At 41.8% G+C, this 911,209-nt stretch overlaps 15 protein-coding genes, 2 non-coding genes and 1 pseudogene across 22 annotated transcripts; 9 read left to right on the forward strand and 9 right to left on the reverse strand.

Moving 5' to 3' along the window:
• Positions 1–21,232: 21,232 nt before the first annotated feature.
• On the reverse strand, positions 21,233–35,410 carry LOC135709109 (zinc finger and SCAN domain-containing protein 2-like). 2 transcript variants are annotated; one of them, XM_065231307.1, is made up of 2 exons: positions 34,567–35,410; positions 21,233–24,045 (listed from the first exon to the last, which is right to left on the reverse strand). In XM_065231307.1, exons 1-2 carry the CDS (start codon positions 35,103–35,105, stop codon positions 23,076–23,078), a joined length of 1,509 nt encoding a protein of 502 aa, XP_065087379.1. In that variant the 5' UTR covers positions 35,106–35,410; the 3' UTR covers positions 21,233–23,075. The 2 variants fall into 2 exon arrangements, with proteins under 2 accessions (XP_065087379.1, XP_065087380.1); XM_065231308.1 differs by lacking the exon at positions 21,233–24,045 and adding an exon at positions 33,603–34,441.
• A 10,691-nt stretch (positions 35,411–46,101) lies between these two features.
• LOC135709123 (tubulin--tyrosine ligase-like protein 12) lies at positions 46,102–48,040 on the forward strand. Its single transcript, XM_065231328.1, has one exon. It carries the CDS (start codon positions 46,147–46,149, stop codon positions 48,010–48,012), a length of 1,866 nt encoding a protein of 621 aa, XP_065087400.1. The 5' UTR covers positions 46,102–46,146; the 3' UTR covers positions 48,013–48,040.
• A 150-nt stretch (positions 48,041–48,190) lies between these two features.
• Positions 48,191–49,516, reverse strand: LOC135709117 (transmembrane protein 179-like). The gene is made up of 4 exons (XM_065231319.1): positions 49,308–49,516; positions 49,109–49,252; positions 48,895–49,056; positions 48,191–48,835 (listed from the first exon to the last, which is right to left on the reverse strand). The coding sequence occupies exons 1-4, from the start codon at positions 49,415–49,417 to the stop codon at positions 48,523–48,525; spliced, it is 729 nt and encodes a 242-aa protein (XP_065087391.1). The 5' UTR covers positions 49,418–49,516; the 3' UTR covers positions 48,191–48,522.
• A 13,532-nt stretch (positions 49,517–63,048) lies between these two features.
• LOC135709112 (uncharacterized) lies at positions 63,049–557,547 on the reverse strand. The gene is made up of 10 exons (XM_065231310.1): positions 556,741–557,547; positions 341,404–341,708; positions 314,797–315,025; positions 313,632–314,492; positions 313,147–313,571; positions 82,548–85,574; positions 82,299–82,489; positions 81,938–82,237; positions 68,830–69,183; positions 63,049–63,101 (listed from the first exon to the last, which is right to left on the reverse strand). The coding sequence occupies exons 2-9, from the start codon at positions 341,632–341,634 to the stop codon at positions 69,030–69,032; spliced, it is 5,418 nt and encodes a 1,805-aa protein (XP_065087382.1). The 5' UTR covers positions 341,635–341,708; positions 556,741–557,547; the 3' UTR covers positions 63,049–63,101; positions 68,830–69,029.
• On the reverse strand, positions 358,999–526,056 carry LOC135709116 (uncharacterized). The gene is made up of 2 exons (XM_065231318.1): positions 525,136–526,056; positions 358,999–362,967 (listed from the first exon to the last, which is right to left on the reverse strand). The coding sequence occupies exons 1-2, from the start codon at positions 525,140–525,142 to the stop codon at positions 361,721–361,723; spliced, it is 1,254 nt and encodes a 417-aa protein (XP_065087390.1). The 5' UTR covers positions 525,143–526,056; the 3' UTR covers positions 358,999–361,720.
• Positions 557,548–562,669: 5,122 nt separating the features above from the next.
• On the forward strand, positions 562,670–567,142 carry LOC135709126 (uncharacterized; annotated as a pseudogene).
• Positions 567,143–570,241: 3,099 nt separating this feature from the next.
• Positions 570,242–600,594, forward strand: LOC135709127 (uncharacterized). Its single transcript, XM_065231332.1, has 5 exons — positions 570,242–570,592; positions 585,719–585,862; positions 585,924–586,016; positions 586,158–586,461; positions 600,206–600,594. The coding sequence occupies exons 1-5, from the start codon at positions 570,242–570,244 to the stop codon at positions 600,592–600,594; spliced, it is 1,281 nt and encodes a 426-aa protein (XP_065087404.1).
• On the forward strand, positions 600,513–644,716 carry LOC135709115 (uncharacterized). The gene is made up of 9 exons (XM_065231317.1): positions 600,513–600,590; positions 600,660–600,770; positions 603,390–603,997; positions 616,906–617,379; positions 618,910–619,356; positions 619,418–619,514; positions 626,105–626,582; positions 639,549–639,830; positions 639,987–644,716. The coding sequence occupies exons 2-9, from the start codon at positions 600,694–600,696 to the stop codon at positions 640,137–640,139; spliced, it is 2,616 nt and encodes an 871-aa protein (XP_065087389.1). The 5' UTR covers positions 600,513–600,590; positions 600,660–600,693; the 3' UTR covers positions 640,140–644,716.
• A 16,556-nt stretch (positions 644,717–661,272) lies between these two features.
• Nepl16 (Neprilysin-like 16) lies at positions 661,273–707,658 on the reverse strand. Of its 2 annotated transcripts, none has more exons than XM_065231315.1 (11): positions 707,387–707,658; positions 691,547–691,958; positions 683,582–684,158; positions 683,218–683,510; positions 682,977–683,144; positions 682,821–682,904; positions 682,394–682,669; positions 670,237–670,389; positions 670,055–670,161; positions 662,020–662,460; positions 661,273–661,952 (listed from the first exon to the last, which is right to left on the reverse strand). In XM_065231315.1, exons 2-11 carry the CDS (start codon positions 691,715–691,717, stop codon positions 661,853–661,855), a joined length of 2,370 nt encoding a protein of 789 aa, XP_065087387.1. In that variant the 5' UTR covers positions 691,718–691,958; positions 707,387–707,658; the 3' UTR covers positions 661,273–661,852. The 2 variants fall into 2 exon arrangements, with proteins under 2 accessions (XP_065087387.1, XP_065087388.1); XM_065231316.1 differs by lacking the exon at positions 707,387–707,658 and adding an exon at positions 707,186–707,368.
• A 12,905-nt stretch (positions 707,659–720,563) lies between these two features.
• CHORD (CHORD-like protein) lies at positions 720,564–722,180 on the forward strand. The gene is made up of 2 exons (XM_065231329.1): positions 720,564–720,918; positions 720,984–722,180. Exons 1-2 carry the CDS (start codon positions 720,849–720,851, stop codon positions 721,997–721,999), a joined length of 1,086 nt encoding a protein of 361 aa, XP_065087401.1. The 5' UTR covers positions 720,564–720,848; the 3' UTR covers positions 722,000–722,180.
• Positions 722,181–734,778: 12,598 nt separating this feature from the next.
• Positions 734,779–739,410, reverse strand: eIF3a (eukaryotic translation initiation factor 3 subunit a). Its single transcript, XM_065231309.1, has 4 exons — positions 739,209–739,410; positions 735,845–738,935; positions 735,473–735,786; positions 734,779–735,406 (listed from the first exon to the last, which is right to left on the reverse strand). Exons 1-4 carry the CDS (start codon positions 739,255–739,257, stop codon positions 735,351–735,353), a joined length of 3,510 nt encoding a protein of 1,169 aa, XP_065087381.1. The 5' UTR covers positions 739,258–739,410; the 3' UTR covers positions 734,779–735,350.
• A 22,220-nt stretch (positions 739,411–761,630) lies between these two features.
• mino (glycerol-3-phosphate acyltransferase mino) lies at positions 761,631–808,361 on the forward strand. 3 transcript variants are annotated; one of them, XM_065231312.1, is made up of 9 exons: positions 761,632–762,272; positions 783,527–783,719; positions 784,028–784,138; positions 799,081–799,419; positions 799,481–799,951; positions 800,016–800,314; positions 801,205–801,877; positions 801,935–802,256; positions 807,558–808,361. In XM_065231312.1, exons 1-9 carry the CDS (start codon positions 762,208–762,210, stop codon positions 807,731–807,733), a joined length of 2,649 nt encoding a protein of 882 aa, XP_065087384.1. In that variant the 5' UTR covers positions 761,632–762,207; the 3' UTR covers positions 807,734–808,361. The 3 variants fall into 3 exon arrangements, with proteins under 3 accessions (XP_065087385.1, XP_065087384.1, XP_065087386.1); XM_065231313.1 differs by lacking the exon at positions 784,028–784,138 and having other exon boundaries at positions 761,631–762,272; XM_065231314.1 differs by lacking the exons at positions 761,632–762,272; positions 783,527–783,719; positions 784,028–784,138 and adding an exon at positions 798,927–799,019.
• Positions 808,362–819,061: 10,700 nt separating this feature from the next.
• Positions 819,062–864,555, reverse strand: LOC135709118 (BTB/POZ domain-containing protein 7). The gene is made up of 3 exons (XM_065231321.1): positions 863,699–864,555; positions 821,366–824,264; positions 819,062–821,302 (listed from the first exon to the last, which is right to left on the reverse strand). The coding sequence occupies exons 2-3, from the start codon at positions 824,228–824,230 to the stop codon at positions 820,994–820,996; spliced, it is 3,174 nt and encodes a 1,057-aa protein (XP_065087393.1). The 5' UTR covers positions 824,231–824,264; positions 863,699–864,555; the 3' UTR covers positions 819,062–820,993.
• A 226-nt stretch (positions 864,556–864,781) lies between these two features.
• On the forward strand, positions 864,782–866,563 carry LOC135709120 (TGF-beta-activated kinase 1 and MAP3K7-binding protein 1-like). Its single transcript, XM_065231323.1, has 4 exons — positions 864,782–864,964; positions 865,031–865,099; positions 865,198–866,292; positions 866,347–866,563. The coding sequence occupies exons 1-4, from the start codon at positions 864,846–864,848 to the stop codon at positions 866,477–866,479; spliced, it is 1,416 nt and encodes a 471-aa protein (XP_065087395.1). The 5' UTR covers positions 864,782–864,845; the 3' UTR covers positions 866,480–866,563.
• Positions 866,476–881,774, reverse strand: LOC135709119 (uncharacterized). The gene is made up of 3 exons (XM_065231322.1): positions 881,397–881,774; positions 867,538–867,889; positions 866,476–867,465 (listed from the first exon to the last, which is right to left on the reverse strand). Exons 1-3 carry the CDS (start codon positions 881,690–881,692, stop codon positions 866,611–866,613), a joined length of 1,503 nt encoding a protein of 500 aa, XP_065087394.1. The 5' UTR covers positions 881,693–881,774; the 3' UTR covers positions 866,476–866,610.
• On the forward strand, positions 867,990–868,062 carry TRNAK-UUU (transfer RNA lysine (anticodon UUU)). The gene has a single exon. It is a non-coding gene; the product is annotated as a tRNA-Lys (tRNA).
• Positions 880,722–880,820, forward strand: TRNAY-GUA (transfer RNA tyrosine (anticodon GUA)). The gene is made up of 2 exons: positions 880,722–880,758; positions 880,785–880,820. It is a non-coding gene; the product is annotated as a tRNA-Tyr (tRNA).
• Positions 881,775–900,581: 18,807 nt separating the features above from the next.
• LOC135709125 (uncharacterized) lies at positions 900,582–902,537 on the reverse strand. Of its 2 annotated transcripts, none has more exons than XM_065231331.1 (3): positions 902,411–902,537; positions 900,986–902,340; positions 900,582–900,915 (listed from the first exon to the last, which is right to left on the reverse strand). In XM_065231331.1, exons 2-3 carry the CDS (start codon positions 902,309–902,311, stop codon positions 900,754–900,756), a joined length of 1,488 nt encoding a protein of 495 aa, XP_065087403.1. In that variant the 5' UTR covers positions 902,312–902,340; positions 902,411–902,537; the 3' UTR covers positions 900,582–900,753. The 2 variants fall into 2 exon arrangements, with proteins under 2 accessions (XP_065087403.1, XP_065087402.1); XM_065231330.1 differs by having other exon boundaries at positions 902,407–902,537.
• Positions 902,538–911,209: the final 8,672 nt, after the last annotated feature.

Genomic DNA, 911,209 nt, shown 5'->3' on the forward strand with positions numbered 1-911,209 from the left:
CACTCTTTCACGTAAATTTCTTGGTTGACAGTCCCGGAAGCTATGAAAATGCTGCTTTTCAAGCCACAGGTACAGATGGCTTGCCAAACCAGATATTTCTTTGCGAACTTTGACAGTTTCATGTGCTTGAAAACATCTGCTACCTTTCCCCTTCCTTTTGCCGTATAAAACTCCTGTCCCGGAAGCTGCTTGTAGTCGGCTTTGACGTAGGTTTCGTCGTCCATTACCACGCAGTCAAACTTCGTCAGCATCGTCGTGTATAGCCTCCGGGATCGCGCTTTGGCCGTCGTATTTTGTTTATCATCGCGATTTGGAGTCACTACCTTCTTGTAAGTCGATAGTCCGGCTCGTTTTTTGGCTCGATGCACGGTTGTAGACGATACACCCAGCTTATTTGCGGCATCTCGGAGAGAGAGGTTAGGGTTTCGCTTGTAACTACCGGCAACTCTCTTTGTCGTCTCAGCGGCTTCCGGTTTTCGATTTCCCCCCGATCCAGACTTCCTGGCTGTCGACAAACGTTCCCCAAACACTTTAATTACATTTGTAACGGTTGATTTGGCAACTTTTAGCAATTTTGCCAACTTTGCGTGCGAGTAGCTCGGATTTTCGCGATGCGCGAGCAAAATTTTGATACGCTGCTCTTCTTGCTTGGACGGCATTTTGACAACTGAAGAGTGAATTCCAAAATCAAAATAGGAGCAACATTCTACACACACACACCTTCAAAATGAGGGGTGTTCAGGTTTTTTAAATGCAAAATTGAAAGAAATACGTCAAGTTGATATTGACCAAATTTTGACCGTATCACCCTTTATAGCCTTTTTCTCTAAGGAACGCACACATATGCAGTATTGGTTTGTTTACAATCTTTTGCTGCCAGCTGCTCAAACAATTTCAGTCGAAAGAATTGTCAAAAATTGTTTTGAAACGCTTTTACAAAGCTCCAATCTTCTCTACTGAGAGCGAGTATTGTCGGCAACCAGTTTTTCTTCGGCAACCGTTCCATTTGAACTGCATGTAAATCTGCTGTTCTATTATCGGCAACTCGAAATCAGCTACAATTTGTAGTGCGTGTGTTGCATTTCAAGAAAACCTTGCTAGATTGCTTTTACTCGGTGGTAAAAATATAGTCAAATTGAAGCTGAAAGCATAAAGAATCGTTTGCATGCATTCAGCGAAGTGTTTTCATAAGAAAATCCAGTGAAAATAGTGTTTCAATTTGGGTTGCCGAAAATAGTCTGTCATGCCGAAGCCGTCATTTCCCCTATATGGTTTTCCAAGTATCAATTAGATTGAAAATGATTTTGAGACGTGTAAATTCAAATGGTACACCTTTTTTGTTTCCAAATGTGTTAAACTCAATAGCGTTCTAGGCGTGAAATAACCAAAAAGTTCGTTGTTTTTCGTCAGCGTACCATCAAAGTGCGACTCAAAATATTCCCAAAAATCCAGTCACCACTGCAACAGACAATATATAGTTACACTTGTCATACAAAAACCAACGAGCTCCCATACGTTCAGCTAATTCACTCCATTTGACCCAAATACGCTACCTGTTCGATAAAGTCCGGGGTTCGAATCCGAACCGTTCTCTCGTATAAAAGAGTAACCGAAAATAGATTTGAGCAAGATAGTAGATTGAAATTGCATGATAAGGAAAGAGATGTAGCATTGAATGGTTACAGAGAAAGGCGATGAAAATTGGTCGTTGAATTACTTCGGTAATTTGACGTACTTCCGGCCACGATGACCGTTGAATTCACACCTATCTGAGGGTTCTGGAACTTCTACTCGTTCACTTTGACTTGAACCGTGGAAGAGACGGGAGTGCGCGTAGATAGTTCTTAAGTGTACTTAGTGTCGCGGTGTGTTTTTCGTGGTATGTGAAGTTAAAAATGTGTGGAGTCTAAAAGACCGAATTTAATGTTACATTTTTGTTCCTTTCCGTTAGTCTGTAGAGTGTAAACTGTAGTTTGAAAGTTCCGTGCGGTCCACTTATTGTGTGTGCAAAGTTAGTAGAAAGGTAAGGTGAACAATGTCTTTTGTGTGGAGATGTATCTGAAATGTGTTGAACAGCCGTTCGACGGCTTTTTGTGTAGGATCGTTTTATGCAGATTGGAGTTTGTACCGCATCGCTTCTAGCGATAGATGGCTTTGCCCGCCACATCGCAATCGAAGAATTAAATCGCGCTCTCTAGACCCCACGCTTCAACGTCAAGGCTCCCGGTTCGGAAGGGAGACACCGTTTAACTGTTCTCCGGCAGAGCGTTGGCCAAATCCGCCAATGTCAACCACGTGAACCTACGAACATTATTTGTCTTCGACGATCCCCTCGTTGACATTTGCGCCACCGGCAGTCGGCGCTAGTTCAGTACCAATTCGAGGGTTCGCTTGGGAATTTCCGCACCATACCAGTCCGGGGTGCAATGTGCAACACCACCACCGTTTGAATAGGCTGCTACTTTGCCGACCTAACTCCGACAAAGGGATGCTTCTGTGCCGACACGGATGAAGCAGCGACGACAATGATTACCGTGAGTAAATGCGAATCTCCACACACACAAACACATGAGCTCGAAGAAAATTAACAAGTTAGGCTGGCAATCGCAAAAGTGACATTTGATTGCTGAGTCTCGGACAATGCTTAGCTGAATCTCAGCAAACAAATGAACGTAATGTTAATTTTTGTTGGCTAGATTCTTAACGTTTTGGTCGTTCTATTTTGCGTTATTTTTTTGTAGTATTGTTTTGTTGAAGTTGAATTTACTCCAGGTTAGACTGCCTGGGAAAACAGTCTCCGCACTCACGTGGGGAGGGAAGCTGAAAGGGAAAGTTTCTCCAGTGATGATAATTGTGAGTGGGGTTGTTGTGTTACGGTAGAACGGCGGTTAGCATCAACTTTCGCTTAGGACCGTTTGTGAGGATCTCGATCCCTCATGGGATTTCAGTCTGTTGAATCGCTCTCAAACTAAATTTCGGTCTCTTAGCGTTAGCGTTGTTATGATATTCTTCGTAGATTGGATACTAGCGACGCTCACGTCTCTTCTGAAATTATCAGTTAGACTACTTTCAGGAATAATGCTGGGGAGTAAACATTGGTTCCAATCTAAACAAGAGTAACAGAAGCATGACTGTCGCTATTCCCGGCCACGCCCATCTTTACCATAACTAGGGATAGGGAAGGAAATGTTGATGTAGTACTTACTTAACGAGAGGCCACCGACTTAGCGACACCCTCATAAGTGCTACGGAGTTGGAGGGTTGGGTAGGGTATTCGGTTAGGATTCACCTCAAGTTGGCGATGCAACCAAAAGTATGTATTGTTTATTTGTTGTTTATTTAATCTATCGAAAGAACATATTCATTTTGTTTAGTGATCATGAATTTTAAGAGTCATGACGGAGAGCTTGGAATTAAACCCATGATTTTCTGCTCAGTAAGCAAAAACGATCCCTCTAGGGTCATCGAGCATCTCAGAACCATAACGCTTCGCGACAATACAGGACTACGTTTTCGCTTGATATGCAAATAGTTTCCAAGGTTAATGTTCAATATCAAATATACAAATGATGGTGGCGATTTATTGTGCTGTGGAAGAGCTTTAAATTAAATCCATGATTTTTTGCTCAGTAAGCAAAATCGATCCCTCCAGGGTCATCAAGCATTTCATAATCCACAGCGCTTCGCGTCAAAGTCCGAATATATGGATGAACTATCTATTATTGAATAACTATTATTTACGATAATTACATGAAAGAAATAAATTATAAACTACAAACAAAACGTGACTACTAAAATCTCAAAAAGATATTCTCACAAATATATTTCATGCAACCAGGAATCTCAAAACCATTAGACCCTATAATGATACTCTGCACAGGAAATTCTATTAACAACCAAGAATTAATCGTTGGAGGCATACTGAAGCATTAAGAAGGTGATATGTGTCACTATAGGAAATCGTCATCGTTGCAAATATAAAGAAATTAAACATAACCCTTTGCTTCAGTACCGTCAACCTCCATGTCCATGGGGAGGGACAAACTAAATTTCGGTCTCTTTCATTCATAAACCCGCCTGATGTTGGGTTTCTTGCCGGGCAAATCAAACCTTGACGAGTGGTCCTCTTCGGATGTGGCGCTTAAGCCACTCGTTTTAGAGACAGGAAGCGTATTCGGTGTAATATTGTATTTGGTTTTTTGCAATCACAATAGTTATTCATACAGTAGCATGCATTACGTCAATCAATGTTACATTCTTTTTTGGTATTTGTGTAGTATTTTTTTAATTCAAGAATATAAATACAAGTAAGAAACCTGTCTATACCATTTCGATAAAGATATATCAAAATTTGATAACAATATGCTTTCAAAACCAAAATATCATTTTGATAATATGTTTGAGTCCAACTCTGTTTGGAAGATCAAGACAGAATAAATCATGGTTTCACATGTCTAAAATCTCTTAAGGCCCGTTTAGACTATCTGATTTCGTGGTCTGATTTTGACCGCCGCCATAATGAAAAATCTGCTCGAATTTACTTTCGACACACTTTGTCGAACCCCCCTGTTTGCTGGTATTCACACTGCTTGCACATGTCGAAAGAACTGTCAATTTAGATTTCAAAACAAAACTGTATCAGGAATCAAAAGTAAATACTTCCATCATGAATTACCGGAAAATTGCTCTAGTTTCGACAGACGTATTTGCTTTTATTATTTTAAATAAAATGAGAAAGAGAAGGTGAACTTTGTGGAGTAGGAAATGATTGCTCAGGAGGAACACCGGCAGGGATCTGGCTCATCTTGTCCATCAAGAGCTGCGATATGAAGATGAAAATGGATTTCAAAACTTCGCCAGGATGCCGATACCAACTTTAGACAAGCTAGTGGGAAAAGTTCTCACTAGATATACATGATTCCTTGAGTTCTGAAAATTTCTGTTAACAACTCAATTCTGCAAGGTCTTCAAACCTTGTGACGTCCCTGAAGTTTTGTTTCTGTTCTCCGGTAAAATTTCTTTAAAGATCAACAATCTTTTCTGACAATCTACTAATTTCTCGGTAGTTCTTCCATAGAGGTAACTCTAAGACTAGAAGGTCCCGAAAAACCGTGCTCAACTTTTTGGCTCCGCTCTGGTACTCTCTTCGGTCCCAAGCTAATCGATTCACCCCTCGAAACATAGGAAAAACCAATAACCCCTCATTTTATCTGTCAAACTTTCATAGCGAATCAAAACAAACATTGTGTAGTACTAGAATTTCGACTAGAATGGGGTACGTTAATCGTTTGCTTGGGACCAATAGGCTAGTCAAGTAGTGAGCCAATTTAAAATCGTTAGTTTCGTATTGATTGTTGGTTCTACAGATTTCTTTAAAGTTCTGTGTGTTCTTCAGAAGCTCTGCAAATTTTCCTAAAAATCTACAAAGTTCCTGAATCCCTGAAGATTTAAGATCCTTGAAGATCAACAATTATCTCTGATGTTCACAAAATTTCTAATAATCTGCAAACTTCTCGAAAGTTCTGTAATTTTCTCTGCAGATTTTCATGATTCAATGAATATCTGCAAATATCTCTGAACATCTAGGTATACAATTTTCTAAAGAATTAAAAGATTATCTAGAAATTTTTGAGTTTTCCGGAAGTTTTAGGAAGTATTCTGAAGTTTTTCTAATTTTTCTGAAGCTGTGCTAATATCTCTAAAAATCAGCGAACTTACCTGAAGTTCTGTAAATGTTTTTTCAAAATCCAAGAACCGGAGTAAAATTCTGAAAATTTATTTAAACACCTGCTAATTTTTGAGTAGGTTTACGATCTACCCTCTGAACTTTTCTGAAGTTCCTAAAATTTATTTCAAATTCTGTAAAGTTTTCTGAAGCACTGTATATCTGCTCTAAAGATCTACGAACTGCCCTGAAGTTCAATAAATTTCACAGTAGATCTCCGAACTTTTCTAAAGTTCTTTACATTTCTTTGTGGATTATTGCTCTAAAGATCGGCGAACTTTCCCGAAGATCTGTGAGTTTTGCTGAAGTTTTTTTTAAAACGTACGAACTTTCTGACGTTCTACAGACTTCTCTTAAGGTCTGCGGACTTCTCTTAAAGTCTACGGACTTCTCTGAAGTTCTTTAGATCTATCTATTTCCGACTTCCATGGAGTTCTGCAAAATAGTGTACTTTTGTACTTCGCAGCGATTTGTTTTTGGAATTGAGGTGCTTTTCTGACACTTTCTGATTTTTCTGAAGATCTCAAATTTGTGTGAAACGTTCTGTCAAATTCCTGCAAATATCTTTAAAGCTCTGTAAAGTTGTCTTAAGCTCCGTAGCTCTGCAAACTTCTCTGATGTTTTGTAAGTTCCTCTCGGGTTACCCTGAAGATTTGAAAATTTCCTTGAAGATTACCTAAAGTTGTCAAAATTTATCTGAAAATATTTGAGCTTCTTTGAAGTTTTAAATGTATCTCTCAAGATCTACAAATTTTCCTGAAGTCGTGTAAATATTTGTTTTTTAAATCGCCGAAGCTCTGCAATTTTTACTGAAGATCCATTAACATTTCTGAGATTCTTGTGATTATTTCAGAAGTCCTGTATTTTTTTTTCAAAGTTCTGTAGCTTTGTTCTGAAGATCTACGAACTTTTCTGATGTTGAATAATGTTTCGAGGACCTCCAAACTTCTGTGAAATACTTTATATTTCACTGTAGATTCTTGGACTTGTCTGAAGTTATGCGAATTTCCCTGAAGATTTGCAAAATTTCGCTTATAGCTGTACAAATCGATTTGAAATTATTTTTGCTTGCTTGAAGTTTGGAAAATTTCTTTGAACATTTATCTGAAGATCTACAGATCTCTTGTGATTTTGTTTTTATGAATTTCTGTTAATTACTTTTAATTTGTTTGTAGTTCTGTTCTCAAGATCTACGAACTACCTTGAAGCTCAACAAATTTTTCAGTAGATCTCCCACCCTCTCTTTTTGCCTCAACACTACCATGCGTCTCCGTTGGTTCGAGGTGACTGAACTATCATGCGTTTTTATTAATAAAAAATTACCTAGGACACAATTAGTCTTTTTAATATGAAAGTAGTAGGGTTAACTACCCCATTTCCGGGCTATTAAGCACAACCCGCACTTAGTATTTCTTAATCTAGCGCAGTTTAGCACCAAACGGAATGTTATTATTACTGATGGCTTCCAAATTTATTTACCTTTCCGTACGTACCGTAAGATTTGATAAAGAGAAACCAATCGTTGAGATATTGTCAAAAGTCTAATACTGCTTCTTGACGCCAAACTCGGCCTAAGGATTCTAAACTCGCCTTAACGCATTGAAACGCCAAAGAATTCACTTCGGCCTATTTGATGAAGATGAAAATTGATTCGGTCGCTCCGCTTCTTTTGTTTTTGGGAATTATGGGTGCAAACGTTCATATCACGTGTTCTCATTGACTTCGTTCCGTAGCTTATTAACTAAAGTATCGTAGCAAACGCATAATTGACTTGTTAACTCTGGAATCATGGATTTATTTGAAGTTTTTTGCTCGATAGGCCCAAAATGGGTGATTAGGCTGAAGTAGTTCTCTACCCTACAATCGGTTTTTTCTTACTTGCTGTGTGCGTTTGTGTTGCAAAACAAAGCAACGGTCTGATTGGTGTGATTGTATAAAAAATAGTTATTAGTGAGTAAGTGCTACCGGACAAATCTGAAAGAGTGACAGATAGTTAGCTGGCGCGACGGCGATGTTATCATCTCATGCGTGCTGTGACATATGCTGACATCAAGTTCCACTTAATGAGCGATATTTATAAAGCATCACGATTACGATAAGCGGAGATGATGGAGAACTCGGTGTGAATGTTCCATTACAACTATTTTATTTTCAGCCGGCGCCGATGGTGTAGTGGTAAGCGTGACTGCTTTCTCACCCCAATGGGTCTGGGTTCAATCCCAGCCGAGGTCGGTAGGATTTTTCTGAGGCATAAAAATCTCTGTTCACGTCTTCCTTCGTGTCTTCGGCTTCAGTCCATTGCCGGGCACTCAATCTGTTCTCTGGGGTGTAATAGTGGATTCAGGTTTCATCAACAGTTACCAAACGACGCCAAAAGTCCGCCCGATTCCGCATCAGCAAGTCCAAACACTCTTTCGAAGTGCCCTCGCGTTCGTGTTTTTGGTCAGGAGTGAGCTTGCGCGACACCCAGCGGCAGTATAACTTTTTTATATGCAGAATCTCGCCCAAAATATGGCGTGTGCGCTCAGTACTAATCTTTGCGGTATCTGCTAGCTCGCGCACCTTCACTTTCCGGTCAGAAAACACCATTTCATGTATTTTTTTGACATTGTCCTCTGTAACCGCATCGGAGGGCCTGCCGCTGCGGACTTGATCGGTAGTGGAGTTGCGGCCACCTAGAAACTCTCGAAACCAATATTTGACAATGCAATCTGACGGAGCATTAGCCCCATAATATTTATCCAACTTTTCTTTTTTTTTTCCTTCGCCGTTTTACCTTTAAAAAAAAATGTTTTATGAGAGAACGAAAATCGTTTTTATCCATACTTACGTCAACACCAATCAGCTGTCAACACAAAACTAATGACAGTATCGCACTGAAATTTGGCATGTCTGCCTAAATATGAACGGACTACAGGCACCATAGCCTTTTTTGCAGTAGCAGCGCATTCTGGCGGTCAAGAGGGTTACTTTTCACCCCACCTAGTAAATAGCTGTAAAGAGCGGGACCTTTCAATTAGAATCGATTCCTTGCGATGAAAGCAAGAATGACAACTGTATCAAAATCAATACGGTAATGCCTCGATTTTGTCGAGGGACTGACATGAAAAGCATCAGACTTTTATATTTTAATAATTTCACATAACCGTAATTCCAAATCTGTCTCACTCATCTTCAAGATGGATGTTTAAGGTATACTTGGGAGCAATAAGGCCACTGAAAAAGCGCATGGGTTTTGTAGAACATTTGAAAAGATTTTCAAAAAATTGGCTGACAAAATCGGGAGATTACTGTACTTTATCTCAATAGTGATGGAGTTATACGATATACACTACACTAAGGACACGGGATATACCTACTACAATAGATGAAATTACTGGTCGTAGTGTTTTTATGTCCCGAACGGAGGAAAAAAACCTACACTCTGAAAAATCGTCACGTCCGATTTACGTGAAAACTTAGGTGGTTTTCGTCCACCATATTTTTCACGTAACTTTTACCGGAATCGCCCGTAGCCGACCAAAACTCAGCTATCTACGTAATTATTCAGGTAAATAAGACCTAATTTTCACGTACTGCTTACGTGAAATCGAGGTGAAAACTACTGGAAAACTGGTAACTTTTACGTGATTTTCCGTTTTGTTTAAAATGCTTTTCACGTCGTTTTTACGTGAATTTTGAATGAGGATAGTGGAACTTATATGTAAAAGCAGTCAATATTATGCACTTCCATCGAACAGATATAAATTCTACGTGTTTAAATGGATACTTATATCTACTCAAAATTGCAAATTATTGACTACTAAAAATAAATAGTATAGTTAGAAATGTTAATGAGATTTTTTATTTCTGTCAAAATATTAATAACTGTTGCAGACTTAAAATACTGATGCCACCGTCTAAAACTATAAAACTAGAAAAAGGCTACATACAATCATAAATAAATTAATGTAAATGAATTAAATTACCGTCCAATATTTGTAGCAAGCTGCTGCGAAATTTTAAATTTTTGAGTTGTTCTTGCACCACGTTTGATGACGCCATATTGACTTTTTTGCGTACCTGAAAATCACGTAAATCTCGTTTCACGGAAATATCGAATCCCCAAACACACAAACACAAATACAGTAAACCTATTCACCTGAATATACGGTCGATTTCACCAACATTTTTAGTGGACATGACGTGTAATGCAGGTCAAAGTTACTAACGTCACGTAACATTTGAAATTAGCCGGCGCCGGTGGGGTAGTGGTAAGCGTGACTGCTTTCTAACACCCCGATGGGTCTGGGTTCAATCCCAGCCGAGGTCGGTGGGATTTTTCTGAGGCATAAAAATCGTCTTCCTTCGGAAGGGAAGTAAAGCCGTTGGTCCCGGCCAATGTGTATGTGTGTTGAATGGGTGCGATATCCTACGCAGGTGTGGAAGCTGCCTTCCTGCACATTCGATTGCCGTCAATAGATGGCAATCGATGTCCGTCGGTGATTGGCACTAGATTGCGGAACAGAGACCGACGTTAAATAAAGGAAAGAAGAAAGTAACATTTGAAATTTTCTAAATACAGATCAGTTACGTGATATTTCACGTAAATCGGACGTGAGGATTTTATAGAGTGTACATTATGTCTAAAAGAAAATTGAATGTATTCGCTACAAACTCATTGAAGACATTCACCAATTCTTTCTTAGGGTGCGGTTGATCTTGACTCACTCAAGAACTGTTCACGGGGTTAGATGAATTGTATCGTTTACTGGACGAAGTGCGCAAAAGTAACAGCGATGATTTAATGGTCAAAACGCTCCAGATAGAAGCAACGAAGCTGATAGACGATAGAAATTGGCTGCATCAGAAGGACCACTATCTCTTCGAAGTGGAATATTTCCTGGAACTGATAATTATCGAAGGTTACAAAGGTAGGGTTCAGCAAACTGTAACTCACAGCCTATTCCTCTTTTTTAGCTATGACGACGATGAAGAGAAGTAATCAAGGTATCTGCAAAATCAGAAAGGGATTCTCGGACGTGGACGCACACCAATTTATGCAAGCAAAATCTAGATATCTAGAGGAAGTCTCAACATGTCTAGGATAAATGCGCAAATGCGCAGGATGCTCAAAGGACTTCGAGTGGAAGTTCATTACACTTATCTTCAGGTCTTTAAGAGGATGTAAACTAGTAGAGGGATCAATTTTGACCCTTATGTATAAGAGAAAATGTCCATGAACTTTAGGGCATTTCGCCAAACTTTCGAAAAATTCATGTGAATTTCTGCGAGATATACACCCCTATTCTGTATTTCGTTTCGAACGAAATTCTCATACAAAAAAATATTTTTTTGTATGAGAATTTCGTTCGAAACGAAATACAGAATAGGGGTGATAGCGTGTAAATTTAAGCGCAATATCGCATAAATTAGCAATATTGTATGCAAGATTCCAAGCGATTTCGCTGTTTATGTCAAGTAAAGCTCAACATTAAACGAAGGGAGATTTTACGCGATAGTTAAAATTCAGATTTTTTTCTGTGTAGAACGATTTGAAGAATCTAGAACATCTAATATATGCACATGGAAATAGATGGCAAGTGATGTACATTGACTCTCTGAGTTAGTTTAGATATGCTTCATTGCAATGGAAACTGTTGATACGATGATCTGAAATCTCCAGAACGATTTGAAAAACCTAGAAAATGGCTTGGGTGATGCAGAAGATCATCTAATCTAAACTCCAGAACGATATAACATCTAATATTAATATAAATAGATCCTAAATGATGCACATAGGCTCTTTGAATGTTGATTTTTGTTCCTTCGTCGTTATTATTTAGTAGATCATTTCATCTGAACTCATGGAAAAGGATCGTAATGATGCATATAGCCTCTACGAGTTAGTTTTGACATGAATCGTTTTGCTAAAATCAGTTGCAATGAAGCTTGCCTGTTTTGTTATATCAGTGAACAATATTGCAATTCGAAACTAACTTGAACTATGGAAGATTGAATTTCAGGATGGGACTGATATGCGATTATTTTGCTTGGTGGGACAAACTGACTTGATGTTGTTTTCACATTTTGCATGATCAAAGTTCGTAGTTTTATCACATAATAGTAAAGGTCATTTCCTCAATCGGAAGGGGAATATATTCTATCAAGGGAACAACAACAAATGTTTTGTGTGTAAGCTGAATGTCTTCCTGCCCCAAGCGGAGGGCTCGGAAGAACAGGACGAAGAACGAAAGCAGAATGAGGAGAGCCGCGAAGATCGGTCCGGTAGCAGTTTGAATAGTGATCACAAAAGACCCATCGCGGCCCAATCAATGATGTTGATAAATGCCTTTCTCTTACGATTTCTTGATCAACAGGGAATTTCGGATTTCAATTAAATAGAGAAAAGCCACAATGTACACATTGTCCATTTCAGCTAATATAGCGTTTTTTAATAGATCGAATCAATCAATGTGTTCTGTGTGTATGTCCGTTTATGTTGGCTGTATTTGTTTGTGTGTATGTGTGTGTGTGTGTGTTTGCGTTTATTTCAATAAATACGACATTAAAGCGATATAATATCAAGCGTGGATAGCCGTTTGTTGATCCGTTGTCCTAAATGCTAATCCAAATAAATTACGACGCGGCACATGGGAATAAGAGTGTGTGTGTGTGTGTTCTTTTTAAAAACAGAATTTCTTCTAATCCATAATACTGACAATAAATAAGAGAACAATATATTACCGTACAATACTAACCAACTAACCACTAATATAACGAGTGTTGCGACGAATATGACAAACAATCAATATCTATGTATAGTTCGTTCCAGGGAGGGGGAAGTGTGGAAAGGGGACTTTCAGTACGGCGGAAGGGTTTATCCTTAGAATAGAAAACCGTTTATAGTTTTTGTTGATTTTGCTACGTTTTTTTTTTTAAACTTTGATCTCCAGTTACTATTTATCATTATTATTATAAGATTTACTTAGGTTTTTTTTTCAAGTGTTACTTTCTGCATATTGTTGTTGATTACCATATGTTGTGTGTGTTTTTTCCTAATCGCTAATACTTTTCAGGTACACTGGTAGCCATCGAACGTAGCGCGATTATTATACTGTTTCTGTTAGTTTTTTTTTTCTCAGCTAAAAATCGAATTAAAATTTATATGAATGTGTGTATGTCTGTAAATTGTGTGGTTGTGTGTGTGTGTGTGTATTTTTGTAGTTGTGTTTGTGCATTCGGGTTTGTTTGAGTACGTAATCGTTGCCTACATTCTACTAATAGCCACTAAGTTCTTTTTTCTTGTATTAAATAGTATGTAATTGGATAGAACATCGATTTTCTTTTTTTGCTTTAATAAGAGGGAAGTTGACAGAAGCGCGTTGCTTCGCCGTTTGAATGGTTGGGTCATTTAGAAAGAAAAAATGACTTTCGGTGAAATGACCCGTTTTTCGGTGGTGCACAGTATCGGACTAAGTGTTGGATTCTTACAATTTTCAATAACAAAAAAGTGTGCTAGGGTAACTTTTATACCTAATCTGATCAAAATCAGTTTTAAGTGTAGGTTTCATTTCGCCATATTTTGTTATTGTTGAGGGAGTTAAACTACTGCGTCCATATATTCAAAATTGTAACGTCTGAATTATGCTCAACTAAGGCTCTTATGTCAAACTGCTATTTGGTATTTTTTTTGTATGCCTAATAAATTTATATCGTACGACCTTATGCCAAATGATTTGACGCAAAATAGGACACCTCCACTTTGAAATACCTTGAAAGGTTCTTTGAAAAATCGCCGTCCCTTGAGGTCCACCGACCTTCTCAAAGTAGCCTTTGCTAAGATCTTCGGAAGACCTTATTACTTGGAAGTTGTCTATTTTTTGCTTATTTGAAATTTTCCAGAAAGATCATAAATGTTTGTTCTGGAAGATCTCATAAATACATTTGAAAGTCATTCGAAATTTCTTAGAGTTTTGTAGAACATCTACAGAACCGAGGTTGCTTTTTTTTTAGAAGTTTCTATCTTCTAGCTTAGCTATCATTTCTTTGAAAACCCTTCGAAAATTTCGAATCATTCTTAACTTGAACTCAACTGGAAAATCTGAAGTTATACAAGTCCTCCGAACTCCTCCTGAAAGATCTCCATGAATGTCATTTGATGTTTCTTTTGGATTATCAGAAAGACTTTCAGAAGTGTTAGTTGTAAATTTTTCGAAACATCGCTGATCTTCAACAATTCAGTGTCGGAGTGTCGCTCGAAAGAGTACAGAAAATTCTTGTTCTTGCCATGGCAGATCTCAGAAATACTTCACAAATTTCCCAACGAACTTCTGGATGCTCTCCAGATTTCCCTCCAAAGCTATCTTATGTAAGAAGTCCCCTGAGTTTTACTGGAAACTCCCCAGCTTTATCTTACATTTGAAGGTTCTTCGAATCTTCCCTGGAGGGTCACAAAAATACTCATCACCGAACTTTCTCCAAATGTCTATCAATCTCCCCAGTAGGGTCATTAACCATCTACGGTGAAGTACACATGGAAGACGGAACGTGGAGGAAGCGAATGAACCACACCGCAAAACTGGAACGAGAAGAAGAGGCACGCGGAACCTTCGCTGACTGCGGGGCTGGCGATGTGCACCCATGGACCTCAAAATTCGATTCTCTGAGCATTTCTTACAGATCCTGGAATCCTCTTTACCTGGGAGGGAGAAGCAGATAGCACACATGGAATTCATTGTATACTTGTTCTTCTTGTCATGAAAATTTGTCCCGTTGAAATCAAATCAAAACAGGCGTAGCAAAATAGCGTGTTTTGCTTTGAGCGTGTAGTGATTGTTTGAGATTGTTCAGTGTGCAGTGAGAAACTGTACTTTTCTGTTTGGTATTTTACTATGCCACTAGATTTTTTGACAAAACCTTGGCTTATGGTATCTATCAATATTGATTTGTGTGTATTTTGAATGAATTAAAAAGAAACGGTGTCCCATTGAATAAAATAGCTGGATACGACAGTTTGTCACAAATTACTTTACGCAAGATTTCAATACCGCCTTGTGCATTCTTGTTCAACTGTAAGAAAAGCATCATAAAATTGCTTGGCTCCAAATGACAGTTCGTGACAGCAGCCGTCTGGCTGCATTTGACGTTCCATTTTTCTCTCTTCGCTACACTCCCTCAGCTCTTTACAATCTATTGGAATAGTAAGCCACATTTTTCATTCTGTTATTGAACGTCAAACGAACAAGTCGTATTCTCAATAAATCATTACAAGCGTAACTATTCAAATCGACGTATCTGGTTTTGTAAACAATCACTTCAATCGACGATTTGTGGCAACTGATAGCTCACTCACAGAAACTAACAACACCAGCTAGTAGGGGAAAGATTCCCCTACCTGATGATGACGTTTGTTTGCGTGGGTGAGTTAGCAGTTAAGACAAATAGTCGATTGAAGTGATTGTTTACAAAACCAGATACGTCGATTTCAATAGTTACGCTTGATTACGATAGGTTATGGGCCCAGCACGCTTCCACTGCGCAAGGTGCCAATCTGTGGAGCCAGACGAGTTGGGCCAATTTAGTGGATTGGCGACTCAGCAGCAGATCGACAATGTCGATATCGACATTTTCAGTATTCACTCGGCTGTCGACAGAGGCAGGCCACTCTCGGTGTGTGTCGCGCGATCGTCTGCTTACTCGGCAGCAACCATTGTGTGGTCCTCCTCATTGTTCTTTATCAGCAGTTCTTTCTGTCGATGCGACATCGACTTTGGAAAGCAACCGTTTCGTGATGAGCGTGTGAGTGATGACCACGTTTTGCATCTATTGCATTGTCAATTGAAGCGCTCTGCCCCTCGTTGGCGATACTGCCATACAATGAAACCACCTGAAGCGGATCCCGGAGGAGGCTTATTGAACAGCGGAAGCTAAAGTGTTTATTGTGTTGTACCTTTTGACTTTAGTTGTACGATGTTTTGTATAGTGAATAAGAATCCTCGGCAGTGTAAAGTTAATTCGATTGAGCCTTATCGAATAAACTAATAAACAAACAAAATATCGACATTTCAAACGATCCTGTTACGCCACAAGAAGCGATGGCGCGTCCCGATGCCGAAAAATGGAAGGTAGCCATGCATGAGGAGTACGATGCGTTGATCAGCAATGGTACCTGGACTCTGGCGGAACTCCCTAAAGACAGGAAGGCAAATTAAATGCAGGTGGATGTACAAGACAAAGGTCGATTCGAGCGGAAATGTGGGCCGACACAAGGCGAGGTTGGTGATTAAAGGATTCTCGCAGCGAAAGGGGGTGGATTTTGAAGAAACGTACTCCCCCGTTCGTCACAGTTCGCTGCGATAGCTTTTCGCATTGGCTGCCAGATATGATTTGCGAATCCAACAGATGTTCTGTGGATTTCTTTTCGAAATTTCTCTGAACTTCTCGTCGGAAATTTTGTGAAGTTCTCTGAATTTTTCGTCGGATGTTCTACGAACTTCTCCACGGAAGTCCTCTGGACTTCTTGCCGGAAGTTCTGTTAATTTTTCCTCGGAAGTTATCTGAACTTCTTTTCTGAAGTTCTCTGAACTTCTTTTCTGGAGTTCTCTGGAGCTCTCCGAACTTCTTTTCTGAAGTTCTCTGAAATTCTTCTCGGAAGTTCTCTGAACTTCATATTGGAAGTTTTCTGAACTTCTGTTTGGAAGTCACCTGGACTTCTTATCAGAAGTTCTGTTAATTTCTCTTCGGAGCTTTTGTAAACTCCTCCGCGGAAGTTTTGTGAACTTCTCCTCGGATTTTTTTGAACTTCTCCTCGGAAGTTCTCAGACTTATTTTTAAAGTTCTCTGAGTTTCTTCTCAGAAGTTCTCTGAACTTCTTCTCGGAAATTCTCTGAACTTCATCTTGGAAGTTTTCTGAACTTCTCTTTGGAAGTCCTCTGGACTTCTTGCCGGAAGTTCTGTTAATTTCTCCTCGGAAGTTTTGTGAACTTCGCCTCGTAAGTTTTGTGAACTTTTCATCGGAAGTTTTGTGAACTTCTCCTCGGAAGTTCTCTGAACTTCTTTTCTGATGTTCTCTGAACTTCTTTTCAGAAGTTCTCTGTACTTCTTCTCGGAAGTTCTCTGAACTTCATCTTGAAAGTTTTCTGAACTTCTCTTTGTAAGTCCTCCGAACTTCTTGCCGGAAGTTCTGTTAATTTCTCTTGAGAAGTTTTGTGAACTTCTCCTCAGAAGTTTTGTGAATTTAACCTTGGAAGTTATCTGAACTTCTTTTCTGAAGTTCTCAGACTTATTTTTAAAGTTCTCTGAGTTTCTTCTCAGAAGTTCTCTGAACTTCTTCTCGGAAGTTCTCTGAACTTCCTCTTGAAAGTTTTCTGAACTTCTCTTTGGAAGTCCTCCGGCTTCTTGCCGGAAGTTCTGTTAATTTCTCCTCGGAAGTTTTGTGAACTTCTCCTCGGAAGTTTTGTGAACTTCTTCTCGGAAGTTCTCTGAACTTTTTTTCGGAAGTTCTCTGAACTTCTTCTCGGAAGTTCTCTGAACTTCATCTTAGAAGTTTTCTGGACTTCTTGCCGGAAGTTCTGTTAATTTTTCCTCGGAAGTTTTGCGAACTTATCCTCGGAAGTTCTTTGAACTTCTTTTCTGAAGTTCTCTGAACTTCATCTCAAAAGTTTTCTAAACTTCTCTTTGGTAGTCCTCTGGACTTCTTGCCGAAAGTTCTCTGAACTTCTTTTCTGAACTTCTTCTTCGAAGTTTTCTCAGAAGTTTTCTAAACTCCTCTTTGGTAGTCCTCTGAACTTCTTGCCGGAAGTTCTGTTAATTTCTCTTAGGAAGTTTTGTGAACTTCTCCTCGGAAGTTTTGTGAACTTATCCTCGGAACTTCTCTGAACTTCTTTTGCTGTTGTTCTCTGAATTTCTTTTCTGAAGTTCTCTGAACTTCTTCTCGGAAGTTCTTTGAACTTCATCTTGGAAGTTTTCTGAACTTCTCTCTGGACTTCTTGCCGGAAGTTCTGTTAATTTCTCTTCGGAAGTTTTGTGAACTTATCCTTGGAAGTTCCATGAACTTCTTCTCTGAAGTTCTCTGAACTTTTTTTCTGAAGTTCTCTGAACTTCATCTCAGCAGTTTTCTGAACTTCTCTTTGATAGTCCTCTGGATTTTTTGCCGGAAGTTCTGTTCTGTTCTGTTAATTCTCCTCGGAAGTTTTGTGAACTTCTCCTTGGAAGTTCCCTGAACTTCTTCTCTGGAGTTCTCTGAAGTTCTCTGAATTTCTTCTCGGAAGCTATCTGAACTTTATCTTGGAAGTTCTCTGAACTTCTTTTCTGAAGTTCTCTGAACTTCTTCTCAGAAGTTCTCTGAACTTAATCTTGGAAGTTTTCTGAACTTCTCTTTGGAAGTCCTCTGGACTTCTTGCCGGAAGTTTTGTTAATTTATCTTCGGAAGTTTTGTGAGCTTCTCCTCGGCAGTTCTCTGAACTTCTTTTCTGAAGTACTCTGAACTTCATTTATGAAGTTCTCCGAACTTCTTTTCTGAAGTTCTCAGAACTTTATCTTGGAAGCTTTCTGGACTTCTTGCCGGAAGTTCTGTTAATTTTTCCTAGGAAGTTTTGTGAACTCATCCTCGGAAGTTCTTTGAACTTCTTTTCTGAAGTTTTTTGAACTTCTTTTCTGAAGTTCTTTGAACTTCTTTTCTGAAGTTCTTTGAACTTCTTTTTTGAAGTTCTCTAAACTTCTTTTCTGAAGTTCTTTGAACTTCTTTTCTAAAGTTCTCTTAACTTCTTTTCTGAAGTTCTCAAAACTTCTTTTCTGAAGTTCCCTGAATTTTTTTCTGAAGTTCCCTGAACTTTTTTTTGAAGTTCTCTGAACTTCTTTTCTGAAGTTCTCTGAACTTCTTCTCGGAAGTTCTCTGAACTTCATCTCGGAAGTTTTTTGAACTTCTGTTTGGAAGTCCTCTGAACTTCTTGCCGGAAGTTCCGTTAATTTATCTTCGGAAGTTTTGTGAACTTCTCCTCGGAATTTGTTTAAACTTCTCCTCAGAAGTTCCCTTAGCTTCTTCTCAGAAGTTCTCTGAACTTCATCTCGGAAGTTCTCTGAACTTCTTTTCTGAAGTTCTATGTACTTTTTCTCGGAAGTTCTCTGAACTTCATCTTGGAAGTTCTCTGAACTTCTCCACAGAAATTCTTTTATGAAGTTCTTTGAAATTCTTTTCTGAAGTTCTCTGAACTTCTTTTCTGAAGTTCTCTGAACTTCTTTTCTGAAGTTCTATGAACTTTTTCTCGGAAGTTCTCTGAACTTCATCTTTGAAGTTCTCTGAACTTCTCCTCAGAAGTCCTCTGAACTCCTTGTCGGAAGTTCTTTTAATTTCTCCTCGGAAGATCTCTGAACTTCTTTTCTGAAATTCTCTGAACGGCTTCTCGGAAGTCTCGATGAACATTTCAAATGGTCCTATCTGCTTTGATCGATTCTCTTCATCGACTTTCTCTTTCGTTAATAACTCAGCTGCAAAACCTTTCCCTGTTGTATTTGACGTTTTGGACGCTAGATAAGAACCTCCTTTATCAAACTATGTGGTAGAATTAGCGCGAAATCAGTTTGCATAGCAATGGTTATGAAAAGAGAAAGTCGATGAAGAGAATCGATCAAAGCAGATAGGACCATTTGAAATGTTCATCGAGAAGTGCTCTGAACATCTTCAGAATATCTGAACGTCTTTTCGGAAGTTCTCTAAATTTCTAGTCGGATGCTCTTGTGAACTTCTCGTCGGACCTTCAGACTTAAATAACTTCTCGTAATATATCTTCGGAAAATCTCTGAATTACTCGTCGGAAGTTCTTTAAACTGCTCTAAAAGGTCTCTAAACTTCTCGTAAGAAGTTCTCTGAACCACTCGTCGGAAATTCCCTTAACTTATTGTCGGACGTTCTCTGAACTTTTCGTCATACTTCAGGGAACTTTGATTGTGAACTTCAGGAAAGTTCTGTTTACCTAACGGGGTTTTTTTTAAGTACTCTAAACTTAAGGGCAGATCTGTAGAATTTTCTAAGGAAGTTCTGTGAACATCTTGTTCCGTAAATTACTCGTGCACTTTTCGTTGAACTGTGACCTTTTGTGAACTTCCTGTTAAGTTCAGAGAATTTCGCCTGAAGTTCAGAGAACTTCCTTTTAAGATCTGAGAAGTTATCAGATCATTCAGAAATTGCATAGAGGAACTCTTTAAAACTCCTTCGGAGTAGTTCTTCAAGGAAGTATTTTAAACTCTAAAGAAGTTAAGCGTACTTCAAAGTTGTTTTGTGTACTTCAGAGAAATTATTCGAACGTCCAAAATTTCTGAGAACTTATCCGAATTTTTGCAAACTTCATTTTTAAAGAAGTGATCTTCAAATATCATGTCTAAGGTTGAAGTGACTGACATGTTAATTCACCAGGACAGTGAGCCACCTCACATCTCACACCACACAGAATAGGGCAGAAATCAAAATCTCTGCACTATGTATAGCCTCTCTGAAGTTTATTGAAAATTGGTAAGAGTATTTGAAAGTTTGTAAAACCACTCTGAAGTAGGACAGACTTCATCAGAACGCATTGGACGTTTCTTAGGGCAGCAGAGTTTAGCTGAAATTTGCAGAACTTCTATGAAGTTATCTGAACTTCTATGATGTATGCAGAACAGATTTGAGATGCTTAGTGTAATTTAGAGAACTCTACTGAAGCTATTTGAAGTTTGTCGAGCTCATCTGAGTTTCAAATTTGTCTGCTCATTGCAGATTGGCGAATAATGAGAAGCTAGAGAATATGACGGACTTGACAGGAAATAGATTGAACGATTGAACTTTTAAAGGAAGTAGGTTTACCTACTCGGTATGCAGAGGAAATTTGGTGTATAGTTGGGGAAGCTTGGAAAGTACAAGGGTGAATGTGACGATGGTACGAGAAAATACGATGCACCGTTGGTTGGAGCTTGGAGACGGTGGGGAGTCGTTGGGTGTTATCGGACTTGTTAGTGTTTGACTTACGGGTGAGGACTTGTTGGTGACTTAAGGGTGAGAGTTATGGGCTGGTTGGCAAATCGCTGGAACTAGTTGAACAGTACGCAATAGAAGCGCCACCTGACAATGCAAGCCTGTTAGATCAAGTGGTCTCACCTGTCCCGCTACAGCCGGTGAAACTTTTCGCAACCTGAAAATTTTTCTACTGGTCTACTGAGTTTTGTGTGTTGTCCGTTGTCTAGTGTTAAGTGCTCAGTCTGTGCAATCTCTGGTTGAAGACGGTGTCAAATCTCTTATTTACTCTTCAACGAAACACAGCGATTTGCCGACCAGTCCAAAATACTTACCCCCTCAAGTCCACGGAAAAACACTAACAAGTCCGATATCACATTCGCGATTCCTCGTATTATGCTGACGATGAGCAGCGTGATCCTTGGTCAATCCGCAGTACTGCATCTTTGAAATAATCTTCTTACACGACGTTACAATGGCCCTTATTATCGATGCCATTTGATTTACACGGCAATCACTTCACCTCTTCACCGTGAAGCAACACTCGTAATAAGGGCCAATATCCAACTGCCTAAGAGATTGCTTGTCGCATACTTCATCCAGCAACCTAAAACACGTCGGCATGATCAAAGTTAATGACGCCTGCTGGATCGTCACTAATCACTCCATAGTTTTATGTTTTCTGAAAGGCAGTGGGTATCTTTTATTAAAATTGAACTGTCTTCGTTGAACAAAATAGAAGTTGACTTCTTCCAACGTCGACAACTGAATTCACTCACACCTCGACATTCTCTTCTATGCGAGAGAGAATGGCTGCGTGCTTCCTAATTTGTATCCTCTTTTGGTGCTTACCGAATGGGGTATTCCAATTTAATCTAGATTTATGAAAATCTCGATGAAGCTTACCGCCTTAGAGTTCTCCTCTGAAATACCGTGGCATCCCTGTTCACAATGGTCCATTTCTTTTCAAATGAATCAAATGTGCCAATTAAAAACTGTCAGATTACCGGGGGTCTAAACAAACCTTCGATCCTCATCGAGAAGTCTCATAAAGGCTCGCTGGATTTTCTCATATCTTCGCTGTAGATGCATCATTTCAAAAGCTAGACATTTCTTCAAGCTTCTCCTTCTCCGACAGAGTGTTTCCGAACTTTGAAGTTCAGCAAATTTCTATTGGAAAAATCCCAAACTCTTCTGTTGAGTACCATTTGAGTTTTCCTTAGGTTCATATAATTTCTTTGGAAGGCCTGGGAATCTCCATTTTGTTAGAAATCCTCTGACCAACCGTCGGCAAGAAGCCTCTTGAAAGATCGGTTGAAGTCGGCAAGAAGCCTCTTGAAAGATCGCTTGAAGTCCTCATATTATCTCTGAAAATCCTTATATCTAGACCAACAGTTGAAATAGGCGAAACAACCAAACGTAAACAATGGCTTTAAACGAAAATTTCTCGAGATTCAGAATACACCCACGCAAATTAACAAAGCCATTCGATAAAAGAAGTGTCCTCTTTCAGATGCTGGTGTTAGATTGCGTGGATGTATTTAGATTTTCGTGAAATTTGCGTTTAAAGCCATTGTTTACGTTTGGTTGTTCCGCCTATTTCAATTGTTGGTCTAGATATCTTCTTTGGAAATCCACCCCTGGAAGATCAATGAATAAGTTCCCAAACTCTACTGTCTGAAAGTTCTCCAAACACCTTCGGTTTCCTACACGGCCAATGAGAACGTCCAAATTTGAGTTTAGTTTACTCATAAATCTTTTCAAGTGCAGGAACTCAGCGATGAGTAAATTTGCCTCATGTTTTTCCCGGTTTGTCCAGGAAAAAATCCCGAATATGAGAAAAGTAAAGATTGGATTCACTCAGTCTGTTGGTACTACTCCTAGACTGAGTAAAATTTTCGTCAGTTTTCAAGAGGCAAATTTATTCATCGCTGAGTTCCTGCACTTTCGGCGATGATGAGTAAACTGAACTCAATTTGGGGTCGTTATCATTGGCCGTGTAGTGCATTGAAAAACTCCCTCTTACTTCAGTGGTGATCTTTTAAATCATTTCCGTGGTTGGCAACTTTCTATTCCAACCAACGCATGCATTTGTTTATTGTGTGGCAAAAAATGTCCAAAGCTAAAAATGTTCTAGACCGAACCGGAAATCGAACCCGCCGTTTCCGTCTCGTCGATACCGTGCTTTACCTTACCAGGCTACTTGAGACCCCCAACAAGCCCTCCTAACTTCCCTGAATCCTTGTCAAGACAAGTCCCATTCCCACTCATTTTGTCCGACACTGCGCACCCACGTCTTCTTCTGCTTCTCCTCCTTCGGGAAAGGAATGAAATCTTATCGTCATCGCCGCCGCCGCCGCTGCTGCCACCGCCACCCCCAACCGCTTACCTCACCATGTGGATCCGCTTGGCGTGCATCACCAGGTAGCGCTTCTGCTTGGTGCTGAATCCGCACAGCGGACACTGGTACGGCAGGGTTTCCACGTGCGTCAGTTTGTGCTTCTGCAGGCACTCCGGATTGTTGAACTTCTTGTCGCACTGGTTGCACGGGAAGTTCCGCTCGTTCATGTGGACCAGCTGATGACTAGTGAGGTGGTTCCGGTAGCGGAACTTTTTGTCGCAGAACGTGCAGGAAAACTTGACGGCCGCATCGTCGTGGATGCGCTGGTGGTTGTACAGGGCGACGTTGGTTTTGAACCGCTTCGAGCACGTCTCGCAGGTGAAGTTCCGATCGCGCGAGTGCACCCCCGCCACGTGGTTGTTCAACAGTCTTTGGTTTCCGAATTTTTTACTACAGTACGTACAGGAGAAATTTTTGATGTTCAAGTGAACCTGGTTAATGTGATACGAGTACGCGCTTCGATTGGCTAGGGTCTTTTCGCAAATGTAACAGTACAGCTTCCGGACGTCTCCCGGTTTCGTGTCGGCGGCAGCTGGAACCGTGGCCGCTTCAGCCGGATCAGCCAGCGGATCAGGGGGAGACTTTGCATCGTTCTCTTTGTTGGCCAGTTCGATTCCTTCGCCGGACTTACCTTCCATCGTCTGTTGGCTGCCTTCGCCTTCCTCCAGATCGACACCGGACGTTTGCTGTTCGTGGTCGTCTTCGTCCTCCGGCTGGGACTCGTTTTGGCCTGTTTGGCTGAACATGCTCAGGGCGTGCATGGTCATGTGTTGGATCAGGATGTTCCGATCCAGATAGTTGTCGCACTGCTCGCAGTGGAATATCTGCTCCGAGTGCTGGTCTTTCAGGTGATCCACCAGCGCGGTTTTGCTGGCGAAGGTGTTCGCCTTGATGGTGCCGTTCGACTTGCAGAAGTTGCACGTGAAAGCCTTGGAGCTCCGGGTGAAGCGTTTGCTGAAACGGAAGGGAAAGGGGCATTTCTTTTAGGAACTCTGTGTTAACATGCTGATTGCGCGGCATCAGGGAACAATTATTTTAAGAAAAAAATACGAAACGAATTATTCGTCGCGGTTTCCAAGGAATTCTTGAACTTTTCCCTTAATGCGACCCATCGAGCAGCGCACAACGGTCTCGTCCACTATTTTGGCGATTTTATCCCACCAATTTTTCATCTGACCTGTCGTTTTGATGACTGTACCTTTGACCTTCAGTTTCCTCTTCATAATTGTCCAGTAGTTGTCAATGGGCCTGCACTGGGGACAATTGGGCGGATTGAGGGTTTTCGAATCAAACCGGACTCCGTTGTCATTGTGCCATTGTTGTACTTGCCGGCTGTAGTTACAACACGCAAATCCGGTCAAAATATCACTGGACCATCATGTGATTGGATGAAGGGCAGAATTTGCTTCTGGAGGTATTCGGTTTTGTAAACCTCCGAGTTCATCATTTTCTCATTGGTGAAAACCTTTGTCTTCTCCTGGTCCTGGAAGCTGTCCGAAGTCGGCCTTTACATAGGTTTCTTCATCCATAAGTAAGCACCCACCGGACTTGGTCAGCAAGTTGTCATACAGCTTTCGAGCACGAGTTCTAGCTACGGTATTCTGCTTGAGTGATCGATTTGGTTGTCTACTGGCCTGTAAGCCTTCGCGTTAGCGAATTTGCTGCACTGTACCACCGGTTGGAAACTAACGATTTACCATTGGCTCACTACTAGACTAGCCTATTGGTCCCAAGTAATTCGATTAACGTACCCCATTCTAGTCGAAATTCTAATACTACAGAATGTTTGTTTTGATTTGCTATGGAAGTTTGACAGATAAAATGAGGGGTTCGTGGATTTTCTTATGTTTCGAGGGGTACATCGATTAGCTTGGGAACGAAGATAGTACTAAAGTTGAGCCAAAAAGTTGAGCACGTTTCTTCCGTCTCTTCTGGTCTTACAGCTACCTCTATGACTTACAGTACAGTCGAACGGCATCATACTTTTTACTCAAATTGCGATCGGACATAACTGGGTTGCTTCTGCTGGACCTCACGACCTTTCCATGCAGCTGACAGTTGGCAGGTCCACCATAAACTTTCATAGCGATTCAAAACAAACATAGTGTAGTACTAGAATTTCGACTAGAATGGGGTACGTTAATCGATGTGCTTGGGACCGATAGGCTAGTCCAGTGTAAGCCAATTGAAAATCGTTAGTTTCCACCGTCTGGTTCCACTCCGACGTTTACTTTGGGGCTTTCGATTCGTCGTCAATGTTTCCCTGTACATTTTGAGCACGCGCCATACGGTGTTTCTAGGAAAAATCAACACTTTATCCAGCTTTAACGCGGACCACGATGGATTTTACCCGTGACTGTGCACGATTTTTTCTACCCTCAAGGTGACTGTCTCCAGAAGTTGTTCCAATCGAACCGTCAAAATGCACTGCTTTGCTCGATTGGAACAACTTTTTTCAGTTTTGTGGTGACAGTCGTCCATACTTTTACTAGAGTGCTCGACAGTTCGGACCAAACCGTCATTGCCCGGATAGACGGCTGTGATGCAACCCAACTTCCAGTTGAGTGGTGATTGGTTTCGGTCGTGGAGCAGAACAACCATGTTCTCATGGATGTTCGGCGTAGTTCGTAGATTTATCTTCCTGGGTTGCAGGGTGGTCAGGTAGTCACAGCTCAAAGCGCGCCAGTTAGACGCGTTGTCTTGACGCCTCTTCCAAAGATGGCTCAGTCCCGGCTGCAGTCAAGTCCGCCAAGAGCTATCTGAAGCGTATCGTCGGCACTGAGAGGGCGTCCGATTAGATAGTGAGCTGGCGTGATCACCAGCGGGTCTGCTGTTGGAGATGGTGAACAGTGGTCGAGAATTCAGCACCGCTTCGAACGGTGGGTAGCTCCTCGAACGTGAGCTTTACACGTTCGAGGAGCTACCCACCCTTCTGGTTGAAAACGAAGCGCTGCTGAATTCTCGACCACTGTTCACCATCTCGACCACTGTTCAACGACCCGGCAGACCCGCTGGTGGTCACGCTAGCTCACTATCTAATCGGACGCCCTCTCAGTGCCGACGATACGCTTCAGATGGCTCTTGGCGGACTTGACTGCAGCCTCCCAAAGGCCATCGAATTTGGGTGCATCCGGTGGGATGAAGTGCCACCCGATCTCATGGTTGTGGCAGAATTTTCGATGGTGTCGACGGCTTGCTGATCTCGGAAATGTTGGCACCTCGGCAGTTGGAAGCTCCTCATCGTCCAAGGAATCGCTTCAGTTACATCAAGAAGGCATCGGTGCTTAACTCGGATACCGCTTCTAGGTGGTCATACAAACAAAGACGGTCACATAGGATTTTACCAGGGCAGGATGGCGCACACTTAACCTAATCAGGAAAGGCCCGACGTAGTCCACTCCGGTCACGGCAAATGGGGGCGCCCGTACCACTCTCGATGCTGCCAGATTTCACATCAGATATTGGTAGGGTTAATTCGGAAGCATCTCACACACTTACGTGTAATCTGTCGGATGGTGGAGCGAGCGTTCATAAGCCAATATCGTTGGCTCATGGCGTTCCTCAGGCCAGACTGTCCGACGTGAAGATGTTCAACGTGCATTTGCCGAACGAAGAGGCGTACCACCGGATCCTTGTCTCGTAAGATGATGGGATGACGGTCTTGAACGGTAGTTGTGAGCGATCGAGTCGACTTTGGCAACAACTCGTTGAATCCCGTCCGCCAAATGAACGAGTTGACCTACGCAGTTCCGGGATCGTCAGGTGTTGGCTTGTCTTCCGCTCGGCAGGGTTCTTCATTCGGCAGTTACCAACGAATCGCAAGACGTAGCCCATAAGGCGTTGGATTTTCCGGAAGCTGTTGTATCTGGACAGCGACGGTGACGATGACTGGTTTCAACAATGGATCTGGAACTTCTCCGGGTGGTTGTGTGTCGTATTTCACTCTCGGGAGGAACTCAGGGCCATTCCACCAAAGGCTGTTGTTCTCCAAGGCTCCAGCTTGTTGACCACGAGAGACTCCCACCGGTATCCACCGGTGGACGAATAATTGGAGTTGGTTGAGCGGTTTCGCACCAAAGTACAATTTCCCGGAACTCCATATCCAGGCCGGTTAATACCTTCAAAACTAACCGGGTCAGCAGGAGAGCGGTGCAAAGCTCTTTTCGTGGGATGGAAAGACCGTGAAGAGGGACCAACTTGGATTTGCTGGGAAGTTGAACAGGCTTCGTAGGTAGATGCAGGCCCTGTACGCCACTGTTAAGGCAATTCTTGAAATGTCACACACCTTGGGTTGTGCAAATGCTAAAACGAATCTTGAAGTTCTTGCTATCGGCAGAAGTGGGAACAATCGGACTGGTACTCATACTTGATAACACCTTTCGTCTTCAGGTCCTTGGAGTAGTGAAATTTTGTTGAAATGTGTTTGGTACGGTTACTGAACTTTTCGGAGTCCAGCATCTTCAAACAGCTTTGGTTGTTTTCGAATAATATTCCCCTGCAGCCAAACCGCTTCTTGGGATGCTTCGGAAAGAGCCACGAATTCCGCCTCTGCTGTAGATAGTGAATCGCAGGATTGCTTTCGGCATGCCCATGCAATGGTTCCTCCGCAGTATTTGAATACATATCCACTACTCAGTCGAAGCTTCAGATCAATCGTCCCCTTCAGGTAGCGAACCATTCGCTTCAACTCGTTCCAGTCACGTTGGGTTGGGTAACTCATCTTACGACTCAAGATTGAGATTGCCGTTGCGATGTCAGGTCTGCTGTTGACTGCGATGTACAACAGCTGGCCAACTACCTTTTGATATTCTTGATTATTTGGGAGCTGGCCATCGTTATCTTCCGTCTTGATGTATCCAGGATCAATTGGCACGGTTGACACTTTCGCATCCTGTAGGCCAACAGAACAGATGACGTCTTCAATATATTTCCGCTGGTTGATAAGAAAATCTCCAGCATGGTCTCGATCGACTTCGATCCCGAGGTAAAACTTGACATCACCGAGGCAGCTGATCTGGAAATTTCTTGCAAGCGTTCGCTTCAATGCGTCGATCATGCGTTCATCCTCGCTCGCTACGATGAGATCATCCACATACACGAGAACATAGCACCACTTGGCTACCAGCTCGCTTTCTGTACAGGCAGGGATCTGCGTCACATCGCTCAAAACCATCCGCTTCCATCACCTCATGCAGTCGCTCGTTCCAAGAACGAGCCGCTTGCTTAAGCCCGTACAAACTTTTCTTTAAATGGCATACCTTGTTTTCCATACCGCTGACGACATACCCGGGAGGCTGCTTCATGTAGATCTCCTCCTCAAGGTTGCCGTTGAGGAACGCCGTTTTTACGTCGAATTGCTTGACGATCATCTTCTTCTTGGCTGCTACAGACATCATGGTGCGGAACGTAACGTGTGGAACGACTGGCGCAAAAACTTCATCGTAGTCCGTCCTAATGTACCGAACTACATTGCCATTTTCGTCTCGCTTCTGTTTATACACTCACTTGCATCCAATGGCGCGGCTACCCGCCGGCAGGTCGACTATATCCCAGACGTCGTTTTCTTCGATGGATGCTAGCTCTTCCTTCATGGCCGTGCACCATTTGGCGCTGTTTGGACTGGATAACGCTTGCTTCAACGATTTTGGCTCCTCCTGAACCGAAGTTTCTGCTGTACAAGCATACCGCTCTGGAATAGCTCCGAGATTAACTCTTGTTGATCTTCGAGGTAGAATGACATCTACACTGGACATGCTCCCGTCCACACGAACGGCATCGGACTGCACTTCGATTTCACGGAGAGTTGTTTCGTCCGGTTGTTCATCTGGATCATCCCAGACATCGTTGTCATTCGATTCAGTTGATCCTGGCCCACTCATTAGGTCCACTCGTTCGAAACAGATGGAAGGTACAACCAGACTTTCTCCCACCGAACCTGGCATGGGCCCGCAAGAAGTAAGAAATTTAACATCACGGCTAACCTTACCATTCGTCTCGTCCACCAGGCGGTATGCCTTCGATACTTCACTGTATCCGACGAACCTGAGCTTGACAGCCTTCCGATCCAGCTTACCTCGCTTTTCATTTGGTACACTAAACCGCTGAATGTGTCCGAGATTGGGCTTCTTCCCGAACCACCGCTCATATGGTGTGCCACTGATCGACCGTGATGGCAGCCTGTTCTGCATGTAGTTTGCAGTTACCACTGCTTCTCCCCAGAAACGCTTGTCCAGATGTCCGTCAATGAGCATGCACCTGGCCATTTCGACAAGGTAACGATTCTTTCGTTCTGCTACCCCATTTTGCTGTGGGGTGTATGGTGCCGTGAGCTGGCCGATGATACCGTTTTGCTTCAGGAATGCATTGAAGGCCTTGCCAGTAAACTCACCACCCCTGTCCGAGCGGAGAATTTTGAGCTTCCTTCCAAACTGCGTCTTGACTAGCTCAACATATTCCTTCAGTTTCTGGAGCGCTTCAGACTTCTTCGGTAGCAAATAAACGACCGTGTACTTACTGTAGTCGTCGATGAATGTGATGAAATATCGTCTTCCGCCCAGAGTCGCCGTCCTCATTGGTCCACCCTCACGCCGATGACCAAGGTCTGCAATTTCAACGCCGCTTCGCAGTCCCTGTGTCCCAATCGTCTGTGCCACGCATGCACACAGTCATCGTTCGTCATCACCATGGATACGTTTTCGGTTGATTGACGAATTATGAACAAGTTACCAACGGACTCCGCCATAGCACATATCTTTTCACCTTCCATGATTCTCGCTCCAGTTGCGTCGAATGTGACGACGAATCCTTTTTGCACCAGCCGCTTCACGGATAGCAAACTTGACTTCATTTCAGGAACATACAAAGCGCTTTCTGTTGGAACTTCACGTAGTCGACCAGAACCATCTAGCACATTTATTCGCCCAGCATTTCGGCCTTTCGAACGTACCTTCGTCCCGTTGGCGACCCAAACGTCCTCAGTAGCTGCATCATCCAAATCCTCGAAGAAGTTCCGGTAATTTGCAATGTGGCAGGTTGCACCGGAATCCAAAATCCATTGGTCTTCCGCTTGACTATTGCATCCAGTGAGAAACGCGTAGCTATCATCATCATCTTACTGCGATACGTGGTTGGCTTTCTGTTGCTTCGATACTGCCTTTCGGTGCTTGGATACAGCTCCGTTTCCTTTCTCCGCCTTCCATACTCTGAACTTTTCGCAATTTGCCTTCTGGTGACCTAACTTTTTGCAGAAGAAGCACCGGTCTTTTTCGGCCTTTGAACTTGCATAGAGAACAGCTTCAGGATTATCGCTATCATCGTTGCGCTGCTTCTTTTTCTGTCATTCATCGATGAGCTTGCCCTTCATCATATTCAGGGTCAAATCATTCTCTGGTCGAGCTTCAAGGGCGGCTACCAACGTCTCGTACTCCTCCGGCAGACTGCTGAACAAAATCGCGACCAACCGTTGGTCGTCAAGGATCTTTTCCGGCTGTAAATTGTTGAGCTTCTCGAACAATTCCGCCAACTTCGATACGTGCGCTTCCATATCTCCATGTTTTTCAAGGCGTTGACTACAAATTTTCCGCATCACAGAGACCTTCGTTGTTAACGTTTTCTTGACATGGAATTTTTCTAGAGCTTTCCACGCCTCCGCCGCCGATTTGGCCTTCCTTATGTGGATTAATTGGTTATCCTCCTCGGCCAATCCAATCGATGCCAGCGCTTGATCATCCTTGGTCTTCCACGCACTTGTAACCGCTTCTGGCCTTGCGTCCGCTATGGTCGTCCAATTTCCTTCCTTGGTCAGCAAAAGCTTCATCCGGAAACTCCAGTTATCGTTATTGGATCCATTGAGCCTTGAAAACGACATCAGCTTGTCCGCCATTTCGTTACGAATTCAAATTCTATCTTCACCAGTTCCGATTGCACTGCCTGGGCCCATAACCTATCGGCAGAAGTGGGAACAATCGGACTGGACTCGAAATACTATTCGAACTAAAATTGAAAGGAACGTCTTTATTTGTCAGTAGTATAATTTGAACTGAAGAAAATGAAGTTATGCTCTAAAAGCAAGGCATACTGCGTTGTATATACTCAACACTTGCCACCCTTGCGCCGTGTCTTCGTCGACCGGATCGTCGGGGGTCGAAACATTTCCGAATACATTACCCTCTTAGGAACACGTTGTTGTGATGGCGACGGTTGCTTCGGATGGTTTGCGATGTACAGCGTATCGGCAGTCGGATCCCAGAGTAAGCCACCCCCGCTTTCGTCTAACGGTACCCTTTTCTACTGGTCTTCCACGGAAATGCGTTCGTGAAATTCTTGGCAGTTCGAGCACCATTTATGTATCGGAAAACCACCACTTCGTAAGAGCTGATTCAATTGTTGTTAGGCTTCGATTGCATCTTCCAACGAGTCTGCGCCGGCGAGAAAATCGTCCATGTCCGTCTTCTCCTTTACGATGCGAGTGGCGATGGGGAAAAAACTCACCTTCTTCCTCGACGAGCTGTACCAGGCCCCTCGTTGCGAGGTATGAAGCAGATGCTGTACCGTTGGTAACGGTACACAGTTCTAGTTCTAGTACCCGTAGCTTTTGCGACGGATGTGGTCTCCAGAAAATGAAGCGCTTGCAGTACCTGCCGGTACATCTTGGCAACGTCTCCGGAAAAGGGGATCTTTACCTTACGGAAGCGTAGGACGATGAAATGCAGATCATTCTGCACCACAGGACCAACTTGCAGGACTTCGTTCAGGGACAGCTTTTCAGACGACGACTTGGCACTAGCATCGAACACGACACGACATTTACTGCGCGTGTAATTCGGGATTATTCACCAGTCGTTTCTCCAGCATCAGGAACCCTTCTAAAGCACGGCAATCGTCCAACTACGAAGAATTTTCGTTGGACGGCAAGCTCACGATAAATCTTCCGGTCCGGACGCGTCACGCTGGTATGTGGACAGAAAGTGTGCTTCGCATACCATCTACTCGGTTGATAGCTTGGATACGTCCGGCAGTTCCTCGATTTGCCAGAACTTGTGCATTATTCACTCGATGTCTTTAAGAGAAGCGCGGATGGTCTATGCGTTGAAAATCTGTGGCTCGACGATGACACCAGATACGATCCACCCAAGGTGAGTGAGTGGCAGGTTGTCCGCCAGGTTGAGTTGGCTTGGCTTCATGATATCCAAAAAACAGCTCTGCACCGATCAACAGGTCCACCTTATCGGGCGTGTGGAACTCGGGATCAGCCAGAACCACTCCATAGGGAATGTCCCAACTGTTGATGTTGACCTTCGACGATATAATTTTGATTTTGATTTTGATTTTGCGAGACAGAAGGGGGTCTTATGAAGGCCAGATCTCAAGTCTCAAGGCCAAATTCCAGAACTTGAGTGGAACATGGTTCTCACGTCAGACTATAATGTCTAAAATGAACCACATGCCCCATAGATGTTGATCTTCGACGATAGAATTGTGCCCGTTACTCGAGGGTGCGCAACGGTTTGGTACCGGTGATAGGAATGTTGACTGGCTTCTTCGGCAGGCCCAGGCGATTGGCCATGTCTTCGGTCACGAAATTCACCTGGAAGCCGCTGTCCAGCAGTTGGTGGTGGCCATTGTTGACTGCCGGTCTAATAATGTTCTAGCCAAGTCAGGAATACCTCAAAGAAGTTATCTGAGACCAATGATCGTCTAACTCTACTTCAATGACGTGAATTTGGTTATCGGAGGTCCACGACTATCGTATGCAGATGATCTTAAATCTACTTGCGGATCTGCTCGCTTGATGATTGTCACTTCCTTCAACGTCAGTTTGAAGCCTTTGCCAGTTGGTGCAATTTGAACCGAATGACGGTTAACCCAAAGAAGTGTTCAGTTATCACATTTACCCGAAAGAAGGATCCGGTCATATTTGACTATGTGAGCCATGTGAAAGATCTGGGAGTCACTTTAGTTTCTCAACTCGTACGTTGACAAGGCGTCAAGGACATTGGGCTTTATCGTCAGGATTGTCACATCTATTGCCTCAAGTCGCTGTACTGTTTCTTGGGGCGATCCATTCTGGAATACTATTCTGTGGCCTGGAGTCCAAACTACAACAATAGTGCTGTCTGTTCAGCGACGTTTTCTTCGATACGCTCTGAGGAAGCTACCTTGGAGAGACCCGTTTCACTTGCCTAGCTATGAAAGTCGCTGCCAGTTGATTGATCTGGAGCATCTCCTAGAAGAAATACTTCAACGACCCGGCTCATCGCGGACAGCTTTGCTGAACAATTACTTCTCCAGATGATTTCTAGACATTTAAGACTAAGGAAATATTCAAGATTCTAAGCAAAATAATCAAGAAATCAGAGTTTGAATATTTTAACAGATTTCAATTAAAAATATATATGTTTTAAGGTTCCAATCAAATTCCCTGTTATTTCTCGGTTCAGTGACCACCCTGATGTCATCCAATAATACACCATTTTAGCTTTGAATCTTATAATTTATGCGGCTCTATTGAATATCTAGTTCAACCGACTTCATTTAATTCCCATCCCGCTGTTCCTGCTGGTGCTGCCTCTTATGGTGCTTCATCAGGTACCGCTTTTGCTTGAAAATCGCCTCGCACACCGTACACTGGAACGCCACATCGGATGCGTGACATTTCCTATGCCGAGCCAGGTTGTGCGACGACCTAAAGCTCTGTCCACACTCGTCGCACGCATAGGCCCTCTCATCCGAGTGGGTCGTTTGGTGAAGCTGCAGCTTCGAACGGGTGTAGAAACTCCTCGAACAGACCGAACATTTGTAGCTCCGATTGGTTTCGTGAGTCCGCTTGTGGATATGCAGCGAAGCCTTCTGGTTGTAGGAATTTCCGCAAATGGCGCAACTGTACGGCTTCTCATTCGTGTGCAGGAAGCGATGTTCCTTCAGATTCCTACCGTTCCCGAAGCATTTGCCGCAGATATCGCAGGAATAGTTGCGCACCTTTTCGTGCACTTCGCGCACGTGCCGTGCCAGTCCTTGCGATATTCGAAATGACTGCGAACAATGAGGGCACTGGAATGGGCGTTCACCACTGTGAATCCTCAGATGAGCTTGATAGGTATACGGAGAAGCCATTTTCTTCCCACATTCGGCGCACTTGTAAGTAGCCTTCCCATCTACGAGGACTTTGCCCTGCTCAACGATTTCCCTCGAAAGAGGAACGGTTTGAGCCCGACCCAGGGCCGACGATTGCGGCAGTTCGACTTCGTCTTCTTCAGATTGTTCATCCAGAAACTGATATTCCCCGCAGAGATCATCCTCGTGATTCAACCGTTGAAAGCTCACAACTTGGATGGAGTGCCGAAGAAGCTCCCTGCAACGAATACAGCACCCAGTTAGTACTTATCTTACATGTTGAGATACTCGGCACTCCATCACACAGCTGTGGCTCAACCCAAATTTACACTTAACTACAAAAATCTCGAAAAGCTTACTCACCCATGCTTCTCCGGTGAATCCCCCTGCGCTTCTTCCTGCTTCAAATCTCGCTTGCTCTCCTTCGCCTTCTTGCAAACTGGCGCTTCCTCTTCCACCTCAACCTCCACCTCCTTCTCCAGCACCTCTTCCTCCGTCACCAGCTTAGTCTCCTTTTCCTCTTCCTCCTCCTCCTCTTCCTCATCCGCTTCTTCCTCCTCGGCCACCACCGCCACAGCATCCTTCAGCTCCTCAGCCGAGTTCATCATCGTCCGGAACTTCTCGTCCGTCCGGTGACACTTTTCGTACAGCTCATGAAACCGATCCAACGTCTCGCGGCACCCGTCGCAAACCTTCGTCGGCAGACAATCCTCCGCCAGGATGTCGATCTGCAGATACTTGCCGATGCGTTCCCGCAGCCGGTCGGCAGCTCGCTTTCCGAACACCGAAGTTAAATTTTCCCCCAGGGCGCCACATATCCGGCACAGCGCCTGGAAGTCTATCTCAACCATCTTGATACTGTCCGGCTGATCGTCCGATGCTAGACGGCAGATGTCCATCATTGTGTTGTTTCTTTCGATTGGGATTCCGCTCCTTCCTTCCGACACTTTCAACTGGGGGAGGGGGGATGGATTTTCACCGGAAGGAACCTCCTATGGCAAAAACAGTAGTTTCCCCGCGTGCCCTAGCGGCTCATGACGCCGTTGGAGGTGGAATTTTTTGGAATGGTTTTCACTTTATGGCAATAATTTGTGCAAAATTCGGGAGGAAAAACTTTCTTCGACTACACTTTTTTGTTTAGGTTTTCATTTTTTCTTGACTTTTTTTTTCCACTACTTTTCTTCTCGTCTTTTGCACGTCTACTTTGCGCACAGGTGCGAGACAGACGCCGAACAAAGCGGAACGTCAAAACCGCGGGAGCAGTGTTGCCGGTCTTGTTCGGAGAAAGTTTGTTTTTTATTTGCACTGAAAAAAGAAACATCGGGAGACTCAAATCAGGAACAAAATTTGTTATTCTTTTTCAAAAGGGCCCGTAAAAAAACAGAGGCGCAATGAAATGTATTGTAAACATAAAATAGAATTTATTGTACAGTATCCTCCCACTAAAACAACAAAATCATTACCGGACTATCGAGTCTAAATTGATTGGTGAGCGTTTTAGTGGAATAATTGTATAGCCTGAACTCGTTAGTTGGGTCATGACTGCGCCTCAACCTAGGGGCAAGACGGCTGTACTCTCAGAGTTAATATTTCCACAGCGAGTAAATTTGAGTAACACATAATCAATCAAAAGTGATCAAAGCAGTCTCATATTCATCCATAAATTAAAATTAAATCAGTATAAACATACATTATCTGTCAGAGTGTCAAATTGATCCTATCCGTATTTTATTTTCTATTGTTGCATCAAATCAAGCGTAACTATTCAAATCGACACATTTGATTTTGTAAACAATCACTTCAATCGACGATTTGTGGTAACTGCTAGCTCACTTACAGAAACTAACAACACCAGCTAGTAGGGTAAAGAATCCCCTACTTGATGATGGTGTTTGTTTGTGTGGGTGAGTGAGCAGTTAAGACAAATTTCCGATTTCAGTGATTATTTACAAAATCAGATACGTTGATTTGAAAAGTTGTAACCCGTCAGCCTGACGAGCTTTCCGTTGAAAGTAAAATGGCTTAAGCGCCACTCCCGAGGGAGACCATTTACCAATTGTGAGGTTGCCCGACCGTATGAGACCTTGCAGGATTAGGTTCCTATTTTTCCCAAATTTTGGGCGGAAAGCGAGTTGGCTGACTAGAGCTATTCGATTAGAAAAAGTATGTCACAAATAGTGAAGTAAATGCAACTGAGGAGAAAATGCTGCCAATAAAACGCCCGGGCCAAGATTAACCAATGCGAGTGGTTATCATCACAGGCCAAGACTCTACTTTCACCCTGAGACAACCCGTGTTAGAGTTGGAAGTTTTCCAGTTGGTTTCGGAGCCAACCTCTCCAGTAAAAACCTCAAAAGAGAAACAACTACAGCGGGAAAAAAAATACCGGTGACATGAAAATCTTCCAAACAGATTCACTTCTATCTCATCAAGGCAGATATATAACAACCTTTTTTGGCATAACGAAATTACAGGACTTTATTTTATATTTGCCTATCCAAAACCAAAGAGAGCTTTATTCCATAATGTTTGTTGGCTAGTCTACTTACAGGCGCGAAAGTTCATGTTCTGTTCATTTTGTTTGCTTTGTCTACCTACTGCCTAATTGCCTCTACCTTCCCTTAAAAAAAGAACGATATAGGTACAATGAAATGTATTGTAACCATACAATAGAATTTATTGTACTTAAAATAAATTGTATCGTCCACAACTATAAAATAACCAAAGAATTTAATGTTTGCACAATATAATCTATGGTAAATGGAGAAATCTACAATAGAACAAGGGGGTTGTTATGTATCTTAACCGTACAAAAAATCACTTTTTCCCGAACAAACTTGAGCCATTTACCATTCATTTTATTGTTTTTCTTTTGTTGAAAATTCATACTATATGGGTCGTATTGTACATTTAATGTAATAACAATATGTTAAAATTTCTTGTACAATATACGCACAATAAGATCGATTGTTGGCAATAGATTTGGATGTAATTGTATTTTATTTTATGGTAATTGTATGGTTATTTTTTTCCGGGTTTCCCTCTTTATCTACCTGTCTATCGAGCGTGTGTGTGTTGGGTTATGTTCTGGTATGTTTCATCCTCCTGTGCGTGTTCAAACGGCTCTCATTTGGGTTCAAGTGCAAACGGTTAGAATGTGTACGCCTCGCAAGACCGGAAAAGTGCTGCAGGTTGCGGGCTCTCAAGTTTCAAGTCAACATGCGCATTAGACTGATGCAAAATTTGACTTTTTCGCTCCACAATGCTTAAATGGTTTCAAATCGGGTCCTGATTAGCCTCCCAAAGTTACAACTCATTTGGTTAGAAACAGGCTTCGCGCAAGTCAATTGAAGTTTACATGTAAATTACTATGGGAAATCTCAACTTTTTGTTCATTGCCTTCTAGTCTTTTTCCATATTGAGCTGTGAAACAGCTCGATAGTTATTCTTATAGAAAATTTTCTCATCTACAACTTTGCTGAAGATCGTTTCTATGTAAAACGAGGCAGGAAAAGGTTATTAATTATTTAAGAGGTTGGTAAACTTATGACATGATTAAGCAGCTGCTCTGTAGGCAACACTGTATTTTGTAGTGTGACATAGTAGCCATGATTTTTGTGTCCTATTCAACGCCCCAGAAACACCAATGTTGCCTGCTGAGCAGTTGATTGAGCATGATCATAAGACATCAGCGCATTGAACCATTGATAACTTTCGATCCTTGCATTTAATCAAAAAGTGGTCTTAAGCATAGTTGTAGCTGGCTGTAAAAATTTGCTACAAGTACAGTTGAAAGTTTTTGAAGCAGACCAATATGGTGAATTATTATTAGATAGTCATGAACAAAAAATCTTGGTTTTACCATAGTAATTCCCATACAAACTTCAAATGGTTTGTGCCATCTCAGTTTCTCATCAAATGGGTTAAAATTTTGGGAGGTTAGTCAAGATCCGATTTGGAATCGTTTAAGTACTGTGGAGTGAAAATATCAAATTTTGCATCACTCTAATGCGCATGGACGAAACATTTCACAAGGGATTCATTCAGTACTCACGGACCATTTATGCTGCAATACAGATGACGGCGATGCGGTGGATGAACGGAAGGAGTTGGTGGTGAATCATCCGGTGCCTTTTCTTCAGGTACAGGTGGAAAATGCTGCAGATGAACGCGTTGGTCGGTTTAGAAACTCCCGATGCTACTTAGCGTGGACACGTGGCTTGTGTGACGCAGTACGATCGCTGATCGCACTTTGGTCGTCCCCAAAAAGATGATCGCGGGTTTTGTTACTAATGTGGCCGTTTCGCCTTGCCTAGGGCGCGTTTCTAACGGTCGCGGTCCTCTTCCGGCGTACCCCGGGTTACCTTCGAAACCGATGATGGGGTCAGAAATGGTCACAAGCTGAATGAGTGGTGTGTCAGGCGTGCACAACCTTCGCCACGAATCTGTATAAAGAAAAACCGTTGCACAAGCACGTGTTGAGCCTCTATCGCACAAACCAGAAATTGTTACCAGTTTTACCTTCTTCCTCCAAAATCACTACACACGCTTCACACACTGCTCGGAACGAATAATGCCTATCGAAATAACTAATGGGAAAGGATTCTTAAGTTTCACTAATTAGAAAGAACCTCATGTCACGTTTACCTTACTAAACACACCACGGCGCGAGGGGGCGACTCTATCTAAGATGCAGGAAATTTATTTCTTTACTGTAGTGAGATGCACTCGCCCTTAATAGATAGAAAAACGATTGATTGTGATTTTGAAGATTTCCTGCAAAAAGGTGGAGAGCGATGCGAGTAGATGGGTTTCGATGCGAGAGATGAAAAAAGATTTTCCGTAGATTGATTCGCTAGTGTGAGATTTTTCGACCATTTAAAATCGAGATTTAGATGTGTCGCACCTCCCGCCACGGCGCGAGATTACGGGTGGACTACTCCTGCCTCTTCCACTGATCAGTCCAAAGTGATCGACAAATTCTTGGGGATCCTCAGATTAAACGCATTATCGTAATCTTCGGCACCGGAAATCACGTAAATCTAACGAAGTTAGATATTCGTGATACAACGAAAATTGTTCTAATGCTCTCATCAATTGCATCCTCCGCTATCGGCATCTTGCTCTAACAAACAACTCCAATCATCCAATTCGCTGCTCGGCTCAAAATTCAGGGATAGGAGAGAAATTCGAGAAAGGTTAACAAATCTTCAAAGGATCTGTACCGGGTCGATGTACGTACGCGCTAAACGACGATCGAGCAACCTACCGCCTGCTTGCAGCAATTGGACATGAATACCACCCCGGCTCTCACTACTGAACTAGAACTCATTTACAATTTCATTATGCCAAGTGGTGGATATCTACTTCACTCTCGAATTCATTACCTACTAATAGAATTCACTCAACGACTGCGGTGATTATTTATGAGATTTATTTTAAATTCATGTTCCTAACAAATATTGATGAAAATTGAATTCAGAAATATGGTACTCGTTACAAAGTTACGCTTGAAATACTCATTAATCCTAGAGTCGGTGTATAATGAGTCACGCCAAGAGTGAAGCCAAGTCTACCTATCGAACTGTCAAACCAGCTACCTACACTGTAACTGGCGAGTACCGGCTCATCTTTCACTGCTAGCGGATCTTTCAAAAAATCCTCTTGTTCATTATGGTCACTGTCATCCCAACAAACAATTTGTGTTGATTAAAGGCTGAATAAGCAATTTTACAGCTAAAAAAGCATATTTTTGCCTGAATAGGCTCTTATTCTGCTTCCAATGTTTGTTGGGATTCACTTCAGTATCTTCCAATTGTTCACTTGAATCTGGATTCACAGGTCCATTTACTGGCGCTTCAGCAGGTGGCTGCTTATCCAGCTGCTTGTCCGTTGACGGCTCTTCCAATAGGTTCAATTCCGGGTCACTTTCTTCTCGGACCGGGAGTACAGCAAGCTCCTCCTGTCATTGAGCATCGTCCACCTCCAAAAACTTGGCATCCCTGCTAATCGTTACTTTCTCCGTCGCTAGATCAACAAAACGATACGCTTTGTGTTGTTCTGAGTATCCTACGAAGGTTAATTTTCGGGCCTTACTATAGAACTTGCCCCGCCGCACATCGAGTATGTGCATCCACGCCTTGCACCAATACGCTCGCATATGCCCCAGGTTCGGCTTTCTACCAAACTACTTCTCGAAAGATGTAACTTCAACCGACAATAGATTCTGGAGGTACGCAGCAGTCACAACTGCTTCTCCCCAGTTCCGCCTTTCGGCAACACCATTCTGCAGCGGAGTGTAAGCGGTCGTGTATAGGATAAGAGCTTAATCCCCTCACTTACGAAGAAATTCTGAAGTCGCTCATTAGTATACTCTCCACCACCATCTGATTTCACTATTCTAGACTTCCGATTAAACATGGTTTCGACATACCCGACATATTTGACTAGGGTGAATTTGCTACAGAGAACCCCGACCGCAACATTCTCAAAGATTTGAGGCCATTTGACTTCAATATGCAGCAAGTATCGTTTGTTCGCCAAACTCAGTCGAAAACTCGAGCAACCCAAGATGCAGTTACCAGGGGTTCTCAGCCACCTTCCAGTGACGGTGCACGGACACGGTCTCGCGATGACGAATCTACCGGGGAATTCCAACCTTCGGTGATTGACGTAGAACACGGTGAGGAATACGATTGTGTGGAATGTAAGCGGCCCAAAAATGCCGAGTTATACATGGTACAGTGCGGGAAATGCAAGCACTGGTATCGTGCGGAAAGGTGGATATTCCTACAGTACGATCCCGTGATTTCATCTGTGTGAAGTGTGTACCGAAGGTCCCTCCACCCCCCGCTAGTTCGAGAACTGGCCGGTCTAGCACTTCAAGTTCTCGGCGTGCCCAGATGGCATGGGAACTGAAGAAGCTGAAGGACGAAATGCGTTTACGGGAACAGCTGGAAGAAGAGTGGCTGCAAAAGCTGCAACGAGAAGCTGCAACGAGAAAAAGAATATTTGGTACGGAAGCACGAGCTGCTGCGCCAACACGACGATGATTTGGCAAGTGTGCGAAGTGGACGAAGCAGTCGGAGCCAGACAAGCAGCCGACAGAAGGTGGAAGCGTGGTTCGAACAACAAATATCCACCCACGGTGACCCCGCTATCGACTCACACGCTACCCGATCAACACCACAAGAACAACGACAGATTCCATCAGACCATAGTAGTGGGCCTGTCGGATCGTCAACGCCCATCAACGAATTTCCCGAACGTAGTAACCAGCGGGTCCCAGCTGGAATTACGGAATTGATCCCTCGCACCACGGACAGTATTTCCATTGGGTACAGTCCGGGGATCGAAGACGATTTCGCGAAGGAACCATTCGGACAGCAACAACGGCGTGCCGATAATCAAGCGAATGTCCCTCTTCTACCGTTAGTTAACATCCAGCCGTATGTTCGCTTTCTGGTTCAGAGTTCGCAGAACGCCCGACTTCCAAACCCGATAATTGTGGACAAACTTCCGAGTGTCGCAACGCAAGACAAACGAGATGCGGAGGCAGCATGTTCAAGATCAGCCGCGCCGTGATGAGATGGACGAATCCCAGTGTCAACAGCAGCGCGAGCAGAAGTTAATCCATTTACTGAGGCAATCCGAGGAACAGCGGGAGCGGGACAGGCAACGTATGCAACAAATCAAAGCCATGCTGGAGAAACAGCACAACGTCGAAGCGAAATATCAAAAGGAGAATGATGTCCGGAGGAAGAGAGAACTGGATCTGGTGAACCGACTCAAGCTTTTCGAGCAACAGTACGCCCAAGAGCAAGCCAGGCGAACAGAAGAGAAGCAGTCATTCCTGGTAAAGGAGCAGCAGTTGATCGAGCGGTTGGAAGCTCTACGCCTGAACTACAGCATATCTGCAGTGGAACAGCGCTCAACAGCGAAACAGCGGGCAAGCGTAGAAGAGCGTCAGGCGACGCAATAGCATTCTGCGGCGGACAATCATCACTCGGTGGTGAACATGTGCGCTTCAGCGGAACAACTTAGGAGCTCCCGATGACCAACCCAGGAAGGCGTAGTCGTGAGTACAAACCCTCCAACGGCTTCAGATAGTGGTTCCCATGATGATCAAAAGAAATCTAACCGAAACCTGCTCGATAACGATCGAAATAGATCGACACCTAGTCCAAGTGTCACTAGCCAGGATAGGTTATTAGGAACACCGCCTAGAACGTTTGTACCATCTTTTATAGGGCCTTCTTTAGTAAATCCGTTAGGGCAGTCACAATTCGTACCGAATTCCGTGGATTTAAACCGATTCGCACCCGTTCAACACCAGTCGGTAATGCAGGGACCGACGCCTCAACAGTTGGCAGCGAGACAAGTTATCTCCAGAGAGCTTCCGGTGTTCAGTGGCGATCCCATCGAATGGCCACTTTTTATTAGTAGCTACAACCATTTCACCATGGCGTGCGGCTACACCGACTCAGAAAATCTGCTTCGTTTACAACGGTCGCTTAAAGCAGAGACGTTAAATAGAGACACGCATAGACTGAAGCAAGAAGAACCAAACGAGCAAAGTAAATAAACACTACTGTTCGCTCACTTAACCAGAAAGGAGTATTTTTCTCAATGATGATAAAAGCGTTTAATTATTTTTACGAAATATTTGATATCTGTTATTTATTTATTTATTGTTGATGCAATTAAATACAACATTTATTAGTGATAAAAAAAATCTAATCGGAACGAACCAAGCAAAGCATCTATCGTCTTCGCTTTATTTTTGCAAAATGTTGCCGCGCCCATCATTTTTATGCAGTTCCGGTCGAACGTTCAAATTTTCTTAACAGCATTGCGGCACTGTATGAAAGTCATTTGAAGCCACTTGAAGAAACATGGTTGCCAGTGACATTGCCAAAAGATCCCTCAAAAACCGTGCTGCTGTTTCGACAGAAATTTTCATTGCGCGTCTCTATCAACGTCTCTGGCTTAAAGGACCCGCTAAGGAAGCCATCAGCAGTTTTCTTCTCCATCCATCCACCATGCCGCAAGTTCTGTTAACCCTGCACACGCTGTACGAAAGACCAGAGCAGATCGTGCACAACCTAGTCGCCAAAGTTCAAGGTATACCCGCTCCCAAAGCAGAAAGGTTGGAGACGTTGATCCATTTTGGTTTGGCGGTCCAAAACTTGTGTCGCCACCTGCAAGCTGTTGGAATGGACAACCACCTACACGGATAGAAATCTCCTTATACCTTTTGGCAAATTTCTATTGCTGATTATTCATAAAATGTATAAGTCAACTAATGAGGAGACGCCTTGCAAAAAGTTAATGAAGACCATGTGTCAAATGAAATGTATAAGCGGTCACACATACCTTTTATGCATTCTTGTAGGACCTATGTGGTTTGTCTTATCGAATGTATAAGGCTGATGCTTTGGCAAAAATGTATAAGGGAAACAGATGAATAAAATAATTGATTTTCGTTTCGTGTATCCAACCCCATCCTTCTACAAGAGCTCGTGGATAAACTGCCGGCTAACATCAAGTTCAACTGGGCGCTGCATCAAGAGAACCTGCCTGTGGTCAATTTGAAAGCGTTCAGCGAGTACATGAGGAAGGTGACAACCGCTACACGAAACGAAAATCAATTATTTAATTCATGTGTTTCACTTATACATTTTTGCCAAAGCATCAGCCTTATACATTCCATAAGACAAACCACATAGGTCCTATTAGAATGCATAAAAGGTATGTGTGACCGCTTATACATTTCATTTGACACATGATCTTTATTAACTATTTGCAAGGCGTCTGCTTATTAGTTGACTTATACATTTTATGAATAATCAGCAATGGAAATTTGCCAAAAGGTATAAGGAGATTTCTATCCGTGTACTAGTGGTGTTACGACCTTCTCCATCGCATCGAAGCTGGTGAAAGAAGAGAAACCCAGAATCAAGGAAAAGGCGTTCGTGAACGCTCATGTAGCCCAAGAACAGAAGGATCCAGGAGCAACTGACAATCTATCTGGGGATCGGCGAGGCCAGAACAAGAGCGCTAAAGGCAAAGGAGAAGAAACCAAAATTTGTCCAGCGTGCGGCGCGCACGGCCACACGGCTGCTAGCTGTGTAACTTTCAAGAAGCGTTCGATCGACGGTCGGTGGAATCTCGTCAAGGACAACAAACTCTGCCGCCGTTGTCTCGTATCGCACACTCGTTGGCCATGTGAAGGCGACGTTTGCGGAATCAATAACTGTGAGAAATGCCATCATCGTCTTCTTCACTCGGAACCCACTAAGAAACAGCCAGTCATCGATGCCACTGTAACCATCCACCGTCAGCCCGTTTCTTCGACGCTGTTCAAGGTACTGCCGGTGACATTGTACGGGAAAAACGGGTCGGTGAACACATTCTCACATACAGCAGCCAACTATTAGGCGACGGAACGTATAGCGCATTCTCGACCACTCCACCAGAGCCATTAATAGAACACACCTTCAATTACCACATCCAGCCGATTCAACAGAAGATCCATCAGCCAAAAAAAACTTCTTGTACATCCTTCTCATCGATCGATTGGACATATGAACGCTTGCTCCACTATCGATAATCCAGCTACTCCGTTGGATCCCATCCCTCAGGAACAAAACAGCACTCTTCTGTCCTTTGCCACAACTTGCTTCGCTGCAGCATGCCGGTGAATCACTCTTCTTGTTCTTATCGCCAGTCTGTTTCTACCAGGCCAGTGACAAGATCTATACTTACAGCAGCGTTTGACAGTAGGCAGCATGTCCCGGACTCAAATCGTTTATTTTGCTGTGCTCGGCTCGCTGTCACGGTATAACATGGGTTCTGCTGTTCTGATAACGCTGGGCAATCTGCTTACAAAACAAATCACAAACGTTCTGAAACGGAGACATTTCGCTTGATGAAACTTTTCAGCGCTTTTCCTTCTTCTGATTGTCCACTGGAACCGGGTAACAAAGGTTCCTTTCGACGCTCGAATTCGTCCAGCAGCTTTGACTGTCAAGCGCAACCGTTAAATCCGCATCGAGTCTACCCTCGAGTGCAGTTACGAATCCAGAATGCGCAATATCATTGCGACTTTTATGGTGGTAAGCTCCAACCGGTATTATCCTCGGATTAAATCCCGATCAAGAATGTCCGGCTGGTTTGATGTCGACATCAGAGTTAATCAACATAATTCTGAGCAAACATTTTTCAGATCATACAAACAGGGACGGTATTAAAAGTTAATCCGAGTTGGAGCTTACCGCCATTAGAGAATCACATAGAGCATCTCCATACGGAACTTCCATATTTGCCAGTAGTCCACCACCAGATGGAGTAAAAACAGCATGTTGCCAATGAGTACAGAGAGAGGTGAAGCAGATCGTGAAATATTGTTGTATTAGTAAACCAAAAAATCAACGGAAACGCAAGTAGTGACGTCACTAATTGCTTGTATCGTACAGGGGTTTTACTCACACAACTTAACCGATTGCTTCACCTCGGTAATCCAGCTCATTGATGTTAGGCGGCCATGAGAGGTGGTGACTAAAAGGCCATTATATGAACGGCATAACGGGCACGGGGACGGGCGATGGAAAACGAATGGCCAGTGACCCAGACCAATAATCAAAGGATCAATTATCCTTGCAATTATCAAACAACCATCGAGTTAAACGGTCGACGGTTTTTTTACATTTTGCATGAAAATATGAAACTGGGTAGAATTTACATTATCTTGAGTAAAAATAAACGAGCGTGTAGCTGTAAGCTTCCTTATCATCATCACGTCATCATCGTATCAACAACCATCATCATACTGTCAAATTCCGATGGGAAAAGCATGCTTCTCATTAAATTTATATTTACTTCAAAAACACCGGAAAAAAGTATTCTCAAAGTTAAGTTCGAAACGAGTGCATTCAAGCCACGATGGACGGCCTTAACCAGTACGATGCATTCATATCCGTCCACAAGGCGCAGCTGCAGGCATCGGGCGTACCGGAACACTTTTGGCCGCAGTTGTTCCGCAAGCTGAAGCACCAGGAATTCGACGCCGGCAGCAGCTTCTCTCTACTCCTGGTGGACTACGGCGAGGAACAGCGTTCCCAGGAGGAACAGCGTTCCCAGGAGGAACCCATCTGGACGGTGGCCGTGGTCAAGGAGGGTGGAATTCAGGCCAACGATCCGACGGAGATCTATCTGGTCGACCATGCGTGGACCTTCAGGGCGGACAATGCCCGGCAATTGCTGAACGAACATCCACCGCTGGTCAACCGACTGGCCATCATGATGGGAATCGAACAGGAGGCTCTGCCAAGCTCGGTGATCGTTTCCAAGATTCTGAACGACGTTTGGAAGTGGTGCAACATGTACTCGCTGAATGGGGAAGGGCTGACCGTGGAGAACCGGATGCCTATCTGGTACGTTATGGACGAGCTAGGCAGTGGAATTTTGCATAGCAACAGTCCGAACTGCCGAGTGGTGCCTTTCATTCACGTCACGGAACAGATGACCTACAGTTTGCTGTTTCCCATAGAAGATTTGGAAGAAGGAGATCAGCTGTACCGGGATTTCGTGGAAGGAGTTCCCAGTGATTGCAAGGAACGTGATGCCCTGTTGCTTCCGTGGCACTATACTTCTCTGGCGGAGGAAAGTTACACCCAAAAGGAGGCTGCCAAGGAGTACTTCCTGGCGGGGCATATCGAGGAATCGCTTCCCGATCCGGATGTTGCCCCACCGTTGTTCGATGGTAACAGTCCGCTAAAGGTCTATTCCGAGTACGAAATGGTCAATCAGTATCTAACGGACCCGGGATTTGAGATTGTGCAGAGCCCGGAAGAGGCGGACATTCTTTGGTTGACGTCCCATTTCAAGCAGTACAAAGAATTCAGCGAGTCCACGCCGAATAAGTACGTCAATCAGTTCCCGTTCGAGAATGTGATCACCATCAAGGACCTTCTCAGCATTGTGTGCAGACGGATGGCCAGAAAGGGTGACCAGGATTCGTTGGAAGCCAATCCCCAATGGCTGCCAGTGACGTACAATTTGAAAACCGAATTGGTTGAATTTGTCAGTTACTATCAGAACCGTGCCCACAAGGGGCTGGACAATCACTACATCGTGAAACCTTGGAATCTGGCCCGTGGCTTGGATATGTATATTACTAAGAGCTTGACTCAGATTATGCGGCTTCAGCAAACCGGACCGAAGATTGTGCAGAAGTACATCGAAAATCCGGTCCTATTTGAGCGTCCGGAAGTGGAGGGTCGCGTCAAGTTCGATATTCGGTACGTGATCCTGCTGAAAAGCGTCGATGAGCTGTCCGCCTACGTCTACACCAACTTCTTCCTTCGTTTTGCGAACAAACCGTTCGAGTTGAGCGGTTTCGACGACTACGAGAAACATTTCACCGTGATGAACTACTCGCAGTTCCAGCTGAGGCACATGAAGTGCGAGGAATTCCTGGAACGGTGGAAGGTGCAATATCCCAAACATCCGTGGGAATCGGTCGAGGCGGACATTTGCGACATGCTGAAGGAGGTGCTGCAGGGGGCGACCAAGGTGGGTCCGCCGTGCGGAATCGGAGCCAGTGCTCAGTCCCGGGCGTTGTATGCCGTGGATTTGATGCTGGAATGGGCGGACGGAGGAGCGACTATCCAACCGAAGGTGCTGGAGGTGAACTTTACTCCGGACTGCAAGCGGGCCTGTGAGTACTATCCGGACTTTTACAACGATGTGTTCAATGTGCTGTTTCTGGATCAGGAGAATCCGGACGTGCTGCGGAAGATCGTTTGAGTTGGATGAGGAAGGAATAAAGGGCGAGTTTTGTTTGTCATGAGGAAGATGTTTAGATGTTTCTATTGATATCCGAATAGCTCCTTGCCGGCTCAGTCAGTCAGTCTGTCATTAGTCTAAGGTTCTCAATTTCAACAACAGAATTTGATGAGTAACTTCCTTTTTTTCATATATTTCCGTTCCTTTATCATAATTGAATGGATGCTTTACGCAAGGATTACTAAATATTTTGTAGAATAATATTATGGTGTAGAATGAATAGATCAACTCATTACAGCAATGCAAAATAAACAATCAGAAAGTATAAATTTTGTTCGGCATTTTCCCCCTGTGAAACACTACATTAAGTTACTAAAATATGGAATCGAATGACGATTATCCAATCACTTGTCTGACAAATCACATTTTTGGAATCTCCACTATAGTTTTCCCACAATCGACCACAACTGCATTGTTATCTGGTAAAGTGATAATGTTAATAATTGATTCGAATACTTAATTGTAGCACGCTCAATCCAGCTGGTTCTCTCCGGGAGAACCAGCCATCAAGTCCGCCGCCCCTGCTCCGCTCGGTAGCTCCGAGGTCGTTCCCCTGTACACATCCTCGTTGACTAGCCGCTGCCGCTCGATGTACATCGAGACCTTCATGTTGCGCAACTGGTGATTGTTGATAAGCTTCAGCAGGGCAAACACCGACAGACCCACCCAAGTGGCAAACGATGCCCAGGCCCCGAACTGGGCCGTGCCCATTTCAATGTAAAACCCGGACGTTTGAATATTCAGCTCGACGGTGGTGATGTTCTGGCCGTCGGCCACCTCGCAACTGTAAAAAAATTTAAGAATTAAGCATCAACTTCCACAACAACCGCAAGCTCCACTTACGAGGGGAAACGTTCTGTCATATCTCCGCACCAGGTCATGAACCCAAGCGTGATGATAATCGCAGCAATGACCGTCATTGCACACAGACTAACACTGAAAACCACATCGAAGAACAGCGCCAGGAAGGAACTCTCCAGCTCACGGTACACCAGAATGGCCAAGCTGAAACGGTTCCAGTTAATCCAGAAACTTTCGCTTACAGCAACAAACTCACCGATAGATCTGTAATCCGGAGATGATGAACAGGGCCACTCCCACCAGGATCGGGTAGTTGCAGTAAGCCTCCGAGGCCCACCTCACGTCGAACAGTCCATCCTTCTCCTGCCACGTTCCGGTGGCAAAGAGCAAACAGTGGCCACTGTGGAAAAGTCCCGTTTCAGGCGGCTCAAATTAACATTTTTATTGCGACTTACTTGAACGAATGGACATGGACCGACAGGGGGATGAACATGCACAGCGACAGGATCAGGCCGATGACATGGCCGGCCACCTGGCTAAGGATGAGCACATTGGACAGAGCCATTGGGCGAGACTCGTTTCCCGTCGGGCACTACAGGTTTTGTTGATGAAGACAATTTTTTACAAAGAACAAAACGGCAGAATATTTTTAGCTGTTTTTTGCGAGACTTTTGTTTTGTTTACGAAATGACACTGATAGTTGATGACAGCTGTCTCGTCCTGTGTCAATTTAGCTATGGGAGGAGTCCCAAGCTTTCGGCCTTTACTGTATCACTTACCGGATGAAGGGTTGCCAGTTTTCCGTTTTCTTTAACACGAGAGAAACTGTTTTAGCAAGTTTTGTTCTCACTTTCTGAAGTCTCTCGAAATAATAATAAAAAAAAGCAGTTTTCCACATGATGATGATGATGGTCGCACCTCTTGCCCCTACAAAGGTTTGAGCTGGACGATTTATTTTTAAGATAATTAGATATGACATTTGACAGGTTGGCAAACAAAATCGAACTGGTTTCAGTTACAGATATAAATTCCCTCTAGAGTTTACAGTTGCTTCACAGCGATATAAATGTGGAAAAGCTCAGGCGTCCACGTCTTAGTTCGCCTTTTTGTCCACCTAAAATATTCATAAGTATTACAAGCAATCAAGAGTTAATGAACAATCAACAAAGCATCCTATTACACTAGTAACCCCGCAATTGATGCTATCATAATTTTCAGCAATGTCAGGAATGCTCACGAACCCCCAACATTTGCCAGAAAACTTACTACTAACTCAAGGTATCTTCCAAATAAGCTTCAAAATTGCATTTTTTTTTTTATCGAATGTTAAATTCAGTCCTCTATATCCATAATTCGCGCGCGAGGCTCAAACCTTTGTAGACTACTATTTTTTTTACTACTACTATTAAATCATATATCAAAAATCCATCATCACCATCGTGGCGAACAAAATAGTTTTTGCAGTGCAACAATAATTATTAAAAAGTCGTTATAACAGCTATCCATACAAAATAATCCGTTAAATATAACTTCGTCAAGATACATAATTTGTCAATTCATAAAAAAAATCACTGGATAACCGTTCAAAAGACAGTTTTAACGTGCAATGTCTCTTAAATTCTGCTAATGTTGTTGAACGTTTAACGTGTCTAGGCATCGAATTGAAAACATTTATTCCTTTGAAAAATAATGAATTCTGTGAAGCACAAGTCAAGAAATGTGGTGTTCTTATTTCATCCGCGTTTCTAGTATTATATCTATGATAGTCACTTCCTCTTTCAATTCGATCACACAAATATCGAGGTAGCAAACCGTTAACTACTTTAAAAATGAACACCATAGTCAAATATACAATTCTTTGCTTCACCGACAACCATTGTAAGGCGTCTAGCATCAAAGTTGAGGAAGTGAATCTATTACATCTCAAAATCAAACGCATTATTTTATTCTGCAAGCGCTGTAATCTCGATATTTGTGTTTCATTGGCCAAAAATAAAATAGAGGGGCAAAAGTCTAGATGAGGAGAGATGATTGATTTGTATAGCTGTATTTTACTGGCAATAGTTAAATCGTTTTTCAGTCGACATAGAATTCCATACTTCTTGGCAATTTTCTTGATGACATTGTCAATGTGAGAGTTGAACTTAAGTTTGTCATCAATAATCACGCCAAGATATTTAATCTCCTGAACGCGATCAATAGTCTCATCATCAATTACAACAGAGACGTCCTCATTTAATCGATTCCGCGAAATTACCATAAATTTAGTTTTACTTGTATTCAATTTTAACTGCTTACACTTCAACCATCTACTTAGATACTGCAAATCTTCATTCAAGTGTGAGACGACAACTTCTAAATCCTTAGCTGCAATGAATAACACAGTATCGTCTGCAAAAAGATTAATGTCGCAAAACCGTAAAACACGTCGCAAGTCATTAATATACATAATAAACAGCATTGGCCCTAATACACTTCCCTGGGGCACTCCAAGGGTATTCCCCACGGGATTGGAAACAGAATCATTAAAAACAGTCCGTTGAGTTCTGTCAGACAAATAGCTTTCAAACCATTTATATGCAGTACTCGTAATTCCAAAGCGCTTGATTGTACTTAACAGTAAGGGCCTAGAAATTGTTTCAAAAGCGCGTTTCAGATCCAAAAAAACAGCAACAATCGTATCTTTACGCTCCAAGTTGTCTTTCCACTTTGCTAACACCAAATTCAATGCGGTTTCACAAGAATGACCTTCCCGATATCCCGATTGTTCTGGTATCAACAAAGAGTTGCTATTCAAATACTCCAACAGCTGGCCTTTAACAACGAGTTCTAAGATTTTCTCTAATGTGTGCAACATGTTGATGGGACGAAACTCTTCGACTTTAATCGTTCCAGCAACTTTTTGAATAGGAATCACTAAGGATTCCTTCCAAATTTGTGGCACATGTCCATTCTGCAATGATTCATTAATAAGGTCCAGAAAGTTGTGGCCAATGACATGAAAGCAATCTTGAATAACTCTAGCATTAACATCACAAACGAAGTGACAGACGACTAACTGGCGAAGAAATCCATTTAAATAATGTGGTTCACTGTAATAGAATTTTCTTGGAAGCTTGTGCCATCATCCACCAGATGGGTTAGTTTTTTTTGTTTTGATTTGAACAAAGTTGATTTTGTGTACAATGATTCTTTGACAGTGTGCAAAGAGTGCGTATCATTTTGTAATTTTTTATGCATTTCAGTTTTGAGTAGAGTGAAAGGGATAGAACCAAAACATTCTAGTACATTTGGTGAAAATGCTAGTTCAATCTAGTAGTAGTGTTGCCATGTGATACAATCCAGTAGTAGTGGTGTTGCCATGTGGTACACTGAAAAATTGCAATAGCAGGTTAGTCACCAAAGTTTTCGAGCCGCTCCGTCTGTCACTTCGTTTGTGGTCAGCATGGTCGATGTCAGGCATGTCCGTAACAAGAGAAGCCAGCTTCTTGCTGAATTCAGTTTCCTCCGGTGGTAAGGAATCTTGCATTGCATCCAACAATAAGCGGGAAGAATTCACCTGTGTATTGAGGCAGTGTAGTTTTCTTTGGATTTGATTCATACTCTCTGAAATTGAATCCACTTTTGTACACAAGCCACTTGCAGTTGCTAAAATTCCATCTGCAATATTGTAAGCCACTTGTAATCCTTGACGCGTAACTTTAAGCTGATTTGCTTCAAAAATTGGAGCAGCACGAAACAAGTGGAGATACTCATCCGGCGGCGCTTCTCTCATCAACCTTGTACGTTGGTCTGCTGGTTGAGCAAGAACAAAATTTGCCCACCGTTCCCAAGATGAAAATAGTGCGGAGTAATGTGAGTGAATCAATGACACAGTTAAAAATTTCCTCCGTTCCTGGAGCTCGAGCTTTATCCTTGCGTTCTAGGTGCAGTAGTAGTTTGCTGGCGTTCTCCCACATGGGTAGCGTTGCAATGGAGGAGGAGTGTTTGAACACATGGACCTGAGTGTGTTTACCTCTCCAATGAATCAGCAGCATGTTGTTGTGCCAAATGTCCTCCATAGTATAAAATTTCTTATTTTTTTCGTTCTTAAACAGCACAAATCTGTCCAAATCAATTTCATCTGGATTATTCTTGGCAGACCATCTGATGTGTTGTTCATTACCACTAAAGGGTGATACGGTCAAAATTTGGTCGTGTAAATCGGTGAAATCGTTTATTTAAAAAATCAAATTAAATTTCTTTTTCAAGTTCAATTAGTATAAAATTCAGGAAAAATATTCAGTTAGGCTTCCGCTTTTCCAAATCCGAATTTCCGGGCCTTACGCTTGACCCCTGCCATCAGATTTTGTACAGCCACCTTGTCCACCTTCTTCGCCGCAGAAAGCCAGTTTGCCTTGAACTGCTGCTCGCCCTTAGCAGTTTTTTTGGTCTTCTTTAGGTTCCGCTTGACAATAGCCCAGTATTTCTCAATTGGACAGAGCTCTGGCGTGTTGGGAGGGTTCTTGTCCTTGGGAACCACCTGCACGTTGTTGGCGGCGTACCACTCCATGGCCTTTTAACCGTAATGGCAAGATGCCAAATCCGGCCAAAACAGTACGGAACAACCGTGTTTCTTCAGGAAAGGCAGCAGACGTTTATTCAAACACTCTTTCACGTAAATTTCTTGGTTGACAGTCCCGGAAGCTATGAAAATGCTGCTTTTCAAGCCACAGGTACAGATGGCTTGCCAAACCAGATATTTCTTTGCGAACTTTGACAGTTTCATGTGCTTGAAAACATCTGCTAGCTTTCCCCTTCCTTTTGCCGTATAAAACTCCTGTCCCGGAAGCTGCTTGTAGTCGGCTTTGACGTAGGTTTCGTCGTCCATTACCACGCAGTCAAACTTCGTCAGCATCGTCGTGTACAGCCTCCGGGATCGCGCTTTGGCCGTCGTATTTTGTTTATCATCGCGATGTGGAGTCACTACCTTCTTGTAAGTCGATAGTCCGGCTCGTTTTTTGGCTCGATGCACGGTTGTAGACGATACACCCAGCTTATTTGCGGCATCTCGGAGAGAGAGGTTAGGGTTTCGCTTGAAACTACCGGCAACTCTCTTTGTCGTCTCAGCGGCTTCCGGTTTTCGATTTCCCCCCGATCCAGACTTCCTGGCTGTCGACAAACGTTCCCCAAACACTTTAATTACATTTGTAACGGTTGATTTGGCAACTTTTAGCGATTTTGCCAACTTTGCGTGCGTGTAGCTCGGATTTTCGCGATGCGCGAGCAAAATTTTGATACGCTGCTCTTCTTGCTTGGACGGCATTTTGACAACTGAAGAGTGAATTCCAAAATCAAAATAGGAGCAACATTCTACACACACACACCTTCAAAATGTGGGGTGTTCAGGTTTTTTAAATGCAAAATTGAAAGAAATACGTCAAGTTGATATTGACCAAATTTTGACCGTATCACCCTTTATGCTCGACCACTATTTCCCGAGCAACATATTTCCTGGCTGCTTCCCATATGCACGTCAACAAACTTGACACAGAATTTCCGTACATATCCTTCGAAGTAACCGGATCCGCCAAATGCTGTGCTCTGAAGAACCGAACGTAAAACACACCGATGCAATGAAATTGCTTGTTCTTGAACTGACTAACAGGAACATTGACAGTCATATTCAGCTGAGATCCATCGTTTTCCATTTGGTGAGTTGATGAGGAATCACTTTTATTCGACTCGCTGTCTTCAAAACCGGTGCCAGACAGATTACTCTGGTCAAGACATTCAATCTCCGCGAATGGGCCCGGATCTTGGTCAGAATTCACCTTTCTCTTCTTCGAACCTGTTGGTTCACTGCTTTTGCCTTCCATGTCAGAGGTTTCCATGCTGAAAAGTAAAATGTTGAGAGTTTTTGTAATCTTTGTGCTCACATCTTAAAGCAAAAAATCATTTAACTTACGTGCAATCAGCCAATCTTTTGTAGGTTCGAGATTTGAGTCCGTTAATGCTAGGTTACAATTTTTTGTTTTTGTTTTGGTTTCAATTGAAAGGGGTGATTCATGAGTAAATTTGGTCGTGAATGAATCATCCCCACGTAATAAAAACTGGCAAAAAAAAAATAACCGGTAGAATCCTCGGGGGACGACACTTCAGGATTATCCCATTTTTACCCAAATCACTCTTAAAATTTTCAACGTGCACAAAATTTCAATCCATCCTACACTGCGGCAAAAGAACGTAAGAATTCCATAAGAACCACTTATGAATTTTAGCCACAAGAAATCGGTATGAATTTCATTGATTTTCCTTATGAAAAATAATATCGTCAAAAAAATAATAAAACTGAGCAGACTGGAACCGAACCATGGACGTTGAGATTACGAGTCCTGTGTCTGGACCACTCGTCTGTCAACGCTTGAGGAAATGGAACGACTAATGGCGTAGAAGAGCTACCTCATGTAAGACGAAAATTTTTCATAAGTCGTGCTTATGAAATTCATATGTGTCGTTCATAATTCGAGCCTTATGAAATTCTTAAATCTATTTGCCTCAGTGTATCTATTCTTTCTATTCCCAACTTATCCCTTCTGCATGCACACAAATCATCAAGCAAGCTGTGCCGTTTTCAGGTCGATCACGAAGCACTGTCAGTTTTCAACGATCTCCATAATGAACATGGTGTTAAAAAAAAATTGATATGCGTTGAGTCGTTCAAGGTGGCGATTGTCCTGGCGAAGCTGGTGGAAATGAATTAGGGAATTAATAGTACGAAGGTAACCACCACGTATATCAACACAGCAAAAAAAAATGTAATATCGATCAATGTAATTCAAGCTGATGTATGAAATAATGATGTAATAGCAAAAAGCAGATACAATATTACCAACCGGTGAACACTCGTGTTTATTTCAGTTACCGTTGGGACGTAATTTGTGATTAGCCCTGGTCCCTTTCAAATTGTATCACTATTTATAAACGGTCCTTATATTTGAAATGACATTAATCAAGAGCAAATTTTCATTACGTCGAATGTAACAAAGGTAAACAAAGTCGAGCTATCAGTGTCAATCGATGCTCCTGCTATTACACTATATACTGTCCGAATATAGGATCACATCCTGGGGGCAAGACAGCTGCACTCCGAGTAAATATATTTGCAGCGAGTAAATTTGAGTTACTCATATTTACTCAAAAATGATCAAAGTAGTCTCGATTTTCTGATCAAAGAAATATCGTCTGACAGCATATTTCGTTTGAAGCATCTATTTGCCCATTAGACAGATCGAATCGTGCGTTTAGAAATCGAATTGTGGACAAACGAAATGCTACTGTGGTGGTTTGACTACACGTTGGTTTTACGAGGCTTGTCGTTCGTGTGTGGCTTGGACGCCATTCAGGCGCCTACCCTCATTGGTGAGGATTGACACGGCCTAGGACGATACAGGAGTGACCCGTTCTAAAAGAAGAATGCTCCTTTTTGGTTACCTGAGGTACAACCTGAGCTTTAAGCTTCCTTCATGGTCAATAGAATTGGGACTGCTGATTGTGACATATTATGTAGCTGCTGATTCTAGGCCAGAGAACTTTAGCGCTTTGCCAGCAATCGTAAATGTATCATTGAAAAAGCGTTGCCAGATGTATTGCCTCTAGCAATGAATTAATGTTTATTAAAACAAGCAATTGTGAAGTTAAACTGGATGTATTTAATGGTGAATAAATATCAGAAACTGAATAAATAAAAAAAACAACGATTTAAGGCATTTTAGCGGTCCAATTAAAAAAAAAAAAATACAGAAAATTGTATTCAACGCTAACATGAGAGATGGCAGCAGTGCTACAAAACTGTATTGCTCTAAGAATTGAATTTATTGAATTATTTTAGTATAATCCGAACCTATCGAATCACCAAAAGTTCCTATACAGAAATTCCAAGAAAACACGTCAACAAGTAAGCAAACAAGCAAAGTAATGCTTGACAGCATCGGTTTCAACATTATTTTCAATATAACAATCAGGTTGCTATGTGTATATAAGACATTGAGCAGCGTGAGTTACTCAGAGTTACTCATAATTAACTTCGGTTTTTCTCATGATCGATAGCTGTCTTGCCCCCAGATCACATCCCATTTTTAAATTTATTTACCAGTCGAATTGCCTTTTGACGTAATCACCTTCCGATCAAAATAGTTTTCGATGTTACTTAAGTCACCCGATTTCTATGGAGATGCCGTTTGCCTTAAGTAACAGCACTGAGAAACCCGTGAAAAGTGTACGTTCGTCGTTTCGCTTTCTCATTATTAAAGTGAATAAATCGAACTGTTTGTTGCTAAGATGATTTCGGTGGTCCTAAAATGATGAATGGGCTGCACGTAAGGAGACGTAATTGATAATTCTCTCGAATATCCTGGTAAATACACTTTGACTTAAGTAACAATAGGGGCCACCAAAAAACGTATAATAACTTTTGACTCAAAAACCAGTATTTCTTAGCATGAAAGCTAGCGATTTGCCTTTGTATGATTAAAACCCGGCTAAATATGTTAAACATTGCTATCACTATGAGATTATATGTGTTTAATTGGAAATAGGAATAACTTTTCGGTCATCAAAACAAAACTTTATTTTTCTCGGATCGGTGCGAATGTTACTTACGACATAATGAAAATTTGCTCTTGATTTCACATTCATCTAGTGATGGCCGATTTTCATTCAAATAATCGATTAATCGATTAACGAACCGAAAAGTAAAATATTTGTAATCGGTTATATCATGCCGATATAAGCATTAACATCTCGAGAGGATCATCACCGATCGTTTCAAACATGTGCTGCACTCTCATCGGTGGAAAAATGGCAGCACAGCGAACAAAAAATAATCGATTAGTTCTAGATAGAGCTGGAATTAGGGCGTAACAGCTTTTGTAAGCAATGACTTCTATCGATGATTTCTAGGAACTAAAGGCACGCCCACGCAGACCATCATAACCATCGGATAGGGAAAGTCTTTCCCTACCAGATGAGGAGGTTGGTTTGCGTGGGCGATCCTTGAGTTTCTAGAAATCATCGATTGAAGTCATTGTTTACAAAAGCTGTTAGGCCCTAATTCCAGCTCTATCTAGAGTTGTTAATCGAGTAATTAAAAAATTGGACATCTCTGATTTTTGTGTGATTGTTTTGATCAAAATGAGCGCAAAATTTCATCTCTACCGAGGGGGCAGCAAAACCACAAAATTACATTGAATACGGGGGGTATTCATTGGATGAAAGGGACCGTGAAAGAGGACACTAAAATAGAATGTTTTTCTACCGACAGTTTCATCTTAGTATTCATCTTTGATATTACATCAATGGATGAAATTTTGTTCGCAAAATCGATGTACATCGTACAACGTTATATTACACAACCGATGGATTGACCTAGTGCAGCAGTTTGGATGTAATATTCAACAACTATTTTTTTTCTGTGTATGCTGAAGGCCAAGGATGAAGTGATTTCTCGATTGGATTCCCGGGGGAGCTTAAATTAAAATAGATGACGGACCACTCGTCTATAATTGGTCGCGGGCGCAAATACATCAAGCGCGTCATAGAAATTGAAAGAATTAATGAAACACACTCGATTCAGTCGAATGGAATTTTTTTTTTTTTTTTCCTTTGGTTTGTTTTTTTCCGTCGATCTTGTTTTCCGTGCTGAGCACCAATGCTACCGACGTGCCAGGAAGGCAGCTCCTACACCTGGACCCTACCTATCGACCCATCAACTCATGAACCGGGGACCAACGGCTTTACTTCCCATCCGAAGGAAGGCGTGATCAGAGATGTTATGCCTCAGAACATCCCGGCGGCGCCGACTGGGATTGAACCCAGGCCTGCTGGGGTGAGAGGTAATCACGCTTACCACTACACCACCGGCGCCGTTAGTCGAATGGAAATGAAAAGAATCATAAAATTGAAACTGAACCCCAAATTTTCAAACGTTGAATGTGAAAATGCACAGATTTTGAGTGGTGCCAGTATTGCACGATTCCGACGATATATCTCGCTCTCTCATTTGTGGAGAGTCGATCGAATTTTATACACGCTAACTTGAAAGTACCCATTAATGGTTGAAAAAGACCCATTTTGAAGAAAAGTGGCTTAACTCATTAAATGAGTAAATTTTTTACCCATTAATGAGTATCTGTTACCCATTAATGAGTAATTGTTAATCATTAATGGGTAACAGATACTCATTAATGGGTAAAATTGTTTAATCATTAATGAGTTAAGCCACTTTTCTTCAAAATGGGTCTTTTTTTACTCATTAATGAGTACTTTCAAGTTAGCGTGTAGGGCAGGTGTGGGATGAGCAGGATGACCAGTGAACCGGGAAATCGGGAAAAAGCCGGGAATTTAGATGACAAATCGGGGAAAAAATTACTTCATCTATTTTTCAGAAAAAAAAAAGATTTTGGGGATTTGAAAAGTTTTAAGATTCTTGGACCAGACTAAACTTTTTTGGAATTTTGAGTAGATTTTAGAATGAATGTCAGGGATAACAAGTCATTTCAGATGATATTAAAGGTAGTTTTAGAAAGCGCTCTAAGAGATTTTAGACTTTCACTCCAAGTCACTTTTGTGAGTTCAAATTCAGCGTAGAATTTTTAAGTTAATCTGTGGAGAATTGCAAATCGGTTGTGAAGATCACAGTATCGTGACCGGACCGAGGTTTCCAGCCTCGGTAACGGCTACACGAATCCGCGATGCTGCTATTCCTGCAGCTGCTGTCGCTTCTGCTGGCTTTCACAAATTTCGTTTGCGTGTTTAGAATTAAAGGTTTTTTGCAGTTTCGTCGTGGAATCGATACCTTCTATCAGTAGAGAGCTTTTGTAGGCCAGCTGTCACCATCCAAACATTATTTTTCACTGAGCATTGACTGTTTCAGGCGGCTGGTTCGGACTCACGCCGACAGTTCGCTCACCTGAGGACGGGACAGAAGGACCAATGTTTCAGGCGGCTGGTTCGGACTCACGCCGACAGTTCGCTCACCTGAAGACGGAACGGAATCTTCTTCACACGCTTGGTCTTGAACTCTTGGACACAGTTTCTTATAAAACTGTGTAGAGGAATCAAACACACAGTCAAATTAATGGGGTAACAAATTTTTTATTGATCTTCAATTAACAATGGTTGTTAGGGGAATGAAAATTTTCTCCGATCTCGCTTCATGGCTTACTGATCTCCAACATTGACTAAAATGGCTACTTCCATGTTTTTCTTTCGTACTGTTTCATTTCAGTTGCACGCATCCCCATGACAATTTAAAGCACCCTCGCATCCAATGCAATCCCATATATATTTTTTTATCCTTACTAAATTTTCGTCAAGACGACAAACTCAAAAAACTATCTTCAAATACATTATTTTATTTTTACATTATTATTTTTCAAATACATCATTTTTCATTCAGATGAATTCTATTTAACCATGCTTGCCTGTAAGCATGGTTAAATAGAATTCATCTGAATGAGTGTCGTTCCCCCTGGTAGAATCCAATGTTGGGCTGCATTCACAATACACTCCATGGTGGGTATGTAAATGATGATACAGCTTTGTCACTATATAGGCGAAGAGGCCGCGGGGGGGGGGGGGGGGAATGCGGTTTTAGAGCAAATTGTAAACAAACTCGGTCGCTGTCCCTTACAAAAATCCAACATGGCTGAATCACGAATTTGACACATTAGAACACCTATATGTAGCCACCTTGATACACTCTTTGCACACTGTCAAAGATCATTACACACAAAATCAACTTTGTTCAAATCAAAACAAAAATACTAGCTCATCTGGTGGCTGATGGCACAAACTTCTAAGAAAATTCTATTACAGTGAACCATATTATTTTAATTGATTTCTTCGCCAGTTAGTCGTCTGTCACTTCGTTTGTGGTACCAGTTTTATTCGTAAATATCAGACCAAGTTTGGTTAAAAACGATTCTGGAGAAATGTTTGAAAATTGTCAGTCAAGACTATCAACAATGATGGGCATCCCTGGATTCTAGCAAGAACGAAATTTATTAAGAAAGTTTTTTTGAAATACAATAGATTTGCCTTGACGATAGTGCCGAAGTGACAGTTCCTTATAAGCTTTTGTGACGGAGTGTGAGAATAAGAAAATGTCCGCCATGTTTCTCACATAGCTTGACAGTTACATAGGAGCGAAGAGTTTCAGAGCTCTCATCAACGCCAATGCAAAGGAGCAGAAGATGAAGTCGCAAGCATTATAAGGCCTTTGTTCTTTCCTTCCCATTTCCAGTAAAATCAACAGCTAATCAACTTTCAATACTCATCAACTCGACTCAACTTATATTTCAAAGTTCGAAATCCTCCCGGAAGAGGCTTAGACGCGTTTTGCTCCTGCTGCTGCCGCCATCGCCGCCATAAACATATTGGGCATAGCTGGGGCCTCATTATGGCAGTCGATACGAAGCGTTTTTCAACTTGCGTACATAATGGGGCCCCAGTTTTTCTAATAATTTCCTCTGTATGTGATGCTTTCATTCGCGAAAACCACGCTTCTCGGTGTTTCTGATGTTTTTTGTTAGTCTCTTAACCTTATATGTATGCAATGTTTTTTTAGTAAGTTTCACATTTAGTTTTCTGTTGTTTTTTTTTCTCCTTCGAATTCATCATATGTGCTTCCTTATTTCGATTAATCAACACATAGAACGGAAAAAAGACTCTTGTCGACAGGTTTGTGAATTTTGCTGCTGTTTTTTTTTTTAGAATCACTTTTTGATATTTTCAAACGCCATTTATCTCTTGAAGCCGAATTGGTTTCACACCGTTTGTGACAAGAGCAACTCTAGGTATTCATGAATTAGTTCTACTCTTCTTCTTCCGCCATCGCACCATCAAATATTCTTATCAAATTCCGCTAAAAGACGTGTATATTAGTGTTTGTTTTCGGAAATTCTCCTCGATTCTAAATTTTAAATTTAGTTCAATATCTTTTCTTTTATCAACTCTTAATGCTAAAATTTATTCTGAATGACACCATCGTTCTCTGCTTTAGGCGAATAATCATTTTACAGTAAACTGGGTTCTTTACTTTGTTATTAAATGTGTAGTGTAGTGACTTTAATATACGTTTTTTTTTTATCCATCGATTTGGAAGTAAAATGAAAGTGTGAAAGTGTGTACGTGTTCAACATTAGGTTTTAGTTGCTTTTTTAAACACCACTACATTTAATATAGATTTGGTTTAACAGTGTTTTCTTTTGTTTTTCCTACGTTTACTTCCAATAAATACACTTTTGTAACAAACTTGAGCACGATTGGCTTTTCCAGTGATAAAGCGCTATTGAGCCGTTGCCAACACAAAATGCGAACTTCTTGCGCTGAGAAGCATAGATGATCTCGATCAAAACAGGGGGCGACAGGCTTTTAAAACAATAACAACAACAACAACGCCACGTTTTCTACGAACGATTTTACTGTTTCTATACTGTGTGCTCTGCCACCGACCGTAATCGAAGTAAGCCAAGGAGCGTTGAAATCAATCGCAAGCGCCGCAGCAACCAATCATAGCCTACTTTGTGTTTTGTTTTTTTGTTTGTTTTCCTACTCAACGAACGGATTCTCAATCCTTATTTGTTTTTTTTTTATTCTTTAAAATAATTATTCCGTCTATATGCACTCACATTTTGATTACGTGGCTTTTAAGAATAACGGTTTGGTGAATTTCTACCGCTTTGGAACCAGTTCAAAAATCTAGAAAATATATGCCTTTTGTTTCCAACGTTAAAATATTAGTTTCCCTCTGCGGTTTTAAAATTCCAATAAAACGTATAATAACGTAACACATTTACAGGAGTTTTCTGGATGCTTTTTTAAAAATTCCTATAATCAGATTTGATAATTTTAAATATTGGTTCTATCTCTCTTCCGGATAACTTGTTTGTGTTTTTTTTTCTTTTGTTTATTTCAGTGCACGTGTTCAAAACGTCAAATGTTGCACGCAAAAAGCGAACTTGAGTGAAAAATGCGTCTAATTGCATACACAGGTTTCTGCGTTTGGCTGTACATTGTTTGTTTGTTTCTCTACACTCGTATCTGTGTGTGTGTATGCGATTTCCAACTTTAGAATGTATTCTTTTTCTACCGCTTGGTTGGTTTGTAAAATTTTAATATTGTCTTCTTTCTCCATATTATGTAGTTTTTTTCTTCTTTGTTCTTCGTGAGCTAGTTGCAGTGGAAATTTTGCTGCAGATTTTAGGGAGCTGAAAAGTTGGTTGTTGTTCGAGCGAGACAGAGAGAGAGATAGAGTAAGTTTTGCGTGAACGTGAGTGCGAATTCAGCGACATGTGCTGGATAGATTATGACAGTGACGTGAATGAGTTTTTGCATTAGAATGGGTGGTGGAGTACTGGTTGGTAGACGTTGCGGGATTAGCTTTTCCGGATCGATCGGTAATTTGGTTATTTTTTGGTAGATCCATGCAGGGTAATGTTTAGTTAATTAGAACGAAAATCAGTTAAGGGTGGAAATTTTGACAAGTCAAGCTGAACACTGCATTAGGTCCTAAGTAACATTGACAGATTCTCTTTGTCGACTTTCTCGTTGCGTCCTCATGGTCAGGTTAAGAAATTCTCAGCTACTTTCAGCACACAGATCGATGGAAGAAGCTATTGAAGGCTGACTAAAAGTAAATTGGTAAGCCCCTCGCACGCCGCTAGCACGCCTCTAGTGTTGGGAATCGAAAATCAGTTGACAGAGGTTTGTTTACACTGCTATAGAGAACAACTGGTGCAAGTTTGATCAAAGTAGTCGATCGCGGTCAGAAATAACGTCAAATGGAACTCGAAAGGAGATGAAATATTGTGCACAAACACCTGGAAAATCCGGAGTGGTCCGGTTCCAAGGTGGCTAAAGTGCTGGAGATGCCGAAAACAACAGTTTGTCGAATGCTCAAAACCTACAAGGAAACCATGAGTGTGAAAAGGAATCAGCGTACCTACGAAAAAACTGGAACCAGAGATCGTCAGCTGCGCAGCAAGGAGTTGAGGTGCGTTTAAGCCAACCCCGGTTTTTCGATCCGAGATGTGGCCAGAAAGTACAACGCCAACTTTCAAACGGTGCGGAACATTCTTGCCAGGGAAGGATACAAGTCGTACAAAGCCAGTAAACATGAAGCAGAATTCCGTGACAAGGCTCTTGTACGACCATGTTTTGACGAAACACAAGGGCTGCAGGTTGATCGATGACGAAACACACGTCAAACTCGATTTTAAGCAGCTTCCCGGTCAAAAATCTTACATCGCGATTGGACGTGGTGATGTGCCGGGAAGATTCAAGTTCGCGAAGAAGGCCATGATTTGGCAAGCGATTTTCAATTGTGGCCTGAAAACGGAACCATTCGTCACATCCTCGACGGTGACATCCCAAGTTTACATCGGAAAATGCCTGAAAAAGCGTGTATTGCCGCAAGCATAGGGGCAAAGTCATCTTTTGGCTCGATTTGGCCAGCTGCCACTACTCCAAGGTGGTTCTGGAGTGGTATGCTGCCAACAAGATCGATTTTGTCCCCAAGCTAATGAGTCCTCCGAATTGCCCGGAATTTCGACCAATCGAAAAATACTGGGCAATTTCAAAGCAGCGACTTTGACGGAGAGGCGGGGCAGTCAAGGACATCCAGCAAATGCGGGCAAAATGGATGAAATGCGCTGATTCCGTTTCCACTGTGCGGGAGCTGATGGGCTCCATCAAGAGAAAGGTTCGAGATTTCGTTCGAACTGGAGAAATGTAACCATCTAATGCTGTAACTTTGAATCAAGAATTACAAGTCATTTTGTGCGTACCAATTTACTTTTAGTCAGCCTTTATCTATCTTCTAATATGACACACACGAGAAGAAACGGTTCTGTACCCAAGTCATTAACGCAAGAGAAAGTCTATGAAGAGAATCGATCAATGTTACTTAGGACCAAATGCATTGTTCAACTTGAAGTGAGCAATTTCATCAGAGCAAGCTACTGTTTGCAAAATATTGGGTTGTCACCTGTCATGTGGAACGTAAATGTTAGAGAGCGTCCAGTATAAGACTGGCTGGTTTTGAGCCAAACGAACTGTCAAGGCTAGAGCCAATCGAGCAGTGCCTATCTTGATTGCATTGGCAGTGTTGCTAGAAATAACCTAGACATAGGTTGCCAAGGCAGTTTGTTTTGAATCCGATCCTCCCTTATACTAGACCCTCTCTAGTAAATGTTTTCAAGGGGCCACTTCGTCAATCAGTTTTCGCTGTTTCTATTCAGTAGCATATTTTTTTTGTAATTAAAGGAAGTGCATACACAACTAGAGCACGCAATATTCCTGATGTTTTTGGAATATTCCTGGAAGTTCCTGCTCTGAAATTCTCTGATAAACCTTCAAGCCACTTTGAAAATTATGAAATTGCCTAAATATCTCAAAACTCCTCTAGACTTCGCTGAGGATCTCAAATTATCTGAGTTTCCAGTTAAGTTAATTGAACTGAACTGTGGTTCATTGACCATCTCTGATGTTCTCAAAGCTGCCCGGAAGTTTGCGCAATTATCATGAAGTTCTTCACCTTAACATTTTCCCTGCAAATTTCCGGACTTCTGTAAAGTTCCCAAAATATGGATGAAGTTTTCTAAACTTTTCAGCAGTTGTCTGGACTTTCCTGAAATTTCCAGGACTCTCAAAGTTTCTCGAAGTTTTCCTGGAATTCATGGAGCTGACCAAAATTAATCGAAACTAACCCTTACAGATCTTAAAATTTCCCGAAATACTGTCCTGAAGCTGTTGGGACTGCCCTTAAGATCTCTGAGCTTGTCTGAAGAGCTCTGGTCCTAACTTGTCTGACGGATTCTAGGAATTTCTATGAAGTATTCACAGTTTTTTCTCAAGTTCTGTGGACTTCTCTGAAGTTTTCATGACTCCCAATAATTCCTTAGAACTTCTCAAAAGTTCCCCCAATTTTTCTGATATTCATGGAACGACTTTGAGATTTTCAGAACTGCCCCAAACTTCACTTCCCTTAAAATCTTCAAATATCATTTGAAGTCTTGGAAACCTCTGTAAAGGTCCAGAAATTTTCCATAATTTATCGGATTGCTTCTTGAAATCAGATCTTAAAACAATCCCGTAATTCTGGACGCGCTTTAAGTTCTCAGAGCTATCCTGAAGTTTTCGGGACTTCCTTGACATTTCCGAAGAACTTCGAGATTAGGGCGTAATTGCTTTTGTAAACAAGCACGTCAATCACCGATTTCTCGCGAATTAAAGCTCAATCTTGAAAACTAACAACACAAACAGGTAGAGGAATGACTCCTCTATCATTTGGTCTAGTTTGTTTACGAGATTGAGCTTTTGTTCGCGAACAATCGGCGATAGACGTGTTTGTTTACAGAAGCAATTACGCCCAAATCTCAAAGTTCTTCGGAAATGTCAAGGAAGTCCCGAAAAACTTCAGGGTAGTTCTGAGAACTTAAAGGACATCCAGAATTACAGGATTGTTTTAAGATCTGATTTCAAGAAGCAATCCAATAAGATTTCTGGACCTTTACAGAGGTTTCCAAGACTTCAAATGATATTTGAAGATTTTAAGGGAAGTGAAGTTTGGGGCAGTTCTGAAAATCTCAAAGTCGTTCCATGAATATCAGAAAAATTGGGGGAACTTTTGAGAAGTTCTAAGGAATTATTGGGAGTCATGAAAACTTCAGAGAAGTCCACAGAACTTGAGAAAAACTGTGAATACTTCATAGAAATTCCTAGAATCCTTCAGACAAGTTAGGACCAGAGCTCTTCAGACAAGCTCAGAGATTTTTGGAGTTTAGCTGAAATTCTCAAAACTTCTTGAAGGCTCCCGTAATAAAAAAAAAGCAGAGCCATGGTATGAACCTAGCACCAAGTCTACAATTCTTTCTTGAAATTCTCGGAACTTCATTAAAGATTCCGTCAAGTTATTATTTTTTAATCTTAAAATTTTGGGAAATTCCCTTGAGTTTACAATTTTTTCGGATGTTCATGGCACTATACTGAAATTATCTGAACTTTCTCGAAACTTGCTGACCTTTTTCAAAGATATTTAAACTTACCACATGCCTCCGGTAAAATGTGTAACGGCAAACTTGCAATGTTTGAAAAATCATAGCTCAGCCATTTATTGACAAATCTCAAATCTATTAGCGCATTTTGAAACTACAACCCCTAAAGATTTATTCGCTATCTAAAGATTTAAAATCTATTGATAAATTGCTGAGCAATGATTTTTCAAACATTCGCAATTTGCCGTTACACATTTTACCGGAGGCATCTTGTTCGGAGTGTTAAAGATCCGGAAATGTTCTTGAAGTTACTGGAGCTGTCATGACGTACTCAGAGCTTACTCTAAAAGATGTTTAAACTTCCCCAAAGTTCTGGACTTCTTGTAGTCCTTGGAACTTCCCTGAAATTTTGTAAACTTCTCTATATATTTTGAATGTTCTCTAAAGTTCTTGACTGTACTCGAAAAAAAAGTGAGACCGATTGATTAGTTTATAACTTTCAACTTGTGGGTAAAAATTGACCAAATTTTGACTGAAACTAGCTAAGAGTGCAATGTTTACGCTGGCGAGATTTGATCACAATCTGCCAAGCGGTTATCGAGATGGCATCGGAGCAAGAGCAGATCCGCCAAAATATCTTGTGCGCCGTCGTGGAAAATCCGACTGCGTCCCACAGATGGATCGGGAAACACGTGGGAATCCATCATTCGACGATTTCCCGAAGACAGCTGACCCAGTGAAGGCCAGGAAGGTGTTGAGCCTGTTCAAGCGTCGCCCGAATTTTTCGATTCGCTATGCGACGAAGAAGGCGACGTCCACGATGAAATGTACCGGCATCCACGTCTACAAGGTCCGGAAGGCACCGAACCCGAACGACAAACAAAACTGTACCGGGAGTGGCTGACGAAACCGAGGTGCGTCCTGATGGACGACGAGACTTACATCAAGGCGGACATACAGCAGTTGTCGGGGCAGGAATTGGAGGTAAGGAAGAAGAAGGTGGACAAATTGGCCATCTGTGGGTGCGGCAAGATGAGCCAGCCGTACATCACGACAGATACCATCAACGGGCAAATATACCGGGACGAGTGCCTCCAGAAGCGCCTCCTACCCTTCCTCCGGTCTCACGGAGGCGAGACGCTGTTTTGGCCGGATTCCGCGCGGCCGGTGTTAGACTGGTACAGAGACAGCAATGTAGCTTTTGTACTAAAAGAAGAACTCGCCGAAATTTCGCCCTATTGAGAAGTTTTGGGTCATCATGAAGGCCAGACTTCGTAAAACAGCTAAAGTGTTGGAGAACGAGCTGGCTTTGAAGAAACAGTGGATGAAAGTATCAAAAGAAGTCGGCCCCGCCATTGCCCAAAACCTTATGAAAGGTGCGGGCATTCGGTTATGAAGCGGAGATCCAATAATGCAATGCTGTAGAAACCTAACCATAAAGTTGTAGTTTTTTCCCATGTATAGTTTAGTTATCATAATTATTAAAGTCTACGTAGACTTTAAGAGGGTGGAAGAGGGGTTTTAGAAAGTCAGGGGTTATAAAAAAGTATAACATTCTGCGTGGATTATGAACGGCCAAAAAGAGAGTGCTTGAAATTTCTATTTAAGTTTCACAGCAGTCTATCCTAACGTAACGTCTTGTTACTGAAATCGCTAAACTGTCATGATTATTGTTATGCTTCTTTTCTTTCCAAATCATAGCCACCTAGGACACTGTCATAAACACGGTAAGCGTCCAATGTCAAACCGAGGGGTGATTGATTGAAATTATGGCGAGTGTAAAAAGCTGCATAAGTTCTATAAAAGACACAACGAACAAATTTAGCTGCAGACTAACTTATACAGGCACAAATTACCTGTATAAGCCAATTTTTGTTTTGCTGTATAAGCTAGACTGCAGCTAATTTTGTTACTTGGGGAGAGTGTTCTAAACTTCATTTACCAGCTACCGATCAAGCATCCGATGAAACAACTCCCGCCTAGGCTTCCAGTTCTTCAGACGCGATGAAACGCAGGCCAACCCCCGAAGGTTAGTGACGGGGAGATGATTTATAAGAGACGCGAGAAAAGACATCAATAGCATTTTCAAAAAATTCTTTCTACACTTTACCGAGACTGCCTTTCGCCTACCTGCCGGCTGGCCTACTTGCGGGATAGGCTCTTGGTCGACGTCTTCTCGATGTGGACCAGGATGCTGTTGGAGGTACCGAACGTCGACACCCGTATGTCAAACTTCCCGTCCAGTCCGAGCGGGTGTGTCATTAATCTTGCACTTTCGATCGTCGACTCGCACAGTCTGCAAAACGAGAAAAGGAAGAGAGAGAGAGAGAGATGATGAAAATTCGTCAGAAATGAAAAATGAATTCCCAGCAAAGGATGAATTCGTGCCGGACACAGTCGAGCGGTGGTGGTTGGGACTGATTCGAGGGAAATCAGTGATTTGAGCAGGGATTGGAGGTTTTTTTTTCTCTTCATAATCAAGCTTCCCGGTTCGGTGAATTAAATCCACAACTAATGGTTTCTCTTTTGGGATGTAGCTTCTCTTTCAGATATAAGAAAAAAACTATCGGATCAGATGACAAGTCAGCGAACTGAGAACATCAAATATTTGGACAGGTTTGGAGAGATTTGTGGCATATAGCCCCTCGCTGTATAAATTTGTCGAGCATTGAAATTCCTTTTTATCCGGAGCAGGGGTTGAAACAGTTGACGTTTTTTACTACACTCGCTTCTTTGTCGTGCGCGACAGTGTGTTTTTATTCCTACACTCATGCTCTACCGTCGTCTCTCTCACACAACACAACCGGTAGAATAACATTCGATCGAAAAGAAAATTATCAAATAACTATCATATGACATGAGTAATTTCGTTCTAATTCCTCAACTTGGTATAAATTAAACCATTTCTGATCAGAAATGTTATTCCTAGGACATCATTGCTTGTTATTTTCAGAATTCACACAAGCACAACATCAGCAGCTCTTATTATGAGAAAAACTAAAATACATACATTCGTGACGGTCTTCGGCGACAGTGTCGAATGACAGAGCCTGTCGTATGACATTTTAGTTTGGTACTGTACTATGATAGCTTGTTTTCCAAATGTCGGAGGCAAAAGCAGTCGATTATCACAGAAAATGTGTCGACTATCGTGACCGCTTACAAGACTGATCCGGAGAGCGTATATTCATTGTACAGCTTTCACTACTTTAGACGCAAAAATTCGGTGCTAACATTGGAAAAGGGTGAAATTGACTTTGTTACCTTTAGCCGCCGGTTTCTCGGGAATTTAAGCTCACACATGCAAAGTAACGACACCATCAAAGCAATGTTTCCTCTATCAGCATCTAGGCATCGTTTATTTGCAGGCGTAACTGTTTACAAAAACAGTTGCGCCCTTTTGAAATGTTAGCACCGAATTTTGCGTGTAAAGTACTGGACGTGCTGTCAAATCCTGGGGGGGGACGTGCTGTCAAATCAGCCTACTGATCATTCTTGTATGAAACTGGCTCCAAATGTAAACAATCGCTGTAGGTTTCTTATGGCTTGTTTACGTTTGGAACCAGTTATGCGAGGCATGCGAGGTAGGTGACGATTGTTCGTATTTGACAGCCACCTCCCCCCCTTGGTCAAATCAGCTTACTGTTCCTTCTTGTATGAAATTAGCTCCAAACGTAAACAAACCATGTAGGTTTCTTATGGCTTGTTTACGTTTGGAACCAGTTATACGAAGTAGGCGACGATTGTTCGTATTGGACAGCCACATACCACCCCTGTGTGTAATATCACATGTTTCCGAGCAGTTTTGGCAAAATCATCAATCAAATTATATTTTCCGCTCTCATACGCTCTGAATATCACGCGTGATTTTGGAACAATGACAATTATGACTGCACGACTATTTAAAAAATATGATATATTTGTTTTTCAAATCTGTGATCTAGGAAAAAATTTCAACTCTCACATTTTAACTATTTTTTCTCCAAATCTTGCATCACGAAGATTGTTATTAATCCTGAATTTTGAAGAAAAGTTCTAGTTGCAGACTCTACACAAATTTCAAAGCCCCAGAATCTTGAGAATGTATCTTTTTAGTGAATAATCTTTCAGTAATTTTTTTTTAAGCATTGGTCTATTGGTCGTGGGTATTAAATTTTATGAACCATGTTTAGTTTCACGTTGAGTTAGCTCAAACGTCAATAGGTTTCACATATTTTTTTTCGTGGTTAACTTTGTACATCAGCGCGAGTACTGAAAGGTTAATGTTTATGTTAGTATAGACCAGTGTTGGCAATATCATCAATCAAACGATATTTTTCTGCTCTCATAGACTCTCAATATCACGCGTGAAATTGAAACAAAATATGATGCTTGATATTGATTTTACAAGCTCCTTTGATATTGCGAGACTATTCGCAACGTGCAAAAATCAAGCGGAGAGTTGACTTGACACAAAAATGATTCCGTTGCACATCGTTTTCTTAGAAATAGAAAGTATAGTTTGCTATCTCTTTTTACTGTTCACCGATGGCAGACACGAAAGTGTCACTATGAAAGTTTAACAGATAAAATGAGGGGTTAGTGGATTTTCCTATCTTTCGAGAGGTGAATCGATTAGCTTGGGACCGTAGATAGTACCAGAGCTGAGCCAAAAAGTTGAGCTCATTTCTTCGGGACCTTCTGATCTTAGAGTTACCTCTATGTTAATAGTGAAGTGGTTTCAGATAAACCAGTAGGAAATAAACCGAAAAAACTAGCGAATTAAGGAAAAACGAATTGAACTTTTATTGAAAACGTGTTTTTACTTTTTGTTTACACTTCTTGATTGACGCAGTAGAAAAACTCACAGGGGCGTATCAGAAAATATGGGCAATTAGGATACTGTGGTTACACACTTAACACCCCTGCTTAACCACGGTAGCATAGAGGTAACTCTAAGACTAGTAGGTCCCGAAGAAACGTGCTCAACTTTTTGGCTCAGCTCTGGTACTATCTTCGGTCCCAAGCTTATCGATTCACCCCTCGAAACATAGGAAAATCCACTAACCCCTCATTTTGTCTGTCAAACGTTCATAGCGAATCAAAACAAACATTGTGTAGTACTAGAAATTCGACTAGAACAGGGTACGTTAATCGTTTGCTTGGGACCAATAGGCTAGTCAAGTAGTGAGTCCTTCTCGTCTTTGACTGTCTTCTTGCTCTTCCGAAGTTCCCGCTTCATTATTGCCCAGTACTGCCACACTTTTAGAATAGTGGCATGATGCCAAATCTGGCCAAAATAGCGGAGTTTCGTCGTGCTGCTGCAACAACGGCAAAAGGCGCTTCTCGAGGCACTCAGATTTGTAGATCTCGTCATTTACTGTGCCCTTTGTCACGAAAGGCTCACTCCTCAGTCCGCAAGAGCAGATGGCCTGCCAAATGAGATATTTGGAGGCGAACTTCGACATTTTCTTCTTCTTAAATTTGTCGTCCACATCGAACTTGCTCTTGCCGGTGAAAAACTCCAACCCCGGAATTTGCTTAAAATCGGCATTTATATACGTTTCGTCGTCCATCACACAACAGCCATATTTTGTCAGCATCTTCTCGTAGAGCTTCCGTGCCCGAGTTTTAGCCGTCGATTGTTGCCGCTCATCGCGGTTTGGGAAGTTCTGTACCTTGTATGTATGTAGTCCAGCTCTCTTCTTTGCATTCTGGACGTAGCTCTGTGACATGCCGATCTTTTTAGCCAAATCACGGCTTGAGACGTTGGGATTTGCTTTAATCATCCGCTTCACCTTTCCCTCCGTCTTTTTGTTCTCCGGTCCCGGTTTTCTTCCAGCTCCTTTGCCGTGGTCCAACGTCAACCGCTCCTGAAACCGCTTCAACACTCTGGAGACGGTTGAATGGTGAATGTTCAACATTTTTCCCAACTGCCGGTGCGACAGGTCAGGAAATTCCAGGTGTTTGGAAAGAATTTGTTCTCTCAACTCGCGTTGGTTCACCTCCATTTTCGTTGAATCGAAAAACACGACTTCGAGTTTGACAGCATGTACACAATACACATCAATGAGAAAGTGTGCAAAATTTGGTTGATTTTTACCCAATAATAAAAAAGTTATGCCCTGTTGAATGTGTCGCAATAATTTCGTGTTCGCCCTTTAACTGCCAGTATGAGTGTGTATGAGTGCGTGAAAGTGAGAGACTGACGAAGCATAAATTGCTGATGTGTGTACAATTTATGTTTGTTGACTAGTCCATAGAGATTGCTGACGTTTATCGTACGCACACCCATGTCACGTATACGTATACGCAAAATGTTTTCATCGGGAAAAAAAACTTCATAGCGGAAATTTTTTCCGATGAAAACAAATCACTGACACAATCATACTTTAGCAATCTCTATTGTAACTTGTAAATAAAGACGCACGTAGAACGTAGTCCACGGTCGTTATTTTTCTTCGTTATCACGCTACTCCCGGGACGGGTGTTTATTGTCCGGTAGTTCGGTTTGGATAACATGTGTACACCTGCGCTGGGATTCCCACAGATTCTTCGTATTCCGGAATTGTAACGGCACTCGAGTCGATGCCCGAGGAGAATTTATCGCTCGAGTTTGTGAAGTGCAGATTGCTGGATGAAGAAACCAAGCGGCGAGGTATGGAATTGGTTCCATCGCAGAGCGGAGAAGCTGCTTTTTCCGGATCGATGGTAGTGAAGCAGAAGAAGCTGATTTGTTTTCACTGTAAAGGCCTGTGTAGAGATCAAAGCGAAGCGAAAACCTCATACAAAATACTAAATTTTTCACCTGAGTGAAAAACCGCAATTGGCAAATTTTTCCCTTCGCTTTGAACTGTAAACAGATACGATCCAGCGAAATCTAATTTTGTGGATCGTATCTTTTTCGCTGACGTTTATTTTTTTTTCGTGCATGCAGCGCTAGCGAAAAGAGCGTATCTGTCAGATTTTCACTTCACCGGAGGTGTAAACAGGTGTAAACTGATCGATTTCGTTTCACATGAACTGTAAACTACGAAAAAAGGAAACTGGAAAATGTTCCACAAACATTTTTTCACAACCTTTTTCGCTAGCAAAATTTCATGATTTTTCGCGTGCTTCAATTTTTGTTTCGCTTCGATCTGTATACTACACTTAAAAAAATGTACACGTCGCTATTATGTGGTTCACACTTAATTTTGCGCAATACGTCAAACACATGCATTTGATGTGTGATCCTTATGATATAAATTGATTTCTGAGCACTACAAAACTACTTGTGAAACATTTAGATGTTTTGTTTCTCACTTATTGATATTAACAGTCTCACTCACTACCGTAAAATGAGCTATTCTTGAAATTATACTGTAAATCATAACTAATTTGAGTGCCTTACATTTAGGTATTAAATATAATGTATTTTGAAACGAAGTTTTATTTTCTTATTATGACAGTAGATAAGCATAGTAGATAGATCGGGTTTTAATGATATTGGGAGAAGTATGTTAGAAATATATTAATTTTCCTTCCGACATATAGTCGATTCCGAAAGTATCGATTAAACTCATATCGAAAACGGCAAATAAATCCTGATGAATAAAGAAATGAGTGTAAACAAAATCAAACAAAAATTCCTTTAAGCATTTCCTGTAACATGTCACGAAAATCATAGCTCTCAGAATATCCTCCGAAACCGATTTCTCCGTACATCAATCGACTACTCCACCAACGCTGGAAACAAACTGAAAATAAATCAATGAACATACCTTTTCCACTAAAAACCCATATCTTACAACACTCCTGGATATATTGGTTGCCAACGTCCGGCCACGGGTTCAAAATTTAACATTTACCAATAGTTGTAGACATTTGGCTTCATATCCAAACCAGGGTTTTTATCTTACTCTCTTGAAGCTGATAGGTTGAAAACCAAAAATATTGTTGTTTACTTTTGCTAAGCAAGCATCCTCTTGAAATGCAAAACACTTCGAGTTTGTATGTTTTTCAATGTAGCGCAGATTCATGAATATTATAAATGAATGTAGCGTGCAATGCACTTGAATTTATTATGTGGGATCTTTCATCATTCCATAGTTAGAAACATGAGAAATAAGTGTGCAAAACACATTGTATCAATGTGGAAAACACATACAATCATTGTGATTGATCAATTGAACAGGCAAAGGTTAAAACACATGAATCTGACGTGCACATTTTTTGAGTGTAGACTTAAGAAGGAAGGGCATAAGCAGATCGATTGCTTCGATCGGAAAAAGCAAGTAAGAGCAACCGTTCCAGTCGTTGCCATTTGCGGCACTATTTTACTTACGCACAGAGTTTCCAAAATTACTTAATCACTCCTCTCCACACCGGTCGTTGCTATCAGAGTCATAATTTAAGTTACCGTTTTCCACACCGGCAAAACAAACTTTTGACGTTCATTCAAAATAGCAACCGTCTGATGCGTTGCTACCGGGTTGCTAAATTTATGAACTCACTACTTCCCACACGGTGTTTCGCAAAAACCCATTAATGGGTATAAAAATACCCATTTCCGCTAAAAGTGCCCCTCCTCATTTAATGGGTAAACTATGGTTTACTCATAAATGGGTAAATGGGTGGTCTGTCAATAAATGGGTGTTTTTTCACCCATTTTCTTATATTGTGTTTACCGTAAAATGGGTGAAAAAAATACCCATTTTAACAAATGGAGGATGCAAGCGCTCGTTGATGTAAAAATGTTTTTAAAACATTGAAAATAAATTCAGGTGTTCCGCTCAAATTTTTCACAAAACATTATAATACAAATTATCCATTGTATTGACTTATCCGTAAGCCTCTCCAACGTTTTGGATTCTAACATTTTCCGGAGATCGTTGCTGCGGACAGTAACTGTTTGCATCGAGGTTTGCATTCCCAATGAGCCAGTGACGGAAATGAGACGATAAAATTTCGAAGTGTTTTTTCACCCATTAATGGGTAAAAAATATACCCATTATTCAACCGTGAACTGATATTTTAAATGGGTATTTTTTCATCCATTTTATGATTTCAAAATTCCCCCATTTTTTGACAGCTGCATACATGGTTTGAAAATGGGTATTTTTTTACCCATTAATGGGTTTTTGCGAAACACCGTGCAAGGTGCGGATTGCTATTTCCCCCACCTGAATAGCAACCCCCGGCACGCAAGTAGCGTTATGGTAGAGGTTGGTAAATGTGCCTTATTTACACGGCGAATGAGAACGACCCAAATTTGAGTTTAGTTCACTCATAATCGCCAAAAGTGCTCAGCTATAAGTAAAATTTGTCTCATGGTTTTCTGTGGAAAACCTAAAAAATATACCGGAAAATAAGGAAATTGACGAAAATTTTATTCAGTCTCGGAGTAGTACCAATCGACTGAGTGAATCCAATCTTTACTTTTCTCAAATTCGGGAATTTTTCCCTGGAAAATCCTGGGAAAACATGAGGCAAATTTACTCATCGCTGAGTTCCTGCACTTTTGGCGATTATGAGTGAACTAAACTCAAATTTGGGTCGTTCTCATTCGCCGTGTACGTTGCCGAAGAGGACGACGGAAAAGGAGTTTGTTTCGTGGGTGCTAGTGGCGGAATGGATCTGCCAGACCAGCAGCGTACCCGGTGGTTTATTGATTCCAGTGCAACGGATCATCTCGTCCGGAACAGAGGGCTGTTCAGCGAATTGCGTCGTATGGAGAAACCGGTCAAGATTGCAATAGCAAAGGATGGTGAGACGATAGTGGCGGAACATACTGCCACTGTGAAAGTGATTTCGGTGTTCGAGTCCGGGAAAGCGAAAGTCTATCGAGGTTCCGAAGTCGTCGCGAGTGCGTCTCGTCGCGAAAAGTTGTACGAACTTGATTTCTACTCGGTTGGGCACAACCCAACAAACAATTTTAGCTGCAGATTAGCTTATACAGCCAAAATTTGCCTTATGCAGCTAATTTTTGCCTGTATAAGCTAAGCTGCAGCTAAAATTGTTTGTTGGGAATGCCGGTGAAGCCTTGTGTCGTGCGGTCAAATTCGAAAGAGTTCGGAACTGTGGCACCGACGGTTCGGCAATCTGAACGAGAATAGTCTAAAGCAGTTGGTTCAGTATGGCATGGTATCGGGAATGAACATTACCATAGCGAGTGACAATCGGGACATGATTGTATGCGATTTGTGCGTCGTTAGTAAGTAGAAGAGAAAACCGTTATCTGCGTCCGCTGGTAACCGGTCGTCGCGTGTACTTGAACTCATACATACGGACGTGTACGGTCCTGTTACGCCAATAGGGCTGTCGGGAGTGAAATACTTTGTCACTTTTACGGACGATTGGAGCCACTTCACTGTGGTTTATTTAATGCGGTCGAAAGAACAGGTGGTGGACAATTTGAATAGTACGAGGCCTGGGTTACCGCGAAGTTCGGTCCGAAGATTTATCGTCTAAGGTGTGACAACGGTGGAGAGTATTAAAACAAGCGGTTCCTGAATGTTTACCGAGGCAAAGGAATTCAAGTCGAGTGGACCGTTCCGTACACGCCACAACAGAATGGCGTGAGCGAGCGGTTGAACCGGACGCTCGTCGAGAAAGTCCGGGCGATGTTGGAGGATTCAGGTGTCGAAAAGAGGTTCTGGGGGCAAGCTGTGTTGACAGCGGCCTACCTCACTAACAGAAGCCCCACTAGTGCGCTGAGCATGAGCCCCATTCGAGCGGTGGAAGTCCTGAAAACCGGATGCATCCAAGGTAAGAGTTTTCGGTAGCAAGGTTTTCGTTCATGTTCCGGATGAACTGCGACGGAAGCTAGACGCGGAAGCCTGGAGAGTGGTTATTATTGTAAACCAAATACAGCCAGAATGGGTACCGAGTTTGGAATCTCGTGAAGAAGCAGATTGTAGTTGCGCGTGATGTCGATTTTGTTGAAGGCAACCTGGTGGAGTTTATCCGCGTTTCTGCAGGCGGTGATGAAGATGACGAAGTCAGCGAACCCGGAAAAGGGTACATCCGACGGAAATTTCGAATGTTTCGAGGAAGAGGAAGAGTTTGAGGAACAAGTTACCGAGTCTGAGCCAGAGGAAGCTGAGAGCGAGCCACATGGTAGACCTCAGCGGAACCGGTGTGCCCCTGCGTGGCATCCGGATTTCGAAATGGAGTACGCAAGTTTTGCGTTGAGCTCGGTCAACTACGTTGATCAAATTCCAGGGACAATCGCTGAGCTGCAGGAGCGTGATGACTGGAAGCATTGGAAAGCTGCAATAGAAGACGAGCTGAATTCGTTGAAGCGTAACAACACCTGGACGCTTGTTGAGAAACCGCAAGGACGTTCGGTGATCTCGGGCAAGTGGGTATTTCGTGTAAATCACGGTGAATCTGGCGGATGCATGAAGTACAAAGCAAGACTGGTCGCTAGAGGTTTTAGCCAAAACCGAGGTTTTAATTATGGTGATACTCTCCTGTGGCGAAGATGGATATTTTGCGAACGGTTCTGGCGTTGGCGAACCAAAGCGGAATGCACATCCATCCGAACGCGTTTTTGAACGGCGAGCTTAAGGTGGAAATTTTCAACCAGACGGGTTTGAGCAGGCGAGTGGACTTGTTTGTCGGCTGAACCGGGCGCTTTACGGCCTGAAACAAGCGTCGCGGGCATGGAATGAGAAGTTTCATCGTTTCGGCGAGCAGTTGTCTTTCGTTCGCAGTGCCAACGATCAATGCCTCTACACATTTGGCTCTGGAAAGGAGCAAGTAATTCTAGTGCTATATGTCGACGATATCTTGATCGTGAGTCCCTCACTGAAGCTTCTACAGATGGTACAGAAAAAAATGTCGAAGCAGTTTGAAATGACGGATGCTGGTGAAGTCAAGCAGTTCTTAGGCATGATGATCGACAGGGACCGTGAAGCTGGTGTGCTGAAGATAAGTCAACGGAACTATATGGAGGGTTTACTAAAGCGTTTCGGGATGAAGGAATGCAAGCCATGGTCGACGCCGATTGAACATCGCTTGAAGTTGAGTAAGGGAGACGAGAGACAGAAGACAGTCAATCCGTATCGGGAGCTGGTTGGCTGTTTGATTTATGCTTCACTCACTACTAGACTGGATCTGTCGGCGGCTATCAACTATTTCAGCCAATTCCAATCGTGTCCCAACGATGAGCACTGGAACTATTTGAAGCAAATATTGCGGTACGTCCAAGGAACGCTGGATGTTGAATTGGTTTACCGGAGGCAGCCAAACGTACAGTTATCGGAAGTATTCTCCGATGCAGATTGGGCTAACAATAACCTAGACCGGCGATCTGTAACAGGATGTGTTTGTAAGGTGTACGAATGCACCGTGAGCTGGATCACGCGCAAACGGTTGCCTTATCGTCCACCGAAGCAGAATTGGCAGCGTTATGTACAGCCACGTGTCAGGTCGTATGGATGAAGAGAATACTTGGAGATCTTGGATGTTCAATCGAAAGTTCCATACATGTTTTCGAGGACAATCAGTCCACCATTCGCATCGCTGAGGACTCAAAGGACTACGGTCGACTCAAGTGCATTCTTCGGACCAAGAAGCGGACATCATGACGAAGAGTCTACCGGTCACCGTCTTCAGAGGTCTCCTCACCATGTTTGGACTGGAGACTACCGTGGTTAAGCAGGGGTGTTAAGTGTGTAACCACAGTACCCTAATTGCCCCTATTTTTGATACGCCCGTGTGAGTATTTATACTGCGTCAATCAAGAAATGTAAACAAAAAGTAAAAACACGTTTTCAATAAAAGTTCAATTCGTTTTTCCTTAATTCGCTAGTTTTCTTGGTTTATTTCCTCCTGGTTTATCCGAAACCACTTCAGGTTATGGGCCCAGTCGTGCTTTAACGGAATAGTCTCGGAAGTGCAGTGTTTTTTTTTTCGTTATGCAGGAGGAAAAATTCGATCGTGTTTTTTGTTGCCGCTTTTCGATTGCTTGAACTTCGCTGCCTGGAAGTTCATGATGGATTCTTCTGGAAGAGCACGAGCTCGTGGAATGCATCCAGACGTATGCAGCGGAAGTTGAGGAGCTGATTGTCCTAGTTTATCCGAAACCACTTCAAATAGAACTGCCTTAAAGTTCTTTCGAAGTTTTCGTACATTTCCCTGATGATCACGCAACTTTCTTCAAAATCTCCCTGAACTTCTCTGAACTTCCCTAAAGTTCCCTCAATTTTCCTGGGGATCATGGATCTTCTCTGTAGTCTCTGAAATTTTTCTGAAATTCTAAGAAGTTCCTGAAGCTTTAAAAATTTCTCGAAACTTCTTCTTATTGTTTGTCTTCTTCTTTTCCTTTATTTAACGTCGATTGCCATCCATTGACGGCAATCTAATGTGTAGGAAGGCAGCTTCCACACCTGCGTAGGATATCGCACCCATTCAACACACATGGGCCGGGACCAACGGCTTTACTTCCCTTCCGAAGGAAGACGTGACCAGAGATTTTTATGCCTCAGAAAAATCCCACCGACCTCGACTGGGATTGAACCCAGACCCATTGGGGTGTTAGAAAGCAGTCACGCTTACCTCTACACCACCGGCGCCGGCTTATTGTTTGTAATTTTCCTGAAGCTACTGGAACTCTCTAGGGTTTCCTGATCTTCTCTGAAGTACTCGAAAGTTCTCTAAAATTCTTCCGATTCTCCTGAAGCTCTTGTTACTGCCTTGAATGCAATAGAACTATCCAAAGAATCCCTATTCAGAAATTTCAGGAAACATCTGGGAGCCTCAGGGAAGCTTGGGAACTTCAGGGAAGTCTGTAATCTCCAGAAATTGTACTATATCGAAGAAAGTCTGCGATCTTCATGGAAATTGGCGATTCTATGGGAAGTCCGCGAATCTTTGGGAAATTCTGTGAACTTCAAAAGTATTCTGCCAAATGCCAGTGAAGTCGGTCACCTTCAGGAAAATTCGGCAAACTTCAGAACTTCTGGAAAGTTTTAAAAATTTCATGAACTCTTGGAAAATTCTACATATTTCTGGAAAGTTCAGCAAAATTTTTGGGAAATTCGGCAAACTTTACGAAAATTCTGCATATTTCAGGAAAAATCAGGGAACTTCAGGGAAGTTTGTGGCATTCAAGTTTACCTAATCCAAGAAAGTATGCGAATTTGTAGAAAATTCTGTGAATTATAAAAATATTCCGCCAACTTCAGTAAAGGCGACGAACCTTATGGAAATTCTGAGAACTTCAGTGAAGTCTGCTTCCACAAAAAAAATTCTGCGAACTTAAGCAGATTTCTGCAAGTAACAGGAAAGTCTGCGAACTTGAAAAAAAATCTTTAAAATAATACCGGATCAACCTTTAAAAAAAATCTACTTCAGCAAACAGACTTTTTTTTTCCTTTATTATAGAGATTTTTAGCCATAGGCTAGTTCATCTCTTAAGCAAACAGACTGATTACCGGAATGTATCGAAATTATCGAGAAATGTAGAGTATTCATGGGGTATTCATTCGTTTCTATCAAAATGAGTAAGGTTTACTCAGTTGCCAAATGTCATCATCTTAGTAACCGTTAGCCAGCTTCCTCCTTAGGCACGTTTACTCAAATTTGAGTAAAAGCATCTGGGTAAATTCCCTTTTGGCTGGACTGAGTGATTTTCGACTCAAAAATGAGTAGCTTGAAAATAGCGTGCAGACGTCATTTTGATTGGAAGTGTCGTTTTCGAGTTATGATTTGTTTGATAATATCGAATACGCCATTTTGATGGTCGCATGGCCAAAATGGTCGAATTGTAGTTAAAATGTGAATGATCGATTGAACTGCTCAATCAATGGTAGTTTCGAGGACGGATATTTGCAGTGAAGGTCCACACGGAAGCGTAACGGCAGCGGCAAGGTTTGACAGTTGTCACAAATGACGTCAAGATGTCCAACCGAATTACTTTTAACTAGTTTTAACTAGTTTTAACTAGTTTCTTAACTTACTAGCTACCGCTGCCGTTCCGCTTCCGCTATCATTCCGTTCGGGCCTTGTGTGCTGTTCAACGGATCCCTCATAAGCGCCGATCTGTCAAGGAACTTCCCCACCCAATTTCATCGCCCACTCACCTGATGTCGATCTCCATTCCCCGGATGTCGGCGCAGTACGTCCCGAGCGCCGCAATCTGTTCCTCGTTCATGCCGGCCATGGTAAGGCCCAGCCACCGCAGCTGCGGTAGCGAAGCGAGCAGGGCATGCATAAACTGCGACTCGATCCGTTGCTTCTTCGGCCGGTCCAGCACGATGATCCCGTCAACCTTGACGTGGCTCATCGGGCTGGATTTGAACAGTTTGGAAACGGCCTTCAGCGTCCGATTCACATCGTCCAGGTGCACGATCCAGTTGCAGATTTTCAGGGTGTTGAGCGAACTGTGGGAAAATCATGTTCAAATGGGATCTTAACGATTGAAGAAACGGTATTTTTACAGACCTAAAGTGAGCGTTGAGCGTGGAGAAGAAACCGATAATATCCTTATCGGACAGAATCGACGGGTTGGACGTGTTGCTGCCGAGACCGGTGCGCGCAGGCCCCGACAGATCCAGCTCCCGTAGATTCACGAAACCGGTCAGATAGGGTAACATGTGGGGTCCCTTCAGCGAGACGTGATCGGAGAAGATAATCTGTGAATAACAAAACCATTGCAAACTACTCACAATCAGACTATGCCATAGCAATTACCTGAGCCCCCGCCATCTTGAGGTTCACGACCGAGCGGCACTCGTACGCACTGCTCGGCATCTGGACGTCGCTCTTAAACATCGATATATTGAGCCGACAGTTGTTGAGGCCGAGCTCGCGGATCGAGGTCAGCGACAGGAAGCCCCGTACCGATGCGAGCGTACTGACGTTCTCTATCCTGAAACTCCAGCCATCTAAGCTAAGCAGTCGTAGCGTGATGCAACTACCCAAGGCACGTGCTGACATTCCGACGGCGGCATCCTCCAGGGCGATTCGGGGCGATCCAAGGCTGAGCATCTGCAGGCTAGGTGACTCGCTGGCACCCAGCACCGTGGGCAGGATCTCGCTGAGGCGAGAGGCGCCTTCCAGTTTGATCGAATGGAGATTAGTGGATACACGAACCGTTTCCCCCAGGCACATGGAGTCCTCGAGCGAAAGTTGAGCTTTGCTGAGGTCCAGCCCATGGAGTCGGGAGTAGGAGTCCCGTGCCGCCAGAAGCAGTTCGTGAAGTGTACCGGAGTTGTGAGGACCGCCGTCGCAAGCTGGAGTAGGATACCAAGTTCGGGAGATGACCGAGTCCGTGCTTCGTTTATCCGGTGGTCCTTCCATGGGTTGACGTGGTAGTGTGGCTGAGCGGCCCATGTTTGAGGTGGAGTTCAGTACTCCTCGGGGCAGTGATGAGAAGATTCCGGTTGGATAGGATCGAGGCGATGGCGCTCCGGTTAGAGAAGATTGTTTGATAAGGCCGGAGTTTCCGGAGCTGCTACCGGAACCGGAACCCATGCTGACGCCACTAGAGGACGGTGGATCGTCGCGAGCTCCCCAACTGGAGGCTAGTGCTAGATAGGACAGAGGCCGGGCATTCAGGAGACTGGCCAGAGCGCCTACGGCTCCACGTTCGCAACGGAGATGCGGGAAGGACAGTCTTGTGACGTGAGGGCATTTCTCGAGCATTGAGCAGATTTGAACCAGTTGCGAAGTGCAAAGACCTAGATCGAGGATCAAGTTGCTGAGTTTCGGTTGTCGAGGGATCGCTCTGCAAAGACCCGTCACTACGGACTGCAGCTTCAGTATGGGAGGATCTTCTTCCAGCAGTGTCAGAATAACTTCGAAGCTCTCCAGTCTTGGTTTCAGTACGGTTTTGGATATGCATGTCGCTAGGTAGTTGATGTCCGAGTCTCGAACTTCGTTTTCGATCAGCGAAGTTATTCGAAGTGTTGTGACACTTTCGTTCTTGGACAGCGCATCGAGGAAGATGTCCATGACGTTCCGTGACTCGAGGAGCATGTTCTTCTCGATCTGGTAGACTAGTTCCAGGTTTTTGAGCGTGCAGGTTGGACTCTTGAGTGCCAGACCCCAACCTTGCAGTTCAGAGGCTGTGGATTTGATTTGCACCCAGATGGGTTTCGCCTCTAGTGGAGGTATCGGAGGGGACTTGGATATTCCAAGGATTTCGCAAAGGGCAGTGAGGTTGGACTCGGTTTCACCGCCGGCCACGGCTAGGGAGAATATGGTTTGTGGGCTTAACCAGAGCGGAGTAAGTTTGGAGAGCAATAGGTGAGCTCGCGAGCCGAGGAGAGACATGGCATAGGTTAGCACTTTGAGGATTTCCGGTTCGACTTCGTCGCCGATGGCTAGACCGGCAACTTCAGCGGCGAGCAGGCCCGGTCGACTAGCTAGCGATACGATGTAGTTGGCCGCAAGGAATTCAGCAATCCCTGGACAAATGGTGGTATAATTGAATTCGGATTTTCTCCGCGCTGTTCGCCCGAAGACCGGTGCCTTGTCCAAGCATCCGATGATGTTGGTTTCCGGAGACGAACAGTACATTTTAAGCTCAGCTGAACTGACCGTCGATCGCTTGGTCTTCAGGCAGAAAAGAGCCAACCTGCCGAGCTCGGTGACTTGCGTGTGCGAAGAGTTGGTAGCTACGCAGTTGAATACGGAAGCGATAACGTCAATTTCGTCCGTAGGTAGATCGCCTGCATTGGCCGCGTAGATCGCCGAGATGGCTAGACAGCCCAACGAAGTCCTCGCTATGTTCCGTAGATGTCTACAGTCTTGAACACAATCGATTAGTCTCGTAGGAGCACCCCATTGACCGCCGCCTAGCAAGGAAACCGATCGACCCCAGGTGATTCCTTCGAAGGTGACGTGACGCTGCATCAATGGCAACAGCTCTGCGCAGGACGACGTCACGCTGATCAGTATGACCCTAGCCTCGGGGAACAGTCTTCCCTCTAGCAAATCCGTCACGTCCTTCTGGACGGATTTGTTCTGCCTGGATTTACTCTGCACATCGTAGCCGTCCAGTACGACCAGCAGTTTGCTCTTCAACGACTCCAGCGAGTTCCACGCGGCATTGAAACCCCCAAATCCGGATGCAAACGGATTCTGCGTACCCCGAGGTAATAGTTCTTTCGCTACATAACTGGCTAACGATCCCTTGATTTCGTTTAACGGTATAAAAAGTGCTAACGCTACGGGTTGACCTCGCGGAGGCCATGGCGGTTCCCGGCTCCAGCCGTGCAGTATCCGGAGGGCCAGTGCGCTACGCGTAACCCACGGAGGGCACTCGATCAGTACCCGCCGGGGCGCTTCCAGGAAGGGTCCATCCTTGGTCTGAACGGCGGCCAGGATCTGATCGACCGAGATGCACTCGTTCAGACCGTGCGAATGGATGTGCAGTCTTAGTTCTGGCTCCAGCCGGGCTGGACAGAGCAGCCCCGGCGCGACCGGCTGGACCCACGTCGGCAGGACCGGCTCCTTGAGGGCTAGCTCGGTGTAGAGATTCCGGAGGCATCGGGCCAGGCGGGCCTGCGGGTCCCGCCGGTTGTTGTCGGTCAGGCATGCCGGCGGACCGGGTGGCGATGGACACTCGAGCGATACGTACGATCCGGACAGTTCGTACTCGGTCCGGTACGAGGTTGGTGTTGTGATCTGGTGGTGGTGGGGGTGCTGCTGCTGTTGTTGTTGTTGTTGTTGTTGTTGTTGTTGTTGTTGTTGGTTCGTCTTGGTGGGATAGCACTGCAGAGGGGGAGAAAGAGAATGAAGAGAAGGATAATTATTCAAGCTTCGCAGTTTTGTATTGGCAACTGACATTTCAATGTCAATGGATTCAGTAAATAAGTAATCCCTAGAATGTCTAGGATCCTGAAATTGGTTTGATTTTGTGTTGGAAATTCAATGTTTAGTGTTCTGGAACAATCTGGTGTTTAGCAGCGAGTCATTTCCAGTGATGCCACATCTACAGATTTTTCTGGCATGGTGCAGATTTTTAGACAATTTTCGATACAGAAATCTGTATTACAGATTACAGATATTTTTTTGAAAAAAGTAAGAGGTTGTATCCAAGACACGACCGTAGATTTGACGTAGGATTACGTGCTCGGAATCAATATTTGGCGACTATGTTAGGGAAACCACTCTTTATGCAGGCAATCGGTGATAATTTTGATAAACATTTCAACAGTTGGACATTTGTGTAATTTTCATTAGTGACATATTGAAAATTGATAAAGTATTGATTTGAGCAGCTTCGTAGAAACATTAACAATCGATTGGCTTGTTAAGAATTAAAATCCATCCGCCATTGACAGTTATAAGTGGTCATAACCTGACTACTTTTCGTAACGCGGTCGATTTTGGTTTTTTTTTAAATTGAACCCCCAATATGTTGCCGAAAGACGTAATCCTACGTCAAAAATCTTCAGATTAATTTCGATTTTTGATGCTGACAATCAAGGGGTTGGTCAGAAGAGTGCAGTAGGCTCTGCCCGCGAACGGTTTGTTTTGTTTTCGCTGGCGCTGATTTCATCTGTTTTCCGCATATTTTAGAATTGTACCAAGTCAAAAAATATTAGTTTTCGCGTGTGGATAAGCGTAAATTAAAATCTATTACGTTTTAATGAGCTTTAAGTGATATTGTAATTAACGTGAATACTGGGACAATAATTTGTTTCGAGAAACTGTGTTGCTGTGGTGTCGGTTTTTGCCTCCCTCCCAAGAAAAGTTTTACCGGGGATTTTTTTTTCCTCTCTTGGTGCTGGCGTTCTGCCTTCTGGAGGATGCACGCGAATGAGGTGTTAGGCAGGAATTCGGTGCAAATGGAAAACTTCGCATGTGATTCAAAATGTTGTGTTAGGTTGAAAAAATAACGCGGAAGATTTTTTTGATTACCGCGAGTGAACAAACCGGTGTTTTTTTTCGGAGGCAGAATTTGGTGAGATCCATCTAATTATAAATCAATCATAAATGCATATTTCCATATATTACTAAATACGCGCCAGATTTTGAAACATCACATTTCGAAATCTGGAAGTGTTCTTGCAGTACCATTATTCATATGATAACGGTAGTGTTTACATGCCCTACCCTTGGCTAGTTTTTGCAACTTGCTGTTGGTTGGCGGGCTTAATTTCATGCTTTATAGTGGAGTGTTGGAGACGGTGGGTTTATGGTCGGCGTTGCTGGCTCACGCCGCGATAGAATGGCGTCATAGGCAGGCAATGAGGATTACTAAGCTCCCCCTCTCTGATAAACCACTGCATGAGGGAACCAAAGATCTAGTCTAGCAGTGATAGTATCACACTTGTTACTCCTTTTATTGAGAGCCGCGTCATAGTACGCTTACGTATAGGCACTGACGTTGGGTGTGATACTGGCGGGTTTTGCCGCAAATCACTCTTATTTTATTTATTTTTACGCAGATAGATTCATTTGGGTTTGTAAGGGAATTATACTATTGAAATATTTCAGAAAGTGCCCAACAGTGCTCCTTCTATTTGCGTGACAAGCTTTCATTGTTGTTTTCATTGTGGTATTACTCAGGGAACAATGTTAAAAACCATTTTGGTACATGGTATTGTAACTAATTTTATATGTGCTTCATTTTGATTTGGGATAAGTGTTTGAACTATGGCTCGGGATTTCCACTGTGGTGTGCTTCTATTGTGACATACCCATATGTATTTTTGTGGTGCGACATAGTGGAAACGTGAGAGCGTAATTGGAACATATACCCTATATAATTTAAAAATCAGCTAGGAAACTAACTTCAAAATGAAGCATTTTAGTCACATGAGGGTGTTACCTGGGTCGAACTAAGATTAATAAATAGGTATAGGCTTAAATCAAAAGTACTTGAAACACGTTTAATTTTAGATTACAAGCACAAGTGCAGGTACTTAATAAAGCATGGGTTATGATTGATTAGGTGAATTAGAGCTTTTAATAATTTATTAAATTAGACTAATGAGATATCATAATCATCAAATGAACTTAAATAAGAGACTTCAGAAAGTCTTATGACATTAAGTAGATTAACAAAAGAATTAGGATGCGGGGGGTCCGCTTAGGGAGGTAACTAACCTTTAAAGTTGTAGAATAAATCTTCTTATCTAGTCTTTAACTTGAAAACGCAGGCAGACCAATAGCATTAAGCAGATTGACAAGGAGAGGAATAGTTTAGGAAATAAGTAAAAGTAGAGGTATGTGACAATTAATACCTTTTAAACTTTTGGAGGTATTGTATTCCCCTGAGTTTGTTGTACTCTATTACTATATTATTCTCTCAAAACGCGAAATCTCTAGTATATACACTCCCGGAAATAAATATAAAGACACATAAAAAAGCATGGCGCCTACCAAATATAAGAATCAGAGGAATTCTAAACCATGTATTTTTGGAAGCCACATTATCATGCTACAATATCACCCATAGAAATGACCAATTGCATCATGTACGCAGGGGAAATAAATGGAAATGTGATTTTCTCCTTCGGAAATAAATATAAGGACGCCATACAAAAATGTATGGGAAATTGGTCATTTTCGAAACATTACTAAGCATGTCAACAATTCTTGTAGCACCAAAATAACCAAAGAGTTAGTTAAAGTAATAATTAAACTTAATTTCTGAAACGTTTTAAGCAGATCCAATCGAAGTTATCGAAAATTACAAAAAATCATTGGTTGATCAGCGATGATTAATTAGGTGATACATACATTTAGGCGTTTTCCGAGTTAGAATGTGTCTTCCATAATGCCAGTAGGGGTTAGATTGAACACACACACACACACACACACACACACACACACACACACACACACACACACACACACACACACACACACACACACACACACACACACACACACACACACACACACACACACACATACACACACACACACACACACACACACAGGGCTACAAATGGTGAGTTGACAACCTAGCTCTGGTTCTCACAAGTTCCTACCTCACGCCTCCCCGTGGTGTAGCCTGGGCAATGTTGTCCTTCTGACAATAGCAAAGTGAGGGGGTGCGACGCGAACACTGGCGCGGTAACCATAACACGGCGATAGAGGAAATGCTTCGTCAACCCGCAGGAGTGCCAACCGGCACATTAGGATCGACGCCAGTAAGATCCTTATTACGGCATACTGGATACGGCATGGAACTATGGACACGACACGGCACAATGGATTGGATACCACGCTACAGGGCTGACAGTCGTGCTATTCTGCTCCCTAAGTAAAGAAGGGTGACACCTTCTTGAAATGGCGAGTGGGCTAATAGTGCGGCTGCCCCCGTCCCGGTAAAACCTTGGCAGGCCTCCGGATACGTTCAAAACTCGTCACCAATTGGTGATTGGTGAGTAGTAGGCTCAGATGTAACATTCCTGACTTACGCCGATCTGGCTCTGAACACGGCCCCCATGAAGGACCGTGTCAACCCTAGCATGGCCTCCCTGCTTGCATAGATAACCATGGGATCACGATAGGAGACTACATACAACGAGTGGAGATAGCGGCCCGAAGGGGGGACCCATCAGAATGGATAAAATTGGAGAAAAAAACAAAAATGAAGAAAAAGAAAATACCAAAAAAAATATGAAGAACGACGGCAAGACGCCAGACAGTGAAAACGGAGGAGCAAACGTGTTCGCAAGGAGTGGGATATTACAGAGATCACCAGTGTCGAACCTGGGGGTCACTGCGAGTTCCAGCAGCAGCAGTAAGTTTCAAGAAGAGCAGCCAGGCGTTGGGCTAAGCCAGATATTCACACCAATATCCAGTAGTAGCAAATCCCAAGAACTGCAGCTCGGGAGAACCAAAATGACGGAGGTCAGGAGGAAGATCGATGATCTCTATGTGTTCGTGAAGGATAAAAACAACGTACACAAAGAGATCAAGCAACTTGTGACCGGTATCAAATCCGGCATAACAGTGGCAGATCGGGAATGTCAAGAGTGGAGAAAAAGGGCCGAAAATGCCGAAAAGGCTCTGCTGGAGGCCAAGGAGAGCATAAGACTGGCTCAAGCACATGAGACTCCGAAGGGACCCACAAATCCACGTCCTGAAAAGAGAGATAGGGACACGCCAGGAGATGAGGAGGAGCCCAAAAAACGCAGGGACGACGAGGAAGGCATCAAGGAGATGGGAGAAAATGGTGCGTGGCGTAAAGTCGAGAACCAGAAGGAGAGGAAGAAAAAACAGAAGGAAGATGAAGTGAGGAAGAAGGAAGAGGAAGCGAGGAGGAAGGAAGAAGAAGCGAGGAAGAAGGAAGAGAAGAAGAAGGAAGACAGGAAGAATAAGGAGAAGCCTAGGCCTCGTAGGGAGAGAAGCAAGGGTGACGCTCTGGTTGTTGAGGCGAAGGACAAAACGTCCTACGCAGCACTCCTCCGGAAAGTGAGAGAGGATCCGGAGTTGAAACAACTAGGCGAGAATGTGGTGAAAACCAGGCGAACCCAGAAAGGCGAGATGCTATTCGAGCTGAAAAGGGACCCTACGGTTAAGAGCTCAGCTTTTAAGGAGCTCGTCGAAAAATCTCTTGGCGAGACGGCGAACGTAAGAGCCTTATCCCAGGAGTCAGTGGTCGAGTGCAGGGATCTGGACGAGATCACAACAGAAGACGAGTTGAAAAGTGCGCTAAAGGTGCAATGCAACCTGGGAGACGTACCGATGGCAATTCGGTTGAGAAAGGCGTATGGTGGCACGCAGACGGCGTCGATACGACTTTCTTCGGACGCAGCTAACGAGCTGCTGAAGACTGGCCGAATCAAGGTTGGGTGGTCAGTGTGCCCGTTGAAAGCTATTCCTCGGGTATCTAAGAAAATGGAGAGATGCTACAAATGCATGGGCTTCGGTCACCAGGCGAGACACTGCAAAGGCCCTGACAGATCTGATCTGTGCAGGAAATGCGGAGAGAAGGGGCACGTTGCAAAAGACTGTACAAAGCAACCGAGGTGCATGCTCTGCAAAAAGGAGGACGGAAATGGCCATGTGACGGGAAGTTTCAGGTGCCCTGAGTTCAAGAAGGCGATGGTGGGCCAGCAATAATGAAGGTAACCCAAATAAATCTCAATCATTGTAACACAGCACAGCAACTGTTGTGGCAGTCAACAACGGAAACAAAGTGCGACGTTGCAATCATTGCAGAGCCATACCGAGTCCCTCTCGATAATGGTAACTGGGTGGCGGATAGAGCAGGAATGGCGGCCATACAAGTCATGGGCAGGTATCCCATACAACAAGTGGTGGCAAGCTCATATGAAGGTTTCGTGATCGCCAAAATCAATGGAATCTTTGTATGTAGTTGCTACGCACCCCCGAGATGGACAATTGAGCAGTTCCACCAGATGCTAGATGGGCTCACCGAAGAGCTCATTGGACGGAGACCCGTCGTCATCGCAGGAGACTTCAATGCTTGGGCAGTGGATTGGGGGAGCAGATGTACCAACGCAAGAGGGTATAGCCTGCTGGAAGCTCTGGCAAAGTTGAACGTCAGTCTGGCCAACGAAGGAACCATCAGCACCTTCCGCAAAGATGGTAGGGAATCCATTATCGACGTTTCTTTCTGCAGTACGTCGCTAATGGCAAATATGAACTGGACGGTGTGCGAGGAGTACACCCATAGTGACCATCAGGCGATCCGGTACAGTATCGGCGAACGAACACCGGTGGAAATGCGGAGGACGAAAGTAAGCGAGCGGAAGTGGAAGACGAAGGCATTCAATAAGGATCTCTTCATCGAAGCTCTAAGGGTAGACAACAGCGTCCCGGGCCTAAGTGCGAATGAGTTGACCGAATTATTAGCAAGGGCATGTGACACAACTATGCCGAGAAAACTGGAGCCAACGAACAGGCGGCGTCCAGCCTACTGGTGGAACGAGGAAATTAGCACCCTCCGTGCTACTTGTCTTCTAGCCAGAAGGCGTGCTCAGAGAGCAAGAACAGAAGCAGACAGAGAGGAGCGCAGGGTGGTGTTCCGAGAGGCCAGGGCTGCACTGAAACGAAAGATAAAGCTGAGCAAGTCAAATAGTTTCAAGGAGTTGTGCCGCGATGCCGATGCCAACCCCTGGGGCAACGTATACCGAGTTGCGATGGCGAAGATCAGAGGCCCAACGATGCCGGTTGAAATGTGTCACAACAAGCTGAAAGTCATCGTGGAGGGACTTTTCCCACAGCATGACCCAACGAACTGGCCACCTACACCATATGACGAGGTAGATGAAGACAACGTTGAACAAGTCTCCAACGAGGAACTCATAGCAGCAGCGAAAGGGTTGAAAGCGAATAAAGCTCCCGGCCCGGATGGAATTCCCAACGTGGCGTTGAAGGCGGCGATCCAGACGTTCCCGGACATGTTCAGGATGGTGCTGCAGAAATGTCTGGACGATGGTCAGTTCCCTGATAGGTGGAAGGTACAAAAGCTTGTGCTGTTGCAGAAGCCCGGAAAACCACCGGGGGATCCTGCATCGTATAGGCCAATATGCTTGCTGGATACTGTAGGAAAGCTCTTAGAGAGGATCATCCTCAACAGGCTGACGAAATGCACGGAGAGTGAACACGGATTGTCGGAGAGACAGTTTGGATTCCGGAAAGGGAGATCGACGGTGGATGCAATTCGGACAGTGATTGACAGAGCCGAGAAAGCTTCCAAACAGAAGCGGAGAGGAAATCGATACTGCGCCGTGATTACGATCGATGTCAAGAATGCATTCAATAGCGCCAGCTGGGAAGCCATCGCCAAGGCGCTCCATAGAATGAGGGTTCCAGGCTACCTCTGCAGGATTCTAAGTAGTTATTTCCAGAACCGGGTCCTTGTCTACGTGACAGACACGGGGCAGAAATCGCTTAGAATCACGGCGGGGGTTCCCCAAGGCTCCATTCTAGGTCCTACGCTGTGGAACGGAATGTACAATGGCGTGCTGACGCTCAAGCTGCCCAAAGGAGTTGAGATCGTTGGCTTTGCGGACGATGTCGTCTTGACGGTAACCGGTGAGACGCTGGAAGAAGTGGAAATGTTGGCGGCCGAGGCGATAGATACGATTGGTAACTGGATGCAAGGAGCGAAGCTGCAGATAGCCCACCACAAAACAGAAGTGATGTTGGTCAGTAACTGCAAAGCAGTGCAGCGGGCAGAGATTACCGTTGGAGAGCACACCATTGCTTCGAAGCGCATGCTTAAGTATCTGGGAGTGATGATCGACGACCGGCTAAACTTTAATAGCCACATCGAATATGCTTGCGAGAAGGCGACGAAGGTCATCAACGCAATAGCCAGAATCATGCCGAACAATTCTGGTCCAAGCAGCAGCAAGAGACGTCTTCTGGCTAGTGTTTCCTCATCAATACTAAGGTACGGAGGTCCAGCCTGGATTGAAGCGCTGAAAACGAAGCAGAACCAAAGGAAATTGAGCAGTACGTTCCGGCTCATGGCCATGCGAGTCGTGAGTGCGTACAGAACCATTTCGATGGAGGCAGTATGCGTTATCGCCGGTATGATCCCAATCGGCATCACCTTGGCGGAGGACTACGAGTGCTATATGACGAGAGAAACCAGAGGAGTACGAAAAATGGTGAGAACGGAGTCGATGGCTAAGTGGCAGCAGGAGTGGGATGCAGCAGAGAACGGTAGATGGACACACAGGCTAATACCGACTCTTTCGACCTGGGTGAACAGGAAGCATGGAGAAGTCAACTTCCACTTGACGCAGTTCCTGTCTGGTCATGGCTGCTTCAGGAAGTACCTGCATCGGTTCGGACACACAACGTCACCCTTCTGTCCGGAGTGTGGGAATGTGGAAGAATCACCAGAGCACGTGGTCTTCGAATGTCCTAGATTTGATGATGTGCGAGAGGATATGGTCGCCCTTAGCACGGAGAATGTCGTCGAAGAAATGTGTCGAGAGGAGGGCACCTTTAACGCCGTCAGCAGAGCAGTAACGCAGATCATGTCAGCGCTGCAGCGAAAATGGCGGGAAGACCAACTAGAAAGTAGTAATGTGCTCACACAAGTACGAATTGAAAGCCGAAGCCAGGAGAACTCTCCGTCAGAGTTGGCTGTATCCACCACCAGGGATAACCGAGTAGAACGTGACGCTGGGAGATAAATGGCTCACAAATTGGAGAGACGATCAGCGAACTGGAAGCGCCAATTAGCTGAGGTAAAGTGAGGTGCGTAATGCACGGCCCCCTCCGAAGTAATACGACAAGTGGTTCCGGAGGAAAAAGGGCAAGGCGTCAAAGGAGGTTTTAGTGCGGTAAGAATCCCACACACCGTGTCACCGCGACTGTGCGCCCAGTCGTCAAGCGGTGGCACGATGGCCTTTTTGAAGGTTTCCTCCTTGCCAAAAAAAAAAAAAAAAAAACACACACACACACACACACACACACACACACACACACACACACACACACACACACACACATACACACACACACACACACACACACACACACACACACACAGACACACACACACACACACACACACACACACATACTGGGTTGCGGATAGAGCTGGGATGGCAGCTATACAAGTTATGGGCAGATACCCCATTCAAGAAGTGGTTGCGAGCTCATATGAAGGCTTCGTCATCGCCAAAATCAACGGAATCTTCATGTGTAGTTGTTACGCACCCCCCACATGGACGATGGAGAAGTTCCACGAGATGCTGGATGGACTTACCGAAGAGCTGGTCGGACGACGACCGGTAGTCATCGGAGGAGACTTCAATGCTTGGGCAGTGGAGTGGGGAAGCAGGTGTTCCAATGCAAGAGGGCATAGTCTGCTGGAAGCTCTGGCAAAACTGGAAGTTATGCTGGCCAATAAAGGCACCAGCAGCACTTTTCGCAGAGATGGCCGAGAATCCATTATCGACGTTACTTTCTGCAGTCCGTCGCTGATGGTAAACATGGATTGGAGAGTGTGCGAAGGATATACCCATAGCGACCATCAGGCGATACGATATAGCATCGGCCAACGGAATACTGTGGCAGTACGGAGGACGAGAACTTTTGACCGAAAGTGGAAGACGAAAGCTTTCGACAAGGATTTGTTCGTTGAGGCACTTCGTGTGGACGGGAGTCCCGTAGATCTAAATGCGGACGAGCTGACAGAAACGTTAGTGAGAGCATGTGACACGACCATGCCGAGGAAACTGGAGCCAAATAACAGACGTCGTCCAGTCTACTGGTGGAACGAGGCACTTAGCACTCTCCGCGCTAGTTGTCTCAGAGCCAGAAGACGTGTTCAGAGAGCAAGAACGGAAGCAGACAGAGAGGAACGAAGAGAAGTGTTTCGAGCGGCCAGGGCCGCTTTTAAACGAGTGATAAAGCAGAGCAAGTCGAACTGTTTTAAGAAGCTGTGTCGAGACGCTGATGCCAACCCCTGGGGCGACGCATACCGAGTCGTGATGGCGAAGATCAGAGGTCCAACGATGCCCGCTGAAATGTGCCCAGAGAAGCTGAAAGTCTACGTGGAAGGACTTTTCCCGAAGCACGACCCAACAACCTGGCCACCTACACCGTACGGAGAAGGAGAGGGAGATAACGTCGAAGTCACCAACGAGGAGCTCGTAGCAGTGGCGAAACTATTTAAGGTGAAGAAAGCTCCCAGTCCGGATGGAATCCCCAACGTAGCGTTGAAAGCGGCGATCCAGTCATCCCCGGACATTTTCAGGATGGTGCTGCAGAAATGCCTGAACGAGGGTCAATTCCCTGACAGGTGGAAGATACAGAAGCTAGTGTTGCTGTCGAAACCAGAAAAACCGCCGGGGGATCCAGCATCGTACAGGCCTATATGCCTGCTGGATACACTCGGAAAACTCTTGGAGAGGATCATCCTAAACAGGCTGACGAAATACATGGAGAGTGAGCACGGATTGTCGGAGAGGCAGTTCGGATTCCGGGAAGGGAGATAGAGTGTGGATGCAATTCGGACAGTGGTCGAGAGAACTGAAAAGGCGTCCAAACAGAAGCGGAGAGGAGATCGATATTGCGCCGTGATAACGATCGACGTCAAGAATGCGTTCAACAGCGACAGCTGGGAGGCCATCGCCGAAGCACTGCATAGAATAAGGGTCCCTGACTACCTGTGCAGGATCCTGAGGAGTTATTTCCAGAACCGGGTTCTGGTCTACGAGACAGACATGGGACAGAGATCGATTAGGATTACAGCGGGAGTTCCACAAGGCTCCATTCTTGGTCCAACACTCTGGAACGGGATGTACAACGGCGTGCTAACGCTGAAACTGCCCAAAGGAGTTGAGATCGTTGGCTTTGCGGACGACGTCGTCTTGACGGTAACAGGCGAGACGCTGGAAGAGGTGGAAGTGTTGTCAACCGAGGTAATCGACATGATTGGAAACTGGATGAAAGGAGCTAAGCTGCAAATAGCCCACCACAAAACGGAAGTGTTATTGGTCAGTAACTGTAAAGCGGTACAGCGGGCAGAAATCACCGTCGGGGAGCACACCATAGCCTCGAAGCGTGTGTTAAAATACCTGGGAGTGATGATCGATGACCGGCTAAACTTCAACAGCCACGTCGAATATGCCTGTGAGAAGGCTTCGAAGGCCATCAACGCGATAGCTAGAATCATGCCGAACAACGCTGGTCCCAGCAGTAGCAAGAGTCGTCTTCTGGCCAGTGTGTCATCATCGATACTGAGATATGGAGGTCTAGCCTGGGTTCCAGCGCTGGAAACGAAGCAGAACCAAAGGAAACTGAGCATTACGTTCCGGCTCATGGCCATGCGAGTCGTGAGTGCGTACAGAACCATCTCGTCGGAAGCAGTATGCGTTATCGCCGGTATGATCCCTATCGGCATCACCCTGGCGGAGGACAGCGAGTGCTACAGGCGGAGAGAAGCCGGAAGAGTACGGAAAGTTGTGAGAGTGGAGTCATTGGCTAGGTGGCAACAGCAGTGGAACACGACGGAGAACGGTAGATGGACACATGGACTAATACCGATTCTTTCGACCTGGGTGAACAGAAAACACGGAGAAGTCAATTTCCACCTTATACAGTTCCTGTCTGGCCACGGCTGCTTCAGGAAATACCTGCATCGGTCCGGACACGCAGCGTCACCCCTCTGTCCGGAGTGTGGCAACGTCGATGAAACGCCGGAGCATGTGGTCTTCGACTGTCCAAGGTTCGAGGCAGTGCGAACGGAGATGCCCGTCCTTAACGTGGAAAATGTCAACGATGAAATGTGTCGAGAGGAGGACTCTTGGAATGCCGTCAGCAGGGCAGTCACGCAGATTATGTCAGTGCTGCAGCGTAAATGGAGAGAAGAGCAGCGATCTAGCAACGCCAGCTAGCGCTGAGAGTACGACAAGTGCATCACCCTCCGAAGTAGTCGCTTCACAGTGGTCCCGGGGGGATCCAGGCAGAGGAGAGAGTAAGGAATGGGTTTTAATGGCACTATGGCACACTTATTGCCACAGTTTCACTGCAGCCCTTCCCACACTTCGAAATCGGATGGCTAGTTTTATTGGCCTTTATTTTAATGTGGCTGCGGGATTCTGGACACAGACTAAGTTTTGGTAAAAGGCAACATCGGCGAAAACAATTGCCAGCAGGAATCATTTTTTTCAGAGCACTTTATGAATGCATCCACCTGCTCCTCAGTGCTACCACTGAAGATGCCAGCCTTTAGTAGCGCATCGCTTACGTGGCATTCTTCAGTGCAACCGTCTTCAAATTCCCCGAGCAAAATAGTCGCTTCATTCCGTTTCTTCACATCCAGTTGGCCACCTTAAACCGTGCACTCATGTTGTTGCGATTATCTGCAGGTAGCCATCGTTGATCCTCGCAGCCGATTTCGATCCCCGGTAAAGCTCCAGGGGTTTCAAAGCAGCAGTTTGTCACAGCGGCTGTAGACTTCAGATGCGTTTCGATGTTGGCTTTGCTAAGCATCTGCAGCGGTCGGACTCTCGGTGGAATCCACCGGTTGAGCCAGTCCGGTATCAGCTTGTCCAGCCTCTGGATCGTCACCTTGGTTCGGATTCGATTGCTTGTTGTACTGTTCCTTCAAAACAAAATGTGCGACTTACCTTGTGAAGAGCTGGTCCGAAAGTGGATGCAGAGTCGCCGGTATGTGTTTATGCAGCATTGCCATAGAGACCTCCGTTTAGCGGCATAAGGCTGTCCACGAGATAGTTGCGATCAGCTGACTTTTTTGTTTACCAAGAACTTTTGACAGATCAGAGTAGAACTGGCAGTTTATTCTCATATCATTTATTCTCATATTTCTGCTTTGTTTATGATTACATTCAGCACCATTAACACCAGATCACTCACACACTCTAGATTTCTAGCTGTCAGTTCCACTGAGAAACGTCTCTTGGATCAACTTATTCTTCGATGCAATCGGTGTAAATATTTACATTATTTGACAAATCTCAGGTAATTATGACAGCAGTAGGTCAAATTGTTTTCAATATTCAAATGACATCATTACCTGGGTTTTGTCAAATAAGGTAAATATTTCCATTTCTTGCACCAAAGAATTGAACTGTTGCGCTTACAGCGAGGGACCGCACACACGGATTGCTGACTTGTTAAGCGTCAAGTTAAGACCTGCTTACACTAGCGCTAATATATACCACACACAAAACATTAAAACTGTCCAATTAACCGGGTTGCCAAACATGCCATTATTCACAAACAAACAAAGCCAAAGTCAATGACAGCGCTGTCGGCACTACCGGCACACGCGAGGCACACTAAGAAAAAAGCAGGCTCAAAATAAGTGTGTAGAATGGTCTCTTGGTCGCTGGAAATACTTGTGAATATGTGAGGTGGAAAAAAGGGAGAAGCTAAACCTAAGCTTTTTCAAATTTATATCGTTGTGAAGAAACTGATTTTTTTTTTCGGGAATTCATATCTGTAACTTTGTTACCAGTTCATTTTTGTTTGCTAATCTGGTTGAGATGTCATACTTTGAAGGGGTAAGAGGTGGGACCATCATCATCATCATCATCACCACTTGCGGATGTACCATTTTCCGTCCAGTAAATAAGTTTCCCATGGTTCGTGAACTTTGTGCATCGAAACAGCATTCCGCCCATGGCGCATTGATCAAAAAGGGAACTGAGCCCCGAAGAAGTTCATTTCCGCCCGCAGAGAGCGATCCTCGAGTTATCTCACATTCTTTTCGCTGCGTTGGAGAGCCATTTTTTTTTGCCATTCGCGTTCCTCCGACACATCCGGAGTAAACTTTTTTAATTTTGAAAGGACTTTGATGTAAGTTTTTCGCCGGTTCGTCGCTGGGGGCTGATGGTGACATGTAGGTTATGTGAAATGCATGCATGGCTGCACTTTCTTTTTTTTTTCTTTTTCTTCTGTTAAACATATTCATTGCAAAGTAGGAAGCGAGTTCTAGAAGGACTCTCTTGAGAGAAAGAGAGAGAGGAGGGCTTTCTGAATTTGAATATCTCATGAATTTTGGGCACACTCTAGAAGAGAAGTGGGCTCATTAGTATGCATTCTCGGTTGGGAAAGGAGATGCTCACATGTGGCAGGAGAGGGTTCTCGCTAATTTCACCGATTTCAAAGTTTTCCTCCCGTTGCAGCGAATTAATGCAATTAATGAGATGGGTTTTAACTATGGGAAAGCTTTCAGCTTCAGCTTTTCGTTTTCCCACGCCATGTGCACATTTGTTGTATTGTACGCGTACAATATGCTGGGATATTTCTCGCATCGTCGGAAATGTAGCAAACATGTTTGAAATTCCGAGTCGCATCCGCCTTTTCCCGTTTGGCTTGAAAGTTTGTTGTGCAGAAACGCAGAACTTCTGACGCTTTTTATTTTTCAGCTGTGGAAAGTAAATGTTCCCTCGTTAGTAGCAGTTCCACTTCCCATCCCGAACCATCTGTGATGGATGTTTGTCGGTGTGGTTATGCACATACATACTTTCATTCACGTACACACACACACACACATAGGACACGCAAGATCTGAACGGGGAACTCTGGAACGGGAAGCGACTGAAATATGCAAATGTTTATAACGCTTGAAGCGTTGAAAACTATATGTACATGGACCGGAGAAAAGGAGTGAATAATGTTACTCTCAGTGGAAACTATTCTGATGTTCGTTTTTCGCTGTTCTCTGCTCTGATGGTGAAAATTTTAAAACATCATTTGACGCCAAAAGCTGTTTCACTTCGGTTGAGTCTTGGGGTTTGGGTTGTTCGTTGTACGGCTCTTTCATCGACTATTTCGAGTAACTCGTTGGCATTATTAACTTGAAAGATTGGGTTAAGGGCGAATCAAATATGAGGATATTTATTTTAGTGTATTCATAGCTGACGTCGACCGGACACCACCACTCATCACACGCGGTCATTGAATAAACACCGTTCGGTGAGACCGGATGGAATTGGATTTTGAAATCTGTGTTAGGGAAAGCGATTTTCACAGACAATCGGTGATAATTTTGTTTATCACAGCAACAGTTGAACAATCGTGCAATTTTCAATACTCATTGAATGAAGTCTTAATTTTAACAGATTCTCTCTGTTAACTCTGGATCAAAATCAGACCACTTTCATGTCGCGACCGACTTTGTTGCCTTAAAAATACATGGTATCGCAGACAAACAGACAACACTCACCATCACATTCTTCGCAAATAAGGTTTTAGTTGGGAATGCGCTTGCATTTGTCATGATGGCGCCACTGAAGCTTTAAGCAAGCCACTACATTTCGAATTTATCAGTGATTCCAGTTCTTTTTCAGGTCAATTTAGTCACATAACATATGTGGAACTCGATCATCAAAAATCGACACCATTTCAGTGATTTCAAGTGGTATAGAAGGACATCGATATTTTAAATTGATTATACCAGCTGTAAAATGAGAATGGGGATCAAGGGGCTTGTCAATTCTTTTAAATAATTCTACCGTGGTTTATAATTCTATGTGTTCCTAGCACTCCTGAAATCATGTTTTACTATTTTCTTAACCATTTATGTGCTTTATTTATAATTATGTAGCTAACTTTAACAAATTCATCACCTTGATTCACACAGCAAAACTGTGGTAAGCTAGAAGACACATGTATGTAACATTTCCTTCCTTGGACATTTTCTAATTTTTTGGAACCAATTGGGTTCTTTAACTTTGAAAAATATATCGGTTGTTATAGATCATCTGAAAGAGCTTCGTTTTCTGAGCACAGCGATATTTTTTTCGAACCCACACACTTTCATCTTGATTTTTAAATCAAGATTGAAAACAAAATAATAACTTCACTGTTTGACACTAAACTAACAAACTGACAGCTCGCTCCCATATAAAGTGACACCGAGGGGTGCTAATAAGGTGATTTTTGCAAATGTAATCGTACTTATTTAAAATAGTTCCAGTGTACCAAAATTGATGAAATTTTGGGTTTGGGTTACATTTTTAATGCAGATTACGAATATGCATTTACTTCAATACCTTTAAAGAACCCAATTGCATCAAACTTTGATTTCCTTAGGTTTCGTAGGGGGAAAAATACGACCACGTAAATTTGGCATTAAGTGCTTACATTTTGAAGTCCAGAGAGAAGCAGCAAAATTTGGAACAAGAGTCAGAAGTCCCATTTGAAGAATATGCAGTGTTTTGAGCTGACTTTACATCGTTCCATTCGCAAGAATTTTGCAAGCAGGACGATAAATGATATCGAACTGCAATATCCAAGATTTCAACACTCCCTATGTTTCTCAGTTGCCGTCAATTGAAAATTTCTTCAAAAAAACGTGGTAAGGTTGATCCCAGGGTTGCCACATATACAGATTATTCTGTATTTTACAGATTTTCTGGATCATTTCAGGACCAAGAATCTGTATATACAGATTTACAGATTTTTATCTAAAATACAGATTATACAGATTTTTACTGAATTCCAAATAAATGTCCTAATTATTTTTAGATCATAGTACGATTTAAGTTTTCATTGAGCATACATTGTATTCAGTGTGCACAAAATACATTACCATTCAAAGTGTTTTTGCTACTTCATTCGTGAAATGTACGATTTTCAGAGTTGGTTGGAAATGCTACATGAAACTTTAGTGGGATAATTTATAAACATTACCAATTTCTGAGTTGTTTTTATGTTCATCCAGTAACTTAAAGCTTCTTTAGGATATTGACTTTATGTTCTGAAAATTGATTAAATAGCTTAAACAAATATTAGTTCAAGATCCTCTCTGTCAAAAATATGATGATATCGAAATGACAGAAAGTGTGTGTTCAATATACATTATACATTATAAGAGGTACACTTAATATAAAATGTTTTGTTTACCTAGAAGAATTCAGTTATTTATGCGGAAAGCAAATAGTTTTCAACTGTGCAAGGCTCGGTGTTTGAAAATATTTGAAATAAAAGAATTTATTACATCAGCTATTAATTAGTTGGTTATTAGTATGGATGCAAATTTTTTGATGAATTGGGAATATATGCTCAGTAAAGTAAAATTTCTAATAACAATTTTTTTACGGTAGCATTTTTCATAATATTTGTTCAACGATTGATGCAGATTTTAAATACAGATTTTTTGCATCAAGATACAGATTTACAGATTTTTTTTTCAGAAGAAATACAGATTTAAATGTGGCAACCCTGGTTGATCCTTGTTGATCGAAAAGGCAAAGGAGGAGCTACACACAATCATAACCACTAGGTTAAGGTCCCAGTATGGGACTCCCAGATAACTGTGTCAAAGTTACGCACTATTTACTAACGAAAATAATCGTTAATATACCAAATGTTGTGCCCGACTCACCTTCGATGACGTAGTGGATTGGTTTGAACAGAGCTCCAACACCGAATTGCTGATGCAATGGAACGATCTTGATATCGAGGAATGTGGACTTAGTGCTTGGCATTGAGGCGTTCTTTGAATTTTTCGAAACGGGTCGTCAGTTATCACTGGGCAAACAGTTGCCAATGCTAACAGAATCGGTATTCGGCTGGGTAGTCTGCGGAGGGACTCCAATATCTGGTCGACAGCCGATCACTTGTAACGTGTGGGCTTCAAAGGATGGTGGCTCGGTTTTGGTCCTGTGAGGAGGTCGAGTCATCACGGGCCTATTCACCAGAACAAACTCGCTGTGAAACACTGTTCACCCGAACAGTACAACGTGGCGCAGAAGGACGATATACTGTTCCAATATTGAAGGATGGAGACGAATTTCAACGGCTGGGCGAGTCAAGGGACATCGTCTTTTGACGTCTTGAAGGCACGTTCATGGATGAATACCTCGCATTAGGTCATATGCGGAAGGTAGACGAACCACAAGAGACGGTAAAACGTTGTTACTTACCGCATCATTCTGTGGTCAAGGAGGCTAGCACCACCGCCAAGGTTCGCGTTGTCTTCGACGCATCCTGTAAGACGTCTACAGGTATTTCACTAAACGATACGCTACATGTTGCGCTGTCGGATAAAGCAAGTTTGAAAGCGAGATTCCAGGTTAGCTACAACCCTGCCATCGTTAACAGCTGACAAATTCAATAGTCTGCCGGCGCAACAACTAGACAGAGTTGTTTACGTATGGGCTATTGTTATATACCATCCACTGAATAGCATCCATCGAATAGAATAAGGGATATCGTTCGGAAGGCCAGTTTAGGTTTATTTGTTTCTTCTTGTAGCATTCTTAGATAGCATTCAATATTAGAGAGAATCAAAGAGATGACGTTCACGACCGATTAAAGTAGCGACCTGGCTTGCCAGACCATCGATATCCATGACGTCACTTCTCTCGCAACAGATCAGCTTCTTTGGATCTGTTGCGTTGCTCTCCATCGAAAGGGGAAGATAGTCACGAACAGGTCATCGAACAGACTACCGGTCATTTTCATATCTTCGCGGTAACCGCAGAAGATTCATGTTCCTTTGTATAATTGTGTAGTTTAATTTGACAAGTCGAATAAATGTACACTAATAGAATTCCACACATTTTTATTGGCGAATTTCCATGTAAAATTCCACATGATTTTCATGTGACCACACATAAACAGAATCCACCCAGAAGCACACATGAAATTTAAGTGTCAAATGAATAGTATGTGTGGTTACACATGGCTTTTATGTGTACACATATTAAGTATGTGTCCGACACATAGATACGATTTGTTGATCACATTGCAAAAATTCATGTGTGGGACACATAAAAACAATCTTTGAAATTTTATCAGTGTAGTGATTGTGAGTATGTGTTTCAAAACAAGCGATGCGTTTTGATACTGTGACCAGTCCGAGAAGATAATTCTACCGGCTGCTGAGAGGTTTAGTTGATGGTGGATTATTAACGATATCAAAATCGTTCCATTGCGTACAAAAAAGGTTCCCGTTTCACCTGTGCATACAATGCCTTGGTTTTCTTTGCATGCACGTAACCTATAGCTCATACCGTAGTAGGCTGTGTATAAAAGAAAATGATTACTTAGTTTGACAGTTGCACCATGACGAAGTGGCAGCGTATTCGTGATTAGTCCGACGCGCAAATGTCGCAAAAAGACATTTTAATCACCCGTCAAAAGGGTTTTAGACCGAGAAAAGAAAGGACAACTATCCGCGAAGGTGGCCACAGGTCGTCCGAGGTCAGCTCGGGTTCTGAGGGTTATCGCTGCTATCAAGAGGAATATTCGGGTGAATCCAGTGCGTCCAATAAGGAAAATGGCAAAGTAACACGGGATCAGTGACTTTACGGCACGGAAGATCGTAAAGGAAGATTGCCGAGGATTGGCGAAGTCGAGGGCACGGAAAAACGCACATGATTACCAACCGCATCCGGGAGCTACGAGTCGAAGGATGCAAGAAAACCTTGAACTTCCTTAAGCGAAAAAATCCGGTAATCCTGTTCACCGACGAGAGCATGTTTACCATCGATCCCGTATCAAATTCCAGAACCGACTGGTATATCAGTTCTCTTCCGGTAAAAGACGTGGCCGACGAGCACAAGAACGTGTATCTGACCAAGCAGCCTGCTAGCGTTATGGTGTTTGGATTGGTGGCTTTCGATGGCAAAAAAATGGACCCGGTGTTCATTCCAGATGGCGACAAGGTCAACACGAAAGTCTACATCGGGATTTTAAGTAAGTATGTTCTTCCGTGGATCAAAGAACAGTACGGGCCAAATGTTGTATTTCAACAAGATGGGGCTCCGTGCCACACCTCGAACCGCACTTCGTTCTGGGCGAAGGATATGTGGCCGTCATCCAGCCCCGATCTTAATCCGCTGGATTACTGATTTGGAATTACGATTTTATGAAATTATTTAATGATAAAAGGCTAATGAGCGGTGGGGTTGACAAAATCGGGTTGTACCACAAACAAAAAAAAAATCACTCTTAACAATAAAAACAAATCCCTAAAAAAGACTGAGCTTCTTTGAATGTCTTCTACGGATCCCTTTTTTTGCAAAATTCAATCGGAGAATTTAGTAGAACCGACATCACTGACTTCCATCTGTTTTGTTTTTATTCAACACAGCTGACGCGTTGACAGAACGAGGGAAAAGCAACTAGTGAAACAATTGCATGAACGGGGGATGCTCCGGTTGCAAAACAATAATGCTTCAGAATGAGCATGATAGAGCAAAATACGCTTGACGATATTTTTTGAAGAATTTTCATCTAAGAGTTATGTCTGTTTGTCTGTGATGGTATGTTAGATTTAAACTTACACGGTTAGAAAAAAGTTCTTTTCACTCATCTCAGCACTATAGTGTAGGTAGTAGGTAGTGTAGGTGTAGTATACGTGTGGGGTTCGCTTTAGGGTGTTCAACACAGATGAAACTGGCGAGCTGTATGTTGTTTCGAACGAGGGTGATGCGCTTGGCATAGATGGCCCACAGCGACTCACGAAGAGCTGCTGAATCCGATCACTAGCTTCTTCCTCCTTCTTTGGTGAATGGACACTCATGTGGGCTGCAGATCGCTGTTTACGGGCAGCCTTTCGTTGTGTACTGAACGATGTTCAACGTCACGCGCCGAAAGCACTACTGCTGGTAACGTTTTGATTCCGCCTTTGGTTGCCTCAAGCTTGATGTTTGGTGTTCAGGTCACTAGCGATGATGAATTAACTACGGCGTCGTGTTATCTTGACAATATCCCTCCGCAGGTCTGCCGCGGATCCATCCCTGGCGTTTGCTTGTTTCGGGCAGAAGGCCGCAATGATGGTGACGGGGCCGACGGGTGTGAAGACTTCCACTCCCAATGCTTCAACCATTTTCAGCTGGAAACTCGATAGTAGCCGGCAGCAGATGTTGTTCCTGGTAGCGATGGCAACTCCACCACCCCCAGAGCTTGTCCGATCCAGCCTCACGAGCCGGAATCCAGGAATAAATACGTTCATCTACGGTTTCGGGTAAGTTTCGGTGATGATAGCGATGTCGATGCTATGTTCGTTGAGGAAGTCAACGAACTCGATAATTTTGCTCTTGAGCGAGCAATTGTTCCAGTTTGCGATTTTGATGAACTCACGGTCCATAAGCATGAAGGTAGCCACAGCTTGATGGATTTTTTCTTGATGGTGTTGAAGAACCATCGTTGATTTCGGGCTGCGATAGGGACGGTCCATCCTGACGCCAGTTTAGCCCAGGGGCGTCTGTTGAGCTGAGATTGCAGGGGCTCCGACAGTTTGAACTTGAGCAGCAGCAGTAGTCGCACGAGCAGCAGCCAATCGTTGATTGAGTGGCAGCGTGGCAAAGCTTGTAGCTTTGTGAGAAGCACCGCAGTTGGCGCAAATGGGATCGGCTTCATCTAGTCTGTCGCAGGCGTCGGTTTGCCACACTTGATGCAGCGGCTGACCATATGGCAATTCTTCGTTCCATGCCCGAACAGCAGGCAGTTCGAGCTTTAGGTGACTCCACGATTGATCGGCTTGTACCGCTCCCACTTCACCACTATGTTGAACAGGACGCGGATGCCCTGAAGGTCCATCAAAGTTAAGTTCTCACTGTTCTTGATCCAGTATGGTTTGTACCGCCTTGTAATATTTCAACGCCGGAACCATCAGTTTGTATCCTTCCGTGCACAGCTGGATGGTGCACCGGACACCCTGCGTGATGAAGAAGTTTAGTTTTTTACGCAGTCCGGGAGGGAAGCCCTTCACATAGAAGGGCGGCATTCTGTCCTTCTTCGGCGGTCCTGTTGTTTCCATCACCGGTTCTGCACCGTCCTTCAGAACGGAGAACCGATTGTTGTCCAGCAGCTTCTTCGCAGCTGTCGCACTGTTGTCTTCCGGCCTAGACCGTTTCCCGGGATTGCCGGCACTCGCGCCACCGCGCGATTTTTTACCCATGGCTGGGTCACCGAGAGCGTCTCTATTCAACGCGAGAAAAAACGGAACAACGCAATCGAACGAACGAAGAGAGCGAGAGAAAAAAAACGTCGACTGTACTGCTCAACAATCTGGCAGCGAATGAGCAGAGGCACGACAGCAGCGCTGTTTTATATCTTTCCAGGTTCAAGCAGAACGATGTGCAACCAAGTGGTACTCGATTATGACGACTGGGTTTGGGAAAAACGTTTATTTCATGAAAAAAGTGATAAAAATATCATTTGTACATTTTTCAAACGCTTTTTTATTGAATATTGAATAAGTATTTATTTCAGAAGATTCGTAAAGTAAAATCCTATCGATTGGCGTATTTGGATTTTTATTTAATCAATAAATGACCATGTTATAACCGTTCAAAACCTAACACTATTGCGTCACACATATTTTTTGATTTGCACCACAGTATAGTCGACAAAGATGTAGCTCTACGTCAAAAAGGTTTTTGCCCTCTACAACAATTCCATATTTACTTCGCACTTTTATGAAAGTTAATTCTTAAGTCAGGTCTTTAAGAAAGTTTGTTTCCCTAAAGGCAGGTATTAATGTGTATTGATTTACCAGCATTATTAGTAGAATTGGATCGTATCCGAATACACGGGTTCGAATCCAGGAAATTACTCTTTAATTTTTTATGTTTGGATAGAATGTTGATGCACTGCATAAATATAAGAATTATGATTTATTCGGACCACTGATCATTTCATATTTACCGTACGGGGCGACCCCAGCGTAGTGGTTAACATCCATACCTCTCACGCCAAAGTCACAAGTTTAAATCTCACCAGTAACTATAATAAAAAAAATATTTATATATTTACCGTACACACCAAAAAGTTATGAATTTTAATGGTGATGTAAATATCCATGCATGCTAAAATTGAAGCATGTAAACTTCCTTTTCACGTAAACTAGCAACTTGCTAGAAATATTGCTTACAAAGATGGATGGTTGTATACAATATTTAGAATATTCCATTAAATGACTCATAAATTTACACGATCTGTTATGTGAATTTGTATGATATGTGACGCTCCATTTATGTGCATCATAGTGACAGAAATTTACAATACTTTTTCGAACCGTGTACATTAAATTTTGTTACTAATAAAGACTTGTGCGGATTGCTTCATGTGGCTTGAAAGTTCTGTCGAAACTTTATTTGAACTTTATGACACTTGTAAATGAGTTTAATTTGATGACTTGGGTGCTTTTCTGCAGCAAACACTGGGTAGCATTTTAAGCTTCATACGTTCAGTTAATCGTCAGTTGTGATTCCGTAAACCGAGTCCTTTTACAGAATCTTGCAAATTCAACAATCATCAAAGAATCCTCAAAGAAATTTTCCAATGTCATCACTTGCTGCAGCAGGCAACAAGATACGAAAACTCGTATCTTGTTCTCGAAAAGAGAAAAAAAAACAACTCGTGTACAACGCCATGTATTCAAACACAAAAAAAAACCTTATTATTGTGCGAACGCCTTATCTGTACGACTTGACAGCCTTAGCGGCAGTGTGGAACCACAATAAAACGGCTTGACTATAATAAATGGCGTATCGCACTCACAGGAGGGGGAGCGAAGAGCGTGTTTATGTATCCCGAAAAGTCGTGGAACACTTTTTCTCATATCCCGCACCGACTTGGCACCAGACTCGGTCGATAGGTTTCCACCAGGCCGCCACTGCCGTCGTCCATCCACTACAGACGAGAGCTAGTTTTTCAGCAGCTTCGAATTTCTTTTTGCAGTGATTCTAGCTTCCCTAGCTAGATCAGGATCTCACAAAGAATTGTATGTTCCCATGGCGATGTCTTTGTCGTTGTCAAGTACCTACTCGAAATAGCTCTGCTAAACACGCAGTGTGCCATGTTCGAATTAGCCTGATGATGACGAAGGTGTACGTAGGTACCTGCCTGCTTATGATTTATTTGTTCACCTGGTGTTCCGCCTATTAGCAGTAACCGACTACCAACCGACATGGAAAGCCCCTCCCCTACCTCCTCCTATTTTTGGATTCCGGTGAAATGATTAATTGGCAGTAGTTGGCAGTTGGAAATTTTCCCCCAGAGGGAGACGCCCGGAAACCTTCTCTTAGCAGAGCGTTGACTTTTGTTTGAGTTTAAGCCCAACGGAGCTTACACCCGAACGGACCTAACTAACGCTCCATTCCGGAAGTGGTTGTACTTTTCTCACCCAAGGGGCCATTAGAAGTTCTTCCATTGGCTGCTGTACTGTTGTAGCCTAAACATGCAGTGCACCGCAAAGCTCATAGTGTGTGAGGTGAGAGGGAATACAGTATAGGGCACAACTTTAGCAGCAACTACCTTGAAAGCTGTCGCTTCGTTTTTCTTAATGTGAGTGTAATTTAACTTTCTTCGGATGAATCAAAATAGCTATCTTTAAAGAGTGTATTCGATCAAAAAAGCACACACAGAAACAGCTGTAACTTTTTAACTAATTTTGATGTGTGATAGAAAATACTGTTTTGGTTTGGCGTAAAAAAGATTGATTATTCATTTGTTTTGAAACAAGTTTGCAAATGCTCATTACAGCTAAAATGCTGTTATTTGACATTATGAAGCTGTGAGATATTATAATAATAATTTGTATGTGTAAGATGCAAGAAGACGAGGTAAAGTTTTTGTATAAGTTTTGACACATAACACCTGTCCATTTTGCTTTCAGATGGTGACAATTAGCAATTTTAGCTGTAATGAGCAATCGAGAAAAGTGAGTGCTCATCGTTATAGCTAATCGCTAATTGTGACTCTCTGGAAGCGAAATCAACAGATTTTATGGGTCATACACAAACTCAACCTTCTCTTCCTGCGTCTTACAAATAAAAACTATCGTTATAGGGGAAACGGCTTTAATGTTGGCCTATGGATCTAAGATTGGGCCCATCGCTAAAAATCTGCTATTTATCAATTTTATCTAGATGAACGCGTCATTGGAACGGTACGAATGGATATTTTTGGTCGCTACAGAAAATTTAGTCGATTGCTGTATTTAGGAGCATTTAGGCCGACATTCCGAATAATCACATTTTAGCTAACCCGCGCTAGCGGCGCCGATGGTGTAGTAGTAAGTGTGAGTACCTCTCACCCCAGCAGGCCTGGGTTCAATCCCAGTCGGCGCCACCGGGATGTTCTGAGGCATAACATCTCTGATCTTGCCGTTGGTTCCCGGTTCATGAGTTGATGGGTCGATAGGTAGGGTCCAGGTGTGGGAGCTGCCTCCCTGGCGCCGGTAGCATTGGTGCTCAGCACGAAAAACAAATCATGGAAAAAAAAATCATCATCATCATCATCATCAATAGAAATAAATTTTGAAATGTTCCTAGTTTTTCAAGGAAAATTTAAAGAATTTCACAAAAGTTCAGAGAACTCCAAGGAAGTACAATATCAGAAACTTTAGGAGAATTACAAGCACTAGAGAGAAGTTCCGAGAACATCGGGGAAGATCAATGAACCTCAGAGCAATTCTATTAATTTCATGGAAAGTTCAAATAGTTTACAGTAGTGTCGAGAACTTCAGGGAAGTTCTGAATACTTCACGAAGTTCCTGGAATTTCAGAAAATAGCTGGAGCATCAGGAAAGATCTATGAACATTAGAAAAAAAGAGGAAACATCAAGGATGTTAAGAGCAGTTGGAAGAGTTTAAAGGAAGAATCTTGAAACTTTTGAATTTGAGTATTGCAAGTCCAAACAACGTCAAGAACTTCCATAGTCTAGAGAAATTTACGAAAGTTTGGAGTTCTTTATGAAAGTTGCATGATCTTTATGACGGCAAGCTGCTATTGAAAAGCATCTAAAAAAATACGGATTCTCTAGAGGACTTACGAGAACTTAGGGATAATTTCATGGACTTGAGGAATTTCTCTTAATATCCAGTATCCAAAATTCGTCACGATGGATCGGACACCTACGCTGTAGATCTGCCCGTCGTGGCAGTCACCGTCACGATGACACTAGCTCCACAATCACGGCGCGCTCATACCTTACTCCTGCACTGCCCAAGCTAGTAAACTTCATCCTGCAGTGAAACATTAACGGGTTCCTGAACCACATTGGTGATCTAGAGCTCCTTTGCCACGACGATCCCCCTGGGTCATCGCACTCCAGGAAACTAACAAAGTGACAACAGACCAAATGAACCGCTCTCTAGGCGGTACGTATACGTGGACAGCAAAACGGCGAAACTAATTCCGGCACTCCGTGGCCATCGGGGTTTTGAAGACGATACCTTTGCAGGTTATCGATATGGACTCCGAGCTTCCCATACTTGGCGTCCAGCTGGCGGCACCAGCGAACATCTCCGTTGCATGTGCATACCTGCCATGCGGACGGCTGCCAGACCTGCACGATCAACTCAGCGAAGCCATAGCTAAACTACCGGAACCGCGCATCCTGGTTGGGGATCTGAACGGGCACCACCCAAGCTGGGGCGGCCCCGCTCCGACCCTCGAGGTGCTACCCTTTCGAGAAGGAAGACATGATGATTCTGAATGACGGTGTGCCCACGTACTTTAACGGGCAGCACAGTTCTGCCATCGACGTCTCTGCTGTCAACCGCTGCTTTGCCGGAAAAACTTAGTGGAGCGCGAACACGGATCTCTATGGTAGTGAGCACTACTCCATCAAAGTTCAACGGAGGCCCCGATGGCGCTATGAACTAGCGGACTGGGATAGCTATGGTGAAGCCTGCCAGTCCTTGTTACTACAGCGTAATCCGAACAGCATTGAAGACTTTTCAGAAGTGGTATACGAAGCGGCAACAGCAACCATCCAGCGTTCCGGGCGAAAAGCGCTACGCTGGTGGAATGAAGATACGAGGAAAGCCGTTAAAGCCCGGCGTAAAGCACTTCGCCGTGTAAAGCGCCTTCCTATCGGACATCCCGACCGCGAGGACGCTCTCCGTCACTACAATGAGTCGCACGATCAATGCCGGCAAGAAATCCGTGTCGCCAAACGAACCAGCTGGATGGACTTTCCGGAAGGAATGAATTCGTCACAGTCTTCGGCCGACTTATGGAGGCAAGTCAACGCCCTCAACGGTGAAGCGGTTTCTGACCCTGCCATTGTAACGGACGAACCCGGCTCGTACCTTGCCGATCTTGCAGCCGTCGAAGAGGAATTTAAGCGGAAAGCTAAGCCTTCGACGTCATCCATTGCAAGTTTCTCTGTTTCTTATGACGCTGGGAACTCGGACATCAACCAGGCATTCTCCTGGCAGGAATTGCAGCATGCCCTCCGCTGCAGCAACGGAAAGTTGGCGGGTCCCGACGAAATCGGGTACCCTCTACTCAAGAGGTTACCAACGCCAGGCCAGCTACGGATGCTGGAGCTTTTCAACAAGCTCTGGCTCACCAACTCGTATCCAGCGTCGTGGAAGGAGAGCCCATAACAAAAGTCAATGAAACAACCGCCTTGACATGCTGTATGGCCAAGGTCCGGGAGCGAATGGTAAACAGGAGGCTGAAGCATTTCCTTGAAGCCGAAAACCTGCTAGACCATCGACAGCATGCCTTCCGTCAAGGGTACGGAACGTCAACTTATTTCGCAACATTAGGGGAGGTTCTCAAGAGTGCCAACGATAGCGATCTCCACACCGAGATCGTCTCACTGGATGTATCGAAGGCTTTCAACAGAACGTGGACGCACCTCGCCTTAGAGCAGGTTGTCAACTGGGGGCTGTGTGAACCCATGGTCCACTTCATCAAAAAATTCCTGACCGATCGTTCTTTCAGAGTCGCAGTTGGCAACACGAGGTTCCATCTTTTCTGAGAAGAGAAGGGCGTCGCACAAGGTTCAGTTATCGCCGTTACCCTCTTCCTTGAGGCCATGAACGGAGTTTTCGGAGGACTGCCGAAAAATGTTTACATTCTCGTGTATGCTGACGATGTACTTATCGTAACTACCGGCCCAACAGCAGCACGTAACAGGATCAAGGCCCAGGCAGCAGTCTCCGCTGTAGCTAGGTGGGCCAGCTCGGTAGGTTTCCAGCTTTCGGCCACCAAAAGCGTCAGGTGCCACGTGTTGTGGCCTCCGGAAATAACGTTCTTACACAAAATCCGACGCGCAGTACACTTTTCAGGTGATAGAATTGAGCTCTTCCTTTATCAGATGAGCAGGTTGTGTTCTTCGATATAAAAGCTCTTTGAAAGGAAATTTCTTCTTATTGCACACAATCACACATAGTCTTTTGTACAATTTTACGGCCACTTTATTCGCTTAACACACTTATAACATTTAGGCAAACACTTTATTGAACGATTATTTCTACATTTATTACACTAACTACTTCTAATTATTTATTCGGTGACCAGCCGTGCCAAAGTACTATTTGATAACTAATCCTAAATCATGGGTGAGATATCTTATATTATAACAGTCGACAATATCGAGTTGAAACGGCCACTTCGTATAAGTTCGGTACAGTCGGTAGCTTTCGTGAACTTTCGTACAATTAGGTTTTGCACCGTCGGGGTTAACCTCAATCTGATGACAGTTCAGTGGTACTGTTTACGTGGACTTAGTCGATTTTTTCTTGGGTGGATTTTCTCGATAATTTTTCAGACTGCAGTGAGATGTACACAGCATTTCTGCAATGTTCACGAGCAACATCCTTGCAACGCGCTGTTCCTCGACAATTTTCAAGTTAAAATTCAGAAACCTTAGAAATTTTTTTTCGAAAAAAACGACTAAGTGCTTGTAAACAGTACCACTGAACTGTCAAAAAGGTTCAGTCGTTTAACACTGAGTTCATTTGTGACGTCACGCTGCAGAACTAGAGTCGGTGTATAATGAGTCACGCCAAGAGTGAAGCCAAGTCTACCTATTGAACTGTCAAACCGGCTACCTATCGTGCAAAGTAAACAAGCATTACGATGCTGTGAAAGGTCCACGAAAGGTATTGCAATTAAATATAAAATTTTATCGAAGAAATGATCATATACAAGCAGTGAGCATTACATGTGTCATGCGATACGTTTTGTAATGATCAGTAATGACAATTTCTACTATTTTTCTTTAAGATAATTCGACAAAATCACTGATATAATGATTTACTACAGCCGTTAATTTTTTTCCTCGCTAGAAGTCATTTGAAGTTGATGCAGAAGTCCTCTGTTGCCAAGTTAAAAGAAAGGGAATCTTTCGAAAACCGTGATGCGAGTTCAACTGTTTTTCTCTTGGCGTGACTCATTATACACCGACTCTATGCAGAACCTAATACTGCAGTTGTTCAGCGCAAGTTACACTACAGCTTTTATTAGGTTCTGCAGCGTGACATCACAAATGAACTCAGTGTTAAACGACTGAACCTTTTTGACAGTTCAGTGGTACTGTTTACAAGCACTTAGTCGTTTTTTCGAAAAAAAAATTTCTAAGGTTTCTGAATTTTAACTTGAAAATTGTCGAGGAACAGCGCGTTGCAAGGATGTTGCTCGTGAACATTGCAGAAATGCTGTGTACATCTCACTGCAGTCTGAAAAATTATCGAGAAAATCCACCCAAGAAAAAATCGACTAAGTCCACGTAAACAGTACCACTGAACTGTCATCAGATTGAGGTTAACCCCGACGGTGCAAAACCTAATGCTACGCTGGCTATAGTGTGTTTATACCGTGAATCAACATAGCCGGCCACCTAAATTTGACAGCTCAAATTTACATAAACATTGTGCACAAAACAACAGTCGCAAAAAAGGAACAGAATTTTCAATTATTTAATATTAAATCTTCTACTTTTTCAGCTGCTCAGGTTCCTGGAGTGTCGTTCAGTTCGATGGTTGAATGCTGGTCGAAAGGAAGAGGAAAAATTCGGGACACAGGACGTTCGTATACTCCACTGGCAGTTCGTAATGTCACGACCCTTACTACTCCGTCTGCTCCGGGATGAATTTTTTCGATGCGTGCGAGAGGCCAAGAGACAGATGGCTTTCAATTTGCCCGATCTGGATTTCCATCGGACATGAGGATTTTTCACGCTGATGATTCAGTTCCGCAAGGTATTCCTTCCTCCACCGGTCCCAGTGTTGCTGGATCAGTTTCTGCAGCTGCTGATAGTGATTCAGCCGATTGGTGGGAATATTTGTATATTTCGGCTCCGGAAGGCTGAGAAGCGACGTTCCGATGAGGAAATGCCCGGGAGTGAGGACATCTAGCTCAGTAGGATCGCTTGATAATGACGTCGCAAACCAATTCTAGGTGAACAGCCTTGGATGCAAAACAAACGAATACGGCGATGTATGCTTTACGTGGTGCTGCTCGTCGGTGTGCGGGTTTCATGTAGACCGGTCCGCAGTAGTCCACTCCAACTACGGTGAAAGCTCTGCTGGTTACGGTGCGAGGCTTTGGTAGTTGACCGACAGGGTTTTGGCGAAAGCATTGCGGACACTTGCGACACACAAGATTAGCGATGGTTTTTCCGTTCACCGGCCAGAATTCAGAATTCTTGATGCATCGTGGCTAAAGTTATGCGAGAACCAGAGTGCATGCAAAGCTCGTGATAATGCTTTGTGATGAGTGTGAATTTCAGGAAGGATCATAGGGTGCTTGGTTTGGTAGTTCTCAGATGAGTGTTTGAGCCGGCCGTTGAGTTGAATGATACCCTTTTTGTCGAGGAAGGGACCAAGTAGTCTCAGTGATGATTTGTTTGAAACGGATCGAGTTTTTGCCAGTTCCTTCAGGTCTTCGGCGAACGTCTCCTGCTGTGCAATCTTCGTAAGCATTTCCTTGGCGTGCTCTAGTTCCCCTACTGCGGCGAATAGGTGAGGATAGGGGTTAGGTTTGCGACGACAACGATTCACAAAACGAGGGACCAAAGCGGTGATCCGAACTAAACGCCAGAAGGATGAGTACCGATGAAACAGAAAGTGATCCTCCGGTGACTGCTGTACCACAAGTGCTGTTTTTCGCCGTTCCAGTAGATCTTCTGGTGTAGTACCTGTCAGATGTTTAGGCCAATTTTCATCCTCTTTCGAAAGCCATGGTGGGCCATAGCGCCAGATAGGGTTAACGACAAATTCTTGAGGTAGCATCCCGCGTGAAACGAGGTCCACTGGGTTGTCGATTCCAGTGATGGCCGTGTGTTAGTTGTTGAATTACAGACGTTCTATTTCCGATGAAAGTCTGCCAAGTATTGGGTGGTGCCTTGATCCAGTGGAGTGTGACTGTTGAGTCTGACCAGAACCAGCAAGGAGTGCCTTCCATCCGTAGTGCTGCTGAAACCTTGGTGTAGAGTTTCGCCCACAGAAGTGCAGCACAGAGCTCAAGCCGCGGCAAACTAAGTCGTTTGAGTGGCGCAACTCGTGATTTTGCTGCAATGAGCTCGATTTTGATTTCTCCCTCCTTGTCGGTCGAACGTGCGTAGATGCAAGCACCATACCCAACTTCGGACGCATCAGTAAAAACGTGGAACTGTATGGAGACCGAATTTGGTAGAAAGATGAGTCGAGAGACCTTGTAGTCTTCCAGGAGTGGCAATTGTGCCGCAAAACCATCCCATTTGCTAGCTACCTCTTCCGGTACTGGATCGTCCCAGTCGACAGTGACTAACCAAAGGTGTTGCATTTGGATTTTGGCCCATGCTACGACTGGAGAGACCAATCCGAGTGGGTCGTAGAGCTTCGCAATCGCTGAGAAGATCTTACGTTTTGTCCAGCTGTCATCGCTCGTAGATGGTTGAACCTCGATGCACAACTGGTCTGGTCCTATTTCCCATCCCACACCTAGTGTTTTGATTCTCTGGTCTGTTTCGAAGTGCAGCGTTGTGTCAACTCCAAGTGCTTCAGTGGGTAAGTTTTGCAGGATTTCCGAACTATTTGAGCACCATTTCCGAAGTTCGAGGCCTCCTTCTGCCATCATAGCTTGAATTTCCCTTTGAAGCAGTACGGCTTCTTCCATCGAGTCCGCTCCCGATAGTAAGTCGTCCATGTAGAAGTCGTCTTGCACGGCGCTGGCTGCAAGTCTGTATTTCTGTCCCAAATCCAAAACCAGTTGCTTCAACACCCGAGTGGCGAGAAATGACGATGGAGACAAACCGTAGGTGACAGTCTGTAGTTCGTACACCTGGATTGGTTTCGACGGATCGAATCGCCAGAGAATTCGTTGAAGCGGTGTGTCGTCTTCGTGGACCCGTATCTGGCGGTACATTTTTGCGACATCTGCGACTAATGCAATGCCATGTTTCCGGAACCGGAGTATCAAATTCAAAAGTTCATCCTGAATCGTAGGTCCAGTGAGTAGGGCTTCGTTGAGTGAATAGTTCGTAGACTGGTTATTAAAGTTCAAAGTCAGCCCACACCACTGAAGAGAACGTTCCGTATTCTGGGGGTACTTGTTGACCGGTCCCTTCGAGCAGCACTTTAAGGCGATCAAGAACGACTGCCGCAGTAGGATCAACTTGATCCGCACCATCTCTCGCCCCCACCGGTCTAACAATCGCGACACTCGATAGTCGCCTACTGTACGGTCTTGAGATGACGTGCATCGCCACCGAAAAGCTCGTGCAGATACAAGCACCAACTTTCAACACCTACGTTCGGATTGTCTCCGGTCTTCTCCCGTCAACGCCCGCCCTTCCTCCGTTGTACAACCGCAGCAATTGCAACGAAAGCCGCTGCCTTTACAGCAATGACCTCCGGAAATGACAGGATCTTTCTCCTCGATGAGGGGAACAGACTCCTCCGCATGACTGCCAATTCGGAGCTCCCCCCAGTGGCCAAGGTCCACTGGTACGGAGACAAAAGTTGGCGCATGCCTCCACCAAAAATCGAGAGTCGGATAAAGAGCAGGTTCAAGGCTGGAGATAACTCTGCAGCGCTGAAGAGAACAGAAGCCGTCGAAATTCTAGTACTACACTATGTTTGTTTTGATTCGCTATGAAAGTTTGACAGATAAAATGAGGGGTTCGTGGATTTTCCTATATTTCGAGGGGTGCATCGATAAGCTTGGGACCGAAGATAGTACCAGAGCTGAACCAAAAAGTTGAGCACGTTTTTTCGGGACCTTCTAGTCTTAGAGTTACCTCTATGGTAATATCGTACCTTTACCGACTAGGCTACCTGAGGCAATGTTAACATGTTGATGTTAATATAGGAATTGAATGTTACATATAATGATGTAAATTGTTGTGCCATAATTATGTCCGAGCCTGTTGCAGTACGGTAAAACTTTAAACTACCCATTACGGGCCCCTTTGATGTAGTTAATCCTGCACGTCGTCGTCGTCGTTGTCGTCATCACATTGGTGTCGCCTTAAGAGCTTTCCACTTTCCGGTAGAACGAAAGTTCTAACCCTGCTTCCGGGGGGAAAAAAAAGAAGGGAAACAGGAGAGCAATGTGACCTACGTGCCTCATTGCCCTGTGCTGCCGTGGTAAGAGATGCAAGAATTTCCATACAACCTTGTACCTACTCTATGTTTAGCAACGGGCCAACGGCGACCGAGAGAGACACTTCCTGAAATGAAGATACTTTCTTCGCTCGTCGGGCCTCCTGCCGACTCGTAAGTGACTTCTGAACTTTGTATAACCTCATTAGGAGTTTCAAACCACCGAGGCAAGCATTCCAACGGAGGTGGTCTCCGGGAGCTTAGAACTCACTACTGCCCTACTGCTAGCAAAACAGACTCTCGACTCACTTCCGGCATCTAAGCTCCGGTTCCACCGCAATCGTGTGTGTTCGTTGAAGAAAAGTCGAAAAACCTTCTGTGGAATTGCCACTTCTCGATGCTGCCGGATATGAGCCTGACGAGAGGACTCCGGGAAGAAGCAGGGTGGTGGGAGGGATCCGGCTTTGACGTGACCTGCTACCACGTTGGCGTTGGTTGACTCAGGAAGGACCGATGATGGCATTGCACAGGATGATAAATATATGAAAATCTGCCCAGTTTCGCAGTATGCATGTGGAATATGAAAAACGGTCCCCCTCCGGCGGAGAAGGAGAAGGAAGAGGCAAAGGATGCGTACCATAATAAGTAATGGTACAGTGTGATGTATGGTTATTTTCCTTGGGCACAGGAGAAGGACCAATTGGGTGGCCCGTGCTTTCAAAAGGAGCAAGGCTAGCAGTCTTATCTGTTGGCTTTTTGGGGTTATTAAGGTGAGCTGGAATATGAGCTCGTTTGGATTTTATCCCCGAGTAGGTGATATTTTCCCAGATGGAAGATGATGGGAAAGGCACAGAGAGGATTTATAGCTTTGAATGGAATATGCTCCATCATAGAGAAGGGAATACGTTTTTTTTTTTTCAATGACTGAGCGATCCGGTCGAGTTCGTCGTAATTGGGGGGGAAAACCTTAAAATATTTTACCGGTATTAGGACGCTTCTGAAAAAATGGCAATAATGACCCTTTCAGCTCGGGATTTTCTCACCATATACTTCTCTAGTGTGCCAATTATTCTTGACTTTAACTTGAAATCCCAATTCGATAGAAGGTTGTAATCTTCGGGCAATTTCTATTTGATAAAGTAGAACGGTCTTTAAAATAATAACTCTAATGTCAAATTCATAATTCTAAATTAATTGCATACCTTCAGGCGATTATTTCTAAAACGCCAACAGATGACGCTCTGCAAGTATATCAACTAAACTCAACTAAATAGTTACGGGTTGATTGGGAAAAACTGCAAAGTGTGCCACATGCCGACTAACCACCCACCGCAGTCGTAGCCGGAGTAATTTGTTCTGCGGAGCTTCTACTTCTCCTAGCGGAATGAAAACCATCAATCAATTAGATTAAGTCTTGAGTTGAGCGAACGCTACACGCTACTTTTCCACCATCCGGGCGCAGTGGGCCAGAAAAATCATAGAAATGAGGAACGATGCGGAGGGGAGAAGATTTGTTGAACTAATTCAGTTATTCAATTGTAATTGGAGGAGGAGGAGCTCCCACGCTTTGTACCTGTCAGACGGAAAATAATTTATACTGGCCCCGCAGCAGCAGCGAAATGACAACGATCCAATTTCCTTTCCCGAGAAGTAATGCTTCCCGCAAATTCCCAGCATCCGCTGTCCCGGCCCGATGATGGAGATCTAAATTAACAAAACTTTCTAAACTCACTAATCTTCCCTTGCTCAGAGCATATACGACTCTTTCCCATGTTTTGTTGACGTACGTCGCATTCGCATGTAAATATAGTCAGTACCACAGTAGGAGAAATTTATGTATTATCATGTGAAGGAAGATACAGGCCTTGCGGGGGTTCCAACAGTAATCGCTGGATGGGTGGAAAGTTCTCAGTGACTAAAAAAAATCGCATAGCTCCGAGGGATGTTCAGGCAACTTTGCGTATTTGGAAACAATCGGAATCTGGGGTATTGATTTTCATTGAATTCGTGTGTGCTTCTGGGACAGCCGATGTTGGGGAAAGTTTTCCGTTTTTCTTTGCTTCTTAGGCGGAAAAAGGCAGTTTGCCATCACGTTGCTCTTTGCTCGCACGTAATGTCAGGAAATTTTTCAACTTTGAGAATGCGACAGTGAGCATTCATAAGGGCGAATACGCGATGATCGATTCTCTTCATCGACTTTCTCTTTGCATTGCTACAGCTAAGCGAAACAATTTTCTAGAATTTGTTCAATGCAGAGTAGTAACAGGTTGTATTGGCTATCAAAAGCAACAGCAAATGCAACGAGAAACGTTAAATCTAGCAAGTTATTAACAAAAGAGAAAATCGACGAAGAGAATCGATCATCGCGTATAGGCCCTTATGCATGCTCGCTGTCGAATGGCTTTATAACTCGCTTTGGCTGGTCCGGGACGGGGTTGGCATTTGTTTCACTTGCCGTTTTTCGACCGTTTAAATTGCATTTATTTTCTGGCAGACGCAGTATAGGGTGTATCAAGAATTTCAATGTTTACTTTGAAAATTAGACAGTGAGCATGCATAAGGGCGAATACGCGATGATCGATTCTCTTCATCGATTTTCTCTTTGCATTGCTACAGCTAAGGGAAACAATTTTCTAGAATTTGTTCAATGCAGAGTAGTAACAGGTTGTATTGACTATCAAAAGCAACAGCAAACGCACCGAGAAACGTTAAATCTAACGAGTTATTATCAAAAGAGAAAATCGACGAAGAGAATCGATCATCGCGTATAGGCCCTTATGCATGCTCACTGTCAAAATGTATGCAGTAATGTCAATCAAATCTTTTTGCAGGAAATCTTCAAAATCGACATAAATCTTCATTCTATATACTTAGCGTGCGTGCAGCTAGCCACAGCTAAACACAATCTTTTCTGGAACGTAGATAGAGTCGTCCCCCTCGAAATCACCTTATAATTCCTAGCACTGTGAAATTATATGTGTTTAATTTAAATCGATTTAATCGAAACGGAACCATGTTTTTCTCGAATCGGTGCGAATATTACTTGAGTGATTGAGTGTAACGTAATATTTTACACATTAATTATTTTTTTTACGTAGGATTCAATAAATCCGGGGTTCAATTTACAAAAAAAAAACAAAATCGACCGCGTTACGAAAAGTGGTCAGGTTTTGACCACTTATAACTCTGTCAATAGCGGATGGATTTTAGTTCTAAATAAACCGATCGATTGGAAATTTTTCTACGAATCTGCTAAATTGAACACTTTATCAATTTTCAATAGATCACTATTGAAAGTTACACAAATGTCGAATTGTTGCAATGGTGACCAAAATTATCACCGATTGCCTGCAAAAAGCGCTTTCCCTAACTTAGATTTCAAAATCGAATTCCATTCGGCCTCGCCGAACGGTGCTTATTCAATCACCGTGTGTGGTGGTGTCAAGTCGTTCGTCATCATCAGCAGTGCTTTCGGCGCGTGGCGTTGAACATTGTTATCCAGTACACAAAGAATCGCTGCCCGCAAGCGATTCACCGAAGAAGAAGGATGCCGCACCGCTACTGATCGGATTCAGTAGCTCCTCGTGAGCCATCTAAGTATGCCAAGCGCGTCACCATCGTTCCAAACAACATACAGCTCGCCAGCCTCATCCGTGTTGAGCACCCTAATATTTAGCTTAGAGTTAATTTTCATTGAACGTTCGCTCGCCTTGCTGCCAGTCACATCACCCCCAAAGCTACCGAACAACCAATCGTTTGTGGTCAAATGCGTAACAGTATTGAAGTGGGACTGACTGACTGACTATTTAAGTAGACTAACGAGGCATTGAAGCTCATACAAACCATTCCGATTAGTAATGTCCAGCGAATCCAAACACATAAAGCAACCAACGATACAGACAAAATGGTTGCTACGACTACCATGACAAACTCGCTCTGTAACAAAGCTCGATCCGAGTGGTAGAAGGATAATGATATATTGCTTGCCTGCTTTGTTGCAATATACACGGATGAGGACATAGCTTGATATGAATCGGGAAAAGACATAACAAAAAAATTCCCATTAACACACGTGTATCATCTTCGGCTTTACTTCGTGAAGCAGCTTGCCAACAATTTGCTCGTTTCCTTCTACCGCCCCGAATGAGTTGGGTCGCACGAGCTGCTTGTCATGAAAAAGAACGGTGAAGATTATATCATTATTGTTTTCCACTTCTGACATAGCGTTATTATTCGGTTCGTTGATCGCTTGTTATTTTGTCATTTGGAGATATTTTTGATTCCTTGGTAATGTCATGAACATACGGTACAAAGTTTCAACAGCTGATCGGTTTTCTTCAACGTCGAGTCAACGTACTAGAAACAGTCACCAGAGATGCCAGAATACAACAGTTCCAGTCAACACTCCTTGTACCAATGCGACAACTTTTCGAACATCAACTTTGACAAAACTGTCTGCGTCGAGGTCGTATGCTGAAGGACTGTCCATCGGATAGCAGCTGCCGCAAGTGTCGAGGACTTCATCATACGCAACTTTGCTTCGTGTCAAGGTCAAGCGGGAGTAGTCAACCAACAGCAATCTACCATCCGGATCAATCCGGTGATCCCAGCCAACCGAGCAGTAAATAGTAGTGGACCTGTGTCATCCATACCCGTAGCTTGTACCCACTTTTCAAGCTGCACAACGCAAGATGGGTCAGAAGCAGAGTTATATTAGCCACAGCGATCATCATCATGGTGGACGATCGCGGAAACGAGCATCCAGGCAGCGAACGCTGCTTTGCAACAGAACGAGTGTGCAACGAATGAAGGTACGGCGTTGCAAGGTAAACCTTCTGATCGTAGGGATTGGTCAAGCGTCTACCGAGGTCCGCTGCAAATTTCGATCAACTGTGAAGTCTCGGACCTCCTCGTATTCTACCATTATCGACGCTTTCGTTCTCCCAAGGGTCCCGGTAGATTTGCCATCAATCTCCGGACAGGAATTCAGTTGACTGATCCGTCATTCTACCAATATGGAGCCATTGATGTTGTGCTAGGAGGCCGAGTTGCAGCTCGAATTCATTGGGCGATTCGGTTCCTTGTTTGATAAATTCCGTCTTCGGGTGGATTATAAGTGGTAAAACTCCTGAACAATACTCGAGGTCTTTTGTAGTCTGCAACGTTGCTACCACTGCTGACATCCATCGTGACATTGAGCGATGTTGGGCCATCAGCGATCGTCTATTCTCCATCGGAAGCCTACCGCGAGAAATTCTTCAATGAAACTGTAATGATCGGTCAAATGTCTGAACCCTTTGAGAGATTTTGCGGTAATAACGGAAAGAGAGAAAACGATAAGTGAGGCGATAAGTGATGTTCAGGAGAATGTATAAATGAAATAAACACTGTGCTGAATAGATCAGTTGGACTTGATACATACTGGAGTCAACACTTATATTTCTATTGTGGAAGAATCTCTACCCAAACGGAAACACATCAATAGCGACGAGTGGAAAATCTAAAAAAATAGTTAGTGAAAAAAGTGAAGTAGTGAGGAAAGAAAAACTTTATTCTTGCAGCGGCGTTTGGAAGCGTGCGTGAAAAGAGCCGTGAAGCAAGAAGAAATTTGTGTTTTAGTGTGACGGTTGCTTATGATTGTCAGTGAGCGAAACAGAAGGTGATAATTAGCAGCTGGCACGTGTGAATACGGTGAAAAAAAAAAGTATTAAAAGCTTGTACAGTTTGTACAGAAAGTATTCGAAGCCGTCATTTTGAAAAATAGATGGCTCATGGTCTATGAAAAGAACCGTGGCCATTGTAATTCCAATTGTTCCACTTGGTCCGCCATTTCAATAGCGCAGGAGTGAGAAGCAAGACGTAGAGTGAAAAAGCTGATTTTCTTTGCTGGGTTTGGAATATAGCAGCCTAAAATTGGTGAGCTCGCGAAGGTATAAAAAAAAGTAAGCAGTTAATCATATTGAACTGAGTGAGTGCAAATTGGCAGAGAAAAATTACAGCGAGAACATTTCAAAGAGTGATTTACGGTGGATAAGAAATTAACGTACGTCGAAGGGTTACGATTTGCCCGAAGAAAAAAGTGTATTGGCGGAGATCACGGTGAGAGAAGAGAGAAACAGAAAATACATGCACGGTGGTAAGAGTAACGCTGCTGGACTTCTGGTGGAATAGCGAACCAGAGTAAGAGAAGAGCAGAGAGTTTATTGCACGGTAGCAGAGAGTTTCGTAACGCCGACGGAACAACCGACGCTGCTGGGTGAAACAAGTGTAACAATAAAAGAGAGTAAGATTCTGCAGATCAAGTAAGTCATTTCCTGTTTTTTTATTGCGTTTTTGTTGTAGGGTGTTTGCCATTATATACGTACTATTTGCGCCAGCATGTCTGCCTTAATTGGAGCCGTTGACCACTATGTGCGTGGTTCTAGTTTCGCTAGTTATATGAAAAGAATGGATATCTTGTACCAATTGAATAATATTGCGGACAACAACAAAAAAAATCTGTTTATTGCTTTGAGTGGTCCGGTTATTTTTGATGAACTGGAACTTATTTATCCGGGGCTGGACATTTCAGCCATGGTATACAACGATATGATCAGTAAACTAAAGGAAAGGTTGGACAAAGTGCAACCTAATATGATGCACAGACATAAGTTTAATGGGCGTTTGCAGGGAGTTGACGAACCGGCTGAAAATTATGTTTTAGCCCTAAAATTATTAGCAAGTCATTGTGGGTTCGGAGCGCATAAAGATGAAGCCATAAAAGATAAAATTGTTTTTGGATTGAGGGACCAGGAGCTGAAGCATAAGTTGTTGATGAGAGATGATATGACGCTGGAAGAGGTAGAACAGATGGTAATTCGGAGTGAGTTGGCTAAGTTCCGTGCAATGGAGTTGATGGAGCGAAATGAAGACCCAAGGGAGGTTAATTCGGTTAAATACAGATTAGGAAATGAAAGGCAGTGGAAAGGTATGGACAGAAGAGGTAGATCTGTATCGCGTGGTTACGATAGGCGATATCGCAGCAGAAGCAGGAGCACAAGCAGGGATCGTGAGCGTGTACATTTCGGTAGCAATCGATATGATCGTCGACATTATTATGAGGACCAACCGAGAACCAGTTATTCGAATCATTATAGAAATGAGAACCCTCACGTAAACGTAATTTGTAATTTTTGCAAAAAGAAAGGTCACGTAAAGCGTAATTGCTACAGATTAAATAATCGTAAATCGGTCAACTTTGTAGAAGAAGCGCCGGTAGAAATAGATAGCTATGATTTTAAAAGGTTACAGATAAAAGATTCGGAGGAAGAAGATGATTATCCATGTATGATGATAGCGAGCAGTCGTTTCAGCAAACCGTGTCTTGTAGAGGTACAAGTAGAAGGAATTAATCTGAATATGGAAATAGACTGTGGTGCAGCAGTCACGGTTATCAGCTTGGAGACCTACAGAAAGTATTTTAAAAACATCGAAGCTACAATTTGCAGCAGCCGCTTAGTTGTCGTGAATGGGCAACAGCTGAAAATCTTTGGCGAGATTTTCGTCGATGTTTTTGCGAACAATGTTCAGCATCAAGTAACTTTGATAATACTTGATTGCTCGAGGAGTTTTGTTCCGTTGTTCGGCAGAAATTGGCTGGATGCTTTTTATCCTAGTTGGAGGAGTACATTTGGAAATGTGATCAGTATCAACACATTAAAAAAAACTGAACGAAATTTGGAGCAAAAGCATGCATTGGGTAATGTTGAATCTGACATTAAATCTCGTTTTCCCAAAATTTTTGATGGTGATTTCTCGTATCCAATAATAGGGTTTGAAGCTGACCTTGTGCTTAGAGAGGAAAGGCCAATATTTCGTAAAGCATATGATGTGCCATTCAAATTACGGGAAAAAGTTATTGAACATATGGATTCTTTAGAGAAGCAAAATGTGATTTCCCCAATTCAGGTTAGTGAGTGGGCCTCTCCGGTTGTAATAGTACCAAAAAAGGATAACGATATTAGAATGGTTATAGATTGTAAAGTTTCAATAAATAAACTAATTATTCCTAACACCTATCCTCTACCGCTAGCACAAGACATTTTCGCTTCATTGGCCGGTTGTAAATGGTTTTGTTGTCTCGATTTGGCGGGGGCGTACACTCAACTTAAACTTTCGAAGAGATCAAGAAAATTTGTTGTAATAAACACAATTAAGGGACTATACACGTATAATCGTTTACCGCAGGGAGCATCATCGAGCGCATCCATATTTCAAAAAACGATGGACCAAATTTTAGTAGGGTTGAAGCAAGTATGTTGTTATTTGGACGATGTGCTTATTGCAGGAAAAACTAAGGAAGAATGTTCATCAAATTTGTATTTAGTGCTTGCTAGACTTGAAAAAGCTAATTTGAAGGTAAACTACAAGAAATGCAAGTTTTTTGTTAATTCTCTTACTTATTTGGGGCATTTGATCACGGAAGAAGGCCTCCTTCCCTCTGCAGATAAAGTGTCTACAATCGAGCAAGCCAAAGTTCCTAGAGATACTAGTGAATTAAAATCATATTTAGGTCTAATAAACTTCTATGGCAAATTTGTTCCTCATTTATCGGCAAAGCTTAGTTGCTTGTATGCTTTGTTACGTAAAGATACAAAGTTTATTTGGGATGACAAATGTCAGCAAACTTTTGACGAAAGCAAAAAGGCTTTATTAAATGCTAATTTTTTGGAGTTTTACGATCCAGCAAAACCTATTATAATTGTATCTGACGCTTGCAGCTATGGACTTGGAGGAGTAATAGCTCATATGGTTGAAGGAAAGGAGAAGCCTATTAGTTTTGCATCTTTTTCATTGAACTCTGCGCAAAGGACGTATCCTATATTACATCTAGAAGCATTGGCGTTAGTATGCACGGTAAAAAAAATTTCATAAATTCTTATTCGGTCAAAAGTTTACCATTTATACGGATCACAAGCCACTTTTAGGGATTTTTGGAAAAGATGGAAAACATCAACTATGTGTGACAAGATTGCAAAGATATGTGATGGAAATGTCTATATATGAGTTTGATATATGTTACAGACCTTCTTCTAAGATGGGAAACGCGGACTTTTGCTCCAGGTTTCCTTTGGATGAAAGTGTTCCAAAAAAACTGGACAGTGGATGTATAAAAAGCATAATTTTTTTTGGTGACTTCCCATTAGATTATTCCTTAATTGCAAAAGAAAGTAAATCAGACTTCTTCCTTTCAAAAGTAGCAATTTATGTTACAGATGGATGGCCAAAAAGAATCGAAAAGATTTGGCAACAAGTGTTTTCTTTGCGTTATGATCTTGAGATAGTAAAAGGCTGTGTTTTATATCAAGATAGAATTTTTATTCCGGTATCTCTTAGAAATGAAGTTTTGCAGTTACTTCACTCCAACCATAACGGAATAGTCAAAATGAAACAAACGGCTCGCCGATGTTTGTTTTGGTTTGATTTAAACAAAGATATAGAAAATTTTGTTAAACAATGTGATTCATGCCTAAAAATGTCAGTGGTACCTAAACCTGAGTGTAATACATCTTGGATCCCAACAAACCGTCCTTTTAGCAGAATCCATGCTGATTTTTTCTTCTTTGAAGCTAAAACATACTTGTTGGTTGTTGATAGCTACACAAAATGGCTGGAAATCGAAGTAATGAAATATGGGACAGATGCTCAGAAGGTTATTAAGAAATTTACAGTCATTTTTGCAAGATTCGGACTCCCAGACGTTCTAGTTACAGATAATGGGCCACCATTCAATTCAGCTCAGTTTAATTCCTTTATGGGACGTCAAGGAATAAAAGTTATGAAGAGCCCTCCATACAATCCTAGTAGCAACGGACAGGCAGAGAGAATGGTGAAAATAGCAAAAGATGTTCTAAAAAGGTTTCTCTTGGATCCTAAGACGAGAAAACTTGATGATGATGATCGAATCACTTTCTTTTTGGCTAACTATAGAAATACTTGCTCCGCGTCTGACGAAAGGTTTCCATCTGAAAAATTATTGAGTTTCAAGCCCAAGAGCTTACTTGATCTTTTGCATCCTAAACGTCAATATAAAGACTATCTTGACGCTTCTCCTTCGGCTCCTCCTGCTGGGAAGGAAGAAAACCAATATTATGCCAGTACGCCCTCCCAAGATCCATTTCTCAATCTAGCGCTAGGGGATAGACTATTATACAAAAACAATGACAAGCATGCAATTGAGAGATGGGTCGAGGTGAAATATGTCAAAAGAATCTCAACAAATGTTTTTGAAATCTCTTTTGGCAGGCACAATTGTAACGCTCATCGGAATCAGCTAAGGATTGTCGACACCCGGCCGAGTAGTACGACGTTTCAAGTGCCAATACAGCGGAAAAAACGGCTTAGAGAACTCGATGATTCCGACGAGGAGTTTCTCGGATTTCCGGATGTACCAATAAATACCGATTTTGGAAGCAGAGGATTAAAACAAGCGAGACGTAGCCCCATTGCAACGCGAAGCTTTACGCGGTCGAAGAAAAATGCTGAATCAACTATGGAAGGCCAGTAGCAAGATCAGTAGCATTGTTTTCAGTAGTAAATTATCAATGAGTCCTGGGATTTGCTACAAGAAAAACAAGAAGAAAAATATCAGGTTCAAAACTTTAAGAAAATGCATGGAAATGATTGAGTATATGTTTAGATTCAATTCGATTATGTAAAGTAGTGACGATTTATTGAAATGCTTTATTCTGAATTCTGATACAAGTTAGATTAGTTAAATCAGTTCATGTAAATTCATGAGTTCGAAATTAAATAGTTTTTTTTTGTTTATGAATTAATGTTTGTTCTAAAGGAGGAAGGATTGTAATGATCGGTCAAATGTCTGAACCCTTTGAGAGATTTTGCGGTAATAACGGAAAGAGAGAAAACGATAAGTGAGGCGATAAGTGATGTTCAGGAGAATGTATAAATGAAATAAACACTGTGCTGAATAGATCAGTTGGACTTGATACATACTGGAGTCAACACTTATATTTCTATTGTGGAAGAATCTCTACCCAAACGGAAACACATCAGAAACTACTGTTCGTTGTGATGATGGACGATAAAGTTTTCGAGTACCGTTCAAGGGAGATAATTTGCACAAGTTAGGGGACAATCGAGGTACTGCATTTCACCGTTTCCGCTTGATCGAGGGCCGCTTTGAAATTTATGTAAGAGTACGAGGAGTTGGGACACATGGAGCGAATCGACGAATCAGATGCATACCTCCTTCCACATCATCTAGTAAGTCGAGAGGAGAGCAGTATAACCAAGGTGCGTGTCGTCTTCGATGCTTCTTGCAAGAGCTCCAGTGGAATTTCCCAGATCGATGCTATGCAGGTGGGTTCAAGTGTTCAAGAAGATTTGCGATCCATTACGATGCGATCCGCTTGCATCCGATTGTTTCCCGGTGACTGCCGTTTCCACCTAATATTCTGGCGTCCTTAACTTTCAGAACCAATTCGCATCTACAAACTGAAGACCGTCCCAACAAACAATTTAAGTTGATTTAAAGCTGAATAAGCCATTTTTTAGCTGAAGAAGCTTATTTTTGCCTGAATAAGCTCTTATTCAACATGCAATGTTTGTTGGGGTAACATACGGCACCGCTTCAGCTCTGTATCTAGCTACTTGAGTTCTAAAGAAGCTAGCGCAGGATGAGAAGGAGAACTATCCCCTCGCAGCAAAGGCAACGTGTGAGGATGCCATGCTACTCGACAGAAATGCAGCTACGAACAACCGGAAAACAACCGTGCCATACAGCCGTCGGTGGATCCTGCTTCTTTATGCATTTGACGCAAGTCTGCCTTCGATGGATGTAAACCCAGTGCTGATAAAAATCATTTATTCTACACCCAACATAGCTGAAAATGAAGACAACCTTAACAGATAGACCAACTACTTCCATGAATCTGAATTTTGACATAACAACATTCTCTTGATCAAGGCAACCTCTGAGTATGGTAATCAAGTTAAACATTTTTTTTCTTCATTCGTGGTTGGATGTTCATTATCGCCTCCGTTGTTAATATTCGTCTTCATCTTGGTGGGGATGATTTTGAGGATCAAATGCAAAATGATTATTTTCATTTTACACAAATATAGCACTGCAGGACGTGTCGTGTAAGTTTTTATACACAAGCCGATGGCAACTCATCATCAAACTAATAGCGAATTCGTTTATTATTCAGTTCCAACCTGGATCGGGTATCAACATTGGGTCTGCTTGTTTTCTTACAAACGTCAGTTTGCTCGTTTGTTTTTAAAACCTAGCTCAGGTTGAGGTTCGCACTGACAAAAAGTTCGGTTTCGCACTGGTTTCGCACGGTTTCGCAGATTCCGTGGGTGCGTAGTCACTCAAGGGAAATCGACGTTCAAAGTTAAACCCTTCTGACATGTTTCCCCAGAGTTGGTTGGAAATGCTATCTAGCATTTTGTAAACAATTTTTTAGCTTTGTTTACAACAATTTCGATCAGAAGTGCCGTTTCCGTACTACAATTTTATGAAAAATTCCAAAGACGCCATTTTGAAAATATTGCAAGATTCGAAATGGCCATATTTTAACAAACGATTCTGCTCAATACACTCTTTAAAATCCTTCACACACCATGTGCCGGCACGGGCATCTTAAACCGCTACACTGCATTGTCAATGTAGTGGAAAATAGGTTAATGGAACCTGTACCTGCTGTGTTTTCCAGCCATGCCTCCATTTGTTGTCGTCGCGGTCGGCGGTAGTATCATGTCTAGTCCATTAGACGATCTGATTTCTCACTCGCTGGAAACGGAGAACTCCGACAATTTTCTTGTTCCAACACTGTTCTCTTGTGTATCCACCTACAATCAAAGGCACAAGAAGCAATACGATGATGGTGTCGGTGGGTGGAGGTGGACCCCATAGCTTCTGCTGCCAGTGATGACGATGACGAAGTCGGCAATGGCTTGGAAAACGCACTAGAAAATAAATTGTTGACTCGCAAACCAAACCAAGCTTAGCCAGCTTCTAGCATTCTTATCGCCACGCCACGCCGGCAAAAACCAAAACACTACAGTAGTACCTAGTAGAGTGGTCCTGCATGCACGAGAAGGGTGCATTTCTCGTTTTTCCTTGCTGTTGGTGATGTTGTTTTGAGTTTCCAAGTCTCGCAAAAGGATGCCAAAAGCACACGGACAATGAGACCGACTCAAAATTGAGTTTGGATTGCGAGGAAAATCCACCTTTTGAAAAATTTAGTCGGATCCAACTCACTTTTGAGTCGACCTCATCGTCCGTGCCGAGCATGAGATCGAATCGGCGGGGACTACGCCCGGAAGAAACAACACTGTTTAAATGGAGGAGTAGAACACAAGAAGGAAAAACTTCACAAACTGTTTCCAAGAAGTCGTAGGAGCGGAATGGGGCGTTGTCATCTAACCGACCCCCCACCCCCGTTCCCATGTACTGAGTTGATGTCGCGTCCCATCGAAAGTGGAACTGGAAAGCACACAGTTTTATGATTTTATTTAACATAACTATTAAGCGTGTTGTCAAGGGAATTTTATAGGAAGAAGGGTTGAAAAACCCCGGAAGAAGAAATGGGAGGGAAAAAATATTTGCACGATAACATAGTTGTGCACTTTCCACTGCATTCGGTTTACCACGCACAGACAAACAGAGCTGACTTTCTTTTAATATTGGAAACAGAAAATGAAACGGAACTGCTTTCCAATAATGAATCGAAGTGAGCTAGAAAATGGTCAGCTTTTGCATAACTTTTGGCGTTTACTTCAAAAATGCCGACAGATGTCGCCGCTGTATCTCTTCAACGGCATTTTCCATCTGCTTATCTAGGTTCGTTTACTCTTCCATGCAACAGAAAAGGAGGGACCGGAGTGCCTTTGACGGGTGGGTTTGTTGGGAAACCCTGAAAACTGTGCCACATACCGACTAACCACCCACCGCAGTCGTAGCCGGAGTTATTTGTTCTGCGGGGCTTCTACTTCTCCGGTGTTTGCGGTGCACAGGTCCGTGGAAAATGAAAACCATCAATCAATTAGATTGCGTCTTGAGTAGAATGAGCTCTCTACCAATGGGAATCGGAACGGAACATTAAAGAAATTAAGAACGATACGGAGAAGATTTGTTGAACTAATTCAGTTCTTCAGTTGTTAGTGTAGGAGGAGCTCTGTCTACATTGATTTTTTTTTTGGCCGACCGTCGCAGAGTAATCTCCAATCTATTAGCCACTATTTCGACGCAAAGTTATAGTATCGAATTAATTTTTAGCTCCTCTAATCCCAGGATCAAAGCGGTTATTAATTTTCTTCATCCTATTCACTGAACATCATTCCCGTAAATCACCTTCGCTTTGAAATGGCCTCCCCATTCTGCCAACATCATCAGCCAGAGTAGCAGTATTTCCCATCGCATAATTTACTGGACGGCCATTGAAAAGACAAGAAACAGCCGGCTGGAAGCTAAAGAACGGCCAGCTCCAACTGACCATTACCTACAACCAACCATACCAAAGTCCGTTGGGCTATCATCATTTGAGGCGTGACCAGGTCCGCCAGGACCAGGAAAGATGGGTGCACGTGACCAGAATATGATGACATCGGTTTCGGTCGTAAAATAGATTACTATTTGGTGGAAAAAGGAACGAGCCCATCGAACAAATGTCCTCCCCGCTCTCCATCTGCCATAGGAGATAATGATCACATTCAGCCGGAGAGAGGAAAGCAATTTGGTGCCTGGGACCATAACATTAAGATCAAATAGCAGACACACACACACACACACACATGGAACTCAATTTCGGTACTCACCCACGGGTTGTTCCCCTGCTGGTCAGCCCAGTAGCCTTCGCCGGCGTCGGCCCACTGCGATTCGAGTGGCAGTTCCGGTTCCGGTGGCCATATCGGTGGCTTCGGCGGTCGCGGGGTCGCCGGTTCCCCACGTGGGCACCACAACACCGACTGTGGGCAACCTATGTTGATGGTTTTCAGCAACCAAAACACGGACAGTTTATACAGACACAGATTGCTAGCTGTGGCGGCGGCAGCGGCGGCGGTGCTTCCGATGGGTGGTCAATCAACTGGCAACACTGGCTGAGGGCCGTGGTCGCCGTTTTCACCCCCCGCTGGATTACTACTGTTGGCGCAGTAACGCGTTCATGATGGTTCCAGCTTGAAGTAACCGGGTGCTGGAAGGGGTTTCAGTCCATCGGACATTTCCGATGCACTTGCACTTTTGCAGATGGTTTTGTTCTTCTCACTTTTTCACACTTTCTTCTCGGTTGATTCAGTCACATTTTCAATCAATTGCTGTAAACTAGTTGCGGTTAAATCATGATCTGAACTGATTTCTTGGTTGGTAGTTCCCCAGAATTGAGAAATGCATCTTTCCTTGTTTAAAAACACATCAATTTGAAGGGCTCATTTGAAGAATCAAAGTGACGATTGACTCACAGGAGGCGAGTGGGTTAAAATGGCAATGACGTTTTGATATCTGTCAAATTGCATGACATTTTTTTTAGTACATCATTATTTTTGTAATAGAGATTGCTGACGTTTGTCGTACGTAGTGTGCGTCAAGTATACGTATACGCAAAATGTTTTCATCGGGAAAAAAAACTTCATAGCGGAAAATTTTCCCGATGAAAACAAATCACTTACACAATCATACTTTAGCAATCTCTATTGTGGATCTTAAAACTAGGTGTAGCATGACCAGTTTTGGCATTACTTTGATTCGCCATTTATGAATAGCATTCCCAGATCAGATTTAATAATGGCCGTAAGTTCCAACTCGGATTAAATACCGACCCTGTTTGGATGATCTGCTAAATGGTGGTTAAGAGTCGTGTTGATAAACTCTTATGTCGACAAAGTAGCCGGACATTCTTAATCGGGATTTAATCCGAGGATAACTGAGGAATTTACGTTTCGGTCGACCAGCAGATGGAAAATGATAATGACGTTTTGCTACCCGTCAAATCGTATGGAATATTTTTTAGTACATCATCAGTTTTGTAATTGCAAATCTGAAAACTAGGTGTCGCATGGCCAGTTTACCTTTGCGTAAATTCAGCAATACCGGTTGGAGCTTACCACCATAAATGATATTCATATGAATGGATTAACTCCAAAATGATCAAATCATAATTCAAATTTTCGAAAATGGGCGGTTGTTGAGTAAAATCGAAGACAACATATCAAGAAGACTGGCAACTCTTCGATTTTCTCATACGACTGCTATGAGACCGACACAAGCGCGTCATCTGCCGCGCAAAGGTAAATGCTTCGAACGAATTTGATAGCAAAGATTATAACCTCAGAAGATAGGTTTGTTGCCAGTCTTCTTGATTTGATGTATTCAGTAAAATCCTAAAATTAAAATTTAATGTTTGATATTAAGAAATCAATTCGTTTATTATTCATTATTTTGGTTCTTGTCGTGCTGTCAAGTTAAAACATGAAATCTTGATCCTCCAGTAGGCACTCTGAATCACTATTTTTTTTCTAGCCAAGATGGCAAGCTACACTGGAAACGAATCTAACTCAGACAGTGAGTCACTTTTACCACAGAGATCAGACGTCCAACTTCCACCAGAAACTTGTATAAAGATAAGTGGAAACGTCGCCGTTATGTGGTGCTAGCAGTTCCTGATTTCCTCTATAAATTTTCTACTTTCGACCAATTTGGCGGTAGTAACTTTACGATACTTGTATCTTAAAATAGTGCCAAGGAATATCATTAAAATTCCGGCAATTTCATATAAGTTAGGAGTATTTCATAAAAGATCGGGGAACATCATAGAAGTTCTGGGAAATTCATAGTAGATTATAGAACTTCATGTAAATGCTTTGATCTTCACATAATTTCATGAAAGCGCATGCGTCTTTTACGTCAAACAGATATTCTCTCATATGATATCAGGCTGCTCAGAAATTATTCCAATGATCTTCAGGTGTTGTAAGATGTCTATGAAGTCCTCTTGATGTTTTTTTTTCAATCAGGTATTATTCCAACAACAATTGAATTCACGTTTATTATATGTTCTGTCATGAGACCAGGCTACTCAGAAATCAATCCGAAGACCATCAGCTGATCAGGGATCCCAGGCTTTTTCTAGACTTGAGGTTGATCAGGTATCATTCTGAAAATATCCACCTATCCAACTATCCAAATCACATGTTTCAGATATTCTCTTACATGATACCAGACAGCTCAGAAATTATTCCAAAAACCTTCATGTGTTTTAAGATGTCCATAGCGTCCTCTGGATATTTTTTCAAGACTACAGGATGATCAGGTATTAAAGGGTGTATTCGATAAAAATGGGACACACATATTTACTCACCAAAATTAAACCGATTATAGGATTTTCTCTAGGGGAAGTACAACTTGATCTGCAGTAATATTTGGTGTAAAAATTGCTCAACTTGGTAATTATTATAATTTTTAGTATACATATTAATAATATTAACTATCAAGCGGACAGCTTCAAAGTAAAAAAAATAACAGTGTAACTTTAACGCATACACTCAATGACGTTTCACTGTTGTTGTTTATGTTTACTGCAGCTTTCATTTTTGCCTAGATTTTCGTTTTCGATAGCTCTGATCGATTTCGACTTCGACTTTTCATGATAAAAACGGTACTGGACGTTCCCCCAGCAGCAAATTTTGCCAGTTACAGGCTCATGGCAAATCGAGTGTAATACGACCACGGAACCATCACTCTGGGACTACGTTTACAGGGGAGGCGTTGTCAGTCGATTCCCGTTCCATGGGAGGACAGCACATTGGTTCGCAGACGATGAAGAATTCGTGGAAATTAATGACTATTTTCTGGGACAGAAGTGCGACCGATTATTTGCACTGAGATCAGCTAACAAATAATGCCGAATTTTTTAGAACAAGGAGCGGATTTTGGTGGCAATGGCCAGCAAGATCATCATAGAATGACTTGCATCTGGTGTGAAATCCATTTTTTATCAAACGAATGTCAAAAGTACACTTCAAACCAAAATTAGTCAAAAACAAAAAAAAAACAACTGTCAGACAAAGTATAAGATTCGCAAATATCACACATATTATAATATTTAATATTTCCACCATCGATATTGATGCTGATACTTGGACCTGTCCTTCCCCTAGGATTTTCTTGAAATTTTCAGGGGATGAAAAACTACTAATGAGCTATGGTACAAAATTAGTTTTATTCAATCTCGTCTCCCATCCCGAATGCCGGCACCTTCCTTTTCACTCCACCCATCAAATTTTGTACCACTGATTTTCCCAGTTTTGTTGTTGTTTTTACCCAAATTTTCTTCAACTCCAGCTCTGTTTTAATAGTTTTGGGATGTTTGCGAAGTTCCGTCTTCATAATTACCCAGAAAAGTTACAGAAGATTTTCGGTGTGCCATTTTTATCGAATACACCCTTTATTCTGAAGATCTTTAACTGTCCCACAATTCAAAATCACATTTTTAGATATTATCTCATGGTACCACGTAACTCATGGTGAGCAAGTATCATTCTAAAGATCCTTCAACTGTCCTACAATTTAAAACACGTCTCACTCCCGATACCAGGTAACTCATAAATTGCTTCAAAGACCAACCGGTGATAAGCGATCTCTATAAAATAATCTCTATAAATAACACTAGTTTACAGCATTTTTGAACTCGGTAAGGTGATGATCATTTCCAATGCAAAATCCTACGCTGAATTCAATGCCGTGGTCAGAAAAAAATAAAGTAGAGCCATTTTTGAGATATACAAAAATTTTGAATTTTTGAATTTTGGACAAAAGTACGATTACTAAAATGTCAATATCTTTGGAACTAGTGCACCAATTTTAAATCTTTTTTTTTATGAAAATGAAGCTAAATAAATTTGCTATCGTTCACTAGAATATTATGTCTTAATTAAAAGTTTAATTTTGAAGACATTTAAAAATTTACAGCATTTATTTTTTATTTTTCCTGCGAATTTTCCATAAAAATCTTGTTTTAATCAACATTTTTAATGGGATAAAAAGATTCAAAAAATCATTCCATAATTTATTCTTAAAGTCCATTCAAAACCGGAGAAAATGAGCCACTAATGGATGAAATCGGTTGGAAATTGTCGAAGTTATGAGCATTTTTGTAAAACACTTAAAAATGTTGCTGAAATACAACAGCTTTAGAGTTCCTTTTCGTTGTAAGCATCCAAATCGCATGTAAAGTTTTCATGGGAGATTCTTTTCTCTACATATCAATTTGATTAAGGCATATCAGGATTTAAAACCGAGTTGATACAAAAGAAATTTATTAAGGTTTTATTAAAAATGATTCAGAATCGAATGACTTTGTCTTCGATGTTTTGAACTTGTTTCTCGAATCAGAAACCAACAATAGTCACCCATCATTGCTTCATCCCAAAACCCTTGGTAACGACGTTCCATCATCTTCATTTGTTGGTGAAAACGTTCGCCGTGCTCATCACTCTCGTCACCAAGATTTTCCGGGGAAAAATCCATGTGAGAATGTAGGAAATGTATCTTCAAAGACATATTCACACCTGTGTTCAGTGAAATAAAAGGATTTGAAATTAATTATATGTAACAAACACACTATTTTTGATTTATACCTATTTTCTCATAATTTTTGAGCAATTCATCGACGGCTTCCTCATAATCTGGGCTTCTGAAATTTCCTAAAAAGTTGGAAGGGTTGTATACTAGATACGACCGCAGGGTTGGCGTTGGATAACGTCTGTTATGTGTTGTACTTAATTGTGTATATTATATTTTAGGAATATTCCTTAATAACTCTTTTGCGAAAGTTTGGTGGCCCTGAAAAGGGCCGTTTTGTTGGGCTGATATTGTTGACAATGATGGAACGGGCGACCTTGTTGGACGCTTATATAGTAGAACAGAAAATATCAGAGGTGTCAGATACTCGAATACGTACGTTAAACTCTTTCTTGATAATGTTGTGGCCCTGAAAAGGGCCATTTTTCCAACGCGCTCGGCGGAGTTGCCCTTGCGGAGCAGACGGTGAATACGACCGACTGAGAACTGCAGCAGCTGGGCATTCCATGACGGCGGCCCAGTATACCGGAGCACTGGCACCAACGCACTCGGCGTACAGAAAATATCAGAGGTGTCAGATACTCGCATCTGGTGTCTCGGTTGGAGAAAGTGTAAGAATATAAAAAAAATCAATCGATTTTCACCATCTTTAGACAATGGTTTACTTCTAACCATTTTAGTTTACAGAATGAAATCAATAGTTTTGAAACAATCAGCAAATTGCTAGAAATATTTCCAATGGATTGATGCCATTATCTCGTAAATCTATCGAGAGACGGTTGAGTTATTATCGTTCAAAATCTTTTAATTTTTCGTAACGCATCCAAAATGACTGTTTTCAATTTTGTACCCCCGTATGTTGCCGAAAGACGTTATCCAACGTCAAAAGGTTGTGACAACACGCTGGAACGATTCCCACGCTTCTTCCTCATCTGGTGTCAAAACTGTATTGAATGCGGAATCATTGAGCAGTTTTTTGATCTGTGGGCCAACAAATACACCTTCCTTTATCTTTGCGTCAGATAAATTTGGAAATACTGATTTCAAGTACTGGAATGCCGGCCCTTCTTTTTGCAACGCTTTGACGAAATTTTTGAATAGCCCAAGTTTTATATGTAGTGGTGGAAGAGGATCACAAGAGGATCATTTTTAACGTTGCCTTTACCAATTGTGAAATTATCCCGTTTTGGCCAATCTTTTCGGACGTAGTGTTCCTTACGAGCTCGATTGTCTCATTTACACAAAAAACACATATATTTTGTGTATCCCTGTTGCAATCCAGTCAACATGGCAACCACTTTAAGATCGGAACAAATTTTCCAATTGTGTTGATTGTAATTTATCAAATTGAGCAATAGAGCCATTGATTTATACGTTTCCTTCATATTAACGGCAGCTAATGGAATAGAAGGTTTCTCATTCCCTTGATGCAGTAAAACGGCTTTCAAGCTCAACTTGCTACTATCGATGAATAAACGCCATTCAGCTGGATCATATGGCTCACCAAACTCTTCAAACAAGCCGTTTACGTCATGGCAAAAACATGCCTTGTCCTTTGTAGAATAATATTTGTCAAATTTCTTGTGACGATTCCTGTGACAAGAAATTTTGACCTCCTTGCTCAGCATGTTGTGTTCTTTCAAGCGTGATGCCAGCAATTCGAATTTCTCCTTCGATAAGTCGAGATCTCGCACCAAATCATTAAATTCGGATTGTGTAAACAGTTTTGGGTTTCTTTCCAATTCCACCTCGAAGTCTTCCTCGCATTCCTCCTTGAATTCCTCCTCACTTTTTGTAACGGTCGATTCAACAGAGGGCGCTCGTTTCCGCTTTGGATAAACAGGATACGGAACCGAACTTGAATGTGGAACAGGTTTTGTCATAGAAGCCACTTTTGGATACTCAACTGTTTTGTGACGTCCTTGTTGCTTAACTTTTGTCAAGCAGAAATAACAATCCGTTGCATGACAAAACGGTCGACGCCATATGGTGGGCATGTCAAAGGACAAATAGCGACTGACAGATAACAAATAAATGAGTTAGTAAGTAAGACATTAACACTTATCAAAAATAGATGAAGTAAGATAATGTCGCTCAGGAAAGAACAAAGCACTACCATGCTGTACATAAATTGTTTATATGAAAGTTATTCAAAAAATCAATTTACCTTGCGCCTGACATCCACCTAGCCAAGCACGTTTTGCACGAACTACATAATACTTTTGGAATCCACGGTTCGTCAAAGTCTCCAGGATCAATTTTAAAATAAAGCCTGTATGCAGTTTGCAACGAAGCAGTGAAATTGACCGATTTTGTAAATATATAGTTGCCACACGCGTAACAAAACTTTTGAGGATCATTTTTACACTTGAATTCACGTTTTGTCGTATACATCGTTACGCAATGTTAAAGAAAGAAAGCTGTCAAATTGAGTTGGTTGCGTTAGGTTCTCGCCAAGCGGTCTCACAAACACTAGCGTAAATTATATTGTTGAAAATATCCCATTTAATTTTGCGTGACAGCTGGTAGTGTTAGTGAAATGCACCGTATGCGTACACGTCCGCAGAAAGGCTTACTGGAAGTGGTGCATGAACCTAGGAGCGGGACAACGGCCAATCTTGGAACATCCAATTTCCATGATTTTACAAAAAACTTCATAACTTCGACAATTTTCAACCGATTTCATCCATTAAAGGCTCATTATCTCCAACTTTAATGGACTTTAAGAATAAATTATGGAATGATTTTTTGAATCTTTTTATCCCATTAAAAATGTTGATTAAAACAAGATTTTTATGGAAAATTCGCAAGAAAAATAAAAAAAAATGCTGTAAATTTTTAAATGTCTTCAAAATTAAATTTTTAATTAAGACATAATATTCGAGTGAACGATAGCATACTTATTTAGCTTCACTTTCATAAAAAAAGATTTAAAATTGGTGCACTAGTTCCAAAGATATTGACATTTTAGTAATCGTACTTTTGTCCAAAATTCAAAAAATCAAATTTTTTTGTATAAAGGGTGATACGGTCAAAATTTGGTCAAGGGAAAACGCGTGTAAATCGGTGAAATCGTTTATTTAAAAAATCAAATTAAATTTCTTTTTCAAGTTCAATTAGTATAAAATTCAGGAAAAATATTCAGTTAGGCTTCCGCTTTTCCAAATCCGAATTGCCGGGCCTTACGCTTGACCCCTGCCATCAGATTTTGTACAGCCACCTTGTCCACCTTCTTCGCCGCAGAAAGCCAGTTTGCCTTGAACTGCTGCTCGCCCTTAGCAGTTTTTTTGGTCTTCTTTAGGTTCCGCTTGACAATAGCCCAGTATTTCTCAATTGGGCGGAGCTCTGGCGTGTTGGCAGGGTTCTTGTCCTTGGGAACCACCTGCACGTTGTTGGCGGCGTACCACTCCATGGCCTTTTTACCGTAATGGCAAGATGCCAAATCCGGCCAAAACAGTACGGAACAACCGTGTTTCTTCAGGAAAGGCAGCAGACGTTTATTCAAACACTCTTTCACGTAAATTTCTTGGTTGACAGTCCCGGAAGCTATGAAATTGCTGCTTTTCAAGCCACATGTACAGATGGCTTGCCAAACCAGATATTTCTTTGCGAACTTTGACAGTTTCATGTGCTTGAAAACATCTGCTACCTTTCCTCTTCCTTTTGCCGTATAAAACTCCTGTCCCGGAAGCTGCTTGTAGTCGGCTTTGACGTAGGTTTCGTCGTCCATTACCACGCAGTCAAACTTCGTCAGCATCGTCGTGTACAGCCTCCGGGATCGCGCTTTGGCCGTCGTATTTTGTTTATCATCGCGATTTGGAGTCACTACTTTCTTGTAAGTCGATAGTCCGGCTCGTTTTTTGGCTCGATGCACGGTTGTAGACGATACACCCAGCTTATTTGCGGCATCTCGGAGAGAGAGGTTAGGGTTTTGCTTGAAACTACCGGCAACTCTCTTTGTCGTCTCAGCGGCTTCCGGTTTTCGATTTCCCCCCGATCCAGACTTCCTGGCTGTCGACAAACGTTCCCCAAACACTTTAATTACATTTGTAACGGTTGATTTGGCAACTTTTAGCGATTTTGCCAACTTTGCGTGCGAGTAGCTCGGATTTTCGCGATGCGCGAGCAAAATTTTGATACGCTGCTCTTCTTGCTTGGACGGCATTTTGACAACTGAAGAGTGAATTCCAAAATCAAAATAGGAGCAACATTCTACACACACACACCTTCAAAATGAGGGGTGTTCAGGTTTTTTAAATGCAAAATTGAAAGAAATACGTCAAGTTGATATTGACCAAATTTTGACCGTATCACCCTTTAGAAGAATTTCACATGATGAATTTTTCCCATTAGTACGTCAGAGTTCTCTTTTAAGTTGGCAAAACGATTGGACAAATAATTCTCTTGGGCGGTGGTTACATTCCATTATTCCAAATGTTTCTTCGAGAGCGTGGTTCAAAGTGTAAGTCGGGGATTCATTCGAGTGATGTCAAGACTTATGTCCAACACTACTCGCTAGACGCACAACTCTATAGAATAAACCTCGTTGACAGCAATATATGTAGGTGCAGAACCGGTTATGATGACATCGATCACGCAGTTTGGTATTGCCCGGGTAATGACGCCTCCAGAGCACGACTATTGGATACCCTAGTGGCCCGAGGTAGACAACCCTTCCGTGAAGTAAGAGATGTATTGGGAACACGTGATCTTCCCTACATGCAAGCGATCTACGAATTCCTTTGTTTGACTGATGTTAGAGTTTGATGTGACTATCCCCTCCTTTCCAAACAATTTTCCGCCATTGTGTCCCCGTCTTATTATCCTCCTGTTCCTGTGCTACTAGCCCCTGCCCAGCCAGGATTTGGTCAACCGTCCGAGAGTAGTATCTGAAGGAGGCTTCAGAAACCAGTTTCCTACCTAGATCCTTAGAATTGAAATTGTTACCCATTAACCTCGAGCCCGCCACGAGTAATTGGTACCCAATACTAACCTAGAAATACTGCTATTTGATACCGCAAAGTGTCACACACGACTGAGCCTAGTAAATAAACGAACTAGTTAAAAAAAAATCTTTTGCACGAGCCCTGTTCCCATTTGTTTGTCAAATTCCGATTTCGCTTGAAATCCTTCAGGTCAATTGCAGTTCCACCCTTTTTTTTCAGTATGTGCTTCACAATTGACCAGTATTCCTCAACTGGCCTTAGCTTCGGAGTATTGGCCGGATTCATCTCCTTGGCTGTATCACTGTTCGGTTGAAATTTGAGTGGTGGCAGCTTGCCAAGTCCGGCCAGAATAGGCAATCCACCTTATGCTGCTCCAGAAAAGGCAGTAATTTCTTCCGTAGACACTCCTTCTGCTAAATTTTCTGGTTCATGGTCCCAGAAGTAACGAAAATTTCGCTTTTCAGCCCCCAACTGCAGATTGCTTGTCAGACAAGCAAAATTGGGAATTTCGACTTCTTTTTGATTTTACATTCTTCCGGGGCACTCTTCCAATAAACCGAGGTATAATATTCCTGCCCACGAATTTGTAGGATCGGAACGCGTCATGCTTGCTCCGGCGAAGCCATGATGTAAACAAATAAACTTATCCTGGTGACAACCAATGCCTACACGGAGAAAAAATACTACCCAAAATTTAAGTTCTATTAACTTAATATTGAGTTCAGCCTCTCACTTGCACTCTTTATTGTTTTCAAAAAATGAACGAGAGATTCAACCCAACGATATAGTTCAGCTCAATAAGTTACTTTTGAGTAAATTGCATATTCTCAAATTTACGTGAATTAAACTTAATTTTGGGTAGAATATACTTAAGAGTAGGTTATTTTTTTGCTGGTGTTAAATGAAAACTGCTATATGCGATTTACTCAAATTTGGGTTATTGGGCTGAACCCCGGAATTGAGGGAAAAGTGCTTAATTTTGGGTAGTTTTTCAACTCCGTGTACTGTGATTCTATACACTCTTAGCTTGATTCAGTGAAATTTTGAAAAACAAATACTCAAAAATTGTCTTAATGGCAGCGTTTTTAATGTGTCCGGATTATTTCGAGTTCAAGCCAGTTGATGTTGCCAGGCAAACATATTAATAAATGTCCTATCTTGAAACACTGGAATAAGAGACCAGCGGAGAAAAAAAGTAGAAGGGTCTATGTCTAGGGGCATGAACGGAAGCTTGACGTAGGACCGCTAGTGGGCGGAATAAATGTGAAGAGCATTTAGTTCTTTTAATTGATCAATTATCTATTATCTCAGCTCTTCCCGTTTTTGAATTGTAGGCGTATCAAATTTGTAGTATTTTTTTCAAAGAGAAATCAATCAAAATCACTTGCACCCCTGCTTCCAAGTTTGGTTACAAGATTACACCTCTGGAGAGCATTTTGTGTGGTCGTTGGGGGCTTGGGGTTCTGAATATGGACAAATAAGCACAGATAAATTCTATTCCAACTCTTTACTGATGTAAGCTTGATGGCCCTGAAAAGGGCCGTTTTATTGAAAAGGACATCCATGGCCACTTACGCTTGGCGTGTGTAGTATTGGTGACATCATCACGGACCTCATTTTCCAGGATCACCTTCAGCACACCTCGTAGATCAGACCGGAGATACTTTTGACACCACCACGGCGAGCTTTGCGATGACGCTTGGCGCCTCCTTAACCAGACCTTTTACTCCTTTGCCACGAAGAGTCAATTGTTGCTGGTAAGGTGTGACGGAGTGGACTAGCCACCACCTTCCTACTGCTGCTATTGCAGTTCGGCGTGGTGATTCCGAAACGAAAATGAGCTAATGCCATACAACAGCGCTCTTTTATATCTTTTCAGGTTAAAGCAGCATGATGTGCATCCAAGTGGTATAAAGGCTACAAAGACTCCTCCCATTATGAGTAGTTTGCTATCAAGTAGCGACACTGACTCTTTTCCTTTTGCGTACACGGCGAATGAGAACGACCCAAATTTGAGTTTAGTTCACTCATAATCGCCAAAAGTGCAGGAACTTAGCGATTAGTAAATTTGTCTCATGGTTTCCTGTGGAAAACCTAAAAAATCTGCCAAAAAATGAGGAAATGGACGAAAATTTTATTCAGTCTCGGAGTAGTACCAAAAGACTGAGTGAATCCAATCTTTACTTTTCTCAAATTCGGGAATTTTTCCCTGGAAAATCCTGTAAGAACCTGGGAAAACATGAGGAAAATTTACTCATTGCTGAGTTTCTGCACTTTATTTCTTATTTCTTAGATAACTAAGCTCAAATTTGGGTCGTCCTCATTCGCCGTGATAGATATCGGCGCCGGTGGTTAGCGTGATTACCTCTCACCCCAGCAGGCCTGGGTCCAATCTCAGTCGGCGCCATCGGCATGTTCTAAGGCATAACATCTCTGGGAGATGCCTCCCTGGCGTCGGTAGCATTGGAGCTCAGTACGGAAAACAAATCTCGCGTCACTTTTCAATAGGTCCTATCAACATTGAACGATTCTCTTAATCGACACTCTCTTTCGTAAATAACTCGGCTTTACAAATCTGGATCAACAATAGAAAAGAGCCCATCAGCATTTGTAAACAAACCGTTCCAAAGCCCTTTACTCACAAAGCAAAGACCACCCACACAAACCAACACCATCATCGGATAGGGGAAACTTCTACCTACAAGATGTTGGTGTTGGTTTGTGTGAGCGACCTTCGATTTGTGAGGCTTTGGAACGGTTTGTTTACAAATGCTGATGGGCCCTATTCTATTGTTGATCCAGAAATGTTTCCTGCCGTCTTCGTCGAATTAGATGCTAGATTGTTGCTTCTTCCATCGAAAATATCCGGCCGTGGCGATTCAAAGTTGATCAAGGTTGATCAAAACAATTTGTATCCCTGCTTCCAGTTTGATCACATGAGCATTTTGTGTGGTCGGTGGTTCTGAATATGGACAAACAGGCAGATGAATTCTATTCCTACTCTTTACTGTAATAAGCTTGGTGGCCCTGAAAAGAGCCGTTTTGTTTCCAATGTTGGTGATGATTTAACCTCTGAAACCAAACAGAGTGCGTCTCTGTCTCTTCAAAACGTAGATAACATCCATGGCCGCTTACGCTTGGCGTGTTTAGTGTAGGTGACAGCATCACAGATCTCATTTTTCAGGAACACCTTCAGCACACCTCGTAAATCAAACCGTAGATACGTCAGACACCGCCACGGCGAGCCAGACGACGGATGGTGGTTATCTCGAAGAATTTGCGTTTGGTTCTGAACATGGCTCCCTATTCGCACGCGCCCTAGGATCGAAGGCGAATGCCACTTCGACTTGTTTCGTCTACTTACTGCTCTCTGACGACTGTGCTGGGGAAGCAGCATATGCATGTAGGTAATTGATGGATTTGTTAGTCAATTCGACGCTTTTGGACAATGCTGGACATTTACCAGTTTTTCAATAGTTTCTTGTTGAAAATTAACATTCGGAAGCATTGTTATCGATGCGTAGCCATATTTCTGATCGATTGGAGATAAAATTATTGAAATTGGACCAGGGGCAGCTGAGTTATTAACGTTCAAAATCTTTCTTAATTTGTTACATGTTCCATTTTCGGTTTTCACAAAGTGTACCCCCATATAGAAATCAAAGACGTAGTCCTACGTCAAAAAAACATAAATTGGGCAACAAGATAAACATTGAAACAATCCTGGCATAACTTGCATTTGTAGCTGCTTACGAGTGACTTCGCCAATGCACCGACGAGCGAGTTCTATCTCTATCTCTATCTTACGCACATGAAATCGGCCAATCAGGAGCTGGTTCACGTTTGACAGAAAAGTGGTTCATTTTCGCCCCCGTTTTGTCACCTCTTCTCTTAGGTCCAACCTAACCCGCCTTACCCCACCTTACCCTACTTAACAAAACGGCAATACTTCATTACCGCATATTGAGGATTGATAGGAACACAATGAAAACCGTAACAACCAAAAATCTGTACAGTAATTCAATTCGAAAGCAACAGCACAAGTTCGGTAGATTATCATAATAAATTTAGGGTAGCCATTTGGTTGCACCAAGCTATAAACTGCACCAACTGGTGTGTCAGCACTGGCTGCAACAAGCACACTAATGAACCCAGCAATGCGGAACCACCCAAGGCAACCCGGAAGTGGCAGCCAAACACCAGCTGGCCCCGCTCTAATGAGTTTAAACACCCACCGACCCACCCGCTGGTAACCCTAGCCGGGGATATTTTATCGATGTTCAGCGCTCCGCGTACCAAAGTAGCAATCTCCCGGCCCGCAGCACTGCTTCCTTGAGTTAATGGCGAAAAGTTGCCAAAGGATGACAATAAATTGCATGCGGTTGTTTTTATTACAGTTATTACTTCCACTCGGGTGGCTCATTCTGATCTGACGATCGTCCGTGCCCAGAAGAGCGAGGCCTTTTCAGGGGCAATAAAATAGCGACTTTTCCGAAGGACTTTTACTGAGCGAGTAGAGAAATGACGCCACATCCGGCCGTCTTCTTCTTGCTTCTTCTGCCTCGGGTATTACTTTCGCGTCTAGGATTAACAACTGCCATATTTCAATTTGAAAAACAGTGCGTGTTAAACACAGTTCCTTGGAATTTGGCATGTGCGTGTCATGTAAATGGCACGACCAGTGGGGAGAAAGATACCGTCATAAAGATGCGAGATGTGTGTCCAACGATAGGAAAATGATATACCAAAGGTCCCATCCCAGCAAAGAATTTGCTTAGGCACTGAGGGAGCGAAAACATGGACTTCCTCGAAGGAAATAACATGACAGTAAATTGTATCGTTGATCCCGGGTGCGCTGGCTGCTCTTTATTGTGTGGAAAATAGATTTTTCTCCTGGAAAAAGGAAAAGTACTTACGCTAAAAGGAATGCAAACAATACCATAGGAAACCATAACATCCCTCACTAGGGAGCAAGAGAGAACCTAACCTCATTAAACTAAATCCATTCAGTCGCAGCCTACTGCTGCTGTCCTGTCCACATGTGGAGTCGAGGCACTCTGCGATAATGAAGTTGACAAAGCGTGACCCACATCCGGTTGTTGCTAGGTTATGCTCGGATCGAAGCGGAAATCGGTACAATCGGGAACCCAAGCCCAAAACCTCCAACAAAGTTTAAATAAACTGAAACTGGCAGCCCCGACAGTTCGGTCGGACTCCCAGTCAGTCAGTGTGCCAATGGTGCCTAATGAGAAATGACTGTCTATTAATTTAAATTTCGTCCTGCTATATGTGCACATGAAGCGGGATTTAACGAAGCGTTTTGTGGCGGCTGCGGTGGTGGAGCTTAGCGTTTGCGGTTTTCGCTTCCGGTTCGATCCCGTCGGTCGGCTACCAATTCTACTACCATGGTGGCACGGCGAACGTAATGAAGATGGAAACAAGAAATGGGATGGGACACCCGCTTCTACACCAATGTGTGACGACCGGGAAGATCGAATCCTGATGCAAACACCGGCTGCCATTGGATTTACGGTCGGATTAGATTTGATTCGAGATGGGTGTCGTGCGGCATCGATGCTTATAGTTTAGTTTATAGAGATGCGATTTGTTGGATTCTCTCATTTGTTGTGCAAATTGACTTTATTTCCTGTCACGGTTTCACATTGTATCAACGCGAAGTGGTGATGGGGACGGGGACACGTGGATGGGGTAGAATGCTGTGGATCTAATATGTGTCTGTGGAATATTTGCATTGCGCTGCTGAAAGCATTGTTGGTGCTCTCGCTAGTAGAATGAAATTGCGAGTATCAGACAGTCCTGATTGGCCTTCCCCTCGGTATGCACTACACTGAAGCTGTGCCGGCTTAGTTTACAAGTGATAGATGGAAAGTTATCCAATAACCGTGCTATCCATGCGTATTTGTTTTTGGCAGAGCTACATGTTACTTAATGGACTGTAGGGTAAAGGCACTATTGTTCAACCTAGGAAATCAGATCATGACTAACAAAACGCTTAGATATCACCAAAACAGCAATAGTGTTTAAACAAAATGCCTAGATATTACACGTAGATGTTTATTTAACTTATTTTTAAAAGGAAACAAGCGTATAATGTCTGTCTTCTTTCTCATATTCACGTTTCGATTAGCTAATTTTGTGCTAATTTTCGACTCTTTTTTAATATGCTACTTGTATGTGTTAAAATATTCGACCCAAGTTTAAAAAGTGTTTTATTAACTTTGTGAAAACCGAAAATAGAACATGTAACGAAATTTTGAAAGATTTTTAACGTCAATAACGCATCTGCCGCTGGACCAATTTCAATAATTTTATCACCAATCGATCAGAAATATTTCTAGTTAAAATTAAGACTTTATAATTTTTCAAAACGTCACAATTGAAAATTGCACGAATGTGCAACTGTTGCTATGATAATTTAAATTATCACCGATTGCCTGCGAAAAGCGATTTCCCTAACACAGATTTCAAAGTTGAATTCCATGGTGAGTGGTGGTGTTCTCCAATACACAACGAAAGGCTCCCCGCAAGCAGCTAGCTATCTTGGCTGCCTTCTTCTCAGTCAAGTTCTTCTCAGTTCTTCTCTTATCAAGACCAACTTCATCTCAGTGTGCCTCAACTGTGCCGCAGCTGTGCGGTTTTGCATGACCCGTAAAAGGTTTTCAAGTATTCCTCCTCATATTGTAGCAAATTGTAGTGTGAAACGTTTAATTTCGACGGTTCCATCACCCTGCCTGCCCTGTCTTTCCGTTCCGGCAGCAACTGTGGGGGCCGACTGACTTAACGACGACGTTTGAGCCGTTTTCCTTTTTTTAATCAGTTGGATTAGTCGGAAAGCGAGAATAACCGTTCGATAGCTCAGCTAGGAATGTGACGCTTTACTACCCAACGCAGACTGGTGGTCTTCGCTGGCGTGCTTACTGTAAGTTCTCAACAGCGGCGGTGTTTCCAGGGACAATAATGCGTTCCCTGATTTGTCGATCAGTTCGGTGTTTTCATCCTGGCAGCGAAGCTGTGTGACGGCATATCATTGACAGTAGGAATCGAACATGAAAGCCGCAATTGTGGTGAACAGCTTTCGAATTGTCCAATCTGCACTCCCTAATAAATTAAGAATCATATAAGATCGAGCCCTACTTGATCTCTTTAATAAAAGAAAACCCTAAACCAAAGCTCGAGTTATGCGATCCAATTATCTCGAAACATTCCATTCAAAACAGCCTGACAGTCTGGTAGTATATCTCAAATCCACAGTCGATATATCCAACGCTTCCTGGAACCCATTTTGTGTCTTCATCCGCAAACCCTTCTTCTGATGATTCAAGACACTCTGAATTCAGATATGGGAATTGTCGCGTTTGTCATTGACGCACGACAAGATACATTAAAAAATGGTCATCCTGGAAAATTCACGTCAAACAACAATTTCTTGTCGCACGACAAGATCACCACGACAAAATCAAGAATCCATCCAGTCACGACTATCTATTCTAGTCATATGTCACTCATTCTGTTCTCTGAGACAAAGTCTATAAAGGTTGTTTAAAAAGGAGGATCACGACAAAAAAACCATCCATTCTAAAACGGAGGTTAGATTTAAAACAAGGCCGGAAATAATGTTAATTTCCTTCAATATTGGTATTTCCTATTTCAGAAAAAAGTGGGAAATACTGCCAAATACCCTTCGATATGTATATTTTCGAAATCGGGATGACGTCTCGAAACCGAAAATCGATATCCAGCGCCATCTTGAAATCCAATATGGCGGCTTCTAATTTCAGAAAAAGTGGGAAATACTGCCAAATACACTTCAATATGTATATTTTTGGAATCGGGATGACGTCTCGAGACCAAATATCGATATCCAGCGCCATCTTGAAATCCAAGATGGCGGCTTCCAATATCAGAAAAAGTGGTAAATACTGCCAAATACACTTCAATATGTATATTTTCGGAATCGGGATGACGTCTAGAGATCAACAATCGATATCCAGTGCCATCTTGAAATCGAAGATGGCGGCTTCCAATATCAGAAAAAGTGGAAAATACTGCCAAATGTATATTTTCGAAATCGGGATGACGTCTCGAAACCGAACATCGATATCCAGCGCCATCTTGAAATCCAATATGGCGGCTTCCGATTTCAGAAAAAGTAGGAAATACTGCCAAATACACTTCAATATGTATATTTTCGGAATCGAGACCAAATATCGATATCCAGTGCCATCTTGAAATCGAAGATGGCGGCTTTCAATATCAGAAAAAGTGGAAAATACTGCCAAATACCCTTCAATATGTATATTTTCGAAATCGGGATGACGTCTCGAAACCGAAAATCGATATCCAGCGCCATCTTGAAATCCAATATGGCGGCTTCCAATTTCAGAAAAAGTGGGAAATACTGCCAAATACACTTCAATATGTATATTTTTGGAATCGGGATGACGTCTCGAGACCAAATATCGATATCCACTGCCATCTTGAAATCCAAGATGGCGGCATCCAATTTCAGAAAAAGTGGGAAATACTGCCAAATACACTTCAATATGTATATTTTCGGAATCGAGACCAAATATCGATATCCAGTGCCATCTTGAAATCGAAGATGGCGGCTTTCAATATCAGAAAAAGTGGAAAATACTGCCAAATACCCTTCAATATGTATATTTTCGAAATCGGGATGACGTCTCGAAACCGAAAATCGATATCCAACGCCATCTTGAAATCCAATATGGCGGCTTCCAATTTCAGAAAAAGTGGGAAATACTGCCAAATTCGCTTCAATATGTATATTTTTGGAATCGGGATGACGTCTCGAGACCAAATATCGATATCCACTGCCATCTTGAAATCCAAGATGGCGGCATCCAATTTCAGAAAAAGTGGGAAATACTGCCAAATACACTTCAATATGTATATTTTTGGAATCGAGATGATGTCTCGAGACCGAAAATCGATATCCAGCGCCATGTTGAAATCCAAGATGGCGGCTTCCAATTTCAGAAAAAGTTGGAAATACTGCTAAATACCCTTCAACATGGGTATTTCCGGAATCGGGATGACGTCTTGAGACCGAAAATCGATGTCCGACGCCATTGTTTAATCCAACATGGTGGCTCTCAGATTCTGAAAAACTATCATATGCTCTACAATATGTATGGGTATTTACGGAACGGGTTCGACGAAAATATATGTCTGACACTATTTTGTAATCCAATATGGCGGCTCTCAGATTCAGAAAAACTATCAAATTTGGGTATTTTCGGAACAAGTACTACGCGTACATCCCGAAAATCGAGGTCTGACGCCAGTTTTAAATCCAAGATGGTGGCAAGTGACTTCAGAAAAAAACTGTCAAATACCCTATAATATGGGTATTTTCGGAACTGGGTCGACGTGTACATCCCTAAAATTGATGTCTGACGCCATTTTGGAATCCAAGATGGCGGCCGTTGTTTTCTGAAAAGCTGTCAAATTCTACGATATGGATATTTTCGGTACAGGACGCGTGTATGATGCCGAAAATCGATGTCCAATACTATTTTTGAAATCCAAGATGGTGGCTCTCAGATTCGGAAAAACTGCCAAATACCCTACATCATGGGTATTTTTGGAACAAAACTACAATTTATGTCCAACACCATTTTGTAATGCAAGATGGCTGCCATTGACTTTAGAAAAACTGTCAAATACCCAATAATATCCAGGATGGCGGCTTCCGGTTTCAGAAAAAAATATAAATGCAGTCAAATAACCTACAATATGAGTATTTTTGGAAAAGGAATGACGTCTAGATAATTACATCTAGAAATAGAAGATGAGTGACCTGAAATCCAAAATGGCAGCTACAGGATACAGGAAAAGTTGGAAATACTGTCAAATACACATGAATGTGGGTATTTTGGGATTCGCGGTGGTAACTACGGATTAGCAGTTACTGTCCGATGTCATATTGAATTTCAAGATGGCAGCTTCTGGTTGCAGATAAACTGGATAGTAATGTGAAATACCCCCACAACATGGGTATATTTTGAATGGGGACGATATGTAGAGGCTCAAAATCGATGTCCGACTGTCAAATACCCTTCAATAGACGGAAAATTGATGGCTGACGCCATTTTGGCATTCCAATTTTCGGCATCTGCACGTCGTCTTTGAGCCGAAAATATCCATATTGTAAAGTATTTTACAGTTTTTCCCACTTTTTCTGAAATAGGCAGCCACCATCTTTGATTTCAAGATGGCGCTGGAAATTGATTTTCGGTCCCAGGACGTCATCACGATTCCGAAAATATATATATTGAAGGGTATTTGGCAGTATTTCCCACTTTTTCTGAAATTGGAAGCCGCCATCTTGGATTTCAAAATGGCGTCGCAAATCGATTAACAGGTTTTAGACCTATTACAAAAATACTCATATTGAATGCCGAAGGGTATTTGGAAGTTTTTTTCTCCACTTTTTCTGATATCGGAAGCCGCCATCTTTTATTTCAAGATGGCCGAAAATCGATGTCCAGCGCCATCTTGAAATTAAAGATGGCGCTGGACATCGATTTTCGGTCTCTAGACGTCATCCCGATTCCGAAATATTTCCCACTTTTTCTGAAATTGGAAGCCACCATCTTGGATTTCAAGATGGCGCTGGATATCGATATTTGGACTCTAGAGGTCATCCCGATTCCAAAAATATACATATTGAAGTGTATTTGGCAGTATTTCCCACTTTTTCTGAAATTGGAAGCCACCATCTTGGATTTCAAGATGGCGCTTGATATCGATTTTCGGTCTCAAGAGGTCATCCCGATTCCAAAAATATACATATTGATGGGTATTTGGCAGTATTTCCCACTTTTTCTGAAATTAAAAGCCGCCATCTTGGATTTCAAGATGGCGCTGGATATCGATATTTGATCATCCCGATTCCAAAAATATACATATTGAAGTGTATTTGGCAGTATTTTCCACTTTTTCTGAAATTGGAAGCTGCCATCTTGGATTTCAAGATGGCGCTGGATATCGATTTTCGGTCTCGAGACGTGATCCCGATTCCAAAAATATACATATTTATTGGCAGCATTTCCCACTTTTTCTGAAATAGGAAGCCGCAATCTTGGATTTCAAAATGGCGCTGGATATCGATATTTGGTCTCTAGAGGTCATCCCGATTCCAAAAATATACATATTGAAGGGTATTTGGCAGTATTTCCCACTTTTTTTTAAAACCGGACGCCACCATCTTGGATTCCAAACATCGATTTTCGGCAGCTTTCAGTTCTGTCCGTTCCAAAAATACCCATCACTGCAAACACGAAGCTCAGCGCCAAGATTCAAGCTACCTACTTCGAGTCAGAGGTGAAATCACGTCAAAACAACACAATTCCAGTTATTTTTCTATCTTGTTATGTCTCGCATCCAAAGCGACATCCATTTATTAGAAAACGACCAGCGGCAGTTTTGTCGCGACAGAATGGAAGAATGACATGACAGACTTTTTTCGTCAATAACCATGTCGACAGTTTCCGTCAATCTTGTCGTCCGACGTACGTGAAACAACTAAGTTATTCTGGAAAACGTCACGCAACAGATGTTTCGTGACCAAATGAGAGAAAGACAAGAAAAGAAAATGTTTCGTCGAGAGACAGCTCAGTAGATCAGTCTTTCAAGCAGAATTTTGTTGCATCGTGCTTGTCAGATGAGCGTTGACTTTTTTTTTGTTGTCGTTGTTACATAATTTATCGTCATTAGGTTGACAATTCCCAAGCCTGCTCTGAATTATACAGCCTGCTTCCAGATGCTCGCTTATCTCCCGGATATGCTGGTCTAATATGCTTGCACCTGCCAAAGATTACTTATGTTGGGTGTGCGTGAAATATTTCACTGCGAAGGTCTGGTTACTCATCTCGCTACTACACGGTTCGCAGGTCTGCTCCGACATGCATCCGTTAGCATTCGGTACTTGTCCTTCGGCATTTTCTTGAAGCAGCAAGCAGAAATAATATGCAAAGCTTTAAGGTCTGTTGCAGTTGAGCTAACTTTCAGGAAATTTGATGATGCGAAAGATGTAAACAATGGGTTGACTGACACTTATGCACAGAGGCAGTGCAGTGTTGCCAGTAACTTTAGAGATCCTGAAAAATTATAACCATGGGTGCCAAACAGTGCCAATGAGTGTACCCAACTGTGTTTTTGGCACACTGTGCGGAGTGACCAACCCCTTAGGTGAAACAGAGTAACAGAGAAAGGGAGTGCAAAAGCTTTCTCACTCTCTTGTCAGTTTCAAATCTCTCAATTGACCTTTCAAGTGCGATGATTGTTATCCTCACTTTCGCTCCAGCCAAAAATGATGCTTTTTTATTGTTATCCTCACTTTCGGACCATCAATACTCGCGCATATAGAATGGACTATTGGCGATCTAACGATTGACCAATGCACGGAATGAACTCACGGAAACAATTGACGTTTGAGCGGTGCCGTCTTTTCTAAAAATGAACACATGACGTAATGCTCACGTAACTTTAGAAAAGGGCATATGAACTTTGATAAACAACTTGTTAAGCGCTTTTCGCGCGAAGTACGACCAACCTGTGGAAACTAACGATTTAAAATTGCTTCACTACTTGACTAGCCTATTGGTCCCAAGCAAATCGATTAACGTACCCTAGCCCTATCTTGATGGTGGCTTCTGTGTTGCAATTATTTGACAACCGTTATAACATGTTATAACCATAGAGGTAACTCTAAGACCAGAAGGTCCTGAAGAAACGTGCTCAACTTTTTGGCTCAGCTCTGGTACTCTCTTCGGTCCCAAGCTAATCGATGCACCCCTCGTAACATAGGAAAATCCACGAACCCCTCATTTTGTCTGTCAAACTTTCATAACGAATCAAAACAAACATAGTGTAGTACTAGAACTTCGACTAGAATGAGGTACGTTAATCGATTTACTTGGGACCGATAGGCTAATCAAGTGTGAGCCAAATTTAAACGAACATCTTTAAACTGCCAGCATATTCCCCAAAAGAAATCATTCTTCACACATCCACGAATCACGTTTGATTCCCTTTCCACGTGTTGCAAAAGGATCAATGACACCCGACAAGTGACGGGATTCCACCGTGACTTGCCATTACTGTACACGACGAGCGACATCGTCAGTCGTAATTTGAACGTGACAAATAACCAAAAGATGCAAACAACAGCTGCTAAACACCATCGTCATCGTCCTGCGGTGGTGTTTGCTGCTTGCTGACGACATGCCTAAACTTCCCTTCACATACGTCAACCACCCACATTACCACCAGTCGTCTTCGTCGCACAGTGGTTAGAAAGGTAGCAAATCGCGGCATCAATTCATAGACCTTTTTGACGTTTAATCGTCTTTCTCTATCTAGCTCACATGGATGAATGGACGGTTTGTTTTCCCACTAATCTGTTTCCCTCTTGCTCGAACTCGTTCGATTCAAATGTTGCAGAAGTGTGCGCCGATTAAACGTCAAAAAGCTCTATAGCTCCTTACACGGTAAAAAGTTGTCACATCTAATCCAAATGCTCTTGCACTTTACTCAGTCTGCCATGCGGCACTACGAATCGAAGTGATTTATCATTGATTTTCAAATGATTTGCGTTTTGAGACAAAGTGATTTGTCGTTGAAAAATATGTACTGTATAACACCTTCAAACCAAAATCATTTGAATTGGCACCACTGTTTTCAACCATTGAATTTGATTAGTTTTGCTTTTGAAAACAAATGTCAAAAACGCACATGCCAAACATTAATCGCAAAGATGGCAAGTCAACAATAAATAAATTAAGAACACGGAAGCGATAATTCTCCATTTCCACCAGAAATAATTTGCATCCTAGAGCGCAAGTATTACGAAATTGTGGCTGTATTCAATAATAGCGTATTATTCAGATATGTTCTATTACAAAACATTGTCTAACTTATCAAATTGATTGCTCAATGTTACTTCTACTACAAGCCTTGTAATGTTATTCAATATCACTTGGAAACATGTGATCTGGGTAGTAATAAGATGTTCTATGGTCATATTCTGAATAACATATAACAAGGCTTGCAGTATGGACCAGGGCATAGGGATAAGAGGGGCATAGTGAGCTTCTCGTGCATCAGCTTGGACTTCCGGCCGTTCGGAACAAATTGGTTGGTGGTAGGATCAATATCATAATGATATTGAACCTACTACCAGTTGATTTGTTTCTTGCAGCTGGAGATCCAGAGCCAAACTGCGCGATGCTCACTATGCCCCTCCTCCCCCTATATTTATTTAAATCCATATTCAGCAAAAATGAAATCCAAGGATAAATTAGTTAAATTTATAGTCATAGATTTTTAATATCAGTATGCTTGACATTTCGAGTTCAAAGCACGGCACATCAACAACGATGTGCAATACAATCTAAAATCAAGTGATTTGCTGTTGATTTCATCGTGTTTCTATATGAACTATTCCAAGGGATTTGCACATCGATTTGCAATGCTTGGCAAGTAGTGCAAATTTAACAGCTAATCACTTTACATGAACGTGGTGCTTTGTGTCTTCAGCAAACAGTGTTGGCAAAATCATCAATCAAATGATATTTTTCCACTCTCATACGCTGTCAATATCACGGGCCTCCTTTGATATTGCGAGACTATTCACAACGTGCAAAAATCAAGCTGAGAGTTGACTCGACACAAAAATGATTCCGTTGCACATCGGTTTCTTAGAAAGAGAAAGTATAGTTTGCTATCTCTTTTTACTCTTCACCGATGGCACACACGAAGTGACTGCTGCCAGCCGTTATGGAAGTTTCGGTTGCGTTCGGGTGTAAAGCAAAAATCATGAAGCTCAATTGAAGAATCAAAGTGACGATCGACTCACAGATGGCGAGTAGGTGAAAAAGGTAATGACGCATGATTTTTTTAAAAGTATATCATCATTTTTGTAATTGCAGATCTTAAAACTTGGTGTCACATGACCAGTTTTAGCTTTGCTTTGATTCGCCAATCTCACCACAGTTGGTTGAGATTTGCAGCTGATGAGTTTTACAAGCGGCATCACAGCTTGCAAAATCAACCGCAGTTGTTTGCTTGTTAATTTTTGTCTACGAAAATCAAGCGTGATCTTGGACATTGGTGAGATTTCATTTTTTTGATATTTTCCCAACACTGTCAGCAAAGTTGATCCTTAGCATCTTGGTCTTCATTTGGTAACTGATTCCAAATTCTGCCCCTGGGGCGGTGCTGTTACTAATTTTTTAAGGATGGTGTGTTGGGTAAATTTTTAGAGAACGCGGCACATTTTGCCTAAATTAGATTCAGCACAACTTGGGCACATCCATCGGAATACTTTCGGCACAATCTCGTAGACATTGGATTGTTGTAAAGAAAATGGAAGCCCTGCTGGACAACTGCCATTGAAGTTGTTTACAACATTATGTGCTGTTTGACTGTATATTCAGGAATATCCTCTTATTGAATATACCAGAGGAACTTAACAACAGAACCAGCAATTCACTTATAGATCTAAATAAAACCAGTGGATTCAAGAGAAAGAGGCAGTTAATCAGATCAAATTATATTTCAAATAATGCTGTAACTCACACAAAACTAAACTACAGAAGTCTATTCATCATCCGCTATAATCAGTTCCCCACCGGTTCCAACTCTTTTCGGCCGCTGATAGACCGTTGCTGTCACATCACGAAAGGCTAGATTTCTGGTCTATACCTTTGCGGGAATTATAAAACCCTAAAACACAGGACTTTCATTATCCCATGAACACAAAACACCAAAATTTCGCACGCCCGCCACTTCCCGCGTCATCCTCAATCCGATTAATCCTTGTGATTTCAAACCAAAACATTCAAGGTGTCAGAAATACCGGGTTTCCGGGATGGGTATTTTAGGGCTTCTTTAGCGGTGGTCCAATTGGCTGATTTGGTCTAAAATTTTGGAACAGATCCAGACCGAGCCCTTGAACCGAAGTCCGCAAAGGCAAACCAACATAATGAACAGGTAGGAGAAATTCTCCTTTACCCGATTGTGGTTTGCGAATGAAGGTTTCGGTTCGCGAGAAAATGGCATTACAAGGTTTGTTTACAAAATGGAGTTAAGGCCATTTCAATTGTTGGTCTTGAAATGTAAATTTTTTAAACCAGTATAATTCTTGATCTATTTTGAACTGAATTTGGATCAAGGCAAGCACTGTGCCAAACCAGTTTGACAGCTGTTCTACTCGAGATTATGTTTTGTTTTCTTTCGGTACTGGGATTTTTTCTGCAAAACAAACCGATGTTTTCAAAGATTTTCTCCGAAACGAAGGCGGTTCCATCAAAGTGGTCATATCTAGCGATAAACAATTCAGTGCCAACATTTCAAAGGGGCGTAATTGAATTTGTAAACAATGGCTTTAGCCGTCGATTTCTCGTGAGTTAAAGCTCACTCATGAAAAATAGTGACACCAACAGGTAGATAAATGTTTCCTCTACCAACTAGCATTGTTATTTTGTAGGGGTGAGACTTAATTCGCAAGAAATTGGCGGCTAAAGCCATTGTTTACAAAAGCAATTACGCCCCTTTGAAATGTTGGCACTGAATTGACTGCTGTTGACACTGGCGGAGTTCCATCTCTATCACACTACCGATGCTGCTGTTGCTATCGGCACCGTCATCGTCGCAAATGCAACAGCATGGCAAGGGAACACTAAGAAAAATTCAATGATTATTTGTATGTGTTCCACACTTGAATTTTTGCAATATGATAAACAAATGATATGTATGTTTCGGACACATAGTTCTTATGTGTACACATAAAATTCATATGTAACCACACATACTATTAATTTGACTCATAAATTTCATGTGTACTTCCTAGTGGATTCTGTTTATGTGTGGCCACATGAAAATCATGTGGAATTATATATGGAAAATCGCCAATAAAAATGTGTCGAATTTTATGAGTGAAGGAACAGGTAGGGAACATCCGGATTTTCTGATGGAAATTTCAACGGACACTTCTGTTCTGCAGGATTTGTTTTGTTGTTTTACCCTTCTTCTTGTGGCCCCATTTGACGCTATTTAATTCTTTTGGATTCGGTCCACCGGTTCTGGGGATTGCAAACCTATCATGCGACACATCAAATCACATGAGAATTCAAAAAATAAGATCAATGGTAATGAAACAAAGTACCCCGGATCACCTTGTTTACTTCAGGGCATGTTCTGGGAGCCCCCAGGGAAGTGGCCAGTTTTTGAATTAGTCTAAAACCCTTCGCGCGACACATCAAATCACATGAGAATTCAAAAACAAGATCAATGGTTATCAAATAAAGTACCCAGGACCACCTTGGCTACTTCAGGGAATATTCCGGGAACCTCCAGGGAAGTGGCCAGTTTCTGACATAGTCCACAACCCATCACGCGACACATCAAATCACATATGAATTCAAAAACAAAATCAATGATAGTTAAAAATAGTGCCCAGGACTATGTTGGCCCCTTCCGGGTATCTTCCGGGTATCTTCCGGGTTCCTCCAGGGGATTGGCCAGTTTCTGAATTGACCCAAAACCCATCATGCGACATAGTAAATCACACTTGATTTCAAAAACAAGATCAATGGAAGTCAAATATAGTGCCCGGGACTACTTCACCCACTTTCGGGCATTTTTCAGGAACCCCCAGGGAAGTGGCCAGTTTCTGACATGGGCCAAAACGCAACATACGACATCATGCGAGAAAAATTACATACGAACATAGGTGGATAAATACAGGTTTTTATTATTATGTTACTGGGAAGCAATTTTAAAAATGACGAACAGTTCAAGGCTTTTTGTTAAAGCTACATATCTCACCCGGAAACGGCCATCAGAGGTTAATTTCGCGGTAAAAAATGGTTGACCACGAAATCAGGGAGTGAGTTAGTTTTTGCTCGGGTTTTGACGTTTGAAATAGAACGGCCAAAACTAGACCAACCGGTGCGTACGCACGCAGTTTGATCTATTTTAGCTTGGTCTATTTCATTTTAGCTGTTTCAAATGTGAAATACATTTGAATCTACATCAGACCACCGCTAAAGATGCCCTAACAATCGCAGCTTGCTCTATGTCCGGCACAATCGGCATACCTGCGGCACACTTGCGGCCAAGGGGTGAGACAGCTTTACTCAGAGTTCCGTTTTTGCTGCGAGTAACTCAATGTACCTCAAAATTAAATCGACTTTGATCGATTTACAGTATGTTTACTCATCGGCTTACTCCGTCTTCACATCGACAGTGAGCATGCATAAGGGCGTACACGAGATTCATCGACTTTCTCTTTGCATTGCTACAGCTAAGCGAAACAATTTTCTAAAATTTGTTCAGTGCAGAGTTGTAACAGGTTGTATTCGCTACCAAAAGCAACAGTAAACGTTAATTCGAGCGAGTTATTAATAGAGGCGGGATGTGCAGTCAAATCTGCCTACTGAAAATCCATCAATGAGATGTAAATGAGTTTGTCATCTCTTTCGTTCTCCCGCTGTTTAAACGGTTGAAGGAGTGTGACGTTTAACTTCGTCATCCATTTTATCAGCCGGAGAACGAAAGAGACGACAACGGCTTCACCTGTTTATGCTCATTGATTTTCCCTAAAGCTGGGTTTAGACTAGGCAAGTCAAATGATCAACTCAGTTGAATTCAATTGGCTTGAAAAGTTGAGCCTGGTTCGACTTATTTCGATTCAAGTGAGTTGAGCAAGTCAGTTGAATGGCATGGTTTACACGTTCAATTCGCGTTCAACTCAGTTGAATTCAACTGAATTGCCCTGTATAAACCCAGCTTTAAGTGAATTTGGTTCCAAACGTCAAGAAACCATCGTTGCTTATAGACCTTTTTGGCGTTTAATCGTCTGTCTTTACCCAGCACACAGGGACGCATGGATGGTTTGTTTTCCCACTAATCTGTTTCTCTCTTGCTCACACTCATTCAGTTCAAATGGTGCATTAGTGTGCGCCGATTAAACGCCAAAAAGCTCTATGGCTTTGTTGTCGTTTGGAACCAGGTATGCGTAAAGCCCTCTAGTTAAAGTATGGACGACTGTCACCACTAAACTGAAAAAAGCTGTTCCAGTCGAGCAAAGCGGTGCATTTTGACGGTTCGATTGGAACAACTTTTGACAGACGTCCATACTTTTACTGTAGGGCTTAAGTTATGCGAGGTAGGCAACGATTGTTCGTATTTGACAGCCATCCCCCCTCCAGGTTATTAAAAAAAGAAAAAATCGACGAAGATAAACGATCATCGAGTTTACGCCCTTATGCATGCTAACTGTCGAAGTTTTTCTGAATTTAATTGAACTGACCAGCTGAATTGTGAGCTTACGCACACAAATCTCGAACTTCCCTGAAAGTCTGGAGTTTCTTGAATTTCTCGAAGTTATGAAGTTATTGGAAGTGCCGTTAATATCTCTGAAATTCCCCAAAGCTCTCTAGTTTAACTTCTTTGAGGAGCTTGGAAGTTCTTTAACATGACAATTTTGCTCAAGTTATCTCCACATCTCTGAAAATAATTTTGACTTCCCTAAAGTTCTCTGGATATCCCTGAATTTCGCAAATTTTCTCAAAAGTTCCTGCCGATTCCTGAAGCTTTTGAAACCACTTTAAAAATCCTGAGATTTGCCTGAAGTTCACAAAAATTTCCAGAAATTTTGTGGAAATTTCTCTTTTGTTCCCGCAGTTTGCCCATGAAACTTCCTGAAATTCTCAGTATTTAATTTAATTCCTCAGACTCTCATGAAGATCTCTACTGTTTCCTGAATTTTACGGAACTTCCCTTATGTTTTCCCGATGATGTTCCTGGAATTGTTCATAAATTAATGGAACTGCCCAGAAGATCTTTAAATTTCCCTTTAAACATGGATCTTCTGTGTAAGCTACTGTAAGCTTTTAATGTTTTTAAAATCATTCCCTGAAGTTTTTTTTTTATATTCTTAAATTTTCGGAACTTGTTGATGGTAAAAATAAATAGATCTGCAATAAAGTTCTCAAAACGAACCTAAAGTTTTAGGAACGTCCCTCAAGTTCTCACACTCTCCTGAATTCGATGGAACTGCTCTGAAGCTTTTGATCTTCGCTGAAGTAAATTTTCCTGAAATCTATTAGATTGCCCTGGAGCTGTCGAAACTAACTCTTAAAGATCTTTTAACTTCCCCACATTTCTATCAATCAGAACTTCTTAAAGGTTTCAAATTTTTTCTGATGTTAATAGATCTACCGTTTTAAATTCGACCAACCGAGCTTGATGTAATCTAGTAATCCAGATGGGCATCCGAAAATGCCTTTATGCATTTTGGTGCGCAACTTTTATAAGATGAGCATACGAAGATCGATATTTTGATCATTTTTACGAATTGACCACTTTTATGGATGTTCCGGATCTCCCAGAGGACAGTTTCGTGACCACACAGTGTGCGCATGCTGGTCCCAGATTCAAATTCATTCATGTAGCATCACAACAAGTGAAAATCGCTGGGCGATTGGGATCTTCCGGAGGACCATTTCTTGAGTAACTGGGTCTGTAGTTGGATCTTAACCTTCAATCTTCAGTCTTCGTGGTTCGCGGAAATACTCGAGTATATCAATATTGCCGAAAAAAAAAAACAATCACGAAATCTGTGATCAATTTCAGTTCGAAGTTCGACGATAAGTTTAGCAACTATCGGTGCGAAAGCCGAAAACGTAAAATACAATCGTGATAGCAACGACCAGTGCGCAGTGATGCAAAATATCATGACACTCACGTGACACTCGTCTTCGCATCAACCGACTATCGCTGACAGATCGTTTTGTCACGCAGTGAGAGTTAGAGCCATGGCAAACAACGATCACCAGTAATGGTCGCTGCTCACAAGCAAAACGTTACACTCGCTGCTGATGATGAAAAGCACAACGAAAACAGTGAAGACTTCTGCAGTACGATCAAGAGAAAAGGCGAAACGACAAAAGAAAATGAAAACAATGCCTACGCATTCCTAGTTCGTCTCAGCAGGCGCGAGTGTGTGAGTTACAAACAAAGCAGGCAACTCTAAACGGAAGCTGTTGGGCTCACTCACCAACACACTCACATAAGCAATCAAAGCAGTAACTGCTTCAAAACGAGCACAGATGAGTGTCGTGATTGTCGGGAATGACCAGATCGGTGATTGACGAGTGCACGGATGAATTTAAGTTCACTCACTCGATAAAAAGTGACACAACAGCGGGGCCCTGTTTACTAATAATGAACACATATGTGTTCATTTTTAGTAAACAGGGCCCCGCTGTTGTGTCACTTTTTGTCGAGTGAGTGAACTCAAATCCATCCATGCACTCGTCAATGGATCACAACAGAAAACGACATTCATCAGTTGCTTTTTGCTTTTTTCGTCAACTTGATGGATAGTCATGGAGAGAGCTTCGACGAGCACATTGATAGGAATGTACAAAGCGTTACTATCATCAGCTGTTTGGCGATCGTGATTGTGATAGGTCGCAACTCTGCCAGTGCGTAAACAAGTTGCTAACTAAAATAGCAATGGCTAAAGTTGTCAAACTAGCAGCCCGAATAGCAACGCATTGGTGCGGGTGCTCTAAACAAAATAAAATTCTCGCGTCACTTTTCAATAAGCTATTTCCACGGCCGTGTTAAGATATTTCCGTATATTTTGGACACCCAGATCGATGGGAATACGCAACAATCTAGATGCTAGACAAAGACAACAGGAAATGTTTTTGTAGCCGAGTTATTTACGAAAGAGAGAGTCGATGAAGAGAATTGAGAATTGAGATAATGTAGATTGGTCTATTTGAAATCGAAGTAGGTAACCTGAATGACACGACGAGATCGGGATGGTCAGCATCTAGACTGATCAGTGGCCGGTAATGCGAAATCATTTGCCAGGACAAGATCTAGCAAACGTCCGTTTCGGTTGGGAAAAGTGTTTACCTGACTAAACCCATGTAAGTTAAATTCGTCCAAAAGAGTACAGCAAGCCACCGGCATATGCAAGCGCCACTGTAAACCAGCTTGGTTGTAGTCGCCAAATAGTAGTGCGGGAGAGCGGGGACTCAATCGAGCCCTAATGTAGACCCTACACGATTGCTTTTATTGATAATAATCGTATTGTCAATACATTCTATATTGACGTCAATGTATCGAGATTGACAATATTTCTGAATTCACATCATCAATATTATTGTCAATAATTCCCCTTCGCGTCAATATATTGATGCGTGTGGGGTTTGCTTAACGATGATGCAATGATCGTGCGGTTGGCAGGTAGACAGCACCAATACTGTGAATGTTTTGTGGAAATTCCACGATAATCCAGAGCTGTTCCAGCAGACAGGAAATGGGCGAGGTACTGTAGGTAGCTGGTTAGTCTAGTTGAGACAGCAGTCAGAACGCCTCCACCGCGCGATCTTTGACTGTGCAGGGGAGATCGGTCACTTGAAGACGGAATAAAGTGATCCGAAGTTGCGATGCATAGATCCGGTCACTCAGTCCCGTTTCCGTCAGTACGATTAAATCATAATCAACCTCCGCAACAGCTAAGAAAAACGAGTCGATTTTAGTGCTCAGCCCACGCCCGGAAGCTGGAAACCGAAGGAAATTTAGAATCGCAACCATACTCGCCTAGAGTTGTAGAGTAGTTAAGTCCCCGATTTTTGTTGTTGTTTTGCTTGACAGCAGCTTTTCGGCTTCGCACCTCCTTATGTTGCTGTGATGCGAAAAGTGAGAAAGCAAATGACAGTTAGAGTCGGTGTATAATGAGTCACGCCAAGAGTGAAGCCAAGTCTACCTATTGAACTGTCAAATCGGCTACCTATCGTGCAAAGTAAATAAACATTACGATGCTATGAAAGGTCCACGAAAGGTATTGCAATGAAATATAAAATAAAATTGAAGAAATCATCATAAACACGCAGCTAGCATTAAATGGTCATGGGATACGTTTGAGTTTGATCAGTAATGAGAATTTCTACTATTTTTTGATAAGATAAATTGACAAAATCACTGATATTATGATTCACTACAGCCGTTATTTTTGGTTCTCGCTAGAAGTCATTTAAAGTTGATGTAGAAGTCCTCTGTTGCCAAGTGAAAAGAAAGGGAATCCTTCGGAAACCGTGATGCGAGTTCAACTGTTTTTCTCTTGGCGTGACTCATTATACACCGACTCTAATGACAGTGATCTTGCTCTCACTGAGCAATGTGAGTTACTCGAGGTGCCTCAAAAGCAACTCTAAAATTGCTCATGATTAGGAGCTGTCTTGCCCCCCTTGCTTGCGGCTCACTGACAAAAAAGATGAGCCAAGATTGGTGTGCGGAGTGACCTACTCCTTGAGAGAATGACATTTTGAGCAACTCTTCTGAAGATACTAGCTTTGCAAGACCTACACTTTTTGAGATTCTAAGCAATTTTTGAACTATTTTTGACAGCACTCAGTACTCTCAAAATAACAATATTACTTTGAAATTGATCAGTTCCGATCAACGAAAAAAATAATGAAAGTATCCTTTTGAAGGAATTTTCAAAATATAATACTTAAAAACCTGAATTTCAGCCATACAAAAAAATAACTTCATAGATCTCAGATGTACAGTTTCCATGTCTTCGGAAATTTTCCATAACATTTTTCGTTCTACACTTTGCCCAAGACAGCAAAATAAAAAAAAGTTTGTATCTCTGTGCCATCTTTGCGGCCAAAACTTGAACTATTTGTATCCACCAAATTGTAGACCTATCTAAGCCAATAAACTTTTCTGAACACGTCAACTCAATTTGATGCAATCCCAGAGCGTTTTTAGTTTTTTACACTTGCTATAAACAAATGTGTTTCAGAATTATGAAATCATGAGATGATATAGTGACAATTAGTACTTGTGAGTTACAAGATGAGGACGTGAAGTATGTGTTTGACTCATAAAACCTGCCAATTTCGCTTTCAGTGCGTCACAATGAGCGATCTTATGATTCGTGAGCGTTCACTCAGAGTGAGCACTCACGAGTCGTAAAATTGCTGATTATGACGCACTGAAAGCAATATTGACAGATTTTATGTGTCAAACACATACTTCACGTCCTCATCTTGTAACTCACAAGTACTAATTGTCACTATATCATCTCATGATTTCATAATTCTGAAACACATTTGTTTATAGCAAGTGAGTGGAAGTAACCCTGTTTCCTACTAGATTTCATTCCTGGCCCCCTGTCCACTGTGCGCCGTCGTCATGAATATGTATGCGTATCCTACAATTCGATCGATTGCCGCCGATCCCTCCGAACTTGAAGGGGGTAAAATCATTCTCATCATTTATGCGTGGCCCAGTTCCGCAAAACTAAACAACGGTCACCATCTGTTGATTCGCTTCTTCCCTTCCATGCCTGATGATGGCCCTCTGCCGCGATGGGTTGGAGGATGATTCCCATTAACACGATTATTATACACGTGTTATGGGTGAAAGAAGCAGAACCAGACAAAAAAGACAACTGCTGGGATGATGATGATGACGATGATGATGATACGCCCTTTTTCCGCCGGTCCAAACCCACCAGTGAGAGCGAGGGAAAATTTAGCATTCAAGCGTTGTAATCCCTTCGCTCGGTCGGTTGGACCTCCGAAATCTGGTTAAGGCTCGCTTTTCATAACTGCGTGTGTTTGCAGACAGCAATGATGCCTTCGCTCGCACTGACCGACCCGGCTGTTTGCGCTTGGCATAACCTTCGTTACAGTGTAGGGTGAAATGGTTGTAACACCATCCACAGGCAAATCCAGTTACGTCCTTACGGGTGGATGTGTAAATTCGAATCAACTGAAGTTCCATCATTTTCAATATATATCTACCTTTAAAGCAGCCAGGAGTTCGAGGTAGGCCGTGCGTTGAAATTGACGTGTTTTTGTTTTTGTTGCTGCTTTATTTTTAGCGAATTTTACTACGGGTTAAGTGTCAATTTAGTGTGAAAAATGCAAAACAACCTAGCTAGTGGACGCCCGGAAACTTATTCATGCCAGCGCACCTGATGTTGCATAAACCTTGCACCACGCATACACATACAACAGACGGTCGGAAAGCGGCATGACAGGTAACGTCAACGGCTGTCAAAGGGTGAGTAGGATAAGGAAAAACAACAAAACATAAAACACAATATCATCAAAACAGAGTGTGCAGAGAAATCTTATTCTAAGTTACTACTAAAATTTAACTTAAATTAGTGTGAAGTGTGAAGGAGCTTACGATTAGTGTTTGCTGACGTAAGACTAGCATTGCATTGCGTCGTTACCACCTATTTCGAGCCTAACCTAAACTTATCTGCTAAACTACACAATCACGCGATGCAAATGGTTTCGGTAAGAGATAAAAAAGGTTTCAAGTAAGGGCAAAACGTCGAAAGTAAACTCGGAGGAAGTGGCTGAAAGGGTAGATGTGTCAATAGTGGTCACAGAAGCTACAGTGGAGGATTAAACCTTGGCTGGTAGGACTTGCAAATCCTGCAAAGGTGCAGATACTGACGAGATGGTTCAGTGTGATAAGTGTGATAAGTGGCATCACTTTGGCTGTGTTGGAGTTACGGAGGAGGTAGCGGACCATAGTTGGATATGTCCAAAGTGCGTTACGGTAAAATGGGCACAGCGAACGGGATCTACTTCCAGCAAACGACTTCAACCAACCGGTGTCGCAAATGATAGCACGGAGATACAGGAGCATGAGAAGTCGGACAGCAAGGAGCAACAACGTTCCGAAAACAAGAAAGCTGACGAAAGTGTGGCATCGAGCATCCAGTCGTCGTCATCCCGTAGATCGTCCAGGATCCTTTTGAAGCTACAAATGCAGCAGCTAGAGGAGGAAGAAAAGTTGGCGAAGCAGTATCTTTAGAAAAAGTACGCACTTTTGCAGGAAGAAGCCAGCGGGAGGAGTTCAACGACTAGTTCCAGCATGAGCAGAGTACGAGACTGGGTGAGTGTCAACAACACACGTCGACAAGAAGGTGGTATGTTGAACCCGGACGCAGATGTCGTCGACCCACAGCGGTACTCAACGCAGAATCCAGGAACGTTAGTAGGCATGAATCTGTGGCAGTCTGCAATCAGCAACGCAGAGTGGCCGATAGGGCTATGTATTCTTCGATGAGATGCGTGGCCAACAGGATCTTACATGTCAACACGTTCCAATATCAAGCGCGGTAGGAGATCAGTACGTTCCCGAGCGTACTCTGTCGCGTCTGCAATGTTCCAGAGGACAACCACGATTTGAGGAAGACTTTGACGATCCATGTCCACTGACCAAGAGACAGCTGGCGGTGCGTCAGGCATTATCGAAATACCTGCCAAGCTTTTCAGGGAATCCAGAGGAGTGGCCATAATTTTCTCGGTCTTTACCAACTCAACAGCAATGTGTGGGTTCACAGACGCAGAAAACGCAATCCGGCTACAGAAAAGCCAAACAGGAAAGGCATACGATGCAGTGATGAGTCGCTTGATGCACCCGTCGAACATGAACCAAGTCATCGCTACGCTACGGATGAGATTTGGGCAGCCAGAAGCCATTGTCCACTCGCTGATTGCAAAAATTACAGCCCTGCCGGCGTTAAGAGAAGACAAACTCGAAACGATAATGGATTTTGCAGTTGAAGTTCAAAACTTTTGCGCCATCGTGGACGCGTGCGAGTTGGAGGAGCACATGTATAACGTGTCGCTGTTGCATCAACTCGTCTTCACATTGCCACCGTCCATCAAACTGGACTGGGCCAGGTATCGCCAAACGCTTCCTAGGGCCAACCTGGCGAACTTCGGAAACTGGATCTATTCCCTAGCAGAAGCAGCTAGGATGGTGACCATCCCTGGAACGAGGCCACGGCCCACCAAGAAGGGCAGCGGCTTCCTTAACGCGCATTTGGACTCGAATGCTCCAGAATCACATTCGTGGAAGGAGACTGTTCAAAAACATTCGAACAACGAGTGCCGGGTTTGCAAGTCCAGTTGCAAAGCAATTGAAAAATGCAAACAGTTCTTGGAGTTATCGAGAGATTCCCGGTGGGCTGTGGTTCACGACTTCAGTCTGTGTCGTCGCTGTCTGGGGAAACATAACGGTGGATGTAAGGCCCAGCCGTGCGGAAAGGATGGTTGCACGCGGAAAAATCACGGACTACCTCACAACGAGAATCAGAGCAAGAAGGATGCGGACCCGATGACCGACGAAAGTCAGCCAGATCGACAGGATACGAGCTCATCAAGACATGAGTGCAACAACTCTATTCCGTTACATCCCAGTCACACTGCACGGAAAGAGCGGGTACGTGTAGACGTTCGCATTCTTGGACGAAGGTTCAAAGCTTACCCTCATGGACCAAGACCTAGCTGACAAGCTCGAATTGGATGGAGTGGAAAGCCCACTGTATCTTCGCTGGACCGGTGGCACTGGGCGTTGCGAGAGAGACTCCTTAATCACTACCGTTTCGATTGCGGGCAAGTACGACGGAGCAAAGATGTTCAAACTAAATGAAGTGCGAACGGTGAAAGAGCTTCAGCTGCCACGGCAATCCCTAGACGCAGGAAGGATGAAGGAACAGTATCCGTAACTGCGTGGCCTACCCATAGAGTCATAGGAAGACGCCCGACCACGAATTCTGATCGGCCTGAAGCACGCAAACGTTAGTTTCGTACTGCGGAGCCGAGAAGGAAAGCAGGAACAACCAATTGCCATCAAGACGCGATTGGGGTGGACCGTGTGTGGTGGAAGCGACGGCGAAAATGCGTCGAACATGGTACACTACTCGTTTCACGTGGGGTCACATGACGACCATTCGGACGAAGATCTGCACCAAGCCATGAAGGAATACTTCGCCCTCGACAGTCTTGGTGTGATGAAATCGAGTGAAGCGCTGCTGTCCTCCGAGGATCAACGAAGCTGTAGAATGCTGGAATCGCTAACCAGTCTCAAAGGTGACCGGTACGAAACAGGATTACTTTGGCGTTACGACGACATCCGTCTACCTGACAGTCGGCCAATGGCATTACGCCGGCATAGCTTGCTGGAGAAGCGCATGAGGAAGGATCCCGATCTGGCCAAAGCCCTGAACCAGAAAATTGCAGAATATCTTTCGAAAGGATACATACGACAGTTGACCAAGGAAGAAGAAGATCGACCTGTTTCACGTGCCTGGTACCTACCGGTATTTCCGGTGTTTAATCCAAACAAGCCGGGGAAAGTGCGAATAGTGTGGGATGCAGCTGCAAAGATCTTCGGAGTATCACTGAATTCCGCTCTGATGAAGGGCCCTGACCAATTGTGCTCGCTCTGCTTCATTCTTCTGCAATTTCGAGAACACACGGTGATTTACGCGAGATGTTCCACCAGGTGAAGATCCGGGAACAGGATTGGCCATGTCAGTGGTTCTTTTGGACAGACGAATCTGGGAAAGTCGTCGTGTTCGAAATGTGCGTCATGACCTTCGGTGCGTGCTGCTCACCCAGCAGCGCACAGTTCGTTAAGAATCTGAATGCGGAGCGGTTTGTTGGGAAGTATCCACAAGCAGTCGACGCCATCATCAAACGGCACTACGTGGATGACATGCTGGTGAGCGTAAGCACGGAAAAGGAAGCAGTGCATTTAGCCAAACAAGTCAAGTACGTCCACTCCCAAGGTGGATTTGAGATCCGCAACTGGATATGTAATTCCCCTGCGGTTCTGAAGTCACTGGGAGAAGACGACGCGAAGGTAAAGAATCTGGACCTGACGGTAGAAGTGGCTACGGAAAAAGTGCTAGGATTGTGGTGGTGCACTGATAAGGATACGTTCACGTTCACGGTAGGATGGACTCGCTAAGACAAAGCGCTGCTGGAAGGACAACGACGTCCCACGAAGCGCGAAGTACTGTGGGTACTCATGTCAATCTTCGATCCTCTTGGTTTGATTGCTCACTTTCTCATCTACCTGAAGGTCATACTGCAGGAAATATGGCGCTCAGGAGCCCAATGGGATTAGGAGATTAACGACGAATTGTTTTTGAAGTGGCAAACCTGGTTGCATGTGCTACCTGAAGTCGAAAGCGTACAAATACCTCGATGTTATCACGCTCAGGAGTTCGCCGATCGCGTAACAGAGCTGCATACGTTTGTCGACGCCAGTGAAAATGGATTCGCTGCCGTTTCGTATCTTCGATTCTCCGACGGCAAAGAGGTGGAATGTACTCTCGTGGCAGCAAAATCCCGAGTCGATCCCCAGGCTGGAGCTGCAAACCGCAGTTCTCGGTGCAAGGCTAGCACAAACCATCGCAGAATCCTTGACCATCAGAGTAACACGACGCTGCTGGTGGACCGATTCCCGAGATGTACTGTGTTGGATCAACTCGGACCACCGTAGGTTCACACCGTTCGTGGCGCAGTGAGCTCCTCGATACTACGGAAGCAACTGAGTGGCGCTGGGTACCAACGAAGGAAAATGTTGCAGACGACGCCACGAAGTGGCAGGGGCGACCGGACTTGAGTGTTGGTAGCAGGTGGTTCTCTGGCGGAGTGAAGCTGACTGGCCACAGCAAACGAATGTGAACAAGTCAACGCAAGAAGAACTGCGATCCCATCTAGTCGCACACGTCTCGACATCGTCGCCGGCGCTCTGCGTTACCGATTATTCCAGCTGGAAACGTCTAGTCAACGTAGTCAGACTCCTCTTCCGCTTCCTGACCAACTGTCGCCGTAGGATCATGCATCAACCTAGTCGCACTGGTCCACTGTATATAGAGGAGATACGTGCAGCTGAAGAGAGTGTTACTACTTTCGCTGAGGAGATTGCTGCCATATTTCAAGGAAAGCCGTTACCACGAAGCAGACCGCTGTTCAAATCATCTCCGTTGATCGACGATAGCAGGATCTTGCGTATGCGCGGACGCACATCTTGCTGCCGCTTCATCACCGACGAAGCGAAGAACCCGATAATTTTACCCCGTGACCACCACGTGACCACATTGATCATCACCCACCATCATGTCAAATACCACCACCTCAACCAAGAAACCGTAGTCAACGAGCTGAGACAGAAGTACTCCATTCCACGAATCCGCGTTTGCTGTGCCAAGAAACTGCCAGCGTTGTAAAAACGATCGAGCTGTGCCGAGTCCTCCGATTATGGCTGACCTCCCTGAGGCAAGATTAGCAGCGCATTCTCGACCATTCACCCACGTAGGAATCCAACCTCCGCCTCAAGTCTCTAAACTTGCCTCGACGTCCGTCGGACGAAGTATTGCGCAAAGCATTAGCCGAGATCGAGAACACACTGAACTCGAGACCTTACGCATGTTCAGATCGAAGACAACGCCGCCCCAGCTCTCACCCCCAATCACATTCTTCTGGGAAGCTCAAACGGAGCCAAACCGCTCATCACACTTGATGACAGCGGTGCCGTAGTGCGTCAGTGTTGGCGTGCTTCGCAAATCATCGCCAACCAGTTCTGGAGACGTTGGGTAGCTGAGTACCTACCGGAGATTACGCGTAGGACTAAATGGTACGCTTCCAGTACGCTACCGGTAAAAATCGGCGACGTAGTCGTCATAGTGGACCCGAACCATCCTCGCAACTGATGGCCCAAAGGAAGAGTGATTGCGACACGCCCCGGACGAGATGGAGAGGTGAGATCGGCGACAATTTGAACCGCCAAGTACCAAATACCAAATTTGTTTGCAGTAGCGTTATCCATATGATAACGGTGGCGTTTTCACGCGGGGATTATTGTATGTGAAAGTGACCTCGGAAAGGACGTGAATTACCAGGCATTCTGAAATGGGTTGCAGGATCTGCAGTAGAGCTATCACGTTTTAACTCTCGGACTAAAGCTGCATTCAATTGTCACTTCAAGGATTAATGCAATACCACATGCCTACCTTGTTGAAATCAGTCAAGAAACTTTGGAACAGCTCTATTGCACTCTAAAATAATTTCACACAATTCCTCGAAAAAGACGACCACAACCTACCGGCCAAAAGAAATTTTGTAGGCGAGGGTGCGGGAAATCAAAACCGTGAATTTTGATCATGATGACGATGATGATGCTGATGATGACGTCAACACGGGGGGGAAACGGGGGATTCCTAAAAAGTGGGTATTCGTGTGTCCGTGAGCGTGAGAGCAAGGAGTGCGATATGGCTGGAAAGGTCCCGGAAAAGTGGGGAAAACTTTTATTTTATGCAGATTATAGAGAGACGTGGAATTGATTCGCTTAAATTTGCATTCGAAATAAACGGACGGAGAGAGGTGGGGTAAGATCCGGGCAATGAATGAACGGTGGCGAAATGAAAGTAAAACATTAGTTTCTGTAGTTGTCGGGGGCGGGTGGAGGCGAGACCGGGAACGAGTTGGGTTGGTATTCCATTGCTCAAATAGTGCTTCATTATGCATGCAGAGTTTGGTTTGATGGTGGCTCGAGAGCAGCTATCGTTACTACTATCAAGTTGTAAGGGAACTGGAAATCTGAAATACAAATTGTGACAAATGGGCAACGAGGAAGTGTAGCAGTTTGTTGTGGAATGTTTGTGTTGCTGGATATTTGCGCTTTTCGTAGGGTTCAATGAGCATTTCCCGGGCTACCAGAATACATATTTATAGTACAGTCAGCTATTTTAAAGTCGATGTTGAAGCAACTTTGTTTGTTTGATGCCATTGGAGTTTCACAACGCAGCAAAAGTCACACATTTCCAGATGAACTGTGAAACCTCGACTACGAGCAACATCATTTGCCGCATGGTATCACACCCATCATTAACACGCTAAATTTCATTACGTGATTATGTACGTTGCGACCATTTCCCACTTGCAGATCCACTTTCGTCATTCTTGCTCGACGACGGACGAGCCTAGCAGACCAGCATCCGAGAGCGAAATCTTCCCGGCACGGAGGCCACCAACAGCATCAGCAGCCGATGAATAGAAATGTTCCGCGAGTCTTGGCGACTTGGCGAGCGGCTGTGGCATTGGCGGTTGGTCGCGTACTACCGACATCAACCATGCCAAGGCAAATATTTGCATACACATTTTATATTCAATTTTCGCCTCGCCGCCAAAGACTCGGTATGGCCATGGCGGCGTACTCCTTAATATGAGAGGTGACCTCATTTTTACCCAGTTCACGCCCGTCATCGATGGGCTGTTGCTCCTGTTCCTTTTTCCACTTATTTGTCTACTCTGGAAAATGTGCCTTGCAAGTGAGTTTTCGAGCTCTGATGGTGGGAAATCCAGTTCAGCTTTCCACTTTACACTTGATTATTGAGTGTTTGTGTAACATGCGAGAGGTTCAAATTGGTACACTGTACAGTTGAAAAATTTGGAGGAAATAAATATGTTGACCCCAAGGGGTAGGTCACTCCGCACACCAATCTTGGGTCACCTTTTTTCAGTGTGCCGCAGGTATGCCGATTGTGCCGGTCATCGAGCAAGCTGCGATTTTTTGTAAAATACCCATCCCAGCAACCAGGTATTTCTAACACCTTGAATGTTTTGGTTTGAAATCGCAATGAGCAATCGGTCTAGCGGCATTTCGGATTTAAATCTATAAGTGAACCGAGAAGTAAACTGCTGGCCTGATTGGTTGACCCAGAAATTGCACCTTTACCGGCATAGTGTCTTCTTTGAAGTTGTTGCTTATAATAAGGCATTTATATTGCCGAAGTAATCATGGCTCGGACTCAATAAGGTGAAGTGGGAATTTGCATACTTTTTAAGCTTCTATGACTTCATTTAATTTTGAGTGCAAGGTTGTATCAATCTAGGGGCAATAAACTGGCTTCTTTCAGTTGTTCTTCGCTACATCCATGTTCCCTGTTGTATATTTTCCCTCTTTGCGTGTCTCGTTTTAACAGTGGTGCCATGTTTCACGCAAATTCGAATCCATTTCCTACGCGCTATCGGAATCTTTAAAAATCGATAAAAGTGATCATCAGGATACGATTTACTGCTGCGCTGCTGTACTTTATGTTTGGTTTTTACTTGAACACTTAAATCAACCAGTCAAAAATCAAACGGCACAAAAATAACAAAAATACAACGCAACCCAGCAACCAGAATTGAAAAAAAAAATGTCCAGAGGACCTCATCACGATCCCTGGATCCCTGAAATTCTTGGACACAATTTCAGAGCAACCTAGTATTTTGAAAAAAAAAAATCTAAGCAACCTAGTAGTATCAAATAATAGCTAAGAGGCCCAATTTGAATTGTTCGACAGTTCTAGATCCTCAGAATAGTGCCTGATCATCGTGAAGTCTTGGTATCCAAAAGACCTCATAAAGATATTTGATCCCCTGAAGGTCTTGGGAATTCATGATCTACTTGATAGTTTCTGAGAATATCTGAGGGACGTGATTTGCATAGTTAGACAGCTGTAGAAGTTCATAATAATGCCTAATTTTCCCGAATTCTTGTAAAATATCGAGAGTCAGACTAGGATCATCTCAACAATTCATAGGACCAGAACCATTATGTGGAGTTTCTGCTTGTTCTCTTAAAATGGATATCAAGAAATGGGGAACATAAAAGTGGAGACCAACTGGAACAAGACAGTCGAAACGGTTCATAATTCCGAACATTTCAATGACTAGCAGAATTCTTGAACTATCAAAGAAAGATCTCAGTGTCTATAATGGTTTGATAACAGAATAAGTGTCGATTCTGTGGCATAGAAAAGGAAAACTCTGAACACCCTGCTATGCTCTTGTACCAAGGGGTAATCAACTCTGCACACTGTGCCGAAACACAGCATGGCACACTGTTTGGCACGTTAGGGCATACGTTGACAAGCGGAATACAACAAATATTATATAAAATGGCCTCACTGTCGATACCGGATGCCCATAAAACGGTCCTCTGGATATCTGAAATCAATTATGAAATGGTCAATTCCTGAATTTAGAAAAAAAAAATCGCGGATCTCTAGGTCTTCTTTCGGGAGGTGATCATTTTCCCAGATATTCCGGATATCAAGAGGACCGTTTAATGGCCACCCGGTAGCAGAATTGATATGGTGATGGCATATTTCCTCTATGCTCATGATCGTATGCAATTTATAAAAAAATCGCGGATCTCCAGGTCTACTTTCGGGAATTAACAATTTTCACGGTGCATCCGAATTCCCACAGAGTCACCTCTCACGGGTTTTCCCGTCCCGACTGGCCAACCACAGGTCCAATCGGGTCCCTGTCTGTTTCGTTTAAAAGTAGATAGTCATACCTTTCAAGTAGTGGCTCAATCTTGAAATTTGGTAACCAAATTGCCGAGAACCAGTCATGTCAACATGAATCGACACGCATTTTGCTCGGAACTTTGCCGGGTTTTTCCGTTCCGGATGGCCAACCACAGGTCCAATCAGTTTTTTATATATTCTAAATGAAAGAAGATAGCTTTCGAATGGTGTTGTTGATAAGGGCCCATGCATTAGTTATGTCACGCTAAATCGTCACGTTTTTCCTATACCTAATGCATTGCTTGTCACAACATCTTAGACCCCCTCCCCCCCTTAGAGCGTGACATAATATATGCATCAACCCTAAGCAGCCATGTCAACCGTGAATCGACACGCATTTTGCAGCCTTGGTACTTTGAGGAAGTTTCGATGGCTTGGGGTTTTGTCAGTTAATGTCATTTTCGCAACTGCGCAACTTTTCACTTTCTTTTACGCCTAAGGGGTATTCAACTCTGCACACCTTAATCCGTGCCGAGTGATTGAGCTGTGCCGAAATCTGTGCCAAGCGCTATGCCGAACGTGGTTTCAATCAAAGTGTGCCTATCAATGTGTCAATATTCCATGAGTTTGGCAACCCCGAGAGTTATAAGTTTTTTTTTATTGTGTTTACATTCTCAATTTATCAGATGGATCAAGGCAAGCATTCAGTTTCTCTTCATTCTCATTAGTGCGTTTGCGGATCGGGAGGTGGAAGAGGAAGCCATCAAACCTGTACGGTGTTCAACCCGTCCACCAGGCTCGATGCCCCTGCTGCTGATTCCTTGCAGATGTACAGAAACGAATGCGTAACCCGATCGATGGTGGATGAAATTGCCACCTGCTACCTGTCACATTATTCCCGACTAAAGTAACTCAGAATTTGAACGGGCGAGAATTCAATCCCACCCTAGGAGCACTATCCTCGGGCCAGTTTTTAATAAAGCCTCAAATCAAATTTTCAGTAATTAGCAAGGCCTTACAGTTGACCGATCATGACTTGATGTCGGACTCGTAGAATATAATGCAATGTTCCGTTCCTATAAATCCTATACTGTTGCACTAAGGTAATCGTACTCCGATCCAGGTCTGATGGAATATGTGGGGTTAATACCTATTGACTTCCCCCAGCAGTACTGGGACTTCATTCAAAATTATATGGACATCCCTATAAAGTCCTGTGGATATCCCATCGTAGCCAATTGAGACCAATGACTGCGAACGTGTATAAACTGACGTTTCTTTGTCTCTAGGTTTGTTTTTGATTTTCATGATCACGGGATCCAACCATGAAGTCAATCCCGAATAGAAGCTGTTCTGGATGAAATCACGAGCCACTGGGAATTTTGCTGTGAATCGGATGAGACGGACTAAGTTTTGCTAGATTTAAAGAGATTCACAGTTCAGAGAATACTTACAGTTTTTTTTCCGGAGCGATCTTCGAAACAGGTTTGTCGTTCTTAAATTCTTGATTGAATCGTTGTTTTACCAATTTTATATATGACAAAAAATTCTCTCAAAAAAAAAGTATTCAACCGAGTAGTTAACCTTAGCAACGATTAGCTAAACGTCAACACTCAACAGTGATACCATTTTATATTATATCGTTTGTGTCCTACTAGTCAACGTTAGCCCTACCGTGCCGAACAGTGTGCCGTGCTGTGTTTTAGCACAGTGTGCAGTGTTGATTTACTTTCTATTTGAAGAATTTTCTCTGAAAATTACAAGCTATTTTGCGCACCGGTTGAAAAGATACAGCTGTTTCAGTGCGGCCCATTTTTATCGTGTACCCCCTTTAGGCAACGGAAGTGACAAAGCTGTCATTTCCCTTTACTTAAATACAATATGCATCGAAAATTAAAAGTTGTCAAACTCACCTGATTTAACGGATCATAAATTAATGTCCCACCACCCCCGACCGGATTCATGGCACCTCATAAAAAAATAAAACTCCCCCTGAAATTCACCTCAACATACCGAGCTCGCCGGCGGCAGGTAAAGCCGACCACAAGCCTGCAAAAGTTTGTGCCTCATCAGGACGGATCGACGCGACATCGGCAGAGCCTCGAAAATCCTCTGATTGAGGTATCAAGTGTAGGAAATTGACTCTGATGTTGATTGATTGCATATTGATTGTTGATAATTATATACTCATCATGATCGGCCGGGTCCTGGGTGCCATTGCCAATTGGGTGACTGGGGCTGGGTCGGCGGAAGCGGATGGCGGGTGCCAATCGAGGATTAATACAAAGAAACAAGCTCTGTTTGGATGGCAGGATGGGAGGATAAAATCTACCTTCCGGTTCGCGTCGTTGTTGTTGTGTATGTTGTGTTCTCTACCCGAGCAAAGAAGGAGATCAAATTGAAAGCTAAGTTTGATGTTTGATGTTTTTGAAAAACGAATGTACTGCAAAATGAAAACAAAATGTGTTATCAAATTTGTCAATCGCGAAAAATTGAAATCAAATTATGGTGTCAGTTTGATGTTGATATCAAGATTTGATTTCGATAGACTGTCATTTTGGGATGATGGCCTTTACTCGGGTACTCCGTCACAGCCGATTGACAGTCATGCAACCGACGCGTCATCGGAAATCACTGAAAATTGATTGCCGCCGCCAGTCAGTGGCGCGTGTCGGTGGATGATTGTTCATCGCAGGTCTACTTATCGTAATCTGTCAGGAAGTTCCGGTGGATCATAATTAAAACACAGTAACATCGCAAGTGGGGGTGGGGGGGGGGGGGAACAAACTTTCCAACCACTTGAAACATTTTCCGCAAAAGAAGGGGAGCAAATTTCTCTGATCCTAGATGGCAATTAATTCCGTTGAGCCTTCAAATGCAATTTAAATTTATTGCCATTTGGTTGTAATTTATGGCCGCTCTGGTTCGCATTTCACGTGGTTCGGTAGGGGGGGGGGGCGGCGCGCGGAAGAGAGCTTCAAGAGAGTCTCAAACTCGGCCGCTCAAATTGCAGTTCGTTAGATCACCGGCTGATGAGGCTGGGGAGCGAAGCGGCGACGCACAAAAATAAAATAAGCGCTCCAACTCGGAGAGAAGCACGGAGCTTTTGCTAAACGGACTAAACAAACATAAATCAAGGGCGATACATTTTTTCTTCTTCTTCACTTCTTTCATTTGCCTGAGCCGATTGCCATTTTACCATTTTTCGCTTGAATTTCACGCTTGGCATGCTTGGCTTGGGAATATCTATATACATTCAGGCGTAATGTGCGTCACAGAGAAACGGACATAGCAACAAGGGAGTGAGCGAGCACGGATCGAATAAATTTGTCAATAAGCTTCTTTTTTTTGTGGAAAGAAAACTGAAATCTATCTGGCTTTTGGAATGTCCTTTTTTGACTGCAAATTGTGTGCGAAAACACCACCAGGTATGCCTACATTGAGGGGCCCTTCTGGATAAAAGACAACAAATCAGTATGAGTTTTCGATTCGCTTTGACGGTGGACGCAATTTCAGAGTTCTCGCCAAAAAATCAATTGAAATTATTAGTTGTTAGCGAACCAAATTTGAAATGTACCTAAAGGGTATATTAGTCCACGAAAGATTATTTAAATTTATAGGGAGCTGCACCGCCGGGTTAACCTACCTTATTTTGACAACTGGCGGTGGTTTGTTTACAGCGACTTACACAAAAAAATATGATTTTTTGAAATATTTTTCTTAGATTTTTCAGAGAAGAAGATTTTTCAAAAGAACATATCTTTTGGTCTTCTTTATTTAAAAACTCGACTCCATTTGAATCGACTAACAAGCAAAGGTAAACAAACGACCACTGAATGCCAAACTGATAAATGCGGGTTCTTCGCGTTCATTTGTGATGTCGGCGTGCAGCATCTTATGTACACCCAAGAACCCAAGAGTTTGCTTAGCTTCCAATTGACGAGTGCACAGATTAATTTTTTAGTTCAAGCACTGAAGAAAATTCGACAGGAGGAGATTACTACTGATTTCTAAAAATGAACATTAAGGCCAGGGGCGTACACGCTATTTTGAGGCTCCTCATTTTTGAGTGGAAAATCATTCAATCCTGCCAAAATGGAAGTTACCCAAACATGGGTGAACATGCTTTCACTCAAATCTGAGTAAAGTGCCTATAGAGGAAACGGGGTAAGGTTTACTCATATGGTGACATTTGTCAACTGAGTAAACTTTAACGATTTCAATAGAAACGAATGAATGCCCTATGAATGCCTTATATATATTTTTTTTTCGTCCAGGAAGAATATTATAAAACAATATGAAAATGACAATTCTGAATTTACTGAGACCAAATCATTTCTTGGCCCGAGTTGTGGCTAAATTTTTGAAGTCAGTTTTAACAAGTACTAAAAAAAGACATAATATCATCAGCCTGGATGGCCTCCATCAAATTCGAACAAACCTCGTTCACACAGATTCGGGAACTGTTTGTTAGAATTTTACAAACTCACTGCGCAAAAATCGCCTGTTCACAACTTTAAAGTGCGCCATTTTTGAACTTAAAGGCTGACTAAAAGTATATTGGCACACCCCTCGCGCGCCGCTAGCACACCTGTAGTGTTGGGAATCGAAAATCTTTGACAGTGGTTTGTTTACACTTCTATAGAGAATAACTGGTGCAAGTTTGATCAAAGTAGTCGATCGCGTTCAGAAATGGAACTCCAAAAAAGAAAAAAATATTGTGCGCAAACACCTGGAAAATCCAGAGTGTTCCGGTTCCAAAACCAGTAAACATCCGAACCGGCACATGAAGCAGAATTCCGTGGCCAAAAAGCGTGCAAGGCACTTGTACCAAAGAGGTAACTCTAAGACTAGTTGGTCCCGAAGAAACGTGCTCAACTTTTTGGCTCAGCTCTGGTACTATCTTCGGTCCCAAGCTAATCGATGCACCCCTCGAAACATAAGAAAATCCACAAGCCCCTCATTTTATCTGTCAAACTTTCATAGCGAATCAAAACAAACATAGTGTAGCACTAGAATTTCGACTAGAATGGAGTACGTTAATCGATTTGCTTGGGACCAATAGGCTAGTCAAGTAGTGAGCCAATTTAAAACCGTTAGTTTCCAACCGGTTTCCAACGACCATGTTTTGACGAAACACAAGTTCTGCACTTTGATCGATGACGAAACATGGGTCAAACTCGATTTTAAGCAGCTTCCCGGTCAAAAGTTTTACATCACGACTGGACGTGGTGATGTGCCGGGAAGATTCAGGTTCGCGAAGAAGGCCATTTTCAGTTGTGGCCTGAAAACGGAACCATTCGTCACATCCTCCACGTTGACATTCCAAGTTTACATCGAAGAATGCCTGAACAAGCATGTATTGCCGTTCATCCGCAAGCATAGGGGCAAAGTCATCAATTGGCCCGATTTGGCCAGCTCTCACTACTCCAAGTTGGTTCTGGAATGGTATGCTGCCAACAAGATCGATTTTGTACCCAAGCTAATGAATTGCCCGGAATTTTGAGCAATCGAAAAATACTGGGCAATTTCAAAGCAGCGACTTCGACGAAGCGGCGGGGCAGTCAAGGACATCCAGCAAATGCGGGAAAATGGAAGAAATACGCTGATTCCATGTCCGTTTCCACTGTGGGGGCGCTGATGGGTTTCAGCAAAGAATCACTACAAGGCCGTCGAAGAGCTGTTGAAGCATTAGAAAGTGGAGTAATTCTCCCACGATATCTAGGCGGACAAGCCGCTCAAGGTGGTCCTGCAGGGTTTGCCGGACATGGAAACCGCTGCGCTGTCGGAGGAACTGAAGGAGAGCGGTCTAAAGTCGAGCCAAGTCTTCAAAATGAATCGGCACGACATTTCCCATAAGTACCGTGGCCAGCTGTATTTGATCCACCTCGAGCCCTTTTCCACATCGGGGCCAAAAACTGCCACAGGACTCATCGCTGCAACGATTGTGGTATGCAACACGCACCCGAAGCATGCGACAGGATGGAGGACGTTGATCCACAATGCGCCAATTGTTGTGCGGAATTCATGAATATCCGCAAAAATGCCTTCACTCAGAACCAGCCAGGTCGGAAGAAGGTTCCGGCTCGTAACGAGTAGAATTTCCTCGCCATTACCCAACGGCGTCCGATTCCGGTTCTTCCGCCGCTTCCACTCAACAACCGTTTGGCTGCTGTTGCTGCATTGGTTACGCTAACTGCTGAGGTGCCAAACCCTTTGGCTAATCCAAGTCGACAATCGTATGCGGCAATGGCTGTATACCCTCTTCCCGGGACTATCTCGGCGTCGCGATGATGCCCCATCATCAATTGAAAACGAAGATCTGCTCACAACAGAGAAAATCATTACCATCATGGCAGAAGCAATCATCATCAAGCGTCCCTGCAGGACTAGAACCGAGCAGATTCTTGCTGCATCACGTTTCATCGACAATTACTGACGCCAACTGAAATGCTTGCTCACTCAAGAGCAAGAGCATCGAGTTCGTTAAACTCCTCAACGAGCGTTGCATAGACATCGCTATCATCACCGAGACGCACTTGAAGCCCGAGCTGAACGTCTTCCTTCCCAACTTTCGGCTCGTCATAGTAGGACCGAAGAGGCGCGTTTAGCGTTCTATACAAAAGAATTCCTTTTATTGATATTATTCCTTACACGGAGATGAAAAACTAACAAAAATGAAGTACTTTTCCCTCAATACCCGGGTTCAGCCCAATAACCCAAATTTGAGTAAATCGCATATAGTAGACGCAAACCAAAAATCTATTACAATGAATGTTAGTTCGGTTTCCTATCATCCTCTGTTCATGAACATCGCAGCGAATGTTAGAAGTTGACTTTACAGGCGATGTAATGGTTTTTTGTCTTTTTCATTTCGTGTTCTATCTACGCTTTCGACTATATCAGTAAGCTTGTAGAACGACGCACATTGTAGAACATTGTAGAACGACGCACACACTTGCCTCGAATCTCTCCAGCAGAAAAAGCATACGAAGTCGAGTATGCGAGAAAATGAGCGCTTCATGTTTGCCTTTAGGCTATCCATATTCAGGAGCATGGAGAGAGCAGTGGAGAAAGCACAGGTCTGATAATCGAAGCGTTCTTGGTTCGAGTCCAGTCGGCAATCGGATTCCTATTTTTTTCGACATAACTAATTTACCTCACTAATACACTCCACATTTTTCGGTCTCCAATTTTCTTGCATTGGACCGCAGCTAGGTATATCGCATCCTCGGTTCATGCGGTCTCCACTAACATCCTCTGATGATGAATCCCACATAATTGTAAGCGAATCTTACATCCCTCGGTTGGGTGTAGTTTCCATTTAACACCAGCAAAAAAATACTTAACTGTTAAGTATATTCTACCCAAACTTAAGTTTAATTCCCGTAAATTTGAGAATACGCAATTTACTCAAAAGTAACTCATTGGGCTGAACTATAGGGGAAATGTAGGTAATGTCGGCCTACATGTCCCTGATTTGGGCCCATCGCTAAAAGTCTGCTATTTATCAAATTTATCTAGATGAACGCGTCATTAGGACGGTACTAATGGAAATTTTTGGTTTCTATTGAAAATTTAGTCGATTGCTGAATTTATGTATGGGCCCAAATTAGGAACATGTAGGCCGACATTACCTACATTTCCCCTATCTCTCGTTCCTTTTTTGACAACAATAACGAGTGCAAGTGAGAGGAAAATCAGTTGCCGGCTGCTACCAAGCTTCCAACTGAAAACAATCGAAGCCGTCGGGGTTGAGGTGAGCACATCACTTGGCCCAATCACCATCATCGCGACCTACTACCCCAAGCAAACCAACAACAGAGACGGGTCGTCAACGGCCCTCCGGCAAGACATGAACCTGAAGGTGCGGGAACATCATCATCAATGGCGACATAAATGCCAAACACCAAGCTTGGGGCAACGGTCGGCGCAATCGAACGAGGACCTGCAAGACGGACATTAGACCCGGCTGAGTCGATCCGGAGTTCATGCAACCATCGACATCTTCATCAGCAACATGGGCCACAACATCTCACAACCTGTGGCCTACCAGGAGCTGAGCTCTGACCACTATCCAGTGGTGGCCGAAATAGGCATCTCTGCTAACAGGTCACAAGCATCCCGGTGCAACTACCATCGCGTAAGCTGAGAACAGTTCCAACGCTGCGTTGACACTGCTGTCGACTACGAGGAACATCCGGACACCTCCGAAGACGTTGACCGGTGCCTGAGATCCATAGAGGAGGCGATATCCCGATCCAGGAATCAACACGTTCCAGTTTCCAAACAGGTGAGCAATACTCTGAACCTTGATAGACCCACTAAAGACATTATAAGACTCCGTAACGCCATGCGAAGGCAGTACTAACCACCTTGAAGATCCATTGCAACCGCCTAACAAAAAATATTCAAGCCAGGATGGCGGATCTAAAAAATGATGACTTCAGTGGCAAGTTGCGTTCTCTCCCAGATTGTGCAAAGCCCTTCTGGAAACTAACAAAAATCCTTAAATATAAGCCAAGGCCCATTCCACCACTATTGAATCAACCCAATGATCCAGTTGTCCATCTTATAACCCTCTTGAAGAGAAGGCTGATGCTATAGGTCAACACTTCGTCACCTCTCATAATCTCAGACTGAACATGGCAAGTCCATACGAAATGCAGCCAACCTCCATCAAATCCCAACAATGTTCCTGTGGAATCCGAGATTACGGCTGACGAACAGAAAAGCCCCAGGTTTCGACCAAATTCTCAAACACTTGAGCTCCAGATTCTTCAACCAACTAATCAGAGCCTTAGACTTGGCTTCTTCCCCTCGTGCTGGAAGTCAGCTAAAGTCATCCCCATCCGGAAGCCTGGGAAAGATCCGTCCTCTCCTTCAAGTTACCGATCCATCGGCCTTCTCTCGGAGTTATCTAAGCTGCTCGAAAGGGCGGTCTACCACCGACTCCTAGCATCTGCCGATGAAAACAACTTGTTGCTCGAAGAACAGTTTTGCTTCTGTAAAGGTCGCTCTAGCTCTACTGTTCACCAGCTGACTCGAGTGACAATCATTCTCAGCCGGAACAAGTCATGCCATGGCATTGGCCGATAGCCGATTCTTTGTGAAGATCATAAAAAAACTATCTCTCGAACAGGACATTCCGAGTCTCTCTGAATCACATAACATTCAACATCGGTGCGGGTGTTTCACAAGGAAGCATCCTTGGACCCTTCTGGTTCAACCTGTGATATGCCAACCTGCGATATGTCAGCTTTCCCTGTCATCTATGAGGATAGTGTCATCGGAGCTCTGACCGCTAAACTTCAGAGAGGACTCGATGTCCTGTCTGATTATTTCAACTGAAAGATCCGTATAAACGTGGTGAAGATCCAGGTCATCATCTTTCCTCATTCCAAATCTTCCAGACTTGTTCCATGTGAGAATAGTAAGATCAACTTGGCATAGTGGTGGAATGGTCACTCGACAGCAAGCTGCTTTTCAGGGAACACGTTGACAAAACGAAAACCAAATGCAACATCCTGATAAGATCCCTGTATCCGCTCATCAACAGTAGATCCACTCTGTCCCTGAAAAACAAGGTTGCTGTCTATAAGCAAATAATCCTTCCCGTGATAGAATATGGGGTCCCAATCTGGGAGAGTAACGCGGATTGCCATCACCTCAAACTAAAAAGGGTTCAAAACAAGATCGTAAGGACGATCCTCAACTGTCCTCCACGCACTCGAAACTCTGAGGTCCTTGGCTGGTCTTCAGACGCTGGAGCTACGGAGAACTGTCACATTCGAAAGGTTTAGAGGTTGCTGTAGGCGATCCGATCAATAGATCATCAGGGATCTGGTTGAGCTTTAGTAATTTAGTGCTAAACGCAATCGTCATATTAGAATAATCAATTAAACCGAACAAAGATGAAGAGCCAAATGCATCTAAATTATACACGCACTAATGTCACAAATAGCTATGTCCCACTGTGCACCGTGACAACATCCTAAATCACCAAAAATTCCACTCATGAAAAAGAAAAACATATTTCATCGACAATCCACCCGCTGAAATCTCATTTCGCGAAATCTTCATTGCCCCGTGATAATGAAATTCAACCTCTGCTGCTGCTACCGAACCTCTCTGTCTCTCTGATGGCCCGTGTAATATGGTAATAAAGTAAACTTTTCATCCACTTTCCGGCGGGAAACGCCAGCACACTTCATCGTCGTCGTCGTCGTCGCGGAGGAACACGATCCTCCCGGAGATGGTTATCTGTTGCCTAATAACCACTTTGGTGCTCCAGAATGACATTTTATTACTGCCTGTAGATTACTTGCCAACTAGCAGGGGCAAAACAAAACAGAAGAAGAACCACCCTCCACCACAATAAACGCCACCGCTTCGAGTCAAAAGGTGTACCAGGGCATAAATTACCGCAAAATAATGCAATAAATTTGATTAACGATGCAAAGAGCCTTCGCTGATGACCGTGTCCTGATAGCCGGGAGAAGGTAGGTTGCTCCTTCCCTGGGTGGACACTGTAAAAAAAAGGATGTCCATGGATTCGGAATCTGATATGATTTTCAACCGATCTAAATTTCCCACCAGAGTAAGTTATCGCATCTAATCAACGACGTGACGTAACAGCTCTCGAATGTTCAAAACATTTACCGCCCGAGAGGAGCAGCAGCCTCATCGGAAGTCGGAAGCCAGCGAGAGCAAAGGTTACCCCCCTCGAACAAGCGGAGAAGCCAAATTACCATAATTGAATTTTAATTTAATTTATTCCGAAAATGTAATGAAATATTACATTGCTCTTTGTCACTGTTCCTGCTCTTGGCTACATGCTGCTACATGATGCCAGCCGGCTTAGTTGCTGCTTCCCTTGTTTGTCGGTAGGTATTGCTGAACTTTCCCCCCTAGCAGCGGTCAACCACACTCACACTGCTGGTTCTGGATTCCTGGAAGAGGGAGGCAGTTTCCATCTCCATCCGTCCATCCGTCCAGGTTGTTGTTTCGTGTTTTAATTATCGGCCATTGAGCCATAAGATCCACCCTGGCCCCCGGGCGCAGCACAGCAGTGGCAATGTGTTAATACTCTCTCATCCTTTACCGGGCGGGGCGGGTGGTATGATGCCATTTGTATTCCGGATTGCTTTTTTTTCCGATACCCAATTTCGGTCGTTATCCTATGAGCGTGTGTAGCAGGTCCTGTTAGTTCGTACGAGGACGTTGTTTTAATGTGTTTCGTATTTCGTGTTGCAGTTTTTTTGGTTTGTTTGTTTGTTCATTCACCCCCACAAAGTTTACTGCCTTGCTGCCTTTGCTGCCAAGAATGGCGAAAAATAAAGCGGAGCAAAATGTTCATTGATTTATGGCGCTGTAAATGCACGCGCCCGAGTAAGCTCACCGAACACCGAACAATTGTAATGCGATCAGATAGAATATTGGGAATGGTTGTTTTTTTTTTGCCCTGGTGACCTCCCCAGCCACTGTGACCTGTGATGTTTGTAAGCGATGAGGAATCTACGGTCCACCAGGCGTTCTCCATTATACGTCGTCTACATATATAGCTAAAAGCTGAACCACGAAATGTAACATCAATTAAGGGTTAGCAAATTGTTTACTAATGTGAACCCATTAGCACAATATGAAAACTATTTACGGACAGCAACTGGAGGGGGTTCACTCTTTGCGTTCTGAAAAATGTCCTTCGACTACAGTGGGACTTTTTAGTGGAAAATTCACCAAAGAGAGATACTGGAACTTGGACAAGGCGTGTGTAGGCTACACGCTATTTAAAAACTACCCAAATTTGGGTAGAATCCATCCAGATCGGTCAAAACTGAACCTACCCAAAAATGGGTAAACATCAACATGAATCCGATCGACTTTGTTCATTTGTCAACTTGTCACTCCCACCATAGTTTATCCATTTTGGGTAAGCTCAGTTTTGACCGATCTGGGTGGATTCTACCCAAATTTGGGTAGTTTTGAAATAGCGTGTACATCAGCACAATGGAAGACAGGGTGGGTAACAGTACTTCCATTTATGCCGAAAAGCTTACTCAGCGATGAGTAAATTTTCTTCATGTTTTCCTGTGGAAAACCTCAAAAATCTGCCAGAAAATGAGGACAATTCAGTGGCAACATTTCAAAGGGGCGTAATTGCTTTTGTAAGCAATGACTTTAGCCGTCAATTTCTCGCGAATGAAATCTTACCTCTCCAAAATAACAATGCTAGCTGCACGGCGAATGAGAACGACTCAAATTTGAGTTTAGTTCACTCATAATCGCCAAAAGTGCAGGAACTCAGCAATGAGTTAATTTGCCTCATGTTTTCCCAGGTTTTTCCAGGATTTTCCAGGGAAAAAATCGTGAATTTGAGAAAAGTAAAGATTGGATTCACTCAGTCTATTGGTACTACTCCGAGACTGAACAAAATTATCGTCAATTTCCTCATTTTCCGGCAGATTTTTTAGGTTTTCCACAGGAAACCATGGGACAAATTTTACTCATCGCTGAGTTCCTGCACTTTTGGCGATTATGAGTGAACTAAACTCAAATTTGGGTTGTTCTCATTCGCCGTGTGGTAGAGGAAACATTCATGGTGTCATTATTTTTCATGAGTGAGCTTTTATTCGCGAGAAATCGACGGCTAAAGCCATTGTTTACAAATGCAATTACGCCCTTTTGAAATATTGGCATTGAATTCAGGCATAACATTTGATAACGACACAAAAGCATTTGTAAACAAACTTTCTAAGGCCCTTTACACACGAACCAAAGCACGCTCACGCAAACCAATACCACTTTCAGAAAGGTGATAGTTGCCCCTATCCGATGTTGTTGTTGGTTTGCGTGGGCGTACTTTGGTTCGTGAGTAAAAGGCCTTAGAAAGTTTGTTTACAAATGCTTTTGTGCCATTATCAAATGTATGCCTGATTTGGCAAAAATTTTACTCAACCTATGAGTATATAGTACCAATAGACTGAGTGAATTCAATCTTTACTTTTCTCATATTCGGGAATTCTTTCCTGGAAAAACCTGGAAAAACATGAGGCAAATTTAATCATCGCTGAGTTTCCGCACTTTATATGATTTATGAGTTAACTAAATTCAAATTTGGGTCGTTCTTATTCGCTGTGTAGAACATTTCCAGCCCAAAACGCTAAAAAAAATGTCAGGATTCCCCTGAGATGGCACAGTAGGCTCTACCTGCGAACGGTCGGTTTTAATTTCGCTTGTGACAAATTTCGTATTTTCCGCGTGCTTCACTGAAACTCTTGCAGGCAAATAGAAACTCGTTTTCACTATTATTAATAAAGATCATCATGATTATTTTATCAGTGCGTGGACTAATATTGTAAATTATTGTGAAAGCTCCCGGGCAAGAATTTGGTTTGAATAGTTGTGTTGCTGTTAGTGATTTTCCTCAATCGGAACAAATCTAGACCAACAGTTGAAATAGGCGGAACAACCAAACGTAAACAATGGCTTTAAACACAAACTTCTCGAGAATCACACGCACACAAACTAACAATGCCATTCGATGAGGGAAGTTTTCTCTTTCAGATGCTGGTATTAGATTATGTGGATGTGTTTTGATTCTCGAGAAATTTGCGTTTAAAGCCATTGTTTAAGTTTGGTTGTTCCGCCTATTTCAAATGTTGTTCTAGAAATCACAAGTTTTTCTTTTGCCACTCGATGCTCGCGCCAGTCGATGATTTTTGACACTAATGCATAATGGGAGCCACAAATGTTGACTTTATTATGTTTAACACTCGTGTTGGCCCCAACCGGCGCGCCGCTACCGTAGCTCGGTTGCAACCTTGGGGTAAGACAGCTTTTGATCATGAGTAAAATCGGAGTTAATTTTGAGTAACTCTGAGTAACTCGCGTTGCTAAACATCAAATACGCATAGCAACCAATACTGTCAAGCAAAGCAAATTTACGTATTTCAGCAACATTTTAAACAACGGCGCCGGTGGTGTAGTGGTAAGCGTGATTACCTCTCACCCCAGCAGGCCTGGGTTCAATCCCAGTCGGCGCCGCCGGGATGTTCTGAGGCATAACATCTCTGATCACGCCTTCCTTCGGATGGGAAGTAAAGCCGTTGGTCCCCGGTTCATGAGTTGATGGGTCGATAGGTAGGGTCCAGGTGTGGGAGCTGCCTTCCTGGCACGTCGGTAGCATTGGTGCTCAGCACGGAAAACAAGATCGACGGAAAAAACAAACCAAAGGAATAAAAAAAAAAAAAAAACAACATTTTAAACGGTGCGCTTGCAATGCTCAACCGGGAAGATCTTTCGGCAATGAAAGGGCAACTGCAAGCTGCCCCCTCAAAATCGATGGTAGATTGATAGGGATTTATGCAAGGGGTAGGTCACTCCGCACACCAATCTTGGATCATCATTTTTGTTAGTGTGCCGGAAGTGTGCCGCAGATGTGCTGATTGTGACGGTCATAGAGCAAGCTGCGATTGTTTATAAAACACCCATCCCGGCAACCCGGTATTTCTGACACCTTGAATGTTTTGGTTTGAAATCGAAAGGATAAATCGAATTGAGCATGAGGCGGGTGTGCGAAATTTTGGTGTTTTGTGTTCATAGGAGAATAAAAGTCCTGTGTTTTAGGGTTTTATAATGCCCTCAAAGGCAGAACAGAAACCTATCGTGATGTGAAAAGCAACGGTTCATCAGCGGCCGGAAAGAGTTGGAACCGGTGAGCGGGAACATTGTTGGAGACCGAAAGATGATCATGAATATGACCTCTGTAGTTTGCTTTGTGTGAATTGCAGCATTATTTGAATTAAGGGTACTAATGGGGTCTGATTAACTGCCTTTATCTCTTGAGCCCACTCTAGAACCTACATTTCGTGTTTAGATCTATAAGTGAACTGAGAAGTATACTGCTGGTCTGAGTTCCTCTGGTATATTCAATTAGAGGATTCTCCTGAATATACAGTCAAACAGCATGTAATGTTGTAAATTATGTACAACAATCCAATGCCTACGAGATTGTGCCGAAGATGTGCTGATGAATGTGCCTAAGCTGTGCCGAATCTAATTTCGGAACAATGTACTGTGTGACTTACCCCTTGGATTTATGACAGTCTGAGTAGTGATTCCGAACAAGCCTTGGGGGGATTTCAGATGATCCCAGTGCGGCATCCCAACAATATCAAAGGGGACTTCGGACAATCCAAAGAGGGAATATGGAATATCCCAGGGGAGAAATCTCCCTGGGACAATCCCAGGGGAGCAATCTCCTTCCTGGGACAATCCCAGGGAGGATTTCACTAAATATTGACTCATGACAGTCCAATCCAGTCAATCCAAAGGGGGATTCTGGACAATCCCAGTATGAACAAATGAGATGTGGTGGTTCCTGCATTCCTTCGATAATCGCTCATTGACAAACTTCAAATAAGTCAGAATAGAATCATATAGGTAGAGTAGTAGGTCCCGAAGAAACGTGCTCAACTTTTTGGCTCAGCTCTGGTACAATCTTCGGTCCTAAGCTAATCGATTCACCCCTCGAAATATAGGAAAATCCACTAACTGCTCATTTTATCTGTCAAACTTTCATAGCGAATCAAAACAAACATTGTGCAGTACTAGAATTTTGACTAGAATGGGGTACGTTAATCGTTTGCTTGGGACCAATAGGCTAGTCAAGTAGTGAGCCAATTTAAAATCGTTAGTTTCGTATTGATTGTTGATAGAATCAACTATGAAGTTGGCCAGAACTAACCTATGTTGACCGGATTCAACAATGTTCCATTAGTGCTACATGCTATGGATCATCCAAGGGTCATCACAACAACTCCAGACGATGAAAACTCAACCCTTTCCTGCTCACCCTTTTTCAACTCGTGTCTAATTATGTCTTTTTGCTGGAGTATCAGGGGAAACAACGGACGTCTCTGGAGAGTGTTGACCCCACATAGCTCTGATTTTTCTAACTCAATATTTTCAGAGATTTATATCCCCCTTCCGTTATTAATGCTGGTAAATAAAATTTTGCTAATCACGGTACCGTAATGATTAAAAATTATAATTATAATTAATAATGATGAGTTTCTTCATTTGAGGCATGTACTGCAACAAGATGAGAAGCCTCTTTGAGTTAAAAATAATCTTGCGAAAACATTTGGCCAAATTCCAACTTCCTTGGTCTTGAAATCACACCACCTAGTGTTCCCTACCCGGGAAACTGTGTACAAAATCCATGCAAAACATATTTTGACGTAGGACTACGTCTGTGATTTCTATATGGGGGTACACTTTGTGAAAACCAAAAATGGAACTTGTAACAAAAATATGAAAGATTTTGAACGTTAATAACTCAGCTGCCCCTGGTCCAATTTTAATAATTTTATCACCAAACGATCAGAAATATTTCTACGCATCTGTTAAAGTTAATACTTCAAAACGTTACTATTGAAAAGTGCAAGAATGTGCAACTGTTGCTATGATAATTAAATTTATCACCGAATGTCAATTGAAATTCATTTGAATGTCAATTGAAATTCCGGAAGAAAACAAAAACACATATTAAGCGCATCAGTATTTTGCTGATTCCACTCAGTTTCAAGCAGCTTGCTTCAATCCGAATTGGTTTTTGTTAAATCTTCTTAACCGTTACAAAAGATACGCATACCCCCAAACTAATTTTAGCCTTCTGTCAGTTGACCCAACTAACGAATCGAATTCGTTAGTTGGACCGAGGTGGTGGCCCAATTGGAGCTTTCTGCACTTTTCCTCCCGGCCCTTGGCTCTCTGAACGAAAGACTTGGACGGATTCAACTTTTTGGCCACATCCCTGACCGAAGCATTGGGATTCCGCTTAAACGCTTTCACGACACGCTTGTGATCCTGATCACTAATAGAACATTCATTCTGACCGCATTTCTCCTTCCGTTCGGTGCTCAGAGTTTCGTAGTAACGTTTAATCACACGACTAACCGTTCTTTCCTTTATTTAACATCGGTCTCTGTTCCGCAATCTAGTGCCAATCACCGACGGACATTGATTGCCATCCATTGACGGCAATCGAATGTGCAGGATATCGTAGGATATCGCACCCATTCACAACACACATGGGCCTGGACCAACGGCTTTACTTCCCTTCCGAAGGAAGACGTAACCAGAGATTTTTATGCCTCAGAAAAATCCCACCGACCTCGGCTGGGATTGAACCCAGACCCATCGGGGTGTTAGAAAGCAGTCACGCTTACCACTACACCACCGGCGCCGGCTAACACGACTAACCGTTGACTGCACGATTCCGAGTTGTTTTCCTATGTCCCGATGAGAGAGTTGAGGATTTTCCAGGTGCTTGCGCAAAATCAATTCGCGACATTGCTTTTCGGGTGACGACGCCAGTTTTTCCAACTTTCGAAAAACTGACAGCGATAAAAATACAGTGTAAACAATACACTCTAAACTGCTTCTACCCAAATTTTCAAAAGAAAATACCCAATGGGTAATTTTCTACAGCGTTTTTTTTTCCGTGATGCAATTTGATGTGGGACACCCTTTATTCGAAGGAAGGAGCCAAAATCTATCTTGGCTGAACATGAAAACCAAATTTTAACAGAAATACGTACTTTTGTCAATTTAAACCTGACACGTATGGATTCAGCACACACAAACAGACATAACACTCGCAAGTTGTTCATCGAACAAGCATTTAACGGTCAATTTAAAAGTATCGTAGTTGGTAGTACCGCCATCTGTGGTGCGCATAGTCAGTTCTCTTACGTTTGACGTTTACACACTACCGCCATCTGTTCAGCGTACTACCCACCACAGTGTACTCAACAGATGGCGGAAATATTTTAGCGACGATGTTTTATAGTGAGAAATATTCAATGTGTTATGTCTGTTTGTCTGCGGATTCAGTAAGGTCCATTCTATAAAATACAAGCCTATATTTCACAAGATATGAGCCGAAATTCAGTTCAGCAGAACAGAAAAATAAAATTTCTATGAAAATACGTACTTCTGTGAATATTAACCCTGTTCGTCCTTCATGTATGGAGTCAGCAAGGTCCATTCAATAAAAAAAACAAGCTTATTTTTCGTGCTGAAAGTCTCGTTAATAAAGGAAAAAAAACGTTTTTTTTTCAAAGATATGAGCCGAAATGCAATTTGGCAGATCCTTAACAACAAATTTCTATGAAATTCAGCAATTCTATAAAATCCAAGCCTGATTTTCAAAGGACGAAGCCAAAATCCAACTTGGTTGATCAAGAAATCCAAATTTCTATAAAAATACGTACTTTTGAGGATGTAGACCCAGTTTTCTCAACAATTGTGCTTGCTTAAAAAAAAATCTACCATCAGGTATGAACACACGAAGGTCCATTCTTTAAAATCTCAGCCTAATTTTCAAAGCTTGTGAATCTCAAGGAAGGGGTCTAGGGAAGCGGAATCTACGTTAAAATTTAGGTAAATCACTTCAGGAAAGTTCAGACTAACAATAAATATAATGCTATCACTCAACAGAAAAGTTTGGACTTCTTAAGGAAGGTATTGAACCACATCAGAAAAGGTTGGACTCCGTTTGGAAAATTTAGGCTCAAAAAAGTGTCGGTTCACTTCGAAAAACTTTCTATACATTTCGGAAAGCTAGATGACCTAAACAAGATTGTGTCCTTGCCAAATGCCAAAGCAGTTAACTTTGGAAAATGTCAAACCCGTTCTGACATGTTTGGATTCAGTTCGGAAAAGTTGTATCAATGTAGGAAATCTTTTATTAATTTAGGAAAGACGTTGCCAATTTACGTGGCAAATTTGTAATGGGGAATCAGCAGATGCCAACGCTGCGTAACGGCCATGTAATTTTTATAAAAGTTCACACAAGTTTCTGAGTGAAGTTGGACGTCTGTCCTCTGTGCTAGAAGGTTGCTGTCTCCGGCAAAGTTGTTCAGATGGACAAGCCCTATGGACGAGTGCACCGATGGATTTGAGTTCACTCACTCGAGAAAAAGTGACACAAGCTGCGGGCAATGTTTACTAATCATGAACACTAAATGTTCATTATTCATTATTCATGAACATTTAGTGTTTATGATTAGTAAACATTGCCCGCAGCTTGTGTCACTTTTTCTCGAGTGAGTGAACTCAAAACCAACGGTGCACTCGTCCATTGGATTGGATGGTTGGCAGCATTAATTAAACCACTTAATTTAACCACAGAGAACAGACGTCCAACTTCCACCAGAACCTTGTTTAAAAATAAGTGGGAACGTCGCCGTTACGTGGCGCTAGCATCTCCTGATTTCCTCTATAAATTTTCCACTTTCGTCCAATTTGGCGCTAGTATCGATACATTTTCTGTTGGAAATTACCACTCGGCGCTACCGGCACTTAGTGTCTAGTGTAAGTTGTGAAACGCCAGCACCATCATGTTGTCAAAGAGGGTTCTAATGTGGGGAAGTCGGTGTTGGTGGCGCTTGAGTCAAATAGGAATCTTTACACTAGTTTTAAAAGATATTTTGTTCGAGTCTCAACGTCTGTTCTCTGTAATTTAACTAACTAACTTGAGAGATCGATTAGATAGAAGTTTGCTGTCTTCAGCAAAGTTTTTCAGATTAACACGAACAATTGGATAGTTCAGTTGATAATTCACTCACTATACGTTGTTAGTGTATCATTTGGTATCAAATGACTTGGTTCAACATGATTTAACAAATAAACAAAAGGTTGCCGTCTGCGGCAAAGTTATTGACATTGACAAGACATTGCATGATGTACATAACAGTTAACAATATACTCACCATTTGGTGAGTCATTTGGATTCAAGTGGTTTGTTGTAACTAGGACAGTTCGACTAGGTAGAAGGTTGCTATCTTTGGCAAAGTTGTTCAGATGAACAAGTCCTATGATTAATAACCCGTAATTATTCGATGCATTCCTTTTTTGATTAAGAATTATTCGATTATAATTTCTGATATTCGACTATTCGAACCATTCACCTAAACACATGATAACAATAACATTAAACTACATTACTTTAAGATTTTGTAAGAGTATAAAATGAATAAAGGATGTGTTTAATTTGATTGAATTTGTTGATATATTTATTCATATAAAAGTCAAAATAAATACTCAGTCGAAGTGTAGTAGATTTTAGCAAAAATGAGTAGCTTTGACTCAGTTTTTTTATTAGCTGACGTTAGACAATGAGCAATATTTACTCTAACTTTGACAAGTGACTTGGGAAACACTACAGTTACTCTAATAAGGGTAGTTCCACTTTTAACGAATCTAATTCGTTTTCTTCTCAGTTTTGAGTAACTTCAAACGAGCGTGTTGCGTTAAATATGGTGATATTAGATCTGTTCCCGTAATTGCTTTTTGTAAGATTCTGTACAGCAAAAAGTAAAAGTATGTCCTCGTACTTTCTGCACCATATTATTTTCAAATAGCAACTTACAGTAAAGTAAGTACGGGAACAGGTCTATTACGTCAGCCTTGAGAGTGGCCAGTCTTCTTGGTCTGTTGTCTTTGGCATTTGTTTATAGTTTCCTGGTCAATTTCATCCGAAATTGTGCCAAATTGTCGTCTTCGGCAAAGTTGTTCAGAAGGATGAAATCGACTGCATGGAAGGCTGTTTAGTGCAACATTTTCTCACAAGGTGACAGATCATATAAACAGTTTCTGTTATCCGCAATTCGTCTAATAGTATAATAGTATAATCTGATCGGTTCAAAGTCCACTCGCTACCGTATCCCTCAGTAGATCTTAAACATTTAATTAAGCAACGATGTAACTTAGAATGCTAGAAACATTCCCCTCCAACATGAAAGTTCACTTTCCCACAACATGAAGACCTTCAGTAGCACTGAACCTACGAAGAAGGTCCTCGTATGGGTCTCCGTTTGATCCATTGGCATCCTAAATGGAAAATTTCCCCCCGCATTCCAGCACTCTTCTAGCACGACTCTGCTGCCTACCACTTGGGAGTTGTCCAAATCGAACCATTCGCACTTGCTATCCACTGAATTTAACCCCCAGCAAACGGCTGCAAAGTCCACCCCACCCCAAACTAATGATATCCATTCGATACACTCGTGTCAAACTTCAGTTGTTTTCAACTTTCGTCATCACACCACATTCTCTTCATTTGCTGGAGTGCCCCATCCCCCCCTACCACCACCCTCCGAAAGCGGAAAGATACATTTCTCAAATTCCGGTTCACTTCCAGGATTTCACATTTCCATCGTTTTCTTATTTTGGCTCCGAACTGAAACGGGCGTCTCTAATCCAACCACAATAACAATAACAACAACAACAAGTCTTCAGACGACCTCGAGTCGACGTCATTTTTCCGATTCACCACGTATTTTTTTTTTTGCCACTCACGGGAGGCAAAAAGAAGCATATTTCATAATAATGTCCTGATGCTTCTGCCACCCCCAACAATTTCTTATCACCATCGTCGGTTTCGTCTTCTCCAGCAGAAAAAAAATAGCAAAACCGAAAAACTCACTCAGCAAGATTGCCAGCAAGCTTCTTTAATGCTGTTAGGCTTATTGTGTTGCTTCCATCCGTCGGTTATTCCCCGTCGTATATTTCATTCCGGAATACGGAGCGGCCGCATACAATATGGTTTATTATCGAGCGCAGATTTGTGGCACACGCACTTTTCACTTCTTCTTTTTATTTTTTGTTCACCCCCCCGCAATCTGTCCGTCTTCGAACAGGTATCCTCTGATCGTTGAAGACAATCGAACACGGGACACTCGCGTACTTCCTCTTCTGCTAAGCACACCCCCTCGCGAACCGGGAATGGGGTAAATCGACACGCGGCTCACGACGAGCAAAGCCACATCAGCCAAGTACTCCGAGGTTGTCCAGTAGAAGAACGGAAGCGGCGGTAGTGGACAAAGCCACGGAAAAGGACGACGGCATTGGATAAGGGAGCACGGAGGGGGGAGGTGGATAGAGACACAGAGATAGCGAGAGATAGAAGGAGCAGTAGTTGGGGTGGTAGTTTAGTGATAAACTTCGAAGGGAAAGGCCCTTTCACTTGTCCACTAGGTACTGGTCGGAAGATGAGAGACGGTTCACAGCGGCGTTTCGAACAGATCGCGAGAAGAGCTGGCTGGAGACTGACCCACGGACCGATCCGTTGGCATGGAAAATGGGATGCTGGTCGGATCTGGTTCAGAAGGAGATGCTGTGAAAATGAGGGGAAATTGGATCCAAGAGAGAGATAGAGAGGTTCCTCTCCCTCTCTCTCTCTCTTTCTGCCTCTCTTACTCGTGTGTCTGATCTGCCGCTGATTGTTGGACTGTTGATGAGTTTAAAAATAACACAATGTAATACCGGATGCAGGTCAGGGTGGAAGGCTGCGACTTCTTCAATCATATGTTATTCATAAGATTAAAAGTAAGAGAGGTTCACAAGATTTTTTTTTCTGGACAGAGATACTTTTTAAATCCCGTACAAAAATACTCTTAGAATTCATCCAAAGAGGGATTCTCTTAACACGGTAAGCTCCAACTCGAATTAACGTTTAATACTAGCCCTGATTGGAGGATTTGCCATATGTTTGCGTGGGATCGTTTTGATTGATTAACACAAACTTTAACATCAAAGCAGCTCAGTGTTCACTCGGCTGTCAACAGAAGCAGGTGATCGTCTATTTACTCAGCAGCAACCATTGGCTGGTCCTTCTCATTGTTCTTCATCAACAGTTCTTTCGGTCGGTGCGTCGTCGACTTTGGAAAGCAACCGTTTCGTGATGAGTGTGTGAGTGCCATACAAAGAAACCACTGGAAGCGGCTCCCGTTCTGATGGAGGAGGCTTTTTGGATAGCGGAAGATAAAGTGTTTATAGTGTTGTACCTTTTGACTACAGTTTTAAGATGTAGAGTAGAGTGCAACTTCGCCGTAATCGCCCATTTCCGTTCTATCGATCAGAAAAGATCAATAATATCAATGATTTCACCGTGCACAAATCAATAATCAGTAATCAAATTGTTCTCAAAACAAAAGTATCCTAGCGAATTATCTGTAGGACGAAGAAAATCTAATGGCGTTCCAATGCGTTTGGACGGAATTGGAACTCGTAGGACGAATTTAAAATCAAGAAGCAGTATTAGATTTTAAACAATATCTCAGCAATTTGTGACTTTTTATCATATCCAACGGTACGTATGGAAAGGTGAATAAATTTAGAAGAGAGGTAAAATGCGGGTTGTGCTTTGTAGAACGGAAATTAGATCAAAAACCCTATTGTATAGTGAACATGAATCCTCGATTGATGAACGTTTTAGTAGAATAATTGTATGCCTTTTTCGTCGATTATTCCTTTTAATTCTAGATAAACATTTCAAAAGGTCCTATCTGCATTGATCGATTCTCTTCATCGACTTTCTCTTTCGTTAATAATTCAGCTGCAAAACCTTTCCCTTTTGTATTTGACGTTTTGAATGCTAGATAAGAACAACCTTCATGAAACTATGTAGGGAAATTAGCGCGAAATCTGTTTGCTTAGCAGTGATTATCAAAAGAGAAATTCGATAAAGAGAATCACTCAAAGCAGATAGGACCATTTGAAATGTTCATCGAGAATTCTACTACTTTTGTATTACTTTCACTTTCACTAATTCACTCTCACTAATTCACTTTCACTATATCATATATGTTTGAGAATTTTGTGACGACATCCCTACTTCCCGAGCAATCAGCGTACATACAATACAAAAAATCTGCCAGCGCAAAGCGAAGAGAAAACAAACAAAACACTTGTATTCGATTTCGAACAGTCGAAATATAAACACGTTAAGACAAGTTTGTCTGCACATTTTATTTGTTGCAACCGATAGAAAATTCCGCCGTTCTGAAAAACGTGTTCTCGGCTTTCAATTTTTAGCCCAGGTTCGTCTCGACCTTTCGTTTCGGTTCGTACATAGTTTTTTGGTCCTTCGAACCGGAGAATGGATCCGCCGGATATGCAAAAGTTTTTGTCGAAGCGAGAGGTTATGTTCGCTAAAATAAAGTGGGAGCTGTCCGTCGCGCAATCGCTTCACACCCGGAACCCATCGTACGGGGAAGTGCATGAACGTCGGGAGAATCTCACCGAACTTGCAGCAAATTTCGAAGCCGTTCAAACGATGATTGAGGAGAACATTGCGAATCTGGAGGATGTCGCATCGGTGTTCAACCACCGGCTCCGATTTGATGAGGTCTATTTTCAAGTGAAAGACCTGTACACGGGTTACCTGGGGGAAAATGACCAGATGTCCCAGCACAGTGAAAGGAATGAGTCGCCTAGTGATCTGTGGGATGCAATCAAGGCACTTTTGGAAACGCAGCAGGCAATGCTGGATCGACAATCAGCCACCGCAGCAGCCGGCAGCGGGCGGTCAGGTGTGGTGGAATCAGGAACTTCGAGTGAATGTGAAACTACCGCAACTAAACATTCCCGTTTTCCTGCTGCTTGAGAAGGTGAACCGAGAGACGCGCTCACTGTGGGCGCAGAAAATCATTGACGAAGAAAATCCGAAGTTCGCAGATTTCATCGAGTTCCTGCAAAAACGCTGCGATGCTCTGGAAACTTGTTCGGCGTTTTATAGGAAGCTGGGAGAACCTGCGAAGAAGGAGATTTTGAAGGCAACTGGAGCCGAGAAGAAGTTTCAAGCCTTTCATGCTGGTGCTGCACATGTAACGTGTGCGAAGTGCAGCATGGATCACCCAACTTACCACTGCGAACAATTCAAGGCCATGGATGTGGCGGTGCGTAGGAAATTGGCACTTAAGTCGAAACTGTGCTTCAATTGCCTGCGTCCATCCCACACAGCGAAGCGGTGTCAGTCGAAGTCGGTATGTCGCACTTCACAGTGCAACCAACGGCACCATACAATGCTATGCCAGCGGGAAGTCAAGAAACCGGATGAAAAGCAGGAAGATGGTCAAGGAAGTTCGCAACCGGAACCGGAATTGGAGGTCGCATCGATCTCTACCAACGTAGCGCAGACGGTGGCCGAAAACCACGGACCGTTTGCATTCGCACTGCTACCAACGGTGGTGGCAAAACTTCGAGGAGGTGATGGGAAGCTACACGACGTAAGAATGCTAATCGATTGTGGTTCCCAGGCATCTCTCATCACGACAGCGTGTGCCAACTGCCTTGGGCTGAGGCGTAGCAACGGTTCTTTGGAGATCACTGGTGTCAGCGGTGAAGTCGTCGGTACCACTGCCGGCATCGCCACGCTGATGACTTCATCGCGTTTCAACGAGGAAACTAAACTCACCACTCAAGCTTTTGTTCTTGGAAGGCTCACGGCAACCCTGCCGTGCCAGCGTTTCGACGTGGAAAGCATGCCATACTTGAAGGGTCTGCAACTGGCCAATCAACCATGCTCGGTTGAGGTCATACTGGGATCGGATGTCTTCCTGTCCGTACTGCAAGCCGGCCAGGTAAAGGATCCAAACGGTATTCCTGTAGCACAACGTTCTATCTTCGGGTGGATGGTTGCAGGAAGAATCTCGAAGCAATGGTGTATGCACACACATCACTCGGCAATCAATCTTCACCAAGATTTCGACATCGATCGCACCCTGCGATTGTTCTGGGAAGATCAGGAGCTTCGTCAAGCTAAGCAATGGACAGACGAGGAGCAAAGGGTCGTTGATCATTTCAACTCGACGCACACTCGCTCGAAAGATGGACGCTTTATCGTTCGATTGCCAATGAACGATTCAAAGCAGCAACTTGGAGATTCGCTGACCACAGCAGTCCGTAGGCTACGCGCAATGGAACGGAAGTTCGAGACTGACAGCAGCTTCAAGGAGAGATACGTTGCATTCATGCAAGAGTATCAGGATTTGGGCCATATGGAGCTGATTCCGGAGACAGAGATGCTGGTTAATTCCACAAAGTAATATTATTTGCCGCATCATGGGGTCGTAAAGGAAGATAGCACCACGACCAAACTCCGAGTTGTGTTCGATGCATCATGTGCCACGATTTCCGGAGTCTCGCTGAATGATTTGTTACTGGACGCCCGAGCATTAACACTGAGATATTCGATATCATGGACATATGACATATGGACTCAAGAACTCTGGATTTCTGGCCATGGCGGCGCTCAAGACGGCAGCGTAAGAATACAAAGGGAAGTATCCTGAAGCAGCTGAAAGGATCATGAAGAATACATACGTCGACGATCTTACATCGGGAGCAAAATCGGAAGAAGAAGCTATTCGTTTGATCAAGGAGATCAACGAGATCATAGAGAGTGCTGGATTTTCATTACGGAAATGGAGTTCCAATTCGACGGCGGTTCTGAAGTCGCTACGTGAAGTCAGCATTACCGCAGTACAGATACAGTTGCCGGATGAACGCAATTCGGTGAAAGCCCTGGGAATTCATTGGATTCCGGACATAGACGTCTTTACACTCAAGGTAAATCTGCAGATTGATGTTCCCAATACGAAGCACCAGCTATTGTCGGATTCCACCAGGCTGTTCGATCCATTCGGGTGGTTTGCGCCGGTCATCGTTCGAGCTAAAATTCTATTTCAACATTGCTGGTTGTACGACCTAAACTGGCACAATCCACTACCTCCTGTCGTTGAAAATATGTGGGTCGATTTGAAGGCAAACCTGCACCACCTGGAGAAGATCAGGATTCCAAGATGGGCAGCGAATTACGACAACCACATCGAATTACATGGCTTTTCTGACGCTTCTGAGGAGGCGTACTCAGCGGTTGTGTATCTCAGGTCCGTTGATCGCAACGGTGAGGTTCACGTTAGTCTACTTGCAGCGAAAACCAAGGTCGCTCCTGTACGTCAGGTGTCTCTACCACGTCTCGAGCTCAACGCAGCTGAATTACTTGCAAAGCTGCTGAAACAAGTTGCTGAACCTCTCAAACGCTTCCAGGTAGACCGGTTCGCCTGGACGGATTCGACCATAGTCCTGCAATGGTTGTCAGGACATCCGCGTAAATGGAACACTTACGTGGCTAATAGAACATCTTCGATACTGGAGATTCTTCCACGTAAGCATTGGGATCATGTTGCATCGACTGAAAATCCGGCGGATTGTGCTTCCCGTGGGATATCTCCTACAGACCTAGTCGATCATCCTCTGTGGTGGACAGGATCGAAGTGGCTACCGGAGGATTCCGCAACCTGGAAACGAAGTGTCTTGTCCGAAGAACACGATGAAGCTACACTGGAGGTACGTAAACGATTCCAGTTCCTAAACATTTCTGTTAGCGTTCCAGTAACGACGTACGAAATCGAGAAGCAAATCCTCAATAGTCGATCGAGCTTCGGCGCAGCCTGCCGACAGTTGGCATGCGTGAAGCGGTTTATCTACAACCTGGGATCGAAGGCATTAACATGCTACGAGAAACGTTCTGGTCCTATTCTGCCATCCGAGTTGCAGGAGGCCAGGTTGCAGCTCGTCAGACTGGCCCAACACGAACACTACGAAGAAGAAGTCAAATTGTTGGCAAAGGAGAGCGAAGTCCATCCTAAATCCAAGATCTGCGGCTTGTACCCATTCCTTGATGGTACCGGCACGATCTGAGTCGGTGGACGCCTGCAGCAATCGTCGTTTCCTTTCGAGCTCAAGCACCCAGTTATTCTCCCGAAGAACCACCGTCTTACGAGATTGCTGGTGGAAGAGATGCATCTACGGAACTGTCACGCGGGCTGCACACTCTTGACAGCAACAATCAATTAGACCTACTGGATCCAAGGCTGCCAACATGTCATCAAGCAAGTGATCCGGAATTGCGTCAATATACGTATTTCGTTTACTACTTGCAAAGTTCTTCAGTGTCTAGTCATAGAATTAAATAAAAAGCATTACTTCTATTCCTTATAAACGTGTATAGGTAGTGTGCATATATATGTCAATTGACAAAGGAGGACATAACAATTTACAAACAATAAGGACCATAAGGACCAAGGAAATGGATAGTCCTGGCTTTTTAGACTATTACCTGCAACACGGAGCCAACCAGCCCAAACGACAAATTACGTACCTCAATAAACAAAACACGCGTACCTGTACTATGTAATACTGACTACCTACATAAGATCCCTAACGACAAACACCATACCTGAAAACACAACACACATATATACACACTACATATATAAACGTTTATAAGGAATAAAAGCAATGTTTTTTTTAAAGTCTATGACTAGACACTGAAGAAGTTTCAAGTAGTAAACGAAATACGTATATGTTATAGTTCAAAGTGATAGTGAAAGTAAAGAGTGAAAGTGATACAAAAGTAGTAGAATCAAAAGGAAAAATCTACGAAAAAGGTATACGATTATTCTACTAAAACGCTCATCAATCAATTTAGATTATAATGGCAACCAAGCCGTCAGAGCCAAATAAGTTTACAGAATCCTCGGCTCTGTAAAGTTAATTCAAATGAGCCTTATCAAATAAATAAATTAATAATAATCAAAGCAGCTCGACATTTGTGATCGGGAATTAATCCAAGGATAATCCCGGTTAGAGCTCACCAACAGGAGTTCAGGACTATTTCTTTCAGAATCCCGGGAAGAGATTTTCTTAGAATATCGGAGAAGAATTCGCTCAGAATTCCGGATAAAATTATCTTAGCGTACTCGAGAGGAATTCTTTTAGATTCTCAGAGGGGACTTTCCCGAAAGAGATTCTCGTGGAGATCCGAAAAATGATTTTATTTATAATCTTGAAGAGGGATTCTGTAAGAATCCCGGAATGATATTATTTTTTAAATCGGAGAAGAATTCTCTTGGGACCCGGTGATGAATTATTCTAGAATCCCGGAAATTGATTCTCTTACAATACCGGATAAGTATTCTCCTAGAATCTAGAAAAGCAATTCGCTTACAATCCCAAATGGCGAATATCTCAAAATCCAAGAGAAAAGTACTCTTAGAATGCTGGAAAATAGATTTCTTAGAACCTGAAAAGAGACTCCCTGCAAATTCAGATAGCGATTATCTTAAAATGCTTCTTAACCTTGCGACGGTATTCGGGTCTTTTTCGACCCAAACGCAATCGACTCAGAAACCATAAGCTCAATGATCTTGAACTTGAAAATTGGTGTTACTAAAAATCGATCATTTTTACTCAGATACTCAATCTACCTCAAATACATGATCCATTGTGCCATTCTAGGGGTCTGGATGTCATTTGATCATTATGGCCACACGTAACAGGCTACAAGCCGGAGTAAATCCGGGTGAATGGAAAATGACTAGTCTGAGATAAAATGAACACTAAATTCGATCGCTGAACTATGACTAGACCAACATGGGGGCCATAGGCGGGTTCTGCGGGAGATCCGAAACATCCGTAGAGGTGGTCAAATTATGAAACTCATTCTAAAGCTCCGCAATTTTTTTCAATAGATTATTTCTGTGTTTCAAATGTGATTTACAATGTGCAACCAGCATTGGACCTCCCATGGTGACAATGCGGTCCTCCGGAAGATCCGGAACATTCGTAAAAGTGAACAATTCGATAAACTCGTTTTACATCAGTTCTACGATTTTTTCCAAAACCGTTCCTATCGTGCTTGAAAAGTTGTTTACGCAGTGCAATCTGCATTTGAACCTCCCATGGCCACATGATATTGCCCGGAAGAGCCGGAACCTTGTTCGGAACATCTGTAAAAATCACGATTTAATGAAACTGTAGCGAGCTCCGAGATTTGTTCAGAAACTTATTTTCTGTGCTTCGAAAAATGATTTACAATGTACAACCAGCATTTGGACCTGCCATGGCCACATGCCAATCCTTTGGAAGATCCGAAACATCCGGGAAAATTATGAATTCATGAAAACCGTTCCATAGACCCGGCGATTCTGCTTAACTGTCCAGCAGTCCAGTTCGGTTTCGCCCGCTCTCTCTCTCTCTCTCTCTCTCTCTCTCTCTCTCTCTCTCTCTCTCTCTCTCTCTCTCTCTCTCTCTCTCTCTCTCTCTCTCTCTCTCTCTCTCTCTCTCTCTCTCTCTCTCTCTACCTCTCTACCTCTCTATTTCCATTTCCATCTCCATCTCCATCTCCATCTCCATCTCCATCTCCATCTCCATCTCCATCTTCATCTCCATCTTCATCTCCATCTCCATCTCCATCTCCATCTCCATCTCCATCTCCATCTCCATCTCCATCTCCATCTCCATCTCCATCTCCATCTCCATCTCCATCTCCATCTCCATCTCCATCTCCATCTCCATCTCCATCTCCATCTCCATCTCCATCTCCATCTCCATCTCCATCTCCATCTCCATCTCCATCTCCATCTCCATCTCCATCTCCATCTCCATCTCCATCTCCATCTCCATCTCCATCTCCATCTCCATCTCCATCTCCATCTCCATCTCCATCTCCATCTCCATCTCCATCTCCATCTCCATCTCCATCTCCATCTCCATCTCCATCTCCATCTCCATCTCCATCTCCATCTCCATCTCCATCTCCATCTCCATCTCCATCTCCATCTCCATCTCCATCTCCATCTCCATCTCCATCTCCATCTCCATCTCCATCTCCATCTCCATCTCCATCTCCATCTCCATCTCCATCTCCATCTCCATCTCCATCTCCATCTCCATCTCCATCTCCATCTCCATCTCCATCTCCATCTCCATCTCCATCTCCATCTCCATCTCCATCTCCATCTCCATCTCCATCTCCATCTCCATCTCCATCTCCATCTCCATCTCCATCTCCATCTCCATCTCCATCTCCATCTCCATCTCCATCTCCATCTCCATCTCCATCTCCATCTCCATCTCCATCTCCATCTCCATCTCCATCTCCATCTCCATCTCCATCTCCATCTCCATCTCCATCTCCATCTCCATCTCCATCTCCATCTCCATCTCCATCTCCATCTCCATCTCCATCTCCATCTCCATCTCCATCTCCATCTCCATCTCCATCTCCACCTCCATCTCCATCTCCATCTCCATCTCCATGTCCATCTCCATCTCCATCTCCATCTCCATCTCCATCTCCATCTCTATCTCTACCTCTATCTCTATCTCTATTTCTATCTCTATCCCCCCTTTCTCTATCTCTATCCCCCCTTTCTCTATCTCTATCCCCCCTTTCTCTCTCTCTCGATTGTTTTTGTGCTAGTCCGTTGTGATAGTGTTCCCGCTTTTTTGTTACGCGATGTTAAGCGAAACATCGTTTGATCCCAGCATGGGGAACCCACCGCGTGATGATGCGATCGCAAGTTCGGCCGGGAAGCTTCCCCGACAGGATACCATCAACGCTCAGTCAGCATCATAAAAGTAAACGGTACGCCATTTTAGGAAATGATGAAGATCTGGACATTGAACCTTTATTCCCGTTGGGGTTCGGGAGAGCATTGAGTTCGACATCGCATGTGCACTGAAGGTATCAAGCTGATGGTTCCAGCAAAGAACCACTACAAGGCCGTTCAAGCAGAAATCGAGGCGGACAATCCGCTCGTGGTGGTCCGCTGTCAGAGGAACTGAAGGAGAACGGTCTGAAGCCAAACCAAGTCTTCAAAATGAATCGGCACGACACCTCCCGTAAGTACAGTGACCAGCTGTATTTGGTCCACCTCGAGCGAAACTCACCGTGTCTGAAGGACCTTCAGTGCATTCGGGCCATTTTCCACATCGTGGTTAATTGGGAACGTTATCAACCTCGCCACCGTAACGTTACTCAATGCTAAAACTGCCTCATGTTTGGGCACGGGACCAAAATTGCCACATGGCTCTCAACGCTGCAACGATTGTGGCCTGCAACACGCACCCGAAGCATACGAGAGGATGGACGATGTTGATCAACAATGCGCCAATTGTGGTGCAACTCATCGGGCTACCAGCAAGTCTGGTCCAAAACGTGCGGAATTCATGGATATCCGCAAAAGACCCTCCACGCACAACCAGGTCGGAAGAAAGTTCCGGCAAGCAACGAGCAGAACTTCCTCGCTATTATCCAACGGCTTCCGATTACAATTCTTCCGCCGGTTTGGCTGCTGCTCCTGCTTTGGTCCCGCCAACAGCTGGGGTGCCTAACATTCCGGTAAACTCAAGTCGCCAGTCATATGCGACAACCGCTGCATCGCGAAGCACTGCTCCACCTCCGGGTTTCGCGGCAGAATTTAGGTGCTCCCCCTTCACCAGTGATCGAAAATGCAGCACTCAACGGTGGAACTTGTTAGACTCGTGACATAAGTCATCATGATCCAGCGCACCTGCAGAACCCTAACAGAACAGCTTAATGCTGCCATATCCCTTATCAATAAGTATGGACCGTGAAGCTATCAAAATTTCCAATTGGAACGCTTGCTTGGTCAGTAGCAAGAGCATCGAGTTCGTTGAATTCCTCGATATCGCCATCATCACCGAAACGCATCTGAAGCCCGAGATTAACGTCTTCCGGCTTGTGAGGCTGGATGTGAGCTCCGGGGGAGGAGGAGTGGCCATCGCTCTAAGGAGGAACATCAACTGTCGGCGCTGCCGAGCTTCCAGCTGAAGATGATCGAAGCCGTAGGGACGGAAGTTTCTACTCTCTCTAACGCCAAACATCCAGCTTGGGGCTACAGTCGACGCAATCAAAACGGCACCATCCTGAACAACGACCTGCAGGAAGCGCAGTACAACATCTTCAGTCCGGACACTCCCACCCGGTAGAGTCGGTCCGTTGTTCACGCTACCATCGATATCTTCATCGCTCAACCTATCACCTACTCAGCTCGGACCACTATCCAGTGGTGGCCGAAGTTGGTTCCTCGGTGAACCGATTCGAAGCATCGTGTCAACTGGGATCAATATCAACACTGCGTCGACTACTATGTCCAACCGGAGACGTCCGCAGACTTTGACCAGTGTCTGCAATCTATCGAGGAGGCAATATCCCGGGCCAGGGAACAAAACGTACCAGTGTCCAGGCAGGTTAGTAACACCATAGAGGTAACTCTATGACCAGAAGGTCCCGAAGAAACGTTCTCAACTTTTTGGCACAGCTCTGGTACTATCTTCGGTCCCAAGCTAATCGATTCACCCATCGGAACATAGGAAAATCCACTAACCCCTCATTTTATCTGTCAAACTTTCATAGCGAATCAAAACAAACGTAGTGTAGTATTGGATTTTTTACTAGAATGGGCTACTTTAATCGATTTGCTTGGGACCAATAGGCAAGTCAAGTAGTGAGCCAATTTAAAATCGTCAGTTTCGTATTGATTGTTGATTCTAGCAACCGGTGGAAACTAACGATTTTAAATTGGCTCGCTACTTGACTTGCCTATTGGTCCCAAGCAAATCGATTAAAGTAGCCCATTCTAGTAAAAAATCCAGTACTACACTACGTTTGTTTTGATTCGCTATGAAAGTTTGACAGATAAAATGAGGGGTTCGCTAGGGGGTTCGTGGATTTCCTATCTTTCGAGGGGTGCATCGATAAGCTTGGGACCGAAGAGAGTACCAGAGCTGATCCAAAAAGTTGAGCACGTTTCTTCGGGAGCTTCTGGTCTTAGAGTTACCTCTATGCTAGAATGTTGTCTGGAATGGGATACGTTAATCGATTTGCTTGGGACCAATAGACTACTCAAGTAGTGAGCCAATTTAAAATCGTTAGCTTCCACCGGTTGGTCTAACTATTTTTCAAGCACAGCTGCTAAAGTTCCCATGCTACAACCCTGCCTCGTTCCCACTTTGAGCATACATTCTATCACAATGCATCCACCCACCTCCACCCAAACTTCCCCCTTTTTGCTTTTTTATCAGTCACAGACAGTTTCTCCCGAATTGGCTCGTGGCGCACTGATAAGCACCGACGATGACGACGACGAAGGACTCCATCCGGCTCTTCTGCTCCGGCAGCATCCAACAGTTGGCGTTGGGATCGCCGACTCTCTTGCGCTCCGATCCCGGTGCCAAAACGGGAGAGTCATTCAGAGAGCCTCTCTCTCTGAGGGGGAAAAAAAAGAAAAACATCCCCGAAGAGGGGCACGACCCATCCGAACCGAACCTTCGTTGACCGAGCCCAACGAGAGAAGCGCAAGACATCCGCCGGCGGCGGCATTTCGACGACGGCACACCCGTATGGGAAGAAGAAACACGCCAAATGCTCGCAGTAACGGAAAATGAGGGAGTCCTAGGTCATAATTTGTGCCAACTGCCAACTGTAGGTAGCAGGTAGGTGGTACACGGCGGGTCAATCGTACCCAGGGATTGAGTAAATTTGTATTTACTCAATTTGTTACCAACAACTCTGAGTAACCTCAGTTTTTTAATGATATTTGAGTAACATTTCCGTGCGATTGCAATACAAACTTACTCAGTCACTGAGTAAGATTAAACGGTCGTGTAGCAGGCGATGAGATTTTCGGTTTCTTGGACACGGTTTGAAGTTTAGTTTTGCGGGAGGAAACCACGGGGTGCGGGTGGACGACAAAAATGCCGAGCAGAAGAGTGTGTGTGTGTGAGAGAGAGAGGGTGAGAAAGAGAAACGCGCGTCAGGAGAGGGGTTGAGAGATGATCCTGTGTGTTTTTTTTTATTCGGTCGGTGGAGATTCTGTGTAATTGGAATTTAGTGCTGCAATGAGTACATACAGTACACATGCTATTGTTTATAGTTAACATTTTGCAAAGGGTTTTCGGAGTTCAATCGAAAGATAGGAAATGTGCGGAGATGGATTAGAGCGGTAGTGAGGGACGGAGCGAAGGAGACAGATAGGGAGAAAGATGGAAAGCAGAACGCATCATTTAGCAGACGGAATGTTATGCAATGCGTACAACTGGGTGGCTCCATCTGGATGCTTCTGTTTGACTTTTGGGAGGTGGTTAGGTACATTGTTTTCATTGGAGAGGAATCGAGGCTAGCGAGGGAAAGATTGAGTTTTGATTGCATTGTATTGCGGTTAAAAAGATAAATTCTAACGGGGCTGCGTTTGTTTCGACCGCCGAATTTGACCGCACTGGATTGCACTGAAGAAAATATTTTTATTTAAGGTTTGGATTTCAAATTATCTGATCTAAATAAATTAATATTTGAATGTTAAACATTTATCATACAGCTTTTAACATTTAAAACTTACCGTTACACTTTGAAATTGCACATGTAACATTTCATCTTTTACATCCATCATTTAACGTGTACAATTTAACATTTTCACTAAAAATTTCAAACATTTAACTTTTAAAATATAATAACATTAATTTAAAATTTAAAATGAAATAATTTTATTTAAAAATTTAACATTAAAAGTTTAAATTAAATATTTAACAATTATAATAAAAAAATTAAAATTTCAAATATAAAACTGATTTTAAAATTTAAAATTTAAACATTCAGCCATTCCATAGCAAAACGAGCTAGTGGTTCTTAGAATTTCGTAAAAAATTGATGTTTTATTCCTTAACGCACAAAATATTACACCCCTTCTTTATTTTGTCATTAGGGTGACCATTTCCATGTTAGGGTGGTCCAAAAAATCGTTTTTTTTAAATTACTTTTTTTTTAATTTATAACTTTTGAATCACTGGGTCGATTTCAAAGATTCAAACATCAAATGAAAGATATTTAAAAAAATATTTTTTAGGAAAAATATAATGATGATGTTAAAAAATTGGGGTTTGTATTGAAAAACATTGATTGTGTTTTTACGATTTTCATGGTTTTTATGTGCAATATTTTTGTGTGAATTTATTTATTTGTACAGGCTCAATCGAGTTGACTTTACCGAGCCATGTCTTAATGTCTTAAATCTCAAGTTAAAGGAATTGAACCCAGTACTCGCAGTCGTCTCGAGGTTAGTGGATCAGCAGTGTAATTCTACTATTATTACAAAACAAGCATTATAAAAAAGCAACACACACATCCAAAATACAATCTAAACACAAGGTTAATCAAACTTACAATCTAATACTCCGTTCACATTACAGCGTATATCATGTGATATACGCTGTCTTGCAATGAGCACTCATACATCTAGTTTTCACTGGAAATCCTATGTATGAGTGCTCATTGCAAGACAGCCTATATTACGTGATACAGGCTGTAATGTGAACGGGGTATAAGGTTAATATTCTTTAAAAAAAAATATACATATGAGTTTCATAAACTCCAGATCGCGTCCAACCGAACATCCCGAACTGGAACATTAGGTTGTTTATCTCTAGTCCGAAGGGAATCATATAGCTCAGATCTGACTCCACGATGCTCAGCACAAGACCAAATAATGTGATCTGCGTCCTGGTAATCTTGTCCACATTCACATAGATTGCTGTCCCCCAGCCCAACACGGATCAAGTGAGCATTTAACGAATAGTGATTGGACATGAGGCGAGACATCGCACGAATGAAGTCACGAACCACCTCCAACACTTAAGGTGCAATATAATTTTTATATTTTTCCTTGAAAATTTAGGATTTTTTACACAACATATCAAAAAATCAACTGTTTATTTGTTTTTCGTTTCTGAGCTATATTTTTTTGAAGTTATCAAGTTCTGGGTTTACACTCAATACTTCTATGCGTAACATGTCACGACGATGAAAATCACGAAAGTTCTACTAACTTTAAGATAATAGGCGGAGCTTTACAGAAGTTTCAAAAACTTCATGGAAGTTCAGAAAGTCTCAGATACGTGTAAAGATCTTGAGGAATGACCAGAGAACTTCTAAACACTTTTGAACACTTCAGAGCAGTTCCATAAACATCAGATGCATTGTGGGAACTTTATAGAAGTTCTAAGAACATCGGGGCAGTTTGGAGAGCTTCAAAGCAGTTCCACGACCATCATAAACATTAGGGAAATTTCGAGGCCTTCAAGACAATTCGAGAACTTTCTGGTAGATCTATTTAATTCAGGAAAATTATTGGGAGCAAATAAGAAGGTTTGAGTGTTTTATAAAAGATCCAAGAACATCAAAGAAGATCGTCTCAAGAGCTTCAAGGGGAAAGTTAAATTACCTTAAAGGGTAAGTTCCAATAGCTTCAGTGCCGGTTCATAGAGTTTAGGAAAATGTGTAGAACTTCCGTGAAGATTAGAGACTTTCCGGGCAGTTCCATTGAGTTTGGGAAAATGGCAGTAGCTTTACTAAAGTTTCTGGACAATTCTGAGAACTTCAGTACAATTCCGTGAATTTCAGAAAGTTTGTGGGAATTTAAGGGAAGTTTCAATGACTGCAGATAAGTTCTATTAACTGACATAACCCCAAGGCTGCAAAATGCGTGTCGATGCATGTTGACATGGCAGGTTCTCAGCAATGCAACAACCAATCGTTATGATTCAGCCATCATTCAAAAAGGTATGGCTATCTACTTTTGTTGGAAATAGGAAGACATTCAATTGGATCGAGAACCAGTCATGTCAACATGAATCGACACGCATTTTGCTCGGGACTTTTCCGGCTGGCGAACCACAGGTCCAATTGGGTTTCTATCTATTCAAAATAAAATTAGATAGCCATATCTTTCGATTGATGGCTGAATCATAACGATGGGTCATCGCATTGCTCAGAGCCAGTAATGTCAGCAGCCTTGGTACTTTGAGGAAGTTTTGATGGCTTGGGATTATGCAGTTAACATCACGAAAATTGAAGGAACTTTAATGATGTACCGAATAATGAACGGAAGTTCCGAGCATTTCTCGAAAGCTTCTGGGAATTTTCGGAACTTCCTTTCGTTTTCCGTAACATCAATAAAGTTCCTCAAATTTTCGTGAAGTTAATAGAACTGCTCTGAAGTTCGTTTATCTTTCCTGCAGCTTCTGAAATTCACGGAACTGTCTGAAGTTATCAAAATTACCCAGACTGGGGGAACATAAAGAAAATTCCCAGAACTTCTGAGAAAGTTTAGAACTCTTCTAGGAAGCATCAAGAACTTCAAGCCAATTCCATTAGCTCCAGGAAAAGTTCTGAGAACGACAGGGATATTTGGAGAACTTCCAGAGATGTCCAGAGAAGTTTAGGAAAATTGTAAACACTTTAATGAAGTTCCGAGAAGCCCAGGAAAGGTAGGTTTAGAGATCTTCACGGAAGCTCAGAAATTTTATGAGCAGTTCCAATAACTGCAAGAATATTCCGAGAATTTTCGTTTCGTTTTTGAGTTCTAATTTTTTGAACTTATCAAGTTTTGGGATTTCACTCAATACTCCTATGCATCTAGATTACCATGCGTCTCCAATTATTTATAGCGACTGTAACATGGTCACGACGATGAAAATCAGAGAACTCAAGGAAAGTTTTAATAACTTCATGAAAATCAACGGAATTTTACAAAAGTTTCAAAACCTTGATGGAAGTTCAGAAAGTCTCAGATATGTGTAAAGATCTTGAGGAATGACCAGAGAACTTTTGAACACTTCTGAAAACTTCAGTGCAGTTCCATGAACATCAGATGCCTTGTGGGAACTTTATAGCTGTTCTAAGAATAAAAATATAAAAGTTCAGAAAATTTCATTAAAGTTACGTGAACAGCGGGGCAGTTCTGAGACCTCCATGACAGTTCCACGACCATCATAAAAATTAGGGAAATTTCGAGGCCTTCAAGACAATTCGAGAACTTTCTGGTAGGTCTATTTAATTCATGAAAAATATTGGGAACAATTAAGAAGATTTAAGTGTTTTATAAAAGATCCAAGAACGTCAAAGAAGATCGTTTAAAAACCTTCAAGGGGAAAGTTATATGACCTTAAAGGGTAAGTTCCAATAGCTTCACTGCAGGTCCAGATTTCAAGAAAATGTCTAGAGCTTTCGTGAAGATTAGAGTCTTTCTGGGCAGTTCCATTAATTTTGAGAAAATTTAAGGAACTTTACAGAAGTTTTTGGGTAATTCTAAGAACTTCAGTACAGCGCCGTGAATTTAGATAAATTTGTGGGAAGTTTCAAGAACTGCAGGGAAGATAAGATAAGTCCAATTAACTACACGAAAATTGAAGGAACTTTAATGATGTACCGAAAAATGAACGGAAGTTTCGAGAATTTCTCGAAAGTTTCTGGGAATTTTCGGAACTTCCTTTCGTTTTCCGAAACATCAATAAAGTTCCTTAAATTTTCGTGAAGTTAATAGAACTGAACTGAAGTTTGCTTGTCTTTTCTGCAGCTCTCTAAACGTCCCTAAAGTTCCCACACATTTTCTGAAATTCACAGAACTGTCTGAAGGTTTAGAGATCTTCACGGAAGCTCAGAGATTTTATGAACAGTTCCAATAACTTCAAGAATATTCCGATAATTTTTGGAAACTCCAAACTTTTTGGAAGATTAATAATCTGTAAGGGCAAGTTTCGAAAAAACCGGGTCAGTTCCAATAATTTCAGGAAAGTTTCGATAACCTTTAAAAAGTTCTGTTTTAAGATTTTCCGGTCATTTCCAGATATCTCAGAGCTTCAGAGAAGCATTTCAGGAGAATTGCGAGAAATTCAAGAAAGCTCCGAGAACCTCAGGGCAGTTCAATTATACACCAATGGAATTACAGGACGTTCAAAGAAGTTCTGAGTAAATTACTGATGGCTGACGGCTGAGGTATTGCTTAGTTTAACGGATTTCTCAGTATTAAACACTCTAAACGACTACGATGTAATCTGAACGACGTTTCGGCCATGGGTTGTGGCCTTCTTCACCTGAAAAGGCCACAACCCAAGGCCGAAACGTCGGGCAGAGTACATCGTAGTTATTGGAGTGTCCAAGACTGAGATACCCGTTAAACTAAGCAATTCCGAGTAAATTCGGCGAATTGCGGAATGTCCTAATACGTTTTATGAACATCTAAAAGTTCCGAAAACTTCATGGATGTTTCGAGAACTTTAGAGAAAATTCAGCGAACAACAGAAAACTTTAATTCCAGAAAAAAAAATCGAGAAAAGATGTTCCAAGGAATTTCAGAGAAGTTCAGAGATTTTTAGGTAGTGCCTTTATTTCCAGGACAGTTCCGAGTACTACGTGCAAGATTAAACAACTTCAGAGCACTTTCATTAACTGCAGGAAAATTTGCAAAAACTATCAAGAAATTTCAAGAAAACATGGCAAATTCCGAAAATTTCAGGAAAATTGTGGGGTTATCAGGGAAGTTCCAATAATATCAGGCAAATTTCCGGAACATTAACGAAGTTCCGAAAACTTCTTGGCAACTTAGGAAACTTCAGGATACCACCAAAAACTTCAGGGAAGGTCTTAGATCCTGCTGGTCTTAGTCTGCTCGACTGTATGTTAGAAAATTTAGCGAAGATAAGTGATTTTAAATAAAGTTCTATAAGCTTCAAGGATGTTTCGAAAACTTTAAGCTAAATTTTGGGAGCTTCCGGGAAGGTCAAAGAACTTCAAGGCAGTTCAATTAACTTCATGAAATAGGCGGGAACTTTTAGCAAGTACTGAGAAATTCAGGGAAGTCTAGGGAACTTTGGAAATGTTTAGAGAACTTTAGGGCTGTTTCAAAAACTTCAGGGAGGCATCTAGGCCACAATAAACGATCGAAACGTCGAGCAATGAAAAATTGATCCCAAGACTGAGAAAGCCAAAATCAGATTGAACAGACATACCTGTCGAGTGTTCACTCGGCTGTCAACAGAACAAGGCCACCCTCGTCTGTTTATTCAGCAGCAACCATTGTTTGGTCCTCCTCATTGTTCTTCTTCAGAAGTTCTTTCGGTCGGTGCGTCGTCGTTTTGCGTCCATTGCTGCAATGGAAGCGCTCTGCCCCCCGTTGGCAATACTGCCATACAATGAAACCACTGGAAGCGGCTCCCGTTCTGATGGAGGAGGCTTATTGAATATCGGAAGATAAAGTGTTAATAAAGTTGTACCTTTTGACTATAGTTATAAGGTGTATTGTATAGTGAACAAGAATCCTCGGCACTGTAAAGTTAATTCGATTGAGCAACAAACAAAAAAGACAAACCGGTCGCTTAACCTTATTGAAAACTTTTCAGGAGTTCTCTGGACCTGCCTAAAATTCTCAGAACTTCGTAATGTTTTTCATGAAAATCTCATCAAGATCTTTTAACATCCTCGAAAGTCTAGACTTTTCTGGAGTTTTTGGAACTTCATTGAAATTATTGTATCTATCCATAAGCTCCCGAATTTTTTCTGATATTTTTTTATACTTCTTTGAAACTTATCGAACTTACTTGAAAAACTCAATACTTCACAGCGCTATTCTGGACTTGTCTTAAGTTTCGATCTTTCATGAAGTTCCCTAAATTTTCAAGGAATTCTTATGAATTTCTATTACGTCCCAATAATTTTCTCGATATTCAAGGTACTTCTTTGAATAACTCCAAATTTGTTGGAACATTCCTGAAATTCTCGGAATATTCCATAATTCCTCGGAACTGCTCTGAAGATCTCGGATCTTTGCTGAAGTTTTTGGAAATTCCCTGAGTTTCTCGAAACTTCTGTAAAGTTCCTGCAATTTCTTTGCAGTAAATTGAACTGCCCTGATGTTCTCGCAAAGCTAGCCCGAAGTGCTCATAGTTCTTAAGAAGCTTTTGGTATTGCCCAGGAATTTTCCTCGGAACTAGATAGTTATTGAAACTGCCCTTACGATCTCTGAGCTACTCTAGAAATCACTTGACCTAGCTCCCCTGAGGATCTTGGATTTTTTTTAAGTATCCACAGTTTTCCCAAAGTTCTCGGCACTTTTTTAAAGTTCTTAAAATTAATTAAAAGTTCCTCCAGATTCTTTGATGCTGAACTTAACGAAACTTTACAGAAGTTCTCAACGTTTCCCTTAAAGTCTGGTCCACTTAGAATCCGGACACTTCATTTATTCTATAGCAGCGCCTCTAGTAGTCGGATTTGAAATGTTTTGATACCGATTTATTTTGAAAGTACACGTGTTCCATTAGTGAAAGTTTCGTCTCGATACTGTAGTATTAAAAAAGTTGTACTACATGGAAGACTAGAAAAGAAAATTGATCCTGCACACCCACCTCGAAAACCCGACGTGGTCAATCCAAAATATCGCCAACAAGTTGAATATTGGCGTTTCTACCGATGGAGATGTTCTCAAGCGCTTCCCTGATCGCAAGAGTGTGGCCCGGAAGGTTTAAAGCAAATGTCGTGCTAGAGTTTAGAATGGGCAGCTGAACTGGAAGGTGCTGAGGCCGATCAAGAGAAACCCAGGACTCTCGGAGCGGGATGTCACTAAAAAATACGGTGCCAGCCGTGGTACCAACCGGTGGAACCTAACGATTTTAAACTGTCTCACTACTTGACTAGCCTATTGGTCCCAAGTACATCTATAAGCGTACCCCATTCTAGTCGGAATTCTTGTACTACACTTTATTTGTTTTGAATCACTATGAAAATTTGACAGATAAAATGAGGGGTTCGTGGATTTTCCTATCTTTCGAGGGGTGCATCGATTAGCTTGGGACCGAAGATAGTACCAGAGCTGAGCCAAAAAGTTGAGTACGTTTCTTCGAGACCTTCTGGTCTTAGAGTTACCTATATGGTAGTACCGTCGGGAGGATCCGTCTCCAAGCAGGTTGCCGTTCATTCCGTGCCTCAAAACAACCGAACAGGACGATGAAGCAGAATCTAGTGGCCAGAACACGCGCCCGGAAGTTGTACGACCGGGTTCTGACGAAGTACAGAGGATGCCTTCTCATGAACGACGAAACCTATGTCAAGAAGCATTTCAGGCTCCTGGACAAAAGTTTTATCTGGTCGCAGCACGGGTCCCCAGCAAATTCAGTTTTGTTTTCGCCCATAAATCAATCCGGAAACTGATGATCTGGCAAGGATTTTGCAGCTGCGGACTCAAAACCATTAATTCTTATGAACGGACCGCCCTGAACTCATGGAACTTCCCTGAAGTTCTCGTTATTCTTCTGAGGATGTTTCTGGAATTGCGGTGAAATCAATGATAACGCTCGCTCAGAAGATCTCATAACATCCAAAACGTGTTCTGGAACTCTCCAGACAAATCTAGAACCGCACTATCGTTCATACAGGCGAGAATGCTCTGATGAGACAACGAAACCCCAACCCCAAGCTCCTCTTCTTCGACAATGTACCCCTCTAACCTCGGGTCAGCCGCGAATATTCGGCCCAACTCCTACTAGACATAGAAATAAGTGAATTTTGATATGAATCAATGAATTATCGGCTCCGTAAAGCTGTATGATATTTTAACATAACTCCATAGAATGATTTTGTAACCGGTTAAGATGAAAGTGACCTAGTGAGTAAATGAAAATTTCAAAAATGGTAATCTCTGAGACATCCCTTCAGATTTCAAGGAGCTCCCATCGATGTTTTCCTTTTATTATTTCCCTCAAAACGACAAGAGCTTTTTCCAATCTGATGTGTTTATTTAGTCACTAGGTCACTTTCACCTTAAGTCCAAATTACCCTGTTAATTAAGCATTGACACAACATTCGCCAAAACAATCCGTCGCCTCAGCTCTTTAAATTTACCGGGCGGGCTTGGGAAGAATAAAGGTGAAATTAGCGTCACAACATTGAAGATCGTGCCTTCCCAAAAGGAGCCTTCCTGGATTCGCCAGGAAATTATCACTGTTTTTTTTTATCCTCTTTATCCGCATTGTGTTCCAACGGAATCAATTTCCCATAGCCCCTTGACCCCACCCAGCCGCTTCGCTCCATTTCAGCAAACAAAGGTTCCGCGCGGGAGTCGAGCTGACACAAAGGAAAATAAACAAACTGAGATGGAGCAGAAAAAAAAAACCAACATTCAGGCGCACAGCAAACAGGAAAAAGCAAAAATTCGCATCGAAAACAAACCACTCAACGTGCGTGCGTGTGTGTGTGTGTGTGTTTGTGTGTTGGTATTGCTATTGTTGTTGCTATTTCAGCCCACCACTTACAAAGTATGTATGTTTTCGAAGAAAAAAGCGAGAAAAAGCTGGATGAGCCGTCGTCGGAGTGAACGCCTTTTTTTTTAAGGAAAGGGGGAATGGTATTCCAGTTTTCACAGATTTTTCTAGAATTAACCACTTCATTCGAGCAGTTCAAATGACGTTTACTACCACTCGAACTTTGAAATAACACATTATTTTGAGATTTTTTCTTCTAGACCCTCGAGAAAAGTAGCCAACATTTGTGCGTTTCATAAAAAAATAGTAATTAGTTGGTCCAGTTTTGTGGAATCGCTGGTAGAAAGTCACGCCAAAACTGCTTGACAAAGTGGTCAAATGTGCCGATTTTTGATAATTTTGATTTTTATAAAAAATATAAAGATTTTGGAAAAAAAACCTACGAAGTTATACAGAATTTTGAAGCTGAGAATCGAAAAATATGTAAGCCTCAAATTCTTCGATGCATCGGTGTAAATATTTACGTTATTTGTTATTTGGTTTTGTCAAATAAGGTAAATATTTCCATTGCTTGCACCAAAGAATACAGATGAAAAATGTGGCATCACTACCAGCAAATGAACCAGAGATGGCCACGGCTTACCAGGCTACACACTAAAAAAATCTGAATTTTACTGGTGATGTAAACATCCATGCATGCAAACATTCATGCATGTAAACTTCCTTTTCACGTAAACTAGCAGCTTGCAAGAAATGTTGCAAACAAAGGTGGAAAGTTGCATACAATATATGGAATATTGCATGACATGTCTCATAAATTTACACGATTTATAATGTAAATTTGTATGATTTATGACGCTCCATTTATGTGCATCATAGTAACGGAAATTTACACTACTTTTTTTTAGCTGTGTAGCTACTTCGCTTGTCATTTTGTGTGTGACGTCATCAAAATCGGTAAAGTAAACAAACGAGTTTTCATTGTCAGTGTACATCAATTTTCATATATTTTTTTTAAGATAAAAATTATACATCTGCGGTCCAAAAAGCAGATAGAGTTCATAATATCCACATTGAATGCAATGGAAAATGCAAAAACAATGAAATCGTTGATTTAAAAAGCTAACAGATTGTTACCTATTGCCCACGAATGTGGGATCCGTGATACAATACCTACACGGAGAAAAAATACTACCCAAAATTTGAGTTCTTTTTACTTAATATTGACTTTAGCCTCTCACTTGCACTCGTTATTGTTGTCAAAAAAGGAACAAGAGATTCGACCCAACGATATAGTTCAGCCCAATAAGTTACTCTTGAGTAAAATGCATATTCTCAAATTTACGTGAATTAAACTTAATTTTGGGTAGAATATACTTAAGAGTAGGTATTTATTTTTGCTGATGGTAAATGGAAACTACTATATGCGATTTACTCAAATTTGGGTTATTGAGGGAAAAGTACTTAATTTTTGGTAGTTTTTTATCTCCGTGTATAATATGTGTGAATTATACTGAGAAAAATCGGTACAGTTCACTCACAACAATCTTGGGTCATCTTTTTTGTCAGTGTGCGGCATGTATGCTGATTGGCACGGACATAGAGCAAGCTGCGATGGTTTGTAAAATACCCATCTCGGCAACCCGGCATTTCTGACACCTTGAATCTTTTGGTTTGAAATCTCAAGGATAAATCGGATTCTAATATGGACCAATATAAAAAGGGATAAATTGAATTGAGGATGACGCGGAAAATGGCGGGTATCCGAAATTTTGATATTTTGTGTTCATAGGATAATAAAAGTCCTGTGTTTCAGGATTTTATAATGCCTTCAAAGGCAGACCAGAAACCTAGCTTTTCATGATATGAGAACAACGGTCTATCAGCGGCCGGAAAGAGTTGGAACCGGTGGGGAATACTGTTGGAGACCGACTATAGAGGATGATAAATAGACTTCTGTAGGTTTGTGAGAGTTGCAGGATTATTTGAATTAAGGGTATTAATGGGGCCTAATTAACTGCCTCTTTCTCTTGAACCCACTCTAGAATCTACATTTCATATTTAGATCTATAAGTGAACTAGGGGAATTTACGTATTCTCGGCAACCTAAGCAGCGACCTTCTTTCTATAGCCTTTTTCTATATGGGACGCACACATATGCAGTATTGGTTTGTTTATAAGCTCTTGCTGCCAGCTGCTCTAACAATTTCAGTCGAAAGAATTGTCAAAAACTGTTTTGAAACGCTTTTACAAAGCTCCAATCTTCTCTAGTGAGAGCGAGTATTGTGGGCAACCAGTTTTTCTTCGGCAACCGTTCCATTTGAACTGCATGTAAATCTGCTGTTCTATTATCGGCAACTTGAAATCAGATACAATTTGTAGTGCGTGTGTTTCATTTCAAGAAAACCCTGCTAGATTGCTTTTTCTCAGTGGTAAAAATATAGTCAAATTGAAGCTGAAAGCATAAAGAATCGTTTGCATGCATTCAGCGAAGTGTTTTCGTAAGAAAATTCAGTGAAAATAGTGTTTCAATTTGGGTTGCCGAAAATAGTCTGTCATGCCGAAGCCGTCATTTCCCCTATGTACTGTGCTGAGTTTCTCTAGAGGAGGTTCCTGAATATACAGTCAAACAGCACATAATGTTGTGAAAAACTTCAATGACAGTTGTCTAACAGTGTTCCCATTTTATTTACAACAATCCAATGCGTACGAGATTGTGCCGAAGATGTGCCGAAGGTGTGCCGAAGGTGTGCCGAAGGTGTGCCGAAGGTGTGCCGCTGGATGTGCCCAAGCTGTGCCGAATCTAATTTCGGCACAATGTGCTGAGTGACTTACTTTGCACTTTACTCATATTTGGGTGAAACAATTGATACTGTCAAATCCGCCAAGTCAACATCCACTTCGTTGAACTTCTGTATAGAAGGAGGAGGAAACCGTTGCTGCTGTTACCCTTCGGTTTGTGGCCGCTGCTTCTGTCCATTTTGGTGCTTGTTCCGATCTACTACTAGAGTGATCCACTGCTGCTGCCGGCCGTTTGTTGCTGCTACTACCCTCCGATCAGCTTCTCATTTGATCCATTATCTGCGAAACTCCGTAGCACGGCTCAGATTCCTTTGATTAGTAAGAGCAACCATACCAATGAGTAAATAAGGCACATTTACCAACCTCTACCATAACGCTACTTGCGTACCGGGGGTTGCTATTCAGGTGGGGGAAATAGCAATCCGCACCTTGGGAAGTAGTGAATTCATAAATTTAGCAACGCATCAGACGGTTGCTATTTTGAACAAACGTCAAAAGTTTGTTTTGCCAGTGTGGAAAACGGTAACTTAAATTATGACTCTGATAGCAACGACCGGTGTGGAGAGGAGTGATTAAGGCAAAATGGAAACACTGTGCGTAAGTAAAATAGTGCCGCAAACGGCAACGACTGGTACGGTTGCTCTAAGTAGTTTTGGAAGTTGCTTGACCGATAGGAATAGTTTTTGTTATTTTTCTCTTTATGTTCACAGAAAGCTCTTTCCAAATTGACACGTCCCACCTTCTCAATTGCGATCCACTCAATACTGAATCCTACGATCCATGTATCATTTCAGGTAATTCATAATAATTATTAAAATTTAATAGCATATTCATTAACCAATATTTTTTCCTAAAATTCCCTCCTACAGTTTTGCTGGCAGGAGGAGAAAGTTAACCTCACTTTAACTATTTGTTTGTATTACTTCTGCGTGAAGTTAACGATTTACATAGTTGAAGACAGGGATCGGGTGCTACTCATTTTTTTGTGAGTAAAACACACGCTGTTGCGAGACTGCACTTTCGTTTCCAAAGAGACGTGAAAGAGCATTTTAAATCGTGCAGCACATTTCATTCTTCTTGTGTTGGAGAGCTGCCGCTAACGGTGGTAAGTTTCTTTCTCTCTCTCTCTCTTTGTTTCTCCGACAGTGTACTTTCTCTATAACTGTAGCGTTGTAGGATAGCTAGCATCAGTGCTGTTAATTTACATATCATTCGATTGAAGATGAACCAATACACTATTAAAACGATTCTGTAAAAAAAAATTCTCTCATGCCCATCATTTGAAGAGCCCCTTGCTCATTCAAAGCTCATTTTCACTGTCAATTGAGTCCGAGGGGGGCGACACATCTAAATCTCAATTCTAGATGCTCAACAAATCTCACACTAGCGAATCAATCTTCGAAAAATCTTCTTTCATTTCTCGCAGCATCTTTTAGCAGGAAATCTTCAGAATCGCCATCAATCTTCTTTCTATCTACTCAGCGTGCTCGTAGCTAACCACAGCAAAACACGATTTTTCCTGCATCGTAGATAGAGTCGCCCCCCTCGATTGAGTCACCCATCATTTGATATACGACAGTGGAGTGTGGTAGAAACCCAGCAAAATGGTCCCGAACAGACAAGTCGACCCGATGTCGGATCAATGTAAGGCTAATTTAATGTCGATGTCGACCCAATGTCGTGTTGTTGTCAATGTAAGGTCAACATGAGGTTGGGGTTTGATAGAAGTCAGGTTGGTGTCGGATTGGCTTAGATTTTTCGCCGGAAGTCGACCAAAGCTAACCCCCTTGCACAGAACAGAAGTGCAAACAAATCGGTGAATCAAAAGTGGTTCATTTTTCTGCTCAACAAGCGATGTGTTGTGGTAGCGTTCCACACGGGCTTTCTATGTGCACTCACACTATCATAGCATGCTGCCTATCTTAACTACAGGCAGAAGTTGCCTTCTACCGCTAGGTGCACTAGTGTTCGCAAATGACAAGTGGAGCCACTTTCTGATCCGAAGTTCCACTCCTGTGCCCCTTGTGAAGAAAATTACACATCGATCTTATAAACATTTCTTTAGGAAAAGCATTTTCCTATGCTTTTGAATACAGTCACTGCAACATATATATAGATAGCGTTTAAAACGCTGTACAGACTGAAGAGCAGGGTTCCTTCCATTCATTTTGGCTATAAAAATGTTTTATGAAATTATGGAATAATAAGATATTATTATAATATTTTGTTTGTGTAAGCAACAAGAAAAGATTGTGGAGTTTGTGTTTGGCACATAATACCAGCCAATGTTGCTGCATGAGAGTGGCAATAAGCGATTTTGTCATTTATCTCACCCACTCTTCGCTCTTCACTCTTCGCGAAGAGGCGATCAGAAAATCGCTCATTGTGGCTCTGTCAAAGCTAAATTTGCAGGTTTTATGTGTCAAACACAAACTTTAAAATCTTTTCTTGTTCCTTACACATACAAAATACCACCATAATATCTTATTATTCCATAATTTTCTAAAACATTTTTTTAGTCAAAATGAATGGAAGGCACCCTGCTGAAGAGTTATAACATGTTATAACGGTTGTCAAATAATTGCAACACAGAAACCACCATCAAGATAGTGCTATAACATGTTATAACTCTGTAGTCTGAACGTACTCTAAGACTAGAAGGTCGCGAAGATACGTGCTCAACTTTTTGGCTCAGCTCTGGTACGCTCTTCGGTCCCAAGCTAATCGATCGAACCCCTCAAAACATAGGAAAATCCACTAACCTCTCATTTTATCTGTCAAACTTTCATAGCGAATCAAAACAAACATAGTGTAATACTAGAATTTCGACTAGAATGGGGTACGGCTATTAAGTAGTGAGCTAATTTTAAATCGTTAGTTTCCACCGGTTGTTATAGCTCTCCAGTCTGTATAGCGTTTAAGCCACGTCTCTCCCGATTGAAAAGTGCTACTCCCGTCATAACACCGTGCACTACTCGATTGTGCTATACACGCTATTTCAAAACTACCCAAATTTGGGTAGAATCCACCAAGATCGGTCAAAACTGAACCTACCCAAAAATGGGTAAATTGTGTTAGAAGTGACAAGTTGACAAATGAAGAACACCGACATGAATCCGATCGACGTTGTTAATTTGTCAACTTGTCACTCCCAACACAAACTACCCATTTTTGGGTAGGTTCAGTTTTGACCGATCTGGGTGGATTGTACCCAAATTTGGGTAGTTTTGAAATAGCGTGAGCTGTCCAACTACTCTCTCCTAAAGTGGACCCTACACGATTGCTTTTATTGACAATAATCGTATTGTCAATACATTCTATATTGACGTCAATACATCGAGATTGACAATATTTCTGAATTCACATCATCAATATTATTGTCAATAATTCCCCTTCCCGTCAATATATTGATGCGTGTGGGGTTTGCTTAAGGCTGTGAACCATTTGCCAAGTTAAATTTAACTCGTGGATAAAAGTGACATTTCGAAAGTTATTTTCTATGTTCGAAAATCCCCGTGCTGTCGATCGACCGGTTTTCAACCCACGGTTGTCAAAATTTAACTTCTTGTCTGTCAGAAATAACTAAGTTCGGATAGCAGGGTTCATCGATAACTTTCCATCTGTCAAATTTTAACTAGAAGTTAAAATAATCCACCAAATGGTTCAGAGCCTAAATATGAAATCTCTCTCTCCTTAGGCTCTGAACCATTTGGTGGATAATTTTAACTTTTGGTTAAAATTTGACAGATGGAAAGTTATGGATTAACCCTGCTATCCAAGCGTGGTTACTTCTGACAGACAAGAAGTTTAATATGGACCAACAGGTCTGTGCCATAAAAAGGTAGACAAGAAATTAAATTTTGACAACTATGGCTGAGTTCTTCTCGAAAACTGGTCGATCGACAGCACAGGGATTTTTGAAGATAGAAAATAACTTTCGCAATGTCACTTTTAACCATGAGTTAAATTTAACTCGGCAAATGGTTCACAGCCTTAGTCTCTTTCTCCTTCCAAATATAAGGGACGCGCTCCCTTATTTTAGAGTAGCACCAGTGTTTTTTGCACCACTCTGAGTTTTTAGTCGATCCCTGGTTGAAGATGCTAATTTCAAATAACAGACTAAAGTGGTAATTTGTATACGTTAGATGAGGAGATGAAATTATAGAGTTGATAGTTCCGTTAGAGTACGACAGTGTGAAAATTGTATATAGAGAGTAGAAAGCGAGCAAGGACAACAAGTGAAGTCCGATACGTTCATCAACAGGGTGGATTTCACTTGAAGAACTGTGTTTCAAATTCGCCGGCTGTGTTGGAACCTGGTGAGAATCCGAAATCAGAGAAGTCTATCGAGATGAATGCTGAGATCGGCATGAAGAAGGTTCCGTTATAAACTCACCAGTCGCAACAAGAAGCTTCTTACCGAACGAAAGCATCCTTCACATTTCCTGATGTACTTGAAAGTGCTGCTACAGGAGATCTGAAGAGCGAGAACTGCATGGACCGAGGAGATTGGGGAAACAGCCGCTGGAGAAGTGGTTTACCTACATATTGCTAGCGAATGGCCTGAGTCGTCACTGATCAGCGAGGAAACCTACACCGAGTAAGTATGCTGCTAAAGGAAGGGTTCGTACCATGTTGCTACTACAAAACTTCTCTTCGTGGCAACGTTTGCAACGCGTAACGGTCTATGTTCAACGTTTTTTGTTGTCAACCTCAGACGGAAACCAAATGAACAACCAGTGATCATTAGACCACCCACACAGGAAGAACTTTCTGCTGCGAAGGCTTTCCAAATCAAGCGAGCACAGTACTAGCGGTATTAGCAGCGAGCAATCGCCTTCATAAGAAGAGTCGCTTATACAAACTGAACCCGTTCATCGACGATCTTGTTATGATGCGGATTCACAGCCGTTTGGGAGAGTGCGACTTCGTAGATGACAGCGACAAGTACCCTATGGTGCTTCCTCGAGCTCATCCAGCAACACATCTTATCGACGCTAACGTACATCGAACACGAAACATGTGTAAACCTAGTGCGCAAAGAATTCTACATTCCAAGAGTGCGCACAGTGATCAGGAGCGCCGGAAATACCAACTGTATAAGATTCACGCTGTAAGATCTGCTTCACCATCGCTGGAACCTCTTCCAAAGTCCCGAGTCACAGCCCGTTCTCGTATGTGGGCATAGATTTTTTCGGACCGTTCCTTGTCCTCGGCGGTCGACATATCGAGAAGCGCTGGGGTGTAATTGTCACATGTTTGACATCTGTAACTAGCCGCTTCAATATACACTAGTTCTTGTATTATGGCCCTCAGGAACTGTTTCGTGCGTCGTCGTGGTACTCCTATAGAAATCAGGAGCAACCGTGAAACAAATTTAGTGGGGTGTATAGAGAATTGAAAGCTTCTGAGGACTGAGACAAGCTAATGACTGAATTCACAACTCCAACAACATCATGGCGCTTCAATCCCCTTTGCGCCGCCGCATATGGGCGGCTGTTGGGAGCGTCTCATCCAGTCGGTTAAAAAAGGTCTTGGTCAGCGTTAGTTCCGGAGTGATTTGAGATTTGGGCGTAATTGCATTTGTAAAACAAACACGTCAATCACCGATTTCTCGCGAATAAATGCTCAACCTCGAAAACTTATAACGCTGTGAGGTAGAGGAATGATTTTTCTATCATTTGGTATAGTTTGTTAATGAGATTGAGCTTTAATTCAAGAGAAATCGGCAATTGACGTCTTTGTTTACAAAAGCAATTACGCCCAAATCTCAAATCACTCCGGAGTTACCACTATGGTTAAACCGCAGCGGATGCCTACAGAAGAGGTGCTAAGGAGTTATTTTATCCAGGTTGACGCATGTACCCGTGGACGATTACTCAACGACGGCGCTAACCCCCAACCATTGGTGGGGTCACCGGACGGATCGAAGCCGCTTGGTCCATACAATGATTGTCGATCATTGGCGAACCGATTCTGGAATATTTACCCACAACCTCTCACCGTACCAAGTGCCTAGCCTATCAAGAAACTGCTGGCCCAAATAACGCGTGCTGTTAGTGAAGACTTTGAAGGATGGACACTTTCGTTCAGCGGTGGTTCAAACGGCTGTCGGACTATACGAACGGCCTGCAGTCAAGTTGGCAGTATAGAGATTAGTGATGTTTAAAGCTCGCACGATAACGGGGGTCTATCGCCGTGTAAAGTTGTTTATTATTTTCCTCGAGCTAACCTCAAAATGTATGTATGTAATTCAATCAGTCATCATGAGATTGACAGCGGTTTGTTATGTATTTTCCTCGGGTTTTTACTGCCACAGTTTCACACAGCGCACCAATACAACCAGGCGTGAAAATCTCTATTGGATGTAGATTTAGACGATAGTGAGGCGGACCAGGGTCCAACTACTGGAGGCAGGACTGTTGCATACGCCCTTTGTACGACACCGCACCTACGGATATACCACATTGGCCGAAGACCTGTTGAAAGACTGCCTTGCCAAAACGATGTTAGTGGTGACCAACGGTGGCAGAAAGAACTAACTGACGGTAGACGGACGACGGCAGTAATAATGAAAATAACTAACATTGAAACGAAATAAAAATTCCTTGATTTGTTTTCCGTTGATTTTGTTTTCCGTACTTTCCGTACCCACACCTGGACCCTATCAATCGACCCATCAACTCATGGACCGGGGACCAACGGCTTTACTTCCCTTCCGAAGGAAGGCGTGATCAGAGATGTTATGCCTCAGAACATCCCGGCGGCGCCGACTGGGATTGAACCCAGGCCTGCTGGGGTGAGAGGCAATCACGCTTACCACTACAACACCGGCGTAAATATTGAAACGTACATCTGCACATTGAGTCCGTTCTACAATCCGACAATAATCGAGGAAGTTGAGGTAAAAATAATTGAATCACTTAGCTTAAATCTAGTTTTTATAATTCACTAAATATATACAGAAATATTGTAGACTAGACTAGACTAAATATATACAGAAATACACGAGTTAAAATTACGGAAAAGCGTATCCTTTTCAATGCATACGCAACATTCATAGGCGGTGGTTTATTACAGATTCTGTATATCTTGGTCCTCTGCCTCTGCGCCAATCAGATGTTCGTCGTAGTGCTGCTTCCACCTTTCAATCACCTCACGTTCGTCCGTCAAGATACCCTCTTCCTTATCCCAACACATTTCGACTCGCGGCACAAAGCCTTGGCGGGATGCGTTGAGTTTCTTGTAGAACTTGCGTGTTTCTTGAGAACGATACAGCTGCTCCATTTTTTCGCACTCCAGCTCTTCCAGGCGGCGCTTGTTATCCCGGAAAAGAAGGGGTTTGCTGTCTTCGCTTCGGTTTGTATCGCTCCACATTTTGACAGGTTCCTTAGTGCAGCATAGGATTGGACGATCTTCAAAAAAAGATCGATCTTGACGGATCGAACTAACATTTGGCTCTACTGTGTTACTTGACTTATAACGAATATACGTTGTATACGAGTACCCCGAATACAACTTATAGTTCGTCTAATTTTACATTGCAAATGCTATGTAAAATTAGACGAGTCATACGTTGTATTCGGGGTACTCGTATACAACGTATATTCGTTATAAGTCAGTTAACACAGTAGTATCAATCCACTGATTAAATGTTGGTTTGTTATTCTTATCCTCACTTTCGGACCATCGATATTCTTGCATATATAATGGACTATACGCTTGTTTACGTTGGAAGCCCAAGAAATTCTATCTTTTATAATATGCAATTAATTATATGATTTGAGTAGTAGCTATACTGAAGATCCGAGAGATGTCGCCCCTCCAGTGGTAGGAAAGTCATTTTTGCAGTATGGAGAATATCAGAAAATCCACGATTTGAGACTAAACATGCTTTCACAGAAGGAAACAAATAAACGAGTGTTTACCTTATCACCATAGTAATGTACTCGTGCAATTTTTGTGCATCTAAAACTGCCCATAAAGTGGATAATGAATAAAAACTGAAAATTTCCATGCATTTTCAAATGGTTTCCTACCATTCCCATATATTCGAAATGACTGGCCCTCTGGATGTGGATGATGCCAAAAACAACAAAACATGATTAATTAAATGTTGTCGTGACGGTAAGGAGCAATGAGCACAGGAAAGAGGTAGAGAAAACCTTCAAATGTTGCTGTATTAGTAAATACCTGAAACACAAATAGTGACGTCATTGTAGGGAGCGATGCTGATATTGACGTTATGTTCATTAAATTTACCACACAGTCTATGTTTTTTTCGATGTAAATTTCAATTACAAAATTTAACACCAATTTTTTTGAAGATCGAAATGATCGATGTTTTCGATTTTTTTTTTGTGGACAAAGTATCGATCCGAAAATCGGACATCGGTTTATTACAGATTCTGCATATCTTGCCTGCAAATCTGTATTACAATCTTACACTTCGCGGTTGGGTGCAGAACCGAGGATGTAGGTATGTTTATTTTCCGAAGCGCATTTGTTGGGCGAAGGAGGAGGATGGGTTTTTCTTCGAAATCATACGGCTGTTGAACAACACGTGAACATCATCGCTCATTACGTTTCGCGGTCGCTCATTTTGGGCGTCAGTTCTGCGGATGGATTCAGGCGAAAATAAAAATTATATCGGTGAGGTACCCGTTATAGATCTGAATCATGCGGCGGTGGTGAAAAAGTATGCTCATTTTTTCCACGAATCGAATCATTCCATCAGTAGAAGGATGTTTTGAGTGGAAAGCTTCATTTTATGATGGTGTTTGTTTTATGAGTTCGTTGAATTAACTCGATTTACGGTTAATTTTAAACCGTAAATCGAATTTGCCTCGTTACCACCAGTGAATTTAACCATGTATAAGGCCGTGGAAACCAGGCATGGAATCAACTCGTACTGCAATAAAAGGTAAAGCTCAGATGGTGTAGTGAAAAAATATAATTTAGTTTTGGAAAAAATATCACAAAAAATTGAAATGAAGAAATTTGGTCCAAATTTTGGTTTTCTCCAAAAAAAAAAATTCCAACAAGGTGTACGTGCATCAAAATTCCGGTAATCTTGGCTGCTGATTGATCAAATCTTCAAGGTTTGAACTTTACAAATGTTCAAAGAACAACAGAACAGAAAACTTCAAATAAGTTAAGAGTCCCATGAACGTCAGTAAAAGTGTGCGAACTTAAATAAAGTTCCATTAACAACAGAAAAATTTCGACAACCTTCAGGAAGATCTGAGAATTTCGTAGAAATTCCAAGAATCTAAGAAGAAAGATCCGAAAACGATCGATCGTTCAGAACACCATGCAAGTTTTAAGATATTTAGGGTGAGTTCCGAAACTTCAGTTGAATTTAAAGATTTTTCGTATCTTCCGGTAGTTTTGGGAATTCAGGGCAGTTTCATGGTAATCCGGAAAATCATGGGAACTTCAGAAAAATTCCGTAAACTTCAGAGAAGTTCCAAGAGCTTCTGGTTGAGTACTTTAGAGCAGTTCCATTAAACTCAGGAAAATAGCGAGAACCTTCAAGAAGTTTCAAAAATTAATGGCAATCTAGAGAGCGTAAGGAAGTTTAGAGATCAAGAAAAATGTCGGAAAGTTCACTAAATTAAAAAGAAATACAAGGAACTGCAGAAAACGTCGCAATGTTTAGAAGTCTTTAGGGCAGTTTTATTAATTTCAGGGCAATTCCAGGAGCATGATCAGAAGAAGAATAGATGTTAGAACTCCAAGAGAGCTTCTGGGCCTCCCATAGCTACAAAGCAATACCATGCTGGAGGTGGCTGGGTTCGATTTCCGGTCCGGTTCCTGGGCATAGAGTTGTGATTGTACTTGCCACACAATTCGACAGTGAGCATGCATAAGGGCGTAAACGCGATGATCGATTCTCTTCGTCGATTTTCTCTTTTGTTAATAACTCGCTTGGATTAACATTTCTCGGTGCGTTTGTTGTTGCTTTTGATGGTCTATACAACCTGTTATAGCACTGAATTGGACAAATTTCAGAAAATTGCTTCTCTTAGCAGTAGCAATTTGAAGAGAAAATCGACGAAGAGAATCGATCATCGCCTTTACGTCCTTATGCATGCTCACTGTCGAATTATACTAATGCAAAAATGGTACAGGCATCGAAAGCTCTCAATTCATAACTGCATCTAGAACACTAAGTTGAGAGCACGCAATAAGCTAAAATGCGATAAGTTATAAGTTTGAAATTCGAAGAAGAAGAAGAAAACTTCAGGACGGTCTACACAAATTGTGGGAACTTTGAAAAAGTTCTGAGGAATAAAAAGAAATACCAAGGATTTTTTAAATGGTTCATGAACAAAGTTTGCCAAGGAAAGGAAAGGAAACTTCTGTAAAATTTCGGGTACTACCAGGCAATCTGCGAGAACTTTAAGGTGGTTCCATCAGTTTCAGGTATACTGCAGGAGCTTTTAAGAAGTTATCGAAACTTTAGAGCTATCCAGAGAGCTTCAGGAAATTCAAGAAAACTGAAGAGAAGTTCAGAAAATTTGAGGAAAATAGTGGAAACTTTGGAGAAGTTCCAAAAACCTCAGGGAAGATAGGTCTAGCGATTATCAGCATTGCTCAGAGATCTCAGGGCTGTCACAGTAACTTCAGGGGCGCACAGACTTTCGGGCAAGTTTAAAAGCCTTGAATATTAGTTTGGATGAATTCAGGACCATGAACGTCAGCCAAATTTTGAGAAACTCGTAGGGAAGTCCAGGGAAGTTCTGAACATTTTAGAAAACTTTAGACATATTTTGGAAGTTTCAAGATGATTGGGACTGTTCCACTTATTTCAGGGAACTTCAGGATGGCTTCGAGAACCTCAGGACAGTTCAATTAACTTCAAGGAGATTACAGAAACTTTACAGAAGTTCCAAAAAAATCAGGATATTTTCGAAAACTTCAGCAAAGTTCCGACATGTTCAAAGAAGATAGGAGAACTTCGGAGGAGTTTAAAGTATCATTATTTTCAAAGATATTCCATGTATTTCGAAGAAGATCAGAGCTCTTCAGAGCAGTTCCATGGATTAATTGCAGGAACTTTCAAGAAGCGCCCAGGAATTATGGAATATTCCGAGAATTTCACGAAAGTTCCGAGAATTTCTGTAAATATGTGAGGTTTTCAAGGAAGTCCAATATGTGTTAGGATTTTTTTGGATCGCTAGGAAACTACTTGGAAATTCACGAAACTTCAGGGAAGTTTTGAGATGTTAACGAAAGTTCTATGAGCTTCACGGAAGTATCGAAAGCATCATAACAATTGTGGGAGTTTCAGGATAGATTAATGAACTTTAGGGCAGCTGGAAAAATACGACAACCATTAAAAAAAAAACTGAGAAATTCAGACCTAGAGAACATTTGGAGATATTTAGGGCAGTTCCAATTTCTTCACGGAAGCGTCAGAAACGTCAGAAAAGTCTAGATTTTCAGGGTAGTGTAAAGATCCTGAAGAATTTGTTATTATGTTTCGGCCTTCAGTCTTTAAGAAACCGGAATTACAGTTTTACAGGTCGTAGAAATTAAAAATTAAAAATTATTTGAACTCAAAACTAAGTTGACGTTGCTCATAATGCAAATTCGATGGCACTTTTTCAAGATAAGTTTGACATCGCTTCTCGTAATCTAAATCCGTTTCGATTTCCAAGTCAAATTTGGCTTCGCTTCTGATAATCCAAATTCGACTACCCTTTTCACTGTAAAATTTAGCTTTGCTTTTGGTAATCCAAATTCGATTGTGCTTTTCCAAGTAAAATTTGGCTAAAATTCGATTGCACTTTTTTTTTTAAGAGATGAACTAGCCTATGGCTAAAAATCTCTATAATAAAGAATTAAAAAAAAAAGATAGCACTTTTCCAAGTTAAATTTGGCTTTGCTTCTGGTAATCCAAATTTGATTTCGCTTTTCGTAGTGAAATTTGACCTCAATTCTCGTAATCCAAATTCGTTGCTCTTCAAAGTAAAATTTGCCATCGCTCATAAACCAAATTCGATTGCACTTTTCCAAGTTAAATTTAACTTTGCTGCTCATAATCCAAATTCGATGGCACTTTTTCCAGATAAGTGTGACATCGCTTCTAGTAATCCAAATTCGTTCGGCTTTTCCAAGTAAAATTTGACTTCGCTTCTCGTAATTCAAATTCGATTGCGCTTTTCTAAGTAAATTTGACTTAGATTCTCGTAATCCAAATTCGATTGCACTGTTCCAAGTAAAATTTGGCTTTGCTTCTGGTAATCCAAATTTGATTGCACTTTTCGAAGTAAATTTTGACTTCGATTCTTGTAATCCAAATTCGTTGCGCTTTTCCATGTACAATTTGGCTTTGCTTTTGGTAATCCAAATTCGAATGCGCTTTTCAATATACAATTTGGCTTTGCTTTTGGTAATACAAATTCGAATGTGCTTCTCAATGTAAAATTTGGCTTTGCTTCTAGTAACCCAAATTCGACTGCACTTTCCCAAGTTAAATTTGGCTTTGCTGCTCATAATCCAAATTCGATGGCACTTTTTCAAGATAAGTTTGACATCGCTTCTGGTAATCCAAATTCGTTCCGCTTTTCCAAGTAAAATTTTTCTTCGCTTCTCGTAATCCATATTCGATTGCGCTTTTCTAAGTAAAATTTGTCTTCGATTCTCGTAATCCAAATTCGTTGCGCTTTTCCATATACAATTTGGCTTTGCTTTTGGTAATCTGAATTCGAATGCGCTTTTCAATGTAAAATTTGGCTTTGCTTCTAGTAACCCAAATGCGACTGCACTTTTCCAAGTTAAATTTGGCTTTGCTGCTCATAATCCAAATTCGATGGCACTTTTTCAAGATAAATTTGACATCGCTTCTGGTAATCCAAATTCGTTCCGCTTTTCCAAGTAAAATTTGGCTTCGCTTCTCGTAATCCATATTTGATTACGTTTTTCTAAGTAAAAATTGTCTTCGATTCTCCTAATCCAAATTCGTTGCGCTTTTCCATATACAATTTGGCTTTGCTTCTGGTAAATCAAATTCGATGGCGCTTTTCAATGTAAAATTTAGCTTCGCTGCTGATAATCCAAATTCGATGGCGCTTTTCAATGTACAATTTGGCTTTGCTTTTGGTAATCCAAATTCGATTGTGCTTTTCAATATAAAATTTGGCTTTGCTCCTGATAACCCGAAATTCGATTGCGCTTATCCTGTAAAATTTCACTTCGCTTCTCGTAATCCAAATTCAATTGTGCTTTTCCAAATAAAATTTAACTTCGCTTCTCATAATCCAAATTCCATTGCACATTTCCAAGTTAAATTTGGCTTTGCTTCTGGTAATCCAAATTTGATTGCGCTTTTCGAAGTAAATTTCAACTTCGATTCTCGTAATCCAAATTCGTTGCACTTTTCCATGTACAATTTAGCTTTGCTTCTCATAATCCAAATTCGTTGCACTTTTCCATGTACAATTTAGCTTTGCTTCTGGTAATCCAAACTCGATTGCGCTTTTCAAAGTACAATTTGATTTCGATTCTCGTAATCCAAATTCGATTGCACTTTTCCAAGTGTTTGGTTTTGCTTCTGGTAATCCAAATTTGATTGTGCTTTTCGAAGTAAAATTTCACCTTAATTCTCGTAATCCAAATTCGTTGCTCTTTCCAAGTAAAATTTGCCTTCGCTCATAAACCAAATTCGATTGCACTTTTCCAAGTTAAATTTAACTTTGCTGCTCATAATCCAAATTCGATGGCACTTTTTCAAGATAAGTGTGACATCGCTTCTAGTAATCCAAATTCGTTCGGCTTTTCCAAGTAAAATTTGACTTCGCTTCTCGTAATTCAAATTCGATTGCGCCTTTCTAAGAAATTTTGACTTCGATTCTCGTAATCCAAATTTGATTGCACTTTTCCAAGTAAAATTTGGCTCTGCTTCTGGCAATCCAAATTTGATTGCACTTTTCGAAATAAATTTTGACTTCGATTGTCGTAATCCAAATTCGTTGCGCTTTTCCATGTACAATTTGTCTTTGCTTCTGGTAATCCAAATTCGATTGCGCTTTTCAATATACAATTTGGCTTTGCTTTTGGTAATCCAAATTCGAATGCGTTGTCAATGTAAAATTTGGTTTTGCTTCTAGCAACCCAAATTCGACTGCACTTTTCCAAGTTAAATTTAACTTTGCTGCTCATAATCCAAATTCGATGGCACTTTTTCAAGATAAGTGTGACATCGCTTCTGTTAGTTCAAACTCGTTCGGCTTTTCCAAGTAAAATTTGGCTTCGCTTCTCGTAATCCATATTTGATTGCGCTTTTCTAAGTATAATTTGTCTTCGATTCTCGTAATCCAAATTCGTTGCGCTTTTCCATATACAATTTGGCTTTGCTTCTGGTAATCCAAATTCGATTGCGCTTTTCAATATAAAATTTGGCTTTGCTCCTGATAACCCAAATTCGATTGCGCTTTTCCAGTAAAATTTCACTTCGCTTCTCGTAATCCAAATTCAATTGTGCTTTTCCAAATAAAATTTAACTTCGCTTCTCATAATCCAAATTCCATTGCACATTTCCAAGTTAAATTTGGCTTTGCTTCTGGTAATCCAAATTTGATTGCGCTTTTCGAAGTAAATTTCAACTTCGATTCTCATAATCCAAATTCGTTGCACTTTTCCATGTACAATTTAGCTTTGCTTCTGGTTATCCAAATTTGATGGCGCTTTTCAATGTAACATTTAGCTTCGCTGCTCATAATCCAAATTCGATGGCATTTTTCAATGTACAATTTGGCTTTGCTTTTGGTAATCTAAATTCGATTGCGCTTTTCCATATACAATTTGGCTTTGCTTCTGGTAATCCAAATTCGATTGCGCTTTTCAATATAAAATTTGGCTTTGCTGCTCATAATCCGAATTCGATGGCACTTTTTCAAGATAAGTTTGACATCGCTTCTGGTAATCCAAATTCGTTCCGCTTTTCCAAGTAAAATTTGGTTTCACTTCTCGTTATCCATATTTGATTGCGCTTTTCTAAGTAAAATTTGTCTTCGATTCTCGTAATCCAAATTCGTTGCGCTTTTCCATATACAATTTGGCTTTGCTTCTGGTAATCCAAATTCGATGGCGCTTTTCAATGTAACATTTAGCTTCGCTGCTCATAAACCAAATTCGATTGCGCTTTTCAATATAAAATTTGGCTTTGCTCCTGATAACCCAAATTCGATTGCGCTTATCCAGTAAAATTTCACTTCGCTTCTCATAATCCAAATTCCATTGCACATTTCCAAGTTAAATTTGGCTTTGCTTCTGGTAATCCAAATTTGATTGCGCTTTTCGAAGTAAATTTCAACTTCGATTCTCGTAATCCAAATTCGTTGCACTTTTCCATGTACAATTTAGCTTTGCTTCTGGTAATCTAAATTCGATTGCGCTTTTCAATGTACAATTTGACTTTGCTTTTGGTAAACCAAACTCGATTGCGCTTTTCGAAGTACAATTTGATTTCGATTCTCGTAATCCAAATTCGATTGCACTTTTCCAAGTGTTTGGCTTTGCTTCTGGTAATCCAAATTTGATTGCGCTTTTCGAAGTAAAATTTCACCTTAATTCTCGTAATCCAAATTCGTTGCTCTTTCCAAGTAAAATTTGCCTTCGCTCATAAACCAAATTCGATTGCACTTTTCCAAGTTAAATTTAACTTTGCTGCTCATAATCCAAATTCGATGGCACTTTTTCAAGATAAGTGTGACATCGCTTCTAGTAATCCAAATTTGTTCGGCTTTTCCAAGTAAAATTTGACTTCGCTTCTCGTAATTCAAATTCGATTGCGCTTTTCTAAGAAATTTTGACTTCGATTCTCGTAATCCAAATTCGATTGCACTTTTCCAAGTAAAATTTGGCTCTGCTTCTGGCAATCCAAATTTGATTGCACTTTTCGAAATAAATTTTGACTTCGATTGTCGTAATCCAAATTCGTTGCGCTTTTCCATGTACAATTTGTCTTTGCTTCTGGTAATCCAAATTCGATTGCGCTTTTCAATATACAATTTGGCTTTGCTTTTGGTAATCCAAATTCGAATGCGTTGTCAATGTAAAATTTGGTGTTGCTTCTAGCAACCCAAATTCGACTGCACTTTTCCAAGTTAAATTTAACTTTGCTGCTCATAATCCAAATTCGATGGCACTTTTTCAAGATAAGTGTGACATCGCTTCTCGTAGTTCAAACTCGTTCGGCTTTTCCAAGTAAAATTTGGCTTCGCTTCTCGTAATCCATATTTGATTGCGCTTTTCTAAGTATAATTTGTCTTCGATTCTCGTAATCCAAATTCGTTGCGCTTTTCCATATACAATTTGGCTTTGCTTCTGGTAATCCAAATTCGATTGCGCTTTTCAATATAAAATTTGGCTTTGCTCTTGATAACCCAAATTCGATTGCGCTTTTCCAGTAAAATTTCACTTCGCTTCTCGTAATCCAAATTCAATTGTGCTTTTCCAAATAAAATTTAACTTCGCTTCTCATAATCCAAATTCCATTGCACATTTCCAAGTTAAATTTGGCTTTGCTTCTGGTAATCCAAATTTGATTGCGCTTTTCGAAGTAAATTTCAACTTCGATTCTCATAATCCAAATTCGTTGCACTTTTCCATGTACAATTTAGCTTTGCTTCTGGTAATCCAAACTCGATTGCGCTTTTCAAAGTACAATTTGATTTCGATTCTCGTAATCCAAATTCGATTGCACTTTTCCAAGTGTTTGGTTTTGCTTCTGGTAATCCAAATTTGATTGCGCTTTTCGAAGTAAAATTTCACCTTAATTCTCGTAATCCAAATTCGTTGCTCTTTCCAAGTAAAATTTGCCTTCGCTCATAAACCAAATTCGATTGCACTTTTCCAAGTTAAATTTAACTTTGCTACTCATAATCCAAATTCGATGGCACTTTTTCAAGATAAGGGTGACATCGCTTCTCGTAATCCAAATTCGTTTGGCTTTTCCAAATAAAATTTGATTTCGCTTCTCGTAATTCAAATTCGATTGCGCTTTTCTAAGCAAATTTGACTTCGATTCTCGTAATCCAAATTCGATTGCACTTTTCCAAGTAAAATTTGGCTTTGCTTCTGGTAATCCAAATTTTATTGCACTTTTCGAAGTAAATTTTGACTTCGATGCTCGTAATCCAAATTCGTTGCGCTTTTCCAGGAACAATTTGGTTTTACTTCTGGTAATCCAAATTCGATTGTGCTTTTCAATATACAATTTGGCTTTGCTTTTTAATCAAAATTCGAATGCGTTTTCAATGTAAAATTTGGCTTTGCTTCTAGTAACCCAAATTCGACTGCACTTTCCCAAGTTAAATTTGGCTTTGCTGCTCATAATCCAATTTCGATGGCACTTTTTCAAGATAAGTGTGAGATCGCTTCTGGTAATCCAAATTCGTTCCGCTTTTCCAAGTAAAATTTTTCTTCGCTTCTCGTAATCCATATTCGATTGCGCTTTTCTAAGTAAATTTGATTTCGATTCTCGTAATCCAAATTCGATTGCACTGTTCCAAGTAAAATTTGGCTTTGCTTCTGGTAATCCAAATTTGATTGCTGTTCGCTGCAGCGAACGAGAGTCTGCCGTCGTTGCGTGAACGACCACCACAATCATCAACCCGAAATCAACAGCCAATCATCGAACGCTATGTATCATTGCTGTACACCAGCCGGTACCTCATTCCTGCCAAAGCGTCACTGGTCGGGCAGCCAATCACATCGTTTCATTTATTTTGTAAACCCTTTTTTCTATAAAAGCGCCGGTCACAACCGGACTCATGGTCATTTGTAATCGTACCATCAAAGTGAATATATCGAAGAGGAACAGAAGATAAAGTGTTTTTTTTATTTCCCGAACCCGAAGACGATCCCGATGGTGTTTCCTGAAGAGTCTGCTGCTGTGACGCTTTCACCCGCCATCTTAACAATTCGCTCGGCACGCTCGGTGCAAGCTAATTCCTGCTAGTGACTATTTGTTTATCTCGACATTGCAACCCGCTTGCTTCCAAAAAGAGTTTTAGAATTTCTTCAAAAGAGTTAATCAATGCAAGTCGGGTGCAGGTTGAGAGGGCAAACAGCGATCGCAGGTAGCCTTTGGCTGCACATCGTCCTCTGTACGTGGCATGGCTGGATCCGCCATTTTGCTACGGCACAGTTCAGAGTCAAGGCTTAAGAAGTTGATGCTGCTGGAGCTCATCCTTCCAACCCATGCGGTTGAGATGTTGGCTGCTGCCAACAATTGCACTTTTCGAAGTAAATTTTGACTTCGATTCTCGTAATCCAAATTCGTTGCGCTTTTCCATGTACAATTTGGCTTTGCTTTTGGTAATCCAAATTCGAATGCGCTTTTAAATATACAATTTGGCTTTGCTTTTGGTAATCCAAATTCGAATGCGCTTCTCAATGTAAAATTTGGCTTTGCTTCTAGTAACCCAAATTCGACTGCACTTTTCCAAGTTAAATTTGGCTTTGCTGCTCATAATCCAAATTCGATGGCACTTTTTCAAGATAAATTTGACATCGCTTCTGGTAATCCAAATTCGTTCCGCTTTTCCAAGTAAAATTTGGCTTCGCTTCTCGTAATCCATATTTGATTACGTTTTTCTAAGTAAAATTTGTCTTCGATTCTCCTAATCCAAATTCGTTGCGCTTTTCCATATACAATTTGGCTTTGCTTCTGGTAATCCAAATTCGATGGCGCTTTTCAATGTAACATTTAGCTTCGCTACTCGTAATCCAAATTCGATGGCGCTTTTCAATGTACAATTTGGCTTTGCTTCTGGTAATCAAAATTCGATTGCGCTTTTCGAAGTAAAATTTAACTTCGCTTCTCGTAATCCAAATTTGTTGCGCTTTTCCATGTAAAATTTGGCCAGAAGCAAAGGTCATTCAAATTCGATTCCGCTTTTCCAAGTAAAATTTGACTTCGCTGCTCATAATCTCAATTCGATTGCACTTATCCGAGTTAAATGTGACTTCGCTTGTCGTATTCCAAATTCGTTGCGCCTTGCCAATTGGGTCCAATTTTTTATAACAATTTGGGTGGGTCGCGAGATTATAGAATATCTCAAAAAAGGTCGCAGTCAACGATAGTTTGAGAACCAATGGTCTAGGCAGTTCCAGAGAATCATAAACATGGAAAATTTCGGGAACTTCCGAAACCTAAGGAGCCTTCGAAACTAACAAAACTTTAAAATCACTTCTGGAACACTCGGAAAGATTTCGAAAATTATTGTAGTGTTTAATGTTTCAAATTGTTGGAGTCCCGGAAGTTTCAAAAGTTGTGGGTGTGGTAGACAAAGTGGGTTTTCTGGAGCCCTGGTTCAAGAACCTCTGGAAATTTTACTCACAATAAATACACCCAAGAATGACGAAAATTTTCTGAGTTTTCGAAAAGCAAGATATTGCCAGACAGGACCTAGTAATGTTGACCAATCTTCCATTCACCTTTGACTAATAAATAGAACTTAATGTGCTATTAATTTTTTATACTCTTAAGAATCTGCCAATAATATCGATCAAAAACTTACTGAGCAACAAATTTAAAAGGTTTGTTATGGACTTGAATGAGCTGAAATTGAATGAATGGTTTAATTTTCATTGATGAGCATTCCGCAAAACCCGCACCAGTCATAACAACCATGAATAGCTTCATGTTGCCGGGTTTGAACGATCGTCATTTGTTGTGGATTCCCGTGGCCTAGAAGCGACCGGTTTTGCTTACGTAGAAGAAGATCGTGGGTTAAATTCTAGGCTCCTTCTTACTATAGAGTTCTGGTGGAAAAGAACGTAGAAAATTGCTACTCGATCGGAACTGTGTGGAAAATGGTTAATGGCTCGGTAAAATGTGCCGTATCCTGATTTGATAACAAAGGTGACTACTTCCGGGGACGCCATTTCATTTGACTAGCCTTATGTCACCGGGCTTAAACGATCGTCAGTCTCAATTCTGTGTTGTACAGGGCTCGGTGGCCTTATGGCGACCGTTTCTGTTTACCGAGTAGAAGATAGTGGGTTCAATCCTAGGCCACTTTACACTACTGAGTTGATAGGGTCGAGCTTGTTTGCTTATCAGATTTTAAGAGATCGCATAGCTTTCCAAATTGAAGGTAAAGTTAACTGACCCTTTCCACTAATGAAAACGACTTTCCCATGACCACCATGAAGGTGCAGAAAGGTATATGGAGTACAGCCTGGTTGTCCTTTACTATACATACTATGGTCATAAATTGTCATACTCATTTGCCAAAAGATCGAACTTCTAAACATTGTTTGTGTCGTCAGTGCACCATTTCACGAACGAGCAAGAGTCAGATTATTGACGTCCGAATGTGGTGGACGGATGCTGCAATTCAAATAATATTAACTCAAACAAATGAAACAGAAATGAAGAAGCTTTAGTACTTCAGAAAGCTCATAAGTTCCCTGCTAATTAATCTCCAGTCTAACATCGGTAATATCCCTTGCAAATAATGATTTATGACCCGTAGAATCATCGGTGAGATTTATTGCTTTCGAAAGATTACTCTAGACCTTTGCGCCAGTGTCTGTTGTTGTTGTTAAAATCGCTCGTCTTTCATCGAAAACAGTCGGTTCATGAATCATGCTATAAGTAAATATTAGGATGGTAAATCCTCTCTCAGGCTGCCGAATTTTTTCCAGTAGGTACGATGTGATTAAAAAGTTGTAAAAGTTTGATCTCATCCTGCAAAATTCCACTGCCCCACCCTGAAAGGGAAAGCCAACTTTTCACTCTCCCACTTGGTACTTGCTTGTGGCTTTATTGGAAATTCCATAAAAGTGAAAAGTTTTATCGCTTTCCGTGATTAATGGTTACTAATTAGATTCACTTTCCGTGCTCTTTCGAGTCTGCCTGACTAAAGCTGAGTGTTTTGCAACTGATGAACCACCCCTGGGAGCAATAATTCTTCAAAAATCACCCAGGAACCACCGACAACACGCTCGCTTAATCTTCCGCAGTTCGTTTGCGGAATCAATATAAGCCCCCGTTTATTTTTTTTCGGATTCGAATTGGACAACCCCACCTAAAAGGAAAAGCTTTCAGAGTTCAAATTTCAGTTGGAGTTGGCGAGCACATCAAGAATGCCTACCTTATTGCTGCGCTCTTTGCAGCCGAGCCGAAGGAGAAGGAAACGGTTGGCCGATCCGGCCTGACGTGTGTCGTAAACTGCACTGAGAGACAGAGAGAGAGAGAGAGAGTTACCCTTCTGGGAAGCAAAGGCAAAGTGAAAAATGTGGAGCAAACGAACGAACCGAACCAAAAGTCTCGTAAAATCCAACGCTATATAGCCCGGTAAACGGTCCCCAACGGCCGGACCCGGTGCGGCGCGGCTAGGTCCTCTTTTCGTCCAATTTAAAACGATGAAGTTATCCGTACCCGTACCCGTATGAGACGGTGACCGACGACGGAGGATACTTGCTGTAGAATTTGAATGCATTAAAGGATTCGGAAGTAGGGGTAGTACACGGGGCAAAATGGCCACCCTAAGTTTGACATCATTTTGATATGTAATCGTAATGATTGCAATTGATACATTGAAATATTGTCTACCTTAATTCTCTCATGTCTGTTCTAGCACCAACGCATTGATTCAATTCAACGTATACAATTTCGAGATTTTTTTTAACCAAAAAAAAAAGGATTTCTTACCACCCCTACAACATGAGCACCCCAACGGAGGAAGACCCAGTAAAGGATAGATCAATTAGAACTAACTTTTCTTTCAATCGAAAAACTTTTTATAACATTTTATTTCGTGACAATAACTGAAAGAAATCATTCATCGTTATTTCGAAGAAATTCTTGCCTTTTTCTGTTGATGGCGCTCATCAGCCGGCGCACACCTTCTTCAGTCATGGTTTTGACTAGCTAATTCCACCAATTGTTCATCCAACCAATGTCGCTAGTCACCAGCAGTCACCAGCGACATTGGTCGGATGAAGAATTGGTGGAATCTTCCGTTTTATTATCGCCCAATACTTCTCTATTGGACAATTTGGTGGATCCAGCTCTTTTGGGATGAACTACACTCCTTTATCGTTGTACCATTGTAGCACGTCCTTGCTGTAATGGCTTGCTAGATCTGGCCAAACCGTAACTGAACCATCATACGACTCATTGAAGGGTAAAATCCGTTTGTTGAGACACTCCCTTTTGTATACTTCCAAATTCATGGTCTTATCCGTCGCAGAAAAATTAGTTTTCAGATCCCTTGCCAAATTTTTTCGCGAGCAGGAGCCTTGTAGAATATGAGCCCCGGGATTTGTTTAAAATCGGCTTTCGCATAGGTTTCATCGTCAATCAAGACACATCCATCGAGTTTCGTCAGCACCTGGTCGTACAGTTGTTGGAGGCTTCGGTTCGGTTGTTTACTTGATCGGTAACCAGAGATGCCAGATCTACGAAAATCTCCGTAGATCTACGGATTTGACAATTTTTTGCGGAAATACGGATCCATAGGCAAAATCTACGGAATTCGGTACAGTTTCTACGGATTTTTTATTCAGTGTACGTCAGTTTACTAGTTTCCTCTCTTCAGAATCCAATTTTACAATCTAGAGTATGATATGATTCTTTGACACGAAAAGTAAACCAAATCTTGGGCTATTTCGTAAAACCTCAAGTTTTACTCGCTGCGAAAGAGCTTAGATTTGAAAACAACGATTTCAAACCATTGGGTGAAATATACTTTGGCGTTAAAGTATCAGTCCTCATCAGCTCCGTAAAATACGACAGGAAAAGTATTACAGAATTTCAAAACCGGTGTTTATGCTTAAATGTGGAGCTGCTAATGCTTAAACGATTGAAAGGTTTTCTCTTTCTTGGCTTTGGTTTGCACTTTGCGGGCAGTTGTGAGAGTTTCCTTGTACTTGTTAACCACTCGCACCACAGTACTTCTAGGATAATCCAGCAGATTTGCCAGCTCTCGAGTTGACGCTGATGGATTTCGGAGGTAACTGTGCACAATTATTTTTCTTTTCTCTGAAAAAAAAAAATAGACCGAGCAGAACTGTTTACAAACAACAACACGCAGTCAAAAGCTTGCATATCCGACCACTGGGAGCCCCGCTATCGCCAAAATGAAATGCCCCATTCCTAAATGATCTACACGAAGAAAAAATACTACCCATAATTTGAGTTCTTTTTACTTAATCAGCCTCTCACTTGCACTCGTTATAGGCCTTTTTAATGCACCACCAATGAGCGTGCCAAGTGAATTCGAGAGGAAACGTCAGTGAAACCGTTTGTTTACATCAGAATGAAGATTTTTCTCAACGCAAATTGGCGTTAACGGCGACTCTGTAGCTCTTTACTCCTATGAGAAAATCCATAAGCAAACGTCAGACTGTGCGTGAAATATGGCGGACTTTGTACTATCCTTTCACTCCACCGAAATTCCCATAAGAAACTGTCTAAATTTTCTGGAAGACCAAATTTTTCGACGGTGCCGTCAACGCCAATTAAAGCATTTTTCATTCATTAATTCAATTCAATTTGCATCAGTAATTGCCATATTATACGATTTTTCACAGATCTGAACTGATCTGCACCTGAACTATTCACACACAAGAAATCCGGAAGATCATAGCCACCAAGCCACTTTTATAATTTTCCATTTTTCTCAACAAAAATATTCCTGGACACTAGCAGGATCCTTGCAAAAACGATACAGAATTAAATTTTTCAACTGTAAATCAAGTTTTGGAGCATCTCAGATGAATCCATTTATCAGGAAAAGTAAAAAAGTGTTACGCTTCCTATGTCTCACGGCAAAAATTTCTGCTCACAGCTAGGATTGTGCGATCTTGGATCGATCTTTGGAAAATCGATCTTTTTCATTCCGATTTCCGATTTTTCGGATCGATTTTTTGTCCACGAAAAGAACGAAAAAATCGATCCTTTCTGCCGATCTTAACGAGTCAACGAGTTAAGGCCCAAACGCAATATGAGCGGAAGCAGAACGGAAACGGAAAGTTTGACAGTTGTCAAAAATGACATCAAGGTGCCTAACCGAAGTCGATTTTGTTCTAACTAGTTTTCAATCCGACAAGTAGGCTTACTCAGATCGGGCTTTTCCGCTGCCACTGCCGTTCCGCTTCCGCTGCCGTTCCGCTTCCGCTGCCGTTCCGCTTCCGCTGGTATTGCGCTTGGACCTTTACTCTCACCCCATTGATCAGTTCACGAAGATTTGCCGCACTCTTCTCTCACCCGTAAGTTTTGACAGTTTTGGGTGGTTTGTTTTGGCTCCCATTCGTTGCTATCTCTTTTACTCAGAAGCAAAACGATAGGGAGCAAAAAGTGAGGTTGGGGACCGTGCACTGATCTATACTGCGTGGTAAATTAAACGAACACAACATTTGACGATTTTAACTACCTCACTCCTGCGCTCGTTGCACCTTACCGTCACGACAGCATTTAATTTAATATTATAAAGGACATAATTTCTTGGGGTACCAACGTAAACTAGATTATTGATGGTCCGAAAGTGAGGATAACAATAACAAACCAATATTTTTGGCTAGAGCGAAAGTGAGGATAGTAAACTAAGCACTTAAAAAAATGGGATTACGAAAGTGTGCCAGTTATAAACGTCAGAAAGGTCACTTAAAATCACTTTAAAACCATAAGATCGATCTACCAAAGATCGATTCTTTGGTACCGATTTAATCAGTGGATCGATTCTAGAGCCAAATATAAGATCGATCCGTCAAGATCGATCTTTCTCTGAAGATCGCCCAATCCTACTCACAGCACTCTTTTTGACGTTCTCCTATTTACCACCAGAGGTAGAATCGATCGTTTAGTTTTTATTAAAAAGGCGTTTTGTTGTCAAAAAAGGAAGGAGAGATTCTACCCAACGATATATTTTTGAGTACATTGTACATTCGCACATTTTTGCTGGTGTTAAATAGAAACTACTAGATGCGATTCACTCAAATTTGGGTTATTGTGCTGAACCCGGGAATTGAGGGAAAGGTACTTAACGTACGTTCGTACTACACTGAGGCAAATAAACTTAGAAATTCCATAAGGTAAGACTTATGAACCTGTACAATTGCAATGTTATTAGTTTTGAAGGATTATCTTCCTATATTAGATGATTCTTATACTGTGGCATTGGAACATTTATGGGGGCAAAGGAACATGCCCGGGAAACCCAATATGACCGCAAAGCTTCCGGTGGTGGTGTCTTGCTAGTAGTTCGATCTACTTTTAACTCTCGGTTACTTCATCCACCTAATAGCTCAGGTGTCGAACAGGTTGTAACCGGTGGGGTACTCCCTGGCCAGCACTAATGAGACCCCACTCTACACTGCCTCAGGGTCGGCATACACGTGTGAATATCGCGGCCAAGAAAACACTCAAATACTTTTAACACACCGCGATGAACTTTCACACAGGTCACTATTATTTCCCTAACTTCCCCACTTTCTTATCGGCTATCCGTCGATGGGGGCCCCTTCTCCTCCGTTCCGCTACACCTTCAACTTCACTTTCTCCTTTCTTTTGCTTCTGTCCTTCGTCCCTCGTGGGTTGCCCAGTCGATTCACCTCTTATCACTTCACTCTCCTCTCCTCCTACGGGTGCTCCCACGGAACCGTTTGCCGAGCCGTTTGCGAACGGTATAACGAGTCCACGACGCTCAAGGCAGATCCAAAATGGCGATGAACACGGACTAGTGAACGCGGCTGGTTCTAGGATGGATCGGAATACGGTTGTATTTACATGGTAACTTTGGGGTTTGACCGCAGTAGGTTGAACACAACAAACACTACGGGGTCTGACCGCGCCGTAGATAAATGCTAACGGTAAACTACGGGGTCCTGGATATTTTAGTAAGTTGGCTCATCCTCCACTACTGATCGAGTTTCACGCCTCAAGACTGGTGCAGACTAATCACTTTATTTCCCTTTTCGAATAACGATCTTTCACTATGTATAGATGTATATCAAATTCTTTTTGAGTTTGTCTAGCTTGATTTACGACTACAACTTTGGACTTTTGTCAGGCAATTGGCTAGCAACGATGGCGGGTGATTTCCTTGGGCTCTCGATCGTTGATCCATTTTCCTTCAGCCCAATTTCGCCCCATCGTGGCCCCCTATACACCACCTCCCGATGGACTCCCAATCCTGCTGTCAGCGGCATCTGGCTGTGAGTAGCAGAACTTCGTGGAGTGGTTGCGTGCTGTCGAGTAGGTGGTGAGCGGTGTTGGCTCTAATATTTGAATCCTTTCCTGGCATTCATAACATTTAAATCGAAACACTAAATTCGCGACAAACTCAACAATCAGACACACCACTGGTTACAAGGTGTGGGTGGCTGTTACCCTACCGTTGAAAGTGGTCTTCATTTGCGTGTTGTATTTACCCCCGGATCGACTTGGCGATTCTGAGTTGATCGATCAACACATTGATTCACTTTTTTGGGTTGTATCCAAGATGAATGCGACTGACGAAATCCTTGTTGTTGGTGATTTCTATCTTGCTTCAGTCAACTGGTCATCGAATGAAACAGGGTTCTTTCATCCTCGCTCTAATGGTTCATACAGTACACCTCTAGTAGCATCTCTCCTAGATTGCTACAATACTGCTGATTTTCTGCAACGGAACGGGATCTCCAATGAAAACCATAGACTGCTTGATCTATGTTTCCTTAGCCGTGAACTCACCTCTAATTGCTCGGTTCAAGAAGCACCCGAACCACTAGTTAAACGTTGTAGACACCATTCACCTCTGCAGTTATCATTACTGTTGGGTACGCCCGCTCCAGATGTGTGTACTCCCACCGCTGATCTACGCCACTGACGAGTGAGTGCAACCACACCCATCGCTATACGAGGGATTGTCACGCGGTGAGAGGAAAAAGTGGTCAGGATGTAAACAAATCAAATCTATGGAAAGAAGACAAAACAAAAGTGAAATTGCCCTGCCAATTGCGAAAATTAAAACTACTAATATATATACTTATTATATACATTAAATCTACTGCTTAAACCTAGTGAACTAAACCTAGTGAACTTGAGTGCTAAATATTAGTTGTAAATTATTGATTCTTAATCTAGAGGTGAGAATATGAAATAGTATGACAGGAAGATTCCTAACCTATTATGTGCTATTATTAAGGTATCGATGAACCACTAGAACTTCTACTTGCCTTCTGAATAAGTTATATGTGGCCCGGAAAAAGGTGAGGTAAAAAGAATTTAAACCTAAAACATGATCCTAAACACAAACATCTAAATAGGTACCTACGGCTAAACGATTACTTATAACTACCAGCAAATTCGGCTGTTCTGTTACCGTTGATAGGTGAGACTTCATATCTAGAGCCAAGGCACACATTAGTAAACTAAACTTAAACCTACAGATTTCCTAAACCTACGAGAGTTGTTGGATCTCTCAAGCAATTATATTGCCATACAGCGAGAATCACTAAATGTAAGCATTACATGAAAATTATCCTAAATTAGCCTAACTTAACTGAGTATTCCACAGGAATTTTATAACTTTCATTCGCTTAAATACATTGGTTAGTGAATAAAGTTTATAGAATTTGATTCATTTCGGCTGTTACCAACAATTACACTTATATCAGACTTGCACTTTTCGGGTTACCGTGGACAGCGTATCGTATAACTACCGTGGGACTGACTTCGAGGGAATGGCAACCTTTTTCGAAAACATCAGCTGGGACGATGAACTCCGAGATCGTGACGCGAATGCTGCCTCTTCTATTTTCTCGAATATCTAGTAACCCTCCTTGGACCAACCACCGACTCAACCGACTGAAGTCATCCAAACGAGATGCCTTGAAGACATTGTGTAAACTTCGAACGGATGTACAACCTCGTTAGCAAACAGTATAAGCGACTCAACAAACATCTTTATCAAGCCCATCAGCACCACCTACAAACTAAACTCAAAGCAAATCCCTAGAGCTTCTGGAATCATGTTAACGACCAACGGAAGGAATCGGGCTTACCTTCTACCATGTACAATACGGATCGAGAAGAATCAGATGCGGAGGGAATCGCTGACCTGTTCATGTCACAACATGAAAAACCAACAAAATTTACCTAACGAGCACATCGTAGCCGTAAGTGTCTCGACTAATGATGTTTGTAGAGTAGGCCTTCGTTTGAAAAATTCTTTCAGCACTGGCCCTGACGGAATCCCTTCCGCGGTTATTAAGAACTGTATTTGGAGTGCTGGCCGCACCTTTAGCATCCATCTTCAACCTCTCTTTGGATTCTGGGATCTTTCCCAACTGCTGGAAGGATTCTTTTGTCTTCCCTGTCTTCAAAAAGGCAGTAAGCAGTCGGTGTCCAACTACCGTGGTATCGCTGCTTTATGTGCAGTCTCAAAACTTTTTGGACTATTGGTGCACATGCTCTAGTTAAATCGCGACTGGACAACACGGATTTATGCCGAAGAGGTCGACCGCTACAAATCTCGTTCCATACACATCATCAATCATACGCGAGATGGAAAGAGGTTATCAAGTGGATGCTATCTACACTGATCTTTCTGCTGCTTTTTATAAAATCACTCACGAAATTGCAGTGGCCAAACTAGAGCGGTGCCCTTATTGATTGGCTTCGCTCATACCTCATCGGTCGACATATGTCAGTGAAGATTGGAGATCATTTTTCTCAATCGTTCGCTGTTTCTTCTGGTGTACTTCAAGGCAGTCATCTGGGACCGTTCATATTTTTATTGTATCTGAATGACGTTCACTTTTCGATCCGTTGCGTTGCCTGAAGCTGTCTTATGCTGACGATTTCAAACTATACTTTGTCATCATAGATCGAAGTGATGCAGTGTTTCTTCAGCAGCAGCTGGACGTTTTTCCTGTTTGGTGTGACAAGAACAGGATGGTATTAAATGCTTCTAAATGTGCCATTATAACGTTTTCCAGGAAAAAAAAATCACCTATCTGTTATGCTTACAGCCTGCAGGAGTAAATATTAAGCCGATAATCTACCATTAAAGATTTAAGCGTCCTACTTGATTCACCACTCAGCTTCAAGGACCATGTGGCTTATGTTTCCGCTAAGGCATCTTCTCAACTTGGTTTCATTTTTCGTTTCGACAAAGACTTTAGGGACATTTTCTGTTTAAAAACACTCTATTGTTCGCTAGTCCGCTCCACATTAGAGTACTGTTCCGTAGTATGGGTTCCTTTTTACAGCAGTTTCGCCCTTCGTTGGCTACTCTGAAGTGATCCTTTCAATCTCCCTAGTTATGAAAGTCGCTTTAATTTGATGTCCCTACAATTACTTGGTGTTCGCCGAGGCGTCTCTAAGGCTATCTTCATCGCTGATCTCCTACGATCGGACATTAATTGCGGATCACTTCTGCAGCAGTTGAATGTCAATATCAGACGCGTAAATTTACCTTCTTATTATTTTTTCAATATACCGGCTTCTCGCACAAACTACGGCGCTAATGAACCGTTAACTAACATGTGCAAGATTTTCAACAAATGTTATAACTGCTTTGATTTTAATATCTCCCATGTTAGGCTTAAGAATCTGGGAATTCCGGGATGGCTAATGTGACCGTGGCATCTCAATGAAGCCATTTCCGACCGATTTTCGAAAAACTATGAAGTCGCACGACGGGTTTTGGTTCTTGTTAAGAAATGACCGCTTCCCCGGGGGCCCCGGAACATGCCCGGGAGGGCTTATGTGACCGTGAACTGTCACTAAGGCCATCACCGGCCTAGTTTTGTAAAATCAAAAAGTTTGATATGTCGCACGACGTGTTTTGGATATTGTTGAGAATTAACCGCTTCCCCCGGGGCACCGGAACATTCCCGGGAGGGCTAGTGTGACCGTGGACTGTCATTAGGGTCACTACAAGCCTAGTTTTGTATAATCATGAAGTTTGATATGTCGCACGACGGGTTTTGGTTCTTGTTGAGAATTGGCCACTTCCCCGGGGGCACCGGATCTTTTCCGGGATGCCCAATGTGAGCATGGACCATCGTTATGGCCGTTATTGGTCCTATTACGCCATTTGAGTGAGATAATATTATGTTTACCGTGTGTATAATTATTACAGAACAGCAAAGCCGAATGCCGAGCCAGAGTGACCCCAACGGAAACCGGAATAACTTCGAAACCATGTATTGATCCAAAATTTGTCCTGACGGATTGAAACACTTGAATAGATTCCTGATAAAAATGCAACTTGTTGTGCAGAAAAATAAAGAGAAATTATGTTTTTAGAGCTGATTGAATTTTGAAATCTATCGATCTGAGAATTTCATTGAAGTTCCAAAAATTTCGAAGGTGTTCCGATAGCTTCAGGAAAGTCGCAAAGATTTCAGGAAAATCCACTTCAGTGAAGCCCAAGGAGCCACCTTCTTCTCCCTCACCCCATCCATAAAGCAGTAAATCGCCACTAACCTCGATACGACCGCCAGTATTCGGTTAAATTCCTCCAACTCTAGATTTAAGACATTAACTATGTATAACGCAAATGATAACTTGGCTCTGTGAAGTTTATTCCATTGAGTCTGTACAAGTTAACTAACTTAAAAAAAAGGAAAAGGCCATCGAGCTTGAGTGTGGTTTAAGCAAGAACTTTTCAGTGTACTTCAAGGCAGTTCCGGAAACTTCAGGGCAGTTCCAAAAATTCAAGGAAACTGGCGGGAACCTTCCAGAAGTTCCGATAATTTAAGAATAGTTCAAAGAACTTCAGGGAACTTTTGGGATCCTCACAGAAAATCTAAAATTTTCAAGGAAGTACAGAGAATTTCAGGGGCGTTTAAGGATCATTTGACCAGTTCCATTAATTTCAGCGCCAATTCCAGGAACATGATCAGGAGGGTTTTAAGAACTTCAGGGCAGTTCTGTGTACTTCAGGAAAGATTGAAGATCTTCAGGACAGTTCCATTATCTTCACAAAAATTGTAGAAACTTTAAAGAAGGTTCTGAGAAAGAAAAGCAAATGTCGAGAATTTCACGGCAGTTGCATAAACAAACTGCGGGAACATGAGGGACGGAAATTTTCATAGTTTTGTACATTTCAAAAGTATGAATTTTTCATGAGCTTATTTAAAATTAAAATTTCAAAAGTTTGACATTGACACTTTGCAATATTTGAGTTTTTCACTAAAAATTACCGTCTTTACTTCTCTTTGGGCTGAGGACGACCCCGGTGTAGTCCCAAAATCACGAGTTCAAGAGCTAATCCTCGGACAAGTAACGAATGACCCAAGAGTGCTAAAGTGACTATCCACTGTGGTCTACTTTAGGATCAGAAAGTATTGAGACTTTCACTTACTTTAAACTTTTATTGGATGCTAAAAGATAGCTGAACGAGTGTTGATTCTACCAAGCAGATAACTGCTAACAGACTCGGAACTGACAGCAGCAGTAGAACGAAACAGGCGAGAAACTGAAAGAATATGAAAAATGTTCTCACCGAGATCCCAAATAAGTGAGTTATTAAAACATAGTAATTATCTCTATTTCTCAGTGTTCACTCGGCTGTCGACAAAAGCAGGCCACTCTCGATGTGTGCTACGCGATCGTCTGTTTTCTCGGCAGCAACCATTGTGTGGTCCTCCTCATTGTTCTTCATCAGCAGTTCTTTCGGTCGATGCGTCGTCGACTTTGGAAAGCAACCGTTTCGTGATGAGTGTGTGAGTGCTGACCACGTTTTGCGTCCATTGCTGCAATGGACGCGCTCTGACCTTCGTTGGCGTACAACAACTTGCCATACAATGAAACTAAAGGAAGCGGCTCCAGTTCTGATGGAGGAGGCTTTTTGGATATCGGAAGATAAAGTGTTTATTGTGTTGTACCTTTTGACTATAGTTTTAAGATGTATTGTAAAGTGACCAAGAATCCTCGGCTCTGTAAAGTTAATTCGGTTGAGCCTTATCAAAAAAATTAATAAACAAAAAAAAAATCTCTATTTCGTTAACAGTATCAAGTAGTATCAGTAGTAACTGGAAATACAACTCAGCATTCGCTCTGAATTTCAGTGAAGTTTCTATTGGAATGAACGTTCCTTTTTTGAATTCAGCAAAGACTCATATTCGTTCTTCCACAATGCTGATATTCAACGCGCCAAAGCATATAAGTTGAACCCGAGCCACCGTGAGACATCCTTCCCAAAGCTTAGTGAGTTGAGAAAGCATCCAATTTCCAAACCAAAAACCCGCATCAAGCGGATAATAGGTCCTTCCCCTCGTTCATCCAGATGGCGTTCGGAAAAAAATATTTCCCACTAATCCGACCAAAGTGAAAAGCGACTCGGTGACCCAAGGGGGGAGGAGGCAGACAGGGGGGGCAGGTTTCGCCAATAATTGTGTTCAATATAGTTCCTTGGAATCAATAAATAAAACCACATCCACAAGTAGCAGCAGCCAGTAGCAACAAGCAGTCAGTGTATAACAAGATGAAGAACAAAGAAAACTCTCTCACACACACACACACACACACACACAGCAACCCAACTGTGGGACGCGGTTTTCCCAAAATATATTAGTTCCGATCCAAAGGGATCGCAGCAAGCGGTATCAACTTTGGCAATCAAGAAGCTGGCGAGAAAAAGAAAAGGCAAACTTGAAGCCCCAGCAGCAGCATGTAGTCAGTCAACGAAGCAACCAGCCAGAAACAGAGCTGAAACTGAAACGATGGCTAGCATGGAAGTGTCAATGAGTTTTCTTTCATTTTCGGATCCTTTTTCTGTTTGGACTTGGTCCTTTCTCACACTTCTCTTTGACGGCAGCCGGGAGTGGTGGGAATGTGGGAAAATGGCGACTCTGGGCTGGGAAGAATTTTCAATTGTTGGCATCTCTCAATTTTGTTCGACTTGACTTGACTTGACATATTTACATCATTTGACAAGGTAATTTATCTCATTGTTTTCAGTGAACAAATGTACCGTTGCGAGCCATTTTTATCATTTTTTTACGTCGGACTACGTCTGTGATTTCTATATAGAGGTACACTTTGTGAAAACCGAAAATGGAACATGTAACAAAATTATGAAAGATTTTGAACGTCAATAACTCAGCTGCCCCTGAACCAATTTCAATCATTTTATCACCATTGGATCAGAAATATTTCTACAAATCTGTTAAATTTAAGACTTTATCATTTTTCAAAACGTCACTACTGAAAATTGCACGAATGTGCAACTGTTGCTATGATAATTAAAATTATCACCGATTGCCTGCGAAAAGCGATTTCCCTAACACAGATTTCAAAGTTGAATTCCACTTGGTCTCACCAAACGGTGTTTATGTTCCAGATATTGAAAATCAAAAAAAAATGCTTGGGTAAGTTCACATTCTCACTAGCACCGTGGAGTGAAAGAATTCCGGAAAGTCTAAGTCGCTTGTACAGCTTGGTTGAAGACGGCAATTTCCTAGATGACCAGGTTGTTCAGATATAGCACCTACTGAAAATTAATATGCACACTAGCGCCGCATGGTGCGACAGATCAGAACTAAATTATCTAGCATTCGGAAGACCTTGATTATCTAAGCAGCTTTTCCGAAGACAGCTATTTCTTAAACGAAACAGGTATCAAAATTAACCACATGCCGTAAGGCCATGATCATCTTAAAAACTTTGACGAAAACAGAAATTTGCAGGAGTGTCAGGATCGAAAGGTATATCGCATACAGGATGTTAACATGTTCACTAGCGCCGTGTAGTGAGAGAAAGTTGGAAAACTTTGCCGAAGGCTACAATTTTCTCGATGGTCAGGCTCTCGATGTGGACACTAGCGCAGCATAGTGAAATAGTTCAGAACTAAATTGTCTACACGGCCGATGAGGCCGACTTAACATTGAGTGGTTGTTCACTCAACTTCGCAAAATAGAAACCGAGTTAAATTTTACTCGGTTTTCCTGAAAAATCTGCTCGAATATGAGGAAAAGCAACGAGAACTTCTGTAAATGTTGTAACGGTTGAGAGAAGTTTGTAAAACTTCATCATACTTTGCAGAAAACTAAGGAATTTTGTAGAAATTCGGGAATTTTCGTTGAAGTTGATGATTTTTTCTTTAACCCCATTGAACTTCTCAAAGTTTAGGAAATCAATCGATATAAATTCTCGTTGCAGTTCTGGAAATTTCCCAAAAATTCAGGGAGGTTTGTACAGCAGCTTCGAAACTCTGCAGAATTTGGAGAACTTCGTTGAAGTTTAAGGAACCTTGATTCATTTCAGGAACTTTAAAAAAGTTCCGGGTCCTTATTTTAATTACAGGGTACTTCGTTAAAGATTACTAAACTTGGAATAGTTTCAGGTAGCTTTGTAGAGCTTAAGGGGGGAGTAAACTTTGATTTTTCAAAAAAAAATGCATTTTTTTTCGCTTAAAATGTTTCTTGGGATCTATACTTTAATTTAGAAAAGAATCCAAGTCCGCCAGAATATTCCTTACCGCTTTACGAAGCGATTTCCTAAAACATGTAAATGGGTTATAACATATTTGCCCTCCCTGAGTGTTTTATTGCTTAAAAAAATTAACGAAAATGCCTTACTTTTTGGACGTTCAAAATGTACTACCCCCTTAATGGATCTTCGCAAAAATCAACAAAATTTTCTAAAAGTTCAGGAAGCTTTGTAGACGTGCACACTTTGCAGAAGTTTAGCGAATTACGTAGCGATTTCACTAGCTTCGTAAAACATCTTAGAATTGTAGGAGATTTTGTAAAAGTTCAAGGAACTTTATGGAAGTTTAGCACATTTTGTAGAAGTTCAACGAACTTCGTAGAAATTCAAAAAATATCGTAAAAGCTCAGGGAATATCGTAGAAGTTCATTAAACTTCTTAGAACTTCAAGGTTCTTCGCATCAGTTTAGGGAACTCTTCAATCCAATGAAGATGTGGGTAAGCCATGAGTATTCACCTCAACTGCTACTAGACATAGAATTAAATAAATTTTGCTACAATGAACAATTAATGACCGGCTCCGTAAAGCTAACGCAATTGAGCCTAAACAAGCTAAATAAGAAAAAAAAATAGTCAATTAGTCCTGGAAGTTTTGGGAACTTCGTTTGTCACCCAGATGATCAGGAAAGTTCTTGGAAAAGGTTAAGGTTCTTACCGGAAGATTGGAGAAGTTCATCGATACTCTGAGATCTAGGTCGAGTTAGCAGAGTTTGGGGAAACAAATATGAAGCTTGGAACTTCGCACAGAAGCGTAGAATATTTTTTGAAGTTAAGGGAAGTTTGTAGATGTTCACAGAATATTATATGAGTTGATTGGGTTGAAGGTCGAAAGACCAAAGGACGAATGAAAAAACGTCGAGTGACCAAAGGTCGAATGGTTAAAAGGTCCAATGATCAAGGGGTCGAATGATAAGGGGGTCGAAATTCGAATGGATAATAGGTTGAATGGACAAAAGGTCGAAAGAACAAAAGGTCGAATGGACAAAAGGTCTAATGATGAAAGGGGGACAACAAGTCGAAGGGACAAAAGGAAGGAAAAATAATGATAACGACATTTTAATACCCAGTGCTATAAACCGTAACAACAATATTATTCGAATGGACTATGCGTGTTCATAAGAAATATTATTTTCTTCTATTTTCTTTAGATATCTGTGTGAATTATTATATTGCATTCTATCCCATTCGACCATTTGTCCATTCAATATTTTGCCCTTCTTTGGGTCAATCGACCTTTTGTTACCATTCGACTTTTGGTCTAGTCGATTTTTTTTTAATCTTTGGGTAATTCGACCTTTTGTCCCTGTTTGAACGATTCGACCTTTTGCCCATTCGACCTTTTGTCCCTTTTCGAACCATTCGACAATTTTTCCAATCGACCTTGTCTCCCTTCTAATTACTGGACTATTTTTCCATTCGATATTTTGCCCTTTGGGTCATTCGACCTTTTGTTACCATTCGACGTTTGGTCTAGTCGAATTTTTGTTCCTCTTCGAGCCATTCGACCTATTGTCGCTGTTTGAACGATTCTTCCTTTTGTCCATTCGACCTTTTGTCCCTTTTCGAATCATCCGACCATTTGTCCAATCGACCTTTTGTCTCCCTTCTAATTGTTGGACTATTTGTCCATTCAATCTTTTGCCCTTCTTTGGGTCATTCGACCTTTTGTCACCATTCGACGTTTAGTATAATCGAATTTTTGTTCCTCTTTGGGCCATTCGACATATTGTTCCTGTTTGAATGATTCGTCCTTTTGTCCCTTTTCGAACCATTCGACCATTTGTCCAATCGACCTTTTGTCTCCCTTCTAATTATTGGACTATTTGTCCATTTAATCTTTTGCCCTTCTTTGGGTCATTCGACCTTTTGTCACCATTCGACGTTTGGTCTAGTCGAATTTTTGTTCCTCTTCGAGCCATTCGACCTATTGTCGCTGTTTGAACGATTCGAGCTTTTGTCCCTTTTCTAACCATTCGACCATTTGTCCAATCGACCTTTTGTCTCCCTTCTAATTATTGGACTATTTGTCGATTCGACCTTTAGCCCTTCTTTGCGTCATTCGACCTTTTGTTACCATTCGACGTTTAGTCTAATCGAATTTTTGTTCCTCTTTGGGCCATTCGACCTTTTGCCCCTTTTCGAATCATTCGACCATTTGTCCAATCGACCTTTTGTCTCCCTTCTAATTATTGGACTATTTGTCCATTCGACCTTTTACCGTTCATTGGGTCATTCGACCTTTCGTTACCATTCGACGTTTAGTCTAGTCGAATTTTTGTTCCTCTTTGGGTCATTTGACCTTTTGTCCCTGTTTGAACAATTCGTCCTTTTGTCCATTCGACCTTTTGTCGTTTTTCGAACCATTCGATCTTTTGTCCCCCATCTAATTATTGGACTATTTTTCCATTCGATATTTTGCCCTTCTTTGGGTCATTCGACCTTTTGTTACAATTCGACGTTTAGTCTAGTCGAATTGTTGTTCCTCTTTGGGCCATTCGACCTTTTGTCCTTGTTTGAACGATTCCTCCTTTTGTCCATTCGACCTTTTGTCCCTTTTCGAACCATTCGACCATTTTCCAATCGATCTTTTGTCTCGCTTCTAATTATTCGACTATTCGATCTTTTAGTCTAGTCGAATTGTTGTTCCTCTTTGGGCCATTCGACCTTTTATCCCTGTTTGCACGATTCGTCATTTTGTCAATTCGACGTTTTGTCCCTTTTTGAACCATTCGACCATTTTTCCAATCGACCTTGTCTCTCTTCTAATTATTGGACTATTTGTCGATTCAACCTTTTGCCCTTCTTTGGGTCATTCGACCTTTTGTTACCATTCGACGTTTTGTCTAGTCGAATTTTTGTTCCTCTTTGGGCCATTCGACCTTTTGTCCCTGTTTGAACGATTCGACCTTTTGTTCCTTTTCGAACCATTCGACCTTTTGTCCCCCTTTTCAGCAATCAACCAATTGTCCTCCTTCGCATCATTCGATCTTTTGTCCATTCGACCTTTTGACCCCCTTATCATCATTCGATCTTTTATCTTTTCGACGATTTGTCAATCGACCATTTGTCCCACAACTATGTGAGTTCTAGGAAATTCCTACAAGTTAAGAAAACATGTTGGAATTTCAATTGAAGTTTGTAAATGGTATGGAAAATTTTTGGAATACAGGGAACTTCGTAGAAGTTGACAAAATTTTCCAGGAGTTCACAAGTTCAGGGAACTTCATTTAGGCTCAGGGAACGTCGGATATGCACAATGGGTTGGAAAGACGTTCAGAAGCATCGACTGATTTCATGGAACTGAGTTTAGGCTTAAGATACTTTGGGATTGTAGTAGAATTTTAGATAACAAAATTCATTTTTAGATAACAAAGAAATTCACGGGTTTTTAATAAGATATCAATAGGTTGATTAAGTACTGTTCTGGTGATCTGCAACTGTTCAAAATTCAAACATCGCGCTTCAGATAGTCTTGTAAAATTTCAGGTTGATCAGAAAGTATTTCAGCTATCTCCAGCAGATCGGAGATTTAAAAAAAAAGACTTCTGGATACTTTTTTTCAAGACTTCAGGAAGATCAATAATTAATCTTAAGATATTCAACCAACTTTTCTGGTTGACTAGATATCATCATGTGAATTATTTGAAAGATATCCAGCTGATCATATATTTCAATATAGACTCTGGTTCATTTTCATGACTTGAGGATGATCAAAATGACGACCTGAAGATCTTCAACTATTCAAAGATACAAATAGAAATTCTCGCAAGATGGCAGATTGGCAGGAAGTATTTAAAGATGTCCTGCTGCTTGCAGATTTCCATTAAGTCCTCTGCAATTTCTTTCAATGTGTATGAAGATCATTTTGAAGATCTTAAACTGTTCAAAAATTCTGAAGACTTCCAGGTCCAGGTCGATAAAGAATTATTCTGAAATATATTCACATTCGATATTTTCAAGAAGCAACTTAAAATATGAACGCAAAATCTTCATTAAATCGGTTTAAAATTCAAAAATCAGTCGAAAGTCTTCATCCGTTGCAGAATGTCTTTAAACATCTTCACAAAACATTAAATGTGTTCAAATTGGCTCCCAGAAAAAAAATCTACGAATCTGGCATCCCTGCTCGGTGCATCAACAAGTTTCACATTTTTTATCTAGTTCGTTTATGGAAGGCTCAATCGTGTTAACTTTGCGGAGCCGATGCGATCATTGTTTGTAACAAAATTCACCTTATTCTAGTAGGAGTTGGGCCAAATACTCGCAGCTTACCCGAGTTAGAGGGATAAAAAATAAAGCTTGTGGCTGATTTTGTAGGATTTTGTGTTCTACAACTGCTTCAATATTTGCAAATTTGACGGATAATATGTCTAATATGTAAGGAGGGTGGCGATTGTGATTATTTATATAACCATAAATTTTAATTTTTGTTTGGCTTCATTAGTTCCGAAGCTGGGTCTTTAGGCCCTAGGCCGGGCCAATTAAGTTCGGCCTAATAGCCGAACAATATTAACTCCAATATTGTTATTTAATGTTTTCCAAAGGAGACAGAGGAGAAAAGAGCAAAACAATCGATGATAAATCAGTTAAACATAAATCTACAAAATGATAAAAAGACTAAAAGAAAAGAATTGCAAAAAAGACAAAATTACTTCTAAAAAAAATGACCGAAAAACAGCCACAGTGCGAGAGAGAGAGAAACCTTAAGCACGAACCAAACGGACCAGGTCAACACAAACTCCTGGCAAACACATGCTGGCTGGCTCTGTCTGTCCAAATTCACTTGGTCGGGCGGTCGAACGAAGAGAAGACAAGGTCAACACGTTGGTCTCTCGTCAGGTTGAATATGGCCCTGCAGAGTGCATATAAAAATTGATACTTTACTGTTATTTCGCACCCGAAAATATGTTCTCGCTCATTGACGACGACGACGACGACGACGATGGTTCTTTGTTCTTGCAGTTGCTCTGATTACCAGCACCGGACGGGGGCACGAAGGCTAAATATTTGAGCAAATTTTAAAGGGTCATTTTGGAACATTGCCCCAAATCGTTTAAAGCTTGCACGTCGAGTGGCCGATGGCATGGGAACCCATTAGAGAGGTCCATAAACTAATAAGCGATTGCAGTATCCCCCCCTAGGGTACTTAGCGAGTGGCTGCGGCCAGCGGCGACCGTTTGCATTAATATTTTAACTCATTCTCATATTGTTATGGGTTTGGAAATGGGGACATCGAAAAATGTGCTGAACGTGCTGGGATTTGTTTGCAGAATATGTGCTTGGATTGTTGTCCGTCGATACCATTCCGGGTCAACAGTGTTGAATAATTGTGTTTACGAAGGCATATGAAACGTAGTGGACAATGGGAAAAATCGAGACAAAAAAAAAATGCTGAATTCATCCACCTATGGCGAAATCTTGCTCTTCTTACTTCTTCCACGCCAAATGACGAATCGAACGAACTTTGCATAATTGTTTGTTATGAGCGATGATTCACATTTTTGCTAAAATTAAGCCATTTTGAATCTAGTAAATTTTTCAAAATGGTGTTTATGAAATTTTTCATAAAATTGTACCTCTGACCGAAATATGTCGTGCATAATGCACATCTGGCTTGGTTGCTTCCATGCTTTACACACTTAGAAATTATCGCCGACCTCGGTAATTTATTCCGAAATCTGAACAGGTGAGCTGTTCGGTAAAATTTATGCAATTCAATTCAATTGCTTTTCAGCTACTTTGAAACTAAATCTCCACTAAAATGACAAGATTTGATCATTTAAACAAGGTTGAACATGTTTTCGAATTATTTTCAAATTCAATAGCCTTTAAAATGAAGGTCAAAGTTTTACCGAACGTTCAGCTGTTCTGATTTCGGTAAGATTTACCGAACACGGAACCAAAATCTTAGTGTGTACAAGCGCTTCTGATGAATTCTTCATGAAATCATGCGAATCTTGATGTGTCGCACGACTTGGTTCTATGAAAATTATAAAATGGCCACGTTTCCAGGCTTTCCTGTTCCCAGACCACCGGATGGCCAACGTAGTCCCGGACATGTTTACATGGCGTGTGATAAATTCTCCATGAAATTCTACAAATTTTGAGGTGTCGTACGACTTGGTTCTATAAAAATGATAAACTAGCCACATCTACGGTGCCTCAGGGACCACCAAGTGGCCAATGTTGAATAAGACAGTACGCATAGTCTCTAAATTCTTCACGGAATTTTGCGAATTTCGAGGTGTCGCACGAATTGGTCATATGAAAATTATAAATTGGCCACCATTCCGAGGTGGTTCACCGAACCTGTTTCAAGACAACTGATGGCCAATGATACCCAGAACATAATGACTTGGTCTCTGATGAATTCTACGCGAAATTCTGCGAATGTTGAGGTGCCGCACGACTTGGTTCTATGAAAATTATAAGTTCACAACTTTCCCAGGTCCCCGGAACCTGTTCCTAGACCAACGCATGGCCAAAGTTTCCCCTTACATGTTGACATGACCTATGATGAACACTTCATGAAATTCTGCAAATTTTGAGGTGTCGCACGACTTGGTTCTATACAGTTATAAATTGAGCACCTTACCGGAGTTTCTGGAACCTGTTCCCAGACCACCGGATGGTCAATGTTGCCCTGTACATATAGACATGGCCTCTGACGAATTCTTCATGAAATTCTGCAAAATTTGAGGTGCCGCACTGCTTGGTCCTATGAAATATTTTAATTGGCCACCTTTCCAGGGTTCCTGGAACCTGTTCCGAGACCCCGGATGGCCAACGTTGCCCCGGACATGTTGACATGGCCTCTGATGAATACGTCATGAAATTCTGCAAATGTTGAGGTGTTGTACGACTTGGTTCTATGAAATTTATAAATTCACAACTCTCACAGGTTCCCGGAACCTGTTCCGAGACCACCGGGTGGTCAATGTTGCCCCGGACATGTTGGCATGGGGTCTGATAAATTCTTAATGAAATTCAACAAATTTTAAGGTGTCGCACGACTTGGTTCTATAAAAATGATAAACTGGCCACATCTCCGGTGCCTCCGGGACCACCAAGTGGCCCATGTTGAATTCGACAGTACACACAGTTTCTAATTAATTCTTCACGGAATTTTGCGAATTTTGAGGTGTCGCACGAATTGGTCCTATGAAAATTATAAATTGGCCACCATTCCGAGGTGGTTCGCGGAACCTGTTTCAAGGCAACTGATGGCCAATCATACCCAGGACATAATAAATTGGCCTCTGATGAATCCTACGTGAAATGTTGCAAATGTTGAGGTGTCTCACGACTTGGTTCTATGAAAATTATAAATTCGCAACTTTCCCAGGTTCTCGGAACCTGTTCCCAGACCACCGAATGACCAATGATGCCCCGGACATGTTGACATGACCTCTGATAAATACTTCATGAAATTCTGCAAATTTTGAGGTGTCGCACGACTTGGTTATATGAAAGTTATAAATTGACCACCTTACCGGGGTTCCTGGAACCTGTTCCCGGACCACCCGAGGGGCAATGTTGCCCTGTACATAATGACATGGCCTCTGATGAAATTTTCATGCAATTCTGCAAAATTTGAGGTGCCGCATGACTTTGTTCTATGAAAATGATAAACTGGCCACATGTACGGTGCCTCCGGAACCTGTTCTGGGCCACTAGGTGGCCAATGTCGAAAAGACAGTACACATGGTCTTTGATGAATTCTTCATAAAATTTTGCGAATTTTGTGAAGGTGCCGCACGAATTGATTCTATGAAAATTATAAATTGGTCACATTTACGGTGCCTTCGGAACCAGTTCCGTGGTCGCCAGATAGCCTACACGCTATTTCAAAACTACCCAAATTTGGGTAGAATCCACCCAAATCGGTCAAAACTGAAAAAAATGGCCATACCTTGATCATTCCGACACCGATTCTGAGTACTCAATTCCGGCTAATCTTAGATTTGTGGCCGGATTTACAAAATTTAAGCCCAGAAATATTAGGAAGGGGGGCAAGGAATTTGAAATTTGATAAGAAAATGCTTCTGAACTAGTTGGGTCAAATCCGGGTCAATATGACCCGAACATCCTAAACCCTTCGGAAACGTCCAAAAATTTCGGTCAAAAGTTAACATTTTTTTTTTTTTAATTTTTACTTAAATCTGTCTCAGACGTCATTTCGATCAAAAATAACACTATTTTGTCTGGAACTGCTCCAAATTTTCACCAATTTGACATTTTTATCCATTTTACCATTAATTTTGAAAACTTTTAAATCATTTTCAATTTAAAACAAATCTTTTTTAATCGTTCATCTATTTTTATAAAGTTTCAGTAATTTGCAATTTTTATCAATTTCAAATCTTTATAAATTTTAAGCAAAGGTCATAGAGTTCTTGAAATTTTTCAGCTGTTCATAGAACAGCCCCGAAGATCCTGGAATTTTCCTGAAGCTCTCGGAACTACTCTAAAGTTCACGTAATTTACTTAGAAATCTTTAAACTTTCGTGAATTTCTCTGGACTTCCCAGAAATTTATTTCTTCAAGTTCCCACAATTTTTCTGGAGTTAATAGAACTACCTTGAAGTTGCTTGGATGTTTTTAAAACTAACCTGATGCTCACGGAATTTTCTTTAAAATTTTGATACTTCCCTGAACTTTTCTGAACTTCCCTTAATTTTCCTAATGATAATGGATTTTCGCTGAACTCTCCGAAATTTATCATTCTAGTTCTTTCTCTAACATGAAGTTCTTAAGTTTTCCTGAAAATGTCGTGACTTTCCTGGAGTAATTTGGACTTCCCTGAAATTTCCTAAGGATCACACTATTTCCTTGAAATATGAACGAAATAATTAAATTTGAATAAAACATTTCTGAAGTTAATAGAACTGCCCTTCAATAATCGAAACTCATTCTTCGACATCTTAAAAAACTTCCCGAAAATTCCTGACGTTTAATGAGCTTTCCTTATGTTATCAGAACTCCGAACTTCGCTGAGTTCTCTAGACTTCCCTGTATTTCTCGGTATTTTTTTAAAAGTGTCCGCAATTTTAATGAAGTTTCGAAAACTTCTTTGAAACTCCCGGAACTTCCCCTAAAATCTCTAATTTTACCTGATGTTTTCTGAACTTAACTGAAGTTTTTGGTGCTTCTTTAAAGTTGCCTATATCTTCTTGTTGTTCCGGAAATTTTCCTGACACTTATTCCTCGGATCTATGCGGAAGTTTTCAAATTTCTCTAAAGTCTCCGGAAGTGCTTCGAGCGATCCTGTAATGAGTTACGCTGTTCTGATAACCTTTAAGCTTCCCTAAAGTTCTCTGGAGTTCTGTGAAGTTTCCGAAACATTACTGATGTTTTCTTAAGTTCTCTCCCAAGTAACTTTGCAAGTTTTATTATGGTTTTAAAGCATGCGACAAGTCAAATAATGGCCTACAGAACCTTCATAAAACCAACATTGTTACTTGGGCTGGTTCTCGAAATTTTCCAGAAATTAATGGATCTGTCTTGAATATATTAGAACTAACCCTTGCTGGATGTAGACTTTCGTAAAGCTTCTGGAGCTTCCTTGAAATCATTGGAGCCACCCAACCCCAGAACTGTAAAAATCCCGTAAGATCTCTAAACCTAGGTTCTCCGAACTACTTGGATCTTCTTTCAAGATTCCTCAATTTTCCTCAAGTCCTCTCTACTTGCCTGAAGTTCTCTTGACTGCTCTTAAATTCTCTGGATATCCCTGAAGTTCATAAACATCTTCAAAGATCCTGCAATTTTCCTGAAGCTAATGAAACCGCCCAGAAGTTCATGAAACTTCTCTGAACTTCCCAGAATGTTCCAAAAGTTTTCGGAACTTCCCTTAGGGAAGCTCCATTAATTATGTCACACAAATTTGGTCCATTTTCAACCCCCTCCCCCTCCCCCCTTTGTCACATTTTTTGTATGGACCTTAATTTTTTTGTATGGCTCGTCACAGTTTCCAAACACTCTGCGCATCCCAATTAAAGAGCCTGAATTTGTTAAGAGACGACATGTCAGAATTGGAACAATCGATTATCTGTCAAAGTCATAGGAAAAGTCATTCCAATCGAGCAGAAGACCTGTCAAAAGGATAAGATGTCACCTCTTTATAAATTCAGGCTCTTTAATCCCAATCTGTGCCGAAAGCCAGCTGAACGTACCGAAGTGTGGCAATCAAGCTATCAGTCTCAGTAACTCATGAGTTTGGCAACCCTGCACTTATGACTTTTGAGATTGTGTGATTACATTTTCAAGTCAAGGACGGAAAAAAGTCGTACCGGCCTTCCGCTTCAAGGCAATTGGCACTCGAAGATTAGCCTCTCCGCGAGAAGGAGAAGGGTGACTGATGGCAGAAGCTGTCCTACCAGGAGAAGACAGTTCTCTACCGTGCGTCATTCTGGCAGACGTTTGCCAAAACCAAGAACCCAACCGGCAAGTGGAACGTCTGCAATATCGTCATGCTACTCGGGCAATGCTACAATCTGAAAAATAGAAAAGCCTCGACATAAAATGCCCACCGGTGGTAGTAGGAATAGACCTGCAGTAGCTTCCCAGTTTCAGCAGTCGTGGTTAGGTACTTAATTCGTCAACCAACTTCGTCCATGGTTTATCCAAATGTCGGTCCAGAATCTCGATACTAGTTGCAGTCGTTTGATGATTACCTGCTCCTTGTATCTGCCTGTTGTTCCATCATAGTTTTTTTTTTATCGTTGGTCACGCCGGAATCGCATATTAATCTCCCTGAAACTGCTGTTGGTTCCGATTGCGTTCATTAAGACCGCCATTCAGATTGGCTCTGTTACCTACGGTGTGGTTATCTTCACAATTCTGTTAGCAGCATCTTTCTTAATGTTGCTGTTGCCGTCGGTGATACAAACAGTTGAAAAATAGCGTAGAGAGACCTCCACAGTCAATCGAATCTGAGTTCAGTCCATAGAATGAACTGTACGGCTGACTGATTGGTGAATTGGAGATTGCAGATACATCTGCAGAATGGTAGAGAGGGTCTAGTATAAGAGAGGAGTGGACTGGCTGATTTTGAGCCAAACGATCTGTCAAAGCCAGAGCCAATCGAGCAGCGCCTATCTTGATTGCATTGGTAGTGATGCTAGAAATCACCTACGCATAGGTTGCCAAGACAGTTTGTTTTGAATCTGCTCCTCTCTTATACTAAACCCTCTCTAGCTGCAATGCTCCTTACCCATACAATTGACTCTCGGTCCGAATCCTATGGCCATCGAGTTAATACTTAATTCTAGCTAATTTTGGCCTATTATGCGGGGCGTGGTGACTCGCACTAGTTCGTTTGGACTTCCCTGAATCTATGGACATCTCTCAAAAGTCGTGTGGACTATCTGTAGGTAAAAGGACATAAGGCCCAGAAGGCATAATGACAAAAAGGGTCTCGTCAATTATACAATCTCTTATTATGATTGGGGACAATAAGGTGATCCAAGAGACGTTTTTCAGTGGAACTGACAGCTAGAAATCAAGAATGTGTGAGTGATCTGGTGTTTATGGTGCTGAATGTAAACATAAACAAAGCAAAAATTCATATGATAATAAACTGCCAGTTCAACTGTGATCTGTCAAAAGTTCTTGGTAAACAAAAAAGTCAGCTGATCGCAACTGTCTCGTGGACAGCCTTATTTCGCTGGAAATGGCACTAACGAAAAAAATTCCTTTCCCCCTTACTTTGAAGTAAACGAAGAAGTAAACCTTAGCAACGATTGGCAAAATGTCAACACAAAACAGTGATGCCATTTTATATTATATTTTGTGTCATACTTGCCATCGTGTGCCATGACGCGCCGAAAAATGTGCCACGATGTGTTTCGTACAAATAATACATAGAACAGAACAAAAATGAGCATAAGCGTACAATCAGTAGTCAGTAGCATAAAAAGTAATCATCCTTGTTCATGGAGTTGTCGGATGCTCGGTGAAGTGCTCGTCGAGAAGATGATACAAACCGGGAACAACAAAAAATATCAAGTAGTATAACTCAATCAGTCTCAAAGGGTAAGTCACTCAGCACATTATGCCGAAATTATATTCTACACAACTTGGGCACATCCATCGGCACATTTTCGGCATATTTTCGGCACAATCTCGTAGGCATTAGATTGCTGTTAATAAAATGGGAGCACTGCTGAACAACTGTCATTGAAGTTGTTCAGAACATTACGTGCTGTTTGACTGTATGTTCTGGAACATCTTCTCATTGAATATATCAGAGGAACTCAGACCAGCAGTTCTCTTATAGATCTAAATACGAAATGTAGGTTCTAGAGTAGGCTCAAGAGAAAGAGGCAGTTATTCAGACCTCATAAGTACCCTTAATTTTAACTAAACAAACAAAAGAAGTTTATTCATCACGCTCTATAGTCGGTCTCCAACAATGCTCCTCACCGGTTCCAACTCTTTCCGGCCGAAAGGCTAGGTTTCTGGTCTGCCTTTGAGGGCATTATAAAACCCTAAAACGCAGGACTTTTATTACCCTATGGATCACAAATAATCACCGAAATTTCGCACACCCGCTCCTTCCCGCGGCATCCTCAATCCGATTTATCCTTGCGATTTCAAACCAAAACATTCAAAGTGTCTGAAATACCGGGTTGCCGGGATGGGTATTTTACCAAAAATCGCAACTTGCTCTATGGCCGGCACAATCGGCATACTTACGGCACACTGACAAAAAAGATGACCCAAGATTGATGTGCGGAGTAACCTACCCCTAGATCAGTCTAATGAAATTGGACAGTTACTCACCAATTCCCCAAATCGAACGATCATTGGATAATGAAATTGTTGAGTGTACTTATTATTCTACCGTCTATCCGAGAGTCGGCGCTTAAACGTAGCGGCAGAAGCGTTGAAGTCGAACAGTAAATACATCTGGTTGAAGCTAGCTGACATGAAACGGATGGGATCATGCTGACCATATAAGACATTGCGGGACTCGAGCCTCAAAAAATCACCTGGGCCAGGATATCAGGTGAATCCACGTCTCCTAAAAGGATTTTAGCCACAAATACCGCTTGCGCAGTCGATCGTCTTTTTTTCTAGAGTTTCAATACCCAGCAGTCTACAGCGGTCCTCGTATTGTGGCATATTGAGCGGATCTCGCCATGGAAGATCACGAAGAGCGTACCTTACAAATTTCCTTTGGATCGCTTCGATCCTAGCAATCCACGTTGATTGATTCGGGCACCAAACTACAGCATTTGAGTCCAGTATCGACCGTACCAGAGCACAATATAACGAACGAAGGCAGAGACGGTCACGGAACTCGTTGGCTATCTTGAAGATGAATCCAAGCTGTCGGTTAGCTCTGGAGATAATATCGTTGTAATGTAAACGGAAGGTTAGCGCAGAATCAAGGATAACTCCTAAATCCCGTACGCTCAAGAGGCTGCTGGGCGATGTTGTAGTCATGTATGATTGGCTTCTGTTTTCTGTGGAACGAGATAACGTTGCATTTGTGAATGCTTAGCGTAAGCCTATTTCTGGAGCACCACTCAGCGAAACGGTCTTTTAATTGCTGTAATGCGACACAGTCCTGAAGACATTTCACCACCATGTAGATTTTAGGTCGGTGTACACTGCATCAACTTGTGTGCCAAGATCAATTTTACGCAAGCAAAATGAAGTGAACTGGACGAGGTTCGTAGATGCCGATCTCTTGGGATAGAATCCGTGTTGATCTGAAGAAATATAATTCCTGCAGGAGGTGAACAGCATGTCGTTGATTATGATCTCAAAAATCTTCGAGCAGGCGTACAGTGAAGTTATTCCACGATAGTTCTCAATGTTACGCTTATCGCCCTTTTTGTGAACTGGAAACATAATGGAAGTTTTCCAGCTGGAGGGGGAAATTTACGCTCACGCAAGGAAATGTTGAACAGTTGAATCAGAGGGTTAATCATAGCATCACAACATCTCTGCAAGATACATGACGGAATACCATCATGGCTAGGTGATGTATTTCAATTTATCGATGGCAGATTTAACCTGTTGGAGAGAAATCTGAAAATTTCCCAATGCATTTTCGACTTGAGCTGGAGATGACGTAGAACCATTGAAGGCACCCTTGAAGTGATTAGCGAATTGCTCGCACTTATCAGATGAGGTACTGGTGAAATGATTGCCCAAAAACATTTCAACAGCTTGGAGTTGACGAATTTCCAAAAATTCCTTGGATTTCTCCTAAGATTGTCTTGCATTCGTAGAGTGTAGCGTTTGTACAAGAAGCAATTGTATGTCCGATATCTGTTACTAGCTCGATTGAATACCTGCTTAGCGAATGGACAACGAGATCTGCAGTATTTCCGAACTGCTCTCGATCTCAGCTGCTTCAAATGTCGCTTCGAGCTAGGCCTACGCAAAGGAACATGATCAGCAATGATGTTATGCATAATCCGAGTGAAGCGATCAACAGCATCGTCCACATCTCCGGAAGTGTCCAAATGTGCCCAGTCTGTATGGTAAAGTGCATCCACCATTCCTTCGAAATCTGCCCTGCAAAAACCATAACCTGGATCTTCGGGAAAGTCCTCAAAATCGAAACCTCTAGAAACGTTGAGTTCGACGGAAGGTGATCAGCATCGAGAATAGATAAAGTTTCCGTAGCCGCTGGTATCGAGCATCTTTCAAGTGTCGTATCATTCACCAGAGCTAGATCCAAGAGGCGACCATTTCGGTTATCGATTGTATTGATTTGTGTTAGGCCATGCAGACTAAATCCGTCGAGTAATGCAGCACAAGCGACAGAGATGTTGGATTGCAAAACATCTACTGTATATATACATATTTGTTTCACCCCATTCACACCTTTTTAGTACTATCTTGATTCCCGCTCCAGTCAGTATAATAAAGCTCTTTGTAAAGGAAAGACTCACAAAGCCTTTTACTCTGAACTAAAGAGCCTGAATTTATAAAGAGACGACATATCAAAATTGGAACAATCGATTATCTGTCAAAGTCATAAGAAAAGTCATTCCAATCGAGCAGAAGACCTGTCAAATGGATAAGATGTCACCTCTTTATAAATTCAGGCTCTTTATTCTGAACCATATACGAAACATGGTGTCAGAAGTGGGATAAAATTCGTGAAACGTTTGAAATCGTCGGGCATCACACAACCCGAGATTGAGTTATAAGTTGCGGAAATAAAGCGATTTAAACTTTCCCCGCGTAACAAGTAGAATCTAAAATGGAAGAGCTAACTAAATTGTTAGAACATCAAAACAAAATTTTCGAGAAGCTGCTCCACCAGCAGCGCGAGTCCCAAGCGGTACCACTAGTACCTCAAATTGTTCCGCTTCCTCCGCCATTGTCTCTCGAAGGGGACATGGATGAGAACTTCACATTTTTCGAAGACAACTGGAAGAATTATGCCACGGCGGTGGGCATGGCCGACTGGCCTGATGCGGAAAATGCAAAAAAAAGTGAGCTTCCTACTATCAGTCGTGGGTACGGAGGCGCTAAAAAAGTCTTGCAACTTCGACCTAACAGCAGCAGACAGAATATCGCCGGATACGGTACTGGCAGCCATAAAGGTCAAAGTGATACGAACCAGAAATATCACCGTGGATCGGCTGGACTACTTCACGGCCAGCCAGACTGCGATGGAAAGTATAGACGATTACACAGCACGTTTGAAGACTCTGGCGAAGCGGAAATGATCACCTACAAACTGGCCACATCTTAGATCAAAAATGCTCACTATGACGGGCCTTACATCGGCTAAGGCGATAGATCTGTGTCGTGTAGAAGAGATTACTGCGAAGCACGTCCAAACCCTTTCGTCGGACAAGATGTTGGAGGTAAACAAGGTCCAAACATCATCATCGAAGGCTTGTTTGTGTAAGTTCTGTGGAGAATGGCATGTATTCACAAAAGGCTCATACCCAGCCTACGGAAAATAGCGCAAGCTGTGTTCCGGAAAGAACCACTTCGAAAAAGTCTGTCGGAAGAATCAATCAAGCTCGTTGAAACGGAACCGTGTACGAAGAGTACAGAAGATAAACGAAGATACCTCGGATGACAGCGATTCAGACAACGAATGCAGTGAGCAGGAATCAGAAATCGAAAGAAAAATTGGCAAGATTTTTGATAACTCTAAGAAGGGAGGGAATGTTCTGGCGGAGGTGCTCCTGAAGGTGAATGGCAAATGGAAAAGCGTAAAATACGAGCTGGATGCAGGTGCCAATACTAGCTTGATCGGGTATGATTGACTGTGCAAGCTAACCAGAGCATCAGATACGGAATTGCTCCCGTCACCGTACAAGCCAAACTACCCTGCAAGTGTCAATCCAAGAAGTATCTACTTGTACTGAAGATCGTCGACGTCAGCCACAGGCCATTGTTATCGCTGAAGGTGTGCACAACGTTTGGTCTGATCAAGTTTTGTAAGTTTGTCAGCATGGTACCTACCCAATCGTCATCGGGAGAAAATGATCCTAATGTGATGAAAATATCGAAGCCGAGAAGACTATCGGAAAGTTCAGTGACTGTACCATAGTCATATTAACATAGTGGTGTAAGTGCAGCGGTGTAATACGAGAAGACCACATACGAAGAGAAATCTTATACGGAGAAGCTGCGGATGGCAGTGTAGATTCGGACGCGTAATCGAGTGGATGCTATTCGGGACGGTGTAAGTGCAAGTGCGGTTAATCGAGATCGATACAGTGACGTTTTCCATGGATTCGGGAAAATGAACGGAGAAGTCAGCTTGAAGATCGACAGTAAGGTTGCACCGGTAATACAACAGCCTCGCCGGGTCCCAATCGCTCTTCGGCCGAAGCTGAAGGCAGAACTCGATCAACTTCAGAAAGACGGAATCATCACGAGGGAGTATCAACACACATAATGGGTGAGTAACATTCTTGTCGTTAAGCGTGGTACTGCAGGAACCGAGTCAATGCGCATTTGCTTGGACCCTATTCCATTAAACAAGGCGTTGAAAAGGTCCAATCTCCAATTCGTTACCCTGGATGAGATTCTGCCTGAGCTGGGTCAGGCTAAGGTATTCTCGACAGTTGACGCACGAAAGGGGTTCTGGCACGTGGTGCTAGATGAGGCAAGCAGCAAGCTAACGTCGTTTTGGACACCATTTGGGCGCTACCGTTGGCTGAGGCTTCCTTTCGGCATCTCATCTGCGCCCGAAATATTCCAATCAAAACTGCAGGAAATAATTCAGGGGTTGAACGGCGTAGAGTGCCTGGCAGATGATCTTCTGATTTATGGTCGAGGCTCAACCATTGAAGAAGCACTTCGCGACCACAACACTAATCTGGAGAAGCTTCTCGTACATCTGAAGCAAAACAACGTAAAACTCAACAAGTCGTAACTCAAACTCTGTGAAATAACAGTAAAATTTTATGGACACATTCTCTCGGCAGAAGGATTGCAACCGGATCACACCAAAATTTCGTCTAGCAAGCACTACCCGGTTCCAGCAAACAGGATGGAACTGCACCGGTTCATTGGGATGGTCACGTATCTCAGCCGGTTCATTCCTAATTTGAGCGCCAGCTTTTCGAAGCTGCGACGGTTGATTTCGGAAAAGGAGTTGTGGCAATGTCCACAGGCAGATGATGAGGAGTTTTCGAAAGTGAAGTCCCTAGTGTCAGATATCACGACGCTACGCTATTACAACGGTACGTGAACCACTGATCATCGAATGTGACGCGAGCTGTTTCGGGCTTGGTGTGGCCATATTCCAGAAATATGGAGTCGAATATCGAAAGCTTAACATCTACAAGATCTTCCAGCAGCTGGAGGACTGCAACGTGAGCAATTACTTAAGTGTATCCGACAGCTGTTTGGATAGCATTATGTAAGCCACGGAGCAGGATACACCTTTGCAATCCGTAATAGATTTCATACGAAACAGCTGGTCCAACACCATCGACAGAGTTCCGGCAGCCGCCAAAATTTATTTCAAATATCGAGGCGAACTATCTACCCAAGACGGACTGGTGTTCATGAACGATAGGATTCTGATCCCAAGTGCACTGCAGCGGTCCATGATCGACAAGGTGCATGTGAGTCATAACGGCATCGAATCAACTCTGAAACTCGCACGGGAAAATATTTTCTGGCCGAGTATGAGCGCACAAATTACGGATGTGGTAAAGGAGTGCGCTATCTGCGCTAAGTTTACTCCGAGTCAGCAGAAACCTCCAATGCAGAGCCACGCTATTCCAGTCTATCCGTGGCAGATTGTCTCGATGGATGTATTTTTCGCTTCCTACCTAGGCAAGAAGCACCAGTTCCTCGTTACAGTAGACCATTACTCGGACTTCATTGAGCTGGACATCCTCAAAGACATGTCTGCCAAAAGTCTAGCTGAAACCTGTAAAAGAAACTTCTCTCGTTACGGAATTCCACAGATAGTGATCACCGACAACGGAACAAATCTCGTGAACAAATCTCGATGAAGGACATGTCAATTAAGTGGAACTTCAAGCATTCGACGTCTTCTCCTCATCATCAGCAAGGCAACGGCAAGGCGGAAGCAGCTGTTAAGATTGCAAAGCGATTGCTTCAAAAGGCAGAGGAAACCGGTCAGGATATTTGGTATGTTTTGCTCCATTGGAGGAACATCCCGAACAAGATCGTAAGCAGTCCAGTAAGTAGACTGTTTTCGCGTAGCACTAGATGCGGAGTACCAGCTTCAATCGAGAAATACGCGCCCCGAATCGTGCAGAACGTTCCAGAATCGATCCTTGAAAGCAGAAATCGACCGCAAATCTCGTAACTTACCTGCACTGCAAACTGGCTCACCAGTTTACGTCCAAGCTCACCCGGAGAGCAACAAATCTTGGACGCCAGCAATTATACACGATAAGCTAAATGATCGCTCGTATATGGTGGACGTGGATGGTTCCTGATATCGGAGAGATCTGGTAAACATCAAGCCGCGCCCGGTTTCTGAAAGCTGTAATGACCTGACACCCAGACAACAATTAGAACCACCAGCACCTACTGCTATGGAAATCAACGATGAAACAACACCGTGGACAACAGTTACTACTCTCGCTGAAATGCAATCAACTGATGCATCCAACCCGATGCGTGGAAGTGACAGTCGGGATAAGTCGATCAGTTGCAACATACCGAGCAACACACCCAACAATAAGACCACAGACGCAACCATCAGACCGTAGCGTGAGAGAAAGTTACCAAGCAAATAAGATGACTTCGTTATGAAAGATTGATTTGTTTTAAAAGAAGGGAGGATGTTACATTCCGGTATATATATACATATTTGTTTCACCCCCTTCACACCTTTTTACTACTATTTTGATTCCCGCTCCAGTCAGTATAATAAAGCTCTTTGTAAAGCTCGTTGTAAAGGAAAGACTCACAAAGCCTTTTACTCTGAATCATATACGAAACAGGTTGACCCTTTCTTGAAGAGTCCCAAAATATACCAGATTGATTGTAATCTCCTAGTAGAAGTGCAATGTCGTTTGTACCAACACGTGTAAGTACAGCTCCAGCGGATTCGAAATGATTCGTTATGCTGCTCAAATCATCCTTACGATCCGGTGGTAGGTAAATGATTCCAATGCTAACGGTACAGTTAGATAATTTAAGCTTTACCCAAAGCTGTTCAAGCGACGCATCGACAGGAGTAGGGTCAAGACAACAATTCAGATCAGATGAAATAGCGATCAGTATCCCACCGCCACGAGATTTTCTGCTATTCATTTGACTGCGGTCGTTTCTAGTCACAAATAGTTGTGACGAGAAGATTTGCTCATTTAGCCACGTTTCGGTAAGCACGATGCTATCATAACGCGATTCCGTAGCAGCGGGAAAGACGTCGTCGATTTTCGTCCGTAAACCTCGTACGTTCTGGTTATATATCTGCAAATTGTCACTAGCCGTAGCTGACCGGATTGTTTCAACAGTACAATTTAAATCCATTGATGAATCATTGCTCCTATTTGAAGGTAGCTTGTAGGGGGTCGTGGGGTCATTCGTTGAGTTTCGGTGTGAAGCAGAACCATCTTCTTTCCTCGCTTCTCTCTGGACGGTGAGACCATCGTTCGTGGGATCCGCGCGCAGGTCAGACGTGGTAGCATTTGTAACGTGAAAAAAAGAAATCACTTTGACTATGTGTAGTATCTACGGTCGCTTCGGGTGGACATATACCCGTTATTTCATTACCTGACAGAAAAGATCTAGACGTCGTCCTTTAATAACCTATTGTAGGGTACTTGACAGATTTTCCGAATCCAAGAGCCTCCATCTTGGATTACAAAATGGCATCGGACATGGATTTTAGGCCTCCAAGCGTCGTTCCCGTTCAGAAAATACGCATATTGTTGGGTATTTGACAGTTTCTTTTTCTAAACTCGATGGCCACCATCTTGGATTTCAAAATGGCGTCGTTAATTTAATTTTCGTTTGCTATAAAATAACAATTTATTACTATAATGCGGATGCCATCCCTACCGGCAACTCATACTCTGTGAATTATATCCGGATACTATCCGGATGAATAGAACACCTCTGTCATTGTCTCATGTGAGACACCTCGGAAAAACCCAAGTGAATTTCCCATTCACTTGCAAGCCTCGTTCGATGGAATGGAAACACTCGATCGAAGAAAAAAAAAATGAACAATCAAAACCTGCTATAGAGCTAGAATTACCTTTCGCACCCGGCCACACATTCCCTCCTTCTAGTCGAAGAGTGGCTAACCATTGTTTCTTCGAGTGATAAAAAATAATCCTCATCCTCAGCACAGGACGAACAGAACGGACGGAGCTAAGCAACTGGCACGTACCGCACTAACCAATATCAGTTGACTATGGCTGCCTCCCAGATCTTTACTACTGAGATAGATAGTACAGTACATAGACGAATCGACCAGCGAGCGTCTGCTTTGTGTTGTTTGTATTCTAAGGCTGGGATTATCATCACCAGTCCGGGCATTGATTTCATCAGGCAAGTCAACAACGTGTAGGCTAGCTTCCAGTGAAATGCACTTTGATTTTGAGGCAACGGATTTCTTACCAGATAAAACTTACCTGATTCATTTTAGATACGATTTATGCATAATATACTTGGTTAAGACACTCACCTGCAAAAGAAAAGAAAAGAGGGACGAAACTAATTATTCGGAATTACGTTTAACATAATCTCAAAAGTGTAAACAGAAGCTAACGAATTAAGATATTACACTCGGAAGGAACGTTTTTCATCCTCGTCTAGCAATAGGAAGCAGACCACCGCTCTGCAAAAATGTTATCCTAAGAAAGTTTTAATCCATTTTTAAGTGCACGAAACAACACACCGAAGAAGCGAAGACGAAGACTGAGCCGTGGCACCATTCTCGAAGCAAAAAATAAACGACAATACCGACTGGTCCCTCCACTTTCCACAGTAGTAAATGCTTAATTAAAAGTTTTTTTTCTCTCCATTTCCTTCCGCTTACATGATGGCGGAACCAGATCGACCAGATTTCGGAACAAACGGCGGTGGAGGTGGTTCCGCTTCTTCATTAAGGGAACTTCACTTCGCCTTTCGTTGGTTGTTGGTACGGTTTTTCCTCCATCGTCATCGTCATCCGACTCGGCGTGTTTCGTGCGAGCCATCATAGGCGAAGGAGGGCAGGATTATAATAAACTCCGCCTGGACTGGATCGGGTGTGCATTTCTTCCTCGCAATTCCGCGGGAATGCAAGCGGTAGATCCCAGTTTCCGACTTAAGTGGACCCTACACGATTGCTTTTGTTGACAATGATCGTATTCGTATCAATACATCGATGTTGACAATATTTCGGTATTCTCCCGTAACATTTGAAAAGGTTCTATCCTCGTTGGTCGATTCTCTTCATCGACTTTCTCTTTGGTTTACCACGGCAACTTAAACGAATTTCTCGCTAAGCTCGCAGCACAGTTCGACAGAAGATGATGTTAGCTTGTGCCTGAAACAACACACTGAATGGGAAATACATTTGCAGTCGGGTTATTCGCGAAAGAGAAAATCGATGAAAAGAATCGATCAACAATGATAGGCCCTTTTCTCGTGTTGCGCGAGTATTCACATCGTCAATATTGTTATTGTATCACCGACAAACCGACATGAAACTTAAACTTAACTCTTGATCGATAATCCATAATGACCTCTTCAAATGGGCAGTGATCCCATCTGTCAAAACCATAGAAATGTTTTTTCTAGATAAAAATAATTTGACCGAAATAGATTAGACACGAACCAACTCATAAATTTTGACCGCGTGTTCGTGGCTAGAATAAATATTTTGTTTTGTGCTTTGATCAGAAATTTATTTGTAATTTGTATGATCATTCAGGTCGGTTTGTCGGTGATTGAATTATTCCCTTCGCGTCAATATATTGATGCGTGTGGGGTTCGCTTTAGGCTATGAAAAACGATAGAGAGTGAGTGTTGGCAATGGCAGGAAGCAGAAGCAGAAGTAATAATTTGAGCTGATAGTTCGAGATTGTTATTGTAGGATCCATTAGAGCCAGCTTGGCTCGAGTTTCCAATGAATTCGGTTTCCTGAGCTCTCCCTTTGAGTAGTTCCAGGTCAAATAGCAAAAAAGTCATGAATTTCTGACTAGACCTTCTCCGATTTGCATGAAATATTGCATAATTATTTGATAAGGTCAATCATTCACAATTTAGCTGAATTTCGGCCATTTTGGATTCATGTATTTTTTCAAAGTGGCGTCTTTGACATTTTTCGTCACTTATTCTTATTTGATTCATGCAATTTCTGACGTATGATTTCTCGGATTACTGATTCATCTGACTTCTTAGATTTTTTTAAAATTAATTACTGATTTTTTTTTAAGATTGCTCAATTTTAACTAATATTTCTTATTTATTGGTCTGATTTCTCTAATTTCACAAATGTTGCATAATACTCTGTTTTCGCTGATTAATCTGATTTCTATGATTTATCTGATTTTCTGATATCTCTGATTGCTACGATTTCTCGGATTACACTAATTTGGCTTGTCGATATATTTTTCTGATTGATTTGTTTTCTGATTCCTTTTATTTATGACTAGCTGAGTGTGCCCGGCCTTGCTCGGGATTCAATATTAGGTTGAGTTTATGCGCAAATTAAAAAAAAATTCATGCTATATTGTACCCTATTATCTAAGGGGCTACCCCTTATGACCTCCACATGCCAAATTTGGTACCAGTTGCTTGATTAGTTATCGAGTTATGCAGAAATTTCTGTTTCATATGTATGGGGGGGTCTCGAAACATCATAAGAACCTTTCCCGGCTCCAAAAACCCCTGCATACAAATGTTCACGCCGATCGGTTCAGTAGTTTCCGAAGCTATAAGGGTCAGACAGACAGAAATTCATTTATATATATATATATATAGATTTCTCTTATGTACAAATTTCTCTTATTTGGCTTAATCTATGATTCCTTATTTATCTCATTTCTGAATCCCCATATTTTTCTAATTTTGTTTATTTATCTGATTTAGAATTTTCCAGATTTCTCTTATTTCTAATTACTCTGATTTGTTATTGCTCTTATTTCTGATTATTCAACGAATTTCAAAAACTTTGCTAATTCTAATGATTTCTCTAATTTTTGATCAATATGATTGTCGAAATTAGTTCCGACTGAGTGCAGGGGAAATTCTTCCGGTTTAATAACCTCCAGAGCAATATGTGTTACACGGCAATACAATATTGTTAGCATAGTGTATAACATAATTGGTAGCGTAAATACGAGTGTGCATGTAAATTCTGTGTGACTTACACTACCGATGATAAGTTTAAGGACACCCCAAAAAACCATGCAAATATGTTTTGTTCAATTTTCGATCTCCAAAGGTTATTTGAACGGTATGAATGGTATAGCATAAGGGAAGGTCCATTATTTATGTCACGCACATTTGGCCCATTTTCAACCCCCCTCCCCTCTTTGTCACATTTTTTAAATGGACCGTAATTGTTTTTTGTAAGGCTCGTCACAGTTTCCAAAAACCCCCTCCCCCTAAAAGTGTGACATAATTAATCGACGATCTCTAAGTGTTCTACTACTACTTTTATTTCAAAATTTGGCCAACCCAATTCTGAGAAAATCAGTCCCGATTCTTCAGAGTAAATTTTGAAAAATATTGTAACTTAGGGTTTTAGCACACAAAATTTGAAAATTATATTGAACAATTTGCCTACGAGGAAAGTTCCATTCAATACCTTTCAAATGATCTAAAGAGAACGAAAATTGGACGTAACATGACAGAGATATGAATATAACAAATTTGTCATGTTTTTTGGGGGTGTCCTTAAACTTATGCTCGGGAGTGTATACGTTTAATTGCCCTAGTGTAGTTCCGGATGGGAGGTAGAGATGGAATATGCTGTAATAAATTCCTTTAGGATTTCGAAGCTTGTGTATAATTCACTTGTTCTTACCGAGTTCGCTTTAGTTTTAGGAATGTAGGTCAGGTGTAGCTCGTAGAACTGTTGATAGTAGATTTTAGCACTATTTAGGACATATAATTCAGTTCTTTTTCAATTTAAATTACCTGAATTCAACAGTAGATAAATTAGATTTAGGTATAGGTATTGCCGTTTTAATATTCTCTCTACATACGCTATGTACTCACGATCGTTAGACGGACAGCTCCGCTGTCACTTTACATCAGTGCCGTCGGCATGGTGGGGGCAGGGCTGTGCATTTTAAAAGGGCACGTGCTGTCCGCTGGGACAGCCAACACTCCCCCCAGGTAGACCAGCGTTCAGGTTGGCTTAACTCCATCGTGCCCAACGTCTAGAACTGCCAATTTGGTGGCCGCTCGAACGTAGACGCCGGTGGTGGTCCTAACAGTGGCAGAGCGGACTGCGCCGTTCTTCCATGGATGGGTTTCGATGACCTTTCCCTTGGGCCAGCAATTCCGAGGTAGTTTAGGGTCGGCAACCACAACGACGTCGCAAACCGTTATTGGGTCGGTTCGGTTCAACCATTTGGATCGCTTGGTGATTTCTGGCATGTAATCGCTTAACCAACGCTGCCAGAACTGATTGGCCAGTACTTGCGACGGTAAGATGTTCTGCCGGAGAACGTCGTCGCTATCGTCGATGGTGGAAAACGGTTTGATTCCATTTGAAGAACCAAGAAGGAAATGGTTCGGTGTTAGAGCAGGGGCACTATCCTCATCAACTGGGACGTGAGTTCGTGGTCTGGAGTTGATGATGTTTTCGACCTCAACCAACAGATTCCGTAGAACTTCATCGGTTGGATTTCGTGGGGGGGTTGATCTTCGCTCCACACTACCTAACAACTGCTCCCAACACATGTGTGGAGCGAGCGGTGGGTTGAATGACCCCGTTGTTTCGGCAGTAACGAACTCCTTCATCACTTCGTCCACGTTCACCACTGCGGCGGCCTCCTCCAGTTGTCTCTATTGGACTATATCCTTCTGGGCGTACTTCGGCGGGAGATGAAATTGCGAACCGCCATTATGCAGGAATCACTGCTCAGTTAGTGTACCACCTCAATATGGATTGCACGAATGGTTAGGCACGTAGCGAGCATTCCCCAACGTTTTTCGATGCGCCTGCCGACGGAGACCTCAATCGGTCCAAAAAAGTCAAGGCCTGTATGCGTGAAAGGTGGCAAGAACACAGCCATGATCGACGGTTTCGGTGAAGCGTGATCGTTTTTGCATCGTTGGCCCTAAGTTTGGCGTATGCAGCACGGATGCGCGGAATGTTGAACCTTTGCCGAACTTCGTTGATTACTGACTCATGATTTTGGCGATGGAATCGTTGATGGTAGTGTGCAATCAGTAGGTTGGTAGTGGGGTCTTCTGTTGCGTAGTGACAGGCTCCAATTCTTGTTCGCCTCCGCATGATACCTCTGCTATCTAACCAAGGCATTAGCTGGAACAGGCTACTCTGATGGTGTTTTTCTGTGCTTTATTTACATATGCGAACTCTTCCGGATAACCCTCGCGTTGAGCAGATCGTAGAAGAAAGGCTTCAGCTGATATCAGTTCTTCTGTAGTTGGTGGTCCAGTGATAGTTGATTCGTTGCAGAGTTTTTTGTGGCAGGAAAGCGGAGGACTAGGACAGCAACGTTAAGTAGACGCTTCCAGCTAGAGAAGTTTTTGGTGTCTAGGACAGGTTCACATGGAGTGCTCTGCTCTTCGTTGGCTGTTGTGGCCAATCCGCTTCCAGCAGCTGTAGGAAGTCTGGGCCTACAAACCATCTGCTTTCGGGTGTAAGATCGGGTTTGGAGCTCCATTTGGCAACGTTCATCTTAGATGGCACCCAGCGCCACTCGTTTGCCTCGGTAAGATCCACGGTAAGAACGCCACGTATTGTGTGTACCGTCGATGGTCTGAGTTTAGCCAGCATAGTATATCCCGAGAGTCTGTCCAGTAGTACTTCCTGGCTACGTCAATGGACAGGGCATCCGTTATCGTCCGCGCCAGCCTGGCACCAACAATTTTTTTTGGAATCGATACAAATTTTAGAGACGCTACCCTGGTCTTCGCGGCGACTATCGAGCATTCGACGGGACTGTTTTTGATGAATCGCAAAAATGCGACAGCAGCGATACCGTTTTCGCTAGCATCAACAAATACGTGGAGCTCTACTTCCTCAGCTGAGGCAATACCTTCAACCACTGTTGCCACTTCGTAAAAGCATCGTCAGTTATTTCTTCGTCCCACTGCGCCCCTGAGCGCCATACATCTTGTAAGAGGACCTTCAGGAACATAAGGAAATTATGTACTGATCAGCCGGAGAGGGTCAAACATCGACATTAGCACCCGTAGAACAATTCGTTTAGTTGGGCGAATTTGACCCAGCAGAAAGGCGCGATCGTAGCGGTTCCACCCAACCTTGTAGGTGACGGTGTCAGATGCGGTGCACCACCACATGCCCAGAACCTTCTCCGTGCTGTTCTTTCTTCCCTGAGGGTTCTTAAGACTGCCGGCGAATTACTAATCCAATTACGGATCTTGAAACCGCCTTATTGACTCTCTGAGAGCTGCCTGACATAACCTTTCGGAAACGTAATCCTCCATCATTCGATTCAGTTTTTCGGTCAGTCTGGGAGGCGAACAATGTTGTGACTACCTCAGAAGATCCTGTGCTCGCTGGTCTTCGGTCGAAGGAAGAAGCTTCCCCGGTTTCATAATGCCGAGATTCTCTAGGGAGAAATCATTCTTCACAGACTAATGCAGCTCATCGTCTTTCGCTCGCTCACATGAGCACACGTGGAAGGTGTAGTGAACGAAATTGCCTATGTTGTCGCTTTCTATATTTCTTCCACCGCAAACCGTCCAACCCAATCGTGTTTGGCCGCAACGGGATCCTCGACGTTTCCTCCTCTACTTTTCAACACCAAGCTGACTTGCACGTGTTTCACACCGATGAGGATTCTTGGCCGTGCATCGCAGTAAGAGTCGATGGGAAGGCCTTGGATATAGGAATATCGTTGTCTCAGGTCATCTGCGTTTTGTGTCTGATGTGGTAATAGCAGTTCTTCCACGGTTTTTACTCCGGTCAGCTGGAAGCTTTGAGCCATTCTGCCTGTTCCGGAGATGTTGAAAGTGACTGATTGTGAGTCTCTTTCACAGCGCTGTGTTCCACCTGTCCAGCGGAGGCATAGCGGTATTGTGGTACCCTTTAGATTCAGCTGGTCCGCGAATTCCTGGTCTATCAGGCTTAGGTGGGGCCCTTCATCAGTAGGTAGGCGTAGGTGTGAATGGAGCCTTGAGGTGCACGAAGTACCACGGGAAGACATCGGAATAGCACTGCACTTGATTTTGGCTGGTGAGTGTTGCAGTCGTGTGTTGTAACGGCCACTATAGATGATGTTGCTCTTTTATCGTGAGCTGTGGATGTAGATGGCGCAGGAGCGATTTGATTGGCGGCTTTCTTGTCATTGTGGAGCAGCTCGTGGTGTTTATAAATGCATCCGTTTCGTCCACACGGTTTAGCATTGCATTCTCCTTTGTGCCGATTTAGACACTTTCGGCATAGTCCAAACTCCCTCACCAAGGCCCATCTAGACTCCCGGGATAGTTCGAGAAATGCCTTGCATTTAGACGCAACTTAACATCCACCTTTGCAGACTAAAGCAGACTAAACAGGATTCTGTAACGGGAGCCGACCTTTATGAGGCTGGCGTACTGCTGTTAAGTTTCGAAGTCGCATTGGGTTTGGGATTCGATGGGCTGGTAGGTTCGGAAACTGGTTCGGAGTGAGCGTTCAAAAATACGTTTGACTTCTTGTTTCCTCGCCCTTCGTTACGTAATGGCTTCGAATCGTTCGAATCGACTGGAATCACGACGGTGCTGGCTGCCTCCGCCAGTGAATATAGCCAGTTTCCGAAGGTTATCAGGTTGGCTCGCGGTAGGGTTTGTCGATGACGAGCCCAGTCTAGTTTGAGTGATGACACGGCAGCTTGTTCAGGTGTAGCTCGTAAAATTGTTGATAGTAGATTTTAGCACTATTTAGGACATATCATTTAGTTCTTTTTAAAATAGTTATTCAATTTAAGGTAGAGAAGGTAAGGTATATAATTAGGGATAGATTTAATCACTAACTTTAATAACAGTAATCATCCCGTGTGCAACCACTTGGATCTTGCTGTTTTAATCTTCTCTCTACATACGCTATGTACTCACGATCGTAGACTTTGTATCAGTGCCGCCGGTATGGTGGGGGCAGGGCTGTGCATTTTAAAAGGGCGCGTGCTGTCCACTGGGACAGCCAACAATGATTATGACTTCAGAGTAGGCTGATTTCTATGATTTTGATTTCTCTGATTTCGGTGATTTGCCAGATTTATCTGATTTCTTAAATTTCTTTTTCTGATTTTAGATTTTATACATTTCTGATTTTTGATTTCTCTTATTTCTGATCATTCTAATGCCTCAGATTCCCCTGATTCCACCAATTTGACTTATTTCTCTAATTTTTCTAATTTCTCTGATTTCGATGACTTATCTGAAATCATTGATTTTTGATCTGAATTCGCTGATCTCTGATTTTTTATGATTTCTCCTACTTAGAATTGTCTGATTTTTCTAGTTTCTTCGACTACTGATTGCTGATTTAGTTGGTTCATCTGATTTCACTAATTATGCATCTTTATCTGATATCTCTGATTCCTGACTTTTCTTGTTTCTGGATTCTATGATTGTATTATATTTATATAATTATAAATAAGACCTCAGAAATAAGAGCAATTAGAAGTCCAAATAATTGGAAATCAGAGTATTCAAATAAATCAGAAATAAAATAGTAAAATCGGAGCGACCAAAAATAAGAAAAAACCGGAAACAGACAAGTCATAAATCAGAAAATCTAGAAATCATCTAAATGCTAAATAAGTTTAATCAGTATATTTAGAGAAATCGGTTACATCAACTAAATCAGCGGTCAGTAATCGAAGAAATCAGACAAATCGTAAAAATCTGAAATGGAAAAATCAGAAAAAAATCAGAAAAAGCTGAAAAATTAGAGATCAGAGAAATCAGAGATCAAAAATCGTAGACATCAGGCTACTTACATGTCAGTTTAATCAGAAATCAGAGAATTCAGAAAACAGAAAAATAAGCAAAGTTTTTGAAATTAGGAAAATTAGAGAAATAAGCAATCGGAAATAAGAGTTATTTGAAATCGATCAAATAAATCATAAAAAATATAAAAATGTAAAACAATCTTAGAAACCAGATATGAGAAAAGACAGCAATCAAAGAAATAAGAAATCAGAGAATCTAAAAATCAGTTGAACCAGAGAAAAATGAGATAAATTTACAAAATTAGTGAAATCAGTTTATTCGGAGAAGTCAGAGAAATTAACTAACTCAGCAATCAGATATCTGAACCGGAGAAATCTTCAAAATCATAAAAATCATAGAAATCAGATTACTCAGATTTTAAATTAATCATATAATTCAGGGATCAGAAAATTAAGAATTCAGAAAAATAATTAAAAATGTTGAAATAAGGTAAATCGGAGACAAGTGGGAAGCAGAAATCAAATAAATAAAAATAATAATAAAATCAAAGAAACTAGAAACAAGAAAAATCTAGAATCAGTGAAATCAGATATCAGAGAATCCAGGCATCAGTTGAATCAAAGAAATCAGATTATTATGCAAATTAGATACATCAGTTAATTCAGAAAATTTTGCGAAATCAAACAAATCTGCAATCATTAATCGAAAAAATCAGAAATATCTGACAAATCAGAATTAAAGAAATCAGAAAAATCAGCGAAACCAGAAAAGTCAGAGTTTGGAGATTTCAGAAATAATAATCATAGAAATCATATTACTCAGATGCCAGAATAATCACATCATTCATTCGAAAATTCTGAATTCAGAAATCAGAAAAATAAGCATTATTTTTATTAGTCAATTCAGAGCAATCAGCAACAAGGCAATTAGAAATCCAAATAACAAAAAATCAGAGTAAGCAAATAAGAAATAAAATTGATAAACAAAAATAGTAAAATCTTAGAAATTAGAATTCAGAAAATGTAGAAATTAGTTGAATAAAAGAAATCAGATAAATATGCAAATTTAGTGAAATCAGTTTAAATCGAAGAAATCAAATATATCGGCAATCAGTAATCGAAGAAATCAGACAGAACAGAAAAATCTGTATCGGAGAAATAAAAAAAAATCAGAACAATCAGAGAACTAAGAAAAAAAATAAGATCAGAGAATTCAGAAAGCAAACATCATAGAAATTAGATTAAACAGGTTATTCATTCAGAAATCAGAAATATAAGCAAAATTTTTGAAATAAGCCAAATCAGAGAAAACAAGAAATCAGGAATAAGAGCAATTAGAAATCCAAGTAATCAGAAATCAGAGCAATCAAAGAAATCAGAAATAAAATGTATAAACAATATTAGTAAAATCAGAGCTCTAAAATAAAGATTAAAAAAAAAAAAAAAAAGTAAAATCAGAGAAACCAGAAATAAGCAAAAGCAGAAATCAGATAATCTAGAAATCAGTTAAATCAAAGAAATCAGTTAAATCAAAGATATCAGTTAAATCAAAGAAATCAGTAATCGAAATAATCAGAAAAATCCGAAAAATCTGAATCGGAGAAATCAGAAACATCAGAAATTTAAAAAACTTAGAAATCACATAACTTATGTAGGTAGGGGAATTTACGTATTCTCGGCAACCTAAGCAGCGACCTTCTTTCTATAGCCTTTTTCTCTAAGGAACGCACACATATGCAGTATTGGTTTGTTTACAATCTTTTGCTTCCAGCTGCTCTAACAATTTCAGTCGAATGAATTGTCAAAAACTGTTTTGAAACGCTTTTACAAAGCTCCAATCTTCTCTAGTGAGAGCGAGTATTGTCGGCAACCAGTTTTTCTTCGGCAACCGTTCCATTTGAACTGCATGTAAATCTGCTGTTCTATTATCGGCAACTCGAAATCAGCTACAATGTGTAGTGCGTGTGTTGCATTTCAAGAAAACCTTGCTAGATTGCTTTTTCTCAGTGGTAAAAATATAGTCAAATTGAAGCTGAAAGCATAAAGAATCGTTTGCATGCATTCAGCGAAGTGTTTTCGTAAGAAAATCCAGTGAAAATAGTGTTTCAATTTGTGTTGCCGAAAATAGTCTGTCATGCCGAAGCCGTCATTTCCCCTATCACAATAATCCTATTCATAAGAAATTAGAGAATTCAGAACTCACAAAAATAAGCAAAGTATTTGAAAATTAGGTGAATCAGAAATAAGAGCAATTAGAAATCCAAGTGATTAGAAATCAGAGTAATCAAAGCAATCATAAAAAATATAGTTCAATCAGAGAAACCAGAAAAAATAAAAGTCAGGAATCAGAGAAATCAGAAATCAGATAATCTAGAAATCAGTTGAGTCAAATAAATCAGATAAAGATGGGAAGTTAGTGAAATCAGATAAATCAAATCAGCAATCAGTAGTCGAAGAAACCAGAAAATCAGACAAATGTGAATCCTAGATATCATAAAAATCAGAGAAATAGGAAAAACCATAGATCAGCGAATTCAATTAAAAAATCATAGAAATCAGATAACTCAGACGTACTGATTTTTCAATTACTGATTGCTGATTTAGTTGATTTAACTTATTTCTCTAAATAAACTGATTTAACTTATTTTTTGCATTTGACAGATTTCTAGATTTTCTGATTTATGATTTCTCTGATTCCTGATTTTTTCTTATTTTTGATCTCTCCAATTTTACTATTTTATTTCAGAGTTACTTGATTGCTCTGATTTCTGATTACTTGAATTTCTAGTTGCTCTTATATATGATTTCTTCTTTCTTTAATTTGACTAATTTAAAAAAGATAGCTTATATTTCTGAATTCTGAATTTTTGAATGAATAATATGAGAAAGCTTCCTACATCTGAGTTACCTGATTTCTATGATTTTTGGTCTGAATTCGCTGATCTCTGATTTTTCTTATTTCTCTGATTTTTATGATTTCTCGTATTTAGAATTGTCTGATTTTTTTCTGATTTCTTCGATTACTGATTGCTGATTTAGTTGGTTCATCTGATTTCACTAATTTTGCTTCTTTATCTGATTTCTCTGATTCCTGACATGTACCATATATTTCTATATATTTTTTATGATATCTTTGATAACTCTGATTTCTGATTACTTGGATTATTAATTCAGAAATTCAGAATTCAGAAATCAGAGAGATAAGCTAAGTTTTTTTTAAATAAGTCAAATCAGAGAAATAAGAAATCAAGTCCAAATAAAAAGAAATAAAACAAAATCAGAAATCAGAGTATTCAAATAAATCAGAAATAAAATAGGCACATCGGAGAGTCCAAAAATAAGAAAAATCAGGAATCAGAGAAATCATAAATCAGCAAATCAAGAAATCTGTCAAATGCTAAATTAATCAAATCAGTTTATTTAGAGAAATCGGTTACATCAACTAAATCAGCGATCAGTAATCGAAAAATCAGAAAAATCAGTAAAAGCAGAAAAATCAGAGATCAGAGAAATCACAAAACAAAAATCATAGAAATCAGGCTACTTACATGTCAGATTAATCATAGTAATCAGAAATCAGAGAATTCAGAAATCAGGGATCGAGGTAGGCCGTGCATTGAAACTGACGTGTTTTGAATTTGCTGCTGCTTTATTTTCCGAGATTTTTATTGAAAATTTAGTGTCCTTTAGCTGGTGCATTTTGGACACCTGAAAACGTTTTCAATAATTTCGCGTGTGTTTATTAGTGCTGTGTTTGGTTATTTAAAAAAATAGGATCGAAAGAGTTTTTAAGATTACCGCGAGAGAAACAAACCGGGTTTTTTCTTCCTTCGCCGCCGCCGTGAAACGTTGCGAAAAAGCAGATCTCCGCTGAATTTTCTAATGTACGCTGTTGAATCGTGTCCGTTTGGGTTTAGTTACAAGTGCATAACGATCCGGAAGCCGGAAGGTGCAAAATAAGTCCAGGAGGTAACGGTGATATCCAGTGGAAGTAGGTTAAAATCGAACGTGAAAATTTTCTCCTGCAAAGTGCTGGTGCCTGCAAGCCAAAGTGGGCGCGTATCTGTCGGAACCACTCACAACGAAGGATTCGAGCGAGGAGGCAATTGATTTGCTTGCTTGCGGTTCCAGCTCGATGCAATGCTGGCGGATCAGCCAGGAGTAGTAGTTTCTAGTGAAAGAAATGATCTCCATCACATCAATAAACATAACCACGAGCAATGACGAGGAACTGTATCCCAAACCCCATGATACACAAGGAGCGTATCCAACGAAACTTTTAAGCGCAAAAGAATCATTACCAACATAGGAAAAATTCGTTAAGATCCTTCCATTGCATTATTTTATGATTCTTCAATATTGTATAAATATTTACACATTACACACAACTACATATAGTAACTCGGAGCGTCCACGCTTTCTTCCACCCCTGTAGATTCAAGAAATGTTTCCATTAATTTCCAAGAATCATCTTTGCGGCTAATACAATGCAGTAGGCCTGGCCGTATTGATGTTTATATCATATCTCAGATGTGCTGTAAACATCAATTAGACAAGAAAAATGATTAGACCTCATCTAACCTAATCATTTTCCAGGATGCTTTCTCGTACTGGCTGCGTTTGTATTAGATTAGATTGGATTAGATCAGAGAAAACAAGCAAAGCTTTTGAAATAAGGCAAATCAGAGCAATAAGAGCAATTAGAAATCAGATTAATCAGAGTAATCAATGAAATCAGAAATCACATAAATAAAACAAAAATTAAAATCAGAGAAACCAACAGTAAGAAAAATCGGGAATCAGAAAAATCAGAAATCAGATAATCCAGAAATCAGTTGAATCAAAGAAATCAAATATATATACATATACAAAATTAGTTAAATCAGTTTGTTCAGAGAAATCAGTTAAATCAACTGATCGGAGAATTCAGAAAAATCATAAAATCAGACATCATAAATAAGAGCAACTAGAAATTCAAGTAATCAGAAATCAGATTAATCCAAGAAATCAGAAATAAAATTAATAAATAAAAATAGTAAAATTACAAAAACCAGATATATGAAAAATGAGGAATCAAATAAATCAGAAACCAGAGAATCTAGAAATCAGTTGAATCAACGAAATCAGATAAATATGCAGAATTAGTTTAATCAGTTTTTTTTTTCAGAGACATCAGATAAATCAACTTAATCAGATTAATCAGAAAAATCATAAAAATCATTTAAATCAAGAAATCAAACAAATCAGAGATCAGAGAATTCAGAAAGAAAATTGGAGGCGAACCAGCCTAAGGCTGAAAGCCTCCTAAATAAAGCTAAATTAATTAATTCAGAAAGAAAAATATCATAGAAATCAGAAATCAGAGAGTTCATAAATCAGAAAAATAGGCAAAGTTTTTGAAATTGCAACAATTCAAAATCCAAATAATCAGAAATCAGAGTAATCAAAGAAATCAGAAATCAGATAATCTAAAAATCAGTTGAATCAGAGAAATCAGATAAATCTAGATAGAGCTGGAATTAGGGCGTAACAGCTTTTGTAAACAATGACTTCTATCGATGATTTCTAGGAATTCAAGGCACGCCCACGCAGACCAACCTGACCATCCGATAGGGGAAGTCTTTCCCTACCCGATGAGGATGTTGGTTTGCGTGGGCGAGCCTTTAATTTCAAGAAATCATCAAGAGAAGTCATTGTTTACAAAAGCTGTTAGGCCCTAATTCCAGCTCTATCTAGAAATATGCAAAATTATTTAAATCAGTGAATTCAGATAATTCAGGGAAATCAACTAATCGAAGTAATCGGAGAAATCAGAAAAATCAGAGAAATAAACAACATAAGTGATACTATAGAAATTAAAAAAAAAAACAAAAATGAGACAATAAGACAATTGACCTCAGAATTCCATGTATCTTCGCATGATTATTCGCCAGGGGCAATGAACCAAGGTTGAGCTGGAATTCATGCCCAATTTTTCTAAATGGCGTATTCGATATTTTTCAACTAATCACAGCACGAAACCGTCTCATCTAATCGAAAAGACGTCTGAGACAAACTTGAGGGAAACTGGAAAGCTGTCTATTGTTCTTTTTCTTCGAACAATGGCTCCTGAAGAATGCCTATCCAAAGATCTCAAAGCACGCTTTCCCCCAGCAGTGCTCTTAATCCAGCTAGCGATAATTCAAATTACATCACAAACCACAATTAGGTGCTCAGCTCCTCCCCGTCCCGCGGTATGTTCCCTATCTTCTAAAACGCCGGTATATTCGGTCGGGAACCATTCCACCGCACCTAAATAATGTGCTTCACAAATAATTGCCTACTTTAGCTGAATAATTGATGCCGGATAATACCCGCTCATTAGATCATTCAGTTTTAGCCGAGCTGTGAGCTTTTGATCCAGGTTCATCCCTACAGCGGAAGCGACTCTCGACGACGACTACGACGGCAACCGTACGGGTGGGAGACGACTGCAAAGGCACTTTTACTTTCACTGCTGTGTTTCATCAGAAGTTAGAAGAAAGACGCTGACGAAGGATTTTGCGCCCACTGGCATCGTCCTCGAGGAAATCCGTCAAATGAGATCTCTGCCCCAGAGGAGAGGGATGATTTTTGCTTTCGTCCACCGGTCCGAGCGCAGGTTCTCGGAAGGATCGGGATTAGAACGACTTAAAAGAGTATAAGATTGGACTTTTCTTCTACAGTCCAAAGATCCAGTGTTGCCAGATTTTTCGCAGGCACATCATCAGCCGGTGAAGATTAATTATCAGAACTTTTGCCAACCTTGCGGCAAATCTCTTAAACACCTTTTCGCACCTGGAATGGAATGATTCCAAAGCTGCTAGCCGGCTGCTGGATCGGTGTAACTTTCGATAGCAAAACTTCACTGGAATGAGCGGGGGAAACAAAAATTACTGACCATTTTCGTGGGGGCGATAAATGAGAATGAAAAACTTCGTCAATGTACTTTTTTCTTTTCGTAGGTGCCTCCACCTGACCCATCATGGTCGTAAAACTTTTGCGCTTCATTCAACTTTTACGTGCCGGAAAAAAAATTCAATCCCAAAGTAACGTTTGCGGGCAGTCGAGAGTCAAAAAGCGGTAAATCAGCAATTTGCTATCTATTTTAATTATCTAAATTTATATTAAAATCTATTTGCTCCCGACGCTGGTGCTCCCGGTTCCGTGTTCCGGTTGGGACGTTTTCACTTGACCTGATTTCTCGCTTTCCGCGACGGAGGAGGACAAAATCAAAATTGAATCTGCCGGCGGACGCAAAATGGAAACATTGTTTTAATTCATTCCCGCACCCGGAGAATTGCCTTTGTCCCGGGGACGTCGTCGCAGTCGTCGGCAAGGAAACGGAAATGATGTCACAGCCGGCTGGAGGTCCTAGGATTCCGCTGCCAGCAGTAAGAAGTGACACACGCAGCACAACAGATGCAGCAGGCCGAGGACTGAGCAGAAGTGCCAAAGAGGTTCGTTGTGTCGCCTCGACAAAAGGTTATTTAATTGAAATTACATTCTAAAGTGAAATTCGTAGCGAGCGAATTTTTCCCGGTTCGGTTGTGTTTCTTTTTCCGTGTCCCATCAATGGTGGATTTTTTTTTCTTTTTATATTCGGGCTGTAATTCGGGACGATTATTTCGAGCTCTACCTTCCAATTCCGGTCGATTCAATTTATTTTTACGAGTTTTATGTGAATTTTCCTTGTCCAAGGTCAGCATGGAATGGGGCCGGTTTGGAAGCTAAAAGTGATACTAATTGAATTCTAGTGTTTAAATTATGGAAAGGTTGCTTCCCTTGGAAGCTCATTGGAAGAATGTTTCGTAAATAAATTACGGAGTGCGTTCGCTTTTGGCAGAACACTTGGGATGATTTTTGTTACCTGGCCAGAAATGTATTTCTATAAATGCATCCCAATTAGGAAACAACCTATGCCTAGGTGATTTCTAGCAACACTGCCAATGCAATCAAGACAGGCGCTGCTCGATTGGCTCTGGCTTTGGCAGTTCGCAAACCTGAATTGCTCACATCGACCTCTTTTATTGGAATGACAGCGAAAAATAACAGGAGTGACCAGGTCAGGTAATCCAACGACTACTTTGATTTCACCCCCTCTCGCTTGGATAGTCCCAGCATCGTCTGAAGTTCCTCAAATCGTCCGACGTCCAACGGTTTATTGAAGAAGTCAGCAAACTGGTTGTTGCTAGCAATCGGCTCCACCAATAGCTCACAAGCAGCGACATGATCACGAAGAAAATGTGGTGTTAAATGTCGATGTGTTTGGCTCTCTTACTCTCCAAGTTCTTGGTCATACCAATGCATCCAGGGTTGACCTCGTATATGGTGATTGGTTCAATATTCAGCTCACCGAGATCGTCTAGAACACCAACTAGCCATATTGCTTCCGATGCTGCAGCACTCAACGCTACATATTCAGCTTCGCTTGAAGAAGTTGCAATTGTTGTTTGCTTCTTGATTGACCACGCAATAGTACATCCAAAACACGGAAAACAAATCCGCTTACTGATTTCCGGTCGTCAGTATCGGTGGCCTAGTCTGAATCAGCAAACCCGATGAGTGTGATGAGAAAATCTTCCCAGATGTTCGATAGGAAAGCAAATGTCCGGCCTTGTGGACATCATCACGTACATCAGGCTTCCCAATAATTCACGGTACGGTTCTTGAACACCTTCGGCCACTTGACGATCCAATTTCAATCCTTTCTCCATTGGCGTCCTTGTTGCATTGTACTCCGCCATGCCGAACTGCTGCAAGATCTTTTTCAGGCTGGTACCGTACCGTATCTTTTATTGGACTATTCGGAAGGGCAAAGAAGTTCGACTGAACGGTTTAGCGGTAGACAAATGACTAAATTTTCTTTATTACAGGTATCACTTATATACTAGAACAGGGAATCACTGGTTGCTTCGATTCGGATACTCTAACACTCCTCCTCGACATCGAATGCTAGAATTCCTGTCGCTTCTCGCAGTTTATCCAACTTCACACTGGTTAACGGCTTCGTCATCATGTCTGCCAACATGTCTTCTGTGGGGCAGTACAGCAAACTAATGATGTTCTTGTTCTTCAGATCCTTGACGAAACAGTACTTCGTATCCACGTGTTTCGATCGCTGATCCACTTTCTCGTTCTCTACCTGCCGAATGCAGCTTTGATTGTCCTCACGTATGCAGATGGGATGATTGACTTGCTTCCCTAGGTCCTTCAGCAATTTCAGCAACCATTGCACTTCCTGACAAGCCTCAGCCAGGGCGATGAATTCAGACTCAGTGGACGAAAGCGCCACACATGACTGCTTTCTTGATGCCCAACTCACAACGCCATTACCGAGGAAGATTAGAAATCCAGACGTTGATTTTCTATCTCGGGTGTCCCCGGCCCAGTCAGCATCGCAATAGACCATCAATGCAGCGTTCGATGATCCAAGCTGCACCGCGAAATTTCGTGTGTGGACAAGGTACCGCAGCACCCTTTTGGCTTCAATCCAATCCTTGTTCCTCGGTTTACTAACGGACCGTCCCAGAATTGAAGCGCTGATGGAAATATCCGGCCGTGAGTTTACCGCGATATATAGCAAACCTCCTACCAGACTTTGATAAAGGTCGCCTTTTGGTAGCTCCGCCGAATTCTCCTCCTTTTGCTGATATCCGGGATCCATTGGAATTTTCGAGCCCTTGGCTTCCGAGAGACCAAACTGGCCGGCAAGTTTCAATATGTATGCCTGTTGATTTAAACGGTAACCGTTGGCGGATTTAGTTACCTGAATTCCAAGGAACACTTGAATGTCGCCCAAGACTGTTAATTGCAAATCGTGAACTACTTCACGGAACTCTATTTCGCTGTGGCACACGACAAGAATATCGTCAACATAGATGAGGATGAACGATTTCTGTCCCTTCGTTGTCCGGACGTAGAGGCACGCATCTGCCACCGACTGACAAAATCCAGCTTTCTTAAAGACATCGTCAATCGTCCGATTCCATACTCTTGCCGCTTGTTTCAACCCATATAGACTGCGATTGAGCCGGCACACGCCCGTTCCATTCGGACCCTTGGTTTCGTATCCTGGCGGCTGCTTCATGTAGACCTCTTCTTTTAAAGCTCCATACAAGTACGCCGTCTTGATGTCCAGGTGCTTCACCAGAAGCTTACGTTCTGCTGCGATGGTCAATAACGTCCGAAACGTAACTTGACGAGCTACAGGTGCAAAAACTTCATCGAAGTCGGTCCCATACTTCTGTGAAAAGCCTTGCGCAACCAGCCTGGCTTTATACCGGACAACGTTTCCTGTGGTGTCTTCCTTCTGCTTATACACCCACTTGCATCCAACGGGCTTGCGGTTCTCGGGCAGATCAACAATCTCCCAAGTGTCATTCTCCATCAACGACCGGAATTCCTCATCCATCGCTGCCATCCAATACTCACGATTGATCCCATTGATTGCTTCACGGTAGTTTCGTGGCTCTCGTTCGCCACTAGATGCTGCTTGGACTGTCTCACTATATCGAGCTGGTCGGATACCTTTCGTGGTTCGGCTCGATCTCCTGACTTGACATGTTTCATCGTCGTCGTCCTCGATCAATGTGGCATCTCCATCATCCGATTCGTCATCGTATTCTGAATCGTCCGACGAGATACTTGAGCTCTCATCGTTCGAATTTTCTTCCTCGATCTCACCGACTGGATTGATATCAGTGTTGATTGGTTTGCTGAATTCGAATTCAATCACCTCTTCCACTAGTAGCGATTCCACTGCCCGGTCCAAGGAACGCTCGGACACTTCCGACGCGGTGTGCTCCTCCTCAACGAAATTGGCATCTCGGCTGACGATTACTTTCCTTGTAGATCGATCCAAAAAACGATACGCCTTATGGTCCAACGAATATCCAACAAACGTTAGCTTCTTTGCTGTCGGATTCATTTTCTTGCGCTTTTGTTTGGGGACGTGAACGAATGCAGCACATCCAAATGCTTTCAAATGCACTACGTCCGGCATTGTTCCAGTCCAAAGCTCGAACGGTGTTTTGGGAATTGACTTCGATGGTAACCTGTTCTGTAAATAGACAGCAGTACTTACGGCTTCTGCCCAGTAGCACTCCGGAAGCTTTGCATCGAATAACATGCAGCGACTCATCTCGACCAGGTACCGGTTCTTCCTCTCGGCTACTCCATTTTGCTGGGGAGAGTAGCTGGCGGTAAACTGTGGCTTGATTCCTTCTTGCTTGTAGAATTTCATCAGCTCGTTTCCGGTGTACTCACCACCCTGGTCGGATCGGATGGCTTTCGGCTTTCGTCCGAACTGGGTTTTCACGTATGCCACATATTCCTTCAGCTTCTCTGGAACCTCCTCCTTCTTCCGCAGCAGATACAGCACACAGAATCGACTGTAGTCATCAATGACGGTCATGAAGTACCGATAACCAGACACTGATGCATTGTCGATCGGGCCACAAACGTCTGTGTGCACAATGTCCAGCATTGCACGAGATTTGCGTTCGACCGATTTAGGGAATGACTTTCTGCATAGCTTCGCTCGCTGACAACATTCGCATCCTTGCTTGACTCCGCAGTCGTACACCTTCAAGCCGGTCACCAGATTCTTCTTCAGCATCACGCTTAGAGCTTCAGGATCCCGATGTCCAAATCTTCGGTGCCAGACGTGCTGACAATCAACTTCGTGGTGGTCGTTCACAGCCATCGAAACTTCACAAGTCGTTTTCACCTTATAAAGGCCACTTGTTTTCTCGGCGACAATTGCCACGGTACCACCAACAAGAACACGACATCCTCCAGCGTCGAACATCACAGCAGCTCCCTTCTCTGTGAGCTTTGGCACTGACATCAGGTTCATTTCCAAGCTTGGAACAAACAACACGTTGCTTAGAGACACATCGGTTGTTTTTCCGTCTCCATGGTAACACGAAATTTTTCCGCTACCAGCACCTTCGACCTTCGCAACTTTTCCATCAGCCAGAGTAACGGTTTTCACTTGGCTCTTCTGGATTTCCTCGAAAAAATCGGAGTCACAGCACATGTGCGCGGACGCACCTGAATCCACAATCCATTCCGCATGGTCCGATTGCTCATGCACTCCCAAAGCAAACGTAACGGTTTCGTTTTCACTGCGCACGCTTTTCACCTTCGGGGATTTTTCCTTACCGTCAACCGATTCCTTCGCAGACAGCCTGCATTCCGATTGCTTGTGTCCAGGTTTCTTGCAGAAATGGCACGTTAACGGCTTCTTCTTCTTCTTCTTCTGGAATCCGCTGAACTTGAAGAACCTTGACTTCGTCTCTTCGCCACTTCATCTAACAGCTTCCCTTTCACCAGCTCCAGTTTCAGCTCCTCATCGGACCGGCTTTCCAGGGCCGTGGTCAACGTATCGAACGAATCAGGCAGGCTCCTAAGAACGAGGGCGACCATTAACGCTTCACCCAGGTTCAGTCCAGCGCACGACAGCTTCGTGAACAACTCTTCCAGCTCGAAAAGATGATTCTGCATGTCGTCCCCGTCGTTGAATGATATGTTGCAAATCCGTTTCAGCAGCGCAACCTTGGAACAAAGGGATGTTTTTTCGTGGTGTTTCTTGAGGCTTTCCCAGGCTTCCTTGGCGTTCTTCGTTTCGCGAATCAGCATGTGTTGTTGGTCTTCGACAAGCAGCGCAATCGTCGCTCTTGCCTTCCGGTCACCGGATTTCCAGCCTTCCGTCACCGGTTCTGGAGCCGCGTCTTCGATGTACCGCCACAGGTCCTCCCTGGTCAGCAGCATCTCCGCCTTGAACTTCCAAACCGAATAGTTGGAATTGTTCAGTTTAACAACCGACACTTTGTTGCCTTCCATGGAACTTCCAGAATTTTCACACTGAAGTGAAAAAAAATCTTCAAACAAATTCAAACGTTGCTATGCGACGGTTGTCCTGGACCTATTGGACTATTCGGAAGGGCAAAGAAGTTCGACTGAACGGTTTAGCGGTAGACAAATGACTAAATTTTCTTTATTACAGGTATCACTTATATACTAGAACAGGGAATCACTGGTTGCTTCGATTCGGATACTCTAACATCTTTATCCCAAGAAAGTGAGTCAACTCTCCACAATCGGTCATTTCAAACATCACCGACGGTTCGCGTTTCAGCTTCATTATGGTGGTCAGCTGCATACCTGCTATCAAGAGATCAACGACATACAGCACGATGAAAACAACGTCTTTCCCCCTCTTGTCGATACGGGTGTATAGGCAATAGTCGTGCTTGGAACGTGTGAAACCTAGCTTCAGCAGCGCTTGATTGAATTCAACGATTTCTGTAGCTGGCATACCAGCCCAGGGTCTGACTTGACGCCATCCGGAACAGCCATGAAGATTCTCTCTTGTAGCTCACCATGAAGGAACGCCGTCTTGACGTCCATCTGATGGAACTGGAATCCCCTTTGTACGCCTACGGCCAGCACAATTCGAATCGTCGTCAACTTCGCAACGGGCGCATATGTTTCATTGTAGTCCAGGCTAACCTTTGACTACCAGTCTTGCCTTGCATCGCACATGGTTTCCTTCTTCATCCTCTTTCACGCGAAAGACCTACTTCGACTGCAAGGGCTTGACACCGGCGCCGTCGTCCACACCTTATTCTCCTCAAGAGATTTTAACTCATCTCATACTGCGGTCATCCAGAGCTGTCGATCTTCTCAATCTTCGATTTCGGCGTACGATTCCGGGGGATCTAGGAGAGTTGAAATTTTACCAGCAGATGTTGCTCTAAACCCAGTAAAGAAGCCAAGTAACTTACCTGGGAGCCTGCGCTCCCGTTCACTGCACCCAGTGTCAGACTCTGAATAGTCATCACCTCTATGTTGTGAAGGGAGCGCCCCAGGGTTTTCGGATGGAGCTTCTTCCGTTGGTTCTTCATCCAGATCAACGGTGCTATGCGAATCCGGATCGACTTCATCTTCGGTTTTGCTTTCGATAACAGCTACTGCTTCTTGTTCGGCCGACGAATTGTCCCCCTCTGGCGGATACAGCATGGGAATCACTAAGGGAACCTTAGAGCCTAGCCTTGATGTCACGAGAGATGAATACTTTTCTTGCTTTTCTGTCCCATAAGCGGTAGCCATTTGGAGCATAGCCAATCATGACCGCCTCCCGACTCTTGTTGTCCAACTTCTTCCTCAGCTGGCTTGGAACCTACGAAAACGCTTTACATCCAAAGATTCGCAGCTTGGAGATATCAGTGTCCAGTGCTCAGCAGGTGTACGAATATCCGACAGAGCAGTAGTAGGACACCGGTTCAACAAGTACGTTCCAGTAAATGCTGCCTCCGACCACATGAACTCTGGCATATTTGAGTCGATAAGCATGGTTCTCACCTTTTCTACTAGGGTTTGGTTGAACCGTTCAGCCACGCCGTTTTGTTGAGGCGAGTATGCAACGGTTGGCTGAATTTGAATTCCCTTTCGTTTGTAGTAGTACGCTTTCTGTTCTCCGGAGTAATACTCACGTCCCTGGTCGACAGTTGGCTTGCAAATTCGTTTTTGAAACTGGGTGGTTACCATGGTTACATACTCTTGAAAATGTACCAAGACTTCGGACTTTCTCTTCATCTATAAAGGAGACGAAATATCTCGATCTATCCCAAGCCGGCGGATCGATTGGTCCGCACACATCCGAATGAATCCGCTAAAGCAATCGACTGGCTCGCTCACGAGGTCCGTTGAAGGGTTCTCTGCACTGCTTTCCAAGCACACATGTGTCACAGAATTCAATTGAATCCATTTTTGGGCCAAGATGGAAGCACCATATTGTGTCTGACTGGCGTGACCCAAACGACGATGCCAGAGATTGCTGACCATCGCTGCGCAGAGATTTTCTGTAGGTCTCACCACGTCCAGATATAACTCCAACTCGTATAGATTTCGTCGCAACTGTGCCACACCGATCGCCGCATCACCTTGCTTCATCAGCGCCTGATGTTTTCCGCCGCGGCTTGTGAACAACACGTCAATCCCGGCTTGGGACATCTTCTTGACAGAAAGCAGGTTGCCTCGCAGTTCTGGTACGAAAATTACATTTTTCATCTGGAACAGAATACCTTCTTTGGAAATCCTCTTGACTTCTCCTTCATATTTCCCAACAATCGGACACACCATCTTTGGCCACATCAATAACGAAAGGTTGTTTGAGCTTCCGGACCGACTGCATGCAATCTAAACTGTTAATCAGTAGGTCGCAACATCCGGAGTCCACGTAGAAGGAAGGTTCGCTTGCTTTGCACCTTCGGTTGCTTCTGGTTCACCATGAACGAAACTGCTTTGCTTCCAACCGCTGCGTTGACGTTACCATCGGTCTTCTTGACACGACAATCTTTCATCGTGTGGCCAATTTTGCCACATCGATGACACTTTCCGTGCAACTGTCGTTGCTTCTTATTTCTGCCTCCAACAAACACTGCTGCCGTGTCTTCGCTCGAATCTTCCATCCTATCAGACCGCTTGGATTCTTCAGCCAGTAACCGCTGTTTCACAGCGTGAGGTCGTTCTCGTTGATATTCTCTAGAGCCGTTACAAGGGAGTCCATGTCCATTGCAATACCATGTCGTTCTCTTCGAGCTTCGCGCCTGCCGATTTGAGTTGGCGTATGATATCGTCGAACTGTTGAAAATGATGCCGCATCGAAGTTCCTTCTTTCATACGGGGCCTGGCCAACTGCTTCCGCAACAGGGTCTGACTTGCTACAGACTTCTTCGCATATGTATCTTCCAGTGCCGTCCACATTTCTCGAGCAAAAACTTCGCCCTTCCCTGGTCCGATTCACCGGGAACTGGCTTGGTTAATACCTCCGAAACTTCTGCCGCATCCAGGTACAGTTGAACTCGAAACCGCCAATTCTCGAAGTTCGTTCCATTCAGCTGCGGAATTCCTGAGCCTTCCTTCGTAGCTGGGCCCATAACCTGAAGGAACTACGTGGACAGGACGGGGCAATAATGAACAGGCCGAAACTTAACGAACAAAAGAATGTATTATTAAAGCAAACTTGAATTGCTCACATCGAGCTCTTGAACTGGAATGACAGCGAAAAATAACAGTAGTGACCAGGCCAGGTAATCCAACGACTACTTTGATTTCACTTATACTAGACCCTCTCTAGTGTGTATAACCATAGACAAATAGTAACTCGTAACTCGCCAGCTTTGGTAGAGTTCCTCGTTTATTGGTTCATCCCAGCCCGTTCATGATGCCCAGGTTCCTTGGATGACGATTTTTCCGTGAACGTGAAAGTGGGAAATAAGTCCCAGTCGATCGAAGAGGCTCATAACAACCTTCAACACTTCTCGCTTGGTGGGAACGTGTGTTACATCCACGATAGTACGAAGATCTTCTCGTAGTTTTACCGTGTAAGTGAAACACTTCATCAGGGAGCCACTTCATCCCAAGTACAGATTCTTCGGCAGAAAGTTCTCCTATCTCACGAAGAAGTTGAATTGAGTTCGAACGGAATTTGCGGATGTCGAAGCCTCCCTTTGCGGGAACCAGTATTACCTCTTTGACGACCTCCGCAGCTTCTTCGACGGTCATGAAGCTGTCCAAATGATCATCCACGTAATGGTTTTCGACTATGGCAGCAGTCGCACGTGGATAGAGATCGTCAAACTCCTGTGCATTGAGGTTTTTGACGTATTGCGCAAAAGCAGGTGAACAAGTAGCGCCAAAGGCGGCAACGTCCATGATAAAAGCACTGCACCAAACGGTCTTGGATACGAATTAACAGTTGGTGAAACATTGCCCAGTTAGTTGAAGATGATAATTTCAAAACACAGACTAAAGTGGTAATTTTTATACGATAGATGAGGAGATGAAAGTATAGAGTTGATAGTTCCGTTAGAGTACGGCAGTGTGAAAATTGTATATAGAGAGTAGAAAGCGAGCAAGGACAACTTTTTAGGAAAGTACAAATCGGTTTGATCATCTCTCTTTACCAAACTCCCCCGTTGGAGAGGGATGGTGAAGGGTATTCCCCCGCCACCACCGGTAAACAGAGATGATCGCCGACTCGCTCATGTACCGACTTTTATCGCACTCAAGTTGTTATCTGAAGGAAGGCATTCAGTCGTAGGTTTGGAAATTGCAGCTATTGTTACCTCTACCAAAACGGGTAAGGTAGGTGCTGCTACTGTACCTTTCGACCAATGACAGTAATTGATGGTAAGCTTCCATCCAGAGTTATGTACTTTGACTATACGTTTTGTATTACTTCTGCGGGAAGTCCTCTGATGTCACCACAAACGGCCACGGGAAACTGGCGGAAGCGACTGAGAACAGCTGGTAAAGGTGTCAGTAGATCTGGTACCTTCAGAAGTTTAGAGTTGAACGAGACTTCATGACTGGAGACGACGAACTGCCATAGGATAGCTATCCGGGAAATCCGGATTCTCGTTCCGCCATAAAAGACCGGTCTCGAAACCACGATCCGTTCGTCTTGTCGTTTCCTCCAGAATCTTTCACGCTCGCATTTCTTCTTCTAACTCCAGGGGTTCGTCGTGCCCAGTAACACCAACATCTTCCAGGACGAAGTAGTCCCGTAGCTGTTCGTTGAGCTGATGATCTGGGTCGGTGAGTGCAGCAACATGGAAGTTGACCACTGCTCTCTGCATAGATGAACCAGCCACACACCCATAAACGCTCCAACCTAGGCGACATTTGGCAGCGATCGGATCCGTAGCTTCAGTGAAACGCTCAGACGAAGATAGTCCAATCCAATCAGTAGTGTTGGGTGGGCTAGATCATAATCTTCCAACGGAAGCCCTTCGCAAATGAGGATACTGTTGGCAGAGTTCCTTTTGTCACCGTCAATCTGAACTCGGGGTGGGAGGCTAGCATTGTCTTCCCTAGAGTCTCTTCCTCTCATGTATTTCATCTTCGATGCGTTGATGGAAAGTCCAATTCGCCTAGCTTCAGCCTTCAATCTGATGTACGATTCCGCCATCGTCTCAAAGTTCCGTGCCATGATTTCGATGTCATCGGCGAAGCCAAGAAGCTGGGTGGACTTCCTGAAGATAGTGCCACTCGTGTCTATTCCAGCTCTTCTTATCACACCTTCTAACGCGATGTTAAATTGCAGACACGAAAGTCCATCAGCTTCACGAAACCCCCTTTGAAATTCAAAGGGACTCGAGAGTGTCCCCGATACTCGAACAACGCACATCACTCGATCCATCGTGTCAGTTTATCCGGGAATCCGTATTCGTGCATAATCTGCCATAGCTGATCTCGATCGATTGTGTCGTATGCGAATTTGAAATCGATGAGCAAATGAAATTTGGTCCTTAAATGACCCATGAACAAGGTTGCAAATACTCATTTCAGCTAAAATAATGTTTTTCGGAATAATAAAACCAAAATATGGTATGATGGCATGTTTAACTTGTAACTTACAAGAAGAGGTTACAAAGTATGCGTTTGAAACATAAAACCTGTAAATTTTGCTTTCTATGAGTCACAATCAGCGATTTTCTTAACGCTGAGTGAGTGAGTGAGTGAGTGAGTGAGTTTGTGAAAAATCGCTGATTGTGACTCTCATGAAGTGAAATAAACAGGTTTAATATGTCAAACACATTCTTTGCAACCTCTTCTTGTATCCTACCAATTCAAAATTTGATCATGGCATCTAATTATTTCATAATTTAGAAAAACATTGTTTAAGCTGAAATGAGTATTTGCAACCTTGCCCATGAATCCCGCATGGTATTGTCCCACGAACTCTCTTGCAAATGGTGACAGGCGGCGGCATAGAATTTGGGAGAATACCTTGTAGGCGGAGCTCAGTAGTGTGATCGCGCGGTAGTTACAGCAATCCAACTTGTCGCCATCCACTGCTCCGGTACTATCTCCTCTCCTATTTGTGTTGCAACCGTCTAGAATCTCCGTCAAAATCGTCTGGATCTTCCTTCGTCAGAAACTCATTCAAAATCACCTGGAAATTCCGTTGAAAATCGTCCAGAAACCCTCCGTCGGAAACGTCAGGAAACTCTGTCAAAATGGTCTAGAATTTTCATTGCAACCATCCGCCGAAATCTTCTGGAGCTACCCCAGTCAGAAACTCCGTTAAAATCTCCTGGAATTCCCGTTGAAATCAACCAGAAGCTCCTCCATAGAAAACGTCAGGTAACTCAAAATCGTCTGGAATTTTCGATGTAGTCGTCTGGAATCTCCATCGAATTCTTCTAGAACCTCCTCTGTGAGAAACTCTGTCAAAATCGCCTGTAATTCCCGTTGAAATCGTCGATAATGATGTCCGTAAAAACGTCTGAAAGCTAAGTCGAAATCATTGGGAATCTCCGTTAAAATCGAATCCAGACCTTTGAGTGGGTTGGTTTATTTCCTTTAAATTCCGTTATAATTGCTTATCTTCTGACAGATACGCGTATTTCGTCTACTACTTGGAGACTTCATCAGTGCCAAGTACTCAACACCACTTGGCACTGATAAAGGCTGCAAGTAGTAGACGAAATACGCGTATCTGTCAAAAGATAAGAAATTATAATCGAATTTAAAGGAAATAAACCAACCCACTCAAAGCTCTTCATAAAGGGATTCCGTTAGGAGGTTCGACAAATGTAAAGGATCGAATCCAGACGATTTTAAGAGGGATTCCAGATTATTTCGATGGAGATTACTGAAATTTCCGAAGGGAAAGAGGATCCACACGATTTTTCGTAGAAATCTTCCGGAAACTCCTCCGTCGGAAACGTAAGAAGAATCCGTCCAAATCATGTGGAATTGTTGATACAATCGTCTGGAATATCCATTGAAATCGTCTGGAACCTCCTTGGTCGGAAATGTCAAGAAACCTGGTAGGAATCGTTTGTTGTTTTCTTTTAAACCGACTGGAATCTCCGTCAAAAGCTGGAATCTGGAAGAACCTAATCCATCGGAAACGTCAGAAAACTCCTTCAACAATGCCTGAAATTTGTGTTGCAACCGTCTAGAATCTCCGTCAAAATCGTCTGGATCTTCCTTCGTCAGAAACTCATTCAAAATCACCTGGAAATTCCGTTGAAAATCGTCCAGAAACTCCTCCGTCGGAAACTTCAGGAAACTCTGTCAAAATGGTCTGGAATTTCAATGCAACCATCTGGAATCTCCGCCGAAATCTTCTGGAACCTCCTCAGTCAGAAACTCTGTCAAATTCTCCTGGAATTCTTGTTGAAATCGACCAGAAGCTCCTCCATCGAAAACGTCAGGAAACTCCGTCCAAATCGTCTGGAACTTTCGATGCAGTCGTCTGGAATCTCCATCGAATTCTTCCGGAACCTCCTCCGTGAGAAACTCTGTCAAAATCACCTATAATTCCCGTTGAAATTGTCGAGCACCTCCCGCGACGGAAACGCCAGGAAACTCCGTCAAAATCGTCTGGAATCTCCGTAAAAAGCGTCTGAAACCTCTTCCGTCGAAAATGTCAGAAAGCTCCGTCGAAAACATCGGGAATCTCCGTTAAAATCGAATCAAGACGATTTTAACAGAGACTCCAGATTATTTGGACGGAGATTACTGAAGTTTCCGACAGAAGAGAATACAGACGATTTTCCGTAGAAATCTTTCGGAAATGTTAGGAAAATCCGTCAAAATCGTCTGGAATATCCGCTGAAATCATCTGAAACCTCAGTCGAAATCGTCTGGAACCTTCTCCGTCAGAAACGCCAAGAAACCTGGTAGGAAACGTCAGAAAACTCCTTCAACAATGTCTGAAATTGTTGTTGCTACCGTGTTGAATCTCCGTCGAAATCGTCTGGATCCTTCTCCGTAGGAAACGTCAGGAAACTTCGTCGAAGTGGTCTGGAATCTCCGTAGGAATCTTCAGGATACTCCTGCGACGGAAACGTCAGGAAACTTCGTCCAAATTGTCTGGAATTTTCGTTGCAATCGTCCGGAAAGTCCTCCGTCGGAAATTTTCATGAAATTGTCTGGAACCTCCTCCGCCGAAATCGACTGGAATCTCCGTAGGGATCGTTCAGAACCACCTCCATCAGAAACATCAGGAAACTCCGTCGAAATTGTCTGGAATTTTCGTTTCAACCGTTTGGAACCTCCTCCATTGGAAACTCCGTCGAAATCGTCAGAAATTTTCATTGCAATTGTCTAAAATTTCCATCGAAATCGTCTGGAACCTACTCCGTCGGAAACGCCACGAAATCGTCTGGATCCTCCTCCGTCGGAAACGTCAAGGAATCATCTCGTAGGAATCGTCTGTAATTTTCTTTGAAATCGACTGGAATCGCCGTCAACATCGTTTTTTGCTTTATGCTTCCTTCAGAAAACTCCGTCGAAATTGTCTGGAATTTTCATTAACATCGTCCGGAATATCCGTAGAGGACCCTCTTCCGTCGGAAACGTCAGAAACTCCATCGAAATCGTCTGGAATATTCGATCCGAACTAAAATCTTCCCTACCGAATCTTCGTAGAGGACGAAATCGTCTGAAATCTCCGACAAATTCGTCTGGGTAATCCTTCGTAGGAAACGTCATAGAGCCCCGCCGAAATTGTCTGGAATGTTCGATGCAGTCGTCTGGAAACTCCGTCGAAATCGTCTGGAACCTTCTTCGTCAGAAACACCACAAAACTCCTTCAAAATCATGCGGAATTGGTAATGTAATCGTCTAGAAAATCCGCTGAAATCGCCTGGAACCTCATCGGTCGGAAACCTAGAAGAAGAAATCTAGTAGGAAACGTCAGAAAACTCCTACAACAATGTCTGAAGTTTTCGTTGCAACCGTCTGGAATCTCCACCGAAATTGTCTGGATCCTTCTCCGTAGGAAACGTCAGGAAACTTCGTCGAAGTGGTCTAGAATCCTGGAACTTTCGTTGCAATCGTCCGGAAACTCCTCCGTCGGAAACGTCAGGAAACTTCGTCGAAGTGGTATAGAATCTCCATCGAAATCGTCTGGATCCTCCTTGGGCGGAAACGCCAGAAAACTCTTTCAACATCTTGAGGAATTTTCGATGCAATCGTCTGAAATTGCCGTCAAAATCATCTCCGTCGGAAAAGTCTGGAATCCCCGCCGAAATCGTATGGATCCTTTTCCTTAGACAACGTCAGGAAACTCCATCGCAATTGTCTGAAATCTCCGTCGAAATCGTCTTTATCCTCCTCCGTCGGGAAACGTCGTCGCAATTGTCTGGAATTTTCGAATTCTCCTCCGACGGAAACGCTCCCTCAAAACTTTATGGAGTTTTCAATGCAATCACCTTAAATCTACGTCAAAATCGTCGGGAATCTCCTTCGTCGGAAACGTCAGAGATCCCGTAGAAATCGTCTGTAATTTGTTATGAAATCGACTGGAATCTCCGTCCAAATTGTCTGGATCCTTCTCCATAGAAAACATCAGCGAACTTCGTCGAAATCGTCGAACCATCTCCGTCAGAAACATCAGGAAACACCGTCAAAATTGTCTGGAATTTTCGTTGCAATTGTCTAAAATCTCCATCGAAATCCTCTGGAACCTACTCCGTCGGAAACGTCAAGGAATCATCTCGTAGGAATTGTCTAAAATTTTCTTTGAAATCGACTGGAATCGCCGTCCAAATTGTCTGGATCCTTCTCCATAGAAAACGTCAGCAAACTTCGTCGAAATCGTCTGGAATCTCCGTAGAGATCGTCCAGAACCACCTCCATCAGAAACATCAGGAAACTCCGTCAAAATTGTCTGGAATTTTCTGGAACCTCCTCCATTGGAAACTCCGTCGAAATCTTCAGAAATTTTCGTCGCAATCGTCTAAAATCTCCATCGAAATCCTCTGGAACCTACTCCGTCGGAAACGTCAAAGAATCATCTCGTAGAAATCGTCTGCAATTTGCTATGAAATTGACTGGAATATCCGTCCAAATTGTCTGGATCCTTCTCCATAGAAAACATCAGCGAACTTCGTCGAAATCGTCTGGAATCTCCGTAGAGATCGTCCAGAACCACCTCCATCAGAAACATCAGGAAACTCCGTCAAAATTGTCTGGAATTTTCGTTGCAATTGCCTAAAATCTCCATCGAAATCGTCTGGAACCTACTCCGTCGGAAACGCCACGAAATCGTCTGGATCCTCCTCCGTCGGAAACGTCAGAAATCTCCGTCGAAATCACCAAGAATCTCCGTTGAAATCGAATCCAGACGACTTTAACAGAGATTCCAGATTATTTCGACGGAGATTACTAAAGTTTCCGACGGAAGAGGATCCACTCAATTTTCCGTAGAAATCTTCCGGAACCTCCTCCGCCGAAATCGTCTGGAATTTTCTTTGAAATCGACTGGAATCGCCGTCAACATCGTCTTTTGCTTTATGCTTCCTTCAGGAAACTCCGTCGAAATTGTCTGGAACTTCCATTGAAATCGTCCGGAATCTTTGTAGAGGACCCTCTTCCGTCGGAATCGTCAGGAAACTCCATAAAATCGTCTGGAATATTTGATCCAAACTAAAATCTCCGTAGAGGACCCTCTTCCGTCGAAATCGTCTGAAATCTCTGACAAATTCGTCTAGGTCCTCCGTCGTAGGAAACGTCAGAGAGCTCTGTCGAAATTTTCTGCAATGTTCGATGCAGTCGTCTGGAAACTCCGTCGAAATCACCTGATAGTTTCGTTGCAATCTTCTCGTCCTTATCTACGAATATTCCAGAGCTTCCGGGAAGTTCCTTAAAATTAAATGCAGTTCCCAAATCTTCCGGGAAATTTATTGCAATACCGCATAGGCAAGTAGATTTCTGACAAACTGCTTCGGTGTTTCCTAAACAGAAACGAAGAACCCTGAAGGCCTAAGAGTTTGCAAAACGTTTACGAAATTGTTTGATCTTCTAAGAAATTCCCTGCACTTCTAAGAAAGTTTACGCAGCTCCTCGAGTTGATACGTAATTCTGCAACTTCTACGTTTCTCGTTGATTTTCCGCGACGTTTCACAAAGTTTCCTGAGCTTATACGTAATGCCCTGAACTGTTCCAAGCTCTTTATACTTAAACGAAGCGGCCTGATGTTAAAAGGAGATTCCCAAGCAGTTATGAAGTAGCCTTGAATTAAATAATATTGAGTTAACTTCTACGAAGCTTCCCATGCATGTATGAAGTTCCTACTTTTGCGAAGTACTCTGATTTTTTAATTTCCTGAATTTCTACAAAGCTTCTAAAGGCCTACGAAGCTTCTGAAGGCCTACGAAGTTCTCATTTTTTTTGCGAAGCTTCTTGAACTTCTTCAATGTTTCATGAACATCTACGATGTCTTCTGAACTTTAACTTTAGAGAGAATTTCTCCAAAGATCGCTAAATTTCCACAAGGTTCTACAAAAATCACTAAACTTCTACATATTTCGGTGAGCTTTTACTTCATTCGTTGAACTTTTACAAGATTCTATCCGCTTCTACAAAGTTCACTTAAGAGCTTCGACGTTCGCTGAGCTTCGACAAAATTATCAGAACTTGTACAACATTTTCTGCACGTCTAGAAAGTTTCCTGAACTTCTACTGAGATCCCTGAAGTTCTACGAAGTTTCCTAAATATCTATTATATTCCTTGAAGTTCCTTGAACTTCTGCGAAGTACCCTGAAATCAAATGATGTTCTCTTAACTTCCCTGAACTTCTACACGGTAAGAAAAAAGTACCCAACGGGCAGTTCACTTTTACCTACTTTTGACTAGTTTGTCTCCTTTTCTCCTTCTAATGTTGTCAAAAACGGAGGAGCAAAACCACCCAACAGGGGTAGTAAAGTGTGGGAACCCAACGTTGAGTATAATAGTATTTACCTACTGTTGGGTACAACTAACTTACTTTTGCATTGAAAGCTAGTGGAAAATTCCATACGAATTGCACACAAGTAAATGAAAACTACTTTGACCCGCTTTACCTATTTTTGGGTTCCTGCACTATAGTGCCGAGATGAGTGAAAAGAACTTACTTTTGGGTACTTTTTTCTAACCGTGTATAGAGATTAATTTCTATAAATCTGGACAAGTCCCATCGCAAATTTTAAAGTAGCGTTGCAGACATGCGAAGACATTTCGTCCATCTCGATGAAGGTTTTGTTCTAAATACACCTGGAGACAACGACCGTTGCGCCCCTTAAAAGTTTTTCAGGAACATCCGAAAAAAATTCAAAATTAAGAAAATGCGATGATTTTTTTTAAATAACCCACACAAGAACTGACAAAAGTAGTTCCATGAACATGAATAATACGTCCGCCAAGCAGAATGAATGGAAACTGAAATAAATCCGCCGGCAGACGATTTTCCCGGAAGAGGGTCATCGTTGAACTTAACAATCGACCTTCCGAATAAAAAAAAAATAAAAAATAACAACCAACAAAGAAAGCAACACTCACCCTGGTCAATGAACTTTTGTTCTTCCGGTCGGCGGCGTCGTCATCCTCTTCGCCATACTCGATGGCAACCGCCGTAGCAGCCGCCACTGCCGATGGTAACGGTGGCACAGGTGGTGGCGCTCCTGCTGGCGGTCCCGCACCAGATGATGCCGGCTGTGGTGGCACCCTCGGCAAAGGCCGTTTGACCGCCTTTTTGTATCGCTGCTGGTGCGTCATGTCCACGATGTCGTATGGCTGCGGGAGCTGGCTGTCGGTGGGTGGTGCGATTCGATTCGCTGGAAAATTTTCATAAATGTTCTGCGGATGTTTACGCTGGCAGTACGGTGAAAATCGATTGCCGATAATCTCCGGGATGTGCTCGAAGCTACTGCTGGTGCTGGTGATGTCCAGCTGCCCGGGTGGTCGTCCCGAGTCCGCGGAAATACCTGAAAGATTCCACAGCCGAATTAGACAGTCAAACTTTGGGGGAATGGCGGTACACCCACCTGGTCGGGTCACGATGTTGAAATATTTGCTTGTGACCGGAGGCGACAGATTTCTGTCATTTATTGCCATTGTTGCAGCGTTTGTTATCGTTGGGGGCGAGATTGGCCTCGACGAAGCAGCAGAGTAGTGCCGCCGGGGTGCGGCTTGCGGTGGTAAAACATCGCTGGAAGCGAACCTCCTCGGACCCAACACCGGAGATGAAAATTTATTGCTGTTTACCAAGTTTGAATTGCCCTGCTGCTGCTGCTGCTGGGGGTGGAGCTGGTGGTGGCCATCGTTCGCTCCAGCTAGAGAGGAGGAATATTTACTAGCAATTAAAACTTTTGTCAGCAGTACTTGGCCCTGTCGCGAGCCACCGCCACTCGAAGTCGTTGCCATCACTGGCGGAACAAGCTGCTCGTCCGGATGGGTAGACCTACCGGGGCTGCCAGCCCGCTGCTGATCCCGTGTAATTATTACTGCTGGTCGGTTCCGGCGTTCGACGCAAGGACTTGCCGCCGGTGGTGGACCCTTCTTGTGCTTGGTCGGACTGGTCTTGATGTAGTACCAGTCGCTGAGCTTCCTTTGCTTCTTCGAATCGGCATCCTCCTGCTGGTTCAGCACCCGTTGGTCCTCGAGGTCGGTTGTCTCGTTAATGAGATTTTCATAATGTTGATTAACTGCCTGTTTATCGGCGTGAAATGTGTCGCTGATTTTGAGCGTTTCGAGCGCGTAATTCAATTCTTCCAGCGAGGAGGCGGAGCGGCTGGAGGAGGACGAGGAAGTAGTAATCCTTTCGGCATTGTCCTCGGGTGGGTGCGGATGCCGTTGCCTGTGGTGCTGGTGCAGGTGGTGGGGGTCGTTTTGATAGATGCCAGAGTCTGCAAAGGATAAAAAGAGTTGAGACGGAGAAGGAAAGTTTCAAATTAAATCAAGTTTAAGCGAGACGCAAAAAGTGCCTAACGAAGCCGAGGCGGGCAATCAGTGCTCTTTTTGTGTGACAAACGCATTAAGCGACGTTTAATTTTTCGAAAATGAGATTTAATGCTTCCCAGCTGAGTCGTAGTCACGTAATATGGATTTGCCGCGCTACTGTTTGTTAACCAACCCTCCGGGAAGGCAGGTTGTTAATAACCGTCACGTCACAAAATCATCCAATATGTAGGTATATAAAATTGCACTCACCATCCTCGGCGGTCCCGGTGGTCGTCCTGCTACTGTGTCCTCCCATTGTTCCTTTCGGTGACGGTGGGCTGGAAAAGCTTCCGCTGCTCACGCAGTCCAGCAACCCGTCCAGGCTGATGGCGTCGGTCGAGACGCTCAGATTGACAAGGTGCTGCTGCCGGGCCCTGTCACGTCCATCCGCCGACGCCGTCGCAGCCGTCATCGCCGCCGGGGAATGTTTGAGCAACAGCTGGCAACGACAGGGAAAAAGAAGGACAACAGACAGAAGTTAATTAATTCAATCGGTTTTGCCGGTGCCCTTTCGGGTACATATGTGTTTTTGCGATGGGGGTGATGGTGAGGGAGGAAACTGTAGCTTTAATGGTGCATTCCTCGGTATTAAGGACGGATTATCGCCACCCGAAATCGAGTGGATACGTGTTTCCGGTGCCGGTGGATTTAAACTCCGTGGGAACTTGTACCTTGTGCCGGTGGGGGCCAGTGCCTGTGGTGAAGAATCTCACGTGCTGTTGCAGTGGCAGAAGCGATAAAAGTACGGATTGTTGTCGCTACAGAGAGATTCTCGGATGAATATTTATGGCGCACTTGGGCGACACCGAACGTGACAAATTCCTATGTGGAGCATCTAGTGGGATCAATGGTCTTACACGATTCGAAATGATGAAAAAATGTGAAAAACAAGAGGACAAGGATCGGCTCTCACTTCGACTAACTTTAGTGTCAAGAAACATTGGAAAAAGTGTAGCGGATTTCGGCGATTTATGCCATTTCCCATATATTGAGTGAATCCAATCTTTAATTTTCTCATATTTGGGAAAATGGACCGCGTTACGAAAAGTGGTCAGCTTTTGACCATTTATAACTCTGTCAATAGCGAATGGATTTTAATTCTAAAAAAGCCCATCGATTGGAAATTTTTCTACGAATCTGCTAAAATGAACACTATCAATTTGCAATAGGTCACTATTGAAAATTACACAAATGTCCAACTGTTGCAATGGTGATCAAAATTATCACCGATTGCCTGCAAAAAGCGCTTTCCCTAGCACAGATTTCAAAATCGAACTCTTTCCGGCCTCGCCGAACGGTGCTTATTCAATCACCGTGTGTGGTGATGTCCGGTCGGTCGTCATCAGCAGCAGTGCTTTCGGCCCTCGGCGTTGAACATTGTTCTCCATCACACAACGAAAGGCAAGCAGCTAGTTACAGCCCACATGAGCGTCCATTCACCGAAAAAGGAGCCGCACCGCTACTGATCGTAATATGAAACCTCACGGAAGACAAACGGCCAAGTGCCAAGCAATGGGTGTAATCCTATCCGCAGTAGAAGCAACAGGTAGAAACTAACGATTTGGCTCACTACATGACTGGCTTATGGCATAGAGGTAACTCTAAGACTAGAAGGTCCCGAAGAAACGTGCTCAACTTTTTGGCTCAGCTCTGGTACTCTCTTCGGTCCCAAGCTAGTCGATTCACCCTCGAAACATAGAAAAATCCACTCACCCCTCATGCTATTTGTCAAACATTCATAGTGAATCAAAACAAACATAGTGTAGTACTAGAATTTCGACTAGAATGGGGTACGTTAATCGTTTGCTTGGGACCAATAGGCTAGTCAAGAAGTGAGCCAATTTAAAATCATTAGTTTCGTATTGATTGTTGCTTATGGTCCCAAGTACATCTATAAGTGTACCCCATTCTAGTCGAAATTCTAGTACTACACTATGTTCGTTTCGATTCGCTATGAAAGTTTGACAGATAAAATGAGGGGCTCGTGGATTTTCCTATGTTTCGAGGGGTGCACGATAACTTTATATATACTCCGAATACGGTGGGTAAAAAACTTTACGCCGACTACGAAGCCTCCGAAAAACGTGTAACGGCAAGTTTGCAATGGCACAACTTAGCCATTTCTTAATGAATTTCAAAAAATGTGGTACCTTTAGAATTCGTAGGGTTTCTAGATGATTTTAATTGTAAAAAACTTGAAAATAGAGTCGTCTAGTTTTTTAAAAAGCGAAAAGAGTTGTTACACGTTTTTTTGAAAGGTGTGTTTGTAGGGTTTTGCAAGTGGCGCAAGATCTGTAATTTAGATTAATGGGCACAAATGTTCACAATTAGCCAGAAATACAGTCATGGTTCCTATCTATGGATCCTGGAGACAACGGAACGGTTCTCGAAAAATCCGGAACTTCCGTAAAAATGGTCAATCCATGATCCAGATCCTAGAGCTCTGCGGTTTTTTTGTAAACATTAGGAACTGTGATACAAAAAAATATTTGGGGTCGTGACATAAACATGTACCTGGATGGCCATGGGACCGTTCTTCGGAAGATCCGGAACATCCGTAAAAGTGGACCATCGATGAAACTGATCCTAGAGCTCCGTTTTTTTTAACATTAGGATCTGTGATATAAGAATGAATTTGGGTCATGGACCCGTCCTCCGGAAGATCCGGAACATCCGTAAAAGTAGTAAATCCACGATTCTGATCCTAGAGCTCCGCGTTTTTTTTTATAAACATTAGGAACTGTGATGATAGAAAGAATTTGGGCTTGTGACATAAACATGAACCTGGATGTCCATAGGACCATCCTCCGGAAGATCCGGAACATCCGTGAAACTGGTCAATCAATGAAAATGATCCTAGAGCTCCGCAGTTTTTGAAAAAAAAACACTAAGAACTGAGATGATAGAATGAATTAGGGATCGTGATATAAACGTGTACCTAGAAGGCCATGAGACCATCCTCCGCAAGATCAAGAACATCTTTAAAAATGGTCAATCCTTGAAACTGATCCTAGAGTTCTACGGTTTTTTCGAAAGCATGTGGAACTGCGATATAAGAAAGAATTCGGGGTCATGACATAAACACGTACCGGAGACGAACCAGCCCACAATCTCCTTAATAAAGTTTAAAAATCACGGCCCTGGATGGCCATAGGACCGTCCTCCGGAAGATACGGAACATCCGTAAAAGTGATCCAGAGGTTTCTTATATCACACTGTTTAAAAAAGAACTGCAGAGCTCTAGGATCAGTTTCACAGTATGATAAATTTACGGATGTTCCGGATCTTTTGGAGGACAGTCTTATGGCCATCTGGATCCATGTTTATGTCACGACCCTAAATTCTATCTTAAATCGCAATTCCAAGAGTTTTCGATGAAAAAAACCACGGTTTTTTCACAGTTTCATCGATGATCCACTTTTACGGATGATCAGGATCTTCTGGAGGACGTTCCAATGGCCATCTAGGTTCATGTTGATGTCTCGACCTTAAATTCTTTCATATATCACAGTTAGAAGTGTTTTCGACAAAACTACGGAGCTCTAGAAACAGTATCATGGATGGACCATTTTTACGGATCTTCCGGAGTCCCATGGTCTGTCCCATGGTCATTCGGTTCCATGTTTATGTTAAAACTCCAAATTCATTCTAATATCATAGGTCCACGGTTTTTCGTTCTTGGATCAATTTTATGACTTGCAATCGGGCTAAGGCCTTGTTGTCCTCTGCTATCCGAAGAAGTCGTATCCACTCTACTATCCACATGGTTAGACTTCGCCAGCCTCGTAGTCTGCGAAGGGTCCGCAGGTCGCCTTCTACTTGATCGATCCACCTTGCCCGCTGCGCGCCTCTTCTTCTTGTTCCTGTTGGGGCATTTTCACTGCGTCGTCGTGCGACATTCTTACGACATGCCCAGCCTACCGTAGTCGCCCAATTTTTGCAATGTGAACGATGGATGGTTATCCCAACAGCTGGTGCAATTCTTGGTTCATTCGACTCCTCCACGTTCCGTCATCCAAGAGCACGTTTGTCCTCCACGAGCATAGTCACAGTCTCGTGGCTGTAGACGACCACCGGTCTAATCAGCGTCTTTTAGATAGTCAACTTCGTGGCGAATTTTATTCGACCGGAGCGTCCTCCGGAGTCCAAAGTAGGCACGATTCCCTGCCATAATGCGTCTTTGAAATTCTCTGCTGGTATCATTTTCGACCAGTGAGCTCAAATACGCGAACTCATCTACCACCTCGATTTCGTCACCGTCAATCTGAGCTCGGGGTGGGAGGCTAACATTGTCTTCCCTAGAACCTCTTCCTTTCATGTATTTTGTGTTTAATGCGTTGATGGCAAGTCCAATCCACCTAGCTTCCGCCTTCAGTCTGATGTACGTTTCCGCCTTCGTCTCAAAGTTCCGTGCCATGATGTCGATGTCATCGGCGAAGCCAAGAAGCTGGATGGACTTCCTGAAAATCATGCCACTCGTGTTTATCCTTGCTTTTCTGATCACACATTCTAACGCAATGTTGAATAGCAGACACGAAAGTCCATCACCTTGCCGTAACCCCCTTTGAGATCAAAGGGACTCGAGAGTGTCCCCGATACTCGATCCATCGTTGCCTTGACCAATCGCGTCAGTTTATCTGGAAATCCTTACTCGTGCATAATCTGCCATAGCTGATCACGATCGATTGTGTCGTATGCGGATTTGAAATCGATGAACAAATGATGTGTAAGCAAGTTGTATTTGTGGCATTTCTGCAGAACCTGCCGAATCGCGAATATAAACACATGAATCCCTGCTGGTATTTCCCAAGAAATCTCTTGCAAATGGTGACAGGCGGCGGCGTATAATTTGGGAGAGTACCTTGTAAGCGGCGCTCAGCAGTGTGATGGCACGGTAGTTGCAGCAATTCAACTTGTCCCCCTTTTTGTAGATTGGGCATACAACACCTTGCTTCACTCCTCCGGTAATATTCCCTCCTCCCAAATCTTGGCAATTACCCAGTGCAGCGCTCTAGCCAGTGCTTCACCACCGTATTTTAATAGCTTACTTGGTTGTTGATCTACACCAGTTGCTTTGTTGTTCACCAGTCGACCGATCTCCTCCTCAACTTCTTGAAGATCAGGGGCCAGTATTCTGTCGTCTTCTGCACGGGCTGCAAGGTCTGTTGCCGTGCCACCTTCGTTTTCTGCTGCATCGCCGTTGAGGTGCTCGTCATAGTAATTCTTCCACCTCTCAATTCTATGGAGTGACCATTTTACGGATGTTGTTGATCTTCCGGACGACGGTCCCATGGCTTTCTATCATGTTTAAGTCACGATCACAAATTCATTCTTATATCACAGTTCCTAAAGTTTTTGGAAAAAAAAAACTTCGGAGCTCTAGGATCAGTTTAATTGATTAACCTCTTTTATTGATGTTCTGGACTTACCAGAGGATGGCCTCATGGCCATTTGGGTCCATGTTTATGTCATGACCCCAAAATATTTCGTATATCGCAGTTCCACATGTTTTCGAAAAAACCGTAGAACTCTAGGATAAGTTTCGAGGATTGACCATTTTTAAAGATGTTCTAGATCATGCGGAGGACGGTCCCATGGCCTTCTGGGTACATGTTTATGTCACGACTGCAAATTAATTTATATATGACAAGTGTTTTCGAAAAAAAAAACCGTGCTGCTCTAGGATCAGTTCCATACATTGACCACTTTTACGGATTTTTCGGATCTTCCGGAGGACGTTCCTATGGCCATCTGGGTCCATGTCTATGTCACGATCCCAATATCATTCTAATATCATAGTTCCTAACGTTTTCGAGAAAACCGCGGAGCTCTAGGATCAGTTTCGTTAATTTTCCACTTTCACGGATGTTCCGGATCTTTCGGAGGACGGTCCCATGGACATACAGGTTCATGTTAATGTCACAAGCCTAAATTCTTTCTATCATCACAGATTTTAATGTTTTCAAGAAAATCACGGAGCTCTAGGATCAGGTTCGTGGATTTACCACTTTTACGGATGTTCCGGATCTTCCACTGGACGGTCCGATGGCCATCTTGGACCATGACCCAAATTCATTCTTATATCACAGATCCTAACGTTAAAAAAAAACGCATAGCTCAAGGATCAGTTTCATGGATTGATCACTTTTACGGATGCTCCGGATCTTCCGGAGGACGGTTCTATGGACATCCAGGTTCTTGTTTATGTCACAAGCCCAAATTCTTTCTATCATCACAGTTCCTAATGTTTATAAAAAAACGCGGAGCTCTAGGATCAGGATCGTGGATTTACTACTTTTACGGATGTTCCGGATCTTCCGGAAGACGGTCCGATGGCCATCTGGGTCCATGACCCAAATTCATTCTAATATGACAGATCCTAATGTTTTCAAAAAAACCGCAGAGCTCTAGGATCAGGATCATGGATTGACCATTTTTACGGAAGTTCCGGATTTTTCGAGGACCGTTCCGTTGTCTCCAGGATCTACATATAGGAACCATGACTGTATTCTGGCTAATTGTGAACATTTGTGCCCATTAATCTAAATTACAGATCTTGCGCCACTTGCAAAACCCTACAAACACACCTTTAAAAAAAAACGTGTAACAACTCTTTTCGCTTTTTAAAAAGTAGACGACTCTATTTTCAAGTTTTTTGCAATAAAAATCATGTAGAAACCCTACGAATTCTAAAGGTACCACATTTTTTGAAATTCATCAAGAAATGGCTAAGTTGTGCCATTGCAAACTTGGCGTTACACGTTTTTCGGAGGCATCGTGTTCGGAGTGTTAATTCGGTTATATACGATGTGAGACACATCAGATTGGTGGTTGTACCGTTGTAGCGCTGACGACAGTAAACCCATGTTGATCATCACTCAAATACTGCTTGCAACGATGTAATTTCTCGATAGTTATCCACAGCTCGTTTCCTTCTTTTTTTTGTGGACGGGAAACATGTGGGCAAGTTTCCAGCAGGATGGAAATAGGCCACTGGAGAGAGAGACATGTGGAACAGGCGATGAAGCGGAATTAACAGCGGTATGTCTCGTCAAAAATACAGATGGAACTCCATCAGGTCCAAGATTGAAGGATGACTTGAGCAGAGCAGATCATCTCAGCATTAACATCAATTGCACCCAGTGTTTGATCATTTACTAGAACATTCTTGGCAGCCAGGTTAATATGGTCGTCAGTTAGTATCTCATTAGTCGGAAAAAGGCTCCATATCTCCTGAACGGTGGCATCAACTTCTCCGTCGAATTCCATAGACGATGGAAGGCCGGATTCCCTGCGTTGCTCGTTCACATAGTTCCAAAAGGATTTCGAGTGTAACTTAAGAATGCGCTGGATGCCTCGTTGGAAACTTGAAAAGCATTCACGACTGACTCGCTGGTAGATGTGATTCAGCCTCACATAATGTAGTTTCAGAGGAAGCGTGCGATACTTCGTAAATCTTCTCAATGCTGCTCTTTTGATTGATTTCTACCTATACGTGGCTCTCTCGTCTGCCAGAGAGGGTGAGACACTTTGTGGTGAGTTCTTTTTGGGACGTGTCTGTCAATGACATATGCCAAGACATGTGAAAAGGTTTGCGCTGCAGCCTCAACGTCATCTGGATCAAGGATGTTCTTCCATACCATGCTAGACAATACATCTATGATGCTACGGTGGTCAGCTTTACGGAAGTCATAGTGTAACCGTAGCAGGATAATCGTCGAAATCACGCACGAGTTTGTCCTCAACAGTGACAATTAGAGGAGGGTGATGTGGAACTAGCTTAGTTAGTGCCCAAGGAGCCCTGTCCTGTGTGCTCACGAAGAGAGGTCCAAACTACGATCATTTTTCATTAACTACATGGGTAATTTGAGAAAGCGTCGCTGCGCAGTAGTTGCCGAGAAGGCTAATAGCTCCTGCGTGAAATGTAGAGCTATCAGGATCTGGATACAGGAATCCGCTATGAGATGGACTCCACGAAACGCCTGGCAGATTGAAGTCACCAAAAATGAATATCTCATCAACTTTCGATAACTGTGAAAACTGACCGACAGTGATTATCGATGAGTTCATTGTCCCGGACTCAATCAGGTGGAATGTACAGAGCGCAGATTGATGGCAGTCCAAACCAGAGTTGCGACCTATCACAATCACGATCGCCAAACAGCTGATGGTAGTAACGCTTTGTACATTCCTATCAATGTGCTCGTCGAAGCTCTCTCCATGACCATCCATCAAGTTGACGAAAGAAGTAAAAAGCAACTGAGGAATGTCGTCTTCTGTTGTGATCCATCACCGATCTGGTCATTCCTGACAATCACGACACTCATCTGTGCTCGTTTTGAAGCAGTTGCTGCTTTGCTTGCTTATGTGAGTGTGTTGGTGAGTGAACCCAACAGCTTCCGTTTCATGTTGCCTGCTTTGTTTATAGCAAACCCCACACGCATCAATATATTGACGCGAAGGGGAATTATTGACAATAATATTGATGATGTGAATTCAGAAATATTGTCAATCTCGATGTATTGACGTCAATATAGAATGTATTGACAATACGATTATTGTCAATAAAAGCAATCGTGTAGGGTTCACTTATAATTCACAAAGTCGCGCCTGCCGAGATGAACTTGGAGTGTTTTCATTTTCTTCTGTCGTTTCGCTTTTTCTCATGATCGTACTGCACAAGTCTTCACTGTTTTCGTTGTGCTTTGCATCATCAGCAGCGAGTGTAACGTTTTGCTTGTGAGCAGCGACCATTACTGGAGATTGTTGTTTGCCATGGCTCTAACTCTCACTGCGTGACAAAACGATCTGTCAGCGATAGTCGGTTGATGCGAAGACGAGTGTCACGTGAGTGTCATGATATTTTGCATCACTGGTCCAAACCTGCTCAACATAGTTCCATGAACCGTTCTCGAGGACCTTTGCCTCCAACCCGCCACGGACAGCTGCAAGGACACCTCCACCAGTAGATTTACGGCTGTTGTTAGGCTTCCGATCGCAACGAAGAGACCTCGTAGTCAGGACCGAAGACTTGACTGGAAAGCGTTCGATAATCGAGCCACGTTTCGCACAGGACAATGACATCGTAGCAACAATCCGATACTAAGATATAAAGTACAAGGCGGTACTTTTCAACACCAGAATTCATTCCACCGGCGTTTTGGTAGAAGATCACGACGTCCTGCTTGCGGCAAGGAATCGAACGACTGCTCTCCCTGGAAATCACAGATACATAAGGCAATAATTGACCATCATCAAGTCTGATTGAATACTCGCCATAGTGAGTGGGTTGGAGGACCCCCTCTCCACAGCCCACAGCAGGTCCGGAACGATTACGAAGGCTGCTGATGGCAGGACTGAGACGGAGGGATTGAGGGCTTCCATTGGGCTTTCTACGGCGCGTTCCGGGTTCCCAGGATTGGGAGTTACAGAGGCATCATCACAATGACTAACATAGTCCGAATTGCTGAACATTTGATTGGCATCAGTCAATATATTGATTGTACTTGCCTGTAGAGGCGAGTTGGAAGACTCTTGATTCATATCCAGCCACAGGTCCAAGACGACTATGCTGAACGCTGGCAGGAATCGGCACGACTGGGCTGAAGGAACCAGGAGCTTCCAAAGAGCGGTCTATTTTGCGTCCCGGAGATGAATTAGGATTGTTCGAACAGTAAAGCGGATGTTGTGAATGAGCAGTATCAGAAGTACTTCTCAACTGGAAACAGCCGACCGTCTTCAAATTCACGGAACAAAATTCCTTTCGGCCATGTATCCGATGTAAGAGCCACTTCACGTAGTTTGCCAATCCGACTTTGTACGATATGTAACTCATACGGCTGATGTCGAATCCCTTTTTTAACTAGCGGCACAACCTTAATCGGATAGTGCAATGATCACAACAATACACAACCTTTGACCTGCTTCTCGATTGATTCCGATTTCACGCTAGGATGTATACGAGAAAGGTACAGCCAAAACAGATCGGTGGGTTCAGGGACAGTAAGGACCTCGGTAAAGACATTGTCATCCGGTACTGCTTTAGTACCACCAACAAGTGGTTTGCTGGTGACGCATAAGATCGCCGGAACTCAACTGTGATGGAGTTGCCAATGCGATTCGTTTCGACAGCTGAGCGATCTGCTGTCCTTGCTTAGTCATTTCCTTCCTAAGCTCAGCGTGTGCGATTTCCTGTTCCTCGGTGATAGAATTAATCGCACTACCAAACGACGAAACAGTAGTTTTGAACCGGGCACATTTCATCAGCTTTGCGCACTCGTTGCACATCCAAAACAAGTTCGAGCTAGTGTGGACAATATTCAGAAAAGCCTTGTTCAACTTTGTGCCGCCGCATTTCAGGTAAATCATCCTGTCGCAAAAAGCCATGCAGGAGACGAGATTCTTCATCGCCTGATATCGACAATAACACTACAAGATGTCCGATTAGAATTTTTTTCACTGTTTTCACAACACGGAATATGCTTCAAAATAGACGATTATCCCAACGAACTGCACTTTCCACTAAGAGCACCCGCACCAATGCGTTACTATTCGGGCTGCTAGTTTGACAACTTTAACGATTGCTATTTTAGTTAGCAACTTACGCACCGGTCGTTGCTATCACGGTTGTGAATTTACGTTTTTGGCTTTCGCACCGATAGTTGCTAAACTTATCGTCGAACTTCGAACTGAAATTGATCACAGAGTTTCGTGATTTTGTTTCGACAATATTGATATTCCTAACCACGAAAACTGAAGATTCGGAAGATCCGAATAGCCCAGCGATTTTTTTTTTGAATCACTTGTTGTGATGCTACATGAATGAATTTTATTCTGGGACCAGTATGCGCACACTGGTGGTCACGAAACTGTCCTCTGGGAGATCAGGAACATCCATAAAAGTGGTCAATTCGTAAAAATTATCGAAATATCGATCTCCGTATGCTCCTCTTATAAAAGTTGCGCACCAAAATGCATAAAGGCATTTTCGGACGCCCATCTGGATTACTAGATTACATATTTTAGCTTGTGAATGTATCAAGCTCGGTTGGTCAAATTTAATACAGTAGATCTATTAGCATCAGAAAAAAATTAGGAAGTTCTGATTGATAGAAATGTGGGTAAGTTAAAAGATCTTTAAGAGTAAGTTTTGACAGCTCCAGAGCAATCTAATAGATTTCAGGAAAATTTACTTCAGCGAAGATCAAGAGCTTCTGGGCAGTTCCATTAATTTCTGAACAATTCCAGGAACATCATCAGGAAAACATAAAGAAAGTTCCGTACACTTCAGGAAACAATAGAGATCTTCAGGAGAGTCTGAGGAATGAAAAGAAGTAGTAAGAATTTCAGGAAGTTTCATAGACAAACTGCGGGAACAAAAGGGAAGTTCCGAAAACTTCTGGAAATTTTTGGGAACTTCACGCAAATTTCAGGATTTTTAAAATGGTTCCAAAAGCTTCAGAAAACTGCAGGAACTTTTAAGAAAATTAGTGAAATTCAGGGATATCCAGAGAACTTTAGGGAAGTCAAAATAATTTCAGAGATGTGGAGATAACTTGAGCAAAATTGTCATTTTAAAGAACTTCCAAGCTCCTCAAAGAAGTTAAACTAGAGAGCTTTGGGGAATTTCAGAGATATTAACGGCACTTCCAATAACTTCATAACTTCGAGAAATTCAAGAAATTCCAGACTTTCAAGGAATTTTGAAGATTTGTATGCGTAAGCACCGATAAATTCCGGTCAATTCCATAAAATTCAGAAAAACTTTTTTTACATTTCTATTTAGTTCAGGGTAGTTACCTTTATGGTAGTACCAAGAACATCAATAGAATTGAGAGTACTTCAGGAATGGAAAAATGAATAAATAAATAAATAAATAAACTAATTTCATGGAAATTTAAGAATGTTTAAGAAGTTCCAAGAAACACAGTGAATTTCCGAAACTCCATCAAAGTAATAAGACCTTCATTTAAATTTCAGAAACATAAGAGATCTTTCATGAGCATCAGGAAAATTTGAGATCATTTTAAGGAAGTTCCATGGGATTCAATGCAGTTTAGAGAACTGCAAAAAAAAGTGCAGGAACTTCAGCGACAATCAGATTATGTTCAAGAAAATCGCGAAATTTTTTAAAATGTTTAGAAATCTTCCAGAACGTCAGAAGTATATAGATTTTTGGTAGTTTCATTATATTTTGCGAAGTTCCCGGATCTTCATAGATGATTAATCTTCATATCAGTTTCATTTATTTAAGGAAAATTTCAGGATATTTCAAGGAATTCAAAGGAATTATAGGATATTTCAATAATTTCATGAATTTTACGATGCTTCAGAAACAATGCGAGGTCTTCAGAAAATTTTATAAATATGATTAAAATTTACGGAACAACAGAAAAATTCATGAACTTCAGGAAAGATTCAAAACCTCAGGAAATTCCAAATTAACTACTTTTGTGGATGTCCAAAATCTTCCAGAGAACCACACCGCTACCTGTTTGCATATGCTAGTCCTAGAACCTAATTCATACATGTAGCTTCAGAATAAGTGAATCGTGAAGCTCTAGAATATTTTTTTATCACTTTTACTCATCGTCCGGACCTCCCAAAAAAACCGGGTTGTGACCAGCAGAGTTTGAATGCTGGTCACAGATCCAAATTCATTAATGTAGCATCAAAATGAGTGATTTAAAAATTACAGAGCTCTAGGACCTTTTCTACAAATTGGCCCCCTTTACGGGTGTTCCGAATCTTTCGAAGGACCGTTCCATGGCCACCAGAATGCACATACTGGTTTCAAATCCAAATTAATTCATGCAGCATAACAACAAGTTGATTAAAAAAAATCTAGATCCTTTTTTTTAATTTTCCCCATTTACGGATGTTCCGTGTCTTCCCAATGTTCAAATGAAAAAACAAAACAAACATTTGATAGATAGCAACGCTTGGGCCCGTTGCTATCGCGCTGCTATATTTGTCAACCCGCTGTTCACCGGGAGGCAGATTGTTATTTCCCGCACTTGAATAGCAACCCCCAGTACGGGGTGGGCGTTATGGTGGAAGTTGCTAAAATAGCTTTAGCAACGCATTGGTGCGGGTGCTCTAACAACCGGTAAAGTTTTTCAAGTCTACAGAACGGGAAAAACGAAGAACGATAGCCGTTGTGATAAAAAAAAAATCATCAAATTTAACAGCGCGAAATCACGACGATGTGAATAACAACAACGATTGTTCAACAACCCACCCAACATTCTCCTCGTCGAGATGCTTATCTTTCGGTTTGAGAACACTTAATTTTACATGAAATGTTTGTTTACGTTCCATGATTTACGTCCAATTTGGATTACGTCACGTGTAAAAGTAGCTATTTCTAAGTGTGTATATTGAACAGATAGTATTTTTGAATTCTTTTTATGGATATGGTTGCTTCCACTCACTTCGATATAAAATTAAATGTAAGTTGATACCGAATACAATCTAGAACTAGAACAATCCGGAACCAGGTTCCAATAGCCTGAATGTCACCAGCATGTATTCTAATCAGTGCTGATGAAAATTATTTATTCTACACTTAACTTAACTGAGAATAAAGACAACCTTAACAGATAGACCAACTACCTGCGTGAATTTTAATTTTGACATAACAGCATTCTTTTGATCAAAGCAACCTCTGAGTATCGAAGTCAATATTTTAGATTTTCTTCATTCGTGGCTGGATGTTCATTATCGCCTGTATTGTTGTCAATATCAATAAATACATTTGTCTTCATCTTGGTGGGGATGATTTTGAATATCAAATTCAAAATGATTATTTTCATTTTACACAAATATAGCACTGTAGAACGTGTCGTGTTGGTTTTTACACACGATCGATGGAAAATTATTGCCTCTTGCTGAACTGAGGTTTTAGGCCCAAAGTGAATTCGATTATTTTGCTGAGGATCGATTCCGATTCTGACAATTTCAATCAAGCGCTGGTGAATATCAACAAACGCGTATTCGTTGATGTATAAAGAACTCATTTGTAAGACATCACTTCAGATTTCAAAAAGCTCTCGTTGCACAAAACGACGAGTTTTTTCTACTTGAGAACCGCAGCATCCCATTGGCATTTTCACGCTCTGTATTGCGCAATAATTTTGTGTCAATCCTTCCAACAGGGAGTCACCTCCAGTTACCCGACTACCAGAAAAAAAACATAAATCCCGTAAGGAAATTTCTCATAGGAGAAAGAGATCTGGAGAAAAACGATGATGTTGATTCGATTAGACCCGAAGACAAACTCCTGTAAATATTCATAGGTTCCTTATTCACTTCGCAACACCTGGTCGAAGCCCGCCGACGGCAATCGGCGGTCATAATTGCCACATCTGGCATCCTTTGCTTCTGCAGCGAGGGAAAAAAGGCACTGGCGCCTTGCCGAGTCCCAAACACAATTAAGCCGAGATAAATTGATTCCGGAATACTGATTAAGCGAGGGAATGTTGTTTTGGATGTTTTCCCGCACCCGGAAAGGAACCACCGCCGCACCGCGCCATGCATTTACTTATTCAACATACACGACCCACACTCTGCTGCCGATCGGTGTTGCCAACGTTACTTTTGGCGTCCCTTTTTCCCACACTCGCGAACTCTGTCGATCGGAAAATTTCGATGCTTTACGGAAGCTCGAACCCGGAGACCGGGGTCTGTCAGCGTCGTAAATTATTGACTTCGCATAAATCACCGACACCCATCATATGGATGAGGACGCGCACTAGGCTTTCGGGGATTTGGGGATGCTGCGTAGCGTGAAATGGGTTCTTGTGCTCGTCTGCTTGGCTCACATATCACATTCGGAGGCTTCCTTCCGCCTTGCACGTCGTCGTCGTCGTCGTCGTCAATGGGACTTACTTTCCTGTAGGAGTAGTTTCCTCCGCGTGCTGCTCACGGTCAGCGAGTATACCTATAGAGACAGTAATGGTCCATTCTAGGGTGATGTATAGGTTACTCCGTTCGGGGCTGAATAGAATATTGGATTTTTTTTTTGGGAACCATTCTTCTTCGATGTGGAATAAATTATCGTATTGGTAAGCCCTTTGGGACAGGCATATTGACAGGGTTGGCCGACCCTTGGCCAGGAGACATGGATTCAGTGCTCGAGAAATCACCTTTTCGGATTTATTTCGATAGAATACCGGAAATAGATCTTATTTATGATTAAATGATTCGACCATTTATGGAAAGTTCGTTCATTCAATCTGTTGTTTAGAAACCCATTATTATTTGGAATATTACATACATTGATCGATGTGCAACTGGCAACTCATGCGATCGATTTATATGGCAAACAGGATGCCCTTTTAAAATTTGTTTTACATCGTTCGGTGACTGTGAAAATACATTCTTAAACTACTAAACGTTAACTAAAATGGAGTGTTGTGGAATTTAGACGATAGGCCCTTTTGATCGCTTCAGCATCGACTCAGCTCGGACGAATGTCGACTCGCAACGTCGAATATTTTCGATAGCGAACCGAAGAACGCGTGGTACGTGAAAGTTATTTGATAGAAGAAAATAAGCATTTTATTTCATATAAATCTATTAGCAATTACAGATAAAATATTGCTATGGAAGCACCAATAAAATTAGTTTAAACTTAGTGAAAATCGTACGCGAACGTGAGTACTTCACTGCAACTATTAAAATACTTGATAAATGATTTGACCCATCTCATCATTAGATAACCTAACTGTGTGGGGTCGTGATTATTATTTGACAGTTCGCATGATTACAGCTGTAATCCTCTGCTTATTTACATTTGGTCCCACCCTATATATATACCGTAGCCATGCTACACAGCCCTACTCAACTCTATACAACTTGTGCCTTGCCCGCCTCGCTGTTCGCCCAACCCCGCATCCGCTCACTTGACCGCGCAGCACTGAGCTCCGGCCTCTTTCGTATCTTGGCAGCTGTGAAGGTAAGACGTGCGTCCCGTCGTGAAGGGGAAAACCTAGGGCAAAATGGCTGGTCTCCGACAGCGTAAATTGCACACTAACCTCAAAACTAAATAATTGGATTGGAATTCTCACGAACCGAATTGTCACTGTTAGAAAACTAAATTCTTATTTCATAATTGTTATGCCAGAATGAAAACTAAAGCTAAATATAGTTACAGTCGAGTTGCGGAAAACCGAACTACGGAAAAGTTTTGTAAACGACGGCGGCGGCGTGGCGGCGTCACACCGTATGCAATCTGACCTGACCTCCGAGGAATCAATCTTCAGTTAAGCTCCGACGGTACTACGAGATAACTTAAGGAAAGGGTTTGAATCATGTTTTCAAATCTCGGAACTTTTCGCAAGTTCCCTGAGCTTTCAAGTTCTCCCTGAGCATCCTGGAAGTTTACTGAACTTTTTTATACCTTTCCGAAGCTTCCTGAAATGAGGTTCTACTGTGATCTTTGATGCTTTTCTAAAGTTCCACGAGCTTTCAGATTCGGATTCAGCGACCCAAAATAAAATAAAATGCACATTTTCATTTTTCATGAGCGTTTAAAAAAAATCAAAAATCGGGGAAGGACAGTTTGATATATTTAGGGTTTTAACATAATTTTTGAATGTTTACTTTAAATTGCTGAAAACTCATGCGAAATATTTTTCCAAACTTTGGCACAGACGTCATTTTGATCAGAAACGCCGCACACTGGTGCAGATCAGTGATTTTCTCGGAAACAAATTAATAACTTTTGAACAAAGCATCCAATCAAAATACTGTTTTCGGTAAAGTTGTTTGTATTAGTTAAGCGCTTCATCTGAATAACTTAATTAGTTCGCAACTTGGTCGTAGAGATGGCGCGCGAATCTCACTTTTGAATAAAGCATCCTAGACGTATGGTGTTTTGAACAAAGTTTTTTTTATCTATTAAAATTAAGGAAAGTTGCAGAAGACATTAAACTGCCATAACCTTTAGTTTCGGAGATATAGGGTATATTGAAAAATAAAATGCCAGAATTCTTATTTTTTCACTTTTTTGTATATTTTCATATGTTTGCTCTAGTTTCTGTTTTTATTCCAACGAAAACAAACTAGGTGCGAATTTTCATTGAACTATTTGTGGAATTTATAGTGCTTTTAGTGAAATATTCTCGAAAAACATGATATTTTGCCTATATTTTAGGTGGGTGGGATTCTCGTAAGGGCAGCTAGACTTTGTCTCTTTTGTTAACTCATGTCATCGTCTAACATATACCAGAAAACTGAAGACATGATATTCGATGATTTTTTTTTTTAATTTCACTTTATATATACCGATAAAAACATCCTTTACATTGAAATGAACTGTTTCACAAAATGGATAACATTATATAAATGTTTGACATGTCACCATTTTTAAATGCTGTGCTGATTTTTGAGATTGTTTACTTATTATGAGCTGCCAGCCAACCAGGGCCCTGGCTGGCGACCATGTTTTTGATGCTATCATCTGCTTTTGTCTCTCTGCTTACAACACGATTATCTGTACCTTTCCACCATGTATAAGTCAGCTCAATCAGCTGCATTACCAAGGTAAAGTTGTATGTGTGACATCATCGTACAAGCTGTGTGCTGCCGTGCCAACGTGATCGTGTACAACGTGCAATCATAGAGGTAACTCTAAGACCACTGGGTCCCGAAGAAAATCATTATTATTTTTGGCTCACTCAGTACCAGAACAACGGTCCCAAGCAGTCCCAAGCTATTTCACTCACCACTGCATGTTCTGCATGAATCCACACACCCCTGATGTTATCTGTCAAACTTTCATAGCGAATCAAAACAAACATAGTGTAGTAATAGAATTTCAATTAGAACAGGGTACGTTAATCGTTTGCTTGGGACCAATAGGCTACTAAAGTGGTGAGCCAATTTAAAATCATTAGTTTCGTATTGATTGTTGGTACAATTCTCGATTACTTTTTCGAAGAAACGTATCAGCTTTTGTAAACAATGCATTTGATCGTCGGTTTGGCGTAACTGGTAGCTCATCCACGCATACTAACACCACTATCATGCAGGAGAAAATTTCCCCTATCTGATGGTAGTGTTAGTATGCGTGAGCGAGCTGCCAAAATCGTCTGAAATCGGAGATGGAAAAATACGAACAAGATTGCTTTTGAAGATAGAGGTGCGCACGGACGTCACACTCGAACAGCTGTCAGAGGACTGTCAACGATTGTTGTGTCTGCAGCATGACACGGCAATGATCGAATCGTCAACGTCAGCAGCAGTGCAGTTCGTCAAACGTAAGCAGTTCAACAAGTATCGACCGAAGCCCAGCATCGGATCAGCTGGAACGTACCAGCATCACCCTGCTGGAACTGTGGAGCAATACACTTTAACCGGGACTGCACGTATCAAGCGGAAAGGCCGACCGAGAGCTGTCTCAACGAGAACAGTAAATACCGTTAACAAAAAGCGTCGTTTCGTTCAAACTCAAATCAACGGAGTGAATGTACGTCTTCAGTTGGACACTGGATCTGACATCAGCGTTGTGACGAAGCGGATCTGGGAGAAAGTTGGTAAGCCACCGATAATGCCATCTACGGAACGAGTCGCAACAGCGTCAGGAGATCCACTAAAGCTACTTTTCAAGTTTGTCTGCACCGAATCAATCAACGGTGAGCAACGCCAAGCACAATTCTACGTGGTGGAGAAATCCCTTCAGCTGCTAGGGATCGACATGCTCGATGCTTTTGGGTTGTGGTCTGTGCCTATCAGTGCCTACTGCAACCGTGTCACCAGTTCTTCTACCACTGTGGACACCCTCTAGGCGGCATTTCCGGCAGTCTTCCGAAGTGAACTTGGATTGTGTACGAAAACAAAACTCAAGCTAGAGTTCAAGAAGTACCGGCGTTTCGCCCTAAACGTCCTGTGACTTACGCCATGTACAGCGCGGTGGATGACGAGTTGGACAGATTGGAGCGCGCCAAGATCATTTCACCGGTTGATTTTTCCAATTGGGCGGCCCCGATGGTAGTCGTCCGCAAGGCCAACGGCTCCATACGGATTTGTGGGGATTATTCTACCGGCCTCAATGATACCCTGCAGCCGCACCAGTACCCTCTCCCGATACCGGTAGACATTTTCGCCGTGTTCAGCCAGGTAGACCTTTCTGACGCCTTCCTCCAGGTGGAAGTCGACGAAGATAGCAGGGATCTTCTTGTCATCAACACCCACCGAGGATTGTACCGCTACAACCGTCTACCACCAGGAGTCAAGACAGCACCAGGAGCATTCCAGCAGCTGATAGACACCATGTTCGCTGGTTTCCCATGCACTTCTGGTTACCTTGATGACGTGGTTGTTGGCGGAAAAGACGCTCAGGAACATTGGACCAATCTTCATGCAGTGTTGGAGCGGATTCAAAAATTTGGTTTCACCATCCGGCCAGAGAAGTGTACGTTCGCTCAACCACAAATCAAATATTTGGGCTACCTGTTCGACCGCAACGGGCTACGACCAGATCCAACGAAGATTCAAGCTATCATCGACATGGCTCCTCCCACTGCACTGATGTCTCCGGCATACGTTCTTTCCTCGGGGCGGTTAATTATTACGGTAAATTCGTCCATAGAATGAGAACTCTTCGCTTCCCGTTGGACGAGCTACTCAAGGCTGGCACCGAATTCCGTTGGACAACACAATGCCAACTGGCGTTCATTAGGTTCAATGAGATTCTTGCTCCTTTTTGCTCCTCACCCATTACAACCCGAACCTCGACATCGTCGTATCGGCAGACACTTCTTCTGTCTGTGTTGGTGCCACTATCAGCCATAAATTCCCGGGTGGTACCATGAAGGTCGTTCAGCATGCGTCGCAAGCACTCACACCGGCCGAGCGGAACTATAGCCAATCCTATCGCGAAGTCCTAGCCATCATATTTGCGGCAACGAAATTTCACAGAATATTGTTTGGTCGGCGCTTCCATCTGCAAATGCCAACCGGATCACGCACTGTTGAGGATTTCTGGCTCGACGAAAGGCATTCCGGTCTACACGTCGAACCGATTGCAGCGCTGGGCGCTAACGCTGCTATTGTACGACTTCACCATCGAGCACGTTCCAACGCAAATGTGCTTTCGCGACCTTATCAGTCAGGACGTGAGACCGGATGAGGACTACGTGGCAACCCTGAAAGTTTTGACTTGTGATTATGTTTACATTCTCAATTTCTCTGATGGATCATGGCAAGCATTATCATTAGAACGTTAGCGGAATGGAAAGTGGAGGAGTAACTGGAAGCCACCAAACCTATAGGGTGTTCATTAGGGTGTTTCATTTTGAAAAAAGTGATGAATTTTTGATAGGCCACCCTCCAGTTCGATTCATAGCCCCAAAATATGAACCTGTGCAAAAAATGGTAAAGATTGATGAAGGTTTAGAGGTCGCGCCAATGATTTGGATTTTGTATGGAGATTTTGGTGAATTAGTATGGGAAATTATTGATTTTCGTTTACATTGCTCTAACTTTGGTTGTAGTTGTCCAAACGTTGAAAAAAAAAAATATGTGGTTGTCATGACAATGATCAACAAGCCTGTTGTTGTTGCGATGAAATTGGCGTTGTTGCCTTGTACATATTCATCTGTCAATTTACCCTATTTTGCCATTTTTTCACATTTTTATAATTCTTGATACGCTGCAAAACTGAGCGTAGCAACTGTAGGCTTTTTGTTTATTGCCATAGCAATAACATACTAAATTTTTTCGACATTTGGACAAGTAGAAGCAAAGTTATAGCGATATAAGCGATTTTTTAAATTCTTCCATAGTAATTCCCATACAAATTTCAAATCATTGGCGCGACCTCTAAACCTTCATCAATCTTTACCAATTTTTGCACAGGTTCATATTTTGGGGCTATGAATCGAACTGGAGGGTGGCCCATCAGAAATTCATCACTTTTTTCAGAATGAAGCACCCTAGTGTTCATCTAGGTGTTCAAGCAAATTCAACGCATCCATAAAATTCTGTCTCGATGTTCCGTTAAACTGTTGATTCCATTGAAGGTGTACAGAAGCAAAGGAGAAACCGATCGATGATGAATGAAATTTCTGTCTATTAAATCCTCCCCGGCTAAAGTAAAGCCAGAACTCAGTGAGTTCAATCATAGAGGTAACTCTAAGACTAGAAGGTCCCGAAGAAATGTGCTCAACTTTTTGGCTCAGCTCTGGTACTCTCTTCGGTCCCAAGCTAATCGATTCACCCCTCGAAACATAGATAAATCAACTAACCCCTCATTTTATCTGTCAAACTTTCATAGTGAATCAAAACAAACATTGTGTAGTACTAGAATTTCGACTAGAATTGGGTACGTTAATCGTTTGCTTGGGACCAATAGGCTAGTCAAGTAGTGAGCCAATTTAAAATCGTTAGTTTCGTATTGATTGTTGGTTCAATCCCATCGATTTGCGTGGGACCAATAGGCTAGTCAAGTAGTGAGCCAATTTTAAATCGATAGTTTCCACCGGTTGCTATTGGTCCCAAGTAAATCAATTAACGAACCCCATTCTAGTCGAAATTCTAGTACTACGCTATTTTCGTTTTGATTCGCTATGAAAGTTTGACAGATAAAATGAGGGGTTCATGGATTTTCCTATGTTTTGAGGGGTGCATCGATTAGCTTGGGACCGAAGAGAGTACCAGAGCTGAGCCAAAAAGTTGAGCACGTTTCTTCGGGACTGCTCCTATTTAAATTTTGAGCAGTTAAGATTTTTTGCGACACAAATGAAGAATTTGACTTCATGATGGAAACCACAGCCACAATCTTGAATATGCCGTGTGGGTAAACGTTTGCTATCTTGGACGTTCCATCCGACCAATTTCACCCATTAACCGACATAACCTAGAGGAAGACGAACTTACACCTTCGATTAAAGCCCAAACCCCTGTTAGGTTCAATTGTACACCGGGAAACTTTTATAGCAAGCACCTCCTCGTACCCTGTGAAGCGTAGTTTCAGTGTTACCAACTTTGTCTGCCTCAATTACGCGGAATGGCGAGCGAAATCTCCCTCCGGGAACGATAAATACTACATTACTAGCTGCTTTCCTGAGTTGTTGTTGTTGTTGTTTTCCTTTGGCCGGGCTGTAGTGATCATCATAAGCACTTATAGGTAGGTACCTACATAAACTATCCTCCACGTTGTTTGCAGCCTCTCAAAATGTTGGTTGGTAGCGCAAGCAGCGTTGCCAGATATATCGTTTTTTGAAACTGTCAAAGTACAGTACAAAACTAAAAGGTCATATGACAGCAAATGTTATAAATTGACATATGGTCCACTCTTCTATTATTCCCAAGACACGATTTTCGCCGACACTAGCGCCACTAGTGACACGAAAGGTGTCTAGTACAATACACGGATAGAAATCTCCTTATACCTTTTGGCAAATTTCTATTGCTGATTATTCATAAAATGTATAAGTCAACTAATAAGCAGACGCCTTGCAAAAAGTTAATGAAGCTCATGTGTCAAATGAAATGTATAAGCGGTCACACATACCCTTTATGCATTTTTATATGACCTATGTGGTTTGTCTTATGGAATGTATAAGGCTGATGTTTTGGCAAAAATGTATAAGTGAAACACATGAATAAAATAATTGATTTTCGTTCCGTGTAGAGGTAGTTCTAAGACCAGAAGGTCCCGAAGAAACGTGCTCAACTTTTTGGCTCAGCTGTTCGGTCCCAAGCTAATCGATGCACCCCTCGAAACATAGGAAAATCCACGGACCCCTCATTTTATCTGTCAAACTTTCATAGCGAATCAAAACAAAGATAGCGTAGTACTAGAATGGGGTACGCTTATAGATGTACTTGAAACCAATAGGCTAGTCAAGTAGTGAGCCAGTGAGGTGTTTACTTCCACAGAACTTGTGGATACTTAATGGAAATTCCAAGAACCTTAGATAAGCTAGTTCTCGATATCTTCAAACAAACTCAGAGATCTTAAGGGAAGTCCCAATAACTTCAGGAAAGTTCCGACTTTGGGGATAATTTCTATAATTTCTGGACAGCCATGTGAATTCTAGGAGAATTTCTCGATACTTAGGTCCAGAAAAGTCCTGAGAAATTTAGGAAAATGCATACAGATTTTGGAAACATAACAGAAGTCCAGAAATTTTCAGAGAACAATTTTAGAGAAGTCCAAAGAACTTCGTGATACTTAATGGAAATTCCAACAACCTCAGACAAGCTAGTTCTCGACACCTTCAAACAAACTCAGAGATCTTAAGGGCAGTCCCAATAACTTCAGGAAAGTCCAGACTTTTGGAGAAGATTAATGGTACGTAATGGATAATTCCTATAAATTCAGGACAGCTCCATGAATTCTAGGAGAATTTGTTCAGACAACTCATGAGAAATTTAGTGAAATTCATACGTATTTTGGAAACATAACAGAAGTCCAGAAATTTTCAAGGAAAAACTTCAGAGAAGTCCAAAGAACTTGTGAATACTTTATAGAAATTCCATAAACCTCAGGCAACCTGGTTCTAGATATCTTTACACAAGATCAGAGATCCTAAGGGCAGTCCCAATAATCACATGAAAGTCCAGAATTTTGGAGAAGTTTAAAGATCTGTAATGGATAATTTCTATAAATTCAAGATAGCTCTATGAATTCTAGGAGAATTTGTCCAGAAAACTCTAGATAAATTTAGAAAATTCATACATATTTGGGAAACATAACAGAAGTCCAGAGATTTTCTGGGAAAATCTTCTGGTGTAGATCTTCATGAGAGCTGCACTAGTAGAAATTCCACGAACCTCAGACAAGCTAGTTCTCGATAATAACTCCCAATAACTTCAAGGAATATAAAGATCTGTAATGGATAATTTCTATAAATTCAGTCCAACGTAACTCAGGAAATTTCAGATCTTCAGAGAAGTCCTGAAAACCTCAGAGAAGATTTTAGATTTCTAGGCACATTATTTTTTGGAATATTCATCCTTCAATGATCAGAGATCTTCAAAGTAGTTTTTTTTTAATTAATTGCTGGAACTTTCAAAAATTTTCGAGAAATTATAGATAATTCCGAAAATCTCAGGTATGTTCCAAAAATTTCAGGAATATTATAAGGTTTTGATGGAAATTCCATCAATATCAGGAAAATTGTTGAAACGATAAGGGCCTTCTGAGAACTTCTTCATAATTTAGGGAACTATGTCAAGTAAGTCCAAAGAAGTTCAGGGAAGCTTTAGGAAATTTTTTGAAACTTCTAGATACATCAATGAAAATTGCGGGAACTTTTAAAATGATATGAGAAATTTCGGGACGGCTTCAGAAATTGGTTGTTTAGAGATTACGAATAGTTTTGATCCACAATTAAACTGAAAATCCAATACACAAAAAATAGTATTTTTAAGTTTTGCTGATTGCACTGATCACGGACAAATCAAATATTACCCGTACTCTAAATGTGTGTGCACTTCCCTTAATTACGATTATGAAGGTATGGATTTGAGGTGAGCGGGGCGCACTTGTGCAAAATCAGTGAGCAGTTAGTTCTAAATTTACCATGGCAGCTCTGCTTTAGATGCCCATATCAGAATCTTTGGAACTGTTTCGCTTGTAGTCTAAAGCCATCTAAAGCAAATGTTGGCTGACACATCCAATTGTGATACACCTCCATCAGAAATCTTTTAAGGCCTCCTCCACACTATTTATGGATCAAGTCTAAGTTTCAGGACTTGCTCAAAGCTCTGCACAGTCTTATAATGAATTCCTCATCATTACAGGCCCTTCAACTAACAGCAGTCGCATCATCAACCTCATGGCCGGTTTGACTACGCTGTCATCTTCTTGAACGACCTGTGGAAAGGTCCAGTCGAGATGGTGATCGTCTCCGTTCTGGTCTACCGGCTAATCGGCCCAACCGGTCTGGTCGGCATAGCCATTCTTCTGCTGTTCATACCGGGCCAGGCATGGCTCGGTAAACAGGCGGCTTCGTTCCGTCTAAATTGCGTTATTGTCTGTTTCGATGCGGCTAACATGGAAGTGAGTCAAGTGAAGCCGCGTGAAAAAATGTTGTACGCTCACCTGGAAAATCCGGATGTTTTAGGAAAAATACTGCATATCAATAATTTAAGGACCGATTGACAAGCACTGAGCAGGAAGGATCAGCATGTATGAAGACGGAGGAAAAGGTGAAGGGTAATTTCACCCGAAATCCCAACATTTCAGCCCGTGATATTGCCAAACGGGTCGGTGTTTCGCAATTTGTTGGATGTCCTTGACTGCCCGGCCGCTTCGTCGAAGTCGCTGCTTTGAAATTGCGCAGTATTTTTCGATTGCTCGAAATTCCGGGCAATTCATTAGCTTGGGGACAAAATCGATCTTGTTGGCAGCATACCACTCCAGAACCACCTTAGAGTAATGGCAGCTGGCCAAATCGAGCCAAAAGATGACTTTGCCCCTATGCTTGTGGATGAACGGCAATACACGCTTTTTCAGGCATTCTTCGATGTAAACTTGGGATGTCATCGTCGAGGATGGGACGAATGGTTCCGTTTTCAGGCCACAACTGCAAATCGCTTGCCAAATTATGGCCTTCTTCGCGAACCTAAATCTTTCCAGCACATCCCCACGTCCAGTCGCGATGTAAAACTTTTGACCGGGAAGCTGCTTAAAATCGAGTTTGACGTCATCGTCATCGATTAAAGTGCAACACTTGTGTTTCGTCAAAACATGGTCGTACAAGAGCCTTGCACGATTTTTTGCCACGGAATTCTGCTTCATCCGGTTCGGATGTTTACTGGCTTTGTACGACTTGTATCCTTCCCTGGCAAGGATGTTCCGCACCGTTCGAAAGTTGGCGTTGTACCTTCGGGCCACATCTCGGATCGAAAGACCAGGGTTGGCTTTAACGCACCTCAACACCTTGCTGCGTAGCTGACGATTCCTGGTTCCAGTTTTTTCGTAGGTCCGCTTATTCCTTTCCACACTCAGGGTTTCCTTGCAGGTTTTGAGTACTCGACAAACTGTTGTTTTCGGCGTCTTCAGCACTTTAGCCTGCTTGGAACCGAACCACTCCGGATTTTGCAGGTGTTTGTGCACAATACTTTTTCTTCTTTCGAGTTCCATTTAACGTTATTTCTGAACGCGATCGACTACTTTGATCAAACTTGCACCAGTTGTTCTCTATAGAAGTGTAAATAAACCACTGTCAAAGATTTTCGATTCCTAACACTAGAGGCGTGCTAGCGGCGCGCGAGGGGCGTACCAATTTACTTTCAGTCAGCCTTTATCTGCACCTGTGGAAAAAGAAGTAAAATATTCGTCACAAAAGGCATCATCAATGGTGAAAATTACAAAAATGAATGCCTTCAAAAACGTCTGCTACCATTTTTGAGGCAGCACAGTGAAAAACCATTGTTTTGACCGGACTTAGCTTCATGTCACTATTCTAACTAATAGCTAATTGAAACATTCCCCGGAAATTTCTTCCGACTTTCCGTCCTTAGTCCAAAAAATAAAATATTCGCCTTCGAAAACGACACAAATATAAAATTACCGATGAGCTCGAAAACCATCTGGCAACGCTGCAGCTCAAGGCACAACTGCGATGATGGGAGCTTTTCGTTGTTATAGTGGAAACGTCGCACTTTCGCACATCGCTCCCGATAGCGTGTATGTTGGGTAATCACAAAGGTTGAAACCGTATCCCAGTTCCCCGGCTACAATGGGGAAGGAGAGTTTTACGGAAACGAGTTCGAACCTACTTTTCATCCATTTACGAGTGCAACTTTGGTTGTGCAATAAAAACTCCTCAGAACCTGGTGGACGGGTAAACAAATTACCTTAAGTGGCGTCTCGGATTCGTCGTGGCTCTCGTCGCTGCTGGAGTAGCTGGACGAAGAGTAGCGCCGTTCGTACCACTGCCGGCCACCTGCTCCGACGTCGTACATCGATCCCGTACTGGTCACCGTCGAAGTGGAGGGCTGCGGACTTACGCAACGTCTGGTCGAAACGCGTGTCCTTCGCACCGGAATCCGCGACCGGAACGATGCCGACTTCCGTAGGGACGACATTGTTGTGTGTGTGTGGATGGCGAATGGGCTTCGGCTATACGGACTGCATCACTCCGTCCGGCTATGTCCGACGTCTGTTTGTGGGATGAAAATTGAGAAAATTAAATTATAATTTCAAATTGGACCTGGCAGTATACGTGTGTGTGTGTGTGTGTGTGTGTGTGTGTGTGTGTGTTGCAAAAGGATGTAACGAAGCATGTTTCCTTGGGATTATGGTTTCTTGCGAGGCGGGTTAACTTATCTCCGCCATCATCCTGGCGGAGGATCAGACACAAAGAGACGGAGAGTAGAAATCAATTACGGGGACTTTAAATTTGTTCCGAACGCATGGATGTATAGATAGAGTTGCCGGGATGGATATCATGCTTTCCGAGGCAAGTGAAGGCGGCAGATTGATCTGGGCTGAGCGTCCTCCACTTTCTTCCATCCCCTTTCGACGTGTGGCACGCGAATGGTCTATTGTCCTACTGCTGTTCCAGTTCCCGACCGAGGAGCATGGATCTCTTTATTCTCGCTTTATTCTCCGCCATTGGCGAAGCTAGGTAGTCCCTAAGAGGAAGAGGAGACAACTGGCTTCTTTTTGCCTGTGACGGGTTCTACTTCTCTCGCGGAAACGACCGTGCCGCGCCAAAACTATTACACTATGGGCGACTCAGTCGACTGTCAAAATACACGAAAATAGATTCCCTGTTCAATTTCTTCACGGTCTTCACAGCAGTCGTCCAAGATAAGTTCAAAGGGGCAAGAAGTCCAAAGGAAATCTAAGGGAAATCCTGAGATCCTCAAGCTTGGATATCTTACAGAAAATCCGTGAATATCAACTTAATTCTTAAAAATTCTACGAAGTTACCTTACCTTCTACGAGAGGGCTGACATTTCATCGCTGCAGTTCCAAACGTCACGGGTATAAGAGCATCTCCACCGTTGCAACTATGTGTGATCATTTGTTACTGCAATTGGCTGATGGACTTTTGGCGCACGGAAATGTTTTCAACATTTTCACGTACAGTGTTCTAGAATAAACAATTGGTATTTCGGACGCAGAGTTTGGTGAGATCTCTTTAACCAAACGTATCCTGAGGCTTTACCTTCCCCACTAACAATTTCGGTCTATATGGTAACGGACGGAGGTGGCACTACTATCTAATAAAATGGTCTAGGACTTGTACCATCTACGAATTTGTGCAACTAGCTGCGAATGCGAATGTGAAGTGTCCTAAACTTATACGAAAAATCCTGTACTTCCGCAAAGTTTAGCTTATCCAAAGATGCCTTTCTCTTAACTTGTGGATTGTTGCACGAATTTCTGGAAAGTTCTGTCCACTTCTACGAAATTCCCCAAACTACTGCGATATTTTCATGTCTCTATGTTTCCTAAACTTCTAGGAATCTAGAATTCTAAATTTCTACCAAGTTTCTTAAGCCTGAATGGATTTCGTACAACAATGTTCTCTGAACACCTACAAAATTGCATTAGCTTCTAGAAAATTTCCTCAAGTTCCATGGCGTTTTTGACGTACGATTACGTCCAAAAAACCAAAATCGACTGCGTTACGAAAAGTGGTTAGATTTTCACCACTTATAACTCCGTCAATAGCGGATGGATTTAAATTCTAAACAAGCTAATCGATTGGAAATTTTTCTACGAATCTGCTTAAATGAACACTTTATCAATTTTCAATAGGTCAATTTGAATCGATGTGAACGACCGTGTGGACACGGTTTAGGAGCTTTAAAATTGAAGCTAGAATCTAGGAAATTTTCTGGAAATTCCTGCCAGTGACTTCAAGGGCCTTCTCAAGACAAGTTCAACACGGGATTCCGAAAGCAAATTCTGGGACCATCCGAAGGTTTACTTCTGCATTCTCGAAAGGAGCAGTTCCACGTCAAATGACGAATCGATCTGATGCAACCTTTTCCGATTTGCATGAAACTTTGCATAATTGTTTGTTGTGGTCAATCCTAGATAGAGCTGGAATTAGGGCGTAACAGCTTTTGTAAACAATGGCTTCTCTCGATGATTTCTCGAAAGACATGACGCTCCCTGGCAAATCAACATTACCATCGAATAGGGGAAGACTTCTCCTACCCGATGGATATGTTGATTTGTGTAGGCGTGCCTTGAGTTGCTAGAAATCAACGAGAGAAGTCATTGTTTACCAAAGCTGTTACGCCCTAATTCCAGCTCTATCTAGAATCATTCACATTTGAGCCTTAAGGTGAAAGTTAATGCTTTTCCGTTGATACTGAATCCACACCCGTTCGAACCACATCCAAATTCAAAACGCACCAATGGGAATTATTAAAATTCAAACCATATTCGTAAATACAAAATTATTGTATAATTTAAATGATTCTACTACTCAAATGACAACTTCAATTTCAAGGTACCAAGTTCAGGGATGTCCTGCCGAATTTCAGGGAAGTCCTGCCGAAAGTTCTGCCAAATTTCAGAGAAGTCCTGCCGTATTTCAGGGAAGTCCTGCCGAAGTTCAGGGAAGTTTTGCCAAACTTCAGGAAAGTCCTGTCAATGTTCAGGGAAGGCCTACCGAACTTCAGGGAAAATCTTGCCAAAGTTCAGGGAAGACTTGCCGTAGTTTAGGGAAGTCCTGCTGAAGTTCAGAGAAGTTCAGAGAAGTCCTGCCATTTATTTTTTTGGAAATCAGGGAAATCCTACTAAAGTTCAGGGCAGTTCTGCCGCAATTCAGGGAAGTTCTGCCGAAGTTCAGGGAAGTTTTGTGAAGTTCTGTCGAAGTTCAGGGAAGTGTTGCCAAGCTTCAGGGAAGGCCTATCGAACTGGGTAAGACCTGTCGAAGTTCAGAGAAATCCTGCCGTAGTTCAGAGAAGGCCTACCGAACTTCAGGGAAAATCTTGCCAAAGTTCAGGGAAGACTTGCCGCAGTTTAGCGAAGTCCTGCTGAAGTTTAGAAAAGTCCTGCCATTTAATTTTTTTGGAAATCAGGGAAATCCTACTAAAGTTCAGGGCAGTTCTGCCGCAATTCAGGGAAGTTCTGCCGAAGTTCAGGGAAGTTTTGCCAAAGTTCTGTCGAAGTTCTGCCAAAGTTCAGGGAAGTGTTGCCAAGCTTCAGGGAAGGCCTACCGAACTGGGTAAGGTCTGCCGAAGTTCAGGGAAATCCTGCCGTAGTTCAGAGAAGTCCTGCCGAATTTCAGAAGTCCAAATGAAGTTCAGAGAAGGCCTGCCAAAGTTCAGAGAAGTCGTGAAATTTCAATTTTTGGAAATCAGGGAAGTTCAAATGAAGTTCAGGAAACTCCTGCCGAATTTCAGGGAAGGCCTGCCGAACCTTACGGAAGTCCTGACGAAGTTCAGCGAAGACATGCCAAAGTTCAGGGAAGTCATGCCGATGTTCATGGTCCTGCTGAAATTCAGAGGAGTTCTGCCGAAGTTCAGGAAAATCCTGCCATTTCAATTTCTTGGAAATCAGGGAAGTCCTGTCGAAGTTCAGAGAAGTTCTGCCGAAGTTCAGGAAAGTTCTTCCGAATTTCAGGAAAGACCTGCCATTTCAATTCTGGAAATCAGGGAAGTTCTGCCAAAGTTCAGAGAAGTTCTGCCGAAGTTCAAGAAAGTCCCGCCATTTGAATTCTTGGAAATCAGGAAAGTCCTGCTGAAGTTCAGGGAAGTTCTGCCGAAGTTCAGAGAAGTTCTGCCGAAGTTCAGGAAAGCCCTTCCATGGAAATCAGAGAAGTCCTGCCGAAGTTCAGGGAAGTTCTGCCGATGTTCAGGAAAGTTTTGCCTAAGTTCAGAGAAGTTCTGCCGAAGTTCAGGGAAGTGTTGCCAAGCTTCAGGGAAGGCCTACCAAACTTCTGGAAAGTTCTGCCGTAGTTCAAGGATATCCTGCCGTAGTTCAGGGAAATCCTGCCGAACTTCAGGAAAGTCATAATGAAGTACAGGGAAGTCCTGCAATTTCAATTCTTGGAAATCATGGAAGTCCACATGAAGTTCTGGAAACTTCTGCCGAAGTTCAGGGAAGGCCTGCCTAACCTCAGACGAAGTTCAGGGAACTCCTGCCGAAGTTCAGAGAAGGCCTGCAGAACTTCAAGGTAGGCCTGCCATTTCAATTCTTGGAAATCAGGGAAGTCCTGCTGAAGTTCATGGCAGTCCTGCCGAAATTCAGGTAAGTTCTGCCAAAGTTCAGGGAAGTTTTGTTGAAGTTCAGAGAAGTTCTGCCGAAGTTCAGAGAAGTGTTGCCAAGCTTCGGGGAAGTCCTACCAAACTTTGGAAATGTCCTGCCGAAGTTCAGGGAAATCGTGCCGAATTTCAGGAATGTTTTAATGAAGTTCAGGGAAGGCCTGCCGAAGTTCAGGGAAGTCCAGCCATTTCAATTCATGGAAATCAGAGAAGTCCAGATGAAGTTCTGGAAACTTCTGCCGAAGTTCAGGGAAGGCCTGCCTAACCTCAGACGAAGTTCAGGGAACTCCTGCCGAAGTTCAGAGAAGGCCTGCAGAACTTCAGGGTAGGCCTGCCATTTCAATTCTTGGAAGTCCAGATGAAGTTCAGGAAACTCCTGTTGAAGTTCAGGGAAGGTCTGACGAAGATCAGGGAAGTCCTGACGGAGATCAGGGGAGACATTCCAAAGCTCATGGAAGTCCTGCAGAACATCAGGGTAGGCCTGCCGAAGTTCAGGGAAGTCCTATCATTTCAATTCTTGGAAATCAGGGAAGTTCAGCTGAAGTTCAGTGAAGTTTTGTTGAAGTTCAGAGAAGTTTTGTTGAAGTTCAGAGAAGTTCTGCCGAAGTTCAGAGAAGTGTTGCCAAGCTTCGGGGAAGTCCTACCAAACTTTGGAAATGTCCTGCCGAAGTTCAGGGAAATCGTGCCGAATTTCAGGAATGTTTTAATGAAGTTCAGGGAAGGCCTGCCGAAGTTCAGGGAAGTCCAGCCATTTCAATTCATGGAAATCAGAGAAGTCCAGATGAAGTTCAGAAAACCCCTTTCGAAATTCAGCGAAGGCCTGCCGAACCTCAGGGAAGACATGCCAAAGTTCAGGGAAGTCCTGCCTAAGTTCAGGACAGTCCTGCCATTTTAATTCTTGGAAATCAGGGAAGTCCTACTGAAATTCAGAGAAGTTTTGCCGAAGTTCAGGAAAATCCTGCCATTTCAATTCTTGGAAATCAGGGAAGTCCTGTCGAAATGCAGAGAAATTCTGAGGAAGTTCAGGGAATTTCTACCCAAGTTCAGGGAAGTTTAACCGAAGTTCAGAGAAGTTCTGCCGAAGTTCAGAAAAGTCCTGCTATGTCAATTCTTGGAAATCAGGGAAGTGCTGCTGAAGTTCATGGAAGTCCTGCCGAAGTTCAGAGAAGTTCTGCCGAAGTTTAGGAAAGTCCTTTCATTTAAATTCTTGGAAATCAGGGAAGTCCTGCTAAAGTTCAGAGAAGACATGCCGAGCCTCAGGGAAGTCCTGACGAAGTTCAGGGAAGAAATGCCAAAGTTCAGGAAAGTCCTGCCATTTCAATTCTTGGAAATCAGGGAAGTCCTGTCGAAGTTCTGAGAAATTCTGCCGAAGTGCAGGGAAGTTCTGCCGAAGTTCAGGGAAGTTTTTCCGAAGTTCAGAGAAGTTCTGCCGAAGTTCAGGAAAATCCTGCCATTTCAATTCTTGGAAATCAGGGAAGTTCTGAGAAATTCCGCCGAAGTTTAGGGAAGTTCTGCCGAAGTTCAGGAAAATCCTGCTATTTCAATTTTTGGAAATCAGGGAAGTCTTGCTGAAGTTCAGGGAAGTCCTGCCAAAATTCAGAGAAGATCTGCCGAAGTTCAGGAAAATCCTGCCATTTAAATTCTTGGAAATTAGGGAAGTCCTGCCGAAGTTCAGAGAAGTTCTGCCAAAGTTCAGGGAAGTTCTGCCGAAGGAAAGTCTTGCCATTTCAATTATTGGAAATCAGGGAAGTGCTGCTGAAGTTCAAGGAAGTTTTTCCGAAGGTCAGAGAAGTTCTGTCGAAGTTACGAGAGAAGTTCTGCCGAAGTTGAGGGAAGTTTTGGTAAACTTCAGGGAAGGCCTGCCAAAGTTCAGGGAAATCCTGCAACTTCAATTCTTGGGAATCAGGGAATTCCAGATGAAGTTCAGGAAACTCCTGCCGAAGTCCAGGGAAGTCCTGCAGAACATCAGGGTAGGTCTGCCCAAGTTCAGGGAAGTCCTACCATTTCAATTCTTGGGAATCAGGGAAGTTCAGCTGAAGTTCAGTGAAGTCCTGCCGTGAAATTTCTGGAAGTCAGAGAAAATTGGGATCAATTTGGTTTAAAAAATATTGTATTTATCACTGGAAGAGGTGGATGATTTCTACAATAGTTGAAGATATAGTTGAATTTATCTAATTATCTTTTAAAATACCAATATATATCCGAATAGGTTCATCAAAAGGGCTGAAATTTTTGCAGAATATCCTCAAAAACTTGTGAAACAATTTGTGAAAATTGAGGATCAATTTGATTTAAAAATATTGTATTTAGTAATCGCAAAGGTGGGTGATTTCCAAAATAGTTCAATTTATCTAATTATCATGGGTTTAGATGCATATTCGCTGTCCGAAGGTCACCATATTTGATTCTGGTCCACCATCTTGAATTACAAAATGGCGGTGGATGTCAGGTTTCCACTTCTACTCATCGAGCCCATTCCATAGATACCCATATTACATTAGTTTAGATGCATATACGCTGTCCGGAGGCCGCCATATTTAAGTTTGGTCCACCATCTTGAATTCCAAAATGGCGGCGGATGTTGATTTTTCGGTTCTACTCATCGAGCCCATTCCATAGATATCCAGATTTCATGGGTTTAGATGCATATTCGCTGTCCGAAGGTCGCCATATTGAATTTTGGTCCGCCATCTTGGATTCCAAAATGGCGGCGGATGTCGGTTTCTTACTTTGACTGTAATACCAAGGTTGTTAGCTCAAAATCAGCTAAAATTTAAATCAGCCATGATCTTCAGTTTGTGATTTTGCTGATCTCAAGATCAGCAGTGATTTTCGGCCGTCACTGATTTTGTACTTTTTTGGATTTTCCCCATCACTGCAAACAATTCTGCAAAGTTTCACGTAAATCGGAGAAGGTCCAGTGAAAATGCTCAAATGAAATTTCTAGAATCTTCTGAAGATAACATTCTAGCAACTTGAGTAGACAAGATCCAAGATATTCATACTCTTAAGCCAAATTTCGTCAAAAGTTTCCGATCCCAAAAAAAGTTCTAGGATCTTCCAAGTTCAGGGATTTTTCGAATGCAAGTTTTGACATTTTCTAAAGGCATGATTTTTGGCAAGATCTAGAAACTACTGAAGGTAAATTCCGATGATTTTCGGAGGCAAATTTTGGAGACTTCCTAGGGTAAAATCCGGAGACATGTTCTAGGAACTTATGATGACATCATCTAACACCTTCAGAAGGCAGGTACTGAAGTCCTACAAAACCAAATTTTGGGAACTCTAAGAATCTCTAAGAAGGAGTCGGATGTAGTTTACTAGATAAACCAGACGGCAATTTTAAGCCTAACCGATGATGGCGCTTCAGTAATCGACCGTAGGGGGATGACTCTATCTACGACGCAGGAAAGATTTAGTTTTGGTATGATTATCTGCGTGCACGCTTAGCAAAGCGAAAAGATTCTGAGATGTTTAGAGCATTTAAAATTGAGATTTAGATGTGAAGACCCCCCTCTAAATTCTTGGAAATCAGGGAAGTCCTGCCGAAGTTCAGAGAAGTTCTGTTGAAGTTCAGGGAAGTCCTGCCATTACAATTCTTGGAATCAGGGAGGTCCTGCTGAAGTTCAGCTGCGAAGTGACGACCCCCCTCTACCCCCTCGATTACAAAAGCAAAACATGGTACAGAAGATCCCATCAACCATCATCGGACTCCTTCTGCACGGCCGTTGAATCTGACTCAAATTTGAGTTTCGTTTACAAATTCGCAAAAACTTAAATCACTCATAGACTGAGTAAATTTTACGCCAAATATGATTCAGACTCAACGACCGTGTGCAGTGAAACGCAGTTGCTGACTAAATCTTCAAAGACTGAGAAGAAGTCTCTTCCTTAATCTCGTAGATACGAGATTGATAAACTTAAATTAAAATGAATCTCCCCGCAGAGATGCGACGCTTGTCTTGAGACTGCTTGAACTTTTCGCAAATCCAATTGGATCCCTTGGTGTCAACCCCTAGCTTCGCCGCTGCGCTTCCACCCGATAGCAAAACTTATCGGCTCCATCGCAACGAACTCCATCACTTCATTTTCTTTCAATTTGTTGTAAAATGCCCGTCTGCTGCTGATGCTGCACTGGAGCTACTCCTGTGCATCGTCAATGTCCATCTCATCGACCGACCGTCGGTGGAAGAGCTTTCGCAAAAGACGACCATGGCAGCTTTCGCTCGCGCCGTGCAAGGAATGTAATTTATATGCATTTTCCATTCTACATATAAACTATAATCTAATAAAAGTCGTTTCTTTTTTTTTACTTGAGCACTTCGCTAACTGAAGCTTACTGCGCACCGTCTTCACTCGTTGCTACTACAACAGTCGGTTTGTGTGTCGGATACCGTAAAATTATGTAACGTCTTAGCAGCGGGAATGCAGTGCCAATCATTCGCGCTAGTCCGCCGCGTCCGTGCGGAGGAAAACCGGGGAAAAGCCGGGTGATTTATTCATATTTATTGAAAGAGAAAATTGGCGAAAGTGCATTCCTCCCGTCCGGAGGTTCTTCCTGTTCCCCTAATTCTATAAATAGGAAACGGGACGATGGCAGGATTCTTCTAGCAACGGAAGGATGGATGGCGTTGTCATCGGATTCGCAGATTGGCTTCGAGATTGATGATAAGTGAACGGTAATCGGGAAAGATGGTCATCGTTCAAATCTAGCGAAAAATGGATTGAGAAGAAGAATGTGAGTTTATTGGGGATCAATGTCCAACGATTAGTTATTATCTGTCATCTATCATCTATCAAAACATCGAGTTTGTTGACTTTCTCAACGAACGGCACATCGACATAGCCAGTAAAACTTTCGACTCGTAAGGCTTGACCGTACGAGTTCCGGAGGAGGGACTGCGAGACGGAACATCAGCTGCCAAGCAAACCAACATTAGGGACGGCTCTGTCGCAGACCGCCGAATAGACATCATCAAGCTAACACGACGGCGGTAAAATTTCGCCATAGCTGGCGACCTGAACGCCAAGCATCAAGCCTGGGGCAATAGTCGGCGAAACCAGAACGACACAACCTTGTACAACGATCTGCAGGAAGCCCACTACAACATCCACCATCGACATCTTCATCAGCAACATTGGCGATAACATCTCTCAACCTGTCGCCTAGCAGGAACTGAGCTCGGACCACCATCCGGTGGTGGCCGAAGTAGGTTCCTCGCCAATAGGTTTCAAGTTTCCCGGCGAAATTACCATCGTGTCAACTGGCAGCAGTCTTACCGGAGTCGTTCGAAGAAGTCGATCGGTGTCTGCAGACCATTGCAGAAGCTATAGCCCGTACCACCATCCAGACAGGTGAGTCATACTCTGAACCTTGACAGCCCAGCCAAAGATCTTATCAGGCTCCGTAAAACCATTCGTAGGCTGTTCCAGCGTTCTGGGCTGCCCCATTTGAGGACCAATGTCAATAGACTAATCAAAATTATCCAGACAAGGATGGTGGAATTCAGAAACCCCAGTTGAAAAAGCCAATGCTCTTGGCCAACATTTTGCGATTTCACATAATCTTGACCAAACTATGGTGAACCCCCATGAGCCTGACATACGGGAGGTAATGTTTAGAATCCCTGACACCCCCGTAGTAGTGCATGATGATAGTAGAATATCGGCTGATGATTTGATAGCAGCTCTTAGAAGCACATGAAGGCCGCGGTGGTGTAGTCAACTTCGAGTTGAAAAACTTGAGTATTGACTTCTTCAACCATCTTACCGTTATCTTAAACAAATTTTTGGAGCTTGGCTACTTCCCTGCATGCTGGAAGTTAGCCAAAAAAATTCCAATACACAAGCCTGGCAAAGATCCTACAAGTACCAAAAGCTATCAGTCTCTTGTCCTCCATTTCGAAGCTATTCGAAAAGTTGAGTTCTCCAACGAAAATAACATCTTACTCAAGGAGGAAAGGTCATTCAACGATCCACCAACTAAATAGAGTTACTAACATCATCAGGCGAAACAAGTTCGTTTCAAAAACATCTGCTATCCCTAGTAACAATTTTGGTTTTATGAGGGTTCTGTAGACCATGAATTGGACTTGTAGAACGCTTTAAAACCTTGATAAAACTTCCATCTTACTTGGGATGGCATTGTTGGACGTTGGGAAGGTGTTTGACAATGTCTGGCATGATGGCCTAGGGTACAAACTGCATCGGTACAACTTTCCGATTATACCTCGTGAGGATTACCAAAAACTACTTGTCGGACTGATCATTCCAGGTCTACTGGAACAATGTCCACTCTGTTAGGTTCAACGTTGATGCAGGGGTACCTCAGGGTAGCCTGCTTGGGTCTATCCTATTCACCATTTTCACGTCAGATGTCAAGGTCCATCTTGCCAGCACTCCCATTGAATGGTCAAGTGAAGTAGTCTACCTTGATCTCACATTCGATAGCAAATTGCTATTCCGATCCCATGTGGACAAAGACATCTTGATCAGATCGCTCTACCCTCTGATAAACAGGAAGTCCACACTGTCCCTCAAAAACAAGCTTGCTGGCCACAAGCAGATCATTCTGCCGGCTATTGAGTATGGTATGCCAATCTGGGAGAGTTGTGCTAAGTGCCACCACCTAAAGCTTCACAGGATCCAAAACAAGATCCTCAGAATGATCCTTAACAGTCCACCGCGAAGTCGTAATTCTGAGATTAACCAAACACTCGAGGAGTGGTCTTCAAACACTCGAGGAGCGGAAGACGTCCACACTGGAAAGGTTCAGAGTCGCCTGTCTGCGATCAAACCACCAGATCATTCGTGATCTACCTACCTAGTTTAAGTAGTTAGGTAGTTTCCTGTGCTCAAGTAGGTAGGTTATGTTCCTAGAAGCTAGTCATAACTTTAGTTTTATTTGTATTGATTGTAAAGTTGTTGTTCAATACATTCGGCTCCGTAAAGTTCTATCAAATCAGTTAAGCCTTCAGGGTTATTCTGCGCGGCGCATGAGGTGAGGTGACTCGAGTCACTTGTGTCACCCGATTCCAGCTGGCAAGTTTTGTGAGAAAATTCACTTGGGATGAACCCGATGAGCTCTCACCTTATCCTCACACGAGGGGGACGACTCTATCTACGATGCAGGAAAGATTATGGTGTGCTGTGGCTAGCTGCGCGTACGCAGTAGATAGAAAGAGGATTGATGACGATTCTGAAGCTTTCCTGCAAAAAGATGATGCGCGATGTAAGTAGATGCGAGAAATGAAAGAAGATTTTTAGAAGATTGATTCGCTAGTGTGAGATTTTTCTAGATTTCGATGTGATTTTAGAGAGTGTCGTCCCCCTCGTCCTCACAGTCGTTTTTCCGTGACAAAAGTCGTACTGAAGTGACGATTTAAGTGACAAGAGTCGTAACCATCGCTGCAGTCAACTGGATGGAAACCGTTGGAGTTATATAAGCGATCCAGCCAATCATTTGGGTAATATTAGTATTTTTGGAATCGGGGTGACGTGTAGGGTGCGGAAATCCATGTCTGATGCTATTTTGAAATCCAATATGGTGGCTTCCGGTTACAGAAAAACACGTCCCTACACGTCACTCCGATTAAAAAACTACCCATATTGAGAGGTATTGGACAGGATTTCCAAGTTTTTCACAAACGGAAAGCCATCAATATTGAATTCAAAATGTCGTCAGCCCAGGATTTCCGGTCCCTACACATCACCACGATTGTAAAAATACCCATATTGAGGGGTATTTGATCAAAAATTTCAATTTTTCTGTAACTGGAAGCCGCCACCTTGAATTTAAAAAAGGTCTCAAATATCGATTTTCTGTCCCTACACGTCACCAAGATTCCAAAAATACTCATAAGGTGGTTTTTGCTCATAAACTGACTGCGGCTGTGGAATAGTTCTAGCGACGTGAGGCTTTAGATAATGATGAAAACGTCGCTAGAACTATTCCACAGCCGCAGTCAGTTTATGAGCAAAAAGAGGGACGCACATTTTTGCCTGTAGACTTGGAGACATACTTCAAGTCTCCGCGTACATCTTACGGGTTAGGCAAATATGTGCGTCTATCTTTAAAAACTGCCGCATTAATGGCCCTTCGCTCATTTTCAACTTCTATTCAATTTTCATACTGCCGTACTCTAACGGAACTATCCACCTACTCTCTTTTAAAGATCTTTCTCTAGCTAATAAATTATCACAGTAAAGCTTCATGTTAGCATTTCCAACCAACTCAGAATTTTCAAGTTTTTCTTTAGCTGGAAGCCGCCATCTTGAATTTCAAAACGGCCTCAGACATCGATTTCCGGTCCCTACACGTCACCCCGTCTCCAAAAATACCAATATTGTGAGGTATTTGACAGAATTTCCAAGTTTTTCTCTAACCGGAAGCCACCATCTTAAATTTTAAAACGGCCTCAGACATCGATGTCCGGTCCCTACACGTTACCTCGTTTCCAAAACTACCAATATTGTGGGTAATTTTGCAGTATTTCCAAGTTTTTCTCTAACCGGAAACCACCATTTTTAATTTCAATAAGGCGTCAGACATGGTTTTTCGGTCCCTAAACGTCACCAAGATTCCAAAAATACCCAATATTGTGGGTAATTTGGTAGTATTTCCCAGTTTTTCTCTAACCGGAAGCCGCCATATTGAATTTCAAAACTGCCTCAGATATCGATTTCCGGTCCCTACACGTCACCCCGATTCCAAACATACCAATATTGAGGGTAATTTGGCAGTATTTCTCAATTTTTCTCTAATCGGAAGCCGCCATATTGAATTTAAAAAAGGCGTTAGACATTGATTTTCGGTACCTACACGTCACCCCGATTCCAAAAATAGCAGTTTTGTGGGGTATTTGACAGTATTTTCAACTTTTTTTTACAACCGGAAGCCAACATATGGAATTTCAAAACGGCCTCAGACATCGATTTCCGGTCCTCACACGTCACCCCAACTCCAAAAATATTGCGGGGTATTCGACAGAATTTTCAAGCTTTTGTTTCCAACCTGAAACCGCCATCTTGAATTTCAAAATGCCATCAGACCGAGGGGGGCGACACATCTAAATCTCAATTTTAAATGCTCAACAAATCTCACACTAGCGAATCATACTTCGAAAAATCTTCTTTGATTTCTCGCATCTACTTGCATCGCACATCATCTTTTTGCAGGAAATCTTCAAAATCGTCATCAATCTTCTTCATATCTACTCAGTAAGCGCGCAGCTAACCACAGCAAAACACATTTTTTACCGCATCGTAGATAGAGTCGCCCCCCCCCCTCCACCAAGATTCCAAAAAATACCAATATTGTGGGAAATTTGGCAGTATTTCCCAGTTTTTCTTTCAATCAGAAGCCGCCATCAGGCTTGCTTCCAATCACTTGCTATAAATTTTTTTTTTGTTTATACTCTTTAGTATGACGCGCTTGACATAGATGGCCCACAGCGACTCACAAAGAGCTACTGATTCCGATCAATAGCGGTGCGGCTTTTTCCTCCTTCTATGGATGCTCAAGTGGGCTGCAACTCGCTGCTTGGAGACAGCCTTTCGTTGTATACTGGAGAACAATGTTCAACGCCACGTACCGAAAGCACTGTTTCTGCTGCTGCTGCTGATGCCGACGACCGGACACCACCACACACAGTGATTGGAACTGAATCCGATCAGCGCACACTGGGGACAAAATCGAAACAATGTGTTAAAATTCAATAACTTCGGTGCTCGCTGGAACAAGAGACTAAAAAATAGTCATCCTTATAGAAAAAAGTCTCAGGAATCGATTGGAGTGGGTTTCATCTTGGGCACGATAGGGTAAGTTGGAATTTTTCACAGTTTTGCCCTAAAATCTCCTATTTTCTTCTTCTTCTTCCTCGCATTTCAAGCTTATTGCGTATGGCATATTAGCTTATTCCGTGCTCTCAACTTAGTGTTCTAGATGCACTTCCACAGTTATTAATTGAGAGCTTTCGATGCCTGTACCATTTTTGCATTGGTATAATTGTGTGGCAAGTACAATCATACTTTATGCCCAGGGAAGTCGAGAAATTTTCCAACCCGAAAAATTCCTAGACCGGACCGGGAATCGAACCCAGCCACCTCCAGCATGGTCTTGCTTTGTAGCTGTGCCTTTACCGACTGAGCTAAGGGAGGTCCCTATTTTGCATGATTTGAATGCTGTATCTCAAGATACCGATGATATAGACGGATGATTTCTTCGGCAAAGTTGATCAGGAGGTCAAGGACTGTTGGATGATAGACAGAACAATTCTTAGTAGTTTTTGTTTAGGATTTTTTATAAAATATTCATACAAATATCAAATCTTCTTCTAATCGCGGTTGATGCTATTGATTATTTAGTAGCATGAACAAAAACAGATTTTATCAGTAGTATGTCTTGCTTATCATTAACGCATTTCCACGCTTTTACTAATTTTCATTCAAGTTCAATTTAAATTGGTTTGGAATCCGTTGTTTTTTTGAAAATTTAGCACTTCGCTCAACAGGTACAATTTTTCCGAACTGTTCATTTTTTTAATGTTCGACGGTATCGTATTACAAACGTTTATTCGTTAATTTATGCTACTTTCTAAAATTAAGCACGCCCATGGATTCTTACCTCGAATATGCTTTCAAGCCACTCTGCATTCTTCTTAAAGAATCGATCCTTACTGTGGGTTTTTGACCATCACCGATTAAATTAACCAATCCAGTTTTTAACACCTTGCGCAACAGCCGCAGGTGCTTTCGACAGTGCCATAGACACAAAGTCAAGTAAACGGTTCTCCAAATTGTCCTTGAGTTCAGATCAAATTCTCATCCAGGTTCACAGATTCAAAGCCCTTTGTATTAAAGCATCTCCAAACAGGGTTAAACATATCATGTACATTATTTACGTTTGAATTCGATATGTTTAAGACGTTCTAGGTTCACCAAATTGTCCTCAAAACTTGTTAATTAGGCTACCATCTTGCATTTTAGTTTGATTACATTCATAGATCAGGGGGCCTCCATAAGCTCGGTCGGTAGAGTCTGCTACTATAAAGCAAACCATGCTGTAGGTGGCTGGGTTCGAATCCCGGTTGGTCTAGGATTTCAGATTGGAAAATTTCTCGACTTCCCTGGGCATAGTATATTATTGTACTTGCCACACAATATACACATGTTAAAATCGAACAGGCTTGGAAAGCTTTCAATTAACAACTGTGGAAGTGCATCTAGAGCACTAAGTTGAGAGCAGGCGTTAAGTTACAGTTGGGACGTAATAGCCAGAGAAGATCATAGATATCTCTAACTAGCGGAGGAATTCCGAATTGTTCTGTCCATCATCCAACATTCCTTGACCCCTGATCAACTTTGCCGAAGAAATCATCCGTCTAAATAGTCAGGATCTTGAGATACATATTCACTTCGAATGCTCACTAGCGCCTCCTAGCGGAGGAATTCCGAATTGCTCTGTCCATCATCCAACAATCCTTTGCCGAAGAAATCATCCGTCTAAATAGTCAGGATCTTGAGATACATATTCACTTCGAATGCTCACTAGCACCACCTAGCGGAGGAATTCCGAATTGTTCTGTCCATCATCCAACAGTCCTTGACCTCCTGATCAACTTTGCCGAAGAAATCATCCGTCTAAATAGTCAGGATCTTGAGATACAGCAGCACAAATATATTCACTTCGAATGCTCACTAGCGCCACCAAGCGGAAGAATTACGAATTGTTCTGTCCATCATCCAACAATCCTTGACCCCCTGATCAACTTTGCCGAAGAAATCATCCGTCTAAATAGTCAGGATCTTGAGATACAGCAGCACAAACATATACACTTCGAATGCTCACTAGCGCCACCTAGCGGAAGAATTCCGAATTGTTCTGTCCATCATCCAACAGTCCTTGACCTCCTGATCAACTTTGCCGAAGAAATCATCCGTCTAAATAGTCAGGATCTTGAGATACAGCAGCACAAACATATACACTTCGAATGCTCACTAGCGCCACCTAGCGGAAGAATTCCGAATTGTTCTGTCCATCATCCAACAGTCCTTGACCTCCTGATCAACTTTGCCGAAGAAATCATCTGTCTATATCATCGGTATCTTGAGATACAGCATTCAAATCATGCAAAATAGGAGATTTTAGGGCAAAACTGTGAAAAACCCCAACTTACCCTATCGTGCCCAAGATGAAACCCACTCCAATCGATTCCTGAGACTTTTTTCTATAAGAATGACTATTGTTTAGTCTCTTGTTCCAGCGAGCACCGAAGTTATTGAATTTTAACACATTGTTTCGATTTTGTCCCCAGTGTGCAGCGGTTGAGGCCAGCCATGATAGCTAGCTGCTTGCGGGGAGCCTTTCGTTGTGTACTGGAGAACACCACCACTCGCAGAGATTGAATGAACACAGCTCGGTGAGACCGGAAGGAATTCAATTATTAGGGAAAGTACTTTTCACAGGCATCGGTGATAATTTTAATTATCATAGTAACATTCGTGCAATTTTCAATAGTGGCATTTTGAAAAATGATTAAGTCTTGAATTAAAAAGATGCGTCGAAATCTTTCTGATCCATTGGTGATAAAATTATTGAAATTGGTCCAGGGGCAGCTGAGTTATTAACGTTCAAAATCTTTCATAATGTTGTTACATGTTCCATTTTCGGTTTTCACAAAGTGTACCCCCATACAGAAATCACAGACGTAGTCCAACGTCAAAAAATAATAATATGCGAATTCTTGATTACCATTTTCGATCCAATCTCTTAATTATTGCACGACTTCTAGTTGTCCCGAGTACTAACCTGAGTAACTTTTAGTGAATTAGACCCCTATAAAACTACTTTCATGGCACAAATCTACGACGATCGAAATTCGCCTTGCAATCGACCTGTCAGACAGCACTTGCCACAAATTTCGCATTGAATTACCGTCAACCCTCGACGTGCTCTCGGTGAGTAATGCTTGATTGCAAGCGGACCCCTAGAAAGGCAAAACTTCTTTCCTTTTTGGGAGCGCGGCTCGGCGGTGCGTTGCATTCTTTTGGTGCCATGGAGGGCAACCCGTTCGGCGCAGCAGCCGCATGCCCATTTAAGGACGAAACCTGCTAAGCCTACTACTTCGTGTTTTGCCACTGTTGCGTCACTCGTCGGCGCTGCTGTATGAGGTTTTAGGAGTTTCGGATGGAGTAAGCAACGAAGACGCCGCGGGAATGTTTTTGTCCTATTTTTTTGGGATGGTTGTATTTTTATTATTAATGTTATGCAATATACCACTAAGACTCGTTAGAACTAAAGGTTTGTTGTGTGTGTGTGTGGATGTTGTTTGTATATTTTTTATGTTTAATTATTTTCATTTTCATGGATAAAGAATGTCCTTAACGGGGGGGTTTATGTGCAGCAGCGATGATTCCTAACTTGATGATTTTCTGTTTGTTTTTATATTTATGCCTGCTGACTTTTAACCACTTCTCAGATTAAATATTTATACGATCAGTAAATGAATTGTATTTTATTCCGTGTAAATTTACTTTATTATACTTTACTTTTCGATCGGAGATCGAACGATCGGAGAAATGAACGAACAACCTAACCTCAACGGTGGTCCTCTCGTCGCCACTGTCGACTGTCCAACTGTCGAACAGTCGAACTGTCAAACGATGGCGCACGCAACCAAAGTGAAGGGTAGGCAATAGAGTCCACATTCCCCACTTCACCAATCAGCATCGTCCGCAGTTGTATGTAAGAGTGTATTTGTTGTTAACATCCTAAATAATTTGTATACATATTTCAGCTGCGGAGCGCACCCGCGCTCCGCCATTGTTTTTTTTCTTTTGTGTGTTTTGCGCTCCGCGAAAAAGAAATGGGAATTGATTTGTTTACCTTTCTGCTGTCGCCATTGTCATTAAGTATAAATAGAGTCTATCAAAAATATATATCCATTCCTATGTAGTGTTTGGGGCATGTTTAAATTTCACTTCAACTTCGGCGCATTCTCCCTCTCTCTTTTGCGCTCACATTCGCTGCCGTTCTCACATTGTGAGAACAAAAGAATCCACGGTTTTAACGTTTACCGTTTGTGTTTGTTTGATTTGCTTACTTCCTATAAGAGTCAAAAAGAACTGAAGAAAAAAAAATCCTAGCGTCTATATGTTTGTTTGTTTACTTGTTTGTAATGATTTTAAAATGGTGGAAATCTCGGCTGTCAAATCCAAGCGGGCCGAGAAAATGGTGTCGCTCGCAATCGTTCCTTCTCCCTTTGTTTGATACGTTTTTTTTTTCATCAGAATATTACTCGGGGGAGGGTGGTTGTTATTTTTGTTTTGATGTAACGAATGTCTTCTTACGCCTTAGTTTCTAATAAGTCACTTTCTTTCGGTTGAACTTGACATTTTTGTTTGCTTGCAGTGTTGTTTGGGGATCGAGTTTGTTAGGCGGTGGTGGTGTGTGCTTTTGACAGTTCCCTGGTGGTTTGTTTTCATTCGAGAAAAGTGAGGTTAACAAGTTTCGAAGTCATCCGCCACGTACACGTCCCGTAAATGGGGCAAAATGGGGTGGGGAACTTTTTTTCATAGGCGAAAATGGTGAGTGAAAACAGGATTTTGCATTCATTCCAGGTCGCTGTTGTTGTTGCGATGAGATGACATTCATTTTTTCCTGTCGTAACCGTGGCTGCCGTCGGTTGAAAGAGAGCATTTTTTTTACTTGGGCTTAGGAATTCCAAGGGACGTGTTTCACTGCTCTGCACATCCAATATTGATGCAGCGATGGATTCAATCGAATTATGAAACATGGTACTATGGTAGGATGGAAATTGGATTTTTGATTAAGGGCGAGGTCGTTCGAAAAATGCGAATTGATGCAGGGAAAACATTCTGCACAAATGGTCTGTTACATTTTGCAAATAATTAATTCAAATTGTAGATGAACAGTTGCAATGTCACAAACTCCAGTTTATTTAGATCCTGGATAGATATACCTCCATCATTTTCTTGTATATTTGGTACATGTTGCACAACTGAGATGCGCAAAATATATCATAACGGCCAAGCCTACTGTGTAGCATTTAAGGGGCAAGATGATTCAGAAACATCGGGCCTGTTTAAATCAAAGATTTTATAAAAAATAAAAAAAATATTTAACCACAAGAGAGAACTTTTTTTTTGAAATCTCGTCCACCGCCGACAAAATCGACAGTCGCGTAATTTTCGAACACACCCCGCCGTCCATCCTATTTTTGGAAAAAGTAGAACACCTCACTCAATTAACGCCTGCAAGGACATAAACATTAAAGCGAAACCACTCCACTCGAAACCGTTTTTTTCCCACGGAGAATCATAAATCGAAAAATGGGACGCCGCCACCCACCCGCACCGCAAATCGATCCACAGTGTCAGTAAACAATGGGGGAAAATGAGACCAATGAACACGCATTTGTTGCTGTTGCTGTATGATTATTTGTTTGCTTTTTCCGGAGGAAATGTTCCTGCTTTTTTTTCACCTAAGGCCTACCAAAACGCATCGTTTCTCTCGTAAGGAGCGCGATAACTTCCCTGGCGGATCAATTCTTTAAAATGAAAAAAAAATGTGGATAGTGCTGCTGCTGCTGTTGCTTAACTGCTTCTACGAACTATTGCTAATCCGATAATGCTGGTTTGTAAATAAAATAATTACGAATAAAATACAATATATAATTAAGAATTAGATTAGAGCAAGTAGATCGCCGGCCGGCGATTCCAAGAGTTCCAAGAATGGGGGGGGGGTGGGGAATAATTTCCAAAAGAAAACCTTACCAGCGTGTTTGTTGGGAATAACCGTTACTACCACTGCTTCGTCGTCGTCGTCGTCGTCGTCAAAACTCACGCTCATCATCAATCGCTCGGTCATACTCTTTCTCGCTCTTTCGCTCGCTCGTGCGCCCAACCCCCGGGGGGAGATCTACAGCTTTATCAGCTTGGGAGCGCTGAGCTCCGGTTGTTCCTCGGAGTTTTCGTCGCAGTAGAGCGGACGTTTCTGGCTGTTGCTGCTCTGAGAGTCCTCGCCGTCGGCGGTGCACAGGGTGGCCACGGCGGCTGCCGTTGCCTCCACGGCCGGTGCCTCGTCCAGGCTATCGCCCGATTTGGTGCAATCATCTAGGCTGTCGGCAGGGACCTCCGCGGCGGTTTCCGTTGCTGCTGCAGCTCCTGCCTCTGCTTTTGTTGTTGTTGCTGGTGTCTCTGCCAAAGCCATCGTCTCCACTCCGTTCTCCGATCCGTCTAAGCTGTCCGCATTCATGATACCGTTGCTGAGGACGGCATCCTTGGAGGCACTCTCGCTGTCCAGGTTGCTCTCGTCCGACGGGGGGACACCATTCTGAGAGCTGTCGTCCTCATTGTCCACATCGGAGGACACCTCCGACGCTGCACTTCCGTTGGCCACCGAAACGGTTACAGCCGAGCCAGCCGCGATTCCGTTGTTCTCCGGCATTCCTTTCAGCAAATCCGGCTGCAAATCCGAAGCGACAGAGTGTGCCCACAGGGCCAGCTCCACCTTGTGGGCGGTCCACTTTTTCGGCTTCGGTTCGTCGTCTCCATTCTCGCCGTTGTTTTCCATCTCCGCACCGTGAGCTTCCTTGTTCAACCGGTCCATGGTCTGCTGAATGTACGTCACAAACTTGAGATACTCCTTGGCCGTGTAGTCGATGCTCTCGAACTCCGGAATCGCCATGAGGCACTCGTCCGCCATGAAGGGGGCCGTCTGCGGACAGGCCGCTGCCAACAGAGCCGACGCCATCGTTGTCCCGACGCCCTTCAGATTGGACAGCGCATTCAGCGCTTGCTCCAGATTGGGCAGCTTGCGGAAGGCCTTCTTCGTTTCCATCATCACGGCCCGCGGGGTGTTGATCTTGATCAGATAGGACAGCTGGGGATAGGACTTCCCCCGGTTCTGCTTCCACTCCATCGTCTGGCACAGCTCCTCGTGCAACAGGTGGGCATCCTTGGGGCCGCGCTTCTGGATCAACTTCGGCAGCGTGTTCTGGTACCACTCGTCCAGGCGCATCAGCCGGTCCGCCTTCTTGCCGAGGCCACGGTTCTCCGCCTTCACCTTCAGCACCTCCGGGTATAGGTTCAGCATGTACTCGAACTGGGCCGAGTTTCCATTCTGGAAGAAGTGGGTACTGGTTGTGACCGACGTCATCTCTATATCTGGAATTGCGAGAAGAAAGGGGGTGGAAAAGTTGAGGTTAGTTTATTGATGTGAGGAATGGAAAAATTTAGAAAGGGCATAATGGATGAACATTTTGCCGATTTCAATGAAATTCTAATGAAACGACAAGATTGACCTAGTATCATAAGATCCGCATGATTCGCAAAATCTTTTACGATACTCTCACTATCGGAAAATAGCCAAAAATCAAATCTCACCAATGCCCAAGCTTACGCTTGACTTTCGCAGACAACAATCAACAAGCAAACAACTGAGGTTGATATTGCAAGCTGTGATATCGCAGCGACGAATATCAAGCTAACCAAAACTCACCAGCTACAATTCTAACCAAACCGGGGTGAGTTTGAGTTTCATGATTTTTGCTTGACTGCCGAACGCGACCCGAAACTACCGTCACTGTTGGCAACGGTAGCTTCGTGCCTGCCAACGGTGAAGAGTAAAGAGCAGTAGCAAACCAATGAATAGTCTCGCAGTATCGAAGGGGCTTGTTAAATCAATAGCAAGCTGGAGGTGATGTTGACAGCGTATGAAAGCGGAAAAATATCATTTGATTGTAGATTTTGCCAACACTGACCGGAAGGTATTGAAACAGGTTCGTACTACTGGTGAACGCATAACTGTTCCATATTCTTTGGAAGTTCCGCCCACCGTTGGGTCTATGATACACAATTTAACAACACAATGCCCGACTTTTTCCTGCTTTTCCCGATTCAAACCTAAACAATTTCCTGGTTGTTAATATTCAATAACTTTTATTCGAAAATCTTAGAACACCACGAAAACATTGATTTTTCGTGTGAACTGATAGATGGATTCTTTTAGAAAGTTTCAAATGAAAAAAAATGTCAGCAGTCTTTCTACAATAAAATTTCTATAATTTAAAAAAAAAAATGCTTGTATTGAGAAACATAAAAAATGTACATAAGCGAAAGTTCTTCAAACTAATATATACACTCAAATAATACACTCCGCAAATTGCAATGCTCCTAAAAGTCTCAGAATTTGTATATGTATCTAAATTAAAGTAAATTATTCGAATTCGGTACTAAGCCACATTTTTTGATCGATCTGATAATTTTAGAAAAGTTGGAGGCGAACCAGCCCAAGGCTGAAAGCCTCCTTAATAAAGTTAAATAATAATAATAATAATAATTTTAGAAAATAATGAGATCATCGAACATTTGAATACTGCGTCTTAACATATTTTCGAAGATTGCATGACAAGTTATCAACATGTTGAGACTAGGCCAGTTTTTCACATTCAAGAATGCGAGATTTTTTAATTAAAATATTGCACAATATAAAAGATCTGAGAATTAAACAAAAAAATCATGCCAAATTTTAAAATTCTAACACTATGAAGCATTGGCTAGAGAATTATGATGAAAATGCCAGATGAGTTTTGAGGATAATTATAAAGGAAGGATAATTCTAAATCAATTTTGAATAGAATTTCGATGGAATTTGAACAGAAATGGCAGGTAATTTTGAGAAGTTAGTGGGGATTATGAGTATAATTTCAGGGATCTCTGAAGCAAACAGGAAGTAATTTCAGGGAGCATTCTAAGGGAATTCAGAACCTCCTTCCTTCAAAGTGAATTAACCCTACGACAAACTTGACTACATGACTGCAATCCAGGAACTACGCCCAATAATCTTCGACTGAAAATCTCTTTAATGTAGATTAATCAATAGATTCTGAAAAAAAGCTCACAAAATTCTATGCCAAATTTCAAACTAGAAGATAGTTTCAATATAATTCCAAATATAATTCATTGGAGCATATTCCAAAGAAACTATGAATAATATTCCAAAAGATTTTGAAGAAATTTCCAAGGGAATACTAAAGCGAATTTCAGAAGATCTTTACTATACTGCCTATAATCGCATATCAGTCCCATATGGATTTTCGTCTATTTTGAAATAACAACGGTATCCACTATCAATTGGCATCTACTTTCATATTATACTAGCTGAGTGTGCCCGGTCTTGCTCGGGATTCAATATTAGCTTGCCCGGTCTTGCTCGGGATTCAATATTAGCTTGAGTTTATGCGCCGAATTAAAAAAAAGCATGCTATATTTTACGTAGCCCCCCCCCCCCTATTATCTAAGGGGCTACCCCCAATGATTATCTCCTTATACCCCCACACATGCCTAATTTGGTTCCATTTGCTTGATTAGTTCTCGAGTTATGCAGAAATTTCTGTTTCATTTGTATGGGAGCCCCCCCTTTCAGAAGGGGGAGGGGTCTTGAACCATCATAAGAACCTTCCACGGCACCAAAAACCCCTGTATACAAATTTTCACGCCAATCGGTTCAGTAGTTTCCGAGTCTATAAGGGTCAGACAGACAGACAGACAGACAGACAGACAGACAGACAGACAGACAGACAGACAGAAAGACAGACAGACAGACAGACAGACAGACAGACAGACAGACAGACAGACAGACAGACAGACAGACAGACAGACAGACAGACAGACAGACAGACAGACAGACAGACAGACAGACAGACAGACAGACAGACAGACAGACAGACAGACAGACAGACAGACAGACAGACAGACAGACAGACAGACAGACAGACAGACAGACAGACAGACAGACAGACAGACAGACAGACAGACAGACAGACAGACAGACAGACAGACAGACAGACAGACAGACAGACAGACAGACAGACAGACAGACAGACAGACAGACAGACAGACAGACAGACAGACAGACAGACAGACAGACAGACAGACAGACAGACAGACAGACAGACAGACAGACAGACAGACAGACAGACAGACAGACAGACAGACAGACAGACAGACAGACAGACAGACAGACAGACAGACAGACAGACAGACAGACAGACAGACAGACAGACAGACAGACAGACAGACAGACAGACAGACAGACAGACAGACAGACAGACAGACAGACAGACAGACAGACAGACAGACAGACAGACAGACAGACAGACAGACAGACAGACAGACAGACAGACAGACAGACAGACAGACAGACAGACAGACAGACAGACAGACAGACAGACAGACAGACAGACAGACAGACAGACAGACAGACAGACAGACAGACAGACAGACAGACAGACAGACAGACAGACAGACAGACAGACAGACAGACAGACAGACAGACAGACAGACAGACAGACAGACAGACAGACAGACAGACAGACAGACAGACAGACAGACAGACAGACAGACAGACAGACAGACAGACAGACAGACAGACAGACAGACAGACAGACAGACAGACAGACAGACAGACAGACAGACAGACAGACAGACAGACAGACAGACAGACAGACAGACAGACAGACAGACAGACAGACAGACAGACAGACAGACAGACAGACAGACAGACAGACAGACAGACAGACAGACAGACAGACAGAAATTCATTTTTATATATATAGATGATAAAACTATGCATTTTGATCATGAAAAATATGAAGACAACATCAAGTCAGTTTGTCCCATCAAGCAAAGTAATTGCATATCAGTCCCATCCTGAAATTCAGTCGTCCATAGTTCAAGTTACAGTTCTGCTTTTCGAATTGCCATATTTTTTGCTGATATAACAGACCATGCAAGCTTCATTGTGACAGATATTAACTTGAAATAATTATCAATAAATTAACTATGATTTTTCAAATATTTACATGAGAATTGCACTTCGTAACTACGACTGCCAATTTCTCAATTACCTATTTTTTTTCCAAATTGGACTGATATGCGATTATAGGCAGTATACTGAAGGGTAACATTACGAAATTGCAAATGAGGTTTGAAACGAAAATGGGGGTGATTTTCAAACGCACATTTCTCAAAACCATTATTGGGAAATATGTCATGCAGTATGTCGTTCGACGGAGACACTATCCAGCAATTTATGTGACATAGTTAAACAATTAAGAAATTTAACGTACAAAATAGGAATATTTTGCGAACTAATCAGAAGAGCGGACGGATGAAATAAATGTATATTCTCTTGCACGGACATCACTTTCCAGCTCATGAGCAAATTTGCCTTCCACAGCACTTTCTGGCAAGACGGTCGATCTGATCGGAGCTCGATGAAAACTGATCACGCAAGAATAGTGGAAGAAGAAGAGCAGTCGAAATGTTCGCTTCCACCACCAGTGGGATTTGCGTTGGTAAGAAGGGGAAAACTATAGCTAGTTTACTCTCTCATACCACCGAAAATACGGTGATAACACTTAACAGAGGAAGAGGATGAGTTAACGGAAATCTTCATCCATACACCACGTCTGTCGCTTTCACTTGTTCAGCCAGACAGTCGAGAGCTAGTTGAAGCTATGAGGCATCACTCAGTGAATCTGGAAAAAGCCGTTATCGATGCCCATTTATCTACTCTTCGTGAATTACGCAACGCAATGCCTGATGGAGACCTTTTGCTTGCTTGTGGTGACTACAATCAACCAGCCAACCAGACATCGAGGTTTTATAGCATTCTACAAGTCTAAAGCATGGTCTGCAGAACCCTCACAAAAACCAAAATTGTTGCTTGGGATAGCATGGGATCATCATAGCTTGATGACGGAATCTTAAACCTTGATGCTTCCATGATGTCTGCCGCCAGCGATACGAACTTCCTGAATTTCCGGCAACACAACTCTATTGGCAACCACCTGCGGCGTCTCCTGGATCTGGTTTTCTGTGATTCCGATAGCAATATTGTAGTTAACGAAGCTGTTTCCCCATTGCTATTGATTTGCATCATCCTCCGCTTCTATTCTCCTTACCCACTCAATCAGATTGTGATGTCCGTGTAGAGTCTCTTGATGCTGGTCAACAACCGCTCGACTACTCAAAATTCGATTTCGTCATGAAAATTCGGTGAGACGCTAGTCGAGATCAAGTCTCATGATGACTTTGATGAGGAGGATGCAAGTTACGACAAGGAAAGGCGGGAGTTCAATAACCGATACTACGAAGCCAAGTCCTTTCTCGTAGACCAGGTGAAGGAAAAGAAGGAGCCATCAGAGCAAAACACGCGGATAAATGAATCATCGGTTCAAGGTGCTCTTGATAATGTGCGCTTGCCGCAAATCAAACTGCAGAACTTCAATGGCGATATTGATGAATGGCTCAGTTTTCGAGACCTTTTCACCTCCCTAATACATTGGAAGGCAGACCTACCTGAGGTGGAGAAATTCCACTATTTAAAGGGATGCCTTCAGGAAGAACCGAGAAGCTTAATCGACCCATTAAAAATAACTAAGGCGAACTACCAGGTAGCATGGGATATGCTGCTAAGGCGCTATAATAATAGCAAGCAGCTGAAGAAAAGGCAGATTCAATCGCTGCTATCGTTGCCTACACTTTCCAAGGAGTCCGTTGGGGAGTTACATTCGCTTTTGGAAGGTTTTGAGCGAATAGTACAAACACTCGACCAGATAGTAGAGCCAGCGGAATATACGGATCTCTTGCTGGTGAATATCCTTACGTCACGCCTGGATCCTGTGACGCGCAGAGGATGGGAAGAGTTTTCTTCGTCAAAGGAGAACGATTCATTGGAGGATCTCAATGAGTTCCTCAATCGACGAGTCCACGTATTATCGTTACCAGCCAAATCTGCAGAAACCAAAGGTACCCATCATCCTCCATTACAGTCACAACCAAAACAGAAGCAGTTGTACATGAAGACGAGTTTCATCACGGCTCAAGCAACAGCGATTGGGGGGCGTTGTGTAGCCTGTTCCGGTAACCATCCGCTATTCCAATGCAGCACATTCCAACGGTTATCAGTCTCGGATAGAGATGGTTTGCTGCGAACTCACTCCCTCTGCCGGAATTGTTTTAGGACGGGACACCAAGCAAGAGAATGTCAATCCAAGTACTCGTGCAGAAACTGTAAGGGTCGTCATCATACCTTGGTCTGTTTTAAACCAGAAAAGGTGGGTGAGAGCAAGGTTGTCGTAGTAGCAAAGGGCAATAACCCACCTTCCAACAAGGACAATCCGAGAGCAATTTTATAACGGAACGGTTGTGCCAGCGCATGAGAGTGACTCGAAATAAGGCAGACATCTCAGTCCTAGGCATCGCACAAACTTCTACAAGGGTAAAACATCGGATCCGAGCAGAAGAGCGCTCACGGGTTTCCCCCATTTTCGCGTGAATTGGAATTTTTGATTTTACCCAATGTCACCGTAAACCTTCCAACATCTACAGTTAAGATTGACGAATGGAAGATTCCCAACGGGATTGAATTGGCTGATCCAGCATTTTTCGAGACAAATCGAGTAGACATCGTTCTCGGAATTGAATCATTTTTTGATTTCTTCGAGACTGGCAGACGGATTTCACTAGGTGAACGGTTACCGACGCTCAATGATTCTGTTTTTGGATGGGTCGTTTGTGGAGGTCTGTCTATTCCAAATAATTCACTTCAACTTAGCTGTAATGCAACAATGACCGAATCGCTGGATTTGTTGATGGAGCGATTTTGGGCTTGTGAAGAAATCGGTTCAGAAAGGGCTTATTCTCCAGAGGAACGGCGTAAACTTCAACTTAGCTGTAATGCAACAATGACCGAATCGCTGGATTTGTTGATGGAGCGATTTTGGGCTTGTGAAGAAATCGGTTCAGAAAGGGCTTATTCTCCAGAGGAACGGCGTTGTGAGGAATTATACCAGCAAACGGTTTGTCGTGACACGGATGGTCGGTACACCGTCGCACTTCCAAAGAACCATGACATCATTTCGCGGCTAGGTGAATCACGGGAGATCGCCTTCAGACGACTACAAGGGACGGAGCGTAGATTGGCAAGGGACGCCGATTTGCGACAGCAATACACCTCCTTTATGGAAGAATATATTACGTTGGGACACATGCGGAAGATCGAACAGACTACTCAGGATACGGTCCAACGGTGCTTCTTACCGCATCATCCGGTGGTTAAAGAATCGATTACCACCACCAAGGTCCGAGTAGTGTTTGTGCTTCCTGCAAGACGGCATCAGGGGTGTCGTTGAACGATGCTTTGCTGGTAGAACCAGTGACTCAGGATGATTTGAGGTCGATTATCTTGCATTCCCGTACTCGTGAGATCATGATCGTGTCGGATGTTGAAAAAATGTTCCGTCAAGTTAACCTTTACGCCGATGACAGACTACTTCAATGCATCCTGTGGAGATCGTCGCCGTTAGAAGAGGTGGAGGTGTATGAATTGAACACCATTACGTACGGTACCAAGCCAGCTCCCTTTTTGGCTACACGGACGGTCAAACAACTGGTGATCGATGAGGAAACACAGTTTCCGCTTGCAGCATGGGCAGCTAAAGAGGACGTATACATGGTAGACTTCATCACAGAGGCAGACGATGTTGACCAGGCGATATCACTGCGTATTGAATTGGAAAAGATGATGTTAGAAGGTGGATTCAGGCTCAGAAAGTGGGCCTCAAATTGTTCCAAGGTGCTCGAAGGTATTCCTCCGGAAGATCTGGCACTTAAGGAGTCAACGGAGATCAGCCTTGATCCGGACCGATCAGTTAGAACACTAGGACTAACGTGGATACCAACTACAGATGTCCTCAAATTCAAATTTAAAATTCCCACACTGGAACAGCAAGAAGTGCTTACAAAGCGTCGAGTTTTGTCCATAATCGCCACTTTATTCGACCCATTGGGATTATTAGGAGCTTCTATCACCACTGCGAAGATATTTATGCAAAGGTTATGGTCGATTCAGGATGAGAAGGGTCAAAAACTCGACTGGGATCAACCACTCCCGTTCACGTTGAGTGCGACCTGGAAAGGGTTGCATTCACAATTATCAATATTCAACCAGATTACTGTCGACCGTTGTGTCATCATCCCTGAAGCGATATCGGTGGAGATACACTGTTTTTCGGACGCTTCTGAGAAGGCCTTTGGTGCATGTATCTACATGAGAAGTGAAGATGCCAGTGGAAGGATAGTAGTCCGACTTCTAACTTCCAAATCTCGGGTTTGTCCACTAAAATGCCAATCCATACCTCGGTTAGAACTTTGCGATGCCCTTCTAGCTGCTCAGCTATATGAAAAGGTCCAATCATCTATCAAAGACACAACGAGAACCTTTTTTTGGACTGACTCTACATGTGTCCTTCGTTGGATTCAAGCAACCCCTACAACTTGGACAACGTACGTAGCCAATCTACTGTCAAAGAATCACCGAAAAATGTGAATGGAGGCACGTAACAGGACTCGAGAATTCCGCAGACCTAATTTCTAGGGGAATTTTACCGCAGGAGATCTTGAACAATCGTGTTTGGTGGCAAGGTCCAAACTGGTTGGAATATGGATCAGAACTGTGGCCGAAACTTCTGCCAAACTTTGGAAAAGCAGGAGAGGATGAAAAACGTCGTACAGTTGTGTCAAACGTAGCTTCACCGTTCGCTGAATTCAATGAGGAATATATCGCGCCATTCTCTTCTTACACTGACATGATCCGCCGCACTGCCTATTGGCTACGTTTGATGGATTTACTTCGCAAACCAAGAACTAATCGGAAGAATGGATCTTTCCTATCTGTTGGTGAACTTCGGGAGGCGGAAAATGTTCTGATTAAGCGAGTTCAGAAGGAAACGTTCAGTCGAGAATGGAAAGCAATTCCATTAATATCCAAGGATGGGATCATGAGGGTTGGTGGTCGTTTGAGCAAATCCCAGGAGACAGACGACTGCAAGCATCCAATCCTGTTACCGGCACGACACATCTTTACACGCAAGCTTTTGCAGCATTATCATGAGAAGCTTCTTCACGCGGGACCTCAACATTTGTTAGCAGTAATGAAACTACGTTTTCTACCGTTAGGAGGACGGAATGTGGCCAGACAACTAGTACACAGATGTTTGAAGTGTTACCGTTCTAAGCCATCAACAATCCAACAATTTATGGGTGATCTACCTGCAGCCCGAGTCACGGTTTCTCGACCATTTTCCCGGACAGGGAAAATGCCACGCAAGGCATTCAGTGGCATTTCATCCCACCAAGTGCCCCTCACTTCGGGGGCCTCTGCGAGGCTGCGGTTCGCTCAGCCAAGAAGCTCCTTCTGAAGGTAGTCGGAGAGAATCCAGTTTCACCGGAGGATTTTACGACGCTACTAGTGCAGGTGGAAGGATGCCTTAATTCTCGCCCTCTAACTCCAATGTCAGAGGATCCAGAAGACTTGGAACCGATAACTCCCTTGCATTTCTTTGTCGGAACTTCTCTCCAAGCAATTCCACAGCCAAACTTCGAACATGTTCCCATCAATCGACTCAACCAATACCAACTCATGCAACGAAAGCTGCAAGATTTCTGGCGAAGGTGGCGCCGGGGATATTTATGTCAGCTTCAAGCCAGAACCAAGCGTTGGAAGCCACCGATCCAGGTTGAGGTAGGCAAGCTGGTCGTAATCCAGGATGATAAACTGCCCCCAATGCGGTGGAAAATGGGTCGCATACACGAGCTCCATCCCGGTGACGACAAGGTGGTACGGGTCGTTACTGTAAAAACGTCGACTGGCATGCTAACCCGCCCGGTGGAAAAATTGTGTATATTGCCTATACCGGATTGTAACGATGAACCAGAATCAGATGCCACATCAACCAGCAACCTAATGTAACCCTCGTTCCATCTCCCCACCTTGTCGAAGAGGATATTTCTGTTTTTCTCTTTTCAGAAATTTGGTATTTCTGGGTGGGTGAGGATGTTTGTGATCAACAAGCCTTGCCCACACCAGACTACATCCCTGAACTACAGCAGATATACCTCAACCGAAGATGGATAAGATCAACCACTACCTGCATCCGATCAACCCGATCAACCGAAGTGATAACGGCGATAAGAGAGTGAGTGCTTCGTCGATAGTGGATGATGACGGCAACAAGCGCCCGCCCGCGCCCTCTTGGATTCTGGAGTTGAGAGCAATTTTCATCTCTCGGCTAACCTGCCGAGCCAAACCTGCTGATCATCTTCCCTAGGAAGCGAAAGAACGATAGATCGAAGGACAGTCGTAATTGGGTCACCGGCAAGAGCCTACGCTATTTTAATTTGTTAATATTAAGAAGAAATATATGTATAAGTTTGCATGAAGCTTTCTGTGTTCCGCAAATAAATGTGCTTTTTATTGTAACTGGTGCATAGTTCGCGAGTGTTAAGAGTCGAAGAATTGCAAGGAACATTTACTGGATAATGTCCCATAACCCACGAGCTTCCACCAAGGAGATCCTTTACCGGTAATTGGTCGCCTATTGGACCCCATTTTCCTCCAACCCATTGGTCGATGTCGGACCTGACTGCCTCCAGTGCGTCTACTGTCGAAAGTCAAGGAAGGCGAAACGGCCAGGTTCGTTCAGGATGGGCTCTTCTCCCCATTTATTGGGGCATCTTCCTGTTGGATGGCTCGTTTTCTGACCAATTGGCTGATCAAGTTGTTGGAAGAAGATTCTTAGCTGTCCAAATTAATTGAAAAGGTGAATTGCCTATCAATCCATCCATTCGTTTTTGGCCCTTCATACAGCGATTTGCTGATGACAATTAGAGGTTATTGAGCTAGATCAAGTTCAACAGTGAGGAGAGCCCACAGCTTTCGTGCTACAATGAGTGGTAGACCACTATCATCATCATCAACATCATCCGCGTGAGGCCGCTGGGAATGACCTTGTAACAAAAGAATTTCTTTCAAGATCTAGTCCCAGTGACAAACTTTAGATGCGTTCCGGAATCCAGTGCCAACTCAGCAAAATTTCCCAACAGGATAACACCCAATCATGCCATCCCAACATCAGCTACATCTGTAGGTGCTGCAAAGGTGAACCGGCTACTTATCACAGAATGGTTCAACATTCTCCTCACAGTCACTGTGCAATGTGCATCCTCAGGGAGCAATGACATCTAAATACCTCCTGGAGCACAAACACCCACAATGCATGATGGGACAAACGAAAAGGTGACGACGACGATGGCAACGACACAAAAGCCCTCCAAAAAAGGAGGAAGCCGTTATCTAGTCCCGGTGCAGCTCTCACGTCATCGTAGTCGTCTTCAGCGCCGCCGTGACAAAAGACTCGGTGAGTGGTTAGTTCCCTTGTGGTCCATGAATTCCGTGAGTCGGTGTGTGTGTTAAGGTGCATTCATTGCACAGCAAAAGCACCAGACGTACGAGCGGATTCCCGAATAAAAGTTAATGATAGTAATTTGCTAGCGCTATTTAACTTGTCCTAGGGATTCTACCAAAGTTGTCAATCTCCCGGATATGCTGTCTTCGACAGACACCGCAGTGCAATTTTTAATCGGGTCGCAAGTGAGGGGCATGCAAGTGAACGAGTGCCAACCGAAAGGACTCGGATGTTTACTGACGTGGAACGACAACGACGATGGCGACGAGAGTCGGTGCTACATAACAAACAAGTGTCAGCACGTTTAGGGATCAATTACGGCTCTACTGCTGCCACCTTCTGCCTGAGTACGGTTTATAGTTGTTCCACGTGACGGAGCACTGCTGCTGCAGAATTTATAAACGTCCTCTTGCTCTAATTACTTATGCAAAACTCTTCCTCCCGACGACGACGACGATGACAACGACGACGACGGCGGTTGTCGTCCTGACTGTAATCTCCCACAATTTCCGGACCTAACCTATGTAGCCAAGCTTTCGACGGCGACGTCGCTCTTTATTACGCCATTATTACATAATTTATTCAAGTGCACAGTTTGAATTCGGGATGCGGAGATTGTGGAGCATCAAAACTCTCCTCCCAATTCAACTCCTTCCTAGTCGGATCTGGAAATCGCCGCGGCAAGAAGCACAGAAATGGAACATTTAACGAAGTTTTTCCTTCGATTTAAATCCCGGCTTTCGATCCACGAATTGCAACTGCCGCACCTGAGAGGGCAAAGGAAGGCGATAATAAGCTTAAGTTTTGACGCCGCCACAGAGTGCGATGGGGAAATCGAGGGCAAAATGGCAAACTGGATCTGCAAATTATTCTGCAATAATCATAATTCAATTCGATAACTAGCTGTTGCAAACCCGGTGCGGAGGTGGTTTGAATGCGTTTTAGGGCTGGTAGTACTGCAATGCTGTTAAATGCAGCCGACACGAGGGTGTTTTTGAATGCGATTGGCAGCACACACATTATGAGAGATAAGAGGCCACTTGAAGCGGGTGGAAAATAGGTGAAAGTTCGTTCGTTGCTTTGAAAGCGGGACAATGGGATCGAATGATGCTGTTTAGAGTTCAAGTGGATTATGCAATATGAGGTTATATGCTTCTTTACTGAATATTGGGGATGGAGGGTGGTCGGTTCCCCCCTTCGTTGGAGGTCTTTTTTTTTCCATTACCCACTTCAGTCCGTTTGGCGTAAATTAACGCATTAGAGTGAATGTGACCTAGTGAGTGAATAAAAATTTCAAAAGCGGTTTTCTCACTAGGTCACATTCAGCAATGGAAGTTGACTAGAGCTTCAAGATAATTTTGAGAAGTATTTCAAGAAATTGATTAAGGAACAACTAAAGATGAATCCTAAGCTAGTTCTGAAGAAACTTATTTGAAGATTTTGAGAAGAATTCCATGGAGCTCTAAAGCAAATCTGGAAGAATTTCAGGAAGGATTCTAAGGGAATTCGGAGTAGGAATCAAAGAGAATTAACCCTAGGGGTAAATCAATGATGATATGACTACAATCCTGGGGCTGTGTCATTTCACCGAATTTTAATCATGAATCAATATACAAAATCCGAAATCAGTACTATTCGAAAGAATTGGTCATGTTTAAAAGAAGGAACCTTTCTAAAAATGTAATAGGGGAAATGGATGTAATGTCGGCCTAAATGACCCTAATTTGGGCCCATGCATAAATTCAGCAATCAATTTCAATAGCGACCAAAAATATCCATTAGTACCATCCCAATGACGCGTTCATCTAGATCAAATTGATAAATAGCAGATTTTTAGCGATGGGCCCAATCTTAGATCCATAGGCCAACATTTGAGCCATTTCCCGTACATTCATTATTTAAAAATTTCTGGAATCAGTAGAACTCGAATGAACTGCTCATGTTCTAAAAAAGGAATAGCTTGCCAGGTAGAACAAATCTAACCTTCATGAACTTTATTTGACACTGATTTCAAAATTGACTAGACTTTGAGAAAATTTCAAACCGTAGAAAATGGCTTGCTCTTCGGCGAAACGTCCTTCGGCGAAATGTCCCGCTCCCCTGAAACTACGCCTAATAATGACACTCTTAAAAGTTGATCAACCAATTAAGCAAAGTGAAACTCCGGGCCTCCCTTAGCTCAGTCGGTTAAGGCGCAGCTACAAAGCAAGACCATACTGGAGGTGGCTGGGCTCGATTCCCGGTCCGGTCTAGGAATTTTTCGGGTTGGAAAATATCTCGACTTCTCTGGGCATAGAGTTATGATTGTACTTGCCACACAATTATACTAATGCAAAAATGGTACAGGCATCGAAAGCTTTTAATTAATAACTGTGGATGTGCATCAACAACACTAAGTTGAGAGCACGCAAAAATGAAATGCGAAGAACAAGAAGAAACTCCGAGCTGCGCTACAAGCAAATATGGACGATAGTTGATAGTGAATATAGCTTTTAATGAAGTTTGCAAGTCTGGAGAGTTTGAAGATAATTCCAAGAAAATTCCAAAACTTTTCGTGGATAGAGGGTGGGCTCTTCTCCCCATCTATTCGGACGTTTTGCCACACGATGACTTGATTTGGTTTCTGGTTGTATGAACTTACTTCTGGAAGGAGATTCTCTATCACTCCCATGGATCATCAATCATCAATCATCAATCATCAATCATCAATCATCAATCATCAATCATCAATCATCAATCATCAATCATCAATCATCAATCATCAATCATCAATCATCAATCATCAATCATCAATCATCAATCATCAATCATCAATCATCAATCATCAATCATCAATCATCAATCATCAATCATCAATCATCAATCATCAATCATCAATCATCAATCATCATCATCAATCATCAATCATCATCATCATCATCATCATCATCATCATCATCATCATCATCATCATCATCATCATCATCATCATCATCATCATCATCATCATCATCATCATCATCATCATCATCATCATCATCATCATCATCATCATCATCATCATCATCATCATCATCATCATCATCATCATCATCATCATCATCATCATCATCATCATCATCATCATCATCATCATCATCATCATCATCATCATCATCATCATCATCATCATCATCATCATCATCATCATCATCATCATCATCATCATCATCATCATCATCATCATCATCATCATCATCATCATCATCATCATCATCATCATCATCATCATCATCATCATCATCATCATCATCATCATCATCATCATCATCATCATCATCATCATCATCATCATCATCATCATCATCATCATCATCATCATCATCATCATCATCATCATCATCATCATCATCATCATCATCATCATCATCATCATCATCATCATCATCATCATCATCATCATCATCATCATCATCATCATCATCATCATCATCATCATCATCATCATCATCATCATCATCATCATCATCATCATCATCATCATCATCATCATCATCATCATCATCATCATCATCATCATCATCATCATCATCATCATCATCATCATCATCATCATCATCATCATCATCATCATCATCATCATCATCATCATCATCATCATCATCATCATCATCATCATCATCATCATAATTTCAAGGAAATTCAGAAGTAAATACCATGAAATTTTGATGTGAAATCCAAGGGAAAATACGATTCTAAATTAGCATACCAAAAGATTTCTGATGAATATTCTAAGCGAATTGCAAAGAAAATTATGAAGAAATTAAAGAAAATTCTCGCGAGAATTATTAAGAATGTAGACAAATGTAGAGTGAATGGCCATGGGACCGTCCTCCTGAAGATCCGGAATATCCGTAAAAGTGGTCCATCCATGAAACTGATCCTAGAGCTTCAGGATTTTTTCGAAAACACTTGGAACTGTGATATAAGAAAGAATTTGGGGTTGTAACATAAACATGGACCCGGATGGCCATGAGACCCCCTTCCTGAAGATCCGGAATATCCGTAAAAGTGGTCCATCCATGAAACTGATCCTAGAACTTCAGGATTTTTTTCGAAAACACTTGGAACTGTTATATAAGAATGAATTTAGGGTGGTGACAAAAACATGGACCTGGATAACCGTCGTCCGGAAGATCTGGAACATCCGTAAAAGTGGTCGATCCATGAAACTGATCCTAGAGCTCCGCAGTTTTTTTCGAAAACACTTGGAACTGTGATATAAGAAAGAATTTCGGGTCGTGACATAAACATGAACCCGGATGACCATGGGACCGTCGTCCGGATGATCCGGAACATCCGTTAAGTGGTCAATCCATGAAACTAGAGCTCCTAGAGCTCCGCAGTTTTTTGAAAACACTTGGAACTGTTATAAGAAGGAATTTAGGGTCGTGACATAAACATGGACCCGGATGGCCATGGGACCGTCCTCCTGAATATCCGGAATATCCGTAAAAGTGGTCCATCCATGAAACTGATCCTAGAACTTCAGGATTTTTTTTCGAAAACACTTGGAACTGTGCTATAAGAAAGAATTTGGGGTCGTGACATAAACATGGACCTGGATAACCGTCGTCCGAAGATCTGGAACATCCGTAAAAATTGTTCAATTTATAAAACTGATCCTAAAGCCCAACGATTCTTTTTAGAAAACAATTTGTAACTGTGATATAAGAAAAAAAACTTGGATCGTGACGAAAACATGGACCCGAATGGCCATGGAGCCATCCTCGGGAATATCCGGAACATCCGTAAAAGTGGTCAATCCATGAAACTGATCGTAGAGCTCCACTTTTTTTTCAAAAAACATTAGGAACTGTGATATAAGAATAAATTTGGGGTCGATAACCACCCTCCTGAAGATCTGGAATATCCGTAAAAGTGGTCCATCCATGAAACTGATCCTAGAACATCAGGATTTTTTTCGAAAACACTTGGAACTGTTATATAAGAAAGAATTTAGGGTGGTGACAAAAACATGGACCTGGATAACCGTCGTCCGGAAGATCTGGAACATCCGTAAAAGCGGTCAATCCATGAAACTGATCCTAGAGCTCCACAGTTGTTTCAAAAACATTAGAAACTGTGATATAAGAATAAATTTGGGGTCGTGATATAAACGTGAACCCGGATAACCATGGAACCGTCCTCTGGATGATCCGGAATATCCGTTAAGTGGTCAATCCATGAAACTGCTCCTAGAACTACGCAGTTTTTTTGGAAACACTTGGAACTGTGCTATAAGAAAGAATTTGGGGTCGTGACATAAACATGGACCTGGATAACCATCGTCCGGAAGATCTGGAACATCCGTAAAAATGGTCAATTTATAAAACTGATCCTAAAGCTCAACGATTCTTTTAAGAAAACACTTTGTAACTGTGATATAAGAAAAAAACTTGGATCTTGACGAAAACATGGACCCGAATGGTCATGGGGCCATCCTCCGGAAGATCCGGAACATCCGTAAAAGTGGTCGATCCATGAAATTGATCCCTGAGTTCCGCAGTTTTTTCGAAAACATTAGGAACTACCGTGATGAGAATGAATTTGTGGTCTGGGTTTAATCATGAACCCAGATGGCCATGGGAACGAGAATGGTAACATTGTCATACATTGGGTTTTGATACGAATTTTTTTTTTAAAGTAAATATTTGGCAACTGCGACTGATGACAAAATTATGCATTTTCGTGCACAAAACGCACGGAATTTTTTGGTTTATTCAAAAGATTAAAAAAGAGGCGAAAATTGATTGGAGGGATTTCTTGCTAACATTTTCCAATCGCGGGATATTCGTAATCAATCATATAAAGCGTCCTGGAGAAAACTTTACCTTAATTCGACGAAGTGCTTCTGGTCAATTGACATGGTCATGTGGTATTCGGTCATTGCGAGAATTCTTCAATACTGTTACGCATTTGACCACACACGTTTGGTTGCTGGGTACATTATCAAAGAGCTTTGGGGGTGATGTGGCTGGCAGCAAGGCGAGCCAACGTTCAATGAAAATTTCTTAAGCAACAATAATTTGATGACGACCGTCCGTACACCGTGATTGAATAAGCACCGTTCGGCGAGACCGGATGGAATTCGATTTTGAAATCTGTGTTAGGGAAAGCGGTGTTTGCAGGCAATCAGTGATATTGCAGCAGTTGGACATTTGTATAATTTTCAATAGTGTCCAATTGAAAGTGAATCATTTAAGCAGATTCGTAGAAAAATTTCCAATCGATTGGCTTGTTTTGATTTTAAATCCATCCGCTATTGACAGAGTTATAAGTGGTCAAAACCTTACCGCTTTTCGTAACGCGGTCGATTTTTTTTAATTGCGCCCCCATTATGTTGCCGAAAGACGTAATCCTACGTCAACAACATTTCAACCATTTTGAGTGAATTTGTGCAGATCACCTGATGAACATTGGAAGCAACCTTGCATTATGAGATAATGTGAGAGATGTGATTTGAATTGATGAACAGTTGAACTGATCAACCTGAAGGCTTGAAAAAATATCCAGAAACGACTTTATGTAGATCTTGAAACGTATGAAGGACTTTAGAATAATTTCTAAACTGCTGTGTTTCATATTAAGAGAAAATCTGAGAGATGCGATACTTGGAATACTGGAATACTTGGATATCCTTAGAATGATACCTGATCAAACCGAAGGTTTTCAAGGTCAAGATCTCTTATCACTTGGTGTTTTATTTTAAATAATTTCTGAACAAATTGAAATCTTCGGGAATATCTTGGGGATGTTATTTGATTTGTTGGACAGTTGAACCTCTTCAGAATGATACCTAATCAAGCTGAGATCTAAAACCAATATCTTGACTATTTATTGGAGATTCTACGATCACCAGAAGGTCTTTTGAATAACTTCTTAGCAACTTGGCATCTGAGAGAATATCTGGAAGTAATTTTTAAAAGATTGTCAGGTGATCAAAGCTTTCCGTGAAGTTTTCTGGTTGTTTGTTCAAGACTTCAGGTTCATCAGGTACTATTCTGAAGATCTCCATCTGTCCAGCAATCCTAATCTCCATATTCTCTCATAATATCACGTTTCTCAGAAATTATATAAAAAATCTTTAGGTGCTTAAAAATCTCTGTAAAATCCTCTGGATGTTTTTTCAAGATTTCAGGATCATCTGCAATTTAACGGCGAATCATAACCCCCTGCCTCCCACTGCTCTTTAGGATGTGTATTGAGGTCCACAGCAACTGAAAATTTGATCGAATTTGGAGATGATCAGGATTTACGAGAGAGGAAAGTTTTTTTTTTAATAATACGTTTATTTTTCTAGGCTCATTGTCTGTTGCTTTGCGGAGCCTATATTCTAAATTGACAAAAAATCAAAAATGGCTCAAATTTGACCAAACCTAATCGATATGACTTCTAGGCAAAAAGGTATTATTTTACTTTAGATCAAGTGTCCCGCGCATACCCACAGGATTATATATTAGATTGTAGGTATGTGCGGAGCACTTTGTCTAGAGTAAAATAATAATAACTTTTTGTCTAGACATCGAATCAATTTACAGTTTTGTATAAAGTTGTTCCACTTAGTATACTCAATCTATATCCGAGGTTTGGTCAAAACTTAAGTATTTTTGAGTTTTTGACTTTTGTTCTATTTCCCATACATTTTCCCATACAAACTTTAGAGCTCTACCGCAAATTCAGTCTTAAACAAATTTGAAGTTTTTGAAGTTATCAAGTTTTGGGTTTTCGCTCGATACTCCTGTGCGACTAGACTACCATGCGTCTCCACTGATTTATAGCGACTGTAACATCGATTTTTTGCACCAACTTAACATGGCAATGGTTACCCTAATGACAATTGCTGAATTACTTTTGAAATGCCAAAATAGACTTAAAATCATCAAAATGTTTAGAGCCAGAAATAACTTTTGAAAAAGACCAAATTAACGCTAGCTTGAGCACTGCCGCCTTAGACTTACAATTACCACATTCGAATGTAAATAACCACAAAGTCCAAATTTGTATACCCGCTTGATCCGCTTCAAAGTTTCGTTCCCACGCTTCCACTTGTCTCCTCATTCCGTAGCTAAGCTCTTCCCCAGCTGATAATTTCTCTTCCGATGCGATTCTCAACGCACATCCATTCGCAATGCAATGCGTTGAACCGTAACTCACCAGACAGCTCCACTCCAGCTCAGCCATCGCAGCCAGATATAGCGTTTGCCAAACCTAGTTCCTCACCCATAAATCCCTACACCCCCCCCTGCTGCATAGAATCTCGGGTTATAACACAGGTTCCGAGTTGATAGAGTTTGTGACACAGTGCACTGCACTCGGAGGGGGACAACACACCACGCACCATCCATTCACTGTGATTTCAGTCGAAAATGAATTATGGACCAATGCTGATCCTGCCACCAGTGCATGTCCCCCCCACTCCCTCCAGGAACTAGGATTTAGTGCAGCTCAGTTCGGAGGTCAGTTCGATGGCATGCATGGTTGGTTAACTCTTTCGTTCGAGTTCGGCGTGTTCGGTTTAGATATTATTTATAGCTATCGGGTGGGTGTGTGTGTGTGTATGTGCGTGTGCACAACACGCATATTCCCGGCCGGTTGCCGATTGAAAAGGTTGCCTAATAACATTGATTCAACCTTGTAAGCATGTTCCAGTGTCTTTGAGCATTACCGTAAGTCCTAAATTAGCATTCTCAGCAAAAATCGTGTTTTGAAATTCCATCTTTTTTCATTTCAACTTTTTGACGATGATTAACAGGAGAAAGCATATAATTCTACATAATTTAACATGTAAATTTACATGAAACACATGATCATCATGTAAGTTCACATGACAAGATTGTATGTAGATTGCATTCGATGGGATGAATAATTTTTAATCATGATGATTTCATTTCCATAATGATGAATAAGTTTTCCTCATGATAAATATTTTTTAATCATGGAAAATCTTGTAGTTTTTCATTATGTGGCATTTTTCATCGCGAAGAATCATTTTTCATAATGAGGAATATTTTGTTAAGAATCATTTTCCATCATGATATGATTCACTTTGATAAAAAATTATACATCATGAAAAACAGAAAGATTTTTCATGATGAAAAAATATTTAACATGGTTTAAAATTATTCAGCATGATGAAAAAATATTCATCATGATGAAAAAATATTCACCATGATGAAAACATATTGATCATGATTCAAAATTATTCTGATATAATGTTCAGAAAGCCAATGTTTACCTAACATTGCGAAAATGGAGATAATCGGACTAGTTAGTGGGTTTGGTATTCACTTGGGTTATCCAGTAGCAGGCGAGTTTTTGCTAAAATTTGACCATTTTGAATACTTTTTTTCAATAAAAACGCCACAAAACGTCACGTCTCATAGAAATAACGTCTGAGACAAAGTTGTCGAAAAAAGTAAAGTATTTCTGGGAATAATAAACACGGTATTTTTTTAGAAATTTTGAGTAAAAATTCCAAAAAAAAGCGTCAATAAACTTAAATATCTCAGAAAGAATACCTTTTTTTTTTGCTTCCTTTATTTAGGAGATTTTCAGCCGTAGGCTAGTTCATCTCCGTAGAAATTTACTCGACCTACAATTTGGGTAAATGGAAAAGGTCGAGTTTTTTTTCGATTCGTCATTTGGCGTGGAACTGCGCTGGTGATTAAATATTTTTTCATCATGAAAAATCTTGTTGTTTTTCATTATGTATCATTTTTCGTCGCGATGAATCATTTTTCATGATGATAACTATTTTGTTTTGAACAATTTTCCATCATTATATGATTCATATGATGAAAAATGATACATAATGAAAAACAAGATTTCTCATTGTGAAAAGTTATTGAGGATGATGCAAATATATTAATCATGATGAAAAAAAAATCATCATGATGAAAAAAACACCATAATGAAGAAAAAATATTCATCATGATTTGAAATTATTCATCTTAATGGAAATGAAATTATCATGGTGAAAAATTATTCTTGACGATGCGTTATTCATCATGATGAAAAATTAGTCATCGTGATCAAAAAAACTATTAACCAAGTAATCAACAAGCCCACTAATCGCCATTGCTAAAATTTGCCCTTTTTTTGCTAAAATTTGGCCATTTTGGATCCTTTTTTTCAAAAAAATGGTAAGACGAAAACGTCACTTCTGATAGAAATAACGTCTGAGACAAAGTTGTCGAGAACAGATGATGATGTTAAATATTTTCTTTTCAATCATTTTCCATCATGATATGATTCATTCTGATGAAAAATGATACATCATGAAAAACAACAAGCTTTTCATTGTGAAAAGTTATTCAGCATGATGAAAAAATATTCATTACGATGGAAAAATATTCGTCATGATGAAAACTAATAATCATGATGAAAAAATTTCATCGTGATTTAAAATCATTCAACATGATGAAAATATATTCATCATGATGAAAAAAAATTCATCTTGTTGGAAAGGAAATCATCATAATAAAAAAATATTCTTGACGATGCGTAATTCATCATGATGAAAAATTAGTCATCATGATAAAAAACTATTAACCAATATAATGCAATATAAGGCTGATGAAGGACTGATATAATGTTCGGAAATCCAATGTTTACCTCATAACGTAAAAATGGCGATTATCGCGGTAGTTAATGGGTTTGGTGTTTACTTGGGTAATCCAGTTCCAGGCCAAAAGCAAACAAAAATGTTCGACTCGACCTTCTCCGATTTGCATGAAACTTTGCATAATTGTTTGATATGGGCAGTCACTCAAGTTATTGCTAAAATTTGGCCATTTTGGATCTTTTTTTTTTTCAAAATGTCGTCTTGACATTTTTCAATTGTAGCACGAAAACGCCACTTCTGATCGAAATAACGTCTGAGACAAAGTAGTTGAGAATAGTAAAGAGTGTTTCTGGGAATGATAAACACGATATTTTTTAAGTAATTTCGAGTAAAAGTTCCAAAGAAGTGTTAATAAACTTAAATATCGCAGAAAGAATACCATCAATTTGGATAAATGGAGAAGGTCGAGTTTTTTCGATTCGTCATTTGGCGTGGAACTGCTCTGGTGATGAAACATTTGTATTCATGATGAAAAAATATTCACATTCATGGACAATGATTGATGATGCCAAGGAAGGATAATCATTAAAAATGATGGGTGATGGAAAATGATTCATCATGATGAAAAATTATTCGCCATGATAAAAATGAAAAGCTGGATGAAAAATTAATTTATAACGATTCAATATTATACTTCTTGATTAAAAAATGAATTCACAATGAAAAAAAAAAAACGATAAGACGGTGAGAAATAATGGATGATGGAAAAGTATTCATCATGAAAAGGAAGGATTATGGTGGACAATAATGATGAAAGCCTCAACAATGCGATGAAAAAATATGAAGAAGGATGAACTTGAGAAATTATGGGTGATGGAAAATGATTCATCATGATGAAAAATAGGTCACCATGATAAAAACGAATAATCCGGATGAAAAATAAACGTATGATGATTCAATGGGCCTTTTTAATGCACCACCAATGTAGAGTGCAGGCGAGTTCGACAGGAAACGTCAACCAAACTGTCTGTTTACATCAGAATAAGGATTTTTCACAACGCATTTTTCATTGAACCTCTTACCAATTCCCATCAGTAATTGTCTTCTTTTACGATTTTCCAAAGATCTGAACTGATTTGCACCTAAACTATTCCCATACAAGAAATCCGGAAGATTATAGACACTGAGGAACTATCATAATTTTCCATTTTTCTCAACAAAAAAAATATGCCTGAACAGTGGCAGGATCCTTGAAAAAACTGATAGAGAATTTCAAGTTTTGGAGTATCTCAGATGAATCAGTTTCAGTGTTCACTCGGCTGACGACAGAAGCAGAAGCACTCTCAATGTGTGTCACGCGATCGTCTGTTTACTCGGCAGCAACCATTTTTTGGTCCTCCTCATTGTTCTTCATCAGTAGTTCTTTTCAGTCGATGCGTCGTCGACTTTGGAAAGCAACCGTTTCGTGATGAATGTGTGAGTAGTGACCACGTTTTGCGTCCATTGCTGCAATGGAAGCGCTCTGACCGTCGTTGGCGAATCTGCCATAGAATGAAACCACTGGTAGCGGCTCCCGTTCTGGTGGAGGAGGCTTATTTGACAGCAGAAGATACAATGTTTATTGTGTTGTACATTTTGACTATAGTTTTAAGATGTATTTTATAGTGAACAAGAATCCTCGGCTCGGTAAAGTTAATTCGGTTGAGCCTTATCAAATAAATTAATAATAAAAAAAAGATGAATCAATTTATCAGGAAACGTGAAAAAGTGCTTCGCTTCCTATGTCTTACGGCAGAAGATTCTGCTTGCAACACTTTTGTTGACGTTCTCCTATTCACCACCAGAGGTTGAATCGATCGCTTAGTGAATTCATGATGATGAAAAACGATTAGACGATAAGAAATGATGGATGATGAAAAATGGTTTTTCATGGAAAGGAAATATTTTAACGAAAAATATTGATGGAAGACTCTACAATGAGATGAAAACATAGGAGAAATTACGGATGCTGGAAAATGACTCATCACGATGAAAACTTGTTCATGATGAAAACAATGCTTGAAGCAGTTACATCGCAAAAGCTCCATTTTTGTATCGTGTCTAACAGATTACGTCGCATGCGACTTTCATTATTTTTTAGTGTGGTGAGATTACCGTTGGATTTAGTTTTGCTAGATATAAATCAAAATTCTCAATAAGGGCCGACGAGAAGCTTCGTTCAAAGACTGAAAGAACTCTTCAAAATTTCGCAATGCGTTTATAGAGCAAGTTGAGTGCTTGAGCGGCATCGCAAGCGAACAATTTTACTCGGGTTCTCCCGATGTGGCAGTTGTCCAAGCACCAACGCGATATTGTGCTCCGAAGTAAATTTAGGGGGACCACGATTGGAAATGGGAATTGCTTTTTCGGTGCGCGTCTCTCACTGCGATGAGAGTGTACACGGGACTGGCTTAAATATCAATATTTACGTGACCGACTGGTGCTGCTGCTGCATCATTTCCACCCTTACTCGGCCTCGGTCTCGGCCTCGGCTAGTCGAGTCGAGCCGATGCGGAATAAGAGAAACAACGAACAATCGATTATTTTCCGTTTTCTAATGGGTTCTACCGCCAAAAGTCCCAATGCATTGCTTCTCGTCGTATCGCTTTCATGTGGTGGTGTGCGGGGTGCGGCGGACGATCAAACTGCCCAATTATTCGATTTTTTTTTCTTCTCTGGGTGGACTTTGCCTTTTGTTTGAAACTGCGATTTTATGCGTTTTTGCTTGTTTGATTGTTTTGCCGGAAATCCATCGCTTTGAATCGGTTTTTTATTTATTGAGCGGAAGATTCGGGCGGTGTGCAATTATCATAGATTCCCGCCAGTCAGTGATGTGGGCAATGGCGATCCACACCGGTCTCCGACAGCGATCTCGTTTAAATGATGAAATTGAAGGTTTCCTGGAGATGCATTTCATTAATCGTTGTGAGGAAATTTCATTCAGCTCGTAGAATTTACTAGGGTGCCAATGAAATGTAGAAAAGAAACCATCGATTTTTTTAAATGGCCCACATGAGCAGTTCCACGCCAAACACTCATCTTTCAGTCTTCTGGATATATTTTCAACACTTCAGGATATACTAGGGAATGATCGCCAAATGTTCAAGAATTCAAATGAAATCTCTTAGATATTCTCTCAAGATGGCAGATTGATCAGGAATTATATGAAAGATCTCCAGCTGACCGAAAATTTCTAATCCTCTGGATACTTTTTCAAAACTTCAGGTTAATCATGATGCATTTTTGAAGATCTCCAACTGTTCAAGGATTCAACCCAAGTTTTATGGAGGTTTTAAAGCATGCTACAAGTCTAAATCTACAGAATCTTTATAAAACCGAAATTGTTACTTGAGAAATGATATCTCTCAGATATTCCACCAAGTTAACAGATAGGTCAAAAACTATTCAAAAGACCTTCAGTGGACCGAAGATTTCAGTAGATTCTTCTGGATATTTTTTCAAGACTTCAGGATAATCTAATGAATGATCAAAACAATTATGGTTTATCAGGAAGATTTCTAGAACTCTTGAAGAAATTCAGTGAAAACTTCGATCAGCTGGAGATCTTTTGAACAATTCCAGATCTGAAAGACACCATTTAAAGTCTTGATCAGTTGGAGATATTTTTTTTTTTTTTTGTAAAAGTGAAGTTTTATTTGTCACTTTAGCATACAAAGTTTTTTTTGTTTTACCGTCAATTTGCTACATCAAGATGAAAGTTCAAATCAGCTAAATCAATTCTACCGTTACAATCGTTAACGGTTGCAGATATATGTAATAAACATATTCAGAATTGCCACTCTATGTCTGCCGTTTATTCCTAATAGGGCAGGTCTTAACAAATCTTCGAACTCGAGTCGCCTCCATCCACCCAAGATGACAGCTATTCTCTGCTGAAGAACCGTCCAAGCCGGGCCGGCGCGAGCACAAGCGCAAAATTTGTGGGAGAGAGTTTCTGCTGTACGGTTGCCACAATGCGTACAGTTTTCATCATCTACTCGCCGCATCACGAATAGCAGTTTGCGGTGCTCTATCTTCTCGTTCACCAACAAGTAAAGCTTTGTCCTCTGCGCTGAAGTAAGTTGCCTCGATGCAATGTTTCGCCATATGCGTGACCAGCCACTTGCTGGACTGTTACGTTCCACCCTTGGTAGCTCAGTTTGTTGGACGAAGTACTGGTGAATTTAATCGGTGGAGGGGTTCTGTTGGATTTGGTGGGGAATTTGGGATAAGTTTGATAGGATTTGTCTAAGGTCGGGAAGATCTATTGAGATGGCTGGGCGGGGATTATCGTGGAAAAGAAGGGATCTATAAAAAGGAAGGGATTCGATCTCTTGTAGGTGTCGGTTGATTGCGAGTGACTTACATTTCAGAGCTGGTAATTGCAGCTTCAGGCCTCCATTCTCTCTGCTGCGTGCCAGCTGCATCATTGGGACACGGGCGACAGTCCCTCTCCAGAGGAACGTACCCATTGCTGATGTGATTTTTGCCGTATGCACTCCCAACGGCGGTAGAATGGACGCGAGGTACCATATCCTGGACGTTCCGAACGTGTTGAGCATGATGACCCTTTGGTGCAGCGTCAGCGTGCGCAGAGAATGCAGCCACATTTGTTGCGCGAACTTCCCCACTAGCGCATTCCAGCTCATCGTTGTCATCAGTCGTATTGAATTTGCGAAAACAACACCCAGAATTTTAACTACATTGACTGTTTGTAGCCACTGAGTGTTGATTCTGTTGCCTTCGCAAAGGCCAACATCGACGGCAACAGTTTTCCGCAAATTTAATTTTGCGCCAGCAGCTCTCTCGAAACGAGTGAACAGCCTATTTATCTCATCGATTTGCCTGGTCGATGTGACGATCACACTGATGTCGTCCGCATACGCCACTAGCAGATCATTCCCGCACACTCTTTCGAGTCTGCACACTAGTGGATGCAGGTAAAGAACGAAGAGATGCATAGATAGCGGATCCCCTTGCCGTACAGAGCGTTGAATTTCGAACGGACGAGAAAGATGCCCATTGATCAACAGCCGAGAGGTGGACCGGCTGGCGATTCGCGAGAGTAGAGCGATGAGATCCTGGTTGAAGCCGAGCGAGCGCATGGTTTCGAATAGAAAAGAGTGCCGGACCCGATCGAAAGCGTGATCGAGATCAAAGCTGATTAACTTCCCGGCACGGCGGTGGTGGCGGAGATGTGCTATCCGGTCCTTGAGAGCAAGAGTGGCTTGAAATATGTTGTGCTCTGAGTTGGAGCATTTCTGCCCGTCGCTCAAGACGTGGTGCTCTATCATCACTTGCTCGAGTCTGGTTTTGAGAATGCGGGAGAAGAGCTTGTAGTCGCTGTTGAGCAGCGAGATCGGACGATATGAACGGGCTGTGTCGTCGCCGTCTCTCTTCTTAACCAGCACGATGATGCCATCGACAAACGCTGGAGGAAGATTACCGCTGAGTGCCTCATTCAGCAACAGATTCAACTCTCGGTGGATGACGTCGAACATGCGGTGGTAGAACTCTCTCGGAATACCATCGCAGCCGGGAGATTTTCGTGGGGCGCTCGCTTTTATTGCAGACCAGATTTCTGCCGTCGTAATGTCGTCCGTGCAGGCTTCATTCGATGGGTCGTTGGGCGGGATAACACTCTCGCAGACGAAACTGTTCTCATTCTCTTCTGTTTCCTCCTCCGAGTACAGCGTCGAGAAGTAGTCCATCATATGCGTCTCGATCGCTCGTGGCTCTGCTACCGTTTCGTCTTGCTCTGTCTGCAGCTGCGTGATGACGGTTCTCTTCCTTCGCCTCTCCCCCAATTGGAATATTGACATAGAACCCGCCACATGTTTTTCATTCATTCGCATGAACGTGTAGGAAAATCTCCGTTGAAGTGCTAGCATTTCACCTTTCAACCGGTTTATGGTGGTTATCATTTCAGGGTGCTGGTAGTACCCGTCGTAGGCTAACCGAAGCTCGCTGTAGATATACCGATGTTCACTGTGGAATTCATCGAAGACGGCTCGAGATTTCCACTTGAAAAAGCATTTGATCTTGGGCTTAGCGAACAAAATCCGCCATTCGATCCAGGAGCCATAGTTTCTGCGCTGCCGGGTCCAATATTGCCACTGGTATTGGAACTCGGCAACGTTCTCGTCACTCAGAAGATAGGGCCGAAGGGACCAAAATCCACGGCCATGCTCTTGACCAAGATGGGGGAGACAAAGTCGGAGTACCAGCGCTTTGTGGTCGGTAAATAAGCAGACGTATGCATGTGCTGCTCGCAGGTGATCGCGCAAATCACTGCTGACGTAAATACGATCGAGTCGCGACTGTGCGTTACGGCAGACGTACGTGAAACCTGGATCACGGGGACACAGTTTCTCCCATACGTCGTGGAGCTGCAGTTGCTGGACGGCTGTTTTGAGGGCGGGACTAGTGTTTGGGCTGCTAGAATCACTTGTTCGAAGCACGCAATTGAAATCGCCGGCCAGAATGACATGCGTGGTACGATGGCGGAGATAGTAGGCAAGCGTACCATTGAAAAAGTTCTCCCGAGCTGCACGTAGCGAAGAGCCGGAGGGAGCGTAAACATTACAGATCGTTGTGTCTTGCACTCTCAGCGCAAGCAGTCGGCCGTCCAAGCTTCTCTCGATGTGAGTGGCCTGGATGTGTTCCTTCAGGGCAATAGCTGTTCCCCTTCTCGTATGGTCCACATTGAAGAAAACGACGTAGCCAGGCAAGGAGAGCTGCTCGTTCTCTACTTCTTGTAGACACACGATATCGAGGCTATGGCTGTTTATGAAGCTTCGGAGCGCGTTCAGTTTCGTGGGGTTCGTGATGGTGCCGATGTTGATGGACGAGATGTTGTACGACGTGAGAGCCATTTTTTAAGCGATTGTCCTCGTCCCTCTCGTCGTCGTCGTCATCCCGGCGGGGTTTTTTACCGGCTGGTTTTCCTTGGCTTCGTCTACTGCTCGTGGAAGCGGAGGATTCATAGGTTTCGTTCCCGTTGCCGCTTCTGCTCTGCGATCGCAGCGCATTTTCTGGCTTTTTGAACACGTCATCCAAAGCCACGACAGCTTGTGGTGGTGTTAGGAACGAACTTGACGCATTGTGCGCTCGTTGTATTTGTGCAGAACCTGCTGCAGGCTGGCTGCGTGTGTGTGTTTTCGGGCCTGAGAATTCACTCTGGCTCTTCGGCAGTTCGGGGAAAACGTCTGACTCTAAAGGCTGGCGCACAATAGATGCTTTTTCGGGTTTTTTGACAATTGGCCCATGCATTATCTGTCAAAAAACCCGAAAACGTATCTATTGTGCGCCGGCCTTAACGATGGCGGAGTAGTGGATTTTTGACCGACTAGTTTCGTGTTTGGTGGTTTCGCACCAGCTTTTTTTGGGTTGCTGACCGGCTGTTGACCTATTGGCCTGTCCAGTTTGCTTCGTGACATTCGCGTAGCTTTTCTGGTACAGTAGCTTTTTGTTCTGGACACATGATATGCCAGTGTGCGCTTGCTCTTTGCAGTGGCAGCAGGATTGCAGCTGTCCCTTGTAAAGGGTGTCCACGATGAAATTGCCACACACAAAATTTATTCGCAAAATTCGAGTTTTCATCCGATTACCATCAAATTTTCAGGGATTGAGAAATAACTATTAAACTTCATTTTACCATTTTACTCGTATTTTATTTACAGTCCATACGCAAATACCCGCACCTTGGCCTTAACCCCGGCCATAAGATTCTGCACAACCTGTGAATCAACCGTTTTTTGCATGTAAACCCATACTTTCTTCAGTTCCTCGACTGTCTTCACTACCTTAGGTCGTTTAAGAAGGTGCTGCTTCATAATCGCCCAGTACTTCTCGATGGGGCGGAGCTCCGGAGTGTTGGGAGGGTTGAACATTTTCGACACGAAATTGACCTTATTGTCCGCATACCACTTCAGCACGTCCTTGGAGTAGTGGCATGAGGCCAAATCCGGCCAGAAGATTGTTGGGACGTTGTGGGCCTTCAGGAGAGGAAGCAGCCGCTTCTGGAGGCACTCTTCTATGTACACCTGTCCGTTCATCGTGTCCTGGGTCACGAAAGGTGCACTCCGCTTCCCGCACGTGCAGATGGCTTGCCAAACCAGGAATTTCTTCGCAAATTTGGACATCTTCTGAGTGCGGACATGCTCCGGAACGCTGAACTTATCCTTGGCCGTGAAAAACAGGTTGCCGGGGATCTGTTTGAAGTCGGCCTTCACATATGTTTCGTCGTCCATGATGCAGCATTCAACTTTCGTCAGCATGTTGAGGTACAACTTCCTGGCACGGGTTTTGGCGGACTTGTTCTGCTTCTCGTCGCGATTAGGGGCCTTTTGTACCTTGAACGTTCGAAGCCCAGCCTTAGTTTTGGCCTTCTGGACAAAACTTCGGCTTAGGTGCAGCTTCTTAGCCACATCCCTAACGGAGGCGTTCGGATTTCGGTTGTGATTTTTGGTGTTGTACGGAATACTTTTTCCTTCACTTCTGGGCTTCCGATCGGTGGTCAACCGTTCCTCGAACCGCTTAATCACTCGCGACACCGTGGAATTCGCGATTCCCAACGTATTAGCGATGGAACGATGCGAGAGATCCTTGTTCTCGTGATGAATGCGCAAGATTTTATCACGCACGAGCTGTTCTTTTGACTCCATTTCCGCGAGTTTTGATCACAGGACTTTAAAACTTGCAGGATGTAAATAATGCACTATGAACTAAATCCACGCAAATTTTCAATAAATTCTACCCAACGGTTAAAAAGTTAGAGCAATTTCATAGTGTGGCAATTTCATCGTGGACACCCTTTAAACAACGAACGCTTGCTCTCCATCGACGGTGACCCACGAGTCAATGTTCCGCTTCACTAGCATACGAGCAGACCATATGCCGAGCGGAATGCCTTCACATTCGTTGCTCTCACCCCACGATACCTCGTGAACTGAGATCACTTCCCCGAACGCACTTAGGAAACTAAAGACTTTCTCTTCAGACACATATTCGGGAAGGTCGTAAACCCGCCATTTGAAGTCTTGATCAGTTGGAGATATTCAGAACTTCATCGTGCTCATCCTGGAGTGTAGCAAAAATTATCCAGAGGGCTTTATCGTATACTTCGGCCAGCTGAGCTGCGGGACTTTTGAATAATTCCTGATCAACCAGAGATGTTGAAAGACATCATCTGAAATCTCGAACAGTCGAAGGTCCACAAAAATGAATCTCAAGTCGTGAAAAAATATGCAGAGGACTCTATTGAAGTATTCGGTCAGCTGGTGATCGTTTGACTAATTACAAATCAACCAAAGAAGGTCTAAGAGATGTCATGTTTTAAATCCTTGAACAGTTGTAGTTTTTCACATGCTCGTCCGGATCAGCCTGAAGACGGTCGTTATTGAAATCTTCGCTTCAGCTGGAGGTCATAATGATTTTCGATTGACAAGCCATCTTAGAAGATAATATCTGAGAGGTGTCATTTGATTTCTTGGACAGCTGGAAATCTTCCGATCATCGTTCGGATCATGCTGAAGTCTTCAAAAATGTCTGATCAACCAGCCATTTTGAGAGAATTTTCAGACCTTCGTTTAAATCATCCGGAAGTCTTAAGAAAATATAGAATACTTAAATGAAAGCTTCGGTCTGCTTAACAAGCAGCTTTGCATAGTTGGACATACTTAACGTCAATATCAGACTTAAAGTGAACATTTTATACGATGGATGAGGAGCTGAAAGTATAGAATTGATAGTTCCGTTCTAATATACTGCAGTGTGAAAATTGTCTATACTAAGTAGAAAGCGAGCAAAGGTCAATTTTGAGGAAGTTACGAATCGGGTCGAGCATTCCCTTTACCAAACTCATCCGTTCGTGAGGGGTGGTGAGGGGTGTTTCCCCTCGCCACCACTGGCGAAAAAGATGATCGCAGATTCACCTCCGATGTACGGAAAATGGTTTTATCGAATGCTTCACACTCGCCATCTGACATGTAAGCAGATTCGGTTCGATTAACTAGCTAATTTCTGAGAATATCTGAGCAATGCAATTTAGACTCATGAACAGTTGGAGACCTTCATATCCTCATCTAGACCATCCCGAAGTCTTGAAAAAATGTCCATAGGTCCTTTTTAAGACCTATGATGGAAGGTACTGTGGAATAATTTCTGAGCACCCTGGCATCATGAGAGGATGTCTGAGCGACGTGATTTTTGTTATTGGACAGTTGAAGATCTTCAGAATAAAACTTAATGAAGCTGAAGTCTGACAAAATATCAAGAGGACTCTATTAAGACATTTGATCAGCTGGAGATCTGCATAATTCATGATCAACCAGTCATCTTAGAAGAATATCTGAGAGACGTGATTTGAATCGTTGGACTGTTGGAGATCGTCAGAATAATGAAGTCTTGGGAAAATATCCAGAGAACTTTTTATTTAGATGTTTGATCACCTGAGTTCATCAATTAGAACTGCAAAGATTAGTAAAACAAGTTGAATTCATTGCTTTCAATGAAGAGTATTGTGAACATATATAAAACAACAAATTCATCCAAAGTAGCGGAGTTTCTGGTCGTTACTTTGGCTGAAACCGGGATCTATTAATTTAACTTATTAAGCTTATAAAGGGTGTCCACGATGAAATTGCCACACACAAAATTGATTCGCAAAATTCGAGTTTTCATCCGATTGCCATCAAATTTTCAGGAATTGAGAAATAACTATTAAACTTCATTTTACCATTTTACTCGTATTTTATTTACAGTCCATACGCAAATGCCCGCACCTTGGCCTTAACCCCGGCCATAAGATTCTGCACAACCTGTGAATCAACCGTTTTTTGCATGTAAACCCATACTTTCTTCAGTTCCTCGACTGTCTTCACTACCTTAGGTCGTTTAAGAAGGTGCTGCTTCATAATCGCCCAGTACTTCTCGATGGGGCGGAGCTCCGGAGTGTTGGGAGGGTTGAACATTTTCGGCACGAAATTGACCTTATTGTCCGCATACCACTTCAGCACGTCCTTGGAGTAGTGGCATGAGGCCAAATCCGGCCAGAAGATTGTTGGGACGTTGTGGGCCTTCAGGAGAGGAAGCAGCCGCTTCTGGAGGCACTCTTCTATGTACACCTGTCCGTTCATCGTGTCCTGGGTCACGAAAGGTGCACTCCGCTTCCCGCACGTGCAGATGGCTTGCCAAACCAGGAATTTCTTCGCAAATTTGGACATCTTCTGAGTGCGGACATGCTCCGGAACGCTGAACTTATCCTTGGCCGTGAAAAACAGGTTGCCGGGGATCTGTTTGAAGTCGGCCTTCACATATGTTTCGTCGTCCATGATGCAGCATTCAACTTTCGTCAGCATGTTGAGGTACAACTTCCTGGCACGGGTTTTGGCGGACTTGTTCTGCTTCTCGTCGCGATTAGGGGCCTTTTGTACCTTGAACGTTCGAAGCCCAGCCTTAGTTTTGGCCTTCTGGACAAAACTTCGGCTTAGGTGCAGCTTCTTAGCCACATCCCTAACGGAGGCGTTCGGATTTCGGTTGAAGGCCCCAACTACGCGGTTGTGATTTTTGGTGTTGTACGGAATACTTTTTCCTTCACTGCTGGGCTTCCGATCGGTGGTCAACCGTTCCTCGAACCGCTTAATCACTCGCGACACCGTGGAATTCGCGATTCTCAACGTTTTAGCGATGGAACGATGCGAGAGATCCTTGTTCTCGTGATGAATGCGCAAGATTTTATCACGCACGAGCTGTTCTTTCGACTCCATTTCCGCGAGTTTTGATCACAGGACTTTAAAACTTGCAGGATGTAAATAATGCACTATGAACTAAATCCACCCAAATTTTCATTAAATTCTACCCAACGGTTAAAAAGTTAGAGCAATTTCATAGCGTGGCAATTCCATCGTGGACACCCTTTAACCGGTTAGCTAGTCTATACTTTTAGCTAAATGAACCGGATTATGGCGATAACGCCTGAATTGAAGCATTTATGGAAATTTGCAGCATTAAAAAATATCAAGACGTCAGGCAAATACATGAATTTTTAGTTTGTAAAAGGACTTTCGAGCCGGTCAAAATAAGGTTAAGTGAGTTTATTAAAAAAAATAAAAATATTTTAAACAGTTACTCGTCACAAAATACTCATCTTTTGATGCTGAATCACCAGAAAAAAAAGAATAAAAAAAACTTGAAGAAATCTATGCCCGATTTTACCCCGCTTCCCCCCTATGTTATTACATTTTTCATAGATATCGTAGCTCGGAGTGAAACATGATCGATAAAATGGGGCTAGTCCTATGTAAAATTCTCCGGGGAATCGAATGAAAGTGGTTTCGTCCACCGGGCGACTCTGTCAACGAAGATTTGGCTGATTTTACCCCGCTTCCCCTTTATGTTAATACATTTTTCATAGACATCTTAGCTCGGAATGCTACACGATCGACATAACGGGACTATGCCTATGTAAAATTATCTACGGAATCGAATGATAGATGCTTAGTCCATCACGTGGCTCTGTAAACAAATATATGGCTTAATTTGCCCTGCTTCCCCCTATTTGATTGCGTATTTCACAGATATCTTTGCTCGGAATGAAACACGATTGATAAAATGGGGCTAGTTTTACGTAAAATTTTTCTCGGGAATCGAATGAAAGTAGCTTCGTCCACCGCACGGCTCTGTGAACGAAGATATTGCTGAATTTACCCCACTTACCCCTATTGTATTGCATGTTTCGCAGATATCTTAGCTCGGAGTGAAACACAATCGATAAAATGGGGCTGATTATATGTAAAATTTTGCGGAGAATCGAATGAAAGTGGTTTCATCGACGGCGCGGCTCTGTGAATGAATATATTGTTGATTTTACCCTGTTTTCCCCTATTTTGTTGCATGTTTCGCAGATATCTTAGCTCGGAGTGAAACACGGTCGATAAAATGGGGCTAGTTCTATGTAAAATTCTCAGGGGAATCGAATGAAAGTGGTTTCGTCCACCGGGCGACTCTGTCAACGAAGATTTGGCTGATTTTACCCCGTTTTCCTCTATTTTATTGCATTTTTCACATATGCCTAAGCTCGGAATGCTACACGATCGACATAACGGGACTAGGCCTATGTAAAATTATCTACGGAATCGAATGATAGATGCTTAGTCCATCACGTGGCTCTGTAAACAAATATATGGCTTAATTTGCCCTGCTTCCCCCTATTTGATTGCGTATTTCACAGATATCTTTGCTCGGAACGAAACACGATTGATAAAATGAGGCTAGTTCTATGTAAAATTCTCCGGGGAATCAAATGAAAGTAGCTTCGTCCCCCGCACGGCTCTGTGAACGAAGATATTGCTGAATTTACCCCACTTACCCCTATTGTATTGCATGTTTCGCAGATATCTTAGCTCGGAGTGAAACACAATCGATAAAATGGGGCTAATTATATGTAAAATTTTGCGGGGAATCGAATGAAAGTGGTTTCATCGACGGCGCGGCTCTGTGAATGAATATATTGTTGATTTTACCCTGTTTTCCCCTATTTTGTTGCATGATTCGCAGATATCTTAGCTCGGAGTGAAACACGATCGACAAAATGGGGCTAGTTCTATGTAAAATTTTCTGGGGAATCGAATGAAAGTGGTTTCATCCACCACGCGACTCTGTTAACGAAGATTTGGCTGATTTTACCCCGATTTCCCCTGTTCTATTGCATTTTTCACAGATGTCTTAGCTCGGAATGAAACACGATCGACATAACGGGACTAGGTCTATGTAAAATTATCTACGGAATCGAATGATAGTTGCTTCGTCCATCACGTGGCTCTGTAAACGAAGATATGGCTTAATTTGCCCCGCTTCCCCCTATTTGATTGCGTTTTTCACAGATATCTTTGCTCGGAATGAAACACGATTGATAAAATGAGGCTAGTTTTATGTAAAATTGCCTCGGGAATCGAATGAAAGTGGCTCCGTCTACCGCACGGCTCTATGAACGAATATATTGCTGAATCTACCCCACTTACCCCTATTGTATTGCATGTTTCGAAGATATCTTAGCTCGGAGTGAAACACGATCGACAAAATGGCGCTAGTTCTATGTAAAATTCTCTGGGGAAACGAATGAAAGTGGTTTAGTCCACCGCGCGGATCTGCGAACGAATATATTGTTGATTTTACCCCGCTTTCCCCTGTTCTATTGCATTTTTCACAGATGTCTTAGCTCGGAATGAAACACGATCGACATAACGGGACTAGTCCTACCTAAAATTATCTACGGAATCGAATGATAGTTGCTTCGTCCATCACGTGGCTCTGTAAACGAAGATATGGCTTAATTTGCCCCGCTTCCCCCTATTTGATTGCGTTTTTCACAGATATCTTTGCTCGGAATGAAACACGATTGATAAAATGAGGCTAGTTTTATGTAAAATTGCCTCGGGAATCGAATGAAAGTGGTTTCGTCCACCGCGCGAATCTATGAACGAAGAAGTTGCTGATTTTACCCCGCTTCCCCTATGTTATTGCATTTTTTTATAAATATCTTAGCTCGGAGTGAAACACGATCGATAAAATGGGGCTAGTCCCATGTAAAATTCTCCGGGGAATCGAATGAAAGTGGTTTCGTCCATCGCACGACTCTGTGAACGAAGGCTTCTCCCGTTTCCAATAACAATAATACCAAAGCAATACAGCACAAAGTTTTGACAGCCCGGTTTCAGCTCCGTCACGGCCGTCGCGACGTGGCCAACGATGACAAACGACACACAGATAAATCCAAATTGCGGCACGCGCGGTCCAAATGCTGTTAACAACTCCCGTCTCCGGCTCCGGCTCGTTCTGAGTAAGAAGCAATATGGTAAAACCATACAAACCCACCCGGTGTGCCCCTGGATGTAGGCCAACTTTTCGCGGTCGTTGTTTGTTGGGCTTTGCTATGTTGCTTTGTTCGTACGTTAGTTGACTGACAACGACACGACAGTTGTTCTCGGGCAACGGCTCTCCGGTGAAAGATAATCTTAACGGATTGTCACTTTGGCAACCACCAGCACCCAACAACCTGGACGTGGATCTAGAAAGCAGTGAGCCGGAGGGAGTCCATACGCGCGGCTTATTTGGCGACATATGGTTTCAAATGGCGATGCAACTTGGAGACACGGTGAATTCTAAGGAGGACGGATGGAGTTGAGATTTGTTGCCAAGATAAACACTGGAAAATTTCAAGCATTTATAGCTAATGGGTATTGTCATAATCGTTTGGACTTGTACCAGTATCATTTTAATTTATGAGGTATTAACTCAGTACTCCTAGCAGACTAGTACTAATTGAAGAATTGCAAGCTTTTGAAGTGCAAAACAAACTCTTCACTTCCAAAAAAAATGAATGCTCCCTCCCATAACTCCAACAGGGACCACCAGAACAACCAGGATCTGGCAATTGAAAGAAAAACACTCTTATCGAATTCACAGCACTTTTCCTTGTCGTCCTCCTTCAAACAAAGAAAGACGGGCAAGAACCTACTGCATTCCTCTTCGTTTCCCTCCAACCGCCATTTGTTCCGTTATCTTTGCGGCAAATTTTATTCGATTCTCAGCATCCATAGTTTTGCGTTGTTGTTGTTGTTGTTGTTGTTGTCGTTGTTGTTTGTGCTCAAGCTGAGCTTTGCGGAGCCGGAGCCGTTGGCAATGGTGTGCAAAGAAGACAAAGGAAAGGCGAATCCAATGGGGTGAATCATGATTCCACTGGCTTTTTTATGATCGTAGGTAGCAGGCCCGAGTTGAGTTTTAACCGAGCTGAGTACTGTAGAACTGATGGGCTGAATAATCAGGGATGGAATTGCGAATTTTAGCTCAAATGCGAATGATTAACTATGGCAAACAATTCCGCAAAGTTGCATGCAAATCTGTCTGCAAGTCAAATGATATTCCCTTAACATCGCTGAGCTTCTGTTGAGCCGTAGGATATTTTCTAAAATAATGCGTCGAAAATGTTTACTCGGGCACCCTCAGTTGTCAGTTGTATGGAAATAGAGAGAGAGAGAGAAAGAGAGTGGGTGGTTTCATATTTTTCGTTTGCCACCACTTGAACGTCGGATGAAAAGAGTGACAAAAGAGTATCCCCTTGAACCAGTCACCGACACACGCCACCAGTCGACGCCAAGCACTGGTGGGAGGCCCCAGCAGTGATGATACCCCAAATTCAGGAGGCTCAAGGCCAATCCTCAAATGTCTTCCACTCCCGAGGGAGCCCGCCCCACTACCGGTGAAGAATGTTCTTCTCCCCAACTAATCAACACCATCGGCCGGTGGCAGGAATGAAAATTCGCGTACCGTACTATGAGGGTGGTTTGTGACGAAGTACCGGGTTTACTCCAGATTGGATGCGTGGTTTCTGAGACATTAAAAAAAATCAAAAATTAAAATTTCTCTACAACTTTGCCGCAGACGTCACTTCGATCAGAAGTGACGTTTACCTGCTACGATTTATCATCATAAATCATAGACGCCATTTTGAAAAAAATCCAAAATGGCCGAATTTTAGCAAAACTGTAAACGATTGCCCATAACCAATAGTTATGCAAAGTTTCATGCAAATCGGAGAAGGTCGAGTCAAAAATTCATTTGTTGTTCGCTGCTCCAGTGTGGAGGTAAAAACGCTCCAGAAAATGGCAGCCCTAAGTTTGCACCTTTAGAATTGATAAAACGATCCATAAAATATTGAAAAACGTTCCATTAAAAACATCCAAATGATCCATAAAACATCGGAGAAAATCCCTAAAAAAGTGTGGATGATCCATAAAAAATATCAATATTATCAATATTTTATGTGAAATTTAGCAACACAATTGTAAAAATGTACCACTAAATTTCTAAATAATGAGCATTGGAATTGTACGAATTACCCATAAACATATTGCAATTGATCCATAAAACATTCAGCAATGAACCTTAAACTAAAGAAAGTGATCCATAAAAAATCAAGTTTGCACACTTAAAAATATAGGCATGATCCATAAATTAGACGTATATTATTCATGTTTAGGACACTATTTTTTTAAATTTTGATCCACAAACCTTGAAAAATTGCTCCACTGCTTATCTACTTAGATTTACTTTCCTGTCCGTGTATTTAAGGTAGATGTGCGAAGCGATGGGCAAGCGTCTAGAATTAGCTTCCAAAAGAAGATTCTATAATAATATTCTTAAGACGTTTCCTATGGAAGCTTCATTTAGAAACTTTTTAAGAAGCTTATTCTAGACGCTCGCCCATCGTTCTGCTCTTCTGACAAAAAAAACACGGGCAGAACAGTAAATCTGAGTAGCTACGCAGTAATGTAGCAATTTTCCAAGGTTTATTGATCAAATTAAAAAACATATGTATATAGACCGAGATATAGACTATAATTGGAACACACCAAAATAAGCACGTCTACCAACAACTGGAACACCTACCCTAGGTATGATCCATAAAATTAACATTTTTTTTTTTTTTTTTCTTAAGAAGATTATTATAGAAGCTTCTTTTGGAAGCTAATTCTAGACGCTTGACCATCGCTCCGCACATCTACCTAAAAACACGGCAGGACAGTAAATCTAAGTAGTTAAGCAGTAATGGAGCAATATATCATGGTTTATGGATCAAAATTAATAATACAGTGTCCAAAACGTGAATAATATACGTCTAATTTATGGATCATGGCTGTTCGGAATATCGGAATAACCCTGTACCGCCAAGTCCAGTGACAACCCTGTGGGGGATTCAGAGAGCTACGGTAACGGTCGCTGTCAGAAATGACAGACGTCGGGTTTGTTTCAACGGAACTGTGAACTCACAGTTCCGTTGAACCAAACCTTAGATAAGTCGGAGTATGAACGAGAAAAAAAAGAGGAAAAGAAGATACAATTCCAAACCTTTTAAAAAACGTTTTACAGCTAAATTATTTTAATTGCCTAAATTTGTTAATATACCTATCGTTTAATTAAATTGTAGTTATTTGTAGTGAACTAGCTACCAACAATCAATACGAAACTAACGATTTTAAATTGGCTCACTACTTGACTTGCCTATTGGTCCCAAGCAAATCGATTAACGTACCTCATTCTAGTCAAAATTATAGTACTACACAATGTTTGTTTTGATTCGCTATGAAAGTTTGACAGGTAAAATGAGGGGTTCGTGGATTTTCTCGTGTTTTATAGGGGTGCATCGATAAGCTTGGGACCGAAGATAGTACCAGAGCTTAGCCAAAAAGTTGAGCACATTTCTTCGGGACCTTCTGGTCTTAAAGTTACCTCTATGTAGCTACTGAAGTAGGTTAGTTGGAGGTGAAATGCGTGCAAATATTGAATTTAATAACCCTATATTTGCTTAATCTAGATACTACAGTTTGATCCTAAAATCTGGTAACCTAAAATTTGTTCCTAAACGCTATATACATGATTTACCCTAAGTAACTAGTAAGTAACTCATTCTACATCGTTTGCGTGCTTAACTAAAATAATAATTGAATCCCTAAATGCTAAATCTAGCCAAATCTTTGTTGAAAGAGTGACGGAAGATAACTCTCGGTTTGAAAATCTCCCGCTCAGCCTCCTATCGCTTTTCATGGAGGAATCAGTGCTGTAAATTCTCAAAATCATTTGAACATTTTTGATGAAAATGAGAAAAGTAGCTATTCGCTATCAAAGGGGACCTCCTCCGAATGGGTGATATCAGTTGCTTAGTCATTTGACGAAGGCATGGATCATTCTCATTTGAGAAACGCTATAGGGTAAACGCTCCTATAGTTGCGGTACGTTAGAAGCGTTAGGTTCCTATAGTTGTGTATGGAGACTCCGTACACAACTATAGGAACCTAACGCTTCTAACGTACTGCAACTATAGGAGCGTTTCCCCTATATCATTCGATTGAGTGTAACCTACACACAAACGGAGCTCTGGTCGACATTCCGGCGAAAAAGCTAAGCCAACCCGACACCAACCTGACTTCTATCAAACCCCAACCCGATTTTGACCCGACATTGACCCGACAAAAACCCAAAATTTACCCGACATTAACACGACATTGGGTCGACATCGACCTTAAATTAGCCTTACATTGATCCGACATCGGGTCGACTTGTCTGTTCGGGACCATTTTCCTGGATTTCTTCCATACTCCACTGTCGTATATCAAATGATACTGAGTGACTCAATTGACAGTGACAATGAGCTTCGAATGAGAAAGGGGCTCTTCAAATTATGGTCATGTGAGAATTCGTTTACACAGAATTGATTGAATGGTTGTAGTGGTTCATCTTCAATCGAATGATATGAAAATTTACAGCACTGGGAGAAATTTCTCTTCCTCCAGCGCTTTCTTATTTGCGCTTTTCTCCTGCAGCAACTGGTCTAGGGATTCTTCCAGGCTGACCACATTGGTACTTCCTTTTCCAGATTCGGTTGCGGCATCACTCCTCACTCTATTATTTCTGCTAGGTTGTTTATTTGAGACAGACTTCTTGGTTCCTTTTGCCACCTTATAAGCATTAAGATTGGTTTTGATTTTATATTAGTTTAATAAAACCTATTTCAGCTTCAAACTGTCCAAAACGAGACTGCTCTGAGGAAGTTGCTTTCATTAATACGAACATGGCTATATTTTTAAGTGCGCAAACATGATTTTCTATGGATCACTTTCTTTAGTTTAAGGTTCACTGCTGAATGTATTATGGATCAATTGCAATATGTTTATGGGTAATTCGTACAATTTCAATGCTCATTCCTTAGAAATTTAGCGGTACATTTTTACAATTGTGTTGCTAAATTTTACATTAAATATGGATCATATTGATATTTTTTATGGATCATTCACACTTTTTTAAGGATTTTCTCCGAAGTTTTATGGAACATTTGGATGTTTTTTATGGAACGTTTTCCAATATTTTATGGATCATTTATTGGTTTTTATGTTCAAAAGTATGTTTGCCCCAGAAAATGGAGCCTCCACAGAATGAAGCGTTACCCTCGTAGAAGTTACACTATAGAATTACGCATTTTCAACATTCCTACGTGTAATAAGAACGTTCCAACTATCTTCAACTGACAGTAGCCATTCAGTACTTAACCGAACCATGTCTCCGAACGTGAAAGCCTCCAACACATTCGTTCTTCTTCGTTCATTTTTTTTTTGGCAGGTTAGATGGTAGGTAGCAAGCTGCCCGACCATGCGAACGAGCAGAGCGAGAGATAGATATAAATTATGGTAATCGCAAACGACAGGTTTATTTACCTTTGATTTATTTGCGACAGCTTACGTTTATGTGACTGGCAAAAGGATTTATTTGTGCTTGCCTAACTCTAGGGGAGGTTCCGGCGAGTCGGATCGTGGTGGCGTCTCCGTCGTCTTCGTGCTTCGTTGAGTGACTTGTGTTTGTATTAAGGTGTTGATTGCTCCGTGTGCTCTTTCGCTTTTCGGTTCGAATAAGCACAGAGCACACCGATGAGAGTTCATTCCCACGTGCTCCGCCTGGCCGGAGGAGAAAAGAACACAGAAAGACGCTTTTCTGACACCACGGCTGCGAGTCGCAGCGAAGCGAAAGAGGAGCCCACACGTCTGGGATATATTTCTGTCGGATTATTATGATACATTTGGTTGATTGCATGCTTGGGTTGGTTTATTGCTGCGAATGAAAATACGCCAACAAGTCTGGGGGTCGTGATCCAAAAACAATCGCTGGTTAAGAAAATATATTAGAAATACACACAGGGAAGAGTGATCTTTCGATTTTTGAGGCCATCCAGGTCCTAACCTTGATAAACCAAAATCTCATCCACTGTTCTATCCCGACGACATGGTTGTTTTACGTGGCCAGATTCTTCTTTTAACAAAATACGACACTTCAAATCACATGCCAATTGGAGAGAATTTTCCTAAAGTTGTCGGAACTTCTCTAGAGTTCCCAAAATCTGAAAAATGTGTTCATTGATAGAACTTAATTCTGTAAATATTTTAAAGCTTTTATGAATTTCTAAAATTCTTTCAACTTCCCAGAAATTCCCTGGACTTCTCTGGATTACACAGAAGTTCTTCAAAGTTCCCAAAATTTTCCCGATGTTAATGGAACTGTCTTGAAGTTCTTTGACCTTCCCTGAAGTATGCTAACGGAATTTTCCTTAAAATTTCTAAACTTTCCTGAAGTTCCTAAAATTTACTTGATGTTAGTGGAACTTCTCTTAAGTTTTTTTTAGAGACTTTCCTAACATTCATGAATCTTCTCTGACGTCCCCGGTATGTTTTTGGAATTCTCGGAACTTGTCTGCAGTTCCCGTAATTTTACTGGAATTCTCGGAAGCAGTTCTCTGGAGAAGTTTCCCAATCTTTTCTGAAGTTTTCTTAGTTTTTAGGAGTTCTTTGGACTTCCTTAAGATTATAAGAATTTCTGTATGATTAATTTTCCTGAAATTCTTAATTCAAACAATTTATGCGATTCCAAGAGTACAACTTAAGTTCTTTAAATTTTAAAACTAAAACTAATCATTCAAGATCTTTAAGAGTGGACTTTACAAAAAAAAAAAATCTGAGTCTCTCTGAACTTATTGTAATTACCGTAAAGTTCTCTCTTCTTTCGTCAAAATCTCTAGGCGTCTCTGAACTTTTCTGGGCTTCCCTGAAGTTTTTGGAACTTTCGAAATATTCCAGCAATCATCATGAAATTTATTTCCAGAAGATCAGGCAATTTTCCAGTTTTGGGAACATCACTGAAATTATCGGCATTTTCCGTTGTTCCTTCGAACTTCTTGCAAGTACCAGCAACTTTTTGAAATCAAAGTAACTGCTTTAAAGTTATCTGATCTTCCCCAAAGTACTCTAAACTGTAATGTTTATGAAATTGCCCTTAATTCCTCTGAAAATCTCAGGAGTTGTTTGAACTACCCTGAAGATTTCGGAACTTCTTAAATTTCCAGTTGTCTGAAGCTAATGGAACTGTCTTTGATCATTGCTGAAGTCTTGCATTTTTGTTAAGTTTTTCGAAATTGATCTGAAGTTAACGAATCTTTCCTTTAACTGTTCCCACATTCTCTTGATGTTCCATGGTTTCCTGATGCTTTGGTGAGCATCTTTGCTGAGGTTTCTGAAAATTTGTTGAGGTTCTTTACTTTAACTTTCAATTTACTTTCATTTAACTTTCGTTTTACTTTCGTTTTACTTTACTTTTACTTTACATTTACTTAACATTTACTATACTTTTACTTTACTTATACTTTACTTTTACTTTACTTTTACTTTCATTTTACTTTCGTTTTACTTTCGTTTTACTTTCCTTTTAGTTTCGTTTTACTTTCGTTTTACTTTCGTTTTACTTTACTTTTACATTCGTTTTTATTTTACTTTTTCTTTCGTTTCATTTTACTTTTACTTTCGTTTTATTTAACTTTTACTTTCGTTTTACTTTCGTTGTACTTTCGTTGTACTTTCGTTGTACTTTCGTTTTACTTTCGTTTTACTTTCGTTTTACTTTCGTTTTACTTTCGTTTTACTTTACTTTTACTTTATTTTTACTTTACTTTTACTTTACTTTTACTATACTTTTACTTTACTTTTACTTTACTTTTACTTTACTTTTACTTTACTTTTACTTTACTTTTACTTTACTTTTACTTTTACTTTACTTTTACTTTACTTTTACTTTACTTTTACTTTACTTTTACTTTACTTTTACTTTACTTTTACTTTACTTTTACTTTACTTTTACTTTACTTTTACTTTACTTTTACTTTACTTTTACTTTACTTTTACTTTACTTTTACTTTACTTTTACTTTACTTTTACTTTACTTTTACTTTACTTTTACTTTACTTTTACTTTACTTTTACTTTCGTTTTACTTTCGTTTTACTTTCGTTTTACTTTCGTTTTACTTTCGTTTTACTTTCGTTGTACTTTCGTTTTATTTTCGTTTTATTTTCGTTTTATTTTCGTTTTACTTTCGTTCTACTTTACTTTTACTTTACTTTTACTTTACTTTTACTTTCGTTTTAATTTACTTTTACTTTCGTTTTTATTTTACTTTTACCTTCGTTTTATTTTATTTTTCCTTTACTTTTACTTTACTTTTACTTTCACTTTTACTTTCGTTTTGCTTTCGTTTTACTTTCGTTTTACTTTCGTTTTACACTGGAGTCACTTTTTACGCGGGTGATACGTCCCGCGTAAAAAAAACCGCGTAAATTCCGGAATCCACGTAAAAAAAACCGCGTAAATTCCGAAATCCGCGTAAAAAAAACCGTGTAAAAAAAAACCGCGTAAAAAGCGACTCCAGTGTACTTTCGTTTTACTTTCGTTTTAATTTCGTTTTACTTTCGTTTTATTTTCGTTTTACTTTTACTTTACTTTTACTTTACTTTTACTTTACTTTTACTTTACTTTCACTTTACTTTCACTTTACTTTTACTTTACTTTTACTTTACTTTTACTTTACTTTTACTTTACTTTTACTTTACTTTTACTTTACTTTTACTTTACTTTTACTTTACTTTTACTTTACTTTTACTTTACGTTTACTTTACTTTTACTTTACTTTTACTTTACTTTTACTTTACTTTTACTTTACGTTTACTTTACTTTTACTTTACTTTACTTTACTTTTACTTTACTTTTACTTTGCTTTTACTTTACTTTTACTTTACTTTTACTTTACTTTTACTTTACTTTTACTTTACTTTTACTTTACTTTTACTTTACTTTTACTTTACTTTTACTTTACTTTTACTTTACTTTTACTTTACTTTTACTTTACTTTTACTTTACTTTTACTTTACTTTTACTTTACTTTTACTTTACTTTTACTTTACTTTTACTTTACTTTTACTTTACTTTTACTTTACTTTTACTTTACTTTTACTTTACTTTTACTTTACTTTTACTTTACTTTTACTTTACTTTTACTTTACTTTTACTTTACTTTTACTTTACTTTTACTTTACTTTTACTTTACTTTTACTTTACTTTTACTTTACTTTTACTTTACTTTTACTTTACTTTTACTTTACTTTTACTTTACTTTTACTTTACTTTTACTTTACTTTTACTTTACTTTTACTTTACTTTTACTTTACTTTTACTTTACTTTTACTTTACTTTTACTTTACTTTTACTTTACTTTTACTTTACTTTTACTTTACTTTTACTTTACTTTTACTTTACTTTTACTTTACTTTTACTTTACTTTTACTTTACTTTTACTTTACTTTTACTTTACTTTTACTTTACTTTTACTTTACTTTTACTTTACTTTTACTTTACTTTTACTTTACTTTTACTTTACTTTTACTTTACTTTTACTTTACTTTTACTTTACTTTTACTTTACTTTTACTTTACTTTTACTTTACTTTTACTTTACTTTTACTTTACGTTTACTGACTGAAATTTAGAAGAACTTTACCTGACCAGAACTTTACTATTATTTTAACAGAACTTTGCCCGAACTTTAGCTGATCTTTGGCTGAAACTTGACTGGACGTTGACTGAAATTTGGCAGTAGTTTAGCTGAAATTTGAATGACCCAAACTGAGCTATTACTTTAGCTGAATTTTTACAGAACTTAAGTTGATCGATGATTGAAGTTTTACAGCAGCTTAGCGGAATTTCGCCTCAATTTCGCTGAAATTTGATTTTTTTATATGACTTTAATATGACTGGAATACGACTGAAATGTAGATGAAATTTCTCTGGAATTTACCTGACCTGAACTCAGCTATTAGTTTAGCTGAAATTTTGCTGAAATTTAAACATTAATGACTGAAAAAGTTTAAATTTTCGGCTAATTTCAGCTTTGCTCTGAACTTCGACTAAAAGTAAGATGATCTTTGGCAGAAATTTTACTGAGTGCTGAATGGGCAGCACTTAAGCTGAAATATGGCTGAACTTTGACTAATATTTGGCAGAACTTTGGCTGATCTAAAGTCTACTCAATGGCACATTGGCTAAACTTTACTTTTACTTTAGCTGAACTTTTTCTTAACTTTGGCAGAATGTTCACTTTTCCGATGATTCTAGTTTTACTTTTACTTTACCTGAACTTTGGCAGAAAATTGACCTAACTTCAATTGAACTTTGGCTGAACTGAACTTTACTTTTGCTATAGCTGAACTTTTGCTGAACCTTCACTCAGCTTTGACTGATCTTTGGCAATACATTTGCTAAAGTTTGACTGAACTTTGGCAAAAATTGGATGAACTTTAGAATTATGGATGAATTTTGGCAGAATTTAGGCTGAATTTATACAATTTCATATACAATTCAATTCAAAATATGGCAGCTTTTTAGCAGTAATTTTGCAGCACTTTGGCTGAACTGAGGTTTAGCTGAACTTTGACTAACATTTCGATACGCTTTGGCTAAACTTCTGCTGAATTTTAATTAAACTTTGACCGAAATGTGGTTGAACTTTGGCTAAAACTCGGATGAACTTTGGCTGATCTAAAGTTCACTCATTGGCACATTGGCTAAACTTTACTTTACTTTTACTTTAGCTGAACTTTTTCTTAACTTTGGCAGAATGTTCACTTTTCCGATGATTCTAGTTTTACTTTTACTTTACCTGAACTTTGGCAGAAAATTGGTCTAACTTCAACTGAACTTTGACTGACCTGAACTTTATCAGTGTTGGGTAATCTTTGGCTGAACTCTGAATGAACTTAGGCTATCGTTGACTTTCAAAAACTGAACTTTGGCTGAAGCTTGACTCAGCTTTGACTGAACTTAGGGAAAAATTGAATGATCATTGGAACTGTGGACGAATTTTGGCTGAAGTTTTGCAAAATTTAGGCTGAATTTATACAATTTCATATACAATTAAATTAAAAATTTGGCAGCTTTTAAGCAGTAATTTTGCAGCACTTTGGCTGAACTGAGTTTTAGCTGAACTTTGGCTAAAATTTCGATACGCTTTGGCTGAACTTCTGCTGAATTTAGATTAAACTTTGACTGAAATGTGGCTGAACTTTGGCCACAACTTGGCTGATTAGATGATGCATTTTAGCAATTTCATTTCAAATTCATTTCAAACTTTGACAGCATGCATTTTGGTTCTTCTTCTTCATGACTTTGACGCTCATACACGAGCTTAAATTTGGTTAAAATTTTAATGGAAAATGACTGAAATTTTGATGAATTTTACCTGACCAGAACTTTACTACTACTTTAGGTGAACTTAGACTGAATTTGGATGAAAAATTGTTGAAATATGACTGAAACTTGGATGAAATTTCTCTGAACTTTGCCTGATCAAAACTTAACTATTACTTTAGCTGAACTTTGACTGAACGGCAGATGATCTGTAGTAGAAAATTTTCTAAGCGTTGACTAAGCAGCACTTTAGCAGAAATATAGCTGAACTTTGACTGATATTTGGCTAAACTTTTCCTTAATTTTGGCTAAAACTCGGATGAACTTTGGCTGATCTAAAGTTCACTCAATGGCACATTGGCTAAACTTTACTTTTACTTTAGCTGAACTTTTCCTTAACTTTGGCAGAATGTTCACTTTTCCGATGATTCTAGTTTTACTTTTACTTTACCTGAACTTTGGCTGAAAATTGGCCTAACTTCAACTGAACTTTGGCTGAACTGAACTTTACTTTTGCTATAGCTGAACTTTTGATCAGTGTTGGGTAATCTTTGGCTGAACTCTGAATGAACTTAGGCTATCGTTGGCTTTCAAAACTGAACTTTGGCTGAAGTTTCACTCAGCTGTGACTAAACTTTGGCAGTATATTTGCAGAAGTTTGACTGAACTTTGACAAAAATTGGATGAACATTGAAACTATGGATGAATTTTGGCTGAAGGTTAGGCTGAAGTTTAGCCGAGTTTATACAACTTCATGCACAATTCAATTCAAAATTTGGCAGCTTTCTAGCAGTAATTTTGCAGCACTTTGGCTGAAGGTTGGAAGCACTTTGGCTCAACTTTGACTGAGTTTTAGCTGAACTTTGACTAAACTTTTTCTGAGTTTTGATTGAACTTTGACTGAACTTTGGCTATAGCTTGGCTGATTAGATGCTGAATTTTAGCAATTTAATTTAATGACGCCCATACACGAGCTTTCGCCTGCTGTTCAAGCACTTCCACAGTTATTAATTGGGACATTCCCAACAAATGCATGAAGATTCCTGAGAAAGTTCTCTGATGTACTTCAATCTATTCTGTTCCTAAAAATTTGCTTGATAAAGGAATTTGAAAATTACAGGAGAATGTCAGATTTTTTTTAAATAAATCAAAATTCCTTGAAGATTCCAGGTTTTCCCTGGTAGTAGACCTCCTGATAAAACGGCTCAATTTATTGAGCGGTTCTGAGCAGTTCCGATCATTGAAGCGAACCGTTTCTTTCAAACAACGCTTTGCGAGTTTTGAAATTGACCAGAAAGGCAAGTAAAACGACATTTTTGATTGAGCAGCTTTTGAGCTATTCAGGACCCAAATAGAGAACCGTTCATTTTAAATAGAGCTTCGATTCGTGTTGAAATTCATTCGAATCCTGCTAAAGAATATGAAGCTCCCAGAATGTATTCATGGTTCTTGCAGTTAGAGGTGAACAAAACGGCCTATTTTATTGAGCGTTTCTGAGCCGATTCGTTTCGAAATTCATCAGAATCATAACTTACTGTATTGAGCTCGCTTCGAGCCATTCAGGTCACTGAAGCGAAGCGACTTTGATGAGGTGGTTGACAAAACGGCTCAATAAGACGCCCAATATGACCCTGAGCCGTTTCGGTTCGTATTGAGTGGCTCTGAGCCGTTCAGCTCATTGAGAGGAACTGTTTCAGATGACTAGCATTACGAACCATTTAGATAAAATCCGCACCAAGATTCCTTTCCAAATTTAATGTGAAGCTTCTAGAACACTAGCTTTCTTGGATTGTTGAGCTAGGGGTGGACAAAATAAATCATTAAGACAATAGACGCTCACTAAATCTCAGAGCCTTTCCGATTTAGCGATCCGTATTTTATTTTTCTATAGAGCAAAATGTCACTTATCAATTAAGCTCGCACTGAGCCGTTCATGTCACTGAAGACAGCGGATTCTTTTTATATTGAAATAGAAACAGTTCAATTTGCATTGAAATCCATCAGAACCTCAAAAAAAAAAACAATTCACAATTTATTCTGAAGCTTCTACATTGCCTCCGTGGATTATTTGTTGTTTGAATGAAAGCAAATAGGCTTCTTGCATTGAGCTGTCACTGAAGCAAAGCGATTTTGAGGTGGTGAACAAAACGGCTCAATAAGACGCTCAATACAACTCCGAGCCGTTTCAATTCGTACTGAGCGGCTCTGAGCCGTTCAGCTCACTGAGGGGAACTGTATCAGATGCTAGTCATCGAACGATTTTGGTGAAATCCGTACTAAGATTCCGTTTCAAATTTAATGTGAAGCTTCTAGAATACTAGCTTTCTTGGATTGGTCAGCTAGAGGTGGACAAAATAAATCATTAAGACAATAGACGCTCACTAACTGTCAGAGCCATTCCGATTTAGCGATCTGTTTTTTTTATATATAGAGCAAAACGTCACTAATTAACTAAGCTCGCTCTGAGCCGTTCATGTCACTGAAGACAGCGGATTATTTTTGTATTTAAATAGAAGCAGTTCAATTTGTATTGAAATCCGTCAGAATCTCTACAAAAAAAAACCATTTCACAATTTATTCTGAAGCTTCTACATTGCCTCCGTGGATTATTTGTTGTTTGAATGAAAGCAAATAGGCTTCTTGTATTGAGCTGTCACTGAAGCAAAGCGATTTTGAGATGGTGAACAAAACGGCTCATTAAGACACTCAATACAACTCCGAGCCATTTCAATTCGTATTGAGCGGCTCTGAGCCGTTTAGCTCACTGAGGGGAACTGTTTCAGATGACTAGCATTTCGAACGATTTTGGTGAAATCCGTACTAAGATTCCGTTTCAAATTTAATGTGAAGCTTCAAGAACACTAACTATCTTGGATTGTCCAGCTAGGGGTGGACAAAATAGCTCAATAAGGCAAGCAACGCTCACTAACTCTCAGAGCCTTTACGATTTAGCGATCCGTTTTTTTTTTAAGAGAGCAAAATGTCACTATCAATTGTGCTTGCTCTGAGCCGTTCATGTCACTGAAGACAGTGGATTCTTTTTGTAATGAAATTCATCAGAAACTCTACAAAAAATCGTCCGATGATTATTTGCTGTCAGGAGCATGAGCATGACGGCTTTTTGTATTGAGCTCGCTCCGAGCCGTTCAGGTCACTGAAGCAAAGCGACAAAACGGCTCAATAATTCTCGGAGCCGTACCGGGCACTAAAATTATCTTTCGTTTCTTATTAATAGAGCTTAGATTCATGCTATAATTCAATGTGAAGGTCCTATAGTTCCTTCAGCTAGACGTGAATAAAAGAGCTCATTTTATTGAGCGGCTCTGAGCCGTTTCTGTCACTAAAGAGAACCAATTCTTTATGTAAAACAACTTATAAAGCTTCTGATATACCTACGTGGAAGTATTTGTTTACCAAGGAACGCAAAACGGCTACTTCAAGTGAGCGGATCGGAGCCGTTCAGGTCACTAAAGCGAATCATTTGGCAAAATCCCCTCTGAGACTCCATTTCAAAATTCACTGTGAAGCTTCTAGAATACTTTGTTGGTTTCTTCAACTAGAGGTGGACAGAATGGCTTAGTTTATAGAGCGTCTCTGAGCCATTCCGGTAGTGAACCGTATATTTTGAAAAGCGTTTCCAATTTTTGAAATTGGCCAGTTAAGAAAATACCACGTGGATTTTTTTTTTTAAATAATGGTAAGGCAAACGACTCTTTTTTATTCAGCAGCTGATTAAAAGCCATTTATTTTGAAAGTTCGAGTCTTACTTAAGATTCTGTATATTTTGAATGGCGCTTCCAATGATTTTGAAAATGGTCAACTTCTAGAATACCATGTGGATTTTTTTAATTGGTAAGGCAAACGACTCTTTTTATTGAGCAGCTCTGAGCTTTTTCAGTCACTAAAGAGACCCACTTATTCTGAAAGTTCAAGTCTTACTTAAGATGCTGTTTCAGAGTTCAATGTTAAGCTTCTAGAATGCCTTCAACGTTCCTTCAGAGGTAGACAAAATGGATAAAAATAAAATAAAAAAGGCTCACTAAATTGAGCGACTCTGAACCGTTCATGTAACTAAACATAACCGATTTTTTTGAATAGTGCTTCAATTCGTTTGCTTCAGAATCTCTACGAAGATTCATTTTCGCAATGTATTGCTTCCGTCTAAAAAGGCAAACAAAAACGGCTTTTTGAACTGAGCTGCTCTTTAAGGAGGACAAAACGGCTCAATAAGTATATGAGCCGAATCGGACACTAAAGTTAGTCGTTTCTTTTGAATATAGCATAGATTCATGTAAGAATTCACTGTTAAGGGGCTAGGTCCACAGGTCCTTCAGCTAGATGTGAATAAATAGGCTCATTTTACTCAGCGGCTCTGAGCCGGTTATTTCTCTTAAAAGAACATATTCTTAATAGAAAAAAACAGTTCTATTCGATGTGAATTTACAAATGTTTGTGGATTTAATTGTTTTTCAAGGCCAGCAAAACGGTTCCTTTAAGTGAGCCGTTCAAGTCATTAAAGCGAATCATTTTGACAAAATCCACATCCTAGTTCAAAATTCATTGTGAAGCTTCTTGCTTTCTTCAGCTAGAGGTAGACAAAACGGCTCAGTTTATGGTAGAGCATCACTGAGCCGTCCCGGTATAGAACTGTTTCATTTGAATAGTCCTTTGAATCATTTTGAAATTGTCCAAAATTACTTTTTTGATTCAGCAGCTCTGAGCCGTTCCAGTCATTAGAGCGAACCATTTCTTTTGAAAGCATAGATTCATGTTGAAATTCACTCCGATCCTTACTTAAGATTTACAAATGAATGTGGTTCAGAATTCAATGTCAAGCTTCTAGAATGCCTTCATGGTTCGTTCAGCTAGAGGTGGACAAAATGGCTCACTATATTGAGCGACTCTGAGCCGTCCATGTAGCTAATGAGAACCGATTCCTTTTGGATAGCGTTTCAATTCGTTGCTGGAAGATGCGTATATATTATAAAGCTTATGAAATGCCTCCGTAGATTGTGTAATCTAAAGGTAAGGAAAACGGCTTCTTGTATTGAGCTGCTTTCTCAGGTAACACTAAAGCGGGATGGTGGACAAAACGGCTCAATAAGTTTCTGAGCCATTTCGGAGACTAAAATGACGAGCCGTTTTAGGAACTAAGGTTCCATAATTCCTTTAGCTAGAGGTTGACAAAATCGTACAATTTATTGAGCGGCTCTGAGCCGTTCATGTCACTAAAGAGAACTGATTATTGATGAAAAGCGGTTCAATTTTTTGAAATTCTTAAGAATCACAACCTTCGTGTATTTATTAGATTTCCAAACGCAAGCACAACAATTCCTTCAACTGAGCAGCTCGGAGCCGTTGAGGTTATTGAAGCGGATAATATTTAGCAAAATCCAAATATTCTTGTTCAAAATTCAATGTTAAGCTTCTAGAATATTTTTAGCGGTTAGAGACGAACCAGTCTAAGGCTAGGGGTGCACAGAATCGCTCAGTTTATAGAGCGTTTCTGAGCCTTTCCGGCAGTGTCCCGTTTCTTATGAATAACGATGCCAATCATTTTGAAATTAGTCAGAATACCTATCCAGCACTCATTATGGACCTTCTAGTATACCCATGTGGATTTTTTTAAATAATGGTAAGGAACCGACTCTTTTTATTGAGCAACTCTGAGCCCTTCCGGTCACTTAACCGAACCTATTCTTTCGAAAGCTTAGATTCATGTTGAAATTCACTCCGAGTCTTACTTAAGATTCTGCTTCAGAATTCAACGTAAAACTTCTAGAATACTTTGAAAAATAGTCCCTTAAAGGTGGACAAATTGGTTCATTATATTGAGCGGCTCTGAGCCGTTCATATAACCGATTCCATTTGAATATCGCTTAAATTCGTTTTGCAATTCACCTAGATTGCCTCGAAGATGCGTATTTATTATGAAGCTTCCTAAATGCCTCCGTAGAATGTGTGTTATCCAAAGGCAAGCGAAACAGCTTCTTGTATGGAGCTGCTCTCTGACGTCACTGAATCGGAGCGATTTTGATGAGGCGGTAGACAAAACGGTTTAATAAGATGCTCTGAGTCATTTCGGTCACTAAATTGACGAGCCGGTTTAGGAAATATGCTTCCAAAGTTCCTTCTGCTAGGGGTGGAGAAAATGGCTCATTTTACTGAGCGACTCTGAGTCGTTCATGTAACTAAAAAGACCCGGTTATTTTTGAATAACGCTTCAATTCGTTTTGAAATTCAACTGAATCTCTACCAAGATTAATTTTCTAGAACATCGAGGTTCCTGTCCAGCAAGAGGTGGACAAAACGATGCAATTTAAGGAGCGGCTCAGAGCCGTTCATGTCACTGAAGAGAACCGATTCTTTTAAATAGCTATTCGACTAATTTTAAAATGCACTAGCATCCGCTTGAGATTTTTTAAATTTAATTTATTTCTAATATATCAATTTTAGACCCCCACAGTTGCACATAGATCCATTTTTAAATTTAAAAATAAATCAGATAGGGTCGGATAGAATATTTCATCAAGATTCTGACCAGTTAGAAATCGCCTTTGTTCGGTAAAGTTGTTTAGCTGGTCAAGGCCTTCAAGAGACAGTTCAAGCTAATCAAATATTGGATAAATGTTCGAACATAATTAATATAAATCATCAAAATTAATCAGAGGTTGTGCAAGATGACCCCAAAAATACATGTTCATTGTTTTGCCGGCGCCGGTGGTGTAGTGGTAAGCGTGACTGCTTTCTAACACCCCAATGGGTCTGGGTTCAATCCCAGTCGAGGTCGGTGGGATTTTTCTGAGGCATAAAAATCTCTGGTCACGTCTTCCTTCGGAAGGGAAGTAAAGCCGTTGGTCCCGGCCCATGTGTGTTGTGAATGGGTGCGATATCCTACGCAGGTGTGGAAGCTGCGTTCCTGCACATTCGATTGCCGTCAATGGATGGCAATCGATGTCCGTCGGTGATTGGCACTAGATTGCGGAACAGAGACCGACGTTAAATAAAGGAAAAGAAAAATGTTCATTGTTTTCAATTCCAAATCACAAACAACAACTCGACTGTCGAAAGCAATAACGCTTAAAAAAACATCTTTGTTTCGCATTTCTGTCCCCATAAAATTCCCAATTATTGCCATCTGTTGCCACCCTGGTGCTGCTATCGATACAAATGCTTCACATACAATCTAAATATGCAAAACATCAACTAGAAAAGCGATTACCAATGGAAGATATTGAATCTTCGATATCCATTCAATTTTCAACTACTTTCCACCTTCCACTCCTCCCCCCAACTACCAAGCCGGTCCGATAAAATCAAATATGCAGATATTGCACACTGCACCGAATGCATATTATCATGCTCTTTCCTCTTTTTCCAATCCGATATCAAGGAGGATTTCCTCTCATCTAGAGTAGAAAACAACCATCTCGGAGGATATTAGTTCTTCTAGTTCGGGCGAAACGACCCAAACAGAAACAATAGACCGACCGACCGAACGACCCACCGACCGCACCTGCTTGCCTAACGCGACGAAGACAAGTGCTCAGTGTTTCCAGAGGGCGCTGCTGGCTGTCGCAGTTGCTAATAATCCCACTCCACCCAACTAAAGAGAGCGCACAGCGACTAAACGATAATGATGATGGCGTCGTCGCTCGTTCCTTTCATTATTCGCTGAAGTGCCCGACTCGACTCTGGTCTGCTCCGCACAACTACAACGATTATGATGATGATGAAACGTTGGAATTGTTATGACTTTTTCCCCACAACAGCATATGGGGGGGGGGGGGGAATCCTTTTTCGGCGGGGAAAGGTCACATTCGGGGCCAATTTCCCGGATAAGTACTATTAACCGGAACGTGTCCATTTTCGGCCCCGAAAGAGCGAAACCGCAGACATTTATGTTCGACCGTGCGTGATGGTTTGCACCCAGAAAAAGGACGTTCGTGGCGATTCTGGTCGGTGAATTGCGCTCATGAGGCACTTTGTAGACCGATAGGATTAAGCACGCCCAATGTGCAGTGGTAATGTGCGCGTGCTTAAGATCTTTGCTGTGCTTTGGGAGTGCACCTTAGCATCAGGATCAGTGCTGTAAATTCTCAAAATCATTTGAACATTTTTGATGAAAATGAGAAAAGTAGCTATTCGCTATCAAAGGGGACCTCCTCCGAATGGGTGATATCAGTTGCTTAGTCATTTGACGAAGGCATGGATCATTCTCATTTGAGAAACGCTATATATCATTCGATTGAGTGTAACCTACACACAAACGGAGCTCTGGTCGACATTCCGGCGAAAAAGCTAAGCCAACCCGACACCAACCTGACTTCTATCAAACCCCAACCCGATGTTGACCCGACATTGACCCGACATAAACCCAAAATTGACCCGACATTAACACGACATTGGGTCGACATCGACCTTAAATTAGCCTTACATTGATCCGACATCGGGTCGACTTGTCTGTTCGGGACCATTTTCCTGGATTTTTTCCATACTCCACTGTCGTATATCAAATGATACTGAGTGACTCAATTGACAGTGACAATGAGCTTCGAATGAGAAAGGGGCTCTTCAAATTATGGTCATGTGAGAAATCGTTTACACAGAATTGATTGAATGGTTGTAGTGGTTCATCTTCAATCGAATGATATGAAAATTTACAGCACTGATCAGGATAGTAGGATTTACAAGTTTAAAAAGCGTATGTATTGGATCAGTTATTACGATCGTTGCTTTACGATGACACCTTCGACAGTTTAGTTTTAAGGACAAAAGATTCGAATGTAAATTTTGTAGGTGTACATTACCATTCCTCGTTTGGTTGATTTCAATGCATAACCATTTGATCTAAAAATGGTGTATTGATTTTTTTCGTTCCAGTTAGCTTACCTGAAAAGAAGAAGAAAGGGAAAAGTTAACAATTGCAGTTATAAAATAGGCACACCCAATTCTGTAGTTCTCGAAATAACACTGTTTTTCGAAAATATCGGGCTACTAGATCTGTTCCCGTCAGAGGTGTTCCTTCTGACTCTCGCAACACAAGCTATCAAAATACAGTACCAAACTAAAATGTCATATGACATGTCTCTCATACGACCGTGTCGCAGAAGAATGTTATGCTTTCCAGTTGTTTTTTTCTCTTCTCGTTACGAGAGCTACATTGCTTGTCAGAAATAGTTGAAATATACACAAAATAGAAGAATTAGATCGAAATGACGCTGTTGATATGACAGTTATTTGACAGTTTTCTTTTTACGCGAATGTTGATCTAGCGGTCGTGCTGTGCAAGAGAACACGAGTAGTAAAAAGAAATCACCGTTTACACCTCTGGTTCCCGTACTTGATTTTTTGATTTTGCTGTATGTTGCTGTAGGAAAATCTTAAGGTGCAGAAAGTACGGGAACAGACCTACTATACATAGGGTAGATGTACTAGTTATGGTCATACGTTCCTATTATGGTCATAATTGGAACACACCATAATAGGAACGTATAGCCGCTGCGCTAGTGTACATACAAACTTTTTACATAAGCTATATCTTGAGATCTTGATCAAAGCTGTTCAGGTGATTAAGGCCTTCCGGATGGAAAACATACTAACTCACAATTCTCATACTACGTGACATTACCAGGCTTCAAAATTCGAAGCTATGGAGTTGTACGCAATGGTGACGTAGGACTACGTGGTCTTATATAATAAATCTTATTTGTTAACTGCAGCAGAAGATTGTGTTTTGTGTAGGAATAGGAATTTGAGCGGGGTTCCCTCTGTTTATACTCTTTAGTATGACGCGCTTGACATAGATGGCCCACAGCGACTCACGAAGAGCTACTGATTCCGATCAATAGCGGTGCGGCTTCTTCCTCCTTTTATGGAGGAATTTGCAGGCAGCCTTTCGTTGTGTACTGGAGAGCAATGTTCAACGCCACGCGGCGAAAGCACTGCTGCTGCTGCTGAAGTGCTGAAGCCGACGACCAGACACCACTGAATCTTAAAATTAAAATTAAGTCTTAAATTTAACAGATGCGTAGAAATATTTCTGATCGATTGGTGATAAAATTATTGAATTTGGTCTAGGGGCAGCTAAGTTATTAACGTTCAAAATCTTTCATAATTTTGTTACATGTTCTATTTTCGGTTTTCACCAAGTGTACCCCCATATAGAAATCACAGACGTAGTCCTACGTCAAAAGTGGCAAATACCCTACAATATGTGTATTTTCGGAACGGGACGACGTGTAGATGCCGAAAATTGATGTCCGACGCCATTTTGGAATCCAATATGGCGGCGATTGGGTTCAGAAAAAAATTGAAAATACCCTACAATATGGGTATTTTCAGAACGGGACGACGTGTAGATGCCGAAAATGGATCTTCTTTCCTTTATTTCACGTTGGTCTCTGTGCCACAATCTATTGACGGCAATCGAATGTGCAGGAAGGCAGCTTCCACACCTGCGTAGGATATCGCACCCATTCAACACACACATGGACCGGGACCAACGTGATCAGAGATGTTGACGGCTCAGAAAAATCCCATTGGGATGAGAAAGCAGTCACATCAATATGGTGGCCACTGGGTTTAGAAAAAGTGGCAAATACCCTACAATATGGGTATTTTTGGAAAGGGAACGACGTGTAGATGCCGAAACTTGATGTCGTACGCCATTTCAAAATCCAATATGGCGGTAATTGGGTTCAGAAAAAGTGGTAAATACTCTAAAATATGGGTGTTTTCGGAACGGGGACGACGTATAGATGCCGAAAATTGATTTTCTACGCCTATTTGGAATCCAGGATGGCAACCATATCGTATAATATTTTATATTTTTTTTTTTTTTAACAGGAGGCCACCATCTTGCATTCCAAAATGGCGTTGAACATCGATTTTTGGCCTTCACACGTCGTACCCGTTCCGATAATACCCATATTGTAGGGTATTTCACAGGTTTTTAGAAACCAATGGCCGCCAAATTGGCCATCGATTTTCAGCCTACATACGTCGTCTTTTATCCGAAAATATCCATATTGTAGGGTATTTGACTCTTTTTGAAACCAACTGGCTGCCATATTGGAATTCAAAATGGCGTCAGACATCGATTTTCGGCATCTACAGTGGTGGTCTTTAAGTTAGCACAAAAGGCCGACTTTCATACAAACTAGCCAACTTTGGCATGTTGCAACTATGTTTTGATAGGATCAATTGAGTTGAAATTTTGAAACAGAACTACAAATATGCTGAATTTTGCGTGTACGGAATATCAAATTATTGGAAGCGCTTGCCGGAAATTGACGGGCTGGTTGGAAATGGCCAATAAAATAGCACATTTGTAATTCGAAATTTCCAAATCGTTACATTTCTTAGCAACCAAATGGGCACCATATTGGATTACAAAATGGCGTCGGACATCAATTTTCGGCATCTACACGTCATACCCGTTCCGAAAATACCCATATTGATGGGTATTTGTCACTTTTTCTGAACCCAATGACCGCCATATTTGATTCCAAAATGGCGTCGAACATCAATTTTTTGCATCTACACCTTGTCCCCGTTCCGAAAATACCCATATTGCAGCATATTTTCCACTTTTTTTGAACACAATGGCCACCATATTGGATTTCAAAATGTCTTCGGATATCTATTTCTCGCCTCATCTAGACACCCATATTGATGGGTATTTGACAGTACTTCTCACTTTTATGAAACCGGCAGCCACCAACTTGCATCTCAAAATGGCGTCGGATATCAATTTCCGGATTCTAGACATCACCCAGATTCCAAAAATACCCATGTATTGATGGATATTGGACAGTATATTTCCCTTCTTTTCATCAAACCGCATGCAGCCACATTGGTAATGCTCGAACGATTAGTAGTGGTGAGCTTCCATGGTTAGCTCAGCGGATACAATCGAAGGAAATAAGAAGAATAAATGAAAGATCAGCTAAATTTGCTCCGGTCGGTGACGGAGGTGGTTTGAGTTCGAGGTGATCAGTGTGAAGTAGCAAAGGAAAGTAATAACGCGTGAGAGAGATGGAGAGCGCGATTGCCTGAAGGATGGTGTTTCATCCTCTTTAAGAAACAGAATAGTAAGAGTAAGAGTAATTAGAAGAAGAAGAATAAGAAGAACTGCTGACCACTGATATCGTGTCGGGTTAAATCATTATTTTATTTTAAAAACTATTGTTATCTTTTCCCACCAGAGGTAAGTAGGTCAGGAAATGGTAAGTTAAAGAAGGTAATGTACATATTTTCATATAAGGGGCTTTAACTACGTAGACAGTTTTTTGGGATTCTTAAACCCCCTTTCCCTGCGTAAACAAATGTCCATACAAAATTTTTAAAATTTGTATGGGGCATGGATAATTAACCCCCCCCCCCTCTTAAACTGCCTACGTATTTTATAAACAGCCCCTAAACATATAAATTCATTGGGTAGGCACGGGACCATCAGGGCGATTGATTGTAGCGATCTGGATGGGAAGAGAGGCATTGCCAACATCCTGTTGTTAACATTTCGTGACTTGAAGGTGGGCTCTTCTCCCCACTCATTGGGAACATCTCCTCGTATGATGACTTGTTCTGTATCGGGTTGAAACATTTTAATCATTGGAAGGAGATTCTTCTTGCTCCCGTGCATCACGCGTAAGTGTCTCGGCTTACGGGTCCACCCTTCCGTTGTGAGGAGTTGCGATGCGAACACTGGCGCGGTAGCCATAGTACGGTGATAGAGGAAATGCTTCACCAAACCCGTCTGTTCACCAGGGAGGTGCGGCTCAAACAGCGTCTGACTGGCATCCAGCGGCTGAATAAGAAATTTTTACAGTCAACTGAATGCCGTTGTGGATAAGGTTCCAAAGGGTGACATCAAGATCTACACTGGCGACTTCAATGCAAAGAGCGGCTCCGACAACACGGACTATGAGCGTATCATGGGACGCCATGGTCTCGGCGAAATGAGCGAAAACGGTGAGCTGTTTGCAGAATTTTGTGGCAATAACGACATGGTGATTGGGGGTTCGCTCTTCTCCGATCGGTCAGTGCACAAAGTCACGTGGGTTTCCCGTGATGGACATACCGAAAATCAGTTCGACCACATCTGCATCAGCCGAAAATGGAGGCGCTGACTTGAAGATCCAGCGGTAAAAAGGTCTTTCGTTGAAGAACTTGAGACTCGAGCAGCGGACGTTCCAGAAAGTGGCAGCGTAGAAGAACAATGGACCGTCATCAAGAATGCCTTTATAGAAACAAACGAGAACAACCTGGGTGAGCTGCGCACCCAGAGGAAAGAGTCGATCACAGATGAAACCTGGAGGAAGATCGAGGAGCGTAGAGAAGCAAAAGCCGTGATAGAGCGGGCGAGAACCAGAGGAGCCAAGAACGAAGCCCGTCAACGGTACTCGGCTCTAGAAAAGGAAGTCAAGCGCTCTTGCAGACGGGACAAGCGAGCGTGGGTGAACTCCCTGTCCGACGAAGGGGAGAAAGCCGCAAACACTGGCGTTATACGCCTCCTCTACGATATCTCACGACGCCTGAGTGGAGCAAGGATGAACCCGAGGATGCCAGTGAAGGACACGACAGGACAATTGCTTACCGACCCTACTGACAAGCTGAAACGCTGGTTTGAGCACTTCGAACAACTTCTTCAAGTTTCGACGGCCAACCAGTCATCACCGGCTCGGCATGATCCGCCTAGGGTGCGGCACATCACTCGCGTCAATTCCGAGGCCCCATCACTGCAGGAGATTGAAGCAGCTATCGCATTAGGTCGATCACATATCGGCAGAGATGCTCAAAGCAGACCCCATGCTATCCGCTCAAATGTTGCATAAACTATTCTGTAATATCTGGGACACCGCGACTTTTCCGGCCTTAGTAAAGGTTCCAAAGAAGGGAGAACTGACTGTGTGCGACAATTGGCGAGGCATCATGTTACTGTGTATTGTTCTCAAAGTTCTGTGCAAAGTTATCCTGAATCGGATACAGGAGAAGATCGACGCGACTCTCCGGTGGCAGATTCCGTGCCGGAAGATCTTGTGTGGACCATATTGTCACGCTCCGCATCATCCTAGAGCAGGTCAAGAGTCCCTTAATTTGGTATTCATTGACTACGAAAAAGCTTTCGACCGACTCAATCACGAGAATCTGTGGAGCGTCCTGAGACGCAAGGGAGTACACGAATCAAGAAGGCTAGAGCAACCATCAGCTCCGTAGGGCAATAAACGACGTCCATGACACCGGTACATACCAACTCCTTGACGAAATTGTACCTTGTGTCAATGTGCTTCGTTCGGCTGTTTCCTCTTCAGACCGCAGGATCGCAATACAGCTTTGATTGACCTCCTGTAACGTGATGGGTTTGGCAGCGATATCTCCTACGTCCTTCATCAGCTTAAGAAGCCAGAGTAACTCACGACTATCTTCTGACGAATAACTTTGCGTTCCAGAATGGATGCGCTAATGGTAATGTCAGGCATCGTATTCACCGCAATATATAGCAAAGCACCTACTAAGCTTTGGAACTCCTCGTTCCGCGGCATCGGATCCACCTCCATTTGTTGTAGATTCGGATATCCGGGGTCCATTGGAATGTGAGACGGTTTCGCTTTGTCTTATCCAAACTTAGCCGCTAACCTTTCGGATGTAAGCGCTCTGATTCAACAGGAACTGGCCACTTTGCGTTCTCTGAATCTGGATACCGAGGTAGTTGGATACCCAAGCAACACATAAATATACTCGCGGCGCTTGACATAGTTGACCCACATCGACTCACGAAGAGCTACTGATTCCGATCAATAGCTGTGCGGCTTCTTCCTCCTTCTATGGATGGTCATGTGGGCTGCAACTCGCTGCTTGCAGACAGCCTTTCGTTGTGTACTGGAGAACACCATCACTCACCAAGCGGTGATTGAATGAACACCGTTTGGTGAGACCGGATGGAATTCAACTTTGAAATCTGTGTTAGGGAAATCGCTTTTCGCAGTCAATCGATGATAATTTTAATTATCATAGCAACAGTTGCACATTCGTGCAAATTTCAACAGCGACATTTTGAAAAATGATAAAGTCTTAATTATAACAGATTCGTAGAAAAAAAATTCTAGCGATTGGCGTATTGAGAATTAAAATCCTTCATTTCTGGATCAAAATCAGACCACTTTCATGCCGCGACCGCCTTTGCTTTCTGAAATTGCACCCCCAATGTTGAAGCATGGTATGCTAGATTTAAACATAGTTGGATTTACAAAAGCTGTTACGCCCTAATTCCAGCTCTATCTTGATATGGGAACTGACATCCGACTGATGACCCTGACAAATGTCCAAAGCATACTCTTTTTCAAATGTATGGTGCTCCTGAAAAGGACCGTTTTGTCGTGATGGTTGAGTAATGCTGAGCTAAACACAAATGAGGCTAGTGAGCTGTATGTTGTTTGGAATGAGGGTGACGCGCTTGGCATAGATGGCCCACAGCGACTCACCAAGAGCTACTGATTCCGATCAATAGCGGTGCTGCTTCTTCATTCTTCTATGGATGCTCATGTGGGCTGCTTCTCGGTACTTGCAGACAGCTTTTCGTTGTGTACTGGAGAACAATGTTCAACGCCATGTGCCGAAAGTACTGCTACTGCTGCTGCTGAAAAGTGTTGCCAGTATTCAAGATTTATCTGGATTTTCCAGATTTTCTAAACTAAACTAAAGGCCATCAACGATGGACATTATTGCAACATCATACATGGAATTGTTACAACATGTTTGCAATGGGTTGCAGAATCATGAAAATTGAGACATTTTCTAAACATTATTGTTGTTGTAAAAAATCTGTTAAATCTGTTGGCTGTAAAAAATCTTCAAATTTTTTTAAAATATCGAGCCAGGATTTTTTTTTGTGTCATTTGGTTTAGATTTTGGCTAGAATTTTTTTTTTTAATCCTGGATTTATAAAAATCAATATTTCAATATGGAGGAATTTTCTTAATTTTGGAATTTAGAGAAATCGAAAACTGTTCAGGATTGAAAACAATAAAATGAGCTTTGGAAAATTAGCAAGGCTTTTGAATCTAGACAACCACCAGGACTTTGAAGTATGTTCGTGATATGTTTGAGGTCAATTAATTAGATTTTTAAATAGAATTTACCTACCTGTACCTGTGAATATTAGGTTACCTTAGCAGTTTGAAATACTTTAGAATTCTGAATTGCCCTAGATTTCAGAATTTTAAGGTATTTAATTCTGAAAATAGTTTACAGTGAAGTGTAAGTATGCAGTCAGTACAACCTTTGATTGAAGTGAAGGCGATATAAATTGTCTTTTGCAAACTCTGATGACAATTGCATGGAGATTTTGCGAAGAAAGGAAATAGGGGAAATGACGGCTTCGGCATGACAGACTATTTTCGGCAACACAAATTGAAACACTATTTTCACTAGATTTTCTTACGAAAACACTTCGCTAAATGCATGCAAACGATTCTTTATGCTTTCAGCTTCAATTTGATTATATTTTTACCACTGATAAAAAGCAATCTAGCAGGGTTTTCTTGAAATGAAACACACGCTCTACAAATTGTAGCTGATTTCGAGTTGCCGATAATAGAACAGCAAATTTACATGCAGTTCAAATGGAACGGTTGCCGAAGAAAAACTGGTTGCCGACAATACTCGCTCTCACTAGAGAAGATTGGAGCTTTGTAAAAGCGTTTCAAAACAGTTTTTGACAATTCTTTCGACTGAAATTGTTAGAGCAGCTGGCAGCAAAAGATTGTAAACAAACCAATACTGCATATGTGTGCGTTCCATAGAGAAAAAGGCTATAGAAAGAAGGTCGCTGCTTAGGTTGCCGAGAATACGTAAATTCCCCTAGTTAGAATTCGGAAGAGAAATCATAGAAAATTCTTCAGATGAAACTTAAGGAGAGTGCTGATATGAATCGTGAGAATAATTTCAATGGAATTCTGTCCAATGTTTCTATGGAGATAAGGTTTATTCAAGTTTTAAGAAATCTGTCAATTTCTGGGAGACTTTCAAGGCTATTTTGATAAAGTACTTGAGTACTTTGGAATATACTGAAGAGGATACGTCTGAGAATAATGTGACGATCATTCTGAAGAGCGTACCAAGGAAATTATTAAAAATATTCTATGGGAATTGCATGGAGAAAAATTGAGACAAAATTATGCCAATTCTTGGAAATTATTACCAGTTTGAGGGAATTGTGGAATCAGAGAGCGATTTATAAGAGATTACAAGAGATAATGCTAAGCACTCTTAGAATGTTACTGAAAAAGTTTGGATATTACCAAGATTAGTTTAGGGGAATCCAGAATAGAAGTATGATGAAATTCTAGGATGATTAAAATTGAACTCTGTAAATGAAGGTGCATTCAGATTAACAAAAAAATTCATGATCTGGGACCCAGGAAAAATATAAATTCCAGAATTTAGAATCATTTCAAGATCCTGAGACTTCAAAAATGACGCTTTCAGACTTTCATTTTAGTTATATAATAATGTTATTCTTTCTATTATTTAAAAGTATTTGTAATGGTCATGTGGCTACGATGTTAGGCTTTGATTCTCACCTCAGCCAGAAGAATTTTAGCTTGAAATAAAATTTCCCACTGGTCTACCGAGCGTTGTGAGTTGAATGATGTCAAGAATGAAATTGGAAGATCAATCTCAGAGAAACATTAGAATTATATAGAACTAATAAAATCTTTAAAACATATTCTGGTACTGACTAAATCGACTATTAGTTTACAAAAATCATCCCATCAAAGTCAAAGACTCTTCGCTGCTTCAGAATCCTAAAAATATTTTCTGAAGTATTTTACCAAAAATTTAAATCAATTTTGAAATGCTGCGTAATGGATATTTAAACTTTTTGGGAACACTGTTTTGGATGATTTTCGCAATACTAACAAGTTGGATATCATAAAAATTCTGGTAGACTTTGATTTCAATAGCATTATGTTAAAAACAGGATTTTTGGAGCATTCCAGATTTTTCCAGAGCCTTGAAAGCTGCTTGCGGGGAGTGATTGAATAAACACCGTTTGGTGAAACCGGATGGATTCAACTTTGGAATCTGTGTTAGGGAAATCGCTTTTCGCAGGTAATCGGTGATAATATTAATTATCATAGCAACAGTTGCTCATTGGTGCAATTTTCAATAGTGACATTTAGAAAAACAATAAATTCTTAAATTTAACAGATGTGTAGAAATATTTCTGATCGATTGGTAATAAAATTTTTGAAATTGGCCCAGGGACAGTTGAGTTATTACCGTTCAAAATCTTTCATAATGTTGTTACATGTTCCATTTTCGGTTTTCACAAAGTGTACCCCATTTAGAAATCACAGCCGTAGTCCTACGTCAAAAGTGGCAAATACCCTACAATATGGGTATTTTCGGAACAAGGACGATGTGTAGATGCCGAAAATTGATCTTGTTTCCTTTATTTCACGTCGGTCTCTGTGCCACAATCTAGTGCCAATCACCGACGGACATCCATTGACGACAATCGAATGTGCAGGAAGGCAGCTTCCACACCTGGAAATGCTTCTCTGGTATTTTTAAAGTGCTATGAAGCACCAGAATAGCCTTGAAGAAGCCAATAAAAGACCAGAAAAGTTCTAAAAAAGCCAGCACGCCTTAAACACAAAGAAAAGGATCACAAAATTTATTTCAGTAACGTTCTCCACCAGTCACCATATAAAAAGAGGGATAACTCATGGTGCATTGACATTCTAATCTCAGTGCTTCTAAGTCATTTAATTTCAATCCAGCAAATTCAACTTTATTCGTACCCATTTTTCAGCTCGAGCAGGAAAGTCGAAACAAGTTGCAACATTCATCCATTTCTGTACCAAGGAACGAATCCATCGACAACGACGACGACGACGACGACGACGACGACGACGACGACGACGACGACGACGACGACGACGACGACGACGACGACGACGACGACGACGACGACGACATCGAACACTCTATGCTCAACGGACCATTAATTCCAATTAAAAACTTACCGACTCGAACTCCCCGGGTTCCGGAGAAGGAGAAAGCCAGGGAAAGAACGAGATGCATACATATAAACGTCAATCGATTTGGGATTATGCTAATCGCTTCGGTACATGCCACAGGGAGAAAGAATGGATTAAGCACTACCGACTGTGGGACTTATTGGGAGTTGGCTTTTTGCTCGTTTCACGCTGGGAGCTCCGGACGACTGGCCGAAGGCATACTAGTTTTGTGAATTCGATTTAATGATGACATAAAACATGAGGATCAAATCCGGGGGACCCACAGAAGCATCTTTTCAATTAACCTGTGCAACTTGTGCAGTGCACAGGTCGGGTTTTTCCTTTGCAAAAAAACAACAATTTTTCAATCGAATCGTTCAATCTTGCCAAGTCGACCGAGATTCCTCATTTTAAAACAAATTCAACCCATTTCGGGAGTTATAAAAAAGCTCCTATCTGCATCGGTCAGGTCGTGCACCGAACAACCCTGCACCAGATGACATCATCACAGCCCGAAATTATATGACAATAAATTATCCAACTTTGGTGCCAATTTCTCCCAAGAAGCTCCGAGCAAATACAAAAGAACCTGAACTCATTCAGGGCAGCAGCAGCAGCATCAGCATCGCAATTACTCCGACCGAACAAAAAACGCAAGAATTTGTGTGCAGGGACAAGTTTTGCATCTTTCGCTTCGGTTGGTGCAACCTTGGCTTGATATGACAGAAGTTTCTTTTTGTTTATATCCCCCCTTTATTGTGTCGTTCGTTCGTATCATGCATTCACACACACAACAGTGGCGGCGGGCAAGCGGGTACAAATTTGTTTATACCGGTTTATTGAGACGACAGCTACAACCTCGCTGCTGCTACTGGCACAAAACATTAAATATGTGCAATGCATCAACTTGTGGTGGCAATCGACGGGCAGTGGCGGTGGCCTTCGATCCTGGAATAGTCAACCACAACATCACAACGGTCGCCGGATGAATTATGCAATCGCAAGAAACGTGCGAAGGTGATTACCGTCACTCACGCGAGAAGTCCACGTCGCGATGGAACCGGTTAGAAGCTGGTCAGAGAAGTGCCAGAAATGTGGCTGGTTTGTCATTCCGGTCCAATCGGGATACGGAGGATTCGATAGGAGGGCTTTTGACGGTTTCAAAAGTGGCGTAATTGTGGAATGAGAGACCATTTACTCGTTGCGCAACTGCTAATTGATTCTGAATTACAGCATTAGTAGAAAAAGTTAGTTTCGTAGTGAAAGTGAGGAATGAGTGAGAAGCGGATAAGACGAGATGATTTAAAACAGTCGTTGAGGATTTCTGATTCCTATCATGGTACGATTCACTCCTCACATTGTACTATTTTCTTACTTCTCACAGTTACGTTTGACCTACAAATTCACTTCTCACTTTTCGGCATACATCTTTTCATTATTGTTTGTTGTGGGCAATGAAAATCATAACTTGGCTCCGTGAAGTTTATGCGATTGAACCTATAAAAATTAAGCATTAAAAAAAAACGTATCGGACCATCGTACATTGTGAGTGCTAGTGAATGAGAAGTGAGATGGTAAATGGTAATTGTAATTAGGCCTAAACAAGTTTTCCATGGAGTACAACATTTGTTCGATGACGTGATCGTTTATGCTTGGTTAGTCCAACTCACTAACTGAGCAATTCCAGGCAAAAAAGCGGAAAAAATATTGAAATTTTGAATCGTCCTTCTCCGATTTGTATGAAACTTTGCGTAATTGTTTGTTATGGTCATTTTTGATCAGGTAAAATTTTCAAAATGGCGTCTTTCAAATTTTTCAAAAAAAATTAGCACGGAAACGACATTTCTGATTGTTATAGAGTTGTTGAGAAAAATATGATTTTCTAGGAAAAATATGCAAAAAAATAAATCTAGTAATTTGAAGTAAAATATTTAAAAATATATTTAAAAACCTAAATATCTCAAATATCTAGTCCGATTTTTTATTTTTTTAAACAAGCTTATGAAATCTTTTGGATTGTTTGAAATTATGGACACATGATAATTTGCAAAAATCGTACAACAAGAAATTTTAGTCAAATTATTGAACTTTTTGTTAATTTTTTTTCATGTAATTTAAACTGGGAAAACATTTTAAATAATTTTCTGTGAAAAAAATACTCAATAAATAACGTAATAAACAAAAAGTTTGACCAGAAGTTCTTGTTCTACAACTTTTGTGAGTTTTCAAGTGTCAATGGTTTTAAACATTTAAAATTGTTTGATTTTTCATAAGTTTTTTTTTTTAAACGAAAATAAAAAATCGGGCGGTATTTGGAGGAATTCGGGTTTATAGCATTTGTTTTGAATGTTTGCTTTAAATAATAAAAAATAAATAAAAAACATTTTTCCCAGAAAGACAATATTTTCCACAACATCTTTATCTCAGTCGTGATTTTGATAATAAATCCCGTTTTCGTGTAACAATTCTTTAAAAAATTTGAAAGACGCCATTTTGAAAATTTTATTTGATCCAAAATGGCCATAACAAACAATTACGAAAATTTCCATGCAAATCGGAGATGGACGATTCAAACATTCAATTTTTTCCCGATATTTTGTCTGGAACTGCTCAGTTAGTGAGTTGGACTTTATCAAACAAGTTTTATATTCCAAGGAAAACTTATTTAGGCCAAATGAGCAATTACAATTTTGGATCACCTACGCACTCCTCATTCACTCTCGCTCACAATGCACGATGGTCCGATACGTTTTTTTCTGTATTGCTTTATTTTTATGGGCTCAATCGTACAAACTTTACGGAGCCAATTTATCATCCTCATTATACCGCAACAATCGTAAAACTTCAGTGCAGCTTCACAATACGATAATTTAGGAGTAAAGAAATATATGTACACTTATTTATTTATTTTTGGCGATTGGTGCCATCCTGGAAATAGCTCAATATTGAAAACTTCTTCTTTTGCAGAAAAACGAAGAGTAAAGGGTGGCACCACCCATTTTAATTTTACAGGGTGTCTACTCAATCCAAGGAATCAAATTCCTCGAGTTTTCCAGGTTTTTCCAGGTCGGATTTGGCTCATCTTGTCCATCAAGAGCTGCGATATGAAGATGAAAATGGATTTCAAAACTTCGCCAGGATGTCGCCTGAAGTTCTGCAATTTTTACTGAAGATCCATTAACATTTCTGAGACTCTTGTGATTTTTCAGAAGTCCTGTGAATTTTTTCAAAGTGCTGTAGCTTTGTTCTGAAGATCTACGAACTTTTGTGATGTTGAATAATGTTTCGAGGATCTCCAAACTTCTGTGAAATACTTTATATTTCACTGTAGATTCTTGGACTTGTCTGAAGTTATGCGAATTTCCCTGAAGATTTGTAAAATTTCGCTTATAGTTTTACAAATTGATTTGAAATTATTTTTGCTTGCTTGAAGTTTTGAAAATTTCTTTGAACATTTATCTGAAGATCTACGACCTCTCTTGTGATTTTGTTATTATGAATTTCTGTTAATAACTTTTAATTTGTTTGTAGTTCTGTTCTCAAGATCTACGAACTACCCTGAAGCTCAACAAATTTCTCAGTAGATCTCCGACCCTCTCTGAAGCTCAAAAACAAATTCTATGTTGGGTCTCAGACCTGCTGTCTGGCATGCTTATTCTTATACAATACATGCTTCGTATGCTTCGTTTTGACGGTTGCCAGTCTCTCTTTTTCGGCTGTTTCCTTTTTACGACGATTTTGATCCTCCACATACAAATCAGCGAAGAGCGAGCGTGACAAGACTCTCTGAATGAACTTGTCTCGTTCGCACACGTTGTCTTAGCTGTCAGATGCTTGTCAAGTTCAGTGTCCTTAAGAAACGTTTCGAGAAACTGAACGAAAAACTTCTTTTGAATTACGAATGAAGTGATAATTGGAAAACTCCCTGAGTGGAACCAAAATTCCCTGAATATTCCAGGTTTTTCCAGAAAAAATAAAATTCCCTGTAAATTCCCGGTTTTCCAGGTTTTTCCAGGTAGTAGACACCCTGTTTTAAGCCTGAATCTAACTTTAAATATTGCCTATCAATCCATCCAATCGTATTTGGCTCTTCATACAGCGATTTACTGATGACAATTAGAGGTTATTAAGCTTGATCAAGTTCAACAGTGAAGAGAGCTCACAGCTATCGGACTAGTTTCCGTGCTACTATCATCATCATGCATCTAACTTTAAATATTAGCTCTAATGTTGGCCTACCCAAGTAACAATTTGGGTTTTATGAGGCTTCTGTAGACCGTGTTTTAGACTTGTAGAACGCTTTAAGACCTCGATAAACTTGCAATGTTACTTGTTACAATTTTATCTAGATGAACGCGTCATTGGGACGGTACTAATGGATATTTTTGATCGCTATTGAAAATTTAGTCGATTGTTGAATTTATGTATGGTCCCTAATTAGGGGCATTTAGGCTGACATTACATCCATTTCCCCTAGATGGTTGCATTCTGGTTGGTAAAATTTTAAGAAATTTAATGTCAGGTCATTTGTCCACCTCTTTCGCTTGACCAAGTTAGAGCAATTATTCTGTTTTAAATTACGATTGAGTGAGTGGATTGGATAATTCTTTTTGGCGTCTATAAGACTTTTTTTTCGATTCAACGCTTGTTTGTACTTCAATGCTTTACCTTTTCAGGGCTGGTGGTGGATAGTGCCTAAAAGAGTTGTGCCTTTAGAGGCCTTAATAGGTTAAAAAATTGACTGGTTATAGTATAGTATAGGTTAATAGGTTAAGAAAAGTGACTTTTCAGTTTTGAACTTCCCAACTTAAAAACAACTTCAACAACTAATATTAGAATTAGAAGAACACTACGAACATATTCATATTACACATGAAGAGATTTCCTTCTTCTAGAAAGTTACAAATGCTCATGGAAAAATGCAGCAGTTTAGAAAGACAAAAGTATTTCAAAAATTTTACAAAAAATTTGTGAAAAATATACCAGATCCTTCTTCTTCTTTATCACATTTCAAGCTTATAGCTTATCGCATATTAGCTTATTGCGTGCTCTTAACTTAGTGTTCTAGATGCACTGCCACAGTTATTAATTGAGAGCTATCGATGCGCCTGATACCATTTTTGCATTGGTATAATTGTGTGGCAAGAACAATCATACTTCTATGCCCAGGGAAGTCGAAAAATTCCTAGACCGCACCGGGAATCGAATCCAGCCACCTCCAGCATGGCCTTGCTTTGTAGCTGCGCCTTTACCGAGTGAGCTAATGGAGGCCCATATACCAAAGTACATAAGTGAAAGATCGTCAAATTTAATATGCCTGCAACATCTATCGAGAGGATTGTTATAACCGTAAGCAGTACGATGTTCGGGAGTCCACAGAAAGTAATAGTTGTGGAGACAGCGAGCCGGAGTGTGGAAATTGATGTTCCCGAACAAACAACTGCAGTCAATATGATTACTAATCATGTCAAATATGAACATCCTCTCGAGAAAGACTCGGCGATTTGCTGGTGTTTGCAGTCCAATAAGCGCACATCTATGCTATCTAGATTTGTCCATGGCAGACGTCGTAATGCAAACTTTATAAACTGTTTCTGGATTCTCTCGATGCGCAGTACATGAACAGCATGATATGGAGCCCAAATTTGTACTCCATATTCAATAACACTGCGGACCATAGAGCAGTACAGCGCTTTCAGGGCGTACACGTCGTCGAATTGTGCAGTATTGCGGCGCCAAAATCCTAGCATGGAGTTGGCCTTTGCAACTGTCATGGATATGTGCTCGTTAAACCGTAGCTTGCTGTCCAAGATGAGCCCAAGATCCTTAATGGCATTAACCCTTTCCAGAGGCGATTGATTCATAGAGTAATCAAAAATGATCGGAGAGTGAGAGCGGGTAAGGGTAATCACTTTGCATTTGGCAGCATTGGCTTGCATTCCATTCATCTGACACCAGGATGACAATCCACGATCGATTTGATCACACGGTACAGCTTAAGATCATCCGCATATAGCAACTTACAGGAACTTAGCATATCTAGGTGACTCCCTTGTGGTTCCAGATCCGAGGTATTCCATATACCATCGGGGGATGGTACATGGAATACCTCGGATCTGGAATCACGTACCTTAACGGAAGCCTTCCTGGATGATAAGTATGATTTCAACCAACAAACGATCCACGCTGGAATGCCAAGGCGGTTTAGCTTCATAATGGCTAGGTCGTGAGGGACTTTGTCAAAAGCCTTAGAGAAGTCGATGTAAACGGAGTCCACTTGCTGACGCTTCTCGATGCTACCTATAAGAGTGTTCGTGTAAGACATCAAGTTAGAGACTGTCGAGCGCTTTTTCATGAATCCATGCTGAAACTCTGAGATTATGGGTTGAACAGCTGGATACAACTTCTCATGCAGAAGACTTTCGAGAACTTTGGCCAAGCAATTCAGGATCGAGATAGGTCGGTAATTTTCCACTTTGTGCTTCCAGGCATCCGGAAAAATGCCAACCTTAAGCGATCGATTGAAAAAAAGACACAACGGGAGTGGCCAACGATGCTGCACAGTTCTTGACGAAAGACGGTGGAATACGGTCCGGGCCTGGACCTTTCGATGGATCGACTGAGCAAAGGGCTTTGAGAATAGCGTCTTGACTGAAGATGAGCTGCTGCAGGTGAATGTCGTATCTTGTTAGCTGATCAATGTATTGCTGCGGTGGAGGAGTTTGATCGGGTTCGAAAACACTTCGGAAAAAGTCAGCGAAAAGATCAGTAGAAGCGGTGTCGGTGGTGGAGGATCTACTACCGTAGGTGACGTCCACGGGAATACCAGCTGATCTTTTTCCGAGAGTTGATAAAAGACTAGAACGACGATGGATTTTCCTTGAAACTCCTCTGGAGGTTGTCGACGTACTCACGAAAGCGAGCTTCCTGCAAACTATTAAACTCTGCTTCTACTAGCTGCACCGTGTACTTGTTCGCTGCGGTCCGGGAACGAAAGTAACGTTTTCGAGCTTTACGAAGATTACGCAATTGCGGATTCCACCAAGGTTGTTGGAATTGCAAACAAGATTTTCGTGTCTTCACCGGAACAGTATCTTGGATTACTTTATAGATGTTGCCGTAGAATACGGAGACGGCGGCGTCAATGGTGGGTTGGTCAAGTATTTGTACCCAATCCAAGGCGGCAATCCTCGTGTTAACAACATCGACATCACATTGTGCAAAATTATACTCACTGCGGGCTGCTGGGTACGGGAGCGGATGATCTCTCGAACGGGAGTCAACTTTTAGAACCAACGGCTTATGGTCAAGAAGCTTACCATTCGTGTTCACCAGATCGTTGATTTGCTTCAATCCAGCAGACAGTATGGACTCCACTACAGCGAGTTCCTGTTCTGATGAAGCATTGAGAGGCAGAAATCCTCTGACGTCCTCATCGAAGTCCCAAGCTAGATTTGGCAGATTGTAATCGCTCACAACTATGGTTGTATCGTGAGGGTTCGCCATACCAAGGAGCTGTTGTACGGACTGTTTGGTGTAAATGTTTGGTCGAATATAGATGCAGCACAGGAAGATCGATTGATGTTGTAAATCGACTTGAACAGCAATTTGTTCGAGGCTCTCAACGCCCACAAGATGCACAGCCTTACACTTCAGCTCGGATTTCACGGCAATTAAGATGCCACCGCCACGTCACAGTGCGCTAGTGCGAGAATTCCGGTCACAGCGGTAGATTGTGTAGTTGCTTGCGAGTTCAGCATTCGTAATGTCGGTATGAAGCCAGGTTTCAGTGAATACCACCATGTCGAAATCACAAGAAAGCAGCGAATGGAATAGAGCGTTAGTTTTTGTCCTCAAGCCTCGGACGTTTTGATAATATAAGGTCCAATCTGTGCGAATGTTGGCAGGGTCACAAGACGCTAGGTTAGGCAAGGTGCTTGGTTCAGCTGACTCTAGGCGTTGCTCATTGGACCAGAATCTATGTGCAGTACCGGTTTCCAAAAATTCTGTGTTCTCCTTTCATCTTCAACGAACTCCCGAAATCTTGTGGCCAAGACGAAGGATCCACCGCTTTTGTCTTCATTTCGAGATTGACTCCAACCTTGAATGAAACGAAGGACAGTGCTGACAAAGGCAGTCCTCTGGGTTTCAGGGATTTGGCAACAACTTCATCCGTATTCAAACAATCTTTGGCAAGTTTCTCGATGTCTCCCTTCGATACATCTGGTGATATTTTTGTTAGATACAGCCAGAACGTGTCGTCGGATCTACTCATTGGGGCTGATGTCACGTTGAGAGTTGATTGGCCTGTGCCACGTAAAACTTTGTTTGGCTGATCGGATGCCGATGATTCGTCGTCACGGGTCTCTTTGGCGTTTTTGGATTACCAAACGTGAACATTCCTCTGAAGCTCTCTGATCCTTTCCTCGAAAGTTCTCGGAACGTCTGCTTGGAAGATCTCTGAACTTCCAGTAAGAAGTTCTCTGAACTTCCAGTCGGAAGTTCTCTGAACTTCTCTTTGGAAGTTCTCTGAACTTCTCCTCGGAAATGCAATGAACTTCTCTTCGGAATTTGTTGTCAAAGGTCTCTGGACTTCTCTGAACCTATCATCACAAGTGATCTGAACTAGTCGTCGTTATTTCTCCAAACTTCTAGTCGGAAGTTCTGTAAATTTCTCAAACCTATCGAAAGAAGTTCTCTGAGCATATCGTCGGTCTCTGAAGTTCTAGTCGGAAGTTCTATGAATTTATAGTGGGATGTTCTATGAACTTCTGCTTGAATGTTCGCTGAAATTCAGGAAACTTCCGAACAGTTCACACAACCTCCCACCAACTCGCGCATCTTCTGCCAAGTTAACGAAACTTTCGACGCGTTCCGACGAGAAGTTCAGAGAATTTGCGATGAAAAGTTCCAAGAATTTCCAAGAAGAGATTTTGGAGTAGGACTACGTCTGAGATTTTTATAAGGGGATACACTTTGTAAAAACCGAAAATGGAACGATGTAACAAAACTATGAAAGATTTTGAACGTTAATAACTCAGCTGCCCCTGGACCAATTTCAATAATTTAATCACCAATCGATCAGATATATTTCTACCCATCTGATAAATTTAAGACTTTATCATTTTTCAAGATGTCACTATTGAAAATTGCACAAATGTGCAACTGTTGCTATGATCATTAAAATTATCACCGATTGCCTGCGAAAAGCGATTTCCCTAACACAGATTTCAAAGTTGAATTTCATCCGTGAGACTGGATGTTAAGGAAATCGCTTTTCGCAGGCAATCGGTGATAATTTTAATGATCATAGCAACAGTTGCACATTCGTTATTGAGTAAACGGTGTTTATTCAATCACCGCGTGGTGAGTGGTGGTGTTCTCCAGTACACAACGAAAGGCTCCCCGCAAGCAGCTAAGTATCAAGGCTGCGCTTCTCACCCCAGCAGACTTCTGTTCAATCCCAGTCGGTGCTGCCGGGATGTTCTGAGGCATAACATCTCTGATCACGCCTTCCTTCGGAAGAGAAGTAAAGCTTGAGTAAGTTCATGAGTTGATGGGTCGATAGGTAGGGTCCAGGTGTGGGAGCTGCCTTTCTGGCGTCGGTAGCATTGGTGCTCAGCACGGAAAACGAATCAAGAAAAAAAAGCTGCCCTCAACCGCTTATCGGATTCAGTTCCAATCATCGTGTGTGGTAGTGTGTGGTCGTCGTCATCATCATCATCATCATCAGCAGCAGCAGCAGTGCTCTCAACGCGTGGCGTTGAACATTGTTCTCCAATACACAACGAAAGGCTGTCTGCAAGCAGCGAGCTGCAGCCCACATGAGCATCCATAGAAGGAGGAAGAAGCCGCAGCTCTATTGATCGGAATCAGTAGCTATTCGTGAGTCGCTGTGGGCCATCTATGTCAAGCGCGTCATACTAAAGAGAACCCTGCTCAAATTCCTATTCCCCCACAAAACACAAGCTCCTGCTGCAGTTAAAAAATAAGATTTATTATATAAGACCACGTAGTCCTACGTCACCATTGCGTACAACCCCATGGGGCTGTCCCTTGTAGTTTTTTCGTAAGTTCTCTGAATTTCCTCTAGGAACTTCTCCTCGGAAGATCTCGGAACTTCTCCTCGGAAGATGTCTGATGTCACTCCTTCGGAAGTACTTAGAATGTCTCGCCAGAAGCTCTCTGAACTTCTCTCGGAAGGTCTCTGAACATCTACTCGGAATTTCTCTTCGATAGTTCTCTGAACTTCTATGGGGAAGTTCTCTTAACATCCCGTCGGAAGTTCTCCGAACTTTTTGTCAGTAGTTCTCTGAACGAGAACGTTGAAAATTCTCCAAACTTGTCTCGGAAGTGCTCTGAATTTCTCGTCGGAAGTTCTCTGAAGTTGTCGTTGGAATTTCTTTGAGCTTCTCGTCAGATATTCTCTGAACTTCTCTGAATTTCTTATCGGAATGTTCTTTAAACTTCTCCGCTTACGAGAATTTCACGGAACTTCCAACAAGTTCACTGATTTTCCGACAAGTTATCGAAAATTCCGACAAGTTTACGGAACTTCCGACACGCAAACGAAACTGCCGATAAGTTTACGAAAATTCAGAGCAATTCATGGAATTGCAGGGAAGTTCACAAAAATTTAAAGAAGCTCAAGGAACTTCAAAGACGCTGACGGAACTTCAAAGAAGCTCACGGTTCTTCAGAGACTTGAAGCCCTGATATTTTCAGAGAAGTTAACGGAACTTCAAAGCAGTTCATGGAACTTTCAAGAGTCTGACCTGTCGAGAAGTTCGCAAACTTCTGGGAAGTACATGGAACTTTCAAGGGATTTTATTCTAGAGAACCCTAAGACATTTTTTGGAATGTTTCCAGTGAACTTCTGGAAAGTTGGAAAGGAACTTGTAGGCAGTTCAGTTCCAGGGAAACTTATTTAAAGTTCCCAGGGAAGTTTTCAGTTCTCAGAAATTGTTGGAATTTCAGCAGTTCCCTCGAAACTTCCCTGAAGCTTTCCTCGTAACATCTCTGAATTCCTCTCGGATGTCTGTGAAGTTCCCTTACAATTCTCCGAAAGCTGTCACCCAAGTAACAATAGTGGTTTTATAAGGGTTCTGAGGACCATGATTTAGGCTTGTAGCATGCTTTAAAACCTCAATAAAACTTGCAATGTTACTTGGGCAGAGAAAGTGCTTCCGGAACTTTTCTTTAGTCCTCCTTCCTGAAGTTCATCTAGAACTGCTAAGAAGTCCACCAAAAATTTCCCTCTGAACTTCTCTTAACATGTTATTTATGTTGAAGCTATGCACACTAACCCCACAATTATGGCTCACCTCTATTTGACTAACACGCTAGACTGACTGATCCATAATTGTTTTTAGCTGATCATCCATAATTGTGGGGCCAGACTGCCTGACACAACCGTGTTCCGGTGCATCTCGTTCCGACTGTTCTGGTGCTGCAGGTTGTGGCCATTGATGATCAGATCTGACTTGCCCAATTCGATGCATTGATCCGGTGGGCAAACTTGATCTGACTTCTCTAACGAAACCGGCCGCTTGACGATTTTGTTAATTCTAGTAAGCGGTCAGCTTAAGTCACACCTGGAACATCGAAGTTGCCTTTTGCAGCCGATTGGTTTCCATGTCCCGCCACGAATCAGTTTCTGCTTTCAGCAACTGCTTGAATGCTAGCCTTTCGTTGTTTACTGGAGAACACCACCACTCACCATGCTGTGATTGAATAAACACCATTTGGTGAGACCGGATGGGCTTCAACTTTGAAATCTGTGTTAGGGAAATCGCTTTTCGCAAGCAATCGGTGAAAATTTTAATTATCATAGCAACAGTTGCACATTCGTGCAATTTTCAATAGTGATATTTTGAAACATGATAAAGTCTTAATTTTAACAGATTTGAAGAAAAAATTCCTATCGATTGGCTGGATCAAAATCAGACCACTTTCATACCGCAACGGACTTTGATTTTTGAAATTGCACCCCCATTGTTGCCTTCAAAAATTTGGTATGTTAGATTTAAACATATCTAGGTAGAGCTGGAATGAGTGCGTGAGCCTTGACTTTCAAGACATCATCGAAACAAGTCATTGTTTACAAAAGCTGTTACGCCCTAATTCCAGCTCTATCTAGATATGGGAACTGACATCCGATTGATGACCTTGACAAATGTCCAAAAACACACTTTTACAAATTTATGGTGGTCCTGAAACGGACCGTTTTGTCGTGATGGTTGAGTAATGCTGAACTATTATGGTGTTAAACACAGATGAGGCTGGTGAGTTATATGTTGATTGGAATGAAGGTGACGCGCTTGGCATAGATGGCCCACAGCGACTCATGAAGAGCTACTGATTCCGATCAATAGCAGTGCGGCTTCTTCCTCCTTCTATGGATGCTCATGTGGGCTGCACCTCGCTGCTTCAAGACAGCCTTTCGTTGTGTACTAGAGAACAAAGTTCAACACCACGCGCCAAAAGCAGTGCTGCTGCTGATGCTGATGCCGACGACCGGACACAAACACACACAGTGATTGGAACTGAATCCGATCAGTGCTTGAGGCAAGCCTTGATAGCCAGCTGCTTGCAGAGAGCCTTTCGTTGTGTACTGGAGAACACCACTACTAACGACACGGTGGTTGAATGAACACCGTTTGGTAAGACCGAATGGAATTCAACTTTGAAATCTGTGTTAGGGAAATCGCTTTTCGCAGGCAATCGGTGATAATTTTAATTATCATAGTGACGGTTGCACATTCATACAATTTTCAATAGTGACATCTTGAAAAATAGTTAAGTCTTAGGATAAGCAGATGCGTAGAAATAATTCTGATCGATTGGTGATAAAATTATTGAAATTGGTCCAGGGACAGCTGAGTTATTAACGTTCAAAATCTTTCATAATTTTGTTACATGTTCCATTTTTGGTTTTCACAAAGTGTACCCCCATATAGAAATCACAGACGTAGTCCTACGTCAAAAATGACATTTGAGTGAGCTTTTATTCGCAATGAAACGACGGCTGAAGCCATTGTTTACAAAAGCAATTACGCCCCTTTGAAATGTTGGCACTGATTTGCTGATTATGCAACTGTATGTGTGAGAGCAGTTTTTTGGCTGCGTGCTTTTCGATAATCTCGTATTTTCTCTAGTGCAGCGAAATCGGGATTGGCGTATTATCCTCGATGGAGCTTACCGCCATAAATGCGAGACACTCAGCTTCCAGCTGAAGCATTGAACAAGCACAGCGGTGTACATACACACATACACACGCACATTGAAGCACCGCACAAAATGCCACAACCGATAATTGCCGATGTCAAGATCAGGCGTCCTTCTGCGGTCGAATGGCATGAATCCAGTAACGATGGGCGGGCATCTTCTAAACCGATCTACCTGCCATGCCTGGATGCAATATTTGCCATTCAGCAAAAATCATCGTTCTCCAGGGAAGGAATCCATCTCCGCGCCGCCGTGCAAGTCCGTAAATGAAATGCATATTCTCGGCCTTATCCGTACAGTATGTTTTCAGTTCGGAAAATCAACCCCTACCGGGACCATCAATTTCCGGTGCATCTATTCTCGGGGTTCGACTGTTTTGAACGATTCCCGGTTGAAAATGGGTAAAGTCACACACACACAAATAGAGCAACGTTCCGATATCACATTTTTCGTCGGGTTCGAAGCATCGAAAACTTCACCGTTAGGGGGGCCAGCAGTCGAGTTGAAGAGGGAAAACAGTTTACATTTCTTGACCTGGAAACAATTTCGGTGTTTGTACTGCTGCCCTGTTGCTGGTGGCGACGGTGCCGGTGCAGCAGCAGCTCAAGTGCATTCTCCTCTTTGGCGTCGTCGTCGTCGGAGTTGCCGTGGCACCTTCAAAGAGTCGTTCTACTACACTGCTGACTGTCAGTGGCAACCAGGGCCCAAACGGTAGGATGTTTTATAGTTATAAGTAGCTGCATGGCTAGATGTGGCAGTAACGGCAGCAATACTGGCTGCTACCAGTGGGAATTTATTTATCTTCAAAGTTGTATATTACACAGTTGTTGTTTTTTTTTTTCTCTCGGGGTGGAGTAGGAGGAGAAGGGAAAGGGGGGGAGGGGGGTTTGTTGAAGCGCTGCTGGAGGAACGTGAGTTGATCTATAGTTGGATGTGCTTCGTTTCTCGGATTGAGGAAGATTCATTGGATCTTGAGAGATCTACTTCGAGAGTGCCTTTAGACTTGAATGGGTTCAGGGTTGAAGTTGCATTCCAACGTCACTTTTGCCAACAGATCTTAAATCGGTAACTGCAAATACAATTGATTACATTAGCACCCGTAATTATAGGGCAGTAGAGAACATGGAAACGGGTGTGGAGCAAAATCCATAATTCTAACCACCCTGATATCATTAAATTTTGGGCTCAATGGCTCATTTGACCAAGCGTTCGGTCTAGCAGGATGATAGCAGTGCACAGTGGACCAGGAATTAAATCTAGCTGAAAAATAATAATAATCTAATTAAGTTGGCGTCTTGAGTGAAGTTTCTTGGATTAATTAGGACTACAATTTTGTGAATAAAAACAGTTCAAGTTTTGGCAGCAAAGATGGCGCAGCGATACAAGCTTTTTTATTTAGCAAGATAGAGGTTTTCCGTCTCCGACAAAGTTGCAGAACGTAGAATTTTATGAAAACTTACCGAGGACATGAAAGCTGTACATCTTCAAACAACTGAGATACATGGAATTTTATAAAATTTGCCTGAAATTCACGTTTTTAGTATTATAGCTTGAACAATCGTTCAAAAGAATACTTTTGCCATTTTTTCTCGATCGGTAATGATCAATCCAATCTTTTCCAGATCAATGCAATTATTTTTGGAGTACTGAAAGACATTTTTGAAAAAAAAATTTGAAAAAAAAAATACATGATTTTCTGAATGAATTAAAAAAAAAATTGCGCAAATGACCGCAAAATTTCATCAATTAGTCAAAAAGTACATTCAAATTTTAAAACAATCTCAATCTCAAAGAAATTCAAAGTCCAAGTTTACAATCTTGATTTTTTTTTATAATTGCAAGCATTTAAAAAAAAGGAAATCTCAAACATTTGCAAAACGGCGTAGTGGTTAATATTCATACCTGTCACGCCAAAGTCACGGATTCAAATCTCACCTCCGGACAAGTCACAAATGACCCAAGAGTGTTGAAGTGAGTATGATAAAAATAAAACATTTCGTTGTTCTGCATTTGAATTCGACTTTTGAAAACTTCTCATGTTCCAGAATATTGGAAATGTCCTGAATATTGAATTTGAGATAAAACTTCTTAAATCTTTTTTTAGGATCATCTCAGAATATCCTCATCTTAGATGTCTATCTGATATTTCTTAAAATTTTCTTTATAATACTCATAAAAATCTTCTTTGACTTTTTAAGTTACTCTGCAATGTTCTTGAAATTAATTATACCTAGGAATTCCCCGAAGAATTCTCCAGAAATTCCCATGGAATTATCTTAGGAATATTATTTTAGTTCTGCTACGAAATCCAAAAACATCTTTGAAATGCTGCTCCTATGGGATTCTCCATTGAGTTATCTTTAAAAATATCACCTGAATATCCTTGGAATACTTCTCGAAATCCACTTGAAATTTCGCTCAGAATTTTCAAGCAAATATTCCGAAGCATTTCTTTGGAATTATTCTCAGAATTATAATTGAATATATTTCGGAATTCCTTGGAATTCAACTCACAACTATGAAATTCCAACCTAAGAAATTACTTGCAATTCTTCTTAGATTTCTCTTCCAAGTTTGTCAGAATCCTCTTACAATTTTTAAGCGAAGTCATTTGAGGTTCTTATGGGAATTATACTCAGATTTGGTTGTAATTCTCCATAAAATACCCTCTATGAATTCTACGAAAACTCCCATGAAAATATGCTCCTGATACCTTTCCCTAAATCTTCTTGAAACTATCCTCAGAACGTCCTTAGATTTCTCTTTTGTATTATTATCCTACATCTCGTCCAAACTTTCTCATAATTCCTTAAGAATTAACGTCAAAACTGTTATGATTTTTAATTAAAATTTCTATTGAATCCTATTCAAGGTTGCACAATGAATTTTACGCAGATCTACCTTTGTATTCTTCTTAGGGTTCACCTTAAATCAGTAGTTCCTCTGAACTACAGTCAAGAAACCATACCATACCAGGGTAATGTAGGGTAATTTCAAGAGATAACTTCCTGCTGTCTTCTGAAAAATTACGAACAAAACATGACCACCTTTTGGGAAAATTTTGCATCCGGATTGTCACAAGTCTGGTCCTCCGGAAGACCCGGAACATCCGTAAAAGTGGTTAATTTATGAAACTGACCGTAGAGCTCCGCGGTTTTTTTGAAACCACTCAGGCGTCTTATCAGAATGAATTCGGAGTTGTGACCGGAATATAAACCCAATAGACCTCGTAGTGGTCTACCGGAAGATCCGGAACATCCGTAATAGTGGTCAATTCATGAAACTGATCCTAGAGCTCCACGGTTTTTTCGAAACCACTCATAGGCGTCTTATCAGAATGAATTCGGAGTTGTGACCGGAATATGGATCGTGGGGACTACGGGATGGTGCTCCGGAAGACCCGGAACATCCGTAAAAGTGGTCAATTCATGAAACTGACCCTAGAGCTCCGCGGTTTTTTTCGAAACCACTCATAGACGGCTTATCAGAATGAATTCGGAGTTGTGATCGAAATATAAACCCAAGAGACCTCGTAGTGGTCGACCAGAAGATCCGGAACATCCGTAGAAGTGGTCAATTCATGAAACTGATCCTAGAACTCCGCGGTTTTTTCGAAACCTCTTAAAGACGTCTCATCAGAATGAATTCTGAGTTGTGACCGGCACTTGGACACTGGGAACCACAGGGTGGTCTACTAGAAGATCCGGAACATCCGTAAAAGTGGTCAATTCATGAAACTGATCATAGAGCTCCGCGATTCTTCCGACACCACTTATAGTCGTCTTATCAGAATGAATTCGAAGTTATGACCAGAATATGGACAGTGGGGACCACGGGATGGTTCACCGGAGGATCCGGATCATCCGTAGAAGAGGTCAATTCATGAAACTGATCCTAGTGCTCCGCGGTTTTTTCGAAACCTCTTAAAGACGTCTCATCAGAATGAATTCGGAGTTGTGACCCGAATATGGAGCCAAAGGACCTCGTAATGGTCTACCCGAAGAACTGGAACATCCGTAAAAGTGGTCAATTCATGAAACTGGTCGTAGAACTCCGCGGGTTTTTTCGAAACTACTCATAGACGTCGTATCAGAATGAATTCGGAGTTGTGACCGGAATATGGATCGTGGAGACCATGGGATGGTTCACCGGAAGATCCGGAACATTCGTAAATGTGGTCAATTAATGAAACTGATCGTAAAGCTCCGCGGTTTTTTCGAAACCTTTCATAGACGTCTTATCAGAATGAATTCGGAGTTGTGGCTGGAATATGGACCCAAGGGACCTAGTAATGGTCTACCGGAAGATCCGGAACATCTGTAAAAGTGGTTAATTCATTAAACTTATCCTAGAGCTCCGTGTTTTTTTTCGAAACCATTCATAGACGGCTTGGCTTATCAGAATGAATTCGGAGTTGTGACCGGAATATAGATCGTGGGGACCATGGGATGGTTCACCGTAAAATCCGGAACATCAGTAAAAATGGTCATAGACGTCTTATGAGAATGAATTCGGAGTTGTGACCGGAATATGGATCGTGGGGATCACGGGATGGTTCGCCGGAAGATCTGGAACATCCGTAAAAGTGGTCAATTCATGAAACTGATCCTAGAGCTCCGCGGTTTTTTTTCGAAACCACTCATAGACAGCTTATCATAATTATCTTATCAGTAAAAATGGTCATAGACGTCTTATGAGAATGAATTCGGAGTTGTGACCGGAATATGGATCGTGGAGACCATGGGATGGTTCACCGGAAGATCCGGAACATTCGTAAATGTGGTCAATTAATGAAACTGATCGTAGCGGTTTTTTCGAAACCACTCATAGTCGTCTTATCAGAATGAATTCGGAGTTATGACCGGCACATTGACACTGGGAACCACAGGGTGGTCTACTGAAGATCCGGAACATAAAAAAAAGTGGTCAATTGATGAAACTGAGTCTAGAGCTCAATTTCTTTATTTTTCAAACTGCTCATAGAGATCTTATCAGAATGAATTCAGAGTTGTGACCGGAATATAGACTTTATGGATCACTGGATAATCCACCGAAAGATCCGGATCATCCGTAGAAGAGGTCAATTCATGAAACTGATCCTAGTCCTGCGCGGTTTTTTTTTTAAACCTCTCATAGACGTCTTATCAGAATGAATTCCGAGTTATGATCGGCACATGAACACTGGGAGCCACAGGGTGATCTACTAAAGAATCCGGAACATCCAAAAAAGTGGTCAATTCATGAAACTGATCCTAGTGCTCCGAGGTTTTTTCGAAACCTCTTAAAGACGTCTCATCAGAATGGATTCTGAGTTGTGACCGGATCCTTTTTTGCTTTTTTTGTAGTACTCAAAAAAGTGCACATGATGAATTATATTTGTAACGTATAAATAAGTAACTGTTACCTATAAATGACATAGCTATGCAACGGATACACTTGTATGACACACACTTGTATAGTTTTAGGATGTGCTAATAATTTGTCATACAAGAGTAGAGATGAACCAGCCTAAGGCTCGTTAGTTAAGGAACAAAAAAAAGTCATACAAGTGTATCCGCGGCATTACCTATTTGAGGGTTAAACATTACTAATTTGAGGTGTTGCGGGGATAGATTTTCCGCAATCGTTAATAGCAAACCAGGCTTTCGTGGTGGTAAGCTTTAAGCTAAAACAAACTTTTATTAGTATGTAGCTGAGATACTTTCTTACATTAAACTTACAATTGTTGGTGAACCTTTGAACATTGGGATCCTATCGCGAATCAATGCACAGTGGTCCAGAATGCAGATTTAGGTGGAATGATATGTTTTGAGCCTGAAATTGAAACTTTAGACTAAAAGTTTCTTCTACAAAGTTGTTCCTTATAGTTAAGCCCTCATTTTTATGACAATGAATTCTAGGGTGGTTCTTATTATCATTAAAATCAAAAATCTAACTTTTTTGTTTGAATAAATTAAGGTATACATTCTTCAACAAAGTTATAGCTGAGCTAATTTCAAGTGACTTTGTTGAAAACAACTTTTTTGTATCTCTTAAATTGGCCGATTTAGAGCTATTTTATTGAATTGAGTTAGGGTGGCTCTAAAAAAAACAGTTATTTTGCTCTAGTTTTCTTATTTCAAATTTCTCAGCAAAGGTGTCTAAGAATAACTTTTAGATCTTTAGAAGGCGCAAATTTTTGCTGCACTTAGCTTGTCGATATCTTTCACAGATCAAGAGCTATTGACGTTTTTATACTAAAAATATGCATGATCAATATTCACAAGTAGATGTTTGATTAACATAAAAATACGTATTTGGTCCCAATTTGCTCAAATTCCATATCGTACGAGTATTCGTTAATGCCGGATCGACCGTATTGTAGGAGTCCGGCAAGAACGAATCCCTACTATAGGAATCTTGACTGTACCTCGAAAGCAGATTTCACGTCACAGTTCCTCCCAGAACGCTATTGGAATGAGTTCCTTAAAAATTCTCAGCAACTTCCATGAGCCTTGAACATTGTGCAAGGTAATAAGAATACTATAAAACCCAACTTTGTCGAAGACATGCATGTACATACTAGGAATAATGGTCATGATATCAGCTAAACTTAACCAAACATTGAGGTACTTTATTCGAAAATTCATTAGGCACATCCCCTTGGATACCCCTATGAATTGTATATGACGCATTTCGCGCCAAATCGAATCGAAACTCAGAGTTCAATGAAATTTTCTGAATGTGTAGAATTTGACTAAATAAGCACTTTTGCATACTCAGTTTTTCCAAAAATTATCTAGACTAACATTTGAGAACGGTCAAACTTTTTCTGCCGATTTTTTTCTAAAAAAAAAATATGGAAAAATGACAATTCCTACAAAAATGTGTTGTATGGATGACTTTTAGGAAATTGTCCAAGTTTTCGAAAAAAAAAATACTTAAAAAATTCCATTTGTGACCTACACTGAAAAAAATCGATTTTTAAAATTTAAAGTCGATTAAAAAAATGGCCATGTTTGATTTGGATGAAACTTTGCCTCAAGATAGGTAATTATGTTTACTACCATCCATCCATACATCGCGAGATGGGCACTTTTAAGGAAAAAAAGTTTTTCTTACAAAAACTTTTTCATCTCTGAGCTGAATTTTTTTTTTAGTTTGTCATTTTCCAGTGAAAGCTCAAAATCATCTTAGAATCCAATGAGGCTCAATTTGCGATTCAATTTTGTCTAATCAGCACTCAACTTCACTTTGATTAATCGAGAATTTCATATGAAAAGGGCTCATGATGCATTTCTCGCCAAATCGTATTCGGAATTGGCAGCACCCTCTCAGAGTTCAATAAAACTTTTTGGACATGTAGACCTTGTCGAAAAAAATATCATTCCCTTATTCTGTCGATACTTGGAGAATCTTCTAGACTAACACAAATTTTCCTGATAGCTCCATTGACGTTTAACCCGTCAGACTACGACCCTGGCTCACTACTGTATTTCACTCGAACAAAACAAAACAACTCCCCATTCTTCTCCCCCCCCCCCCTTTTCGCTATGCACATATGCACTTCTCGATTGTTGGCACTCTCGGTTGCAGCAAGTGAACTGTTTTTCCAATTCCCATTGCCATTATTAGGGCCGAAGAGGGCAACGGAAAGGTTCTTCAATTTTGCCGTACAAACTTTGCCAGTACTGGACTGCCCGACTACTTTCAGGCTGAGATTCATATCGCATATCGCTTCAGGAACAACAAAGACTTCCGGATTGGTGATTGGAAAAGAAGGGGAGGGGGGAAACCGATGCCTCTGATGTGGTGTGTGTGTTCCGAAGGGATTAAACATTCTGATTGTTGTCGTTTGTCCATCCCGGGTTTTTCCGAAGCTGATTGGATGTTTTGCTGAAGAAGGTTCGAAATTAAGGATTTATTGAAACTTGGATTGATGAAGCAATCAATGCAGTAATCCGATTTGTTTCGAAGACTGCATATTTTTCCAACGTCAATAACATACAAACTCAATTGTCTGTTCGGCATCTCTCACCAAACAAGCGTTCCATTGTTAGCCAGTGTCAATGGTGTGATGTTGCGAATGAGGTCATCATCGAACACTGCATTAGGGGCCTACCTTCAATGTCCTCGTTCTCGCACGATGATGCGGGAAAATTCTGTGCATAATCGAACCAGACAGCGTGGTGTCGGCCTAGAGAAGACTCGACACCGACGACGTCCACCAAATTGCAACAAACTTCTAAAACGTCTGTGTTCCAGCTTCCGCCTCGAGCGAGACATGCGGGTTGCATACCCCGCAGAATCCCCGAGTGACAGTTGATGGGATTTCCGGGGATTAGGGGGGAACTGCAACCGGTCAGTAGTGCAGTAGTGGACTTGCGTAACGACACCGTTGCATCCGTGGGCAGTGGAATTCTGGGGCACCAGGACTCATCAGGTGAAGCTGGCCGTTTTATCGGGTGGATGAAAACTAATTTTTAGCTCCCGACACCGACAACAGAAATTAATTAAACTGATGAAAAACGGGCTTTCTGTGCGGGCTGGGCTGGGTTTTGTCATCATGGATGATGATTTTTTTATGAACTTGGCAAAAGAGGAATTTAGGTTGGAATTTTCCGGGCACTCGGTGTGAAATGATACATTGAAGGTGGAGATGTGGAGGTTTCCAGGCATGGATATGGGAAAGTGTGGAGGTAGCAAAGTGTGGAGGCATCTACATATGAAACTATGGAGGCATCTAGGTCGCCACCTAAAATGTGCCAATGAATTTATTTTGGCATAATTCCACGCTATTCCATCGAAGGTAACAGATCGAATTTGTAGCAAAGGATTATCTCTGGAACGTTTCGCCTCCACAGAGCAAAGCGTTGCCCTCCATAGAATAGCGAATTATGCCTCTGTAGAATAGAGCAATATTCTTAAGAGCTATAAGAGTTGTCCTGATTCGTTTGGATATCCCTCAGGTGGTGGGGAAATTATCAATCTCAGTTTGACCGGGTACATACGAAACACTTGTTTTTAATGCCATCATAACAAAAAGAATTCCGCTTCATTGCATGATGATTTTCACCTCCACGGATACGTCTTAATACGATCTTAAGTTTTTCTCAGAACAATGCGTAAACCAAATTGGTTGCCAGCGAAAAATTGGCCCAAAATGCTTTCCTCCGAAATGTATCTATGGGCCCAATATTAAGGAAATTAACCCCGCTCTAATGTTATAACTCTAATCGGTTGAATATTACAGCACTCTGTTTGTCTTGCTCCAAATCGTTCTTCAACCAAAAAAATCACCCAACTACACCGGCACCGCCGTGACTCAAATATCTCCGAAACTCGCGTCAAGAACTCAACTTCCGCTGCTGTCGCAAGCAGCAGCGAAAATATTCCCGCTGCTGTTGAAGTCACAAAGTTTTCTCCGCATTCTTCAGCACATTGCGCCGAGGGGCCCACCCGTCAGGATGACGATGATACTCCAGCAGCAGCAGCAGCGCCAGCAGTGTGTAAAAGCTACACATCATATCTGTTCCGTAAAGCGCTACCCGGCACGGACAAATAGCTCGTCGTTGGCGTTGTCGTAAAATTAAATTGAATTTCATCATAATTTCTTTGGTTCGCTCCGGTCGTTCAGCCTTGTTGTCGTCGTCGTCGTCGTCATCGTCGTCGTCTCTTGAAGGAGTGAGTGCTCTCCGGTGCAATTTTTCGGTTCGGGCGTTGAATGGTGAAACGAATTTGTTAACTTTGATATCCGGCGACGGTCGAGGTGGTGTCATAGAAGTGTACGTGGAAATGCTCGGAGTGGTGGGTGAGCATTGATATGAAAAGTTTCGTCAACAACCGCTTGAATGGTGGTAAAGGTGTACACAGGAAATTGGTTGGTAGCGAATAGTTTTCTCTCGGTGCTAGTAGCAAAAATGGGGGATTGGTTTTAGCTCACGGGATCGCAGGAAGCACTTGCGGGAAAATCATCAAAGCAGCTACGAGCTCGCGCTTGAATGTTCAAGGGGAACCAACGCAAAATTTGTTTTACGATGGCTTTAAAAACAAATGCTTCGTGTGCAAACCGGATGGGGTACTTCCAAACGATAAAACAAGATTCCAGACGTTTCCGATAGAGGCTCTAGACGTTCTAGACTTTCTCGACATGGATTCTTGAATTTCCTGAGTTAAATTCGAGACGTTACTTGGATTCCAGACGTTTCCGATTTGAGTTCAACATGCTCCCAACGAAGATTTCAGACGTTTCCGACAAAGGCTTTAGACGTTTTTGAAGATTATTCCAAAGATTTAGAACGTTTTCGGCGAGGATTGCTGACTTTACCGACATGGATTCCAGACATTCCTGACTTAAATTTGAAACGTTACTTGGATTCCAGACGTTTCCGACAGAGGCCTTTTAGACGTTTCAGCAGATGAATTCAAACGTTTTCAACGGGAATTCCAGACATTCCCGAGTCATTCCCGACTTGGATTCTAGACTTTCCTGACTTTAATTCAAGACGTTCTCGACTTGGATTCCAGATGATTCCGATTTGAATTCAATATGCTCCCGACAGAGATTCCAGACGACCCCGACAGAGGATCCTGACTCTAGACGTTTCTGAAGACGATTCCAAAGATTTTAGACGGGGATTCGAGACTTTCTCGGCAGAGATCCGAGACGTTCCCGACTTGGATTCCAGACTTTCTTGACTTAAATTCGAGACGTTCCGGGCTTGGATTCCAGACGATCCCGAATTGTATTCAAGATGCTCCCGACGGAGATTAGTTAGTTAGTTAGTTATCTTTATTAAGGTGACTTTCAGCGGAACGCTGGTTCGTCTCCGATCCAGACGATCTCGACGGATATTCCAGTCGTTTCCCGACAGAGGCTCTAGACGTTTCTAAAGATGATTCTAGATATTTCAAACGTTTTCGACGGATTCCATACTATCCTGACTTAAATTCGAAAAGTTGCGGACTTGGATTCCAGACGCTTCCGATTTGTTCCAGACTTTCTCGATTTTCTGAGATCCGAGACGTTCCCGACTTGAATTCCAGACTTTCATGACCTGGATTCCAGACGTTCCCGACAGAGGCTCTGGACGTTTCTGAAGATGACTCCAGACGATCTCGATAGAGCCTTTGGACATTTCTGAAGATGATTCCAGAAATTTAAAACGTTTTCTGCGGGGATTCCATACTTTCCCGACAGTGATTCGAGACGTTCCCGACTTGGATTCCAGACGTTTCCAATAGAAGCTCGAAACGTTTTTTAAGACGATTCCAGAGATTACCAACGTTTTTGACGGGGATTCCAGATTTTCTCGACAGAGATCAGAGACGTTCCCGACTTGGATTCTAGACTTTCCTGACTTTAATTCAAGACGTTCTCGACTTGGATTACAGATGATTCCGATTTGAATTCAATATGCTCCCGACGGAGATTCCAGACGACCCCGACAGAGGCTACAGACTTTAGACGTTTATGAAGTTGATTCCAGAGATTTCAAACGTTTTTGACGGGGATTCCAGACTTTCTCGACAGAGATCCGAGGCGTTCCCGACTTGGATTCCAGAGTTTCTTGACTTAAATTCGCGACGTTCCGGACTTGGATTCCAGACGATCCCGAATTGTATTCAAGATGCTCCCGACGGAGATTCAAGATATTCCCGATAGAGGCCGTAGACATTTCTGAAGATGATTCCAGAGATTTCAAAAGTTTTCTACGGGGATTCCAGACTTTCCCAACAGAAATCCAAAACATTCCAGACTACCCTGACTTAAATTCGATACGTTCCGGACTTGCATTGCAGACTTTCCCGATGTATTCCAGACTCTCTCGATTTTCAGAGATCGGAGACGTTCCCGACTTGGATTCCAGACTTTGATGACTTGGTTTCCAGACGACTCCGACGGAGATTCCAGACGTTCCCTACAGACGCTTCTGAAGATGATTCTAGAGATTTCAACCGTTTTCGACGAGGATTCCAGACTTGCCCGACAGAGATCCAAGAAATTCCCTACTATCCTGACTTAAATTCGAGACGTTTTGGACTTGGATTCCAGAATTTCCCGATTTTTTCCAGACTCTCTCGATTTTCAGAGATCGGAGACGTTCTTGACTTGGATTCCAGACTTTCATGACTTGGTTTCCAGACGAACCCGAAGAAGATTCCAGACGGGCCCGACAGAGGCTCTAGACGTTTCTGAAGATGATTCTAGAGATTTCAAACGTTTTCGACAAGGATTGCAAACTATCCCGACAGAGATCCAAGACATTCCCGACTACCCTGACTTAAATTCGAGACGTTCCGGACGTGGATTCCAGACTTTCCCGATTTGTTCCAGACTCTTCGATTTTCAGAGATCGGAGACGTTCCGACTTGGATTCCAGACTTTAATGACTTGGTTTCCAGACGATCCTGACGGAGATTCCAGACGTTTCCGACAGAGGCTCTAGACGTTTCTGAAGATAATCCCAGAGATTTCCAATGTTATTAACGGTTCCGACTTGGATTCCAGACTTTGATGACTTGGTTTCCAGACGATATCGACGGCGATTCCAGACGTTCCCGACAGAGGCTCTAGACGTTTCTGAAGATGATTATAGAGATTTCGAACGTTTTCGACGAGGATTCCAGACTTTTTCGACAGAGATCCAAGACATTCCCGACTATCCTGACTTAAATTCGAGACGTTCCGGACTTGCATTCCAGACTTTCGCGATTTGTTCCAGACTCTTCGATTTTCAGAGATCGGAGACGTTCCCGACTAGGATTCCAGACTTTGATAACTTGGTTTCCAGACGATCCCGACGGAGATTCCAGGCGTTTCCGACAGAGGCTCTAGACGTTTCTGAAGATGATTCTAAAGATTTCAAACGTTTTCGACGATTATTCCAGACTTTCCCGACAGAGATCCAAGACATCCCCTACTATCCTGACTTAAATTCGAGACGTCCCGGACTTGGATTCCAGAATTTCCTGATTTGTTCCAGACTCTCTCGATTTTCAGAGATCGGAGACAATTCCAAGTTGGATTCCAAACTTTGATGACCTGGTTTCCAGACGATCTCAACGGAGATCCCAGACTTTCCCGACAGAGGCTTTAGACGTTTCTGAAGATGATTCTAGAGATTTCAAACGTTTTCGACAAGGACTGCAAACTATCCCGACAGAGATCCAAGACATTCCCGACTACCCTGACTTAAATTCGAGACGTTCCGGACGTGGATTCCAGACTTTCCCGATTTGTTCCAGACTCTTCGATTTTCAGAGATCGGAGACGTTCCCGACTTGGATTCCAGACTTTAATGACTTGGTTTCCAGACGATCCTGACGGAGATTCCAGACGTTTCCGACAGAGGCTCTAGACGTTTCTGAAGATAATTCTAGAGATTTCAAACGTTTTGGACGAGGATTCAAGACTTTCCCGACAGAGATCCAAGAGATTCTCGACTATCCTGACTTAAATTCGAGACGTTTCGGACTTGGATTCCAGAATTTCCCGATTTGTTCCAGACTCTCTCGATTTTCTGAGATCGGATACAATTCCAACTTGGATTCCAAACTTTGATGACTTGGTTTCCAGACGATCTCGACGGCGATTCCAGACGTTCCCGACAGAGGATCTAGACGTTTCTGAAAATGATTCTAGAGATTTCAAACGTTTTCCCGACTATCCTGACTTAAATTCGAGACGTTCCGGACTTGCATTCCAGACTTTCCCGATTTGTTCCAGACTCTCTCGATTTTCAGTGATCCGAGATGTTTCCGACTTAGATTCCAGACTTTCATGACTTGGTTTGCAGACGATCTCGACGGAGATTCCAGACGTTACCGACAGAGGCTCTTGACGTTTCTGAAGACGATTCTAGATATTTCAAACGTTTTCAACGAGGATTCCAGACTTTCCCGACTTAAATTCGTATAAGGATTCTGGAGACCATGATTTAGACTTGTAGCATACTTTGAAACCTCCATAAAACTTGCAATGTTACTTGCTGCACAATAGATTTAATATCGACAAAAAATGGATTCAATAATGAGCTAAAAAAGCCAAATTAGCCTCTAGAAAGGCATTTAAAAACCACACAAACAAATCTTAACGAATTTTACACAGACCTTGTTAAACTCAAAGTGTCAATACGCTAGAAACGCCAAAATGAGCTCCGCCAAAATAACTTTAAAAATCTCCCAAAATCGCCGAGAGACGGCTCAAACTTCCAATGGCAAATGGTTTAAAATCGCCAAATTTTGGGCTCCAATCCATCGTCATGGTTTCCGAAATGGCGCCGGTCGGCATGGGATGCTTTACTCGTTCTAAATATTCAACCCCATTTCGAACTTCCCCGGGCACTTAAACTCAACTAATCTTTTGGACGTACGAAGCCAAATTTGCTACTCAGTCTTACCTACTGGGAAAATTTAATGTTCAGATCCACACGGCTTCTGGATGATTGAATTTCGGGGCCCCTGAATTGGCGCCGAAATTGCCATTTGGCAGCAAGGAAATCAAGTCCGTCATCCAATTTCCAATCGGGGACGAACCTTCGCATCTGCCTGCTTAGATCTCGGCAAATCCTAATTGAATTACATATACCGATTCGTGACGAACCGGCGATAGATAGAGAGATTAGCTACAATGTGTAAACATTACTCTCTAAAAACCACAACCGGCGACGGCGACGATGGAACGGGACAGGATCAAAGGTGTAAAATCTAATTAGGAATGCGAATTCACGTTTGCCATTAAGTACACACGAATGGACGGCTGCTTCTCTCGCTTTTGGACTGCCAGTCCGTCCGTCAGTCAGTCAGTCAGTCTGTCAACGGTCCGAGACGGCAGCTGTGGGTTAACCTAGTTTCGATCTCTCTCTCTCTCTATCCTTCTGAGTTTCTACCGGGCTGAGCTGACCAAAAATGGCAGAGTGCGAGCCAAATTTGGCACTCACCTTTTGGATCAACGAACAGCACCTTCTGGGCTGCCTTTCTGGTGCAGGGGTTTTCAATCCGTGGCCACCGTGGAACATGGAAGTTGCTAGTTTGAGATGCTCTCCGCATCTCCAAATAAAAAAACAACCGGTTTATCCGTTTTCTAAGCACAATGATATTTTCAAAGATCCGATAGACATTCATCTCGATTTTTAAATCAATATTAAAAATTTTAATTTTTGGCGATATATCGATTAGTTGACAGCTCGCTTCCATACAAAGTCCCACCGAGGGGCGCAACGATGGCAGTTTATGCGAAACTTTTGATTTCAGTTCCATTTTTAATACAGATTACGAATACCCCTAAACAACCCAATTGATAGTTCTGTTATAGTACGGCAATGTGTGATAATTGTATACAGAAAGTAGAAAGCGAGCAAAGGACAATTTTGAGGAAGGTACGAATCGGATCGAGCATTCCCTTTACCAAACTCATCCGCGTTGATGAGGGGTGTTTTCCCCCTCCACCACTGGCAAAAGGAATGATCGCCAATTCTTCGATTCTACGATTCTATCGATTGCCATCTGACGTAAGCATGAAAGTATGATTTCAGGAGCTATGGTGAAGGTTGGTTTTTTGGCGCATTTTGGCAAAATTGGCGGATTCTGTAAGCAATTTTAGTAGGGTAAATTATGGCTTCAGCACCCATTGATTGTTTTTGGCAACCATAATTTCGCTGTATTTTCTCACCCAAACACTTCGCTGAATGTATTTAAACAATTCCGTAGACTTTCAGCATCAATCTGATTACATTTTTAAGATTAAGCAAACCTGTTTGGTCAGGTTTGTCTTCAAATGAAACATACGTCCTTCAAAATACGGCTGATTTCGAGTTGCCGAAAAAGACACTGTTGGCAATAGTCACACTCTCACCTGAGAAGTTTGGAGCGTTGTAAAAACGTTTTCAACCCGTTTTGGACGATTCTGTAGATTGAAATGGATAGAATAGCAAGCAGCAGATAAATGTAAACAAACAAACACCTCATATGTGTGCGTGAAGTTGAGAAATTGCTAATAGAACTGCGAACGCTGCTTAGAATTCCCCTACTTAAAAAGAAAACAGAAAATCTCAGTTGCTCAATCGGTCTCAATTATGGCCCCCAAGATTTATGACCTGCGATCATTTAGTTGTGTAAGTTACAATGATTTTCAACGAAAGATTTATAAAAATTGTCACAAAGTCGCTCAACGAAGACGGCGTTCCGTGATTTGAAAACAATTGGAAACCCCTGCCCGGGCCTGCCGATTAGCATCTCCCAATTTGGTATCGAAACTTTGGCCTAACCCGTTCGGAATCGGAATATTGCATCGGGCACAAGCGGGCGATAATGAGATTGATATGCCCCCCACCTTGCTCCCCCTTTTGACTTCGGATGAAAGAGCTGATCAAAATGAGCAGTAGTTCACCCTGCTGCAAGCAAGACGGGTGCGTCAAACCAAACAATCAATCACCGGAGCCGACGAGAGCTGCCGAAAAGCAATTTCCCTCCTTTCAGTCATCATCATCGGTGCCGAAAAAGTTACACCGTCTCGTCGGCAGGGTTGGCAGTAGTGACTTTAGTCTGGAGGAATCTTAAAAAAAAATGCCTTCTTCTTCTTCTTCGCATTTCAAGCTTATTGCATATCGCATATTAGCTTATTGCGTGCTCTCAACTTAGTGTTCTAGATGCACTTCCACAGTTATTAATTGAGAGCTTTCGATGCCTGTACCATTTTTGCATTGATATGATTGTGTGGCAAAGTCCAATCATACTTCTATGCCCAGGGAAGTCGAGAAATTTTCCAACCCGAAAAATTCCTAGACCGGACCGGGAATCGAACCCAGCCGCCTCCAGCATGGTCTTGCTTTGTAGCTGCGCCTTTACCGACTGAGCTAAGGGAAGCCCCTGGAAAAAATTTGCTGTGCATTATTAACGGTTGTAGGGCAAAAGGTCGAAAGACATAAGGTCCAAGGACAAAAGGTCGAATGGACAAAAGTTCCAAGGGACAAAAAAGTCGAAATGGACTAAAGGTCGAATGGGCAAAATTTCTAAGGGATAAACAGTCGAATTACTTTTAGATGGGCAAAAGGTCGAATTGTCCAAACGTCGAAATGGACACAACGTTGAAATTGACAAAAAGGTCGAAATGGACAAAAGTTCGAAGAGGAATCAAATTCAAATTGAACTTAGATGGGTCAAAGGTCGAATGGACAAATGGACAAAAGGTCGAAGTGGACAAAAGGACGAATTGAACAAAAGGTCTAAATGTATAAACTGGTCAAATTGTTGGAGGATAAAATGGGTGACTAATTCTCAAATATTGTTTCTTCTTTAAATCATGAGCAGTTCTTTGGAACATTAAAATAACAAATAGTTACTGTGCGTGTCACGGCAATTTAACAGACACTTAACTGCTTTTCTCTAGAATATATTCCTTCTTCAATTATGAGTAGTTCATTGTTAATATTACTTTTAAATTCCTTTTAAACTCAGAGCGAAAATTTTCTAAATAATATTTTGTCAATTTTAATGTTGGTTTTTGAACTTTTGTCCATTTCGACCTTTTGTTCATTTCGACATTTTGTGCATTCGACCTTTTTCACTTCGAACATTTGCCCATTCGACCTTTTGTCCTTTGACTTTTTGTCTTTTTTCCATTCTAACTTTTGTCCATTCGACCTCTAAGTTCAATTCGACCTATTGTCCCTCTAACTGCAATTCTGTCTATTCGACTATTTAACCCTCTACGTTAAATTCGACAACTTGGCCATTTGATCTTTTGTGCCTCCGACCTTTTTCCCTTCAATTCAACCGTTTGTCTATTAGAACTTTTGTCCCTCTAACCTAAATTATGTCCCTTCGACCTTTTGTCCCTCTAAGTTCAAGTCGAAAATTTGTCTATTCAACCTTTTGTCGCTCTAAGTCCAACTCACCCGTTTGTCACTCTAACTTCAATTCTGTCCCTTTAAACTCGATTCGACAATTTGTCCATTCTGACCTTTTCCCATTACAACCTTTTGTTCTTCTAAGTTCAATTAAACCGTTTGTACATTCGACCGCTTGCTCCTCTAACTTCAATTCTGATCATTCAACATTTTGTCCCTCTAAGTTCAAGTCGAAAATTTGTCTATTCGATCTTTTGTCCCTCTAAGCTCAATTCGACCGTTTTTCGATTCGACCTTTCGTCCCTATAACTTCAATTCTGCCCATTCGACCATTTGTCCCTCTAAGTTCAGTTCAACAATTTGTCTATTCTACCGTTTGTCCGTTTTGACCTCTTGTCCATTTCGACGTTTTGCCCCTCTGAGTTCAATTCGACCGTTTATCCATTCAACCTTTTGTCCATTTCAATTTGTTGTTCCTCTAAGTTCAGTTCTACTCCTTCAACCTTTTGTCCCTCTAAGCTCAATTCAACCGTTTTCCATTCGACCTTTCGTCCCTCTAACTTCAATTCTGTCCATTCGACCATTTGTCCCTCTAGGTTCAATTCGACAATTTGTCTATTCGACAATTTGTCTATTCGACCTTTTGTCCCTCTAAGCTCAATTCGACCGTTTTCCTTTCGACCTTTCGTCTATCTAACTTCAATTCTGTCCATTCGACTATTTGTCCCTCTAGGTTCAATTCGACAATTTGTCCATTCTACCTTTTGTCCATTTTACCCTCTTGTCCATTTCGACCTTTTGTCCCTCTGAGCTCAATTCGACCTTTTGTCCACTTCAAATTTTTGTCCCCTAAGTTAAGTTCAACCCCTTCGACATTTAGTCCTTCTTAGTGTTTGTCCATTCGACCTTTAGTCCCTCTAACTTCAATTCTGTCCATTCGACCTTTTTTCATCTAAGCTCAATTCGAAAATTTGTCCATTAAACCTTTTGTCCCTTCGACCTTTTGTCCCTCTAAATTCAACTCGACCGTTTGTCCCTTCGACCTTTTGTTCTTCTAAGTTCAATTCGACCGTTTTTCCATTCGGTCTTTCGTCCCTCTAACTTCAATTCTATCCATTCGACCATTTTTCCGTCTAAGTTCAATTCGAAAATTTGTACATTCGACCTTTTGTCCATTTTGCCCTCTTGTCTATTTCGACCTTTTGTCCCTCTGAGTTCAATTCGACCGTTTATCCATTCGACCTTTTGTCCTTAAGTTCAATTAAACCGTTTGTCAATTCGACATTTAGTCCCTCTAACTTCAATTCTGTCCATTCGACCTTTTTCCCTCTAAGTTCAACTCAACCGTTTGTTACTTTAACTTCAATTCTGTCCCTTTAAGTTCGATTCGACAATTTGTCCATACTACATTTGTCTATTCTGACCTTTTTTCAGTTCAACCTTTTGTCCATCTATGTTCAATTAAACCGTTTATCCATTCGACCTTTTGCTTATCTAACTTCAATTTTGTTCATTCAACCTTTTGTCTCTCTAAGATCAATTCAAAAATTTGTATATACGACCTTTGTCCCTCTAAGCTCAATTCGACCGTTTGTATATCTAACTTCAATTCTGTTCCTCTAAGTTCAATTCAACAATTTGTCCATTCTACCTTTTGTCCATTTCGACCTTTTGTTCGTTTCGAATTCTTGTTCCTCTAAGTTCAATTCGACCTTTACTCCCTCTAACTTCAATTCTGTCCATTCGACCTTTTGTCCCTTTAAGTTCAATTCGAAAATTTGTCCATTAGACCTTTTGTCTATCTAAGTTCAATTCGACCGTTTTTCCATTCGGTCTTTCGTCCCTCTAACTTCAATTCTATCCATTCGACCATTTGTCCGTCTAAGTTCAATTCGAAAATTTTTTTCCATTCGACCTTTTGTCCATTTTGTCCTCTTGTCCATTTCGACCTTTTGTCCCTCTGAGTTCAATTCGACCGTTTATCCATTCGACCTTTTGTCCTTCTAAGTTCAATGAAACCGTTTGTCAATTCGACATTTAGTCCCTCTAACTTCAATTCTGTCCATGCGACCTTTTGTCCATCTAAGTTCAAGTTGAAAATTTGACCATTCGACCTTTTTCCCTCTAAGTTCAACTCAACCGTTTGTCTCTTTAACTTCAATTCTGTCCCTTTAAGTTCGATTCGACAATTTGTCCATACTACATTTGTATATTCTGACCTTTTTCCATTTCAACCTTTTGTCCTTCTATGTTCAATTAAACCGTTTATCCATTCGACCTTTTGCTCATCTAACTTCAATTCTGTTCATTCAACCTTTTGTCCCTCTAAGATCAATTCAAAAATTTGTCTATTCGACCTTTGTCCCTCTAAGCTCAATTCGACCGTTTGTATATCTAACTTCAATTCTATTCCTCTAAGTTCAATTCGACAATTTGTCCATTCTACCGTTTGTCCATTCGACCTTTTGTCCCTCTGAGTTAAATTCTACCGTTTATCCATTCGACCTTTTGCTCGTTTCGAATTCTTGTTCCTCTAAGTTCAATTCGACATTTACTCCCTCTAACTTCAATTCTGTCCATTCGACCTTTTGTCCCTTTAAGTTCAATTCGAAAATTTGACCATTAGACCTTTTGTATTTCTAAGTTCAATTCGACCTTTCGTTTCTCTAACTTCAATTCTATCCATTCGACCATTTGTCCCTCTAAGTTCAATTCGACCTTTTATCCATTTTTCCCTCTTGTTCATTCGACCTTTTGTTCGTTTAAAAATTGTGTTCCTCTAAGTTCAGTTCGACCTTTTGTCCTTCTAAATGCAATTAAACCGTTTTTTTATTCAACCTTTAGTCCCTCTAACTTCAATCTTTCCATTCGACCTTTTTTCATCTAAGTTCAATTCAAAAAAATGTCCATTATACCTTTTGTCCCTCTAAGTTCAACCCGACCGTTTGTCTATTCAACCTTTTGTCCCTCTAACTTCAATTCTGTCCATTCGACCTTTTGCCCTCTAAGTTCAACTCGACCGTTTGTCCCTTCGACCTTTTGTCCTTCTAAGTTCAACTCGACCGTTTGTCTATTCGACCTTTTGTCCCTCGAAGTTCAATTCTAAAATTTGTCCATTAGACCTTTTGTCGATTTCTACCTTTCGTTTTTTTCAGTTCAATTAGACCATTTGTCCTTCTAACTTCAATAATGTCCATTCGACCTTTCGTCCCTCTAAGTTCAATTCGACAATTTTTCCCTTCGACCTTTTGTCCATCTAAGTTCAACTCAACCGTTTGACCATTCGAACTTTTGTCCCTCTAAATTCAATTCGACCGTTTGTCTCGCTAAGTTCAATTCTGTCCCTCTAAGTTCGATTCGACCGTTTGTCCATTCGAACTTTTGTCCCTCTAACATCAATTATTTCCATTCGACCTTTTGTCTCTCTTCAGTTCATTTCGACCATTTGTCTCTCCAAGTCCAATACGACCTTTTGTCATAGATTCGTGATTAACTCGGAGGACTACAGATTTTTCTAGAAATCTTGTCTACCGATTAAAAACCAGGATTTTCCAAATAAATCTGCAAGGTTGGCATCACTGAAGTAGTATATGCACTTGCACACTCTAAAATGCAACTCGTTGCGGCGGTATTCAATTTGGGAAAACTTTTCACAACCACCTTTTATCCCCTGGTGCTGTAACTGCACTGCCAAAGAAGAATAAGAGCATCTCACCCAGCAACAGTTCGAGTCCATGTAGCTTCCATTAAATCTCTTTAAGTGTTATGGGGCGGATGTGGGGGATGGGGGGGGGCCCGGTTTTCGAGGAGATGATAGTGCACGTTCACTACCAAACTACTGCTGCCTGCACAGAAACCGAGAGGGAGTGGAATTAATTTGAAGGATGCTTGCTAGAGTCCTCCTCCCCCCGAATCCACAATTGGAGCCGTTCCAGGCAAAATAGCGAAAAAGAATTGAATTTTTCTAATCGAGCTTCCTCGGTTTGCATGAAACTTTGCGTAACTGTTGTTATGGGCAATGATTACCATTTTTGCTAAGATTCGGCCATTTTGAATCTTGTAAAATTTTCAAAATGGCGTCTTTGAAATTTTTCAAAAAATTGTAGGACGGAAATAACACTTCTGATCGAAATGAGGTCAGAGACACAGTTGTAGAGAAAAATAATGTCTTTCTGGAAAAAAAATAATAATAATTAATTTTATGTAAACTTTACAAAAACCAAAATGTTTCAAAATTTAGCAGACGAGTTTTGAAAAAAAAAAATTATAAAAAAACTAATGAAAAATGCAAAATTGTAGAAAAAGAACTTTTGGTAAAATTATTGAACTTTTTGTTGGTATGTTTTTTTGTGTGTGTATTATTTCACAGAAAGTGACTCAAAATGTTTCAAAAATTGTTTTCTGAGTATAAATGAAAAAAAAAACGTTTTAACAAAAAAATTCAAAAATGTGTCCAAAAGTTTTTGTTTAACAATTTTTGTCAATTTTCAAATGTCCATAATTTTAAACATTCCAAAAATTTGCATTATTCGTGAGCTTTAAAAAAATAATTACAAAAATCAATCAAGAATAATTTAAGAAATTTAGGTTTTCAACATATTTTTTTTTTAATTTTTACTTGAAATTACTTAAAAATATTGTAAATTTTTTTTTCGATTCTTAGCCTCCTACAACTTTGTCTCAGACGTCCATTTCGATCAGAAGTGCCGTTTCCGTCCGACAATTTTTTTTGAAAAATGTCAACGGCGCCATTTTGAACATTTTTACAAGATCCAAAATGGCCGAGTTTTAGCAAAATTGTGAATCATTGCCCTCAAAAAATAATTATGCAAAATTTACTACACATAGGAGAAGCTCGAGTTTTTTCCGATTCGTCATTTGGCGTGGAACGGCTCAATGTCCTCCCGTTCAACATGGCAAGGAACACATGTAAAAGTTGATCTTTTTCGCCCCTTCTCGGAGTTTGTCGGTCGGTCGGCCGGTGCTGCAGGATGCAGGCAGGGGCGTTCGAGAGCGTAAAATTGATGCTTTGCAACAATAACACAACAGCACAAAACAGTTGTTGTAACAAGTAAGGGAAGACATGTTCGAGTTGCGATAGGATCGGGGGTATCATCGAACCGACGAAGTCGGTAAGGGGTTGAGGGGGGGGGGGGGGATGGATAGCATTTGAGGATAAACTTGATGCTCCTTTGGAAAACAGAGGAAGCAGATTAGAAGGTACACATTGTCTGATTATTATCCTGCCATATTTCGTCGGACGCCGGAGTGTGCAATTTAGAACTTAAGATTAAGCTTTCCTTAAAGTGTTCAACTCCGCATTTCCACAAATCAGAATGTTAAGGTTTTTGGGGATGTGAATTGTTGAAACCTCGATTAGTTATGACCCACATTGAATGACGAGGCTCCACGAGATTTAGGGTTAGTAAATCGACTTTGTTGAGTGTCTACAACTTCGGGATTGAAATTCCAAGGTAATTCGAAGAACTTGAAATACTTCGTCACTCTGCATCCCGTAGGATATCATGGGATTCCACGGAGCTCTACAGGGTCAACAAATTAGTCGGGACATCAAACAATACCTTGTGGAGCCTGTAGAACATCGTGAACAGAACTCCAAGATATTTTGAAGGAGCCTTCTTTAACTCAATCGGTAAAGAAGCAGCTACAAAGCAAGACTATGCTGGCGGTGGCTGACTTCAATTCCCGGTCCAGTCTAGGAATTTTTCGGGTTGAATAATTTCTTGATTTTCCTGGGCATAGAGCATGATTTTACTTGCCACACAATTATACTAATGCAAAAATGGTACAGGCACCGAAAGCTCTCAATTAATAACTGTGGAAGTACACCTAGAACACTAAGTTGAGAGCACGCAATAAGCTAATATGCGATTTTGGAGGATCAAAGAGCCTTACTACTTTATACAATTCATCAGTATATTGTACAAGACACTTTTGAGCCTGTATAACTTCAAGATCGAGAGTACAGACTAATTTGGAGGACTTGAAATTCATCATTATGATGCTGTAGGACTCCATGAAGCTCAACAGGTTCTTAACATCAGTCGGGACATCGCACAACATCCTGTTGAGCCAGCAGGACATCATGATCAGAACTCCAGGACGATTTGGAGAATCGAAGATGTTTTGCTAACACAACTATATATCTCACATGACGTGATGAGGTCCCACGAAGCTCTATGGATTCATATAATTAATCAGTACATCGAACAGAACTTAGTTATGTCTGAAGATCTTTGATATCGAAACTTCCGGCTACTTTGGAGAACCTGACATACTTCACCTCAACAGCTAAGTATCCCACATGATGCTATGGGACTCCACGAAGCTATACTGGTTCCAAAATGCTATCGGAACACCTAGCAATACCTCGTTGAGTCTTTAGAACATCATGATCTATACTCCCGAGTAACTTGGAGTACCCGAAATACATGATCATTGTAACTATGCATCCCCCATGATATTATGTAACTCCACGGAGTTATACGGAACCAAAGAAACAGCCTGGGCATCGAACAATATGTTGTTGCGCCTGTAGAATGCCAAGATCTGAAATCCAGAATCATCTGGAGAATAAAAGATATGTTGTCACACACAACTATAGTCTCACATGATGTTATGAGGTTCCGTAAAGCTCTACAGATTTGTCCAAATCAATTAGTCGTACAACACTTTGTTGAGCACGTAGAACATCAAGATCGAAACTCCAGGGTGATTCGGAGGACTTGACATTCTTTGCGCTTACCACTATGCGTGCCGCATGACATTATGGGGCTCAACAGGTTCAAAAATGCAGTCTGGACATCAAGCAATACCTCGTTGAGTCTGTAGAACATCATGAACAGAACTCCCGGATGATCTAAGATGTTTTGTTAACACGCCTGTATTTCCAGGGTGGCCACTGAATTTAAGATTTGTAATTTCCCGGTTTTATAAAAACAAGATTTGATTTTTCAATAAACTCAATTGCTAAAATCCAACTCCTAATAAACATACAAATTTGTGAAGAATCTGAATCTTCACGATTTGGAGAAAAACGTATGCTTCGCTATTTTTCAACAATCCTGGGCACTCGAAAACCAAGATTCAACGACAACAGAAAATTGTGGAGCTCTAGAGGTTGGCAAATTATTCCAGACTTCGGATTTCAAAACAATTTCGGGATTGTAGGATTTGAAAAAAAAAAATTGTTCAAGATTTAACATTTATAAAAATCTTAGACTAAGGATTTCTTTTCAACATCCTCAACTCTCATGACCTGAATTGCAGATCCTGGATTTAGCAACAGTTGCAAGATCCGAGAATTTTAAAAAATGCGAACTTTAAAAAAGTTTCAGAATTTTGAGGCATGTTAAAATATTGAAAACCTCGTGGAGCCTGTAGAACTTCATGATCAGAACTCCAGGATATTTTGGAGAATCAAAGATATTTTGACAACACAACTGTAGATCGCACATGGTGTGAAGAGGTACCACAAAGCTCTATAGATTCGTAGAATTCATCAGTATATTGTTCAAGACACCAATGAGTCTGCAGAACTTTAAGATTGAAACTTCAGACTAATTTGGAGTACCTGAAATTCTTCATTTCATAAAAAAAATAATAGATTTTTTTTAAATTCCAAAAATGTCCAAACTTAGAAAAATGGGGACACATGGAATTTATTTTTCAAAATACTAGGACTTGAGGTTAGGAGAAAATTCTGGGAATCTTTCCAAAAAAGATTTTTACTCAGCAGAATTTCAAGGTAATTTCGAGAAAAAAAATCAAAGAAAATTGTGTTCGGAGGACAGTTTCTACGAAATGTTGAGGAATATTTCAATGGAATTGGGAGAAGTACTCTGAGTATATTCGGGAGAATACAAAACGGAAGAGAACTCCATTTGAATTTTCATGAGAAATCTCCGTTGAATGTGGAATGGACTATTCTGAGGTCTTCAGAAGTACTTGAAAGTTCCCAATATGTTCCTGAAGTTAATGGAACTGCCATGAAGTTCTTTTGTAGTTTGAGAAACTGGCTTGATGCTCACAATACTTCTCATTAAATTTTCAAACTTCCCTGAACTTTGTCGGACTTCCAAAAGTTTCATAAGTCTTCCTAACGAACATGGATCTTCTCTTAAGTTTTAACAATTCACTAAAGTTCACGAAACTTCTTTAAAATTCACGGCCAATTTGAATTCATAACCGGAAATTAACGAAGTTCAAAAGTTTCGTACGAAGAGGATGGAAATCGGAATTGGTTATCACAATAGGGGGGACCTTTTTCTTCTTGGCATTAAGCCGGGAAACGGAGCTCTACGAGTTCAAAAATTTAAACGGGACACCAACTAAACCTTTGTTGAGTATGTGGAACTATAAGATCTAAACTCCAGGATGATTTGGAGAACTTTTAATACCACGATTCTCCTGCCTAGATCTTTGAATTGGTGTATGCTTCTTTCAAGTCTCAGAGACCACATTGAACAATTAGGCTCGTTAATTCAAACGAAACACGTTTTTTGACCTTATGGGAGTTCATAATTCCTTGAGATTTTCAAGATCCAGGTGATCAAAGATCACATTCCTTATTTTTCTGGACAGTGACGTATTATCAGAGCAATTTCCCCGAAGAAAGTTAAGGATTATCTCTAAAAAAAACTGTGATCTTTGACAGTTAGTTTTGTTCAGTTGAACATACTCGATTGTCTAAATGAAAACCCTACGGAGCCGAGAGTCAAGAAGTTAGTTTTCCAAAATTGTGAATTAACACTGGTTTACTTTAGTCGTTTCAGAGCCGTGGCGAGGTAAGGTCGATTGGAGGCAGTCTTCTCCTAAAAAAATTGTTTCACTACTTCAATTTTGTTTCAAAGACTAAAATGGCCTCACAATTTCCGGAAGGACTTTCAAACGTCAAAATAATCTAAAAATCGAAAATCGCCATCTTTTAAAAATTTAACGGATATCATGGATTTCCCACCAAGTCCCTGGTGTTTAACAGTTACATTGTAGCGAATAATATACCTCTATGAATCGTCAAACGTCTGTAATTGCTCCAGAACTCACCTGAAAAAGAAGAAGAAAAATACATTATTAGTAAACATGAACGAGAAGAATCATCACAGTAGTCATTGGAAGACAATTCGGCGAACAAGCGAACTGGCAGTGACAGAGCCCCCAACGCCCGTGCATAGTAAATAAATCATTGTGTCGAAAATTCCACTCCATGCGAATGTCTAGAAGTTCGCGTTCCTTCCTTCCACTGACTGTGCAGTGCACGGTGTCCAGTTGCCTTCTTCCTCCTTCCTCCTCCAACAAAACAATGCTTCTTCCACCCGTGGCGAGCCGAGCTTGGAAAGTTGCCGTGAAAGCTGCACAGTGTTGAAGTTGTTTGGTATGATTGGGAAAATCACCAGTACGATAAACGTACCATACGGCTTATGGTGAGGAAATTTCGATTTTAACCACAGACAGCCAAATACATCGAGATTCAAAATTGCTGCGTAAGATTTGATACCTTTTATTTACTTTAATCTTTTTTATCTTGAAGTATCATAAGAATACCATACACCTTATGGTTGCAATAAGTCCCCAAATAAACATAGCTTTGAAATACAATACAATCACAAAAAATGTACTATGAAATGGCATTTTAAAACGGTCCGAAATCACATAATATGATCTAGGAAAATGCTTATAACTTCCCTCAAGACACCACAATATTCCTGAAATTTTTGGAATTTTCCATAATTTCTCGGAACTTATTAAAATTTCTCTGATGCTCTCTGGACTACCCCGAAGATCTTAGAACTTTGCTCAATGTTTTCGGAAATTCTCCGAGTTAAATGAGCTGAGGTTCTTTGATCTTCTCTGATGTTCTCGAAGGGACCCGGAAGTTTGCGGAATTCTTTTGAAGTTCTTCATCTCCCTGAAAATGGCTGAGCTTCTGTAAATGTTCCCACAATATGTCCGGAGTATTCCTAAAATTTCTCAGGATTTTCCTGAAATTTCCATGACTGTTGAAAATGTTCGACATTTTCCTGGAATTTATGGAGCAGTCCAGAATTTAACGAAGCTGTTTGAGAATTTCCCAGAAGTTGTTTGTGAACTTCCCAAAAGTTGTGAACTTCTTACAAGTCATTTTTAAACTTGTTTTTGAAGCTTCCCAAAGATGTTTTGAACTTCCCAGAAGTTATTTTTGAACTTCCCAGGAGTTGTTTTTGAACTGCCCAACAATTGTATGTGAACTTCCCAAAAGTTGTTTTTGAACTTCCCAGAATTTGTTTTTGAGCTTCCAAGAATTTGTTCCGAACTTCCCAGAAGTTGTTTGTGAACTTCCCAGAAGTTGTTTGTGAACTTCCTAGAAGTTGGGTTTGAACTTCTTATAAGTCATTTTTAAACTTCCCAGAATTTATTTTTGAGCTTCCAAGAAGTTGTTGGAGCTACCCAGAATTTGTTTTTGAACTTTCAAGAAGTTGATTTTGAACTTCCCAGAAGTTGTTGGAACTTCCCAGAAGTTGTTTTTGGACTTCCCAGAAGTTGCTTTTGAGCATCCCAGAAGTTGTTTTTGAACTTCCCAGAAGATGTTTTTGAGTTTCCAAGAAGTTGTGAAGCTTTCCAGAAGTTGTTTTGAACTTCCCAAAAATTATTTTTGAACTTCCCAGAAATTGTTTTTGAACTTCCCAAACTTGTTTTTGAACTTCCGAGAATGTGTTTTTGAACTTCCCATAAGTTGTTTGTGAACTTCCCAGAAGTTGGTTTTGAACTTCATATAAGTCATTTTCGAACTTCCCAGAAATTGTTTTTTAAACTTCCCAGAAGTTGTTTTTCAACTTCCAAGAAGATTTTTTTAAACTTCTTAGACATCATTTTTTTCAGACAACTTCTTAGACATCATTTTTGAACTTCCCAAAAGTCATTTTTGAACCTCCCAGAAGTTGTTCTTGAACTTTCCAGGAGCTGGTGTTTAACTTCCCAGAATTTGTTTTTGAACTTCCCAGAAGTTGTTTTCGAACTTACCAGATTTTTTTTTGAACTTCCCAGAAGTTGTTTTTGAATTTCCCATAAGTTGGTTTTGAACTTCCCAGAAGTCGTTTTTGAATTTCCCACAACTTGTTTTTGAACTTCCCACAATTTGTTTTTGAACTTCCAAGAAGTTGTTAGAACTGCCCAGAATATGTTTTGAACTTCTATGAAGTTGTTTATGAATTTTCCAAAACTTGTTTTTGAACTTCCCACAATTTGTTTTTGAACTTCCAAAAAGTTGTTGGAACTGCCCAGAATTTGTTTTTGAAATTTCCAGAATTTGTGTTTGAACTTCCCAGAAATTGTTTGTGAACTTCCCAGAAGTAGTTGGTGAACTTCCTATAAGTTGGTTTTGAACTTCCCAGAAGTCGTTTTTGAATTCCCCAAAACTTGTTTTTGAACTTCCCACAATTTGTTTTTGAACTTCCAAGAAGTTGTTAGAACTGCCCAGAATTTGTTTTGAACTTCTAAGAAGTTGTTTTTGAGCTACCAAGAAGTTGTTGGAACTGCCCAAAATTTGTTTTTGAACTTCCGAGAAGTTGATTTTGAACTTCCCAGAAGTCGTTTGTGAACTTCCCAGAAGTTGGTTTTGACCGTCCCAGAAGTTGTTTTGAACTTCCCAGAAGTTGTTTTTGAATTTCCCAAAACTTGTTTTTGAACTTCCCACAATTTGTTTTTGAGCTTCCAAGAAGTTGTTGGAACTTCCCAGAATTTGTGTTTGAACTTCCCAGAAGTTGTTTGTGAACTTCTCAGAAGTTGTTTGTGAACTTCTCAGAAGTTGGTTTTGAACTTCCAAGAAGTTGGTTTTGAACTTCTTATGTCATTTTTAAACTTCTTATAAGTCATTTTTAAACTTTCCAGAATTTGTTTTTGAACTTCCCAGAATTTGTTTTTGAGCTTCCAAGAAGTTGTTGGAACTTCCCAGAATTTGTGTTTGAACTTCCCAGAAGTTGTTTGTGAACTTCCCAGAAGTTGGTTTTGAACTCCCAAGAAGTTGGTTTTGAACTTCCAGAAGCTGTTTTCAATCTTCCCAGAAGTTGTTTTTGAATTTCCCAAAACTTGTTTTTGAACTTCCCACAATTTGTTTTTGAGCTTCCAAGAAGTTGTTGGAACTTCCCAGAATTTGTGTTTGAACTTCCCAGAAGTTGTTTGTGAACTTCTCAGAAGTTGTTTGTGAACTTCTCAGAAGTTGGTTTTGAACTTCCAAGAAGTTGGTTTTGAACTTCTTATGTCATTTTTAAACTTCTTATAAGTCATTTTTAAACTTTCCAGAATTTGTTTTTGAACTTCCCAGAATTTGTTTTTGAGCTTCCAAGAAGTTGTTGGAACTTCTCAGAATTTGTTTTTGAACTTCCCAGAAATTGTTTGTGAACTTCCCAGAAGTTGTTGGTGAACTTCCCAAAACTTGTTTTTGAACTTCCCACAATTTGTTTTTGAACTTCCAAGAAGTTGTTAGAACTGCCCAGAATTTGTTTTGAACTTCTAAGAAGTTGTTTTTGAGCTACCAAGAAGTTGTTGGAACTGCCCAAAATTTGTTTTTGAACTTCCGAGAAGTTGATTTTGAAATTCCCAGAAGTCGTTTGTGAACTTCCCAGAAGTTGGTTTTGACCGTCCCAGAAGTTGATTTGAACTTCCCAGAAGTTGTTTTTGAATTTCCCAAAACTTGGTTTTGAACTTCCCACAATTTGTTTTTGAGCTTCCAAGAAGTTGTTGGAACTTCCCAGAATTTGTGTTTGAACTTCCCAGAAGTTGTTTGTGAACTTCCCAGAAGTTGTTTGTGAACTTCCCAGAAGTTGGTTTTGAACTTCCAAAAAGTTGGTTTTGAACTTCTTATGTCATTTTTAAACTTCTTATAAGTCATTTTTAAACTTTCCAGAATTTGTTTTTGAACTTCCCAGAATTTGTTTTTGAGCTTCCAAGAAGTTGTTGGAACTTCCCAGAATTTGTGTTTGAACTTCCCAGAAGTTGTTTATGAACTTCCCAGAAGTTGTTTGTGAACTTCCCAGAAGTTGGTTTTGAACTTCCAAGAAGTTGGTTTTGAACTTCTTATGTCATTTTTAAACTTCTTATAAGTCATTTTTAAACTTCCCAGAATTTGTTTTTGAACTTCCAGAAGTTGTTTTAGAACTTCCCAGAAGTTGTTTTTGAATTTCCCAAAACTTGTTTTTGAACTTCCCAGAATTTGTTTTTGAGCTTCCAAGAAGTTGTTGGAACTTACCAGATTTGTTTTTGAACTTCCAAGAAGTTGTTTCGAACTTCCCAGAAGTTGTTTGAACTTCCCAGGAGTTGTTCGAACTTCCCAGAAGTTGTATTTGGACTTCCCAGAAGTTGCTTTTGAGCATCCCAGAAGATATTTTTGAATTTCCCAAAACTTGTTTTTGAACTTTCCAGAAGTTGTTTTTGAATTTCCCAAAACTTGTTTTTGAACTTCCAAGAAGTTGTTGGAACTGCCCAGAATTTGTTTTTGAAATTCCCAGAATTTGTGTTTGAACTTCCCAGAAATTGTTTGTGAACTTCCCAGAAGTTGTTGGTGAACTTCCCATAAGTTGGTTTTGAACTTCCCAGAAGTCGTTTTTGAATTTCCCAAAACTTGTTTTTGAACTTCCCACAATTTGTTTTTGAACTTCCAAGAAGTTGTTAGAACTGCTCAGAATTTGTTTTGAACTTCTAAGAAGTTGTTTTTGAGCTACCAAGAAGTTGTTGGAACTGCCCAAAATTTGTTTTTGAACTTCCGAGAAGTTGATTTTGAACTTCCCAGAAGTCGTTTGTGAACTTCCCAGTAGTTGGTTTTGACCGTCCCAGAAGTTGTTTTGAACTTCCCAGAAGTTGTTTTTGAATTTCCCAAAACTTGTTTTTGAACTTCCCACAATTTGTTTTTGAGCTCCCAAGAAGTTGTTGAACCTTCCCAGAATTTGTTTTTGAACTCCCAAGAAGTTGGTTTTGAACTTCCCAGAAGTTGTTTTTGAATTTCCAAAAACTTATTTTTAAACTTCCCAAAATTTGTTTTTGAGCTTCCAAGAAGTTGTTGGAACTTCCCAGAATTTGTTTTTGAACTCCCAAGAAGTTGGTTTTGAACTTCCCAGAAGTTGTTTTCGAACTTCCAAGAAGCTGTTTTTGAACTTTCCTGAAAGTTCTTGCAACTTCTCTGAAAGTTCTTAGAACTTCCCTGAAAGTTCTTGGAACTTCGCTGAAAGTTCTTGGAACTTCCCCGCAAGTTCTTGGAACTTCCCCGGAAGTTCTTGGAACTTCCCCGAAAGTTCTTGGAACACCCTGAAAGTTCTTGGAACTCCCTGAAAGTTCTTGGAACTTCCCCGGAAATTCTTGGAACTTCCCCGAAAGTTCTTGGAACTTCCTCGCAAGTTCTTGGAACTTCCCCGCAAGTTCTTGGAAGTTCCCCGCAAGTTCTTGGAAGTTCCCCGCAAGTTCTTGGAACTTCCCCGGAATTTCATGTGAAGTTCGTGGAACTTCCTGTGAAGTTCGTGGAACTTCCTGTGAAGTTCGTGGAACTTCCTGTGAAGTTCGTGGAACTTCCTGTGAAGTTCATGGAACTTCCTGTGAAGTTCGTGGAACTTCCTGTGAAGTTCGTGGAACTTCCTGTGAAGTTCGTGGAACTTCCTGTGAAGTTCGTGGAACTTCCTGTGAAGTTCGTGGAACTTCCTGTGAAGTTCGTGGAACTTCCTGTGAAGTTCGTGGAACTTCCTGTGAAGTTCGTGGAACTTCCTGTGAAGTTCGTGGAACTTCCTGTGAAGTTCGTGGAACTTCCTGTGAAGTTCGTGGAACTTCCTGTGAAGTTCGTGGAACTTCCTGTGAAGTTCGTGGAACTTCCTTTAAAGTTCGTGGAACTTCCTGCACCACTAGAATCCCTAGGATCTTTAGATTATTTTGATTATTTAGATTAAAGATGTGGTCTTCTAATTTTTTAAGAGGCAAAGGACCGTAAATGTCGTCAATCCATGAAACTGATATTAGAGATCCGCGATTTTTTTTTTTCGAAAAAACGTAGAACTGTGAAAGAAAAATACAGTTGGGGTCTTCACATGGACCCCCATGGCCACGAAAATGGTTCTCCGGAAAATCCAGAACATCCGTAGAAGTCGTCAATCCATGAAACTGATCTTAGAGATCCGCGATTTTTTTTTTCGAAAAAACGTAGAACTGTGAAATAAGAATACAGTTAGAGTCTCCACAAGGACCCAGATAGCTATGAAAACGGTCCTCAGGAAGAACCGGAACATCCTTAAAAGTGGTCAATCCACGGAACTGTGAAATAAGAATAAATTTTGGGTCTTCACATAAACATGGACCCCCATCCATGACCACGAAAATGGTTCTCCGGAAAATCCGGAACATCCATAAAAGTGAAGAAGCATAATAATAAGAATATATTTGGGGTTTTCATATAAACATGGTCCCGGATGACAACGGAGTGGTCCTCAGGAAGATCCGAAACATCCGTAAAAGTGGTTAACCCCTGAAACATATCCTAGAGCTCCGCGGTTTTTTCGTAAACACTTTGAACTGTGTTATAAGAACAAATCTGAAGTTGTGTCATAAACATGCACCCCCACGGTCACGAAAATGATCCTCCAGAAGATCCGGAACATCCGTAAAAGTGATCAAACCATGAAACTGATTCTAGAGCTCCACGGTTTTTTCGTAAACATTTTGAACTGTGCAATAAGAATAAATTTGGAGCAGCGACTTAAATATGGACCACCATGCCAAGGAACCGGACCTCCGGAAGATCCGGAACATCCGTAAAAGTGGTCAATCCGTGAAACTAATCCTAGTGCTCCACTATTTTTTCTTTTCGTCTGAGTCAGTGCAGAAACAATAATCACTAGTCCATGGCTTTCAATTGTCAAACATGAATTTTAGAACGACACCAAATGCCCACCGTGTGTTACACCGTATTTCGCCTAGGCTGGCGGTAATGGGAACGAACTTTCGGAAAAAAAACGAAAGATAAAATTCTGAAAGAACTCGAAGGAATGGAGGGGAAAAATCCGACGACACCGGAGAATGGCACAAATTTATGGCAAAGTTTACTCCCTGGCGTTTGTTCGCTGATGGGACGACGACGGAGTTTGTTTTGCCGTTTGAATTAAATTTAAAGATATGTCCTAGTGATAAAAACCCCTGCGGTACAAGTTTCAGGAGCGACGGCCGTCACCCTCCCCGGTTTCCAGAGGGACGAGATAACCTTTGATAAAATTGAAATCTCCATTCCAAAAACTTCCGATCCGATTTGCGTCATCACGACACGACACTTGACGACGACCAAAAGCGGAAGCTATCAGCCACCATCAACCGATGGAAGGGATGTGCTATATATCTAATGGATCGACGCGCTCGTTTTCTCTAGGATACTTTCACTCGTTTTTTTTTCTCTTCCTCTACCACTAAAGTTGTTTTTGCTGTTGTGTAGCACCCCTTCATAACAGGCTGACAAGCGGGCGTTTCAGGTTTTATTGTTATGCTCTACTCTTTTTTTTTTCGCGTTTTACGGTCGGCGCCAGTTGAAAATAAAGCGCGGGTACTCACTTCCGAGGCGGCTTTGATCTTTGGTTAGTCACGGCAACCGGAGCTACCGTCATCAACATTACTATTTGATTCGGTCGTCAGGAATAAAAGTCCGATGTGGCACGGCCCATAGCTTAAGAGCTGTCGAGATTTTTGTGGTACTTATTTCACCCTAGCACGAATGGTGGACTACTAAGGTGCATAGATTGTTAAGGAACTGACAGTCATATTGTTCGACAAAGTTGTAGCACTGTTTATTTGAAGCAACATTGCTCAAGAAACCACTTTCCTATAATTAATGGTTCATGTTTATAGCAAAATGATGCAGTGATTCTCAGAATTTAGATAGAGGGCGCAATAGTACTTCCGTTTTGTGGTGAGTTATCTGCAGCTTCGCTCCTTGTCGATCGACTCGGTTGCCAACACTTGTACCTCTTTCAGCGTCTCGCCTGTTACCGTCAAGACGACGTCATCCGCAAAGCCAACGATCTCAACTCCTTTGGGCAGCTTCAGCGTTAGCACGCCGTTGTACATCCCATTCCAGAGCGTTGCACCAAGGATGGAGCCTAGTAGAACTGCCGCTGTGATCCTAATCGATCTCTGTCCCATGTCTGTCTGGTAGACCAGAACCCGTCTTTGGAAGTTACTCCTCAGGATCCTGCACAGGTAGTCAGGGACCCTCATTCTATGCAGCGCTTCGGCGATGGCCTCCCAGCTGGCGCTGTTGAACGCATTCTTGACGTCGATCGTTATAACGGCACAATATCGATCTCATTTCCGCTTCTGTTTGGACGCCTTCTCGGCTCTTTCGATCACTATCCGAATTGCATCCACCGTCGATCTCTCTTTCCGGAATCCGAACTGCCTCTCCGACAATCCGCTTACTCTCCGTGCATTTCGTCAACCTGCTTAGGATGATCCTCTCCAAGAGTTTTCCGATTGTATCCAGCAGGCATACAGGCCTGTACGATGCTGAACAATCCGGTGGTTATCCTGCTTTCGGCAGCAACACTAGCTTCTGTATCTTCCACCTGTCAGGGAAGTGACCCTAGTCCAGGCATTTCTGCAGCACCATCCTTAACATGTCCAGAGACGCCTGGATCGCCGCTGGTTGTGCTTCGGGAAAAATCCTTCCACGATGACTTTCAGCTTCTCTGGGCACATTTCTACGGGCATTGTTGGACCTCTGATCTTCGCCATAACGACTCGGTATGCGTCGCCCCAGATGTTGGCACCAGCGTCTCGATACAGCTCCTTAGAACAGTTTAACTAGCGCAGAGGGTACTTAGTGTCTCGTTCCACCATGGTAGTGTCACATGCTCTCACTAACGTTTCTTTTAGCTCGTCCACGTTCAGATCCGTGGGGCCCCCGTCCACACGGAGTGCTTCAACAAAAAGATCCTAATGGAAATCCTTCCCCTTCCTCTTCGGGTCGCAAGTTCTCGTCCTCTGTACCGCCACGTTATTCCGTTGTCCGATGCCATATCAGATCGCCTGATGGTCGCACACTCTCCAGTTCATGTTTGCCACCAGCGACGGACTGCATAAAGTGACGTCGATAGTGGATTCCCGGCCATCTCTGCGAAAAGTGCTGCTGGTTCCTTCGTTGAACAGCATAGCTGTAAGCTTTTACAGAGCTTGCATTGGAACATCTGCTTCCTCACTCCACTGCCCTAGCATTAAAGGCTCCTCCGATGACTACCGGTCTTCGTCCGATCAGCTCTTTGGTAATTCCATCCAGCATCTCATGGAACTGTTCCATCATCCATCTGGGTGGTGCGTAACAACTACATATGAAGATTTCGTTAATTTTGGCAATAACGAAACCTTCATACGAGCTCGCAATCACTTCTTGAATGGGGTATCTGCCCATAACTTGTATAGCAGCCATCCAAGCTCTATCCACCACCCAGTTACCGTTACCGGGGGGGACTCGATACGGGTTCGGAATGATTGCAACGTCACACTTTGTTTCCGTTGTCGACTGCCATAACAGTTGCTGTGCAGTGTCTGTCTGCTTCTGTTCTTGCTCTCTGAACACGTCTTCTGGCTCTGATACAACTGGCGCGCCTCGTTCCACCAGTAAACTGGACGCCGTCTGTTATTTGGTTCCAGTTTCCTCGGCATGGTCGTGTCACATGCTCTCACAAACGTTTCTGTCAGCTCGTCCGCGTTCAGCAACACGGGGCTCCTGTCCACACGGAGTGCATCAACGAAAAGATCCTTGTCGAAAGCCTTCGTCTTCCACGTCTGGTCACAAGTTCTCGTCCACGGTACTGCCACAGTATTCCGTTGGTTGATGCCATATCGTATCGCCTGATGGTCGCTGCAGAAAGTAACGTCGATAATGGATTCCCGGCCATCTCAGCGAAAAGTGCTGCTGGTGCCTTTATTGGCCAGCATAGCTTCCAGTTTTACCAGAGCTTCCAGCAGACTGTGCCCTCTTGCATTGGAACATCTGCTTCCTTACTCCACTGCCCAAGCATTGAAGTCTCCTCCGATGACTACCGGTCGTCGTCCGATCAGCTCTTCGGTAAGTCCATCCAGTATCTCATGGAACTTCTTCATCGTCCATCTGGGGGGTGCGTAACAACTACACATGAAGATTCCGTTGATTTTGGCGATCACAAAACCTTCGTATGAGCTCGCAATCACTTCTTGAATTGGGTATCTGCCCATAACGTGTATAGCCGCCATTCCAGCTCTATCCGTCACCCAGTTACCGTTATCGGGAGGGGCTTGATACGGTTCCGCAATGATTGTCACGTGGCACAAGCCTCCCGTCGCATGTTTCCGACCTCTTTTTTGCATAACATGCTCGTCGGTTGCTTCGTGCAGTTTCTTGTACTGATCAAATCCGTTCGGACCATTGCAGTTCCTCGCCTCGAAACCACCCATGCACTTGAAGCATCGCTACAGTTGCTTGGTAACCCGAGGGGTGGCGTTCAGCGAGCACAGTGACCACCCAACCTTGACCATGTCCGTCTCTAACAGCTCGTTCGCTGCAACTGTCGAAAGCCGTATCAGCACTGTTTACATGCCGCCGACATGACATCGCGACATCTTCCAGGTCGCAGTGCACTGTCAACGAACTTCTCAGCTCCTCTTCTGTAGTGATCTCGTCCAGATCCCTGCACTCGACCACTATCTCCTGGGATAGAGCTCTTACGCGCGATCCTTCTTCAGCTCAAAGAGCATCTCGGCTTTCTGGGTGCGCCTGGTTTTCACCACGTTCTCTCCAAGGTTCGTTCAACTCCGGGTCCTCTCGAACCTTCCGGAGGAGTGCTTCTTCTTCTTCTTCGCATTTCAAGCTTATTGCATATCGCATATTAGCTTATAGCGTGCTCTCAACTTAGTGTTCTAGATGCACTTCCACAGTTATTAATTGAGAGCTTTCGATGCCTGTACCATTTTTGCATTGATATAATTGTGTGGCAAGTCCAATCATACTTCTATGCCCAGGGAAGTCGAGAAATTTTCCAACCCGAAAAATTCCTAGACCGGACCGGGAATTGAACCCAGCCACCTCCAGCATGGTCTTGCTTTGTAGCTGCGCCTTTACCGACTGAGCTAAGGGAGGCCCCGGAGGAGTGCTGCTTACGTCGTTTTGTCTTTTGCTTCGACGATCAGAGCATCGCCCTTAACTCCGAGGCCTTGGTTTCTCCTTCTTCTGTTCTTCTATTTCTCCTTGTTGCCTTTCTTGTCGTTCTTGATTTTTTTCAATTCCTATTCCTCTCCTGGTGTTTCCCTTTTTCCCTTCTCCGAGCGTGGATTTCGGGCTCCCTTTGGCGTCTTCTGTGCTTCAGCTGTAGCTTTTTCTTTGGCCTCGATCAGTGCCCTTTCAGCAGTCCCGGGTCTCGTCCTCAGCGCACCCTTTTCACGTTCGGCAGCATTCATGGCGGATTTGATATCCGTCACCAGACATTGCTCTTATCCTTGACGAAGTCATGGAGTTCATTGAACCTCCTCCTGACCTTCATCATTTTGGTCTTCCCAAGCTGCAGTCCTTCTTGGGGTGTGCTACTGCTGGATTTCGGTGTGAACATCTGGCTTAGCACAAGACCTAGCTCTCCTTGGGGTCCTTGCTGCTCACCTTAGGGATTACTGCTGCTGCTGGAACTCGCTGTAGACACTAGTGATCTCTACAATATCCCGCTCCTTGCGAACACGTTCGCTCCTACATTTTCACTGTCTGGCGTCTTGCCGTCGTCCTTCATATTTTTTGGGGGTTTCTGTTGGGTCCCACGGTTATCTATGCAAGCAACGAGGCCATGCTAGGGTTGGCACGGTCCGTCATAGGGGCCGTGTTCTGAGTCAGATCGGCGTAAGTTAGGAATGTTATAGCTGAGTCTACTACTCACCAACCACCCCTTGGTGACGAGATTTGAACGTATCCGGAGGCCTGCCAAGGTTTGACCGGGACGGGGGCAGCCGCACTATTAGCCCACTCACCATTTCAAGAAGGTGTCACCCTTCTTTACTCAGGGAGCGTCGATCCCAATGTGCCGGCTGGCACTCCTGCGGGTTGACGAAGCATTTCCTCTATCGCCGTGTGCGTGTGTATGTGTGTGTGTGTGTGTATGTGTCAAATACAAAAAAAAAACTCCATACTGAGTCACAATCACACAGGCTGTTCGTACTCATCCCGGCCAATCAAGGAGATTTACTCATAGATTTTGTTCTGATTTTCTGTCATTTCCAAGGATTTGTTTTTCATTCAACTACCTTTAGAAAAACTTTACGGAGCCGAATGACAAAAATAAATAAATTTAATTTGAGACAGTCTAGGAATTTTAACCCATGGTCTTGATGAGTTCTTCTAAATTGGGTTTTGTTGATTTGTTCGTCTGTCGCTCAATTAGACTGATAGGTTGTTCGATCGACTTTATAGTAAGCCAGTCGATTTGTTCGTCAGTTGAATTGATTGATCCGTCAGTAAATTGTGTAGTATCTTTGTTGCTGGCAGTTTGACCGACTGATTCGTCTGGATGGCTTGATGGACTGGATAGTTGGTTCTTCGGTCGATTAGTTTCGTTGAATGTATGGTCATTTTCCTACGATCCTATTGAAACACTTGGAGTTCTGTAAGTACAACCAAATAGACAGTATTTTTTATTAGTAATTCCCAAACCAACATTGCACCGAGTTTCCGCCAAGCTTCCCTCTCTCATAGCAGTTCATCTTCAGCTCGTAAAAGCTGTCATTCTCACACAAAAGTTATCTCTAGTTTCTGCAACTTTTCCCCGCCACAATCAAGTGTGGCAACACAAGTTACTTCAACAGCCATCCTTTGCCTTCCACGCGAGTAGTTCAAATTGCAACAACTTTTCTGAAACATCATCGTCTTCCTGAGTTCTGAGCGCAACAACGACAACAACAACAACAATGGTAATGATGATGTCAGGAGGGAAAGTTTTCCGAAAATTTCCGGCGTCATTAGCAGAGCAATGCTTCAACTCATTCATTTGGTTTGATAAGTTTTCATAAAATTCCAGAATTTCCTCACGGAGTGAAAACTTGTAAGTGATATTTACGCCCGTGCCATCGAGGGCCGCCATAACGCAACCATTGCACCCTGCGGTCGTAAAGCTAAGGTGGTTGTTTGCTGCTCGAGCTTAAGAAAAACCATTAATTTCCCACCGAATCTCCGCGCTGACAAAGAAAAGTTAAATTTATCGCCCCCTCAACGCGCGCCCCGGCAGTATTGCGACTGAATTGCGGCACTCGAGAGTTCACGCGTGTTACTGTTAGGAAATTGCTATAAATTTTTTACATCCCAAAACACCATTATACTCGGGGTAAACTGTCACTCTGTAGTAACGACAACAACTCCACCGAACGTGTCTAGCGGAGGAAGGTCGAAGCACTCGCTTTGCTCTGCTCAAAAATCGTGTTTCCATGACTGCGGCAGGGTTGCCAAAACTGCAGATTTTTCAGAGTTTTGATGATGATGATAGTGGTCTACCACTCATTGTAGCAAGGAAACTAGTTCGATAGCTGTGGGCTCTGCTCACCGTTGAACTTGATCAAGCTTAATAACCTATGATTGTCATCAGCAAATCGCGAAGGGCCAAAATCGAATGGATGGATTGATTAGCAATTCGCCTATTCATTTCCTTGTGACAGTTACGAATCTCTTTCCACAACAACCTGATCAGCCAATTGGTCGGAAAATGAGCCATCCAACAGGAAGAAGCCCCAACGAATGGGGAGAAGAGCCCGCCCTTTATCCACGAAATGTTAGCAATACAGAGTTTTTAGAACCAAATTCAGAGATGACGTTTAGGTATTTTTAGGTTTAACATCTAGATTTAATTGCGGGAACGATTTGAGTTATGGTTTAACATTCTAACCAGATACTGATATCATCCACAAATTTTCTGTGAACTAACGAAGATGAAAAGATATTTTTCTGAAAAAAAAAACAGATTTGAATTTGGCAACCCTGGACTGCTACTATGGTCGTCGTCGTCATCGTTGGGATTCAGTCACGTTCTGTTTTCACATGATTGCGATAGTTCGACTTTGACGACACGGTGGTGGGGGGCATGGGGACAGTTCGGTTTACTGCTATTGCCATTCGACGTGTGGTAGGTTAACTTTGATCGGGTCGATATGGCAGGTAGTGGCAGTTTTGATGAGTCCCGAAGGGTTCACCCAATTCGTGATGCGTTGAGTAGTGGATTTTAACGGGCACAAGCGAGATAAAAGTCCTACTAAATGAATTCGTCGTTCGGTCGGAGCAAATTAATATTTTTTGAGGCTAATGAAAGGCAGACCAAAACCGATCTGTTTTAAAAATATTAGGGTCTCATTAGGGACATTAGGGATATCAACCATACCAAATTTTGTAAAATTTCACACAATTTTCAACTTAATTAGTCTTCAAGTTTCGAGTCCCCTTCTTCTGAGTGTTCTGAACTTGAGTGTCATAATCTTTTGAGATCTGCGACTTTTAAATTTTTGTAATTTTTTAGACAATAAAATTATTAAAAATTTTGACATTAGCAATTCTACCCAAACTCGACAAACTCAAAAACTCGACCTTCTCCGATTTGCTTAAAACTTTGCTTAATTGTGTGTTGTGGGCAACCATTCATATTTTTACAAAAATTCGGCCATTTTGGATGTTGAAATTCGCATAATTTTTGTAAATTTGAAGAATTTATTGAAGTTTTTAAAAGTTCTGTAAATGCCGCAGAAGTTGTGACGAGCTCGCCGTTAGGGTTCTGAAAACACCATCGAATATTTCAGAATTTATTTTGGAAAGAACGTCCCGTAAGTTCATGGAAAAACTTCCCTGAAGTTTTTGGACGAACTTTACTGATGTTCTGCGAAGAACTTCCCTGGAGTTATGGGAAGAACTTTTCGAATTAACTTCCGAAAAGTTCTTCCCATAACTCCAGGGTAGTTCTTTCGAGAACTTTATGAAAGTTCCAATAATTTTTGGAAAATTTTAAAACTTCTAAAGTCCCTTTTAGAACTTTTCTAGAGTTCGTGGATGAACTCGCCAGAAGTTCAAAAAGTTCATCCCTGAAGTTTTGGGAAAAAGTTCCCTGAAGATGGAAGTTCCTTCCATCAAATTCTGGGAAGAATTTTTCTTAAGCGTTGTGGGGAACTTTTCTGAAGTTCTATAAAGAAGTTTCCGTCGCAGCACACTTGGTGCAAAACGGTTGAGGCAGCTTGTATGTGTCTTGTTTTAGACACAATCAAGTTGCTGCAATATCGAGCCACAGCTTTGAGCTGCTTGGATTTTTTAAGTTCTGAGAAAAACTTCCCTAAAGTTTTGAGAAAAACTTCCCTCAAGTTCTGGGATGAGCTAACCTTAAGTTCTGGGAAGAACATCCCTGAAGTCGTGCGAAAATTTTCCTAGAGGTCTGAGAAGTACTTCCGTAACGTTCTCTGACGAAGTTTTTTAAAGTTTTGGGAAGAACTTCTTCTCAAGTTCTGGGAAGAACTTTCCTAGAATTGTGGGAAGAAGTTACCTGAACTTCTAGGAAGGACTTTTTTGAGGTTCTGGGAAGAACCTCTCTAAAGTACTGGGAAGAACATCCCTTAAGTTCGAGGAAGATGATTTCTAAATTTCTGAAAAAAAAACTTCCCTGAAGTCTTGGAAGAAGTTTCCTATAGTTTTGGAAAGAACGTCCATTAAGTTCAAGAAAAATCTTCCCTGAAGATTTTGGACGAACTTAACTGATGTTCTGGGAAGAACTTCCCTGGAGCTCTGATTGAGCAGAGCACTTCTGAAGTTCTGAGAAGAACTTCCCTGGAGTTATGGGAAGAACTTTTCGAAAGTTAATGGAAGAACTTTTCTAGAGTTCGTGAATGAGTTCAGCCCTGAAATTTTATAATGAAGTTCCCTGGAGTTCTGAGATGATCTTCCATCAAATTCTGGGAAGAACTTCCCTCATGTTATGGGAAGAATTTTTCTGAAGCTTTGTGGGGAACTTTTCTGAAGTTCTACGAAGAAGTTTCTCTAGCAGCACACTTGATGCAAAACGGTTGAGGCAACTTGTATGTGACTTATTTTAGCCACAATCAAGTTGCTGCAAGATCCGGCTACAGCTTTGTGCTGCTTGGATTTTTTAAGTTCTGAGAAAGACTTCCCTAAAGTTTTGAGAAGAACTTCCCTCAAGTTCTGGGATGAGCTAGTCTTAAGTTCTGGGAAGAATTTTTCGAAAGATCTTTGAAGAACATCCCTGAAGTCGTGCGAAAATTTTTCTAGAGGTCTAAGAAGTACTTCCTTAACGTTCTCTGAAGACGTTCTTTAAAGTTTTGGGAAGAACTTCTTCTCAAGTTCTGGGAAGAACTTCCCTAGAATTGTGGGAAGAAGTTACCTGAACTTCTAGGAAGGACTTTTCTGAGGTTCTGGGAAGAACATCACTTAAGTTCAGGGGAAGATGATTTCTAAATTTCTGCAGAAAAAAAACTTCCCTGAAGTCTTGGAAGAACTTTCCTATAGTTTTGGAAAGAACGTCCATTAAGTTCATGGGAAATCTTCCCTGAAGATTTTGGACGAACTTAACTGATGTTCTGGGAAGAACTTCCCTGGAGCTCTGATTGAGCAGAGCACTTCTGAAGTTCTGAGAAGAACTTCCCTGGAGTTATGGGAAGAACTTTTCTAGAGTTCGTGAATGAGTTCATCCCTGAAACTTTATAATGAAGTTCCCTGGAGTTCTGAGATGAACTTCCATCAAATTCTGGGAAGAACTTCCCTTATGTTCTGGGAAGAGTTTGTCTTAAGCTTTGTGGGGATCTTTTCTGAAGTTCTACGAAGAAGTTTCCCTAGCAGCACACTTGGTGCAAAACGGTTTAGGCAACTTGTATGTGACTTATTTTAGCCACAATCAAGTTGCTGCGAGATCCTGTCAAAGCTTTGTGCTGCTTGGATTTTTTAAGTTCTGATAAAAACTTCCCTAAAGTTTTGAGAAGAACTTCCCTCAAGTTCTGGGATGAGCTAACCTTAAGTTCTGGGAAGAATTTTTCGAAAGATCTTTGAAGAACATCCCTGAAGTCTTGAAAAAAGTCCTGAGAAGTACTTTCTCAAAGTTCTCTGGAGAATTTTTTTTAAAGTTCTGGAAAGAACTTCTCAAGCCCTGGGAAGAACTTTCCTGGAATTGTGGGAATTAGTTCCCTTAACTTCTGAGAAGGACTTTCCTGGAGGTTCTGGGAAGAACTTCCCTAAAGTACTGCGAAGAAAATTCCTTAAGTTCAGGGAAAAAATTCCCTAAAGTTCTGGGAAGAAGTTTCCTGAAATTTTAAGATAAACTTTCCTCATGTACTGGGAAGATTTTACTGAAGTTCTGAGAAAAACTTGTGTGAAGTTCTAGAAAATACTTCCCTAAAGGTCTGGGTAGAATTTCGCTAATGTTCTGGGAAGAACTTCCCTGGAGATATGGGAAGAATTTTTCTAAAGTTCTTGGAAAAATTTCCCTAAAGTTCTTGGAAGAAATTTCCTATAATTTTGGAAAGAACGTCCCTTACCTGAAGTTTTTGGACGAACTTTACTGATGTTCTGGAAAGAACTTCCCTGGACGAGCATTTCTGAAGTTCTGAGAAGAACTTTTTTGAAGTTCTGGGAAGAACTTCCCTCATCTTTTGGGAAGAACATCTCTGAAGTTTTGAATACAAATTCCCTGGAGTTCTGGGAACAAATTTTCTGTAGTTCTGACAAGGACTTTTCTGAAATTTTGGGAGGAGCATTCCTGAAGTTCTATAAAGTACTTTTAGGTCTAGGTAGAATTTCTGTAATGTTCTGGGAAGAACTTCCCTGGAGATATGGGAAGATTTTTTTTAAAGTTCTGGAAAAAAAAACCTCCCTAAAGTTTTGGTAGACATTTCCTATAATTTTGGAAAGAACGTCCCTTAATTTCATGGAAAAACTTCCCTGAAGTTGTTCGACGAACTTTACTGATGTTCTGGGAAGAACTTCCCTGGAGCTCTGAAAAGAGGATTTCTGAAGTTCTGAGAAAACTTTTTTGAAAACTTCCCCGAATTCAGTAGAATTTTCAGAAGTCTTCCCTAAAGTTTGCAGACTTCCTTGAAGTTCACAGACTTCCCTGAAATTGGCAGAATACTTTTTAAAGTTCACCGAATTTCCTAGAAATTCACGGACTTCCCAGAGGTTCGCATATTTCCATGAAGCTCACAGACATTAATTAATTTAGTGCAATAAAGTTTCATAAAGTTCACAGACTTCCCTGAAGATATGGGAAGAATTTTCTTAAGTTCTGAAAAAAAAACTTCTCTAAAGTTCTGAGAAGAATTTCCCTGGAGTTCTCGGAAAATCTGTTCAAAAATTCAAAATTTCCCTTCTGTTCTGGGAAGAATTTTACCGCAGTTTATTTCAGGATATTTTTTCAAGTCTTCATGTTGATCAGCTTTTATTCTGAATATCTTTAACTGTCCATGAACTTCCTGAAGATATGGGAAGATTTTTTCTAATGTTCTGGAAAAAACTTCCCTGAAGTTTTTGGACGAACTTAACTGATGTTCTGGGAAGAACTTCCCTGCAAGAGCATTTCTGAAGTTCTGGGAAGAACTTCTCTGAACTTTTGGAAAGAACATCTCTGAAGTTCTGGATACAAATTCCCTGAAGTTCTGGGAAGAAAATTTCTGTAGTTCTGAGGACTTTCCTGAGGTTTTGGGAAGAGCATACCTGAAGTCTTGGGAATAATTTCCTTGATATTCTGGGAAGAATAAAGAATAGAATAAATTCTGGGAAGAACTTCACTTCAGTTCTTGGAAAAACTTACCCCAAGTTGTAGATAGAACATTTCTAGAGTTCTGGGAAGAATTTTGCCGAAATTTATTTTCAAGTCTTCATGTTGATCAACTGTCCAACAATTTAAATCAACTCTCTCTAATTTTCACCCATGATACGTGGATGATCAGAAATTATTTCAAAAACCAACAGATGAGCATAGGCCTCCCTGACGAAATCAGGATTTTTTTTTTCAAGACCTCATTGATTCGGTTTTATTTTAAAGATTTTCTTAAATTCGCAGACTTCCCTGTTCCTCGCAGAAATTTCCTCAAGTTCGCAGAATTTTCCTGGCGGAAGCAGATTTTACTGAAGTTCTCAGAATTCACATGAAGTGCGCCGACTTTACTGATGTTGGCAGAATATTTTTGAAATTCGCTAGAATTTCGCCTGGAGTCAAATTTTCCAGAAATTCGTTCCCAGATTGTTCCTAAAATTTGCCAAATTTGATTCTTTCAACTGAACTTTCCAAAAATTCTCAGAATTTTTCTGAAGTTCTTAAATTTGGTTTGAACTTTTCAAAACTTTCCAGAAGTTCGTTGAAATATTCTGAAGATCGTAGAATTTTCCTGAAGCTCACCGACTTAACTGAAATTATCAGAATACTTTTGAACTTCACAGAATTTTCCAGAAATTCACGGACGTTTTAAAAATTAGTACAGTTTTCTGAAGTTTTATAAAGTTTACAGACTTCCTTGAGATTACAAGACTTCTCTGATGGTTCCCAATTGTTCCTAAAATTTGCAGAATTTACCTGAAGTTCTTATTTAATTAAGATCTTCTGAATTTGTCAAAAATTTCCAACCAGTTTATTAAAGTTTCGAAAAGTTTTCAGATTATTCTTGAAGTTCCCTGAAGTTGGATGAAATCACCAGAATTTTTCTATAATTCTTTGATTTTTTTTTAAGCTCGCTTAGCTTTCGTGAAGATCATTAAATTTTTCTTCATTTCACAAAATTTTCCTGAACTTCTCAAGACTTCCCAAAAGTTTGAAGAAATTTTCTGAAGTTCGCAGAATTTTCCTGAAGCTCACCAGCAGAACATTTTCTGAAATTCACAGACTTCTTAATTTCTCAGAATTTTCCTTAATTTCTCAGAATTTTCCTGGTGGAAGCAAACTTTACTAAAGCTCTTTGAGTTTTCATGAAGTTCGTCGCCTTTACTGAAGTTGGCAGAATATTTTTGAAATTCGCAGACTTTCTTGAATTAAGTAAGATTTCCCTGAAATTCGTGGACTTACTTGAAATTCATAGACTTCCCTGAAATTCCCAGATTGTTCCAGAAATTTGCAGACTTTTCCAAAAATTTGCTGAACGTTCCAGAAATTCGCTGAATATTCCTTAAGTTCATGGAATTTATCTGAACTTTTCAAAACTTTCCAGAAGTTCGTTGAATTTTAATGTAGTTCGCAGAATTTTCCTGTAGCGCAGCGATTCCACTGAAATTGGCACAACACTTTTGAAGTTCACAGCATTTCCCAGAAATTCACAGACTTCCCTGATGGTTCCCGATTTTTCCTGAAGTTTGCAGAATTTTATTCGAGCTAATTAACGTTTTCTGAATTTGTCAACAATTTCCAGCAGTTTATTAATGTTTTCGGATTATTCCTGAAGTTCCCTGAAGTTTGCTGAAATCACCAGAATTTTTCTAAAATTCGATAATTTAGTGTAGATATCTATTTTTTTCTTTATTTCACAAAATTTGAAGTTTGCAGAATTTTCCTAAACTTCTTAAAACTTCCCAAAAGTTTGAAGAAATTTAAGTTCTCTGAATTTTCCTAAAGCTCACCAGCAGAACATTTTTGAAATTCGCAGACTTTCTTGAATGAAGAGCAATGTTCCTGAAGTTTCTAGACTTACTCGAAATTTACAGACTTCCCTGAAGTTCCCAGATTTTTCGTGAAAATTGCAGAACTTTCGTGAAGTTTGTAGAGCTTTAAAAAAAAAATCTTAACTTTCATGAAATTCGCAGAATTTTCCTGAAGTGCTTAAAATTTTTCTAAAGTTCGTTGAAATTTTCTGAAGCTCACCGACTTCACTTAAACTGACAGAATACATTTGAAGTTCACAGAACTTCCCAAAAATTCGCGGAATTTCTACAATTTATGCAGAACAATTTTCTGAAGTTTTATAAAGTTTACAGACTTCCCTGATGTTCCCAGATTTTTCCTAAAATTTGCAGAATTTTCCTGAAGTTTGCAGAATTTTTCAAAAATTTGCTGAACACTCCTGAAGCTCGCAGAATTTTATTCGAGTTAATTAAGGTTTTCTGAATTTGTCAAAAATTTCCACCAGTTTATTAAAGTTTTTAAAAGTTTTCGGATTATTCTTGAAATTCCATGAAGTTTGATGAAATCACCAGAATTTTTCTATAGTTCGTTTATTTTTTTTACTAAATTCACTAAATTTTCGTGAAGATATCTCTTCATTTGTCAAAATTTTCTTTTAAGTCTAGAATGTCCTTGAAGTTTGCAGAATTTTCCTGTAGCTCACCGACTTCACTGATTGTGAAGTTCACAGCATTTTCCAGAAATTCGCAGACTTTTTATAATTGGGTACAATTTTCTGAAGTTTTAAAAAGTTTACAAACTTCCTTGAAGTTACCAGACTTCCCTGATGGTTTTTGATTTTTCCTAAAATTTACCGAATTTTCCTGAAGTTTGCAGAACTTTTCAAAAATATAATGAAGCTCGCAGAATTTTATTCGAGCTAATTAAGATTTTCTGAATTTGTTGACACCTATGAAGGTAGTATGGGTTCCCTGCACCTTCTTAAGTAGATGTTGAATTAACTTTCCCTCCCGTCCCCTGCGATTGTAAGGATGTGGCCAGGTGTATAATGCGATGCTTGTTTTGTAGATTTTATGTTTGTGTGGGGAAAATCACAAATCCCAAGTGATATTTTCTGCGTCAACACACGATATTTTCTGCAAAACATATTAGTTGACCATTAAACAGCCACCCACGATTTGTACAATCGCATATGCTATGCTATTAAGATTTTCTGAATTTGTCAAAAATTTCCAGCAGTTTATTAAAGTTTTCAAACGTTTTCGGATTATTCCTGAAGTTCCCTGAAGTTTGCTGGAATCTCCAGATTTTTTCTATAATTCGTTGAATTTTATTTTAAAGCTCACTTAACTTTCGTGAAGATCTCTAAATTTTTCTTAATTCCACAAAACTTTTTTGAAAGTCCTTGAAGTTTGCAGAATTCTCCTGAACTTCTCAAAACTTTCCAAAAGTTTGAAAAAAATTTCTGAAGTTCGCAGAATTTTCCTAAAGCTCATCAGCAGAACATTTTCAAAATTCGCAGACTTTCTTGAATGAAGTGCAATGTTCCTGAAGTTTCTAGACTTACTCGGAATTCACAGACTTTCCTGAAGTTCCAAGATTTTTCGTGAAAATTGTAGAACTATCGTGAAGTTTGCAGAACTTTAAAAAAAAAATCTGGACTTTCATGAAATTCGCAGAATTTTCCTGAAGTTCTTGAAAGTTTTCTGAAGTTCGTTGAAATTTTCTGAAGTTCACCGACTTTACTGAAACTGGCTAAATGCTTTTGAAGTTCACAGAACTTCCGAGAAATTCGCGGAATTTTTACAATTAAGAACAATTTTCTTAAGTTTTATAAAATTTACAGACTTCCCTGCTGTTTCCAGATTTTTCCTGAAGTTTGCATAACATTCCAAAAATATGCTGAACATTCCTGAAACTCACAGAATTTTATTGAAGTTAATGAAAGTTTTCTTAATTTTTAAAAAATGTCCTGCTGTTTAATTTTTTTAGAAGTTTTCGAAACATTCTTCAAGTTCCCTGAAGTTTGCTGAAATTTCCAGAAGTTACCAGAATGTTTCTGTAATACGAATAATTTTATCGAATTCCCTGAAGTTTGCTGTACTTTCCCGAAATCACCAGATTTTTTTCTGTAATTCGTTGATTTTTTTTTTGAAATTCACTTAACTTTCGTGAAGATACTAAATGTTTCTTCATTTCACAAAATTTTCTTCAAAACTTAGGATTTCCTTGGAGTTTGCAGATTTTTTCTGAACTTTTCAAAACTTTCCAGAAGTTCGTTGAAAATTTCTGAAGCTCGCAGAGCTTTCCTGAAGCTCACCAACTTCACTGAAACTGGCAGAATACTTTTGAAGTTCATAGAAGTCCCTAGCAATTCACGGACTTTCTATAATTTAGTATAATTTTCTGAAGTTTTATAAAGTTTACAGACTTTCCTGAAGTTCACAAACTTCCCTGGTGTTCCCAGATTTTCATTAAAATTTGCAGAATTTTCTTGAAGTTTGCAGAATTTTCTTGAAGTTTGCAGAACTTTCCAAAAATATGCTGAACTTTCCTGAAGCTCGCATAATTTTATTCAAGTTAATAAGCGTTTTCTGAATTTGAAAAAAAAAACTTCCAGCGATTTACGAAATATAACAGAAGTTCCCTAAAGTTACCAGAATGTTTCTGTAATACGTAGAATTTTCCAGAAGTTTCCTGGAATTTCGTAAAGATCTCTGAATTTATCTTAATTTCACTACATTTTCCTGGGAGCTTACAATTTGCTTGGAGTTAGCAAAAATTTTCCAAAATCCACAATGAATGCAAATCCTGTCCAAGTACCATCCAATTCCAATTTATGTTCAATCAAAATTTTGTCTGAAAGCAATACAAATACAATCCATATCTAGTCCATACCCAAATCCAATTCAAATTCAATCAACATCCAATCAAAATCCCTAAATCCAAATCTAATGCAAATCCAACCCAATGCTAACCCAAGCCAAATCTTATCAAAAAGCACACCAAATTCAATACAAATCAATTCCAATCCAATCGAAATTCAGTCTGAAACCAATACACATAAAATTTCAATCAAAATCCAGCTCAAACCAATCTAAATATAATCTTAATGAAATCTTAATTCTATCAAAATCAAAATCAAATAAAAAGTTCAATCCTAGTGCAATCGAAATCCAACTAAAATCCAATCCATATAATTAAACTATCCAAATTAATATTCAATCAAAATTCAGTCTTAAAGGAATGCAAATACAATCCATATCCAGTCCAAATCAAATCTTAATCCAGAATTCAATCCAAATCCAATATTTTTTTTTTTTAAATCTTAACCTAATCCAAATCTAATGCAAACCCAATCCAAGCCAAATCTATTCAAAATGCAAACCCAATCCAATCCTAATAAGAATCAAACTTAATCAAAATCCAATCCAAATACAAAACAAATTCATTCCAAATCCAATCCAAATCCAGTTCACATCCAATCTAAAAGCAATCATAATTCAATCTTAAATCATGACAAATCCAATCAAAATTCAGTCTGAAACCAATACAAATAAAATCTATTTTCAGCCCAATTCCAGTTAAAACCAAACTAAATGCAATCTAAATCAAATTCGGCCTAAAAATTCAATTTAAATCCAATCGAAATCTAACTTAAATCTTATCCAAATCACCAAACTTAAATCGAATGCATATCCAATCCGAATCGAATGCAAATTTAATCCAATCCAATCCAAATCATGATTAATTGAAATGCAATCAGCATTCAATTCAAACCCAAAATTCAATTCAAATCCCTAAATCCAAATCTAATGACAACCCAATCATAATCCAAACCAAATCTAATCAAAAAAGCAATGCAAATTCATTTCAAATGCAGTTCAAGACTAATCTAAAAGCAATCATAATTCAATATAAATTCAATTCATATGCCATCTTAATTCAAACCAAATCCAATGCAATGTTCAGTTCAAATTCAATCTGAAAGCAATACAAATAATGAATTTATCTTAATTTCACTAAATTTTCCCGAAAGCTTACAATTTGCTTGGAGTTCGCAGAATTTTTTTTCCAAAAGTGAGCTGACCTTTTTAGAAATTCGCAGAATATTCCTGAAGTTTGCAATATTTTATTATAGCCTATAGAACTTGGCTCACAGAGTTTTTGAACCGAATTGTTTGCAGAATAATGTTAAAGTTTGTAGGCTTCCTTGAATTTTTCTGAAATTTTCATAATTTCGTTAAATTTTTCCGAAGTTTGCAGAATTTTCCTAAAGTTCTCAAAAGTTCGCTGAAGTTTGATAAACCTTCATGTTGTTCTCAGAACTTTCCTGAAGTTTGCAGAACCTTTGTGGAGTTCGTAGAAATTTTCGCATGTCTGTAGAATGTTCCAGTTACAGTTTTTTAAGGATCAAAGACTTCCCTGATATTTGCGGAAATTAATATGATCCTCGCCGCTACGAACACAAGCGTATTTTTATGGCATGTTGCTCCCGAGGTTGATGTCTTTGCTTTGCGAAAATTTTGACATACCGGCAACGGTCAATTATTGCTCTATGGCCCGTATAGACCAACTTTTGCGTGTTTTCAGTTCAGGAAAAACTGTCAACCAGTATTTTGGGTGTTTTATACCTTCCAAGGTTATTCCAAAGAACTTCGGAGATGTTCAAGAGACTTCCAAGGCAAATCCAGAAACCTTTCAAGACAAGTTGAGAGCACTTTTAAGTTGGCTATAAAACTTCCAAGCTGAGCCCGAAGGACTTCTAAGGTTGAATTAGAATATTTCCAGAGTAATTCAGAAGACTTCTAAGGTAAGTCAAGTGAATTTCCAAACCAAATCTAGAGCACTTGCAAGTTCAGAATGCTGGAAAGATACGTCCAATACAGTTCCAAGAGAAGTTCAGAAACTTCCAACGCAAAGCCAGAGGACTATCCTGGCAAGTCCAGGGGACTTCGGGACTTCCAAAGCAAGTCCAACATGCCGCAGGCATGTCCAGAAAACTTGCTCGCCAAGTTCAGAGCACGTCCAAAATATGTCCAAAGGGGATTCCTGGACAGATCCAATCCTAATTTCGAAGCGTTTTCTTCTCGTGTGACATTTCTCACTCTTATGAAGAGAATCCTAATGGAATTACTTTCGCTCAAACGGTTACAACTCCAAAACCGAATACCAGACCCCAAAAGAGCGAATGCCGGGAAAGCGTTCCAACTTTGGCACGCTATTACTGTCATTAGCACAAACACTCGTTCCCTTCACAATGTTCGTCAGAAGCGAGATGAGAAAGTTACTGGCATTCCGGAAGCGCGCGCGAGGAAAAGTAAACATCTTTTAGGATTAAAATGTTCCACTTCCTTAGCATGGCCCTACACCAACCGTAATCGGATTGTGTCGCAAAAATCACGGAAGGGAAATTAGGGGGGCAAATTTGTGCTCTACACGGATTTGGCACTGTGCGCTGTAAATTGTGGTTCTCAGTAATTGGCTTAAAGCCTGGTCCGGAGAATCTATTTGTGATCCAATCAATCGTTTCGGAGATAAGGAGCTTTAAAACGAAAATTGGTTCATCCAGCAGGTGCAAAAAAGAAAAGAAAACGGTGACATTTTCCCAAGGGCGAAACCATAACGGCAATCATCCTAATGGTTCACCCATATCCATAAATGTTGCAGGAGATTCGAAATCCGGCTCGTAAAATCGAGCGAAAGCTTGAATCGCACACGTGTCGTTCCGACATGGGGGGAGGGGCCAAAGTAAATTCCTTCCAAACGAGCATAAAACCCGAAAAGATGATGATAATAAAATATTACGATGTCTTGATTTTGCACATTGCCGGGGTCCTGGCGGGGAATATCGAGAGCGAGTGAGCGAAAACAATGAACCTCGCCGCGGACGATGAAGTCGAGTTTTGTAAAATGTGACTTTTAATGACTATAGGCGGCGTCGTAGTCGTCGTTGGGTGGAAAGACATTATCGTTTATTTTTTCGTTAAAATTTGAAGTGGCGGAACACATCCACAAAAGGATTCACTTTCCTCGTGAGGACAGTGAAGTCCCTTTTGGTACCGATACATAATGGGAATGATAATGACGAAAGCGATATGGTGTCGATTATTGCGAGGATGGCAGTTCAAGATTTCTGATATCGAAGTTTAAAATTGGAGAAGTTTGATTGCACCTGAAGGCAAAGTTGCAGTGGCATTAGCTCACGGGGGTAAACACTGATATGGTTACTTCGCTTATACAATTCATACGATTTCCTGGTACAATTTGAAAGACTTCGACAGAGGTTTTCCTGAACAAATGTGAACCAAGGCTTCTATAGAAAATATAGGGCACTTCCAGAGGTTGTAGGACAAAGGACATAAGGTTAAAGGACAAATTGTTGAAAATTTTAACGCATTTAAAAAATAGTATTCTTAGGTAAGTCTATGAACTTCAGAAAAATTCTACGAGATTGTGGAAACTCTTTAGATTTCTGAAAGATTCTTCAAAATTCAAAGAAGACTGCAAACTCCAAAATGATTCTGCCAACAATTCCTTTAAAAAAATTGTAAGCTTCCTACAGTGCACATTTACAAGAAATTCTAAGCCTTCAGGAAAATTTTATGAAATTAGGACAAATTCAGAGATCTTCACGAAAGTTCAGTGACCATCAAAAAAAAAAATTCTACGAATTTCAGTAAAAATCTGGTAGCTTCAGGAAAGTTAAACGAACTTCTGAAATATTCTGAAAACTTCCGAAACCTTTAATAATCTGCTGGAAAGTTTCGAAAACTTAAAACTTTTATTAACTCGAATAAAATTTTCCGAGCTTCAGGAAAGTTCAGCAAATTTTTGAAAAGTTCTACAAACTTCAGGAAAATTCTGAAAATTTCAGAAATTTTTTTTGGAAACTTTAGGGAAGTCTGTAAATTTCAACGATGTCTATAAAATTAATTAAACTTCAGAAAATTGTACTAAATTAAAGAAAGTCTGCCAGCTTCATGGAAACTGAAGATCTTCAAAATAATTCTGCTAGTTTCAGTGAAGGCGGTGAGCTTGAGGAGAATTCTGCGAACTTTAGAAATTTTTAACGAACTTCTGGAAAGTTTTGAAATGTTCAGAAAAAATTCAAGAACTCCAGGGAAATTCTGCGCAGGAAAGTTCAGCAAATATTTTGAATGTTCGGAAAACTTCACGAGAATTTTGCAAATTTCAAGAAAAAATTTGGGAATTTCAAGTAAGTCTACAGCGGCGCCAGCGGTGTAGTGGTAAGCGTGATTGCCTCTCATCCCTGGGAGCTCTGTCTCCCTGGTTTCGGTAGCATTGGGACTCAGTACGGAAAACAAGCTCGACGGAAAACAAACCAAAGAAAAGAAAAGTAAGGCGACGAACTTCAGAAAAATTTACTTAATTCAAGAATGTCTGCAAATTTCTGGGAAATTCTGTGAACTTCAAAAATATTCTGCCAACTTCAGTAAAGGCGGCGAACTTCATGAAAATTCTGCGAACTTAAGGAAATCTCTGCAAGTAACAGGGAAGTCTGCAAACTTAAAACAATCTTCAAAAAAAATACCGGGTCAACCTAAGGTCTCGAACATCAGTAGGTTTTATAGTAGGTGAAATTAAATCCACATTCAATGCAAATCCTATCAAAATCCCATCCAATTCCTATTTATGATCAACCAAATTCAGTCTGAAAGCAATACAAATACAATCCATATCCAGTCCATACTAAAATCCAATTCAAATCCAATCAGCATCCAATCAAAATCCCTAAATCAAAACCTAATGGAAATCCAACCCAATCCTAATCCAAGCTAAATATTATCAAAAACCAATCGAAATTTAATACATATAATACACATAAAATCCAGTTCAAACCAATCTAAATGCAATCTTAATGAAATCTAAATTCAATCGAAATCAAAATCAAATAAAAAATAAAACTAAAATCCAATCCATATAATTAAACCCAAATGCAATCTAAATCGAATGCAAATCTAAATCCTATCGAAATCCAATACAATTCATGGTCAATCCAAATTTAGTCTGAAAGCAATACAAATATAATTCAACTACATGGAGGCGACCCAGCCTCAGGTTGAAAGCCTCCCTATTAAAGAAAACTTAACTTAACTTAATTCAACTACAAATAAAATCGAAATTCAATCGTAATTTAATATGAATTCAATCTTATTTCAATCCAAATCCGACTCCAATTGAATCTAAATTCAATCCACGTTCAATTCAAATCCTATCCAAATTCATGTTCAATTAAAATTCAGTCTGAAAGCAATGCAAATACAATCCATTTCCAGTCCCAATCAAATCTAAATCCAGAATTCAATCCAAATTCATTCAAAATCTTTTAATCTAATCCTAATATAAATCTAATGCAAACCCAATCCAAGCCAAATCTTAACAAAATGCAAACCCAATCCAATTCTAATACGAGCGAAATCTAATCAAAATCCAATCCATATACAATACAAATTCATTCCAAATCCAATCAAAGTCCAGTTCAAATCCAATCTAAAAGCAATCGTAATTCAATATACAATAAATTTTAATATAATCTTAATTCAGGCCAAATTCAATCAAAATTCAGTCTGAAACCAATACAAATAAAACCTAATTTCAAACCAAATCCAGATCAAACCAAACTAAATGCAATCTAAATTCAATCCAAATCCAATCGAAATCCAACTTAAATCTAATGCAAGTTACCAAACCCAAATCGAATGCATTTCCAATTCGAATCGAATGCATATCCAATCCAATTCAAATAATGATAAATTAAATCAAATTTAAATCAAATCCAAATTCAAAATTCAATAAAAATCCAATCAGCATTCAATTCAAACCCAAAACTCAATCCAAATCTCTAAATCCAAATCTAATGCAAATACAACCCAATCATAATCCAAACCTAATCAAAACCCAATCCGAATTCCATACAAATTCATTCCAAATGCAGTTCAAAACTAATTTAAAATCAATCATAATTCAATATAAATTCAATTCTTCTGCAATCTTAACTCAATCCAAATCCAATGCAATATTCAATCCAAATCCAGTTCAATCCAATCTAAATTCAATCGTAATGCAGTTTAAATTCAATCCAAAATTAATTCAAATCAAGAAATCAACTCAAATCCAATCGAAATCCAATTCGAACCCAAATCTAAATCCAATGCAAATCCAGTTCAAACCAATCTAAATTCAATCACAATCAAATTTAATCCAACTAAAATTCAAATCCACTCAAAGTGCAATCCCAATTCAATATGACTTCAATCTTAATTCAATCCAAATCCAACCCCAATGTTCAGTTCAAATTCAATCTGAAAGCAATACAAATAAAATTCATATCCAGTCCAAACCCAATCCAAAATTCAAATCAAATCAAAATTCATAAATCCAAATCTAAAGCAAATTCAATCCAATCTTAATCGAAGTCAAATCTAATCAAAAACCAATCCAAATTCAATACAAATTCATTCCAAATCTAGTTCAAATCCAATGCAAAAGCAATCATAATTCAATATAAATCCAATTCTTATTAAATCATAATTCCATCCAAATCCATTGCCATGTTCAATCCAAATCCAATCAAAACACGGCCTGAAACAAATATACATGAAATCTAATTTGAATCCAAATCCAATTCAAACCTATCTTAATGCAATCGTAATGAAATCTAAATTGAATCCAAATCCAATCGAAATCTAACAAATATCCAATCCAAATCATCACATTCAAATGCAATCCAAATTCTATCATAATCCAATCAACAATCCAAATCATGATCAATTAAAATCCAGTCTGAATCTAATAAAAATATAATCGAACTAAAATTCACATTCAATCAAAATTAGATCGTAATTAAATGTGAATTCAATCTTCATTCAATCCAAATCTAACCCCAATTCAAATCCAAATTCAATCCACATTCAATTCAAATCCTATCCAAATTCAATCCAATTCCAATTCATGTTCATTCAAAATTCAGTCTGAAAGCAATACAAATGGAATCCATATCCAGTCCAAATCCTAGCCAAATACTATCCAAATTCAAATCAAAGCCAGAATTCAAACTAAATCCAATCAAAATCCCTGAATCCAATCCTAATCCAAATTTAATAAAAACCCAATCCAATCCTAATTCAAGCCAAATCTAATCAAAATCCAATCCAAATTCAATATAAATTCTTTCAAAATCCAATACAAATCCAGTTCAAAACCAATCTAAAAGCAATCGTAATTCAATATAAATCCATTTCTTTTTCAATCTTAATTCTTTCCAAATCCAATGCCATTTTCAATCCAAATCCAATCAATATACAGTTTTAAACCAATACAAATAAAATCTAATTTCAAACGAAATCCAGTTCAAACCGATCGAAATGCAATCGTAATGCAATATAAATTCAATCCGCATCTAAAGTTCAATCCAAATTCAATCGAAATCCAACTTAAATCCAATTCAAATCACCAAACCCAAATCGACTGCAAATCCATTGCAATCCAAATCCAATCCTAATCCAAATCATGATCAATCAAAATCCACTCTGATTCTAATACAAATATAATCCAACTATAATTAAAATCCAAGCAAAGTGCAATTCCAATTCAATATGACTTCAATCTTTTTTCAATCCAAATCCAACCCAATGCCAATTCATGTTAAATCAAAATTCATTCTGAAAGCAACACAAATACAATCCAAATCCAGTTCAAATCCAAATCAAAATTCAATCAAAATTCAATCAGCATTCAATTCAAACCAAAAATTCAATCCAAATCCCTAAATCCAAATCTAATGCAAATCTAACCCAATCCTAATCCAAGTCAAATCTAATCAAAAACCAATCCAAAATCAATACAAATGCATTCTAAACGCAGTTCGAAACTAATTTAAAAGCAATCATATTTCAATATAAATTTAATGCAATCTTAATTCAATCCAAATCCATTGCCATGTTCAATCCAATGCAGTTTAAATTCAATCCAAATCAAATTCAAATCAAACAATCAATCCAAATCCAATCGACGAAATCAATCCAAACTAATACAAATATAATGCAACTAAAATTCAAATCCACTCAAAGTGCAATCCCAATCCAATATGACTTCATCTTAGTTCAATCCAAATCCAACCACAATGTTCAGTCAAAATTCAATCTGAAAGCTATACAAACACAATTAATATCCAGTCAAATCCAAAATTCAATTCAAATCAAAATTAATAAATCCAAATCTAAAGCAAATCCAACCCAATCCTAATCCAAGCCAAATCTAATCAAAAACCAATCCAAATTCAATACAAACTCATTCCAAATCCAGTTCAAAGCCAATCTAAAAAGAATCATAATTCAATATAAATCCAATTCTTATTAAATCGTAATTCCACCCAAAATCCAATATGATGTTCAATCCAAATCGGTTGGAAATACTCATTTCAGCTAAAATAATGTTTTTCGGAACAATAAAACCAAAAGATGGTATGATGGCATGTTTTACTTGTAACATACAAGAAGAGGTTGCAAAGTATGCATTTGAAACATACCTTACCTTACCAATCAGGCTAAGGCCTTGTTGTCCTCTGCTGTCCGAAGAAGTCGTCTCCACTCTACTCGATCCATGGCCACAGTTCGCCAGCCTCGTAGTCTGCGAAGGGTCCGCAGGTCACCTTCTACTTGGTCGATCCACCTTGCCCGCTGCGCGCCTCTTCTTCTTGTTCCTGTTGGGTCGCTTTCTAGAACCATTTTCACTGGGTCGTCGTGCGGCATTCTTACGACGTGCCCAGCCCACCGTAGTCGCCCAATTTTTGCAATGTGGACGATGGATGGTTCTCCCAGCAGCTGGTGCAATTCGTGGTTCATTCGCCTCCTCCACGTTCCGTCATCCATCTGCACTCCACCGTAGATGGTACGCAACACCTTCCGTTCGAAAACACCAAGGGCGCGTTGGTCCTTCACGAGCATAGTCCAGGTCTCGTGGCCGTAAAGGACCACCGGTCTAATCAGCGTCTTGTAGACAGTCAACTTCGTGCGGCGGCGAATTTTATTCGACCGGAGCGTCCTCCGGAGTCCAAAGTAGGCACGATTCCCTGCCATAATGCGTCTTTGAATTTCTCTGCTGGTATCATTTTCGGCGGTCACCAGTGAGCCCAAATACACGAACTCATCGACCACCTCGATTTCGTCACCGTCATTCTGAACTCGGGGTGGGAGGCTAACATTGTCTTCCCTAGAACCTCTTGCTTTCATATATTTTGTCTTTGATGCGTTGATGGCAAGTCCAATCCGTCTAGCTTCAGCCTTCAGTCTGATGTACGTTTCCGCCATCATCTCAAAGTTCCGTGCCATAATGTCAATGTCATCGGCGAAACCAAGGAGCTGGATGGACTTCCTGAATATCGTGCCACTCGTGTCTATCCCAGCTCTTCTGATCACACCTTCTAACGCGATGTTGAACAGCAGACACGAAAGTCCATCACCCTGCCGTAACCCCCTTCGAGATTCAAAGGGACTCGAGAGTGTCCCCGATACTCGAACAACGCACGTCACTCGATCCATCGTCGCCTTGACCAATCGCGTCAGTTTATCCGGAAATCCGTACTCGTGCATAATCTGCCATAGCTGATCTCGATCGATTGTGTCGTATGCGGATTTGAAATCGATGAACAAATGATGTGTGGGCACGTTGTATTCGCGGCATTTCTGCAGAACCTGCCGAATCGCGAAAATTTGGTCCGTGGTAGCGCGGGCACCCATGAATCCCGCTTGGTATTGCCCCACGAACTCTCTTGCATATGGTGACAGACGGCGGCATAGAATTTGGGAGAGTACCTTGTAGGCGGCGCTCAGCAGTGTGATCGCGCGGTAGTTGCAGCAATCCAACTTGTCGCCCTTTTTGTAGATTGGGCATACGACACCTTCCATCCACTCCTCCGGTAATATCTCCTCCTCCCAAATCTTGGCAATTACCCAGTGCAGCGCTCTAGCCAGTGCTTCACCACCGTATTTCAATAGCTCACTTGGTAGTTGATCTACACCAGTTGCTTTGTTGTTCTTCAGCCGACCGATCTCCTCCTCAACTTCTTGAAGATCAGGGGCCGGTAGCCTGTCGTCCTCTGCGCGTGCTCCAAGGTCTGTTGCCGTGCCACCTTCGTTTTCTGCTGCTTCACCGTTGAGGTGCTCGTCATAGTACTGCTTCCACCTCTCAATCACCTCACACTCGTTCGTGAGAAGGTTACCGTCCAAGTCCTTGCACATATCGGCTTGCGGCACGTAGCCTTTGCGCGAACTATTTAGCTTCTCGTAGAACTTCCGTGTGTCGTTTACGCGGTACAGATTTTCCATCGCCTCGCGATCTCGGTCTTCTTGCTGACGCTTCTTCCTTCGGAAAACCGAGTTTTGTCTGTTCCGCGCTTGTCTGTATCGCTCCACATTCAATCTCGTGCGGTGTTGCAGCATTCTCGCCCGTGCTGCATTCTTCTCCTCTACTAACAGTTTGCATTCGCCGTCAAACCAGTCATTTCTTTGGTCCGGGATTGCAGTACCTAGTGCCGCTGCAGCAGTACTACCTATGGCTGAACGGATGTCCCTCCAGCCATCTTCAAGAGAAGCTGCGCCAAGCTGCTCTTCCGTGGGTAGTGCAACTTCCAGCTGCTGCGCGTAGTCCTGGGCAACTCCGGTGTCCCGTAGTTGCTCAATGTTGGGTCGTGGCGTTCGACTTCGACGTGTGTTATGCACCGTCGAGAGTTTTGAGCGCATGCATACTGCAACTAGGTAGTGGTCCGAATCTATGTTCGCACTGCGGTACGTGCGGACGTTGATAATGTCGGAGAAGAATTTCCCGTCGATTAGAACGTGATCGATTTGGTTTTCTGTGTGTTGGTCAGGTGATCTCCAGGTGGCTTTGTGGATATCCTTGCGGGGGAAAAAGGTACTTCGAACTACCATACCCCGGGAGGCTGCAAAGTTCACGCATCGTTGGCCGTTGTCGTTCGATACGGCATGCAGGCTGTTTGGCCCGATTGCCGGTCTATACATTGCCTCCCGTCCTACCTGAGCGTTCATGTCGCCGATGACGATTTTGACGTCCCGTTGCGAACAGCCGTCGTACACCTGCTCCAGCTGCGCATAGAACGCTTCTTTCTCGTCGTCGGGTCTCCCTTCGTGTGGGCAGTGCACGTTGATGATGCTGTAGTTGAAGAAACGGCCCTTAATCCTCAACTTGCACATCCTCGCGTTGATCGGCTGCCAACCAATCACGCGTTGGCGCATCTTACCCAGCACTACAAAGCCGGTTCCCAGCTCGTTGGTGGTGCCACAGCTCTGGTAGAAAGTAGCCGCTCGATGCCCGCTTTTCCATACCTTTTGTCCCGTCCAGCAAAGTTCCTGCAGTGCTACGACTTCGAAGTTGCGTGGTTGAAGTTCGTCATAGATTAACCTATCGCAACCCGGGAAGCCGAGCGATTTGCAGTTCCATGTTCCGAGTTTCCAATCGTAGTCCTTATTTCGTCGCGTAGGTCTGTGCCGATTGTTCCGATCCGTATTTCTTTCTTCGGTATTTGCAACTTTGTTTTTTTTCCAGGGCGGCATTTGAAACATAAAATCTGTAAATTTTGCTTTCTATGAGCAAGGTTGCAAAGACTCATTTCAGCTAAAATAATGTTTTTCGGAATAATAAAACCAAAAGATGGTATGATGGCATGTTTTACTTGTAACTTACAAGAAGAGGTTACAAAGTATGCGTTGGAAACATAAAACCTGTAAATTTTGCTTTCTATGAGTCACAATCAGCGATTTGCTGATCGCTGAGTGAGTGAGTGAGTGAGTGAGTTAGTGTGTGAAAAATAGCTGATTGTGACTCTCATGAAGTGAAATAAACAGGTTTAATATGTCAAACACATTCTTTGCAACCCCTTCTTGTATCCTACCAATTCAAAATATGATCATGGCATCTAATTATTTCATAATTTAAAAAAAAAACATTGTTTTAGCTGAAATGAGTATTTGCAACCTTGATCAAAACACAGTTTGATTGAATAAAATCCAACAAAGATCCAATCTATATCATCAAATTCAAATGCAATCCAAATTCTATCCTAATCCAATCAAAATCCAAATCATGATCAATCAAATTTCAGTCTGAATCTAATAAAAATATAATCTAACTAAAATTCAAATCCAATCAAAATTCCATTGTAATTAAATGTGCATTCAATCTTCATTCAATCCAAACCCAACCCCAATTCAAATTCAAATCCAACCTCAATCCAAATTCAGTCCACATTCAATTCAAATCCTATCCAAATTCAATCCAAATCCAATCCAATTCCAATTCATGTTCATTCAAAATTCAGTCTGAAAGCCAGTGGCGTCCCGTCCTCACTTTTTACCTGAGCACCAACTTTCAAAACCAGATTTAATGCCATATTCATACTCCAATCGGTTGAAAAATACACTTAATCTTCTAGTTCACTCGAAATCTATCCATTGCAAGCAATATTTTGATAATTGTTTATGTTAAGGAAAAGCTACTGCTGAAAGCAATACAAATAAATCCATATCCATTCCAAATCCAAGCCAAATACTATCCAAATTAAAATCAAATCCAAATCCAGAATTCAATCTAAATCCCTGAATCCAATCCTAATCCAAATCTAATGCAATCCCAATCCAAATTAAATCTTATCAAACTGCAAACCCAATCTAATCCTAATCCAAGCGAAATCTAATCAAAAACCAATCCAAATGCATCACAAATTCATTTCAAATCCAGTTCAAAACCAATCTCAAAGCAATCATAATTTAATATAAATCCAATTCTTACTAAATCTTAATTCCATCCAAATCCAATCAATCCAAATCCAGTTCAAACCTATCTTAATGCAATCGTAATGAAATCTAAATTCAATCCAAATCAAACATATATCCAATCCAAATCATCACATTCAAATGCAATCAAAAATTCTATTATAATCCAAACAAAATCCAAATCATGATCAATCAAAATCCAGTCTGAATCTAATACAAATATAATCTAACTAAAGTTCAAATTCAATCAAAATTCGATCGTAATTAAATGTGAATTCAATCTTCATTCGATCCAAATCTAACCCCAATTCAAATCCAAATCCAACCTCAATTCAAATCGAAATTCAATCCACATTTAATTCAAATCCTATGCAAATTCAATCCAATTCCAATTCATGTTTATTCAAAATTCAGTTTGAAAGCCAGTGGCGTCCCGTAACCTCACTTTTTACCTGTGCATCAACATTCAAAACCAGATTTATTGCCATATTCATACTCGAATCGGTTGAAAAATACACTTAATCTTCTAGTTTACTCGAAATCTATCCATTGCAAGCAATATTTTGATAATTGTTTATGTTAAGGAAAAGCTACTGCTGAAAGCAATACAAATAAAATCCATATCCAGTCCAAATCCAAGCCAAATACTATCCAAATTAAAATCAAATCCAAATCCAGAATTCAATCTAAATCCCTGAATCCAATCCTAATCCAAATCTAATGCAAACCCAATCCAAATTAAATCTTATCAAACTGCAAACCCAATCTAATCCTAATCCAAGCGAAATCTAATAAAAAACCAATCCAAATTCAACACAAATTCATTTCAAATCCAGTTCAAAACCAATCTCAAAGCAATCATAATTTAATATAAATCCAATTCTTACTAAATCTTAATTCCATCCAAATCCAATCAATCCAAATCCAGTTCAAACCTATCTTAATGCAATCGTAATGAAATCTAAATTCAATCCAAGTCAAACATATATCCAATCCAAATCATCACATTCAAATGCAATCTGAATTCTATCATAATCCAATCAAAATTCAAATCATGATCAATCAAAATCCAGTCTGAATCTAATACAAATATAATCTAACTAAAGTTCAAATTCAATCAAAATTCAATCGTAATTAAATGTGACTTCAATCTTCATTCGATCCAAATTTAACCCCAATTCAAATCCAAATCTAACCTCAATTCAAATCGAAATTCAATCCACATTTAATTCAAATCCTATGCAAATTCAATCCAATTTCAATTCATGTTTATTCAAAATTCAGTCTGATAGCAATACAAATGGAATCCATATCCAGTCCAAATCCAAGCCAAATACTATCCAAATTCAAATCCAATCAAAATGCCTGAATCCAATCTCAATCCAAATCCAATGCAAACCCAATCCAATCCTAATCCAAGCCAAATCTAATCAAAATCCAATCCAAATTCAATATAAATTCATTCAAAATCCAATACAAATCCAGTTAAAAACCAGTCTAAGAGCGCAATCGTAATTCAATACAAATCCAATTCTTATTCAATTTTAATTCATTCCAAATAAAATGCCATGTTCAATCCAAATTCAATCAAAATTCAGTCTGAAACCAATACAAATAAAATCTAATTTCAAACAAAATCCAGTTTAAACCGATTGAAATGCAATCGTAATGCAACATAAATTCAATCCGCATCTAAAATTCAATCCAAATTCAATCTAAATCCAATTCAAATCACCAAACTCAAATCGATAGAAAATTCATTCCAATCCAAATCCAATCCTAATCCAAATCATGATCAATCAAAATCCACTCTGGATCTATTACAAATAGGGGAAATGTCTCTAATGTTGGCCTATGGTTTTAATATTGGGCCCATCGCTAAAAATCTGCTATGTATCAATTTTATCTAGATGAACGCGTTATTGTGACGTTTCTAGTGGATATTTTTGGTTGCTATTGAAAATTTAGTCGAGTAGTTTAGGACACTTAGGCCGAACATTACCTGCATTTCCCCTATAATCCAACTAAAATTCAAATCCAATCAAAGTGCAATCCCAATTCAATATGACTTCAATCTTAAAATTCGATCCAAATCCAACCCCAATTTGATCCAAATCCAACCCCATTACAATTCATGTTCAATCAAAATTCATTCTGAAAGCAACACAAATACAATCCAAATCCAGTTCAAATCCAAATCCAAAATTCAATCAAAATCCAATCAGCATCCAATCAAAATCTCCAAAGCCAATTCAAATCCTAATTCAAGCCAAAGCCAATCAAAACCCAATCCAAATCAAGCTCAATTAAAATCCAAACATAAGTCTTCTGAAGGTCTCTACATTGTGCTTGTTTGAAGTTTTTGAATTGAACCTGAGTTCCTATTTTTGATTTGAACCTGAGTTCCTTCTAAACTTGTCCTATAAGTCCTCCGGAACTTGCATTGGAGGTTCCCTAACTCGACCACGAATATTGATTTTTTGAATATTCGATTCGTTGAACCCCCATGAAGAATCTTGAACACTTGCCTTATGGATCTCCTGGACTTGTTCCGGAGACTTTCCGAAATGGTCTGGAATTGTTCTGAATGGTCTTTTTGACATGCCTGAAGAACTTCTGAAGTTGTGCTTGTCTTAAAGATTATCTGGTCATTCTATGCTTGGATACTTTCTGAACATATCCTAGAATACCATACCATACCAGTCCGGCTAAGGCCTTGTTGTCCTCTGCTGTCCGAAGAAGTCGTCTCCGTTCTACTTGATCCATCGCCACACTTCGCCAGCCTCGTAGGGTACGTGGTCCTCCACGGACATAGTTCAGGTCTCGTGGCCGTAGACGACCACCGGTCGAAGAAGCGTCTTGTAGATAGTCAACTTCGAACGACGGAGAATTTTATTCGACCGGAGCGTCCTCCGGAATCCAAAGTAGGCACGCCATCGTTTCAAAGTTCCATGCCGTGATGTCGATGTCATGGACTTCCTGAAGCTGTGTTTATCCCAGCTCTTCTGATCACAGCTTCTAACGCGATGGTAAATAGCAGACACGAAAGTTCATCACCTTGTCGTAACTCCCTTCGAGATTCAATGGGACTCGAGTGTCCTCGATACTCGAACAACGCACATCACTCGATCCAACGTCGCCTTGACCAATCGCGCCAGTTTATCCGGAAACCAGTACTCGTGCATAATCTGCCATAGCGGTATTTGCAGCAATCCAACTTGTCGCTCTTTTTGTAGATTGGGCATACGACACCTTCCATCCACTCCTCCTCCCAAATCTTGGCAACTACCTAGTGCAGCGCTCTAGCCAGTGCTTCACCACCGTATTTTAATAGCTCACTTGGTAGTTGATCTACACCAGTTGCTTTGTTGTTCTTCAGCCTATCCTAGAAGTCTTCTGAATTTACTCTAGAGATCTTCTGAACTTCGACTCGACCACGAATATTGTTGGTGGAGACACCCTTGACTTACCCTGGAGATTCTCTTAACTTCCTCTCTTTGTACCCTCTCGGTCTTGTGCACTTGTTCTGTAGATCACTCCTGGACTTGTCCAGGAGGCTTTTTGGAACTGTCCTGACATGCCTAAATATCCTCTAGCCTTGCCACGGAGATCCTTTCTGTTTGTTTGGAAGTTGGAATTGAATCTGTGTAGCTTCTGAACTTGTTCTAGAAGTCCTCCCGATATATTCTGGAGATGTACTTGCCTTGGAGGTTCTCCAAGCTGGAGATCCTCTCGATTCGACTACGAATATTGATTCAACTTGCCCTGATAACCTTCTGGGTTTAACCTGAAGACTTCTGAACATCCCCATGGAGACCCTTTGAATCTCGATTGTACACCAAAACGGGAAATGGCTAATCGGTATTTACTGGTCACCATGATATATTTAAGTACGCCGAGGAAACTTCCCAAAAATTTAAAAACATTTTATAATGCAACCAAATTCATCTTCCTCGTTAATTCGCGTTAACTGATTGAAACATTGGAGTGTGTTTAATATTGACTTCGAATTCCCGATTTACTGGTCACGCTGATGTATTTAATTTTAATATTGTAGAATGGCTTGATGCGAGAATTTAAAATTTTCCTGACCATTTCAGGTTTTGTCCAGGAAAAAACTAATTCCCCAAAGATTCCCGCTTTTGCCAGATAGTACACGGCCGACGAGATCCAGTCAAAATTGAGTGGTTTTTCACTCAAAATCGCAAACGAAAACGTGGGTTACTCATAGAGCGGGTAAAAATTGACTCGGTTTTCTTCCAAAATCGACTCAAACTTGAGGAAAATCGACGAAAATTTTACTCAGTCTAGGAGCCAGGAGTAGACTGAACGATTTTCCTGATATTCGTGTTCCATTTGGTGAATTTCCACTTAAAGTTGACACTTCGTCGTTGATCGGTCGATTTTCGAGAAAGTGTCTGTCAAAATTGATTCCCTGGCTGTCAGAAATAACTCTGCTGGAATGGCAAGTTTAGTTGGAAACTTTCTATTTTTCTGAGTTGGTTTAATCGGTCGTGTTTGTTAACAAAAGCGTACGCCCTAATCACGAATCAGTCCGCATCTCTAACTATGGTGGAGCCTAGAGAGGGCCTAGTATAAGAGGGGAGCGGATTAAACATAAACTGTCTTGGCAACCTATGCCTTGATGATTTCTAGCAACACTGCCAATGTACTCAAGAATCAAGATAGGCGCTGCTCGATTATCGTTGACGGCAACGTTGAAAAATCGTCTCTTCTTGCAAATATTGACAGTTTCTTATGGGATTTTTCGGGAGAGTGAAAGGATAGTACAAAGTCCACCATGTTTCGCGCACAGTCTGACGTTTGCTTATGGATTTTACCATAGGAGTAAACAGAGTCGCCGTCAACCAATGAGGTACAGAAGTACAATTGGCTCTGGCGTTGACAGTTCGTTTGGATCAAAACCAGCTAGTAGACCCTCCCTAGTGTGTTGCCCTCTGCGTTCTTTCGTTGCCCTCTCTTCCCATGTCAACAACACAACAACAAAACGCAACCATCATCAGCAGCAGCAGCAAGCAGCGAACGGCGCGCATCAGTAAGCTGGTTCAATCATGAAATCATCCAGCAAAAAGCGAACCGATGGATGACGATGACGATGACGATCATCATGATGTGTAGAGTAACGAAACGATGTATGTCAACGACGAAAGCGCAGGCAGCGAACCCCGAAGGCAAGAGGAACACAAACAACTCTCCGGAATAAAGTGCTGTTGGTTTTTTTTTTTTTTGAGAAATATAAGGGGAACTGCTCTTTAGGGGTTTCTGCCTGGTTGGTTTGCGGCGATGAGAGTTTAAATACGGGGGAAATTTGAGCTTAGTAGGAATTCTTAAGAAACGAATCCAAAGCAATGGTGCTATAATGTTTTATAGCAGCATGATTGGTAAATTGTATTTTGAGGTTATGATTGTTTTGAGTTTAATACAAAGGGGGTAACCCTAATCGTAGGCTTGAAATATAATACCTTTTCACTGGAGTTTCTTGATGGAATGGAAGACTCATAAAAAGCACTCGAAGTTGGCAGATGGCTGAAGTTTCCATGGCGAAGGTTTGATGTAAGTCAAGATCCGTTAATAGAACGAAGTTTTCTTGGTCATCTTGCCCTTGGATTTTGTTTAGAATGGTGTACTGAAGGCACTCAGGAAAATAAACGCCTAATATTCATACAATCAACCACATAAAAGCTCGAAGCATGCGCTGAAAATAAATTTCATTTGGCAAAACTTCGTATCTCACTAATGAAAGAAACTCGAAAAGGTGCAAAATTGTTAACCGCACTGCCCCCCTTCATCAGTAATGCGTAAGTAATGCGCAATGTGCATCTTGGTTCGACCAATAACATACCGCGACGGACGAACGATAGAATGAAAGAACGAGTAAACAAAACATGTTTACTGGCTCCTGTTTATCCGACTTCTGGCGTGTGGTTACATTTTCGGTTTGTCGTGTTATGGCATTGACATTTCTGCACACACCTGAGCGAATGCGTGCTACTTGCTTAATCGGTTTGAATGCATATCAGCACAATATCCTTCCCAACAGTGTCGAAAGCGGAAGACCACCGATCCAATATTGGTCTCATTACCCTAGGTCACACACTGAAAAGGTTTCGCGCACACTGCTCTTCGCACTCGATTCGCCCCACACACACACACACCGAATCGAAAGCGACGACGATGGCGACACCAACACACCTGCACCCTTTGAGAAAAACTGACAGCCCTCGTCCGAGCGCACCAAAACAATCCTAACCTCAAACACCGAACCGCAAACAACATCAACGCTGTGCTTGGTGGTGTTGGTGCTGCTGGCTTTCTCATCGCCCGTCCGTCGTTCGATTCGAGTTTACCCTCGTCAGTGGAGTTCACTTTGTAGGTACTTTATCATCGCTCGTTCGGTCGGTTCGACTGCTGCTGCTGCTGAGTCTGATGATGGTATTCAGTTTCATCTATCTATCCTCCACATCCATCGCTCGCAGCCGTCCTACATGTTGACGACGACGACGACGGCGATGGTGATGAGAAGCAGGCAGGCAGCCAGGCGGGACCCCATCGTCGTCGTCGTCGTCGTCAGCCGTATGCCATTTACTGTGGGACGCCGGTAGGGTGGTTCTTTAGTTAAACTGAATATTTTTTCTGGGTCATAAAATTGTAGAATTTTGATGAAATTTTTTTGACGTTCGACTACGTCTGTGATCTCTATATGGGGTTACACTTTGGTGAAAACCGGAAATGAACAAAATTATGAAAGATTTTGAACGTTAATAACTCAGCTGCCCCTGGACCAATTTCAATAATTTTATCACTAATCGATCAGAAATATTTCTACGCATCTGTTGAATGTACGAATGTGTAACGGTAGCTATGATAGTTAAAATTATCACCGATTGCCTGCGAAAAGCGATTTCCCTTACACAAACTTCAAAGTTGAATTTCATCCGGTATCTCCAAACGGTGTTTATTCAATCACCGCGTGGTGAGTGGTGGTGTTCTCCAGTACACAACGAAAGGGTCCTCGCAAGCAGCGAGCTGCAGCCAGCGTTGCCAGTATTCCAGATTTATCTGGATTTTCCAGAATTTTAGTCGTTTTGCCAGATACACAGACAGACCACGTATATTTCCAGATTTTTTTAATATGTTCCAGATTTTCCTAGATTTGTTTTAAAAATATCACTGAAATTGATTTAAACTTTAATAAAAAATAAAAAAAAAGCTCCTTCCCGGCAAAAACATGCTACTTTAATTATTAAAGGCCATCAACGTTGGACATTATTGGAATTTTAAGTTAATTCTGAAAATAGTTCACAGTTAAGTGTGAGGCGAATTCGTTGTGAAACCAAAGGAGAATTTCAAGCTACTTATGAGTAGAATTACATCCATCTTTGTGGGCTTCGGGGTCGTGCGGCGTCACCCATCATTTAGTCGTATTGTGAGTGCCACAAAGTGAGGGTTCGATTCCCGCTCCAGCCAGTGCAAATTTTGGCAACCTGAAAATTTCCCAACTGGTCTAATCGACGTGGTGTGTTGTCCGTTGCCTAGTGTTAAATATTCAGTCTGTGCAACCTCTGGTTGAAGACGGTGTCAATTGTCTTGTCAACTCTGATGACAATTAATCATTTTGTTCGACCATTTTCCACAGAGATGGCGCTGTTCCGCTGGTAGGAAGTGATAAAAATCCCCATATAGAAATTGAGAGAAGTGGGATTAATTCGCTTTCGGTACATATTCAGCTCAAACAAAGTGAACGACATCCTAAAGAAATTAGTCAGGGACTTTGTCGTTCAGTTTTTCCCGAAAATTATGATTAAACAAGCTACAATTAAATAAAAATGATTTTTCCCCATACAGTTTTATCTGCTTTACTACCAGTCCACAGAGAGCCAAAAAAAAAAATCAAATTTGAGAGAGAAAATTTGCTCTCACGACCTCAATTTCTCAACATGCCATGTATTTTGTTGACACTCGATTTGTGATTTCCCTTTAACAGATTACAACACTTCAAAACATGTCTGGTACCTCTATATATGCATTTGCTTTAACATTTGAAGTCCCTCCTTTTTAACATATTCTGCGCAAAAGATACCGCCCCATACATAAAATTCGGCGGGAAATTCTGTGAGGGGTGAGCTATTTTGTGTGCAGAATGTGTAAAAAAGGAGGGACTTCGAATAATACTCTAAATGCATATATAGAGGTACCAGACATGTCTTGCACTGTAGTGTCCTCTGTGAACAACTATAGGAAAACAAATTGTGTTTAGTTTCCGATAGATATCACCGCAAACAACAGCTGTGACATCTGATGGAACATGAATGCAGAAGCTCGACAAAATGATCAATTGCATGGAGGTTTTGTCAATAAAGGAAATACAATCCGGAAGAGAAATCATAGACAATTCTTATGATGAAACTTAAGGAGTGTGCTGATACGAATCATGAGAATAATTTTAATGGAATTCTGTCCAATGTTTCTATGGATATTAACTTTAATAAAATTTAAAGCGCAATTTCTGGGAGACTTTCAAAGGCAAAGTACTTGAGTATTTAGGTTATACTGAAAAGGATTTCAAAACAATTCTGGCCTTACCTACAAAGCAGTTTAAAGGGAATTATCGCATAAGTCTGAAAAGAGTGTGACGGTCATTCTGAAGAGTGTACCAAGAAAATTTGTTAAGAATATTTTAAGAATTTCATAGAGAAAAATTGACGCAAATTTGAGCAAATTCTTGCCAGTTTGAGGTAGTCGTGGAATTGGAGAGTGATTTATAAGAGATTACAAGAGGTAATGCTAAGAACTCTTAGAATGTTACTGGAAAAGTTTAGATATTTTCAAGATTATTTTAGGGAAATATATAAAAGATATATGATGGAATTCTAGGATGATTCAAATTGAACTTAAAAAAAAGGCGAAGATATCATGTGAAGAGTTCCAAGTAAATTGAGACTAACAACAAAATTCATGATCTGAGACGTAGGAAAAATATAAATTCCAGAATTTAGAATCATTGCAAGATCCTGATACTTCAAAAATGAAGCTATCAGACTTACATTTTAGTAGTATAATAAAACTATTCGTTGGCATAAAATTATTCGTAATGGTCATGCAAATACTGGAGTTACCCGTAGTTTAGGTAAACTGTGTGTGAGTTCCACGATGTTAGGCTTTGATTCCCACTTCAGCCCGGTGAATTTTGCTTCAAAATAAAATTGCCTACTGGTCTGCTGGGTGTTGTGTGTTGTATGACGTTAAGAACTAAACTGTAAATCTGTTCAACCTCAGAGTAATATTAGAATTATTTATAACTAATAAAATCTTTAAATTCTTATACTGCATCAAATAGTAAGGACTACATCGACTATTCGTTCAAAAAATCCATCCCATCTAATTACCTTGATTCTTTGCTTCTCATTCTTTTTAAAAAAGTTACAGTTTAAAAAACTATTCTAATCATATTTTCTGCTGTTTTTTTACCCACATTTAACTCAATTTTTGAAATGCTGCGTAAGAGATATTTGAACTTTTTGGGCACACTATACACACAATACTTTTCATTGTTGGATGATTTTGGCAATGCTTACAAGTTATTTGCTTTATATGATTTATTTACACATGTAATTTTTAACCATTCTAGTACTTTAAATAAATTCCAGATGATCATACTGACCTATTTTTACGGAAGATTGGCACATCATTTTGATTTCAATAGCATTATGTTAAAAAGAGGATTTTTTTAGCATTCCAGATTTTTCCAGATTTTATATTTTACCTGGTCCAGATTTTTCTAAAAATGACCTGGCAACGCTGGCTGCAGCCCCCATAGAAGAAGGAAGAAGCCGCACCGCTATTGATCGGAATCAGTAGCTCTTCGTGAGTAGCTGTGGGCCATCTTTGTTAAGCGCGTCATACTAAAGAGTATAAACAACCAAGTTCAAATTCCCATTCCTACACAAAACACAAGCTTCTGCTGCAGTTACCAAAATAGATTGATTATATAAGAAAACGTAGTCCTACGTCACCATTGCTTACAACCCCATAGGGCTGTCCCTTGTAGTTTTTTAGTGGGGTTGAGTTATTTCCTTTTCGTTCCGCATATAATGGCTTATCTTTTGACAGACACGCGTATTGCGTCCACAGGGTGTCTACTAATTTTGGCAAATTAAATTCCCTGAGTTTTACAGTTGTTTTTTTCAGGACCAGATTAAAAAAAAACATTTTGGGTAAAACAATTAATTAAGTGCCACAAACGTGTTTACTATCAGTTTTAAAAGAACAGCTTTATAATCAAAACTATTAAAAGTTGAACATTTTTTGAAAAGTTTATAGACATCTATTTTAAAGTATATTCTTAGCAGAACCAGGAAATTGTTGATAATTCAAGACCAACAATTGAAAAGGCCTAAATTCCATTTTGTAAACAAACCATGTATGGCCATTTTCTCGCGAACCGAAACCTACATTCGCAAACCTAAAACATAATCGAGTAGAGGAGAATTTCCCCTACCTGTTAATTTTGTTGATTTGCCATGGCGGACTTCGGTTCGTGACAAAATGGCCTTTCAAGGTTTGTTTGCAAAATAGAGTTGAAGCCTTTTCAATTGTTGATCTTGAATTGTTGATGTGGGAAAACTACATTTCAAGACCAACAATTGAAATGGCCTTAACTCCATGTTGTAAACAAACCTTGCAAGGCAATTTTCTCGCGAACCGAAACCTTCATTCGCAAACCTAAACCACAATCGGGTAGAGGAGAATTTCCCCTACCTGTTCATTATGTTGGTTTGCCTTTGTGGACTTCGGTTCGCGAGAAAATGGCCTTACAATGTTGGTTTACAAAATGGAGTTAAGGCCATTTCAATTGTTGGTCTTGATTTATAAAAAATGCATACACAGATAAAATTGCTAACGTTTTTGTTTGAATTATCATAATTTGAATCTACAGTAATCAGTGTTCGGAAGAACTCTGTAGCAGTTTGTGTCGTCCAAACGTTACAATAATGAGCCCGTTGGGCAGATGCTCAACAGTTAAAGCGTTTTCCGCTGTACGTGCCACAGCAGAAGTAGCAAAACAAGGAGACGCAATTATAAGAACATTCCAGATACGACAGCTCTAGCTCTCCAGGTCTTATATTTAACTCTAGAATCGATCCACTGATTAAATCGGTACCAAATCAAGATCTTTGGTAGATCGATCTTATGGTTTTTATTTTAATTGACATTTCTGACGTTTATAACTCGCACACTCGCGTAATCCCATTTTCAAAGTGCTTAGTTTGCTATGCTCACTTTTGTTCTAGCCAAAAATGTTGGTTTGCTATTGCTATCCTCACTTTCGGACCATTAATACTCTTGCATATAGAATGGACTATATGCTTGTTTACGTTGGTACCCCAAGAAATTCTTTGCTTTTAAATGTTATCGTGACGGTCAGGAGTAATAAGCCCAGGAGGGAGGTAGCAGAAACCTTCAAATATTGCTGTATTCGAAAATATCGGAAACGCAAATAGTGACGTCATTGTAGAAAGCGATGCTGATGTTGACGTTATGTTCGTTAAATTTACTACGCAGTCTGGGTGAGAGTAAATCATTTTTTTCAATGTGATAACAATTACCAAATTTAACACCTATATATTATTTTGAAGATCGAAAAGATCGAAAGAAGAGATCGATTTTTTTCGATATTTTCGTGGACAAAGAATCGATTCGAAAAATCGGAAATGGGAAAGAAAAAGATCGATCCAAGATCGCCCAATTCTAAGTCGAACAGTGAATGCATAGATGTTATTTTCTCCAGATAAAATCGTGTTCGTGCGAGATCCGAAATATCACTACAAAATCCTCAGAAGTGGGATCTGGGCTGATCGGATTGGTCTTTCGTAAAGCGTGGCAATCGTGAAGTGTTCGAAATGATCGGCACCGAAGTATCGAGATTGTGGATGCCGAAAAGCAAGATTCGAGCGTCAAGCGAATCCAGTGGGAGTGCATCGAGCCAGCGTTGACCAGCCCCGTCCGGAGACAGCGATTTTGGATCCTACCGCGAGCGAGTGAAGATGACGAGACGAAAGGGAGTCCATAAAGGTGTATTCAGATCTGAGCGTTTATTAGCGGAGCGGAGCAAAATTTGCGTTGGAATGAGAGAGACAACTAGTACTTTTCTCCCTCTCGTACCTTCGCAAAATCTCTCTCTGCGCGTGAAATATCGCTCAGATTTGAATACACCTTAAAGCGAACCCCACACGTATCAATATATTGACGCGAAGGGGAAGTATTGACAATAATATTGATGATGTGAATACAGAAATATTGTCAATACCGATGTATTGACGTCAATATTGAATCTATTGACAATACGATTATTGTCAATAAAAGCAATCGTGTAGGGTCCACTTAAGTCTCAGAGCAGAGCCCCGAAGATGATGCCGACGACCAGGAAGAAGAAGAGGAAGAAACGAAGGATAATGTAAAAATGAGTGCCGGTGGTGGAGAGCGACATTTCCATCCGGAGGAACTTAAGCAGCTCATTCCGTTGTTCAAGGGGGGAAGCGGTGAATTGGATTGGCTTCAGACAATCGATCACTATAGAGAGCTGTATGCGTGGACGTCAAATTCGACATTGATGTATGCATCCTGTCGGCTTGGCGGAGCGGCGTACCGGCAGTGTCTTCGAACGTGGGAAAATTTCAAGGCCTGCATCTGTATCGCTTTTCCGGAGTATGAAGACGAAGCGGACGATCATCGGAAGCTGGCAAAATGCGTGAAGGATGGCAAGGAGTCTTACGATAAGTATGTTTTTCGGATGAGTGCCATCGCACAGAAGGGAAAATTGAGCAGTTCGGCGATCATTAAGTACGTTATTAGCGGATTGTCATACGATCCGTTGTACAACAGTCGGGTAACCCGGCGCTACGAGAGTATATATATGAGCTACTCGAACACATTCGTTACTGCGAGTCGAACCAGGAGATGCGCAAGCGTTCCAAAAGCCAGTGTGATGAATACGGGTAGCAGGAGGCAGCATGAAGAGAACCGAACGAACGGGGATGCCAAAGTACTACCGAAACGAAATACGAAGGACGAGTGTTTCAACTGCCACGTTTCCGGACATATCTCGATAAATTGTCTGCAGCCACAGCGTCGTCCCCGTTGCCCCGTGTGCCATAAAGTGGGTCATGATGAGGAAAACTGCTTCAAGCGGAGAAACGAATCAAATTCAAGGCAAGCTAGCGGTGAAGCAGCTGATCCGAAGCCATCAGTGAGCGGAAACACGTCAGCGTACCCAATCGTGAACGGCGAGGAAAGGTAATGGAAGATTTTTGGAGGTTAAGGATTAATCGCTGCTTTCAGTCAACGTCATCATAGAAGACAAGGCACAGACGATTGAGACCCTGGCTGATTCTGGATGCCCGGTGAGTCTAATTAAGAGATGTTGTTTTCAAGATGAACAGTTGTACTGTAAGCAAAGTAACGATGATCTAGCAACTACTGAAATGTATGGTCGTCAATGCTCATGCTCTCAGAGGCAAAACAGAAGTTTCGAGCAGCTGAAAGTACTTAGCCGGTACACCGTTTAAAATTGTGACAGACTGTGCAGCGTTCCAACATGCGTTGAAAGGGAAAAATCTTAATTCAAGAGTGACCATTGGTACTTGAAGAGTACACATACACAGTAGAACATCGACCGGGCTGCCGTATGCGACACGTGGATGCTATGGTTACGACTGGTGACCCACTAGTGGAGCTGATTAAAACTGCCCAAGGACTTCGAGTATTTTGTGAGCTGCTCAAAGCTCGACATAGTGACAAGTGACCTGCTGATGAAAATTGTGGATGGACGAGAAGTGGTTGTCGTGCCAGCAGAGCTACCGACGAGCACATGAAAGTGGACATTTTGGTGTGAAGAAACTGGAAGACATGATCAAGCGCGACTACTTCATTCCGCAGCTCAGTGCTAAAACCAAAAGGTAAATCGAGTGCTGCCTTAAGTGCATCCTCAATTGCAGAGCGAAAACGAGGAAAAAGCGGAAGTACTTTTGCCATCGATCCTAAAAGGCGATGTTCTATTCGATACTTACCATGTTGATCATGTGGGACCCATGGATGCGACGGAGAAACTCGTATTCACGAAGTACGTGTGGATTTATCCTACTAAGACAACGAATGCGACTGAGGTGATCCAACGGCTACGACAACAGAGTGAATTGTTCGGAAACCCTAGGCGTATCATTAGCGATAAAGGATCAACCTTTACATCCCATTTCAAGGAGTATTGTGCCGAGCAGGATGTGGAGCACATCGAGATTACCACAGGTGTTTCGAGAGAAAATCACCAAGTCGAACGCATAAATCAGGTGATCCTGGCCATGTTGACGAAACTGAGTATAGATGAGCGTTGGATTAACGCCAGTTCCAAAGTACAAGTGTAACACCGCACAATGGGAAATTTAAAAAAGGCATTTAAATCAACGTCTCAAAATGACGCTAGATATGATGGTATATTTATGCATCAGAAGTTAGTTTTTTTTTAATTAGAAATCGAATCCCTAGGAGATTGTGCACGGCACGAATCATTTTCTGGTAGTTTAGGGCAAAAATAAGGAATTTTGCCCTATTCTTTAGTGCCTAAAACTGTGTTATAGTCAATTACTAAGTGAAATGTCACTCGATTTTGATAAAACCAGTTTACTTTCAAAGCTAAGATTGTCTTTCATAATCGTATTCATCAAATTGAAAATAGGACTTAGAATTCTTAAGGTTCAGCAGTACCATTTTCAGTCAAAACAATTAAAATAGGGGAAATGTTGGCTTCGGCAATACCTCAACCTATTATCGTCAGGGGGTAAACGAAGTCCTAGAGCACTCAAACTTGGCCAATAGATGTTCTGAAACACAATGTATCCACATGCAAAAATTGAGCTCTCAAGGACGTTGTTTACAACCCTGGCGATAATATAATATAGTATTGCCGAAGCCGTCATTTACCCTATGTGAATATGGGTATTTTTTTGGGTATGTGAAAATGGGGTTTTCCGTTCAGAAATGGTATGATTTACTGAGTTTGCATTTAAAAACCCAACCAAATATTTCCTCAGGGAATATTCAGCGAAGTTCCGAGTACTTCGAGTACGATCAGATTACTTCAGAACTATCCCATTAACTTAAGGAAACTGGCATCGACTTCAGAAACGTCAGGGAATTCTGAATATATATCAAAAAAATACCGAAACATTAAACATATTTAGAGAACTTCAGGTAGGCATACAAAGGTTCAGAAATGTCCAGATAAAATCAGATAACATTACTGATTTAAGGCAAAGTTCCAAGAGCGTTTATAAAGTTAATAAAACTTAAGGAAAATTGTCGAAACATCAAGGCAATTCAATTAATTTCCGTAAAATTGCGGGCTCTTATCAAAAATACTGAGAAATCCTGGGTAGTCTGCAGAACTTTAAGGAAAATAATAAATCTTTTTGGCAGGTTTAATAACATCTGGAAATTCTATGGACTATTGAAAAAGCTATGAATTATGTGTCGATAATTTAAGGACAGCTCCATGAATTGCAGAAAAATCATGTGAACTTCAGTGAAAATCATCATACCAATATTAAGTATTTCGTTTTGATTTCAGGAAAACTGCAGGAGCTTAATGAAGTTTGGGAAGATTTCAGAGAAATTCGAAGACTTCACGGAAGTGCAGAGATCTTCAGAAACATTTAGAAATAATCATTTAAGTCTATGGAATTTAAGGGAAGATCCAAGAACTTCAGGAACTTTTCAAGAACATCAGCAAAATATGGGAGCTTTTCAAAGAAACTCCAAAAATAGGGGGAATTTCAGGGGTAGTTCAGTTCCATTACTTACTTGATACTTGATGGGCTACGAATCGCCTTGTTGATTCTGCGCCGAACGAAGTAGTCTTCTCCACTGGACTCGGTCCTGAGCCAATCGCTTCCAGTCGCCACGAACGTTTAGCGACCTGATGTCCTCTTCAACTGCAAAAAGCCAACGTGTGCGAGGTCTACCCCGGAGTCGACGGCCTTTTCCGGGTTCTCTGCAGAATATAATCTTTGCTTGTCGTTCTTCCGGCATCCGCACTACATAACCAGCCCAAAACTTATCCGTGAGCCCAATCCTCGCCGTCAATTCCGATGATATCGATGTCGTTCGCAAAGACAAGGAGCATGTGCGATCGTGTGATGATCGTCCTGCTTCAATGCATCTAAGGTCACCAACGTGGTCAAAATCTCATCTGCAACCGGCACACTTGATCTCGATCCATCCAGCGTTGCGCAAATCAGTCCAATCAGTTTCGCAGGAAAGCCATGTTCTAGCATAGTCTGCCAAAGCTCATTTTTCTTCACTGAATCGTGCGCTGGTTTGAAATCAATAAACAGATGGTGAGTCTGCAAGTTGTACTTCCGGGATTTATCAAGGATTTGACGCAGGGTAAACATTTGATCCGTCGTTGATCGGCCCTCACAAAAACCAACCTGGTATTCGCCGAAGAAGGACTTCTCAAGCGGTCCCAATCTGTTGAGCAGAACGCGTGAAAGTATTTTGTACGCCCAATTCAGAAGAGTTATTACTCGATACTTGGCGCACTCTAGTCTGTGCCCTTTTTTGAATAATGGGCAAATGTGACCATCCAACCAGCTAGCAGCCAGTTCTTCGTTCTCCCATATCTTCATTAGAATACGGTGGATTGCTTGATGCAGCTGCTGACTTCCGTTTTTGAGAAGTTCGGCCGGGAGCTCGTCCTTCCCAGCAGCCTCATTGTGCCGTCTGCGATGTTTACTCTGTTTATTGATATTCCTTCACTCTCTCCATTCAACAATGTCTGTTCTCAAAGTGTTCCTTCTGGCAACCACCATTGTTTTATGTGTCAGCAAATTCCCTTCAAGGTCATTGCACATGGCGGAAGATGGCGCTGTTTTACTCCGACAGTCACGTAGAACCTCTACGCATATCGTTCTGCTCCATACTTTCTTGCGCCTCAACAATTATGCGTTCTTCGTATTGCCTTTTCTTTCTGTGGTGGGTTCGCTTGTCAGCTGTCCTTGTTCAGCCGGGTACCATACACTAACATCCGGCTTCTGGCAACGTTCTTCTCATGCGTCAACCTCTGGCACTCCTCATCAAACCATCCATTACGTGGTCGTCTTTGAGCCGTACCTATCACTTCTTGTGCGGTTGTGTTCACCACTCCGTGGATTGTGTTCCACAGATTGTTGAGGTCATCGTTCGCGTTGATTTCGCTAATCCGCTCATCAAGCTTCTGGCGATACTCAGCAGCAACACCTTCTGCTGACAAGCGATGGATATTGAAACGCATCGAATTCGTAACGGACGACATTTTACGGACAACAACATAATGATCTCAGTCAATGTTAGGCCCCTGAAAGTCCATACATCCGATAACATCTGAGAAGTGCCGGCCATCCACCAACATGTGGTCGATCTGAGTGCACGTTTCGCCATTTGGATGTCTCCTGGTGTGTTTTCGGATATTCTTGTGCATTCAGAAAATTTGCGGGAAATTTTAAGAAGTTACCAGGATTTCAGAGAACTTCGGAAATGTTAAGAAAAATATTGAGGTCTTCACATAAGTTCAGAAGTTCACGGAAGCTTAATATTTTTAGGACAGTTCAATTAAATTCAGGGCAGAACAATGAGATCTGCAAACACTTTAGAGAAGTTTTGAGAGCTTCAGGAAAGGACAAAGAACCTCAGAGCAGTTCCGTTAACATTAGATAATTTAGATAAATTTTAAAGGACTTTGGAGATTTCAGCCAATTTCCAAAGCATTGAGGAAGATCCATGATCGATAGGAAGATTAATGAAACTTTAGGAAATCCGAAAAAGTTCAGGGAAGTTAAAAAAAATTGATGAGAAATATTGTGAGCATCAGGCTAGCATATCAAACTGCAAAAGAACTCCAAGGCAGTTTCATTAACTTCAGGAAAATTTTGGGAACTTTCAAGTATAAAGAGAGATAGAGAGAGAGAATGATAAGTAATTTCGTTTCTCCAACTAACTTCATGAAATTATCCTCAGAATGCCCTTGAAAATTTCCTCTCGAGTTCACTGGAATTTCATTAAAATTTGCTTGGAATTCAATTTAAAGTTTTCCTGAAAGTCCACTCAAAACTATCTCAGGCCTTAAATTTTCTCAGAACTTCCTTGAAAGTAGATTGCCCTTGATAAGAGACGAATTCTCCTACCCGATGATTATGTTGGTTGCTTGGACGTGCCTTGAATTCCCAGACATCATCGAGAGAAGTCATTGTTTACAAAAACTGATACGCCCTTATTCCAGCTCTATCTAGAACTAAAGAGTTCTACCGTTTATAACTGCCCAGACTGATCATAGCATTAGATAATCCGATTAGATTTGTTTTCAAAACATTTCAAGTGTAAAAATTAATCATACCACATTGTAAACGAACCACCCTAGTTCGAAAACCATCATCTTTCAAAGTGGCAAGGGGCGTCCGACGGTGAACTTTTTTTTCTTCTCTTCTCGTTGAACTCATATGCATTGCTGCCATCATCAAACCCACCGAAACAATCGTCATCATCATCATCATCATCATTCAGCTGTTTATCGCCGTGCCGCGAGTTAGCGGCCGCATTTCGCCTTCAGAGGTACACCCCCACACCCTTCCCTAATGGGGAATACACAATAATCGTGAGTGTTGTAAACTGTCAAACTGCATCCACATCCCGTCCCCGCACAACACTGAAAGAGCAGTTTACTACGAATTCTGATGATTGCACTTACCATTCATTCGCCTATTGGCGCCCGCTTAGCTTAGTATCCGAGTCGTCGTTTCGGGGCTACTCCGAACCGGAACCGGTCTCTGTGTGGCGCTGACGGCCAATCCGTGGTGTCTCGGGTGAGGATAATGGAAAATTCCGCGCAAAGATGTCGGGGATTCGCTTCGCAGATTCAACACACACTCGCTGCCGAATAAGGGGTCGCTCTTTGTCGATTCTTCACACTTGGTTGCTTGGATTTGGACTTCGGTATGCTGCGCTTCACGGAGCCAACCAACGACACAATCTCGCGCACTCGACACACTGCACTCAGCTTGTATTATGATTATTACAGAAAGAGCTCTTCTTCGAGGGACAGACAAACAGTAGTGCAGCAATCTGCTGCAGCAGCACCACACACCGAACAATTCGCTTCTTTTACTTTTGTTGAACGAAGCACTTTCACGACGGAGAACAACGTCGTCGACTCGGCACAGCACACACGGAACGGACCGGAAATTATCCACGGAGGAACAACGCACGCAACGACCGCTGCCTAGGCTACTACACAGAGAACGCGGACTTAATCCGGAGAAAAAACCACTTCTTACGGACAGAAATCACCGAAAAAAACTACAGAAGAAACGCAAAACTGTGTATGGAAAGGCAGCTTCGAGCAGCGTCCGAACGGAAATCAACCTCTTTTTTCGCATTCGTCGAACAAGTTTTGAGGTTTTACTACACCAGTCACAGTAGAGCGGAGCGAGCGAGCAGACAGCAGAGTAGCAGAGGAGGAGGCGGTAGGCGGGCTGTGTGTATATGGCGGTGAATGTCACGTCGAATAACACGCATACACATGCAGACCCAGGAACGAATTCAACCAGCGAGCGGTAGCACCAATACCCGGGCTAGCGCGAACTACTTGAAACTCGATGCTGTCAGTTTGCTTCGGAGGTTGCCAGATAAACATTAAATTTGTTTGTGCAGTTAATTGAAATCGATTGATCAATTTCATTAAAATGTGTGTTCCATTTGGTGAATTTTCACTTAAATTTGATATTTACAAATAAACCTGCTATTCAAATCGAACCGAACAGAGGGATTTTCGAAAACTATGCATTATTTTCATAACATAGGACATTTTAAAGCACATGCAACTGGCAACAGGCGAGCTGTCATATCGTGCGGATCTTTTACAACCGCACCAACACAAGCGCGCACCTCACTCGAAAGCCGCCATCGAAAGTACGCACTGACATTCGCTTCATCTCTGCTAGCTGCTGCTACATGGAACGCGTTGTGCACGTGTGGGTGAATATATTCAATTCAACCGACCCAACATAAAACGTGATGACGATGATCATCCGACTGTAAATTTGACCGCGTCTACCCCTGCATACATGTGCATGTTCTGTTTTATGCTATTTACCGCTTGCTGCGATGGATGCGGTAAGTTGCTTTTATGCCATAAGCAAAGCATGCCTTTGTTCATCGTCATCGTCATCGCAGAGAGTGCACCGCAGATGCTGTCATCTTTGATCACCGTGCGCAAGGAATGAGAACGACGTCGACCGATGGTGTTTTTGACGTTTGGTCCTGCATGTTTTGCTTTATGTTTTCATGCTTCTTTTTAAGCTTAGCACAGATGGATATGGACGCGGTCAATGTCAACCGCAACGCCGCATCGCGGCCGTGGCAGTGCGATTAATGATTGATTTTTTTTATCGTTTCTTTCCGTTTATGTACTTTTGGCATGCAACACGCTAAGGTGGGTTTGTGAAACATTCGAATGTGTGTAGATAGAATGTGCCTGGCTAAATTGTCTTGTTATGCTGCACCACACGTAACAAGCCCAAACTAAATTGACAAATCAAAGTTGGCACTCGTGGAGAATAGAAGAACTATGAAAATGATGATGGTTTCAAAATTTTCCAACAGATTCCAACAAACAGATATTTTGCAGATATATCAACAAAAGTAAATGCCGAGGTAATCGGCTGTTTAAGATTTTACCGAGCTAGATTAAGTGTGTAGTTTGACAGATAAAATAAGGGGCTCGTGGATTTTCCTATGTTTCGAGGGGTGCATCGATTAGCTTGGGACCGAAGAGAGTACCAGAGCTAAGCCAAAAAATTGAGCACGTTTCTTCGGGACATACTAGTCTTGTAGAGTTACCTCTATGGTAGTATGGCCGTCTGTCACAAGTTTTTCCAATCGAACCGTCAAAATGCACTGCTTTGCTCGATTGGAACCGAGATTGGAGCAACTTTTTTCAATTTTGTGGTAACAGTCGTCCATAGTTTTACCAACAATCAATACAAAACTAACGATTTTAAATTGGCTCACTACTTGACTAGCCTATTGGTCCCAAGCAAACGATTAACGTATCCCATTCTAGTCGAAATTCTAGTACTACGCACTGTTTGTTTTGATTCGCTATGAAAGTTTGACAGATAAAATGAGGGGTTATTGGTTTTTCCTATGTACCGAGGGGCGAATCGATTAGCTTGGGACCGAAGATAGTACCAGAGCTGAGCAAAAAAGTTGAGCTCGTTTCTTCGGGACCTTCTGGTCTTAAAGTTACCTCTATGGTTTTACCATAGTGGTAACTCTAAGACCAGATGGTCCCGAAGAAACGTACTCAACTTTTTGGCTCAGCTCTGGTACTATCTTCGGTCCCAAGCTAATCGATGCACCTCTGGAAACATAGGAAAATCCACGAGCCCCTCATTTTATCTGTCAAATTATCATAGCGAATCAAAACAAACATAGTGTAGTACTAGAATTTCGACTAGAATGGGGTACGTTAATCGATTTGCTTGGGACCAATAGGCTAGTCAAGTAGTGAGTCAATTTAAAATCGTTAGTTTCCACCGGTTGGTTTTACTAAAGAACTTTATGTTAAGAACCACCCACATTAGATCCGGATCTGACGCGTTGCGCCAATATGACAGCTAAATCGATTGTCTAGCTGTCAAATTTATGTCAACGCAACGCTAACGGAACTAATGTGGGTGGCCCTTTAAGCCCAAACAAGGTTAGTTATCCTGTAACGAGTTTGCAGCTTTACACTCCCCCATAGAGTTTTCCAAATACACAAAAGTGTGCGTGAGACCGCGCGCTACCTTTTTAAGTAATTGTGATATCGCGATACCTTTTTGGTTCTTCTTCTTCTTAATTTTTATATATGGATGTGGGATTTTAGTGTTCGTGAGATTGTGCTTGGAGATCTCTATAGGGTCAGATAGGGAGATCTGAAGCCTCTCAAATACGGTCTACGTAGTTTATGAACAGCCCCTAATCTATCGAAATTATAGCCGTGTGGTGATCACAGAGTAGAGATCGATTACTACACCGGCGTGCAACGACCGACGTGTTCACGTAGGATGTAGCTATGGTTTCCGTTTCCCATATAGAAAGTACAGTCAAGATTCCTATAGTACGGATTCGTTCTTGCCGGATTTCTATAGTACGGGTACCACTGGTTTCCTATAATACAGTCGATCCGGCATTAACACTGATTAACGTCTTGATGTAGAAGGGGCTGTTCATTAGCTTCTGTGATTTCTATATGGGGGTACACTTTGTGAAAACCGAAAATGAAACATGTAACAAAATTGTGAAAGATTTTGAACGTTAATAACTCAGCTGCCCCTGAACCAACTTCAATAATTTTATCACCAATCGATTAGAAATATTTCTACGCATCTGCTTAAGTTAAGACTTTATTATTTTTCAAAATTTCACTATTGAAAATTGCACGAATTTGCAACTGTTGCTATGATAGTTAAAATTATCACCGATTGCCTGCGAAAAGCGATTTCCCTAACACAGATTTCAAAGTTGAATTCCATTTGGTCTCATCAAACGGTGTTTATTCAACCACCGCGCACAGTGGTCCAAACGGCGAAAAACGTGATCGTGTGAGATTACGCAAAATCCTTTGACTTTAGGTATATAGTGTCTTCAGAGAAGTTTTAAGGCATAATTGGCGCCATCTTTTGACGGTAGCCATTTTGTGATCAATCCCCCTAAAAGTGGGATCCGAACATTCATTTTTTTTTAAAGTTGAGATAGAAGGTTTGTTTATTCAGTAATGTTGAAGATTATGTCAATACAAACAACTTTGCTGAAGACATAAACCTTCTATCTTTTTGCTCAATTGATCTAAAAAGCGTTTTTTGTGGACGTGCCTCTAAAATCATATTTTTTTACCATAACTTTTTCTATGTAATTTTTACAGGTTTGCAATGTTCTAAGGACTTCTTTGTATTGTTAAAATACATGTTATTGTAGAACATTGTTTCTCGCTATTTCCTATATACTTGGAGATATTTGGGATTTTTCAATAAAATTTGGTCTATTTTTGAACTCAAATATTTCATAAGGTGGCAAATGGTGGCAGATCAAACAACTTACATTTGAAAGTACAACAAAAATGCTGCAAAATAATGCCGGAGTTGTCTACATCGGACTACATCCGGAAAAGTTACAGCTGTTTTAAAAAGGGATCAAAATCAAATGTCTCCTATTAAATATTTGATCTCATTCAAAAGGCGACAATCGAGATACTGTGACTATCTGTCTGGTATGTTTATAAAGATCTTAATTCTTCGTTAGATCATTTTCCAAAGCTTTATGAACATTCTTGTATTGAGTGTTGCGTTAATGACACTCTCTTTTGAATTAAAATAAAAAATAAAACCCGCTTTTTATGTTGCTTTATTCGCTATCAGTATCGTCAGAATCAGACCCAGTACTTGAGTCGTTCATATCTAGTAGGAATCGAGCATCATTAGAAAATAACATATTTGGCTTGCACGTACTAATCCTATTCATTGTAATGAATGAATCAGATAATTCAAGCAATCGATGCAGCAGATCGGTATTCGTTGCCACTCGAGAAATTTTCCTTGAATGGAACGCTCGTGTCTGTCGGATGACTTTATTCATCGATTCATCGAGTCAGAGAATGGAACTATTTCCGGAAGTTTCGATGCTTTCCAGGATTTTAAAATTTTTGTCGCACGAGTTGGGGAAGTTTGTGTGGCTTCTTTGACAATAGAAGCAGCATCATTTTGCCCAGTTGAACGCAATGACATTTGTGCAGCATAGGTCAACTCATCAGCATTATGAGCTGAGCGAAGCACCGCTGTTCTACGTCTTTTCACACAGTCTGAGGTTTCGACAAACGCTTAAATTATTTTGTGTGTAACATTGGACGTTGATGGAATGTTTTTAAGGATATGTTGCGGTAAACAAAATGGTTTGTCAAAATAAGCAACGTTATTTTCCAGAACTCTAGCCATTGTGCGGTTATGCCTCTGCCACAGCTGGCTGAAACATTTGCAAATGTTATCCAAGTAATTTTCAATCTCTGACATAACATCAACAAGTTCTGCATCTATTTCAAGACATCGTGTTATTTCTTTAACCAAAAAACCCAATTTGGTTTTTTTGTCACCTTCCGCATTTTTCCAAAGCAGAAACACCTGACGATAGTCCATTTCTCCTGCAGATACTGATAGAACATTTTAGTATAATATAAGTAAATAATGTGTTACCATATTAATGTTATTGGAAAGCACTAAATTATGCTGAACGCCAGAATAGAAGAAAATATCTGAAGAATCATTATAATACATTTACCGGATAGCCCAACAAGCCGCCCTGGAAAAAAAAAACAAAGTTGCAAATACCGAAGAAAGAAATACGGATCGGAACAATCGGCACAGACCTACGCGACGAAATAAGGACTACGATTGGAAACTCGGATCATGGAACTGCAAATCGCTCGGCTTCCCGGGTTGCGTTAGGTTAATCTATGACGAACTTCAACCACGCAACTTCGAAGTCGTAGCACTGCAGGAACTTTGCTGGACGGGACAAAAGGTATGGAAAAGCGGGCATCGAGCGGCTACTTTCTACCAGAGCTGTGGCACCACCAACGAGCTGGGAACCGGCTTTGTAGTGCTGGGTAAGATGCGCCAGGCAGCCGATCAACGCGAGGATGTGCAAGTTGAGGATTAAGGGCCGTTTCTTCAACTACAGCATCATCAACGTGCACTGCCCACACGAAGGGAGACCCGAAGACGAGAAAGAAGCGTTCTATGCGCAGCTGGAGCAGGTGTACGACGGCTGTTCGCAACGGGACGTCAAAATCGTCATCGGCGACATGAACGCTCAGGTAGGACGGGAGGCAATGTATAGACCGGCAATCGGGCCAAACAGCCTGCATGCCGTATCGAACGACAACGGCCAACGATGCGTGAACTTTGCAGCCTCCCGGGGTATGGTAGTTCGAAGTACCTTTTTCCCCCGCAAGGATATCCACAAAGCCACCTGGAGATCACCTGACCAACACACAGAAAACCAAATCGATCACGTTCTAATCGACGGGAAATTCTTCTCCGACATTATCAACGTCCGCACGTACCGCAGTGCGAACATAGATTCGGACCACTACCTAGTTGCAGTATGCATGCGCTCAAAACTCTCGACGGTGCATAACACACGTCGAAGTCGAACGCCACGACCCAACATTGAGCAACTACGGGACACCGGAGTTGCCCAGGACTACGCGCAGCAGCTGGAAGTTGCACTACCCACGGAAGAGCAGCTTGGCGCAGCTTCTCTTGAAGATGGCTGGAGGGACATCCGTTCAGCCATAGGTAGTACTGCTGCAGCGGCACTAGGTACTGCAATCCCGGACCGAAGAAATGACTGGTTTGACGGCGAATGCAAACTGTTAGTAGAGGAGAAGAATGCAGCACGGGCGAGAATGCTGCAACACCGCACGAGATTGAATGTGGAGCGATACAGACAAGCGCGGAACAGACAAAACTCGGTTTTCCGAAGGAAGAAGCGTCAGCAGGAAGACCGAGATCGCGAGGCGATGGAAAATCTGTACCACGTAAACGACACACGGAAGTTCTACGAGAAGCTAAATAGTTCGCGCAAAGGCTACGTGCCGCAAGCTGATATGTGCAAGGACTTGGACGGTAACCTTCTCACGAACGAGTGTGAGGTGATTAAGAGGTGGAAGCAGTACTATGACGAGCACCTCAACGGTGAAGCAGCAGAAAACGAAGGTGGCACGGCAACAGACCTTGGAGCACGCGCAGAAGACGACAGGCTACCGGCCCCTGATCTTCAAGAAGTTGAGGAGGAGATCGGTCGGCTGAAGAACAACAAAGCAACTGGTGTAGATCAACTACCAAGTGAGCTATTGAAATACGGTGGTGAAGCACTGGCTAGAGCGCTGCACTGGGTAATTGCCAAGATTTGGGAGGAGGAGATATTACCGGAGGAGTGGATGAAAGGTGTCGTATGCCCAATCTACAAAAAGGGCGACAAGTTGGATTGCTGCAACTACCGCGCGATCACACTGCTGAGCGCCGCCTACAAGGTACTCTCCCAAATTCTATGCCGCCGTCTGTCACCATATGCAAGAGAGTTCGTGGGGCAATACCAGGCGGGATTCATGGGTGCCCGCGCTACCACGGACCAAATTTTCGCGATTCGGCAGGTTCTGCAGAAATGCCGCGAATACAACGTGCCCACACATCATTTGTTCATCGATTTCAAATCCGCATACGACACAATCGATCGAGATCAGCTATGGCAGATTATGCACGAGTACGGATTTCCGGATAAACGGACGCGATTGGTCAAGGCGACGATAGATCGAGTGATGTGCGTTGTTCGAGTATCGGGGACACTCTCGAGTCCCTTTGAATCTCGAAGGGGGTTACGGCAGGGTGATGGACTTTCGTGTCTGCTGTTCAACATCGCGTTAGAAGGTGTGATCAGAAGAGCTGGGATAGACACGAGTGGCACGATATTCAGGAAGTCCATCCAGCTCCTTGGTTTCGCCGATGACATTGACATTATGGCACGGAACTTTGAGATGATGGCGGAAACGTACATCAGACTGAAGGCTGAAGCTAGACGGATTGGACTTGCCATCAACGCATCAAAGACAAAATACATGAAAGCAAGAGGTTCTAGGGAAGACAATGTTAGCCTCCCACCCCGAGTTCAGATTGACGGTGACGAAATCGAGGTGGTCGATGAGTTCGTGTATTTGGGCTCACTGGTGACCGCCGAAAATGATACCAGCAGAGAAATTCAAAGACGCATTATGGCAGGGAATCGTGCCTACTTTGGACTCCGGAGGACGCTCCGGTCGAATAAAATTCGCCGCCGCACGAAGTTGACTGTTTACAAGACGCTGATTAGACCGGTGGTCCTTTACGGCCACGAGACCTGGACTATGCTCGTGGAGGACCAACGCGCCCTTGGTGTTTTCGAACGGAAGGTGTTGCGTACCATCTACGGTGGAGTGCAGATGGATGACGGAACGTGGAGGAGGCGAATGAACCACGAATTGCACCAGCTGCTGGGAGAACCATCCATCGTCCACATTGCAAAAATTGGGCGACTACGGTGGGCTGGGCACGTCGTAAGAATGCCGCACGACGACCCAGTGAAAATGGTTCTAGAAAGCGACCCAACAGGAACAAGAAGAAGAGGCGCGCAGCGGGCAAGGTGGATCGACCAAGTAGAAGGTGACCTGCGGACCCTTTGCAGACTACGAGGCTGGCGAACTGTGGCCATGGATCGAGTAGAGTGGAGACGACTTCTTCGGACAGCAGAGGACAACAAGGCCTTAGCCTGATTGGTAAGGTAAGTAAGGATTTCCTTCTGAATTATATGAATGGGGCGGGGTGGAAAGTATCGTTTGTGCAGAATATGTAAAAAAGGAGGGACTTCGAGAGATTGAACTCGTGAGAGCTAATTTTCTCACAAATTTGATTTTATTGGCTTTCTGGGGACTGAATATACACCCAAAGCGAATTATTCCCACTTCTCTCAAATTCTATATGGGTTTTTAACACTTCCTACCGGCGTGTTTGGAAAACGGTCGGACGATGATTAATCTCACCAATACTTTCGGGCCTACAATTCCACACCTTCTATAGAGACCAGGTTGAGCTTTGATAGCTAGCTGCTTGCGGGAACTGATGACCTTGACAAATGTCCAAATAATACTCTTAACAAATTTATGGTGGTCTGAAAAGGACCGTTTTGTAGTGATGGTTGAGTAATGCTGAGCTGAGCACGACGAGCTACTGATTCCGATCCTAGCCCGGTGGGACTTCTTCCTCCTTCTCTATGGTTGCTCATATGAGCTCTGCAGCACTGCAGCTCGCTGCTTGCAGGCAGCCTTTCATTGTTGTTGAAAGCACTCCTGCTGCTGCTGCCGCTGCTACTACTGCTGCTGCTGGACTGGACACCACCACTTACGGTGATTGAATGAGCACCGTTGAGTGGGACCGCATCGAATTCGATTTTTAAGTCTGTGTTAGGGAATGCACTGTTTTCAGACATTCGGTGATAATTTTGATCACCATTGCAACAGTTGGACATTTGGTATTTTTCAATAGTGACGAAATATTCATTTTAGCAGATTGGTAGATAAATTTCCAATCGTTTGGCTTGTTTAGAATTAAAATATTTCTGCTATTGGTCGAAACCTGACCTCTTTTCGTAATGCTGTGCATTTTGGTTTTTTGAAATTGCATTGATTCTATAAACCCTGTGGAGATCTATCTAGCCCTGATGTATGTGTTGGTAGAAGGAAAAATGTAAACTTTGCGGGAGACGATGTCTTAACACTCGAAAGCAATTTTGTGAAATATGAAGTAAAACAAATCCTAGCTAGTTCTGCATGATGATTTTGTTTGATTTTATTTATTTGTGAAGTCGCCGGAAAATGATAACTCCTTACTTGAAAACAGGCAAAACTCACAAACAGGCGGCTTTTTCATAGTATACAGTGTGATAATTCAATAATCAATAAATTATCTCAACATTTAGTAGCAAACCATTCAAAAATTTTGGTAACATTCAAAAAATTCTATAACCCACATTAAATTTCATATGTAAGCGCCGATTGAAACAATCTTTTCGTCGTCACTACAAGGGTGATTGATTAAACGAAATAAACGAATCGTGCGGAATGAAAGCCGAGAAAAAAATAATTGCACCAGTATATTCAGGCCTACAAGTCCACACCTTCTATAGACAGGTTATGCCTTAATAGCTAGCTGCTTGCGGGAACTGATGACCTTGACCAATGTCCAAATAATACTCTTTAATAAATTTTTGGTGGCCCTGAAATGGACCGTTTTGTAGTGATGGTTGAGTAATTCTGAGCTGGGTGTTCAACGGATGAGGCTGTCGAGCTGTATGTCGTTTGGTGCGATGGTGACACGCTTGGCATAGATGACCGACCCGCAGCGACTCACGAAGTGCTACTGATTCCGATCCATAGCATAGCGGTGCAGCTTCTTCCTCCTTTGATGGTTGCTTATGTGGGCTCTGCAGCTCGCTGCTTGCAGGCAGCCTTTCGTTGTTACTGGAGAACAATTTTAAACGCCACACGCCGAAAGTACTGCTACTGCTGCTACTAATTTTGACGACTGAACACCACCACACAGTGGTGTGGTCGTTGGGAGCGGTTGGTTCTGAGTATGGCGATGAGTGTGCAAAATATTGCGCAATTCCATCCTCCAAATTCGCACGCGCCCGAGGATCGGAGGCGAATGCCACTTCGACTTGTTTCGTCTACTTACTACTCTCTGACGACTGTGCTGGGGAAGCAGCATATGCATGTAGGTAATTGGTGAATTTGTTAGTTAATTCGACGCTTTTGGACAATGCTGGACATTTACCAGTTTTCAATAGATTCTTGTTGAAATCGATGCGTAGCCATATTTCTGATCGGTAGGTGATAAAATTATTGAAATTAAACCAGGGGCAGCTGAGTTATTAACGTTCAAATCTTTCTTAATTTGTTACATGTTCCATTTTCGGTTTTCACAAAGTGTACCCCCATATTAGGTTTTGCACCGTCGGGGTTAACCTCAATCTGATGACAGCTCACTGGTACTGTTTACGTGGACTTAGTCGATTTTTTATTGGGTAGATTTTCTGGATAATTTTTCAGATTGCAGTGAGATGTAAACCACACTTTTGCAATGTCCACGAGCCACATCCTTTCACCACGCATTTCCTCGACAATTTTCAAGTTAAAATTCGGAAATTTTAAAATATTTTTTTTTTCGACAAAAACGACTAAGTGCTTGTGAACAGTACCACTGAACTGTCAAAAAGGTTCAGCCGATTAACACTGAGTTCATTCGTGACGTCACGCTGCAGTACCTAATAGAAATCAAAGACGTAGTCCCACGTCAAAAATGAACTCTTTCTCTTTCTGCATTAAACCAGTAACCAGTTAACAACTTGTAATTTCTATCAGTTCAGACGGTAGCTATTTTCTATCGTTGTGCAGTACTGAGATGCATCGAAAGATGGCATTCAGCTGAGGATTTTGGATCTCCATGAAGTGGCAAATGAGAAAGCTGGAACGTTCACAGAAATAATTGATCATGTGTTCAAAAAGTACAATTTGCATGACAAATTAGTAGCTTTCAGTGGAGACAACACTAATACGAATTTTGGTGGCGTAACCGACGAGGAAAGGAGAACATCCTTTAGTTGCTGAAAAAGACATTCCCTTATTGGTGTAGGATCCCCTGTTCACATACATACGTATACATGGCATTGAAACGTAAATGATGTGCATAAGCTATATGAACTTGTTTGGAGAATTTTGACGTTCCAGAACATCCCGAAAAATTCGGATTATGTATAGGTATTTGCCCTTAAATAGCTGTATTATATTTATAAAAATGCTTTAGAAAAAAATTCTGACCGAAGGGTTAAGGAGACTTTCAGCCCAAGACCCATGTTCTGCGATTGTAATTGAGTCATCATCCTAAGCAATAAACCAAACGAAGCATAAGCAATCTTCACCGAGAGTGGTTAATCGCATGTAAATGCTCTGGTCAATTTGATACCCTCTTCCATCCATCCATCGCCAAGTGCTATCCGACAATTTCCAACCACTCCATCCGGATTAAGACCCATCAAATCGCACCACAGCGCTCTACCTTTATTAAGGTCGCACCTCAAAATGACATTTCCTGCGGCACACTCGCGCTTTGTTTCGTCATAGCCTACTGGCCGTCGACGCCGCCGCAGCCAATCAAAATCTCCTTCAAGCAAATCAACCACGCGGGAGATTACTTTCAATCTGTCAGTCGGCCGCTCGGCCGGCTATCATAATAACGCCATCATCGTCTTCGCATCCACCACCGGAATGTCATACATCGGTAGAGGAAGGGTTCACGAGTGCGATGATACGGAAAGATTCAATTTTCAAGCGCCACACGCACGAAATCCACTCCATCTTGGCACGGTTGGTTGATTTGTGAAATCTCGACTCGCGCCTCTGGAATTGAAAGATGAGAGTGCTCCGGCTCGCTCATCAGCCCGTAGTCGTCGTCATCGTTGGGTTGTGGAATATAAATAGGTAGGTACATGTGTTTCACTCGGAGCTCTATTATTAAATTGAAGTGAAGAGGGACAGACTCGAGCCGGATGGAACTTTTGGAGTGTCAGGCCACGTGATTCCGGGGGTCGTCCACTAAATATAATGCAACCATGATGGAAGCTGAAATCGACCATCCGAAAAGGTTTTGAATTGAGAGGAACACGTGTAGCAATCCCAACAATCCAAGCAATCCAAGGCCCTATCCTAGTCAAAGAGGTTATGTTTTTTTCTTTATCATCCGCTTCGACTTCTACGACGTCTTTTTATGTCTTCTGTGCTTGACCTCCAAAGTCGTACCTCGTGGGGCTGCGGTGAATGTGTGCATTAAATCTAGTAGGCTGGAAAGCCAGCACACGCACGGTTCGGTAGATTTGTCTGCAGGAATCAAGGCTGGAAGCCCCGCGCCTGAGGGGGGGAGGCCTGACACGGTTGCTTGGTTTTGGCGAATATTTTTCTGAGAGTTGATGATAAACATCTTTGTGTGTGTGTGTGTGTATGTTAGCTACTTCTTTTTGCCTCGGCGAATCAGATGTTTTCCATCGTCGTCGTCCCATAGAGGCCAAAAGTGGATATCACCATGCCGACTCTGCGACTGCCGGTATGTGCGGTTGATTTATGGGCTCGAACAAATTGCGGTGAGAGGTCTCTTCTCTAGCAATTAGCGTGTCGGAGATGGTGTTTTGTGGAAGGATTTATATAGGTTCGCAAATAAGATGTAGGAGGACCGACGAGGGTTCTGAATAGGAGTTCCGGATGCAAAATTACACGGAGCAAAACATCAAAAGTAGGCACGGAGACTGAAACCAAAAGTTCCAATCGAATCGTCAGACGCGATTCCAATCGAACAATGTAAATTAACACGAGCGCTTCACGAGGAAACGCGCGGAGAGTATTGAGATTGTGGTTGATATTTAATTTTTGAGATTTAAATAATGATCGATTGTTTTTTTTTTAAATAGGCCCTATGTCCATGAATCGATTGACTTGATTCGCTTTCTACCTAACTCTAATTTGCGTCGTTCTCATTCGCCGTGTACCCGCTGGTGAGGAGAAGCTAAATCAATATCATCAAATCTTTCAGGCAAACTGACTTCTCCCAAGTATGATTTCTGGTTTTATGACCACGGTTTAGACTATTAGGATACTTTAAAACCTCGATAAAACTTGCGAAATTGCTTGAGCTGTCAGCTCGTAAAATGGACTACTAGGCCGAAGCAGTGGGTGGGTCACAACCGGGTTATGCGGATGTCATCCCTTATCAATCAGAACATTTAAAAAAAAATCAACACATTATAGAAAACTACTAATCACATGTCCCACTCAACGTCAAATTCGTCGAAGGTCTTTCATAATATCAGAGGTTAAATCTATTGTTGCATATCTCTGCAATGGTTTTGGAGCTCAAACGATTTTTCAATGCTTCGTTACCTACTGTGATGAGTCATTAGATTAAGGAGCATTTGATATGAAGTGAAAATCACTGCCTTTGCTTCTCATTCAATGCAGTGCGCAGTTGGCTCTCCGAGAAAGTTAACGAAGGCAAGTGGTATGAGTCGCCTCTCCGTGAGTGACCGAATGTGTTTGTTTGCTCTTTCAAAGCTCCTTCATTCACCGTGTTGTACAAAATATGTGGATAGGGAAACGAATTGAATGGTGCGGCGCTATCGGAATCAGCTTGAACAGCTAAGAATTCAACGTTCTGATTATAGCTTTTCTATTAAATGTATGTCGATTTCATTGCCTAGAGCTTATTACTATTCAATCAACTATTAAAAATTTAAACTGTCCATAACGGCTCAGAAAACAGTCACAGTATTTCTCTAATGTAAAGATAAATTGTATTACAAAATGACCAGTCCCAGGACAGATAGATTTTTTAATAAATTGTAGCAAGAAAACATAATTTCTGATCGAAATGACGTTTTCGTGGTACAATTTATTGAAAAAATTGTATAGACGCCCTTTAAAAAATGCAACATTTCAAACACAATTATGCAAATTTTTATGCAAATCGGAGAAAGACGAGTTTATCCGATTCGTCAATTGGCATCTGCTCAGAAACAAACTTCGAAAAATCTTTCTTTTTTTTATTTTGAAAATACTGGGAATGGCTTTGTTTAAAAAAATCTCGGACAAGTAAAGTTTTTTAATCCTTTCAGTACCAATATTGTCAACGTATATTGTAAGAAAATACTAACACTTTTTGATAGAATACGGCTATTTTAGTACAAATTCCTATAAATAATCGTTAAGAATTTGTTTGGCAATGGTCCATATTATTCTAGAGTTCAGATCAAATGATCTTCCAGATCAACAATGACTGATGCAAGGCCCTTAGTTACGAAACCACTCCAAACAGGTTCACAGAGATTAAGCACATCATTTACGTTTCAATTCCATGTGCATAAGGTGTTCTACATTCTCCAAATCGTCCTGGAGTTTAGATTAGTTGATCTCTTGGATCAACCAAGGCACGCAAGATGCTCTCAGCGATAACACATACCCAGACATGTTCACTAGAGTGATGCAAAATTTGAAATTTTCGCTCCACAATACTTAAACGATTCCAAATCGGATCCTGACTAAACTCTCAATATTTGAACCCATTTGGTGAGAAACTGAGATGGCACAAACCATTTGAAGTTTGTATGGGAATTACTATGGTAAAACCAAGATTTTTGTTCATGTCTATTTTAATAATTCACCATACCGGTCTGCTCCAAAAGCTTTCAACTGTACTTGTTGCCGCAAGTCTACCGATCTACCACAGGGATGGTGATACTGGTAACCCGGTGGCTCGAGGCGACGCGTCCAACAAAAACGTCATGCGCTGTCACCGATGATCAGCCATGCTGAGGGACGATCGATCTGTCAAACGGACACATCACTACAACTTATATGAGCATCCACCGTGACTTGATATATAGTGGAGTGACTGTAAATTTATGAAATTAATTGATTTCTACCTAAGAGTACTGAACATTGTAGGAATGCATATGATTGCCTAGTATTAAACTATAAAAGTGTACACGAAACGAAAATCAATTATTTTATTCATGTGTTTCACTTATACATTTTTGCCAAAGCATCAGCCTTATACATTCCATAAGACAAACCACATAGGTCCTAATAGAATGCATAAATGGTATGTGTGACCATTTATAAAATTCACTTGACACATGATATTCATTAACTTTTTGCAAGGCGTCTGCTTATTAGTTGACTTATACATTTTATGAATAATCACCAATAGAAATTTGCCAAAAGGTATAAGAAGATTTCTATCCGTGTAGTGAACTAACTATAATTTGTTATTCTAGAATTTGAAACACACTGTTCGTGGACAAAGCAAATGTTGTGAAGGTTACTAACCTTAAAATTGAAGTAATGCACTAAATTGTAAGATTGAATTATCCGCAATGTATGACTATAATTTCTAACTAATCCTATGATTTACAGCTTTGAAGCTGATATAATATACTGCTATCGAAAGTTAGTGCGAGGGGTTTCATTCAGGCAACAGTACTTGTAGAAAATTTTCCCAGCTCCATTTTTGCTCAAGACCACTTTTTGATTAAATGTAATGATCGAAAGTTATCAATGGTTCAATGCGCTGATGTCTTATGATCAATGATCATGCTCAATCAACTGCTCAGCAGGCAACATTGGTGTTTCTGGGGCGTTGAATAGGACACAAAAATCATGGCTACTATGTCACACTGCAAAATACAGTGTTGCCTACACAGCAGCTGCTTGATCATGTCATAAGTTTACCAATCTCTTAAATAATTAATAACTTTTCCCTGTCTCGTTTTACATAGAAACGATCTTGAGCAAAATTGTAGCTGAGAAAATTTTCTATAAGAATGCCTATCGAACTGTTTCACAGCTCAATATGGAAAAAGACTAGAAGGCAATGAACAAAAAGTTGAGATTTCCCATAGTAATTTACATGTAAACTTCAAATGGCTTGTGCGAAGTCTGTTTCTAACCAAATGAGTTGTAACTTTGGGAGGCTAATCAGGACCCGATTTGAAACAATTTAAGCACTGTGGAGCGAAAAAGTCAAATTTTGCATCAGTCTAATGTTCACTACACGACTGGACAATTATTTACTGAACCCACTGATCAGCTGAAACGATTAACTTCTTCAAGTTTCGACGACCAACGAGCCATCATTGGAGAACCTAGAACACCTCATGGGCATAGAATTGGAGCGTAAATTATGTGCATAGTCTCTTTGAACCTGTAGGATAATTTGGATATCCTTGAGCATTTTATATACCTCAAAATGGATTATATCCAGGCTGAACTCATGGACAATTCGGAGAGCCGCCTAGAACATCGTAAACACATAGAATTGCAAGGTAAATGATGTGCACAATCTTTATGAACCTGTTTGGAGTTATTTCGTAGCTTAGGGCATTGTATCAAACATTGTTAATCTGGTTGCTCATTTGATCTGAACTCCAGGATAGTTTGGAGAACCTTGGGCTTCTTGTAAACATCAAAATAATAGATTATAAATGATGCTTAAAACCTCTATGAACATATTTGGACAGGTGTCGTCACTGAGGGAATCGTGCAGGCCTTGCTTGATCCAGTAGATCCAATAGTCTGAACTCTAGGACAATTTGAAGAACCGAGCACATCTTCTACACATGAAATTGAAACGCTAATGACCCGCATAAACGCGAACCATAAATTGACCTTACCTAAAATGGTTAAAAATTGTTTATAATCCCTGCTAAACTTTAACTGAAATGGTTATGGAACTTTACATGAACGTTTAATGAACGTTGCATGTAATTTACTGATTACCAATTCACGATATATTCCACGTAAAGTTGAGCGATAATACAAAACCATTAATGGACCTTACTGACTACCATAACCATTACCATTAATGTTCTCAAATCATAAGTAAAAACGTTCTTATATAGTTCTCTTTCTGAAAATGTATGGAGAAAACAAGAATTTGGAATGGTAATGGTTCTTAACAACCCATTATTTGTAAGGTCCAGTTCCAAAAAACCATAATACATAAGGTTGAAAGTTTATCATTAAACGTTCATGTAAAGTTCCATAACCATTTCAGTTAAAGTTTAGCAGGGATTATAAACAATTTTTAACCATTTTAGGTAAGGTCAATTTATGGTTCGCGTTTATGCGGGGATGTGATTCGTTACTAAGGGTCTTGTATGTATGTATGTAGTCATGGTTGGATCATTTTAACTGAACATTAGGGTAATTTGAAGAGCCTCAAAATACACGGAGAAAAAATACTACCCAAAATTTGAGTTCTTTTTACTTAATATTGAGTGTTGAGAAATACTAGAAACCAGCAATACTGGCAACCCGGACATGTTCCAAAGCAATGAATAGTAGCTTCCCGTTCTCTCCCACGGTGATCGTTATCAGTTTTCCTTATCACTATCTAGGGCGCAAACTAATTGAGGATAGGACTGATCGTACACGATCGGTATGTCTCTCGGTCTTCATATTCACCACTGACCCTAGGTATGGTTTCAATATACCAGGGCACAGTTAGTTAGCTATCGATCGTGCCCCAAATGGCAGCAAATAAACAGTTTTTTTTTTGCAATCGAACTCCGTCGGTGAATAAAGTGTTCGTTTTTCTATATTTTCAACGCGAGTGTTCATTTATTCAAGAACTAATTTTTCAAGTGTCCGAAATAAGGGTCGCCTCCACGGTACTGGATAGAACATTGAGTTCAGCCTCTCACTTGCACTCTTTATTGTTGTCAAAAAAGGAACGAGAGATTCGACTCAACGATATAGTTAAGCTCAATAAGTTACTTTTGAGTAAATTGCATATTCTCAAATTTACGTGAATTAAACTTAATTTTGGGTACACGCTATTTCAAAACTACCCAAATTTGGGTAGAATCCACCCAGATCTGTCAAAGCTGAACCTGCCCAAAAAAGGGTAGTCTATGTATGGGTATGTTGGCAGTGACAAGTTGACAAATTAACAACGTCGATCGGATTCATGTCGATGTTGTTCATTTGTCAACTTGTAACTCCCATTTTTGGGCAGTTTACCCATTTTTGACCGATCTGAGTGGATTCTACCCAAATTTAGGTAGTTTTGAAATAGCGTGTAGAATATACTTAAGAGTAGGTAATTGTTTTTGCTGGAGTTAAATGGAAACTACTATATGCGATTTACTCAAATTTGGGTTATTGGACTGAACCCCGGAGTTGAGGGAAAAGTACTTAATTTTGGGTAGTTTTTCACCTCCGTGTAGATTATAAGTGATGCGTCAAGGGGTAGGTCATTCCGCATCGAACGTTCGACTGTTTCGGTCTAGTGTTGCTTGCACTCCGTTTTCAGTACTAGTTTGTTTTCCCTTATTGAGATTTGTTTTTCAATCCGCTATTATACTGAGTGGTGTTATAGTATACATCAGTGAGCATCGCGGAATTGCAATTGTCGCTCAATCGTTCGAGAAAGGAAGCAGTCATTTCCAGCCGAGTCCGGCAGATGAGCTGTTCATCTTTAGCCAGCAAATTTCATCGCATCACGCCACTGCAACATCAAGGTCATCGAGTTCACCAGCCGGCGAGCCAGCCGGTGCTTTGTTGCAAACACTCGAGGGCAACAATAGAACGATCATCACCATCATCCTCACATCAGTAGATCATTGTCATCAGCCACACTCCGTGCGCTTGTGTGGAGAGTTAAGTAAAGGCCGGCGCACAATAGATACGTTTTCAGATATGTTTGACAGTTAGCCGTTAGCCCATGCATTATCTGTCAAAAAACCCGAAAACGTATGCATTGTGCGCCAGCCTTAACAAACGGTTATCTTCCGTTCTCCGCAACCAGATTAATCCCCATACAGCGTTGATTAACTTTTCTGACACCTTTTTGTTTTTTTCCTGAAATTTTTTTGATATCTGCTCAGCTTTATCTGATATACAACCTTTGCGATAACTTCAATATGACAATTCTAAACACTGGGGAAGTAACCAGAGTGGCCAAACCTCCAGCAAGAGAAAGTAGATTGGACCTCTCCCTCAGTTCGAGTTCACTATCGTTGGAAAGTAATTCAAGATCCCTACGGTAGTGACCACTTGCCAATCAAAATTTCTATTACCAATGGTTCATCTTCCACTCGCTCGGCGTGCGACCTCACGAAAAACATCGACTGGCAAAAATTTGCATCCGCGGTTCTCGGTGGTACTGGATGAGTACTCCTTTTTATCGCGACTTATCGTTAACTGCGCTCTTCAAGCACAGACAAAACGCGTTCCGGGTGGTTCCGTTCGCAAACGACCTCTCCGACCGAGAAGTCCGCCGCGTTTAAAGCTTCCGCAAACACGGTAAGGTCGGGGATTTCAAGCGGTACACCGCTCTCGAGAAAACTTTTAAGGGCTTGATTAAAGCCAAAAAACGCGGTTACTGGCGTCGGTTCGTCGATGGCTTGTCGCGAGAGACTTCCATGAGAACACTCTGGAATATCGGCATTAGAATGCGAAACGCGTCATCACCGGTCAACGAAGACAAGGAGTACCTAGACAGTTGGATATTCAGCTTCGCGCGGAAAGTTTGCCCGGATTCGGTGTCGGTTCAAACCAACGTTCGTGATCGTCCGTCGGGTAGTAACGAAATAGATTACCCGTTTTCGATGGTGGAATTCCCACTTGCTCTCCTCTCATGTTACAACTCAACTCCAGGAATGGATAGAATCAAATTCAACTTGCTCAAAAATCTCCCAGACGTCACGAAGAGACGCTTGTTGAACTTATTCAATCAATTTCTGGAGCACAACATTGTTCCGGATGATTGGAGGCAAGTAAGAGTTATCGCCATTCGAAAACCCGGTAAACCCGCGTCGGATTATAACTCGTACTGTCCCATCGCGATGCTGTCCTGTATACGGAAATTGTTGGAGAAAATGATTCTTTTTCGTCCAGACAAATGGGTCGAGTCGAATGGTTTACTTTCAGATACGCAATTTGGATTTCGGAGAGGCAAAGAAACGAGCGACTGTCTTGCGTTGCTTTCAACTGAAATTCAACTGGCCTATGCGCAAAAACAGCAAATGGGTTCAGTTTTCTTGGACATTAAGGGGGCTTTTGATTCTGTTTGTATCGATGTCCTTTCGGATAAACTCCACGATAGTGGGCTTTCACCAATTATGAACAACTATTTGAGCAACTTGTTGTCTGAGAAATATATGAGCTTCTCTCATGGAAACTCGACAACTTCACGAATTAGTTACATGGGTCTCCCCCAGGGCTCATGTTTAAGCCCCCTTCTTTATAATTTTTATATAAAAGACATTGATGGTTGTCCAAGTGCACCGGACCTGCAAGGACCATTGCAGGATACCTTAGACAATTTGTCTACATGGGCTATGAAGCTGGGTATCGAATTCTCTCCGGAGAAAACTGAGTTGGTTGTTTTTTTCTAGAAAGCATCATCCTGCACAGTTACAGCTTCAACTAAAGGGTAGAACAATCACTCAAAGTATATCCTTCAAGTATTTAGGTGTCTGGTTCGATTCCAAAACCACGTGGGGAAAACATGTTGCGTATGTGAAACAAAAATGCCAACAAAGAATCAATTGTATTCGTACAATTACCGGAACTTGGTGGGGAGCCCACCCGGAAGATCTGATCAATCCGCGGCAAAAACACATATCCTGAAGCTGCAACGGGTTCAATACCGTTGCCTCCGAATCGCGCTTGACTGTATGCACTCGACGCATACGATGAGCCTCGAAGTACTCGCGGGTGTTCTCCCACTGACAGATCGTTTCGCGGAACTGTTGTTATGAACAGTAAAGGGCGAACACGAAATTATTGCGACACCGAAAATGTCATGCCAATTTTCTTATAATGTTTAGAATCAAACCAAAATTTTAGGGTAGTTTTATACATATATTTACTTCAAAAATCAAAAGAAAAGTTAATCGATGGAGCCTTGAGTGTAAAATTGAACGCATTTTCGCTTGATGCCCTCCATCAAAGTCTTTACAGTGTCATCCGGTACCATTTTTTTCCATTTTCTTAACATGTCCTTCTCGTCTTTGACTGTCTTCTTGCTCTTCCGATGTTCCCGCTTCATTATTGCCCAGTACTGCTCCACCAGGCGCAGCTCCGGACAGTTTGGCGGATTCATGTCCTTTGGAACAAAATGGACAGAATTGGCCTCATACCACTCCAGGACACTTTTAGAATAGTGGCATGATGCCAAATCTGGCCAAAATAGCGGAGCTTCGTCGTGCTGTTGCAAGAACGGCAAAAGGCGCTTCTCGAGGCACTCAGATTTGTAGATCTCGTCATTTACTGTGCCCTTTGTCACGAAAGGCGCACTCCTCAGTCCGCAAGAGCAGATGGCCTGCCAAATGAGCTATTTGGAGGCGAACTTCGACATTTTCTTCTTCTTAAATTTGTCGTCCACATCGAACTTGCTCTTGCCGATGAAAAACTCCAACCCCGTAATTTGCTTAAAATCGGCTTTTATATACGTTTCGTCGTCCATCACACAGCAGCCATATTTTGTCAGCATCTTCTCGTAGAGCTTCCGTGCCCGAGTTTTAGCCGTCGATTGTTGCCGCTCATCGCGGTTTGGGAAGTTCTGTACCTTGTTTGTATGTAGTCCAGCTCTCTTCTTTGCATTCTGGACGTAGCTCTGCGACATGCCGATCTTTTTAGCCAAATCACGGCTTGAGACGTTGGGATTTGCTTTAATCATCCGCTTCACCTTTCCCTCCGTCTTTTTGTTCTCCGGTCCCGGTTTTCTTCCAGCTCCTTTGCCGTGGTCCAACGTCAACCGCTCCTGGAACCGCTTCAACACTCTGGAGACGGTTGAATGGTGAATGTTCAACATTTTTCCCAACTGGTGCGACAGGTCAGGAAATTCCAGGTGTTTGGAAAGAATTTGTTCTTTCAACTCGCGTTGGTTCACCTCCATTTTCGTTGAATCGAAAAACACGACTTCGAGTTTGACAGCATGTACACAATACACATCAATGAGAAAGTGTGCAAAATTTGGTTGATTTTTACCAAATGGTAAAAAAGTTATGCCCTGTTGAATGCGTCGCAATAATTTCGTGTTCGCCCTTTAATGAACCAGTTGTGAAGTAATGAACCCATTGGTAATAGAAAACTTTGAGAAGCTGCTCGACAGAAATCCTCAAACAAGATTCATGAGTCTCTATTACGAGTACAGGACGCTGGAGATTGACCCTTCTTCATTAGTCTCCAATCGTGAGTGCTTTCAAGCCTTCTATAGTTCCTCTGTAAATTTTGATCTGACCATGATGCAAGAAATCCATGGAATACCAGATCACCATCGGTCGATGGTTGTTCCCTCAATTTTTGCAATCAAGTACCACCATGTAAGTAACGATAAAAGATTTTTCACAGATGGGTCAACCATAAATGCTTCCACTGGATTTGGTGTATTGAATCAATTTCATAGCGCCTCCTATAAACTGTAGAAACCATGCTCCGTATACGTTGCGGAACTCGCAGCTATATTTTACGCAGTAGAGCGAATTTCCTCACTACCTTCGGACCATTATTTCATTTTTACGGATAGTCTTAGCTCATTGGAGGCCGATGAAGCACTCTTCGTATTTCCTGCCTGAAATACGATCTAAACTGAGTGCTTTATCCAACTGCTCCTATACTGTCACCTTAGCTTGGGTCCCATCTCATTGCTCAATTCCGGGTAATGAGAAAGCGGAATATTATATTATACTAGCTGAGTGTGCCCGGTCTTGCTCGGGATTCAATATTAGCTTGAGTTTATGCGCCGATTTAAAAAAAAAAGCATGCTATATTGTACGTAGCCCCCCCCCCCCCCTATTATATAAGAGGCTACCCCCTATGATTAACTCCTTATACATCCACACTCGCCCCCACATGCCTAATTTGGTTCCATTTGCTTGATTAGTTCTCGAGTTATGCAGAAATTTCTGTTTCATTTGTATGGGAGCCCCCCCTTACAGAAGGGGGAGGGGTCTCGAACCATCATAAGAACCTTCCACGGCCCCAAAAACCCCTGTATACAAATTTTCACGCCAATCGGTTCAGTAGTTTCCGAGTCTATAAGGGTCAGACAGACAGACAGACAGACAGACAGACAGACAGACAGACAGACAGAAATTCATTTATATATATATAGATTTTTGAGCGACAAATCGCCTTCAACGAATTTTTCTCCATTGCTCGTCAGCAAGTCCTCATCAGTTGGCAACAAAAATGGAATGATGGTGATTTGGGAAGATGGTTACTTTCTCCCACAGGTGTCGAACAAACCGTGGTTCAAAGGGTTGGACATGAGCCGTGACTTTATACGCGTTATATCAAGGCTTATGTCCAATCACTGCTCGTTAGACTCGCACTTCTATCGAATTGGGCTCTCAGGCAGCAATTTATGTGCGTGTAGCAGTGATTATCACGATATCGAGCATGTTTTTTGGTCATGTACCTTACACCGTGTTGCCAGATCCCTCAGAGCCCGAGGAAAACAACCCGTGATACCCGTTAGAGATGTCTTGGCTAGCCCGGATCTCGACTATTTGAATTTAATTTATGTGTTTTTAAAACGTATAGATCTGAGGATTTAGTAGTTAGTGTCATCTTGTATTCTCTCAAGTTGCTAGGTCTCCATCGGTGTACCCGCATGTTTGTCTTTTTCTCCAGTATGTCGCTTAGTTCTAGATCAAGAGCACATTGCTCTCCAAAACTTGTGTTCTCAATCCCTACCCTGCCATCCATTTGTTAAAATTTGTTACCCCTATCCGCTTTACTAACGTTAGTTTTAATTAATTTTGTAATCTAAACAATGGATATCGGCTCCGCAAAGCTACAGCAAATGAGCCTGGAAAAATAAACGCATTATAAAAAAGGGGGTAGGTCACTCCACACACACACCCACTACTTGGGCATACCTGGGCACACTCATTGGCACCCATGGTTTTAAATATGCATGAACTTTGGCATCTGTTAAAATTTGATTTAATCATTTTTGTTTTAAAACCGTGACCGTGAATTTCCACCAAAGCCCGTCATGGAACAGCACTGTTCGCAATGCCTTTCCAAGAAATATTCAGCCAGCGTTCACACATTCTGACCGCCGCGCATACCAAAACCAGGACAATCGCTCAAATGATCAAGAACAGCTGACTACGGACGAATTCCCGGAAGGTCAATAATAAAACCAAAATATTCTGGCTATCAGGACCAGGACCAGGATGTTCTGAGTTCTGAGCTGTTCGTCATGTAACCGAGTTTTTATTTTCCGTCTGATCATTTCTTAGCCAACTTTACCGTTGATCTTCGCAGCCAATTTCGATCCCCGGACGAGCTTCTCCCGTGCCCGATAGCATAAGTGCGTTCTAATGGTTCCAACATCAGCGGTACATTTCCCCGGCGGCTGTAAAATTCGAATTCCATCATATGCGTTTCAATACTGTTTTTCCGAGTATCTGCAGCAGTCGCCTGCACGAGGGGATCTTCCGGTCGAATAAGTTTATCTTGTATTAGATTCTCCAACATAGGTGCCTCTGGAGAATACCAATACCACTACTTGAGATTTTCGTCTTCAAAACAAAACATTTTCACTGTCAAAATACCGGGTTGCCAAGCATGCCATTATTCACAAGCAAACAATGTCAGTTAAATGACGGGCACTCTCGGCACTGCCGGCACAGCTGCGGCCTACTGAGAAAAAAATTGGCGCAAAATGAGTGTGTAGAGTGACCACCCCTTGTGATGCGTAGCAACTCTACGAACATGTTTGGGTAGGTGTTTACATCGCGCAGACCTTGGTTGATCCGATAGATCAAATGGGATGAACTCCTGGACAATATGGAGAGCCTAGAACATCGTATACACATGGAATTATGGGCATTATCCAAAAGGGTAGCTTAATCCGCACACCAATCTTGGGTCATCTTTTTTGTCAGTGTGCCATAAGTCTGCCGGTTGTGTCGGTCATAGAGCAAGCTGCTATTGTTTGTAAAATACCCAACGTGGCAACCCAGTATTTCTGACACATTGAATGTTTTGCTTTGAAATAGCAAGGATAACCAAGGAGAAATGCAATGTCTACATCGGTTGTAGATGATGCTCAAATTCATAGTATTCGTTCGCCAGCCGATAGACGATGACGCGGGAAGTGGCAGGTGTGCGAAATTTTTCTTGTGTTCATAGGATAATAAAAGCTCTCAAAGGCAGACTAGAAACCTAGCCTTTCGTGATGTGAAAAGCAACCGGTTGGGAACCACAGTGGTCCAGAATGCAGATTTAGGTGGAATTATATGTTTTGAGCCTGAAATTGAAACTTTAGACTAAAAGTCTATTCTACAAAGTTGTTTCTTATAGTTAGGCCCTCATTTTTATGACCATGAATTCTAGGGTGGTTCCTATTATCATTAAAATAAAAAATCTAACTTTTTTGTTTGAATAAATTAAGGTATACATTCTTATGCAACTTTGTTGAAAATAACTTTTTTGTATCTCTTAAATTGGCCGATTTAGAGCTATTTTCTTGAATTGAGTTAGGGTGGCTCTTAAAAAAACAGTTTTTTTGCTCTAGTTTTCTTATTTTCAATTTCTCAGCAAAGATGTCTTCAAATAAGTTTTAGATCTTAAGAAGGCGCACTTACTTTTTTATTTGAAATTTCTCATGAAAGTTATCTTCTAGAGAATTTTAAAACTCTCTAAGACAAATGTTTTATAGCTGAATTTGTTGCCTGTATCTCTTCTAATAAAAAAGATATATCCAAATATAGTAAAAAATATGAATAAATTCAAATTGATTTTATACGAGTTTAAAAAATAACATACCTTTAATTTTTTCATATTATGGAGAATAACATACGCCCTTTCAAATGTCGTAAAAAAACTTTTTTTTTGTTTGCCTCAACCAGAGATATTAACATTTGAAAAGTGCATATTTTTAGTATAAAAACGTCAATAACTCTTGATCGGCGAAAGATATTGACAAATTTTGTGCAGCAAAAATTTGCGCCTTTTTAAGATCTAAAAGTTATTTGAAGACACCTTTGCTGAGAAATTCTAAATAAGAAAACTAGAGCAAAAAAAACTGTTTTTTAAGAGCCACCCTAACTCAATTCAAGAAAATAGCTCTAAATTGGCCAATTTAAGAGATACAAAAAAGTTATTTTCAACAAAGTTGCTTGAAGTTAGCTCAGCTATAACTTTGCCGAAGAGTGTATACCTTAATTTATTTAAACAAAAAAGTTAGATTTTTTATTTTAATGATAATAGGAACCACCCTAGAATTCATTGTCATAAAAATGAGGGCCTAACTATAAGGAACAACTTTGTAGAAGAGACTTTTAGTCTAAAGTTTCAATTTCAGGCTCAAAACATATCATTCCACCTAAATTTGCATTCTGGACCACTGTGCATTGTTGGATTCCGAATATAGAAGATGATGAATATGACTTCTGAAGTTTGTTTTGTGTGAGTTGCATTATTTGAATTAAGGGGGTCTGATAAACTGCCTCTTTCTCTTGAGCCCACGCTAGAACCTACATTTCGAATTTAAATCTATAAGTAAACTGCTGGTCTGCGTTCCTAATATACATTTAATTAGAGGATGTTCCTGAATACTCTAATAAAAAAATACCTTAAACGAACGATAACCCAAATCATAGAACTTTCCCACAAATCGTTTGGATGATTCCCGAAGCACGACGTTAGGCAAAATAACCATAACAAATTTAATAAAATATACAGTCAATCAGCACGTAATGCTGTGGACAGCTTTAATGACAGTTGTCCAGCAGTGCTCCCATTCTATTTACAACAATTCAATGCCTACAAGATTGTGCCGAAGGTGACACACAAAGAAAAACAAACCAAAACATATTCTTTAAGTAGCGGCGCCGGTGGCGTAATGGCAAGCGTGATTACCTCTCAATCCCAGTCGGCGCCGCCGGGATGTTCTGAGGCATAATATCTCTGATCACGCCTTTCTTCGGAAGGAAAGTAAAGCCGTTGGTCCCCGGTTCATGAGTTGATGGGTCGATAGGTAGGGTCCAGGTGTGGGAGCTGCCTTCCTGGCGTCGGTAGCATTGGTAGCATTGTGGGGGAGGGGGGGTTGAGAATGGGTCAAATTTGAGTGACATAATTAATGGACCTTCCCATAGTTTTTTTTATTTGTTCTTAAGAAGAACAAGACATACATAATTGATGATTTTTCATTTTAAAATATTTATAATGTATGTGGAAAGAAACATTTGTTTACAACTTATTTTTGATACACTCCTAAAGTAACATCGAGAAATGTTTTGACTGATACATAAGACAAAAAATGTTTTTGGTTAGACAGTAAAACAGGAAAAAGGTACCAAATTCTGGCCGTCGTGTATTCGGAGTAGCGTCTGATGGCTTGAGAACCTCGATTTGTTTACATTTCTTACATACGACCTATTGGAAAAATCACTTCAGATACGCATACATCTCTGCCTCAGACGTCATTTCGATTAGAATTTGTTGAAAAATATGGCCCTCACCATTTTAAATTTTTGTGCAAGAATAAAAAAGGTCGAATTTCAGCTAAAATGTGAATGATTAACCATAACAAACGATTAATCATATTGTCGAGCAATTTTGGGACGACATGCTACCAGTGATTTTATGAAACTGAATCGATAAATTCCAGATTTTGCAAGCTTAGTATAAATAAGACCTTATTTTCTCGAGGTTCTGGAAGAAAAAAATATATCAAAATAATATTCCACGGCAAAGTTCGAGTGGTAGGAAACGCCATTTTGAACTGCTCGAATTATATGATCCATTATGCAAAGGTTCACGCAACTCGGAGAACGTCGTATCAGTTCGATTCGTCATCTGGAGTGAAACCGCTTCTACACCGAGGCAAATGAACTTAAGAATTTCATAAGCGTGTCTTATGAATGATTTTCGTCTAATATGAGGCAGCTCTTATATACCTTAAACCATTTAATTTTCCCAAGCGTTGAAAGACGAATGGTCAACATACGTGCCCTGCAATCTCAACGTCCATGGTTCGGTTCCAATCAGCTCTAATTTATTATTTTTTAATTTTTTTTTACCGATTTCTTGTATTTTGTATTACTTCTGCGTGAAGTCAACGATTTACATAGTTGAAGATGCTAATTTTAAATAACAGACTAAAGTGGTAATTTTTATACGATAAATGAGGAGTTGAAAGTATAGAGTTGATAGTTTCGTTAGAGTACGGCAGTGTGAAAATTGTATATAGAGAGTAGAAAGTGAGCAAGGACAACTTTTTAGGAGGGTACAAATCGGTTGCCTTCCGACTGGATGCCTTCCTTCCGATAACAACTTGAGTGCGGTAAAATCGATAGAACTGTTTCAACCACATCGTCGGTACATGAGCGAGTCGGCGATCGTCTCATTTTGCCAGTGGCGGCGGAGGGTAATACCCCTCACCATCCCTCTCCAACGGGGGAGTTTGGTAAAGAGAGATGATCAAACCGATTTGTACCTTCCTAAAAAGTTGTCATTCCTCGCTTTCTACTCTCTAAATACAATTTCCACACTGCCGTACTCTAACGGAACTATCAACTCTATACTTTCATATCCTCATGTGTCGTGTAAAAATAACCACTGTAGTCTGTTATTTGAAATTAGCATCTTCAACTATGATTTCTTGTGGCTAACATTCACATTCATAAGTGGTTCTTATGGAATTCTTATGTTCTTTTGCCACAGTGTATACCAACAACAGAGTTTGACAGTAGACAGCATGTCCCGGACAAGAGGGGGAGGTGACTGTTAAATACGAACAATCGTCGCCTACACTGAACGAAAACAACCGCAATACTTCGACTTTTTCGAATTCGTCATAAACTCATGAGCATCCGTATGACTGTCCTCCAAATAAAGGATATTTATTTGAAAATTGGCTGTAAAACATACAGCGCTCAGCGGACAACAATTTTAGGATAGGATGACTTTCAAATGCTTTAGTTCGATTGTTTACATTTCCATATTGAATAGCCATGAACTGCCATTAATCATGGACACAAAAATATAATGTTGGTAGAGGAAACTTCGTCCACCACGAAATAGACAATTTACGGTTTCCACGTTTTACCAATGTTCGTACAACCTCTGATAGCGATGGCTATGCTTTCACCTCGTTTGTCTACTTAGAGAAGTAAATGACGTTCGATAGAATTATTTACATTTTATTACATTACATTATTTACACATGATTTGCGTTAAGAGGTTGAACCAATACCAATTGCATTTCAATTTAAGATGACTATCATTCTGCAGAGAGCATTACGCATTCCAACTGAAAGTCCTAGCCCTTTTCATAACAATGTTCATCCTGTATTCGAGAGAAAAATCATCTGATTTCAAAACAACCGTCATCCGGTTGCAGCTATCATTCGAAAAGGCGATTTCGATGTGTCGATTTGAATGGTCTGAGGTTTCATTCGAACAGAGGACGGTGGTTTGGTACAGTGTAGTTCGCATAACTGGTTCCAAACGACAACAAGCCATAAGCAACGATGTTGATGTTTGGAACCAAATTCACATATTCTAGATAGAGCTGGAATTAGGACGTAACAGCTTTTGTAAACAATGGCTTCTCTCGTTGATTTCTAGATACTCCAGGCAAGCCTACACAAACCAACATATCCATCGGCTAGGGGAAGTCTTTCCCCACTCGATGGTGATGTCAGTTTACCAGAGAGAGTCATGAATTTCGAGAAATCATTGTTTACAAAAGCTGTTACGCCCTAATTCCAGCTCTATCTAGATATGGAAAATGGAGTTTGACGTCACACTCCTTCAGCCATTTACATTATCTCATTGAAGGATGATTAGTAGGCTGATTTGACAGCACATCCCGCCCCTGATCCCGGGCCCAAATAATTTGCTTTGATGTCTTTTGCCCACTGTCACGTATGACAGTGCCTACGCAATATTGACGTCCCATCATTGGCCTTGGATTGATCCCACGGGAATCCGTCCGGCTTGGTGAGGATAAACATTGTTCGGATTCACATCAACCCAACAACGGTACTGGTCGTCATCGCCCATGTACCTATGATTGGTTCTGTCGAGAAGAACTGGCACCGCTGGGAACTGGGCGCGAGCACGGGTCGGGGCAATCATCTTAACTATATGAACGTACGGACACAACAGTTATGTTGGCTGCGTTTTTGCCCTGGTTTCAGTTCGAGAAACGGAAAAATGAGAAGCACTATTCCCCAGCCGGGATGGAGTACGACATTCAGTGCGGATGTTGTGTGTGGAGAAATGTTCAGTAATTAGTTTTAAATGTCATCAGTTCGAGACAGTCAACTTTCTACCGACTTCATATACAAACATACTCTAGTCGGAAGCTTATTACTCTACGGGATGCTTGCGATGATCATTTTCTGAAAATCCAGTGAAATTCCGGTTTCTCCAATTTCTCGGTGCACAGGGCAACAATATATTCATTATTGAACAAATCTCAGGTAATCATGACAGTAGTACAGTATCCCCTCTGCTCATCACGTATCACTCGCTAATTCGGACCCCGTTAATCCGGGAAATGTCGGAGTAAAAAGTACAAACACGCGTTTGAATGCATTGTGCTGTCAAATTTCAGATTTGTGCTCGTATAACTGGTTCCAAACGTAAACAAGACATAAGAAACCTACATGGTTTGTTTACGTTTGGATCCAATTGCATACAAGAATGATCAGTACGCTAATTTGACAGCTCGGATTTGTCAAATAATGTCAATAATATTGTTGCGGGCACCAAAGAATGGTGCTTATATCCGAAATTTGGCAGATTATCTGTCAAATTTGAAAAAAGATGGCGGCAATTGTAGTACACGAAATAGGAAAAACTGCGAGGAAATTTCGAAATATTCAGCACTAAATCTGCCCAGAAATGACCCTCTCACACCAATCTCCCATAAACGTCATCACCACCGTCGTTCGGATGGTCGGTCGGCTAGAAATAACAAAACAACACAAAACCCACAAGAAACCAGATTTCCAAGGAAACACCCTTTCGAGTGGATGCTGTGTTTCGATTACTCTTTTTAATGGTATTTTTTTCCCCGTATCGCGAATTATACAACAGAGCGCACAGCACAGCTATCGCTACTTCACTCGGCACGAGATTTACCTCTTCTTCCTTCACTTTTTACGAAATGAACGATGATGTGTGACTCCGCTGCTATTTCCACTTTTCTCTCAACACTTATAACAACACAACCGTCGAAAGGAAGGTAAACAATATTTCCCTTTCTCCGCTGGCCTACGTTTTACTTTTTCCTTTTTTCTTTGTATGATTCAGCTTTCTTCCTCCAAACTCACACTGTCTTGAACTCTTGAAAGCAATAATAACAACAACGATCTCCTCCAATCACTTGCGATCACTTTTCCACATGGTGAACAAGCGACGACGACGACGACGACGACGCCGCCACCACCGAAGCAATCGTAAACGTCGTAGACTGCAGCATATTTTTCTCGGTTTCACTTTCACTGATGGGCCGATGTAAACAAACCCGCCAAAACACAGCCACGGAATGGGGGGGGGAGAGGGAAACGGCAAACAGCAACTCGACACCGATTTTTACCTCCAGTGCACTTTTCTCGATTTCAAAATTGAACGCTACACGTGAATTTTCACTTTAATTTCAAGCCACTCCTCACCGTAGGAGGCGTGCACGTGCTTGCACCCCCCTCACGCGTCGCCTGCTGTGATTCTTCCCTAACAAAACGGCTAATGCAAACACCGCAAGTCGCAATTCTAATATACCGATAGGCTAATTATAGCGACACACCCACGATTCGCCAAACCGGCTTCACTCACGTTTTTAAACAGCGACGTAAACAACGATCGCGACAAGGATGACATTCGCTGTACCGCACGCGTGTAACGTAAACAATTCGAGTTGAAAATCACAACAAAACCCGACGAGAGAGATCACCGATCACCGATCGATCGCCCGGAGAGATCGGCACAATACTAAAGCACCGAGTGCACGAGACTTAGCATAAAAACCGACCACGACGATGGCGACGACGACGACGCCTCGCGCATGCCTTGATCAAGCGGATCACGACGAGGACGCGAGTGCACGATCAACGTGAGCGAGTGCTCTGTCTGATGGTTGCTGTGCTGGGTGTGAGCATATTTTGGCTGTAGTCCCTACGCTCGCGTCTGGAAGCAGCGCATCTCTCGCAGTCGCAGCGGTTCGCCTCCGGAGATCTTGTAATAATAGCCGACTATCCGGAGGGGTTTCTCCATTATGGCGACGACGGGTGGTGGGCGATGGGCCAAGGCAGGTTGGGAAAATGCATGTGCTTGGGAGGAGACAGCCCAAGAAGTATGTGCCTCCCAAAATTGAAGCTAGGGCGCGAAGCCGGTCGTGTCGAATCGCAAGTAACATTGCAAGTTTTAACGAGGTTTTCAGTGTCAGTGCCAACATTTCAAAAGGGAGCATATTTCCACGCCAACTGACGAATCGATTTTATTTGTGCCGGAATTCGACCATATTGACCCTTTTTTCAAAATGGCGTATTCGATATTTGTCATTGTGCTAAACGGAACTAAAAGTTCCAATCGAATCTTCAAACGCGGATCCAATCGAGAAATGTAAATAAACACGAGTGCTTCAAGAGGAAAAGGGTGGGATATATTGAGATTGATGATGAATTTAACTGTCGAGATTTAAATAATTATAATTAAGTTTCCGTATGAAAGAGTTTTCGTAGATTGAATTGATTCACTAGTGTGAGATTTGTTGAGTATCTAGAATTGTATGGTATTTTTTTTTGACGTAGGACTACGTCTGTGATTTCTATATGGGGATACACTTTGTGAAAACCGAAAATGGAACATGCAACAAAATAATGAAAGATTTTGGACGTTAATAACTCAGCTGCCCCTGGACCAATTTCAATAATTTTATCACCAATCGATCAGAAATATTTTTACGCATCTGTTAAATTTAAAGCTTTATCATTTTTCAAAATGTCAGCATAGAAAATTGCACCAATGTGCAATTGTTGCTATGATTATTAAAATGATCACCGATTGCCTGCGACAAGCGATTTCCCTAACACAGATTTCAAAGTTGAATTCCATCCGGTATCACCAAACGGTGTTAATTCAATCACCGCGTGATGAGTGGTGGTGTTCTCCAGAACACAACGAAACGCTCCCCGCAAGCAGCTAGCTATCAATGCTGACCTCAACCGCTGATTGGATTCAGTTCCAATCATCGTGTGTGGTGGTGTCCGGTCGACGGCATCAGCAGCAGCAGCAGCAGCAGCAGCAGCAGCAGCAGTAGCAGTGCTTTCGGCACGTGGCATTGAACATTGTTCTCCAGTACACAACGAAAGGCTGCTTGCAAGTAGTGATCTGAAGCCCACATGAGCATCCATAGAAGGAGAAAGAAGCCGCACAGTTATTGATCGGAATCAGTAGCTATTCGTGAGTCGCTGTGGGCCATCTTTGTGTCAAGCGCATCATACTAAAGTGGGTGGCTTCGTACCGCTCCATCGCCGGTTTCGCGTAATGGTACGATGCCAGATCCGGCCAAAACAAAGGGTAACCTTCGTGGGACCGGAGGAAGGACAGCAGGCGCTTCTGGAGGCATTCTTCTTTATATATTTGGCCGTTGATGGTGCCGGTCGTTATGTACGGCTTGCTGAATTTACCGCACCCACAGATCGCCTGCCACACTAAGTACTTCTTGGCAAATTTGTCGGCCTACTTCTTCCGAAACTTCTCCAGAACATCCAGGCGGAACATGCCGACGAAAAACTCCAGGCCGGGGATCTGCTTGGCGTCCGCTTTAATGTACGTTTTGTCGTCCATTACGATGCAACAACTCGCGGTACAGCTTCCTGGCGCGGGATTTGACCACCTTATTCTGGTAATCGTTTCTGTTAAGCGCCTTCCTTACATTGAAGACATGAAGTCCGGCCCGCTTCATTGTCTGCTGAACGAAGCAGACGGAAGAATTTGTCCTCCTTAGCCACGTTCCGAATCGAAAGGTTCGGATTGCGCTTGAAGTAATCCCGCACCTTCCTTGCGTTCACGGGGTCAGTCGTCTTCGCTTTTCTTCCGCTGCCACCCCGTCGCTGGGTCATCTGGGTCTTCTTGAACGATTTTACCACACGGGACACGGTCGAATTGTTGATTCCAAACTGTTTCGCGATTCACCTGTGGGACTGGCCTGGATTTTCCACGATCGCCATCTCGATAACCACTTGACAGATTGTGGCGAGATTTTGCACATGTAAACATTACACTCTAAACTAGTTTTAATCAAAATTTTGTCATTTTTTACTCATGCAATAAAAAGTTATACACGAAAGAAAGTGTTGCATTTGGTTCGGGTACAATCATAGAGGTAACTCTAAGACTAGTAGCAACAATCAATACGAAACTATCGATTTGAAATTGGCTCACTACTTGACTAGCCTATTGGTCCCAAGCAAATCGATTAACGTACCACATTGTAGTCAAAATTCTAGTACTACACAATGTTTGTTTCGATTCGCTATGAAAGTTTGACAGACAAAATGAGGGGATAGTGGAATTTCCTATGTTTCGAGGGGTGAATCGATTAGCTTGGGACCGAAGATAGTACCAGAGCTGAGCCAAAAAGTAGAGCTCGTTTCTTCGGGACCTACCAGTCTCTATGCTAGTAGGTCCCGAAGAAACGTGCTCAATTTTTAGGCTCAGCTCTGGCACTCTCTTCGGTCCCAAGCTAATCGATTCACCCCTCGAAACATAGGAAAATCCACGAACTCCTCATTTTATCTGTCAAGCTTTCATAGCTTGGATGGGAGAATTCTTGATTGCTTGAAGTAGCATCACCGACAAACCGACATGAATGACCACAGCAAAAGCAATAAAATTTCTGACCAAAGCACACTACTGACATCTGGCTCCGTGTTCGCGGGAAATATTTAGCTAACCCATGAATCCGCATGCAAAAGTTATGAATTGGTTCGTGTCTGATCTATTCTGGACAAATTATTTTTATCTAGATCAAAAAATTCTATGGTTTGACAGTTCGGATCACTGCACATTGAAATAGACCGTTTACGATTTTTGGACATAAGTCAGAATTAAGTGTCATGTCGGTTTGTCGGTGGTAGCATGATCTTTTTTTTTTTTTTTTTTTTAGTCTTTATTATAGAGATTTTTAGCCTGGGGCTAGTTCATCTCTTAGTAGCATGATCATTTTTTGGACAAGCAATGGTTTAAATGCCTAGAGTGGTATTATTGAGTATTCCAGCTCATCATTGTGTGTTTAAAAGCCTACTTAGCTTCCTAGTGTTGCTCAAATAGAAGATTTTTGGATTCAATTAAATTTCTGAAATAGATGGTTTATTTGAGCTTCTTATTATTAGCATTTCAAGCTTATTGCTTATGGCATATTAGCTTATTGCATGCTCTCAACTTGGTGTTCTTCCACAGTTATTGATTAAATTCATATTAATTAAAATAAATTCAACCCGAAACATTCCTAGACCAGACCGGGAATCGAACCCAGCCACCTCTAGCATGGTTTTGCTTTGTGGCTGCGCCTTTACTGACTTTGCTAAGGGAGGAAATTTGTAGCATATCAACCTTATAAAGGCTGACTAAAAGTAAATTGGTACACACAAAAAGACCTGTAATCCGTTGATTCAATAAGTTTAAAAAGTCCATTAATGGTTGCTTTACAGTACTTTACTAAAACTTCAAAGCTACAGCATTAGATGGTTACATTTCTCCAGTTCAAACGAAATCTCGAACCTTCCTCTTGATGGAGCCCATCAGCGCCCGCACAGTGGAAACGGACACGGAATCAGCGCATTTCTTCCATTTTGCAACGCTGAATAGATAGAAAGAAGATTAATGATGATTCTGAAAATTTCCTGCAAAAAGATGATGCGCGATGCAAGTAGATGCGAGAAATGAAAGAAGATTTGTTCGATGATTGGTTCGCTAGTTTGAGATTTGTTGAGCATCTATAATTGAGATTTAGATGTGTCGCCCCCCACGCTTTTTCAGGCATTCTTCGATGTTAACTTGGGATGTATTCTTCCCTGGAAAGGATGTTCCGCATCGTTTGAAAGTTGCCGTTGTACCTTCTGGCCACATCTCGGATCGAAAGACCGGGGTTGGCTTTAACGCACCTCAACACCTTGCTGCGTAGCTGACGATCCCTGGTTCCAGTTTTTTCGTAGGTCCGCTGATTCCTTCCCGCACTCAGGGTTTCCTTGTAGGTTTTGAGCACTCGGTAAACTGTTGTTTTCGGCATCTTCAGCACTATAGCCAGCTTGGAACCGAACCACTCCAGATTTTCCATTTGACGGTATTTCTGAACGCGATCGACTACTTTGATCAAACTTGCACCAGTTGTTCTCTATAGAAGTGTAAACAAACCACTGTCAAAGATTTTCGATTCCCAACACTAGAGGCGTGCTAGCGGCGCTTCTTGCTGTAGATAAGCATTTTAAATGCATATCTATTGTACATCAGTAATTTTACATTGCACAATAGTGGCAAATCAGCATTGGCAATGTTTCGATAATAACATGATAATAAAATAATCACAAGAGGTTTTTTTCTTCAAATTATTAATAATAAAATAAATTTAACTAGCATTAAAAATGCCGTATCGTCAGCATTCAGTACTACCAACGGTTGCCAAATTACTGACAACAGAACCGTAAGCTTTTAGGGTCTAGCACAAGGGGTGGTCACTCTACACACTTATTTTGCGCCAACATTTTTCTCAGTGTGCCGCGCTGTGCCGAGAGTGCCAGTCATTGGACTGACTTTGTTTGTGAATAATTGTATGTTTGGCAACCCGGTATTTTGACAGTTCAAATGTTTTGTTTTGCTTGCCGAAGGTGAGCGATAGGAATATCGTACGTGTTGATGTTCTTCGAGTACCTTTTCGTGGACGTTGAAGGAATTCCTGCAATCCGAACTTATCATTCCACAAGAAATCAGCGAAGAATTGGAGAGTGTTGCTTTCGCTTTTGGACAAGAATCCCAAAACTCGGATCACCATCAAGGAGCTACTGGAGACGGAATGGATGACCCAGGAAATCAATTCGTCACATTGGCCAAAATCACTCCCTGCGAACCGTACGAAACCAATCCGGAGAAGTACTACGTAGATGCGAATATCTTCTCCAGCCAGACGGCACTGTCCACGTCGCCGCACAGCCTTTCGATGGTGAAGATGACGCATGCCCACATGGATGATTCTTTCATGGACCCCGACGAGATGCAAGGTAGTGCTATCATAGAGGTAACTGCTATTGGTGCTATTGAGAGCTGTGCGAATCATTTAGGAAAATATATTTTATGGAATCAGCTTCCATAGGTACCTACTTGCAGGCAGTCTCTTCTTATTCTGTATTACTTTAATCTTCTCCGAAGTAATGTTCCGTGCGGCCGAAATATTGATGAACTCTTCGGAATCACCTCTCAGGAGATACTTTTGCGTTTTCCGCCCCGATTCGACGTAACCAATTTCATAGTTGGAGGACACGACAGTAGTTTCTCGCCTGTCTGCGATAACACGTAATACAGGAAGGGGGAATCCTTCCCAATGGATGGTCCATGGAAATCTTTGTTATCCGGAATGCTATTCGCGGGCAATCGGTACATTTGCTTCGTGAGTTGAAAGGCTCCGTCGAAATTATCTGTTCCGGATACCAACAATTGTTGGTGTCAACAATCAAATTTTGACACATCCGCAGGCACAGAAATAGTACAGTGATGCCAGTTACTTAGAGATCATAAAAATTATGTACCATGGGTGCCAAACAGTGCCAATGAGTGTGCCCGTTCCCATATGTGTTTTTGGCACACTGTGCTGAGTGACCTACCCTTTGGTCTAGCATTAAAGCAGTCAAAGCATAATTTTTTGCTCGATTTAGCGTGACATAATTAATGCATGGGCCCATATGAGGGAAGTAAAGATTGGATTCTATCAGTCTATTGTTACTTTTCCTAGACTAAGTTAAATTTTCGTAAATTTTCTTCATTTTCCAAAACAGTTTTTGAGGTTTTCCTCTCGGTTTTCCTTGGGTTTTACAAATTTACTCATCGCTGAGCTCCTGCACTAAAGGCCCACGCACGTTATATCCGGATCGGATGCGTTGCGGCAAAGTGACAGCTAAATCTATTGTCTAACTGTCAAATTTACGTCATCGCAACGCAAACGGATCTAATGTGGGGGGCCCTTGAGATTATGAGTAAACTGAACTCAGATTTAGGTTGATCTCGTTGGCCGTGTAGTGCTTTCTTTAAAATCACAAAAAAAATATAAATTGCTCTGCTGGAACGAGGGGAGCTCCGATCGACCTAAAAATTAGCATTTTTAAAATTTGATCTGAAATAAGTTCCTCTTTCAAATTTGGTCTAAATTGGATGAGGTCAATTTCACTTGCCTTCACTGAGGCAAATAGACTTAAGAATTTAATACGGCTCCCCGCATAAACGCGAACCATAACTTGACCTTACCGAAAATGGTTAAAAATTGTTTATAATCCCTGCTAAACTTTAACTGAAATGGTTATGGAACTTTACATGAACGTTTGTGTGATAAAATTTTAACTCTATGTATTATAGTTTTTTGCAAGTGGACCTTACAAATAATGGGTTGTTAAGAACCATTACCATTCCAAATTCTTGTTTTCTCCATACATTTTCGGAAAAGGAATTATATTAGAACCCTCCGTTAACAACCCCCATTTCTTTATGATTTGAGAACTTTAAAGGTAATGGTTGCGGTAGTCAGTAAGGTAATATTGATAGTTTTGCAACGTCGATCAACTTTATGTGGAATATATCGCGAATTGTTTGCCTGTAAATTACTGATTACCAATTCGCGATATATTCTACGTAAAGTTGACCGATAGTACAAAATCATCCACCATGGACCTTACTGAGTACCATAACCATTACCATTAAAGTTCTCAAACCAAAAGTTAAAAGATTTTAATATAGTTCTCTTTCCGAAAACGTATGGAGAAAACAACTATTTTGAATGGTAATTGTTCTTAACAACCCATTATTTGTAACGTCCACTTCCAAAAACCATAATACAAACCCCGTTCACATTACCCTGTATATCACGTAATCACAGACAAACAGACGTAACTCTTTGAAAAAGTTGTTCTTGAAAACATAGTATCTCAAAACATAGGACCTCAGTAACGACATCTATCTGGCTTCTCGCGGAAAACAAGCTTGCTCGCTAACTCGCAAAGAATATTGTATAAAAGTTCTATAGAATGTATAGAAACGTCAAAGTTATCCGATGCCAGCGCTGCGGCGAGTAGTTCGTGGAACTAATAATGTTCAAATCAACAGTTAAATGCGTGAACGAAGATACACAATGTAGAGTTACGTCTGTTTGTCTGTGACGTAATATAGTGAGATTCGTAATATAGCGCCTATATCACCTTCTATATCAAGTAATATCTCATATAAACAAACTGTCATTCTATATCACGATCCGAGCCTGATATAGCTCATATCACGTTCCGATTAAAAAAAATACCTGAAAAGCAGCAGCTGGCATCACGGCCGATAGAGCTGAACGTCATTATGTCATTTGACGCTACCCATCAAACCTTTGCTTTTGTTTTGCTTTGCTTTGAGATTGATTTCTTCATTCGCTGTTTTATATCTCGTTGCGTTCCGTCGTCGTCGTGTCACCGTGTCCCGTGGAACTTTTATTTGAAGCGTGGGAGGACAAACTTCAAGACCTTGCGAGGCAGCCGCAAAAACAGCCACGTTCTGGAGGAAATGCGCGTTCTTTCTTCAACGCATGGTTTTACCGTTTCCACGGACGAAATAAAAGTCTGAATTCATATCCTGACCGCCAGGTACAAGTAAGTTTATTAAACGTTATGTTTTTCAATCCATCATCTGTTTCACTTGAATAAAACGCACCGAAACCGTGGCAGAAATTGTCGACAAAGGATCACTACATATGTCGACGACTTCTGCGAGTTTTGTGTCAGATTGCAACTGGCAATATTGTACATGTCTTTCAGGAAAGAGAAATGCGCTATTGGTCCTTCTGGAGGTTCACCATCTGCCTGGCCATACTACGATCAGGTTTACCGAATTATAGGGTCCTTCAGAATCCACAACGTTGCAGAAGTTGTGGAAGAAAGCATTTCAGATGATGATGGTGAGTTAATGTTAAGATTTGACAATCCTGTTTTAAACATTAACTCTAGATGAATATTTTAAAACGCCCTATCGGCATTGATTTAAACTTTTCATAGATTTTCTCTTTGGCTAGCCATGGTCATGCAATCACATTCCCGGATATTTTCGCAGCATTGTTGGTTAAAAGCTAACACATAAAATTAAGTACAGCAGCAGCAGGGAATGTTTTTGCAGCCAATTTATTAACGGAAGAGAAAGTTAATTAAGAGAATTGATCACTGCAGATAGGACCTGTGAAATGTTCGTGTAGATTTAATTTGTGGAATAAATTAATACAAAAGAGGCTGAATTTATAAAGAGACAAAATGTCCAAATTGGAACAATTGATTATCTGTTAATGTCATAGGAAAAGTTATTCCAATCAAGTAGATGTCCTGTCGAATGGATAAGATGTCGCTTCTTTACCCAATTCAGTCTCTTTAATTCATTCACCTTTTTGGGATGTCCATTCCTCAGAGAAAAGGGAATGTATTTCGAGGAAAAGTTGATGAGTAGAAACTCTTTGAATTCCTATTTAAAATCGCAATTCAGCTAGGCGCCCAATATAACAAAACGACAATATACATTTCAAAGGGAAGAAAGAGGGTGAGCCAAATGATAGTTTAATATTATTTCCTTAATATTTATGTCTAATCAATTATGTTTTATGGATTTATAAATTGCACTATCGTGGACCCCCGGTAATCTGAACGACACCTCATTCATATTAACGGGGTTCATTTTTAATTTGAAGTTCTAGCAACCCTATCAGCGTGTTTTTGGTTGCCTTATTTGCTGTTTTGTTTTGATTCTGCGTTTCGTTTTGCAATGTTCCATTTCGCTTTACTCCGTTCCATGTGCAAAATGACGTTTAGGCAATTTTTAGTCTGCACGCCGTGCAGATAAGCGGGGTTCAAATTAAAAAGTGTTCAGATTAAAACCGGTCATATTACCGGGGGTCCACGGTAATACGTTTTTAAAATTATTCAATCCAGGTACGCATGATGAATGCTTGGATATTACAGCCTCCTCTCCAAATTACACAACGAATGATGAAGAGGATCCTAATGGATCTGAGATACCACCGACACCATCGTCATCATTATCCGAACGATCAGCTACAAAGAGAAGAAGAGTTGTTAATGTACAGCAGGAAATGCTGGATGAGTTCAAGAAGAATAATGCATTCATGGAAACCGAGTTTGAGCGACTAAGAGAAACCGACGAAAGATTGATTGGATTGGAGGAAGAAAGAAATCAATTGCTGCGAGAAATGACCGAAAGTACTAAGGAATTCAACGAAGCACTGATCAAATTTCTTAACAAATGAGTACATGTAAGAAACGTTCCATTTAAATAAAGAAAATACTATAATTGTATGTGCCTAAACTCACCTAAGTAGTTGGCAATCGATTCCTTCACTGTCTGCGCAGTTGGATCCATATCCGTTATAGTCACTACCTGCTCTGGTGGTTGCCTCTGGTTGTTCCCATCTGTTTCCTGCAACTGTTGAATCCAGTTTGCGTTAATCGCATCGTTTTGGTGGTTTAAAAAGTTGTGCAGAATGCAACAAATTTTCACAATCAGAGCTATTATCGATGCCTTTGCCAATTCACCTAAATCTTGCCTTTAAGTGGCCAAAGGCATTTTCCACGACCCTCCGAGCCTTCGATAGCGCATAATTATTTTTTTCCCTTCGCTGATGCATCAGCTCGAAAAGAAAAGGGTTTCATTAAGTTTACGAACGAAATGCCGAGTCTCCAATCAATAGTACTGGCACATCTACTCCACACAATTGTTTGGAATGTTGCCGAAGTTTTTCCGAATTAATCTCCCGAAATGAATCCAAATACTCCTTTCGCATTTTAGCCCACACTTCTTCGCAAAACTCCAGTACTATTTCGCAAACAGTTGATTTTCCAACTCCAAATAAATTGGCAATAGTCCTGTACTCACATGAAGAACCAAGTGCATAGAGTGCAGTTGCCACCCTTTTTTGTAAGGGAATGCATTTTTGAAATGTTGTATCCTGCCGCGCCATACTTTGAACTTTAACGCATAATGCATTGAAGTTTAGGCGTGTCATCCGGAAATTTTCCGTTTTGTTGAGCATCGTGTTCAAAGAAACGACAAGTGCGATTCTGATAAGTACGAATTACATATACATTAACTACAAAAAACAACTTTGAACTCAAATACCTTTTTCCTTATTGATCTTATCCCATGATTGCGAGCCATCTGAAGAGATAATGCAATCGATTTCTTTTGAAGTGTTATAATTTTCAAAATGTGCTCCTGCCGCTTCCGTTTATAGAACGACTCTCGCAAAAAATTCATACGGCACATATCTCTCATTGCGTTTAGTCGTCTTACGTGCTGCGTAAGTATTATTCTTAAATTTCGTCCACTGACTCTCATTTTAATTTTCAACAATCTTTAGAACGCGAGATGGAACGTTTGCAAACGATAGTCTTCTTTCCCTAATTTGTTTCTATCAGGGGTTTTGTTTTGGTTCATTAATGTCAAACCACATCATCTCGCTGTAGTGTGAACACCTCAACGTGATATCGATATTATCTCGCTATATAACGTAATATAGAGCGTAATGTGAACATACTATTAAACGCCTTTAGCCATTCCATTTTCCCAAGTATTGACATACAAGTTTCTCAGTCACAGGACCCGTAATCAACGTCCATCATTCGATTCCTGTCTAATCCGTTTCATTATTTTTTTGTTAACATTATCAATGAAATTCAAACCGAAATCTTGTGGCAAAAATTCATTAGTGGTTCTTATGGACACTAACCACGGAATGACTCAAAACATCCGTCGGCTGACCGCCCTACCTTCGAACCATATTACTCGCGAAATCCAATTTTCTCTTTCTACCATTTTCTTTTTCACATTCGTCACCGATGTTTCGCGAGCGCAATGTGCGTCCCACAAACAGTCCGCAAAACTCACTCACGTACAGGGCCATTCACATTACACACGGCAGCCTCTCATTTCCAGATTTGAATTTCATGACATTTCTACTGCATTCTCCAGATTTCAGACGCGATCTTATTTTTATCTCAATGAAACATAACAGTCAGACATTGTCGCTTGCGCTAATTTATTTACTCTTGTGCTGGTTGTTGTCGAGGTCGCGTTGCCACTCACTGCTATGACATGTGACGCGATCCCAAGCACGCCATGAGTGTCACATACTAATCAAATTAATCATTTTGATCAACGGCTCCTGCTTAATGTGTCATAATTTGACACATTTTTCGACTTCGAAGATCCAGCTTTTGAGTATGTCTGTCGTACATTAACTGCGCTGGGACAACTTCTTGTGCTCAATAAATTAAGCTGATAGTCGCTGTTGGTAGTGGTAGTTTATTAATCGCATCTCCTCTTTAAGTCAGTTCCCAGTTAATTTTGAAAATACCACCGCTACCAACGTCGAGACCGGGTTCGGTGGGTGTCATAACGAGAGGAACGCAGAAAGAGCGCTTGTGTGGGAGGGATGCAGCTAACCAAAATAAAATTGCTTCGCTCGACTGCTTGTGGACTTGGACGAGAATATGACTTTTTGATGGAGGCTAAATAGGAGCACCGGGATGAAAGAATACCATCGGGAATGCAGCAGCAGCATAGTGAGTGCAATTAGCTGCCATGATGTCTATCTCGGCGCGAGATGTTTTATGTAGATACGAAAATAGCATTTTCTAGCGAAGGCGTTCGAGTGGGTAATTCCGACAAACTACAAATTAAAAGCTAGGATGGTGGTATTCGTGCTTGAACAGATGTCCGCGTTTCGAAACACGAATTAGTGGTGGGGAGGTGCCTTCGTCTGTCAAATTGACACGCTGTCGGTTGGTGTAGAATCGGTAGAATCAGAATCAAAGTAAGCCTCGATTGCAATCTGCAGCTGTTTGCGTTTTCGTTTGGCAAATTGACTTCGAAACAAACATAAACAAAAACAAATTGACAACCGCTGTCGCTGTCGTGATTCGTGAGTTCGTGAGTGTGACGCAGATTCCAATCTAATTTATAACAATAACATAAATTCATTTCGAGAAAAAAAAACGCCATTTTCCGCTCGGAATGAAAATAAATAACCGGTCACGCACAAATAATGCACATCAATAATTCGTGACGTTTAATTAATCCAGCGATGAGATTGTTGTTGTTGTTGTTGGTTGGCTCACAACAGTAGAAGAATTATTGATGAAAAAAATTGGAATTGAACAGCAGTGATTGGATTGGATGATGATAATCAGGAAAAAAAACATCGGAAATTCCAATATGTGACGAAGCACGCATATCGATTGTGGACTCATTTACATATTGTGACGGGTTCCGGTGTAAAGTGTGAGGGATATACCTGTACAGGGAAAACTGTTTCTGATTTACATTGTGTCCTGCGTGATGGTCAGGAATGAGTTTAATCATCAGGATACTTTTCGTCGCCGTCGTCTTGATTTCGGCGAACGAGGGCGGAGACGGTGAGGGAGATCATCCGGGACGGGCACGGTATTTTCGATTTTCCCAGCATCGTCAGCGGAACGTCCAACCGAATGAATTCTACCAGCTCAGCATGAATGCAAATCTTGTCGCCTGCGGAGGCGGCAATAGCAGTGACTACAATGATGAGGAAAAGGTCTCATCAGGTGATGCTCATGGGGAGGCGACAACGGTGACGACGAGTGGAATCGATGGCTGTCAGCACAAAATTGTGGCAGAAATTTACATCGAAACGACGACGACGACACGTGGCCACCGGAGTTGGGTAAGCATCTTATCGATAAGTGCAACGGAAAACGATAAAATGGTGTTTGAAAGATAGGTTTCTGAATATTTCCAAATTTCAGTATAGCAAGGATCTACATTAATATTTTAAATTGAAATTTAAATTGACGTAAACATTAACAAGGAACCGGATAAAGCGGCTCATCCCCTTTGAAAAATTGTGTATATTTGCAAGGCGCAAAATGGACCAAATCAAATTTCTAAATTTTAGTATGGGAATTCGTGCTAACTAAAAATCGAGATGAAACTAAGTTGGAACGGAAAAAATATCATTGCGCACAGCAGGGTTGCCAGGCATTTTTCAAGCTGAACAATACCTTAGTAACATTAATCGATTCTTTTCGTTGTGAAGTAATGAAATTGGGTTGTTAGCGGAATGCTTAAATAAAACAGCAAAAAGGTTATCTTCCACTTAATTAATTTTGGTATCCATGACAGATGCGTATTTCGACTACAATGTGCAGTCTTCATCAGTGTCATTCCCACTAAAGAACTTATTAAAATCAAACCCCATTAAGTACTCATCCCTAGGTAAAAAAGTTAGGATCACAGGTATAAAAATGAAACTATAATGTGTTGAATCGGAACCTACCTAACTAATAAAAACCAAAGATTTAAGTAAACTAAAGGAGAAAATCTATACAACTCTCTAATAAGGAAAATCCCAAAGGCTTGTGAATTGTTCAGCTTGAATTGGGTTCTTGAGGGTATTGAGCAGCGTTGCCAGAATACCGATTTATTGGTATTTATACCGGTTTTTGAACTTGATACCGATACACACTTAAGGTTTCTCAAAATACCGATTTTTGAGATTCACCCCGTATGTTATTTTTCGATTCCTCGCGAAAAGTTATTTTGACTTCCCTTGGAAGCTTCTTCTAGCTTCACTCGAAAGGTTCTTCCGTCTTCTCCAGTTAGTTTTTTTTTCAACTTCCATAACTTAGGTTCAGGAAAACTTCAGAAAAGCCCAGAATTTTGGGTAAGTTCGAAGATCTGTACGGGTAAGTTGCGATAAACTAAGGACAGTTTCATCAACTTCCGTTAAAATCTTGAGAAACCGAGAATCGCAGGGAAATCCTGAGAACTCCAGTGACCTTAAGGAAACATCAGAAATGGTTCGAAAACTTTACAAGTCCAAAGATCTTTAGGAAAATTTAATGGTTTTCTGGACAGTTCCATTTGTTTCAGGAGAATTGAGATTGCTTCCCTTGAGAACATCAGGACCGATCAATTAATCTCAAAGAAATTCCTGAAGTTTTCAATGCTTCCCTGAAACTCAAGGAATATTCTATAAAATCTGTAAACTTCCCTGAACTTCCTTGAATTTTAAGCGAATTTTAAGAATTTAGTCCGGTTTAGAAGAATTTTAAGTTCGAACAAAACGAACAAACCCCGCATATTTCAAGAAATATTTGTAGCATTCCTGTATACTATATTCCGTAATTCTTGGGAACTTCTTGAAACGTTCTGCAATTCAGCAGTTCTACGCCAAACGATGAATCGGAAAAACGCGATCTTCTCCGATTAGCATGAAACTTTGCATAATCTTAAAAGAAATTCAAAATGGCGTCTTTGTAATTCTTCAAAAAAAGTGTAGCACGAAAACGAAACGTCTGATCGAAATGACGTCTGAGACAAAGAGAAAAATAAGATTTTTCTGGAAAAAATATATTTAAATAATGTTTTAGTTAGTAAATATTTAAATAAAATGCTTAGGTCCCAAATATTTCAAAATGTCCTTAAGCTCATGAAAAATGTAAAATTTTGAAATACTTTATATAATGGACAGTTAAAAATTGTCAAAAATCGTACAACAACACATTTTGGTAAAATTTGTCAACTTTTTGTTAAAACTCATGCAATTTTTACTCAAAAAACAAAGTTTAAAACATTTTAAATCATGTTCTACGATTTTTTTGTCAGTTTGCATGTTTGCAAGCATTTTTTTTATTAAAAAATAGGGCTAGAACATGTTGTGAAATATGTGTTTTTATTTTTTTTTAAATTTAAAAACATGTTTTGTCTATTTTTCCCAGAAAGGTATTGTCTTTCTCTACAGCTTTGCTTCAGAAATATTTTTGATCAGAAATACCGCTTCCGTATTAAAATTTCTAGGAAATTATCAAAAACCCCATTTTGAAAATTTTACATTTGGATGATCGTATTTCAGCAAAAATGTGAATTGCCCATAACAACCAATTGCGCAAAGTTTCATACAAACTGGAGAAGGTCGATTTAAAAAAATGTTTTTTTTTTTTCGTAATTTTGCCTGGAACTGCTCAATTCATTAACGATACTGCTCTGAAGTTCTGATCTTCTTGAATTACTCAGAATATCCCAGAAAATAACGAAACTGATTGAAAATAATTAAACTCCTCTTAAGTTCTCTGGACTTCTCTGGAGATGTCTTAACATTGTTGAAGTTATCGGAAATTACCTGAAGATAATTAAACCGCCCTTAGATTATCTGATCTTCTCTGAAGTTGTCGCACTTCTCCAAAAGTTCTTGGTACTACTGCCCTAAAATTAATGGAAGAGTTCAATTTCCCAGAAAAATTCTAAGTTACCCACCTTAGTTAACGTATATATCTCACACGTCAATGTTACTAGTTCAAATTTCATTCCCGGAGAAGTCACAAATCACCCAAGAGTGTAAGAAATGCTGTAATAAAACAAAAATATAAATAAATATATATATTTTTTAGACCCTAATTTTTAGGAATTTCTTAAAATTTTGTCATGGCGCTGTCCTAGGTTTATCGAAACTTACCTTCACAGACCTTCAAATTTTCCCGAAAATCTGGACGTATCTGAAGTCTTGTGACTGTCCTTAAGATCTTTGGGATTTCCTGAAGATCTCTAGAACAAGCTTTTTCAGTTGAAGTTTCATGAAGTTCTGGGGATATCCCTGCAGTTTCTAAAACTTCTTTAAAATTCTGCAGTTTCCCTGAAGCTGATGGCACCACCTGGAAGATCTTCAAGCATCCCTAAAGTTTTGGAAATGTTACAGAAGTAACCTTACTGTCCCGCAGGTTGTTCAAGAAACTTCTCTGAAATCTACCTTTCTTTAAAGTTCCTACAGTTTTTGCGGACCCCCTACTTTCCTGCGGACCCTCTATTCTTTCCTGAAGTTTGCGCTACTTTTCTGATGAAATGAATAAACCTGCCCTAAAGATCTAAAGAAACTGTTGTATACGTGCACATTTCACGAGATACGAAACGTCAATTGACGAAACTATGATTATAAACCTTAAACTGGCAGCACGGACAGCTGCATAAAAACACATTGAATACATAAAGCTGAGCTCAGTTTACTCTGGAAGTACAACGAAAACGGTGACTTTTATTTCGGTTCCGCCTAACTTGCCCTTTGCTTTGTTTGGACGTACATAAAAGTGGCGACGATAGTAAAAAAAGAACATTCGCGTGCAATAGTGGGGTCACGAAAGTGAAAGTGAAATTTAGGAGGAAAAAAACTTTGTTGTGCGAGGTGTGTGTGCAACAGCAGTTAGCTGTCATATGGCAGTGCACTATCAACGACGGCGACAGTGCCCACCTACACCAGGATTATTCCTCCGTTTGGGTTACTGCGCTCACGGTAAAACTTGCCGGTAACTTTCCGGGTATCGACGGCAGGGTGGAAAACCGTCCAGCGAAAAGTGCTCCGGGCGGCAGCCGATTAGTTTATCCCTAGTGTTCATATCACAGAGTGTGATTATACGGAGGGTACATTACGGAGGCCGCTAAATTAATCAAGGAGGAAGCAACGGCTTTTAGTGGTGGAAAAGCTCCACTTGTGCGCAGCAGGAAGTTCTGCAAACCCGTTCCGTTGGTGGCATACTCGGAACGAGGAGGTCAGCTGAAGGTTAGCGGGGACATTTTGGATTCGTTTGATTGGTGCCTAAAATTGTGTTCTAATCTAAAAACTCCTCGAACATTTCACGAGATACGAAACGTCAATTGACGAAACTATGATTATAAACCTTAAACTGGCAGCACGGCCAGCTGCATAAAAACACATTGAATACATAGAGCTGAGCTCAGTTTCCTCTGGAAGTACAACGAAAACGGTGACTTTTATTTCGGTTCCGCATTCCGCCTAACTTGCCCTTTGCCTCATTTGGACGTACATAAAAGAAACATCTTGTCATCTTCTGCAAATCAGTGATTTTCTCGTTACTTCTGATAATTTTCCGACATATTTCTTAAGTTCTCCGTACTTTCCTGATGTTTCTAGACTATCTTTAGTTTTAGGATCTTCTTGATGGGACTCGAAATTAATATGAAGTTCCTGCATTTTTCTTAATAACCCTGAAGTTGTTTCACTTCTAGGATTTTTCCTGAATTTCTCAGACCTTCTTGAAAGTTTCGGATGTTAATGGAACTAATATAAAGTTTTCAAAATTTACCATAACTCCATCAAAGTTCCCCGCTATTTACCTGGCGTTCATGGGGCTCTCAACTTCTTTGAAGTTTCATTGACTTTGTCCTTGGAACAACTGTAAAGTTCCTGCAATTTTTCTGAAGCCAATTGAACGGATCCGAAGTTTTGACATTTTTCCTGAAGTTTTCCGAACTTTCCTCAGGTTTTGCCAATTTTCCGGTTATTCGTGGAAGTGCCCTGAAGCTATCAGATCTTGCCCGGAGCACTTTGAACTCATATGAGTGTTCAGTAGTGAATGGGCGTCCAAACGCATGTAGATCGATATTTCAGCGCCTAGAAATTGATAGAAAAGGTAAGAGGTTGTATCCAAGGCACGACCGTAGATTTGACGTAGGAGATTACGTGCTCGGTATCAATATTCGGCGACTGTGTTAGGGAAACCACTTGTTCCCATCACGGAGACGCCTCGTTTTCTGATGATAAAAATACGCATTTTCGTGTACAAAACGTGCGTAATTTTTGATGCCATGCTCCGACCGATTTTGGGATTTAGAATTGCACCCCCAATGTTGCTTTAAAAATACATGGTATGTAAGATTTAAACTTATGGGAACTGACATCCGATTGATGACCTTGACAAATATTCAGACAATACTCTTTAACAAATTTATGGTGGTCCTGAAAAGGACCGTTTTGTCGTGATGGTTGAGTAATGCTGAACTATTAGGGTGTTCAACAGAGGCTGGTAAGCTGTATGTTGTTTGGAACGAGGGTGACGCCGCTTGGCATAGATGGCCAACAGTGCCTCACGAAGAGCTACTGAATCCGATCAGTAGCGGTGCGGCTTCTTCCACCTTCTTCGGTGAATGAACGCTCATGTGGGCTGTAACTTGCTGCTTGCGGGCAGCCTTTCGTTGTGCACTGGAGAACCCTGTTCACCATCGCACACGGAGATTGAATAAGCACCGTTTTGCGAGACCGCATGGAATTCGATTTTGAAATCTGTGTTAGGCAAAGCGTTTTTTGCAGGCAATCGGTGATAATTTTGTTCACCATTGCAACAGTTCGATATTTGTGTAATTTTCAACAGTAACCTACTGAAAATTAATATAGTGTTTGTTTTAACAGATTTTTAGAAAAGTTTCCAATCCATTGGATTGTTTAGAAATAAAATCCCTCCGCTATTGACAGAGTTTTTTTTTTTTTTTTATCTAGTTCGTTTATTTGGAAGGCTCAATCGCGTTAGCTTTACGGAGCCGATAATTCATTGTTCACTGTGTGTAACAAAATTCACTTAATTCTATGTCTAGTAGGAGTTGGGCCGATTACTCGCGGCTTACTCGAGGTTAGAAGGGTACATTTTCGAAGGATAGGATCAGGGGAGGAGCTTGAGGTAGGGTTTCGTTGTCTCATCAGAGCGTTGTCGCCAGTATGAACGGTAGTGCTGTTCTAGCTTCGTCCGGAGTTTGACCGGCTATAGTGGGTGACCAGTGGGCGACGATGAGACTCATCGAGACGGGGGGACAAGACAAACAAAAACTAATAAAGAGAGACAAAAGACAAAAGGAATTAAATTCTTATACTAGACATTTGAAGAAAGACATAAACGGACTGCATATAGCAGAGATCACGGGTTGCCAACACGTCTCTGATAGGAACATAGGGTTGTCTTCCTTGGGCCTCGAGGGTATTCAAAAGTCGCTCTCTGGCGGCGTCATTATCCGTACATTGCCAAACTGCGTGTTCGATGTCATCGTAACCGTTTCCACACCGACATATGTTGCTGTCCACGAGATTTATTCTATTGAGATGCGCATCTAGCGAGTAGTGGTTGGACATAAGTCTACTCATCACGCGAATAAAGTCACGACTTAAGCCCAAGCCTTTAAACCACGCTCTCGAAGAAACATTAGGAATAATTGAATGTAACCACCGTCCAAGATTTCCATTGTCCCAATCGGTTTGCCAACTCGAAAGGGTACTCTGACGCACTAAATGGTAAAATTCATCGTGTGAAATTTGCCTGTCATAAAATTCGCCTTCCTGCGCGCCCACCTTTGCGAGAGAGTCCGCCTTCTCATTGCCTGGGATTGAGCAATGTGAGGGGACCCATACAAAGGTAATCATATATGATCTTTCGACCAGTACACTCATCTGCTCCCTTACCTTTGAAAGGAAATAAGATGAGTGCCTACTTGGTTTCATCGACCGAATAGCCTCAATCGAACTGAGACTATCCGAGAAGATGAAGTAATGGTCTGCGGGCATGTTGGAAATCATCCCCAATGCGAAGTTGATTGCTGCCAGCTCAGCAACATAAACAGAACAAGGTTCCTGAAGTTTGCGGAAGGCGCTAGAGTTTTCATTGAAGACACCGAAGCCAGTGGACCCATTGAGGCGTGACCCGTCTGTAAAATATCTTTTCACGCAATTGACGTGTTGGTACTTTTCAGTAAAAATACGCGGGATAATAATAGTTCGAAGTTGATCTGGAATCCCATGAGTTGCTTGTTTCATGGTCAGATCATATTCAATTGAGGAACTGCGATTGGTGAAGTGAACACGGTCTGGAGTATAACAAGGAAGACACATATCCGACGATATGTAGTGGTGGTAGATTCTCATAAATCGAGATTGTGTGTTCAGCCCAAGAATTTCTTCAAAATTAGCAATTATAAGTGTGTTTGTCACTCCGCATTTGATTAGTATTCTGAGAGAGAGCTCCCAGAAACGGTTCTGGAGGGGTGTTACTCCTGCCAGAACCTCGAGACTCATGTTATGCGTTGAGTGCATACAGCCTAGAGCAATACGCAGACAACGATATTGAATTCGTTCCAATTTTATTAGGTGACTTTTTCTTGCCGAGAGAAAGCAGAAAGAGCCGTACTCTAGAACAGAGAGAATAGTTGTTTTATAAAGCGTTATGAGGTCTCCCGGATGAGCACCCCACCATGTGCCGCAAATTGAACGGAGAAAGTTGATCCTCTGCTGACATTTTTGCTTCAAATACGTAATATGGGCATTCCAAGTGCACTTTGAATCAAACCAGACCCCAAGGTACTTGAAAGACAATGATTGGGTAATGTTTCTGCCCAAAAGATTAAGCTGCATTTGGGCTGGGTACCGCTTTCGAGTAAACACTACCAGTTCAGTTTTCTGCGGCGAGAATTCGATCCCTAGATTCATAGCCCAAGAAGACAAGTTATCTAAGGAATTTTGCAATGGTCCTTGCAAGTCCACGGCATGTGGACCTCTTACGGAAACCACACCGTCATCTGCAAGTTGCCTAAGTGTGCATTGTTCTGCCAAACAGTTGTCGATATCTTTGACATAAAAGTTATAAAGAAGAGGGCTGAGACATGAGCCTTGGGGCAGGCCCATGTAACTAATTCTGGAAGTTGTCAGTTTTCCAAGAGAAAAGTTCATTTGCTTTTCTGACAACAAATTGTACAAGAAATTATTTAAAATTCCAGAAAGTCCACATCTGTGCAGATTGTCTGACAGAATTTCAATGGAAACTGAATCAAAAGCCCCCTTAATGTCCAAGAATACTGAAGCCAATTGCTCCTTGTGTGCAAAGGCCAGTTGAATATCTGTGGAAAGCAGCGCTAGACAATCGTTTGTTCCTTTGCTCTTGCGGAACCCAAACTGTGTATTTGATAGCAAGTTATTTGATTCGACCCAGTGATCGAGTCTCCGAAGGATCATTTTCTCCAACAATTTCCTAATGCACGAAAGCATAGCAATCGGACGGTATGAGTTATGGTCAGATGCTGGTTTGCCAGGTTTTTTAATGGCTATTACTTTGACCTGTCTCCATTCAGGCGGTACAATGTTGTTTTCTAGCAAGGAATTGAATAAATCTAGCAAGCGTCTTTTAGCGATATCTGGGAGATTTTTCAGAAGATTGAATTTAATCATATCGCTTCCCGGTGAGGAGTTGTTCGATGAAAGAAGAGCCATAGAGAAATCCAGCATTGAGAATGGTCTATCCAGAGAGCCGCCGCTAGGAGACGCTTCTCGAAGAATATTTTGTGCTGGAACTGAGTCCGGACAGACCTTTTTAGCGAAATCGAATATCCATCGGTTGGAGTATTCTTCACTCTCATTGAAAGATGAGCGGTTACGCATGTTGCGAGCCACCCTCCACAAGGTGTTCATTGAGGTTTCTCGTGAGAGTCCCTCGACGAAATTGCGCCAATAACCGCGTTTTTTTGCTTTGATTAATTGTTTCAGCTTTGTCTCAAGCTTTGAATATTCCTCGAAGTATGTGGAGGTTTTGTGTCTACGAAAAGCTTTGAAAGCATCAGATTTTTCTACATACAATTTTGTGCATTCTTCGTCCCAACCAGGTGTGGCTGGTCTCCTTTTAAAGGGTGCACTTGGAACTTTTCTTTTTTGTGCTTCCAGTGAGCTTTTGTAAATCAAATCGGCTAGGAATCGATATTCTGCCAATGGTGGAAGCGCATCTATTGATTCGACACCGATTGTCACCGCCGCTGCATATTTCTGCCAGTCGATGTTCCTTGTAAGATCAAATGGAACCCGAGATGGTTCTGCAGAGTGAGGGCCACACTTTATTGAAATGATGATTGGCAAATGATCGCTACCATGGGGATCATTGATAACCTTCCACTGACAATCCAATGATAGCGATCTTGAACACAAAGATAGGTCGAGTCGGCTTTCTCGAGCCGGAGGTTTTGCTATACGTGTCGCTTCACCAGTATTCAGAATAGTCAAATTGAAATCGTCACATAAATCGTAAAAAATAGCCGCTCTATTGTCGTCATATAGATCGCCCCACCCAGTACCATGGGAGTTCATATCACCCAGAATTAATACTGGGGATGGAAGAATCGAAACTAGATTCCAGAGTTGACTACGGCTAATGGAGGTTCTTGGTGGAACGTATACTGAAGCTATGCAAAGATCTTTGTTCTTCACATTTATTTGGCAAGCAACGATTTCGACGCCTGATAGAGCAGGAAGGGAAATTTTGTAGAAAGGGTAGCACTTTTTGATCCCTAAAAGTACTCCTCCATAAGAATCGTCTCTATCCAGGCGAATAATGTTAAAATCGTGGAAGTTGAGTTCTTTATCGGAAGAAAGCCATGTTTCACAGAGAGCAAATATATCACAATCAGAATTGTGAAGTAAAAATTTGAACGAATCTAGTTTAGGCACTAGACTACGGCAGTTCCACTGTAGCACAGTGATCATATCTTCAACCTCGTTCGACGAATTATCCATCGAAAGATATGATTGATGCAAGGAGGGGCCATGAAACAGTCAATTGCTTAAGATATGATTCTAACGTTGGAAGCAAGGCAGAAACTAAGCTTCTTAGAGGGTCTTGTATGTTGAACATGTTTAATATGAATTCCACAATGTCCGAAAAAGCTAGCAAACCTCGTTCGGACTTGGATTTCTTTTGAGAAGTTTGAGGAGCAGCTTTTTTATTTTTTTTATCTTTGTTGGGCAATGGCGGAAAATTCCTGCTGCATCCAGGGATTGGTTCAGCAGGAGCCTTCGGTTTCGTTTTTTCATCCCCATTACCCTAGAAATTTGCCAATCTTCTGGAGGTGACTTTTGTTTTCTTACGGCGCACTTTCGGGGAGGGGCATTTTCTTTTTGAGGATCCGTCCATTTTTGAAGGTGCGTGTACCACCGTAGAATCACCTTCATCGGATGAGTCAGAGTCCGGTTCTTCAGCGGACAAAATCGAAAATTGGTTTGCATCTTGGACGGCTGATGCAGCCTTCAACATTTGAGCATATGTCTGCTTGGAGCGTCCAGAGATTGAACGCTGCACTTTATCGGAGTGCTGCTTGTACATCGGGCACTCCTGCAAAGGGTGAGGATTCTCGCCACAATAAGCGCATTTTACTGATTCTTTGTGGCAAGAATCCTCTTTGTGGTTTTCACCACATTTGCCACAACGAGTTTTGTTGCCGCAATGGCTGGCCGAGTGTCCCAGCCTTTTGCAGTTGGTACAATTGTATACCCTCTGTACAAACAGCCGCACCGGAAAAAAAGCACCATCAATTTTAACAAAGTTTGGGAGAACCGAACCTGCGAAAGTCACGCGAAACGAGTCTGATTGCCGATAAACTTTTTTACCGTCTAGCAAAGATGCTGAATGAAGTTGCCTTACATCCAGTATCTTCACTAGCGCGGTAGCGAATGTGGAGTTTTTAAAACTTCCCGAGGCACGTTTCAAGTCCTCGACAGTCAGACTCGCGTCGGAGACCACGCCTTCTATCTCCACATCTCGAGAAGGGATGTAGATGTTATACTCAACACTAAAAAGCTCGTGTTCAGCAATTTTATTTGCCACATCATAAGTCGGTGCTTCTACCCGCAGTTTGTTGAATCTTTCCTTGTGTACCAAGATTCCCGGATACTTCCGCAGCAAATCTCTCGTAATGTCGAGAGTTTTCAAAGGTTTATTTTTGGGCCGAAAAAAGACAACCCATGGTCCTTTCGAAGACGCCATAAGTGTTGCGCAAAAGCGGTGCACAACCGCTTAAAAATGAAAAAAAAAAACTTAAGAATAACTTTCATCAATTAATTTACTTAACTACTAGTTGTTAATATTTCGTTGCCATGCAACCATACAAAAAAAATATTATCAAAAAAAAAAAAAAAAAAAATTTATATACAAAAAAAAAATAACTTTTTACTAATTGCAAAAATGCCCCACCCTATTAGGGAGAGCACACTGCCACAAGGCAACTTTGCTATACAATAGCAAGGCAATCGAAAAAACTATTCTACTATACTTATGCCGTTTGCTACTGCTTGCTTGCAGCTGCAGGTGGCGATACAATGGAGACGTCGATAACTGCGATACAATGGAGACGTCGTGATGATGGTGATCTTTCACCGGGATGGGTAGAGATGGACACTCGAAATAAACGGGCTCGCCGAATTTCGGTGCTTCCGAGACACGCGCGCTTATCACCTGGACACTGCACTGTGATGCGAAAAAACCACGCGGGTGGAAAAAAATCACAACTAATACTTTATGTCGTGTGAGAGACCGGGACCGTGTTAACCGACTCAGCGCTCGATACGGAATGAAGCGTATTGTTGTGCACGGTTAAAGTTCTCGTGATGCGATTACCACTGTTGTTATATGGGGAATGTGATTGACAGAGTTATAAGTGTTCAAAACCTGATCAATTTTTGTAAGGTCGATTTTGGTTTTATGAAATTGCACCGCTAATATGTTGCCGAAAGAGGTAATCCTACGTCAAAAATGTGTTAGTTTCTCAGAGCTGGTTACTCATGGAGTAACCATGAGTAACCACCATGACAGGCCTGGTTCACTCACTTGAGAAAAAGTGACAGAAACTACGGGAAATGTTTACTAATAATGAAAACTAAATGTGTTCATGATTAGTTATCATTGCGCGCAGCTTGTGTCACATTTTCTCCAATTAGTGAACGCACATCAGCGGAAGGAAGGGAACCTTTGCATCTCTACATATATTATGGGAAAGGAATTAATCGTTTGCTCGTATTGCAACCCGAGCAACTCTGCAGAACGAAAGAGCTTTTGATTGAACCCTTAATCTTCTGCTCATTAATCGAAAACGATCACCACCAGGCCGCCGAACCCTTTACTTATTGTACATAAAATGCAATTACTATCGTTCAACCTCGACGGTGGCTTCAACGACGACGATAATGACTGTCACGTGAAATCAACATCAGCAGCAAAACGAAAGTATCAAGCAGTCATTCCAAATGATTAAAACCAGCAGGGAAATTATGTCTACTTTTCTGGAAAAATATACCGATACATATTTAAATTTTTCAACTGTAGATCAAGTTTTGGAGCATCTCTGATTAATCTATTTATAGGGAAACGTGAAAAAGAGCTCCGCTTGCTATGTCTCACGGCAGTAATTTCTGCTCACAACACTCTTTTAGACGTTCTCCTATTCATCACCAGAGGTTGAATCGAATCTATTGTTGGCAGCATTTGAAATCTCCTCCAAAAAGGTGCGGAACCTCCCCCGACGAAACCGTCAGTCATTTCCGTTCAAATCCACTGGAATTTTGATTGGCAGCATCCGAAATCTCCAACGAAATCTCCTAGAACCACAACCATCGCGAATGCCAGAAAACTCTACTGAAATCCACTGAAACATTCGTTGGCATCATTCAAAATCCTAACCGGAATCGACTGGAACCTCCTTTGTCTAGAACGTTTGACTCTCCACTCTAACTTCCGTAGACTTCTCTGGCACCGTTAGTATTAGCATAGAGGTAACTCTAAAGACCCACGCACATTAAATTCGGATCGGACGAGTTGCGGCAAAGTGACAGCTAAATCTATTGTCTAACTGTCTAAATTTACATCAACGCAACGCAAACGGATCTAATGTGAGTGGCACTTAAGATTAGAAGGTCCCGAAGAAAAGTGCTCAACTTTTTGACTCACCTCTGGTACTCTCTTCGTTCCCAAGCTAATCGACGCACCCCTCGAATCATAGGAAAGTCCACGAACCCCTCATTTTATCTGTCAAACTTTCACAGCGAATCAAAACAAACATAATGTAGTACTAGAATTTCGACTAGCATGGGGTAGTCCAAACGCAACTCCGGTGTGTTTGGAGCATTGAGATCCTACGGCACGAAATTGACTGTATTCGTCTTGTACCACTCCATAACATCCTTGGAGTGTGACAAGCAGCTAGATGACAAGAGGCTAGATGTGTGATTAGAGAAAGAAGCAGTCGTATCTTCAGGCATCCGTTCATGTAGATTTTGCCATTTACGGTTGTAGTTGTTACGAAAGGCTTGCTCCGTTTTCCAGACGAACTTTTATGTCCGTGCTTCACCGGACGGCAATTAGACCGATTTCACTGGGTGGATCGAGAACAGTTTCCACTAGAAGGACCGATTTCACTACGCGGACTTCTTCGGATGCAAACGGAGTTTTAAAATAGACTTGTTATTCGTTTGGACTTCCTGAGTCAACTGAACTGTTTCTGTATATTTCTGACGTATTTATCCTGGCATCAGTGCGCCAAGTTAGCACAGGCATTTGACGTATCGATGAAATGTGCACGTATGCCACAAGAACAAATCACCAAATCATGAATGTCTTGGGGAATTTCGACACTTGCTGTTTCTTGAGGGACTCTGAAACATCGAACATGACTTTCGCAGTCACATACTGGTTTACCGGAATTTGCTGCGGTTTGGTGCTTTCTGAACCTCGAATGAACGTAGTCCTGCTCGTTTCTTGGCTTTCTGCACGAAACTTTTTGTTAGGTGCAGTTTTCCCGCGACATCCCGAACGGAATAATTGGGTTTGCGTTTGAAGGCAGCAACCACTCGCTTGTGATCTTCAACGCAGTACGGAGCACTTTGTCTTGCACTCACTTCTTCCGATCGACCGTTAAACGTTTTCCAAAACGTTTTATGACACGAGAAACAGTAGCTTGTTGGATTCCCAACATCTTTCCGATGATGAGTCGGTGCGAAAGATGTGGGTTGTTGAGGTGAGGTGCACAATTTTCTCACGCACGCGAATCCATTTTAAAAAATACTAGAAATTTCACAATATACGCTGAGACCATCTTACCCAAAATTTAATTAAAATTAACCCTAAGGCCTAAATGTTTCAGCTTTTTGAAAGTGATGCAATGTTACCAACAATCAATACGAAACTAACGATTTTAAATTGGCTCACTACTTGACTAGCCTATTGGTCCCAAGCAAACGATTAACGTATCCCATTCTAGTCGAAATTCTAGTACTACGCAATGTTTGTTTTGATTCGCTATGAAAGTTTGACAGATAAAATGAGGGGTTATTGGTTTTTCTTATGTTTCGAGGGGTGAATCGATTAGCTTGGGACCGAAGAGAGTACCAGAGCTGAGCCAAAAAGTTGAGCACGTTATTTCGGGACCTTCTAGTCTTAGAGTTACCTCTATGATGTTACCAACAATCAATACGAAACTAACGATTTTAAATTGGCTCATCACTTTAGTAGCCTATTGGTCCCAAGCAAACGATTAAAGTACCCTATTCTAGTTGAAATTCTATTACTACACTATGTTTGTTTTGATTCGCTATGAAAGTTTGACAGATAACATCAGGGGTGTGTGGATTCATGCAGAACATGCAGGGGTGAGTGAAATAGCTTGGGACCGTTGTTCTGGTACTGAGTGAGCCAAAAATAATAATGATTTTCTTCGGGACCTACTAGTCTTAGAGTTACCTCTATGATGTTACTGTGGATACCCTTTAGAATATAATCAGGGGCCTGGCTGGCGGCCATGTTTTTGATGCTTTCATCTGCTCTTGTCTTTCTGCTTACAACACGATTTTTCGTCCCTGTCCTTCATGTATACGTCAGGCGGGCCGTATTTAAATAAGGCCCGTGATCTTGCCTACTGTCAAACGTATAGGATTGATATGGGGTTGCCAGTCTCCTGAATATAATCCATTCGTAGTTATTTAAACAATCCATTTTAAAGGGGTAATAAATAAACTAAACATTAAACTACTAACAACGACATAGCACTATAGTTTTCCCGCTATGTTCAATCTGTATTTTGATCTATACAATGCTTCGATTATCTATGAATAGTTTTCAATTATAAGAATTATTCTGTACTAGACTGATTCAAGTCGTCATATTATAAGAGGCAGTAACTTACTGCGTCCTCGCTCATAAATTCCAATACCCACCATCAGGACACATACGACATGCATCTTCATTTCCTGCTGGATGAGGTATACCTACCGGACAATGGAACCTACGGTCGACCCAGGGATCCGTTCGCAATCAACGTAACACTGGAGGTGACGTACGCCCGCTACCAGCTGCGGAAGGTCCAAGTAATGGAATGAAGGCGAAATTGCAAATGATTCCAGAATCGATAATTTGAAAATTTTCCAGGTGCTGAATTGCTACGTGACGAGCCGTGATCAGTCCAACAAGTCAACCACCGTCCCGACGAAGGAGGAGGAGCAGCAGCAGGAATCCAGCAAGGTGAGTGTGATACTGAGAGATAAATTTAACTCAGGCAAATAATAATCCATCCTACTGTGCGTCCATTTGTGTTCCTCTGTGTGTCTGGGAGCTGAACAGACAGACTTGAGCAATAATAAATTTTCCGATTTCAATCAACAGCAGAATACCAATGAGATGGTATCATCGCCGGCGCCGCCCCAGCAGGATCGGGAACAGGATAATGCCGGTGGAGGAAAGTTTTCCGACTCTGCCGAAACAAAGAACCAAGATTACATTACAGAAGAGCCCAACGATGCCGAGCAAGAGGAGGAGGAGGAGGAAGAGGAGTTCTATGACGACGACGATGGTGGATTGCAATTCCAAGGAAACGCAGCTGACGTTTATGACGACGGTGGTGAATATGACGATGACTACGATATCGATGCCGATAATGGTCATACGTGGAGTGGCAATGAGGATGAAGGTAAAATTCTGATTTGATTGGTTTAGAAATGATGGGTGGTTTGCAATGATTCCTTTTATGGCAAAATATACACGGTTAAAAAATTCAAGTAATATTGGATAAAATTTTTATAAAAGTGTGTAAACTTTTATTTAAAAGAAGGTCGATTTTAAAAATTCATTTATGTTCGCTATTTTTACTGGTACTGCTCCGTTTTGTCCAATTCAACCTTTTTTTTCATTCGACCTTATGTCCTTTCAAGGTTTTGTCCTTCGAAATTTTGTCCTTCAACCGTTCTGAATACAACATGATCATCTTACAGTCTTAATAGGACCTCTGAGAGACTTCATTTGAATTTTTGAAGAGATGAAGATCTTCTGATCTTGATCAACCTGAGGTCCTGAAAAAATAACAGATGGACAAAAGTTGTTGATCAGCTGGAGATCAGAAAATCGTTGTATAAAGGGCCAAAAACGAATGGATGGATTGATAGGCGATTGGCCTATTCATTTCCGTGGGACAGTTCCAACAACTTGATCAGCCAATTGCTCAGAAAACGAGCCATTCAAACAGGAAGATGCCCTAATGAATGGGGAGAAGAACCCGCTCTTTATCCTCGAAATGTTAGCAACAGGGAGTTGACATCTTCACTCTCCCCATCCAAATTTGAAGCGATTTGGATGCCCTGATGGTTCCTCCTCATCCCGATTTTTTTATAAGTAGTAATATGTCATATAATAATCAGATAATCAGAAGCATAACGTCTACAAAAATATGCGAGTCGATTGAAATCTGCCGAAAATAAATGAGGGCTAAGTTGATTCTTAACACATTAGCCTAGATGCATAGGTGAAGGATAAGAGAAAGGAGAGTCAAAGGGGTTGACATGCAAAATTAGAACTCATCGAGATTGAATGCGAATGTTTAAATATCGTTGATCCAGTTACCTATCAGATAAATTTGCATTTAATCTAGTTATATTATTGTCAACAATACTTACATTTCTAAGAAGATGGTGCTACTCATTTCACCTTTTTGTGATATCAATCATCACAGAAGCCAACCTTGAATCGTAGACCAGGTCCATTAACAATACACTCGTTCCGGGAAGGGGCTCTAGGGTACCACTCATACTGTATAGTCATCTTCTTTTTTATTATTATTCAGGTTCGCTCACCACAAAGAATGAAAATAATATCGTTCTGGGAAAAATAATCAAAGAATGTTTTTTTTTAATTTATTTTAAGTAAAAATTCTAAAAATAATCTAAAGGCTTGAGGCTATTAGAAAATTAATTGAAATTGGACCTGGGAAAAATTGGGACTTTGGGAGGTCCCAAAGGGATTAAAATTGTTCAGTTAGTGTCGGAAAAGTCAAGTTCCTTCGGGTAGATGTGGCGTGTCTTGTCCATAAAGGGGTAAGCTTGCCGGAGACCCAATTTGATTTTAAAGATTGATGTTGATAAGCAGCATTTGAAGGTTCGCATGAGCCTAGCCCAAATTAACTCCAAATCGAGCTTTATTTTTATTAAATCCAAATCCAATTTCAATTCAAATTTAATCTACATCCAATCAAAGTCTAATCAAAAACTAAATCTCCAATTCAATTTAAATCCTATATAATCCAAAGGATTTAGATAAGATTTGGGTTTCATTTAGATAGGATTTGGAATGTAATTGGGTGAAGGTTGGATTTGAATTGAAATTGGATTGCATTCCACAGGCTTGATTCAAATCCAAATCTTGACCACTCCTACACTCCAAACTCAATTAAAAAGACAATTCAAAATTTAACAAATCTATCTAATTCAAATCCACATACTATTCCAATCCATCGCAACTGCATCCAAATTTAATACAAATAAACCCAATGCTAATCTAATACTATTCAAATTAAGATCCAATCAAACATAATCATAAATTAATCAAAATCCTATCTGAATTAAATTTTATACAATCTTAAACATTTATAATTGTTATCTAATTAAATACTAAATGTAGATCCTGTCTTAATATATCCAATCTGAATTAAATGTAATCGAATTCCAATTTAAAAATAAAATAAAATCGAATTAGAATCATATATCAATCAAAATCTCATCACAATACAATGCAATGTAAATAAAATGCAAATCCGATCATAATTGAATCCAATACCAATCCAAAACCAACCTTAATCAAGTATCAATTCACTTTAATTTCTATGATATTCCAATATAATTCCAATCCAAATCGAATCTATATCCAATCCTAATAAAATCCAAATCTGACCCAACGCCAATCCAAATCCAATTCGAGTCCAAATCAAAACCAATTCGAAACAGGGTCAAGCTAAAATCAAGCCAAATGTTATTCGACCTAAATGCAACCCAAATAAAACATTAAACCAAGCTAAAGCCTATCCAAATCCAATAAAAATCTTATCCCATCCCTTTTCAAATCTGATCGGAACCCAACCTAAATTTCCAATCTAATCATAATTCAATCTTCGTTTAATCCAATCCATAACCAAACCAATTCCAAACCCAACTCAAAAATAAAAATATTCCAATTCAAATCCAATCCAAATCCTATGAAAATCCAATACAAATCTTATTCAAATCCAATTCAAATCCATCAATCCATCATCAATGGTCTAACCATTTGATTTATGTTCCAATCTACGTTCAGACCAATTCAAAACCAATCCTTACTGATCCTTACGTCCATCCCAATCCAATCTTATTCTAATTCTATCACAATCCTATGTACATACAATCGAAATCCAACATAAAGCCTAATCCAAATCCAATTCAAATATTAAACTAATACAATTAAATTCCAATCTAATTTGAATCCAATCCACAACCAATCTGAATTCCATCAAATTCATTATCAAGCCAAGCTAAACCTAAATAAAATCCAATTCTTATCTTATGCCATTTCAATCCAAATCCGATTAAGATTCATCAAACTAAGTTTAATCCAATCCAAATTTAATTTCTGTTTAAGTCAATCAAGTCCAATACAAATAAAATCCTAATCTTATAATTTTTTATTACAAATCGAGGCAAAATTAAAATTCAATTTTAAATTGATCAAATCTACCTAATCCAAATTCACATCCAGTCCAAGTTTAATCTAAATCTACATCCGATCCAAATGAAAGCTCAATTGCATTCCAAATTTAAACTCAATAAACTCAATGCAAATCTAATCCTATTCCAATTTAGATCCTATTAAAATATTATCTAAATTTAATCAAAATCCTATGTGAATCCAATTCTATCTAGTAAAACTCTAATCGTTAGCTTATTACAAAAATCCATGTAAATTTTCTCTCTATCCAATCTGAATTGAATGTAAATTAAATGCAAATCTTATCCTATTCCAATCCAATCCCAGTCTTAAAAAAAATCCTACATCAATCAAAGTCTTATTCCAACCCAATGTTATGAAAATAAAATGCAAACCCAATCTTAATTCAATACAATATCAATCCAAAACCAACCTTAATCAAGTATCAATTCACTTTAATTTCTATAATATTCCAATATAATTTCAATCCAAATCGAATCTATCCAATCCTAATAAAATCCAAATCTGACTCAACGCAAGTTCAAATCCAATCCGAGTTCAAATCAAAACCAATTCGAATCAAAATCAACCTAAAATAAAGCCAAATGTTATTCGACCTAAATGCAACCCAAATAAAACATAAATCCATGTTAAAGCCTATCCAAATCCAATAAAAATCTTATCCCATTCCTTTTCAAATCTGATCGGAACCCAACCTAAATTTCCACTCCAATCATAATTCAATCTTCGTTTAATCCGATCCATAACCAAACCAATTGGGGCCTCATAGCCTAGTCAGTAAAGGCACGGTATTACCAAGCCGGAGGCGGCGGGTTCGATTCCCGGTCCGGTCGAGGGAATCTTTCGGGTTGGAAATTTTCTCGACTTCCCTGGGCATAGAGTATCATTGTGCTTGCCACACAATATACAAATTCATGCATTGGTATTGGCATCGAAAGCTCTCAATAATAACTGTGGAAGTGCATTTAGAACACTAAGTTGAGAGCACGCAATAAGCTAATATGCGCTAAGCAATAAGCTTGAAATGCGAATAAGAAGAAGAAGAACCAAACCAATTCCAAACCCAACTCAAAAATAAAAATATTCTAATTTTAATCCAATCCAAATCCTATGAAAATCCAATACAAATCCAATACAAATCTAATTCAAATACAATTTAAATCTTAGACCATTTGATTTATGTTTCAATCTACGTTCAGACCAATTCAAAACCAATCCTTACTGAACCTTACGTCAATCCCATACCAATCTTTTTCTAATCCTTTCAAAATATGTACATACAATCGAAATCCAACATAAAGCCTAATCCAAATCCAATTCAAATATTAAACTAAAACAATTAAATTCCAATCTAATTTGAATCCAATCCAGAACAAATCTAAATTCCATCAAATCCATTATGAAGCCAAGCTAAACCTAATTCAAATTTAATTCTTATCTTATACCATTTCAATCAAACTCCGATTAAGATTCATCAAACTAAGTTTAATACAATCCGAATTTAATTCTCGTTTAAGTCAATCAAAATACCATCCGAGTCCAATTCAAATCAAATCCAAATCTTATAAAAATTTTAATACAAATCGAGGCAAAATTCAAATCCAATTTTAAATTGATCAAATCTACCTAATCCTGTTTTATTACAAAATAAAAATAATCCATGTAAATTCTATCTATATCCAATCTGAATTGAATGTAAATTAAATGCAAATCTTATCCTATTCCAATCCAATCCCAATGTTATGAAAATACAATGCAAACCCAATTTTAGTTCAATACAATATCAATCCAAACCCAACCTAACTCAAGTATAATTCAAATTAAATTTTCTTATCACTCCTATAAAATTACAATCCAAATTCAATCTAAACAGAGGGGGGCGACACATCTAAATCTCAATTCTAGATACTCAAAAAATCTCACACTAGCGAATCAATCTTCGAAAAATCATCTTTCATTTCTCGCATCTACTTGCATCGCGCTTCATCTTTTGGCAGGAAATCTTCAAAATCGACATAAATCTTCCTTCTATCTACTCAGCGTGCATGCAGCTAAAAACAATCTTTTCTGCATCGTAGATAAATAGAGTCGTCCCCCTCGATCTAAACCGAGGGGGGCGACTCTATCTAAGATACATGAATTTTTTTGCTTTGCTGTTGTGAGATGCACTCGCGCTTAATAGATAGAAACATGATTGATTATGATTTTCAAGATTTCCTGCAAAAAGGTGGAGAGCGATGCGAGAAGATGGGTTAAGATGCAAGAGATGAAAAAAAGATTTTTCGTAGATTGACCTAAAGCCAATCCAAATTTAATCATACTTTAATACAAATAAAATCTAATCCAAACTCAACATAAAGCGAACCTAAAGACAATCAAAATCAACTCAAAAACAAAACTGTACCTTATTCAAACCCAATCCAAATCCTATCAAAATCCAACATGAAGCCAATCGAAATCCAATTCAAATTTTATATCACGAATTATAACCATATCGGATTTTGATAGGATTTTTTTTTTCCTTGATTTGTTTTCCGTACTGAGTACCAATGCTACCGACGTCAGGGAGGTAGCCCCCAAACCTGAACCCAACCTATCGACCCATCAACTTATGGACTGGGAACCAACGGCTTTACTTCCCTTCCGAAGGGAGGCGTGATCAGAGATTTTATGCCTCAGAAAGACTTAAGGTTGAGTTAGGATTGGTGTACAAGGGCCAGTAGAATGGCTACACTAACTGCACTTATTTTTTCTATCTTCGCTCTTTCACTAGAGTGCAAGACTAGCACACATCGATCGCACACCGTTGGGAATTAAATAATCTTCTGCTTTCCCACTTTGCACTAAAGTCGTGGACAAGCACTAAAAACCCACTTTCGGACCTAGGATCAAGAAAATTTGTGTTTCGTTTTGTCGTGCACAATCGACCGTGTATTCACGCTGTGAGTTGAGTTTTGACTGATTGTTTTGATCGGATTGACACCACTGACCTCTCATCGATCGGGTGATCAAGTGTAATACTTGTGTTTTTACAATGGTATTCTCTCTGTTATCTGTTATCATACATGCATCTTTAAGTATATAAGCCGTAGCTTTAGCGTAGGTTTGGCAATCTTTGACTTAAGTGTATAATTTAGATTAAGGTTTACGGTAAGGCCTCAACATTCCGGCCACCTTTGAAATAGCCCTATCATTTCAACACTAATACTAGTTCACTCAATCACTTGAATTATGCATCTTCTCTTGCTAGTGGTATCTGCGTCGCCTGAGAAGACTGTTTGCTCGACTCTCTGTTCAATCGGTTGATCTTAACAGCGGCGATGCAGTAGATAGATTGAGTGCGTTGACTTCGTTGCCGTCAGCCGAAAACAAAAAGAAGACCAGGTAGATAATACGGGTGGATTAGATTTATTGGAATGGTAATTACCTGGTTTCTACTGACATGAGCCTCGAGCCAGTTTGGTACTGCTCTAATGGTCTCCGACTGTTGCATCGGACTGATCGTTGGGTATTGGTAGCAAGGCAATCCGCGCGACGGGTCGCACGACATTGTCCGAGGAGGCAGTCTTCAGCGTAACCACTCTGACGATCTCGTCTTTCCCAGGATGGACCTTCACAATTTTGCCGAGAGGCCATTGAGCGGGTGGTAGGCAATCGTCCTTGATCACGGCAAGCCGTCCGATCTCGATTTTGCTAGGTGATTTGCAGCCTTGAACAGCCCTGGATTGCAGCTGCTGGAGGTATTCCGGGTACCAACGTGCCCAGATTCGTTGAAGGTGGCGCTGGGTTTGTTCCCAATGGTTGAGCCGGTTTTCGGGAATGTTGACCAATGTTGCTTCGGGAACGGATTGGAGGTTGGAACCTACCAGGAAGTGACCGGGTGTCAGGGCTTCCAGGTCCGATGGTTCTGAGGACAGGGGCGTTCATGGTCGCGAATTGAGGCACATCTCAACCTGCGGTAGTAAGGTGAGCATGTCCTAGTAGGCAAGATTCGTAATGCCAATTTCCTTGAGGAGGTGGGTCGTCGCGGACTTCACCGCAGCCTCCCAGAGGCCTCCAAATTGAGGCGCACGTGGCGGAATGAACTTCCACCGGACCTCGTGGTTTGCGCACCAGGAAAGGATATGATTTCGGTCAGTGGCGTCCTGCTTCAGCATTTGGTACACTCGATGCAAGGCGTGTGAAGCTCCTTTGAAGGTCGTGGCGTTATCGGAGTGCAGCTCGGTAATCTTCCCCCTTCGAGCTATTAAGCGACGCAGTGCGGCGACGAATGCGGCAGACTTAAGATCGCTCACAAGCTCAATGTGGACGGATCGTGTGGAAAAGCAGATGAAAATTGCCACATACACCTTCGTTGGACCTCGCTTCCGGACTGCCGATTTGACATACGCCACAGACAGAGAAAGGACGCGTCGGAATGACACGGGATGCTGGTAGATCTGCTACAGTTTGCTGAATCAATTTTGGCTTGCTACGGAAGCAAGTGATGCTTTCATGGTACGTGCGTCTGACGAGGTTTCGTCCGCCCAGAATCCAAAATTTCTGCCGGAGGGTAGCCAACATCAATTGTGGACCAGTGTGAAGCAACGTTTTGTGACAGTGCACAGCGAGCATGCTGGCTAACGGCTGTTTGGCGCTTAGGATGATAGGGTGCTTGGTAGACTCAGGTAGTTCGGCATTGCCGAGGCGTCCTCCGACGCGGATCAATCCAAATTCATTAACGTAGGGCTTCAACCACTTCAACGAACTCGATTTCGTTACGTTTGTACGAGCGACAAGATCGTTCCGTTCTTCTTGGAAGTTATCCAGCTGCGCTAGTCGACAAAGGACTCGGTCAGCCGAGTGCAGTTCGTCGGAGTTGAGTGGCTGGCATGACTTAGTTGACCTTTTGAGCACACCTGGATTGATTGCATTCGAACGACGAAGAATTGCATGGTCACGAAGAGCTTGCAGAAATCGCAACCACAATGCGACCGTACGGCGAAGCTTGGAAAAGCTGGAGTATTTGGAGAACAAATCTTCGTGGAATGTGCTTTGGATGGCCGTCATCGCTACGATGGGACACTTCTGCTGTTTCTTTCGTAGGGAGCGCTCCTGCAGGCCAAAGCTCAGGTGGAACCTTTAACCAGGATGGACCATTCCACCACCTTGCCTTGTGGAGAAGTTCGGTTGGATCCAATCCTCTGGATATGTCGTCAGCGGGATTGTCGGAAACAGCTACGCGATTCCACTTATCGACTGGAGTAGCAGATTGGATTTGGCTCACACGGTTGGCTACAAACGTTTTCCAACGTCCAGGTGATGATCGGAGCCACTGTATCACGGTGGTCGAGTCCGACCAGAAGAAAGCAGGTGGAACCGTTTTCAACGACGAAGCGACTTTCTTGTACAGCTGCGTGGAAAGATGAGCTGCGCATAACTCCAGTCGGGCTATCGTATGGCGTGCTGCTAGGGGCGAAACTTTCGACTTGGAGACCAGCAGTTTCACGGATACTTTTAGGATAGATTGGGCCGAATATAGCAACACGTTCCGTAGGCCTTGTCTGCCGCATCAGCGAAGAAATGAAGCTCGATGCTGACTGCACCAATGATGGAAGCAAATCGAGGAACTCGAACTTCACGAAGCAGGTCGATGTTAGTGTGGAACTCTTTCCACTCTTGCTGCAGTTTTGGAGGCAAAGGTTGGTCCCAATCATAGCATTCGTTGTCAGAGGGACCCACAAGTCCCAACGGATCGAAGGTTTGAGGAGAACAGCAGCCGGAAGAGGTAACTGTACCTTGAACCGAAAGATGTCAGTCCCGGGTTCCCATATTAGACCGAGAGTGCTGACGGATTGTGGATCTTGCAGGTCGTGCCATGGCTGGATAGATCGATTTTCTGGTGGAATATCTTCAAGGACTTCGACGGAGTTCGAAGCCCACTTCTTCATTGGGATGAGAAAAATCAAGCATTGCTGATACTTCACGTCGAATTTGGATGGCTGACTCGACATCATCGGCACCTGACAGAAAGTCATCGACGTAGAAGTTCTTGGCAACTGGTTCCGCAGCGGCAGGGAATAAGTAACCTTGTGGAGAATCATCTGACGGTACATCGTAAGAGAATTTAGTGCTGGGATCACGTTCGAGTCGGCGTTCCAAACTGAGGAATCGACGTTCGGCAATGGATTCCGAATTTCCCAAAAAGATTTCCGGATTGTCCCGTATTCAAGCTCTCGAGTGCCACCACGAAGACGAGAGTAGTGTTTGATGCATCGTGTAAGACAGCATCGGGCTATTCGTTGAACGATCTACTTCTTGTCGGACCTGTCGTTCAAAACGATAGGTAAGGCCTCAACAATTGGTTTTGGATGGGATTGAAGCTATTCCATCCAATACCATTCCTAACTCAACCTTATATTAATACCAATCCAATCTTATTTTAGAGCTTTCAATAACCGATATAAATTCAATCGAAATCCAACATAAGGCCTAATCCCAATCAAATTGAAATATTAACTAATCCAATTCAATTCTTATTATAATCCAATAACCGATCTTACTCTCTTTAAATCCATCATGAAGCAAAGCTTAACCTATTTCAAATTCAATTCAAATCTTATACTGTTTCAATCGAATTCCATTTCAATTTTATTAAACCCAATCCAAATTTAATCTTTGTTTAAACCAATCCAAATTCAATCTAAGTTCAATCCAAGCCAAAAGCAATCAAAATCCAATCCATATCCAACCTCAAGCCAATCAAAATTCAGTCTTAATCCCATAAAAGTGCGATCCAATCCAAACTCAACAATGTAAATACAATGCAAATCCAATCATAATTCAATCCAATACCAATCCAAAACCAACCTTAATCAAGTATCAATTCAATTTAATTTCTATAATATTCCAATATAATTCCAATCCAAATCGATTCTATATCCAATCCTAATAAAATTCCAATCTGACCCAACGCCAATTCACATCCAATCCTAGTCCAAATCAAAACCAATTCGAATCTAGGTCAAGCTAAAATCAAGCCAAACGTTATTCGACCTAAATGCAACCTAAATAAAACATAAAGCCAAGTTAAAGCCTATCCAAATACAATAAAAATTTTATCCCATTCCTTTTCAAATCTGATCGAAATCCAACCTAAATTTAATCCAAATTTAATCCAATCAAAATTCAATCTTCGTTTAATCCGATCCATAACCAAACCAAACCCAACTCAAAAATAAAACTATTCCAATCCAAATCCAATCCAAATCCAAATCCAATCCAAATCCAATCCAAATCCAATCCAAATCCAATCCAAATCCAATCCAAATCCAATCCAAATCCAATCCAAATCCAATCCAAATCCAATCCAAATCCAATCCAAATCCAATCCAAATCCAATCCAAATCCAATCCAAATCCAATCCAAATCCAATCCAACCAAATCCAATCCAATCCAAATCCAATCCAAATCCAATCCAAATCCAATCCAAATCCAATCCAAATCCAATCCAAATCCAATCCAAATCCAATCCAAATCCAATCCAAATCCAATCCAAATCCAATCCAAATCCAATCCAAATCCAATCCAAATCCAATCCAAATCCAATCCAAATCCAATCCAAATCCAATCCAAATCCAATCCAAATCCAATCCAAATCCAATCCAAATCCAATCCAAATCCAATCCAAATCCAATCCAAATCCAATCCAAATCCAATCCAAATCCAATCCAAATCCAATCCAAATCCAATCCAAATCCAATCCAAATCCAATCCAAATCCAATCCAAATCCAATCCAAATCCAATCCAAATCCAATCCAAATCCAATCCAAATCCAATCCAAATCCAATCCAAATCCAATCCAAATCCAATCCAAATCCAATCCAAATCCAATCCAAATCCAATTCAAATCCAATCCAAATCCAATCCAAATCCAATCCAAATCCAATCCAAATCCAATTCAAATCCAATCCAAATCCAATCCAAATCCAATCCAAATCCAATCCAAATCCAATCCAAATCCAATCCAAATCCAATCCAAATCCAATCCAAATCCAATCCAAATCCAATCCAAATCCAATCCAAATCCAATCCAAATCCAATCCAAATCCAATCCAAATCCAATCCAAATCCAATCCAAATCCAATCCAAATCCAATCCAAATCCAATCCAAATCCAATCCAAATCCAATCCAAATCCAATCCAAATCCAATTCAAATCTTAGACCATTTGAATTATGTTTCAATCTACGTTCAGACCAAATCAAAACCAATCCTTACTAAACCTTACGCCAATCCTATTCCAATATTATTCTAATACTATGAGAATCCTATACACATACAATCGAAATCCAACATAAACCCTAATCCAAATCCAATTTAAATAAATTTTAAATAAAATGAATAAAATTCAGTCTTAATCCCATAAAAATACAATCTAATCCAAACTCAACATAAAGCCTATCCAAATCCAACTCAACAATAAAACCAACCGGTGGAAACTAATGATTTTAAATTGGCTCACTACTTGACTAGTCTATTTGTCCCAAGCAAATCGATTAACGTACCCCATTCTAGTCGAAATTCTAGTACTACACAATGTTTGTTTTGATTCGCTATGAAACAGACAGATAAAATGGGGGGTTAGTGGATTTTCCTATGTTTCGAGGGGTGAATCGATTAGCTTGGGACCGAAGATAGTACCAGCAACAATCAATACGAAACTGCCATATGCCATTTCAATTAAATTCCGTTCAAATTTTATAGAACCCTATCTATGTTTAATCTAATCCAAATGTAATCCTTGTTTAAGCTAATCCTAATCCAATCTTAATCCCATTAAAATCCAATCCAATCCAAATTCAACAATGAATCAGTTCCAATTCAAATACCATCAAAACCCAACATAAAGCTAATCCAAATCCAATTCAAAATTAAAACCATTTCAATTAAGTTTCAATCTCGGTTCAATCGTATCCAAGTCTTATCCTAATTGAACCTTAAGTCAATATGAATCCAATCTTATTCGAATCCTATCCAAATCCTATTTAAATACTATCGAAATGCAACATAAAGCCTAATCCAAATCCAATTCAAATATTAATCTAATCCAAATAAGTACTCCAAATTGTTCAGGAGTTCAGACTATTTGAGTTACTGGATCATCCAAGACCTGCGAGATGTCCTCAGTGACGACACCTTCCCAAACATATTCATGTAGTTTTTACGCATCACTTATAATAAATTTTGATGTATTCAAGATGCTCAAGATTCTCAAAATTATCCAGGAGTTCAGATCAAATGATCTACCAGATCAACAATGGCTGATACAATGCCTTTAATCATGAAACAACTCCAAACAGGTTCATAGCGATCATGCACATAATTTACGTTTCAATTCCTTGTGTATAAGATTTTCTAGGTTCTCCAAATTGTCCAGGAGTTCAGCCTATTTGATCTACTGGATCAACCAAGACCTGCACGATGTTCTCAGTGGAAAAAAAACCTGCCCAAACATGTTCAAAGAGTTGTTGCGTTTCACTTATAATCCATTTTGAGGTATATAATACGGTGAAAGATATTCAAATTACCCTGGAGTTCTTATACGAAGTTCCCGCTTCTACGAATTTTTTCCGACTTTTTACAAACTTCTCTGAATTTCTGCAAAAGTCTCAGAAACTCTAAAGAAGTTTCCCTAATTTTTGTGTAAATGGTGTCCCACATCAAGTTGCATCACGGAATAAAAATGCTGTAGAAAATTACCCATTGGGTATTTTCTCTTCAAAATTTGGGTAGAAGTAGTTTAGAGTGTATTGTTTACACTGTATTTTTATCGCTGTCAGTTTTTCGAATGTTGGAAAAACTGGCGTTGTCACCCGAAAAGCAATGTCGCGAATTGATTTTGCGCAAGCACCTGGAAAATCCTCAACTCTCTCATCGGGACATTGGAAAACAACTCGGAATCGTGCAGTCAACGGTGAGTCGTGTGATTAAACGTTACTACGAAACTCTGAGCATCGAACGGAAGGAGAAATGCGGTCGGAATGGATGTTCTATTAGTGATCAGGATCACAAGCGTGTCGTGAAAGCGTTTAAGCGGAATCCCAATGCTTCGGTCAGGGATGTGGCCAAACCGTTGAATCTGTCCAAGTATTTCGCCAAAGACCGGGAGGGACTGCCTGATTGTTTCATCATGGATGAAGACTTCCGGCAGCTTCCGGGGCTACTGTTCTTCACCGCCCAGTACAAGTTGGATCTGCTCATGTGGCAAACGGAGTGCGCCGTTCGTGACTACCGGGACTGTAAAAGGGTTGATCCACTTCAAGGAGTGTTTAAAGAAGCGTCTGTTTCCTCTGTTGAAGCAACACGAGGACCTTACGATCTTCTGGCTGGATCTAGCTTAGTGCCACTATTCAAATGTTGTCCGGGAGTGGTACGAAGCCAACGGGGTCACTTTCGTACCCAAGGACATGAACCCACGAGATATAGAATAACATTAGCCTACTAGATTGTTTGAGGGACCGAGGTTACCATCGACGTATGAAAAAAAAGTATTCACATATCTATATTATAGAACATTGAGATATGGAGAGTTGACTGTTTTTTTTTTAAATACAAGAATATTCACCCAGGAAAGTGAAACTAAATGAAAGAATTTTCATAACCTATACAGAATTCAGTTTCAATAACTTCGAACTCTTTTTTTTCAGATCCCGTCATCCACAAATTCACATCCTTCTCCCAAACCAATCGCATCAGCATCAATTCGAAGATGGTCCATCCTGCCTGGGCTCGTAAAATGAACAATGGAAAGCAGCATTTTCCGAACCACTTCAGCCACACGAATGAAGATGATGCTGATTTCCGCGCAGCTAGAAGGAAACTGCAATTAACCTCCACTAATCCTCGGACAACGTCCGTCGGTCATGTTGCTGGTGGCCGCTATCGATGGCGCCATCAATCGTCGGCAATCAACGGCGCAAACGGTGCCTATCGCCGTAGACCTCAATCCTATTTCGACAATTATCACCATTCCCACTTTGGCGGCGGAATTCGTCCTTCACGAGCCCATTCGCGGGAAACGCAGCTGAAGAGGTAGGGTTTTTTTGTGGCGAATCCCACTAACCAAGTGCCTCTACTAAATCATCCCCTTCCCCTCGTCAGATTTGCGATTTACAAGATACGAGCTGCTGTTCCGATGGATTTGGAATGCTCTTCCGTTGTAAGCATCGCTAATGGGGAGCGAAACGAAAGCGTCGTCGTCAAGTCAACGAGGTTGGTAAATTGAAATCGTGTTAGGGCCATTTTTAAGCTTTCAAGTGTAGCACTTAAGTCATCACTCCGAACCGACGTCCGCACAGTGGCATTTAATACCATCAGCATCAGTGCAAATGCAAATCAATCAAATTTCAATTACTAATTGAGACCGGACCGCATTTGACTGCAGCTCTGCCGCCCTGAACTGCACTGACGACGACGCACATTATCACCCCATTATGGATGTAGATGTATGCAGATGACAGTTTATGCCACCATCGCCACCGCCGCCACCGCCGCCACCGCCTACTATTCAAGCTTGCATAAATGGAAGATTAGGGTTAAAAGCGTGGCGAGGGGGAATGCGTGTGGTCATCCAACCCAATAACGGCCATCAATTATAGCCAATATTGACTTGTGTGTAGTCATTCACGATAACAATAGATGGCGTGTCAGGCATTCGATGGGGATGCGATTCGGCGGTGTCAGTTCTCAGGAAACTGCCAGTGGTGACATTGCGGTCATCACTCGGAGGACGTGGACGACCCACTGGTGATGATCCCTGCTGGTCTCCGGTGGAATGGGATTTGAATTGATTTGCGCACATTGGTGGAGCTAGGGGTTTCTACGAGGGGTCACAGTCGAAGGAGGAAGAAATTCTTGAAAAGTAGAACTTGAATAGTACGGTGGACTTTTCTTTTGAGAGTCAGTTCGATGAAACTTCTTTCAAAAGGGCCATCGGGCATCCCTTTCGGAAGTCAGTGCGGTAGGCCTTCCTTTCAGAAGTCATTCCGGTGGACCTTCCTTTCGGAAGACATTCCGGTGGACCTTCCTTTCGGGAGTCATTCCGATGAACCTTCCTTTCGTAAGTCAGTCCGGTGGACCTTCCTTTCAGAAGTCAGTCCGATGGACCTTCCTTTCGGAAGTAATTCCGGTGGACCTTCCTTTCAGAAGTCAGTCCGATGGACCTTCCTTTTGGAAGTCAGTTCGGTGGACCTTGTTTTGGGAAGTCAGTCCGGTGGTCCTTACTTTCGGAAGTAAGTCCGGTGGACCTTGCTTTCGAAAGTCAGTCCGATGGAACTTCTTTCAAAACGTCCATCGGACATTCCTTTCGGAAGTCAGTCCAGTGGACCTTCCTTTCGAAAGTCAGTTCGGTGGACCTTCCTTTCGAAAGTCAGTCCGATGAACCTTCTTTAATAAGGTCAATCGAACTTTCTTTTCGGAAGTCAGTCCGGTGGACTTTCCTTCCATTAGGTCCATCGGACATTCATTTTGGAAGTCAGTCCGGTGGTCATTCCTTTCGGAAGTCATTCCGGTGGACCTTCCTTTCAGAAGTCAGTCCGGTAAACCTTCCTTTCGAAAGTCAGTCCGATGGACCTTCCTTTCGGAGGTCAGTTCGGTGGACCTTGTTTTGGGAAGTCAGTCCGGTTATCCTTACTTTCGGAAGTAAGTCCGGTGGACCTTGAACTTCTTTCAAAATTTCCATCGGACATTCCTTTCGGAAGTCAGGCCAGTGGACCTTCCTTTCGGAAGTCAGTCCGATAGACCTTCCTTTCGGAAGTCAGTTCAGTGGACCTTCCTTTCGAAAGTCAGTTCAGTGGACCTTCCTTTCGAAAGTCAGTTCGGTGGACCTTCCTTTCGAAAGTCAGTTCGATGAACCTTCTTTCATAAGGTCCATCGAACTTTCTTTTCGGAAGTCAGTCCGGTGGACTTTCCTTCCATTAGGTCCATCGGACATTCATTTTGGAAGTCAGTCCGGTGGTCATTCCTTTCGGAAGTCAGTCCGATGGACCTTGCTTTCGAAAGCCAGTTCGGTGGACCTTCTTTTGGGAAGTCAGTACGGTGAATCAGCCTTTCAAAAGTCAGTCCGGTAGACCTTCCACCATACCTATTGCAAACATTGTTGTACCAACCGGTGGAAACTAACGATTTTAAATTGGCTCACACTGGACTAGCCTATCGGTCCCAAGTAAATCGAAGAACGTGAATCATTCTAGTCGCAATTCTAGTACTACACTATGTTTGTTTTGATTCGCTATGAAAGTTTGACAGATAAAACGTGGATTTTCCTATGTTTCGAGGGGTGCATCGATTAGGCTTGGGACCGATGAGAGTACCAGAGGTGAGCCAAAAAGTTGAGCACGTTTCTTCGAGACCTTCTGGTCTTAGAGTTACTTCTATGGTTGTGCTACAACCGATGCACTAGATTAAAGGATATCAAATTTAGTTCAATCATGTCTAACCTACTTATAAGTCATATTAACCTATCGAGCGCCCCCTTCCCTGTACAACCCAAATCCGCTCCTGTTGCCATCAATTCAGAACGGAAAATTATGCAGATTTGTCTCGTGAGGACCATGTTGATGACTAGCTATGCGTGTTACAATGATTGCAACACCATTTTGCATCAAATGCAGATCCAACACATTACCGCGCCCTGATTTTCTGCTTATCGGAAATCTAACCTCCGAGTCGGATTTCAAATTCGATTAACCCGTCCGTCATTCCCTTGAATTTCCCGGAGAAAAAATTCCAATTTTTCCACAAAACTTCGAACCGAAGATAATTGATGCGATCCATTCACTAATTTGGCCTGGCCATCGCCGTCCGTGTCTTCTCTTTAACCCCATTTCACAGACTGACAAGCTCATCGAATATTTACGTCAATCAAATCAGCTCAATTAAATTCCAAGCTGCAACCGTTGTTTCCACTTCGAGAAGAAAACCTCGAACGACGACGACGACGACGACCGATAAGAACCATCAACGGCAAGGGCATCCATCGGTCAGAGCCCCCACCTCCTCCTCCTCCAGTAGCCATCGGAAAAACAATCATCGACACGGCTTCAGCCCAACAACGGCCACTTCCTCCCCTTCCACCGACGCTGAATCTAATCGCAACGAGTTAATGCTAATTGATCCGAGCGAGTTGTCGGATTTATCGACCCCCTGGCAGGAAGGAAGCTCCGAAGAGTTTTTCGAGCGCGACCAAGGAGATGGGGCGGAAAAGCTGCTCTGGGGTGGTGAAAAACGGTTCGTTCGTGAAGCAACATTCTCGCAGTCGGAGGAGGAGGAGGATCTGGGTGAAGGAAGATTGATTTGTCCGGAGCTAGGGCCGCACAGGGAGCAGGTTAAGGCGGAATCGATCCGGAGCTATTTCGGCGGAGGAAGCAGAACTCGATTGCGGCACTGCCCACGCGAGGAAGGACTGCTGTGCCTGGAGGCACCTGTTGAGGTGGCTGTGGGTAAGTGGTTTTTTTTTAGTGGTTTTAAAGAGTAAGACGTTTGAAGGATGGATGTGTTTGAATTTATCTTGTAAATGGTCTATCGATTATTTCACCTGTACAGGGAAACATCAACCGGTGGGAACTAACGATTTTAAATTGGCTCACTACTTGACTTGCCTTTTGGTCCCAAGCAAATCGATTAACGTACCTCATTTTAGTCGAAATTCTAGTACTACACTATGTTTGTTTTGATCTAAGAGGAAGAGGTGACAATTGGCTTCTTCCTCTTTTATTTCTATCTCTATCTCTATCCTTATCTATCTCTATCTCTATCTTACGCACATGAAATCGGCCAATCAGGAGCTGGTTCACGTTTGACAGAAAAGTGGTTCATTTTCGCCCCCGTATTGTCACCTCTTCTCTTAGGTTTTGATTCGCTATGAAAATTTGACAGATAAAATGAGGGGTTCGTAGATGTTCCTTTTTTTCGAGGGGTGAATCGATTAGCTTGGGACCGAACATAGTACCAGAACTGAGCCAAAAAGTTGAGCACGTTTCTTCGGGACCTGATGGTCTTAGAGTTACCTCTATGGTAACATTTAAGGTGACAAATAACGAAGTGAAACCACTCGGAATATTGGAGGCATTTCACGAGAACCTTTGGAAGAGTTCTGCCAGGAGTCATCAAAGAAACTTCCCCGGGAATTCTAAAGGTATTTTGAAAATCTTAAAAAAGCAGTAAGTCTTTCAGAGATCCCAGAGAAATTCTTTCTGAATTATCGCAGGAATGCCTTCCAAATTCCAGAAGGAGTTCTTTCAGAATTTTCATTTCAATTAATGAATTTTGGTTCAATTCCAGGAAAAAACTTCATCTGTAAATTCCGGAAGAATTATTTTAAAACTGCCATAAGGGATTCATTCAGAAATCCAGGAAGACATCTCTTGAAATTCCAGCAGTATTTGTGATTTTTTTAAAATTTAATTCCCGTAGGCATTCCTCCAGAATTCATGGAAAAAATCATTAAGAAATTCCAGTTGATTCAATTTTTCCAGAATTTTCGAAATAGTTTCAGAAATATCTCCCAAAATGATGAGCTAATTGCTCCGGGAATTTTGAACCTCGCAGGAATTCTTTAAAAGTTCCAGAAAAAAAATAACTGTATGATCGCAGGGATGCCTTCAGAATTCCAGAAGGACTTCTTTCAGAATTTAAGTTTAGGATTTTTATCACCAGTCATGAAAAAAATATTACCCGAAATAAAACATACTTTCAAAATTCCCAGAAGATGTTTTTCGGGAATCCTCTAAATGTTTCTTCCGGAAGGTCCGGAACCGATTCTTTCGATCTTTCGGGGAAATTCTTACAGATTTTCATGAAGAAATCAGTCAGAAATCTAGGAAGAAATCTATCGAAATTCTGAAGCAATTCTAAATGAATATTTTTTATTCATGGAGGAATTCCTCCAGAAATCACGGAAAAATAATAAGAAATCCCAGTGGATGTAGTGTTTCCAAAATGCTTGAAAAAACTTCATGAAATCTTTGTGAAATTATGCTCTATTTCCTCTGGCAATTTTGAGCCTCGTCGAACATTTTTAGAGAATGCAAAAAAATTCTAATAATCGGAGGAATGCCTTCAGAATTCCAGAAGGAATTCGTCCACAATTTTAGCATAATATTTTTCTGAAAGAATCGTTTAGAATTGCCGGATGCAAACTTTCCGAATGACCGTAGGATTTTTATCAGAAGTCCTGGGGAATCTTTTCCAAAAACAAAATACTTTCAAAATTCCCGGAACAATTTTTTTGTTAAGAATTCTAAATCCGAAATTTTACTCACTGAATCGCGCACTTTTTCCAGCAAAACTTCATCAGACTATTCCGGAGCAATTAATTTAGAACTTCCGGAAATACTTTCAAAATTCACGGGACAAATTTTTCAGAATTCTTAAAAAAAAACCTATGTTGAATTTTCGAAAAAAAATTACAGAATCCTGGAAGAATTTTTTTCCAATTCCAGGAGAAAACTTCATCCGAAAATTTTGAAAGAATTATGTTAGAACTTCCGGAATTTTTTTGAAAAAAATATTTCACACTATTAGCAATTTTTCCTCCAGAATCCTGGAAGAATAGTTTTCCAATAACAGGAGGAAACTTCATCAGAAAATTCCGATAGTCTTATTTTAAAATTTCTGGAATATCCGGAACCGATTGGTTTAGAACTTCCGGGGAAACTCTTATAGAATTTCATGAAGAAATCATAAATATTAATCTTTGTTGTACTCCTTGAGATATTCCTTCAGAATTCATGGAAATAATCAATAAGAACTCCTAAAAGATTCAATTTCTCCAGAATTTTTCGAAACAAAATCCAGGAATTCTTTATGAAAATATCAACTTCGCAGGAAACTTTTACGAGTTCCCAGAAAAAAATCTATCTGAATAGTACAAGGAATACCTTAAGAAATCCGGAATGAATTCTGGCAGGATTTCAATTTCCAGTCTCTGAAAAAAATAATTTCGAACTCCTGGATGAAAACATTCTGAATGACCGGAGGGTTTTAATCAGAAGGCCTGGAAAAATTATTTTCTAAAACAAAACTTCCAAAATTACCAGCACAAATTTTTCAGAATTAAAAAAAAATCACTTTCAATTATCATAATGATTCTTTCAGAATTCCCAAGGGGTAGTAACTCTACACACTTATTTTGCGCCAACTTTTTTCTCAGTGTGCCGCAGTTGTGTGCATGGCAAATGAGAACGACCCAAATTTGAGTTTAGTCAACTCATAAATCACATAAAGTGCAGGAACTCAGCGATGAGTAAATTTGCCTCATGTTTTCCCAGGTTTTTCCAGGATTTTTCAGGGAAAAATTCCCGAACTTGTGAAAAGTAAAGATTGGATTCACTCAGTCTATTGGTACTACTCCGAGACTGAATAAAATTTTCGTCAATTTCCGGCAGATTTTTTAGGTTTTCCACAGCTAACCATGAGCCAAATTTACTCACAGCTGAGTTCCTGCACTGTTGGCGATTATGAGTGAACTAAACTCAAATTTGGGTCATTCTCATTCGCCGTGTGTCATTGAACTGACTTTTGTTTGCTTGTGAATAATGCCTTGTATGGCAACCCGGTAGCAGCTCTTGTTTTTGTTTTGTTTTCCTATGTTTACAAAAACGACACGGACTCCAAGCCGTCTCCAAGGATGCCTGCGCTGGCGCCGGTGGTGTAGTGGTAAGCGTTGTAGAATCGTGTCGTTTCGGATATTACACTGATACTTTGGCACGCACGTCTAGTCTCGTAGGTAGAAGAAATAGGAGTACTTTATAATCTTTTCTTAGCATACAAGTCATGGCGCTCTTTTAGGTAGGGATTTTTTTTTTTTAAATATTGTTTATTTAGGTCTTAAATAACATATTCAAGATATTTAAAAAATATATCTATCTTCTAGAGTCAAAATGAAATCTAGCTCGCCTACATCTATTCTATTATTAATGTTCACATTGACAAAGTTGATGTACTTAATGAACGTTTTTAAAATTTGATTTCTTCTCGCTGTTGTCATGTTACCCAAGATTGACCGTACAAGATCGTCGAAGCTCAGCCTCTGCCAGCCGCCGAGCGTCGTCGTCAATTTTCGCTGGATGTGTGCCCAAGCTGCAGCAACTCGAGGGCTTTCGGAAAACTTATGTTGCAAAGTCTCGATTCCTACCGCACAGTGCTGACAGTTTGGGTCGTTTGCACGGCCGATGACGTTCATCAGTCTACGGTGCTCCGTCTTCTCGTTTACTAGCAGGTAGAGATCAGTACGCTGGCTCGACGATAGCCTTCTCGATGATATGTTCATCCAGATCTTTTTCCAATTGATGCCTGGATGGTTTCGTTCCACTCTGGGTAGCTCAGTTTGTTCCAAGTAGAAACGATGGATTTGATCGCTGGAGGGGTTTTGTTGCACGGAAACAAAAAACTACCCAAAAGTTGAGTTGAAAAAACTCAAAAGTATGTATAACGATTATAGTGCCCTTTTGCGTTGATTTTGAATCGACATTTAAATCATTTCTACTCAATTATTGAGTATATCGAATAAACATAATTTTGGGTAAAAATAAACTTAGACATTTTCTAGTTTTCTACATCACCAAGGTTCTAGTTGTCTAAGTTCAAAACTACTCATTATCGACTATTTCAGCTAAACTCGATGTTGAGTAAAATAAACTTAAATTTGGTTGAAAATTTTTCTTTAGCACATTTGTCACTTTGATTTGTGGCGTCATGCAGTGCGGAGTGCGGTAGATTTTCGGAGTGTTTTTGGCTAAATATCGGTTGTTGTTTGTGTCGCGTCTAAATATAGCAGGTAAGTAAGTTGAAATATAGTTAAAAGATACTAAAAGAAGCCAGATCCCCATCGAAGTGGAAATTTTCATTTCGGTTATCAAACCGATCCCAAAAAACCCCGTCGAAAAACGAAATCGGTTCTGGAAATCGAGCACCAGTTTTTTTTTTGTACCAAAAATATTATCATTAGAACAATACCGCAGCTGGATTCGTGAAACCGATTTCAAGTTTTAACATATTATAGAGATAGGGAAAATGACGGCTTCGGCAATATCTTATTCTATTATCGTCAGGGGGTAAACAACGTTCTTGAGAGCTCAATGTTGGCATGTTGATACATTGTGTTTCAGAGCATCTATTTGCCAAATTTGAGTGCTCTGGGAATGTTTACCACCCTGACGATGGTTAAGGTATTGCCAAAGCCGAATTTTCCCCTACTTGTTTTCATTATATTAAGATGAAAATTTCATGTTGCTTTTTTGTGTGTCATTACAGCTTATCCGGCAATAGTTTTCCCAACTGACAGTATCACCACATCACATCGCACAATGGAACGGCTTCAAAAAAAACCGTAAGCAAGTTCAAAACCGTTACAGATTTGTCTTATCGCTTCAAGGAGTACCTGAAAAATCCATTGCATAATTAATTTCATGTGTTTAAACTCTTCCTCTAATAAAATGATTACATTGCATTGTATTCATTATTCTCAAAAACAATAAAATTGCATTGCTAAGTATTTTATGAAAGCGTTTATTTATTTTGAGCATATCAAAGAAATCAAAACAAAAATAAATAAATAAGGGAAATATGTTTCGTTTTTGGATGACATGAACAAATTCTCGTACCTGCCGTAATTAAGTAAGACACGAAATTCCATTCTTTGCTATTAATTTGGCTTAACTCCCTATTATTAATTTATATTACCTGAGCTTTTAACCCTATTAGAGATTTTTTCCCAAAGGTCAGTAAATTTTACTCTCATTTGAGTTATTTTTAGACCGGTCAAAGCTACCTATTAAGTAGTATCTGCATTTTACCTAAAATTAGGTATATCGATTATACTCAAAATTAGCTTATTGGGCTGAACTCCGCAGTTGAGTCAAAACAACTCAAATTTGGGTAGTTTTTCATTTCCGTGTGGATGTGGTGTGGAAATAAGGGAATTTGCTGTGAGAGAAGTTTTAGGCAAGGAAGATCGGCGGGGGGAGGAATATTTTGGGCGAGAAGGGACTGATAATAGGGAAGGGAAACGATCTCCTGCAGGTGACGATTGACTAGAAGTGCTTTGCATTTGATCGCCGGCAGTTGCAGTTTCAATCCACCCTGCTCTCTGCTGCGCGCCAACTGCTGCATTGGGACTCGTGCGGGTAGCCCACGAAAAAGGAAAGTCCCCGTTGTTGATGTCAGCTTCGCCGTGTGAGCACATATTGCGGTGGAATAACAGACGAGAGGTACCACACCTTCGCTGTAATGAAGATGTTCAGCAGTAGCACTTTCTGCTGCAGGGAAAGGGAGCGCATGTTATGCAACCATATGAGTTGCGAGATCCTCGATACTAAAGCGTCCCAGTTTAGTTTAACCATCAGTCGCACTGAGTTGGTGAACATAACGCCCAGTACCTTGACATTCTCCTTTGTCTGCAGCCCTGGTATCGTCAGCCGATTTAGCTTTGCCCCGGATACGATCTCGAAGCTACCAAACAGCTGATAAATACGGTCTATCGTGTGTTTTGAGGTGGCAATCACCGTGATGTCATCAGCATACGCAACGCAAAGGTCACCAGTGCATACACGCTCCACCCGTGTGAGGAGGGGATGAAAATAGAGCACGAACAGCAGCATCGACATCGGGTCTCCCTGACGTACGGACCCGTTCTATACGGAACGGCTCTGAGAGGCACCCATTCACTAGCAGCCGTGATGAAGAGGCAGCAGCGACTCGAGAGAGCCAACAGACGAAACCCTGGTCGAAGCCCAGAGAGAGCAAGGTCCGATGCAGGAACTCATGAGAGACCCGATCGAACGCGTGGTCAAGATCGAACGAGATCAACTTCCCCTTCTGCTTCCTCGCGATTAGCTGCGAAATACGATCTTTGAGCGAGAGTGTAGCTTGGAAAATAGAACGGTCGGTATTTGCGCATTTTTGAGAGTCGCTCAGGACTCGATGGATCCGCAGTACTCGTTCCAGGCGGGCCTTCATCACGCGGGAGAGGATATTAAAGGTGTATTCAGATCTGAGCGATATTTCACGCGCGGAGAGAGATTTTGCGAAGGTACGAGAGGGAGAAAAGTAATAGTTGTCTCTCTCATTCCAACGTAAAATTTGCTCCGCTCCGCTAATACACGCTCAGATCTGAATACAGCTTAAAATCGACGTTGAGCAGGCTGATCGGACGGTATGCTCTTGCTGTCCCATCCCCACCTCGCTTTTTAACCAACACAATAGTGCCATCGGCGAATTCAGATGGGAGCTCATTCGTCATAGCTTCATTAATAACGAAGTAGAGCTCTCGATAGATGACGTCGAAAGTTCCTAGGTAGAACTCTACCGGCAAACCATCGATCCCTGGTGATTTACGTTTTTGCGACGTTCGGATGGAGTTTTTCAACTCGTCAATGCCGATCTCTGCCATTGATCAGTTCACGAAGATTTGCCGCACTCTCCTCTCACCCGTAAGTTTTGACAGTTTTGGGTGGTTTGTTTTGGCTCCCATTCGTTGCTATCTCTTTTACTCAGAAGCAAAATGATAGGGAGCAAAAAGTGAGGTTAGGGACCGTGCACTGATCTATTAGAGCTGCGTTGGCTTCGTCGTTCTCGGGTACGGCTCTCTCAGTTTCGAACATTTCTTCCCCCACCTGCCTCGTCTCTTCCGCCGCGTACAGGTCCCTGAAGTATCGAAACATGTGTTGCTCGATCTCCAGAGAGCCTTGTATTTGCTCTCCTCGTTCGTTCCTCTGCGGTGCTGTAAACAAGCTCAATCGAGCCCGACTGGCGGGTGGAAATCACTTCGACAGTGAGCATGCATAAGGGCGAATACGCGATGATCGATTCTCTTCACCGATTTTCTCTTTGCATTACTACAGCTAAGCGAAACAATTTTCTAGAATTTGTTCAATGCAGAGTAGTAACAGGTTGTATTGGCTATCAAAATCAACAGCAAACGCACCGAGAAACGTTAAATCTAGCGAGTTATTAACAAAAGAGAAAATCGACGAAGAGAATCGATCATCGCGTATAGGCCCTTATGCATGCTCACTGTCGCCTTTACTCTGTGTTGAAGCTTAAAGCTGGGTTTAGACTAGGCAAGTCAAATGATCAACTCAGTTGAATTCAATTGGTTTGAAAAGTTGAGCCTGGTTCAACTTTTTTCAATTCAAGTGAGTTGATCAATTCAGTTGAATTCAACTGAGTTGATCAATTGACTTGCCCTGTTTAAACCCTGCTTTATGGTTGTTTTTTTTACGTCGTCTATGGAAAGTGGATATCTCGATGAACATTTCAAATGGTCCTATCTGCTTTGATCGATTCTCTTCATCGTCTTTCTCTTTCGTTAATAACTCAGCTGCAAAACCTTTCCCTGTTGTATTTGACGTTTTGGACGCTAGATAAGAACCTCCTTTATCAAACTATGTGGTAGAATTAGCGCGAAATCTGTTTGCATAGCAGTGGTTATGAAAAGAGAAAGTCGATGAAGAGAATCGATCAAAGCAGATAGGACCATTTGAAATGTTCATCGAGATATGCTCTCGCCGGCTATAAACGTCTCGTTGATGCGGATGAAGTTTTGCGCAAATTGCCGCTGCAACGTGAGCATTTGTGCTTTTACGCGGTTGATGGTCACCAGCATGGTGGGATTCTGGTAATAGCCATCATATGCGAGTCGTAATTGCTCGTAGAGGCGTTGTTGTTCTGCGTTGAAAGTCCTGAAAACTTCACTTGACTTCCATCGGAAAAAAGATTTTATTTTTGGCTTCGCGCATGAGAGCCACCATGTCATCCAGCTGGGGAAATTTCTCCGTTGGCCGGTCCAAAACTGCCATCGCACTTGGAATTCCTCTAAGTTCTCGGCTGTTAATAGGTGAGGGCGGAGGGACCAGTAACCGCGTCCTTGTTCGCGGCCAAGGTGGGGAAGGCAAATGCGCGCTTTTAGCGCTTTGTGATCCGTGAATAAGCATACGTGCGTGGCAGCACTCCGCAGATGCTCGCAAAGCCCAGCGCTGACATACATGCGGTCGAGCCTGGATGCCGCATTGTGTATGATGTACGTGGGTGCGGGGGTTGTGGGGTACAATTTCAGCCACAGATCGTGAAGCTGTAGCTGCCGTTCGGTCGCTTGGAGAGCCGGGCTTGTGTTGGAACTTGTTGAGTCGCTCGGACGTAGCACGCAGTTAAAATCTCCAGCCAGGATGACGTTTTGAGTGTTGTACCGAAGGTAGTACGCGATCGTGCCGTTGAAAAATCTTTCTCTTTCCGCACGAACAACTGTCCCCGATAGCGCATATACGTTGCAGAGCTTTGTGTTTTGCACCCTTAAAGCGATGAGACGACCATCCAGGCTCTTCTCCACATGCGAGAATTGTATGTGGTCTTTCAGCGCGATTGTCGTTCCCCGCCTTGCTTGGTCCACATTGCAGATAACGTTGAAGCCAGTTAGAGAGTTGCTCATTCTCCACCTCCTGGAGGAAAACGATATCCAGTTCCAGTGTTCGTACAAAGGTTCGAAGAGCGTCAATCTTCGTTGCGTTCGTAATATTGTTGATGTTGATGGTGGCGAGGTTGTAACTGGAGACCTCAGCCATTAGGACGGTTGGTTACTCCCATCTCGCTTGTCGTCGCAGTCGTCATCCACGCGAGGCTTCGGATTCGCGCTGGATGACCCTACAGACGAATCTGTTTCGTTTCCATCGGACTTACCACTAGCAGTTTTGCGATCCACTCCGCCGCTAGCGGGGGGTTGTTGACTTGTATAGGGAGTCAACGACCCGCTGTCCGATGGGGGAATCGAAGCCGAGGTAGGGGCTAACGTGGGGAAATTCTGTTCGGTCAGAACTGGTGGTAACAGCTTCTGTTGTTGACGCTGGGGAATTTGTTTTGGTGGTGGCATGGTAACAGCTTTGGCCGAGATTGGTTCGAACCGAGGCCGGGAAGCTTGGTTCGAGGTCGTTTTAGTTAGGTTCGCATTGGAAGCGGTTTGGTTTGAGTTTGTGTTGGTTTGGTTCGCACTATAGTCGACTGGACTCGTTTTTTGCGACGGCGTCTGCTTTGCGGCTTTGGCGTATGATTTTTGCACGAGCAGTTTTTTTATTTTGCACGCAAGTAGCCCCGATGTGCATGTATTCGCGGCAGTGTCGGCATGTTTGTAGCTGCCCGAAATACGATACATTCGTCACTTCGCCTTCGATCGTGACCCACGACTCGATGTTTCGTTTCACCGTCATTTTTGCTATACGAACGCCGGTCGAAATGCCAGGGAAATCGATATCGGTTCCGCATCGTTGTTCTCGTATTGCGATTACGTTACCATATCTTCCTAGAAAATCAGTGATTTTTTGATCCGACACGTCCTCGGATAAATCGTAGAGCCTCACCTTCACTGCTCCCTCCTCCAGTGTGATTTTCAACGGATATTTTTTCCCGTCGACCGTAATTTCGTGTTTGTTGTCGTGTTCCTCACAGATTCGTTGCGCCAACGCTAGGTCGACGACTTTCACGAAAGAAACTCCGAGGGTTCTGCTGTTCTGAATCCGTAGCACTTCACCTTGCTTCAGACCCAATATGGTCGCACCGGTCGCACAGAATTTGTGAACTTTGGCATTGTCCGGTTTCTTCGGCACGTTCGCAAAATCTATGCGAAATGTGTTTTCTCGACGGCCCATCGCGAAGTCGTTTGGACGCGCAGCGACACGTAACGGCTCAGCGATGCGCAGAAAGAGAAAAAAACACAGTTGGCACTGGTAATTAGCTTGTGTTCGACTTCCACAGAACTGTAGCAAAAATACATCTGTTCAGCTCGGAAGTTGAGCGCTCACTTAGGGATGTCATAGTATAGAACTACTCAGGGATGTGCATTACAAGATTTATACAAACCAAGTTAATTATAAAAGGCAGGACCGATACTACATCCCTCTCTTTCTCAAAACTTATAAATGTTACCAATTTTGTAGTCTTTGAAATACGATGGATGCTTAATCTCTCTTCTTGGACGGAACTTCGTATCTTCACCTGTATCAGTTTTCGAGAGTCTCTGTTGGTTGATATTTTCCATTTCTGCTTCTCTTTCATGGGTTGATGTACGGTTCAGATATGGTTGTCGCGATTCCTCGACGTCCTTCTCAGTTTCCAGGGCGCCATCATTGTTTCCGGTATCCTTAGTATCTGTAAAAAGCTTTTTTAAGTGAGCCACATTGCGGTGAATGATCCTTCAACACTCCTTTGATTTTATAGTTATGTCTGAGCCATTTCGAGCGACGACAGAATACTCCTCAGGGTCGAATGTCGTTGAGAGCTTATTTTCCTTTTGTATGCGTTTTGCAACAACTGTATCACCTTTCGAAATATCATTCTGCTGTGCCCTGCGCCGATTATCAGCATATTCCGATCCTTTCATCTTCTGCAGATGATCGCGATCATAAATATCCTCCAAGATGAGGGATCCTTTCATCAATAAGCCAGGTAACTTGTCTTTCAGCTTCCTTCCGAACATCAAGATTGAGGGGGCGATCACTGTCGTAGAAGACGGTGTTGAGTTGTGCATGAGCACGAATGTCCTGAGATCCCATTGCCAATCTGCCCCTGGCGTTTCCTGACTGATTATCAACCTTTTTCCCATGGAACGGTCAATTCTTTCCACTTCCCCATTCGCCTGAGGCCAATAGGGTGTTGTTCTCCTGTGTTCAATGCCAAACTGTTTCCAAAAATCTTGGAGCTCATTGCTGATGAACTGGGACCGTTATCGGTCTTTATGGACTCAGGCATTCCGAAACGGCAAAACGTTTTATGTAGAGCCTTCATAGTCAAATGTGTCGTAGTTTGCTTCATGATTATCACTTCTGTGAAACGACTTAAGTAGTCCACAATCACAAGCAGGCTATGACCGGATAGTAACGGGCCGACGAAATCAATTGCAAGATCAGCCCAAGCTTTTTCAGGTAATTTGGTGCGGTTCAGTGGCTCAGGAGGATTTAGTGTTGATACTAGAGTACAGTTTTTACATTTCTTAACGAATAACTCAACTTGCTGGCCACCACATCGTTTGACGAAGCCTTCTCTTCATAGCCATCATTCCCGGGTGAGATTCGTGGGCGATTTCCAATACTCGTGACTTTAGCTGCTCTGGAATGACTAACCTATCTCCTCTCAACAGTAAGTTTTGAACTCAATGCTACTCTGAGCTAAATGGTTTGAATTCGTTAGTAATTTCAGGAGAAAACTTGAACAGAAAATTCCGGATGAATTATTTCAGAACTTCCGGGGAAATTCTTATAAAATTTTAAGAAAAAATCATTCAGAAATCCGGGAATCAGTGGAAATATTTTACACGTTGTTAGTTATATCGGTCAGGTCATTACGTCAGATGCGAACAGAATTTATAAAGTCTTCATATTTTTCTTTGATTTTTGATAATTAATTTGAATATTTTTCAACTACGTCTTATAAGCCTAATGGTGCGAACTCAATGATTTTAAATGGAACCAGCTTTATTTTAATTTGAACTGGAAATGACCTTTGCGGAACATGATTTTCGGAATTCAGATTTATGTTTCAAAATGAGCAAAAGCTAAACTCGTCGAACAAAAAATCACGCGCGATCGAGAACAAACGGAAATCAAGAACAGTGACGAAAATTTTACAATAATGTTTTTCAACTACATCAAACTCTCCAAGATCAATGTCCAGTGGTGGGGACCAACAAATTTTGAACTCAAACCGTGCGCCACTTGCACTCACTTGAAGTTCAATTGAAAATTTCCTCAATGTCGCTGCACCACTGACCGTATAATTGATTCGAATCATTTAGTGCCTTTTATCTGCGAATTCGTGTCATTCTACATTCGAGCATCATTCCATTCTGCATTATGCTAAACAATGACCTACTACCTAGTTGCAATTTTGTAGATAACATAAAACACAATGCGATAATAATCCTCCAGGGCAATTCAAAAACCATTACATTGATTGTAACTGGAATAAAGGTATTCAATCAGCGCCGTATAATCACCGACAAACCGACATGAATGACCACAGAAATTACCACGAAATTTCTGCCCAAAGGACACTACCGACATCTGTCGAACACACGAACACGAGTGCAAAATGTATGAGTTGGTTGATATGAGTTATTTTTATCTAGATGAAAAGTTTCTATGGTTTTGATCACTGTGCATTACAGATTTTCGAGCGAAAGTTAAGTTTAAGTTTCATGTCGGTTTGTCGGTGGTATAATTGCCATTTAACCCATCAGGTGCTCCACATATGGCAGGTGCAAAAACCTCAACCAATAGAGCCACTGCACTGTAAATACCGCACCCTCCCGAATCGATCCGTCATAAAATTATTCCCACATAAATAACAACAGATTCATCAATTTCAGCGTACAAATACGAAATTCAATTAACATATTCGCTGGATCGTGTTGCACCGATCGAACCGCCGGAAAGCCGCACCACCCACCACCGGAATCGCATTAAAATTACAAACATCATTAGCAGCTTCCACGGACCGATGGTGAACGAAAGCTCTTCGGTGGGCAGCAGCACCAGAAAAAGGACACCCATCGCCACCACCCAAATGGGCAACATAATGCTACTGGAACTGGCACTGGTCAATTTGGGTCACCAGCAGCAGCAGCAGCAGCAGCAGCAGCACCGCCGGAGCGAATTAGTGCGGGTCAATATTGACACCGATTGTTTGTCGTACCTGAGTTCGATCGCGGCGGAAAAATCTATTGCGGCCCAAAAATCGATGGACGTTCGGCTTTGGCCGGACCGGCTGCGGACCGTGCGGTTCCAGTTTCGGATTAATGCGACAGCGGTTGCCGGTCATAATTTGGAGTTTCCATGCACTGGTAGGTAGGTGCTTGTGTGTGTGTAATGGGTTGTTCCAATTTGAATTTTGACGGTTGAATCCAAACTACTTTGATTTTCTCTGAAAATCGGATGAAATTTAACAGCTCAGTTTTGGGTGCAGACTCCAAGTACGTTCAGTGAGCGAAATTTCATGACTACTACAGCCCTGTCGATAAAAACATGTCAGTCCCATCTGGAAAAAAACAGCAAGCCGAGAAAAACGCTGTAGAAAATTTATCTATTCTAATGAATGGGACAATCTAGTTTTGGTATTATTCACGATATTTTCTGAACAAAGCATGTAGCTTTTGGTATACAGTGTAAAATTCATTTCTGATAAAAATCCAAATGGAATTGATATGCTTTTATCGGCAGTCTGCATTCGCATAAGAATGGCACATATTTTTTTGTGCGTGTTTAAATTTGTATTTGAACCTTGGTTTTATATTTGTTATGAAATTTCCAGCTTTTTACGCTTCCATTTCAACTTCTCGGAAAGCATAATACATTTTTGCACATTTTTCGAGGAAACTTTTTAGCAGCCCTATTCTGTGAAATGGTTCACCAAAAAGTTGCTATTAAGCATTTGCGTGGAATCGCGTTAATTTGGGCAAGTATCGAATCTGAATTAATTAGGCATCAGCTGAATTTAATTAAAATTAGTTTTTTGTTTTTTTTTTATCATTTTTACCATTTCACAACCACCCATTAGGAGAGAGTGAACCTACAGTCGTTATATTTATACTCGAACTTCTCCAATTTAAATAAAACTTTGCATAATTGGATATCATTTATCGGCCATTTTGGATCTTGTTAAAACATAAGAACTGCTCTCAAAATATATAAGCGATTCACAAACTAACGCAAAAGTCAATACAAAATAACCTCCCTTCTAGACGACATTTTTTGGCAACTGGCTCGAACAAAACTTCCTTGTGGGAAATCTCCCTATGGGTATTTAGGCTGTGTTCCATTTGGCGAATTTTCACTTAAACTTGACAGATGGAAAATTTCCAAATTAACCTGCTATTCCAGCAGACTTATATCTGACAGACAAGGAATCAATTTTGACACACACCTTCTCGAAAATTGGCCGATCAACAACAGAGGGATTTTCGAACATTATAATTTAGTTTCGAAGTGTCAAATTTAAGTGAAAATTCACCAAATGGACCACAGCCTTAGGCTGTGAACCATTTGCCGAGTTAAATTTAACTCGTGGTTAAAAGTGACATTTCGAAAGTTATTTTCTATGTTCGAAAATCCCTGTGCTGACGATCGACCGGTTTTCGAGATGAACTCAGCCAAAGTTGTCAAAATTTAACTTCTTGTCTGTCAGAAATAACCATGCTCGGATAGCAGGGTTAATCGATAACTTTTCATCTGTCAAATTTTAACCAAAAGTTAAAATAATCCACCAAATGGTTCAGAGCCTTAATAGTATTTAACCGTAATTTTAAAGCCAAGCAGGCTCCGAAATTATTCTGCAAATAGCGTTTGAAGTTTCTTATTTAAATTTACGCTTACAGCCACGGTAGCGTTGGTCCGCAGTCAGCCATTCAAAAATCCAACCCGTTCTCGTCGCTATAGCAGCAGCAACGACGACCAAGACGACGACGACGACAACCACGAGCAGCAGGAGCAACAACAACAAAAACCCAACTCCCGGATTGTCGTTGTAGCGGAGCGGAAATTTTTAATTAAACCCGGAGCACGTTGTGTCTGCTCGGATTTCGCATGCCGATGCACTTGTCTGCTAGGGATGGTCTCACCGATGACGGCGGAATCGCAATCGACACCTGGTGCAGTGGCCACTAGTGCCGTCACTGATGGCTCTTGTCAGATGGTTATTACCTTTGGAGGAGCGGTAGGAACTGCTACTACCGGGGATCATCACCATCATCATCGGAGGAGTGGCTTTTGGCACTGGATTTGCGTGCTGTTGATGCTGGTAGTGGTGGTGCTGGTTTTCCTGGGTAAGAGAAGTGTTATTAGCGAACTTTAAATTTTATTTTTTAACATGAATCTGTTCCGCAGGATGCATCAAAGCTGTTCTGGGTTGCTGCTGCGCCAAGATCGGGAGGTGGAGATATGACTTTTTGCAACCGACGGTGCGGTACAAGGATGCTTCCAGGTATGCTTTCGTTTGAAGTTGGTTCTAATTGGATCATTTTCATCATTAATGCAGCATTCGATATGATTGAATGCCTTTAAATTGCACTGTTATGTCTCTGGTGATTGCGATTACATATTTCGGGCATCAGGCTTTAATAAGAAATTTGTTAACGTATTAGGGCCCATGCATTAATTATGTCACGCTAAATCGAGCAAAAAATTACCCCCTCCCCCCATATCGTGACGTTTTTCCTATACCTAATGCATTGCTTGTCACAAAACCTTAGAGCGTGACATAATATATGCATCAACCCTTAAGGCTCTGAACCATTTTTGGTGGATTATTTCGACAGTGAGCATTCATAAGGGCGTATACGCGATGATCGATTCTCTTCATCGAATTTCTCTTTGCATTGCTACAGCTAAGCGAAACAATTTTCTAGAATTTGTTCAATGCAGAGTTGTAACAAGTTGTATTAGCTATCAAAAGCAATAGCAAACGTACCGAGAAACGTTAAATCTAGCGAGTTATTAACAAAAGAGAAAATCGATGAAGAGAATCGATCATCGCGTATTGGCCCTTATGCATGCTCACTGTCGATTTTAGCTTTTGGTTAAAATTTTACAGATGAAAAGTTATCAATTAACCCTGCTATCCGAGCGTGGTTACTTCTAACAGACAAGAAGTTAAATTTTGACAACTGTGGCTGAGTTCTTCTAAGGCTCTGAACCATTTGGTGGATTATTTTAACTTTTGGTTAAAATTTGACAGATGACAGATGCCGAGTTAAATTTAACTCGTGGTTAAAAATGACATTTCGAAAGTTATTTCTTATGTTCGAAAATCCCCGTGCTGTCGATCGACCGGTTTTCGAGCCACGGTCGTCAAAATTTAACTTCTTGTCTGTCAGAAGTAACCACGCTCGGATAGCAGGGTTAATCGATAACTTTTCATCTGTCAAATTTTAACCAAAAGTTAAAATAATCCACCAAATGGTTCAGAGCCTAAGGCTCTGAACCATTCGGTGGATTGTTTTAACTTTTGGTTAAAATTTGACAGCTGGAAAGTTATCGATTAACCCTGCTATCCGAGCGTGATTATTTCTGACAGACAAGAAGTTAAATTTTGACAACCGTGGCTGAGTTCTTCTCGAAATCCGGTCGATCGACAGCACAGGGATTTTCGAACATACAGAATAACTTTCGAAATGTCACTTTTAACCACGAGTTAAATTTAACTCGGCAAATGGTTCACAGCCTTAGGCTGTGTTCCATTTGGAAATTTTTCACTTAAATTTGACAATTCGAAAATAAATTAAGATGTTCGAAAAGCGAAAAACGAAAAATCGATAACTTTCCATCTGTCAAATTTTAACCAAAAAATAAAAAAAAAAATCCGCCAAATGGTTCGGAGCCTAAGGCTTTTTTGATGATTTTCAAGATTTTTTGGCGTTTTGGTCTTTATCATCATTAAACAAGCTATAATTAAGGGGCAAGACAGCTTTGATACATTTGAAAATATCGTCAACGATTTTTAAATATCAACGAAAATATTTAAGTGTTTTCAAAAACTAAGACATGTAAAAGATAGAGCTTTTTGTACTGAATGTATTTGTTCTATGGATGCTTTTGTTGTTAAGTCTAAATCAAGAAAATGAAAATACCAATCAATATTTTGATATATTCAGCCAAGGTATCCCCCCCTTTGGCTAAAATATCGTTTGAAAAACAAAAATTTCCGTATTGATTTAGAGTGAAACTACTTTTGTAAACAGTGTCTTAAATCCACAATTTCTCGCAAATAAAAGCTCTCTCTAACAAATTCATGTTTGTGTTGCTAGTTTACAAGGGTAAGCTTTTAGTCGCGAGAAATCTGAGATTGAAGTCATTGCTTACAAAACCGGTTGCTCCTTAATCTACACTGGGGACAAAAACGAAAAAAAAATGTCTCCAAATTCAACAGCTCCACTTTTAGCTGGAGAAACTTGATCAAAGTAGTCCTTTTCAGGGCAGAACAAGAAAAGACGTAGCATTTTAGGATGATCAGCAATGTAGAAAAATACGCTACAAGGGGGAGGGGGACCAAAGTTGATGTTTCATGAAACGTAAACAAACGTTAAACGTTTGTTTACGTTTAATGAAGCAGTACTTTGATTGATTACATTAAAATCGAAGACAACAAGTCCAGAAGACTGGCAACTTTTCCATTTTCTCGTACGACCGCTATGAGACAAGTACAATCGTGTCATCTATTACTCAAAGGTAAATGCTTCGAGCGAATTTGATAGCAAAGATTACATGCTCAGAAGAAAGGTTTGTGTATTTTCCTAATTTTTCTATGCGTTGCTTCCACCTTTGCTCAAGTGCAGCGCTACTGAATCTGTCGCTTGGATTCTGGCAAAGTTGCCAGTCTTCTTGATATGATGTATTGGTTAAAATGCAGCGTCATTTCAGGATCTTCCCTCACAGGAAAAAATCTCAGCAATCGAATGAAACTGGTTTCATCTCGAGCAGGATATTGCAAGTTGGGGTTTAGACAACTTTGTTCCAATAAAGGGTGTCCACAGTTAAATTGCATCACTTAGAAGTATTCGCCAAATATAAGTCTCTCGACCGATTGTCATGAAATTTTCAGGGAATGTAATAGTATATATAAGCTTGGTTTACGTTTCTTTATTTCAATATATTTCTTCACCCATAAGGTTTTGTACAACGGTTGAATCGACATTTTTTCTGTTTTCAACCATGATTTCAACATCTCCTGCTCCGAAGTGACAACTTCAGGAGGCTTACGGAGTTCGTGCTTAATTATAGCCCAGTATTTTTTGATCGGCCGCAACTCCGGTGTGTTTTGGGGATTGAGATCCTTCGGCACGAAATTTGCCCCATTCGTCTTGTACCACTCCATAACGTCCTTAGAGTAGTTACCAGAGACTAGATCCGGCCGAAAATTGTGGGAACGTTGTGTTATTTGAGAAATGGAAGCAATTGTTTCTTCATGCACTTATTCATGTAGACTTGACCATTTACGGATGAAGTTGTTACGAAAGGCTTATTTTGTTTTCCGCACGAACTAATCGCCTGCCAAATCATGAATTCCTTGGGAACTTCGACAATTGCTGTTTCCTGAGGGACTCTGATACATCGAACTTGTCTTTCGCAATCACATACTGGTTTCCTGGAATCTGGGATGAAGTCCGCTTTGTGGAGTGTGGTTTTATCCGAGGGGGGCGACACATCTAAATCTCAATTCTAGATGCTCAAAAAATCTCACACTAGCGAATAAATCTTTGAAAAATCTTCTTTCATTTGTCGCATCTACTTGCATTGCGCATCATCTTTTTGCAAGAAATCTTCAAAATCGTGATAAATCTTCTTTCTATCTACTCAGCGTACGCGCAGCTAGCCACAGCAAAACTCAATATTTCCTGCATCGTAGATAAAGGGTGATACGGTCAAAATTTGGTCAATATCAACTTGACGTATTTCTTTCAATTTTGCATTTAAAATACCTGAACACCCCTCATTTTGAAGGTGTGTGTGTGTAGAATGTTGCTCCTATTTTGATTTTGGAATTCACTCTTCAGTTGTCAAAATGCCGTCCAAGCAAGAAGAGCAGCGTATCAAAATTTTGCTCGCGCATCGCGAAAATCCGAGCTACTCGCACGCAAAGTTGGCAAAATCGCTAAAAGTTGCCAAATCAACCGTTACAAATGTAATTAAAGTGTTTGGGGAACGTTTGTCGACAGCCAGGAAGTCTGGATTGGGGGGAAATCGAAAACCGGAAGCCGCTGAGACGACAAAGAGAGTTGCCGGTAGTTTCAAGCGAAACCCTAACCTCTCTCTCCGAGATGCCGCAAATAAGCTGGGTGTATCGTCTACAACCGTGCATCGAGCCAAAAAAACGAGCCGGACTATCGACTTACAAGAAGGTAGTGACTCCAAATCGCGATGATAAACAAAATACGACGGCCAAAGCGCGATCCCGGAGGCTGTACACGACGATGCTGACGAAGTTTGACTGCGTGGTAATGGACGACGAAACCTACGTCAAAGCCGACTACAAGCAGCTTCCGGGACAGGAGTTTTATACGGCAAAAGGAAGGGGAAAGGTAGCAGATGTTTTCAAGCACATGAAACTGTCAAAGTTCGCAAAGAAATATCTGGTTTGGCAAGCCATCTGTACCTGTGGCTTGAAAAGCAGCATTTTCATAGCTTCCGGGACTGTCAACCAAGAAATTTACGTGAAAGAGTGTTTGAATAAACGTCTGCTGCCTTTCCTGAAGAAACACGGTTGTTCCGTACTGTTTTGGCCGGATTTGGCATCTTGCCATTACGGTAAAAAGGCCATGGAGTGGTACGCCGCCAACAACGTGCAGGTGGTTCCCAAGGACAAGAACCCTCCCAACACGCCAGAGCTCCGCCCAATTGAGAAATACTGGGCTATTGTCAAGCGGAACCTAAAGAAGACCAAAAAAACTGCTAAGGGCGAGCAGCAGTTCAAGGCAAACTGGCTTTCTGCGGCGAAGAAGGTGGACAAGGTGGCTGTACAAAATCTGATGGCAGGGGTCAAGCGTAAGGCCCGGCAATTCGGATTTGGAAAAATGGAAGCCTAACTGAATATTTTTTCTGAATTTTATTCTAATTGAACTTGAAAAAGAAATTTAATTTGATTTTTTAAATAAACGATTTCACCGATTTACACGCGTTTTCCCTTGACCAAATTTTGACCGTATCACCCTTTATGACATATGCCAGCGTGGACGTTGATGATCAGCCGAGAGAAGAGGATGATCGATGTCATCATCATTATATTGCGATAGCAAGATTCTCACTTCGTTATGATTGCATCCATTTTCAATCATTACCACGTTATACGCATCAGAAAACCTTGAGAAAACAATAATAAATGCAGATACGTCTCTTCGAAAAAGTAATCGAGAATTGATGATTTATGAAGCTGTTGCTCAACATAATAGAAGTTGCATAGAAGTATACATGGAAAAAACGCAACGTATCGAAATCATTGCTAAACAAACGTAATAAAATATGCCGTCTTCCTTGGCCAACGCTGCACGCTATTGGCTATTCAAAAATTACGTTGGAATAATGATTACTTTTCTATTTTATAAAGAAGGTATTTTTCAATGACGGCGAATTAAATCGTAAACTAAAGCTGCCGAAGCTGAGTGATGACGATGAGTAGTGACACCACTTCGTGTTTTGATTTGCGCTGTACCCTCCGCTCAGTGGTGTGGGTTCGTACATGTATAGATGATGGTGTGCGTGTTTTCTTTCAACGCTGCAGTTCAACGTTGTATCGCCAAAGACCTATTGGCGCTGTTATCTGTCTCTATAAATTCCAAAGAGTGAAGGGGGTCTGAGTAAACACAAAATTGCGGGTTGCCAAATCTTGCAGAAAAACAAATTAGTTGGCCGTGCAACCAGATTTACTTTTATTCTCTCCGCACGTCTCTTATATCGGCTTTAGCTTTTATCAAATCTAGATAAACATTTCAAAAGGTCCTATCTGCATTGATCGATTCTCTTCATCGACTTTCTCTTGCGTTAATAACTCAGCTGCAAAACCTTTCCCTATTGTATTTGACGTTTTGGATGCTAGATAAGAATTAGCTAAATCAAACTATGTTGTAAAATTAGCGCGAAATCTGTTTGCATAGCAGTGGTTATCAAAAGAGAAAGTCGATGAAGAGAATCGATCAAAGCAGATAGAACCATTTGAAATGTTCATCGAGAAATGAATTCCATCAGCAAGTCGCTGTTAAAAATTATTTTCTGTTCGAATTGGCATTGCAGTGCATTCAAATGACTTATATGTAAAAGCATTATTTATTAACGTATAGCTAGTAAACATTTCCACTTCAACTGCTTTTGCCAACGCTCACAAGATACAGTTTTATCAGGAGCGCGCAAGACTTTCGTTTCCGTAAACAATTAGGAAATTTTCTACTTTGTTAAACATTGTCAACCGAAGCTAACGGAAGCAAACAACCATCCACCATGCTGCCCTACCTGCCCTGTCTACCGGTATATATTAGGGTGCGAATGAAATGTATGGGGAAAAAGTCACCATAGATTTTTTTAAACCGATCGCACGGCAAATGAGAATGACCCAAATTTGAGTTTAGTTCACTCATAATCTTCAAAAGTGCAGGTGCGACTGAGTGAATCCAATCTTCACTTTTCTCATATTCGGGAAGTTTTTCCTGGACACACCTGGAAAAACATGAGGCAAATTTACTCACCGTTGAGTTCCTGCACTGTATGTGCTTAATGAGTTAACTAAACTCAAATTTAGGGCCGTTCAAATCGTCAAAATTTGAACTGTTTTCATCTAAAAAGTCTCCGACATGAAAACATGAAATTTTGGAAAACTCAATAAACCTTGGGAGATTTTCCAGATGAAAAAAAAAACAAACTTTGACGACTTTACGAAGCAATAAACATTTTCTATATGGTCGGATTTAAAAAAAAAATCATGGGCACCCTAACCTATATCCATCATCATACCTACATTTGCAATTTACATATTTGTGTTTTACTATGATGCATTCACCTACGTATACAACCACCTCTTTCCAATTGCAGTTATCGAAGATTTCTGATAAACCTCATCTTCTTCCTGGTGTATCCGTGCGTGCTGTGCTGTCGTTGTTTTGAGCGTCCTGGCGAGGCAGACGGGCGGCGCGGTGGAGACTGCGCCGACGAGGAACGGGATCACTTGCTTCAGCAGCAGGGATTACTCCAGGGAGCAATGGTGGTTCAGAGGCAGATGCAACCATCAACAACCACCGTCACCAGCAGCACAGATGAAGACGAACCGGACGAGGACATTCTCGGCGATGGGTGGGACTCGGGTGGTGCACGAGCTTGGAGCAGCAACAACAACGGAACTACCGATGACGAGTTATCCAAACTGTTGACGATGCAGGGGATGCAGCAATCGTCCGACGGTGGTGAGGGTAGTGGTCGGAGCGCGTACTACAACAACACGGAAGACGAAGACAACGATACGAAGTTTGTGCTGGATGTGATGAATCGAAGCCGGAAGTCATTGCAAACGTTAGTGCGTTGAGAGACTGAGATCATGTTGTCTCCTGCCTGCGGGTGAACAGTGCCTTTAATTTGGCTTTAAATGTGCTTCGTCGTCGTCGTCGGGTGGGGTGGTGACTTGGTTCGTTTTCAAAATATTATATTTTGCCTTGTGGGAAATCAAACAACGCAGCAATAGTGGGATCGGAGAAATCTGATAAATTGTTTATTCGAATTGACGTGGCCTCGGGGCTGGAAACGAGCAAAAATTGAATACGATTTTATCTTCGATGGGCTGCCAAATTCAGCGGCTGCCGATTTTTATGCGAAACAATACACCACAGGAGGAATTGGCCAGGTGTCAAGGGTTGGATGCAGGAGTAGAGTTTTCATAACTACATACTGGTGAAACTTTTTCGAGAGCAATTTCGAGATAAACGCTCATGGTGTTCCCGGGGTCATTCGCTGGAAATTCCTGTCAGAATTTGGGGGAAAAAGCTCTTATAGGATTTCCTATTCTTTGAAGAGAATATTTTCAGGCCGGGGAAGGTGTTCAATATTCTTAGAAGTTCAGGGATTATGTTAAAAATCAAGGGCCATTCTTAGAAGTTAAGAGAACATCATTTGACTTCAGAAAACTTCGTACAAGCTCGGAGAATTTCTAAAGGAAACATTTAAGGATTTCAATGAACTTCATAGATCTTCTCGAAACATCGTAGGGGACGACGGGGTAAGACGACCACCCTAAGCTTGAAGTAAAATTTAACCAAAACTGCACACAATTTCCGCGATAAATTGAGTGAATCCTGTTCTTTAGAGTACGTTCGCTAGTTACACATAGATTTTCAGAAAATTTCCTTTTCATTTGATGATGAAAAATGCGGGTTAAGACTAGAAAAAAAAAATGCGGGTTAAGACTAGAAATACTCAGAGGGAGAGATAGGCGGAGAAAACAAAATACAATTCGGCAGCAGGGATTTGTTCCTAAATTATCTTGTAACCCTTGCATTTCCAATGACTTTTATTTTTGATTCGATTTACGTGCAAAATAATAATTGATTGCATCGCAATATTTTGCACATTTCTTGGTGCCATTCATTAACCAACGAAGATCAATTAATCAATAGAGTTAGAATATTGTTTTTGGTTCCAAAAACTAGTTGAATTTGAGAAGCACACAAAACATAAAGGTGCTTGAATTTCTGTTCGATTGCAATTCTCTCAAATTTATTCTAGTAAGAATAAGAAATCATCGGAAAAATTCTAATTTGAATGTTCCATTGGCTCAGATTTTGATAGTTCATTTGGCTCAAAACATTCTCTCCGCCCATCTCTCCCTCTGAGTATTTCTAGTTAACACGGCCACATGGAATATCACATCATCCTGGCCATATAAAAGGTTGCTGTCTTCGGCGGCAAAATTGCACAGTAGGTTAAAGCGGATTGGTTACAGAACAGTAGTACATAATTTTCTCACTATGCGGCGCTAATGTGCAACTCAATTTTTTCATTTTTTTTTTAGAAAGCTTCCGTCGTTGGGAAAGTTGTTCAGGTTCTCAATGTTTTCTAATTTGTGCGCTGGTTAGTTTAGAATTCTCTCACTCCGCAACGCTGGTCTGCGTGTGGACTACAAAGTTACCTGTGCTCCATCACCATTTGGAATGCCTTGATCATCTTACTTTTAATGCCGGAAAGAGAAGCTTCTTAGAAATCCAGAACCTAGTTTTATGAATTGACTGCTTTTACGGATGTTCCGCATTTTGTGGTGAATCCCCCGGGCCTCCATATCTCGATTCATACTGATGACAGATCTATAGATGTTTTCTAAAAAAGCTTGATGTATTTCAGAAACAAAACATTGTTATCTACTGCATTCAGTTTCAACCTTGAGGCACAACACATCCCAAATAACTAACAATTTTGGTTTTATGAGTGTTCTGTAGACTTATAGAATGCTATAAAACCTCTACATAGCTTGCAATGTTACTTGAGATCCCAACCTCAGAACGGCGCGGAATTATTGGTTAATATGGGAACACCGCTTGAGTAAAATCAAATAGAGCACAACTGGGCTTATGACGGATGTCACTTCACGGTGAAAACTTGTCACTTGTCGTCACGGTGAAGTGATTTCCATTTGATTTGTATGGCAATCACGGCTCTTATTCTGAGTATCACTTTCTTATCACCATAATACGGCCCAACATCTCCGTTTCGCTTCAAGATAATAACTTTGAATGTTCAGCAATGTTTGAGTATGTGCCAAGGGTTGCCAAGAATGACTTGAAATTCTGTCACTAGATGGCAACACTGCTCGAGTAGAATCAATTAAGGCTCACTACGATAGCGACTTCGAATGTTCAGTCAAGTTGGAATATGAGCCGAGAGCCAACCAGAGTTACCGTGATGGTATTGTTTCGAGGTAGTGGCTTCAAATGTTTACCGAAGTTAGAATATGGGGCCAATTACGGATGTCACTTCACGGTGAAAACTTGTCACTTGTCGTCACGGTGAAGTGATTCCCATTTGATTTGTACGGCAATCACGGCTCTTATTCCGAATATCACTTCCTTATCACCGTGTAGTGACACCCGTAATAAGGCCCTATGAGAGTACTGAATTACTTCAGGAAAGTTCGGATTCAGTTAGAAAAGGACTGAATTGTTTCATAAAATTTCAGAATCAGTTAGAAAAGGACTGAATTGTTTAAGAAAGTGTTGAGTCACTTCCGGAAAGTTTGGGGTAACTTCGAAAACTACTGAATCACTTCAGAAATAAGTTCAACCACTAAAGTCATACATCACGTTTTGTTTTGAGTCACTTCTGAAAGTACTAAGCAACTTAGGGAAAGTTTGAAATTACTCTAAAATGTACTGGATCACTTCATTTTAGAAAGTACTGAATCACTTCAAACAATTTCGAAATCAGTTCGCAAAATAGTGAATTAGTTCGTAAAAGTTTAGAATCACTTAAGACATTATTGAATCACTTCCGAAAAGTTCGGAATCACTTTGGAAAGTACTAAACCAGTTCAGAAAGTACTGAATTACTTCATGAAAGATTGGGATCAGTTTGGAAAGTACTAAATCACTTCAGAAATGTTTTCAATCACTTTGAAAAGTCCTTTATCACTTAAGAATTGTTTTGAATCACTGATGAAAGTACTGAACAACTTGAGAAAAGCTTGGAATTACTTTATAGTCAACTGAATCATTTCAGAAAAGTTTGCAATCACTTTGGAAAGTACTGAGCTACTGCATAACATTTCAGAATAAGTACACAAACTGCTGAATCAGTTCATCATAGTTTGGAATCACTTAAGCAATTACTGAATCATTTCAATATAGATTGGAATCACTTCGGAAAGTACTGAATCACTTCAGGAAAGCACTGAATCACTTCAGGAAAGTTTGGGATCACTTTGGAAAGCACTGAATCACTTCTGAAATGAGTTCAATCACTTTGATAAGTCATTCATCACTTTAAGTTTTAGATCACTTCGGAAAGTACTGAACAACTTATAGGAAGCTTTAAATTACTTGAATATTCACTGGATCACTTCAGAAAAGTTTTGAATCACTTTTGAAAGTACTGAGCTACTGTATAACATTTCAAAATACGTACGCAAATTACTGAATCAGTTCATAATAATTTGGAATCACTTTGGAAAATACTGAATCGATTAAGAAAATACTGAATCACTTCAGGAAAAATTGGGATCATTTCTAAAAGTACTGATTCACTTCAGAAATCAGTTCAATCACTTTGGAAAATCCTACATCACTTTTTGTTTTGAATCCCTGCTGAAAGTACTGAACAACTTAGGAAAAGTTTGAAATTACTTCAAATCACTTCAAACAATTTCGGAATAGGTTTGAAAAATACTGAATAAGTATGTAAAAGTTTAGAATAACTTAAGAAAGTACTGAATCACTTCAGAAATGAGTTTAATCACTTTGAAAAGTCATTCATCACTTTTTGTTTTAAATCACTTCTGAAAGTACTGAACAACTAGGAAAATTTGAAATTACTTCAAAATTTACTTGATCACTTCAGAAAAGTTTGTACTGAATCACTTCAAACAATTTTAGAGTAAGTTCGCAAAATACTGAATTAGTTCGTAAAATTTTAGAATCACTTAACAATTAACGGAATCACTTTCTAAATGTTCGGAATCACTATGGAAAGTACTTAATCATTTCAGAAAGTACTTAATTACTTCATGAAAGTATGAGGTCACTTTGGAAAGTACTGAATCACTTCAAAAATGTTTTCAATCACTATGAAAAGTCCTACATCGCTTTAGAATCGATTTGAATCACTGCTGAAAGTACTGAACAACTTAAGAAAACCTGGGAATTACTTCATAGTTTACTGAATCACTTCAGAAAAGTTTGCAATCACTTTGGAAAGTACTGAGCTACTGCATAACATTTCAGAATTAGTACGAAAATTACTAAATCATTTCAATAAAATTCGGAATCACTTTGGAAAATAATGAATCGTTTCAGAAAGTACTGAATCACTTCAGGAAAGATTGGGATCATTTCTCAAAGGACTGATTCACTTCAGAAATGAGTTCAAACACTTTGAAAAGTCATACATCACGTTTTGTTTTGAATCACTGCTGAAATTACTGAGCAACTAAGGAAAAGTTTGCAATTACTCCAAAATTTGCTGGATCACTTTAGAAAAGTTTTGAATCACTTTGGAACGTACTGAATCACTTCAGACAATATCTGAATAAGTTTGCAAACTACGGAATCACTTTGAAAAGTACTAAACCAGCTTAGAAAGTACTGAATTACTTCATGAAAGTTTGAGATCAGTTTGGAAAGTACTGAATCACTTCATAAATGTTTTCAATCACTTTGAAAAGTCCTACATCACTTTATAATTGTTTTGAATCACTGCTGAAAGTACTGAACAACTTAAGAAAAGCTTGGAATTACTTTATAGTTAACTGAATCACTTCAGAAATGTTTGGAATCACTTTGGAAAGTACTGATTTACTGCATAACATTTCAGAATAAGTACGCAAACTGCTTAATCAGTTCATAATAGTTTGGATTACTGAATCATTTCATAAAGTACTGAATCACTTGAGGAAATTTCGGAATCACTTCAGATAGTGCTGAATCACTTCAGGAAAGTTTGGGATCACTTCGGAAAGTACTGAATCACTTCAGAAATGAGTTCAATCACTTTGATGAGTCATTCATCACTTTTAGTTTTGAATCACTTCTGAAAGTACTGAACAACTTAGGGGAAGCTTTCAATTACTTGAATATTTACTGGATCACTTAAGAAAAGTTTTGAATTACTTTCGAAAGTACTGAGCTACTGTATAACATTTCAGAATAAGTACGCAAATTACTGAATCAGTTGATAATAATTTGGCATCACTTTGGAAAATACTGAATCATTTCAGAAAGTACTGTATCACTTCAGGAAAGATTGGGATCATTTCTAAAAGTACTGATTCACTTCAAAAATCAGTTCAATCACTTTGAAAAATCCTACATTACTTTTTGTTTTGAATCCCTGCTGAAAGTACTGAACAACTTAAGAAAAGTTTGGAATTTCTCCATACTTTACTGAATCACTTCAGAAAAGTTTGGAATCACTTTGGAAAATACTGAGCTACTGTATAACATTTCAAAATAAGTACGAAAATTACTTAATCATTTCAATAAAATAAAATTGAAAAGTACTGAATTATTTAAGGAAGTACTGAATCACTTCAGGAAAGTTTGAGATCACTTCGGAAAGTACTGAATCACTTCATAAATGAGTTCCATTGCTTTGAAAAGTCCTACATCACTTTTGTTTTGAATCACTTCTGAAAGTACTGAACAACTTAGGAAAAGTTTAAAATTACTTCAAAATTTACTGGATCACTTCAGAAAAGTTTGGAAAGTACTGAGCTACTGTATAACATTTCGGAAAAAGTACGCAAACTGCTTAACCAGTTCATCATACTTTGGAATGACTTAAGAAATTACTGAATCATTTCAATAGAGTTCTGAATCACTTTGGAAAGTACTGAATCATTTCGGAAAGTACTGAATCACTTCAGGAAAGATTGGGATCACTTCTGAAATTACTGAATCACTTCAGAAATGAGTTCAATCACTTTGAAAAGTCATACTTCATTTTTTGTTTTGAATCCCTGCTGAAAGTACTGAACAACTTAGGAAAAGTTTGGAATTACTTCAAAATTTACTGCATCACTTCAGAAAAGTTTGTAATCACTTTGGAAATTACTGAATCACGTCAAACAGTTTCGGATTAAGTTTTTAAGAAATTACTGAATCACTTCCGAAAAGTTCGGAATCACTATGGAAAGTACTAAACCAGTTCAGAAAGTACTGCATTACTTCATGAAAGTTTGAGATCACTTCAGAAATGTTTTCAATCACTTGTTAATGTCCTACCTCACTTTAGAATTGTTTTCAATCACTGCTGAAAGTACTAAACAACTTAAGAAAAGGTGGGAATTACTTCATAGTTTACTGAGTCACTTTGGATACTACTGAGTTACTGGATAACATTTCAGCATAAGTCCGCAAATTACTAAATCAGTTCATACTAGTTTGGAATCACTTATGAAATTAGTGAATCATTTCAGAAAGTACTGAATCACTTGAGGAAATTTCGGAATCACTTTAGATAGTGCTGAATCACTTCATGAAATTTCAGAATCACTTTGGAATGTACTGAAACATTCCAGAAAATGTGTTAACACTTTCGCAAGTACTAAATCTCTTTATAAAAGCTTGCACTTGCACTTCAGAAATAACTAAATCATTTCAGAAATGTTCGGAATCGCTGCAGAAAGTACTGAATCAATTTCACAAGTAAGTGAATCAGTGCTTTCCAAAGTTAATCGAAACATTGTTTAAGTATAATGAGAGAGAGAGAAGGATTAGTATTTTCCATTTAATTCCACTACTTTATTTGCTTATCCTTGACCAGCGAATCCAAACACATAAAGCAACCAACGATACAGACAAAACGGTTGCTACGACTACCATGACAAACTCGCTCTATAACATAGCTCGATCCGAGTGGTAAAAGGATAAAGATATATTGCTTGCCTGCTTTGTTGCAATACACACGGATGAGGACATTGCTTGAACTGAATCGAGAAAAGACATAACAAAAAAAATTCCCATTAACACACGTGTATCAGCTTCGGCTCTACTTCGTGAAGCAGTTTGCCAACAATTTGCTCGTTTCCTTCTACCGCCCCGAGTGAGTTGTGTCGCACGGGCTGCTTGTCATGAAAGAGAACGAAGAAGATTATATCATTATTGCTTTGCACTTCTGACATAGCGTTATTATTCGGTTCGTTGATCGCTTGTCATTTTGTCATTTGGAGATATTTTTGATTCCTTGTCCTTGACAGATACGCGTATTTCGTCTACAATGTGCAGACTTCTTCAGTGTCTTGTACTAATACTCGACTGTATTAGTACAAGACACTGAAGAAGTCTGCACATTGTAGACGAAATACGCGTATCTGTCAAGGATAAGCATATAAAGTAGTGGAATTAAATGGAAAATACTAATCCTTCTCTCTCTCTCATTATACAGGTATTCCACTAAGACGCCCACATTCATCAGGATTCATTGTTTAAGTACTTTCCGAAATGATTCCGAACTTTTTTTTTTAATTATTCAGTACTTTCCGATGTATTTTCGAACTTTGCTTAAGTGATTCAGTTTTATCCAAAGTGATTCCGAAATTTTCCAGACCAGATCGCAGTAGGCCGCGCTTGTAAGCTGTAGTGTTTTTATTTTGCTGCGTATTTTCCGTAAGCAAATTAAACACATTTTGGCTTTAAATTTGTTAATTTATGTGCTAAAATTCAGTTTCAAGTGTTCATAAAGTTATCATTTAGTGATATATCGGCCCTTATTACGGGTGTCACTTCACGGTGAAAACGAAGTGAAGTGACCAGTTGTCGCTCACGGTGAAGTGATTGCCATGTAAATCAAATGGGAATCACTTTACCGTAAGTGACAAGTTGTCACTTCACCGTGAAGTGACATCGGTAATAAAGGCCATCGTGTTTGCCTTGAGTGGCTCGGTTGACCTTGAATCTAACCTCCAAAATATACAACGCATATTCAGTTCCATTGTTCGGTGTTGATTTTCATTGCCTCCCGGGAGTCCGGTTCTCCGAGCTACACTTTCGGCGTGTAGTTCTATTGAGAGATCGGTCCGGTTGGTGAATTAGCCCGGGAACGTGTTCATAATGTGTCCGTCGCGAGTTTTGGTGGTGATTCGGTGGCTGACGTTGCCGTGAATCAGCAAGTTTTCCACTTGCAAAAGTGGTCTCTCGCCGGTGCCGCCTAAGACTGGACGGGTGGCAGTTGGTGGTCGCGAACTGTTCCTGGGGAAAGCACTAGACGCGACCCTCCTCCCAGATGTCCATGGCAATGCAAGAAAATTTGTGTTCGTTAAAGGAAGTAGTACCAACGGGTGGAAACTAACGATTTTAAATTTGCTCACTACTTGACTAGCCTGTGGTCCCAAGCAAATCGATTAACGTACCCCATTCTAGTCGAAATTCTAGTACTACACTATGTTTGTTTTGATTCGCTATGAAAATTTGACAGATAAAATTAGGGTTTAGTGGATTTTCCTATGTTTCGAGGGGTGAATCGATTAGCTTGGGACCGAAGAGAGTACCAGAACTGAGCCAAAAAGTTGAGCACTTTATTTCGGGACCTTCTAGTCTTAGAGTTACCTCTATGGTAGTACGACAAAGGTGCATCACGAAATGATATGCAAAGCTTAGAGAAAATCAAAATTACCTGACCTGGAAGCGTGTATGGAATACACACAAATACACACAGTACGTTTGAAGTGAATCCTAACTTTTATGAAGTGAAGCACTTCTTTCCTAAGGGATTTCGAAGCTTTCTGGAGTGAATCAGTTTGATGTGATTCCGCTCTAATTGAGTGTACTCGAGCAATACCGCCATATCACGGTAGAATTTAGAATCAGTTATGACAATTTTGGTTTGTTCTTGACTCATATTCCAATTTTGAGAAACATTCGAAGCAGGCGAGGGGGGCGATACATCTAAATATCACTTCTAGATGCTCAAAAAATCTCACACTAGCGAATCAATCTTCGGACAACCTTACATTACATTACTCGCATCTACTTGCATCGCGCATTATCTTTATGCAGGAAATCTTCAGAATCGTCATCAATCTCGCGCAGCTAGCGACAGTAAAACACAATCTTTGCTGCATCGTAGATAGAGTCGCCTTCCTCGGAAGCAGGGCGGCGTTCTGTCAACAATGTCAATTGACGTAAGATATTGGATTATCACTGAATTTCACTTTCAACACTGATATTCGTAGTAAGCATGATATCAGGCGGTACGGGTTTGAAATTACTATCCATATGAATATCACTAGTTTTTTTTTATCTTTATTAATGAGAATTTCAGCCCGGCCTGGTTCATCTCTCAGGCTAGAAAAAGTTGAAAAATCTTACTTTTATATAAAAAAAATCATGTTTTTTTTTATAACCGTTGCATTTCTTTAATATTACTGATGGATCCTGATGAATGTGGGCGTCTTAGTGGAATACCTGTATAAAGAGAGGGAGAAGGATTAGTAATTTCCATTTAATTCCACTACCTTATTTGCTTATCCTTGACAGATACGCGTATTTCGTCTACAATGTGCAGACTTCTTCAGTGTCTTGTACTAATACTCGACTGAAGAAAAACATCGCAGAAGTCTGCACATTGTAGATGAAATACGCGTCTTTATATAGGTATTCCACTAAGACACCCGCATTCATCAAGATTCATCATGGCAACCAAGCCGTTGGAGCCAAATAAATTCATCGGATTGAAGAAAACCATCGCATCACTTCGTAAGGACGTAGCATTTCTGAAGAAATGCCAAAAGTATAAGGTTATACCTATGACCCATAGGATTCAGGTACGAACACGCACGCCACCTAGCGTAGTAACGAGGATGGAAGCAGAGTTCATCAAGGATAGCATCAAAGGAATGTTATTCTCTACACCTCAAATTGGCCAAAGAGTATCCAATAAAATTCCAGGAGTTTCTGTCTAGGACCAAGGTAGCAGACGAGTTCGAATTGGATAGGAAACGAAAACTGCACGATAGGAAGCTAAACAGACTACGACACGAGTCTCAACGGAGACGGACGACACACCGAACCATCACCACGACACCGAGGGTTCACTCAATTAAAGGGTTGGTTGTAAACCGATCGACGACCGCATTCACGGAAGAACAATTGACACACCTCAACAAGGGGCTAGGATACGCGGTTACACCCAAGCCAGACGTGGAGCAGATCATCATTGACGTAGAGACAGCGATTACACAAGACACTTCCAACATCGGTCAGGACTATCACATCGAACATAATCAAGGACGGACAAGAACAAAGTCGAGCCAACGAGAAGGAAATTCGGATTGTAAAGAAGCTGAAAAGAAAAGCAGTATACTACGTTAAAGCAGACAAGGGCAACGCGGTCGTTATCATATCATGGACAAAGACGACTACGACAATCAAATGACAACGAAGATTAACAACAGACCGTGTAGACAGCTTCGAGTAGACCCCTTACAGAACATAGTAAAACGCATGGAGAAAGCACTGAAGGAGTGCAAATCAATATTAGGAGATGGAGCAGGTTGTTTACGGGAATCCAATCCCATTCTACCCAGGATCAAAGGTCTCCCCAAAGTCCACAAACCGGGGAATGAAATGCGAGAGATCGTGTCTGCAGTTGGTTCCCCCATTCACAAACTAGCGAAGTGGCTAGTCACAGAGTTCCAGAGCATGTCGAATCAGTTCCAGAGTAAAGCAGTTAGTAACATCCAGGATTTTGCCCAGCAACTACAATCTTCAGGAGACATCAATGAGGACGAAATTATGGTATCTTTCGACGTCACAGCTCTTTTTCCCAGCGTACCGGTCAAGGAAGCGATCAACCATTTGGAGGACTGGCTATTAACACAACGAGAGGATGCAGCATGGAGAAACAAGGTTCGGACGTACCTTAAGCTGACCCGCCTTTGTATGGAAGAGAACTACTTCTTTTTCCGAGGTAACTTCTACAACAGACGAAAGGAGCCCCAATGGGAAACCCCCTATCCTCCTTCCTGTGTGAATTTTTCATGGCCAACTTGGAGACAATTCTTAAGGAGAAAGGACTATTACTAAACCGTTGGTTTTTACAGGAAACCAACAAGCACCGAAAGAGTTATCCCCCATACTTCCAACCATTCGTTCCAACATGATACATCGGATGCAGAGTCTTCCACTCAGCGATACAGGAAAGGTTAAGGAATTACAGTGCATCTACGAAACAGTGAGACTCACCGGATACAAGGAGACCACAATCCAGGCAATCATCGATAAAAAAGCGAGAATTCTACAAAGAAGATTATTTACCACCCACGTTGCAGCACCTGAACCTTTGAAACGAGTGTCCGTTCCATTTGATCAAGATATTACTTGTAAGCTAAGACCACAGTTAAAACAATTCGGATTATATTTAGTTTCCACCAGTAGACATAACCAGTTAAAATCACTGATTCAAAGTCACTATCATGAAACGAAGCCGAATAATTAAGCTCGAGCAGTGCTCCCATCTACCTGTCCAATTTCTTATCATTCATGGCACCTCTGGCTGGATCTTGACTCATACTCCAACTTAGCTGAATACATGAAATCATTACTTTTAATTCTACCTGCGTGTTGCCATCTAACGACAGAAATATCAGTCTTGCGTGGCCACCCTGGATGGCTCTCGACGCCCACTTCAACTTTGCTGAACATTCGATGTTGCTATCTTGAAACGAAACCGAGGCATCGAGCTCCATTTGATTATAATCGAGCAGTGTTGCCATCTTTCGGTAGAATTAAGAGTCGTTCATGACAACTCTCGCTAACTTTTGCCACATTTTCCAACTTTGCTGAACATTCGAATTCGCTATATTGAAACGAAACTGAGATATATTGAGCTTCATTTGAGTCTATTGGAGCAGTGTTGCCATCTACTGGTAGAATTTAGAATCATTAATGGCAACCCGGGATGGCCATTGGCTCATACTCCAACTACTTTGCTGAATATTCGAAGTCATTACCGTGATATAAAACAGATATGAACTTTCTTTGATTTAACTCGAGCAGTGTTGCCATCAATAACATCGAGATATGTAGAGTTAACTGTATTAAAACTGTGCAAAAAAAATTGCTTTCCAGATAAAATAAGATCAAAGGAAGAATTTTAGCTGATTAACAGATAATGAAGCCTATTTTCAGCCGAATAAGCATATTTTTGATTGCAAGCGAAGCTGAACAAGCTGGAACGCGATGCCTACTGGAATCTACGGAAAAAGTTATTGTTTTCCAAAAGTTCGGTCCAAATTTTTCGAAGCATGCTTTGTAATTTTGGAAACATTCTCCAAACAATTTAACTGAAACCTACAAGAGGGTTGCGGACAAAATTTATCACAGAATGCTGAAAGGAAATTGTTTCTTAGGTTTCATATGAAGTAATCCTGATGTTTCCCGGGATTTTTTCCATAATTTTTCCCGGGAAATCTTAAAAGGATTTTCCGGATGATAGTAAGAATTTTATAGATTGCTGTGCCCTTCTCTCGCTACGACCCAGCGCATATAATTTTAAACCATCCATCCTATGTAGTTCAAAGTTTTTTTTTCGCGATAATTTTTGCCCCCCAAAAAACTGGAGATCGACTCCGATTGACCTTTGTTCTCCTCAGTTCAATCGAATTAATTCTTCAAACGAACGCACCCACTGACCCACCTACCGATACACACACACAAACACTCGCAGACAATTAAAAATTGATTGGCACTGTTCGCGATTGCTGATTGCTATAATTTCCATTTTTATTTTTCAATTTGCACTCTGATTACCATTCCGGTTCGTTTCTCTTCCTGGCCTGACGGCTTAGAGTGCAGCATCCGAGTCCGAGCCACAACGGCCAGAATCCGGGCAGCAGGGGCAGAAGGAAGAGCACCAACTAGCAGCGGACCAGCTGGTTCGGGAGCTGTTGCAGGCCAAGATTGTCTACCGGCGGTTGGATCATGCTTGCGGTCAGGTGCTGATGGAACCGGATCAACCGTACTCGATTCAGGGATACTTTATAGCGATCGACCGCGGGAGGTATCAATTTTTTACCCACGCACTGCTGAGGCAGTTTTGGGTGGCCCGCCGCACGGATGAGGAGGAGGAGGTAAGTCCCAATCGCAGACGAACAGTGGCGACACCATGCGAGCTTTCTGTGCAACATGAAGGCTTGAATGGTAAATCGCGAGATGTGCGACGTCTGTTTGTCTGTGTCTCTGTCAACAAACGGAAGTGGAACTAATAGAATTATTTTCATTTTCAGAGAACCGTATCGAAGAGCAGCATTCCGGTAAGAAGTTTGATTTCCAACAGTTTCACAATGACTTACCTTTCCAAGGTGGACGTTTTTCGGCAGAACGACCTTTCTGTCAGGCCCGACAAAGAGGCACCCTGTGTGAATGTTGAGTATCTTTGAGGTTTCTGGGACGGTGAGAATTTACGATTGAAACATGTCCGCTTGTCAGGATTTTTTATTTATTGCTATCGTTCAAATACTTCCTAATATGACTAGGTCATTCAGTGTTCCATCGGAGGAAATTTGTAACCGCGTGTGTTCCTAATTGTTCACCTTAAATTGGTATCTGTTTCTATGTATTACTACTGGTACTCCTTAATTGTAATATTCTACTCTTCCACCGATCGTCCATTGTTGTTTGTTTGATCTACTTTAAAATACACATTCGCCACCGATGATTCTTTTTTTCTGTTTTGGCACTACCTTTGATTTTGATTTCAACATTGTCTTCGTAGATTTTGCATAGTCATCGCGTATTAATTTGGCTTGAGGGATTGTTTAGCTCGGTATAATGACTGCTTGGTATAAGATCTTCTCAACTAAATACTGGAAATGGCATCGTAGTTTGTTCGAAAAAGCTTGAACTTCTCTAGAGTTCCCTGAACTTATCCAAACAGCCCCTGAAGTGAGGGTCTATGACCTCCTCTACGTCCCAAACTTATGTGCAGTTCCTTGAACTTTTTTGAAGTTCTCTGAACATCTCTGAAGTACATTGCACTGTTTTGAGTTGCCCTGAACAACATTCATTGAACTCATCTTTGCTCTCCCGATTATACTTTAGGCTCTCTTAGGTTCCCTGAGCTCTCTTGTGTTTCGAAAGCTTCTCTTTGTTGATTTTTTTCTGAAGTAACATCTCTGAGATATCCAGAGAAATATGGCAACATATTGGGGGTGCAATTTCAATAAACCAAAATCGCCCACGTCACGAAAAGTGGTCAGGCTTTGACCACTTGTAACTCTGTCAATAGCGAATGGATTTTAATTTTTAATAAGCCAATCGATTGGAAAGTTTTCTGCGAATCTGCTAAAATGAACACTTTATCATTTTTCAATAGGTCACTATTGAAAATTACACAAATTTACAACTGTTGCAATGGTGATCAACATTATCAACAACCGATTGCCTAACACAGTCGCCGAATATTGATACTGAGCACGTCAAATCTACGGTCGTGTCTTGGATACAACCTCTCACTTTTTCCTGAGGTCCCGGATGAATGCTCTTAGAATTTACGGTAGAACTCCTCCAGAATTCACGGTGGAATTCTCCTTGAACGCAAGGAGGAATTCTCCTGAAACTCACGGAGGAATTCTCCCAAAATTACCAGAAGAATTATTCCACAAATTTCCCAAAAAAATCAGATGCATTCTCTTGGAATTTCCGAAGCGATTCTCCCAGAATTCCCGTTGGAATTCTTCTAGAATTCACGGATGAATTTTACTATAATTCCTGAGGGAATTCTCCCTCAACTCTCGGAGAATTTTTTCAGAGAATTCTGGAAGAATTCCCCCGTAATTATCTGGGGAATTCTCACAGGGTATTCGAACAAATTTTTCTGAAATTCCAAAGACATTTCCCCCCCATTTATCGTGATTTATTTCCTTAACACCTAAGGCGAATGGGGTTCTTCAGGGGTATTGAAGTAATTGCATATTCGTATTCTACATGCCAAATGGAACCGAAACCCAATATTTCATCAGTTATGGAGCACTGGAACTATTTTAATTAAGTGTGATTACATTAACGCCCCTCGGTGGTACTTCGCGTGTTCTCAATTTGTTAGTTTTGCGTCAAACAGTGAAGTGGTTATTTTGCTTTAAATCTTGATTGTGCTCAGAGTAACCGATGTATTTTTCAAAATTAAAGAACCCAATTCACCCAGAATATCCATAGAAAATTATTCGGAATTTTTCAGAAAATAACCTCCCAGAAATCAGACATGAAATCCCCCAGAACTCTTCCAGTATTCTCAACTCTCTGGAGATTCCTGTAGTATTTCAGCATTCCCGGATGAATTCTCCTTCTCGGTATTTTTCTGAAGTCCCAGAGAAATTCTCTCTGAATATCCAGGGGAACACCTCAAAAATTCACGGTGGAATTCTCCAAGATCGCATGGGAGAATAGTCCCTGAATTCCTGGTTATTCTATAATTTCCACAGAAATTCTAAAAAATATGCACGCTTCCTGGAGGAATTCTCTCTCAATTCCTGGAGTAATTCTCCCAGAACTCCTCAGGGAGTTCTCCAAAAATTGACGGGGGAAATTTTCTACAATTTCTAAGTGAATTCTCCCACAATTCACGAATGGATTGTTCCGCACTCTCGCAGGGTTTCTTAAGAAGTCCTTAACATTATTCTAGAGCTTCCGGAGCCATTCTCCCAGATTTTCCCCGCAATTATACTTAGCGACTTCACCAATAATTTCCAGTCATTCTTAATTTCTTTCAGATAAAACTCTCCCAGAAATCGGGAATAAATTCTCTCAGAACTCTTCCAGCATTTTGAACTCTCGGAAAATTATTGCAATATTTTCCGGTTAATTCTCACGGAACTCTCGGGCGAATTCTTTCTGTATTAGTGGGGATAATATTCCAGCATTCCCAGAAGAATTCTTCCTGATGTCAACAGAGGAGTTCTCTCAAAATATCCAGTAGAACTCTTCCAAAATTCACGGTGGGATTCTCCTGAATCTCATGGGAAAATTCTCCCTGAATTCCTGGTTATTCTGAAATTTCCGCGGAAATTCCCAAAAAAGCTTCCACACTTCCTGGAGAAATTTTCCCATTAATTCTACCAGAACTTCCAGGTGCGTTTTGTTGAATACCCCAAAGAAATTCTCCCAGAATTTCCCATGGAATTCAATTTCCATTCATTCTGAATGTTTAAGACGAAACTCTCCCAGAAATCGGGAATACAATCACTAAAAACTCTTCAAGCATTTTGAACTCTCTCCAGAATGATTCCCTGGGAAAAGTCTTTTAAAATAAGAATAAATGGGAGATTTTTCCCATAGCTTCTCGTGGGAATTCACCAAGAATTTCCCGGTGGAACTCTTCCACAATTTTCGTTAAAATTCTTCCCGAAATTCCGAGAATATTTTATACTGATGCGACAGGATTTTTTTTCCCAAGGCGAATTCACCAAGAATTTCCATAGGGATTTTTTTCCGAATGTTCCAGAAAAAACTCTCCTAGTATTTAGGAACGAAATCTCCCAGAGTTCTTCCAGCATTCTCCAAAGGAAATTTCCTATAAAATTCATCCAGAATTCCAGAATGATTCCCTGGGAAAAGTATATTCCGGATGCAGTATATTCCGGATAATTTCCACCGGACTACCGGGAGAATTTTTTCTCAATTACCTGGGATAGTATTTCAGCATTCCCGGATGAATTCTCCCAGAATTCACGGTGAAATTTCCGCGACAATTCCCAAAACACTTCCACACTTCCTGTAGAAATTTTCGCGCAATTGCCAGGGTAATTCGACCAGAACTTTCAGATGCGTTCTCTTGGAAATTCCAAAGTAATTCTCCCAAAACTCGCCATTGAATTCTTCTACAATTCCTAAGTGAATTCTCTCACAATTCTCGCATGAGTTGTCCCGCATTCTCGCAGGGTTTCTTAAGAAGCTCTTCTGAAATTCCCGGCAACATTCCCCTAGAGCTCACGGAGCCATTCTACCAGATTAGTTGAGCATCCCTAGCGAATTCACCAATAATTTCCATTCACTCCGGATTTTTCAGAGACAAAACCCTCCCTTAAATCTGGAATAAAATCTCTTAGCACTCTTCCAGCATTTTCAACTCTCTGGGAATTGTGGCTGAATTTTCGGGAAAATCTCGGGATAATTCATTCTGAATTACCGGGGATAATATTCCAGCATTCCCGAATTCTCCCAAAATCTCTCACAGTACTTCCAGCATTCTCAATAGGAAATTTCCTTCCTTCCTTCAACCAGAATCCCAGAATGATTTCCAGGGGAACTCCGAGGGAATTTTCCCATAACTTCTTGTGGGAATTCACCAAGAATTTCCCGGTGGAACTCTTCCACAATCCCACAATCTACCCGAAATTCCGAGGACATTTTTAACTGATGTGACAGGATTTTTTCCCCAAATATCCCAGGCGAATTCACAAACAATTTCCATATGGATTTTTTCCCGAATGTTCCAGAGAAAATTCTAACAGCATTCAGGAACGAAATCTTCCAGATTTCTTCCAGCATTCTCAAAAGGAAATCTCCTATAAAATTCATCCAGAATCCCAGAATGATTCCCAGGGAAAAGTTTCTTACAATAAGAATGAATGGGGAATTTTGTTCATAGCTTGTCGTGGGAATTCACCTAGAATTTCCAGGGGAAATTCTCCCAAAATTTCCGTTAAAATTCATCCTGAAATTCCGAAGACATTTAATCAGATCTACCGGGATTTTTCCCCAAATATTTCAGGTGAATTCACCTAGAATTTCCAAAGGGATTTCAGAGAAAATTCTCCTAGCATTCAAGAACAAAATCTCTAAGAATTCTCCCAGCATTCTCAATAGGAAATGTCCTAGAAAATTCTACCAGAATTTCAGAATAAGATTCTTCAAATCTCTGAAGGAATTTTCTCATAACTTCTCGTGGGAGTTCACCGAAAAATTCCCGAAGGTCTTCTCCCAAAATTTCTGTTAGAATTCTCTCAGAAATTGCGGGACATTTCCACAATCTGCATTTGAACTGTCTGCCAGGATTTTTTTGCCCAAATAATCCAGGTGAATTCACCTATTATTTTCATAGAGATTATTCAGAATTAATCAGCAATAAATTCTACCAGCATACAGGAACAAAACCTCTCAGAATTCTTCCAGCATTTTCAGTAAGAAATATTCCTGAAAGTTCAACCAGGATTCCGGAATGTTTCCCAGAAGAAAATCTTGGGAATTTACCCATAACTTCTCATGGGTATTCACTCAGAACTTTCCGTGGAAATTCTCCCATAATTTGCTTTAGAATTCTTCCAGAATTATCGAGGGGAATAATCCAGAATTCCCGGGTAAATTCTTCCTGGTGAATTTTCCCAGAATTTTCGCAGCAATTCCTTAAACATTTAAGGGAGCATTCTCGCAGGATTTCTGACAAAATTCTGAAAACAATTCCTGAAGAAAAATGCTTCCAAAGCTTTCTATGTCATTCTCCCTTGAAATCCGGGAAAATTTTCTTCACATCTCAAGGGAAATTTACCCAGCATTTTCTCTCTATGTGTTCTTTTAGGATTCACAGAATAAAATCATATCGCAATTCAGGACTAAAATCTCTAAGAAGAGTCCAAGCATTCTCTGGGGGATTCTTGCAGTATTTCCCGGAGAGTTCTCCCACGCTAGAGCTTGGATGGCATAGGCGAGGTGTTAGTGAGTGACTACGGTTCATACAACATGTAAACAACGGTCTAGGCAAGGGGAGTAGGGGCGGTTAAATCGCCCAAAAACTATCTACCTAAGCTTATGGACAATCCCTAACATCTAAGAAATTTCCCCTCATATTGTAGAATATTCGCCCAGAATCTTAGAGTAATTCCTAGCGAATTTTCTCCCATAATTCCTAAGAGAGTTATTCCAGAACTCTCGGGAAAATTCTCGGTGAACTTTACCTAAATTTCCATGGGGTGCTATACATTGAAATCACAATTTTAGAAGGTCAAAAATCGATTTTCATCCCTTCCTTTTCACAGGAAATCTTCAAAATCCGCATCAATCTGACTTCCATCTACTAAGCATGCACGCATCTCATGCAATTTTTTTGCTGCATCTTAGGTAGAGTCGCCCCCTTGGATTGTTCTCAGAATTCCCGGAAGAATTGTTCCATAATTCCCGGCGGAAGTATTCCTGAATGATCAGGGCAATTCTTCCTGATGAAACTGGTGAATTCTCCCAAAATGTTCGCGGGTATTCCCCAAATATTTCAGGGGGATTTCTTGCAGAATCTCTGGTAAAATTCGCCGGATGAATTCTTTCCGAGCTCCCTGGAGCTTCCCACTCCATTGATTTCTGGGACATTCTTTCTTCTCATCTCCGGGAAATTTTCCAGTGTCTTCTGAGTGAATTCATCCAGAATTCTCCCAGCACTCTCAGTAGGAGATATACAGGAAAATTCTTCCAGAATCCACAGGGAAAATCTCCAAAAATCTTCTCATGAGTTCTACTAGAGTCTCTCGGGGGTTCTCGCAGTATTTCCCGGTGGAATGTTTCCAGAATTTCCGGGGGAATTCTCGAAGGAATCTCCTGCAATTTTTTTCCAGAACTTTAGGGAAATTTTCATAGAATTTCCGGTAAAATTCTCCCAGAATCCTCTGGAGAGTTTTTTTTTATAAGTAGAAATCAGTATCAGTAGAAATCCCCCGGGGATTCCTCCAGTAATTCTACTCGAATTACTGGGGGAACTCAAGTAACAATTTTGATTTGGACTGGAAGACTGCTTTTAAACCTTAACCAAACTTGCAGTGTTTATTGGCTAATTCTCCTAGAATTCTTGGTGGAATTGACCAAAATTTCCTTCCAGGGCGAAAACCCGGAGAGAATTCTCCAAGAGTTCTTGCGAAAATTTACAATCCCTAATTTCGAAAAATCGATTTTCATCCCTAGCATAGCTCTCCACCTTTACACAGGAAATCTGCAAAATCCGCATCAATCTTACTTCCATCTACTAAGCATGCACGCATCTCACAACAGCAAAGCATTTTTTTTTTGCTGCATCTTACATGGAGTCGCCCCCTTGAATTGCTCTCAGAATTCCCGGAAGAATTGTTCCATAATTCCCGGTGGAAGTATTCCTGAATGATAAGAGCGATTCTTCCTAATGAAACTGGTGAATTCTCCCAAAATGTTCGCGGGAGTTCCCAAATATTTCGCGGGGAATTCTCGCAAAATATCTGGTAAAATTCGCCGGATGAATTCTCTCCGGGCACCCTGGAGCTTCCTACTCCTTTGATTTCTGGGACATTATTTCTTCACATCTCCGGAAAATTTTACACTGTTTTCTGAGTGAATTCATTCAGAATTCTCCCAGCACTCTTAGTAGGAGTTATCCAAGAAAATTCTTCCAGAATCCCCAGGGAAATTCTCCAAAAATCCTCTGAAAAGTTCGGCTAGAGTCTCTCTCGGAAGTTCTCACAGTTTTTCCCGGTGGAATGTTACCAGCATTTGTGAGGAAATTCTCGAAGGAATTACCTACGATTTTTTTCCTGAACTCTATAGGGAATTTTTTTAGAATTTCCGGTAAAATTCTCCCAGAATCTTCTGGAGAGTTTTTTTATAAGTTGAAATCAGTATCAGTAGAAATCCCGCGGAAGTTTTAATGGAAATCCCGCGAGAAATCTTGTAGAATTCTACTCGAATTACTGGGGGAACTCAGGTAACAATTTTGATTTGGACTGGAAGAATGCTTTTAAACCTTAACCAAACTTGCCATGTTCATTTGCTGATTCTCCTAGAATGTTTGGTGGAATTGACCAAAATTTCCTGGAGGATCTTCCAGGGCGAAAACCCGGAGGGAATTCTCCAAGAGTTCTTGGGAAAATTTACAATCCCTAATTTCGAAAAATCGATTTTCATCCCTCGCATCGCTCTCCACCTTTTCACAGGAAATCTTCAAAATCCGCATCAATCTTACTTCCATCTACTAAGCATGCACGCATCTCACAACAGCAAAGCCATTTTTTTGCTGCATCTTACATGGAGTCGCCCCCTTGGATTGCTCACAGAATTCCCGGGAGGATTGTTCCATAATTCATGGCGGAAGTATTCTTGACTGATCAGGGCGATTCTTCCTGATGATACTGGTGAATTCTCCCAAAATGTTCGCGGGAGTTCCCAAATATTTCGCGGGGAATTCTCGCAGAATATCTGGTAAAATTCGCCGGATGAATTCTCTGCGGGCACCCTGGAGCTTCCTACTCCATTGATTTCTGGGACATTCTTTCTTCACATCTCCGGGAAATTTTCCAGTGTCTTCTGAGTGAATTCATTCAGAATTCTCCCAGCACTCTCCTTAGGAGTTATCCAGGAAAATTCCTCCTGAATCTCCAGGGAACTTCTCCAAAAATCCTCTGAGAAGTTCGGCTAGAGTCTCTCTCGGGGGTTCTCGCAGTATTTCCCGGTGGAATGTTCCCAGAATTTCCGGAGGAATTCTCGAAGGAATCTCCTACGATTTTTTTTCAGAACTCTAGAGGGAATTCGCCTAGAATTTCCGGTAAAATTCTCCCAAAATCCTTTGTAGAGTTTTTTTTTTATAAGTAGAAATCAGTATCAGTAGAAATCCCGCGAGAGGTTTAATAGAAATCCCGCGAGAAGTCTTGTAGAATTCTACTCGAATTACTGGGGGAACTCAAGTAACAATTTTGATTTGGACAGGAAGAATGCTTTAAAACCTTTACCAAACTTGCCATGTTTATTGCCTAATGCTCCTAGAATTCTTGGTGGAAATGACCAAAATTTCCTGGAGGATCTTCCAGGGCGAAAACCCGGAGGAAATCCTCCAAGAGTCTTGGAAAAATTTACAAAGCTGAGGACCCTTGATTTATTCTCAGGTTTCCCAATCTTTTCTTAGGGTCTTTAGACTTTTCTGAAGTTATCTAAAAGTCTCACAAATACCCTAAACTTCACTGAGATTCTCTGAATTTCGTGTGGATTTTTTTTTTCGAAATTCTATGATCATTTAAAATTTACTTTGAACTTCTCTGAAGTCCTGTTAGGTTCCTAGATCATATTTAAGGTTTTTCAAAGCCTGAGGTGAAATTTATTGATCTTGAACCAGGTTTCCAAAGCTTTTTTGAGGCTTACATTTCTGCCGTTTTGTAAAATTCTCTAAATTCTCTAGTGAGGTTGCCTGTATTTTTTAACAGGCATCTAAAGCTTCGATGAGGCCCCTAATTTTTTAAATTTTCTTGAAAGTTACTGAAGTTTTCAGGTACCCTGGTTGGATTTCTAACGCTTTTCTGCATTTTTCAGAACTTCTTCATGAAGCTTTAGTGTGATAATTTATTAGCTAGAGAATGGTCTTAGAAGAGGGTAGGTAGATAGTTCCGTTAGAGTACGGCAGTGTGAAAATTGAATAGAAGTTGAAAATGAGCGAAGGGCCAATCATGCGACAGTACAAAGTCAAACGCACACTCTTTGCCTAACCCGTACGATGTACGCGGAGATTTGAAGTATGTCTTCAAATCTACAGGCAAAAAAGTGTGCGCACGCCTTTGCTCATATACTGTCTGCGGAAGAAGAAGTGTGCGTTTGACTTTGTACTAGTTATCGCATTAATGGCCCTTTGCTGATTTTCAATTTCTATTCAATTTTCATACTGCCGTACTCTAAGGAACTATCTACCTACCCTCTTCTAAGACCATTCTCCAGCTAATAAATTATGGCCTTTTGCTGATTTTATTGGGTTATGTTGATGATTTTGAAGTCATCAAGCAGTCTTTACACCAAACGAGGCAAAACATCCCCAAATCCATCTCTCGTCTCGACACCTCTGCTCTGCTGATATTTCTAACACTCTGGACTTCTTAACACCGATTTTCAGCGCTTGCATGGGGGCTTACAGTCTATTCTCACTAATTCCGGGGGCTAATAATACTCTTGTTGTGTGTATGCATTACAGTTCCAACATTGCTAACCTAAACCTTTCGGTCTCGATTGTAATAACTCTTTTCCTATTTCCAGTTTCCAACCGGGAGACTCAAGTGGGAGTGGGTCATTTCACCGTAAATAATCAATATTTTAACCTCACTTTGACATTTCAAGGTGGTTTGTTTACAACGAGCAAATTACCTCCAAACCACCGACTTCATTGAATCGTGCCCTCGTCACGAATATACATATTAATTTAGTTAATCTATTCTACTAAATCATCTATATTTCATTTAAGGGACACTTCTTTTATCTTTTATTCTGACAACTATCATAAAACGCTACCAATATATCTTACTGTTTGTTCCTTGTCTCTGATTTGTTTTGGTTCATCATATTTTTCGGAATAAAAAAAACAAACAAAAGGTGTTGTTGCCGTTATGGTCAGCCCCCTGCAGATTCTGAAACTTTCCCCAAGGAACAGTTGCAGAATATGTAAGTCTCTGCCCGGGAACGGAAACAAATCTAATGGCCTGAAAAATGAAAGGGATGGGATCGAACACGCTATAACCTTAAATGTCGCTTTCCTAAACGGTTCTCCATTGTCTACTGCCTCTCTAATACCGCTAATTGTTTTTTTTTAAAGAATTTTATTCTTTTCAACAAGTCACCCAGGGACATTCAGGACGAATCGGATTACTGTGGCTGTGTGTATAAATGTTTTACCCCACCTAAACTGTCTGTTGCCTAAAACCACTGTATGTATATTATTAGAAACAACATCACCGTTCAACACGTTCAACTACTTAGTTTACAGTACATGATGGTCATTTACTTCTTATGGTCAGTTCTAAACACAAGTTGCTATTTGGTTTCGTTTCCATTTAAAACACCCTATTGTCACAGTTAAAAGCTACCTTTAAAATAAATAATGGCTGTGAATAATTTTCATGCTTTTTGCTCCAAGAAGCCGAATGCCGTTCATCTGCTTATTTACATTTGTGTTTTGCTTTTTTGAATAATGCAGTTTCCTTTTAAGTGCTATTAGCGACCCTGAATTGACAGATTTTCTACGGAAGGGATGTCAGGTGTATTCAGAAAAAATCTTCAAAGAGATCGACGAAATGTCTTCACATGTCTCTAGCGCAATAGTTTTTCAAATTCGTGAGTTGGGGCCTGGGTTCAATCCCATTCGGCGCCGTCGGGATTTTCTGAGGCATAAAATCTCTGATCACGCCTTTTAAGCCGTTGGTCTCCGGTCCATGAGTTCATGGGTCGATAGGTAGGGTTCAGGTGTGGGTAGCATTGATGCTCAGTACGGAAAATAAAGCAATGAAAAAACTACACGGGACAGCCCTATGGGGTTGTACGCAATGGTGACGTAGGACTACGTGGTCTTATATAATAAATCTTATTTGTTAATTGCAGCAGGTGCTTGTGTATTGTGTAGGAATAAGGATTTGAGCGGGGTTCTCTCTGTTTATACTCTTAAGTATGACGCGCTTGACATGGCCCACAGCGACTCACGAAGAGCTACTGATTCCGATCAATAGCGGTGCGGTTTCTTCCTCCTTCTATGGATGCTAATGTGGGCTGCAACTCACTGCTTGCAGGCAGTCTTTCGTTGTGTACTGGAGAACAATGTTCAACGCCAAAAGCACTGCTGCTGCAGCTGATGCCAACGACCGGACATCACCAGCACCACACACGGTGATTGAAACTGAATCCGATCAGCGGTCAGCCTTGATAGCTAGCTGCTTGCGGGGAGCCTTTCGTTGTGTACTGGATAACATCACCACTCACCACGCGTTGGTTCAATAAATACCGTTTGGTGAGACCGGATGGAATTCAACTTTGAAATCTCTGTTAGGGAAATCGCTTTTCGAAGGCAATCAGTGATAATTTTAATAATCATAGCAACAGTTGCACATTCGTGCAATTTTCAATAGTGGCATTTTTCAATCATAATATCTTAAATTTTACAGATGCTAGAAATATGTCTGATCGATTGGTGATAATATTGTTGAAATTGGTTCAGGTGCAGCTGTGTTAGTAACGTTCAAAATCTTTCATAATGTTGTAACATGTTCCATTACTGGTTTTCACAAAGTGTACCCCCATATAGAAATCACAGACGTAGTCCTACGTCAAAAACTGCAAGGGACAGCCCTATGGAGTTGTACGCAATGGTGACGTAGGACTAAGTGGTCTTATATATTAAATCTTATTTGTTAACTGCAGAAGGAGCTTATGTTTTGTTTAGGAATTGGAATTTGAGCGGGGTTCTCTCTGTTTATACTCTTTAGTAAAAGATTTTTTTGATATGAATTTTAGTTGGGACATCTTCAGAAATTTTACTCTTTTGGAAAATCTTGGTGGTCCTTAAAAGGGCCGATGGTAGCACAGGCTTAAAGCCTTTGGAAGATGATGATGACGTGTAGGCAGCTGGATCAGCAAATCAGACCGGACCATCCCATATTCTTCGGTTCAATGATTAGGGAATCACAAGATTGTCGGCCCGTCTGCTGCTGGACTCCTCCCCTTTTTAGTTTTTCTCGTTAAACTCCTTCTCTCAACAAGTTGGTAAATCTTAGCCTTAAGCAGAAAGACGCTTAACACTTTTTTCGGCAAATTTATGATCCTGTTTCACGTCATGGTTCTCCGTTATGCCTGTTTAGATAAATTAATACTTTTATTTATTTTCTCTACTGCGCTAAATCAAACGAGTAGACATAAGAAAGGATGTCGGTTACGCGCTCGAATAATTGAAAATTCTATAAATCAGTGCCAACATTTCAAATGGGCGTAATTGCTTTTGTAAACAATGGCTTTAGCCGTCGATTTCTCGCAACTAAAATCTCACCCCTTCAAAATAACAATGCTAGCTGGTAGAGGAAACATTCATCTACCTGTTGGTGTCACTATTTGTCATGAGTGAGCTTTTATTCGCGAGAAATCGACGGGGCTAAAGCCATTGTTTACAAATGCAATTACGCCCCTTTGAAATGTTGGCACTGAAATATTTAATCGAATAGCTGGAAAAATCTTTACGATTAATTGTTTATCGAATAATTGGACTTTTAGGCATCCCTAGAAAATAGTGTAATTTCATGTTATTTGGTGGTCATTCGAAAATGTCGAACAGCAGAATTACAACCAGCAAGCGTAACCCAAGAACCAAAAGGGGTGCGATGCAAGTTTTCCTTGCTATGACGACGACTGAATTAAGTGGCTTAGAAGCAAAGGGGTGAAAGTCAATTATCTTCATCGATTTCCTCTTTTGATGACCATGTCTTCACTAACCTATTTCGCACTATTTCTGCTATGCTCTTCTATCATCCAGAACAACAAACGTATCAATGAATGTGTTTGCCGTCGAGTTATTAACGAAACAGAAAGTCGATGAAGGGAATCGATCAAAATCACTTGCACCCCTGCTTCCAAGTTTGGTTACAAGATTACAACTCTGGAGAGCATTTTGTGTGGTCGTTGGGGGCGTGTGGTTCTGAATATGGCGATGAGTGTGCAAAATGTTACGCAATTGCATCCTCCCTATTCGCCTTGACACCAGTCTCGAAATGACGTTTCTTCACACACATTTTGACAGTTCCTTATGGGGTTTTGCGTTGGAGTGAGAGAATAAGAAAAAGTCCACCATGTTTCACACATAGACTGACAGTTACATATGAGATTTCTCCATAGGAGTAAAGAGTTACAGAGCTCTCGTCAATGCCAATTCGCACACGCCCGAAGATCGGAGGCTTATGGCACTTCGACTTGTTTCGTCTACTAACGACTCTCTGAAGCAGCATATGCATATGCATGTACGTAATTGGTGGATTTGTTAGTTATTTCGATGCTTTTGGACATTTGGAAGCGTGCGTAGAAATATTTCTGATCGATCGGTGATAAAATTATTGAAATTGGTCCAGGGGCAGCTGAGTTATTAACGTTCAAAATCTTTCATAATTTCGTTACATGTTCCATTTTCGGTTTTCACAAAGTGTACCTCCATATAGAAATCACAGACGTAGTTCTACGTCAAAAAATACACTTTCAAAAGGGCTCTTTGTATCCCCACGGCCATGTAAAGACATTCCCAGGTATTTTGAGCACACAGATCGATAAAAGAAGCTTTTATCTAGCATCTAATACGACTAACACATCAAGAAACGATTCAGTGGTCAAGTTATTAACGAAAGAGAAAGCCGACGAAGAGAATCGATCAATGTTACCTAGGACCTAATGCAATGTTCAACTTGATATATGACCAAGGATTCACATTTTATACGGCCTGGAGCAGCTAGCAATCTGGGAGAGCAGAGTTACGAGACGCTGGTTGGAGTCAAGCGAGCGCATGGTCCCGAAGAGGAAAGAGTACCGGACCCGATCGAAAGCATGATCTAATAGCGAATTTGTCTATGATTCAGTTCCAACCTGGATCGGGTATCAAGATCGGCTCTGCTTCTTTCCTGACAAACGTCAGTTTGATCGTTTATTTGCTAGGCTCAGTCGTGTGTGACACTTTGCGGAGCCAAAAATCAGTAATGTTTGAATTTACATTTCAAACAGCAGCAGTTCTAGGTTAGTATTGGGTACCATTTACTCGTGGCGGGCTCGAGGTTAATGGGTCACAATTTCGATTGGAAGGATCTAGGTAGGAAGCAGGTTTCTGAAGCCTCCTTCAGATACTACTCTCCGACGGTTGACCAAATCCTGGCTGGGCAGGGGCAAGTAGCACAGAAACAGGAGGATATTAAGACTGGGACACAATGGCTGGAAGTTGTTTGGAAAGGAGGGGATGGTCACATCAGACTCTAACGTAGATCGTCTGCATGTAGGGAAGATCACGGGTTCCCAATACATCTCTTACTTCACGGAAGGGTTGTCTACCTCAAGCCACTAGGGTATCCAACAGTCGTGCTCTGGAGGCGTCATTACCCGGGCAATACCAAACTGCGTGATCGATGTCATCATTATCGGTTCTACACCTACATATATTGCTGTCAACGAGGTTTATTCTGTAGAGATGTGCGTCTAGCGAGTAGTGGTTGGACATAAGTCTTGACATAACGCGAATGAAGCCCCGACTTACATCCAGACCTTTGAACCACGCTCTCGAAGAAACATTTGGAGTAATGGAATGTAACCACCGCCCAAGAGAATTACTTGTCCAATCGTTTTGCCAACTTAGAAGAGAACTTTGATGTACTAATGGGAAAAATTCATGATGTGAAATTTTTCTATTATAAATCTCGCCAAGTTGTGCGCCCACCTTTGCGAGAGAGTCTGCCTTTTCATTGCCTGGGATTGTGAAAGGTAATCCTATATGATCTGTCGACCAGCAAACTCATCTGCTCCCTTACCTTTGAAAGTCAGTTTGAGGTTCGCACTGACAAAAAGCTCGGTTTCACACAACCCCGATAATAAACAAATTCGCTATGAGTCGAAGCTGATGAGTTTCCCGGCGCGACGGTGAGGCTGGCGGAGACGGGCTATTCGATCTTTGAAAGCGAGAGTTGCTTAGAAGATATTCCGCTCTGATTTCGAACATTTCTGCCCGTCGCTTACTAGTGTACCAGTGTACTAGCCAACTAGCAAGAATTTCAGTTGCTCCTGAAATCTCATGCTGGTAACGCTGGATGCCCTGTTTACATTATACTGGCTACTTTTTTGCACAGTTCTAGTACACTAGCGCTAGCAAATCCGCACAGATGTAAACAATCCTCATGTGGTGGGTTCGCATCACATCCTCCAGCCGAGTTTCTTGACCACGATGATATTCCGTCTACAAACGTTGCAGGTTGAGTTCACGGTAAATGCCGTTGAACACGCGGTAGTAGTATTCCTTCGCGAGACCATCGCAGCCGGGGGATTTGCGGGATGCGCTAGCTCGTATTGCAGCGAGAATCTCCGACGTGATGATCTCACTCGTTCACGCTTCATTTGACTCGTCGTTGGGTGGTATGGCTTTCTCGCAGCCAAACGTGTTTCTCATCATCTGCTCTCTCTTCCTCGGAGTACAGGCAGGAAAAGTAATCCAACATGTGCGCCTCGATCGCATGAGGCTCATCAATGGTATCGTGCTGCTCGGTTTGTAGCCGGGTGATGACGGTTCGCTTTCTCCTCCGTTCTCCCAGTTGGAAGATGGATACGTCTCGTTGATGCGCATAAACATGTGCGAGAAATTGCAGTTTGATCTGATCGCATCGCTGGGTTCTGATAGTAGCCGCCGTATACTAACCGTAGCTCGGCATGGAGCCGTTGGTGTTCGTTATGGAACTCGTCGAAAGCAGCTCGCGATTTCCACTTGAAGAATGTTTTGGTTTTTGGCTTGGCCACCATTCCATCCAGGAGGCGTAGTTTCTACGCTGACGGGTTCAATATTGCCACCGGTATTCGAAATCCACCACATTTCCAAGGGACCAGAATCCATGGCCGTGTTCACGTTCGAGATAGGAAAGGCAGAGTCTGGCGCTTTGTGGTCGGAGAACGAGCAAACGTGAGTATACGCCGCTCGTAGATGATCGCGCAGCCCGGTGCTCACGTAAATACGAGCAAGACGGGATCGTGCATTTCTGCTGACGAAGGTGAAGCCGAGATCGCGTGGGTCGTCGGTCGTAGCTGCACGGTCGCTCTGTCTGAGCGACGGACTTGTGTTCGGACTGGATGAGTCGCTTGGGGGAAGCACGCAATTGAAATCGCCCAGTAGAATTACGTGCTCGGTGCGGTTGCGGAGATAGTAGGCAAAAGTGCTGTTGAAAAATTCTTCCCGAGCAGCACGCTGTGCAGTGCCCCACGGGGCATATAATGAACATTTCAAGAGGTCCTATCTGCATTGATCGATTCTCTTCATCGACTTTCTCTTTCGTTAATAACTCAGCTGCAAAAACATTCTCTGTTGTGTTTGACGTTTTGGATGCTCAATAAGAACCTTCTTTATCAAACTAAGTGGCAATAATAGCACGAAATCAGTTTGCATAGCCGTGGTTATCAAAAGAGAAAGTCGATTAAGAGAATCGATCAAAGCAGATAGGACCTTTTGAAATGTTTATGTAGATATGTTGACAAGAGTGATATCTTGCACTCGTAAAGCGATCAGCCGACCGTCTAACCCAAATCACCAACAAGTCGATAATTCGCCGTTTTTGCAATATAAGGCCAACATGCGGCTAATATAAAGTTTAGCATGCCCTATGTTAGCCGTGTATCAGCCTTATATTGCAAAAAGGCGAATTATCGGGCTTGTTGGTTACAGCCTTGCCAGTATTAAAAGCGTTTCCAGAAATTTCAACGGAATTATGCGAAAAGAACATCTGGCAATTTCTGGAAGACTTTCAAGGCCATTTTGGAAAATTACTTGACCCTTATTACCCATGTCACTTCACGGTGAAGTGACAACTTATCACTCATGGGGCGGATGTCACTACACGGTGATAAGGAAGTGATACTCAGAATAAGAGCCGTGATTGCCGTACAAATCAAATGGGAATCACTTCACCGTGACGACAAGTGACAAGTTTTCACCGTGTAGTGACATCCGTAATAAGCTCCATGGTGAAGTGATTCCCATTTGATTTACACGGCAATCACTTCAACGTGAGAGACAACTGGTCATTTCTCTTCGTTTACACCGTGAAGTGACACTCGCAATAAGGGCCAACTTCACGGTGTAAACGAAGTGAAATGACCAGTTGTCACTCACGGTGAAGTGATTGCCGTATAAATCAAATGGGAATCACTTCATCGCTAGTGATAAGTTGTCACTTCACCGTGAAGTGACATCGGTAATAAGAGCCCTTACCTACAAAGCAGTTCAAATGAAATTATCGGAAATTAGGTCTTAGAATAGTGTGACGGTCATTCCGAAGAGTGTATCAAGGAAATTATTAAGAATAAGGGAATTTCATAGAGAAAAATTGAAACAAAATTATGCCAATTCTTGGAAGTTATAAGTTAACCAGTTTGAGGGAATTGTGGAGCTGGAGAGTGATTTATATGAGATTACGAGAGATAATGCTAAGAACTCTTAGAATGTTACTGAAAAAGTTTGGATGTTATCAAGATTATTTTAGGAGAATCCAGAAAAGAAGTATGATGGAATTCTAGGATGACTCAAATGGAACTCTGAAAAAAGGACGAAGATATCGTGTGAAGTGGTCCAAGTAAATTAGAACTAACAAAAAAAATTTCATGATCTGGGACCCATGAAAAATATAAATTTCAGAATTTAGAATCATTTCAAGACCCTGAGACTTCAACAATGACGCTATCAGACTTTCATTTTAGTTATATAATAAAATTATTCTTTGGCATACAATTATTCGTAATGGTCATGAAAATAGAGGAGTTACCCGTAGTTTAGGCAAACTGTGTGTGAGTACCACGATGTTAGGCTTTGATTCCCACTTCAGCCAGGTGAATTTTACTTTAAAATAAAATTGCCTCCTAAAATGTCATGCTGGTAGACGCTGATGCCCTGTTTACATTATGCTAGTGAGCTTTTTTTCTAGCAGCTAGCTCATTAGCGCTAGTGAAATAGCATAACTGTAAACACCCCATAAGTCAGCGACCTTCACGAACGCCGCACTGTGGCACTGTTGTCTCTTCACATGTTCCCTCTTCAGACCTAGAACTGTACGGCAAAAAACGTAGGATTTTTCGTACGATGACTTCAGATGGAGGTTCAAATAGTAGATTCGAAAGGTGTTTTCTCGCCTCATCGTGATGAAAAAAAACGTCTACACATCTCAGAGGCTCATTTTAATCATAAATGCTATTTCCGTGCAACACTTTACAGACATTTTTCTGGACGCTTTTGAATAATGATTAAAATTAAATTAAATACGAAATCAACCCAACCAAAATTCAAATCTGATTTGGTCTACTTGCGCTGTAAAATAAATGTCCTTCAATCATGGCCACCTTGGTCTTTGTCATAAAGGCAATCGTAATATCAAGACCAACAATTGAAAAGGCCTCAACTCCATTTTTTTCACGAACCGCCAACGCAAACCAACATCATGATCAGGTAGGGGAAATTCTCCTCTACCCTATTGTGGTTTAGGTTTGCGAATGTAGCTTTCGGTTTGCGACAAAATTGCCTTACAGGGTTTGTTTACAAAATGGAGTTGAGGCCTTGGTCTTCATATGTCGGAAAGAGGTGACTCAATTTTTATGTCGCTCGAGCGTAAAATGGTGGATAAGCTGTTCTGCAGCTAAAATTGGGTTCTGTAAGGGTATTGCGATCAGTAATGCAAAATATCATGACAATCACTCGACACTCATCAACGCATCAACCGACTAAATATGGCTGGCAGAACGTTTTGTCACGCAGTGAGAGGTAGAGCCATGGCAAACAACGATCACCAGTAATGGTCACTGCTCACTGGCAAAACGTAACACTCGCTGCTGATGATGTAAAGTACAACGAAAACAGTGAAGACTTCTGCAGAACGATGATGAGAAAAAGCGAAACGATAGAAGAAAATGAAAACAATGCCTACGCATTCCAAGTTCGTCTCGGTACGCGCGACTGTGTGAGTTGCAAACAAAGCTGGCAAAATTAAACGGAATCTGTTGGGCTCACTCACCAACACACTCACATAAGCAAGCAAAGCAGCAACTGCTTCAAAACGAGCACATATGAGTGTCGTGATTGTTGGGAAGACGACATTCACCAGTTGCTTTTTACTTCTTTCGTCAACTTGATGGATGGTCATGAAGAGAGCTTCGACAAGCACATTGATAGGAATTTAGCAAGCGTTACTATCATCAGCTGTTTTCGATCGTGATTGTGATACGTCGCAACTCTGATTACGATAAATGCATATTCGAAATCTACATTGAAAATGGAACCGATATCCAAAATTTTATCAATGTGTTGGCAAAATCATCAATGAAATAATATTTTTCCACTCTCATACGCTCTCACTATCACGCGTGATATTGGAACAGAATATCATGCTTGATATTGATTTTACAAGCTCCTTTGATATTGCGAGGCTATTCACAACGCGCAAAAATCAAGCTGAGAGCTGACTCAACACAGAAATGATTCCGTTCCACATCGTTTTCTTGGTAAGAGAAAGTATAGTTTGCTATCTCTTTTTAATCTTCACCGATGGCAGACCCGAAGGGACTGCTGCCAGCCGTTATGGAAGATTCGGTTGCATTCGGGTGTATAGCAAAATCATTAAACTCAATCTCACCACAGTTTGGTGAGATTTGCAGTTGGTGAGTTTTGTTAGCATGATATTCCGAGCTGCGATATCACAGCTTGCGAAATCAACCGCAGATGTTGCTTGTTGATTTCTGTCTACGAAAATCAAGGGTGATCTTGAGCACTGGTGAGGTTTGATTTTTTGATGTTTTTCCAACACTGGAACTATTTTAAATACATGATAAATTTTACTAAGATAAAGAGCCCTAGATTTTGATTTGGAGATTAGTTAGATAATCTCCAATTATTTGCACTACCCGAGGCACTTCCCCAATATGAGAGAAGGAATTTTAGGAATGTAGTCAATACATGGTCGCCATTAGTGCTTTTGAAACACAGGATAGACAATTCGGTGCCAACATTGCAAAAGAGCGAAGCTGTTTTTTGTAAACAATGACTCCCACCTATTCCAGCTGGCAGAGAAAACATTCCTCGATGTTGTCGTTACTTTGCATGTGTGAGATTTTTTCTTCGCTTAAGCCATTGTTTACAAAAGCAATTTCGCCCAGTTTCAATGTTGGCACCGAATAGCAGGATTGTGAAAATGGAATATTCTTTAACCTTTAACGCATGAATATCTATTGTTTTGTTTGTTTCCTAAGGGAATTGGGTTTCTTTTCTCTAAACAACAACCAATTTGCTAATCACCTACACTAGCAACTAGCCTAACCTTCAACCTCGATTGTTAGAAACTGTTAATTTTCTTCACTTAATTGACGCAATATCTTTCAGCTTTAGCTCAATTGAAAAAAAAACAAGGAACTACGCAAATTTACATGCACGGTACGAATTTCCGACGGTATCGTTTTGCCATCGAACAGAAAATAATATTTAACTAGGATATGATTCGAAATGTATAAATTTTCATCGCACATTGCCGTATAAGAACATAGGTGGGAAGGGTTTCAATGTCGGTTGGTTTGTATGCCTTCTCTTATGACTGACTAATACTGATGTTTGAAACGTTTGTTCGTTGTTATTGTTGAAATTAAGATTCCGTCGCACTTAATGGGCAGCATAGATGATATCCTGAAAATCAGTTCTACCATGCTTCTTAGAAACTCTACGAAAATGTGCTCTACAGTTTTGAGAAATCCGACAATTCGATTGTTGAAAATCAGTTAAATTTTGAAATTAAGGGGAATTCAAATATTTTCGAGAACCACACCGAAGAAAACCGGTGAACGAATGTTAGAGTCTCCATTCTAAGTAGCTTGCACACAATATTGCAGACAAGTGGTTATGCTTTTTTTGGTCACCCGCACGGACGATGAGACCGAGTCAAAATTGAGTTGACTTCGGCTTGATTTTTGCAGAAAGTGGATTTGCTTACAACGGGTAAATTTTTTTTCGATTTTCTCGTTCGAAAAGTTCTCGAAAATCGCCGAAATGTTACTCTGTCTAGGAGTGTACTTAGAATGAGTGAAACCTCCTTCGCCTTTCCTCATATTCGAGAAGTTCGTGGAAAATTTTTCTTGAAAAATTGAGTCGAATCCAACTTAGCGTTTCATCAACAAAATAGATTTCACGAACAATTATAACAACAACAATGCAAACGTTTTCTCTTGCATAAGAGTCATAAGATAGCATCTACCAACCATCTCCGATGCCAACTATTCAAGTCCAATTCAAATGAAATAAAAATTGATCTTTCCAGGGTCCGATTGTGAAGTCTAATTTCATAATCCTAATAAATATCTTCTTTAGCGCTAATTTAACCATTTGCAATATAACCACAACTAGCCTTTCTACTTACCAACATATTACAGTAACCGTACCTTTCCTAATCAGATCTAAAACTTCTAAAGCGCCTATTTATTTAATAGTAAAAGATTCCTAGAATCTATAAATTCCGATACGCGCTCTTTCTCTCCGCCTCCCTCCTGTCTGTGAGCGACTAGAACGACACTTTGGGTTGTTTTTTTGGTTTGTTTTCTTGGATAAATAACGCATCTAAATGTACATATCACTATCGCTCTAAGTATGTTAGGCTACATGGGTGGCCGCTATCTACCAGATGTCGCAGTTCTTCTGGTAGCTCAGCATCGTACTCGAGTGGCACAGAAAGACGTCCGACGCGCTGCCACCCTGCGAAATCAGCCACGTCAAGCTGGAATCGAGAAAAGGCAAAGTTTCAATTTCAAGAACTGTCATTCAGATAGTCACCTGCCACCTACATCTCATCGAAATCGTTGGAATGGACGTCGACTCCGCTGTACTCGGACTCGGCGCACAGTTCCTGGGCGGACATGAGGAAGAATATCTGCGGTGGCGTAAGGCTGAGGCCCGGCAGCCGGTTCATTCCCTTGATGGGCCCGGTCAGCGACAGGAGCGTGTGGTAGGCGATTTGCATCCCGCCCGAGTAGATGAGCAGGTCCATCCGGCTCGAGTTGGAAAAGATGTCCACCGAGTTCGGGACGCACTGCATGACCTTGCCCTCGAAGGCCTTGGTGATGGAACGGAGGATTTCCTTGGCCAGCGCCGTACCCAGGGTGGCGTAGTGCAGATACTGCGGCAGCACCGGGTTGAAGTACGGCACCAGGACGACGGACAGCGGGACCACGATCGAGTGACTGAGGGTGTCGTAGAAGATTTTCGCGATCTGCGGGTAGGCGTAGCTGGAAGGAAAGAGAGGAATGGTTGATGATTTCAATTTTACACTCCCTAAACTGATTGATAAACTTGTGACCTTTAATTATGGCGCCCCTGACGATTCTTGGTCGGTGAAAAAAATTGCTCCGTAGTTCGCAAACTTCTACAAAGTGCACTGAACTGTTATGAAGTTTGTCGTTCTTCTAAAAAGTTCCCTAAAAAGCAAATTTAGTTGATTTTCTGCAAAGTTCCCTGAACTTATTTAAAGTTTCCATGACTTTTACGGAGTTCCCAAAACTTGTTCAACGTTCAAACATGTACGACGCATTTCCGAATTTCTACAAAGCTGCCTGAAATTCAACACAGTTTTCTGAAGCTCTTAGAAGTTCCCAGAATTTCTACTAAATTTCCTGAATTTCCACGAGTCCCCTGAACTTTGGAACTTTGGATGGGACTTTGTACCTGAACTTGTAAGAAATTAGTTGATTACAACATATCCAAATATTAGTAAAGTTCCCTTAACTTCAACAAAGTTTCCCAGACTTGTTCAAAGTTCAAACTTGAGTCGTTTTCCCGAATTTTTACAAAGCAGTCTGAAAGGAATTCAGGCAGTTTTTTGAAGCTCTAAGAAGTTTGTCGCATTTCTACTAAATTTCCTGAATATCTACGATGTTTCCTGATCATCTAAAAAGCCCCTAGAGTTTTACAAAAGTTAATGAACTTTTAGAGAAATCCCACAACTTGAACGAAGCTCTCCAAATTTCTATAAAATTTGCTAAATTTCTCTTGATTTCACAAAATATCTTCACATTCTGATGAAGTTCTTCACAGTGCTCTGAAGCTCTTCGAAGTTCTCCGAATTTCTACTAAATTTCATGAAATTTTTACGATGTTCCCTGAACATCTACAAAGTTCCTGAAGTTTTATGAAAGTCAATTAAGTTTGAGATAAATTCCAGAACTTCAACGGAGCTCTCCGAATTTCTGCTAAATTTGATGAATTTCTACGATGTCCCCTGAACATCCACAAACTCCTTGAAGTCTTACGAAAGTCAATGAAGTTTAAGTGAAATTCCTAAGCATCAACGAAGCTCTCGAACTGTCTATAAAATTCACTAAATATCTCTGAAGTTCACCAAATATCTATAAATTCTGATCAAGTTCAACGCAGTTCTCTGAAGCTCATCGAAACTCCCCGAATTTCTACTAAATTTCCAGAATTTCTACTAAATTTCTTGAAATTTCTAAGATGTCACCTGAACATCCATACAGTCCCTGAAGGTTTTCGAAAGTAAACGAAGTTTGAGAGAAATCCCTGAACATCAACGAAGCGTTTAGAATGTCCATCAAATAAATTTCTCTCATTTTCACCACATATCTACAAATTCTGATGAAGTTCTACGCAGTACTATGAAGCTCTTCGCAGTTCTCTGAAGCTCTTCGAAGTTCCCCAAATTTCTACTAAATTTCCTAAATTACTACTAAATTTTATAAATTTTCTACGCTGTCCCTTAAACATCTACAAAGTCCCTGAAGTTTTTTGAAAGTCAACGAAGTTTGAGAGAAATCCCTGAACTTGATTGAAGCTCTTGGAATGTCTATCAAATTCGCTAAATTTCTCTCATTTCCACCAAATATCTACAAACTCTGATGATGCTCAACGCAGTTCTCTGAAGCTCTTCGAAATTCCCCGAATTTCCTAAATTTCTACTAAATTTTATCAAATTTCTACGATGTTCCCTGAACATCTACAAAGTCCCTGAAGTTTTACGAAAGTAAACGAAGTTTGAGAGACATCCCTGAACTTGATCGAAGCTCTTAGAATGTCTATCAAATTCGCTAAGTTTCTCTCATTTTCACCAAATATCTACAAATTCTGATGAAGCTCAACGCAGTTCTATGAAGCTCATCGAAGCTCCACGAATTTCTGCTAAATTTCCAGAATTTCTACTAAATTTCCTGAATTTCTACGCTGTCCCTTAAAAATCTACAAAGTCCCTGAAGTTTTTCGAAAGTCAACGAAGTTTGAGAGAAATCCCTGAACACCAACCGACTTTATATAAAATTCGTTAAATTTATGTTAAGTTCATCAAATATCTACAAATTCTGATGAAGCTCTACGCAGTACTATGAAGCACAACGCAGTTCTCTGAAGGTCATCGAAACTCCCCGAATTTCAACTAAATTTACAGAATTTCTACAAAATTTCCTGAAGTTCTACGCTGTACCTTAAACATCTACAAAGTCCCTGAAGTTTTTCGAAAGTCAACGAAGTTTGAGAGAAATCCCTAAACTTCAACAAAGTTCTCCGACTTCATATAAAATTCGTTAAATTTCTGTTAAGTTCACCAAATATCTACAAATTCTGAGGAAGTTCTAGGCAGTTCTCTGAAGCTCTTCGAAGTTTCCCCTATTTCTACTAAATTTCCTAAACTTCTACTAAATCTCCTAAATTTCCTAAATTTCTACTAAATTTCCTAAATTTCTATTAAATTTTATGAAATTTCTACGATGTTCCCTGAACATCTAAAAAGTCCCTGAAGTTTTACGAAAGTAAACGAAGTTTGAAAGAAATTCCAGAACTCGAACGAAGCTCTTAGAATGTCTATCAAATTCGCAAAATTTCTCTCATTTTCACCAAATACCTACAAATTCTGATGAAGCTCAACGCAGTTCTCTGAAGCTCATCGAAGTTGCCCCGAATTTCTACAAAATTTCCTGAGTTTCCACTAAATTTCTTGATCTTCTGCTAAATTTTCTGAATTTCTACGCAGTCCCTTGAACCTCTACAAAGTCCCTATAGTTTTTCGAAAGTCAACGAAGTTTGAGAGAAATCCCTGAACATCAACGGAGCTCTCCAAATGTCTATAAGATTCACTAAATATCTCTGAAGAACACCAAATATCTATAAATTCTTATCAAGTTCAACGCAGTTTTCTGAAGCTCATCGAAGCTACTCGGAATTTCTACAAAATTTCCTGAATTTCTACAAAATTTTATAAATTTTCTACGCTGTCCCTTAAACATCTACAAAGTCCCTGAAGTTTTTCAAAAGTCAACGAAGTTTGAGAGAATTCCCTGAACATCAACGAAGATCTTAGAATGTCTATCAAATTCGCCGAATTTCTCTCATTTTCACCAAATATCTACAAATTATGATCAAGTTTTACGCAGTTCTCTGAAGCTCTTCGCAGTTCTCTAAAGCTCTTCGAAGTTCCCGGAATTTCTACTAAATTTTATGAAATTTCTACGATGTTCCCTGAACATCTACAAAGTCCTTGAAGTTTTACGAAAGTAAACGAAGTTTAAGAGAAATCCCTGAACTTGATCGAAGCTCTTAGAATGTCTATCAAATTCGTTAAATTTCTCTCATTTCCAACAAATATCTACAAATACTGATGAAGCTCTTCGCAGTTCTCTAAAGCTCATTCGAGCTCCCTGAATTTCTACTAAATTTCTTGAATTTCTACGCTGTCCCTTAAACATCTACAAATTCCCTGAAGTTTTTCGAAAGTCAACGAAGTTTGAGAGAAATCCCTGATCATCAACGAAGCTCTCCAAATGTCTATAAGATTCACTAAATATCTCTTAAGTTCATCAAATATCTATACATGCTGATCAAGTTCGACGCAGTTCTATGAACCTTTATAAGTTCTCCAATTTTCTACAAAATTTCCTGAATTTTCACACATTGTTTTGAATTTCTACTAAATTTTCTGAATTTCTACGCTTTCTCTTGAACATATACGAAGTCCTTGAAGTTTTTCGAAAGTCAACGAAATTTGAGAGAAATCCCTGAACATCAACGAAGCTCTCTAAATGCCTATCAAATTCACTAAATATCTCTTAAGTTCACCAAATATCTATAAATTCTGATCAAGTTCGACGCAGTTCTCTGAAGCTCGTCGAAACTATCCGAATTGTTACACAATTTCCAGAATTTCTACTAAGTTTCTTGAATTTCTACTAAATTTCATGAATTTCTACGCTGTCTTTTAAACATCTACAAAGTCCCTGAAGTTTTACGTAAGTCAACGAAGTTCGAGAGAAATCCTTGAACTTCAACGAAGATCTCCGACTTTAAATAAAATTCGCTAAATTTCTCTCATTTTCACCAAATATCTACAAATTCTGATGAAGTTCTACACAGTACTATGAAGCTCTTCGCAGTTCTCTGAAGCTCATCAAAACTCTCCGATTTTTAAAAAAAAATCGAGGATTTCCTGAATTTCTACGCTGTCCCTTAAACATCTACAAAGTCCCTGAAGTATTTCGAAAGTCAACGAAGTTTGAGAGAAATCCCTAAACTTCAGCAAAGTTCTCCGATTTAAAAAAAATCGTAATATTTCTGTTAAGTTCACCAAATATCTACAAATTGTGAGGAAGTTCTACGCAGTTCTCTGAAGCTCTTCGAAGTTCCCCGAATTTCTACTAAATTTCCTAAATTTCTACTAAATTTCATGAAATTTATACGGAACATCCTTGAAAATATCTACAAAGTCTATGAAGTTTTAAGAAAGTCAACAAAGTTTGAGAAAAATCTCTGAACTTGAACGAAGCTCTTCGAATGTCTATCAAATTCGCTGAATTTATCTTATTTTAACCAAATATCTTTAAATTTTGATGAAGTTCTACGCAGTTCTAGGAACCTCTCAAAGATCTCCGTAATTCGTCTAAATTTCGTGAATACCCACTAAATTTCTTAAATTTCTACTGAATTTTCTGAATTTCTACGCTTTACCTTGAACATCTACAAAGTTCCTAAAGTTTTTCGAAAGTCAACGAAATTTGAGAGAAATCCGTGAACTCAAACGAAGCTCTTTGAATGTCTATCAAATTCGTTAAATTTCTCTTATTTCCATCAAATATCACAAATTCTGATGAAGCTCAACGCAGTTCTCTGAAGCTCATCGAAGCTGCCCCGAATTTCCACAAAATCGTCTGAATTTTCACCAAATTTCTTGAATTTTTGCTTAATTTTCTGAATTTCTAAGTAGTCCCTTGAACATCTACAAAGTCCCTGTAGTTTTTCGAAAGTCAACGCAGTTTGAGAGAAATCCCTGGTCATCAACGAAGCTCTCTAAATGCCAATCAAATTCACTAAATATCTCTTAAGTTCACCAAATATCTATAAATTCTGATCAAGTTCGACGCAGTTCTCTGAAGCTCATCGAAACTCTCCGAATTGTTACAAAATTTCCAGAACTTCTACTAAATTTCCTAAATTTCTACTAAATTCTATAAATTTTCTACGCTGTCCCTTAAACATCTACAAAGTCCCTGATGTTTTTCGAAAGTCAACGAAGTTTGAGAGCAATCCCTAAACTTCAACGAAGTTCTCCGACTTTATATAAAATTCGTTAAATTTCTGTTAAGTTCACCAAATATCTACAAATTGTGAGGAAGTTCTACGCAGTTCTCTGAAGCTCATCGAAGCTGTCCCGAATTTCTACTAAATTTCCTAAATGTCTTCTAAATTTCATGAAATTTATACGATGTTCCCTGAACATCTACAAAGTCCCTGAAGTTTTACGAAAGTCAACGAAGTTTGAGAGAAATCCCTGAACTCGAACGAAGCTCTTAGAAAGAATTTGCTAAATTTCTCTTATTTTATCCAAATTTTGATGAAGTTCTACGCAGTTCTATGAACCTCTCAAAGTTCTCCGAAATTCGTCTAAATTTACGGAATTTCTAAAATATCCCCTGAACATCTGCAAAATTCCAAACTTTTAACGAAAGTCAATGAAGCTTGAGAAAAATCTCTGAACTTCATTCCGAAATTCTATAAAATTCGCTAAATTTCTCAGTACGCTAAAGATCTAAAAAATGTGAAGAGTTCTACACAGTTTTCTGAAGTTCAACAAAATTGGCTGAAATTATGAGAGTGACTGATTTAATTTTGAATTTTCTGAACTTCAACAAAATTGAAAATTGTGCAGTATGGGAAATGGCTCTAATGTTGGCCTAAGTGCCCCTAATTTGGGCCCATACATAAATTCAGCAATCGACTAAATTTTCAATAGCGACCAAAAATATCCATTAGTACCGTCCCAATGACGCGTTCAGCTAGATATAATTGATAAATAGCAAATTTTTAGCGATGGGCCCAATCTTAGATCCATAGGTCAACATTACATTAGATCCATAGGCCAACAGAGAGAGCAGCAGACTCATGGAACCACCAGCTGAGCGGAAGATTCGTGGAACCATAACCGAGGCTGGAAACCTCGGTCCAGTCACGACAATGGCGTAACTCGGTTAGTGAAAACCAGATAAAGCTTTCTTGTGAGGATGCTACTGGTGCTCCCGGAGAAGGCAGTTTGAAATTCCTCTAAGAGGGCAGATGAAATTCCCCCGAGAGGGTAGATGAAATTCCCCCAAAAGGGTGGATGAAATTCCCCTAAGAGGGTAGATGAAATTCCCCCGAGTGGGTTGATAAAATGCCCCCGAGTGGGTTGATAAAATGCCCCCGATCTTCAATAAACGAGAGTAGGAGAGGGGAAGAATGAAGTAGATAGAGTTAGTGTGGAATAGAAATGAGTAGAATCGAGTGAGCGTGAAGCGTGATAGACCGTATGAAAACGGGATCTCTTTGGTTCGGAAATTTTGCTAGAGGTATACATATGAGGTACCTAAGCTCGTTGACTACACTGCCGTCTACAAACAAATCATCCTTCCCGTAATAGAATACGGGATGCCAATCTGAGAGATTTGCGCCAAATGCCACCACCTTAAACTCCAAAGGATCCAGAACAAGATCCTAAACAGTCCCCCGCGGACTAGAAATTCTGAGATCCACCTCCTGGCTGGAATTCAAACATTAGAAGAACGGAGCGTATGCATCCTGGACAGGTTCAGAGACACCTGTCTGAGATCAAATCATCAGATCATACGTGATCTAGCACGTTAAGTTAAGTTATATTCGTAGTTAGGTAGGTTTTCACTTTTTTCAATTCAACAACAAAACACACCCCCAAAGGGATATTCTTTAAACTAGTTGAAAAACGCAAATATTAAATTAGAATATCAAATTAATCAAAGATCAAGAGACAGGTAGGCTACTCAATTAAAATGATAAATCAATGTACTATCATAATCAACAGAAATAAACATAATTTTACTACTACTACTACTCGTTGACTGCACTGCACTTTGGAGAGATCGGACGATCGGCAAAAGACAAAAACAGAGGGAGCAGCAGATTCGTGGAACCGTGACCGAGGCTGGAAACCTCGGTCCAGTCACGACACTTACTTTGGAGTTGATGCCTTTCACCTGCTCTCTTGTTGTTGTCAAAAACGAAAAGAACAAAACAACCCAAACTTGAGTTCTATTCACCCAACTCGACAGTTCCGTGCGCCAAGTTAAAATTGAGTAAGTTGTGTAAAACTCAATTTTGAGTAGTTTGAACTGGACGTTGAGTGAAAACAACTTATAAGTAAGTAATCATGCGAGTCAATGAAAACAACTCAAAATTGAATAGGCACACGGAACTGCCAACCTGGGTGAAAAGAACTCAAAATTAGGTCCCTTTTTCTTTCCGTGTAAGCACAAACTTACTTTCAGGACAAAGTAAGGCATATTCAATAGGATGTAACATTTCCGGTAGAAGCAAACTTACGCCGTGTGGGTGCTCTCCGCCGAGACATTCCTCACCGACGAACGGTTGTTGTTGAGCTGGTAGATTTTGAGCACATTCTCGAACCAGTTGTCGGAACTGATTTCAATCTGAAAAGGAAAATTAAACCACCATTAGAAATAAGGATAATTGTTCATCGCCGAACGTAAAAAAAATGTTCAAACCTGATCCAGAATGGAAGCGATTTCCGTTCGGTTGAACAACGTTGGCCACACCTTGGCTTGGACCTTGAGCTGCGAGAGACGCACCAGGGCCGCTCCCCGCAGCGACGGAGCCCGCTTCAGGTGTTGCTTCATGTTTTCGAACATTTCCTCTGTCTGTAAAGGAAGTAATCAATTTGAGTTACAACCCGCCACCGTTTTACCACCGTCAGTCAATTTGACATTGATTGAATAAACGGAACCAAAACTAATGCTGTATGTATTTTAGTGTGATGCCCCAGTTCGGAAGTGCAAACACGCAAATCAAGAAATATGGCACATCAATTTCCGCAGTCGTCGATTGAGTGCGAGGTAGGCGTGTAAATCATGTTTTATTACTGCCGCATTTTGGCGCCATAAATCACGGAAAATTGACATCCGGTGTAGCTATCGTGAATCGTAAGTTCACGTGATTTGAAAGAGTGTAAATCGTAAACTTTTACAGATGTTTGAATGTTAACGATGCAGGGAATCATGTAGGATTTGTTGACTGACTGACTGACCATTTGCGTGTTTATGCTGATGAATGGGTTCAGTTCATCATTAGCATGCAACTGACGTGCAGTAGGTACCTACAGGCACTTGGCCACTTGCATTATTTTGTGCACGCAAACAAAGCAATCATTAGCTAGGTAGCTACATACAAGTTGCAAACAAGGTATAAATAATGTTTGAAAACTACTCTTAGGATATTGCTTTTCTTTGCACTGCCTTTGTTTCTGCTTTCGCTAGAGTGGATTGATTTGTTCTGGAAGCGTTGCTTTGAGCTGGGTATTTTTTTTCTTTCGTAGAACACTCACAACACAACCTTGAGTTTGGGTTCGCATGCTGACTAGGCAAAGTACATATATCAATTCTGCAAAAATACGAACCTTGTGTAGTGACCCAGTTCTGAGACATATATTCATGCTACAAATCTTCGTGAAAACTTCACTCAACGTTCACTAAGTGAAGTTCTCTTAAATTATACGAAGGTTCCTGTACTTCCATAAAGTTTCTTGAATTCAAAATAAGCTCCCTGAATTTCTTTCCAATCCATTGAGCATATCCGAAATTCCCAGCGCCTCTATGGTGTTCCATGAATTTGTGGGCAGCTCTGCAAACTTCTGGAATGTGCTGTGAACTTTTTATCCATAGTCAACAAATGCAATGCTCGCTGAACATCTACAAAGTTCCCTTGACTTCTAGAAAATGCTCTCAGCTTCTTCGAAGTTCCCTGTGAATTTCTGCCAAACTTCTGGCAAGATCCTGAACCCAGGAATAAAAAATCATTTACATTAATTTGCTTCTAACTTTTTGCATCAATAGAATTCCTTCAAAAGCTTCATTTCATATATAATTTTACGGAATTCTGTTGATGAAAAAAGTTAGAAGCAAATGAATGTAAATGAAAGCACGAAATGAATGTAAATGATTGTTCATGCCTACCTGAGCCATTTCTACGAAAATTTCTGAACATTTGGTCAGTTCCCTGTAATTAAATACCCAAAACTTCCAGGAACTTCATTAGACTGTTTTGAATTAAGTTCTCTGACAAACTCTGACTAAACTAATACGAAGATCCCTGAAGCATGAGCATGATTGACCGCCCACGGTTGCTACTCTGTTATTGCCAGACCAGCTGAAATTACACAGAGAACCAATAGACGATGCTTGGGACCAGCAATCATCCTCGATGTGTGAAAACTGGGGATCTCAAACTAGACAATACCAGCGCCGGCCGCGCCCGAACACAGGTTAAGAAAGGAAGGGATAGGAATGTGTTGACGTGGGAGGCCCCGTAGTCATGTTAACAAATTAAACGATAGACGAATCTTGAATGTGGATGGGCTTGGGATTAGACTCATGATGTTCTGCTCAGTAAGCAAAAACGGTTGCTCTAAGGCCACCGAGCCCCTCATATCACATTATACCGTTACTCAAGTTGTTATAACTATTCAAACCCCGCACCGACGACAACGAAAAGTTTTACAAAATACACGATAAACAAGCGATCATACATTTTTAATGTCAAATTCTAAGACTAAAAGCTACGAAAGAGTACTTAGGCCTTCATTAATTTCCACTTTCACGCGACGTTCAATGTTTCGATTTGCTCTTTACGCATGGTTCAGGCAATCATAACAAGCTATCACCGACGTGACGATTGTTTAATCCCTGGTTAAACCAGTTATTCAATTGAAATTACGTTCTCGAATTTCTCTTGGTATGTTATGAACAACAGAAATAAGCGATAATTCATGTAGTTTCAGCGGTTGATGGTTAATTTTAAATATATTAAAAGTACTGCCTACGGCGACTACGACGGCGTATACGACAGCGACTACGACGGCGGATACGACGACAACAACAGCGAATTTGTGAGCTTCGTGTCTAGTGCTTTCCCAGGAACCGTTCACGGCCACCAGCTACTGCCCGTCCAGTCTTGGGCGTATCCAACGAGGCATCCTTGAGCTTGCTCATAATCTCCGACACTGGCGTGAAAACAGCAGACGAGCACTTTTGCAAGCCGTAAACTCGCTGATTCATGGCAACGTCGGCAACCAAATCACCACCAAAACTCACGTCGGACACATTATCAGCACTCATCAAACTCGCACACGGTGACGAGACTCTCGATAGAACTACACGCCCAAAGCGTAACATCCGGTAGACAATGAAAATCACAAGCACACTTACAAAAAACACACCCATGGAAAGAAACGGAACTATTTTTAATTTGCTCACTACTTGACTAGCCTATTGGTCCCAAGCAAATCGATTGACGTACCCCATTCTAGTCGAAATTCTAGTACTACACTATGTTTGTTTTGATTCGCTATGAAAGATTGACAGATACAATGAGGGGTTCGCGGATTTTCCTATGTTTCGAGGGGTGCATCGATTAGCTTGGGATCGAAGAGAGTACCAGAGCTGAAAACTGGAGAGTTGTCAGTCTTCTTGATATTTTGTCTTTGATAAAAGAGAATGATGTTTTTTAAAACTTCGCATGACGTCTCTGAATATGGCGAATGTTGCCTGAAATTCACAGATATATGTTAAAATTTGGGACCGCCCTTAGCTCAGTCGGTAAAGGCCCAGCTACAAAGCAAGACCATGCTGGAGGTGGCTGGGTTCGATTCCCGGTTCGGTCTAGGATTTTTCTGGTTGAAAAGTTTCTCGACTTCCCTGAGTATGATTGTACTTGCCACACAATTATACTAATGCAAAAATGGTACAGGCATCGAAAGCTCTCAATTAACCCTTCGTTACTCGCGCTAACTTTTGTAACACGAGTGCGTTCTACTTTGTACAACAGTGTAAGTTTTCCATTGCCATTTTGCAGCCGAACTACCAATCGATATGAAACCAACTGGTATTCCTTAAAAAACTTGTTTTTAACTAAACAAGTTAAACTTTTATCACAGTTAACCCCCAAAAATGCGGATAATAGAGAAAATGTGAATGGAAACCGCGTAAACGGTGTCCGTACTACGTGGGATTTGACTTAATTGGTTACAACATGGAAAATCTCGAGATCCTGACCAGATAGAAAGTTACTGTCTTCGGCAAACTTGTTCAGTGGGTCAAGTATTTTTGGCTGGTGGACAGTAGTTCAGAATTTTCTCACTATGCGGCGCTAGTATACACGTGAAATTCTCATATAAAATATCTCGAGATCCTGACCAGATAGAAAGTTACTGTCTTAGGCAAAGCTGTTCATGAGATCATAGCCTTTTTGCTGTGAACAGTAGTTCAGAATCTTCTCACTAGGTAGTGCTCGTATACATGTTAAGTTCTCGCATGTGATACATCACTAGATCCTGACCAGATAGAGAGTAAATGTCTTTGGCAAAGTTGTTCAGGAAGTCAAGATCTTTTCGTTGGTGGACAGTTGTTCAGAATTTTCTCACTACTCGGTGCTAGTATCCACACGCAATTCTCGCAAATACAATAGCTCGAGATCCTGAGCAGATAGGAAGTTACTGTTTCCGGAAAATTTGTTTAGGGGGTCAAGACTTTTTGGCTGGTGGACAGTAGCCCAGAAATTTCTCACCACGTGGCGCTAGTAAACGTGTACAATTCTAGCGTATGCTATATCTCGAGATTCTGAACAGGTAGAAAATTACTGTCTTGGAAAAAGTTATTCATGAGGTCAATGCCTATTGCCTGGTACACAATAGTTCAAAATTTTCACACTACGTGGCGTTAGAATACACGCGAAATTCTCGCATGTAAAATATCTCGAGATTCTGACCAGATATTTTTCGCTAGTGGACAGTAGTTCAACATTTTCTCACTACGTAGCGCTAGAATACACGTGTAATTCTCGCCGCATGTGGTTTGTTTCGAGATGCTAAGTGGCGCTAGTATACACGTGAAATTTTCTCGAGATCCTAAACAGCTAGAAATTTACTGTATTTGGCAAAGCTTTTAAGGAGATAAAGATCTTTTAGCTGATGAACAGTAGTTCAGAAATTTCTCAAAACTTGGCGCATATCAAGTATCATAAAATAAAAATACAATTTACATCAGCCTAAGTGGGATAAGACAAATATATTCTGGATACATAAATTGGGGTGAGTCTTCCACTTGTATACCTCTGATAAATTAGTGATAAAACGTATCTCAGATGGAAAACATTATCTTAAAAGATCAATATCACTGAAACTTCCATCAAATGAATGTTTAGAGTCTCCCGTTCATTCTAGGCTAATTTCAAAATGTCTTATCGAGGGGTCTAGAACAAAAAAAAAATCCCTGTATTTACGTGTGCACGGACAACGAGATTAACTCAGAGAGTGAGGCACTTTTGCTCAGTTGAATGGAGAAATTTATGAAACCGTACACCCCCGATCATAAGTTTAAGGACACCCCCTAAAAACGTCCAATGTTCGTTCTTTTTAGAACATTTGAAAGATTGTGAATGGAAATACGAAGAGGCAAATTGCTCAATATCATTTTCAAATGTTGTATACCAAAGGTTCACCTAAAGTTACACTATTTTTCAAAATTTACTCTGAAGAATCATGATTGATTTTCTCATAATTGACCTGAAAAAAAGTTTTGAAATTAAAAGCAATAGTAGAACCATTATGCTCTACCATTCATACCATTCAAATAACCTAAGGAGATCAAAAATTGGACGTAAAATGAGAGAGCTTTGAACAAAACACATTTGCATGTTCACCATCCGGAAGAACTTTGCCGCATGTACAACTTTGACAATGACAGTTACTTCCTGACCTTAAGCTATAGCATAAACAAATATTTTACATGCACACTAGCGCCGAATACCATAAATAAAGGGTGATACGGTCAAAATTTGGTCAATATCAACTTGACGTATTTCTTTCAATTTTGCATTTAACAAACCTGAACACCCCTCATTTTGAAGGTGTGTGTGTGTAGAATGTTGCTCCTATTTTGATTTTGGAATTCACTCTTCAGTTGTCAAAATGCCGTCCAAGCAAGAAGAGCAGCGTATCAAAATTTTGCTCGCGCATCGCGAAAATCCGAGCTACTCGCACGCAAAGTTGGCAAAATCGCTAAAAGTTGCCAAATCAACCGTTACAAATGTAATTAAAGTGTTTGGGGAACGTTTGTCGACAGCCAGGAAGTCTGGATCGGGGGGAAATCGAAAACCGGAAGCCGCTGAGACGACAAAGAGAGTTGCCGGTAGTTTCAAGCGAAACCCTAACCTCTCTCTCCGAGATGCCGCAAATAAGCTGGGTGTATCGTCTACAACCGTGCATCGAGCCAAAAAACGAGCCGGACTATCGACTTACAAGAAGGTAGTGACTCCAAATCACGATGATAAACAAAATACGACGGCCAAAGCGCGATCCCGGAGGCTGTACACGACGATGCTGACGAAGTTTGACTGCGTGGTAATGGACGACGAAACCTACGTCAAAGCCGACTACAAGCAGCTTCCGGGACAGGAGTTTTATACGGCAAAAGGAAGGGGAAAGGTAGCAGATGTTTTCAAGCACATGAAATTGTCAAAGTTCGCAAAGAAATATCTGGTTTGGCAAGCCATCTGTACCTGTGGCTTGAAAAGCAGCATTTTCATAGCTTCCGGGACTGTCAACCAAGAAATTTACGTGAAAGAGTGTTTGAATAAACGTCTGCTGCCTTTCCTGAAGAAACACGGTTGTTCCGTACTGTTTTGGCCGGATTTGGCATCTTGCCATTACGGTAAAAAGGCCATGGAGTGGTACGCCGCCAACAACGTGCAGGTGGTTCCCAAGGACAAGAACCCTCCTAACACGCCAGAGCTCCGCCCAATTGAGAAATACTGGGCTATTGTCAAGCGGAACCTAAAGAAGACCAAAAAAACTGCTAAGGGCGAGCAGCAGTTCAAGGCAAACTGGCTTTCTGCGGCGAAGAAGGTGGACAAGGTGGCTGTACAAAATCTGATGGCAGGGGTCAAGCGTAAGGCCCGGCAATTCGGATTTGGAAAAGCGGAAGCCTAACTGAATATTTTTCCTGAATTTTATACTAATTGAACTTGAAAAAGAAATTTAATTTGATTTTTTAAATAAACGATTTCACCGATTTACACGCGTTTTCCCTTGACCAAATTTTGACCTATCACCCTTTATTATGAACTATTTACTGTTCTCCAGCAAAAAAGCTTTGATCTTCTAAACAACTTTGCCGAAGACAGTAATTTTCTAGCTGATCGGGATCTCGAGCTGTAGCATATATGAGGATTGCACGTGTATACTAGCGCAGCGCAGTGAGAAAATTCTGAACTACTGTCCACTAGCGAAAAATATCTTATCAGAATCTCGAGATATTTTACATGCGAGAATTTCGCGTGTATACTAACGCCACGTAGTGTGAACATTTTGAACTATTGTGTACCAAGCAATAGGCATTGACCTCATGAACAACTTTTTTCCAAGACAGTAATTTTCTACCTGTTCAGAATCTCGACATTGACCTCCTGAACCACTTTGCCGAAGAGAGTAATTTTCAATTTGGTCAGGATCTCGAGATATTTTATACGTGAAAATCTCACGTGTACACTAGCGCCGCGTAGTGAGAAAATTCCGAAACATTGTGCACCAGAAAATAGGCTTTAACCTCCTGAACAACTTTGTCGTAGACAGTAATTTTCTATCTGATCAGGATCTCGAGATATAGCATATGCGAGAAGTGTGTACATGTATACTAACGCCACGGGGTGAGAAACTTCTTAACTACTGTTTACCAGCCAAAAAGTCTTGACGCCCTAAACAACTTTGCCGAAGACAGCAACTTTCTAGCTGATCAAGATCTCGAGCTATTGAATGTGCGAGAAAGGCACGTATTTCAGCGCCGCATAGTGAGAAAATTCTGAACTATTGTCGCCCAACAAAAAGATCTTGACTTTCTGAAAAACTTTGTCGAATACTTTTACTTTCTATCTGGTCAGGATCTAGAGATATTTTAGTCAAATCCCACGTCAAATTCCAATCTAGTAAAATCCCACGTAGTATGGTCACAGTTAACGCGGTTTCTATTTACATTTTCCCTATCATCCGCATTGTTTAGGTGTTTACTGTAATCAATGTTTAGCTTGTATAGATCAAAACAAGTTTTTTGAGGAATACTCGTTGGTTTCAGATCGATTGGTAACTCAGCAACAAAATGGCAATGGAAAACTCATGTGTGTTGTACAAAGTACAACAGTGCGAGTAACGGAGGGTTAATAACTGTGGAAGTGCATCTAAAACACTAAGTTGAGAGTACGCAATAAGCTAATATTTGATAAGCAATAAGCTTCTAATGCGAAGAAGAAAATGAAGAAGAGATGTTAAAAGTTCACAATGCTTTTCTAATGTTATTAGAGTTTCTCTGCGAATCGTAGAACGTCCTTAAAATTTGCAGAGCTTAGATGGCCCACAGCGACTCACGAAGAGCTACTGATTCCGATCAATAGCGGTGCGGCTTCTTCCTTCTTCTATGGATGCTCATGTGGGCTGCAGCTCGCTGCTCGCAGGCAGCCTATCGTTGTGTACTGGAGAACAATGTTCAACGCCACGCGCCAATATGTCGCTTAATACGGTTATCAGAGAAATCAAATTTTATCTTCATAACCATAATCCGGAATTCCCGAAACTGGTTCTACGGTGGCCATATGGCTTTATGGTTTTCGTTTTGAGAACCGTTGGACATGTTTGTGTGAGATGTGATTTGATAGGTCACTTGATATGGTTATCAGAGATATCACATTTAATCATGTCGTTTGATATGGATATGAGAGATATCAAATTTGACCATGATCCGGAATATCCAGAATCGGTTCAACGGTGGCCAAATGGCTCTATGATTGTTATTTTGAGTGCCATTGGTCATATTTCATCGAGTAGGTGTGATTTGATACGTCGCACGATATGATTATGATCGATAATAAATTTGACCATATGCTAGATGTGATTTGATATGTCACTTGATATGGTTAGGATATATACATAATTATGTTGTACTGTAATCGGTTGTTCTAAGTTTCTTAATCCGAAGTTCCTTTTTCGTCTTTTCCTGTTGGCTGGTAGTTTTGTCCACAGGACTACGCTAGTAAATGACAACTATTTTGAGTAAAACATTATTTCTTGTAATTTTGAGATTCCTATAGGATTGGTGATTGGTTGATTGCATGATCCGATCAGGTTGCAGCACGTAGCGAGTGATTCCTAAAATTTTGCATTCGGGTTTTGTTTCGTTTGTGAAGCAAAGTTATCAAAATTAACTCTTTAGCGATTTTGATTCGATGTGCAAGGTCGTAAATCGTGTGGGAAGTCTGCCTATTTACACTAAGGCAAAAGAACGTAAGAATTCCATATTCCACCACTTATGTATTTTAGCCACAAAAAATCGGTATGAATTTAATAATAATAAAACGGAGCAGACTGAAATCAAACCATGGACGTTGAGATTACGGAACCAGTGTGCTAACCGCTCGTCTTTAAACGCATGTGAAAATGAAATGGTTAAATGCGTATAAGAGCTACTTCATGTTAGACGAAAATCATTCATAAGTCACGCTTATGAAATTCATATGTGTCGTTCCATAAGTTGAGCCTTAAGAAATTCTAATAACAAAACCTACTAAAGCTCTATTCATCATTTTGCAAAATACTGTTGATGAAAAAAGTTAGAGGCGAATGAATGTAAATGAATGCATGAAATGAATGTAAATGATTTTCCATGCCTGATCCTCACTTTCGAACCATCAATACTCGTGCATATAGATGGGCTATAATGGCTGCTGGTTGATTAATTTATTCTTTGATTTACACAATGTTTTAGACGATGCTTGACGTTCACCATTTTTTTCAAAACTATATTGTTAAAAAATCAATAGTTTTACCCATTGTAATCAATACGTAGAGAAAATTCCGATCGATTGATACAAAAAAATTGAAAATGTATCTTGAAATAGCCGAGTTATAATCGTTCAAAACCTGACCATTTTTCGTTACATAAAACACAGGCGTAGTCCCACGTTAAAAGTTCCAAAAGAGCGATTCATCCCTGCTCACCGCTGTTCTGAACCGCATAAATTCATCTCCATTTCTCTCCTGTCACTCCACAACCATGCTCGGTGTTAGATGGGATTGCAGCACGTGAAAGTCCTCAGCAATGCCGATTTGCTCAAGGAATACTAGCCTTCAATCTGGAATACTATACCGATGTGCTGTACTTGCTCTACCTACTGGAATGTTTTGGAAGACCATGGGTGGGCCAAGGACAAGTACAAGAAGCTAAACGCAGCCATAGTTTCGATGGTCAAGGAGTAGTTTTGTTTTTTTTTCGATCTATTTTAAGACAGATTAACTGAAAATTCAAGCGTAAACATTCTACATTAAAACATAATAAACGATGCTCCAAAGAGTATGTTCATTTTAAGCGCAAGCGTGAATTCTTTAGGTGTCGTTTAAATCCTATTGCCTATTCGTAATGGTTTGTATCTAGTGATGTGAGTTGGTCGGTGACCTGAAGGCGACCATTTTGCTTGCTGAGTGGAGGGTCATGGGTTTAGTCTCATGCTCCTTCACATCAATCACAGTTTATTAATCACGAACGCATGATTTCATAAATCGATTCCCTTTAATTGCCATAATGGCGACAGGCTCTTAGTTCGTAGTGGTTTGTTGTGATGTAGGGGGCGTCGCGGCCTGTTGGTGACCATTTTTGCGTTGCTGAGCGAATGATCATTGATTTCATCCTAGGCCTGTTTACATTCTGATGCTTATCAGGCCTTTAAAACCGCAAACCTTAGTATCGGGAATTTTGGAAAATAGTATATTTCATCAACACTTTGATTGCACCACTTATCAAGGTGAATCCTGATCAAACGAAACCTACCTACTATTTGTTTTCCGTCGAATTTGTTTTCCGTGCTAAGCACCAGGACCTTCTGGTCTTAGAGTTACCTCTATGGCTTTACTTCCCGAAGGAAGGCGTGATTAGAGATGTTATGCTTCAGAACAGCCCGGTGGCGCCGACTGGGATTGAACCCAGGCCTGCTAGGGTGAAAGATAATCACGCTTACCACTACACCGCCGGCGCCGCTGTCCCACTCCAACCTTGACAACCCATTTATTTTTTATTTATATTTTTTGTTCTTATAACATTTCCATAAAATGTATGAATTTAATTAAAGCTCATAAAATTCTTACACTCTTCGGAATATCCTGTTCCGTGAAAATGATATCAATTTTATAGAATCATTTTAACTTTCTGCTTGAACCATTGCATTGTTGTGGTACAAATGGACGACAGACAAAACAGCATATGACAAAAGATCGAAAGTATAGGTCTGAAGGTACAAATGGTCGAATTATGATAAGGGGTCTGAAGGCTGAATGGACAAAAGTTCGAATGATGAGAAGCGGGATAAAAGATGGTTGAATAGTTCAAAAAGGAAGAAAATGTAGAATTGACAAAAGGTCGAATGGTTAAAGAGGGACAAAAGGTCGCACGGTCCAAAAAAGGACAAATGGTCGAATGGCCGAAAGAGGAACAACAAGTCGAATAGACTAAACGTCGAATGGTGACAAAAGGTCGAATGGTCCAAAGAGGAACAAATGATTTAATGAACATAAGGTCGAATAATCAGAAGGGAGCCAAATGGTCGAACAGCAAGAGGCATAATAAAATTAATTCCTTTAATTACAGCTTTCAGTACTTGAATTACACCCTGCTACTTTTTTAGTCCATTAATTAGAGTCGTAATTTCGTAATTAAAGTTCATTAACTACATTTTCAGTACCATTAATTACACTTTGAGTACTTTTAATTACGTTAAGTACGGCAAAGTTATTTTCCTTACTTACATTACAAGTTTAAAATGCTTTAATTACATTAAGTACTTTTGCATGGATTTAAAATTCAACGCACTGCACTGGTCAAATAATAATGTGCTTGAATCATTCAGCCTTTTGCCCATTCGACCTTTTGTATTTCAGTCCTTTTGTCATTCGACGTTTGGTCCATTCGACTTTTTCACCTTTGAATCGTTCGACCTGTTGTCTCTCTTTAGACCTTTATTTCATTCGACCTTTTGTCCCTCTTCTCATCATTAGACCTTTTGTCGATTCAACCTTTTGACCGGCTTCTCGTCATTCGACATTTGTACCATTGGACCTTTTATCCTTTCTACCTTTTGTCATACAATCCCAAGAACTGTTGATGTGTATCACACATATAATGTAGTTATCTTCAACGAGTTAACTATCACATCATGCCAGTATCGCATGTGTCACGGCATTGTCCCTTAAATAGCACGTCGAAAAGACGTATGTACCTAGTTTTCCACTTCACACCTTTAACAATTTAATTTACTTCACAATCGATCACCACCCTCTTGTTGAATACCGAATTGTGTACCGAAAATGAAATCGACCCCCCCACACAGCACCGCACTGGGGCGGGAACGGAGTCCACGTTAATTCCTTATTGATTTCACAAATGGTAGTGAAAGTCAACCAACGCCCTCGTCATCGTTGTTCAGAACTAAGTATGTCGGCATTCTATAAATTCATATTCGTGATTATTCATCATGACTATAACGTTGAAGCTGGGAACTCGCCCACCCTCTCAATGCGTCCAAAACAAAAAAAAAAGTATGCAAACAAGCAACACTCACCCGTTGGATTGCGTGACCAATCACCTCCTCGCTGTACTGACCGATGAACAGGGCCGAGCTAACCTCGGGCAGGGCCCAGTTGGTTGCCTTGGCGCAGACCAGTGGCGAGGGCCGTCCCGGCGGCAGCGTATTCAAGGCAAACAGCAACAGCAGCGCGTTGTGAATTACCCGGTTCTGGTGGGCGAGCAACAGTTTCCGCAGGTGCTCCAGGTAAGCCGGGCTGCGAATCACGATCGGACCGGACCAGTTGGCCGGCAGCAGGTCTTGCCACAGAAGCTGCGGGGAGTGATTGATTGCCTGAATTAATCCTAATTATGATATGATTGAGGAGGCAACTCGATGATGGATGATGCGTCTCCATCAGCGGTGAAATTTGCCTCTGCTGCCATTGAAGTTTTAAATGGGAATTCGATTAGCAAAAACTTACAAATGGATGCGTGCTCATTAGCGCTGTAACATTATTCAGCACGTAGCTGTTGGTGAAGTCCTTCTGCACGTAATCCCGCCGTATCTGGAAATGATGAATCACGATGAGAAATGAGCAATCGTTAGCTTTTTTTTTGTATCGGCCATACGCCCTCACCTGATTCAAATCGCGAATGAAGCTAAATATAACGCTCTTCTCCGATAGCCGCTGGTTGGCGCTCAGCCCCGGCGGCAGAAACACATTCATTAGCGCGTCCAACAGCTCGGGCACGTCTTCGGTGACGTCATTGGGGGCATCCTTCGGGCCCTGCCATCGGACGGGATTCTAGAGGGGGGGGGGGGGGGGTGAAAATAGTACAAGTGGGTCAAATGGATGCCGCCGACCGAGTTCAACATACCGCCAGAATGTGCAACGATGTGGTGGGTCCATCAATTATCAGCAACGTTTGCGGCTTGCGGCCGTAGCTCAGATCGTAGTAGATGCCGATGATTGGCATCGGGCCAATGCTTTGGATTTTTGATATCAGCGGTGATATGCTCTGGGGTCCCACGGAGCCAATTTGCAGATAGCCTCCCAGCTTGTCCAGGCGCATTTTGATGCTGGAATCGTTGAGCGTTTGCCGCAGGCAGCTGCCATACAGGCGACCCAGTTTCCGAAACACCCCGGAGGTGGTGTTCAGCGAGAGGAGCTCTGATTGAAAGCGGATGATAAAATGTAGGTTTATGTGCACGTATAACTGCATCATGTAGCTAGGTACTCACGTTGCATCTGAATGTCGGCAATCTCCTGGGGGCTCTTGACGGCCCGCAGGCTGTTGCTGCTCTCCAGCGGTGAGCAGCTGTAGTTTTTAAACTCCCTGCACGGCTCGACGTCCCAGTTCATGCGCGTTTGGATGCTGATGGCCGCGGCACGGCAAATCGGATCGGAACACTCGGGTGGTGGGGCCGGCGGCGGGTGGCAATCGTCATCGTCGGTAACGTAGCAATCCTTAGGCAGCTGCGAGGGGGCTGCCGAGATGAGAAACAGTATGGGCGACGCCACCAGGAGGGACGTGACGAGCAGGGTGGCTGCCGTGATGGCCATTTTGTGTACTGCCGAGGAGCCCCGCAGCCACATGCATGGTGCACAGCAAACCCAACCGACCGGGTTTTTCAGCGATGGCCGACCGTTGGCCGAGGAGGGCGCCGAGGCCGACGCCGGACCCGTTGCTGCTGAAGATGGTGGTGGTGGTGTTGCTGTCACTGCCGATGTTAATAGTTGTAGTGCTCCCGTTGAGGCGACGGGGAAAAGAGCTGCCTTGGAGGCGCCTTGCTTGCTGGTCGCAATGTGTGCCAAAGTCTGAAATGGGGTGGAAAATGGAAAACACAAGAGCTTCTGTTACATGCTGTCACTAATTGGATTGTGAAATGTGGAATATAGATATGAATGCGTCAGGAAGCGAAGTGATATGTGCACTTGTTATATCTGTGCTCGGAGCGTGCAAATGCACAAGAAGTGCATGCATAGGGAACGAGGGAATTGTTCGGAGAATGTCGCTTCCTTGATTGCTGTCCTTCGATTAAGAATGCTGCTTTTAGCAGTGTTGCATTTTTAAGCATGACATATTTTTTTTTACGTGGCGTCTTGAAACATAGGATCCGAATGCTCACCGGATGTAGTTCAAATTCATATTAAAGTTTACAACCAATGATCGGTGGTATCAGTATTGAAATTACTTGGAAGCTGAAAGCTAGCAATATAGGTCACATAAATGATAGTATTATATTTCCTGGAAAACCATATCCCAGATTGAACCATTTCCTGGAATATCATTTTCCGGAAAGGAACAACTTCCAGGCTGTTACAACAAGCGCAGATTTCTCGAATTTCACGGATGTAGAAAATTGGTTACCCATGCTGACTTCGGTTCTGATCACCTTCAAGTAACTTTTGAAATAACCAAAGAAATAATTTCTAATCCTAACATTTATGCCATATAACTTTGATCCAAATATTCCTTTGCAAACCAAAGATGATATTAAGAATGTTCTTGAATCTCAGACTACTTCTATAGTTGAAGCAAGCAGGGCCCAACAAAGTCACTTTCAATCGAAAATCGTCAAGCGACGACGAAGCTGTCAACCATCACTTTCAATTGAAAGTCATTCTGTCTTCGCTTCGAGCAGATCCTCTCCAACAACAACAGAACCACTTTCGATCAGTTTTCATCCTGTTTGTTTTGGCTTGACTTGTGGTCATTTCGTCTTTCATTGTCAAATGAACTTACTTTCGCAGTGAAGCTATTCGATCCAAATTCGCGCAGTTTTTCTGACTTTTGTTGATTGTTCACTCGGTTAATTGAAGCGCATGCTTATAGACCTGTGCACGTGGATATCGAATTTATCATTGTCGGGTGGTTTGTTTACCCATCAATATGGGTATTTGTGGTATCGGAATGACGTCTAGAGGCCGGAAATCGATTTCCGACGACATTTTGTAATCCATGATGGCGGCTTCCGATTTCCGAGAAAAAGTGGGAAATACTGATGCCAACCCATCAATATGGGCATTTTTGGAATCGGGGTGACGTCTAGACGAGATTGTCTCTAGAGATTGTAAATAGATATGCGACGCCATTCTTACATCCAAGATGGTGGTCTCCGGTTCAAGGAAATGTGGGAAATACTGTCAAATACCCACCAATATGGGTATTTTTGGAATCGGGATGACGTCTAGTGAATGAAAATTGATATCCGACGCCATTTTGAAATCCATGATGGTGGCTTCCGGTTTAAGGAAAAGTGGGAAATTCTATCAAATACCCATACATACGGGTTTTTTTTTAGAGTCAGGTGAATATGTCATGTGGTATCAATGTGGGTATTTTCAAAATCCCAGTATCATCTAGAGGCCCGAAACCGATGTTTGACGCCATTTTAAAATCTAAGATGGCGGCTTTGGTTTACAAAAAAAGTGTGAAATACTGTCAAATACCGATAAGTGTGGGTGTTTTTGGAATCGGGGTGACATCTAAAGGCCAGAAATCGAAGTCCGATGCCGATGAAATTCAAGATAGCGTCGAATATTAGCGGTACCGGTGGTGTAGTGGTAAGCGTGATTACCGGGATGTTCTGAGGCATAACATCTCTGAGCACGCCTTCCTTCGGACGGGAAGTAAAGCCGTTGGTCCCCGGTTCATGAGTTGATGGGGAGCTGCCTCCCTGGCGTCGGTAGCATTGGTGCTCAGTACGGAAAACAAGATCGACGGAAAACAAATCAAGAAAAAAAAAAAGAAGCGTCGAATAGCGATTTTTACGATCCACACGTCATCTTCATTTCGGAAATACCCAGATTTTGGGGTATTTGACACTTCTTCTGCAACCCGATGGCCTCATCTATGCGTCGTACCCCGTTCCAAAAACACACATATCTTAGGGTATTTGACACTTTTCTGAGCCCAATGACCGCCGTATTGGATTCCAAAATGGCGTCGGACATCGCTTTTTGGCACCTTCACGTCGTCTTCATTCCGAAAATTCCTATATTGTAGGGTATTTGAGGCTGTTCCGGACTTAATTTAGATTTCGTTAATTAAATTTTCGTTCAATATAAAATAACATTCCAGACGACGCGACGCGTGACAAGTCGAATGGTCCCCGAATTGAAGTGAAAGTGGAAAAACGAAGGAAGCAATATTTGAGTCATTCATTGCATCAATTTAAATGAAATGAACTGATGCACTTGACAAACGAAACAAGCTATACACGCTATTTCAAAACTACCCAAATTTGGGTGGAATCCACCCAGATCGATCAAAACTGAACCTACCCAAAAATGGGTAAACTGTGTTGAGAGTGACAAGTTGACAAATGAACAAACATCTTTTTGCAGGAAATCTTCAAAGTCGACATAAATCTTCCTTCTATCTACTCAGCGTGCGTGCAGCTAGCCACAGCAAAACACAATCTTTTCTGCTTCGTAGATAGAGTCGTCCCCCTCGCTCCCTACACAGTTTACCCATTTTTGGGTACGTTCAGTTTTGAACGATCCGGGTGGATTCTACCCAAATTTGGGTCAGTTTTGAAATAGCGTGCACACGCTACTTAAAAACTACCCAAAATGGGTAGCGTATACTCAGTTCGGTCAAAACTGAACCTGTCACATGGGTAAACATGCATTTACCCAAACATGGGTAAACGTACTGGCGACAGAAACTGGGTAACGGTTACTCAGATGTTGACATTTGGTAACTTGGGTAAACTTTACCCATTTAATAGAAATTTGTCGATATGACCGCTGCAGCAGCTCTATCAAACTTAACCTCACCCGACTGTAGCTCATCTATCGGCTCATCTACACGGTAAGAAAAAATACTCAAATTTAAGTTTAAAAAAATTAAGGGTTGTGTCCTAGACACGACCGCAGTATGACGTAGAACTTATCTATCTATCTCTATCTATGATGCATGATATATGCATTTAGGTTAACATCCGAAGTCCCTCCTTTTTTACATATTCTACACAAAACATACTTTCTAAGCCCCGCAACTGACAGGATTTCCCCCCATTTTATTATGAATGGGGGCGGGGCAGAACGTTTCTTTTGTGCAGAATATGGAAAAAAAAGGATGTATAGTCGTATAGTATAGTCGACAAAGACGTAGTTCTACGTCAAAAACTCAACGTTGGGTTCTATCATTTGAGGTCCGCCGTTGAGTGAATCAGAAAAGCGGCGTTGGTTAAAATTTACTCAACTATTGAGTAATAATAAATGAACTCAAATATAAGTTTATTTTCATTGAGGTTGCTCGTATGCGCCTTTAACCATTTCATTTTCACAAGCGTTGATAGACGAGTGGTCAACACACGGGCCCCGTAATCTCAACGTCCATGGTTCGGTTCCAGTCTGCTCCGTTTTATTATTTTTTTGTCAATTTGGTCAACGTGGATTCATGATCAGAATTACTCAAAATTGAGTTTTCTTTTTTAACTTAATTTTACCTAGCCCCACGGAAGCCACGTGAATGTTAAATATGTTTTATAAACTTTTTAAATATGTTTTATAAACATCATAAACATTTGTCATCGAGAAAAGCGGCACAGGATATCTGGATAACCTAGAATTATAATGAAGTTTAAAGTTCAGAAACTAACAACATACTTACTAACTATAGCTGCATTCGCAATCCAAACAGTTCCGTAGCTGTAACATTTTTAGCGTCAGAATTGTATATTTTGAACAGTAAACATTTCACTGGCAGTTGAACAATCTCCATTTCAAACCTGCGCCATGTTTAAGTTAGGGAAAATTTCAATTAGAACCACTTACCCAGAATCTGGGTAGATTCTATTCATTTGAACAAAACTAGTTTACTCAAGTTTTGACAACTCCTTACTGGCTACAAGACTAAAGCCCTACAGTAAAAATATGGACGTCTGTCAAAAGTTGTTCCAATCCAACCATCAAAATGCACCGCTTTGCTCGATTCCCTAATAAAAATGTTATGGTTAATTTGCTTAACGACATGTTCGGGGTATCATCCAAACAATTTGTGGAATAGTTCAATAATTTGGGTTATCATTCGTTTATGGTAATTTTTTATTAGGGTTGGAACAGCTTTTTTCAGTTTTGTGGTGACAGTCGTCCATACTTTTACTGTACGGCTTTATACAAGACTGGGTGCCGTCTACCCAGTTACTGGGTAGATTCAAAATAGCGTGTAGTCAAGTCATGTCATGTTTGACAGGGGGAATCAGCGTTGCCAGTATTCCAGATTTATCTGGATTTTCCAGATTTTTAGTCGTCTTTCCAGATACACTGACATACCACGTATGTTTCCAGATTTTTTAAAATATTTTCCAGATTTTTTAAATATGTTGTTTAAAAATATCACTGCAATTGATTTACCCACTAGTAAAAAAAAATTAAAATCCAAACTTGCTATTAAAGGCCATCAACGTTGGACATTATTGGAATTTGAAGGTATTTCTGAAAAAAAGTTCACAGTGAAGTGTGAGGTGAATTCCTTGGGAAACCAAAGGAGAACTTCAAGCCAATTCTGAGTAGAGTTCCATCCATCTTTGTGGGCGTCACCCGTCGTTCAGGCGTACTGAGTGCCACGAAGTGAAGGTTCGATTCCCACTCCAGCCGGTGCAAATATTGGCAACCTAAAAATTTCCCTACTGTCCTAATGGGTGTGGTGTGTTGTCCGTAGTCTAGTGTTAAATATTCAGTCTGTACAACCTCTGGTTGAAGACAATGTCAATTGTCTTGTCAACTCTGATGACAATTGCTTAGAGATTTTGTGAATGTAGGAAATACAATCCGGAAGAGAAATCATAGAAGAAAAAAATTAATGATGAAACCATCAAACCAATATGATGTGCAAGCAAATTCCACAAATTATGGCTCGATGTCTTTTTGAATTGTTGATTCCTTGCAGGTGTACAGAAACAAAGGAGAAACCCGATCGACAATGAATGAAATTCCTCCCCGACTAAAGTAAACCCAGAACTGGAACGGACAATAGTGTAATTCCACGCTAGTAGCAACATCGTCGATTGGTCTTGTTGTGCTCGGTCGACTCTTGTTGAATGGCAACCGGGTCATCTTGCTCTCTGCACAGGACTCGCAACATCCACCTTCATTTTTAATGTCCCCGATTCCATCTACCATTTCGCTCTGCTTCAGGCGTCGTACATTCTTGAAGCTCAAGTGACCAAACCGTTTGTGCCATAGCTGCAACTCATCACCATCACCTTTCGCAAGGCTAGCCGAATCTGATGTATAACGCTGCATCGTCAGGTAGAATAGATTACCGCTGATCCTGATCCATCCGAGACACCATTGGCACATGAATTGTCTCCTCTTCCCATTCGTTTCTGCTCTTCGGCCAGCAAACGCGCCAACTTCAACTGATCATCTCCCAGGTTCTCCATAGCCGTGGTGACAACATCGTACGTCGATGGCAGAGAAATGAACAGTTGACTTACGGCATCTGACTCCGTGAAAGTAGCACCAGCTCCCTTGAACTGGTGGACCAACTCGTCAAATTTTCGGAAGTGGTACTTTAACGGTGATCCTTCTTCCATCTTCAGCGTTGCTAAGGACCTCCGAATGTATGTTTGCCCTGCAAAACCCTTCTTCGCGAACGTGCTTGCCAGGGAGTTCCACATTTCCTTCGCAGTGTTCTTGTCACGCACATACTCCAGATGAGAAACCGCGATGTACGCAACTAGAAAAGCCTTCGCCTTTTCGTCCTTTTCTTGAAAAGCTTTCCTCTGCGCTTCGTCAGCTGGTGCATCCTTCGTGATCATTTCCTTCACGCCGTGAGCCGACAACTGCGTTTCGACCCGGAACCTCCACACGTCGTATCCTTCACCAGCAAACTGGACTATTCCTACTTTCAGCGCACTTGACATCTTCACTCCCGTTTTCTCCGTAATTCCGTAACGAACTACTGGATTCTTCAAATCAATTAGCTTCAACTTCAGAGGCCGGACGTAACTGGGCTCATAACCTCTAGAGAAAGACGTGTGTTCAGTAGGAAGTCTGGTTTAATACTACATAAAGTTTTCAGTTATTGATAACGGGTAAACAAGTTCTTAACTGCAGAAATCAACTGCTCCTTCGATCCAACTCTTCAATTTTAAATCAATGTACTATCATAATCAACAGAAATAAACATAATTTAAAAAAAAAAACGTTGGATATTTCTCGCGCTTAATTCGCTTTGAAGTCTTCTGGAACGACCTCGGTTGTTCTTCAACCCCACTTATAAAATATACTAAGCACACACCATGTAACAAAACTTAGAAACCCACTCTAGTCCACTAGTGAAAATTTACCAGATGCTCTTCATTCTTGCAGTAGAACTGCACTGAAATTTCACTTGATGTTCCTGTAACCTCGCTTTTGAAGTTCCCCAGACAACACAAGACTTTGACGTCTTGTAGATCCTGTTTATAAAGTTCTTCGGACTCTTTCTAACAGATCCTTAGGTCTACCATCTAGCATCACTGGACTTATATTCAAATATTTAAACCTCGGAAAAATGCTATTTTACTGCATAGCTACTCAGATTTACTGACCTGCCCGTGTTTTTATTTAGTTAGAGGAGCGGAGCGACGGGCAAGAATCTAGAATAAGCTTCAAAAAGATGATTACAAAAAAATCTTCTACATAAAAGAAGGTTCTTAAAGAATGTTTCCCAGAAAATCATAATCTTTATCTTTGTCGATCAGAAGTGCAATTTCTGTGCTAAATTCTTTAGAAAAATTTGAAAGTCGCCATTTTGAAAGTTTTACAAGATCCAAAATGGCCAAATTTTATCAAAAATGTGAACCATTGTCCATAACAAATAATTATGCAAATCGGAGAGGGTCGAGTTTTCCGATCCGTCATTTGGCGTGGAACTGCTCCCTGTGAACAAGCCGAAAATCTTTAAGCCAACCACGACACGATTATCCGAATAAATCAACAAAAAAAAAACTTCCGCTCCTTTAAATAAATCCGCCCCAAATTCCACGCATGTGGCATTCAACCAAAGCGTTTCCCTTTTCACAAAATCTATTTTGTGTTTATTTTCCCACCCACGCCCGAAATAACTCCGACTGATTCGGTCATATATTAATGAAAGGAATCCGATGGCATCCAATCGATTGACGGCACTCGATATCAAGTATTCATGCCGTGATGTCAAAAACAAAAAAACAAACGGACTTGACCCTCGGCCGCCAGGTACCTACCTTTCTCTCGTTGGTATGCAGCTCGGTCGCCACCTGTTCGATAACCTGCACCTCGATGTCATCGGTTCGCAGGGCCTGCACCGGGTGGTTCGCATTGGGAGGCTGCAGATGCGGTGCGACCAAATTTCCTCCGACAGCTGATACGCGTGACGTCATTGCTTCACCCGTCATCGATTCCGACCGCCCGCTCCGAAACCCGTCGCCACGCACACACACACTCACACTGCTATTGATGATGGCAGATCGCGTCCTGATTCTTCTCCTTTTTCGTTCTTTTTTTTTTGGTGAATCCTTAAACTCACACAACCACACACATCGCCAAATGTTCAGGAAAACAAATCACTTACACAACCGCACAAACGCTTTCCGTTTTTCCATTCTTGCCTCCCACCGTGTGAGAAAGCGCGTGGTGCTGAAAAAAAAACGTTCGAAATCAGAACATGCATCGGTGTTGGTTGTTTATTTACAATTCCCCGTCGTCGTCGTCGTCGTCTTCGGGCGTTGGTAACGTGGCAACCGCGCGGGGTGCAAAGCTCACAAATCACTCACATGGAAGCGTCCATAAACAAATGCAGCGAGCACGTGCTTTCGGTCGGTCTGCTCATGTGTCGTCCGTTCCAGTCCACCCACGCGTGCCCCAACACACACACACACAGAGGAACTCGAAGCCGTGACCGGAGGCAAGCGCACAAAATTTCCCGTTTCACAATGATTCTTCCGGTGCTGCTGCTGGCTGCTGGCGCACTTGACTTGATTCGATTTCACTACTCCGCCGCGTAACCTACTTGTACCTAAGTTGAGTTGAAGGGGGAGATGCGATAGCGCGATTGTCGTGACGGCGTCGGGGTGAAAGTGCTTCCAGAATTCGGATTTTCCGTCCGCGAAAGTTGCATGAATTATGTATTGCCAGGGGGTGGGTGGCGGCTGCAACATGGACGCGATGAAGGGACTTTCGAAATAATTGATGGGCTATTGTGGGTTTTTGGCAGCGTCTGGCCACGGGCTGCCATGACGTGTGGGATCGATTTTCGTCGTGTTGGTGTGATGATTTGGGAAGAACGCTAGGATGCGAGCGGTAGCCTGGCGACGAGAAGTAGGTTCCCACTAGAGAAGTTTACATTAGTTTTCGAAGTTATCATGGAGACGCTTGGTCGGTCATAACTTTTCTTAGAAGTTATGTGCATTGTTTGGATCCTGCCAGGCCTGGGAATGCGTTGCTGTGTTAGCAAAAGTTAATTTAACTTGGTTAGCTTTTAATCTTGTACATTTTGCAGATTTCAATCTGTGAAAAAACATACAGGAATCCCCCAAATATGATTGACAGTAATAGCGAATTCGTTTATTATTCACTTCCAACCTGGATCGGGTATCAAGATTAAAGCACTCTAGTAAAAGCATGGACGACTGTCACCACAAAACTGAAAAAAAGTGGTTCCAATCGAGCAAAGCAGTGTATTTTGACGTCTGTGTTCCATTTGATGAATTTTCTCTTAAATTTGACAGATGGAAAATTCTCAAATAAACCTGCTATTGAGACTTATTTCTTCTGGCCGACCAGGAATCAATGTTGACCATGACCTACTTGAATATCGGAAGATAAGTCTGGAACAATAGTGGGTTTTTTTCATCTGTCAAGTTTAAGTGAAAATCCACTAAATGGAACAAAGCCTAAGGCTGTGTTCCATTTGGAGAATTTGCACTTAAATTTGACACTTCGAAAATTAATTATAATGTTCGAAAATCCCTCTGTTGTTGATCATCCGATTTTCGGAAAGTTGTATAGGCGAATCCAATAGAAACTAATACCATAGAGGTAACTCTAAGACCAGAATGTCTCGAAGAAACGTGCTTAACTTTTTGGCTCAGCCCTGGTACTCTCTTCGGTCCCAAGCTAATCTATGCACCCCTCGAAACATAGGAAAATCCACAAACCCCTCATTTTATCTGTCACAATTTCATAGCGAATCAAAACAAACATAGTGTAGTACTAGAATTTCGACTAGAATGAGGTACGTTAATCGATTTGCTTGGGACCAATAGGCTGAGGTGTTCACATTACGGTAACTTGATATAGTTTGTCATTTACAGAGTGGCCAGATTATTTTTTTCATTACCGGTAGCTTCTCAAAACTTTTATCGGTAGATATCGGTAGGTCGTCTTAATGCGGATCTTTTCAGTATCATCGAACGTCTGAGCCGGAAACAACATGCGCAGCGCTCAGCACCATTGTTTACAGTTGGATCACGCTCGCGAGAAATCTCTTATTCAACGACTTTCACCTTGATGTCCTCCTACGGTACCTGGGCAGTCGACACAAAACGGCGTCCGTTCTGGTGACGGGATGTTTTGGTTGGGGGGGGGGCACACGAACGAGTCAACACCGACACCAAATTTCACCACCCCCGTGGCTCGTCGACGAAAAACCCCACGAAGAGCCCAGCAATAGCCCCGGTAGTCGGGGTCCCGTCAGTGCGGACGCTATTCCCATATCGGAACTTACGATAACCCTCCGACACCGGAAGGAAATTGGAAGAGGTTCGCACAAGGGTGGCAACACCCATCCCCCTGTGGACGACGAGGGAAGAAAGGATAGTTCCAGTATCGGGACGGACAAGGAAAATTCAGCCCATTCCCCGAAGGACTTCGCGGGAACAAAGTAAGTCGCAGCATCTCTGGAAGATGCGAGCAACAGCAAAGTGCTGTCGAATAACACCAATTCTCCCTCCGTTGGGACATCCCTGCCCTGGGTGGGTGGAACGCCTCCACCTGCCCTTGGTGGGGCTCTATCTCATTCAGCATACGTAGCCAATTCCCCACCCGCCCTTGCCCAAGTCGGCCAACTCTATACTCCAATGGAACGTTAACGGCTTCGTGCAGCGGATTGGAGACCTCGATCTTCTCTACCAAGGTGATCAACCCTGGGTCATCGCATTGCAGGAGGTAAACAAAGGCTGGTACTAAACACGGTACCTTTCCGCGCTATCGACTTGGACTCACAGTTACCCATACTCGGGGTTCAACTTACAGAGCCAGTCAACATCACCGTTGCCTGCGCTTATTTGACATGTGGACGAATCGGCAACCTCAACTGTCAACTCAGCGAGACCCTAATGAAATTACCTGAACCACGCATCTTAGGTGGGGACGTCAACGCGCACCACTCAAATTGGGGTTGCCCTCGGTCGGACCTTCGTGGCACGAACCTCGTGGACATATTCGAAAAGGAAGATATGGTAATCTTGAACGATGGTGCTCCAACGTATTTCAACGGGAGATACACATCTGCTATCGACGTAACAGCCGCCAGTCGCCATATCGCTGATAAAACACAGTGGAACGGTAGTGACCACTACCCCATGCAAATTCAACTCTCGGTGACCTTCGTCCCGGCGGTAACACGGAGGCCGCGATGGCGGTATGAACAAGCGGACTGGGAAAGCTACGGCGCCACTGTGGAGACTTTACTACTACAGCGGAACCCGGACAGTATCGAGGACCTCTCGGACGCCATATACGAAGCAGCAACGGCCACCATCCCCAATACCAGTAGCGTACCTGGGAGAAAAGCCCTCCGCTGGTGGAATGAAGATAGGAAGAAGGCAGTCAAAGCCCGGCACAAGGCACTTCATCGTGCGGGCTCCCCATCGGACCCCACGACAGAGAGGAGACCCTTTGTCACTACCGTGAACTACACAACCAATCCCGACAAGAAAACCGTGATGCAAAGCGATCCAGCTGGATGGAGTTCCTGGAAGGGATGAACGCATCGCAATCCTCGGCCGATCTCTGGCAGCGAATCAACGCCCTTAGTGGGAAACGACGCACGACACCACTTCACGTCGGGCGGGACCCGACAAAATCGGATATCCTCTACTCAAGAAACTACCGGTACCAGGACAGCTACGGATGCTAGACCTCTTCAACAAGCTCTGGCTCACTAACGGTTACCCAGCAGTATGGAAGGAAAAGCTTGGTAGTTCCCATCCCGAAAGCCGGGGTGGGAACTACCAACCCGTTCAGCAAGTTTCGTCCAATAGCGCTAACATGTTGTATGGTCAAAGTCCCAGAGCGTATGGTCACTCGAAGACTGAAGCAACACCCCGAAGCTGGAAATTTCCTTGATCACCAACAGCACGCTCTTGCCGAGAAGGTTTCGGAACGTCCACCTATTTCGCAACCCTAGGGGAAGTTCTCAAGAACGCCTACGACAGTGGTCTGCACACCGAGCTAGTATCGCTCGACACATCGAAGGGCTTCAATAGAACGTGGACGCCCCTCGTCCTTAAGCAACTAAGCGACTGGGGCCTTAACGGACCCATCGTTCACTTCATCCAGAACTTCTTGTCCAACCGCTCATTCCGAGTCGCAGTCGGCAACACCAAATCCCGGCTTTTCCCCGAGGAAATGGGTGTCCCACAAGGATCGGCTATCGCCGTTACCCTGTCCCTCGTGGCGATGAACGGAGTCTTCCGTCAACTACCGAAAAACATTTATGTGTTCGTCTACGCCGACGACATCCTTATCGTCACCACCGGACCCACGCCAGTACGTACAACGATGAAAGCCCAAGTGGCAATCTCCGCTCACTCAGTAGGCTTTGAATTATCAGCCTCTAAAAGCATCAGGTGCCATGTCTGCCCTTCTCGACACAGAATTAGCGGACCACCGATCGAAATCGACGACCAGTCCATACCGCTGAAGAAGACCGTCCGAGTTCTGGGAGTTCTCGTTGACCGATTCATCAACTTTGAAAGCCGCTGCTTTCATCTCGAAGACATCCGGAAATCAAGGGATCTTCATCTTCGACGAGGGAAACAGACTCCTCCGCACGGCTGCCAACGAAGATCTTCTCCCCAGTGGCCAGGGTCCACTGGCATGGAGACAAATTCTGGCAAACACCATTACCGAAAATCGAAAGCCGGATTAAGGACAGGTTCAAAGCCGGAGACAATTCCGCCGACATCCGCCTGACATCCGAGGCCCCGACTCATCCCTGGGTGAAGACGACGATAAAGTCCGCGCCATCAAACACGGTATTCTGCTGGGTTCCGGGGAACTGTGGAATACCAGGCAACTCTGAAGCTGACTTTCTGGCTGGGGCAGGACCATCTGCCCCTCGCTATACCAACGAAGTACCGTTACACGATGTCAAGCGCTGGATCGTGAGCAAAGTACGGGAAGCTTGGGACGCAGAGTGGGCCCAAAATCGCTCCCTCTTCATCAGACGGATCAAAGGGACGACGAGGAAATGGACAGACCAGTTTTGAACCAGCGGGATCAGAAGATAGCGTCACGTTTGAGGACCGGTCACACCAAGATCTCGTACAATTTCGGTGGAACGCCGTTTTTTTGGTGAGGAATATTTTTCAAACGAACATAGTCGGATATCATATATTTTAATTCTTTTTTTTTTTAAACCTCAAATTCACTTGAATCGACTAACAAGCAAAGGTAAACAAACCACCACTGGATGTCAAACTGATGAATGCGGGTTCATCGCGTTCATTCGTAACGTCAGCGTGCAGCACCCTATGGGGACGTGAGTTGAAATATGTTCACTGTGTCCCGGTAGGTAAGTAGAATGCAATGAACACGTTTTCATGAACGTAATTTAGGTTAAGAACGAAAAAACTGCTTTCGAACTGTTTTAAATAAATGTCGTCCTCTTTCACCTTTAGCATAAAAACAGATGCTATTGAGCCGAAGAGATCACTAGGTTAAATAAGTAATCACTAAAACAGCAGAATTTTTCCTGGAATTTGCATTTGATTCGCTCAAAACGAATTCCATTCGGAGTTCTTTTCAGAGTTCATCTATAATAAATTGGAGATGCTATCTGGGAGTGTTCTGAACATTTCTTTATAACAACCCAGGAATTATCTACAGAAAACAAAAAAAAAACAGGTAGTTCGTCCTTAGATTCGAAACGAATTTTAAACTTTTCCAAAGAATCCACTTTTAGTTTTTTTTTTATTTGCTTGAATTCTCCTTCAAATTTTTATGCAATTCACCTCCGAATTGACTTAAAATTTTGGTCAAAATTATCTTAAAATGATCATCTAAATTTTTCGATAGTTCACCAGGAATTATCCTTAAAATTATATAGAAATTCTTTTCGAGATGCCTTTTCTTTTCTAAACAACTTGAGAAAAATTTGAGAACTTCACAGCCGTTCGATTAACTTCAGAGCAGAATATTACATATGTGTCGTGACCGGACCGAGGTTTCCAGCCTCGGCCACGGCAACACGAATTAGCGATGCAGCTCTCACGGGTGCGGCTGCTTCTATTGCTGCTACTGCTGCTGGTGGTCCGTTACCTCCAAAATTCGTTACAAGAATGACTTCAACGAGTTAGTTTAACTTGTTAGTTAGTTGAATGACTTCAACGAGCTTAGGTACTTCATATTTATACCTGCTAACCTATCAAAATTCTCTAACCAATGAGATTCTGTTTACATGCGAACTATCACGCTTCACGCTCACTTGATTCTACTCATTATTTATTCAACACTAACTCTATCTACTACAACCCCTTTACAGCTCTAACTGTTATAGATGAGCTTCCAAGATTTGCTGAGATTTGTCTAGGCCGTTAAGCATGGCCGTATCGTCTGCCCAGTGGATTTCACCGCTAGTGTCATACAAATTTACTTGAACGCTCGATCACATGGTGCAAATTTAAAATATTGTATTGAACCTTTGTAGCAGAACGGTTACAATATAATTGATAGCGATATGTGGAGGAAACTGCAACCACCTCGATATAACTCTACAAAAAGGCTTGCTTAATCGCTTAGCGTTTTCCAGCAAGTTCATGATTCCGTTTCTTACCATCTTACTTCGATTTACTCCATGATACGAGGAGAGGTCCTTGGCATGGCAATTTTCTCACGCTTAGAATTTCCTTTTGACTGTTTTCGAGCTTAACGCTAGGAGCGGAAATTCACCCTGTTGTACATCTTACATATGAAACGCTTGTCTTTAATCCCATTATATTGTTTTCTCTCCTTTGAGCACATTTTGAGACCCAGCTCCGCAAGAAAATTATTCCGAATAATGCGCTTAACCAAATGCTAATTCGCCTCCAAAATTCTGTAAGTTGATTCCATCTCATCAATTGTATAGCAGCTAAATTTCCGAGCTAACCAGGTTTAAAATGAAGACCTAGAATACTAAAACTTTACTATTCAAAGTCGCTCAAAGGATTGATTTTTTTGTTGGACACAGTTGGATCGAACAGACGCACCGATCTACTCGAAGGTTAAATTTTGTCGGACACAATAAGGTCCAACATATATTAGGAGACGCACATACCCAATTGGTGGTTAAATTTTGCAATAACAGAGTGTCGACTCAATGCATAAAACCAAATTCCCTGACATTCCATTAATTAAAAAAAAATCCAGATACAATGTCTACATGGTTCTGTCAACACGACCCTCATCAGCTATTACAGATATGTGCTAGTGCTTTCTGGACATTTTTTGATGAAATACCACGTGTACCTCTACTCTAACCCATGAAGAGTGGTCCAGTACAATCTCAAATGGAATAAAGCGTTCGATCAAGGGGTAAGTCACTCAGCACATTGTGCCGAAATTAGATTCGGCACAATCTCGAAGGCATTGGATGGTTGTAAATAAAATGGGAGCACTGCTGGACAACTGGCATTGAAGTTGTTCACAACATTACGTGCTGTTTGACTGTATATTCAGGACCATCCTCTGATTGAATATACCAGAGGAGCTCAGACCAGCAGTTCACTTAAGATCTAAATACGAAATGTAGGTTCTAGAGTGGGCTCAAGAGAAAGAGGTAGTTATTCAGACCCCATCAACACCCTTAATTCAATTAATGATACAACTCACACAAAACAAACTACAGAAGTCTATTCATCATCCTCTATAGTCGGTCTCCTACAATGTTCCCCACCGGTTCCATATCTTTCCGGCCGCTGATAGACCGTTGCTTTTCACAGCACGATAGTCTAGGTTTCAGCAATAGAAGCAGCCGCACCCGTGAGAGCTGCATCGCTAATTCGTGTTGCCGTGGCCGAGGCTGGAAACCTCGGTCCGGTCACGACAATATGTTCCAAGAACAAAGTCCAAACAAACTTCATCGTCCGAACGCCCGGAAAATTGTGGAACTTTTAATGAAGGTACGAGAATTTAAGAGAAATTTTTAGAACTTTATGTTAGTTCCATTAACTACAGAAAAAAATGTGCGGCAACCTTCAAGAAGTTCTGAGAATTTCAAGTGAGTTGCAAGAATTTAAAGAATGGTCTGAGAGCGTCCAGAGCTACGGGGAAGTTTCAACGTCCTTTATGTTCAGTTGCTATAGCTTTAGGGCAGTTCTCTAGATTTTACCCAAATTTCGGGAACTTTATTAGTGATGATCAAAAGCTTCATGGCAGTTCCATTAAATCTAGGAAAATTGCAGGAGTTTTATTGAAGCTGCTTCATTTGAGTTTAATAATCTAAGGTTACGTGAACTTTGGGGCAGAGAACGAAGTAGGCTGTGCCGGCGAACGGTCGTGTTTATTTTGGCTGTCAAATAGTTTTCTCGTGACTCCCCAGTCTTATGTGCTTTTAATGAAGTACAATCCCCAGTTCAGTTTTCCAGAAGTGGATTTTAACCTGAAATGTTAGTTTCTGTAGACATTTCTACTAGTGAACTGCATTCGAGCTGTACATTCCGCGTATCATCCAGGTCGTTACGGAACCAACCGTTATGGATCAGGTAAATCCGGAACTTTTCCGAGACCTCTTCCATCCCAACAAGCTCGTCTGTGGAAAATAACGGACGTTGCGGACAATTCCGCCGTGAGAACCCTTTCACATCGGAAGCCAGCCGACCAACGGATACATGGATACCATCCGGAGAGTGGCAGAAGAACCGAACAACTAGCAAGTCTTTTTCATGTTACACTCGTTCGATGGCGGTACCGGAAATGGATTGGCATTGGTTTGAGAAAAGTTTCCAGTTTATCCACGATTTTTCGCGGTTTGAAATCCACGTGAAGTTTACGGACAAAGTTGCATCGGCAGCAAGGGGTAACTCTGAGACCAGAAGGTCCCGAAGAAACGAGCTCAACTTTTTGGCTCAGTTCTGGTACTATCTTCGGTCCCTAGCTAAATTCACGAACCCCTCATTGTATCTGTCAAACTCTCATAGCGAATCAAAACAAACATAGTGTAGTACTGGAGTTTATACTAGAATGGGGTATGTTAATCGATTTGCTTGGGACCAATAGGCTAGTCAAGTAGTGAGCCAATTTAAAATCGTTAGTTTCGAATTGATTGTTGGTTGGTCACTCCGCACAGTAATTCAAAAATACAGATGGGCACACTAGAGCACTTTCATTGGCACCCATGGTTAGAAATTTTCACGATATTTATAGTTACTGGCAACACTGTACTATATCTGCGCCTACTCTGTGCATGTATCAAAATGCTAATAATTGTTGTTGACAATCCAATTTTTGGTTTCATAACTACAACCGTGAATTTCCGACATTAGGATGAGCGAGGTCATCAAGGCGATGACCGTTGCCAAGTACAACTGTAATCTGGGGGTGATACTGGAATTCTTGCGGGTGGTGCTGGAGTCGCTACCGGAAGACTTCGAGATCGGAGAACCTCCACTTAAGACGATCGAACTGTTCAAGGATCTGGTGCGGAAGGCTTTGGTGTTTCAGAACAGTTTGATCAAAATTCGGAAGGGGGCTGATTGAAAAGATGACCATGAAGGACTACTGGTCATAATGCCGATTCGGAATGTGATTATTGGTGAGTTGATTGGTTGGTTGGTGGGGAGATCGAGACCCTGAAGGAGGAAATGAAGGGACGGTTGAAGACGCTGGTAGATCGATTTGGGGAGAGGAGATTCGTGACGGAACTGAAATCACAGCGGAACGAGGTTAAGTGGAATTGTAACATGTTGTTTGGTCAGTTTAAGGGCTTGAAGGTGAGCTCCTGAAAGTCGAAGGTGAGTTGGTTAAAGGATAGGTTTAGCTCTCGGAAACGACCCTGGTAACCCAGCGCTGTAAATAAAATATTTATAGGCTTGGCGGAGAAGAAGTCCGAACGCAGCTTTTAGAACTCTATGAGGTACGAATTGATTATGAAATCCAAGACACATAAGGTCGTCAAGGGATCGGTGTCCATACAAAGGCCACAATCTGGCCGTAGTAGTTTTATCAGTGTTCGTTTACCATGTTTGATTCCGTAACGCTTCACCACTTCGTTGATCAGCCAACCGACATTCAGTTTCATGATTCGTTCCTCATCGTAACTGACATCGATGATCACTCGGACCATGTTCGGAGGTAGAATCTTCCCCGGCGTGTGCTTTCCTACCATCGAAAGCGCCCCAGCTTTTACAGGTGTTCTCTAGCCGGCACTGCTTTTCACCAGAGACATCATACTTCTCTCCATTTGTCCGATCCTTGGGCTGTCTGACTTATTAAACTCCACCTCCGCCAGCGAAGTCTAATTCCAGTTGAAACTCCCACTAGAACGCTGGCGACGCATCTGTGACTCCTCCCGGAAGCGTTCATCAGAATCTGAAGAGCATCTGGACCAGTTTCCTCTGATGATGCACGCTCGCTTCGTCTTCTTACCACCGTCACCTGTGGTTCATCCGAGTCCACATCATACTCCAATCCAGTAGAAGTTATTGTCCTGTCGGAAATTGGAAGTGCCTCCCCGGAGAACGTTCACGGTTCATTGTAGTCCTTTTTCCGAGATAATTTGGGAGCAACGAACCGAGAATTACGACAGTTAGGATCTGGGATAGGATTCCACTGCTTGTTGTTTTGTTTCTTCAAAATAAAACATGTGAACTGTCAAAATTACCGGGTTGCCAAACATATGATTATTCAAACATTCAGTCTGATGACACTCTTGGCACTGCCGGCACACTGAGACAAAAGTTGGCGCAAAATAAGTGTGTAGAGTGACCACCCCTTGAGCAACTAAATCAACTAAATTGGTGAGTTCGTTTCAGTTTAATCAGTGTTTGCCATATACTTAGGTAGGGTAGGATTTTCAAACACATGCTTGAGTCTTGCTGGGAAAAGATATTAAGATATAATCTAATCGTAACAGATAGAACTCGTACGTAACGGTATGGAAAAAAATTATAGGTATATTACAATTTGACGTACACACTTAAATTTTTTCGCCGAGATTCCAACAGCCGAGTAGTTCTGCAATTTATTTTGCTGAGATTCAGTAAAACAATTGCCGAGACTCAGCTAACAAATAACATTTTGCTGAGATATCAGCTAACAAACAGATATTTTGCAGAGATATCAGCAAAATTTACTGCCGAAGTAATCGGCTGTTGGAGATTTTATCGAGCTAGATTAAGTGTGTAAGCGTGTTAAGTGTTAAGCGGTTTGAAAAATACTGTTAACTGCTTTCTCGGGCTAGAAATATCCATCGTAGCTTGTGGTGATGTAAATAGCACGGTGGCTTTAGAGCAACCGTTTTTGCGTACTGAGCAGAAGATCATGGTTTAGCACCCAAGTTTCTTTGGGAACTTCAGGGAAGCTTTGAGCACTCCAAGGCCGTTTCATCAGCCCGAGGAAAATTGCAGGAGCTTTCAACAAGTTTTAAAGAACATCTGGAAAGTTAAGAAAACTTCAAAGTAGTTCAGAGAACTTGAGGAAAATTGTGGAAACTTTAATTAATTCCCAAAAACCTCGGAAAAGTTAGGTCTAGAGATCGTCGGGAAAGCTCATAGACCTTAAGGGTAATGCCAATAACTTCAGGCAGTTGGGTAAATTTAAATTTCCGGAAATTTAAGGAAAGTCCAGAAATGTTCAAGGATGTTTAAAGATGTTTAGGACAATTTAATTTCGAATTGCATCCCCATTACATGTGTCCACCAGCTGACTAGGTATGATTTCAACATTTACCTTGACTCCGGTCAGTCAACCGAAGTCCTTACGACTTATCAAACCATACGGTCGATTGGGAATGACCATCTCTGTTGTTTATCTATTCAGCTTTCCATGCTCGGTATTGGTGGCCTGTTGGTATGAATAAATGTATCCTTCACTGTGCTTTTTGACACTAACTGGAAGGCGTATGTTGTTCCATTTTCTTCTGTTCCTGGGAGAGGGAAAGGGAGGGGTCAAAATCCGAACATCCAGGAAGTGTCAAAAATCACAGTTAAGGATACATTTATTCATACAAACAGGCCGTCATTACTAGAAATACTCAGAGCGAGGGGGACGACTCTATCTACGCTGCAGGAAAGATTGTGTTGTGCTGTGGCTAGCTGCTCGCACGCTGAGTAGATAGAAAGAAGATTGATGACGATTCTGAAGATTTCCTGCAAAAAGATGATGCTCGATGCAAGTAGATGCGAGAAATGCAAGAAGATTTTTCGAAGATTGATTCGTTAGTGAGATGTTTTGAGCATCTTAAATTGATATTTAGATGTGTCGCCCCCCTCGACTCAGAGGGAGAGATGGGCGGAGGGAATGTTTTGAGCCAAATGAACTGTCAAAATCTGAGCCAATCGAATATTCCAATTAGAATTTTCCGAGGATTTCTACTAGAATAAATTTAATAGTATTGCAACCGAACAGAAATTCAATCACTTTTATGTTTTGTGTGCTTCTCAAATTCAACTAGTTTTTGGAACCAAAAACAATATTCTAACTCTATTGATCAATTGATCTTCGTTGGTTAATGAATGGCAACTAGAAATGTGCAAAATATTACGATGCGATCAATTATTATTTTGCACGTAAATCGAATCAAAAATAAAAGTCATTTGGAATACTAGCTTCTAGCAAGGGTTGCAAGATAATTTAGGAACAAATCCCTGCTGCCGAATTGTATTTTGTTTTCTCCGCCTATCTCTCCCTCTGAGTATTTCTAGTCATTACCGAGCATGGAAAGCTGGATACCGTTTCATCACCAAACATCTCAGTCCCTGGGACGGGACTTGACAATCGGGTAGCGAGCCAGTTGCTGATTGATCGATTTGACAATAGTAATCGTGGAATAAAAAGGACAGAGGGATCACATCAATCTGGCTGGCAGTGATGCCGGAATCAATGTTGACGTCAATGGCGTTGTTAATTGTTTATATTTGCGAAAGGAAAGTTGGAAAATAGGGTCCACGGCGTGCTTTAAGAGATGGATATTAGACTGATGCAATGTATTTAAATTTTTGCTCCACAGTGTTCAAACGGTTTCAAATCGGCTCCTGATTAGCCCCCGAAAGTTTAAACTCATTTGATAAGAAACTGACTTGGCACAAACCATTTGAAGTTTATATTGAAAATACCATGAGAAAACAAAACTGTATGTTCATTGTCTTCTAGCTTTTTTACATATTGTACTGTTAACACATTATATTGCTATTCTTATGGGAATTTTTATTAGCTACAACTTTGCAGAAAATCATTTTTCAGCCAAACGTCAAATTAAATAGTTATTAATTGTTTAATTGAGATTGATAATCTTGTGGCAAGATTAAGCAACTGTATTGTGCGCAACACTGTATTCTGCAGTGTGACATAGTAGCCATGATTTTTGTCCTCTATTCTACGCGCCATAAACACCAATGTTGCCTGCTGAACAGTTGATTGAGCATAATCATAAGACATCAGTAACTTGAATCAATTTTTGTTCCTTACATTTGATCTAAAAGAGATCTTCAACAAAGTTGTAGCTGAGAAAATTTTCAACAAGCTCAGCTATCATTTTCTAAAGCAGAGTGAACTGGTAAATTTTGAGATCGATATTTACCGAAATTATGGTTTCTCTATAGTAATTCTCATATAAACTTCAAATCGTTTGTGCCAAGTCAGTTTCTCACTAAATGAGTTCAAACTTTGGGAGGCTAATCAGGGCCCAATTTGGAACCGTTTGAGCACTTTGGTTATCCTTGATTGTTTATGGTTGTTTTTATTGTGTAAAGCAAAAATGATGTACAAGGTGCTAAACTGCGGTAGAAACCGAGGGGGGCGACACATTTAAATCTCAATTCTAGATGCTCAAAAAAACTCACACTAGCAAATCAATCTTCGAAAAATCATCTTTCATTTCTCGCATCTACTTGCATCGTACTTCATCTTTTCGCAGGAAATCTTCAAAATCGACATAAATCTTCCTTCTATCTACTCAGCGTGCGTGCAGCTAGCCAAGCAAAACACAATATTTTCTGCATCGTAGATAGAGTCGTCCCCCTCGGTAGAAACTCCGAATCAAATTCAAATTAAAATATAAAAATCATTTTGCAATCCTGGCATCATTGGTCAACTCCGTCAAACACCATGAACTAATTTTCGACGGGCATTCATCAAAAATATTAAGAAGAGTGAGAAGCTGGATTGTCAAGTCCCGTCCCGGCTCAGTCCCACTATCACCCCTCACCATCCATTTAACCAGGGGGATAGACACTCATTCGGATGCATTTTATTTCAAAAAAGACTTGGCAGTGCTGCTGCGGCATGCGAGCGGGATGAAAGTAATAGATCGGAAAAGACATAAGGCCCAAGCGCAATGACAGCGGAAGCGGAACGGCAGCGGCAGCGGAAAAGCCCGATCTGAGTAAGCCTGCTTGTCGGATTGAAAACTAGTTAGAACCAAATCGACATCGGTTAGGCTTCTTGATGTCATTTGTGACAACTGTCAAACTTTCCGTTTCCGTTCCGCTTCCGTCCACATTGCGTTTGGGCCTATAAGGATAAATAAAAAAGAGATACCTGGAATAGAAATAAAATTTCTAAAAAAAAATGTCATTGATGTGGATGTGGATTTGAGGATAAAATGGATGTGGGATGAGGATGAATGATGTGTCATTCCCCCTGCATTGTAACAAAGAGCCATTGTTTTTCTCTTTTTATCAATACTGTCAATAACATTTTCCAAGCCTTCGATTGCTATGATGCTGCTATAATCGTAATCTTCTAATGTCAAATAGGGATGATTCAAATGGTATGGCACGCTAGCGTAAAAAGCTGGATCATAGCTGGATACATATCATTCCGTCAACCTATCTGCCATCACTGCTTCCATTCCCCGAAAAACTCAAAATAGCATGAAAAGCACTTCAAAAGAATCCAATTTATTCGCAATCCACCAAAAAAAAAAAATCAACCGCAAACGCTATTCCACCGCAAAACCAATCAAACACAAATCAACCCTGATCACCACAACAAACCAGCATCCTGTCAGCACAACCCCCTTCGACCCCAATATTACGAAAGCTATTTCCTAGAGATGATGATGGGGATAAAAACCATCTCTCACTCAACACTTGTCTACGATGCCGAGTCAGGTAGGATCCATCCACCCATCCACCTCGGAACGCGATTTGACGACTGCAATGCAAATATAAATAGAGGTATGCCCCTTCCGTCGGTACATCAACTCCAACAGTGGGGTGAAGGCCTCCTCCCCTGCTCCCCCCAACACACACAGAGCAACAACAGCACACGAAAATCGATCGACAATTTAATCATGTCAGGCTTGACGGTCGCAGCACTTTTTCCTTATTTCTTCTTCACATTGTTCCCGTTTTCCCATCGCTGTTTTTCCATTGTGAGAAAGTTTGCTATATGAAGAAAAATAAAAAGGGACGCTCGCCATCCCCCACATTCAATCTCACCAATGACAATAGGATTATGTCACCGCATATTCCCGATATTCTATCGCATGTCTTATTATAGACGACTTGAAGCAGAAGCACCCTCCAAATCGGGAGGGAAAACAGCTTTCACTTGTCACTTCGGATTCTTCTCGCTCGAAATCAAGGACTCCGATTGCTGCTCCGTCCGGAACGGTGCACTTCTGTCACAAATATACGTACTAAATATTTCCGGAATTGACTCGATTTTCAAGCACCATCACACAAGTTGCAAATCCACTACATTCCACTGTTGTTGAATCGAATGGCACTTCAAATTCCCCGCACTTGACAGTTACACAACTCGGTTCATCAATTTAGAACTACGGTAAGGAATCTAAGGAACAAATCAGCAGCTGGCCGCCATGCTCTTGACCGAGAAAGAATTGGCCAAATGCGGCTGGCTGACCGACGACCGAGAACTAGAATAGTCTAGTGGCTTTTCCTGGCACTTGTATCGCGAATGGGGTCTCTCCTGTTACTGGAAGCAAATCCATCAGCATCAGCGTTTTGTTCTAGTGAAAAGAACAGATGGCCCCCGCTTCGCAGCTTGAGATCCCGGTGCTAGTGTTGGTGGCGGCCGAGACTCGAAAGAGAGTGAGGGGAAACCCGCTGTTCCGGCGCGCTTGCGTACCTTTACCCAGCATGTGGATGGAAGGATTCTGGAATGTCGGAGCGTTGTTGTTTTCGTCCGCTCCGCAGCTTCAAGGGGGCTGCTTTACATTGTTTAGGTTGGTTGCTCACCTACCAGCCTACATGGTTGGTAGGTACAGGAATCCTGCGATTAGCGTGGCCTTCCGGCTGTCCAATTGAGTTTATTTTCTGCAGGTGACAAGTTTATGGTTGACCCTAATGACGTACAAAAAATCAGCAGACAGCTGAGAAATTGCGGTGGGTGGACGACATCACACACCGCGCTATACGAGGGGTTCCTGTACTTGGTGAGGATGTCAAGGGGTGGGCTCAGTAGGCAGTGGTAGATGGGTGGGTGATTTGCGGCTGTGTGTCTTTCATTCATACCGGGACGACATAATTATGCACTGTTTGGTGGAGGCGCATGGTCCGCCTTAGAACAGCTATTCCAGTGTGAGTATTGAATGCTTCTTCGCGCTTCACGGATGAAAACAACTATAAGAAGTGAACCATAAAAACCCTGATTAATTCACCTACCGGTGTCAAGTGTCTTTCTCGTGTACTATTAAACAGCTGTATTCCATTCTTTGGTACAAACAACGTAAAAATTTAGCTTTTTTGACAAAACCCAGGTAATGACGTTTGATTATTGAAAACAATATGAATGAAGAAAAGAGACCAACTGCTGTCATGATTACCTGAGATTTGTCAAATAATGTAAATATTTACATCGATTGTATCGAAGAATACTGTGGTAACTATTTCATGACCACCCGTAGCATACGTGAGTTGCATTGCATTTGTAACGGAGTAATTCATAGATTGCATACTGGAAAATGTCATGTATATACTTTAACGTCATTCCTGGGACTATTATAACCGGATTCACATTTTCATGGCATAGCATAAACCAGGTTGCACAATGTCGTAGGTGGAACGAGCTCCAAACTGTTGTTAAGAAGGAGATCCATCCGTTGCTGTCAGATAGTAATTTGTGATTAATTACTACCTCTTAGATAAAGATTGTTTCTCCCTCCAACAGACCAGAGCTGTCCTGGCCACGTCCTTGCATCTGGTGGGGAAAGGAGAGGAATGTTAGTCCGACACTTACTTAAGAGAGATGCAGAGAACTCTACGACCCTCCATAAGCCTCACGGGAATGGTGGATTTTTGTTAGTAGGGTGGGTAAGCCATAGGATATGCCCAGCCGGCGTTGCTGGCAATCGTTATATCAACAATCAATTCGAAACTAACGATTTTAAATTGGCTCACTGCTTGACTAGCCTATTGGTCCCAAGCAAACGATTAACGTATCCCATTTTAGTCAAAATTCTAGTACTACACTATGTTTGTTTTGATTTGCTATGAAAGTTTGACAGATAAAATGAGGGGATCATGGATTTTATTATGTTTCGAGGGGTGAATCGATAAGCTTGGGACCGAAGAGAGTACCAGAGCTGAGCCAAAAAGTTGAGCACGTATCTTCGGGACCTTCTGGTCTTAGAGTTACCTCTATGGTTATATCAAGCATTTAATAAATAGAAGCTGTAAGTAGTTTATCTGTCCATTGTTGCTGCCCATTACCTAAACATATTATTCAAAACAGTCTTCAGATTTTGGAATTAAGAAGCGTTATCAGCTCGATCCTGTTGCTCCTTTGCGCCTGAAAATGTTTGTTGATCCTAAACATATGCACAACTCATTCTGATCGATAGGAGGTTCTCATGTGTAAAAGGTTATTAATAGTATGTGGAATCGTGGATTAGAATGAAGATTCGCCCTTGGACTAACATCCACTGTCTGGCAATAGCATTATGGATAAAATTTGCCTGCAATCATTTCTTATGAATGCAAGAAGCTTGAACCCGGGAGTTAGAAGGTGACAGCTCTACCGCAGCTACAATAGCCCATTTCAAAAAGGCATTCCGAAGCGAGGGGGACGACTCTATCTACGATGCAAAAAAGATTGTGTTTTGCTGTGGCTAGCTGCGCGCACGCTGAGTAGATAGAAAGAAGATTGATGACGATTTTGAAGATTTCCTGCAAAAAGATGATGCGCGATGCAAGTAGATGCGAGAAATGAAAGAAGATTGTTCGAAGATTGATTCGCTAGTGTGAGATTTGTTGAGCATCTAGACTTGAGATTTAGATGTGTCACCCCCCTCTTTCCGAAGCTATTTTCACACATGATAAGCAACGCTCCAATACATTATCGATGCAAATATACACCATTGATAATGTACTGAAACTTTCAATCAAGCAGCAGTGCAATACTTGATTGACGCGCATTTAGCTAGTTTTGAAATGATCGTCTTTAATGAAATGAATATTTCCTCACCGACAAAACGGCATGAATGACCATAGCAAAAACAATAAAATTTCTGACCTAATGCGAAATTTTGGTATGTGGTAAGGAACGCCACAAGGTGGTGTGTATGGAAAATCTCCGGAGCTTTGGTTGAAAGCGTTTCGTATTAATTGTACAAATTTCTGGTTTGTGGCTTAGAACGCCGCAAGGTGCGTCTGGAAGACCACCGGAGCATTGATTGAAATCGTGTCGTAGCCTGGCATGACAAATTGAGCGTCCCGAGGACTACTGAAGCATACGCAGTTTGACCAATATTTCCTACTTAGTAAAACCATAGAGGTAAGTCTAAGACTAGAAGGTCCCGAAATAACGTGCTCAACTTTTTGGCTCAGCTCTGGTCGAGGGGGACGACTCTATCTACGCTGCAGGAAAGATTGTGTTTTGCTATGGCTAGCTGCTCACACGCTGAGTAGATAGAAAGACGATTGATGACGATTCTGAAGATTTCCTGCAAAAAGATGATGCGCGATGCAAGAAGATGCGAGAAATGCAAGAAGATTTTTCGAAGAATGATTCGCTAGTGTGAGATTTTTTGATCATCTAATATTGAGATTTAGATGTGTCGCCCCCCTCGGCTCTGGTACTCTCTTCGGTCCCAAGCTAATTGATTCACCCCTTGAAACATAGGAAAAACCAATAACCCCTCATTTTATCTGTCCAACTTTCATAGCGAATCAAAACAAACATAGTGTAGTAATAGAATTTCAACTAGAATAGGGTACGTTAATCGTTTGCTTGGGACCAATAGGCTACTAAAGTGGTGAGCCAATTTAAAATCGTTAGTTTCGTATTGATTGTTGGTAAAATTTGGTTAAATTCAGGACCTCATAAAAATGCGAATACATATTCTATTTCATTTGGTTCCTAAATAACAATCAGATATGACTAAGGCTTTCTTCAGATGATTCATTGAAGCGTCCAACAATGACCGTCATGATGGCTGATATTCCCTATCACTTCTAGATTTCTAGAATATAAATCTTGGACGGTTGTGACATCACTCATGAAATTGAAACTCCTTGTGTACAACAAACGTGAAGTTCCAGTTTCTTTGTTATAAGTTTTGTGAGAGCTGATATCTGTACTCTTGAAATTTTTCTATTGATCCTCAGCGATTCAACCATTCAACTTCAAAACGCTAAAAATAAATGCACACGCAAAAACGGAGTGCACAATTTTGCATCAATGTTATGCAACATTTCATAGTTGATCGAGATGATATCAATTAGCCATGAATCCCTCCAATAAATTCTCGGTACATCTTTTATCTACCGATTGAACAAATAAAAAAAATACTAATGCTGTGTTCCATTTGGAAAATTTTCATTTAGATTTGACACTTCGAAAATAAATTAAGATGTTCGAAAACCCCTATGTTGTAGATCGGTCGATTTTCGAGAAAGCGTCTGTCAAATTGATTCCTTGTCTGTCAGAAATAAGTCTGCTGGAATAGCAGGTTTATTTGAAGATGTTCCATCTGTCAAATTTAAGTAAACATACAACTTGAGCACAGGATCGATTCTTGTTGTGTTTGTCGTATTATTTAGATGCTAGATAAAAACTTATTTTATCGATATGTGTGCTGAAAATGCCTGGGCCGAGTGGATTCAAGGAGCAAGTCGACGAAGAGAATCTTGTCAGTGTTGCTTAGGACCTAATGAAATGTTCAGCTTGTTTTGTTTCGCTTAGCTGTAAACAGAAAATCGATGAAGAGAATCGAACATTACAAGTACACTCTAACTTGAAAGTACTCATTAATGAGTAAAAAAAGACCCATTTTGAAGAAAAGTGGCTTAACTCATTAATGATTAAACAATTTTACCCATTAATGAGTATCTGTTACCCATTAATGATTAACAATTACTCATTAATGGGTAACAGATACTCATTAATGGGTAAAAAATTTACTCATTTAATGAATTAAGCCACTTTTCTTCAAAATGGGTCTTTTTCAACCATTTATGGGTACTTTCAAGTTAGCGTGTAGGCTTTTTTGAACGCTCACTGTCGAATTTCAGAACCTATACACTTAAAAAAATCCACACGTTACCTTCATGTGTTCCACACTTCAATTTGCGCAAATTGTGAAAAACATGCATTTCATGTGTGAATCATATAATAGATATTATTCTCGAACACTATAAGTTCAATTGTGATACACTTGGATTTCATGTGTCTTACATTTTGTCATCGAAAGTTTGACACTCAATCATCAAGTTTCCTTGATTCACAAGTATATTATTGAACATATCTTGTTCGTGTATCTTACATTTGATAATGAATTAAAACTCATCCCAGCAATATTTCATTTCATTTAATGACAATAGTTTTCAATATTAATTCACAATAGATAAAAAACACTGCAGCTGTCGAGGGGGACGACACATCTAAATCTCAATTCTAGGTGCTCAAAAAATCTCACACTAGCGAATAAAACTTCAAAAAATCATCTTTCATTTATCGCATCTACTTGCATCGCGCATCATCTTTTTGCAGGAAATGTTCAAAATCGTGATAAATCTTCTTTCTATCTACTCAGCGTACGCGCAGCTAGCCACAGCAAAACACAATATTTCCCGAGATATTTCCTGCATCGTAGATAGAGTCGTCCCTCTCGGCAGCTGTCTCCAATTGTGTCACTACACCAGGATCCAGGAACCCAAGAATACTGTAAAAGTCAGTTATGGAGATGTACAGTTTCTCAGCTTTTGATGTTATTTTCAGTCATTATGATTTACTTACCATTTCTAATCAGTTTTCTGTTTTAAAGATGATGTCTAATGAAATCTTAAATATTTTTTTCTGTCAGATAGAACTGACCAACTACTACTGTCTCATTGCTGGGAAAAGTAATTATTGTCGAGATTATTGTCCGTAAATTAAAGCGTAAATTAATATTGTGGGGTACCTGGAATCTCTCGTAAGTGTACTGTAGCAGCAACATACATTGGCATTGATTGTTACTCTGTTTAATATTTCTTTTGACACTCGTCCTGCTACTGATGAGATCCATGTGCCATACACGTTAATTTGATAGTGGAAAACATTAGAACAGATCATATACGGAGGTCCCATAAATTTCAATAAGTAAACACATGAAATTATGGTGTAGTTTGTTTTGATTTCACCGACAGCTAGGACTTGTGATTTTTGGATGCCATTGATGCCATGAAATGCGAATGTAATTCACATGATATCATGGTGACTGGCAAATGGCAAAATTCATATTTGAAAACACATGAATGGAACGTGTGGATTTTTTTGAGTGTAGCACTGAAAATAAACTAGACGGTACCTCGGTACCTCTATTTATGGTAAGAGATAACCATTGAAGAATTATGCAAAAAAAAACTGGGGTTGTATAAACCGTTCTATAGCATAATTTTCCAAGTATGAGGGACTTTCATAGCTAATCTAAAAGCATAAATAGAGGTAACGTCTGATAATTTATCACATTTCAAGACCAACAATTGATCAGCTGTTGTTTGCGGTGACATCTATCGGAAACTACACACAATCTGTTTTCCTATATTTTTCACAGAGGACACTGCAGTGCAAAACATGTCTGGTACCTCTATATATGCATTTAGATTATTATTCAAAGTCCCTCCTTTTTTACACTACCTGCACACAAAATAGCTCATCCCTCACAGAATTTCCCGCCAAATGTTATGTATGGGGCGGAGCATAAAGTATCTTTTGCGCAGAATATGTAAAAAAGGAGGTTGAAGTCCCTCCTTTTTTACTTATATAAATATATTATATTAACAATACGATCCACTCTTTCGCTTAGCTGGCGAACTGAATTTTTAGCAATGAAAGCAACTCTGCGGCCAAAAAGGCTACCAATGTATTTTTTTTATCGTCACGAGGGGTAAACCAAATGAAATTTTGTTTATTATTTCAAATGAATGTATTTCAGCATTTTATTTTATTTGATGACAACAGCGACATGTCAGATAAATTTTAAAGCAATATAAATAATGTAATTAATGAAAATAATTTGACTCTTACTTTTGTAATAAGTGCTATATTCGCACCCCTCGATTGTAATAAATTCTCTCTCTCTCAAATTTGATTTTTTTTTTGTTTCTCTGGGAGCTGGTAGTAAATCAGGTAAAACTGTATGAGGAAAAATCATTTTTATTTAATTGTAACTTGTTTAACAACAATTTCCGGGAAAAAAAAACTGAACTACAAAGTACCTGATTAATTTCTTTAGGTTGTCGTTCACTTTTTTTGACCTGAATATGCACCGAAAGCGAATTATTCCCACTTCTCTCAATTTCTATATGGAGATTTTTTTCACTTCCTACCAGTGGAACAGCGCCATCTCTGTGGAAAATCGTCGAACAAAATGATTAATTTAAATGGCCTTAACTCCATTTTGTAAACAAACCTTGTAAGGCCATTTTTTCGCGAACCGAAGTCCGCAAAGGCAAACCAACATAATGAACAGGTAGGGGAAATTCTCCTTTACCCGATTGTGGTTTAGGTTTGCGAATGAAGGTTTCAGATCGCGAGAAAATGGCCTTACAAGGTTTGTTCACAAAATGGAGTTAAGGTCAATTCAATTGTTGGTCTTGATTTATCCTTTTTATCACCACAGAAACATAATGAATGTGCGTTCACAAAACGCACGAAATCTTAAAAAACCATATTAAGATTTTTTTAATTCAATCAATAGATTAAAGATGTGCCGATAATTAAATGGAGGAATTTCAAGCTAAAATGTTCTGATCGCGAAATATTGACGATCAATACCGAAATTTCACATAAATGTCCAACCCATTTTGTGTGGTGTGTGCTGCTGTCTTTCAGTGTTGCCCAATGATTAGGGAACTTTCATAAATAACGTAGTAGTTGAGGGAGGAGAGGGGTTTCAGAAGTTGGGACCGGCCATGTATTAGGTGTATTGCAAAACACGCTCTGAGGGGGGGGGGTTAATTGGTCAAAAATATACGTAATTTATGGATGGCCCTAATTTTACTTCCAAGGCTGTGTTGCAATGGGTGAGTTGAATTTAACTCGTGTTTAAAAGTGACAGATGAGTTATCGAATAACCCTGCTATACGAGCGTGGTTATTTCGGACCGACTAGAAGTTAAATTTTGGTAACCGTGGCTGAGTTCTGTTTGAAAACTGATCAATTTCCGGCATTTTCGAAATGTCACGTTTAACCAAGAGTTAAATTTAACTCGGCAATTGGTACACAGCCCAAGAAGTATTTCTCGATTACTTTTTCGAAGGAACGTATCAGCTTTTGTAAACAACGCATTTGATCGTCGATTTGGCGTAACTGGTAGCTCGCCCACGCATGCTTAGCACCACCGACAAACCGACATGAATGACCATAGCAAAAACAATAAATGTCTGACCAAAGCACACTACTGACAACAATCAATACGAAACTATCGATTTTAAATTGGCTCATTACTTGACTAGCCTATTGATCCCAAGAAAATCAATTACCGTGTCCCATTCTAGTATAAATTCCAGTACTACACTATGTTTGTTTTGATTCACTATGAAAGTTTGACAGATAAAATGAGGGGTTAGTGGATTTTCCTATGTTTCGAGGGGTGAATTGATTAGCTTGGGACCGAAGAAAGTACCAGAGCTGAGCCAAAAAGTTGAGCACGTTTCTTCGGGACCTTCTGGTCTTAGAGTTACCTCTATGCTACTGACATCTGGCTCCATGTTCGCGGGAAATATTTAGCTATACCATGAACCCCCATGTAAAAGTTATGAATTGGTTCGTGTCTGACCAATTCTGGACAAATTATTTTTATATAGATCAAAAAATCCTATGGATTTGACAGTTCGGATCACTGCACATTTAAATCGGCTGTTTACGATTTTCGGGCATAAGTCAGAATTAAGTGTCATGTCGGTTTGTCGGTGCTAGTACTACCATCAGATAGGGGAAAATTTTCCCAACCTGTTAGCGGTGTTAGCATAGAGGTAACTCTAAGACCACTGGGTCCCGAAGAAAATCATTATTATTTTTGGCTCACTCAGTACCAGAACAACGGTCCCAAGCAGTCCCAAGCTATTTCACTCACCCCTGCATGTTCTGCATGAATCCACACACCCCTGATGTTATCTGTCAAACTTTCATAGCGAATCAAAACAAACATAGTGTAGTAATAGAATTTCAACTAGAATAGGGTACGTTAATCGTTTGCTTGGGACCAATAGGCTACTAAAGTGGTGAGCCAATTTAAAATCGTTAGTTTCGTATTGATTGTTGGTGTTAGTATGTGGGGCGAGCTATTAGTTATGCCAAACCGACGATAAAATGCGTTGTTTACAAAAGCTGATATGTCCTTCCAAAAAGTAAACGAGATTAGTAGTTATCATTCAGGCAAGGAGCGCTTGCGCCATCGAGGTGACGCCGCTACCAGCAGCCAATGATCTCAACGGGAACGACGCGCAAAGTTCGAGGTGCAAAACTCGAACTCTGCGCGCTTGACAGAAACCGCCTTCCTACTGCTTCTGCTGTTGCTGCTGCTACTGCTGCTGCTGCTGCTGCTGCTGCTGCTGCTACATGCTTACCCGCCGTCCGAAGCGAAAATGAGTTGAGGCACATTAGCAGCGCTGTTTTATAACTTTTCTGATTTAAGCAGCACGATGTGCAACCAAATTGTACTTGATTATGAGGACTGGGTTTGGGGAGAACGCTTATTTCATGAAAACAGTGATAAAATTATCACCTTTTATTTGTCCATTTTTAAAACAGTTTTTATGAAAAATTGAAAAAAAAAGTTTTTATGCAACTGCTTACGAAAGGTATTTCCTATCGATTGGTGTGTTCGGATTTTAATTTCATCTATTAATGACAAAGCTTATAGCGTTCAAAAAATTACATCTTTTCGTGACGGTCGCAATTTTAGATTTTCGATTTACCCCCAGTACCTTCCCGTAAGACGTAGTCTACGTCAAAAGGTGTACCATTTGAATTTAAACACGTCTCAAAATCATTTTCAATCTAATTCATACTTGGAAAACCATATAATTGTTCACAAATAAGTTATTTAGAATTGTTTGCAAAATTGCAAATATTTTGCAAAATTATTTTTACACGTGTTTCGAGTAGAATGCAATGACAGTGTAAGATCTTGAAATCAAAACAACAACAAAAACCAAAACAGACACTTTGTTGTTGTTTTGATTCCGAATAAAAAATCTATCTGTCATACGCATGGCCCGCACTTATTTCATCCCCGCACTTTCAAAGTGCGGAGTCCAGTAAGGTGCAAAATGCGCAATATCAGTGTACTAAGAACCGTTCCGCACTCGTGTTTATTTCAGTTACCATGGGGACGTAATTTGTGATTAGCCCCGGTCCCTTTCAAACTGTATCATTATTTATGTACGGCCTTAAATTTTAAATGATGTTTCACATTCATCTGGTGATGACCGATTTTCATTCGAATAATCGATTAATCGATTAACGAACCGAAAAGTAAAATATTTATAATCGGCTATATCATGCTGATATAAGCATTAACTTTTACAGAGGATCATCACCCACACGAAACGAAAATCAATTATTTTATTCATGTGTTTCACTTATACATTTTTGCCAAAACATCAACCTTATACATTCCATAAGACAAACCACATAGGTCCTATAAGAATGCATAAAAGGTATGTGTGACCGCTTATACATTTCATTTGACACATGATCTTCATTAACTTTTTGCAAGGCGTCTGCTTATTAGTTGACTTATACATTTTATGAATAATCAGCAATAGAAATTTGCCAAAAGGTGTAAGGAGATTTCTATCCGTGCATCGTTTCAAACATATGGTGCACTGCTGCACTCTGGTGGAAAAATGACAACACAGCGAACAAAAAATAATCGATTAGTTGTTAATCGAATAATTTAAAAAATGGGACATCTCTGATTTTGGTGTAATTGTTTTGATAAAAAAGAGCGCAAAATTTCATCTCTGCCGGGGGGGCAGCAAAACCACAAAATTACCTTGCATACGAAGGGTATTAATTGGATGAAAGCGAGGATGAAAGGGACCGTGAAAGAGGACACTAAAATAGAAAGTTTTTCTTCCGACTGTTTCATCTTAGTATTCTTCTTTGGTACTAATGGATGATTTGGTCGCTATTGAAAATTTAGTCGATTGCTGAATTTATGGATGGGCCCAAATTAGGGACATTTAGGCTGACATTACATCCATTTCCGCTATATGTATGTTTCGACGGTAAATTTTTCTGCGTGAGACCATAGAGGTAACTCTAAGACCACTGGGTCCCGAAGAAAATCATTATTATTTTTGGCTCACTCAGTACCAGAACAACGGTCCCAAGCAGTCCCAAGCTATTTCACTCACCCCTGCATGTTCTGCATGAATCCACACACCCCTGATGTTATCTGTCAAACTTTCATAGCGAATCAAAACAAACATAGTGTAGTAATAGAATTTCAACTAGAATAGGGTACGTTAATCGTTTGCTTGGGACCAATAGGCTACTAAAGTGGTGAGCCAATTTAAAACCGTTAGTTTCGTATTGATTGTTGGTGAGACCATCTCCGCCTTTAAGAATGACCTTCGGGTTTATTATATCAAATGTAAAACTTTTACTTTCTCTAGCTTCCAAAGTACATATTTTATAAATGTATTTTCCTTGACCTGACAAAGGGTACAACCAACAGGGTATACCCGATATATCGTTAACTAAATAAATTACAATTACAATTTAGGTAGGGGAAACGCTCCTATAGTTGCGGTACGTTAGAAGCGTTAGCTTCCTATAGTTGTGTATGGAGACTCAATACACAACTAAAGGAACCTAACGCTTCTAACGTACCGCAACTATAGGAGCGTTTCCCCTATACCCTTATTTATTATCGATAATTAGGTATTCCTGTCCTAGCGTGTATAAAAATTGGTTAAATTTTAATCATCGATGAGTATATGAAAGTTTCCGTGTATACATGCTATTTCAAAATAACTCAAATTTGGGTGGAATACACCCAAATAGGTCAAATGGATCAACAATAGAAAAGGGCCCATCAGCATTTGTGAACAAACTGTTTCAAAGCCCTTTACTCACAAAGCGAAGGCCACCCACGCAAACCAACACCATCATCGGATGGGGAAACTTCTACCTACACGATGATGGTGTTGGTTTGTGTGGGTGGCCTTCGATTTGTGAGGAATGGGCTTTGGAACGGTTTGTTTACAAATGCTGATGGGCCCTTTTCTATTGTTGATCCAGAAATCGGCCAAATCTGAACCTACTCAAAAATGGGTAAACAAAGTTGGGAGTGAAAAATTGACACATCTGCACTCAAAAATATTACAAACCGAATATAGATTAAATTTTATGCATTTTATGGTTTTTCAAAATTTATACATTGCTTCGATTAAAATTTTCGTCAAAATTATACTAAGTCCGAATAACGGAGTGGAATTCGATCAGTGTTTACTAAAATGATAGGAAAAAGAACATCTGGATTCTCTTCGGAGCTTCGTGCTGGTGAAGAGCTTCGCCCCGGCGGATTTCTACTGCGCCTGTGGTCTGTTTTTGCAGCTAGGAAATTGTAAGTATTTTTTAAATAACATTCATAAAAAATAAAATAATTAAAAACTTTTCTGAGATAATTTTAATTATTATTTGAAAACAATTTACCATAAATAAAATAAAGAAGCGGAAATACATTCTCTCGAATAAACCGTATCTATGCATTGTAAGTATATTTCGATTTTATACTATGGCACGAATAAACCAAACCATAAACATACTAAGTTTACATTCTCTCCCTTTATACCGACCTTTGCGTCTATACGGAGAGTTGCGATTTAGCGTAACTTTTATACTATTTAGATTTCAATTTTTTTTTTGAGTGTACAACATCGACGTGAATTCGTTCACGTGATTCGACGTGAATTCGAACAGATGTTGCTCACTTGTCACACTAAAGAGTCTGAATTACAGTGCCAACATTTCAAAGGTGCGTAATTGATTAGCTGGTAAAGGTAACATTCCTCTATCTGCATTAATCTTTATGATTGAGCTTTTATTCACGAGAAATCGAAGGCTAAAGCCATTGTTTACAAATGCAATTACGCCCCTTTGAAATGTTGACACTGAATTTATTAATTCAGTCTCCTTAATTCACACGTCTCTTCCAACATAGTTTATCCATTTTAGATCTGGGTGGATTCTACTCCAAATTGAGTAGTTTTGAGTTAGCGTGAATAGAAAGGACTGACTCAACTGTCATTTCGAGTGTGCATGTAGTTGTGCAAATTTCCCTCCAACCACGGTGTACCACCCCCCACCCACCCGCACAAACCGATAATCGTGTCGGAAAAGTCGAGATAGCAAACGGAGCGCGCCGCCAGGGAGACGACTGGGAAGTGCGACTAAACCAAGAAAAAAGCCACCGTGTGTGTTCTGCTCGAATTACTGACTGTTGGGAAGCATCTAGAAAAATCCCGAATCGATTCAGCGAAAGAAGTTGTTTACCTCATACTGTTACCACTGCAATATTTAATCTGAATCATCAAAAAAAAGGAAAACATTCATCTCGACACGCAACTTTCATTGGGAAGTCCTTAAAAGGAAGTAATTTTGTCGATCTGGTAATCTCCTGTAGAGGACGGTTGAATAAGAATGGCATTATTGCTGACCTGTTACAACCGAGGATGTGGTCAGAAATTTGACTCAAATAACAACACCGAAGGTGAGTGGGACCAAGATTTTTGCATGTTTAACCCAAATAACGACCAATTCCTATCTCTGACCCAGAATCCTGTATCTACCACCCGGGTGTTCCCTTCTTCCACGATGCCTTCAAAGGTTGGAGCTGCTGCAACAAGAAGAGTGTTGATTTCACCGAATTCCTCAACATCAAGGGATGCACCCAGGCGAAGCACTCCAACGTGAAGCCACCGGAACCGGAGAAGCCCGCCAGCCAGGATGTGGTCATTGATGAACCGCCACCGCAAAATATCCCAGCACCGATCCGGTCGACCATGAAGCGACCGTCCTGGGAGAGTCCGCTGACCACAGTAGAACCGATCGTGGCCGCGGCTTTCAAGAAGCAAATCGACGAACTGCCCATCGATCAGGCCGCGGTCAAAAAAGTAACCACCGACCCGGCGGAAGTGCAACCCGGAACGCTGTGCAAACACGGCGGATGTAACTATTCGTACGAGGGAAACAAGAATGACGAAAAACCTTGCGTTTATCATCCGGGAGTGCCGATCTTCCACGAGGGATTGAAGTTTTGGTCTTGCTGCCAGAAACGAACGTCCGATTTTACAGCATTTATGAATCAGGCCGGTTGCGAAACGGGCGGCCACAAATGGACCAGCGACGAGGACGAATCCAAGGCAATCAAGTGTCGTTTGGATTGGCACCAGACGGCGACGCAGGTCGTGGTGACGGTCTACGCCAAGATGTATCACTACCGGAAGAGCACTGTCCGGTTGAACCCGGTTCGGTTGGCCATGTGCTTGGTGTTTCCGCAGCAGAACAATCAGGAGTACAATATCGATCTGGAACTGCGTGGCTTGGTGGACGTGGGCAACTCGAAAGTGCAGATGTTCGGCACCAAGGTGGAAGTTACGCTGATCAAGGCTGAACCGGGCAGTTGGCCCAAGTTGGATTTCCCCCGGGAGAAGAAGCCCAGTGCCGCGCAGATCCGGCAGCAGCTGTTGGAGCAGCAGAAGGCGGCAGCCCAGCAGTCGGACGATGATTCCGATGTGGATCTGGACGATATCGGACCGGCGTTCCGTTCTGCTAACATCCAGGAGGTTTAGCAGTCGGGCGGGGGTGTTCTCTACTTGGTAGCGATTGGTTATATACAAATAGGTAGGTGGTGTTCGATGAGGTCTGAACGATGGACCAAATCGAATGAAAAAATAAACGAGAAAATGTGAAGGGAATTTCCGTTGATGCTCCGCCGGTGGATACCACGTCCTTGTTGCTCGATTCGGTTATCGGAAAATTGCTCATAAATATTATACTAGTAAAATATCAAAAATATATACTTTCAAGAACATCGAATACACTTCCGCACTCAATAATATTAAAATATAGCCACAATGGAAGGTCAAGTAACTGACTCAGACGAATTGAAGCTCGAATTCCGATTCCCGGGAATGGCCTTTTAATCTATTAAGTCTAAAAAACTTGTTCAGCTAAATTACTGAAGAGGTACTATGAGTTCGGTTTAGACCATTAACACCCCTATTCTCTATCCTATTCAAAACGGATTTCCCGTACAAAATTTTAAACGAAAAAACTGCTTATGAATTTCTAACAAATAATGACGTGCCCTTTCTGCCCATAATCTTAGAAATGGTTATTATGCCAAATCGCCGAAAACAGCACCACGTGGTAGGAATGAGAGTGAATAGAATCACATAGCAGGCATTGGTTGTCAGGATCAGGGGCCTGGCTGGCGGCCATGTTTTTGATGCTTTCATCTGCTATTGTCTTTCTGTATACAACACGATTTTGTGTCCCTTTCCTTCATGTATACGTTAGGCGGGCCGTATTTAAATAAGGCCCGTGATCTTGCCTACTGTCAGACGCATAGGATTGATATGGGATTGCCAGTCTCCTGGTCAGGATAAGTTCATTTGTTGACATCATGGCTTCATCGGAGCAAGCACGTCGCGATTCGATCCTGCTCCTGGCAGTTTTCGAGCAAATTCCTGGGCAGGAATTTTACACCTCAGTTGACTGGAAGCGTGCCCAGGAAGAATGTAAAATCAGAAAGAAGTCAAAATTCCCCAAAAAGTTCCTTGTCTGGCAAGCAATCTGCAGTTGTGGGCTGAAAAGCGAAACTTTCGTTACTCCTGGGACCATGAACCAGCAAATTTACCAGGAGGAGTGCCTACGGAAGAGACTACTGCAGCATGAGGTGGATTGCCTGTTCTGGCCAGACTCGGCAAGCTGTCAATACTCAAATTCCACCAAACAGTGGTAGAGCGAAAATTACGTTACAGTGGTTCCCAAGGAGATGAATCCGGCCAATACTCCGGAACTAAGACTAATTGAGGAATGTAATGGTCAATTTTGAAGCACATACTGAAGAAAAAGGGTGGAACTGTAATTGACCTGAAGAATTTCAAGCGCTATCCGCTTGACAGCCTGCTCAATTCAGAAGCAAAGTTCGAGTGGAACAAGAAGTGTCAGCAAGCATTCGACAGGTTCAAACGAATTCTCTCTTCGGATCTGCTACTAACTCACTGCAATCCATTGGTCTTGGCGCAACGATTAGCCATCGATTTCCAGATGGATCTTTGAAAGTGGTCCAACACGCTTCAAGAGCACTCACCAAGGTGGAAAATAATTACTGTCAGCCGGATAGCGAAGGTCTGTCCATAATATTTGCTGTTCGGTCGGCACTTTCCGTCTACAAGCGGACCACACTCCACTGCTTCGAATCTTCGGATCAGCCGGCGCCGGTGGTGTAGTGGTAAGCGTGACTGCTTTCTAACACCCCAATGGGTCTTTGTTCAATCCCAGCCGAGGTGGGTGGGATTTTTCTGAGGCATAAAAATCTCTGGTCACGTCTGGGAAGTAAAGCCGTTGGTCCAGGCCCATGTGTGTTGTGAATGTGTGCGATATCCTACGCAGGTGTGGAAGCTGCCTTCCTGCATATTCGATTGTGGTCAATGGATGGCAATCGATGTCCGTCGGTGATTGGCACTAGATTGCGGAACAGAGACCGACGTTAAATAAAGGAAAGAAGAAGAAGAAGAAGAATCTTCGGATCTAAGAAAGGCATTCCCGTTTATACTGCCAAAAGGCTGCAACGGTTTGTATTTACTCTACTGCTGTAGTATGACTTCGAGATTGAGTACGTTCGATATTGTCGATGCCCTGACACGTCTCATCGATCAGCACGCAAATTTGCTTAAGCCAGAGGAAGATTATGTCATCGCCAGTATCCGTCTCGAGGAAGATATCAGATCGGTAGCCTCATGTTTAGTTAACGCTATTCATCTCAGTTTAAGAGCCATTGCTCAGGGTACGCAGTCCGATCCACTCCTTCGCAAGGTCTTTCGGTATGTCAAAGATGCTTGGCCGCAAACGCAACTCATCGAGCCGGAACTCAAGCGATTCCAAGTCAGGCAGGAGTCACTCAGTCTAGTGAATGACTGTATCCTGTTCGGAGAACGACTCGTGATTCCTTCGCAGTATTGAAAGCAGTGCTTGAACCGAGGCTTGAACCAACTACATCTTGGACATCCCAGACTTGTCAGGTCAGCATTGTGCGTCAGTTGCACGATCTTCTCACTCAGATCCTGTCCCATGACCCAAAGCATCTGGTACGTGGCAACGTGTTCATGTCGAAGGGGCAATACTCCAAGTGGCCTGAAGTGGTACGTATCACTTCCCATGCTACCATCAGCATTATGCGTGGACTATTCGCTCATCTTGGGATGCCCGCAATCTTGGAACACAGTTCATTTTTCTGCATGGCGACTGGGATAGAACACATTACACCAGCCCCGTTCCATCCTCAGTCGAACGGGCAGGCCAGACGTTTTATGGACACGTTCAAACGCACCGTCAAGAAGATTCGAAAGGGGAGTGGAGCAATCGAAGAAGCTTTGGACACACCAAATCGCTCCTTACCGGAATGCAAATCGCCACCTGAGGTCATGTTTGGTCGCCAAATCGGACGTGCCTCGAGTTGCTTCATCCACCAACAGTTCGTAAGCCAGAAGCAACAGTAAAACCAGACAAACAGCCAAGGACCTATAGCAAGAAGGATCCAGTTTACGCCAAGGTCTACGCGCGAAACAGTTGGAAATGGGCACCAAGCATCGCCTGGGAGACGTCATGTACAATGTGTGTATCGAAGACCATCGAATGCTGCGCTCACACATGATTCAGTTACGAAGCCGAACCGTAACAAATTCAGCACCAAGCCAGTCTACAGTTATGAACATAAATTACCCTTGGCTGTTCTACTTGAAGCCTGGAGCTTGCCTAAACCCGGTCCGAATAGGCAAGCTCCGCTTCCAGCTCCAGTAACACCATCGTCTTAGCAATCTTCTTCATCAGTCAGAACATAGCAGGCTTCTACGCCACAACGAGCATCGTCTACTCCGCGGCATGACCAGCCGCGAGATTCTGTGATGAGTCTGTTGTCGTCTGTCCAGTAACGTCAACGTCATCATCAGCTTCAACCGAATTTGAATCAGCAGTTGGTCAGACGCTATCAGGTTATAGGCCCAGACTAGCTCGTAGCAACAGTTGTCAACCGACCACGTTGGAAGTGAAAATGTCAAGAATGCCCGTGAGAAGAACGGGAGTCGATTTATTACCGGCTAGAGGAGACTTCGTTTCTGAAGAAAATGGACCATCAGCAAACGTTTCTGCTCAAGTCACCGGTTCTGTTGATCCGAAGGAAGGCGGTTCTGGAGTGAACCAGCAAGCAGAAGTGTGCGAGCAGCGTGTCCCACCAATCCTGGGAGAAGCTGAGAGGCGGTGAGGACTATGCGGCGTTGGCGTTCAGTATGCGGAGGGTGATGATCAAGGAGGGAATCTAGCGAGCCGTTAATTCTCCTGAAGGTATTCAGATCAGTGAGGACCTGTCGGACCGTGACTTAGCGACGACTTGCGTTAGCATCGAAAGGTGCACTGATGCAGAACGCGAGAACTGCCATGGAAGCTTAGACAAGTCTCCGGACGGCCTTCCAGGACAGCGGGAACTGGAAGATTGAGCCACAAGCTGCAGGGGAATGGATTTCCGATTGACGACGAGTGGATGTCGTTGATCCTCATAATAGGTTTGCCAAAGTGATACAAACCCATGGTCATGGGAATGGGCGCATCATGAGTCAAGTGAGCGTAGATTGGGTCAAGTCAAAAATACTCCAGGATGTGACGATCGAGAATTGGATCAACACTGGCGGATCAAGCGGGGCATTGGCAATGTGTCTGAAGCAGACGACCAAGAAGAAGGACAAGTCCAGTATGAGGTGTTTTAAGAGCGAGAAGTTTGGTCATTACGCGTCGGAATGTCCACAGAAGACGAAGAATTTCAAGTTCCGAGAAGGGTTCTCGGAACGTTAAAAAGAAGGCACTACTGGCGTGAAAGAAGCAGAAAGGATCAGCAGAAGATTGGATGCTGGAGCTGGAGATCATATGTGTAGGGACGAGAGTGCTCTTGGTGGCGCAAAGAAAGTGTCACAGCACATCTATGTGGCAGACGCATCCAAGATAGCGGTCGAGCTAATCGCTGTTGTGGACGGTGAGTGCTGTAGCCTAGATGTGTCCTAGACTAGAAGGTTATTACGTGAATTTCACGCGAGAGTCGTTTGTAATCAAACAAGAGTCAACGAGAGAAGTCATTGCCATGGGTCGTAAGATGGACGGTCTTTTTCGACTGAACCAGGTTGGTCAGCCGAGTGCGTGTGTGGCACCGTCCAGGCGTTAATCTGGACCTATGGCATCGGCGATTATGCAATTTAAATGTAGACAGTGTGAAGCAGTTACCTGGCATGGTGACGGGAATGGATATCTCGAATGGAACGATGTCACCCTGTGTCGAAGAAAAACATCAAAAGTCACCATTCGCACGAGAGCGAGAGATGTTCTTGAGCTGGTGCATTCGGATCTGTGTGGACCGATGGAGAAATCTTCAATTGGTGGAAGCAAGTATTTCGTTACCTTCATCGACGATGCGAGTAGAATGCCCTTTGTCTACTTCCTGAAGTCCAACACGCATGCGTTTAGTGCGTTCAAGACCTATTCCGAAACCCAGACTGGAAAGAAGTTGAAGCACCGACGAACCGACATGCCACTGATGCATTTCGTTTGTCCGCAATTCAATTTTTCAAATGAGCGACTCGATCTGTCAATCGGGCGACCAGATCTGTCGAACAATATGACACGCAAACCAAGTCAATATTGCTGATTGCATCTGAAACTGGACTGTCCCAAAAATGCAAAAAGTGTGATAAAAGTGCACCTTTCCGTCGAATCGTTTTGATGTCTCCGCAGCACTTATTGCTTGCATCATAAGGAATAAGTGCACCGAAGACACCAAGACGATTAGACGTAAATTTGCAGTTTTATCACACTTTTTAATAAGTGAAAACGCGCTTATTAGTCCAATTTGGTGTGAAACGCGCAATATAAATTTTACGTGTGTTCGTCTCCTTGCTCACGTTATCACCGACAAACCGACATGAATGACCATAGTAAAAACAATAAAATCTCTTTCAAAAGCACACTACTGACATCTGGCTCCGTGTTCTCGGGAAATATTTGGCTAATCCATGAACCCCCATGCAAAAATTATGAATTGGTTCGTGTCCGATCTATTCTGGACAAATTATTTTTATCTAGATCAAAAAATCCTATGGATTTGACAGTTTGGATCACTGCACTTTTAAATCAGCCGTTTATGATATTCGGGCATAAGTCAGAATTAAGTGTCATGTCGGTTTGTCGGTGAGGTTATGACGCGATAGGATGACTAGATGGCGATAGCGTTTAATGTATTTTTAAATATGGCGTCTTGGGCAAGAATTATAATGTAGCCTTTATGAGCTGTCACCACCGACGAACCGACATGCTACAGGAGCATTTCGTTTGTCCACAATTCGAATTGTCAAACGAGCGGTTCGAACTTTCCAACGGGCGATCAGATCTTTCAAACGAGGTGAGACGCGAACCAAGGCAATATAAATTATACGTGGGTTCGTGTCCTTGTTCATGGTATGACGCGATCGGATGAGTAGATGTCGGTAGTGTTTAACGTATTTTAAATACCTGCGAACTGATAACGGCAAAGAGTATAATGGAAATCATTTTGAGGAGTTTCTCAAGGCGTACGGCATTCGTCACGAGACAACAATGCCTTACAATGAATCGAACGATCCAGAGAGAGCCAGATGTCCGATGTTCGACGGCAAGCTGGACAAATGTTTTTGGGCAGAAGCAGCATCGACAGCGGTCTACCTAATCAATCGTTCACCAACGAAGGGTATTGTAATACACCCCTTTCGAAAAGTTTACGGGAAGGAAAAGAAGATTTATCGAACTTACGTGTCTCCGGAGCGAGAGTTGTGGCATATATACCAAAGGTAAAGACAAGGGGTAGGCCACTCAGCACAGTGTGCCAAAAACACATAGGGGAACATCTGGGCACACTCATTGGCACTGTTTAACACCCATGGTACATAATTTTTATGATCTCTAAGTAATAGGCATCACTACTGTACTATTTCTGTGCCTGCGGATGTGTCAAAATTTGATTGTTGGCACAAATAATTTTTGGTATCCGGAACAGATAATTCCGCCCGAGCTTTCAACTCACTCTTACTTCCGTGTTCCGCAACAAGAACAAGGGAAGATACCGACATCACCACGACGACCGGGTGGTTCGTTTCCCAAAACACGCTTTCGTCGCTGTTGTTGCTGCTGCTGCCGCCTCTGATGGTTACTTTTGCTCGGTGAATTGTATGGACTGGTGGCGACACCAACGCAACTGCTGCTACTGGACGGATCGTGCTGAAGTGTCCCTTCTGGTCGTTCCATACTGCAGTCGTCAGCAGCAGCACCACCACCGCCATTCCTCATCCTTATCACCACCAGCAGTATTTCACTATCTTCTGTATCACAATTGCCTTCTAAAATCTGTTCCAGTTAGTATTTTGCAACTTCTTTTTAATTACTGACTAATCTAGACCAATCTCATTATCGTGCGACAGAGGACAAATATCACCATCCAGCATCTCGTCGTGAGGTTTCAGACTCGCTGTTTGCTGGTGGGTCATACGGCACCAGTTTTGTGCTTGACTCGAGGATCCAGCATACAGGATAATAACTTTTTGGTAAGCTCGGAACGGAAAACGGGGAAATGCAAGCATCCAGGCTTATCATATGGCAAACTGCGACAATATTCGATTATTCTGCAATGGATACTACGCGGAAATCATGATGATGGATCCGTTCAGTCTGGAAGTGCTATTTTACCTAAGCTCGATTGGATTTCTGCCTTGAGACCGTCTTAGCGTAAGGATGATGTTCCATTTTCATTTTATGATGTACAGGGGCCACCGATGTGAATATTCACACCATCCATAATACACCAGGGAAGGAGTGAGCAACATAGCATCTTTACCCATGGGGGTTAAAAAAGTTCTGTGAGGTACACTTATGGTGAACCAGCTGCTCAGGGATTGTAGAAAGGAAAAGGGTTAGGTAGGTGCAAAATTCAGAATTAGATGCCGTCGCGATTGAATGCGCATGTTTAAATAACGTTGATCCAGGTACCTGTCGTATAAATTTGCATATAATCTAGTTATAATTATTGTCAATAATACTTACATTTCGATAAAAATGATGCTATCTACTTTACCTTTTATGTGATACTTATCATCACAGAATCCAACTTTGAATCGTAGACCAGGTCCATTAACAATACAATCGTTCCGAGAAGGGAGTCATGGTACCACTCATCCTGGTACATGGTGGTTATATAGTCATCTTCTTCTTCTTCAGGTTCGCTCACCACCCGGAATGAACGTTCGGTGTGGTTAGTAATATCAAATAGTGTTACATGCAAACGAAAAAGAGATACAACCAGGATTAGATTTTTAAAGTAATAGTTACATCTGAATACCCAACTAACCATATCTCAGTGACATTGTCTCACTATGAACCTACATATAAAGTTATTTTGTGATTATATGGTTACTTTGGTACTCACATGAAATGTTGTGCAAGTACCACAACTTCAACAACGCCCAACTATGGCCAGCTCAATTTACTCTTTTACACTCAATTTACTCTTTGAATCAGCGTACACCAACATGATAATCTACTAAGAAACACCTAAGAATGTATAGAGATAAAGCTCAAAAATACAGTTTTAACTGATGGTACTTTATAAACATAAAACTGTCCAATATTGGACCCTGCCAACACACGGTGCCTGCACGATAATGTGGGCCGTCAGAATGGTTCATCGGTTGCGAAGTGAAGTGCTTCTCAAACTGAAGCGATACATTTCTCAATTTTTCAACGTTATCCTAACGTAAACTTAATATTATCACCCATATGCCCGTCCACGCCCGAAACTCAACCACCATACAAAATCAAATAAAAATGTTTCTGTATGTGTAGTGATTCCCACTAACTGGCAACACAGTAATGTATGTACGTCATAAACTTTGGATTGGAGAAATATAATAAAAAGTTACTTCCTCGTGTACGCGTGTATTTTAATTCGACTCCTAACATTTTGGCGACGATCGGAGAAAACCGGGATTAAATTCGCTGAGGAAGGCTCTATACGTAATGGAGCAATGATTAAATTCGGTAAACGTGAGTTTACGATTCGGAATAGTGGTTTTACGTGAGAAATAAACCAAAAATAATATTTGGGGTATAACCTCAAATTGACGCCTTTGTGACAAGGACGGCAGACGAGCTGAAAGCAAGACGGAAAACGCATCCGACAATCGGGGTTTTTTGACGAAGGGAAAGATTGCTGTGAAGAGGAGCCAAAACAAACGTGAAAATAAACAGTGTCTCGCCATAGTTGCGTAAAAGAAGATGGAGAACAGCAAATCTACTTTGCTACCTTTTGACACCAATAGCACCGCATCGATTGCGGGTCTACGGTAACGGTAAACTAACAGTTCACAACACTTTCAAAACGGAAATTACCACCCGTTCGAAGCGTGTATTTCACGACGTGTATGTTGTGGATAACGAAACAGGGGCTAATTTGCTGTGCAAGAGTACATCGTTGGAGCTGGGAATCCTGGAGATCCATGCAGAGGCGTTTTGTGTGTCAGACATTGAGGACCCTAAGGTGGGAAAGGTGAAGAATTTGCAGGTGAAAGTTCAGATTAACAAGGAAGTGGTGCCAATTCAACAACCATGCAGGCGTTTACCGATTCCCCTACAGGACGTAGTTGAAGAAAAGCTGAACGATCTATTAAAGCAGGATGTAATAGAACTGGCGCCGTTGAAGATTACATGGGCATCACCTTTGGTAGTCACGCCGAAAGATGAAGGGAAAAATGTACGCCTGTGTGTTGACATGCGTATGGCTAACAAAGCTATAATCCCCGAACGACATCCGTTACCAACATTCGACGAAATAATGCCTCATTTAGACGGTTGCAAGTATTTTTCGAAGATTGATCTGGTGAAAGCTTTTCACCAAATCGAATTGGATCCAGTTTCCCGAGAAATAACAACCTTCGTGACTCCGTTCGCATACTACCGTTACAAGCGTCTAATGTTCGGTATGAACTGCTCCGCTGAAATATTCCAATGGGAAATTGAGCGGATCTTGAAAGGCCTAAAAGGAATTCGAGTATTTATCGACGACATTCTTATATATGCGAAGACGAAGGAAGAACATGACGCCAGAGTACAACTAGTTCTAATGCGGCTTGACGAACATGGATTGACGGTCAACACCAAGAAGTGTGAGTTTCGAAAGAGGTCCGTAAACTTCATGGGTCACACCCTGTCAGAGCAAGGCATACTGCCAATGAACGATAAGATAAGTGCCATCCAGTCTTTTCGGTATCCGCAAAACTCAGCCGAAATGCGCAGCTTTCTAGGGCTAGTGAACTATGTTGGCAAGTTCATTCCAAATCTCTCAGAGATGTCGAGTACGCTACGGCAGATGACAATCAAGGGTGCCAAATTTGAATGGACTGGAGAACGACGACAGTACTTCAAGAGAATCAAATCTTCTCTAGCTAACCCTAAGCATCTGGGATACTACAGTCCACAGAATCGCACGCTGCTTATCACTGATGCCAGTGGAAATGGTTTGGGAGCCGTCTTGGTGCAGATTATCCATAACGAACCTCGAGTGATTAGTTATGCAAGCAAAAGCTTAACAAATACGGAGCGAAAATACTCGACGCTAGACAAAGAGGCCTTGGTCATTGCTTGGGCGACAGAGCGGTTTCAAATGTACCTAACAGGTCTGGAATTCACAGTCATAACAGACCACAAGCCGTTGGTGAATATCTTTAACGAAACGTCATCCCCAAACAAGAGGCAAGAAAGGTGGGTGCTTCGGATGCAGTGCTATAGGTATCGCATGCTGCACATCCCAGGGAAGATCAACATTGCGGACCCGCTATCACGGCTGCCAGAAGAATTGAGAAGCAAAACGTTCGACAAAGACGCGGAGGCAGCACTATACGCTATCGCGGAGGTTAGCATGCCGGTAGCAGTGACGATGGACCAGGTGATACAGTGCTCGCAAGAGGATTCGGAGATACAAAAGGTTAGAAAAGCTCTAATAGATGACAACTGGGAAGGTAATTTGAAACGGTACGCACCGTTCAAGGGTGAACTATGCTTTGCAAATGAAGTACTGCTGAGGGGGTCTAGAGTTGTTATTCCAGCAACACTACGAGAAATGGTTCTAACATTGGCGCACACCGGTCACCCAGGGCGTGAGAAGATGAAACGTAGAATGAGGCTCGGAATGAGGATTGCGGTTTGGTAGCCCGGTATGGACGCTGACGTGGAGAAAACTTGCCGAGAGTGTTTTAACTGTCAACTAGTTGCACCATTTGAGAAGCCGGAACCACTATGTATCCGGGACTTGCCTGCCGCTCCGTGGGTTCATCTGGCAGGTGATTTTCTCGGACCGCTACCGGATAACAGTTACATATTTGTGCTGATCGACCTCTACAGCCGATACGTTTTGACGGAACGGATGACTCGAACAACCTCACGTGACGTGATTCGTTTTTTGAGGGATACATTCACCAGGATGGGACTTCCGCTAGTACTGACATTCGACAATGCTAGAAATTTTTCAAGCGAAGAGATGAAAAACTATTGCTTCGACCATGGCATCAAGCTGACTCACACTACGCCATACTATCCCAGCGCAAACGGCGAGGTCGAACGACAAAACCGATCGATCCTAAAAGTGCTGAAAATTAGCAAACAGAAGAACATCGACTGGAAAGAAGCTCTACAAGAATACCTGTATATGTACTCTGTGACTCCACATTCCGTAACAGGTGTTTCACCGGCGCAGTCAATGTTCGGAAGAAGATTCCGAGACTTGATCCCGCATTTCCAAATGCAAGTTTTAGATGACCATGAGATGCGTGGTAGGGATCGAATGTTGAAGTACCAAGCAAAAACTTACTGCTATTGCAGTTTTTCAGTGTACCACATGGTAACACCACTACTACTGAATTGTACCACATGGCAACACTACTAATGGATTGTACCACATGGTAACACTAAATGTACTGGAATGTTTTGGTTCTATCTCTTTCACTCTACTCTAAATTGAAATGCATAAAAAATGCACACTGTCAAAGATCATATTGCACACAAAATCAACTATGTTCAAATCAAAACAAAAATACTAGCCCATCTGGTGGCTGATGGCACAAGCTTCTAAGAAAATTCTATTACAGCGAACCACATTATTTTAATTGATTTCTTCGCCAGTTAGTCGTCTGTCACTTCTTTTGTGTTATAACTCTCCAGTCTGGACAGCGTTTTATTTGATAACCGTTATAACATGTTATAACTCTCCAGTCTGTACAGTGGCAGGCACGTAGGCAACATGTTATACCGTGACAGCGGGCCCAAAACAGCAAAATAAACGATTTGAGCCCGGGACATGCTGCCTACTGTCAAACGCTGCTGATGGTATAGGCCTTGTCACTGGCCTGGTCTAAAAAACATCAAATAAATCCATGATTTCAGCGTCAATAGGTAGATTTTACGTTTGGTACGATACTTTAGTTCAAATGCTACCGAACGAAGTCAATAAGAACGCGTGATATGAATGTTTGCACCCAATATTCTCAAATACAATTGACCACTTTATTCGAGCACTTCAAATGACGTTTACTACCACTTGAACTTTGAAATAAAACATTATCTTGAGATTTTTTCTTCTAGAACCTCGAGAAAAGTAGCCAACATTTGTGCGTTTCATAAAAAATATAAATTATTTTGTCCAGTTTTGTGAAATCGCTGGTAGAAAGTCACACCAAAACTGCTTGACAAAGTGGTCAATTGAAGCGCTCCGACCGAATTAACCTTTCACCCCTATTCTGTATTTCGTTTCGAACGAAATTCTCATACAAAAAAATATTTTTTTGTATGAGAATTTCGTTCGAAACGAATTACAGAATAGGGGTGTTTATCTTCATCCGATAGGCCGAAGTGAATGCGTTAGGCCGAGTATAGAATCCGTAGTTTTCTGCTTCAGAAATCCTACAACATTTTTGACATTTTGAGCTAGTCTAACATTTTTTCGAATACTCGCACTAGAGAAACGCATTTTTTACACCAAAATTAAATGATTAGTTCAAGTAGGCTTCAAGCATTAAGCCCGCAGATTTTTTGTAAAATATGTTCATTAGCTAGATTGGCCCACTTACCCCTACCTACGTTACTTCTATCTAAAATATCGGAAGTTGCAACAGCTTTCCACCCGCCAAAAATGTCTATGACGGTATGAAGAATGAATGCTTGCCGTGCGACTGTCCAATAGCTTGACTATCATCCCCAAAGGACCCGTTTCGGATGACGAAAAATCTTCTGTTTTTTGTTTGTTCATGATTAGATATGAAGATAATGTTTAATAGACTTGTTTTAAGGTAGGATATTACTTATGTGTTTTGCCAGCCAGTTTAAATCTTAGATCTTGCAAGGCGAAGACTGAAGTGTTCATGCAAGACAAATGTTTCCTTGCTATCGCGTCATCAATCCATCAAGTAGCTTTCAATCGAATATCTAATACTATTATATTTAACATATACCTATTAATCAGTGTATAAGAGTGGTATGTGCTTCCTCCTAATCATCATATTCACTGCGTTCAATTTCTCCCCCAGTTGTCCCCAGTTTAGCGTTCCTATATTATAGTAATATTAGCAAACTGGTTCTCCCATTATTGAATCAAATCAAATCAGACAAAAGCAGATCAAACTTGTTCCTAAAACCGATTCCGCTTCAAGTCGGAGCAACCACTTTGCCCATTTTAATATAACTTATCTCGAAAAAATAAATGAACTGTATAAAACAATGTAAAGGTACAGCTAACGAAAAAATAACGTTCAAGTATTTAATTGGATAAATGTTTCCGCCGCTAAGGTTTTGTGTGTGTGTACTCCCTTAACGGTGATGCTTTACATCCTGCCAACCATCCTCATCCGGGCCGGTGGTACGGACTGTTGAAAGACAAGAGAAAAATCAATGCCCGACAAATTCGACTCAATCGCAAAGTTTCAACTCACCTTCCTTCGGTCGTTCTTCGCGCTTTTCTTCCTTCGGTTTGGCCACCGGGTCCTGTCGGGGAGTATTTCTCCAGTTGCCACCAGTACTCTCGTCGCCACCACGGGCTCCACCAGCACCGCCACCACCACCGCCGCCGCCACCACGGCGCCAAGTGTTCTCCCGGTCGCGATCCCCACCCTCGCGGCGTAGTCCACCGCGATCGTCACGACGATCACCACGGCCGGCAAAGTCCCGTCGCTCACCACGATCCCGATCACCACCACGGTCCCGGTCGCCGCCATCGCGACGCATTCCAACGGCTCGTTCACCATCGCTGTTTTCAGATAAATAGAATTAGAGTGGGTATTGAAAATTACACTGATGCAACTTACCGCATCGGAGGACGATCTACTGCCCGGCGAATCGGACCACGATCGTCGTCACGGTCGCGATCACCTCCAGCACGGCGGATTGGTCCACGATCGTCCCGATCGTCAGTACGACGCATCGGTGGACGATCACCTCCAACTCGACGTGGTCCATCGCGATCCTCTCTACCTTCGTCATCCTGGCCGCCGCCGCCACCACGACGCCATTTGTTGTCCGATTCTTCACCTCCGGCGGCCCGTCGCTCTCCACCACCAGCAGCAGGAGCCCCACCAGCGACACGGCCCTCTCGGAACCGTCCGGAAGGTTGCCAAACTCCATCCTTCTTGGGTGCATCCTCTCGTGGTTCCCGTTCCCGTTCCCGGTCTCTTGGTCCGGTGGTTCTCCAGTCCGATTCCTGCTTGGGTTCGGCTGCTGGGGCTTGAGCTGAAGATGGAGTTTCGCCTCCGCGGCGATCCCTCCAGGAATCCTCCTTACGATCGCGATCACCACCGCGATCACGATCACGATCGCCGCCACGATTTGCCTTGAGGCGTTCTTTTTCCTCGTTCATCTTCTTTTCGATCTCCTCATCCCTGGCACGTTGCTTCTCCATAATCAGCCGAGCCTTCTCATTCTCGATGCGGCGCTCTTCGGCACGTCTCTCCCGCTCGATACGATCTTCTTCCTCCTTCTGCTTGCGAATCTCCTCCTCGACTCGTCGGCGTTCTTCCTCCTTCTCCTTGAGCCACTTCTGGCGACGTTCTTCACGCCGCTGGAAGACGCGCTCTGCCAGGCGACGTTTGCGCTCCTCCTCCAGGGCGACGTTGAAGGCCTTCAGCTTTTCGGCAAATTGGTTGCTTCGTTCGCCCTTCAGCTTCTGCCAGAACACCTCCCGGTCGGGTTGCATGCGCTTCAGCCTCTCCTGGATGGCTTCGGCCATCTTGCGCTCGGCAACGGCCTCCTCGATGCGGGTTGCCTCCTGCTTTTCCCAGAACTCCTTGTCCTGGACCAGTTTGTCCTCCAGATACTTATCGATCAGTGGAATTTCCTCCAGTCGCTTGGCTCGCTCGAAGTAGTCGATCTTCTTCTCCTGCGACTTCAGATTGTTATCGTGGGCCTTGCGCTCCTTCAGACGCTCCTCAGCCTCCTTGGCGGCAATTTCCTCTGCGTTCATCTTTTTGATATCCTCTTCGTCGAACTTCTTCAGGATCTTCTGACCGGCGGCCGTTTGCTTGATTTGATCGATCTTGTCCTTCATGTTGCGCTCCTTGATCATCTGGATTTCGTTCTCCTGTCGCTTCCTCTCGCGTTCCTCATTCTCCGCCTCGAGACGTCTCATCTCGGCCAACTTCTGCTGCCGGGCAACTTCCTCTTGCTGCCGCAGCTCCAGTTCCTCTCGCTCCAGATTCACCCTCTCGATGTACTCCTTGCGGTCTTCGATCTTCTTCTGACGCTGCAGAATACGCTGATGTTCCTTGACCATGTTCTCCTCGTAGCTTTTGACCATCTGTGCCCGGAGACGATCCCGCTCGGCCTTATGCCGGTTGGGATTGATCGTGGCGATGGCCCGATGCAGCACCACCGACATGTTGACCAACTGCGAACGGACCTGCTCCGAGGGCATTGACTGCAGAGTGGGACCATCCGGGTGATCCTCCCGCTGGCTCTCGCTCAAATCCGTTCCAAAGTGGACGCAGTGGTTGCGATGGTCGATCGTAATTTGCATATCGTTATGACGCACGCAATCGACCAGAATGCGTTCCAAGTTAAAGCTGGTGGAAAACTTGGCCAACGCGAGGAAACGCGAGAACTCGATGGACTGGTAGACCTGCGAGACCTGGCGAACCAAACGGACCAGAGTGACGTCCTGCAGGGCCTGAGTGTACTGGCCGTAGGGGTTATTCTCATCGACGGTGATTTCCTCGATGATGCCCTGGACACGCTCACACAGATTCAACGGATCAAATTCCACTTCCAGCCACTTGTACAGATTTTGGAACTGGGGAGCGGCCAAGTGAAGCACATTCAAACGGAGCACATCCTTGAGCAGAGACACGCGGGACGGCGGCTGCTGCAGACCAAGCAGAACGGCAAGCTTCTGGGCCTTCTCCAGAGGACTCTTGTCGGTTTCGATGAAACGATCAAACTCCGGATGGGCAGACGGAAGCGGAATGGCCAAAGTGGCAATCAGAACGTGAGAAGTCATCCGTTGAATCTCCTCTTGCGTCACGTTCTTCTTCATGTCCCGAGACAACTGGAACAACTTGAGCAGTGCCGCAGCATGGAACAGCTGATTCCCAGCCTTCCAGAATACCATGGCCAACTTCTGGTAGTACAAGGCCATCGTCTTCGGCATCGGTGTCTTCTTGGACAGAGTCATCAAGCCATGGATGTCCTCGATGGCCTTGTAAGCCTCCAGCCACAGTTCCATCTGGATGGCACAATCCAGCTGATTTAGACGCGTATCCAAATTCAACTGTTGCGTCTCCGGCTTCGAGATGCTCACATTGGCCGTCTGCGAACTCACCTTGCTAATATCCTCAAGATGCTTCCTCAGCTTCTCGCACAGCTTCCTGAACTCCATCTTCCTGTTATACTTCAAACAGAACGCGAAGGCCATCTTCGCGATATCGTGATACAAATTTTCGCAATGAGAGTTGACCTTCAACAGTTCCAAACACTGACAGTAGCTCTCCCACAAGAACTTCACCCACGGCAACAGAATCGTACGATCCGAACGATCCTGAGCATCCTCTCCGCACACGGCACTCATCAGAATCGACTCCGGCGTCGCCAGATTATCCAAATCGTCAATGTCCAATATCGCTTGCGACGACTGCTGCTGGGCAGCTTCCGTTCGCTCTTCAGCCATCTTCAGATAGCCGCGGATGACATTCTCCAGCGAACCCACATTCACCAGCTGGAACATGTTCCGGTACTGGAACAGACCTTCCTTGGCGATGTGGGACTTCTTTAGCTCCACGCACAGGTCCAAATACTTGAACATGATCGGCTCGATCACCGACTCGGACCAGGTGTAGGTCCATTTCTTGATACGGAACACCTCCTGGAGCGTGTCCAGGGCACGGGCCGGCTTGCCCACCTCAATGAATTCTAAAATAAAACGAAAACATCCAGGTTAGGAAATTTCTACGCAGTTCCCCGAAAACTATTATTTACAAACGACAAAATCATTTCCCACATCCTGCAACGTGGAATTCAGAAAATTTAAACATAATTCTCCCATTCACTCTCCCTCTGCCGTCAGCTCCTGTATCAGTAGCCGAAAATCGAAACGATAGCAGAGAGCAGGTGGAGACGAAGAACGAGTGAAAGCCACCATATTGGATCTGGGATGGCAGCCCAGAAAAAAAAAAACCGACTCACCATTGGCCCGTTTTAGGGCATTTTCCGGACGTTGCATATACCGAGACATGTTGACATTCGTGGGGGTAGCACTGGTCACTTGAAAGAGAAAGCTTTTTCCGACTTTTTGCACGGTTTTGCAGCGTTTTTAGCAATTTTTCGGGTGCCGAAATTTCACCACGCAGTCGGTCGCGTTTTCAACAAATCGCGAAAGGGTCGGCCTTGTGAATGGTGACGTTTTGCTGTCGCGCTGACAGATCGGGTCAAAATGGCGGCTGCGCTTTGCGCGTGACGTTTTGCCGAATAATGCCGGTTGACGTGAAAACGATCAGTTTTATCAGCCCCCAGTGGGCTTGAACGAGTCATTGAAATATTACGTATCGTATCGCAAAGTACACTCGAAAAATGTGCCACTCAAATTCAAGAGTGTTTTTCCAATAGGTCCGTAAGTGGTACAGCGTAATTGGATTTTTTAAGGGAGGGAAATGCAGGTAATGTTCGGCCTAAGTGTCCCTAATTTGGGCCCATACATAAATTCAGCAATCGACTAAATTTTCAATAGCAACCAAAAATATCCATTGGTAACGTCCCAATAACGCGTTCATCTAGATAAAATTGATAAATAGCAGATTTTTAGCGATGGGCCCAATCTTAGATCCATAGGCCAACATTAGAGACACTTCCCCTACAAAGCGTTTAAACAGTTTTTGTACAAGTTCGATATGGATTATTGCAAACGGTGAATTATTTAACTCCTGCAGGTCCTCGCCGATTATAGCGATATTCAATGCTGTCAACCATTGGATTTTTGTAATGCAATGGAGAGCCATATGCAGTCGATTCCAATGCTGACAACTGAACTGAAACTGAAACTCAAATTTCGAAAGTTCCGGTGGATTCTTCTTAATTTTCAACGGAGAAAGTTCCAGTCGATTCCGGTGGAGATTTTCAATGCTGCCAACGAAAGTTCCAGAGGATTTTTCTAACGTTGTCGACAAAGGAGGTTCAATTTGATTTCGGCGGATATTTTGTATGCTGGAAACAGTGAATTTTCTGATTTCTTGACGGAACAAATTCTAGTCGATTCTGGTGGTGATTTCGGCGCGGATTTCGGATGCTGCCAACGAAAGTTCTGGTTTTTTTTTTTCAATGCACCGAGCAGGTTCATGTCGATTCAGTTGAAGGTTTTCGATGTTCCAGTCGATTCGAGTGGAGATTTTCGATGCTGCCAACGTAAGCTCCATTCTAGACTCCAGTGAACCTTTTTTAATTTTTTGAGATTCCACTCGATTTTGGTGGAGATTTTCGATGCTACCAACAGAAGTTTCGCTGAGCTTTTCTGACGTTGTCAAGAGAGGAGCTTCCAGTCGATTCCTGTTAAAAATGTTGATGCTTCCAACGAAAGTTCTCGTGAATTTTTCTGTCGTTGAGGATGAAAGAGGTTTCAATCGATTCCGGTGGATATTTTCGATTCTACCAACGTAAGCTAAAGTGGATTTTTTTTCTGACATTGTCGACGTAGGAGGTTCCACTCGATTGCGGTGAAGATTTTTGATGCTGCCAACAGAAGTTCTGGTGGATTTTTACACCGTTAAAGTATTTCAAAAAATCCACCGGAACCTTAATGGGCAGCATCTAAAATCTGCACCGGATTCGACTGGAACTTGCTCCGATGAAAATTCAGAAGAATGTTCAGAAGAATCTACCGGAAATCTCGTAGGCAGCATTAAATATTTCCACCAAAATTGACTGGAATCTTTTCCTCTTGACAGGAATAGACAGAAACCTGCTCCGATGAGAATTCAGATGTTGTTGGGAGCATAAAAAATTCCCACCGGAATCGAAGAAACCCGCTCCTATAACGTCTATAACGCAAACAAATTCACCGGAGCTTTGGTTGGCAGCATCGAAAATTTTCGCCGCAACCAACATGACCCTGCTTCGTCGAGAATGCAGAAAAAATCTCAAACAAAATCTAGCAAAACATTCGTTGGCAGCCGATCAAACAAACTTATACCACAGACAAACATACATAACACATTGAATACAACTCACTGTAAAACCTCGTCGCTAAAGCATTACCGCCATCTGTTGAGTATACTTTGGTGAGCACTACGCTTAACAGATGGCAGTAGTGTGTAAACGTCAAACGCAAGGGAATTGACTATGAGCGCCACAGGTGGCGATACTACCAATCACGATACTTTTAAATTTTTCGTTAAATCGTTAATGTTTGTCTGTGCTTATACATACCAACCGGTAGAAACTAACGATTTTAAATTGGCTTACTACTTGACTAGCCTATTGGTCCCAAGCAAATAGATCAACGTACCCCATTCTATTCGAAATTCTAGTACTACACTATGTTTGTTTTGATTCGTTATGAAAGTTTGACAGATAAAATGAGGGATTCTTGGATTTTCCTATGCTCGAGGGGTGCATCGATTAGCTTGGGACCGTGACGTTTCTTCAGGAACTTCTGGTCTTAGAGTTACCTCTGTGCTTATACCCCTGTTCACATTACAGCCTATATATCACGTAATATAGGCTGTCTTGAAATGAGCACTCATACATAGGATTTCCAGTGAAAACTAGATGTATGAGTGCTCATTGCAAGACAGCGTATATCACGTGATATACGCTGTAATGAGAACGGGTTATTAAGATTGATACTTTAATTATAGATGATAATGTTTTTCCTTTCGTAAGAAATCGTCCAAGAGACGTACTCGTTATTTTGAGGCTACTCATGTTTGAGTTGAAAATCACTCAGTTCAGCCAAATGGGAAGTTACCTAAAAATGACTAAACATGCTTTTACTCAAATTTGAGTAAACCTGCCTATGGAGGAAACTGGGTAACGATTACTCAGATTATGGCATTTGTCAACTGAGTCAAACCTTATCCATTTCGATAGAAACAAATGAATGCCCCATGAATGCTTTATATATAATTTTTTTCGTCCAGGAAGAATATTTAAAACAACATTATGAAAATGATAATTCTGTATTCATTGATACCACCGAACTATTTGCTTGAGTTGTATATCGTACCAACTAACTGCTGCTAGCTTTCACTATCCAGGTTATTACGCAATCGCTCCATTTTCACTGCTTCACTTCTAAAAACTAATTTTAGACTCGCTGCGCAAAAATCACCTGTTCACAACTTCAAAGTGCGCCATTTTGAACTTAGGAAAAATAGATATCAGAATCATTTACCCAGAAAGAAGGTTAGATTCCACTCATCGGAGCAAAACCAGTTTACTCTTTTTTTGACAACTGTATCTTCTTCTTCTTCTTCTTCTTCTTCTTCTTCTTCTTCTTCTTCTTCTTCTTCTTCTTCTTCTTCTTCGCATTTCAAGCTTATTGCATGTCGCATATTAGCTTATTGCGTGCTCTCAACTTAGTGTTCTAGATGCACTTCCACAGTTATTAATTGAGAGCTTTCGATGCCTGTACCATTTTTGCATTGGTATAATTGTGTGGCAAGTCCAATCATACTTCTATGCCCAGGGAAGTCGAGAAATTTTCCAACCCGAAAAATTCCTAGACTGGACCGGGAATTGAACCCAGCCACCTCCAGCATGGTCTTGCTTTGTAGCTGCGTCTTTACCGACTGAGCTAAGGGAGGCCCCAACTGTATACAGCATGCAAAAATGAGTTTGATCTACCCTGTCAATGAGTAGCCTCAAAATAGATGTGTGCAAGCCTTCTTGCGGTTCCCGATCGTTGGATTCTTTTTGACAACCACTTCGAGTGAGACCGCACCACTTAAGCTGGGCTTAGACTAGGCAACCCTAATAAACAAATACCATAAACGAATGGTGGAATTATCCCATAAATAGTTTCGATGGTACTCCAAACACGTAGTTAAGCTCTTTCTTATGGTTATTTTTATTAGGGAAGTCATTTGATCAACTCAGTTGAATTCAATTGGCTTGAAAAGTTGAGCCTGGTTCAACTTTTTTCAATTCAAATGAGTTGATCAAGTCAGTTGAATGGCATGGTTTATACGTTCAATTCGCGTTCAAGTCAGTTGAATTCAACTGACTTGATCAATTGACTTGCCCTGTCTAAACCCAGCCTAAGTTAAATATTATCTTCAATTGTGAGCTGTTTTGGTTTAGTGTGTGTTCCCACCGCAGGGGCTTTCTGCACGGTTAGAAAAAAAGTATCCAAAGTTCTTTTCACTCATCTCGGCACTATAGTGCAGGAACCCAAAAGAAGGTAAAGCGGGTCAAAGTAATTTTCATTTACTTGTGTGCAGTTCGTATGGAATTTTCCACTGGCTTTTTAACCAAAAGTAAGTTAGTTGTACCCAACAGTAGGTATATATGATTATACTCAACGTTGGGTTCCCACACTTTACTACCCCTGTTGGGTGGTTTTGCTCCTTCGTTTTTGACAACATTAGTAGGAGAAAAGGAGACAAACTAGTCAAAAGTAGGTAAAAGTGAACTGGCCGTTGGGTACTTTTTTCTTACCGTGTGAGAAACGATAAAATTTAAAGCGTTCGGTTCCAATAGAAATCGTATTCGAGGCTACGAAACTTCTGAAACTCTTTACTCCTATGGGGAAATTTCGTAAACAAACGTCAGTCTGTTCGTGAAATATGGCGGATTATTTCTTATTCGGTCACTCCACCGAAAAAGCCGGTAAGCTATGTGAAACGAAATTCCATGTCCGCCATGTTTCGAAGATGCGAATCGAACGAACGGTTGACCCAATGGCTGTCATTTTCGTCTCGCTCCGCTCCTTCCGAATTTCGGTATCGATGTCGATCCTCCTGTGTCAATCTCGTGGCGGTGTTTGCGTGGACTTATCTACTCGATAAAAGTGGATTTTTTGCTTCGTTCAGCTCGCGGATTCTAAAGGTGATTCGCTGGAATTATTGTACTATGTGCCGTGTAAAGTGAACAATTTGTGCTTCAAGTGAAAAGTGAAAATTTTCGCGACAACCCTCTCGGTTAGGTAACGTGAGATTTGACAGGCAGCTAAATTCAACAGTTTTTTTTTTTTCATTCTCATCCGTAGTATCAACCTCAATACAGGTAAGTTTTTCAAGCTTGACTGTGCTATGTACTACAGAATCTGTACCCATCCGCTGTTTACTGGTCAAGATCACGGGACTCAGCGAAGCGTATCAAACCCTCGAAAAAGCGAAAATACAGAGGGGAAAGTACCATAACCTCATTGCGTGATCCATTGGCTGCCAAGCGAGCCGCGAGCCATGTAGGAAAGAAGAGCGCATAAACATAACGGACCGGCGTTTTGTTTTCGTTCCCTCTCGCTCACTCGTACGTGGGGCTGATGGACGCGCAGGCGAATCAATCAAACGGTAGAAAGGCCCGTATGCATCATGGATGGTATTATTTTTTTGTTTTCCTGTGCAGGGTAGAGTGGGGCAAAAGGGGATTTATTGCTGTGAATTCAATGATAATAAAAATAGATACAGTCATCGCTCCATCACTTGAAGGGAACTTCGAGTTATAGAATAATAATTATTATCGACTTATGGAGTACAACTGTTGTTGTTTTGTTGGTCCATACTGTTAAGAATAATTCCGAATTATTCTATCTACTGTAAAATCTGGTCGAATTCACCCATGTGAATGATTCAAGAATCTATTGACGGAAGTTCTGTGAATTCAAAATATTAATCCGTTCATATTGGATTATTGGAAGTACACAATTCTTGAAATTTATTATATCGCATACAAGGTTCTGGTTCATGATAATTTTTGACAAATTGACACAAGGACGCCTTAAAAAAATGCCGGAAACGAATGAATCATTGATTCATGAGATTTAATCTATAGCACGACGGGTGTTGTTTCTATTCTAGTATGTTTCTGATCTGTTCTCTGAGAACATCTGGAATATTTCTGGACGTGGATCTATTTCCCTGAGCACTCAATAAAACTAGTTTGATTTGTCTCATAATAGGTTCTGGTATGAATTAAATGTAAGAACGATTCCCGAGGACACCAGGAACAGGGCTCTGATGTGGTCTATGCTTTTTGGGTACTCAATATGACCTCCAGTTATGATGTATTGAAAAATCACCGAATACAGAAGCTTTGCCTTTGACATATCGAATTATAGAAAGGAGGCATCAAGTTCGAAACATGGAAAAATTAAGGGACCATTGAATTCATAGGTTTGGAGAGTTCACTGTAGCTAAAATTTCAAATTGCTGAGGTAAAATGGTAAATATTATGGTAAAAAATGTATCCTTAAACGGTAGAAACAGAGAAGAGCAGATGATTTTTTCTATAGATATGTGCAGATCCCATCCACAGTTACTGTTGTTTTTTTTTTTTTGCTTTATTATAGAGACTTTCAGCATTTAGCTGGTTCGTCTGTTTGAAGGGAAGGGGCTCCTGAAGGGGTCCCGGAGAGAGAAAATAAATAAATTACATAGTGTTTGTTACAGAGTTTAAGAATCTCAGAGTTCTGTGTCGATTGTTGTAACAGTAAGGAAGGTGAACGAAGTTGTGATTAATTTCCGAGAGAGAGAGTCAATGTCCGTAGCCTGCGGGGTTGTCGTTGTTGTTCTTCCGTTTTACATGTCATTTAGAGAGCTGGTGTTGTCCAAGTGCCGTCGTTCGTCCGTTGTCGTTGCGGAGTTCTACGTAGATTGATAATAGCCTGTGTCTTTAAGGAAGTCGAGAAGTGATCTTTCCCTGTCTGAGTCACTGGATAATGCGTCTTTGATGTGCAGGGCAAAACTGACATTTTGGTTAAGCACCCCACATATAGTTTGTGGAATCCATCACGGGATCCGATATCGTGTGAGAATCTGGTGTAGCCGTAACGTAATCTGGACAGTACTCTCTGGTCCTTCCAGTTATTGGTGTCGGACCAGCATTTCGTATCTCCTTTTATTTTGCGCAAGAGAGGGTCTCGGGTATTAGCCCATTCCTTGTCCCACGCCGAAGCGATGATCGTTTTGATCCAGATTTTTAAATCAGCTGCAGGGACTTCCGGTTCCACTGGGGTTTCCGATCTGCCGATCGCTGCCAGCTTGTCCGCAGCCTCGTTTCCACTGATATTGCAGTGGCTGGGAACCCTGACATGTACGGTGTTACTGTTCGAAGCCATTCTGATTGCTTGCACCAACAGGTGTCGGTTCTTCGGACTCTCAAGGGCCTTCAGCACACTGGCCGAATCGGTAATGATGGCCTTCCAGGAAAAAACTGGACTCCGTAACGGCTGAGAAGATCGATGTAGGCTTAGGAAGGCCTCTGCTGGTATCTAGGTTGGGGCCGAATACGCCACAACCGACTTCGGTCGCTGTTTTTGAACCATCCGTATAAATGAGCTCGTATCCATTCAGCGTTGTTCTAATGAGCTCATTAAAGCGCGGGACCACAGTGCGACTTCAGTTTTTTTTTTTTTTTTTTTTTTTTGGTTTATTTAATGCCCCGTGGAGGGTCCACTAGGTGGAGAGTAGTCCCACGCTTCGTCTCCGACCCAGTGGACCCTGGACACTGGGGCGAGGTTCTGGTGGGTGAAAACTTGAAGGAGCTTGTTTGCCTCTTTGAGGAAGAACACTCCCTCGTCATCACCGGTCGTTTGGAGCATACGGCTTTTGTGAATATGTATCGGAAAGGGAGGATTCCAGCCTCGACACACGTTGATGCTGCGGGAGTGTAAGGAAGAAGGCCGGACACACGGCGGATGCATCGGTTGAAAGTTACATTATTGAAATTTCTACACAGTAGCTCGGGCCGTAGAGCAGTTTGCTCATGGTTGTTGTTGGTGTGCTTGCTGGTGATATTTTGTAACGGGTTCAATCGACTTTCGCATTGCTTTTTTATCCCGTCGTAGTGAAACTGAAAACTCAGATGACGGTCTAGATATACTCCGAGAACGCGGATCGTAGCCTCGAAAGGTATTTCTTCTCCGTCGATTTTGGGGGGATTCTTTTTCGCGCGGTGTTTTCCTAGGCATAGGTGGGAGAATTTACTATTGGATGGCGATAATTCGAATCCGACGGATGATGCCCAAGCATTTACTGCCTTCGATAGCACTTTAGAGTTTCCTGCAGATCAGGGTGGGTCTAATGCCGATGTCATCCGCAAACACAAAACTGAAGACACCTGTTGGTAAGCATTCGAAGACTCCGTTCATGGCGATGAGGAAGAGGGTTAACGCCAGCACGGAGCCTTGCGGAACGACAGTAACTGTTGTAGATTTCCTATAGTCTTTATGATAAGCATTTCTAGTTAATATTCCTTTAAATTTTATGTAGGGTAAATGATGGCTTTGGCACCCATTGACTGTTTTTGGCAACCATAATTTGAACGTCAATTTCGCTGTATTTTCTCATCAAAACACTTCCCTGAATGTATTTAAACGATTTCTTAGTCTTTCAGGTTCAATCTGATTGCATTTCTACGACTGAGCTATCCCGTTTGGCCAGGATTTTCTTCAAATGAAACATACGCACTATAAAATATGGCTGATTTCGAGCTGCCGATAATAGAACAGCTGGTAAACACGCAGTTCAAATGGAAAGGTTGCCGCAGAAAAAGAAGCTGCCGACAATAGTCACTTCTTCTTATTGTTCGCATTTCAAGCTTATTGTTTATCACATATTAGCTTATTGCGTGCTCTCAACTTAGTGTTCTAGATGCATTTCCACAGTTATTAATTGAGAGCTTTCGATGCCTGTCAATGTTTGCATTAGTATAATAATTGTGTGGGAAGTCGAGAAATTTTCCAACCCGAAAAATTCCTAAACCGGTCCGGAAATCGAGTCCAACCACCTCCAGCATGGTCTTACTTTGTAGCTGCGCCTTTACCGACTGAGTTAAGGGAGGCCCGACAATAGTCACTCTTATCTGAAAAGTTTAGAGCGTTGTAAAAACGTGTTCAATCCGTTTGGGACAATTCTGTCGATAGGAATGGATAGAACAGCAAGCAGCAGATAAATATAAACAAACTAACACGCTGCTTAGATTTTACTATTCAGTTGGACTTTGAGCTTTTATAAAAAAATAGAGTCAAGCTGCATTAGATTCATTGATACTGTTCAAATCTTATCACTAGCGACCGCATTGTTACGACTCGTTCAAGTGCACTAGCAACCAAAACAACTTTTTTCTATTAATTGCATTCAAGTAGCTACCGATACGAGGATAGGAATCATCATCAAGTGGATTTTTTTTTCCACCGAATTCTTTCACTCCGGGGACAAAGTTCAACCCAACCTGCCAATGTATTTCTTGTACATTAGATTAATAATCGCTTGCCAGCAGTGGTAAAGACAATCTTGGTCTAAGATAGTAAGCTACCAAGGGGCTCTGGCAAACTGATTAGATATTACGGAGTTTTGATTTGGTTGGAAACAAAAGAATGAAATTTGAATCGATTTTCAAAATCATCGTTTGATCATCGAAGTCGGAAACAAAGGCGATTTGATGAAGTGCATTGAGCTCTGATTAGGTTCTAGGAATTTTCTGAAGATAAAAAGCAGTAGTGAAATTAGTTGGATTTGAACTTGTGGTATCGATTATTTTAAAGGTGATCAAAGATTAGAAAATTGAGATTCAAAATTGGAACCGCCAACACTGCCTCCCGACAGTTTGATTGATTGGAACGATTTCGTCATCCGAAATCACTCCGCACTTCCTCGGTCGCGACTCCTAGATGAAATTAGCACCGTAGATCTTAATACCCATACGAAATCAATTGAGGAACGAAAAGAAAATATCAAAACAAACAACGCGAGTCGACCTCGTCTCACCGGCAGAGGGCAGCGTCTTATCAGCCGTAGCTGCCGGAGAGATTCTCAAAGCAATACCAATGAGATGCTGCTGCTGGTTGTTGGTGGGACGCGAACACATGTGCGCCGGAGTCGGAGTTTTATATAAATTGCACGTTCCCGTAAGGTGGAACTTTATAGGCGAAATCAGCCCTTCAATGTGTGCGCTGCGTTCGACTTTGACGCTCGCGGCGGCTACTGCCGGGTGGCGTGACTTTCCAGTGATGTACATAACCGCATGTTGGATGAAACGTGATTGCCGTGATGGTACCATGAAAATAATCGAAAAGGGGCTTGTTAAACATGAACTCCTATTGTCGTTTGTTTGTATTTTACTAAATAACTAGTATTACGCATTTCACACCAAACTGGACTAATAAGTGCGGTTTCATTTATTAATAAGTGTTTCGTCTAATCATCTTGGTGTCTTCGGTGCACTTATTCCTTATGATGCGAGCAATAAGTACAGCGAAGATACCCGAGTTAGTGGAAACGTGCTCTTTTCCAGTTTCAGATGCGATCAGCAATACTTACAGTTACAGGCTCTTATGGTCCTGAAGAAAAACATTCGTATTAGTAGAAATCTATAATCATTTAACCCAACTTCTTTGTTGGCAACACTTATCACTAATGAAAAAAGATAGAATATTTTGATCGAGTTCTGTTAATCTATAATTACACGTTCAAGGCCATGTTCGGGATTATAAAAAAAACTAACTAATGCTGCATTCACGCTACTGATCCCCTATGAAATAAGTGATCAGTAGTGTGAATGAAGTGTTAGTTCGTTTTTATTTGTATGCTTTTAAATTAAAATAAATTTTATACTAATTTAAAAGAATACACTACTTGTCGCACCGGCGTGGCGATGATAAAAGAGAGCGCGCGAGCGTTCGATACCTCCTTTTGTATTCGTTAATTGCTGACTCTGCTGGTCGATGACTGGCCTCGATGTATCGTTAGCTGCACTGGACTCTTCGGTGTTGCTATGGGTCGATGGCTGGAACTGTATTGGTGGTTGACTCCGATATAACTCTATACTTATGTACATTTTCCTATGTTTTATTTACTTTGGTCAACCTGTGTACTTAAGCCTATTTGTACTTTTCAGAGGTCACAAACTTAACAACTTAATTTTCCTTAGTCACTTCGGAGTCTCAAACATTTCAAAAGTCCTAAGGTGGTTTTACTGATCAGACTTACAATGGTGTTCGACTCGTGTCGTGGGAGCCAGACTCGTTGTATTGATGAATTTTCCTAGACCGGGATCCTAAATCTTTTGCTGTAAGTATGAAATGTTAAAAATTTCAAAATTTTAAAAGTTTTACAAAATCTTCAATCTTGAATTTCTGTGACCGCGTTGTGTGTGTGTGAGTGTATATTCCCTCTAACCCCCACTGGCCGGCAGTGTTATTATGGAACAACTATCTCTACAATGTCGCATTCATGGCCATTGTAGACAGCTGTAGTCCTGGAGTTAGAAAGTGATAGCTCTATTGCAGATCTAGCAACCCATTTCAGAATGTCTGGAGAGTCACGCCCATTCCGAGGTTGCTTTCACTTACAATATGCCCCGCATGTATGCATCACCGTTATCAAATGGATATTGGTATTACATAAACGCTTCCAGGTTCGAAAATATTCTTTTCAAACCTGGCACGTATTTAGTTTATGTTTTTTTTTTAAATTGTGAAATGTATTTGGACTGGTCTCACCATGTTAATTTGATCCTCCAATCCATGAGTTCCATAGTTTTGATTTTCTCTAAGCTTTACATCTCATTTCGTGATGCACCTTTGTCGTAATACTTCAAGGAACACAAATTGTCTTGCATTGCCATGGTCATCTGGGAAGAGGTTCGTGTCTAGTGCTTTCCCCAGAACCGGGTTCCCGGGAGGCAATGAAAACCGACACCAAACAGTTGAACTGAAACTGCGTCGTATAGTTTGGAGGTAAGATTCAAGGTTAACCGCAAAACACGATGTATCACTAAATGATAACTTTATGAACACTTGAAATGAAATTTCTGTGACCGAGATGTGCCAAAAATTGTAATGTCTAAATTAACTAGATAATGTTAAGATTTCAAGAACATAGTTCTTCATAGAATGTGTATGGATTTTTCCCCAGAATTTCCTTTGAATGATCCCAACATGTCTTCAGAGTTGCTTTCACGTTTTCCCCCAAATAATATAATGTTTCTATCTGGCATTCGCTTGAAGTTACTTTACATACCATTTTAGAAATCCTCTCCAGCATACTCTTAAAATTTACTCTACGATTATCTTTTTATTTATTTTTTTTTTTTTTCATTATTATAGTCGCTTTAACACTCCTGGGCCATTCGTGACTTGTCCGGGAATGAGATTTAACCACGTTTCGTTGACGTGAGAGGTATGGATTTTAACCTGTGGGAACCTCGGAATAATTTACGAATAAAACGAGCGGAATAAACTGCAATGCAAATCGATATAACGTTCGATTGAGGCGACCTCACGTGATGCTCTGTTCCCTGTCTCGGTCTCGACTCTCAAGGCGATTATATCTAGAGGTGTGCACAACACAACGTGATGAGTGTGTTGAGTACCACAGTGAGTACATAAGGAATCGGACACGATGTCCTGAAGGTGTAACGTTGGTATTTGCGTCGTCCGGATAGCGTCCTGGACAATTCGATCGAACCGAATGCTGGCTTAATTCTGTCGATAAGAATGCGCTTTTCCTTCCCGCCGATAAGAAAGTCGAAGAATTTGCTGTTCCGGTTTATCATTTCATACGAACCGTCGTAAGGCCGGTTGCAGTGGGTGTTTGACGTAGCCGACGTGAACAAAAACATAGTCACATGACCGGCATGAGCTGTTGGAGCGAATAAAATCCAAATTTCGCGGAATGGAACCGTCAGTTGCGAAAATCGCGGAAACATTAAAAGATATCGCGAAAATCGCGAAGGGACTGATGTGCTGTCACAAAAGATAGTGGAATTCATTGTTACCTTTCCTTCCCGGATTATTTTGCTGTCATCAATTTTGTTGTTCATTTGGGTCTCATTTTTTTACCGGTTCAAACCAAACACCCTGCAAATAATCGAGAAATGATTTCAATTCCATGAGTCACACCGGATTTACACGGAAATTCCCTGGGGTCTGTCCAATGTGAGACATTATCATGTTTTTTTTTTAATTTCCTATGTGAACATAGCATTTTTCGTTGTCAAATCATAAACGAATCGTATATATGCGAGTAATTTCCATGTATACCGGATATTCTAAGTTCTCCGAATCGTCCTGGAGCTCAGTTGATTTGTCCTACTATATCAAACCTGTCCAAACAGATTCAAAGTGTCTATGTGGATCGTGCCCGACCTATTGCTACGTAAACAAGATGTTATAGGTTCTGAAATCATTCTGGAGATCAGATTATTTTTCTACTAGATCATCCAAGACTAATTCAATATCTTTTTTTTTTTTTTCTTTTATTTAACGTCGGTCTCTGTTCCGCAATCTAGTGCCAATCACCGACGGACATCGATTGCCATCCATTGACGGCAATCGAATGTGCAGGAAGGCAGCTTCCACACCTGCGTAGGATATCGCACCCATTCAACACACATGGGCCGGGACCAACGGCTTTACTTCCCTTCCGAAGGAAGACGTGACCAGAGATTTTTTATGCCTCAGAAAAATCCCACCGACCTCGGCTGGGATTGAACCCAGACCCATCGGGATGTTAGAAAGCAGTCACGCTTACCACTACACCACCGGCGCCGGCTAATTCAATATCTGTGGTATCGAAATATGTCCAAACAAATTTGCAGTGTCTATGTGGATCATACCAACCTATTTCCATATCGATATTTCATTACTACAGATATTATTCCAGTCTTTGTTGATCTATTAAAACAAATCATCTGAACTGCAGGACGATTTCTAGAATCATCTGGTATACGTGAAAATAATGAAACATTATCCATATAGACACTATGAATCTGTTTGGACATATTTCGATACTACAGACTTTATCCCAGTCATGGTTGATGTAGTAGAATAAATCATCTGAACTCCATAACGAATTGGAGAACTTAAAATATCTGGTATATATGAATAAAACAGCAAAAGGGTTTATCTTCCATTTAATTCCACTTAATTAATTTTTGTATCCATGACAGATACGTATTTCGACTACAATGTGCAGCCTTCATCAGTGTCATTCCCACTAAAGAACTTATCAAAATCTAACCCCTTTAAGTACTCATCCCCTAGGTAAAAAAGTCAAGATCATAGGTATAAAAATGAAACTACAATGTGTTGAATCGGAACCTACCTAACTAATAAAAACCAAAGATTTAAGTAAGCTAAAGGAGAAAAATCTATACAAATCTCTAATAAGGAAATATATGGTATATATGGCAATAGTTCATGCATGATCCACATATACACTGTGCATCTGTCTGGAAACATTTCGATACTAAAGACATTGTCCCAATCTCGGTTGATCTAATAGATCAAAGTATCTGAACTACATGACGATTTGAAGAACCTACAACATCTGGATTACTTGGAAATAGACCATGCATGATCCACATAGACACTTTGAATCTGGTTGGACATTTTCCGATACTACAGACAATATTGCAGTCTTGGTTGATCTAGTAGAACAAATCAACTGATGTTCTGGACGATTTGGAAATCCTATAATTTCCGGTATACATAGTAATAAGTCGTGCATGATCCACAAAGTCACATATACCGTCCTTCAGTACCGTCCATGATCAGTGGAAATGGTGACTGCTCTTCCTTCACCAGGTACCTGAAGTATTGCACTTTCAATTTCATGGCAATCAGTTCTCTTCCACTCTAACTTCTGCGAAAAAAAATCCAAGCGGGTACCAATGGCCGTCATCGAATTGTTGTAGTACAGTACCGGTCGACGTGCTGGAAGCTTCCACGATCAAGCCTAGTCGTTTTGTCGGATTGGGATAGTGCAAGAGAGCTGCGTTAGTGGCGCTCCGTTTGCAATTCTCAAAAGCTGCCCTTGCCTCGTCACCCCATTCAAGTTTCCTTGTGTCGTTTTTGCGATTACCAGGTATAAGTTTTCGAAGAGAATCGTGCGGAAGAAATCGTTTGTAGCCATTAATCAGAGCTAGAAATCGGTGAAGTTCTTTGACAGTACCTGGTAGTTTGAACTCCTGCAGCGCTAGTACTCGGTCTTCTTCTTCTTTCTAGTGCCAATCACCGACGGACATCGATTGCCATCCATTGACGGCAATCGAATGTGCAGGAAGGCAGCTTCCACTTCATGCTGTGCGAATCAACTTTTTGCGTGATTTATGGCCAGTCCATTTTTGTGAACGCGTTCTAGCACGCACCGAATGTGGACGCGGTGTTGCTCTTCGTTAGCTGTAGCGATACAAATATCATCAAAGAAAACTATCACGAAATCGAGATCACCAAGGATCTTATGCATACCATGACTCGTTGGATCGTCTGAGACGCATTACCCAGTCCGAACTGCATTCGAATCGAAAGGTGTGATCACAGCGGTTTTTAGGATATCGCGCTCTTCTACGGGAATTTGGTGATACGCCCGTTCCAAATCAAGTGTTGTGAAAATGGACTTACCGTTGAGAAGGTCATGAATATGTGGAACTGCGTATCTACCGGTACCAATCACAGTCTGTAATCGCCATTGAATCTCCAAATTCAATTTTTCTTCGACGCACAATGCAGCGGACTTGCCCAGTAACTGCTGGAGTGGCGACATATTCCAAGTTCCAAAATTGTCTGCAGTTTATCCGGACACGACGGCACTTGCAGGATAACGGAGATCCTTTCGTCTGGATATGATGAGTCGCATCATGCTGAACCGCAGATCGTAGAGTAGACGGCAACGTAACCTCACGGAACTCATCCAGCAGATCTCTAAACGGATGATCTTCTACTTCTGTTGTCACATTGTACAGTGTTGGAGTTGCTAATCCACCGATTGAGTGCAGCTTCGTAGTGGAATCCCGAAAAATGCGAAGAAATCGGTACCTATTATTGGTGTACCCACATCAGCGATTACGAAGTTCTAGGAGAACCTGCGACGTAGACCCATATCGGTTGTTACCAAACGTTGCCCAAACGTTTTGATAACTGTTCCCTTGAAGTGCCTTTTCTCTTTCCTTCGATGTGGCTGCTATTATTGAGAGGACTGATCCGGTATCCACTATGCTTGCTGTCCGATCGAAAATAATAATACAGCTGCTGCTCGTTTCCGTTCCCATCTCCGCCGTCTCGGATGAGAATGAATTAAGTTGTTTCTTTAAGTATTATATCGGAACGGAGAACGGAGTTTCTGGGCATCAGCTCGGAGTTAGCTCGGTGATTACAACAAATGTCTTGCAAAGACTGTGAATAACTGCGACGACGTGACGACGAGCGAGTTCTATATCGTTTCGGAGCTACATTCACTCGTCGTACTTCACTGGATATAGCTGCAATTTTAACTTCCAGTTCATGCTAACTAGTGGGTACTACGGATAAAGCTGTGGCAGCCTCATGTGGGTCGAAATAATCAATCATTTTGTCCGCCATTGTGGCGAGCTGATCCAGTTTGACTTCACAAACCGCCAGAACTGCTCGGACACTACGCTGCATAAACAAAATTCTCATCAACTCCTCATTGACAATCATATTTGTGGCCAGCTCCTGCATCTTTGCAAGAAGATGAGTCGGTCGCATAGCCCCAAGATCGAACTTTTCCTGTGCCGACAGCTCAAAACGGGAGATCAGATGAGTTTTGACCGATTCGCATTTGTCGTCTGCAGAAGGATTTGCGACGATGTCAGCAAAGACTGATCCGATTCCTGAGGGAATGATTTGGACGAAGTAAGATCAATAATTGAAAATTTCAAAATATGAAAGCTCCAGGTGATGATGTATTGTATTGCTTTGTAAATTATTTAACAGATGTTTCCATTTGGCATACTTTCCTGATAAAGATCTATCCAGCTGAAGCTTCTAGCTACCGTCCAACAAGGATGGAAAAAGAGAGGAAAAGTGCGAGTTGTGCTTAGTATGACGGAAATTAGACTTAACCCTAATTAGGAGAAAAGTTGACTTCGGCAATACCTTCACCTATTATCGTCAGGGGGTAAACAACGTCCTTGAGAGCTCAATTTTGGCATGTGGATACATTGTGTTTCAGAGCAACTATTGGCCAAATTTGAGTGCTCTAGGACTGTGTTTACCCCCCTGACGATAATAGGTTAAGGTATTGCCGAAGCCAACTTTTCCCCTAGTTAATATATAGTTTAAATTTTTAGTTTTAAGAAGACAATTGTTATACTGACAAGCAGGTATAGAAAATCTATTTTAAAGCCGAACTGCTATGGCAACAACAATGTAAACACACATAGATATATGTACAGGGCTGTTCGATATAATAGCAGCACATGCCGATTTTCATACAAAATGGCCAACTTTGTTGTCTTATGATCGATTGAGCTGAAACCTTAGTCACAGAACTACAAATATGTTGTGGAGTCGGTCAAACAATTCTAGATAGAGCTGGAATTAGGGCGTAACAGCTTTTGTAACAATGACTTCTCTCGATGATTTCTAGAAAATCAAGGCTCGCCCAAGCAAAGCTATATCACCATCAGCCGATGGTTATGTTGGTTTGCGTGGGCGCACCTTGAATTTCTATAACTCATCGAAAGAAGTCATTGTTTACAAAAGCTGTTAGGCCCTAATTCCAGCTCTATCCAGAATTAAAACACGCGGTTCACTTTTCTTTAACTTTATATTTTTCGTTCGAAAGTGGTGAGACAATTGATTCTCCTTTTTTTGGCTGGCGCACGCTCGTACCTAGTTTCTGAGTTTCTGACGCAAAATCTTACGTTCGCCGGTCATCTCCGTTTGGAATTATTCCTGCAGAGTTGGTACTACGATGCTAACCAGCGTTGCCAGACTGTACGGCAACATTCCCGCCCCCCTCAGCTTCCACCACAGAAGGAACGTAATCACACGATACATTCAACGGTGCCAACATGCTGCAAGTGGCTGGTCTTTGGGTGGAATACAACATCACTAAGCCCATCGGCGAACAGGTCCTATCGGCCAAAGTACCCCGAGTAACAATTCAAGCTGAACAGTAAGAACAGAAGCTGATTATTGGTTGATTTAAGGTGTACAAAGCTGATTAACAGCAGGCTGAATATATAGTTGATTAGCAGTGCGTGAAGCTAATTGTATACCCATAATTCAACCTCAATAGGTTAGCTGATCTAAAGATTGAACCAGCCTTATTTTAGCTTACACTACTCCACAAATCAGCAATGCGCTACAAATATTGTGGTATTCTGATTTGTTAAATGTAGTCGTTGCATTTCCGGCATTTTAGTTCTTCTAAATCAACTGTCTACCTTTCTAATCCCAAGCAGCGGCAGCAGTAGAGACAAGGTAGAGGAGCTTTTTAGGAATAGCTCCAGCTAGATGTGGGCTACGACGACGTCGGAAGCATTAACATTTGTATTTTTGTGTTTAGACTGCTATGTTGCACTGAATTTTCAGATAGATATCCAAAAATATAACTCAATTATGGCACTAAAACAGCTTCCACATGACGATCGAAATAAATCGCGCACTTGTGTCCACATTGTGTTAACTACACTTGAAAATGAGATGAATGTTTTACTGTCACCAGTTGTTGTAAACAATTCTGCATTGCTGTATAACACTCTTCCGGTTGCTGTTATTCAACTTAAATTTGACGTGTTTCAAGTTAATGATCATACCTTTTGCCACACATATGCTTAAGTGGTCCTGTAGGTATGATTGATGCCTGTGAATCAGCGACTGCCGATTCGAATCCCGAAATGGAAAGGTAATTTTTAGACTTGACTTATAATAACAATATAAGTATGTAAATTCAATTAGTTGTTGCAGTCCCATAAAAATATAAGATGTGAAGCGGTCTTCATTTTTTTGACGTTGGATAACGTCTTTCGGCAACATACGGGGGTACAAAATTGAAAACAGTCATTTTGGATGCGTAACGAAAAATCAAAAGATTTTGAACGATAATAACTCAACCGTCTCTCGATAGATTTACGAGATAATGGCATCAATCGATTGGAAATATTTCTAGCAATTTGCTGAATGTTTCAAAACTATTAATTTCATTCTGTAAACTATTGAAAAATGGTTAAAAGTAAACCATTGTCTAAAGATGGTGAAAATCGATTGATTTTTTTATATTCTTATACTTTCTCCAACCGAGACATCAGAAGCGAGTATCTGACACCTCTGATATTTTCTGTTCTACTATATAAGCGTCCAACAAGGTCGCCCGTTCCATCATTGTCTATCCGATCGTCGACCCAGCAGCAGAGCAGCAGTACCAGAGCAGCGGAAGCAGAGCAACGGCAGCAGAGCCTGGGGGCGAAAGGGCAACTACGCCGAGTGCGTTGGTGCCAGTGCTCCGGTATACTGGGCCACCGTCATGGAATGCCCAGCTGTTGCAGTTCTCAGTCGGTCGTATTCACCGTCTGCTCCGCAAGGGCAACTACGCCGAGCGCGTTGGAAAAATGGCCCTTTTCAGGGCCACAACATTATCAAGAAAGAGTTTAACGATTAATTTTCTAATGCCTTTCCGACACTTGAATATCGAAAGCTGAATCTTTGCAGAGCCATAGATTCCATTTTTATTGCATTTCTACAAAACTTATTTCAGAATCGAACTCGTCTTCACAGACTGTGTGAAGAAGAACGATGCATCATCGAGCACAACCCGTTCCGTTCCAAAATCGTCCTCATCACAACCTCCAAAACAACCATCTACCCTCTCGACATCTCGAGTGGATTTCCCGGTTCATCATACCACCTAGCGCTGTTCTACTGATTGGTAATAATATTTACCCGGAGTTCACCTCACTCGTGGTTGAAGCAAAGCGCCCGGCATGCAAACAGCTCTTCAAAATCGCCATCGCCATCCGGTACCCATGCTCGGCATAACCATCATTCCAAAACCACAACCAAAACGGCCCTTTTCAGGGCCACCAATAATTCGACAAAGAGTTAGTTTTGAAGACAATTTCTTTCCAGAATATCACAGTTACACTTAAATTTGGGGACTATACTGGGGTGTGGGAACGCTGGAAGGGGAGATGCTGTCTGTCTTCGAACTACCAATATCATTCCAAAGCTCCTCCAGGGCGACAGAGTAGAGCAAACCCAACAACATCAGCCTACAAAACGGCCCTTTTCAGGGCCACCAAACTTTCGCAAAAGAGTTATTAAGGAATATTCCTAAAATATGATATACACAATTAAGTACAACACATAACAGCCGTTATCCAACGCCAACCCTGCGGTCGTATCTAGTATACAACCCTTCCAACTTTTTTTTTTTAATTAAACTAGAAAGCTGAACAAGGGTTGGAATAGACTGTTATTTAATGCCTTAAAAAGCTTATAATTGATATTACTGTTAAGCTATTGGCTGATTAAAATCACCAGGTTTAGATGTTTAAAAGCTGAACAAAGGTTAACGTGGTCTATCTACAACAATTATTCAAACTAAGGCTTTTAATTCGATTGAACAACACTTGTTAAGCATCAAATTGTTACCTGGGGTGCTGCAATGATTGTATGGTTCCTTCGTACAGTCCATTGAAACCATTGAAGAATTAGCAGCTAATGCGGAGAGGGCATTATAGCCAGAATTTGTGCTTACTACGGACTTAACAAGACCTTGACACCTGATTAACTTGGCTCCCGTACTAAGCGTACCATATATGTACAAGACGCTGATAAGACCGGTAGTTCTCTAAGGGCACAAGGAGGACCTGAAGGCACTGGGAGTTTTCGAAGGACGCGTGGTAAGAACCATCATAGGGAGTGAGTGTATATTAAAGGGACTTATGGAGAAGAAGAATGAACCACGAGCTGGCCCAGCATCCAAAAAGTCGCTAAAGCTGGAAGGGTACAATGGACGAGACTCAATCTAAGAATGCCGGACAATAATCCCGCATGAGCTAGGTAACCAGACCAAGTGAAGCAAGGAAATGTGTGGGACGCTCAAGAAACTGGAGACAAGCTGCCACGAGTTAGTGCAACATTTGTACAGCAGGTCAACTCTTGAAGGACGTTGGACCAGCAGAAAAGTAATTAAGTATGCCAGTCTGGCAGAGTTGTGCTACCTAAATACCTCAAACGGCAACGAATGAGAATGATCCTCAATAGTCTTCCGTGAACTTGAAATTCTGAGGTCTACCGCCTGGTCAAATACATATTTGAAACCCAACAAAACTCAAGATGAAGTCAGGCTAAATCTCTTAAAATGTAGCACTTTAATCAATGGAAATAAACCGTTTTTTTACTATATTATTTATGTGTAGAGAACTTGGCTTGCAACGAAACATGTACATAAGCGTACATTTAAAATATGTCGGAATATTTTTGAATACCATTTCATGAATGGCCATTGATGAACAATCACAGCACCATAGCATTCTACAATTGACGGTTGTGATAAAAATAAGTATAGTTTAACCGACGACGAAGACGGCGACGACGATGGCGGAAAGGGACTATCATTTATTGCCGTATAACTACAAACAAAACACACATATCAGAATGTGCTCAATTCGACGATGAAGTTGACGATGGTGACCGATGGCCAGCGAAACTGCGTCTCGCTTCAACAGATAGGGGCGATAATGCATCCAGGCAGGCAGGGTAGCCCATCAATGTACTGTTGTTGTTGTTGTTGTTATTGTTGTCGTTCGCTCGTATATATGTCTCAATCTTGACAATAAGAAACATCAGCATTTATGTAGCTACGCGCAATGCAACGGTACGGAAATGTGTCAACTCAGTGTGTAGTCGTTGTCGTAGCAAGCCGGCCGGTTCGGAATTAGGTGCAAAGTAGAAATCAGCAAAAGGTGCACTATGCTCTCCCAGAGTTTATTCACCAACAATTGGTGACCGCTGGTGTTTGTGATCGCTGCATCAGGTTGTCAGTCAGAACTACTACACAGTGTGTAGCACCGTGAAAGAAGGGGGTTGGCAAGGCGACGAGAAATGTCGCGCCGCTTGAGATGATCAAGTGCGTTTATCGAACCGTGTCTCGCCTGCTGTAGCGCAAGTAGGCAGAATAAAGCTATAATTTCGCTGAGTTTCGCTTTATTGTATATACAGCAGAAAACCATCCGATTGAATAACTCAATGAGGTACATCGGAACGGCGAAGTTTTGTTTACATCATGCCATGTCTGTGCATATACTCGTTATTCTTAAAGAAGGCCCAGTGCACTGGCAAAGATCAACTAAGAAAACTTACCCGCCGTTCTGGCCTTCGTTTACACGAGATGCGACGAGAACGGAAACTAGGGTGGTTGCATTATTGCATCAACTTTGGCTCAGACAATCCTGAGTTATTGGCGAAGAAGGGATGCACCCACTGTTGCTATACCGATTTTTGCACTCTCCCGAACCCCCGCAATGATAAGACAATCTCGAAACACCCTAGTGCAAACGCGGCCCACTGAGTCCTCTGTACTTATTATCAGTCAGCCCTGCTCCCAGCGCACGTCTCTGTATGACAGTACTACTTAAATACATTCTCGAGTAGCGCTGACTTTTCTACACTCGCAAACGGCGGCAACAAAACAGTCGCGATGCTCGTCGCAGATTTTCAGTCGCATTTCGCTGGTCGCCATGTTCGGATCGGAAGTAGATTGATTCTACACAGCTCGCATTAGCAGTTACCAAGTTGGCTCGTAATATTCGCGATAAGCCACAGCCATTGTCGCGTCCATCGTCGTCGTCGTCGTCGGTGGTGAATTTTTGAACCGTTGCCAAAAGTGATCAACGTGGTGGCGTGATTATCATCATCACCGGCCCCGAAAATAAACGAGGGGTCAAGCAACCCCCGATCCGGTCGATGAGAAGCAATACTACCCCATTCGTAGTATCTTTCCGGTGTTGGTAGAACCGTTTCCCTTTCGTTTCCGGCTGAATGGTTGCCGCAGGAGGAAAGTGTGGTGAAAAAGAGCGAGTGTGGTGAATTTGCACGACCAACCCAACAGTCGGTGGTTGTAGTGAAAAGGAAAAAGCGTAACGTTCGGGAAAGTCTTCCCTGAAGGTTATGATTCAAAGAATCGAAGAAACCCGTTGTGAATGCTATCTTTAGATTGTGATTGAACAAGTGTCAATTCAGCTGAAGTAGGGAAAAGTCAACAATAATAAAGTTTTTAGCAAAATGGTTGGAATAGTAGAGGTGTTACTATTCCTCGCCGTCGTGGGATACTTCTTCAACAAGAGCAGGTACGAGATCCCCCCCTAACCTTGTTCTCACCTCGTCGCCGAATGTAAACAGTCTGTTGTCAATGTCAGTTCTTTTGGGCAGACACACAAAATATGTCTTTGATTCGTGAAAGAGCCCATTCTTTCAAACGTCGTTAATTTGCTGATAGTTTGGGAAATCCGAATGAAAGCGAACTCATTCTTTGTGTTTCTTTGCACAAAGCTCATGCCCACCAGCTGATGTAAATACTACGTATATTTAGCAGCTAACAGACTTGAATCATGCGATCGCTCAATCGATCGACCGATCGATGGTGAACTCTTTTCAGGGTTTGCTTGCACTGCATCGCATCTCTTGGACGAGCGTTTTCATAGCTAGGCTAGGCGGTGAGATTGAAACGGTTCATAGACGAATGGAGGCGCAGGTCACTCAGCTGATCGCGATGATTGGCACCGGTGACTTCGTTGGTTGGGGAAATTGCACTCTGAATGTTCGATGAGCACATCTCGTTGGAATTTGGTTCAAAGGTTTTCGTATGACAGTTTTCGAGCCATCCGAGCTGCGAACCTCTTATGATAATACAGACAAGTGAATTAAGGCTTGTGTGTATTGCTATTAACGGGTGGGTGCTAATCCAAAACAGGATTCCCTTTGCTTTGTGTGGAAATTTGTCGTCATCGTTCCAATTTTGAACGCTGCGTTTCCAATTCATCGGAACATGTTGCAGTCATTTCTTCGAAATCAAGTGACCTATTCCAAAAATATTCGTTAGCGTTCTTTCTCATAAAATTTTGTTATTTTTCATACCCGCTCCAGTGAAAAAAAAACATAGCATACTTTAATTAACTTGCTTAGTTAGCCAAAGTCTTCGCACCAACAATGTTTTAATTTGGAAGGGATCTGGATGAAATTTATCCGCTTTGGGATGAAATTCATCTGCTGAGGTTTAATTCAGTGCAAATACGAAAAATCTCCAAAAATTTCTCCAACTTACAGTGTATCAAATAATTGTCCGTACACCTGAATGGACAACTTTTTGAGACACTGTAAATAGATATGCTTGTGAAATCTTGGCTGGTGCTTGATTAACTATTTATTGATTTATCGGTATACTTTTGGACTTGATTAGCAGCGCCTATATGAAGCTTGAGCAAGTTTATAAAACGCTCAATTTTCAACTATTTTTTGTAGTGGACGGATTTTAGTAAAATTAGCGGCACATAAAAGATCACTTTAATGACTACAAATGAGAAAATTTTCAAAAAGTTTAATTCAAAGTACAGTTATGACCCGATGCTATCAGCCTCTCAGCGCATCAGATTTTTATCCTTCACTTCTTTTCACATAGCCGTTATTCCAAATGTAGCCATTCGGTGGTTTGGGAAGTGTCTGAAATTAAAAAAAAACTGTATGGACGATTTTCTACGAGGATGTAGGGACAATCTAAATCCTATCAAAAACGGTCTACGTAGCTTGTGTACGGCCCCTAATGGTCTCTTCAGAACTACCTTGGAATTCACCTTTAGTTCTTCTCGAGTAACAGTTTTCCTGAAAATCTGCTCTAAATTTCCACGAACTTCTAGAGTCGAATTTGTTTGTAATTCTCCTCAGAATTCCTTTTAAATTATCCCCAGAGAGAGATAGGGTTAACTACCCCATTTTCGGCCTATTAAGCACAACCCGCACTTAGTCTTTCTTAATCTAGCGCAGTTTAGCACCAAACGGAATGTTATTATTACTTATGGCTTCCAAATTTATTTACCTTTCCGTACGTACCGTAAGATAAACCAATAGTTAAGTTATTCTAAAAAGTCTAGCACTACTTCTTGACGCCAAACTCGGCCTACGGATTCTAAACTTGGCCTAACGCATTGAAACGCCAATGAATTCACTTCGGCCTATCGGATGAAGATAAAATTTGATTCGGTTGGAGCGCTTCTTTTGTTTTTGGGAATAGTGGGTACAAACCTTCATATCACGCGTTCTCATTGACTTCGTTCTGTAGCTTATTAACTAAAGTATCGTACCAGACGGATAATTGACTTGTTAACTCAGGAATCATGGATTTATTTGAAGATTTCTGCTCGATAGGCCCAAAATGGGCGATTAGGCCGAAGTAGTGCTCTACCCTATAGAGAAAATGGGAGAGACTAAAATTCTCCTCAATACTCATTTGACATTCTCATTCAAATTCTCTAGGCAATCCTCCACAGGGTTTCCTTAAATTTTGTTTTAAGATCAAGAGTCATGAATTTTTTTGAATCTGATATCTTTAAAATTAATTTTAACAGGGTGGCCAGCGAACCGGGCAATAACTGGTTATTTGAAAAGTAACCGGAGAAACTCGGGAATACGAGCTCAGAGAATCATCTAAATGAGTATTTAGGATAATGGTCCTGCTTGGCTGGAATTTTTTTGATTGCTTGGAGTATCATTTTTATGGTTGAATTATTCAAATATAAGTAGACAGGCAGTCCTTGACTGCACAGAGTGGCCCTATTGAGTATTCTAGGTCTTCATTGTAAAGCTGGTTAGCTCGCAAAATTAGCTTTTCAGTGAAGTTTTAGTATTGTGATTATGCTGCTATTGCAATTGATATGGAATTAACGTAAGCGCTGTTTTTAAACGGCGCCGGTGGTGTAGTGGTAAGCATGATTACCTCTCACCCCAGCAGGCCTGGGTTCAATCCCGGGATGTTCTGAGGCATAACGTCTCTGATCACGCCTTCCTTCGGATGGGAAGTAAAGCCGTTGGTCCCCGGTTCATGAGTTGATGGGTCGATAGGTAGGGTCCAGGTGTGGGAGCTGCCTTCCTGGCACGTCGGTAGCATTGGTGCTCAGCACGGAAAACAAGATCGACGGAAAAAACAAACCAAAGGAAAAAAAACGTAAGCGCTGTTTTTACGATTTCCTGAATTCGCCCGCGGATTAGTTTTTTTTTTGGTTAAGCGTGTTATCCGGAATAACTCTAGCGGAGCTGGTTCTTAAAAAGTGCTCAAGGGAAAACAAAAGAATGTGATTAAAGACAGGTGTTTCATATGTAAAATTAAGGGGGCGACTCTATTTAAGATGCAGGAATTTTGTTGCTTTGTTGTTGTGAGATGCACTCGCGCTTAATAGATAGAAACACGATTGTCTATGATTTTGGAGATTTCCTGCAAAAAGGTGGAGAGCGATGCGAGTTAGATGGATTTAGATGCAAGAGATGAAAAAAGATTTTTCGTAGATTGATCCGCTAGTGTGAGATTTTTCGATCATTCAAAATCGAGATTTAGATGTGTCGCACCCCTCGTGTAAAATACAGGTGACCAGTGATTCAGGAAATTGAGAAAAACGGCTGAAGCCAGGAATTTGAAGTCACAGGGAAAACCCCGTGAAATTCGATGAAAAATCAGGAAAAATATGCTTCGTCCTCTGCTTGAAAAAAGTTAGATTTTAAGACCGTTGGACTGGACCAGATTTTCAGGATACAGTCACTTCGAAGAACTATTAAGAGAATTTTAGAATTCTTTTTTTCCAAAGCAAATTTGAACAGATTTTAGAGGGATTTCAGAGAACATTTTTAAGGAGTATTAGGAAAATCTCTATGAGAGTTTCGACTAGAATTCCCAAGTCAATTGAGTGAGTTCAGAGTAAACATTTATGCACCTCTCTGGAAAATTTCATGACGATTGTGAAAATAATTCTAGGATTCGCAAAAAAATACCAAGGGAATCGAATGTTGAGGGTAAAATTCCAGAGAAAATTCTGAGGATAATACCATGCACATTTCAAAAAGAATTTCTAGATAATTTTAAGGAGAGTTCCAAGCAATTTCCAGAAGAATTTAAAGGAGATCTCCAAGATAATTCTCGAGTAAAATTTGAAGACAATTCTCGACGGGAGAATTGGATTACAAGTGTTGCTCTCAAAAACTAATTGGCCCTTTTCAGTTGTTGGTCGAGAATTCTGAGGTGAATTGCATGGGAATTCTACAAAGAATTCCGGGATTTAAAGCGAATTGAAAACAAATTTAAGCTTCAGTGAATTCAAGAGAATCTATGGACGATTTTCAAGTTTTTTTTTATTGTTCTACAGAAATTTGAAGGTACTCCCAGAGAGAATTCCAAATCGAGAAGAATTCTGAAAGTAAATTATTCTAAAGCAACCGAATAAAATCCTGTTATGTTTTGAGTGAATTTTCATAGACAAATTGTGAATACTAGCTCAGTTATCGCTCAGCTTCTGAGACGTGTAGACGTTTTTCAAATACGCTTATCAGAGAGTCAGGCATTTTTTACAATTGTCCTTGTGTCGCCGGGCCACGTCGCGTGCAGTGTTTCCGCGATGAGGCGAGAAAACACCTTTCGAATAGATTATTCGAATCTCCCTCTGAAGCCATCGTACGAAAAAACCTACGTTTTTTGCCGTACGGTACTTGGTCTGAAGAGGGAAGATGTGAAGAGACTACAGTGTCATAGAGGCGAATCATGCGCGTTCGTCAAGGTCGCCGACCTAGCTTTGGCCCAACAAGTGGTCGATGAACACGACGAAAAACACGAAGTGGAATGCAGTGGAAAAAAATACAAGCTCCGTATTACCATGGAAGATGGAAGTGTCGAAGTGCGTGTGTGGGATCTTCCCGAAGGTGTGTCGGAAGAGAGGATTCTCGAGTTCCTCAGTCGGTATGGCGAAGTGCTCTCAATCCGGGAGCTTATGTTTGGTGAAGGTCACGAGTACGGTAGCGTGCCGCTTGGAATCTGGTCTGTCCGCATGGTGGTAGAACGAAATATCGATTCGTGGGTCACTATCGACGGAGTGAAGGCATACATTGCCTACAAGGGTCAACTGCAGTCGTGCCGTCACTGCCACGAGCTGACACACACGGGTATTTCGTGTGTACAAAATAAAAAGCTGCTGGTCCAGAAGAGCTACGCTAATGTGGCAAAGCAAACGGGACCACAGCAGCAGCAGCAACAGCAACAGCTGCGAAAACCATCGACCCCGAAGCCGCCACGAAATAAACCAGCTGGCCCGAAGCCTGCTGCGCCACCACCGGTAACGTCGGAAACTTTTCCCGAATTGCCACCGTCGACAAGTGACAACGAACTGTTCGGCCAGAAAACTCACATCGGCCAACTCACCACGCCAACAGAGATGGTAGTACTATGCCAGAATGCGAGACCCCAACACACAACAAAACCCCAACCTCCAGCATCGTCGAGAACGCTCACCAAGGTGACCGATATCAATTCGGATTCGGTGGAGCTGTTCAAAAAGCCTGGTGGTGTACCTCCACGCAGTAAATCGAACGGCAATGAGACAGACGAGTCAAACACTTCCACGAGCAGCAGGCGAAGTCGAGGGCGACCTATCCTCAAAAAGCCCCGCCGCGATGACGAAGACGACGAGATGGTTGAGTAATACATTCCATAATGTCTCTCACATCCTACAACGTCGCTACCATTAACATCAACACCATCACGAGCCCGACGAAGCTTAACGCTTTGCGAGCCTTCGTCAACAGCCAAAACCTTGACATTGTGTGCCTGCAAGAGGTGGAGAACGAGCAGCTTTCTTTGCCAGGCTTTGTCGTTGTCGCAAATGTGGATCACGCAAGGAGGGGGACGGCGATCGCACTGAAGTCGCACATCCAGTATTCTCATGTCGAGAAAAGCTTGGACGGTCGGCTGATCGCTTTACGAGTGCAAGATGTCACTCTTGTCAACATCTATGCCCCGTCGGGCACTGCACATCGTGCTGCTCGGGAAATTTTTTTTAACGACACTCTTGCCTACTATCTCCGCAACTGCACCGAGCAAGTAATTCTAGTGGGCGATTTCAATTGCGTGCTTCGCCCAAGTGACTCGTCCAGCCCGAACACAAGTCCGTCACTCAGAACGGCCGTCCAGCAACTACAGCTTATCGACGTGTGGGAAAAACTGTACCCACGAGATGCTGGCTTCACCTTCGTCAGCAGAAATGCACGATCCCGTCTTGATCGTATTTACGTGAGCACCGGGCTTCGCGACCATCTACGAGCAGTGCATACTCACGTCTGCTCGTTCTCCGACCACAAAGCGCTGACACTCAGACTCTGCCTTCCCCACCTTGGACGTGAACACGGCCGAGGCTTCTGGTCCCTTCGCCCCCACCTGCTGACCGACGAAAATGTGGCGGATTTCCAATACCGGTGGCAATATTGGACCCGTCAGCGCCGAAACTACGCCTTCTGGATGGAATGGTGGCTGTCGTATGCTAAGCCCAAAATCAAATCTTTTTTCAAATGGAAATCGCGAGCTGCTTTCGACGAGTTCCATAATGAACACCAGCGACTCTATTTCGAGCTACAGCTAGCATACGATGGCTACTATCAGAACCCAGCGATGCTAACTACGATCAATCAGATCAAAGGCGAGATGCTGGCACTGCAGCGCAACTTCTCGCACATGTTTATGCGCATCAACGAGACATACGTGGCGGGAGAACCCATCTCCATCTTCCAACTGGGAGAACGGAGAAGAAAGCGAACCGTCATTACCCGGTTACAAACCATGCAGCACGATACCATTGATGATCCTCACGCGATCGAGGCGCACATGGTGAATTACTTTTCCCGCCTATACTCGGAAGAAGAGAGAGCAGATGATGAGAACACGTTCGTCTGCGAGAATGCCATACCACCCAACGACGAGTTAAATGAAGCGTGCTCGAGTGAGATCACCACGTCAGAGATTCTCGCTGCAATACGGGCCAGCGCATCCCGTAAATCCCCCGGCTGTGATGGTCTCCCGAAAGAATTATACTACCGCATGTTCGACGTCATCCACCGAGAACTCAATCTGGTGATGAACGAAGCGCTCACTGGCAACATTCCTGCAACGTTTGTAGACGGTATCATTGTATTGGTCAAGAAGAAGGGTGGCGACGACACAGCCCGCTCGTATCGTCCCATATCGCTTCTAAACACGGACTACAAAATATTCTCTCGCATTCTCAAAACCCGGCTGGAGGGTGTGATGCGAGCGCACCACATACTAAGCGACGGGCAGAAATGTTCAAACTCAGAGCGAAATATCTTCCAGGCAACTCTCGCTCTTAAAGATCGGATAGCTAGTCTCCGTCATCATCGCCTCGCCGGGAAACTCATCAGCTTCGACTTAGATCACGCTTTCGATCGGGTCCGGCACTCATTCCTTTTCGAAACCATGCGCTCGCTCGGCTTCAACCAGCATCTCGTCACTTTGCTCTCCGAGATCACTTCCCGCTCCACCTCTCGGGCATCTCTCACGGCCGATCGACATCCAGCGCTCGGTGCGGCAGGGGGACCCGTTATCGATGCACCTCTTCGTGTTGTACCTTCATCCGCTTGTGTGCAGACTTGAGCAAACATGTGGGCTTGATCTGCTGGTGGCATATGCGGACGACATCAGTGTGATCGTCACATCAACTGCACAAATCGATTCGATTCATGGGCTATTCACGCGTTTCGAAATAGCCGCCGGCGCCAAGTTGAATGTACGCAAAACTGTTGCCATTGACGTTGGATTTTGCGAGGGAAATCAAATCGACGTCCAGTGGCTGGAAACAGCCAGCACGGTGAAGATCCTGGGAGTGATTTTTGCAAACTCGATTCGGTTGATGACGACGCTGAATTGGAATGCGGCGGTTGGCAAGTTTGCGCAACTGATGTGGCTCCAGTCGTCTCGAACCCTGACCATACTTCAGAAGGTGACTGTGCTGAATACGTTTGGAACATCTAGGATTTGGTACCTTTCATCCATTCTACCTCCACTAGGCGTACACATAGCGAAAATTACGTCAAGGATGGGCACCTTCCTGTGGAGTGGGATAGTCGCCCGGGTACCATTGATACAACTGGCGCGCAGCCGGGAGCATGGTGGACTGAAGCTGCAATTACCGGTGTTTAAGTGTAAGTCGCTCACCATCCACCGACATTTGCGAGAGATCGATTCCCTACCTTACTATAGATCCCTTCTTCTCCACGATAATCCCCGCCCAGCAATTTCTATAGATCTTCCCGACATCAAATTAATCCTATCAAATTTATCCCACATTCCTCTCCAAATCCAATATAACCCCTCCGCCGATCAAATCCATCAGTATTTTGTCCAGCAAATCGAACTGCCAAAGGTGGAACGCAACAGTCCACAAAACGACTGGCCACGCACGTGGCGAAACATTGCTGCGAAGCAGCTCTCTTCAACGCAGCGATCGAAACTCTACATGCTCGTGAATGGTAAAATCGAGCACCGAAAACTACTGTTCGTAATGCAGCGAGTACCGGACGAAAACTGCACACATTGTAGCAATCAAACGGCTGAAACTCTTCTCCATAAATTTTGTGCTTGTACTCGTGTCGGCCCGGCTTGGACGGTTCTACAGCAGAGGATAGCAGGCATAATGAATGGATGGAGACGACTCTCTTTTGAAGACTTGATGATACCTGTCCTAGCAGGAATAGACAGAAGAAGGCGTGTGGAAGTGCTTAGAGTTTTTATTAAATACATTTGCTTTGTTTGTGACTGTAACGATAGAATTGATGTAGATGCACTGAAATTTCACCTAGATCTAGAATAACAAATTGTAAATACTATTATCAAATGAACTGACCAATAAAACTTACTTATTAAAAAAAAAAAAAAAAAAAAAATACTTCGAACGTATTGCAGAACCAAATTCAAGATGCAGGAGAGTATATTCATAGCGAGATGGTTGCAGTTCCTTTCACACATCCGGTTACTATTTGATCTGATTACCTGGCGTTTGCCATGTTTAAAATGTGTGTATTTAGAAAAATGCGTTGCCTTCCAGTGTTAGCCAACACGCGATTTATGTCTTATTTGCATTCTATAAAATGTATTGAACGCTTTATTCAATTTGAAATTGTATAGGATTACTCTTCATGGGCTAGAGGTCCATGTGGTATTTCATGAAAAAATGGCCAGGAAGCACTAGTATCAACAATCAATACGAAACTAACGATTTTAAATTGGCTCACTACTTGACTAGCCTATTGGTCCCAAGCAAACGATTAACGTACCCCATTCTAGTCAAAATTCTAGTACTACACAATGTTTGTTTTGATTCGCTATGAAAGTTTGACAGATAAAATGAGGGGTTAGTGGATTTTCCTATGTTTCGAGGGTTTGAACCGATTAGCTTGGGACCAAAGATAGTACCAGATCTGAGCCAAAAAGTTGAGCACGTTTCTTCGGGACCTACTAGTCTTAGAGTTACCTTTATGCTAGTATAGTACTAAGGAAAGTAATAACTGATGGGGATGTCTTTTGAAATTATCCTCGAGCATCCTTTAAATGTTGTTAATGATAATGTTTGAATGCTCACCAAAATTCTCTTGGAATTATTCTTAAAATTCACTTGATACTCTCCTCACGATCCCCAAAAATTCTACTAAAATCACCTGGGAATTCTACTTAATGTACTTTTCACAGTGCTCATGGAATTATTATATGAATTACCTATGATTTTTTTCGTCTCCCTTGAAATTCTTTGAAATGCATCTCATAATTCTTTAGGTCCCTATCTCATAATTATCTTGGAGTCCTGTTCAGAACGCCTGGAACCCTTAACATTCTTCCAAGTTGCAGGCCTTGAAAGCTTTCCAGGACCAAAATAATGATTTACTTTTGTCTGAGGTCTTTTCCAAAATAGCACATTTTGCAAGGGTCACTCAGCACACTGTGCCGAAATTAGAATCGACACCGCTTGGGCACATCCATTGGCACACATTCGACTCACCTTCGGCACAATCTTGATTTGAATGTTGTAAATAAAATGGGAGCCCTGCTGGACAACTGTCATTGAAGTTGACCACAACATTACTTGCTATACTCGGTATGTCTGTACAAGGTATCTGTAGTACTAGAATTTCGACTAGAATGGGATACGTTAATCGTTGTAGTTGGGACCGATGGGCTAGTCGTCTGTGAGCCAAATTAAAATCGTTAGTTTTAACCGGTTGGTACAAGTCACCATGTGTGTTTGTGGTGATATTTTTTAGATATATGTATTTTTTGTTTGTTACACTGAAAAAAGTGTTCACATAGTTTCTATTAGGAACGCACAGCATATTTTTTTAAAGTAATGATTTTCAGCTGAATGTCACATAACATAATAAATTTCTAAGTGAGTAATCATATAGCTTTCATTGGACACATAAGGTTCATATGATTTGGTGGTGTTATTTCGAACTATGGGATCACATGAAAGTTATCTGAAATTCACATGGATATTTTCCACTTTGTTGTGATTTATTTTATGAGTGATACCTTCATACAAGAGACAATGTTGACCTTGTTAAACACGTTCCATCCCGGCTCGATCGATCGATTCGCGTGCAGCACTATTAACTGGATCGAGCACATAAATGGGTAAGAGAACAATAGCAAGACAAGGTTTATCCGGTGTACGTGCTCTCTCCGGTAAGCATTTTAAGGTTGCTCGAACGCTACGTGACCGGAATTTGCTTGGAACGGGGCTTTGCGCGGTGTCGTGATAAGTTTCCCAGAACGTCAACAACCTAACCCCCCCCCCCCCCCCATGATGGTTGAATTTGGTTGAAGTGGAATTTGCACTTTTTCCGACGATTGCAGCAACCCCATAAATCTTAATCAGTGGGGGGTAAACCGGACTGCATCAAATGCAACCCTTCGTTATCTAATTGCATCGACAACAATGCAAAATTCGCGGACACCAAAGGAGCAAAGTTTGGCGTGTCTGACCTTGACATCTAATGCGACACTGTGAACAGTCGGTTGTCAAGTCAACGAACCACACCCGCGCTTAAATTCCGTATATATTATCCGTAATCAGCCCCGGCGGTGATTATCGACGAATCCATTGAACCCTATTGTTTATGACGAAAAAAATGCGATCGGTTTTGTAAATTTATTATCTCTTTGTTTTAATTTTTTTTGCGGGTGGTTTAGATTACTGATAAAAATGCGATTTCGATATGTCATGTCGTACGATACGGATTAATTTTGGGTCGTCTGTTGCCTAGGCAATGTAGGTTTTGTTAACCTAAGCTAAGAATGGTTCGTCGTTCTGTGAAATAGCTGACTCAATCCAGCACGGTTAAGCCATCAAGATGATTAGGAAAGATGCCTTCGGTGGACTTCCGCACATTTGATTAGTAAACAAGAAGCGTTCAATTGCCGCTGCGCAATGCATTGGAACTGACTGTCAGTCAGAGTCGCCCTTCTGTCATTACTCACTTGAATTAACCGGCCGTCGGTGGCCATCGTTCGGACTCGGCGTTAAAATAATCAATGCTGGTTTATCATTTCCTAAAAGTGAAAACGAAACTTTGTTTTAAATCGGTGCTTGCAAATGGTCTACTACTAATACTGTAATCACACAGGTGACAATCGACGCCAAATGGTGGCGAGGCCAACGGGTCAATGCTAATCACATGTACCGCACGCTTACTAATCCACGCAAGACGCGACGCCGTCGGTAATTATTTAGAGTAAGTTTTACGAAAAATTAACCTTAGGTCATTTAGAGTAAGTTGCCGCAACAAGGACTACTACAGTATTCTGCGTTACCTATAGTATTGTCACCGGTTGTCGCAAGTCGCTCGTCAGCGCAGTAGGCGATGGGGATGGCGCTCGATTGATTGATTACTACGTGATCGCAGTAGTAGTCTGTTTGGGGGTAATCGGGTAAGACGGGCATCTTAAGGATTGCTATTTTTTATCGTCAATAAATATAGCATTTTCATATCCCAGAATGAACCATTTCCCGGAAATCTATATTTATTTAGCGTTTTTTCGATGCCTTCATTTTCGATTAAAATTTACACAGGACTTGGGCTATGTAAAGAGTGAAACAACTACGTAACCTCAGAAGCCTTACCTTTTTTTAATAGCTGTATAAAAGTTTATTTATTTATTGCGCACCGTCTTCGACTACGTCGTACAGGCTGATTACATAAAAATAATAAGTTAGTTCTGTGGCATGGAATTGCCAGTAACGGGGAGTTACGAAATCTGCGAGGAGGAATGTTCCATGGAATGCGTTCCGGGAATTCGGGGCAGTCCACATTGCCGGTAATTAGGTCGAAGATGAACAGTCGTTGCAATTTGAGACACCTTGCTGAGAGAGATTCCAAATCAATCAGCATCCATCGGTCTGGATAACTAGGAAGAATGGTTGGATCATTCCATGGGGATGCTGACGTAAAGCAAACCTCATTAAACTTTTCTGGATCCGTTCAATGGTAAGAATATGCATAGTGTAAAATGGAGACCACTCTGGGGAAGCATATTCTAAGATACTATGAACCTATGCTTTGGCAGTTACGATGGTTATGTGTTCGCAAAACGTTAACCTGGAATCGATCGTAACGCCTTGATTGAGTTTACACATTCTAGGGAATCCAATCCCATGCAGTATGGATGAAGAATAACGCTATTACAGCGGATGAAGGACATCACTTTGCATTGTATGCCGTGTGGCTCGCATGCCGTTGTCGCCGTCAGACTAGCAAACGATTTATATCTTCTTGTACTGAAACACAGTTTGGACGATGAGAGTAGCTCACATCTATCACATAGATCATAAAAATAAGAGTACCGAAAACACCGACTTGTGGTACGCCAGATCGAGTGTCGAAGGTCCTGGGGCGTACGGAATTCACCACCACGAAAGCATTGCGGTCAGACAGGTACGAGTTGAGCCATTCCGTGATCCAGGTAGGAAATCCTACATGATTCGTTTTGCTAATGATAAGGTTATGCGGTACTGTATCGAAAGCTTTCGCAGAATCGATGTAAACCGAATCCACTTGCTGTTTTGATTCTATATCACGTGATAGCGCTGACACATAACACATAAGGTTTGATGTCGTTGAGCGGTGCAAAGTCTTACTGAGAGTGCAAAGTATGGATATGCCACGATAATTGGTGACACATTTTTTTTTAGACTTATGTATCGATACTATACGGCATTCTATGCATTTGGAAAAGTTCTGTCTTGGAGCGAGCTGATGAACAAGTGTGATCAGATCATGATCATTGGCATAATGATCGTGATTTGTTTTTGCTTTTTTCAGTCTGTGAATTAAGAAAGGCGCATGTATTTGCGTTGACGGCATTAGTCCTTTCGGTGGAGTGAAAAAGAAAGGAACAGTTCACCGTGTTGACAGAACTATCCGATGAACTACCGAGCCAAATGTGCGCTATTTACAGGTGAGGAGCAATGAAACTCGTCGACTCTTTCATTATCATCGCGTTCTAATACAGCAACAGACGTTACGTCACGTTACGTCACGTCTGTTGCTGCATTCGAAACCGAGAGAACGAAAGAGTCGACTTGTTTGCATCCTCCTCACCTATAGAAACCGCACATCGCCCCGTTTCAACCTTCGTATTAAAAGTTAGGGTAGGGTGGTTCAAAAAGCACCCCTGGGGTAAAATGGACCTGCGCTGCTTTCCAATTGTCAATTCGTGAATTTAACAATCAGTATTGCTAGTTCAGTGCTTGAACAAACTAACATTCTGGCGCATGATATTTCCAGAATTAGTAATGGGAAAGCAACGAAAACCCGCACGGCGCCATTTTACCCCGGGGGTGCATTATGCACTGTTTTCCCCTACCGATGGTCAGCACCTATCTGCTGATGCTTGCTAATAGCGAATTTGTTTATTATACCGTTCCAACCTGGATTGGGTATCAAGTTAGGGTCGGCTTGTTTTCTAGCAAACGTCAGTTTGAGCGTTTGTTTTTATAACCTGGGACGGGTCGACTTTCGCGCTGACAAAAAGTTCGGGTTTGCACTGGGTTGGAACTGGTACCAACCTGGGAATATACAAATTCGCTATTGCTCTATAACCCCAAACTGCTAAAGAATGCTACTCACAGAGAGACAGTCACTCTCGTCTCGTGAAATAAGCACATGTTGCGATTTGTGGATATAATGAGCGAAAAGGGTAACTCACTTGTCTGAGCTTGACTCAGTCTAACAATGTATTTGTTATCTGTGAGTTGCCTACCTAATAACGTATTTTCAAGGTGGAAGAGGACTAATCGTTGGTCGTAGTTTGTACAGATCACGATCTGTACAGTTTACGACAAACTGGAAATCGGATCATGCTCGCTTGATTTCCATCACTGCTCCTTCTCCATTACATTCCAGCCGCAGACAGTATATGAGCAAGTCAAACGCGCACTCTTTTTCCTATAGATTTGAGGAAATACCTCAAATCCCCTCACCCATAAAAATGTGAGTTAGGAAGAGGAGTACCCTTCGCCCAATTTCAACTTCTGTTAAATATTTACACTGTCGAACTCCAACGGAACTATCAATCTGTCCTTTTCAGAATTTCCTCTAGCTAGTAAATTATCGCACTAAAGCTTCATGTTGATATTAGTATAGCATTTCCTCCTATTAAATGAGTATTAATAAGTACCTATCGCTAAGGTAAACAATAGCTTGCTCAACACATTTCTCGTAATTCAAAGTCTATCTATGTACGCACTAATTCTATCGAATAGTTAGAGGAACTCTTCCCTTACATAACACTAGTTTACAAAACAACATAAAAAGGGTGAACTTTAGTGGTTGACCAACGTTTCTAATGCAAAATCCTACGCTGAATTCAATGCCGTGGTCAGAAAAAATTAAAGTAGAGCCATTTTTGAGATATACAAAAAATTTGATTTTTTGAATTTTGGACAAAAGTACGATTACTAAAATGTCAATATCTTTGGAACTAGTGCACCAATTTTAAATCTTTTTTTATGAAAATGAAGCTAAATAAATTTGCACAGCATTTTTTTTTTCTGCGAATTTTCCATAAAAATCTTGTTTTAATCATCATTTTTAATGGGATAAAAAGATTCAAAAAATCATTCCATAGTTTATTCTTAAAGTCCATTAAAAACTGGAGAAAATGAGCCTTTAATGGATGAAATCGGTTGGAAATTGTCGAAGTTATGAAATTTTTTGTAAAATCATGGAAATTGAATGTTCCAAGATTGGCCGTTGTCCCGCTCCTAGGTTCATGCACCACTTCCAGTAAGCCTTTCTGCGGACGTGTACGCATACGGTGCATTTCACTAACACTACCAGCTGTCACGCAAAATTAAATGGGATATTTTCAACAATATAATTTACGCTAGTGTTTGTGAGACCGCTCCTCGAGAACCTAACGCAACCAACTCAATTTGACAGCTTTCTTTCTTTAACATTGCTTAACGATGTATACGACAAAACGTGAATTCAAGTGTAAAAATGATCCTCAAAAGTTTTGTTACGCGTGTGGCAACTATATATTTACAAAATCGGTCAATTTCACTGCTTCGTTGCAAACTGCATACAGGCTTTATTTTAAAATTGATCCTGGAGACTTTGACGAACCGTGGATTCCAAAAGTATTATGTTGTTCGTGCAAAACGTGTTTGGCTTGGTGGATGTCAGGCGCAAGGTAAATTGATTTTTTGAATAACTTTCATATAAACAATTTATGTACAGCATGGTAGTGCTTTGTTCTTTCCTGATCGACATTATCTTACTTCATCTATTTTTGATAAGTGTTAATGTCTTACTTACTAACTCACTTATTTGTTATCTGTCAGTCGCTATTTGTCCTTTGACATGCCCACCATATGGCGTCGAACGTTTTGTCATGCAACGGATTGTTATTTCTGCTTAACAAAAGTTAAGCAACAAGGACGTCACAAAACAGTTGAGTATCCACAAGTGGCTTCTATGACAAAACCTGTTCCACATTCAAGTTCGGTCCCGTATCCTGTTTATCCAAAGCGGAAACGAGCGCCCTCTGTTGAATCGACCGTTACAAAAAGTGAGGAGGAATTCAAGGAGGAATGCGAGGAAGACTTCGAGGTGGAATTGGAAAGAAACCCAAAACTGTTTACACAATCCGAATTTAATGATTTGGTGCGAGATCTCGACTTATCGAAGGAGAAATCCGAATTGCTGGCATCACGCTTGAAAGAACACAACATGCTGAGCAAGGAGGTCAAAATTTCTTGTCACAGGAATCGTCACAAGAAATTTGACAAATATTATTCTACAAAGGACAAGGCATGTTTTTACCATGACGTAAACGGCTTGTTTGAAGAGTTTGGTGAGCCATATGATCTAGCTGAATGGCGTTTATTCATCGATAGCAGCAAGTTGAGCTTGAAAGCCGTTTTACTGCATCAAGGGAATGAGAAACCTTCTATTCCATTAGCTCATGCCGTTAATATGAAGGAAACGTATGAATCAATGGCTCTATTGCTCAATTTGATAAATTACAATCAACACAATTGGAAAATTTGTTCCGATCTTAAAGTGGTTGCCATGTTGACTGGATTGCAACAGGGATACAAAAAATATATGTGTTTTTTTGTGTAAATGGGACAGTCGAGCTCGTAAGGAACACTACGTCCGAAAAGATTGGCCAAAACGGGATAATTTCACAATTGGTAAAGACAACGTTAAAAATGATCCTCTTGTGGTAAAAGAACGCATAATACTTCCACCACTACATATAAAACTTGGGCTATTCAAAAATTTCGTCAAAGCGTTGCAAAAAGAAGGGCCGGCATTGCAGTACTTGAAATCAGTATTTCCAAATTTATCTAACGCAAAGATAAAGGAAGGTGTATTTGTTGGCCCACAGATCAAAAAACTGCTCAATGATTCCGCATTCAATACAGTTTTGACACCAGATGAGGAAGAAGCGTGGAAATCGTTCCAGCGTGTTGTCACAACCTTTTTAGGAAATTTCAGAAGCCCAGATTATGAGGAAGCCGTCGATGAATTGCTCAATAATTATGAGAAAATAGGTATAAATCAAAAATATTGTGTTTGTTACATATAATTAATTTCAAATCCTTTTATTTCACTGAACACAGGTGTGAATATGTCTTTGAAGATACATTTCCTACATTCTCACATGGATTTTTTCCCGGAAAATCTTGGTGACGAGAGTGATGAGCACGGCGAACGTTTTCACCAACAAATGAAGATGATGGAACGTCGTTACCAAGGGTTTTGGGATGAAGCAATGATGGGTGACTATTGTTGGTTTCTGATTCGAGAAACAAGTTCAAAACATCGAAGACAAAGTCATTCGATTCTCAAACATTTTTAATAAAACCTAAATAAATTTCTTTTGTATCAACTCGGTTTAAATCCTGATATGCCTTAATCAAATTGATATGTAGAGAAAAGAATCTCCCATGAAAACTTTACATGCGATTTGGATGCTTACAACGACACCTAGAAAAGGAACTCTAAAACTGTTGTATTTCAGCAACATTTTTAAGTGTTTTACAAAAATGCTCATAACTTCGACAATTTCCAACCGATTTCATCCATTAAAGGCTCATTTTCTCCGGTTTTGAATGGACTTTAAGAATTTCACCGATGGCAAGGGAACTTGAAAATTATGAAATCTTTTATGAAGTTCTAAGTACCTCGGAAAAGCTAGAACTAAAGATATTTGGGAAATTTCTGAAATCTTAGAGGCAGTTCCCGTAACTTTCGTCCAGACTTTTGGAGCAGTTTAAAGATCTATAAGCGTGAGTTTAGAAAAATTCAGGATAGTTCCATGATATGCCCAAAAAATTAAGAACCCTTAAGATGTTCCGAGACTTTCAGGAAATTACAGAAATATTTCAGTGAAACTCAGAAATATTTCAGGTAGGGTAGAGCACTACTTCGGCCTAATCGCCCATTTTGGGCCTATCGAGCAGAAAACTTCAAATAAATCCATGATTTTAGAGTTAACAAGTCAATTATCCGTTTGGTACCATACTTTAGTTAATAAGCTACGGAACGAACTCAATGAGAACGCGTGAATGAAGGTTTGCACCCATTATTCCCAAAAACAAAAGAAGCGCTCCGATCGAATCATGTTTTATCATCATCCGATAGGCCGAAGTGAATTCATTGGCGTTTCAATGCGTTAGGCCGAGTTTAGAATCCGTAGACCGAGTTTGGCGTCAAGCAGCAGTGTTAGACTTTTGGCAATATCTCAACTATTGGTTTCTCTTTATCCAATCTTATGGTACATACGGAAAGGTAAATAAATTTGGAAGCCATTAGTAATAATAACATTTTGTTTGGTGCTAAACTGCGCTAGATTAAGAAAGACTAAGTGCGGGTTGTGCTTAATAGGCCGGAAATGGGGTAGTTAACCCTACTTCACAGAAATCCAGAGAATTTCAGGAAGTTTAAAGATGTTTCCAAAAATCTAATTTATTTCAGAGATGAACCAAGATCTTCCATATAACTGAGAGCTTCAGGGAAGATCCGAGAACACGAAGATAAGAGAAATTACATAAGTTTTAAAGAAGTTTGGAGAACTTCAGCGAATTGTTAAAACTTTAGAAAAGATCCATGATCTTTAGGAAGTCCGAAAAAGTTCCAGAAAGTTTAAAAATTTGATGAGAAGTACTGTGAGCATCAGGCTGGTTTCTCAAACTACATATGAACTTCAAGGTAGTTTCATTAACTTCAGGAACATTTTGGGAATTTTATAGTAGTTCTTAAGACCTCAGTGCAGTCAACTGAAATGTCTCATTAAAATTCACTTGGAGTTCTCCTCAGCATTAGCTTTAAATTGATATGATGATAGTGATGATATGGAACTACCACTCACTGTAGTAAGACAACCGTGGACTGTCCTCACTTTTCAACTTGATCAAGTTTAATAACCTCTAATTGTACTCAACCTACCATTCCGAGGCTCAGTAGCTTAATGGTTACACTAATAAACAAATACCATAAACGAACTGTATCCCGTATGGGTAAATTATCTCACAAATGGTTTGGATGATACCCCGAACACGTCGTTAAACTCTCTTTTATGGTTATTTTTATTAGGGTACCGTTTCTGCTTATGCAGAAGGTGGGGAGTTCAATTCTTATTATATTCCCACCAGATTTTAAATAAAAAAAACAGCACTTGTACATTGACGATGGAAATCTAATCCAAAAAAAAAAACTCCATCTATGTGGTTCTCTGTAAAATTTCACTGGTTCTGATCAGTAACCGAGTAGCAACTACGACGTGCACGGTCGCATGCTCATGCTCTAGTTGTTCTCAATGTGCCACGGGTTGGGTAGATCCGTGGGCAACATCGCCCATCCACGGGACGGTTGAGAATCGCCTTCCAACAAACCATCCAACAAGAGGATTCCCCAATAAGTGGGGAGAAGAGCTCACTCTCTATTCACGAAATGTTAAAGATAAGAAGTTGACATTTCCACTCTCCCCATCCATTTCGCTTCATTTTAGTGTCCTGGTGGACCATCCTGTACCCAGCATTTAGCAGCAGGTTCATATAATAATGGGATGAAGTTAAGTTAAGAGAAAAATGTAAGAAAGATCTCACCCGACATAACGATGATTTCTAAGAACTCCCATGGATATACTGTCGCTACTACCTCAACCGGTCACACAGCAGCGGAAATTTTCAACAACCACGAAACACATTCTGGCTGTTCTGCCTAAGAGGAATCTCAGCAGAGAACAAAAAGGACTGCGATTACTGGAACGTGCATCGCCAGATCCTCACCGGCTGAGTCAGCTCGCGACCAACGCCGAAATTAGAAACGATAATTCCAGCGACCGAAAACAGACGGGTCTAATTGCTGCCACTCTAGCACACTTCGATTGCATTTCTGAAACACAACCTCAACGCACAAACACGACGATGAAAAGATTCGATCAGCGCCTTTCGTCCGGAAGGCGGAAAGCCAGTATGCAGGAAGCAAAGAGAAGAAGAAGAAGAAGAAGAAAATGCACGCACAGAGCACGGCAAGAGCTGAACTGCTAACGTTGAAAGTCAAACGCGAACTGTATTCTCCCGAAACTCTCAAGCTGGGTTTAGACAGGGCAAGTCAATTGATCAAGTCAGTTTAATTCAACTGACTTGAACGCGAATTGAACGTGTAAACCATGCCATTCAACTGACTTGATCAACTCACTTGAATTGAAAAAAGTTGTACCAGGCTCTACTTTTCAAGCCAATTGAATTCAACTGAGTTGATCATTTGACTTGCCTAGTCTAAACCCAGCTTCATGGAATTATTCTAGCAATTCGTTTGGAACGCTTACTCTATAAAAATTTCATTATTCTGTGAAAAAATTTTGATCGACAAAATAATGGGAGAAAATATCCCGTTTTTGTCAGTTTTCCGGTTTTGAGAAGGGGCTGACCGAATCGGGAAAGTACTGTATCTTTGCTTTAAAGTTCGAATCATCATCAAGATTTTATTCTTTGAAATCAAGCTTGAAGTTGTAATATCTTTCAAAATATTATCATTAAATTTAAAACTACAAAAAGTTAAGCCCTTTTTAAAAGTTGGACGTGAAAAGTTGAACTCGGTTGAACAATATTTATTAACAACGTATTGCCAAAAATTCATGGAAATATTTTTTCCCGCCTGCTTGTATGGAAATCTCCCACGGTGCACTGTCCGACTTACCCCAAATACCCCTGATTGTAAAATTATCCATATGCAAGCGATGTCAGCGTAAAACCGGCTTCGATGATTGCTGAGTGCGTAAAAGGGTTTTCAGGTGAACCGGTTATCGATCGATATCCTTTACAGGAGGTCAAGGTCAACGGTGAAAGATAATGGTCTGCATCCGTTGTAGGAATGGAAAATGGGTTCAGTTTTGTTTTGAAGCAATCCATTGTGCATCGCCCATGTTTACTCCCATTCAAGTTCAACTGAACTATGATTGCAGATTGCTTCATCTGACGTCCTTATTGCCTTGAATAATTAACCCTTCCTGTCGTTATTCATTATTGTTGTGATGCCTGTGCAAAATAAAGCCGCAGGAAACATTCGTTTATGTCTATACCTATATATCAACAGAAAAGTGCTAAAGTTCATTACCGCATAAAAACATCCCAGAACAAGGCTGATAAGATTAGTAAACAACATCTGAAAATGGGTGCCTTTCCCACCACATTTTCATCAGCCTATCAATCATTTAAGTCGCAAAAATGGTAGATTAAGCGTTGTTTTCACATTGTTTGATCCATTCCAAATCCAGTACATTCCTCTTTCTTATCATTCTAATTTGACAGAAGGCCACAAAAACCAAAACAAAATTTGATAGGCACCAATAATGTATTGCATCACCCGTAGAAACAGCTGTTACTACGACTGATTACTACCCGGCCCACTTAAATTCGTTGTTGATCGCCGCTGCCTCTCCCGCGAGAATCAATTAGTGCTAATCAAACGTTTTCTCCATCTTCATTCTCCATTACAGAGGCACAGACATGGTGGACATAATATCGAACCGTGTGCAGGAGGCATACGGATCATTCCGATTGCCAGGGATGTTCGGCTCTGCCACCACCCAAACCATGGAGGGCGGTCTCTACTCCACCTACGCCATGCTGAAACGCTTCGGAGAGCAGAAGAAGCGCAAACGACAGATAGACAAGGAGAATGATCGGAAGGTGAGCATTGTTTGCGTTGCATCTAGTACTGCACCAGTAGGAAATTGACCAGCAGACAAACGTTCTCAAACGCGGTCAATTGGTGGGGTCAATTAATGGCGCACCGATTTCGCACACGTTACATATTTCATTTCATTCTCACGCTTCTCAACCTCCTAATTAAATCGACATTTACTAACCTCAAACCCCGTTTATATACACTTTTCCACATGCTTCTTTTCCATGATATTGGTTGTCTTTCTACCCGGAATTGAATCTATTACTACCCGCACGCACGCTTCCCATCATCTCTAAACCACCGATCACAGACACGCGAGGAAAGTTTGTACCAGATGAAGAACTCGGCCACGCCGCACATACTGCCGGATTCCAAACCGATGCCAGGCTTGGCGTGCCGGTTCTGTTCACCGGCCGAAAACGTAAGTTTTGTTCTGGTACTACCAGCATTGTTTGTATGTGTGTGTGTTTCATAATAATTAATCATAGTCTAGTACTGCAATCGAGAACAGTAACCTTCATTGCTTACCCTGCACTGATATCTCGCTTTTAAATGGCCTTTTGATATGTGTCAATGCACCGACACTGACTAGCAGAGTTCCTTGAGTCTATTTTTAGCGCCCGTGTGCACTTTCTCTGCGCTATCACTGCTGGTAAAAAGAGCGGGTTGCGCTGCAGCAGTTCTCGCCTCGAGAAGAACAATCTTTTTTTTTGTCTAGGAATTAGAATGATAGAGTGATTTAAATTACTGTTGTTTTGTCTGGACTGGAGTAATCAATCGACTGTTCGAAAGAGCTACCTTGCACAGATCCGTCAATTGGATAAACTAGCGGAGCAATGTGTCTTTTCCGGTAGTAGTTATCCAGAACGTCCGTCGTCGATTAGTGGCACGCGTCAACTAGTAAATAGCTGTGTTTAATGACGCAACTTGCACTCGCTCGAAGTTGCTCCGGGCTTAGAGGCGTATCAAATATGACGAATTTTTCGTATTTTTTACCCCTCTCCCCTCCCCATGTGTCACGCTTTTTCCTATAGCTATTCCACATATTCTCGGACCCCCTCCCCCTTCTCTTACTTCCGGTCGCAAGTTCTCGTCCTCCGTACTGCCACAGGATTCCGTTGGCCGATGCCATATCGGATCGCCTAATGGTCGTAATGGGTATATCCTTCGCACACTCTCCAATTCTTGTTTGCCACCAACGGCGGACTGCAAAAAGTGTCGTCGATAATAGCTTCTCGGCCATCTCTGCGAAAAGTGGCGCTTTCATTGGACAGCCTAATTTCCATTGGAACATCTGCTTCCCCTCTCCATTGCCCAATCATTGAAGTCTCCTAAGATGACTACCGGTCTTCGTCCGATCAGCTCTTTGGTAAGTCCATCCAGCATCTCGTGGAACTGTTCCATCATCCATCTAGAGGGTGCGTAGCAACTGCATATGAAGATTCCGTTAAATTTGTCGATCACGAAACCTTCTTCTTGAATGGGGTATCTACCCATAACTTATATTGCAGCCATCCAAGCTCTATTCGCCGCCTAGTTATCGTTATCGGGAGGAACTCGATACGGTTCCGCAATGATTGCAACGTCGCACCTTTTTTTCCGTTGTCAGCTGTGCAGTGTCACAATTATTGAGTTTTATTTGCACACTTAGAAATACCTAATTTTACACGTGACGGAATCCATCTTTGACATAAAGGATGCGACGTAAACATACATTTCATGTAAAATTAAGTGCTCCGAGATTGAAAAGTTCGGTACTCGACAAAAACTACGTGTGATTGAGCTGAATTTTGCGTCTATTTTGACTTAATTTTATGTCAAAATTGACGCTCGTATATGTCAGTCTCAGAGCACCTAAATTTACAGTACTTTTTCTAAGTATGTTATCTCCATTACTGTTTTGAACGAAATGCTTGAGAATTCATGCCTTAAATCGGAAAAGCATAATCGGAGGTATACAAAACCGGGAAAGCACAGTATTTATCTTAAAATCTTGAATATTTCTTCAAGCTCGGAATTGTTATCTTAACAAAATTCAAAAAATTACCAATTTTCCATAGTATCAAACATTTGTCAAGTCCAAGATCGTGATAATTTTCCTAAATGAATCCTAAACAATTTATAAGGATTATATAAAGGGTGATACGGTCAAAATTTGGTCAATATCAACTTGACGTATTTCTTTCAATTTTGCATTTAAAACACCTGAACACCCCTCATTTTGAAGGTGTGTGTGTGTAGAATGTTGCTCCTATTTTGATTTTGGAATTCACTCTTCAGTTGTCAAAATGCCGTCCAAGCAAGAAGAGCAGCGTATCAAAATTTTGCTCGCGCATCGCGAAAATCCGAGCTACTCGCACGCAAAGTTGGCAAAATCGCTAAAAGTTGCCAAATCAACCGTTACAAATGTAATTAAAGTGTTTGGGGAACGTTTGTCGACAGCCAGGAAGTCTGGATCGGGGGGAAATCGAAAACCGGAAGCCGCTGAGACGACAAAGAGAGTTGTCGGTAGTTTCAAGCGAAACCCTAACCTCTCTCTCCGAGATGCCGCAAATAAGCTGGGTGTATCGTCTACAACCGTGCATCGAGCCAAAAAACGAGCCGGACTATCGACTTACAAGAAGGTAGTGACTCCAAATCGCGATGATAAACAAAATACGACGGCCAAAGCGCGATCCCGGAGGCTGTACACGACGATGCTGACGAAGTTTGACTGCGTGGTAATGGACGACGAAACCTACGTCAAAGCCGACTACAAGCAGCTTCCGGGACAGGAGTTTTATACGGCAAAAGGAAGGGGAAAGGTAGCAGATGTTTTCAAGCACATGAAACTGTCAAAGTTCGCAAAGAAATATCTGGTTTGGCAAGCCATCTGTACCTGTGGCTTGAAAAGCAGCATTTTCATAGCTTCCGGGACTGTCAACCAAGAAATTTACGTGAAAGAGTGTTTGAATAAACGTCTGCTGCCTTTCCTGAAGAAACACGGTTGTTCCGTACTGTTTTGGCCGGATTTGGCATCTTGCCATTACGGTAAAAAGGCCATGGAGTGGTACGCCGCCAACAACGTGCAGGTGGTTCCCAAGGACAAGAACCCTCCCAACACGCCAGAGCTCCGCCCAATTGAGAAATACTGGGCTATTGTCAAGCGGAACCTAAAGAAGACCAAAAAAACTGCTAAGGGCGAGCAGCAGTTCAAGGCAAACTGGCTTTCTGCGGCGAAGAAGGTGGACAAGGTGGCTGTACAAAATCTGATGGCAGGGGTCAAGCGTAAGGCCCGGCAATTCGGATTTGGAAAAGCGGAAGCCTAACTGAATATTTTTCCTGAATTTTATACTAATTGAACTTGAAAAAGAAATTTAATTTGATTTTTTAAATAAACGATTTCACCGATTTACACGCGTTTTCCCTTTACCAAATTTTGACCGTATCACCCTTTAAGAAACCATTTTTGAAATGCGTTCAGAATATGCTGTTTTGGAAGATCAAGTGCCAGAATTAAGGGAAAAAAATGATTTATTTCAAGTTCGCAATTAACTTTATGAAACATTAGAGCTCTTCATTGCAGTCCCAGTAACTTCACAACAATTGTTGGAACTTTGTAGAAGTTCTGAGGAATTAAAGGAAATGCTGAGAATTTCGCTGAAGCTCCATAAAAAAACTGTGGCAACATAAGGGAAGTTAACTCGCTGAAAATATGGGGAACTTACTGGAAGCTTTAAGATCCTCAAATCGGTTATTTTAACATCCGAAAATGTTCAGGAACTTTTATAAAGTTCCTAGAATTTCAGAGAACTTCACAGGTGTCAAGCGAACTTGACAAATATAGAAAACTTGAGGGGTATAGTCCAAATTTTTAAAAAGTTGTCCAAACTTTTGGAGCACAAATCGAGAACCCTTAAGATTTTCCGATAATTTAAGGGAAATACAGAGACCTTCAGAGGATTTATGGAAACTTTAAAAATATTTCAGGAACTTCACAGAAGTCCAGAGAATTTCAGGGAAATTTAAAGTTGCTTCCGGGAATTCCATCTATTTACGAGCAGAACCGAGATCTTCAATAGAATTGAGAGCTTTAGGGAAGCATCGAGAACATCGACAGATCTTAGAATCAAAGAGAATTTCCGGAAACTTCTGAAAACGTGATAAACATTATATGAACATCCGGAAAACGTGAGAGTATTTTAAGGGTGTTATATCATAGAGATTTGAAGAACTTTAAAAAAAATACGAAAATTTAGCTAAGTTGATTAGAGAACATAAACGAAGTTCCATTAATAAAAAAAATGTGAGAACTTTTAGCAAGCAGCGATATGTTCAAGGAATACCATAGAACTTCTAATAAATTTATATATTTTCGATAGTTTGATGATATTCAGCGAAGTTCCGAGTACTTCGATGACGATCAGATAGCTTCAGAATAATCCGATAAACTTAAGCAAATTTGGCCAGGCAGATTGAAATTTTTTGGGCCCTGACCAAAGCATATTTGCGGAAACATGTAAAGGCAGCAGATTCCGCTACAAAGTTTGCGAAAGACTGAGAAAAAGTATCCAAAATTACTGGAAAGCCATCTGTGGTGAAGCTAATGAATAGCGTGAGATCACAAATCCGCTCCTTGGCTTACGATTGATCGGATCTCGGATTTTCTACGTTAAACTGTAAAAGAATGCTATAGAGAACATTAATACGAAATAAAACTAGAATTAGCTATAAACAGAGTTACGTTGTCATTTTTTGAATCGTGCTTAGACATTCTGGGACACCCTATAGCATTAACTCTATCATAAGTGGTGTGTTCTGATATGAAGGGCTCGGCTGCCTCAGACAGCCGTTTTTGCTTAATGAACATTGAATGGCTACAACAACTCGATCATAAGTGGTATGATGTGATATGAGGGGCTCGGTGCCCTTAGAGCGATCGTTTTTGCTTACTGAGCAGAACATCATGCCCGTGAGTCGTCTTTTTTTTTTCTTTGCCAAGCCTTGCTGCATACCCAACCCGTTTATCCAACATCCCAGTGATTGTTCGTGGAAGTGCAGAGGATTGCTCGGCTTCCAACAAAGCGAGTATCACGTCAACACATTCCTACCCAATCCTTTCTTGACCTGCATTCGGACACGGACGGCGCTGGTATTGCCTAATTTTAGATCACCAGTTTTTACACATTCAGGATGATCGCTGGTCCCAAGCATCATCTGTTGGTTCTCTGTGTAATTACAGTTGATCTTGCAATAACGGAGTAGGATTCACTAGGGTGGGGCTTATTTTTCAAAATCTTTTGGGGACACGTTTTCTCATGTGGAAAATGATTACTAGGGCCAAATGAACAACATATCCAAAAATGAGCGTTTTTCGTTAAGATTTAGAGGTGGCGCCAGAGGCCTAAGTCCAATATATCGAACGAAGCTGATTTTTGAACAAGTCTAGTGCGCTTTCGTTACCCTGAAGGGCAAAAATTTTGTCCGTTTGGTGATATCTTAAGCCATTTTTGAGATATACGGCATAGCTGGTTTGGACTTACACCCACGAATATGATGTAGCGCAAACAGTATTCTTGGCAGTGCTAGATGCAGTGAGCGTATGAGTACGATACAGATCGACCGAGAACGCGAGAGTGTGGGAGAGAGAGCGAAAGAAGAGAGAGAGAATGATTAAATCTCGATGAACATTTCAAATGGTCCTATCTGCTTTGATCGATTCTCTTCATCGACTATCTCTTTTGATAACCACTGCTATGCTACTTTTTTTCAAGTCAGTTAGGGTTTTCTTGTGGAAGTTCCCGCTTACAATAATATTCTGGAAATTTTCGTTTTGAGTTACATTACGATTATAATCATGAATTCGACGGATAGCCCTTTCAGTAGGGTGGGGCTAATTTTGCACACTTCCCAAGTAACAATTTCGATTTTATAAGGGTTCTGTAGACCATGATTTAGACTTGTAGCATGCTTTAAAACCTCCATAAAACTTGCAATTTGTTGGAAAACAACCGTAAAATTGCGGTGGGTGGACGGAACCACCCAACGCGCGCTATTCGGGGGATTCCTGTACTGCCTATAATCCCAATATCAGTCCCAATGGAAAAAAGTAGGCATTGAGAAAATGGCAGTTGAAATTACAAAGTGCAATTGCCATGTTAATATCTGGGTACTGCGGAGTCGATCAATTTTATTTTGCAAGCCAATGGAAAACTGCTTGAAATTTTTTTCAAGTTTCAAACTGGTTTGCTCTTTCTCTGTCGATTCCCGCCAAAAGCTCTGAGCCAGGAGTGCTCGAGCCCCCATGACTCTAACAAAGTTTGTTTACATACATGTTTCGCCAAAGTATGTTTTACTGTAATTGAAAACTCAGCTGCCTCATAAAAACTATGCTGGTTTTTATACTTTCATCACTGAGCCTGTTGGTTTTTATCTTTGAGCTAACATTAAGAATGTGTTATGAAAAAGTATAGATCATTTTTATGAGATTACAATGCTTGACGGTAGATAAGAACAGTAACTGCATTTGCTGCTTCTGAATGTTTGGCTCCCGCTTGACAGTTCACACTGGCTCCCAAGTGACAAGCACCTTGAGTGAGTCCGCAGTACTCAGGTTAATATAAGCAAAATCATAATAAATTAATTGATATTTTTTTCAAGTTGAATTCACCTTGCATTAACCTTGAAGCTAGCATGTTTTGTTACATCAGCGAAAAATATGGTGATCCAACAAGTATAACTGTAACTTGACCTCTAAAGGGTGTCCACGATGAAATTGCCACACACAAAATTGTTTCGCAAAATTCGAGTTTTCATCCGATTGCCATCAAATTTTCAGGGATTGAGAAATAACTATTAAACTTCATTTTACTATTCGTATTTTATTTACAGTCCATATGCAAATGCCCGCACCTTGGCCTTAACCCCGGCCATAAGATTCTGCACAACCTGTGAATCAACCGTTTTTTGCATGTAAACCCATACTTTCTTCAGTTCCTCGACTGTCTTCACTACCTTAGGTCGTTTAAGAAGGTGCTGCTTCATAATCGCCCAGTACTTCTCGATGGGGCGGAGCTCCGGAGTGTTGGGAGGGTTGAACATTTTCGGCACGAAATTGACCTTATTGTCCGCATACCACTTCAGCACGTCCTTGGAGTAGTGGCATGAGGCCAAATCCGGCCAGAAGATTGTTGGGACGTTGTGGGCCATCAGGAGAGGAAGCAGCCGCTTCTGGAGGCACTCTTTTATGTACACCTGTCCGTTCATCGTGTCCTGGGTCACGAAAGGTGCACTCCGCTTCCCGCACGTGCAGATGGCTTGCCAAACCAGGAATTTCTTCGCAAATTTGGACATCTTCTGAGTGCGGACATGCTCCGGAACGCTGAACTTATCCTTGGCCGTGAAAAACAGGTTGCTGGGGATCTGTTTGAAGTCGGCCTTCACATATGTTTCGTCGTCCATGATGCAGCATTCATCCCACTGCGACCTAGCAAGAAGTACAGTCGACTTGTTTCGCGCTCCGGTATTTCGGAAGTTTTCTCGGTATTCGGTTGGTTTAAATTATCAGTTTTTTCTCGCTTAGTGATTACTGGCATAGTACCCGGCTAAACAATTATCTGAAAGTGAGTTTTTCTGAGAAGAAAGTGGTTTTCGGCGCCATCGGAAAGAAAATTGTTCACTTGCAATTGCATATTCGCAAACCAATTTGCGCTTCATCGGTGCGTGATCACGCATACCTGCACACAGATCATCGTCATCGAGTGTCAGCATCTGCCTCCGCATTTATACCGGTCATCCATCATCGTGTGTCCAGCTGAGTGCCGAGCCTAATACAAGCACACCACTACAAAGATCGCCCGCACACGCGCATCGAAGGTCACCCACGCTGCGCGTCGCTCCGCTGCTGCTGTGTAATCACTCGGTGGTAGTAGTATAGCAGATAAGTTTTTTTTTTCCTGTTTCTTTCTTTCTCTCGCCCATCAGTTAAATTTAATTTTGTGTTTCTGTGTTTGTAGTTTTTTTCTGTTTATTGTGTCTGTGTGGTTTTAAGCATCGTTTCAGTGGTAGAGCGTTTACCGCTTCCACTAGTACGGCAAAATGGACGTCTCGTCAGAAGACGATATGGACATTTTGTCGGAAGATGACACCAGTTTGCCACTCGATGGCAAGAAAAGACGAAAACGTCCTGTCATTCATGGTTCGTCTCAGAAAAGCCCCCGATCGCGAGCCTATCCAGATGACTCGACTGGGCCATGGGTTGTCTACTTTCAGCCCAAAAACAAACCTTTGAACTTGATGCAAATTTCCACTGATCTGACGAAGCGATACTCAGCCGTGACCGAAATCACGAAGGTTAGGCATAATAAACTTCGTGTTGTCGTTTCTAACCTGAAGCAGGCTAACGAGATTGCTGCCTCCCAGCTCTTTACGATTGAGTACAGGGTTTACATACCAGCTCGTGATGTGGAGATCGAAGGTGTGGTCACCGAAGCGAGTCTGACCCCCGAGATCTTGGAGAAGCAGGCGGTTGGCCGTTTCAAGAACCCCTTGCTCCCTCCGGTGAAGATACTGGATGTCCAAAAACTGGGCTCAGTATCTGTCAGCGAGGGTAAAAAGAGTTTTACCCCCACAGACTCGTTCCGTGTGACCTTTTCTGGTTCAGCCCTTCCTCACTACATCGAGCTGGGAAAACTTCGACTACCTGTGCGCTTGTTCGTTCCCCGGGTCATGAACTGCCAAAACTGTAAGCAGTTGGGACATACGGCGTCCCACTGTGGCAGCAAGGCACGCTGTTCCAAATGCGGGGAGAAGCACGAGGATGGCGCCTGCACAGTCACTGCACCAAAATGCGTGTACTGTAAGGGAACTCCTCATGGTCTCTCGTCATGCCCGGTGTACAAACAACGCGGGGAAAAACTAGAGCGCTCTCTTAAAGAACGTTCCAGGCGGTCTTTTGCAGAAATGCTTAAGACAGCCAAGCCATCGACCAACGAAACAAATCCCTTCGCTCTTTTGTCAGATGACGAGTCTGGCTCTGACTTGGCTGAGGAGGGAGTTTCTTTCAGTTTTCCGGAAGGTTCTGCCCGGAAACCCCAAATCAGCTTGCCCAAATCAAGGAGTGGTGGAAAAAAGGAGACTTCTACTCCTCCTGGATTCCGCAGAACTGATTATACCCAGGATTTTCCACCTCTCCCGGGGACATCCAAAACCCCCGATGCCCCAATTTTCAGAACACAAGCCCCTTCTTCATCTGGGTTGTTCTCATTTGATAACATTGTGGACAGTATCCTCGATTACCTCGATATTTCTGATCCTCTGAAAAGCATTGTTCTGGCAATGCTTCCTACTGTGAAAACCCTCTTGCAGCAGTTGACATTGAAGTGGCCCCTCCTTGCAGCAATCATCTCCTTCGATGGATAATTTTCCAAACGAGGTCGGGGATTTGATCACTGTTCTACAGTGGAATTGTCGAAGTCTTATTCCTAAGATAGAATCGTTTAAGTTTTTGGTTCACAATAATGATTGTGATGCATTTGCTCTATGTGAAACTTGGCTCTCTTCAGATATCGATCTTCCTTTTCATGATTTTAACATTATTCGACTGGATCGTGAGGATTCGCGTGGAGGAGGAGTACTTTTGGGGATCAAAAAGTGCCATTCCTTCTATAGAGTGAATCTTCCACAATTTCCAGGTATTGAAGTTGTCGCATGTCAGGCTTTTGTTAAAGGCAAGAGCCTTTGTATTGCTTCTGTGTATATTCCTCCCCGAGTTTCGATTAGTCAAAAACAACTTTCAGATATCTGTTCAGTTCTTCCTACTCCACGGTTGATTATGGGAGATTTTAATTCCCACGGTACAGGCTGGGGGGAACTGTATGATGACAACCGTTCTACTTTGATATATGACCTCTGTGATAACTTCAATATGACAATTCTTAACAATGGAGAAGTAACACGTCTGGCTGGTCCATCCTCAAATGGAAGTAGATTAGACCTCACACTTTGCTCTAATTCATTATCGTTGGATTGCACGTGGAATGTGATCCAGGATCCCCACGGTAGTGATCACTTGCCGATCAAAATTTCGATTGCCAGTGGGTTCAACTCGTCAGAATAGGTTAACGTTGCGTATGATCTAACCCGTAACATCGATTGGACTAAGTTCCAATCCGCGATAGATGATACAGCATCGTCAGTGGAAGAGCTTCCGCCGTTGGAGGAATATAATTTCCTCTCTAATCTCATCGTCGACAGCGCACTTCAAGCTCAAATACGACCGGTGCCGCGATCGTCTATTCGTAAGAAAACACCATCGCTCTGGTGGGATCAACAATGCACGGAGGTTTACCGTAAAAAGTCCGACGCGTTTAAACTTTTTCGGAAACGCGGAACACGCGAGCATTTCAACGCATACACATCTCTTGAACGCGAACTCAAGAGCCTCATCAATCCAAAAAACGGGGTTACTGGCCGCGCGAAACGTCTATGAATACGCTTTGGAGTACGGCGCGAAGAATGCGTAACCGGTCTACTAACAACGAAAGCGAGGAATGCTCGGATCAATGGATTCTTAAATTCGCGCGAAAAGTGTGTCCGGATTCCGTGCCGTCGCAGTTGATTCCTCGCGGAACCGCGAATTCGGTAGACGAAATCAGTCAGCCTTTTTCAATGGTGGAACTTTCACTCGCTCTCCTTTCGTGTGGCAATTCTGCCCCGGGATCTGATAGAATCAAGTTCAACTTGCTGAAAAACCTCCCAGACGTCGCTAAGAGGCGCATGTTGAACTTGTACAATCAGTTCTTGGAGCTCAATATTGTTCCCGACGATTGGAGACGAGTAAGGGTGATAGCCATTAAAAAGCCTGATAAACCCGCGTCGGATCACAATTCGTATCGGCCCATCGCGATGCTGTCGTGTATTCGGAAATTGATGGAGAAAATGATCCTTTTTCGCCTCGACAAATGGGTTGAGACGAACCACCTTCTTTCAGATACTCAATTTGGTTTCCGTAGGGGTAAGGGAACGAACGACTGTCTCGCGTTGCTTTCCTCGGAAATTCAGTTGGCTTTTGCTAAGAAAGAGCAAATGGCTTCTGTGTTCTTGGATATCAAGGGGGCTTTTGATTCAGTATCCGTTGAAGTTCTTTCAGAGAAACTCCACGTTTGTGGATTGTCTCCATTTATGAATAATTTTTTGTGCAATTTGCTGTCAGAAAAACATATGAGCTTTTCTCATGGAAACTCTACAGCTTTTCGATTTAGCTACATGGGTCTCCCCCAAGGCTCATGTTTAAGCCCCCTGTTGTACAATTTCTACGTTAGAGAATTGACAATTGTCTTAGTGACAATTGCACGTTGAGACAACTTGCAGATGACGGCGTAGTGTCTATCACAGGGCCAAAAGAGGTTGACCTGCAAGGACCCTTACAGGATACCTTGGACAATTTGTCTACTTGGGCTATTCAGCTAGGTATCGAATTCTCCACGGAGAAAACTGAGTTGGTCGTTTTTTCTAGGAAGCATAGCCCAGCACAACCGAAGCTTCAACTTTTGGGTAAACCGATCACTCATTCCATGTCCTTTAAATATCTTGGGGTCTGGTTCGATTCCAAATGCACCTGGAGATCCCACATTGAGTATCTGAGACGAAAATGCCAACTAAGGATCAATTTCCTTCGATCAATTACCGGAACGTGGTGGGGAGCCCATCCACAAGATCTTCTGACGTTGTACCGGACAACGATTTTATCGGTTTTAGAGTACGGTAGTTTTTGCTTCCAGTCGGCAGCTAAAACGCACATCATCAAGCTGGAACGGATCCAGTATCGTTGTCTTCGTATCGCGTTAAGATGCATGCACTCGACTCATACTATGAGTCTCGAAGTGCTGGCGGGCATGTTGCCACTATCCGTCCGTTTTTCAGAGTTATCTCTGAGGCTCCTCACCCGTTGCGAAGTAATGAACCCACTGGTGATCGAAAATTTTGAGAAGCTTCTTGAGCTAAATCCTCAAACATGTTTTATGACTTTGTACTACCTATATTTAACACAGGATGTCAGCCCTTCAAGAAATATTCCCAATCGTGTAGTCTTCTCCGATTTCGGCAATTCAGTGAATTTTGATTTATCTATGACGCAGGAAATCCGCGGAATTCCAGAGCATCATCGTCCTATGATTGCTCCGTCATTATACGCTGCAAAGTTTGGCCATGTTGATTCTGCAAGAACGTTTTTCACAGATGGATCTCTAATAGAGGAGTCCGCTGGTTTTGGTGTATTTAATGAATTTCATAGCGCCTCTCGAAAACTTGAAGCTCCTTGTTCTGTGTATGTGGCTGAACTGGCAGCAATTCACTACACTTTGGAAACTATTGCTTCACTTCTTCCAGACCACTACTTTATTTTTAAGGATAGTCTCAGTTCTGTCGAGGCTATCCGTTCCATTAGGCCGGTAAAGCACTTCTCGTATTTTCTCTTGAAAATACGAGAACTGCTTAGTACTTTATCCGTGCGCTCTTTCATCATCACCTTCGCGTGGGTCCCTTCGCATTGCTCAATTTTGGGCAATGAGAAGGCGGATTCACTTGCGAAGGTGGGCGCTATGGAAGGTGACATTTATGATCGACAGATCGCCTATAGTGAATTTTTTTCTATTTATCGTCAGCAGTCGCTCGTTAGCTGGCAACATCAATGGAGTGAAGGGAGCTTGGGACGATGGCTACATTCAATTATCCCTAAGGTGTCGAAGTTTGCATGGTTCAAAGGGTTGGACTTGAGTCGAGACTTCATACGCGTGATGTCTCGTCTCATGTCCAATCACTATTGTCTAAACGCTCACTTGTTCCGTGTGGGGTTGGGAGACAGCAATCTCTGTGAATGTGGACAAGGTTACCAGGACGCTGATCACATCCTTTGGTCTTGTGCGGAGTATCGTGGGGTCAGATCACATTTTTATGATTCCCTTCGGGCTCGAGGTAGACAACCTAACGTTCCAGTTCGGGATATTTTGGCTAGACGCGATCTGGAGTTTATGAAACTCATATATGTTTACTTTAAGGATATTAACCTTAGATTGTAAGTTTGATTAACCTTGTGCTTAGTTTGTATTTTGTACGTGTGGGTTTTTTTTTTCAATGTTTGTTTTCAAGATGAATAGAAATAATTTCATGCTTTAGGATTAATTAAATAGTTGTATCGTAAACCACATTTCAAACCTCCTTCTTCCCTTTTCCCATCCAAAAAATTGTAAATCTCCACTAACCTCGAGACAACCGCGAGTACTCGGTCCAGTTCCTTTAACTTTAAATTTAAGACAGTAATAATGTATAACACAAAGGATAACTCGGCTCTGTAAAGTTTATTCGATTGAGCCTGTACAAATAAAGTAATTATAAAAAAAAACAACGCCATTAACGTCAACATTGATTCCGGCATCCCTGCCAGCCAGATTGAGGCGATCCCTCTATATTTTATATTCCACGATTGCTACTGTCAAATCGACCAATCTGAAACTGAATCAGATTTGACCGAGGGGGGGAGGTGGCTGTCAAATACGAACAATCGTTGCCTACCTCACATAACTGGTTCCAAACGTAAACAAGCCATAAGAAACCTAGAGCGTTTGTTTACGTTTGGAACCAGTTTCATACAAGAATGATCAGTAGGCTGATTTGACAGCACGTCCCCCCAGGATTTGACAGCAAATTGGCTCGAAATCGCTACCCGATTGTCAAGTCCCGTCCCAAAGTTTGGCCAGTATTTCAGTATACAGGAATCCTCCGAATAGTGCGTTGGGTGGTGCCGTTCACCCATCGTAAATTAATCGACTGTCCTCTATCCAATTGAGCTGATTTTTTGTATGTGATTAGGGCCAACCTTAAAGTTGGTACCCGCAGAAAATCAACTCAATTTGTTGGAAAACAACCGTGAAATTGCGGTGGGTGGACGGAACCACCCAACGCGCGCTATTCGGGGTATTCCTGTACTGCCTATAATCCCAAAATCAGTCCCATATGGAAAAAAGTAGGCATTGAGAAAATGGCAGTTGAAATTACAAAGTGCAATTGCCATGTTAATATATGAAAAATCATAATAAATTAATTGATATTTTTTCAAGTTGAATTCACCTTGGCTTCACGCAAGCATGTTTTGTTATATCAGCGAAAAATTAGGCGATCCAACAAGCATAACTGTAACTTGACCTCTGGACGATCGAATTTCAAGGTGGGCCTGATACGCGATTACTTTTCCGAATGGGACAAACTGACTTGATGTGGTTTTCACATTTTTCATGATCGAAGTACGAAATTTTATAACATAATATGAAAGTAGATGCCAATTGATAGTGGAAAACGTTGTTATCTTAAAATTGTCGCAAATCCATATGGGACTGATATGCAATTAAAGGCAGTGTATGATTGTACAAAACTACGCGAACTTTTACCGCTGAAATACCTACCACAGCACGTGTTTGCCATATCTATTATCGTCAAGCAAAACAAATTGGATACAGTTAACTCTCCCTAACTCGACTGGGGGTCATCGAGCCACCGACGAACCGACATGCCACAGGAGCAATTCGTTTGCCCACGGTTCATCGGTGATCGAGCTACGGAGGTGTTGGATAATTGATCGCCATAATCCAACATTTGCATTCAGTTGGATAGTACCGAGTAAATAGGAATTGACTGTACATTCAAATGCCATTCTGCGCATAACACCCGCACTGAATAAAGCCGAATGAATAACAAATATCAAACATCTTCTGCGCTTCGCAGTTAGTTGAAAAGCACACATGTACCTAGACAATTCGCAGCAGTTGCTCTCGGAGAACGTTATCTCCCGTCGTCGTCTTAGTCGTCGTCGTCGTCCGAGAGAATCAGTTACCTTAGTTAGTCGCCATTTACCTAGTCGAAGCTCGACCGATGCTTGCCTACCTGTGGTTAGTACTCACCACAGCCTTCTAACTATAGTGCGTCACGCGTTCCACTATCTACTCTCTATCCACGTTTTATTCTGTTTGTATGCGATGCTCCCGTGTCCATTCGGCGCCCAAGCAAATTTAAAAGTATTAATAAACTACTAACCATCATCGCGTGTTGATCGTGGGAAAATTTCCCGACGAGATGAATTTTCATCTCACTTTCCGTTCGGTGAAGTGGTTAAATTTTCTTTAGATACCTTTCGATCCAGCTCGCACACAGCTGACTGTTCTATGTTCTGTGACTCTCCGGTGACGTAACGTGCTACACTTGGTGGAGAAAAAAAAATGTTTTTCAGTAGTGTCTTCAGTGTCGATCGTGGCTATCGTTTTGGTGGTGGATGGGTACCTTCTACTAGAGAGAAAGGCTAGTGTCTTATCTAATCTCAATATTTATCACTTGCAGCAACCGCAGCTGGATCAGGTGGACCGCCGGCGGAATGCCATCGATATCCTTCGAGTTACGACGCATGCCGGCCGTCGTACGGACAGCTCCCCGACGGATTGGGGCGTCTGGTGTCCCCATTTGGCACAGGCCACCCGGTTGATGAAGTACGACTATCCACAAGTGGCCGGAGCTGTACTGGGCGAGGAACGGGTTCAGCAGGCATTGGAAATGGCAGCTAAGGAGTCGGTCAACGAAAAGCGACAGGAGCTGCTGGCTGCCGGCGAGAGCGACGATTCGTTCGATGAAGACACTTACTACAACGAAGTGATGCGGACGAACGAAAAGAGAGCTAACAGGGTAAGGCGTCGATTGGTAGTTGAGTGGGGCGGAATGTTAAAAATGATCTTCATTGATGTAGGTTCTGATCGGAATGCGTTCGAAACTGTCGGATATGGTGCTGCGAATTACATCCTGGGTGTTGTATAAATTGCTCCCGTGCTTCCTGTCCGGAGTGGCAGCCCATCCCGGTCAGGTGGAGATGATCAAGCGTGCGATCGCCAAAAATCCGGACGCTCCATTGATCTTCCTGCCGTTGCATCGGTCACATCTGGACTACATCATGGTTAGTTTCATCCTGCTCAATCACGACATCCGCTGCCCGCTGGTGGCCGGTGGTGACAATCTGCGGATTCCCGTTTTCGGCAACATCCTCCGGTATGACGGAGCGTTCTTCATTAAGCGAAAAATCGATCCACTAACCGGGAAGAAGGATCACGTCTATCGGGCCATTTTGCACACGTACGTGCAGAAGGTTCTGACCGCCGGGCATAATGTGGAGTTTTTCATCGAGGGTGGACGCACCAGAACCGGCAAACCCTGCATGCCGAAGGTAAATTTGTTGGCTAATTTCCCTATCTACGACGATTGTTGCTAACTTTCTCGATTAATCGTAGAGTGGAATCCTGTCCGTCATCGTGGACGCCTTCAACGATAAGAGCATCTCCGACGCGCTGATAGTGCCGGTGTCGATCAACTACGAAAAGCTGGTCGACGGAAACTTTGTGCGGGAACAACTGGGCCAGAAGAAGGTTCCGGAAAGCTTCTCATCGGCAGTGGCGGCCATCATAAAGATCCTGAAGGCCCGCTACGGTCTGATGCGGATCGATTTCAACGAACCGTTCTCGCTGAGCGAGCTGGTCAAGTCGCTGCGCAAGTCGGAAATCGGCGGCAACTTTGGTGGACCGGAAACCAGGTTAGTAGATTCAGGACTTACAGGAATTTACATTCGTGCAATAGTTTCAAAGGGTGTTCTAGGTACAGATCAATTGACTTCTTGGTTAAGTTGAAGATGTTTACAGAGGGTGCCATGTTTGCGTTTCTAAAGCCACTTTCGGCATTTATAGGAGTGCGTTTCGGTGGTATAAGACTGTTTAATCATTCAACTTTAGGCATGTTTTGGCGTTCTGAAGGCTAGTTGTACGTATTTAGACGATATAGGTGATTATTAGGATTAGGGCGCTAATGAAAAAAAAAATAGGTCAACCATATATAAAATTGTCATTGTCTCGAACTCAATCGGACATGATTTGGGTGGCGCAAAATCGTCAAAGTTTGACCTTTTTTCATCTCTGGTTGGTTTGAAAAAATCGATGATCTTTTTTTCCCATACAGTTCATTGGTACCCTAATAAGGATATTTTAGAGTTATTAAAGCCATTGTTGGCATTGCCAACGCAAGTTCGGACATTCTGGCGCTTCTAAAACCACGTAGCAGTTTTAAGGATCATTTTGACGTTGTTAAATGCATTTTGGTGTTTTTAAAAGCCATTTTAACCAAGGAACCTTCTCAAGAATTTCAAAATACAACCAACTTTATCTTTCTCATTATTCACTTTTACTCTTTGAACTTCTGAAGTGGATTTATCGGAAAAACTCGACGTTCTCCGATTCGCATGAAACTTTGCAGTGATTCACATTTTTGCTCAAATTTGCTGAGACTTCTCTCAGTTGCGTTGAATTTCAACGAAACTAGTTCAAGGGACCCCTATGGGAGTTTTGGAAGTCTTTCAAATGCTAACCAATCGAGGAACGTCTATCAAAGCTAGTGACTAACACAGCGATCTTCTCTCTCTCCCTCCAACAGACGCCTCCAGCACAAACCATCCTCGTCGTCCCTGTTCGGCACGGACGTCGTCCAGGAGGAGCAGGAACTCCGCACCCTGGTCGACAACATAGCCCGCCACGTGGTGTACGACTGCGCCAAAGCTACCTCGGTGATGACCACCAATGCCCTGGCCTTCCTGCTACTGAATCGCTTCCGCGATGGAGCACCCCTGTCGATGCTCACCGAAGCCCTGGACGAGCTGCGATGTATCCTGAATTCTACCTCCCGCGATCTCGGCTTCACCGGTGCCTCCGAAGACATCGTCAAGTACGCCGCCGACCTGTTGGGTCCCGGACTGGTAACGAAGGAAAAGCGAGGCACCCAGCTGTTCATCAAACCCGTCACCATGATTCCCAATGTGATAGAGCTGGCGTACTATTCGAACAGCTTGGTTCCGCACTTTGCACTGGATTCGATCGTAATCACCGTTGCCAGTTTGCTCAAACGGGAAGCGGAACACAGGCTCCGGGAGCAACAGAAATCCACCGAAGATGTCAGTATTGGACGGCAGGAGCTATTCTACACGTGTCTCGATTTCTGTGATCTGCTGATGTACGAGTTCATCCTGTCGAAACCGTGCCAAAGTCTGGAAATGCTACTGCAGGACAGCTTCGATAGGCTGTGCATCAGCGAACTGCTATCGCAACCGGAGGTAGGCAACGAGAACGGACATTTAATCGGCGGAAATGTTACAAAACTCTACTTCTAGGTCGAGTACACCGAGGATCAGAATCGGGCTCGGCGCCTAGCGGCCCATCTGGAGATGAACGAGCTGAACGATGCCAGCAGCGAGGACGACTACTTCGACGATAACGCCCAGGAAGATGAGGTTCGGGTGTTCCTGCCGGCCGAGAAGCACTGCAACCGGATAGTGCTCCAATCGGTGCTGGCTCCGTTCACCAACACCTACGCGGCCGTGGCGTACAGTTTAAACCACCTGATCGGCGGTAACTCGATGGTCGAAGGGGAATTCATTCGGCAGTGCATCAAGGAGATTAGCACCCGGGTCGAGATGGGCGAGTGCAAGTATGGTAGGTGTATTTGGCAGTTTTTAACGGTTGGGATAAAGGGTTGAAAATTTGCATCAGAAGGGCGAAATTCGGGAAAATATTAAAAAAAAGTGCATGAAGAAGAAAAGTTCAAGTCGAAAAATCGATACTAAGGTGGCTTCCATAAATAATGTTTCCATATCTCAATGAAAATGATATGCTAGAAAATGTGTGACTTCAGCAAAGTTTATGGAAATGATAAGGTCTACAATTTTGTAGAATATTTCAATATCGAAAATCGTCAATCAACAAAGTTAGAATTTACAAGTAGTGTCCCCATGAGTATAATTTATGGACGAGCCCTTCATCAAATGCGCCTTCTTTCGATTAAAATGTTTTTTGAAGACATGCGCCTTCTTTCGATTAAAATGTTTTCTGAAGACACCAAATTGATTAAACTTCACCTTCATGTAATTTTTATTTTTGTCCTGAAATTCGCTCTTCTAGACCACTGTGCGTGCAGTGGAGGAACACTGAACTAATTATCACGTTCAATATTTATGGTTTTACTCGTGAATCTAATATGTATTTCATGTCAAACCTCTAATCAAGTTTATGGTATCTCAAAAATTTATAAGGACAAGTGGTAATTAAGTCCTCAAAAGTTAGAAGTTCCCCATTCTGTAATACAAGAATAGACGACTGGCAAGTCTAGAAGATCTGAAAATTTTAAGAATTTCTCTGATAAATTGGTAAGTCAAGTTCACCTCAAGGGTTACTCTATACTCTTTCTATTGCTTCAAAAGTAAATACAAAAAAGGATTACATTAGACGAGCCTGAAGGACCTCTGAGGTATGTCTGAAAATTCCCGATAGCAAAGCTGTTTGTCTTCAAAGACTAGCTCAGATGCCTTGAATACGTATGCCCTGAGGAGCTCTAGGGCAAATTAAGTTGACTTAAACGCCATGTCCTGAGGATGAAGTGGACCCCCTTATTCTGTGAGTCTCACTTGATTCGTGTGAGATGACTCCGTGCAAATCAAATTGCGAGTCATCTCACACGAGGTGACAATTCAGGGGAAACATGTCAGAAGGGTATAACTCGAAACGTAAACAATGACTTTAAAAGTCGATTTCTCTTGAATGACCAAACACTCACGGAATCTAACTACACCAGCTCATAGAAAAAACATTTCTCTGTCAGATGATTTAGTTAGTTTTAATGGGTGTATTGTCATTCGTAAGAAACCGACGATCCAATTCATTGTTTATGTTTTGAGTTAGAGCCTTCTGACATGTTTCCCTTGAATTGTCACCTCACCGGTGAGAGATAGTATATAAGGGGGTCCACCTCATCCTCAGGACATGGCATTTAAGTCAACTTAATGTGCCCTAGAGCTCACGTGACTCGAAAAGTCGACAGAACTTCTGCGAAAAGCTCATAGAACTTCTGAGCCCACAGGACGTCAGTGGGAAGCCTACCCAGAATTCTGTCAGAAATCCACAGGGCTTCGGTGGGACGTCTACAGAGATTCTGCGCAAAATGAACAAGATTTTTGTTGAATGTCCACAGGACTTCTGCAGAAATTCCACAAACAGTCTCGAAGTGGAAACGCCACAGAATTTCTGAGAGAAGTCCTCAGAAGTGCAATGAGCACTTCCCGCAGGAGATGTTTACACTTCTGGGGAAAGCTCTTAGAAATTCTGAAGCCAGAACTTCTGCGGGAAGTTGACGGGACTTGAGTGAGACGTATTTAAGACTTCTGCAGAATTTCATCAGGATTTCTGTGAGAAGTCTGCAGTACTTTTGTGGAAATCCTATATTGGACTTATGAAATAGTCCACAAGATGATCTAGAGTTTTTTTCTGGGAAGTTCACAAGCCTTCTGCGAAGTCTACTGCACTTCTGTGGAAACACCGCTGAACTTCTGCGTTAAGTCCACATACATAATTAAGGAAGATCGCACAACTTCTGGCGAAATGTTGACAGGACGTATGTGGAAAATTCACAGGACTTCTGCAAGAACTCATCGGGATTTTTGTAGGTAATCCACTGGCCTTCAGCGAAAAGTCTACATGACTTCTGTTAAAAGTCCATTAGATTTCTGTGAAAAGTCCACAGGATTTCTGAGACAAATCGTAAGACTTTTGTGGACCTTCTACGAGGAGTCCACAGGAATTCTGAGAAAAGTACACCGAACTTCTGTGAAAAAATCACAAGACTTCTGCGAACAGTTTACAAGATTTCTCTGAAAAATCTATAGAATTCCAGGTTCCAGAAGTCCACAGGAACTTCTGTGGAAAGTCCACACAGGTTGTGGGAAGTCTACAGGAGTTCATTGAAAGCCCACAAGAATTCTGTGGAATGTACTTAAAATTTCTGCGGGAAGTCTACAGGACTTCTACGAGAAGTCCATAGTACTTCTATGGCAACTCCTCAGAAGATATATGGGACATCCACAGAATTTCTTTGGTTAATCCACAGGCCGTCTGCGAGATGCGCAAGCAGGCCTTTTGTGAAAAGTCCACAAGACTTCTGTGGCAACTCCATAAGACTTTTGTCCATGAGACCTGCGAAAGCCCACAGAACTTCTACGAACAAGTCCACAGGATTTCTGTCAAAATCCACAGATCTACTGCGAAATGCCCAGAAAACTTCTTTGGAAAATCTTGAAGACTTTTGTGGAAAGTTCGCAGGTTGTGGGAAGTCTATATTACTTCATTGAAAAGCCCACAAGAATTCTGTGGAATGGGCTTAGAATTTCTGCGGGAAGTCTGACTTCTATGAGCAGTCTATGGCAACTCCTCAGAACATGTATGGATAATCCACAGGATTTCTGAGGATAATCCACAAGTCGTCTGTGAGATGCGCACAGGCCTTCTGTGAAAAGTCCAAAAGACTTCTGTGGCCACTCCATAATACTTTTGTCCATAAGACCTGCGAAAGCCCACAGAACCAACCTCTACAAACAAGTCCACAGGATTTCTCTTCAAAATCCACAGATCTACTGCGAAATGTCAAGAGAACTTCTTTGGAAAGTCTAGAAGACTTCTGTGGAAAGTTCACAGGTTGTGATCTAAAGGACTTCATTGAAAAGCCCACAAGAATTCTGTGGAATGTGCTTAGAATTTCTGCGGGGAGTCTACAGGACTTCTACGAGAAGTCTATAGTACTTCTATGGCAACTCCTCATAACATGTGTGGATAATCCACAGGCCGTCTGCGAAAAGCGCACAGGCCTTCAATGACAACTCCACAATACTTGTGTCCATAAGACCTGTGAAAACCCACAGAACTTCTGCGAACAAGTCCATAAGATTTCCGTTCAACATCCAAAGATCTACTGCGAAATGTCAAGAGAACTTCTTTGGAAAGTCTAGTTCACAGGTTGGGGGACTTCATTGAAAAACCCACAAGGATTATGTGGAATGTGCTTAGAATTTCTGCGGCAAGTCTAAAGGACTTCTACGAGTTCATATTACTTCTACGGCAACTCCTCAGATCATATATGGGAAATCAGCAGGATTTCTGTGGATAATCCACAGACCGTCGGCGAGATGCACAAACAGACCTTCTGTGAAAAATCCACAGGACTTCTGTGGCAACTCCGTAAGACTTTTGCGAGAAGTCCATAAATCTTGCGGAAGTCCACAGCAGTTTAGCGGGAATTTCATTGGTTTACTGCGAAAAGTCCACTGAACTTCTGCGTTAAGTCCACATGCATTTTAGGAGAAGTTCACAGAACTTCTCCGGGATGTAGACAGAAAGTTTATTAGAAGTACATAGCACTTCTGCAGGAAATCATCACGATTTATAGGTCTTCTACGAAAAGTGCATATGACTTCTGTTAAAAGTTTACAGTACTTTTATGGGAAGCCCATAAGACTTCTGCAAGAATTCCAGTGGACTTCTGTGGAAATCGCTAAGGACTTCTGCGAAAATTTCACAGAAATTCTGTGGAAAATACACAGGACTTGTTTGGGAACAAGACTTCTGTGGAACGTCCATAGAATTTCTGCGGAAAGCCTATAAGACTTCTTCGAAAGTCCATAGGCAACTCCACAGAAAATTTTGTTGAAAATTCACAGAATGAAAACTCCGCAAGTCGATAAAATATATGCGGAAAACTCCCCAGGGACTACGTGAGAAATCTACAGGATGTCTGTAGAAAGCCTCTCCTACAGAATGGGTGTGTGAGGTTCCGTTGACTTCCCGTACATAATGGATATAATCAACAGATGATATAATCAAAAGAACGAATTTGGGCACACAGTTCTTTGAAATCGCTTCAATTCTACTCTTGTCATTCTCCAGAATTCCTTGAACACTGTCCTCGAAGATCTTTTTTTTTATTCAGCTTTGAAGTTTCAACGCCATAGGCTTCCAAACTTTCCCTTTCAGAAACTTGTTCCGGTATTCATCAGAAAATATCAAATCTGCTCACGAAGTGCTCTGAACTTTCCCTCGATTTATTTGGGCTTCATCCAAAGAGCTCTCTGGACCTGAGACCTCTAAATTTCTTAGATCAGTTTTCAGAGTTCAGCAGGCCTCAAAAGCTTCCGGATACGCCCGTACATCAGTACTAAAATGTTTTTTAACACTCCCTTGTAAATCCTCGAACTCGTTCTTAGAGCTCCTCACTGGTAAAGGTGTAATTGGAAATCCTCAGAACTTGTAATCGAGCTACTCTGAACGTCGGACCTACACACTAATCCAGGCCTCCATCGTTCGGTAAATTTTGAACTACAGAACTGTTCGGTAAAAGTTTAAAAATCAGTGAAAAATCCAATTATTAGAAAATTTATTCTGAACTTGTACAGAATTTGTTCGGTTCACCCAATTTATTGATGAAAAATAAAATTTATAAATTTTATTGATATCTCACGTGTAACGGTCATTTGAAAATTTTACCGACTTGTTCTGTTGTTCAAAAACCCGGTAAATTCCTACCGACTTCGGTGATCTGAATTAAGTGTGTATCCTAGGAGATAACTTTATCCGCCTTACCAGGTGCAAAAGAGCTATCTCCAAAATATACCCAACCCCGTGGTGCTCCCTGTGAATATTCCTTCCTAGATTATCAGATCTGTCTGTGGACAGTTACCCGAAATTACGCCGATGATGAAAGTCATATGAAAACGAATACAAAAATCGTGGGTAAATTACGCTGGCCCCTCACCTTCTCCATTGTCAATTTGTTAAGATGGCCTTAAAGATAAGTGCTTCATATGTAGCACTCCTCATGTACGCACAAAATTAACACTTGCTGTTCTGTAGTAAATTAAAACTACCATTCTCGAACTCACAATAAACCCGTTTCCTCTCCCTTTTCCCCCGCAACAGGTGAAAGCATATCGACCGACACGGTCCGCAATTGCCTGAAGGTGCTGGAGAAGCGGTCCATCCTCGAAGTGGTCAACAACAACGGCGTCCGGATTGTGTCGCTGGCGGCGGCGTGCGACTCGACGGCCGAGGTGCAAGGCATCATCCAGGCGCTGGAGAAGTTCGTCCCCGTCTAGGGCCTCTGAACGCAAGTAAGCAAAGTAGGTGGTACACATATTCCGAGAGATCGAGAGACTGCTTTGACTGCTACTGCTGTGACGAAATGACGATGCCCCGCCTCCTGAGTCTTCCCGGTTTTTCCCATCCTCCGCTTTCTGATCCTGGTTGTGTATGTGTTTGATTGCGATGCGAGAGAAAGAGAGAGAGAGAGTATGTGTTTGTGTGTGTGTGTGTGTGTGTGTGTAAGCGATCGAGGATAATTATTCAGGTAACTATTGAAACTACTTTACAAAACAGTTATTTTTTTTTGGTCGGATCCAACTTTGAGGGATGGAATGAGAGCATTTGTTAAACTTCCTGCTTAGCTCGTAGTCCCAGTGTTTCCTATTTTTTCCTCCCCCGTTGAGTGTGTATGGCGGACCTAGTTTCGTTTTGAGCTATTATCCAAGATGTGAACATATTTACCAATGAAAGATGTGTTAGAACACGTAGAGAGTAAAAGTTCTCCCTTTTAAAGAGGACGAAATTGAAGAAACGAAAATTGATCAGTTTACAACAAGATATCCAACATTTTTTTGTCTAGTCTGTAAGAGACGCGCAATAAAAGATAAAGACACAAATTTTAGTGCGGTAGTGAAAATGAAATGGTGCGATGTTGGGTTATCTTTGCCACGACCAGTTTGAAGAATGGTCCCAGTTTGGAGGTTCTTTCGGAAGGAATAGGTGAGTATTGTTAATTTTTAAAATAATCTTTATTTTCTGATATCTCCATCCTCTTCTCAAACGACGATTCTTGGATCATTTCCATTGTTCTTTTATTTGTGTTATCCTCCCTCTTTCGATTCGGATGTGGCCGCGTTATCGGTTTCTTTTCGTTTCATTTGTATCAGAGTTATCCATTGTTTTCTGTTTTGTTTATTTTGTTTTCACTAACTGTTATTATTAATTATAATGTTTTTGTCTCTTCTTTCATTTGCTTCCTTTTTACTTCAATGTGGTAATTATATTGTATGTACGATTTTGTCTTCGCAGTCGTTTCTCTGCTTTAGACGCCGCCAACAACCAGATATGTGTGACCTTCTTTGTGGTGTTCACTTTCGCGGAAAGGACCAGTAGAAAGCAGGGACTTAAATTTGCTAGTTTTTCTTGAGTTTGTTTCGATTGTTTAACTTGGGTCGTGGCACTCAGAGTTAGCTATTGTTTGTAAACATTTTTGTTTGTTTTTGAACTGTTGCAAACCGCGAGTATTCGGTCGCACTCTTATTAAGTTTTAGGGAATTTCCGTAAAGCGATTGACTCTTGTCAAATAAAAAATAAAATTTGTCATGTTGAGGTTATGTTCACATAACTGAACAATTGTTTTTTTTTTAATCAGTTCACTACTTAATCACTAATCATTGCTACCAACGTGTCAGATATTTAAAAACAAAAAGATTCATGAGATCCTAGAGAGATTTTCAGCACAATTCATGAGAACTTGTCTGCCCATGCAACTGTTAAGCAAAAATGGGACAGTTATGCTTTTAGGGGCAGTCTTCGAGAGTATAAAATGTAGCTCCGCGCTTTGCTAAGCAAAATCGGAAATCGCTTCGCTGAACTATGTTATCTACCCAAGTGAGCTGCGTCGACCGAGAGAGCATTTTGCTATTTCAACGATTTTTCAGGATAAACTTAAACTACATCCAACATCTGTCTGGAACCACAGAAACGATGAACGCAGGGCCTCCTATCGTCAATGTAGTTCAACAGTGAAGATGCATCCACTCCGCAGGAATGTGCCGCCTTTTGTTCACTGGGACTACCATTATTACACTTGCAACCAGTAACTAGATGGTCAAATACTGGCTACAAATGATGCCTCCGTTGAGATGATCTCCAAGGCCCAGGATCCGATGGACTTCCGTCCGGATTTTTGTAAGAGACATAGTGCAAGCTTCTTAACTCCACTTCATCGTCTATTCCGTATGTCCCTCTGCTGTAAATTTGCACACATGTTTCCTATTCACTACAAGTGAAGCAAACGAGCTCACTGAATTACATCTTTGAATGCTGGTTCGAAACTGTTCGAGCTTGTTATTATGAAACCGTCGCTGCAGGCACTCTACACGGCGAGTAGTACCAATAGACTGAGTGAATCCAATAGACTGAGTGAATCCGATCTTTACTTTTCGCATATTCGGGAATTTGTTCCTGGAGAAACCTGGAAAAAGCTGGTAAAACATGAGGCAAATTCACTCATCGGTGAGTTCCTGCACTTTAAGTGATTTATGAGTAAGCTAAACTCAAATTTGGGACCTTCTCATTCGCCGTGTATGAGTGCTGAACAACACGGGAATACCTCACTAGTGACAGCGAGTTACCCTCACCTCACTCGTGGCCTCCTGGAATCGACGAGACGTTTCAGCTTCAGCTTAATGTCTTCGCCAGTTGGTGTACCTACTTTAAACCCAGCTAATTAGCCCCAGGCAAATACCGTTCTCCAAAAAAACTAACCGATTGTAATCAGCTATGACCTGCTTGGCACGACACTCGGACACGAGAATCAGGCGGTCTTGCATTCGCAGTTATCTTTCTGGCAACACATTCCATTCGATAAGGGGTCTTCTAGGGCTTCATTCTTCCTGGAATGCCAACGTTCACCACAGCCGTCTCGGTCCTGAGTTTAGATGTGGGTCGGGGGTCTTCGAACTTGCTATGCCTGGCAAGTATAAATTCAACATTGATCATTCGCTGCCTGAAGTCGGTTTGATTTTCAGCGCACAGGAATGTCCTATCGAAGGAAACGCACGTCATGGGAACATGGAATCAACTCCGCATCAGCCGGTTTCATCTTCTTCTTAATCTTAGACCCTGGGACGCACCGTGGACAGTATTTTGGAAGCTCCCAGTCCTTCCGACGCAGTCGCGCCTCCCGCTGACATCGCTCATCGGAGTCGGCCCGGCCCTGCGATCGGAAACAGAGAGGAGGTCTTCCGAATCTCCCAATCAGGCGAGTATAGTTCAAGATCTGTCTTGAAACATCCCCTGCCTGATGTCGTTGCCAATTCTAGATCGCAATGCAGCCCCCGTCAGGCTACTTATCGTCACAGTTAGGCCATCTGCATCTGCATGTATTACCAGAACGCTGGTGGGATGAATTCCAACATCGATGATTATCGCCTAGCGGTTTCGGATCGTTGCTTCGACGTCATCGCTCTCACTGAGACTTGGCTCGATACTCGCACATTGTCAAATCAAGTGTTTGGTTCCGAATACGAGGTTTTTCGATGCGATCGGAATCCGCACAACAGCCGCAAATCTACTGGTGGAAGCGTTCTCATAGCGGTCGGCTCTGGATTGAAGGCAAACGCTATCGAAAACAATTCATGGAATTGTGTGGAACAAGTTTGGATTGCCATTAAGCTCGCTGACCGACTTTGTTTTTGTGTGTAGTTTACTTTCCTCCGGATCGAACGGATCGAACTCGCGACTCTACGCTAATTGAATCCCACAGTCAGTCTATTCGAGCTATAATGGAGATCGCTACAGCTGCTGACGAGATGATAATCATTGGCGACTTCAATCTACCGGCAATTTCTTGGCGATCGTCTTACGGTGGATTCCGGACCACGACCGTTCTACATTTCACACTGGAGCTGTAAGCCTTTTGGATCATTACAGTATCGTGGCTCTGAAGCAAATCAACCACGTGGTTAATGAGAACAATTGTAGCTTAGACCTTTGCTTCGTCACCGCTCAGGATACTGCTCCGCATTTGTCTATGGCTGTTTCTCCGTTGAAAAAGACTGTTCCACACCATCCGCCTTTAGATATTGCACTTGAAGGCAACCAAATTCCTGAGGTCTCCTACGATTTCCGAAATGCTGACCACGACAGTATCGGGGAACTTCTTTCGAATTTGGACTGGCACAGGATACTCGTCCCTGCCGATCGATGTCAATGCAGCTGCCCAAACGCTCTTGCATATTTTGGCTATTACGTCATTGAGCGACACGTTCCGAAAAAAAGTTCCTAAACAAGGATATCATCATCCTTGGTAAACAAGTGACACCCTACAACTCAAGGACCATTATACGAGGATCAATCATGCGTATCAACGAACCAGTCGCCAATGTTATCGGCGTTATCATCGAGATATTCAACGGAAGCTTCGATCTCACCCGAAAACTTTTTAGAATTATGTGAATGAGCAACAAAAGGACTCCACTGGCCTTCCATCGACTATGGTACTGAACGGCGAAGAAGCTTCATCCCCTCAGGACATTTGCCGTCTGTTCTCAACCAAGTTTGCAAGTGTATTCTCGGATGAGAACCTACCTGACGAGCACGTTTCTCTAGCAGTCATCTATCAAATCAACATCGACCTCGCTATGATAACTAGGGCCGCTTCGCAACTGAAGTCTTCATTTAAGCCTAGACCTGATGGAGTTCCTTCCGTCTTTCTCAAGCAACGCATCGATAGCCTGGTGGCTCCTCTCTGCCTTCTGTTCGAAATGTCCCTCTCCAGTGGGGTGTTTGCTTTCTGCTGGAAATCAGCTGAGATGTTTCCAGTGCATGAGAAGGGATGCAAAAGAAACATCGACAACTATCGCGGCTTCACATCGCTGTGTGCCATATCTAAACTGTTAGTCTCTCACTTCAAGCAGCACTTGAGCGAAGACCAGCATGGTTTCATGGCAGGGCGGTCGACTACTTCCAACCTTCTGTGCCTCACCTCGTCCATTACGGAGACTATGACAGACCATATGCAAACAGATGTCATCTACACTGACCTATCAGTCGCCTTCGACAAGTTGAACTATACTATAGCGATCGCCAAACTGGATAGGCTCGGTATAAACGGCAGTCTCCTACGATGGTTCGCATCCTATCTATCTGATCGTCAGTTGGAAGTTGCAATCGACGACTACCGATCTCCTTCGTTCCCTGCCACGTCGAGTATTCCGCAAGGTAGCCACCTCGGCCCGTTGATATTTCTTGTGTATTTCAACGACGTCAATTTCGTCCTCGACGGTCCACGACTGTCGTTCGCAGATGACATGAAAATCTATCTCCGAATCCGAGCCATCGCTGACTGCCACCTTCTCCAACTCCAACTCAACGCTTTTGCTAATTGGTGCCAACTGAACCGCATGGTTGTAAATTCAACCAAATGTTCAGTAATCACGTTCACATGGAAGAAACATGAAACATGTGAATCACATTAAGGATCTGGGAGTCATCTTAGATTGTCAACTCACATACAGCCAGCATATATCGTACGTGATCGACAAGGCATCCAGAACGCTCGGCTTCAATTTCAGGATAGCTAAAAGTTTCACGGACATCTACTGTTTGAAGTCACTTTACTGATCCCTCGTCCGGTCGGTGTTAGAATACTAAGCTACTAAGCAAGCTACGAAAGTCGGTGCCAGTTAATTCACCTGGATCCTTTGTGGAGTCGAAGAGATACGACAAAGGCCCTGTTTGTGGCAGACATTCTACAGGGCAGAATCGATTGTCCTTCTATTCTACAACAAATCGACCTTAACATTCAACCACGAGCACTCCGTAACAACGCAATGCTGAGGATACCTTTTCGTCGTACAAACTATAGTTCGTATGGTGCTATCAATGGGCTACAAAGGGTGTTCAATCGTGTTGCTTCCTTATTTGATTTTCACTTGGCAGAGATTCCGTGATATATTTTTAAGAATTAAGTTGGACTTCACGGCCTTTGCAGCTTGTTACTTCTTGACTATATTGTATTTCCTAATATTGCTTAATCCATCATTAGGAATAAAACCCGCTGTTGAAAATATGAAATTCTCTCCAGGATTCCTTTAGAACAGGGTGACCAGTGAAGCGGGAAATCGGAGAAAACCTTGAAAACGCCAGGAATTCGAAATGACCGGGAAAAGCCTGTGACCTCCCTTTGAAAAAAAATCAAGATCCTTGGACTGCACTAGATTATCCGGATGCAATCACTTTGAAGAACTAAATAGACAATTTCGATGAAAATTCCAAAGGAATTTAAAGAGATTTTAGAATGAATTCTAGAGATAACAACAAGGTATGTCATAGAAAAAATCCAAAGCAGTTTTTGGAAGAAGAGTTTGAACCAGAATGCCAAGTCAGTTATGTCAGTCTTAATAAGTTCTGAGAAGAGTGTTGAGAGAGTTCTTATGACAACTCCAAAGGGTTTTGAATTCTGAGGAAAATAGAAAGGTAATTTCAGATCAATTCTGCAGCAAGTTCCAATGGAAACTGAAAAATCCCAAGGGTTGATTTCTAAGGAATTCTAAGATAGTTTTATCGGAATTCGGATGATAGTTCCAAGGGTATCTCAGTCATTGCATAGCAAACCGGTATAGTGGTTCTCAGAATTGGTAGTTGTGTTCCTTATCGCAAAATATTAAATCCGCATTTTGTTTTTAATTTTGTCATTAGGGTAACCATTTCCGGTGGTTCTAAAAATCATTTTTTTTTTCAAAAATTTATAACTTTTGAACCACTGGACCGATTTCAAAGATCAAAAATCGAATGAGAGGTAATCAAAAATAATTTTCAGAAAAAAACACACGACATGTAAAAAAATCAGCGATGAAAAAAATCGATTTTTGGACCACCCGAATGACAAAATAAAAGAATATTTTGCGATAAGGAACAAAACTACTAATTTTTACGAAATTCTGAGAACCACTACATCGTTTTGCTATGGAATGGATGATCTTGAGAAAACTTCTAGGGAATTCTAAGAAAAATCCCTGGTGATTGTAGAGGAGAGTTGTATGATAATTCTTAGCAGAATTTTAAGACAATTCTGAAGGGGCATGGACATTTTAAGAGATTTCAGCAAATTCTAAATATGATAATTGTCACCCTTGACGAGGGTTACAACAAGCATCACTTCGTGCCACTGCAGCTGAACCAATGCTCAATGTACGACTCCCTCCAATCAACATTCCTGTCTTCAAGGGTGACCGCAATGACTGGCGATCTTTTAAGGACCTTTTTTTAGTACCATTCACGACAGAGGAGACGTTGCGTGGCTCACAAAAGCTGCAGTATCTACCCTGACGGGGAGACTTAGGCATTGGTGAGCTCGTTTACTATCACGGATGCGAATTACAATCAAGTGTGGGACAAGCTAGTGGAACGATATGATCAACATAAGTACACCGTTTTCTCGCTAGTGAAGAAGTTCTTTGAACAGCCAGCCGTGTCATCTATGAACCCGAGTAGCCTTCTGAAACTAGTAACGACATCCGAGGAAGTTATGAGGCAACTGAGTGCTATGGGCGCACAGTACGAATTGCGTGACCCGTGGCTCATTCACCTCCTTTTGGGAAAAAATCGACAAGGAAACACGTTCTCAGTAGGCCACAAAAATCATCGATATGCAGAATCCTACGTTTCAAGAGCTCCTGAAATTCCTCGAAAACCGTTGCGATGCCCTCGTGACAAGTTCCTCGTTCACGCGGAAGACCTTTACGAATCCGGAAACTGTGAAAAAGGGTATTCAGAAGGATCAAGCGAAGCCGATAGGGAAGATGTTTCAAAGTTTTCACATTGCACCCCAGCTGTGCCCTAAGTGCTCTTTCGGAACAACATCAAATCTGTCAGTGTGACTCCTTCAAGGCCTTTAGCGTCGTTGACCGTAGGGCATTAGTGCAGAAGTCAAGACTGCGCTTCAACTGCCTCAGGCCGTCGCACTCAGTAAAGAATTGTTCATCGAAGTCTTCGTGTAGGATCAATGGCTACAATCCTGCAATCAGCGGCATCACACGCTCCTCTGTTAACAGGGTGACAGCCAGGCAGTGGATTTAGTGCAAGCGTCGTCAATAGAATTATTGAAGGAAGCTGCAGTGAATTCTTTGATGGATCATAAACAATTCGAAGTGAATCTTAGAATAAATTCCGTGAGTTTTTTGCAGTCTTCTGCATAGAATTTCTGGATTGTATAAATACATTTCCAAGGAATCAGACAATCTAAAATTTTACAGGATTTCTGAAAAGAACTCTGTGAAGGGATATGTGTAGCGTTACGCTTTCTTTCAAGTTACTCAAATCTATCATATACAATGTATCCATTTCCTGTCCCTAATAAAATATCATCTACCTCTTCCTCATTCCAAAGCATTCTTAAGCAATTAACTAAAACAGACCTACTGCGTTGACTTACTCTTCCGCTCTTGGCATGTCCGTCCCTATAGCGAAAATCAGCAAGCCAAGAAAATCTTATTTTAAGTTTGATTCGTACTAGAGAGGGTCTAGTATAAGAGAGAAGCGGATTCAAAACAAACTGCCTTAGCAACCTATGCCTAGAGGATTTCTTGCAACACTGCCAATACAATCAAGATAGGGGCTACTCGATTAACTCTGGCTTTGACAGTTCGTTTGACTCATAACCAGCCAGCCCGCTCCTCTCTTATACTAGGCCCTCTCTAATTCGTACCATTACTTCTTATGAGAAGGGACAACAAGTTTGGCTGTCCTTCCAAACTTTTTCAGAACAAAGTTGTTGAGTTCATTCAGTGTTATGAAAATATGGGTGACCATTTGAATTGAAAAACTCAGTTTTGACAAAAACGATTATGGGACCGACATGCGAAGAGCGGCAGTACTGCCAATCCACATAGTCAGCAACCTTTTTATCCATCGCATATTTTTTAAACTTCGTAAACGCATGCCCCATCATATGATTCTAATGTAAATTTTAGAGAACATTCAATAGAAATCCTCAATAGAGTTCTGAGCGAATACGGACAAATTTTGAAGACTTCGATCGCAGAAACAAATTCAAGATCTAGGAAAAATGCTGCTGCCTTAGTAGGTAATTACCTATTTAACGGAGTGCTTCAATCGACTCAATCGCATTCGGTTTAATGCTTGATTTAAATGTGTATCGCATAAGCGGGAAAATCGCCAATATTCCGGGATATTGCGAATCAGGATTTGCTGGTCACCCCATGCTTTAGAATCAAGTCAACGTCAGGTTCAGATTCCTTTCGAATTCACAATTCTTTTAAAAAATTTCAGAATTCCACCTTCTTGTCAGTATTGCTTTGAAAGTCTTGTCTGAATTTACTTGAAGTTGTGGTGTTTTGGATATTTTTTTGAATTATCCTCTGAATTATCTCAGAGATTTTTTTAAATTAACTTGAACATTTCTTCACAACCTGCGTACTCTTCAGAATAACCATGTAATTTTAGAGGCGCCGGTGATGTCGTGGTAAGTGTGACTGCCTTTCACTCCAAAGGGCCTGGGTTCAATCCCAGTCGGCTCAGTCGGGATTTTCTGAGGCATACAATTTCAGTTCACGCCTTCGTTAGTCCTTGTCACTGAGTTGATGGGTCAATAGCTAGGGTCCAGATGTGGGAGCTGCCTCCCTGGCGTCAGTAAATTCTCAAAATCAATTGAACATTTTTGATGAAAATGAGAAAAGCAGCTATTCGCTATCCAAGGGCCTTCTCATTTGAGAAACATTGATCCGACAGCGGTTTCTTCCATACTCCACTGTCGTATATCAAATGATGAAAGGGGCTCTTCAAATTATGGGCATGTGAGAATTCGTTTTCACAAAATTGATTGAATGGTTGTATTGGTTCATCTTCAATCGAATGATATGAAAATTAACTGCACTGATTGGTACTCAATACGGAAAACAAATCAAGGAAAAAGAAACCATGTAATTCTACTTGTAAATACCTTGAAATTATCTAAAGAATTTAGTTGAAGCTTTCCTCACAAAGCCTTTGAATTTCTTTTCCGAACTACTTTCTAGTGTTCTCGAAATTTCTTAAGAATACTTTCCAGAATTCCCTAGGCGTTCTCGTCAGAATGACCATTGGATTATCCTAATTTTCATCGATATTCCATTGTATTTTTTCCTGTAAGTTCATCGAAGTTCAACACAGATCCCAGTTTTTTTTTCAATCTAAGATTTCAAGCTTTTTTTCAAGCTCAAGGTTTTTAAAATAATGTCTCATTACAATCTTGTAGTTTCCGAAATTCGACCTTGTTACCCCAGCTCAATGGCGTTCAGCGTAGCAGCAGATATTTTTTATGATTCTGTAACTCAGAATACATCTTAAGTCTCGACGAGACTTTGGAAATATTTCGAGATCTCCAACTTAAGAATATTAACTTAAATTTAGAGCTCAGAAAATTTGTTGCAGTTTTATAGCTAAAATATTGTTCATGATTCTTGAAACTAAATATTTGTTTAAGATCTAAAAATTTATTTGATTATTGCTTCAATGATGCAAGGCTTGTCACCCTAACCCCCTCAATTTACGTAGAAACTAGCTATCCCTAGTAACAATTTTGGTTTTATGAGGGTTCTGTAGACCATGATTTGGACTTGTAGAATGCTATAAAACCTCTATAAAGCTTGCAATGTTACCCGCCTTCAACTGAACACCACTGCCATAAGCCACCAACACTTGTCTAATGCCTCTATACTCCCCTTTATTCTGCGCCGCGAGTGAAGTGAGGTGACTCGCTGTCACTAGTGAGGTGACACAAGTCACCGCGAGTGAGGTGACTCTCCGTACAAATCAAATGGAGAGTCGCCTCACTCGCGGTGACTTGTGTCACCTCACTAGTGACAACGAGTCACCTCACCTCACTCGCGGCGCAGAATAAGGGGGACTAGTTCCACAAAGCCTCTGGAGTTGTCTCAACAAACCTCTAGAGTCTAGACTATTGCCATAAGCAATCTGAACTTATTTCATAACATCTCTGTACTAATATCTAAAAAAATGTTATGATTAGAAGAATTTGAGAAACAATTGAATTTGAAACATCGAGGATAACATTTTACAACTAATACTTCATAAAATTATGGTTTTTTCAGTTTTATTCCTCATTACTGGGACTTAATTTTTTTGTATTTTTAAAATTTTAAAAAATATACAAATCGCTTTAAAAAAAATCAAGATTCAGGATTAATTCTTTAGAAAGCAAACTTAAGTCATTCTTCAAGACTCTTAACAATGAACAAACTATTTCTGAGCTTCAAATGAACTCAAAGTATATTTACGACGATCCGCAATAAGATCATGCTATAGAATCTTTACAGATTTTTGTCAGCCAGAAACAGATTAAAAAGAATTCTTACGTTGAAAATACAGATTGAAAATGGAAATAATGTGGCAACACTGCGTCGTCTTCGGATTGGTGCAATGCGTGCTGTTCCACTCATACGTCGTGTCCGATGCTTATCCGTCCGTTACTCGAAAGCAAATGACGAAGAAAACGATTTGGCAAGCGTTTTTATTATCGCTGCTTTTCTCCTCCCTTCCTTTCATTGGTGAAATGGTGAGCGATCCACCGAGCATTGAGTTCACTCTTGCTCTTGTGAGCATGCGCAATGTGTCGTTTGTTCGATTTGCGCTCTATCGTTGCGTCCGTGTTTGGGATTTTTCGTTACATGCCTGAATTTTGATTTTTTTTAATGTGAACCCCAGTATAGAAATTAGTAGTCCTACTTAAAAAAAATCAAGATCCAAAATTGCCGAACTTTAGCAAAAATGTGAATGATTGCCCATAACACGCAATTATGGAAAGTTTCATGCAAATCGGAGAAAGTCGAATTTTTTATCCTATTTGGCCTGAAACTGGTCACCTAAGAAACATTCAAAATTTCCATTCAGATCCTCAATCATGGCTTTAAAAAAAACCGTCGAATTACAACTTCTGACTCGTAGATAATTATTAGCTCAAATCCAAATCCGAATCAAAAGCGGATTGCTTTACTACGAAGGACATAAAAACGGATGCTTTTTGTGTGAATCATGAGATCATTCCATTCCTGACTCCACCGGATTGGATCTTCCTTTCAAATATACTATATTTCCAAATGGAGAATCCGATTCGAAAGATTCAGCAATACGCCGTTGGATTGTGTTATCCAAAAATATAGCAAACAAATCTGAGTGCACTTCCGACCTAGATCAAACTGATTCCATTTCAATTGGAGCCCTCCTCTCCTACGCGCCCTCACAGTTCTGGTTGTTGCGTTTGCTGGTGCTGTCGCGGTTTCCGTTGCTGGATTGAAACTTTTCTCGATTATAGTAATAAGTCATTATACATACACGTACGATACAGAGTTTTTTTTTGTTCATCTTGTGTTTACGTTTTTTTTTTCTTTTCTTTTGATGTTACGAATATTCGAAAACATGAAATTGATTTCCATTCATCTCCCATTCTCGCTCGCGCGCTTGTGCTCATTTCGTTAGCATCCAAATTCCAATGTGTGTTTAGTGGGAACACAAGAGAGTAAATCTCCTCAACTTAATCATAATAACACTTGTTTTGCTTGCCTTGCTTCCCAATTGAGAAAAAATTCCTACTGATAACCTAAAGTTAAAAAAAAAAACAGATCGCGAAAAAGATAAATAAATAGCGTTAAAACTTCATCTTATTAAAACATCTGATTATATTCACGAGGATGGTGGAAGGGGTGTAAAGTTTGCTAAAAATTAAAATAGAATAAATTAAAGGCACGGCCTAGTTTCTAAAACAAGGGGAAAATGTACGATTGTTATTTTTTAGTCCTGGTTCGATTCGCATTCACCTTCGCGCTCATTCGTCTATTATTTTGTTTCTTTTGTTTATTTTTCGTACGCGAAAGAAAACGAATACAAAAATTCGATTACTACTACATACAAGCCGGATACTGTTTTGTTCTGCCCCTTCAATCGTGCTTTCTCCACTGCCTAGTTGCATCATATCATATGCCATGTGTCTCTGTGTGAGTGTGTTTTGCCTCATTCCTCTTTGCTTTCAATTCGCTTCACTTTCTCTGTCGACCTTCTTTTCGTTTTCTGTGGGTTTTCTCCTATTTGTTTGTTAAATATAAAAGTCTTCGATTATTATTCTTACTGTTTTGTTTGTTTTGTTTTGTGTTTATTTTAGTACTATTATTACTTTTATATCCTTGCCATTGTAGTGTTGTTCTGCTTCTTGAAGTTATTATTAATGAAATACTTAACTCTTAATTCAAATATCTATGTATTTGTTGTAATTAATTACCTTCCTTTTACAGTTGTAGTAGTTTGTATTTGTTTTTGCTTCACTTCTCCTACTTTGTTTTAATTTAGTTAATTCGTTTAACTAAACATATTCGCCCCATATGTGTCGTACTCGTTCACTCGCACGTACGCCTTCACACAAACATGCTCACACTCGCTCGCTCGCTCGCTCGTTCTCTCTCCCCCTCTCCAGTGTGCTCCTTTCAGAAAGGCATACTGAACAGCTGACGTTTGTCGGGAAATACTTGCAGCCGTCTCTATAACCGGGGCCCAGTGTGATATGAGCTGTGCGGCAGGCCCGGACTCGCTCGATGTAAGGTGTACGGTGAGTTAGAACGCTGCGAGTACGACGACGATGAGGATGCCGCCGATGCTCCCGGTTGGCCCTGCTGGGAAGATACGCCGAGGGAACTCGGAAGTCTTCCGCCACCCATGCCGCCTCGTTCGGCTCCGCCATCGCCGCTGTGACCACTTCCTCCACCACTACCCAGCGAACCGGACGGTGGATGGCTCCGGGTCATGTAGTGATGGAAATTGCTCGGCGAAGGTGTCGCTATTCGATGATGCTGCAAACGAAGGGAAACATTTGTAAGGTTTTGGAAAATGTTTCGCACCGTGGTGCCACCTACCGGTAGGTTGTGTAAACCCATGGAGCCCGCCGCCCCGATCATGTGGCTTGGTCCGTCGCCCAGATCCAGATGGAGACTCTCGGGCATGTCGCCGAGCTGTAGCTGTCCGAGGGACGCGGTCGCCATTGCCACGTCCGGCATTATGTCCGAGAGGTGTCCTTCCGAGCAGGCTCCAGCTTCGCCGGAGTGATCTCCAGCCGGTGCCGACAGCCGATAGGCTACCACGTCTCCACCGGGGATTAACGATGGCAGTTCCTGACGTCGATGAGTTCCTATAATACTTGGACTCGGTCCGAGCATACCTCCCGGCAGATGATGCAATCTACCTCCCATGCCACCAACCCCAGTCAGATCTCCTCCTCCACCGGTGGCTCCAGATCCATGCGGCATCACTTGCGACGGTGGTTGAGGTTGTTGCCGGGGGAATGTCATGTTGCGGCCATAACAGGCCACGTTCTGTGGAATAATATCACTTGGCAGTGCCGGCGAAGGTGGCGGGGTGGTGTCCTCGTCCAATGATTGATTGCTCGCATGGATATCGTCGCCCTGAGCTTTCGGTGTGGAGCCATCGGCATCCAAGCAGTAGCAGTTGGAGTTCTCCAACAGCTCCGCTATCTCATCCGGAAAGTTGAACTCCCGAACCACCCTCAGCCTGATCTGACGATTGATTTCGTTCCGGCTAGACAGCGGAAGCGTCAACGCCCGTTGGCAGCTCGGGACCTGTCGAAGCTTTTGTTCCCTCTTTTGCATGGCTTCCATTGCGCTTGGGTCCGGAGCCGGAATCGACGCAGCCGCTGTAGCCACAACGTCCACTCCGGCCGTACCTCCACCGCCGATGTTTCCACTAGCATTACTATTCAGTCGGGACACCATATACAACGTGTCCGGAATGTCCGGCATGTGGCGGGACCGTCGCATGCGCAACATTTCGATCTGTTGCGATGCGATGTGATCCTCCAGCAACACCTTAACCTCCTCGTAGTACGGCATAAACAACCGGGGCCGCACGAACAAACCGTGATTCTTGCCGCCCCGGATCCAAGCGTTGATCCGCAAGCTCTCGCGATCGTCTCCGATCATGTGCGACGGTGGAGTGCTGACCAAACCCCGCCGGATTGCTTGGTTCAGTATCTCGTTACTCGGTGGCAGTACGTGGTCCATGCGAACATGCGGAAGCAGCTCCGATAGAATCTCCCGCAACTCTACATCGCTCAGGTCTCGCTTCTTAATTCCTTTCCGCGTTACCGAGTGTGCAGTGTGACTCAACAGGTTCGGTTCGCGATCCTCCATCCGCCGAATCAGTTCCTGTTCGCCCCACTTCAGCACAGCCTGTAGCACTTCCAGTTCCGACGCCTGGAGGAAGTTGTTCTGAAGCGCTTCGATCAGTTGTGATTTGTCGAGCTGGAAGAGCACCGGAGAACCGACAATGGCCGAGAACTCCTCGCGCAAATAGTGGCAAGCTTGGCGATAAACCCAGGCAGATCCATGCGGTTGACCACCCCAACGCAAAACCGTAGCGAGCGTATCCAGCGACAGCCATTCGAGAATCAGATCTTCGCAACCCTGAGCCAAAATGTCCAACTCGAGAAATCGCCCAATTTGGTACAGTTCCATGGCCTCCTCCAGCGGTGAAGGTCGGGTACGGCCGGTGTGGGTAAGAGCTTGTACTTCGCCGAGACTGCCGGCACCGTTGCCGCATCCGTTTCCACGCAGGATCAACGACAGGTCAACGGTATCCAGGTAGATCGCGTGCAGCAGGACACGAGCGTAGCGCTTCGGAATGACAGTTTCATCCAGAACGATCCGTGTCGGAACATGCAGCGAACGGTCCGTTCCGTGCAGTTGATGATCCTCGTTGATGTTACGGATCCGTCGTTGGATCATATTCTTGAAGAATGGTGATCGTGCACTGAGGATCGCCTTATGGCAAGGTAGCTCCAGTTTCGGCCGGAAACCGTACTCCGAGCTGCCAGAATCGGGCCGATGGTAGTCGCCACCCTCCGAGGTGAACACTATGGCGGCATCTGCGTAGTCCCCAGTTTCGAGCAGGTAACGCAGATCGTTTTCTAGCGGATTCGGTGTACCGAAATCTTCTCCTAATCTACGTAGCAGACTTACATCTATGGTCGGATCGTGTGTACATAAATCTCCTGTATACAGATATCTCAGCAGCGACGAAAACATCGGAACGTCCACCGGTGAGGAGCGCAGTTCCAAACAGATACGTGCCCCGTAGCCCGGGCACCCGGCTAGCAGATCTCGAAAGTACGGACAACGAGCGGATAGTAGTGCACGGTGTACCGGGAAGACCGTTCCCCGAAACACCAGATCACAGTCGGTGCAGTGTTTGTAGTCGTACAAACTGGCGAGATCCTGTTTGAACGTGGTTGCTGGTGGCCTTGCCAGCTCAGCCTGGACCGAGAGGTCCTTCAGTGCCGCCAGGGCTTCGTACTCCTCCAGTAGTGCCGACAGTTCCATCGGACTCCAGCTGGACACGAACTCCCGCAGCACCCGGCCATGGTCGCATGCTTTTGACGATCGCCGTCGCCGAATCAGTTTCTTCTTCAGTGTAGCAAAACCGGTGACCTTCTTCCGTCGTTCCCGCACGATAACGGGTGGCCCACCGACGGGCCCGTATGCTCCGCCCATTCCACCTCCGCCGCCGCCGGCTGCCGTGAGGGGTGTCGTGGTCGTAGCACCAGCTGCCGTCGTGATAGCACCCGTCAGACCCGGAATCCCGCCGGGACCGCCGGGACAATCAGTTGATGCCGTCGCCCCCATCTCCGTAATGCATGTATCGCTTTTACTCTCGCACCAGTATTGCAGTCCACAGGGCACCAAGCATCCCCATAGACCGAGATTCATTTTCTAGCGGCGACTGCGGCTCGCGACGGTTGATCTGGGAAGGGAAAAGAGGAGAAAACTAAGTTAGAAATGTTGCATCGTTGTATGTTCCGTGTATGTAGTAAGTAGGTACATTCTTGAGAGGAGAAAAAAGGGCATACGAAAGCTGCCATCCGAGCCGGAAGTGGCAAAGTGAAAAAGAGGAGAGGAAGCGGAAGCAGATGAAACTGACGACTGTCAATCGGTGTTGCAACTTTTTGGCCTCATTCTCCGGGTTGGTTTCACTTCGCGCACACACACAAAACACAATTGCAGAAATGTACTTAGGTATATCGTCGGCGTTGGCGGTCAACTGACCAGTATCGGTACAGTGTTGGTCGAAAAAAATGCACCACTTTCATATTTATTTTCAATGTCTGTATAGAATTATGACCTGAAATAGGTGTTAGAGACTGATGTAAAATTTGAAATTTTCGTCGACCTTAATTAACCTCCCAAAAATCCATTGACGGCAATCGAATGTGCAGAAAGGCAGCTTCTACACCTGCGTTGGATATCGCACCCATTCAACACACATGGGCCGGGACCAACGGCTTTACTTACCTTCCGAAGGAAGACGTGACCAGAGATTTGTATGCCTAAGAAAAATCCCACCGACCTCGGCTTTGATTGAACCCAGACCTATTGGGGTGTTAGAAAGCAGTCACGTTTACCAACTCACCACATGCGTGATTTCGTTCTAATTCCTCAATTTGGTGTAAATTAAATCATTTCTGATCAGAAATGTTATTATTAAGACATCATTGCTTGCTATTTTCAGAATTCACACAAGCACAACAGCAGCGCTTATTATGAGAAAAACTCAAATGCATACATTCGTGACGATCTTCGGTGACAGTTTCGTATGACAGAACCTGACATATGACATTTTAGTTTGGTACTGTACTATGATAGCTTGTTTTGCAAGTTTCGGAGGCAAAAGCAGTCGATTATCACAGAAAATGTGTCGACTACCGTGACCGCTTACAAGACTGGTAAGGACCGAAAATCAATGTCTGACGCCATTTTCAAATCCAAGATGGTGGCTTCCGGTTAGAGAAAAACTGGGAAATACTGTCAAATACCACACAATATGGATATTTTTGGAATCGGAATGACGTGTAGAGACCGTAAATTGATGTCTGACGTCATTTTGAAATCCAAGATGGCGACTTCCGGTTTGAAAAAAAAAACAGGGAAATACTGCAAATATCCCACAATATGGGTATTTTTGAAAACGGGATGACGGGTAGGGATTGGAAATCGATGTATGGCGCCATTTTGACGAATGACGCTATTTTGATTTTTTTTAAAGTTTACATTTTATTTTATTTATACGCCGGTTCAGATATGCATACATTTACGGAAAAACAGCTATTTCTGATAAGCGGCGCCGGTGGTGAAGTGGTAAGCGTGATTATCTCTCACCCCAACAGGCCTGGGTTCAATCCCAGTCGGTGCCGCCGGGATATTCTGAGGCATAACATCTCTGATCCCGCCTTCCTTCGGGAAGTAAAGCCGTTGGTCCCCGGTTCATGAGTTGATGGGTCGATAGGTAGGGTCCAGGTGTGGGAGCTGCCTCTCTGGCGTCGGCAGCATTGATGCTCAGCACGGAATACAAATCAAGGGAAAAAAAGCTATTTCTGATCAAACAACTCACGGTTAAGCTTAACGAACAAAATATTTGCAAGATTTTTGTCGGTAAGAACCAAGGAAAGTGCACTAAATGAGCACTCTACAGACGCTTGCGACCGCCAAAGTGATTTACGCAAGTGCGTATAGTTCTGGGTCGCATTTTCTCAAACTTTCCCAATAAAGCAGCACGTTTTCAGTAGAACTAACCCTCTGGCCCATGGACAGTTGTTTCAGCTTTCAACACTCTGCTTCCTGTCGTTAATATTTGCCGTTTTTGCCGTGAGCATTGCCTCCACTCGCGTTGCTGGAGCTGTTGATGTAGAGGGTAATGTCAAAGGCATTGTTGCTTGTTCCTCGACCTTCTACTTCAGTTTCTCCCAAAGCTGAAGCAAATGGTCAATCGCTATGGCCTTCTCTTCTTCCGATAAAAAAGTTTGTTCTAGCGTAATTTAATCTGGGGTCAGTGTTAATGGCCGTAAGGAAAGCCTTGTTCTCAAAAAGAGCTTGTTGCCGATCTTTCATGGTTTCAATCAATGTTTTTGCCATGCTAGACACACACTCTTCGAGTTGGAGAATCCAGTCAAGCCATATAATCATCAAATCACCCATCACCAACGATTCCTCCTGTAGTTTCTTTGTTGCAATAAAAGCAGATTTGAACACAGGCAAACTCCTTCACGAATTTCCACAAATCGTTGCCCATAGCAGCATCATCATTTTCGCCCATCAGCTCTCGTAGGAAATCTTCGTGCTCCTCAAAGTATTGACCCTTAACACATATTGATAAAAAATGAAAAAGAAAAATAAATAAATGAAAAACATAAAATACCCTTTCTTAGATTTTCCTTCACCGGATAAGAATTGGTGATATGAGGAAAAATGAAGAGAGAAGTTAATACAGATAAATATGCAGAAATATAATCATAGAGCTTACCATTGAACATGATGAACCCCAGCGCATATCATTGCCAAGGATCGGTATCGGTTGTTTGTTCATTTCGATTATCTTGCGGTACTTTTTCAGTCGCAGTGATTTTGCTACCTCACGGATACGGGCAAGTTTTGATTCCACCTTTAGCTTTTTGATTGCGTCATGTACCGCTAACTGAAGAGTATGGGCGGCACATCGAACACTTTGAATTAAGGCTTCGGATACCGCAAGAAATCGCATTTCACTTTCGTCCTCTAGACCGTCTTCTTCTTCGTCGTCGTATCTCTCTACCGCATCCTGTTCATCTTCATGTCGTGTTATTTGTTCAGCATCCTTTCCTGCTCCTTGTTCTGTTTCCTACATTGGTTCGTGTCTATCTTCTTGTTTAGCTTCTTGGTCAACGGCACTTCCAGATACGTTTTCTTGATCAAGGAGTTCGGTTTCAGAAACGTTCACCACCACCGTCGTCATTCCAGCCAATCTCACCATCGTCATCATCTGCCATAAATAGTAGTGCGTGCAGTAGTCTGACAGCCTTTAAGAAGTTGGAACCATTATCCGTAGTCACAGTATACATTTGATCAATAGTGATCTAAAAATTGGTCAATATCTTCATCACTTTTTCCTTTATCAGCAGTGTGTGTTCTGTGTACCTCGATGAATCCGAGCGTTCGGGTAGTAATCTGTCCGTTTTTGATGAACTTAATGAGAACTCCTAGAATATGGCGGCCTTTCCTGGTTGCCATATCCATTTTTAGACAAATCATCTGGCGTTTCAGCCCTTCTGGAATCATCTGTTTCTTTATTTAATTAAATCTTCAACATAATGTTGTACAGATATTTTCTAGGCTAGGTGTCGAATTCTATGTCTGTAAGTAGACTTATTAATGTTAAAATCATATACATCAAACGTTTCATTTAACACACGACAGCACAAAGTCCACGGTTCGTTGAATCCATAGTTGGTTCGATGGGTAGGTTGCCACAGAAGCGTGTAACTACGTAGAACTCTTTGAGGAGCATTGATGTAGATTTGGCTCACAAGAGAGTTGCAATCCACGTCACCGTTAAACAATCCAAACACGAAGAGTCGCTGAAGTAGTTTCCTCCTTGCTGCCAACGTGTCCAGGTCAATCAGCCTGCACCGTTCTTCGTAAGGCAGCAAATTTACCGAATCGTTCCAGGGCAGAACACGTAAAGCGTAGCTTCCGAAGTTTCGCTGAATGGCTTCGATTCTGTTAGCTTGAATAGCGTAAAAGGGTGCCCACACAACAACAGCATACTCTAGAAGACTGCGGACGAGAGCACAGTATAGTGATTTCAGCGCGTAGATGTCCTGGAATGCGTTTGTGTTTCGTTTCAAGAAACCTAATTTGGCGAATGCTTTAGCAGTTATCATGGATATGTGCTCATTGAATCTGACTTTAGAGTCGATGATAACACCCAAATACTTAACTGAAGAAACGAAGAGCAAACCACTGAGTCCTATCCTATAGTTATGTCGTAAGGGCTCGCGTGAACGGCTGAAAGATATTGCGCAGCATTTTGTGACATTAACCTTCATACCGTTCAATGTACACCAGCGCAAAAGGGAATCAATATCCTTCTGGAGTGCGCAACAGTCAAGTCTTGACTTAATTGTACGAAAGATCTTTAAGTCATCGGCGAACATAAGTTTCGAAGAACACAGTCGACTACACAGATCGTTCACGAACAGGATGAAAATTAAAGGCCCCAAATGGCTACCTTGGGGAACACCAGAGGGTATCTCGAAACTAGGCGAATTAACACCGTTAATGCTCACATAGGCTGAGCGGTCAGTTAAGTAAGATTGTAGCCACATCGTGATCCAATTAGGTAATCCCATACACCTCATTTTGTCCACTGCAAGCACATGTGGAACTCTATCGAACAACGCCTTACTGAAGTCCACGTAGATCGCATCAACTTGTCGTCGTTTTTCAATGGAGCTGATCAGCGAGTTGACAAACACCATTAAGTTGGTTGTTGTAGAGCGTTTCCTCACGAAGCCGTGCTGATGTTCGGCAATTATTGGCCTAACCGCTTGATATACGATCTTCTCCAGAGCTTTTGGGAGGCAGCTTAGAATCGAAATTCCGCGATAATTTTCAACGTTGTGGATGTTTCCAGCTTTGTTAATAGGTGTGATTGACGCAACCTTCCACATTGTGGGGAAAACACCACCAACTAGCGAACGATTGAAGATAATCGGCACAGGTGAAGCGAGAGATGCAGAAAATTTCTTAATGACCGATGGCGGCAAACAGTCTGGACCAGGGCCTTTAGAAGGATCTACAGATTAAAGAACTTTCATCACCTCTTCCATGCTCATCCAGTCACGACGATCATCCGGAGAATGAGCGGGAGGGGTAGTCGAAAAAACATCCTTGAAGAATTTTGCGAAGAGATCAGAAGCTTCTTCCGCGGAGTCAGTACGAGCTTCTTTATAGGACACATCGAGTGGTATACCGCCATTCCGCCTAAGTTTCTTCACGTAGGTCCAAAAAGACGATGGATCCCGCTTTGCCTCCGACTCTATGCGCAATACATATTCATGGAAAACTGTGTTCAACCGGCTGGTGTAGTGCTCCTGCATGTCGTGAAGTAATCGCATGTTTTCCTCAGTCCGTTGTTTGAAAAGACGTTTAGACTTTCCGTAACCTGTTTCGGAGGTTCCTAAGTTCCGTGGTCCACCATGGTTGATTGTAGTGAACACGGAGGCAATGTCGTCGAATAGGAGTATATTCGTGGATGATATCGAAAATGGCACCATAAAACCGGAAAACATTGTGATGAGCGTCGAGCTTGAAAATTCCACAGGGCGATTCGAAAAGTTCGATTCTGTCAGTATCACTAACGAAAGCCAGGTCAAGTAATCTCTCGTTTACGTTACGTACATCCTGAACCTGCTGTGATCCACATGCAAGGATCGACTGGGTCAAAGCGATTCCTGGTTCAGATGAAGCGTTGGTCGGGATGTAAGAATTCATGTCGGCATCAAATTGCCATGATAGTCTAGGCAGATTATAGTCTCCCAAAACTATGACTGTATCGGTAGTTTCAGCAAGCTCACACAATTCTTGAACACAAGATGCATGATTGGAGTACATGGCGCAGTCCGAGTTAGGCCTTAAGTAGACGCAACATATGTAGACCGACTGCATTGGAAACGAAACACACACGGCCACTTGCTCTAAACAGTTGGCATTAACTAGTGGAACCAACTTACAACGTAAATGCTTTATGACACCGTAAATGCTGTTCAAATCGAATGGCCGTTTCCGAAACCTTTACTGGAATTACCTTTCTATTCATCTGCGGAATTTTTAGGGCCTTTTCAATTTGTCTCAATAAGTCCGACATTCCCTGTTGTTCAAAGACGCGGTATGGCAGGCCACCAAGAGTTACTATCTTCACACAACATTCGTCATAGAATGGCTCGTCCATAGATACCGAAATAGTTTTCATTTTTGCGATTGATTGCTTCCAGATTTACAGTTTTTATTTTTTCATTTTTGATTATGAAATGGCGTCATACGTCGATTTCCAGTCCCTAATCGTCATCACGATTCCAAAAATACCCATATTGTGGAGTATTTGACAGTTTGGCGCTTTGAATGTTGATCATCTAAGCTTTAATTCACTTGCACATTCGGCAGCACTGCACCTCCATTTACAGCTTCTTCGCCCAAGCGTTTAACCATGTTCAGCAAAAACCAGATTCGATTTGCAAAAACTGAACCGAATCCGTGTTTGTTATTCCATACACCCGACCCCAAACTCGTTTACACGTGTAAAGGTGCTGATGGATTCGGTTGTGTATTCGAAACCGAGGCCCGATTTTGGTTTAAGTTTCGTTTACCGTGTAAACGAAATGAAAACTTTACACGGTGTGCTCTATCGTGTTGCGATTTTGAGGACCGTACCAGTACATGTGTGTACCGGTTGGTTTTCTTGTCCACCGCTCTCGCATTGAGTGCGCAGAATAACCCACGTTCACGGTAGTCCCAAAATTTCGCTCAAACACCTTGTCGGTCACTTTTTAGGTGGGAAATGGCCGAATATCAGTTGAAATTTTGAATCTTACCCAGAGGAACCTTCAAATATCTCAGGATTATGGGAAATTGATTACATGTGGATGACGAGAAAAAGACATAAGAAGGTTTGTTTACAAAAAGCTTGTATGCCCTTTTCACATGTTGTTCTTGATTTCTCTTTGACTATCGTAATAATAAACCGGATTTGGGTATATTTAAGGATTCTAATGGCGGTGAGCTAAAACAGATATTATCGTCGGATTAAATCTCGACCAAGAGTTAATCAACACGACTCTAAGGCCGACAACATAGTAGAAGCGATTCGAAGCGATTCGATTCGTTGGCAATAAGCGGAGCGCTTGCGTGAAAGCACCCTCTATGAGCGTTCTATGGGAATTGCCCAAACCAGCCATAGTGAAAGCGATGCGAAGAGGTGTAAAGCGCCCATTACACATATCAATATATTGACAATAAATTGACATACTGACAATATTATTGAAAAGGTGATATTGAAGACGATGATTGATGACAAGTATTGTCGAAAAGCTGATTTCAATTTCACTTTGTCAATACTCAGAATGTATTGACAAAAATCCGTCAATTTCGCCATCAATATCATCGTTTTACAAATATTGACAACATTAATGGCAATACGTTAGAAGTCTTTTTTACCTTAATGTATTGAAGTCAATATTACTTGTCTCAATTTCCCCACACAAGAAACATGAATCAGCGAAAGAAAGTGTGTTTAGAGTTCATGTTTGCATTCGGGTCCAAACAGAAACGATTGCTGAACCTGTATGTATTGAAAATACTAGCTACACTCGAGCTACACACTGAATTCGGTAAATTTTGCCGGGTTTTTGAACAGCTGAAAAAATTGGAAAAATTTCAAATGACCGTTACTCGAAGGAAATCAATAAAATCGACAGATTGGTTTTGTATCGTTCAAAAGGGGTTAACTAGGTCCGACCATTTTCGGTATACATTTCCATTTTTTTTTTAATTTTTCACTAATTTATAAACTTTTACCGAACAGTTCCGTAGTTCAAAAATTACCAAACATAGGAGTCCTGGTTTAGTGGATATACATACATAGAAACCAACTTTCACCCAACATTTACTTATATTTGCTCATTTCAAATTAATATCATTTTTTTTTTCAAATGCCAAATTGGTATACCAAATGTTGTAACTTTTTGACAGGACACAGAAAATACACAGGACATGTACTTCCAAATTGATCGAATTTAATCAAATCGATTGTCGAGTGCGCGGAATTACTACACGTGTGGAATACCCCACGTTAACGGTACGCAGTTTCCCAAATAGAAACTACCATGCTGATGTTTTAGTAAACATTAATAAATGAAAAATATGCATATAATAATTGATTTACGTTACATGTAGGTATGTGAAACGCTGATAGATTTATTTTGTTTTAAAGTAAAAAAATAACATGATTATGCTTGTGATTTTGTAGAAAATGTACATCCATATAAACGAAGCCTGGGTGATTGGTGACTGTAAAAAGATACATTTTTTATTCAGTTAGAAATCGATTGCATATCACACACGAAAATTTAAACAAATGGCAACACTGCATGCGCGAAGGTGCTTTGTGAGTTAGTCGATCTAAATGACGTACGTTCTCCCTCCTATCGGGTAGGGGAAGAATATTGACAAAGTGAAATGAAAATCAGTTGTTCAACAATACTCGTCATCAATCCATCGTCATCAATATGACCTCTTCAATAATATTGTCAGTATGTCAATTTACTGTCAATATATTGAACCGTGTAACGAGCGCTTTAGCGTATTGTCATTAATGTTCTCAATATTTATGTATTGATAATATTGTAATGAAAATTGACAATACGATGTTTGTCAATATATGGACATGTGTAATGGGCGCTTAAAGCGTTCAGCAAAGCGACAGAGCTGTTCGTGTTGTGTTTTGACGCCTTCGAACGCAAGTGGACTGATTCTAGTGAGGAAAAATGGACACCGAAAATTTGAACAAATATTTTACACTGCGCGCGCGACTGTAATGTCTTCAAAAACGCTTTCACTATGTCATAGGTTGCTTCGCTTGCCGCTGCATTTCGCTTTGCCAATTGCTATCGCATCGAATCGCTTCTACTATGTTGTCGGCCTAAGCAAACATTTTGCAGATCACCCAAACAGGGTCGGCATTAAAAGTTAATCCGAGTCTGAGCTTACCGCCATCAATGAGCATATAAAGAGTATTGCATATCGCTAACTAGTTTCGAAAACATTTCTCCAAGAGGCACCGCCGCAACCCTTTTGTCCACCACTGTTTTCTATACTTTCAGGCGCCAACCAATGGACACAACGCCACCGGGGGGAGGCGGCAGACTAGGAGGAAAGAATCTCCGAATCGAAATGAAACTGCTGCCAAGGGCAAACCATCAGTAGGAGAGATCGAGACTGGAAATAGGGCAAGGTAAATTGAAAAAGAGCCATAGACACGCGTGTAAAAGTATACCGTATATGGCGGGGGTGGTGCATGCCGCGCGGTCGCCGGAACAAACGGTGAATCCTGTTCCTGATAAATAGTTTTCTGACATGCCGTTTTTATCGCGCTGCTTCTCATTCGTACATCACATGTTCCGGCAGAGGGAGCGCAGTTTCAGCTGTTTTTGTTCTGTTGATTTGTACCATGGAGGACGACGGAGAGGAAATTCAAGGATAAAGGGTTTTCCCCATGCTACCCATCAACTGATTCAGGGCGGAGCGGAGAAAAGCGGCAAGCAACAATCGCACGAAGGTATTTGGTAGGCATGCACAAATTTTCAATCTCCACCATCGCTGGTCGCTACTTCCGATTTGGATATTCCGACTCGGTTCGCGTGCTACGGCGATATGAACTGCCAGCAGACCCGACCGACCGACCGACCGACCGACCGACCGGTATTGCCTTTGTCATCGTCGTCGGCTCAGTCAATTTTAGCACGAAACGACCGAGAATGTGCAGAGAGATGGCAAGCGGATTTAAAAGCCAATAATGTAGGGAACTGGGCCACATTAATTCGATTACTTGTGCACGAAAGGATCGCTAGAGAGCGAGGAATACCCATAATGAAAAAAAAAACCCGAGTGACGATTTATTTTGAGAGATCTGCCACGGATTTTCCGGTTGGAATGCAAACGAGGCTTCTGGGAAGCGAACAGCTGACGGGCTTTGACGGAATTTTGGAATTAGGGTAGACCTGAGAAAAGGAGCTTTTCCCACAATCGTCTACGCCATGTTCATTGGTAGTGATGTCAATTCCAGGAGCTAATCAATGAGAATTACGTCAATTGTAAATGGCAACACTAGCTATAGGCAATGCGACCACGTTGACGGTGTCCTTGAACTAATAATACTGCCCATGCCAAAAATTTCGGTGAACAGCGAACGATGATGACGACGTCGACGACGACGACGACGAGTGCAGGACCAATTTGCGATTCTGGATGGAAATGTCATGGCATCCACGCCGTCTAATGTTACCATTTGTTGTGATGCCAAAGCCAAGCGAGCGAAGGAGACACGGCGACAAAGGAAAGCTTGTTTCGCACTTCCTGGAAAAGGACGTTTGGGGTCAGGCAATAATTACGTAAGCACTTTTTTGGGATTTTCAAACCCCCATATTGTAAAATTTAGTAGTGTTTGTACATTGAATATTTGAATGGTCTAAGAGATGAACTAGCCTAAGGCTAAAAATCTCTAAGATAAAGAAAAAAAAATGAATGGTCTGTAGGGTAAGTTGTCAATTGTTGCACAATTTACATTGTTTATTATGCAGCATTTAGTGGCCACGGCTAACGTTTACCGATCATGGTGACATGTTGAAAGTTAAAAAATGTTCTTTGAATCGATTAGCTTGGGACCGAAGAGTGTACCAGAGCTGAGCCAAAAAGTTGAGCACGTTTCTTCGGGACCTACTAATCTTAGAGTTACCTCTATGCTATTACTAGCTTAAAATTCAGTTAACTTAAGTAATCTTAACAGGAAAATGTTCATTAGGCCCCTAATCGCGACGAGAAGCAGAACAAGTCCGCCAAAACCCGTGCCAGGAAGTTGTACCTCAACATGCTGACGAAAGTTGAATGCTGCATCATGGACGACGAAACATATGTGAAAGCCGACTTCAAACAGATCCCCGGCAACCTGTTTTTCACGGCCAAGGATAAGTTCAGCGTTCCGGAGCATGTCCGCACTCAGAAGATGTCCAAATTTGCGAAGAAATTCCTGGTTTGGCAAGCCATCTGCACGTGCGGGAAGCGGAGTGCACCTTTCGTGACCCAGGACACGATGAACGGACAGGTGTACATAAAAGAGTGCCTCCAGAAGTGGCTGCTTCCTCTCCTGAAGGCCCACAACGTCCCAACAATCTTCTGGCCGGATTTGGCCTCATGCCACTACTCCAAGGACGTGCTGAAGTGGTATGCGGACAATAAGGTCAATTTCGTGCCGAAAATGTTCAACCCTCCCAACACTCCGGAGCTCCGCCCCATCGAGAAGTACTGGGCGATTATGAAGCAGCACCTTCACCACCAGGTAGTGAAGACAGTCGAGGAACTGAAGAAAGTATGGGTTTACATGCAAAAAACGGTTGATTCACAAGTTGTGCAGAATCTTATGGCCGGGGTTAAGGCCAAGGTGCGGGCATTTGCGTATGGACTGTAAATAAAATACGAGTAAAATGGTAAAATGAAGTTTAATAGTTATTTCTCAATCCCTGAAAATTTGATGGCAATCGGATGAAAACTCGAATTTTGCGAATCAATTTTGTGTGTGGCAATTTCATCGTGGACACCCTTTAGACCCTTGAACACAGCAGAGAATGCGGTTGAAGTTGAGTTATTAACGGAAGAGAAAGTCGATGATGAGAATTGATCAATGCAGATAGGACCTTTTGAAATGTTTATCTAGAAAAGTAGTCGTTATGATGGCACACAAAAGCTATACTACCCATAATCGCATATCAGTCCCATCTTTGCTTGATTTCCTTACCTTATGGGACTGATATGCGATTATGGGCTGTGTAATACTTCAAGGAATTTTCAAGAATCTGGAGTCAAATTCCATGTACAGTTTTATAGGCTCGTGGAATTTTATTATTATTTCTAAGGACCTCATTCCAAGGGAGTGCTAGGAAAAAAAATCTTTCAGAAAAACATGAAATGCAATCTGCTTTCAAGGTAGTTCTGAGGAATTTTACATTTCATGTGAAGCCTGATAGTTTTGAATAGAATTTCAAAAAACTCTGAATTGAATTAAAAGTAAAAGAGGAAAATTACATGGGCATTCTGGGGATAATTACACAAAGTTTGTGGTAGAAAACGAATTCGGAGCATAAGTCCTTGGAATTTGTTTTAGAATACTAAAAGGAGGATCACAATTAAATCTGAGAATAACTCCAGGACTTCTTCAAAGGAATTCAGAAAATAAATTTAGGGAGAGTTTGCTAAACAAATTATGAGAAGAAATCGAAGGAGGCCAATGAATTCTTAGGAGACTTTCAATGTGAGTAGAATGCCAAGGGAAGGAGTAAGATTCAAAAGGAAATCGAAAAGGAATTCAATGAATACTCGGAGAATCTTTCCAAAGTGTTGCTTATTTTGGAGAATTTCAAGGTAATTGCGAGGAAAACTAAAAGAAAATTGAATTCAGAGGATAGTTTCATCGAAATTTAAGGAATATTTCAATGGAAATTTCCGTTGAATATGTAATGGACTATTCTGAGGTCTTCAGAACTACTTGAAAGTTCCCAAAATGTTAATGAAACTGCCTTGAAGTTCTTTTGTAGTTTGAGAAACTAGCCTGAGCCTCACAATACTTCTCATCAAATTCTCAAACTTCCCTGAACTTTATAGGAATTCCTAAAGTTTCCTCATTTTTTCTAACGATCATGGATCTCCTCTAAAGGTTTAACAATTCACTGAAGTTCTCTAAACTTCTTTAAAATTTATGTGACTTCTCTAATGTTAACGGAACTGCTCTGAGGTTCTGTATTCTTTTCTGAAATTCTCAAAAATTGTTTAAAGTTTTTGCAGTTCTCATGCAGCTTGTTATACTGCGCTGAATGCGCTAGACTGCCTTGGTGTTATTAAAACTGCCTAAACGATTACTGAATTGCTTAAAAGGTTCTCTAGTCTGCCCTGAATTTATCAGTATTTTTTAAGAACCTGCAACTTTACTGAAATTTATTGATGTGCTTTGAAGTTTCGACAATTTTCCTTAAGTATTATAACCATTATAAACGCTTACTAATTTTCCCTGGACTTATCTCTGCTTACCTGACGTTCTCTAAATTTGATTAAGGGAGGAGTACACTTTGATTTTTAAAAAAAATGCATTTTTTTTGGCTTAAAATTTCATTCAAAGTGTTTTTATGTTACTTCATACGCGAAGTTAACGATTTTCAGAGTTGGTTGGTAATGGTAACATGAAGCTTTAGTGTGATGATTTATTAACTAGAGAATGATTTTTAGAAGAGGGTAGGTAGATAGTTCCGTTAGAGTACGGCAGTATGAAAATTGAATAGAAGTTGAAAATGAGCGAAGGGCCATTAATGCGACAGTTTTCAAAGATAGACGCACATTTTTGCCTAACCCGTACGATGTACGCGGGGACTTGAAGTATGTCTCCAAGTCCACAGGCACCACCCTACTGCTTTCTCTCTGAGATGATCACGTTGGTCATGACGAGAGGAGCAACACAATAGTTGGGTAAAGAAGAACTGCATTATAACACACCATCGACTGGAAATGCTCTCGCAACGTGGGGCTTTAGGTAGTGATGAAAACGTCGCTAGAACTATTCCACAGCCGCAGTCAGTTTATGAGCAAAAAGAGGGACGTACATTTTTGCCTGTGGACTTGGAGACATACGTCAAGTCCCCGCGTACATCGTACGGGCTAGGCAAAAATGTGCGTCTATCTTTGAAAACTGTCGCATTAATGGCCCTTCGCTCATTTTCAACTTCTATTCAATTTTCATACTGCCGTACTCTAACGGACATATCCACCTACCCTCTTCTAAAAATCATTCTCTAGCTAATAAATCATCACACTAAAGCTTCATGTAAGCATTTCCAACCAACTCTGGCTTAAAATGTTTCTTGGGATGTATACTTTAATTTAGAAAAGACTCCAAGTCCGCCAGAATATTCCTTACCGCTTTACGAAGCGATTTCCTATAACATATACCGGCGCACTGAGAGAGCATTTTTATCTTTAAACGCGTTTATCTCGAAACGGGGTTTTTCAAACTGGCGTGGGAAATAACTCTAACCAGCTATCATCAAATTTGGATATCGCCTGGGTTTTCTTGTTCAGAATTAAATTCTGCTTAGAAATACGTATCCACATTTTCGAGTTTGTCAAAAATGGATTTTTAATCCACGATTTTGTGAGCATTTTTAGGGTGAAAAAATGGACTTTTTTTTCCTAAGGCCACAACTTTTTCCCACGCCGTTTTCCGACTTCCGCGCGACCTGGTGCACCGGCCACGGGGAGACGCCAATCGAGTTCAAAAAAATACAAATTGTAGTTCGAAGGATGACTAATAAATGGGTTATAACATATTTGCCCTCCCTGAGTGTTTTATTGCTTAAAAAAGATTAACGAAAATGCCTTACTTTTTGGACGTTCAAAGTGTACTACCCCCTTAATAATCCGGCAAATTTTCTGATATATATTCATAATTCCCTAACGCTTCTGACGGAACTCCTTGTAAAGTCGCTGCAAGTTTTCTTAAGTTAATGGGATTATTCTGAAGTTGTCTGATCGTCCTCAAAGTACTCGGAACTTAGCTGAATATCATGTAACTTTCTAAATAAATTATAAGTTCTCTGGATTTTTTTGAAGATAACGCTGCTAGCTAAAAGCTCTCACATTTTTCTTTAATTAATGGACCTTTGTTGATGTTCTCTTATCAACTTAGCTAAATTTTCGCATTTTTTAAGTTCTTTAAATTTCCATCTTAAAATACGTTTTCCGGATGTTCATATAAATTTCATCACGTTCCAGAAATTCTCTCGGACCTTTGCTAAAGTGTCCGGAAATTCCCTGACTTTCTCGAAACTTCTTTACGGTTTTTACAATTTCCTTAAAATTATTTGAACTGCCCTTTGAATCTCTGATCTTTCTTGATGTTCTCGAAGCTCCCATAAAGCTCTCAATTATATTGAAGATGTCGGTTCTGATCAACAAAAAATTGAATTCCCGTAAACACCTTTAAATTTCCCTGAAATTCTCTGGACTTCTGTGAAGTTCCTGAAATATTTATGAAGTTATAAATTAATTAAATTTTCTGAAGGTCTCTGTACTTCCCGGAAATCCTCGGAACATCTTAAGGGGTCTCGATTTTTTTTCAGCACATCATTGATTATAAATTTACGATTATACATCTTTAAACTGCTCCAAAAGTCTGGACGAAAGTTACGTTAACTGCTCTTAAGTTCTAAAATTCCCCAAAAGATCTCTAGATCTAGCTTTTCTGAGGTGATTAGAATTTCTTAAAAAATTGCACAATAACCCTCAAGTTTTCTATATTTTTCAGGTTCACTTGACACTTGTGAAGTTCTCTGACATTCTAGGACCTTCATAAAAGTTTCTGAAAATTTTTGGATGCTAAAAGAACAGCTTTGCGGTTCTTAAAGCTTCCAGTTAGTTCCTCATATTTTCAGCGTGTTAACTTCCTTTATGTTACTGAGGTTTGTTTATGGAGCTTCACTGAAATTCTCAGCATTTTCTTTCATTTGAAAAAAAAACTTTTCCAAAGTTCCTACAATTGTTGTGAAGTTAATGGGACTGCAATGAAGATCTCTAATCTTTCATAAAGTTAACTACGAACATGATTTTTTTTTCCCTTAATTCTGGCACGAAACTTCAAGGCATTGAATATTTTTAGATCTTGGACTTGCTCAAATTAAGAAAGTTTTTAACTTTATAAAAGTTAGAAATTAAGTAAGTGTTAAACTTTAACATTTAATGGATTTGATTGTAAAGTTGATTTTTTTAAAACTGATTGCCATGTCTTAAAAAACGTTTTGGTTAATTGGTGTTATTTTTGATATACAAAAAAAGGATATTTTTAACGCATTTCAAAATTAGCTTTCTTATACAAGCCTAGAATTTATCCGTTAAAGTTCTGGAAAAACATGGAAAACTCAGGTAATTTTATTTAGAAAATCGAGTAGACACCCTGTAGACAGAGAAAGGCGATTAAACGTCACAAAGCATATAATGATCAATCTTGAAATAAATTCACGCTAAAAAAGTTGAAAATAGTGACTGATTACAAGAAAAAGTGACTTGCCTTGACTTTTTAGTGACTGGCTTGAAAAAAGTAACCAAGTCACAAAAAAGTGACCTCAACCTCGTAAATTTGCTAACTAACAAAAAGCGCGTGTTTAGCTGTGCAACAATTGGCAAACTACCCTGACTATGGCTTGTTCATGCTTACATAAGATATTTCTGGGACTTCAATCCTTCGATGTAAGAAAACGTAAGAAAATTTATAACCCCCCCCCCCCCCCCCCTTCGTAATTATTGAATGCCTCCTTTCAGCGGTCCTTACTGGATGAGATTGACGTTACTGGTGCGGGTGAACGAAGCGATTCGTTGCACGTGCTACTATATAAAGGCGTATTAAGACCTGAGCGGAGCGAAGCTACACTGAACATATTTTTTTCGTTAATTCTCTTACGCTCGTTCCGTAAAAATGGGTTTCGCAGATAAAACACGTTTTTCGTAAATTGTACGAAAATTCATCTGTCAAAATGCTAATTGCCTTATTCGTACAATACACGAACTGAATTTCGTACGGACCAGCAAACTGCTGCTCTTCTTGTCTTCTAAGGTGCTTGTTTTTGTATTTGTGTTGCTCTTGATGCTGATGGCGGTGATGTGCTGAAAAGCTGTTACTGCTTTCAAAGTGTTTTTATTTGACTTCATACGTGAAGTTTGCGATTTTTAGATTTGGTTGGAAATGCTATCAAGCTTTAGTGTGATCATTTATTAGCTAGAGAATGATCTTTAGAAGAGGGTAGGTAGAAAGTTCCGTTAGAATACGGCAGTATGAAAATTGAATAGTAGTTGAAAATGAGCAAAGGGCCATTAATGCGACAGTACAAAGTCAAACGCACACCTTTTGCCTAACCCGTACGATGTACGCGGAGATTTGAAGTACGTCTTCAAATCTAAAGGTAAAAAGTGTGCGCCCACCTTTGCTCATTACTGTCTGCGGCTGTGGAATAGTTCTAGCGACGTTTCATCACTACCTAAAGCCCCACGTTGACGAAAGCATTTCCAGTCGATTAACTTCTATTCAATTTTCATACTGACGTACTCTAACGGAACTATCTACCTACCCTCTTCTAAAGACCCATTCTCTAGCTAATAAATTATCACACTAAAGCTTCATGTTAGATAGCATTTCCAACCAACTCTGTTACTGCTGTTGTAATCCTGCTCATATTTGTTGCTGATGCAAGTGATGCTGATGATGCTGGAGATGAGATTACAATATTTAAGGGACCTGTTCAACAACTCTCGAAACGTAAAAAAAACAATATTGGTTCTAATCGATACAAATTAGTGAAATAAGGAGACCCTATGCCCTTTGAAACTGATTTCAATGTAAAAATGTTTTCAAAGTTGTTGAACTGGTAGAAAGTGAGGTTACGCGACGCCACCGCTTCGTACATGTAAAGATAAGCAGAACGACAATAATTACTTTGTTTTACGAAATTTTCATTGCCCTTTGTACCGCACAATGCACTCATATTATGTTTTGAGTATACGAATGTTTCGTACTTTTTTGTTTCTATCGACACGAAAGTTTCGTATTTATTTTATGAATCATTCATTATCAATACGAAATAAAATCAATAGCGAGTACAAGGGGCAATCAACTCTGGATACTCTGCCGAAGCACAGTATGACACACTGTTCGGCACATTAAGGCACACTTTGACAAGTAGGATACTGTAACCAGTTAGTTACAATCCGTGGATTTTCGTCTGTATGAGTTGTTGTTGTTTGGAAAATTCACATATTTTAAGAACAAACCCAGAAGGTAGCGAGGTACAAACACACAGTATCGAGAGGGTTAGTACCGCTGCGAAAACACTCGAACGATACTAAAAAGAGGAAAATCGTAGCCTTAAGCTAAAAATGGAGAATGATCGGCAAAAGGCATGCGAGTGGCCATCTTCTAAAGAAAAACTTCTAATGAGGAGAAGTAACCAGGCATCTGTGTAGACCAGTTGAGTGTGAAGGGCTGGAAAGACTGCCTCTGTTCAGGTAATTGATTTTTATTATCATGACGGAAATTTCCCTGACTGAATGGTAATAATTCGCAGGACCTCGTGCCGTAAAATAAAACGGTCTTACACGGCTCGGCTCGGAAGTCAAGATGGCTTCGGACCCTAATCGCTAATTATCCTCGATCGTCCATCAGGGACGATTCCCTCAGGCCGGTGGCCTAATTGTCAAGGAGGGTCCCGTCTCCGCTCGACCAAGGTGGGCATGCCACGGTCAGATCCGCCATTCTCCCAATTCAGCAACGAAACGCTGTTTGCAGCCCGCGTCGCAAGTTTCCGGCCACACGGTAGTGCAGGAGCAGCCGTGTGGGCCAACGCCAGCGTCGCGACGCCGTAGGAGATCCCGCTGCAGCAGTATGTACAGTGCAAATTTTAAACCCTAGCATACACGCCACATATATGTGAAAACCCTCACCCACACGCCACAGAATAGGGCAATAAGTGTTATAGAAAATGTGAATATTCCTGTTTTCATACTTTGTGCGCGTAGCCCCTCCGAATACCCAGTAGCATGCTGGCCCTGCGACACAGTTCAGAGGTCTCATGATACTTAGCTAGTTACCTAGGAGTGTTCGGTCATGCCAAAAGTCACAATACAGACATTATAATACAAAATGGCATCACTGTTGAGTGTTGACGTTGCACCAATCGTTGCTAAGGTTTACTACTCGGTTCAATTCTTTGGTACAAGCAATGTAAATATTTACCTTATTTGACAAACCCAGGTAATCATGACGTTTGATTATTGAAAACAATTTGAATGAAGAAAAGAGACCTACTGCTGTCATGATTACCTGTGTTTTGTCAAATAAGGTAAATATTTACATTGCTTGTACCAAAGAATACTTTGTTTACTCACAAATGAAGCTAGTGAGAGAGTGTCATACATAAAACTGGTGATACAAAGATTCAATGAAAAATTTAAAAACGACAAACGGGTACCCACCGCTGTTAAGGGTCGTTCTTTCAACCCTAGCAAAACCAAGTCCGTCTCTTCCGAATCACAGCAAAAATTTCAGCCAATCGTGTTTTCATCTAGAGCAGCTTCTATTCTGACCTCACTTCAGTCGAGTTCATCTACACCATGGCCGGTCCTTGTCGGTACGGCAATCCAGACGGCTGAACTAGGTTACCTCTAGATTCGATTCGATGCCCGAATGTTGCCTTTGATGATAAATTCGAAATGCCACACCAACAATTTCACCAATATCAACCAAATGGATACCAACTGTTACGGAAAGAAGAGTACCACGCATCCTGCGAAGATCGGATTTAATTTTGGAACGATGAGCCTCGAGCTTGATGAATCCTCACATTCAGTATTGGAAAAGTTCACCAAAACTTAATACGACTCGCGAACTTTTCCTTAATTATCTTCGTGAAATATCGCGAACTTTTCCCACCACTGCTCACAAGCTCGCCCACATGATTCATCCAAAGGTCAGTTCTTATTTTTGAACTTTTAGACTGCCGTGGGTATCCAATCTCGAAGCGTACAATGATCTTCTGCGAGAGTTGTGGTACATTAACAATTTTGCCGGTCTCGCCCAGCATCTTCGGGACGGAAATTTTCACATTTTCCCCTGCGTTTTGCCAGTTTTTCACATTTTCCCCTGAAATTCTTGCCAGTCATTAGTCTCAATTGGTATGGACTTCGATGGGATAACCACAGGACTTTATAGGGATGTCCATAGAATTTTGAAAGATTTATCCGAACTGCTATAAGCTCTTCAATTACGAATCCACGAGCTGAGTGGATTGGGCTGAAACTTATCGAGTTCGATACAAACCTACAGGCGCCGGATAAAGCGCTTCCGCTGAAATCTGTGGTGGCCGAGAATCCTATTTTCGAAACATGACGGATCTTCAGGGGGAAATGTTTGATAGTTTTCATCAGTGGTACATTTCGGAAGGTACCAAAACTGCATCAGATCGTAGCATGGTAGACTTGAACGGTGTGTGGTGTGTCATTAGGAGGCGGCAGAAGGCATCATCATCAGCGATACGATAGACTTGGGTTATATCTTTGAGGACACGCACTTCTGTGTCGATCAGATGATTTAAAACTGGTGCGACGATTTTGCTCCTAGCGTGGGATTGAACTATCGCCCGTTCGAGTTCTAGAATTTAATAGACAAAAATTTCATTCATCATCGATCGGGTTTCTCCTTTGTTTCTGCATGTAATCAACACCGTATTGGTTTGATGGTTCCCAGGTTCCACTTCCACCTCCCGATCCGCTAACGCTAGCATGAGAATGAAGATGAATGCTTGTCATGATCTATCAGTGAAATCACGATCACAAAAGTCATAACTTTCAGGGTTGCCAAACTCATGGAATATTAACACCTTGACCAGGATGGATTTTAATTAATTTTTTTCTACGAATCTGCTAAAATGAACACATTATAAATTTTCAACAGGTCACTATTGAAAATTACGCAAATGTCCAACTGTTGCAATGGTCATCAAAATTATCACCGATTGCCTGCAAAAAGCGCTTTCTCTAACACAGATTTCAAAATCGAATTCCATCCGGTCGCGCCGAACGGTGCTTGTTACTACGCCTATCGATTCGGCGAACCCCTCGACTTCCTGTGAGTGATGAGAAGTGAGCAGCGGGACCCGTCACTGATCTCGCATGATCACCACTGCATGATCGCTATGTCATCTTAGCTGCCGTGATCGCGATCTGTCATCCGTTGATGACTTGCCAAACGTGGATAGAAGAAAAAGTAGCTCGATTGAAGGAAAGTGAAAATTATTCTATGCTTAATATCTAAAAGTTTCCTTAAAATCTAGTTTCTTAACCTAAGCTAACCTATCTAGTGCTTAAACATAGTTGTTTTCCTACAGTTAATACTGAAATCAACATAAGGTGAGAAGAACAAATTACAAATGCCGAATCAAATTACTGACTAGTGTTCTTAAATAATAGGTTACATCTATAAATAGAAATTTAGGAGAAACTGCTATATTATTCTACAAACTACAATTAAGTCTATATTACCGAACTAAAAGGTAAGGGAAAATTAATTAATTTAAAGATTATAAGCACCCGTTTGCTAATCAATATTCAATATGCAACAGCTGAAACTGCGCAAGTTAGGGATGCCTACGACGCAATCGGATTTATGTTTGAAGAGGTGTTGAATTAGCAAAAGTAGGTCGTAATTGATACCCGGTAATTTATACTAAATTTAACATACTTAAATCCTTTTAGGAATTTATAACATCGATTACTCTCAGAATAAATGTTCATGAATTCGGTAAATTCTGGCGACGTCCGCAACTTTTCTTCGAACATTTTATAAATTCTTTTGGTCGAACCGAGAGATGTCGTCGAAGCATCCCACAGCTGGATCTGGAAGAGAAGCGAATACAGTGGTAAGGGTGAGTGAGCAGCTAGTCGCAGAGCCCGCGACAGATGTTGTCCACTGTGCGCCAAGTACCGTCGCCGATCCCTCTCCTAGTGGCCAGGTAATTGTAGATAATGCCAATAAATCGAACCGACCGGTGACTGGGACGGTCCCAAAGCAGTCTGTATGTGAAGGAAATAAAGATGATAAACCTGCTAGTGTCGTAAGCGGGGTCAGACGTAATCCGCCGCGGAACGCGCGTTCGATTCGGTTGTCAGACTGTCAATTGTGTGGGGAGCTTAACAGTATGGAAATGGTTCAGTGCGATAGTTGCAAGCGGTGGTTTCATTTTTCATGTGTAAAGGTAACGCAGGAAATCCAAGATGTAAGTTGGTTCTGCGCCAGCTGTGCTACCCTGAGCAGTAAACAACCAACGGCTCCCCCCGTAGTTGATCGAGACCAAACGGCAACAAATCCACCCCCATCGCAGCGATCTAGGAGCATTGGAAGAAGCTCACAGAGCGAGTCAAGAAGGAGATTGAAGCTGCAGTTGCTGAAGATCGAAGAGGAAAAGAAATTGGAGCAGAGGTACCTAGAGAAGAAATTTGAAGCGCTTCTTGAGTACGGCAGTGATACATCAACAGTGATTAGTGAAACCGAGGCGAATAGAACAGAGAAGATCGAGCAATGGGTAGCTGATACGGAGCGGTGTGGAGAAGACGCAGATTCCGGTCTGGAACCAGAAGAAATAGGAGGACCTGTTCCAAGCAACTTGAGAGGTCCTTCAGAGCACCAGGCTCAACATTTCGGACGAAGTATAAGCCAGCCAGCGCATCCACAGGATTATCCAGCACCATCAGGGTTCCGTAGTTCCCAACCTGCCCATCATCCGATCATCACTAATCATCCGTCGCTGATTGAACCACGCTCGTTCGTTCCGGGTCAAGGGTCAACACCGATGCGTCAAAGTCATCAAGTGCCAACGTTTCCGTCTATGCCACATATCGACGATGAAACGGTATGCATTTTAAACAGAAGCCAGCTGGCCGCCCGGCAGGCAGTCTCGAAAGATCTCCCGGAGTTCAGCGGAAATCCTGAGGATTGGCCACTCTTTTTCTCAGTTTTCACCAACTCCACCCAAATGTGCGGGTATTCGAATGAGGAAAATATGCTGCGGCTTCGAAAGTGCCTAAAGGGAAGGGCATTAGAAGCAGTCAAGTGCCGTTTGCTCCATCCATCAAATGTCGGAGGTGTGTTGTCTACACTGAAAATGTTGTATGGCAGACCGGAAGCAATTGTGCAAGCAATCGTGAAGAAGGTTCGAGCTTTGCCATCGCCAAACATCGATAGGTTAGAGACGGTGGTCAACTTCGCGCTCACCGTAGAGAACTTGGTAGCAACAATCCAAGCATGTGAAGTACATGATTTCGTCTACAATGCCTCGCTACGATACGAACTGGTGGAACGACTACCTTCGACCTTGAAGCTGGATTGGGCTAAACACTCTAGGAATAAACCCAATCCGAACCTGCTTGACTTCAGTTCGTGGCTGTATTCAACAGCAGAAGACGCTAGCGCGGTGATGGCATCGGTAAGCGGGGACTCAAGGCCTCGCTCCAGCAAGAAGGATGGATTCCTCAACGTACATTCAGAAACCGAGTCGAGTTGTAACAGATTGTACACGGCGTCGTCGAAAACGAAAGCAACAGCATCTAGTGAGTCGGAGAAACAGTGTCCCATATGTAAGGCCGGTTGCCTAAGCGTTTCAAAATGCAAGCGTTTCGCAGAATTCAGTTACGATTCGAGATGGGCTGCTGTGCGAGAGTGCAAACTTTGCCGAAAGTGCTTACGTAAACACAACGGGTCATGCAGACAACAGAAGCCATGCGGAATGAGTGGTTGCACTTATTTACACCACCCTCTCCTCCACAGTGCCGAACGACAGCAAGTTAACAGATTTTCAACGGGAACAACCACCACTGCTACTACGTCAGAGCGAACAGCCCAGCAGAGCTGTAACATCCACCAAGGACAGTCAAAACTATTGTTTCGAATACTTCCAGTTCGTCTTTACGGGCCATCCAAAACAGTGCAAGCGTACGCATTTATCGATGACGGGTCTGAACTTTCCTTAATGGATCAAAGCCTAGCGGAAGAGCTAGGATTGAAAGGACCACGGAAGTCATTATGCCTGAAATGGACGGGAGAAACGCAGCGATTGGAGAATGCGTCACAGCTAGTAAGTCTACAAATCTCCAGTTGCAGTAATCCGAACAAGAAGTACCAACTTTCCTCTGTACATACCGTGCAAAGCTTACAAATTCGACCACAGACGCTGCTGTATTCCGAGATCCAGGAGAAATACCAACATCTTGCTAGGCTACCGATCGAGTCGTATGAGAACGCCTGTCCTCGGATACTGATAGGTCTTGATAACCTTAGTCTCGGACATCCGTTGAAGTGCAGAGAACGACAGCCGCAGGAGCCGATAGCCGTTAAGACACGACTTGGATGGACCGTCCACGGGAGCTGCGAACCCGAAGACGTCGTTGAACATTCCGTGAACTACCATTCTCTCCAGATCTGCAAGTGCAACAAATACAGCGATGAAGATCTTCACCAAGCCGTAAAAAACTATTTCGCACTGGACAGCATTGGCATCGTGAAGCCCGACAGACTTCTACAGTCGCAAGGCGACCAGCGTGCACAGATGCTCCTTGAAACGCTAACGAAGGCTCGAAATGGGCGGTATGAATCCGGACTTCTTTGGAAGTACGACAACGTTCGTTTGCCGGATAGCAAACCAATGGCGTTGAAGAGATGGGAGTGTTTGGATCGAAGGATGAAACATGACCCATTACTAGCAGAAGCAGTTAAAGCGAAGATCGAGGATCACATCACGAAAGGTTACATTCGGAAGCTGACTGATGAGGAGGTTCAAGCGAAATATCCACGTGTTTGGTACCTACCAATGTTCCCGGTGGTAAACCCAAACAAACCTGAAAAGACGCGGCTCGTTTGGGATGCGGCGGCAACCGCCCACGGAGTCTCATTGAATTCCGTATTACTAAAGGGCCCGGACTTATTAACGTCGCTGCCATCAGTACTGACTCAATTCCGAGAATTCCGAACGGCAGTTTGCGGCGACATTCGTGAAATGTATCAGCAAGTCTTGATGCGGGAGGATGATCAGCCCTACCAGCTCTTCTTCTATGCGGACAACGGAGAAAATCCAAGCACTTACGTCATACAAGTGATGACCTTTGGAGCCTGCTGCTCCCCGAGTACTGCACAGTACGTAAAAAACCTTCATGCAAGTAAATTCGAACAGGACTGTCCGGCTGCAGTCGAAGTGATCGTCAAGCGTCACTACGTTGACGATATGCTATTGAGTGTCGAACAGGAGGAAGAAGCAATCAAGCTAACGGGTGATGTGAAGAAGATACATGCATTGGCGGGATTTGAAATTCGTAATTGGGCGTCTAACTCTCGGGCAGTACTGGAGGCGCTGAACGAATCAGCCACAACGGAGAAAAACCTGGGCGGTGAACATACGGTTGAAAAGATTCTTGGAATGTGGTGGAACACTACCTCAGATCACTTCACGTTCAAAATCTCCAATCGTATAGACGAACTTCTTTTATCGGGAAGCCGTCGACCAACAAAACGGGAGGTCCTTCGGACTCTCATGATGATTTTCGACCCGCTTGGGCTGATTGGCCACTTCCTAATGGTTCTCAAGACGCTTCTGCAGGAAATATGGAGATCTTCAATCGGTTGGGATGATTTGATCAACGATTCACATTTCGAAAAGTGGTCAACATGGTGTGCAGCCCTTCCTGGAATAACAACGCTTCAGATCCCTCGATGTTATCGGACATTGACCTCTACAGCCGAAGACAATGATATCCAGCTACACACATTCGTCGATGCGAGCGAAACTGGCTTTGCGGCCGTGGTATATCTGAGGTTCCAAGAAGCAACTATCATTGAGTGTGCGCTAGTGGGATCTAAGACAAGAGTTTCACCTCTCAAGTTTCTGTCAATTCCACGCTCCGAGCTTCAAGCCGCGATTATTGGAGTTCGGCTAGCAGACACCATAGGCCATTCGCTGTCAATCAAGGTGAAGCAGCGATTCTTTTGGACGGATTCTAAGGATGTACTCTGCTGGTTGAATTCCGATCACCGGCGTTATAGCCAGTTCGTCGCCTTTCGTGTTAGCGAAATTCTCGAGACGTCGGATGTACGCGAATGGAATTGGGTTCCGAGTAAGCAGAACGTAGCAGATGAAGGAACGAAGTGGAAAAACAATCCCGACTTGTCCGCTTCCAGTCGCTGGTTTAGTGGTCCAGAGTTCCTGTGGAAACCGTCGGATCAGTGGCCTACCACCAATCATCGCACCGGAAACACCACCGAAGAACTTCGCCCACACTTGCTGTTGCATGCGGAAGTCGCAAACCCGGTGATCGACCTGCATCGTTTCTCCAACTGGCAGAAAATGCTTCGCTGCACAGCTTACGTTCTTCGCTATGTACGCAATCTGAAAATCAGCGTATATCAGATGGAACGGATCAACGGACCCCTACAACGACGAGAGCTGAGCGATGCTGAATGCTATCTGTTCCGAACAGCACAGAATGCCGTTTACGCAGATGAGATCACCATTCTCTCTAGAAACCGGCACACGGAGAATCCAGATAGCTCTATCCCTAGAAGCAGTCCACTTTTCCATCAATGTGCCTTTCTAGACGAACACAATATCCTCAGGGTTCGAGGTCGAACGCAAGCTTGTCCGCTCATCGCCCGAGATGCCGCTCAACCGATCATACTGCCTCGTGAGCATCCGATCACACGGCTCATCCTCCTTGATTTCCACAAGCGATTCAACCACCAGAATCATGCAACAACGCTCAACGAAGTTCGTCAACGCTACCGTGTTCCCAGACTGAAAGCGACGTACAGGACTGTACGGAAAGAGTGCCAGGAATGCAAAAACGACCGTGCGTCTCCGCAGCCTCCCGCAATGAGTGACCTGCCACCGTACCGTCTCGCTGCTTTCACACGACCGTTCACATACATGGGGGTGGATTACTTTGGTCCTATAACCGTCATCGTAGGACGACGTTCCGAAAAACGGTGGGGAGTCTTAGCAACATGCCTCACAACCCGCGCTATCCACTTAGAACTAGCTCACACACTGACAACCGACTCGTGTATCCTGGTGATACGAAACATCATGGCCAGGAGAGGGACACCTGCAGTTATCTTCAGCGATCGTGGTACCAATTTCCAGGGGGCATCCAAAGAACTGAGAACAGTGATGCAGAACATCGATCAGGAGCAGCTCATGCAAGAGTTTACGACGCCTAATACGGAGTGGACCTTCATACCACCAGCAAGTCCACACATGGGCGGGGCTTGGGAACGCCTGATCCGCAGTGTGAAATCCAATCTCCATAAGTTACCGTGGACAAGACTTCCAACAGATGAGATTCTCTATAGTACGTTACTAGAAATTGAGAATGTCATAAACTCACGACCTCTGACGGACATCCCTATGGAAGACGATGAATCACCGGTGTTGACACCCAACCATTTCCTGCTAGGATCGTCAAATGGGATGAAGTCATGGGTGCCGTACAACGATAGTCCCAATGTGCTCCGAAACAACTGGAAACTATCACAGGCTATGGTCAACGAGTTCTGGCGGCGGTGGTTGAGGGACTACCTTCCGTTTATCACCCGGCGCACCAAGTGGTTCATGAAGGTGAAACCAATCCATGTGAACGACGTGGTGGTCATCGTAGACCCGAAGGCCCCTCGTAACAGCTGGCCTTTGGGACGAGTCATCGCAACTAGACCTGGACAGGATGGACAAGTGAGGAGTGCCACCGTCCAGACTGATCATGGCATCTACGAACGGCCCGCAGTGAAACTCGCCGTGCTTGACGTAGGCGTTAGGGATCAATACGCTTCCGGAGGACCTTCTGCGCATTCGGGGGGGAGTGTTACTACGCCTATCGATTCGGCGAACCCCTCGACTTCCTGTGAGTGATGAGAAGTGAGCAGCGGGACCCGTCACTGATCTCGCATGATCACCACTGCATGATCGCTATGTCATCTTAGCTGCCGTGATCGCGATCTGTCATCCGTTGATGACTTGCCAAACGTGGATAGAAGAAAAAGTAGCTCGATTGAAGGAAAGTGAAAATTATTCTATGCTTAATATCTAAAAGTTTCCTTAAAATCTAGTTTCTTAACCTAAGCTAACCTATCTAGTGCTTAAACATAGTTGTTTTCCTACAGTTAATACTGAAATCAACATAAGGTGAGAAGAACAAATTACAAATGCCGAATCAAATTACTGACTAGTGTTCTTAAATAATAGGTTACATCTATAAATAGAAATTTAGGAGAAACTGCTATATTATTCTACAAACTACAATTAAGTCTATATTACCGAACTAAAAGGTAAGGGAAAATTAATTAATTTAAAGATTATAAGCACCCGTTTGCTAATCAATATTCAATATGCAACAGCTGAAACTGCGCAAGTTAGGGATGCCTACGACGCAATCGGATTTATGTTTGAAGAGGTGTTGAATTAGCAAAAGTAGGTCGTAATTGATACCCGGTAATTTATACTAAATTTAACATACTTAAATCCTTTTAGGAATTTATAACATCGATTACTCTCAGAATAAATGTTCATGAATTCGGTAAATTCTGGCGACGTCCGCAACTTTTCTTCGAACAGTGCTTATTCAATTACCGTGTGTGGTGAGTGGTGGAGTCCCATTGCCGTCAGCAGTAGCAGCAGTGCTTTCGGCGCGTGACGTTGTACATTTATCTCCAGTACACAACGAAAGACTCCCCAAGCTGCCCTCAAGAGGAAGAAGCCGCTGTGGACCATCTATGCCTAGCGCGGCACCCTCGTTCCAAACAACAGACAGTTCGCCAGCCTCATCCATGTTGAACACCCTAATAGCTCAGCATTACTCACCCATCACAACAAAACGGTTCTTTTCAGGACCGCCATAAATTGGGTTCTTTAGGGGTATTGAGGTAATTGCATATTCGTAATCTGCATTACAAATTAAACCGAAATCAAAAATTCATCAATTTTTGAGCACTGGAACTATTTTAAATAAGTGTGATTACATTAGCAAAAAATCACCATAGCGCCCCTCGGTAGTACCATAGAGGTAACTCTAAGACCACTGGGTCCCGAAGAAAATCATTATTATTTTTGGCTCACTCAGTACCAGAACAACGGTCCCAAGCAGTCCCAAGCTATTTCACTCACCCCTGCATGTTCTGCATGAATCCACACACCCCTGATGTTATCTGTCAAACTTTCATAGCGAATCAAAACAAACATAGTGTAGTAATAGAATTTCAACTAGAATAGGGTACGTTAATCGTTTGCTTGGGACCAATAGGCTACTAAAGCGGTGAGCCAATTTAAAATCGTTAGTTTCGTATTGATTGTTGGTAGTACTTCGTATGAGAGCAAACTGTCAGTTTGTTAGTTTTGTGTCAAACAGTGAAGTGGATATTTTGCTTTAATTTTTTTTTTATTGCGTATCAATCTGGAGCTGCGTGACAGCTTAGTTTTCAAGACTTGACCCATTTGAATAAATGTTGCTTCTATCTTTGACAATACAGCAGAAGGACTAGCCTATGTTGGTAGCTTGAACACTAGTTATAGAAAAAATGCTGTGACGTGTGCGCGTAGATACACCCGCGTAGTAATCCTATTCAGAGTTGCGACCGATCACATTCACGATCGTCAAACAGCTGATGGTAGTAACGCTTTGTACATTCCTATCAATGTGCTCGTCGAAGCTCTCTCAATGACCATCCATCAAGTTGACGAAAGAAGTAAAAAGCAACTGGTGAAAGTCGTTTTCGGCGGTGATCCATCTCCGATCTGGTCATTGCCGACAATCACGACACTCATCTGTGCTCTTTTGAAGCAGTTGCTGTTTTGCTTGCACTTTTGAGCGTGTTGGTGAGTGAGCCCAACAGCTTCCGTTTGATTTTACCTGCTTTGTTTGTAACTCACACAGTCGCGCCTGCCGAGACGAACTTGGAAAGCGTAGGAATTGTTTTCGTTTTCTTCTGCACTTTCGCTTTTTCTCATGATCGTACTCCAGAGGTCTTCACTGTTTTCGTTGTGCTTATCATCATCAGCACGTTTGCACGAGTGTAACGTTTTGCTTATGAGCAGCGACCATTACTGGCGATTGTTGTTTGCCATGGCTCTACCTCTCACTGCGTGACAAAACGTTCTGTCAGCGATAGTCGGTTGATGCGTAGACGAGTGTCACGTGAGTGTCATGATATTTTGCATCACAGATCCTATTGAACAAGTAAATCCGTTTTGAACGAAATATCTCAGTTATGTAAGTTATAAAAACCGCGCGAATTCCGTACATCGTGCGAAACAACCTAAGTGAGAAATAAAGGCTTATTATCATTTAAAGAGTGCCACCAAAATATATGTGATAGTCTATGTTGGCAAGTTGATTAATTTTGGTTTCCTCCCTAGATATTCTACTTATTTTACTATTGAGCTTTGTTTCAATTTATTTATTTTGCCGTACGTATCAATCATTTCAAAATTTCGCGACCGTACCGAACAAATTCTAAACTACATAAGCTCAAAACACTTTTGGCAAGCTCTACCGAATTGTGAATCACTTCTGCGTAAGCTCCGTAGACGTAGAAGCGTTGAATTCGACAACCGCAAAAAGTTAAACATGCATCAATACCACATATGTTAATCTGCTTAATGCTATTGGTCTGCTTGCGTTTTCTTATTAAAGTTCAAGACTAAATACGAAGATTTATTCTATAACTTTAAAGGTTAGTTGCCTCCTTAAGCGGACCCCCCGCATCCTAATTCTTTTGTTAATCTACTTAATGTCATAAGACTTTCTGAAGTTTCTTATTTAAGTTCATTTGATGGTTATGATATCTCATTAGTCTAATTTAATAAATTATTAAAAACTCTAATTCACCTAATCAATCATAACCAGCGAATCCAAACACATAAAGCAACCAACGATACAGACAAAACGGTTGCTACGACTACCATGACAAACTCGCTCTGTAACATAGCTCGATCCGAGTGGTAGAAGGATAATGATATATTGCTTGCCTGCTTTGTTGCAATATACACGGATGAGGACATAGCTTGATATGAATCGAGAAAAGACATAACAAAAAAATTCCCATTAACACACGTGTATCATCTTCGGATTTACTTCGTGAAGCAGCTTGCCAACAACCGAGTGAGTTGTGCCGCACGGGCTGCTTGTCGTGAAAAAGAACGAAGAAGATTATATCATTATTGCTTTCCACTTCTGACATAGCGTTATTATTCGGTTCGTTGATCGCTTGTCATTTTGTCATTTGGAGATATTTTTGATTCCTTGATCATAACCCATGCTTTATTAAGTACCTGCACTTGTGCTTGTAATCTAAAATTAAACGTATTTCAAGTGCTTTTGGCTTTGACCTATACCTATTTATTATATCTTATGTAGTTCGACCCAGGTAACACCTTCGTGTGACTAAAATGCTTCATTTTGAAGTTAGTTTCCTAGCTGATTTTTAAATTATATAGGGTATATGCTCCAACTATGCTCACACGCTTCCACTATGTCGCACCACAAAAATACGTATGGGTATGTCACAATAGAAGCACGCCACAGTGGAAATCCCGAGCCATAGTTCAAACACTTATCCCAAATCAAAATGAAGCACATATATAAGATTAGTGACAATACCATGTACAAAAATGATGTTTAACATTGTTTCCTGAGTAATACATTAATGAGAACAACAATTAAAGCTTGTCACGCAAATAGAAGGAGCACTGTTGGACACTTTCTGAAATATTCCAATAGTATAATCATAGAGATAACTTTAGGACCAGAAGGTCCCGAAGAAACGAGCTCAACTTTTTGGCTCAGCTCTGGTACTATCTTCGGTTCTAAGCTAATCGATTCACCCCTCAAAACATAGGAAAATCCACCAACCCCTCATTTTATCTGTCAAACTTTCATAGCGTATCAAAACAAACATAGTGTAGTACTGGAATTTATACTAGAATGGGGTACGTTAGTCGACTTGCTTGGGATCGAAATCGTTAGTTTCGTATTGATTGTTGGTATAATTCTCTTGCAAACCCAAATAAATTTATCTGCGTCAAAATAAATAAAATAAGAGTGATTTGCGGCAAAACCCGCCAGTATCGCACCCAACGTCAGTGCCTATACGTAAGCGTACTACGACGCGGCTTTCAAACAAAGGAGTAACAAGTGTGATACTATCACTGCTGGACTAGATCTTTGGTTTTCTCATGTAGTGGTTCATCAGAGAGGGGAAGCTTAGTAATCCCCATCGCCGGCCCATGGCGCCATTCTATCGTGGCATGAGCCAGCAACGCCGACCATAAACCTACCGTCTCCAACACTCCATTATAAAGCAAGAAATTAAGCCCGCCCACCAGCAACAAGGTGCAAAAACTAGCCAAGGGGAGGGAATTTTTATCGCATCTCGATTTTGACAAGATATTTTTAAAAACGTGTTGCACCATCATCCCTAGAGCACTGGAGCTAATATTTGCAGAAGTAAAATTTCCAAAATAATTATTGAAAATAGTTTCATTGAGTGCGTCCATTTAGGAACCGCTTCGAAGATGGTGCCTCCACGGTACATACTTACCGAAGAAAGCATCCAGCTAAGTATTCATAATGCTGGGGACTGAAACCGAAAATGATCCATTGGATTTACTCGGCAATTGTTTTTTTTTTTTTTGTTTTATTAATTTATTTGATAAGGCTCAACCGAATTAACTTAACAGAGCCGAGGGTTCATGGTCACTATACAATACATCTTAAAGCTATAGTCAAAAGGTACAACACAATAAACACTTTATCTTCCGCTATCCAAAAAGCCTCCTCCATCAGAACTGGAGCCGCTTCCAGTAGTTTCATTGTATGGCAAATTGTTGTACGCCAACGAGGGTCAGAGCGCGTCCATTGCAGCAATGGACGCAAAACGTGGTCAGCACTCACACACTCATCACGAAACGGTTGCTTTCCAAAGTCGACGACGCATCGACCGAAAGAACTGCTGATGAAGAACAATGAGGAGGACCACACAATGGTTGCTGCCGAGTAAACAGACGATCGCGTAGCACATCGAGAGTGGCCTGCTTTTGTCGACAGCCGAGTGAACACTGACTCGGCAATTGTGAAACCCAGGATTACTTATGGTGCATTGGTCTGGTGGCCAAAAACAAAAGAGAGTGTTGTTCAGAGAAAGTTAGAAAAACTCCAAAGGTTAGCAACTCTCTCAATAACAGGTGCAATGAGAAGTACACCATCGAAGGCATTGGATGCTTTGCTTTATATGCTACCATTGCATCAATTTATACAATTAGAAGCCGAAAAGTGTGCTCTAAGGATTACAAGGTCAGTGAAACTCTTTGAAGGAGACCTTAGAGGACATCTTACGATTCTAAAAACTGTTAGTATCAACTCTCTAGTAAGGAACAACGAAGACTGGATGGAGAAAAGATACAATTTCAATCGACTTTTTCGAGTAGTTGACCCTGGGCGTAATTCATGGCAATTTGGTGGCCCGGTTCTTCGTCCAGGATCGATTGTTTTTTATACAGATGGTTCAAGATTGAACAATCAAGTGGGAGCAGGAGTAACTGGCCCAGGGATAGAAATATCGGTTCCTATGGGCAGATGGCCAACTGTGTTCCAAGCTGAAATCCAAGCAATTTTAGAGTGTTCCGTTATATGTTTGCGTAGAAACTATAAGGGTTCAAATATATGCGTCATGTCCGACAGTCAAGCTGCTCTAAATGCTTTAAAGTCGGCGACATGTACATCAAAACTTGTCTGGGAGTGTGTTCAATCACTTCAAAAATTGTCTTGTCATAATCAAGTCAACTTATATTGGGTTCCTGGTCATTGCGGGATTGAGGGAAATGAAAGAGCTGATGCACTAGCAAGACTCGGATCTTCTCATAAGTTCATCGGGCCAGAGCCCTTTTGTGGCTTATCGGCTGCATCTCTTAGAATGGAGCTAAAAGCGTGGGAATCTTCAAAAGTGGAGGAAAACTGGAAGAACACTTCCATTGCTAGGCAGTCGAAGCGATTTATTAATCCAAACATTTCTGTGACCCACAAAATCCTGGAACTTTCTAAGAAAGATCTTAGTATATATGCAGGTCTTATAACAGGTCATTGTCCGAGCCGTTATCACTTGAAGCTGATTGGAAAACTTCAAGATGATGTATGTCGCTTCTGTGGCATAGAAAAGGAAGACTCGGAACAATTGCTATGCCACTGTCCGGCAATTTTCAATAAAAGGCGTAAGTTCTTCGACAAGGGGCTGATAGAACCCTTTGACATTTGGAGAACAACTCCCAGTACGGCAGTGCACTTTATTCGAAGTATAATGCCGTGCTGGGATAATGCTATTAGTCAAACGATGGCGATCACTCCTAATAATAGTGATACGGCATCTTGATATAGCTAAAGAAAAAAAAATGGGGAATATATCACAATAGATCAGAAAAATGGTCGCAGTGATGAAAATACCCGACAAGGAAAAAAAAAAAAAAAAGTATTCATACAAGAAAGTGGTGAAGGGAAGTGTGCAAGGGGTGAGACAGGTTTATACCCCGTTCACATTACAGCGTATATCACGTGATATATGCTGTCTTGCAATGAGCACTCATACATCTAGTTTTCACTGGGAATCCTATGTATGAGTGCTCATTGCAAGACCGCCTATATTACGTGATATAGGCTGTAATGTGAACGGGGTATTACTCTGAGTTGCTTTTTTGCAGTGAGTAACTCGTGAGTAACTCAATGTACCCTTAATATTTAATCGATGTTCTCTCTGCTTGCTCCGTTAACTTCCTTTAAGAATATGCTTCTCATATTAGACGTCAGTTTTGTTTGTAAACAAAGTAAGCCCAAGTGCATCCTGAGGCTTTCGAATAGCTTGAATATTATGGAAGAACCTGTGCCGGTGCCTGCTTAGTACCAGCAAGAACTTACAGTTCCAATCAGCTTTCAGCAGTTGTTCTCCCTCCCCAGTAGCCAGTCCCAGTTGTCACTTCAAAAGGATCATCGCTGATCAAAAAAGCTTTTCAAACAGCTATTCTTCTGAACATCTGGAATTTCACCTATAATGCAAATTGCATCTGGAATTTCACCTATCAGCATCGATTGATCCAGAAGTCGTAACAGCATTCCCATTGAAAATGGTAATGGTCCTCTTCTCGTTAGAACAGAACCATGTAAGTTAGCTACAGCGTGAAAGATTCCATCACAGCACATCAAACATAGCGTGGTGAGCAATATTCTAACCGTGGTCAGTGTAAAAAACCGCCACATCTCCCCGGTGGGACAATAACCGATTAACATCCAATTCCAGCTCCGACGGCAACGCTATCAACCATTACCCCCGCTGAATGTTCAGCCAGACCAGCCGCCGTCATTTCCGAAGCCGGAGAGGAGGAGGACGTTTAAGTGCTACCAATGTTCCGGTGATTGCGATCCTCGTCCGGACTTCAAACCCATCAACGATCCATCGAACGAAATCGAAGTGAAAACCAGTACGGAAAACGAAGAACAAATCAAGCTGATAGATTATCTTCGTCGTCTTTCTCTTTGCATTCCCACGGCCATGTTAAGACCAAGTATATGATCGTCATGAGACGTGATCAAGATCGCTGCCAATCACTCGATATCGTCAGCGCTGTTCATAAAACAGATGGAGACGAACGACAAATTCTACACCTGGGCCGCTATGGACTTAGCCAACGAGAAACCGCTCTACTTTATCACGGTGGTGTATCGCAGAGACGGGACCGTATCACGATCATCCGGAAGGCACAGCAGAAGCACCAGAAGAGGAAGGATGGATGTCCACCGTCAGTAGAACGGCACAGTTATAATTCAGAGCTCGGTTCGCAGTTTCATCCAGCGGCAGTTTGCCAAGCCATCGGAACGGGATTGCTTCGACGAGTATTGTAGTACGTGTGGGATACGTAATTTGGCGGATTTTGAGTATCTGGTCATACACATCGAGTGTATGGCAGCTAGGTAGCAATAGGTTCCGTTCACGTTCACAGTTGGTAATGGTTGAACGAAGGTTATTAAGCAGAGATGATGCAGGATAATCAAATCAATCAATTTAAGTGTCTCCGAGTTTCGCTGAGTTATTGAGTTCTGCAAGCATGTTTTTGTTATTGTTGTTTTGATTGACAGCAGCTTTTCGACTTCGCATGAAGGTGCACCTTCATATGTTGCTGTGATGCGAAAAGTGAGAAGCAAATGACAGTGATCTTTCTCACTGAGCAATGTGAGCTATTCGAGGTACATCAAAAGCAACTCAGAAATCGCTCATGATTAGGAGCTCTCTTACCCCTACAGGGTGTCTACTCAATCTAAGGAATCAAATTCCCTGAGTTTTCCAGGTTTTTCCAGGTCAGATGAAAAAAATTCCAGGTGCATACAAATTATACACATTATTATTTTATCTATTAATCCATCTGGAATCCCTTTTATGTACTTATTGATTTATGTTATTTTCGATTGTTCTAACTTGGGCGTTGGTACTTATAAGTCGGCACAGCAAAAAAGTTATTGAATATTACAGCAGAACAGATGCACATAGGTTGTTAAATATTAATTTGTTCAATTTATGTTTGGTAAATGCACCAATAGTGGAGGTACGTTATTACAATGTACTACTATAGCGGCTTAGCCATAAGCTATAAGCTATAAGCCACCATAGGAACACATTGCACTTAAGTACCTCCACTATTGGTCCTCCTACGCATAATTTGCGAAAAGAAATTATATCCATGGGTGTAATATTGTATTTGGTTTTTGCAATCACATTAGTTATTCATACAGTAACATGCATTACGTCAATCAATATTACATTCTTTTTTGGTATTTGTGCAGTATTTTTTCAATTCAAAAATATAAATACAAGAAAGGAACCTGTCTACTATTTCGATAAAACGATATATCAAAACTTTATAACAATATGCTTTCAAAAACAAAATATCATTTTGATAATATGTTTGAGTCCAACTCTGTTTGGAAGATCAAGACAGAATAAATCATGGTTTCACATGTCTAAAATCTCTTAAGGTCCGTTTAGACTATCTGATTTTGGTCTGATGGTCTGATTTTGACCGCCGCCATAATGAAAAATCTGCTCGAATTTACTTTCGACACACTTTGTCGAACCCCCCTGTTTGCTGGTGTTCACACTGCTTGCACATGTCGAAAAAACTGTCAATTCCAGAACAACATGTGAAAAGGGCATACAAGCTTTTTGTAAACAAACCTTCTTATGCCCTTTTCTCGCCGCCCATATGACACCAACGCAAACCTTTAACATCACCGGGTAGGGGACACTTTCCCCTTCCCGATGATATTGCTGGTTTGCGTGAGCGACCCTCGGTTGGTGAGAAAAGGGCCTACAAAGGTTTGTTTACAAAAAGCTTGTATGCCCTTTTCACATGTTGTTCTGGAATTTAGATTTCAAAACAAAACTGTATCAGGAATCAAAAGTAAATACTTCAATCATGAATTACCGGAAAATTGCTCTAGTTTCGGCAGACGTATTTGCTTTTATTATTTTAAATAAAATGAGAAAGAGAAGGTGAACTTTGTGGAGTAGGAAATTGTTGCTCAGGAGGAACACCGGCAGGGATCTGGGTCATGTTGTCCACCAAGAGCTGCGATATGAAGATGAAAATGGATTTCAAAACTTCGCCAGGATGTCGATACCAACTTTAGACAAGCTAGTGGGAAAAGTTCTCATGATTCCTTGAGGTCTGAAAATTTCTGTAACAACTCAATTCTGCAAGGTCTTCAAGCCTTCTGACGTCCCTGAAGTTTTGTTTCTGTTCTCCGGTAAAATTTTTTTAAAGATCAACAATCTTTCCTGACAATCTGCAAATGTCTCGGTAGTTCTACAGATTTCTTTGAAGTTCTGTGTGTTCTTCAGAAGTTCTGCAAATTTTCCTAAAAATCTACAAAGTTCCTGAATCCCTGAAGATTTAAGATCCTTGAAGATCAACAATTATCTCTGATGTTCACAAAATTTCTAATAATCTACAAACTTATCGAAAGTTTTTTAATTGTCTCTGCAGATTTTCATGATTCAATGAATAAATTCTTCTTAGACTGATGCAAAATTTGAAATTTTCGCTCCACGGTTTTCAAACGGTTTCAAATCAGGTCCTGATTAGCCTCCAAAAGTTTAAACTCATTTGATAAGAAACTGACTTGGCACAAACCATTTGAAGTTCATATGGAAATTACTATGGGAAAACAAAACTTTTTGTTCATTGTCTTTTAGCCTTTTTAAATATTGTACTGTTAACAAATTCTATTGCCATTCTTATGGGAATTTTTATCAGCTACAACTTTGCAGAAAATTGTTTTTCAGTCAAATGTCAAATTAAATAGTTATTAATTGTTTAAGGGATTGATAATCTTATGGCATGATCAAGCAACTGTTCTATGGGCAACACTGTATTCTGCAGTGTGACATAGTTGCCATGATTTTTGCCCTCTATTCTACGCGCCATAAACACCAATGTTGCCTGCTGAACAGTTGATTGAGCATAATCATAAGACATCAGTGAGTTGAATCATTATTAACTTTTGTTCTTTACATTTGATCGAAAAGTGGTCTTCAACAAAGTTGTAGCTGAGAAAATTTTCAACAAGGTCAGCTCTCGGCTCAGCTATCATTTTCTAAAGTAGAGTAAAGTGGTGAATTTTTAGATAGATATGAACCGAAATTATGGTTTCTCCATAGTAATTCCCATATAAACTTCAAATGGTTTGTGCCAAGCCAGTTTCTCACTAAATGTGTTCAAATTTTGGGAGGCTAATCAGGGCCCAATTTGGAACCGTTTGAGCACTGTGGAGCGAAAATTTCAAATTTTGCATCAGTCTAGTGAGCATATGCGTTTAGGACTGCAAATCAAATGTAAGTAATGTCAAAATTTGGTATTTGTTCGAAACATTTGAGTTTCATTTGAAATTTTAGAAGGAAAAAAAATTGTCACATGATTTGCTTTTATCACTTAGCTTCAGGCAACTTGCTTCAATCCGCTGTAATTTAATCCGCTTTTCATGACATCTTATTAACCTTCCTTCTATTGTTGAAATTTACAAACACAGACATAACAATAAAGGTATGTAAGGTAGCCACCATCCCTTACTCAGACATCAAAATCGAGGTACAAAGTTGACCTATCCAAAAGTGATCCATCAAAGTCAAATTTAAAACACCAAATGCACCTGTAGCAGCGAATCATTTACTAACTGGTTGATAGGAAGTTTGCGGAAAAAAAACACATCAATTGGCACCAACCAAACACCAGCAACAACAACAACAGTAACAGCCAAGTTTGTACAGTAAACGCATCATCGCGTGACGAGACGATGGCAACGAGAATGACCGACTAATAAGCAACCGAATATAATGAGCGTTTGCAACAAGGGGATGCAAATTATATCGCGTAAATAGAGAACGTTGGGCGACAAAACGCGAAAATTGAGGTCAAAGCACCGAAGAAATATTACAACTTGCCGAAGTAAAGGATGCAGGATTTTGGGGAAATTTTCGTCGAATCCAAGGTGTCGAGAGGATGAAAACAGAATGGATCCGAAGGAAAACTGTGCATTCTAATCTAATCAATAGTTTCGATCGGAGAGTATGCGAACATTTTGCATGACTGGCCATCACCGCAGTAGGCTGGCAGTCAGCAGAAACGGAAGGGTCTCAGAGTCAGAAGCAAAGAGTGAGAGAGAGAGAGAGAGAGAGAAAGTGAGATTGCGCGTATGGGTGCGAGCGAGAGAAAGAGACAAGAAAGTGCGAATAGCCTGCTGTTGTAGTGGGCTGGGTGAAAGAACCAACCAACAAGCCATTCAGATAAATTAAAGGAAATCTCCCACGCCTCAAACGGTGCGGAATGCAGAAAGAATATAAACTATTTTTTTTAAAAGGACGAAGAGCTTTTCTTTCCCAGAAGGGAAACTTACCTGAATACAAATGAAAAACCATTTTGCGATGGAGTTTCCGGAAAACTTTGTGCCCAATGTTTGATTTTCGCCAACACACTCCGGGTCTGATGGAATCTCTCACTCACGAATCGCCAATGGGGGATGATGTTATAGAGATGTCTCGCTATGCGGTAACAATATTGCACAATATCCGCCACGCACAGTAGGCTGGGTCCAGCACAGATTCCACTTTACGATTGGCAGCAGCGCCTACTCTGTCCCGGAACAAACTTCCACCTCAAGCTGCAACAGCAAAATATTTTCCAGCACACTTGGATATCTTCATTTCCGTCTTTTTGGATCTTGTCATTCGGCCATGTTTACATTTTACCATACTCCGATGTCGACGATGGTGCTCCAGTGCTCCTTTTGTGGAACCGTGGCCGTAATATCAATACACATACACTGGCGCATTCCAGTAGCACCCTCTTTCACAACACAACACCAAGAGCACTGATGGGAGCAGCAGCAGCAGCTAGCACTTTCATCTATCTGCCATCATTGGGCTTATACACAAATGCACTCGGACACGCACACATACACAGGCGCAGCACAGCAGAGGGAGCCACCTTAATCTTGCAACAGAGGGCAGTGAGCAGCAGTAGGACCGTCGAAGGAAAAAATCTAGAAATCGGGATCACTTTGAAATGCACTTTTCGACCCTCGATCCGGATCGATTCCGGCCAACTCGATCGCGATCGCACGCACCGAACCTTCACGCACCACTTGCACCAATTTTCGATCGCGTTCGAACGCTTGGGAAACACCTTTCGCGAAAAACTTTTCCTCTGCACACCCGCCTGAGAAAATTTTATTTCAAGTTTTTTGACACGACTCGCAAAAGAAGAGAGCTTCAAATACCTACCTACAAAACTCACACACGAACAATACAAAGTTTTCTCCTCTGTTTTCCCAGCGAAAGTATGTGAGCGTGCAGTGTGACTGTGGCGTTCGCTGACAGATCGAAAAGATCCAGCAGGGCTGTTTGTTTTGCGTGGTAGTTTCCACATTGCTCACCATCCAAACAGAGGCGCTGCTGTTTTGTTTTGATTATCCTCATTCGGGGAAAAAATCTGATTGGAACTGAGTCACTTGGACGACAACAATAAAAATAATTGGCGACGAGATGAGAGCCGGAATCGACTCGGTGGAAGCGGCGGCCGTCTGCCAGACCCGACCCTGGACGGACGATTTGAAGGTGTGTCCCCATACTGGAGTCGGGGAAGCTACCAACCAGACGTACAGGTGAGTTGGAATTCGTGTTGGATTTCGGGTGGAAAGATCGTGTTAATCAGCTGTTTTCTATTTTAGGAAGGATGGCAGCCGCATTGAGGCTTACAAGTCCAGGGATAAAAAGTGCCTTTGCATTGTGGATGATACGTAAGTTTTTTTTTTGTTTAGACGGTGTTTCTAAACCTTCTGAAATCTCGCTTATCGGTGGAATTAGAACAACTTTAAGGAAATACATCTCTTTTAAGCCTCCTCTACGCCATCTACTCCGGGCACAATGGTGTCCGGGTGGCGGATTTTGCCCTGCAGAAAATGGCCGCTGACCTGCTGCTCGGTCAGCTGAACGGTCGTTCCACGGACGAAGCCGTCAAGGACGTCATTCGCCAGGCGTTCCATGCCGTCGAAAAGGGTTACATCGACTCGATCGATGTAGAGCTTGCCACACGAACGGCTCTTCAAATGCAACTATCTGACATTGACCTCGGTCAGTATCAGATTTCGCAAGAGTTTGGCAACGTGCTGCAGAAGCTGGACAAACTCAAGCTGGAGTTGTCGGTGGGCAGCAGTGCCGTGTTGGCGTTGATCTACCAATCGAAACTCTACATCGGAAACATTGGCAACTGCCGGGCTCTGCTGTGCAAGACGGATGAGTTCGAAACACTGACCGTAACGCAGCTTAGCGTCGATCACAATCTCTGCAACGAGGAAGAGGTTCTCCGTCTATTCCGACTGGGACTGGAGGCTCAAAACTTTGAAAACTGGCCTCTGTATAGTACCCGATGCATCGGGAACTACCTGGGCAAGAACGGGTACAAGGATTGCGACTTTCTGTCCGATGCCTCTTCGGATCCGGTTATCTTCCAACCGGAGATTGTTGGTTCGGTCCCGATCACATCGGCCTGTAAGTTCCTGGTTCTGATGTCCAGTGGTCTATGCCGCGCACTGCACGATCTCTACCCGGGCGATACATGTTACGGTAATCGCAATCTAGTCCAGATAATCGCCGAAGAGTTCCAGATGCAATCTACCCTGGCCGGGGTGGCCCAATCCGTAGTGCATAGGGTTGTTCAACTGCACCATGATGCCTTTATGCAGCAGGTTGACGAAGAGAGGCCAGCAGCTTTCTCCAACCGAGACGACATAACGCTACTGATCCGGAACTTCAACTACCACCTTCCGAATGCGTTCAACAATAGGAAAAACAGCAGCCGGTCGTTCACGTCGACTACTTCGGCATCCTCATCGACGACCAATTCGGATTCCACACCGACGAACCACAGCTACGGAACCGAAATGGACTGCTCCGGGATGGGCACGAACGTGTCCGTTACCAGTTCGGAAAGGTAAGTTCCACTGGAAATGTCTGCGAGCGCATCTTAAGTTTCGAATCGTTTTAGAAGCGAAAACGACAACTTCCCGGAATCTAAAGATGAACGCGTCAAATCGTACGTGGACTTTTCGGATTATAACCGCCGCGTTGCGGAGGCACGCAAACTCGGAAAACTCCCACCCAACATGGCCTTCGATTAACGACAGGATGATTGTTTATTGCTTGTTTTGTTCTATCATAAGAGTTTGTATAGTAAATATATCTATATATAGCACTAGGATGTAGTTGTAATATCTATTCGGTACCAGTTTCGAACCTTCCTCGACCATCATCAGGACTTGTCAAACTGCCAGCTAAGCCACTGTATCAGCCGTTCGTAGTGCTTCCGGATAAAGTGTCGCTTCTCGGTCTTGGCCTGTTCGACTCGATCCGCTTGGTGGCGCTTCCAGGCAGCGTACTGGCTGCTCACTGAAACCTCTTCCAGTTCATCGAACCCGGAAGCATTGTACCGGGCCAGTTTCCGGTACACCTGCGTCGTCCGGTCGTCATAGAACACGACCGTAGTGTTGAGTATTTTGTTCAGCTGCGACAGAGGCCAATCGAACCCAATCACCCGCAGGGTGTCGTTGGCAGAGGCATCGTTTGCCAAAGGGACTTCGCGCAGCAAAGACTCGTCTTTGACATGGCCTCCGCTTCCGTGTTGGTGCACGGAAGGGTTATCACTTTGGAACACGACGTACGAGTATTTGTCGTAGGAGTTGTTCTCTTTCGGTTGATCGTAGTGAATGTGGATGGCGGGGATTATGATCTTCAACGGAAGAACCAGCTCCGGGCCCGTGGGGGTGAAATTTGCAAACGGATCGTCCTCGGAACTATCGGTCACATTGGGCTCCGTAATGTTCAACGATTGCATTGAGAGCGGTTCCTCCGATGTTGTCACTACATCGGAGTATTCCTCCACGGGCATCTCTTCGCTTTCCGTAGATTCGTCGTAGGGGGAGACATCTGACGCCACCGGCATCGGCGTAGTGCTCGTAGTCGTCGTGACCGTTACCATTTCCGTTATGTTCAAAATAACCGGCGGAGCCTTGGAACTGCTCGCAGTCGGGGTAACATTCAATGACGGCTGTAAGTTCAGCTGCTCGAGCTTCTTCTCCGGTAGCGAAGCGTTGAGAAAATTGTCCACCTTGAAAGAAGCACACAAATTGAGCGGCACGCAGATAATTATCAATCAATCGTGAGAGACTCCATTACTTACGTCGCACTCGCCGCAAGGTCGATCGTACATCGTGGACAGAACGGCCGCCTTGACGTATGAGTATTGGATTAGACTCCACGGCGGTTCGATGATGTATGCTATCCGCGAGCAGCGATCCACCACGTACACCTGAAACTCCTTCAGGCCGAACATGGCGAAGGTACCGTTCTCGTTCAGCGGGTTCGGATAGACGGAAATGTTGTAGCCGGCGGCCACGCTGGTCACATTGTCCAGGAAGTCTTCGAACTCGGCAAATTCGGTCTCTTCCGGGTGCCTGCTGGGAGCCGCGCCAAGGATGAACTGCACGTTGCGGTAGCCGTTGTTTTCGAAGCGATTGAACAGGTTGTGAAATCTGCGAATGGAAGGGTGGTGGGAAAAAAGAAGACCAGCGGCGGTGAGGAAGGGCGAGGTTAACGCTATGTGATTGATTATGAGCGGTGAGGGATGCAAGAGCCCGGATAGCTCAGTCGGTAGAGCGTTGGACTTTTAATCCAACGGTCTAGGGTTCAAGTCCCTATTCGGGCGGGTGATTTTTTTTTTTTAATAAATGTACAGCCAAATGCACGGCCAATGATAATCAAAAAACATTAGGCAAATTTACTCATCGCTGAATTCCTGCACTTTATGCGATTATTGAGTAAACTAAACTCAAATTTGGGTCGTTCTCATTGGCCGTGAGGATTGTTGCGGATATCCCGGATATCCGCATCCGTAAATGCGTAAGAACCGAATGAAAATGTACATCCGGTTCCGCATTGTGCCCTGCAGATGTCTTGCGGATTTTTGAAAAATGTTGTACTTTAGATCTAAGAGAAGAGGAGACAATACGGGGGCGAAAACGAACCACTTTTCTGTCAAACGCGAACCAACTCGTGATTGGCTGATTTGTAGTGCGTAAAATAGAGATAGAGATAAAAGAGTAAGAAGCCAGTTGTCTCCTCTTCCTCTTAGGTTTAGATCGGTAAGAATATCTCTGATAGTAACTCGCTAGATTTAACGTTTGTCGGTGCGTTTGCTGTTGCTTTTGATAGCCAATGCAACCTGTTACAACTCTACATTGAATAAATTCTACAAAATAGTTTCGCTTAGCTGTAGCAATGCAAAGAGAAAATCGATGAAGAGAATCGATCATCGCGTATAGGCCCTTATGCATGCTCACTGTCGAGTTGTTCGGAAATCTTCGGAATGTAATTAGTTTTGCTGAACAATTTCCATTCGTGTGACATGGTGGGCTGTTGCCGTTCTACTGTTTTACTCCGTAGTCCAAGGGGGACTACTGTTGAGGATCATCGTAAGGTTCTTGTTCTGGATCCTTTGGAGTTTGAGGGGATGGCACTTAGTACAGCTCTCCCAGATTGGCGTTCCGTACTCAATGACGGGGAGAATGATTTGCTTGTGGCCGGTAAGCTTGTTTTAAATGGACTTTCTGTTGATAAAGTGGGTATAGCGACCTAAACAAGATGTTGTACTTGTTGGATGCTTTGTCCACATGGGAACGGAACAGCAACTTGCTATCAAGGGGAGACCAAGGCAGACGACGTCACTCGACCATTCAATGGGAGTATTATCAAGGTGGACTTTCAAGTTATCAGGCGGGACAAGCCGAGGTGAATTGAAGAGTGGAAATAGTATGGTCTTTAATGCTCTGGAATGCCGGGGATGATCTCATAGGCAGTGACCATTACCCACTGGTAATCCAACTCGATGACCGACCGCAGGACACATTACGTAAACCACGATGGAAATACGACTAGGCTAACTGGGTCTGGTTCCTTTTTCAGAAGTTCGTCCACGCTGCATGGTCCAATTCAACACCGGGCAGTATCCAAGACTTCATTAGCTTCATCCATCAAGCGGCACTTTCACCAATTCCACGAACCAGTCCCAACCCGGGATCTAAGTATCTACCATGGTGGTCCCCAGAGACCAAAGCAGCAGTTAAAGCCAAAATGAAGGCTCTTCGGGCTGCTAAGCGGCTACCTTCGGACCATCCGTCGAAAGAAGCGGCCATGGCCACCTACAGAGCAAAACGCAACGAGTGCCGACAAACTATCCGGTCTGCCAAGAGTTCAAACTGGGAGCAATTTCTGGACAGCATTAATGCTGGCCAGACGGTCAACGCATTAAGTGGCATACGGAAATGCCGCGGAATGGCCATCCGGGTAGATGGTACCATCACTAGAGACCCTGATAAGATTGCCCACGCTATGGGGGAATATTTTGTCGTGTAAAAAACCAGAGGATGAACTACCGCTGGAGATTAATCGGCCTTTCATGCCACGGGAACTCGACCTAGCTCTATTCAAGGCTACCGGGAAATCGACTGGCCCAGATGACGTCGGGTACCCCATGCTAAAATACCTATCACCGGAATGCAAGACCACACTCCTCAGACGGTACCGGAACCTACTTCCCCACTTTGAACCAGGTACTTCGAGACGCGAGAGATTCTGACCAGCATGCTGAACTCGCTACGCTAGACATCTCTAAGACTTATAACAGGACATGGACACCCGACATTCTTGTTCAACTCACGGACTGGGGTCTGTCGGGCCACGTTCTTCATTTTTTGAAGAACTTCCTCCGGCATCGTACTTTCCAGGTATGCATCGGAAACCATAGATCAAGAGGATTCCCAGAGGAGACTGGCGTCCCGCAAGGTTCGGTGATCGCAGTCACGTTGTTTCTAATACGGATGAACGGAGTGTTCCACAGCTTACCCAAAAAATATACATCTTTGTGTATGCAGACGACATCGTCTTGGTGGCGGTCGGCTGCACAGTGAAGGCCCTTTGCAGAAAACTAAACGTGGCCACGAATGCAGTTCTACACCGGTTGGAAACTAACGATTTAAAATTGGATCACTACTTGACTAGCCTATTGGTCCCAAGCAAATCGATTAACGTACCCCATTGTAGTCAAAATTCTAGTACTACACAACGTTTGTTTTGATTCGCTATGAAAGTTTGACAGATAAAATGAGGGGTTCATGGATTTTCCTGTGTTTTGGGGGGTGCATCGATTTGCTTGGGACCGAAGAGAGTACCAGAGCTGAGCCAAAAAGTTGAGCACGTTTTTTCGGGACCTTCTGGTCTTAGAGTTACCTCTATGGTTCTACGCTGGACCAAATCCGTCGGATTCTACCTCTCGATGGAGAAATGCGCGTATACCCACATTTATCCGTTCAATCACCAGGTGCTCCGCTATCCTATCAGTGTCGACGGAAGGATCATGCCGTTTAAGAAGTCTATCCGCGTCCTCGGCATACGCCTGGATCGGCATTTAAACTTTGGAGACCATTTCAACAAAGTGAAAGGGAATTGCCAAACAAGAATCGGCTTGCTGCGGACATTAGCCAGGAGGCATCTAGCGAACAACCGTGCTGTCCAGATGCGCGTGGCTAAAGCGGTAACCGATTCAAGATTAACATACGGTATAGAACTGACTTGCCTAGCTGCCGACAGGATGATTTCCCAACTGTCCCCGGTATACTATCAGGCCATTAGAATCACATCAGGTCTCCTCCCCTCCACCCCCAGGCTTGCAGCTTGTGTGCAGAGCGGAAGGTTACCCTTTGACCAATGTATCGTTGCTACCGTTTGCAAGAGGGCAGTTGGCAACTGGAACAAGTGATGGAGTGTCCCTCCTTATGGAGGCGAACAAACTCCTGAAGGACGCCGCCGACCTGGAACTCTCCCCGGTAGCCAGGGTTCACTGGTGATGAGCAAGGGGTTGGAACTCACCCGGACTTTCTATCGACTTGGTGATAAAGAAAAGATTCCGGGCGGGAACCAACTCCCCCGCACTAGTGAAATCGGTGGCCGAACTACAACGAACCAAGTACCCAAATCACCTAGCACGATACTCTGACGGATCCCGAACTGGCGGAAGGGTAGGTATTGGGATATCTGATCCGGAGTTACGCACCTTCTACCGACTTCCGGATCCTTGCAGCGTTTTCTCTGCTGAAGCTGCCGCCACCTCGCCTACCAACAAACCTGTCGCCATATTTTCTGAGTCGGCCAGATCTTCAGTCCGATACAGCCAAGCACCCTTGGATCCAGGCTATCCAGAAGCTCGCTCATAAAGGAACAACTTTCATCTGGATCCCAGGGCACTGCGGGATCAGAGGAAATGAGGAAGCCGAACATTTGGTGGCATCCAAAAGACAGACAAACCTCTATACTCAAAAGGTTCCTGACATCAAGCGGTGGATCGTGACTAGCTGGACAAATGGATGGCTGCCATCTCAAGATCTTTTAATCCGGAAAATTAAAGGGGACACCAGAAGATGGGATGATCCGCCTGAACACCGATCTCAAGTAATTCTATCGCGGCTGAGAACCGGTCATACCAAAGCCTCTCACAACGTGGGAGGCGGAGGTCCATTTAGGAAGCAATGCGAGACATACAGTGGGGCATTTCCTATGCAACTGCCCCCAGTACTACCATAGAGGTAACTCTAAGACTAGATAGCTAATCGATTCACCCCTCGAAACATAGGAAAATCCACTAACCCTTCCTTTTATCTGTCAAACTTTCATAGCGAATCAAAACAAACATTGTGTAGAACTAGAATTTTGACTAGAATGGAGTACGTTAATCGTTTGTTTGGGACCAATAGACTAGTCAAGTAGTGAGTCAATTTGAAATTGTTAGTTTCGTATTGATTGTTGGTACTACGGACCACGCATCCAATGCGAGATGTCAGCAAGCGTCAGGGACACCCTGAGTTATGACCCCTCTAGCACCACAGCGCTCTTCTCCTTTCTGAGGGAGACAGGATTGATCAACAAAAATTTGATATATGACCCAATATTGATCCAAGCAACGACAACGGACAGAGGATTGAACTACTATTGGCAACAACCAAAGACTCAAAAACGGACGAGCGACTATATTAAGATGATGCACGAATAAGGACACGAAAACGGATGATGGCACAAAATTACGCACAGCGACAACAATGGAAGTGAACACGGAAAACTACTGCACATAAAAACAAAATGACCACAATAATCGGACACAAGACCAAGCGACGACAATGGATTATGACAAGGACCAACTACTAGACACACCGCAAGTTATCTGAATATCTGCCAACAAAATCAACTCCGTTATTATAACTCTGTCTAATACAATTGTACCCTTTACACATCAGGGGGGCCGCTCTCTGAAGCCCTCTATCCCTGTTTAAGTGACGAACCAGCCAGTGGCTGAAAGTCACTCTAATTAAAGAGCCTGAATTTATAAAGAGACGACATCTTATCCATTTGACAGGTCTTTTGCTCGATTGGAATGACTTTTCGTATGACTTTGACAGATAGTCGATTGTTCCAATGTTGACATGTCGTCTCTTTATAAATTCAGGCTCTTTAACTCTAATAAAGAAAAAAAAAAAGGATTGGTCTGTGTTCTAGCTGCATTGATACAAATCTTCCAGCTTTTGAAATAGTCGGACAAAACATCCAGACCTTATTGGAGTTTTCGCGTCAGATCACGGACTCGACCCTTATACACTCAAAAAATTCCACACGTTTGATCGAAGTGTTTAAACACTTTGATCTATTGTATTGTACATTGAATCACACTACTGTTCAAAACAGATGGATTTAAAGTGTTTTGCATTCAATACGATGTGAATTGTTTGCTCAGAAAGGTAAACATCGAAAACAAGAGTTGTGACTTTATCCTATCAACCCGCCTCATATATGAGAACAACCGTGGCATAGTGAGATCGAACGAAGACTCCGGCAGCAGCACACCCCAACAGTTCATTATCGAATTCTAAATCAGACCCATGAAAAAGATATGTGAAAGCTCTGGCAGTTAGGCACATAGAATCCAAGTGTGTTACAATTCAAATCTATAGTGTTCAGGCATGTTTCATAGCATAAGATTCACACATGAAATGGATGTGTTTCACAATAAGCGCAAAATTAAGTGTGAGACACATGATGATGACGTGTGGAATTTTTCGAGTGTAGATGATGACAGTGTCATCAGCAAACATTGACAAAATACCACCACCCGGAAGGGGAGGAACATCTGACGTGAAGATGTTGAAGGAGATAGGACCAAGGAGGCTACCCTGCGGAACCCCAGCATCAACGTTGAACGTATCAGAAGGTGAATTGTTCAAGAAGACATGGAAAGATCTGCCCGACAAGTAGTTTTTGATGATCTTAACAAGGAATATCTGGAAGATGTATCGATGCAGTTTGTACACGAGGCCATCATGCAAGACATTGTCGAACGCCTTCTCAACATCCAACAATGCCATAGAAGATGTCTTGGAAACGGACGGATGGTAGAGTGTCCTAAACCCAACTTTTCGAATAGCTTCGAGATGGAGGACAAGAGGCTGATGAGGCGATAGCTTTTGGCACTGGTAGGAACTTTTCCAGGCTTGTGGATTGGAATATGACTTTGGCTAACTTCCAGCGTGCAGGGAAGGAGCCTAGCACCAAACACTTATTGAAGACCGCTGCAAGGTGCTCGAAGAAGTCAACAGTCAAGTTTTTCAACTCAAGGCTAACCACTCCATCGACACCAGCGGCCTTCATGTTCTTGGTTGGTTTAATGGCTGCTATCACCTCATCAGCCGATATTCTACTATCGTCAGATACAACTACGGTGGTGGCAGCGACTCTATAGACATTGTCTCAACAAACAGATATTTTGCAAAGATATCCGCAAAAGTAAATGTAAAGTGAAGTACCGAACTAGATAGAGTGTGTTGAGTCTGCAGAACTTCAAGATCAGATATCCCGGATGATTTGGATAGACCAACAATTATTTTAAATGATGTCATGAATCTCCGCGAAGTACAACGTGCTCAAAAATTCTGAGTGGACATCGAACAAGATTTCGATTAACCTGTAAAATATCTCCAGGACAATTAGGAGAACGGTAAATATTTGGTAACACATCTTTCTATTTCACAAAACGTTTTTTGGCTTATACAATCAATCAAGATCTGAACTCCAGGAAGATTTGATGAACTTTTAATACAGTCAAATTTTGCTCGTTGTATGTTTACGTGGGCGAAATCGAAGTCAAACGTCATTTCTGACACTGCTGATTCATTTTCGAGGGGCTCATGTATGAACGATTTGGATAGTTGCTAAAGGATTGTGATGATAATAAACAATCGGTGTATCCCTCAACCAATTTTCAGATTGACAGTTCAGCTCAACTGTTTGGCTCAGCTCTGGTACTCTGTTCGGTCCCAAGCTAATCGATGCACCCCTCGAAACAGTCAAGTAGTGAGCCAATTTCAAATCGTTAGTTTCCACCGGTTGGCTATACTGCTCGCTATACTGTCTTCGACAAAGTTGTGCTGAGATAGACCAACAAGCTTGTGTCATTGGATTCAGGTTTAATTGGGAACTACGCCGCTAGGGACGCTTAACTTTTATGTTACTTATGACACGGGTGCTATAATATAAGGATCTTAGGTCCAACGTATAATATTTCGTGATCCTGGCCATATAGAAAGTTGCTGTCTTCAGCAAAGTTGTTCAGGGGACCAAGTCCTTTCGGATGGTGGGCATATTAGTTCAGAACTCTCTCTCTACGCAGTGCTAGTGTACACATGAGCTTATTATATAAGCTGTATCTCGAGAACGTTGCTGTCTTGAGCAAAGTTGTTCAGGTGACCAAGTCCTTTCGGATGGTAATCATATTATTTAAGAACTCTCTCACTACGCGGCGCTAGTGTGCACATGAACTTCCTTAATATGCCATTTCTGGAAAGCTTGTCCATATAAGATGTTGCTGTGCAATGCGAGGACACGAACCGAAAAAGGGATGATGGGTAGAGGCCAGAAAACGATTTCGGACGCCATTTTAAAATCCAAGATGGCGGTCATCGATTCAAGAAAAACTGTCAAATACCTTACAATATAGGTATTTCCGAAACGGGGACGACGTGTAGAGGCCGGAAATCGATTCCAGGCTACATTTTAGAATCCAAGAAAAACTGTCAAATACAATATGGGCATTTCCGGAAAGGGGACGACGTGTAGAGGCCGGAAATCGATGCCGGATGCCATTTTGAAATCCAAGATGCAGGCCATCGGTTCAAGAAAAACTGTCAAATATCCTACAATATGGGTATTTTCGGAAAGGGGATGACGTGTAGATACCAGAAATCAATGCCAGACGGCATTTTGGAATTCAAGATGTCGACCACCAGTTCAAAAATAAACTGTCAAATACTCTACAATATGGGCATTTCTGGATAGGGGATGACGTGTAGAGACTGTAAATCGATGCCAGATGCCATTTTGTAATCCAAGATGGCAACAATCGGTTCAAGAAAAACTGTCAAATACCCTACAATATGAGTGTTTTCGGAAAGGAAATTACGTGTAGGGGACGACGGAGGAGTTTTGCGCAGCCAAGAACATTAGCTTCAAGGCTTTGCTGCTCATTGATAACGCTCCGTTGCATCCGCCCACCATAAGCAATCCCACCATAATGCTTTTATACATGCCACCAAAGATCACGCATTTGATTCAACCCCTTGATCAAGGCATCCTCAAAAATTTCAAGCTGAAGTATGTCAAGAGAAGCTACAGTTTTATTCTGGAAACAGCCGAGAATGAAGGCCTTTCACTAGCGGATACACGAAAGTAGTTCAGCATCAAGAATTGCTTCGACTGCTTGGATCATAAGGACATAAAACAAAGCACGTTGGTAAACTGCTTGAAGAAAATTCTTCCGTAGTACCCATCTACAATGAATATGGATAATATTTTCATCTCTCCGAGTTCAAAAGCTTCTGCGAGGCAAGATTTTGAGCTCCAAAATACCATGAAACATTAATTAGATCAAATTCATCTTCCTAATGGAAGATTATTTTACCGAAATCTGTGAAATTTTACCGAAATCTCAACAGCTGAACGTTCGGTTAACAGTGATAAACTCAAGGTTTAAGTCACTCAGCACATTGTGCCGAAATTAGAACCGGCACAACTTGGGCACATTCATCGGTACACCTTCGATATACCTTCGGCACAATCTTGTAGGCATTGAATTGTTGTAAATAAAATGAGAGCACTACTGCACAACTGTCCTTGAAGTTGTTCACAACATTACGTGCTGTTTGAATGTATTTTCAGGAACATCCTCTAATTGAGTTGGGGAAATGACGGCTTCGGTATGACAGACTATTTTCGGCAACCCAAATTGAAACACTATTTTCACTGGATTTTCTTACGAAAACACTTCGCTTATGCATGCAAACGATTCTTTATGCTTTCAGCTTCAATTTGACTATATTTTTACCACTGAGAAAAAGCAATCTAGCAAGGTTTTCTTGAAATGCAACACACGCACTACAAATTGTAGCTGATTTCGAGTTGCCGATAGTAGAACAGCAGATTTACATGCAGTCCAAATGGAACGGTTGCCGACAATACTCGCTCTCACTAGAGAAGATTGGAGCTTTGTAAAAGCGTTTCAAAACAGTTTTTGACAATTCTTTCGAAAGAAATTGTTAGAGCAGCTGGCAGCAAAAGATTGTAAACAAACCAATACTGCATACGTGTGCGTTTCTTAGAGAAAACGGCTATAGAAAGAACGTCGCTGCTTAGGTTGCCGAGAATACGTAAATTCCCCTATAACAGAGGAACTCAGACCAGCAGTTCACTTATACAGCTGCCCTCCGAAGAACGAGCTACCCACTGAGTTGCACCCACCGCTTTTTCTCGGCGGTGTTTCAACCAGGCGGTGTAATTTTTTGCATGTGAGTAGTGCCAATGGAGAACTAGTCACTCACAGAAAATCAGAGCGCTTGGTTGAAAACCCACCGAGACAAAGCGGAGGATGGAACTCAGTGGGTAACGCGTTCTTCGGGGCAAAGCTGTAGATCTAAATATGAAATGTAGGTTCTAGAGTGGGCTCAAGAGAAAGAGGCAGTTAGTACCGCATTAGTACCGTCAATTCAAATAATGCAGCAACTCACACAAAACAAACTAAAGCAGTCTATTCATCATCCTCTATAGTCGGTCTCCAACAACGCTCCCCACCGATTCCTACTCTTTCTGGCCGCTAATAGACCGATGCTTTTCACATCACGAAAAGCTAAGCTTCTGGTCTACCTTTGAGGGCATTATAAAGCACTCAAACACAGGACTTTTATTACCCTATAGAACACAAATCACCAAAATTTCGCAAAACCTTCACTTCCCGCCTCATCTTCAATCCAATTTATCCTTGCGATTTCAAACCAAAACATTCAAGGTGTCAGAAATACCGGGTAACCGGGATGGGTATTTGACAAACAAGCGCAGCTTGCTCTATGACCGGCACAATCGACACACCTGCTGCACACTTGAGGCACACTGACAAAAAAGATGACCCAAGATTGGTGTGCGGAGTGACCTACCCCTTGGATAAACTGCACTGTACCAAAAGATCATCATCTGTTCGAATGACACCTCAGACCATTCAAATCGAAGGAACCGTTTTTTTACGGGATGATAGCTGCAACGGGATGACGGTTGTTTTGTGGTCAGATGATGCTCCTCTTGAATACACGTTGAACATTGATACGGGTAGCGAACGAACCTCCGTTGAAATACGTTGAAATGCATATGGTATTGCGGTTCAGCTAGCCCCATGATGCAAATATCATCCAAAACGATGATATAAATAAATTCTATCGAAACCCGAAACGTCATTTGCTGATCTGAGCTGACAAACGAGGTGGAAACCACTAGTCATCGCTATCAGAGGTAGTATACGGTGGTGGTGGAGGAAGATTTCTCTACCACACTGAACGAAAACATCCGTAATACTGTGAATGATTATTGCATTGCTCGAGCCCTTTACACGGATAGAAATCTCCTTATACCTTTTGGCAAATTTCCATTGCTGATTATTCATAAATTGTATAAGTCAACTAATAAGCAGACGCCTTGCAAAAAGTTAATAAAGATCATGTGTCAAATGAAATGTATAAGCGGTCACACATACCTTTTATGCATTCTAATAGGACATATGTGGTTTGTCTTATGGAATGTATAAGGCTGATGCTTTGGCAAAATTGTATAAGTGAAACACATGACTTAAATAATTGATTTTCGTTTCGTGTAACAATATGCTTTCGAATTTCGGATAATTGCCTTATGGTTGAATTCGTCATCAGTTGATGAGAATTCCTATGACTTTCATCCAAATAAAGGATAATATTTATTTGAAAATTGGCTCTAACCTAATAAAATGTGTATGGTTATTTTGCTTTGGGTATCATGCAAGCAATTTGTGGAAGGGTATGGTATTGTTTTATTATGTTTACAGCGCTCAGAGGAAAACAATTGAAGAATAAGATGACCTACAAATGCTTTAAATTAGATTTGAACAGCCATTTCATAAAAACATCGTTCGTTGGTAGAGGAAACATCCTCCAGTTCAGCTTGTAACTATCATTAAAAAAAAAAAGATTTCGATGCTTAGATTTGAATAGTCTGAGTTTTCATTCCAACAGAGAATGGTGTTTTGGTGCAGTGCAACACATGATTTTTGTATCCATCACTCTGAAAAATCTTCACGTCCGATTGACGTGAAAACATAGGTGGTTTTCGTCCACCCTATTTTTCACGTAACTTTTACCGGAATTGCACGTAGCCGATCAAAATTCAGCTACAATTATCTACGTGATTAGTCAGGTAAATAAGTTCTGATTTCCACGTACTGCTTACGTGAAATCGGGGTGAAAACTACTGGACATATGGTGACTTTTACGTGACATTCCGTTTTGTTTAAAATACTTTTCATGTAGTTTGTACGTGATTTTTTAATGAGAATAATGGAAAGTATATATAGAAGCAGCCAATATTATTCAATTTTATCGGGAAGATATAAATTTCACGTGTTTAGATTAATACTTATATCTACTCATAAAATTCTAAAATATTGACCATTTGATTATTATAAGGTAGAAACTTGTATGCGTTTTTTTTAATTTCTTTCAAAATATTAACACCTGTTTGCAGACTCAAAATGCTGATGTCACCGTCTGAATTTATAAAACTAGAAAAAGGCTACATATAATCATTAATTAATTAATGTAAAAGAATCTAATTACCGACCAACATTTGCAGCAAGCACTGAGGAATTTTGAATCTTTAAGGAGTTCTTCCACCACGCTCGGTGACGCCATATTGATTTTTTTACGTACCTGAAAATCACGTAACTCTCGTTTCACGGAAATATCGAAAGTCCCAAACACACAAACACAAATACACTAAATCTGTTTACGTGAATATACGGTCAATTTCACCAACATTTTTAGTGGACATGACGTGTAATGCAGGTCAAAGTTACTAACGTGACATTTGAGATTTTCTAAATACAGATCAGGTACGTGATATTTCACGTAAATCGAACGTGAAGATTTTTTAGATTTTTTCATCATCATGACTGTTCTTGGCTATTCAATATTGAAATGTAAACAATCGAATTATAAATCTACTTTAAAGCATTTACAAGTCATCCTATTATTAAATTGTTGTCCTCCATCCTTTATTATTTATTTATTATTATTAAATACCATCCTTTATTTGGATTACAATGATATGGATGCTCATTCTGATGACGAATTGAACCATAAGGAAATCATCCGAAATTCGAAAGTATATTGTCAAAGGGCTCGAGCAATGCAATAATCATTCGAAGTATTGCGGGTGTTTTCGTTCAGTGTGGGTGTTCAGCAATAACAAATATGTTTGCTGATATCTTAGAAAAAAAAAAATATAATTTTGTTGAACCTTTTTCAGCAAACCATTTTGCTGGAAGAAGATATCCGAATTTGGTGTGATGAAATCGAATATCACTAGCGAACCATCCTGGTATTAATGCAATGATAAGCGAGTAATTTATCGATCACGAATAAATCATTAATCATTAGGGCAATTAAATTTTAATCGATATTAGCTAATTTCTATAAAACATTTCCATCCACTACCACCAACCACGACCGTCAAACCGGCAACACTTGTCCGGCCCGCTGATTATTCTAATAAGAAAAACGCGGAAAGCGTATTTATATCGAGCGAACGAATCGATTTTTTGTTTGCGATCTTCTCATTCGCCGTTCCACTTTTACTCTCGCGACAAGAGTCATGTCAAGCCATAGAGAATTGGTACCACTCATAAGAGTCGACCCTCATCAACCTTCGATAGCTCAGTTGGTAGAGCGGTGGACTGTAGATGATCGTTCCGATGAGAAAATAGTGATCCATAGGTCGCTGGTTCAAATCCGGCTCGAAGGAAAGTGGCAATCTTTTTTGTGTGGGGATCATTACACGTTCTGTGATCGTCAACCTCTTTCTGCGCCATGGCAACGCAATCAGCTGTTGTCGTCTGTCACCATGCAAAACACGGGCGTTAAAAAAAAAGTGATTGCATTACGCAAGTACCCATTTCGAACGCGTGCGAGCGTGAGGTGAGACACGAGTCAATATTATTGTTTTGAAATTGCGTGAGAGCGTCGACCGTCGTTCTCTCTCTCTCTGGACGAAAGTTTGTTCTCATTGATGATGGGAGACAGACGGATGCTCGCGAGAAAAAAATAACTGCAGTTTTTCAAAACAGAAGCAAGCGGTTTGTGTTAGTTTTTTCCCTCGAAGCAGTCGAACGCGACAAGTGCATAGCAGCGGCGAACAACGCGAGCACAGTTGTAATTGAACCGAGTGCTCTACATTAATTGTCATTGATTACTATTCATCAATGCATCGACGGGAGCCGAGCTGAACGAGCGCTGCGAACGGAAGTATGGGGAAATGACTATCTTTCACTGATGGCGAAGGTTGTTACACTTCAATTACCCTTATAAAAATAAAACTTACAGTTGAATCTGCTCGTCGTAGTGGATCTTGTTGTAGAAGATCGGATCCCGTTCCTTGAAGATGCGCTGCGTCAGGAAGGGTTTCGGCGGTGCGACGCTGTACAGGACGGTGACCTGTCCGCGGAACTCTTCCTCAATCATCGGCTCGGAGGGGTCCTGCTCCGAGCCGTACTGCCACCGGTCCAGGTGGCTACAGGTGGCATCCTGATCGACGGCCATGGTCCAAGTGCGCCCGACGAGAAGAAGCAGCACCAGCAGTGGCCACCGACGTCGTTGCCACGGAAACCGTGGCGCCATCTTAGGTATAGTGTATAATGTTATATTTATTGTTGTTTTCAATCACACGCACTCTCGGTTCGAGCTCTACGAACGATGCTCTCGCGGCGGAATCTGAGTACGGACTAACCACAGCGCCGAACTCTCCCCGCAGTCTGACGACCGAGACGAGCGGAAACGCAACAAGCACCGCGGCGGCCAGTGGCTTTAAGCGCGTGTGATTCGTTTGACGCGATGTCGTCGACGCTGAGGAGTGAGATGCGGGGCGCATTTCTCACATATGAGAGTACTTCCAGCCAACGCACTGTGGAGTGGAGAGAGCGTCGTACCAAGCCAAAAGATCGACGCAAACGGGGTAAAAATAAAAATAAACTGTAGCCGCGGAGCAAGAGTGTAGGATACAAAGAGAACGACGACGACGCATTTGAATATTTAAATCGAGCGTGAATCCATCCACATATCCATATCATGTATAGCAGCTTTAGGTAGGAGACGGTGCACAGAAGCATTGAATCGAATATTGAATTCTAATTTACATTACGAACGGAAAAAGAGAGCAGAGTAAACCATCGTTTATGACGATTTGTATGTAGATTTACACTCGCGAATAGTGGAGAATGACTTTCAGCAAACGGAACAGGAACGAATCGATTTTGCCACGGCTTCGGTCAGCTGCGGATACACATCCGCAGTAAAGCTAACACAGAGCGGAAATAACGGTTCCGCGGTATACGTATTTGGGATATAATCCATACATTTAGATCGAATACTGTTATAATTGACCTGTCCGATGACTCTGACTGTGTGTTGAGAAGTGTTTGGAATGTACGACGTTTACGGCCTGAACACTGCGTCGTAATATGGGAATAAGCTGAGAGACTAAGGCTATTAGTAACCCAACTTGCTGCTTGTGTAGTAGCCAATTATGGTCGTTAACCGTTAATAAGTATGTCAGCCTCAGAAGGTGTCATCAATGATGATCATCAAAAAATGTGATTGTGATGGTGAAAATAGCCACCAGCTCTACTTTCGATGCTTTTTCCCGCATAAACACAAGAAATTCATAGTTGAAGATGCTAATTTCAGAAAACAGACTAAAGTGGTAATTTTTTATACGATAGATGAGGAGATGAAAGTATAGAATTGATAGTTCTATCATCTCTCTTTACCAAACTCCCCCTTTGGAGAGGGATGGTGAGGGGTGTCTCCCCCCCCCCCCGCCACCACTGGCAAAAAGAGATGATCACCGACCGCTCATGTACCGACGATGTGTTTGAAACAGTTCTACCGATTTTTACCGCACTCCAGAAATTAGCACCTTCAACTATGTAAATCGTTGTCCGTTAAATGCTTGTTCGATGTACAACTTGCGTGTCTGTTAGTCTGTGGTTCAACCATAGACGTTTAATTGTCTTTATCTATCTAGTACACAGCGATGAATGAATGGTTTGTTTTCCCACTAATATGTTTCCCTCTTTCTCGAACTCCTTCAATTTAAATGGCGCATTAGTAGCAATCAATTCGAAACTCACTACTCCATTCTAGTCGAAATTCTAGTACTACACAATGTATGTTTTGATTCGCTATTAAAGTTTGACAGATAAAATGCAGGGTTAGTGGATTTTCCTATGTTTCGAGGGGTGCATCGATTAGCTTTTGTGACCGAAGAGAGTACCAGAGCTGAGCCAAAAAGTTGAACACGTTTCTTCGGGACCTTCTGGTCTTAGAGTAACCTCTATGGCATTAGTGTGTGCCGACTAAACTTCAAAAAGCTCTATATGATTATGCCGATGTTTACAAACAAACTGTTGCGAAACGAAGCAATCATTGGATGAAACTATGCATAGTAGCATATGAAGATGTTGAAACCATGGACCCAAAGGGTAAGGACCTCCTTCACGCGATTTTTTTTTGGTTCACCTAGCTGTTTTTTTAGTGTACCTGGTGCACCCGGTACTAGAGCAAAAGACAGCAATTTGTACCAGAACAGGTGTCAAAAGTGACACAGACAGCACAACTGCCAGCAAAAAAAAAAAGCGCGGTACCCGCTGCCGTGGCAGTCAGATTGAGGTGTGTCATATCCCTTAGCACGTTTCTTTTTGTTTCGCCATTTTGAGATTTGAACTCGTGACTTTGGCGTGAGAGGCATGGATGCTAACAAAAAAAAAGCGGAACTAGTTAAAATAGTTATCTAATCTAATAGTTCATTAGCTCCAGGGCCCTTGAACATCATATATTTGGATTGTCCCCAGGAGGATTGTTCGAAGAACGATTGTACCCAGGAAGATTGTTCGAATAAGGATTGTCCGCAGGAAGATTGTTCAAAGGAGGATTGTCCACAGGAAGTTTGCTCGGGAGAAGGTTGTTCGAAGGATTGTTCGGAGGAGGATTGTCCGCAAGAAGATTGTACGAAGGAGAATTGTCCGCAGGAAGATTGTTCGGAGGAGGATTGTTCGAAGGAGGATTATCAGCAGGATTGTCCGCAGGAATATTGTCCGCTACCGACGAGTCGAGGAGAAAGATTATCCAGAGGAAGGGGATTGTCCGCGGGAGGATTCTTCGAAAGAGGATTGTTCGAAGAAGGATTGTCCGCAGGAGAATTGTCCGCAGGAAGATTGTTGACAGGAAGATTGTTGACAGGAAGATTGTTTGGAGGAGGATTGTCCGCAGGAGGATTGTTCGAAGGAGGACTGTCCGCAGGAAGATTGTTCAGAAGAAGATTGTCCACTGGACGATTGTCCGCAGGAAGATAGTTCCAGGAAAGATCTTCAGAGACAATCAATGACGTTCAAGGAAAACGTTGGGGAACGACACTCATCCTGATGCATGTTGCTTCAAAAAAGATATGGCAACACTGTGACGGCATGCGAGCGGAATTGAAAGAATTTTCGGAATAGGCAGAAGGATCAACAGGGATATTCAGGATATACTGAAAAGTAGACAAAAAATCGAATAAGGATGTCTGGAGAAAAAAAGTTCCGACTGATGTTCTGGATATATAAGCAGAATTTTATGGATAAATTTGATGGGGATATGTATCGAATGTATCGTTCCCCCTGGAACATATAAAGAGCTTCAGAGTTCCGGATAATTTTCTTCCTCCACGTACCTCTTGACTCGTCGGTAGCAGACAATTCTCCTTCAAACAATCCTCCTTTGAACAATCTTCCCGCGGACAATCATCTGACTGGCGGGATCTGGTCCATTCGGTCCTCGCTACACAAGGATCGTACCTGGGTCCACCTTGCATGATTTCTAGTTGGACCCCCAACAATTAAGTGATAAAACTGATTCCATTTTGATCAACATCAACAATGACATTAATCCTAGCTCTGAATTCAGGTTAGGAAAAAAGTTAGGTTAAAACGAAACGTCAGCTATTGTTGGTAAACAAACCGACAGCATTCCCCCATGCACTCAAAAATATAACTACCCACAAATCTAAAAAACCTACTACCAACAATCAATACGAAACTAACGATTTTAAATTGGCTCACCACTTTAGTAGCCTATTGGTCCCAAGCAAACGATTAACGTACCCTATTCTAGTTGAAATTCTATTACTACACTATGTTTGTTTTGATTCGCTATGAAAGTTTGACAGATAACATCAGGGGTGTGTGGATTTATGCAGAACATGCAGGGGTGAGTGAAATAGCTTGGGACTGCTTGGGACCGTTGTTCTGGTACTGAGTGAGCCAAAAATAATAATGATTTTCTTCGGGACCCAGTGGTCTTAGAGTTACCTCTATGCTACTACTGCGTGCACTTCCATTCTATTACCGAGAACCATGATTTTTCGATAAATTCCTTCCACGCTATTGGTCCTGACCTTTGGGTCCATGATATCATTGCTTTAGGCTGACTGGTGTATTTTTGCCTAACAGAAGTCCGACTGCTGCCTTATCAAGAAGTTCAACACCTGCGGAATGCTGGAGGAAGAAAAAGCCTAATCTGGAGAAGTTTAGAGTATTTGGTTTGCTTGGAATCCCGCTCAGCAACGCAAAAAGTTAGTCCCTAAAAGTAGTGAGCTGATAATGATCGGTTAAGCCACTAACGGATACCGGCTGTGGAACAAGGACCTACGTAAAATTGTAATTGCTCGTGACGTTAAGTTCAATGAAGCCCAGCTTCATCAAGCCATAGCTTGAGCTTGAGCTTGATTGACCGCCCACGGTTGCTACTCTGTTATTGCCAGATCAGCTGTAATTACACAGAGAACCAATAGATAATGCTTGGGACTAGCAATCATCCTCAATGTGTAAAAACTGGTGATCTTAAATTAGGCAATACCAGCGCCGGCCGCGCCCGAACACAGGTCAAGAAAGGATTGGGAAGGATTGTGTTGACATGACACTCGTTTTGATGGAAGCCGAGAACACCTCTGCACTTCCACGAGGAATCACTGGGATGTTGGATAAGAGGGTTGGGTTTGCAGCAGGGTTCGTTTTGGTAAACGATAAGCTGAATTGATGTCCTAACGATCATATAACGCGAAGGAGCTTGGGACTAAACCCACGGTCTTCTGCTCAGTAAGCAAAAACGTTTGCCACTAGGCAGACGAGCACCTTTTTAATCACCGAGTTGCTGTTATTACCATGTAGTCATTTTAACAAATAAAAGGATTGACGAATCTTGAATGTCGATGGGCCTGAGATTAGACTCATGATGTTCTGCTCAGTAAGCAAAAACTGTTGCTCTAAGTCCAACGAGCCCCTCATATCACATAATACCGTTGCTCAAATTTTTGTATCCATTCAAACCCGGAACTAACGACAACAACGAGTTTCGCAAAATACACGATACACAAGCGATTTTACCATAAATCTCTTTGATATGTAAGGACCTGGGACCGCGTTTTCCTGCTCAGTAAGCAGGCCACTGTAACCGACGATCTCTCAAATCCGAAAACTAAAAACTACGAAAAAGTACTTAGGCCTTCATTAAGTTCCACTTTCACGCGACGTTCAATGTTTCAATTTGCTCTTTACGTATTGTTCAGGCTATAAATAGGCCCTTTTCAAAAGTTACGCGAGAAATACGCACAATCGTCGCCTACCTCGCAAAACTGGTTCCAAACGACAACAAAGGCATAAGCAACGATGGATTGTTGAACTTTGCTGGCTGGTGTAGTGCACAGCAAAAAAAAAATGTAACATCGATCAACGCAATTCAAGCTGATGTATGAAATAATGATGTAATTGTAATTTTGTAATTTATCAGCACACACCCTGGTCGACCACTGTAAACCAATCTGCCGTTAAGCGAGTGCGAGTACGAGTTAAGCGAGTTATAACGACCTTCTTCCACTAGCAGGTCTGTTTCTGTTTGCACAGACAGTCCCACTAGTTTCCGATACATTTATAGGGGATAGTAGGAGATTAAAAGAATGGAGAAGAGTTATAGAGGTTTTTTGTAGTTGTTTTGCTGAAAAAAGAGAAACAGAACTAAATGAAATTACACCTGCTGAAAAAAGAAAAGTCTATTATTTTGGTTAGTAATCGTTTGGATTTGGGTCACCCCACGTTGTGTTTAGGTTAGTATAAATAAATAATACTATATAGTCATATAAATCACCACAGCTCACACCTAAACTTACAATTATATGCAAATGCAAAATGAAACTTGACAAATCATCGTCAATCCCCTTATTCCAGGGCAGGGCCTGACGATTTGAATCTAATTTTGATCAGTGAATTTTCTCACCATGAACCTATCATTTCCAGCCTATCTGAACTATTTAATAAATGGAAGCCATAACATGGGTTACGCTCCCCCTAAGCAGGCCCTCCGCATCCTGTCTCTGTCTTATCTCAAATACAAAATGCCAATGGTATGAATGTATCTATATATAACTTGGAAATGACGTACAATCAAATAAACCCGTAACCCACTCACTCGGTCAGGCTTCAGAATCGTCCAGTGGGCAGTGCGCTCTACACGCCAAGTTACCTTTTTTTCAAATCTACCGCAAATTCGATATTTTACCCATAGAGTGTTGATTAGTCATAATGAAACATTGTGAGAGAAGTTGAGGTTACTAGTGTATTAAATAAACTAGGTCCTATCTAAAATTATATCTGAAAAATCCAAATCTGGCCAACGCCCACCCTTATCCTAAACCTGTTCTAATCCACCTGAAATGACTAACGAATGGAAGACTTTGACTACCCAGCCATGCAATAGTCTCATTCCGTGCCTTATGGCAACTTGATGATTCTATTGCGCTCATCTTCTGGCACCACCCAGGGGAGACTTGGTCCTGTACCCAATGCTTAACTTATCTCCATTCCACTCAGCTACTCGCAATTTCTTGTGATATAGTGGGCGGAATATTATTATATGAGACAATTCAATGCACACGTCTTTCCAAATTTGGCAGATCGACAGGTAATCGGTGAGTTACCACGATAGTTGCTATTCAACAACTCGACAACGTTCTATCGTCAACGCATGCTATGAGAATTTCCCATTGCAGACGCCAACGAAATGACGTCATCGAGCTATCGATCAACTACCCTGGTTATTGCCTGGTACCTTATTTATTTATTTATTATAATCTTAATTCATCTGACTTTTGGTTGTCTTAATGAATAATCTAAGTTTAAAAGGATGCTTAGTCAATCTATACATTCAGGACATTCTTCTGATAAAAACAGTTAACGGTACATTAAAATCGAAGCAAGCATAAGCATCATTAAACGCATTAGCCACGGCGCGGATAGGCTCATTCATCCCATACTGTCGGTTACGAGTCGCAAGATGAACGAAGTTACGTTGTCTCATTACTCTCTCAGGTGCGTAGAAGTAGAGCTGCCGAAGTAGTTGTGGGGAGTCAATTTCACCGATAATAATCTTAGCGGCAAAGACAGCTTGAGCATTACGTCGTCTTGTTTCCAGGGTATCAATCCCAAGCAGGCGGCAGCGGTCCCCGTATGAAGGCAAGTTAGATGCATCACGCCAGGGTAGATGACGTAGCGCGTAACGAACAAACTTCCTTTGTACACTCTCAAACCTTGCAATCCAGCAGGCCTGATAAGGGCACCAAACGACAGCACTGAACTCCAAAATAGAGCGGACCAATGAACAATACAATGCCCGCAGGCACAGCGGGTCACGAAAGTCTTCGGAGATTTTGAATATAAAACCAAGCTGTCTGTTTCCTTTGTTCAGGACGTCATTGTAATGGGGCTTGAACGTCAATGCACAGTCAAGAGTAACTCCTAAGTCTCTGACTTGACTAACTCTCTCCAAAATCTGGCCGGAGATGGAATAATCAAATCTGATCGGTTTCTTCTTACGGTAGAAGGATATCACATTGCACTTATTGATGCTAAGCGTCAAGTAGTTACGGGAGCACCAGCTTTGCATATGATCCACAATCTGTTGCAAATCCTCACAATCAGCGATGCTATTGATGATCATGTACATTTTAACGTCGTCGGCGTAGAATAGTTGGCATCCAGGTGGCAGTAGACGAGAAAGCTCATTGATAAACAACGAAAACAAAAGCGGTCCCAGATTACTTCCTTGTGGAATACCGGAGATGTTCGTGAATACTTCAGATTGCGAGGCGCCAATCTTAACGCAGAGCGAGCGGTCTGTGAGATAAGACGTGAACCATGAAATCATGAAGTCAGAAACGCCAAGTTTTTCAAGTTTGCCCAGTAATATGCAGTGGTCAACTCGATCAAATGCAGCCTTCAGATCAGTGTAAACGGCGTCGACTTGTCCACCAGAATCCATGGTCCGAACGCAAAGTGACACGAATTCAGTCAAGTTTGTCGTAACTGACCGCTTTGGATAGAATCCATGCTGAGCCGTGGAAATGTAGGTTTTGCAGGAACTGAAAAGTGCCTCGTTGATGATAAGAACGCTTTGGAACAGCAGCATAACGATGTGATCCCTCTGTAGTTCTGGACATTCCTTTTGTCACCTTTTTTGTGCACTGGGAACATGTACGAAAATTTCCATGCCTCAGGAAATTTGCACTCCTGCAAAGACAAGTTGAACAACTTTGCCAAGGGAGTGAGTAGCGATTCAGAGCACAGCTTTAGGACGGACGAGGGAATCCCATCCGGACCAACAGCATACGAGAGTTTCAACCTTTGAATAGCCAATTTAACAGTATGCTCATCGATTTGGAATGAACGAAAATCAAACGCATCTCTTGAAGTATCGCGGGTTGCTATTCCAACTTGGTTAGGTGATGCCGACATATCATTAAAAGAACTCATGAAATGTTGAGCGAAGAGACGACACTTTTCTGTTTCAGAGCTGGCGGATTGTTCACCGAGATGAACTGATAAAGGCAAACCGACTTCGTTCTTTTTTGAGTTAACAAACGACCAGAAACGCTTTGGGTTCCTGCGAAGGGATGCCTGTGTACGGAGCACATATCGGCGGTACAAGTATCGGTTGTATTTCCTATAATTATTACTGCTACGGTTGAACTCTTGCTTCGTGATGTATGAACGATTTCGGCAGTATCTTCGTAACGCTTTGGCCCTGTACCGTTTCAATCGACGCAGGTGACCATTAGACCATGCGGGCTTCGGCGCAGGTCGTGAAAGAGGAACAAATTCAGCCATGATATCGCAAATAGTTTGCCTGAAGTAATTGACGGCATCGTCAACACAGTCAGCTAATTCTATTGGGCGCCAGTCGACCCTGGAGATATCAGCGCTAAGTTCAGCATAATCAGCTCGTCTAAAATCGAAGGTACGAGAATCGTCGGTGCGCGCCTCAAAAACGACCTGCGGCGGAAGTTGCATCATTACATCCAGAGCAGGGTGGTCAGGATCTAGTGTGGTCAGAGGTGGTCAGAGGTTCAACAGCCTCCGAAACAACACATGCTGGAGTTGCAGCTTCGTTCGACAGAACAAGGTCTAGGAAGCGAGCATTTCTGTTCGATATACCATTGAGCTGCGTGAGGCTATGCAGAGAGAAGCCATCGATAAGCGCCGAGCTTGCAGACATCAAAGCAGTTTGAGGCTCAACTTGCATAGACCCATCGTCTGAGTTCCTCCATTGGAGAGCAGGCTGGTTGTAATCTCCAAGCAGTAGAGCAAAATCATTGAATCCCAAGTTAGCAACAATGGCACCGATGGAATCCACGTGGTCTTGTATGCTGCTGCTATCGTTACGACGATCCGGTGGTAGGTATATTACGCCCACGCTGACAACTCGGCTCGGCATAGTCACTCTAACCCACAGTTGCTCCAAACCATCGCTGACGGGTGAAGGGTCGATATAGCTGTTCCAACGGGTAGAAACCGCAATCAAAACACCACCTCCGCGGGTCTTCGCACTATTAGAGCCATTTCTATCAGTGCGATATACAGCAAAGGTGTCCCCGAATAGTTGCGCACTGTATATACGGTCGTCGAGCCAGGTCTCGGTCAGCACTATGACGTCATAATCGCACTCGCTTGCGACAAGAAAGAAGGAATCCACCTTGGTTCGTAGTCCTCGCACGTTTTGGTAGTAGAACCGCATACCATTAACTGCTTCTTCATTGCCAACTAGAGCAGACTCGATGACAGGAGAGAGAGCCAAGGTGGGAGATGGAACGTTGCAACTAGGGCCGCTGGAATTGGAAGACACTTCAGGAAGAGGAAATTCCACATTCGCATGGTACTTGCCTGAAGAAGCAGGCTGGAAGACCCTCTCTCTACATCCAACCACGGGTCCGGGACGACTATGATGAGCGCTGGCAGCGATAGGCAGGACCGGGCTGGAGAGATCGAGGGCTTCCACAGTGCTTTCCATGATGCGTCCCGGTTCGGTGTTTGTTGAGTCAGCAGCTTCGGTGTCTGGAGTCAGTGGGAGACTGGAGTCACGAGAGGTGGGGAAACGCTGCAACGCAAAACGATTGAGTGCTGGTATACGAGAAGCAGAATGACAATACTCGCCTGTGATGGGAACCCGAGGGTTCCCACCGTCCACGGAAAAACGTCCGAATTCTATACCGTTGGTGACTCGGGATCTGCGTCTAAATCGCTTTCCTCGTCCGCATTCGACTTCTTCCGGTTTTTTGGCTCGTCGATGAACTCCCTGAACAGCAAACCAGATGGCCAAGTCGTGGCAAGCAGAGATTGCTGCTTTAAGGAAGGATCTAGTCCAATCTTGAAGGATATGAACGACATATTTTTGATATCCATTCCTCTCGGCACTAGACGAACAACATCGCAAGAGTTAGTCACATTCAGGCATCGCGCGACGATTTTTCGAACGTCGTCCGTTGTGACTAACGGCTGAAAGCCAGACAAATAGAGCCAAAACTTTGGGGGAGCTGGAGTGGGTGTAAGTGATGCAACCGAAAGCCCACTGAGGTCGATCGCATTCGTTCCACGATCAGTTTTAGCAGTGATAACTTGTTTCTGACCGCGATTGGCACCCAACCTAGGCCAGGAAGATGGGTTACGGACAGACAGCGGACGGGTCGACTGGTTCTGAGCCGCTGCAATACTATCCACCTTTTGACTCAGGCTTTCTACCAACGTTGATAACTGCTGAACCTGGTCTGGCAGACTGTGCGACGACGGCTCGTGCGATTTCAATTTGTCGTCTATGTAGGACCGCACGCTTTTACCATTCAGCTCATCTCGGCAGACGGGGCAAACAAACATCGCCTTTCCCTGTGCGAACAGATCTTTGTTGGCTCTGCCGCTGAAGCCACAACATTGCTGGCTAATGTGGTAGAACGTTTCACAGGAGCCACACTGCACTGGCTCGAGATCGTTGATGTCCGATTTGCATTGTCCACATTGTTTGCGCTCCATCTCTTTCTGGTAGTGGATGGTACAGAAACCAGCGGCAATAAGGAGATCAAATACACTGCACTATTGTTGGTACACAAAGCACGATATCTGTCTTCGCTTGAGAAAAAGCAATCCACTGCGACGAAAAGTATTTTCGACAAATAACCACGTCAGAATTTAACGGATCAACTGCACTTCAATAGTGGTGATAGATTTTTAACTATCGAGTGTTTTGCTGCACAATGCGGACATAAATACACGTTAAAACATACGAAAAACGGATAAATTTTGACTGACGAAAGTACAACACTAGTGCTAATGGCCGTCACAACAATGTTCTTGATAGATAGAGAAATAATGCTAGGAGGCGAACCGGAAGAATCGATGAGCTACCTCCCCCAGAAGCCCAGCTTCATCAAGCCATACAGGATGAACTGATAGTTCGGGTAACGTTCGAGCAAGAGGTGGATAACAGCAAGTGCGATGGAACCAGTAATGAAAGTGATGTTTCGGAGACTCTAAATTCGAAGCTACCCACTGCACTTTCTTCGCAACAAGAACGGGACGTGAACCCTGGTAAGACGTCCACGAGGCACAGAGGACGGAAGCGCCGATTCCCGGATAAGTTTCTTGGCTATCTTACCGGCCACGGAGCAAATGCTGTTGGTTCTCCTTCCCTCTCAGATGTTCCTGAAAACTATAGTCAACAATCAATACGAAACTAACGATTTTAAATTGGCTCACTACTTGACTAGCCTATTGGTCCCAAGCAAACGATTAACGTACCCCATTCTAGTCGAAATTCTAGTACTACACAATGTTTGTTTTGATTCGCTATGAAAGTTTGACAGATAAAATGAGGGGTTATTGGATTTTCCTATGTTTCGAGGGTTGAATCGATTAGCTTGGGACCGAAGAGAGTGCCAGAGCTGAGCCAAAAAGTTGAGCACGTTTCTTCGGGACCTTCTAGTCACATCGAAGGTCGTGATGATCGCCAGAAATGAAGTGTGGAAGCTGACGACCTGTCCCAACGATGCCAGGCCACTGAAAACGAAGTGGGTATTCTGTTTGAAGGAAGATGTAAATGGGCGTCCCGTTCGACACAAAGCCCGGCTGCGTCCCGGAATCGATTTTGAAGAGATATATGTTCCTGTGGCAAGGCTGCCTACAGTGCGGTTGGTTCTAGCAGTAGCTGTGTATCAAAGATTCCATATACATCAGATGGATGAGAAGACCGCCTTTCTTCACAGCGATCTGAAGGAAGAGCTGTGCATGGTGGTACCCGATATAATGAAAAAATGAAGTGAATACTGTCTGCAAGCTACGAAACTCGAAATATGGACAAGCAATCCCCACATTGTCCAAACGAGCGCCTCAACGGCGTATTGTTGAAGTTGAGCCTCACCAGATTAAAGCGGGATTAGTGCCTCTAAGGGCCAATAAAGAAATCCGACGAGCTTTAGCGGGTGCTGTACGTGGCGATCTCCTTATTGGCGGAAGGAGCTTGCAGACCATTCTAAAATTGAAACGATGACTGGCCTTGGAATTTGAAATGTCCGACTAATGGGAAGCTACACATTTCTTGGGGATGAGACCGGATTATCGTCGAAATTCAGGTGAGCTCATACTATCCCAGACGGTCAACGTGAACAAAATATTCAGCCGGTTCCGTATGACAGAGTGCAATGCTTCGAATACTCCGATGGAAAAGGCACTTCTAGATAGAGTTAGAATTAGGACGTAACAGCTTTTGTAAACAAGGACTTCTCTCGATGATTTAAAGAAATTCAAGGCTCGTTCAGTCAAATCTACATCACCATCATTTTGGAGAAGACTTCCCCTACCCATGGTTATGTTGGTCTCCATGGTCGTGCCTTAAATTCCTTGAAATCACCGAGAGGAGTCATTGTTTACAAAAGCTGTTACGCCCTAATTCCAGCTCTATCTAGAAGTGCCTTTTCCATCAGAATATTCGAAGCATTGCACTCTGTCATCCGGAACCGGTTAAATATTTTGTTCAAGTTGACTGCTGTTACGACCTAATTCCAGCTCTATATAGACTTCAACGGAACCATGAAGGAACGAGGACTGCAGAGCCGTATCGGGAACTTTTTGGACCAGATCTGTGCTTCACAATTAGTTACCTGGGAAGATTTCAACAAAACCCGACGGATAACCAGTAGAATGGGAGTGCTATTCAAGAAAGCAGAACCATTGGAACCGCTTGTGGGATTTGTCGACTCAGACTGGACATTGGATTTGATGGGCCTGACCCTGAAGTCAATCACTGGCTACATTTTCAAGGTGTTTGGATGTACTGTAGCCAGGATGTACTGTGCTGCAGCATGGGCGAGCCGAAAGCAATCAACGGTATCAACTTCATCTAGTGAGGCAGAATACATCGCATTAAGGTCATTCGCTGTGACATCCTTATTCTCGTAACCACTTCGAAACTTCAAGTGCACAAATATCAGCTTCTACGACACGTGCATCATTTAAATTGCTACTCCACGTTTGCTGTTAGCATACATGAAGTAGCAATTTCAGGTGAACTGGGGCACTGATCTCCGAGCTTTGTGCAATTGAAAATTTGAAGTGGAAGTGTACGTATAGCCTACGTGGCGGCCATTTGTGGACTCAACAAGGAATCACCTTAAGTGCAGCGGTTTCAAAAGCAATCTGGCTGAGTGGTGTTCTGGACTGGAGGACCTGAAGCAGAAGGCAAAAAACGATCCTGTGCCAATATTTGAAGATAACAGAGGCTGCATCGGGATGGTAAAGAATGCGGAATCGAAACGCGTAAAACAGATTGATATCCGACATCATTTTATTAGATTATTAGAGTTCACGTGGCAGCTGGAACCATTAAGATAAAGCCGATTTCCACAGTTGACCAAGAATCTGATTTATTGGCCAAATTGATTGAGAGGGGGTGTTGAGAAACGAAGCCATCATTGGATGAAGCCAGCTATCATAGGAGCCTATGAAGATGTTGCAACTATAATTTAATTCATTCCCTGTCAAGCCATCAAGCTGAATAGACCTATTTAATAAACTTTTCTCGTTACTTGAACCACTGCACATAATGGCCCTTATTACGGATGCCACTTCACGGTGAAGTGACAACTTATCACTCACGGTGAAGTGATTCCCATTTGATTTACACGGCAATCACTTCACCGTGAGTGACAAGTGGTCACTTAACTTCGTTTTCACTGTGAAGTGACATCCGTAATAAGGGTCATTAACTGCAGTGGATGAAGGAAACCTAATAGAAGCTCTCTTTACACTGATTTCAGTAAAGAGTTCGATAGACTTGACATTTCAATGTTCAGTGATCAAAGTCACTGATGTTTTATGATTATGCTCAATCAACTGTTCAGCAGGCAACATTGGTGTTTATGGTGCGTAGAATAGAGGACAAAAATCATGGCTACTATGTCACACTGCAGAATACAGTGTTGCCCACAATACAGTTGCTTGATCTTGCCATAGCATTATCAATCTCTTAAACAATTAATAACTATTTAATTTGACGTTTGACTGAAAAACAATTTTCTGCAAAGTTATAGCTGATAAAAATTTCCATAAGAATAGCAATAGAATTTGTTAACAGTACAATATGTAAAAATGCTAGAAGACAATGAACAAAAAGTTTTGTTTTCCCATAGTAATTTCCATATTAACTTCAAATGGTTTGTGCCAAGTCAGTTTCTTATCAAATGAGTTTAAACTTTAGGAGGCTAATCAGGACCCGATTTGAAACCGTTTGAACACTGTGGAGCGAAAATTTTAAATTTTGCATCAGTCTAGTATACACACTTCCAGGTTCGAAAATATCATTTTCAAACCTGGCATGTATTTAGTTTTAATTTCGATATTTAATTTGGACAGCTCTCACCATATTCTGCTCTTCCGCCGCTGTTAATTGCTTCTTTTGGATCCCTTGGAGTTTTTCTCTAACGCTTCGTATTTCATTCCGTACTTCACCGGCAATTTCCTTCCGTAGATCGTCTGGTTGGTTCTTACATGATTCCGCCTTTTCCGGGTTTTTCTTATTTTTCCGAGGGAGATAAATCCGCACTGATTCGATGTTGACTGCTTCCTCGCTGGTTGGTGTGGTCGGTTTCATGTCCACTAAATTAATTCTATGTCCACTATCTTGCGATGGTGATCTAGGACGAGGCTCACGTCCAAAGTCGTCAAATCCCACAGGTGCTGAGTGGGTTTTAATTAATTTGTTTTTCCTGGCCAATACCGGTCTGAGAATGAATTATGAAAACGCTGAAAAACTAAAGAGAACTGAACAAAACTTTTAAACAGTAGATACTGTTTAGAACCAGTCTCAGTTATTTTCAAAAACACAAATTGTTGGTACCCTTCTTAGTGAATTTTTATTTAAATATGGGACCAAAGAAATATAACAAAATGACATGCATCCTTCAAAGCGACCATCGTTGGTGGAAGTCAACGTCTTCCTTGCTATCAGATTAATCGGGGAACATGCATGCAGCATGTAACATTCTCCAAAAAATCCCTGCACTTCAATGATCCCTACACAATCAAAACACTTTACGTAGCATATGTGAGGCCTCTTCTCGAATATTGTAGCATAGTTTGGGCTCCATATCATGATACACATGTAAACCGCATTGAATCAGTTCAAAAGCAGTTCTTGTTGTTTGCTCTAAGAAAGTTGGGTTGGACGAGTTTTCCACTTCCATCTTATGAATCGCGTTGTATGCTTATTAATTTAGATGAGCTCAAAAAGCAAAGAGAGTTCGCAATGATTGCTCTTAAAAACGATGTGATTTCGCAAAGAGTTACCAGCCCAGAGATTTTGGAAAATATCAATTATTATGCTCCCACTCGCTCACTGCGGAATAGAAATTTGTTTAGCATCAACAATCAAAGACAGGCTATGCCAAAAACAGCCCACTGAATAGAATGATGTCTTGCTATAATACATACTGTGAATATATTGACATAACAATGAATAAAACTACGCTTAAAAAACTTTCTTCACGACGTTAGCTAGGCATCAATAATAAAATATAAATGTTATGCAAGTAGGTACTTGAAGTAAAATTGTAACAATTAGCGTTTATGTAAAATTGTAAAACGGTCTACACGGATTGACGACAAATAAACAAATCCTCCTGCTCATGATTCCTTATAGCTATTCTCCTTGGAATTGCAATGGAATCTTCCACGGAACTATCCTCAGAATACCCTTGTTAATTTCCTCAGAATTCCTTTAAATTCACTTTAAGATTCTGCCATCGAATTATCCTAGAAGTTCCTCTCACAATTCCTGGCGACCAAAACATCCTTGAAATTTCCCTCAAAATTCCTTTAAATTATCCAGAATGCCTCTGAAATGTTCAATACCTTTGTTTGTCAGGCCGGTTAACTTAGTAATGGACACTTTTGAAGGCTACACTTTCTTTGGCCATATCGACGATAAATAGGTCGTTCACCAGGTGGTAACTGCACATAGCAAGTGATTCTTCCTGCATTCGATGTCTTCGCATGATGATGATTAACCATCTCTGTTTAGCTGATTCCTGTCTCCGATAAACTTATAGTATATGACACTCGCAGACTTCAACTGTCTGTATGGTCTCACTTTGGTCTTGCTTCAGCATTTTCAGCTGGAGCTTCTGCCTTCAAAATCAACGAGCGCATCCTAAAAAAAAACTTGACTCGGCAAGTCGATCCGGTCAGCTATTACTTTTCTGAGGAGTCCATAACCTATAGAAAATTCGGGAACAATTCAACGGAGCCGGTTTCAACAAAAAACAAGCTTCTATATCAACAGGTCGTTACAGTAAGACACACCGACAGTTCGCTCACCTGAGGGTGGAAGAAAGATCATGTTCCAAGCGGACATGACTCGAAGTGAAGCGAGTGAACTGTCGGTGCGACTCGAAGTCACACCGACAGTTCACTCGCCTGAGGACGGAAAAAGAACCAAGGTTGTCAAGCAAACAAAGGACTCACACCAACAGTTCGCTCACCTAAGGAAGGAAGAAGGATCTGCCTTCCTGACGAACAGCTCAGACCAAAGTTACGACCTATCACAATCAAGATCGTCAAACAGCTGATGGTAGTAACGCTTGGTACATTCCTATCAATGTGCTCGTCGAAGTTCTCTCCATGACCATCCGTCAAGTTGACGAAAGAAGTAACAAGCAACTGGTGAATGTCGTCTTCGGTGTTGATCCATAACCGATCTTGTCATTCTGTGCTCGTTTTGAAGCAGTTGCTGCTTTGCTTGCTTATGTGAATGTGTTGGTGAGTGAGTCCAACAGCTTCCGTTTAATTTTGCCATCTTTGTTTGTAAAGCGCCCATTACATACGAAAATAAATCGACAAACATCGTATTGTCAATTTTCCTTACAATATAATCAATATATAAATATTGACAACATTAATGACAATACACTAAAGCGTTTACTTGACATTTCAATGTTGGCTTTTAAATTAGAATAACTGGGAATTGTCATGGATTAAGTCATATTTAACGGACCGTCAGTGAGTTGTAAAATTCAGCGAGAAAAAATCTAATCCAATTCAAGTCACGTCAGGAGTTCCCGTAATAAGGGCCTATACTTACCTTACCAATAAGGCTAAGGCCTTGTTGTCCTCTGCTGTCCGAAGAAGTTGTCTCCACTCTACTCGATCCATGGCCACAGTTCGCCAGCCTCGTAGTCTGCGAAGGGTCCGCAAGTCACCTTCTACTTGGTCGATCCACCTTGCCCACTGCGCGCCTCTTCTTCTTGTTCCTGTTGGAATGCTTTCTAGAACCATTTTCAATGGGTCGTCGTGCGGCATTCTTACGACGTGCCCAGCCCACCGTAGTCGCCCAATTTTTGCAATGTGGACGATGGATGGTTCTCCCAGCAGCTGGTGCAATTCGCCTCCTCCACGTTCCGTCATCCATCTGCACTCCACCGTAGATGGTACGCAACATCTTCCGTTCGAAAACACCAAACCTCCACAAGCATAGTCCAGGTCTCGTGGCCGTAGAGGACCACCGGTCTAATCAGCGTCTTGTAGACAGTCAACTTCGTGCGGCGGCGAATTTTATTCGACCGGAGCGTCCTCCGGAGTCCAAAGTAGGCACGATTCCCTGCCATGATGCGTCTTTGAATTTCTCTGCTGGTATCATTTTCGGCGGTCACCAGTGAGCCCAAATACACGAACTCATCGACCACCTCGATTTCGTCGCCGTCAATCTGAACTCGGGGTTGGAGGCTAACATTGTCTTCCCTAGAACCTCTTCCTTTCATGTATTTTGTCTTCGATGCGTTGATGGCAAATCCAATCCGCCTAGCTTCAGCCTTCAGTCTGATGTACGTTTCCGCTATCATCTCAAAGTTCCGTGCCATAATGTCAATGTCATCGGCGAAGTCAAGGAGCTGGATGGACTTCCTGAATATCGTGCCACTCGTGTCTATCCCAGCTCTTCTGATCACACCTTCTAACGCGATGTTGAACAGCAGACACGAAAGTCCATCACCTTGCCGTAACCCCCTTCGAGATTCAAAGGGACTCGAGAGTGTCCCCGATACTCGAACAACGCACATCACTCGATCCATCGTCGCCTTGACCAATCGCGTCAGTTTGTCCGGAGATCCGTACTCGTGCATAATCTGCCATAGCTGATCTCGATCGATTGTGTCGCATGCGGATTTGAAATCGATGAACAAATGATGTGTGGGGCACGTTGTATTCGCGACATTTCTGCAGAACCTGCCGAATCGCGAAAATTTGGTCCGTGGTAGCGCGGGCACCCATGAATCCCGCAGTAAGGGCCTATGTGAGTTACAAACAAAGCTGGCAAAATTGAACGGAAGCCGTTGGGCTCACACTGCAAAACGAGCACCCGATTAGTCGTGATTGTCGGGAATGACCAGATCGGTGATTGATCAGCGCCGAAAACGACATTCACCAGTTGCTTTTCACTTCTTTCGTCAACTTGATGGATGATCATTCAGAGAGCTTTGACAACACATTGATAGGAATGTACCAAGCATGACTACGACCAGCTGTTTGACGATCGTAATTGTGATAGGTTGCAACTCTGCTAGGAACAAACATTCTTAGATATAATTGTATTGTTAAGTATTTTGTTTCTTTTTACAACGACGGTTCACTGAACACTTCACTGCACTGCACAACAGAAAAATAAAAATAAAAGAAAGCAGCAAAAAATGGTATTCTATATAAAGGTAGAAAGTTGAATGGTTCTCTAAATATACCAGGAATCAAACGTACGCGTCGCTTACAAGACTGGCAGTTGGACGTCCCCATCTACAGCTCCTGTTCCTGCTCTCTGAAGCACTTCAACAGTTCCAACAGGACCAGTACTACGCTTATGCCCATTTGCATATCGCACTTATACCTGCGGAACCGTCCCGCATTCGGCAGCTGCTTGATTCCTTCCCGTACAACGGACAGCAGCGGATGTAGATTCTAGAACATCAAGAAGAGTGCTTCATTTAGCTTGCGATCAATCATTCGAAACATGAAACCAAGGACTTACATCATACAGTTCTTGCAAATCTTGCTCATCATACGAGTACTCCGAGGGATTTTTGATGAAACTCTCGCACAGTAGCTTCATTTCTTCCAGCAAGCGTTTCAGCATGATTCCCCTAGCGTTTTTCTGCTGCTTAGTCCGACTAACGGGAAACATCGTCATCCATGAAAGCAATTCCAAGCACTTGTAGGCGTGTGAATCTACATAATAGATTGAAGTAAACCCGGCAAACAGCTTCGGAATCATCTGTGCAATTCGAAGTCTTATGTTGATGGAAAAACGAAGATTGTTCGTTCGTAAGTGGGACATCACATGCCGGCGGAACTTGTCCCGATCGCACGTACGGCCGGAAATGGTAAGCTCATCGAAGTTGCAATTTTTCAAACCGACCTCCGGTACGTCCAACAGCAGCAGCAGAGTTACCGCTCTCAGATAGGTAAGTGGCCCATCACCGAATGAAACGTTCAGATCCTCATCGTCCTCCATTTTCATGAGCTCTTCATTCAGAAGAGCCAGCAAGTTCTGCATAACCTCATCGTTCAAGGAACTGTTGGTATCGCGAATTGATGAGACAGAATAGTAGATAATACTCCACAATTCTTCACCGTACTCTTCCCCTACATCCCTGTTCAGGTGCAGGGCCATTTTGAGGATCTTCTCTGCATCGTTCGTGTATTTTTGCTTCTCGTAGCTGATTTGCATAACAGTTGTCATAACCAGAATACCCATCCTCTGGTATTCCGAGTTTTGCGGAAATCCGAGCAGTTCTTTCCCTATGTTTTCCAAGAACGAAAGCATTTTCTGCCCGAAGAGAACGTCCAACTCATGATGCCTCAGAAAATCGAACAATCGGTAGAGGCTGTACAGATCACCCGGTCGGCACTGCCAGCCCTGCAGTCCCAGCTGACTTCCATAGTAGTGGAACAACCAGCTCCGGATGGCCATGTTCGTAGTGAGGATTCTCTCGACATCGTCGCTGAACTTTAACAGCCGGGTTTCCAATTCGAACGCGTTCTGACCGCGATAGTTTATCTGAAATTCTCCGTTTTTAAAAAACCCGCTGAGCTGCTCTAGGAAGACCAACACAAAGCGTTTTTGAAACTTCTGCACGGCTGGGCCCCATTCCTCGCCGAACAACGTATGCCGGTGCTGTTCGATCCATTCCAGTAACGGGGGTAGCGTGTACAGCAACCGCTTTGACCATTCTTGCTGCTGTTGTACCATGTGAACGGATCCCGCGGAGGAACAAAACTGGGGCGCTTTGCACTCCAGCACGAGCCGTAGCGCTTCGCTGGCGATACGGACGTTTCGGTCTCGGGTCGTTTCCATGTCTTTCAAATGCTATGTTCCAGATGTTCCTGGGAATTAGTCAATTAGGGGGAAGTTTTGTTTGGACGCAAGAGCTTCACTAAACGGTTATGTACTTGCTTTAGTGCCTCGCTTTCTACCGGCACACAATACTTTCTTTACTCGAAAAAGTTGGATAAATTAACACAAGACTTTTTTTAAATAAATTAGCAGGCAAACAGAAACAAAACGACTCGGCAGAAGATAATCACTGATGGCGGTAAGGTCCAACTCGGATTAACTTTTAATACCGGTCTTGTTTGGATGATCTGCAAAGTGTTTGCTAAGAATTGTGTTGATTACCTCTGATGTCGACATCAAAGCAGCCGGGACAGTCTTGATCGGGATTTAATTCGAGGGTAATATCAGTTGGAGCATATCACTATGAGTATGATTAGTAATTTCAAAGGGCCTAACACGGCACCAACCATTTAATCTAGATAAGTTTAGTTGGCGTCTTGTGTGAGTGAAACTTTTCCGAGCTTTCGTCACCTACATTTCGAAGTGAGAACTACTAGAATAATGGTTTAAAAATAGTAGAAATTGTCATTACTGATCATTACAAAACGTATCACATGACAAATGTAATGCTCACTGCGTGTATATGACCATTTCTTCGATTATATTTTATATTTAATTGCAATACCTTTCGTGGACCTTTCATAGCATCGTAATGCTTGTTTACTTTGCACGATAGGTAGCCGGTTTGACAGCTCAATAGGTAGACTTGGCTTCACTCTTGGCGTGACTCATTATACACCGACTCTAGACAAAATCACTGATATAATGATTTACAACAGCCGCTATTTTTTTTTTTGCTCGCCAGAAATCATTTGAAGTTGATATAGCAGTCCTCTGTTGCCAAGGGAAAAGAAAGGGAACCTTTCGAAAACCGTGATGCGAGTTCAACAGTTTTTCTCTTGGCGTGACTCATTGTACACCGACTCTAGTTTCCACATTCTCCAAGTAAAACCACAGTGAACAGTCGTTGAGGCTCGAACAATATTTCTGTAAAAACTTGTGTGAAGATTCCTATTCAACTTAAGCGTTACTAACGGCGACTTCCCCACTTAAAAACTCTATTTGACATCCTGAAGGCGCTGGCGTTGCACAAATAACACTAGACACTAAGTGCTGGCAGCGCCAAGTGGCAATTTTCAACAAAAAATTGATCGAAACGGCGACGTTCCCACTTATTTTACACAAGTTTCTGACCGAACTTGGACGTCTGTTCTCTGTGGTAAAACAGACGATTTTTGGGGCAATCGATCCATAAAGAAAAACTAATAATTTCCCATGAAAATAGGCCCTTCTAGTCTTAGAGATACCTCTATGGTACTATGACGAGCACCTCAACGGTGATGCAGCGGAAAACGAAAATGGCAGGGCAACAGACCTTGGAGCACGCGCAGAAGACGACAGTCTATCGTGGTCTACCGGCCCATGATCTTCAAGAAGTTGAGGAGGAGATCGGTCGGCAGAAGAACAACAAAGCAACTGGTGTAGATCAACTACCAAGTGAGCTATTAAAATACGGTGGTGAAGCGCTGGCTAGAGCGCTGCACTGGGTAATTGCCAAGATTTGGGAGGAGGAGATATAACCGGAAGGTGTCGTATGTCCAATCTACAAAAAGGGCGACAAGTTGGTTTGCTGCAACTACCGTGCGATCACACTACTGAGCACCGCCTACAAGATACTCTCCCAAATTCTATGCCGCCGCCTGTCACCATTTGCAAGAGAGTTCGTGGGGCAATACCAGGCGGGATTCAGGAGTGCTCGCGCTACCACGGACAATTTTTTTGCGATTCGGCAGGTTCTGCAGAAATTCCGCGAATACAACGTGCTCACACATCATTTGTTCATCAATTTCAAATCCGCATACGACACAATCGATCGAGATCAGCTATGGCAGACTATGCACGAGTACAGATTTCCGGATAAACTGACGCGATTGGTCAAGGCGACGATGGATCGAGTGATGTGCGTTGTTCGGTATCTGGGACACTCTCGAGTCCCTTTGAATCTCGAAGGGGGTTACGGCAAGGTGATGGACTTCCGTGTCTGCTATTCAACATCGCGTTAGAAGGTGTGATCAGAAGAGCTGGGATAGACACGAGTGGCATGATCTTCAGGAAGTCCATCCAGCTTCTTGACTTCGCTGATGACATCGATATCATGGCACGGAACTTTGAGACGATGGCGGAAAACATCAGACTGAAGGCTGAAGCCTGGCGGATTGTACCTGCCATCAACGCACCGAAGACAAAATATATTAGAGGAAGAGGATCTAGGGAAGACAATGTTCGCCTCCCACCCCAAGTTTAGATTGACGGTGACGAAATCGGGGTGATCGATAAGTTCGTGTAACGGCGCCGGTGGTGTAGTGGTAAGCGTGATTACCTCTCACCCCAGCAGGCCTGGATTCAATCCCAGTCGGCGCCGCCGGGATGTTCTGAGGCATAACATCTCTGATCACGCCTTCCTTCGGATGGGAAGTAAAGCCGTTGGTCCCCGGTTCATGAGTTGATGGGTCGATAGGTAGGGTTCAGGTGTGGGAGCTGCCTTCCTGGCACGTCGGTAGCATTGGTGCTCAGCACGGAAAACAAGATCGACGGAAAAAACAAACCAAAAGGAAAAAAAAAAAAAGATAAGTTCGTGTATTTGGGCTCACTGGGGACCGCCGAAAATGATACCAGCAGAGTCAAAGACGCATTATGGCAGCGAATTGTGCCTACTTTGAACTCCGGAGGATGCTCCGGTCGAATAAAATTCGTCGCCTCACGAAGTTGACCATCTGCAAGACGCTGATTAGACCGGTGGTCCTCTATATACGGCCACGAGACCTGGACTATGCTTGGTGTTTTCGAACGGAAAGTGTTGCGTACCATCTACAGTGGAGTGCAGATTGATGACGGAACGTGGAGGCGGCACAGAGAACAGGCGTTGAGGCTCGAGCAAAATTTCTCTAAAAACTGTTTATAGGAAAGTTTGAACATACTGAGAGGTAAGCACATATCATCGCACATATTCTCTAAAAACTATTGTAAAGATTCCTATTCGACTTAAGCGCCACTAACGGCGACTTCCCCACTTAAAAACCCTCTTTGACAACCTTGCAGCGCCAAGTGGCAATTTTCAACAGAAAATTTATCGATACTAGCGCCAAATTGGTCGAAAGTGGAAAATTTATAGAGGAAATCAGGAGATGCTAGCGCCACGTAACGACGATGTTCCCACTTATCTTTACACAAGTTCCTGGCCGAAGTTGGACATCTGTTCTCTGTGGAGGAGGCGAATGATCCACGAATTGCACCAGTTGCGGAGAGAAACATCCATCGTCCACATCGAGGGGGGGTGACACATCTAAATCTCAATTCTAGATGCTCAACGAATCTCACACTAGCGAAACAATCTTCGAACAATCTTCTTTCATTTCTCGCATCTACTTGCATCGTATATCGTCTTTTTGCAGGAAATCTTCAGAATCGCCATCAATTTGCTTTCTATCTACTCAGCGTGCTCGCAGCTAAACACGATTTTTTCTACATCGTAGATAGAGTCGCCCCCTCGGTCCACATTGCAAAAATTGGGCGACTACGGTGGGCTGGGCACGTCGTAAGAATGTCACACGACGACGCAGTGAGAATGTTTTGACGTTGGATAACGTCTTTCGGCAACATACGGGGGTACAAAATTGAAAACAGTCATTTTGGATGCGTTACGAAAAAATAAAAGATTTTGAACGAAATAACTCAACCGTCTCTCGATAGATTTACGAGATAATGGCATCAATCGATTGGAAATATTTCTAGCAATTTACTGAATGTTTCAAAACTATTGATTACATTCTGTAAACTATTGAAAAATTGTTAAAAGTAAACCATTGTCTAAAGATGGTGAAAATCGATTGATTTTTTTATATTCTTATACTTTCTCCAACCGAGACATCAGATGCGAGTATCTGACACCTCTGATATTTTCTGTTCTACTATATAAGCGTCCAACAAGGTCGCCCGTTCCATCATTGTCAACAACATCAGCCCAACAAAACGGCCCTTTTCAGGGCCACCAAGCCTTTGCAAAAGAGTTATTAAGGAATATTCCTAAAATATAATATACACAATTAAGTACAACACATAACAGACGTTATCCAACGCAAACCCTGCGGTCGTATCAACAATCAATACGAAACTAACGATTTTAAATTGGCTCACCAGTAGCCTATTCACCGACAAACCGACATGACACTTAATTCTAACTTATGTCCGAACATCGTAAACGGTCGATTTAAATGTGCAGTGATCCGAACTGTCAAAACCATAGGATTTTTTAATCTAGATAAAAATAATTTGTCCAGAATCGATCAGACACGAACCAATTCATAACTTTTGCATGCGGGTTCATGGCTTAGCTAAATATTTCCCGCGAACACGGAGCCAGATGTCAGAAGTGTGCTTTGGTTAGAAATTTTATTGTTTTTGCTATGGTAATTCATGTCGGTTTGTCGGTGGCCTATTGGTCCCAAGCAAACGATTAACGTACCCTATTCTAGTTGAAATTCTATTACTACACTATGTTTGTTTTGATTCGCTATGAAAGTTTGACAGATAACATCAGGGGTGTGTGGATTCATGCAGAACATGCAGGGGTGAGTGAAATAGCTTGGGACTGCTTGGGACCGTTGTTCTGGTACTGAGTGAGCAAAAAATAATGATTTTTTTCGGGACCCAGTGGTCTTAGAGTTACCTCTATGGTCGTATCTAGTATACAACCCTCCCAACTATTTTTCGAAAGCGACCCAACAGGAACAAGAAGAAGAGGCGCACAGCGGGCAAGGTGGATCGACCAAGTGGAAGGCGACCTGCGGACCCTTCGCAGACTACGAGCCTGGCGAAGTGTGGCCATGGATCGAGTAGAGTGGAGACGACTTCTTCGGACAGCAGAGGACAACAAGGCCTTAGCCTGATTGGTAAGTAAGCAGTTTGCATTCACAGGAAGAGGTTACCTCCTGCGAAGCTGCATTTTTCGGAAAATGGTGAATATGTGCGATTTACACTAAGATGAAAGTTGAAATAATTAAGTGAATTTACTTTAGGAAAGATTGCATCATGCTGTTGATAATGCTTGTATCATGCTGACCAATATTCTCAATATTAACATTTTGATACTCACAATTTTCGACGGAAAACGCAACGGAACTTGATTTACTCAACACGCACCATACTATCAAATGGTGCTTTTCAAAGTGATAACAAGGTGACAAATCATCTTTATTTTGAGTAATATAGCAATTTACTTCTGTTTACATCATATTTGCGATGCAGCATTGATGGAGCCGTGGAGTGAAATAAATATATATATTATGAAAGTTCATCTGGAAATGTCAAAGATGCACATCAGTCTGATCGGAAAAACGTTTTCGTTTTCAATTCGAATGTTATATTGGAAGGATTTTACCAAGGGGTGAGACAGCTTTACTCTGAGTTACTTTTTTGCAGCGAGTAGCTCACTGTACCTCAAAATTTAGTCGACGTTCATCGATGTTTCTGTCTAGTTACTCCTTGGCTTACTCCGTTTATCACATATTATACGTAAGTCTTATTTGTAAACAAATTAGAATTGTTCTGCCATTGAAACGATGTGAATTCCGGATTTTGTTCAGAAAATGGCTTGAACGATGCTGGAAAATCTTGGAAAGGGGCTCGGGAAGGGGGCGCATTGACGTTGATTTTCATCTGCTTCTCTGTGCCGATTGGCTGCTGTTATTGTTTTGAAAGTGATTTTTATTCGTATTCCTCCGTTACAAAACGTTGAATGTGAATTAACTGTAGGTACGTAGGTACATAGGTGGACATATGCGATTTGTTTTCGTAAAATAACCACAGGAATCGTCTTCAGATGTCCACCGAGGAGAACGTGAAATCGTTGTGGGAAATCACTGGCACTGGAAATATCTTCCTTGTTGGATAAAAACCGATTAACATCCGATTCCCAATTGCAGCTCCGAAGGAAACGCTGCCAACCACTACCCCAGAATGTTCAGCCAGAGCATCAACACAGTCGACACTGCTGAAGTCGAAGAGGAGGAGGACGATGAAGACACAGCTCCCAATATTTCCGGTGAGTACGATCCTCATCCGGACTTCAAACCCATCATCAATCTACCCGACGAAATCGAAGCACAGAGAACAGACGTTCAAGTTCGGTCAGAAACTTGTGTAAAATAAGTGAGAACGTCGCCGTTACGTGGTGTTAGCATCTCCTGATTTTCTCAGGGGGAACGACACTCATTTGGATGCATTTTTTCACTTTAATCATTACTTGGGATTTTCGGGGAAAACATAATTGATGGGATTTTTTGAGTGTGTCGTCTTGACGAAAATAGAGCAAGGATAGAAAAAAAAAATAAATTGGAATGGATCAGGGGATGGAATGGCTGTGAGCGGTGTAAAAAAATTTCAGAGGGATACGAGTCTGAACGCGAAGAGGATAAGTCTGGAGTGCGGTTTGAATTGGTCGTATGTGATAAACTTAAACAAATTGACGTTTTAATGCTACCAGAAACTACTTTGCTTACTTTTCCTAAAATCAAAATTTGGATTTTCTCATAAAAAACTATTATTTATTTATAAATGATTGATTTGATCAAAATGATAGCTAAAAAAAGCTGTAGGTAATTAAGTTTTCTTTGAGAAAAAAATACATTGAAAGAAAAAAACTATGAGTGGCGCCGGTGGTGTCTTCTCATCCCAGCAGGCCTGGATTCAATCCCAGTCGGCGCCGCCGGGATGTTCTGAAGCCAAGGTTGCAAATACTCATTTCAGCTAAAATAATGTTTTTCGGAATAATTAAACCAAAAGATGGTATGATGGCATGTTTTACTTGTAACTTACAAGAAAAGGTCACAAAGTATGCGTTTGAAAACCTGTAAATTTTGCTTTCTAAGAGTCACAATCAGCGATTTGCTGATCGCTGAGTGAGTGAGTGAGTGTGTTGAAAATCGTTGATTGTGACTGTCATGAAGTGAAATAAACAGGTTTAATATGTCAAACACATTCTTTGCAACCTCTTCTTGTATCCTACCAATTCAAAATTTGATCATGGCATCTAATTATTTCATAATTAAACAAAACATTGTTTTAGCTGAAATGAGTATTTGCAACCTTGTCTGAGGCATAACATCTCTGATCACAGGGAAGTAAAGCCGTTGGTCCCCGGTTCATGAGTTGATTGGTCGATAGGTAGGGTCCAGGTGTGGGAGCTGCCTCCCTGGCGTCGGTGGCATTGATGTTCAGCACGGAAAATAAGATCGACGGAAAACAAATTAAGGAAATAAAAATTATGTAAATTCCAGGGGGAACGACACTCATTTGGATGTATTTTTTCAGTCTAGTAATTACTTGGGATTTTCGGGGAAAAACATAATTGATGGGATTTTTTTGAGTGTGTCGTGTTGACGAAAATAGAGCAGGGATAGAAAAAATAGATGGGAATAGAACAGGCAATTGATGTGATGTGAGGGATGTTAAAAAATTTCAGAGGGATACGAGTCTGAACGCGAAGAGGATAGGTGTAAAAAGAAGAAAAATTTGCTGCTATGAAGCGTCCATGAATTACGTAACGCTTATAGGGGGAGAGGGTGTCACCTATATCGTTACGAATTATGCATAGGGAGGAGTAGTAAAGCTTTGCGTTACGTAACAAAAAGAACATTTTGTTTTTTTTTTCGTTTCTTGATGTACAGTTTGAAAATACAGGTCTTTTTAACGTTTTTGGTACAACAACGAAAGCTGTCATCACTAAATCTTGCTTTGCAAAATGGATCTGTTTTAATTTTATAAATTGTGATTTTTGCTACAAAAAGAAATCAAAAATTAATTAAATGAAAAGGCGGGGGGGGGGGTTTATAGAGCGTTACGTAATAAATAGAGAGGGGTCATTTTCAGTGCAAAGTTTTGTTCCAAACGGGGGGGGGGGTAAAAATATTCATTTTTAGCTAAACGGAATTAATGGACACCGCTCGGGACACCGCCCAACTATAATAACCAAAGCTCACAGCTCAAGTGCAGAAAATGGTTCCGTACCGAATAGGTCGAAACTGCAAACTAGGAGGAACGGGTGATGGCGATGGATTACAAGGTTCCGGTTAATATTCCCAGCTGCATTTGGACGGGAATTTGATTCGCAATATTCTCGCACAGAAATACATCAGCCGGTGGGTGTCTTACTTCACCATTAACCCTTGACCAGCATCAGAGACGAGTAAAACTTGGGCCGAGTGGAAAAAATGACCTGAATTCCTTTTCCACCTGCTTGTCGTAGGGGGTTTCATTGGTAAGGCTTTTCCCGGGGCTAGAATCAGCTGAACGAAATCAACAGTTGCTTCGCGCCTGTTCGGCAACTTCCATGCTACAACACACAGAGACCCGGGCTCTTATCCGTCGAATTCGATCGGTTTGAGTCCGGGATGTGCGTTGCCGTCTCTTCCGTGATGCACTTGATGTTTTTTGCCCCCGAGACCGATTATAGACGAGTGGTCCGTTATCTTTTTTTTAGTTTTCGCACCGATTTTTTACCGATATGGCCAGCTGACATACGTGGTGTTTGTTGTGGAGAGTGTTGTAAACTGACAGTGAGTCTGGCAGAGTGCTTCGCGGTCGACCTGAAAACTTCGAAAAACTGCACGGCTTGCTTGACAATTTGTGTGCATGCAGAAGGGATAAATTGGGAATAGAAAGAATAGATAGGATGGATTGAAATTTTGTGCACGTTGAAAATTATATGAGAGGTTTGGGTAAAAATGGGATAATCCTGAAGTGTCGTTCCCCCTGGTAAATTCATGGTTAAAAAACACAAAACGTTGAATCTCTCAAAACACC

Source organism: Ochlerotatus camptorhynchus, unplaced genomic scaffold (genome assembly GCF_037179485.1).
Source record: "Ochlerotatus camptorhynchus isolate MF236.1 unplaced genomic scaffold, CSIRO-AGI_Acam_v1.1 ptg000350l, whole genome shotgun sequence".
Taxonomy (NCBI): domain Eukaryota; kingdom Metazoa; phylum Arthropoda; class Insecta; order Diptera; family Culicidae; genus Ochlerotatus; species Ochlerotatus camptorhynchus.

Coding starts and splice junctions, on each gene's coding strand:
- LOC135709120 (XM_065231323.1), top strand. CDS start 864,846: ATGAGAGCCGGAATCGACTCGGTGGAAGCGGCGGCCGTCTGCCAGACC. Junction 864,965..865,030: donor GCTACCAACCAGACGTACAG/GTGAGTTGGAAT, acceptor TTTCTATTTTAG/GAAGGATGGCAGCCGCATTG. Junction 866,293..866,346: donor TCCGTTACCAGTTCGGAAAG/GTAAGTTCCACT, acceptor GAATCGTTTTAG/AAGCGAAAACGACAACTTCC.
- LOC135709123 (XM_065231328.1), top strand. CDS start 46,147: ATGGACGGCCTTAACCAGTACGATGCATTCATATCCGTCCACAAGGCG.
- LOC135709117 (XM_065231319.1), bottom strand. CDS start 49,417: ATGGCTCTGTCCAATGTGCTCATCCTTAGCCAGGTGGCCGGCCATGTC. Junction 49,253..49,307: donor GTCCATGTCCATTCGTTCAA/GTAAGTCGCAAT, acceptor ACTTTTCCACAG/TGGCCACTGTTTGCTCTTTG. Junction 49,057..49,108: donor TCCGGATTACAGATCTATCG/GTGAGTTTGTTG, acceptor GAACCGTTTCAG/CTTGGCCATTCTGGTGTACC.
- LOC135709118 (XM_065231321.1), bottom strand. CDS start 824,230: ATGAATCTCGGTCTATGGGGATGCTTGGTGCCCTGTGGACTGCAATAC. Junction 821,303..821,365: donor TGGGTTTACACAACCTACCG/GTAGGTGGCACC, acceptor CTTCGTTTGCAG/CATCATCGAATAGCGACACC.
- LOC135709109 (XM_065231307.1), bottom strand. CDS start 35,105: ATGATGGACATCTGCCGTCTAGCATCGGACGATCAGCCGGACAGTATC. Junction 24,046..34,566: donor GATTCACCGGAGAAGCATGG/GTGAGTAAGCTT, acceptor CTTCCGTTTCAG/CAAACGCTTCACCCGGAGCT.
- LOC135709125 (XM_065231331.1), bottom strand. CDS start 902,311: ATGGAAACGACCCGAGACCGAAACGTCCGTATCGCCAGCGAAGCGCTA. Junction 900,916..900,985: donor ATTTGCAAGAACTGTATGAT/GTAAGTCCTTGG, acceptor TTGATGTTCTAG/AATCTACATCCGCTGCTGTC.
- CHORD (XM_065231329.1), top strand. CDS start 720,849: ATGGCATTATTGCTGACCTGTTACAACCGAGGATGTGGTCAGAAATTT. Junction 720,919..720,983: donor CTCAAATAACAACACCGAAG/GTGAGTGGGACC, acceptor TCTCTGACCCAG/AATCCTGTATCTACCACCCG.
- eIF3a (XM_065231309.1), bottom strand. CDS start 739,257: ATGTCTCGGTATATGCAACGTCCGGAAAATGCCCTAAAACGGGCCAAT. Junction 738,936..739,208: donor TGCCCTAAAACGGGCCAATG/GTGAGTCGGTTT, acceptor GTTTTATTTTAG/AATTCATTGAGGTGGGCAAG. Junction 735,787..735,844: donor GTAGATCGTCCTCCGATGCG/GTAAGTTGCATC, acceptor ATCTGAAAACAG/CGATGGTGAACGAGCCGTTG.
- LOC135709119 (XM_065231322.1), bottom strand. CDS start 881,692: ATGGCGCCACGGTTTCCGTGGCAACGACGTCGGTGGCCACTGCTGGTG. Junction 867,890..881,396: donor TACGACGAGCAGATTCAACT/GTAAGTTTTATT, acceptor TTCCATTCGCAG/ATTTCACAACCTGTTCAATC. Junction 867,466..867,537: donor GACCTTGCGGCGAGTGCGAC/GTAAGTAATGGA, acceptor GCTTCTTTCAAG/GTGGACAATTTTCTCAACGC.
- LOC135709115 (XM_065231317.1), top strand. CDS start 600,694: ATGGATTTGGAATGCTCTTCCGTTGTAAGCATCGCTAATGGGGAGCGA. Junction 600,771..603,389: donor GTCGTCGTCAAGTCAACGAG/GTTGGTAAATTG, acceptor CCCATTTCACAG/ACTGACAAGCTCATCGAATA. Junction 626,583..639,548: donor GGAAGTCATTGCAAACGTTA/GTGCGTTGAGAG, acceptor CTGACGGCTTAG/AGTGCAGCATCCGAGTCCGA.
- Nepl16 (XM_065231315.1), bottom strand. CDS start 691,717: ATGACGGGTGAAGCAATGACGTCACGCGTATCAGCTGTCGGAGGAAAT. Junction 682,670..682,820: donor TAATGAGCACGCATCCATTT/GTAAGTTTTTGC, acceptor CACTCCCCGCAG/CTTCTGTGGCAAGACCTGCT. Junction 670,162..670,236: donor TCGCTTCCATTCTGGATCAG/GTTTGAACATTT, acceptor TTTCCTTTTCAG/ATTGAAATCAGTTCCGACAA.
- LOC135709112 (XM_065231310.1), bottom strand. CDS start 341,634: ATGTCGTCCCTACGGAAGTCGGCATCGTTCCGGTCGCGGATTCCGGTG. Junction 82,490..82,547: donor TCAAGATGGCGGGGGCTCAG/GTAATTGCTATG, acceptor TGTTATTCACAG/ATTATCTTCTCCGATCACGT. Junction 82,238..82,298: donor ACGCTCAACGCTCACTTTAG/GTCTGTAAAAAT, acceptor ATTTTCCCACAG/TTCGCTCAACACCCTGAAAA.
- LOC135709127 (XM_065231332.1), top strand. CDS start 570,242: ATGAGTTTAATCATCAGGATACTTTTCGTCGCCGTCGTCTTGATTTCG. Junction 585,863..585,923: donor ACCAGCTGCGGAAGGTCCAA/GTAATGGAATGA, acceptor AAAATTTTCCAG/GTGCTGAATTGCTACGTGAC. Junction 586,017..586,157: donor AGCAGCAGGAATCCAGCAAG/GTGAGTGTGATA, acceptor TTCAATCAACAG/CAGAATACCAATGAGATGGT.
- mino (XM_065231312.1), top strand. CDS start 762,208: ATGGTTGGAATAGTAGAGGTGTTACTATTCCTCGCCGTCGTGGGATAC. Junction 783,720..784,027: donor ACAAGGAGAATGATCGGAAG/GTGAGCATTGTT, acceptor CACCGATCACAG/ACACGCGAGGAAAGTTTGTA. Junction 799,952..800,015: donor GCAAACCCTGCATGCCGAAG/GTAAATTTGTTG, acceptor GATTAATCGTAG/AGTGGAATCCTGTCCGTCAT.